This window comes from Scyliorhinus torazame, chromosome 2, assembly GCF_047496885.1.
Source record: "Scyliorhinus torazame isolate Kashiwa2021f chromosome 2, sScyTor2.1, whole genome shotgun sequence".
NCBI lineage: Eukaryota > Metazoa > Chordata > Chondrichthyes > Carcharhiniformes > Scyliorhinidae > Scyliorhinus > Scyliorhinus torazame.
Window position 1 is genome coordinate 264236179 of NC_092708.1, and position 1153433 is coordinate 265389611.

The window sequence follows — 1153433 nt, forward strand, 5'->3', positions numbered from 1 at the left end:
AAAATGAATTGGGTACTCTAAATTTAAAAAAAACTAAATTCAGTTGATTCAAATTGATTTTTTGGTCATGTGGTGAGAGGACCACTTAAATTGATCAAAGAGAAATTGGTCCAGAGACGATGTTCATGGACAAAAGATACTGAAAAAAAGGTGGATATGAAATCAAAAATTTGTTGTTTTGTTAATGGGGAGAAAGTACTGGTGCTGTTATCAATGCTCAGTGAACCATTAAAAGAAGATGTATTCCCTTATCAAATTGAAGGGAAATTAAGTGAACTGAATTATTTGATAAAAACGCCAGACAGAAGGAAAACTCAGAATGTGACATGTGAATGTTATTTTGAGAAGGAAAGAAGGAGGACTATTAGTCGTTGTAGCCCAGGGAGAAGAGATTTATCCAGCCGATTCTGAATTTGACATTCCTCAAATTAAATTGAACAATGAGGAAATTCTAACTATTGAATAAATTATTGAGTTACCTTCCGGAGGAAAACCAAAATGACCCAGAAGTGTTATTACAGTCGCATAGAACTATATGGGGGAATAAATTGGGACGTACGAAAGGAATTATGCATGATGTAGTTAGAGGAAATGTTATTCCCATTAAGCACCGTCCACACAGGCTCAATCTACTGAAATTAGCACAGTTGCAAACGGAGTTGATTTATATAAACGCCAAACAGAACTCTTGGACAGAGTTAATGAAGATTGAGGGTTAGGGAGCAGCTGGCATTGGAGCCTCATCAAGCCGAAGGCATCAGTGATGGTTACACAGAAGAGAAAGCTAGCTTGGGAAGGCAGATTTGAGGGAAAACTGAGATTCACCATCAAATTACACAGGAACGGTAGCATACCAGCAGTCGTCTGCATGAGCAAGGAAAGGATCAACAACAACTTGAACAAGAGAAGGAACTACTCACAAGACAACAATTTGCAATGAAAGAAAATTTAGGAAGGGTTGTGCTCCAATAACAGTCATTTTTTTTATCATGGAAGTGGCACAGGCGGTGATGATACCAGGATCTGGTCAGGAGGGACAGGTAAAGGACTGGAGCTGTCTCATCGTTTCACAGACAGTAATGTCAGTGGTGGAATACTGGATCTGGAGGCTTGCAGAGCTTTACAAATGTGTCCAGAATATCCAGCAAACTTTCATACACACAGTAATTTTCACATTGCACTCTTGACGCCGTACTGCCCACATCCCACTGTTTAGAACTCACTGTCCACACCTCAGTGCCTACTCCTGGCTGTCCAAATTTCACAATCAACATCGTATAGTTTAAAACCCATTGTGCATACATCTCGGTTTGTTCTGCACTGTTCACTACCCACTGACATCCCCTCCCTGTCAACATCCTGCTGTCCATACCTCTCTGCACACTACTTGCTCCAAACCACAATTTCCACTCCACCCATTAACCACCCACAGCGCGCACCTGACTGTTCATACCCTATGAGCACAATCACAGGGTCAGGAACAGCTGTCCTCAACCGGTTAATCGGCTCAAGGTGGAATTTCCGCCGCTTGGAGACCGGAGGTCTCGCCTCAGAGAGCTGTCGGTTCAATCACAGCATTGTGTTATGGGTCCGGGTTTACAGAACCCCAAAGTGTTTCATGGAGTTCAACTGACCCACAATTTTTAATAGATTGTGGTGTGGGAAGCACATGGCGGACTCTCCAGTTGTGATACAGCAATTATGGACAAATGGTTTTTAAAACAAAACAATGTTTATTTTATGAACTCAAGTTAACCTTTTAAAAACAAACATTGAATATCTTAACATCCATTACTTCAAAGAGAACCCCAAAAGACTACAACCCTAAATAATCCTTCCAACTGTTCCTTTAAACATCCAAAAGACTTCAAACGTTCAAAAATAGACATGAGGATACATTCAATATATTTATAGTCTTTGGATTTGCAGACATCAACAGACCAGCTCTGTGTTTTCTTCCTGCAGCACTCAGAAAAACACACAGACACTCCCAGCTGCCTTCTCAAACTGAAACTCAAAAGGAGAAGTGAGCTCAGCTCCCCCCCCCCCCCCCCCCCCCCCCCGCCCTCTGACATAATTTCAGTAATTTCTTAAAGGTACTTTGCTTAAACATCCATTTCTTAAAGGTACTCTCCCATAACACTGGGTATCCCCTTTTCTGGTGGGAAAGAGTTAGGAGCGCAGTTGGACTTTGGATGCATTGCCGGAGACACAAAGGGTGGGGTGGGGGGGAGCGATGTACCCACTTCATTCCTGCCTTTTAACCAGTTGTGTTTGAAAAACGGACTTCCAACTCTCGCCTCTCTCTCCACGCTAACTCGACTCTGTCATGGGCAGCAAGATATTTGGACCAATTGGCTTGTTACCAAGTTCAATTGCCAGGCTGCCAATTTCGATACTGCCCATCTACCATTTTATAGGGACTGGTTCGAGGGTGTGGGGGGGGGGGGGGGGGGGGTGGTGACTGTGGGTTGGCCACCTATCGGGTTTTACATGCCCTCCCACAGAAAACACACCAGGCCCTGGACGGTAAAAACCCAATCTCCTAAACGTTTACTGGTGGTGGCAGGGTCACCGGGGGGTTGGCACCCGGATATGAGAGGTTTATGGGGAGGGAAACCTGGGGGATGGGAGGTTACACATTGGCGAGGCACCGCATTGACCTCGGGAGCAAATTACCGACGGATCCACCTGCCGACCACGAGCAGACGCAGGAAACCTCCCGGGCTGACCGCTTGGTTTTGACCTAACTAACCACCCGTTGAAACCAGGCGGCAGCAGGATGATGGGCAGCCCACCCAGTGCCTAACGGGTCGACCCGTCTGCTGTCCCGCCCGTGGCATGCCGGTATAATTCAATGAAATGAAATGAAATGAAAATCGCTTATTGTCACAAGTAGGCTTCAAACAAAGTTACTGTGAAAAGCCCCTAGTCACCACATTCCGGCGCCAGTTCGGGGAGGCTGTTACAGCAATGTGTTGATTCTGAGAGGGTCCTACATATGGAACAGACGGGTGACCACCAGGGAGATGCCAAGCACCCAATAAAAATGACTTTTCATCATTGCGTAGAAAGAGATCACGGGGAAATCCCAGTCCTTGCCTCAAAGTCGATCAAAACGAGTTCAAGGAGATTACATTTCCCACCATACAAAGAGCCTGCTGGGGGTAACAAATCAGTATCCAGAACAAACACATCCAGATTCCCTTTGAAAGTTTGACGCCAATGGACTTTCGCCGCGTGAACCAGCGACTTAATCTGTGATCCTCTGGGAGAAGAACAATTTTCTGACATTTATTCGAGTTTTATGCGGATATTGTAGCTGCATGGCTCATCTTCCTCGCTAAACTATCTTATGCAAATAATCGACCCAAACGGGCCTTCATCATTTACGTAATGTGATCATATCACCCTGAAAACTGGATCACAACAGAATAGATCAGTCAGGAAGGAGCCTAAAAAGATATTGTACAAATACACCATGCTGGTGTTTGTTTTGTATTGTAAGTGCCCAGTAACTTCCCAAATAAATGGATAACCTTTGGTATTGTCTCTCAACAACGACCCTAAAGCTTCCGGTGCAGCAGAACACTGAGCTCCCATTCCCGTTTAAGAAGCTGTGATTGGGTCTCATGCGTCACCTGTCCCTGTGCACATGCCTGCAGTCTATTGACCTCATTAAATGTCAGCTGGCCAAGGCGAGCCTAACGTCCCACTGTACCGAACGCCGTCTCTCTTTCTCGCCCATAGTTCTGACACTGAAGATGGGCATTCCTGCGGGAGATTGCTTGTTAACTTGTATCCAAGCGGAATGATAGTATGGATTGGCAAATAAGCATGTACACGTTATAAAATATACAAGATACATGGCATCTTATAGAATTACATATAATGCTCAGCTGAAATGTCTAGCTTAAAGCGCGCTAGAAAGACATACAGCTATAAAGGAAAAGCATTTGATGCAGCAGTATGAAGAAGGAATTCCGATTTCAGTGTAAATAAAAGGTAAAGTACATTTCCTTTGCAGTAAATGGGGAGAGATATGATATTAAAGACATACGCTGCAAATCATAGCAGCGAATAAACCAATGGATGTTAGTTGTATCCGAAGGATGCATGGAGGGTGGTAATGTTTACACATAAAGAATATCATGAGTTCAAGGACATTCATATTTATCAAACCAAATATTACTATGCGCATAATTTATTGAAATATCGTTGCAGATTAAAATCGGAGTCTGGTAAATTCCTGCGAATCATTGTCAGAACGTGATTAACGACCGCAGTTTCTGACCAGTTGAGTAGTGTCCGCTCGTTCCCCTATCAGCAGCAACTCTCCGGGTCCTTGCAGTAGGAGCTGATTTGCACATCACAACCTATAATTTGCAGATAACCAGATCATTATCTTGATCGATAAATGAGGGTCCATTGATATTATTAATCTGAATTTCCAGAAGGCATTTGGTATTGGTCCACAAAAAAAGACAGTTAACAAAAATGGAAACCCATGTGTTTAAAGGCAAATGTTTCACTTGGAGGAGGAGTCGGTTCTGAGATAAGGGGACAGGGGGAGGGGTAATGGTAAATCATTGCAACTTTCTAGGGGTAACGCCCATGACTCTTCTTGGACTGTGGCTTTTCATTACAATTATCGATGAATAGGTGAAGGATTAAAAGTTTGTCAGGACATTCAATTGGGCGATATAGCAAGTGGTGCAAATGGAAACAGGGAGTCACAAAGAGACAGTCATAGATTGTGACCGGGTAAATCCGGCAGATTAAGTCAAACTTTGAGGAAGTGTGAGGTCACCGACTTGGAGAAAGAAAAATGGAGCATAACGAGCAGAGGGAGCAGGGGGGAGAGGGAGAAGCTGGTGGGGGAGATGGTGAGGGTAGACAGGAGGTATGCGGAGGAGCCCGAGGAAGGATTGTTGAGGAAGACGCATAGCCTCCAGGCCGAATTCGACCTGGTGACCACCAGGAAGGCGGAGGTGCAGTGGAGGAAGGCCCAGGGGGCGATTTACAAGTATGGGGAAAAGGCAAGCCGGATGCTGGCTCATCAGCTTCGGAAGCAGGACGCAGCTAGGGAGATCGGGGATCGGGGGAGTTAAGGACCGGGGGGGGGAGAGTGCAGTGCGGAGCGGAGTGGAGCTGGCATCAATGGGGTCTTTAGGGACTTCTACGAGGAATTGTACTGATCCGAGCCCCCACGGGAGGAGGGAGGGATGGGCCGCTTCCTGGACCAAGTGAGGTTTCCAAAGGTGGAAGAGGGACAGGTGGCGGGATTGCGGGCCCCGATTGGGCTGGAGGAGCTGATCAAAGGGATAGGAAGCATGCAGGCGGGGAAAACACCGGGGCCGGACGGTTTTCGGTCGAATTCTATAAAAAATATATGGACCTGTTGGGCCCGCTGTTAGTTAGGACCTTCAATGAGGCAAGAGATGGGGGGGGCCTTGCCCCCGACGATGTCCCGGGCACTGATCTCCTTGATCCTGAAGCGGGACAAGTATCCCCTGCAGTGTGGGTCTTACAGACCGATTTCCTTGCTAAATATAGAAGGCAAGGTGCTGGCGAAGGTCTTAGCCACGAGGATTGTGTGCCGCAGATCATCCATGAAGACGAGACGGGGTTTGTGAAGGGGAGGCAGTTGAACGCGAATGTGCGGAGGCTTTTGAACGTTATCATGATGCCGGCGAGGGAGGGGGAGGCGGAGATAGTGGGGGCGATGGACGCTGGGAAAGCCTTCGATAGGGTAGAGTGGGGGTACCTGTGGGAGGTGCTGAAGCGGTTCGGGTTTGGGGAGGGGTTTGTCAGGTGGGTTAGGCTGTTGTATGAGGTCCCGATGGCGAGTGTGGCCACAAACAGGAGGAGGTCCGAGTACTTTTGGTTGCACCGAGGGACGAGACAGGGGTGTCCACTATCCCCCCTGCTCTTTGCACTGGCGATTGAACCCCTGGCTATGGCACTGAGGGAGTCAAGGAACTGGAGGGGGTTGGTGCATGGTGGGGAGGAGCATAGGGTGTCACTTTATGCGGACGACCTGCTGCTGTATGTGGCGGACCCGGTGGCAGGAATGCCGGAGGTAATGAGGATTCTTAGGGAATTCGGGGACTTTTCGGGGTGCAAGCTCAACATGGGGAAGAGCGAGCTGTTCGTAGTTCTTCCAGGGGACCAGGAGAGGGGGATTGGCGAGCTCCCACTAAAAAAGGTGGAGAGGAGCTTCAGGTATCTGGGAGTCCAGGTGGCCAGAAGCTGCATTGGTTTAATTTTACAAGGGTGGTGGAGCAAATGGAGGAGGAGTTCAAGAGGTGGGACGCGTTGCCGCTGTCCTTGGCGGGTAGGGTGCAGTCAATCAAAATGACGGTGCTCCCAAGGTTTTTGTTCCTGTTCCAGTGCCTCCCCGCGTTTATCTCGAAGGCTTTTTTCAGGCGGGTTAACAGGAGTATAATGGGGTTTGTGTGGGCGCGAGGGACTCCGAGGGTGAGAAGGGTGTTCCTGGAGCGGAGTAGAGATAGGGGGGGACTGGCGCTGCCCAACCTCTGTGGATACTACTGGGCCGCCAATGCGACGATGGTGCACAAGTGGGTGATGGAGGGGGAAGGGGCCGCATGGAAGAGGCTGGAGACGGCATCTTGTGTGGGTACGAGTCTGGGGGCGCTGGCAACGGCACCGCTGCGCTCCCTCCAAGGAGGTATACCACGAGCCCGGTGGTGGTGGCTGCCCTCAAAATTGATGGGCAGTGGAGGCGGCACAGGGGGGAAGTGGGGGCCTCAGCGGGGACCCCATTACGGGGGAATCACCGGTTCGCCGCAGAAGAACAGGTGGAGGGTTTGCGGGGTGGCACAGGGCAGGGATACGAAAGTTGGGGGACCTGTTTGTGGATGGGAAGTTCGCGAGTCTGGGTGAGCTGGAGGAGATGGGCTCCCCCCGGGGAACACCTTCAGGTACTTACAGGTAAGGGCGTTTGCCAGATGGCAGGTGGCGGAATTCCCGTGGCTACGGCCACACACAGTACAGGACAGGGTGCTCTCGGGGGGGTGGGGGGGGAGTGGGAAAGATCTCGGAAACTTTTCTTAATAAAATAATTTTTATTAAAGGTTTTCATAAAATATATATATTTTTTAAAATATATTTATTAAAGTTTTTTAACACAATTTTTCTCCCTTACAAACAATAACTCCCCCCCACCCTCGTAGCAAAAAAAACACGAGAAATCGCGCAGAGCAAGATATATACATGGCAAAATGATATCTGTGCACAGCTTTGTACACTGGCCCTCACCCGTACGTGCCAGTTTCCCCAACCCTTCATGTTATCTCTTGCTCATCCACCCTCCCAGGCAGCCCCCCCTTTCCCGGGCATGACCAAAACATATGGACATGGTTCGCCGGGCTCCCTGAGCACCTTCCACATCTGTCCTCTACCCCAAAGAACCTACTCAACCTCGACCCGTCAAGTGCGCTCTGTGGACCACATTAAATTGTATCAGGCTGAGCCTGGCACACGAGGAGGAATTAACCCTACCTAGGGCATCAGCCCACAGACCTTCCTCGATCTCCTCCCCCAGCTCCTCCTCCCATTTACCCTTCAACTCTTCCACCAGCGCTTCCCCCTCTTCTTTCAACTCCTGGTGTATTTCCGACACCTTGCCCACCCCGACCCATACACCCGAGATCACGCTATCTTGAACTTCTTGTGCCGGGAGCAATAGGAATTCCCTCACCTGTCGCCTCACAAAAGCCCTCACCTGCATATATCTAAAGGCATTTCCCGGGGGTAACTCGAACTTCTCCTCCAGTGCCCCTAGGCTCGCAAACGTCCCGTCGATGAACAGGTCCCCCATTCCCCCATTCTTCCAATCCCCGCCCGATGCCAGCTCTGGAACCCCCCGTCCATTTTTCCCGGGACAAACCGGTGGTTACCCCTGATCGGGGACCACACCGATGCTCCCATTGCACCCCGGTGCCGTCTCCACTGGCCCCAGATTCTTAGCGTTGCCGCCACCACCGGGCTCGTGGTATACTTTGTCGGCGAGAGCGGCAGCGGTGCCGTCACCAATGCCCCCAGGCTTGTTCCTTTACAGGACGCCATCTCCATCCTCTTCCATGCTGCCCCCTCTCCCTCCATAACCCACTTACGGATCATCGCCACATTTGCTGCCCAGTAGTAGCTCCCCAGGTTTGGCAGCGCCAACCGTCCTCGGTCCCTACTGCGTTCCAGGAACCCTCTCCTTACTCTCGGGGTCTTATTCGCCCACACAAACCCCATAATACTCCTGCCTACTCTCTTAAAAAAGGCCTTAGTGACCATGATGGGAAGGCACTGAAACACAAACAGAAACCTCGGAAGGACCACCATTTTGACCTACTGCACTCTACCCGCCAGCGAGAGCGGTAACATGTCCCATCTTTTGAAATCCTCCTCAATTTGCTCCACCAACCTCGTCAGATTCAGTTTATGTAGGGTCCCCCAACTCCTGGCTATCTGGATCCCCAGATACCGAAAGCTCCCCTCCGCCCTCCTCAGCGGTAGGTCCCCTATCCCTCTTTCTTGGTCCCCGGCCTGTAATACAAAGAGCTCACTCTTCCCTACATTGAGCTTATAGCCCAAAAACTCCCCAAACTCCCTTAGAGTCTGCATGACCTCCACCATCCCCTCCATTGGATCCGCCACGTACAGCAACAGGTCATCCGCATATAGCGACACCCGATGCTCTTCTCCCCCTCGGACCACCCCCCTCCATTTATTAGACTCCCTCAATGACATGGCCAATGGTTCGATCGCCAATGCGAACAACAGGGGGGACAGGGGGCACCCCTGCCTCGTCCCTCGGTACAGTCAAAAGTACTCCGACCTCCGCTGGTTCGTCACTACACTCGCCATCGGGGCTCTGTAAAGGAGCTTAACCCAATTAATAAACCCTACCCCGAACCCAAACCTACGCAGCACCTCCCAGAGGTACTCCCACTCTACTCGGTCAAAGGCCTTCTCCGCGTCCATAGCTGCCACTATCTCCGCCTCTCCCTCCTCCGATGGCATCATTATCATGTTTAAGAGCCGCCGCACATTGGTGTTTAGTTGCCTGCCCTTTACAAATCCCGTCTGGTCCTCGTGGATTACCCCCGGGACACAGTCCTCGATCCTCGTGGCCAGCACTTTTGCCAGCAACTTTGCATCCACATTGAGGAGCGAGATCGGCCTGTACGATCCACATTGCAGTAGGTCCTTGTCCCGCTTTAGGATCAAAGAAATTGTCGCTTCCGACATTGTCGGGGGCAGGGTCCCCTCCTCTCTTGCCTCATTAAAGGTCCTCACCAGTAGCGGGGCCAAAAAGCCTGCGTACTTCCTGTAGAACTCCACCGGGAATCCGTCCAGTCCCGGGGCCTTCTCCCCCTGCAGGCTCCCCAAACCCTTGCTCAGCTCCTCCAACCCAATTGGTGCCCCCAAACCAGCCACCTCTTGCTCCTCCACCCTCGGGAATCTCAGCTGATCTAGGAATCGTGTCATCCCCTCTTCCCCCGCTGGGGGCTGGGATCTGTACAGCTCTTCATAAAAGGCCTTGAATACCTCGTTTATTTTCATCGCACTCCGAACCGTGGCTCCCCTTCCATCTTTGACTCCCCCTATTTCCCTCACTGCCATCCTCTTACGGAGCTGGTGTGCCAGCATCCGACCAGCCTTTTCCCCATACTCGTAGGTCGCCCCCTGCGCTTTCCTCCACTGTGCCTCCGCCTCCGCCTTCCCTGTGGTCAACAGGTCAAACTCCATCTGGAGCCGTCGTCTTTCCCCAAGTAATCTTTCCTCCGGGGCCTCTGCGTATCTCCTGTCCACTCTCAAAATCTCCCCCACTAACCCCTCCCTTTCCATACCCTCTGTCTTCTCCCTATGAGCCCTAATGGAAATTAGCTCTCCCCTGATCACCGCCTTCAACGCCTCCCATACCACCCCCACCTCGTCCGCCAGCAGTCCCACATCCAGCCGCCACAACGGGCGTTGGTCCCTCTCCTCTCCCAGCTCCAGTTCCACCCAGTGCGGGGCATGGTCCGAAACGGCTATAGCCGAATACTCCGTCCCCTCCACTCTCGGGATGAGCGCCCTACCCAGAACAAAGAAATTTATCTGGGAGTAGGCTTTGTGTACATGGGAGAAGAAAGAAAATTCCCTGGCCTGCGGCCTTGCAAACCGCCATGGGTCCACTCCCCCCATCTGATCCATAAACCCCCTAAGTACCTTGGCTGCCGCCGGCCTCTTTCCAGTCCTTGATTTGGAGCGGTCCAGTGCTGGATCCAACACTGTATTGAAGGCCCCTCTCATTATCAGGCCTCCTATCTCCAGGTCCGGAATGCGCCCCAACATGCGCTTCATGAATCCTGCATCATCCCAGTTCGGGACGTATACGTTTACCAACACCACCGCTCACCATTACATATCGCCCTCCATTGTCCGCTACAATAGTCTTGGCCTCAAATGACACCCGCTTTCCCACCAGTATTGCCACCCCTGTATTCTTCGCGTCCAGTCCCAAGTGGAATACCTGTCCTACCCATCCCTTTCTTAACCTGAACTGGTCCGCCACCTTCAGATGTGTCTCTTGGAGCATGGCCACGTCCGCCTTCAGTCCCTTTAAGTGCGCGAACACTCGAGCCCTCTTCACCGGCCCATTCAGGCCCCTCACATTGCACGTTATCAGCCGGATTGGAGGGGCTCTCACCTCCCCCCACGCCCCGCCGACTAGCCATCTCCTTTTCTGGGCCAGTCCCGTGTCCACGCCTCCCTCACCCTCCAGTCCCCCAGAGGGGGGACCCCCGTCCCGACCACCTCTTCTGTGTCCCATTCCCTTTCGGCCAGTGCAGCAGCAACCCTTTTTTCCCCCCCCTCCCCCCCTCCCCTCCCCCCCGCTAGACCCCTGTCTAGCTTTTTTGCTCCCCCCATGTCACTCCCGTAAGTCAGCTGACGCCTGCTGACCCCGGCTTCCCCCGCCGTCCCATTGACCTCCCCGCGTGGGAGTCTCCCTATCCATATGCATTCCTTCATTTCCCTTCCCGCCTTTCTTCCCACGCGCAGGAAAAAACCACGCGCTTTCCAAAGCCCGCTCCGCCCCCTCTGGCGCAGCTCCTGTCGCGGCCTTGTCTCTCTCCCCCAGCCCATGTAACATTTCCTGCGCGTGATTGACCCCCTATATACAACAACCATCACACATCAAACCCCAAAACATCCCCCCACCCTCACAAACCCTCAGTTAGTGTCCAACTTTTCGGCTTGTACAAATGTCCACGCCTCTTCAGGCGTTTCAAAGTAGTAGTGTTGGCCCTTGTATGTGACCCACAGTCGCGCTGGCTGCAGCATTCCGAATTTCACTTCTTTCCGGTACAACGCCGCTTTGGCCCGGTTGAAACCCGCTCTCCGCTTTGCAACCTCCGTGCTCCAGTCCGGGTATATTCGGATCTCTGCATTGTCCCACTTACTGCTCCGCTCCTTCTTGGCCCATCTCAGGACCCACTCTCTGTCCGTCAACCGGTGGAACCTCACCACCATCGCCCTTGGCGGCTCATTTGCCTGGGGCTTCTTCGCCAGCACCCGATGTGCCCCATCCAACTCCAGCGGCCTCGAAGGGGCCTTCGTGCCCATCATCGTCTCGAGCATCGTGCTCGCGTATGCCCCGGCATCAGCCCCCTCCACTCCCTCAGGGAGACCCAGGATTCGCAGATTCTTTCTCCTCGACCTGTTCTCCAGGTCTTCGAGTCTTCCTGCCCACCTCTTGTGTAGCGCCTCGTTCTGCTCCACTCTCACCGCCAGGCCCACGAGCTCATCCTCGTTCTGACTGACTCTTTTCTGTACCTCCTGGATCTTAGCTTCGCGGGCCTTCTGCGTGATCCCAAGTCCTTCAATTGCCGAAAGCATAGGCGCCAACATCTCTTTGCGCATCTCCTCGCGCTGCTCCTCGAAGCAGCGCTTGATGAACCCCTGCAGCTCCCCTTTGTCCCTGGCCGCCGCCATTTTGTTTTCTTTCCCTCGCTTCTCCCGTTGCTCCAGTGCCGCTCCTTTGGCCGTTACACTTCTGGTCCATTTCATAGAAGTTGGCAGTGTTTGCTTCACCAGTCTGCCCCAAAAAGTCTATGGAAACTCCTGAAAAAGGTCTGAGAGTTGGTTCCAGACGGGAGTTGCCGAATGCGCGACCTACTCCTCCATGGCCGCCACCAGAAGCCTCGTCCCCGCCTCTTCAATGGCCCTGGTAGATTCTTTCACAGTTGTTCCCTCTGCTGCTAGAATTCACCTTTGATAGAGTCAAGTCAGATTGCAGCTTTAAGCTTGCCCTTCCCCCGCCTGCATGCTAGAAGGGGCCTCTGTCTATTGCTGCAGCTCAAGCCAAATCCTTCACTGTTTCTGCCGGGTCTGGCAGCCAAAAGACACAACGTTCCTGGGGGACACCGTCAGGGGAATGCTGCAGTCTTCTTCCCACACCGGGAAATGTCAAACAAATGCCGTGGGGGCCCTGTAAAAGAGCCCAAAAGTCCATTCCAAGCGGGAGCTGCCGAATATGCGACCTAGCTCTGCATAGCCGCACCCGGAAGTCGTTTTCATAAAATATCAATAACAAAATGAGAAAGAAAAAAGAACCCAACAGGGTTAAGTACAAAACACAATCTAAAAAAGCAACCCCCCCAAATCCCTCCCCCCCGTACCTAAATAATAAATTAACATTAACACCCCGACTTAAGACAACAGGTGTATACACCCCTCAGACCCTTCCAGTGTAAATAACATAAACAAAAATAAAGTAAACCCCCCCCCCACCCCCCGAGCTGCTGCTGCCATTGACCAATGTCTAGCGTTATGCCATAAAGTCTAAGAACGGTTGCCACCACCTAAAGAACCCTTGTACCGACCCTCTCAAGGCGAATTTCACCCTCTCCAATTTAATGAACCCTGCCATATCGCTGATCCAGGATTCCACGCTTGGGGGCCTCGTATCTTTCCACTGAAGGAGAATCCTTCGCCGGGCTACCAGGGATGCAAAGGCCAGAATTCCGGCCTCTTTCGCCTCCTGCACTCCCGGCTCCTCTGTCACCCCAAATATTGCGAGCCCCCAGCCCGGTTTGACCCTGGATCCTACCACCCTCGACACCGTCCTCGCTACGCCCTTCCAAAATTCCTCCAGCGCTGGGCATGCCCAGAACATATGGGTGTGATTTGCTGGGCTCCCTGAGCACCTAACACACCTGTCCTCACCCCCAAAGAACCTGCTCATCCTTGTCCCGGTCATGTGTGCCCTGTGCAGCACCTTAAACTGTATGAGGCTGAGCCTCGCGCATGAAGAGGTAGAGTTCACCCTCCCTAGGGCATCTGCCCATGTCCCCTCTTCAAAGATCTCGGAAACTTACCAGGTGATGCAGAAGGAGGAGGCCTCGGTGGTGGAGGTAAAAGGTAAATGGGAGGAGGAGTTGGTAGGTATATTCCCTACCTGCATTAGACCTTCCAAAATGCATCACCTCACATTTGTCCGGATTAAACTCCATCTGCCATCTTTCCGCCCAAGTCTCCAAACAATCTAAATCCTGCTGTATCCTCTGACAGTCCTCATCGCTATCCGCAATTCCACCAACCTTTGTCTCGTCTGCAAACTTACTAATCAGACCAGTTACATTTTCCTACAAATCATTTATATATATTGCGAACAGCAAAGGTCCCAGCACTGATCCCTGCGGAACACCACTAGTCACAGCCCTCCAATTAGAAAAGCACGCTTCCATTGCTACTCTCTGCCTTCTATGACCTAGCCAGTTCTGTATCCATCTTGCCAGCTAACCCCTGATCCCGTGTGCCTTCACCTTTTGTACCAGTCTACCTGAGGGGCCTTGTCAAATGCCTTACTGAAGTCTATATAGACAACATCCACTGCCCTATCTGCATCAATCATCTTTGTGACCTCTTCGAAAAACTCTATCAAGTTGGTGAGACACGACCTCCCCTTCACAAAACCATGCTGCCTCTCACTAATACACCCATTTGCTTCCAAATGGGAGTAGATCCTGTCTCGAAGAATTCTCTCCAGTAAGTTCCCTACCACTGACATAAGGCTCACCGGCCTGTAGTTCCCTGGATTATCCTTGCTGCCCTTCTCAAACAGAGGAACAACATTGGCTATTCTCCAGTCCTCCGGGACATCACCTGAAGACAGTGAGGATCCAAAGATTTCTGTCAAGGCCTCAGCAATTTCCTCTCTAGCCTCCTTCAGTATTCCAGGGTAGATCCCATCAGGCCCTGTGGACTTATCCACCTTAATATTTTTCAAGACGCCCAACACCTCGTCTTTTTGGATCTCAATGTGACCCAGGTTATCGACACACCCTTCTCCAGACTCAACATCCACCAATTCCTTCTCTTTGGTGAATACTGATGCAAAGTATTCATTTAGTACCTCGCCCATTTCCTCTGGCTCCACACATAGATTCCCTTGCCTATCCTTCGGTGGGCCTGGCTACCCTCTTGCTTTTTATGTACGTGTAAAAAGCCTTGGGATTTTCCTTAACCCTATTTGCCAATTACTTTTCGTGACCCCTTCTAGCCCTCCTGACTCCTTGCTTAAGTTCCTTCCTACTTTCCTTATATTCCACACAGGCTTAGTCTGTTCCCAGCCTTCTAGCCCTTTTCTTTTTGACGAGGCCTACAATATCTCTCGTTATCCAAGGTTCCCGAAATTTGCCGTATTTATCCTCCTTCCGCACAGGAACATGCCGGTCCTGAAGTCCTTTCAACTGACATTTGAAAGCCTCCCACGTGTCTGATGTTGATTTACCCTCAAACATCCACCCCAATCTAGGTTCTTCAGTTCCTGCCTAATATTGTTATAATTTGCCTTCCCCCAATTTAGCACATTCACCCTAGGACCACTCTTATCCATTTGTTTATTCGTCTTATTGGTATAATGGTATTGAAGGCGGCTGTGGTCTATGAACAGCAGTCTTACATAGGTATCCTTGTTGTCGAGGTGTTCAAGCGTTGATTGCAGAGCCAGTGAGATAGCGTCTACTGTGGACCGATTGTGGCGATAGGCAAACTGCAGTGGATCTAGACCATCTGGGAAGCTGGCAGTGATCTGTCTCATGACTAGCCCCTCGAAGCATTTCATGATAACAGATGTTAGGGCCACCGGTCTGTAGTCGTTGAGACAGGCTACCTTGTCTTCTTTGATACTCGTATTATGGTGGCCTTCTTGAAGGAGGTGGGGACCTCAAAGCGGAGGAGTGAGGTGGTGAAGATATCTGCGAATACACTCGTCAACTGGTCTGCGCAGGCTCTGAGTGCTCGCCCAGGGACTCCGTTGGACCCCGCCAGTGGAAACAACCTCCCTGCTTCTATCTTACCTATTCGCTTCATAATTTTATATGTTTCTAAACACTAAAAAAATATTATTTGGCAGATTGCAAAAAAGCCAAATGGAACATTGACCTTCATTTGGCTGGACTAGGAGCGGAGGTTAAGTTTCAGTTGCACATACGGCATTTGTTGGATTGCTTCTCATGGACCTGTATTCAGCTCAGAGCAGCAAAGCTGCACTGGCATTGCAGCGGCTGCAGTGCAAATTGACCAGATTTATTCTGTGGCGAAAAGGTTTAAATTTGTATCAAAGGTTAACAAGCTAGAAACACGGGTATTGAGGATGGCGAATGGATTAGATAGGGGAGATCAAGAAAAAGAGGTAATTCAATGAGACCCAATCAGACTGTTAATTTGGAACTTTCAACAGGTTTAGTCCAGTGCAGCACCTTTGAAAATGCTGCCTCTCATGTAGTCTTAGTTTATTGGGCGCAATAATTAGAAAATGAGTCTTCCTTGAATGCACATATGCAACCACCCACATTGCGTTGGAGACCAAATAGTTACATGAATTGTTTTGCTTGCTAGTGTCTTGACCGCCAAAGACCATCACTGTACACTCTGAAATATATAGATAACCAAGCCAGAAAAGAACAATATTTATTTCACTGAAGATGGTTGTCAATGCATCAAATAATCCTTTTGCGCTCGATGCTGGGTTCAAATATTGTTGAGAACCCAAATACTCATGGACCCTTCTCCTGAGTGGTGAACGGTTCCCTTTACCCCGAGAGGGAAGTAGGACATTAAACTCCTTTGCGTCTATTCTGCCACTAATTTTAGATCTTAGCAAGTCTGTACATCAATTCCGTTTATCTGCCTTGGTTCCATATCTCTTAATATTCTTGTCTAACAAAATATGTCAATCTCAGTTTCGAATGTTTCAGTTGAACAACCTTTGAAAACTTTTGGAACAAGAATTCCACATTCCCACCAGCATTTGTGTGACCCAGTGCTGACTGACAACAATCCTGATGGGCACAGTTATATTGTAAGGAATGTCCTCATGGCCTGGACTCTTTCATCTGAAGAAACCATTTCTCATTCAACTTCATCACATCTTCGAATCATCTTAAGCAGATCTATCACCCTTTAATCTTCTACACTTGCGTAAATACAAACCCTCTTAGCCCCGATACAATACCAGCAAAGTTGTCTTGCGCTGACCACAAGGGAAATATTGCCTTTTTCTGTACTTGAAGACCCTAAATCTCTCTACGCCACCAAAGTTCCTATCCTCTCAGCGTGTAGAAAAAAATTGGGTCTATCGTTCTTAATTCGAAAGTGGATGAGCTCACATTTCTCCAGATGGACTTTAATCTGCCATCAGTTTGCCCACTCATTCTGCGTGGTGATATACAGTTTCATATCTCAAGTAGAATTATATATGTATTATCATATGATACGTTATTTCAATCCATGAATCGTTCAGCGCCAAGGACTTGTTAAAATGTTCCACACCATGCGGTGCCAAGCTGTAAACTGATAAATGTAATTTATTATTATGAGTATTGTTATTCATTACTTTCATAGAGTGGTACCATTTGAAACCACATGGTTTTGGAAGAGAAAAAATCAAACAAGTTATTGTTTATTCTGCAAGACCTGTTCCATTCAAGTACTGGAGCAAAGTCAATATTTCTCACCGTTTTATTGTATCCAGTACAAAATAATTAACATTTATAGATGACAGGGATATACACCAGACCAGAGCTATTCTGATATTCCCAATGTTTGATGCACAATAAAGTTCTACTCTATTATATTCCAAGTGCTTGCACTATGAAGGTATTTGTGTTATGACTTAATCCCCGTAATGCAAAAGAAAATGCTCCAGTGATTCCAAAATGTAACGACTGGAGGTAGTGATAGTGAATAAAAAAATAGCATACCGCAGAACTTTAATTTTAGCACCAGATCCAAATCCTTCCTCTCAAAAAAGCAAAGGACTCACCTTTGTAGATTTAGTCCATTACGTTAAGTCGAGTTGGATTGAGGCAGTGTGAGAAAAAGGAACCAGGCTCATGCCTGGGGCAGCACGGTAGCAGAAGTGGATCGCACTGTGGCTTCACCGCGCCAGGGTCCCAGGATCGATTCCCCGCTGGGGGGTCACTGTCTGTGCGGAGTCTGCATGTTCTTCCCGTGCCTGTGTGGGTTTCCTCCGGGTGCTCCGGTTTGCTCCCACAGTCCAAAGACGTGCAGGTTAGGTGGATTGGCCATGCTAAATTGCCCTGAGTGACCAAAAAGGTTAGGAGGGGTTACGGGGGATATGGTGGAAGTGAGGGCTTAAGTAGGTCGGTGCAGACTCGACAGGCCGAATGGCCTCCTTCTGCGCTGTATGTCCTATGCTCACTAAAATTATGCGGATTTCAGTTCATCAGATAAATCGTGACCAGATTAAGCTGGGAAGCTTTATTGTAGGAGTAGGATTGTTTTTTGGCTACACATCCAATCGTAACATTCAAATTCCAATAAATGCAAGCGGGTGAAACAATAGGCTTTAATTTGAAGTTTACCATTCAGCATAATCATCGGTATTCCATATTCTAGCATACAGAGATTGAATTCCAGCCATAAGGGCTACTGGGATAACACCTGGGATAAATGTAGCATCTTGCAATCAGATTTCGCAATGGAGGAAATGAGAGCCTTTAAGGTTAAAAGGAAGAATGACGCTGAAGATGGTGGGGCCATCGAAGGTTAATTACATTCTCAGAGTTAGAATGAAACTGAAGGTAGGCGATTAGAAATTTTGAAACGTACTCCTTCAGTGAGCGGGCCAGAACTGAATAAATAAAAGTTAATGTGCATTTCAAAATATAGTTACCAATTAAATTGCGCCCCGTTTGATTTCTCGTATTTAATTCAAACTGACCGTTGAAAAGTTAATAAACCTCGTTTATTCCTCTGAACTGTGTTAAGTGGAAATGGATCGTTGTCTCTCCCCGTCTTTTTATCATAAATAGTTCTAATTGCCTGGAACCTTTTTGGTTACTTTGAAAATACTGTTGGGCCCGCTTGTATGGATGACCTCGCTATGAAACAGCTCTGGCACGAACTCATCGTGGAATTGGGCGGAGCCTTCTCTATATTTCACATCAGAACACAGGTAAATTGTCGTCTTCTCCCGGCAGAAATGGCGCAGTGTCTTCAAAAGGTTTGGAAATTGCGTTGGGTTGTAAACTACGTCCGATCCCAGAACGACATCAACGTCGGCTGGAAATGTATCCTGATCGATGCCCCAGGCCAGGGCACGGGTTTGTACGCGGTGTCTGGAGCTGGATGGGACGTTAGCAACGACGTTGTATTCAATCTGCTTCACAACGTTTGGTCTGTCCGTCATAATGACATCTCCACCTGGTAAATATAATAAAAGACCACAATTATTCTGCTGTGTCCCCACAGCGCCAGCTGCAACATCCATTCTGGTCACAGGGGCAGAGATAGAGACTAAATATAATTCTGTAAAAGAAGGGTTACCTGGGCTGAGTGTGAGTGAGACAGGCAATAGCAGAACAGCACATCGATTCGGAAGCACGTGTCCTGAACAGGATTGTGTAGATTTAAATCAGACACACGCGCTGCTCTGCATGTGTTGACAGTGTATGCAGATTTCACCGGAACATTAATGAAGATCAGATCATGTGGATGTATTTATGTATGTGGACAGTGGGGAGTGTTATAATATTCGAGATCTAATGAACTGTCATTACAGAGAGACTCAAATCAATTGACCCGAAAGTGTACATTTGAAGACAATGAGTATGGTTCTATTTAACTTCCTTCCACAAACGCGATGAGAGATTTACAGAAAAACATGTTCGATGTTTTTTTTAAAAAAGGATGCCTATTTTAAAATGAAACGCGTAATACCTGAGTCTTCGCGAATCCAATCTTTGTCAAGCAAAGGGAATATAATGGACAGCAAGATATTCAGAACCTCCTCTTGCTTTCCTATTAGTATTTGTTCCTTTCTTCCTTTTATAAGTGCATTAAGTACTGTTGTACTGTTGTGTGTTGGGGCGGGGGGAAGATCATTCTAAGGTAACTGATCAATATTCGGAAAATGAGGGCAAAGGGTTCGGGAGGTTTGGTACAGAAATGTGTATGTCTCTCTTGGGGAGACCATCAATTGGATTCAACTTGAATTTGAATTGTTTTTTGGAGCAAGCAATGACATGGATTATGGGTTTACCCTGTCAACTTGTGCATTGGTTTTGTAACTTTGAGAATATGAGACAATACAACTATTAATGAAGATGTTATTAACATGTGGCGGCGGAACGGCAACTTCTTTCTCACTCCACTTTACTGGCAGAAGGCTGTATCCTTTGCCACCTGGATCTAATATTCAGGTAGATTTAATAATTGGACCATTCTTTCATATAATTTTGGCCTAGCAACACGAGTTTTATTTCTTTCCGACCAATTGCAGTGCAGATCAGTTTAATTCCTGCTGCTGGATGTGGAGGTCCACTCGGTTGCACACAGGTCCCACAAGATGAGAAGTTTTTCTTTTCTATAGATATTTCCTGACCTGGAAACATTTACTTCAGCATCGCTTAGCGTGTGGGTCGAGTAGTTTGTATCACCTGACCTAAGCAGCCAATATTCACCTGGGTATTTGCGGTCTCCCATATGGAGCAGAGGTCACCGGATAATATCAAAGCGATCTCTGTGCCACATTTCTCATTTCAGACTATTAAGCGCAATGGAAGCCATGTGGATAAATAGTTATAATATAAACCAGCCATAGTCTAACTGAACAGAGGTGCAGACTCGAATAGTTGAATTACCTAATTCTTATCTTAGATTCCATTTTTGCCTACAAGGTAAACACCTTGAAGCGCAAATAGAACAAACAAGAGCGGGTTTGACCTTTTGGTCCCTCGAACCTGCTCTTGCATTCGATATTGTGGTTCCTCACCTGATTGTGGCCTCAACTCCACGTACCCTCTGCCTCCACACACCACAACCTCCCCCACCCCGGTAGAACTCCGTCTTGAATACATCCAATGATCCAACTGCACAGTGCTCACTAGAGAACGCATTTGAAAGGCCTAACGAAACAAAACATTCTCCTAATCTCAGTCTTAAATGGGAGACTCCTAGATTAAAACCGTGTCCCCTACCGTTCGAGACTCCCCACAAAAGAAGTATCCTCTCAGCGGCCATCTTATCAAGTGCCCTCTGGATCTTATATATATTAAGAAGATCATATCTCATTCTTCGAAACTCCTCTGGGGAAAAGTCCAACCTTGTTAACCCCCTTAACCCAGGAATCAGTCGAATGAACCTTCTTGAAAGCAATTATATATTTTCTTAATCAATGAGACAAAAACTGCACACAGGCCACCAGTTGTGGTCTCACCAAGGCCATTGACAGCTGTAGCAACAGGCCCCTAGTTTTATGATGGTTTCCCTTTTAAACGCGCGAACATTCCATTTGCCCCCCTAATCACGTGCTGTGCCTGCTTAAAAACTTGATGTGGAGATGCCGGCGTTGGACTGGGGTGAGCACAGTACGAAGTCTTACAACACCAGGTTAAAGTCCAACAGGTTTGTTTCGATGTCACTAGCTTTCGGAGCGCTGCTCCTTCCTCAGGTGAATGAAGAGGGCCTACAAGGCGAGGGGTTACACGCGAGAACACCACCCACCAGGTACGCGGTATGTACTCATGCGACTCGGCCAACGTTGTCTACCTCACACGCTGCAGGAAAGGATGTCCCGAAGCGTGGTACATTGGCGAGACCATGCAGACGCTGCAACAACGAATGAACGGACATCGCGCAACAATCACCAGGCAGGAATGTTCCCTTCCAGTCGGTGAACACTTCAGCAGTCAAGGACATTCAGCCTCTGATCTCCAGGTAAGCGTTCTCCAAGGCGGCCTTCAGGACGCGCAACAACGCAGAATCGCCGAGCAGAAACTTATAGCCAAGTTCCGCACACATGAGTGCGGCCTCAACCGGGACCTGGGATTCATGTCACATTACATTCATCCCCCACCATCTGGCCTGCGAAATCCTACCAACTGTCCTGGCTTGATGCAATTCACACCTCTTTAACCTGGGGTTACCCCATCTCTGGATCTGTAAAGATTTAATCACCTGCTAATGGTCGCATTCCAAGCATTGTTTGGCATCTTTGAATTTGTCTATATATGTGTTTCTGGAACATACCTCTTCATTCACCTGAGGAAGGAGCAGCGCTCCGAAAGCTAGTGACATCGAAACAAACCTGTTGGACTTTAACCTGGTGTTGTAAGACTTCGTACTGTGCTTAAAAACAGGTTGTGACTGATGGAGAAGGTCACTCCTGCACCTCTGTACCGCAGAGTTCGACAATCTCTCTCCATTTCAACAGTATACTGCGTTTATCATCCTCCTCCCAAAATGGACAGGTTCACATTGCCCCACATTATATTCCATCTGCCAAATATTTGCCCACTCAACCTATCTAAATCCCTTTGTACACTCTTTGACTCGATAGACCGATTGGCCTCCTTCTGCACTGTAAATTCTATGATATTCTATGATGCCCTCTTGGAGATCAACTGTTTCCATCGGCGGAAGCATCCAGAACTAAAGATGCCGGTTTTAGATGATTGGTGAAAAACGGATGGCGGGATGGGAAAAACAAAACGGTTCTGTTCAGGCCGTGTTTCGAATCCAATATTTACTGCCTGAACGCTTGGAGGAGGAAGATTCGCTTGTGCTTCTTTTAAGGAAGTTGGATAATTATCTGAAAGGGAAAATAAAAATGCAGAACTATCGGGAAAGGGAGGCGGAGTGAGACTCGTGAAGCTGCCGATGGGGAGAGCTGGCAGGAAGGGCCGAGCTGAAACCATTCTATGATCTCATGATACTAACTATATGGATATCTGTTTTAAGGACGGCACAGCACTGAGGACCCGGGTTCGATCCCGGCCCGGGGTCACTGTTCATGTGGAGTTTGCATGTTCTCCCACAGTGTCTGCGTGGGTCTCACCCCAAAGATGTGCAGAGCAGGTGGATTGGCCACGCTAAATTGCCCCTTATTTGGGGGGGGGGGGGGAGAATTGAGTACTCTAAATTTAAAAACGAATGCATATCCATTTTAATTAGTAAATGGAGGGGTAGAACCGGAAATTACAACTGTAGGATTAACTTACCTAGCAGCGCCACTAAAATGCCCACAATTCCGGTCCCAGACCCGAGCTCAATCACCTTCTTCCCAGTAAAATCAAACTTCTCAGCCTCGAAATACCGACAAAGAACCGTCGCCTGAAAAAAGATACACTCATGTAACGACAATTATTTGCAAAATGCGCAAAGCTCGAGGGTAGAGTTGGAAAATGGAGGGAAGGTGAGAAGTTGTTAAAAGATCACCCAAGCGCCTTGGTGGAGGAAGCTTACAGCAGTATTCAGAATCATCCCAAACTCTTGGCTTTAGGGTGGGAGTAAGGAAAGTCACCCATGTATCTCTCCATGAAAATGAAATAGAATCTATGTTAAGTTTATGGATTATTTATGATTGCACCGCTGGCTAGACCAGCAGTTGTTGCCCATCCCTAGTTGCCCTGAAGGAGGTGGAGTTTATCTGCCTTGTCGAACAGCTGCAGTCTCTAAGGTGTTGTTACAGCCACTGAATGGATAGGGAGGGAGTTCCAGGATTTTGACCCAGCGACTTAGACTCCTCATCATCTTGAATACCTCTATCAAATCTCCGGTCAGCTCTCGTTCTAAGGAGAACAGCCTAGCTTGTCTAACCTATTCATGTCAAAATTAGTCACACTTGCCTCCTCTGCATGTATTGCCAGTGACGCAGATTTCACCGGAAGATTAATGAAGATCAGATCTTCCACGCTGATAAAGGAACATCTGTGATTCTGGGTGACTTTAATCTGCATATAAATTGGCTGACTCAAATTAGTCACAGTACAATGTAGGAGTAATTTCTGGAGTGTATAGGGAATGGTTTTCTGGATCACTATGTTGAGGAACCAACAAGGGAACAGGCTATTTTGGACTGGGTATTGTGCAATGAGAAAGAATTAGTTGACAATCTAATTGTGAGAGAACCCTTGGGGATGAGTGGTCATAATGTGGATGAGTGACCATAATATTGTAGAATTCTTTATCGAGCTGAATAGGAGGCAATGATTCTGAGACTAGGGTTCTCAATAAAGGTAACTATGATGGTATGAGGCATGAGCTGGCTATGACAGACTGGGAAGCATTACTGAATGGAAGGACAGCGGACAGGCAATGGCGAATAGATTAACTCCAAAAGTTGCTTATTCCTATTTGGCACAAGAGAAGAACACCACAGACTTTGCTCCTGTCTTTACAAAGGAAGACATGAATAATGTACCGGACATTCTGAGAAACAAAGTTTTAGTGCGGAGCTGAAGGAAAGTAGTATTAGTAAAGAAATAGTTTGGGGGGAATTAATGGGATTGAAGGTGGACAAATCTCCTGGGCCGGATAATCTTCATCCCAGAGTACTTAAGGAAGTGGTTCTAGAAATAGTAGATGCACTAGTGGTCATTTTCCAAAATTCTTTGGACTCTGGAATGGTTCCTGCAGATTGGAGGGTAGCGAATGTAAGCCTGCTATTCAAAAAGGGAGGTAGAGAAAAAAAAACTATAAACCAGTGAGCGAATCATCGGTAGTAGGGAAGTTGCTGGAGTCTATTATCAAAGGTTTCAAAGCATCACATTTGGAAAGCAGTGGTGTAATCAGCATGGATTTACGAAAGGGAAATCATGCTTGCCAAATCTACTACAATTCTTTGAAGATGTAACTACTAGAGATGACCAGGGAGAACTAGTGGATATGGTTTATTTAGACTTTCAGAAGGCTTTCATATAGCAGGTTAATATGTAAAGTTGTAGTGCATGGGATTACGGGTAGTGTCTTGAGATGGATAGAAATATGGTTAGCAGACAGGAAGCAAAATATTGGAATAAAGGGGTCTTTTTCTGATTGGCAGGCAGTGACTAGCGGGGTACTGCAGGGATCTATGCTAGGACCTCAATTGTTCACATTATATACTAATGATATGGACGAGAGAACTAAATATATTATCTCCAAATTTGCAGATGAAACAAAGCTGGATAGGAGGATGAGCTGTGAGGAGGACGCAGAGATGCTTCAGTGGGATTTGGACAGGCTGAGTGAGTGGGCACATGAATGGCATATTCAGTATCATGTGGATAAATGTGAGTTATCCATTTCGGTAGCAAAAATAGGAAGGCAGATTATTATTTGAATGGGTGTAAATTGAGAGGGGTGGATACTCAACAAGACCTTGGTGTCCTCGTGCATCAGTTGCTGAAAGTAAGCGTGCAGTAAATCAGAAAAATGATACGTTGGCCTTCATAGCGAGAAGATTTGAGTACAGAAATAAACATAGTTTACTGCAATTTACTGATGGTGGGGGAGTCCAGAACTAGTGATCATAGTTTGAGGATAAGGGGTGAACCTTTTAGGACTGAGGTGAGGAGAAACTTCTTCACCCAGAGAGGGGTTAAGTTGTGGAATTGAAATGAAATGAAAATCGCTTATTGTCACAAGTAGGCTTCAATGAAGTTACTGTGAAAAGCCCCTAGTCGCCTCATTCCGGCGCCTGTTCGGGGAGGCTGGTACGGGAATTGAACCATGCTGCTGGCCTGCCTTGGTCTGCTTTAAAAGCCAGCTATATAGCCCAGTGTTCTAAACCAGCCCCTTAATAATAATCTTTTATAGGCTTCCGGGTGCGGCGATGACCAGCTAGGTCACACGTTTCAGCAGCTCCCGGTGGAACGGACTTTTGGGCTCTTGATAGGAGCCCCAACGGCAACTTTAACGGCAAAAAACACTGTGCTGTAATCCAGAAGGGAATCCCCCCTGGACACGGATGGAAAAAAGAGAGGAAAGTGGCTGGATTGCGGTGGATCCTCTAGAGCAACGGCCAGGAAGGCAGGCACAAAGCAAGATGGCGTCGGAAGGAGGCAGTTTAATATGGGGCCCTGACCAACAAGAGTTCCTGCGGTGTTACGTGGAAGAACTCAAAAAGGAGATGAAGAAGGAGCTGTTGGCCCCGATATTACAAGCGATTGAGGGGCTAAAGGAGGAGCAAAAGACCCAGGAACAGGAGCTTCGGGTCGTGAAGGCAAAGGCTGCTGAGAATGAGGACGACATACAGGGCCTGGTGGTGAAGACGGAGATGCACGAGGCACAACACAAAAGGTGTGTGGAAAGGCTGGAGGTGCTGGAGAATAATGCGAGGAGGAAGAATTTAAGGATTCTTGGTCTTCCCGAAGGTGTAGAAGGGGCGGACGTCGGGGCATATGTGAGCACGATGCTGCACTCGTTAATGGGATCGGAGGCCCCGACGGGTCCGCTGGAGGTGGAGGGAGCCTATCGAGTTATGGCGCGAAGACCGAGGGCTGGAGAAATTCCACGAGCCATAGTGGTGAGATTTCTCCGATATAAGGACAGAGAGATGGTCCTCAGATGGGCAAAGAAAACTCGGAGCAGTAGGTGGGAGAACGCGGTGATCCGCGTGTATCAAGATTGGAGTGCGGAGGTGGCGAGAAGGAGGGCAAGCTTTAATCGGGCAAAGGCGGTGCTGCACAAACGGAAGATTAAATTTGGAATGCTGCAATCGGCAAGACTGTAGGTCAAACATCAAGGGAAACACCACTACTTCGAAACGGCAGACGAGGCGTGGACATTTATTGTCGAGGAGAAACTGGAGTGAGCGGGCCATAAAAAGAACGTTTGGGACAAAGTGGTGGGGTGAATATGTGGGATGAAGGGGGGGAAAAGAGGGAAGAGATGACTTCCCAAGTTGTTAATCCTGCGACCCTGTAACTTTTCTCTCTTCCCCATGTCGTGGGGGAGGGGGGGAGGGAGGATGAGGAGCTGAGGGCGTCGGCCATTGGGGGCGGGGCCAAAAGGGAAGCGTGGGCTTTGTTCCCGCGCTATGGTAATCACAGCGGGAACAGGGAAGCAGGCAGGAGGGGGCCTCGCACAGTGTGAGCTGAGGTCACGGGGGGAAGCCGAGGTAGGCCAGAGTTTGCTGACTTCTGGGAGCAACATGGGGGGTGCAATTACGCTAGTTTGGGATCTAGCGGGGGTGGGTTAACTGGGTTGCTGCTGCTGGGGAGAAGGGGGAGCTGGTATGGGGGGGGGTGGTCGGGGCGGGGGGGCGCCGCTTGGGGGAGGTATGGCTACGTGGGAACCGGGTGAGGAGCTGGATTGAAAAAGGAGATGGCTAGTCATCAAGGGGGGGGGGTAAAGAGCCCCCCAACCCGGTTGATCACGTGGAATGTGAGAGGGCTGAATGGGCCGATTAAGAGGGCACGGGTACTCGCACACCTAAAGAAACTTAAGGCAGATGTGGTTATGCTTCTCATTCGGGGCTAGACGCAAAAAACAGGGGGGTGGCCATACTAGTGGGGAAGCGGGTAATGTTTGAGGCAAAGACTATAGTGGCGGATAGTGGGGGCAGATACGTTATGGTGAGTGGCAAATTGCAAGGGGAAGCGGTGGTATTAGTGAACGTGTATGCCCCGAACTGGGATGATGCCAACTTTATGAGGCGTATGTTAGGACGAATCCCGGACCTAGAAGTGGGGAAGTTGGTAATGGGTGGAGATTTTAATACGGTGCTGGACCCAGGGCTGGACAGATCGAGGTCCAGGACCGGAAGGAGGCCGGCTGCAGCTAGGGTGCTTAAGGACTTTATGGAGCAGATGGGAGGAATAGACCCCTGGAGATTTAGTAGACCTAGGAGAAAGGAGTTTTCGTTTTTCTCCTATGTCTACAAAGTTTATTCACAAATAGATTTTTTTGTTTTGGGAAGGGCACTGATCCCAAAGGTGACGGGGATGGAGTACACGGCTATAGCCATTTCGGATCATGCTCCACATTGGGTGGACCTGGAGATAGGGGAAGAAAAACAACAGCGTCCACCCTGGAGAAGGGACATGGGATTATTGGCAGATGAGGGGGTGTGCTTAAGGGTGAGGGGGTGTATTGAAAGGTACTTGGAACTCAATGATAATGGGGAGGTACAGGTGGAAGTGGTCTGGGAGGCGCTGAAGGCAGTGGTTAGAGGGGAGCTGATATCTATTCGGGCACATAAAGGAAAGCAGGAGGGTAGGGAAAGGGAGCGGTTGTTGAAAGAACTTCTGAGGGTGGACAGACAATATGCGGAGGCACCGGAGGAGGGGCTGTACAGGGAAAGGCAAAGGCTACATGTAGAATTTGACTTGTTGACTACGGGTAATGCAGAGGCACAATAGAGGAAGGCACAGGGTGTACAGTACGAATACGGGGAGAAGGCGAGCAGGTTGCTAGCCCACCAACTGAGGAAAAGGGGAGCAGTGAGGGAGCTAGGGGGGGTGAGAGATGAGGAGGGAGAGATGGAGCGGGGAGCGGAGAGAGTGAATGGAGTGTTCAAGGCATTTTATGAAAGATTATATGAAGCTCAGCCCCCGGATGGGAAGGAGAGAATGATGTGCTTTCTGGATTAGCTGGAATTTCCTAAGGTGGAGGAGCAGGACAGGGTGGGACTGGGAGCACAGATTGAGACGGAGGAAGTGGTGAAAGGGTTTGGGAGCATGCAGGCGGGGAAGGCCCCGGGACCAGACGGATTCCCAGTTGAATTCTATAGGAAATATATGGACTTGCTGGCCCCGCTACTGATGAGAACCTTTAATGAGGCGAGGGAAAGGGGGCAGCTGCACCCGACTATGTCAGAGGCAACGATATCGCTCCTCCTAAAGAAGGAAAAAGACCCGCTGCAATGCGGGTCCTACAGGCCCATTTCCCTCCTGAATGTGGACGCTAAGATTCTGGCCAAGGTAATGGCAATGAGGATAGAGGATTGTGTCCCGGGGGTGGTTCATGAGGACCAAACTGGGTTTGTGAAGGGGAGACAGCTGAATACAAATATACGGAGGCTGCTAGGGGTAATGATGATGCCCCCACCAGAGGGGGAAGCGGAGATAGTGGTGGCGATGGATGCCGAGAAAGCATTTGATAGAGTGGAGTGGGATTATTTGTGGGAGGTGCTGAGGAGATTTGGTTTTGGGGATGGGTATATCAGGTGGGTACAGTTGCTGTATAGGGCCCCGATGGCGAGCGTGGTCACGAATGGACGGGGGTCTGACTATTTTCGGCTCCATAGAGGGACGAGGCAGGGTTGTCCTCTGTCCCCGTTATTGTTTGCACTGGCGATTGAACCCCTGGCCATAGCATTGAGGGGTTCCAGGAAGTGGAGGGGAGTACTCGGGGGGGGGGGAGAAGAACACATTTGTTGCTATATGTGGCGGACCCGGCGGAGGGGATGCCAGAGATAATGCAGATACTTTGGGAGTTTGGGGATTTTTCAGGGTATAAACTGAACATGGGGAAAAGTGAGTTGTTTGTGGTGCATCCAGGGGAGCAGAGCAGAGAGATAGAGGATTTACCGTTGAGGAAGGTAACAAGGGACTTCCGGTACTTGGGGATCCAGATTGCCAAGAATTGGGGTACATTACACAGGCTTAATTTAACGCGGTTGGTGGAACAGATGGAGGAGGACTTTAAGAGATGGGACATGGTGTCCCTGTCATTGGCAGGTAGGGTGCAGGCGGTTAAAATGGTGGTCCTCCCAATATTCCTTTTTGTGTTTCAGTGCCTCCCGGTGGTGGTCACGAAGGCATTTTTCAAAAGAATCGAGAAGAGTATTATGAGTTTTGTGTGGGCTGGGAAGACCCCGAGAGTGAGGAGGGGATTCTTGCAGCGTAGTAGGGACAGGGGGGGGCTGGCACTACCGAGCCTCAGTGAGTACTACTGGGCCGCCAATGTTTCAATGGTGTGTAAGTGGATGGGAGAAGGGGAGGGAGCGGCGTGGAAGAGATTGGAGAGGGCGTCCTGCAGGGGGACTAGCCTACAAGCAATGGTGACGGCACCATTGCCGTTCTCACCAAAGAAATACACCACAAGCCCGGTGGTGGTTGCTACATTGAAAATTTGGGGGCAGTGGAGACGGCATAGGGGAAGGACGGGAGCTTCGGTGCAGTACCCGATAAGAAACAATCATAGGTTTGTTCCGGGGAGAATGGATGGGGGATTTGGAGCATGGCAAAGAGCTGGGGTAGTACAACTGAGAGATCTGTTTGTAGATGGGACGTTTGCGAGTCTGGGAGCGCTGACGGAATGCATTTCGGTACATGCAATTTTTGCGAGGCAACAGGTGAGGGAATTCCTGCAGCTCCCGACGCAGGAGGTGCAGGATAGAGTGATCTCAGAGACATGGGTGGGCGATGGTAAGGTGTCGGACATATACAGGGAAATGAGGGACGAGGGGGAGATCATGGTAGATGAGCTGTAAGGGAAATGGGAAGAAGAACTGGGGGAGGAGATTGAGGAGGGGCTGTGGGCTGATGCCCTATGTAGGGTAAACTCATCGTCCTCACGTGCCAGGCTAAGCCTGATACAATTTAAGGTGTTACACAGGGCGCATATGACTGGAGCACGGCTTAGTAAATTTTGGGGGGTAGAGGATAGGTGTGCGAGATGCTCGAGAGGCCCAGCGAATCACATCCACATGTTCTGGTCATGCCCGGCACTACAGGGGTTCTGGGTGGGGGTGGCAAAGGTGCTTTCAAAGGTGGTGGGGGTCCGGGTCGAACCAAGCTGGGGGTTGGCTATATTTGGGGTTGCAGAAGAGCCGGGAGTGCAGGAGGCGAGAGAGGCTGACGTGTTGGCCTTTGCGTCCCTAGTAGCCCGGCGCAGGATATTGTTAATGTGGAAGGAAGCCAAACTCCCGGGTGTGGAGACCTGGATAAACGACATGGCAGGGTTTATAAAGTTAGAACGGATTAAGTTTGTGTTAAGGGGTTCGGCTCGGGTTCACCAGGCGGTGGCAACCGTTCGTCGATTACCTCACAGAAAGATAGAGGGAATGGAAAAGAAGTAGACAACAGCAGCAACCCAGGGGGGGGGGGGGCAAGGGTGGGGGGGAGGAATCAAACGGACTCTCAGAGATGTTATTGTATATGTATAATATGTATAGGTATTTGTTATAGGTAATTGTATGTTGGATTGTATTTTTGGAGAGGATTTATTTTGGACACGGCAGTTGCCATTCAGTTTTGTTTTTGTTTATATATTATTTATTTATTTGTTTAAAACTGGCCACTGTTATTTATATTGCTTTATTGTTGTGTAAAAGAAACACTACGTACTGTTATGTTTGGCCAAAAATCTTGAATAAAATATTTTATTTTTAAAAAAATAATCTTTTATTGTCACAAGTATGAAGTTACTGTGAAAAGCCCCTAGTCGCCACATACCAGCACCTGTTCAGGTAAGCTGGCACAGGAATTGAACCCGCGCTGCTGGCCTTGCTCTGCAACACAAACCAGCTGTCTAGCCTGCTGAGCTAAACCAGCCATGTGGTTCTACTGCAGAAAGAAGTTGAGGCCAAAGCGTTGTATAATTTCAAGAAGGATTTAGAGAAAGCTCTTGCGGGCTAAAGGGATCATGGGATATGGGGGGGGAGGGGGGGGTGAAGCGGGATTAGGGTATTGGACTTGATGATCAACCATCATCCTAATGAATGGTGAAGCAAGCTCGAAAGGCCGAATGGCCTCCTCCTGCTTCTATTTTCTATATTTCTATGTAACTAAAGTCCCTCATTGCTGGAACCATTCTCGGACATCTCTTCTGCACTCTCTCCAATGTTTTGACAGTCTTCTGAAGTCACGTTCGTGCCACACAAGCTTGGAAATGGTTTAGGTCTTGCTGCATTTGGACATGTACAGCTTCAGTATTTGAAGAGTTGCGAACGATGCTGTACATCTGTGAACATCTCCACCTCTGACTTTATGATGGAAGGAAGGTTGTTGATGAAGCAGCTGAAGAGGCTCGTGTTGTAAATAATAATAACTTATTGTCACAAGTTGGCTTCAATGAAGTTACTGTGAAAAGCCCCTAGTCGCCACATTCCAGCACCTGTCCGGGGAGGCTGGTACGGGAATTGAACCCACGCTGCTGGCATTGTTCTGCATTGCAAGGCAGCTATTTAGCCCACTGTGCTAATAATAATGATAATCGCTTATTGTCACAGGCTTCAATGAAGTTACTGTGAAAAGCCCCTAGTCGCCACATTCTGGTGCCTGTTCAGGGAGGCTGGTATGGTTAAACCAGCCCCTTCGATGCACTGGAACAGTTTGGCTAAGGGCAAGTTTAGGACCAAATGTCTTCAGTACAATTGCTGGAATGTTGTCAGGGTCCAGTCTTGAGCTGCTAGATCTATTCAAAGCAAGGCAACAAATCCTCCATCCACACACCGACCAGAGTGAATAACCTCATTGGACACAACTATTCCCTTAACACTGCATACTCTCACTGTCTCCCAGGCTCGAAAAGAAGTAGTCACTCCAGGAAGCGTGGAAAACGTGCAGGCTTACAGGTGAGAGTGAAACACCACGGCCCCAAAGCCCCTCTGCCTAGCTTACTCCTAATGTCCAATCTCTAGAAAACAAGCTAGATCAACTTAAAGCCAGACTCACCTTTCAAAGAGAACTAAGGGATGGCTGTGTACTCTGTTTCACAGAGATGTGGCTCCCTCCTGCTTCACTGGACTGTGCCCTATAACCAGAGGGCTTCTCAATCCACCGAATGGACCATAAGGCAGTCTCAGGCAAGACTACGGGAGGTGGGGTCTGCCTCCTGATCAACACCTCCTGGTGTCTAGATGTAGCAACACTGGTGACTTTGTGCTCCCCGGACCTAGAATACCTGACGCTAAAATGCCCCCCCCCTACTACCTTCCACGGGAATTCAGCTCTGTTATCCTGACGGCAGTTTACATCCCACCCCATGCGAACGTGAAAATCGCACTGGATGCAATATTCACCACCACAAATAGTCATGAATCGAAACATCCAGAGGCCTTGTTCATTGTAGCTGGGGACTTCAATCAGGCCAAGCTCAAGGGTGTACCACCAAGTTACCACCAACATGCTATCTGTTCCACCAGAGGCCCAATCTCCCTGGACCTCTACTACACAAATATAAAACATGCCTACCGCTCTATTTCCCATCCACACTTTGGCAAATCTGACCACAAGGCTGTGCTCCTGCTCCCGGCATATAAGCAAAAACTGAAGTGGGAGAATCCAACAAAGAAAGTCGTGCATTGTTGGTCTGAGAAATTGGATGATCTCCTCCTGCTTAGAGTCAGTGGACTGGTCAGTATTTAAAAACTCTGCGAACAGCCTGAATGCCACTACAGTAACTGACTTCATTAGTAAGAAGTCTTACAACACCAGGGTAAAGTCCAACAGGTTTGTTTCAAATCACTAGCCTTCGGAGCACTGCTCCTTCCTCAGGTGAATGAAGAGGTCCTCTTCATTCCTCTTCATTCACCTGAGGAAGGAGCAGTGCTGCGAAAGCTAGTGATTTGAAACAAACCTGTTGGACTTTAACCTGGTGTTGTAAGACTTCTTACTGTGCTCACCCCGTCCAACGCCAGCGTCTCCACATCATGACTTCATTAGTTAATGTGTACAAGACTGTGTGCCAAAGAAGCAAATCCATGTGTTTCCCAACCGGAAACCCTGGATGAACAGGGATATCCACTGCTTGCTAAAGTCTAGGTCTGAGGTGTTCAAGTCAAGCGACCCTGACCTACACAAGAAAGCCAGATATGATCTAAAGAAATCCATCAAAGATGCCAAAAGACAGTACCAAGCTCAAGTCCCAGGCTAGCCACACGGACCCCGCTGTCTATGGCAAGGTCTGCAAGACATAACGGGCTGCAAGATGAAGACATGTAAAATCGCCGGCTCCAATGCACCCCTCCCTGATGAACTCAATGCATTCTATGCCCGCTTTGAGCAAGAGGTCAGCCAGAGCGAGCCCTACACCCCAGAAGCCGCAGATGAACTTATTTCTGAGATCACCATTGCAGACGTCAGAGCAGCCTTCTCGAAGGTCAACCCACGAAAAGCCACTAGCCCGGATGGGGTACCCGGACGAGCACTCAGGTCTTGCACGGATCAGCTGGCGGGGGTATTCGGAGACATCTTCAATCTCTCTTTACAACAATCTGAGGTCCCTATCTGCTTCAAGAAGACGACCATCATTCCTGTACCAAAAAAAAAGCCAAGCAGCATGCCTTAATGACTATCATCCAGTGGCTCTGACATTCATCATCATGAAGTACTTCAAAAGGTTAGTCATGGCATGAATCAACTCAAGCCTCCCGGATTGTCTTAATCCACTACAGTTCGCCTACCACTGCAACAGGTCCACAGCAGACGCCATCTCCATGGCCCTGCACTCTACCCTGGAACACCTAGATAATAAAGACACCAATGTCAGACTCCTATTTATCGACTACAGCTCAGCCTTCAACACAATTATTTCTACAAAACTCATCTCCAAACTCCGTGGCCTTGGCCTCGGCTCTTCCCTCTGCGACTGGATCTTGAACTTTCTAACCCACAGACCACAATCAGTAAAGATAGGCAACAACGCCTCCTCCACGATCATCCTCAACACCAGTGCCCCACAAAGGTGTGTCCTCAGCCCCCTATTATACTACTGATACACATATGACTATGTGGCCAAATTCCCCTCCAACTCGATTTTCAAATTTGCAGATGACACCACCGTAGTGGGTCGGATTTCAAACAATGACGAGACAGAGTACAGGAATGAGATAGAGAATCTGGTGATCTGGGGCAACAACAATAATCTCTTCCTCAATGTCAACAAAATGAAGGAGATTGTCATCGACTTCAGGAAGCATCGTGGAGAACATGCCCCTGTCTACATCAATGGGAACGAAGTAGAAAGGGTTGAGAGCTTCAAGTTTTTAGGTGTACAGATCACCAACAACCTGTCCTGGTCTCCCTATGCTGACACTATAGTTAAGAAAGCCCACCAACGACTACTTTCTCAGAAGACTAAGGAAATTTGGCATGTCAGCTACGACTTTCACCAACTTCTACAGATGCACCATAGAAAGCATTCTCTCTGGTTGTATCACAGCTTGGTATGGAGCCTGCTCTGCCCAAGACCGCAGGAAATTACAGAAGATCATGAATAAAGCCCAGTCCATCATGCAAACCAGCCTGCCATCCATTGACTCTATCTATAATTCCTGCTGCCTCGGAAAGGCAGCCAGCATAATTAAGGACCCTATGCACCCCAGACATACTCTCTTCCACCTTCTTCCATCAGGAAAAAGATACCAACATTTGAGGTCAGGTAGCAACTGACTCAAGAACAGCTTCTTCCCTGCTGCCATCAGACTTTTGAATGGACCTACCTCATATTAAGTTGATCTTTTCTCTACACCTTGCTGTAACTGTAACATTATATTCTGCAGTCTCTCCTTCCTTCCCTATGTACGGTATGCATTGTTTGTACAGCATGCAAGAAACAATACTTTTCACTGTATACTAGTACATGTGACAATACTAAATCAAATCAAATCAAAATCTATCCCATTTAGCACGATGGTAGTGCCACACAACATGATGGAAAGTATCTTCAGTGTGAAGATGGGACTTTGTCTCCATGAGGACTGTGTGGTGGTCACCTCTACTGATACTGTCATGGGAAGCAAGTTGGTAAGGTATGCTTTTCCCTCTTTTTGGTTCCCTCACTCCCTGCCACAGGTCAGTCTAGCAGTTTAGAACCCGGCCACTCCTGACAATGGACATTGAAGTACCCAGACTATATTCTGTGTACTTGCTTCTTCCAAGAGAAGTTATTCATTGGCTAATACCAACTGTAGATCAATCTGCTGCCACCTCTGCTGGGTCTGTCCTGCTGGTGATAGTGGTGTCTGGGACATTATCTTTAAGGTGTAATTCCGTGAGTATGAGTACATCAGGTTGTTGCTTGGCACTTTCCAGAGCCTTTGTAGCGGCACGTCTCCTTCCCTAAAGTAGTGGACCAGGTGGACTTTTACGACAATGGTTTCATAATAATAATCGCTTATTGTCACAAGTTGGCATCAATGAAGTTACTGTGAAAAGTCGCCACATTCCGGCGACTTTTGGGGGGGGGGGGGGGGGTGGTACGGGAATTGAACCCGCGCTGCTGCCTTGTTCAGCATTACAAGCCGGCTGTTTAGCCCACTGTGCTAACCCAGCCCCTCATCGCCATCATGGTCGTCATTAGGTTTTAGAATTATTATCTGCCGCGGTGGGATTCGAACCCAGGTTCCCATAGCATTACCTGGATCTCTGGGTTACTAGTCAAGTGACAATACCACCGCCTCCCCTTCTTTCTATCTCATAATGACGGTTATTTCTAACACCCAGAGTAGGTTTTTAACTGAACCGCAAGCGCACTCTGTATTTGTGTTGCTGTTATGTTCTATGTTCATAATGTTTTGACGGTGAATCAAATAAAGGAGAGAGGTATAATGGAGAACGGACTGTTCGAATCCCACTGCAAATCAGCAGTTGGGCTCACTGTGGAAACAGTGTGAGCAGCCATGGATGGAGATCAGTCTTTAATTAGTTAGACTCCATTTCCACTGCATTGCAGGTCTGAGATAGTGAGTGTGCGCTTTGAATGTGTACTGAAAGGTACTGTCGAGGTTGAACACTGCCACCTCGAGCACACATTTCAGATCACGATACCTGACAGAACTGGAAGTCATCGGTTAGTCACCAGCTTGTCGGACTATTTCTGCCACTGAACCGCAAAAGGCGAGTTCCTGGAGTGGAGAGTTGTCATTGCAGGATGCCCCTCTAATAGGTCTTGTGTACACGGTTACACAGGGGTTCAGTGAGCAACAGTGCCAACACTACAACGGTGCTTAACTATTAAAAGAGCGTAAGGCGCGATTTTCTTTCAATATTATATTGTTGTGTGTACCCTGAATTTTGCCGGTATGTTTTATTTGAAGTAAGAAGCAATTATGCCGAGAACCCCTGTCAGAAACAGTCTGCCTCAGCGCTGGTTAGAGTTGTGGAAATGCTTCAGAAGTTTTCTGCACAGAAAGATTACAGTTATAAAAGGAGCTCTGGTTTTTAAAGATGTGTACGTGCAGATTTCACAGGTGTTAAATTTGGCTCAAGGGGTTGCTACATATTCTGCGTCAAAATACTGTGGCTTCAAGTTTCACTCCAGGGACGTGAGCATATGACCTCGGCCGACCCTTTCGTCAAGCACAATACAATGTTTTCCACAACACTGCAATGACTGCTGTTCCAATAAATATTTGGTTCTGGTTTTATATTTTAGTTGCCTTGAGTCTAGCATAGCACTTGAAAAGGAACCCAATTTAGAAATCCCAGAAATAACTCATAACATTACACAGTGTCCAAGAAATCCACGTCGCCGATCCAAATGGGAGAACATCAGTCTCCATTAGGGAGCTAATATTAACTGCCTGGGAATCAGACCCGGACCTGACTGTGGAGATAAACCCACCGAAATCAGCTTCTAAATCGAGTGAGTACAGCCCAAATTGCAGAGGTATAGCAATAAGCCGGGAATTCACTTTGAACCCCAAAGAAAATATTTGTAACAGGCCGCTGGACTTACAGGTGCCCAGACATAACAGGAGACGCCTAGAGACGCTCCTTTAAACATCGTAATCTTTATATTGTGTCCACTAAATTCATAGTCCGCTTCCTCCAACTCCGTGAGGAGCCTTCTATCCGCCCAGCTGGTCATCCTCGCTGATTCCAAAAGGAAGCTCGCCGATCACCAAACAGATTCGTTTCAGCCCTAGGAGTGGATTTCTACCAGATTCACCTCCACAGAGCCACTCCCAACTTGTTATCTAGGAATAAGCACAGAATTGTTTTTAAAGTAGGAGACAGCGTTTTAATTGTTCTTTCAATCCTAGAATATCACTGGGAGACCCACACCAGAGCAAAGGGGAACACACCGCACTTCAAAATGGATACACAGGTAAGTAAGAGTATTTACCAAATTCGACTTGAACACAACATTGGTCCTTGACACCTCGGGGAATTGAAATAGAACTATTGAAAGAGACAGCGATAGATTAAACACCAAAGGAGTTCTGGACAGACAATGATAAATGATTCACATTGCCACTGGAAAAGTACCAGAGCATAAACTTCGACTCTGTGCTGTTATGATACGGGACTAATATCAACTTTACATCTCATTGAATGTCAATTCAATTCATTGTGAAACCTGGAAATTAAAAGCTGTTATCGGTAAAATTGATAACGTCGCGATACCAAAGTCTATTAGGGTGGGAGAGGAAACATACTGTCCTATGCTGCACTGGCCTCTATGTCACTGTTGTCCTAAACCGTGATTGTCTCTGAACCGCCCTTTGAAATGGCAAACAAACCGCTCATTGTTGGAGCACCCTGACTTCTCCAACTGCAGCGCCTGTTAAAGCATTGCCGAAGGCAGGCTGGGTGGTTTGAAACTCCACATAGCTTTGATTTTATTTATCCATGGGGTGTGAACGTCACTGGAAAGGACAGCATCTGTCGCCCATCCGAATTCACCCTTAGCAACATGGTGGTGAGCCGCCTTGAACCACCGCAGTAGTGGGAGAAAAGCGAATCTACTGAGCAGGCAGTGACGCTGAAGAGGTAAACAGAGCCCACCCTCTCCAGCACGTCTAATGTGTTTATTGCATTTGTCGGGACTCCTGGGGAGCCAGTCCGGGAGCTCGAGAATTTGTGGTTTGATGTTGATCACATTGGGGGTGGCGGCGGATTGGTGGGGAATTGTGGAGTTACGGACGGAAACCAACAAGTCTGGCTTTCCCAGGTGACTCACACACATTTAATGCAGGCTGTCGTATCATTCTTTGATGTGGAGATGCCGGCGTTGGACTGGGGTGAGCACAGTAAGAAGTCTTACAACACCAGGTTAAAGTCCAACAGGTTTGTTTCAAACACTAGCTTTCGGAGCACTGCTCCTTCCTCAGGTGAATGAAGAGGTATGTTCCAGAAACATATATATAGACAAATTTGTCTATCGGGGGTGGCGATCTTGGTGGGAAAGAGGGTGTCGTTCGAGGTGTCGAGCATTGTGACAGACAATGGCGGTAGGTACGTAATGGTAAGTGGTAAGCTGCAAGGGGAAAGGGTGGTGCTGGTCAACGTGCACGCCCCGAACTGGGACGATGCGGGTTTTATGTGGCGCATGTTGGGTCGGATCCCGGACTTGGAAGTGGCGGGCCTGATAATGGGGAGGGAGGGACTTTAACACGGTGTTGGATCCGGCACTGGATCGCTCCTGGTCTAGGACGGGTAGGAGGCCGGTGGCGGCTAAAGTGCTGAGGGGGTTTATGGACCAGATGGGAGGGGTGGACCCTTGGAGATTTGCAAGGCCGGGGGCGAGGGAATTTTCATTCTTTTCGCACGTTCATAAGGCCTATTCCCGGATTGACTTTTTTGTTATGAGCAGGGCGTTGATAGCGAGAGTAGAGGATACCGAGTACTCGGCGATAGCCATTTCGGATCACGCCCCGCATTGGGTAGACCTAGAGTTGGGGGAGGAGAGGGACCAGCGCCCATTGTGGCGCTTGGAGGTGGGGCTGTTGGCGGACGAGGAGGTGAGCGAGCGGGTCCGAGGATGCATAGAGAGATACCTGGAGGCCAACGATAACGGGGAGGTCCGAGTGGGGATGGTCTGGGAGGCGCTGAAGGCATTGGTTAGGGGAGAGCTGATCTCCATTAGGGCCCACAAGGAGAGGAGAGAGCAGAGGGAGAGGGAGAGACTGGTGGGGGAGATGGTGAGGGTAGACAGGAGGTATGCGGTGGTGCCGGAGGAGGGACTGTTGAGGGAGAGGCGTAGCCTCCAGGCCGAATTCAACCTGTTGACCACCAGGAAGGCGGAGGTGCAGTGGAGGAAGGCCCAGGGGGCGATTTACGAGTATGGGGAAAAGGCTGGCGCATCAGCTTCGGAAGCGGGACGCAGCTAGGCAGATCGGGGGAGTTAAGGATGGAGGAGCAAGTGTGGTGCGGAGTGGGGTTGCCATCAATGGGATCTTCAGGGACTTTTATGAGGAACTGTATCGGTCTGAACCCCTACTGGAGGAGGGAGGGATGGGCCACTTCCTGAACCAACTGAGGTTCCCGAAGGTGGAGGAGGGACTGGTGGCGGGATTAGGGGCCACGATTTTACAAGAGATATGTGGACCTGTTGGGCCCGTTGCTGGTTAGGACCTTCAATGAGGCAAGGGGGGGGGCATTGCCTCCGACGAAGTCCCGGGCATTGACCTCCTTGATCCTGAAGCGGGACAAGGATCCCCTGCAGTGTGGGTCTTACAGGCCGATTTTGTTGCTAAACGTAGATGCCAAGGTGCTGGCGAAGGTCTTAGCCATGAGAAGTGAGGATTGGGTGCCGCAGGTCATCCACGATGACCAGACGGGATTCGTGAAGGGAAGGCAGGTGAACGTGAATGTGCAGAGGCTCCTGAACGTTATTATGATGCCAGCGAGGGAGGGGGAGGTGGAGATGGTGGCGGCGATGGACGCTGAGAAGGCCTTCGATAGGGTAGAGTGGGTGTACTTGTGGGAGGTGCTGAAAAGGTTCAGGTTTGGGGAGGGGTTCGTCAGGTGGGTAAGGCTGTTGTACGAGGTCCTGATGATGAGTGTGAACAAGAGAGTGAACAGGAGGAGGTCTGAGTACTTTCGGTTGCATCGAGGGACGAGGCAGGGGTGTCCCCTGTCCCCCCTGCTCTTCGCACTGGCGATTGAACCCCTGACTATGGCACTGAGGGAGTCGAGGAACTGGAGGGGGCTGGTGCGAGGTGACGAGGAGCATAGGGTGTCGCTCTATGCGGACGACTTGCTGCTATATGTGGCGGGCCCAGTGGGGGGAATGCCGGAGGTAATGAGGATCCTCAGGGAGTTCGGGGATTTCTCAGGGTACAAGCTCAACATGGGGAAGAGCGATTTGTTCGTGGTTCACTCAGGGGACCAGGAGAGGGGGATTGGCGAGCTCCCACTAAAAAGGGCGGAGAGGAGTTTCAGGTATTTGGGGTCCAGGTGGCTAGGAGCTGGGGGGCCCTGCATAGACTTAATTTCACAAGGCTGGTGGAGCAAATGGAGGAGGAGTTTAAGAGGTGGGACGTGTTGCTGCTGTCCCTGGTGGGTAGGGTGCAGTCAGTCAAGATGACGGTTCCTGTTCCAGTGTTTTTTGTTCCTGTTCCAGTGCCTCCCAATTCTTATCCCGAAGGCCTTCTTTAGGCGGGTCAACAGGAGCATAACAGGAGTGTTTGTGTGGGCGCGAGGGACTCCGAGGGTGAGAAGGGTGTTCCTGGAGCGGAGTAGGGATGGGGGGGCTGGCGCTGCCCAACCTCTGCGGGTTCTACTGGGCCACCAATGTGGCGATGGTGCGCAAGTGGGTGATGGAGGGTTAGGGGGTGGCATGGAAGAGGCTGGAGACGGCGTCTTGTGAGGGTACGAGTCTGGAGGCGCTGGCAACCGCGCCGCTGCCGCTCCCTCCAATGAGGTATACCACGAGCCCGGTGGTAGCGGCTACCCTCAAAATCTGGGGGCAGTGGAGGCGGCACAGGGGGGGAAGTGGGGGCCTCGATGTGGACCCCGATATGGGGGAACCACCGGTTTGTCCCAGGGGGATAGATGGAGGGTTTTCAGGGTGGCACAAGGCAGGATAAGAAGGTTGGGGGAACTGTTTGTGGACGGGAAGTTCGTGAGCCTGGGTGAGCTGGAGGAGAAGTACGGGCTCCCCCGGGAAACACCTTTAGGTATCTACAGGTAAGGGCGTTTGCCAGGCGGCAAGTGGTGGAATTCCCGCTGCTGCCACCATGCATGGTACAGGACAGGGTGCTTTCGGGGGTGTGGGTTGGAGAGAGGAAAATTTCGGCAACATACCAGGTGATGCAGGAGGAGGAGGAGGCTTCGGTGGAGGAGCTGAAAGGTAAGAGGAGGAGTTGGGGGAGGAGATCGAGGAGGGAACGTGGGCAGATGCCCTAGAGAGGGTGAACTCTTCCTCTTCATGCATGAGGCTCAGCCTCATGCAGTTTAAGGTGCTGCACAGGGCACACATGACCGGGACAAGGATGAGCCGTTTTTTTGGGGGTGAGGACAGGTGTGTTAGGTGCTCAGGGAGCCCAGCAAACCACACCCATATGTTCTGGGCATGCCCAGCGCTGGAGGAATTTTGGAAGGGCATAGTGAGGACGGTGTCGAGTGTGGTGGGATCCAGGGTCAAACCGGGCTGGGGGCTCGCAATATTTAGGGTTGCAGAGGAGCCGGGAGTGCAGGAGGCGAAAGAGGCCGGTATTGTGGCCTTTGCGTTCCTGGTAGCCCGGCGAAGGATTCTTCTTCAGTGGAAAGATGCGAGGCCCCCAAGCGTAGAATCCTGGATCAACGATATGGCAGGGTTTATTAAATTGGAGAGGGTGAAATTTGCCTTAAGGGGAACGGTGCAAGGGTTTTTCAGGCGGTGGCCACCGTTCTTAGACTTCTTGGCAGAACGGTAGACAATGGTCAGCAGCAGCAGTCCGGGGGGAAGGGGGGGGGGGGTTCTATTTTATTTTTGTTTGTCTATACTGGGGGATCTGAGGGGGTGTTTCTATTTGCTATGTGTTCCAGCGGGTGATAATTTATTATTTATGTATAGGGGGGAGGGGGGCACTGGGTTGTTTTATTTTGTTTGGTATTTAATTCTATTGGGTTCCTTTTACATTTTGTTGTTGATATTTTGTGAAAAGTTTAATAAAAATTTTTTTTTTTTTAAAATAGAATTAAGTTCTGTCATTAGCTTTTATAACTCTTTAGTTCTTTTAAATTTTAATATATGTTAGTTGAATGTACTGTAATGTTTAGCAGACCAATCATTGCAAACATTGAGGTGTGGTTTATATGGACTTTGTGTAACTTCTGTAACTTTGTAAGTTTACAAAACTATTCTGTAAGTTTAATTGTCTTACACCAAGCACTGGCAGATACAAATAAAATACTATTGCAAAGCAGTTATCTCTGCAAAAACACATTAATAAGCGCCCGTTTTAATGAAATCAACAGATCAATTAGATTTGAATGAATCCATGTTTCCAGACATTGCATGCTGTGTTATCTCAAGTAGAAGCAGACATGAAAATTATTCTCACTCATATTCTATACATAATACTGTATTCGTACTTTGTGAAATTCTTTATTAGTTTTAAGCTCATAATCTACTTTACCGCTCTATTCTTTGTTTTAAAAGTGAAGTAACTCATTCCAGCAGAGAAAAGTAACAACAACTTCAAATAACCAGTCCAAAACAGAGTCACTGATCGGGGTCCGATTTAATACTAATTAAATTAGGTTTTGAGAGGATAAGCTCAAGATATGAATCATAGAAGCATGACCTGTCCACCATGCTGAACAAGTGGGCAAGGGAGATATCAAAACATGCTCTTGTCTTTGCAAGAAATAACACAATCAATCTTTAATGAGAGGGATGGTCTCACAGGTAATTGGCACCCGAGAGGACCAGTCAGGGGACAATGGGATATTACATCAGTAAATGAGCATCACCGACATGAAACCAATTGGAAGCTTATCATGCACACATAGACCAATCACTGATTGATCACGAACTCCTTAAATCAATTAAGAATGAACCTCCCCTCATTTAGGGCAATTATAATGCAATAACATAATTGATTACCTTGCGGGTTGTGGCTTGGGGTGAATTAATAAACAGAATATTTCACTGAGCAAGATGCGCTGCATGTTTGCAATTGATGTTCGTTTGCAGTGCTTGCTGTCCAGAGGGAAGCAGAGATTACAGGGAGAGAAGAGGGATAGAGTGTCAACCTGCGCCCAACGCCGGACCGGAAAGCAAGAGCCGTTGTATGCGAGTCAAGTCGTGCCCTGTCTTAGTAGGTACAACGTATTAAAGTGCAATTTATTAAACTCTATAAGAAGGGAACACTCCTGTTCCTCTTGGCCCACAAGCAGTGCTGTAAAGCACAAGCAGTGCTGTAAAGCTATGGACCTGCCCCTTTCCTGGTTAGGATATGAAGTGCATTCCCTGAGAGTGCGGTGGAGGTAACTTTAATCGTGCCTTCCAAAGGAGAATTGGACCAAATTTGAAAGGGAAAGCATGCCAAGCTGAGGGGAAAGGGCCAGATTGGCACGAGGTGAATTGCTCCTGCAGAGAGCTGGCACAGACCGGATGAACTAAATGTTTTTTTTGTGAGTATCCTTCCTATGATTTTGTGATTCTCGTCTTTTATCTGCTCATAGGTTTCCCTCGGCCCAGGAAATCCAGCTAGAATTACTTAAATATGAACATTCCTAAAATGAAATGAAGGCAGCAGTCTCTGTAGCAGCTTTATTTGCGATCCACCCCTTGAGTGTGGATTTGACGGGCGCCTCCATTTAAACCCAATGTGGGCCGCTTTATGCCGCTTCCCCATTTGTTAAATTTTAATTTCTGTCCTGACTCAAACCCACCCATTTGGGAGGGTTCAAGCGATCACTTTAGTTCTTGTTGTTCTCTGTTCTGTAAATAATTCAAATGTTTTTCAAAAGGGAATGGCCAAATCTTTTGGTTTTGCAGACAGTATGTTCATGGGCTGGAATGTCGGACAATGCAAATCCCACCTACTTAATGGCACTTTCCATAAACCAGGATCTTGACTAGTGCAATCACAGATAGTGATCCAACTTCATAATCTGTCCACAAACCTCGTCGATTTCAGTTGGTATTCGAGTACCGGTAATCGAGCTGGATAGAGCTATGGATCCAATTATAATCTATTAATGTGCCTTAATAGGGTGAAGGCTGGTTTGTTGAGATGGGAGAATCTTCCTCTGCCATTGGTGGGCAGGGTACAGGTAGTGCAGATTAATATTTTACCACTATTTGTGTTTCTGTTTCGATACCTGTCGTCTTTTTGCCGAAGGTGTTTTTCAAGCTGGTGGATAGGCTGATCTCTTCCTCTGTCTGCGTGGGCAAGGTGGCCAGGATAAGGAAGGTGGTACCACAGAGGGGTTGGCAATGGGGGGGGGGAGGGGGGGGAGCAGTTAGGTCTCCCAGATTTGATGTAATATTACTGGGTGGCGAATGCAGAAAAGATTCAGGGATGGAATAGGGAGGTAGGGACTTTGTGGGTGAGGGTGGAGGAGGGTTCATATACGGGGTCAGTGTTGCCGACGCTGGGAAGTATTTGGCCACTCCAGTGGTGGTGGCCACACTGAGGATTTGGAGGCAGTTTTGGCAGCATTTTAGGTTGGCAGCTGGATCAGGGGCAGGTGCCGATCAGGGGAAACACAGGTTTGTGCCGGGGAGGATGAATGCGGGGATCCAGGGATGGGAAGAGAGGGGGATCAGGAACGTTAAAGATCTGTTTCTGGGAGGGCGGTTTGTGAGCTTGGAGGAGCTGAATGAGAAATTTGGGTTGGGGAGGGGACGTTTCCGGGACATGCAGGTACGGGGCTATGCAAGGAAGGTCTGGCGACCTTCCCGATAGTGTCTGCCTCATTGCTGGAGGTGGTACTGGGGGGTGGGGGGTATTGGAGAGGGGGTGTCATCTCGGTGATTTACGGTAATTATTATTTGGAGGGGTAAGGTATCTATGGAAGGGGTTAAGGGTGTAGCCATCTGGGATGGCCACGTCTCGATTACAAAATGGACACTTGCAATGACTGCAGGGAAAATTGGACAATGCGAGGAACAAGCAGGTGCAAGCTCTGTCTGTTGATTAGAACCTTAAACAATCAGACAGGACAGAAACTTCCAAACGATTTGCATACTAATGAGCCATCTCCGGGGACAAAAGGGAAACATTTAGATACTCAATGTTAGGACAGACTCCCCAGCACCAGAAGAAGCTAAGACAAAGCTGACTGACAGTCACCAGGACACGCCCAGCGATCAGGGAACCACCCCTCTATTGGAGGAAAATCGATACCGATGATTGGGAAAGACCCAATTAGTTGAGGCCAAGTTCAAGGCCCACCCAAAAGAGCGCGAAGCCCTTTTGAGTATAAAAGGTATTTCCCAAGGGAGAACGCCCCCCTTTGGCTTTGGCTCTCAGTGAACAGAGAGACCAGCCTAGCAGCTGCAGCAGACCAAGTAAGTTCCAAGTCAACGCACGCTACGAGATAGATGCTCCTAGTTGCTACCCTGTAAACAGCTCAACCCAGCAGCCTCAGAACCAAGCAACGACCATTGTTCCTCTGACTGAGTGGGTGCCCGAAGCTAAGTATAGGCCTTAGTAATAGTGGTAGTTTAGTTTGTAGAGTTTATGCATGAGTAGATTTCACTGTGTGTAAATAAATGAGCATTGCTTTAGAACTTACTAACTGGTGTATCGAGTCATTGATCAGTATTCGGTTCTGAACCTTGTGGCGGTGTCGAAAGATACCTGGTGACTCTTGAGCAAAAGTGATTAAATAGAACCAAATTAAGAACCAACCAAAAGTTAGCAACAAGGATAAGTGGGATGAAGAACTGGGGGTAGCGTTTGAGGAGGGACGTGGTGTGAGCTGCTGCAGAGGGTGAACTTTATGCGCAAGGCTGGGGCTGATACAGCTGAAGGTAGCGTACAGGGTGCACTTGACATAGGCAAGGATGAGCCAGCTGTTTGAGGGGGTGGAGGATGTCTGTGAGCGATGTGGGAGGGGCCCAGCAAACCATGTTCATATATTTTGGTCCTGCCCAAAGATGGAACAATTTTGGAGGGCAGTCTTCAGCACCATTTCGGGAGTTCTGCATGTTGATGTGGAGCCCGGACCCCTGGAAGCCATATTCGGTGTGTCAGACGGGCTGGAGTTGCAGACGGGTTTAGTCTTGGCTTTGCTGATTTTACGCCAGTGGGTCTTGTTGGGTGGAGGTCAGCTTCTCCACCCTGACGTGGCGGAGGGACCCGCGGGAGCTTCTAGCCCTGGAGAAGGTGACATTTGCTCTGAGGGGCCGAGTGATGGGTTCTACAATATTTTGGGTTTGTTCATTTTGGAGAGTTGATCACTGTTGACTGCTGAGGGAGCGGTGGGGAATGGAGGGGAAGAGATAGGTGTGTCTGGTGGGTGGGTTTTGTTACTGTTGTAAATTGTGAAAATGTTAAATTTGGAATAAAAATACTTCCAAAAAAAGTTTATGCATCTCAACTTAAGAAGCGAAATTTCCTGTCACAACCCACACTCCAATATGGGGGAAGCCAAGTCTCACAATTTTCCATTTTATTTTGCAATCGGTGGATAAAAAGAAGCGAATTCCATCTTCTCGCATACCCTAAGCTTACAGTTCTTTTTTTAAAAAATAGATTTGATCATTAGTAAACCAGCAATGAACGAAGTGTGCTTATTGTTTGATGATAATAACAACAATTCTAAACAGAACAAAATTGTTTTCCTAATTTTTACACTACTAATAATATACCATCATGGCAGGACCAACAATTTTACACTCATTTCTATCGTAATATTTTATATGCACGGGACAACATTAACAATAAACCGCATTTTACTTCCATTTTCTACGCTGCAAATAAAATAATCAATTCTGTTGCTGTGCTACATATCATTTTTGGGGGACTGTGTTATTCCACCGAGTTTCGGTACTCGCGGGAATCCAGATCCCACTTACACAGTAATCACGGCACAAAAGCGACGCCGAATGAGCATCGGGGACTAGATCAGCGTAAAAGAGAAAAGCGAAACAGCGGATCATTCTAAATTAAACATTCATAAAGAAGACGGAGAACTCACTTCAAGATGTCTCGCTCTTCCCTCAGTGATCTCTAACTCTCTTTGCTTCCACTCGCGTACCTGCCACTGAGCAGAAATGCTCCATAACAGTAAACTTGCGCCCCAGTTTTAACCTGTCAAAATCTCGCCAGAACTATAAGCGACCAGGTTAGTATCGCAAGAGGGCAACTGGTGACCAATGAGAGAAAAAAACGCCGCGAACTGAAATTGCTGAAAAAACAGCAATGATTTAGGGGAGGGGCGTGGTGATGGGGTTAATTTAATTTTCTGAACTTAATCCCTAGAAATGAGACCAGAACAGTCAGTCCAGTCAAGCCTCTCCCAGTGAGAAATTGAGTTACTCTGATCCCTAACTTCATCTCCACCATTTGAGAAAGACCCCAAGGTCCCCTGGTCATTATGGAGGACTCTATCTGATTTTCGCCAGTCTGTAATAACGCCAAACTATTTTAATTGCAATAACTGACCCAGTATGTTTCTCACTCTGGTGGCTTTCATATAAAAATAATTCCTGATGTCATCAGTCCCCTGATTAGGTAATGGAATAATTTACAAGGAAACAGAACTAACTTCTCAGGTTTAAAATTTTGTTTTTATTTATTTTAAAGGCTCATTTTGCACAAATGCCTATTAATGGTGTTTCAGAGAGATGGGTTAGGACGGGTTCTTGTGCATAGCCAAGCTGATGTGAGACACAATTGGAAATGAAGAAATGCTGGGTTAAATGGGAAGTGCACCGAGCTGTGTACCTCTGTACTTCACGTATTTGGCGCAATGAATGTCATTCAGGAATTGCACATTATTGTATGGAATGACCTTCCGTACTCAGTTCTGTCTAAATTTCCGCCAGATCCCACATCGAAAGAGCAGCTGAATAAATCGCCTCGACTTCTCTTGAAGTCCAACCTGAATTCCGCTTAGTTCAGTTCGTGTAATACACAGTTGTTCAAGTCTGGGGTGTTGACGGAGATAATTTTCAGACATAGTCGTTTTCATGGTTCCTGTAAGTGGATAAAGCAGCTTGTGAATTAATAAATAGCCAGTTGGGGTTCCCAACTAAGATCGAACTGTAAATATTGTGTAGCAAACGCCACGTCGCGATCTGACCGCGATTTCTCCCTTCAAAATGATGTTTTATTAATTTGGGCTGGAGGGGAAAGGTGACCTTTATTTAACATCTCATTTTAAATCTATTATTAGGAATGGCAACCTAGATGATGCACTGAAATTCCTTGAACGGGGATTGAACCGACCTCCTGTAACTCTTAAGTGTGAATGTACGACCATTGAGCTATGACTGACAGGTTAAAGTTTACCTCTGATTCTCCAAGATACAGTTTGTACTGTGGGTTTGGGACAAGATAATGTCAGGTCGTGTAGGGGGTCGCCTTTCTGCGCCGGTAGCCGAAAGATCTTGCTTGGAATTATAACTCCGCCCCACACACGCTTAATATGCACCGGGGTCGAGACTAGAATTGGACCCTAAAGTGCCTTGAGCTGGGTGAATTATTCAGAGTACGAAGACACATTGTCGCCCCTATCACGTGGGACACCATGCTCCCCCTGCTTGAGCGACTTCATATAGTCGGTTCATTTGTCAAATGACTGGATTGAGTTGGAAAGTGGCGCTTATGACCAATTCTATATTGACAGCAAGTCTCCTTGTTTGTTGGGTTGTAAAATCATTTTGCGAGCGAGGCAGAGGCAATGGCAATGTTTCTTTTTCACACTGAGGTAACCAATGCTGTTCTCTTTCGGCAGATGTCCTGTACGTCAGTACTTGTTCTCTCTCAAGTTCTATTGCATGTGTCCAATTTGTTCTCGTGCAAGTTTTCGCAATGAATGAAAAACTCTGACTCCCACAGCATCTGTGATCATTCATTTTTTCTTGAACTATGAATTGTGAAAGCGTTGCGTCTTTTAGAGCTTATTACTGGCTCAGAACATCCCAAAGTATTTTACAGCAAGGGGTTACTTTTCAAATTTCGTTATGTTTCAATACTGGAAAAAATACAGCAATGTCCCACAAACATCTGGGAAATAAACCACCTGTTTTTGGTGTTGCTGCAACTGCACATCCCAGTCATTAACAGTGGTTGTTCTGCTTGCGGCCTTATTCTGAAATGTTCTGATATGACAATTTATGTTTTGTTCTGGGTGAACAGAGTGCTCCACTCTCTGTGTGGAGTCTGTTCCTTCTCCCTGTGTCTGTGTGGGTTTCCTCCGGATGCTCTGCTTTCCTCCCACAAGTCCCGAAAGACACGCTATTAGGTAATTTGGACATTCTGAATTCTCCCTCTGTGTATCTGAACAGGCGCTGGAATGTGGCGACGAGGGGATTTCACAGTAACTTCATTGCGGTGTTAATGTAAGCCTACTTGTGACACTAATAAAGATTATTATTATCATGAGCGGAGACAGAATTAATGTTCACCAATGGGATTTCTGGAAGGCCTTTGACCCTGTCCCTCATAATAAGTCAATGGAACTATCAATTCAGTGAGATAGATCATGACGCATTTAAATGGATGGTACCTGTTTGGTTGCTCATCGCATGTCACATGTCTCTGTGTTGGGCTTGCTGCAGTTTACTCCTTTTTAGAAATGATTAAATTAATAATTTTGTCCAATTATTTCCAAATTAACAGATATTACTAAACTTGGAGGAATAGCAAAAGTGGAATTTAAATGCAAACATTACATGATTTTTCACAAACTCGACCAGTGGGTCGAGAAGTGGTAGCTGAAATTGAATAATTATGCATGTGAGATAATAAGATTTGACATACGGAGGGTAAATGTGAATGCATTTCAGATATTGGAGCAAGCGTGCACTATGTTCTGCTTTGGTACTATCCAGTACCATGTAACTTTACTTCCTTTGCTGAGTGGAAACGGAAATGCAATGTATACCCGGTGTAGGAACCCCAAGCTACATACCGTTTACACCTTCTGTCAGCTGCCTTAGAATTCCAATTCGGTCTGTACAGAACAGACAGCACATCGGAGCATTTTCACCTCCACACTCCCGTCACACCCAACACATTGAATTGGTTCTGCTTTCAGCTGCGATCGTCAACAGTGCATTTCCAAAACATCCTCACTGAGGATTTCCCAGGATTGAGAGAAGATCGGGAAAAGATCGGCATAAATCCCGGATGCACATGTAAAGGCTGTTTCCGCCAATCTTCTGCCATAGTTCCAGCAGTCAATTGGGAGAATCACAGAAAGAATATGACATCAGCATTTTTTGTTTTCCATTTGCATTAATTGCAAGATTGTACTTTTAACCAAAACGCACAGCTGTTGTGTTATGCTGCTTCGGATGACACAGGCTGCTACTTGATGCAGTCTTAACCAGAGGATGCTCCAGACTCTGAAATGAGTTCAACGTGTTTATTGAACTATTAACACAGTTCTCAAATGAGTTTGACTCTCTGCTAATCTAACTGTAGTAATTCAGTCTAACTGTACCAGCTTGCTCTAAGCCACTTGCTGGGATGTGATGCTGCTGATCAACCCTGTCTAACTCTCTAGATGTCTGTCTGTGGAAGAGGCAGCGCCTGCGTGCCCTGTCCTTTTATATGGGTCATGTAGTGCCCCTTTGTGGTAATGCCACCTCTGGGTGTCCTGATTACCCATTGGTTGTGTCCTGCTCTAATGACCCATTGGTTGTATGTCTGCATGTCATGACATCTCTGGTATTCCCTCTAGTGGTTGCTTAGTTGTTGTGTATTTACATTAACCCCGTGTGTATATACAGTGATGCATATCACTACATCCCCCCTTTCCTCATGTTACATATTTTCTGTACTTTGTTAAAGAAAATTGTACAAAACAGGTAGATAAATGATGACATGTACAAGTTGTGATGATATTGATGATTATACAATACCAATTAACATTTATGAGTCCAAACTTTAGGAATTGATACGGTCGAGTGGCTTGCTTGTTTTGTTATTGAAGTGGTGATGTTAATGCTGTCATTTTCTTGTGAACGCCGTCAGTGTTCCTGTGATCATGAGGTGTTCGCATGGTTGATTCACTTCATTGTCTGATTTGGACTCTGTGTTTTTTTATGCTTGCAGTAGCGATTCTGTATGTCATCTTTCCTGAAAGCTGGTTTGCTTGTTTGTAGTGGAGCAAATGTGAATCGGTGAGATTCGGAGTCACGCCATGATATGTCTGCACTCTTGCCATTGTCTTGAGCTGTGCTGCCACATTGTCCTTCATGTGCAGAGTTGTACCATGTCGTACAAGTCTTTGTTCTAATGTTGTTGTTTTTGTTGTGTTTGTCATGCTTGTTGTTGCCTTTGTTATGCTTCTTGTCGTTGTTTTTGTTGTTGTTCTTGTAGTATTTATTGTTGGGCTTGTTGCGCTCAATGACCGTTCCGTGTGGATAATTCGAGTCATTCTCAAAGTTACTTGTGTGAGTGTCCTTTGTGGTATCTGATGCTTCATTGAGCGTTTCTTCTTGAGGATTCTGAGAATGACCTGATGTGGCATTGATCTTGGTGACATCACTCCTTTGTGGTTGATGTGATTCCTCTTTGATTCCTTGGTGCTCCTTTTCTGGAGTCATTTCTGGTTCACTTGAATCATTTTTGGTTTCTTGATGCTCCTCGTCTGGAGTCAAAATCTTCAAGATTTCATTTTCTTGTGGAGAGGCTCGAGTGGATGAGGCTTTAATTGATGTGGTCTCACAAGTAGGTTCACTTTGATTGTTGAGTTCCTCTGTATGCACGAGCTCAGATCTGTCAGTCTCGCTGTGATGTTGCACATCTTGTATGGGAATTGTGATGCCTTCGTCACTTGTCTCACATACAGTGGGTAGACCTTCAGTGTCTTCTTATTGATTAAATGAGCAGGATAGACTTTCATAGTCTGGTTCTGGTGGTTGAAATTACCTGGGTAGACTGTCATAGTCTTTTTGTTGCTCACGTGAGCTTGGTTGCATCGTCTGCTGCTGGTTGCTCAGATAAGGTGGATAGACCTTCATGGTCTTGTTCATGCATGGACTGCATTATGGAGTCTTGAGTTGCTTCCATTGTGGAGTCTGTCAATGAGCTCTCTGTGGAGGCGTGTATCGCTCTCTCTGTGGAGTCTTGCATCGTTCCCTGTGTGGAGTACGCGCAGTGGTCTCGCTGTAGAGTCGATCTGTGCGCTCTCTACGGAGTCGTGCAGTAGTCTCACTGTGGAGCCTTTCACCACTCTCTGTGTGGTGTCAGGGACTCTTCGTGGTGCATGGACCACTCTCTGTGTGGAGTCAGGGACTCTTTGTGGTACATGGACCACTCTTCATGGTGCGTGGACCACTGGTTTGGTGTCAGGCCGCTCTCTGTGGGCTTCGTCTTTTTCTTGGGTATTTGACAGATTGCTGTCATCTCATGCATCGACGAGCTGCCATGGCATCATGGTATTGGATTCGTCTACCATGAGTAAAGTCGTATTGAGCTTTACAACTGTGTTGCTGATGCAATGATCCTCAAATCCGAAGAACTCAACCGTATCTGAGTAGTATTCTTCAATGTACAAATCATCTCTTTGTGGTTCGGATTTGTTATTGTGCTCGCTATGTCCAATGATTAAATCATCTTCTGAGTAGCATTCTTCAATGTACAATGTAGTGCCCCCTTGTGGCAATGCCACTTCTGGGTGTCCTGATTACACATTGGTTGTGCCCTGTTCTAATGACCCATTGGTTGTATGTCTGCATGTCATGACATCTCTGGTGTTCCCTCTAGTGGTGACTTAGTTGTAGTGTATTTACATTAACCTCTTGTGTATATACAGTGATGCATATCACTACAGCAGTGAACCTCCATTTGACACCATCCCCCGTTATCCAAACCATTGAAATCACCCATCCTATAAGCTTCTCGCTGGGTGGGTTCGGTTATTATAACCTCATTGAAATTGTAACCTAAAAGCAAAATACTCTAGTTGTAGGGGGTCCGCAATAGAAACAGCAAATCATCATGGAATCCCGACAGCGCAGAAGGAGGCTATTCAGCCCATCAAGTCTGCACCTATCCTCCGAAATGCTGAAAAAACTCAGCAAGTCCAGCACCTGTGGAGGGAGAAACTGAGTTAACATTTCGAGTCCAGTGTGATTCTTCTTCGGAACAATTTGAATCTAATCCATCAGGTGTGTCCCAAGTAGTTTGGGTCCGGTGCCCATTTTACATGCTGACTGATTTTACATGCGATTGAAGCCAATGGGCACGAATTCAATCAAGTGTTTGTATGATTAACATTTTATGTTCAAACACCCTGGGCAGGATTCTCCACTCCCGCGCCGAAGTGACCGCGCTGTCGTGAACGCCGTCGAGGTTCACAACGGCGTGAAACGGCCCCGGTCCCGACCGATTCAGGCCCTGACAATGGGCCAGGATCGGGGCCGCGTCATCTACACGCGCCAGGCCTTTTCGCCCGCATAAAGGCGGCACCGCATAGATGACGCGGCCGGCGCCGCATAACAGGCGTCATCCGCGCATGCGCGGGTTGGCCAGCGCCAACCCGCGCATGCGTGGTTGCTGTCCTCTCTAAGTTCCCCCCGCAAGAAGATGGCGGACGGATCTTGCGGGGCTGTGGAAGGAAGGAGGTCCTCCTTCAGAGAAGACGGCCCGACGATCGGTGGGCACCGATCGCGGGCCACCCCACATTTAAGGTATCCCCCGGTGCAGGATCCCCCCCCCCTCGCCCCCCCCCCCCACCCCCGCAGGCCGCCCCCCGCCCCAGCGTTCATGCACCGCTCACGACGGCAGCGACCAGGTGTGGACGGCGCCGGGAGGGAACCCGCCACTTTGGCCTGGCCGCTCAGCCCATCTGGGCCTGAGAATAGCGGGGGTGCCGGAGAATCGCCATTTTGGGTGTCTCCGGCAATTCTCCGGCCTGCGGCCCTCGAAACTCGACCAGGCCGGGAAATTTTGGCGGCCCAGGCGATTCTCCCAACCGGCGTGGGAGTGGAGAATCGCGCCCCCTATTCCCGATGGGGTTGAAATCCAGGGACCCCCAATGGGAATGGAATTTGACTTCAATGACAAGGAAAAAGAACAGACCGTAAAGAATGAGGGCCCAATCTTCCATTTTGCTTCCCTGTTGTTGTTGGATTAATCCCCCATCTGCTGCCTCACTGGTCAACAAATGCTGGCTCAGGCGAAAGCCGACATCTTTGCAACTGATTTGACATGCTCGCACTTGAAAAGGAGAAGATTGAGGAAGGATAGGATTGCCATTTTATGAGTCTAAATGGTCAAGATCATTCTCACTTTGTGCAGAAGGATAGAATCAGAGGACATGGCCAGCACTTAAAGGGAGCGGGAATTCAAAACTAATGTGTGGAAACAATGACCCAAGTATTAATGCAGCAATGGGAATGGAGTGTGCTAGATCAGTAATGGCTGACATGTGGAAAAATTTAAATAATGCTTCTAAGCTTTGAGTTAGGATGGCACATTGTCCGTTAGGATGGCACATTGTCCGAGTGTGCGATCCACCTGGATGAGGTAATTTACCTAAAATTACTCACAGTTTCAGTCCAGTTTGGCATGAGGGGTTGGGGGCTAGGAATATATCCACATTGAGTTCATAAAAATAGTAGCATTAGTGTAATGTCTCAGGCAAGCGACCACATGGAAGCCATGACTGTAGAAAAGTTCAGTTTTATTCTCCGCACTATACACCCTACTCCCCGAAGGGTCTCCTGCTGTCGGCCCACCCCGCCCAGGTATTGATATTCCAGCATTCCTAGGAAAAGGTGGGGGAGGGTGGTGGTGGTGGGGGGGGGGGGTAGCCCTCCTCTGGGTTAATCATATTCAGGTGAGGGCACAGGTACTCAGATTTTGCAGATCCCTGGGCCTCCTGTAGGGTTATAACAATTAGTCGGCTAAAGAGCCTGCTTTGCCCTTCGATGAGAATGAACGAATATGAAAACATTAAAAATAACGGCAGGAGTGAGCCATTCCTCATCTCCGTCTTAATTGATGAGCTGTAGTTTTGAAACTGCTCTGTTTTAAATTTCTCCACTAAAGGAAATATCCTCTGTACCCTGTGAAGCCCCATCTGAGTTTTATACATTTCAGTAAGGTTCACCTCAGTTGATAACTAGCACACACGTGCTCAGAAAGACATTAAAAATTAACATGTCCAGCCCAATGCTTTGAAACATAAAATAGGCATCTTGATCTAATGAACAGACAAATACAAAATGATGAATCTTCTCATATTCCTGCCCAGCATCTAGCAGTTATGACACCCGAGTTCTACATCCAGTGCCTTTTGCTGCAGGTTCTGAGAGGAGAATGAGAAGAGAGAGCTGCCTCTGAGAAGAGAATGTGACATTATATCCCTCTACCTCAGGGGGGAATTAAAAAAATATCTTTAAAAGCAGTTTCAGATATATTACAGTTTTTGTAAAGAACTGTGAGCTGTTATTAGGTTACAAACCTCATGATATTTGTTTATCTAGTCTCAGTCGATCTAAATTGGCTTGGGTGTTGGAAAGAATAGCAACTTACATTTAAATAGCATCTTTGGTGTAATAAAACATCCCAGATGGAGAAATATACAACAAACTATGACACTGAGGCATACAAGGAGGTAGTAGGTCAAACAATCAATGGCTTGGTCAAAGGAGTGTCTTCGAGAGGAAAATAAGACGAGAGGTGAACGGGTTTTTTAGGGAGACAATTTCAGATTTCATGTCCCAGACAACTGAAAGTGAAACCACTAATTGTGGGGCAATTAAAACTAGGGATGCAGAAGAGGACAGAACTAGATAAAGCGCAGATAACTTGAAGAGTTATGGCACTGAATAAGATTCCAGTAATCATGATGTGGGAAGCCTAAGGAGCCAATCAACTGTCCTGAGGCAACTCACAATTTGGGGACCTGACTAATCTCAGTCAGTTCAAAGTCTATTAAACAAATTTATCTGCAGCCCCTTTCAGGCCACTAGTTCAAGCTTGCACGAGTAATTGTAGCATACAACACATGGTCCAACTGTAGCCGCTTAAAATGGCTAACTCCCGATTAGAATGGCCAAACCCCGATTTAAAATGGCGAACGGAAGAGGCTGATGGGAAAATCAGCCAACAGGACTCAAACAGACAGCTGCAGGTAAAACAGTGTATTCGCCTCTGGGGAAGCCAGACCGAATCGATACCTGCAGCCATCAACATAACAACACCCCAGCCATCTGCATATAAAGTAGCAATCCCGGGAACAATATGCTACAAATTAGTAACACAAAGCCGACCCAGACCTTTCGGCGCCAGCAGGAGCTGACACAAAGAGAGGTAAACGACCACCCCTTGATCAAGGAATCTCTCCAGCATTGGAGAATATCGAACCAAGTGATTGGGACCAAGTCCAATCACTTAGAACCAGGTACAAGGTCCGCCCCAAGAGGCAGGAAGCCCCTGGGGACTATAAGAATAGGGGCCAAGTTGAAATCGGCCCTTCTCCTCCCGGCTGCACCCTTCTTCACTCTCTCCAACAACAGCCGAAAGAAACGTAAGTCTTACTCCAACGATCGCTACCAGATAGACACTCCTGACTATCGACCTGTACCAGCTTTGAATCCCGCAGGCTCAGAACCCATACGAAAGGCCATTCGTTTCCCTGACCTGGTGGGCCATTTCCAAAGTTAAGTACTGGCCTGTTAGTTGTAGGAAGTAGCTTAGAGGTAGAATTAATGTATAAGTATTAATTGCTGTATATAATAAATGAGCGTTGATTTAACTCTTACTAAGCGGTGTGTTGGATTATTAATCATTACTCGGACTTGAACCACGTGGCGGTATCAGAAAGATACCTGGCGACTCCAGAGCAAAGGTGACAGAATAAGAGCAATTAAACTAAGGCTGAAACAAGCAACACAACTACTTTTAACCAATTTTGTGAACAGATTTAGAACTGCGCATGGGAGCAATATTTTAATCTTCGGATGGGGGCCTATGCATATTTCAGGTAGTTGCCATCACATTTTGCAGTGGCTGGAATATATGAAAACTATTAATGGCCTTGCCATTGCTACATTTTTCATTGGCGTGCCCATTTATGTCTGTAATATGGGTGCAACAATGTTGATTTAGAGCCAGGAGATTCAGTGAGTTAAAAACATTTACAACTGTTTATTATTTTTTTTAATGTATTTTATTACAAACATGTATCAAAACAGGTTACAGTGAATAAACATCCCAGGAAACATGCTTCCCAACAATCAACTATACAGTCTGTACAGATTTTCCCCTTTTTCACACACCCTCCCCCCCCCCCTCCCCCGCAACGAACAGCCCCTCAAACATCCCCACCTTTCCTCAAACTCGCCTGAAGAGCCCCTTAACTCATACTTTATCTTCTCTAATGCAGGAAGATGTACAGGTCACCCAACCAAATTGTTATCCCTGGTGGCGATGCCGACCACCACTCCAGCAAAATTTGCCGCCCGTGCAATCAGAGAGACGAGGACCATGACATCGGCCTTCCTCCTCTCCATGAGCTCTGAAACACCAAATATCGCCACCAAAGGGTCCGGGTCCACTTCCTCCTCCTCCACTGTCCTGGCTAAGACCGCGAACACACCCGCCCAGAATTTTCCCCATTTTCCGCAACCCCAAAATATGTGCGCATGAATCGCTGGCCTCTGCCCACACCTCTCACACTCACTCCTACCCCCTGAAAGAACCCATTCATTCTTGCCCGAGTATTGTACACCACCTTAAACTGTATTAGGCTCATCCTTGCACAAGAGGAGGTCCCGTTTTCCCTACGCAGTGCCTCACTCCATACTCCCCAATTGATCTCCCCTCCCAACTCCGCTTCCCATTTCTACAACAGTTTAGTTAATAACCTTTACAAATAGCATGCCAACATTTGATAAAAATCTTGCTATAAACAGAGGATCAGAATAAAAACAGAAACAATGGCCTATTTCCGTATTGACAGTATGTTCCTGGCACTGATAGTCTGGTTACTGTTTAAAGTAAATTTAACTTTGGGTTAAAAGCCGATACAATCTAATGGTGCACAGTTCATCTTGTCACTTCTGCCCTGCAGGGGCAATCGTCTTTTCTGTATGTAAATTGGGTTTCCACTAAACGTCTGTTGAAATTACAATGGGCCCAGAGTTTCAGCCTCATTTATGTCCAGAGTAACCAGTAATCTGGGTGTAGACCAATTACATAGCTGAAACAATTGTGTAGTTTGGGACCTAAGCATGTTATGTGCCTATGTACAACACAGCCAAGTCACCATGATCTTATGGATCGGTCTGTCCAGCCGTTCCATTACAGCCACTGCAAATTCTGTGTCCTCGGCCACTCATCTCCACATGTCCAAAGGGATTGGGTAGATGAGGATCAGGAGACAAATGCTGCTGTTTTGTGTAGGGTCAAAATGCTGATATTATGCAGAACTCAATGCTTGACCTCCTCATAAGGAACTGACTCCAATTGAACCCTCAGCTGTCAAGTATGATTGAGAATTGATCCCCAAGTTCACTGCCTCAGATTTCACTGATTATTTTGACAAGCAAGGAGGCTGCAAAGGAACAGCTGGGTTGTTGGTCAGACAATCCTTGGAAGGCCACGAAGAGCAAATTGCATAGCTGGTCAGGGGGCACACACTTGGAAATTATGACTGCAACTTAATACCATTTTGAAAGAGGAGTGAAAGGTGAGTGCAGACTGAGCAGCTGTTTGCTCTGAAGAAGCACCCATCAGCCAAAGTAGCTGAAAGCAATTGTGACAAAATGTGTGGAAGTGGGAATGTGGAAAAATATTTCTAGCAGAATTGCCCCCAAATTAGGATGTTCAAGTGTCAGGTCATGAGACAATGTTAGAATCTATTATTAAGGATGTGGTAACAAAGCACTAAAGAATCATAATATGATTAGGCTGAGTCACACAGATTTCTTTGACAAATCCGTTAGCGTTTTTAAAAAATGAACAGCCGTGTAGATATGAGGGAACCAATGGGTGCAGTGTATTTGGATTTCCGAAAAGCATTCAAAAAGGTGCCACACAAGAGGCTATAACACAAAATTGGGGTTGGATTGGATTGGATTTGTGTCTGTGTGATCGAAAGCACTATATTTGAATTGATTGAGAACTGCTGAATGGAGAAGAAAGTAGAATTAAATGGATCCATTGGTTGCAAGCTGTAACAAGTGGGGTATAGCAGGATCTCTTATTTTATCTTCTAATAAGAATCGATTGTCCAGTTGATTGAAGACATCGAAAATACAACTTTATAGCTAATTATTCACTTTAATACACTTGCATATGAACTAAATCAAAACTTAGAAATTAAATATCAAACAATACATGAGTTGGTCAAATACATGGCAAAGGAAATCATTAGACATAAAAGCATAAGAAATCACTTTTAAAGTAAATGAATAGGATGGTTCAAGAATTCAGACAGGCAGGAACTCAGGAGCCTGACCTTGGCTACAAGGTCTTATTTTAAGGGAATCCGTATCGATGGTGTAATCCCTCATTTACTCTCATTGGCTTCTAATTCTCAGCTGAGACCTCCGGCTTGTTCAAATAGATGTCTGTTACTTAGAGGATGATTTATTAATCAAAACATTGGCCATTATTAAAGATTGACTGGCATCCAGCAGGAATAATTCAGTGTCTACATGCGCAACCTCATGAGAATAAGTTCCTCACGCCACTGCTGGCCATAGACCTTGCTGTAACTAATTAGTTGATACATTCTTATTACTAAATGCACTGAAATAGTCTATTCATTATATGAAACATTCATTGAAACAATGTCTAAGTTTCTACAGACAAGGCATTAGAGTTCAACAGTTTATTCATTATCTGAAACAATGACTGTCTTTTCACAGTCATGGCACTTTGAATAATTCCACTCCTTCGCTATGCATTCAATTAGCACCTCAAAGCATCAATGTATCAATAATCTATCAGGTATCAAAGTGTTCAGTGATTGGGCATCAACTATTTGATGCCCAATGGCTTTGATGAAGGACCGGAGTGTAATATGTCCAAATTTTACGACCATGCTAAGTTAACTGGAAAAGTAAGGTTTGAAGCAGATACAAGAGCTGGAAAAGAATGGAAACAGGACTTCCGGTGGTTGCCATGGAGTAAGTGGCAACAAGGTTCCTGCCCGTGGACGCATTCTTCGGCCTTCTTTGCCCGATTTCCAGGGATGATGCAAGCAGAAAAAGAGACAAGGTTAAGGAAATAGACTTTCTTCTTCGGCAGGGAATGTCAAAAACAATTAAATGAGTGCATCAAGCAAAGGGCATTCCTCAGACCAGGACAACATGCGTGGTGCTGGAAAGGAAAATATGGCGGAGAGACCTGCGATGTCGCCGCCTACACAGGGTTGACGGAGCAGTAAAATAAATCTATCTCCGCTGAAATCAAGAAACAGAGGACTTTGCGAGAGCTGTAGAGCGAATAAAGACAGGCCTTGAGATAGTAGAGCAGCGTCTGGAGATGCAGAAAGGCTAGATCCAGAAGGTTGAGGAAACAATGGCCAACCACAAGGATCGGATTGCCTCTTTAGGGGCTGGTAATAGTGAGGGGCAGAAAAAAGCTGAGGTAGAGACTGAAAACCAGGAGAACAGTTCACGGAAGCAGAACTTAAGGATCGTGTGGCTACCTGAAAGCACTGAAGGAACGAAGTCCATGGAATATGTGGCCAAAATGTTTGAGAGGCTGGTGGGGAAGGGAGTCTGTAACCACCCTCCCAAAGTGGATCGAGCTCATCGGTAGATGGGGAAAAGCTGAGAGCTGGAGAGAGAACATGTGCAATTATCGTGAGGCTACACCAATACCTAGACAAGGAAAGGATCCCGAGGTGGGCAAAGAAGACCTGGGAAGGCCACACGGTCTGTATTTCCCAAGACTTGGGAGCAGAGCTGGCCAAAAGAAGGACTGGCTTTAATAAGGCCAAGGCTGTTCGTTTCAAGAACAAGATTTGGTTTGGTGGATACACTCGGCTCATTTGTGGGTCACATATGGATGAAATAAACATTTTGACACTCTGGAAGAGATGGAACAGGTAATAAAAGATCAAGGTTTGAGAGAAGTCTGAGGACATTAGTTCTTGTTTGGGTTCATCTGCAAGGCCAAACTGTGGTGGTATCGTACTCAGGGGGGTGAGGGACTGTATGTTTTCCAGTTTGATTGTTATTGCTGTTATTGTTATTCACTTTGCACTGTTAATATGTAGTCATAGAGCTTTGCAACATTTGCCACCCCATGTTTGGGGTACAGATATTTGGGGTTTCGAACATATTTGGAGTTTGGTGGGAGATGGCAGTGAGGGGAGTGAGGGAGGGAAGGAAAGATGTGTGAGTTGAACATTATGGATTTATAGTGATGGGCGGAGGGGGACTCTTAGAGGTTTTAGTTTTAATGAATTTCATTTTTAACCTCAGATATGGGTTACCCTGCTTGCAGAAATGCTGGTTAATGGAAGTGAAATGGGGGAGAGAACCTTGGTTGGCTATTGGGGGGGGGGGGGGGGGGGAGTCTTTCTGTTTTTGATTTGTGTGGGGAAAATCAGCCTGGGGTGGTGAATCTTTCTTTGGGAGGGATGGGGGCGGAGGGATGGGTTGCTGATGTTGAAGGTCTTTCTATGGAGTCATTGGACAGAGGGAAATGGGAAGGAACACCTTGAGGGACCCAGTAGATGGGCGAGACAGGGGCTGGGAGTAGTTCATTGGGTTCTGGATATGGCTGATTGGGGTGGGGGGGATGTGTCGACCCTCAAACCAGATTGATCTTGTGGAATATGAGAGGATTGAATGGGCCGATCAAGAGGTTCTTATGCAAGGAACACACCTTAGGTTCAAAGACCAAATGAGGTTGAGGAAGGGATGGTTGGGACAAGTGTTCCAATCAGTGATGGATTCGAAGATGAAAGTGCTTATTCGCAAAAGTTTGGCGTTTTCGGCAAGCAACATAGAGGGAGACCCAGGGGGTTGGTACGTGATGGTAAGTAGTAGGTTGGAGGAAGTGGCCATGGTTTTGGTGAATGTTTAAGTCCCTAATTGGGATGATGTTGATTTTTGTCTAGAAGCTGTTGGCAACGGTTCCAGACTTGGGTATGCATCGGTGGATCATGGGTGGAGATTTTAACATGGTGCTTGACACTGTGGTGGACTAGTCGTGTCCCAAGTCCATGAAGGTGTCCATGGTAACGAAGGAGCTGTTGGGGTTCATGGAGAAGATGGAGGGTGTGGACCCATGACGGTTTGGGCATCCGAGAGCGAGAGTTCTCCTTTTTTCTCACACAGACATTGGGTGTACTCCTGTATCAATTTTTAAATTATGGATAATGCTTTGCTGGCGGGGGTAGTAAGATCGGATTCAGCAATCATTGTGTCAGATTATACTCTCCACCTTGTGGGTCTGTGTGTGGGGAAGGGGTGACCTGAAGACCGCAGTGGAGGTTGAATGCAGGTTTATTGGTGGATGAGGGGGCATGTGCAAAGGCTAGCACTGGGCGATAAGGTAGGGATGTTCACTGCCCCGTTGTTCTTTCCACTGGTAAACCACTAGCAATGGTGCTAAGGACATCAGTGGAGTGGAGATGAATAGAGAGGGGAGGGTGAGGGGCACCGAGTCTCCCTGTATGAGGATAACATGCTGTTATATATCACAGAGCCAGTTTCCAGTATAGACCGGATTTTGGGGATACTGATGAAATTCGGTTTGTTCTCGTGATATGAGCTTAATGTGGAAAAGAGTACGGTGTTCCCAGTCAACGCACCGACACAGGGGAAGTGTTTAGAGACGTTACCATTCTGGCTGGTTACAAGAAGTTTCAGTATTGTGGAATCGGAGGCACATAATTGGGCACAGTTACATAAATTAAACTTGGCCATCTGGTGCATGGAGTGAAGGAGAACTTTAAGAGATGGGATGTTCTCACGCTATCGTTGGCAGGACAGATTCAGACCATGAAGATGACGGTCCTCCCAAAGTTCTTGTTTGTCTTTCAGAACCTCCCGATCTTGCCTAAATCTTCTTTTTAAGAGGATGAACAGGATGATTTCGGACTTTATATGATGGGGAAGTTACCAAGGTCTTGGTAGCGGGAGCAGAACAGGCGGTCAGGTGGTTTGGCATTACCAAATTTGCTGAATTATTACTGGGCAGTGAAAGTGGCAAAGGTTCAGAAGTGGGTCCTCGAGGTAGAATTGGTGTGGGGATGGATGGAGGAGGCTTTGTGCAGGGGGGCAAGTCTGAGGGCATTGGTGATGGTACCTCTTCTGTTCTCACTGGTAGATGTTCCACTGGTCAAGTGGTAGTTGCCAAGTTGAGGATCTGGAATCAGCTTAGGCAACATGTTAAGAGAGAGGGCATCTCGCTGTGGGCACCAATCTGTAACAATCATAGATTTATCCCAGCAGGGTTGGACTCAATGTACATGCTGTGGGGGGGGGGGGGGGGCGAGAGGGGATAAAGTGGTTGAGAGATCTTTTTGTGGAAGAGAGATTCGCAGAATTGGGCTAGCGGAGAAATTTCATCTTCTGAGGGAGAATGAGTTCCAGTACCTGCAGATCAGGGATTTTCTGAAAAAAGAGTGAGATGACGTTTCTGTGGTTGCAATCCCCTTCCCTGTTCCAAAAGTGTCTGAGGACAGGATTGGGGAGGGCAAGTTCTCTCACATTTGTGGACAGTTAATGGAAAGAGAGAAGGCTTCATTGGAGCAGATAATGAGGAAGTGGGAGGAGGAGCTTGGTGGGACAGTTGAAGGGGGATTTGGAGTGAGGCACTGAGGAGGATAAATTCAACTTCCTCGTGTGTGAGATTAAGTTTAAACCAATTTAAGGTGGTGCACATGACAAAGTCACGCATGAATCTTTTTTTCTGGAGGTTGAGGATAAATGTGGGCGATGCTCCGGGGGGCTGGCAGACCACACCCATATGTATTGGTCCTGCCTGAAATTGATGGTGTTTTGGGAATCCTTTAAGGGGACTATGTCAGAGATTTTAAGGTTGAAAGTAGCACCAAGCCTGTGGGTGGCGATATTCGGAGTCTCGGAGGATCCGAGAGTGCAGGTGGGAAAGGGACTGACATGTCAGCCTTTGCTCCCTGATAGCCCGGAGGAGGGTCTTTTTAGGATAGTGAGCTCCGGAGCCACCTAGGCAGTGGGATGTGTGAGTGATTTGGCAAAATTCCTTCAATTGGTAAAGATAAAGTTTGTCATTAGGGGATCGGAGGAGGGTTTCCACTCGAGGCGGAGGCTGTTAATCTCCTTCTTTAAGGATTGGTAAGCATCAGCAGGGAGGAGGGATGGGGTGTTGGAGGGGATGGGCCTTTGGGGGGGTCTATATTTATATTATTTACAGTATGGTTATAAAGCGTGGCAGGGGGATTTGTAGGGAGATACTTGTATAAAGTTGGTTGTGCTGTGTCTTTTGTACATAAATTGAAAATGCTTTGATTAAAAATAGTTTAAAAAAAGAATAGAAACAGGTTAAGCGAACGGATAAGATTATGGCAAAGCATAAAATATGAGGCAGTGTGAAGTTATCCATCTCGGTAAAAGCAAACCAACAAGGTTCAGTGATTGGGTATTAGCTATTTGATGCCCAATGGCTTTAATAAAGGACCTGAGTGCAATGTGTCTAAATTTGCTAGCCATGCAAAGTTAACTGGAAAAGTAAGGTGTGAGGAGGACACAAAGGCTGTAAAAGAATAGAAGCAGCTTTTGCGAACGGATAAGGTTATGGCAGATGGCATAAAATATGAGCAAATGTGAAGTTCTCCATCTCAGTAGGAAGAAAAGGAATGCAATACATTTTAAACCGTAAGACATGGGAAACTATGGAACTTAGAAGGACCTGATGTTCTTATGTTTAAGTGTGAGGGACAAAGTCTGCTCAATGATATCATCAGGAAATGGATGTGCCATCAAAGCAGTCCATTGTGACATCACAGTGATCTGTTGTGACATTAGTTCCACTTTTTTCTCCTTTAAAGTGTTTGTTCTCTGTTTCCTACAACAGGAACATGAAAAGCAGGAGTAGGCCATTCAGCCCCTCAAGCCTACTAGATCCTAGCTGATCTGCTATATCAATGCCATTTTCCTGCACTATTCCCATATCCTTGATACTTTTAATATCTAGAAAAATATCAATCTCAGGGATGAACCTTCACAGCCCTTTGGGATAAAGAAAGATTCACTGACCTCTAAGTGAAGAAATTCCACCTCATCGCCTCATTAAACCACCCCAGGTTTCTCATCCAAACATTCTCTGCTTTCGCCATTGAGTCTCTCACCCTTGGTCATTTCAATTTCCATCACAATTCCTCTTATACCTTCTCATTTGATTTTGCTGCCCTGCTGTTGCCCCTCGAACACTCTTACCCTTCAAGGTCACCCCTCTACTTTGCATTCTCTCCTACAATCGCTATTTCTCAAGTCTCAAACGGTGAGAATTCCAACTTGGAGAAATTCTGTGCATCACCCGTAGCCCTTCAACACTTTCTAAGTAATTGTCATCTGCATTCACCCCTACAAGAAACTCTCTATTACGGACCGTAATGCCACCACCTGCCAGTGGCCTTCCAAGCTACACCATCCTGACTTGGCATTATATCGCTATTTGTTCACTATTGCTGGGTCAAAATTCTGGAACTCCCTTCCTAACAGCACTGTGGCGGATATGCACACGATATGAATGACCGTGGTTCAAGTTGGCTGCTTGCCTATACCTTCTCAAGGGTACCTGGGGATGGGCAATAGATGCTGTCCTAGCCAGTGATGCCACGTCTCAAGAAAGAATGAAAGCAAAACACTTGGAATAGAAGGAGGCCATTTGACCCCTCGTGTTGCTCCACCATTTGGTTAGATCATGATTGATTTATACCTCAACTGCCTTTAGCCACCTGTTCTCCTTATGCCTTCATACCCTCCATCAGAAACAAACATCTACTTAACTCTGTCTTAAATTCTCCAATTTTCCTAAAATCCTGACATCTTGTGATGGATAGATTCTGATTTCTACAAACATGTATGGGGTAAAAAAATGATTACTGATTTCACTGGTGAATGGCATGGCAGCCATTCAAACACAGGGCTGCAGCTCTTCACAGACTGACCAATCACACATGCCTTATTATGTAGCACCAATTCATATAGAGAACTCAAACTTTTCATTCACTCTGAGTGTAGCATGCACTATTGTGTAGCTCCTATTCACCTCACTCCCTGATCAATAACATGCATTCCGTTATATGACACATACTCAAATACACGACTATTGGTTAGAATTTTGGTTTGCCCAAAATTTCTCCGTGTAATGGTCATGATCATAGATCCCTCCATAGAATCCCTAATGCAGAAGGAGGCCATTTGGCCCATCGTGTCTGCACCAACCCTCTGAAAGAGTACCCCACTTAGGTCCATTCCCCCACCCAATCCCCATAACCCTGGAATGTCACCTAACCTTTGGACACTAAGGTGCAATTTAGCATGGCCAAGCCACATAACCTGCACATCTTTGCACTGTGGGAGGAAACCGGTGCACCCGAAAGAAACCCACACAGACACGGGGAGAACATGCAAATTCCAACCAGTCACCCACTGGAATTGAACCAGGATCCCTGCCATTGTGAGGCAGCAGTGCTAGCCACCGTGCTGTGCCCACGGGAAATTAGGTGGACAGTATCTAACAGTTGTGCCTCCACATCATTTCCCTGAGTGGAGCGTGCCCATGAGCAACTCCCATGTTGCCCTAGTCACCACTGCACCGTCAGTGTTCTCTGCATACCTAGCAGGGGACGCAAGTGGTTCATGCACTCCACACAGCAGGAGTGGCTAACACCCAGAGTGTAGCACCCAGGACATGACAACAGCGCCAACAAAGATCAGTGAGCTTATTCAGCATATACATCCAGCTGCATATCATATCTCAAACCCTGCATTCCACACATCTCTCGCACTGCTCAATGTACCACACCACCATCACTCACCCAGCAACGTGCCAGCACAAAGGACTCATCACTAACATCCTTTACCAATATACATTCCCGCACATGCTCCTGTATCTACTTTTGTAAATTTCCAGCTATTCAGCTATGATAGGCATTTCAACCCAGCACGCTGATAGTCAGTGACATTATGCCCTCTCTCTCTTGCAGGTAGTGGCCACAAAACAAGACAGACCCACAAGTGGACAGGTGATCATTGCACCTGCTTTCCCTCAGTACTGTGGAGAAAACAATGCATAGAGTCACCAGCACCAATGCCACAGAGCCAGTGGAAGCCAACACTCCCAGGGCCATGCAAGGTGATGGTCAATTTGTTGCTTATGCACCTTCTCCACTCATACCTCAGTTTCATCCTGAATGCTGGTGTAACATGCGATTTATGCACATGGACTGCAGAAAGGTTTTAAAACATGGTTTATTTATTCCACTGGCATCAAAGCTGTATTCATTCTCAAGGGAAAGTTTAACATGAAGGATTAAACTATTTACAGAGAATATCCACAGCTAATGCTCCAGGTTTCTGGCTTACTCATGGCCTTGGCTCTTCAATGCAGTGACTCACCAGTCTTGAACCGGCCAGCTCCTCTCTCTCCACGAGGCTCCTCAGTCTCAGGCGTGCTGCCAGTCAGTTTGACTCTGTCTGTAATTCCGTTTCCTGGCTAATCAGCCATTCCAGGGACTTGAAACTGCCCTATTCATGGCCATGGCTTATGCCAACTGCAAATCACAGTGTCCTTGCTGCTTTCTTCCTCGACTTATTATAGCTGGTTCTGTGCCTCGCTTAGCAAAGGCACTGATTCCTTCAGAGTAGGGCTCACAGGGTTGAACTGTTCCTCTGCTCAATGCTCTCTCACACTCCTATAACCTGATGCCGAAGGCCCCTCTCCACACTGTTCTGCTTGAGAATTGCTATTGCAGCAAATAGATATATTGCACAGTGATTGTTTGCTGAGTATTTACATAGTCAGCAGGTTCGATTGAGCTGTGATAGCTAGCACATTCGAGTCAACATTGGTGGCAGTCTTCCCTTCGTGCCTCACCAATCAGGGCATATGGTATGGGTTGAGATGTTGTGCAAGGTATAACTCCAAGAGAGTTTCCCTCTGATTCCTATTGACTCCAGTTTGTTAGGGCTACTTGATGCTACACTGGGTCAAATGCTGCCTTAACGTCAAGGGCAGTTACCCTCACCTCACCTCTGGAGATCAGCTAGAACCACAGAATCAGTACAATGCAGAAGGAAGCATTCAGCTCATTGAGTCTGCACCAACCTTCTGAAAGAGCATCCTACACAGGTGCACTCCCCTACCCTAGCCCATAACCCTGTAACCCCACCTAACCCGTACATCATTGTACACTAAGGGGAAATTTAGCATGGCCAATCCACCTAACCTGCCCATCTTTGGACTATGGGAGGAAACCGGGGCACCCGGAGGAAATCCATGTATACAACTTGCAAATTCCACACAGACAGTTACCTAAGGCTGGAATTGAACTTGGGTCCCTGGCGTTGTGAGGCAGCAGTGCTAACAACTATGCCACCATACTGCTCTTTTGTCCAAGTTTGAACCAAGGGTGTAATGAGGTTTGATTCCTCCCTGCCCAGGGTCTACAGGGGATTTAGTTGCAAATTCTGCTGTTAGTTTGAGATATATGCCTGACACCAGTTGTAATCCACTCTGAACTAGCAAATGTGGGTTACCTTCCATGTTAAGCTTTCAGGCTGAGTGCTTCAGCATTTCCATTTCCTTTGCGGGTGTGTATCTTCTCTGGCGATTGAGAATTTTCTTTTACCCCAGGATTGGATACAGTTAGAGGCAGGGCTGGCTACTGAAGAGGGATGTGGATCGAGACGGATTCAAGGAAGTGATGAATGAAATATGAGAAATAGGGCGGCATGGTGGCGCAGTGGTTAGCACTGCTGTCTCACAGACCGAGGACCCGGGTTCAATCATGGCTCCGGGACACTGTCCATGTGGAGTTTGCACATTCTCCCCGTGTCTCACCCCCACAACCCAAAGATGTCCGGGGTAGGTGGATTGACTACGCTAAATTGCTCCTTAATTGGAACAATTTTTTTTTAAAAATGAGAAACAAAGAGAAAAAATGAGAAGCAACTGGCAGCTAAAATAAAGGGAATCTTGGTCTTCCATATGCATATAAATAGAAAAAGGGTGGTAAAAACAGGACTGGGGATAATTATCACCTGAAAAGGGAATTTATGCATGGTTGATGTATTAAATTAGTACTTTGCATCTGTCTTTGTGAAGGAAGAAATTGCTGTTCAAGTCACAGGGCATGATCTACTTGAATGCGGACAGAGTCCCATAGTGCGAGATTAGCCGGGTGTTTCCCCGCACGAAACAGCCCGCTATCTAACGCCCATCTGGATAGATTGGGGGCCTCAGCGGGGATCTACCCGCGAGGCCGCACTTAGCCCCGTGTTCTGCACTGAGGAGCTCCACTCGCCAGAACTCCTCAGTGCAGAGAGAGATCTGGACGCCATTTTTAAATGGCTTCCTGATCTCTTGAGGCCCTGATGCGACCCCCAAACCTCCAACTCACTATAAGGGAGTCCCCATCCCTCCCAGACCCACCTATGCAGGCCTTCCCCCCCCCCCCCCCCCACCCAGCCCAATCACCACCGTGTAAAAAATGCCAGCTTGGCACCTTGGCACCTTGGCAATGCCAGCCCTGGTGACACCAGCCAGACGAGTGTACCACACTGCCCAGAGGGCACGCATCTGGGGGCCTCCAATACCCTGAGAGACCTCCTCAAGTACCATTCCATCTGGTCCCCATTTGTGGTCCCCAGTACTGAACAGCGTTCGTCTGACTTCTCCAAGATAGGGACTGTTTAGCACAGGGCTAAATCGTTGGCTTTGAAAGCAGACCAAGGCAGGCCAGCAGCATGGTTCAATTCCTGTAACAGCCTTCCCGACCAGGCGCCGGAATGTGGCGACTAGGGACTTTTCACAGTAACTTCATTAAAGCCTACTTGTGACAATAAGCGATTTTCATTTCATTTTTCATTTCCAAGGCGTTAGATCCCGGGCCTTGGATAGATCTCAGGAATGCATATTAGAGTGAGACTAGCTGTCTCACTCTAATATGCAGAGTTGCCAGAAAATGATCCCATCCACAATGAGCAGGATTCACATTGTGATATCTCGTGAGAATATGTTAGATCTCCTGAGGCATGGCGAGCCAGCTACGTCCCAGAAGTGGGATCTACCTGCAACGACCAGTCGCATTGCACCACGCTGCGTTGCTTTCCGAGTGCAACACGACCGAAAGATCACACCCATAGTGGGAGAGGGCTTTTGAGATACTGGATGAGATGGAAATGGATAAAGACGGGGCATTAAATAGACTGACTATACTTAAAGTTGATAAAGTAACCAAGATCAGAGGAGATACATCCAAAAATAATGAGGGGAGTAAAGGTGGAAATTATGGAAGCATTGGCCATAATGTTTCAATCCTCACAGTAGCATCATGATGTAGCTTTGTGTGAGTGTGATGAGGCAGAATGCTTAACTGTGAATATTTGGCAAGAGGGAATTCAGAGCAGTGAGGGAGGAGGTGCTGTCTGGTCTTTTACACAAGTGATCCGAGAAAAGGAGCTGAAGGCAGCAAGTCCTGAGAGCAAGTCCAGAGGTATTAATTAGGTGAGTAGGTAGCTGATTGGTGAGTTTTAATTTTTTTTTCTCCTCTCTCGCTAAACTGCAACAGTAGTTTAAACTGGAGATTTCATTCCTTTATTAAGTTGATATCATAACTAGTAAACTCCATAACATGGACAGCATGGTGGCACAGTGGTTAGCACTGCTGCCTCACAGCACCAGGGACCTGGGTTCAATTCTGGCCTTGAGTGACTGTCTGTGTGGAGTTTGCACTTTCTCCCCGTGTCTGTGTGGGTTTCCTCCGGGTACTCTGGTTTCCTCCCATAGTCCAAAGATGTGCAGGTTAGGTGGGGTTACGGGGATAGGGTGGGGAGTGGGTGGGCCTAGGTAGGGTGCTCTTTCAGAGGGTCAATGCAGACTCGATGGGCCAAATGGCCTCATTCTGCTCTGTAGCAATTCTATGGTTCTAACATAACTACAGAAAGTCAGTGAGTAATCCCTCTAAACCTGAAACAAATTAGTTAAATGAATCGAAATAAAAATTTCAGCTGTACACATGGGTGCAGGTGGACACCCATTTGATCCATGGCAGTCTGCAGTAAGTATCTGCAGGTCATGGAACATTGGCTCAGAATTGATGAGCTAGAGTTGGCGGTTTGGGCACTGCAATGCATCAGGGAGGAGGAGCGTTACATGGACACTTTGCTCCTGAAAGTAGTCACATCCCTTAGGTGAGGTACTTCAGATTTGGTTTGCCGGCAGGGAGGGGAGGGTGTGACTGCAAATGTGGTAGGCATGGGTTCCAGCAGATAGAAATGCAGGAGTATCAGCCCTTGCAATTGTCCGACACATTTGATGCCCTTGCAGGTTGTGTGGATGAGAGCAGGGGCTACAGATACTATGAGCAAGTTGACCACAGCACCATGGTGCAGGGAGCATTTTAATTGGGATGAGTGAAAAGGAATATAGTAGTAGTAGGGTATAATACAGTTCAGGGGAGAGGTTAATGCTTCCTGCAGCTGAGAGGGTGAGTCACAAAGGCTGTGCTGCAGGCCTGGTGCCAGGATTAAGAACATTTCTTCAAGGCTGGAGAGGTGAAGAATCCAGTTGTCAAAATCCAGGTGGGTGGGTAGGATTTTTAAAAATATTCTGCAGAGTGTGAATGAGCAGCCTGAGGGGGTAAATTAAAAAGCAAAAATATGAAGGTATTAACCGCTGAATTATTACCTAAATCACGAGGGTTTGGCATAGTGTACAGAAGATCAGAGAGTTGAATGTGTGGCTCAAAGCTGGGCGTGGTTTAAAATGGGTTTCAATTCATGGACCACTGGCACCAGTACAGGAAAAAGAGGAGCTCTACTGTTGGGACAGCCTTCACCCGAACGGGGCTGGGGCCAGCATCCTGCTGAATTGTATCACAAGAGCTGTAGAGACAGCATTAAACTAAATAGTGTGGGTTGTGGGGAGGCAGACAGCAATTACACAAGGGCAGTTTGTAAAGTTGAAGAGGAAGGACAAGCCAATAGGGCAGGGTAGCAATAGAAGTAATGATAATAATGATAACCAGAATGTGAGAGGAAGGGACAGAGCCAGCAATTACAACACTGCACCTGCAAATAAGGCCAGATTTCAGCAAAATTAAAGAAAGAAAGCATTAAATGCTGTTTATTTGAAAGTGGGCAGCATTAGGAACAAGGTGGAGAACTTGATAGCCCAAATAGGAATAAATGAATATGTTATGACAGCTATTACAGAGACTGGGGGGGATTTTCCAAGCCCCCCACCATGTGCTCTTGGCAGCTGGAAGTGACCGGCCATTGGCCTTCTGGTCTCGCCACTGTCATTGCGATTTCCCATTGATCCTCCCCGCCTCCATGAATCTGACGGGGGTTCGCTGTCGGCGGGAGCAGAAGATCCCGCTGGTGAGAACGGCCGGAAAATCCCCCCCATGGTTACACATTGAATGCAGCTGGGAGATGAGCTTCAAGGGTATTTTAGATTTTGGAGGGACAGGAAGAAATGAATGGCTGGACTTCCAGTGGCGGCCATGGAATGAGCAGTCACACATTTGGTGGCTCCCGCGCAAGACAGATTTTTTTGGTCTTTTCCCTGCCCGAAGGGGGAAGTATTTGAGAGAAGTGCAGGAGTGCCTGGGGAAGGTTTTACCCCCCTGTTTTGGAGGATGGATCCACGGACTAGGAGTGGTGCAAGAAGGAAAGAGCTGCTGGATAAGATGATGGAGCCCAGTGGTCGACGGATCTTTTGATATAGATCTTCAATGAAAAGTTTCATCAGCAGAGGAAAGAGGCCCTGGAAGACCTGGCCAAGATAGTGTGTTGCCAATCGGCACTGGAGTAATGTTGCCAATTAATAATGATGCTCTTTAGAGTCACCAGGTATCAAATGATACCACCACAAGGCTTTACCAAATTTCGACCAAAGGACCATGCAACCAGTTAGTCACTCCAAGTTCAAAGATGGTTTATTAACACACAAGGATTACTTCGACATGCAGCACAAAACACTGCAAGTTAACCTAACAACTACAATAACCTATGCTTAACTTCAGGGCAACCGGCTCTATGCAGATGGACAAGGCCTTTGTCTGGATCTTGCGTGGCTGGGTGGAAGAAGTGGCTCTGTTTCTGCTGGGTTCATCCATCTGGTAGCGATCGTTGGTCTTGAACTTGTCTGTCTGGTCATTATGATGCACTTGGGTTGGCGTAGGCCGGATCCAAGAGAGACCGAGCACATGGCTGTGTCTTTTCTTATCCCTCTGGGATTTCGCGCTCTTTGGGGTGGTTCTTAACTTAGACCCAATAATTCGCCAGGCTTCGATCACTGCCTTCGATTTTGGCCAATAAAGGGGCAGGTGCCTTGATGGCTGGGCGTGTCCTTAGCGGTCATTGACCGTGGCAGTTTAGGCTCCCCGAGTAATGGGAGTGGCGCCAATTAGTCTGTATCTCTTTCGGTTACCTGGGTACAGTTCTTTTGGTCTGGGGAAATGGGCCATTAGAATGCAAACGAACGGGGGTTTCGATCGCGTCTAGCTATCTGGGTTGCAAATAGACACACAAGCTCTGAGTCTATCTGAGTCCTGGGTTGGCCGTAATTCCCATGGTCCTTTGCAGGTGGCCATCTGAGATGGCTACATCCCATCCTCTTGATCCTGAACGCGAAGCGTGGTGGATCACACTGTTGATCCCTTATCAATCCCTGGTGTGCCGGTTACCCTTGGTCAAGGATAGGTTCTACATTACTCTGTCCTATGTTTTTGGAGCATTTACCGAACATTTTTATTAACACATCATCCATTCATAATTTCTAACGGGTCACTATAAAACATTTCACTGTTCCGCACAATTGAATATCTAACTAACACTATCTAAGCTACTCTCATTCTGCTGGCAAATATCAAAAAGAACTGATGTACAATACAAGATTTCAAAACAGCAACATCACATTCCTACTTAATCTATCAAAGTTACAGAGGTATACGGTCTTTATTTTTATCAGCGCAGTGGTTGTTGAGTTGGGTGAATTCCAAAGAAGGGGACTCGGAGTGTATATATCGGGGAGCGAGAGGCTCTTTTTTGCTATTTGCGGAGTCTAAGTGTCTGGATGACACTGCAGGTTATTGCAATTACCAGAAGGGCCTCTACTCTGTATGAAAGGGGGTACCATTTGGCAATGTTTTCGCACCAAGTGGGGGTTTCAGTGTCTATCGCTATGTGTGGTGTAGTGTCCGGGCTAGGGGTGTCATGTTGTGTGGTGTTGTTCAGGGCTGGTGTGGTGTGTGGTACAGAGGCTTGTAACACATGCAGCTGTAGGAGTCCAACGATGCTCACAATGTAGGTCATCAGTCCTCTCTTCAACTTGTCTTCTGCCTTCCGTTTTCCATATATTCCTGGGGGTGCAAGCATAATATCTGTTATTATCTTCGGTTAATATCTTGTTTATTTGTCTTTCTCTCCTTAACTTCAATTACAATCGACACCATGTGTGACTCTCTCATTTTTAAATTTTTTTGAAATAACATTTTGAGAGACAAGACATTGCCAAAAAATTTCTTTGCAAGTGCAGAGATTCTCGCAGCTGGTGGTCGATGCGAGGAGTGGTCGGACAATTTCTCTGTCCAGTCTTTCCTTTTCTGCAACCAGTGATGGCTGAGGCTCATCTTAACTAGCCAAATTTTAGGGCGGCCGGTTTTATAGAGTTTTGTCGTCCCAAGGTCCAGAGGTAGTTCGCGTGTAGCAGCATATGTGGCAACCAAGTGTGTCCAACGTGTAAATAGCAGGTGGGGAACGACCAGAGGGTCGCGGAAGGTAAAGGGATGAGTGTACAGACTGTGGCAAAGGGCATTCTTTAAACCACAATGAAAAGCATAGAAGGGAAAACTAAGACCTGCCAAAGACAATGTAAAGAACGATTCCAGAGTACTCAAAGTGACGGGAACATGAGGTGCGTGTGCGCCTCGGCAGGGCAAGAATGGGTGGAATCCCCGGGTAGGGCAGTGATCAGTGCCGTTGCTTCACTACCCGAGCTTAACTGACCAGATACATTTGGGGTCCGTAGGCAGGGCGGGGATTAGTGCCGTTACTCCACTACCTGGGTGACCGAAACGAGCGGAAAGAATTTGTAACACATGTGAGATCCAACAATTGTTCCTTTAACGGTCATTGGTTAGTAAATGGCGTCGGAAGAGTAACTATGACTGTATCAAGAAATTGGGTGTCAGGCTGACAACAATTAAAACCATGTAACAAGAAGAAAGAAGAAAAATAAAAAGGCGGGCAGGCTCCATCAGGAAGTAGGATGTGGCTCCTTTTTCTCATCATCTGGACACCTTGGGGTTCTGTATTAAAAAGCGATGTAAAAGGATTACCATAACCAGAGTCAGAATCTGAATCATCACCATCTCCTGGTTGCCAGACTCGTGTCTGCCGTTTTTGTGCCGTGGCTGCATGGGCCGTCGTGGAATCCGAATCATCATGTCTAACCAGTCGACAAGAGTTGTTGCGATGCCAAAAAGGGGTTTGTTTGTCATGAGGCTTAGGGGCGATGGCAGTGAAGGGCAATTTACTGTTGTCGGGCAGCGGCGGTGGCTCTGGCTGTGTCTGTGGAAGGGGGTATAGGGGGCCAAATATGTCTTGGTCGTGGTACCGAGGGCTGGAGTGACTGGGGCTGGGGAGGTTGTACCAGTGGTCAGTGATTGTGGTCAATTCGGGAAGGCTGGCGCTGTCGTCGGAATCAAGCTCAAGGTGGAAGGTCGTACCTGCGGGCGGAGACAAGGTCGGGTCTGTGGGCGTGGATGTGCTGTCAGGGCTGGGGGAGGGTTGGACTAGGTTGTCGATGGGCGGGGCGGAATCGTCTGCTATTGCTAGGGAGATGTGGGAGTGGCTACATTGGGTTCCAAAGACATTGAGCTGGTTGATGTGGAACCAACCAGTTTTACGATTGGGGTACGTTATCTTGTACACAGAGGGGCTTACTTTGTCCGAAATGGAGTAGGGTCCTGCAAATTTGGGGGAGAGGATAGAACTGGGATTGTAAAGGGAAACCATTACTTGCTGACCGACAGTATACTCTATGGGGTGGACTGTTTTGTCAAAGCAGGCTTTACTCTGCTTCCTTCTAGCGCCTAGTCGGACAGCTGCAGCGAGCTGTGTTGCTTTAATATTGTCCGTGACTTGTTGGACCGCTTTTTCATGGGTGAGGGCAGTGACTGTGGGGCTTGCCAAATCGAGACCTAATAAATATTGAATTGCTTTCATGGGCCGTCCGCTCATGAATGTGGGGGGTGAAACCTGTGGAACTGGATACTGTGTTCCAAATAATCATAAGGGCGAATGGGAGAACTGTGTCCCATGTGGTGTTATTCTGTTGCACTAGTTGTTTAATGGTCACTTTCAAAGTGCAATTCATTCTCTCAACAATGCCGCTGGATTGGGGGTGATACGCGATGTGAAATTTTTGTTTGATTCCAAAAATCGTCAGGACATTTTGCATGACTCTGCTGGTGAAATGGGAGCCTTGATCTGACTCAGTGCTGTGGGGGAGTCCCCAGCGTGTAAATATCTGTGGGGTCAAAATCTTAGCTGTGGCCTTTGCAGTGTTTGTCCGTGAGCGAAATGCTTCTACCCATTTTGTAAAGGTGTCGATTACCACTAATACGTATTTGAAACAATTTCTGCAAGGGGGGAGGGGGCCAATGTAGTCCAGTTGCAAATTTGTCCAAAGGCCATTAACAGGTCGGGTGTGTCTCAATTGTCCCTTCTTGGAGTACCTTTCAGGATTGTTCTGTGCACAGATTAAACAATTCTCAACATAATGCGTGACATCTATTTTAAATCGGGCCACCAGCACAAAGGTTTTAAATCCCCTGATGCCCGTGTCCGTCATGAAATTGGTAAATTATCTGGTTTCTGTCCTGGGTGGGGACCACATAAATTCAATTTTTCAAAACTACACCGTCCTGTACCATCAGTGAGTCCGTGCATTTGTCATAGGTGGCTGGGAAGTTACCGTCTAAAACTTATTTGAGAGTGTCGTCTGCCTTTTGGGCCTGGGATAGAGCTTCGATATTGGTCTGAGAAACCTGCACTGCGTGCATCGGTTCACTTTCGGGGGGTTGCCAAAAATGACTGTGGCATGATCCTGACTGAGCTAAGGTGCCTGCCTTTACATGACCGGGTGGGGAGGAACGATGATGGCTTCTCACTTTAATAATACCGTACGTGCGGTCTTTAGCTGTCCTAAGAATATGCTTCAACAATGGGGCTGAGGGTAGAGGTTTACCGTCAGCGGATAAGAATCCTCGAGATTCCCACAGGGGCAGGAATTCTAGCAAGCTATTGCACACATATAAACTGTCTGTATGTATGCCTGTGGGGGTCGAGAAAGAATCTGGGTGTTGCACTACATATGCTATAGCTGCTAATTCGGCTGCTTGCGATCTTAGGTGGCCAGGCAATTTTAAAGATATTTCTTCTAATGTACATCCTTGTGCGTCTTCTACATAAATTCCACAACCAGTTATTCTCTTTCCATTTTCTATCGTGGAGGAACCGTCTACATAAATCTTTAAAGCGTTGTCTCTGGTGTGTGGATTCTGCGTTTTACTGTCTGCTCGTGTGTGCAGTGACTTCGGAATAAGGGTCCTGTGTGGTGTTGGGCTGCTATGATCTCGCACTCATGTGGGGTCCCTGCATACTGAAAATTATCTGCTAGAAATGTCCCTTCCTTGTAACAACAGTGTCCAGCGAGCTGCTCTGACCTGGCTGACTGAACCGTCCTTTAACCTACCATCTAACAATAGCTGCGTTGGGTTGTGCTCGGTTAAAATCGTTACTGGGTTAAGGTCTGTGATGTATGCAAAATACTGTACTGCCCAAAAAATTGCAAGCAAGTGCCATTCGCAGGCTATAAATCCTTGCTCTACGGGATCCAAAATTCGTGAGGCATAGGCTACGGGTCCTAAGCGATCATGTCTTTCCTGTAGGAGTACTGCTGATAGGGTTCGATCGGTGGTTGCTACTTCTATGGCATAGGGAAAGTGTGGGTCTGGAATTTGCAAAGCGGGGGCTGTGCCTAGGGTGCGTTTTAATTCATTGATGGCGTCTGTGTGCTGAGGAAGCCATTCCCATGGAGCGTTCTTTTTAAGGAGCTCTGAGAGTGGGGCTGCTTTTGTGGCAAAACTACCTATATGGTTCCTACAATATCCAACTAATCCTAAGAATGACCGGAGTGCAGTGACATTGTGGGGCAGGGGCAATTTAACTATTTACTCAATTCGCTTCTGTTCGATCTCGCTCTTCCCGTGGGTGATAATGGTGCCTAAATAAAGGACCTTTTCTTTTAAGATCTGGGCTTTGTTGGGGTTGACCTTGCATCCAATGGATTGTAGGAGGCCAAGTAATTCCGAAAGAAACTTCACATGCTCTTCCTTTGTGTCCATCTGTCGGAGTAAGTCGTCCACATACTGTATAAGGCATTCGGGGCGGGAAAATTTGGAAAGTCCATTGACCAATTGTCAGTGGAAAATGAAGGGGGAGTTGTAGAATCCTTGCCGGAGCCATGTCCACATATACTAGTGCCCTTGAAATGTGAACGCAAACTTTTATTGACTGGTCTTGTCTAGCGGGATGGACCAAAAGCCATTGCTGACATCCGGCACTGTGAAGTACTTTGCCTGTACTCCCTGCTTGAGCATGGTCTCGGGACTCGTGGCAACGGTGGGGGCTGCTAAAGGGGTGACCTTGTTAAGTTCTCGGTAGTCAATTGTCAGTCGCCAAGAACCGTCGGGTTTTTTCACGGGCCAAATTGGGGCATTATTTGTTGAGGCTACCGGCCGAATTACTCCTTGATCTAATAAGCTATTGATGACCTTTGAAATCTCACCCTCGGCTTGCTGTAGGAAACCGCATTGCTTCTGTGGATTAGGATCGGGACCTGAAATTGTGACCATTCCTGGATCTTCCCACAATCATGTTTGTGTTGGGCGAAGGAAGCTTTATGTTTTCTGAGGCCCTCTCTAATTGTCTGGTCTGTACTAATTATTTGCGGTTCAAACCAATCGTCTCCTACTGAGCACATCCTATGTTCATAGTCCCCTACTGTGAGCATAGCGGGGGCTCTCGCTGTTTTGGCCATTTTCCATACACATCTATTCACGGGATCAAAGGAAAGGTTGTGGGAGCTCATAAAATCGATTCCCAGAATGTGCTCAGCTGTTTGGGACAAGTCAACTAAAACAACGGGGTGCCTGGTGTTTATATTCCCTATCTGAATGGCTGCGGGGGCTGTGATGTATCCCTGCTGTACGTGTCTGGTAAATCCACTGAGGGAGATGGTGTCTGTGGTGGGTCATTTGTCATGCTGGAACATTGTGGAGGGGTTTATTCTAAGAATGTAGCTATATATATCTATAAACACAGCAATAATTGTTATCAATTACAAACATAAAGACACCGCACAGCTACTGTAATGTATGCGTATAACACTCAATGAATTCCCCCTTAACTGTTCCAATTCAATAACAAAATCCAATAAACCAACTAAACAGTTGTGGCCCAGCACACTGTATTCTCACTTGAATGGGATTGGTTCGTTCCCTGAGATTCTGATCCAGCCTCATCCAGCAGATTCAAATTCCCCCCGGAAAGCAAACTATATCTTTAAAGTTACCAAGGCAGTTAGCCACAACCCAAATGTTTTACTGGAACAGCTTTTAAAATTAAAATATAGAAAGACAAGGAAAAAACACTTCTTTCTCCATCGTTGTCTAAAACAGTCAAACTGAAACCTAAAAAAAACCTCTATCACCAGACAGCCACAGCCCAATGTGCTACAAGTTACATGGTAAGAGACTAAACCTTTCTTAAAGGGACACTCACATGACACTGCAAAGATAGTGGATGCATTTCTGGTAATCTTCTAGAATTCCCTAGATTCTGGAAAAGTCCTTGTGGAGTGGGAGACTGAAATAGCATCACCTCTATTCAAGAAATGAGGGTGACAGAAAACAAGAAATCTAGCCTCTCATCTGCCATTGGGAAAACACTAGAATCCATTATCAAGAAAGCATTTGCAAGACACTTAGAAAATCAATCAAGCAGAGTCACCATGGATTGTGAAAGGGAAATTGTGTGACAGATTTGTTAGTTATTTAAGGATGTACCAATTGGCAGGATAAAGGTAAACCAAATGTCGTTTCGATTTTCAGAAGGCATTTGGTAATGTGCTACTAAAAAGTTACTGTATGAGATAAGAGCAGTAGGTTTTGAGGATGATACATTAGCTTGAATAGAGGCCTCGCAAACTAACCAGCAGCAAAGAGTCAGGATAAATGGAGAATTTGCAGCTTGGCAAAATATAACGAGTAGAATGCAATAGGAATCAGTGCTGAGGCTTAAACTGCTACAATCTACATTAATGACGTGGATGGTAGGACCAGCCCTTTGCAGCCAAATTTGCTGATGGTACACAGATAAGTAGGAAGCATGTTGTGAGGAGGGTACAACGAGTCTGTAACTAGATATAGATGGACAAAGTGTGTGAAAATTTGTCAGAGGGAGTATAATGTAATAATATGTGAGTCTGACCACCTGGCAGGAAAATTAGCAAAAGAGAATATTATTAAAATGGAGAGAGGCTGCAGTATAAAGGGATCAGAGTAAACATGTAGATGAATCACAAAAGTTAGCATGCATGTAATTAAGAAGACAAATGGAATGTTGGTATTTATTGCAACGGGAATGGAGTTTAAAAGTAGGGAAGTCTTGCTACATTTCTACAGTGCATTGGTGAGACCACATCTCCAGTATTGTGTACCATTTTGCTCTCCTTACAGAGATGAGGAGGAATTTCTTCAGCCAGAGGGTGATGAATCTATGGAACTCTTTGTCACAGAAGGCTGTGGAGGCCAAATCACTGAATGAATTTAAGACAGAGATAGATAGGTTCTTGATTAATAAGGGGATCAGGGGTTATGGGGAGAAGGCAGAAGAATGGGGATGAGAAAATATGAGCCATGATTGAATGGCGGACTCGATGGGCCGAATGGCTAATTCTGCTCCTATGTCTTATGGTCTTATGGTCTTACTTATGGAACATGCATTGCATTGGAAGCAGTTCAAATGAGATTCACTAAACTGATTCCTGGGACAAAGGGGTTGTCTTTTGAGAAAAGGGTGAGCAGGTTGGACCTAAGCTCATTGGATTTAGAAGAATAAGAGGTGATCTGATTAGAACATATAAGAATCTGAGGGGACATTGACAGGGTAGTTGCTGAGAGAATGTTTCCCCTCATGCGGAATCTAGATCTAGGGAGGCACAGATTAAAAATAAGGTGATGGACGTCATGTGAGCACAGCAGTGGGGACTGTGTTTTCGCGAGCTTCAGCTCTGCTTGCATACATAGATACATAGAAGATAGGAGCAGGAGGAGGCCTTTTGGCCTTTTGAACCTGCTCCGCTATTTATCACGATCATGGCTGATCATCCAACTCAATAGCCTAATTCTGCTTTCTCTCCATAAGCTTTGATCCCATTCTCCCCAAGTGCTATATCCAGCCGCCTCTTGAATATATTCAATGGTTTAGAATCAACTACTTCCTGTGGTAATGAATTCCACAGGCTCACTACTCTTTGGGTGAAGAAATGTCTCCTCATCTCTCTCCGAAATGGTTTACTCTGAATCCTCAGACTGTGACCCCTGGTTCTGGACACACCCACCATCAGGAACATCTTCCCTGGATCTACTCTGTCTAGTCTTGTTAACATTTTAAACGTCTCAATGAGATCTCCCCTCATTCTTCTGAAATCCAGCGAGAACAATCCTAACCGATTCAATCTCTCCTCATATGACAGTCCCGCCATCCCTGGAATCAGTCTGGTAAATCTTCGCTGCACTCCCTCAAGAGCAAGAACATCCTTCCTCAGAAAAGGAGACCAAAACTGCACACAATAATTTAGGTGTGGCCTCACCAAGGCACTGTACAATTGCAACAACACATCCCTGCTGCTATACTCGAAACCTCTCGCAATGAAGGCCAACATACCATTAGCCTTCTTTACCGCCTGATGCACCTGCATGCTTACCTTCAGTGACTGGTGCACAAGGACACCCAGGTCCCGCTGCAAATTCCCCTCTCCCAATTTCAGGTAGTAATCTGCCTTCCTGTTTTTATTTCCAAAGTGAATAACCTCACATATATCTAAATTATACTGCATCTGCCATTGATTTGCCCACTCGCCCAACCAGTCCAGATCACGCTGTAGGGTCTCTGCATCCTCGTCACAGTTAACCCGCCCACCCAACTTGTTATCATCTGCAAACTTAGGATTTACTTTTTATTATTTGTTCATTGAATGGGAGCATTTCTGCAAAGAATCTTGCAGTTTGTACACACTTTTGCCGCTGTGAGCCATTGGTGGAAGGAGGGAAATTTTCAGGTGGATTGACAGTTTTTAAAGTGGGTTACTTTGTCTTGGATGGTGTTGAGCTTCTAGAGTGCTGCACTCATGCAGGCAAGTAAATAGTACTTAATTGCACTCCTGACTTGTGTCTTGTAGATAGAAGATAGGCTTTGGAGTCAGTAGAGTTACTTGCTGTTGAATTTCACAGTAATCATGTGGCTGGTCCAGTTAAGTTCAATAGTGACTTTCTAGGATGGTGATGGTGAGGATTCAGTGATGGTAACCCCATTGAATGTGAAGATGATGTTGTTAGACTCTCTCTTGTTGGAGCTGGTCATTACCTGGTCTATGTGTGGCAGGAATACTTGCCATTTATCGCCCAACCCTGAACGTTATCCAGGTCATGCATGAAGGCGCAGAGTGCTTCAGTATCTGAAAGGCTATAAATCATCTTGAACACTTATGCAGTTTTCAGCAAACACCCCCATATCTGACCTTAGGAACATCATCAGATGAAATTGATGAAGTAGTTTAAAATGTTTCAGCCTAAGATGGTGCACTGAGGAACTCTTGCAGCAATATCCTGGGGTTGAGATGTTTGGCCTCCAACAATCACAATCATCATATTTTGTGCTGGGTATGATTCCAAGCACTGCAGAGTTAACCCTTTCATTCCTGTTGACATCAATTTTGCTAGATTGCTTGATTCCACAGTTGGTCACAGGCCATCTTTATATCAAGGGCAGTCACTCCCAGGACTTCCAGTGGCGGCCATGGTGTGAGTGGTCGCACATAGGGCAACTCCTGCTCAAAGGCATAGGAAAGAGCTCTTTATACCTGCTATTGAGTTTAATTTTTACAAAAAGGTGTAAGTGAAGGTCAGAGAAGTAGTTTTCCCCGGGAGTGATATGTCCACTGGCTACCAAACCCAATAGAAGATGGTGAGGTACCTGGCCAAGGAGTTGGAGGAAACCTGTGGCGCAGCAGCTAGTGGAAGGATGGTGGAGGGGGAAGGGCTTATGCAAGTCGGAAAGTCCCAGATGGAGCAATTGATGGCTTTTATCAAGGAGGAGTTCCACCAGCAGAGGAAGGAGATACAGGAAGATCGCTCGAAGTCCATCAAAGGGGCTGTGGCAGGCCTGAAGAGCTCGGTGGAGCGGGTGGAGAAATGTGTGGAGGTGCAGGGGTCGCAGAGCCATGAGATTGAAGGGGTGATCATGGATCACAGTGATCGAGTGGTGGCATTGAAGGTGGAAGTGGGGCTCTTAGAAGACCTTTGCAAGATGTTAAGAGCAAAGGTGGAGCAGGAGAACACCTCGAGAAGGCAGAACTTGCAGATAGTTGACCTGCCTTTAAAAGGAAGGGAGGATGACGCGACATGGGAAGGGGAGAGAAGAGACATGGTCAGGGGCGCTTAAGGGGGCCATCTGGGATGGGCTAAGTACAGGGTGGAATTACCGGGGCTGGAGTTCAGTGGGGAGGATCACGGACGGTAGAGAGGAATTGAGGCATATGCCTCGGGTAAGGTTGGTAACATGGAACATGCGCAGGCTCAGTGGACCAGTTAAAAGATCATGGGTGCTCCTAAGGAGCTTGAAAGCGGAGGTGGTCTTTCTGTAGGAGACACACCTCCGCATGAAGGACCAGGTTAGGCTTAGAAAGGGGTGGGTCGGGCAGGTTTTCCACTCAAGATTTGATTCGATGTCGTGGGGAGTGGCAATTTTGATGAGCAAGAAAATGGGGTTTGTGAGCATGAAGGAAGATGCACAAGCTGATTATGGGAGGAGATTTTAACTGTCCTAGAGCCGAAGGTGGATTGGCCGAGCCCCAGGTCGATGGGTTGGGTACAGATGGCAAAGGAGCTGGGTGGATATATGGAAAGGATGGGTATGGTGGATCCACGGCGCTTTAAGGACCCGGGGGTCAGGGAGTATTCCTTCTTTTCACATGGTGTATTCCAGGATTGACTATTTTGTGGTGAGTTGGGAGATTTTGGTCAGGGTGGAGGGGCAGAGTACGCAGGGATAGTGATTTTGGACCATGTGCCCCACTGGCTGGAGATTCGGCTTAGATCAGGGCGGGAGCAGAGGCCGGGCTGGAATTTGATTCGGGGTTGTTGGCGGATGAAGTCTTTTGTGACAAATTTGGGTGGCGATTAAGCATTATGTGGAGTTGAATCAGAATGGGGAGGTGTCGGCGGCTGTATTTTGCGAAGCACTAAAAGCGGTGGTTCGGGGGGGGAGATTATCTTGTTCAAGGCTTATGCAGATAGGAAAAGGAGGGAGGAATATGAGCGGTTAATAAATGAGATAGTGGAGGTGGATAGAGTGTTCTTAAGGGTGCCCATCACGGAGGGATTGGCGAGGAGGAAGAAGTTACATGGGTAATTCGATAGGCTGACAACGGGGAGGGTGGTAGGGCAGCTGCATAGGGAAGAGGGGTGCAGTATGAGTATGGGGAGAAGGCGAGTCAAGTGCTAGTGCACGAGCTGCAGAGGCAGGCCGTGTCCAGGGAAATATTGATGATACGGAATGGGGCTGGGGATGTGGTGTCAGGGCCAGGGAAGATAAATGGGGCATTTAGGGAGTATTACAAGAAATTGTACAGGGTAGGCCCAGGGGGAGAAGAGGGGGACATGGGACAGTTTTTAAATGAGCTGGTGTTTCCTCAGCTGGAGGAAGTAAAGAGGCAGACGCTGGAGGAGGCCCTGGGGCTGAGGTAGGTACTGGATAGTATAAGGGGAATAAAGTCAGGAAAGGTGCCGTTGCCGGATGGATATCCAGAGGAATTTTATAAGGAGTTTGCGACGGACCTGGCACCGCATCTCTTGTGGGCATTTAACGAGACGCTGGAGAGGGGGAGTTGCCAGACATGATGACGCAGGCGGTGATTATGTTAATCCTGATAATGGGGGAGCACCCGGTGAAATGTGGGTCATATAAGCCCATATCCCTTTTGAATGCAGGTGTGAAAGTGCTGGCTACATTGTTGGCGGGAAGGATGGAGGGTTGTGTCCCGGGAGTGGTTGAGGAGGACCAAACAGACTTTGTGAAAGGCAGGCAGCTCTCGAGCAATATAAGGAGGTTGTTAAATGTAGTCATGAATCTGTCGGGAGCCCAGGTACTGGAGATAGTGGTGTCTATGGACGCGGAGAAGGCTTCTGACCGGTGGAGTGGCAGTACTCGTTTGAGGTACTGGGAAGGTTTGGGTTTGGGTTCGAGCCGAGGTTTGCGGCATGTGTGCGCTTGCTGGCACCGAGGACAAGTGTGCGGACGAATGACATGAGCTCACGGAACTTCAAATTGCACTGGGGAACAAGGCAGGGATGCCCGCTGTCACCACTGTTGATTGCGCTGGCTATAGAGCCATTGGCAATGACTCTTAGAGGGTCGACAGAGTGGCAGGGGACAATGAGGGGACAGAGGGAACATCGGGTGTTGCTGTACGCTGACGACCTATTGTTGTATGTCTCGGACCCACTGGGGAGCATGGAGAGGATCATGGGCCTGCTGGGGAGGTTTGGGGCATTCTCGGGGCATATGTTGAATGTCGGGAAACGCGAAGTGTTTCCGGTGAATGAGTTGGGACCACGAGCCAATTTAAGGGGGATGCCATTTAAGGTGGCTAGGGATAGGTTCAGATACCTGGAGATCCAGGTAGCGAGGGAATGGTCGTCAAGTGGAACTTCACAAAGCTACTGGAGGAGCCCAGAGAGAATCTTAAGAGGTGGGATACACTGCAATTGTCTTTGGCAAGGAGAGTCCAAGTGGTAAAGATGAATATTCTGCCGAGGTTCCTGTTTATTTTCCAGGCACTCCCGATCTTTATACTAACAATATTAATTTCTTTATCCGCCAGTCTGGCCTCAATAAAACTCTAGGTGGATTTGGAGGTATAGTATTATTTATTTTTAACCAACTTGCAAGTCTGACTCGCTTCATAATGAGCCTCAGAACACACAAGCTGTGTCTTCTGAAACCCGAGGAACCGAGTGAGGTCGGAGACAAAGAGATCTCTGCAAATACATTCAAATGGCATCAAGTTTCACATACAAGATTCCCATAGGTCATCCTATACCCCTCCTGACCTGGCCATACTATCAGTCCAACCCGTAGCTATGGCCCCTCATCTAAGAAGATCTGTCGCTGCATTTCCAATTCCTGTTGCAGCACTCCGTCATCCGCTGCACCCTCGTGGATCCTAACAGTCAAGATTCTAGGGGCATCTATCCGTTCCAGTGCACCCTGCATTTTACCCATGATGCATTTAAGGATGACCAGGCCCACAAAGATGCAGTTGAGTGCCACTCCTAAATACATGGCCATATTTATCAACCAGTCCTTCCAACCTCCGAATCCCCAGTTACCCCAAGTGCCAGGGTCCTGCAAACCGTCCAGATGATCCCGTATGCGATCCATAAATTTAGTGATGTTAGCGGTTAGGTCATGAACTCCCATGATACACTTGCCCTGCACTATGGCGCATACCCCACCCTCACGGGCCAGAAGATAGTCAAGAGCATACCGGTTCTGCATGGCCCGAGGGATCCCGGGTTTCGGCACCAAATGACAATATTAATTTCTTTACCCGTCGGTCTGGCCTCAATAAAACTCAAGGTGAATTTGTAGGTATAGTATTATTTATTTTTAACCAACTTGCAAGTCTGACTCGCTTCATAATGAGCCTCAGAACACACAAGCTGTGTCTTCTGAAACCCTAGGAACCGAGTGAGGGTGGAGACAAAGAGATCGCTGCAAATACATTCAAATGGCATCAAGTTTCACATACAAGATTCCCATAGGTCATCCTATACCCCTCCTGACCTGGTCATACATCCTGATTGGCTCACTTCGCATTCCTTAACCCTGGGTCTCTTGTTACCCAGCATCCTTGCCATGTTTTCTGAATTCCTATTGTGCTTTGTCCTTTGTGAACTCACTAGAATTAAACTGGCCTACATCTACATTACTGTAACTAATATTTGTACTAACTATTTTATATCACATTCGTCAATACCAAAGGCCTTTTTTGAGAAACTGGACATGATGTATGGGCGGGGAAGGTGCCAAGGGTTAGGAGGACCCTGCTACAGAGGCAGAGGCAGCAAGGGGAGGGGGTTGGCTTTGCCGAAACTGCTTCATTATTATTGGGCGATGAATGTGGAAAAGGTGAGACAGTGGTGGGAAGGAGAGGGGGTAGGATGAGTTAGGATGGAGGAGGAACCTTGTAGGGGGTCCAGCTTAAGGGCTATGGTGATAGCATTGTTGCCAATGGCGCCGAGTAGATATTCAGGGAGCCCAGTTGTGCACTCCACGGTGAAGATTTGGAACCAGTTGAGGAGGCATTTTAGGATGGAGGACATGTCAGTGTTAATGCCGCTGTGTGGGAATCATGGGTTTGAACAAGGGCGGGTGGATAGCATGTATAGGAGGTGGAGGGAAGTGGGGCTGGTCAAAGTGAGGGATTTGTATTTGGAGGAAGGGTTTGCCTGTCTGGAAGAGCTGAGGGCAAGGGTAGAGCTCCCAAGAGGGAGTGAGTTCAGATACCTGCAGGTAATGGACCTTGTGTGGAAGGTTTGGAAGGAGTTCCCTCAGTCAAGGTATACCCCGCTGGAGCAACTGCTGCTTCCGTGGAAGGGGAGGGTAGTATTGGAGATATATACAGATGGCTGGGAGAGCATGGAGGTGAGCTGGTGGTGAACATTAGGGTGAAATGGGAAGGGGAGCTGGGAGGGGAGATCAATTGGGGAGGATGGAGTGAGGCACTGCGTCGGGTAAATCCGACTTTCTCGTGTGCAAGGATGAGCCGGATACAGTTTAAGGTGGTACACAGGGTACATATGACTCGGGCGAGAATGAGCGGGTTCTTCCAGGGCCAGCGAATCACACGCACATGTACTGGGGCTGCGAAAGGTTGGAGAGATTCTGGGTGGGAGTGTTTGCAGACTTCGCCAGGATAGTGGGGAAGGAGGTGGAGTCGGATCCTTTGGTGGCGACATTTGGGGTTTCTGTGAAGCCGGAGCTCAGCGAGAGGAGGAAGGCCAATGTCGTGGCCATCGTCTCTCTGAGTGCCTGGCGGCGAATCTTACTGGAGTGGCGGTCAGCGATGCCACCGAGGGTAGCGGCCTGGTTGGGAGACCTGTATGATTTCCTGCGGCTGGAAAAAATAAAGTACGAGCTAAGGGCTCAGCCGAAGGGTTTGAGACAAGGTGGGGGATGTTCGTGACCATGTCTGAGGAGTTGTTCGTCGCAGGGAGGGGGAGGGGGGAGGTAAGGGATAAGGGTGAAAAAGGGAAAATTTTGAACAAACTGCATAGCTGATTGTTGGGAAGCCTGTTTCCCGGTTTGTTTATGTGTTGTAACTTTTTTTAATATACGTTTGGTTGGAATAAAATATGTTTTAAAAAATAAGGGAAGTCACTCTCACCCCATCTCTGAAATTCAGCTCTTTTGCCCATTTTTGAACCAAGGTTATGGCAAGGTCTGGAGACAAAAAGCTTTGGTGAAACTAAAACTGGACATCAATGAGCAGCTTTTTAACATTTTTGTTTATTTTTCCCACACATTTATAATGAATGAAATATGAATTCTTCAAGCAGAACTTTATTATACCAAAAGCATACAGAAGAAAAAAGGAACCTAAATAAATCAGACATAGAGGCTGCAACCTGACTGAATGCTCAGTAGTGAAACACTGTCGTGGCTCATCTTTACATCTCTGCTGCACTTCCTTCAATTTTCTTGGAAACTGGGATGTTAACATCTTCAAGCTGCCCAAGTTCATCGCTGCAGCCACCTACTAACCATGAATTTTATCTGCAGCGATGTCACAGCAATCTGTCCAACTGATGTATAAATAGATCCATGAAACAAAACATTCCTCAAACTTGATCAATGATTTCTTTGAGCTGTCTCAGTGGTCTGGTGATGGATAAACACTCTGCCAGAGCTGCACTCAACTACACCAGGTAAATGTAAGCGATTTAGAACAGAGAGCAGGAAACATTTCTTTGCACAAAGCGTTGTGAAGCTGTTGAATTCACATCCAAGCATCTGAGGCAGCAATTAGGGGCCAGAAATTTCTGGAGTTATAGTGGCACTTTCACAAATTAATAATGGTGTGATTTGCTGAGAAATTGCTGGACGATATGCAGTGCTCTATTATTAGCTATAGTGAAGCCTATCAAATTCCATCTCACCAACATGTTTCCCATTAAGCTTGATGACGATCATGAAGTACAACGTAAATGTTGATTATTTCTGCTGCAGTCATTTATTACTTGAAATCAATGTTGCAAAGGACCTTGATAAAGATGTAATTTATGGTCCTGACATCGCACTGAATCATGGAAATCCTTAAAGGAACTAAAGGAAGTTAAGCAGTCTCATTCCAGCCAATATTGAATTGTTCCTAGAAGTCTTTTTCTAATCTTTTTGTCTGTCTTGTCAATCTATTGTGCTATCCTTGCCACGGGCATCACGGTAGCATTGTGGATAGCACAATTGCTTCACAGCTCCAGGGTCCCAGGTTGAATGAAAATGAAAATCGCTTATTGTCACAAGTAGGCTTCAAATGAAGTTACTGTAAAAAGCCCCCAGTCACCACATTCCGGCGCCTGTTCGGGGAGGCTGATACGAGAATTGAACCGTGCTGCTGGCTTGCCTTGATCTGCTTTCAAAGCCAACGATTTAGCCCTGTGCTAAACAGCCCCATAACTCTGGCTTGGATCACTGTCTGTGCGGAGTCTGCACATCCTCCCTGTGTGTGCGTGGGTTTTCTCCGGGTGCTCCGGTTTCCTCCCACAGTCCAAAGATGTGCAGGTTAGGTGGATTGGCCATGATAAATTGCCCTTAGTGTCCAAAATTGCCCTTAGTGTTGGGTGGGGTTACTGGGTTATGGGGATAGGGTGGAGATGTTGACCTTGGGTAAGGGGCTCTTTCCAAGAGCCGGTGCAGACTCGATGGGCCAAATGGCCTCCTTCTGCACTGTAAATTCTATGTAAATTCAAACTTCTGCAATAGTCAGAAGGATTTAAAGCTCCTAAAACACTGAAATGCAAATTAGATAGGTTCCTTAACATTTTGAAATGCACTTTGAATATGAGGAATTTGCGACTTAGCATGTGGTACGTGTAGCAGGTTTGGGAGGAACAGGCGATTTTGGACCTATGGTTCACAAACCACTGCGGTTTTCCTCATGTCATTTATGGGTCTGTTGCAGACTAATTGATAAAGATTGATATACCCTGATTAGTCAACAATTCTATAATTATGTGACTATTCGGATGGTAGAAGACAAACTCGATGTGATGTGGAGATGCCGGCGTTGGACTGGGGTGAGCACAGTAAGAAGTCTTACAACACCAGGTTAAAGTCCAACAGGTTTGTTTCGATGTCACTAGCTTTCGGAGCGCTGCTCCTTCCTCAGGTGAATGAAGAGGTATGTTCCAGAAACACATATATAGACAAATTCAAAGATGCCAAACAATGCTTGGAATGCGACCATTAGCAGGTGATTAAATCTTTACAGATCCAGAGATGGGGTGACCCCAGGTTAAAGAGGTGTGAATTGCATCAAGCCAGGACAGTTGGTAGGATTTTGCAGGCCAGATGGTGGGGGATGAATGTAATGCGACATGAATCCCAGGTCCCGGTTGAGGCTGCACACATGTGTGCGGAACTTGGCTATAAGTTTCTGCTTGGCGATTCTGCGTTGTCGCGCGTCCCGAAGGTCGCCTTGGAGAACGCTTACCCGGAGATCAGAGGCTGAATGCCCTTGACTGCTGAAGTGTTCCCCGACTGGAAGGGAACATTCCTGCCTGGTGATTGTTGCGCGATGTCCGTTCATTCGTTGTCGCAGCGTCTGCATGGTCTCGCCAATGTACCACGCTTCGGGACATCCTTTCCTGCAGCGTATGAGGTAGACAACATTGGCCGAGTCGCACGAGTATGTACCGCGTACCTGGTGGGTGGTGTTCTCACGTGTAATAGTGGTATCCACGTCGATGATCTGGCACGTCTTGCAGAGATTGCCATGGCAGGGTTGTGTGGTGTCGTGGTCACTGTTCTGAAGACTGGGTAGTTTGCTGCAAACAATGGTTCATTTGAGGTTGCGCGGTTGTTTGAAGGCAAGTAGTGGGGGTGTGGGGATGACCTTGGCAAGATGTTCATCGTCATCAATGACGTGTTGAAGGCTGTGAAGAAGATGACGTAGTTTCTCCGCTCCGGGGAAGTACTGGACGACGAAGGGCATTCTGTCGGTTGTGTCCCATGTTTGTCTTCTGAGGAGGTCAGTGCGGTTTTTCGCTGTGGCGCGTTGGAACTGTTGATCGATGAGTCGAGTGCCATATCCCATTCGTACGAGGGCATCTTTCAACGTCTGTAGATGGCTGTTACGCTCCAGGTACGCGGTACATACTCGTGTGACTCAGCCAACGTTGTCTACCTCATACGCTGCAGGAAAGGATGTCTCGAAGCGTGGTACATTGGCGAGACCATGCAGACGCTGCGACAACGAATGAATGGACATCGCGCAACAATCACCAGGCAGGAATGTTCCCTTCCAGTCGGGGAACACTTCAGCAGTCAAGGGCATTCAGCCTCTGATCTCTTCTGACAACGCAGAATCGCCGAGCAGAAACTTATAGCCAAGTTCCGCACACATGAGTGCGGCCTCAACCGGGACCTGGGATTCATGTCGCATTACATTCATCCCCCACCATCTGGCCTGCAAAATCCTACCAACTGTCCTGGCTTGATGCAATTCACACCTCTTTAACCTGGGGTCACCCCACCTCTGGATCTGTAAAGATTTAATCACCTGCTAATGGTCACATTCCAAGCATTGTTTGGCATCTTTGAATTTGTCTATATATGTGTTTCTGGAACATACCTCTTCATTCACCTGAGGAAGGAGCAGCGCTCCGAAAGCTAGTGACATCGAAACAAACCTGTTGGACTTTAACCTGGTGTTGTAAGACTTCTTACCAAACTAGATGGATCTTGGAATTTCTGGTCACAGGATTTCCTACATTCCTGTGAAAACAGTGCAATGACCCACTGGGTGTTCCACAGTTTTTATCATGAAAGGTGAGTCCGCTAGTTCTATACTTCATGGGTGAAAAGTGTTTGTAGATTTTGCACATCGACCCTGCCACTCACTACAACATTTCAAGGAACCATACAGCAGTTCCCAATCACAAGTGGATTACAATGTCCTGGTCATCTGCTTGCTCTTTAAAATTTCTAACTTACTTTTCCTTTCTTTCTCACTGTTTGTGCTTTAACATTTTGTTCAACAGTAATTCTTCTTAATTGCTTCTCCATCATTCACTCTGTCTCTTTCTCTATCCTTTATTTTCCACTGGTTCAGGGGATAAGACCATTGAGCACAATGTTCATGAGGCCTTATATGTAACATTGACATCACTGCACCATTATCAGATCAACATTCTGCAGTGTACATATTGTACAATCTAACTGGTGAACGGTAAAGCCATGTAATGTTGTACCCCACCAATCCAATCATTGCAGCAATTTCTGGCCCTTCATCATATTCATGTTTAGTATGGAAAGGTGAATGTCGAGAAAGGGATTAGGAACAAGATGGGCAAATGTGATCAGTAGCACACCGGACAAAGGAGGGCAACTGCTGTATGGTCTGCTGCTGTGTTTAACTGCTATATTTTTGTTTAATTTGAAGTTTGAAGTTCCAGGCCAGGCCTGGGTTTGTTGCCCATCCCCAGTAACCCTGAGACAGTGGTGGTGGAGCTTCTTCTTGAACCATTAAGTAGTTGTATAAAGTTGAGATGCTCAGTATATCACTTCAGCTTGGTGTGGAGTTATATTTATACGTAATCCATTGTCAGTACTGACTTCAATTATCTCAGGCTGTGTTAGGAACACCCCTGACTTGGAAAGAGGATCACTTCCCTGCTGGATAATATATGTGTGTGGAAGCTGGCAATTAATTTAATTGATGCTTCCTCAAACAATCTACCAAGTTTGGCCTTATTTTCAAAATGTTTACTGTTGCAGCAGGGTCAACTGAATAGAACTGTGGATGTTAATTCCCCACTGCCCTGAAACCAGCTGTAATGACTAATCCCAAACACTGCACCTGGGATCTTCTACTCAAAGCTATACCAAGCAATGCATCTACCCACCAGGAGACAGAGTTTAGAGTAAGGGCTTTATTGTAAAATCATACAAGAGCGATAAAGAAAACTTGTACTTTTATCCTGGCTTCACATGTTCCCAATTGCAAAGATTCACACAGTTGCAGTAAAACATGCTGATCTGACAGTGTGCAACAGGCGGCTTTACACCTGGATTCCTGAAGTAGCATTGAATGTCATCATAGGTAGAAGAGGTTGATTTTGCATATGCTGCTGTTGAGGTTTGGGCGTTGAGTTTGAGGTAATAGCCAGGCATGTAAACCACCAGGTCCTGAGATTTTTAAGCGTACAAGGTGAGTTGCAACCACTGTGGAAAAAACAACATTAGCATTAACCCCATCAGGAAGGAATGCAGTGTGTTCAATTGGTGATCATATCTGATAAGAACATAGCGGAACAAAGAAACATAATTTGTCCATCCAAGCATTCCCTTCACTCAAAACATTCACTGCAATTTCAATAAATGCATTATGCAAAGCATGCTAAACTGTTCTGAAATGTATAATCCCAAACTTTGGGTGGAATTCTCCCATTCACTAAATTCAGTGTCGGGCAGCTCCGGTGGTGCTGGGCCCGTCAAACAGAATGGCAGGATCCCGTGCCAGATCCTGCATTTGGAACCACATTAATTATGCATAAGTGAGTTCCCCTCTGACTCTCCTGGCAGGATGGCAGCTGATTTGTCTGCCCACCCTCAGCTGACAGGTTAAAAGGTCCCAGCATCATATTTAAATACTAGTCCAGAACACTCATAGCCCACCTGTCTTCACCAGACCGTAGAATGTCAGCAGCTCAGACGGAAAAAATTAGCAACCTCAAGGTGGTGTCTGTTCCTCGATTCAACCACCTTCCCCCCAAAGCCCATGCCCCACTTGGACCTCAATATTAATAATCTTTATTAGTGTCAGAAGTAGGCTTACATTAACACTGCAATTAAGTTACTGTCCAAATCCCTTAGTCACCACACTCCGGTGCCTGTTCAGGTACACTGGGGGGAGAATTCAGAATGTCCAAAATCGGTATCCACACTGTATCTAGAGTCTTCACAGCTCCATGGTGTGGTGGAGTCGGATTCATTAAATGGTTTCAAGAAAGTGATAGATATATTTCTGATTTTAAAAAATGGGTCAAAGGAATATGAGGAACTGGCAGGGAGGTGGTTTTGAGACCAGGAAGAGATCAGCCATGATCTGATTGAAAGGCAGTGCAGGTTCGAAGGGCTGAATTGCCAACTTCTGCTCCTAATTCCTACGTTCCTATGGTCATTTATCCCGTTCCTAATATCCTAATGATGTGGTATCCCTTTTCATGCAGGCTTATCGGGGTCCAGCTTCTCACCAGTTGGTCTTCATTCCACCTTCTATTGTTCATCTTCTTCATACACCTCCTTGCGCCTCTGCCTGCCTTCATAAGCCCTCACCCTCTCCTCCCCCTTCCTTGCACAGCGTCCCTTACATATTGCCCCATTGTCCTCCTTAGGCCACACTCTGGCTTCACCTTGCTCTCCATCCCCGGTCAAACTTCAGACCTTAGTTGTGGTGCCAGCACGAGTCGCATAGCACAGACCTGTCCAAATGAAGACTGCTGCATGGCACAAGGAGCAAGGAGACCCCTGTACTTCCCAGGCCTAGCACTGATCCAACTCGGTGACACAGGAGGGTCCATGGGTCCAGCAGCAAAGTGATGTCCATGAAGACCAGCTCAGCGTGGAGTTAGAGGCAGAAACCGGTCTGCCCCAGCAGAGTGGTGAACAGTGCATCAGCAGCAGCACAGTACGATGCAAAATGTTGTTGCACTCACCCTGAAGTCTCTGGTGAACTGATGACCACCTTATGCACATCACTCATTAATAATTGGCTTCAACGCCGATGTAAATTCCTGCTGGCGTGATGCAAGTTCGAAAGGCCAGACAGGCAGCTATTTTAATGAGGATTAATGAGATGCTAATGGAGTTTGCGCCACCTGCCAGCAGGAAGAGCGATCCACCATTGGGAGAATTGCAACAGGATATTACCCCGGCAGGTTTCCGACTTTTTGGCTTCCGCCGGATTCACGTGCACACCATCAAACCCGATGCAGACTGATTGGGAGAACTCCACACTTATTACCTCACATGCTATCGTAACAAACGTAACTCAAGACATAAATAACCAGTCACATTCTGCAACTCTGGCTTCAACAGCACTGTAAGATATTTGTCACATTTGCTTTTTTAAAAAAATGCCAGTGAATTAGTTATAATTCAGTTGGATTACACGCACTAGGGTGGTTGTAACAGAGAATAGCAACTGCAGGGAAGGTCACTGCTCCCCAGATGAGAAGAATGGGCCACATGCTGGAGACTGACACGTTAGAGAATAATAGAAATGGGGAACTGCTCAACAGAGGTCTGCCAGATTCATATTGTTCCGCCGTCAAAAATTGCATGTGCAATGAATTCTGGGACTGCTACGATCATAAGAAACAGGAGCAGCAGTTTGCCATTCAGCCCAGCGAGTCTGCTTCTCATTTAGTATATCTTGGCCGATCTGAATGTGGCCGTAACTCCATTTTTCTGCCTACCCCCAAAAACCCTTAACTCCCTTGTCGATCAAAAGTCTCCAGCACAACCTTGAATATATTCGATAATTCAGCCTCCACTGTTCTCTGGAAATGAGAATTACAAAGGGGAGGTGGTGGCGTAGAGGTATTGTCACTGGACTAGCAAACCAGAGATTCGGAGTAATGCTCTGGGGACCCAAGTTCAAATGTCGCTACTGCAAATGGTGAACTTAAATTCAATAAAAATCTGGAATTAAAAAGCTATTGGTGACCATGAATCATTGTCAACTAAAAACCCATCTAGTTCACTAATTTCATTTAGGGAAGGAAATCTGCCGTCCTTACCGTGTCTGGCCGACATGTGACTCCAGACCCACAGCAATGTGGTTGACTCTTAACTGCCCTCTCATGGGTAATGCTCCTGTCCCACGAACAAATTTTTAAAAATACTAACAACCACTTCCTGCTCATCTCCATCTTAAAAGGGAGACTCCTTGTTTTTAAATTGTGCCCCTAATTCCCCCATGAGCAAAGCAAAAGTAGAAGCAGAAGGGAACCATCCTCTCAGCACCCTGTCAAGCCTCCTCAGAATCTTAAGTTTCAAAAGATCACCTAAACTCCAATGCAAATAGGTCCAACTTGCTCAATCTTTCTTCAAAGAACAATCCTGTTATCGCAGGAATCAGCCCAGTGAACCCTCTCTGAACTGCTACTAATTCAAGTATATTCCTTCTAAAGTAAGGAGACTAAAACTGTGCACAGTACACTAAGTGAATTCTCACCAATCCCCTGTGTGGTTGTAGCAAGACATCTCCATTTCTAGACTCCGCCTCCTTGCAATAAAGGCCAACATTCCATTTGCCTTCTTAATTATTTGCTGTACCCGTATGTTAACGTTTTGTGATTCGTATACAAGGACACCCAGATCCTTTTGTCCCTCATCATTTGCAGTCTCCCTTCATTTAAATAATAGTCAGTCTTCCTGCCAAAGTGAACAATCTCAATTTATACTGCATCTGCCAAATTTTTGCCCACGCACTTGACCTTTTATTTTCCCTTTATAGACCCTTTGGGCGTGATTTTGGGCGTGATTTAACGAAAAACAAACAGAGTGCCATTTTGGGCGCATTTAGCAGGGTGATTCTCGGCACCTACGGCTCCGAGAACAACCCCGGTCTTAAATAGAACTCTGGTTTTTTTTCAGGTCTTGGCGAGGAACAATCCCCGCCGAGGTTGCATTTCGCTTCATTTCAATTTTTAAATACCATTTCTAAATGGTGCCCCAGTCTCCCCGATCTCTGGAACTCACCACGGCCTCCGGACCCCCCACTCACGATTAGGAGGTCCTCGAGCACCATCTCACCCTAACTCATAAGGGCTGGGCATCCCAGTGTCCACACCCTGGCATAGGAAACCTTGGCACTGCCAGCCTGGCAGTGCCCCTGACAGTGCCACCTGGGCATCCTGGAAGTTCCAGGATGGCAGTGCCAGAGTGCCAAGCAGCAGTTCCAAGGGGCCCAGGTGGCATCAGGGGTGCCAGGGTGCCACCCTGTCCAGGGCCCGACCATCCAAGGGCTTTCGATCGCCTGGGAGACCCCCAAGTGCCGTTATGCCTGGTCCATGTTTGTGGAAACCAATGCTAAACGGCGCCATGGAGAGGTCTCCCAGGCATAGGTATTCGATCCCGCACCTCCAGCGCAGGCATATTCAAGTGAGCCTAACTGCTCACTTGAATATGCAAATCTGATCTCGCCCAGTGAGGGCGAGATCCAGATCGCGATGTCGCGTGAGATCTCATCGTAAATCTCGCAAGAGGCCTCTGACAAGATTTACCAGCCTTGTTGCGGCAGGTCGGTTGCGACGAGGCTGTACGATCGTGCCCTCTGTATTCTCCAACTTGTTTTCCTACCTATCTTTATATCATCTGCAAAGTTGGCAGCAATACAGTCAGTCTCTTCATCCAAGTCATTAATATAGATGTAAATGGTTGAGCCCCATTAATAAACCCTATGGTCCTCCACTTGTTACAGTTCCACTATCTGAAAACGGTTTATTTATCCTGATTCTCTGTTTCCTGTTAGCTAGCCAATTCTCAATTGCTGCTAATATATCACCCCCAAACACCAAGGGACGCAATTTAGCAGAAATTATTTTCGGCGTGTTTGGCAGGGTGTTGTCCGATGGCTGCTTTGATGAGATCGTGACCCGTATTTAACAGCACTTATTGCCAGAAATGAGCCCCCACAAGCTTCTCACTATTATTGGCTGTCTCACCGTCTGATTCGCCAGACTCGCAGCTCAGCAACTCGCTGCTAACAAGAGGGAGATGCTTTTAAGCTCTCCCTCACCATTCACTCCCAGTCAACACACAAGCATGGCAGCACACAGATCTGCTGCTCGCTTTGGGGATGCCAACCTGGCCAGGCTTTACAATGCCATTGATGTGAGATGGGGACATCCTGGGCGGGATTCTGTGATCCTGAGGCTAAGTGTTGACACCGTCGGAAACGCCGTCAACACCGCCTCAGGATCAGCAATTGGGGGCCAGAGTGGCACTGGAGCGATCCAAGCCACTCCAGTTGCTGATCCCGGTGTGAACTGGGCGCCACAGGAACCGCACATGCACAGTGGCACCGGTGCCAACGCGCACATGCACACTAGCACCAGTGCCAACGCGCACATGTGTAGTGGCTTCCTTCAACCCGCCGGCCCCGACACAACATGGCTCAGGACTACAGGGGCCGGCGCGGAAGAAAGGAGGCCGCCAGCGAGAGAGGCCGGCCCGCCGATCGGTGGGCCCTGATCGCAAGCCAGGCCACATCGGAGGCCCCTCCCTGGGGTTGGACACCCCCTCCTGCCCCACAGTCCGCCCTCCGACCCTTCCACGCTGAGTTCCCGCCGGCTGAGAGCAGGTGTGGACGGCGCCGGTGGGATGCGGCGTTTTTACGACAGCCGCTTGACCCACCCCGGGCCGAGAATCGGCAGGCCGGCTGCATAGAGCGGCCCCTGACCGGCGGTGCGCCAACCACGCCAGCGGCAATGGCGCTGATTCTCCGCAAACCGGCGTGGCACGATTCGCACCAGTCGCAGGGATTCTCCGGTCCGGCCCTGGGCCCCCTGTTCCCTCGAGGTGGTCGGAGGACCAGCAGCAGGGTCACCAATACCACCTGGGAGGCAGTAGCAGCATGACCAGGAGGACCGCCATACAGTGTCAGAAGAAGACCAACGACCTCCAACAAGCTGCAAGAGTAAGTTACCACCTCTCTCCTGACGTAAGTTCTGCCAGTCACCACTCAAATTCCCAACACCCCCTTCTCCCCACCCCCACAATTACTGACTGGCACCTCGCTCCCTCCCCACATCCGATCCTTGAGCTTGCTCCTCAGAAGCCACTGATACCCACCAGCACAACCGCTTAATGTCCAGGTGCATTGGCCACACATGCCACCAGCTATAGACCGCCTGACCCATCAAGCATGCACCTCACAATGCCCTCTCTTTGTCCCCACAGGAGAAGATAACCCATAATAAGCAGGAAAGGGCCAAGACGGGGGCGAAGTACCAGCGATTAGAGTCCTCACCTCCTATGATCGTGAGGTTGACTGAGGAGAGAGCAATCATTGAGGTTGGCCTGCTCCGCAGGAGGTGAGGATTCATTGCCTCTTTACCCAGGTGACCTGTCTCATGTGAGTTATTCATGTCTGACAAAATGATCCTTCCCTCTCACTGACTACATATCCATTGTCTCATACAATCTCGATCTGATGGGGCCGGGCCATCTGGAATCGTCCCCCCCTGCCACCCAAGTTCTTTGTTATTGTTCTTTGGGATACGGCACAAGGAAGTGCTGAGGGTTTTGGCCATGACCGGTACAGGCTTGGAGGGCCGAAGGGCCTGTTCCTGTGCTGTATTGTTCCTTGTTATTCTTCTTAGTGAAGTCTGCACCAACACTTTGAAAGACCACTCTTCCCAGTCCCAAACCCCACCCTAAGGGGCAATTTAGCATGGCCAATCCACCAAACCTACACATCTTTATACTGAGAGGACTGTTATCCCTGATAAAGAAATATGATTCAATCATGTGATTGCCAGTTGCACCTACCTCCAGAACACTGAGTTTAATGATTCCATCTCCATCTTTATCAAAGGCATGGAAAGCTCCTGCAGAATAAAAAGGGGTAAATGAAGACAATGCCTCTTCTTAAAAAAAAAACACAAAGGCATAAATGGGTTTAACACTGGTGAATTCCAGTAAATCTGAGAACTCAATAATAGTCTAGACACTAGAAAAGGAATCAAGCCTGTCCAGCTTGCTGCATCATTCAGGTCTTTCTTTGTTGTTTTCCTTCATCTAACTTTGGCTTTTATTTTCAATGTTTTAGAATAAAGCCCATTATAGAGAGATCACGTAAAGCATAGAACAGTGCAAATAAATTTTCTTTTTTGGTGTGTAGCATTGTAACGTTTGAGTATTGTCCAGTTTCTCCACTGATTCACTTTGGAATCTGGGGCGAAATTCTCCGGTATCGGCGTGATGTCCGCCGACTGGCGCCCAAAACGGCGCGAATCAGTCGGGCATCGCGCCGCCCCAAAGGTGCGGAATGCTCCGCATCTTGGGGGGCCGAGCCCCAACCTTAAGGGGCTAGGCCCACGCCGGATGGATTTCTGCCCCGCCAGCTGGCGGAAAAGGCCTTTGGTGCCCCGCCAGCTGGCGCGGAAATGACATCTCCGGGCGGCACATGCGCGGGCGCGTTAGCGGCCGCTGACGGCATTCCCACGCATGCGCGGTGGAGGGAGTCTCTTCCGCCTCCGCCATGGTGGAGACCGTGGCGAAGGTGGAAGGGAAAGAGTGCCCCCACGGCACAGGCCCGCCCACGGATCGGTGGGCCTCGATCGCGGGCCAGGCCACCGTGGGGGCACCCCCCGGGGCCAGATCGCCCCGCCCCCCCCCCCCAGGACTCCGGAGCTCGCCCGCACCGCCTTGTCCCGCCGGTAAGGTAGGTGGTTTAGTCTACGCCAGCGGGACAGGCATTTTAGCAGCGGGACTTCGGCCCATACGGGCTGGAGAATCGCGGGGGGGGGGGGGGGGGGAGGCGCCAACGGGCGCGGCGCGATTCCCGCCCCCGCCAAGTATACGGTGCCGGGATTCACGCCAGCCCCCGGCGATTCTCCGACCCGGCGGGGGGTCGGAGAATCTCGCCCCTGGTTCCAGACGAGCAGATTGCCCACAGGTCTTTCACTCATGTGTAAATCTAGCCAGTGGAGAATTGACAACTGTTCCTATATTGAACACCGCATAAGGTCATCACAGCCAAATTTCAATCTTGCCTTTACTCAGTAGAGGGGATAAAGGAAAATGGGATCACGGTGGGCACACTGCTTGTGTGGAGGATAAACACCAACATAGACCTTTCAGGCCAAATTACCTGCTTCAGTGTTGTAGCTTGTATTTAACTCTATGGTCAGCAAATTCAGTAGAGGTCAACCCTTTGCCTGCCTAATTTTATGGCTCAATATCAACTGAGTGAATAGAATGTCCACATAATACAGGACAGTTGCAAATTGTTGACTATTCCTTACAATATTTAAATCTATCTTTGCCTTGCCACTTTGTACCGATCCTTCTCTGGGTCATTTGATAGTCCCTAACTTAGGAGACCACAAATGCTTTCTTTGAAGCTCTTGCCAGCATTATTCTGAATTATGAGATATGTGTCTGCCCAGGAACTGAACTTCCTATTTGCTATCTATCTATTCGTTGTTACTCTAGATCAGTGGTTCCCAACAAATGTGCAGCTGCACACTGGCGTGCTGTGAAAACAGATTCAAAATTCACGTAATTAAACTAAAACTAACCTTTGTCTTCAGCTCTGTGGTTGGCATCTCCAAGACCCAATGAATCTTGGGTCTCCCACGCATGCACTGGCTGGGAAAGAGCCGCACATGCGTGGTTTAGAGTCTTTACATTGATCAGGCCCATCCGCATGACCAATGGGACTTGGAACTGAAGACAAAAGTCCCATACACCTGCACAAAAAGTGAAAACTCAAAAAGGGCTCCAAAATCCTGGGAGAAGCAAGAGAGACAGGGAGAGGTAAAAAAAAAACAGAAGAGAGGACAGGGAAAAGTCAAAAATGAAGACCTCGGTCAGCAAAGAAGGCAGAGAAAATAGGAGGTGTGCCTCAAAATTCTTTTACAGTATAGAGGTGTGCCATTACGTATAAAAAGTTGGGAACCACTGATCTAGATGATATAACGAATATCAAAAACGATTTGCTATTCCCTGATAGCTTAGGACCCGGAAGAAAAAAACAGCAAAACAAGGAAATAAGAATACTAGTCTGAACTGGTCTCGTATATTTTAAAATGGAACACCAGTAAAACAGGGTAATAAAGAATACTGTTCTGAACTGTTTTCTCCTTCTGGGAAATGCGTGCACAGTTTGTGGCTGAGCCTGAAGCCTGAAATTTAACCTAGATGCACGTTCCATGCGAAGGAAACTGTTTTGAGGCTGACCATCCGAGAAGAATGGGATTCCCGGGTTGCTACGGTTTTTTAACTGCAAAACCCTTATAAATTATTTCCAGTCGGTATCCTACCCAGAAGCGAGAGACAATTGTAAAGGAAAGCCTGAAGAACAAGATCACAACCAAGGAGAGTAGATGGGTCTAGAGGGCCGGGGGGAGGAGATCCCAATTGCAGTGGTGCTGTTGAGGGAATTCTGGTTGCAGTTAGATCCTAATGGTGGTCAGGAAGAGTAGGTGGTTGAGATTGGGGCAGATGGTGGTCAGGGATATCTGATCATGCATGGAGGGAAGCAGACAGAGAAAGAGGGTTTGGCTTACTCAGTAGCATTTTAATCTTGAAGAATGTTGGGGGTTGTGACCAGGAAGGATGGGAGAAACAGACCATATATGCCAGTGAGCCTAAACACCAGGAATGGTCCAGGGAGTCACCAGGAATGGTGGGGGAATTAACTATTTTGTTAATTAAAACTTTTGTAGGAGTCATTAGGAAAGGTGAAGGAATCATCAGGAATGTTGGAGGAATCAATAGGAATATTGTGGTGACAGTCACCAGGAATAAATTAGTGCCACAATGGGACCCTTTTGAACAATGGAACCATACTCATCAAAAGCATTCAGTTCTGCCTTAGTCATTTTTTGGATCATGAGAGAAGGGGCATTCCCACACTCTTGTGTGTTGATGAATCAAAACCCAAATCACAAAAGTTAAAAGGACAAAGTTTGTCCCAGTGCTCCACACAGGCTTCAGACTTCATTGTGACTGAGGAAAAGACACTGAGAATGTTGCTGCACTTACTGAACATCCCCTCTAGTCTCACAATACAACAGATGAAACTGTCAAAGTCCAGGTTCATATTTTCATCAGCATAGCGCATGGAGATGATCTCATAGAGCTGACTGTTCAGATGGAAACCTGAAGAACAAAAAATAAGAATATAAAATACATCTCAGGTAGTCTCACCAACAGTGTCATCAACATTTCCCTCCAATTGCAATAAACTGGACCACCCATGTAAATACTGTGGATACAAGAGGTGAGAGGAATTATGTGGTGAGTAACTCACCTCCTGACTCCCCAGAGCCTGTCCACCATCCATAAGCCACCTGCCAGGAGTATGATGGTATACTTTCCACTTGCCTGGATGAGTGCAGGTACAACAACACTCAAGAAGATCAACACCTTCCAGGATAAAGAAACTGCTTGTTGCGCAAACCATCCACCAGAGGTGGCACGGTGGCACAATCATTAACACTGCTGCTTCACAGTGTCAGGGACCTGGGTTTAATTCCTGCCTGAGTCTGTGTGGGTTTCCTCCGTGTGCTCAGGTTTCCTCCCACAGTCCAAAGATGTGCAGGTTAGGTGGATTGATCATGTTAATTAGCCCCTTAGTCTACAAGATGTGCAGACTAGACGGAGTTATGGGGATAGGACGGGGGAGTGAGCCAAGGTAGGGTGCTTTTTCAGAGGGTCGGTACAGACTCAATGGGCTGAATGGCCTCCTTTTGCACTGTAGGAATTCTATGATTCTGTGATCTAAAACACTCATTCCTTCCACCACTAATGCACAGTGACAGCAGTCTATGCCATATATAAGATGCACCATATATAAGATGCACTGCAGCAACTTGTCAAACCTCGTTGGACAGCACATCCTAAATGCCTGATCTCTGTCACTTGGAAGTTCAAGAGCAGCAGGCGCATGGGAAGACTAACATCTGAAAGTTTCCCTCCTAGTCATATACTATGATTTTGAACTATAACATCATTCCTTCACTGTCACTGGATCAAAAACCTGGAACAACCTCACTAACAACAATGTTAGTGTACCCACATCACATGAATTTCAGCAGTTCAAGAAGTCAGTTCACCACCACCTTCTCAAGGACAATTAAGGACAAAAAATGATGCCCTTGCCAGTGACACCCACATCCAAAGAATAAATTAAAAACAAAGCCGTACACGTCAGGCTCCTCTGGTTATAGAATCATTTAAGGCATAGAAGGAGGCCATTCAGCCCATGGATACATGCCATCTCTCCATGAAGCAATCCATTCAGTTCTGTTCCCCCGCTCAATTTCTTTAAGTTCCCATCCAATTTCTTTTGGAAATTATTGATTGCTTCAACTTTCATCACCCTTGCTGCCAGAGAGTTCCAGGTTTTTGTCACTCACTGCATAAAAGAGTTTTTCCTCATATTCCCTGCATCTCTTTCCCAAAATCTTAAGTCTGTGTCCCCTAGTCCTTTTAATATCAAGCCAATGAGAACAGTTTTACTTTGTAACCTTATCCAGGCCTGTCATAATCTGGTACACTTCTATCAAATCTCCCCTCAATTTCCTTTGCTCCAAGGAGAACACCCCAGCTTTTCTAGACTAACTTTGTAACTAAACTGCCCCATCCCTGGAATCATTCTAGTAAATCTCTTCTGCACCCTCTCAAGGACCCTCACGATCTTCCGAAAGTGGACACAATACTTCGGTTCGGGGCTAACCCAAGCTTTATGAAGGTCAGCATATATTTTGGAATGAATTGTCTAACAAACATAGAAAATCAGACAGCTCTGGAAATGTTATAATCTAATAGAACAAACCATAGGTTTAGGTGATATCATAATCCATGTAGGCTAGAGGAGAAAAAAAGATGTGAAGGAGGTTCCAACCAATTGGCACAGCTGAACTGTATCTTCTGGCAATTGAAACCCTCCCCATAATTAACCACTCTCAGCCAACTGTGGTAACATCGCTAAACACTGTTGTAATACTGCTCATAGTCTATTGCGGTAATACCACACACACAGTCCACTGGGGCAAAATGCTTAACATTTTGAAGTGTGAGGCTGAAAGTGTAGTAGGCATTATCTTCATTTTGCAGTTTTAATCTAGGACTATAGTGCCCTCTATTACCTTCACCCCAATATATGGAGATACCAGAGAGAGAATGTGTTGCAGATCATAAAACCATTAGACATAGGAGCAGAATTAGGCCATTCGGTCCGTCGAGACTGCTCCGCCATTCAATCATGACTGATATGTTTCTCATTCCCATTTTCCTCCTTTCCCTCATAACCCCCTGATCCCCTTATTAATCAAGAACCTATCTATCTAGGTCTTAAAGACATTCAGTGATTTAGCCTACAAAGCCTTCTGCAGCAAAGAGTTCCACAGATTCACCACCCTCTGGCTGAAGAAATTCCTCCTCAGACATGACCAGGATGATCATTGCTGACAGTATCACCAGCCCAATATTGGTGTCAGGAGGTCTGATCCAGTTTTGAGGTGCTCCAGCCTCAAGAATATAAGGGCTAGGGTTTTGGTTGCAGTACATATAAAGAAGGTTAGTGGAAAGTAATTTGATGTAATGTCCAGAGTGCACTGAGGTTTACCTGTAATTTGCTCCGGAATAAGGAACAGGATTTTGGGCAGAGTTTCAGGCGTGTTTAGCAGGGTATTTCTCGATGCCTGCAGTGCCGAGAAAGACCCTGTTTACAACGGCACTTTGCCCTTTTTTTTTGGCCTTGGCGAGGGACTCCCCATTGAAGCCGTACTTTAGTCAGCTCTACTTGCAGATTGTGTTGCCATTTTTAAAGGCAACCCTGTTCTTTTTTACCCCCCCCCCCCCCCCCAGAAACCCAACCGTAGCCTCCGAACCCCTCCATTTCAACCAATGTACATCTTCCGTGGTCCTAGAGCACCCCTCTCATCCCACTTCTTATGGGCAAGGCACACCCGGGCCCGACACCTGGCACAGGAAACCTGGAACCCGGGCACCCTGGCACTGACAGCTTGGCAGTGCCCCAGTCAGCCTGGAAGTGCCACCCAGGAACCCTGGCAGTGCCAGGGTGACACTGCCAGGGTGCCCAGGTAGCAGCACCAAGGTGCCAGTCTGTCAATGCCAAGGTGCCCAGCTGCCAGTGGGAGTGCCAGGTGCAACCTTGCCCAATGCCAAACCACCCGGAATCTTTAATGACCTGGGAGACTCCCCCAGGCGGGAGCACAACTGGGCCACGTTTGGTGAGGTCTCCCAGGCGTGGCCGGTGAACCAGGGTCCCAGGAGAATCCAGCAGATTCATATTTAAATTAGCCTAATGTTTAATTTAAAAATGCATATCTGGTTCTCACCCAACGAGTGCGAGATCCAGATCGCAAAGTCTCGCGAGATTCCATTGAATCAGAGCAACGGGAATCTCATGACATGTGTCTCACAAGATTCAATGGTGTCATCCCGACACCAGGTTGGGCGTGAAGAGGCCATTGAATTGTGCCCTTCAGCTGCAGTTAAAAGAAGGTGGATTTTCCCAAATTGGGCTCTGAAGAAAGCCAAAGATAAGCCATAATTGTCGTGAACGACAGGCTCAACAATCACTGTGGCCTACTCCAGCTCCTATCTCGTTTTCATTGACCTGAACCGTTAACTCTATTTCGCACTCCACAGATGCTGCCTGACCTCCTGAGTATTTGAGGCATTTACCTTTTCATTTCAAGTTTCCAGAATCTGCAGGAACCTGGCTTTGCATTTTCCACATGGTGACCAGGACTGGGATATTAAAATGGTGCACCATTTCTAGTACTTTTTTGCCAGAAAGTGGGTATTGAACATGCCGACGCATATTTGGCAGGCATATTCAAAAATTAAACTCATGACAGGATTCCGTCATCTGACCTGTCGGCACAGTGGTTAGCATTGTTGCTTCACAGTGCCAGGGACCCGTGTTTGATTCCCGCTTGGGTCACTGTCTATGTGGAGTCTGCATGAAAGCCGGTTTAGCACAGTGGGCTAAACAGCTGGCTTGTAATTAAGAACAAAGCTAGCAGCACGGGTTCAACCCGTACCAAATTCCCCGAACAGGCGCTGGAATGTGGCGACTAGGGGCTTTTCACAGTAACTTCATTTGAAGCCTACTTGTGACAATAAGCGATTTTCATTCATTTCACGTTCTCCCCGTGTCTGCGTGGGTTTCTTCCAGACGCTTCAGTTTTCCCCCACTGTTAGATGTTTTAGTTGCTGTGATCAGGGGCGAAATTCTCCGGAAACGGCGCGATGTCCGCCGACTGGTGCCCAAAACGGCGCAAATCAGTCGGGCATCGCGCCGCCCCAAAGGTGTGGAATGCTCCGCATTTTTGGGGGCCGAGCCCCAACCTTAAGGGGCTAGGTCGGCGCCGGATGAATTTCTGCCCCGCCAGCTGGCGGAAAAGGCCTTTGGTGCCCCGCCAGCTGGCGCGGAAATGACATCTCCGGGCGGAACATGCGTGGGAGCGTTAGCGGGCGCTCACGGCATTCCCGTGCATGCGCAGTGGAGGGAGTCTCTTCCGCCTCCGCCATGGTGGAGACCGTGGCGAAGGTGGAAGGAAAAGAGTGCCCCCACGGCACAGGCCCGCCCGCGGATCGGTGGGCCCGCGCCCCCCCCAGGACCCCGGAGCCCGCCCGCGCCGCCTTGTCCCGCCGGTAAGAGAGGTGGTTTAATCTACGCCGGCGGGACAGGCATTTTAGCGGCGGGACTTCGGCCCATCCGGGCCGGAGAATCACGCGGGGGGGCCCGCCAACTGGCGCGGCGCGATTCCCGCCCCCGCCGAATATCCGGTGCCAGAGAATTCGGCAACCGGCGGGGGCGGGATTCACGGCAGCCCCCGGCGATTCTCCGACCCGGCGGGGGGGTCGGAGAATCTCGCCCATGAAGTCTAAAGTTCTGTGCCTTTTTCACAAACACACATTTATTTCATTCCAACAGCCTTTGCACAAAACTCCGACTATACATCACCTGCCAGAGGCCACCTGAAGCCCCGTTACATATCAGTGTCAATTAATGGATACTTAACAGATATGAGACAACTAATTGCAATGTCTTTTAACCCATTACTTAACACCCACCAGTCCCGAAAGATGTGCTTGTCAGGTGAATTGGACATTCTGAATTCTCCCACAGTGTACCCGAACAGGTGTCAGAAAGTGGCGACTATGGGATTTTCACCGTTACTTCATTGCAGTGTTAATGTAAACCTACTTGTGAGGCTAATAAAGATTATTATTATCACCAGGTAAGGAACATGAGGCATCAGGAGCTCCAAATGATAAAAATGAGTGACGCTTTGACTGGTGTAACCATGAGAACAAAATGTTAATGCATGCTCGGCCAATTACAAGATATAAACATTTTTCTTTCACTTCCTTCCCCTCTCCTGCTGGCACTGGTTGAAGTGTTGCACAAATTCCCCTACCATTAATCAGGAAATGAGCATGATCCTAGAAAAGCTGTCCTTACTATCCTAGTGGGCTTGGGACTGACTCTCGAGCTTCTAACTTGGAAATCAATTACACCTTGACCAAAATCGAGCCCACGGATCTTGTGGCTGGAAGGGAAGGTCTGGATAAAAATGTTTAAATGTTGTTCTCAAGAACCAGCAACTGCAGCAAATACAGAGGGGCAAGCTGGGCTCCTGAGATCAGAACCTTTCCTTTATCAACATTTTCATATCTCCTTCTGGAATAGAATTTGTCTGAAAACGTTCCAGTCTACTGACTGCATCACTGGAGCACCTAAACTTCAAGAACTGGAAACAAATTCTTTCAAGTCCAGCTATTCAGGTATTTACAGGTATCCGTTTGCACAATTCCACCACAATCATGCTGACTCACTCCCACTCACCTGCATTGTAGTCTAACTCCCATCTGTAGACATTTCTGGCCCATTCCCACTCACCTGCATCATTCACAGCAGTGCGCATTTCATAGCTGTCAATCAAACCAGAAGTATCTTTGTCATATTCCATAAAGATTGCCTGCAAAACACAGGAAATAACAATTAACATTTCTGGCAGGGACTGATGCCAGAATACAGCTACTGGAGTCCAGACGAGAGTTACAGGATCATGTCTGAGGGACTGAGGTCAGACTAGAGCTACTAGGTCATGTCTGAGGGACTGAATGCAGACTAGAGTTACTGGATCATGTCTGACGGACTGAGGTCAGACTAGAGTTACTGGATCATGTCTGAGGGACTGAGATCAGACTAGAGTTATTGGATCATGTCTGAGGGACTGAGATCAGACTAGAGTTACTGACAGCGCAGAGGTCCCAGGTTCGATCCCGGCTCTGGGTCACTGTCCGTGTGGAGTTTGCACATTCTCCCCGTGTTTGCGTAGCTTTCGCCCCCACAACCCAAAAATATGCAGGCTAGGTGGATTGGCCATGCTAAATTGCCCCTTAATTGGAAAAAATGAATTGGGTGCTCTAAATTTATTTTAAAAAGACTAGAGTTACTGGATCATGTCTGAGGGACTCCGGTCAGGATACATTTATAGGATCATATCTGAGGGACTGTAGCTAGTATACAGTTACAGGATTATATCTGATGGGCTGAGGCTGGAATACAGCTGTAGAATAATGTCTGAGGCACTGAGGCCGTACTGCAGTTACAGGATCATAACGGAGGGACTGAGGACAGAATACAGGATCATGTATGAAGGACTGTAGGCAATAAATGTGATGAGATGGAGGTCAGGAATAATCACCACATTATTAGGACAGTGATAATTCTGAGTCATAGTCATAGAACCTACAATGCACAAGGAGGCCATTCGGCCCATCAGGTCTGCACTGGCCCCTGGAAAGAGCACTCTACTTAAGCCCACGTCTCCACCACCCATCTCCGTAACCCAGTAACCCCACCTGAACTTTTTGATACTAAGGGGCAATTTAGCGTGGCCAAACCTGCATATCTTTGGATTGTGGGAGTGTGGTGGTGTGTATTAAGGGTAATACGGTACACCATGAATGCCGAGGAGCCATTGGAGGACAGATGCTGGATCCCGATTGGATCCGCCGCCTACTGGGCTCCACCCAGATAGGCGGGGTATAAGAACCTGGGTTTAATCCCCGCAGCTGCATTCTGTGACTGAGCTGCTGGGGAACGAGTCTAAACAAGTCTGCTCAATAAAGCCTCGATTGAAGTTCTTTACGTCTCGCCTCGTGTGTGATCGATGGTGCTACAATTTATTGAGCAGACTTAAAAAGGAATATGGAGCTCCGGATCACCCCGGAGTGCCTGCGAATCGGCCCCCACGCAGCTAACGCAACATCAGCGTTTAAACACTGGCTGGCGTGCTTTGAGGGATACCTCCGAACGGCCCCCGGCAGACCAACAGAAGACCAGAAGATGCAGGTCCTGCATTCCAGGGTGAGTCCCGAAATCTACTCACTCATCGAGGACGCGGAAGAATTCCCAGCGGCGCTCAACTTGCTGAAGGAGATCTACATTAAGCCCGTCAACCAGGTCTACGCACACTACCAGCTCGCGACGAGACGACAAATCCCCGGGGAATCGCTAGACGATTTCTTCAATGCTCTAACGATCCTGGGACGAAACTGCAACTGCCCAGCGGTTACGGCGAACGAACATACGGACCTCCTGATCAGAGACGCTTACGTAGCAGGTTTAGCATCGTCGCAAATTCACCAGAGACCTTTAGAGAAAGACTCTCTCGGACTCACAGAGGTACGGGCCCTCGCAGCTTCCCTCGACGTGGCCTCCCAAAACGCCCGCGCCTATGCCCCCGACCGCGCTGCAGCCCCTTGGGCTCCTTGGACCCCCGCCGCAACCGACCCCCCGGCAACCCCAACCCCTCCGCAAGCGTTCGCAGCCAGAATCCCAGACCACCTGGGGGGGCCCCGCTGCTACTTTTGCGGGCAGCCAAAACACCCCCGCTAGCGCTGCCCGGCCCGCTCGGCCACCTGCAAAAGCTGCGGTAAAAAGGGGCTCTACGCAGCGGTGTGCTAGTCCCGTGGGGTCGCCGCTACCTCCGGGGAACAAATGGGACCATGGGCTCAACACCCCCCAGCGACCCACGGGCGGCCAACGGGCACTGCCATTTTGGACCCCGGACACCACGAGGGGGGGACGGGCGCCGCCATCTTCCTACCCACGGGCCGCGTGCGATCTATGGGAGCGGCCATTTTGTCCACCCCCGGCCGCGTGCGACTCATGGGAGCGGCCATTTTGTCCACCCCCGACCGCGTGCGATCCATGGACGCCGCCATCTTGGCTGACAGGCAAGGACCCCAGCGTGGACGGCTCCACTCTGCCTGAAGACAACGATCTGATACACCAACCACGTTTGGCATTGGTGACCCTCGACCAGTCACGGCCCTGGACGCTCCAGACGACAACGACAAAGGTGCTGGTGAACGGGCACGAGACGCCGTGTTTGATCGACTCAGGGAGCACGGAGAGTTTTATTCTCCCGGACACGGTAAGACGCTGTTCCCTTGTAATTCGGCCAAGCACCCAAAAATTTTTCCTGGCGACAGGGTCCCACTCCGTTGAAATCAAAGGGTTCTGCATCGCAAACCTAACAGTGCAGGGGAGAGAGTTCAAAAATTACCGGCTGTACGTGCTTCCCCACCTCTGCGCTCCCACCCTCCTGGGGTTGGACTTCCAATGCAACCTCCAGAGCTTAACATTCAAATTTGGCGGCCCTATACCCCCACTGACTATCTGCGGCCTCGCGACACTCAAGGTCGAACCGCCCTCCCTGTTTGCGAACCTCACCCCGGATTGCAAACCCGTCGCCACCAGGAGCAGACGGTACAGCACCCAGGACCGGACGTTTATTAGGTCCGAAGTCCAGCGGCTGCTGCAGGAAGGCATAATCCAGGCCAGCAATAGTCCCTGGAGAGCCCACGTGGTATTAGTGAAGACAGGGGAGAAGCAAAGGATGGTCATAGACTACAGTCAGACCATCAACAGGTACACGCAGCTAGATGCGTACCCTCTTCCCCGCATATCCAACATGGTCAATCGGATTGCACAGTACAAGGTCTTCTCCACCGTCGATCTTAAGTCCGCCTACCACCAGCTCCCCATTCGCCCCGGTGACCGCAAGTACACTGCCTTCGAAGCAGATAGGCGGCTATACCACTTCTTAAGGGTTCCATTCGGCGTCACGAATGGAGTCTCGGTCTTCCAACGGGAGATGGACCGAATGGTCGACCAGCACGGTTTACGGGCCACGTTCCCGTACCTCGACAACGTCACCATCTGCGGCCACGACCAGCAGGACCACGACGCCAACCTCCGCAAATTCCTCCAGACCGCTAACGCCCTCAACCTCACCTACAACGAGGAAAAATGCGTGTTTAGCACTGACCGTCTAGCCATCCTTGGCTACGTAGTGCGTAATGGAGTGATAGGCCCCGACCTCGAACGCATGCGCCCCCTCATGGAGTTCCCTCTCCCCCACTGTACCAAAGCCCTGAAACGCTGCCTGGGCTTCTTTTCTTATTACACCCAGTGGGTCCCCCAGTACACAGACAAGGCCCGCCCACTAATCCAGTCCACTACTTTTCCCCTGTCGACAGAAGCCTGCCAGGCCTTCAGCCGCATCAAAACGGATATCGCAAAGGCCACGATGCGCGCCATCGACGAGTCCCCCCCCCTTCCAAGTCAAGAGCGACGCGTCCGACGTAGCTCTGGCGGCCACGCTCAACCAAGCAGGCAGACCCGTGGCCTTTTTCTCCCGGACCCTACACGCTTCAGAAATTCGCCACTCCTCAGTAGAAAAGGAGGCCCAAGCCATAGTGGAAGCTGTGCGACACTGGAGGCATTACCTGGCCGGTAGGAGATTCACTCTCCTCACTGACCAACGGTCGGTAGCCTTCATGTTCGATAATGCACAGCGGGGCAAGATAAAGAACGACAAGATCCTGCGGTGGAGGATCGAACTCTCCACCTACAATTATGAGATCTTGTACCGTCCCGGAAAGCTGAACGAGCCGTCCAATGCCCTATCTTGCGGCACTTGTGCCAACGCACAAGTGGACCATCTCCAAGCCCTCCACGAGGACTTCTGCCACCTGGGGGTCACTCGTTTCTACCACTTCATAAAGGCCCGCAACCTCCCGTACTCCGTCGAGGAGGTCCGAACAGTCACCAGGAACTGCCAAATCTGCGCAGAATGCAAACCGCATTTTTTCAGGCCAGATAGAGCGCACCTGATAAAGGCTTCCCGTCCCTTTGAACGCCTCAGTTTGGACTTCAAAGGCCCCCTCCCCTCCACCGATCGCAACACGTACGTTCTTAACGTCGTTGACGAATACTCCCGCTTCCCCTTCGCCATCCCCTGCCCAGACATGACCGCGGCCACTGTCATTAAAGCCCTCGGCACCATCTTTACCCTGTTCGGTTTCCCCGCCTACATCCATAGCGACAGGGGGTCCTCCTTCATGAGTCACGAGCTGCGTCAATTCCTGCTCAGCAAGGGCATAGCCTCGAGGAGGACGACCAGCTACAACCCCCGGGGGAACGGGCAGGTAGAGAGGGAGAACGGAACGGTCTGGAAGACCGTCCTACTGGCCCTACGGTCTAGGAGTCTCCCAACTTCCCGCTAGCAGGAAGTCCTCCCGGATGCCCTTCACTCTATCCGGTCCCTGCTGTGTACCACCACTAACCAAACGCCTCACGAGCGCCTCCTTGTCTTCTCTAGGAGGTCCACTTCTGGAACGTCACTTCCGACCTGGCTGGCAGCCCCGGGACCCATCCTGCTCCGGAAACATGTGCGGGCGCACAAATCAGACCCGCTGGTGGAAAAGGTACATCTACTCCACGCAAACCCGCAGTACGCCTACGTGGCATACCCAGACGGCCGACAGGACACGGTCTCTCTGCAGGACCTGCCGCCCGCCGGAGCTCCCCCCCCCCCCCCCCCCCCAACACAAATCACCTCCCCCTCACTCCCGCCGGTGCACCCCACAGCCACCCCCTTCCCGGGGGATCAGTTCTCCTCCCAGGCCCATTTAAGGGTAAGGAAACAGAGGGGGACAGCGCGATGCTCCCAGAGTCGACCGGACCCGAGCCAGCACCACCACCACCACCCGGGCTGAGACGATTGGAAAGGGCGACCAGAGCACCATCTCGACTCATCGAATCGACTTAAGACGTATATAATTCAGTGGCCCAGTAAAGCGGCATTGTTGTAAATAGTTAACGCTGCAAATCGGGTAAAATGTGAATAATTCGGTGGCCCAGTAAAAGCGGCATAGTTGTATATAGTTCATTGGTTAAGGTGCCGACCCTGTAAACCCCTACCACCATGCCACCCACCACCCCGCTGGGTTCTTTTTTAACAAGGTGAGAATGTGGTGGTGTGTATTAAGGGTAATACGGTACACCATGAATGCCGAGGAGCCATTGGAGGACAGATGCTGGATCCCGATTGGATCCGCCGCCTACTGGGCTCCACCCAGATAGGCGGGGTATAAGAACCTGGGTTTAATCCCCGCAGCTGCATTCTGTGACTGAGCTGCTGGGGAACGAGTCTGAACAAGTCTGCTCAATAAAGCCTCGATTGAAGTTCTTTACGTCTCGCCTCATGTGTGATCGATGGTGCTACAGGGAGGAAACCGGAGCCCCTGGAGGAAACCCACACAGACACGGGAGAAAGTGCAAACTCCACACAGACAGTCACCCGAGGCCGGAATTGAACCCGGGTCCCTGGTGCTGTGAGGCAGCAGTGCTAGCCACCGTGCCGTGCCTAGTCATTAGATGATACTTGTCCATTTTTCATTCTTGAGTGGTTCTAAGTGGTGCTCCCACAAATTAGAAGTTCTAAAGCGATGATAATTTTTATTCATGTTGTAAATTGAAGCACCAACATGCTTTAAAGGAGGTAGACTCAATCTTGGTCATGGTTTTTGGTATAATTGAGTAGATTGTTCCACACGTAGACAAAACCTTAAAGTGTCAATTCTTTCAATCTGTGCATTATAAAGTGGACAGACTATTAGAGAAACTGACATCTTAGACAGTTAACACTCCCAATGACTGAGTGGGAAACTGCACTTTAAAGTGTCCCATTTTCCCATATCGTTTTAGGAGATTGCAGATTCAATCCCTGATCTATGCTGATTTTAGCTGATTGTGAGTGTAGATATTAGCCATGATGTTCATGATTTGTGTAGAAGCTGGTTCTGTTCATTTTCCAGTAAAGGTATGTGTGAATCTACAGATTCAGGCTTGGCTATGTTAGTATCTCTCCCTAATATGCATAGTCAAGAATAAACACGTCCTTGTGAGGGCATTCATGGTCAGCTGCATGGTGCCTGTGGAATAGTACAACAGCATTACAGAGGGATAAACACGCACCAGCAGGAAAACAGGTGACTCCTAAGGACAGTCCTGATTGCGTATTCCAGACTTAAAAACTAATTTAATTGAGAATTTAAAAGTATAAGTTATTTGAAATTGGTTTTGATTTAGTCCTGACCCACCAAGTTATTTGACCTCCGTGACTGTGAAGAAGGGGTGGGGGTGTTAGGAAGTGGATTTAGGGGGTTGGCAACCCCCAAAATCCATGCTCCCTACTCCACTACTGAGTTGACCAGATAAAGAGATACCTAAGTGGAAAATGGACAGCAGTTAATTATGATTTCAAATAGTTCACCATTTTGAATAAAAGTCTGCCAAACTCTAAATTAACCTTTCTACTATTACTGATAATCTGGGAGGAAATTACTTGGCCGCAAATGCCAAACACCAATTATCAAGCGGTTGAACACAATATAACTTAAAGACAGTGACACTCCGTGCCACAAGTGACTGAACACCCTTCAGCATATCCTACCTGCCATTTCTTAATCTTGTTCCAGAGCTGTCTAAACTCTATTAAATTAAGCTTTCCGGACCCATCCGTCTGTTAGCAATGTTAAGGAAGACATTGTTTTGTTACCTGTGTGGTAGGCAACATATGCTACTCAATCCTTGCTTAATGATGAGGTCTTCTGAATCTCGATGAATTCGTCCAGTAGTAACAAAAGGTTTATTGAGTAACTATAACAATAATTGCATGAGTTCTTCACTTTAACTTTGATACTAGTGATAACGTTAACCAGACCTAACTACAGTAACTATACGTAACTCCACTAGCCATCTGAACTAGTCTGCTATTGCCCTGGTCACAGTGCACCCAAGAGAGCCGGAGAGACACAATGTGGTTGCCTTTTATACCCCTGTTGGACCGGCCCTCTAGTGATCATATGGTACTACTGATTACACATTAACCCCTTATGTACATGCATATACAGAGATCACTACAGACATCAAAAAGATATGAGATAATATGATAGTTCAGCAGGCTGGTAATGAGGTTACTAATTCCCTGGCCCGTAAAGGCACAGTACAATTATTACATCCAAATCAATGTACTTTGGTGATCAGAAAATAACCTCTGCAGCCTAGAATTAACAGCAGTTCCTTCATTTTTGTACTTAATTTGTAACTATGAAAGCAAATGAACACAACGGGGTGCAATTATATAAACGGAGTGAAAGGGAGTCAGCAGACAGTTTTTGGTTGTTGCACCAAGTCAAAGTCTAACCCCCATGTTTGTGACCAATTGAAAGTGTTTGCACTGTTCCAAGATAATCTGCTCATCAGGGGCGTCATTCTCCGACCCCCCGCCGGGTCGGAGAATGGCCATTGGCCGCCGTGAATCCCGCCCCCGCCGAAGTCTCCGGTACCAGAGATTGGGCGGGGGCGGGAATCGGGCCGCGCCGGTTGGCGGGACCCCCCGCTCAATTCTCCGGCCCGGATGGGGCGAAGTCCCGCCCAGAAATTGCCTGTCCCGCCGGCGTAAATCAAAGCTGGTATTTACCGGCGGGACCAGGCGGCGTGGGCGGGCTCCGGGGTCCTGGGGGGGGGGCGCGGGGCGATCTGACCCCGGGGGGTGCCTCTGCCGTGGGGGCACTCTTTCCCTTCCGCCTCCGCCTCGGCCTCCACCATGGCGGAGGCGGAAGAGACTCTCCCCACTGCGCATGCGCGGGAAACTGTCGGCGGCCGCTGACGCTCCCGCGCATGCGCCGCATTTCCGCGCCAGCTGGCGGGGCACCAAATGCCATTTCCGCCAGCTGGCGGGGCAACAAACGCCATTTCCGCCAGCTGGCGGGGCGGAAATCCCTCCGGCGTTGGCCTAGCCCCTCAATGTTGGGGCTCGGCCCCCAAAGATGCGGAGCATTCCGCACCTTTGGGCCGGCGCGATGCCCGTCTGATTGGCGCCGTTTTTGGCTCCAGTCGGCGGACATCGCGCCGTTGGGGGAGAATTTCGCCCCTTATCTTTATCTGAATTCCTGGAGGATACCTCATCATTGGGAAGATATTATTGCCCTTGACAGAAGGTTAAGGGGAGCAATGAAGATGTTGAAGAGATCAAGAATACATCATGTCAGGAAATTAAAAATAACCTGGATGTAGTTTCTATGGAAAATGGGAAGACATGGGGACCGGATTAATGTTTGCAGGATTAGCAAGGAACTGACAAAGTTGATTTAGCCAATTTGTTTCATTTATCAGTGGATGCAAGTTAAAATGAAGGAAGTTGGCAGTAAGACGACAAGTCTAGGGATGAATATATTTGCTGCATCCATCTCTGCTGCTGTAACTTGGTCAGAAACATCATTCATGCCCCCTGAATCTCTGCCAAAGTTACAGTAAGACAATCCCCAAGAAAACTTTCAGTGCTTTACACAAAACACAAGAGATGTGGAATATGTTAGCAGTGAAGGTCCTTGAACACAATGGTAAAAGTAAGTTTAAAGGAACAATTGCATTATGTTCTGGAGAGAAAAGGAATTGAGAAAGTGGGCAGATCGAATCATAGAATCCCTACAGTGCAGTAGGAGGCTATTCGGCCCATCGAGTCTGCACTGACCCTTGCTTCAATAGAGCACCCACAGTGCTAACCACTGTGCCACTGTGCTGCCAATACAACTGTTGGCACTCTTCAGTAAAGTTAAATCTCAGCAAAATAAATTTTAGGGGAGAAAACAATTTGCGTGCAAACTCAAAAAACGGAAACAAAGTTAAAGTCAAGGAGCAGGGAACTTAGTTCAAGTATCCACGGCCAACATAGACTGGATCCAGCCCTGCCTTCTGCTTAGCTGGCTAATCACAGCCAGTTGTCGACGGGAGTGAAATTAGCTACAATTAACATCAGTATGTTGGAGTGAGATAAGTGAAAATTAGTCAAATATTTCTCTCTCAATGAACATCCTGCAGTTTCTGCTGGAAGTGGAAGAGTATGGATATTAGGCCAGGACAGTTTTGAGCTCTTCTGAGATATGCCCAACATAGCTCTGCTGAGATATGACAAACAGTTGACCAATTTGTCAGGAATCACAAATAAACGACATGTCACTTGGCAAGGTACTGAAGGCTGACCAATGTCTGAGGCGGCATATCCGAGTGCAAGTTAGCACCATTAGAATGGAAGAGGTATATGCTTAGAAAACAAAATAAACCAAAAAGAAAATGTTTTTCTGACATGCTGGGGATAAATAAACTGGCTCCAAAATTTTGAAAATCACAATTATGTAGTCAGCTTATCTTCGTTCCACCAAAAGAGTGCTGAGGACAATTGTACAACTACTGTCCAGCCTGTAGCAAACAATGTCAATATAGATGAGGAATCTAAAACAGACCTTTGTGGATTATCTGACTCTGTTTCATACCAAAGGAAATGCACTGCTCCCCATTGCCTTTGGCAGAGTCAATGACAGACTACTAACCAATTTGAATCACTGCATCCTGGTACTCAGTTGGGTCTGGATAAAGGCAAAACACTTTAGATAATTGGCTATGAAAGAATAATGAATATTATGGAGAAGAAGAAAGGATACATCCATGAGAGCAACCATACTGCGACAAGATTCGAGGGTGAACCCTTCCGTTTTCATCTTGTCTGTGAGGAAAAGAACAGTTAATATTCAGAATCACTACATCACATAGCAAAGGAATAAACATTTTAAATATTGGGCGTGATCTTCCGGCCGCGCTGCGATGGAAAAGCAGCTCACCGCGGCGCAGTGTGGCCGATGAAAGCCGGGAGACCCCGCTCCCGGGATCTACCCGGCTCGCAACACCTCGCGGCAAAGCAGCCTGCTTGATTAGCACCCCATCCACTACCTTGAACAATTATTCCTTCCACCACCAATCTGTGTTAGCAGCAGTATGTACTATCAAGAAGAAACATTGCAACAACTCGGCAAGGCATTTTCAACAGCACCTTTCAACCCCACAACCACCATCACCTATGAAGAACAAGAGAATCAGATGCATGGGAACACCAGAAACTTCAAGTTTCCCTTTAAGCCACACACCATCCTGACTAGAAGCCTTCTGTTCTTTCACTATTAGGAGTCAGAATCCTGGAACTCTTCCATAATGACACTGTGGGTGCATCTACACCACATGGACTCCAGTGGTTCAAGAAGTCTGCTTGACGCCCCTTTTCAAGGACAGTTTAGGGTGGTCAATAATACTGATCTTGACAGCTATGCTCACATCTCATGGATAATTGTTTTTTAAATGCCCCCAAGGGAAGCGTGCAGATGAGACAAAGGACATCTCCAGAGGTAATGGTACAGGTGCTGGGCATTATCTCGCACAACCTTACTATACAAATGAGGGTTAGTGTTAGGTTTGTTGTTTAATTGGTACTTACGTTTTTTAACAACACGGTTTAAGATATTCCTCATTTCAGATGCACTGATCTGCATATCCTGTGATGAACAAAATAGAACACTTACATTTTGCTACAGGCTTGTCCCAGAATTGGTCTTTCCTCCACTTTAACACAACAGTATGTGTTGTTACTTTGACATATAAATTCTCAAAAAATGGGGCCATGTCCCCACGCCGGCGTAAAAAGGATGGCATTTTACTCCAGACTTTCCTGAATAAAATATAGAGCAATTCGCTTACCTGCAGGGGGCTGGCTGGGACCTGGAGTGAGTCTCGCAGCTTTAGGTGCGGATACGGGCCCGCGCACTTCCGGTTCCGAGCCCGCGCATGCACACGGCAGCGACCTCGCCGAACGCGATGGCGGTCTCGGGCCGCAGACCAGGACCAAGGTACAAGGTCCCACCGATCTGCCCAGCGGCGCTTCATCTGACCCACCCCAATCGCTGCCCCGACCACCCATAAGGCCCCCGCCGGTGATGGATCCCTCCTCACCAGGGTGGCCGCTGACTGAGTCCGCAGCTGCAGTGCGTGAGTCCAGATCGGCCAGACGTGGTAAGAACCACGCCGTCGGGAACTTGGCCGGTTGGGATCGGAGTATCGCTGGGAGGGCCGCTGGCAATGGCCCCCCAGCCGTGAGTCGCGGGAGCGGCGTCGGGCCCGATTCTCGCGTAAAACACGATTTTCCGCCCCCGCCCCTTAGGCTTGTCAAAGTAATCAAAAACATCCATTTGTCATCTTTTGCTACACTTGGTGGTAATATCCTACAATTCCATCCAGGCAAACACCTGAATCACCTGACAACACAATCGGTATCAGCAACTGATGCTAGGATGCTATTCCAGCACCACCGTTAAAATTTCATTTCATTTATATTGCCTTTCACCTTATTTGTATCAATCGCATTGTAACATCCCGCATGGGACCTATGAGATGGGAACGCTTGTCTTCCCCATGTTCCTTGTGGAGTGTGAGCTCCCCCGCTAGGGGTGGGGATCTCAATTACCCAGAGTACATAAGGTCGGCCAGTAAGACGCCAACCAAACAGGAACCCGGTAGGGGTGCACCAGGAAATGTATATATATATTGTTTGTAAATAAAACGTTGTTCTTACTTTTACTCGGTGTGGATTCCCCGAGTCCACATTAAATGCATCATTTAACATTTCTGTGTTAAATTTCACCTGTCTGTATCCTCCAGAACTTTGTCACAATTAGAACAATTCTGAGTTTTGTGTCATTTGCAAAGTTAAATTTTTGCCCTGCAGCTTCCGGTGACTACACGTGAAAGCAGGTCGCCCAAATGGTAGCTCCTGTCAAGGTTGTGGTATTTTGATTCTTTTTGCCCATTTTTCGTGGAGATTTTGGGTTCTAAACAGTAGATTAGTGTGGAGTTCGAGTAGGTTTGTTGAAGAATGCCAAAATCCTCATCGAAGATGGCTCCAGGAAAAAAAACTCCTGGCTGGAAGCCCAAGAAAGAAATCTGGGGGAGAAACAATGGTGGAGGCGGCTGCATCCATCACACTAGAAACGTTGGCTGGGGTGATGGTGCAGAAGATGGTGAAGTTTGGCCAACTCGAGTCTCAAGGGAAGGAGATTAGGCACATTAGAGGGGAAGCAGGTGGTTGTAGTGAATGTGTATGCCCCAAATTGGGGCGATGTAGAGCTTATGAAATGGTTGTTGGCTACAGTGCCAGATTTGGGCACCCACCAATTGATTTTGGGGTGATATGTACTGTGTGTTGGACCCGAAGGTGGATCACTCTAGGCCGAAATTGTTGGGCCTGGTTCGGATGGCAAAGTTATTGTTGGCATTTATGGAGGAGGCGGGAGGGTCCCTGATGGTTTATGCATCCTGGGGGGTGATATGCCATCAATGAACACACGACGAGTGGTGAACGTAACTGAGGCTTTAATACACTAAACAGAAAGCCTCCTGGCCTCTGATACCGAACTGGATCAGAGGCGGAGACAGCCACCTTTATACATGAGCCCGAGGGGAGGAGCCACAGGCAGAGCCAGCAGGGACAAGCCCAGGCATGTAACAATACAACAGTACAATACAATACAGTGGTTTACCACATTCACCCCCTGTTAAGGGCTGAGTTATAGATCGAGTCTGTCGGGAGCTCTGACTTTCCGCTGCGACCGCCTCAGTCCCGGCTGTGGTGTGGACACTGGTGTCGGATGAGGTGTCGAGGCCTGCGTGTCCGGCAGCGTGCCGTCTTCTGCGTCTCGTAGCAGATGAGTAGCAATGGGGGGAGACGGTGTAGGGTTGTGGGTAGTGGTGATGGTCACTGGGGAACCTGGAGGTGCCAAATGCCGACGGGTGACTGTGTCCTCCCGCCCGTCATGGTGTGCCACATAGGCATATTGGGGGTTAGCATGGAGGAGAAGGACCTTTTCAACCAGTAGATCCAACATATGGCCCCTCGCATGCTTCCGGAGGAGGACGGGCCCTGGGACCGTCAGCCAGGATGGGAGTGAGACCCCTGAGGTGGACCTCCTAGGGAAAACAAACATCCTCTCATGAGGGGTCACATTGATGGCGGTACACAGGAGCGACCGGATGGAGTGGAGCGCATCGGGAAGGACCTCCTGTCAGCGGGAGACAGGGAGACGTCTAGACCATAGGGCCAGGAGGACGGCCTTCCAGACCGTCGTGTTCTCCCTCTCCACCTGTCTGTTGCCCAGGGGTTGTAGCTGGTCGTCCTGCTGGAGGCGATGCCCTTGCTGAGCAGGAACTGACGCAACTCGTCGCTCATGAAGGAGGAACCCCGATCGCTATGGATGTAAGTGGGGAACCCGAACAGGGTGAAAAGACTGTGCAGGGCCTTGATGACGGTGGCGAAGGTCATGTCAGAGCATGGGATGGCAAAAGGGAATTTTGAGTATTCGTCAACAATGTTGAGGAAGTACACGTTACGGTCAGTGGAGGGGAGGGGCCCTTTGAAATCGATGCTGAGGCGCTCAAAGGGGCGACAGGCCTTTACCAGATGCCGATAGAAGTGCGGTTTGCACTCCACGCAGACCTGGCAGTCCCGGGTCACGGTCCTGACCTCCTCGATGGGGTAAGGTAGGTTGCGAGTCTTGATAAAGTGAAAAAACGGGTGACCCCCCCGGTGACAGAGGTCATTGTGGAGGACCTGAAGCCGGTCTACATGTGCGTTGGCACATGTACCGCGGGATAGGGTATCTGGGGGCTTATTGAGCTTCCCAGGTCGATACAAGATATTGTAATTATAGGTGGAGAGCTCGATCCTCCACCTCAGAATCTTGTCGTTCTTGATCTTGCCCCAATGTGTATTGTTAAACATGAAGGCAACCGACCGCTGGTCAGTGAGGAGAGTGAATTGCCTGCGACCAGGTAATGCCTCCAATGTCGCACAGCTTTTACAGTGGCTTGAGCTTCCTTTTCGACGGAGGAGTGTAGAATCTCGGAGACATGGAGGGTACGGGAGAAGAAAGTCACGGGCCTGCCCGCCTGGTTGAGGGTAGCGGCCAGAGCAAAGTCCGACACATCGCTCTCCACCTGGAATGGAATGGATTCGTCCACAGTGTGCATTGCGGCTTTGGCAATATCTGCCTTGATGCGGTTGAAGGCCAGGCGGGCCTCAGCCGTCAGGGGAATAATGGTGGATTTAATAAGTGGGACGGGCCTTGTCCGCATAATTGCGGACCCACTGGGCATAGTAAGAGAAGAACCCCAGGCATCTCTTCAGGGCCTTGGGGCAGTGGGGGAGGGGGAGTTCCAGGAGGGGGCACATGCGGTTGGGGTCAGGCCCTAGGACTCCGTTTTCCACAACGTAGCCAAGGATGGCTAGGCGGGTTGTGCGGAAAATCCATTTTTCCTTTTTGTAGGTGAGGTTCAGGAGTTTAGCGGTGTGGAGGAAGTGCCGGAGGTTTTCGTCATGGTCCTGCTGGTCATGGCCGCAGATGGTGACATTATCTAAGTACGGGAACGTGGCCCGCAGCCAATACTGGTCAACAATTCGGTCCATTTCCCGTTCAAAGACCAAGACTGCATTGGTGCCGCCGAAGGGGACCTTGGGGAAGTGGTAAAGGCGGCCATCTGCCTCGAAGGCAGTGTATTGGTGGTCCTCCGGGCGGATTGGGAGCTGGTGGTACGCGGACTTCAAGTCAACTGTGGAGAAGACTCGATACTGCGCAATCTGATTGACCATGTCAGATATGCGGGGGAGGGGGTACGCATCGAGCTGCGTGTACCGGTTGATGGTCTGACTGTAGTAGATGACCATCCGGTGCTTCTCCCCAGTCTTAACGACCACCACTTGGGCTCTCCAGGGGCTGTTACTTGCCTCAATTATCCCCTCTCGTAGGAGTCGCTGGACCTCCGCCCTGATAAAGGTCCTATCCCGGGCACTGTATCATCTGCTTACAGTCCGCGGTGAGGTTAGCGAAGAGCGAGGGTGGGGTGACCTTAAGGGTCGCGAGGCGACAGACGATGAGGGGGGGCAGGGGTCCGCCGAACTTTAAAGTAAGGCTCTGGAGGTGGCACTGGAAGTTGAGTCCCAGTAATAGAGCAGTGCAGAGATGGGGAAGGACGTAGAGTTTGAAGTTCGTGTACTCTACTCCTTGTACAGTAAGGGTCGCGACACAGTACCCCCGGATTTCTAGTGCATGTGATCCGGAAGCCAGGGAGATTTGCTGGGTCGCGGGTAAGATTGGGAGGGAGCAGCGCTTTACCGTATCTGGATGTACGAAGCTGTCTGTGCTCCCGGAGTCGAAAAGGCAGGCCGTCTCGTGTCCGTTGATCCGGACAGTCATCGTAGATTTAGTGAGGTGATGAGGCCGGGACTGGTCGAGCGTGATGAAGGCGAGCTTCAGAAGATGATGAGTAGGCCAGTCGGAGGTAGCAGCGGCCAGCGTACAATTGGGTGAGCAGGGCTCCCGGGAGGCTGCGGAGTGGTCCCAAGATGGCGGCCCCCATGGGACGCGCGTGGCGGGTGGCATTGGAGATGGCGTCAAAGATGGCGGACCCCATGGCTAACGCATGTCGGGTGAAGCACAAAATGGCGTTAAAGATGGCGGCCCCCATGGGTCGCACGTGGCAGCCGAAACCGAAGGTGGCAGCGCCCATGGGTCGCACATGGCGGTTGGCAAGGCAACTGGGGGCGACCCCGACAGGCAGCAAGCAGCGCTGCTGGGCCTAGAAGCTTTAGGGAGAGATCGGGCCTGGCAGGGTTTCGCAAAGTGGCCCTTCCTCCCACACCCATTGCAAGTCGCGTTCCTTGCAGGGCAGCGTTGGCCGGGGTGATTACCCTGGCTGCAAAAGTAGCACTTCGGGCTTCAGGTGTTGGCGGGCTGCTGCGCGGCACAAGCTTGCGCCGCACCCGGGCCGGATGATGGCGGCGCCCACGCGGTCCACGAGGGTGCTGCGCGGTCGGAGGTGTAGGCCTCCATATTCTGGAAGGCCACCTCCAGCGAGTTTGAGAGCTGCACTGTCTCTGGGAGGCTGAGTGTACCCCCTTCTAGCAATAGCTGGCAGATGTAGTTTGATTTCATGCCTGCGACATAAGCACTCCCTGACCAACAGATCCGCATGTTGGGTAGCCGATAGCGCCTGGCAGTCACAGTTCCGGCAGAGTACCCGCAAGGCACGCAGGAATTCTGCTAGTGATTCCCCAGGGCGTTGTCATCTCGTGACAAGAAGGTGCCTAGCATACACCTCGTTCACAGACTTAACATAGTGTCCCTTCAGCAGCATTATCGCCTCCGTATACGAGGGGGCGTCCCTGATGAGAAGAAAAACTTGCGGGCTCCCCCGTGCGTGGAGGATCTGCTTCTTTTGGAGGTTGGTGAAGTGTTCGGTGAAGGATCCGAGGTACACTTCAAAGCAGCTTAGCCAGTGCTCGAATGTTGCAGTGGCGTCGGCTGCCTGTGGGTCCAGCTCCAGGCGATCAGGCTTGAGTGACAAATTCATGTTAGATGTTTAGTGTATTAAATTGATATGCCATCAATGAACACACGACGAGTGGTGAACGTAACTGCGGCTTTAATACACTAAACAGAAATCCTCCTGGCCTCTGATCCCGAACTGGCATGTAACAATACAACAATACAATACAATACAGTGGTTTACCACAGGGGGAAGGAGTTCTTATTTTTCTCTTCAGTACACATGATGTAATCGAGGATCGATTATTTTCTTATGAGCCGAACTATTTTGGCTGGGGTGAGGAAGGCTGAGTGTTCAACGGTAGTTATTTCCAACCATGCCCCACATTGGGTGTTGGAGGTCAGTCGGGTGCACTGTAGGGGGTGGCATTTGGACGTTGAGTTGGGATTTTGTGTGAGGATTTTGAGAGCCATACAGGAGTATTCGGAACATAATGATAACATAGTGGTTTCACACTCGATTTTGTGGGAGGCATTGAAAGTGGTGACCAGGGAAGAGATTATTGCATTCAAGACACATGTGGATGCAGAGGCGAGGGAGGAGTGACAGAGACTGGTGGATGAGATTCTAAGGGTGGACTGGAGGCATGCAAGGGACCCAACTCTGGAGCTTTTGGCGTGCAGGAAAGAACTGCAAATGCAGTTTAACTTGCTGTCCATGGATAGGGCGATGCAGCAATTGAGGTGGGTTAAAGGGGCAGTGTGTGAGTATGAGGAGAAGGCCAATCGTCTTTTTGCTCACCAACTGAGATGGCAAGAGGCAGACAGGAAGATTGTTCTGGTTAGGGATCTGGAGGGTAGGATGGTCTCTGCCCCAAAGAAGGTGAATGGGGTGTTTAAGGCATTCTATGAGAGCTTATATAGATCGGATCCGCCGGAGGATGAACGGGGGAACAGCAGAGTGTTTCGGGGCTCTGGAGTTTCCCAAGATGGGGAAAGAACTGCGGGAGGATCTGGAGGAGCCATTGTCCCTGGAGGATGTTCAGACAACATTGAAGCATATACACTGGTGCCAGATAGGCTCCCGGTGGAATTTCATAAGAGGTTTTCGAATCAGCTGTGTCCATTGTTGTTGGCTATGATCAGGAATCCTTTGTGCGGGCCACCCTCCCACGGATACTGGGGCATGCGTCCATCTCACTGTTCCCGAAGAAGGACAAGGACCCATAGAGTGAGGGTCATATCATCCGAATTCCCTGTTAAACGTGGATGCTATGTTGTTGGCCAAGGTGTTGGTGTTAAGGTTGGATTTCGTAGGGGAGGATCATACGGGATTTGTGCATGGAGGGAGGTTGTCATTGAATGTGTGTCAGTTGCTGAATGTGCTGCTTACCACTGCGGAAAGGCCGTTATCGGAAAAAATTGTTTCGTTGTACACAAAGAAGGCCTTTGACCACGTGGAGTGGGGGTACCTTTTCGCGGTGTTGGAGAAGTTTGAGTTTGGTCCTGGGCTTGTGTCGTGGGTGCGGTTGCTGTATGCGGTTCCATTCGCTAGTGTTTGTACCAATACCATGAGCTCTGGGCCCTTTTGTCTGTATCGGGGTACGAGATAGGGGTATCCGATGTCTCCCTTGCATTTTGCGATGGCAATTGAGCCATTGGCCATTGCATTGAGGGCCTCAAATATGTGGAGTGGGATCGTTAGAGGTGGGATGGAGCACCGGGTGTCATTATACGCTGACGATTTGATACTGTACATTAGGGACCCGGGAATATTATGGGTATTTTGCATCGCTTTCAGGCCTTCTCCAGTTACAAGTTGAACTAAATAAAGGAAGAGTGAATATTTTGTGGTGGGTGTATCAGGGCGGGGAGCCGGATTGGGGGAATTGGCATTTTGGTTGGCGGGGACTAGTTTTCGATCCCTAGGAATCCAGGTGGCAGGGGATTGGGCAGCTTTGGAGATTGAACTGCTTGAGCCAAGTCAGTAGAGGTAAGGCAGACTAGCAGAGGTGGGATAGTCTCCCATTATCATTGGCGGGCTGGGTCCAATTGGTTAAGATGAACACCTTGCCAAGATTTTTATTTTTATTTCAGTGTCTCCCGGTGTTTCTGCCTAAGTACCTTTTCCAAATGGTCGAGTGGCTTATTTCCTGTTTTATTCGGGCGGGTAAGGCCCCGAAGATTCGGAGGGGGGTGCTTCAGCGGGAGAGACAGGCAGGGGGCTTAGCATTGCCAAATGTGCTGTATTATTGGGCAGCTAACACGAAGAAGGTGTTGGGGTGGTACAGGAACCCGGGGGCTCTCTGGGTTCAGATGGAGCCGGAGTCATCTATGGGGACAAGTTTGGGGGCATTGTTAATGGTGCCATTCTGTTGGCACCAGCAAAATACTCATTGAATCCAGTGGTGGTGGCCACGTTAAAAATATGGAGGCATCTCCACCAGTATTTTAAGTTGGGGCAGCTTCAAGGCTGGCTCCCATTTGTGCTAACCGCACATTTGAATCGGCAAGTCTGATTGCCTCATTTTGTGTGTGGAGGGAGAGATTGGTGGAGACAGTGGGGGACTTAATTTTTGGAGGGACGGTTTACCAGTTTGGAGGAGCTGATGGGGCCATTTGGGCTGGTGGACATGGACATGTTTAGGTACCTCCAGGTGTGGAGTTTTGTTAAGACGTTTTTTTCGTTTTTTCCGGTGTGCCGCCATCTTCCTTATTGGGGCAGGTTCTCTCCTGTTCGGGGTCAGAGGAGGGCAGTTTGTCCAGCCAGCATGTATGCATGGATAGCAGGGGAAGAGTGAGTTCAATGGAAGGGGTGAAGACGAAATGCATAGAGGAACCGGGCCACTACTGGAGGAGGGTGTGTGTGGAGTGAGGCGCTACGGCGGGTGACGGAGCCTTATTCAATAAAGGTAGTGTTTCAGGCATACCTCACTAAGACAAGGTCGAGGCGTTTTTCTGAGGGGGTGGAGGATAGGTGTGAGTGCTTTTCAAGGGGGCCCGCACACCACACACACATGTTCTGGTCCTGTTCTGAGCTGGTGGGTTTCTGGAAGTCTTTTTTTTATACCATGTCAGCGATCCTAAATATTGAGCTAGAACCCTGTCCTTGGTGGCTATTTTGGGGGTTTGCTGCGGATGGGTGTAGGGGGCACATGTCCTGGCCTTCACCTCGTTGGTAGTACGGAAGCGTATCCTGCTGGGTTGGAGGTTGGCAACACCATCGAGTGCTTCGACATGGCTAGGGGATTTGATGGAGTTTTTGCACCTCAAGAAGGTCAGTACACCATGCGGGGTTCGATTGAAGGGTTCTCTTGGAGATGGCGACCGTTTATATTGTACTTCACTGGTCACTGGAAGCTATGGGAGGGAGGAGGGGGCGATGGCTGGCGGGCAAATTTCTGGCTTTTTTCTTTTTTGTCTTCTTGGGTTTTCTTAAAGGTATTTGTGTGTTTGATAACTTTGTATAGAATATTCAAAACTTAATAAAATTTTTTTTTTTTTTTAAATGCTACCCTGCAAAACAAAGTTCAGGGCATGTGTATATATCAAAAAGAGTAGTGGTCCTCATATGAATCCCTGAGAAACATCACTGTATATTTCCCTCCAGTTTGAAAAACAAATGTTCACCACTTCTCAACTCTCCACTTTCTGACTCTTAGCTAATTTTTCATTGTTGCTGCCCATGGGCTTCAATTTTTCTAATATGCCGTTTGTGTATTATTTTATCAAACACCTTTTGAAAATATATATTCACTACTCCAACTGCATTACCCCGAACAGGCGCCGGAATATGGCAACTAGGGGCTTTTCACAGTAACTTAATTTGAAGTCTACTTGTGACAATAAGCGATTTTCATTTCATTTCATTTCATTTTCATTTCCATTACTTTCATCAGCCCTCTCTGTTACTGTATCATAGAATTTAATCAAGTTCATCAAATACGATTTCCCTTGAACAATTCTGTGATTATGATGTGAAGATGCCGGCGTTGGACTGGGTTGAGCACAGCAAGAAGTCTTACAACACCAGTTTAAAGTCCAACAGGTTTGTTTCGAATCACGAGCTTTCAGAGCACTGCTCCTTCCTCAGGTGAATGAAGAGGTGGGTTCCAGAAACACAAATATAGACAAAGTCAATGATGCAAGACGATGCTTTGAATGCGAGTCGTTGCTGGTAATTAAGTCTTTACAGGTCCAAACGGAGCAACTGGAGAGAGGGATAATCACAGGTTAAAGAGGAGTGAATTGTCTCAAACCAGGGCAGTTGGTAGGATTTTGCAAGCCCAGGCGAGATGATGTTGATTCATCGACATGGTACCACCATTACACGTGAGAACATCGCCCACCAGGTACATGGTACATACTCATGCGACTCGGCCAATGTTGTCTTCCTCATGCGCTGCATGAAAGGATGTCCCAAAACGTGGTACATTGGTAACACCATGCAGACGCTGCGACAACGGATGAACGGACATCGCGTGCCAATTGACAGGTAGGAATGTTCCCTTCCAGTCGGGCAACACTTCAGCAGTCATGGGCATTCAGCCTTTGAACTTCGGGTAAGCGTTCTCCAAGGCGCCCTTCAGGACGCGGGACAACACAGAATCACCGAGCAGAACCTTATAGCCAAGTTCCGTACTCATGAGTACGGCCTCAACCGGGACCTTGGATTCATATCTCACTACATTCACCCCCCACCATCTCGTCTGGGCTTGCAAAATCCTACCAACTGCCTTGCAATTGAGACAATTCCCACTTCTTTAACCTGTGATTATCCCTCTCTCCAGTTGCTCCATCTGGAACTGTAAAGAATTAATTACCTGCAAAGACTCGCATTCAAAGTATCATTTTGCATCATTGACTTTGTCTATGTTTCTGGAACCCACCTCTTCATTCACCCGAGGAAGGAGCTGTGCTCCAAAAGCTAGTGATTCGAAACAAACCTGTTGGACTTTAACCTGGTGTTGTAAGACTTCTTACAATTCTGTGATAGTTGGTATTTATAAAGTGATATTTTGTTTGGTGATAATTAATTTTGTCTTGGAAATTTTGGCTTCAAATTTCCCTGCCACTGGCATTAGGTTGTTTGGTCTGTCGTTGCCATGTTTATTGTTCTCCAATTTTCTGAATAAGGGGTGAAACATTTGCAACACCTCACCTCATACTCTCGTACGACTCCCACTTTGAGTATCAATGTTTGTTCTGAGATTATTGAAATACGCTATAATATCTCTTACAATATGGTCCAAGTCCTCCAAACAGCATCAGAACTAGCCGAAAACTAACGACATACTTGGATAAATTTGAAAAGGCCAGATATCTGACCCACAGCACAGAAGAACTCCCTCAGAGCAGAAATCCACGCAGTGAACAGTAAAGAGAATCAGAGCAGAAGTTGACTTAAGGTAATTTTAAATATCCAATGTGACTGTTACTGAATGGATATGGATGAATGTTACTAAATAGGTGAGTGGATGAATGAGTAAATGGATAGTATGGTAATGTGGTTAGGTGGGTGAGGCAAAGGGATAGGGTCAATGAGGTAATTGAGTAGGTGGCAAGTGAGTGAGGTGGGTAGGGTCATCGAGTGGCAGGAGGGAAGGGTGGCAGGTGGGTGGAGTGGTGGTGGGTAAATTGGGTGGTTCAGTGGTAGGTGGGTAGGGTGGCAAGTGGAAAGGATTGAAAGGTGGCAGATTAGTAGGGTAGCAAGTGGGTGAGCTGGTAATTGGCCACAGTCGTAGGTAGGAAGGGAAGGGTAACTGGTGGGTGAGGTGATACATGGGTAGGGTAGCATGTGGGTAGGGTAGCAGGGTGGCATTTGGGTAGGGTGGTAGGTAGGTGAAGTTTAAGGTTTGTAGTCTGGTCGTGTTGCAGGGTGTTATGGTGACAGATGAATAGGATAGCAGGTGATTAGGATGGCAGGTGGGTAGGCTGACTTATGGTTAAGGTGGTATATAGGTGGGTAGATGGCAGGTGGGTAATTGGGTAGGTACGTTGGGCTATTCAAGTCGTATCAAGAGAGGTTGTCAGATTTGGGGTTAGTCAGGTCTGGTATGGGGAAATGGGGTGTAGTCAGGTCTAGTCAGGAGGTAGTCCGATCAAGTCGAATAGGAGAGTCAGGTGGTGGGGGCTAGTCAGGTTAGGTTAGGGAGCAGTCGGGGTTGGGGTGGATCCAGTGTGAGTGATTGGTGGATCAGTTGTGTAGCTACCTAGGAGTTAGACTAGGAGTTTTCTGTCTAATATTTCCTGCTAACTACATTGGAAAGTGAGTATGTTGGAGCTGTCTGAAGTCTCTGATTCTATCTCAAGAGTTGGAATCTTTGACTTCCGGGTGCGGCTATGCAGAGCTAGGTCGCATATTCGGCAGCTCCTGCTTGGAACGGACTTTTGGGCTCTTTTACAGGGCCCCCACGGCATTTGTTTGACATTTCCCGGTGTGGGAAGAAGGCGGCAATATTCCCCCGACAGTGTCCCCCAGGAAGGGTATGTCTCTTGGTTGCCAGACACACGCAGAAACAGTGAAAGATTTGGCTGCAACTACAGGATAAACAGGGCCTCTTCCAGCATGCAGGCGGGGGAAGGGCAAGCTTAAAGCTGCAAGCTGACCTGAGGGCCTGTATCAAAGGTGAATTCTAGCAGCAGAGGGAACAACTGTGAAAAGACCTCATCAAGGCCACTGAAGGGACTTCCGGTTGCGGTGATGCCTAGCTAGCCGCACGCTTCGGCGGCTCCAGCTCTGACGGACCTTCGGGCTCTTTTAAGAGCCTCAACGGGGAATTTTTCGACGACGCAACCCGGTGTGGGGCGTGTGAGAAGGGAGTCCCCCCCAAACGAAGGAGGAAAAAACTGGCGGCGGCGGCTGCAGCGCGAGGAATCGTCGACCAAAGGGTCAGAAAGAGAGAAGTACAAGATGGCGGCGGAGAAAGCGCAGGCGACATGGGGGCCTGAGCATGAAATTGTGAGACGGTGCGTGGAGCTGCTGAAGAGGGAGGTGCTGACCCCGTTGCTACAGGCAATTGAGGGGCTCAAGGAGACATTAAAGACCCAGGAGACAGAGCTCCGTGTGGTGGAGCAGAAGGTGACAGATATTGAGGACGAGATCCTGGGCCTGGCGGTTAAGACACAGACGCACGAGGCACTTCATAAAAAGTGTACTGAAAGGATCGAAGCCCTAGAAAATGGAGCGCGAAGGAAGAACCTTCGGATACTGGGTCTCCCTGAGGGTGTGGAAGGAGTGGACTGTGGAGCGTACGCAAGTACGATGCTGAGCTCACTGATGGGTGCTGAGGCCCCTACGGGCCCCTTGGAGGTGGAGTGGGCAAATCGGATTCCGGCGAGAAGACCAAAAGCGGGAGAACCACCCAGGGCGATAATCGTGCGATTTTACCGCCTTAAGGATAGAGAAGAGGTCCTGAGATGGGCTAAAAAGGTGCGGAGTAGCAGATGGGAGAATGCAGTGGTACGGGTATACCAGGATTGGAGTGCGGAGGTGGCGAGAAGGAGGGCGAGCTTCAACCGAGCCAAAGAGGTGTTGCATAAAAGGAAGGTGAAGTTCGGGATGCTGCAGCCGGCAAGACTATGGGTCACGTATCAGGAGAGACACCATTATTTCGAGACGGCGGAGGAAGCATGGACCTTCATCAAAGAAGAGAAATTGGATCGGAACTGAGGGACTGATGCTGCAGGAAATGTTATTGTTAATGTTACGGTGGAAGTTAATTGAGAAGTAAACAGGGAAGGGGGGAGACATTGGGGAAATGTGGGCGCCGGTGAGGGGGGAAAGACGGGACATAGTTGGAGAATGGGGAAGGGGAGGGGGAGGGGAAAGGGAGCTGCGCCATAAGAGGCGGGTCAGGTAAAGGGATGTTCCCGCACCAGAAAGAATAAGGCGGGAAGACAGGCGCAAGGCGGATGGGAGTTCCCCACATGGGGGGGGTCGAGGAGTGAGCAGGAGTAGCCGGGGTCAGTTGAAGTCAGCTGACTTACGGAAGTAATATGGGGGGAGCAATCAAGCTAGAAAGAGATCTAGCGGGGAGGGGAGGAGGGAGGGAGAAGGGGGGGGGGGACAACTGGGTTGCTGCTGCGGAAATCCAAAAGGAAATGGCTAAAGAGTGGGTGGGCGGGGATGGTGTGCGACGCTGGGGGAGCGAGCGGGAGCGTGGAGGCGGGATATGGGACTGGCCTAGAGAAGGTAATGGCTAGTCGACACGGGAGGGGGGCAGGTAGCCCCCTAGTGAGGCTGATCACGTGGAACGTGAGAGGCCTGAACGGACCGATAAAAAGGGCCCGAGTGCTCGCGCATTTGAAAGGACTAAGGGCAGACGTGGTTATGCTCCAAGAGACGCACCTAAAGGTGGCGGACCAAGTTAGGCTAAGGAAAGGATGGGTGGGACAGGTGTTCCACTCAGGACTGGACGCAAAGAATAGAGGGGTGGCCATTTTGGTGGGGAAACAGGTCGCATTTGAAGCAAAGAACATCGTAGCAGATAGCGGAGGTAGATATGTAATGGTGAGTGGCAGGCTGGAGGGAATGGAGGTCGTGTTGGTTAACGTGTATGCCCCAAACTGGGACGATGCGGGATTTATGAGACGGATGCTGGGGCGTATACCGGACCTGGAGGTAGGAAACTTGATTTTAGGAGGGGACTTTAATACGGTGCTGGACCCGGGGCTAGATAGATCCAGCTCAAGGACCGGAAGAAGGCCGGCAGCGGCCAAGGTACTTAAGGGGTTTATGGACCAAATGGGGGGAGTGGATCCATGGCGATTTCTTAGACCTAGGGCTAGGGAGTATTCCTTCTTCTCCCATGTCCATAAAGTGTACTCCCGGATAGATTTTTTTGTTTTGGGAAGGTCGTTGATCTCTAGGGTGGAAGAAGCTGAGTACTCAGCCATAGCGGTTTCGGATCATGCCCCACATTGGGTGGACCTGGAATTAGGAGCGGAAAGGGAGCAGAGAACACTCTGGCGATTAGATGTGGGACTGATGGCGGATGAGGGAGTGTGTGCAAGAGTGCGGGGGTGTATTGAGAGATACCTGGAGGTCAATGACGACGGCGAGGTCCCTGTGGGAGTGGTATGGGAAGCACTAAAAGCGGTGGTCAGAGGAGAGCTGATCTCCATTGGGGCCCACAAAAGGAAAACAGAGGCCAAGGAAAGGGAAAGATTACTGGGGGAGATTTTAAGGGTGGATAGGGAATTTGCAGAGACCCCGGAAGAGGAATTGTACAGGGAGAGGAGACGACTCCAGACGGAATTTGACCTTCTGACCACCAGAAAGGCGGAGGTACTGTGGAGGAAGGCACAGGGGAGGAGGTATGAATATGGGGAAAAGGCGAGTCGCCTGTTGGCTCATCAATTGCGAAAGAGGGCAGCAGCGAGGGAAATAGGAGGAATTAGAGACGAAAGGGGAGACACGGTGCGAAGGGCAGGAAAGATAAATGAGGTGTTCAAGACCTTCTATGAGGAACTGTATAGGTCTCAACCCCCAGAGGGAGAGGAGGGGATGCGGCAGTTCCTGGACCAATTGAGGTTCCCGAAAGTGGAGGAGCGGGGGGTGGTAGGCCTGGGGGCACCGATTGGGGTGGACGAGGTTATTAAGGGACTGGGAAGCATGCAAGCAGGGAAGGCCCCAGGACCAGACGGGTTCCCGGTGGAGTATTACAGAAAATATGTGGACTTGTTGGCCCCGTTGATGGTGAGGACGTTCAATGAGGCCAGGAAAGGGGGGACTCTACCCCCGACGATGTCGGAGGCGACGATATCGTTAATTTTGAAGAGGGATAAAGATCCGTTGCAGTGCGGGTCCTATAGACCCATTTCATTGTTGAACGTGGACGCCAAATTGTTGGCAAAGGTACTGGCATCGAGGATAGAGGACTGTGTCCCGGGGGTGGTGCACGAAGACCAGACAGGGTTCGTAAAAGGGAGACAACTGAATGTTAACGTGCGACGACTATTAGGGGTGATAATGATGCCCCCAGTGGAGGGGGAGGCAGAGATAGTGGCGGCAATGGACGCAGAGAAGGCATTTGATAGGGTGGAGTGGGAGTATTTATGGGAAGTGTTAAGGAGGTTTGGGTTTGGGAACGGGTTTATTAGCTGGGTTAGACTTCTTTATGGGGCTCCAACGGCAAGCGTAGTTACAGGTCGACATAGATCGGAGTATTTCCGACTATATAGGGGAACAAGACAGGGATGCCCGCTGTCTCCATTGTTGTTCGCGTTGGCAATTGAACCTCTGGCCATGGCGTTGAGAGACTCCAGGAAATGGAGAGGGGTGATTAGAGGGGGAGAAGAACACCGAGTCTCGTTATATGCGGATGACCTATTGTTATACGTGTCGGACCCAGCGGGGGGAATGATAGAGGTTATGCGAATTTTGAGGGGGTTCGGGGATTTCTCGGGGTATAGGCTAAACATGGGGAAGAGTGAATTATTTGTGATACATCCAGGGGACCAGAGTAGAGAGATAGAAGGCTTGCCTCTAAGGAAAGTGGAAAGAAACTTCCGATACCTGGGGATTCAGATCGCTAGGAGCTGGGGAACCTTGCACAGACTTAATCTGACACGGTTGGTAGAACAAATGGAGGAGGACTTCAAGAGGTGGGACATGCAGCCTCTATCGCTGGCGGGCAGGGTGCAAGCAATTAAGATGATGGTCCTCCCGAGGTTCTTATTTGTATTTCAATGTCTCCCTATACTAATCACTAAGACCTTTTTTAATAAAATAGACAGGAGCATCACGAGCTTCGTGTGGGCAGGGAAAGTTCCGAGAGTAAGGAGGGGGTTCCTTCAGCGTAGTAGGGACAGAGGAGGATTGGCACTACCGAACTTGGGCGATTACTATTGGGCCGCCAATGTGGCAATGATACGTAAATGGATGATGGAGGGTGAGGGAGCGGCGTGGGAAAGACTGGAGAGAAAGTCCTGTAAAGGGACGAGTTTAGAGGCGCTGGTGACGGCGCCGCTACCGATCTCACCTAAAAAGTTTACCACGAACCCGGTGGTGGCGGCAACATTGAATATCTGGGGACAGTGGAGGCGACAGAGAGGGGTGCGGGGAGCCCTGGTGGGGTCCCCAATCAGGAACAACCATAGGTTCGCCCCAGGAAGAATGGATGGAGGATTTCAGAGCTGGTTCCAGTTGGGAATTAGGAGGGTGGGAGATTTATTTATAGATGGGACTTTTGCGAGCTTGGGAGCATTGGAGGAAAAGTATAAGTTGCCCCGGGGAAATTTCTTGAGATATATGCAGGTGAGGGCATTTACTAGACAACAGGTGAGGGAATTTCCATTGCTCCCGACACAGGGGATACAGGACAGGGTGCTTTCAGGGGTGTGGGTCGGAGAGGGCAAGGTGTCAGAGATTTAACGAGAGATGAGGGAAGAGGGGGAGGAGTCGGTGGGCGAACTAAAAGGAAAGTGGGAAGAAGAACTAGGGGAGGAGATAGAGGAGGGTATGTGGGCTGATGCCCTAAGCAGGGTAAATTCCTCTTCCTCATGCGCCAGGCTTAGCCTGATTCAATTTAAGGTGCTACATAGAGCACACATAACGGGAGCAAGATTGAGCAGGTTCTTTGGAGTGGAGGACAAATGTGGGAGGTGTGGCGGGAGCCCGGCAAACCACGCACATATGTTTTGGGCATGCCCGGCACTGGAAGGGTATTGGAAGGGAGTGACGGGAGTGATTTCGCGGGTGGTGAGGGCCCGGGTCAAACCAGGCTGGGGGTTAGCTCTATTTGGAGTTGCGGAAGAGTCGGGAGTGCAGGAGGCGAAAGAGGCCGACGTTGTGGCCTTTGCGTCCCTAGTAGCCCGGCGCAGGATCCTACTCATGTGGAAGGAGGCGAAACCCCCCGGACTGGAGGCCTGGGTAAATGATATGGCGGGGTTCATTAAACTGGAGCAGATAAAGTTTGCCCTGAGAGGATCGGCTCAAGGGTTCACCAGGCGGTGGCAGCCATTTCTCGACTACCTAGGGGAACGTTAGAGGGAAGACAGATGACCAGCAGCAGCAACCCAGGGGGAGGGGGGGGGGGGAGGGGGGGTTTAGTTTAGGTCAAAGATAAAGGGGTTTTGTTACTTGTGTATTGTTTAAAATTTCTGTATTGTTATTGTTGCGTTTGCTTTGTAAGAGGGGAAAAATTGTTGTTTGGGAAAAAATTTTCAATAAAACATTTATTAAAAAAAAAAAAAGAGTTGGAATCTTTATCGGAGGGTCCCGGAGCAGGGGAATTTCGCATTGGAAGTTCAAACATTCCAAGTAATACTTCCACAGGGTCCAGACATGCATCTTGGCTTATATATCGGTCTCTGGGAAGGTCTGCGTCAGTATTTCCAAACTCCCAACTTCACTGGAAAGAAATTGATAATAAGACACAGTAATACTTACATCTCCTGAAATCTGTTCAAAAATACGACGGAACTGCAGGTCCTCCTCAGTCTCCTCCCTGGCTGTTGTTGATGAAGGCTGATCATGGAAGAAATCAAACCAAAGATTATATGGTTGCTGATGCGTCAAGAATGGTTCTCTTAGCATCTTGGAAAATACATTTGTGCCAAAAGTCAAATGAGATAAGTCTAAAATATCAAAGCCAACATCAAAGCCAACCTTTGACAGCAACTAGTATAAGCAGCGATTCTATTTCTGCGTCAAGCCCGCAGTGCATCCTGTCAACAGGCCTCTGATGGTGCTTCTTCTAAAAGACTTCTGATGTGATCTTTTCCAAAGATGTCAGCTTTGGAAAATGCTGATGGTCAACTTATTGACAGGACTCTCAACCCCACATAAAGCCACTGACAATTTTATCCAATAGTTTTAGTACAGCGTTAGCCATAAGTTGTAGGGAGCAAATTTATAAGCTAGCATAAAGCGTCCCTTGCAGTGTAAGGCTACCTCAGTTAATATTCCAAAACAACCAACTTCATGCTTACTTCAGCTGCTCGTATCGTTCCCTTTTAATTCCACTGTCTATGAAAATCCAGATGATGCTCCGGGACCCTCCGATCAGCCTCAAATCACTATACGTCCTACACATTAACAGTTTTCTTTCCCCAAGATTAAAGTAGAAACAAGCACTGTTGCTTCTTTCCCAACATGAACAAGCAGGACTGCCCTAGCTGCACTATCTGGATATCCTAATTTATTCATTGAAATTAACCTCTCCAGCCAGAGTGGAAGATTAATACAGGTGGTTCCATCCATTTCTGACTCTGGCAAATCCAGAAGCAAGGACTGAAAGACATGGGATCTCTTTTAAATAGCGTACATCTCCATAAAAATCTTCTTTGTCAAGCTGGCCTCATAATCAGGACACTTCATGAGGAGATTCAAGCAATAGCCCTTCAAATGTTTTAATTTTACTGCACTTGTTGATGAATGTGAATATTTCTCTCCAGGAGTCATCGGGTTCTGTTAGTAAGACTGTCCCTCTCACCAGGAGTTGTGTCCTGTTGCTGAGACTGACTCTGTTCAGGAGTCAGGTCCTGTTAGTAAGACTGTCCCTCTCTCCAGGAGTCAGGTCCTTTTGTTGAAACTGTCTCTCTCCCAGTGCCAGGTCCTGTTCGTAAGACTGACCCTCTCTCTGGGAGTCAGGTCTTGTTGGTGAAACTGTCTCTGTCCAAGAGTCAGGTCCTGTTAGTAAGACTGTCCCTCTCTCACTTGGAGTTGGGACATGTTGCTGAGAATGTCCATCTCCAGGAATCAGGCCCTAGTAGTAAGACTGTCCCTCTCACTAGGAGTCGGGACATGTGGGTGAGACTGTGTCTCTCACTAGGCGTCAGGTCCTGTTGGTGAGACTGTCCCTCTCCAGGAATAAGGTCCTGTGAGTAAGACTGACCCTCTTTCTAAAAGTCAGATCCTGTTGGTGAGATTGTCCCTCTCTGTATGAGTCGGGTCCTGTTGATGAGACTGTTCCTTTCTCTAGGAGGTAGGTCCTGTTCATGAGACTGCCTCTCTCAAGGGGTCTGGCCTTGTTGGTAAGACTGTCTCTCTCACTAGGAGACAGGTCCCATTGGTGAGACTGTCTCTCTCTAGGAGTCATGTCCTGTTGGTGAGACAGTCTCTCTCCAGGAGTCTGGACCTATTGTTGAGATAGGAACATAGGAATTAGGAGCAGAAGTAGGCAATTCAGCCCCTCGAACCTGCTTCTCCATTCAATCAGATCATGGCTGATCTCTTCCTGGTCTCAAATCCACCTCCCTACCTGCTCCCCATATCCCTTTAACCCATTTTTATGAGAAATATATCTATCTCTTTCTTGAAACCATGTAATGATTCAGACTCCACCGCACTGTGAGGCAGCGAGTTCCACAAATTCACTAGCCTTGCGAGAAGTAGTTCCTCCTTATTTCAGTTCTAAATCAAGCACCTCTCAACCTATATCTGTGACATCTCATTCTAGGTTGCGCTACAAGGGGGAACATTGGTCTACATTTACTTTATCAATCCCTTTTAGTATCTTCTATACCTCAAAAAGATCCCCTCTCATACTTCTAAACTCCAGCGAGTAAAAGCCCAAACTGTTTAATCTCTCCTCGTACATCAACCCTTTCATCCCCAGAATCAATTTGTGAATCTCTTCTGAACTGCCTCCAATGCCACCACATTTTTTCTCAAATAAGGAGACAAAAACTGGACACAATACTCCAGATGTGGTTTCACCAACACCCTATACAATTGCAACAATACTCCTCTACTTTTACGCTCCAGTCCTTTTGCAATAAACGCTAACATTCCATGTGCCTTTTTAATTACATGCTCTATCTGCACAGATTTTCTGCGATTCATGAACAAAGACACCCAGATCCCTCTGCCCAGATGAATTTTGTATCTGCTTTCCATTTGGATGATAATTTGTCTTTCATTTTTCTTGGCCAAAATGGATAACCTCACACTTATCTACATTAAACGCCATCATCCAAATTTTGGCCCAATCTGCAAGTCTATCTATAGCCATCTGTAAAATCTTTATCTCCCCTTCATTCCCTGCTTTTCCACCGATTTTAGTAACATCCACTAAATTTTGCTATGTTACACTCTTTGAATTTATTTGCAGCCTTTCTTTCTTCACATATCCCAGGCATCTTCTCGTTCTCTGCCAGTGATGCACTCCCAGGTGTAATAGGAAATCACCTATTCAGGCCAGATTTCAATCCTCACAGGAAGCTCAGAAACATGCTGTAACCCTGGCGCTCTTGAACACTGTCATACTTTGACCCTTTTCCATTCAGATGCATCAGGACTTTAAGTGTTAGCATCTGTTTCCTATTTAAGGTTCCTTCTGAATGGGAAAGAGCAGTGCAGAGCATATTTCACTGATTTCAGGCTATCACAGTCCAAGCCATGCTAGTACATGGAAAAACCTTGGTCTTTTTCTTGTCTTCCGTTTTTTTCTCCGTTTCCACCTCCGAGTCTACAGTGTCCTTAGTTCTATCACAAACAAAGATGATTGGCTAGAGGAAAGACGAAGTGGTTAGAAATGATGAACAGGAGAGTGCTGGAGATGCAGTAGGGTTTGACAGGTGCCTTGAAGGTACAATTACACAAGTTCCACTAGGTTGGCTTCACAGAATGGGCCATATGGAGCAGTATAGTTCCATCTTTGATCAACCAGTGTTGAGCTGGCTAGTCTCAGCCAGACGTTGCTACAGTTGACCATCATTGGGTTAGGAGAGGAGAATCGTGTCCCCACACGCACTGTCTAAACTCACTTTGGCAAAGTAATGGAAGGTATCTGATAACAGCAGGACCTGAACCACAGAAGTCAGAGAGAAGTACAGATGGAAAGAAAAGTAGCAGAACAAATTAAGTGAATGGAAGGTGCATTTGTTCATTTAAATTTATAGATTACCACATTTAATTTCAGGAAAATCTTTCTTTGAGGTGGGGGGACAGTTGGACACTTTCAATCTATTTGCAAAGCTTTTCTCTCCTTACACATTCCTATATTCAGCTACGATGTCTCTCCCTCTCAGGAAAGAAGCTATGTTCTAGAACTTCACACATTGCTTAGTATCAAGATCCCTAGGTACATTACAAAGCTGCTTTGGAGGAACTAAGTACTTGGCAAAAAAGTAAGGATTCAGTGTGTTACATGAGGAGGAAGTTATTATGGATGAGGTTTTGAAAGGAGGTGCAGGTAATAATGCAAAAGTATTTACAAACATGCACTGCAAGCAGAGAATCAGCGATTAATTGGCAGAAATGCAAAATTGTAAAACTACTCCTGAATGTTTTTTACACCACTTCCATAGACATGTCCATACTTCCTCAGGTCTTGGTCTCCTCCCACGCACCAGGTACATTGTCTCTTGTTGATTACATCCGGAAGTGGGAGGATCAGATGCCAAGTGTAGGCTAAAAACACCTAGCTCTGACCCTCAACCTCCTACATTGATTCCCATGCTGTCACTTTGCTTTTGAACTTCCAGTCCAGCCTAGTTAGGCTTAAATTTCCTTCAGCCTGGTGTCAGTACAGTTAAAGCCACCTTTAGTTCTCACCAGCTCTTACATGCCTCTGGTTCCAACTGTCTCAACGTCCCTGCTCTACCCTAAATGTAAATCTGCAAGTCCTTAGCCCCAGAAGGAACTACCCTCCCCTTATCAAGAAATGATCCTTCCTCCAATTTCTACTCCATCTCCATCAATAGCAAAATTCTAGTTTGTATTTATATTATCTGGAGGCTCAGTCTCAAAACTACAGCTAAATGTTTCAGACCACATCCTCAATCTCAGATGTTTCCCATCAGCCCTGATCTTGGAAAGATCCATTAGCTCTGGATGCCCCAACTAATTGATTTTGAGACCTGTTAATCTACTCTTTCAAATACGTTCCAAGGGGCTTATGCTTACTCAGTGATGAGTAAATTCCTCCAATGGCAGTTTCCTATCCAGTTCCCTCCATTCAACCTTCAGTGGCCATTCCTTCATCCATGCTGGAATTCCTTCCCCCAATCCCTCTGCCTTTAACCTTCCCTGCTCATTTTCAACACCTCTTGAGGATCCTTAATTTTGTCTTCAATTCCCTGCCCTTTACTTATTAATCATTATTTACATCAGGTGGGTTGAGAATTTTGATATGTTTTGCTGTATGTGATGAACACCATAGGAACAGGAACCTGTGTTATAAGAAAAGGACCCATTATCAAAGTAATGTTATAAATAGGGGCATTATTATATTGCAGTGTTATAAGGAGGGGTAGATTATAATGGAGTATTGTTTAGAGCAGTGTTTTTCAAACTTTTTTTCCGGGGACCCATTTTTACCAACCGGCCAACCTTCGGGACCCACACCGGCCGACCTTCGCAACCCATCATTTTCTCTTACCCTGTTTGCTGTTGACAAAATGGAAGAATCGCCATTGCATCCAAAGCACGTGATGTCGAACTTCGGGGGGGTGTGACCTGCTCTCTGCCTCCCTTCAGATAGGGCGATTACAGAGAAGTTAAAAAAAATCTTCTGCGTCTCCAATTGCGCAAATTTGCGGGCAACAGCCGCAGCAGCCAGCTTTTAACTTTCTTTGGTCGTATTCCCAATTATGGCCTCTTGTGCATTATTTCCTTTGCTCCACAATAGGCGGCTGTACTGTCGGCTGCTATTGCCTTAAACTCTGGAAAATCTTCCTTAAACCACTCTGCCTCTTTAACTCTCTCTCTCAGTTCCTTTAAGCCTCTCCGTCGCGGCGCTCCCGATTGTGCAAATTCACGCACAGCAGCCGGCTTTTAACAATGCCCGCTGCGAGCGGCCTTCAAAAAGGCCGTGACCGGGACTTCCGGGTGCGGCGATGACCAGCTGAGTCGCACGTTTCGGCAGCTCCCGGTGGAACGGACTTTTGGGCTCTTAATAAGAGCCCCAACGGCAATTTTAATGGCTAAAAGCACTGTGCGGTAAACCAGAAGGGAATCCCCCCTGGATACGGATGGAAAAAGGAGAGGAAAGTGGCCGGATTGCGGTGTATCCTTTAGAGCAGCGGCAAGGAAGGCAAGCAAAAACCAAGATGGCGTCGGAAGGTGGCAGTTTAATATGGGGCCCTGAACAACACGAGTTTTTGAAACGCTGCGTGGAAGAGCTTAAAAAGGAGATGAAGAAGGAGCTGTTGGCCCCGATATTACAGGCGATCGAAGGGCTAAAGGATGAGCAAAAGACCCAGGAGCGGGAGCTTCGGGTCGTGAAGGCAAAGGCTGCCGAGAACGAGGACGATATACAGGGCCTGGTGGTGAAGACGGAGATGCACGAGGCACACCATAAACGATGTGTGGAAAGATTGGAGGTGCTGGAGAATAACGCGAGGAGGAATAATTTAAGGATTCTTGGTCTTCCAGAAGGAGCAGACGTCGGGGCATATGTGAGCACGATGCTGCACTCGTTAATGCGGGTCCGCTGGAGGTGGAGGGAGCATACCGAGTGATGGCGCGAGGACCGAGAGCAGGAGAAATTCCCAGAGCCATAGTGGTGAGATTCCTCCGTTTTAAGGACAAAGAGATGGTCCTTAGATGGGCAAAGAAAACTCGGAGCAGTAGGTGGGAGAACGCGGTGATCCGCGTATATCAAGACTGGAGTGCGGAGGTGGCGAGAAGGAGGGCGAGCTTTAATCGGGCCAAGGCGGTGCTTCACAAAAAGAAGATAAAATTTGGAATGCTACAACCGGCAAGACTGTGGGTAACATATCAAGGGAGGCACCACTACTTTGAGACGGCGGATGAGGCGTGGACTTTTATTGTGGAAGAAAAACTGGAATAAGCGGGTTACTAAAAAAGAACGTTTGAAACAAAGTGGTGGGGCGAGTATGGGGGGCGAAGAGGGGGGAAAAAGGGGGGGAAAGATGAGTTTAATGTTATTAATCCTGCGATGCGGTAACTTTTCTCTCTTCCACAGGTGGTGGTGGAGAGAGGAAGGGAGGTGGAGGAGATGGGGCGTTGGCCATGGGGGGCGGGGCCAAAAGGGAAGCGCGGGCTTTGTTCCCGCGCTATGATAATCATGGCGGGAATAGGGAAGCAGGAAGGAGGGGGCGTCGCATGGTGCGAGCCGAGGTCACGGGGGGAAGCCGAGGTCGGCCAGAGTTTGCTGACTTCTGGGAGCAACATGGGGGGTGTAACTACGCTAGTGGGGGATCTAGCGGGCGGGGTGGGAGGGGGGAGTTACTGGGTTGCTGCTGCTGGGGAGAGGGGGGAGCCGGAATGGGGTGGGGTGGGCGGGGGGGCGCCGCCTGGGGGGGACACAGCTGCATGGGAACCGGGTGAGGAGCTGGAAAAAGGGGATGGCTAATCGACAAGGGGGGGGGGGGGTAAAAAGCCCCCCAACCCGGTTGATCACGTGGAATGTGAGAGGGCTGAACGGGCCGATAAAGAGGGCACGAGTACTCGCACACCTGAAGAAACTTAAGGCAGACGTGGTTATGTTACAAGAGACGCACTTGAAACTTATAGACCAGGTTAGACTACGCAAAGGATGGGTGGGGCAGGTGTTTCATTCGGGGCTAGATGCGAAAAACAGGGGGGTGGCTATACTAGTGGGGAAGCTTGGTTATGTTTGAGGCAAAGACCATAGTGGCGGATAGCGGGGGCAGATACGTGATGGTGAGTGGCAAATTACAGGGGGAGGCGGTGGTCTTGGTAAACGTATATGCCCCGAACTGGGATGATGCCAATTTTATGAGGCGCATGCCAGGACGCATCCCGGACCTAGAGGTGGGAAAGTTGGTAATGGGGGGAGATTTTAATACGGTGCTGGATCCAGGTCTGGACAGGTCGAGATCCAGGACTGGAAGGAGGCCGGCTGCAGCCAAGGTGCTTAAAGATTTTATGGAGCAGATGGGAGGAGTAGACCCGTGGAGACTTAGCAGACCTAGGAGTAAGGAGTTTTCGTTTTTCTCCTATGTCCACAAAGTTTATTCGCGAATAAACTTTTTTGTTTTGGGAAGGGCGTTGATCCCGAAGGTGAGGGGGACGGAGAGTACGGCTATAGCCATTTCGGATCACGCTCCACATTGGGTAGACTTGGAGATAGGGGAGGAAACAGAAGGGCATCCACCCTGGAGAATGGACATGGGACTAATGGCAGATGAAAGGGTGTGTCTAAGGGTGAGGGGGTGCATTGAAATATACTTGGAACTCAATGATAACGGGGAGGTCCAGGTGGGAGTGGTCTGGGAGGCGCTGAAGGCAGTGGTTAGAGGGGAGCTGATATCAATAAGGGCACATAAAGGAAAGCAGGAGAGTAGGGAACGGGAGCGGTTGCTGCAAGAACTTCTGAGGGTGGACAGGCAATATGCGGAGGCACCGGAGGAGGGACTGTACAGGGAAAGGCAAAGGTTACACGTAGAATTTGACTTGCTGACAACGGGTACTGCAGAAGCACAGTGGAGGAAGGCACAGGGTGTACAGTATGAGTATGGGGAGAAGGTGAGCAGGTTGCTGGCCCATCAATTGAGGAAAAGGGGAGCAGCGAGGGAAATAGGGGGAGTGAGGGATGAGGAAGGAGAGATAGAGCGGGGAGCGGAGAGAGTGAATGGAGTGTTCAAGGCATTCTATAAAAGATTATACGAAGCTCGGCCCCCGGATGGGAAGGAGAGAATGATGTGCTTCCTGGACCGGCTGGAATTTCCTAAGGTGGAGGAGCAGGAGAGGGTGGGACTGGGAGCACAGATCGAGATAGAGGAAGTAGTGAAAGGAATTAGGAGTATGCAGGCGGGGAAGGCTCCGGGACCGGATGGATTTCCAGTCGAATTTTATAGGAAATATGTGGACTTGCTTGCCCCGATACTGATGATAACCTTTAATGAGGCGAAGGAAAGGGGACAGCTGCCCCCAACTATGTCGGAGGCAACGATATCGCTTCTCCTAAAGAAGGAAAAAGACCGGCTGCAATGCGGGTCCTATAGACCTATTTCCCTCCTAAATGTAGACGGTAAGATTCTGGCCAGGGTAATGGCAATGAGGATAGAGGATTGTGTCCCGGGGGTAGTCCATGAGGACCAAACTGGGTTTGTGAAGGGAAGACAGCTGAATACGAATATACGGAGGCTGCTAGGGGTAATGATGATGCCCCCACCAGAGGGGGAAGCGGAGATAGTGGTGGCGATGGATGCCGAGAAAGCATTTGATAGAGTGGAGTGGGATTATTTGTGGGAGGTGTTGAGGAGATTTGGCTTTGGAGATGAGTATATTAGATGGGTACAGCTGCTGTATAGGGCCCCGATGGCGAGCGTGGTCACGAATGGACGGGGGTCTGCGTATTTTCGGCTCCATCGAGGGACGAGGCAGGGATGTCCTCTGTCCCCATTGTTGTTTGCACTGGCGATTGAGCCCCTGGCAATGGCATTGAGGGGTTCCAGGAAGTGGAGGGGAGTACTCAGGGGAGGAGAGGAACACCGGGTATCTCTTTACGCGGACGATTTATTGGTGTATGTGGTGGACCCGGCGGAGGGGATGCCAGAGATAATGCGGATACTTGGGGAGTTTGGAGAATTTTCAAGATATAAGCTGAACATGGGGAAAAGTGAGCTGTTTCTGGTGCATCCAGGGGAGCAGAGTAGAGAAATAGAGGACTTACCGCTGAGGAAGGTAACAAGGGACTTTCGCTACTTTGGGATCCAGATAGCCAAGAATTGGGGTACATTGCATAGGTTAAACTTAACGCGGTTGGTGGAACAGATGGAGGAGGACTTCAAGAGATGGGACATGGTATCCCTGTCACTGGCAGGGAGGGTACAAGCGGTTAAAATGGTGGTCCTCCCGAGATTCCTCTTTGTGTTTCACTGCCTCCCGGTGGTGACCACGAAGGATTTTTCAAAAGGATTGAGAAGAGTATCATGAGTTTTGTGTGGGCCGGGAAGACCCCGAGAGTGAGGAAGGGATTTTTGCAGCGTAGTAGGGATAGGGGGGGGGGCTGGCGCTACCGAGCCTGAGTGATTACTACTGGGCCGCCAACATCTCAATGGTATGTAAGTGGATGGGAGAAGAGGAGGGAGCGGCGTGGAAGAGATTGGAGAAGGCGTCCTGTAGGGGGACTTGCCTACAAGTCATGGTGACGGCGCCGTTGCCGTTCTCACCGAAGAAATACACCACAAGCCCGGTGGTGGTGGCTACTCTGAAAATTTGGGGGCAATGGAGACGGCATAGGGGAAAGACGGGAGCCTCGGTGTGGTCCCCGATAAGAAATAATCATAGGTTTGCTCCGGGGAGAATGGATGGGGGATTTGGAACATGGCAAAGAGCAGGAGTAACACAATTGAGAGATCTGTTTGTAGATGGGACGTTTGCGAGTCTGGGAGCGCTGGCCGAAAAATATGGGTTGCCCCAAGGGAATGCATTCCGGTATATGCAACTGAGGGCTTTTGCGAGGCAACAGGTGAGGGAATTCCCGCAGCTCCCGACGCAGGAGGTGCAGGACAGAGTGATCTCAAAGACATGGGTGGGGGACGGTAAGGTATCAGACATATATAGGGAAATGAGGGACGAGGGGGAGATTATGGTAGACGAGCTGAAAGGGAAATGGGAAGAAGAGCTGGGGGAGGAGATTGAGGAGGGGCTGTGGGCTGATGCCCTAAGTAGGGTAAACTCATTGTCCTCGTGTGCCAGGCGAAGCCTGATACAATTTAAGGTGTTACACAGGGCGCATATGACTGGAGCACGGCTCAGTAAATTTTTTGGAGTAGAGGATAGGTGTGCGAGATGCTCAAGAAGCCCAGCGAATCACACCCACATGTTCTGGTCATGTCCAGCACTACAGGGGTTTTGGGTGGGGGTGACAAAGGTGCTTTCGAAGGTGGTGGGGGTCCAGGTCGAACCAAGCTGGGGGTTGGCTATATTCGGGGTTGCAGAAGAGCCGGGAGTGCAGGAGGCGAAAGAGGCTGATGTTTTGGCCTTTGCGTCCCTAGTAGCCCGGCGCAGGATACTGTTGATGTGGAAGGAAGCCAAGCCCCGGGTGTGGAGACCTGGATAAACGACATGGCAGGGTTTCTAAAGCTGGAACGGATTAAGTTCGTCCTAAGTGGATCGGCTCAAGGGTTCACCAGGCGGTGGCAACCGTTCGTCGAATACCTCACAGAAAGATAGAGGGAATGGAAAAGAAGAAGACAGCAGCAGCAACGCAACCCAGGGGGAGGGGGGGGGGGGGGGGGGGGGGAACCAGAGGGATTCTCAGGGATGTTAATATATAAGTATAATATGTATAGGTTGTTGTTATACATAATTGTATATTGGACGGTGAAAACATATTTTTGGAGAATATTTATCTGGGACAAGGCAGTTGCCATTTAGTTCTGTTTTTGTTTATATATTATTTATTTATTGTTTATAAAACTGGCCATTGTTATTTATATTGTGATATTACTGTGTAAAGGATACACAATGTACTGTGATGGTTGGCCAAAAATTTTCAATAAAATATTTATTAAAAAAAAAAGGCCGTGACCATATAACAAAAATGAGGCCGCACTGCGCATATGTGCCTGCTCAACGGTGCGCATGCAACTGCATTTTTAAAATATGGTCGCAGCCTTTTTGAAGGCCGCTCGCAGCTGGCATTGTTAAAAGCCGGCTGCTGCGGCTGTTGCACGGGAATTTGCGCAATCAGGTGCGCCGCGACAGATGGCTCCGCGACCCTCCTGACACCCGCCCACGACTGACCCGTGGGTCGCAACCCGGACTTTGAAAATGCCTGGTTTAGAGCGGCCTGTTATGAAAGAGGCATCATTGGGAAGGGGCAGGAAGGGGTCTGTAAGAAAGGGGTAATATAAGAAAAGGGACTGTTATAAAAAGGGTGTTATTTGGAAGGGCTTATTATATTGAAGGGAATTATCAGGTAGGTGTCTGCAATTAAGGGGACATTATCAGGTAGGTGCCTATTATAAACAGACAGTTACGAGGAAGGGATGTGTTAAAAAAGGAACAAAATAGGCATCATAATTGAACATATACACTGGAGAATAAATGATACTTCAAGAAAACATCTGTAAAATCCAGATATTTGACATAAACTTTCAAGAAATAAAAGTACATAATTGTATTCTAAGAGGTGGTCCTGACCACCAACAACCAACTGGAGTATTAAATCAGAATAAACAGTCCATTTTCCCTGCTGTCTCCTGTTTTGATCATGAATTGTAAGTTTGTGATTTGAACTTTATCACCGGGAGGGATAAAGGTTTAAAATTGTCCAATAGTTGTAGGTAAACGCACAGTATGGTACTTATACCATAAAGGCCAGAAAGATCTGATTGGTTGAATTATCTGCAGATAATATCTGTTCAAGGTCTAACAAGAAACACGGCTTGTTAGCAATCATCCATGTGGGAATAGTGCACCACACAGTGGTCGCACTAGAAATGTTTGTTGGGAAAGGACCAGTCCAAAATTAGCAATCCCAGTCAACGTCAAGGGTGAAGTGTTTCTGGGAAGTGACGAGACAGTAAGTTAACATTGAATTTCTACCTGGTGTTTGGAAATAAATAAGATCCATGGTGCACTATTGGGCAAGTCCATGGAATGGTATTTGGGAAGAAAGTCTGTTTGTATTATGACAGGTAGGGGGAAACTATCCCACATTTTGGGTCTTGGATTGAGGGATCTGTATGCTAGTTGAAGACAGGTGTCTTTGGGTTTAGTGTCAGGGAGAGTGGTGCCTAGGGCTGAAAAAGTGGGACAAAGGCTTGGTGGATGATCAATGGTAAAAGAGAATACTTGTACTAGGGAAAAGAGAATACTTGTACGAGGCACAAGAAAGGCTTGTGACCTTGTAGTCAGGTTGAGAGAGCTTGTAGGTTAGGTATGGCGGCACGATGGCAGGGACCCGGGTTCGATACTGACGTCAGGGGTGAGATTCTCCGACCCCCCGCCAGGTCAGAGAATCGCCGGGGGCTGGCGTGAATCCCGCCCCCGCCGGTTGCCTAATTCTCCACCACCGGATATTCGGCGGGGGCAGGAATCGCGCCGCGCCGGTTGGCGGCCCCCCCACGGCGATTCTCCGGCCCGGATGGGCCGAAATCCCGCCGCTAAAATGCCTGTCCCGCCGGCGTAGATTAAACCACCTACCTTACCGGCGGGACAAGGCGGCGCGGGCGGGCTCCGGGGTCCTGGGGATCTGGGCGATCTGGCCCCGGGGGGTGCCCCCACGGTGGCCTGGCCCGCGATCGGGGCCCACCGATCGCAGGCCAGCTGCGAGCGGCCTTCAAAAAGGCTGCGACCATATTTTTAAAATGCAGTTGCATGCGCACCATTGAGCAGGCACATATGCGCAGTGTGGCCTCATTTTTGTTATATGGTCACGGCCTTTTTTTTAAATAAATATTTTATTGAAAATTTTTGGCCAACCATCACAGTACATTGTGTATCCTTTACACAGTAATATCACAATATAAATAACAATGGCCAGTTTTATAAACAAGAAATAAATAATATATAAACAAAAACAAATACAATAACACCGATTTGGGGCGGCGCGATGCCCAACTGATTTGCGCCGTTTTGGGCGCCAGTCGGCGGACATCGCGCCGTTTCCGGAGAATGTATCCCCAGGTAACTGTCTGTGTGGAGTTTGCACTTTCTCCCGCATCTGCATGGGTTTCCCTGGGTGCTCTGGTTTTCTCCCACAATCCAAAGATGTGCAGCTTTGGTGGATTGGCCATGATAAATTGCCCCTTAGGGTGGGGTTGCAGGAATAGGACAAGGGATTGGGCCTCGGTAGTGTGGTCGTCTAAGGGTCGGTGCAGACTTGGTGGGCCAAATGGCCTCCTTCTGCAGTTTAGGGATTCTATGATTCCCTACTAGGGAGCAAGGGACCATAGGAACATAGGAATATGAGTAGGTCATTTAACCTGTGCCGCCATTCGATGAGATCATGATTAAGCTGTAACCTAATTTACATACCTGCCTTTTCCCCATGCTCCTGAATATCTTTGGTTAACAAAAAATCAATCAATCTCAAATTTAAAATTAACAGTTGGCCTAGAATCAACTGCCATTTACAGAAGAGAATTCAAAACTTCTACCACCCTTTGCACATAAAAGATTTTAACTTCAATCCTGGAAGGGTTTATAAACTGAGTGGTACAAGAGTTAATGTTTCAGTGAGTTTGGTGGCTTTTATGAGAGGTCTGTAGATAGTTTAGAAACTGAAAATATGCCTTCCTTCCAAGCACTTACACCATAGTCTAACAAAAGCCTCACAAATTCCAGGATTATTTCATCTGGATCTTTTCATCATGTAGATTGGGTGTGAGATATGTAATTCATGTTAGAAACAGGTATAAGCCACTAACTGTGAGTTAGTCTGTATATTGGATACAGTGTGCTAAACCTTGACTCTGACATTGCAAAATGGGTGATAGCGAATTGGTAGGCAATTTTACATCTCTCCCAAACTTCCATTTCCATCACAATTGCTAATTTTACACTATTACACAAAGTCAAGATTTATTCCAATATGTTGAGAGACAGGTACAATCAAACCAATCTGAGGTACCCTGTTGCTGGACTCTGCCTGACACATAAGCACAGTCCACCAATCTGGATATTGAACACAGACCTTGACTCTGTGACAGTATAAAAGAAGAGACAGTGAGCCAATAGCCCATTTTACATCCATGTCCATTTTTTACCATTAATTTCAAATGTGAGAGTTATTGGCTAATTACCAGCCTCTTAAAACTATTGTAGATTCAAGATCTACCCCACTCGGTTTTTAGGAGTGGAAAATGTCAAATTACTGTAGCTTTATCGCATGTTGATTGACTCCTCCAATCATACATTTGATTCTCAAGGGAGGGGCCAGCTGTGATTAAACACACAAATGAAAGCTAGTTCAGATCACAAAGCTCGGAAATGCTGTCCATGGCTGTAAGATACTTTCACACACAGGAAGGTGGAGGCAGCCTTGCTGCACTCCATACTTCAATCCCGAATTCCTGAATGTAACCTGTTGGTGCTCATGAGTCACAGGTTTTTTCCCATTTCTGAAGTGGCACCCTCATCACCTGATCGCCTGTGCCCTCATCATCACTGACAGCATTGCCCTCAGAATGATCCACAATCGTCCAAGAACTTTCAGATACCATACACTAATAAAGCACAATAAACATTCAATAGCAGAACTCATACCTGCAGCTGTGCCGACAGAAGATGAATGGACAGAGGAAAAAGAAAGATTATTCACTCGGATCACGGAAGAAATAAAAATAATAACAGGAAGAGGATGAGGCAGTTACATTAACATTTTCAGCCATGACAAAAATCCTGATCAGTCTGAATACTTCTTATAAACATTGGGTGTATTTTCAGGTGAAATTAGTTTCAGGCAGAGGGGGGTAGGGCCACGCAAAATTTCAAGTCCGGGATATTTTAAATCTCAGATTTAATCTAGAGGCTGCTGCCAGTCAGCTACCCACTTGAAACTGCTTCTCTTGGCCCAACTAAGGAAAGCATTTTAGTGTTGGAAACATTTCAGTGCCACCAGAGGGGATTAACATACCATTATGGTGTTATTGACATCACAAATTAACCTTTGACCATGAAGCTCCCACTTGAAACCAGTGGGCACTACATCTGCCAAAAAGACAGTGGCATTAGATCAGAAAGTGGTGGAAACGGAGGGGGAAATGAAACTACTCCAATTTAACTGCTCACCAGTTCCAATCTACAAACAGGCAGAATTATTCACTGTGGAAGTTAATTCTGGAGAATGGAACTATTTCTGTTTTTGGCATCCAATGTCAATATCAAGCACCCAGATTAGCTACAACATTGTTTGAATACCTCAACTTTGCCCTAGTAGCATTCTTCAACCCCCAGGTGTACTGTATAACATTTACACTTTATATAGTGATGTCCTTTAGCTTTGCTGAGTGGGGATTGGCAATGCATGTCAAATTATATTGCTGGTGCTTAAACACATGTCAGAAAGGATCCTCACAACCAGAAAACAGAGGGGATTTTGATCCCATCAGTTTGGGCTGCAGATTAAACTAGGTCCCAGACATGGACGGGCAGTTTTAATCTGTTATGCCACTCGATACCCTATTGAGTAAGGTATGGAGGAGGGCATGGAGCAGAGTTGTTTTTCAGGGATGTACCACACGTTGGAAGAGGAAATTCCCTCAAGCTTTTCTTGTTAAACTTCACCACTATCACTTTGGAAAAGGTTTGGCTTAAACCCACATTTCCGCTCGTAAATAGAGGAGCAAGAAAATCCCCAACTCCAAAATTAAAAAGTTGTTGAATTTCTAAAATGTAGGGTGGGATTTACCGGCTGTCCACACTGGCGAGATCTTTTGGTCCCACGTTGGCGCACGGGTTTCCCGGCAACCAGGGGTGCAGTCATTGGGAAATCCCGCTGACAACGGAGGAACCAAGAAATCCCGCTGGCAGCTCGCCGAAAAGCACGTGGCAAGTTGGTCGGTAAATCCCACCCGTGATCTGTCACTTTGTCTGATGGCTGTACTGGAAGGGATCTTGGAAAACCAGAACACAAAATGTTATAATAAATGTGTACAAAACCAAAAGGGTGAACAAAAGTAAAGATTGTACTAACCTCAGGGTTGACAGCTATGATCTGGTTCTCAGTTTCCCTGAAATAAATAAATCACACATATACTTATTGAAGGAAATGTTTGTCTAAATTCCACCAGTTGTATAATGCAGGATGCCGTAACAAGGCCAGGCCATGGAGTAGGATTTTTAAGTTAATGTGGGGCGGGTGAGTGTGTAATTTTGTGCCACCGGCCTCAATGCCTCTTCTTTGGAGGATGCCTACATGTTGAGGCTTTGTTTCTCCATCACGACTCAGAACCACCCACCTTGGCCAATGGGTTTGCCTATTTGTCAGTGCTAGAGGGCGGCCCATTGGTACTCAAGCCTCAGGAGCTCGCCCGCCATCCTTTGTCCTGGCCTTTTAAAATTCCAGAAGAGCATGTCTTGAATATGCTGTGTGGTGTCAGGACCCAAAATTGAACTAGCAACTGGGTTCTGGATTCAGAATTGAAAATCCTGACGTGGCCATGGTTTCTGAAGTTTGTAAATCTGAGAAGGGCTCAGTGAAGATGAGTAAACTGGAATACCTCATAATAATCCCAGTTTAACTGGGAGTGGTTATGGTATTGGGCTAGAATGCCATCGGTCATTGGTTCAAATTCCACAATGACAAGTTGTGGAATTAAGAGTGCGATTCTCGGGAAAAATGTCGAAGTGTGCTCGTGAGCGGGAATTGTCATGAGTTTCCTGGCGCTCGACCCAGCGAGGCCGGCAACGCTATTCAATCTTAATTGGTCCACTAAACGAGGCCTCATGGGCTTCCTGCCCCGAATGCCGGCTCGCCAGCTGATTCACCGGGACTGCGCTCACCAGCTCCCTGCTAACAAGGTCGAGTAGCACTTAAGCTGCACTTACTCAGCCAACCCCAGCCAGCTCGCAACAATGGCACCAAGGAGACCGGACATGTCGCATTACATTCATCCCCCACCATCTGGCCCGGGCTTGCGAAATCCTACCAACTGTCCTGGCTTGAGACAATTCACACCTCTTTAACCTATCTCTGGATCTATAAAGACTTAATTACCTGCAAATGCTCGCATTCAAAGCATTGTCTTGCATCTTTGAATTTGTCTATATATATGTTTCTGGAACATACCTCTTCATTCACCTGAGGAAGGAGCAGTGCTCCGAAAGCTAGTGATTTGAAACAAACCTGTTGGACTTTAACCTGGTGTTGTAAAACTTCTACCTGGAAGTTAAGTTAAGGTCGTTTTAAGTGTATTAGTTTATAGTCCAATGTGCATGACTGTGAGATTGATTGATTAAGTAATTAACCTTGTGTTTTTTTTTTAATTTAGAGTACCCAATTAATTTTTTCCAATTAAGAGGCAATTTAGCGTGGCCAATTCACCTACCGTGCACATCTTTTGGGTTGTGGGGGCGAAACCCACGCAATCACGGGGAAAATGTGCAAACTCCACACGGACAGTGACCCAGAGCCAGGATCGAACCTGGGACCTCGGGGCCGTGAGGCAGCTGTGCTAACTACTGCGCCACCGTGCTGCCCTTACTTTGTGTATGTTAACTAACAATTATTGTACAAAACAACTTGTGTGATCATTTGTCCACCGTATATGGGTTAAACACACAGTGGTTTAGATAAAAAGGTGCAACAGTGACATGCCGGATGCACCTGTGGGCTGTGACCTGTGGCCTGTGAGATACCACACAGGTCCCCCCTCGAGCCCTAGAATGATCCTGTGGCATAAAAGTTCAGGCTGCAGTGACCTTGACGGCCACCGGGAGCGGGTGTCTTCCTGCTTAATTATTCTTGCCACACTCCGGCGAGATCCCAATTTCGCCTACGGGAGTGGGCCGGTTGCATCACAAACCAAGCCATTCATTATTCATAGGAGAAGGCTCTCCACTTTCTGAAATGGATGGGCAATAAACAAGCCCTAGTCAGTCTCACCTACATTCTCACAACTAAAATCACAGAATGGCTACAGTACAGAAGGAGGCCATTTGGTCCATCGATTCCAGATCAACTCTCTTCAAGAACAGTTTAGCTCATCCCACTCCCCCATCCTCTTGTGAACCTGCAATTTTTTCTTCAGGGGTTTATCCTGTTCCTTTTTGAAAGCCACAATTGAATTTCTCTGTGTATTCCAGATCCTAACCACTCACTGTGTAAATAATTTTTCCTCACATCACTTTTGATTCTTTTTCCAATCATCTTAAATCTGTGTCCTCCCATTCTCAACCTTTCCACTAATGGGAACAATTTCTCTATCTACTCTGTTTAGATGCCACACAATTTTGAAAATATCAATTAAATCTTCTACTAAAGAACAAACCCCACTTCTCCAATCCAAACTTGTAGCTAAATGTCCTCATACCTGGAATCATTTGTGCCAATCTTTCCTACACCCTCTCTCATGCCTTCACTTGCTTCCGAAAGTGCATCTCTACTCATACACAATGCATAGCTTACTACCTTTTGGAAAATGCACGGATTTATCTTTTAAGTCCAAAGTGAATGAACTCACATTTCCCCATACTGCATTCCATCTGTCATTGTTTCGCTTGCTCAGTTATTTAGCAATGTGTAAAGATGCACTTCAGAGACTCCATTAATGAACACGAAAGGTCTGTATTTATTAAGAATTTTTCAGCAGCCACATTGCTGCAGCTAGCTCCTCACATGTCTCTTGCCTAAGAGGACTCGCACCCCCCCCCCCCCCCACCTCCAGTTTAATTCCGCACTCTGAGTCCCAATTGATCCCTGAGGCCAGGGTACCCTTAAACTGCTGTGTTGCCCTTAAAGGGACAATCGCCACACAAAATGTCCCTTTGCAACATTCTGCTCCAATTTACATTGCTTATTGGGCCATCCAACTTGATGTTATTGGCAACCTTAGTATGCAGCTCTACACCTCCATCAAAGCCACTTATGAATGTAGTAAAAAGCTGAGGCAACAGTACCCTTGGGACCCCCTCAAGTCAAATCCGAAAAACTTGAGAATGTTCCCTATTTTCTGAGTGAAGCAATTGTTAAATAGCCGTCTTATCCTGAGACTATGGGTGAGATTTTCTACAATATTGGCGAAGGCGAATTTCAGATTGGAAAAGCAGCATTGAGGCAATGACAGCTTTCTCTGCCATATAGCAGAAAAATAAGGCAGGCAGAGGTTCCACAAGATGTTGCTGGTGAGCAGCCTCTAATTGACCCACCTCACCATCAACTCAGCACTTCAGTGATCCAGTCACCATTTTTAAAGGCTGCCCAACGCACAGCAAGCACAGCAGGAAACATTATTCACCCAGGTGCACTCACTGGCACACCCTAGCACCAAGTTGGCATCACCATGGCAACAAACTGGCATCAGCCAGGCATCATCCTCATGCCCCTGAGCACTGCACTCACCTCCAAGATCCCCTCACAGTTTTTCTGAGACCAGTCGAGCACAACGCTGATCTGACATCATGCCGCTGTGGACACATATTTGACGTGGGGGTATGATTCGGACATGATATGCTAATGTATTAGAATCTCTACAGTGCAGCAGGAGGCCAGCCTGCCCATCGAGTCTGCACCAATCCTTGGAAAGAGTACCCTACCTAAGCACATGCCCCAACCCTGTCCCGTAATCCAGTAACCCCACCTAACCTTTTTGGACATTAAGAGGCAATTTAGCATATCCAATCCACTTAACCTGCACTTTGGACTGTGGGAGGAAACCGGAGTATCCGAGGGAAACCCACGCAGACACAGGGAGAAAGTGCAAACTCCACACAGACAGTCACCCGTGGCCACAATTGAACCCGGGTCACTGGCGCTGTGAGGCAGCAATGCTAACTACTGTGCCACACACAATGATGCTCCTGACATTGAATGGCAGGAAATGTGGCCTGCAGTGGGAGGGGCCAATCACTTCTTGCATTTACCCCAATGTGAACACCGACTTTTGGCCCTCTCATGATATTTTCCGTTCTCGCCAAATGAGCCCATTGCGAAGGGGGTGGAAAATCCCAATTTATAGAGGGGTAATTTATTACCACTCTCCCCCACCCCACCCCACAGTCACAGCTGGCGAGCAAAACCCCCATTAGCTCCATTAAATACAGTTCCATGAGTCCTCATTCTAGACTCTCCTCACTGGGGAAACAGCCGTCAGCATCTACCTTATCAAGCCCTCTCAGAATGTTATACACTTCACTCTCATTCATGAGAGATCATCTCTCATTCTTCCAAACTACAGAGAACATGGGCCCATTTAACTCTCCTTAGAGGGCATAGGAATCTCTCCAGTGAACATTCACTCTCTCCAGTGTATCCAAAACTGTACACAGTACTGTACTCCAAGTGTGGTCTCATCAATATACTCTTTGGGCACGATTTAATGACTGCATTCCACTTAAGCGAGAGCGCAACAAGGCAGTTAAATCACGGGAGAAGCCAAATTCGAGAACCGCGGCAGGTGGAGACATGTTTGCAATCTAACCGGCCCACTCTCTTTCGCAAGATCAGGATCCTGCTGTAGTGTGGTGAGAAACCAATAATCACCACTTAACCCTAATCTCCTCACAGTAATGGGAATGACTCCCTATCTAACCGCCCCCGTGATCTAATGGCCTCCCCAGCAAGTGGTCACGGAGGTGCCATTTGGTATTCCTTTTTAAAAACGTGAAGCTGACAGAAAGGCTACTGCGAGGAACTGAGGGGGTGAGTAGCCATCTTCGCTCAGAAGCAAAGAGCCCGGGGGCAGTGGGGTTGCTGCCCCGGTGCTCGGTGGGAAATGGGGGAGCTACCGGGGGGCCAGCCTTGGTTGGGATAGGCCACCATCAGGAGGGGGTAGTTGTGGAGCAGGAGAGGTAGCCACTCATGGCTTGGGCTGGCTGTTGGAGGGGGGTGGGGAGGAGGGGGAGATGGGTGTCTCAGCGCCTGCGAGTCCGCCATGCCAACCCTTGGACCGTGTGATCTCGTTCCAGGGGCAACCCCAGCCCGTCTACCCCACGGACCACCGATAATCCCCACTGACTGCGGACCCCTCTGGCTGCGCAGCGGAAGGCTATTGCCAGTACAGAATTGGTAATCGTGCTTAAGTGAGCACTTCACACATTTCAAGTGGAACCCATGGGTAGGCGTGCCATGTAGCATGTGGGGGTTATTGCCTAGCATCCAAATCAGACCGTGATGCCTGGACACTGTGCCTGAACACTGCGGGAGGCAACACCATGGATAAGCGGCCAGCATTCAAACACCCAGGGGCTAGGCCCCAGCACTGAAGCCAAGGACATTTCCGCGACCAGAGGGTGGGTGTGTTACGTGTCAGTGTCTGGGGTACAGGGTCTGTGGTCCGGTGACCAGGGGGCTCTGCTGCAGCTGGGATGTGTGGGCAGCGTATGTCGGATGGCAGGGGATGTGGAGGGAGCAATAGGGGGCCTGGAGGGCCCCGGGGTGGAAGACACCAGTGGTTGTCAATCTCACACTCTCTCCAATTTCCTACAGATATTAAACGGTATGGACGATATATTGGACCTCGCGGAAGCTGCCCTTGTGGTGCTGCTGGCAAGCCTGGTGGCCAGACAGTGGAGATGGCAGCAGCTGCGTCGACAGAGGCTCGAGGTGGCAGCCCATGTGCAGGGCCCCACCCCACACACTGCGGACCTGACTGCCCAACAGGCCAGGCAGGAGCCCAGAGCAGGAGGCCGGCAATAGCCCAAGGTGTACAGGCGTCGCTGCTCTTTTGAACAAATTACGTTCAGTATGTGCTGCAGGAGGCTCTGACTCAACAGAGGGATGGTGCAGCACCAGTGTCATGCCATTGCAGACTTGGCAGCACGGTGGCCATCAATGTCACTGCAGCCCTGAACTTTTACACCTCAGGATCATTCCAGGGCTCGAGCGGGACTTGTGTAGCATCTCACAAGCTACAGCCCACATGTGCATCCGTGAGGTCATGGGTGCCCTGTTTTCCCAGGCAGTGGATTAAATAAACTTTTGACATGGACCAAGCCTGGGAGCAGGATTCTTCGCCATCTATGGCATCTATTAGTCCCAGGTCCAGGGACTAATAAATTGCACGCATGTCGCCTTGAGCTCACCGGAGCGTCAAGGAGTGTCCTACATCAACAGGAATGGGTTTGACTCCCTGAACATCCAGCTTGTGTGTGACCACAACATGAAGATCATGCAAACATGTGCACGCTTTCCAGGGAGTGTGCACAACAGCTACATCTGGAGCAGTCGCACATCCCTGGCCTCTTCGGGGACCATCCCAGGATGGCTGGTTAGCTCTTTGGAGATATGGGGACCCCGCTGAGGAACTGGCTAGTAACGCCAGTACGGAGGCTGGAGGCCGAAGCGGAGACCTAATACAAGACCGATGCGGTCACTAGGGCTGTCATTAAGCAGTGCACCGGACTCCTTGCTGGGGGTGGGGGTTGAGGGGGGGGGAGGGGGGGAAGAGTCATCCAGAACCTCCAGGAGATAACTTCATTGCAGGGTTAATGTAAGCCTACTTGTGACACTGATAAAGATTATTATGGGGCATGAGATTGGTGCTCAGCCCGCATTGCAAAAGAAAGTGCCAGAGGCGTCATATTGGCCGAGGTGAACGATTTTTAATAATTTAAACGTGTCCCCAACTGCCCCAATCCCCCAATGGTGCCATCCACTCTCCCCACCCCTCCCAGACCCTCCCCTCCACCACTTCACCCCAACACACCCAGCACCCCCTTACCCCATCCCCCTCTGCCCCAGTGCCCTCTCAATGATCCTCGACGTGCTCTACCACTGCATATAGATGTGTCTCCAGGATGCACATCAGATGTGGAGGCAGCCTGCTGCCTACAGCATCTCATGGCCTTCAAACGCCCTAGTGGGCGTCCTCTGGCGAGTCTGGGGCCGGAGGGTCCCGGTGCACTTTCTGGTGGCACATGCCCCGCCGTGCTCCCCTGCTCCCGGTGCTGACTCCGAGACACACCATTGTCAGTGGGGTGACTCTTGGGGGAGCGAGTAGCCCCCACCGCCACTCCCTAGCGTCCTCCTGGTCACGCTCCCCAAGCTGTCAGCTGCTGCCATTTACTCCCAGGTGGCACTGGTTACCCTTGTTGACCCTCAGAGACCCTCAGGGGAACAGGGCATCCCATCTGGCCAGGTCAGCATCCCTGAATCGTGGGGTTGGCCTTCTTGCACGTGGGGCGTCGTTAAGTGGACCAATTCATGTTTTATAGCAGTGACAGCCTCGCTGGCCGAGCATCGGGATGTTCGGAGCAGTTCCAGCTTGCTACCACACTTAGAAACGTTTCCATTAAATCACACTCTTTGCTGTAACATCGTGCCATCTTTCAGGACTTCAACAAGCAGCCATTCTTCATGTGCAGGCATTGATAGTATTTGCAGGATATTCTGTAGTGGTGAACATCATGGTGCAGCCCAATCCTGCAATCAAACAATTTGTATACACTTCTCGGTAAGGTCATTGGATAATGATTAGCATGAGGGACTTGGCCAGGTTTTCCAATTCCAATTTCAGGGGATCACTTATTGTGCATCTGCCGCCACTTCAGCTTAGATCTGGTAACACAGTGGACACTTGGGTTAAAGTACAAACCTTCTGGGCTTGCACAGCTCATGGCCGATAGCAATGAAGCTATGAGGGGTAGCTGAGACTTATTGTTTATTATTAAAAATTAACTGCGAAAGAAAATCAACCATTTGACCATATAACAGCTCAATTTTTATAGGAGATTTAGATGGTAAGACCATCACTTTAAGACTACTCAAGGATAAGGGGCAGCACGGTAGCATTGTGGATAGCACAATTGCTTCACAGCTCCAGGGTCCCAGGTTCGATTCCAGCTTGGGTCACTGTCTGTGCGGAGTCTGCACATCCTCCCCGTGTGTGCGTGGGTTTCCTCCGGGTGCTCCGGTTTCCTCCCACAGTCCAAAGATGTGCAGGTTAGGTGGATTGGCCATGATAAATTGCCCTTAGTGTCCAAAATTGTCCTTAGTGTTGGGTGGGGTTACTGGGCTATGGGGATAGGGTGGAGGTGTTGACCTTGGGTAGGGTGCTCTTTCCAAGAGCTGGTGCAGACTCGATGGGCTGAATGGCCTCCTTCTGCATTGTAAATTCTATGATAATTCTGGAGATGAGTAACTTAGGTTTTCACCAAAGACAGCAGCAAAGAGTGATCTCAATGGGATTAAAACTTGCATTTATGGAATTTTGTTATATTTTATAGAAACTCTTCAGTTCACTTCACAAATGATGGACTACACCGAAATGCACTGACTGCTTTTATGTTGCAGACAACTATTCTGCACACACCAGGCATACATGAGCAACAGGGAGATGACGAACTAGTTAATGTTTTTTAGCTGGTGTTGCGTCAGGACATTGGGAAAACTCCCTGCTCTTCTGTTAAACATTGTAATCATCACTCTTCTATCAGGCCAAGATGTAGCATGTGGAAGAAGGAGGGATTGCTAACAGGCAGCTCTCCCTTGTAAGACACTGTTTACTACCCTGGTCTCCATGCATATATGCCTGGTGAGAGTGGACTTACTCTGACAGGTTCTGTTTTTCTGAGAAGACCCTGAGAACGAATTCGCCTTCTTGGTGTGGATCGTATGTGGAAGGGACAATGACATACTCCCCAGGGGGGAGGCTGAAACGCTGCGATACCTCCCGTAGGTTAATGTATGACTTGGACCTGCACTTCGATGCCTGGTAGAGGAAGAAATCTTTGGGTAGGTGTTGCTTATTGCCTTGCATCTAGAAAAAATAAACAAGTGAATAAACTTATATACGTCTCTGTTCCAGTAGTGAAATCAAACATTTCCAAATTGCAAATGTATATGGATTCTGGGAGGACTGGCATTGTTGGATCGGTAATGAGTATTTTCACTGGCAGGAGAAACAAGACAATGGGAACAGAATCTTTAAACTGAGCCAATTAAAAGCAAATTGAGGGATAAGTTCTTCACACAGCAAACTGTAAGAATGTGAATTATGCAGCTAAAGGCCATAGATGAAGACATGGATTAGTTAGGGAATTTAAAGGAATGATTTAATAATGGAGTGTCAGGAACTAGGAATTCAATTAAAAAGTAGAACTCCACTGGTGATAATCTCGGAATTAGCACCCGACCCACTTGCTGATTGAGATAGGGATAGGCAGAACAAGAAGTCAATGTACAGCTGAAAGACTGATGTAGGAAGGAATTCCATTTCATAGAACACTGGCATCCATACCAGACAGGAAGGAGCTATATTGCTGGGATGGGCCTTTCTTCCTGACCTGGAGTGGCATCAGTGCTTTAGCAGAAAGGATAAACTGTTGTGAATAGCACGTCAGATAAGGGAGATGGGCTGAGGTGGGGGAAGGGAGGGGGCAGTGTTGGCGGGGTGGGGGGGGGGGGGGGGGGGGTGGAGGATGCCAGGGATCTAGAGAAATAACAGTAACATGAAGATAAGGAAATAAGAGATGAGAATAAAGGTTAGACATAAGGGAAACATAAATTATCAGGGACCAAATAAAGCTACAAACATAATTAAACAAACGTTTAAAAATAAAGTGAGGGGGAAAATAAATTAACTGCCTGTTCATATAATGTAAACATTACCAAAAACAAATCATGGGAAGCTGGAAGCAAAAGTTTGTGGAGAGGGATTAATTAAAGTAACTGAAACATGGATACATAATGAACAGGACTAGCAGTTAAATAATGCAGGATTACTTCAGAAAGATAGGGATAAAATGAGGATGTAGGGCAGCTGTAACATTTTGAGCTGGCATAATGGCAGTAGTAAAGAAGGACATGGAATGATTTGACCTTGCATCACAAATCATGGGTGTCATTCTCCGACCCCCCAGCGGGTCGGAGAATGGCCGTTGGCCGCCGTGAATCCCGCCCCTGCCGGTTGCCGAAGTCTCCGAAGGGAGAAAAGTCGGCGGGGCGTTAATGGCACCGCTGACGTCGGAGAATGGCACGGGTGGGCGCAAGGCAGCCGATTTTGGGCCTGCCGATATTCTCCCGTCCGGATGGGCCGAAGTCCCGTCGACGTGATGACGGGTCACGTCGACGTAAATCAAACCTCCTTTTAATCGGCGTCAACCTGTGCTCCAGGTTTACGCCGGCCAGCGTGGAGGTGGGTGACGGCCTGGGGGGTGGTTAGAGTGGGCTGGGCTCCGGGGGAGTGCCGGGAGGGGGGGTCCGTGCCGGGGATGGGGGGGGGGGGTCCGTGCCAGGGAGGAGGATGGGGGGGGTCCGTGCCGGGGAGGAGGATGGGGTCCGTGCCGGGGAGGAGGATGGGGCCCGTGCCGGGGAGGAGGATGGGGTCCGTGCCGGGGAGGGGGATGGGGAGGGGTCCGTGCCGGGGAGGAGGATGGGGGGGGTCCGTGCCGGGGAGGGGGATGGGGAGGGGTCCGTGCCGGGGAGGAGGATGGGGGGGGGTCCGTGCCGGGGAGGGGGATGGCGGGGGTGTCTGTGCCGGGGAGGAGGATGGGGGGGGTCCGTGCCGGGGAGGAGGATGGGGTCCCTGCCGGGGAGGAGGATGGGGGGCCCGTGCCGGAGAGGAGGATGGGGGGCCCGTGCCGGGGAGGAGGATGGGGTCCGTGCCGGGGAGGAGGATTGGGGGCCCGTGCCGGGGAGGAGGATGGGGGGGTCCGTGCAGGGGAGGGGGATGGGGGGGGGGTCCGTGCCGGGGAGGAGGATGGGGGGGTCCGTGCCGGGGAGGAGGATGGGGGGCCCGTGCCGGGGAGGAGGATGGGGTCCGTGCCGGGGAGGAGGATGGGGGTGTCCATGCCGGGCAGGGGGATGGGGGGGGAGGTCCGTGCCGGGGAGGAGGATGGGGGGGTCCGTGCCGGGGAGGAGGATGGGGGGCCCGTGCCGGGGAGGAGGATGGGGTCCGTGCCGGGGAGGAGGATGGGGGTGTCCATGCCGGGCAGGGGGATGGGGGGGAGGTCCGTGCCGGGGAGGAGGATGGGTTCCGTGCCGGGGAGGGGGGGTGCGAGGGCAGGTGAGTTGGTCCACCTGGCCAGGTGCCAGCCTCCAACAGTTGGACCCATGCGGTCCATGCCACCTGGCTGGGAGGAGGAGGGGGTATGGGCAATGATGACATGTTGTCGTCCCCCCCCCCCCCCTCCACCAGGCCATCATGTTTTCCGATCATCCAGTGATGTTGGCCGCCGTGGCAGCAGCCGCTAATGTCCATGTTGCCCTGGATGAGGAGGAGGAGGAGCGTGCCAGAGAGGCAGCGCAGGCTGCAGCAGAGGGGCAGGCAGCAGCCGCCCAGGCTGGAGGGACACCTGACCGACAGGACGAGGAGGGGGAGGAGGACGTTGTGGCCCCACGGCAACGGAGGCACCCGAGGGCGCCCCGTGTGTACCGGCCCCGGCAGTCATACCAGGACCTCACGGACCAGGAATGCAGGAGGAGACTCCGGATGAGGCGGGAAACCGTGGCACACATCTGCCACCTGCTGGCACACCTGTCACCGCGTGGCACTGTCTGGGGACACCCTCTCCCCGTGTCCGTCAAGGTTACGGTGGCCCTGAACTTTTATGCAACGGGGTCATTCCAGGCACCGAGTGGGGACCTGTCCGGCATATCGCAGACATCGGTGCATCGGTGCATCCGGGCAGTGACAGATGCCCTATATGCCATGGCGCACCGCTACATCCGCTTCCCTGTGGACCAGGCTAGCCAAGATGCCCGGGCCGTGGGCTTCTCTGCCGTGGCCGGGTTCCCCATGGTCCAGGGAGTGATTGATGGGATGCACGTCGCCGTGCGGCCACCTGCAGATAACAGGGCCGTGTTCACCAATAGGAAGGGGACCTATTCGATGAACATACAGGTGGTCTGCGACCACCGCATGATGATCCTGCACGTCTGCGCCCGTTACCCGGGCAGTGTACACGACTCATACGTGTTGTCCCGTTCATCCATCACCGGCATGTACAAGGGACGCCATCCCCGGCTGAGGGGCTGGTTGCTGGGCGACAGGGGCTACCCATTGCGATCGTGGCTGATGACGCCTATACGGAGGCCATGCAATGAGGCGGAGAACCGCTACAATGATGCCCATGTAGCGACAAGGGGAGTGATAGAGAGGTGCTTTGGCGTGCTGAAGATGCGTTTCAGGTGCCTGGACCTCTCTGGGGGCGCCCTCCAGTATCGGTCAGATAGGGGCGGCCGCATCATTGTGGTGTGCTGCGTCCTGCACAACATAGCCCAGCAGAGGGGCGATGTGCCGCAGGCAGAGGAGGACGGAGTGGAGGAGCAGCAGGAAGAGGCGCAGTCCTCCCCAGATGAGGGGGATGGGGGCAATGGTCAGGGCAGACGGGCTAGACACAGGCGGGTGGCTGTCCACCGTTACCGGCTGGCCCAGCGGGCATGGGACAGGCTGATAGCCGCCCGCTTCACTGACTAGATGGGCGTGGGAATCGGGTAGTACGGCCACAGACCGCACACCATGGCAACAGCTGACCACCCACCCAGCACCCTCACCCCCCTCCCCAACCCCACCCACCCCACCCGCATGCACACCACCCCCCCCCCCCCACCCACCCCCATTGCCGATCCACCTGCGGTACAACGGCCGGGCTCACACAGTTGCGGGTGGACGCGTGTCTATTGCAGGCCATGGAGGATGATGACAACCCGCCCTGCGATGAGCTCCTGGCTCCACATCGTTGGACTATGTCTGACCCATGGCCACAGTACCACCATCCACCCGGACCATCCCTGCATGCGGCTGTGACACTGCAGCGCACGGTCCCGTCCTCTGCCCGGGGGGATGTTGATGGCGGCCCAGGGGGAAGGGGCAGACTCACCTGGGGCTGAGGTAAGACCACCCCTCACACACACACACTTGCGCTCAACGTACATGACACCCCCGCACGCTTTGGACAGAGCACAAAGGCAGCTTCTGTAGGTGTAACATTGACATTAATAACCAAAGGAGTTCATGCACGTGCCCTAGCCCCTAAAACTCATCTGTGCCCTGCACCCGTGCCAACTTACTCAGTGTCTAATTGTTTGGCCTTACGGGCCCTTTGACTACGTCTATGTGGTTCCCCAGAGGGTACAGCAGAACTGGAGGTGGACTCCTGTGATTCCTGCCCTCTGACACGGGATCCCTTTGGCGGCCGTTTCCTGGAGCGTCCTGGCCTAGATGGGCCAAGCTGCGGCCCGGGCGACTGGGATGGCGGGCTGCCAGCCTGTCCTGCCCGTTGCCCACCTGAAGCACCTGGGACGGAAGGGGGGGAGTCCGAGGTGTCGCGGTGTTCCGGGACCTCCCCTACAGGGGGACCCGGGGCGGACCACACCACCTCCTCCTCCCTCGAGGTGCCCGATGGCCCCCAGGCCTCTACATGGGTGGGGGATGCGAACGGACTGGCCATCCGACGCCCCCCCGACATCTGGCGCTGCCAGTCCTGGAGGCCCGTGCTGGTATCGACAGGGGTCTGCAGGTTTGCAGCCATGGAGCCCAGGGGATTGGCAAACCCTGTCTGTGACTGTGCGACGCCGGCACGCACATGGCCAATGGCGCCGATGCCCTCAGCGATGGCCTGCAGAGACTGGGCCATGGCCTGCAGAGACTGGGCCATGGACTGCTGAGACTGGGCCATGGCCTGCTGAGACTGGGCCATGGCCTGCAGAGACTGGGCAATGGCGTTGAGCGCCTCTGCCATCTGGCACTGGCACTGGCTCATGGCCTCCTGTGAGAGGGCAGCCATGTCCTGGGCCACAGACGCCGCCTGCACGGAAAGCCCCAGGCCTCACAAACCGTTCCCCATGTCTGACACCGTCGCACCCATTGCCTCCACCGCGGACGCCACCCGTGCGGTGTCGGCCTGGGTGGCACGTATGACGGGCACCACTCCCAGCTCCTGGACGCGGGTGGACTCCTCCACCTGCGACTGCAGCCGCCGCAAGCCGGCCGTCACCCTCTTCGCTCGTCTCCGGGTCGGTGGTTGCATCGGATCTATGGGTGGGTGTGGTAACTCCAGGAACCCGGGATCCATCTGGGCGGCAGATGTTCGCTTGGGCTGGGCTGCCCTCCGACCGCCCGGCCCCTCTGCTGCTCCTACCTCCACCTGCTGTACCGGGACGGCTGTGTTGTGCGCACCAGTGAGTGTACCAGACGCCCAACCGAGGTGAGTGTTTCTGCGATGGTGGAGGGTGTTGGTGACAGCAGTGGCGTTGTGTCGTGCTCTTCATCCCACTCTGAGTCCATGGCACTTTGGGGTGGGGGTTCGTCTCCACCCATCCACTCTGTGTCACTGTCCGGTATTTCGTCTTCCTGGGTAGTGCTGTCCCGGGTAGGGGTGTCCCGGGTAGGGGTGTCCTGGGTAGGGGTGTCCTGGGTCGGCTGTGACGGGGGCCTGTGGCTGCCCCTCTCGTCGCTGGGTGGCACACGCCTGGGTCGCCGCACCCGCACGTGACGGGGGCGTCGTCTCTCTGTTGCTCCAGGTCTCTCCATCACCCGTGGTCTCCAAGGGACATCCTGCGGGCGTCGCATGCCGGAGGGTCCGGGTCTCTCCGTCTCCCGTGGTGTGCGAGGGGCATCCTGCGGGCGTCGCATGCCGGAGGGTCCGTGTCTCTCCGTCTCCCGTGGTGTGCGAGGGGCATCCTGCGGGCGTCGCATGCCGGAGGGTCCGGGTCTCTCCGTCTCCCGTGGTGTGCGAGGGGCATCCTGCGGGCGTCGCATGCCGGATGGTCCGTGTCTCTCCGTCTCCCGTGGTGTGCGAGGAGCATCCTGCGGGCGTCGCATGCCGGAGGGTCCGGGTCTCTCCGTCTCCCGTGGCCTCCGAGGGGCATCCTGCGGGCGGTCTGCATCTGCGGGGATGGGTGCCTCGACGTTTGCTCCTGCGATACAGAATGAAGCATGCACGGTTAGACATGCAGGCAGTGATCAGGTGATATGGGGGAGGGGGATATAGGGGAGGGGGGATATGGGGACGAGCTGTCGGTGGCTCACTTGCTAGTACGCCCCCGACCTCTGCATCAGCAACCTCCCGGTCCTCAGGTCCGCCAGCCAGTTCCAGGGCCCTTTCCTCGTGTTCGGTCAGTGGCCTCTCATCAGCGGGGCCTCCTCCAGTCCTCACATGCTCCCTGGTGTTGTGTGCGCGCTTCTCCTGTGGGGGGTGGTGGCAGGGGTAAAAGGCAACAGTGTTAGACAGGTATATGAATGCACGCCATCGGTTGCGCGTGTATTGCAGAGGTTAAGGTTAGGGCTGGATTCACTTGGGGATATGGGGGAGGGGGGATATGGGGGAGGGGGGATATGGGGGTGGGGGGATATGGGGGATACGGGGGAGGGGGGAGGGGGGATATGGGGGAAGGGGATATGGGGGATATTGGGGAGGGGGATATGGGGGAGGGGGGATATGGGGGAGGGGGAGGGGGGATATGGGGGAGGGGGGATATGGATATCGGGCAGGGGGGGGGGGGGAGGCTCACCCTGCCTGCTCTGACGAGGTCGTTCACCTTCTTGTGGCACTGGGTGCCTGTCCGTGGTGTCAGGGCCGCAGCGGTGACGGCCTCTGCCACCTCCCTCTACAGACGCCGGCTGTGGCGTGGGGCAACTCTGCGGCCGTGCCCGGGATACAGGGCCTCCCTCCTCTGCTCCACTGCGTCCAGGAGCGCCTCCACATCGCGTGACTCGAACCTCGGGGCTGAGCGGCGGCCGGCCATCCGGTCGGGTGTTCCGGTCGGGTTGGGGGGAGCAGCGCGTCCTTATGAGCCGTCACGCCGTGCGGCGTGTATGACGCTGCACGGCGTGAACCACGTGAGCAAGCGCGGATCCCGTCACGTCGCTGCTAGCCCATTTCGGGCCGGAGACTTCGCGACGATTTTTGCGGCGTGACGCAAGTCGGATTTGTGCCGTTTTTTGCGCCGATCGGCGGACATTGCGCCGATAACGGAGAATTTCGCCCTTGGGAATGGTCTCATTCCTAATTCTCCCATCCTAAAGTATGTGTTAGATGGTTATGGCTTCGTAACCAGAATTGAACATAGTACTCCAACTCTAATTTGAATAGTCATTGTAGAGCCTGAACATAACCTGTCAATATTTCTCCTACACTGATCTGGTCAAACATACACTGGCAAGCTATTTGTTTTGATGATTGCCTCAACACATTGTCTAGATCTTGGGTGAAATTCTCCCCCAACGGCGCGATGTCCGCCGACTGGCGCCAAAGACGGCGTCAATCAGACGGGCATCGCGCCGGCCCAAAGGTGCGGAATGCTCCGCATCTTTGGCGGCCTAGCCCCAACATGGAGGGTCTAGGCCGACGCCGGAGGGATTTCCGCCCCGCCAGCTGGCGGAAATGGCGTTTGTTTCCCCGCCAGCTGGCGCGGAAATGCGGCGCATGCGCGGGAGCGTCAGCGGCCGCTGAAAGTTTCCCACGCATGCGCAGTGGGGAGAGTCTCTTCCTCCTCCGCCATGGTGGAGGCCGTAGCGGAGGCGGAAGGGAAAGAGTGCCCCCACGGCACAGGCCCGCCCGCGGATCGGTGGGCCCCGATCGCGGGCCAGGCCACCGTGGGGGCACCCCCCGGGGTCAGATCGCCCCGCACCCCCCCCCCCAGGACCCCGGAGCCCGCCCACGCCGCCTGGTCCCGCCGGTAAATACCAGGTTTGATTTACGCCAGCGGGACAGGCAATTTCTGGGCGGGACTTCGGCCCATCCAGGCCGGAGAATTGAACGGGGGGTCCCGCCAACCGGCGCGGCCCGATTCCCGCCCCCGCCCAATCTCCGGTACCGGAGACTTCGGCGGGGGCGGGATTTACGGTGGCCAACGGCCATTCTCCGAACCGGCGGGGGGTCGGAGAATTACGCCCCTTGTCCGGATTAATAAGTCCCGTGGCCTTCAGCACCATGTATACTGGTGGTTCCTACACATCCCCGTCACTCCACCCCATTCCTGTATAATTCATCCCCCCCTAAAAACGTATTGTATACGTCCAACGAAATCCCAAAAAATCAGTTAACTGAACATGCATTTCTGTGCCCAGCATTTATACCTCTTGAAGAGTCCTTTTAACTCTGCTACTACGGTTCCTTAAAACTGACCAAATAAATATTTACAACTTTTGAAATGCAACATCAAATATCAATATTTATATTTTTGTATAGAATTTGCCAATACTGGCCGTTAAATAGTTTCAGTGTTACTCTGTCTCTGGTCTAGACTGTCTGTTGAGTTGACTGTCATTTCCATGACCTTTTCTGAGTTTCCTTCTGCCACTTCTGCCAACTGCCTTTTTATGATACACCTCAGCTCAGTATATGTTATTGTTCATTTACCAGAATTTCATTTCATTTTACTCATGTCTGCACAATTTTATGAGAATTCTAAAACCGTTTGCAAATCTCTGGCATTATCTTCTATTTCTGGAACCATCCATCCATAATTTTATATTTAGCTGCACAAGCAAAGTTCATAAAAATGTTGGTGCATTGAGAGAAATGATTTGCGATGCACCATGTAAAATTGCAGACCAGGATTTCTCCAGTTGCAGCCAAGGATGAATCACAAAACAATAACCAAGGTGGGAAGGAAAGACAGGAATCTCCAACCAGTGCACATTTGTTTAGCTGAAGCCCAATCAGATTGCAATGGTAAAAGACATAACACAGTCCTTTCAGAATAGGAAGGTGCACAGCAAATTAGGCACTGCAGACAAAGCACAGAAAACAGGACACAGAAAATGTGTTAACGCAAATATGTCACAACTAATGTTACAACAAACATGCTATGTAAACTTGTAACAGCAAACATTACATTACAACATGTTACTCCAATCCATGGCCATCCTCTGCTTGCTTATTTACCTCTTTGGGTACCTTTACAAAGAAAACAAAACATGTTAAAAGAGCCAACTCCATACAAATCAACACTTTGACACATTGATAGTAAATTATCAATAAATAAAAATAAAATCTAACTTTGTGGCCACAATCTACTGTCCTGGAGTCTGATGGCTGGAGTGGAAGTGAAAGTGATTTCTGCTGTGGGGGACGGGACGTCCAGCCACATGTGATTTTGAACTGTTCAGTTTATTAAATATGTATCTGTGAGGAGCCTGTGTCTTTGGCTGTTACCTCATAAGGGCACAGAATTGGGCACCATATTTACAGGGCACCTGGACAGCTTGAACTTTCCACCCTGCTGGAGAGCTTGCACTATCTCTACTCAAACAGCCTTTACTATCCCTCCCTGGCAGCTTACCAAAAAACATTTCACCTGGTCATGATTGTGGTATTATCATACATGAAAGCAATGCAAGACTTGATGAAGTGTATACAGAGAGCCACTAGAGGGAGCTAGTCCTATGAGTATATTAGGAATAACGCTGAGCCTTGTGGGGCAGAAGAGACAGAAGGACAGAAGAAGATTAGAGAAGAGGTGAGGCATGAGAGAGAAAGAGCAGTTGTGTATTTGAGAGTTCTGCAGTTAGAGATAGCATAGTTTAATTCAGTAACCTTCTGCTTTAGGAATGTGAATGAATCTTAGTAGTGTAAATAAATTTATAGTTTTGTTTGTTAACAAAGCTTGTTGTTCTTTGTTCAACACTATGCATCCAAGCCATCCAGGTAAAGCAAAACAGAGAACAGCACAGTTATCATATCGCTGTGGGAACTAACCTTGCAAAACTGGCTCAATGTTTCTTTCATTACAATTGTGAATTCACTTCAAAGGCACTTAATTGGCTATATAGCACTTTGGGACACCCTGAGGTCATTAAAGGTGCAAATCTTTCTATCTTCCTGATGAACTCAGCAATGATATAAATGTAAAGGAATTAAAGTGGGTTTGAGAATGGGTGTGTGATCCTTTCCGCCAGATTACCTTAGATTTGTCTGCCTTTGGCGAAGGTTTATCCTAGTCTGATCCAAAATAAATTTGGGCCAGTTGAAGTTTACCACAGCCCTCAGTCTATCCCACAGACCAGTTCTTTGTTCCCTACAGCATGTTTACAATTGACCTTTGAACCGATCAGTTTTTTTTAGGTTTCTTTATAAAGTTTTAACAAACCAACTCCCTTTTTGCAAACTCTAGTCTCTGTCTTCCTGCCTCTGTTTAACAAAGGTCAACACCACCTGACAATTATAGTTTTTTCAACACGCTGGGTGGGATTTTCCCCTCCCACCGCTGTGTGTTCTGCCATGGTGGAGGGTGGCTCACCTGTAGCAGCAGCAGGCTCTACTGGTCCCGCTGTTGTCAATGGGCTTTCCTCTTGAATGCACACCTCGCCTCCACTAAATCCACAACGGGGGTCAGCAGGACTGTAAGATCCCGCCAGCATGAAGGGCCAGAAAATACCACCCAATAAAACTTCCAGAGGCACTTTGCAGCAGTATGAGCACACAAAAATATGATACCAGGCCACATAACAGATATTAGGACTGCTGACCAAACATTTGGTCAAAGAAGTATGTTTTAAGGAGTAATTTAAAGGAGGAGAGAGAGGTAAAGGAGTGGAGGGGTTTGGGGAGGGAATTCCACAGCTTTAAGATGCAGCTGAATGTGCAGCAGCTATGGTGGGGCAATAAAAAATGGCAGTGCGCAAAAAAACCAAATTGAAGACCATATGTAGCATAAAGGTATTCAGGAATGATGGCAGTAAGAAGTCTTACAACACCAGGTTAAAGTCCAACAGGTTTGTTTCGAATCACTAGCTTTCGGAGCACTGCTCCTTCCTCGGGTGAATGAAGAGGTAGGTTCCAAAAACATATATATATAGACAAAGTCAAAGATGCAATACGATACTTTGAATGCGAGTCTTTGCAGGTAATTAAGTCTTTACAGGTCCAAACGGAGCAACTTGAGAGAGGGGTAATCCCAGGTTAAAGAGGTGTGAATTTTCTCAAGCCAGGACATTTGGTGGGATTTTGCAAGCCCAGGCCAGATGGTAGGGATTGACTGTAATGCGACATGAATCCAAGGTCCCGGTTGAGGCTGTACTCATGTGTACTCCGAAAGCTAGTGATTCGAAACAAACCTGTTGGACTTTAACCTGGTGTTGTAAGACTTCTTACTGTGCTCACCCCAGTCCAACGGTGGCATCTCCACGTCAGAAATGATGAAGGTTAGAGAGATAGAGAGGTGCAAGACCATGGAACAATTTCAATATAGGAATGAGAATTTTGAAATCAAGGTATTGGTGAGCTGGAAGCCAGCATAATCTGCAAGTGTAGACGCAATGGACGAGTGGGACTTGGTGGGGCTGAAGACAATGGGCCAGATTTTCTGCTCCCGCCAGCAGTGGAAATCGTGGCAGGGCAAGGACACTTAATTTGGTGGGAGAAATCTGTTACCCAACGATGGGGTAAAGTGTTGGAATTTTGTTCCCCCAACTTTCAGGGTGGGTTAAAGGTGGATTGAGCTCCACGGCCGGCATGATTCCACGCATGCGCGTAGGGCCCCGTCTCCACACCGTCCCCCAGGCAATATGGCGGAGCCCTACAGGGCCCTGGCACGGAGGAACATAGGCCACCACGGAAACAGCCTGCCCGCCGATCGGTAGGCCCCGATTGTGGGCCAGGCCACCGTGGAGGCCCCTCCCGGGTTCGGATCCCCCCACTCCCCCACCAGGACAGCCCCCGCACACAGAACTTCCAGGTCCTGCTGTGTGGGACCATACGTGACCCACACGGCGGGGCTCAGCCGAACTCGGCGGCCACTCGGCCCGTCGAATTGCCGGGGTGGGGGGGGGGGGGGCGCTTTCAACTGCCCCCGACCGGTGCGGCAGCGATTCCGCAGGCGCCCGAGAATCGGCGGCGGAGAATCGGCGAGCCGGCGTTGGGGCGGTGTGGCACGATTCTCGCGCCCCCCCCCCCCCGGGATTCACCGAACCGGCGGGGGGTCGGAGAATCCCGGCCCATGCGTTTAGTCAGTCCGTGAGAACCTTCGAGGTGGGATGGGGTCTTTTCGGGTGGGTGCAGTTCAAGATTAGAACAAGTGGCCAACCAAATGGACAACGTAATAATTATGAGGCAACTGTATATCCAAGATGCTAACTTGAGCTTCCACTCTATGGTGAAACTTGCATTGCAGCAGGTTTGTTGCTGACTTATGGGTCTCATAACACTGAGAGCCCAGCAACATATGGAGCTTTAAAATTTTTTATAACAGTTCGTTCTATGCCATTTGCCATCAGCATCAGCCAGACGCAGGGATGAAGGGAGGGAGGTCAATGTCTCCAAGGGCATGGCTGGTGGGGGGCAGACAGCTCACGACTCCAAACTTCCATCCTCCTGGGTGAATTGTCATGGCTGACAAGCGATCATGCAGTCAGTCCTTCTCTGCTGTCAAGACAATGGTTTCTCCACAACGTTTGGAGGTAGAGGAGACAAACAGAAAAATGTCTATGTGAGGCTTCTTGCACATGGCTCTCATCACTCTTGTCAGAGAGCAATGTCTTAATTTGCATGCATGTATGAACTTCAGGTCCTCCAGGATGGTCTTTACCTGGAAGAGATGGGGTGGGATGCTATGTCTAAATGGAGGCTCGGTAAAGGGCTTTGCTCTTGCCTGCTGACTTTGAAATAGAGGGAAACCTGTAAAGAACATGCTCACTTCAATTCATTCACACATCCACTGAGGAGTCGATCATACAGGCTGCCGGCAACTCTGCCTTGATAATGGCTCTCATCCAGATGAGGAAAAGGAGGGTCCGTCACAGGTTGGCACAGGGTCACCAAGAGCAACAAGAGGCAGCAGGGCAGTAAGGTCAAGTGGCTGGCAAACACGGATGCATCGCTGGTGGTACTCTTACCCAGAGATGAGTGAGAGGCAATGCCAGAGGCACCTTCATATGTCCTGGGATGTGGTTGCTCACATCATGCTTCTTCGGTATGAGCTGCAGCTGCAAGGACTCTGGAGGAGTAATCTCGCGTTCCTGGCTTGCATTGAGTGAATGTCTGTCCCGGTGTTGTTTAAACATGGTGCCAGGACCTTCGACCCCATGAGGTAATGGCAGGGTGGATGACTTCCTGCCCAACCAGCATGAAATTCACCAAGCACCTCATGGATGCATAATTAATAAGCTCAAAGGCAAAAGATCAAACATGTTTACCTACCCTCACCACCCATTGACTGGCCCACAACTGGTCTTAGTCTCCAAAATGGGAACTTCCACCCAATTACTGCAGTCTCCCAAATAATTAATTGGAGAAAGTTTCAGGTCATCAAGTACTGACGTTGCTCAAGAGGTAGCCCACAGATGAGAACTGGAAAGAAATCAAGGGAAGATCCTTAATGGAACTCTACAGTTAACAGTGTGGGAGCAGGAATAGAATTCACTGCAGGTGATTCTCTGGCTGTGACTGGATAGATAAGAATTCCTATGCAAATACAGTATTACCCAATTGGACAATGAGGTGTTGGCAGAGGAGATATAGTCAACTGGGTTAAAGGCTGCAGAAAGTTCGAACTGGATGACCAACATCAAACAGGATGCCATTTGTTACTTTGATAAGGGCTGTTTTAACACTGGTGGGGCAGAAACATGCTTGGAAGCATTCAAACATGGAAATGATGGAACGACGGATATGCATTTAGGTATCTGCAACACATTCAAAAACATTGGAGAGAAAATGGATAGTGAAGATTCTGTGGTATTTTGCAACCATTTAGAAACCACTGAGCAATGACAAGCGCTCTCTCCTGTACACACCAAGAGCTGCAGTGATTCTTTAAATATTGTCAGGTGAAAGACCAGGGGGTTCATTCTCCGACCCCCCGCCGGGTTGGAGAATCGCCGGGGGCTGCCGTGAATCCCGCCCCCGCCGGTTGCCGAAGTCTCCGGTACCGGATATTCGGCGGGGGCGGGAATCGGGCCGCGCTGGTTGGCGGGCCCCCCTGCTGGATTCTCCGGCCCAGATGGGCCAAAGTCCCGCCGATAAATTGCCTGTCCCGCCGGCGTGGATTAAACCACCTTTTGAACGGCGGGACAAGGTGGCGTGGGCGGGCTCCGGGGTCCTGGGGGGGAGCGCGGGGCGATCTGGCCCCGGGGGGTGTCCCCACGGTGGCCTGGCCCACGATCAGGGCCCACCGATCCGCGGGCGGGCCTGTGCCGTGGGGGCACTCTCCCTTCCGCCTCCGCCACGGTCTCCACCATGGCGGAGGCGGAAGAGACTCCCTCCACTGCACATGCGTGGGAAACTGTCAGCGGCCGCTGATGCTCCCGCGCATGTGCCGCCCGGGGATGTCATTTCCGCGCCAGCTGGCGGGGCAACAAAGGCCGTTGCCGCCAGCTGGCGGGGCGGAAATTCCTCCGGCGTCAGCCTAGCCCCTCAATGTTGGGGCTCGGCCCCCAAAGATGCGGAGCATTCCGCACCTTTGGGGCGGCGCGATGCCTGTCTGATTGGCGCCGTTTTGGGCGCCAGTCGGCAGACATCGCGCCGTTTTGGGAGAATTTCGCCCCAGGTGAGGCTCAAGAAGTGCTGGGTGAACCAAGTATTTTACTCAGGGTTTGACTGCAGGGTGCGGGAGGTAGCGGTTTTGGTCAGTAACAGAGTGAAGTTCCAGATGGAGAAGGTGGTGGCGGATCAGTGGGGTAAATATGTGATAGTAACAGAGGCGTTGGAGGGGAGGTTGGTGGCGTTGGCAAGTGTGTATGGCCCTAACTGGGATGATCCAGGATTTGTGAGGAAGGTGCTTGGGGCCCTTCTGGACTTGGATTTGCACGAGGTAATAGTGGGAGGGAACTGGAATCTGGGACAAGAGCCACGGATGGACAGGTCGCAGCCGCGCTCGCTTGCCCGATCGCCGGGGGAGGTGGGGAGGGGGGGGGTTGGCAAGGCACTGACTGGGCTTATGAAGGAAATGGAAGGGGTGGATTGTGGAGATTCTTGCCTCCCGAGGGAGCGGGAGTATTCATTTTTCTCCTCAGTTCACAAGGTTTATTCTAGGATAGATTTTTTCATAGTTGAGAAGGTGCTGCTGACTGGGATTAGGGGATCAGAGCATTCGGCGATAGCGATCTCGGATCATGCGCCGCATTGGGTGGACATGGTTGTGGAGAAGTGGGTAGCGCAGAGGCTGGGGTGGAGAATGGATGCGGGGTTGCTGGGGGACTGAAGTTTCTGTGAGAAGATCGGGAAAGTGATTGAGGAGTACAAGGGTTTTAACTGTACAGGGGAAGTATCGCAGGCATGGTATGGGAGGCCCTGAAGGCAGTAGTGAATGGGGAGGCGATATCATTTAAGGCCAAGGTGGATAAAGAGGAGAGGGAGGAGTGTCAAAGGCTGAAAGAGGAGATGAGGACAGGAGGTACGCAGGGATGCAGATCCGGCCCTTTTGGACAGAAAGGGGAGCTTCAGGCTAGTTTCGACCGGTTATCCACGGGAAAGGCGGTACGCCAACTGAGGCGGGCAAGGGGAGCGATTTACGAATATGGGGAGAAGACTGGTAGGCCAACTTCGGAAGGAGGTGGTGGTGAGGGAAATAGTCCAGGTGCGGGGTAGGAACGGGGTATTGGTGGTGCCTCCGGACTAGATTAATAAGATGTTTGAGGAGTTTTAGGAAAAATTGTCTCGATCAGAGCCACCGGGGGAGGATCACGGGGTGAGGATCACAGATCGGAGTATCCGAGGCTGGAGGAGGAAGATAGGGCTAAACTGGAGAGGTCGGTGGGGGAACGGGAGGTGAAGGAGGTTATTGGGAGGATGCAATCGGGGAAGGTGGCAGGGCCAGATCGGTTTCCAGTTGAGTATTACAAGAAATGTATAGACAAATTTGCGCCGTTGATGTTGGGGATGTTCGAGGAGGCGATAGGGAAGGGGGTGTTATCACAAGCATTGGGGCAGGCCTCGATCTCCCTGCTGTTAAAGAAAGATAAGGACCCAATAGAGCGTGGGTCGTATAGGCCTATATCGCTTCTGAATGCAGATGCCAAGATATTTGCAAAGGTTGAGGGCGCTGGCAATGACGCCATTCCTGATGACCCTGGGCAAGTACTTTGGGAGTCTGGTGGTGGTAGCAAAACTGAAGATTTGGAGGCAGTTGAGGCAGCACTTTAAGCTGGGGGCTGGGCCAAGGGAGATGCCGATCAGGGAGAATCACAGTTTTGAGCCGGGAAGGAGGTTTCGGAGATGGGAGGAAAGGGAGATCAGGGTATTAAAAGATCTGTTCCTGGGAGGGGGTTTTGCGAGGTTTAAAGAGTTAGGGGAGAAATATGGATTGGGGCAAGGGGAAGGGTTTAGGTACCTGCAGCTATAATAATAATAATCCTTATTGTCACAAGTAGGCTTACATTAACACTGCAAAAAACCCTAGTCGCCACATTTCGGCGCCTGTTCAGGTACACTGAAGGAGAATTCAGAATGTCCAAATTACCTAACAGCACGTCTTTCGGGACTTGTGGGAGGAAACCGGAGCACCCGGAGGAAACCCACGCAGTCACGGGGAGAACAAGCAGACTCTGCACAGATAATGACCCAAGCGGGAATCGAACCTGGGACCCTGGCGCTGAGAAGCAACAGTGCTAACCACTGTGCTACCTTGCTCGGAAGGAGGTCCCTAGCTTCCCGATAGGTCTGACACCCTCATTATTGGAAGAGGTATTGGCTGCAGGGGGAGGACAGGGTGTCTGTGGAGGGGATTAAAGCCAAGTAGAGAGAAAAGTTGGGGAAGGTTATGGAAGAAGGTCTGTGGTGTGAGGTGCTCCGAAGGGTGAATGCCTCAACCTCATGAGCGAGGTGGGTGCTGATACAGCTGAAGGTTGTGTATAAGGCGCACCTCACGATGGCAAGGGTGAGCCGACTCTTTGAGGGAGTGGACGACATGTGTGAGCATTGTGGTAGGCCCCCCACACATCATGGACACAGGTTTTGGTCCTGTCTGAAGCTGGAGAGGTATTGGAGGGAGGTTTTCGGTATCATCTCAAGAGTACTGCATGTGAACTTGGAGCCAGGTCACCTAGAAGCCATTTTCGGGGAGTTGGACCAGCCCGAGCTGCAGGTTGGTACGAGGGAAGATGTTTTAGCCTTTGCCTCACTGATTGCCCAGAGGCGGGTCCTGTTGGAGTGGAGGTCAGCTTCTCCACCCTGTACCTCGGCTTGCCGGGGTGCCTACTTGAATTTCTGACTTTGAGAAGGCGAAATTTGAGCTGAGGGGGAGAAAGAGGGGTTCTACAATTCATGGGAACTGTTCATTATGCACTTTCGAGAATTGGTTGCCATTGAACATTGGTGAGGGTTGGGTTTATTGTTGTACTGTTGCACTGTTAATTGTTTGATTGTTAACTTTTACATGGTATGCACAAATGGATGTTTTGGTCTGTATACTGAGGGGCTGTTGTTTCTGGGGGGTTATGGTCGTTGGTTTTGTTTGTGTTTCTTTTGCTGTTTATTTGATGGAAATGTTGAAAATGTGGAGAATAAAAAGATTTTTAAAAAAATATTGTCAGGTGAGTTGCGACCCACCCATTGCTGGAAGTTGCTCCCTGTCATTGACAGAATGGATTTGAGGTTAGGCTCTCCTACTCACTGTGGCCACTCTGGCAGGGCATGTAGCTTTGTGGCTACAGATCCCTGCTTGTTGATCTAAAAACTACCACACACAGTCTTTCTGCTACTGCTATAGAAAAATACATAGAGACTGCTGGTACTACACACATCTGACACTCTTTAACATATGGCATAGACTATATGTAATTAAGACTTTGATCTGCATTGTCCCTTCCTTAAGCCAACCACCTCTTACTGGATGCCAACCTTGGCTTCCTTAGTAGCAATCACCTCTGCATCAGAAGGTTATTGGTTCAGTAACTTGAGCATATGATCTTGGCTGACAACTCAATGCAGTACTAAGAAGCATTGCAGTGTCAGAGGTGCATTTTTCAGATGAAACGTTAAACCAGGGTTCCCTTTACCCTCTCCAGTATCCCAACCATTCCTTGAGATCTCCCTGATCAACATTAATCCCCAAACTAAAAATCACTAAAGCAGTTTATCAGGTTACTTATAAGATCAGAAGAAATAGTAGGAGCAGGAGTACGTCATTCGACCCATCAAGACTGCTCTGCCATTCAACAAGATCATGGCTGATCCGATCATCTAGTTTCCTGCCTACCCTCCATCACCATTGACTCACTTGTCATTCAAACATCTATCTAGCTCTTTCTTGAATATATTCATTGACCCAGCCTCCAGTGATCTCTGTAGATCTGAATTCCAATAACCACCCTCTGAGAGAAGAAATTCCTCAACTCCATCTTAAAGGGGAGAATCTATTTCTAGATTCTCCCATGAAGGGCAGCATCCTCTCAGCATCTCCCCTGCCAAGCCCCTTCAGAATCTTATATGTTTCAATAAGATCACCTCTCATTCTTCTAAACTCCACGAGTATAGGCACAAACTGCTCAACGATTCCCCACATAGCAACCCTCTCATCCCAAGAATCAACTCAATGAACCTTCTCTAAACTGCTTCCACTGCGAATATTTCTCTCTTAAGGAGACCGAAACTGTACACAGTACTCTAGTGTGATCTCATCAATGTGCTGTACAGTTGTAGCAAGACTTAGAATCCCTACAGTGCTGAAGAAGGCCATTTGGCTCATCGAGTAAGCACCGACCCTCTGAAAGAGCACCCCTCCTAGGCCCAATCCCCCACCCTATCCCCGTAACCCCATCTAGGGACAATTTAGCATATGCAATCCAGCTAACCTGCACATCTTTGGACTGTGGGAAAAAACTGGAGCACCTGCAGAAAACCCACACAGATACGGGAAGAATGTGCAAACTCCACACAGACCAAGGTCGGAATCGAGCCCAGGTCCCTAGCGCTGTGAGGCAGCAGTGCTAATCACTGTGCCATCGTGCCACCACTTCCCTACCCATATACTCTATCACCTTTATTTTGTTGTTGTTTGTGGGACTTTGCTGCCTGGCAAAACTCTGTTTTTAATATTAATACAGGATTGCAGCTCAAAAGTATTTTATTGTCTCTGAAGGATTTTTGGGCTTCTTATGGTCGTGAAAGGTGAGATATCAATCAAAGTTATTCCCTACTATACTCATGTGAGCATTTTTAAAAATCAAATTAGGCATTGCCTTGCTCTTTCTGCTTAAACTAATGCCAAGTTATGATCAGGTTGGTGTGCTGGCATAACGCTAATCATGCTTTGTAGATGAATCTTCAAATATTGTGCAAGTTTCCAAAATTTCATCTTCAGAATTTACCTCATAAATAGCAAATCCAATGGTATGGAATGTGATGCCCACCCTGCGCTCCTTCCGACGATTCTTTTGCATCAGAGCGACGACAAATGTGCAGAGCACCTCAGAAACATCAGGATCATCATCCTCCTCACAGAGCTTCAATCGGTACTGAGGGTTTGTCCAGAACGTGTCTTAAATGAAAGAATAAGGGGGAAAGGGATTGGTCTTTGATTAGAGCGAGAGAAAGGCGAGAGTAAGACAGAGCCAAAGAAACGGAATGAAAAAGGGATAAAAAAAATCAAGGGTAGGAAAAGGAACACAAATCCAAAGAACGAAGGAGAAAGAAGACAAATTGAGAAGCAATAAACCTGGTAATTTGTGGGCTAGCACCAGAAAAATAACCATGAAAACTTAAGATTTCATAAAAAAAATAAAAATTTTGCACGAGTGGAGAATACCACAACCATTCAAATGGGGCCTACAAGTGACTCCAGCCTCCCACTGCTTTTAAATGGCCTCTGAGGTAGATGAGGAAACACTCAGTTGTATACAATTGCCATGAAGTTCAGTGATAAGAAGAGTCCCTACTAAACATGATTGCGGCAGCAGCTTCTCATGGCAACCATGCATGGCAAACATGCAGTCTTGACAATATCGCACCTTATCCCAAGAATAAATGAAAATAGAGAGAGAAAGCAGAAAGAGAAAGAAGACAGAGGAAGTGAGAATAAAAAGAACAGAGAAGTGATAGAGAAAGATGGAAGGAAAAAAGCAACTATTAGTAACAGAAAAGATTAGGACATACCTGGATAGTTGCGGCAGCCCCCAGCTGAACAGCCTTTTACCCAGCGTCCTTCATTGATAGACACAGTCCACTTATGGAGCTTATCATCACCCAGTGCATCTGGTGTCAGGTTACAAATCTCCAGCTTTGTGAAATTCCTCTTGAAATCATCAAAAGACATCCTACATACAACAATTTGAAATAAGGATCACATATGGTCCAAAGTCTGAACATCATGGGCTGGATTCTCCGCACCCCGACGCTGCAATCACATTCGGTGATGGGGCGGAGAATCCAGTTTCACGCATGAAATTGGGCCCGGCGCCGGTACCGGGATTCTCCACCCCCCGAAAAGCTCAGGGAGTATGCCACGCCGAGTATCCACCACCTGAGGCCATTGCTTGAGGCTCACCCTACTATTCTCCGCCCCCGACTGGCCAAAGTCCCGACGGCGTATTTCTAATATGGTCCCACCGTCTGTGATGCCCGGGCTGATCAGAGAGCATCATTCGGGAATGTTTTTTTTTTGTGTGGGCGAGCAGCCGATCGGAGGCACTATTTCCACGGTCCAGGTCCGCGATCTGAATCCGCCATGGAGCACGGCGCTGCCACTGGAGGCCGCCGCCATGTGCATGCACGACCTCTGACCTGGAAGTACGGGGCCCATAGCGGCAGCTGGAACTGCGAGCTCCCTGCTAGCCCTCTGCAAGACGGTGAATTTGTCGCCTATTGATGCCAGTTTATCTGGGGTAAAAGGCCACAGTTTTCACAACGGCATGGGGGCAGAGTCCCAAAAACGGAGAATGTCTTCCTTGGGAATCATTTATATCTCATGATTCCTGATTTTTCAAAGCATTTAACGATAACAGTTTGACTGAAGCTTAATATTTTGTATTGATCAGTACTGGGGAATGATTCAGGTCATGAAATTTAACACTAGGGGCTGGATTTTCCTCCACTCTTCTACCCAAAATTAGGTGATACAGCAATAGAAATTAGAGAAAACAAATCAGACAGTGAGGTCCACCGTTGCCTCATCCACTGGCCCTACTCCGCTAACCACCTCTTTTCACCTGTCAAATGCAAATGATAGGATTCTCCTGGATATAAATCCCCACCAGTCTGTCCAGATCAATGTTGCTTCTGTTTCTCAGTGCTATCAACAAAACTGTGGTGGGAGGTTCCTGGAAGCAGAAGTAACAGCCGTGAGATCCCGCAGTCAAGGGAAAGAATCCTGGAGTGACCTTCTTCTGCCACAATGTGAACTGCCATCAATCTACCGAGGCAAGGGAGGCTGCTGATTCCCTGACTTTTTAGGGCTTTCTGCTCTCTTAAATGCCCCCTCTAGCATTGGCAGCACTTTATTGCTTGGCAATAACGTTTTTCACCTTGCCAGTAGGTGTGCTGCCAGCAATTTACCATGCATGAATCATAGAGTCATAGAAATTTACAGCATGGAAACAGGCCCTTTGGCCCAACTTGTCCATGCCACCCAGTTTTCACCACTAAGCTAGTCCCAATTGCCTGCATTTGGCCCACATACCTCTATACCCAGCTTTCCCATGTAACTGTCTAAATGCTTTTTAAAAGACAAAATTGTACCCGCCTCTACTACTGACTCTGGCAGCTCGTTGCAGACACTCACTGTCCTCTGTGTGAAAGAATTGCCCCTCTGGACCCTTTTGTATTTCTCCCCCTCACCTTAAACCTAGGCCCTCTAGTTTTAGACTCCACTGCCTTTGGGAAAATGTTGACTATCTACCTTATCTATGCCCCTCATTATTTTATAGATCTCTATAAGATCACTCCTAAGCCTCCTACGCTCCAGAGAAAAAAGTCCCAGTCTATCCAACTTCTCCTTAGAACTCAAACCATCAAGTCCCGATAGCATCCTAGTAAATCTTTTCAACACTCTTTCCAGTTTAATAATATCCTTTCTATAATAGGGTGACAGTATTCCAAGTGTGGCCTTACTAATGTCTTGCACAACTTCAGCAAGACGTCCCAACTCCTGTATTCAATGTTTGGACCAATGAAACTAAGCATGCTGAATGCCTTCTTCACCATCCTGTCCACCTGTGACTCCACTTTCAAGGAGCTATGAACCTGTAATCTTGGATGTCTTTGTTCTATAACTCTCCCTAACACCCTACCTTTAACTGAGTAGGTCCTGCCCTGATTCAATCTACCAAAATGCATCACCTCACATTTATCTAAATTAAACTCCAGCTGCCATTCATCGGCCCTCTCGCCCAATTGATCAAGATCTTGTTGCAATCCTAGATAATCTTCTTCACTGCCTATTATGCCACCAATCTTGGTGTAATTTGCAAACTGACTGACCATGCCTCCTAAATTCTCATCCAAATCATTAATATAAATAACAAATAACAGTGGACCCAGCACTGATCCCTGAGGCACACCACTGGTCACAGGCCTCTAGTTTGAAAAACAACCCTCTACAACCATCCTTTGTCTTCTGTCGCCAAGCCAATTTTGTATCCAATTGGCTACCTCACCCTGGATCCTGTGAGATTTAACCTTATGCAAAAACCTACCCTGCGGTACCTTGTCAAAGGTCTTACTAAAGTCCATGTAGACAACGTTGACTGCACTGCCCTCATCTACCTTCTTGGTTACCCCTTCAAAAAGGTAATTAAATTCTTGAGAATGATCTTCCACTCACAAAGCCAGGCTGACTGTCCATAAACTATCCTTGCCTCTCTAAATGTCTGTAGATCCTGTCTCTCAGAATACCCTCGAACAACTTACCCACCACAGACGTTAGCCTCACTGGTCTGTAGTTCCCAGGCTTTCCCCGCTACCCTTCTTAAACAAAGGCACAACATTTGCTACCCTCCAATCTTCAGGCATGTCACCTGTGGCTGTCGACGATTCAAATATCTCTGCTGGTGGACCTGTAATTTCCTCCTTAGCCTCCCACAACGTCCTGTGATACATTTCATCAGGTCCCGGGGATTTATCTACGTGGATGAGCTTTAAGACTTCCAGTACCTCCTTCTCTATAATATGTACACTTCTCAAGACATCACTATTTATTTCCCCAAGTTCCCTAACATCCATGCCTTTCCAAACAGAAAATACCGATGACAAATATTCATTTAGGATCTCACTCATCTCTTGTGGATCCGCAGATAGATGACCTTGTAAATCCTTAAGAGGCCCTACTCTCTCCCTCGTTATTCTTTTGCTCTTTATGAGTGAACAATTTAACCCAGTGGGTCACAGTGGTGTCCAAGGGGTGGGTCAAAGTTGTGGTTCACTAGGACACCAACACTGGAGGGGAATTCAGCTGAGAATTCAGGTGTCAGTGCAATAAGCCAACACAATGAGAATCAACATAATCCACAAGAGCTTTAAATGCAGATTTCTAGGTAACCGGACAAGAGTCAGAAGCCAATAATTTTCTCCCCACTTTGCTGCCGTAACATTGCTGAAAACCCTGGTGTCATTAATGGTGCCTGTAAGAGCAGGTAACGCAGTGGGCAGGGGTTTTTAATTACGCAAGACCAGAAATCTTGGTTTTGCAACATCAGGTTGAGTCTGTGAGATAAAGTGGGTGGTATGTCAATGGTGGAAGGGCCAACCTGCTAGCCAGTGGAGAGAGCCGATCAGCCATTAATTTGCATAACATGAACTCAAAGGGAAGCACGCCAAATTAATTACTTCCTTCAGAATTAAGTCAGTGGTGCATGGGAAATTTGTGCCTCCAGTTTCCCAATAGCATAAAGGTGATGTGCGCCAGGTAAGGTTTGGTGAAGTTTTATCTTTGTCTGACCCAGCAGCACAGAGGAAGATGAGTGGTCTGGTCTTGGAGATGAGGGGTGGGGGTCAGCGGGTAGAGTGTGTGGTGCTTGGGAACTCAAATGGCTCAGCGGTTGGGCTGGAAAGAGGATGGCGCTGATGACCCAGTCCTCAAGTGATAGCACAGCGAGGCATGGGCACATTTCAGGCCAGGATTGGAGGCGCCAGGCTCCAGTTTATGGGTGGGGTCCGTTGTTGCAGTGGTCTCATCCTTTGTGACCAAATCAGAAAGCAGCAGCACATATGACTGGTCAAAAGTCAGGGATGGGCCGTTGAGTTTAAAGAAGAGCAGAACCAGCTGTAGGGGAAACGGGTCGATGTTCTCTGAGGGAGGGTTGAGGAAAGAGAAGGCAAATAAAGGGTGATGGATGGAGGCTCCAGGTTGATGCCAGGAAGGTCAAGGGTTATGGTGGAAGGGTCAAGGGTGAGGGCTGGTAGGTTGAGGATCAATGGTTCTGAGTCAAATGTGATGGTTGGATGCCCTAGGACGATTGGGAGAATGAGCAGAATAATGTTTGAAGGGTCAAGAAAGATGGAAGTAAGGTCAATGGTGGCAAAGGGATGGTGCAGGTGGATGGAGGCAAGCTGCAGAGCCACAGTATTAGTGTCCATTGACATGGCTGCTAAGAATTTAGTAGATAACTGGAGATCAGGTTCTGCTGGGAAACTTTTACCTCACCGGAGATTGGGTTGTGGTGGGGGGAATCCACTGTGGGATACAATGAGTTCATGGGAAGGTCATCCATTCCCATTGGTCAACTGCAGCTACTCTAAGAATTAAAGCTATGTCAACAGAGGTGTTCATTGCTTTGCCTGCCTTCATCACACAGTTCTATTTTGTGGATTTGCAATGGGTCTCAATCTTTTTAAAACCTTAGGCGGTGGAGAAGATTCACCAGAGGAGGGACTTGGTCACAGAGTAACATAGGCCATAAGGCCATTAGCTGACACCAGTTGAGGGGAAGGGGGGGTCAGGAGGAACCAAATCAGGATCGTTCTCATCGCCAAAGAGCAGTGGTGCCTCAGCGCAAGCTCAGAATGTATACCAACCACCTACAAATATCTAAGAGGCAATGTTAGAGATCGCGAAAGCATTCTCGGGAGGTGGTTACCAACCTGTGTGTACGACTACAACAAGACCCGCAGCCACGTGGCTTTGGAGGGAACCCCATGTCAATCACCTTTAAGGTAGCTGCGGCCCTAAAGTTCTATGCCAGAGGCTCATTTAAGAGCTCCATAGGGGATATGAGCAGGCTAAAACACCTAGGTGCACACAGGACTTGACCAATTCAGAAGTGCCAATGAATTCATGCGTTGCACGGCAGATGCTGATAGTCAGACTGCAAGAGCAATTGTCTTCAGGGCCATCATGTGGTTCCCACAGGTAAAGGGTGATATTGACTCCACACACACGTGGCCATTCGAGCTCCCTGGGAAGAACATTCAGCAACGACTGCCAAAATGAAACATGACAATGCAACAATGCAATATGCATTCTGAAGAAAGACATCCCAATAAATGCATATAATGCACGCTATAGCCAAGTGAACAAAATAACTATGTAAGTATGCATCCAATACAGTGTCTCAACAATCATGCAATTGCTGCACCCTCAACACTCCTTAATTTTTCTTTCACAACTGCTATGCCTTGCTGTAACATAAGAACATAAGAACAAGGAGCAGGAGTAGGCCATCTGGCCCCTCGAGCCTGCTCCGCCATTCAATGAGATCATGGCTGATCTTTTTTGGACTCAGCTCCACTTTCCGGCCCGAACACCATAACCCTTAATCCCTTTATTCTTCAAAAAACTATCCATCTTTATCTTAAAAACATTCAATGAAGGAGCCTCAACTGCTTCACTGGGCAAGGAATTCCATAGATTCACAACCCTTTGGGTGAAGAAGTTCCTCCTAAGCTCAGTCCTAAATCTACTTCCCCTTATTTTGAGGTTATGCCCCCTTGTTCTGCTTTCACCCGCCAGTGGAAACAACCTGCCCGCATCTATCCTATCTATTCCCTTCATAATTTTATACGTTTCTATAAGATCCACCCGCATCCTTCTAAATTCCAATGAGTACAGTCCCAGTCTACTCAACCTCTCCTCATAATCCAACCCCTTCAGCTCTGGGATTAACCTAGTGAATCTCCTCTGCACACCCTCCAGCACCAGTACGTCCTTTCTCAGGTAAGGAGACCAAAACTGAACACAATACTCCAGGTGTGGCCTCGCTAACACCTTATACAATTGCAGCATAACCTCCCTAGTCTTAAACTCCATCCCTCTAGAAATGAAGGACAAAACTCCATTTGCCTTCTTAATCACCTGTTGCACCTGTAAACCAACTTTATGCGACTCATGCACTGGCACACCCAGGTCTGCACAGCAGCATGTTTTAATATTTTATCATTTAAATAATAATCCCTTTTGCTATTATTCCTACCAAAATGGATAACCTCACATTTGTCAACATTGTATTCCATCTGCTAGACCCTAGCCCATTCACTTAGCCTATCCAAATCCCTCTGCATACTTCTGGTATCCTCTGCACTTTTTGCTTTACCACTCATCTTAGTTTCGTCGCAAACTTGGACACATTGCACTTGGTCCCCAACTCCAAATCATCTATGTAAATTGTGAACAATTATGGGCCCAACACTGAACCCTGAGGGACGCCACTAGCTACTGATTGCCAACCAGAGAAACACCCATTCATCCCCAGTCTTTGCTTTCTATTAATTAACCAATCCTCTATCCATGCTGCTACTTTACACTTAATGCCATGCATCTTTATCTTATGCAGCAATCTTTTGTGTGGCACCTTGTCAAAGGCTTTCTGTAAATCCAGATATACCACATCCATTGGCTCCCCGTTATCTACCGCACTGGTAATGTCCTCAAACAATTCCACTAAATTAGTTAGGCACGACTTGCCCTTTATGAACCCATGCTGCATCTGCCCAATGGGACAATTTCCATCCAGATGCCTCGCTATTTCTTCCTTGATGATAGATTCCAGCATCTTCCATACTACCGAAGTTAAGCTAACTGGCCTATATTTACCCGTTTTCTGCCGACCTCCTTTTTTAAACAGTGGCCTCACATTTGCTAATTTTCAATCCGTTGGGACCGCCCCAGAGTCTAGTGATTTTTGGTAATTTATCACTAGTGCATTTGCAATTTCCCTAGCCATCTCTTTTAGTACCCTGGGATGCATTTCATCAGGACCAGAAGACTTGTCTACTTTTAGCCCCATTAGCTTGCCCATCACTACTTCCTTAGTGATAACAATCATCTCAAGGTCCTCACCTGTCATAGTCTCATTTCCATCAGTCACTGGCATGTTATTTGTGTCTTCCACTGTGAAGACCGACCCAAAAAACATGTTCAATTTCTCAGCCATTTCTTCATCTCCCATTATTAAATCTTCCGTCTCATCCTCTAAAGGACCAATATTTACCTTAGCTACTCTTTTTTGTTTTATATATTTGTAGAAACTTTTACTATCTGTTTTTATATTCTGAGCAAGTTTACTCTCATAATCTATCTTACTCTTGTTTATAGCTATTTTAGTAGTTTTCTGTTCCCCCTAAAGATTTCCCAGTCCTCTAGTCTCCCACTAAGCTTTGCCACTTTGTATGATTTTTCCTTCAATTTGATACTCTCCCCTATTTCCTTAGATATCCACGGTCGATTTCCCTCTTTCTACCGTCCTTCCTTTTTGTTGGTATAAAGCTTTGCTGAGCACTGTGAAAAATCGCTTGGAAGGTTCTCCACTGTTCCTCAACTGTTTCACCATAAAGTCTTTGCTCCCAGTCTACCTCATCTCATCCCATTGTAATCTCTTTTGTTTAAGCACAAAACACTCGTGTTTGATTTTACCTTCTCACCCTCCATCTGTATTTTAAATTCCACCATATTATGATATCTCCTTCCGAGAGGATCCCAAACTATGAGATCATTAATCAATCCTGTCTCATTACACAGGACCAGATCTAGGACCGCTTGTTCCCTCGTAGGTTCCATTACATACTGTTCTAGGAAACTATCATGGATACATTCTATCAACTCCTCCTCAAGGCTGCGTTGACCGACCTGGTTAAACCAATCGACATGTAGATTAAAATCCCCCATGATAACTGCTGTACCATTTCTACATGCATCAGTTATTTCTTTGTTTATTGCCTGCCCCACCATAATGTTACTATTTGGTGGCCTATAGACTACTCCTATCAGTGACTTTTTCACCTTACTATTCCTGATTTCCGCCCAAATGGATTCAACCTTATCCTCCATAGCACCGGTGTCATCCCTTACTATTGCCCGGATGTCATCCTTAAATAACAGAGCTACACCACCTCCTTTACCATCCACTCTGTCCTTCTGAATAGTTTAATACCCTCGGATATTTAACTCCCAGTCGTGACCATCCTTTAACCATGTTTCAGTAATGGCCACTAAATCATAGTCATTCACGATGATTTGCGCCATCAACTCATTTACCTTATTCCGAATACTACGAGCATTCAGGTAAAGTACACTTATGTTGGCTTTTATACCTCTGTTTTGAATCTTAACACCTTGATCAGTAACCTCTCCTAAGTTATTTTTCCTCTTAACGTTTCTGCTAATTATCCTTGTCGTTGAACCCATATCTTCATGTAACAACCTGCCGCGTCGCTTTCCATTTATGTTTTTACTTCCCGTTTTATTCCTTTTAGTATTACTGAGCCTATTCACTGAGCTCCCATCAGTCACTGTACCTTGTACTGTCGCCCTTTTTGATTTTTGACTATGGCTTCTCTGTCTTACATTTTCCCCCTTACTGCCTTTTGTTTCTGCCCTTGTTTTACTACCTTCCCAGTTTCTGCATCGTTTCCCATCCACCTGCCACATTAGTTTAAACACTCCCCAACCGCTCTAGCAAATAGCCCCCCTAGGACATCAGTTCCAGACCTGCCCAGGTGTAACCCGTCCAGTTTGTAAAGATCCCATCTCCCCAGAACCGGTCCCAATGCCCCAGGAATCTGAAACCCTCCCCCTGACACCATCCCTTCAGCCACGTATTCATCCTGTATATCCTGTCATTTCTACTCTGACTAGCACGTGGCACCAGTAGTAATCCTGAGATCACTACCTTCGAGGTCCGATTTCTTAACTTCCTTCCTAGCTCCCTGTATTCTGCTTTTAGGACCTCATCCCTTTTTTTTACCTATGTCGTTTGTACCGATGTGTACCACGACCACTGGCTGTTCACCCTCCCCCTTCAGAATGTCCTGTCCCCACTCCGAGACATCCTTGACCCTAGCACCAGGGAGGCAACATACCATCCTGGAGTCTCGATTGCGGCCACAGAAAGGCCTGTCTATTTCCCTTACAATTGAATCCCCTATAAATATTGCACTGTCACACTTATCATCCCTCCCCTCTGCAGCAGAACCAACTGTGGTGCCACAAGTTTGGCTGTTGATGTTTTCCCCTGAGAGGCAATTCCCCTCAACAGTATCCAAAGTGGTATATCTGTTCTGCAGGGGAATGACCACAGGAGACTCCTGCACTACCTGCCTTGCTCTGTCTGGTGGTCACCCATTCCCTTCCTGCCTGCGGAGTCTGAGCCTGCGGTGTGACCACCTCTCTATACGTGCTATCCATGATACTCTCCGACTCGCTGATGCTCCACAGTGTCTCCAGCTGCCGCTCCAACATCAATAGCTGATGAGGAGGCAGGTTGCTGGGAGCGATTCCCCATCGTATGATTGCGCATGGGACATGTGCCTGCTGCATGCACTTACTTTAAAAAAAAAAATTTTTAGAGTACCCAAATATTTTTTTCCAATGAAGGGGCAATTTAGTGTTGTCATTCCACCTTCTCTGCACATCTTTGGGTTGTCGGGGTTAAACCCACCCAGAAACGGGGAGAATGTGCAAACTCCACATGGACAGTGACCCGGGGCCAGGATTCAAATCCGGGTCCTCAGCGTCGTATTCCCAGTGCTAACCACTGTGCCACATGCCGCCCCTGCATACACTTACAACTTGCATTCTGATTGAGTGCATGGTGACTCCGGACATGTAAGCTGAAGTGGCATCCACTTCTGTCCCATTGTCAGGATCTGAGCTCTTCTAATTACATTCCACCCCCTGTTTACCACCATAAATGAGCTTTCCATTTCACAGTCAGAGTGTTTGAAAATAAGGGAGTAGGATCTTATTCTCACCAGAATTCTCCATCTTCCTTCATTTGATGTTGCAGCCGCTGCTTTTGTATTTTCTCAATTTCAGACCATTCTCGGGCCCTGGATGGAAAGGAAATTCCTTCATCAAACTGGAAAAGTCCCGTAAACCTCCCTGTGTGGAAATGAGAAGCAGGAGCTGCCATTGTAATGTTCCATGTTGACTTCCGGTGGCGACCATTGAGTGAGCGGTCGCACGTTTGGCAGCTCCCGCTCATGGTGGACCTTTTGTGGCCTTTACGCCGGATTGTTGCAGGAACTTTGTAGAGGAAAGATGTAGAAACAAGAACAGAAGAAAGGAACCCCTAGTTTATGGAGCTGCAACCCAGAAGTAATCGGAAAAGAACAAATCAGGCGGTGGTGGCTAGTGAGGAGCAGGCAACCCACATGGAGATGGCGGCCGAACAGGATCGGACCCTGTCTGCTCAGTGGTTGATGGACCAGTTGGTGAGCTTCTTAGACCATAAGACCATATGGTCCTATGGACCCTGTCAGCTCAGTGGTCAATGGACCAGTTGGTGAGCTTCTTGAATGAGAAGTTCACCCAACAATGGAAGGAGAATGCGGACGACCTGGCCCGGGCGGTGGACTCGCTCAAGGCGGTGGTTGACCGCGTGGAGATGAGACTGGCGGCCCAGGGACAGGCGATCCAGAGGTTGGAGGAGCAGGCGGGGGAGCAGGAGGAACAGTCCACCTCGATGGCAGAGATTGGGATGCTGCGTGACCAGCAGAAGAGGCTGCTGGAGAAAATGGTGGACCTGGAAAATCGTTCTCGGAGGCAGAACATTCAGATCATGGGTCTGCCGGAGGGAATTGAAGGATCGGACGCTGGTGCGTATGTGGGGAAGACGTTGGAGCAGCTGCTTGGGTAATGTTCCATGTTGTATCGCAACTCAAGAATGCACCACTCATGTGCTAACAGTTTAAAAACCACCAGGAGCATCACAGATGAGCCTGATCATGGTCTTACCCAAACAGGGGTAAAGGTGCGCTTTCCAGCATGGACACTGGGCACCTGATAGCCAAACCTGGCTTTTCCCTTCCCTAGTCAAAGAATAAAATGGCCAATTGGGACACATTACTACCTATAAACAACATTTATAACACTTAATTACCAATACTATTCGACAGAATTACCTTTTATCAAAAAGTGTCCTTTACCTATTCTGAAATCAAACACTTATACTGTGATATCCATCTTAAATATTAATCACAGTTACCGTCACGCACTCTATTACTCACAGATATGTTTAGTTATTATTAACAGATATGCTCAGTCAGTTCAGGTATTTTATAAAGCTGTTCAATATTAATTTTAAACCTTAATGAAATATTTCATCAAAACTTGTTTAAATGTTACTCAAGCTTGTTGTACTGTTGAATCAGTTCCACTTTAGATCTTCTGTGCACACACCAAACTGAAAGGACTGTAATGTCAGAATGCTAAGTGGGATGTACTGCACAGAAGCATGGACCCTAGATTTATAACTGCATTACCACCTTCCAACATTACCACCTTCCAAAGTCCTGTATTTTCCCACCTGAAAAAGTACATATTTCATTCACCTCTTTGTAGTGTTTCAAAATAGGGCTATATTCATCCACAGGTGTACACTGCATTTCCTGCATGTGTTCTTCGTATTTACCAGAATTTGTCAAAGCAAAGCTAATTTCTGGTGATAGATGCAGAAATAATGGAACAACTAATATCAGATCGGAGGTGGAAGCTCTGACAATTACTTGCATTTCTCCATAGATTGGGATGCTGAGATACCAGCAGAATCCAGTTGAAATTAGCTAAATTTATGTCTGAAACGTTCTTAGATTAGCTTGCTTACTGTACTATAATATTACAGAGCCAGTGGAAGAGCATGCCTGAATTTCCCTGAGGAATTTTCTCCACTTCCTAGAAGGCTTCCTTCTGCTCTCTAAATCTTATTGGTTCGACTCTCCTATTTCCACAGGGGTCACTGGATCATGTTCAGAAGCAGGAACTCAGACTGACATCAGATGGAGACTTCTATTGCTATAGTTGCTGACATCAGTAGACTCAGTACCAGGCCCGGGATCAAATCTGGGACTTTCCTGGTTTGTATCAATGGGATAAAACTTGTATGGTGCATTTACACAAGGAATACCTCCATTCTTTACTTCAGCTATGATTAACATCAACGGACCAAAAAGCACTTATCAGGAATGACATTGTTGCCTTGATTAAGAGCAAACTACAGACCAGTACCACAGAGAGAGAATGACACAGATGGCAAGTCCTGATTTTTTATGAACTGGATACAGTGTGTGGAACTATCAAGTCATTTAAATCATCTGCTCTTTGGGGGGAAAAACAGCCTGCAGTTGAAAAAAAAGTAGATGCTTGCAATTTCATTAGCTGTTTGTTGACATAATCCTGAGTGTTAACAGTATGGATTAGTGCTGTTTGATTGCTTCCACAACCTTCCATTATCACAGTGGACCACAGTTTGTTTGACAGCTCCAAGTGGGTATAAAGAGAATAGCTGTTTCTGATGTGGGGCTATGTGTAAAAATGGTTGGTTTTACAAGGGATTAAGTATTTGAAGGGATTTTAAAATGTGTTGAATGGACTTTTATCGATTCGATAATTTTTTTAAATTAGTGAAGCTTGAGATAGATTTTTAGAATTGTAATTATTTTCATATTAGCATGGTTCTTGTGGATACTGGCTGAGTTGGCAGGGTTGGTATAAGGGCAGAGGGTGATGAGTGGTGGGCATGTGTTAGCATGAGTTGGCACTAAGCTGGCATGGTTGTTATAAAGGGCTATGACAGGAGGGTAGAAGCGTTCAGGTTGCTATGGAGGATAAGAGGGGTATGGAAGATGGGTGGGGCATGAGGGGGCATGGATGGGGCATGCAGTATGTGTGAAGGTGAGGGTGTGTGACTCTTTTTGTTTGACTCTTCTTATCACAACTAGGGCAAAGTCCCACAGCACTGAGGTTGGCCTTATTGCAACCCGCCTCGGCACCCAGCAGCCGGCAGCCCCTGTGACTGCCTCCACACTGTTTCTCGGAGCGGGGGGCCTGATTTCACTTAGCCCTCCCAGAATGAAAATCCAGTAGTTCAGAGCCGTTTTTATCAAGTCGGGTATGTGAAAATTTCCCAACTTTGTGTACCTGACTCGGGAACAAAAATGTCCCCCCTAATCTGAGCTGCAATAAGCAGGAAGAAACTGAACCCAATCTGTAACGTCTCTGAGGAGAGATGGGTAAAGTGCTCAATGGGTGATTCTGGCCGACAACTATTTGTACTTGCACAATACTTGTACAAATCTTGTACAATACCTTTAATCCATGAAACATGTTTGGGTTCTTCACAGAGGAGAAATACGTTTTAATCAGTAATAGAAAAAGAGGAGAGGTGGTGGGTTTTACGGTGCTTTTTCAGTAATGGAGATAAGAGGTGGAGGGGGTTTAAGGTGGGAGGTACAGAAAGAATGTCCAAGGTGACTTAAGGCGCACCCACCAAAAAGAAAACAGGATGCGCCCAGGCTCTGGAGGGACAAATGTATATCTGGATCATGATGAAGATAAAGGCAGCTCAAAGCAAAGGTCCACAATATACATATTTGAAATGTTCAGAAAAAAAAAATACTTGTCACTCCAGGACCCATTCCATTCCACTGCTCCCCATGGGTTCCTCAAACGCAGTAATTTCACCTTCTGACTTTTATAAGTGACCTGTTGGCAAAATTATCATTGTTATTTATGGATGATATTCAGAGATTAATAAACACAAACATACAAAACTGAACTGTACATAGCCAACCACAACCACGAGGAGTTTCATTTGTGGGCATAATAACAACTTATTCTTATGCAGCACCTTTAATGTAATAAAAGGAGCATTTTGCACCCAGAATTTTGACCCAAAATGGGTGCATTTTGTGAATATAAAATTATTCACAAGTATCTGTCGTGTTGGGTGTTCCGATGCACAAATGATCCAACACGGCTGTAGATGGTACAACTCTGTTTTATTGTCTGAACAACAATTACTAACTGCTGGCTTGGGTACGTGCTTCACCAGCTAACCTGTGGACCCAGCCCTATCACTATCTTAATGAGGCACTCAGCACATGGTCTATGTCTGAGTGGCACGCTGTGAGCTTTGTGCTCTGAACTATCTCCTGGTAGAATGAGCGGGAACTGTGGTGTTCCCTGTTTTATAGTGCGTGTGCTCTCACTGGTGATTGTGTTGGTTGGTCCAACTACCTGTCCATCAGTGTGTGCGTGATTGCATCATGATATGCTGATGTGGATATCATGACATCCCCCCCTTTCACAAGGATATGTGCCAACATGCTAATAAATAAAAATGTGTACTGAGTGCATCTGAGTATGTGTGTGCAATATTTACAACATGTACATGAGGCTAAACTATATACAGAGGAAGGTGTCAGGTGCAACAGAGCAACGAGGTTGTACCAATAACAGAACAAATGCAATCAGCAAACGACGAGAGAAAACTTCTGGAACAATGAACGACAAGAAAAGAAACTCGTTAACAGTACTGTAAAACAATTCAGTGAGTCCAATGTGCTAACAGGCTCATAAGTCAAGTCTCTCAGGTGGGCGACGATTTCGGGTTGACCGTTAGGGTGGCACACCACTCATCGCCCGGATCAATGCTGTGCACTGGCAGCGGCTGGTGGTTCCAACTTGGGGACACCCGGTTCTTGTGGATTACTGCAACGCAGAAGGGCTCCCTGTCTTCGGTATCGCTGGTCTGCATACTATCAGGATATGACTCAGTGTAGGGGGGCTGAATTGCCCGCACGTCCCTGCGAGGCTGGCGGAATTGTTGGGAGTTGGCAGGTTGAGCTGCTCGACAGCAGGCAGCGTAGTGGCCCATCCTGCCACAGCGGAGGCATTGTCGCGCTTTGGCCGGACATTGCCGCTTTAAGTGGGCGCAGCCACAGTTGCCGCCCGTCGTGACATCATGGTGTTCGTTGCGCCACCGCACAGGCGCGGTGTGGTCCTGCGTAGAGCGCGCCTGCGCATCACGTCCCTCTGCGCAACGTCCCCTCTTTTGGCGCGTACAAGCGCGGGAGGCCTCGGAAAGCACGTGAAATGGCTGCCCTCGTCCGGGCCGCGGGCCGGGAGGAACCCGATCGACTGGACCCGCTCAGCCTCGTAGGACCCGTGACGTGCTGTTTCGGCCGCCTGGATTTGGGAGTACCGGCTGGTCGCGTTCTCATGGAGGACACAGGTCTCGATGGCAGTCGCTAGGGTGAGGTGCTTTATTTTAAGGAGCTGCTGGTGTAGGGTGTCCGAGATGACCCCAAAAACTATCTGATACCGTATCATGGAGTCGGAGGTGGCCTCATAGCCGCAGGACTGCGCGAGGATACGGAGGTGTGTCAAGTAAGATTGAAAAGGCTCATCCTTACCCTGCAGGCGCTGCTGGAAGAGGTACCTCTCGAAGCTCTCATTGACTTCCACGCTGAAGTGTTCCTCGAACTTCAGAAGCACAGTCTTATATTTTGTTTTGTTCTCGCCTTCCACGAATGCCAGGGAGTTATAGATGTGGATGGCGTGTTGCCCCGCCGTGGAGAAGAGGAGGGCGATCTTCCTGGTGTCCAATGCATTCTCCCTGTCTGTGGCTTCTAGGAAGAGCTGGAAGCGCTTTGCACAACTTCCAGTTTACGCCAAGATTGCCAGCGATTCGGAGTGGCTGCGGCGGGCCGATGTTTTCCATGGAGCAGGATGGCGGATTTCTGAAAGGGTGCCGGCAGGTCTCACAGTCGCTGGTTAGCTTCCACTACTGGTATCATGTCGTGTTGGGTGTTCCGATGCACAAATGATCCAACACGGCTGTAGATGGTACAACTCTGTTTTATTGTCTTAACAACGACAATTACTAACTGCTGGCTTGGGTACGTGCTTCACCAGCTAACCTGTGGACCCAGCCCTATCACTAACTTAGTGAGGCACTCAGCACATGGTCTATGTCTGAGTGGCACGCTGTGAGCTCTGTGCTCTGAGCTATCTCCTGGTAGAATGAGCGGGAACTGTGGTGTTCCCTGTTTTATAGTGCGTGTGCTCTCACTGGTGATTGGCTGCGATGTTATGTGTGTGTTGGTTGGTCCAACTACCTGTCCATCAGTGTGTGTGTGATTGCACCATGATATGCTGATGTGGATATCATGACAGTATCCTCCCAATTTCATTGGAATACATCAACTTAAAATTAATAGGAATCAGTGTAAACAATCAGGGTCCTATGAAACCTCAAATGCAAACCAAATATTTTGCTTTCAAATCTTAAAATCTAAGTCCTGACTGACTTAATAATCATCCATTTCCATCAAGCACAGCACATTTAAGCACATACAATCCTGGATGTTTTTTAATTATTAATATGACTGCCACAGAAAAATAATCAACCAAGCAGAAAACACAGAGCAGGTCCCGTTGAGGATAATTTCATTTTGAAATCAAAAAATTGGAAAAGTCCAAAATGATCAATTCCCGTTTAACCTGTCAATCTGGTCACAATGTTGAAATGAGCAGGCTTGAGGGGCCGAGTGGCCTACTCCTGATCTTAATTCATATGTGCACACCATACATAAAAATAAAAACATGCTGGGGTAGAGATTAATGTGCATCATATCTGTTTATCAGCACCCAAATTTCTACCTAATCTATGTTGACTTTGGTCTCACTATTAAGTTTTCGGAACCTTTTTTGGGATAAACAGAAATACACAATCATTATGTGTGCCCCAATATTCCCCCCACAATTACTTCCTGTATACCCACACAACCACTCCATGTGTTCCAGGTTTCCCTTTAGTCAAACCCTGCGCTCCAGTACGCCACCCACAATCGCTTCCTGTATCCCTGTAACCCTAGTATACCCCACAATCATTTCCTGTACTCCAGCATCCACCTTGCTCAACTTCCCTTATTACTCTTGCGTGAACCTACTCCACAACTTTTCAAGTCAAATTAATCAATGGCCAGATTTTAAACCTTACCTCATCCACACTGGTCACAGAGTACGCGTGACCTTTGACCAGGCCACTGGCAGTCCGTGTCTCGAACTGCAGAGGTACAAAAGACTGTTGAAACAAAAGCATCAGTGAGATTGTGCTGATAGTGTGACACTGCTTCACAGTTAGCTGCGTAGAGCGATAAAGCCTTTCTACAATCTGACTTGGCTTATGCCTGTCTGTTTTTATGACCTAATTTCTGGGTAATGACGGAAAGTCAGTAGGAATTATCCTTTCATTCCAGGGATATATTGAGGTCCCCCCGCCCAGTCCCCCTGCCCACCACTTCCCTAGCCAAACTCCCGATGGAGTTTATCCAACAGATAGTTCAGCTGTGCAAGCCAGGAGAGCTGATTTTGTTCCTTGCCCTGTATGATGTCTGCTGGGGCAGAACCACGCTACCCCCCATTTAGTTTATTTGCACCTATGTTAATGATAGAAAGTGTGAACCAAGCTTCTTGATTTTCAGTGTTATCCAACATGTGGACTTCATGTCAGGACAGGGATGGGCTACTGTGAAATACTCCTTCCTCTCAACAACTAGCCACCTCTCACTAATTATTAATCCCCAAAGATCCATACCCCAACTGCCATTGGCCAACAACCTGTATCCCAGTGTGAATCAGCAGAATCACAGAACCTTTACAGTTCAGAAGGAGGCCATTCAGCCCATCGACGATACACTGGCTCTCTGAAAGGGCATTCTGCATAGTTCCACTTCCATGCGTTATTCCCATAACCTCGAACATTCTTTCTTTTCAGAAAGGAATCCAATTCCTTTTTAAATTCCTTGTTCAAACCTGCCTCCACCAGCCTCTCAGGAAGTTAAGTCCAAACTCCAACCACCGTCTGGGTGAAAATAAATTTCCTCACATCAGTTTTACTCCTTTTGCCAATTATTTTGAATCTGTGCCCTCTAGTTCTTGATGCTCTCTTGAGTGGGAATAGTTGCTCCCCTACCCTGTTCATAATCCTAAGGATCTTTAAAACCACTAGCAAGTCTCCTCTCAGCTTTCTTTTCTCCAAGGAAGATAGTCCCAACTTCTCTAATCTATCCTCATAGCTATAGTTGATTCCCTGGAATCATTCTTGTGAATCTTCTCTGTACATCCTCCAATGCATTCACATCTTTCTCAAGTATGGTGCCAGGAACTGGATGTAGTATTCCATATGAGGCCAACTCATGTCCTATTCAAGTTCAACATGACCCCCTTACTCTTGTACTCAGTGACTATTAATAAAACCTAGGTTACCATGTGCTGTACTAACTATTCTCTGAACATGTCCTGCCACCTTCAATGACTTATGTACATGTACACCGAGGTCTCTCTGACCTGCAGCTCCTTTAGAATTTCTCCCTTAATTTCATCTCCATGTTCTTCTGTTATAACCCCAGTGGAGGTCACAGGATATGAACCATCAGGTTTCCCGTGCCCACCGGGGAATCTGGGGCGACATTCTCCCGAATCCCCGCAATGGCCCGATGCCTGTGCAAAAAGCGGCGTGAACCACTCCACACTTCCGAGGCTAGAGGCGCCGGTGGGGTTGGCGACATGCCAATCGGCGGCGAAGGGCCGGCACGAGTTAGCGCATGCGCAGAACCGCCGGCGTGGTTCCGCGCATGCGCAGACCGGCCAGTGTATTCTAGCGAATGCGCAGGGGGGGGGGGGTCTTCTCTGCGCCGGCCATGGCGGAGCCCTACAGGGGCCGGCACGGAAGGAAGGAGTGTCCCCACGGCACAGGCCCGCCCGCAGATCAGTGGGGCCCGATCGTGGACCAGGCCACCGTGGGGCCCCCCTCGGGTCCGGATCCTCCCCGAGGACCACACCAGCTGGCCTACCAGCCAGGTTCCGCCATGTGGGACAATGTCCAATCCACGCCGGCCAGAAACCAACGGCCGCTCGTCCCATCGGGGCCCGGAGAATTGCCGGGGGGGCCGCTACCAATGGCCCCCGACTGGTGCGGTGTGATCCCCGCCCAAAAAACAGCATAGGAGAATACGGCAGCCGGCATCAGAGCGGCAGGACGGGGTTCACGCCGCCCCCCGGGGATTCTCCGATCCGGCGGGGCCCCGGTAAAGGGGCAGGGCTTTCACCTTCACAGGTGTAGCCCCTCGAGTATAAAAACCCCGACCTGGGTGCAGGTCGGAGAAAGTGACCCTCCGGGAGTGGTGGTGATTTGACAGTAAGTAATAATAAATCTCTCTGTGCTCTAACCTGCGGTCTATGTGTGGCTGATCACCTTGGATCTAACATTTTCTGCCAAAATGAATCACTTCACACTTCTCTGCATTGAATTTCATCTGCCACATGTCTGCCCAATCCACCAATACATCAATGTCCTTTCGAAGTTCATGACTATCCTCATCACAGTTGACAACATTTCCAATCTTCATATAATCTACAAATTTTGAAATCATGCTCTGAAGACCACAGGCTAGGTCATTAATATCTATGAGGAAGAGCAAAGGTCCCAACACTGACCACTGGGGAACTCCACTATAAGCACATCTCCAAACTGAAAAACAACTATTCACCATGGGCGGAGGAAAAGTGGCGGATAAAGTTTTTCTCTAACCTCACTTGGTTTCTGCAACCCCCCTGCCTCTCACTTTCTACCAAACCTATAAACCCCATGCCTCACATTTTCTGGAGATGCAAGGGAATAAACTTGAACCAATGACATATTTGCACTGAACTGCTGTGTGAGCACTCCAACACCGCCTCACAAGAGCACAGTAATTTGTGCCATGTAGCCCTGTGTGTAGGAAAGCAACATGCATCGTGCTGGCATGCAGGTATTCCCATTCTTGTGCAGGACACTTAAGGAAAACAAGCACATCTCCCTGCCATCCACTTCCTTGGGTTATGGCTGGTTTAGCTCAGTGGGCTAGACAGCAGGTTAGTGATGCAGAACCAAGGCCAGCAGCAGCGCGGGTTCAATTCCCATACCAGCTGAGAATTCTGAATTCTGCCTCTGTGCACCTGAACATGAGGCGACTAGGTGATTTTCACAGTAACTTCATTGCAGTGTTAATGTAAGCCTACTTGTGACCAAAAAGATTATTTTCTTTTCTTTTCCTTGTCTTTCCTCCCTGTCTTTCTTTTAGATATGTTCTTTTAGAACATATTTTATTGAGGCATTTATAATTTTATCCCTATCAATTTTTAAGAAAAGCACTTTAATCAATAATTGATGGAGTTAAAGGTTACCTCAAATATTTCAGCACAGCCTTCCAGCCAGGTGTGAGGCATAAAATGGCAATTAGGCACATTCAGGCTTGTAAACATCTCATTAGCACCTTTAGCAGATCCTGGATGAGTGTATGCATTCGAAACAAACCTGTTGGACTTTAACCTGGTGTTGTAAGACTTCTTACTGCACTTCCACTGTTAGCTCAACAAAGCTGAGAACTCAAGCTGCCACCAAACAGAGTTGGTGGCTTTTGCCATCATGCTGTGCAACTGGGCTCGGAGCAACTACAAATGACACACATTTAAAACTGGGGTGCAAGGTAAAAATAGGCTGACATAAGAGTTCTATTATCTTGAAATGTTAGAAAATGCCTTTAATCGGGATTCATTGGACACTCTGGGCAGGATTCTTTGATCCTGAGGCTAAGTGTTGACGCCGTTGTAAACACCGCTGCGTTTCACAATGGCGTCAACATGCCCTCAAGAGCAGCGATTCTGACTCCTACAGGGGGCCAGCATGGCACTGGAGTGACCCACGCCGCTCCAGCTGCCGATGCCGGCGTCAAATGGGCGCCGCGGGTCTGCGCATACGCAGTGCGACCGGCGCCAATGCGCGCATGCGCAGTGGCTCCCTTCTCCCCGTCGGCCCCGACGCAACATGGCGTAGGGCTACATGGGCTGGCGCGGAGCAAAAGAGACCCCCAGCCCGAGGCCAGCCCGCCGATTGGTAGGCCCCAATGCCGGACGGGCCACAGTGGAGGCCCCTCTCCGGGATCGGACCCCCCACCCCCTCCCCCCACCAGACTGCCCCCCGATGCATGCACACCGCGGTCCTGCTGGGTAAGACCATACATGGACGGTGCCGGCGGGACTCGGATTTTATATGTGGCTGCTCAGCACATCCCGGGCGGCGAATCGCCGGGAGGGGCCGCATCGAGCGGCCCCCAACCGCCGCTGCGCCGGCGCCAATTCTCTGCTCACTGGAGAATCGGCGGATCGGCATCGGGGCGGTGTCGCGCGATTCACACCCAGCCTGGCGATTCTCCGGCCCGGCATGGGCTCAGAGAATCCCGCCCACTGAATTGCCACCAACTGTGTGTCAATCAGTGTCAGCACGGCATTTTGCCATTCCAGTACAGAATGCTTCTTATTGTAAAATTAGCAGTGATTTGGAATGCCACTTCATCTAAATAAAATTAAGATCTAGCCATGTGTTTTGGTTTTGCAAATCAAAGATTTTAGTCAGAGCCACACAGTTGAGATGTAAGCAGTGGGCATGATGCTTGGAATAAAATGTCTCCAAGGATTCTTTGTATCTCCAGCTGTAATTTAGCCATTTCAGATGCTTCTCTGAGGTTGTATCAAACCTCCGCCAAATGTCAGATTGGGACAACAGTGGAAGAAATCTATCCCCTCGTTTATTCAGCATTAACTGTACAGAGTTCCAATTAATTCAATAGCGGTAGGATTACCCATTATGTAACTACGCAATTTCTATTCAGTCAACAGGGCAAGGCTTACACACTGTAAGACCGTAAGATAGCGGAGCAGAAGGCGAAATTCTCCCCCAACGGCGGGATGTCCTCCGACTGGCGCCAAAGAAGGCGCCAATCAGACGGGCATCGCGCCGGCCCAAAGGTGCGGAATGCTCCGCATCTTTGGCGGCCTAGCCCCAACATTGAGGGGCTAGGCCGACGCCGGAGGGATTTCCGCCCTGCCAGCTGGCGGAAATGGCGTTAGTTGCCCCGCCAGCTGGCGCGAAAATGCGGCGCATGCGCGGGAGCGTCAGCGGCCGCTGTCAGTTTCCCGGCGCATGCGTGGGAGCGTCAGCGGCCGCTGAAAGTTTCCCACGCATGCGCAGTGGGGAGAGTCTCTTCCGCCTCCGCCATGGTGGAGGCCGTGGTGGAGGCGGAAGGGAAAGAGTGCCCCCACGGCACAGGCCCGCCCGCGGATCGGTGGGCCCCGATCGCGGGCCAGGCCACCGTGGGGGCACCCCCCGGGGTCAGATCGCCCCACGCCCCCCCCCAGGACCCCGGAGCCCGCCCACGCCGCCTGGTCCCGCCGGTAAATACCAGGTTTGATTTACGCCGGCGGGACAGGTAATTTCTGGGCGGGACTTTGGCCCATCCGGGCCGGAGAATCCAGCGGTGGGTCCCGCCAACCGGCGCGGCCCGATTCCCGCCCCCGCCCAATCTCCGGTACCGGAGACTTCGGCGGGGGCGGGGGCAGGATTCACGGCGGCCAACGGCCATTCTCCGACCCGGCGGGGGGTCGGAGAATGACGCCCAGGCTGTGCAGCCCATTGAGTCTGCTCTGCCATTCGATTATGGCTGAAATGTTCCTCATCCCCATTCTCCTGCTTTCTCCCCAGAGCCACTGATCCCTTTGTTAATCAAGAACACCAGATTTGTGCTTGAGGTGCCTTTACCTACAGGGCTCCAGACCAAGAGCTGGAACTGTGCAGAATGCCTGTTCGTTCAGCTGGGTACGGTTTACTCACTGTGTAACTGTGCTGAGTTCCTGATTATCCAGGATAGTTAGCCATACCAGTTAGCCAGCATGCATTGCAGGTGCAATCATTAATTGCCTCAAATCACCACTTCTATTGCAATACAAACCCTGGTAGGAATGTCATCCAAATTCTTGCTCTGATCACCAACTTTGGACTTAGATCTATCCGGAGCAATTACAGCATTAAGCAGAAACCTTTGAATCTGTGCTTGTGGGGTGATACCTGTCCCACGAAACAGACCTTCCTGGAATTTTAGAGAGCATATCAGGGTATCAGACAACAGAAGAGCAGTGGGGAATAGCAGAGAGAGACAAAGAGAGATGGGCAGACAGACACAGAGCGAGTGAGACAGTTTGATATAAAAGAGAGGCAGCACACAAAAGCATGAGAGAGAGAAAAACAGGACAAGAAATTAAAGGAAAGATACCAGACATAAAGGGAAAAATCAACAGAAACAGAAAGATTTCCGGGAGCGGGAGACAGAGAGGGAGCCGGTGTGCAGCTTGGGAATCAGGTAAGTGTTTAAACTTACTCCCAGGTTCCAGCAGCCTTCATTTCCGGGAGCGGGAGAGAGAGAGAGGGAGCCGGAGTGCAGCTTGTGAAGCAGGTAAGTGTTTAAACTTACCCCCAGATTCTAGCGGCCTTCATTTCCGGGAACGGGAGAGAGAGAAGGAGCCGGAGTGCAGCTTGGGAATCAGGTAGGTTCTGTATATAAGTTGGGCGGTTGCCAAACCCGAGACACTACACGTGTAGTGTCCCCCACCCTTCCACCTCGCTAACCTAAGGGGTTTAGTGAATATAAGGTAAGCTCTTCTTTTCTTTTTTTTTTTCTTCTTTCTTCTTGTTTTATCTAGAGGGGGTGGCAGGGAAGGCAGTGCAATGTTCCTCCTGCAGAATGTCTGAGGTGAGGGACACCGTCAGTGTCCCTGCTGATTTCATATGTGGGAGGTGCACCCATCTCCAGCTCCTCAGAAACCGTGTTAGGGAACTGGAGATGGAGTTGGATGAACGTCGGGAGGCAGAGGTAGTCATAGATAGAAGCTTTAGGGATGTAGTTACTCCAAAGAATAAAGACAGATGGGTGACGGTGAGAGGGGCTGGGAGAAAGCAGTCAGTACAGGATCCCCTGTGGCCGTTCTCCTTAGTAACAAGTATACCACTTTGGATACTGTTGGGGGGGACAACTTACCAGGGGTAAGCCATGGGGTACAGGTCTCTGGCATAGAGTCTGTCCCTGTTGCTCAAAAGGGAAGGGGGCAGAGGAGTAGAGCATTAGTCATTGGTGACTCTATAGTTAGGGGGATAGATAGGAGATTCTGTGGGAACGAGAGAGACTCGCGGTTGGTGTGTTGCCTCCCAGGTGCCAGGGTCCGCGATGTCTTGGATTGTGTTTTCGGGATCCTTAAGGGGGAGGGGGAGCAGCCCTAAGTCGTGGTCCACATAGGTACCAACGACATAGGTAGGAAAAGGGATGGGGATGTAAGGCAGGAGTTCAGGGAGCTCAGGTGGAAACTTAGATCGAGAACAAACAGAGTTATTATCTCTGGGTTGTTACCAGTGCCACGTGCTAGCGAGATGAGGAATAGGGAGAGAGAGCAGTTGAACACGTGGCTACAGGGATGGTGCAGTAGGGAGGGTTTCAGATACCTGTTTAATTGGGGCTCATTCTGGGGTAGGTGGGACCTCTACAAATGGGATGGTCTACACCTGGACCAGAGGGTTACTAATACCCTGGGGGGGGAAATTTGCTAATGCTCTTCGGGAGGGTTTAAACTAGTTCAGCAGGGGTCTGGGAACCTGAATTGTAGCTCCAGTATACAGGAGGTTGAGAGTTGTGAGGTCAGGAGTAAGGTTTCAAAGTTGCAGGAGTGTACCGGCAGGCAGGAAAGTGGTTTAAAGTGTGTCTACTTTAATGCCAGGAGCATCCAAAATAAGGTGGGTGAACTTGTGGCATGGGTTGGTACCTGGGACTTCGATGTTGTGGCCATTTCGGAGACATGGATAGAGCAGGGACAGGAATGGTTGTTACATGTGCCGGGGTTTAGATATTTCAGTAAGCTCAGAGAAGGTGGTATAAGAGGGGGAGGGGTGGCATTGTTAGTCAAGGACAGTATTAAGGTGGCAGAAAGGACGTTCGATGAGGACTCATCTACTGAGGTGGTATGGGCTGAGGTCAGAAACAGGAAAGGAGAGGTCACCCTGCTGGGAGTTTTCTATAGGCCTCCGAAAAGCTCCAGAGATGTAGAGGAAAGGATTGCAAAGATGATTCTGGATAGGAGCGAAAGTAACAGGGTAGTTGTTATGGGGGACTTTAACTTTCCAAATATTGACTGGAAACGCTATAGTTTGAGCACGATAGATTGGTCCTTTTTTGTCCAATGTGTGCAGGAGTGTTTCCTGACACAGTATGTAGATAGGCCAACGAGAGGCGAGGCCATATTGGATTTGGTACTGGGAAATGAACCTGAACAGGTGTTCGATTTGGAGGTAAGTGAGCTCTTTGGTGATAGTGACCACAATTCAATTACGTTTACTTTAGCAATGGAAAAGGATAGGTATATACCGCAGGGCAAGAGTGATAGCTGGGGGAAAGGCAATTATGATGCAATAAGGCAAGACTTAGGATGCATAGGATGGGGAGGGAAACTGCAGGGTATGGACACAATTGAAAGGGGCTGTTTAGCACAGGGCTAAATCGCTGGCTTTGAAAGCAGACCAAGGCAGGCCAGCAGCATGGTTCAATTCCCGTAACAGCCTCCCGAACAGGCGCCGGAATGTGGCGACTAGGGGCTTTTCACAGTAACTTCATTTGAAGCCTACTTGTGACAAGCGATTTTCATTTCATTTTCATTTCATTTCAAATGTGGAGCTGGTTCAAGGAACAGCTACTGCGTGTCCTTGATAAGTATGTCCCTGTCAGGCAGGGTGATAGTGGTCGAGCGATGGTTTACTAAAGTAGTTGAATCACTTGTTAAGAGGAAGAAGGAGACTTATGTAAAGATGAGACATGAAGGTTCAGTTACGGCGCTCGAGAGTTACAAGTTAGCGAGGCAGGACCGAAAGAGCGAGCTAAGAAGAGCCAGGAGGGGACATGAGAAGGCAGGTAGGATCAAGGATAACCCTAAAGCTTTCTATAGATATGTCAGGAATAAAAGAATGACTAGGGTAAGAGTGGGGCCAGTCAAGGACAGTAGTGGGAAGTTGTGCGTGGAGTCCGAGGAGATAGGAGAGGTGCTAAATGAATATTTTTCATCAGTATTCACACAGGAAAAAGACAATATTGTCGAGGAGAATACTGAGATACAGGCTACTAGACTAGAAGGGCTTGAGGTTCTTAAGGAGGAGGTGTTAGCAATTCTGGAAAGTGTGAAAATAGATAAGTCCCCTGGGCCGGATGTGATTTATCCTAGGATTCTATGGGAAGCTAGGGAGGAGATTGCTAAGCCTTTGGCTTTGATCTTTATGTCATCAGTGTCTATAGGAATAGTGCCAGAAGACTGGAGGATAGCAAATGTTGTCCCCTTGTTCAAGAAGGGGAGTAGAGACAACCCCGGTAACTATAGACCAGTGAGCCTTACTTCTGTTGTGGGCAAAGTCTTGGAAATGTTGATAAGAGATAGGATGTACAATCATCTGGAAAGGAATAATTTAATGAGAGATAGTCAACACAATTTTGTGAAGGGTAGGTCGTGCCTCACAAACCTTATTGAGTTCTTTGAGAAGGTGACCAAACAGGTGGATGAGGGTAAAGCAGTTGACGTGGTGTATATGGATTTCAGTAAAGCGTTTGATAAGGTTCCCCACGGTAGGCTATTGCAGAAAATACAGAGCATGGGATTCAGGGTGATTTAGCAGTTTGGATCAGAAATTGGCTAGCTGGAAGAAGGCAAAGGGTGGTGGTTGATGGGAAATGTTCAGCCTGGAGTCCAGTTACTAGTGGTGTACCACAAGGATCTGTTTTGGGGCCACTGCTGTTTGTCATTTTTATAAATGGAGGATGGCGTAGAAGGATGGGTGAGTAAATTTGTCGATGACACTAAAGTCGGTGGAGTTGTGGACAGTGTTACAGAGGGACATAGAGAAGCTGCAGAGCTGGGTTGAGAGGTGGCAAATGGAGTTTAATGCAGAAAAATGTGAGGTAATTCATTTTGGAAGGAACAACAGGAAGACAGAGTACTGGGCAAATGGTAAGATTCTTGGTAGTGTGGATGAGCAGAGAGATCTTGGTGTCCATATACATAGATCCCTGAAAGTTGCCACCCAGGTTGAGAGGGTTGTTAAGAAGGCATAGGGTGTGTTAGCTTTTATTGGTAGAGGGATTGAGTTTCGGAGCCATGAGGTCATGTTGCAGCTTTACAAAACTCTGGTACGACCGCATTTGGAGTATTGCTTGCAGTTCTGATCACCGCATTAAGGAAGGATGTGGAAGCATTGGCAAGGGTGCAGAGGAGATTTACCAGGATGTTGGCTGGTATGGAGGGAAGATCTTATGAGGGAAGGCTGAGGGACTTGAAGTTATTTTCTTTAGAAAGAAGAAGGTTAAGAGGTGACTTAATTGAGGCATACAAGATGATCAGAGGATTAGATAGGGTGGACAGTGAGAGCCTTTTTCCTCAGATGGTAATGTCTAGCACGAGGGGACATAGCTTTAAATTGAGGGGTGATAGATATAGGACGATGTCATAGGTAGGTTCTTTACTCAGAGAGTAGTAAGGGCGTGGAATGCCCTGCCTGTAACAGTAGTGGACTCGCCAACATTAAGGGCATTTAAATGGTCATTGGATAAACATATGGATGATAATGGAATAGTGTAGATGGGCTTTAGAGTGGTTTCAAAGGTCGGCGCAACATCGAGGGCCGAAGGGCCTGTACTGCGCTGTAATGTTCTATGTTCTATGTTGTATAAATAGGTAGCTTTGGAAAGCAAGAATGTATTGGGGAGAAAGAGGCAGCATTTTAAAAATTCCTTCATCAGGTGTGGGCATTGCTGAAAGGTCAATGTTTTGTTGTCAATCTGATTTATATGGCTGGTCCAGTTTAGTTTCTGGTCAATGATAACCCCCAGAAGTTGATAGTGGGGGATTCAGCAATGGTAATGCCAATAGTCGTTTGACAGTACAGAACTAGTATTACTGAAAAAAGACATTGGGCGAGATTTACCTGCAATTCCCGCCGGCAGGATCGTCCTGTCCTGCTGGCAACGATCCCCGTCATGGGTTCCCCGATAGCAGAAGGATTGGAAGATCCTGCCACTGATCAATGGTTGATTGACAAGTGGACTGATTGACAGAGCAGTTGCCATGCAGAATTAACCAGTTGATGGCAACTGACAGCAAACTACCAAGCATTGTTTGAAATTTAAACCAGGCAACTTGACTCCAATTGGTCAAGGCATTGCCCTGAGGAATGGACCAGTGAATTACAACCGCTTATTTTGTTCAGCTGAAACAGGCACCACATGTGTACATGTTCTTTCTGTCTGCAAAGCCAAGACCCTTTGTAAATAACATATGTGACGTCCAGTACACGCAAATATGACACACTGTAAGCCCAACTGACAATTTTAAATTTGAATATAGAACATTGAATTCCTACAGTGCAGACAAAGGCTATTCGGCCCATCGAGTCTGCACCAACCCTTCGAAAGACCTCCCGACCTAGGCCCAATCCCCAGCCCTCTTTCTGCAACCCCACCCTAAAGGGTAATTTAGCATGGCCAATCCACTTAACCTGCACATCTTTGATTGTCAGCATAGTGTTTTAGCACCCTCTGTTCATGCAATTGTCCTAATGACTACATCGACAAAGTGTATCTTTTCAGCAATGCTAATGCATTGAATGTCATGGGGAGATGGTTACATTCCCTCTTGTTAGAGATTGCCTAGCACATATGTGGCAAGAATGTTACTTGCCACTTATCAGCCCAAACATGAACATTGCCCAGGTCTTGCTGTATATGAACACAGACTGCTTCAGTATCTGAACATAAAATTGAGAAAGATAGAAATGGCACATGTGAGAGTGAGTAAAATAGCATTGGTGAGGGAGAGAACAGGAGTAAGCAAAAAAGACACCACAAGACAATGAGTTGGGATGACTGGCACAGCAAAAGAGTGTGAGATAGAGAGGTCATGACAGCGTGAAAGAGGCAGCACGGTGGCGCAGTGGGTTAGCCCTGCTGCCTCACGGCGCCGAGGTTCCAGGTTCGATCCCGGCACTGGGTCACTGTCCATGTGGAGTTTGCACATTCTCCCCGTGTTTGCGTGGGTTTCGCCCCCACAACCCAAAGATGTGTAGGCTAGGTAGATTGGCCACGTTAAATTGCCCTTTTAATTGGAAAAAAATGAATTAGGTACTCTAAATTAATTTTTTTTAAATGACAGCGTGAGAGTGACAGGGATTAAGTAAATACAACCTGATACAGTGAAAGAGAATAAGAAAAAGAAAAAGAGAGAAAAAAAAGCATGAGTGATTAGGATAATGAGAAGAGTGGGAGGGAGAGAAAATGACAGAGAGGAGGGAGTGAGAGCAAATGAGACTTGTAGAATGAAGATGGTGGGAACTATATAACATATTGGAGAAAGAGATAAACCAGTTTTTTGTTTAGCTTGGTATGTAGAGTTGTTGATAATAGCCCTCCCACCCTGATCAGCCTTCTCAGGTGCTTTATGAATGCACTAACCTAGGTGAAATCTGCTGATTTCTATAATTTTATGGTGCTCTGGACCATTTGCTGGAGCGCCAAAATCTGGTAAAGAGACAGCAGTGGCCCACTATCCACGAGGTGTTTCTTGGGCAAAGGGAAAGGAGCAGGAAAACCAAGGCTGAGAAATCATGGAGCCAAAGGATCAGGACATCAGCATCTGTTTAATTCCAATTACATAATTTACTGTTTCCAACAGCTGCCTTATTGAAAAAAAAACAGAAGCACAAGAGCTGGCATGTCAATATTTGGCCACTGGGGGGCAGACTTACATCAATAGAACAGCCCATTAGAGAACCTCGGTCTGTTGCCTTCTTTAGGATCTTGTACAGATCCTTCGGAGCCTCCTTCATCTCAAAGAATTCAGTAACACCACCAGTAAAATCTTCCATGGCTTCCGTGGTGTTGCCACCCTTCAACGCTTCATAGGATCCATTCAGCCTGAGTGAAAGGTAAATAGAGTGAAAGGTAAATAGAGGGTAAATAGAGTGGTGCGTGACAGCACAGCCTGATTCTCCACTCACCTTTTGAGAAGCAAATGCTCTTTTCCACAATTATTTCTCCTTTGCTCCAAATAACACTAGCTCCTTGCTGGGAGAAGCCTCCATCCACCAAAACCTTACCTGTTCTTCCAGAGGTTTACTGTAGATAGGTTATTAATTATGGCCTATATCACAGCTGAGTCTAGTCCTTTTCCCCAGCCCCAAGTCACGAGGTATAAATCTCAGTTTTAGCAGAGGTTGTTTGTGAAAGTCAACATTGTGGAGAATCCAGATGAAATCCTGGAAAGCCAGCAATATTCCTGTGAATTTTTTGAACAACTAGGATAACTCTGGGATAGTTCATCAATGGAGTTTTGGGTTTAATTGGACAATTCTGGAAATTTTAACAAGCAACATCAGGTATTGTGACCCTGCCATTCTCAGCAGCATTCAATGATAAGAGGGTAGAGCTCACCCCAGTGACCTGCACTCACTTGGCATAGGCTTTCTCCAGCAGAGCACTCCAGAACTCATTCCTCTCAGCAGACTTAGTGAAAACCAACTGGTTGTTGAAGGTGGGGATTCGGTCGTCAACAGTGACATCCACCCAGTCACCGAAACGCCAGAACTGCAATGAACAGTGAAATTAAAATAATAGAACGAGTTAGTACTGTATCGCATGGGGAAAGAAACTTTACTCCTCACATCATCAATAGTCTGATGTGAGCTATTTCACTCCAACCACCATTCAGACTATGTCACGATATGAATATAAAATAGACACTAATAAATCCAATAGAAAATTCAGGGAAACTTGATAAGCATCTAAAGGAGAAAGGAATAGAAATGTGAGGAGATGGGATGAGAGGAGGGTATTGTGCAACACAAACAATGGCTCAGGAGAGCGGAGCTGTTTCCTCTCCAACCGTTGGATGGGATATCTCAGTATCATGTTACTGAAAACACCCAACGTGAGACCAACGCCGTCGGGAACTCAGCCGGTCGGGGACGGAGCATCACGGGCCGGCCTCAACCAACGTATGGAGGCCGTGGATACAGCGCGCGGAGTACTCATTTTTCAGTGGGTGGAGCATGGTGAAAGCAGCGCCGCCCCTGATTTCGGTGTCATCAGGGATTCTCTGCCCCGTTGCCGAACGCGATTTCGGTGTCGGGAGATTGGAGAATCCAGCCCCCTGTCTGGCTGGGGTGGAAGAAAATAAATGAGTCTGCATGTTCCCTGTCTGGCTGGGGGATTTGTCTGTCATGGGGATTTGTCTGTGTATTCCCTGTCATCTGTGTCAGAATAGGATTGGGTATTCCTTGTCTGTGTTTTTTGTTGAGGGGTGATGTGGCTGCTCTCCATGTCTGGGCTGAACATGCGATTGTCTGCAATATAGTAATGACCCTCACTCGCAAAGTGGGCCATAGTCAAAAATGTCACTGATAGGGTTGGGAAGTGCCGACAGATGTCCCATGACCGTGAGACACCAGGAAATTCCAGCCTCTTTTTGGAGAGAGGGGTTGATTGCTGTCCCAGACCTAGCAGATCGGTGAGAGAGGGTGAACCCACACCCAATGCTGTAACATACTGCTCCACTGACATCTGATAATAGCCTGGTTGCTTATATAATCAATATCCTTTTGGAGAATGACAGTACCTGGAAATGGAAGATCCCAGCATAGTTTTCTGTAAAGTATTGATCTCTAGGGACGACCCGGTAGAGCAGCTTCTCATTAAGAGTTAGACAAGCAATGGCAGCCAGGAACCAGCAGTCACCTGGTTAAAAATAGAATTCATCAAAATCCACTCACTCTAATCCCATCATTCAGGGCTACAGATTCTGAGTAATTTGAGACACAACATGGCAACTGCAGTATGTTTGGGAGGAACGGGTGACTTTACCCCAATGGTTCCCAAAGCTCTCCACCTCTGGGGGGTTTCTCATGTAGGTGGGTGTGTTGAAGTCAGACTGAGAGAGATTAACTATTCAAACTAGTCAACAACCCCATTATCATCGTATAATGTGACTACCAGGGTAGGAGAAAATGAATGAGATTGCCGTTAATCTTTATTCCAATGTTCCAATCCAACTCTGAGTTCACCATAAACGCAGTTTGTAGTATCTTTATGGTGGGCATTTTAGTGGGGACAGAGATAGCCTGATTTTAACATGAAACATTTGAGTCCCTGAGCAATAGTGCACATTCTAACAAAAAGGGATAAATCAAGGCCCCACCAATGTGTATAGATCTGTAAGAAAAATACTTCACGTGGCCAGGCAGTGATGGGTCATGGAAAGAAGAGGTAACATATTTTGGAGCTTGGAGATCTCTTGCGCACTGCTCATAGTTAAGTGGAGAATTTGCTGTGTCAGCCAGATAGAATCATAGAATCTCTACAGTGCGGAAGAATGTCATTTGGGCCATCAAGTCTGCACCAATCCCCCGAAAGAGTACTCTAGTGAAGTCCTCTCCCCTCATCCAACCTGCCCTACCCCCCAACCTAACCTGCACATCCCTGGACACCAAGCGGCGATTTAGCATGGCAAATCCACCTAACCTGCACATCTTTGGACTGTGGGAAGAAACCGGAGCATCCGGAGGAAACCCAAACAGACACGGGGAGAATGTTCAAATTCCACAAAGACAGTCACCCAAGGACAGAATTGAACCCGGGTTCCCGGCGCTGTGAGACAACAGTGCTAAATACTGTGCCACCGTGCCACCCCTAGGCTTCCCATATTTGCAATACCCTTTGTATTATGACTTACTATTTTCATGTCCAATTTTTCCAATATCCTAAGCTCAGTTAGAGATTAATTGGTCTTGGAACATCCTGAATGCTTGGGTCAGTTAGTTTAATTGCCCTTGGGGAATCCTGATTGCTGAAGTCAGTTCTATTAGCAGTAATTACTTGTATGCATGACTCTAAAATTATCCTCCACAGAATGATAGAACATCTCTTGCTCCTCAACTTTTAGCATTTACCTAATTTAATCATTCTGGTTGCAGGAGAAAGTGACATACAGGCCGATGAGAGGCAGGCCACCCCAGGGAGGCATCTCCAACTTCAAGCATTTCATGACCTAAGAGGCATGTCGGGGAGGAACTTTATTATTATGAAGGGGGATAGTGAGGTCGAGGACATATTATCAGCAACAGGTTACTGACAGAACACCTACATTGTCACCCTTGCGTCTTTGTGAAAAACCATCCAGAAGTTATCTTCACCCTCCTCTAAAAGCTTAATCTCATTCCATTCTTAGCTTGTACAATCCATCCCTTCAGATTCACCACAATAACAGAGGCAACAGGAATAGGGACAGGAGGAGCAGGATAATGAAGACCACACAGCATAACAAAACACAAGGGAGATGGAAGTGCGGGAAGCCGGAAAGTATGACTTACTTAGTGGAGGTCAAGAAAAAGCAACACATAGCTTTGAAGTCGTGCAACTCCCAATTTATGGATACTGAAAATAATATTGAAGGAACATTTTGACAGACTCTAAAGTCAGTCTCTAAGGATGTGTGGCAACTTTAAGGTGATGCTTTTAAGTTTTCATTTGCAGTAACATAAAATAAGCTTTTTCTGAATTTTAATAGAGCATGTGGCAACTTTACTGGCAGCAGTAGCACATCACAAAAGGAGTTTTATTCCTTCATGGAATGTGAACATCACGAACAAGGCCAGCATTTATTGTCCATCCCTAATTAGCCTTTGAGGTGCTGAGCCACCTTCTTAAACAACCGCAATCCTTGTGGTGAAGGCACTCCCAAATGGCTGTGAGCAATAACTTGCAGAACTTTGATCCAGCGGCAATGAAGGAGCAGCAGTACATTTCAAAGTTAAGTCAGTGTATGTGCTGGAAAGGATCATTGAAGTGATGGTATTCCCATGCACCTGCCACCCTTGTGGGTTGGGAGGTGCTGTGAATGAAGCCTTTATGAGGTGCTGCATTGCATCTTATATAGGACAGTATATGTATTCTATCATGTGGACGTTGTTGGCAAGGCCAGCATTTGTTGCACATCCCTACTTGCCATTGAACTGAGTGGCTTGCTAGGGCATTTCAGATTGAAGTTAGGTGTCAACTACATTGCCAGGGTCAAATGTCAGCCAGACCAGGTCAGCAGATTTCCTTCCTGAAAGGACATTAGTGGAACCAGATGGGTTGTTACAATAATCTATGATAGTTGTTGACTAGCTATATATTCCAGATTTATTAATTGAATTTAAATTCCAATATCTCTGATTGTGGGGTTTGAATGCAAGTCCTCCGAGCATTGGGGCGCGATTCTCTGGCCTCGTTAGGCTCTCACCCAAGTGAAACAAGGCCGGGGAATAGTGGGGGAGGTAGAAAACGAGAACCGCGCCAGGTGCCAAACAGTTTGCGATGCAACCGGCCCATACCCGTAAGCGAAATCGGGATCTGGCCGTAACGCGGCGAGAAACACAGTTATCACCACTTAGGCCCTATTTCCATACAATTAATGAGAGCCACCCCATATCCAATGGCCTCCCTTCATTCATTGTTTTCACCAGCAAGTGGTCACACTGGCGCCGATTAGTACTCCTTTTTAAAAATGTGAACCCTGGCGGAAGGGCCTCTGTGGGGAGCCAAGGAAGTGAGCAGCCATCTTTGCTCACAGGCAAAGCGCACGGGGGCGCTGGGCTTGCCACCACAGTGCTCCGCTGGGGTTGGGGGATCCTCGGCTGGGGGTAGGGGACCCTCCGCAGGGGTGGGCCGCCATGGAGGGTGGGGGAGGCATTGGGAGGGCAACCGGGGGCAACCGTGTACGGCATCACCATGCCAACCCCTGGATCGTGTGTACCCGTTCCGGGGAGACCCTTGTCCCTGCCCGTCTGCCCCACCGACCACCATAACCCCATGACTGCCGAGGTCTCTGGCTGTGCGGCTGAAGGCTATTGCTAATAGGGAATTGGCAATTGTGGTTAAGTGAGCACTTCACATAACTCACGTGGATTTCCGTGTGTGGGCGAGCCATGTAGCATGTTGGAGTCATTGCCTAGCATCCCCATCACACCTTGCTGCCTGGACACGGTGCCTGAACACTGCTGGAGGCAACACCACATACGCAACACCCAGTGGGTGCGGCACAGCTCCGGGGACATGTCTATGGCCTGAGGGTGGGTGAGTGCCAAGGGAGGGGGCAATGCCTAGAGGGATGGGCCAAGGATTCAGAGATTGGCATACACTGCGGAAAAAAAGTGTCAGAGGCATCATACTAGTTGTGCACAAAATTGCTTATTGTGTTTTACAACTCCCCACCCTCCCACTGGTGCTGCCCCCTCCCCCACAGCCCCGCCCCCTCACCCCTTACCTACCCCCCACACCCTCCCCCGGTGCCCTCAGTGATCCTCGATATGCCTTGCCCTCCTAGCTCTACCACTACGCCTAGGTGCGTCCCCAGGATGCACATCTGAGGTGGAGGCAGCCAGCTCCCTGCCACACATTTAACCCAGACAAATGCGAGGTGATGCATTTTGATAGATCCAATTGAGGTGGGAGCTATAAAATAAATGGTAGAATCATCAGGAGCATAAAGACACAGAGAGATCTGGGCGTGCAGGTCCACGGATCCTTAAACGTGGCAGCACAGGTGGAAATGGTGGTAAAGAAAGCATATGGCATGCGAGCCTTCATAGGACGAGGTATCGAGTATAAAAGGTCGAAAATTATGTTACAGCTATATAGAACATTAGTTAGGCCACATTTGGAGTACTGTGTCCAATTCTGGTCATCACACTACCAGAAGGATGTGGAGGCTTTGGAGAGAGTACAGAAAAGGTTTACCAGGATGTTGCCTGGTATGGAGGGTATGAGCTATGAGGAGAGATTGAATAATCTGATATTGTTCACCCTAGAGAGACGGAGGCTGAGGGGCGACCTGATAGGAGTTTATAAAATTATTAGGGATAGAGATAGGGTGAACATTGGAGGCTTTTTCCCAGGGCGGAAATGACAATTACAAGGGGGCACAAGTTCAAGGTGAGGGGGGAAAGATTCAGTGGAGATATGTGGGGCACGTTTTTTTACACAGAGGATGGTAATGGCCTGGAATGGACTGCCAAGTGAGGTGGTTGAGGCAGATATGTTAGCAACCTTTAAGGCTTATCTGGATAGGCACATGAACAGACAGGGTATAGAAGGATACAGGCGCTTGGTCTAGATAGGACACGTGATTGGCGCAGGCTTGGAGGGCCGAAGGGCCGGTTCCTGTGCTGTATTGTTCTTTGTTCACATCTCGTGGCCTTCGATGGCCCTGGCGCGTGTCCTCTGGGGACTCTGAGGCCGGAGGGCCCCGGCTCACTTGTCGGCAGCACATGCACAGTCATACTGCCCTGTCCGGGTTCTGGCTGTGAGAAGCGGCCTCATCAGAGGGGTGGAACTCGGGGGAGCTGGTGGCCACCGTCACCACTCCTGGGACGGGTCCAGGTTGGCACCTGGTGCCCCCCTTCCCACTCGGTGCCCATAGGGTCCTGGGGTTCACCTTGGGATGGAGGGGCAGCTGCCACTGCATCACCTGGCTCTCCCAGCCCTGATGGTTTCCCATGGTCTGCGGCATCGGCGATGCTCCTCAGTGACTGGATCATGCTCTGCAGAGCCTCGGCAATGCCCACCTGCGACGAGGACAAGCTCCGCAGTGCCTCGGCCATGTCCACCTGAGACCGGGACATGTCCCACAGAACCTCATCAAGGTCAGCCTGGTACTGGGTTACATCCCCCAGCGAGTCAGGCATTCCGCCTCGGCCCTCAGCCGCAGCAGTCACCGACTGTGCGATGCCTTGGACACCTTCACCAAAGGTGCCGACGTCACGCACCAGGCTCTCCACTGCGGTCGCCACCCCAGCAGTGTTGGCCTCAGTGCCACTCATTGTCGGCGACATCTCCTGCGCCCGTGGCATCTGGGACAAGCAGCTATGGATCAGCTGGAGTGATACTGACATTTCGCTCTGAATGTCAGGGCTGCACCCTAACGTCTCCATCAGCTCAGGGATGACCCCTTCCACAGGCTCAGCATCAGGCTGGACCCAGCTAGGCACTGGCATCCAGCAGACCTCCGACTGCTGTCTCGTCTGGGTGTTCCTGCCTCCACCTGATGTACTTCAACAGATTGTGCCCCAGAAGCCTGACCACTAACATTTTCCATCGAGGTGCGTGTATCTGTGCTGGTGGAGGGTGGGGGTGACAGCTGTGACGCGACTATTACGGTGGCATCCTCGGAGCTCTCCTCTGAGGTGGTCTCCTGGGAGGCTGGAGGGGGGGCCACCCGAGATGGCCCGATGCAATCAGCTGGAGGATGTGCGGGAGAATGGGCATGTGGTCAGTGGGAGAGATGAGTCAGTCAGTAAGGCAATAACCTCTCCCGTTTGACAGGTCCTCCAGATGGTGCCCGATGGTTCCTCACCTCTGCGGCATCCGCCAACCTCTGCGTTGATGACTGCCCTGTCCTCCGCCACACCAGTCACCTCCAGGGCATGCTCCTTGAAGTTGGTGAGGATTCCGGCACACCACCGCCAGTCTGGGCCCTCTCAGGCGATTTAAGAGGTTCCAGACCTGCGAAGGCACTCTTATTTGAAGACTGCAAGCAGCAGTTAGATCTGTGAAGGGAACTTCAGAGTGAAAGGCTGCAAGCAGTTTCTCACCAGGTCTGTAATACTTTAATAAAAGCAAATTACTTTGGATGCTGGAATCTGAAACTGAAGAGAAAATGCCGGAAAATCTCAGCAGCATCTGTAGGGAGAGAAAAGCGCTAATGTTTTGAGTCCAGATTGACAAAGGGTCATCTGGACTTGATACGTTACCTCTTTTCTCTTCCTACAGATGCTGCTGAGATTTTCCAGCATTTTTAAAAAATACTTTAATCCTCTGTCTGAATGGCTGTGAAAAGCCCAGACTGAGAACAATCTTCATAATACAGAGGTCAGGCGAATGGAAATGTCTGTAGATTATCAGGTTTAAAGCTCCATTAACTTCACAGGGAAATGGTGGCTCCATCTGGTGGTCGAAGGAGAGAATTGCACTGGTCCAAATCCCCCGTGTGAGGCTCCATCTGGTGGGCAAAGGATAGAATTGCACCAACCGGAATCTCTTGTGTAAAGCTCCATCTGGTGTCGAAGGACAAAATTGCACCAACCTGAATCTCTTGTATAAATCCATTCCCCAGGTTGCACACGGAGAAGACAGCGGTGTGCCTACAGAGGCCACAACCACAGCAGCGAAGATTCATCTCAAACATTTTCCTTCAACTCCCGTTATTTCAATTCTTCCCCTACCCCCTTACTGTGTTTCTGCCTTGTGTGTGTCTGGGTGGAGGGTGGGACAAGGTTGTGGGAATAGGTAGACTCGTAAACCATAGTTTCATTATTTCCATTCTATGTTCATCTTTTACTCTTGTTACAAATAAACAGTTTGTAAATGTTTTACTTATAAATCTGGTGCCTGTAACTCATTGGAGCAGTCAAGGGTTAAAGATCTCAAGAAAATTCACAAATTATTGGTTAATTCACTTATGTTGCGACTCCGGGGTTTGTGGGTCTGGAACTGACTGCACACTCGCCCAGGGTGTTGTACCAACATCAAAAGATTCAGGGGTAGAACAGGGATATTCATGACTATAACTATGGGATCAAAGATTGGAGGGGGAGGAAGGTGAGTGATGGGGGGGGGGGGGAGGAAGGTGAGTGATGGGGGGGGGGGGGGGCGGGGAACCTGAGAATTATGCTCCCCCCCCCCCGCTGATGGGAGGGATTTCCACAGTCACAGCGAGAGGGTCAAAGCTGGTTTGGAAGTAGAACCTCAGCACCACCATTTTCCAAGGGAGGGCTCTCAGGTCTTGTGGGAGGAGTTGACCATCGCACTTGTGGGCCGGTTGAAGGGGCAGCCTCCTAAATTCCAAATTTCCAAATGAAGGCACAAATGAAACATATTAGGAACATTCCACGTCCAATTGAGGGAATCTGGAGCTTTAACTTTCATAGCACACTCATACAAGCATACAAGAGCAATTTGTAATTGGACCATTAAACTATCTCCTTATCAGAACCCTCTGTCTCACTCTTGGAAAATCCCAATTTTAAAAAGGCAACAAATACATAACAGCTCTAAACTTTGCAGCTGGCGGGGATGGGAACCCCCGACCCGCCAAAATACTTTCATTCCCTCACTGAACATTTATTTAGGCTGCAGTGTAAACCTGAGATGCAGTCTCAGAGTGCCCTGCCTGAACTCTTGCCATTCAAGCACATGTCCAAAGTACTGTCATTGCAGTAGCATGTATTTGAGGGAGGGTGGGGGTACACTGAGTTGGTGGAAGTGCTTCAGGTAATCCTGAAGGCTGCATTTGCGCTGCCAAGGGACTACATGGGGATGGAGGGGCTGGAATTCAAGTAACCCATTGGCACCACAGTCACTCCCTCAACAGCAACCGGAAGATATCATAGAATTTACAGTGCAGAAGGAGGCCATTCGGCCCATCGAGCCATCAAAGATGACCTTTGGACGCTTTTGCTCACTCATGTCTCCACCGCAGAGACATTTGCGAGGGACCAATGGATGGACCAGTTAACGTGGTGTGAATTCTGGCAGACAGGCAACAGAAAAGAAGGGTACATCAGTGCCATGCTGGGCAAATGGAAGAGGCTCACCCCGATGAGCAAGAGGCAATAGGGCCCCTTCAGAACCCAGAATCTGAGGCTCACAGAGACTTGAGTGTAGGCTTCTGGACAGACTAAGAGTGTACAGAAGACGTTGACATGAACAAGTGCTAATGCTGTTGACACATCCGCATGTCTGGGATCTGGTGGCTCACATCTGCCATGTTCTCCAGGAGGAGTTGAAGCTGCAGGGACTGGGAGGCCATCCATTTGCCACTTGCTTTCAAAGTTACCGCTGGTCTGAACTTCTTCGTGGGTGGCTCCTTCTGAGGCTCCACTGGAGGCCTGTGTGGGATCTCTCAAGCTTCTACACACAAGCGCATGCAGGAGGTACTGGGCACCCCATTTACCAAGGTACTCAATTCCGTGAAGTTCTCTCAAGATGAAGCCACCCAGCTGTGCGAGCTCTTGTCTTTGTTGCTATTTCCGGATTCCCACAGATTCAGGATGCTATTGGCTGCTCTCATGTGGCTTTAAGAGCTCCCTGAAACAGCCATGGAAAATCAACAGGAAAGGTTGCACTCTGTCACTGTGCAGCTGGTCTGCAACTACCATTATGCAGGTATGTTCTAGATACCCAGGGGTTAGCCACAACTTACACCTTGAGTAAATCGCAGGACTCGGAGATCTTCAAGGGACCTCAGCATATCCAGGGTTGGCTCCTCAGAGAAAAAGGCTCCGCTAAAGCTGCGGCTAATGACCCCCATCCGGCTGCCTAAAAGTTCTTCTGAGTAAAGATATAATGCTGCTCATGCCTCAATATACTCATTAAAGAACAGGCTATTGGCATCTTGAAGATCTGATTCTGATGTCTGGATAGGTCGCCAGTACACTCCCTGGAGGATCTCATGCATCATTGTGGTTTGCTGTTCCCTACAACCTGGCACTGCAAAGTGGGGATGTCTTGCCAGATGCCAAGATGGAAAAGTTGCACGTGCCCTCTGATGATGAGGACGTCGAGAGGGCTGCAGGTGATGAGGGCGAGGAGGCTGAGGGAGCAGGAAAGAGACCAATATAGTGGCCAGAAAAGGCGAGCGTGAATATGTAATGCTAATAGCCACCAGTTTCCGGGAGGATGATGATGATTCACTTTGATGATCTTCTTTGACCAGTGTCCTGCATGCTAGATCCAGCTTACCACTTTTGTTGCTCTTCTCTTCTTTTCAATGATCCATTTCAATCTCCAAATGAGAACTTAACACACTTGCATCACTATTCACTCAACTTGGACAGGTCGGACTTCCGGTGACGGCGGGCGGGAGGCGGCCGCACAATGGAGGGCTCCCGTTCGGCAACGGCATTTTCGGGGCTTTAAACCCGGTCCCAGGGTCCGCGGAGGCGGCAGAAGAAGGGAGAAGGCACGGAGGAGGCACAGTGAAGACTTAGAAGGAAAAAAAGAACAAAGAAAAATGTCGAGGGTGAGCAAGAAAACGGCCGGAAAAAAAACAGCTGGGGGTCCGTCGGGGAGTGGAAAGGTCACCGCGGGGTCACCAGGAAAAATGGAGGCTGAAGCACCAGGGAAGGCCACACTGCTTACGGCTGAAGAAATAACTAAGGTGATGGCTGCGGAATTTGAAAAGCAGTTGGCGCAGATTGCGAAATGCATGGAGATGGTGAGGAAGGAGATGAGGGAGGTTTTGAGTGTGCTGGTGGAGGAGGCGGTTTCCCTGGTGAGGACGGAGGTGGCGAGCGCAGTGGCGGAGGGGCAAGAGCAAGGGGAGGCGCTGAACGAAGTGGAGGAGACGTTATTGCAGCAGGGTGATCAACTTGCCTCGATGGGGAAAGAGATGCGGAAGGTGATGGATACTAACCAGGATCTGCGAGGAAAAATGGAAGACCTGGAAAACAGATCCAGGCGACAGAATTTGAGGATTGTGGGGCTGCCCGAAGGAGTTGAAGGACCGAAGCCGACTGAGTATTTTGCCGCGATGCTGGCAAAACTATTGGGGGAGGGGGAGGATCCCTCCCGATATGAACTGGATCAGGCTCATCGGTCGTGGAGGCCTGTACCAAAGGCGAGTGAGCCGCCAAGGGCAGTGACTCTGTGCTTCCATAGGTACAGGGTGAAGGAGAAGGTCCTGAGCTGGGCCAAGCAGAAGCGGGTGGTGCAGTGGGCTGGAGCTGGTATACGTGTATACCAGGACTTTACGGTGGAGCTGGCAAGGAGGCGGGCTGCCTTCAACTGGGTGAAGAGGGCACTGTACATTAGCAAGGTGCGGTGCGGCATTGTATATCCAGCGAAGCTGAGGGTGACTTACAAGCTCAGGGACTTTTATTTTGGAACGGCGGAAGCAGCGGAGGAGTTTGCGAAAGCAGAAGGACTGTGGCAGAACTGACAAATTGGGGAATGGCCATGTGCCGATGTAACCTCATGATTGTATTTTTTTCTTTTTTGTATCACTGCGCATGGGTGTCGAGATTAAAGGAGCCAATGTGGTATATATTTGGACAAGGGAAGGGACAGGACTTTCACTCGAAATGAGAGTTCTTTGGGGTGTAGGTGGACATGCGGGGTTTGTGTGCTAAAAGGGGATCTCTGGGCTTTCCTAGGGCCGGGCAAGTGGGAAAGGGAACCGGGCGGGGACCTCCACGCTGGCCGGTTTAAGCCGGCCAGTGAACGGGAGATTGGTGGGGGGAGGGGCTGCGGCCATCGGAACCTGGCAGAACAGGGTCTGAGTGGTGTAGCCGGGGTGGAAAGTTGGGGGGAAGGAGTTTTACAAGAGGCAGTGGACGGGAGGAGCTGGAGACCTGCGGTGGGGGGGGGGGGGGGGGGGGGGGGGGGGGGGGGGGGGGGGGGGGGCTTGGGGGGGGGGGCGGGGAGCTGTGTAAGATTAAGGGTGACTACGGGTAATCCCTGATTCCTTTTTGTCATTTGTTTATGTAAACATGCGGGTTGAGGTTTGGGGGTTGGTGGGTAGATGGGATCGTTGTTATTATGGGGACTGACATATCTTGCTGATTATTGTTTATTGTTGATGGATGTAAATGTGGGAGAAAATGTGAAAAAGGAGAATAAAATTTTTTTTTTTTTAAACTTGGACAGGTCGTCCTTCTTGGGAGCATGTGGCCTTTCTGCATTGTGATCATTCTACAACAGCGCATTTCATGAGATTCCTCAGATGGTGCAGCCTCTTCTGGCATTTCATTAACATTCCACTGACTACAGCAGCCTACAGAAGAGGCAGAAGCAATGCTGAAATCCTCAGTGTACCCATGACAATATGCCAGCATTATGACAAAGTGCTTCAAGGGGCTTCATCTCCTCGTAGTGCACATCATCTTGTGTGAGTTCGATCATGTTCGTGCCAGTTTTTGTGCTCAGTCAGCCGTTCAGGCAAGATAAGCGTGTGTGCCTGCTCACTGTACTCAATCCTCATTGTCACACACATTCCCAGAACACAGTCATCCATCGCTCACTGAAAGATGCGGGGCTGCAGTTCAACTCACCTTTTAATTGACCTCAAACACTTGACGAGCACCACATTCTGATACCTGACTGCCACCCAAGAACATGTCTCTGACTCGACTCTGCAATGTTCCCCAATTGACTAGGCCCGGCCTTTGTGATCGCAAAAAAGCAGGCGCATCATGTAACCTTAATGTACAGAATAAAGAGCACACATCAGCTGAGGGCAGCACAGTAGCATAGAGGGTAGCACAATGGTTAGCACAGTTGCTTCACAGCTCCAGGGTCCCAGGTTCAATTCCCGGTTTGGGTCATTGTCTGTGTGGAGTCTGCACGTTCTCCCCGTGTCTGCGTAGGTTTCCGCTGGGTACTCCAGTTTCCTCCCACAGTCCAAAGATGTGCAGGTTAGATGGATTGGCCATGATAAATTGCCCTTCGTATCCAAAAATAAGGTTAGGTGGGGTTACTGGGTTGGGGTGGAGGCTTGGGCTTGGGTGGGGTGCTCTTTCCAAGGGCTGGTGCGGACTTGATGGGCCTAGTGGCCTCCTTCTGCACTGTAAATTCTGTGATTCTGTGATATTCATCCTTAGCCCATTTCAAAGCTGCACACTTTTAACCTTGCCACCTTACATATGTACACAGGAAGCAGCCACAACAATGCCATTGTTAGTTCCATATAACCATTCGGATTGAACATCTGGGAGCTCGCAAAGGATTTATGTCACGAGGCACCAGCCAGTACTTATGACTTGTGTTGTATCCTCCCATGTCCATATTAGCCTTGGGGGCAAAACTCCTAGGTCAAACTTTTAAACATGTAGCAGGAAAAGCCAGGTCAGAAATGTTCAGCAACATTCTCAGCTCAGAACCATGAAGGTGGGAAAGAGGGCATCAATGTTGGGGTGCTTTTGAAATTTTCACACAGACATTAGGGAATGCTGCAGCAGACATGAATGCATAAGAACGCAGAGTTTGGGCTCATAGATAGACCAGACTCAAGGCTGACTGACAATATATGGAGGTCGATGAAAGATGACATGTCTCCATGAACCTCTAGATTTCATCATCCACCCAGAAAACTGACCATCCTACAGTGCTGAAGCATTGGGGACTACATGAGACTCCATCTTACACAAGCATGACTGAAGATTATATTAACCTCTAAAGCAGGTCTCAGTGGTGCCTGGGGCAACCACATATTTCTTTGAGGCTTACATTTCACTGATGTTGACACTGAGCAGAAAACAGATGGACACATTCATGAGATGGTTCTACACAACATTTGAGCTGTAGCACATAATGGGACATCTGCAAGATGGGTGGGTGGCTGGGGCGTGGGGGGGGAGGGTCGATGGTGGAACATTGTGCAATCTGATTGACCACTAAACATTTCGTCAGACAGAAGAGGCAAACACACCAGGAGAAGTGTATTGGGTGGAAATCTATTTACATTTGTGGACATGGTATACAGATTATGAACACCCGTTCAACCTTTGTGCTCCTAGCATTTTTTAATCTTCCTATCCGACTGCTAAATCTTGGTGCATCACTAACATCCACAGCTGAGGTGGAGTCATCCTGTTTACTGCAATGCCCTGATGTCTGAGATAACTTTGGCGGGCATCCTCTGGAGAGCTAAGGCCTGGAGATTTCCTGCAATGGGACAGGTGCACCCTCCTCGGCCTGTCTACTGCAGCTAATGGGCTCATAGGAAGATGGAATGGGGATTGGCTGGACGCTCACACTGTCACCTGGGTGGATGTTCCCGGGGTGTCCAGCTGTTGCTCCTCATCCCTCTGGGTGTCCAAGGGCCCCTAGATGGCTACTTGAGGAGCAAGGACAGTTGGAGTGAGGTTGCAGCGTCCTGTCCCACTCTTGCTTAGCCACTAATGGATGCCACCTATGCTTACAGTGATGGGAGTGCAATTGCTGGAACACTGCAGGCACACGTCCTGGACAAAGTCTCCATGGAGATTGCCATCCTACAGGTATTGACTTTGGTGTGCTAACATGTTGCTGCAAAGGCATCAGAATGAATGTGGATGGACTCTTCCATCATACATTGCAATCATTTGACTGCATCTGACAACTCTGCCTGATATTCCCGTGCCTGTCATTACAGCTCCAACATTTGTGTTCGGGTAGAGTCCAGAGGCTCACCACCTGACTGGGACTCAGCAAAATCTTTGCCTCCAGCAGTCCTCTGAGTGATGAAGATCTTGGATGTCCCTGCTTTTGCTTACAGTGGACCAGAATCCTTGCTGTGTTCACCATATTGTAACCCTGAGCCTGCTCTGGAACTTGATCCCACCAAGGTCTGCACTGATGGAAATTGTGAGTGAATGTTATGACGGATCTTCATCGTGTGCATCTTCAGGATCCTTATCTGAAGTGGTGTGGCAACTGGGGCTGAGGGGCTGTCTGCCACTGTCCCTCTTGCATTTCTCACTGTCAAAGTGAGAACAGGTTATTAGTGATTGATTGCATTGTCAACTCTGCCTCACGCTCTCCAAACTCTGGAGGGGTCCTGAGCTCAGGCATCCCTCTGCCGGTCATGAATCTCTCCTTTTGGTTGTGGGTGAGCTTGTCCTGCATAAAGGCAGTGGTTAGCACTGCTTCCTCACAGCGCCAAGGACCCGGGTTCAATTCCAACCTTGGATGCCTGTCGGTGCGGAGTTTGCACATTCTCCCTGGGTCTGTGTGGGTTGCTTCCGGGTGCTGCGATTTCTTCCCACAGTCCAAAAACATGCAGGTTAGGTGGATTGGCCATGCTAAAGATTGCCCCTTAGTGTCCATGGATGTGCAGATTAGGTGGGGTTACAGGTATAGGGCAGGGGAATAAGCGTAGGTAGGGTGGTCTTTCAGACAGGCAGTGCAGACTCAATGAGCTGAATGGCCTCCTTCTGCACTCTAGCGATTCTGTGGGCGGCATCGTAGCACAGTGGTTAGCACAGTTGCTTCACAGCTCCAGGGTCCCAGGTTCGATTCCCGGCTTGGGTCACTGCCTGTGTGGAGTCTGCACGTTCTCCCCGTGTCTGCCTGGGTTTCCTCTGGATGTTCTGGTTTCCTCCCACAGTCCAAAGATGTGCGGATTAGGTGTATTGGCCATGCTAAATTGCCCTTAGTGTCCAAAAAGGTTCGGTGGGGTTACCGTGTTACGGGGATAGGGTGCAGGTGTGGGCTTTCCAAGGGCCGATGCAGACTCGAAGGGCCAAATAGCCTCCTCTTGCATTGTAAATTTCATGGTTCTATGGACAAACTGCGAGCAGGATGGATGCTCGTGTAAAATAGATGCTTGGGTCATATGCTTAATTTTTAACAGCAAAAGGGATTATTATTTAAATGATAAAATATTAAAACATGCTGCTGTGCAGAGAGACTTGGGTGTGCTAGTGCAAGAGTCGCAAAAAGTTGGTTTACACGTGCAACATGTGCTTAAGAAGGCAAATGGAATTTTGTCCTTCATTGCTAGAGGGATGGAGTTTAAGACTAGGGAGGCTATGCTGCAATTGTCTAAGGTGTTAGTGAGGCCACACCTGGAGTATTGTGTTCAGTTTTGGTCTCCTTACCTGAGAAAGGATGTACTGGCGCTGGAGGGTGTGCAGAGGAGATTCACTAGGTTAATTCCAGAGCTGAAGGGGTTGGATTACGAGGAGAGGTTGAGTAGACTGGGACTGTACGCGTTAGATAGGATAGGTGCGAATGTCTGCCGACCGCACTGCGCATGTGTGACGACGCACGGAGCGTAACGACGTCATGACGTGCCCGAACTGCGGCACCGCCCACTTAAAGAAATACTGCCCTGCAAGAGGCGGGTGCTGTTTAAATTGCGGAAAGCCTGGACACTATGCAGCCTTGTGCAGGTCAAGAGCCAGCGCTCCCAATTCCAACGCAGGCGCGTTCGGAGTGTCCAACAAGGTTTACAGGATTCTGATCCTGGCAGTACAACGGATCCAGAGGTCGATTGCCCCTACCATGTGGGCATCATTACCACACATGAACATGCCTCACTGACATCATCACGGAGCCTACCCATCCTCACTGTGGATTCTGCGGACGAATGGCGTGCGGTAATGGAAGTAAATCAATGCTCTATCCAGTTCAAGCTGGACACAGGTGCTTCTGCCAATCTCCTTTCACAGGCAGATTTCAACCGCATCAGGAAGTCACCCAAGCTCCTTCCAGCAGCCTGCCAGCTCCTGGATATAACGGCAATGCCATCACAGCACTGGGATCTTGCCATCTGCTCGTCTCCAACAGGTGCATTCACGCAAGGCTAAGGTTTGAATCGTCAAGCCAGACAGGGTGTCCCTGCTCGGCGCACATGCATGCAAGCAGCTAAACCTTGTGCTACACAAACGGGTCTACACAATGACCTCCCCCAACGTGGATCTTCAAGCCGGCATTGACGACATCCTCGCTCAGTATCCAGATGTGTTTGACGGGATGGGCACTTTGCCATATCGGTACAAGATCCTGCTGCGGCCTGATGCCACGCCTGTGGTCCACGCACCACGCCGGGTCCTGGCTCCACTGAAGAAGCACCTAAAGGCACAGCTCAAGGATCTTCAGGACCAGGGCATCATCTCCAAAGTTACAGAACCAACTGACTGGGTCAGCTCGATGGCATGTGTAAAAAAGCCTTCGAGGGAGCTGCGTATCTGCATTGATCCCAAGGATCTCAACCAAAATATAATGTGGGAACACTACCCCATCCCGAAGCAGGAGGAACTCACAAGTGAGATGGCACACGCCCGGTTTTTCACAAAGTTAGATGCGTCACATGGATTCTGGCAAATCCAGCTGGATGAGTCCAGCAGAAGGCTCTACACCTTCAACACACTGTTTGGCAGGTACTGCTATGATCGTATGCCGTTTGGCATTGTCTCGGCCTCGGAGATCTTCCATAGAATCATGGTAGCCATGATGTGGAGATGCCGGCGTTGGACTGGGGTGAGCACAGTACGAAGTCTTACAACACGAGGTTAAAGTCCAACAGGTTTGTTTCGATGTCACTAGCTTTCGGAGCGCTGCTCCTTCCTCAGATTCACCTGAGGAAGGAGCAGCGCTCCGAAAGCTAGTGACATCAAAACAAACCTGTTGGACTTTAACCTGGTGTTGTAAGACTTCGTACATAGAATCATGGAGCAGATGATGGAGGGCATTGAAGGTGTTTGTGTGTATGTGGACGACGTTATCATATGGTCCACAACCCCCGAAGAGCACATCTCTCGTCTCCAGCAGGTATTCCGTCGTGTCCATGCCAATGGCCTCAAGCTGAACAGGGCCAAGTGTTGCTTTGGCATGTCGACACTTAAGTTCTTAGGTGACCAGATATCTCAGCAGGGTGTGCGCCCGGACACAGACAAGTTCAAGGCCGTCGAAGCCATGAAGACCCCTGAAGACAAGAAGGCGATGCTGCGCTTCCTAGGCGTGGTAAACTTTTTGGGCAAGTTTATCCCAAACCTGGCCTCACACACCACGGCTCTCAGACACCAGGTGAAAAAGTCCACTGCCTTTGAGTGGCAGGCAGCTCATCAAGCAGAATGGTGGAGCTGAAAGCCAAGCTCACCACTGCACCTATATTGACATTGTTTGACCCTAACAGGGAAACGTAAATCTCGACAGATGCGAGCCAGGACGGCATCGGCACGGTGTTGCTCCAGCGCGATGACACCTCATCCTGGGCACCGGTTGCCTACGCATCACGGGCAATGACACTGAGGCACGATCAATTTGACTGGAGACGAAGTTGAATCCAAACTGAGGCTTTATTTGTATCAGATGTGTGGCCTCCCACAGCAGCTGGCGAAATAGCTGCGCGCTTAAAGCCACGCATATTTATAACCCGCCTCCTGGACGGAGCTAGCATGCAGGGGCCACAGGTGAACCTGTAATGCAGGTTCTACCGTACAACCTCTAAATCAGAACACAGTGGTTTACCACATTCGCCTCCTGTTAAAATTGAGCCTGGCAGGGATGATGGATAACTATATACAATTAGCAATTTTTAATATTTACAGAGCAGTAAAAAAAATGTCTCTGGTCACCTGGCAGGCCGGTCAGAGGTTCAGCCAGTCTGGTGCCTTGATGGTCCTTTGAGAACGACGAAGTGGTGACAGCGATGTTGGCGTTGTCATGGTCGAAGCTGACTCCGGGAGCATGCCGAAATCCTCTTCATCAACGGGGGTGGGCAGGGGGAGGACGGACGGCCCTAGAGGGGGTGATGGAGGCGGCAGGGGAGGGGAGGGTGGCACCGGGGGGGACGGGGGTGGTGTGGGGGTGGAACCTGCTGATGCCAGGTCCTTGAGGGAGACGGTATCCTGGCGGCCGTCGGGGAACGCCACGTAGGCGTACTGTGGGTTTGCATGGAGCAGGTGCACCCTTTCCACCAACGGATCCGCCTTGTGGAGCCGCACATGTTTACGGAGAAGCACGGTTCCCGGAGCTGTGAGCCAGGTTGGGGGCGATACCACGGATGTGGACTTCCTGGGGAAGGCAAAAAGACTTTATGTGGTGTACTGTTAGTAGCAGTGCAGAGTAATGAGCGAATGGAATGTAGTGCATCAGGGAGGACCATTTGCCAGCGGGAGGCCGGGAGATTTCTGGACCGCAAGGCCAGCTGGACGGCCCTCGATACCATCCCATTCTCCCTTTCTACCTGTCTGTTTCCCCGGGGGTTATAGCTCGTCGTTCTGCTGGAGGCGAGACCCCTGCTGAGCAGGAACTGACGTAGCTCCTCACTCATGAATGAGGATCCCTTGTCACTGTGGATGTAGGCAGGGAAGCCGAACAGAGTGAAGATAGGATTAAGGGCTTTAATGACTGTGGCAGACTGTGTCAGGACATGGAATGGCGAAGGGAAACCGGGAGTATTCATCGATCACACTGAGGAACTATGGGCGAAATTCTCCCCCAACGGCGTGATGTCCGCCGACTGGCGCCAAAAACAGCGCCAACCAGATGGGCATCACGCCGGCCCAAAGGTGCGGAATGCGCCGCATCTTTGGGGGCCGAGCCCCAACATTGAGGGGCTAGCACAGCGCCGGAGGGATTTCCGCCCCGCCAGCTGGCGGAAATGGCGTTTGGTGCCCCGCCAGCTGGCACGGAAATGCGGCGCATGCGCGGGAGCGTCAGCGGCTGCTGGCAGTTTCCCGCGCATGCGCAGTGGGGAGAGTCTCTTCCGCCTCCGCCATGGTGGAGGCCGTGGTGGAGGCAGAAGGGAAAGAGTGCCCCCACGGCACAGGCCCGCCCGCGGATCGGTGGGCCCCGATCGCGGGCCAGGCCACCATAGGGGCACTCCCCGGGGTCAGATCGCCCCGCGCCCCCCCCCAGGACCCCGGAGCCCGCCCAAGCCGCCTGGTCCCGCCGGTAAATACCAGCTTTAATTTACGCCGGCGGGACAGGCAATTTTTGGGCGGGACTTCGGCCCATCCGGGCCGGAGAATTGAGCGGGGGGTCCCGCCAACCGGCGCGGCCCGATTCCTGCCCCCGCCCAATCTCCGGTACCGGAGACTTCGGCGGGGGCGGGGGCGGGATTCACGGCGGCCAACGGCCATTCTCCGACCCGGCGGGGGGTCAAAGAACAACAAAGAACAAAGAAATGTACAGCACAGGAACAGGCCCTTCGGCCCTCCAAGCCCGTGCCGACCATGCTGCCCGACTAAACTACAATCTTCTACACTTCCTGGGTCCGTATCCCTCTATTCCCATCCTATTCATGTATTTGTCAAGATGCCCCTTAAATGTCACTATTGTCCCTGCTTCCACCACCTCCTCCAGTAGCGAGTTCAAGGCACCCACTACCCTCTGCATAAAAAACTTGCCTCGTACATCTACTCTAAACCTTGCCCCTCTCACCTTAAACCTATGCCCCCTAGTAATTGACCCCTCTACCCTGGGGAAAAGCCTCTGACTATCCACTCTGTCTATGCCCCTCATAATTTTGTATACCTCTATCAGGTCTCCCCTCAACCTCCTTCGTTCCAGTGAGAACAAACCGAGTTTATTCAACTGCTCCTCATAGCTAATGCCCTCCATACCAGGCAACATTCTGGTAAATCTCTTCTGCACCCTCTCTAAAGCCTCCACAACCTTCTGGTAGTGTGGCGACCAGAATTGAACACTATACTCCAAGTGTGGCCTAACTACGGTTCTATACAGCTGCAACATGACTTGCCAATTCTTATACTCAATGCCCCGGCCAATGAAGGCAAGCATGCCGTATGCCTTCTTGACTACCTTCTCCACCTGTGTTGCCCCTTTCTGCATTAGACCTTCCAAAATGCATTACCTCACATTTGTCCGGATTAAACTCCATCTGCCATCTCTCCGCCCAAGTCTCCAAACAATCTAAATCCTGCTGTATCCTCCGACAGTCCTCATCGCTATCCGCAATTCCACCAACCTTTGTGTCGTCTGCAAACTTACTAATCAGACCAGTTACATTTTCCTCCGAATCATTTATATATACTACAAAGAGCAAAGGTCCCAGCACTGATCCCTGTGGAACACCACTGGTCACAGCCCTCCAATGAGAAAAGCATCCTTCCATTGCTACTCTCTGCCTTCTATGGCCTAGCCAGTTCTGTATCCACCTTGCCAGCTCACCCCTGATCCCGTGTGACTTCACCTTTTGTACTAGTCTACCATGAGGGACCTTGTCAAAGGTCTTACTGAAGTCCATATAGACAACATCCACTGCCCTACCTGCATCAATCACCTTAGTGACCTCCTCGAAAAACTCTATCAAGTTAGTGAGACACGACCTCCCCTTCACAAAACCGTGCTGCCTCTCACTAATACGTCCATTTGCTTCCAAATGGGAGTAGATCCTGTCTCGAAGAATTCTCTCCAGTAATTTCCCTACCACTGAAGTAAGGCTCACCGGCCTGTAGTTCCCGGGATTATCCTTGCTACCCATCTTAAACAGAGGAACAACATTGGCTATTCTCCAGTCCTCTGGGACATCCCCTGAAGACAGCGAGGATCCAAAGATTTCTGTCAAGGCCTCAGCAATTTCCTCTCCAGCCTCCTTCAGTATTCTGGGGTAGATCCCATCAGGCCCTGGGGACTTATCTACCTTAATATTTTTTAAGACACCCAACACCTCGTCTTTTTGGATCTCAATGTGACCCAGGCTATCTACACACCCTTCTCCAGACTCAACATGTACCAATTTCTTCTCTTTGGTGAATACTGATGCAAAGTATTCATTTAGTACCTCGCCCATTTCCTCTGGCTCCACACATAGATTCCCTTGCCTATCCTTCAGTGGGCCAACCCTTTCCCTGGCTACCCTCTTGCTTTTTATGTACGTGTAAAAAGCCTTGGGATTTTCCTTAACCCTATTTGCCAGTGACTTTTCGTGACCCATTCTAGCCCTCCTGACTCCTTGCTTAAGTTCCTTCCTACTTTCCTTATATTCCACGCAGGCTTCGTCTGTTCCCAGCCTTTTAGCCCTGACAAATGCCTCCTTTTTCTTTTTGACGAGGCCTACAATATCTCTCGTCATCCAAGGTTCAGAGAATGACGCCCCTGGTGTGTCAATCGGAGGAGGGGAGGGAGCCTTTGGAATCCACGCTGACGCGTTCAAAGGGGCGGGAGGCCTTTGCGCACGCTGGCCGGCCGGTAGAAGTGCAGCTTGCACTCCGCACAGACCTGGCAGTCCTTGGTGATCGTCCTTACTTCCTTGACGGAGTAGGGCAAATTTTGTGCCTTAATGAAATGGTACAACCGAGTGACCCCTGGGTGACAAAGGCAGGGTCCAGAGTCGGTCTACTTGTGCGCTGGCACATGTACCTCTGGATAGGGCATCTGGAGGCTCGTTGAGTTTGCCAGGGCGATACTTAATCTCGTAATTATAGGTGGAGAGCTCGATTCTCCACCGCAAGATTTTATCATTTTTGATCTTGCCCCGCTGTGTGTTGTTGAACATGAAGGCTACCGACCGTTGGTCAGTGAAGAGAGTGAATCTCCTGCCGGCCAGGTAATGCCTCCAGTGTCGTGCAGCCTCAACGATAGTCTGGGCCTGTTTTTCGACGGATGAGTGCCGAATTTCTGAGGCATGGAGCGTGTGGGAAAAGAATGCCATGGGCCTGCCTGCCTGGTTGAGGTTGGCGGCAAGGGCGACGTCCGATGCGTCGCTTTCTACTTGGAAAGGAAGTGTTTTGTCTACAGCATGCATTCCAGCTTTGGCAATATCAGCTCTGATCCGGGCGAAAGCCTGTTGGGCCTCGGCCGTCAGGGGGAAATGAGTGGACTGTATGAGTGGGCGGCCTTGTCCGCATAGTTTGGGACCCACTGCGCGTAATATGAGAAGAACCCCAGGCAACGTTTGAGGGCCTTGGGGCAGTGGGGGAGGGGGAGCTCCATGAGGGGGCGCATGCGGTCGGGATTGGGCCCCAGAACTCTGTTCTGGACCACATAGCCGAGGATGGCTAAGCGGTTTGTGCTGAACACACACTTCTCCTTGTTGTACGTGAGGTTGAGGAGAGTGGCGGTGCGGAGAAATTTAGCGAGGTTGGCGTCGTGGTCCTGCTGATCATGGCCGCAGATGGTCACATTGTCTAGGTACGGAAACGTGGCCCGCAAACGGTGCCGGTCGACCATTCGGTCCATCTCCCTTTGGAAGACCGAAACCCCGTTGGTGACGCCGAAGGGGACCTTAAGGAAGTGATATAGCCGGCCGTCTGCCTCGAAGGCGGTGTATGGCCGGACTGATTTACGGATGGGGAGCTGGTGGTAAGTGGACTTCAGATCCACCGTTGAGAAGACCCGGTACTGTGCAATCTGGTTAACCATGTCAGATATCAGTGGGAGGGGGTACGCGTCGAGCTGCGTGTACCTGTTGATGGTCTGGCTGTAGTCCACGACCATTCGGTTTTTCTCCCCAGACTTAACCACTACCACTTGAGCTCTCCAGGGGCTGTTGCTGGCCTCGATGATGCCCTCCCGAAGCAAGCACTGGACCTCGGACCTGTTGAAGGCCTTATCTTGGGTGCGGTACCATCTGCTCGTGGTGGCGATGGGTTTGCAATCTGGAATTAGATTTGAAAGAGGGAAGGAGGATCGACCTTTAGGGTCGCGAGGCCGCACACAGTGAGGGGTGGTAAGGGTCCGCCGAATTTAAGGGTCAGGCTCTGGAGGTTGCACTGGAAGTCCATTGGGGCAGCGCAGAGGTTAGGGAGGATGTAGAGGTGAAAGCCGTGGAACTCTCTGCCTTGGACTGTGAGCATGACCGTGCAGTACCCCCGGATCGCTACGCGATGGGATCCGGAGGCCAGGGAGATACTTTGATTGATAGGGTGTACATTAAGGGAGCAGCGCCTTACCGTATTTGGGTGTACAAAGCTCCCGGTGCTCTCGGAGTCCAGTAGGCAGGAGGTCACTTGCCCATTGACTTTCACACTGGTGGATGCGTTGGTCAGATTATGTGGTCGGGACTGGTCGATTGCTGTGGAGGCGAGCCGTGGTTGATCGTCGGGTAGTGAGGTGGCCGTTGAGTTGAGGTCCTGGAATGCCGTTGGTGTCCATGTGCTGCGGGATGGACAAGATGGCGGCGCCCGGAGATCCTGGGGATTACAAAATGGCGGCGTCCATGGAACGCACATTGCGAGGATGGAGCAGGATGGCGGCGCCCATGAAACACACGTGTTGTGTGGAGGAGAAGATAGTGGCGCCCATTGGTCGCACATGGCCTGGGGAGGAGAGGAGGATGGCGCCGCCCATTGTCCGTGACCGGAGGGGGGGGGCGACCGCGGCTGCTGAGCAGGCCTGGCACACCGCAGCGAAGTGGCTCTTCTTCCCGCAGGCCTTACAAAGGGCCTCGCGGGCCGGGCAGCATTGGCGGGGTTTTTTTTTGCTGGTCACAAAAATAGCATCAGGGCCCCCCGGAGATCACTGGCTGGCGCGTAGCGCAGGCGTATTGGTTGGGTAGCGCCCAACTGGGGCGGCTGCGTGTGGGGCCCATGAAGCGTAGGAGGAGTGGGCCGCGCGGTTGGGGGCGTAAGACTGTACATTGCGCAGGGCGACCGTCATGGAGAGTGCGAGTGTTTTAGTCTCTGTGAGGTCACGCGTGGCCCCTTCTAGGAGCCGCTGCCTGATAACATCAGACCCAATCCCAGTTACAAAAGCGTCCTGCATAAGGAGATCTGAGTGCTCCTTAGCTGTAACGTCCTGGCAGTCACAGTCCCGAACTCGTGGGCTCAGGGCCCTTCAGAAGTCCTCGATTGACTCACCAGGTAGTTGAATACGCGTTGCGAGTGCGTGTCTGGCGAAGAGCGTGTTCGTCTTCTGTTCATAATTTTCTTTGAGTCGAGTCACAGCATCAGCGTAATTGGGCGCATCCTGGATCAGCGGGAAGACTTTGGGGCTGAGTCTGGAGTACAATATTTGGATCTTCTGAGGCTCTGGAACAGGAGTCGGCGCCGCGTTGATATACGCTTCAAAACAAGCTAGCCAGTGCTGCAAGTCCTTTCTGGCGTCGCTTGAGTGTGGATCCAGCTGCAGGCGATCTGGTTTAATCCGGAGGTCCATCTTCTGAATCTGATACTAATAAATTGAGGCACGATCAATTTGACTGGAGACAAGTTGAATCCAAACTGAGGCTTTATTAGTATCAGACGTGTGGCCTCCCACAGCAGCTGGCGAAATGGCTGCGAGCTGGAGGACTCGCATATTTATAACCCGCCTCCTGGGCAGAGCTAGCATGCAGGGGCCCAGGTGAACCTGTAATGCAGGTTCTACCGTACAGCCTCTAATATCAGAACACAGTGGTTTACCACAGACACCCACCGAGCAGCAATACGCCCAAATTGAAAAGGAATGCCTGGGCCATCTCACTGGAATTACCAAGTTCCACGATTATGTCTACGGCCTGCCGACGTTCACCGTCGAGACGGACCACAGGCCTCTGGTCCACATTATCCACAAGGACCTGAACGACATGACACCCCGGCTGCAGCGCATCCTCCTCAGACTCAGAAGGTACGACTTTGAACTTGTGTACACGCCTGGCAAGGAGCTCATTATTGCAGATGCCTTGTCCCGCTCCATAACCTTGCCCAGTGAACCGCCGGCATTCATCCAACAGATCGACTCACAGGTGCAGCTGTGGGCCAGCAACCTCCCGTCGTCGGATGAAAAGGTCATCTGCATTCATGACGAGACAGCCAAAGACCCTCTTCTGCACCGTGTCATGCGCCACCTCGCCAATGGCTGGCAAAAAGGTCAGTGCCCTCAATTCTTCAATGTGAAGGACAACCTGATGGTGGTTGATGGTATCCTCCTCAAGCTGGACCGCATTGTCATTCCACTCAGGCTCCAGAGCTTGGTGCTCCGGCAAATCCACGAGGGACATCTGGGTGTCGAGAAGTGCAGGTGCAGAGCCAGGCAAGCTGTCTACTGGCCTGGGAGTAGTCAGGATATCTCAAATATGGTCCTCAACTGTCTGACCTGTCAATGCTTCCAACCAGCACAGAGCAAGGAGACGCTTCAGCAGCACGAAATCGTGACATCCCCGTGGTCCAAGGTGGGCATTGACCTCTTTCACGCCAATGGTCGTGATTATGTATTAATCATTGATTATTTTTCCAACTACCCAGAAGTCGTGAAGCTCTCGGACCTCACATCCAAGACCGTCATCAAGGCCTGTAAGGAGACGTTCTCCAGGCATGGTATTCCACTCACTGTCATGAGTGACAACGGTCCTTGCTTCAGCACCCAAGGGTGGTCGAGATTTGCCCAGTCATATCAGTTTCATCACGTCACTTCCAGCCCACATTACCCGCAGTCCAACGGGAAGGTTGGGAAAGGGGTGCACACAGTGAAGCAGCTCATCTGCAAGGCCACGGATTCTGCTTCTGACGTCAACCTTGCGCTGCTTGCGTACAGGGCAACCCCTCTGTCTACCGGCATGTCACCGGCTCAACTCCTGATGAACAGGGACCTGCGGATGACTCTTCCAGCCATACACTTTCCTGACCTGGATCACCTCACGGTGCTGCAGAAGGTGCAGCAACTCAGGGACCGGCAAAAGCAGGGCTATGACGCTCATGCCACCAATTTGCCTGTGCTATCCCCGGCGGATGCTGTTCGGATCCAGCTACCTGATGGAGGCTGGTCAGCTCCAGCTGTTGTTTGACAGGCTGCTCCTCGATCGTATGTTGTGCGTATGGCTGATGGCTCTGTTGTGCGGCAAAACAGATGGGCACTGCCCACAGTTGCCCGCCCGCAACCACATTTTTCATTGTTTCCATCTGTTATTGTGCCACCTCCTGATACCTCGAACCACGAGGCCACCAGTCAGGCTTCAATCCCGCCTATCAAGGCGCCGTCATCCCCACCACCTCTCCGGCGGTCGACCAGGATCAGACGCGAGCCCCAGAGACTGGACTTATGAACATTTGTTTTGTTTGCCATGTTCTGTTTTTGCACATTAGACACCTGTTTTCACATGTACATATGTTCCCATCTGTCATTGTATGTAAATAAGTTAGTTTTTCGGCATACACATGTAAATACTTTCACATATGCTACAGAAAAACATTTCAAACTGGGAGATGTCATGATATGCAGACATGCACACAATGAGATACAGACAGGCAGCTAATGAACACAGAGAACAGGACATAACCAATCAGCAGGCAGAACACTTGGGGGTGGTTTCCCACTTTAAAAGGCGCGAGGCACTCACACTCCGCCTCTTTCCACTTGGGACATCTACAGAGTGAGTCAGGTGTATATATCACATAACACCTACAGCACATGGCTAAGAGCTAGTCTGGTTCAGTCAGACAGAGTAATCACAATTAGGTTAGCAGAGAATCGAATTCACAGAGAACTGAGCTAACTGTGTGACAGGTTCAATAAATCAAATTGAACTAACTTCAAGGTCTGGAGTACATTTCAGTTATAGCTGCATCCCGTTGCAGCCCGTGTTATCTCAGTGTGCTTAACACGACAGGGAGAACGTGCAGACTCCACATAGACAGTGACCCAACAGGGAATCGAACCTAGGACCCTAGCGCTGTGAAGCCACAGTGCTATCCACTTGTGCTACCGTGCTGCCCCTGTGTGGAAGAAATAGCCTGTTTGCAAATTCAGTGTCATACTTGACCCCAGGACAAGCTTCTGACCATGTCAGGGATTCTCTGAGCACGTGCCGAGTCGGAGAATCAGCGGTCACGCCGTAAATTCCCGCCATGCCAGCGGCCGGAGAATCGGCGGCAGTCACGCGTGCGCGGTCAACACGGTGCTGTTCGGGTGCCATTGGAAACGTCCCCCGGGCAATTCCCCCCGGGCGACCAGCCGTGTTCCCGCCAAGTTCCGTCGGCGTGGTTCCAACCTGATGCCACCCGGCGGGAGCTTGGACCCGCAGCCGTGGTGACCCTCCTGGTGGGGGGGGCGGGGGGGATCAGACTCCGGTGGGGGCCTGCCCGATGGCCAGGCCCGCGATCAGGGGCTACCGATCGGTGGGCGCGCGCAATTTGGAGGGGGCCTACCTCCCTCCGCGCGGGCGCTGTGTGGCTCCGCCGTGTTGCGCGACGCCGTCGTGGAAAGGGCCACCAACCGCATGCGCCTGCGCGGAAACGGCCACCATGTGCATGCGCGGACCAGCACCGGCAGTGCAGGGCCGCGTATCAGAGCCGGAGCAGCGCGCAGCACTCCGGCGCCATGCTGGCCCCCTGCGGCCCACTGAGTCAACACTTGGCAAGGATTTTGGAGAAATTTTGGCGCTGTCCCTAAGACTGTCTATTTCCAGCTCAATAACATCACCCCAAGTTGCCCAGTCTCAGCTCATCTGGTGATAAAAACCTCATCAATACCTTTGTTGCCCTTTGTTAAACCTTGACTTCCAATGTACTCCTGTCTGGACTCCATAAATTTGTGGCTACTCTTGTTGCCCATATCTGTACGCACACCAAGTCCCATCCATCCAATACTCCTGAACCCACTGACCTACATCGTTTCGGTAAAACAATCCGAAAACAGAGCGAACACTAGTGTTCTGGAATTAAATAACGGAAATTACATAGGCTTGAGGACAGTTTGGCCCGAGTAGAGTGGGCAGGAAGGCTAAAAGATAGGACAGCTCATGAGCAGTGTCAGTTGTTTAAGGAGATTCCCAATTCCTTGCAACTAAAATATATCCCAGTGAGGAAGAAAGATGAGAAGAGGAGTAAAAATCATCCATGGCTAAACAAGGTGGTCAAGGACATTATATAGACAAAAACTAAGGTATATCATATAGCCACTGGCCAGACTGGAAGATTGGGAAACCTTCAAACATAAACAAAGAGATACTAAAAAAGTAATTAAAAATCTAAGGTAAGTTACGAAAAGAAAACAGCACAGAATATCAAAAAGGATAGCAAAAGCTTCCAAAGTTACATAAAAGGGAAGAGAGTCACTAAGGCGAATGTTGGCTCCTTGGAAGATGAAACTGGTGAGTTAATAGTGGGGAACACAGAAATGGCAGAGATGCTAAATCAATACTTTGCCTCAGTTTTCACGGTAGAGGACACGAGTACCATTCCTATAGGAACAGGCAATTCAGAGGTAATAGAAAGGGTGGAACTTGGAACAATCAGCATCAATAGGGAAACGGTACTCAACAATCTCTTGGGATTGAGGGCAGACAAGTCCCCAGGTCCTGATGGCCTACATCCTGGGCTGTTAAAGGAAGTGGCAGCAGAGATAGTGGATACTTTGGTTATGATATTCCAAAATTCCCTGGACACAGTAGATTGCAAAAATGCTAATATAAAACCCTTATTCAAAAAGGGAGGGAGGCAGAATATGAGAAATTACAGACCAGTTAGTTTAACATCTGTTGTTGAAAAATTGATAGAATCCAATTATCAAGGAAGTAATATCAGGACATTTGGAAAGCCAAAGCGCTATCCATCAGAGTCAGCATGGGTTTATGAACGGCAAATCATGTTTGACTAAATTGCTTGAGTTCTTCGAAGATGTAACAAGCAAAGTGGACAATGGGGATCCGGTAGATGTAGTATATCTGGACTTCCGAAAGGCATTGGATAAGGTGCCGCACCGAAGGTTGATTCACAAGGTGAGATCACATGGGATTAGGGGTAACTTATTAGCTTGGATAGAAGACTGGCTGACGGACAGAAGACAGAGTCAGGATAAATGGGTCTTTTTCTAGATGGCAACATGTAACTAGTAGAGTGCCACAGAGTTCGGTCCTTGCGCAAAGCTATTTACAATCTATGTTAATGATTTGGATACAGGGATAGAAGGTTCTACAGCCAAATTTGCAGATGACACAAAAATAGGTGAGACAGTGAGTTGCAATGAGGAAATAAGAACCGTACAAATGGATATAGATAAGTTAGGAGAGTGGGCCAAAATGTGGCAGATGGAGTTTAACGTGGATAAGTGTGAGGTCATGCATTTTAGTAACAAAAATGGAAAGGCAACTTATTATCCAAATGGGGAGAGACTTTGGGGTGCTCTGATGCAAAGGGATCTGGGTGTCCTCGTGCATGAGTCACAGAAACGAACATACAGGTGCAGCAGATAATAAGGAAAGCAAATGGAATGTTGGCATTTTTAGCAAATGGAATTGAGTATCAAAGGTAAGGAAGTGCTGTTACAACTATACAATGCATTGGTAAGACCGCACCTGGAGTACTGTGCATAGTTTTGGTCCCCTTATTTGAGGAAAGATGTAGTGGCATTGGAGGAAGTTCAGAGGGGATTCACTTGATTAATTCCAGAGATGAGGGGTTTGTCGTATGAGGCGAGATTGAACAGTTTAGGCCTATACTCTATAGAGTTTAGAAGAATGAGGGGAGATCTAATTGAGGTATACAAGATGCTAAAAGGTATGGATATAGTAGACGCTGAGCTGATGCTTCCTCTTGGTGGGCATTCTAAAACGAGAATTCATAATCTTAGAATAAGAGGTAGCAAATTTAAAACAGATCTGAGAAAAAACTACTTCTCCCAAAGGGTTGTGAAGGAATTCGCTACCCCAGAGTGCGGTGGATGCATGGCGGAGTTAGACAGATTTTTAATTGGTAATGGGTTGAAGGGTTATGGAGAACGACAGGTGGAGTTGAGGCCAGGATGGGATCAGACATGATCATATTGAGGGTGTTAGGCTCTGGAGGCTAAATTGTCTACTCCCGCTCTTAGGTGATGTGTTCTAGGGAGGAGATGCTCTGGCTGATTTCGCCATCCAGCTCTTGGTCTGTAACATTGTAGGTAGCAGATGAGGAACATATCAGCCATGATAGAATGACGGAAGAGACTTGATGGGCTGAATGGCCTAGTTCTGCTCCTATATCTTATAATCCCTTGATTTTAAAATTATCATCCTTATTTTCAAATCCCTTGCTATCCTAATAATCTCCTCCAGCCCCAAAAGATGCTGAAAAATCTGTGTTGATCTAATTCTGGTGTCTTGTGTATCCCCAATTTTTCTTTTTGGAAAATATTTTTATTAAAGTGTTCATTTTATAAAACCCAAGATAGACAAATCCGTATAAACAAAATACCATGTACAAACCCCTACTCTTGAAGAGAAAACTCCACCACCATTACCACTCCCCCCACCACCCTGACTGTGACTAATTCCCAAAGAAAAACAGAACACTTAAAACCTTTAGTCTCAGTCCGACCATTCCCCCACCCATAATCCTGAAAAAAACTTTCCGGAAAAATGACTCCCTCCTCCTTCCGTCCTCCCTCCAAACAAATAAACTAGGCTCACTGAACCTTGCTCAAGCAGGTCCAACAAGCCGCAGCCCCTCCCCCCACCTCACTCCTGTTCACGAGCTGAACCGTTACAGCTTGCGGGGGCATTGGTGGTGCTCTTTCAGGAATCACTGGAGGCAGGAAGGGACTTAAGCATCCTAGTTCAAGATTCTCTTAAGGTAAACGTGCAGGTTCAGTCAGCAATTAGGAAGGCAAATGCAATAGTAGCATTCATGTAAAGAGGGCTAGAACACAAGAGCAGGGATGTATATCTGAGGCTGTATAAGGCCCTGGTAAGACTCCATTTGAAGTATTGTGAGCAGTTTTGGCCTTGTGTTGGCCTTGGAAAAGGTCCAGAGGAAGTCCACAAGAATGATCCCTGAAATGAAGAGCTTGACATATGAGGAGTGGTTGAGGACTCCCGTCCCCACCCTTCCATCTTGAGACAACAAACAACCTGCAACAGGCCTGCCTGCCATTGACTTAATATTCACAGCATTGGGATGACCTTAGGTAGTGTGATAACCCTCACAGGGATCATGAGGAATCACTCAGTGATCTCCCTGTGGAGCTCGTTGCAAACGCGTTCCCATGGTAATGGGTAGAGGCCCATCCAGCTGGAACACGTTATAAAGCCTTTTAAATACTGGCCCGGACCCGGCCTAGGAACTCCTGTTAGTTCCGGGCTGGGACACTAGTGTTGTATGCCACAGGTGCGGCTTTGTAGTCATTAAATGCCCACTTAAGGGCCTCAATTGACAGCTGGGCAGGAAGTCCAACTAGGGGTTTCTCACCACCCTTCCAACTGGAAATGCCTTCACCTCCAAACATGCCATGAGTGAGGGCATAAAACCACCACCTAGGCTTACTTCCGTTCACGAAAAGAAAGGTTTAAGAGTTTTTCAAAATACTAGTGGGTTTTGATCAAATAGATAGGGATAACTTTTCTTTGGCATAAGTGTTGATAACCAGAATTTACAGATTTAAGTGACGCGATCCTCTGGAAAGATTTCAAAGTATGGTAACCTGAGAGCCCCCAGAGGAAGCCTGCCAGGTGCACTAGAGGCCACAGGACATGGTAAACATCCTGGGGATACACCTAGACATTGCAGTAGAGCAAGGAAGGCCAAGCACATCTAGGATCACTGAGGGCACTGGGGAGGGGGGGGGGGGGGCCACGAGGGTAGGTGGTGTGTAAGGAGTGGAGTGTGCATTGGGGGAAGGGGGAGGGTTGTTGTGGGAATTTGGGGAGGAGGGTGGATGGTGGTGTGGCACCATCGGGATATTGAGGCAGTGGTGTACACCTGTACGAAGAACATTAAAGTACCCTCACCACAACCAGCCTCTGACTCTTTGCTCAGTGATGCTGGTTGACCGCCAATCCCATGCCCCATCCCCCTAGACATGCCCGGCTCCACCCGACACACGCAGTCCCGGACATGTGCCCGGAGTTGGGGCCCATCTCCTGGGTGATTGAAGGTTGCCCGCTGTGTCTGTGGTGCTGCCTCCTGCAGTATTCAAGCACAGTGTCCATGCATCAAGGTGTGATTCGGATGCTGGGCCATGAGCCTCACATGCCACATGGTCCTCCCACTCACGGGATTCACTTGGGGTGTGTGCAGTGCTCACTTAACCACGATTGCCAATCCTCTATTAGAAATAGCAACCCCCCCAAGCCCCAGTGAAATCATAGAACAGAATCATAGAATCCCTGCAGTGCAGAAAGGCCATTTGGCCCATCAGGTCTGCACAGACACTTCGAAAGACCACCCTACTGAGGCCCAATCTCCCACAATGTACCCCCACTCTAAGGGGCAATTTTAGCATGGCCAATCCACCTAACCTGCACAACTTTGGACTGTGGAAGGAAACCGGAGCACCTAGCAGAAACCCACGCAGACACGGGAAGAATATGCAAACTTCACACAGATAGTCACCCGAGGTTGGAATTGAACCCAGGTTCCTGGCACTGTGAGGCAGCAGTGCTAACACTGTGCCACTGTGCCGCCCATGATATCCCCAGCCCCCTATGGTGGCCCACCCCCACCAGGGCTGCACTTCCCTGATTGCCCCCACAACCCCTCCACCACCACACTGCAGTCACCCCCCCAGCCCCAATACCCCCAGCCCCCATAGCGGCCCATCCTGAACCGGGGCTGCACACCTTGATTGCCCTCCCACCTCCCCTCCCGCGCATAGCGCAGCATGCCCAGTGCCCCTGGGCTCATTGCCTGTCAGTGAAGATGGCTGCTCACCTCCTCAGCTCCCACAGCAGCCCATGTGCCAGAATTACGTTGATCAAAAAGAGTATTAATCGGCGCCAGTGTGACCAATTGCTGGGGTGGACACTGAATCACGGGGGATGTTGGATATGTGTGGCTCCTATTAATAGATTGGAAATACGGCTTAAGTGGTAATAATTGGTTTCTCGTCACGCTATGGTGAGAACCTTTGGAGCGGGCCAGTTGCATCGGAAACAGTTTGGCCCCTGGCGCGGTTCTCATTTTCCGCCTCTCCTGCTATTCACCGGCTTCGTTTCGCTCGAGCGAAGCACAAAGAGGCTGGAGAATCGTACCCAAGGTATTTGGCAATAAAACCTGGGGAGAGATGAGGATTTTCTTTTACCCTGCAGTTTTTCTTCAGCAAGCTGTAATGATCTGGAATGCACTGCCAGGGAATGCGCTACCTGAAAGGGTTGTGAAAGCAGATTTACTAGTAACTTTCAAAAGGGAAGTGGATATATAATTGAAAAGGAAGTGGGATAATTAGTTCTCTCTTTTTAGCACATGTATAATTTGTTCTGCACCAGTGCCAGGCAATGGCCATCTCGCACAAGAGAAAACCTAACCATCACCCCTTGACATTCAATGACATTACCATTGCTGAATCCCCCACTACCAACTTCCTGGGGGTTACCATTGACCAGAAACTCAACTGGACTAGCCATATAAATAATGGAGCTAGAAGAACAGGTCAAAGGCTGCACGTGAACTGTAGCAATTCAAGAGGCAAATTCCCTTCTCAAAGGCAATTAGGGATAGACAATGAATGCTGGCAAAACCAGGGAAGCCCACATCCCTTGAATGAATATTTTTTTTTAAACCAAAGAATTAAAAGGTCCCATTCTGTGCTGTATGATTCTATCATTCTCGTGTTTCCTGTTGGAGAATCTGTTAGGGTCCCTAAGAAGTGCCTCTCTGTCCTGGCCTCAACTCCAGCCCTGCACATGTTGATATTAGGTGAGGACAGGATGTGGCTCAGGTGTCACAGTCCCCCTTCCCCACCCTTGCATTATAACAATGGCCATAGTATGGACTCACACATTAAGAATGGTCATTTGCACAAGATGCAGAGAGGTAATAATTACTGAGAAACTATACTCCAGCAGATAAAAGGCCGTCAAGAGAAGAAAGAAACTGCAAGAGATCAATTTCCTACATTCTGAGTCAGGTGAAGGTGCTCAACTTTGGAATGGAAGAATGAAAACAAACCCAAGGAGTGCAGAACTGTAATGGGCATGAATTGACATCTTGGATATATGCAACAATTTGTTGGAAATTACTATCTCATATCATGCACCAAGTGAAAGAAAGAGGACACCCTATTGCTGTGACATTTAAAGACAGCACTGATGCACCATCTGTTGAACTTTGTATGGCCTATCATTCCTCTAATATTAGAAGCAACATGTGATAGCCTGTCACAGAAAACTAAAATATAAAATGAATGTGTGAACTGCTTTGAGTTTCACAGAGAGAAGCGTTCATTCCTTCAGCTTCCTCTTCAACTCCTTGTTGAATATTGGCATCACTTGCTTCAATCACTAACTCTGCATTTACAACTTAACAATCTGTGCTTAAAAAAAATCTTTCCAATACCTCTACCTTATATTTAATCTTATATCTCTGATCCCTTGTTCTACACTCTACAATCCTGAATTACAGTCAAAAGTCCTTTTCTGTCTACTCTGTCCCATTTCTTTGTAATTTTAAACAACTATCAAATTGATCAAAACACTTTAATCTGCTCCAGTTCAATGAAAGCTGCAATAAAAACAGGAAATGCTGGAAACACTCTGCAGGTCAGGCAGCATCCGTAGAAAGCAACAGTTAGGCCTTGATTTCCGCCGAGTCGTGAAGACTCCAGGGTCCTTTAAAACTGAGGGCGGAACTCAGATTTAGACATCCCACTGCCATTTCTGGAACATCTCATTTTTGTTGGTAGGGAAAAGGGGGCAGAATGAGACTCCCACAGACTAGAGACCCAAACTCAGCAGAGCCATTTGATTTCAGTGTTGAGTTCAAACAGAATCAATTTTCACTGCAGAAAGTAGATATAAATGCTTGTGATGGATGGATAAGGACTGTAGATCGATCAAGCTGTGAAGTTATTTAAATAGCTTGCCCTTTAAAAGCTGGAAAACTAGTCTGTCTGTCAGTTGAAAACAAATCTGTACTAGCATTTCAATAGCTGCTTCTTGAAATTACACTAAGTGCTTTCTTTGTAGCAATTTTATGCGTGGCTGTTTTCTACAACCTTTCATATCACAGTTCATAACTTGTTTTTTTACGAGGTAATGGGGATGAGTGGAGTGCATGGGTTGGCATGAGTTGTCACAGAGGTAGCATAGGGACAATAAGGGGTGGAGGGCATAGGTTGGCATGGATGGGGAATGAGCAGTGGGTAGAGTGAGAGCTGTGAGGGTTGAGACCTAGAAGGCCTAACACTTAAAAATATTTAACAAAACAACTGATATTGGGGCAGGAAAGTCATCCTCAGGCCTAATTGGAGTGTAGAGAGGAAGGTGGTGGATTCCACACCCCATACCCTTTCACCTGATTAAATGTCCTACCCCCACCTCAATTCCCATCTTGGGGTCAGGAATTAAATGTACGCATTGAAATCAAAACTCATTACAGCACAGAAGGAGGTTCCTTTGATCAATCAAGTACATGTTGGCTCTCTTAGGAGCAATCCAGTCTGTCTCAATCCTCAGTTCTATTTCCATAGCCATGCAGGTTTATTTCCATCAAGTGCCAATCCATCTTTCCTTTTTAAATAATTTGTCATCTCCACCTTCTATCACCTTAATGGTTATTCCAGGTTATTACTATTCGATGTGTGAAAAGTTCTTCCTCACAGCCCCCTTGCGTCTATTATCCAAAACTTTAAATCTGTATTCCCCTGCCCTTTTTGATCGATTAAAGGGAACAGTTTTGATTTGTCTACCTTCTTTATAATAACCTGCTTTGCTCAAGAACAACACAAGCTTCTCCAACCTAACCTTGCAGCTAAAAACACTCTTCCCTGGAACCTTTCTGGGAAATTTCTTTTGCATATTCTACAGACCCTCACATTCTTTCAGAACTGGATGCATAACTAGTTGTGGCCTAATCAGAGCTTTATAAAGGTTCAGCATAATTTCTTAGCTTTTCTCTTTTAAAAAAAATATTTTTATTCTCCTTTTTCACATTTTCTCTCAAGTTTACACCCAACGATAAACAATAATCAGTAACAAATGCAATATCAATCCCCATATCAATAAGACCAATCCCGTCCTACCACCAAACCCCCAAACATTAGCCCGCATGTTAACGTAAACAAATAACAAAAAGGAATCAGGAATCACCCATAGTCACCATTAACACATGCAGTCCCCCTCCGCCCAACCCTCCCCGCTAATGTTCAATGTAATCCAATTCTCAAAAGTGCATGATGAATAACGCCCATGAATTGTAGAACCCATCCATCCTTCCCCTCAGTTCAAATTTGACCTTCTCAAGAGTCAAGAATTCCAGCAGGTCCCCCGTCATGCCAGGACACATGGTGAAGAGGTTGATCTCCACCCCAACAGGATCCGCCTTCGGGCGATCAACGAGACGAAGGCTACAACATCTGCCTCCGCGCCCGTTTCCAACCCCGGCTGGTCCGACACCCCGATTATTGCGTCCCAAGGGTCCAGTTTCACGTGCACCACTTTAGAGATTATCCTAAAAATCTCCTTCCAGTAATCCTCCAACTTTAAACAGGACCAAAACATATGAACGTGGTTTGCAGCCCCCACCCCCCCGTCCCGTCCCGTCCCCCGTAATGTTCACACACATCTTCTATCCCCTGAAAGAGACAGCTCATCCTCATCCTTGTGAGGTGTGCTCTGTATACCACCTTCAGCTGTATCAGCCCCAACCTCGTGCACGAAGTTCACCCTCCGGAGCACCTCACACCAGAACCCCTCCTCCATACCCTCTCCCAACTTTTCCTCCCACTTTGCCTTGATCCCCTTTCGGCGGTGTCTTCTCCTCTTTCAAAATACCCAGTAAACCGCCGACACTACCCCCTTCTCCAGTCCCCCTATTGTCAGCACCTCCTCCAGCAATGAGGAAGCTCTGTCTCTCCTTTCTGGCAAAGTCTCGAACCTGCATGTATCTAAATATTTCCCCCTGCTCTAGCCCATACTTTGCTCCCAGCTCCTTTAATCCTGCAAACCGACCATCAAGAAACAAATCTTTTAGTGTCTTAATTCCTTTCTCCTCCCAGCTCCGAAAATTTCCATCCCACTTCCCTGGTTCAAATCTATGGTTCCCCCGAATCGGCATTTCCCTTGACCCTGCCCACAACCCGAAGTGCTGGCGAAACTGCCTCCAAATTCTCAACAAAGCTATTACTACCGGACTCCCTGAGTATTTCCCCAGGGCCATTGGAAGCGGCACTGTTGTTAGCGCCTTCAATCCCAACCCCCTACACAAACTCTCCTCCATTCTGACCCATTGGGAGTCAACCCCACTGACCCAGCTCCGTACCTTCTCCACATTCGCCGCCCAGTAATAATACATCAGGTTCGGAAGACCCAAACCCCCTGCCCGCCTCCCTCTCTGTAGTAGCACCTTTCTAATTCTGGCCACCTTTCCTCCCCATATGAACGAGGTAATCAGCCCTTCAATCTCTCGAAAAAATGCCTCTAAACCCCAGGCCGAGTCACCACAAAATATTCACTCTTGTCTAGATTTAATTTGTACCCCGAGAAAGACCCAAACACCCGAAGCAGCTACAGTATTCCCCCTATTGACACACTCGGTTCCGACACGTATAATAACAAGTCATTGGCATATAAGGACACCCTATGCTCTATCCGCCCCAGCACTATCCCTTTCCATACCCCTGAACTTCTTAACGCGATGGCCAATGGCTCAATCGCGAGTGCAAACCTGCAGGGGGGGGTCATAGGATATCCCTGCCTAGTCCCACGGTGGAGAGAAAAGTATTCCGAGCTGATGTAATTTGTGTGAACAATCGCCCTCTGCTTTTATACAATAGCTTTACCCAGTCCACAAATCATGGCCCAATCCCAAACTGCTCCACAACTGCCATCAAGTACCCCCATTCTTTTTTTAAAATAAATTTAGAGTACCGAATTCAATCCCAAACTGCTCCACAACTGCCATCAAGTACCCCCATTCTTTTTTTAAAATAAATTTAGAGTACCGAATTCATTTTTTCCAATTAAGGGGCAATTTTAGCGTGACCAATCCACCTACCCTGCACATCTTTGGGTTGTGGGGGCGAAACCCACGCAACACGGGGAGAATGTGCAAACTCCACACGGATAGTGGCCCAGAGCCGGGATCAAACCTGGGACCTCAGCGCCGTGAGACATGCAGTGCTAACCACTGCGCCACCGTGCTGCCTCAAGTACCCCCATTCTACCTGGTCAAATGCTTTCTCAGCGCCCAATGCTACAACCACCTCTGTTTCCTTCCCCTCCACCGGTGCCATAAGCACATTCAATTCCCTCCTAATGTTCGGAACCCGCCATCTACCCTACCTTTTCACAAACCTCGTCTGATCTTCACCTATCACCTTCAGGAGGTACTCCTCTAGCCTACCTGCCAGTACCTTCGCCAAGACCTTTGCGACCACGTTTAAAAATGATATGGGCTTATGTGACCCACACTCTGTCGGAACCGTATCTCTTTTAAGCAACAGGAAAATCGATGCCTGCCCCAAAGTTTGTGGTAACACCTCCTTCCCTATCGCCACCTCAAACATCCCCACCATCAGCGATACCAGCTTATCTTTGAATTTTTTATAATATTCCACCGGAAACCCATCTGGCCCTGCCACCTTCCCCGACTGCATCCTCCCAATCGCATCTTTTATCTCCTGCAACACTATCACCCCTTCTAATGTAGCCCTGTCCCCCTCCCCTAACCTCGGGTACTCCAACCCATCTAGAAATTCCTGCAACACCCAGCCTCTTCCAGGTGGCTCTGACCTATTTCTTAGCGTTCCTATTCAATGGGCGCAATTCTCCCATCGGGAGACTAAGTCCCGACGCCGGAGTGAAAACCGGAGTGTTTCACTCCGGCGTCAGAGGTCGTTCCCAGCCCCCTATTCTCCTGCCCTCGGGGGTTAGGAGCAGCATCACGCCATTTACGCGCGCCGGGCCTTGGCGCCGCATAAAAGCGGCGCCGCGTAAATGACGCAGCCGGCGCTGTGTAAATGACATCACTCCGGGCCGGAGAATCGCCACTCGCCCATTACCAATGGCAAGCGGCGTTTCTCCCAGCGGCCAGCCGTGATTCACGCCGCGCCGGTTTGGGGGGGGGGTGGGAGAATCGCGTGCGGGCGTCGGGACGGCGTGGCGGGACTCGCGCGGCACCTGGGCGACTCTCCCACCCGGCGTGGGGGGGGAGAATTCCGCCCAATGGCTCTATTTACGAAATCCAAGGTCCCATATGATTTTCTATCAACTTTCTCAATATGTCCTGCCACCTTCAAAGGTCTATTCGTTCCTGGGGACATATCCTCAGGTCCATCCATCCCTACATGCTCTTTGCCATTAAGTTTGTATTGTCTCTACCCGATCTCTGCTACCTTACGCATCACCTCACACTTTTCTGAATTAAATTCTATCTGCCACTTGTCCGCCCATTCTGGGAGTTTAGCTATGCCCTGTGCAATTGACTGGTATCATCCTCACTGCCCGAAACACCCTTCAAATTTGGTATCATCAGCAAATTCTGTAATTTCACTCTGTATTCCAATATCCAAGTCATTTATATATCAAACAAATGTGTCCCTAGCATGACAATGAGGAACAATCTTTTCTACCTTTCTCCTTACTGACAAACAACAATTTGCCATGAGTCTGTTTTCTGCCCTTGAGACAGTTTTTTGTCCAAGTTAACACTGAGCCCCCTATTCCATCAACCACAATGTCGTTAACCAACCTTTTACATGTTACTTTGTCAAATGAGCCACTTTTTCAATACAAGGCTTCCAGCCTTTCTTGACAATGTCTCACTTCATTGGTACCAAAAGTCTGTTTATTTTTTGAAGCATTGGTTTACTGCTATTAATTCTTTAAAAAAAATATTTTATTGAGGTATTTGAAAAAATGTATAACAGTAACATAAACAATGACATCAACATGTTAAATAAACATTTCCCCCCCAGTCCAATCTTCACACACCTCAACCGTACAACAACAAGCCCCGCCCCCCTTGGAATACTGCATCTGCTGACATTTTAATTTTCCCCGAGAAAGTCGACGAACAGCTGTCACCTCCGGGTGAACCCTAACATTGACCCTCTCAAGGCGAACTTTATTTTCTCAAGACTGAGAAACCCAGCCATGTCACTAACCCAGGTCTCTACACACGGGGGACTTCGAGTCCCTCCACATTAACAAGATCCGTCTCCGGGCTACCAGGGAGGCAAAGGCCAGGACGTCGGTCTCTTTCGCCCCATGAACTCCCGGATCTTCAGACACTCCAAAGATCGCTACCTCCGGACTCGGCACCACCCGTGTTTTTAGCATCGTGGTTATTGCCTTAGCAAAATCCTGCCAAAACCCTCTCAGCTTCGGGCATGCCCAAAACATGTAGACATGATTTGCTGGGCTTCCCGTGCACCTCGCACACCTATCCTCTACTCCGAAGAACTTACGCATCTTCGCCGCTGTCATGTGCGCCCGGTGGACTACCTTAAATTATATCAGTCTAAGCCTGGCACATGATGAGGAGATATTAACCCTGCTGAGGGCATCCGTCCATAGACCCGTCTCTATCTCTCCTCCTAGCTCGTCCTCCCACTTGCCCTTAAGCTCCTCCTCCGCCTCCGAAAGCTCCTGATAAATATTCGATACTTTCCCCTCTCCCACCCAGGTACTGGATACTACTCTATCCTGTATCCCCTGTGGCGGCAGCAGTGGAAAGGCCGGCACCTGTTTTCTCAGGAAGTCTCGCACCTGCAAATACCTAAAACCATTCCCTGCTGGCAATTTAAATTTATCCTCCAAAGTTTTCAAGCTGGGAAAGCTCCCATCTATAAATAGATCCCCCATCCTTCTAATCCCTGTCCTCTGCCAACTCTGGAACCCGCCATCTACCCTACCCGGTACAAACCTATGGTTATTATAAATCGGGGTCCAAATCAATGCTCCCTCCACTCTCTTATATCTCCTCCATTGCCCCCAGGTTCTCAAAGCCGCCACCATCACCGGACTTGTGGCGTATCGGGCCGGCGAGAACGGAAGAGGTGCCATTATCAGTGCTCCCAAACTGATGTCTTTACACAATGCCGCCTCCATCCGCTCCTATGCCGACCACTCCCCCACGACCCACTTCCTAATAGTGATAGCGGGAGCATGTCCCATCTCTTAAAGTCCCCTTCCATTTGTTCTACCAACCGCGATAGGTTTAACTTGTGCAGTACCTCCCATTCTCGGGCCACCTGGATTCACAGATATCGAAAGCTCTTCCCTACCATTCTATGCAGCAGCTCTCCCAGTCTCTTCTCCTGTCCTTTTGCCTGGATCACAAACATCTCACTTTTCCCAATGTTCAATTTATACCCCGAAAAATTGCCAAATTCCCACAAGATTCGCATTACTTCCCCTATCCCCTCCAGCGGGTCCGAAATGTACAAGAGCAGGTCATCTGCGTAGAGCGAGACCCAGTGCTCCACCCCCCCCACTCCCTCCCCCCCCAGCCCCCCCCCCCCTCCCTCGAACCAGCCCTTTCCAGTTCCTAGAGGCTATTAACGCCATGGCCAATGGCCCTATGGCCAGAGCAAACAGTAGCGGGGAGAGGGAGCACCCTTGCCTCATCCCTCGGTGTAGGTAAAAATACATGACCTCAGACAGTTCGTATGCACATTCGCTACTGGTGCCTGATAGAGCAACCGCACCCAGTCAATGAAGCCCACACCAAATCCAAACCGCACCCAGTGCCTCCCACAGGTAATTCCACTCCACAAGATCAAAAGCCTTCTCCGTATCCATTGCTCCCACCACCTCCGCCTCTTCTCCTTCTGAATAACAATTTGCAATAACATTGAGAAGCCTTTGAACATTGGCCTTGAGTTGCCTGCCCTTATCAAATCCCGTCTGGTCTTCCCTATCACCCCTGTCAGTATCTTAGCCAGCAGTTTGGCATCTACATTCAGTGGAGAAATCGGCCTGTATGACCTGCATTGCTCCGGATCCTTCTCCCGTTTCACGATCAATGAAATCAAGGCCTGCGACATTGTTGGCGGGAGGGCTCCCTTCTCTCTTGCTTCGTTAAAAGTCCTCACCAGCAGTGGGCTCAATATCTCTGAAAACCTCTTATAGAATTCCACTGGGTAGCTGTCAGGCCTCCAGCCCCTTGATTATTTCCTCAATCTCAATTGGGGCTCCCAGCCCTTCCACCAGGTCCTCCTCCACCCTCGGGAAGCTCAACGGATCCAAAAACTGCCTCAGCCCCTCCACCCCAGCCGGGGGTTCCGACTCATATAATTTACTATAGAAGTCCTTAAACATCTTGTTTACCCCAGGACAGTATTACCGTCTCTACTCTTTACTTTACCTATCTCCCTAGCCGCCTCTCTTTTCCTGAGCTGGTGCGCCAACATTCTGCTTGCCTTTCCCCCCCTACTCATAAATCGCCACCCTTGCTTTCCCCAACTGTTCCACTGCTTTCCCTGTGGTCAACAGCCCAAACTCCGTCTGTAGCCTCTGCCGCTCCCTCAGTAGCCCCGCGTCCAGGGCCTCTGATATCTCCTGTCCACCTGGAGTATCTCCTCAACTAACCTGTCTCTCTCAGCCCGTTCCACCTTTTCTCCATGGGTCCGTGTCGAGATTAATTCCCCTCTGACTACTGCCTTCAAAGCTTCCCAGACTGTTGCTGCAGAGACCTCCCTCATATCATTTGTTTCCAGGTAGTTCTGGATGGACTTGTTAACCCGCCCACAAATCGGTTTGTCCGCTAGCAACCACACATCCAGTCTCCACAGCGGGCGTTGCCCTCTCGCCACACTAATCCGTAGATCCACCCAGTGCGGGGCATGATCCGACACTGCGATTGCCGAGTACTCAGTATCCACCACCTTCGGTATTAGCGCCCTGCTCAGAACAAAAAAGTCGATGCGAGAGTATACCTTGTGGATATGTGAAAAAAAGGAAAACTCCTTCGTCCTTGGCTTACTATTGGTCTACTATTATGGGCCAGGATTTAGAGAACCCCAACGTGTATCATGGAGTTCACCTGACCCACAACTTTTAATAGATTGTGGTACGGGGAGCACACGGCCCACTCTACAGCAGAAATGGAAACGTATTTTTTAAAGCAAAACAATGTTTATTCTCTAAACTCAAGTTAAACTTTTTAAAACATACAGTGAACATCTTAGGAACCATTGATTCAAATACAACCCCGAAAGATTATAACACTAAGTAAACCTTTAAGCTTTCCTTTTTACATCCACATGACTTAAAACACCTTTTACCAGAAGCACATCAGGTTAAAGTCACTACTGTTATTAGTTTTAAATCACCTGGATCGATTTATGTTGACAATGACAATGTTGTCGAGGAGAATACTGAGATTCAGGCTACTAGACTAGAAGGGTTTGAGGTTCATAAGGAGGAGGTGTTAACAATTCTGGAAAGTGTGAAAATAGATAAGTCACCTGGGCCGGATGGGATTTACCCTAGGATTCTCTGGGAAACTAGGGAGGAGATAGCTGAGCGTTTGGCCTTGATCTTTAAGTCATCTTTGTCTACAGGAATAGTGCCAGAAGACTGGAGGATAGCAAATGTCGTCCCCTTTTTTAAGAAGGGGAGTAGAGATAACCCCGGTAACTATAGACCAGTGAGCCTGACTTCTGTTGTGGGAAAAATCTTGGAAAGGTTTATAAGAGATAGGATGTATAATCATCTGGAAAGGAATAATTTGAATAGAGATAGTCAACACGGTTTTGTGAAGGGTAGGTCATGCCTCACAAACCTTATTGAGTTCTTTGAGAAGGTGACCAAACAGGTGGATGAGGGTAAAGCAGTTGATGTGGTGTATATGGATTTCAGTAAAGCATTTGATAAGGTTCCCCATGGTAGGTGACTGCAGAAAATACGGAGGCATGGGATTCAGGGTGATTTAGCAGTTTGGATCAGTAATTGGCTAGCTGGAAGAAGACAAAGGATGGGAAATGTTAGACTGGAATCCAGTTACTAGTGGTGTACCACAAGGATCTGTTTTGGGGCCACTGCTGTTTGTCATTTTTATAAATGACCTGGAGGAGGGCGTAGCAGGATGGGTGAGTAAATTTGCAGATGACACTAAAGTCGGTGGAGTTGTGGACAGTGCGGAAGGATGTTACAAGTTACAGAAGGACATAGATAAGCTGCAGCGCTGGGCTGAGAGGTGGCAAATAGAGTTTAATGCAGAAAAGTGTGAGGTGATTCATTTTGGAAGGAATAACAGGAAGACTGAGTACTGGGCTAATGGTAAGATTCTTGGCAGTGTGGATGAGCAGAGAGCTCTCAGTGTCCATGTATATAGATCCCTGAAAGTTGCCACCCAGGTTGAGAGGGTTGTTACGAAGGCGTACGGTGTGTTAACTTTTATTGGTGGAGGGATTGAGTTTAGGAGCCATGAGGTCATGTTGCAGCTATACAAAACTCTGGTGCGGCCGCATTTGGAGTATTGCGTGCAATTCTGGTCGCCGCATTATAGGAAGGATGTGGAAGCATTGGAAAGGGTGCAGAGGAGATTTACCAGAATGTTGCCTGGTATGGAGGGAAGATCTTAAGGCTGGGGGACTTGAGTCTGTTTTCGTTAGAGAGAAGAAGGTTAAGAGATGACTTAATTGAGGCATACAAGATGATCAGAGGATTGGATAGGGTGGACAGTGAGAGCCTTTTTCCTCGGATGGTGATGTCTAGCACGAGGGGACATACCTTTAAATTGAGGGGAGATAGATATAAGACAGATGTCAGAGGTAGGTTCTTAACTCAGAGAGTAGTAAGGGCGTGGAATGCCCTGCCTGCAACAGTAGTGGTCTCGCCAACACTAAGGACATTCAAATGGTCATTGGATAGACATATGGACAATAAGGGAATAGTGTAGATGGGCTTTAGAGTGGTTTCACAGGTCGGCGCAACATCGAGGGCCGAAGGGCCTGTACTGCGCTGTAATGTTCTATGTTCTATGTTCTATTTACAGTCTTTAGATTAGAGACAGAGATTCATACACCTTCTGGCTGTGACTGCAGCTATCCAGCTCTGAAAACGAAACTAAAACACACCCTGCAGCAAACAGCCTAAAACGAAAGTAAAAAGCTGACAGACAGCCCAGTTTCACCAACTCTCTGACATCACTGCAATAATAAACACCCATTTCTTAAAGGTACTCGCACTGCAGATATTTATGTAGACACCCATTTATAAACACCCACTACTCCCCCCATCTGTTCCATAAAACCCTTCAAGTTTTTTGCTGCAGCCGGCCTCCTCCCTGTCCTGGATTTTGACCGGTCCAATTCCGGATCAATGACTGTATTGAAGTCCCCTCCCATGATCAGGTTATGTGACTCTAAGTCTGGGACTTACCTAACACTCGCCTCATAAATTCCACGTCGTCCCAATTCGGAGCATATATGTTCACAAGTACCACTCGCACCCCCTCCAGCTTCCCACTCACCATTATGTACCTACCCCCCTTGTCTGACATGATTCTCCCTGCCTCGAATGCCACTCGTTTGCTGATCAAGATCGCTACCCCCCTGGTCTTTGAGTCCAGTCCTGAGTGGAACACTTGACTGACCCACCCCTTCCTCAATCTTGTCTGGTCTGTAACCTTTAGGTGAGTCTCTTGTAGCATTGCCACGTCCGCCTTCAGCCCCCTCAAATGCGCGAACACGCGAGCCCTCTTGACCGGCCCATTCAGTCCTCTCACGTTCCATGTGATCAGCCTGGACGGGGGACTTCCAACCCCCCCCGCCCTGCCGACTAGCCACCACCCTTTTTAGGCCAACCTCGAGCTCGCGCCCTCTGCTTCCTCGAGTCCCCACTCGGGCAGTCGCCATTCCCAACCTCCCATTTGTCCCCTAGTAACAGTTCCTCCCATGTCAGCAAAGCATCTTCCCTCCCCCACCCTCTCCCCCCTAGCAACAACACTAGAAACCCAATCCCCCAAGTCGAGCTCCAGCTTGCCACCTGCTCACCCCCCACTGGCTTCCGAGAGTCAGCTGACCCATGCTGACTTGGTAGCTCCCGCCCCTGGCACCAAGCAGTCTGTCTCCCTATTGTTCTCTTCCCTCTCCTCCCACATGAATAAACATTTTAAAAGCATCACATTCCCCAGTAAACAAACATCAGAAAAAACAGTGAAGAAACAGTCACTTTAGAAAAATAGTCACCCAAAAAGCAGAACCAAATTCAAAGCCCATCCCCCCCTCTACCCAGCTCCCTGCAAGACAAAGCAACCTTTAACCATTCACACAGCCCATTATTTCACCTAGCGCTACTTAAATTTATACAATCCAGCACAACAAATCGCCACACAGTACTTCTCCACGGCTTCAGTGTATTTTCATTCGCCTCCAGCTTCCTTTCTTTAATAAAGGTCCATACTTCGTCTGGCATTTCAAAGTAGAAGTCCCGTTCCTCATGTGTGATCCACAGACGGGCTGGGTACAGCATCCCGAACTTCACCCCTTTCTTAAAGAGGGTCGTTTTTGTCCGATTGAACCTGATTCTTGGCCAAATCCGCTCCCAGGTCTTGATAGATGCGCAACTCACAGTTCTCCCACTTGCTGCTCTGCTCTTTCATGGCCCACCACAAAATGTGTTCCTTGTCCATGAAACGGTGAAAACGTACCTCCATGGCCCTCGGCGGTTGGTTCGTTTGGGGCTTCCTCGCGAGGGCTCTGTGCGCTCTATCCAATTCCAGGGGCTGAGGGAACGCCCCAGCCCCCATCAATTTCTCCAACATGTCCGTCACATAAGCCCTCGCATCCAATCCCTCACTGCCTTCAGGGAGGCCAACAATTCTGAGATTCTGCCTCCTGGACCTATTCTCCATGTCCTCCAGCTTCTCCTGCATTCTTTTCTGGCAGTCATTCATCATCCCCATCTTGTTTTCCAGCACGGTTATATACTCCTCATGCTCAGACAACTTTTGTTCCACCTCCTGGATTGCTCTCCTGTGGGTTTCCTGATTCTGAACCACCTGATCAATCGAAGCCTTAATCGGGCCCAGCGTGTCCTTCTTCAGCTTGGCGAAGCAATCCTCGAATACTTCACCAGCTGCTCCTTCGACCACTGTGTCGTCTCCCCACGGCCCTGCTGTCCCGCCATGCTGTCCCATGTTATCAGCTCTACTTGCGTCTCCCTTATGGGACTTTGTCGTCTCACAAGGCCACTTCTGGTCCAATTCTCCATACACCGGAGGGGGATTTCTCCTTACCGTCTCGCTCTTCACCGATTTACAGAAGAACATAAGAACATAAGAACTAGAAGCAGGAGTAGGCCATCTGGCCCCTCGAGCCTGCTCCGCCATTCAATGAGATCATGGTTGATCTTTTGTGGACTCAGCTCCACTTTCCGGCCTGAACACCATAACCCTTAATCCTTTTATTCTTCAAAAAACTATCTATCTTTATCTTAAAAACATTTAATGAAGGAGCCTCTACTGCTTCACTGGGCAAGGAATTCCATAGATTCACAACCCTGACCCTCAACCCTGACCCACAACCACAACCCTCATACAATGAGATTTATCTCATAAAATCCAGAAAAAACGGGGGAAAAAGGTCCAAAAGTCCGTTACAGGCGGGAGCTATCAAATGTGTGACTTACTCCTCCATGGCCGCCACCAGAAGTCTACTGCTATTAATTCTTGATACCTTGAGTCCAGTTTGATCCTGATAATTTATGCTTAAATGTCACATGCAATAATCTGATGGGATTATTGCCTGGAGTGCCAGTCCTCTTGACAGGCTTGATTTACTGACTGTGATGTTCCTGGATTATTCTTGTTGAGTTGAAGGAATTGTGTCAGGTTATGGGCTGATGACAAAATCAACCTCCCTATACTTATGGAACACTAACAACTAGTTATTAGTCTACTAACGTGTTTTAAAGGATAGAGACAAACGACTGGACTTCCGCCTGGTGAATTACATGCACATCGAATAAGTCATGGGAAATTCAACCCTTTCCCATTTTCATTATCCAATTATCCAACCTCAGTAACAAACACTCCTTTGGACAGGTACATTCCTCTCTGCTGGATGCAGAGCAGTGCTCCCACAGGACATGGGTAACATTACTTCTGGTTAAGGGGGAGTGCCATGTCAAGTTTTATTGTTTAATATGCTTTTAAAAACTGTTACAATTGGAACACATTATTCAGGAGCCCAGGGTATTGTGGCAACAGAGGAGGTGCAGTGCAGATTCATTAGACAGCTGTTTGGCAAGAGGAAATGTTAGTTTATATTGATGAAGGGTTACTGATCATAAATATTAGGCTTGGATTTTCATTCCAGAGACAGGGGCACAGAGTCGAGGGTGGGGGGAGACAGGATGGAATCTGACCACCACCCCCATTATGCAGATCAGGTGCAAGACTTTCTAAAAGGAAGCGATGAGGGCTTTCTCTGCCTCACCAGCCAGTGTGCAAGATCCTCGTTACGTGGATTCAATTCCACCCTATGACTTATTGGGCGCGTGATCTAACAGCTGCGTCACACCGGGCGCAAATCCGCTCAAGCCAGTTAGATTGCGGGAGCGTCCAAAATCGGGAACTGCGCCGTGCGCCAATCAGTTTCTGATCTAACTGGCCCACTGCCATTGGCGAGATTCGGATCCTGCCGCGATGTGGTGAGAAATCAATAATCACCAATTAACGGCAATCTCCATCTCATTAACCCCTTATTAAATGGCTTTATGTGATCTAACTGCCTCCTCAGCGAGTGGTCAGGTGGGTGCTCTTTAGCGTACCTATTAAAAAACATGAAGCTAGCGATTTGGCTGATGTGGCGATCAGAGGAGGTGAGTAGCCAGTGCTCGGGTCGGATGGGGGGTGCGGCGTGGAGGACACTGGCCTGGTCGGGGGATTCGGCTGCCATCGATAGGGGGTAGTCCCTGGGCTGCGGGGTGAGGGGCGCAGCACCCACGGGTCCAACATGCCACCACGCAGATTGTGCATACCCATACCAGGGGCAACCCCAGCTGTTGAACACCCCCAGGACAGAGCCCTGTCTGTCATGATATGGTGAAGGTCACTTTCACTCTGGCTGCACAACTGAAGGCTATTACCAATAGGGAATTAGCAATGTTAGTTATGTGAGCACTCCACAGCTCCCAAGTAGATTCCCGTGGAGATGTGTCATATGGTAGGCAAGAGTTATTGCAGCGCATCCCAATCAGCCCGTGAGGCCTGGACACTTTGCCTGATCGCTGGAGGCAACAACAACACAAAGGCCAACAATCAAACACCCAAGAGCTGTGCCTCAGCACTGGGCACATCCCCACGACCAGAGGGTGGGTGTGTGGATTAGGGAGGGAACCTGCACCCGGTCCAAGTAATGTTCCCGGCTGTGGTCAGGGGTCTGGGGTGGGTGCCCTGGAGCCCCTGCTGTGGCCAGTGGTGCGTTTTCAGGGCGGGTACCCCCAGCACAAATGGCTCATTACATGATACCCTGAGAGATGGCAGGGAATGTAAGGGTGGAGGAGGCATGAAGAACTCGAGGGTACCAGGGTGGAAGCCAAAACTGATTGTCGGTCTCACACACTCTCCAATTCCTTACAGATATCACATGATGGCTGATATTATGGATCCCGCTACAGCTGGCCTCGCGGTGGCAGTCCAGGCGGCCAGATGCAGGAGAAGGCAGCGGCAGCAACTTCGACAGAGGCTCATGGCATCACCACATGTTATGGGGCCTGCCCCACATCCTGAGGACCAAGCCGCCCATCAGGCCAGGGAAGGACCCAGAAGGGGAGGCCGGTGACGGCCCAAGGCGTACAGGGGTTGCTGGTCTTTCACGGAGATGTCGGGCAGAAAGAGAAAATACTGGAAAATCTCAGTAGGTCTGGCAGCATCTGTAGGGAGAGAAAAGAGCTAACGTTTCGAATCCGTTTCGAGTTTCGAAACGTTAGCTCTTTTCTCTCCCTACAGATGCTGCCAGACCTGCTGAGATTCTCCAGCATTTTCTCTTTGGTTTCAGATTCTAGCATCCATAGTAATTTGCTTTTATCCAGTGTGCTGCAAGAGGGTCCGTCTCAACAAAGGGCCAGTGCAACGCCTGTGCCAGGTCCTTGCGGACCACATGGAGAATGATTCCTGCTTCTGTTGGCCATCGAGGTCACCGCAGCCCTGAACCTTAACGCCTCATGTTCATTCCATGCTCACGCGGGGACTTGTGTGACATATCCCAACCAAAGCCCACAAGTGCATCCGAGAGGTCACAGATGCCCTGTTTAACTGGGCAGCTAACTATATAAAATCTGACCTGGACCAAGCCCATCAAGATGCCTGGGCAGCAGGATTCTCCGCCATCGCCGGGATGCCCTAGATCCAAAGGGTAATAGATGGCACGGATGTCACCTTGCGCCCTCCGGGCGGTCTGGGAGCACCCTTCATTAACAGCAAGGGGTTCCACTCCTTGAACGTTCAGCTTGTGTTCTGTGACCTCAAGATCATGCACGTGTGTGCACAACAGCTACATACTGGGGCAGTCAGATCCCCGATGTCTTCGAGGGACACCCCAGGATGACTGGTTGGCTCTTGGGGGAAAAATCTACTGAGGTCCTGGCTAATGACGCCAGTACAGAGTCCGGAGACCAATGCAGAGACCCGATATAACGAGGCCTGGGCTGTCATTCAGTGCATCGGGCTGCTGATAGTGGGGTTCCAATGCCTCGACCGCTCTGGTGCACTGCAGTACACCCTTCATAGGGCCGTCCACTTTGTGGTGGTCTGCTGTGCCCTCCACAACCTGGCACAGCTGCAAAGCGACGTGCTGGAGGTGAGGAGGAAGAACATGCAGTCTTGTCTGATGAGGAGGACGAGGAGGAGCCGGAGCAGGAGGGACAGGAGGATGAGCCAGGATCGACTGGACATGTTTCTCAGTGACTGAGACATGCACAGGAACGCCTCGGCAATGCCCATCTGAGACTGGGACAAGCTCCGCAGCCTCGGCAAGGTCCACCTGTGTAAGGGACACGTCCCCAGCGACCGGGACCTGCTGTCGAGGCCCTCAGCCATGGCATTCACTGACTGAGCAATGCCTTGGAAACCATCACTCTGCTGATGTCATGCTCCAAGCTTTTTACTGCAGTCGCCACCTTAGCAGTGTTGGCCTCGGTGCCACGCATGGACAATGCCATCTCCTGCACCAGTAGCCTTTGGGACTCCTCCAATTAGCTATGGACCAACCAGAGTGTACCTGACAGACCCCTCTGAATCTCATGAATGCACCCTAGCGTCTGCACCAGCTCTGGGATAACCTGGTCTGGAGGCTTGACATGGGACTGGGACCCAGCTGGGCCCTGGGATAAACATAGAACATACAGTGCAGAAGGAGGCCATTCAGCCCATCGAGTCTGTACCGACCCACTTAAGCCCTCACTTCCACCCTAACCCCTCCTAACTTTTTTGTCACTAAGGGCAATTTAGCATGGCCAATCCGCCTAACCTGCATGTCTTTGGACTGAGGAAACCGGAGCACCCGGAGGAAACCCAAGCAGACACAGGGAGAACATGCAGACTCCCCACAGACAGTGACCCAGCGGGGAATCGAATGCTGTGAAGCCACAGTGCTAGCCACTTGCGCTATCATGCTGCCCACACGGCTGACCTCCAACTGCTGTCTCCCTGGATGTCCCTGCCTCCAGCTGAGGGGCATCAGCAACTATGTGATGCTCAGTAGATTGTGCCCAGAAGCCTCTCCACTAATGTCGCCAACCGAGGTGTGTATGCACATGCAACAAGAGATGTCAACATTCAGGCTTGGGCTGATAAGTGACAAGCAACATGCCACACAATTGCCAGGAAATTACTAACTCCAACAAGAGTGAATCTAACCATCTCCCCATGACATTCAAAAACATTATAAATGCTGAATACCCCACCATCAGCATCCTGGATTACCACTAACCAAAAACTTGACAGGACCAGTCACCTAAACACTATAAAAGAAAAACTGCTACAAAAGCAGCTCAGAGGCTAGGAATTCTGTGGTGATTAACTAATTTGCTGACTCCGCAAAGCCTGTCCACCAACTACAAGGCACAAGTCATGAATCTGATTAAATACTTCCCATTTGCCTGGATGCGTGACATCATCCTGGACAAGGCAGTCTACTTGATCGGCAGCCCATCCACCTGCTTAAAAACTCACTCTCTTCGCCACCTATGCAGAGTGGCAGCAGCATGTACCACCTACAAGTTGCACTGCAGCAAATCACCAAGGCTCCTTCAATTGCAACTTCCAAACTTGCGACCTCTGCTACTTAGAAGAACAACTGCAGCAGATCTGTGGAAATACCAATCCAAGACAGACACCATCCTGATGTAGAGTATGTCACTTTCTTCATTGTCATGGTTCAAACTCCATCCCTAATTAACATTGTGGAAGTATTTATAGCAGGTGGACTGCAGCAGTTCATGAACATGACTCACCACCACCTACTCAAGGACAATTAGAGATGGGCTACAAATGTTGGCCGAGCCAATGATACCACTATCGCCAGTACAAATGCAAGAAAGAAACATTTTGCTAATGATGGTACAGAGCATGCTCAGTCTGAACACAGAGAATCCAACTGGTAGCACATCTGATTGTTAGGACATGGTTTGCTGAAACAATAGCCTGTACAAAGGTCGGCAGCTTGCTGGGGTGTTGCTCCTAATGGGCATTGTTCCAAAGCACTGACCCGAGGCTCAGCACCTATCTCACACAATGTTATTTTATGCTCATCAGCATACAGTAGCTCCACCAATTGTTCTATGGAGAATGGAAGAAACTCTGCTCTTATATCACGTATTAACCCTCCAAAGGCTGTGCTATTTTTCCTTAATTTTGTCATCCTTAATGACTTGTACTGGGGGGCGGCTACATAGATACCAGTGACTAGCGTTCAGGTGTGAGTCTTAAAATTTGCTTGATTCTTGTTCGCCTCTCTTAACACAACAGAATAAGTAGTGGCCTCAGAATGTTGCATAATATAAGGCATTGGAAGCACACACTGCAATATTTTGTTGCCCTGAACGCAGTTGTCACCAGGAAAAAAAGAAAGATTTGTATTTACATAGTGCTTATTACAACAACCAAACATCCCAAAATGCTTTATAGCCAATGGTGTATTTCTGAAGTATCATCACTATGGTGATGTAGGACATGCGGAAACTAATTTGTGCACAAATTCCCACAAACAGTAATGTGTGATAATGACCAGATAATGTTTTTTTGATCTTACCCAAATCTCCTTGACAGATATCAGTTCTTGAGGCTCCGCCAATGATGAACTTCGGATTGTCACAGATTTCCTGACAAGGAAACAAATCCCAATTAGCTGGGCCTGTCAGCAACTGAAAATGTTTTCTTAACTCAAACATTTCCCTCTTCACCTTGGGAAAATATTTTTTTTCTTTACTCTTTAATGGAATGTGGGCATCACGGCAAGGCCAACATTCATTGCCAATCCCTAATTGTCCTTGAACTGAGTGGTTTGTTCGGCTTTTCAGAGGGCAGTTAAGAGTCAACCACATTGCTGTTGGTCTGGAGTCACATGCCGACCAGACCAGGTACAGAAGGCAGACTTCCTTCCATAAAGGACATAAGTGAATCAGATGGGGTTTTACAACAATCGATGATAGTTGTCATGGCATACCGTGCCTAGCTTTTATATTCCAGATTTATTAATTGTCATGTTGACATTGAGATGAGGGCAGCACGATAGCACAGTGGTTAGCACTGTGGCTTCACAGCGCCAGGGTCCCAGGTTCGATTCCCTGCGGGGTCACTGTCTGTGAGGAGTCTGCATGTTCTCCCCGTGTCTGTGTGGGTTTCCAATAGGTGCTTCGGTTTCCTCCCACAGTCCAAAGACGTGCAGGTTAGGTGGATTGGACATGCTAAATTGCCCTTAGTGTCCAAAAAGGTTAGGAGAGGTTATTGGGTTGCGGGGATAGGGTGGAAGTGAGGGCTTAAGTGGGTCGGTGCAGACTCGATGAGCCGAATGGCCTCCTTCTGCACTGTACTTTCTATGTAATTTCTATGTAATTATCATTTAAAACGTCGAGTACTGTGTCTAAAGACCACAGGTGGCATTGTTTACCGAGACCCTTAAAATCTCTGGGCAGAGCACAATGATTGGTGTTATTGATGAATGCCCATAATGTAATGGAATAAACTCAACAGATAGGTTCCATTGTTCTCATCAACAAATTCACAGTCGTCAAAGAGTGCTCATTAAAGGATGCACTATAATTAGCCAGTATTCAGTAATTTAGCAATGACAGTAAACCATAAGCGACAAACCTAAATCAGATCCAAAGGTTAATGTATAGTTAGTATGAGCTTGAGAAGGCCACCTGAAGTTTTAGCTGCATTCATACCCAGGTCTATAATGGACAGGACAGAGTACCACAATCGACTTCAGTCCAAATTAAAAAACAATTTACCCAACATGAACAAGTTCACAGTATTTCTATCTTGAATATAGGCCCAAGCAGTCATTATCCACCACCACTCTGCTTCCCATGGCTGAACTTGTTCTCACAATCGATAGCTTATTCAATCATTTCCTCCAAATATAAGGGGCGAAATTCTCCGACCCCCCGCCGGTCGGAGAATCGCCGGGGGCTGGCGTGAATCCCGCCCCCTCCGGTTGCCGAAGTCTCCGGCACCGGATATTCGGCAGGGGCGGGAATCGCGCCGTGCCGGTTGGCGGGCGCCCCCGCACGATTCTCCGGCCCGGATGGGCCGAAGTCCCGCCGCTAAAATGCCTGTCCCGCCGGCGTAAATTAAACCACCTACCTTACCGGCGGGACAAGGCGGCGCGGGCGGGCTCCGGGGTCCTGGGGGGAGGCGCGGGGCGATCTGGCCCCGGGGGTGCCCCCACGGTGGCTAGGCCCGCGATCGGGGCCCACCGATCCGCGGGCGGGCCTGTGCCGTGGGGGCACTCTTTCCCTTCCGCCTCCGCCACGGTCTCCACCATGGCGGAGGCAGAAGAGACTCCCTCCACTGCGCATGCGTGGGAAACTGTCAGCGGCTGCTGACGCTCCCGCGCATGCGCCGCCCGGGGATGTCATTTCCGCGCCAGCTGGCGGGGCAACAAAGGCCGTTTCCGCCAGCTGTCGGGGCGGAAATTCCTCCGGCGGCGGCCTCGCCCCTCAATGTTGGGGCTCGGCCCCCAAAGATGCGGAGCATTCCGCACCTTTGGGGCGGCGCGATGCCCGTCTGATTGGTGCCGTTTTGGACGCCAGTCGGCGGACATCGCGCCGTTTCGGGAGAATTTCGCCCAAGGTGTTGCCATGGATACCCGCACGGGTCCTAGCTATGTCTGCCTTTTTGTGAGTTTTGTTAAGCATTCCTGATTACATTTTTACTTGGGTCCCACCCTCTCACCCCTCTTCCCAGTACAGTTCTCAGCTCTTTCCCTCAACTGGAAAAATTAATCACCCTTCACATGGTCCATCTGATTCTTCCCTTCCCTTCTTTGACTTTTCTCTCTCTCTATTTATGGGGATGTGCTATCATTCACTATCAAAGCAATGACTCCTAAAGTTATCTTGACTACATTTCATCACATTTCACTTCCATCAAGGACATAATTCAATTCTCCCAGTTTCTCCATCCCCATTGAATATGTTCTGATTATACAACCTTCTGTACCAGCATTTCTGATGTATGAAGAACCTAGGAAAACCCACAACCATGGTTGAAAGAGCCCTCAACCACGTCATGAATTTCCCACATAACTTTTCTCAGGCTTTCCCTTCCCTCCCAGCACTATGATACAGTCCCTTTTTCTTCATCCTCTACCCTTACAGCTTTCGTATTCAACAGATATTCCTCCACCATTTCCACCACCTCCAGTGTGATGTCACCAAGCACATTTCCCCCTCTCCTCCCCTTCCCCTCCCTTTGAACATTCCAAAGGGACTATTCCTTCCATGACTTCTTAGTCCACTTCTCAATCACCCCAACACCCCTCCCGTCATCCAAAGGCACTAATCCATGCAAGTGCAGGAGATGCAACATCTGTCCTTTTACCTCCTCTCTTATCGTCTAAGGTCCCAAACAAATCTTTGAGATGAAACAGCCATTTAGGTGTACTTCTTTAACTATATTCACTGCTCAAAATTAGATTTGTTTTAGATGGGGGGACAAAATGCAGAATGGGTGACCATTTTGCGGAACATCTCCATTCAGTCTGCAAGCGTGACCCTGAGCTTCTTGTGGCCATCGGAAGCTCAGGGTCACACCTGCAGACTGAATGGAGATGTTCCACAAAATGGTCACCCATTCTGCATTTGGTCATTTTAATTCTCCCCTTGCTCTAACACTGACCACTCTGTCCTCGATCTACCTCAGTATTTCAATTCAGTTCAACAGAAGATACCAACAATAGCAACCCGTGTTTTTAGTGTAATGAAATGTCCCAAGGTACTTCACAAAAGCATTATAAACCAAAGTATGACACTGAGCCACAGGAAGCGATATTAGGTGGGATGATCAAAAGCTTGGCCAAGAGATGGATTTCAAGGATTGTGGAAAAGGAGGAGCAATGTAGAGGGGAAGAGAGGTGAAGAAGTTAATTTCAGAGCTGGGGTCTAAACAACTGAAGGCACGGATCCCATTGGTGGAACAAATATAATTAGGAATGCACAAGAGGCCAGAATTAGAGAATGCAGATATTTACGAGTGTTGTGGGACTGGACGAGATTACAAAGGTAGGAAGAGCAAGGCCATAGAGTGTTTGAAAACAAGGATGAAAATTTTAAAATCGAAATGTTTCTTGACCAGGAGCCAGTGTAGGTCAGTAAGCCAGGAATGTGGCTTATTCTGAGTTAAGACATGGGTAGCAGAGTTTGGGGGTGACCTCACGTTTACGGAAAATAGAATTTATGAGACAACAAGGCATCATTTGACTTAATGTAGCATCAGGAAGCCCTACTAAAGGTGAAGTCAATGGATATCAGTGGGAAAACTCTCCACTGTCAGAAACCATGTTAGCACAAAGAAAGATAGTTGTGCTTATTGGAAGTCAATCACCACAGCACCAGTCTCTACATCAGAAGGTCAAAAGTATGGATGTTTGCTGCTGATTGCAGGGCATTCAGTTCTGCGGCCACATGCAGCAAGACATTTAACTTTGGGCTCATAAAAAGCAAAGAGGTCTGTGCCACACAAGTGGCAGGCAATGGCCATCTCTAACAAGACAGAATCACACCATCTCCCCTTGGCATTCAACAACATTGCCATCACTCAATCTGCAGCATCAACACCTTAAGGGTTGCCATCGACCAGAAACTTAACTGGACCAACCAGGTAAATGATGTGGCAATGAGAGCAGTCCGAAAGTTGGGGATTCTGCAACGAGTAATTCACTCCCCAAAGCTTGACCACTATCTATAAGGTACAGGTCAGGAAATAATGGAATACTCTTCGCTTCCCTAGAAGAGTGCAGCTCCAACAACAGCCAAGAAGCTGTACTTCATCCAGGACAAAGCAGCCAATTGATCCACCAGCTCAAACATTCACTGTCTTCATCAATGTGCACAGTCGCTAAAGCTGTGCCATCTACATAGAACATAGAACATAGAACAATACAGCGCAGTACAGGCCCTTCGGCCCACGATGTTGCACCGAAACAAAAGCCATCTAACCTACACTATGCCATTATCATCCATATGTTTATCCAATAAACTTTTAAATGCCCTCAATGTTGGCGAGTTCACTACTGTAGCAGGTAGGGCATTCCACGGCCTCACTACTCTTTGCGTAAAGAACCTACCTCTGACCTCTGTCCTATATCTATTACCCCTCAGTTTAAAGTTATGTCCCCTCGTGCCAGCCATATCCATCCGCGGGAGAAGGCTCTCACTGTCCACCCTATCCAACCCCCTGATCATTTTGTATGCCTCTATTAAGTCTCCTCTTAACCTTCTTCTCTCCAACGAAAACAACCTCAAGTCCATCAGCCTTTCCTCATAAGATTTTCCCTCCATACCAGGCAACATCCTGGTAAATCTCCTCTGCACCCGCTCCAAAGCCTCCACGTCCTTCCTATAATGCGGTGACCAGAACTGTACGCAATACTCCAAATGCGGCCGTACCAGAGTTCTGTACAGCTGCAACATGACCTCCCGACTCCGGAACTCAATCCCTCTACCAATAAAGGCCAACACTCCATAGGCCTTCTTCACAACCCTATCAACCTGGGTGGCAACTTTCAGGGATCTATGTACATGGACACTTAGATCCCTCTGCTCATCCACACTTTCAAGAACTTTACCATTAGCCAAATATTCCGCATTCCTGTTATTCCTTCCAAAGTGAATCACCTCACACTTCTCTACATTAAACTCCATTTGCCACCTCTCAGCCCAGCTCTGCAGCTTATCTATATCCCTCTGTAACCTGCTACATCCTTCCACACTATCGACAACACCACCGACTTTAGTATCGTCTGCAAATTTACTCACCCACCCTTCTGCGCCTTCCTCTAGGTCATTGATAAAAATGACAAACAACAACGGCCCCAGAACAGATCCTTGTGGTACTCCACTTGTGACTGTACTCCATTCTGAACATTTCCCATCAACCACCACCCTCTGTCTTCTTTCAGCTAGCCAATTTCTGATCCACATCTCTAAATCACCCTCAATCCCCAGCCTCCGTATTTTTTGCAATAGCCTACCGTGGGGAACCTTATCAAACGCTTTGCTGAAATCCATATACACCACATCAACTGCTCTACCCTCGTCTACCTGTTCAGTCACATTCTCAAAGAACTCAATAAGGTTTGTGAGGCATGACCTACCCTTCACAAAGCCATGCTGACTATCCCTGATCATATTATTCCAATCTAGATGATTATAAATCTTGTCTCTTATAATCCCCTCCAAGACTTTACCCACTGCAGACGTGAGGCTCACCGGTCTATAGTTGCCGGGGTTGTCTCTGCTCCCCTTTTTGAACAAAGGGACCACATTTGCTGTCCTCCAGTCCTCTGGCACTATTCCTGTAGCCAATGATGACATAAAAATCAAAGCCAAAGGTCCAGCAATCTCTTCCCTGGCCTCCCAGAGAATCCTAGGATAAATCCCATCAGGTCCCGGGGACTTATCTATTTTCAGCCTGTCCAGAATTGCCAACACCTCTTCCCTACGTACCTCAATGCCATCTATTCTATTAGCCTGGGGCTCAGCATTCTCCTCCACAACATTATCTTTTTCCTGAGTGAATACTGACGAAAAATATTCATTTAGTATCTCGCCTATCTCTTCAGACTCCACACACAATTTCCCATCCCTGTCCTTGACTGGTCCTACTCTTTCCCTAGTCATTCGCTTATTCCTGACATACCTATAGAAAGCTTTTGGGTTTTCCTTGATCCTTCCTGCCAAATACTTCTCATGTCCCCTCCTTGCTCGTCTTAGCTCTCTCTTTAGATCCTTCCTCGCTACCTTGTAACTATCCATCGCCCCAACCGAAACTTCACACTTCAACTTCACATAGGCCTCCTTCTTCCTCTTAACAAGAGATTCCACTTCCTTGGTAAACCACGGTTCCCTCGTTCGACGCCTTCCTCCCTGTCTGACCGGTACATACTTATCAAGAACACGCAGTAGCTGATCCTTGAATAAGCCCCACTTATCCAGTGTGCCCAACACTTGCAGCCTACTTCTCCACCTTATCCCCCCCAAGTCACGTCTAATGGCATCATAATTGCCCTTCCCCCAGCTATAACTCTTGCCCTGCGGTGTATACTTATCCCTTTCCATCATTAACGTAAACGTCACCGAATTGTGGTCACTGTCCCCAAAGTGCTCTCCTACCTCCAAATCCAACACCTGGCCTGGTTCATTACCCAAAACCAAATCCAACGTGGCCTTGCCTCTTGTTGGCCTGTCAACATATTGTTTCAGGAAACCCTCCTGCACACACTGTACAAAAAACGACCCATCTATTGTACTCGAACTATATCTTTTCCAGTCAATATTTGGAAAGTTAAAGTCTCCCATAATAACTACCCTGTTACTTTCGCTCATATCCAGAATCATCTTCGCCATCCTTTCCTCTACATCCCTAGAACTATTAGGAGGCCTATAAAAAACTCCCAACAGGGTGACCTCTCCTTTCCTGTTTCTAACTTCAGCCCATACTACCTCGGAAGAAGAGTCCCCATCTAGCATCCTCTCCGCCACCGTAATACTGCTCTTGACTAGCAGCGCCACACCTCCCCCTCTTTTGCCTCCTTCTCTGAGCTTACTAAAACACCTAAACCCTGGAACCTGCAACATCCATTCCTGTCCCTGCTCTATCCATGTCTCCGAAATGGCCACAACATCGAAGTCCCAGGTACCAACCCATGCTGCCAGTTCCCCTACCTTGTTTCGTATACTCCTGGCATTGAAGTAGACACACTTCAAACCACCTACCTGAACACTGGCCCCCTCCTGCGACGTCAAATCTGTGCTCCTGACCTCTATACTCTCATTCTCCCTTACCCTAAAACTACAATCCAGGTTCCCATGCCCCTGCTGCATTAGTTTAAACCCCCCCAAAGAGCACTAACAAATCTCCCCCCCAGGATATTTGTGCCCCTCAGGTTCAGATGTAGACCATCCTGTCTGTAGAGGTCCCACCTTCCCCAGAAAGAGCCCCAGTTATCCAGAAATCTGAATCCCTCCCGCCTGCACCATCCCTGTAGCCACGTGTTTAAATGCTCTCTCTCCCTATTCCTCATCTCACTATCACGTGGCACGGGCAACAACCCAGAGATAACAACTCTGTTTGTTCTAGTTCTGAGCTTCCATCCTAGCTCCCTGAAAGCCTACCTGACATCCTTGTCCCCTTTCCTACCTATGTCGTTAGTGCCAATGTGGACCACGACTTGGGGCTGCTCCCCCTCCTCCCTAAGGACCCGGAAAACACGATCCGAGACATCACGTACCCTTGCACCTGGGAGGCAACATACCAAACGTGAGTCTCTCACGCTCCCATAAAATCTCCTATCTGTGCCCCTGACTATAGAGTCCCCAATTACTAATGCTCTGCTCCTCTCCCCCCTTCCCTTCTGAGCAACAGGGACAGACTCAGTGCCAGAGGCCCGTACCCCATGGCTTACCCCTGGTAAGTCGTCCCCCCACAAGTATCCAAAGCGGTATACTTGTTTCTCAGGGGAACGACCGCAGGGGATCCCTGCACTGACTGCTTTTTCCCAGTCCCTCTTACAGTTACCCACCTATCTCCAATCTTTGGTGTAACTAATTCCCTGAAGCTGCTATCTATGACCCCTTCTGCCTCCCGAATGATCCGAAGTTCTTCCAACTCCAGCTCCAGTTCCCTAACTCGGTCTTGGAGGAGCTGGAGATGGCAGCACTTCCTGCAGGTAAAATCAGCAGGGACACTAACTGCATCCCTCACCTCAAACATCCTGCAGGAGGAACATTGCACTCCCTTCCCTGCCATTCCTCTTACTTTCTACCAAGATCTGGCTAACAACTAAATTAAATTTTTATAAAAAATAATAATAATATAATAAAATATGGTACTTACCTCAGACCAATGGGTTTTATTATTAGGTTAGAGGAGGAGGGCGGGTGGGAGACACTACATGTGTAGTGTCTCGGGTTTCCTCTCCACCAGAATTTATTGGTGAGGGTCTTCCCAGATGTCCGCGGGTCGACTTCCTGTTCCCGCCTAAAAAACTAATTTAAAAAAAAAAGAAAAATTCTCAGCTCCTGCTGAAATTGACTAACCAGCCAGCTCCACTCCCGCCGAAATCGACTGGCCTGCCCCTGCAAAGACAAGTGCTTTTAAAGGTTGACTTACCTCCCAGCAGCCACTTCCGCAATGCTCCCGCTGAAACTGACTCACCAGCTGTTCTCACGCCGAAATCGACTGGCCTGCCCCTGCAAAGACAAGTGCTTTTAAAGGTTGACTTACCTCCCAGCAGCCACTTCCATATTGCTCCCGCTGAAACTGACTCACCAGCTGATTCTCCCGCCAAAATCGACTGGCCTGCCCCTGCAAAGACAAGTGCTTTTAAAGGTTGACTTACCTCCCAGCAGCCACTTCCGCAATGCTCCCGCTGAAACTGTCTCACCAGCTGTTCTCACGCCGAAATCGACTGGCCTGCCCCTGCAAAGACAAGTGCTTTTAAAGGTTGACTTACCTCCCAGCAGCCACTTCCGTAATGCTCCCGCTGAAACTGACTCACCAGCTGATTCTCCCGCCGAAATCGACTGGCCTGCCCCTGCAAAGACAAGTGCTTTTAAAGGTTGACTTACCTCCCAGCAGCCACTTCCGCAATGCTCCCGCTGAAACTGACTCACCAGCTGTTCTCACGCCGAAATCGACTGGCCTGCCCCTGCAAAGACAAGTGCTTTTAAAGGTTGACTTACCTCCCAGCAGCCACTTCCGTAATGCTCCCGCTGAAAGTGACTCACCAGCTGATTCTCCCGCCGAAATCGACTGGCCTGCCCCTGCAAAGACAAGTGCTTTTAAAGGTTGACTTACCTCCCAGCAGCCACTTCCGCAATGCTCCCGCTGAAACTGACTCACCAGCTGTTCTCACGCCGAAATCGACTGCAATGATGCACTGCAGCAACTTGCCATTGTCCTTCCAACAGCACCTTCTTATCTCACAATCTCTACCACTTAGATCATGAAGGGCTGCAGGTGCATGACAACACAACCACTGGCAAGTTCCTTTCCAAGTCACACACCAGCCTAACCTGGAACTATATCACCGCTCCTTCATAGCCATTGCATCAAAATCCGAGATCTCCCTCCCTAATAGCACTTTTGGAGTATCTACACCACATGAATGCAGTGACGCAACAAAGAAGCTCATGATCACCTCAAGGACAATTAATGATGGGCAATAAATGTTGGCATTGCCAGTGACTCTCACATTCCATGAATGAATTTTTAAAAACTGCAATACCATCATCAAATCCCTTACCATCAACAATCTGGGGGTCACCATTGACCAGAAACAACTGGATCAGCCACATAAATATTGTGGCTACAATAGCAGGCCAGAGGCTGAGTATTCTGCAGTGAATGACTCAGCCACTTTACTCCCTAAAATATGGCCGCTCTCTAAAAGACGCAAGTCGAAGTGCAATGTAATATTATCCACTTACTCCACCTCCAACAACACTCAAAATGTTCAGGAACATCCAGGACAAAGCAGCCCACTATTAGTATCCAATCCACCACCCTAAATATTCACTTTCTCCACCACTATGGCCCTGCTCAGCACCGTGAGGCTGCAATGTGTACCGTCTGCAAAATGCACTGCAGCAACTTGCCAAGTCTTCTTCAGATGCAACTTCCAACCTCATGACATTTACCATCCTTGAAAAGGCTAGTCCAACCTTTTCACATCGGGGGAGTGGTCACATTTGACAACTTTTCTCACTCACTGAGCAAAGGACAGAAAAATAAAGGGTGGGATTTTAATTTTTTGGGGGGGGGGTGTGCAAAATGTGAACTCAGGCAGAAAAAGCGGGGTGTAGTCCTCCGGCTGCACTGCCAACTTTTCCAGCATATTTTTAAACACAGTGCCGAAAAAGACCAGCAGGAGGGTTCCATGACGTTGGCAGGGTGGACTCAGCAACAACTGCTCTCTAAAGTTCTGAGCGCCATGTTTAAAGGACACACCAGTCAAAGAAAAATATGTATTTTTTCAAAACCCCCAAGGACACAGTGCCACTCCCCCATCGCTCAGGAACCCCCCATGAAGCACCCCATTGGACGTCCCGCCCCCACCGGCAGTGCCCCCTGGAAGTGCAGTGCCCCCTGGCAGGGCTCGGGGACTGCCCCCAGTACTACCCCTGCAGTACCAGTGTCAGTGCCTGTTGGCAGTGCCCAGGCACAACCCTCTCCCCCCTTGGGGCTGAGGACTGTTCACCAGGTTCCCATTTTGCAAAACCTTTTGTAAAGCCCAGCGATGTCATGATAGCAAAGGAAAAATCCTACGTGGGGGGACTATACAGCGAGGAGGTCTGGTGAATGTTAATATATGCTGAAAAGGTTCTGGGACTTTCATGGCAGAAACCCCGTTACTAGGTGGGGGGGGGGGGGGCAAGGACAAGCAAGCAGGGAAATCCCGCTGGCATGAAAGCCATTCCGACCTGCTGAAAACAGGGATGGAAAGCTTGGCACAACATTAAACATAGTTTTTTGGAAAGAGGTGCAAAAATTAACAACTTGCTGTGCAAAAAAAAAAAGAAGATTAATAAGTAAAGATGAGTATTAGCGCATAATAGGGTGGGAGTGTGTGTTTCCGGCTGTCACCCTCACCCGATGTGATGTGATGAGAGTGCATGATGGTATGTGTGGGTGAGGTGAATGAGAAGTGAGCCAGACGTATAGACATATTTTGCCGCTGCATGCCCATTACCACCTCACATACTCTCTTACCCCCCGCACTCTCACCCTGAGTATACTCTCTCGCCCCCTCTCACATTCATAATCCAGCCCCTTAGCTCCCTGGCTCCACGCTGTTATTGAAGGAGTAGCTCCATGCAGTTTCTTCGATTCAAAATTACCTGTTTGGTTGGCATTTCGAAAACTGGTTCTGGGGGCCACATATAGGTGCCTCAAATGCCACATTCAGCCCTTGGGCCACATGTTAGACACGTCTGATCTAGAAGAACAAGGGCAGTAGGTGCATGGGAATGCCACCAGTCCCAAGCTGCCCAAATGTTACACATGCACTTGACCTGAAAATATATTGCCATTCCTTCCTCATCATGGGGTCAAAATCCCAGAACTACCTCCGGAATAGCACCTTGACTGCAACGGTCTATGAACATACTTTACTGTCCCTTCCCAAGGGCAATTAGGGATGGTAATAAATGTTGGCCTTAAAAACAGTGATCATATCGGATGAATTAATTTTTTTAAAGGCTTATAGTAACCGTGCATAATACCACCTGAATCCAGTGTTCCCCTCCAAGTCACTCACCACCCTGACTTGGAAATATATCGTCGTTCTGTCACTGTCGCAGGGGCAACATTCTGGAACACCCTAACAGCACAGTGGGTGTACCTACACCTCAAGGCAAGAAGCAACTCACCACCACCTTCTGAGGGGCAATTAGGGATAGGCAATAAATGCTGACCTAACCACGGATGCCCACATACCGTAAATGAATTTAAAAAAAACTTATAGTACTCCTAACCTCACTCTCCTATTATAGAGAGTGTTTTACTCGCAGTAATTGTGAGTACTCCCACCTGTATCCAGTCTCAGATTACACATACTGCTCTTCAATTACCATTACTGCCAATTCTCCCACTCTCACTCAGCCATCATAATGCAGACTGCCCATCAATTACAGTAGCTGCGACAACTCCCACCCTCACCAACACGTCATAGTGAATAGACTTCTCTTTACTGACAGCAACTGCAATTACTCCCATCCTCAACCACAGACTTCCCTCAGAGTAACTTTAGGGACTCCAACTTCACATATCCTACGAGGCAGGACACCTTCTGAAAAATAGATTCTGCTTAGATCCCTACCTTTGGTCTTTTCCACAATATGTTCTTCACTTTTGTGGACTTTTGTCCCAGTTCTTTATACCCGAGGGACTCCACAGTGGCTGGAAACATATCATCTTCAAACAGAATCTTTTTCTGCAGGCATTCCTGCTTCAGCGTCACAAAGTTCTGTTCATAAAATCTGACGGGCTTGTGAATTGACCCTTCCCCCTCCCTCCTCTGCCTCTCACGCACCAGACGGTCACAGAAATGCCCGGATGCTGTGTATGGCATGGTTTCCAGCAAAAGATGTTCACTTCGATCTCAATCAGCAGAGGGGCTAATGAGGCAGCAACTACCTCACCCAGGAGCAGATGATGTCAGCCGGCCCGTTACAATACCTTCAGAGGACACAAACTCCTGGCATAAATCCAGGCTCCCCATTCCTGATTGGACGGGTTTCAAGCAACGTCACACCTGTGGAATAGAGTACAAAAGCTGATCTCCCTCAGGCCATTGGCCGAAATACAATAGCGAAAGAACAAAACCTTTACGCTGAGGGACTGCTGAGTGACAACAGTCAGAAAGGTTGTGTTGATAGCATTGACGAAGAATAGCAAGAGAAATAGAGATAAATATCTTTTTTTTGTATCGAAAGAACTGAGAGAGGCCCAGTCTGCCTCAGCAAATGGCATTGACGTTTAAAGCTGCATTCAATGGGCTGTGTGTGTGACACACTATAGACTTTAATCCAATAGAGACACAAACCCATTGATTGTTGGTCTTGTAGCCCTGGCTGGGCTGTTTTTGAGCTAGCGACATCAGGTGCTAATGCATTTCTCTTCTATATTTCTGACCCACTCACTTTTCAATCGCTGTATAGAGTTAAATGTCTGTGTTTTCTTTAGTTTTTGTCTCTGTTCTCACTGATTTAACTTGTTAGATTTCAGGCTTCTTCCAACACTCAACATTTGTGCTTCCAGGATCAAGCCAAATTTTATAGGAGGGCAACATATCCTATGAACTGGAGGTTGTTACACATCATGCATGGAACAAAGGGATCTGCACACAGCAGCATTACCAATTCTCTTTATCTCAAACACTCTACTACGCAGAGGTATGAGGGGCTCACCCTAACCCTCCCACACCACTGCTTGCTAAAGTAAACATTTCAAGTTAAACTACAACATTTCTTTATTATAATTTCTAAATTAATATACAAGCAAAATTAATTTATGCCTGCATGCCCATAACTTGAGCACTTAACACCATGAGTTGTGCCTCACACTATAATGTATAACTAAATGGTTGAAGCAAGTGAGCTAAACATATAACAAAATACTGCAGAAAAGCTGCCTGATCTGGGCAGTTTTTAACACATTGCGGTCAAATGCAGGCCTGCCAAGAAGGCAAGTGACCTCAAGAAAGACCCAATTCATTGATTATTGTCCTTGGTAGACAGCAAAATCCAAAACCATCTAACAGACACACTTACGAGAACTGTTTTCATCCCAATTTAGACTGGTGTTAGTGGTGCCAGCTTCTTTCATAATTTAGATAGTATTTACAGCACAGAAACAGGTCACTCAGCCCAACACATCAATGCTTGAGTTTATGCTCCATATGAACCTCCTCCTATCCTTTTATTTATTTATTTATCCTTCATTTGTTTATCTAGCTTCACCTTAAATGGATAGTGTTGTTCTGGCACAGGAGACAATTCAGTCCATGCTGGCTCTCTGTAAGCAATATAGAGCAATCTTTAACAACAGTCCTGAAAAGACTACAGATCACAAACCCACTCAAGTCAACCTACAAGACAAACTACGCTGAGAGACTCTGCTGTCGCACCTCTCTCACACTGCTCAACCATCTCGTACACCAGCTCTACAGCAGACACCGCAATCTGGAAACCAAGATAGAGTCCATGTGCGGAATTCTCTGAAAATGGGGCTATGGAGAAAGTCCAGAGTGTTTCTTCATTTTGAAGGAGGCTTGCAGGGCCCCGGAGTAGTCCACGTAGCTCCGACTGCCGATACGGGGCTCTGCACTTCCAGCTGCGGGTCTGGGCATGCGCACTGCCCGCGCAACGTGGCGGACCCACACAGCAAGCCAGCTCCCTCAATATAGGCCCCCCCAGATCATGTGCGCCCGCCGATCGGTGGCCCCCGATCGGAACCCTGGCTTTCCTGGAGGCCCCCCCCCCCCGCCCCCCGCCGGTGATGGATCCCCCCACCCAGCACCAGGACAGCCGCCACTCCGAGCTCCCGCCGGGTGGAACCGTGAGGGAATCACGCCGGCGGGAACTCGGCCAGCTGCCGGCGGAGAATCACTGTGGGGGTCTCTTTCAATGGCCCCCGACCGGTGCTGTGTCGACCGCGTGCGCTCGATTGGCGGCAATTCTCCGGTCGGCGGAGAATTGCGGGAAGACGTCGGACCCGATCGCGGGTCTGACCTGCTATTTTCCGCCCCCGCACCGAGCGTGATTTCGGCGGGCAGGCTCAGAGAATCAAGCAGAACACACACCCATGAACCCTGTAACCACACACCGCAGGGCCGCAGCAGAAGGAAACGCAGATTTCCTATATACAATCCCGTTAACCGTGACCCAATTACGGGATGCATGTGGAAAAATTTCACTGTTCCTTCCCACATCAGACCCCCACCAGCTTTTCGCCAGAGTTAAACAGCAGGCTACCATGTACGGCCTGGACAAAAAGGAGCAAGTGAAGCTCACAGTTTTAAGCCTCGACCCTTCAGTCGTGGCAGCCCTTCCCGACCCACAGAATGTAGGAGGAGGCACACTCCAAGAGATGCACACAGCGATCCTGGATGCGATCGGCTATAACAGAGGAGACCCCGTAGAAGGCCTAAACAAGTTTAGGCAAAAGAAAACAGAGCACCTCACAGCGTTTGCTGGACGCTTGTGGATACATTTCACAGCAGTATTTGGAGAGTTAGCCCGCGCCCATTTGTCCGCGGATAATATGGCCAAATGGACTCGAATCCTAGTCTCTCATGCGACAGAGGCAGGACAGAGAGCTTGCGCAAATTACCACCCCTCAGACGAGGCTCACAACGAGAAATGGGTTTTGAAAAGATTGTCCCGCACTTGGGAACAATCCGTCCAAGGCAAAACCGCATTTGCAAAACCAGAGGAAGAGCAGGCAGACATGAATCCAGTTAGGACGCACCAGAACCCCGCATGGGTAAATGAGGGCAGGAACAGCCCGCCGCAACCTAAATCCCAGGAATGCTACAATTGTGGACAATTATGACACTATGCACGAGAGTGCAACGTGCCCCAAAAGCAGCAGAAAACCCAACAGACAGGCACCCTAAATAAGAATAGGGCAAAGCCAATCCATAGCGTCAGCGCCCATTCAGAGAACGCAGACATGAACGGCACCGACTGACGGTGTTCGGGCTCCCCAACTTGGGTCTGCGACACCCTTTGGGACAAGTCCGGTAGACCGGTAGTATCAGGCAAAGTCCGGAGACTCCCCGTAGAATTTCTTTGGGACACAGGAGGGTCCCGCACCTCGCTCAATTCCTCCACGATGTTTCAACGAGACACGTGGCCCACAACAGACACCATCACACTCAGCGGCTTCACAGGTCATTTACAACAAGGATACATCACAGCCCCTGTAGCGATACAAATAGGGAACATTACGACTAAACACCCTGTAGTTTTGGTCAATCTACCCCAAACAGCTGAACACATCCTAGGAATCGACTTTATGAGCTCCCACAACCTCTCTTTTGATCCGGTAAATAAATGTGTATGGAGAATGGCAAAGGCAGCACGAGGCCCCGCCACGGTCACAGTTGGAGAGTATGCAAACAGAATCAGCGCAGTAGGAGACTTCTGGTTCGACCCTCGAGCCATTAGTCAGGACAAACAGGTTAGGGAAGTCCTACAGCAACACAAAGCAGCATTTGCACAGCACAAGTACGACGGTGGCAAGATAGCTGGCTTAGTGAATATCACAGGTCCCGACCCCAGACCCCAAAAGCAGTACGTTTTTCCCCAAGAAGCAGAGGGAGAGATCTCCAAAGTAATACAGAGTCTGCTTGACCAAGGCATACTCCGATCAGTAGCCTCCACGAATAACGCACCAATTTGGCCCGTCAGGAAACCCGATGGATCATGGCGACTGACCATTAATTACCGGGAACTGAACAAAGTAACCCCAGTAGCAGCCCCCACCATAGCCACGAATCCCGAGACCATGACCAACAGGGACTCCAGGCAAAAAAAAATTCGGTTTTGGATATTAGCAACGGCTTTTGGTCCATTCCATTGGATAAAGCGTGCCAATACAAATTCCCCTTTACATTCCAGGGACAACAATACACATGGACGTGCCTTCCACAAGGCTTCCACAACCCCCCCCCTCCATTTTCCACCGACAGCTGGCAAATGGATTAGCAAAATTTTCCTGACCCGATTGTCTGGTCCAGTATGTAGATGACTTGCTCCTACAGACAGACACAAAGGGACAGCACATTTTGCTTCTCGCAGAACTCCTAGGACTCCTAAAACAGATTGGATGTAAAGTCAACCCCAAGAAGGTCCAGATTTTGCAGGAAAAAGTGATTTACTTGGGTACAGTAATCACTCATGGTAAACGCGAGATCGAGCAAAAGAGAATTGACTCGATCGTCAAATTGCCCCTTCACCATAATGTCTCAGCCCGCCGGTCATTTCTAGGACTGGTTGGCTACTGCAGAAACCATATCGATGGTTTCGCCACAAAAGCAGCGCCTCTATCCGACCTTCTCAAGAAACAGGCACCTTGGGAGTGGCTTCCACAGCACACGGATGCCGTGGATGCTTTAAAGAGAGCCCTCAGCACAGCCCCCGCATTACAGGTCCCAGATCCACTTTCCCCATACGCAATCGAAGTAGCAAGAAACAACCAAACCCTGTCGGCAGTGCTCCTCCAGGAACACCATGACCGATTAGGCCCCGTGGCATACGCCTCATGCGTGTTAGATCGTATCGAGCAAGGATTTTCTGCCTGCAAAAGGCACCTGCTCGTAGTTTTTTGGGCAGTACAGTACTTCGCCTACATTACAGGACTCAACCCCATCACCATTCTCACTGAACGCACCCCAACACAGCTATTATTAGACGGTCGAGTTAAAGATGGCAGAGTCAGCCAAATCCGCGCAGCCCTTGGACCATTCTTTAAAGGGACGGGACATTACAGTTAAAAGAACCAAGACCCACACTTTTCTAGCCGACAATTTGCAATATGCAGGTACCCCACATGAGTGTGATATCATCACCACAAACCATAATTCAGGCCCATTTATACCTAAGTCAGCTCCCAGGAAAGCAGGTAATACACCCCAGAGACCCCAGCCCACAGACACGTGCGCACCCCTGAAAATTTATGTGGATGGCTCCTCCACAGTTTTGAATGGAAAGAGAATAACCGGTTGCGGCATTTATGTAGAGGACGCGCAGGGATGCGCCCTTGAAGAGATTTCATTAAAGTTACCAGGACATCTAGGCTCACATGCAGCAGAACTGGCAGTCATAGCTTACATTGTTGATCACCCTGGCTCGTTTCCGACCCCAGCAGACATATATTCGGACAGTTTATATGTCTGTAATAGTTTAACAGAATTCCTACCTCTGTGGGAAACTAGAGGATTTGTTTCCACAGACGGAAAGCCCCTACCCTCAACCCTATTACTCTGGCATATCCTAGAGACAGCTAAAGATAGGAAATATGGTATCATTAAGGTTCGCAGTCATCACCGTTCTTCACCCCCTGGTAATGTTAAAGCAGACGCCCTAGCGAAGGCAGGCTCCAGGCATGCTTACTTTTGGAACCCCCCCAAGAGTACCCCAGTACACGCAGTTCAGGTCTCACAGACCAACATTCAGGATCTAGCGAAAGGCCAAAAGAAGATGAAAAGTTCAGGGAAGTTTAAAAGGAACCTTCCCAGCCCTGTACGATAAGTTTAAGAACGCAATAACCACACATGACGGTGTAATTTTGAAAGACGGAATTTATGTAGTTCCCAGCCAGGACAGGAACCAGATTATTTGTCAGTTCCATGACAATCATGTACACCAAAGCATTGAACCCACCCTTACCCACCTGAGACCTCTCTGCTGGTGGCCTGATTTAAAAGCCGATGTAACCCATTACATTGAAAATTGCTTGATCTGTGCCCAGAACAATCCGGACAGATATGCAAGACAGGCTCAGCTTAGTCACACCCGCCCCGTTAATGGCTCCTGGACGAATTTGCAGATAGATTACATAGAACCCCTACCCCCCTGCAGAAATGGTTTTAAGTATGTGTTGGTGATCATCGACACCTTCACAAAATGGGTGGAAGCTTTTCCATCCAGAACGAATACGGCCTAAAACAACAGCTAAAATCCTAACACAGCATATCTTTACAAGATGGGGCCTCCCACGCAGCATAGAATCCGATCAAGGCTCCCATTTTACAGGACGAGTAATGAAGAACGTCCTCACAATTTTTGGAATTAGGCAGAAGTTTCACAAAGCATACCACCCCCAGTCAGCGGCATTGTAGAGAGGATGAACAGAACTCTAAAAGCCACTCTCAGGAAAATGGTGCAACAGAACAGCACCTGGGATTCAGTTCTCTCATTTGCTTTGATGTTCCTACGAAACACAGTATCCACGTCCACAGGATACACCCCCCACACCCTCATGACTGGATGCGCCATGAGAGGGACAGAGTTTTTATTAAGACTGGATTTGGCCAGCCCCACAGTCACCACCCTCACACATGAAAATGCTGTACAGCAGCTTATTGAGAATATAAAGGCAGCCCAGCTCGCAGCAGCTGTGAGACTTGGGACCAGGAGGAAACAAAGCAAAGCTTGTTTCGCTAAATCAGTACATGCCACCGAGTTTGCAGTAGGGCAGCAAGTGATGCTTTCCCTATACAACCTCAGTTCATTCCTTTCCCCCAAATTTTCCGGACCATACTCCATCTCTGACAAAGTCAGCCCCTCGGTATACAAGATCACATATCCCAACGGCAAGTCTGCGTGGTTTCACATAAACCAGCTAAAGGCTTATGGCTCGCAGAACAACAATGCACACCATATCTCGCTCGCAGCAGCAGACGAGCATGCCCCGCCCACAGATGATGCATTCCTACCCTCCCCCAGCCAGTCCAGCCTGTCCTCAGACACATCTTTAACTCCACCCCCGAGGCACGACTCCGCCTCTCCCTTCCTTCAACCAGCAGTGACAGCGACAGCAACAGCGATAGCAATGACGACAGCCACAGCACACCACGTTATGTTTACACCCCTGCACCAGACCCCACTCCCAGCGAATCCGAGCATGATTCCAGTGACCCCTTCAAAATCACGTACATCAAAGCCCCTGACCCAGACCCACCGCCCGACGATTACGGATTAAAACCTAGTAGCTCCAACCTCGACACACGATCCTGGCACCGTGCCAATTCGTTCAGGCTCATCCGAAATTACAAGATGGACCCCAATTCGCCCCAAACAGCTTTAGCCAAACTACTCCAGTCAAGAGTATCGTAGCCGGGAGAAGATGATGTCGAGTCTGACTTCCACCAAACAAATCCCTTTGCGACCCTGTTCGTTACTGAGCAATGAGGTGTCCAGATGATGGTAAACCAGAACCGATGGAGAGATATGGTGTCCTTTCTGACGGAACCTGCACCATGTTTGTTGTATGTTTGTTCGTTTAATGTAAACGTTAAATGTTGTTTGTTAATTTCAAGTTTTCATGGCCCCACGCCACGTCTTGACGCAGGCAGAACCACTCTTTTGATGCCCAATGGCTGTTAGAGGAACTAGTTTGTTGGCAGACACCAATCATAGCTACTCTCCTGATTTGAAGGTAATCACGAGGGGCAGCCCCCACAACGACCACAGTCTTACCCGTTCTTGCCGGTCGCTCAGGCAGTGGAGAACCGGCACTGGTCCCCGCCCTGCCTGAGGACCCCCCTCTGGTCAGCTACGCTCGGGTAGAGCACAAACGGCACTGGTCACCGTCCAACCCGGGGATTCCACCCATTTCTTACCCACTGCGGCCCATACGCACCCCATTTTGGCACTTTTAGTTCGAAACTTTTTCTTTGTTTCTGGCGAACCTTAGGTTGCTTCCGTATGCTATTTACATCCTCAAACACTAGGATGGTAGATCGCACAGGCTGCGAGACGGCTTGCACTGTGTCAGTATTTTTCTCGGATGTCTTGACAAATATTCGTTTTTTTTTTAAATGAGGGAGTCACAGATGGTGACCAATCATAATGGGTAATTGGCAACAAAGGACAGACAGACATACAAGATCTTAAGCAAGATAATAACAGATATTATGCTTGTGTCCATAGAATCATGGAACCTCAGGAATCCCAGAGGAAGAGAAAGAAGAAGACCGACAAAAGGAAAGATGAAGGCAACCTTCATGGTTTTCACCTGGATCTTAGCGGGATCGCATCAGTTATCACCTGGTATTCACTATCTTACATCGTAGAAGCACTCTTAGTACTGGCGATACTCTGCAATGTCGTACAGCCACTTAGACTCAGAAAATGGCGAAGGAGAGCCTCCCGCTCTCGCACCCCGGTATACACATTTAGGTCTCCTATTTTCGGACTCCAACAAACCCCCCCCAACCCCTTTAAGTGAATTAAAGTGCATCCGTTTTTCTTTGTGTGTGTTTGTTCGTTCAATAAAGACATGTAAACCTCTGTGCTTGACTGCCAAGCCAGAGAAACTTGTGTTGCTGCTATTTGTAAAGTTTAAAATGTTGCAGATTATTTTTGATTGTTTAAGTGAGGATAGTTTATTGAGGATAGTTAGAGGTTCCAGTTTTTAAAATTTTTGGAATGCATGCCTGAATGTCATAGCGCCCCGTAGAGTTTTATAATGATGTATGTATGTAAAATGATTTTAGGTAAATGCGATTCATAGGATAGGGCAGTGTAGAGCCCGTGAAGTGCTTATGGGTACCCCGCTTGATCAGAGAATGAAGACGACGCGTTAATGTGATCCTTCACGCTTCGCGTTGAGGATCACAAGGAGGGCGTGTAGCCACCTGGGATAGCCAGTTCCCGATTACAAAATGGACACTTTGCAAAGATTGCAGGGAAAATGGACAATACTGAGAAAACAAGCAGGTTCAGGGTTTGTCTGTATATTGGAGCCGTAGCTCCCAGACAAGACCAAAACTGTAGGGCCATTACCATACTAATGACCCATCTCCGGGAACAAAAGAGTAACATTTGAAAGACCGATACTAAGGCAGACACCCCGGCGCCAGAGGAGACTGAAACAAAGAAGGCCAACGGCCACCTAAGACACGCCCAGCCATCAGGGCACCCACCCCTTTTATCGGATGAGAATCAATATGAATGATCAAGAAATGGCCCAATTGATTGGGGCCAAGTTCAAGGCCCGCCCAAAAGAGCGCAAAGCCTCTTTGGGTATAAGAAGGAGCCCCCAAGAGAGAATTGTTCTCTTGGACCCGGCTCTCATCGAGGAGAGACCTGTCCACCAGCTGCACCAGAAGCAAGTAAGTCCAAGGTCAACGCTCGCTACCAGACAGATGACCTTTACCAGTTCGACCCCAGCAGCCTCAGAACTGGACAACGGCCATTGTTCCTCTGACTGAGTGGGCGCCCAAAGCTAAGTATAGGCTTTAGCAGTAGTGATAGTTTAGTCTGTAGAGTTTCGTGCATGAGTATATTTAACTGTGTGTGTAAATAAATAAGCATTGACTTTGAACTAACTAGTGTGTCGAGTCTTTGATCAGTATTCGGGTTTGAACCTTGTGGCGGTATCGAAAGATACCTGGCGACTCTAGAGCAAAGGTAATTAGAATTAAGGAAGACGACCATATTGACCGCCATATTCAGAGCCAACCAAAGAGAGCAACAGTTCCCAGATAGGGTGCAGAGGGAACCTGCCTGGGGTTCATTATGTACTGGTATGAAAGCTGGCACAAAGTAGGGCCTAGACAGACCAGTCCTCCCAGCAAGGATTGTACTGGGAATGAGGTGCTGCTTCACACAGAACTTTGTATATAGTTAAAATAAATTAATGTTCCATTTTCACCTGCTTCCTCAAGTTACTAAAGGCTCCCATTCTGTTGCCCTCCCACCGGGGCATCTTTGAAGATTTGCCAGTGATTGGACCAGTTCCAGTCCTTCCAGTTCTGGCAGCTGCTATTCTTTTTTTTAAAATTTAGAGTACCCAATTAATTTTTTTTCCCAATTAAGGGGCAATTTAGCATGGCCAATCCACCTATCCTGCACATCTTTGAGTTGTGGGGGCGAAACCCATGCAAACATGGGGAGAATGTGCAAACTCCACACGTACAGTGACCCAGAGCCGGGATTGAACCCGGGTCCTCGGCGCCGTGAAGCAGCAATGCTAACCATGGCAATGCTAATCATGGGCAGCACGGTAGCATTGTGGATAGCACAATTGCTTCACAGCTCCAGGGTCCCAGGTTCAATTCCGGCTTGGGTCACTGTCTGTGCGGAGTCTGCACATCCTCCCCGTGTGTGCGTGAGTTTCCTCCGGGTGCTCCGGTTTCCTCCCACAGTTCAAAGATGTGCAGGTTAGGTGGATTGGCCATGATAAATTGCCCTTAGTGTCCAAAATTGCCCTTAGTGTTGGGTGGAGTTACTGGGTTATGGGGATAGGGTGTAGGTGTTGACCTTGGGTCGGATGCTCTTTCCAAGAGCCGGTGCAGACTCGATGGGCCAAATGGCTTCCTTCTGCACTGTAAATTCTATGATAACCACTGCGCCACCGTGCTGCCCTTGCAGTTGCTATTCTCTTCATTTGTCAATGACACATAGATATTGCCTGTGTAGCTGTCACATTATTTATCAAATTCAACACTTCTGCAATGTTTAATTTAGAATTTTCTCTTATCAAGAAGCCAGCAGACTGCAACCAGGGCCCTTGATGTAGAGTATTTAAGCTATTCAAAGTGGGGAATCATTGTGTACAATCTCAAATATTTCAGGCCATTGTAGGTGAAACACTTTAAAAATGCGTGAGTAGCAAAACAAAATTCCTTTCCATTTGAATAGCTGGGTACAAATGAGAGAAATAGCTGATCACATGCTAGATGTGATTAACAGCTTGGTTGGATAAGTTCCTCCCTTTCTCATAGACTTAAAGAAGCTCTCTCTGTTTCTGTCTTTCTGATTCTCAGATAGTAAATGAGCCATGCCCTAGCAGGCAACAATATGAAGTGGCACGGTGGTGCAATGGTTAGCACTGCTGCTCACGGCACCGAGGACCAGGGTTCGATCGTGGCCCCGGGTCATTGTCCGCCAGATTCTGCACGTGGGCTTCATTAATCAGACACAGGCGGGGTCCCCTCCTACTCTCCTGGCAGCTGATTGGTCCGCCTGTCCGCCAGCTGGTGGGTTGGACGGTCCTGCTGCCATATTGAAATACCAGTCGTGCATACTCATATCATTCTCTCCAGCCCACCTGTCTTCACCAGATAGTGCACGATGTCAGCGACCCAGAGGAAAAAGGCCAGCAACCTCAAGAAGAAGTCTGTTCATCAATTCAACCACCACCGCACCCCACCTCGTGCTATATCCATCACCTGCGAGATGTCCATGCTCCTTCTGGACCTCTAGCACAGTATCTGGAGTTTTCATCCACCCCCTTCCAGTAAACGATATGGCACGTCTTTGACCCTATTTTCTGTGAACTTTTCATGCAGCCTTGTCAGGGTCCAGCATCCCTCCCCTCGGTTTTCCCTCTGCCTTCCATTGTTTGGCTTCTTCATCCACCTCCTTGCCCCTCTGCCTGCTATCATGTGCCCTCACCCTGCTCCCCCCCCCTCACTCCTTGCACCACCCTCCTTCCACATTGCCCCACCTCTTGTCTTTGTCAGGCTGTCCATGAAGACCAGCTTGGCATGGAGATGGAGGGTAAGAACTGGTCTGCCCCGGCAAAGTGGGGAACATCACATCAGGAAGCACGGTACTACAGCGGATAGGTTGTTGCACTGGCCTCAAAGTCTGTTATAATCTGAGGATCACCTTGTGCATTCCATTCTTCATCAATCCGGTTTTAGGGCAGCGCGGTGGTGCAGTGGTTAGCACTGCTACCTCATGGCACCGAAGACCTGGGTTCGAACCCTGCCCCGGGTCACTGTCTGTGTGGAGTTCACACATTCTCCCCATGTGTGCATGGGTCTCACCCCCCACAACCCAAAGATGTGCAGAGTAGGTGAATTGACCACACTAAATTGGTCTTTAATTGGAAAGAAAGAATTGTGTACTCTAAATTTTTTTTTTAATCAATCGGGTTTTAGACTGACGTAATTTCACACTGGCAATCGCAAGATTGGCAGGCCTGACGGGATGCCTCCTTGCGATATTCATGAACTTGCAGGGAAGCCCATAACCTGAAATGGACCATTTACAATACAATTGTTTACAACACAGTACCAGCTATTTTAATGAACATTCATTAGATGCAAATGATTACAAATGGCATTCACGCCACCAGCCAGAAGGAAGACTGGCCTGCCAGTATCAGAAAGGCAATGTGATTTTACACATGAGTGTTTCCAACATTTTGGCTCTCGTTAGATTCTCCTCTGATCAACAAAACCACCAGGGGCAGGATGGTAGAGTTCTGCCTGATAACTTTTGAAAAGACACTTGAACTTCCAGTTATTAGCTAAATGAATGACATTGCAAGCTTTCATGACTAAAAGTTTTTACTGTAACAAATCATGAAAGACACTATTGAGAAACCATGAGCCTAGCTTGAGCTAGTCGAAAGGAAACTGAAGTGTAACACTCGCAGGGAAAGACAGTTCTGCACTTGGAAGTTAACTAACTGGAAACGTAAAAAGGAAGCAACCCATTGGAAGCTCCATTTTCCAATAATAATAATAATTCCTTTATACTTATCCTCAGCACACTCTCCATGGAATTGCATCTTTATAGAAAATAGTCCACAGTTGCTCCTAGCTTCAACGGGTTGCTTATTTCTTACTTTCTCAGCTGGATAACTTCCAATCCCAGAACTGATTTTCACTGTGAGCGTTCCACTGTAGATATCTTCCTACTAACCCAAGCTAGGTGGACGTTCCAGATTACATTCAATTCTCAGAAACTAGGGGGCAGCAACGTGGTGCAGTGGTTAGCACTGCTGCTTCACGGCGCTGAGGTCCCAGGTTCAATCCTGGCTCTGGGTCACTGTCCATGTGAAGTTTGCACATTCTCCCCGTGTTTGCGTGGGTTTCGCCCCCACAACACAAAAAAGATGTGCAGGTTAGGTGGATTGGCCAAGCTAAATTGCCCCTTAATTGGAAAAAATTAATTGGGTACTCTAGATTTATAAAAAATACATTCTCAGAAACTCAGTCACTTCAATCTGAGTAAGAGTTCCCACCCATGTTCTGTGCGGTCACCAACAGAGTCAGCAGTTGGAGGTTTCCAGCCCTTTTGTTACTGGGATCATCTGGTCCTGTCAAAGTTGGCCCCACCACAAGTCCCTGACAGCAGCATGGGTGAGAAATGTAAATCGACTTCACCGGGACCAGAGGGTCCCGCCTACAGCTGATGGCGAGCCGTCTGTGCCATGGGGAACCCCACCATAGGGAACCTGGGGAATTCCACCCGGCATTTTCTCTACTTCAGGTGCAAGTTTGGCTGCCTTTATCTCTTGCAGTCTGGCTCTGAAATGGCTGTAGTCCATCCAAACAAACCGCTGTCTACTTGTGATATTCATGAACTTGTAGGGAAGCCCGTAACCTGAAATGGACCATTTACAATACAATTGTTTCCGGCACAATACTAACAATAACTGTGTTATTTTGGGAGACTCAAAGTCTACTTGTGTTATAATCAGAGATTGCTGCCATTGCCTCGAAGCATAAATATTTTGTACCTTCACAGTAAAACATTCCAAGCCTTCCTTTGATCCCTAACAATCAAATTAGCCAAGCATGCAATCAGGCAGATTGCAGATCAAGTCACATGATTCCCTTCATTTATCCTTAATTTAAAGACAATCTCAAAATATAGGGAGGTGTGATCTTCCCAAAAGTGAACAAAGTCTCCTCGTGAGCGCGTTTAGCAGCGTGTTTCACTCGCAGTGACCATTCAATACGACTCGCGTTGAATAAAGGGCCTGAATGGGGAATGTACAACCGAAGCCGCACATCGCCCCGTTTTTTACAATGGGGAGCTCCGAACTCCCCATTGTAGCAAGAGATTGGCACTTCATTTTAAATGGCGTCCCAATCTCCGAGACCCCCAAAACAATCCCTGACCTCTCCTCCAGCCCGAATGTAATATGGGAGGGTCCCTGGCACCGAACACAATATGGCCCCTGTCCAAACACCCCTGCCAGGCAACCACGGCCTGATCACATGCGCATAAAAATGCCAGGTTGGCACTGCCAACCTGGCAATGCCCGTGCCAGCTGGAAGTGCAGTACCAGCCTGGCACCGATGCACTGCCAATATGGCACCTTGGCAGTGTCACCTGGGTGCCAGATTTGCATTGTCAAGGTGCTCAGGTGGCACCAGAAGTGCCAGGGCACCACCCTGCCCAAATGGCATGCAGCTGGGGGCCTCCATGAGTGCCGTTCCGTCTGATCCCTGTGGGACCAGTACCAAACGGCACTCATCAGAGGTCTCTGAGGAAAAGGGGTTGAATCCCAAAGCCTCAGGTACCTCGGGAATCTGCACATTAGAGTACGGCTCTGAGAGGATAAATCTGAGACATTTGAGTCCCTAACAAGTGTGTCATCAAAATTCAATAATATACTTCCAATTACAAGGGTCGAAATGCCCTCCATGCCCTTTCGCACTGCCCAAAGGGGTTTCCTGTATGGGCTGCTACTACACCTTTCACCTCCTTGCCCTCATCCATCGCCCGGACACACCTTGGCACCTTGTTGCCGTCCGGCAGCGGATGTCCCTACTAGAGGTCCCTTTACGAAGGCGTCCTGCTCCTAAATCTTGGAGACCTGGGTGGAGGGTTATGCACGCAGCAGTGCCATGCAACCATCGATTGCACCAGTTCATGGACTTCCAAGATGCCTGCCTCTTTTGCAGCTTTGTGGAGTCTGTGGACCATATCTATGTTAAGTGCTTTATGCAGCACCCCCTTTTTACTTATTTATCCAAATTTGTATTGAGGTACTGTTTTCACTTCAGTCCCACGCTCGTGAATGTGCTACTGGGCCCAGCAAAATTTGCTAATAACAGGTCCACGCAGCGAGCAATCGAGGGGGTCATCACCCCGACAGTCGGCCCCTCTTCCACGGCCCGGTGTCCCTGGAGAGGGAGAATGCAGTGTCCACAGGTACCATCGAGGTCTTCCGTATCCGGTGGGCATTGCCGGGTCTGGGGTCTTTCTCACGTCCTGGCGGCCATCAACGTCACGGAAACATTGAATTTATTTGTTTCTGGATCATACCAGGGCTCCACTAGGGACCTGGGTGGCATCTTACAGGCATCCTGCCATCAGTGAATCCATGAGGTAGTGGATGTGCTGTATGCAAGGGCCAGTGACTAGATTAATTTCAAACAGGGCCAGGCAGACATGATGAGAGATTTACGGGTTTTGGACAGATTGCGGGTTTATCACAGGTGCAGGGGCAATTAACAGCACCCAAGTAGCCCTTCCCACCCCATGGTACCAGGGAGTCCCCTACTTCAACAGGAAGGTGGTCCACTCCCTAAATTTGCAGCTGGTCTGTGACCACGAGGTACGAATAATGGATGTGTGTGCCCATTTTCCGGGGAGTGTGCATGACAGTTTCATCCTTGACCAGTCCCAGATGACTGGACTTTTTGAGGGACATCCCAAGCTACAGGGATGGTTCCTTGGGGACAGGAATATCCCCTCAGGTCGCAGCTGATGATGCCAGTGCGGAGGCCGCAGAACACTGTGGAGAACCGATACAATGAGGCATACAATGCCACTCACTCAGTGATCGAGTATTGCATTGGACTTCTGAACATGCGTTTCTGCTGCATAGACATGCCCCGTGGAGCCTTATAGTATACCCCGCAGAGAGTCTCCTGCTTTGTTGTTGTTTGCTGCACTTCCCACAACCTTGCACTGCAATGGGGTGAGGAGCTGCGAGAGCGCGACCTGAAGGTGCAGCGTGTGTTTCCGCACAAGGAGGAAGAGCAGGAGTGCGCCAAGGAGGAGGCTGCTGAGAAGGACAAAGTTGGAGGCCAGGCAGGGGGGGAGGGGACGAGAGATATCCTTGGTGCTTCATGATTGTGTCCACCAGGACATGAGAAAGTTAACGCTCCGGCGGCAGATGCTATTGGAAAGCTCCATGAAAGTGATCCGCGTGCAGTATACGCTGGGGCATCTTTATTACCTACGAGCTCCCGCCATGGCTGTTGTGGCCTCTGGCCACTAATCCTGGTCTTCATCTGAAGCAGGACTAGTTGGGTGGACAACGGAATGCCCCCTCAGGATTTTGTCACCACTCTGCGAGGGGCATGACCACTGACTATTCGGGGAGATGGTTATGGGTAGTTCACGAGTGCCTGCTGACCAGTCAATGGAGGAAGTGATGATAAATCACAGTGAAGATAGGGCTATGAATTTCCTCAGAGGTTCTTTTAATGTCTGACTCCTATCTGTCTAATGCCAGCATGCTGACTCCCCGGCTCATGTCAGAGCCAGGATGAGCTTCTGTTCTGTTCTGATGCTTGGGAGGGCGATTTGTAGTGAGGGTCTAGGAATCCTTACATCATGTGGGTCCAACTATTGTGAATGAAACAGAAGCTTGTAGGGTATGTAGGCCCTACGGGGCCAGATGTGTCCCAATGGTAAGAGACGCCATTGCATTAAGAAGGTACATAAGCTTGTGAAGCCTTAAAGTCGTGAGCATCAATAATATTTAATGCAGCGACAGATCAAAATTAGACAGGATTTATAGTACCTAACTTCACCCTTGCCCACGCCATGCACCTACACTTTCTTAACCTTACATACCGTCCCACTACATCTAGGTGTGGCCCCACGCTGCACATATGAGGCAAGGTGGCATGCTATCTACCATGTCCGGATGCCTGCGATACCTTTGGCAGGAGTCCTCTGGAAGGCCGGGGCAGAGAGGACTCTGACCTGCTTTTGGGTGGCACTGGCGTTGTATGTGTCAAATTGTTCTGTCTGCTGAACCTGAGGGGATCGCTGGAAGGGGGGAGTCAGATGGGCAGGGTATTCCCAGAGATCGAAAAGTTTTGCCATCATCTGGCGTGGCATTCATAGACACATACCTGTGCCTGTACCATGCAGCTGATGCACTCAGTCATGGACCTCATGGACTGACCCATGCTTCGGACATCTCCCACCATGGATCTGACGTCAAGCCCCAGGTTCTGCACTGTGGCTGGCACACTGGCGGTGTTGGCCTTGGGACCTCACATTGCCAGCATCATGTCCTACGAGAGAAGGCTGTGGGACTCCTCCATTCAGCCTTGTAGTCGCAGGAGTGTCACTGACACCGCCTCCTGGAATTCTCAAGCATCTCAAGCAGCTAAGGGATGAATGACACCAGAGGCATGGCACCTTGCTGGGGCACAGCTGTGTCTTAGGATCCTGTTGAGTTCTGACTGTTTTATCCCTGGGACCTTTCTGCCTCCACCTGATGTGCATCAGCAGCAGTATGGTGCTCACCAGAAAGTGACCCAGAAGCCTGCGCGATAAATTCGTCCACCATTGTGTGGTTTTATACTAGTGGAGGGAGTGGGTGACAGCTGTGACGCATCTTCTGTGTCCTCCTCCAACATCTCCTTTCAACTGGTGTGAAGGGTTGGCACTCGAACTCTGGTGATGTTCCTGCAAGGAAAGTGACATGTTATTTAAACATGGCTAGGGCAAAGGTCTGTGACAAACAGAACTCAAGTGAGTTTGGGCCGCCGGATGAGAATGTAGAGACTCCTCGCCTTCCTCTCTCAGGCCCACATCGTTCTCAGCACAGAGAACTCCTGCTTCTTCCCTGTGAGCTCCAGTGCTCTCTCCTCAAAGAGACTGCTTGCTCATGGCAGTTGTGAGCACACTTATCCTGCAGGGAGACAAATGGGGCTGATGTGAGCAGGCTGTCTGCCGGGTGAGAACCCCCGTCCTCTAGTAGAGGGTGCTGGCACTCACCGGCACGGCCGCCATCTCCCAGTCTGGTTTGTGATCTTGTTGGAGGGTCTCCTGCCAGTCTGCAGGTAGATGGTCCACCTTCTCTCCTCCATGGCATCAAACATACAGATGAAGGCCCCCTCCGTAAAGTGGGGATCTGGCTTCTTTGCTGCCATTCTCCTGGCTCGAATGCAAGCAAGTGCTGTGGAACTGTTTAAATGCAGCGTCCCTTGATGGAATTGCTCAGATGACCAGCTCGCGCTAGAGGCAGGTGTTTTTCAAGAGGAAAATTTTGTTTCAAAGTGCCTAAATTTGCAGACCCGATCATGCCAATTGGTCCAGTGGGAATCGCACCAGTTTTCGTGCCGAAAATGACACTTTGCCTAATTTTGGGAAAATTATTGCATTGTATCTCTTTCATTTGATGCAGCACAGAAATGATACAAATGTTGCCTGGCATTTTCTACTCTACAATATGCCGTAGAACAGAAAAAGATGCCCCCTTTAATTAAGCCGATCCGATGGAAATTCCAGTGGGATTGGTGTGCATGTGTAGAGACAACAGACAGAATTAGACTCAGCTGCTATGCCCTCCACATATAAGGAACTTCTAGCACATATTGCCTGAACGCAGCTATGAAGAATTCAGACTGCCAGGAAGAGTCAGCACCTTTGGGAGAGAAGGACAAACTTATAAATGCCTTTCTGGGGCTGAAGTAAAAATGAAGCAACCAATTTTTAAAATGGCGGATGAAGACATTTCATAGCCACCTCAAAACAAATGTTGTATTTTTGCGCTGTAAACACGAGTAAACACTAGTGAGAAACACATCAGTGCAATTAATAAACTTTTTTTACTCCCTCTCTTGTGGATCTTTAAAATTCAGACTGTTTCAGTTACACTTACTGCTCCGGAGGGGGGAGGAGGGGGGACGTGTATTTTTTTGGGGAAATCAGCAGTTTATCCTAACAATGTTGTCGTGTAATCAGCTTCAGAATTCAACCTGGACCATAAAAGCTTTAACACAATGTAAGCACGATGATCAGAAAAAGAAAGATAAGAGGCTGACTCAACTTGTTTGACCACAACAAATTCTATGTTCCATTACGCATCACTGGTCAAGGGTCAGATTTTCACCTTCAGTGAAAGACAATTAACGCTTTAACTTTATGTTCCTCAATACTCTAAGGCCTATGTGTCAAAACATTAACAGGATATCTGGCGTAGGCAGAATGTAGAGTTGAGGCCACAATCAGATCAGTCATAAGACCATAAAACACAGGAGCAGAATTAGGCCAATTGGCCCACGTGTCTGGTCCGCCATTCAATCATGGCTGATATTTTCCCATCCCCCATTCTCCTGCCTTCTCCCCATAACCCCTGATCCCCTTATTAATCAAGAACCTATCTATCTCTGTCTTAAAGACGCTCAGTGAATTGGCCTCCATCGCCTTCTGCGGCAAAGAGTTCCACAGATTCACCACCCTCTGGCTGAAGAAATTCCTCCTCATCTCTGTTTTAAAGGATCGTCCCTTTAATCTGAGATGGTGTCCTCTGGTTCTAGTTTTTCCTACAAGTGGAAACATCCTCTCCACGTCCACTCTATCCAGGCCTTGCAGTATCTTGTACGTTTCAATAAGATCTCCTCTTATCCTTCTAAACTCCAACGAGTACAGACCCAAAGTCCTCAAACGTTCCTCATACAACAACTTCTTCATTCCAGGGATCATTCTTGTGAACCGCCTCTGGACCCTTTCCAAGGCCAGCACATCCTTCCTTAGATATGGGGCCCAAAACTGCTCACAATACTCCAAATGGGGTCTGACCAGACCTTATACAGCCTCAGAAGTACATCCCTGGTCTTGTATTCTAGCCCTCTTTTTAAAAAAATATATTTTTAAATTAAATTTTAGCAAATTTTTAACAAACAGAAAAAAGAAAAACATAAAAACACAGATCAACATCATACACTTATATCGCGAATTCCCCCAATGTACAAATCCCCCCATGAATCAATAATAAACACATACCCGAAACACCCTCCTCCCCCCCTCTCCCCTCCCCCCCTGGGTTGCTGCTGCTGCTGACCACCTCCTAACATTCCGCTAGAAAGTCTAGGAACGGTTGCCACCGCCTGAAGGACCCTTGCACAGACCCTCACAAGGCAAACTTTACCCTCTCCAATTTTATTTTATTTAACAAACAATTTTATTGAGGTATTTTTGGCATTGTAAACAGTTACAGATAACAGAAATGTGAAAACATCAAAAAAGAACCAATACTTCAAATCAGACTGCACATACGCGCTCCTCTCCCATAGACACTACCTGCCTAGTTATCCCTCCTCCTCTACTCTAATCTCCCCCCTCCCCCCTCTTCCTCCCCCCCGCCACCCCCTGCTGACGTTCACTCTCCTGCGAAGAAGTCGATGAATGGTTGCCACCTTCGGGCGAACCCCAGTACAGATCCCCTCAAGGCGAACTTAATTTTTTCCATACCCAGAAAACTTGACATGTCCGAAATCCATAGTTCGGTCTTCGGGGGTTTGGAGTCCCTCCATGCCAGCAGTATCCGCCGCCGGGCTATTAGGGAAGCAAAGGCCAGAACATCTGCCTCTTTCTCCCCCTGGACTCCCAGGTCTTCCGAAACCCCGAAAATTGCCACCCTTGGACTCATCACCACCCTTGTTTTCAGCACCCGGGACATGACCCCCGCAAATCCCTCCCAGTACTCCCTAAGCTTAGGACATGCCCAAAACATGTGAACATGGTTCGCTGGTCCTCCCGCGCATCTAGCGCACTTGTCCTCTACCCCAAAGACTTTGCTCATCCGAGCTACCGTCATGTGGGTCCGGTGAACGACCTTAAATTTAATCAGGCCGAGCCTGGCACATGTTGTGGTTGAGTTTACCCTACTCAGGGCTTCCGCCCACCACCCACAGCCCATCTTCCATCTCCCCGCCAAGCTCCTCCTCCCATTTGAGTTTCAGTTCCTCCGCCTGGGACTCTTCCCCCTTCACGAGCACCTTGTAGATATCCGAGACTCTACCCTCTCCTCCTTCTCCTCTAGAGACTATTCTGTCCTGGATCCCTATTGGCGGGAGGCGTGGGAAGGATGGGACCTGTCTGTGTACAAAGTCCCGCATCTGTAAGTACCAAAAGTTATTTCCCCTTTCCAGCCCAAATTCCTCCTCCAAGCCCCTCAAACTCGCAAAGCTCCCCTCCAGGAACATATCGCCCACCCTCCCCACCCCCGCCCACCGCCATGTTCGCAAGCCTCCATCCATGTTCCCAGGGGCGAATCGATGGTTATCACATATTGGAGCCCAGACAGACGCACCCACCTCCCCTACATGCCTCCTCCACTGGCCCCATATCCACAGAGCCGCCCCCACTACCGGGCTGGTAGAGTACCTGGCCGGTGACAGCGGTAGGGGAGCCGTGACCAGGGCTGCCAAACTGATGCCCCTGCACGAAGCCGCCTCCTCTCGCTCCCAGATAGACCCTGTACCCACCATCCACTTCCTTATCATGGCTATGTTAGCCGCCCAGTAGTAGTTGATCAGACTCGGCAATGCCAGTCCCCCTCGCTGCAGCTCCTTTCAAGCATCGCCTTCTTCACCCGCGGGGATTTTCCCGCCATGACAAAGCTCATGATGATTTTGCCAGTCCTTTTGAAGAAGGACCGTGGGATAAAGATCGGGAGGCACTGGAAGATGAACAGAAATCTACGGAGGATTGTCATCTTTACAGTCTGCACCCTCCCCGCCAGTGACAGCGGGTGTGCATCCCATCTTTGACACTCCCTCTTCATTTGTTCCACCACTCTACTCAAATTTAACTTATGCAACCTGCCCCAGTCTCGTGCCACCTGTATCCCCAAGTACCGGATACTTTCCTCCACCAGCCTAAATGGCAGCTCCTTCAGTCTATTCTCCTGGCCCCTTGCCTGCACCACAAACATCTCACTCTTGGCCATATTTAATTTGTACCCTGAAAACCGGCCGAACTTCCTCAATGTTTCCAGTATATTTTCCATCTCGGCCAGTGGGTCTGACACGTACAGGAGCAGGTCGTCCGCATAGAGAGAGACCCTATGTTCCATCCCCCCCTAGTCATTCCCTTCCACCCCTTCGCAGCTCGCAATCACCAACGGCTCTATGGCCAGCGAGAACAGCAACGGGGAGAGTGGGCACCCCTGTCTGGTCCCGCGATGTAGTCTGAAATTATCTGACATTATCCTGTTTTGGGGCTTGGTACAATAGTCTGACCCAATTAACCACTCCCTCCCCGAACCCAAACTATCCAAGCACCTCCCACAAATAGCCCCACTCCACCCGGCCGAAGGCCTTCTCAGCGTCCATTGCCACCACTACCTCCTTGCCCGTCGGAGGCATCATGATCACATTAAGCAATCTTCTCAAGTTAGCTGTCAGCTGCCTGCCTTTCACAAACCCTGTCTGATTGTCCCCAATCACCTCCGGTACGCAGTCCTCCATTCTAATCGCCAGGATCTTGGCCAGGAGCATGGCATCCATATTGATCAGGGAGATTGGCCTGTATGACCCGCAGGATTCCGGGTCATTGTCCCGCTTCAATATCAGCGAGATGGTGGTATTCTATCCCTCTTGACATGAATGTTAACATTGCATTTGCCTTCTTAACTGCCGACTGAACCTGCACATTAACCTTAAGAGAATCGTGAACAAGGACACCCAAATCCTTTGTGTTTCTGCTTTCTGAAGCATTTCCCATTTAGAAAATAGTCTATGCCTAGATTCCTCCTTCCAAAGTACATAACCTCACAGTTTTCCACATTGTGTTTCATTTGCCACTTCATTGCCCACTCTCCTAGCTTGTCAAAGTCCTTCTGCAGCCCCCTTGCTTCCTCAATACTACCTGTCCCTTTACAGATCTTTGTATCATCTGCAAACTTAGCAACAGTGCCTTCAGTACCTTCCAGATCATTAATGTATATTGTAAAAAGTTGTGGTCCCAGCACAGAACCCTGAGGCACACCACTAGTCACCGGTTGTCATCCTGAAAAAGACCCCTTTATCCCCACTCTTTGCCTTCTGTCAGTCAGCAAATCCTCTATCCAGTAGTGGGAAGTTGTGCGTGGAGTCCGAGGAGATAGCAGAGGTGCTAAATGAATATTTTTCGTCAGTATTCACTCAGGAAAAAGACAATGTTGTCAAGGAAAATACTGAGATTCAGGCTACTAGACTAGAAGGGCTTGAGGTTCATAAACAAACCTGTTGGACTTTAACCTGGTGTTGTAAGTCTTCGTACTTTGATCTTTAAGTCATCTTTGTCTACAGGAATAGTGCCAGAAGGCTGGAGAATAGCAAATGTTGTCCCCTTGTTCAAGAAGGGGAGTAGAGACAACCCCGGTAACTATAGACCAGTGAGCCTTACTTCTGTCGTGGGCAAAGTATTGGAAAGGTTTATAAGAGATAGGATGTATAATCATCTGGAAAGGAATAATTTTTACATTGCCAACCTAGCCAGCATCCTCGAAACATAATTCGTGGCGCTCGTTCCCTCCACTCCTTCCGGCAGATGCACAATCCGCAAATTCTGTCGTCTGGACCTGTAATCCAGCTCCTCCACCAACAACGACTTGCATAGATTCATAGGTGTACAAGGTGATGAGAGGCATGGATAGAGTGGATAGCCAGAGACTTTTCCCCAGGGTGGAAATGGCTGTCATGAGGGGACAGAATTTTAAGGTGATTGGAGGAAGGTATAGGGGAGATGTCAGAGGTAGGTTCTTTACACAGAGTGGTGGGTGTGTGGAATGCACTGCCAGCAGAGGTGGTGGAGTCATAGTCATTAGGGACATTTAAGTGACTCTGAGACAGGCACATGGACAGCAGTAAATTGAAGGGGTGTAGGTTAGGTTGATCTTAGATAGGATAAATGGTCGGCACAACATCGTGGGCTGAAGGGCCTGTACTGTGCTGTACTGTTCTATGTTCTAGATCTCCCAGGATCTCCACATCCACCTCCAAAGACACAATCCGGTCATTTTGGTCAGACACCACCTGCTGGATTTTCAGCTGTCGGGATTCTCTGTTGCGCCGGCAACCTGGGGATTTCCCGACAGTGTGGGGCTGCCCACAATGGGAAACCCCATTGGCCGGCTAGCGAGTGGGAGAATCCCGCCCATATTTTTCAGCTCCCAGATCGTCGCCCCCTGCGCTTTGAGGCACTTTTCCACCACATCCAGAGACCCGTGAAGAGGTGCCACTGCCCCCTCAATCACCTTCGACCAGTCAGTCTGCATTTCCTTCCTCTGTTATCGGAATTCCTCCTTGATGAAGCTCATCAATTGCTCCATCTTGGGCTTTCCCACTGACGACAACCCTTCCCCCTCCACCATTTTCACAATTGGTGCAGCACCACGAGCCTCCTCCCACACCTTAGCTAGGTCCCAGACTGTCTTCTGCTGGTTCTGATAGCCAGTAAATGTGCCAGTCCAGGGAAGAACTTCTTCCCCTACACTTTCCACTCCACCCTTCTGCCAAATCTGCCTGAAACATGGATGAAAATGGCCAAAACCAACACCTGCGAGCCAGAGCCGCCCTGTGTGCGACCTTTCACTCCATGGCAGCCACCGAAAGTCCCGCTTATCGGCTCCACTGCTGATTTTTCCCACTGTATTTAATGAAATTGAGTTTTTTTAAAATGCCCCGCCAGCAACCTCGAGCTTCAAAAGATCGAGGCGCCGTTTTTAAATGGCACCCAATCTAACAAAAATAAAAATAAAAACAAGGATCCTCCCATGGTGCCAAGGAACCTACTCCCCCCGTCCCCCCAAGACATAGAGAACACCACGTTCCCATGGACACAGGTAACCCCCCCACCCCTCCTGACAACCACCCCCCACCCACCCACTGACCTACCCAAAAAAAGCCCGTCCTGCACTCCCCCTGGCATTACTGCACCTGGGCACTGCCATAGTACTGCCTGGCATGTGATCTTCTCTACACTGGGGGCTGTACTTAACTGTCCAATGGTGGTGACTGTTTGCCATGTTCCCATTTTACAAAACCTGTTGTAAACCCTGCCAACTAACATCACGTGGATGGGGGGGAGAAACCTTACCTGGGGGGATGATACTGCTGGAAGCCCACTAAGTATATGGTCATACATGGCAGTGGGGTTCCCAACCTTTCATGACGCAAATCCCATTACATCATTGGTGGGAGAGTGGCGACAATCGAGAGGGGAAATCCCACAGGCATGAGAGTCTAATTTTGGAACTCCCCCTCGATTCTCCACCCGCACCGTCATTCCCACCTGCCAAAAACAGGGGTGAAAAATTCCCTCTTCTATCTCTGCAGCTATCTCTTTTAGAGCCCTAGCTTTTAGTCCCTTGAATTTCTCCAATACCTTTTCTCTGCTGATATTATCTTATTTTTCTCTCTTTTTTGGACAGATTCAAAGTATTTGTTCAATTCCTCTGCTATTTCATCATTCTTCATGATAATTTCTCCTGTCTCTGCTTCTAAGGGATGAACATTTATTTTAGCTACTTACTTACTTATTGTAGCCATCTAACAGCTCTTACAATCTGTTTTCAAATTTCTGTTTTTTCCCTTTTCATCAAATTTTTGGTGGTCCAATGCTGGTTTCTAAAACATTCGCAATCCTCAGGCTTGCTACTGTTCTTTGCAACATGATGAGCACCTTCCTTTACTCTCATACTGTCCCTACCCTCTTGAGTGAGATACAGTTTGCTCTTCCTTGCTGACTTTTTGTTTTTCAATGGAATGAATTTTTCTTGAACATTTTGAATTGTTTCTTTAAATATTTCCCACTGTTCATTTACACTATTTACCCAATGAGCCCCCAATAGCTCTCCCCTGATCCCTATGTAATTGGCTTTGATTAAGTTTAAGATTCTTGTTTGTCATTTTCAAATTTAAAATGGAATTCAATGGTATTGTGATCACTATTTCCCAGTGGGCCTTTTAATATGGCATTACTAATTAACCCAGCCTCATTACACAATACTAGATCTAAGGTAGCATTATCCCTTGTCAATACCAGTGCATTGCTTCAGGAAATTGTCACACAAGAGATTCTACAATGCAGTTTCCTGTTCCTGCCTTTTGCAATAATGTAAACCTCTCCTTTTAATCAAATACTATCACTAACTTCCTGAGTGACACATGGATGGATCTTCTGTTTTTGTTTTTCTATTGATTGTATTTTTGTTGGACATTTTGAATAGTTTCCTTAAATGTTTCCCGCTTAATTTGCAGCCATATCTTTTAGTCTATTTTCCCAATTTGTCTCAGTCAGTTCTCCCCTCATACCGATGAGATTGGCTTTGTTTAAGTTTATAATTCTTGTTTGTTATTCGAGTATGTCACTTTCAAATTTAACCTAGAATTCAGTGAAATTAGGATCACCATTTCCCAGTGGATCCTTTGCTACGACATTACTAATTAGCCCTGATTCATTATACAAAACCAGATCTAAGATAGTTTTAGTTTTATTCTTAGTTGATTCCAATCTTTATTGGACCAAGAAACTGTCACAAAATCATTCGACAAATTCATCTTAGACCACTCTTGCCAATTTCATTATCCCAGTCTATGTGAAGATTAAGTTCCCCTTCATTATTACATTGCGCTTGTTACAAGCTCTAGTATTTTCTCATTCAATGCTCTCTCCTCTCCAACAGTATAACTGTTGTTAGGGGGCCTTTAAACTACACCAACCAGCATTTTCTGACTCTTGCTATTCCTTATGTCCACCCATACTGATTCTAATTCATAATCTTCTGAGACCAGCAGCGGAATTCTCCGTCAGCGGGATCCTGCGGCCCGCGGGTTTTCGGACAGCTTGAGGTGGCCACGGAGAATCCTTCTGCCGGCGGCGGCACACCGTGCAGGACAACGCGTCTGGCGGACCAGAAAATCCTGCCCAAGATCTTGGACTGGATTCTCCAGTGGTGGGATTCTCCGTTGCACTGGCAGCGCACTCATGCCCAGGGATTTCCTGACAACCTGGGGCTGCCCACAATGGGAAACCCCTTTTGCCGGCTGGTGGGACGGAGAATCATGCTGCCGGTGGGGGCGCGCTGCACCAGTTTTCTGGTGCGGCGGGATGGAGAATCCTGCCCCCCTTCTTTCTAATGCCCTCATGGTGCATTGGAATGAATGTTTAAGGGAGGTTTATTTGTAGACGGCAACAAGCTAATGTTGATTAAGAGAGTCAGAGCTGGATTAAGAATTCTGTGGGCATCAAGAACATTCAAGGGCCCTTCACATAAGACCCTCAGCCTCACCACCCAACGATCCATGAGAATACATATGTGTAATAAAATATATGAAGATTATCATAGAATCATAGAATTTACAGTGCAGAAGGAGGCCATTCGACCCATCGAGTCTGCACCGGCTCTTGGAAAGAGCACCCTACCCAAGGTCCACACCTCCACCCGATCCCCATAACCCAGTAACCCCACCCTACACTAAGGGCACTTTTGGACACTATGGGCAATTTAGCATGGCCAATCCACCTAACCTGCACATCTTTGGACTGTGGGAGGAAACCGGAGCACCCGGAGGAAACCCACGCAGACACGGGGAGGATGTGCAGACTCCGCACAGACAGTGACCCAAGCCGGAATCGAACCTGGGACCCTGGATCTGTGAAGCATTTGTGCTATCCACAATGCTACTGTGCTGCTTGTAAAATATTTTCAGACTGAATTACTGATAAAGCACAGCTTATCATATTTATTACATTGAAATGACAACTGCCATCTCAAATTAACTGAATCTACTTGCCATCATATATTTATTTTCACTCCTTTATTTAAAATAAAACATTTTTTTGGAGGCTGGAATGGCAACAAACTATTGGAGAGAGTTTACTCCCAGTTTGGTGGTCCATAATTCATTTTAAAAAGAACAATTTTAACCCGTAATAGGTGGGAGAGTGTTTGGAGGGGAGAGTAAAATATCACAAGCGGGCCACCCAATCCTGATCCACCCCATTTTGGCCCCTTTCAATCTTTAAGTTCAGAAACCAAGCCACAGAGAAGGCTCCCACAAAAGGCAAGTAGGGACCTAATGAACATGCATAAATGACACTATAAGGAGCTGCTGGCTCCCCAAAGCAAGTGGCTCTTTCAACATACCTCTGGGTCAGGTGGAGAAGGAATTGTCCCACTAGGCCTCTCAAGGAAACCTTCCCTCCCCCCCCTCCCCCCCAAGCCTTCCCTACTCCTCATTGCTGCCTGGAGCTGGTACTCCCTTCGCCATGGGAAGAGTTTGCGCCTCCCGGTACCAGTACTCCTACCCACCAGTCAGGCTGTTAATGTGGCCAGCTGCCAGGCACCTAGAGACAGTCCTAAAATATGCTAATGAGGGTCATCCATTAAGACCAGCAGGGTCTCCACATCCTCACTGCATCCCTGTAAACATCGAGGGAAATAGTCTGACAATAAAAACAGGATCGGTAGTGAAATCTGCAGATGCAAGTCAGCACCCAATTTCACTGCAAACATGCTGCAAACCATTCAAATACATTGAGAGAAACAGAACAAGAGAGTGAAAAATAAAGTCGACCTTTCATCAGAGAAATATTGCAATCCAATATGAGGCACATACCTTATCCTAGACTCACTATAGTGTGCAACATGGGAAAGCCTCTAAAAGGCTTTTCTAAAAGTACAAAGCTACTCACAGACTACACAACTGGATGATGTGTAAGAAACAGCATGTCACTCACTGGGGGTCTTTTCCACTCCAGCTTAAAGGGCATATCCTTGGTGCAAAAAAGTGAGGAGTCGTTGGCAGGGAATTCCTCATCTTCAAACAAGACACCTTTTCTTAGACACTCTTCCTTCAGCTGGTGGAAGACTTCACTCTTGACAGAGATAACATCCTTGTTGCGACTGATGATAGGATACAGGGCAGCTTTGCCAGCCAGTTCAGATCGGCTCTGGACAGGGGTTAATTCCTGCACTGAGTTGATGACATGAGGCATGGTGACAATCACACGGTTTCACAACAATGGAGGAAAAGAATCTATAAATAGGAGAAAAAAATACAGACCACTGAAGCAGGAAGGAAATTGCATTCGGTTTCATAAAAGAGGAAAATAGATTGGCTATTTGCTTTTGCAGCTTTTAAATGCAATCAAAACATTTTAATCAGTCTCTTTCAGGACAGATACCCACCAAGAATGCATAAACTATTTGATAGACTGATCCACTAAATACCACGTTTGAATGGCACCAGGGACTTTTAACAAGCGATGGATTCAGGTTCCTCACAAGACTCAAGGTTGTTTTGTATGATCACAGTAAAACTTCCTCACAGTTTTCTGTTCAATAATTAAAATAAAAATCCCCAAAAACTTCCGATGGTTGAGCAATAAATTAGTTGAATCTTCCTGACTTGATCCTTGTCTTTCTCTCTCTCGCTCTCTTTCTCTCGCTCTCTCTTGGGCTTCCCAGCTGTTCTGGTTTCCTTGCAGAAGTGAAGCCAGCAAGATTAAACTCTAAAAATAAACTTAGGGAGGCTGGGCCTTGTGGCCACTCAATTTGTTTCTGTAAGCTCCTTACCCAGGATCATGTAAACTGAGACAGATCTGCGTTCATTGAGAAAGATTTTTCTGTTTTTCTCAAATTTTCTTCCTCCTTCTCAAGGTGCTGTGGTTACAATATACCAGCAACTAGCAGCCACTCAGCACATGCAAGGCTTGGTTAGGAAACCTTACATTTAATCAATAATTGTGCTAAATGGTGAGGTGGATGAGAGAGTGGGTGGAATTTACTGGTACCGCCAGTGGTGGGCATCGCGGTTGGTGGGACTGGAAAATTTGGAGTATAGCCAAAAGTCAGCATCCTGCCATGGCATGGCAATTTTCCAGTCTCGAATTTCTTGGCAGGTTGGGTTGCCCGCCATGCCATGTTGAGAACTGATTTGCATATCTTTGCATCTCATTAGTGCGCATCAAAAACCCAGTTCTTCAACATCATGCCCCCACTCCATCGTGAAACACAACCAGATATAACAGATGTGCACCTGGTGAACTGCACTTCACTCGCGACTTTGAGGTTTGCGCGAGCAGCGGTTGCCTTCCAGTCACTGCACTGTGCTCACGACTACTCCACTCCATGCCAGGGCTGCTCAGGAGTTAAAGGAGCACCGGAGAGAAGGGTGTACAGAGACACATGACTAAGGAATGTGTTACAACAGCACAGGATGGATGGGGTTACATCTAAGGCTTCCTTGGGCAATGCACAGCGTGTAGTCGGAGCCAGAAAGCAGACACAATCCAGGGGCATTGCACACAATGCTACAAGGCTGTGCCTGCCTTGCACATCCTGGTCCTAGTCCAGGGAGGGGAAGGGCCTGTGTGGATTGTGTCAGATGCACAACATGGTGTTCAGGGCATGGTCAGTTTCTCACACATTTTCACATTTTGGTCTTAGGGCTGCTGGCTTGGTCCTGGACTACAGATGGAAGAGTCAAAGTCAGGGGAGGCATCTTCCGCCCGTAAATAAGGAACTGGGAACTAAGAGGGGTCACTCGATGAGTCTCATGTGTGGGGGTCTCGGTAGGTCACTGTGCATAGGGACTGAAGATGAGAAAGAGCAGATTGACATGAAACATTGGGACCTCAACAGAAAATGGTTCAGTGGGAGGACAGTGTTATAACCTGCCTGATTACTACTGGCTGGGGGCTATTGCCTATCCCACAATCCTTAGCGAGTATGAGCTCCCCCAATGAGGGGGGCGTAGAAATCATTAGCAGAGTCACCTGCGTAAATAGAGTTTGCCAGTGTGGAACCAGCTAGAGAGGAGAGAGCAGTGGCAGAGTACTGTTGCTGTTGTATATATGTAATTGTAAATAAACTTGTTTCTTTTGGTGATACAAACTAGTGCTGGATTCTTCGTGGCCCTCACAAAACTGGCGACGAGGGTTACAGTGGATAGCTGTCTATGCTGCTGAAACCATCTCTCTGGACTTTTGTTGGATACAGGTTGGAAGTTTTTTTTCTGTTACACCATGCCTCTTTATGGACGTTTGGATGTCTTTGATGCCGCATTGGAAAGTTGGAACCAGTACGTGCAATGGATGCATTACTATTTCTGGGTGAATAACATCACCGAAAACAAGCGCCAGGTGGTCATTTTGCTCCACCCGCCTGTGGCACGAATACGTTTGAGGTGATTAGGATCCTTACATACACAGTTGCGCCGGACAGCAAGATGTTTGATGAACTTGTGACCTTGGTGGGGCAACATTTTAACCCAACCCCGCCCACGATAGTCCAGCTCCCAGGCGAGTTGCGGGCATTTTCATCCAAGCTGTCAGAATTTAGCGTGTAAGACAGTATTCTCTTGTGGGGGACGCATGTGGTTGTCCCGGAAAAAGGACAGGAGCTGATACTAAAGGACTTGCACAATGGGCATCTGGGTGTGACCAAAATGAAAATGTTGGCCCAGAGTTATGACTGGTGGCCAGGCCTCGACACCGACATTGAGAAGGTGGCCCAAAACTGCTCCATTTGCCAGGAGCATCAGAAGCTTCCGCCGGCCACGCCCCTACATCACTGGGAATGGCAAGGGTGACCTGGGGCGCGCTTGCATGCGGATTTCGCCGCTCCTTTGCAAGGATCCATGTTCCTTTTATTAATCGATGCCCAATTTAAATGGCTAGAGGTGCATAAGATGGTAGGCACAATGTCCTGCGCAACGATCGAGAAGATGCGTTTGTCTTTCAGTACACATGGCCTCCCCGAGGTGTTCGTCACGGACAACGGCACTCCTTTCAAGATGGAGGAGTTTGCAAGGTTCATGAAGATGAACGGCATACACCATATCCACACTGCTCCATACCACCCGGCTTCCAATGGGTTGGCGGAGCGCGCAGTGCAGACGTTCAAACGGGGCCTAAAGAAATAGTCTTCCGGGTCTATGGACACTAGACTAGCTCATTTTTTGTTTTCGTATAGGACCACTCCACATGCGGTGACTGGGGTAGCTCTCGCGGAACTCCTAATCGGCTGGAGACTTCACACTCGCCTTAGCATGGTTTTCCCGGACATTGGCGCAAATGTACGCCGCACTCAAGAATGGCAGGGACATGCCCTTTCTCAGCATCGGCCGATTCGGCAGTTTGCGCCTAGTGACCCGGTGTTCAATCAAAATTTTGCTGGTGGTGCCCAGTGGGTTCCTGGCGTTATCTTCCGATGAACAGGTCCGATCTCTTACCAGGTGTAAGCCCAGGGTCATCACCAACGCAAGCATTTACACCACGTTCGGTCCAGAAGGCCGCCTCTTCCAAAGATTCCCCGCTCCCAGAGGGCATTTCTACAACCGCAGAGACCAGATACAGTGGAGGATCATCCTCACGATCTTCCTCTGTTGTTGCACTCAAAACCTGTGCAGGTCGTTGCAGAACCAGGGGCTGGTTTAGTACAGGGCTAAAGAGCTGGCTTTTAAAGCAGACCAAGGCAGGCCAGCAGCACGGTTCAATTCCCGGCACCAGCCTCCCCGAACAGGCGCCGGAATGTGGCGACTAGGGGCTTTTCACAGTAACTTCATTTGAAGCCTACTTGTGACAAAAAGCGATTTTCATTTCATTTCATTTTCAACCGCGTGGAGTTAGGGACGCCGAGATGACTGAGGCTTTGGACTCCGACTCCAAGATGGAGATACAGAACGGCTCCAAAGAGAAGTCCTCGGTCCCACGGTCCGTGGATGTACAACCGTTACGCCGTTCATCGCGGAAGTGCCGTTACCCTTCTCGTTACACGTCGTCTGATCCAGCACCTCGTGCAAATGGTGTTCAGCCTGCGACAAACGGGTCCGACGCCCTCCTTCGCCAGGGTCTTCGGTGGATTCCTCGGACTTTGGGGGGGAGGGATGTTATAACCTGCCTGATTACTACTGGCTGGGGACTATTGCCTACCCCACAATCCTTAGTGAGTATGAGCTCCCCCAATGAGGAGGGCAGAGAAATCATTAGCAGAGTCACCTGCATAAATAGAGCTGGTCAGTGTGGAACCAGCTGGAGAGGAAAGAGCAGGGGTGAAGTACTGCTACTGTTGTATATATGTAATTATAAATAAAGTTATTTATTTCGATTCTACAAACTCGTGCTGGATTTTTCGTGGCCCTCACAAAAATCAGTTACATCTACCACAATTCCAATGGTTCCCTGATTAAAGAGGGAGTCAGGAGAGTGATTGGAGGGAGAGAAACTTACACATGATGCTCTTCCAGAACAATAGGAGGAACCTGATGGTCACCAAAACAGGTTCGAAGTTTGTCTCATAATAGAAGTGGAGCAGCACCATTTCAACAGCCGATGGAATGACATAGTTGAAAAACAACTTTGGAGGGGCAGCACAGCGGCACAGTGGTTAGCACTGCTGCCTCACAGAGCTGAGGACCTGGGTTCGATCCCGGCCCTGGGTCACTGTCCATGTGGAGTTTGTATTCTCCCCATGTCTGCATGGGTCTCACCCTCACAACCCAAAATATGTGCAGGGTAGATGAATTTGCCATGCTAAATTGGCCCTTAATTGGAAAAAAAGAATTGGCTATTCTAAATTTACTAAAAAAAAAGAAGATAACAACCTTGGAAACAACTCGTCAGAGGAGGGGGTCTGAAAGCTTGTGGGAGGAGTTGACAACCGGACTTTTGGGCCGATTGAAGGGCCACCCTACTAATTTCCACGTTAAGACATGGAGAGCAAGGCTCAGCTGAAACACGTTAGGAATACTCAAATGCAAACGGAACGATTTGGACGCTCAGGGTGCACATTCTTTATTTTTTGAAAATATTTTATTTTATTTTTAACATTTTAAATATACAATACAATAGGGCAGCACGGTGGTGCAGTGGTTAGCACTGCTGCCTCACGGCACTGAGGTCCCAGGGGCGATCCCGGCCCTGGGTCACTGTCTGTGTGGAGTTTGCACATTCTCCCCGTGTTTGCGTGGGTTTCACCCCCACAACCCAAAGATGTTCAGGGTGAGTCGATTGGCCACGCTAAATTGCCCCTTTGTTGAAAAAATGAATTGGGTACTCTAAATTTATTTTTTAAAAATATACAACACAACACAGTAAAACAACAACAAAAAAACCCACAAACACCCCACCCCCCTATACTTCAATACCCCAGTAACTCAGAGCAACCCCCACCCCTCTCAGCAGCTGACAGTAACCAGCTCCTTAAAGAGCAAGATAAACAGGCCCCATCTCTTGTGGAACCCTTCACTCGCCCCCCTCAAAATGAACTTAACCTTCTCCAAGTACAGGAACTCCATCAAGTCCCCCGCCATACTGAGGCACATTTCCTGAGCAGGCCCAATATACCCCCCACCATAGAACTGGGTTGGAGATGTACAACAACAAATCATCAGCATACAAAGGCACCCTATGCTCCACACACACTCTCACTATCCCCCTCCACTTATTTGAGCACTTCAGTGCAATGGCAAAGGGCTCCATCGCCAGTGCAAACAGGAGGGGGGATATTGGGCACCCCTGCCTCGTTCCCTTATGTAATCGAAAGTATCCCAAATTCACCTCATTTGTGCGCACACTTGCCTTCGGTTCCCTATATAACAGTTTGACCCACACCATGAATGTAGGCCAAATCCCATACCTCTCCAACACCGCAAAGATGTAATTCCACTCTACACAATCAAATGCCTTCTCCGCATCCAGCATCACCATCACCTCCTGTTCCCTCTCTTTTGCTGGAGTGAGTGATAGATCTACCATTCGGTTTCAGCAGCACTTTGCGATTACTGGAACTCAGTAGAAACTTAAGTTAAAACTTCTCAGGTGCAAATAAGAATTGTTTTAATTGTCTTCTATTGATTACAATTTGAAAGTCATTTAAAAGGCAATTCGTGGACAATTGGAAGCTTTCAAAGAATCACAGAAATGATCTTCTTGCTCAGACAAACAGCTCACAATAACTTTAAGTCAAAGTCTGAAAATGAAATATGAATACAGGGAGACAGTGAATAGTTCAGATCAAAGTATAGATGATTCATGAAAAAGAGAGAGAAAAAGAAATCCAGCTAATGATCCAGCCCAGCTCCAGCTCCAGCTTCAGCTAAAAATGGCCGAACGAAACTTTTCAGCTATATTGTTTCATATCTGTCTTAAGCCATCTAATTACACCCCAATATAATCCTAATTGGTTTAGGTTAGACTCAAACACATCTGATTTGACGGTACGCCGACCATCTTTAATATGCAACATTAGTCCTAATTGTTTCGTATCTGCACACTTGTGTATGTTAAAGAATGCAATATTGTGCTGTTATCAAGGCCAGTTTGAACTGGTCTTTTGTTGACTTAGCTGTTATAACAATAGAGCATTCATGTTACCTTGTCATGCCATGCTGTTGTTATGGATCCTGCCCTGTCCTTGTGCACTGTCTTGAAAAACGTATTCATTAATTCAGTTAAAGTGTTTGTTTTAATCTAGTAAAGTGAATTATGCTGTGTTATGCTGTTTTGTAAGCTGTTATGTTTTGAGATGACCTGAGGTTATGAGAGTGTTGAAATCCTTAATTTAAAATGGGTAAAACTGGGGCTTAATATTTATCCTAAATAAGTATCCTCTACCTATTAGGTGTGTCAGGAAACAGTTGACCTCCACAGTCCCTGCTTTTGATAAATCGAAAGATTAAGTGAGATATATCAGAATAAGATAAAATACATCATTAATGCGATAGGATAGGTAAAAGTGCAAAGAGTAAATCATTCATATTGTCATTGCAATTTTAAACAATAGAGTGGATAAGCATTGCAACAAGCATTTCAGCAATAATTATTATAATTCTTAAAGAATAACAATTGATAAATTAATCAAATTTGATACTTCTGATTCAGTATTAATAAATTATACAATATGTTAATGATACAGTCAAATAATTGATTGATCAGTAACATTTCAACAATAGTATTTCATCTCAAATTCATCCAATGGGGGTGCAGTTGGGTAAGTTTGAATCATTCTGACAGTTGGTCCCCTGCGTTTAGCGAATAGTTCTTTGATGCACTTAGCACATTGGTATGTTTACATTCACAGGAGCTGGTTTAGCACACTGGGCTAAATCGCAGGCTTTGAAAGCACACCAAGGCAGGCCAGCAGCACGGTTCAATTCCCGTACCAGCCTCCCCGAACAGGCGCCGGAATGTGGTGACTAGGGGCTTTTAACAGTAACTTCATTGAAGCCTGCTTGTGGCAATAAGCCATTTTCATTTTCATTATGTAAATGATGAATACAGCTACACAGGAGAATAGGATTATTCTTATTGTGCACATTCCAGTGTGTCCAGGCCACCCGCAAATTTTATCCCAGAGAGAGATATCTTGGGGTGGATCAAGTCTTTTGATTTATTTTTGGATATGTAATGCCAAATCTTTAACTTCTTTTGAGTTATCTGGAATGAAAGTGCAACACTCTGCACCAATCAGGGCACAGGTGCCACCTTTTTCGGCTATCACATAGTCAAGTGCCATTCGATTTTGTAATGCCACGGTTCGAATTGCTCGCATTTCGTTAGAAATTTTATCTAGACGGACTTTGTCGGGACCTGACAACCTGAATCGGTGGAGAAGATGATAGGGAAGAGGCTTCCCCCAGCGGGTATGAACAGCTGCACCAGAAGTGGTCGAGTGGAGCGGCAAGGATCGAAGTGGGAGCAGCGGGGACCCCAGACCTGGCGGCGAAGCATGGCGGACGGCAGGGACCAGGGAGCGGAGGCTCATTGGCCAAGGGAGCAACAGATGGAGTTCTTCAGGAATTGCTTCGCCGAACTGAAGAGGGACACGCTGGACTCGATGAGAGCGGTAATGGACTGAATGGTCAAGACACAGGCGGTCCAAGAGAAGTCGCTCAGGGAAGTCGAGGTAAAGCTCTCCAACCAGGCGGACACGGTAACGGAGCTGGAGCACGAGGTGGAGGAGCTGAACGCCCGCCAGAGGAGGATGCAGGAGCAGCTTGAAGAGCTGGGGAACAGAGCCAGGAGGCAGAATTTGAGGATCGTTGGCTCCCCGAGGGCTGCGAGGGATCGGATGTAAGTGCATACGTGACGGATATGCTCGAGGCGCTGATGGGATCGGAGGCCTTCCCTCGACTCCTGGAGTTGGATGGGGCGCATAGAGCCCCCGCAAGGAAGCGCAGGACGGGTGACCGACCGAGGGCCTTGGTGGTCCGCTTTCACCAACTTGCTGACAGGGAACGTGTGCTGCGATGGGCCAAGGCGGAGAGGAGCAGCAGATGGGAGAACTGCGAGGTGCGCATTTACCAGGACTTGGAAACGGAGCTGGCCAAGAGGCGTGCAGGATTCATCAAGGTAAAGGCAGCCCTCTACAAAAAGGAGGTGAGGTTTGGAATGCTGTATCCTGCGAAGCTTTGGGTTACGTTTGAAGAACTCCACTACTACTTTGAGACACCAGAACAGGTTTGGGCTTTCATTAAAGATAAGAAGCTGGGACTTCCGGGTACGGCGATGACCAGCTAAGTCGCACGTTTCGGCACCTCCCGTTTTAACAGACTTTTGGGCTCTTATCGGGAGCCCCAACGGCAATTTTCGAAGGCTAAACCCACTGTGAGGCGACATAGAAAGGAGTCCCCCCGGATGTGAATGGACAGAAGAGATAATAGTGGCCAGATTGCGGAGGATCCTCTGGAGCAGCGGCAAAGAAGGGATGTGAGAAGCAAGATGGCGGCGGAGGGAGGCCAGTTGGTATGGGGCCTGGAACAGCAGGAGTTCCTCCGGCGATGTGTGGAGGAGCTCAAGAAGGAGGTGCTGGCGCCGATGCTGCAGGCAATTGAGGGGTTAAAGGAGGCGCAGAAGACCCAAGAGATGGAGCTCCGTGGAGTGAAGGCAAAAGCGGCCGAAATGAGGACGAGATACAGGGCTTGGTGGTGAAGATGGAGACGCACGAGACACTGCATAAGAGGTGTATGGAGAGACTGGCAGCCCTGGAAAATAGCTCGAGGAGGAAGAACTTAAGAATCTTGGGTCTTCCCGAAGGGGCAGAGGGAGCCGACGTTGGGGCGTATGTGAGCACGATGCTTCATACCTTAATGGGAGCTGAGGCCCCGACCGGCCCCCTGGAAGTGGAGGGAGCGTATCGAGTCCTCGTGAGAAGACCAAAGGCAGGAGAAATACCTAGAGCAATAGTGGTGAGGTTCCACTGCTACAAGGACAGGGAGCTGGTCCTGAGATGGGCGAAAAAGACACGGAGCAGCAGGTGGGAGAACGCGGTGATCCGCGTGTATCAGGATTGGAGTGCGGAGGTGGCGAGAAGGAGGGCGAGTTTCAATCGGGCCAAGGCGGTGCTCCACAAGAGGAAAGTGAAGTTCGGAATGTTGCAGCCGGCAAGACTGTGGGTTACATACCAGGGTAAACACCACTTCTTCGAGACGGCAGAAGAGGCGTGGACATTTATTGAAGACTGAAGTTGGACTAGATTGGAGAAAGAGTGTTTGAAATGAAGTAGTGAGGTGGTGGTAAGGGACTGTGAATCAGATGGGGGAAAATTTTCTTTCCCCTCGAAGGGGGGGGACACGAAGAAATGTGGGAGCCGGTGGGGAAGGGGAGGGGGAAGGAGAGAGGGAGCTGCGCCATCAGGGGCGGGGCCGAGAGGGAAGCGCGGGCTTTGTTCCCGCGCTATGGAAATTGTGGCGGGAAAAGGGGGCGCAGGAAGGAGGGGGCCTCACATAATGGGAGGCTAAGGATAAACGGGGGAAGCCGAGGTCAGCCAGAGTTTGCTGGCTTCCGGAAGCAATATGGGGGGAGAAACTAAGCTAGAGAAACTAAGCGGGGGGGTGGGGTAGATACGTGATGGTGAGTGGCAGGTTGCAAGGTGAGGCGGTGGTGCTGGTGAATGTATATGCCCCGAACTGGGATGACGTGAACTTTATGAAGCGTATGTTGGGGCGCATCCCGGACCTGGAGATGGGAAAGTGGGTAATGGGGGGGGGACTTCAACACGGTGCTGGACCCAGGGCTGGACCGGTCCAGATCTAGGACCGGGAGGAGGCCGGCAGCGGCCAAGGTGCTTAAGCCATTTATGGAGCAGATGGGAGGAGTGGATCCCTGGAGATTTACTAGGCCAAGGAGTAAAGAGTTTTCCTTCTTCTCCCATGTCCACAAAGTGTACTCCCGGATAGACTTCTTTGTCCTGGGAAGGGCGCTGATCCCGAAGGTGGCAGGAACGGCGTATTCGGCTATAGCCATTTCAGATCATGCCCCACATTGGGTAGATCTGGAAGTAGGAGAGGAAAAGGAACAGCGCCCACCCTGGAGATTAGATATGGGACTGTTGGCAGACGAGGGGGTATGTGTAAGGGTGAGGGGATGTATTGAAAGGTACCTAGAGATTAATGATGACGGAGAGGTCCAGGTGGGAGTGGTCTGGGAGGCGCTGAAGGCGGTGGTTAGAGGGGAGCTGATCGCCATAAGGGCCCATAAGGGGAAACAAGAGGGTAAAGAAAGGGAGAGATTGTTGAGGGAGATTTTGAGGATGCATAGGCAATATGCGGAGGCTCCAGATGAAGGGCTATACAGGGAAAGACGGAGATTGCACACGGACTTTGACTTGTTGACCACGGGTAAGGCGGAGGCACAATGGAGGAAGGCACAGGGAGTGCAGTATGAATATGGAGAGAAGGCGAGCCGGCTGCTGGCCCAACAACTTAGGAAGAGGGGGGCGGCGAGAGAGATCGGAGGGGTTCGAGACGAGGAGGGAAAGATGGAACGGGGAGCGGAGAGGGTGAACGGGGTGTTTAAGGTATTTTACGAGAGGCTATATAAGGCTCAACCCCCGGAAGGGAAAGAGGGAATGATGCGTTTACTAGACCAGCTGGCGTTCCCGAAGGTTGAGGAACAGGAGATGGCAGGACTGGGAGCGCAGATTGAGGTGGAGGAGGTGGTAAAAGGAATTGGGAACATGCAGGCAGGGAAGGCCCCGGGACCGGATGGGTTCCCGGTGGAGTTCTATAGGAAATACGTGGACCTGCTGGCCCCACTTCTGACGAGAACCTTTAATGAGGCTAGGGAAAGGGGGACACTACCCCCGACGATGTCGGAGGCGACGATATCGCTGATCCTGAAAAGAGACAAAGACCCGCTGCAGTGCGGGTCATACAGGCCTATTTCCCTCTTGAACGTAGATGCCAAGCTGTTGGCCAAGGTGATGGCGACGAGGATAGAGGACTGTGTCCCTGGGGTGGTGCATGATGATCAAACGGGGTTTGTTAAAGGGAGGCAATTGAATGCTAATAAACGGAGGCTGCTGGGGGTGATGATGATGCCCCCACCGGAGGGGGAGGCGGAGATAGTGGCGATGGATGCAGAGAAAGCATTTGATAGAGTGGAGTGGGACTACCTGTGGGAAGTACTGAGGAGATTTGGATTTGGAGAGGGCTTCGTTCGATGGTTTCAGCTCCTGTACAGGGCCCCGGTGGCAAGTGTGATTACAAATAGGCAACGATCTGACCACCTCCGACTATATAGGGGTACAAGACAGGGATGTCCCCTGTCCCTGTTACTGTTTGCGGTGGCAATTGAGCCACTGGCCATAGTGCTGAGGGGCTCTAGGAAGTGGAGGGGGGTACTTAGAGGAGGAGACGAGCATCGGGTGTCATTATACGCGGATGATTTGTTGTTGTATGTCGCGGACCCAGTGGAGGGGATGCCTGAGATAATGCAGACACTCAGGGAGTTTGGAGAATTTTCAGGATATAAATTGAATATGGGGAAGAGTGAACTGTTTGTGATGCACCCCGGGGAACAGGGCAGGGGAATAGACGATTTACCGTTGAGGAGGGTAACAAGGGATTTCCGGTATTTAGGGATCCAGGTGGCCAGGAACTGGGGAACCTTGCATAAGCTTAACTTGGCACGACTGGTAGAGCAGATGGAAGAGGACTTTAGGAGGTGGGACATGGCGCCCCTGTCATTGGCGGGCAGGGTGCAGGCGGTTAAAATGGTGGTCCTTCCGAGGTTTCTTTTTGTGTTCCAGTGCCTCCCTGTACTGATTACAAAGGCCTTTTTTAAGAAGGTGGACAAGAGTATTATGAGCTTTGTGTGGGCTGGAAAGACCCCAAGAGTAAAGAGGGGGTTCCTGCAGCGCAGTAGGGACAGAGGGGGACTGGCACTGCCGAGTTTAAGTGATTATTATTGGGCCACCAACGTGTCAATGATATGTAAGTGGATGAGGGAAGGAGAAGGAGTGGCGTGGAAAAGACTGGAGATGGCGTCCTGTAGGGGAACTAGTCTAAAAGCACTGGCGACGGCGCCGTTACCGTTCTCCCCGAAAAAATACACCACAAACCCAGTGGTGGTGGCAACTCTGAAAATTTGGGGGCAGTGGAGACGACATAAGGGAGTGACGGGTGCCTCAGTGTGGTCCCCGATAAGGAACAACCATAGGTTCGTCCCGGGAAGGATAGATGGGGGATTTAAATCTTGGCAGCGAGCAGGAATTGCGAAATTGAAGGACTTGTTCTTAGACGGGACGTTCGCGAGTCTGGGAGCACTGACAGAAAAATATGGGTTGCCACCTGGGAATGCATTTTGCTATATGCAAGTGAGGGCATTTGTGAGGCAACAGGTGAGGGAATTTCCGCAGCTCCCGGCGCAAGAGATCCAGGACAGAGTGATTTTGGGGGCATGGGTGGGTGATGGTAGGGTGTCAGATATATATAGGGAAATGTGAGACGAGGGGGAGACGATGGTAGAGGAGCTGAAGGGAAAATGGGAGGAGGAGCTGGGGGAAGAGATTGAGGAGGGGCTGTGGGCTGATGCCCTAAGTAGGGTAAACTCTTCGTCCTCGTGTGCCAGGCTCAGCCTGATACAATTCAAGGTTCTACACAGGGCGCATATGACTGGAGCAAGGTTGAGTAGATTTTTTGGAGTGGAGGATAGGTGCGGGAGATGCGCGGGAAGCCCGGCGAACCACACCCACATGTTTTGGTCCTGTCTGGTATTGCATGGGTTCTGGGTGGGTGTGGCAAAAGTGATTTCAAAGGTGGTGGGGGTCCGGGTCGAACCAGGCTGGGGGTTGGCTATATTTGGGGTTGCAGATGAGCCGGGAGTGCAGGAGGCGAGAGAGGCCGGTGTTTTGGCCTTTGCGTCCCTAGTAGCCCGGCGAAGGGTTCTACTTATGTGGAAAGAAGCTAAGCCCCCGGGTGTGGAGGCCTGGATCAATGACATGGCAGGGTTCATAAAATTGGAGCGGATAAAGTACACACTAAGAGGTTCGGCTCAAGGGTTCACCAGGCGGTGGCAACCGTTCCTCGACTATCTTGCAGAGCGATAAGGGAAAATAGGAAAGGTAGCAGCAGCAACCCAGGGGGGAGGGGGGGGGGGGAGGGCTCATTTGGGTCCTCAGGGGTTTTATGTGTGTGTTTATATATTAGTTATTTATATTAGATGTTACGAAGTTACTATTTTAGTTACTATTTCTGTTGTTTCTTATTTTGTTGTTGGCAGTTGCCGTTAGTTAGCATATTATTTATTTAAAAAACGATCAATGTATATATTATTACAAAGTTGTAAAATGGGAAATTTTTGTTTGATCGATAAACTTTAATAAAATATATTTATATTAAAAAAAAGATAAGAAGCTGGACTTGAACTAACTTTTTAAGTGCTGTAGAGTTGCGGCGGTCTGTTAACCTAACTTTCTCTGACTAGGAGTAGACATTTATTAAAAGAAGAAGCTGGATGTGATGAATGATATCTGTATACACATGTACCTTTAATGCGTAGGCCCCTTTAAGACCGGGTTTATAACCCTGGGGGACTCTGCCTCTGGCTCCGCCCCCCAGGGAACTGTATTTAAAGTTACGTTCAGTGGGCAGCGTGCATTGAGCACACTTCTCGGCAGCTGTCTGGTTCTCTGGTAATTAAACCCTTTGAATTATCAATATTCTCTCCTGAGTCATAATTGAGTGTATCTCACTGGACTTGAACTAAAGGACTCTGGGCTCTCAGAGCTTTGTGTGGCGGCGGTTTGTTAAATGATCCTGTACTGTAATCTTTTATCCAAGATCGTTTTCAGCTTGGACAGAGAGCACTGCTTAGGGTGTTTTTGGGCGATTGCAACGAGGTGGTGGGTGGGGGGGGGGGAGAGAGAGAGAGAGAGAGAGAGAGGGGCCCTGCACTTGGTACCTTTTGGCGGGAGGTCAGGGCCTCTGATAGGGGGATGGGCTAGGGGCTGGTTAAGGGACTTGAAACGGCATGTGGAGATATAATCAGGTTAATGGGTCCTTGGTGTGTGGGGGGAGGGCCCGAGCGCTCGGGCGAGAGACAGACAGGCACCAAGGGCAGGGTTCAGCGTAGCTAGCGTAGGTCAGGGGGCACCAGGAAGAGTAGGAGGAGGGCCCGCGCGGGCTAGGGCCAAGCGCAGGGCTGACCTAGCAGGTCAGACCTGGGGGGGGGCAGGGGAGGTCGAGGGGGGGGGGCAGCTGAGAAGTAGAGCAGAGGAGACTTAAGTGGGCGAATGGGGGTGACCAGGGATCCCTCGGGGGAGAAAGTCGCTTGCAGACTCTCAGGGAACAGTGCAGGAAACCGACAGCAGCAGCACCCGAGGTGAGGGGGGGGGTTTAGAGCCACGTTAGTTTAGTTGAACACGTGTGGCACGGGCAAACAGAGCTGACAGGTGAAGTGCCTTATTAGCATGTTTATTCTTTCCCACTGTTCGTTTTCACTATGTTAAGGCTCTTTGCATAGGGCCTTTTTTCTCTCTGTAAATGTTACAAATTTGATTTAAATAAAACATTTCAAAAATAAAATTTAAAAAGGCATTTTCTCTAGGGCAGTGGTGGTGCAATCGGCTACGTTTTGTATGATGGTTGTTATTTTATTCAATTCATTCTCCATCCTTATTGCCCAATAGAAAGGAATGATTCTAGCATAAATTGCATCTCTTAAGGAAATGGAAGATTTATTTCTTTGAGCAGCCGCTTCTGAAACTTGAGGGAGATTAGGCACATGTCGAATGGCAGGTGCAATGTATCCTAAATAGCAAGATCCTGACCAGGATCTTGGGAGCTTTATCATCACAAATAAAATAAGTTCCATTATAAGCAGAATATAAGTAAATATATTCTAAGAACCATTGGTCTGAGAATGTTTCTATTATTTTTGAGGTTAGGTATGCCTGTTATCCTTGAGGACCGCATAACACTTTGTAAGCGATCGTTTGTACATTTATATAAGCTGTGTTCACATTTACATAATTAGTACAAACACTATTACCCATTTGTATCCCTTTTGGGTTCTTACTGATTAGGCAAATTGATCCTTTTTGTTTAAAGGGAGATTAAGATGTTGACGTTTTTGGTCAGGGTTATATTTAAGTTGGTGCCATCCTGAAAAGGTGTTCAGTGGATATCCTGCAGATTTCCATAAGTTAATAGATTTTTGGATGTGAATCTGGTACCTTCCTTTTCCACATGAAAATGATCCAGAACGGGGGCGTCATTCTCCGACCCCCCAGCGGGTCGGAGAATGGCCGTTGGCCGCCGTGAATTCTGCCCCATCCGCCCGCCGAAGTCTCCGAAGGGAGAAAAGTCGGCGGGGCGTCAATGGCGCCGCAGACCTCGGAGAATGGCACGGGTGGGCGCAAGGCAATCAATTTTGGGCCTGTCGATATTCTCCCGTCCGGATGGGCCGAAATCCCGTCGACGTGATGACGGGTCACGTCGGCGTAAATCAAACCTCCTTTCAATCGGCGTCAACCTGTGCTCAAGGTTTACGCCGACCAGCGTGGAGGTGGGTGATGGCCTGGGGGGTTGGCCGCTGGACAGACAATGGCGTGGCCGCAGTCTGAATGTGTGGGGGGGAGGTGTGTGTCGAGTTTTGTGTGTGTGTGTGCGGCGGGGGGGGGGGTGGTTAGAGTGGGCTGGGCTCCGGGTGAGTGCCGGGGGATGCGGGGGGGGGGGGGGATGGGGGGGTCCGTGCTGGGGAGGAGGATGGGGGGGGTCCGTGCCGGGGAGGAGGATGGGGTCCGTGCCGGGGAGGGGGGATGGGGGGGTCCGTGCCGGGGAGGGGGGATGGGTTCCGTGCTGGGGAGGAGGATGGGGGGGTCCGTGCCGGGGAAGGGGGATGGGGTCCGTGCCGGGGAGGAGGATGGGGGGGTCCGTGCCGGGGAGGAGGATGGGGGGGTCCGTGCCGGGGAGGGGGGATGGGGTCCGTGCCGGGGAGGAGGATGGGGGGGTCCGTGCCGGGGAGGGGGGATGGGGTCCGTCAAGGGGAGGAGGATGGGGGGGTCCGTGCTGGGGAGGAGGATGGGGGGGTCCGTGCTGGGGAGGGGGGATGGGGGAGTCCGTGCTGGGGTGGAGGATGGGGTTCGTGCCGGGGAGGGGGCGTGCGAGGGCAAGTGAGTTGGTCCACCTGGCCAGGTGCCAGCCTCCAACAGTTGGACCCATGCGGTCCATGCCACCTGGCTGGGGGGAGAAGGGGGTATGGGCAATGATGACATGTCGTCGTTCCCCCCGCCACCCAACCAGGCCGTCATGTTTTCCGATCAGCCAGCGATGTTGGCCGCCGTGGCGGCAGCCGCTAATGTCTATGTTGCCCTGGATGAGGAGGAGGAGGAGCGTGCCAGAGAGGCGGCGCAGGCTGCCGCAGAGGGGCAGGCGGCAGCCGCCCAGGCTGGAGGGACACCTGACCGACAGGACGAGGAGGGGGAGGAGGACGTCGCGGCCCCACGGCAACAGAGGCACCCGAGGGCGCCCCATGTGTACCGGCCCCGGCAGTCATACCAGGACCTCACGGACCGGGAATGCAGGAGGAGACTCCGGATATGGCGGGAAACCGTGGCACACATCTGTCACCTGCTGGCACACCTGTCACCGCGTGGCACTGGCGGGGACACCCTCTCCCCATGTCCATCAAGGTTACGGTGGCCCTGAACCTTTATGCAACGGGGTCATTCCAGGCACCGAGTGGGGACCTGTCCGGCATATTGCAGACATCGGTGCACCGGTGCATCCGGGCAGTGACAGACGCCCTATATGCCATGGCGCACCGCTACATCCGCTTCCCTGTGGACCGGGCCAGCCAAGATGCCCGGGCCGTGGGCTTCTCTGACATGGCCGGGTTCCCCATGGTCCAGGGCGCGATTGATGGGATGCACGTCGCCGTGCGGCCACCTGCAGATAACAGGGCCGTGTTCACCAATAGGAAGGGGACCTATTCGATGAACATACAGGTGGTCTGCGACCACCGCATGATGATCCTGCACGTCTGCGCCCGTTACCCGGGCAGTGTACACGACTCATACGTGTTGTCGCGGTCATACATCACCGGCATGTACGAGGGACGCCACCCCCGGCTGAGGGGCTGGTTGCTGGGCGACAGGGGCTACCCATTGCGATCGTGGCTGATGACGCCTGTACGGAGGCCACGCAATGAGGCGGAGAACCGCTACAATGATGCCCATGTAGCGACAAGGGGAGTGATAGAGAGGTGCTTTGGCGTGCTGAAGATGCGTTTCAGGTGCCTGGACCTCTCTGGGGGCGCCCTCCAGTATCGGTCAGATAGGGTCGGCCACATCATTGTGGTGTGCTGCGTCCTGCACAATATAGCCCAGCAGAGGGGCGATGTGCCGCAGGCAGAGGAGGGCGGAGTGGAGGAGCAGCAGGAAGAGGCGCAGTCCTCCCCAGATGAGGGGGATGGGGGCAATGGTCAGGGCAGACGGGCTAGACACGGGCGGGTGGCTGTCCACCGTTACCGGCTGGGCCAGCGGGCACGGGACAGGCTGATAGCCGCCCACTTCACTGACTAGATGGGCGTGGGAATCGGGTAGTATGGCCACAGACCGCACACCATGGCAACAGCCGACCACCCACAACCCCCACCCATCCACCCACCCAGCACCCTCACCCCCCTCCCCAACCCCACCCACCCCACCCGCATGCACACCACCCCCCAATTGCCGATCCACCTGCGGCACAACGGCCGGGCTCACACAGTTGCCGGTGGACGCGTGTCTATTGCAGGCCATGGAGGATGATGACAACCCGCCCAGCGATGAGCTCCTGGCTCCACATGGCCACAGGACCACCATCCACCCGGACCATCCCTGCATGCGGCTGTGACACTGCAGCGCACGGTCCCATCCTCTGCCCGGGGGGATGTTGATTGCGGCCCAGGGGGAAGGGGGCAGACTCACCTGGGGCTGAGGTAAGACCACCCCTCACACACACACACTTGCACTCAACGTACATGACACCCCGCACGCTTTGGACAGAGCACAAAGACAGCTTCTGTAGGTGAACATTGACTTTAATAACCAAAGGAGTTCATGCACGTGCCCTAGCCCCTAAAACTCATCTGTGCCCTGCACCCATGCCAACTTACTCAGTGTCTAATTGTTTGGCCTTACGGGCCCTTTGACTACGTCTACGCGGTTCCCCAGACGGCACAGCAGAACTGGAGGTGGACTCCTGTGATTCCTGCCCTCTGACACGGGATCCCTTTGGCGGCTTTTCCTGGGGCGTCCTGGCCTAGATGGGCCAGGCTGCGGCCCGGGCGACTGGGATGGCGAGCTGCCAGCCTGTCCTGCCCGTTGCCCACCCGATGCACCTAGGACGGAAGGGGGGGAGTCCGAGGTGTCGCGGTGTTCCGGGACCTCCCCTACTGGAGGACCTGGGACGGACCACAGCACCTCCTCCTCCCTCGGGGTGCCCGATGGCCCCCAGGCCTCTACATGGGTGGGGGATGCGAACGGACTGGCCATCCGATGCCCCCCCGACATCTGGCGCTGCCAGTCCTGGAGGCCCGTGCTGGTATCGACAGGGGTCTGCAGGTTTGCAGCCATGGAGCTCAGGGGATTGGCAAACCCTGTCTGTGACTGTGCTACGCCGGCTCGCACATGGCCAATGGCGCCGATGCCCTCAGCGATGGCCTGCTGAGACTGGGCCATGGCCTGCTGAGACTGGGCCATGGCCTGCTGAGCCTGGGCCATGGCCTGCAGAGACTGGGCCATGGCGTTGAGCGCCTCTGCCATCTGGCACTGGTTCTGGCTCATCGCCTCCTGTGAGAGGGCAGCCATGTCCTGGGCCACAGATGCCGCCTGCACGGAAAGCCCCAGGCCTCGCAAACCGTTCCCCATGTCTGACACCGTCGCACCCATTGCCTCCACCGCGGACGCCACCTGTGCGGTGTCGGCCTGGATGGCACGCATGACCGGCACCACTCCCAGCTCCTGGACGCGGGTGGACTCCTCCACCTGCGACTGCAGCCGCCGCAAGCCGCCCGTCACCCTCTTCGCTCGTCTCCGGGTCGGTGGTTGCATCGGATCTATGGGTGGGTGTGGTAACTCCAGGAACCCGGGATCCAGCTGGGCGGCAGATGTTCGCTTGGGCTGGGCTGCCCTCCGACCGCCCGGCCCCTCTGCTGCTCCTACCTCCTCCTGCTGTACCGGGACGGCAGTGTTGTGCGCACCAGTGAGTGTACCAGACGCCTCATCACTAAAGTGCCCAACCGAGGTGAGTGTTTCTGCGATGGTGGAGGGTGTTGGTGACAGCAGTGGCGTTGTGTCGTGCTCTTCGTCCCACTCTGAGTCCATGGCACTTTGGGGTGGGGGTTCGTCTCCACCCATCCACTCTGTGTCACTGTCCGGTATTTCGTTTTCCTGGGTAGTGCTGTCCCGGGTAGGGGTGTCCCGGGTAGGGGTGTCCTGGGTAGTGGTGTCCTGGGTAGTGGTGTCCTGGGGAGTGGTGTCCTGGCTCGGCTGTGAGGGGGGCCTGTGGCTGCCCCTCTCGTCGCTGGGTGGCACACGCCTGCGTCGTCGCACCCGCACGAGACGGGGGCGTCATCTCCCTGTTGCGCCAGGTCTCTCCGTCTCCAGTGGTCTCCAAGGGACATCCTGCGGGCGTCGCATGCCGGAGGGTCCGGGTCTCTCCGTCTCCCATGGTGTGCGAGGGGCATCCTGCGGGCGTCGCATGCCGGAGGGTCCGGGTCTCTCCGTCTCCCGTGGCCTCCGAGGGGCATCATGCGGGCGTCGCATGCCGGAGGGTCCGGGTCTCTCCGTCTCCCGTGGCCTCCGAGGGGCATCATGCGGGCGTCGCATGCCGGAGGGTCCGCGTCTCTCCGTCTCCCGTGGCCTCCGAGGGGCACCATGCGGGCGTCGCATGCCGGAGGGTCCGGGTCTCTCCGTTTCCCGTGGCCTCCGAGGGGCATCATGCGGGCGGTCTGCATCTGCGGGGATGGGTGCCTCGACGTTTGCTCCTGCGGTACACAATGAAGCATGCATGGTTAGACACGCAGGCAGTGATCAGGTGATATGGGGGAGGGGGATATACGGGAGGGGGGATATGGGGACGGGCTGTCGGTGGCTCACTTGCTAGTACGCCCCCGACCTCTGCATCAGCAACCTCCCGGTCCTCAGGTCCGCCAGCCAGTTCCAAGGCCCTTTCCTCGTGTTCGGTCAGTGGCCTCTCATCAGCGGGGCCTCCTCCAGTCCTCACATGCTCACTGATGTTATGTGCGCGCTTCTCCTGTGGGGGGTGGTGGCAGGGGTAAAAGGCAACAGTGTTAGACAGGTATATGAATGCACGCCATCGGTTGCGCGTGTATTGCAAAGGTTAAGGTTAGGGCTGGATTCACTTGGGGAAATGGGGGAAGGCGGATATCGGGGAGGGGGGATATAGGGGAGGGGGATATGGGGGATCTGGGGGAGGGAGGATATGGGGGATATGGGGAGGGGGGATATGGGGGAGGGGGGATATGGGGGAGGGGGGATATGGGGGAGGGGGATATGGGGGATATGGGGGAGGGGGATATGGGGGAGGGGGATATGGGGGATATGGGGAGGTGGGATATGGGGAGGGGGATATGGGGAGGGGGGATATGGGGGAGGGGGGAGGGGGGGATATGGGGAGGGGGGATATGGGGAGGGGGGATATGGGGGAGGGGGGATATGGGGAGGGGGATATGGGGAGGGAGGCTATGGGGGATATGGGGGAGGGGCGATATGGGGGAGGGGGGATATGGGGGATATGGATATCGGGTAGGGGGGGTAGGCTCACCCTGGCTGCTCTGACGAGGTTGTTCACCTTCTTGTGGCACTGGGTGCCTGTCCGTGGTGTCAGGGCCACAGCGGTGACGGCCTCTGCCACCTCCCTCCACAGACGCCGGCTGTGGCGTGGGGCAACTCTGCGGCCGTGTCCGGGATACAGGGCCTCCCTACTCTGCTCCACTGTGTCCAGGAGTGCCTCAATGTCGCGGGACTGAAACCTCGGGGCTGAGCGGCGGGGGGCCATCCGGTCGGGTGTTCCGGTCGGGTGGGGGGGAGCAGCGCGTCCTGATGAGCCGTCACGCCGTGCGGCGTGAAGCACGGGAGCAAGCGTGGATCCCGTCACGTCGCTGCTAGCCCATTCCGGGCCGGAGACTTTGCGATGTTTGGGGCGGCGTGATGAAGGTCGGATTTGCGCCGTTCTTGGCGCCGATCGGAGGACTTTGCGCCGATAACGGAGAATTTCGCCCCGGATCACCACAAAGTGAGGGACGCTTTGACAGATGAACCATTCTGCTGTTTCTGAAGCATTAAAGGGAATAGTTAGAAAGGGAATACCCTCTCCTGAGTTAGTAGGGGTTTCAATGCATACCCAACAATCGGAAATATTAAAGTTTTTAGCATATACCTTAGATGTGTAAAGAAATGTGTTCTTATTCAGTTCTGGTACAACGTTCACAAAGCCGATTGAATAACTGAAAATTAAAATTGCGGCAAACATTTTACTTGCACGTGCGCTTCACGTGCGATGTGTGAATCCAACTTTTCTTTCCTTTTAACTTCACAGAGGATTGGGTGGTGAGAAGGATTACGAAAGGACCTTCGATCCTAAGTGTTCCTTTTGCAGCTTTTTGACATACACTTCTTCACCGGGCACCAGGTCGTGCCCACCTTCTGGAGGATCTCCCAACGCAGCTAACACCTGTTGAGAAGCAGAAGAACAGCATTTATTAGATTTTAACAATAAGTCAGCAAAGCATCACTCATTAAATGACAGCCTGCTTCCGCAAATCAATAGTTCCTGGCAGAGACATTGGTCTGCCTGTGATGATTTCAAAAGGACTCAGGCCTGTTGTTCTGTTTGGTGTAGCTCTAATACTGCAACACGGTTGGCAAAGCTTGGACCCAATTCATGCCTTCCTGGCTGTATTTAGACAGTCTTTCTTTCAAAGTTCGATTCATACGTTCCACTTGTCCTGATGATTGTGGATGTTAAGGACAGTGTAAATTCCAGTTAATGTTTAGTAGTTTACAGACTTCCTTACAAACAGCACCTGTAAATTGTGATCCATTGTCGGAGTCAATGCTAGCTGGTACTCCCCATCTGGGGATAAAGTCTTTGCATAGCACTTTGGCTGTATGGGCAGCTGTCCCTCTTCTAGCTGGAGCAGCCTCTACCCATCTGGAGAATTTATCCACTATTACAAGGATGTCATTGTATTGTTGACATTTAGGAAGAGTGATTAATCTACCTGTACATCCTGGAATGGACCTGTGGGTGCAGGGGCTCTTAATTGAGGCATTGATGTTATAGGACCCAAGATATTCTTTTGACAGATTACACAACGGTTTGCTACCAATTGTGCATGTTTTTTGAATCCTTTACCACACCAACTTCTATGGAATCGATCCATCATTTATTGAGGTGATATGTATCCCCATGAATGAATTTGTTGAGCTAAAAAAGGCATTAGTGATTGTGGTGCGACTGGCTTACAAGTTTGAACTTCTCTCCAAATTTCATCATCATATGGTTGAATACCTGATTCTAACCATGTCCATGTTTCTTCCTTTGTACAATCATTCTGCATTTCACGTAAATCATGTAATAAGGTAGTTACTCCCAATTTGTAAATGTGACTGGATTCCTGATGCCACTGAGAGGCACAAAAGGAGGCAGCTTCCCTTGCTGCTTGGTCCGCAAGAGCATTTCCTCTCGCTTCCATAGTGTCCTCATGAGTATGGGCTTTACATTTTAGAGCTGATACTTCTTTTGGCATGGTCATAGCGTCTAGAAGGTCTCGTACTTCCTTTCCATTTCGGATAGGTGTACCTGCTGTTGTGGAAAATCCTTTTTTCTCCACAGATGGCCAAAATAATGTGCTACTCCAAAACCATATCTGGAGTCAATATAGATGTTAACAGTTTTATCTCTCGCCACATGACATGCTTCTGTTAGTGCCTTTAATTCGGCCTGCTGAGCTGATGTACCTGGGGTCAAACTTCCTTCAGCTAATACTTAGTATGGACTTGTGACTGCCCACCCAGCTTTTCTGATACCCTTGTCAATAAAAGAGGAACCATCAGTGAATAAGATTAAATCTGTGTTCTGTAGTGGCTCTTCTTCTACTAAGCGTACTTCTTCCATTTCCTCTATTATTTTCACACTGTCATGCCCTTCTCCCTCCCCTCCCCTTTGCTCCTCGGGAAGCGGGAGCAAAGATGATGGGTTTACAGGACTGGCTTTGTGAAAATATAGGTTGGGAGCTTCCAAAACTGCTGTCCATCTAGCTGATGTAACTTGTGACACTCTATTCATGGATAGTAGAGAGTGATTTGAGTGTGGACATTTAATTGTTAACTTTTGGTCCAGAACAAGGCTCGACATGTGGCTTCCATGGCTCGTAAACAACTGCCAAATGCTAGTGCCACATTGTCAAGTTTAAGAGAATAGTACCCAACTGGTCTTAACTGATCACCATGTTCTTGGGCTAGTAATGCAGTCATGTAACCATCTCTTTCATGAACAAACATGGTAAAAGGTTTTCCGTTGTTTGGAATACCTAAGGCTGGTGCTGAACACAGGACCTTTTTCAAATTCAGAAATGATTGTTTTTGTTCAGAATTGAGTTTAACTTGATCTCTTGATTTTCTGTTTCCTTTTAAAAGATCATTTAATGGCTGGCATAACTGAGTATAAGAATCAATCCAATTTCTGTTAAAATTACAGAGTCCCAAGGAAGATCTGACTTCCTGTACAGTTGAGGGTTCTTTAGCAGCTTTGATGGCAGCTGTTCTGTTCTGAGTAAGTTCCCTTTTCCCTTTGGAAATTTTCTGACCCAAGTAAACAACTTCTTCCTGGGCAATTTGTGCTTTGGCAAAGCTAGCTTTGTGACCATTAGTACTGAGGTGGTTCAAGACCACCCGTAAATCCTTTTCATGATCATCTTTATTGATGGAGGTCATCAGAACATCATCTACATACTGGATAACGGTGGAAGGCAGATCAGGCAGTTTCCTGAGATGATTCTGCAGAGCTATGTGGTAAACAGTTGGGCTATTGTGAAAACCTTGCGGTAGTCTAGTCCATGTGTACTGTTGCTGATTGACATGGTTGTACTTGTTTAGCTAGTGGTACTGACCAGAAGCCATTTGCCATATCCATGACTGAAAACCATTGAAGGTCAGGAGTTAAAGAGTTAAAGATTGTAGATGGATCTGCCACTAAAGGAGCTTTTCTGACAATGAATTGATTTGCCTTTCTATAGTCAATAGTGAGGCGCCATGTGCCATTAGCCTTTTTTACAGGCTATACAGGGCTGTTTGATGAACTGTGAATGTGCACTAAAATACCCCTTTCTTCAAGATGTTCTATTATAGGTAGAATGCCTCGAATTGAAGTTTTATTAATAGGGTATTGTTTGGTACAAGGTGGAGCGGATCCCATAAAAGTGACTGGTTCCATTTTCAAAAGACCACAATCAATTTTGTCAATTGCCCAAATTGGATGATTTTGTATTTCATCTTTTTTGATGTGTCTAATGGACCAGGTGATTTTTCCATTATTGAAATTGAGTGAAGAATTTAGTTGTGATAAGATGTCCATACCTAGAAGTGCTTGTGTTACCGGACCTACCCATATTGATGCCATCAGTTGATGTGGTCCAAATTCTAAAAGCAGTGGTCCGAAGAGTGAGAGTCTCCACCTGCAGCAAAAGCTTTAATTTTTTTCTGCAGTTAGGGGAAAGAAAGCAGCATTCTGTTCAGTTATGCAGGTAAGTTCAGCTCCAGTGTCAAATAAGAAATCGATATGAATACCTCCCACTCTTAGTGAAATATATAATCCATCATTTTTCTGTTCCAAAAGTGCATGTAGAGAAAAATTGGAGAGAATCATCAAGAGTGGGGTCCAGTAGTTTTTTGAATTATTATACAGAGAATGTCTTTGAGCTGGAGGACAGCTGTTTAACATTTCATTCATAGCATTGTCATCATCGTGTAGGTCCCTACGTGGGTACAGTTTGTCCCTGCGTGGAAACGGCTGGGAGGGTCCAGAATCCCTGTATGCAAGCCTGGGAGTGTCTTGTTGGAACATAACCCTAGGTGCGTCTTGTTTGTACGTGTTACATGATTGACCACGAGGTGGAAACGTATTGTAGTGAACATTGTCTACTTCATTATCATCTCTCGAATCCATCCGTTGTTTATGATAGCATTTTGCCATCCAGTGTCCTACTCTACCGCAGAAAAGACATTGTGGTATTTCCTTATGTGATTTTAATGGAGCAAGGGTACATGTCTGCCCTGACACTTGTGGTGAAATTGTAGTTACTGCTGGTATTCCTGCAGGCGCTGCAACGGCCGCCGCTGGAGCAGCAGGTAGAGCAACACCTGCTGCTGGAGCAGCAGGTAACATAGGCTGATATTGAGCAACAGGCTGCATTTGAGCAGGTGCCATAGGCTGCATTTGAGTAGCTGCAGTGTTAAAGATTGCCTGATTGTGCAAACCACGATCTATCTGAATGCATCGGTCAACTATGTCTCGGTATGTGCCAGTTGTAGCCCAAGCTGGTAAAACCAAATTCAAGGCAGCAGAAACTTCAGGTTTAACACCGGCTATAAAAGCCGTTTCTAATGGACTTAAAGTGTTTGTGTCCCATGTGTCAGTTTCCTGTCCGAGTGTCATTCCTGAATATTCCATCCAAGTCTGTAAAAATCTTTCCTCGAAATCCTGAAATATCTTCATTATATTTTTGAATGCAAGATGTGATCTTAGACCAATCGGTCCTTGGGGGGCAAATTTTAATAGCCAATTCTTGACTGCTAGCCAACCAGCTTCTAAATTTTGCAAATAATTTCCAAGAGCAACTTCCACCTCAATTTTAAGGATTAAAATTACATGAGTACCTAACATGATAGTCAGAATTTGTACTCCATCAAATGGGTGGAGACTGTAAATGGATTGTAATCTGTGAATTCTATCCCATGTGGTCATACCACCCTTTTTAGGGAGAGGAAGATTTTTGGACCATTCGTCAATTTTTTCAGGATCTGCTGGTTCATGAATCCAATAATGACCATATATGGTTTTAGTGGTAGTTTCACCTTTTTCTTCTATTTTTTTGCTTCCAACTTTAACCCGTTTGCGTTTTAAAGGGGCTAGTCGAATTAATTTAGTATTTTGTATTGTAGGAATATCTGTTAAGTCACTATCTTCATCTGATTCCACGGGCAAATGCATTTTAGATTTTATTGTAGTCCTGGCACTTGATCTCGGCTGTGCTGACACCACATTTAGCAGAGATATTGCACGATACGACTCACAATCTACCAGGTCCTTATCCTTTTTTAATAACAGCGAAATGGATGCCTGTCCCATTAACTTTGGGATGCTTAGCTACAGCACCTTTAAACATCACCACCAACAACGGCGTCAGCCTATCCAAACACTTTTTAATAAACTCCACCGGGAACCCATCTGGCCCCGGTGCCTTGCCCATTTGCATTTTCCCTATCGCTGTCTGAACCTCCTCAGATCCCACTGGCTCTTCCAACCTCGCCCTCTCCTTCTCTCCTATCCTAGGACACTCCTACACTCCCAGGCCCATCAAAACTTTTCCACACAGGTTCCGCCAGCCGCGGCCACTCACCCTACCTCGCTCCCATTCATTAGCCAACTTGTGTTCGCTAGCGAGTTGGACCCTGCCAGAGCCCCCTCCCCCCACATGCCCAATACCGAAAAATCAACATTACGTCCCCACCACACCCGGTCCTTAGAAACAACCCAACATAATAGACCCCCAAACAAAGGAAAGCAAATCCCAACATATTACCCCAATGTTCCAAAAGCATCCCCTCCCAACCACAACCCAAGAAAAGCAAAGTGCAAACTCAGTTCAGTCCCAGTCCTTCAGCCTTCATGAACACCTCCATCGTCTTGAAGTAATAGTCCCTGAGTTGTGTGTAACTCTTAACTTCACCAGGTAGACCACCCTAAACTGCATGTTGCTCTTGTACAAGTAGGTACAGCCCTACCAAAGGCTGCCCATTTCTTGCCAGCTCCACCATGAGATCTTGGTATATATGAATACCATTGCCTTCCCTGTGCTCACTGGTGACCCTGAGCTTGCTGTAAAAGGTGGTCCCACTAAGGTGTGTATCTCTGTGCTGGTGAAGGGTGCAAGTGAACACAGTGGCGGTTTGACATCTATTGGGTCCTCAGAGTCCTTATCCAAGGTGGGCTTGCGGCTGAGGCTGATAGGTTGCCTAGTGGTGTGACTCCTCCTATTTTTGCCAATGGCTGTAAGAGAGAGGAGATAATTAGTCATTAGCAACATTAAAGACGACTTACAGTTTTGTCGGGTGAGTGAAGACGAGAGAGTGGAGCCACACTGGCTTGTTGGGAGATTCTGATCTCACTTTCAGTGCAGGAATAGTCTTGGTCCTCTCCAGCCAACTCTGCCACCTGCTCCTCAAAGTGGGTGAGTGGTCTGAGCTCCGGCCTCCCACCCATTCTGGGATCTCTCTCTTCTGGTGTTAGCAATCTTTTCCTGTATGAAGTGTAGCCACCTGTGTTGGCCACTTCCCGACTTAAAATGGAGATCCGCAAAGAATGCAGGGAAATTCAGTCAAGCATGGAAAAACAAGCAGGTGCAAAGTTTCCTGTATATTAGAACTTGCAGAAACCCAGACAGCACTGAAACTAAAACAACCATCTGCATATTAATGAGCGATCCCCGGGAACAATTGGAAACATTTAAGGTAAACAAGGCCAAGCCAGACTCCTCGGCGCCAGCAGGAGCAAAGACAAAGGAAGACCAACGGACACTTAGGAACCGCCCAGCGATCAGGGAACAGCTCCAGTATTGGAGAAATGGATCCAAGTGATCAGAACGTAAACCAACACTTGGAACCAGGTACGGGGTCCGCCCAAAATGGCGCGAAGACCCTGGGGACTATAAAATAGAGTCTCCAAGTTCAATTCGTCCTTCTTGGCAGGGTCACTCAGCAGCTCGAAACAACCCTTGACAGTGACCTGCCTAGCAGCTACATCAACCAAGTAAGTCTCCAGTCAATGCACGCTACGAGATATGCGCTCCTAGCTACCAGTCTATACCAGCTTTGAATCCTGCAGACTCAGAATCGAACAAAAGGCCATTTGTTCCCCTGACCTGGTGGGCCAGTTACAAAGCTAAGTATAGGCCTTATCGTGTTAGAGATAGTCTAGTAAGTAGAGTTTTATGCATGAGCAGTGATTGACTGTGTATAATAAATGTGTTTTGATTTGAAACTTACTAACTGGTGATCAGCACTTGAACTTGAACCTCGTGGTGGTATCATAAAGATACCTGGCGACTCTAGAGCAAAGGTTATAGAAACAGAGCAAATTAAGTAAAGACACAACGAGCAACATTTAAGAGCCAACCAAAAGGAGGAGCTGGTAGAAGAACTGAAAGGAAAATGGGAAGAAGAGCTCGGGGAGGAGATTGAGGAGGGTTTGTGGGCTGATGCCCGAAGTAGGGTAAATTCCTCTTCCTCGTGTGCCAGGCTTAGCCTGGTCCAATTTAAGGTGCTACATAGAGCACACATAACGGGAGCGAGGTTGAGCAGGTTCTTCGGAGTGGAGGACAAGTGCGGGATGTGCGGGGGAAGCCCAGCGAACCACACACATTTGTTTTGGTCGTGTCTGGCACTGGAGGGGTATTGGAGGGGAGTGGCGGGAGTGATCTCGAAGGTGGTGAAGGTCCGGGTCAAGCCAAGCTGGGGGTTAGCTATATTTGGGGTAGCGGATGAGCCGGGAGTGCAGGAGGCGAAAGAGGCCGATATTGTGGCATTTGCGCTCGGCGAAGGATTTTACTCATGTGGAAGGAAGCGAAACCCCCCGGCGTGGAGGCCTGGATAAACGACATGGCAGGGTTCATAAAACTGGAGCGGATGAAGTTTGCGCTGAGAGGATCGGCTCAGGGGTTCTCCAGGGGGTGGCAACCGTTCCTCGACTATCTAGCGGAACGTTGGGGGGAAAATAGATAGCCAGCAGCAGCCCAGGGGGGGAGGGGGGGGGGAGGGAGGGAGGGGAGGGGGGGGGGTAAATTGCTTTTGTTCTAGAGGGGGTGAAGGGGCGGGAGGGGGGGTGGGGAGCACTATTTCGTGTTATTTTGTTAGTTCACTATTTTATTTAAACAATGTTATCTATCAGTTATCATGTTACCGTTTTTGTTGATTTGTAAGGGGGAAAAATTGTGTTTGAAAACTTTAATAAAATATATATATTTTTTAAAAAGAGCCAACCAAAAGTTAGCAACAGAAGACAGATGCGAAGATTGTTGTTTATACCTCCTGGTTGGAACAAGGTCACTTTAAGAATCAGATCACGTGATGTATTGACAGCATCATCAGCTGTTTGCAAGGGTAAACGGGTAGTCTATCCTGACAACCTGTAAGAGTAAACATCTTTCCAGTAAAGCTCTTGTTTGTTTGTACCTTTGTGGTCTGCAAGCCTATCCTTTAAAAATACCACAGAGAAAACTGGCAAAGAGGAGGTCGGAAACACACTGGCAGATTCCCAAAGAAGTAAAAAAAATTGTTGATCCGTGCATGCGTACATCCGAAAAGGATTAAGAAGCTAAAAGTTTTGCTGCATCAAAGCTGGTGATAAAGGGGTGCCAAATATCAGTAGCAGCCATTGAAGGAACTGAAATTTAAATGTAGCTATTGGAAGAAACAACACTGAAAAGAAGCTTGCCACATGCTCTGCCCGGAAAGATCTGGAACAGTATAGGGAAAGCTGTGAGTAGCAAGTACCCTGCAACAATAGTTTAGAGCTGGGGGTGTTCCAAAACTTGGAATTAAACAGACTGAGCTCAGGGGTACCTTGTTTGAAAAAAGAAGCGAGCTAGTGCTAAAAGCTTAGTGACATATCATGTTTATGGAAGTCCTTTCCAAAGTAAAAATGGTGGAATGTTTGGCACTGTGGGATAGCACGATGAGAACACTGAGCAGTGGAGCTTGTATACTGAGAGATTTGATTATTTTGTCCATGTGAACAAAATTGCGGCAGATACTGTACTTCCAACTGTCCTGATTACAATGCAGGGGGGGAACATTCAACTGCCTGCAAAGTCTGATGCAGCCAGTAAAAGCCAGGTTCGAAAATCTATAATGAGTTTGTGGCAATATTGCATGGCCACCTTCACCTATACCTTTGGTCATCGCTGAGGCATTCAGGGTCCATAAATGTAACCAACAAGAAGGTGAATCAATCACACAGTTCGTAGCTACGGGGATAGGGTGGAAGTGAGGGCTTAAGTGGGTCGGTGCAGACTCGATGGGCCGAATGGCCTCCTTCTGCACTATATGTTCTATGGACTTTGAAGAAAGTTGCTGAATACTATGAACATGGAGATGTCTTGAATGACACCATTAGAGACAGACTAGTGTGGGGGTTAAGAAGCAAAGCTATCCAAAAAAAGCTGTTAACAGAAGCAACTTGAACCTAAAGAAAGCTTTAGAAGTCACAATCTCTATGGAATTAGCAGCTAAGAAAGCCCAACAATTGAATTTGAGCACTAAAATCCATAAAACGTTGGCTGAAACTCAAACACAGACATTGGTTTGAAATTGCCATCGATGTGCAAAAACTGGGTATGCAACAGCAGTCGCAAAGATGCAAAATGCCGCAATTGTGATAAAATGGGGGACACTGAAAGTGCCTGTTGAGGAAAGAAACAACAAGTTCCAAATATGAATTAGTAAAAGCAAGAACCAAGTGAATCAATTAGAAAACAAAATAGAGGAAAAGGATCCACGTGATACAAAAAGGGCATTAAAAAGGACTAGAATCTGTCAAATGATTGAACATACAGGCCATTGCGAGCGCAACAAACTGTTACTGGGTCACTCCTTTATATGATGGACAACCGGTGAAAATGGAGGTGGACACTGGAGCAGTCATTTCATTGGAACCAGACAATGTTTACCAAGAGAAACTATGACGTATTGCCTTAAAACCCTAAAAGATAATACTAAAAACCTATACTGGGGAAGTAAATGTGCAGCTAAACGAACAGACCACAAACTTTCACGTCATTAAAGGTGAGAGACCGGCTGGAGAGAATAAGCTAAACTGGGCCAAGGTGAATCCCATGTTTGGAGACCGAAGGAGGTCCACTGAAGATTTTAAAGAAACATACCATTGTCTTTTTTTAATAAACAATTTTAATGAGGTATTTTTGGCATTAAAAACAGCAACAGTATAAAAACAATGTACAAAGAACAAAAAACATAGTGCAATCACCGACTCCCATCCCACCAAGGCCCGCCTAATTGACCCCCTATTCTACACTACCCTAACCCCCCTCCCACCCCCCTCCCCCCCACACCCCACCTCCGGGCGAACCCTAACAGTGACCCTCTCAAGGCGAACTTAATCTTCTCTAGGCCGAGAAAGCTCGCCATGTCAGTCAGCCAGACCTCCGACTTTGGGGGCTTTGAGTCCCTCCAAGCCAGCAGTATCCATCTCCGGGTCACCAGGGAGGCAAAGGCCAAAACGTCGGCCTTTCTTCCCCCCCCCCGCCTCCCGGATCTTCCGGCACTCCAAAAAGTGCCACCTCTGGACCTGGAGTCACCCTTCCTTCCAGAACCTCTGACATGACATCTGAGAATCCCTGCCAAAATCTCCTCAGCTTCGAACATATCCAAAACATATGTACATGATTCGCCGGACTTCCCTGCACCTCCCACACCTGTCCTCCACCTCCTCAAAAAACCTACTCATCCGGGCCACAGTCATATGAGCCCTGTGGACCACCTTGAACTGGATCAGGCTAAGCCTGGCACACAACGAGGATGCACAGAATATTTTCAGGGCCTTCTCCCATAGCCCAACTTCCAACTCCCCCCACTCCTCCCCCCCCTCCCCCCCCCCCCCCCCCCCCCCCCCCCCCCCCCCACTCCTCTTTCTAATTACTCTTCACATCCCCGATTGGGACCCCTTCCCACTCCATCAATTCCTTATATATTTCCGAGACCCTCCCCTCCCCAACCCCTGTTTTTGACATCACCTTATCCTGTTGTCCACTTAGAGGAAGGAGAGGGAAGCTTAGAACCTGCCTCCGGACAAAGTCCCATACCTGCAGGTACCGAAATCCGTTCCCACCCGGCAACTGTAAATTCAATGATTCTATGAACTCAAACTCCTCCTCTAGCTCCTCCAGGCTCGGGGAACCATCCTCAATGAAGAGATCCACAAATCTCTCAATCCCTGCCTGCTGCCACCTCCGAAAGCCCCCATCCAGCCCCCTCCCCCGGAGCGAACTGGTGATTGTCACAGATCGGTAACCACTCCAGTCTCATCTGTTGCCTCCATTGCCCCCACACTCTCAGGGCTCCCACTACCACTGGGCTTGTGGAGTACCGAGCTGGCGAGAACGGCAGAGGTGCCGTTAACAGAGCCTCCAGATTCGTGCCGTTACAAGATGCCGCCTCTATCCGCTCCCATACCAACCCCTCCCCCACTACCCACTTCCTAACCATCAAAATATTAGCCGCCCAGTAGTAATTAATAATGTTCGGAAGGGCCAAGCCTCCCTTCCCGCGTCCCCGCTCAAGAAGAACCTTCTTCATTCTCGGGGCTTTCCCAGCCCATATAAAACCCGAGATCAGTAAAGTCTTACAACAAATAAATAACCAACACCCCCGTGCCCCACACTATCTGCTGTTGCCCTCCACCCACTCAGCCTCCTTTTCTTTTAACCCCAAAGTCCCTGCTATCCTGGACAAAATTAATAAACAGATTCCATCTCTGGGCAAATTCCTCCACATACCGTCTCAAGGCGAACTTGATTTTTTCCAACCTGAGGAATTTTGTGAGGTCGCTCACCCCCCCCCCGGGCTCGGTGGCCCCGAGTCCCTCCATCCCTACAAGATCCGTCTCCGGGCTACCAAAGAGGCAAAGGCCAAAATGCCGGCCTCTCTCCCCCCCTGGGCTCCCGGGTCTTCCGACACTTCAAAATCTGGACTCGGAACCACCTTCACCATCAGCACCTCAGACATCACATCAGTGAACCCCTGCCAGAATCCCTCCAGCTTCGGACAGGGCCAAAACATGTGGACATGATTCACAGGCCCCCCTGCGCACCACCCACACCTATCCTCCACCCCATCAAAAAACCTGCTCATTCTGGCCACTGTCATATGCGCCATGTGAACAACTTTAAATTGAATGAGGCTAAGCCTAGCACACGAAGAGGATGCATTTACCCTTCTCAGAGAATCATCCCAAAACTCAGCCTCCAACACCCTCCCCAGCTCTTCCTCCCACTTCCGCTTAACCTTTCCTTTTGGGGCACCCTCCCAGTCCATTAACTCTTTGTAAAGCTCCGACACACTGCCCTCACCAACCCCTGTTTTCGACACCACTTTGTTCTGCAATCCCAGGGGTGGCAGGTCAGGAAAGGTCGGCACCTGTTTCCTCACATAGTCCTGAACCTGTAAGTACCGGAATCCATTTCCACTGGGTAGTTCGTACTTTTCTACAAACCCCTCCAAGCTCGAAAAGCTGCCCCCCACAAACAGGTCCCCCACCCACTCAATCCCTTCCCGGCGCCACTCCCGGAACCCCGCGCCCAGCACCCGCAAAGCAAACCTGTGATTTCCACACATCTGAGCCCAAACCGAGGCCCCCTCCAGCCTCAGGTGCTGCCACCACTGTTCCCACACCCTCAGGCCCACCACCACTACCAGACTTGTGGAGTACCTGGCCGGCGAGAATGGCAGAGGCGTCGTCAACAATGCCCCCAAGCTAGTGCCCTTACACGAGGCTGCCTCCATCCATTCCCACACTGACCCCTCCCTCACTACCCACTTCCTCACCATGGCTATATTTGCATTAAGTTAAGCAAGGCCATACAGAGCTTCCCAGTAGAGCCGGCTTCCACATTGCTGGAGGAGGTGCTGACGACAGGGGAACTGGAGAAGGGGGTAGTATTGGTGGTTTACGGGGCTATTTTGGAAGAGGAGAAGGCGGCGCTGGAAGGGATCAAGGCAAAGTGGGAGGAAGAGTTGGGAGAGGGTATGGAGGAGGGGTTCTGGTGTGACATGCTCCGGAGGGTGAACACCTCCACCTCGTGTGTGAGGTTAGGGTTGCTCCAGCTGAAAGATGGTGCAGATCACACCTTACAAGGGCGAGGATGAGCCGGCTCTTTGAGGGAGTAGAAGATGTGTGTGAACATTGAGGGGGGGGGGGCGCAAACAATGTTCATATGTTTTGCTCCTGTCCAAAGCTGGAGGATTACTGGAAGGAGGTTTTCTCTAAAGTGGTGCTCGTGCAACTGGACCCGGGCCCTCAGGAGGTCATATTCATGGTGTTGGACCAGCCGGGTTTGGAAACGGGTGCGGAGGCAGATGTTGTAGCATTCGTCTCGTTGATCGCCCAAAGACAGATCCTGTTAGGGTGGGGATCATCCTCCTCAGAGGCTGGTTTAGCACAGGGCTAAATCGCTGGCTTTGAAAGCAGACCAAGGCAGGCCAGCAGCACGGTTCAATTTCCGTACGAGCCTCCCTGAACAGGCGCCGGAATGTGGCGACTAGGAGCTTTTCACAGTAACTTCATTTGAAGCCTACTTGTGACAATAAGCAATTTTCATTTTTTTTCCACCCTGTGCCCTGTGGCAGGGGGACCTGCTGGAATTATTGATGCTTGAAAAGGTCAAATTTGAACTGAGGAGAAGTATGGACGGGTTCTACAATTCATGGGCGTTATTCATCATGCACTTTCGAGAATTGGATTACATCGAGCATTAGGGGGGGGGGTGGCTAGGAGGGTTGGGGGGAGGGGGACTCTATGTGTTAATGGTGACTATGGGTGATTCCTGATTCCTTCTTGTCATTTGTTTATGCTCGGCTAATGTTTTCTGGTTTGGTGGGAGGATGGGATTGTTGTTATTGATATGGGGATTGACATTGCAATCGTTACTGATTATTGTTTATTGTCGGGTGTAAATTTGGGAGAAAATGTGAAAAAGGAGAATAAAAATATATATTTTTTAAAGTTAAGCAAGGCCAGCATTCCTCCCCCCCCCCTCCCCCATCACTGTTCCTTCAGCAGCGCGGGTTCAATGCCCATACCAGCTGAAAATTCTGAATTCTCCCTCCGTGTACCCAAACAGGCGCTGGAATATGGCAACTAGGGGCTTTTCACAGTAACTTCATTCCAGGGTTAATGTAAGCCGACTTGTGATAATAAAAAGGATTATTTTTATTATTATTGTTATTCACCCGAGGAGCTTTCTCCGCCCACACAAACCCCAAGATCAATGTATTGACCTTCCTACAAAAGGCCTTTGAAATAAAAATCGGAAGGTTCTGAAAAACAAATAGAAACCTCGGGAGTACTGTCATCTTCACGGACTGCAACCGCCCCACCAATGACAACGGGAGCATGTCCCTCCTCTTGAAATCCCCCTTCATTTGGTCCACAAACCGGGCCAAAATCAGTTTATGTAATTGCTCCCATTCCCGCGCCACCTGGATGCCCAGGTACCTGAAACTCGCCTCCACTACCTTAAATGGCAGTTTGCCCAACCGCCTCTCCTGCCGCTCACCTGGATTGGAAAGACCTCACTCTTCCCCATGTTTAGCTTATACCCAGAGAACCGGCTAAATTCCACCAAAATGTCCATGATACCTCCAATATTTCCAATAGGTCCGATATGTAGCGTAACAGATCGTCTGCATACAACGAGACCCTGTGCTCCAGCCCCCCCCCCCCCCCCCCCCCCCCCACCGCACTATCCCCCGCCAACCCCTTTGCACTCTAAGCGCCATTGCCAGTGGCTCTATCGCCAAGGCAAAGAGCAATGGGCAGAGCGGGCATCCCTGCCTCGTCCCACGATACAGCCTAAAATACCCCAAACTCATCCGGTTTGTCCTTATACACGCTACCGCCGCCCAATACTACAACCGGACCCTGTTCACAAACCTCTGCCCAAATCCAAATCGCCCCAGTATCTCCCACAAATATTCCCATTCTACTTGATCAAAAGCTTTCTCCGCAGCCATAGCGACCGCCATCTCCACATTTCGTCCCTCCGAGGACATCATTATAACATTCAACAGACGTCAACGTTAGCCGACAGAGGCCTTCCCTTTATAAACCCCATCTGGTCTTCTCTTAACAGCCCTAGCACACAGTCCTCAATCCGCAAGGCCAAGATCTTTGCCAACAACGTGCCGTCCACATTCTGCAGTGATATCGGGTGGTAGCACCCACACTGTTCCAAATCCTTATCCCTCTTCAAAATTAAAGATATTGAGTGAGACCTGAGATAATGTGGGGGACAGCTCCCCCTTCTCATTGAATGCCCTTACCAGCAGGGGCTCCAGGTCACGCAAAAACCAATTATAAAAGTCTACCGGAAAACCATCGAAGCACAGGACCTTTCTTGCCTGTATCGTTCCCAGACCCTCCATCCCCTCTCCCAGTCCGATGGGCGCTCCCAACCCCTCTACCAGGCCCTCCTCCATCTTGGGGATCTCCAACCTGTCCAGGAATCGCCACGTACCCTCCCCCCACCCGGGCCGGGGGCTCCAATTTATAAAGCCTCCTATAAAACTCCTCAAATATCCCGTTTACTCCCTCCGGGTCCAATATCCCTCCACCCCTATTAGCACGGTAGCACTGTGGCTTCATAGCACCAGAGTCCCAGGTTCGATTCCCTGCTGGGTTACTGTCTGTGCGGAGTCGGCACGTTCTCCCTGTGTCTGCATGGGTTTCCTCCGGGTGTTCCGGTTTCCTTCCACAGTCCAAAAACATGCAGGTTAGATGGATTGACCATGCTAAATTGCCCTTAGTATCCAAAAAGGTCAGGAGGGGTTATTGGGTTAGGGGGATAGGGTGGAAGTGAGGGCTTAAGTGGGTCAGTGCCGACTCGATTGGCCGAATGGCCTCCTTCTGCACTGTGTGTTCTATGTACCATCCTTCATGCTTCTAATCCCCCTTGCTGCCTCCTGCTTCTTGAATTGATGTGCCAGCATTCTACTAGCTTTCTCCCCGTACTCATACACTGCCCCTCTGGCCCTCCGCAACTGCCCTACTGCCTTCCCCGTGGACAGCAGCCCGAAGTTCATCTGCAGATTCTGTCTCTGTGCCAACAATCCTGCCTCCTGACCATCTGCAGAATCTCATCTCCCAGCTTTGCCATCTCTGCACGATCCTCCTTCTCTCTAAGCGCCCGGATCTATATAAACTCCCTCTAATCACTGCCTTGATTGCCTCCCACAGCGTGGCGGCCACGACCTCTTCTGTATCTGTGGGGCAGCACGGTAGCCTTGTGGATAGCACAATTGCTTCACAGCTCCAGGGTCTCAGGTTCGATTCCGGCTTGGGTCACTGTCTGTGCGGAGTCTGCACATCCTCCCCGTGTCTGCGTGGGTTTCCTCCAGGTGCTCCAGTTTCCTCCCACAGTCCAAAGATGTGCAGGTTAGGTGGATTGGCCATGATAAATTGCCCTTAGTGTCCAAAATTGCCCTTAGTGTTGGGTGGGGTTACTGGGTTATGGGGATAGGGTGGCTGTGTTGACCTTGGGTAGGGTGCTCTTTCCAAGAGCCGGTGCAGACTCGATGGGCCGAATGGCCTCCTTCTGCACTGTGAATTCTATGATAATCTATGATAATCAGAGTTCCACATGCACCTGAATGGCGACCCTCACCTGCTCACATACCTTCTTATCCGCTAACAATCCTATGTCCAACCTCCATTGCGGGTGTTGGGCCCCCCGATCCACTTGCAAGTCCACCCAATGCGGCGCGTGGTCTGAAACCACGATCACCGAGTACCCCGAGTTGACCACCCCCGTCAATAGCCACAAAAAAAATCAATCCGAGTGTACACCCTGTGCACATGGGAGAAATACGAAACCACCCCTCCATGTGCTCCACGAATCCCTTCAGCTCCTTCGCCACCGCCGACACATTTCCTAGCCTTGGGTTCGACCGGTCCAACATTGGATCAATGACCATGTTAAAGTCACCCCCCCCCATCAATAATCAGTCGGTGCGAGTCCAGGTCCGGGAACTTCCCCAGCATTCACCTCAAAAACTCCACATCATCCCAATTTGGGGCATAAACATTTACCAGGGCATTCCCTCCAGCTTCCCACTCACCATCACTAACATTCCCCCCGGATCAGCTACTATATTTCTCACCTCAAACGCCACCCGCTTATTTACCAGCACCGTCACCCCCTGCGTCTTTATGTCTAATCCTGAATGGAAGATTTGGCCTACCCACTCTTTCCTTAGCCTTGTCTGATCCCCGATCTTCAAGTGTGTTTCTTGCAAAAAAGGCCATGTCTACCTTCAAATTCCTCAGGTGCGCAAAAACACACGACTGTTTAACCAGCCCATTCAGCCCCCTCACATTCTATGTGACCAGCCTGGTCGGAGGGCACCTCGTCCCTCCCCTGCCGAAGAACCATGCCCCCTTCTTAGGCCAGATACCGGCCCGTGCCACGCGACCCTCCAGGCCCACCCACAGGTATCCACTGTTACCGCTCCCTCACATGCTACGCCACAGCAGCAACACCTTTGTCAGCAACCCCCCCTCCATCCCTCCCCTTAAACACAACTACCCTATCCCCTTCTGTTACACTAGCCATCTGATCACTCCCCACTGCACTCACGTTAACTAGTCCACCCAGTCAGCCTGGCAGCCCACGCCCAAGGTGCATAAGCCTCCTACCCCCTGCTGATTCCTCTCCTCCCCGCTCGCACACCTCACACGCAACAATGAAACAAGAAAAAAAAGGTGCACTCACCCTCAATCACAACAAAACAACTCAAAGGAGAAAGGTTTTCCAACAACTAACAAAAACAAAGATACAAGAGAAAATGGACCGAAAAAGCATCCATATCCTCCCACCTCCTTCACAGTTCATTGTCCTCTTTCGCCTGTCAGTCCATTGTCTCTTAAAAATTCCATCACCTCCTCTGGTGTTCCAAAATAGTGCTCTTTATTATTAAAGGTCACCCAGAGGCAAGCCAGGTACAACATTCCAAACTCACCCTCTCTTTAAAGAGGGCAGCCTTCACCCGATTAAACCGGGCTGTCCTCTTCGCCAAATCCGCACCCAGGTCCTGGTACACCCGAAGCTCGCTCCCCTCCCAGGTGCACCTCCTCACTTGCCTCGCCCATCTCATTACCTCCTCGTTGTTCAGGAACTGGTGAAGACGCACCACAAGGGGACTTCTGATGGCGGCCATGAGGTGAACGGTCGCACATAAGGAGGCTTCTGCTTGGCGATTAGATTTTTGGCCCTTTTTCCTTGTTCAACGCGTGCTGTTTAGGAAGAAAAGTGGTGTTGTTTGAGAGTTTTGGTTCCTCCTCTGGCGTGTGATGTCTGGAGCTTATAATACGAGGGACAAGTGGAATAAAGGTTCCTGGTCTGATTTGGAAAGCCATCTTGGCGAAGGAGGAGAAAAAATTGTGTTATCATTGCCCTCTCAGTGGACAACTGAGAGGATAGTGGAATTCCTAACGGGGGAGTTTAAGAAACCAAGACACGCGGTTTCCGATGACCTGGTGAAGGCTATTGAGGTAACAGCGGCACCCATTCGCGTAACCTTGGACAGGGTGGAACGGCTGGAGGTGCAGGGCTCGATGATTCAGAAGGTGGAGGAGATTGTCACGGGCCATAGTGATCGGATCGCCTCCTTGGAGGCAGAGGTTTTGATGTTGCCAGAGGGGCAGAAGATACTGAAGTTCAAGGTCGACAACCTGGATAATCACTCCAGATACCAAAATCTGAGAATCATTGGGCTGCCGGTGGGCATAAATGACGCAAGTGCCACGGATTATGTGGCAAAGATGTTTGGGAAGCTGGTGGGGGAGGGGTCTTGGCAAATCCTCCCGAAGTAGACCAAGCCCACCAGTCGTTACGACAGAAGCCCAGATCTGGGAGCCGCCAGGGGCGATCATAGTCCTTCTCCAGAGGTACTTGGATGATGAAAAGATCCTGAGGTGGGCAAAGGACACTTAAGAATGAAGATGGGTGGGCCATTCCATTGGAATCTATCAGGATACTGGAACAGAGCTGGCAAAAAGGCGTGTTGGGTTTAATAAGACCAAGGCAGCTTGGAGAGCAAAGTGTGGTTTGGCGTAGTGTACCCGGCTTGCCCTCAGGTTAGGTTCAAAGACAGGAATCACTAATTTGATATACCAGGGGGGAATGACTTTATAAAGAAGCATGAACTGGGGAGGACTGAATGAAGTTGTTGGCTACACCTACGTGTTGGCTTTTTTAAATGTTTCTGTTATTTTGTTGTCTTTTTTCTGAATAATTGGTGTTATGTTTATTATTGTATTGTTGGAAATTGTTGGTAGTTTTGGGGGGGGGGGGGAGAGGGTGTAGCTGTGGGTATTGTTTCTTCCTAGATTGTTTGTTATTAAACAGAAACTACTTAACTCCCTTCTCTCTCCATAGATGCTTTCTGACTTCCTGAGATTGTCCAGTACTTTCCGTTTTGGTTTCAGATTTCAGCATTCTCAGTAATTTGCTTTTATCTGTCTGTTATTAAAGTTGGGGAGCTGTTTGTTGATTCATTGGGTGTGTCACGGGAGTGTCCCTTTCAGAAATATTTAGTCTTATCACATGGCTTCAGTGATGTCATTGTGTGGGTAGAGCTGGGCTGTGGCTCTGAGTTTTGAGTACTGTAGCTGTGTGGAGTATTTATGTTGGTAGTTGATATAAACACTTACTGTGTGTGTTTATAAAAATGTTAACTAAATTCATAGAATAAACTTTATTTTTGATTAAAAGTGCTTCAGGCTCTGCTGAATAACACCTGAAAGGTCAGGTGAACTCCATGATATACTCTGGAGTTTTCTAAACCCTGTCCCATAACAAATTGGGGGCTAATGAGGTAAAAGTCGACCTTTCGTGATTGGATTGGCTGAGTGAACTTAAATACAGTGAGCGGTGAGCATATTTGTGTTTGCTTTTCAGGTGGTATATTTTAGTTTAAGTTGGGAGTGTATTGTGGACAATGGCTCTTTCAGAGGCTCAGAGGTTTTTGGGGGTGGAAGACGACGAAGGAATAGAGCGGCCTATTGGATATTTTTCAAAGAAATTGAATCCTCTTCTGAGGAAGTACTCAATGGTTGAGAAGGAGACTTTGAGCTTGGTGCTGGCTTTGCAACATTTTGACATTTACGTTACCAGCAATTAGTCTGAAACAATTATATATACTGATCATAATCCACTGACGTTTTTGGAGCGATTCAGGAATAAAAATGGCAGACTGTTTCGATGGAGTTTATTGTTACAGCCGTTTCATTTAAAAATGATACCTGTGGACTTCCGGTTGCGGCTATGCGGAGCTAAGCCGCACGATTCGGCAGCTCCCGCTATCACGGACTTTTGGGCTCATTAGAGGAGCCCCAACGGAATTTTTTTCAAAGACAACTCGTGGGGAAGGGAAGAGAGAGGCCCCCCTCCAACTTTTATGGACCGGACCAGAAGTGAAACGGCCAAAAAAGCGGCATTGGAGCAGCGGGAGAAGCGAGGGAAAAAAAAACAAAATGGCGGCCACCGGGGACAAAGCGGAGTGCGGACCGGAGCTGCAGGAGTTCATCAAGCGCTGCTTCGAGGAGCTGCAGAAGGAGATGCTGGCGCCTATGCTGTCGGCAATTGAAGGACTAGGGGTGACCCAGAAGGCCCACTAGGTAAAGATCCAGGAGGTACAGAAAAGAGTCAGTGAGAATGAGGACGAGATCTTGGGCCTGGTGGTGAGAGTGGAGCAGCACGAGGCGCTACACAAGAGGTGGGCGGTAAGACTCGAAGACCTGGAGAACAGGTCGAGGAGAAAGAATCTGCGGATCCGGGGTCTCCCTGAAGGAGTGGAGGTGGCCGATGCCGGGGCATACGCGAGCACGATGCTTGGGGCGATGATGGGCGCGGAGGCCCCTTCGAGGTCGCTGGAGCTGGACGGGGCTCACCGGGTGCTGGCGAGGAGGCCCAAGGCAAATGAGCCGCCAAGGGCGATGGTGGTGAGATTTCACCGGTTCACGGACAGAGAGAGGATCCTGAAATGGGCCAAGAAGGAGCGGAGCAGTAAGTGGGACAACGCAGAGATCCGAATATACCCGGACTGGAGTACGGAGGTTGCAAAGCGGAGAGCGGGTTTCAACCGGGCCAAAGCGGTGTTGCACCGGAAAGGAGTGAGATTTGGAATGCTGCAGCCAGCGCGACTGTGGGTCACATACGAGGACCAACACTATTATTTTGAAACGCCTGAAGAGGCGCGGACCTTCATGCAAACCGAAAAGTTGGACTCTAACTGAGGGTTTGTGAGGGTGGGGGGAATGTTTGAGGTTTGATGTGTGATGGTTGTTGTATATAGGGGGTCAATCACGCGCAGGAATTGTTACATGGGCTGGGGGGGAGAGAGACAAGGAGAGACAGGAGCTGCGCCAGAGGGGGCGGGGCAGGCTTTGGAAAGCGCGGGGTTTTTCCCACGCGAGGGAAGAAAGGCGGGAAGGGTAACGAAGGAACGCATACTGATTGGGACACTCCCACACGGGGAGGTCAATGGGATGGCGGGGGAAGCTGGGGTCAGCAGGTGTCAGCTGACTTACGGGAGTGATATGGGGGGAGCAAAAAAGCTAGACGGGTCTAGCGGGGGGGAAAAAAGGGTTGCTGCTGTACTGGCCGAAAGGGAATGGGACACAGAAGAGGTGGTCGGGGCGGGGGTCCCCCGGCTGGGGGACTGGAGGGTAAGGGAGGCGCGGACACGGGACTGGCCTAGAAAAGGGGATGGCTAGTCGGTTGGGGGGGGCAGGGGTGAGAGCCCCTCCAATCCGGCTGATAACGTGGAACGTAAGGGGCCTGAACAGGCCGGTGAAGAGGGCCCGAGTGTTCGCGCACTTAAAGGGACTGAAGGCAGACGTGGTCATGCTCCAAGAGACACATCTGAAGGTGGCGGACCAGGTCAGGTTAAGAAAGGGATGGGTAGGACAGGTATTCCACTCGGGACTGGACGCGAAGAATAGAGGGGTGGCAATATTGGTGGGGAAGCATGTGTCATTTGAGGCCAAGACTATCGTAGTGGATAATGGAGGGCGATATGTGATGGTGAGCGGTAGGTTGCAAGGGATGTGGGTGGTGTTGGTAAATGTATACACCCCGAACTGGGATGTTGCTGGATTCATGAAGAGCATGTTGGGGCGCATTCCGGACCTGGAGGTAGGAGGCCTGATAATGGGAGGGGACTTCAATACAGTGTTGGACCCAGCACTGGACCGCTCCAGATCAAGGACTGGAAAGAGGCCAGCGGCGGCCAAGGTGCTTCGAGGGTTTATGGATCAGATGGGGGGAGTGGACCCATGGAGTTTTGCAAGGCCACAGGCCAGGGAATTTTCTTTTTTCTCCCATGTGCGCAAAGCCTCCTCCCGGATAGATTTTTTTGTTCTGGGCAGGGCGCTCATCCCGAGGGTGGAGGGGACGGAGGATTCGGCCATAGCCGTTTCGGATCACGCCCCGCACTGGGTGGAACTGGAGCTGGGAGAGGAGAGGGACCAATGCCCACTGTGGCGGCTGGATGTGGGACTGCTGGCAGATGAGGTGGTGTGTGGGAAGGTGAGGGGGTGCATCGAAAGGTACTTGGAGGCCAACGACAACGGGGAGGTGCGGGTGGGGGTGGTATGGGAGGCGTTGAAGGCGGTGATCGGGGAGAGCTAATCTCCATCAAGGCTCATAGGGAGAAGACAGAGGGCATGGAAAGGGAGAGGTTAGTGGGGGAGATTTTGAGAGTGGACAGGAGATACGCAGAGGCCCCGGAGGAGAGATTACTTGGGGAAAGACGACAGCTCCAGACGGAGTTTGACCTGTTGACCACAGGGAAGGCGGAGGCACAGTGGAGGAAGGCGCAGGGGGCGACCTACGAGTATGGGGAAAAGGCTAGTCTGATGCTGGCACACCAGCTCCGTAAGAGGACGGCAGCGAGGGAAATAGGGGGAGTCAAAGATGGAAGGGGAGCCACGGTTCGGAGTGCGACAAAAATAAACGAGGTATTCAAGGCCTTCTATGAAGAGCTGTACAGATCCCAGCCCCCAGCGGGGGAAGAGGGGATGGGACGATGCATAGACCAACTGCGATTCCCGAGGGTGGAGGAGCAAGAGGTGACTGGTTTGGGGGCATCAATTGGGTTGGAGGAGCTGAGCAAGGGTTTGGGGAGTATGCAGGCGGGGAAGGCCCCGGGACCGGATGGGTTCCCGGTGGAGTTCTACAGGAAGTACGTAGACCTGTTGGCCCGGCTACTAGTGAGGAACCTTAATGAGGCAAGAGAGGAGGGGACCCTGCCCCCGACAATGTCGGAAGCGACAATTTCTTTGATCCTAAAGCGGGACAAGGACCCACTGCAATGTGGATCGTACAGGCCGATCTCGCTCCTCAATGTGGATGCTAAGTTGCTGGCAAAAGTGCTGGCCACGAGGATCGAGGACTGTGTCCCGGGGGTGATCCACGAGGACCAGCCGGGATTCGTAAAGGGCAGGCAATTAAACACTAATGTGCGGCGGCTCTTAAACGTGATAATGATGCCATCGGAGGAGGGAGAGGCGGAGATAGTGGCAGCTATGGATGCAGAGAAGGCCTTTGACCGAGTAGAGTGGGAGTACCTCTGGGAGGTGCTGCGTAGGTTTGGGTTCGGGGGAGGGTTTATCAGTTGGGTTAAGCTCCTTTACAGAGCCCCGGTGGCGAGTGTAGTGACGAACCGGCGGAGGTCGGAGTACTTTCGGCTGTACCGAGGGACGAGGCAGGGGTGCCCCGTCCCCCCTGTTGGTTGCATTGGCGATCGAACCCTTGGCCATGTCATTGAGGGAGTTTAGTAAATGGAGGGGGGTGGTCCGAGGGGGAGAAGAGCATCGGGTGTCGCTTTATGCGGCTGACCTGTTGCTGTACGTGGCGGATCCAATGGAGGGGATGGTGGAGGTCATGCAGACTCTAAGGGAGTTTGGGGAGTTTTCGGGCTATAAGCTCAATGTAGGGAAGAGTGAGCTCTTTGTATTACAGGCAGGGGACCAAGAAAGAGGGATAGGGGACCTACCGCTGAGGAGGGCGGAGGGGAACTTTCGGTATCTGGGGATCCAGATAGCCAGGAGTTGGGGGGCCCGACATAAACTGAATCTGACGAGGTTGGTGGAGCAAATGGAGGAGGACTTCAAAAGATGGGACATGTTACCGCTCTCACCAGCGGGTTGAGTGCAGTCGGTCAAATTGGTGGTCCTTCCGAGGTTTCTGTTTGTGTTTCAGTGCCTTCCCATCGTGATCACCAAGGCCTTTTTTAAGAGATTAGGTAGGAGTATAATGGGGTTTGTGTGGGCGAATAGGACCCCGAGGGTAAGGAGAGGGTTCCTGGAACGCAGTAGGGACCAAGGAGGGTTGGCGCTGCCAAACCTAGGGAGATACTACTGGGCAGCAAATGTGGCATGATCCGCAAGTGGGTGATGGAGGGAGAGGGGCGGCATGGAAGAGGATGGAGATGGCGTCCTGTAAAGGAACGAGCCTGGGGGCGTTGGTGACGGCACCGCTGCCGCTCTCGCCGACAAGGTACACCACGAGCCCGGTGGTGGCGGCAACGCTAAGGATCTGGGGCCAGTGGAGACGGCACGGGGGTGCAATGGGAGCCTCGGTGTGGTCCCCGATCAGGGGTAACCACCGGTTTGTCCCGGGGAAGATGGACGGGGGGTTTCAGATCTGGCATCGGGCGGGAATTAGAAGAATGGGGGACCTGTTTATTGACGGGACGTTTGCGAGCCTAGGTGCACTGGAGGAGAAGTTCGAGATACCCCCGGGAAATGCCTTTAGATATATGCAGGTGAGGGCGTTTGTGAGGCGACAGGTGAGGGAATTCCCGTTGCTCCCGGCACAAGAAATTCAAGACAGGGTGATCTCGGGTGTATGGGTCGGGGAGGGCAAGGTGTCGGCAATACACCAGGAGATGAAAGAAGAGGGGGAAGCGCTGGTAGAGGAGCTGAAGGGTAAATGGGAGGAGGAGCTGGGGGAGTAGATTGAGGAAGGTCTATGGGCTGATGTCCTAGTTAGGGTTAATTCCTCCTCCTCATGTGCCAGGCTCAGCCTGATACAATTTCAGGTGGTTCACAGAGCACACTTGACGGGGGCGAGGTTGAGTAGGTTCTTTGGGGTGGAGGACAGATGTGGAAGGTGCTCAGGGAGCCCGGCGAACCATGTCCATATGTTTTGGTCATGCCCGGGGTTCTGGAGAGGAGTGGCGGGAGCAATATCTCAGATGGTGAAAGTTCGGGTCAAGCCAAGCTGGGGGCTAGCAATATTTGGAGCAGTGGACGAGCCGGGAGTGCAGGAGGCAAAAGAGGCCGGCATTCTGGCCTTTGCGTCCCTAGTAGCCCGGCGAAGGATCTTGCTAATGTGAAAGGAAGCGAAGCCCCCCAGCGTGGAGGCCTGGATAAACGACATGGCTGGGTTCATAAAGCTGGAGAGGATTAAGTTTGCCTTGAGTGGGTCTGCGCAGGGGTTCTACAGGCGGTGGCAGCCATTCCTAGACTATCTCGCGGAGCGTTAGAGGAAGGTCGGTCAGCAGCAGCAGCAACCTGGGGGGGGGGGGGGGAGACACGTCCTGGGAGGGGGGGAGGGGGGGGAATGGGGGATTGCCTGGGAGGGTGGATGAGCAAGAGATAACATGAAGGGTTGGGGAAACTGGCACGTGCGGGAGAGAGCCAGTGTACAAAGCTATGTAAACATATAATTTTACCATGTATATATCTTGTTCTGTGCGATTTCTTGTTATTTTGTTATGGGGGGGGCGGTTATTGTTTGTTAGGGTGAAAAATTGTGTTAAAAAACTTTAATAAATATATATATTTTTTTTAAATGATACCTGTGGCAGGACAAGAATATGTGATATCCAATGCTTTGTCACGAATGTGATGAAGAGGCGCAGGTTCGATGGTTGAATAAGAAGAAGTAAAATGGACTATTATTATCGATGATGTGGAGATGCCGGCGTTGGACTGGGGTGAGCACAGTACGAAGTCTTACAACACCAGGTTAAAGTCCAACAGGTTTGTTTCGATGTCACTAGCTTTCGGAGCGCTGCTCCTTCCTCAGGTGAATGAAGAGGTCTGTTCCAGAAACACATATATAGACAAATTCAAAGATGCCAAACAATGCTAGGAATGCGAGCATTAGCAGGTGATAAAATCTTTACAGATCCAGAGATGGGGTAACCCCAGGTTAAAGAGGTGTGAATTGTATCAAGCCAGGACAGTTGGTAGGATTTCGCAGGCCAGATGGTGGGGGATGAATGTAATGCGACATGAATCCCAGGTCCCGGTTGAGGCCGCACTCATGTGTGCGGAACTTGGCTATAAGTTTCTGCTCGGCGATTCTGCGTTGTCGCGGGTCCTGAAGGCCGCCTTGGAGAACGCTTACCCGGAGATCAGAGGCTGAATGCCCTTGACTGCTGAAGTGTTCCCCGACTGGAAGGGAACATTCCTGCCTGGTGATTGTTGCGCGATGTCCGTTCATTCGTTGTCGCAGCGTCTGCATGGTCTCGCCAATGTACCACGCTTCGGGACATCCTTTCGTGCAGCGTATGAGGTAGACAACGTTGGCCGAGTCGCACGAGTATGTACCGCGTACCTGGTGGGTGGTGTTCTCACGTGTAATAGTGGTATCCATGTCGATGATCTGGCACGTCTTGCAGAGATTGCCATGACAGGGTTGTGTGATGTCGCGGTCACTGTTCTGAAGACTGGGTAGTTTGCTGCAAACAATGGTTCGTTTGAGGTTGCGCGGTCGTTTGAAGGCAAGTAGTGGGGGTGTGGGGGTGACCTTGGCAAGATGTTCATCGTCATCAATGACGTGTTGAAGGCTGTGAAGAAGATGACGTAGTTTCTCCGCTCCGGGGAAGTACTAGACGACGAAGGGTATTCTGTCGGTTGTGTCCCATGTTTGTCTTCTGAGGAGGTCGGTGCGGTTTTTCGCTGTGGCACGTTGGAACTGTCGATCGATGAGTCGAGTGCCATATCCCGTTCGTACGAGGGCATCTTTCAACGTCTGTAGATGTCTGTTACGCTCCTCCTCGTCTGAGAAGATCCTGTGTATACGGAGCGCTTGTCCATAGGGGATGGCTTCTTTAATGTGTTTAGGGTGGAAGCTGGAGAAGTGGAGCATCATGAGGTTATCCGTGGGTTGCGGTAAAGCGAAGTGCTGAGGTGACCGTCCTTGATGGAGACGAGTGTGTCCAAGAATGCAACTGATTTTGGAGAGTAGTACATGGTGAGTCTGATGGTTGGATGGAACTTATTAATGTCATTGTGTAGTCGTTTCAGTGATTCTTCGCCGTGGGTCCAAAGGAACAAAATGTCATCAATGTATCTGGTGTATAACGTCGGTTGAAGGTCCTGTGCGGTGAGTAGGTCCTGTTCAAACTTGTGCATGAAGATGTTGGCGTATTGGGGTGCGAATTTGGTCTCCATGGCTGTCCCGTGCGTCTGGATGAAGAACTTGTTGTCGAAGGTGAAGACGTTGTGATCCAGAATGAAGCGGATGAGTTGCAGAATTGCGTCTGGAGATTGGCAGTTGTCGGTGTTGAGTACTGAGGCTGTTGCAGCAATGCCGTCGTCATGGGGGATGCTGGTGTAGAGTGCCGAGACGTCCATTGTGACGAGGAATGTTCCTGGTTCAACTGGTCCATGGGTGCTGAGTTTCTGTAGGAAGTCCGTCATGTCGCGACAGAAGCTGGGTGTACCTTGTACGATGGGTTTCAAGATGCCCTCGATGTAGCCAGAGAGGTTCTCACACAGGGTCCCATTGCCTGAAACGATAGGGCGGCCTGGTGTGTTGGCCTTATGTATTTTCGGGAGGCAGTAGAGATCTCCAATGCTGGGAGTACGTGGGATGAGAGCACGTAGGGTGCTCTGAAGATCTGGATCTAAGGTCTTGATCAGTCTGTTAAGTTGGCGGATGTGTTCCTTGGTCGGATCTGCGGGTAGCTGTCTGTAGTGTTCTTGGTTGTTCAGTTGTCGGTATACTTCTTTGCAGTAGTCCGTTCTGTTCAGTACGACAGTGGCCCCCCCTTTGTCTGCCGGTTTGATGACGATGCTGCGGTTGGTCTTGAGAGCACGGATGGCATTGCGTTGTGCTTGGGTGACGTTCGGGGCTGTCTTGTGAATGCGACTGATGAATCTGGCATTGACGCGACTCCTGACGGCTTGAGCATACATGTCGAGTCTAAGGCAGCGGCCTTCCGGAGGGGTCCAATTCGACTCTTTCCTCTTCGGTTGCCGCACCGCAGATCTCTCGGTCTGCTGTTCCGGTTCATTGGTAGTCTGCTTGGGTTCGCTGTTGGCCTCTTGGGGTCTGTGGAAGAATTCCCGGAGCCTCATTCGCCTGATGAATTCCTCCGTGTCTGCCGCGAGACTGATGGGGTCCATTTTGGTGGTGGTGCAGAAATTGAGCCCTCTGCTGAGGACTTCGATTTCGTCTGGTTGAAGGGTGTAGTCTGACAAGTTGACAATAGATTTCCCTGTATTGTTTTCTACTGTGACACTGGGGGTGGCTTGGTTGCTGCCGGTGGTGATGCCAAGTTTCTCAAGCTTTCTGTTCTTGGTATGCATATAGGTGGCATAGTATTGTTGTCTCATCTGTTTGGCGGTGTTCCGCAGCTGGTCTGCTGCGTCCTGAGCACAAGTTGAGAATATGGCCTCTATCTTGGTTTCCAGGTTGCGTCGTCTGCTGTAGAGCTGGCGGACGAGGTGGTTGAGGAGTGTGAGAGAGGTGCGACGGCAGAGTCTCTCAGCGAAGTCTGTGTTGTAGGTCGACTTGAGTGGGTTTGTGATCTGTAGCCCTTTCGGGATCTTGTCTGCTTTCTTGCATCTTTGTAGAAACCTCTTTAACCTGGGGTTACCCCATCTCTGGATCTGTAAAGATTTAATCACCTGCTAATGGTCGCATTCCTAGCATTGTTTGGCATCTTTGAATTTGTCTTTATATGTGTTTCTGGAACAGACCTCTTCATTCACCTGAGGAAGGAGCAGCGCTCCGAAAGCTAGTGACATCGAAACAAACCTGTTGGACTTTAACCTGGTGTTGTAAGACTTCGTACTATCATTATCGATGTTTACCTGTTTTGTTTTTGTTTAAAAAAAAATATGTACCTTTATTGTCAATTGTTCTTATTAGAAAAGTGAAAAGGTGAGAAATGAAACACAATTCATTTTTTCCAATTAAGGGGCAATTTAGTGTGGCCAATCCACCTAGTTTGTACATTTTTGGGTTGTGGGGGCGAAACCCACGCAAACACGGAGAAAATGTGCAAACTCCACACGGACCGTGACCCAGAGCCAGGATCGAACCTGGGACTTCGGCGCCGTGAGGCCGCAGTGCTCACCCACTGCGCCACCGTGCTGCCCTATGAAACCATCTTTGAAGTTGATGGTTCTTTTTTTTTCTTGAGAGGCGTGTCCATGGGAGTGTCCCTTTAAGAAAGCCTTATCACATGGCTTCAGTGATGTAATAGTGTGGGTGGAGCTGGGCTGCATCTCTGAGTTTTACTTTCGTTTTGGTTTGGGCTTGTTTGTGGCTCTGAGTTTTTTGCTTTCATTTTCACATTTGGCTGCTGTATTCAAACAGACAGGTATCTTGGAGTATCTCTCACTACCTTCAGTTTAAAAGCTGTGTCCATATTACTGGCTAACTTAAAACTGCTAACTTTTTTCTGGAAGGAATTCAAACCTGCCGTTTTGGACAGGAAACAAGAAGTACCTTTTCCAGGTCTTGAGTGCTGTGTGCTGGGTCACACCTTTGAAAAACGCTTTCTGGTTTATGGGATCTTGTTATCAAATTGGAACAGCTTAAAGAGGGAAATTTATTAAGGGTTATACATACAGTACTGTAGCTGTGTGGGGTATTTATGTTGTTAGTTGATAAAAATGCTGACTGTGTGTGTTTATAAAAATGTTAACCAAATTTGTAGCATAAACTTTGTTTTTGATTAAAAGTGCTTAAGGCCTCTGTTGAATAACACCTGAAAGGCAGGCCCTTGTGCTCATCGTAACCAAAATCGATAAACAGTTGTAGGTCAGGTGAACTCCATGATCTACTTTGGAGTTTTCTAAACCCTGGCCCATAACAGGTGTATAACTTTGATTTTCCCCCAGATGGGTAGTTAACAGGGGTGAAGTGAGGGAGAGCGCTGCTGGTTATCTGGAGGGGCAGGGATGGGTTTCTTGGTTTTTTCTGTGGGTGGGATATGGCTGATTATGGTAGATGGGGACCTAAACAGGTCAGTTACATGGAACGTGAGGGGTTTAAATGGGCCAGTTGAAAGGTCCCAGGTGTTTTCCCATCTAAAGAGTTTGAAGGCGGATGTGGGCGGGATTCTCCGTTGGCCGACGCTGAATTCGGGAAACGCGATTGGGCGGAGTATAGGTTCCGACACCAAAATCATGGCAGGCACCGATTTGACACCAAATCGTAATTGTCTGTCACCTCGACAGCGGGGACAATGTGGTCGGGAACGCACGTACAATAGTCACTGTTTGCATATCATTAGCGGGCCTGACCCGGTATTCTCTAGTGCCTCCTCAATTCTCTAGCTCCGACTGGCCGAGTTCCTGACGGCGCGGTTCACTTGTCCTTTTAAAAATTGTGAAATCAGCATCGTTGCTGATGAGGGAGAGAGAGGTAGGACACAGAGAGGCGTGACCATGGGCTGTTGGGCTGGACACTGGCCGGGCTGGCTGGGGTGGCGAGTGCCATGCCAGGGCTGGGGGGAGGGGGCGTGATGGGGGAACAGGCCGAGTGGCCGGGGAGGCCCCCCACTGGACTGGGGTGTGTCCAGTCCCGGACCACCATTGCAGCGGCCTGCAAGGCAGCGATCTTGCTGTGCACCCCACTAGCCACCTACCTTGGCCCTGGTTCTGCAGAGTGACACCGGCCACTTGGGTGCCCCCCACCCTCGACCCCTGCACCCCAACCACCCGCCAGAGGGGCATCAGGGGTGCAAGGCAGGGGCCGCAGAGCATTCCACTGGCAAGGGCAGTGCCAGCCAACGGTACTCCTGGCATCAGGGGCAGGAACCAGGCCAGAGGTCCCAAGGTGCTAGGCACCAATGGGGCAAGGCTGCAGGGATGGGGGGGCGGGAGGACATGTGGGGGCAGAGCCCGCAGTGCCAACTTGGGCCACCATGTAGGCAGTTGGACCTGGTTGAGCATGGGGGTACACATGCTAACATGTCAGCCTTTCACTCCCTGCAGGCAATGGATATTGGTATTCAATCAGCAATGGCGGCACTCCTGCTAGTCACTGCAGCCCTGGGGGATGCCCTGCGTCTGTACAAGCAGGAGCTGCTTGAGGAGGAAGCTGCGGTAGTGGAGCAGAGAGACAGGGGGCAGCCACCTAGGATAGAGAGCCAGCTGCCTAATAGGCCAAGGAGGAGGTGCCAAGGAGGCACCGCATGTGGCCTCATGTGTACCGGCAGCACCTGTCATTCGAGGACCTGCCGGTACACATGCTGTTGAAGACTCTGGCTCAGCAGGGAGACAGTGCGACATATCTGCCAGACCATTGCACAACTGGCACCGCGGGGTATGGAGGAGGACACCCGCTCCTGGTGATCGTCAAGATGACGGTCACCTGATCTTTTACGCCACAGGTTCCTTCCAGGCACCGAGTGGGGTCCGGGAACTAACAGACCTTGGTGCACGTGTGCGTTCATGCCATCACAGAGGCCCTACTTGTCCAGGCGGGTCAATACATCCACTTCAATGTGGACCGAGCCCACCAGGATGCCCGAGCAGTGGGGTTCGCCGCCATCGCAGACATGCCCTGGTCCAGGGGGTGATCGATAGGATGCATGTCCCCCTATGAGCCCTCCAATTGACAGGCTGCTCTGCACCAACCGAAAGGAGTTCCACTTGATGAACGTGCAGCTGATGTGTGACCATCAGCTCTGCATCATGCATGTCTGTGCCCGATACCTGGGCAGTGGGCACGACGCCTTCATCCTGGCACACTCGACAGTTCCTGACATGTTCGAAATGACCCCCCCAGATGGGGGGGTTGGCTCCTGGGTGACAGGGCTTATCCACTGTGGTCGTGGCTGATGACGCCTATCCGGAGGCCACAGACCAACGCCGAGATCCGCTACAATGACCATGCAGCGACCAGGAGCGTGATCAAGTGGTGCTTCGGCCTCCTGAAGATGCGGTTTAGGTGCCTGGGCCGCTCTGGAGGGGCCCTCCACTATGATGCTGAGAGGGTCGCCCGCATTGTGCCAACCTGCTGCATCCTGCACATCACGCAGCAGAGGGGCGATATGCTGGAGGTCTCCTCCAATGAGGAATTTGCGGGGGAGGGCGAGGATGGGCGGGTCATGGGGCGTATACTGGCACGGGAGGTTGCACGATGTATGCGCCAGGGCCAACGCGCACGGGCCTCTCTGATCACCGCTGGGTTCACGCACTGTGGGGCGGGGACTGGCCAGGGGCAGTCATGCCTTGAATTTTCATCATCTTAAGATTAGTCCGGTTGCGTATCCCTTCTGTAATAACCTGCACGGAGCACATGGTGTTGGCTTGATTATTTTCCACATGCTAACTACAGGGCTATTACCATGTGTACATGAGATCGGTCAGATCAGAACTGACCGACAGAGAGAGTGGACCCGGTAAAGTCTGACCCTTTCGTATATAATATGTGTTATAAATAAACATCTTCTTAATGTTACTCTTCTGGCCTCTTTTCGCCTTTATTAAACTGTCGATGAAGATAAAATGCAACTGTCAACGTGCTACTCTGCCAACTACGCCATCTCTCTGTGAGATTGCATCGCCTGGGACTAAGGTACAGCGCTGAGTCTTCACTATGCCTTTGTTTGATCGACTGGATGCTTTTGACCCCGCAGTTGAGTCATGGAACCAATACGCAGAATGTTTGAGATACTTTTTGTGTGCCAACAACATAACCAAAAATGAGCTCCAGACTGTGATATTGTTAATGGCCTGTGGTGGGCGCACATTTGGCATAATTAAGGGCCTCACGTTTCCGGCAACACCAGATACGGTAGCATTTCGCTAGTTGATCACACTGATGGGGAATTATTTCAATTTAACGCTGTCCATCATTGTGCAATGGTAGATTTAATATGCCTGAAAGGTTGGAAGGGAAGTCAGTTGCCGAGTATGTTTCCTGGCTGCAGAAAATGGCAGAGTATTGTAAATATGGGTGTGTGTTGGTGGATATGATTTGTGACCGCTTAGTTTGCGGTATTAATAATTTCTACGTACAAAAACTTCTAGAAGCTTCCCTAACTTTCCAAAAGGCTTTGCGGGGATTGTGCTTTCACAGGAGAGTGCCGCCCGGGATGTACAGGAGCTCCAGGGCACGGAAGTTGACCACAACCACCCCCCCTTTCTCCAGCTAAGCTGGATCGTCGCAATGCCCGAAGTCTCGAGGACCGGATTTGGGAAGGGCCGACTCCACCCTATGAGAATCATGGGCGTTGGGATTGCCAAAGCTGCTGGATAGCGTCCAGACTGCTTGAGACAAGGTAGACATCAGCCCGTGCACAGGCCTTTCATTTGGACGATCCTGAAGAAGCGGCAGACGAGCCTGCAATGCAGCTGAACTGCGTGCCTGCACCGCGCGTGGCTCCTATCTGCATCCCTGTGCAAGTTAATGGCCACTTAATTCAAATGGAATTAGATACAGGTGCTGCCATCTCCGTGGTACCCTGCCACGTGTTCGACCAAATCTTATACGGAGTGAGTAAATTATCATTAGCTGATTCGGCTGCCTGTCTCGCTGCATAAAGGGGAACGTAATGTTTGAGTCTTCCCCTTATTGTGGTGCAGGGCGATGGTCCTAATGCTCTGGGTCGGGATTGGCTGCACCATTTGCAGCTCAACTGACAAATAATCCTCGATCAAAACAGGCAGTTTATATGCGGTGTTGCAGAAATTCTCTGACGTTTTCGGGCCCGGCCTTGGGAAAATAATAGGGGCTGTAGCAAAAATTCACGTGGATCCGCAGGTCCAGCCTTATTTTTTTCATGCTTGACCTGTCCCCTATGCAATTGTGGGCAATGTCGAAGCTAAGCTCCAGCGGTTAGAAAGCTTTGGGATCATTCGGCCGGTCCGTTTTGCCGACTGGGCGGCGCCAGTGGGCCCGGTCATGAAACTGGGTCGGACTGTCCACCTCTGTGGTGAATACAAATTACCCATAAATACAACTTCTCTAGGTCCACAAAATGGCGTTCATCACCTCTAGCGCAACTATTAAGCGGCTATGCACACCCTTTTCCGCCCATGGATTACTGGAGGTACTTGTTATGGACAACGGGCCTCATTTAATAGTAAGGAGTTCGCTGCCAACAAAAAGTCAAATGGCAGTCACCGTGTTCGTATTGCGCCTTATCATCCAACGCCAAATCGTATGGAATGTGCCCTACACGCAGTGAAGAGGGACCTGAAGAAACAAACCACAGGTTCGATGGATACAGGCTGACAAGCTTCCTCTTCTCGTTTAGGATGATTCCTCATGCTGGTACACGGGTGGCCCCGGCCGAACGGTTGATGATTCGCTGACTTTGCACTCATTTCGATTGGCTGCTACCCGACATAGGTGCCGCACACAGGATCCTCAAGGGCGTTGCCCAAATAGGCATAGTCTTCAATGCTGTTTTGCACCTGACTAGGTGGTCAGTGTTCATAACTTTGGTAAAGGTCCACATTGGTTTCCTGGGGTCATCATTCACCAAACCGGCCATCCACAAACTCCGGTAGCTGTGAGCTTAAGCAGATATTGTTTATTCTAAATCACTGGTGGCAATCTTGTCTTTGCAGCAGTGACCTCCAGCACTGCAAGAAGGCCACTGACATGCCCATTTCAACAGCCACTATAGTGTGGTATGCTTCCATCAACACACCCCCATCACATGTTAGAACATGCTTTGTCTGAGGGAGGTCATGCCTAACAAATTTGATTGAATTTTTAGACCATGTAACCAAGTGTATAGAGTGGGGTAGTGTAGTTGATGTAGTTTACATGGATTTTGGCAAAGCCTTTGACAAAGTCCCACATGGGAGACTTATTAAGGAGCAAATGCAAATGGAATACAGAGTGATTTGATAAAGTGGATTCAGAATTGGCTTAGCGGTAGAAGACAGAGGGCGATAATAGACGGCTGCTTTAGTGTCTGGAAGCCAGTGACCAGTGGCTTACCACAGGGATCCATGCTGGGCCCCCTATTTTATGGCATTTATATAAATGACATAGATGACTATGTGGGGGGAGTAGGATCAGTAAGTTTGTGGATGACACAAAGATTGGCTGGGTGGTCAACAGTGAGGTTGAATGCCTTGGGTTACAGGAAGATATAGACGGAATGGTCAAATATACGGATAAGTGGCAGATGGAACTTAATTCTGAAAAGTGTGAGGTGATACACTTTAGAAGGAGTAATTTAACAAGGAAGTACACTATGAAGGTCTGACACTGGGAAGTTCCAAAGAACAAAGGGACCTTGGCGTGTTTGTCCATAGATCTCTGAGGGCAGAAGGACAGGTTAATAGGGTGATGAAAAAGGCATATGTGACACTCGCTTTTATCAATCGGGGCATAGATTACAAAAGCAGGGAGGTCATGATGGAGCTGTACAGAACTTTGGTGAGGCCACAGCTGGATATTGCGTGCAATTCTGGTTGGCACATTCTAGGAAGGATGTAATTGCACTGGAGGGGGTGCAGAGGCGATTCACCAGAATGTTGCCTGCGATGGAACATTTAAGTTGTGAAGAAGTTGGATAGGCTTGGGTTGTTTTCTCTGGAACAGAGAAGACTGAGGGGTGACCTGGTCGAGATGTACAGGATTATGAGGGGCTTGGACAGGGTGGATTGGGAGCAGCTGTTCCCCTTAGTTGAAGGGTCAGTTACAAGGGGACACAAGTTCAAAGTGAGGGATGGAAGGTTTAGGGAGGATTTGAGAAAAATGTTTTTTACCCAGAGAGTCGTGACAGTCTGAAATGCACTGCCTGGGAGGATGGTCGGGGAGAGATGCCTCACATCCTTTAAAAAGTACCTGGATGAGTACTTGGCATGCCATAACATTTAAGGCTATGGGCCAAGTTCTGGCAAATGGGATTTGGTGGGCAGGTCAGGGTGTTGGTGCAGACTCTATGGGCCGAATGGCCTCTTCTGCACTGTAGTATTCTGCGATTCTGTGGTCACAAGGTCAAAACCTTGGAGCTGTTATGCGTGTTGATATTTAAACTACTGATTTCAATTATTTTGTTCTCAGGATGTGAGATGTGTCATCAGGGCTGCACATAATAATAATAATAATAATAATTGCTTATTGTCACAAGTAGGCTTCAATGAAGTTACTGTGAAAAGCCCCTAGTCGCCACATCCCGGCACCTGTTCGGGAAGGCCGGTATGGGAATTGAACCCGAGCTGCTGGTCTTGTTCTGCATTACAAGCTAGCTGTTTAGCCCACTGTGCTAAACCAGCCCCTTAAATCAGAAGTTAAAGTTGGGCTTTCTTGAAATTATGTAGTATTTATGGTGATACTACCCCTGCATTGGTTTTAGGTAAGGTACCCTAAGATTTGGGTCCAGTAACAATAATCGAATGTCAATGTCCAAGACAGCATGGCATCTGACCTGGAGAATTGGGAATTGTTGGTGATCCCACGCATTTCTGTTAAAAGCATGTGAAAAATCCAGTTACATAAGGGTCATGGTCCTTATTCTCACCTGTATATGATAAACATTGATGTTTCTAATTGTTTTTAAATGCCAGCCAAATGCTACTTATTACTGCTGGCTACAAAAAAAAGATAATCACTTCCCCCAAAGGAAGTCTGAGAAGACTGTCAAATGAGCCTGGTTATCAACTTATCGTAAATGTTAGCATAATAATTGAAGATTAAAGTGACAATGCGGTATTGAGCGATGATTTTGACATTTATCTTGGGTATAATACTCTCACAAGTTAACTTACACAAAATTAAATGAGTCCAAAAATTGTTGCTGGCCCATCATGGGAGAGTCAGTTCGCACCAGGAAGATTAAATCCCTCAGTAAAACCTGGCATATTTTTATAGACCCCAGCTTAAGTTTTGTCAGCAGCAAATGCTAGAAATACTCAAGGCAAGAAGTGTCTATGGGCTGAGAAACAGAGTTAATGTTTGGCGACTGTGAGCCTTCATCAGAACGGCTTAAATCAGCTGCATTTGTCCAATTCTGCACTGAGATGTCATGCCCAGTAGAGAAATGTGATTTCCTAAATTTTAAGATGCAAACTCTGTATTTTTAAAAAAGAGAAGGGGAAACTTGGAACAATGGACACTACACCAGCCCAAAATAGCTGAAAGAAAGTATCATGACAACTTTGGTGGTTTCTGGATAGACAAGAATTAACTCGTATCTGAACATGCTTCTGGAAAGTCATTAAAATGTAAATGTCCATGTGTCGAGGACTCTCCCTCGAAAAGATATTTATAATGCGAGACCACATGTAGAATTTACAACCTCAAGTGTCTGGATATATACAGGAATTCAAATACAATAGCACACCTTCCCCCACCCTGCCCCCAAACTCAGTTCTGCAAACTCAGAACTTAACAAAGAGAGATATGAAGGAACCAGTTTACCACAAACAGGTGTGAACGGCTACCATTCATCCTTTATTATGTAGTAATGGTATCTAACCTTGAATAATAAAAGTATTGATAATGTGGACACATGATCAAAACTGACTTCAGATAATACATCTTGCTATTTCAAGAACCAGCCAAGGGCAAGTCAGTCTGGAGACCAACAGGACACAAGAGGGAACATTCTCCAACAAGAAAGGAGCTTTGCTTAATATAACCAGTCAACCCAGGCAACGAGAGAGGAGCTAACTTGTCTTCTCTTGCACAATTTTGTCTCGGCGGCAACTTTAGGTTCAACTCAGAAACTTTCAACCTCTACTTTTATTTTCAAAGAACCACAGGAGAAAAAACATCAGGCCTGCAATGCTTGCACCTTCAAGGACTGGACGACATGGTGCTTAGCACTGCAGCCTCACAGTGCCAAGAACCCAGGTTTGATTCTTACCTTGGCCGACTGTTTGTGTGCAGTTTTCACATACTCCCCGTGTCTGCATGAGTTTCCTCCGGGTGCTCCGGTTTCCTCGCATAGTCCAAAGATGTACAAGTTAGGTGGATTGGCCATGTTACATTGCCCCTTACTGTCTAAAGGTTATGTGGGGATACGGGGATAGGGTGGAGAATGGGCCTCGGTAGGTGCTCTTTCAGAGGGTTGATGCAGATTCGATGGGCTGAATGGCCCCCTTCTGCACTGTAGGGATTTTTTGGATTCTGTGAACAAATTTAACATGCGATTGCTTCTTGTAATTCCTTCAAGTGCATACTTTGTCTCTAGAATTCATTTGTATATGTATGTTGACAAATTTAAGAGAGTGAGTGCTTTTGTTGGCTTTACATTCTGAGGTGTTATGTAACAAAGCATTCATCTTTTCTCCTGATTTAAATTTACCAGAAAGCCTGTTTCATGTCTATTATTAAAACTCACAACATCTAAAAGGGGTTTAAAACAATCCCTCTAAAAATATACATCTAGTTGTGAATTACGAAGTGATGAGGGAAAAGAGGAAATGTTATTTCACCACTATCTCTCTTTCCATTCATAACAACTGTCAGACAGCTACTGTACTTCATACCTATTCTGGCCAGTGTCACACATTTTACAGCAAAACTCTAACAGAGATTTCTGCCCCATGCCAGCGAAAGTGAGTACATTTCTAGTCTTCCCCTAAGGCCCCAAACACTCCTTTCAAGGTGTTGCAGCAATTTACTTGTACTTCTTTCAAATTAGTCCAATGTTTCACCGCTCACAATGAGGTCTCCTCTACATTAGGAAGGCCAAATACAGACTGACCACAAGCATGAGCCCGACCTTGAGGTTGCTTGTCATTTTAATTCACCACCTTGCCCTCATGCTTACATTTTTGTCTTTGGACCATTACAATGTTCCAGTGAAGCCCAGAACAAGCTGAAGGAATAGCACCTCATTTTCCAAATGGGCACTTAATAATAATTGCTATTACTGGCACAAGTAGGCTTACATTAACACTGCAATGAAGTGACTGTGCAAATCCTCTAGTCGCCACATTCCAGCGCCTGTTCGGGTATACGGAGAGAGAACTCAGAAAGTCCAATTCACTTAACAGCACGTCTTTCGCGACTTTGTGGGAGGAAACTGGAGCACCTGGAGGAAACCCACGCAGACACTGGGAGAACGTAAAGACTCCGCACAGACAGTGTCCATAGACGGGAATCGAACTTGGGACCCCGGCGCTGTGAAGCAACCGTACTAACCACTGTGCTACTGTGCCGTCCATTTACATCCCTCCGGACTCAACATTGAATTCAGCAATCTCAGATCATGAATCCTGACCTCCATTTTGAAATATTCCCCCAAGTATCAATCTACATCTTTTTTTCATGTTTTTGCTTTCAGACAGACAGCTCTGACCTTTATTGTGCAATTAACATCTACTCTGGACCAATGTTCTGTGTCTTTAATAAAAATCATTACCACTGCCTTTGCCTTGTTCCATGACATTTGAAAACTTTTATAACAGTCACAAAAGCAATGACATCAACATGGTAAAATAAACATTTCCCCCACCCGCCTAATCTTCACACACCTCAACCGGACAACAACAATCCGCCCTCCCCCTCCCCCACCCTGGAATACTGCATCTGCTGACATTTTTAATTTTCCCCGAGAAAGTCGACGAACGGCTGCCACCTCTGGGAGAACCCTAACATTGACCCTCTTAAGGCAAAACTTTATTTTCTCAAGACTGAGAAACCCAGCCATGTCACTAACCCAGGTCTCTACACTCGGGGGCTTCGAGTCCCTCCACATTAATAAGATCCGTCTCCGGGCTACCAGGGAGGCAAAGGCCAGGACGTCGGCCTCTTTCGCCCCCTGAACTCCCGGATTTTCCGACACTCCAAAGATCGCTACCTCCGGACTCGGCACCACCCGTTTTTTTAGTACCGTGGACATTGCCTTAGCAAAACCCTACCAAACCCCTCTAAGCTTCGGGCATGCCCAAAACATGTGGGCATGATTTGCTGGGCTTCCGGTGCACCTCTCCTCTACCCCGAAAAACTTGCTCATCCTAGCCACTGTCATGTGTGCCCGGTGGACTATCTTAAATTGTATCAGGCTAAGCCTGGCGCACGATGAGGAGGTATTAACCCTGCTTAGGGCATCCGCCCATAGACCATTCCCTGCTGGCAATTTAAATTTATCCTCTAAAGCTTTCAAGCTGGGAAAGCTCCCATCTATAAATAGATCCCCCATCCTTCTAATTCCTGCCCTCTGTCAACTCCGGAACCAGCCATCTAGCCTACCTGGTACAAACCTATGGTTGTTAAAAATCGGGGTCCAAATCAGTGCTCCCTCCACTCTCTTGTATCTCCTCCACTGGCCCCAGATCCTCAGATCCGCCACTACCACCGGACATGTGGTGTATCGGGCCGGCGAGAACGGCAGAGGTGCCGTTACCAATGCTCCCAGACTGGTGTCTTTACATGATGCCGCCTCCATCTGCTCCCATGCCGATCCCTCCCCCACTACCCACTTACTAATTATGGCTATATTAGCCGCCCAGTAGTAATTGCAGAAGTTCGGCAGCGCCAACCCACCCTCCCCCCGGCTGCGCTCCAGCAACACTTTCTTCACTCGCCCACACAAAGCCCGAAATAATCTTATTCACCTGCTTGAAAAAGGCCTTCGGGATGAAGATGGGGAGGCACTGAAAGACAAACAGAAATCTGGGGAGGACCGTCATTTTCACGGTCTCTACCCTCCCCGCCAGTGATAGAGGGAGCATGTCCCATCTCTTAAGGTCCCCTTCCATTTGTTCTACCAACCGGGATAGTTTTAACTTGTGTAGTACCTCCCATTTACGGGCCACCTGGATTCATGACACCATTGTTATTTAACCTCCTCTAATCAATCCCTGAACTTCTCTTTCGTTCTTTCCATCCTGTTTCCCCTTTTCAAGGATAAAGCCAATCACATTCCTACCTCTCTTCAGTTCTGAAGAAGTCATATTGGACTCAAAACATTAACTCTGGACGCGATCCAATGACCACGCTGCGCCAGAAAGACAGCTCTCCACAGCGCAGCATTGCTGATGAAAGCCGGGAGACCCCACTACTGGGATCTACCCGGCTCTCCATGTGTCTCGCGTTGGATCTCGCGATAGTTATGATGCGTATCCCGCCCATTGTGGGCTGGATCACTTTTTGGCAAATCTGCATATTAGAGCAAAACTCTAATGTGCAGATTCCAGAGGTACCTGAGGCTTTGGGATTCATCCCCTTTGCTTCAGAGATTTCGGCGAGTGTAGTTCAGCACTGCTCCCCACAAACGGGGACCAGATGGAACGGCACCCGTGGCGTCTTCCATGGGTTTGGAGGCCCCCAACTGCATGCCCTTTAGGCACGTGGTGCCCTGGCACTACAGGTGTCACCTGGGCACCTTGACAGTGCCAGCCTGTCACCTGGGTGGGAGGGGGGAGGGAGGTCGGGGATCATTTTGAGGGCCTCAGAGATTGGTACGGAATTTAAAAATGGCTTCTTGATCTCTCGCTACACTGGGGAGTTCCGGTGAGCAGAGCTCCCACTGTACAAAATGGGGCTATGTGCAGCCTCAGCCTCAGTTCAAGCCCCTTATACAATGCTGAGCACCGGGAAACCTGTGGTTAAATGCGCTCGCTAGGGATCTTTGTTCCCATTTGGGAAAATCGCACCCTCTGTTTCTCTTTCCACAGATTATCCCAGACTTGCTGAAGTTTTGTAGCACTTTCTGTTTTTCTTGCTGAATGGTCCAATTGGTGAGCATAGAGTCAACTTTATCTCCTCTCCTGAAAGACCGGACTCATCTCTGGCTACAATTCCAAGTGTATAGGTTAATCTCTAACTCAACTGACCACTTTCATATCTCAGCCTAGACATGGTGCATCAATAGGTTTCTGACCAAAGAAAGTAGCAGAGCTTAGACTAATCTTTTTCTCAACTGAATCTATGGGTCATGCTTGTGGTCAGTCTGTAGAAGTCATTGCATGGTGGTTAGTACTAGCACTACTGCCTTTGTCGAGATCACGGACTGAGGGCGTGATTCTCCTGCCTTGTTGCGCTCTCGCTCGATAAACGAGGCCGGTGAATAGCGGAAGAGGCAGAAAACGAGAATCTTGCCAGGCTTTGAGATGCAACTGGTCCACTCCTGGAGGCAAAATCAGGATCTCACCATAGCGTGGCGAGAAACCAATTATCACCACTTAGGCTCTATTTCCATACAATTAACGAGAGCGACCCTATATCCAATGGCCTCCCATCATTCAGCTTCCACTCCAGCAAGTGGTCATGCTGGCGCCGATTAGTACTCCTTTTGACAAATGTGAACCTGGTGGAAGGGCTTCTACGGGGAGACGAAGAGGTGAGTAGCCATCTTTACTCAAAGGAAAAGAGCCCGTGGGGCTGGGTTGCCACCCCAGTGCTCGGTGTGGGTGGGGGTCCTTCGGCTGGGGGTGGGGCACCCTTCGCAGGGGTGGATTGCCATGGGATGGTGAGTGGAGGAGCAGGGGGGACAGCCGGATGCAACCACGCGTGACACCACCATGCCAACCCTGGATCGTGTGTACCTGTTCCAGGGCAACCCTTGTCCCTGCCCATCTGCTTCATCGACCACACATAACCCCCGCCAACTGCCGAAGCCTCTGTCCGTGCGGCTGAAGGCTACTGATCATAGGGAATTGACAATCGTGGTTAAGTGAGCACTTCACACAACCCAAGTAGATTCCCGTGGGTGGGCAGACCATGTAGCATGTGTGAGTCATTACCTAGCATCCCAATTACACCTTGATGCCGAGATACTGTGCTTGAACATTACGGGAGGCAATACCACACGTGCAGCAGTCAACATCCGAACACCCAGGGGATGGGACACAGCTCTGGGAACATGTCCACGGCCAGAAGGTGGTTGAGTGCCAAGGGGAGGGAGAGGTGCCTGGAGAGATGCCCCAAGGGTTCGGCAATCGGCCTGCATTGCAGAAGAAAGTGACAGAGGCAACATACTAGTTGTGCACAAGGGTGTTTATTGTGTGTAACAATTCCCAAAGTCCCCCTTCCCCCGGTGCCCTCATTGATCCTCAATGTGCTTTGCCCCCCTGGTTCTACCACTATGTCTAGATGTGTCCATAGGATGCACGTCAGAGATGGAGGCAGCCAGCTGCTTACCTCGTCCCATGGTCTTCGATGCGCCTGGCAGGCGTCCTCTGGGGGCTCTAAGGCGAGGGGCCTGGCTCTCTTGTCGGCAGCACATGCACAGCCATGCTGCTCTATCCTGTGTGCTGGCTGTGAGACGTGACCTCATCAGAGTGGTGGAACTCAGGGGAGCTGGTGGCCACCGTCGCCATTCCATGGGACGCGTTGGCACTCAGTGCCCCCTCCTCCTGGTCGGTGCCCATAGGGCCCTGGGGTTCACCTCTGGGTGGAGGGGCAGCTGGTTCGAGCCCCAGCTGTCCTACAACATTTGGCTCTGCCAGCCCTGGCAGTTCCCCAATGTCTGCACCATGGTGTCAACACCCTCGCCGATGCTCCTCAGTAATTGGGCTGTGCTTGCAGAGCCTCAGCAATGCCTACCTGTAACTGGCATAAGCTCCACAGCACCTTGGCCATTCCCATCTGAGAGCGGGACATGTCCCGCAGAACCTCATCAAGGTCAGCCTGGTATTGGGTGACATCACCCAGTGAGGCGGACATTCTGTCGAGACCCTCAGCCATGGCCGTCACCGACTGCACAATGCCTTAGACACCTCCATTAATGGTGGTGACGTGGTGAACCAGGTTCTTCACTGAGGTCGCCACCCTAGCTGTGTTGGCCTCGGTGCCACGCATTGCCAGTGACAGCTCCTGTGCCCGTACCCTCTGCTGGAGTGACATTGACATCTCCCTCTGAATGTCTCAGCCACTTCCTAACATCTCCATCAGCTCCAGGATGACCTCTTTCACAGGCTCAGCATCAGGCTGGGATCCAGCTGGGTCCTGGGATTCAGCAGACCTCCGACTGTTGTCTCACCTGGGAGTTCTTGCCTCCACCTGATGTACATCAGTAGCAGTGTGGTGCTCACCAGATTTTGCCTCAAACGCCTGTCCACTAACATTTCCTACTGAGGTGCATGTATCTGTGCTGGTGGAGGGTAGGGATGACCGCTGTGATGTCTCGATCGTGTCTTCCTCGGAGTTCTCCTCCGAGGTGTTCTCCTGGAAGGCTGGAGAGTGTCAGTGGAGGGGTGGGTCAGTCAGTAAGGCATTAAGAACTCACATTTGACAGGTCCTTTGGCTGGGGCTCAGTGGTTCCTAACATCTGCGGCGTCTGCCAGCCTCCGCGTTGGTGACCGCCCTGTCCTCGGCCACCCCAGCCACCTCCAGGCCACGCTCCTCGAAGGTGGTGACGATTCTGATATCCTACACACTACCGCGAGTCTGGCCTCCTCCCGGCGATTGTGGGGGAGCATCTCCTGCAGATACACAAGAGAAGGCATCGTTGGCCACATGCGTGGTTCACAGTGGTGGTGGGGGGAGGAGGTTGTGAAGGAAGAGTGGGGTTGAAGGGAGAGGGCGCGGTTTGCAGGAAAGGTTAGGGGGTCAAAGGGAGAGGGGGGGGGAGGATGGGGAGTTGCATGGAGAGTTGGGGGGTGGATGCTCGCGTGTGGGCGGAAAGTTTTTTGGGGGGAGGGTTGGGGGGCCATTGGTGTCTACATACATGTGCTGGCCGGTGGAGGCCGTTGAGCGTTTTCCGACACTGGAAGTCAGTCCAGCTCACAGCTGCCGCCACCTCGTCCCAGGCAACACTGGCTGCCCTCTGGCTGACACTCGAGGGAACTGACATCGCTCCTATAAAAAAGCAAATTACTGCAGATGCTGGAATCTGAAACCAAACGAGAAAATGCTGGAAAACCTCAGCAGGTCTGACAGCATCTATAAGGAGAGATCTCCTAACAGTTGTTGCCAGACCTGCTGAGATTTTCCAGCACTTTTTCCCGTTTCAGGACATCCCTCCAGGTCTCCACTGCGACTAGGAGCCTCCCCAGATCTGTATACCTGAATCTGGGGTCCGGTCTTCGGGGGCCATTATTGCCAGCTGGTTGGGGTTGGCTGAGCAAGTGCTGCTTAAGTGCTGCTCGACCTTGTTGGCAGGGGGAAGGCGAGTGCGGTGCCGGCGAATGAGCTTTCATTTGCAGCGAGAAGCCCGTGGGGCCTCATTAAGTAGACCAATTAACATTGAACAGTGTTGCTGGCCTCGCTGGGCTGAACGCCAGGGAGCTCGTGGCAAATTCCCGCTTGCTACAACACTTAGAAATCTTTCTAGAGAATCATGCCGAGAATCAAATCTGTAATGATCCTGATCCATTATGCTCTGTGTTTTAATACTTGTCCTCGGAGTTCAAACATCTGAGAGTTCAATGCACCCAAATACATACAACTATTTTTACTTCAATTAAATTGTATAAACTGAATTGAAATAGGAAAGAAATAATGTAATCATATTCAGATATTCTTAATTAAAAAATAGATGACACAGCACTGATTGATTTTCGGGGTTAATTTCAATTTACTTAAGGGGCATTCTTAATTCTTTCATAGGAATGTGGGCATTTGTTTTGTTTTATTCATTTACGGGATGTGAATGTCGCTGGTTAGGTCAGCTTTTTTGCCCATCCCTAATTGCCCTTCAGAAAGTTGTGGTGCATTGCCTTTTGAACCGCTGCAGTCCTTGAGGTGTAGGTACATCCAATGTGCTGTTAGGGAGGGAGTTCCAGGATTTTGACCCATCCATAATTTCCCTTGAGCTGAGTGGTTTTGTCAGGTCATTTCAGAATTCAGAGGGCAGTTAACAGAGAGCAGTGGATCTGGAGTCACATGTGGGCAAGAAGAGGGAAGATAGGCAGATTTTCTTTCCAAATAGACATCAGTAAACAATATGGGTTTTTACAACAATCAATGATTCTTGACATGGTCGCCTTTACTGAGACTAGTTTTACATTCCAGATCAATTAATTGAATTATTTGAGTCCTGTTCCCAGAGCATTGTCCTGGCAACTCGATTAGAAGTTAACATCATCTCCCTGTAGCATTGGTACCAATAAAGTAGCTGACCAGACATTCAAGTGAAAAATATCTCCTCCATGGTACATTCAGGTAGCTCAATGTCCATCCTTCAGAAATTAAGCTTCAACATCCAGTCACACCCTAAGTTAAATCGTAGGCCTTCGATGTTTAAAAAGGACTTCTTCACATCATAGGTGAAATGCATTGGATTCTCCTGTCCATCTATAAATGGAAATTAACAAAATTATCAGTAGCATTGTTAACAACAGAGTGGCAGGCATCATATAATGCAACAACAATTGTATTTATATAGTGCATTTAATGAAATAAAACATTCCAAGGTGTTGCATTGGAGCATTATCAAACTTAAATTGCCTTAAAAGAGGGAGAGGTGGGGAAGAAGGAATTCAAAATCTTAGGACCTCGACATTTAATAAATTCAGGGATAGGCAAGAGGGTGGAGTTGGGTGAACAGAGTTACTGGAGGGTTGTAGGAGTGGAGAAGGTTATAGAGATGAAAGTTCATTGGGGAGAAGATGAAGGTAGCCTGAGTACATGTAGAGATATAAACACAGGGGTGAGAATTTGAAGCGTGGCTGGACAAAGAGTCAAGGTAGATCAGCAAGCACACGAGGTGCATGCAACTTCATACAAATTAAGATAAGGGCAGCAGAGCTTTGGATAAACTGAAGTTTATGGAGGATGGACGGACGAACAAGAGGGCATTGGAATAATGGAGTATGGAGGTAACAAAAACATGGCTGAGGGTTTCAGCATAGATGGGTTGAGTCGGGGATGGCGTGTACAGATGTTAGGGAGGTGGGAATAGGTATTGGTGATATAGAGCATACAAGATCAGAAACTTTGCTTCTCACAAGGCTGTGTGAAAGGCATACACATTCCAGCCAGATTATTACTGACAGTTCGTTTTGACCTTTTGGATTTTCTTACAGCATTCAAGCAAGATTTACGTGCATCGGCCAGAGGCAAATACCTTGAATAATTCTACTCCTTGTTTTTGACATTGGGCATCTAATTTATATTGCTCAGCCAGGAGTAGAAGAGGCCGGTTATTTTTATAAGTTGCACACCCATTTTCTCCTTCCCTTTCCTGGGTTTCTGTGTCACGGATAAAAACTGAACAAGTGTCTCTTTTCCAGTGGTTTTCACTTACGGAGTGTCCCTCCAACTTGCTGTGACTCCCCAGTAATTTAGATATTACTGGCTCTGTTGTGTATTCGCAGCATTTCTTTTTGTTTATTTCAGATTTAAGTATTTCCATTTACTGCCAAGAAATTGAACATCTTGTGAATACAAAATCCTCTGTTAATGGTTCACTGAGAACAGTCTGGTCAATTTGTTTACCTGGGCATTGTGCTGTCACACAAGTAGGTCTCGCAGCTCCCATAACAAGGACCCTCTCCACCACACAATCAGTGCAATACTGTCCTCTCTCATCACCACACCTGAACAGAGGGGGAAAACACATTATAAAGTTTAGCCTTTACACAGGTAGTGAGCAGTCAATGATGAAGAACAACAACCAATATTTATATATAGCCTTCATGGTAATGTCCCAAGGCTCTTCACGGAAGCATTTTAAGGAAGTATAACACTGAGCCAGGTATAGGGATATTAGGTCAGATGACCAAAACCTTGGTCAACAAGGTAGATTTATTGGCTGTCTTCAAGGAAGAAAGAGAGGTAGAGAAGCGGAGGGGTGTAGGGGGAATTTCAATGCCTAGAACCGAGGCAAATGAAGGCATAGCCACCAATGTGAGAGCAATTATAGTTGAGTATACACACGTGACCAGAATTAGAGGAGCACAGATATCTCAAAGGGTTGTGGGGCAGGAGGAGAATAAACAAAGAGGTGTTATTAAATTACCTGTCTTTGATGTGTGGTTATGAATACAAATGTTGGGCAGCACAGTGGCACAGTGGTTAGCCCTGCTGCCTCACAGCGCCGAGGTCCCAGGTTCAATCCTGGCTCTGGGTCACTGTCTGTGTGGAGTTTGCACATTCTCCCCGTGTTTGCGTGGGTTTCGCCCCCACAACCTAAAAATGTGCAAGCTAGGTGGATTGACCACGCTAAATTGCCCCTTAATTGGAAAAAATGAATTGGGTACTCCAAATTTTTTTTTTTCAAAAATGAATACAAATGTTTGTTTTATAAGAGATTAAGTACTTGAACAATGAACAAAGATCAATACAACACCGGAACAGGCCCTTTGGCCCTCCAAGCCTGTACCGGTCATGATACCACCCTTGGCCAAAACCCTCAGCACTTCCTTGAGCCGTATCCCTCTAAGCCCATCCTATCCATGTATTTGTCAAGATGCCTTTTGAATGCCTTTAATGTATCTGCTTCCACAATCTCCCCTGACAGCGCATTCCAGGCACTCACCACCCTCTGTGTAAAAACACCTGCCTTGCACATCTCCTCTAAACTTTGCCCCACGGACTTTCAACCAATGCCCCCCAATGACTGACCCCTCCACCCTGGGAAAGAGTGCCTGCCCATCCACTCTATCCATGCCCATCATAACCTTGTAGACCTCTAACAGGTCGTCCTTCAACCACCATTGTTCTAATGAAAACAGTCTGAGTCTATTCAGCTTCTCCGCATAGTTTACATGCTTCAGATCAGGCACCATCCTGGTAAACGTCCTCTGCACCCTCGCCAAAGCCTCCACATCCTTCTGGTAGTGTGGCGACCAGAATTGTGAGCAATATTCCAAGTGTGGACTTACCAAGGTTCTATACAACTGTAGCATGACATGTCAGTTTTTATACTCTATGCCCTGTCCAATGAAGGCAAGCATTCCATATACTTTCTAGACTACGTTCTCCACTTTTGTTGCCACTTTCTTTTTAAAAAAAAATAATTTAGAGTACCTAATTCATTTTTTCCAATTAAGGGGAAATTTAGCGTGGCCAATCCACCTATCCTGCACATCTTTGGGGAGAATGTGCGAACTCCACATGGACAGTGACCCACAGCCGAGATCGAACCTGGGACTTTGGCGCTGTGAGGCAGCAGTGCTAACCACTGTGCCGCCGTGCTGCCCGTGTTGCCACTTTCAAAGATCTGTGGACCTGTACGTCCAGGTCTGTCTTTCTATATTCCTAAAAGTTTTGCCATTTACAGTATATTTCCCCTCCATGTTAGACCTAACAAAATGCATTACCTCTCATTTACATAAGAACATAAGAACTAGGAACAGGAGTAGGCCATCTGGCCCCTCGAGCCTGCTCTGCCATTTAATGAGATCATGGCTGATCTTTGTGGACTAAGCTCCACTCTCCGGCCCGTACACCATATCCCCGAATCCCTTTATTCTTTAGAAAGGTATCTATCTTTTTCTTAAAAACGTTTAAAGAAGGAGCCTCAACTGCTTCACTGGGCAAGGAATTCCAGAGATTCACAACCCTTTGGGTGAAGAAGTTCCTCCTGCACTCCATCCTAAATTTACTTCCCCTTATTTTGAGGCTATGCCCCCTAGTTCTGCTTTCCCCAACCAGTGGAAACAACCTGCCCGCATCTATCCTATCTATTCCCTTCATAATTTTATATGTTTCAATAGGATCCCCCCGCATCCTTCTAAACTCCAATGAGTACAGTCCCAGTCTACTCAACCTCTCGTCATAATCTAATCCCCTCAACTCTGGGATCAACCTAGTGAATCTCCTCTGCACTCCCTCCAGTGCCAATATGTCCTTTCTCAGGTAAGGAGACCAAAACTGAACACAATACTCCAGATGCGGCCTCACCAACACCCTATACAATTGCAGCATAACCTCCCTAGTCTTGAGCTCCATCCCTCTAGCAACGAAAGACAAAACTCGATTAGCCTTTTTAAAAAAAAAAATAATTTTTATTAAAGGTTTTCATAAAATATCAATAACAAAATGAGAAAGAAAAAGAACCCAACAGGGTTAAGTACAAAACACAATCTAAAAAAGCAACCCCCCAAACCCCTCCACCCCCGTACCTAAATGATAAATTAATATTAACACCCCGACTTAAGACAACAGGTGTATACACCCCCTCAGACCCTTCCAGTGTAAATAACATAAACAAAAATAAAGTAACCCATCCCCCGAGCTGCTGCTGCCATTGACCAATGTCTATCGTTCTGCCAGAAAGTCTAAGAACGGTTGCCACCGCCTAAAAAACCCTTGTACCGACCCTCTCAAGGCGAATTTCACCCTCTCCAATTTAATGAACCCTGCCATATCACTGATCCAGGATTCCACGCTTGGGGGCCTCGTATCTTTCCACTGAAGGAAAATCCTTCGCCGGGCTACCAGGGAAGCAAAGGGGAGAATTCCGGCCTCTTTCGCCTCCTGCACTCCCGGCTCCTCTGCCACCCCAAATATTGCGAGCCCCCAGCCCGGTTTGACCCTGGATCCTACCACCCTCGACACCGTCCTCGCTACGCCCTTCCAAAATTCCTCCAGCGCTGGGCATGCCCAGAACATATGGGTGTGATTTGCTGGGCTCCCTGAGCACCTAACACACCTGTCCTCGCCCCCAAAGAACCTGCTCATCCTTGTCCCGGTCATGTGTGCCCTATGCAGCACCTTAAACTGTATGAGGCTGAGCCTCGCGCACGAAGAGGAAGAGTTCAGCCCCCCCTAGGGCATCTGGCCACGTCCCCTCTTCGATCCCTATGCTCCTCCCCACCCCGCACCAACCCCCTCCAGTTTCTCGACTCTCTCAGTGCCATAGCCAGGCGTTCAATCGCCAGTGCGAAGAGCAGGGGGGACAGGGGACACCCCTGTCTCGTCCCTCGGTGCAACCGAAAGTACTCGGACCTCCTCCTATTCGTGGCCACACTCTCCATCGGGACCTCATACAACAGCCTAACCCACCTGCTAAACCCCTCCCCAAACCCGAACCTCTTCAGCACCTCCCACAGGTACCCCCACTCTACCCTATCGAAAGCTTTCTCAGCATCCATCGCCACCACTATCTCCGCCTCCCCCTCCCTCGCCGGCATCATGATAACGTTCAAAACCCTCCGCACATTCGCGTTCAGCTGTCTCCCCTTCACAAACCCCGTCTGGTCTTCATCGATGATCTGCGGCACACAATCCTCAATCCTCGTGGCTAAGACCTTCGCCAGCACCTTGGCATCGATTAGCCTTCTTAATCACCTGTTGCACCTGCACACCAACTTTTTGCGACTCGTGCACCAGCACACCCAGGTCCCTCTGCATAGCAGCATGTTTTAACATCTTACCATTTAAATAATAATCCATTCTGCTGCTATTCCTCCCAAAATGGATAGCCTCACACTTGGCAACATTGAATTCCATCTGCCAGACCCTAGCCCATTCACCTAACCTATCCAAATCCTTCTGCAGACTTCCGGTATCCTCTGCACTTTTTGCTTTACCACTCCTCTTCGTGTCGTCTGCAAACTTTGACACATTGCACTTCGTCCCCAACTCCAAATCGTCTGTGTAAATTGTGAACAACTGCGGGTCCAATACTGATCCTTGAGGAACCCCACTAGTTACAGGTTGCCAACCAGAGCAACACCCATTTATCCCCACTCTCTGCTTTCTGTTAGTGAACCAATCCTCAACCATGCCACCACTTTACCCTCAATGCCATGCATCTTTAGTTTATGCAGCAACCTTTTGTGTGGCACCTTGTCAAAAGCTTTCTGGAAATCCAGATATATCACATCCATTGGCTCCCCGTTATCTACTGCACTGGTAACGTCCTCAAAAATTCTACCAAATTAGTCAGACACGACCTACCCTTTGTGAACCCATGCTGCGTCTGCCCAATGGGACAATTTCCCTCCAGGTGCCCCGCTATTTCCTCCTTAATGATAGATTCCAGCATTTTCCCTACAACCGAAGTTAAGCTTACCCGCTTTCTGCCGACCTCCTTTTTAAACAGTGGTGCCACGTTTGCTACTTTCCAATCCTCTGGGACCACCCCAGAGTTTAGTGAATTTTAATAAATTATCACTAGTGCGTTTACAATTTCCCTAGCCATCTCTTTTAGCACTCTGGGATAAATTCCATCAGGTCCAGGAGACTTGTCTACCTTTAGCCCCATTAGCTTGCCCATCACTACCTCCTTGGTGATAACAATCCTCTCAAGGTCCTCACCTGTCATAGCCTCATTTCCATCAGTCACTGGCATGTTATTTGTGTCTTCCACTGTGAAAACCGACCCAAAAACCTGTTCAGTTCCTCAGCCATTTCCTCATGTCCCATTATTAAATCTCCCTTCTCATCCTCTAAAGGACCAATATTTACCTTAACCACTCTTTTTTGTTTTATGTATTTGTAGAAACTTTTACTATCTGTTTTTATATTCTGAGCAAGTTTACTCTCATAATCTATCTTACTCTTCTTTGGATTAAACTCCATTTGCCATTTCTCTGCCCAAGTCTCCAACCTATCTATGTCCTGCGGTACGCTCTGACAATCCTCAACACTATCTGACACTGCACCAACCTTGGTGTCATCCGCGAACTTATTAATCAGACCAGCTACATTTACATCCAAACTGTTTATGTATACTACAAACAACAAGGGTGGCATGTTGGGCAGTGGTTAGCACTGCTCCCTATGGTGCTGAGGACCCGGGTTCAATCCTGGCCCCGGGTTCAATCCTGGCCCCGGGTCACTGTCCGTGTGGAGTTTGCACATTGTCCTTGTTTTTGCATGGGTTTCACCCCCACAACCCAAAGATGTGCAGGTTAGGTGGATTGGCCACGCTAAATTGGGTGTGGATTGGGCAGCACGGTAGCATTGTGGATAGCACAATTGCTTCACAGCTCCAGGGTCAATTCCCAGCTTGGGTCACTGTCTGTGCAGAGACTGCACATTCTCCCCGTGTGTGCGTGGGTTTCCTCCAGGTGCTCCGGTTTCCTCCCACAGTCCAAAGATGTGCGGGTTAGGTGGATTGGCCATGCTAAATTGCCCATAGTGTCCAAAATTGCCCTTAGTGTTGGGTGGGGTTACTGGGTTATGGGGATAGGGTGGAGGTGTGGACCTTGGGTAGGGTGCTCTTTCCAAGAGCCGGTGCGGACTCGATGGGCCGAATGGCCTCCTTCTGCACTGTAAATTCTATGATTCTAAATTGCCCTTAATTGGAAAATAATAATTGGGTATTCTAAATTTATGAATAAAAATACTACAAACAAACTACCTTAATATCTTTTAAAACACCCAATACCTCCTCCTTTTTGATGTCAATATGGACCAGACTGTCCACACACCCTACCCAAGAATCATCTTCCATAAAGTCCTTTGCTTTGGTGAACACTGATGAAAGTCCTCATTTCCTCTCGCTCAACACATAGATTCCCCCCACTGTCCTTAAGTGGTCCAATCCTTTCCCTGGCCACCCGCTTGCATTTTATATTGAATAAAAAGCTTTGGGATTCACCTTAATCCTACTTGCAAAGGACTTTTCATGACCCCTCCTAGCCCTCCTAATTTCCCGCTTAAGTATCTTCCTATTTTCTTTGTACTCCTCAAGGGTTCAGACTGTCCCCATCCTTCTAGGCCATACAAAAGTATCTTTTCTCTTTTTGACGAGGTTCACAATATCCCTCGTTATCCAAGGGTCCCTAAACTTCCCATACTTATTCTTCGTTCTCTCAGGAACGTGACTTTCTTGAATTACAATCAACTGTCGCTTGAAAGACTCCCACATGTTCGATGTTAATTTATCCTCCAAAGACTGCACCCAATCCGAATTCTTCAATTCCTGTCTAATGTTATCGTAATTTGCCTTTCCCCAGTTTAGCAACCTCATCTCTATCCAAAAGTACCCTAAAACATACGGAATTGTGGCACTACTCCCCAAATTTTCCCCAACTGAAACTTCAGCCACCTGTCTAGGCTCATTCCCCAATGCCAGGTCCAGTACAGCCCCTTCCCTAGTTGGAAAATCTACATATTGCATCAAGAAATCTTCCTGGATACACCTTACAACTCTGCCACATCTAAGCCCCTAGCACTAAGTAGTCCCAATCAATATGGGGGAAGTTAAAATACTGTACCACAACAACCTTGTTACTTTTGCACCTATCCAAAATCTCTCGACCTATCTGCTCCTCTATCTTTTTGTGGCAGTTGGGGGGCCTGTAATAAACCCCCAACATAGTGAATGCCCCCATCCTGTTCCTGAGCTCGACCCAGATTACCTCATTGTATGAACCCTCCGAGGTGCCCTCTTAAAGTACAGCTATAATATTTTCCTTAACCAGTAATGCTATTCCCCCACGCCTTTTACATCCCCTTCTATCTCTCCTGAAGCATCTATATCCTCCAACGTTCAGCTGCCAATCCTGCCTTCCTTTAACCACATTTCCGTGATAGCCACAACATCATAGTTTCAAGTACTAATCGGTGCTCTAAGTTCATCTGCCTTACATGCTATACTTCTAACGTTGAAACAAATACACCTCACACCACTGCATTTGAGCAGATAGGGTGATGTTGTTGTTCCCTTATTTTTGTTCTCTATTTCCCCTTCAGTTATTACACCTTCTGACGTAACACTCTGGTTCCCACCCCCTGCCATACTCGTTTAAATCCTTCTGAGTAACTCTAGAAAACCTCCCAGCCAGGATTTTGTTGCGCCTCCAGTTTACATGCAACCTGTCCTTCTTGTACAGGTCCCACCTGCCTCGGAAGAGATCCCAATGGTCCAGAAATCTGAAACCCTCTTTCCTATACCACCAGTTTAGCCACATATTTGGCTACACTATCCTCCTATTTCTAGCCTCACTAATCCTGAGATTACAACCCTAGAGATCCTGCTTTTTAGCTTACTGCCTAACTCGCTGAACTCCTTCTGAAATGAAATGAAATGAAATGAAATCACTTATTGTCACAAGTAGGCTTCAAATGAAGTTACAGTGAAAAGCCCCTAGTCGCCACATTCCGGCGCCTGTTCAGGGAGGCTGCTACGGGTATTGAACCGTGCTGCTGGCCTGCCTTGGTCTGCGTTCAAAGCCAGCGATTTAACCCTGTGCAGGACCTCATTGCTCTTCCTGCCTGTGTCATTAGTGCCTATGTGTAGTACAACCTCTGGCTGTTCACGCTCCCCCTTCAGAATGTCCTGTGTTCGTTAAGAGACATCCTTGACCCTGGCACCAGGGAGGCAATATACCATCCTGGAGTCTCTTTCATGTCCGCAGAAGCGCTTACCTGTGCCACTTACTATAACGTCCTCTGTACATATCGCTCTCCTGCACTTTGTCCTCCCCTGCTGAGCAACAGAGCCACTGTTCTGGCTCCTATTGTTTTTCCCTGATAGGCTATCACCCCCCTCCCCCCTCAACAGTATCCAAAACTGTATACCTGTTAGAGAGAGGGACAGCCACAGGGGATTTCTGCCTGCCCTTTCTAGCGGTCACCCAACTCTCTGCCTGCACCACGTCTCTATAACTCTTATCCATGATGCTTTCCGCTACCTGCATGCTACTAAGTGCATCCAACTGCTGTTCCAACCCAACAATGCGGTTTATGAGGAGCTGCCACTGATTACACTTCCTGCAGATATAGATGCTGGAAGCGTCACGGATCTCCCACATCTCACAGTTAGAGCACTGCACTCCATTGAGTGACATTTAAGCCCTAATTAATTAATTTAAAATAAATACTAATTAAATTGTTATTTCATTAAGTTACAATTAACTAGATGGTTCCTGGCCTACGGTGCTGAGGACCCGGGTGTGGTAGTCACCACCAGTAGTATATTACATGTATTACGGCACTGCCCGTATATTAGAGGTACAAGGGTAAATCCCTGCCTGCTGGCTCCGCCCAGTAGGCAGCGTATAAATATGTGTGCTCTCCTGTGCTGCAGCCATTCTGGTTCCAGATACAGGAGGCGCAACATCTTTGCTCAATAAAGCCTCGATTATTCCACTACTCCCTCTCGTCTTTGTGGTAATTGATAGTGCATCAATTTATTGAGCAAAGTTTTAAAAATAAAAAGCTGGATCTCCACATCAAGCCTGATCGCCTGCAGCTGAGCCCTCAAGCAGTCAACGCTACGTCTGCCTTTGGCCACTGGCTAGCCTGCTTCGAAAGCTACCTCAGAACAGCCGCTGAGGAACCCTCGGACTCGCAGAAGCTCCAAGTTCTCTATTCACGGATGAGCCCTCACATTTTTCCTCTCATCCGATATGCGCCCACATACGCCGAACGATGGAGCTCCTGAAAGGACATTACATTCGACCAGTCAATCAAGTATATGCGAGATACCACCTGGCCACGAGACAGCAACTCCCTGGGGAGTCTCTGGACGATTTCTGGCGTGCCCTGCACATCCTAGGTAGGAACTGTGACTGCCAGGCAGTTGCGGCAGTCCAGCACACCGAACTTTTAATTCGAGATGCCTACGTTACGGGCATGAAGCCTGCGTACGTCCGCCAGTGGCTACTGGAAGGGAGCACGCTTGATCTTGCGGGAACTAGGCAGCTCGCTAATTCGTTAGAAGTGGCCTCCCGTAACGTTCAATCCTACGCCCCCGACCGCGTGGCACCCTCGTGGGCCCCACCAGCTGCTGACTCCAGCTCACCGCAAGCCTGCGCCGCGCGGCAGCCAGCCAACTCTGGGGGGCCAAGTGCTATTTTTGCGGGCAAAACAAACACCCCAGGCAGCGCTGCCCGGCACGGAGCGCGACCTGCAACGGGTGTGGGAAGAAGGGACACGGTTTGCCAGGACCGGTCGGTCGCCGCTGTTTTCAGGCCCGGCATTCCTACACCCCCCATGTGCGATCCAGGGGCACCGCCATTTTCCCCTTCGCAAGCCACGTGCGGCCCGTGGATGCCGCCATCTTCCTCACCGCAAGTCACCTGCGGCCCGTGGGCGCCGCCAGCTTTGATGCCGCCCGCCATGTGCGCCCCATGGCCGCCGCCATCTTCGCCGCTATTTTGGACAGAGCTTCAAGACCCCTGTTCGGCTGGACGTTCATCGCCTGCCGCTACCTCCACCACCGCTGACCAGCCCGGGACCTCCCAGCATCCGCCGCAGCTCGCCTCTATCACCCTGGATCAGTCCCGGCCCCACAACCTCGCGACCGCGACGATGACGGTGAAGATCGATGGGCACGAGACGACCTGCCTTTTTGACTCGGGGAGCACAGAGAGCTTCATCCACCCCACTACGGTAAGGCGCTGCTCCCTCCCGGTCACTCAGAAAATCTCCCTGGCCTCCGGATCCCATTCCGTGGAAATCCGGGGGTACTGCATCGCGACCCTCACCGTCCAAGGCATAGAGTTCAGCAACTTCCGGCTCTACGTCCTCCCCCACCTCTGCGCTGCCCTGTTACTTGGCCTGGACTTTCAGTGCCATCTCCAAAGCCTAACATTAAGATTCGGCGGACCCCTACCCCCCCTCACCGTCTGCGGCCTCACGACCCTTAAGGTCGATCCACCTTCCCAGTTTGCGAACCTCACCCTGGATTGCAAACCCATCGCCACTAGGAGCAGATGGTACAGTGCCCAGAACTGGACCTTCATCAGGTCGGAGGTCCAACGGCTTCTGCGGGAGGGGGTCATCGAGGCCAGCAACAGCCCCTGGAGAGCTCAAGTGGTAGTAGTGAAGAGTGGGGAGAAGCACAGGGTGGTCATCGACTACAGTCAGACCATCAAATGGTATACGCAGCTCGACGCGTACCCCGTCCACGCATATCTGACATGGTCAATCAGATTGCGCAGTATCGTGTCTTTTCCACAGTGGACCTGAAGTCCGCCTACCACCAGCTCCCCATCTGCCTGGAGGACCTCCAATACACTGCTTTCGAAGCAGATGGCCGCCTCTATCACTTCCTTAGGGTTCCCTTCGGTGTCACTAATGGGGTGTTGGTCTTCCAGCGAGAGATGGACCGAATGGTTGACTGGTACGGACTGCGGGCCACCTTCCCGTACCTATTTTTTTTGTTTTTTAAATAGATTTAGAGTATCCAATTCATTTTTTCCAATTAAGGGGCAATTTAGCATGGCCAATCCACCTAGCCTGCACATCTTTGGGTTGTGGGGGCAAAACCCATGCAAACACGGGGAGAATGTGCAAACTCCACACGGCCAGTGACCCAGAGCCGGGATCGAACCTGGGACCTCAGCGCCGTGAGGTAACAGGGCTAACCCACTGCGTCACTGTGCTGCCCCCATACCTAGATAGCGTCACCATCTGCGGCTACGATCAGCAGGACCACGACGCAAACCTCCAAAAATTCCTCCAGACCGTCAAACTCCTTAACCTCACATACAATAAGGAGAAATGCGTGTTCAGCACCAACCGCTTAGCCATCCTTGGCGATGTCGTGGAAAATGGAGTCCTAGGGCCCGACCCCGACCGCATGCCCCCTCATGGAACTCCCACTGCCCCAAGGCCCTGAAACGATGCCTGGGGTTTTTCTCCTATTACGCTCAGTGGGTCCCTAATTATGCAGACAAGGCCCTCCCACTCATTCAGTTCACACTTTTCCCCCTGGCGGCTGAGGCCCGCCAGGCCTTCAACCGCATCAAGGCAGACATCGCCAAGGCCACGATGCACGCAGTCAACGAGTCCCTCCCCTTCCAGGTGGAGAGCGATGCATCGGACGTTGCTCTCACCACCACCATCAACCCGGCGGGCAGGCCCATGGCTTTCTTTTCCTGCACCCTCCATGCCTCTGAGATTCGGCACTCTTCTGTCGAAAAGGAGGCCCAAGCCATTGTGGAATCTGTACGACATTGGAGGCATTACCTGGCCGGCAGGAGGTTCACTCACCTCACTGACCAACAGTCGGTTGCCTTCATGTTTAATAATACACAGCTGGGCAAGATCAAAAATGACAAGATCTTGAGGTGGAGGATCGAGCTCTCCACTTATAATTATGAGATCTTGTATCGCCCGGGTAAGCTCAACGAGACTCCTGATGCCCTATCCCGCGGTACATGTGCCAGCGCACAAGTGGACCGACTCCGGGCTCTCCACTATGACCTCTGCCAACCAGGGATCACCCGGTTCTTCCATTTCATCAAGGCCCGCAACCTGCCCTACCCCATCGAGGAGGTCAGGACTGTCACCAGAGACTGCCAGGTCTGCGCAGAGTGCAAGCCACACTTCTACCTGCCAGATCAAGCGCACCTGGTGAAGGCCTCTCCCCCTTTTGAACGCCTCAGCGTGGACTTCAAAGGGCCCCTCCCCTCCAACGACCGCAACACGTACTTTCTGAATGTGATTGATGAGTACTCCCGATTCCCTTTTGCCATTCCATGTCCCGATATGACTTCTGCCACGGTAATTAAACCCTCACACAGCATCTTCACTCTGTTCGATTTCCCCACCTACATCCACAGCGATCGGGGATCCTCTTTTATGAGCGATGAGCTGCGTCGGTTCCTGCTCAGCAAGGGCATCGCCTCGAGCAGGACGACCAGCTACAACCCCCGGGGAAATGTGCAGTTGGAGAGGGAGAAAGGGACGGTCTAGAAGGCCGTCCTGCTGGCCCTGCGGTCGAAAAATCTCCTGGTCTCCCGCTGGCAGGAGGTCCTCCCCGACGCGCTCCACTCCATCCGATCGCTCCTCTGCACCGCAACTAACGAGACCCCTCACGAACGTGTGTTTGCCTTAGAACATAGAACATAGAAAAATACAGCACAGAACAGGCCCTTCAGCCCACAATGTTGTGCCGAACCTTTGTCCTAGATTAATCATAGATTATCATAGAATTTACAGTGCAGAAGGAGGCCACCCAGCCCATCGAGTCTGCACCGGCTCTTGGAAAGAGCACCTTACCCAAGGTCAACACCTCCACCCTATCCCCACAACCCAGCAACCCCACCCAACACCAAGGGCAATTTTGGACACTAAGGGCAATTTATCACGGCCAATCCACCTAACCTGCACATCTTTGGACTGTGGGAGGAAACCGGAGCACCCGGAGGAAACCCACGCACACACGGGGAGGACGTGCAGACTCCGCACAGACAGTGACCCAAGCCGGAATCGAACCAGGGACCCTGGAGCTGTGAAGCAATTGTGCTATCCACAATGCTACCGTGCTGCCCTTAAGAACAAATTAATTTACACTATCATTCTACCGTAATCCATGTACCTATCCAATAGCTGCTTGAAGGTCCCTAATGTTTCAGACTCAACTACTTCCACAGGCAGTGCATTCCATGCCCCCACTACTCTCTGGGTAAAGAACCTACCTCTGACATCCCCCCTATATCTTCCACCATTCACCTTAAATTTATGTCCCCTTGTAATGGTTTGTTCCACCCGGGGAAAAAGTCTCTGACTGTCTACTCTATCTATTCCCCTGATCATCTTATAAACCTCTATCAAGTCATACCTCATCCTTCTCCGTTCTAATGAGAAAAGGCCTAGCACCCTCAACTTTTCCTCGTAAGACCTACTCTCCATTCCAGGCAACATCCTGGTAAATCTCCTTTGCACCTTTTCCAAAGCATCCACATCCTTCCTAAAATGAGGCGACCAGAACTGTACACCGTACTCCAAATGTGGCCTTACCAAAGTTTTGTACAGCTGCATCATCACCTCACGGCTCTTAAATTCAATCCCTCTGTTAATGAACGCTAGCACACCATAGGCCTTCTTCGCAGCTCTATCCACTTGAGTGGCAACTTTCAAAGATGTATGAACATAGACCCCCAAGATCTCTCTCATCCACATGCTTGGTCACCTCCTCAAAGAATTCAATAAGACTTGTAAGGCAAGATCTACCCCTCACAAATCCGTGCTGACTATTCCTAATCAAGCAGTGTCTTTCCAGATGCTATCCATCAGTACCCTTTCCATTACTTTGCCTACCACCGAAGACTAACTGGCCTGTAATTCCCAGGGTTATCCCTAGTCCCTTTTTTGAACAGGCGCACGTCATTCGCCACTCTCCAATACCCTGATACCACCCCTGTTGACAGTGAGGACGAAAAGGCCCCCAAATAGTGGTAGAGATGTGGAGGAACAGATTGGGAAACAGATTTTGGAAAGGTGCAGAAGTCACAGGGTAGTAGTCATGGGTGACTTTAACTTCCCAAATATTGAGTGGAAACTCTTTATATCAAATAGTTTGGATGGGGTGGTGTTTGTGCAGTGTGTCCAGGAAGCTTTTCTAACACAGTATGTAGATTGTCCGACCAGAGGAGGGGCAATATTGGATTTAGTACTTGGTAATGAACCAGGGCAAGTGATAGATTTGTTAGTGGGGGAGCATTTTGGAGATATTGACCACAATTCTGTGACTTTCACTTTAGTAATGGAGAGGGATAGGTGCGTGCAACAGGGCAAGGTTTACAATTGGGGGAAGGGTAAATACGATGTTGTCAGACAAGAATTGAAGTGCATAAGTTGGGAACATAGGCTGTCAGGGAAGGACACAAGTGAAATGTGGAACTTGTTCAAGGAACAGGTACTACGTGTCCTTGATATGTATGTCCCTGTCAGGCAGGGAAGAGATGGTCGAGTGAGGGAACCATGGTTGACAAGAGAGGTTGAATGTCTTGTTAAGAGGAAAAAGGAGACTTATGTAAGGCTGAGGAAACAAGGTTCAGACAGGGCATTGGAGGGATACAAGATAGCCAGGAGGGAACTGAAGAAAGGGATTAGGAGAGCTAAGAGAGGGCAAGAACAATCTTTGGCGGGTACGATCAAGGAAAACCCCAAGGCCTTTTACACATATGTGAGAAATATGAGAATGACTAGAGCGAGGGTAGGTCCGATCAAGGACAGTAGCGGGAGATTGTGTATTGAGTCTGAAGAGATAGGAGAGGTCTTGAACGAGTACTTTTCTTCAGTATTTACAAATGAGAGGGGCCATATTGTTGGAGAGGACAGTGTGAAACAGACTGGTAAGCTCGAGGAAATACTTGTTAGGAAGGAAGATGTGTTGGGCATTTTGAAAAACTTGAGGATAGACAAGTCCCCCAGGCCTGACGGGATATATCCAAGGATTCTATGGGAAGCAAGAGATGAAATTGCAGAGCCGTTGGCTCTCAAAGTTTCACTCAATGTTTGGGAAGTTGAAGTCACCCATGACTACTACCCTGTGACTTCTGCACCTTTCCAAAATCTGTTTCCCAATCTGTTCCTCCACATCTCTGCTACTATTTGGGGGCCTATAGAAAACTCCTAACAAGGTGACTGCTCCTTTCCTATTTTTGACTTCAACCCATACTACCTCAGTCGGCAGATACTCCTCGAACTGCCTTTCTGCAGCTGTTATACTATCTCTAATTAACAATGCCACCCCCCCCCCCCCACCTCGTTTACCATCCTCCCTAATCTTATTGAAACATCTATAACCAGGGACCTCCAACAACCATTTCTGCCCCTCTTCTATCCAAGTTTCCGTGATGGCCACCACATCGTAGTCCCAAGTACCGATCCATGCCTTAAGTTCACCCACCTTATTCCTGATGCTTCTTGCGTTGAAGTATACACACTTCAACCCATCTCCGTGCCTGCAAGTACTCTCCTTTGTCAGTGTTCCCTTCCCCACTGCCTCACTACACGCTTTGGCGTCCTGAATATCGGCTACCTTAGTTGCTGGACTACAAATCCGATGCCCATTCCCCTACCAAATTAGTTTAAATCCACCCGAAGAGTACTAGAAAACCTCCCTCCCAGGATATTGGTGCCCCTCTGGTTCAGATGCAACCCGTCCTGCTTGTACAGGTCCCACCTTCCCCAGAATGCGCTCCAATTGTCCCAGGAAGTCCACCTCCAGGGTCTCTCTCCCAACATGGCTGACAGTTCCTGGACCCGTCCTCCTTCGGACGCATGTGCGGACCCATAAGTTGGACCCCTTGGTCGAAAAAGTCCACCTCTTACATGTTAACCCGCAGTACGCCTACATGGCACACCCCAACGGGCGCCAGGACACAGTCTCCCTCAGGGACCTGGCACCCGCTGGATCCCCACCCAAAACCCCCGACCTGACACCGCCCCCCCCTCCCCAGGTTGCCTCTTTAACCCCTGCGCCACTCATCCTCCCTCCAACGAACCTACCGCAGCCCCCATCCCAGCAGATCCGTGCTCCCACTGGTTCCACTCAGGGGTGACGAAGACGAGGACAACACGCTCCGAGAGTCGCAGGTGACCAAGTCGGCGCCCACATCACCACCAGGACTGAGGCAATCGCAGAGGAGGGCCAAGGCCCCCAACAGACTTAACTTGTAATATTTTCCACCACTCCCACCGGACTATTTTTTTAACTGGGGGTGAAGGTGGTAGTCACCACCAGTAGCATATTACATTTTTTACGGCACTGCCCGTATATTAGAGGTACAAGGGTAAATCCTTGCCTGCTAGCTCCGCCCAGTAGGCGGCATATAAATATGTGTGCTCTCCTGTGCTGCAGCCATTCTGGTTCCAGCTACAGAAGGCACAACATCTTTGCTCAATAAAGCATTGATTATTCCACTACTCTCGTCTTTGTGGTAATTGATAGTGCATCACCAGGTTTGATCCCGGTCACTGTCTGTGTGGAGTTGGCACATTCTCCCCATGTCTGCGTGGGTTTCACACCCACAAACCAAAGATGTGCAGGTTAGGTGGATTGGCCACACTAAATTGCCCCTGAATTGGAAAAAAATAATTGGGTACTCTAAATTTATTTTAAAACTATATGGTCCCTGGCGTTAAATTTCTACTGTAAAATTAAATGCTCATCTCTTCCCTCAGGTTTGGTTACTCCTCCACCTGGTTAATGAATTAGTTTTAATTAGCTTTTTCAATGTTTTTTTTCAAATTTAACACCGATTCCCTACCAGCCAATCAGGTCACAGCTTTACTGTGACGTCACTTCTAAGTCTTCCCCCCCCCCCACACACAATTTGAAAACGCAGAGACACAGACAGAAATAACACTCACCTTCCCAGGCTGCACTCTAGGAGCGAAATTCTCCATCCCGCCCCGCCACATTTCTGCCCCGATCCGCCGGCGGGATGCTCCGTTACACCGGCCGGTTAATGGGGTTTCCCATTGTGGGGCAGCCCCACGCCGTCGGGAAACCCCCGGGCGCCGGCAAAACGGAGACTCCCGCCGGCGGAGAATGATGCCCCAGGTTTCTCCCGCTCAGCTCCGCTCCCGATGTGAAGGCCGCTGATCCCTGAGGTATGTTTTTATACCACTCACCTTCCCAGACTGCACTCCAGATTTCTCCCGCTCAGCTCCGCTCCCGATGTGAAGGCCGCAGATCCCTGAGGTAAGTTTTTATATCACTCACCTCCCCAGACTGTACTCCAGGCATGAGTGGAAACATCATCACAACATTTACTCTGTCTAACCTCTTAAGAATTGTATATGTTTAAATCATATCAACTCTCATTCTTCTGAACTCCAAGGAGTACAGACCCAACCTGTCCAATCTTTCTTCATATGGCAATCCCGCCATACCCAGGTTCATCCTAGTAAACCTCCTCTGTACTGCCTCCAATGATAACATACCTTTCCTTAAAAATAAGGTGACAAAAACTGTACACAGTATTCTAAATGTGGCCTCACTAGTACCTTTACAGTTGCAGCAACACTTCTTTACTTTTCTACTCCAGCTCCCTTGAAATTGAATTCCATTTACCTTCCCTATTACCTTCTGTACCTGAATACTAGGTTTCTGGGTTCCATGATCAAAGCACCCAAAGTCCCTTTGTACTACAGCTTTCTGCAGTCTCTCTCCATTTCTCATTCTTTCTTCCAAAATGAACAATGTCAAATTTTCCCACATTGAATTCCATTTACCAATTTTCTGCCCACCCATTTAACCTGCCAATATCTCGGGCTTCTGGTGGTGACATAGGTGGATGTCACACGTTGCATGGCTCCTGCTAAAGCCTTCCTATTTTGGCCCTTTGCTCCCAGATTTTGGGGAGAATCTTGTATGATTGATTGTTAGAAAAGTTGCAGCAACCAAACATGTTGAATCCCAGAAAAAGAATACGGGGAGAAAGGGTGCGAGCCATAGTCCACCGGTGAACTCGGTGGGGAGTTCAGTGGGAGGAAAGATGGCAGGAGCAAGCTTGCCGGGTGAGGCGGCGGCAATAACAATGGCTAAGCTGGCCGGACTGATGGCAGGGGAGTTTGAGCAGCTGTTTTCCAAGTACTTCGACAGTGATGCACGATCAATTACTATTAAAACGAAGTAGTAACATAACTGAAGGCTTTAATAGTTAGAACTGTTCCCCAGCAGCTTCGGTACAGAATGAGGGCTGCTGGGACGGCTGGCACGTGTTTTCGGAGCAGGATGAGTCCGGGTGTTGCTAGCCAAGTCGGGAGCGAGGTCCCGGAGGAGGACTTCCTGGGGAAAGCAAGGAGACGTTCGTGAGGTGTCTGGTTGGTAGTTGTACAGAGCAGTGACCGGATGGCGTGGAGGGCCTCCGGGAGGACTTCATGCCAGCAGGAGACTGGCAGGGCCCTGGACCGTAGGGCCAGTAGGACGGTCTTCCAGACCGTTCCGTTCTCCCTCTCTACCTGCCCATTTCCCCGGGGGTTGTAACTGGTCGTCCTGCTTGAGGCGATGCCCCTGTTGAGCAGGAATTGACGCAGTTCGTTGCTCATAAAGGAGGACCCCCTATCACTGTGTATGTACGTGGGGAAATCGAACAGTGTAAAGATACCCTGGAGGGCCTTGATGATGGTGGTTGTGGTCATGTCTGGGCAGGGGATGGCGAATGGGAACCGGGAGTACTTGTCAATCACGTTCAGGAAATACGTGTTGCGGTCGGTGGAAGGGAGGGGGCCTTTGAAGTCCATGCTAAGGCATTCAAAGGGACGGGAAGCCGTTATCAGGTGCGCCCTCTCTGGCCGGTAGAAGTGCGGTTTGCACTCCGCACAGATTTGGCAGTCCCTGGTGGCTGTCCTGACCTCCTCCAATGGAGTAATGAAGTGGAGAAAGCGAGTGACAGAGGTCCTCGTGGATAGCTCGGAGGCGGTCCACTTGTGCGGTGGCACATGTGCCGCGGGACAGGGCATCAGGAGGCTCGTTTAGCTTCCCGGGACGATACAAGATCTCGTAGGTGGAGAGTTCTATCCTCCACCACAAGATCTTGTCGTTTTTTTATCTTGCCCCACTGCGCATTATCGAACATGAACGCCACCGACCGTTGATCAGTAAGGAGAGTGAATCTCCTGCCGGCCCAGTAATGCCTCCAATGTCGCACAGCTTCTACTATGGCTTGTGCCTCTTTTTCGACCGAGGAATGGCGAATTTCAGAAGCATGGAGGGTACGGGAGAAGAAGGCCACGGGTCTGCCCGCTTGTTTGAGGGTGATGGCCAGAGCTACGTCGGACGCGTCGCTCTTGACCTGGAAGGGGAGGGACTCGTCGATGGTGCACATCGTGGCCTTTGCAATGTCTGCTTTGATGCGGCTGAAGGCCTGGCGGGCCTCCATCGACAGGGGAAAGGTTGTGGACTGGATTAGGGGACGGGCTTTGTCTGCGTAGTTGGGGACCCACTGGGCGTAATAACTGAAAAAGCCGAGGCAGCACTTCAGGGCCTTTGGGCAGTGGGGGAGGGGGGAACTCCATGAGGGGCGCATGCGTTCAGGGTCGGGGCCTATAACTCCATTTTGCACTACGTAGCCAAGAATGGCTAGACGGTCGGTGCTAAATACGCATTTATCCTTATTATACGTTAAGTTAAGGATTTTAGCGGTCTGTGGAAATTTTCGCAGGTTAGTGTCGTAGACCTGCTGATCATGGCCGCAGATGGTGACGTTATCAAAATACGGTAACGTTGCGCGCAAGCCGTACCGGTCAACCATTCAGTCCATCTCGCGTTGGAAGACCGAGACCCCGTTAGTGACACCAAAGGAAACCCTTAAAAAATGATAGAGCCGCCCATCTGCTTCGAAGGCAGTGTATTTGCGGTCACTAGTACAGAGGGGTAGTTGATGGTAGGCGGACTTGAGATCCACCGTGGAGAAGACCTTATATTGCTCAATCCTGTTTACCAGGTCGGATATGCGGGGAGAGGGTACGCGCCCAGCTGCGTAAACCTTTTGATGGTCTGACTGTAGTCAATGACCATCCTATGTTTCTCCCCGGTCTTTACCACCACTACTTGGGCTCTGCAGGGACTGTTCCTTGCTTCAATTACCCCTTCCCTCAGTCGCCTTTGGACCTCTGACCTAATGAAGGTCCGGTCCTGGGCACTGTACCGTCTGCTCCTGGTGGCGACGGGTTTACAATCCGGGGTGAGGTTCACAAACAGGGAAGGCGGGTCGAACTTAAGGGTTGCGAGGCCGCAGACAGTAAGGGGGGGGGTATTGGGCCGCCGAATTTGAAGGTCAGGCTTTGCAAGTTACATTGGAAGTCCAACCCCAGGAGTGTAGCCGCGCAGAGGTGCGGCAGGACATAAAGGCGGAAATTGTTGAATTTCCTGCCTTGGACCGTGAGGTTTGCCAGGCAGAACCCCTTTATCTCCACTGAGTGTGACCCGGAGGCCAGGGAGATTCTTTGGTTTACAGGGTGGGTAACAAGTGAACAGTGCCTTACCGTGTTGGGGTGTATAAAGCTCTCCGTGCTCCCAGCGTCGATCAGGCAGGACGTCTCGTGGCCATTGATGAAAACCGTCATCGTTGTCGTTGAGAGTGTCCGAGGTCGATTTTGGTCCAGAGTCACCGAGGCCAGATGAAGTAGTTGCGGGTTTTGTTCGGGCAGCGTGTAGTCGGCCGAGCTGGAGTCCTGGGGTCCCATCTAAGATGGCATCTCCCATGGATCGCACATGGTGGTCGGGGATGGACAAAATGGCGGCACCCATCCGTCCAGCGTGGTGTCCGAGGAACAAGATGGCTGCGTCTGTGGGCCACACATGGCCCTAGGTAAGGGGGGTGGCGGTGAATGCTGGCCGCCTGGGGCCCGAAGAGAAGATTGCTGCGGCAGTCCGGAGTTGCCGCTGCAGGATGCCACGCTGCCAAGGGCCCGTGCCTCTCTAAGTCCCAGGGTGTCTTTTTCTAAGAGCCGCTGGCGGATCTCTGAGGAGCTCATACCTGCTACAAAGACATCCCGGATTAGGAGTTCCATATGCTCGCTCCCCGAAACTTGCGGGCAGCCACAGTTTCTGCCCAGCACGAGTAGCTCGCGGTAGAACTCCTCCAACGATTCCCCGGGGCTTTGCCGTCTTGTTGCAAGCAGGTGACGTGCGTAGACCTGATTTACAGGGCGGATATAATGTCCTTTTAACAGTTCGATCGCTGCATCGAAGTCCTCCGCCTCCTCAATGAGGGTGTAGATCCCAGGGCTTACCCTTGAGTGCAGGAGGTGCAGTTTCTGCTCCCCCGAGAGTGTGCCTCTGGCAGTCTCGATGTAGCCTTTGAAGCACGGCAGCCAGTGCTTGAAAATCGCCGCCGAGTTCTCCACGTGGGGGCTGAGTTGCAGACACTCTGGCTTGATTCGGAGATCCATCCTTTCAGCTTAAGTAGTAGTCTATTAAATTGATGCATGATCAATTACTATTAAAACGAGGTAGTAACATAACTGAAGGCTTTAATAGACTAGAACTGTTCCCCAGCAGCTTCGGTACAGAATGAGGGTTGCTGGGATAGCACTGGTTCTTATACCCCACCTCTTATACCCCGCCTGTCAGGGCGGAGCTACATACAAAACAGCCAATGGTAAACTCCTAGGTTTAACCAATGGTCTTCAGCCTCTCGGGTACTGCAATACCTGATAATACCACAGACAGGCATCGAAAGGAGATGATGGCCTCACTCAAGGAGTGGGTGGATGAGACTCTTGCCCTAGAAAAGGAGTCTTTGTCAAAGATGTCGACGGCAGTATGGGAGCATGGAGAGGTGTTGAAGGGGGTGAAGGATGCATTGTTGCAGCACAGCGACCAGTTCACCTCGATGGATGAGGAGTTGTGGAGGGTAACAAAGGGCTGAGAGCCAGAGTGGAGGATCTGGAGAACAGGTCTCGAAAGCAGAATCTGAGGATCGTGGGAGTGCCTGAGGGATGGAACCCGATGGGAGTATTTTGGCGAGATGTTCGCCAAGTTGTTGGGGAGGAGGTGGACCCCTCACTCTACGAGCTGGATAGGGCTCATCGGTCACTCTGGCCGAAACCAAAGGCGAATTAACCACCATGAGCAGTGATAGTCTGCTTTCACATTAACCGGGTTAAGGAAATGGCGTTGAAATTGGTCGAAGCTGAATCGAGAGGTGAGGTGGGAAGGCGCTGGTATTCGTATGTACTAGGATCTCACGCCAGAGCTGGCAAGAAGGGCGGCCTTTGGTAGGGCGAACGCGACGTTGTATAAAAATAACGTGAGGTTTGGATTGTCTCGCCGGCGAAGCTGAAGGTTACACATAACTCAAGGGACTACTACTTTGAGACGGTGGAGGAGGCGGAGGTGTTCGTGAAGGCTGAAGGACTAGGACTGATATGACTTTGGATTTTGACTATTGTTATTTTTTAATCTTTGTTCCTACTTTCAGGTTGTGTTTGGGAGGGGAAGGTTTTGGGATTGTCAGGGTAATTTGTTGGGATTGTTTTTTGCTTCGTTTGAGGGATTATTGTGTTGGGAATTTGGAAGGTCTGGGTGTAGGGGGCCTTTGTGTTGGTTTTCATTTTGATATTAGGTGGGGGTTCTGGCAGGGGCCACCTTGCTAGCAAACGTAAGTTGGCTAATGAACGGGAGCAAGGTGGGGGGGAGGGTCCGTGGTTGTCGGAACCTGTATGGACATGTTCCAATGTGCCTGGGAGAAGGTGGTGGCTGGCCAGGCAGGTATGTTATTTTTTTAAAAAATATATATTTATTAAGAATTTTAACACAGTTTTTCATCCTTACAAACAAACCCCTCCCCCCCCCCTGCCCCCGTAACAAAAAAGAAAGAAAGCGCACATAGCAAGACATGAACATGGTAAATCAATATGATACAGAGCTTTGTACAATGGATTCCTCCCGTACATGTCAGTTTTCCAGATCCTTCATGTATTTTCTTGCTCGAATATCCCCCAAACAAGCCCCCTTCCCCCTCCCTCCCTCCTCCCCGCCCCCCCCCCCTCTCTCTTTCCCCCCCCCCCCCCCCACACAAGACATCCCCCCCTCCCTCCCCTGGGGTTGCTGCTGCTGCTGACCGACCTTCATCTAACTCTCCGCGAGATAGTCTAGGAACGGTTGCCACCGCCTGTAGAACCCCTGCGCAGACCTTCTCAAGGCAAACTTTATCTGCTCCAATTTGATAAACCCTGCCATATCATTTATCCAGGCCTCCACGCTGGGGGGCTTCGCCTCTTTCCACATTAACAAGATCCTTCGCCGGGCTATTAGGGACGCAAAGGCCAGTATGCCGGCCTCTTTCGCCTCCTGCACTCCCGGCCCGTCCACTACTCCAAATAGTGCTAGCCCCCAGCTTGGCTTGACCCGGACTTTCACCACCTTAGATACTGTTCCCGCCACTCCCCTCCAGAACCTCTCCAGTGCCGGGCATGACCAAATCGTATGGACATGGTTTGCCGGACTTCCTGAGCACCTCCCACATCTGTCCTCTACCCCAAAAAACCTACTCAGCCTCGCCCCCATCATGTGCGCTCTATGAACCACCTTAAATTGTATCAGGCTAAGCCTGGCACACGAAGAAGAGGAATTAACCCTACTTAGGGCATCAGCCCATAGCCCCTCCTCAATCTCCTCCCGCAGCTCCTCCTCCCATTTGCCCTTCAGCTCCTCTACCAACGCCTTCCCCTCTTCATTCATCTCCTGGTATATCGCCGACACCTTGCCCTCCCGGACCCATACCCCCGAGATCACCCTATCTTGAATCTCCTGTGCCGGGAGCAACGGGAATTCCCTCACCTGTCGCCTCACAAACGCCCTCACCTGCATGTATCTGAAAGCATTTCCCGGGGATAGTCCAAACATCTCCAGTGCCCCTAGGCTCGCAAACGTCCCATCAATGAACAGGTCCCCCATTCTTCTAATCCCTGCTCGATGCCAGCTCTGAAAACCTCCGTCCATCCTCCCTGGGACAAACCGATGGTTACCCCTGATCGGGGACCACACCAAGGCTCCCATTGCACCCCTATGCCGTCTCCACTGGACCCAGATCTTTAGCGTTGCCGCCACCACCGGACTCGCGGTGTACCTTGTCGGCGAGAGCGGCAGCGGTGCCGTCACCAGTGCCCCCAGGCTCGTTTCCTTGCAGGACGCCATCTCCAACCTCTTCCATGCCGCCCCTTCTCCCTCCATCACCCACTTACGGATCATCGCCACATTTGCTGCCCAGTAGTAGCCACCCAGATTCGGCAACGCCAACCCTCCTCTGTCCCTACTGCGCTCCAGAAACCCCCTCCTTACCCTCGGGGTCTTATTCGCCCACACAAAACCCATAATACTCCTGCCTACCCTCTTAAAAAAGGCCTTGGTGATTACAATTGGAAGGCACTGGAACACAAAAAGAAACCTCGGGAGGACCACCATTTTGACCGACTGCACTCTACCCGCTAGCGAGAGCGGCAACATGTCCCATCGTTTGAAGTCCTCCTCCATCTGCTCCACCAGCCTTGTCAGATTAAGTTTATGTAGGGCCCCCCAACTCCTAGCTATTTGGATCCCCAAGTACCAAAAGCTCCTTTCCGCCCTCCTCAGCAGTAGATCGTCTATCCCCCTTTCCTGGTCTCCTGACTGTACTACAAATAGCTCACTCTTCCCTACATTAAGCTTATAGCCCGAAAAATCTCCGAACTCCCTTAGAGTCTGCATGACCTCCACCATCCCCTCCACTGGATCCGCCACATACAGCAACAGGTCGTCTGCATAAAGCGACACTCTATGCTCCTCTCCCCCTCGGACCACTCCCCTCCATTTCCTAGACTCCCGTAATGACATGGCCAAGGGTTCAATTGCTAATGCAAACAACAGGGGGGACAGGGGGCACCCCTGCCTCGTCCCACGATACAGCCGAAAATACCCCGACCTCCGTCGATTCATGACCACACTCGCCACCGGGGCTCTGTATAGGAGCTCAACCCAACTAATAAACCCTCCCCCGAACCCAAATCTCCGCAGCACTTCCCAGAGGTACTCCCACTCTACCCGGTCAAAGGCCTTCTCCGTGTCCATAGCCGCCACTATCTCCGCCTCTCCCTCCACCGATGGCATCATTATCACGTTTAGCTGCCTGCCCTTTACAAATCCTGTCTGGTCCTCGTGAATCACCCCCGGGACACTGTCCTCGATCCTCGTAGCCAGCACTTTTGCCAGCAACTTAGCATCCACATTGAGGAGCGAGATCGGCCTGTACGATCCACATTGCAGTGGGTCCTTGTCCCGCTTCAGGATCAAAGAGATCATCGCCTCAGACATTGTCGGGGGCAGGGTCCCTTCCTCCCTTGCCTCATTATAAGTCCTCACTAGCAACGAGGCTAACAGGTCTACGTACTTCCTATAAAACTCGACCGGGAACCCGTCCGGTCCCGGGGCCTTCCCTGCCTGCATACTCCCCAGACCTTTGGTCAGCTCCTCCAACCCAATCGGTGCCCCCAAACCAGCCACCTCCTGCTCCTCCACCCTCGGGAACCTCAGTTGGTCCAAGAATCGTCGCATCCCCTCTTCCCCCGCTGGGGGCTGGGATCTGTACAGCTCCTCATAGAAGGCCTTAAATCCTCATTTACTTTCGTCGCACTCCGCACCATAGCTCCCCTTCCATCCTTGACTCCACCTATCTCCCTCGCTGCCATCCTCTTACGGAGCTGGTGTGCCAGCATCCGGCTCGCCTTCTCCCCATACTCGTACATCGCCCCCTGCGCTTTCCTCCACTGTGCCTCTGCCTTCCCTGTGGTCAACAGGTCGAACTCCGTCTGGAGATGTCGCCTTTCCCTAAGTAGTCCCTCTTCAGGGGCCTCTGCGTATCTCCTGTCCACTCTTAAAATCTCCCCCACTAACCTCTCCTTTTCCATGCCCTCTATCTTCTCCCTATGAGCCCTGATGGAGATTAGCTCTCCCCTGATCACCGTCTTCAGCGCCTCCCATACCACCCCCACCTGCACCTCCCCGTTGTCGTTGGCCTCCAAATATCTTTCAATGCACCCCCGCACACTTCCTCGTCTGCCAGCAGTCCCACATCCAACCGCCACAACGGGCGTTGGTCCCTCTCCTCTCCCAACTCCAGTTCCACCCAGTGCGGGGCGTGATCTGAAATGGCTATGGCCGAATACTCCGTTCCCTCCACTTTCGGGATCAGCGCCCTGCCCAGAACAAAAAAGTCTATCCGGGAGTAGGCTTTGTGCAGGTGGGAGAAAAACGAAAATTCCCTGGCCTGCTGCCTGGCAACTCTCCACGGATCCACTCCCCCCATTTGGTCCATAAACCCCCTAAACACCTTGGCCGCAGCCGGCCTCTTTCCGGTCCTAGATCTGGAGCGATCCAGTGCTGGGTCCAACACCGTATTAAAATCCCCACCCATTATCAAGCTTCCTACCTCCAGGTCCGGAATGCGCCTTGACTTCATGAATCCAGCATCATCCCAGTTCGGGGCGTATACATTTACCAATACCACCCACGTCCCCTGCAACTTACTGCTCACCATCACGTATCGACCTCCATTGTCCACTACGATATTCTTGGCCTCAAACGACACCCGCTTCCCCACCAATATTGCCACCCCTCTGTTTTTCGCATCCAGCCCTGAATGGAATACCTGTCCTACCCATCCTTTTCTTAACCTGACCTGATCCGCCACCTTCAAATGTGTCTCCTGGAGCATGACCACGTCTGCCTTCAGTCCCTTTAAGTGCGCGAACACTCGGGCCGTCTTTACCGGCCCATTCAGACCCCTCACATTCCACATTATCAGCGGGATTGGGGGGCCTCCCACCCATTCCCCCTGCCGACTAGCCATCCCCTTTTCTAGGCCAGTCCCGTGCCCGCGCCGCATTCACCCTCCAGTCCCCCAGACGGGAGAACCCGCCCCGACCACCTCTTCTGTGTCCAATTCCCCCTCGGCCAGTGCAACAGCAACCCTATACCCCCCCCCCCCCCCCCCCCCCCGCCCGCTAGACCCATGTCGAGCTCTTTTGCTCCCCCCATAGCACTCCCGTAAGTCAGCTGACCCTTGCTGACCCCGGCTTCCCCGCCGTCCCATTGACCCCCCCCCCGTGTGGGAATCACCCCATCAGTGTGCGCTCCTCCATTCCCCCCCCTCTGTCCTTCCCTAGCGCGGGAAAAAGCCCGCGCTTTCCTAAGCCTGCCCCACCCCCTCTGGCGCAGCTCCTGTGGCGGCCTTGTCGCATTTCCCCCATCCCCGAGCCTCCCCTCCCTCCAGCACCGGCGCCCACCGTCTCGTACAGTCTTCTCACCCGGTCACTTTCCCCATCCATCACCCAACCCGTGGAACATTTCCTGCGCGTGATTAACACCCGATGTACAACAAACATCGAACATCCTCCCCACCCTCACAAACCCTCAGTTTGAGTCCAACTTTTCAGTTTGAATAAAGGTCCAAGCCTCCTCAGGCGTTTCAAAATTGTGATGTTGATCATGTGATGCTTGCCTTCATTGGCCGGGGCATTGAGTATAAGAATTGGCAAGTCATGTTGCAGCTGTATATAACCTTAGTTAGGCCACACTTGGAGTATAGTGTTCAATTCTGGTCGCCACACTACCAGAAGGATGTGGAGGCTTTAGAAAGGGTGCAGAAGAGATTTACCAGAATGTTGCCTGGTATGGAGGGCATTAGCTATGAGGAGCGGTTGAATAAACTCGGTTTGTTCTCACTGGAACGAAGGAGGTTGAGGGGAGACCTGATAGAGGTCTACAAAATTATGAGGGGCATAGACAGAGTGGATAGTCAGAGGTTTTTCCCCAGGGTAGAGGGGTCAATTACTAGGGGGCATAGGTTTAAGGTGAGAGGGGCAAGGTTTAGAGTAGATGTATGAGGCAAGTTTTTTTTACACAGAGGGTAGTGGGTGCCTGGAACTCGCTACCGGAGGAGGTGGTGGAAGCAGGGACGATAGTGACATTTAAGGGGCATCTTGACAAATACATGAATAGGATGGGAATAGAGGGATACGGACCCAGGAAGTGTAGACGATTGTAGCTTAGTCGGGCAGCATGGTCGGCACGGGCTTGGAGGGCCGAAGGGCCTGTTCCTGTGCTGTACATTTCTTTGCTCTTTGTTGTTTGATCCTTGAATGTGACCCACAATCGCGCTGGCTGCAGCATTCCGAATCTCACTCCTTTCCGATGCAGCACCGCCTTGACCCGGTTGAAACCCGCTCTCCTCTTTGCTACCTCCGTGCTCCAGTCCGGGTAGATTCGGATCTCCGCATTCTCCCATCTGCTACTCTGCTCTTTCTTGGCCCATTTCAAGACCCTCGCTCTGTCCGTGAACCGGTGAAACCTCACCAAAATCGCCCTTGGGGGCTCATTAGCCTTGGGCCTCCTCGCCAGCACCCGATGTGCCCCATCCAGCTCCAGAGGCCTCGGAGGGGCCTCCGCACCCATCAGTGACTCGAGCATCGTGCTCGCATATGCCCCTGCATCGGCCCCCTCCACTCCTTCAGGGAGACCCAGGATCCGAAGATTCTTCCTCCTCGACCTGTTCTCCAGGTCTTCGAATCTTTCCGCCCACCTTTTGTGCAGCGCCTCGTGCCACCTTCACCGCCAGGCCCAAGATCTCATCCTTGTTCTCATTAACTTTTTTCTGCACCTTCTGGATCTTTACCTCGTGGGCCTTCTGGGTCATCCCTAATCCTTCAATCGCCGACAGCATAGGCGCCAGCATCTCTTTCCACAGCTCCTCAAAACAGCGCTTAATGAACTCTTGCAGCTCCGGCCCGCCTTCCACTTTATCTCCGGCTGCCGCCATCTTGTTTTTCTTCCCTCGCTTCCCTCTCTGCTCCAACACTGCTTTTTTTGCCGTTGCGCTTCTTGTCCGTTCCATATATAGTGAAGGGGGACCTCACTCTCACCTTCCCACACGGAACGTCTTCAAAAAATTCCCATTGGGGCTCATCTGGAGAGCCCCAAAGTCCGTGATCGCAGGAGCTGCCGAATCGTGTGGCTTAGCTCCGCATCGCCGCAACCGGAAGTCCCCAGGCAGGTATGTTATAATAACAGATATTTTAGAGGGAAGGTTGGTGGTGCTAGTTAGCGTGGATTACCGGAAATGGAACGACGGAGGATTTCTGAAGACAATGTTAGCTGCCATACCAAATTTAGATACACACTAGTTAATACAGGGGGGTACTTGAATACAGTGCTGCGTCCGAAGATGGATATGTCCAAGCCGTGTTCACTGATCCCCTCGGTGGGTGGAGGGCAAAAGTGTTGGCTGCATTTCTGGGGGAGCAGACCTGTGGATATTTTTGCATCCGCAGGACAGAGTGTATTCATTATTTTTGCCAGCACACAATGTGTATTCAAGGATTTACTTTTTTATTGTGGGGAAGTCGCTGTTGGCCAGGGTGAGGAAAGCAGAATATTCTGCAATTGTTATCTCGGACTGTGCTCCACATTGGGTGGAAGTGATCCTGGAGAGGGAATCGATGCAGAGAGCGTCGTGGAGGTTGAATTTGAGGCTGTTGGCGGACCCAAACTTTTGTCCAAAGATGGGAAACGTGATTGAGCATTGTGTAGGGTTTGATAGGAATGGGGAGGTTTCGCCATCAGTGATGTGGGAAACGTTGAAGGCAGTAGGAAGGGGTGAGATCAATTCGTTTAAGGCTCAGGTGGACAGATAGGCAGGACAGGAGCACCAGCGGTTGGTTGAGGAAATTTTGGAGGTGGATGGAAAGTATGCAGAGGATCCAACTCTTAATCTTTTAGTGAAGAGGAAGGAATTACAGGCAAGATTTGACCTTTTCTCCACAGAAAAGGCATTTCGGCAGTTGAGGTGTGCAAAGGGGGCTGTGTACAAGTATGGTAGCTCCATCAACAGGCTGCATGAGAGATTGTCCGGGTCTGGAATGGGGCAAGGGAGTTAGTGGTGGCACCGGAGCAGGTGAACAAGGCATACAAGGTGTTATGTAGAAAGTTGTAGAGATCGGAGCCTCTGGAGGGTGAATCGGACATGGAGTTTTTGGGGCGGTTGGAGTGTCCTAAAATAGGAGAAGAGGGCAGGGTTGGAAGAGCCACTGGGGATGGAAGAGGTGCGGGTGGCGATAGGGAGGATGCAGATGGGTAAGGCACCGGGGCCAGATGGTTTCCCAGTGGAGTTTTATAAATGTTTTTGGATATGTTGGTGTTGCTGTTGGTGGAGATGTTTCAGGATGCAGTGACTGAGGGGGCGCTGCCAGAGATGATGGGACAGGCATCTATTTCATTGCTGCTAAAAAAGAAGGACCCGGTGGAGTGTAGGTTGTATAGGTCAATACCTCTGCTGAATGTGGATGCCAAGATTTTGGTTAAGGTGCTGGCACTTAGGTTGGAGGAGTCCCTCCCAAAGATGATTGGGGAGGATCAGACAGGGTTCGTAAAGGGCAGGTGGTTGTGCGCCATCTGTTGAATGTGGCGCTTTCTTCTGCAGAAGGGAGGGAGCCAGAGGTGGTGGCTGCGCAGGTTGCGGAGAAGGCGTTTGATCGTATAGAGTGGAGCCATTTATTTGCTGTGTTGGAGAGATTTGGTATTGGGCCCAAGTTTGTGGTGTGGGTTAAATTTCGGTATAAGGGACCAAAGGTGAATGTGCGCATGAATGAGGTGAATTCAGGGTACTTTTGCATTACATAGGGGAACGAGGCAGAGCTGCCCCATGGTTCCCCTCCTGTTTGCACTGGCGATAGAGCCCTTGACCACAGCGCTGAAGTGCTTGGATAATGGGAAGGGGATAGTGAGGGGAGGGGGGCTGGAACATGGGGGGCGGGATTCTCCATTAGCTGATGCCAAAATAGGGAAAGGCGATTGGATAGAGAATCGGTTCTGCCGCCAAAACCGCGGTAGGCTCAAATTTGACACCAAATCGCAATGCTCCAGCACCTTGACAGTGGCGTCAATAAGTTCCGGAACGAACATACAGTAAACACTGTTTGAATATCATTAGCGGGCCCATCCTGGTATTCTCCGGGGCCTCTGCGATTCTCCGCCTCCAATGGGCCGAGAACCCGACGGCGCGATTCCTTGTGCTTTTAGAAATCGTGAAACCAGCGTGGCAGCTGCTGAGGGAGAAAGAGGGGTATGGAAAATGTCCAATATTGCCATAGTGTGCTGACAGTTGTGCCACTAGCTGGGAGCTTCTGCCAGGGCCGGAAGGGAGTTGTGGGGTGTGGCCAGGAGGTGGGCTGTGGGGTTGCGGTGGATGGGCACGGAACACCATTGCTGCAGCCGGCAAAGCAGTCATGCAGCTGCGCACACCGCTAACAGCCCACTTTGAACTTAGTGTCACGGTTGTATAGGCCCCCCCCCAGGGCACCCCCCATGGTGTCCTCTGGCCCCAGATGACCCATCAGCTGTATGGGCGCGCTCCAGCACAATCAGTGCGATCCTGCTGGTTGGGATAAGTGGGTGTGTGGGGAGTGTAATGTGTATACGCGGTGTAGCCATCTGGGATGGCCACTTCCCGATTACAAAATGGACACTTTGCAAAGATTGCAGGGAAAATGGACAATACTGAGAAAGCAGGTTCAGGGTTTGTCTGCATATTGGAGCCGCAGCTCCCAGACAAGACCAAAACTGCAAACCATTAGCATACTAATGACCCATCTCCGAGAACAAAAGAGTACCATTTGAGTAACCGATACTAAGGCAGACACCCCGGCGGCAGAAGAGACCAGAACAAAGCAGGCCAGCGGCCACCTAGGACACGGATCAGGGCACCCACCCCTTTATTGGAGGAAATCGATAGGAACGATCGAGAAATGGCCCAATTAATTGGGGCCAAGTTCAAGGCCTGCCCAAAAGCGCGTGAAACCCCTTTGGGTGTCAGAAGGATCCCCCAAGAGAGAATCGTTCTCTTGGCTCCGGCTCTCACCGAGGAGAGACCTACCCAACAGCTGCACCAGAACAAGTAAGTCCAAGGTCAGTGCACGGTACCAGACAAACAACCTTAGCAGCTCCCCTTCCCCACTTCGACCCCAGCAGCATCAGAACCGAACAACGGCCATTGATCCTCTGACTGAGTGGGCGCCCAAAGCTAAGTAGTGATAGTTTAGTCTGTAGAGTTTTGTGGATGAGTATATTTACCTGTGTGTGTAAATAAATAAGCATTTGACTTTGAACTAACTAACTGGTGTATCGAGTCTTTGATCAGTATTCGGTTTGAACCTTGTGGCGGTATCGAAAGATACCTGGCGACTCTAGAGCAAAACGTAATTAGAATTAGGGAAGGCAACCATATTGACCGCCATATTCAGAGCCAAATGAAGAGAACACAAATTAGCAACAGCGGCTGCAGTTTGTCAGCCATGGACCCGTCGAATCCCGCACGGTTTTCAATTGGAATTCGATTGTGTTCCACCTGACACTGGTGCTAGCCCCTTAAGAGTAGCGGAATTAGTCCAGGTGTGGCGCCAGTTTTCTGTCATGAAAGTCCACGAATTCTGCGTTGGCTTCAACATTTAGTGTCAGAAACGGAGAATCCCACTTTTGTGAGGGCCACGAAGAATCCAGCATGCGTTTTAAGGATACAAAGAAATAACATTTATTTACAATAATATATATATATATATATATATATATATACACACACACAACAGCAGCAGCAACTTCGCTTGCTGCTCACTCCTTCCTGCTGGTTCCAAACTGGCCAGCTTTATTTATACAGGGAGTCTGCTAATGATTTCTCCGCCCCCCTCATTGGGGAAACTCATACTCCCACAGGATTGTGGGATTGTCATTTGTCCCCAGCCAATGGTATGCAGGCAGGTTATAACATCCCTCCTCCCAAAGTCCAAGGAATCCACCGAAGACCCTGGCGAAGGAGGGCGTCAGACTCGTTTTGCCGCAGGCCAGACACCATTTGCACGAGGTGCTGGATCGGGCGGCCTGTAATGAGACGGAGACAGGCTCTTCCGTGATGAATGGCGTAATGGTTGTACATCGTGGGCCCGAGGATTCTGCCTCTGATGCGTCCTGTGTCTCCATCTCAGAGTCAGAGTCTGCTGCCTCCGTCATCTCCGCGTTTCTATCTCCACGCGGTTCTGTAACGACCTGCACAGGCTTTGAATGAGGCACAAGAGGAAGATTGTGAGCACTACTTTCCATTGTCTCTGGTCTCTATGGCTGTAGAAATGAGCTCCGGGGGCAGGGAATCTTTGGAAGGGATAGTCTTCTGGACCGAACATGGTCTACATGTTTGCGCTGGAGACGACCCTGGGCTTGCATCTGGTAAGATATAGGACCCGTTTGGCAAAAGATTGCGCCAGGGACCCATTGGGCACCACCAGTAAAATTCCGAATGAGCACTGGGCGCAAACTGCCGAATCGGCCAATGGCGAGAAAAACCATGTCCCTGCCGTTCTGGTGTGCGGCGTACTTTCGCGCCAATGTCCAGGAAAACCATGCTAAGGCGGGTGCGAACTCTCCGGCCCATTAGGAGTTCTGCGGGAGCTACCCCAGTCACCGCATGGGGGGTGGTCCTATACGTAAACAAAAAGCGAGCCAGTCTCGTGTCCATTGATCCGGAAGACTGCTTCTTTAGGCCTCTTTTGAATGTCTGCACTGCGTGCTCTGCCAACCCATTTGAAGCTGGGTGGTAAGGGGCAGTGCGAATATGCCGTTCATCTTCATGAAACTCCTCACTTGTGAATGGAGTGCCGTAATCCGTGACCAGCACCTCGGGGAGGCCATGCGTACTAAAAGACAAACGCATCTTCTCAATTGTTGCGCAGGACATTGTGCCTAGCATCTTATGCACCTCTAGCCATTTAGACTGGGTGTCGATTAATAGAAGGAACATGGATCCTTGAAAAGGGCCGGCGAAATCTGCATGCAAGCACGCCCACGGCCGCCCTGGCCATTCCCAGTGATGTAGGGGCGCGGCTGGCGGAAGCTTCTGATGCTCCTGGCAAATGGAGCAGTTTTGGGCCACCTTCTCAATGTCGGTGTCGAGGCCTGGCCACCAGACATAACTCCGGGCCAACATTTTCATTTTGGTCACACCTGGATGCCCATTGCGCAAGTCTCTTAGTATCAGCTCCTGTCCTTTTTCCGGGACAATCACACGCGTCCCCCACAAGAGGATGCCGTCTTCCAGGCTGAATTCTGACAGCTTGGAGGAAAATGCCCGCAACTCGCCTGGGAGCTGTCAATGCTGCCCACCATACAGGACTATGTGCCGAACCTTTGACAGGACTGGCTCCGTCTGGGTCCACTCACGGATCTGTGATGACGTGACAGGCAAGGTGTCCATAAAAGTTAGGGTTACAACCACCTCACCGGTCGTGGGGGTCGACATGGGGCCGGTCGATAAAGGCAATCGGCTCAGTGCGTCGGCATTCGCTATCTGCGTTCCTGGTTTGTGCTCCAGAGAATACTCGTATGCAGCGAGCAACAAGGCCCAGCGCTGGATCCGTGCAGAAGCAATGGGCGGTATTGGCTTATCCTCTCTGAAAAGTCCCAGCAGAGGCTTATGATCAGTCACGATAGTGAAGTGGCGGCTGTACACGTACTGGTGGAAACGTTTCACCGCAAAGACCACGGCCAGGCCCTCCTTCTCGATCTGCGCGTACTTTTTTTCCGCTGCAGTCAATGTGCGGGAAGCGAAAGCTATCAGCCGCTCGGCCCCGTTCTCCATCTTGTGGGACAGGACGGCCCCAATGCCATACGGGGATGCATCACATGTGACGAGCAAAGGCTTTCCAGGATCATAGTGGGTTAGTAACCCAGACAACGACAATTGTTGTTTTACCCGCCGGAAAGCGGTTTCTTGCGGCTGACCCCAAACCCAGGTGTGATTTTTCTTTAGCAGAAGGTGCAACGGGGCCAGCGTAGTTGTCAGATTGGGTAGGAACTTCCCGTAATAGTTTACGAGGCCGAGAAAAGAACGAAGATGCAAAGTGTCAGTCGGGGCGGGGGCCTGTTGAATTGCGCGCACCTTCTCTGCGACGGGGTGCAAACCTTCGCGGTCCACCCGATAACCCAGGTAGACAACTTCCTTCGCCTGAAAGACGCACTTTGTGCGACGTAAACGGACTCCATCCTCCGAAAAGCGTCTAACGACAGCCTCCAGATTTTCCAAATGTTCCTGTTCTGGCGTCCCTGTGATCAAAACGTCATCTAAGTAGACAGCGACATGCGGTAAACCTCTCAAGATGCCCTCCATAACGCATTGAAAAATAGCGCAGGCAGAGGATACTCCAAAGGGTAAACGTGGATATGCATACAGGCCCCGGTGTGTATTAATCATTACATATGGTCGGGAGGCAGGGTCCAGCTCAAACTGTAGGTAGGCGTGACTCATATCTAATTTTGTGAACGAGAGTCCGCCTGCAAGCTTCGCATAGAGATCCTCTATGCGAGGCATTGGATATCGATCGAGTCGGGAAGCCATATTCACTAAGTTTATAGTCGCGCACAAGCGAACTGTGGCATCTGGCTTCATTACAGGTACAATTGGTGCTGCCCAGTCAGCGAAACGGACAGGCCTGATAATACCCAAAGTCTCCAAACGAGTGAGCTCCCCTTCTACCTTCTCGAGCAAGGCGTAAGGCACTGGGCGCGCCCGGAAATAGCGCGGCGTGGCTCCTGGTTCGACTTGGATATGGGCTACCTTTTATTTTCCCCAAACCGGGCTGGAATACATCTGGGTATCGTCCTAGCACCTCAGTCAACCCACCAGAAACTGTTTGGAGGATGTGCTGCCACTGCAACCGCAAATGGCGCAACCAGCCCATGGCTGCGCACAACGATAAGTGGAAAACACCCCTCCTGGCGTCCATAAACAACCGGGGTCATCGTAGTTCCTGCAATGTCCAATGGTTCCCCATGTAGGTGGCCAACCTGGCCTGTGTCGGTTAATGTAAAGGTCTGTATACCCTGCTTGATGCGGTCGAATGTCCTCTGGGCGATCACGGAGACCGCTGCACCAGTGTCCAACTCCATCTCAAGCGGGTGACCATTGACCCGTACTGTCACTTTAATGGGGGCCATACGGGGAGCTGCCACACAATGCAGCTGCAGGCAGTGGTCCTCTGTCTCCACGTCCTCAGGAGTAGTCGCCGCAGGTTCATCCACATGGAAGGTACGGCCCCTGGGCTGGTCCCAGTTTCGGTCGGAATGACGCCGCCTCAGGCGCCCCCAGGAACGGCGTCCGCGACGGGGTTGACGCCTACACGTCTGACACGGACATGGCTCCTCAGCCATTGGTTCTGGAGAAGGCTCCCTTCAGGGAGGAATGTCTGACGGCCACTAGCGTCGATCCGGACGTTGCCTTGCCCAAGGTACCGCAGGAGTGCGGGGGGACGTTTTCGGACGGAAGGGTGCTGCCCAAGGCATGCACCTCCATTCCTTGTAGCTCCTGCACTCCTCGTTCTGCGCTCTCTCGGGACAATACTATTTGAATGGCCTGTTGAAAAGTCAATGTTAGCTCAGCTAACAACTTTCTCTGGGTGGCCGCATTGTTAATACTGCAAACCAAACAGTCGCGTAACATTTCTGACAAGGTCTCATCATAGTCACAGTACTCCGCAATCCTGCGTAGCCTGGATAGAAAGTGGGCAAGGGATTCTCCTGGGGTCCTCTCAGCAGTATTAAACCGGTAACATTGGACTAGCGTGGACGGGGTTGGGTTAAAATGCTGCCCCACTAAATTCACAAGTTCATCAAACGTTTTGGTGTCTGGCGCAGCTGGGTATGTAAGGCTCCTAATCACCCCAAACATATGCGGGCCGCAGGCGGTGAGCAATATGACCACCTGGCGCTCGTTTTCGGTGATATTGTTTGCCCGGAAATAGTAACGCATCCGTTGTGCGTACTGGTTCCAGCTTTCCAGCGCAGCATCAAAAACATCCAAACGTCCGTACAGAGGCATGGTGTAATAGAAAACAACTTCCAACCTGTATCCAACAAAAATCCAGGGAGGTGGCTTCAGCAGTGTAGACAGCTATTCACTTTAACCCTCGCCGCCGGTTTTGTGAGGGCCATGAAGAATCCAGCACGAGTTTTAAGGATACAAAGAAATAACATTTATTACAATAACATATATATACAGCAGCAGCAACTTTGTTTGCTGCTCACTTCTTCCTGCTGGTTCCAAACTGGCCAGCTTTATTTATACAGGGAGTCTGCTAATGATTTCTCCGCCCCCCTCATTGGGGAAGCTCATACTCCCACAGGATTATGGGATTGTCATTTGTCCCCAGCCAATGGTAAGCAGGCAGGTTATAACACCCACCCAGGGTGTCTCTGTATGCTGATGATCTGTTGTTGTAAATCTCCAACCCGGGCTCCGCAATGGGGGATATAATGGGACTGCTTAGGAGATTTGGGGCTTTTTCAGGTTATAAATTAAATTTGGAAAGGAGTGAGTGTTTTGTGGTGTCTTCTCCAGGGGCAGGTCTAGGTTTGGGGGGTTGTCCGATTAAATTGGATATCCTAAATTGAACAATTGGGCATTTTAAAATTATACTGCAGTCTAACCTCAGGCAGGCTGTTGGAATTCAGACCTGACCAAAGTCAAATGCACAATCAACAGACAAGCTGCCAGAACATGTCTGGGCCTGTCCCATCATCACCCATCAAAGATCATCGCACTCTACTGAGACCCAGCAGATCATCGCACCCCATTGAAATGCATTGGCCTATTGTTAGAAGCCCAGATCGGGCCAGACTTTCTGTCACCTAGAGTTCCTGCCATTATCTTATATGGCAACAGGTTACACGTAAACAACACCATGGACATGGACACCTGGGGGCGGGCCCCAGTGTCCTGTCAGGCAAACATCAAGAAACCCACTTGGTATTGGGACTCCCTCCTGGGAGCTCATTGGCCGGAAGCCAGAGAAGTTTCTGGAAAGGCGAGGATAAAGGTCTGCATCTCAGTTACACCAGCAGCAAAGACTCGGTGTGCGAGTGAGGTGGCCTTGACCAGATCGGAGAGGTGAAGATCAGATCAGACCAGCCCAAAGCTTGACCAGAGCAGAAGGAAGAAAGGAAGCAAGAAATCGCCAGCAAGAACCGCCTTTGTGAAGACGGGCCAGAGGAATTCCAGCGATCAGATCTATAGCCTACTGAAGCCATGTAAAATGGCTGACTCACGATTAGAATGGCCAAACCCCGATTTAAAATGGCGAACGGAAGAGGCTGATGGGAAAATCAGCCAGCAGGACTCAAACAGGCAGCTGCAGGTAAAATGGTGTATTCGCCTCTGGAGAAGCCAGACCAAACCGATACCTGCAGCCATCAACATCACAACGCCCCAGCCATCTGCATATTAATCAGCCATCCCCGGGAACAATTGCAACAAATTAGCAACACAAAGCCGACCCAGACCTTTCGGCGCCAGCAGGAGCTGACACAAAGAAAGGTAAACGACCACCCCTCAATCAAGGAATCGCTCCAGTATTGGAGAATATCGAACCAAGTGATTGGGACCAAGTCCAATCGCTTGGAACAAGGTACAAGGTCCGCCCCTGGGGACTATAAGAATAGGAGCCAAGTTCAACTCAACCCTTCTTCTCCGCTCCGCACCCTTGGAGACCCTTGCTGAAAGAAACCGTAAGTTTTACTCCAACGATCGCTACCAGATAGGCACTCCTGACTATCGACCTGTACCAGCTTTTGAATCCCGCAGGCTCCGAACCCATTCGAAAGGCCATTCGTTTCCCTGACCTGGTGGGCCATTTCCAAAGTTAAGTATTGGCCTGTTAGTGGTAGGTAGTAGTTTAGAAGTAGAATTATTGTATAAGTATTAGTTGCTGTATATAATAAATGAGCGTTGATTTAACTCTTACTGAGTGGTGTGTTGGATTATTAATCATTACTCGGACTTGAAGCACGTGGCGGTATCAGAAAGATACCTGGCGACTCATGAGAAAAGGTGACAGAATAAGAATAAGTAAACTAAGGCTAAAACGAGCAACATTTTGGCGACTCCGCCAGGACCCGATCTAGAAGTGGAAAACCACTCCGGGAGAACCCAAGAAATTTGAATTAGAAACCCAATTGGAAACAGAAAACCACAAGTGTTCAAGCGGTTCTGATTAATAGTCATAATTCGGAAGTGTGTGTATGCATGCGTAACTAACATGGCTATAAGGTAAAGCTGATATTTTGTTGCGTCAAAACTGTCGGAAGTCTGTATTTTCGGAAATTAGTGCAAGCCGTACCCGCATCAACGACACCACCTTAGCCCCCTGTTCCAAATTTAAACAAAGCAAGCGGATAGGAAAGATGGCCATGCAGGCAATGCAGTGCCTCATGAACCCTGAGGAATTTGTGGTCGCAGCGACCAGCAGCAGTAGAGTGGGACAGTGTCCCATTTGGAAAGAGGAAGTCCGGAAATATCTCAAGGGCAAAGGATGGCCCCTGTGGAATTTCTGCGATAATAACGAATCAGGTCCCGGAAGTATAGGGCATACTTGGGAGAACATGAGTGAGATACATAAAAAGAGCTTAGCGAAAGCTCGCAAGCCGATGGCAATCGTGTCCTGTTTGGCACAATTGCGAGGCACAGAGGTCGTCAAGATGCTCCGCAAAGAAGTTGAGGGCATACATCGGATGAGTAAAGTCGATGTAAGTGAGGTTGAGAAAGAGAATTTAGAGTTAAGGAGGAAATTGGTAGCAAAGGATGAAGAGGTGGCTGACGCCAAACGGGGTCACCAGTCTTGTCTGGCAATTTTAGGCAGTTTCCAATCACAGTATGAAAAGGCCTATCAGGACACGCAACGTGCAGTCCTGGTAAGGAAAGAGACAGAAAAGCAGGTGGAGACGCTACAGAAACAATGCAGTGATCTTAAGGCAGCCTTGAGGGCACTCCACGCTTCCACCACAGAATGAAGACAGAGCACCATAGATCATGCAAAGTGCCGGAAGCAGATTGCAGAGCTGCAGTCACTGCTTTCTGTTCAGAAAGGATTTCAGGAAACTTTTGGGGAAAAGTTAGACCAGGAAGACGGCCCTGATTGGGAAGAGTTACAAGAAACAGCGCAGAGATATGTTCAAGGAGCATGTGCGCAGGGAAAGCACCCCAACCCCCCACACAGCAGGTAGTTCAGGCTCCAATGAACCCTGTAACCACCCACCGCACAGCCATAGTAGACGACACGGAATACCTATATTCCACCCCCTTAACAGTGACCCAATTACGGGACGCGTGCGAGAAGATCACACCGTTCTTCCCCGCCGCAGACCCCCACCATTTCTTTGCCACAGTTAAACATCAGGCGAACATGTACGGCCTGGATGAGAGAGAGCATGTAAAGCTCATGGTTCTAAGTTTAGATCCATCGGTAGCAGCAGCCCTTCCCGACCCACAGAACGTAGGAGGAGGCACCCTTGCAGAAATGCATACCGCGATCCTGGATGCGATCGGGTATAACCGGGGTGACCCTGTAGATGGCCTCAATAAATGTAGGCAGAAGAAATCTGAGCACCCCACAGCATCTGCAGGATGCCTGTGGATTCACTTCGCAGCAGTCTTTGGAGACGTAGACCTTGCCCATTTGTCCCCAGACAATATCGCCAAATGGACCCGCACCCTTGTCTCCCATGCCACAGATGCAGGACAGAATGCCTGTACAAGTTATGATCCCTCGGAAGAGGCCCATAACGCGAAGTGGGTAGTTAAAAGATTGTCTTGTGTTTGGGAGCAATCTGTTCAGAGCAAACCCACCGTTAAAAACACCGAAGAAAAGCAAGCCGCCGCAGACATGCAGGCAGTAAAAGCAACACATCACAACCCCGCCTGGGTAAATGAGGGAAAGAACAGCCCCCCACCCAAGTCACAAGAATGTTACAACTACGGACAGTTAGGACATTTCGAGAAAGAGTGCAATGGCCCCAAAAAGCCACAGAGAGCCCAACAGACAGGCACTCTGATTCAGAAAAAGACAGAGCCCATCCATAGCGTTAGCGCCCGTTCGGATCAGACGGACTTGACCGGAACGGACTGACGGTGTACGGGCTCCCCCAGTTGGGTCTGACCTATCCCTTTGGGATAGGTCAGGACGACCCGTAGTCGCAGCGAAAATTCGGGGAAAGCCTATCGAATTTCTTTGGGACACAGGAGGGTCCCGCACCACCATAAATTCCTCCACCCTATTTCAAAAGGACACGTGGCCCACTACAGCCACTATCACCCTCAGCGGCTTGACAGGCCACTCACAGCAGGGACACATCACAGCCCCTGTACCCATTCAAATCGGAACCATCACCACTAAACACCCCGTAGTTTTAGTAGACCTGCCCCACACAGCAGAACACATTCTGGGAATTGACTTCATGAATTCCCACAATCTTTCATTCGATCCAATCAACCAGTGTGTCTGGAAGATGGCAAAATCCGCTAGAGCCCCCGCAACGCTCAAAATAGGGGAATACATGAACAAAATTAGCGCCGTAGGCGAATTTTGGTTCAACCCAACCACGCTTAGCACGGACAAGCAGGTTAGGGCAGTCCTGCAAAAGAACAGGGCAGCATTCGCGACCCACAAGCACGACTGTGGACGGATGACTGGCTCCGTACAAGTAACAGGACCTGACCCCAGACCCCAGAAACAGTACGGATTTCCCCTAGAGACAGAGGGAGAAATCCTAAAAGTTATCGAGAGCTTATTAGAGCAGGGCGTACTTAGATCAGTAGCCTCCACTAATAATGCCCCGATTTGGCCAGTGAGAAAGCCCGATGGATCATGGCGACTGACCATTGATTATTGGGAGCTCAACAAAGTCAACCCCGCAGCAGCCCCCACCGTAGCAACAAGTCCCGAGACCTTCTCAAGCAGGGACTCAATTCCCGTTACTTCACGGTTTTGGACATCAGTAATGGATTCTGGTCCATTCCATTGGCAAAGGCGTGCCAGTACAAATTTGCCTTCACCTTTAAAGCACAGCAGTACACGTGGACATGCCTGCCACAAGGATTCCACAACTCCCCCTCCATTTTCCACCGACAGCTGGCAAATGGACTAGCAAAATTTTCTCGCCCCGAATGTCTGGTACTGTATGTAGATGACCTACTACTGCAGACAGGCACCAAGGAAGAGCACACTGAGCTTCTGTCCGAACTCCTGGAATTATAACATTCAATTGGTTGTAAAGTCAACCCCAAAAAGGCCCAGATTTTGGAAGAAAAAGTGGTATATTTGGGAACAATTATCACACATGGTAAACGCGAGATCGAGCATAAAAGAATTGATTCAATCGCTAAATTGCCCCTTCCCCAGAACGTTTCAGCCCTCCGGTCGTTTTTAGGACTGGTTGGCTACTGCCGAAACCACATTGACGGTTTCGCCAGCAAGGCAGCGCCCCTCTCAGACCTCCTAAAGAAAGGAGCCCCCTGGGAATGGCTTCCGCAGCATACGGATGCAGTGGACTCTTTAAAACAGGCACTCATAGCCACCCCCGCACTACAAGTTCCAGACTCGCTTTCCCCTTACGCAATAGAGGTAGCGACCACAGACCGCACCCTTTCAGCCGTGCTCCTGCAGGAACGGCATGACCAGTTAAGACCCGTAGCATATGCCTCCCGACACTTCGATGCTGTGGAGCAGGGATTTTCAGCCTGTGAGAGGCACCTGCTCGCAGTTTTCTGGGCAGCCCAGTACTTTTTGTATATTACCGGACTGAACCCCATCACCATTCTGACCGAACACACCCCCACCCAACTTTTACTGGATGGACGACGCAAGGATGGTACCGTTAGCCAAATAAGAGCAGCCAGATGGGCCCTTCTCTTGCAGGGACGGGACATCACAGTAAAACGGACAAAGACACACACCTACTTAGCCGACAATTTACAGTACCCCGGAACCCCCCATGAATGTGAGATCATCTCTCCACACCACAATACAGGCCTCTTTATCGCTAAAACACCCGCCAGAAAGATAGGAGATTCAACTCATAGCCCCCCGCACACGGACACGTGTGAACCCATTAAGATTTATGTGGATGGATCTTCCACAGTCTTAGATGGGCAGCGCATAACAGGTTGTGGGATCTATGTCGAGGACGCGCAGGGACGCGCCCTTGAGGAAATAGCGTTAAAACTACCCGGACATTTAGGCGCGCAGGCAGCAGAGCTTGCGGCCATTGCATACATAGTTGAGCACCCAGATTCCTTCCCCAGCCCAGTAGACATATACTCGGACAGCCTCTATGTCTGTAACAGCCTTACGGAATTTCTGCCCCTGTGGGAAGCAAGAGGATTTGTTTCCGCAGATGGAAAACCCCTCCCCTCAGCCCCATTACTCCGCCATATTTTGGAAAAAGCCCAGTACAGGACCTTTGGGATCATAAAAGTCCGCAGCCACCATCGTTCCTCCCCCCCTGGAAATGTAAAAGCTGACGCACTGGCTAAGGCAGGTTCCAGACATGGGTATTTTTGGAAACCCCCTGAAAGCGTGCCAGTAAGTGCAGTTCAGGTCACACAGACTAGAATAGAGGATCTAGTAGAGGCCCAGAAGCAGGACAGCAATTTCGCGGAGATTGTTAAAGGAAAGTTTCCAGCCTCCTACGAGAGGTTCAGAAATACACTGACCACACATGACGGTGTGGTGTTAAAGGACACCCTTTATGTAGTTCCTGAACAGGACAGGAACCAACTGATCTGTTTGTTCCATGATGGTCATGGACATCAGGGAATCGATCCTACTACAGCCCAAACAGCTTTGTTGGTGGCCAAATCTCAAGGAAGATGTAAGCCATTACATTGAAAATTGCCTTATCTGTGCGCAGAATACCCCAACAGATATGCCAAAAAGGTCCAACTCAGCCACACCCGACCCGTTAATGGCCCCTGGACTAACCTCCAGATTGATTTTATAGGTCCATTGCCCCCTTGCAGGAATGGCTATAAATATGTACTTGTGGTCATAGACACTTTTACAAAATGGTTGGAAGCATTTCCAGCCCGCACAAACACTGCAAAAACCACAGCTAAGATTTTAACCCACCACATCTTTACAAGATGGGGACTCCCCCGCAGCATTGAATCTGACCAAGGCTCTCATTTTACGGGACATGTCATGCAGAACGTCCTCACGATATTTGGCATCACCCAAAAATTCCACATTGCATACCACCCACAGTCGAGTGGTATCGTGGCGCGCATGAATCGGACCCTAAAAACCACCCTCAGAAAAATGGTCCAGCAGAACAACACCACTTGGGACTCAGTCCTCCCTTTTGCGATGATGTTTTTGCGTAACACTATTTCTACATCCACTGGTTACACCCCACACACTCTCATGACCGGACGCCCCATGAAAGGGACAGAATACTTGTTAGGTTTAGACCTGACCAGTCCTGAAGTAACGGCCCTCACACACGAGAAAGCCGTGGAGCAATTAGTTGCAAATGTAAAAACGGCTCAGTTAGCAGCCGCAGTAAAATTGGGCACCAAAAAGAAACAAAGAAAGGCTTGTTTCGATAAGGCAGTGCATGCAACGGAGTACGATATCGGACAGCAAGTGATGCTGTCTGTATATAACCCCAGCACACTCCTGTCACCAAAATACTTGGGTCCGTATTCTATTGCGGACAAAGTAAGCCCATCCGTTTACAAAATAAAGTACCCCAATGGTAAGACTGCGTGTTTTCATATAAACCAGTTAAAGGCTTATGGAACACAGTCGAACCAAGCACACCACGTCATGCTTGACGCAGCAGACCACACCCCGCCCACAACCAACGTAACCCGACCAATCCCCACCACGTCCAGCCCAGCCACGGACTTGACCTTGACTCCACCCCCGAAATACACACTCCGCCCCGGAACGCCCACAGACTGCAGCAGCAGAGACAGCGACTGTGACTCGGACGATAGCCACAGCACGCCTCCCTACTATCCCCATGCAACCGGACCCACACCCAGCGACTCCGACTTTGATCCAAGTGATCCCTTCCTGATCACTTTTCTAACTAAATCCCACCACCGACCACTGAACCACACGGACAACCCCGACTTTGTCCCCACACAACTCGACACAAATCATTGGCACCGCGACAACTCCTACAGACTCGTCCGCAACGACGAGAGCAACCCCAACTCACACCAAGCAGCCCTTTCAGCCCTAATCCACTCCAGAGTTTGGCACCCGGGAGAAGGTGACGACCTCGGGTCTGACTCCCAAGCCGCCAACCCCTTTGCGACCCTGTTCGCAACCGAGAACACAGGTGTCCACATGATGTTTTAAAGGAAACGCTTGGGAAAAGTGTTGTCCTTCCTGATGGAACCTGCAGAATGTTTTATGTTGTTAGTAAGTTTGTTTAATGTTGTTTGTCCGACAGGAAAACATTTTCTCACTGCCACACGCCCATTCGCCTGAAACTTCTGAGCACTTGCCCTCAGAGACCCACCGTTGCCAGACGTTGTTCAGCGGAACTAACTTATCTGCAGATACCTGGTCAACACACCATGCTTGTTCAGTGGAACTAGCTTTTCAGCTGATACTTGTTCGGGGATCAGACGCCCGATCGTAACTGCCCTTCTGGTTCGAGGGATAGAACCACTACGGCAGCCTCACCACGATGGCTACATTTTTGACCGTTCTTGTCGGTTGCTCAGGCAGTGGAGAAACGGCGTGAGACCCGCCCTGCCTGAGGACCCCCCCGCTGGTCAATCACGCTCGGGTAGGGGAGATACGGAATTGGTAGCCGTCCTACCCGTGGACTCCATCCACCTCTTACCCGTACGCACCTCATTTGACATTTTTCATTTCAAAAAGTTTTTATTTATTTAGGCGACCTTTAGGTTGCTGCCATCTGCTATTTACATCCTGGAACATTTGGATGGTAAATCAGCACTGGTCCGTCAGTGGGAAGTGTACCGTGTCCTAACATTTGTTTTTTTGAAAAAAAAATGAGGGAGTCACACATAGTGACCAATTATAAGGGAATAATTGGCACCAAAGGACAGACACACTAGCATACCGGATATTAAACAAAGATAGTTACAGATACTATGCTTGTTTCTACAGAACTCCAGAAGCTCCAGGACCGGAGAAAATAAAGAGAACACAAAGAAAGAAAAGGAAAGAGGACAGCAATGAGGACTTCCTTCATCGTGATCAACATTTTATTTTTGGACACTTGGTTGCGCGTGACCACGAACCCAATGACTTCAAACACCCCAGCCGTTAATGTTTCACTGCCCCGCAGTACCCAGAGCCCAGTCACCAGCGACACTGCATCTTCCTGGTGTACCAGGTTCATAACCTGGTACTCCCTGTCCTACGTGATCGAAGCACTGTTAGCGTTGGCGATACTCTGCTGTGTAGTGCAGACTATGCGCCTACGCAAATGGAGAAGAAGAGCGTACCGCGCTCGAACCCCGGTATATAGGATCAGATCCCCTATATTCGGTTACGACCAGACCCCCGAGATCTATAATAAAATAATAAAGTGCATTCACTTGCGTTTATTGTTGTAAATAAAGAGATGTACAAAACATTTCATGAACAAAAAATATATGATCCTGAGCCTGACTGCCAAGCCAGGAAAGATTATATGAAATGTTGTGATTTTTGTTGTATGATTAGGGAAGATAGAATAATGGAATGTTTAGCGAGGGTAGGCTATTGAGGATAAATTAGAGGTTCCAAGTTTGTTATTTTGTAATGCATGTCCCTGTCCGACATAGCGCCCTTAGAATTGTTAGTTAAAATTTTTTGTGCATAGCTATGGTCAGTGCAGAGGCCATGTAGGAGGTGTGTCCCCCCCAGTCAGGGAATGGAAAATAACAATTATGATGCGATCCTTCACGCTTCGCGTTAGGATCACAAGGAGGGAATGTAGCCATGTAAAATGGCTGACTCCCGATTAGAATGGCCAAACCCCGATTTAAAATGGCGAACGGAAGAGGCTGATGGGAAAATCAGCCAACAGGACTCAAACAGACAGCTGCAGGTAAAATGGTGTATTCGCCTCTGGAGAAGCCAGACCAAACCGATACCTGCAGCCATCAACATCACAACACCCCAGCCATCTGCATATTAATCAGCTATCCCCGGGAACAATTGCAACAAATTAGCAACACAAAGCCGACCCAGACCTTTCGGCGCCAGCAGGAGCTGACACAAAGAAAGGTAAACGACCACCCCTCAATCAAGGAATCGCTCCAGTATTGGAGAATATCGAACCAAGCGATTGGGACCAAGTCCAATCACTTGGAACCAGGTACAAGGTCCGCCCTGAGAAGCGGGAAGCCCCTGGGGACTATAAGAATAGGGGCCAAGTTCAACTCGACCCTTCTTCTCCGCTCCGCACCCTTCGAGACCCTTGCTGAAAGAAACCGTAAGTTTTACTCCAATGATCGCTACCAGATAGGCACTCCTGACTATCGACCTGTACCAGCTTTGGAATCCCGCAGGCTCAGAACCAATTCGAATGGCCATTCGTTTCCCTGACCTGGTGGGCCATTTCCAAAGTTAAGTATTGGCCTGTTAGTGGTAGGTAGGAGTTTAGAAGTAGAATTATTGTATAAGTATTAATTGCTGTATATAATAAATGAGCGTTGATTTAACTCTTACTAAGCGGTGTGTTGGATTATTAATCATTACTCGGACTTGAACCACGTGGCGGTATCAGAAAGATACCTGGCGACTCATGAGCAAAGGTGACAGAATAAGAATAAGTAAACTAAGGCTAAAACAAACAACACTACCAAGCCATTTTTATGGGTAGTATGGATTGATCTTGGGTACCTCTAGTATTTTGTGGGTAATATAAGGGTTAACTGTGTTAATAAATATTGTTGAATCTTGAACTTGTGTTTGTGGTTTGTTTCCTCATAAATAAAGAAACTCGAAGTAAAACCTTTGCATAAGTAAACTGGTCGAAAGTACCTGAGGTTTTACAGGTACAACAGCTCTTTTAACCCTTCCATAAAAGTTCAGTGCCTGCATCATTCCTTCTCGATGAAGTATCTTTTTAAAAATAAATTTAGTGTACCCAATTCATTTTATCCCAATTATGGGGCAATTTAGCGTGTTCAATTAACCTACCCTGCACATCTTTGGGTTGTGGGGGTGAAACCCATGCAAGCACAGGAAGAATGTGCAAATTCCACACGGACAGTGACCCAGAGCCAGGATCGAACCTGGGACCTCAGTGCCGTGAGGCAACAGGGCTAACCCACTGTGCAACCGTGCTGCCCCTCGATGAAGTATCTTGAGATACTCTTTAGGACAAATTGTTGCTGTAGAACTCCCTTTGTGTTTTGATTCCATCTCAGTAAGACTCCCAGAAAAGGCCTTTATTAGACATCACGTTAGAAAGATTTTGCAATAATAATTTTCAATAATTGCCCTGATAATGTTCAGAAATGGCCATCATGGTAAACTCTCCTATTGAAAAGAGTTATGATGGTTATGTCTTTTATAAAAATAAACCTTGTGATGTTATTGCTGTAAATGTGGTTCCTTATTACAACCAAAGACTATCACTCAAGCAACTTCCAAATATAAAAGCCATTTCCAAATAGTTGAGACCTTGGCCCAGAACTGTTTGAATGAGTGAGTGAAAGCTGAGTTGCTGATAATACTCACACTGCTGAAAATGTATTATCCTTGAAGGTGAATCTCCTGAGTAAGAATTGGTTCTTATTCTGATAGTTGAATGAATGCCCATCATCAAGAAACAACTTTCCTCTGGCTGAATTCTACAACAGAAATATGAAACATATCACATTTAAAGGTGAAGAACTGATAATCAATGACTTGAACAGGCGGTGCTTGAAACGGCTGCACTGTTTATCTCGCAAGGGTTTTTCAACTGTAAACTCCCAAACTCAGTTCAATTGCATGGATGGGGTGGGGTTACAGCTAGTTCACTTTCTGCCTTGTGAAATTGGCAACCTGCACCAGAGTGCTCATTTGGATCCTCCTCAGCTTGTTAACAGAATGTTAATTTGGATTGAGGCCTCCTAATTGTCATGTTGTGTGCAGTGCTGATATTCCAGCCATTCAGCACCCAAACCAAAAGTTTCCTCTGCCAGCTACTCACCTTGCTATGGTGAAGAGCCATCTTAACTGGAGAAGAAATGGATTAATATAATTGTAGCTCAGAGCACAAGGTTTTTCAATCTCAGATGTTCTTTTAGAGAGCATTATCATAGAATCATAGAATTTACAGTGCAGAAGGAGGCCATTCGGCCCATCGAGTCTGCACCAGCTCTTGGAAAGAGCACCCTACCCAAGGCCAACACCGCCACCCTATCCCCATAACCCAGTAACCCCAACCAACACGAAGGGCAATTTTGGACACTAAGGGCAATTTATCATGGCCAATCCACCTAACCTGCACATCTTTGGACTGTGGGAGGAAACCAGAGCACCCGGAGGAAACCCACGCACACACGGGGAGGATGTGCAGACTCCACACAGACAGTGACCCAAGCCAGAATCGAACCTGGGACCCTGGAGCTGTGAAGCAATTGTGCTATCCACAAGGCTACCATGCTATAGAGTAGAATTACTTCTGCAGTTACCGTTTCTGGGCTTTCCAGGAATAGGTCCATTTCAAATGAATCTATCAGGCAATACATAAATGATGCATGATAACTGGAGATTGCAGCACATCACCCTAATTTCTTCAAATCAAACAGGTGACCAACTTATTTACGTAGTATATCCAGGGATTTTTATCAAAGTTGCAGCAGTTAATCAGGAAAACTATCTGTGGAAATTTCCAAAACAAATGTCAACATCATCTTTTCACTTGCCAGCGAATTTTCTGTCATCAAAAAGAGCACTAAGGATTGCCATTTTTATAGCTTTGCAGCTATTGTTATAATCAAGCATTCCGAAATCAGATCAGAGTGGGTTGTCTCTGCCTCAAATGAATGCCCTTTTTCAGTATTTCCACTTCCATTGCCATCCTTCCATCCTCCTTAAGTGCACATACCAAGGAGCAGAACTGTGGCTACCCAAATTTATTTCAGTCACCAAGCTTAACATGTTCACAGCAACATTGTAAAAGTACACTTTACAGAGCAGAAATATTTATTACCTCCAAATTCAGTGCAACATATAGGGTGTAGGAAACTGTCTTCATTGCCTTTGTGGACCTCAACACCTGTGTTTTCCTGGGTATGATGGTGCCACCACGTTGATAAATAGGTACCTGCAAATTGGTTATATCAGAAATATTGAAAAACAACAAAATCTTGCAGTTACAGGCTCTGACACAGACAGTGACACAGAAAATCTTCCTCTTCCTCCGTCATGAATCTTCATAATATGAACGGCAAATGAAAGAATTCAAACAAGGTTACAATTATTTGATTAAAGTTAAGGGAACAGCAAAGAAGCTGGTACAATGTAAGGGTTTTATTATAGACCCTCAAATACTGAGAAAAAGACAGAGGAGCACATCTGCAGGCACATTAGAGGGAAATATAAAAATAATAGAACAGTAATAATAGGGAACGTCCATTAACCTGATAAAGACTGGAGAAAAACTTCCTAAAAGCAAGTTTTCTTAATGAGTATGTTTGTAGTTTAACAAGGAATGAAGCACTGCAGGATCTAGTTGAGAGAATGAAGTAGGGCAAATGGAGTGCGTTGCAGCAGGAATCTGTACGTTCTCCCGGTGTCTGCGTGGGTTTCCTCTTAGTGCTCCGGTTTCCTCCCACAAGTCCTGAAAGACGTACTTGTTATGTGAATTGGACATTCTGGGCAGGATTCTCCAGCCGCATCCGCCCGGTGACCGGAGAATCCAGCCCGAGGTCAATGGATTTCTCCATTGTCGGCATCTCGCCCGTGCCGTTCTTGTGGCACAGGGGTCCAGGAGGTTCTTTAAACACATGCTCAAAAGGCCGTGTGAGCAGAAAATGAGGAAGGTCAATGGCAGGATTCAAGCTCCGAGGACCTGAATGCAGTGCCATGAGTTCAAAAACGTGACAATAGTCAAGGTCAGTGAATGTACCTTCTGAGGCCATATCTTCAAGCTGCACAACTAGCCTCAATTCAAACATTAATTTCTCATCTACCAATAATCTCTACCAATCAGGACGTATACCTAACAGTCATAACTTTTCCCCACTTATTTAGTACTGCCTCAAGCTTCACACCCACATTTCACAGCTTGAACACACTGCCTACTATTCAACCATGGCAGTAACACCATCCAGAATACACGACACTCAGTGACACACTTCCCTCTCTCTTAAAAGACAAAATGGTATATTACTGGAGACAGCAGCATTTAACTGCAGAGGAACAAGCATACTGCTTGTCCTAACATCCATGGAGGAGATGGTGCTGATTATTATTGGAATGGCCATTGCTTTTTAAAAAAATAAATTTAGTGTACCCAATTCATTTTGTCCAATTAAGGGGCAATTTAGCGTGGCCAATCCACTTACCTGCACATTTTTGGGTTGTGGTGACTAAACCCAGGTAAACACGGGGAGAATGTGCAAACTCCACACGGACAGTGACCCAGAGCCGGGATCAAACCTGGGACCTCGGCGCAATGAGGCAGCAATGCTAATCACTGCACCACCATGCTGCCCCAGAATGGCCATTGCTAAGGCCTTAGACAGTGGTAGTGTTTTAACCATAAATGGCGGTGATAACCTCATTCCTAATCCTCCTTCTCACCTCCCACTTACCCCATATTCCCAAATTTCTTCTGATTTACAAGCTACAGATGGTATAAGCATGCATCTCTTCCATTTTCGTCATCCCCTTCCTCATCACAATTATGCATGTGTGCCTTTTTCCTTTATGATACTGAAGAAGTGCAACTGGAAACACAGCAGAGATACCAACTTGACGGTTACCAGCTCAGATATTGCCACGATGCATACATTAAATCAGAGCGAGGTGGGATTTGCATATAAGGCACTGGCATGAGTGTGCTGTAGCCAAAAAGAGTGCAAGTGCTAGCTCACCTAACGGCAAAGTCTCACATGGGTTCCACTACAGGGGACTAAGATGGGGACTTCAAGAGGGCAGCCTACGAAAGATGGGTATGAAAAACAAAATGGTATGTTGGGAAGCGTGCCAGATAGCATGTGTTTAATATCAAACGGAACGGTAGCACAGTGGTTAGCAATGTTGCTTCACAGCACCAAGGACCCGGGTTCAATTCCCGGATTGGGTCACTGTATGTGCAGAGTCTGTACGTTCTCCCCGTGTCTGCGTGGGTTTCCTCTGAGTGCTCTGGTTTCCTCCCACAAGACCCGAAAGACGTACTTGTTAGGTGAATTGGACATTCTGGGCAGGATTCTCCAGCCGTGTCCGCCCGTTGACCAGAGAATCCCGCCCGAGATCAATGCATTTCTCCATTATCGGCATCTCGCCCGTGCCGTTCTTGCGGCGGGCGGGGCAAAAGAATCCAGCCCTCTGAATTCTCTCAGAGTACCCGAACAGGCGCTCTAGTGTAGCGACTAGGGGATTTTCACAGTAACTTCATTGCAGTGTTAATGTAAGCCTATTTGTGACACTAATGAAGATTATTATTATTAATAGGAATCCTGCACCAACATAGCACAGGGCTTTGCACAACGCTCAGGGCCATCCTTTCAGCAGAGAAATAGTGGCCAATTTTGTTCATGCACTTGTGCACCCAACCACGGTGTAGCATCTGATGGTCAATGTCCCAACTTCCAATGCAGCATAAGCAGTGGACATCATTGTTCAAGTGCTGCAAAGGAAGCTCAGACGGTTGTCCTGCAAGGTCAGCTTGCTGCCATACAGGTGCAGACTGCTGCCATTATGGCTGTGGATTACTGTATGCAAGGGGACTTGCAAGGTGTCACAGCTGTTCAATATCCTGTCCTTTAATAGGTTACTAGGATCGTTGTCTCAGAGGAGTTGCAGTCATTCCAAGGAGCACAGGTCTGCTATCCATTCGCAATAACAGCATTCGTCCTCACACCACTGCCACCTCTTGTTGTTGAATGTTGAGGGAGTGGTATCATTTTTGATTCCAGTATGTGGCAGGTTTTAAATGTATCACACACAATGCAAAGTGCAGTCCATGGCACTGTACCACGAGGGTTGTGCAATCCAAGAAAAGCCACATACATGATCACTCCCCTGCTCATCCCGGATGGGATTTATTCTAGGTTTCTCTGGGAAGCTAGGGAGGAGATTGCAGAGCTTTGATCTTTAAGTCATCTTTGTCTACAGGAATAGTGCCAGAAGACTGGAGGATAGCAAATGTTGTCCCCTTGTTCAAGAAGGGGAGTAGAGACAACCCCAGTAACTATAGACCAGTGAGCCTTACTTCTGTTGTGGGCAGTCTTGGAAAGGTTTATAAGAGATAGGATGTATAATCATCTGGAAAGGAATAATTTGATTAGAGATAGTCAACACGGTTTTGTGAAGGGTAGGTCGTGCCTCACAAACCTTATTGAGTTCTTTGAGAAGGTGACCAAACAGGTAGATGAGGATAAAGCAGTTGATGTGGTGTATATGGATTTCAGTAAAGCGTTTGATAACGTTCCCCACGGTAGGCTACTGCAGAAAATACGGAGGCATGTGATTCAGGGTGATTTAGCAGTTTCGATCAGAAATTGGCTAGCTGGAAGAAGACAAAGGGTGGTGGTTGATGGGAAATGTTCAGACTGGAATCCAGTTACTAGTGGTGTACCACAAGGATCTGTTTTGGGGCCACTTCTGTTTGTCATTTTTATAAATGACCTAGAGGAGGGCGTAGAAGGATGGGTGAGTAAATTTGCAGATGACACTAAAGTTGGTGGAGTTGTGGACAGTGCGGAAGGATGTTACAAGTTACAGACGGACATAGATAAGCTGCTGCGCTGGGCTGAGAGGTGGCAAATGGAGTTTAATGCAGAAAAGTGTGAGGTGATTCATTTTGGAAGGAATAACAGGCAGACAGAGTACTGGGCAAATGGTAAGATTCTTGTTAGTGTGGATGAGCAGAGAGATCTTGGTGTCCGTATACATAGATCCCTGATGGGCCTTCTCCACTGCTTTGTGTGTGGCTGCATCTCTGCCAGCAGTGGGGCTAGGTCAAAGGGCATTGAGTTGTCGATCGCCTTTTCCATGACGAGTGTCGGAGTGTCAGTGCTGGAGGCTCGGCCACGGTTGCGGAGTTGTCCATAAGTGCTGACGCTTCCACGTCCATGTCCGAGATCGAGTCGTCGTCGTCCTGTTTGTCCGGATGCTAGCCCATGGTGTTTGTGTCTCTTGACTGTATGGCTTTACGAGGGGCGGTGGAGGCACTGATGTGCCTGGTGTGCTTTCCTTGAGGCAGATTCCCTGCCCTTAAGCTGGTCCACATGTTTCCATATGATCCTCTCATGGGTTCTGATCTTGCTCTCTTCAACACGATCCCAGAAGCCAAGTGGGCGCCATCCCTGAAATTAGGGACATGCACGGGGTCTCCTGGTTTAAGGCTTTTTTCAGGCATCCAGTGGTCATGGTACTTCTTTTGAAGGTCCTGCTTTGTCTCTATGTTCCCGCCTAGACGTGGAAATGTCAGGCTCAGGCATGTTCAATGGGGTTGGCCCATTTATAGCACCACTGGTGCTACACCTATTGTGACGTGAGGCACGATCTGATAATGGAATAGGAACCTCACCAGTTTTCTATCAAGAGATCCTGTATTCTGCTTCCTCATGCCTTGTTTGAATGTTTGCACCATCCACTACGCCAAACCATTCGAGGACGGGTGGCAGTCCGGAAGTACCTTACTCCGTTAGCATGTATAAATGATTGAAACTCCTCACTAGTGAATGGGTCCCGTTGTCTGTGACCAGTACCTCTGGTCTCCCGCGGGTGCTAAATGATTGACATAATTTCTCCTCGAGGTGTTGAAGGGCATCGGTGCACATCCACTCCTTGGAGTGGGTGTCTAAGAGGACCAGAAACATCGATCCCATGAATGGCTTTGAGAGGTCGGCATGCAAACGCACCCTGGAAGCCCTAGCCATTCCCAGGGATGGAGCAATGCGGACAAAGGGAGCTTCTGGTGTCCCTGACATGCATGGCATCATTTTACCATGCCCTCAATTTCACGATCAATTCCAAGCCACCACACATAGCTCTTTGCTAACATTTTCATCTTCTTGGTCCCAGTGTGTCCACTATGCAGGTCCTGTAGGATCATCTCTCATTCCCCATAGGAAGATATCATCCTCCACACTGAACTCTTGCTGCTTCATTATATAGTGTTGTAGCTCTGCCATGGGGCTTTCTGGCAACCCACCATGCAGGACGATGTGGTGTAATTTTGTCAACGTGGGATCCCTCTGGATCCACATATGAATCTGCACGGCTGTCACGGGCAGCGTGTCCATAAAGTTCAACATTACTTGTCCTCGTCCATTTCTGGTCTAGTGGGGGGCTCACAAGCAGCAGGAGTCAACTGAGAGCTTCAGCGTTTCCTATCTGTATACCCAGGCGATGCTCAAACATGTATTTGTAGGCCGCTAATAACAAGGTTCAGCGTTGGATCTGTGCTGAGGCTATCGGAGGAATCCCTTTGTCCTCCTTGAAGAGGCCCAGCAAAGACTTATGGTCAGTGATTATTAGGAAGTGGCACCAATAGACATACTGATACAATTTCTTCACCGTGTATACCATGGCCAACTCTACTTTCTCCATCTGGGCGTAGTGGCATTCCAATTCAGCAAGGGTCCTCGATGCACATGCTATTGGGCGTTCTGTGCCATCATCCCACCGATGGGACAATGTTGCTCCAATGTATACAGGTAGGCATCGCATATGAGGAGGGTCATAATGTGTTAACAGCTGGCAAGATAGCAGCTGCCTCTTCACTCCTGCAAACACTTCCTTCTGTGGCACTCCCCATGCCCATTTTCAGTTCTTCTTCAGTAGCTCGTGCAGAGGCTAAGTTGAGTAGCTAAGTGGCTAAGTTTGGGATAGATTTTCCATGATAGTTCACAAGCTCAGAAAGCGACCTCAGTTTGGTCAGATTTCTGGTGCTCCCTTTATGGTCTGGACATTTCTCCTACAGGGTGCAAGCCATCCTTATCCATGCTATATCCCAGGTTCCCCGACTGCTTTCGCCTGAAACACACACTTGCCTCTCTTCAGGTGGATGCCCGCTTGAGAGAATCACCTGAGGGTCTTTCAGAAGTTGTCCAAGCATGGGTTGCACGGTGGCACAGTGGTTAGCACTGCTGCCTCACGGCGCCGAGGTCCCAGGTTTGATCGCGGCTCTGGGTCACTGTCCATGTGGAGTTTGCACATTCTCCCCGTGTTTGCGTGGGTTTCACTCCCACAACCCAAAGATGTGCAGAGTAGGTGGATTGGCCACGCTAAATTGCTCCTTAATTGGAAAAAAAATTAATTGGGTACTCTAAATTTATTTTTAAAAAGAGTTGTCCAAGCACTCATTCTCTGTTGCCCCCGAAATGAGCATAACTCCAGGTTTACCGCTACTTCGGGCAGTCCCTGGAGGATATATTCCATTATTCTTTGGAATATCGCACATATGGATGAGACCCCGAAGGGGAGCCAGGTATACCCATACAGATTCCTGTTCATATTGATGGCAACGTACTTCTGTGATGCTGCGGCTAGTTCTAGTTGATGATATGCGTAGTTCATGTCTAGCTTCGTGAACGAGAACTCCTCCCAGCTTTGTGCACAGTTCGTCTACATGTGGCATGGGATACCAGTCCAGTCACGGGACCCTGTTCACTGTCAATTTATAATTATTGCAGAGACGAACTGTCTTATCCAGTTCCAACACCGGGATCACTGGTGCAGCCCACTCTGCAAATCGGACCGGGCATTTGTTACACAAATTTTCCAAGCGTCATAATTCGGTTTCTACCTTCTTGAGCAAGGCATAGGAAAACGGTGTGTTCTGAAGTAATTGGGATGAGCCTCCAGGTCAACGTAAATTCATGCCCTTGCCTTTAACATTTTTCCAAGGCACTCCAGGAAAACCTCTGTATATTTCCCGAGGACAGGCTGCTGGTGCCCACCGGATGATTTACTGCCAATCCAGGAGAAATGTTCATAGCCAATCGTAGCACCACAGGTTGGAACCCGACCCTTGTGAAAGCCAGACTGCCTGCTGCCCATGGGTGCCTGGGGTTGCGGTGGTACCTACGATGCTCAATATATGTCTAGTATACGTCACCCGCCGGGCCTTAGTATCACGCAAGCTCGAGAACAGAATGCCCATGCGAAGCCGGTGGAAGGTTTGTTGACCGATGATGGAGATGGCAGCCCTTGTGTTGATTTCCATTACCAGAGGTGAGCGTTGACATGAAGTCTAATCCAAATTGGTGCCACTTTAGGGGCTGTGATGCAATTTGCTGCAGCAGATCGTCCTCAGGCTGGGCCACAACCAAGGTCCTGCCTTGGGTGACCTTGTTGTCTGTCCAGGGCGGCATGTTCTTTGTAGATTCTGGTGGCTTTGGTTGTTGCACGCTCTGCGACCACAAGTATGGCAATGCAGCTGGTACTCCCTATCGTCTTTTAGGGAGGTGTCATGCTGGTTTGTGGTGGTTCCTGACCATCGAGTCCGGATGCAATGTTGTGTACTCGGTTTCTGCTTTGGAGGTGATTGAGTCATTCAAACACTGTTCTGAGAGGGCACTCACTTCTGTACAGGGGTCGTCCAACGTTATGGGAGCTGTCGTCAACGAAACCCTGGAGCTCCTGAACCCTCTTCTCAACACTCACAGGGCTAGCTCGATATCTCTTTTCAGATCTAGTGTTGGTTCTGTCAACAACTTACTCTGAGTTGCCACATTGTTGATCCCACACTCCAAACGATCCCTTAACATCTCAGAGAGGGATGGACCAAACTCACAATATTCTGCCAGCCTTCAGAGCCGGAATGTCTATAACCAACTCCCCAGAGACCGCACAGCCGCGTCAAACCGATACCGTTGCATTATCACAGTCAGTTTTGGGTCGTAATGATTCGCCACGAACTGCACTGGTTCATCAAACCACTTTGAGACCTGGGCTGCTGGGTAAGTGAGGCTCTTGATTATGCTGAAGGTTAGGACCCTGCAGGCTGTCAGGAGGACTACCTTCCTCACCATGATGCAATTTGCCTGGCAGAAATACCACATTGGCTTGGCATATTGGGCCAAATCCTCCAGGCCTGCATCAAAGCCCTCTAATTTCCTGAAGAGTGGCATTTTCAAAACTTTCTGATCTCATTCCTTCGCGGCAATATTCCAATGTGGCTGGGTTATCCAGAATCGCAATTGATGTTTTTACCTCATTGCCAGTATGAAGACCCAGGAGGCACTTGTAGGTGCAAATGCGAGTTTATTTTAGTTATAGAAAGTGACCGCTATGGCGGAGTACACCGTCCCAGTCTACCAGAATGCTGGTCCCTGTCCAGGGCTGGCTTTTACATAGTGTAGTAACGAGCCCCAGCTGGGCGTCCACCAACGGGAAAGCTCATGTTCCATGAGTCCCACGGAGAGATGGATTAGGATATCCCAGTGGACCTTGTGAGCATTATTACAGTAAGTATTTGAGTTTCATCACTATAGTAAATAGTGATCCTGATAGTTTCATGACTTCTGGGCATCATAGAGGGACTGGTGAAATGGGCAGACACATAGCAGAAGCAATTTCATGAAGGTAAGTATAAAGAGATGGTCTTTAGAAGGAGTAACATAAAGAGGCAGTATTATTTAAACAATATTACAGGTACAAAAATCTAAATCCAGTTATCCAAAAACCTGAGTTGTCTGAAAACCAGTCATTTTTATAAGCTGCCATACATTGATTTTAATTGCTATTAAATGGGTAAAATAACTTACTAGGACAATTCAGTTAAGTGCTGCATTGGTGCGATGGCATGCTGGACTAGTTATTGGCTTCTCATGCAGCCTTTTTCCTATGCTCTGAGCGACCCTTGACCCCATCCGCTCCAGATGGGCCAAATTTCATATATCTCCTATTAATTGAATTGAAGTTTTGATTTTTTTTCTCTGAAAACCGGCAAGATGTGAAATCTGGCTATCTGGATACTCTACTTGTAGTGTCAGGGAATTACAACAACAGAGGAACTGGGAGGTGCATATGCACCAATGTTCCAAAATGGTAGGACAAGTTGAGAAAGCAATTATAAAATCTTGGCTTCTAAAAAAGTCATCCCAAAGTTTATAAATCACTGGTTCGGCCTCAGCTGCGGTACTGTGTACAATTCTAAGCATCATACTTTTGGAAGAATGTCAAGGCTTTGGGAAAGGCTTTGAGAAGGTTTACCAGGATGGTGACAGGGGTGAGCGTCTTCAGTTATATGGAGAGATTGGAGAATATGGATTGTTATCCTTCAACCAGAGAAGGGAGGCCTAATAGAGGTATTCAAAGTTATGACAGGTTTTGATGGAGCTAGAACTGTTTCTTCTGGCAAGGCAAGTTCATAACCAGAGAACGATAGAGTTAAAATATTTGGCAGAATAACATATTGCGCACAAATGTCTTTAAAGACTGTTAAAATCTGGTTAACAGTGGTGGATTCAGATTCATTGAAACTTTCCAAAAACAATTGGACATATACTTGAAGAGAACTAAAATGACACAGTTATGGGGAAAAATCTGGGGCAGAGCTTTTCAAAAGAGTCAGAATGGGTAAGGCAGATGGAATGGTCTCCTTTGTACTGTAAGATTCTATGATGCGCTGTGCCAGCTGCTCTCAGTGCGCACTGTATGTATTTAACCAACTTCAGCCGCTTCATCAATGACCTGCCCTCCATCATAAGGTCAGAAGTGAGGATGCTTGCTGATGATTGCACAATGTTCAGTACCATTCATGACTCCTCAGACAGAGAAGTCGTCCATGTCCATATGCAACAAGATTTCAGATTTTGATTGGTAAATGGCAAGTAACATTCATGCCACACAAGTGCCAGATAAGGACCACCAGGGTGAGAGACTAACCATCTCCTCTTGACAATCAATGTCATTACCGTAGCTAAATTCCCCACTATAAACATCCTATTGACCAGAAACTGAGCCGAACCAGTCATTTAAATACTGTGACTACAAGAGCAGGTCAGAGGCTGGAAATTATGTACAAATAATTCACTTTCTGTCTCCCCAAAGTCTACCATCTAATGATAATAATAATCACGTATTGTCACAAGTAGGCTTCAATGAAGTTACTGTGAAAAGCCCCTAGTCGCCACATTCTGGCGCCTGTTCGGGGAGGCTGGTACGGGAATTGAACCCGTGCTGCTGGCATTGTTCTGCATTTGAAGCCAGCTATTTAGCCCACTGTGCTAAACCAGCCCCTCTACAAGACAGAATCAGGAGTGTGATGGAATACTCTTCACTTGGATGAATGCATCTCGAGCATCACTCACAAAGCTTTACACCATCCTGGACAAAGCAACCTGCTTGATTGGCACCCCATCCACCACTTTCAACTTTCACTTCCTCTATCACTAACAAACAATGGCAACAGTATGTCAAATATACAAGATGTAATGCAGCAACTCACCAAAGCTCCTTTGACAGAGCCTTCCAAACCCAGGGCGTCTACAACCTAGAAGGCCAAGGGAAGTACATGTATGGGAACAACAACACTTGCAAGTTCCCCTTCAAGCCAAACACAATCCTGACTTGGGAATACATGTCTTTCCATCACTGTCAGTGAATTAAAATCTTGGAACACCATTCCTAGCATCACTTTGAGTGTACCTACACCACATGGACTGCAGTGGTTCAAGAAGGCAACTCAACACGACCTTCTCACGGGCCATTCAGGAAAGCAATAAATGCTGGCCTAGCCAGCGACATCCACATTCTGGAAAGAACAAAAACAATATCGTTGAATTGTAAATAGTACATAAAAATTGTGTTAATGATATAAGACTAAAATTGCAAAATGATGCACTAATACTCATCAGTGAGACTATGTAGTCAACATGCAGCAACAAACTCGCCAGAATAATTTATTGGCTACTTTATGATAACAAACAATCAATGCAGCTGCTGGATCATTTATTTACTCGCATTGCAATTCCCAAACTGAGATTGCAGAATGAGCTACGGGGTTGCTCGGAATGTCTGCCAATGTATGCTGAAGTGAGGTTATTTCTCACAAAACACACAGATACTGACATAGTGGCCAGCTTGACAAATTGACTGTTGATCAGTTTAACTTAATGGGCTGGATTCTCCAGTCGCCGACGCCAAAATCGCGTTCGGCGAACATCCAGAAAATCCAAGTTTCCGACCAAATCGGGGGCAGTGCCGCTTTTGCAATGCGCCACCCCCTCCAAAACGGCGTACTCGCAGAGTATGCCGCACCACGTATCGACGGCCTCAGGACATTGCCTGAGGCCCGCCCTTGATGCTCTGCCCTGGACTGGCTGAGTTCCCAACGGCGTGGGTCTTTCATGGTCTCATCCGTCGGGAACTCAGCGTGGCGGCTGCGGACTCTGTCCAGCGCCACCACAGTCGGGGGGAGGGTCGATCTGCGGGCATGGGGGACGTTAGTCGGGGCTGGGGGCACTGTGGGGCGCGGGTGGTCCGGGGTGCGGGAGCCAGCCAAACGCGGGCACTATTTTGCGGGCCGGGTCCGAAGGCTCCATCCGCCATGTAGCACGGCGTGGTCGCTGCAGGCCGCCACTGTGCGCATGCGTGGCCACGGACTCGGCAATTCTCCGGGGCATATCGGCAACTAGAGCCGGGTGCTCTACGCTGCCGTCCTGCTAGTCACCGGCAAAACGGGGAATCGGTGGCCGTTTTGCGCCAGCTTTTCTGCCATAAAACTCCACACCATTCCCACACTAGTGTGGGGACATAGCCCCAGAATCGGAGAATCCAGCCCAATGTCTCCTGTTTGGGAATACAAAAAGGCAGGAGATGCCCTGGGCACCCCAGATATATAACTCACTGACTGCAAGGATACTCCATTGTTCCAGCGAACCTCCTAATCTAAGATCTATACTTATCCGATCATCACATCGAGACGTGATCAACCTTGATGATATTGGACGTGAGGGTTTGAGGGAGTAGTTTCCATCACTTGCCATTTGTAACTCCAGCAAGAGACCAGTGGCATCACCAAAGAAACTATTGAAAGTGGCTATCTTCAGTAACTGGAAAAAGGAGTCAGTCGAGTAACTATGACTCTGGTGTTTGACAGTTTTTACCAGTGTCTGATCGGAACCTCCACGTGGTACTCCTGGAAACTTCCTCTCAGCATTTGGATGTCTTAAACAGTGGACAATTCGGTTGTTGCTGTTGCTTGATTTCCTGCATATAGCGAGGATGGCTAATCCGACTGTTGCAAATCCATAGGTGATTTACGTAGATCATTAGGTGTATAAAAATGGATAGCCCTTATGGATTCGGTGCTGCGGGTTGGGAAGAGACCTGGTTAAAAAACGTCCCCGCAAGTGTGTCTAGTGTGGTGGGCTGTTGCGAAAAATGTGAAGGCTACAATTATTTCAGGCCTAAGAGATCAGGATTAGGTGTGAAGATCGCCTCGACTCAAACTGATGAGGTAGAATTAAGGCCTACTATGTATCCTATTGGAAACCATCAGTGAAGGAAGCCAGACCAAAGAGACTGATAGAAGAGCAAGACAGGACAGATGTGGAGGTCGTGGAGTTAGCCCCGTTGGAAGAAGAGGTTAGCCCATTGAATATAACAACTCACAGCTTTTACAATCAGATGTTCCGTGGTGTTAAAGCAGGAATGAATATCGATAGCTTCACGCAGAAAAGTGCTGGCGAAGAGACAGAAAGTACGGTCACGTACATAGCGCCTGTGCTGTTAGAGCCCAGCGAAAATATAACCGCAAGGGAAATGATAGTGATTCAGTACCCCCTAGACTGTTTGCTTTGGTGTAAGTGTGATACCCTCCTCCCTAGCATGGGGGAATTCACATGAAAAGGAAACATCAGGTGAAGCAGATTAAAATCAAATGCTTCAGTTGTGCCTAAACTGGAGAATACAATGCGATAGCTTATCGCTATGGGGAAATGCAAGGGGTTGGAACCACCTCCTAGTGAAGTAGAGTTATTGGAGTGTGAATTGTGTGGCTTGTATTTCACATCCAAAAGGGGCCTTAGTCAACATGAGCGAATCATCCACCCTGAACTGTGGAATCAAAAACAAATACTTGAAATAGCAAAATCTAAGATGACAGTTAGGAAGGATAAAATTTGGACACAGGAAGAAACAGAGTTGTTAAAAACTCTGGTTATGAAATATCAGGGAATGAAAGACATAAATAAGAAGATAACGGAGCATATCCCGTCTAAGACAAATAAACAAGTGAGCGATAAGAGGAGGGTTTTGCTGAAGACAGAAGAAAAATTAGCGAGTAGAGAAGCTAATGAAGATAATCGGGAAAAGATGCACAGGCTAGTGTGGAAGATCTAGTTGAGGATGGAGGAAACCCCAGAAGACACATTCAGAGACATCCCCCAGTCAAGTTTCCCAAACACCGAAACTTAGATGAACAACTTGGGATAGCGGAGAAATTACTGGGTGGTAGAAGTAGCCAGGAGGAAAAGACCAAGTGTGTTAGTCGAGTAGAAAGCATCACTTTGGAGATTATAAGAGAGAGCCAGCCAGCGAAGACGAAGCACAAAGCCAAGAGGCAGAAAGCACAGTTTTAAGGAGGGAGTAAAAATACCCAATGTAAGAAGCGCCTAAACAAACGCCAGAATAAACTACAGTGAAGTGAAGGGCTTACAATAGGACCTGGAGACAGCAGAAAAGGGGAGGTGGGGAAGCGGGGGAGGTGCCGAAAAGGAACAATGTGTAGCTTGTAAATTATAAACGTTTCATCCACTTCTTGTACAGTATAAAAACGCAAACTGAAATAAAAATATATATATTTTTAAAATATAAGAAGCGCCTATCCTCTAAAAAGACCTGGGGCTGGATTCTCTGCAGCACTTCGCCGAAATCGCGTTTGCCGCAGGGGCGGAGAATCGTGGCCGGCGCCACTCCCGCGATTCTCCGGTCCCCAGAGAATAGCTCGCGCGCGGATTACGTGACGCAGGTGGGGGACAATTGACAGAGGCCTCCCCCAGCGATTCTCCGGCAAAACTGGCCGAGTTCCCGACGGCGTGGTTCTAACCACGTTTTGCCTGTCGGGAACATCGGGTGGCGGCTGCGGACTCCGTTCGCGGCCGCCCTGGTGGGGGGCAGGGGGATCAAGCACCGGGGGGGGGGACCTCAAGGGCGGCCGGGGCGGCGATCGGGCGCCTTGGATCCGCGGGTGCGCACCATCTCGGGAGGGGCCTACCTTTTGAGGTTGCTCTGCGGTCCGAGTCCGCCATGTCGCACGGGGCAGCCGCCGCAGGCCGCCACCGTGCGCATGTGCGGACTCCTGACCGGATGTTCGGGGGTCGTTTCTGGAGCCAGAGCTTCGAGCTGCTCCCCGGGGGCCTGTTGGGGCCCTGCTAGCCCCCTGCAGGTAGGAGAATGACTCTTGACTTTTTCAAGGGAAGTCAAGAATGTAAACGCTGGCGTGGAGATATAGCCCCATTTTTGGAAAATCTAGCCCAAGGTTTAGAGAGATCCAGACACTTTTCACTAAAGACAGAAAAAAGTTAGCCAGGCAAATCATGGGTGCCCCATCCACCTTGAAGTGCCCTCTCGGTAAGACTGAGCTTGAGAAGAGTTTCAGAGGGAAACCTTCGCTGCCGAATAATGTGACGAACCTCATCCGATTTGCCAGATACAAGGGGAGCAGGCAGTACGCCCTATTAAGTGAGCCAATCACAGGGAAAGAGATAGAAGGAGCCCATAGGTCTATGGATAAGAACATAGCAGCAGGGCCGGATGGAATGAAGGTGGAAGATATCTTGGATATCCAGGCAGAGCATGAGGATAGATTACCCTGGTTACTAGCCTTGTGGTTGAAACCTTTGGCTTGATACCTTTGGTTCTGAAGAAGAGCCGTACTATTTTGCTCCCTAAGACTGAGGATGCCGAAATGTTAAAGAACATTGATAACTGTCGACCCATAACAATTGGTGCCGTTTTATTGAGGCTCTATACAAAGATCGTGGCGAAGAGGTTGAATGAGGCTATGGGAATTAACCCCAGACCGAAGGGGTTCCTCAGAGCTACCCCTGGTTGTAATGAAAATATCGTGATCTTGAAGAATATTATGAAATGGGCCAAAAGAAATAAAGAAGAGCTTTGTGGATTTGGCTAAGGCATTCGATTCCGAAGGGCATGTAATGCATCATCAAGGCTCTACAGCGCGTAGGATTGCCGAAGTCTTTCATTTCATTAATTGAAGACTTTTATACTGATACATCTACAGCCATAGAGTGTAAAACTGGTCAAACAGGACAAATCCACATTCGGAGAGGTGTTAAGCAGGGGAACCCATTAACACTAATCCTATTCAATATCACATTGGATCCATTGATATGCTCTCTACAGGATGCAGGTTTGGGGGTTCGACTGCCGGTGAATGGACAAGACATCAACTGTGCAGCACCAGCATTCTCAGATGACATCGCACTCCTGGTGAACTCTTATGAGAAGATGGAACAAAGGACAAAGAAAAGTACAGCACTGGGTCAGGCCGTTTGGCCCTCCAAGCCTGCACTGAACATGCTGCCCATCTAAACCAAAATCTTCTACACTTCTGGGGTCCGTATGCCTCTATTCCCATCCTATTCATGTATTTGTCAAGACGTCCCTTTTACGTCACTATCGTTCCTGCTTCCACCACCTCTTCTGGCAGTGAGTTCCAGGCACCCACTACCCTCTGTATAAAAAACTTACCTCGTACATCTCCTTTAAACTTTGCCCCTCGCACCTTAAACGTATGTCCCCTAGTAATTGACCCTTCCACCCTGGGAAAAGGCTTCTGACTATCCACTCTGACCATGCCCCTCATAATTTTGTAAACTTCTATCAGGTCTCCCCTCAACCTCTGTCGTTCCAGTGAGAATAAACCGAGTTTATTCAACCTCTTCTCATAGCTAATGCCCTCCATACCAGGCAACATCCTGGTGAACTTCCTCTGCACCTTCTGCAAAGCCTCCACATCCTTCTGGTAGTATGGCAACCAGAATTTAACACTATATTCCAAGTGTGGCCTAACTAAGGTTCTATACAGCTGCAGCATGACTTGCCAATTTTTATATCCAATGCCCCAGCCAATAAAGGCAAGCATGCATATGTCTTCTTGACTACCTTCTCCACCTGCATTGCCATTTTCAGTGACCTGTGGACCTGTACACCCAGATCCCTCTGCCTGTCAATAGTCTTAAGAGTTCTACCATTCACTGTATATTTCCCACCTGCGTTAGACCTTCCAAAATGCATTACCTCACATTTGTCCAAGATGTTATCCCATATTTCTGGGGCATGTTCATTCGTAAAGAATGCCTGTATAAAGAGACATAACAAAATTCGAGACCAACTTCAAAATTTCAGCGCCAAATTTAGATGGAAGTCTTATCTTGAGCCAAGACTCATAGATCAGAAGGGAGGTTTATGGAAACCAGACCTGATCCTCGTTAAAGGGAAGGCAGTAGCTGTAGTTGATGTAGCAATCCGCTGGGAGGATATGAATCACGCCTTAGAAAAAGCATGGGTGGGTGTGGCATGGTGGCGCAGTGGTTAGCACTGCTGCTTCATGGCACCGAGGTCACGGATTCGATCCCGGCACCAGGTCATTGTTTGTGTGGAGTTTGCACATTCTCCCGGTGTCTGTGTGGGTTTTACCCCCAAAACCCAAAGATGTGCAGGTAGGTGGACTGGCCATGCTAAATTGCCCCTTAATGGGAAAAAAAGGAATTGGGCACTTTGAATTTACAAAAAAAAGAAAAAGCATGGGTGGAAAAGCAACGCCTTTGTGAAGAGATCGTCCACTTGATGGGAGGCTCCAAAGTCAAATTCTTCGGTTTTGTCGTAAGAGCTCGAGGGATGTGGCTGAAGGTGAACAACAACCTGATGCAATTCCTGGGAGTGCACTGGTATAAGAAATTCGTCCAGCTTGGCTCGAGACTCATCCTGTCTCTAACTGTTAGACTTTACAAATCCTTGGAGACCAGTAAGAGGCAGGAACTGTGTGCGTCGATAGACCATCAACGATGTGGTAATGACTATTTAAAGTCAACAGATCCCCAGCCAGTTGGTATGGTGCATCACTTTTTTTTTGGATGCAATGGGTTGTAGTTCAAATTGTTAAAATGTCTATCTTAATTGTTTGGAATTAAGTACAATGTTAATTAGTTATTGGTTACTGCTAAATACAGTTAAATTAATTATCAGTTATTGTTAAATGTAATTATAATTTGTAATAAAATCAGCAACACAGTCAAACGATGTGCTATTTGGGTAGGTCATTAAGACCACTAACCATATGATTGGTTGCCCGAATTCTAGTACCTCCTGAAAGTGAGAATCCGCGCTCGTTAGCTTAGTAGGGTAGGTTTTCCATCATTTTCACTGCGTAGCACATCTCAGGAGAATGACTGACGTGGACGAGCCACGTTAAGATTCGAACAGGGCAACCTCGGTCATTTTATAATAACTCCAGCAAGAGATCAGTGGCACCCACAAATAAACTACTGAAGGTGGCTATATTTAGTAACTGAAAAAAGGAGTCAGTCGAGTAACAAGCAGAATTTATTCATTAACACAGTAGTGTGGACACAAGTCGCCGGTCCTTTCTCTCTGTCGGTCATTACAATCTGGCCGACTTTATATACAATGTATCGCCACCCCGTAGTTAGCGGAGGAGTTCATACTCCTAGAGCCACATGGGGAAAATTTGTAAGCTTGCCACGTGTGTCTCATGTGGGTTACTACACACCCTACTCCCCCACCATCAAGTCCGAAGACCCCCTCAGGGACAGGTGAGGATAACGAAGAATACGCAGGTGCTTCGGCCAGGGCACATCACCTCTCAGCAGAGAAACTGGAGTAGCCAGTTTGTGGACTTCCATGCTGCGCCGATCCACCGACGTTTGTGGTTGGATCGCCACATTGGGGAACCACTTGGTGGTGGATGGACAACGACGTTGGAGGAGATCTCAGAAGTCGGGGTTTCCCTATCGGAATCTGACGACCACATAGCGGGCATCTCGTTATCCCTTGGAGATGAAGATGGGCCGGATGCATAGGCCTGAACTGCGGCGGAACACTGGGTTAAGGTCCCCCGAGGCAATGCGGCCGGTCGGAGGATAGACGATGAACGACGAGGAGCGGAAGGAGAAGCAGATGCCCGGGCAGAAGGCGACTGAGATGACGCTTCATGAGTCGGTCTCGCACACAGACTTGGTACGAAACGGGACCAGTCTGATGAATGATGACCCCTGGAAGCCAACGAGGAACCTCACCGAAGTTGCGGGCACAGATCTCTTGGTCAGCTGCAAAACCGCGTATGGGACGGCGGCCATCGGGGCAACACCCTTGTTTATCTTGTGAGCAGTGCACTTTGGCGCCGATGCCAGGGAGCATCAAACCCAACCGAGTCCAAAGATGGCAATCCATCAACAGTTCGGCTGGAGCAACCCTCATAACAGCATGAGGATTGTTGTGATACGAGAAGAGAAAACAAGCCAGCCTGGTGTCCATTGAACCAGTAGTCTGCTTTTTTTAAGCCCGCTTCACCATCCGCTCAGCGCAATCGCCAGGCCATTCGAAGCTGGATGATAGGGTGTTGTGCGGACATGGAGGATGCCATTCATCTGGACGAAGGCAACAAACTCCTCATGGATAAATGAGGCCACATTTTCTGTTACCAAGACCTCCGACAATCCATACATGGCGAAAGATGCATGTAACTGGTCGATGGAGGCGTGGGAAGCGATAGACACTATCTCGTGAACCTCCAGCCACTTTGAATTGCATCCAGTAAGATGAGAAACATCGAGCCCGGCAAAATCCGCATGAATGCGGGCTCAAGAACGCCCTGGCCAATCCCATGGGTGAAGAGGCGCAGCTACGGGAAACATTTGGTTGGCCTGACACACACAGCAGCGCTGGGCGATGTTGGTACCAATGCCGGGACACCAGATGTAGCATCTTCAACGTGGAAATCCCTGGATGCGCAGCATCCAAGTCCTTCAAAACGAGCGATTGGTCCATTTTGGGAATGTTGACTCTAGTGCCCCACAGGTCAACACCGTCCTCAACAGTCAGCCCCAATATCTTCGTCAAAAATGCTTTGAGTTCAATGGAAAGCTGTTGCCATGGGCCACCGGCCAAAACTAGATGGTGTACCTTTGCAAGGATCAGATCCTACTGCTTCCAGTCCCGGATACAGGCAGCCGTCAGAGGCAGAGTGTCCATAACGTTGAAGACAGTCACGCATTCGTCTGCCATGGGTGAGTCGACGGACACAGCGAGTAAAGGAGACGACTTAATGCATCCGCATCTGCTATAGATGAGTAGGGTCTGCATTTGAATGAATACTGATAAGCTGTCAAAAGGAGAGCCTATCATTGAATGCAGGCCAAAGCATCCGGCGGAACTGCATCTTCCCAGAATAAGGCAAGCAACGGTTTGCGATGAGTAATGACATGAAAATGGTGGCCATACACGTACTGATGGAACCACTTGACGCTGAAGGTGACCACCAGTCCTTTTTCAATTCACGTATAGTTGCGCCCCGCAGAATTCAACGCCCTGGAGGCATAAGCAGCAGGACAATCCAGGCCGTCGCCCATGCGGTGGGAAAGTATAGCACCGATGCCATATGATCACGCATCGCAGGCTAGGATAGTTGCTTGTCAGCAGTGCACTTTGGCGCCGATACCGGGGAGCATCACACCTAACCGAGTCCGAAGATGGTGGCGTCAAAATGTGTGAGGACCTTAGAAGGAGCCAGTGGTCGCTTCATGTGCCGAAAATCAGCATCCTGGTCTTTGCCCATGTTCAAGACCTGTCTTTCTGCAACAACCAATGAAGGGGCCCAGGATGGTAGCCAAGTTCAGCATAAAGCAGCCAGAAATGAGAAAAGTTCTGTCACATTCTCCAGTGCCGAGGCTAACTGGATAGCTTGCACCTCGTCAGCCACAGGATGGAGGCCATTGGTGAAATGAACTGGCCGGATGATCCCGAGGTCCTCTAACTGCTGCAATTCAGCCTCCACTTTCCCAACAATGGCGTAGGGGATCAGTCTGGCATGGAAAAAATTAGGCTCAGCCTGCTGATCGACCTGGATCTTTGTCACAGCCCCCTTTATCTTTTCCAAACCCGGTCCAAAAACATTAGGGAATTTGTTCAATATCGCATGCAACCCTCCAGTCTCGACTCAGAGAATTTGTAGGCAGTCGAGGTGTAACCGGTGCAACCAGTCACGGCCTAGCAGACTGGGCCCATCCCTTCTCACTACAATAAGGTCACAGGGGCGAGAGTGGAGCTCATTAAAGGCAGGCATTCTCTGTTTTAGGTAGCAAGGCAGGCCTGTGAATTGGTTAAGGTCAATTCACTCACCCCAAGGCAGATACAGTCAAAAGTGCTGCGGAGAACCACAGAGACAGCCGCACCGGTATCCGATTCCACTAAGATGCCTGGGCTGCAGATGTCGCCAGACCTCAGGTCCAGGGGTTGATCTCTGGGTTGCCCCAGGTCAAGGGGTTGATCTCGCATCTCGCCCTGCGAGAACCGGGACATCAGGGAGTGCCCATATTAACAGGAGAGGGTTCCATTCCCTCAATGTTCAGATTGTGTGCGACCACCACCTTAGAATCATACATGTTTGTGCCTGCTACCCTGGGAGCGTGCATGACAGCTACATCCTGGCCCATTCAGAGATCCCCAGTGTATTTGAGGACCAATCCAGGATGATGGGTTGATTCATGGGGGACAAGGGATACCTGCCAAGGATCTAGACTGAAACCTGGTACAATGAGGCCCACATTGCCACCCATGATGTCATTGAGCAGTGCATTGGGTTGCTCAAAATGCGGTTCCGATGCCTGGACTGGTCTGTTGATGCCCTGCGGTACACACCCCCAGAGGGTCTCCCGCATTGTGGTGGTCTGCACTCATAATCTGGCACAGCAGCGGGGCAAAATGCTGGAGGAGTAGGTGGACCAGGAGCGGCTGGAGGACAACCGGGAGGAGGAGCTGGAGGATTGAGGACAGGTTGTGGATAAGATACAACATGCCAGGAGGAATAAGAAGGCCCTCATGGTCTTCATATTCTTGTAGGACGAGGCTAAGTCTGTCAGCTCTGCACCCCCCTCTTTCTCCCCACCACATACTCCCCCACCCAATTCCCCCCCCCAAGCTCCCCAATCCCCTCCCTCGCATCACACCGCCCCATCCCCAACCACCCTGTTCCCCTCCCTAAAGGTTTGTGGAACATCACTCTAAGGTGATGGGCCTGTGTTGGCACAGGTCACTATACAAGGTCGGAGAGTAATGGTCACTCGCTGTGAGGAAAGCTCAGGTGCTCCTCAGAATATGTCTTACACCTGTCTTTCTGCTGACAATATGCTCACACCATCCTCATGACTGAGTCTGCATTGGGCTCTTGATCTTGGACCACTGTGTTGAGGGGGATGGGGGGAATTAGGGGATGGAAGTGGTAGCAGGCCCACTGTAAAGATTAACATGGCAGAGGCTTTACGAGTATCAGATATGACAAGATTTAACAGTGAACATTTTAATGTAACAGATTTCCATTTCCCCTAGCTACAGATAGTGACCTCACCAGTGCCCATTCAGTTCTTCGCGCTCATCTTGATCCTCTGTGGTCTAGTGCTGTACTTGGTGTGCCCCAAAGTACATCAGATGTGGAGGCAACCTGCTGCTTTCCGTATCCTGTAGCCTTTGATGCCCTTGATGGGCATCCTCTGGAGGACCTGGAGCCAGAGGGCCCAGGCTGACTTACCGGTGTCACAGGTGTCGCCATGCCACCCTGTTCTGCCCGCTGTCCTTCAGATGCACCTATGTCAGGAGGGAGTGATTCAGAAGAACTGGAGATCGGCATAGTCTCCTTGGTGGCAGTCCCCGGGTTGGGCTCTAGCGCTTCTTCATCCCTGTGAGTGCCTGTAGCGTCAAGGGTAACCCCAAGGGATGGAGGAGCAGCTGGAGTGAGCTCTAGAAGCATCTGAGTTATGTGGCTCTGCCAGTCCTGGAGGCTCCCCATTGTCTGAACCATGGTGCTGATGGCCCTCAGCGATGCTCCTCAGTGACGGGGCCATGCTCTCAAGTGTCTCGGCAATGCCCACCTGTGCCTAGGACATGTCCCTCAGCCATGGTCATCACAGACTGAACCTAGCCTTGGACACCACCACTCAAGACACGGACGTCGTGCTCCAAGTTTTCTACTGCGGTCGTCACCCCAGCTATGGTGGCCTGGGTGCCATGCGTTGCCCACACCATCTCCTGCGCCAGAAGGCTTTGGGACTCCTGCAATCAGCCTTGCAGTCACTGGAATCTCACTGATGCTCTCTCCTGAATCTCACGGCTCTGGCCTTTCATCTGCATCAGCTCTGGGAGAACCATGTCCAGAGGCTTGACATCTGGCTGGGACCCAGATGTGTCCGACTGCTATCTCACTTGGATGTTCCTGCCTCCACCTGATGTGCATCAACAGCTGTGTGGTGCTGACCAGATAGTGCGCCCGAAGCTTGTCCACTAATGTCGCCACTGAGGTGTGTGTCTGCGCTGGTGGAAGGTGCGGGGACAGCTGTGACACATCGCGCTGATCTCCTCTGACGTATTCTCTTGGGTGGTGGGGGGTTAGGACACTGGATGGCCTGGCCTCATCAAATGGTGACCCTGCAAGACAATGGATGTGTGGCCTTGAGAGGGAAGGATAGGTGTCTGGGACATAAACAACTCACTTGAGGCAGGTCATCTGTATGAAGGGACAGTGGATCCTCACCTCTCTGGCACTGTCCTCGCTGTTGGTAATTGCTCTCTCATCAGGCATTCCCCGTGAACTTTAGGGCCCATTACTCATTGGGGGAGGACTCAAATCTCTGGGACTCATGCCCCTTTCTTTGCCCTGTCCCTCTTATTATGAGCGATTTTCTCCTGCAGGGACAAAGAGAGGACATTGTGAGCCACACACTTGATAGATCAGGTGGGTCTATAGCAGGTGGCATGTGAGGGCTCCGCACCGAGACAAGAAAGGCTGACAGTGGTGCATTCTAGGGGGTTCTGAGGAACAAGCTTGAAGGTCAAATGTTGGGTGGGTCTGAGGTGTCAGCCAGTCGATTGGGGGGAGGTGCATTTAGGCAATGGATGTGTGGTAGGCTCAACTGATGCCAGTGGAGAGGTGGTAACTTACCCATGCAGCTCATTGGAGATTGTTTGACTTCTTCCGACATTGGATGGCGGTTCTCCTGGACATGCTGCCCACACTCACTGCAGCTGCCATTGCCTCCCAGGCAGCATTGCTGACCCAGCTGAGGGTCATGCAAAAAACCCTGCCAAACTCAGCCAAAATGACACTTTCAAATTTTCCTGCTGAATTGCGCCCATGGTTGCTATGGTGGTAAATGAAGGCCAATTTATTGTTTCCACACTCATTAGAAGTTGGATTAGTGTTGCACAATTGTCCAAACTCATTCTGAGTTTGTTATTTGCAACCAGCCAGCAGAGGAGATGCTTTTCCCAATATTTTGGGTTGGATGTGAACTCAGATCACATTGGTGAAAGGACAGCATCCAAACCAGTGCTGCATCCCTCTCAATGGCAATAACTGCCATTATTGGCGGCGGAAACTCTGTCAGGGCTATCTTCCCTCTGATCTTGAAAATGCTGCACCAGATTCCAGCTGAAACATATTGGATACTTACACTATCAAGGGTTACAGAAACACGCAGAGTTTGTTCGCCATCAAACCGCTGTAATGTTCTGAGATGGTACCACAGCTTTAGGAAAAATAAAATGAAACAGAGGCTGTCACAAAAATAATGTTGTTGTAATTAACAAGAACAGTTTCAACACAAGAAAATGTGCCTAGATGTAGTAGACGGAAGAGGAAAATTGTAGAATGAACATCTGTCAGAGGAGCCTGGAAAGATGCCTGAAGATGAGGTGGATGGCCTAGAGGTAGTGACTGAGGGTGTAATGGAACAACTATCAAAGGAGTTTGAAGGTAAAGGGCTTTGTGATACTTACAGTGATGAAGGTCACGAGGTAGGTGTTGAGAAGGTAAACTAGCATAAGTAGGAAGAGGTAGGTGATTAAAGGTGAGGGTGAAGAGTTAGGAAGGTACCAGAAGATGAGGTGGATTTTGAGGAAGTGCGTAAATTGAGGTGAAAGCGCCAGGGTTTTAAAAGATGGATGAAGATAATATTGAAGATGTAGATTTTGAGGAGAAGAGTCAGATGAGTTTGAAGAGTTAGAGGAGATGGGTAAGGAGAGGGTATGAGTGAAGATGAAGTTGAAGGATTAGGCTTTTAGGAGATGAGTGAAGGTGAGGGGAATGAGGTAGGAGATGATATTGAAGGTGTAAGAGATGAGACACAGTGAATGCTGGCCTCAGAACCCTGGATAAGGTTTTGGAGTATGCTGCTCTGAAAGCTAGGAAGAGGAAATTAATAAAATGAAAAGGAGAAATAACAATGCTGGGAATCCAATCTCTGCAGAGAAAATATACAGGTATAATGTTTCATATATCAGACTATCACATCCAAGACATCCCAACTTAACATTTCTCTTTACAAATTCTGCCTAAGCAGAAGATGGAGTTTTGGGAATTGATTTACACAATATTGGTAAAAGTGTTAATAGATACATAGAAGATAGGAGCAGGAGGAGGGCTTTTGGCCCTTCGAGCCTTTTCCACCATTCATCACGATCATGGCTAATCATCCAATTCAATAGTCTAATCCTGCTTTCTCCCCCTAGCCTTTGATCCCATTCTCCCAAAGTGCTATATCCAGCTGCCTCTTGAATATATTCAAAGTTTTAGCATCAACTACTTCCTGTGGTAATGAATTCCACAGGCTCACCACTCTTTGGGAGAAGAAGTGTCTCCCTATCTCTGTCCGAAATGGTTTACCCTGAATCCTCAGGCTCAGGTTCTGGACACACCTATCATTGGTAACATCTTCCCTGCATCGACCCTGTCTAGTCCTGTTAGAATTTTATAAGTCTCTATGAGATCCCCCCTCACTCTTCTGAACTCCAGCGAGAACAATCCCAACCTAGAATCATAGAATCATAGAATCATAGAAGTTTACAGCATGGAAACAGGCCCTTCGGCCCAACCAGTCCATGCCACCCAGTTTTTTACCATTAAGCTAGTCCCAGTTGCCCGCACTTGGCCCATAACCCTCTATACCCATCTTACCCATGTAACCATCTAAATGCTTTTTGAAAGACACAATTGTACCCGCTTCTACTACTACCTCTGGCAGCCCATTCCAGACACTCACTACCCTCTGAGTGAAGAAATTGCCCCTCTGGGCCCTTCTGAATCTCTCCCCTCTCACCTTAAACCTATGCCCTCTAGTTTTAGACTCCCCTACCTTTGGGAAAAGATGTTGACTATCTACCTTATCTATGCCCCTCATTATTTTATAGACCTCTATAAGATCACCCCTAAGCCTCCTACGCTCCAGGGAAAAAAGTCCCAGTCTATCCAGCCTCTCCTTATAACTCAAACCATCAAGTCCCGGCAACATCCTAGTAAATCTTTTCTGCACTCTTTCTAGTTTAATAATATCCTTTCTATAATAGGGTGACCAGAACTGCACACAGTATTCCAAGTGTGGCCGTACCAATGTCTTGTACAACTTCAACAAGACGTCCCAACTCCTATATTCAATGTTCTGACCAATGAAACCAAGCATGCCGAATGCCTTCTTCACCACCCTGTCCACCTGCGACTCCACCTTCAAGGAGCTATGAACCTGTACTCCTAGATCTCTTTGTTCTATAACTCTCCCCAACGCCATACCATTAACTGAGTAGGTCCTGGCCTGATTCGATCTGCCAAAATGCATCACCTCACATTTATCTAAATTAAACTCCATCTGCCATTCGTCGGCCCACTGGCCTAATTGATCAAGATCCCGTTGCAATCCTAGATAACCTTCTTCATTAACCTAGTCAATCTCTCCTCATGACAGTGCCGCCATCCCTGGAATCAGTCTGGTAAACCTTCGCAGCACTCCCTCGAGAGCAAGAACATCCTTCCTCAGAGAAGGAGACAAAAACTGCACACAGTACTCCAGGTGTGGCCTCATCACGGCACTGTATAATTGCAGCAACACATCTCTGCTTCTATACTCGAAACCTCTTGCAATGAAGGCCAACATACAATTAGCCTTCTTTACCACCTGCTGCACCTGCATACATACCTTCAGCGACTGGTGCACAAGGACACCCAGGTCCTGCTGCACGATCCCCTCTCCCAATTTACAACCATTCAGGGAGTAATCTGCCTTCCTGTTTTTGCTTCCAAAATGAATAACCTCACACGTATCCAAATTATACTGCATCTGCCATTGGTTTGCCCACTCGCCCAACCTGTCCAGATCTTGCTGCAGGATCCCTGCATCCTTGTCATAATTCACCCTCCCACCTAATTTGGTATCACTGCAAACTTTGAGATGTTACATTTTGTTCCCTCATCCAAATCATTAATATATATTGTGAATAGCATGGATCCCAGCATCGATCCTGTGGTACCCCACTGGTTACAGCCTGCCAATTTGAAACGGACCCATTAATCCCAACTCTTTGTTTCCTCTCTGCCAACCAGTTTTCTTACCTCAATACATTTCCCCCAATCGACCACCAATGCATCCACTATTTCCAGAGCCACCTCCTTAAGCACTCTGGGATGCAGATTCTCAGGCCCTGGGGATTTATCCGCCTTCAATCCCATCAGTTTTCCCAGCACCATTTCTCTACGAATGTTGATCTCCCTCAGTTCTTCCCTCTCACTAAACCTTTCATTCTCCAACATTTCTGGGATCTGATTTGTGTCCTCATTTATGAAGACAGAACCAAAGTATGTATTTAATTGCTGAGCCATTTCCTTGTCCCTTATTATGCATTCCCCTGTTTCTGTCTGCAGTGGGCCTACATTTCTCTTTACCAATCACTTTCTCTTCACATATCTGTAGAAACTCTTAGTGTCAGTCTTTATGTTCCTTGCAAGCTTCCTTTCGTATTGTACTTTCCCCATCTTAATCAATCCCTTTGTCCTTCTTTGCTGAATTCTAAACTGTTCCCAATCCTCAGACCTATTATTTTTCTTGGCCAATCTGTATGCTTCTTCCTTGGATCGGATACTATTCCTAATTTCCTTTGTAAGCCATGTATTGGCCCTCTTACCCACTTTGCTTTTGTGCCAGACAGGAATGAACAGTTGCTGTAGTTCCTCCATGCGTTCCTTGAATGTTTGCCATTGTCTATCCACTGTCATCCCTTTAAGTAACTCTCCCCAATCTATCAAGGCCAACTCATGCCTCATATCCTCATAGTTCCCTTTATTAAGATTCAGCACCCTAGTCTCCGAATCAACTACTTCACTCTCCATCTTGATAAAAAATTCTATCATGTTATGGTCGCTCATCCCCAAGGGGTCTCGTACAGCCAGATTGGCAATAATTCCCTTCTCATTGCACAGTACCCAGTCTAAGATGGCCTGCTCTCTAGTTGGTTCCTCCACATATTGGTCAAGAAAACCATCCCGTATACACGCCAGGAATTCCTCCTCTACGGCATTGTGGCTAATTTGATTTGCCCAATCTATGTGAAGATTATGCCCTTGTTACATGCATCACTAATTTCTTGTTTAATGCCATTCCCAACTTCACCAGTGCAGTTTGGGAGTCTATATATGACACCCACTCATGTTTTTTGTCCCTTGGTATTTTTCAACTCTACCCATACAGATTCCACATTGTCAGAGCTAATATCCGTTCTCACTATTGTGTTAATTTCCTCTTTAACCAGCAGTGCCACGCCACCACCTTTTCTTTTATGCCTGTCCTTCCTAAGTACTGAGAACCCTGGGACATTCAGTTCCCATCCCTGTTCACCCTGCAGCCATGTCTCCGTAATCCCAATTATATCATACCCATTTATATCTATCTGCGCAGTTAGTTCATCCACTTTATTGCAAATGCTCCGTGCATTAAGGCACAGAGCCTTTAAGTTTGTCTTTTTCACAATGCTTGTCTTGCTCCCAATATTTTTCTCTCCTGCCCTGTTTGAGATTTGCCCTTGTTTCTCCATCTATCATTTTTCTTATTCACTTTTCTACCTTTTGCATTTGTCCTTGCTCCTTCTTTCTCTGACTCCTTGCATAGGTTCCCATTCCCCAGGCATTTTAGTTTAAACCCTCTCCAACCGCTCTAGCAAATAGCCCCCCTAGGACACCAGTTCCAGTCCTGCCTAGGTGTAACCTGTCCAGTTTGTACAGGTCCCACCTCCTCCAGAACCGGTCCTATTGCCCCAGGAATCTGAAACCCTCTCCCTGACACCATCTCTTCAGCCAAGTATTCATCCTATATATGCTGTCATTTCTACTCTGACTAGCACGTGGCACTGGTAGTAATCCTGAGATCACTACTATTGAGGTCCGATTTCTTAACTTCCTTCCTAGCTCCCTGTATTCTGCCTTTAGGACCTCATCGCTTTTTTTTACCTATGTTGTTTGTACCGATGTGTACCACGACCATTAGCTGTTCACCCTCCCCCTCCAGAATGTCCTGTACCCGTTCCGAGACATCCTTGACCCGAGCACCAGGGAGGCAACATACCATCATACCATTCTGGAGTCTCGTTTGCGGCCACAGAAACGCCATGTCTATTCCCCTTACAATTGAATCCCCTACAACTATTGCACTGTTACACTGTGTTGATTTATAGAATCTAGATTTACAGCTTTAGGGATAGTCTAGATTTACATGGTCTTGATGATAACCTGGATTAATGTTGTCTTGGTCGCATATGAATTTACATTACCTTGTGATGTCTGGATTTATGTGGTCGATTGACAGTCTGGATTTATGTACTTTGGTTGATTAAGTTGATTTATAATGTCTTGGTTTATGGATCTGATTCTAGAATCTGAAGATAAGCCCTGGTCAGAACTGAGCAGATACAGAGGCTGCACACTGCTGCTGAACATCTAGATTATTAGCTCTGACTTTAGATTATTACTCATCCCGTTGATGTTAAACTCCCTCCCAAAATTAGTATTCCTTCAAAGTCCTGCTGTAAAAAGGTTTTATAGCCTAGAAATTCAGGAATGCGTGGGTTTTCTCCGGGTGCTCCGGTTTCCTCACAAAGTCCAAAGATTGTGCTGGTTGGGTGGATCAGCTACGCCAAATTGCCCCTAGGTGGGTTTACGGGGATAGGGTGGGGGAATGAGCCTCGGTAGAGTGCCCTTTCAGAGGATTGGTGCAGACTTGATGGGCTGAATGCCCTCCTTCTGCACTTTAGGGATTCTATGATTCTATTCTATGACCCTTGAGTCTGAGTAGATAGTCCTGAATTGCACCAGATATTTGTTCTTGAACCTCAGTTAATTGAACCTGGAAAGTTGCAGAAATCTGCTGGGCATTCCCAGACAGCTCAAGGATGAAGTAGATTGAAATTTGGGGTTATTGTGTCATCAGAAGAGAGTGATGTGGGAGGTGTTGGGCAGGAAGAATTAGAAACGAAGGAGGGAGCCATGAAAGGGAGGGTAAACTGGGAGTGGAGATGCAGAGACAATTAAAAGATGAGGCAAGTGATGGGCAGCAGTGACCAGTGGTTTTAATATGGAGCTAGGACAATTGCTCCTGCATCTTCGACCTCCACTGAAAAGGTTTGGTTTTACAAATTCACCTTTTTGCAGGTGGCCTGTAGCTTTCCCTTTCAGGACCATAGGTGAGCCAGCATGTGGATGTTGTTTTCCTGGAAATCTATATTTTTGCTGATATTACTGTGAGGGCAGTTCACTTCCAGCTGCTCATGAGCACCGACTTTCTGTCCACTATACTGGAATTTTAGGCACTCATTTAGCCAAATTTTTAGGCCTTTCAGGTCAAAAAACCAGGTCTTTTGTCGCCAAGCTTCCCCAAAGATATCCTCTTTATTATCCATCTTTCCCTCATAGTATTGTGAATCATTCTTTTGCATGGAAATGTGGGGCGGGAATCTCCGCCGGCGGGATTCTCCGTTTTGCCGGCGCCCGGGGGCTTCCCAACGGCGTGGGGCTGCCCCACAATGGGAAACCCCATTGACCGGCCGGCGTAATGGAGAATCCCGCTGGCGGGTCGAGGCAGAAATGTGGCGGGGCGGGATGGAAAATCCAGCCCATGATGTCTGGAAATGGGGGGATGATAGTGAAGTGAATGAAAATAGAAAAAAAACATTTAAACTTGTGGGAAAAAAGTTGTACTCCCCAATCACAAAAATAATTGAAGTTTAGTCATTTCTACTTTACTCAGATAGTAGTTAAATTGTGAAAGTCACCACCACGTGGACTGATTAAGGCAAATAGCATAGTTATATATATATATATTTTTAAAAAATATATTTTATTAAAGTTTTCAAACACAATTTTTTCCCTTACAAATCAAAGAAATAAAAATACAAGTAACATGATAACTGCAATATAACATTGTGTAACTAACATGGTAAACTAACCAAATAACACGAAGTAATACTCCCCCCCGCCCCCTCTCCCCCTCCAAAAACCCAAACAATTTACCCTCCCCCCCCTCCCCCCGGGTTGCTGCTGCTGGTCATCTATCTTCCCTCTAACGTTCCGCTAGGTAGTCGAGGAACGGTTGCCACCGCCTGGTGAACCCTTGAGCCGATCCTCTCAGCGCAAACTTCATCTGCTCCAGTAATATGAACCCCGCCATATCGTTTATCCAGGCCTCCAGTCCGGGGGGTTTCGCTTCCTTCCACATGAGTAAAATCCTACGCCGGGCTACTAGGGACGCAAAGGCCACGACATCGGCCTCTTTCGCCTCCTGCACTCCCGGCTCATCCGCAACTCCAAATAAAGCTAACCCCCAGCCTGGTTTGACCCGGACCTTCACCACCTTCGAGATCACTCCAGTCACTCCCCTCCAATACCCCTCCAGTGCCGGACACAACCAAAACATATGTGTGTGGTTCGCCGGGCTTCCCCCGCACCTCCCACACTTGTCCTCCACTCCGAAGAACCTGCTCAACCTTGCTCCCGTTATGTGTGCTCTATGCAGCACCTTAAATTGGATCAGGCTAAGCCTGGCACACGAGGAAGAGGAATTTACCCTGCTTAGGGCATCAGCCCACAAACCCTCCTCAATCTCCTCCCCGAGCTCTACTTCCCATTTTCCCTTCAGTTCGCCCACCAACTCCTCTCCCTCTTCTCTCATCTCCCGGTATATCTCTGACACTTTGCCCTCCCCGACCCACACCCCCGAAAGCACCCTGTCCTGGATCCCTTGCGTCGGGAGCAGCGGAAATTCCCTCACCAGTTGTTTCGTGAACGCTCTCACCTGCATATATCTAAAGAAATTTCCCCGGGGCAGCTTATACTTTTCCTCAAGCGCTCCCAAGCTCGCGAACGTCCCGTCTATAAATAAATCTCCCACTCTCCTGATTCCTACCCGGTGCCAGCTCTGGAATCCTCCATCCAGCCTCCCTGGGGCAAACCTATGGTTGTTCCTGATCGGGGACCACACCGAGGCTCCCAGCACACCCCTCTGTCGCCTCCATTGCCCCCAGATACTTAATGTTGCCGCCACCACTGGGATCGTGGTAAATTTTTTTGGTGAGAGCGGTAGTGGCGCCGTCACCAGCGCTTTTAAACTCGTCCCTTTACAGGACTTCATCTCCAATCTTTTCCACGTCGCTCCCTCTCCCTCTAGCATAGTTATATTTAACGGGAAGCTAGATAACTCCAAGAGGACAAAGGAAATCGGAAGGTGTTAGATGAAGGGAATGGGAGGCAGCTTGTGGCTGTTATAAATACCAGCATTATTATTGTGTCAAATGAACTTTTCTTTGCTGTAAATTCCATTTAATTCATTGGCACAATTATACAGCAGGTTAAAAGCTATGCCTACTTTTAGACACATCACAAAGTCTTTAACTCACCTCTCCCATCCCAGGAAGTAACACATTCACTTCTGTTACCCCAGCTTCAACTACTGGATGTATCAGCAAGGCTTCTCCTAAGGATTGCAAGCACAATGCAGCAATCTGCATTTAAGTTAGTGAATTTACCGTAGATCTCTGCTTCTTATTTTGAAGAGACTCCCTCATCCCAATTAAAGGGAAAAAACCTTTCTCTGGACTTAAGTTGGCAAATGTTTCAAGGAGAAATGTTAACATTCACAGACAAAACCTCCTCTCCATCAGCAAGAAAACATAATTACTTATTTCTTCAGTAGCATTGAACTAAAGTTTCAAGTTGGAGGAGACAACTACTGTATTTTGTAATTAACTTTTCCACTGGAAATGTCTGATGACTACAAAATTATTCTACTTTTGGTGTGCAATGATAGGACAGCTAAATTAGCTAAAGCATTGGAGAGGTGCAGAGTGAAGATTCCCTACTCTGTCCCACCAATGTGTTCTAACTCTAGTTCCTGAACCTGTGGCATTTCATTGCCACATTCAACAATAGAACCACAGAATCATAAAAAGATTATGGCACAGAAAGGCCATTCAGCCAATTGGGTTTGCGCCAGTCACAAAAGACAGTTCCAGGTACCTTTTAAATGAGTGGAGTGTTTCTGCCTTGACCAGAAAATTTGGGCAGCGAATTCTAGATGGTGAAAATGTTTTTCATCATGTTCCATCCAAGATTTTCACCAATCACCTTAAATCTATCCTCCCTGACAATTGACCACTCCACCCGATCTAGGCCCCACATAATCTTTTAATAATGGAGAATTTTGGTAATATGGTACAATTTAAGTTTGTTATGGACAAATAAATAGACGAGTTGAAAAAAAATGAGGAAGTAGATATGGAACTCAGGGAGAGACTAAAAATAAAATGAAATGAAAATCGCTTGTCACAAGTAGGTTTCAAATGAAGTTAGTGTGAAAAACCCCTAGTCGCCACATTCAGGCACCTGTTTGGGGAGGCTGGTACGGGAATTGAACCGTGCTGCTGGCCTGCCTTAGTCTGCTTTAAAAGCCAGCTCTTTAGCCCTGTGCTAAACCAGCCCCTATGAGGTTCAGGGACTGTGAGGTTCTTGAGCAAATTGTCATAGGGGGTGACAAGGTATTGGAGGTGTTGGCAGGCTTAAAAGTGGACAAATCTCCAGGTCTGGATATATTGTGTCCCAGGTGGCTGTGTGTGTGTGTGTGTGTGTGTGTGTGTGGGGGGGGGGGGGTAAGAAAGGTTGTAGAGATATGCCAGGGAACTACAGACCAGTGAGTCTCACTTCAGTGGCAGAGCCCTCCTCACCCCACCTCATAAGGGCGTGGCGCCTCCGGGCCCGATCCACGGCTTGGAAAGAAATTCCACCGTGTCATGGTGATAGGGTGCCAGGATGGCAGTGCCAAGGTGCCTGGGTGGCATCAGCAGTGCCAGGTTTTCACCCTGCCTAGAGGCCGACCACTTGGGCGCCTTTAATCATCTGTGAGACCCCCAACCTCCCAAAATCCATTTCACCAGGTCCCCATTTGTGAAGACCAATGCTAAACAGCACCCAGCTTGGGTCTCCTCGGCAAAGGGATTCGATCGCGGGCAGTGGCTAGTTCAGGTAGAGACATATCCAAGTATGCCTAAAAGCACACTTAGATATGCAAATTTAGATCCCACCCATTGAGGAAGGGATCCAGATCGCCTTGACTCGCAAGATCCCATTCGATCTCGCGAGGTGTGGCATGTGGTTAAAATCGCGCCCATGAAATGAGACTTTTATTCATCCAAAGTCCCAGAGATAAAAGAATGTGTTAACGACATCTTCCAACCATCTCCAATGTTATCCAGAAAATTTGGAAAATATGTGGAGAACACGGGAATAGCCAGATTAGGCTATTCAGCCCATTGAGCCTGCTCTGCCATTCATTATGATCATGGCTGATCATCCAACTCAATAGCCTGTTCCCGCCTGCCCCCCTCCATATCCTTTGAGCCCTTTCACTCCTAGAACTATATGTAACTCCTTCTTGAAGACAGACTGGGCAGGATTCTCCAGTCCTGCAGCCACATGTTTCTTGGCAGCATGCTGTTCGCTGGTGGTGGGATTCTCTCTTCCTGCCGTTTGTCAATGGGATTTCCCATTGAAGCCACCTCACATTGTCAGGAAACCAACGGGCAGTGGTTTGCTGCCAGTGAGAAAAGTGAATGCCAATGGCCGGAGAATTCCGGCCAGCTATGTTTTGGCCTCAACTACTACTTGTCGTAGCCATTCCACAGGCTGATCACTCTCTGGGTGAAGATATTTCTCCCCATCCAAGTCCTAAATGGTCTACCCCATATCCTCAAACTATGACCCCTGGTTCTGGACTCCCCCACCATCGGAAACATCCTTGCTGCATTTATCCTGTCTAGCCCTGTTAGAATTTAATAGGTTTCTATGTGATTCCCGGTCATCATGATTCACCATGATTTAGTTCACTGACCTTTTGTTAAAACAGGGAAAAGATAGTGATGTAACAGGTTTTAAGCATGTAGAGAGATAAAGAAATTTGAGAGTGGGGAAAAGCAAAGGAAAGTGCCATGATAAGGTGAAAGCAGGAGAAATTGAATCTTAAAAGAGATGATGGTGCATGACAAAAGGAGTTAGTAATATGACAAGACACAAAAGATGAGTTGAAATGGGAATAGCATAATCATAACAAACAGCTGACATCTGAAAAGGTAGGGCAGAGGTTATGATCTGAATTGAACTCAATATAACTGTCGTCCACACTGCACCCCTGTACCCATCAGTGAGTGGCACCCAGCCTGTGACTTGGAGAGCCTCAATCCTTGCCACCTGTCCCTGGTAACAGGAGTACCAGTGATTTCAGCGATAGACTCTGTGATTCCTGTCCTTTTTCCCCCAGTAGGGTCTACTGTGTGTGAAACTGGGTGGCCATGTGTTTTCACGCCTACAGGATGGCAACTGGTTGTGTGGTGGAGATGGTCAATGTGCCAATCGCCTTCATGCTAAGAGGCTGGTGTGTGGGCAGGTGCAACAGATGAGGGTGAGCGAGGGATGTGTGCATTTGCTGGGAGATTAGCTGTAGTGTGAAGTGAAGCCTGGGTGTTACACACAGGTTGTGACAGAGAGGTGGTCTGGGGTCCTGTACGGGGCAGAATGGATGGGAACAGGGGCGCGGTGGACATGCAGCACTTGGAGACATCCCGGGATCCTGAGAGGTGGGCTAGCTCTGTGATTCCCCTGCTTCCTTTGCTGTGGGGCATCACTTCAGAGGTGAACACTGAGGAGTGCCAACGACTGAGCATGGCCACGCCAATCCACTTGATGATACTCTGGGGTCTGAGGGTTTCTAGATGGGTGGGGTGGGTGAGTTTGCACATGACCAGAGTCTCTCTGAGCGTACACAGCATATAGTGAGCCGTCAGCAGTGTGAACAGCCAGGAGCCTGTAAGTTGCAGCAAAGGGGTGGGTTTCAATGTGGGTCTGAGACAGGCCAGCCCGATCCCGAGGGGGACACTCTTGAGTGCACGCTCTTCCACCAAGTCATTCCCCGCTACTCCCCAAGGTCCAGGCAGGCATCCCCAGCAAGCCCAAAAAACGTTGAGTTTTTTTACCTTCTTGCTCCCCTTGAATAGCCATGGCAGGTGCTGCTCGTAAATACTTGTACCACTTCACACTCATGTAACTCCCACCTGACAGAGGTGGAGCATTGCGGAGGGGTGCAGCAGCCAGTGTCCAACTTGATAATCGCAGTCAAATCTATGCAAGTTATGGATTTGCATGGGGCCACCAGCATAGGGCACCAACCTCGCTGCTGCCGCCCGCAGGGAACCGGAGCATCACATCTGAACCGGAATGGGCACAAATCCCGATTTTTGCCCCATTCGACATTCTCCTCCTGAACGCGATTCCCGCTGCCGGTGTCACGCAGCAGAGAATCCAGCTCAATATATTTCCCTTTGCATTATGTCTCCCTCTATAAAGCCATGGATCATGTTTGCATTTTAACAGCTGTACTAACTTGTCCTACCATCTTCAAAGATTTGAGTATGTGAACCCCAGGTTTCTTTATTCCTGCAGGTCCAATGAAATCATAGCATTTAATTTATATTACTGCTTCTCATTCTTTTTCCAGAATGCATCACTTCACACTGTTTTACTGCTTCTCATTCTTTTTCCAGAATGCATCACTTCACACTGTTCTGCAATCATTTTTATCTATGTTGTGCTTGCCTGGATCACTGGATGTCCATGTCTAAAGTCTACTATTGTCCTCCTCATTGTTTGTGACTTAGCCTAGTCACAGAATATGTTTGCAATTAACAAATGGGCAAGTCATTGCTGTCCTTATATGTAAAAGGTGATTATATACTGTACCTATCATGTACTCATCATCAACTGCAAATGTGTTGACCTCCTCAGGAAACTCCACCCATAAAGGCCTATGAAGGAAAATGCCAAATGTCACTTACTAGAATCAGAAAAATTGGACTTACAGGAGTATTTGTATTTGACTTGTAAACATTTGATGCTAGTGCAGAGTAAAAAAAATGGGGAACACAATCCACATATATAAGCCAGCAAAGAATCCCCACATAGAACACAAATATCATATCCCACAAACAATGTGATTGAGTCATGCACTATCAAGTTTCAGCACCACTGGTGTGGTTTATTCTTTTGTAATTCACAGCCAAAGTAACTCACAGGAGCACCAGGTAAAGCATAAAATTAGAGGATTGAGTGACATGTATTTAGTGAAAGCTTCCTCAATAGCTGAGTTTATTGGGTAGTGGGTAAAGTCTATACAACATCAAAAAATAATGACTATTTGGTTGAGGTACCAAACGGCTGCTGGCACCCAAGTAACTGGCCCACAACCATGTTAACATCTTCAGATGAAAGGGCAGCACTGTGGCGCAGTAGTTAGCACTGCTGCCTCACGGCGCCGAGGACCCAGGTTCGATCCCGGCCCCTCGTCACTGTCCGTGTGGAGTTTGTACATTTTCCCTGTGTCTGCGTGGGTCTCACCCCCACAACCCAAAAAGATATGCATGGTAGGTGGATTGGCCTTTCTAAATTGCCCCTTAATTAGAAATAAAAAGAATTGGGTATTCCAAATTTTTTTTTTTTAATTCTTCAGGTGAAAGGGAGATTTGAGCATCAGCAGATCCTCAAATAATCATTATTCTGGGGCGTAAGCTGCTAACATAAAACACTTGAACTGATCTGACCCTTATGCCTTGTAACTCATAATTAAGCATTCCATAAATCACCATGCACCAATGAACACCCTAAATTTATTGGACATGTGGCGATCCTGTTTACCTGATTATTGGCTCTGCCTTGGTATGGGCCATGTAGAAGAGTGTGTACCAGAATGGCAGCAGTGCATATCGTTCTCGAATTGTTTCCCGGATAATCCTGGTGTTATTCTCTCCAAACAACCATGGCTCTCGCCGCTCTGTCTCCGTGTGGGAATGGTTCCTGAAGAAAGGTTGATATGCAGCAGCTTGGTACCAGCGAACAAGGAGCTCTGGTTCAGGATTCTGCATAAACCCACCTACGTCAGCTGAAGAAAGTAAGAGAATTTTGTAAAGGGCAGAAGACAGAATAGAGGGCAGTGGTGTACAATCCTATTTCTTAGAACATTCTCACATATTCAGAGGAATTTTGAACAGACAGTTCCTTGAAAAGCCAGGAGGCAGGTTTTGAAATTCCTGCCACAGCACTGCCAGGGGCAGAACGGTAGCACAGTGGTTAGTACAGTTGCTTCACCGCTCCAAGGTCCCAGGTTCGATTACTAGCTTGGGTCACTGTCTGTGTGAAGTCTGCACATTCTCCCTGTGTCTGCGTGGGTTCCCCCCGGGTGCTCCGGTTTCCTCCCACAGTCCAAAGATGTACAGGTTAGGTGGATTGACCATGCTAAATTGCCCATAGTGTCCAAAAGGTTTGGTGGGGTTGCTGGGATAGGATGGAGATGTGGCTTGGGTAGGGTGCTCTTTCCAGGTGCTGGTGCAGACCAAATGGCCTCCTTCTGCACTGTAAATTCTATGTTGGGTCTTGTGGAGAGGACTCATGAGTGGACATTACACAGAAGCAGGTGTAACCAACTATGTGATGATCCTCCTCCACTCACAAAAGGTCATAGAACAAAAGTTATCATCCAAAACATTGTTGTTTAAATTTCAGGAGACAGTGTAGCCCTTGTAAAGATCAATTATTAAGCTGCAATACATTAAACACTTCCACCTCTTATTGTGGTAGCAGCAGATGTTGTCCCAAAAATAAATGCATAATACCCAAAAGATTTGCCTCCTTTTTATTTAATTTTTCGTGCATTAAAATAATGACCACTCTTTGAAAAATACTTCATTGACTTCAAAGTACCACTTTAGGATATCCTGAGAGTGTGGAAGATACTTTAATTCAGGTTTTTTTCTTTATTTTTCTCTTTCCAGGTCCCTCTCCCCAGCATGCTGATCTATTTGGGGAACAAGTAGATGGCTGAATGCCATGCTCCCAAACCTCAGTTGACGTAACCCGCCATCCTGGAAACGCATTTCCGTTCCCTTCTTTTATTAGATTCCTGCCCTGAACTTCTGATTCAGATAAGCATTTTCTATTTGAAGAAGTGAGGGAGGAACACCCCATGTAATCTGTACCAACTTAGCATGAAGATGGTACAAGCTGTCACTAAGCATTCTGTTACGGATGACAACATGGTGTACATGTGCACTTTTGTTCATTTAAGGTTTTCTTCATATATTTAATTCTGAGATGTTTCTCCAACATTCACTGAAACTTCAAGCAACAACCTGCCTGGCTGGATCAGCTCTAGCCATTGAGGGCAAGGAAAGACACAAAAGTAAACAAAAATATTGTTATTACTTTAAAGAAAACCTGCCTTCTGTTTAACTTATGTGTTCCAGACTTGAAAAACTAGTGTGCCAACACAGTGATATATAGATTCCCATGAATGTAATGTTTAAAAGCTTGACTAAGTGGTTGTACTGAGTCCGCAGTTGTGATTTCAAGCCCCACATGAGACTTGACAACATAATCTAGGTTGCCACTTCAGTGTGTTATGGTCCATGTTATGGGCCAGAGCTTAGAGAACCCCAAAGTGTATCATTGGGTTCAAGTGACCCACAACTTTTAATAGATTGTGGTATGGGGAGCACACGGCCAACTCTACAGGTGTGGTACAGCAGAAATGGAAAAGTAATTTTTAAAGCAAAACAATGTTTATTCATTACTCAAGTTAACCTTTTTAAAACATACAGTGAACATCTTAGCAACCATTAATTCAAATACAACCCCCAAAGAATATAACACTAAGTTGTATTTTTCATGGCAGAGGGTTCAACAGTACAGCTGCTCTGTCTGGCTTCAGCTTCAACACTGAAAATGAAACTAAAACACACCCTGCAGCAAACAGCCTAAAATGTAAGTATAAAGGTGACAGGCAGCCCAGCTCCACCCACTCTCTGACATCACTGCAGTAATAAACACCCATTTCTTAAAGGTACTCTCACTACAGATATTTATACACATACCCATTTATAAACACCCATTTCTTACAGGTACTCTCACATGACACCTCCCCCCAAGAAAAGCAAACAAACCATCAACTTCAAGATGGTTTCATTTTTCACCTTTTCATCATTCTTTAAGAAATGCACACAGTAAATATACTTTTTCATTTAAAAAACACACGCAAACAGCTATAATAATAAAGTCCATTTTGTTTTCATTTTTCTTCCTCCAACTGAAATCCTTCTCGATTAACAGTCATTTTGAACAAGAAGGTCTCTGCACGAGCCGTCCATTTCTCTACGCCTCGGCATTTCTCTTTAAAGTCAGATATTTTAGTTCAATCTGATCGCAGAGTCCCTTGTAATTCTCCAACACAGGAGCATTGGTTATCACAGCTTTCAGGCAGTCAAATGCCTGTTGAAACTCTGCTGTCCACTGAAATTTTTGACGTTTCTTCAGCAAGTCCATCAGTGGAGCAATCACGCTACAAAACTTTTGCACAAATGTTCAATCAAATCCACTCATGCCAAGAAATCGCATTATTTCCCTTCGTCTTGAGGGTATCGGAAACTCCTCAATAACTGTTGGTTTCACATCCCGTGTGACCATTCAATCCTGTCCGATTGTATGGCCAAGGAAAGTGACTTGGGCTTTTCCAAATTCACTTTTGGCTGGGTCTATCACCGGACCCGCCTCCTAAAGTCGATCGAATAACGCCATCAGATGTTTTAAATGTTCTGTCCATGACTGGCTGAAAATTACCAGATCGTCGATTAATCATTAAAAATTACTCCACAATTGGGTAATCCTGAAACGATTTTGTTAGTTAACCGTTGAAATGTGGCTGGTGCGTTTTTCATGCCAAATGGCATAACTTTGAATTGGTATTTACCATCTGGAGTCACAAAAGCTGAAATCTCCTTCGCCTTTTCGGATAAAGGTATCTGCCAGTAACCTTTAAGTAAATCCAGTTTGGAAATAAAAGCTGATTGTCCCACTTTCTCAATGCAATCCTCCAAACTTGGGATAGGATAAGCGTCTGTTCTTGTAACTGCATCAACCTTTCTATAGTCCACACACAACCGTTGGTTACCGTCTGGTTTAGGTACTATGGGCGAGCTCCACTGGCTGCAACCCACTTCAATTATGCCATTTTTAAGCATACTCTCAATCTCTTTGTTAACCTGTGCCAATTTTAAAGGGTTAAGTCTGTATGGATGTTGTTTGATCGGAACAGCCTTTCCCACATCTACATCATGTGTAGCCATTTTAGTACTTCCCAATTGATCTCACAAACTTGCCCATGTGATATCAATAACTCCTTCAGGTCAGTTCATTTTTCCTCTGGAAGGTAACTCAACACTTTATCCCAATTTTTAAGAACATCCTCATTTTCCAATTTAATTTGAGGTATGTCAAATTCCAAGTCATCTGGATTTGTTTTGTCACTTTGAGTTAAAATCATTAAAACCTCCTCCTTTTTCTCTCCTTCCCTTTCAAAATACCTTTTCAGCATATTCACATGACACACTCAGTAAGTCTTCCTTCTATCTGGTGTTTTACCACATAATTCACTTCACATAATTTCCTTTCAATCTGATAAAGTCCACAAAACCTTGCTTTTAAAGTTTCACCTACCACTGGTAACAATACTAAAACTTTATTTCCACTGGCAAACCTACGAACTTTGGATTTCATGTCCGCTACCTATTCCATCATATTTTGTGCAACTTTTAAATGTTGTCTAGTCAATTCACCTGCTCTATTTAATCGTTCCCTAAAATTTGACATGTAATCCAATAATGTAATTTCCGATTTCTCACTCACCAATTTTTGCTGAATCAATTTAAGTGGTCCTCTTACCTCATGACCAAATATTAGTTCAAAAGGACTAAATTTGATTGACTCATTAGGTGCATCCCTAATAGCAAACAGTACGAATGGAATTCCTTTATCCCAATCCTCTGGATAATAGTGACAATAGGCCCTCAACATTGTCTTTAATGTCTGCTGTCACCTTTCTAACGCTCCCTGCGATTCTGGATTGTACGCAGTTTATTTAAATTGTTTTATTCCTAAACTATCTACAACCACAACTTCTTTGAATAACCTTGAGGTAAAATTTGATCCTTGATCGATTGTATTTCTCTAGGTAGTCCATATCTAGTAAAGAATTTAAGTAACTCCTCCACAATCTTTTTAGCTGTAATATTACATACTGGAATGGCCTCTGGAAACCTAGTAGACACATCCATTATAGTCAAAAGATATTGATTCCCACTTTTTGTTTTAGGAAGCGGTCCTACGCAATCAATTAGGACCCTTGTAAAAGGTTCCTCAAATGCTGGAATGGGTATTAAGGGCGCTGGTTGTATCACTGCTTGAGGTTTCCCTATCACTTGACATGTGTGACATGATTGACAAAATATAACTACATCTTTATGTAGTCCAGGCCAATAAAATTTGTTCTGGATTTTAGCTTGAGTTTTCCTTATTCCCAAATGACCTCCCACTGGTACCTCATGTGCAACTCGCAACACCTCCTTTCTATACCCTACTGGCAATACTACTTGATGAGCTTCTGCCCACTTTTCGTCCGCGTATGTAAAGGTCTCCATTTTCTCATCAAGACATCACTTTTACGGTATTAACACTCTGGTATCCACTCGGATTCCTCTTCCGTGTATGCTTTCTGCTACATCCGTTTTATTTCTACATCTTTTTGTTATAACTCCGCCAATTTTCGTGAACTAAAAATATCTGCCTCATCCTCCACCTGTTCTTGTTCTTTTTCAACCATCTAATCAAAAATCATTTCTGATAATTGCACTTCAACTTCACCTTCACTCTTTGATTTCTCTTCTTGTCTTAACCTGTGGCTTTGCGACCTTGTTACCACACAATCCGGAAAAATCCCAGGATATTCATCCTTCAACACTTCAGTTGTCTGATTTTCCAGTGGCTTATCAACCACCGTAGGCATCACTCCCACCTGCGATCCAGCTATATCATTACCCAAGATAAACTGTATTCCTGGACAAGATAGTTTCTCTATTACTCCTACTACCACTTCACCACTCGTCACTGGACTTTCAAACCTTACCGTATATAATTGAACACTACTCCTCTCATCCTGAATTCCACATATTACCACCTTTTCTGGCAACATTCTTCCCAAACTACATAACTCCTCATCTCTTACCATTAAAGATTGACTCACTCCCGTATCTCTTAAAATTGTGACTTTTCTACCTGCTCCCCCTGATACCACTGAGTAAACTTTACCCACACATGTAAATTCTTGAAAGAGATCTGGCACCTTCTTATCAATCACCTCTTGATCAGGCTGTACAATCTATTGCACCTCCTTCGCTTCACTTGGGCTTTCCTTTACCACTTTAACAAACCTCACTGTCTTATCCTGTTTTACCACATCAGCCTTCCCAGTGCTTTTCTTCAACCACCAACACTGTGACTTTACATGGCCTAGTTTATAACAGTGAAAACATTTGAAACTTTTCATGTCTCTTCCACCCTTCTGGATTTCTTTTTAAATCTGAGGTACACTCTCCTTATTATCTCCCATCAGATCACCTTTACTTTTACCACTTGAGTATTTCTCATGTCCCCAGTTTCTATCCCTCACAGGCTGAAACTGATGTTGGAAACCAAGCTTTGATTTATGAACTAATTCATAATCATCTGCCATTTCTGCTGCTAATCTCGCAATTTTAACCCTCTGCTCTTCCACATGAGTTCTCACTACATCATGAATTGAATTTTTAAACTCCTCCAAAAGCATAATTTCTCTGAGAGTTTCATATGTTTGTTCTATTTTCAAAGCCCTTATCCATCTATCAAAATTACTCTGTTTGATCCAATAGATAGACTTTTATCCCCCTCGAGCCCCCAATTTGTTATGGGCCAGGATTTGGAGAACCCCAAAGTGTATCATGGACTTTACCTGACCCACAACTTTTAATACACTGTGGTATGGGGAGCACACGGCCCACTCTACAGGTATGGTACAGCAGAAATGGAAAAGTAATTTTTAAAGCAAAACAATGTTTATTCTATGAACTCAAGTTAACCTTTTTAAAACATACAGTGAACATCTTAGCAACCATTAATTCAAATACAATCCCCAAAGAACACAACACTAAGTAATGCTTACGTTGTCCTTTGAACATCCAGAAGACTTACAAAAGAAACACCTTTTAACAGAAGCACATCAGGTTAAAGTCACTACTGAAAACATTTATAATTCTGAATTCACCAAATGATCAAGAGATAGTATTTTCATGGCCGAGAGATCAACAGTACAGCTGCTCTGTCTGGCTTCAGCTCCAACACTGAAAACAAAACTAAAACACACCCTGCAGCAAACAGCCCAAAACGAAAGTAAAAAGTCGACAGACAGCCCAGCTCCATCCACTCTCTGACATCACTGCAGTAATAAACATCCATTTCTTAAAGGTACTCTCACTACAGATATTTATATATGCACCCATTTATAAAAACCCATTTCTTAAAGGTACTCTCACATGACACCCAGCAGTTGGTAAGTGTCGCTGCTCAAATCCCAAAGGGAAACTAGAATCAGCTGCCAGAACGATTTTGCAATTTGTGAATTATGAGGAGTTTTTGGAAGTCGTGATAAGTAACTCTCAGGCCAATTATGATGGTTTTTCATCAAAGTTGAACATTTATCAGAAAAAAGAAAATAACCCTTAAAAAGTGCAAAAGCTCCTTTGCACAGTTAACATGACTTTACCAAATATTTTCAAAAAGATTTTGGCTTAAATAAACTCAGGAATTGAGGAACTGTTAGAGAATCTGAAGAAATATTTTGGACGGGATTCTCCAGTCTCCGAATTCGGGGGCAGTGCCACTTTTGCGATGCTCCGCCCCCTCCAAAACGGCGAACTCTAGGCGTACGCTGCACTTTGTATGGACGGCCTCAGGAAGTTACCCGAGGCCCTCCCCGCGATGCTCCACCGACAAGGGGCCGAGTTTCCGACAGCGTGAGTCTCTCATGCTATTTTTTGTCGGGAACACGGCGTGGCAGCTGCAGACTGAGTCCAGCGCCGCCACAGTCGGAGGAGAACCCATCCACGGGCAGGTGTGGCTTTGGCAGGGGGCACTGCTGGGGAGGTGGCGAGTCTGGCCAAAGGGGGACACTATTTGACAGGCCGGGTCCGCGGGCGGCTGGTGCCATGTCGCACTGCGTGGCCGCTGCAGGCTATTCTCCTGCAGGACCCGCCAATTCTCCGACCGTATCAGCAGCTAAAGCCGGTTGCTCGAGCTGCATGCCTGCTAGCCCCCCACCAGTCGGGGGATTGGTGGCTGTTTTGGGCCATTTTTCCGGTCGTAAAAGGCCACCGTTCCCCAGCCGGCGTCAGCACTTAGTCTCAGAATCAGAGAATCATAGAATTTACAGTGCAGAAGGAGGCCACTTGGCCCATTGAGTCTGCACCGGCTCTTGGAAAGAGCACCCTACCTAAGCCCACGTCTCCACCCAATCCCCACCTAACCTTTTTTTGGACACTAAGGTCAATTTAGCATGGCCAATCCACCTAACCTGCACATCTTTGAACTGTGGGAGGAAACTGGAGCACCCAGAGGAAACCCGCGCAGACACGGGAAGGACGTGCAGACTCCACACAGGCAGTGATCCAAGCCGGGAATCGAACCTGGGACCCTGGAGCTGTGAAGCAATTGTGTTAACTACTGTGCTACCCAAATCCAGCCCTTTGTGTCTGTCTTCACAGTAGAAGACACAAGTTACATACCAGAAATAGAGGATAACCTGTGTGCTGAAAAGAGTGAGACAATTAAGGAGATTAGATCAGCTAAATCAGCAGAGATAAAGAAACGCAAAGGACTAAAATCTGAGAAATCCCAAGAGTCTAATTGCCCACATCCTCAGGTTCTAATCTGCAGAGATAGTGGATCATCTGGCTTTTACCAAAACATCCTAGGTTCTGATATAGTACCAGCAGACTGCTCTTCAAGAAAAGAGGGAGAGAGAAAATAGGAAACTACAGACCAGTACTAATGACTGATGTCAGGCAAGACGTGTTGGCAGCTTTTATGTAGGTCTCAGCAATGCACTTAGAAAATCATAGTATGGACAGACAAAGTCAACATGGTTTTACAAAAGGGAAACGATGTTTGACAAAATTATGAGTATTGTTTGGAGGATGTAACCAGTCAGGTGATAAAGGGGAACCAGTAGATGGAGTATACCTGAATTTCCAAAACAACATTCCATATGGTGCAACACAAAATGTTTATAGGCAAGTTAAGGATTCATGGAGTCTGGGGTAATACATTAATATGATAGAGGATTCGTTAATGGATGGGAAACAAAGAGTTAGCTGAGGCATTTTCAAATTGGGAAGCTGTGGCTAATGGAGTGTTGCGAGGATCAGTGCTGGGGTGTCAGCTACTTACAAGCTATGTTAATGGCTTAGATAAAGAGTAATGTATCTAAGTTTGCTGACGATACAAAGGTAGATGGAAATGTAAGCATTCAGGAGGAGACAGATGTTGCAAAGAAATATAGGCAGGTTAGACAAGTGAACAACAGGATGGCAGATGGAATATAATGCGGGGAAATGTGAGGTTATTCATATTGGTTAGAAGAATAGAAATGAAGAATTTTTAAAAATAACTGTGAAACTTATAAATGTCGATGTTTAGAGAGACTTGGGTGTGTTTGTCCAAGGAGCACAAAAGGTAACATGCACAAACATCAAGTAATTAGGAAGGTAAATCTCATTGGCTTCTATTGCAAGGGGTTTGAAGTACGGAAAAAAAATCTTGCTACAATTGTGACCAGACCAAGGGTACTGTGTTCAGTTTTTGTCTCCATATTTAAGGAAGGGTATGCTTGCAATAGAGGCAATGTTCACTAGATTGGTCCCTGGAATGCGCAATTCTTCTTTGATGCAAGGCTGAGTAAATTGGGCCTGTATAGAAACATAGAAAATAGGTGCAGGAGTAGGCTATTCGGCCTTTCGAGCCTGCACCATCATTCAATATGATCATGGCTGATCATGCAAATTCAGTATCCCACTCGCGCTTTCTCTCCATGCCCTCGAACCCTTTAGCCGCAACAGCCAGTCCAGCTCCCTCTTGAATATATCCAATGAACTGGCCCCAACAGCTCTCTGCGGTAGGGAACTTCCACAAATTCACAACTCTCTGGGAGGAGATGTTCTTCCTCATCTCAGTCCTGGGTGGCTTACCCCTTATTCTTAGGCTGTGACCCCTAGTTCTGGACGTCCCCAACATCGGGAACATTCTTCCCACATCTAGCCTGTCCAGTCCCATCAGGATTTTATGTGTTTCTATAAGATCTTCTCTCATTCTTCTAACTCCAGTGAGTACAAGCCCAGTCGATCCAGTCTTTCCTCACATGTCAGTCCTGCCATCCCGGAAATTAGTCTGGTGAACCTTTGCTGGACACCCTCAATAGCAAGAATGTCCTTCCTCAAACTAGGAGACCAAAATTGCACACAATACTCAAGGTGTGGCCTCACCAAGGCACTGTATAACTACAGCAAGACATCCCTACGCCTATACTCAAATCCGCTCGCTATGAATGCCAGAATGCCATTAGCTTTCCTCACTGCCTGCTGTACCTGCATGCCAGCCTTCAATATTCTCTAGTTATCAGAAAAAGTGGTGGTCTCAGCTTTCCCAGCTTGAAAGCTTTGGAGGATAAATTTAAATTGCCAGCAGGGAATGGTTTTAGGTATTTGCAGGTGCGCAACTTCCTGAGAAACCAGGTGCCGGCCTTTCCGCTGTGGCCGCCACAGGGATACAGGATAGAGTAGTTTCCAGTACCTGGGTGGGAGAGGGGAAGGTATCGGATATTTACCAGGAGCTTTTGGAGGTGGAGGAAACTCCAGTGGAGGAGCTTAAGGGCAAATGGGAGGACAAGCTAGGAGGAGAGATAGAGGCGGGTCTATGGGCAGATGCCCGAAGCAGGGTTAATACCTCCTCATCGTGCGCCAGGCTTAGCCTGATACAATTTAAGGTAGTCCACCGGGCACACATGACAGTGGCTAGGATGAGCAGGTTTTTCGGGGTAGAGGATAAGTGTGCGAGGTGCACCGGAAGCCCAGCAAATCATGTCCACATGTTTTGGGCATGCCTGAAGCTTAGAGGGTTTTGGCAGTATTTTGCTAAGGCAATGTCCACGGTGCTAAAAACACAGGTGGTGCCAACTCCGGAGGTAGCAATCTTTGGAGTGTCGGAAGATCCAGGAGTTCAGGGGGCGAAAGAGGCCGACGTCCTGGCCTTTGCCTCCCTGGTAGGCCGGAGACGGATCTTATTAATGTGGAGGGACCCGAAGCCCCCGAGTGTAGAGACCTGGGTTAGTGACATGGCTGGGTTTCTGTCTTGAGAAAATAAAGTTTGCCTTAAGAGGGTCAATGTTACGGTTCTCCCGGAGGTGGCAGCGTTCGTCGACTTTCTCGGGGAAAATTAAAAATGTCAGCAGATGCAGTATTCCAAGGGGGGGGGGGGGATTGTTGTGTATGGTTGAGGTGTGTGAAGATTGGGCTGGGGGGGGGGGGGGAATATTTATTTTACCATGTTGATGTCATTGTTTTTGTTACTGTTATAAAAAATTTCAAATACCTTAATATTTAAAAAAAAGAATAAGTGGTGGTCTCATTGAAATATACAATATTCTGAAGGGGCTAACAGAGTAGACATTTAAAGGTTGTTTCTGCTAGTTGAGGAATCTAGAACACAATAAGGGATAACGATAAGGGACTGATCATTTAGGACTGAGACAAAGAGAAATTCTTCATTCAAAAGGTTGTGCATCTTTGGAATTGTCTATCTCAGAGGGTGTCAGATGCTCCATTGCTAACTATATTTAGAGACAGAGACTGGTCTGAAAGATGACATGGGGAGCAGGTGGATAAGTAGAGTTGAAGTATAAGAGCAGCCATTATCATACTGAATGGAGCTCAACTCCTGCTCCTATCTGGTGTTCTTGTGTTGAGTCTTACCTCCACAGAAAGAGATGCCAGTTATACTGAGATTAAGTAGCATTGGGATTGAGATTTTAAGGTAACTCCATTCAGCTACATTGTCTCCTGTCCATACTGCTCCTAATAAACAGAGCAAACATGGAATGAGGAACCAGCGAGAGCAGTAAATAAGTCATCCAACATTGTTTTTTTACTGGTGCAGTTCTTTTCTTAAACACATTAATTTTTTGCTCCAAGGGAGATCTGACTTTTGCTAGTGTTCAGTGCCACAAGCCTGTCATCCTCTGATAGCTCACCAAAATTCTTTATATGTGAATCTTGATCATGAGTACTGGGAAGTTATTTCACCATGGTGAACATCACAACTCAGCCTGATCCATTCCACATCCAACATCCACACAGGTGCATTTGTCAGGTGTTGGCAGACAGCAGTCAGTAGCAGAAAGCTTGGTGATTTTTGCCCTCTGCCACACCAAGTCACAAAAGCCAACTCTAGCACCCCAACTTCTGACTTGGATAGAAATGAGAGGGGTATTATCAGATATTTCACTGAAGCATAAACTAGCAGGCGAATCAGTTAATAGTGTTGTCACCATAGATGTATGTTATAGCCTGTTATTATTATGCATCTTCTTATCTAAATCCATTGCTGATGTCACCAAGAATGCGGTGACATGATTAGTTATTGTTGTTGTTACCTGTGTATATTCATATTTAACTGCTGTTAGTTCTGATTCTTTTCTGATACTGTTATTTTGACGGTCAGCTAGCTGCTTCCGTTTTTGAGTCCATTTTAAACTTTGTTTTGGTTGTATACAGGTTTATCCGAAATTCCTAGAAATTTCAAAATTGGCACTTTATTTTGAGTGCCGACATCACAAATGGGAAATCCCGCAAGCTTCCTGCGTGATGCGCAATTCCCAGCACACACCGCACAGGCGCAGTTCCCATTGCGCACTGCACAGGAGCATTTCCCAAAGTTCCACACTTGCCTAGTTCCCAACAAGCACCGCACATGCGCAGTTCCCACCGTAACAGTGCAGAATATTCCATAATCTGAAAAATTCCAGTCGGGCCCAAGCATTCCGGATAAGGGATTTTCTTTTCTTTTTTTAATAATTTTTATTAAATTTTTCATAAAATATCAATAACAAAATGAGAAAAAAAAACAGGGTTAAGTACAAAACACAATCTAGAAAATACCCCTCCCCTGTACATAAATAATAAATTAACATTAACACCCCGACTTAACACAACAGGTATAAACACCCCCTCAGACCCTTCAGCGTAAATAACAAAAACAATAATAAAGTAAACCCCCTCCTCCCCTCCCCGGGCTGCTGCTGCCATTGACCAATGTCTATCGTTCTGCCAGAAAGTCTAAGAACGGTTGCCACCGCCTAAAGAACCCTTGTACTGACACTCTAAAGGCGAATTTCACCCTCTCCAATTTAATGAACCCTGCCATATCGCTGATCCAGGATTCCACGCTTGGGGGGCCTCGCATCTTTCCACTGAAGGAGAATCCTTCGCTGTGCTACCAGGGACGCAAAGGCCAGAATACCGGCCTCTTTCGCCTCCTGCACTCCCGGCTCCTCTGCCCCAAATATTGCGAGCCCTCAGCCCGGTTTGACCCTGGATCCTACCACCCTCGACACCGTCCTCGCTACGCCCTTCCAAAATTCCTCCAGCGCTGGGCATGCCCAGAACACATGGGTGTGATTTGCTAGGCTCCCTGAGCACCTAACACACCTGTCCTCACCCCCAAAAAACCGGCTCATCCTTGTCCCGGTCATGTGTGCCCTGTGCAGCACCTTAAACTGTATGAGGCTGAGCCTCGTGCACGATGAGGAAGAGTTCACCCTCCCCAGGACATCTGCCCACGTCCTTGCCTCAATTTCCTCTCCCAACTCCTCCTCCCACTTACCTTTTACCTCCACCACTGAGGCCTCTTCCTCCTCCTGAGGCCTCCTCCTCCTCCTGCATCACCTTGTAAGTTTCCGAGATCTTCCCCACTCCCCCCCGAGAGCACCCTGTCCTGTACTGTGTGTGGCAGTAGCCGCGGGAATTCCACCACCTGCCGTCTGGCAAACGCCCTTACCTGTAAGTACCTGAAGGTGTTCCCGGGGGGAGCCCGTACTTCTCCTCCAGCTCACCCAGGCTCGCGAACTTCCGTTCCACAAACAGGTCCCCCAACCTTCGTATCCCTGCCCTGTGCCACCCCGAAAACCCTCCACCTGTTCTTTATGGGGCGAACCGGTGGTTCCCCCGTATTGGGGTCCACGCCGAGGCCCCAACTTCCCCCTATGCCGCCTCCACTGCCCCCAAATTTTGAGGGCAGCCACCACTACCGGGCTCGTGGTATACCTCCTTGGAGGGAGTTGCCAGCGCCCCCAGACTCGTACCCACACAAGACGCTGTCTCCAGCCTCTTCCATGCAGCCCCCTCCCCCTCCATCACCCACTTGCGCACCCTCATCGCATTGGCGGCCCAGTAGTATCCACAGAGGTTGGGCAGCGGCAGTCCTCCCCTATCTCTACTCCGCTCCAGGAACACCGTTCTCACCCTCGGAGTCCCTCGCGCCCACACAAACCCCATTATACTCCTGTTAACCCGCCTGAAAAAAGCCTTCGGGATAAACACGGGGAGGCACTGGAACAGGAACAAAAACCTTGGGAGCACCGTCATTTCGATTGACTGCACCCTACCCGCCAAGGACAGCGGCAACGCGTCCCAACTCTTGAACTCCTCCTCCATTTGCTCCACCAGCCTTGTAAAGCTAAGCCTATGCAGCTCCTGGCGACCTGGACCCCCAAATACCTGAAGCTCCTCTCCGCCCTTTTTAGTGGGAGCTCGCCAATCCCCCTCTCCTGGTCCCCTGGATGAACTACGAACAGCTCGCTCTTCCCCATATTGAGCTTGTACCCCAAAAAGTCCCCGAATTCCCTAAGAATCCTCATTACCTCCGGCATTCCTCCCACCGGGTCCGCCACACACAGCAGCAGGTCGTCCGCATAAAGCAACACCCTATGCTCCTCCCCACCCCACATCAACCCCCTCCAGTTCCTTGACTCCCTCAATGCCATAGCCAGGGGTTCAATCGCCAGTGCGAAGAGCAGGGGGGACAGGGGACACCCCTGTCTCGTGCCTCGGTGCAACCGAAAGTACTCGTCCCTCGGTGCAACCGAAAGTACTCGGACCTCCTCCTGTTTGTGGCCACACTCGCCATCGGGACCTCATACAACAGTCTACCCCACCTGACAAACCGCTCCCTAAACCCGAACCTCTTCAGCACCCCTGACAGGTACTCCCACTCTACCCTATCGAAGACTTTCTCAGCATCCATCGCCACCACTATCTCCGCCTCCCCCTCCATCGCCGGCATCATGATAACGTTCAAAAGCCTCTGCACATTCGCGTTCAACTGTCTCACCTTCACAAACCCCGTCTGGTCTTCATGGATGATCTGCGGCACACAATCCTCAATCCTCGTGGCCAAGACCTTCGCCAGCAACTTGGCATCTACATTTAGCAAGGAAATCGGTCTGTAAGACCCACATTGCAGGGGATCCTTGTCCCGCTTCAGGATCAAGGAGATCCGTGCCCGGGACATCGTCGGGGGCAAAGCCCCCCCCTCCCTTGCCTCATTAAAGGTCCTGACTAACAGCGGGCCCAACAGGTCCATATATTTTTTTATAGCATTCGACCGGGAAACCATCCGGTCCCGATGCCTTCCCCGCCTGCATGCTTCCTATCCCTTTGATCAGCTCCTCCAGCCCAATCGGGGCCCCCAGTCCCGCCACCAGTCCCTCTTCCACCTTTGGAAACCTCAATTGGTCCAGGAAGCGGCCCATCCCTCCCTCCTCCCGTGGGGGCTCAGATCGATACAATTCCTCGTAAAAGTCCCTGAAGACCCCATTGATGCCAACCCCACTCCGCACCGCACCCCCTTCCCTGTCCTTAACTCCCCCGATCTCCCTAGCTGCGTCCCGCTTCCGAAGCTGATGCTCCAGCATCCGGCTAGCCTTTTCCCCATACTCGTAGATCGCCCCCTGGGCCTTCCTCCACTGCACCTCCACCTTCCTGGTGGTCACCAGGTCGAATTCGGCCTGGAGGCTGCGCCTCTTCCACAACAATCCTTCCTCAGGCTCCTCCGCATACCTCCTGTCTACCCTCACCATCTCCCCCACCAGCCTCTCCCTCTCCCCCTGGATAAGGGATTTTCAACCTGTATCAAAGATTACCTTTTTTGCATTTTGACTACCTTTTTGTGATCAAGTTACCACAGTTTACAAAGTGACTGTCAGTAGTTAGGATCAGATCATTTAACCTAGGCTCAGGACTAGGAGCTGTATTTTTTGGCTTGTGTTTGCCTTACTCATTTTGTTCCCCATTTCAACCTCCCAATTCACTTTTCACAAACACAGCTTCAACTATTAGATTACTGCAATGGCTTCTATTTCAGTTACAGGTGAAAGCATGGATCAAGAAAGGCCAACACATTCCACTAAGACAAGCCCATTGATCAACCAAGTGCCATCAAGCATCCTGAGGACTTTGAGAAAATTTGTCCTTCACTCACCTGAATTATCCTGGAGAAAGAGATCCCCAAAATAAGCTTAACACTGAGAAAGAGGGAGAATTTGGATATTGAAAGCCAGAAGGATAACAGAGTATTCATGCCAACCTGACCACAATGCTCAAGTTGGACCTCCAAGGAGGTTCTCTTGCCACAACAAAAGTTTTTGATGGCATAAGTGATCTGCAGTAGAGCAAAATGAAGGCGAATAGGCAGTTAAAACTGCTTACCTGCCCCCAGCTGCAAGAATTCTACTATCCTTTCCAATGCAAAATGGGTATTTCTAATCTCAGATTAAGTTAAGGTTCAGACCTTTGTGTCTTGATGGAGACATTTTCAGTTTAATACGGTTCTTCCTCCATGTTGGAAAAGGCCAGGCAAGATCATCTTAAAACTCAATATATAAAATCTCAACTAAAGTGAAGTTGGTACATGAGAATACATTTGGACACAGGGGAGATGAACTTCCATGAGGATTTGCTGGATTGTTGTAATAATCCACAGGAGGCAGGGGTTCCGTCACCACACCAGTATTTATTTGCAATAACTTCCATACAAGAGCAGCTCCAAACAGTGCTGCTAGCATTCCAGTCAACAACAAGACTGCCTCACAAAGCCTACACAGGTGCTTATATGGGCACCCTCAATGAGCTATCATTGCGGGAGCTCATACTCCAATTGGCCAACCAATAATGCCAATTGGAGGTCATTACAATTGTCAACCAGGACATTGGGAGAAATCCTGCAAAGATTCACTGTCAGTCTACACTGGATGACCCTAGTCCATGGCATTTTGAAGAGTTTTCTCTTTGCATCATTATACTTCTGTAGGTTACAGCACAGACTCGGGATATTGGAGAAGCCAGAGCTGATGGAGGGGAGGAAGGCCAACATTGTGGCCTTTACCTCTCTGATTGCCCGGCAGAGAATTCTGTTGGAGTGGCGGTGAAAATTTTGTACAAACTGTATAGTTGTGTGTTGGGGAGTTTGCTCCCCGAATTGTTTATGTCATGTCACCTTCTATATAAGTTTGGAATAAAATACATTAAAAAAAGTTACAGCACAGACACAGGTGGAATCTACCGGCGTCTTGTCCAACTCGGGACGCGACGAGACCGGTAGATCTCACGAGAAGCCTGTCGCAAGATCTATTGGTCTAGTCACGCCTCACGAGATCTAACGCGATCTCACGGGCGTCACGATATGGATCCCACCCGTTTAGGTTGGGATCCAGATTTGCATATTCAAGTGTGCAGTGAGGCTCACTTGAATATATCTGCTTTCATCGGAGCAACCCAAGGTCTAGCCCCTGCTCGGAGACCACGAGCGAGCGCCATTTGGCACAAGTCTCCACCATCGTGGACCAGACGTACCAGCGCATCGGGAGGTTTCCCAGGCGATCGAGGACCCTGGGTAGCCGGGCTCTGGGCGGGGTGGTACCCTGGCATCCCTGAAGCCACCTGGACACCGTGGCACTGCCAGCCTGGTACCCTGGTAGTGCCACCTGGGCACCCTGTGTGTCCAGGTAGATAGCAGAAATCTTGCAGTTGACAGTGCCAAGGTGCCCGGGTGGCTCCAGGGATCAGGCCCAGGGGTGCCCTACCCTTATGAAGTGGAATGCTAGGGGTTCGGGAACCCCCTCATTGGTAAGTTGGGGCATTGGAGGGGCCCGGAGGCCACGGTGGGGGGGGGGTTCAGAAATCGGGGAGCCATTTAAAAATGGTGCACCCATCTCTTCCTGTGGCGAGCGGAGCTCGTTAGTGCAGGAAATGGTACTAAGTGCGGCCTTGGCGGCCATTTCTTGCCGTGGCCCACTAATGAAGCAGAGTCCCATTTAATAGCGGGTTCGTTCTCAGCACTGCAAGCGGTGGGAAACACCCAGCTAAACACGTCCGACACTGTTTCATTTCTGTTAAATTGCAGCGAGTGGAGGCGGCATCTTGAAAGGGCACGGCTTTGAAGGCTTTGTTAACGGCACCTCTGCCGTTCTCGCCGGCTCGGTACTCCACAAGCCCAATGGTAGTGGCAGCCCTGAGAGTGTAGGGGTAATGGAGGCAGCACATGAGACTGGAGGGGACGTCGGTGTGATCACCGAGCTGTGACAATTACCGGTTCGCTCCGGGGTGGCTGGATGGGGGCTTCAGGAGGTGGCAATGAGCAGGGATAGAGAGATTTGGAGATCTCTTCATTGAGGAGGGTTTCCCGAGCCTAGAGGAGCTAGAGCAGGAGTTTGAGTTGCCAGGGGGAAATGTGTTTCAGTACCTGCAGGTACGGGATTTTGTTCGGAGGCAGGTCCCGAGCTTCCCTCGCCTCTCACGAAGGGGACTACAGGATAAGATGTTGTCTAAAACAGAGGTTGGGGAGGGGAGGGTCTCAGAAATATACTAGGAACTGATGGAGTGGGAAAGGGTCCCAACTGGGATGGGGAGGAGAGTTGGAAGTTGGGTTATGGGAGAAGGCCCTGAGGCTAGTCAATGCATGCTCTTTGTGTGCCTGGCTTAGACTGATCCAGTTCAAGGTGGTCCACAGGGCTCATATGACCGTGGCCCGGATGAGTAGGTTTATTTAAGAGGTGGAAGACAGGTGTGTCAACGCTGTGGGGGCAGTCCTGCAAATTATGTACACATGTTTTGGGCGTGTCCGAGGCTCAGGGGATTTTCGCAGGGATTTTCAGATGTCATGTCAGAGGTTCTGGAAGGGAGGGTGACTATGAGTCCAGAGGTGGCAATATTTGGAATGTCGGAAGATCCGGGAGCCGAGTGGGGGGAGAGAGGCCGACGTTTTGGCCTTTGCCTCACTGGTGGCCCAGAGACGGATTTTGCTGGGATGGAGGGACTCGGAGTCTCCAAAGTCGAGGGTTTGGGTCAGTGACATGGCAGGGTTTCTTAGGCTAGAGAAAATTAAGTTTGCCTTAAGGGGTTCATTACAGGGGTTTGCACAGAGGTGGCAGCCGTTCATCGACTTCTTCAAGGAGAATTGACCGTCAGCAGGAGGGGGGAGAGTGTGGGGCGGGGGGAGGCATGGAAGTGACGAAGAAGGGCAGGGAATCTAATGTATGGCTAGTTAGGGTTTAAGGCTGGGGGGAGTTGGGTATGTTATTGTGGGGGTTTCGCGTGTGTTGGATTTCTCTGTTGTTTAAGATGTTAAAATGTTAAAAATTATAAATGCCTCAATAAACTATTTTCTAAAAAAAAAAATTCTGTGAAATTGCACCCACAAACTCAGACCTGTCAACATCTGATCACTAACCATATCTCTGTGAGCCAGCAAAGAAAGAACGAGTCAAGACAAATGGCCTCTCTTTTCCTCCAGATCGACAGATCAGACCTTCAGCTGTTGCCCATTGCTGGTGCAAAACACACAAAAATACAATGTCAGTTCGAGTTTGTTTTTACTTTTTATAAAACAGAAGTTTAAAAATTTCTCTAAACTCAGGGAATCCAATTGTGACAACGGAGAATTATTCATGTGGGTTCAATCTGTCATTGAGAAGAATTTTCCAGTTTACGAGAGTGAGAGTTCCAGGGCTCATATGCTCTCGAATTCTAAAATATGAACAATAATGATCCATCCAGCTTGTCCCACACAACTGCGATACCTTCTGCATCACAATAGAAACACTTTCCACCTCAAACCATGCCATCGCCAGCGAGCAGTGAATAACCAGGTTGATTTGGGGGAAAAATATGAGGAATTCTTCTCCGACCTCCTTATGTGACTGAGATCATCCGAGAGAACCCTTTTGCCCTTATTAATGCAGTATCTGGCTTCGCCCCCAAGCCAGAAACAGATCCAGCTCTCACTTAAAGGAATTCAGCATATCGGCATTCACTGCACTGCATAAGTGGTGACTATTCATGCACAGGGAAAGCATTGTATGCTAATTGGCATTCTGCAAGTTCCGTGTATTTCGCAGATGGAGCTCTTTTGACATTATAGTTCAACATTGTGGAATACTGTAGTTAAAATTATAATTCTTCATGCAGCTCACAGCAAACAATTGCTCTGTATTTATCATTAATTGGTAACGTTAATCAATGAAAATGCCTGGTGTGGTCATGGTGGTGGATTAGTTGCTGCTCTCTGATGTTGGCTGGGGCATGTTGTTAGCACAGACTAAAGGAAGCTTTACTCTGCAGCTTCCTGCGCTGTACCCCAGTTAAAACTACTCTGTTCTTCAGTATTTTGTTTAAAAATGTTCTTATTCGGTTTTGTACATGATATAATTACAAATATACAAACAGAAAAACAAAAAACAAAGGGAGTAAAAAGAGGAAAGTGGGGGTGCTTTCTTCAGTATTAACATCCTCACTTCAATGAGCACAAATTCACAAAAATGAATTTTCAGTCAGAAAAAGATTCAACGCATAATTAACCTATCTTGCATGTCCGTGTACTGTTTCTGCACCGTCAGATCCATGTCACCAGCAGAATCTAACAATCTTCAGGAAGAAACTTGTACACCACTGTGCGAGATAGAATTTACCTGATAAAAACCATACAGGTTGTGTAACTCCCGGTGCTCCCATCCGCCAGCGTGCAGTGCATGCTTGGGCATGGTGAGCTCAGGTCCATCAAAAACAGCTGGCTCATTCATGTCATTCCACATAAAGAGAATATCTGTGGAACCCTGCAACGCAGAAATATGTTTCATCGTGTAACATGCTGCTCTCTCTTATTTTTTCTCCTCTTTGCTCTGAAATACATTTAATGGACATTGGCTGCCTCCAATATTTCGCCCAAGTGACCAATAGCTCATCCAAGTGGTGACTTTACATGTATAATCTAGATGTAATGGGGTGAAAATTGGCCTTTGGCAAAATGGGCGTTTACAAATCAGCAGCCAGTTTTATACCCTACCCAACTGAAGTCAATGGTAAAGAAAATCAGAGTGTAAAATGTGCTGATGGTTCATTGCATTATTTTCATTATCATCAACAAAAACAATTTCCCTCCGCTATTTTACTATGGGGAGGCAACGTACAAGAGTTCAATTTAGCCCTATCTAATGTCCACACACTTGTATGTTCAAACACAGATCACTGGATAGTGCTCAAGAGCAATACTCTGACTACCTTTTCATTTTCTCTGGTTCGAGTGTGCTGGATTCTACTGGAATAGCCCACATGCTGCCCTTGGCGAGGCCAGCAAATTTAGCACTGATTGAAAACAGTTATTTTCTGATAGTGTAAAAGAACTGTGGACAGAATTTAATGTAGGCGGTCAGGGTATCACCAGCTAGAGATCACTTTTCAGGAATATCCGCCATATTACTGGGTAGTGGCTGTCCTTTACTGGGATCAAGGACTCCACCAAAGGCTGCCGGCCAACAGAGGCTGCAGTTCTTCAAAGCTCAGCAGTATTACTGGGAGGTGGTGGCTACTGCCAGTAATGCACCCATCCAAGGTATAGAATCAGCAAAGGACCCAGGTCATAGGTGAGCGGTGGCAGGAGGGGAATCGCAGGAGGGGGAATTACAGAAGGGGGAATCACATGGCGGGGAATTGTGGGGTCATGGAGGAGAGGTAGTGGGGAGGAAGTAGCTCTCAGCGAGTACCCTCCTCCCAAAACTGGGTCCTGCAATCAGACACTGCATTAATTACCCACTTAAGAGTCTGAACTGGCAGTGAAGTGGCAAGGGTATTCACGAGTCTTCCGCCACAGTTTTAATCAAGGTAAGGATGGAAGGCAGTCTGGCCCCTACCTATCACCCTCCCACCTGATTAAATGCAACCCTGCCATCAAATGCGCCAGAGAGGAAGCATTAAGCTCTGCCCATTGTCTCTAGGTTAATTCATGTAACCTGTGACAAAGCATCTACTTTTCCTATCAGGATGAACTGCTAGTGGAACTACATAAATCTTGTAGATTACAATGCATGAAACTTAATTTCAAATACTCAAAAGAATATAATTTGCCATGGCACACTTGTGCCAACTTTCTGAAAGAACTAACCATGTAGTTCAATTTCCCTGCCACTTATTATATCTACTCCAGCTTTCTGAAAGAGTTACCTTGATTGTCCCCTTTTCATGTCCTTTCCCCATCTTACAGCACAAAATAACCCCTATTTTAACATTAAGTGCCAATTTTGGCGAGGGAAACCACTGGATGTAAAATAAGAATATCACAGAGGCGATAATGGATGCTCTTCTGAGACATGCTGAGATACATTGTTAGCACAATATAGACATCGTTACTCTGTAACTGATTGGTATAATCAAACTGAGAGCACTTAGTCCTGAAAAAGGATGCAGAAAAAGCACAACAGGGAGGCTGTGCCTCTTGTTTCCCATACATGTCTTGGTGCGCTGGGCCTCCCAGACCCCACTCTCTTGCTCTCTTCCTCTGTAGACTTAACTCTCTTGACCTCTGCTCTAAGACTCTCCATTCCTCACTCTCTTGCTCTCTGTTTCTCCCAAGTCTCCAAGTCTCTTGCTTTCTACCTCTTCAGTCCCAGCAAGGGGAAAGGCAACAGATACCTGGGAAAACCACGACCTGGAGGTTCCCCTCCAAGTCACTCCCCATCCTGACTTGGAAGGGTAACTATAATATAATAATCTCTATTGTCACAAGTAGGCTTACATTAACACTGCAATGAAGTTACTTTGAAAAGCCCCTAGTCGCCACATTCCAGCGCCTGTTCGAGTACATGGAGGGAGAATTCAGAATATCCAAATTACCTAACAGCACGTCTTTCGGGACTTGTGGGAGGAAACCAGAGCACCCGGAGGAAACCCACGCAGAAACAGGGAGAACATGCAGACTCCACACAGACAGTGACCCAAGCTGGGAATCGATTTTGGGACCCTGGAGCTGTGAAGCAACAGTGCTAACCACTGTGCTACCATGCTGCCCTTTGGGATGGGCAATAAATGCTGGCCTAGCCAGTGACGCCCACATCCCTTAAATCAATTTTTTAAAACTCTCTTGCTTACTGCCATATACCTCTCTGGTCTTCAGTCCCTTGCTTTCTGCTCTTTGCCTCTCTGATCCGTGCTCTCTTTTTATCTACTTTGCGGGCGTAATTCTCCGGATAATTTCTAAGTGTGGTAACGAGCGGGAACTGGCATGAGCTTCCCGGTGCTTGGCCCAGCGAGGTCGGCAACGTTATTCAACGTTAACTGGTTCAATTAGTGAGGCCCCAGGAGCTTCTTGCCGCAAATAAAGGCTCGCCAGCCGATTCGCTGGGACCCTGCTCTTCAGCCTCCCACTAACAAGGTCGAGCAGCACTTGCACAGACATCCCCACTCAGCTTGCAGTCATGGCTCTGAGAGGACCGGCCCAAGACGGGCAGGGACAAGAGTTGTCCCCGGAACAGGTACACACTATCCAGGGGTTGGCATGGTGGTGCTGCATGCGGATGCCCCCCTGGGAGGCCGCCCCCCTCACCTTCCCAAGGCGACCCACCCCTGCCAGAGGTCCACCCCATCGAGCACTGGAGCTCTTTGTTTCTGAGCAAAGACGGCTATTCACCTCCTCGGCTTGGTCAAAGCTTTCAACTCTCACCTCACATTTCTCTCGTTCCTCTTTTTTGAATCTATACTTCTATATATACTGTTGCCCTAAATCCCTTCTTCTCCCTTAAGCTCCCAAAACAATGTCCTGCATTCTTTTCCCCCCTTCAATCACAGTGTGCTGAAATCAAGACTAAATTCACTGTCTGCAACCCTAATGTAGTCTGTCCCAGGGCCTCAAAACTGTGAAAAAACTTAACTCCATCCTCCAAGGGCGGCACGGTGACATAATGGTTAGCACTGTTGCTTCCCAGCTCCAGGGACCAAGGTTCAATTCCGGCATCGGGTGACTGGCTGTGTGGAGTTTGCATTTTCTCCCCGTGTCTCCGTGTGTTTCCTCCAGGTCTCCAGTTTCCTCCCACAGTCCAAAGAAGTGCAGGTTAGGTGGATTGGCCATGCTAAATTGCCCCTTACTGTCCAAAACGTATAATGGGGTTACAGGGTTATGGGGATAGGGTGGAGATGTGGGATTAAGTAGGGTGCTCTTTCCAAGGTTGGTGCAGACTCGATGGGCCAAATGGCCTCCTTCTGCACTGTAAATTCGATGATCTATAGCATTATTTTTTAGTCTAAAACCTAAGCTTGGCATTCTATAATCACATCCTAACATCTGTCTCTTACACTTTTCACCCATGGTGGTGTTCAAGCCTTTAAGTGAAAATGAGAGTGAATCTTTAAGATAACTTACCCTATACTGATCCAATCCGTGCTTGTTGGCATACCAATTGCGGACTATGGAATTTGTGAAATCTAAATAGGCTGACGCACCTAATAATACACAAAAACATAGAAAAAGTTCTTCTTTATTAACACCGTGAAAGAACCTAGCATTGGCGACAGATAACAGGATACTTGACTCGAGGTGCTGGGAGCAGAGCTCGACTTGGAGAATTCATACTGTGGGACCAGCAGTAAGTCACATATTTAAGAAATAAAGAAGTTGCATTTATATAGTACTTCCCATGGCATCATCCCATGCTAAAACTGTTCACAGCTAATTTTCTTTTTACGGATGTAGCATCTTTGTAAAAGATGGAAAAGCTATAGCCAATTTTGACACAGCAAGGTCTCACAAACAACAATGAGATAAATAACCAGGCAATTTGTTTTAGTGATATCAGTTGAAGGATGAATGTTGCTGGGAGAACTTCCATCCACAGAGTCTAGGTTATATGCTCAAGCATGGGTCTTGAACCCACAACCTTCTGACTCAGAGACAAGAGTGCCACCACTGAGCTGAGATTGACACCAAATGCATGCTTTAGCAACCCTGGCTCAGTAAGTGTGAGACTATGTCTGAACCTCACACTGTTCGGCCAGAGATGTCGGAGACAGCACTATCCAGGAAGATCTAATCAGAAAATCCAAACTGCAAATACGTTAAAATATCTTATTGATGAGAACATAGCAACAGGAGTGGGCCATACAAACCCTCAAACCTGTTTCACATTCAATAAGATCATGCTTATCTAAGGTGGGGCCAGCAGGCCGGATGTGGCCTGCGAGGCATTCTTAAGTGACCCGCCATGTCCCCTGAGTGTAGGTAAGAGTTCAACTTTTTAAATCCTGGAATTTCAAAAAGTGCTCAGTGCCTGCTCAGATAATCACAGGCTGGTTTTTCCATGCACTGACTGTTGATAGACAGCCATTGGTGAGCCTTTTAACAGCCAATGTAGGGTGAAACCAGCTTGTGATTGGGTGAGTGGACATCATCAGTTGCTGGGAAGATTTTGAATATCTGTTTCTGATTGCGGAGCAGATAAGGTAAATTCAATGGGAACGGATGGGTTACAGCTGGTGGGAATCGGGGTGGTTGAGCTGGAGGGCATGTAGGTGATGTCCTCCTCGGCCTCTGACTGCGACCCTGTCTCCAACCTTGGACTGAACCTCCGACAACCTCCTATTTACTTTCACTGGTGGATAGGGCTGGGGAGGGATCATCTTTTGGATGCGGCGAAAGGGGATGCTATTTGTTGTTCAGAACTGAGGGCTGCCCAAATTTCTGGCAGTCTCAATTTTCTTTCTCAAGGGGGAAGGAGAAGTCGTGTTTGGCCCTGGGAGAGCACCTGACCAGGAGAGGTCTGTGTGGGAGTGAGTGCATGAAGGTGAGTGCAAATGAGTAAGTGATTGAGTGATTATGTGGAGATGAGTGCGATACACTGAGTGAGTTTATGGAGATGAGTGTGAGTCTGCCTTACTCCCAGCTTCAGTTGTTTTCTCACTCACTATCACCACAAGCATACATATGCATCCATTCCCACTCACCCACCACATACACTGACCCTCTCGCATCCTGCAGATTTCTATGACTTACTCTTTTTTAACTATACAATATATTGCTACGACATTGCTGTACTCTCGCTCAGCAATTGCTTAGTTCCTTGAAACCTTTTTCAAAATTCGATTTATTGTTGTGTCAAATCTTATCATTCCAAAATTTCCTCATCGAACCCTTGAGTGAGGAAAATATGCAAATGTGGCCCCCTGACCAAGAAGGTTGGACAAGCCTGAATTAGATCATGGTTGTTCTTCATTCCATTTATCTGCTTTGGTTCCGTGACCCTTAATGCCTAACAAAAATCTGAAAAGTCTCAGTGCAAAGACACATTGCCCATTGTTTTTCTAAATGATACAGGCCAGGTAGATCCCAGGTACAGTCCTTCACCTATGTAAATTTCAACAGCAAAACCAGTAAATTTCAACAGGGACACCACTAACATTGGAATCACTATTTTTGGACAAGGGTGAGGAAAAAGAAATGAGCTTCAATAAGATGTCATCCAGCTGTTTCTGTGGTCCATCGCTATCTAGTGACTTCACTGAACAATGTACACTTAGATGGTGATTGAGGATAGGCGCAGAGTTGGCTGTGATTGACTCTAATGTTGAATAGAAGCCAGGTATTTCAAATACAACTAGTATAGGTAAAAGATAGCTGTTTAAGCATAAAAATTAAGCCTCAGTTTTAAATACTCATTTAAAACTGAGAATTTCAGCACCCATAAATTCAGGTCTTCAATAGATACATGAAACAGCATAAAATTCCATCATAGATTAAAACAGCACAGTTGCAAGACAATTTGACACTGCTTGTGCTAATTGTCAAGGACAAGGACTGAATACCATAGCAACATAAAGGCACCATTGTTCACAATGCAGATAACAGCTAAGTCAATAGAAGACCAGTTTTTGTTGGTAAAGATTTAGCAGAATATCACATTCCATAACATGCAGACATGAAACAATTAAAAGCTAATGTTGCACATTGAAGATGGACGCCTTGCCATCAAATCAAATGTGTTTGAGTCTAACCCAAACCAATTAGGATTATATTGGGGTGTGATTAGATGACTTAAGACAGACATGAAAGTGTATAACTGAAAAGTTTCCGCCTGCCATTTTAGTGTGTTGTCTTTTTCGGGGTGTTAGTCTGTGTCAGTGATGTAGTCTGTCAGAGAGTTAGTCTGTCTGTCTGTCTGTTAGTCAGTCTGTCCTTAATTGTTTGTCTTTAGTTTTCTTTAATTTTGGGGTTCTGTCTTTGATTCAGTCAGTCTGTCAGTGTATTTTTGACTTTGAGTTTGAGTTTAGCTGAAGATTAGCTCTCTCTCTTTTCATGTTTCATTTCCAGACTTTGACCTTTTAAAAGTTACTTTCGAGCTGTCTGCCTAAGCAAAAAGATAATGGGCGAGATTCTCCGACCCCCCGCCGGGTCGGAGAATCGCCGGGGGCTGGCGTGAATCCCGCCCCCGCCGGTTGCCAAATTCTCCACCACCGGATATTCAGCGGGGGCGGGAATCGCGCCTCGCCGGTTGGCGGGCCCCCCCCCGCGATTCTCAGGCCCGGATGGGCCGAAGTCCCGCCGCTAAAATGCCTGTCCCGCCGGCGTAGATTAAACCGCCTACCTTACCGGCGAGACAAGGCGGCACGGGCGGGCTCCGGGGTCCTGGGGGGGGGGGGGGCGCGGGGCGATCTGGCCCCGGGGGGTGCCCCCACGGTGTCCTGGCCCGCGATTGGGGCCCATCGATCCACGGGCGGGCCTGTGCCGTGGGGGCACTCTTTCCCTTCTGCCTTCGCCACGGTCTCCACCATGGCAGAGGCGGAAGAGATTCCCTCCACTGCGCATGCGCGGGAATGCCGTCAGCAGCTGCTGATGCTCCCGCGCATGCGCCGCCCGGAGATGTCATTTCCGCGCCAGCTGGCGGGGCACCAAAGGCCAATTCCGCCAGCTGGCGGGGCGGAAATTCATCCGGCGCGGGCCTAGCCCCTTAAGGTTGGGGCTTGGCCCCCAAAGATGCGGAGCATTCCGCACCTTTGGGGCGGCGCGATGCCCGACTGATTTGCGCCATTTTGGGCGCCAGTCGGCGGACTTTGCGCCGATACCGGAGAATTTTGCCCAATGTCTGTAATTCTCAGAAAGCTTCGAATTGTCTACGAATTGCCTTTTAAATGACTTTCAAATTATAATCAATAGAAGACAAATAAAACAATTCTTTTTGGCACCTGAGAAGTTTTAACTGCAAATTTCTGCTGAGTCCCAGTAATCGCAAAGTGCTACTGGCAACCGAATAGTAGAAATAATTTAAATTCCTTCAACTTTACACAGTCGAATAATACTAGGAATCCAACACTTGGCGTAGTCCAGAAATATATTAGATCTAACAACTTGTCGTAGTGCGCCAGGACTTTGATTCATCAACGAAGCTTCCCCCAACTTGGCGTAGTTCGGCACGTTAAGATCCCTTCAAATTAAAGATTCCAACAGCTTGTCAGTGAAAAAGGACCATGACTGGAGAACGTGGAGGCAGGGGGAGGAAAGGAAGACAGAGAGAGGGAGGGGAGAGAGGGAAGAGAGTAGGGAGAGAGAGTGAGGGAAGAGAATTGAGAGAGGGAGAACACCAGTACAAGCCAGCGGTAAGCTAAAATAAAGCAATGTGAAAGGCTGAGAATATTTCCAGTGTATAGGGGTTGGTCAGGTTTAATGCCTGAATATTAAAACAAAATACTGCACATCACAAAGTAAAAATCCAAAGTAAGTTCATCAAACAAGAGATTTTTCTCCCTTACCTGGCCAGCAGTAACCTTGATACACCTCACCATTTTTATCCATTACAAAGTACTTTTTGGATTTAGCCTCACAGTAGAATGGGTACTTCTTATCCACTTTGATATGAGGGTCACTGATAACCACCAGCTGGAGACATAAGAGAAGATAATTGTAAAGCCAACTATCAGCATGTCTAAAGAAATGGAATGGTGTGTTCCCCTAATTGCTCTCTCATTCCCTGAAGGTGCTGACTCAAGCTCGATGGTTGTCATGACCTTTCTGGAAATGGAACATGGTTACCATTTCACATCTGGACACCAAGGTCGAGGCTATCATTATAAATCAAGAAAAGCAGTGTTCCCTCTATGTGATGAATGTGATATAAAATAGTTACTTTAGAGATATTAGTTACTGTAATGTAGAGATAGGCCAGTCTCATTCTGGTGAGTTCACAGACAAAGGATTTCAGACCGCATGGCAAAGCAAGGAGGAGATGTGTCCACCAAAGGAGGAGAAAAGGATGCTGGGTAATAGGGGCCAGAGGAAGGGATTGGAAGTGAGCCAATTAGAGTGTATGGATAGGTCAGGAGGGGTATAGGATGACCTATGGGAATCATGTATGTGAAACTTGATGCCAGTTGTGTGAGTAGTAGAGATCCCTTTGTCCTACAGACTCACTTGATTCCAGAGGTGTACGAAGCAAGGTGTGCTTTGTACTTGCTGTGAATTGAGAAAGGCTTGCAAGCCAAATAAAATAACTAATGCTGTACCTGCAAATCCATCTCGACTTTTATTGAGGCCAGACTGACGGGTAAAGAAATTTGTATTTTGTCATATGTACCATCCCCCAGTCGGAAGTAAGCTTGAATTAAATAACTAAATTGTCGCATAATGAAATTCTTACTATGCTAAAAGACTAATGATTTAAAATATCACAAGGTCTGAAATAAAATGCCAATCGCACTAGTATTTTTCGTTTACAAAGCATAATTTTATTGACCTAAGTGATTAATCCACAAGAAAATAAAATGATAGATTTAGAAATGATATTTCCAACACATTTTCTTAGAGCTCCTGCATCCCAAAATTTGCCACACCACTGGTAATAATTACCAGATAATCTTTTTTACTGATGTTAATTGAGATAAATATTGCCCAGGATATAAGAACAACTCCCAAGTTCTTAGAATTAGGATTCTTACAATGCAGAAGGAGGCCAGTCGGCACATTGAGACTGCACCGACACTCTGAAAGAGCACCCTACCTAAGCCCACTCCCCCACACTAGCCCCATAACCCCACCTAACCTGTGCATTTTTGGACACTAAGGGAAAGGTTAGCATGGTCACCTAACCTGCATTTTTTTGGACTGTGGGAGCAAACCAGAGCACCAGAGGAAACCCACGCAGACATGGGAAGAAAGTGCAAACTCCACACAGACACCCAACGACAGATTTGAATTCGTATCCCTGGTGCTGTGAGGCAGCAGTCCTAATCACTGTGCCACCATGCCGCTCATTCTTTGAAACAGTGCACTGGAATCTTTTATGTTCACTTGAGAGGGCCTCAGTTTAACATCTCATTTGAAAGGCTTGCTCAGTACTGTAATGTCTGTCTTGGCTTTTGTGCTCAAGTCCTGGAGTGGGACTTGAACTCACAATCCTCTGACTCAATGGCTCACAGATAAGTACTCCAGGTTATAATGACTTTAGAAAAGAAAGGGAAATGGAAAAGGAGAAACAGTAATATTGATGAAGTATAATTGTACAGCATGAGAAAAGGGTAATATCATCAAAGGTGAGAAGGCAATGGAAGCTCTCTAAGTTAAGCAATATTTTTTTTTAATGTCGTAGGAGTTATCTACAGACCCCCTGGCAGCAGTGATAAAATAACAGGATGTATAGAAACTGGATCTCACGCACAGGACATCACTGCAGGGTTCCTTAGGCTCGTGTCGGAGGCTCAACCATCTTCAGCTGCTTCATCAATGACGTTCCCTCCAGCATAAGGTCAGAAGTGAGGATGTTCAACTGCACAGTGTTCAGTACCATTCACACCTTCTCAGATACTGAGGCAGTGTGTGTTCACATGATTGGTTCCTGTTCTACCTGAACAAAGAGCACTACCATGGGTCTTAGCACTTCTCTGACTGATGGCAAAACTCACCTAATGTTCTCTGTAGGGATCTCTGTATATCGATATACATGATTAATGTATGTAAAACTAGTACAGTCAATTCAACACTAGATGTCTCATTATCAGATGGTATAAGAAAGACTGTCCCGCTCTTTCTGAGAGTGCTTCAGGAGAGTGAACAGAGAAGACATAGAATAGCTAGAGAGAGAGAAGTTATAAGTTATTTCATTATTACATTGTATAGTTAGTTAGTTATCTTTACTGTATTTTTTTTCTTTTACTCGTTGAGTATTAAGTACAAAGGACTCACAAATATTATTTATATTACTCAATAAATGAGTTCATCTTTACAAGAAGACTATTGTTCATTTCATCAACTCGGCTGGTTCAAAGAGTAATATACTATATTACATAAGGTAATATAACATTCTCCACTTTTGACAAATATTCAGCAGTCTATGCTAGCAGGATTGTGTGCGCAGTTGTTAGGCAAGGGCAGAACGGTGCTTAACCTGACATCCTCCTTGGTCATTCTTTGAGTGTACTCAAATTGGCCACTGGAAAAGGTAACAGAGCATGGCCAGCCTACTGAAAATAGATTCCAGCATGAGCAGCCACCTTTAGAAGAGGCAGGCAGAAATTAGTAAACAGTTCAGCATCCCTGTAGAACTCATAATGTCTTGATTACGTACAGTGAAATCTCGATGAATTAAACTCAGATGATACGAAATTCCACTTGAGTTGAAGTTACCAACCATTCCCACAGGCAGAATAGCAAAAACCCATAGAACAATGCCAGTGATTAGCAAAAGTTTCTGCAGGAATCAATCCTGGTTAGCCAATGGCTAGTTCAATGCCGGCAAGAAAAATAATGCCGAAATACTTTGGAAAAGAAATGTTTCTGCAACACAAGGAATTTGGCCAGGGTGTCATGTGACCACGCTGGCGAATCAGAGTGAATTAGTTAGACCGAGGTACACTAAAAGTTCCCTGTGAAACGATGTGCAAAGTGCGTAAGTATGGCAAAACCTGTGAGAAGGTTAAAAGTGTTGTCGATTGGAGGGAAGGCGACGTTGACAGAACAAGTGGAAAACTATGGCATGAAGCAGAAAATGGCCACCGTGAAAAAGTGGGAAATTCTGGCATAAAGTTTGTGCGCCATTCTGAAAGCCAAGTAGAACATCTTAGAATAGTTCAACAAACAAGTATTCTTTCCAGCAAGAAAGCGGACGAGAATGGCTGCCTATCCCAATGTCAAAAAAGCTCTGCTGGTGTGGCTAGCAGAGGCAGCCTGAGCAGAGATCATGCCTGTAACCAGCCCAATCCTGCAGAAAAAGATTGTTGCCATTGTGAAGAAGCTGGGACACAGGGAGTTCATCTGAAGGGGGGATAGCTGAACCGATTCAAGACAAGGCACAACATCGTCTTCCACATGCTAAGTGGTGAGGGTGCTGCTGTTGCAACAGGAATGGCAGGTGTTCGCTTCAAAATTATCTTGTTCACATCTTGAATGAGTACGCTGAGACATTTTTAACATGGATGAAACCAGACTGGTTTGTCCTCTTTTGACAGACCGCTCTTTGATGTTTAATGGGGATCCATGGAATCCATGGAAAGCAGAGCAAGGAATGCGTCACTATGGTCTGCACCAAAATGAACTGCTTATGAAAGGGAGATCCAAGAAGCCACAATGTTGTGTTTGTCCAATTCAGATACTTCAACTAGTTCACTTACTCAAAGGGTTTACCTCGGTGTCTTTACTAGCGCAAACAAAGGACAATACAAGTATAAATTCAACAAACTTTAGTCAACACACAATTATTAACCCATGAATTAACCCAAAAATATAATATAAGAAACACCCAAGATTCGGCTGTACAACCCGCAAAGATGGCTTGGTTGAACTGTGGGTCCGATTCTTGAGACCCTCTGATTCATTGTTCGAAGGTTGGTCTCGCCGGCAGCTTCTTCCTTCTTTCCTTTCTCCCAGGTCAGTCTGGATAGTCAAGGTCACCTTCCACGTCTCTCGAGTGCTGATGTCTCTCGGAAGCCTATTATATCCCCCATCCCTTCACCCCCTTTTCCCAATTTTTCTGGCTTTCTGCCAATGAGGCCTTGGGCGGGGGTCTCAGCACCTAATGGTCTGGTTGACGATCGTTTGACAGGACACCTGAGCCCACCCCCTTCCCAAATAAGATGACGGCGGGATCTCTGGGCGCCCGAGAGTCTGGCTTGATCTGGGTTACTGACAACAGACCGATGCATATCAATAGGATCAATTAATTCTTGATGGACGATTGACAGGACAGGTCAAGACATGTCCTGGCACCTTGTCTGAGTTTCAGTGTATTCACATTTGGCCAAGTCCAAATTCCCATCAGGCCGTTCGCTGGAGCTGACTGCAGTTTAATTTAAAGTGTCCCATTCTTGACTTCCAGTGACAGGGATTTGCTGAGCCAATTCATGAATGGTGGCTTTCCTCCTGGAAACTTGAATTTAGACATTTTTAACCTAAAACAGCCCACTAAATCCGGGAATAAAACCCCTCACCATCCTCCAACATCACCACAACGAAGGAAACATGCCAGGCAACAACTATAGGAACCGAAGAGACGGCAGAGGCAGTAAGAGCCTGGAGAGAAAGACCGAGGCGATGGCAAACATGCAAAGCGACGAGGTCCTGGCCACACTCGAACAGGATGGACGCTGGAATATATGCCGGGCTACCTCCTGATGAATGAATGGAGGGTATTCCTAACGCAGGAACTCCAAGAGCTCAAGGATGCCATTAAACTGTAAATGATGGCAACAGTGAAAGTGGTGGTAGCGAAGGCGCTGGACACCCTGCAAACGGTGTTGGCAAAGATGGAATGGCGGCTAGAGACACAAGAGGGTACGATCAGAGAACTGGAGAAGACTGCGACCGACCAGAGTGATCAGATCGTCTCACTGCAGATGGCAAGGTTGGTGACAACGCAAGGGACATTAAGAGGGAAGGTCGACGACCAAGAAAATTGATTGTGCCGCCAGAACCTCTGCATTGTGAACCTACCAGAGAGGACCAAAGGCAGAAACCCTAGGGAATACGTGGCCCAGATGCCAGGCAAACTGGCTGGAGGGGATAGCTTCCCCAAACCCCCAGAAGTGGACAAAGCTCACAGGTCACTCCAGCCAAAGCCTAAGGACAGGGAACAGCCGGGGGCCATCATTATGCAACTGCACTGGTACCAAGACCGGGAAAGAAACCTAAACTGGGCAAGACATGCAAGATCCTGTTAATGGGAGGGACGCTCGATCCAGGTGTACCAGGACATTAAGGTAGCCAGCCACCCCCCCCCCTCCCCCGCCCCCCCCCCCCCCCCCCCCCCCCCCCCCCCGATCTACATCCCCAAGGGCTTCTTCAACACAGTAGACAAGCTAATCATGGCGTTTGTTTGTGTGTGTGAGTGGGGGGAGGGGGTAGAAACACAAGGATCCTAAAAAAGGTCTTACAAAGGAAAAGAAACATGGGCGTCCTGGTGTCCCAAACCTGCAGTTCTACCACTGGGCGGACACAGCAGAAAGAGTAAGGGGGTGGGGCAAGGAACTAGGAGCAGAATGGGTGAAGATGGAGGAGAGTTCCTGTACAGGGATGTCCCTCCGAGCCCTAGTCACAACCCCCCCACCAAGTACTTAAGAAGCACAGTGGTAGTAGCCACGCTCCGGATATGGTACCAGATGAGCCAACACTTTGGCCTAACCAGAATGTCCACCATGGCCCCCATCTGCAACAACCACAGGTTTACTCCCACACTAATGGATGCCACCTTCAAAAGATGGAGACAGGACGAGAGGACACTGACGGTTTGGGACATGTACACGGATCCTGTAGCGCCCCCAAGGAACTCACAGAGAGGTTCCAATTGCCAAAAAGAAATGAACTAAGACACATACAGGTCAAAACCTTCCTCCGTAAGAAAACAATGACGTATCCCCAAATACCAGGACACTCGCTAACCTAAGAATTGCTGGATGCGGGCGACCTAGGGAAAGAAACTGTGGGGACCTGTATGGACGACTGCTGGAGGAGGTACACTGCCCCCTGGACAAGACAACTGAAAAATGGGAGGAGGAACTCGACATAGAAATAGGGGGAGGACTCTAGATCAAAGCATTCCGTAACGCAGTTAAAGGTGGTGCACAGAGCGCACTTAACCAGAACACAAATGAGTAGGTTCTTTCCTGAGGTGGAATACAAATGTGAATGGTGCCAGGGAGGCCTGGCCAACCACACCCACATGTTCTGGCCCTTCCCCAGACTTGCCAGGTACTGGATGGCCTTTTTTGAGGCCATGTCCAGGGTTGTGGGAGTGAGGGTGGAGCAATGCCCAAAAGTGGCGGTCTTCAAGGTTTCAGATCAGCCAGAACACTTTATAGGGAATTGCCTGTAAATATATGTGCTGATTTCTGTTTGTCTTTTTTATTTTCCTTTTTTGTGTGGCTTTTTAATATGTAACTTATGAATTGTGAAATATAAGATGTGAAAACCCAATAAAAACACGAAAAAAAAAGTGACCAATTTGTTAGTTTAGGATATCTAATTTTAATTGGGCTCAAAACTAGGCCACACTCACCTTTCGACCTTTAGCTCGCAAGTGCTCCTGCATTTCCTGAGGGCAAGGAAATTTTGTCTTGTCCCAGGTGAAATAGCGTTTTCCTTCGGTGTGGTCAATGTCAAGCCAGATGGCATCATAAGGAATGTCATTCACATCAAAGCCAGCATCTACTTGTTTAACGTCATTTTCATCCCTGTAGCTATAGCGGCACTGGTGGTGACCCAATGCAAACAGAGGAGGAAGTGCCTGAGGACCTGGAGGCCAAGGAGAACATTATTCAACAATCCAACATGGAAAACACCTTTTGCAGTCTTTGTAAGAAATGATCAACTCCCCAAGTACTGAATCAATAAAGACAACATTACTTCTGCTGCTGATCCGTAAAAAACAGAGTGACAAGTCTAATTCTGTGTTGTTAGTTTGCTGTAGTAGCTGGGGCTTTCCTGTCGATCTCAATCTCCCTGGGCTAGGAAGAGGATAATCAGCCAAGGACTCAACTGCTCACCTATCCTACAACTCCGATTAGAGTGTGAATGTTGGGGGAGGACAGAATTGAATTCAACGGCTAGAAATATTCAGTAGCTCAGGCAGCATTTGTTGAGAGTTATAGTTTTAGGTCAATAATCATTCATCAGGGTGGACAGTGGTTAGCACTGCTGTCTCACAGTGCCCAAAGACCTGGGTTCAATTCTGGCCTTGGGTGACTGTGTGGAGTTTGCACGTTCTCCCAGTCTCTGCGTGAGTTTCCTCCGGGTGCTCCAGTTTCCTCCCACAGTCCAAAGGTGTGCAACTTAGGTGAATTGACCATGCCAAATTGTCCTTTTGTGTCCAAAAATGTGTAGGTTCGGTGGGGCTACAGGGATGGGGGAATGGGCCTAAGTAGGGTGCAGACGTGATGGGCTGAATGGCTTCCTTCTGCACTGTAGGTATTCCAAGGTAGAAGTGGAAGAAGTTAGGGCTGTCTTTACTTCATATTTCCAGCATCTGCAGTGTTTGCTTTTGTTTTGGGTCAAGTTTATTGTCCCACATAGTCAATTTACCTTCCTATTCACTATATAAAGAACAAAGAACAATACAGCACAGGAACAGGCCCTTCGGCCTTCCAAGTCTGTACCGGTCATGATACTATCCTTGGCTAAAACCCTCAGCACTTCATAGTGCCGTATCCCTCTATACCCATCCTATCCATGTATTTCTCGAGATGTTTTTTGAACGCCGTTAATGTTTCTGCTTCCACAACCTCCCCTGGCAACGGTTCCAGGCACTCACCACCCTCTGTGAAAAAAACCTGCCTCACACGTCTCCTCTAAACGTTGCCCCATGGACCTTAAACCTCTGCCCCCTAGTGACTGACCCCTCCACCCTGGGAAAGAGTACCTGCCCATCCACTCTATCCATGCGCCTCATAATCTTGTAGACCTCTATCAGGTTGCCCCTCAACCTCCGTCATTCTAATGAAAACAGTCTGAGTCTATTCAGCCTCTCCGCATAGCTAACACCCTCCAGACCAGGCAACATCTTGGTAAACTTCCTCTGCACCCTCTCCAAAGCCTCCACTTCCTCTGGTAGGGTGGCAACCAGAATTGCGCTCAATATTCCAAGTGCGGCCTTACCAAGGTTCTCTACAACTGTAGCATGACTTGCCAGTTTTTATACTCAATGCCCTTTCCAATGAAGGCAAGCATTCCATATGCTTTCTTGACTACCTTGTCCACTTGTGTTGCCATTTTCAATGATCTGTGGAACTGCACGCCCAGATCTCTTTGACTTTCTATATTCCTAAGAGTTTTGCCATTGACGGTATATTTCCCCTCTATGTTAGACCTACCAAAATGCATTACCTCACATTTGTCCAAATTAAACTCTATTTGCCATTTCTCTGCCCAATTCTCCAACCTATCTATGTCCTACTGTATCCTCTGACAATCCTCAACACTATCTGCCACTCCAGCAACCTTGGTGCCAACCGTGAACTTACTAATCAGACCAGCTACATTTTCCTCCAAATTGTTTATGTGCACTACAAACAACAGAGGCCCAGCACAGATCCCTGTTGAACACTAGTCACAGCCTTCCATTCAGAAAAACACCCTTCTAATGCTACCCTTTGCCTTCTGTGACCGAGCCAGTTCTGTATCGATCTTGCCACTTCACCTCTGATCCCATGTGACTTTAACTTTTGTACCAGCCTGCCATGTAGCACCTTGTCAAAGGCTTTACTGAAGTCCATGTAAACAACATCCACTGCCCTCCCCATATCAATCATCTTTGTCACCTCCTCAAAAAACTCAATGAAGTTAGAGAGGCACAACCTGCCTTCACAAAGCCATGCTGTCTATCACTAATGTGTCCATTTGTTTCCAAATGGGTATAAATCCTATCCCTGAGAATTCTCTCCAATAGTTTACCTACTACCGACGTGTGGCTCACCGGCCTATAGTTTCCTGGATTATCCCTACCATCTTTCTGAAGCAGCAGTGCCACATTAGCTATTCTCCAGTCCTCTGGATCTCACCTGTAGCCAATGAAGATACAAAGATGTCAGTCGAGGCTCCAGCTATTTCCTCCCTTGCTTCCTTTGGTATTCTGGAGAAAATCCCATCTGGCCCAGGAGACATATCTATCTAAATGTCTTTTAAAACACCCAATACCTCCTACTTTTTGATGTCAACATGACCCAGACTGCCCACACACCCTACCCAAGAATCATCTTATAGATTCAAACATGTCAAACAGCTATTTGGGCAAGGTGTCTGCGTGGGTTTCCTCCGGGTGCTCCGGTTTCCTCCCACAAGTCCTGAAAACGTGCTGTTAGGTAACTTGGGCATTCTGAATTCTCCCTCTGTGTACCCGAACAGGCGCCGGGATGTAGGGGTTTCACAGTAACTTCATTGCAGTGTTAATGTAAGCCTACTTGTGACAATAAAGATTATCATTATGACATGAAGTCTTTTGCACCTACAAATCTGTACCCCAGTGTGAAACAGCAGCTTTAGGAAAAGAGGAAAGACAAGGAAAAGAGGAATGACTAGGGAAACAAAAAATGTTACTCGTTGATTATTAGAAACCAATGAGTGTGAATTTACTGAAAATAGTAAATTTCCAGGAACATATAACTGAAAAATTGTCACACCTCATCATGTTTCCAAATATATTCCATCAAACTAATAAAATGCACTGTTTTAAAACTATACTGTATAAATAAGTATTTTCATAGAATCATAGAATTCCTACAGTGCAGAAGGAGGTCATTCAGTTCATCGAGTCTGCACCGACTCCCTGAAACAGCATCCTACCTGGGCCCACTACCTCACCCTATCCCCGTAATCCCACCTAACCTGTACATCTTTGGACACTAAGGGGCAATTTTAACATGGCCAATCCACCTAACCTGCCCATCTTTGGACTGTGGGAGGAAACCGGAGCACCCAGAGGAAACCTGCGCAGACATGGGGAGAAAGTGCAAATTCCACATGGACAGTCACCCAAATACGGAATTGAACGCGGGTCCCTGGCTCTGTGAGGCAGCAGTGTTGACCATTGTGCCACTGTGACGCCCTTAGATACACTCAGAAACAAAGCTGAGAATGTCTTGCCCTACTAATTGCAGTACTTTGCAAGCTGTTTTCTCTTTGATTAGAGACATACCATACTTACTTACAGTCAGTGATTCACCTTCATACCTGTCAGTTTTGCATATTGGTTGAAAACATCAAAAGGACTGGGACCCATCAGAATAAACGTGTCAATTATTCCACACTCAGACATCCAGCGAACATCTGTTCTAGGCAACACGTCAACATCTGTCTTTAATTTCTTTGTCTTGCACAATGCACTCTATAAAAATTGTATTTAGTTAATAGTTCATTGATGTCTAAACCTTGTGAATGCAGTCAGAGATCCTTAAGTATATTTTTATTCCACTGCCTTCATCCAAATGCTGGCCAATATTGATCCTTTGTCCAGCACAACTAACACAGATTGCCTGGCCATTTATCTCATTGCTGTTTGTGGTGCCTTGCAGTGTATAAACTTTCCTTACATTACACCAGTGACGACACGTCAAAAATATCCCCGTAATCCCACCTAACCTGTACAGCGCTTGTGCCATCCTGAGATCATGAAATTCAAAATATTTTTTTTCTTTATGATATTTTCCTCAAATTGGGACATTATACCCGGCATGAAACAGTAACCATTATAACATACATCAATTATTATTTAACACACATTCACAGTATATATACCCACCTTACTCTCTGTGTTCATGCTGATATCCACCAATGTCTCAGAAGCATTCAGCCAGAAAATCCCCATTGTTTGCTTTGATTTGTGTGCAAGGAGAAGAGGTACAGAACCATATACACTCATTCGGCTGAACAGTTTACATGCACATACATCCAGGTTATAAAGCCTGTAGGGTTCTTCCTGACTGCAAAGATTGAGATCAATAAACCAATAACAGGTAAAATAAGCAAAATACTGCAGATGCTGGAATATACCCCCTGTCCCTCATCTTCACCAAGGACGTATCGGAGGGTACTATCCCCTCCCTCCTCTGCTGTCATCGGGGCTCGCCCCTCCCTCAATCCCTCCACCACACAAAAGGGGAACCTGCTGTACCCCCCTCCCCCCACAAGGGAGGAGAGTTGCCCCATCCCTGCCAGAGCCACTTCAGTGCTCTCTGACAGTGCCCCCTGAGTGATCATCACAACTGGTTCTCATTTTTGACATCATGCCAACTGGGTGAGAAGATAAAGCATGGGCGAGTGTTATGATGTCAAGCCCGGTAAGTATATGTTAATATATTATAATGTATGGAAATCCTTTCTGGACGGGAACCTGACCACGTCACCGTGGTCTCTTGAGATTTAGCGCCCATAACGGGATTGGCGCCTATGGCAAACAGGCCCACAAAATCCCACCTAACGTTTTGAGGTCGTTTGGCTCTTCATAAGAACTAAAGAGAGGGAGAATGTGTTGGATATTAAATTGTAGCTGAGAGATTGCACCAAGATGTAGCAACTTTAAGAACAAAGTACAAATAGCCTAGTGTGAGAGCGGGGGGTGTTTGCACTGAGACAATACATGTGTTGGATAGGTTTTAAAAAGGGGTTTAAGATAGAAGAGAAAGGTCACAGTCTAAAGTTGTTGAGCTCAGTGTTAAGTCCTGAGGGCTGTAATGTGCGTATTCGGAAGATGATTGGTGTATTTTTCATAATTGATTTGACCCCAATTGATCACATCCCATATTGTATGTCTAGTACCCATGACTCACTGCAGCTGTGCATTGGTCACTTCCCAAAGAGTCAGTTTGGAAAGAAGCATGTAATTGTCTCATACAAATCAGGTCTCAACCCCATGTCCAGATTGGCCCAGATCTCACCTGGGATATAGTTGTAATTTTACAACTGGCCTGAGCTCCATATAGTGAGTGGGAATGATGGGGGAAGCTTTTTTCCTCCGGCATGACTGAAGTGATAGATACGTAATGTAAAGACAAGTGAAGTTTGGGCAGCACGGTAGCATAGTGGTTAGCACAATTGCTTCACAGCTCCAGGGTCCCAGGTTCAACTCCCGGCTTGGGTCACTGTCTGTGCGGAGTCTGCACGTTCTCCCCGTGTGTGCGTGGGTTTCCTCCGGGTGCTCCGGTTTCCTCCCAGAGTCCAAAGATGCACAGGTTAGGTGGATTGGCCATGCTAAATTGCCCTTAGTGTCCAAAATTGCCCTTAGTATTGGGTGGGGTTACTGGGTTATGGGGATAGGTTGGAGGTGTGGGCTTGGGTAGAATGCTCTTTCCAAGAGCCGGTGCAGACTCGATGGGCCGAATGGCCTCCTTCTGCACTGTAAATTCTATGAAAAAGTGAGGTGCATGCTGAGTGCACACAACATTGACTGTGAGAGCCATGCACTCCCTCTGTGCCCAAAGTGTAAATATTTATTTTGTTTTTACCATTTGAAGTTCTGATAGTTCAATTAATATACATTCTGAAATATTCGATGTGCATTGAATATATTTAATCTTATTCATGGGATCATAGTTAGTGACAAGACTGGTTTCAATCTTGCGGCCCACTGAGGTGAAGGAGGGCCATTCATGCAGCCCACTCACTCCCCAAGGTTGTCCATCACTGGGTTAAAGGAAATCGGGAAGCAACTCAACCTGCAATCTGGCAATTGACATCTACGGCCCTGTCCCTGCCCAGAGGTAAATCAATCAATATCCTAAACTCTTGATTTTTGTGAGTTATATAGAATGCTAAATTTCAATGACTCTCAATTGCAGAAACATTCTATTTGACAAATTTGATCTCTGTGTGCAGAAGACAAACTGTCAAGTTAGCCCTGACTGATTTTGATTAATTCATCCCAAATTGAACTGGAGCAGATGATGTAGATTGTTCTGGTTCTGGGAGAATCTGCTGCACAGGCAATTGTTACTGTTCCGAGACTCGTGGGTTACTCCCCTCAACTGGGGCAATTCTCACCTCGTAGCCTTCAGTCGCAAATTCTCTGTGTGCTCCGGAATTCCATAAACATGCTCAAACCCATGTAGTGAGAAATCCAATCCAATGGATGTAGGGCCTATTAATGGAAGAAACATATTGTAAGGGAATTCAGACTTCTTAAAACGCCTCCGTATCATTTGTTCTTTTAAAATTCACTTACTTTTTAAAGAAAAAACTCTCTTTCTTTCCAGAAGACAGAGCCCCAACTGCCTCCGCCCAGAAAGGTAGCCATATTTTCTTCTTCCTATTCCAACAGGCCTCATTAGACTTGACTCCTCAGTATAGTAATCTCTGCTCCCTCAACCACCTCTTACCCAGCTCCTAACTTCTCCTGAGCCCAATACTAGTTTTGTCACCAGCTGCACTTGCTGTTCTCCCCTCCCATAATCAAAATAACTGTTTTGAACTTTCTCCTTAAAACCTTCATGGTTGACCTCAAAGTAATTTCCAGCGACCATCCACCTCTGCTGCTCTTTTCCTTCCAGGTGGTAGAGGCCACGGATTTGTAAAGTGCTGTCAAAGCAGCCATGCTGCAATGCATCTTGTAGATGGTAAACGCTGCCCACTGTGTTCCGATAGTGGAAGAAGTGAATGATGTTTTCTCAACATCTACTCTGGATCCCATGAAATCTGATGGCATCAGGTTAAACATGAACAAGGAAACCTCCTGCTGATTACTTGATGCATGCATGGACTGCTAGAGTATCTGAGGAGTTATGAAAGATACTGAACATAAGCGAACATCCTCACTTCTGGGGCGTCATTCTCCGACCCCCCGCCGGGTCGGAGAATGGCCGTTGGCCGCCGTGAATCCCGCCCCCGCCAAAGTCTCCGGTACCGGAGATTGGGCGGGGGTGGGAATCGGGCCACGCCGGTTGGCGGGACCCCCCGCTCAATTCTCCGGCCCGGATGGGCCGAAGTCCCGCCCAGAAATTGCCTGTCCCGCCGGCGTAAATCAAACCTGGTATTTACCGGCGGGACCAGGCGGCGTGGGCGGGCTCCGGGGTCCTGGGGGGGGGGGGGGGGGGGGCGCGGGGCGATCTGACCCCGTGGGGTGACCCCACGGTGGCCTGGCCCGCGATCGGGGCCCACCGATCCGCGGGCGGGCCTGTGCCGTGGGGGCACTCTTTCCCTTCCGCCTCCGCCACGGCCTCCACCATGGCGGAGGCGGAAGAGACTCTCCCCACTGCGCATGCGCGGGAAACTTTCAGCGGCCGCTGACGCTCCCGCACATGCGCCGCATTTCCGCACCAGCTAGCGGTGCAACAAACGCCATTTCCGCCAGCTGGCGGGGCGGAAGTCCCTCCGGCGTCGGCCTAGCCCCTCAATGTTGGGGCTAGGCCGCCAAAGATGCGGAGCATTCCGCACCTTTGGGCCGGCGTGATGCCCGTCTGATTGGCGCCGTCTTTGGCGCCGGTCGGCGGACATCGCGCTGTTGGGGGAGAATTTCGCCCATGATCTTATGTCCATTGATCACAGAATCTTTACTTAATAATAATAATCTTTACTGTCACAAGTAGGCTCACCATCCTGACTTGGAAGAATAACTATAATATAATAATCTCTATTATCACAAGTAGGCTTACATTAACACTGCAATGAAGTTACTGTGCAAGGCCCCGAATTGCCACATTCCGGCGCCTTTTTGGGTACACGGAGGGAGAACTCAGAATGTCCAAATGACTTAACAGCACGTCTTTCGGGACTTGTGAGAGGAAACGGGAGCACCTGGAGGAAACCCACGCAGACACAGGGAAAACGTGCAGACTCCACACAGACAGTGACCCAAGCCGGGAATCGAACCTGGGACCCTGGTGCTGTGAAGCAACAGTGCTAACCACTGTGCTACCGTGCCACCCATGTGTAGTAGGAGGCCATTCGGTCCATCGATTCTGATTGACTCTCTGCAAGAGCATTCTGTCTTGTCTCGATAACCTTGCATATTCTTTCTTTTCAGACAGCAATTTTTTTTGAATACCTCGATCAAACTTGCCACCACCACCACCCTCTAAGGGCGTGTGCTCCAAACTCCAACCATCCTCTGGGTGAAAAAACTTTTCCTCACATTACTTCTTTTCCTTCTGAAGGAGGAATGGTCACTGATGAAGTCGCTGAAGATGGTTGGACGTAGGACACAACCCTGAGGAATTTCTGCAGCAATGTCCCAATGTACATATTTCCTGCAGTCGCAGCTCCTATTATTTACACAAAACATAAAAAACAGGACAGGAGTAGACCTTACGCTCCTGGAGCCTGCTCCACCATTCAATACAATTAGGGCTGATCGTTGGCCTCAACTCCACTTTCCTGCCTGCTCTCCATATCACTGGTTCCCAGAGACATCAAGCATCCATCTATCCCATCCTTAGATAGATTCAATGATGGAGCAGCCGCAACCATCTCGGATAGAGAATTCCAAGGATTTATAACCCTCTGAGTGACATTTCGCCTCATTTCAGTCCTAAATGATTGGCCCCTTATCCTGAGATAAGTGTCCTCGTGTTCCAGATTCACCAGCCAAGGGAAACAGCTTCTCACTGTCTGCTCTAACAAGCCACTACAGAATCTTACATGAAAGTTAGATGCGACTTATTAGCCTAAACCCAAATGTTGTCCAGATGCTGCTGCATATCTGGGGAGTTGCAAGTGGAACCGGACACCTTGCAATCATCACCTCTCATTTTTCTAAATTCCAGCGAGTATAGCCACAATTTACTCAGCCTATCATAATTGGACAGCCCTCTTATCTCAGGAATCAATCTAATGAACTTTTGCAGCACTGCCTCCAGTGCAAGCATATCCTTCCTTAATTATGGAGACCCAAACTGTACACAGTACTCCAGGTGTCATCTCATCAAAGCTCTATACAACTCGAACTAAACTTCCTTATTCTTGTACTCCAATTCTCTTGCAATAAAGGCCAACATGCCATTTACCTTCCTAAATGCTTGCTGCATTTGCATGCCAACTGTGCGTTCCTCGTACGACCAAGTCCCCCTCAATATAGACATTTACAACTTTTGCGTCTTTGAAAGAATATTCTGTTTTTCTATTCTTATTATCAAACTGAATTATTTCACACTTCCCCACATCAAGTCTATCTGCCAACTTGCTTCTCACTCACTTAACTTAACTTTATCTTTTTGCAACCTCTTTGTTCCCTCCTCATAGCGTACATCTCATAGAATCATAGAATTTACAGTGCAGAAGGAGGCCATTCGGCCCATCGAGTCTGCACCGGCTCTTGGAAAGAGCACCCTACCCAAAGTCAACACCTCCACTCCGTCCCCATAACCCAGCAACCCCACCCAACACTAAGGGCAATTTTGGACACTAAGGGCAATTTATCATGGCCAAACCACCGAACCTGCACATCCCTGGACCGTGGAGGAAACCGGAGCACCCGGAGGAAACCCACACACACACACAGGGAGGATGTGCAGACTCCACACAGACAGTGACCCAAGCCGGAATCGAACCTGGGGCCCTGGAGCTGTGAAGCAATTGTGCTATCCACAATGCTACCGTGCTGCCCGAGCAAACTTGCCTCCGTGATACTCTCAGCCATTACAATGCAGATCTTAACGCTGTGTACGAAGCCTTTCCTCAAGCCTCCATTATTCGCCTTAAATCAGTGACATCTGGGGCGAGATTCTCCGACCCCCCGCCGGGGCCCACCGATCCGCGGGCGGGCCTGTGCCATGGGGGCACCCTTTCCCTTCCGCCTCCGCCACGGTCTCCACCATGGCGGAGGCAGAAGAGACTCCCTCCACTGCGCATGCGCGGGAATGCCGTCAGCCTATCTGAGTGCATCACACAGCTCCATCTCTATCCTATAATTCTTAATATTCTTGAACTCAGGGCAGCACGGTGGCGCAGTGAGTTAGCCCTGTTGCCTCACAGCGCCGAGGTCCCGATCCTGGCTCTGGGTCAATGTCCGTGTGGAGTTTGCACATTCTCCCCGTGTTTGTGGAGTTTCGCCCTCACAACCCAAAGATGTGCAGGGTAGGTGGATTGGCCACGTTAAATTGCCTCTTAATTGGAAAAAATGAATTGGGTACTCTAAATTTATAAAAATAAAAAAATTAAAATATTCTTGAACTCATCAACAAATCACTCCACGGCCTTATTCTACCTCTTACAAATCGTCTACCCAAAATCAAAGTTTGCATGCTTTGCTCCTCTGATTCTGAGTTAACATGTTTTCCTCGACCTACCCAGTCGGAGGATAACCATCAAAGCTCAGAAGCAATATGGCTCCAAGTCAGGGTGGTTAGTGGTTTTGGAGGGGAACTTGTAAATAATGGTGTTCCCATGTGTTTGCTGCCCTTGTACTAGGTGTAGAGGTCATGGATTTGGAAGATGCTGTCGAAGGTGCCTTGGTGAGCTGTTGCAATGCATCTTGTATATGGTCACTGAATGTCAGCAGTGAAAGAAGTGAAAGTTTAAGGTCGTAGATGGGTTGCTAATCAAGCGGGCTGCTTTGTCCTTCTTCAAGCCGTATTCATCCAGGCAAGTGGTGAGTATTCTATCACACATCTGACTTGTAGATGGGGAACAGACATTGAAAAGTCAGGGGATAGAGTTACTCGCCACAGAATTCCCAGCCACTGATCTGCTCTTGTAGCCAGAGCATTTCTATGGCAAGTCCATTTACGTTTCTGGACAACAATAATAATAATAATAATAATCACTGATTGTCACAAGCAGGCTTCAATGAAGTTACTGTGAAAAGCCCCGAGTCGACACATTCTGGCGCCTGTTCGAGGTGGCCAGTACGGGAATTGAACCCGTGCTGCTGGCATTGTTCTGCATTGCAAGCCAGCTATTTAGCCCACTGTGCTAAATGAGTCCCTAAACCAGTAATACTGTTGAATGTCAAAGGGAGAGGATTAGATTATCTCTTTTGGAGACGGTCATGAAAGTTAGATGCCACTTATTAGCCTAAACCCAAATGCTGTCCAGATGTTGCTGCATATGGACATGAGACTGCTTCAGTATCTGAAGAGTTGCGAGTGGAACCGGACACTTTGCAATCATCAGCTAACATCCCCATTTGGGTGGGCCTGAGGAACATCTGTAGCAATGTTCTGGGGCAGAGATGTTTGGCTTCCAACAACAACAACCATCTTCCTTTGTGTCACGTATGATTCCAACCACTGGAGAGTTTTCCCGATCCCCATGAACTTAAATTTTGCTAGGGCTCCTTGATAGCAAACTCTGTACACGATTCTCCCAAAGGGGAACAAAATCCCCTAGCGAGCAAGTTTAGCCGCGTGTTTCCTGGAGCTCGCAGTGTCAAGAAATGTATGGCTATCCAACGCCATTGCATTGTATAAAGGGCCTGAACAGGGAACATGCGGCCGAGGCCGCACATTGCCCTTTACAGCATAGGTGTCCTGATCTCTGAGGCCCCTGAAATGATCCTCAACCTTCCCCCCACAGTTCGAACGCACTATGGGACGGTCTCCGGCTCCCAACCCCCAAACCGGGCACCCCAGCCCAATCGCGCACGTGCAAAATTCCACCTTGGTAGTGCAACCTGGCACCCTGGCACTGCCCATGCCAGCTGGCAGAGCCACCTGGGCACCTTGGTAGTGCGAGGTGGGCACCCAGGTAGCACTACCATAGTCCCAGGCTAGCACTGCCAGGGAATTCAGATGGCACTATCAGCATGCCCAGGTGGCACCAGTAGTCCCAAGGCACCATCTGGCCCAAAGGGCATGCAGCTGGGGGCCTCCGTTCCCCTGGGTGACCCCCATGAGTGCTGTTCTGTCTGATCCCCGTTTGTGGGGACAAGTGCTCAACGGTGCTTTCCCGAGGTCTCTGAGGCGAAAGGGATGAATCTCAAAGCCTCGCTCTAGTATGCAGATTTGCAAAAAGTGATCCTGCCCACAATGGAATGGAGTTACATCGCAACGTCTCACGAGATTGTGTTGGATTTAGCGAGGCATAGCTAGTCGGGTAGACCTCGAGAGCGGAGGCTCCCAGCTTTCATTGGCACACTGCGCCGTGGCAAGCTGCTTCCGGCGCATCGTGGCCATTAGATCGCGCCCTCTGTCACATGCAGCCAGGCAGTCACTTTCACCTCAACTCAAAATGACCAAGGTTGCAATAAGGCCAGGAGCTGAGTGGCCCTGACATAACCCAAAACCCAAGTTGAGCGTCAGTCAGCAGGTTATTGCTCTTTACGGGTTGTGAATGAGATAGGATGGTGACTGCAGGATTGAGAGTGGCCAAACACAAAGATCTGAAAATTTTTGGTGACAAGGAATCATGTAATAGTAACACTTTTTATGATTATATTATTACTATGCCTGATAGTAATGTTGCAATGCTTTGTGCAAGACACGCTACTCACTTGCCTCTTCCAGGATGATCTTTTACTTGATGCTGATTAATACTCGTAGTCTTCCAGTTAGAGCAAATACTTTATTGAGCAACGTTGATAAATTAATGTAAGTTTGATCTCTCTCCAGAGCTTAAACTAGACTTTACATGAGTTAGATTAAATAAGAAGTGCTAGAGTTAAGCTACCTGCGCTAAGCTGTCCTTGTATGCTTGTGGTCACAAGTCCCTGTTCTTGTGAAGAGACAGATTTTCCCTTGTGTCTGACTATTTATCCCTGTCTCTAGTGCTGCCTTCTAGTGATTAGGTGGCTGCTACATCTATACAGTAACAATGATCTTGATTGAATGCAAATGCTTCTAAGCCACTTCAAATGGGGGGAATTATTCAACTTCAAGTGGGTGGAAACATTGTGTGGGTTTACCAGCCAACCTGCCGTGGTTTTCGGCGGGAAATGGCCCGGCAATGGGATTTTCTGGTCCCGCCGTTGTCCATCGGATTTCGTGTCGACTGCACCCCTCGTCGCCAGGAAACCCGTGCGCCGTAGGTGGGTCTGGAATGTCCCGCCGGCCTGAACAGTCGGTAAATTCCACCCCATTAGGTTTCCTTGTGTTTTCAATTTATTACTGTCAACACTGTGGGCCAATGAATGTATATCAAATCAACAGAGTCTCCTCAGCATTCAATGCAGTTAGTGCAGGTAATGCAGGATGAAGTCCATACTAATAACAGAACATGGCCTTGCTGGATTATGCAAAGCTAAGGACAACGGCAGGGCTTGGCAAACTATTTTTCAATGTGACCCCCAGGTCCTGTCTTGTCAGTGATGCTCACATCCTATGGATGAATATATATATATAAAAAGAAGTTGAAAATTAACTTGACTCAAGATGCCAGAAAAAACAAACCAGCAATAAAACAGCATAGTATCATTCAGTATATAACTGCTGAAAAAGAAAGAAATATTGGTGAAGCTTTTTGTCTGCACTCATCAGGTCAAATACAAGGATACCAAATTTAAAATGAGCACAACAAACGCAGAATCACATCTAATAGGAGACGGTTTATTTGAGTTTTGCAAGCATTAGTTGGTTGAGTATGGTCTGTGCTCGGCACATGTGATTCCAGAATTGAGGTGCACTTGTTGAACAATCCTGAGTGTGCTAATACCTACGCTAACGACCAATTTAAGATCATCAGGCAAGCTTGTAACGTGGCTCATTTACACTTATTAGAAGCAACAGACATTTATACAGAGGGACCAATTCTCTGCAAACAAAAGGGTTATGTTCAAGCCTTGTGCTTCTTCTGAATTACTCAGGAGTTTGGGTACCTTAGTGCCAGGAACCCGGGTTCGATTCAGCCTTGGGTGACTTTTTGTGTGGAGTTTGCACATTCTCCCCATGTCTGCGTGGATTTCCTCTGGGTGCTCCGGTTTCCTCCCTGTGATGAACGGTTACTGCCTTGTCATCATGTAAGGTAATGTCCCCTTTAAGACCGGGCTTGGAACCCTGGGGACTCCGCCTCTGGCTCCGCCCATCTGTGAGCCATATATAAGGGGCTGCCTTGTGGGCTGTGCAGCAGTTAGCACACGTCTCGGCTCTAGCATAGTTCTTAGTCTATTAAAGCCTTCTTTACCGTTTACACTCTAAGCGTTGTTATTGAGGGTATCACAATTTAATAGACTAAACTAGATCAGGATGGACGCAGGCCTAAAACCAGAGAAGCTCAATCTGGAAGCACGGACACGGGAGGCAAAGGAAATTTTTTAATACTGGCTGCGGTGCTTCGAGGCCTACCTGGACTCCTCAAAGACCCCCATCCTGGGGCCACGCAAGCTGAGCCGACTCCACGCCCGGGTGAGTCACAGAATCTCAGCAACGCTCGAAAAGGTGACGACTTATGAAGAGGCGGTCGAGTTACTCTGCAAGCGGTTTGTCAAACCCATCAATGAGGTACACGCCAGGCATCTGCTCTCTACCTGCCGGCAGCGCTCGGGGCAATCGCTAGACGAATTCGTCGAGAAACTCACCGCGCTTGCTAGGGACTGTGACCATCAGGATGTGACAGGGGAAGTCCATATGAACCTGCACATCAGAGACGCTTTCGTGTCCGGCATCCGCTCGACCTACATCCGGCTGCTCGAAAACGGGGCAAAAGACCTCCAGGACACGCTAACGCTCGCCTCCTCACTGGAGGTGGCCCGACATAACTTGGGTACATACCCCGCGGACTCTACAAACCCCCCCCCCGGACTTCCTCTGACTCAGCCGTATTACAGGCCTGCGCCACGCGGCGACCCACTCACCATGGGGGCACACCGTGCTACTTCTGCGGACAGGGCCAGCATCCACGCTCACGCTGCCCAGCCCGCTCCACGATCTGCAACGACTGCGGGAAGAAGGGGCATTTTGTGAGGGTCTGCCTGGCCAGACCCAGGGGCCAGAAAAACAAAGAACAGCAGGCCCGAAAATCAGGCTCTCAGGCCCGCAGGCCTCGCAATGCGGCTGCGCCCCGACCCGACATGCCCCCTTCTGACGCGTCATCCGCCTCGTGCGAATCATGGGAGCGGCCATCTTGTCGGCTGCCTTCTTCTCGACCCGACACGTCCGACCGATGGCGGCGGCCATTTTACGAGTCCGCCTCGGCTGAGGACTCACACTACCCGCGAGTGGGAGTGATCACCCTCGACCAAACCCGACCATGCTCCCGGATGTACCCTCAACCGGGACGTCCGTGCCCACCGCACCACCTCCCGAACTGAGGAGGTCGATGAGGACGATCCGGCCATCGAGACGGATGGACCTATGATGGCACTTCACCCCCGCCGGACTCTTTTTTAAACAGGGGGTGAATGTGATGAACGGTTACTGCCTTGTCATCATGTAAGGTGATGTCCCCTTTAAGACCGGGCTTGGAACCCTGGGGACTCCGCCTCTGGCTCCGCCCATCTGTGAGCCATATATAAGGGTTGTGGGCTGCCTTGTGGGCTGTGCCGCAGTTAGCACACGTCTCGGCTCTCGCATAGTTCTTAGTCTATTAACGCCTTCTTTACCGTTTACACTCTAAGCGTCGTTATTGAGGGTACCACACTCCCACAGTCTAAAGATTTGCAGGTTAGGTGTATTGGTGATGCTAAAACTGCTTCCTTAGTGTCCAAAGATGTGCAGGTTAGGTGAGGTCACGTGGATAGGGCAGAGAGGAGTGGGCCAGGATGGGGTGGTCTTTCAGAGGGTCAGTGTAGACTCGATGGGCTGAATGCATCCTTCTGCACTGTGGCGATTCTACAGTTCCCCATTGCTTTCTCCATGGAAATGCCTCTGGCAACATGCCAACCAATCAGCACCCTTTACTCCTTTAGCATAAACTGTTTTGATCGTTTGAAATTTGACATTCTTACATTCGTGATGAGTGCAAGATAAATATCTTCATCAACATGACTCTCGTTTCAACAATATTAAAGTTTTATATGACCAAGTGACTGTCGGTATATAACTATTAAAGCTCATTTACACACACACATACACACACCTCCCAATACCACCACCCCACTCACTCACTCAGCAGTTCCTCTTCCCAATCCCCCTCTCCCACCTCACTGACTCGGCAACCTACCTTTCCAATAGCATTACAGCAACAGGGACAGTCATCATGTGGTCCAGTTCATGGCCAGGCCAATGTAACTGAAAACTGGTGCCGATCCACTATAATTTGCTGAGACTCAGACGCAGTTGCTCTCTCCTCGGCAGCTAGTTGTACTGTGTCAAACCATATTTCTTAACATATCAGTTTTATCCTATTTTGCAAGACCTGAGATATGGACATCAATGGCTGGGCCAGCACTTACTGTCCATCCCTAATTGCCCTCGAATTGAGTGACTTACTAGGCCATTTCAGAGGGCAAAAAAGAGTCAACCACATTGCTGTGGATGTAGAGTTACATATACGCCACCAAGTGACGGCTCCCTGCGAAACTGCTGCAAATTAATTCCATTATCCAAATGTCAGAATTATGCAAAAGAGCAGAGATTTTTCATTTCTGCAATTGGCTGTACTAGATTGTCCTACTTTTTGTGAACAGGACATACATGGGTAATTCTCTACTTTGGCAGGTAGATATACTGTTGTAGCTTGCTAGAAAAGCTTGCCTAGGGTCTGACTAATTCTGGAACACAGGTTTTCAGTACTGATGCCAGGATGTTTGCTGTATCCAGTGCCTTCAGCTGTTTCTTGATATCATGTGGAGTGTATTGAATTTGGCTGAACACTGGCATCTGTTAGCAAGTATTTTATATTGAACAAACGTTTTCATGGTAAAAGACACAAGAAAAATCCCAAGAATAGTAGAAACTATAGGGACAAAGGGAGGGAGGAACTTATAACAATCACTATCACCAGAGTATAAGTACCGGGAAAATTAATAGGACTAACATGTCCCCTGGATCTTGCTTCCTAGGGTCTTAAAAATTGTGGTTGCAGAAAAAGTGGATGCATTGGTGGCAATCCCCCATAATTCCCTGGATTATGGAAAAGTCGCAGCAAATTTGAAAATAGCAAACATAAAACCTCAATTCAAGAAAGAAGTGAGACAGAAAGCAGGGAACTATAGGCCAATTAGTCTAACATCTGTCCTTGGGAAAATGTGTGAACCCATTATTAAGGAAGAAGCAGAACACTTAGGAAATAATAATACAACTACACAGATCCCTTGTCAAATTTATTAGAGTTCTTTGAGGATGTAACAAGCAGGACAGATAATGAAGAACCAGTAGATGTTGTAATAAATTGTAAATATGTTGCTTAATTCATTTTTGAAGAAACTCTGTTTAATATGTTGTTTGCATTATTTAAGGAGATATTCTGAATTGCAAGAGTATTCATTTGTACTGTTTGTAGCTACGTGGAAGCCAAAAGGCCTTTAAAAAAGCATGCTTGTCACAGAAAGCCGCTGCTTGCTAGTTTGTTGTCAACACAGACCCCAGTGTCACAAGGACAGCAAACAGCACAGAAATTTTGCCACTGAGCCCAAGATTAGATGGGTAGGCAAGGGGTAAAGTACACTTGCATGTAGGCAGTCATGGGAAGTATATTGCAGCGACAGAGTGCATTAAAGTAGGGACCTCGAGGAAGAGCCAGAGAAGATAAGACATCTGAGAGAACAGAAGACAACATCACCTGTGGCAAGGCAGCTGCAAGGACAAAGATCAAAAGAAAGCGTGTCCACTGTCGTCTATTGTTAAGAATTTTTGTTCTGTAATTTACTTAAATTCTGTTAACTTTTTGCACCAAAATCACTGTTACGTTTTTGTCTTGTTCCTAGAAGTCAATTAAGGTCAAGGGCAGTGTCATTAGATTTCCAAATAGGATCTGATAAGGTACCAAATAAAAGATTACGCATTGCTCCTGATGTTTGGTGTTCATTATTAGAATGATTGGAGGATTTGTTAACAATCAGGAAAAGAGAATGTGAGATAGGTGAAGACGGCAAATGGTATGTTGGCCTTCATAGCAAGAGGATGCAAGTGCAGGAATAGGGATGTCTTATTGCAGTTATGGCACTGGTGGGACCACACCCGGAATATTATGAGCAGTTTTGGTCTCCTTATCTGAAAAAAGATGTTCTTGCTATGAAGTGCAGAAAAGATCTATCAGACTGTAATGACTTAGACCAGGCCTTTGAGACTGGCCAATTGGAATACGAGTTCCCTGATTAGTGGGCCAATCAGGGAACCTCTTCTTTGTATGCAACAGGGAGTGTCAGATCCTCTGCACTCCCAGTGTAGACAGCAAGCTGAATGGACATGGTTGTACTGTTGTTGGTTTTGTTAATAAAAGGGATTCTGATGAAGGGACTTCTGCCTCCGTGGACTTATTTCACAGACTGATTACTGGGAAGGCGGGGCTTATGTATGAGGAGAGATTGAGTTGGTTAGGATTATATTCGCTGGAGTTTAGAAGAATGAGGGGGGATCTCATGGAAACCTATAAACTTCTAACAGGACTAGACAGGGTAGAAGCAGGATGTTCCCAACGGCGGGTGATTCCAGAACCAGGGGTCACAGTCCAAGGATACAGCCCCCATTTGGGACTGAGATGAGGAGAAATTTCTTCACCCACAGAGTAGTGAGCCTATGGAATTCTCTACCGCAGAAAACAGTTGAGGACAAAACATTGTGTGTTTCCAAGAAGGAGTATGATACAGCTCTTAATAGATCAAAGTATATGGGGGGAAAGCAGGAACAGGTTACTGAGTTGGCTGATCAGCCATGATCATAATGAATGGCAGAGCAGGCTCAAAGGGCCGAATGGCCTCCTCCTGCTCCAATTTTCTATGTTTCTATGGCATTTTCAGCTTGACAAACTATCTAGTGGAGAGCCATAGACACCTGTGCCAGGGCCTCAACTATTCACAATCTAAAATAATGATTTGGATAAAGGACAGAGTGTACTGTACCCACATTTGCTGACAACACCAAGATAGTTGGAAAGCAAACAGTGTGAGGTTTGTGTAAAGCCTGCAAGGAGATATAAATATAAAGTGAATGGATAAAAGTTAGGCAGATGGGAGCATAATGTGGGAAAATGTGAGTTTGTCTACTTTGGCAAGAAGAATACAAAAATATAATATTTAAATAATGGATAAATGAGACTGCAGAATGCTGCAATAGTAGAATGTGGGTGCCCTTGTACATGAATCATAAAACGTCAACATGCAATGCAGCAAGTAATTAGTAAAGCAAATGGAAGGGGGATAGAGTATAAAAATAGGGAGATCTTGCTACAAATGTACAAAGCATAGAAAAGTTCACACCTAGAGTACTGCGTACAGTTTTGTCTTCTTATTTGATGAGGGATGTATTTACATGGGGGGAAGTTCAGAGACCAAGTTGGTTTATTGCTGTAGGGTTATGATGTAGGTTAATGTTATGAGGAAACATTGATTAGGTTGGGCCGATACACATTGGAGGTTAGAAGAATTAAGTGGATCTTATTAAAACATATAAGTTGAGCGAGTTTGACAAGGTAGATGTTGAGCAGATGTTTCTTCTCCTGTGGCAATCTAGAACTATTTAAGACAAAGATTAAGTGGAATTTCTTCTTTCAGGGGGTCATTAATCTTTGGGATTCTCTAACTCAGAGAGAAATAAAAGTCCAATCACTTGGGACCAGGTACAGGGTCCGCCCCGAAATGCGGGAAGCCCCTGGGGACTTCCCCAAGTTCAAATCGCTCTCTTCACCTCTTCGTCCTGCCCGGGTCACCCAGCAACACAAACCAACATTGACCGTGACCAGTGCAGTGACCACCGAACAAAGTAAGTCTTAATTCAACGCTCGCTACGAGATAGGCGCTCTTAGCTACCAATCCGTACCAACTTCGAATCCCGTAGACTCAGAACCCGAAAGAAAGGCCATTTGTTCCCCTGACCTGGTGGGCCAGTCCGAAGTTAAGTATAGGCCTGTTAGTTATAGAAGTAGCTTAGACGTAGAATTTGTGCATGAGTAGCGATTACTGTGTATAATAAATGTGCTTTGATTTGAATCTTACTAATCGGTGTATTGGGTTATTGATCATTACTCGGACTTGAACCTCGTGGCGGTATCATAAAGATACCTGGCGACTCGAGAGCAAAGGTAATAAAACAGAGCAATTGAACCAATCGGAAAGTTAGCAACATTATTTGGCGCCATCTGACGGGACCCGATCTAGAAATGGCATAACCTCTCCGGGAGAACCCAGAATTTGAATTAGAGATCCAATTGGGAACAGAAAACCACAAGCGTTCAAGCAGTTCTGATCAATACTCATAATTCGGAAGTGTGTGTATGCATGCATAACTAACAGGGCGATAAGTTAAAACTGATAGGTTTTTGTTGCGACAAAACTGTCGGGAGTTTGTACTTCGGAAAGTAGCGAAAGCCGTACCCGTATTTACAGCACCGCCTTAATACCCCTATCCCAAATTTGAAGAGCAGCATTTGGATAGGAAAGATGGCAATGCAGCGCCTCATGAACCCAGAAGAATTTGCGGTCGCAGCGACCAGCAGCAGTAGAGTGGGACAATGTCCCATTTGGGAGGAAGAGATCAGAAAATATCTCAAAGGGAAAGGGTGGCCCCTTTGGACTGAATTCTGTGACAACGAGGAATCAGGCCCCGGGAGTATAGGACATACTTGGTGGGAGAACCTGAGAGAGATCCACAAAAAGAGCTTAGGGAAAGCTCGCAAGCCGATGGCAATCGTGTCCTGCTTGGCACAGTTGCGAGGCACAGAGGAGGTTGTTAGGACGCTCTGGAAAGAAGTAGAAGGCATACATCGAATGAGTAACGTCGATGTAAGCGAGGTAGAAACTGAGAACTTAGAATTGAGAAGGAAATTGGCAGAAAAAATGGAGAGGTGGAGGATGCCAAAAGGGCACACCAGTCTTGTCTGGCGCACTGAAGCAGCTTCCAGTCTCAATATGAAAAGGCCTATCAGGACACGCAACGTGCAGTCCTGGTACGTGAAGAAACAGAAAAGCAGGTAGAAGCATTGCAGAGACAGTGCAGCGACCTAAAGGCAGCGTTAAAACCACTCCATGCTGCCACCACAGAGCAAAGACAAAGCACGCTAGATCACACAAAGTGCCGGAAGTAAATTGCAGAGCTGCAATCACTGCTTTCAGTTCAGAAAGGATTCCAGGAAACCTTTGGAGCAAAGTTAGATGAGGAAGACGACCCTGATTGGGAAGAGTTGAATGAGACAGCGCAGAGATAAGTTCAGGGAACATGTGCGCAGGGAAAGCCACAAAAGAGGAAAGCGCCCCAACCCCCCACAGAGCAGATAGTCAACCTCCAATGAACCCAGTCACCACCCACCGCACAGCCACATCGGACGATGCGGAATTTCTATACTCCACCTCCTTAACAATGACCCAATTACGGGACGCGTGCGATAAGATCACACCGTTCCTCCCCACCTCAGACCACCACCATTTATTTGCCAGAGTAAAGCAGCAGGCGACCATGTACGGCCTGGATGAGCGAGAGCATGTAAAGCTCACAGTTTTAAGTTTAGATCCTTCAGTCGCAGCAGCCCTTCCCGACCCACAGAATGTAGGAGGAGGCACCCTTGCAGAAATGCATACCGCGATCCTGGATGCGATCGGGTATAACCGGGGTGACCCCATAGATGGCCTCAACAAATGCAGGCAAAAGAAAGCCGAGCACCCCACAGCGTTTGCTGGACGCCTGTGGATCCACTTAGCAGCAGTCTTTGGAGACTTAGACCGCACCCATTTCTCCCCAGACAACATGGCCAAATGGACCCGCACCCTTATCTCCCATGCCACAGAAACAGGACAGAAAGCTTGCGCAAGTTATGATCCCTCAGAGGAGGCCCATAACAAGAAGTGGGTAGTGAAAAGATTGTCCCGCGCTTGGGAGCAATCTATACAAAGCAAACCCGCAGTCAAGAATCCCGAGGAAAAGCAAGCCGACGCAGATATACAGGCAGTTACAACACACCAGAACCCCGCAGGGGTGAATGAAGGAAAGAACAGCCCCCCACCCAAGTCACAGGAGTGTTACAACTGTGGACAGTTGGGACACTTCGCAAGAGAGTGCAATGCCCCTGGAAAGCCACAGAGAGCCCAGCAGACGGGCACTCTGAGTAAGAAAAAGACAGAGCCCATTCATAACGTTAGCGCCCGTTCAGATCAGACGGGCCTGACCGGAACGGACTGACGGTGTACGGGCACCCCCAGTTGGGTCTGCGACACCCTTTGGGATAGGTCCAGACGACCAGTTGTTGCAGCGAAAATTCGGGGACAGCCCATCGAATTTCTATGGGACACAGGAGGGTCCCGCACCACAATAAATTCCTCCACCATGTTCCAAAAGGACACGTGGCCCACTACAGCCACCATCACCCTCAGCAGCTTTACAGGCCACTCACAGGAGGGACACATCACAGCCCCTGTACCCATTCAAATCGGTAACATCACCACCAAGCACCCCGTAGTTTTAGTCGATCTGCCCCACACAACAGAACAAATTCTGGGAATCGACTTCATGAATTCTCACAATCTTTCATTTGATCCAGTCAACCAGTGTGTCTGGAAAATGGCAAAATCCACAAGAGCCCCCGCAACGCTCAACATAGGAGAATACGCGAACAAAATTAGCGCAGTAGGCGAATTTTGGTTCAACCCGACCACGCTTAGCACGGACAAGCAGGTTAGGGCAGTTCTGCAAAAGAACAGGGCAGCATTCGCGACCCAAAAAGCACGACTGTGGATGGATGACTGGCTCCGTACAAATAACAGGACCTGACCCTAGACCCCAAAAACAATATGGATTTCCCCAAGAGGCAGAGGGAGAAATCTCAAAGGTAATAGAAAGCTTATTAGAGCAGGGCGTACTTAGATCAGTAGCCTCCACTAATAATGCCCCGATTTGGCCAGTGAGAAAGCCCGATGGATCATGGCGACTGACCATCGATTACCGGGAACTCAACAAAATCACCCCCGCAGCAGCCCCCACAGTAGCCACAAGTACCGAGACCATGCTCAAGCAGGGACTCAATTCCCGATTCTTTACGGTTTTGGATGTCAGTAATGGATTCTGGTCCATTCCATTGGCAAAGGCGTGCCGGTACAAATTTGCCTTCACTTTTAAAAATCAGCAGTACACGTGGACATGCCTGCCACAAGGATTCCACAACACCCCCTCCATTTTCCACCGACAGCTGGCAAATGGTTTAGCCAAATTCTCTCGCCCCGAATGTCTGGTCCAGTACGTAGATGACCTACTACTGCAGACAGACACCAAGGAAGAGCACATTGAGCTTCTGTCCGAACTCCTGGAACTCTTACATTCATTTGGTTGTAAAGTTAACCCCAAAAAGACCCAGATTTTGGAAGATAAGGTGATATATTTGGGAACAATTATCACACATGGTAAACGCGAGATCGAGCATAAAAGGATTGACTCGATGCTAAATTGCCCCTTCCCCAGAACGTTTCAGCCCTTCGGTCATTTTTAGGACTGGTTGGCTCCTGCCAAAATCACATTGACGGTTTCGCCAGCAAGGCAGCACCCCTCTCAGACCTCCTAAAGAAAGGAGCCCCCTGGGAATGGCTTCCGCAGCATACGGATGCTGTGGACTCTTTAAAACAGGCACTCATAGCACTACAAGTTCCAGACCCGCTTTCCCCTTACGCTGTAGAGGTAGCAACCACAGACCACACCCTTTCGGCCGTGCTCCTCCAGGAACGGCACGAACAGTTAAGGCCCGTAGCTTACGCCTCCAGAATTTTAGATGCTGTGGAGCTGGGGATTTTCAGCCTGTGAGAGGCACCTGCTCGCAGTATTTTGGGCAGTTCAGTATTTTTCGTATATTACCGGACTGAGCCCCATCACAATTCTCACCGAACACACCCCCACCCAGTAAGGTACAGTAAGCCAGATTAGAGCAGCTAGATGGACCCTTCTCTTGCAGGGACGGGACATCACTGTTAAACGGACAAAGACGCACACCTGTTTAGACGACAACTTACAGTACCCCGGAGCCCCCCATGAATGTGAAATTATCTCTCCACACCACAACACAGGCCCCTTTATTGCTAAAACCCCCCCCAGAAAGATAGGTAGTTCAACCCAGAGCCCCCAGCACACAGACACGTGTGAGCCCATAAGGATATATGTGGATGGATCTTCCACAGTATTGGATGGGAAGCGCATAACAGGTTGCGGTATTTATGTAGAGGACGCGCAGGGACACGCCCTAGAGGAAATATCATTAAAACTGCCAGGCCACTTAGGCGCGCAGGCAGCAGAGCTTGCGGCATCGCATATATAGTGGAACACCCAGATTCCTTCCCCAGCCCAGCAGACATATACTCGGACAGCCTCTATGTCTGCAACAGCCTTACGGAATTCCTGCCACGGAGGAAAGCAAGAGGATTTGTTTCCGCAGACGGAAAAACCCTCCTCTCAGCCCCATTGCTCCGTCACATTTTAGAGAGAGCTCAGAACAGGACTTTTGGGATAGTCAAAGTTCGTAGTCACCATCGGTCCTCCCCCCCTGGAAATGTAAAAGCCGACGCACTGGCTAAAGCAGGTTACAGGCACGGATATTTTTGGACATCCCCCGAAAGCGCACCAGTGAATGCAGTTCAGGTCTCACAGACTAATATCGAGGATTTAGTGCAGGCCCAGAAGCAGGACAGCAATCTCGGGGAGGTTTTAAAAGGAAAATATCCAGCACCCTACGAGAGATTTAAAAATGCTCTGACCACACATGACGGTGTGGGTGTTAAAAGACACCCTTTATGTGGTTCCTGAACAGGACAGGAATCAACTGATTTGTTTATTCCATGACGGTCATGGACATCAGGGAATTGATCCCACTACAGCCCACCTCAAGCAGCTTTGTTGGTGGCCGAATTTAAAGGACGATGTAAATCACTACATCGAGAATTGTCTTATCTGCGCCCAGAATAATCCGGACAGATATGCCAAAAAGGCTGAGCTTAGTCACACCCGACCCGTTAATGGCCCCTGGACTAACCTCCAGATCGATTTTATAGGACCATTGCCCCCTTGCAGGAATGGTTACAAATATGTACTCGTGATGATAGACACGTTTACAAAATGGGTGGAAGCATTCCCATCCAGGGTAAACACGGCAAAGACTACAGCCAAGATTTTGACCCACCACATCTTTACAAGATGGGGACTCCCCCGCAGCATTGAATCCGACCAAGATTCCCATTTTACGGGACGTGTCATGCAGAAAGTCCTCACGATATTTGGCATTACCCAAAAATTCCACATAGCATACCACCCACAGTCGAGTGGTATCGTGGAGCGCATGAATCGGACCCTAAAATCCACCCTCAGAAAAATGGTCCAGCAAAACAACACCACTTGGGACTCAGTCCTCCCTTTTGGGCTGATGTTTTTGCGTAATACAATTTCAACTTCCACAGGTTACACCCCACACACCCTCATGACCGGACGCCCCATGAAAGGCACAGAATTTTTATTCGGTTTAGACTTGACCAGCCCAGAGGTGACGGCCCTCACACCCGAGAAAGCAGTAGAGCAATTAGTGGAAAACATTAAAACGGCTCAGCTAGCAGCCGCAGTGAAATTGGGCACAAGAAAGAAACAGAGCAAGGCTTGTTTTGACTAGACAGCGCATGCGACTGAGTTCAGTGTAGGACAGCAAGTCATGCTCTCCGTATACAACCCCAGCACATTCCTGTCACCAAAGTACTCGGGTCCGTCCTCCATTGCAGACAAAGTAAGCTCTTCCGTATACAAGATAAAGTATCCCAACGGAAAGACTGCGTGATTCCATATCAACCAGCTGAAGGCATATGGAACACAGTCTAACCACTCACACCACGTCATGCTCGACGCAGCATACTACACCCCGCCCACAGCCAACGTAACCCTACCATCCCCCACCACGTCCAGCCCAGCCACGGACTCGACCTCGACTCCACCCCCGAAATATACACACCGCCCCGGAACGCCCACCGACTGCAGCAGCAGAGACAGCGACTGTGACTCGGATGATAGCCACAGCACGCCTTCCTACTATCCCCATGCAACAGGACCCACACCCAGCGAATCTGACCACGATTCGAGTGATCCCTTCATGATCACTTTCCTAAACAAACCCCACCACCGACCACCGACCTACCATGACGACCCCGATTCCGTCCCCACACAACTAGACACCACCTATTGGCACAGAGACAACTCATACAGACTCGTCCGAAACGACGAGAGCGACCCCACATCACACCATGCAGCCCTATCAACCTTAATACATTCAAGAGTTTGGCAGCCGGGAGAAGATGACGACCTTGAGTCTGACTCCCAAAACAAGAACCCGTTTGTGACCCTGTTCGCAACCGATAACTGAGGTGTCCAGATGATGTTTTAAAAGGAACCGCTTGTGAAAAACAGTGTCCTTTCTGATGGAATCTGCAGCATGTTTTATGTTGTTTGTAGTGTTTTGTTAAATGTTGTATGTAAGACCGGAAATTTTTTTTCCCACCGCCCCACGCCCTTTCGGCCGAAACCTCTGAGAACTTGTCCGCATGCTCATCAGCAGAAACCTCTGAGGACTTGCCCACAGAGACTTGTTAAGGTCCCAGACGCCAGTTCAGCGGAACTCGTCTGTCGACAGATACCACACGCCCGTTCATAACTGCCCTTCTGGTTCGAGGAAGGAACCAATACGGCAGCCCCCCACGATGACTACATTTCTTGCCCGTTCTTGTTGGTTGCTCAGGCAGTGGAGAAACGGCTTGGGACCCACCCTGCCTGGGAACCCCCCCCCCCCCCCCCTCTGGTCAGCTATGCTCAGGTAGGGCACACACGACATTGGTCGCCGTCCTACCCGGGGACTCCATCCAACTCTTACCCGTCGCGGCCCATACGCACCTCATTTTGAAATTTTAGTTCAAAAAGTTTTGTTTTGTTTCAGGTAACCCTTAGGTTGCCGACCACATGCCATTTACATCCTGAAACATTTGGATGGTAGATCGCACAGCTCGCACTGGATCGAGACGGCTAGCACTGGTTCATTATTTAAAAGTGTGTCTTGTCCTAAAATTTGGTTTTTAAAATAACTTTAAAAATGAGGGAGTCACACATAGTGACCAATTATAAAGGGAGTAATTGGCACTAAAGGACAGACAGGCTATCATACAAGATGTTAAACCAAGATAGTTACAGACACTATGCTTGTTTCCATAGAACTCCAGAAGCTCCAGGACCGGAGACGAGAAGGGAAGAGAAGAGAAGAGACGTGAAAGAAGACGCACCATGAGGACATCCTCCGGATTGTGCATCGTGATAATGGACATTTGGTTGCGCATGAACGCGAACCCCATGACCTCAAGCCCCCCAGCCGTTAATGATTCACTTCCTCACAGTACCCAGAGCCCAGTCACCAGCGACACCGCACCATCTTGGTGTGACAGGATTATAACCTGGTACTCCCTGTCCTACGTAATAGAATCCTTATTGGTATTGGCGATACTCTGCTGCATCGTGCAGACTATGCATCTAAGAAAATGGAAAAGGAGAGCCTACCGCGCTCGCACCCCGGTATATAGGATCAGATCCCCTATTTTCGGATACGACCAGACCCCCGACCCCCGCGATCTATAATAAAGAGCATTCATTTGCGTTTTTGTTGTAAATAAAGAAATGTTCAGAATGTTCATGAGTAATTGTACGAACCTGAGCTTGACTGCCAAGCCAGGAAAATTGTGTATAAACTGCTATGATTTTGTTTGTATGGTTGAGGAAGTTAGAGTGATGAAATGTTTAAGTGAGTGTAGTGTATTAAGGATAGTTAGAGGTTCCCATTTTTTTTGTTTTGTAATGCATGTCCCTGTTTGACATAGCGCCCCTTAGAATTGTCAGTTAAAATCTTTTTGCATAGTTATGGTCAGTGTAGAGGCCATGAAAGAAGTGCTCACCGGGTCAGGGAATGGAAAGCAACGTAGTTATGTGATCCTTCACGCTTCGCGTTAGGATCACAAAGAGAGAGTGTAGCCACCTAAATTGGCCAGCACCCGATTTAAAATGGCGAACGGCAAAGGGTGATGGGAAAGTCGGCCAACATAGACAGAAACCAGCAGCTGCAGGTTTGCTGTGTATTTACCTCTGCAAAGGCCAGACAACATCGATACCAGTGACCATCAGCATAACAATGTAGCAGCCATCTGCATACTGATGTGCAATCCCGGGGAACAATAAGTAACATTTTGGACACACAAAGCAAAGCCAGACTCCTCGGTGCCAGCAGGAGCCAACACAAAGGAGGTGACCGAGCACCTCAAGACCGCCCATCGATCAGGGAACCGCTCCAGTATTGGAGAAATCGAACCAAGCGATTGGGACAAAGTCCAATCACTTGGGACCAGGGACAGGATCCGCCCCAAAATGCGGGAAGCCCCTGGGGACTATAAAAGTTAAGCCCCAAGTTCAAATCGCTCTCTTCACCTCTTCGTTCTGCCCGGGTCACCCAGCAACACAAACCAACATTGACCGTGACCGGTGCAGTGACCACCGAACGAAGTAAGTCTTAATTCAACGCTCGCTACGAGATAGGCGCTCCTAGCTACCAATCCGTACCAACTTCAAATCCCGCAGACTCAGAACCTGAAAGAAAGGCCATTTGTTCCCTTCACCTGGTGGGCAGTCCGAAGTTAAGTATAGGCCTGTTAGTTATAGAAGTAGCTTAGACGTAGAATTTGTGCATGAGTAGCGATTACTGTGTATAATAAATGTGCTTTGATTTGAATCTTACTAATCGGTGTATTGGGTTATTGATCATTACGCGGACTTGAACCTCGTGGCGGTATCATAAAGATACCTGGTGACTCGAGAGCAAAGGTAATAAAACAGAGCAATTGAACCAACCGGAAAGTTAGCAACATGGCTCCAGCTCTGGTCGGACATTTGGACCTTTCCCCCCCGATTTTCTACCGGACTTGAATTGTAAAACTGATGACAGAGGCAATTGTGTACTGAATTCCCACATCGGTGCATGGAGAGGAGGACTAGAAGTGCTCGTAAAGGCAGAAACAGAAAGACAGAGAAGGCTTGGGCTGAAGCTGCAGCAGGAGACAGCATGGCGGAGGAACGGATCTCTGGTTTGTCGACCCAGCGGTCAACGGAGCAGCCGATGCAAGTTATTCAGGAAGGCTTTGCTAAGTAGAAACTGGACTGCTTGCACCCGATAAAAGAGTCAATTGAGCGGCTGGAGCTTAGATTGGACGCCCAAGATCAGGCGATCCAGAAGGTTGGGAAGGTGCTGGCTGAGCAGGAGGAACATCAAACTGCGGTGGAGTTGGAGGTGGGGATGCTGAAAGACCAGCAGAAGAAGCTCCAGGAGAAGGTGGAGGATCTAGAGAATAGGTCCCGCCGGCAGAACTTGAGAATCGTTGGGCTCACGGAGGGGTCCGAAGGAACGGACTCTGGGGCATACATCGCAGACATGTTTGAGAAGCTGCTGGGGGATGGGGCATTCTCCCGGCCCTTGGAGGTGGACAGGGCTCACAGAGCACTCGTGAGGAAGCCGCGAATGGGAGATCCCCCGAGGGCAATGATGATGAGATTCCACAGGTACTTGGATAAGGAGCGCATTCTACAGCGGGACAAGCAGACACGGAGCTGCAAGTGGGACAACCGTATCCTGCGGGTTTACCAAGACCTGAGTGTGGAGGTGGCCAGGAGAAGAGCAGGCTTCAACCAGATTAGGTCGATCCTTTTTAAGAAAAGGTGAAGTTCGGACTGTTATATCCGGCCCGCCTCTGGGTCACGCACGAGGAACAGCACTTTTATTTTGAGTCGCCTGAGGACGTGCTGGACTTCGCAAAAAGGACTGGTGGTGGACTGAGAACTTTTGAACTTTGCTGCAACGTTCTTGTTTTTTTTTGTTTTTCTGTTCTCTTTAAAAAAAAGTTTCTCATTTTTTGTTTTGTGGAAGCTGTTTGTAATGCCTTTTGCATTGATTTGGGGCCAGCGGTAGAGCTGAGTGAGTTAAGGTTTTCATTTGCACCGTTGGGGGATGGAGGTGTGCTTGTTTAGATCTTGGTGTTCTTCTGTCGGGCAATTGGTGGGGATTGTTTGATGTTGGAGTATGTTTGTATAAGGGGGGGGGGGGAACTAAAAGTGGGAGACTATCCGGCGGCAGGGATGGGGGCCACCAAGCTAGCTGGGTGGGCCAGCTCACGGAAGCACAGTGGGGGGGTGCATATGTTCGGTTTATTAAAGGGGTTAGGTTACAGAGAGTTGTAACTCGGGGGGGGGGGGGGGGGTAAATGTTCTGCTGTCGAGGGAGGGACTTGGACTAAGGGACAGACAGGAGGTTGGGGGCAGAGGCTGCCTGGGGGCAGACCACTGGAGGCGCCGAGCATGGGCTGGAGGCGGGCCCAAAAAAGGGGATTGCTCATCGGCGAGGGGGGGGGGGGGCAATGAGCCCCCCAACTAGGCTGATCACCTGGAATGTTCGAGGGTTAAATGGGCCGGTCAAGAGGGCACGTGTGTTCGCGCATCTTAGTGGACTGAAGGCGGACACAGTAATGTTGCAGGAGACGCACCTTAGAGTAACTGACCAGATTAGATTAAGGAAAGGCTGGGTCAGTCAGGTCTTTCACTCGGGACTAGACTCAAAAACTTGAGGGGTCAGGATCCTGATCAATAAGCGGGTGGTGTTTGAGGCGGGTTCAATAATCTCAGATGTGGGAGGTCGGTACATTATGGTCAGTGGGAAACTGGAGGGGGTGCAGGTGGTATTAGTAAATGTGTATGTGCCAAATTGGGATGATGTTTATAAGGAGGATGCTGGGGAAGATACCGGACCTGGACTCGCACAGGTTGGTCATGGGAGGGGACTTCAACACAGTTATTGACCGTGGCTTGGACCTGTCAAGCTCGGAAACGGGCAGGGTGCCAGCAATGGCAAGGGAGCTAAAAGGGTTCATGGAGCATCATGGAGCAGATGGGGGGGGGGGGGGGGGGAGAGATTCATGGAGATTTGGCCAGTCAAGGGTGAAGGAGTTCTCCTTCTATTCACATGTGCATAAAGTGTACACCCGGATTGATTTCTTTATTTTGAGCTGGGCCGTATTGGCTCCGGTGGTGGGCACGGGGTACTCGGCGATCACAATCTCAGACCATGCTCCGCACTGGGTTGACCTGCAGGTTCGTAAAGACAGTAACCAGCGCCCGCAATGGAGGTTAGATGTGGGACTTTTGGCTGACGAAGGGGTGTGCGAGCAGCTGAGGAAATGTATTCAGAGCTACCTGCAGGTCAACGACACGGGGGAAATTTCAGCAGCAGTGGTCTGGGATGCACTGAAGGCGGTGGTCAGAGGGGAGCTGATCTCGATACGGGCCCATAGGGAGAAGGTTGACAGGGCAGATGGACCGACTGGCAAAGGAGATACTACAGATCGATAGAGGTATGCAGAGACCCCTGAGGCAGGGCTTTTAAGGGAACGGCGGAGGCTACACGCGGCGTCGGCTTGTTAACCGCAGGGAGGGCGGTGGAGCAGCTGAGAAAGGCGAGGGGGGCGATCTATGAGCATGGAGAGAAGGCCAGCAGAATGCTTGCACAGCAGCTTAGAAAGAGGGACACAGCCAGGGAGACAGGGAAAGTAAATGACGGAGATGGGAACCTGGTAAGAGATTCAGCAGGGGTGAATAAGGCGTTTAGGGATTTCTACAGTGGGCTGTACAGGTCGGAACCCCTACGGGGCCGGAGGGGATGAGGCACTTCCTGGAGGGGCTGAATTTCCCAAAGGTTGACAGGGAGCTGGTAGAAGCGCTGGGGGCCCCGATCGTGTTGGAAGAGATAGTGGAGGGTCTGAATGCCATGCAGTCGGGTAAAGCCCCGGGACCGGACGGGTACCCAGTGGAGTTCTATAAAAAGATTTCTGGGATATTTGGGCCGGTGGCGATGAGGATGTTCAGTGAGGCAAAGGAAAGAGGGGTGCTGCCCCCGACGATGTCACAGGCCACTATTTCGCTGATTCTGAAGCGGGACAAGAACCCGGAGCTGTGTGGGTCCTACAGGCCGGTATCCCTGTTGAATGTGGATGCTAAATTGCTGGCCAAAATGTTGTCCCCCAGGATTGAGGATTGTGTTCTGGATGTTATTGGGGAGGACCAGACGGGATTTGTCAAGGGTAGGCAGTTGGTGGCCAATGTAAGAAGGTTGTTAAACGTGATCATGATGCCCCCAGAAGGTAGGGAGGTGGGGGTAGTGGTCGCAATGGATGCAGAAAAGGCTTTTGATCGGGTAGAATGGGATTATCTGTGGGAGGTACTGGGTCGGTTTAGATTTGGGCGGGGCTTTATTGACTGGGTCAGGTTGTTGTATCAGGCTGCTGTGGCAAGCGTACGGATGATTAGGACAGCATCGGAATATTTTAGACTGCACCGGGGGACGAGACAGGGATGCCCCCTCTCCCCACTGTTGTTCATGCTAGCTATAGAGCCGTTGGCAATTGCTCTGAGAGCCTCAAGGGGCTGGTCCGGGAGGTGGGGGGGAGGAGGAGGATCACAGAGTCTCGCTCCATGCAGACGACCTGCTTCTGTATGTATCGGACCCAATAGAAGGGATGGATAAAATCGTGAGGATTCTCGGGGAATTGGGCCGGTTTTCGGGGTATAAGCTAAATATGGGGAAAAGTGAGATGTTTGCGGTCCAGGCGAGGGGACAGGAGAGGCGATTGGGGGAGCTGCCGTTTAGATTAGTAGGGGGAAGCTTTAGGTACCTAGGCATTCAAGTGGCGCGGGAATGGGACCAGCTGCATAAATTAAATCTGGCCAGACTAGTAGACCAAATGAAGGACGATTTTCGCAGATGGGATGCGCTTCCGTTGTCACTGGCTGGGAGGGTGCAGACGGTGAGGCTGACGGTCTTCCCGAGATTCCTGTTTGTATTTAAGTGTCTCCCCATCTTTATTCCACGATCCTTTCTTAAACGGGTCAACAAAGTGATCACTGGCTTCATTTGGGCAGGGAAGACCCCGCGAGTAACGAAGGTAATTCTTGAGCGGAGTCGGGGAGAGGATGGGCTGGCGCTGCCAAATTTTAGTAACTATTACTGGGCAGCGAATATAGCCATGATCAGGAAGTGGGTGGTGGGGGAGGGGTCGGCATGGGAGCGTATGGAGGCGGCTTCATGCAAGGGCAGTCTGGGGGCGTTGGTAACTGCGCCTCTGCCGTTCCCGCCGGCACGGTACTCCACCAGCCCCGTGGTGGTGGTGGCCCTGAGTGTCTGGGGGCAATGGAGGAGACATGTGGGAGCAGAGGGAGCATCGGTCTGGTCCCCAATCTGTAATAAACACCGGTTTGCCCCAGGAAGTATGGATGGGGGGTTCCGAATATGGTGGCGAGCAGGGATTGAGAGAATGGGGGATATGTTTATAGAGGGGAGCTTTCCGAGTATGAGGGTGCTGGAGGAGAAGTTTGGGTTGGCGAGGGGAAACAAATTCAGGTATCTGCAGGTGTGGGACTTCCTACGTAAACAGGTGTCAACCTTCCCGCTCCTACTGCAAAGGGGGATTCAGGACAGGGTAGTTTCCAGAGGGTGGGTAGGAGAAGGGAGCATCTCTGACATTTACAAGGAACTTATGGGGTCAGAGGAGATGCAGACTGAGTGGCTGAAGCGCAAGTGGGAGGAGGAGCTGGGAGGAGAGATAGAGGATGGTCTATGGGCGGACGCGTTGAGTAGAGTCAACGCGTCCGCAACGTGTGCCAAGCTCAGCCTGATACAACTCAAGGTCGTTTATCGGGCTCACATGACAGTGGCCCGGATGAGCAGATTCTTTGGGGTGGAAGACAGGTATGCAAAATGTGCAGGAGGACCAGCGAAGCATGTCCACATGTTCTGGACATGTCCGAATCTTAGGGGATTTTGACAGGGGTTTGCAAATGTCATGTCCATGGTGTTAAAAACAAGGGTGGCACTGAGTCCAGAGGTGGCGATTTTCGGGGTGTCGGAAGACCCGGGAATCCAGGAGGAGAAAGAGGCAGACGTTCTACCCTTTGCTTCCCTGGTAGCCCGGAGACTGATACTATTAGCTTGGAGGGACTCAAAGGCCCCGAAGTCGGAGACCTGGCTATCGGACATGGCTAGCTTTCTCTGTTTGGAGAAAATCAAGTTTGCCTTGTGAGGGTCAATGTTAGGGTTCGCCCGGAGGTGGCAACCGTTTGTCGACTTCTTCGTGGAAAATTAATCGTCAGCAGAAGGGCGGGGGGGGGTTAGTTTAGCTTAGAGTAGGGGGTTAATAAAGGTGGGACCTGTAAGGGAGGGAGACGGCTTTTGCACGATGTTTATAGCTTTATGTACATTGTTTATTTTGTTGTTGTTACAATAACAAAAATACACCAATAAAATGTTAATTTAAAAAAAAAACTGTGGTTGACTCTGAACTGCCCCCACAAGGACAATTAGGTATGGGAAATAAATGCTGCACAGCATGGGACGCCCACGTCCCATGACGAATAAAAAATATATATATTGAATGGCGGAGCAAGCTTGAGGGGCCATCTCTAGTCCTTTTTCTTAAGTTATTGTTGTTGCCAGGGACCTCAGGAGGCCAAGATGGATCATCCAATTGGCAATTCTGGTTGAAGATTGTTGCAAATCCTTCAGCCTTGTCTTTTTCAATTATGTGGATGGGATAGTTGTGCACCCTTCTCCTCCATTAGGTGTTTATCTAAAAGAGCACAAGACGAGCCAGGAGTCCAAAAGAGCGCAAGGAGCTGGGAGTTTAAAAGAGCGAGAGAGGAGAAGGATAAATACAAACGTTGGTTCAGAAAGTGACGTAGGGCCAACCAAAGCAGATGATTGGTGAGTAAGTCCTGGTGAGCATTTTCAATCTTTTAAACTAACTTATTGCTGAATACTAATGTAGGAACTAAAAAAAAGGAGTACATATTAGTACTGTACAATTATAATAGAAAGAAGAAACAAGGGGCGAGATTCTCCGACCCCCCGCCGGGTCGGAGAATCGCCGGGGGCTGGCGTGAATCCCGCCCCCGCCGGTTGCCGAAGTCTCCGGCACCGGATATTCGGCGGGAGCGGGAATCGCGCCGGTTGGCGGGCCCCCCCGCTCGATTCTCCGGCCCGGATGGGCCGAAGTCCCGCCGCTAAAATGCCTGTCCCGCCGGCGTAGATTAAACCACCTACCTTACAAGGCGGCGCGGGCAGGCTCCGGGGTCCTGGGGGGGGGCGCGGGGCGATCTGGCCCCGGGGGGTGCCCCCACGGTGGCCTGGCCCGCGGTCAGGGCCCACCGATCCGCGGGTGAGCCTGTGCCGTGGGGGCACTCTTTCCCTTCCGCCTCCGCCACGGTCTCCACCATGGCGGAGGCGGAAGAGACTCCCTCCACTGCACATGCGCGGGAATGCCGTCAGCGGCCGCTGACGCTCCCGCGCATGTGCTGTCCGGAGATGTAATTTCCGTGCCAGCTGGCGGGGCATCAAAGGCCTTTTCCGCCAGCTGGCGGGGCGGAAATTCGTCCGGCGCCGACCTAGCCCATCAAGGTTGGGGCTTGGCCCCCAAAGATGCGGAGCATTCCGCACCTTTGGGGCGGCGCGATGCCCGTCTGATTTGCGCCGTTTTGTGCGCCAGTCGGCGGACATCGCGCCATTTCCGGAGAATTTCGCCCAAGGTTCCTCCCTAACGTAAATAAGGCCCCTAACTAACATAATTTTTTTTCAGAGAGTGACTCACTTAATCGAGAGGAACGCCATGGCAGGAGACCTCAGATCCGTGATATGCTTCTCCTGCACAATGTAGGAAATGAAGGACATTTCCAACGTCCCTGGTGACCATGTGTGCAGAAGGTGTGTCCAAATGCAGCTTCTAGCTAAACGGATTTCGGAGCTGGAGCTGCGTGTGATCTCACTGTGGAGCATCCACGCTGCTGAGGAAGTCGTGGATAGTACATTTAGCGAGGTGGTCACACCGCAGGTGAGGATTGCACAGGCAAAAAGGGAATGGGTGACCATCAGGAACAGTAAAAGACTCAGGAAGGTAGTGCAGGAGTTCCCTGTGGTCATCCCCCTCAAAGAGAGATTTGAATACTGTTGGGGGGATAGCCTCTCAGGGGAAAGCAGCAGCAGCCAAGTTCTCGGCACCGTGGGTAGCTCTGTGGCTCAAACAGGTGAGAGAAAAACAAGTAGCAGGACTATAATAGGGGATTCAATAGTTAGGGACGCGGACAGAGGCTTATCTAGCAGCAAACGTGAATCAGGGATGGCATGTTGCCTCCCTGGTGCCAGGGTCCAGGATATTACAGAGCAGCTGCAGGGCATTCTGAGGAGGGAAGGTGAATAGCCAATGGCTGTGGTACACATTGATACCAACGACATAGGGAAGCTAAGGGATGAGGACCTGCAAGCCAAGTACAGGAAGTTAGGAGATAAACTAAAACGCAGGCCGTCAAATGTTGTAATCTCAGGAATTCTCACAGTTTCACTCGCTGGAGACAGCAGGAATAAGGGGGTAGATCAGATGAATGTGTGCCTGGAGAGTTGGTGTAGCTGGGAGGGATTCAGATTCTTAAGGCACTGGGTCCAGTTCTGGGGAAGGTGGGATCTATACAAACTGGATGGATTGCACCCAGGCAGAGCTGGGACCAATATCCTTGGGGCTTTCGCAGGCTCTGTTGGGGAGTGTGGAAATGGGATGGGATCCCAGGAGTAGTATCAGATAGATCAAATTCAGATCAGGAATATGGAGGTAGAACATTAGCTCGTAATGTAGAAGATGTAGTGATAGACTTGGAAGTACAGGAGAAGCAAAGTTTAAAAAGTGTCCAGCAAGGGAAAATGATGGGGTCAATCCAAGGAGTATTACAAACAAGGTTAAGAGCACAGGTAGACACATGGCAGCAGGACTTCATTGCTATAACGGAAACCTGGCTAAAGGAGGGGCAAAATTGGCAACTCAATATCCCTGGGGAAAGAGTCTTCAGATATGATAGAGTGGGAGATTAAAAAAAGGAGGGGGAGTCGCACTTATGGTTAAAGAATCAATTCCAGATGTGAGAAGGGATGCTATACAAAATGGGTCAACAAACGAGGCTTTATAGGTTGAGCTTAGAAATAAAAAAGGGGCAGTTGCAGCAATGGAAATATGCTACAGACCCCCAAATATTGAAAGGGAGATAAAAGATCAAATATGGAGGCAACTTTCTGCCTGTAAGAACAAGAGGGCAATAATAGTAGGAGACTTTAACTATCCCAATATCAACTGGGATTCAAACAATATAAGGGGAACTGAGGGAGAAAAATTAATGCAGTGTGTCCAGGAAAATCCTCTCAACCAATTAGTGACAAACTGAACAAAAGGAGGTGCAATTTTAGACCTAGTCTTGGGAACAAAGAAGGGCAAGTGGGTGAAGTGACAGTTAGCGACCATATCGGAGATAGTGATCATAATTCAGTTAGATTCAATATTACCCTGGAAAAGGACTGAGATAAAGCAGGAGTAAAAATTTTGAACTGGGGATGGCATATTTTGTCGAAATGGGAAGGGACTTAGCTGAGGTGGACTGACTGGTACTGCTGGCGGATAAATCAGAGGAAAAACCATTGGGAAGCACGAAAACATACAGAGTAGATGTGTCCCCTCAAGAATAAGAATGGTACTGTCAAATGTAGACCTCCCTGGTTGTCTCGAGGAAGACAGGGGAAGATCAAACAGGAAAAAGAACGGCGGGATGAGTATTGGAAGTGCAGGGACAAAGTAAAAAAGGAAATAAGTAAACCAAAGAGAGGCCATGATAAAAGATTAGCAAGAAATTATTAAAGAAGACCCAAAGATGTTTTACCAATATATTAATGATAAAAAGTCAGATGAAGAAGAGAACTTGTGTGTAGATGCAGAGGCTGTGGGAAGAGTATTAAATGAATATTCTGGACTTCCGGCGGCGGCTATGATGCTAGTGGTCGTACATTTGGTGGCTCCTGCTCAAGGTGGATCTTTTTGGTGCTTCCCCACCCAAATGGTGTGGTATTTGAGGGCAAAAGGTGTATGAGTGCCAAGGGAAGGTAATACTCCTCTGGGGAGGCTGGTGTATGGATCAGCGGATGAGAAGTGCCATGAGAAAGAGAGAGCAGTGGGAGCGGGAACATTTTTGCCTGCGCCACAGATGAAGATGGCGGAGGGCAAGGGGTCAGCGCTGCACGCCCAGCGGTCAACAGAGCAGCTGGTGGAGTTTTGAATAACAAATACCGGCAGCAGAGGAAAGAAGCTTTGGAAGATTTGGCCAAAGTGGAGGAGCCACTCAGGGTGGTGATTGAATGAGTGGAGTAGAGGCAGAAGGCTCAGGGTCTGGCGATCCAAAAGGTGGAGGAGTCGGCAGAGTTTGAGGATTGTCAGGATGCCTGAGGGCATTGAGGGAGTGAAGGCTGCCAAGTATGTGGCGAGCATGTTGGAGAGTTTGATTGGGGAGGGGGCCTTCGATCGGCCCCTCGAGGTGGATCAAACGCATAGGGCGCTGAGGAGGAGGCAGCGGGTGAGGGAACCGCTGAGGGCAATGGTGGCGAGGCTGCACGATTTTGGGAAAAGGAAAAAATTCTGAAGCGGGTAAGGCCAACCAAGAAATACACCTGGGAAGGGAGTGAGCTGCGGATTTGTCAGGACCTGAGTGCAAAGCTGGTGAAATGGAGGGCCAGGTACAACCAGATAAAGGCAGTCCTTAAGAAGTGGGTGAAGTTCGGGGTTTTGTACCATTCCGGCTTGTGGGCGACACACCAAAAGCAGGAATTTTATTTTGACTCCCAGAGAAGGCGATGGACTTTATGGGGGACATTGAACTTTGGAGAGGAGTTTTATGTTCATTGTAAGGCACATGGGGTGGGCAATTTGGGGTGGGTTTCGACGAGAGAGAGGTGATGGTGAGTGTTGTTGTTGGTGGTTGGGAGGATTGGGGGGAAGTAGTGGACTGGGGGAGTATGGGGAAATCAGAGGCTTTGGTTTGAGCTGAGCAGGCTAGAGAATGGGAGTGAAGTGGGGGGTTGCCAGGAGGAAGGCGTGGGGAGATGGGGTTGTTTTTTTGTTTGGTGGTGGGGAGAGGGGGGAGAAGAGGGTCGCTGACATGGAAGAGACGGGGGCGGACATTCGAGGGCGGGTTGGAGGGGCGTGTGATGCGGCCCGTGGCTGGCTCAAAAATGGATATGGCTGATCTGCAGGGAAGGAGAGCGGGGAGAACCCTGGCCAGGCTGGTCATGTGAAATGTGAGCGGGCTGAATGCGCGCGTGCGTTCATGCTTTTGAGGAGATTTGGGAAGCCAAGGGCAAAGGAATTTTCAGACTTCGCCCATGTGGACAAGGTGTACTCCCAGATTGAATTTTTTGTGATCGACAAGGTACTGCTGGCGGGGGTGGCCGACTGTGAGTATTCGACGATTGTGATTTCTGACCACATGCTGCATTGAGTGGATTTTGCAGGTGGTTCAGGAGGAGGTCCAACAGCCACAGTGGAGGTTAGATGTGGGACTGTTGGCGGATGAGGGGGTGTGCAAGCAGGTGAGGGATGCCATTCGGGGCTATGTAGAATTGAATGACTTGGGGGGGGTCACCGCCGCCACGCTGTGGGAGACACTCAAGGTAGTAGTCGGGGGAATTTATTTTGATTTGGGCGCACAGGGGAAGGTGGAGCAGAGGGCAATGCTCGTGGATAAGATTCTGAGGGTGAATAGGAGGTACTCGGTGGCGCCGGAGAGACAGAGGCTCCAGATGGAGTTTGGATTAGTGTCCACGGAGAAGGCGGTGGGGCAGTAGCGGAGGGTCAGTGTATGAGTATGGAGAGAAAGCGAGTAGGACGCTGGCCCACCAGTTGAAGAAGCAGGCAGTGGCTTAAGAGATCGGTAGGGTGACGAACGAGGAGGGTAAAGTGGTGACGGGCCCGGAGGGGTTGAATGGTGCATTCCAGGCCTTCTAGAGGAGGCTGCATGAGTCGTAGCCCTCAACGGGGAGGAGGGGATGCGGTGGTTCCTGGGTGGGTTGGAGTTCCCCAACGTGGAGGGGGAGAGGGTTCAGGTGTTGAGGGCCCTGATTAGGCTGAGGGAGGTGATGGATGACATGGATGCGAAAGGGATTGGGTGCCAAGCAAACAATTTCACTATACGCGGATGATTTGCTATTATATATGTCGGACCCGGTGGCAGCATTGGAGGGATTAGGGATATTTTGGCTGGTTTTCGGGGTGTAAATTGAACATGGGAAAGAGTGAGGTGTTCCCGATTAATGCCAGAGGGCGAGAGAGGAGATTAGAGGAGTTGCCCTTCAGGGTGGTGGGGTTGAGCTTTAGGTATTTAGGAATCCAGGTGACACGGAGCTGGGCCCAGCAACACAGATTGAACTTCGCTCTATTGGTGGAGGGAATGAAGGCGGATTTAAAGAGGTGGGATGTGTTACCGCTGTCTGGCTGTGTGCAGTCGGTGAAAATGATGGTGCTGCCTACGTTTCTGTTCGTGTTCCAGAGCCTTCCTATCTTTGCCCCCCCCCAGTACTATTTTAGGAAGGTTAATGGGATAATTTCAGGATTTGTGTAGGCGGGTGAGTCGGGTGGTATTGGAGCAGGATGAGGGGGGCGGCTGGTGTTGCTGAATTTGATCAATTTCTATTGGGCGGCAAATATTGCGATGGTGAGGAAATGGGCTGTGGAGGAGAGTTCGGTCTGGGGGCGGGTGGAGGTGGTGTCATGTAGGGGAACAAGTTTGATGACTCTGTTGTTGGCACCTCTTCTGTTCTTGCCGGCTAGGTACTCCGTGAGCCCAGTGGTGGTGTCAGTGTTAAGGGTGTGGGGTCAATGCAGGCAACATTTTGGGCTGGAGGACATATTGTCGTGGGCGCCGATATTCAACAACCATAGGTTTGTGCCGGCGGGACTGGGTGCGAGGTTTTGAAAGTGGCAGCAGGTGAGGATCGGATTATTTTAGGGACTTGTTTGTAGGGGGCAAATTCATGGGGCTAGAGGAGTTGGAGGAATTGTATGAGTTGCCCAAAGGAAATGGTTTTAGGTATCTGCAAGTGAGGGATTTCATGAGGTTAGAGGTGCCGTCCTTCCCAGGGCTGCCGCCTCTGGTGTTGCAGGATAAGCTGTTGTCAGAAGATGAAATAGGGAAGGGGAGGATGACGGATATATACAAGGAACTGATGGAGAGGGAAGGGACTCCGTTGGAGGAGCTCAAACCCAAGTGCGAGGAGAAGCTGGGATGGGAGGTGCGGCCTGTGGCACGTTTTTCCTCACGGGGAGGGTGCAGGCGATCAGGTTTCTCTTCCTGTTCAGATCAATACCGATTTACATCCCCAAGGCCTTTTTCAAGGCAATGGAAAAAACAATTATGCCGTTTGTGTGTGTGTGTGGGGGAGAGGGGGTTAGAATCCAAGGATCCTCAAAACAATTCTACAAAGGAGAAGCATGGAAAACCTTGCCCTCCTGAACCTGCAATACTAACACTGGGCAGCCATAGCTAAAAGAGTGAGAAGATGGGTGAAGGACCCAAACAAAGAATGGGTGAGGATGGAGGAGTCCTCCTGTACAGGAGCAACCCTCCGGCCCTCACCATGGCAGCGCTCCTATCTCTGCCAACAAAACACTCAACAAGCCCAGTGGTAGTAGCAACCCTGAGAAACTGGAACCAGATGAACCAGACTGGAATCAGTCTGACTGAGGTACCCACCATGGTCTCCATCTGCGGTAACCACAGGTTTCCACCAGCCATACTCGATGCCACCTTTAAGAGTGAAGACAGACAGACCTTAGAGGCACTGATGGAGAGACTGGAACTACCAAACGGGAGCGAACTCCAACATCTGCAGGTCAAAAACTTTCTATGCAAGGAGACGACATCGTACCCAAGGAGCCTGAGACACAAAATGTTAGAGGAGCTACTGGACGCAGACAGACCGGGGACGGGGAACTGCGGGGACCTGTATGGATGACATTTAGAAAGAACACGCTCCTCACTAGACGAAACAACAGACAAATGGGAGGAAGAGCCAGGAACGGAAATAGGGTGGTGACTCTGAAGCGAAGCACAGAACAGGGCCAACTCCACCTCCTCATGCTAAGCTTAAAGTGGTCCACAGAGCACACATGGCAATAACCTGAATGAACAGGTTCTTCCCAGAGGTGAAAGACAAATAGGAACGATGCCAGGGAGGTCCGGCCAACCACGGCCACATGTTCTGGACATGCCCCAGACTTGTCGGGTTCTGGACAGCCTTCGAGGCAATGTCCAAGGTTGTGGGGGTGAGGGTGGAGCTATGCCCAAGAGTGACAGTCTTTGAGGTATCGGACTAGCTAGAACTACTTATGGGAAGAGGGCTGACGCCCTTGCTTTTGCTTCCCCAATCGGCCGCTGGAAAATCCTGCTCGGCTGGCGATCAGCTGCACCACCCACAGCTGCAGACTGGCTGGCAGACGTATCGGAATTTCTCCACCTGGAGAAGATTAAGTTCACCATCCGAGTGTCAGAGGGCTTCCACAAAACATGGAGGCCATTCACTAACTTGTTCCAAGACCTATTCAAAGCCAACAACCAATAGAGTGAGGGAGGGGGACAGGGAGGGATTGCACGGGAGCCAACAGGACCACAGGGAGCAGACAGAAATGGGAGAGGCAGGGGGGGAAGAGGCCAGAGGAAACAATAAGGGGGAGGCCAGAAAGCGGCCGACACAGAGGCCAGAGGGCCTAACACAAGGCCACAAGAAAGAGAAAGAGAACCCTGCCAAAGGCAGGCCGGCAACAGGATAGGGAGAAGGGAGAAGAAGGGGGGAGGCCAAGCGACAAAAAGGGAGGTGGGGGGAAGGAGAAAGAGGGCACTGCCCACATATATACACCAGACAACTACCCACTGTAAAGGGCCAAGGAAGGGACCCTTAAATAGCGAAAGAGGGGGGGCTGAAGGGTGGGAAGAGAGAGGGGAGCGACACAGAAAAAGAACTTGTAAATTGTAACTGTCGCATCTACCTTTAACGAGTGTCCAGCGCATAAAATGTAAAAACTTTAATAAAAATATTTTTTTTAAAGATTGCCCGTGTGGTGGACAGTGTAGAGGTAGCTATAATCTCCAAAATGATGTAGATAGGTTCGTGGAGTGGGCAATAATGTGGCAGATGGAATTTAACACAGAGAAGTGTGAGGTCATGCATTAAGGGAGACCAAATAGTTATAGGATGTACACAATAAATGGGAGTATACTAAGAGGGGTAGATGAAGTACAAGTACACAGGTCTCTAAAGGCAGCAGTTCAAGTAGACAAGGTTGTAAAGAAAGCATATGGAATGCTCACCTTCATTGGCAGAGGTATAGAATGTAAAAATAAGGATATAATGTTCATAGAATCATAGATTCTGTACAGGGCAGAAAGAGGTCATTCGGCCCATCGAGTCTGCATCAACCCTTCAAAACGCCACTCTACCTAGACCCAGTCCCACTCTCTGTAACCCCAGCCTAAAAGGCAATTTAGCATGGCCATTCCACCTCAGCTGCACATCTTTGGACTGTGGGAGGAAACCGGAGCACCCGGAGGAAACCCACGCAGACACTGGGAGAATATGCAAACTCTACACAGGTTGTCACCCAAGGTCGGAATCGAACCCGGGTCCATGGCGCTGCGAGGCACCGGTGCCAACCATTGTGCCACCGTGCCGCCCTAATGATGGAATTATATAAAACACTGGTGAAGCAACAACTGGAGTATTGTGTGCAGTTCTGGTCACCACATTACAGGAAGGACCTAATTGTTCTGAGAGAGTGCAAAAGAGGTTCACAAGAATGTTGCAGGGCTAGAAAAGTATAGCTACGAGGAGAGATTGGATAGATTGGGGTTATTTTCCATGGAACAAAGAAGGTTGAGGGGTGACTTAATTGAGGTGTTCAAAATTATGAGGGGAAGTGATAGTGTGGACAGGATAAAATGATATCCCTCGGTGGAGAACCAGGAAGCATGGATTCAAGATAAGTGGCACACGGTGTAGAGGGGACATGAGGAAAAACCTTTTACACAGAGGGTAGTGAGAGTCTGGAATTCGATGCCCGAGTTGGTGGTGGAGGCAGAGACTCTAAACGCTTTTAAAAAGTACCTCGATCTGTATCTTAACTGCTATAAACTACAGGGCTATGGACTGGGTGCAGGAAGGTGGGATTAGCAAGGGCACCAGGTTGGCATGGACAAGATGGGCTGAATGGCCTCCTTCTGTCCTGTACCTGTTCTAACCATCCACTACCAGTCATGATCGAATGTCGATTTCTGGCATGCATGTAGTCTTGTGTTGTAAAAGTAAAGTAAAGTCGCCACAGTCCCTTGCTCTGCATCACAAACCCGCTGTCAGGCCATCTTGAGTATATTTTAGCAATTATTGCCCTGGGTCACTGTCTGTGCGTTCACCCCTTGTCTGCGTGGGTTTCCTCCGGGTGCTCCGGTTTCCTCCCAGTCGAAAGACGTGCAGGTTAGATGGAATTGGTCATGATAAATTGCCCTTAGTGACCAAAAAAGGTTAGGAAGGGTTATTGGGTTACGGGGATAGGTGGGAAGTGAGGGCTTAAGTGGGTCGGTGCAGACTCGATGGGCCGAATGGCCTCCTTCTGCACTGTATGTTCTATGTTCTATGTAAACCGACCTCCGGCCCAGTGTTTTAGCTTCAATGTATTGGCACTTCATTTTTTGGTCTTCCTCCCCTCCTCTCTCAGCTGTCCCCCCAATATTCTCTTCCCTCTGTTTCTACCCCTAGTATTCCCCCTGTTGCTGATGCTTATCCACCCCCCCTTTGCCAGGTGCTCTCTCTTTTGCAGGAGATGCACCGCGGCCCCTCTTTCCCTCAAGCTTCCCGGTGTTAGCTCCCCCATTAGTGTGGTGGACCCCTCCCTGGGTTGGTTATATACCCACCTGTCGGCCGCTCTGTGTACTCCCTACCTGCTGTTCTCCTCACCCTTTCCTGTGCTCTGCTGCCCTCGCTCTTTCCTTCCTCTGTTTCATCTCCCGCCCTCAGAATGAGGCAGTGCAGTCCATGCAAAGTGTTCATCAAGTTAGTTAATTGATTTAGTAAAAAATAAAGTCTCTTTGGATGGTCTTTTCATCATTGTCCCTGCTGCCGTTTCTCCAGCTTGTTCTCCAGGACAAATTTGTTCACTTCCGCAGGGGCCGTGAAGAAGTGCCCCTTGCCCTGGAATGGGATCCAGAGTTTGGCCGGGTACAGGATCCCAAATATACGCCGCTCTTGTGCAGGGTTGCTATCGCCCTGTTGAACTCTGCCCGGCGCTTGGCCAGGTCAGGCCCAATGTCCTGGTAGATCCTGACCCGGTGACCTTCCCAGTTACAGTTTTTTGTTTGCCTTGCCAAGCGCTGGTTCTTTCCTGATCTTGGTACCTGTATATTTTAGCAATTATTGCCCTCGGTTGTACTCCAGCTTTGGGTTTTGGACAAAGCAACTGGTGGGCTCTGTCTGTTTATGGTGGATTGGGGAAGCTATCCCTTGCCACTAGATCATCCAGCATTTGGGCCACATAATCTGTGGGTTCCTGCCTTCGATCCCCTCCAGTGAGCCCACAATCTGTAGGTTTTGACGCCTTGAATCGGTTTTCCTGATTCTCAATCTTTCCTCTCAGACTCCCCTGCATCGTGACCAACTTTGATATTTCCTTTTCCAGGGCAACAATTCGATCACTCTGGTCAATTGAGGCCTTCTCTACCTCCTTTATATTTTTAATTTATTTTTAACAAATTTAGAGTACCCAATTTTTTTTCCAATTAAAGGGCAATTTAACATGGCCAATCTGCCTATCCTGCACATCTTTGGGTTGTGGGGGTGAAACCCACGCAGGCACGGGGGGAATGTGCAAACTCCATACAGACAGTGACCCGGGGCCGGGATCGAACCCGGGTCCTCAGCGCCATAGGCAGCAGTGCTAACCACTGCGCCACCGTGCTGCCCCTCTATCTCCTTGATGATGTTTTCCTGCGTTTCCAATCGCCTATCGCCGTTTAATTTTGTAAACTCTGGTTTGCCACCTGATGTGTGACTACTCAGCACATCCCCGTCTCCAAAAGTCGAGCATTCCAGATCTTAACCCGCTGAAGATGTTTCTCCTCATTTCTTTTCTAGTTCTTTTCTCAATTATTTTAATTTTGTAAGCTCTGGTTTGCCAGGGCAAACCATGCAGTTCTCCCGACTTGTTCTACCAAAATTTGGAGTACCTCCCTTTGTTCTTGCACTCCCTCAAAATAGTATTACGATCCAGTTAGGGCCTGTTAAAAAAATTTTTTTAATCCTAACACCCAGCAATATAATCAATAGACGTATGCCACAGATTCCATGTTTTTTAACAAAACACAAACTTCATTGCATTGAAAAGAATTAAACAAAACAAGCAGTCTTAACGTAAAACTATAAGGTCAAACTACGTATGTTATGCAATCATTTTTACTCCTTACATCCTCCAACATTTTCATCATCAGATATATCAATTTTAAAGTTTTTATTTCTGTAGGGACCACCCATAAGTATGCCGCAGTCCTCTGGAAACTACTTTAATTCTTCTCAGTTCCAGCTATTCTCAGTGGCAAAACTTGCATTTACCATCCCTTGACCATGAACACCTCAGTTCCTTGTTCTGTATACTTCGAAGCTAATCTGTTGATTGCTTTCTTTTGCCACAAGACTCTGAGGACCACCAAAGCTTTCTCCACTAGCTGCAAGTCAGAACAAATTTTACAATTTATGTTCGCTCACAAAATTCAAACCAAGATTAAGCCCTACCCACGTTTCATGTGGTGAATGATGAAGTTAGCTTTTTTTCTGTTTACAGTGCAGGCTTAACTAACTGACATTTGTTTTGGCTATCTTCTCTCAGTAAAAACCTGCAGACATGAAATCCTAGCTGAAATTAAAGCAGCAAACACCTAGATAAACTGAAACCAGAGAATCTCACTAAGCTCCACACTGGAGCCATGTGCTGGGATATCTTCAGACGGACCTGTAGATTAAGTATCATTCATTTAAAATTCCTTCCTTGATCTGAAGAAAGAAATGGATTTCACAATTCTTCAAGATTTACCAAATACCTTTCAACTAATTGATCTCTAACTCCCAAAACAAAAATATCTCTCTGGACAGCCCTTATTGTAAGGATTATAGACATCACAGGCGGGATTCTGTGAAAATGTCCCCACAAGTCAGGAAAACCGGCGCCAACGATTCCGGTGTCAACTGTCAAATGTCCCCCAAGGTGAGGAATTCTCACCTTTCTAGGGGGCTAGGTGGACGGCGGAGGGGTTGGTGCCGCTCCAGCCGGCGCCGAAGGGCCGGCGTGAGTTCGTGCATGCGCAGCACAGCGGGCGTGATCTTGCGCATGCGCGGACCGGCCGCCGTATTTCCACGCATGCGCGGGGGTTCTCTTCCTTGCCGGCCCCCGGGCAATATGGCGGAGCCCTACAGGGGCCCAGCGCAGAGGAAAGAAGGCCCCCCACAGAACCAGCCGCCCACAGATCGGAAGGCCCCGATCACGGGCCAGGCCACCGTGGGCCCCCCCGGGTAGGATCCCCCTGCGCCCCCCCCCCCCATTGGACTGCCCCCACATACTCACCTGCCAGGTCCCGCCGGCGGGACTGGCCAAAAATGGACGGCCGCTCGGCCCATCGGGGCCCGGAGAATCGGCGGGGGGGGCCGCGACCCACAGCTCCAGTTCTTTAGCTAAGTAATCCCACTGTGTGTTTATGATCATATCTTTCTAGTTTTGACCTCTGTGAACCTCTTAAGTTGACATGGTCCAGCAGAATTGTTAATAACTCAAGCTTGTTTGAATTGCATTTACCCCAGGGTTGCTCATCATTATTAGCCAACCAGGTACCCTGATCTCCAAAGGCATAACTTTAATTCCCAAAACTGAAAGTAGTATTCTGAAATAGATGAACCATGTACTAGACATTCACAACAATAGGAGCATTTAAATTAGATGGCCTCTCCATGTTACTTCTCCCAAAGTGCATCCCATCTACAAGATGGACTGCAGGAACCAACTAAAGTTCCTTTCGCAATACCTTCTGAACACACGGCCACTACCATCTAGAAGGACAAGGGCAGAAGACACACGAGAACAACACGACCTGAAAGTTCCCCTCCAAGCCACTCATTATCCTGACTTGGAAATATATCGCTGTTCCCTCCCTAGCAGAACTGTGGGTGTGCCTACTCCACAGGGTTTGCAGAGGTTCAAGAAATCAGCTCACCACCATCTTAAAAGCAATCTTAAACCAGCGATAGCCACATCCCATAAATTAATCTTTAAAAATGAATTGAAGTAAAGTTATTCTGTTTAAAGGTGTGGTCATGCACCCTGCCAATTTAGACCAGTCACATGCTAAACGGTTTCTGTCTGATGTGGTGATAGTATTGTGATAGCCAAAAAAGCAAGAGATAAGAAATCAAACGAAAGATTGCATGCTTAACACAGAAAACCACAAAAATGTACTACTTACCATTGGTTTTGGTGTCTATAAATTCATGAAACTGCTCCTTCCACAATCCTAGATCTTCTTCACTCTCCTGCAAATTAAATCCATAATCAAAAATTAGAACACACATCACATCTAGCTTAGCCATTGATTAGAAGTGGTTGACAACTATTCCATGAATTTTTTTTTTTTGAAAATATTTTTATTCAGTTTTAAACAGTTTATACATAAAACAGAACAATGCAAAACAACGGAACCACCACCCACCCCACTCCACCAACCAATACCCCAATAACACAACAAACTCCCTCCCATCCCCCAATCCCCCCATCCCCTTAGCAGCTGACGGTAACCAACTCTTTGGTTAGTGCAGAACAAAGTGTAGAATAAACAGACCACATCTCTTATTGAACCTCTCAAAAAAAACTTAACTTTCTCCAAATACAGGAACTCTATCAAGTCCCCAAGCCACATTGAGGCACAGGGCAGAGTAGCTGACTTCCACCCCAACATGACCCGCCTGCGAGCAATCAGTGAGGCGAAGGCTAAAACATCTGCGCCCGCTCTTGTCTGAAGCTCCAGCAACACCCCAAATAGGGCCCCCAGGGACAGGCTCAAAATCCATGTGCAGGATCACTGACATGATGCTGAAATACGACTCCAACATTTCTCCAACTTCGGGCAGGACCAGAACACTTGTACATGATTAGGCGGACCTCTCACACACTGCTCACAATTGTCGTCCACCCTTCAAACAGCCGGTCATTCTCGACCTTGCCAGGTGTTCCCCATACACCACCTTTAACTGAATCAACCCCAGTCTCGCACAAGAGGTTGAGGCATTCACCATCTGCAACATCTCACACCATAACCCCTCTTCCAGCATCACCCCCAGCTCCCCATCCCACTTGGCCATAACCCTCTCCAGCGACGTCATATCTTCCTCTTAAAATCCTCCCATAAATCGCCGAGATGACCCCCCCCAAACCCCTCACCGACAATACCCCCTCCAACAACAAGGAGGGCGGTATCACCAGAAACGCGGGAAACCTTTTTGGCAAAATCCGGAACCTGTATATATCTAAAGGCCTCCCCCTGTGGAATCCCAAACCTCTCAATCAACTCCTCCAAACTTGCAAACCACCCTTTCAAAAATAAGTCCTCCGTTTCTATCAACCCCCGCAACACCCACCCTCGAAACATAACATTCAGCTTATTTCATTGAACATTAACAACGATCAAGGCTATTAATGTTGATGGGAAGTGCAGCCTAGAGTCAGAGTTTTGCATATTAGGCTAAATTGACCCGGACTGACTACTCAACATTCAAAATTCACATTTTCTTCAAATAAAATTTTATCCTCTATATTCCCTCTGCTGTCCTGAATACATTGACACTTGTTGGACAGAGTTTCTGGCTTTTAATGCCTTGTCCATGAAGTTATTCTTCATGCTTTAGCTTTTAAAATGAGTATAAGTAAGCTGTTCAACTGTGATGGGCATCACTGCCAAATCAAATTTTGTCTTCATCCACTGTCATTTTATTCAGTCTTTTTAGAAAAGCCTACTGAGATCTAGCAGCTTGCCTGATCTGTAAAGTTCAGCACTACACTATGGGTGCATAACAACCAGTGGAGAAGCTCTCATTAGATAGTGAACAAAATTTGGAAAGACAGTTGACAGTTAGCTGGGAGTTCTGCACTTGGCACTGTCCAGCAAATGGTATAGTACTGAGCTATACAGACCAGGCAGGCTGTTGTGCCGAGTCTTTGTGAAACAACAGCAGGAGGAGTACGATACCTGGCCTCAGTATTTTGAGCTGGGAAGAGGAGGAACTCAACCATGACTCTTCATTTTTAGCATTAATTAATGAATTCAGTGGCAAATGTTGCATCAGGGCAGGATTGGATCTACTCAAACAACCTTTGGGAAACTCATTGGTTTGGTTCCCACATGGCCGCTTGGTTGAACTGTACTTCATCATCTTTGGATGCGTGAGGAAAAGAAAGTGAAAAAGAGAAAAATGTAACACTTTCAAGAAATGTAACATTTCTCAAGGTCCCTCCTGTTTATTCCCTTATTTCCACGATTACTGTTTTGATCCATGGACGAGTAGTGGACCTGTGACATTAATGCAACCTGTATCTGTAACTCAAGCAGAAGCAATGGCCTGTGCCTATAAATTCAAGCAGAGGATTGCAGCAGCGAAAGAGATCAGTGATGACTCCATTTGATTGATTTGGCTGATGGCCAATGAATTGGCCAAAAGGGATGGTGCTCTGCCCGGTGGCAGGTGGTGATTGGATCTGATCACACTGCTATGCTTTTCTGTGTAACAAGGCTTGTGTTCATTTCACTTTCGATTCTGCAAGCTGGGTGGAGGGATTGAACCAACTCACTCCAGGAATAACCAGTTAATTCTCACCAAAAGGCTGTTGAGAACCACCTCTCTCTCCAGAACAGGCTGATGCGAAGCCAGAGGCCACTCCTGAAAAAGCTGTGAGCAAGTTATGCTGCTGAACTACAAAGGAGATAGTAGGCCAGAGGTTTGAACTATAAAGCTGTAGGCCAGAGGTTTTGGTAGCATGAGGGAGTGTCTAGTAACTGAAGGGAAAACGGGTCAGTTGCATCTCCCAAGACCCTATGGTCAATTTCTTCATTGCCCTTTTGAAAATTTGGACCGCCTACTCGGCCAAACCGTTCGAGGGTTGGGTGATACAGGGCGGTCCGTACATGTTGAATTCCGTTCGAGGCCATGAACAACTCAAACTCTTTGCCAATGTGTTATAGGCCAGGGTTTAGAAAACTCCAAAGTATATCATGGAATTCACCTGAACTACAACTGTTTATTGATTTTGGTTACGATGAGCACAAGGGCCTGCCTTTCAGGTGTTATTCAACAGAGGCCTTAAGCACTTTTAATCAAAAACGAGCTTTAGTCTACAAATTTAGTTAACATTTTTATAAACACACACAGTAAGCATTTTTATCAACTACCAACATAAATACCCCAGACAGCTACAGTGCTCTATGTATAACCCTTAATAAATTTTCTTCTTAAGCTGTTCCAATTTAATAACAAGATCCCATAAACCAGAAATCACTTTTTAAAGGTGTGGCCCAGCACACAGCACTCAAGACCTGGTTTGGATGCTCTTGTGTCCTTTCCAAAACAGCAGGTTTGAATTTCTTCCGGAAAACAATTATTTATTTTCAAGTTATCAAGCAGTCTGGAAACAGCTTTTAAAATGCAGATAGAGAAAAAAAAACATTTTCAACCTGTGCTGCACAAAGCCAGTTCAAAACCCAAAAACGAAAGTAAAACCCAGAGCCACAGCCCAGCTCCACCCACAAATTGACATCACTGAAGCCATGTGATAAGACAAAAACATTTCTTAAAAGGACACTCCCATGACAGGTGAATGTGGCGCGTTATCCAACAGAAAAACTTTGGGTATTCTGGTGCTCAATGTGTGCTGCAGCTTATCAACGGTTATCTTTCTAGTCACAGTTTGTACCTTGTGGACCTCGAGCCACTTCAAGTGGGTGTTTATCATAAAGTGGAATGTTGCTCCCTGAAATTTGCCAGAAAAGTTTATGTGGATGCGGGGCCAAGGTTTTCCCGGTCATTCCCAAGGGTGCATTAGCGCAGTCAGTGGGGCCTTCAGGTTCTCCTGGCATAGGACGCAGTGCTGTGCCACCTTCTCGATGTCCGATTCCATTCCGGGCCACCAGACATAGGTGCAGGCAAGAATCTTCATCTTGGATACCCCCGGGTGTTCACTGTGGAGGCCCTGTAACAAAAGCGCACAACCCCATTCTGGGGCGACCACAATAAAATGCCGCCCTCTATGCTCAGTTCCGGGAGCTTTGTCTTATTCGCCCATAGATCGTCGGGCAAAGCTCTGTGTTGGCCCCCGTACTGGACCATGTGTCGGACCCAAGGTAGCTGTGGATCCATCTTTTATGCGAGCCGCCGTGACAGGCAAGGAATCCATGAAGTGGAGGGCCGCAAGTACTTCTGCGGCCAAGGCAGAAGCCAGCGGTCTTATGGAGAGGGGCAGGGGACTCAAAGCGTCTGCATGTGGGATCTACGTGCCCAGACGGTGTTCCAGCGTGTATTCATATGCTGCTAGGAGTAATGCCCATTACTGGACCTTGGCAGACGTGATCAGGTGAATCATTCGATCCTCTTTGAATAACCCAAGTAAAGGTTTGTGGTCAGTATAGACAGTAAATCCAGGGCGGCACAGAGGCTAGTGGTTAGCACTGCTGCCTCATGGTACCGAGAATCCACGTTCAATCCTGGCTCTGGGTCCCTGTCCGTGTGGTGTTTGCACATTCTCCCCGTGTCTGCGTGGGTCTCACCCCCACTTTAAATTTATTTTTAAAAAGCATAGACTGTAAATACTTGGCCATAGACATACTGGTCGAACTTCCTCACATCGAATACAACAGCCGATTGGGCATAGTTCCGATCAGGATTGGCTAGTGTGCGCGACGTTAAAGCTATTGACCGCTCAGACCCGTCAGCACCTATGCCATAAGGGGAAGCGTCGACCTCCAGTGGCGGCCATGGTGTGAGTGGCGCACATTTGGTAGCTCCCGCTCGTGGTGGACGTTTTGGACATTTTCCCTGGCCAACGGCGAAGCTGAGAGGTTGCAAGAGGTACAGGAGGGGTGGAAGAAGAGAATATCCCACCAGTGTATGGATTCGTGGACCAGAAGTGGTTGAAAAAGGAAGGAACAAGTGTTGAAAGCTGGTGTGAAACCTGTGACACAGGGAAAGATGGCAGAGCGTCATGGTCCTAGCCTGCCTGCCCAGTTGACGACGGATCAGCTAGTGAGCTTCCTCTACGAGAAATTTGCCCAGCAGAGCAAGGAGAACATTGGAGGACCTGGCCACGGTGGTGGTTCCGAAAAAGACGGGGATCAAACACATGGAGATGAGGTTAGAGGCGCAGGGCCAGGCGATCCAGAAGGTGGAGGAGGTGGTGGGGGAGCACGAGGAGCAGGCGTACGGTGGGCGGACATGGAAATAACGGGATTGCGCGTCCTCGTCCATGCTGTATTTGGCCACTAAAGCAAAACCCCTGGAAACTTCGCCACCACTCCTTCCGGCTGTGGGGTACATGCGGCAGTCACGTTGCCAGTACAACTTTAAGTGGTGCAACCAATCGTGGCACAGTAAGCTCGGTCATCCTCCACGGACGACCACCAAGAGCAAACCTGCCAACTGGCCCAGGTAAACCATGGTCACATGGCCAAAGGCTCTCCAGACTACGTCGCCAATCAGGCATCTGTGTCCCGAAGGTCAAAGGTCTGGAGACCGGACTTGATCACAGTGAATGTCCGGCGACTGATTACCGAGACTGCCGCTCCGGTATTTAGCTCCATTTCAATGGGGTGGTCATTCCCCTTTAATGCAATCCGGATGGGTGCGACCCTGGGGGTTGTAACAAAGTGAAACTGCTGGTACTCTTCCTCTTGGTCTTCAACATAGTATGCTTGGCCTCAAGGGGGGGGGGGGGGCAGTAAAGCCTGGGAGTTCAACGGGGCATGGTATCTTCACGGGCATGTCTGATGTTCCGGCCCTATTCACACATCCAGCCTGCGACCTGAGGCCACCATCTTGGTGTTCTGGTTTAGGGTAATCAACCCAGTTGAGCCCAGGTGCACCATAATGACGGCCCTGGGTCCCACGGTCGATCCCGCTTCATGGAAAATCGTGCTATTCTGGCCTGGGAACGGTCGGTCAGTAGTGACTTTGGTGACCGAGGTTCAGGACCGACAAACCCTGCAACTCCTGGACTCCGTGCTCCATGCTCTCCTGGGAAATACTGATGTCCATCGCCTGCTGGAGGGTTAAATGGGCCTCTGTAAAGAGTTTCCTTTGGGTATTAGCTTCGTGAATGGTGAGATAGGAGGCCATACTGTCAAATTCTTATGGGATACTGGAGGTTCCCGCACCACCTTAAACACATCCCCCACAAACCTACCCTGGCGCACTGGGAAAAACATAATTTTGAGTGGATTCACTGGTCACTCATAGGAAGGAGAGACCAGCCCACCAGAATTCAGATTTGGAGATTTAGATTTCTTTCACCCGGTCATTCTAGTAAACCTATATAGTAAGAGCACAACATACTCTTGGTTCCGACCGAATGAGAAAATGTAATTTATCCTTTGACCCAGCAAATTGATGCATCTGGCAAATGGGGAATGTGTCAGAAGCTCAAGAGCAGGTTCCCCAGGAGCCTACCCGACCAAATTTGTACTGTATTAGAACTGTGGGTCAGTCTCACCGATCTGATGGATGACCCACAAGCACAAGAATTTTTTTATTTTTTTTTGTAAAACATTTTAAAACAAGAGGTGTGAATTGTCTCAAGCCAGGACAGTTGGTAGGATTTCGCAAGCCCAGGCCAGATGGTGGGGGATGAATGTAATGCGACATGAATCCCAGGTCCCGCGTGAGGCCGCACTCATGTGTGCGGAACTTGGCTATAAGTTTCTGCTCAGCGATTCTGCGTTGTCGTGCGTCCTGAAGGCCGCCTTGGAGAACGCTTACCCAGAGATCAGAGGCTGAATGCCCTTGACTGCTGAAGTGTTCCCCGACTGGAAGCGAACATTCCTGCCTGGTGATTGTCGGGCGATGTCCGTTCATTCGTTGTCTCGCCAATTTACCATGCATTCTTTCCTGCAGCGTATGAGGTAGACAACGTTGGCCGAGTCGCACGAGTATGTACCGCGTACCTGGTGGGTGGTGTTCTCAGGTGTAATGGTGGTATCCATGTCGATGATCAGGCACGTCTTGCAGAGATTGCCATGGCAGGGTTGTGTGGTGTTGTGGTCGCTGTTCTGAAGGCTGGGTAGTTTGCTGCAAACAATGGTTTGTTTGAGGTTGCGCGGTTGTTTGAAGGCAGGTATTGGGGGTGTGGGGATGACCTTGACAAGATGTTCATCTTCATCGATGACAAGTTGAAGGCTGCGAAGAAGATGTCGTAGTTTCTCCGCTCCGGGAAAGTACTGGACGACGAAGGGTACTCTGGCGGATGTCCCGTGTTTGTCCTCTGAGGAGGTCGGTGCGGTTTTTTGCTATGGGCGCACTGGAACTGTCGATCGATGAGTCAAGCGCCATATCCCGTTCGTACGAGGGCATCTTTCAGCGTCTGTAGATGTCTGTTACGCTCCTCCTCATCTGAGCAGATCCTGTGTATACGGAGGGCTTGTCCATAGGGGATGGATTCTTTAATGTGTTTTGGGTGGAAGCTGGAGAAGTGGAGCATCGTGAGGTTATCCGTGGGCTTGCGGTAAAGCGAAGTGCTGAGGTGACCGTCCTTGATGGAGATGAGTGCGTCCAAGAATTCAACTGATTTTGAAGAGTAGTCCATGGTGAGTCTGATGGTGGGATGGAACTTATTGATGTCATCGTGTAGTCGTTTCAGTGATTCTTCGCCGTGGGTCCAAAGGAAAAAAATGTCATCGATGTATTTGGTGTATAACGTTGGTTGAAGGTCCTGTGCGGTGAGGCGGTCTTGTTCAAACTTGTGCATGAAGATGTTGGCATATTGAGGGGCAAATTTGGTCCCCATGGCTGTTCCGTGCGTCTGGATGAAGAACTTGTTGTCGAAGGTGAAGACGTTGTGATCCAGAATGAAGCGGATGAGTTGCAGAATTGCATCTGGAGATTGGCAGCTGCCGGTGTTGAGTACTGAGGCTGTTGCAGCAATGCCGTCGTCATGGGGGATGCTGGTGTAGAGTACCGAGACGTCCATTGTGACGAGGAATGTTCCTGGTTCAACTGGTCCATGGCTGCTGAGTTTCTATAGGAAGTCCATCGTGTCGCGACAGAAGCTGGGCGTACCTTGTACGATGGGTTTCAAGATGCCCTCAATGTAGCCAGAGAGGTTCTCACACAGGGTCCCATTGCCTGAAACGATAGGACGGCCTTGTGTGTTGGCCTTGTGTATTTTCGGGAGGCAGTAGTGATCTCCAATGCGGGGAGTACGTGGGATGAGAGCACGGTGGCAGCACGGTGGAGCAGTGGATTAGCCCTGCTGCCTCACGGCGCCGAGGTCCCAGGTTCAATTCCGGCTCTGGGTCACTGTCTGTGTGGAGTATGCACATTCTCCCCGTGTCTGCATGGGTTTCACCCCCACAACCCAAATATGTGCAGGCTAGGTGGATTGGCCATGCTAAATTGCCCCTTAATTGGAAAAAATTAATTGGGTACTCTAAATTAAAAAAATAAATAAATCGTGAAACCGGCATGGCGGCTGCTGAGGGTGAGAGAGAGGGGGCACGGAAGGTGTCCAACATCGTCATAGTATGCTGACAGTTGTGCCATTAGCCAGGCTTTTGCCAGGGCTGGAGTAGTGGGTTGGGTGACCTGGAGGTGAGCTGTGGGGTCGGAGTGGACGGGCACGGAGCACCATTGCCGCAGCCGGCAAGGCAGCCATGCAGCTGCGCATACCGTTAACAGCCCGCTTTGAACCTGGTGCCACGGGTCACATAGGTGTCCACCAGGCTCCTCCCCTGGTTGCCCTCTGGCGCAGATGACCCATCAGCTGTATGGACGCACTCCAGCACAACCAGTTCAATCTTTTTGGCTGGGATAAGTGTGTGTCGGGAGTGTAATGTGTATGTGCGGCTGCAGCTTGTCAGCCTCCCGAGTGTCGATCATGCACCCCGCGAATCCTGCACCGTTTTTCATTAGAAATGATTGTGTTCCACGCGGCACCAGAGCTAGCCCCTCAACGGTAGCAGAAATGGTCCAAGTGCAGGAACGGTTTTTCTGTCGTAAAAGTCCACAGATTCTCCGTTGGCACCAACGCTTAAGTCTCAGAAACAGAGAATCCCACCCCCTGAGTTTGAAGCTCATAGAAGAATAACAACCTCTACAGCATGGGCCTGGCCATTTCTCTCTATCGGTTAGTATTTTGAATTAAAGTTGTGAGTCTTGAAACTTATGTAACTGTTCACATAAGTGCATAACTAAAGTCTTATTGAGTTAGATATAGTTGCATTAAATAAAATTTGCATTGAGTATAATCCAAATTATGACTGATTTTCTGTTTCGTCAGTTGAAGCCAGTATATAAGTGTTTTCTCCTTTCAATAAGGTTATCTTTCTTTTTACTTATTTTTCTCTTTTTTATATTATCAATTATAACTGTTGTATTATTGTTATAATGATTATGTAATATTTAATTAAATAGTTGTTTTGGCACATCACTTGCTTTTCACAGTAACTTAATTGCAGTGTTAAGCCTACTTGTGACAATAAAGCTTCTTCTTATTATTATTATCATAGTCACTCATTTCTGTTACATCCAGACTATTGCTCCGAACCTAAGTGAGACTCGGAAAGGGATTCTCATGCCCTCGTACAGTGCTCTTCTTCAACTGGTGCCATGGATTCTTGCGTGTCCATCTGTGAGGGTCTATGGGTCCTGGTATAGTAGCCCAGGATTTTTTGGGGTACAGAGCCTTTCCTTAAAAATAACATGGAGATTGAGGATGAGCTGTTATTTTTGTGACGCTAACAATCCAAATCATACAGCAATTTGTGATGTTTCGCAAATAACAGCATCACAAATGGCTGGATGATTTGCACACTAATGATGGTGAGCACCATTATACTTGCAGTTAACTGGCCAGCATCCCATACCAAAGGGGGAAGCTCCAAAAGTGGCACTTCCTCAGCACTGCACTGAAACTTATATTTCTCTAGAAAGATTTCAATGTGTTTCGTTCTGACTCAGACGCTAGAGTGTTACTACTGATCCAAGGTCAGCACTGAGGAATGGTACTGACTTTAAGAAGCTGTTAACAGGGGATTCCTATAGTCCCAGCAAGTGCCACATTGCAATACTACATAGACCACTTGATAATCTACACTATATTCATCCTTGCAACATTCAGTCCCATTCGCAGGCAGATATTCAACTGTGCCTTTATTAAATAAGTAAATTTAGAAAATTCTGGAAGTACACAGCAAGTCAGTCTGCATCTGAAATAGAATAGCAGGTTAATAGTGGATCCTCTTCATTCCAACCAAATCTTCTGAAGGCGTCATCCATAATATCGAATCATCTTTGCTGTTTTGGACAAAAACTTGGCTATGTACTTTCAGCATTTTCTCTTTTAATTTCTCTTTTTGAAGGAGTTAATTGATACATTTTTTAATGGTCTGCCTGCTAATTTGCTGCATCTTTTTCCACTACTTTATGGTACCCGAGCAAATTTCATCTTATGCTATTTCAATCTAGTTACTACCCTTTAAATTTAACACAAACACCTTAATTACTGCAACACCACAACACCAAATGTCAGTCAATGAGCCCAAATTCTAGGGTGCTGGAAGATCTTCTAAACTTTAGGCTGAATTGAGGCTTTTTAACTTTCCTCCAGTTGGGCTTCTGCCTTGCCTCAGTACATAAAAAGCTCTTATCAAAGTCACAAATGGCATCCTATTTGACTGTGACACACTTAAAGTTTTCCCTCTCAGCTCTAATAAAGTAGCATACAGAAAGAAAACTTTAATTTTGTTTCTCTTTCCATAGGTGCTGCCAGACCTGCTGAGGTTTTCCAGCATTTTCTGTTTTTCGTTCAGATTTCCAGCATCCGCAGTATTGTGCTTTTACTTTCCCTCCTAGTCCTTCTCGACTTGCCTGAAGCCTTTTACATATTTGCCTATTCCATCCTCCTCCAACTCATTTCCCTGTCGCTCAGCTGCGTGGGACTGCTCTCACCTGTTTCCATCCTTGTTTACCTAATCGTAGCCTGTGAATCACTTGCAATGGTTTCTCTTCCTGAATTTATCTCTGGTGTTCCTCAAAGATCTACCCTTGGACCTCACCAATTTATCAGCTACCTCTCAATGACATCATCCAAAGGCATAGCATTAGTTTTCACAGAAATACTGACAACAGCTAGCTAGCTCTATCTCACCACCTCTCTTGATTCCAACATTTTTGCTAAATTATCAGACTGCTTGTCTGATATCCAGTACTTGATGAGCATAATTTCCTTCAAATAAATTTTAGGAAGATTGAAGTCATCGTTTTCGGTCTCTGCCACATATTCCTTATTGCCATATTGCCAACTTCGCTGCTCATCCCTCTTCCGAGCGATTAAACCAGTCTGTTTACGACCTTGGTGTTACATTTGATCCCCAGTTGAATTTCTGAATTCATATTTGTGTCATCATTAAGACTGCCTATTTCCATCTGTTTAACATCAGGCCACTTCACCTATCACAACACATCTGTTGCTGAAACCCTCATTCATGCCTTTGTTACCTTTAGACTCAACTATTCCGACACACTAATGGCTGGTTTTCCACATTCTACCCTAAATAATCTGAGGTCATTTGAAACTCTACTGCCTGCATCTTAACAAGTCCTGCTCTTCTATCATCCCTGGGCTCACGGACCTACATTAGGTCCCAGTCAAGCAACATCTTGATTTTAAAATTCTCATCCTTGCTTTCTAATTCCTCTTGCATATCTTTGTAATTTCTTCCAGTCCCACAACCCTCCAAGATTTATACGCATCTTTAATTCTGATTCTTGGGCATTCCCAGTTTTAACTGTTACACCATTAGTGAATGTGTCTTCTGATGCCTCGGCCCCAAGCTCTGAAATACCTTCTCTCCACCTCTTTCCCTCTTGACCTCACATTCCTCCATTAAGACACTCCTTAAAACCTATTTTTCACCACACTAATCATCTGATGTAATATCTCCTTATTTGGCTCAGTGTCATACTTTGTTTTATCATGTTTTATCAAGCACCTTGGGGAATTTCATTATCTTCTCAGCACTATATAAGTAGCTGTTGTTGAAATGGTTGTTGTTTGCCTTCTATAATTCTGGGTTCACAACTCTCTAGGTTCATTATTCTAAAGAGGATGAAGAGGATGTCAACTCTTCATGCCAGAGACCAAAGCAGACAACCCTATTAGTAAATAAAACATCCAAATTCAGTCAGTTTGCCTCAACCTAAATACTATGTAATTCTGTTTCAAAGTCATAAACTTCTCACAACAACGATAACCAAATGGTGCTGTGGGGGAACAGTAGTAAATTTGGTTGCTAATAATGAAAATGAATTGAAAATGTTAACTATTGATGTCTCCACATTATGAGACACAGAAGTAAGGGGATAAAAACATTTTGTCTGGTTTACATTTAAGAGATTTAAATCATTCTAATATTTCATTGTCCAATCCAAAATTCGCTGTAAGCCATTTACTCGCAAAGCAACGACAATCTCAGAAGTCCACTGGTATCATTATCAATTTTTACAGAAATGAAACATGGCTGGTATTAACAGCTTCTTGCTTCCTCTCTTCCATAGTCTGGTGTGCAACTCCTGAAAAGGTTTACCCCAACTTTCCTTGATTTCTACAATGGGACAGGCTGATGCAGCAGGTGGTCGAAGACAGAGTTCTGCAGAACACCAATCTATGAGGTAGAGACTTTTACCAGCATTCACTGTTTTCTAATAAGGAGGCAGTTTTCCAAAAGCCAACGAATTGACCATTACCTTCTGGGTCTCTGTCTCACGTTTTCTTTTGCTTTCCAGCATACTTCCTCTTGTGTTTCTAATGCAAAGATAAAACAGAAAAAAATACAGTCGACTTTCTTTACCAAATGTACTCAGGCATTTAGCTATTTCTGGTACTGAAGTGGTTAATATATGTGCGTAAAATTCCTTTCACTAACTCTTCAAATTAACACCAACACATTCATTTAATTTCTTGTGCAGTTTTTTTCACATTAAATCTCCAGTTTTCAACAGGTTTGCTTTTCACCTCCAGTGCTGGAATGAAAATAAGGCAGCTAGTTGCACACAGCAAGATTCAACAATGAGATAAGTGACCAAATAATCTGTTTGAGTGGTGTTGGTTGAGGACTAAATGTTATCCAAGGCATTAGGAGATTTCTCTTCCTCTCCTTTAAATAATGTCATATGCCAATGTATCACCAAGTGCATGCTATGACAATTATATTGTTGGTGTAGAATACACTAAAGTAGCACGCAGGACCAAGCAGGTAGAATATACCAATGTATATAACTGTATGTAATTGTACCAATGTATAAAGCTGAACATCAATACATGTAGTGACAGTTATGACCTCCTGCGTAGGTGGAGCCAGGCACACACATGGAGCCAGATATGCATTAAGTGACTGACGACACGCGGCAGTTAGTAGCAGGACGGACTACAGGACAGTCGCATCTCACCGCAGCTCTCCAGTAACTTAGATAGAATTGTCTGTACGTGAGTTTATTGTTTACCTGTCCATGTGATCAATAATAAATACTTGTTATCGCTAAACACACATGTTCTATGCATGTCTTCATAATCAGGGGAAACCATAGAACACAACAACTGGAGAAGCTTGTGTTCAGTGGAGGTCACAGGGAATCTGATAGTCCTGATGCATTGACCTCCGTGAGGGTTATAACAGTTAGCTAACTACCTTATTAACAACAAATAATGGTTATTGGCTCAACCTCCAAAAGAGAATAAGAGGACACAGCTGGAATAGTTGCTGTGGGGTAATTATATGGAGTTTGTATCTCTGCTGAGTTGATGCAGGATAAACTTGCATGGAGGCTCAGTGGTTAGCATTGCTGCCTCACAGTACCAAGGACTCTGGTTCAATTCTGACTTGGGTGACTGTATATACGGAGTTACCCATTATTCCCATGTCTGCATGGGTTCTTCTAAGTGCTCCGGTTTCCTCCCACAGTCCAAAGGTGTGCACATTAGGATGATTGGCCATTCTAAATCGCTCCATAGTATCCAAAGGTTAGATGGGGCTCTCGGAATAGGGCAGATGGTGGGCCTAGGTAGGGTGCTCTCTCGGACGTGGTGCAGACTTGATGGGCTGAGTGGCCTCCTTCTGCAGTGTAAGGATTCTATGATTCTAAGATAAAAGACAAATGACTGTATTATTCTGCCATCATATCCTAACAGTTAGTATGAAGAAAAAGATATATACTGCTGATGACAAATTTAAGTTACAGGAGGGCAGAAGGATGATACAAAATATGCAGCCTTGACTATCCGCCCTTCCCCATCCCCGACAGCCATATTTTTCTTTGAGGCAAAACCATTTTAGCAATAGAAAACTGGAACGGACATGAGGACACTGGTTACTTCATTACCCTGAAAGAAGCATGGCAAAGTTTTGGCTTTGTGATTTCCTGAAAACAGTAAGATTAGGAATAGAGTCATTTCAGAGTGGAATGTGAATGATTTGGATGGTGAATAGGGTCTGGACCTTCTGTTTCAGTCTAGAAGCTCGGTCAGTTTTTGATAAATTTAAAAAAACAGATGATCAGACCATGGAGGATTTTATCAAAGACTTTGACAAATAGTATGAGATTTGAGCTTGACATCATATGGTCTGTATTGGCATTAAAGTTACTTTTTGAAGTATTTTTATTCCACAAAATGTTCAAATTTTTTACAATTCACAACAACCCAAAAACTCACAACCCCCCCCGCCCCCCCCCCCCCCCCCCCCCCAACCACCAGAGCAAATCTCACTTTTTCCGCGGTCAATAACTCCAGGATGTCCCCCGGCCACACCGAGGCACAGGGTGGAGAAGCTGATCTCCACTCTAACAAGACCCGCCTGTGAGTAATCAGCGAGGCAAAGGCTAAAACATCTGCCCCCGCACCCGTCTGCAACCCCGGCCGGTCTGACACCCCAAATATGGCTTCTAGGGGACCTGGCTCCTAGCCCACATGTAAAACCTCTGAAACGGTGCTGAACACTGTGCTCCAAAACCTTTCTAGCTTCGGGCAAGTCCAAAGCATACGCACATGCTTCGCAGAGCCCCTCCCACATCGCTCACAGATATCCTCCACCCCTTCAAACAGTGCATTAAAGTTATTTGATTGTGGGACTTCCGGTTGCGGTGAGGATGAGCTAACCGCACGTTTCGGCGGCTCCAGCTCCGACGGACCTTCGGGCTCTTTTAAGAGCCCCAATGGGGATATTTTCGGCCGAGCAACCCGGTGTGGGGTGTGTGGGAAAGGAGTCCCCCCCCGAACGACGGAGGAAAAAACCGGCGGCGGCGGCTGCAGCCTGAAGAATCTTCGACCATAAGGTCAGAGGGAGTGGAAGACAAAATGGTGGCGGAGAAATCGCAGGCGACATGGGGGCCTGAGCAGGACGAGGTCGTGAGACGGTGCGTGGACCTGCTGAAGAAGGAGGTACTGACCCCGATGCTACAGGCAATTGAGGGGCTTAAGGAGACTTTAAAGACCCAGGAGACTGAGCTTCGCGTGGTGGAGCAGAAGGTGTCAGGTATTGAGGACGAGGTCCTGGGCCTGGCGGTTCAGACTCAGACGCACGAGGCACTTCATAAAAAGTGTGCTGAAAGGATCGAGGCCCTTGAAAACGGAGCGCGAAGGAAGAACCTTAGGATACTAGGTCTCCCGGAGGGTGTGGAAGGAGTGGACTGTGGAGCGTACGCAAGTAAGATGCTGAGCACACTGATGGATGCTGAGGCCCCTGCGGGCCCAATGGAGGTGGAGTGGGCAGGTCGGATCCCGGCGAGAAGACCAAAAGCGGGAGAACCACCGAGGGCGATAATCGTGCGATTCTACCGCCTTAAGGTCAGAGAAGAGGTCCTGAGATGGGCTAAAAAGGTGCGGAGTAGCAGATGGGAGAATGCGGTGGTACGGATATACCAGGATTGGAGTGCGGAGGTGGCGAGAAGGAGGGCGAGCTTCAACCGAGCCAAAGAGGTTTTGCACAAAAAGGTGAAGTTTGGGATGCTGCAGCCGGCAAGACTATGGGTCACGTATCAGGAGAGACACTATTACTTCGAGACGGCGGAGGAAGCATGGACCTTTATTAAAGAAGAGAAACTGGACCGGAACTGAGGGACTGATGCTGCAGGGAATTGTTATTGTTATTGTTTTGTTAATGTTATGGTGAAAGTTAATCGAGAAGTAAACAGGGAAGGGGGGAGACACTGGGGAAATGTGGGCGCCGGTGAGGGGGGAAAGACGGGACATAGTCGGAGAATGGGGAAGGGGAGGGGGAGGTGAAAGGGAGCTGCGCCATAAGAGGCGGGTCAGGTAAAGGGATGTTCCCGCGCCAGAAAGAATAAGGCGGGAAAACAGGCGCAAGGCGGATGGGAGTTCCCTCACACCAGGGGGGTCGAGGAGTGAGCAGGAGTAGCCGGGGTCAGTTGAAGTCAGCTGACTTACGGAAGTGATATGGGGGGGGCAATCAAGCTAGATAGGGATCTAGCGGGGGGGGGGGGGGGGACAACTGGGTTGCTGCTGCAGAAATCCAAAAGGAAATGGCTAAAGAGTGGGTGGGCGGGGATGGTGTGCGACGCTGGGGGAGCGAGCGGGAGCGCGGAGGTGAGATATGGGACTGGCCTAGAGAAGGTAATGGCTAGTCGACACGGGAGGGGGGCAGGTAGCCCCCTGGTGAGGCTGATCACGTGGAACGTGAGAGGCCTGAATGGACCGATAAAAAGGGCCCGAGTGCTCGCGCATTTGAAAGGACTAAGGGCAGACGTGGCTATGCTCCAAGAGACGCACCTAAAGGTGGCGGACCAAGTTAGGCTAAGGAAAGAATGGGTGGGACAGGTGTTCCACTCAGGACAGGACTGGACGCAAAGAACAGAGGGGTGGCCATTTTGGTGGGGAAACCGGTAGCATTTGAAGCAAAGAACATCGTAGCAGATAGCGGAGGTAGATATGTAATGGTGAGGGGTAGGCTGGAGGGAATGGAGGTCGTGTTGATTAATGTGTATGCCCCAAATTGGGACGATGCGGGATTCATGAGACGGATGCTAGGGCGTATACCGGACCTGGAGGCAGGAAATTTGATTTTAGGAGGGGACTTCAATACGGTGGTGGACCCGGGGCTAGATAGATCCAGCTCGAAGGCCGGCAGCGGCCAAGGTACTTAAGGGGTTCATGGACCAAATGGGGGGAGTGGATCCATGGCGATTTCTAAGACCTAGGGCTAGGGAGTATTCCTTCTTCTCCCATGTCCATAAAGTGTACTCCCGGATAGATTTTTTTGTTTTAGGAAGGTCGTTGATCTCTAGGGTGGAAGAAGCTGAATACTCAGCCATAGCGGTTTCGGATCATGCCCCACATTGGGTGGACCTGGAAGTAGGAGAGGACAGGGAGCAGAGAACACTCTGGCGATTAGATGTGGGACTGATGGCGGATGGGGGAGTGTGTGCAAGAGTGAGGGGGTGTATTGAGAGATACCTGGAGGTCAATGACGACGGCGAGGTCCCTGTGGGAGTGGTCTGGGAAGCACTAAAAGCGGTGGTCAGAGGAGAGCTGATCTCTATTGGGGCCCACAAAAGGAAAACAGAGGCCAAGGAAAGGGATAGATTACTGGGGGAATTTTAAGGGTGGACAGGGAATTTGCAGAGACCCCGGAGGAGGAGCTGTACAGGGAGAGGAGACGACTCCAGACCGAGTTTGACCTTCTGACCACCAGAAAGGCGGAGGTACTGTGGAGGAAGGCACAGGGGAGGAGGTACGAATATGGGGAAAAGGCTAGTCGTCTGTTGGCGCACCAACTGCGAAAGAGGGCAGCAGCGAGGGAGATAGGAGGAATTAGGGATGAAAGGGGAGACACTGTGCGAAGGCAAGGAAAGATAAATGAGGTGTTTCAGACCTTTTATGAGGAACTGTATAGGTCTCAACCCCCAGGGGGAGAGGAGGGGATGCGGCGGTTCCTGGACCAATTGAGGTTCCCGAAAGTGGAGGAGCGGGAGGTGGCAGGCCTGGGGGCGCCGATTGAGATGGATGAGGTTATTAAGGGACTGGGAAGCATGCAGGCAGGGAAGGCTCCGGGGCCGGACGGGTTCCCGGTGGAATACTACACAAAATAATTGGACTTGTTGGCCCCGTTGATGGCGAGGACGTTCAATGAGGCCAGGGAAGGGGGGACTCTACCCCCGACGATGTCGGAGACGACGATATCGCTAATTTTGAAGAGAGACAAAGATACGTTGCAGTGCGGGTCCAATAGACCTATTTCACTATTGAACGTGGACGCCAAGTTGCTGGCAAAGGTACTGGCATCGAGGATAGCGGACTGTGTCCCGGGGGTGGTGCACGAAGACCAGACAGGGTTCATAAAAGGGAGACAACTGAATGTTAACATGCGACGACTATTAGGGGTGATAATGATGCCCCCAGTGGAGGGGGAGGCAGAGATAGTGGCGGCAATGGACGCGGAGAAGGCATTTGATAGGGTGGAGTGGGAGTATTTATGGGAAGTGTTAAGGAGGTTTGGGTTTGGGAACGGGTTTATTCGCTGGGTTAGACTTCTTTATGGGGCACCAACAGCCAGCGTAGTTACAGGTCGACATAGATCGGAGTATTTCTGATTATATAGGGGAACAAGACAGGGATGCCCGCTGTCTCCATTGTTGTTTGCGTTGGCAATTGAACCTCTGGCCATGGCGTTGAGAGACTCCAGGAAATGGAGAGGGGTGATTAGAGGGGGAGAAGAACACCGAGTCTCGTTATACGCGGATGACCTATTGTTATACGTGTCGGACCCAGCAGGGGGGATGATAGAGGTTATGCGAATTTTGAGGAGGTTCGGGGAATTCTCGGGGTATAGGCTAAACATGGGGAAGAGTGAATTATTTGTGATACATCTAGGGGACCAGAGTAGAGAGATAGAAGGCTTACCGCTAAGGAAAGTGGAAAGAAACTTCCGATACCTGGGGATTCAGATCGCTAGGAGCTGGGGAACCTTGCACAGACTTAATTTGACACGGCTGGTAGAACAAACGGAGGAGGACTTCAAGAGGTGGGACATGCAGCCTTTATCGCTGGCGGGCAGGGTGCAAGCAATTAAGATGATGGTCCTCCCGAGGTTCTTATTTGTATTTCAATGTCTCCCTATACTAAGCACCAGGACCTTTTTTAATAAAATAGATAGGAGCATCACGAGCTTTGTGTGGGCAGGGAAAGTTCCGAGAGTAAGGAGGGGGTTCCTTCAGCGTAGTAGGGATAGAGGAGGACTGGCACTACCGAACTTGGGAGATTATTATTGGGCCGCCAATGTGGCAATGATACGTAGATGGATGATGGAGGGGGAGGGAGCGGCGTGGAAAAGACTGGAGAGAAAGTCCTGTAAAGGGACGAGTTTAGAGGCGCTGGTGACGGTACCGCTACCGCTCTCCCCTAAAAAGTATACCACGAACCCGGTGGTGGCGGCAACACTGAACATATGGGGACAGTGGAGGCGACAGAGAGGGGTGCGGGGAGCCCTGGTGGGGTCCCCTATCAGGAACAACCATAGGTTCGCCTCAGGAAGAATGGATGGAGGATTTCAGAGCTGGTACCAGTTGGGAATTAGGAAGGTGGGAGATTTATTCATAGATGAGACTTTTGCGAGCTTGGGAGCATTGGAGGAAAAGTATAAGTTACCCCGGGGAAATTTCTTGAGATATATGCAGGTGAGGGCGTTTACTAGACAACAGGTGAGGGAATTTCCGTTGCTCCCGACACAGGGGATACAGGACAGGGTGCTTTCAGGGGTGTGGGTCGGAGAGGGCAAGGTGTCAGAGATTTACAGAGAGATGAGGGAAGAGGGGGAGGAGTCGGTGGGAGAACTAAAGGGAAAGTGGGAAGAAGAATTAGGGGAGGAGATAGAAGAGGGTATGTGGGCTGATGCCCTAAGCAGGGTAAACTCCTCTTCCTCATGCGCCAGGCTTAGCCTGATTCAATTTAAGGTGCTACATAGAGCACACATAAAGGGGGCAAGATTGAGCAGGTTCTTTGGAGTGGAGAACAGATGTGGGAGGTGTGGCGGGAGCCCGGCAAACCATGCACATATGTTTTGGGCGTGCCCGGCACTGGAAGGATATTGGAAGGGAGTGACGGGAGTGATCTCGCAGGTGGTGAATGCCCGGGTCAAACCAAGCTGGGGGTTAGCTCTATTTGGAGTTGCGGAAGAGCCGGGAGTGCAGGAGGCGAAAGAGGCCGATATCGTGGCCTTTGCGTCCCTAGTAGCCCGGCGCAGGATCCTACTTATGTGGAAGGAGGCGAAACCCCCCGGACTGGAGGCCTGGGTAAACGATATGGCGGGGTTTATTAAACTGGAGCAGATAAAGTTTGCCCTGAGAGGATCGGCTCAAGGGTTCACCAGGCGGTGGCAGCCATTTCTCGACTACCTAAGGGAACGTTAGAGGGAAGACAGATGACCAGCAGCAGTAACCCAGGGGGAGGGGGGGGGGGGGGGGGGAGGAGGGGGAGGGGGGGGTTTAGTTTAGTATAGGTCAATAGATAATGGGGTTTTGTTACTTGTGTATTGTTTAAAATTTCTATTTTGTTATCGTTCCGTTTGTTTTGTAAGAGGGAAAAATGTTGTTTAGAAAAAATTTTCAATCAAATATATATTTTTTTAAAATAAAGTTATTTGATTGTGCACACATTTCTCATGTCAATAGATTTTTATTATTTAAAAAAATATTTCTATTCATAAAAGATTTTCATTATAACAAAGTAACAAAAGTAACAACATACAGCAAACCCCAATATAAACTACATTCCCTTGAACCCCAGTCCACCACTCCCCACAGCCGTCCATAAAGAAAGCCAAACCTTAACAAAAATACACCCCCCCTCCAACAGCTGATGGTAACCAGTTACCTGAAAAAGGAGATAAAAGGCTACCACCTCAAGTACAACCCTTCCACCAACATCCTCATGGTATACCTGGGCCGGGTTCTCCAATCCCGCGGCCAAGTTCTGATGCCGGCGTCAAAAGCAGCGCGAGCCATTCCGGCGTCAACGGTCCTCCAGGCCCAGGTATTCACCCCTTCCCAGGGAGCTAGTACGGCGCCGGAGTGGTGTCCGCTGCTCCAGCCAGCGCGCCATGGCCAGCACGAATTCGCGCATGCGCTTAGTTCCCGTCTCCATGCCGGTCCCCGAGCAATATGGCGGAGCCCTGCAGGAGACTGGCATGGAGGAACCTGGGTCGCAGAATCCCAGCCCTAATCTTCTCCAGATACAAAATTCCATCACGTGGATCAGGTTGGAAGAGGAGTCCTGTAAGGGCTCAAGTTTGAGGGCCCTGGTGACGACCCCGTTGCTGTTGGCTCCAAGGAAGTATACGGGGAGTCCGGTGATGGAGTTGACTATTGAGATATGGAGTCAGCTGAGGGGACACTTTAACTTGGATCAAATATTGGTGTTGATGCCACTGTGTGTGAACCACAGGTTAATGCCGGGGGGGGGGGGGGGGGGGGGGGGGGGGATGGGAAGTACAGGCGATGGAGCAGGGAGGGGCTGGAGCGGGTCAGGGATATGTTATCAGAGGGAAATTCGCTACGTTAGATGAACTGCGGGAGAGGTTCAAGTTGCAGCGGGGAAGTCAGTTTAGGTACTGTCAGATGCAGGGCTTTGCGCGAAAGGAACTACCTTTGTTCCCTCAACAACCAGAGTACACGCTACTGCAGAAATTGCTGCTCCGAGACGAGTTGGGGAGAGCAGGATCAGGGACATATACGAGTAGTTGGGAGAGCAGGGCAATGTGTTAGTGGAGAGGATTAAGCAGAAGTGGGAGGAGCAGTTGGGGAGGGAGATGGGATGGGGACTGTGAGGTGCGGCGATGCGGTAGTGAACTCAACCTCTTCCTGTGCCAGAATGAGCTTGATTCAGTTTAAAGTGATCACAAGGTCCACATGACTTGGGTTCAGATGAGTAGGTTCTTTTTTAGGAGTAACAGATGGATGCGAGAAGTGTGGACGGGGGCCAGCAAATCGTGTTCACATGTTTTGGGGGTGCAAGAGGTTGGAGGCGGTGTTCGGGACCCTATCGACGATAGTGGGGGCCGATGCCTCATGGCGGCAATCTTTGGAGTTTAGGAGGTGCCGGAGCTGCAGGAGGGGAATGGGGCTGATGTTGTGGCCTCTGATTGCCCAGATTCTTTTGAATTGGAGCTCAGATACGCCACCGGGGGTTAGGGCTTGGCTGGGAGACCTGTACGAGTTTTTCCAGTTAGAGAAGATTAAATTTGCCTTAAAGGGATCAGAAGAGGGCTTCGAGGTAGGGTGGAGGTAGTTCATGACGTTATTTGAGGACCTGTTTGTCCAGGCGGGATTAGAAGGAGAAAAATGTACAGCTGTTAACTTTGCTTTGTTGGGATGTTGTTTTGTTGTTATTGTCACGCGAGAGTACCCTTTAAGAAATGAGTGTTTAAGAAATGTATCTTTAAGAAATGGAGCTGCTCATGTTACTGGAGTGATGTCAGAGTGTGGGTGGAGCTGAGCGCCACTTCTGCTTTTTAGTTTCAGTTTGAGAAAGCTTGGGTGTGTGTGTTTTTCAGTGAGCTGAATCTGAAGTTAAAAGTGAGCTGCACTGCTGTTGATCTCTGCCATCCAAAGACTATCTATGGATCATTTGGTGAATGCAGAAGAATTATAAATGTTTTCAGTCTTGAATGTAAATCCTAATGTGCTCCTGTATGAAGGTTTGTTAAGCCTTTTGGATGTTAAAAGGACTGCATACAGATTACAGTGTTGTATTCTTTGGGGGGTGTATTTGCTGACTGGTAAAGGACAGCTAGGAGACTGGAGATGGAGATCAGATGACGGTTGCTGCCGAAGGGCGGACCAAGTGAGGTGCGGGACATGAGCTAAGAGCTGGCCTAGGGAAGGTCATGGCTGATCAACAGGGGAGGGGGGACTTCCGGTGACGGTGGACGGGAGGCAGCCGCACACTGGAGGGCTCCCGCTCGGGAACAGAAATTTCAGAGTTTTAACGCCCGATCCCGGCGGCAACAGAGGCTGAAAAAGCTGTAAGAAGGCACAGGGAGGAGAAGTGTCCAAGTTTTGGAAAAGCGGCCGTGATAAAGGAGGTTAATGAAAGTCTGCAGGTGAGTGGAAAAGTCAGTGCAGAAACTGTAAGGAAAGCGGAGGCTGGAGCACCAGGGGAGGCCGCATTGCTCACAGCAGAAGAAATGACCAAGGTGATGGCTGTGGAACTTGAAAGACTGTTCACAAAGCACATGGAAGCGATGAAGAAAGTGCTGGTGGAGGAGGCGATTGCCCCGGTGAGGGCGGTGGTATCAAGCGCAGTGGCGGAGGTGCGGGAACAAGGAAAGAAGTGGAAGAGGCATTATCACAGAACAGTGATCAACTCACCTCGATGGGTAAGGAGTTGCGGAAGGTATAGAGACCAACAAGGGTCTGCGAGCCAAAATGGAAGACCTGGAAAACAGATCCACGCGGCAGAATCTGAGGATCGTGCCCAAAGGGGTGGAAGGCCCGAGGCCAACGGAGTATTTTGCCACGATGTTGGCGAAGCTATTGGGGGAGGGGGGCGATCCTTCCCGATATGAACTGGATCGGGCTCATCGGTCGTGGAGGCCGATACCAAAGGCGAGTGAGCCGCCAAGAGTAGTAACTCTGTGTTTTTGTAGGTATAGCGTGAAGGTGAAAGTCCTGTGCTGGGCAAAGCAGAAGCTGGTGGTGCAGTGGGCTGGAGCTGGTATACGCATATACCAGGACTTTACGGTGGAGCTGGCGAGGAGGCGGGTTACCTTCAGCCGGGTGAAGAAGGCACTGTACAACAGCAAGGTGCAGTGCGGCATAGTATATCCAGCTAAGTTAAGGGTGACCTACAAATCCAAGGACTTTTATTTTTGGACGGCGGAAGCGGCGGAGGAGTTTGCAAAGGCAGAAGGACTGTGGCAGAATTGAGAAATGGGACTGAGAGCGGGTCGTGTACCGATGTAGCCTCATGTAACTTTATTTTTCCACTGCGTGTTGGTGTATGTACTAAATGAGTTGGCGCTGTATATATTTGGACAAGGGAAGAGTTGTGACTTTCATTTACATTAATGGTTCTTTGGGGCTTGGGTGTGTATGCGGGGGTTGTGAGCTAAAGGGGATTTCTTGTTTTTCCTGGGACCGGGCAAGGGGGAAGGTGACCCGGGCGGGGGCCTCCATGCTGGCCGGTTTAAGCCAGCCAGTGATCGGGAGTGAGGTGGGGGGAGGGGCTGTGGCCATCGGACCTGGTAGAACAGGTTTTTGTGTGTCTAGCCGTGGTGAAAAGTTGGGAGAAGTAACCGAATTTGGGGGGAGGCATTTACAAGAGGAAGTGGAGGGGAGGAATCCGGGAGAGGGGGTGGGGGTGGGGGTGTGTCTACAATTCATGGGTGTCATTTACGGCACTCTTTCGGGGATTGGATGCCGTTGAATATTAGGGGCAGGGGTTGGGAGGGTGGACTATATATGTCAATGGTGACCATAGGCGATTCCTGATTCGTTTTTCTTTTTTCCTTTTTTTCCATCTTGGGAGGTTTTGTTTTATTTGAAGCTTATATTGTCAGGCGGGCCGTTGTTTGCGGGGTGGTGGGAGGACGGGATCGTTGTTGTTAATATGGGGATTGACACTGTATTCATTACAGTTTACTGTTTGTTGGTGGGGTGTAAATTCTGAAGAAAATGTGAAAATCGAGAATAAAAATATTTTAAAAGAAAAACAGGGGAGGGGGGGCAAGAGCCCTCCCCGACCAGATTGGTTACGTGGAATGTTCGTGGACTGAACGGGCCGGTCAAGAGAGCCATGTGTTCGCACACCTGAGGCAGTTAAAAGTGGAAGTGGCCATGTTACAGGAGACACACTTGAAGGTGGGAGACCAAATTAGATTAAAGAAGGGGTGGGTCGGGCAAGTGTTTCATTCGGGACTGGACTTTAAAACAAGGGGGGTGGCTATCCTGATTAACAAAAGGGTGACATTCGAGGTGGGGAGGATAGAGGCAGACTCGGTAGGCAGATTTATTATGGTTAGCGGGAAGCTAGAGGGAATGGCAGTGGTACTGATGAATATATATGCCCCAAATTGGGATGATGTCACGTTTGTCAGGAAGGTGCTGGGAAAGATCCCAGACCTTGACTCGCACCGGCTGGTTATGGGGGGTGACTTTAATATGGTCCTGGATCCGAGATTGGACCGGTCGAGTTCCAGGTCGGGGAAACTATCAGCAATGGCGAAGGAATTGCTGGGGTTCATGGAGCGCATGGGAGGGGTGGATCCGTGGAGATTTGAGAGGCCAAGGAGCAGGGAATGTTTATTCTACTCCCATGTGCACAAGGCATACTCCAGGATAGATTTCTTCATACTAGATAAAACACTGTTAGCAGGGTTTGAGGACACTGAGTACTCAGAAATTGTGGTTTCAGATCACGCACCACATTGGATAGACCTACGGGCAGGCACAAGAAAGTCCCAACGCCAACAGTGGAGACTAGATACGGGGCTGTTAACGGATGAGAAGATCTGTGAGCGAGGCCATTCGGGGGTACATAAAGATCAACGACACGGGAGAGACAGTGGCTGGGGTTGTCTGGGAGGCATTGAAAGCGGTAATTAGAGGGGAATGTATTTCGATTCGAGCCCACAGGAATAAAACTGTGCGGTCGGAGCTGGACAGGTTGGTAGGAGAAATCTTACAGGTGGACAGGAGATATTCGGAGTCTCCAAATGAGGACCTCCTGAAGGAGCGTCAGAGACTTCAAATGGAGTTTGGGCTCCTTTCCACAGGTAAGGCGGAGGGTCAGCTGAGGAGGGTAAAAGGGGCAATATATGAACATGGGGAGAAAGCTAGCAGGACGCTGGCGCATCAGCTGAGGAAACAGGAGGCGGCGAGAGAAATAGGGAAAATAAAGGATATGAGGGGGAAGATAGTGATGGACCGGGGAGGTGAATGACGTGTTCCGTGAATTTTATAGTCTATATTTTATAGGCTATATGAGTCGGACCCCCGGCTGTGGAGGAGGGCATGAATCAATTACTGGGGAGGCTAGAGTTTCCGAAGGTAGATGAGGAGCTGGTGGAAGTCCTAGGGGGCCCGATTGGGCTTGGGGAGGTGATAGATGGATTGGGGGCAATGCAATCGGGTAAAGCCCCGGTACCTGACGGATTCCCACTGGAATTGTATTAGAAGTTTTCTGGGTTACTGGGGCTGCTTTTGGTTAAGGCTTTTAACGAGTCCAAGGAGCTAGGAGTACTCCCCCCAACGTTATCCCAGGCATCAATCTCTCTCATCCTAAAGCGAGACAAGGATCCGGAGAGCTGTGGGTCGTACAGGCCAATTTCCCTTTTGAATTTAGATGTTAAATTATTGGTAAATATCCTGGAACTCAAATAGAGAATTGCGTCCCGGAGGTAATTGGGGAGGTTCAGACAGGATTTGTAAAGGGCAGGCTCCTGACATCCAATATTAGACGGCTTCTCAATGTTATAATGATGCCAGCGGAGGGGCGTAAGGTTGAGGTGGTAGTTGCCATGGACGCGGAGAAGGCTTTCGACCGGGTGGAGTGGAAGTACCGCGGCAACTGCTCGGCCCAGGACCGCAAGAAACTTCAGAGAGTCGTGAACACCGCCCAGTCCATCACACGAACCTGCCTCCCATCCATTGACTCCATCTACACCTGCCGCTGCCTGGAGAAAGTGGGCAATATAATCAAAGATCCCTCCCACCCGGCTTACTCACTCTTCCAACTTCTTCCATCGGGCAGGAGATACAGAAGTCTGAGAACATGCACGAACAGACTCAAAAACAGCTTCTTCCCCACTGTCACCAGACTCCTAAATGACCCTCTTATGGACTGACCTCATTAACACTACACCCTGTATGCTTCATCCGATGCCAGTGCTTATGTAGTTACATTGTATATGTTGTGTTGCCCTATTATGTATTTTCTTTTATTCCCTTTTCTTCTCATGTACTTAATGATCTGTTGAGCTGCTCGCAGAAAAATACTTTTCACTGTACCTCGGTACACGTGACAATAAACAAATCCAATCCAATCCAATGGAACATCTTGGGCAGGTTTGGGTAGGGATTTGTGGCTGTTGTATAAGGCTCCGGTGGCAAACATAAGAACTAACCGAATTCGGTCAGAATACTTTACTCTATATCAAGGGACAAGGCAGGCATGCCCACTCTCCCCATTACTGTTTGTCCTGGCCATAGAGCCTTAGCAATGGCCCTGAGCGCAGCAAATGGTTGGCGGGGTATAGTGAGAGGGTTGGGGGGGGGGGGGGGGGGGGGGGGGGTGGAACACAGGGTCTCTCTCTATGCGGACGATTTGCTGCTTTATGTCATAGACCCGGTGGGGGGGGGGGGGGGGGGGGGGGGCTGACCGAAATCATGGCGGTATTAGGAGAATTTGGTTGATTTTCAGGTTATAAAGCTAAATATTGGAAAGAGCGAGATGTTCGTGATGCAGGCACGGGAGCAGGAAAGGAGACTAAAGAAGCTACCTTTTAAAGTGGTTGGGAGGAGTTTCAGATATCTGGGGATGCATATGGCTAAGGATTGGGGGCAGCTTCATAACTTAAATTTGGGTAAAGCAGTGGATCCAATGAGAAGGGATTTCCGCAGATGGGGCATGCTCCCACTGATGCTGGCGGGGAGGGTTCAGACGATGAAGATGACGGTCCTTCCGAGACTGCTTTTCTTTTTTCAGTGTCTCCCGATTTTTGTCCCAAAGGCTTTATTTAGAAGTATGAACGCGGCGATATTGAGGTTTGTCTGGGCGGGTTAAACCCCGAGAGTAAAGAGTGCACTCCTGGAACGGACCCACGGAGAGGGGGGCTTGGCCTTCCCGAGCTTTATTAACTATTACTGGGCGGCCAACATATTGATGGTCAGGAATTGGGTAGTGGGGGAGGGGTCGATTTGGGAGCGAATGGAGGCAGCATCCTGCAAAGGTACGAGTTTGGAGGCTTTACTGACGGCGCCCCTGCTGTTCTCGCCGGCTCGGTACTCCACAAGTCCTGTGGTGGTGGCACAGGGTGTGGGGTCAATGGAGGCAGCACATGAGACTGGAAGGGTTGTCAGTGTGGTCAGCGATCTGTGACAATCACCGGTTTGCCCCGGGGGGGCTGGATGGGAGCTTTAAGATATGGCAGCGGGCAAGGATTGAGAGGTTTGGAGATCTATTCATCCAGGAGGGCTTTCCGACCTTGGAGACATTAGAAGAGGAGTTTGATTTGCCGGGTGGGAATGGGTTTTGGTACCTTCAAGTGCGGGGCTTTGTACAGAGGCAGGTTCCAAGCTTTCATCGCCTCCCCCTGAGAGGACTACAGGATAAAGTGCTGTAAAAACAGGGGTTGGAGAAGGGAGGGTTTTGGAGATATAGAGAGAATTGATGGGAGTGGGACAGGGCTCCTATCAGGGAGGTGAAGAGGTAGTGGGAAGAGGAGCTAGGAGGGGTGCTAGAAATTGAACTGTGGGAAAAAGCCTTGAAAAGAGTAAATGCATCCTCATCCTGTGCTAGACTTAGCTTGATCCAGTTCAAGGTAGTCCACAGGGCCCACATGACGGTAGCCCGGATGAGCAGGTTTCTTCGAGGAGGTGAAGGACAGATGTGGGTGGTGTGGGGGTAGCCCGGCCAACCATGTACACATGTTTTGGGCATGTCTGAAACTGAGGGAATTCTGCCAGGGATTTGTGGATGTTATGTCAGAAGTCCTGGAAGGTAGGGTAACTCCGAGTCCAGAACTGGCAATGTTTGGAGTGTCGGGGGATCCGGGGACAAAGGGGGGTAGGGAGGCCGATATCCTGGCCTTCTCCTCCCTGGTGGCCCGGAGACGGATCTTGCTGGGATGGAGGGACTCGGAACCCCAGAAGTCAGGAGTGTGGGTCAGTGACCTGGACGGGTTTCTCAGCCTGGAGAAAATCAAGTTCGCTCTGAAAGGATCAATGCAGGGATTGGCCCGGAGTTGGCAGACGTTCATCGATTTCTTCAAGGAAAATTGAACGTCAGCAGAAAGGGGGGAAAGGAAAAAGATGAGGCGAGGAAAACAGGAGGCATAGTGATGTTAGATAAGGACACAGAACTTAGTATACGGGTAATTGGGGACAGGGCGGGAGAAGTGGGGGGACATGGTTTACTGTTTGTTGTTCTTCTAGGGCATTTTGTGTGTGTCGGCCCGCATGGTTGCTTCAGAAATGTCAATGTGTTAAACTGTGAAAATTACAAATGCTTCAATAAAATATTTTCTAAAAAAAAATAAAATTGTCCAAAATGTTGCCGTTGGAATTTATAGAGGAAATGTGTGTTCCTTTGAGAAAAGTAAGGACAAAAGCATAATTATCAGGAGTGGTGTTTGTAAAAATGCCTGGAGACCCATTGCTTTGGTGCCTGTTGGGAACGATTTGATATAAAAATGGATAACACCTTCTGGTATATGAGTCATATAGAATAGGAGGGTGTGATTTAGCTAAATCCCACAGTGAGCACATTTAGCTGCAATTTAAATTACCCCTGGTTAGATGGGGGCCTCAGTCGACGCTGTACATAGCCCAGTTTTCTGCACTGAGGAGCTCCGCTCGCCATAGCTCCTCAGTGTAGTGAGAGGTTGTGATGCTATCTCTGGAGCCCCCGACGCAACCCCCGACCACCCCAAGCCCCACCTCACTATGAGGATGTCCCTGGGCCCCCCAAACCTCCCAACACCCGCACAGGGCAACACTGGCCCGATCGCCGCAGCGTGGAAAATACCAGCTTGGGGCTGGTTTGGCACAGTGGGCTAAACAGCTGGCTTGTAAAGCAGAACAAGGCCAGCAGCGCGGGATCAATTCCCATATCACCCTCCCCGAACAGGCGCCGGAATGTGGCGACTAGGGGCTTTCCACAGTAACTTCATTTGAAGCCTACTTGTGACAATAAGCAATTTTCATTTTCAGCTTGGCACCTTGACAGTGCCAGTGTGGCACCCTGGCAGTGTCACCTGGGCGCCTTAACTGTGCCAGGCTGACACATAGATAGCACTGCCAGGGTGTCAGGCTGGCAGTGCCAGAATACTACACCTGGGACCTGCGATCCCCTGGGAGACCCCCATAAGTGCAGTTCCGTCTGGTCGCTGTTTGTGGAGAGGCGAAGGGTGCCTCGGGAACCCTCTGAGGCGAAGGGTGCCTCGGGAAACTGCATATTAAAGTGAGACTAGCTGTTTGTCACATAGTGATCCCGCCCACAATGGGCGGGGTTCACATCTCAACGTCTCACGAGATCGTGTTAGATCTCGCAAAGCGTTGCGAGCCGGGTAGATCCTGGGAGCAGGGTCTCCCAGCTTCTGTCAGCCAAGTTGTGCTGCTGCGTGCTATCCTTCAGGTGTAACATGGCTGTTCGATCGCACTGAGAGTTTTTCCTTTGTGCCTGCTAGGAGTAGCAATTTTTTACGGGCTTTACTTTTCTGTTCCCCCATTAGAGTTTTTACCTACCAGGTACAAGAGGCATCCTTACCAATATAAGGTACCTTTAAAGCGCAGACTGCTGGAGGTTATTGGCTACACTAGCCCATTAAATGCAGCCAAGAGTGTCAATTAATAGTGAGAAGTCTGATTATTGGGCGGCGAATATAGCCATGATTAGGAAGTGGATGGTGGGACGTTGGTGTGGGAGCGAGCGGAGGCAGCATCTGGTAAGGGCACTAGTTTGGGGGCATTGGTAACGGCACCTCTGCCGTTCCCACCGGCATGCTACTCCACCAGCCCCGTGGTGGTCGCGGCCGGAGAGTCTGGGGGCAATGGAGGAGACATGTGAGAGCAGAGGGAGCATTTGTCTGGTCCCCGATTTGCAATAATCACCGGTTTGCCCCGGGGAGGTTAGATGGAGAGTTCCAGTGGTGGCAGAGAGCAGGGATCGAGAGGATGGCCGATATGTTTTTTGAAGGGAGCTTTTCCAGCTTGAGGGAACTGGAGGTGAAATTTGAACTGACGGGAGGGAATGAATTTAGGTACCTGCAGGCGTGGGACTTCCTACGCAGGCAGGTCTCAACCTTCCCAGTCCTACCGCCAAGGGGGATACAGGGTAGGGTAGTTCCCAGAGTTTGGGTGGGAGAAGGGAGGGTTTCGGACATTTATAAGGAGCTTACAGGGTCAGAGGATTCACGGAACAAGAAGCTGAAACAGAAATGGGAAGAGGAGCTAGGTGGAGAGTTAGAGGATGGTCTCTGGGCGGATGCGTTGAGTAGGTCAACGCATCCATAGCATGTACCAGACTCGGCCTGATACAGTTTAAGGTTGTTCACCGGGCTCACATGACAGTGGCCCGGATGAGCAGGTTCTTTGGGGTGGAAGACAGGTGTGCAAGGTGTGCGGACCATGTTCATATGTTCTGGGCATGTCCGAAGCTTAGGAATTCTGGCAGGGGTTTGAGGACGTCATGTCCACAGTATTGAAAACAAGGGTGGCGCTGAGTCCAGAGGTGGCGATTTTCGGGTGTCGAAAGATCCGGGAATCCAGGAGGAGAAAGAGGCAGACATTCTGGCCTTTGCCTCTCTGGTAGCCCGGAGACGGATATTGTTAGCTTGGAGGGACTCAAAGCCCCCGAAGTCGGAGACCTGGCTAACTGACATGGCTAGCTTTCTCTGTCTGGAGAAAATCAAGTTTGCCTTGAGAGGGTCAATGTTCGGGTTCGTTCGGAGGTAGCAGCCATTCGTCAACTTCTTTAGGGAAAATTAACCGTCAGCAGGAGGGGGGGCGGGGGGGGCTGTGCGGGTAGTTTAGTGTAGAGTAGGAGTCCAGATAAAGTGGGACCTGTGAGAGAGGAAGACGGCTTTTGCAGTATGTTTAGAATTGTTTGCGCACTGTTTCTTCTGTTACTGTTATAAAACCACAAATACCTCCATAAAATGTTGATATAAAAAAAATAGTGAGAAGTCTGAGATTAAGACAAAATCAATTGCATTTAGATAGGGCCTTTTGTGATCACTGGAGGTCCCAAAGTGCTTTACAGCCAATGAAGTACTCTTGAAGTGCATTAATATTTTAATGTCGGAAACATCTCTTTGCGAACAGCAAACAGTCACAAATAATAACATGAAAATGACCCGTTAATTGTTTTTCTGATGTTGACTGAGGGTTAAATATTGGTCAGGACACTACTTTTCTTCAAACAGTGCCATGGGATCTCTTACAGCCAATGAAAGGACAGATGGGAACTTCAAAATCTCATCTGAAAGACTGAACATCTGACAGTGAAGCATTGGAATGTTAGCCTTGATTTTTGTGCTCGTGTACTGGAGCACAACCTTCTCCAACCTTCTGACAGAGGATGAATCTTGCAACTAAGAAAGGCCTCCTGTTCATCAAGATCTTGGGCGTCATTCTCCGACCCCCCAGAGGGTCGGAGAGTGGCCGTTGGCCGCCGTGAATCCCGCCCCCGCCGGTTGCCGAAGTCTCCGAAGGGAGAAAAGTCGGCGGGGCGTTAATGTCGTCGCTGCCGCGGAGAATGTCACGGGTCTGCGCAAGGCAGCCGATTTTCGGCCTGCCGATATTCTCCCTTCCGGATGGGCCGAAGTCCCGTCAACGTGATGACCGTTCACGTCAACGCAAATTAAACCTCCTTTTCATCGGCGTGACCCGGTGCTCCAGGTTCACGCCGACCAGCGTGGAGGTGAGTGACGGCCTGGGGGGTTGGCTCTGGGCAGGCGATGGCGTGGCCGCAGTCTGAATGCGTGAGGAGAGGTGTGTCTCGGGTTGTGTGTGTGAGTGTGCGGCGGTCGTGGTTAGAGTAGGCTGGGCTCCGGGGGAGTGCTGGGAGGGGGTCCGTGCCGGGGAGGGGGATGGGGGGTCCGTGCCGGGGTGGAGGTTGGGGGGGGTCCGTGCCGGGGTGGAGGTTGGGGGGGGGGTCCGTGCCGGGGTGGAGGTTGGGGGGGGGGGGTCCGTGCCAGGGTGGAGGTTGGGGGAGGGGTCCGTGCCGGGGAGGGGGATGGGGGGGGGGTCAGTGCTGGGGAGGGGGATGGGGGGGTCCGTGCTGGGGTGGAGGTTGGGGGGGGGTCGTGTCGGGGAGGGGGATGGGGGGGTCCGTGCTGGGGAGGGGGATGGAGGGGTCCGTGCCGGGGTGGAGGTTGGGGGGGGTCCATGCCGGGGAGGGGGATGGGGGGGTCCGTGCCGGGGTGGAGGTTGGGGGGGGCGGGTCCGTGCCGGGGTGGAGGTTGGGGGGGGTGGTCCGTGCCGGGGAGGGAGATGGGGGGGGGTCCGTGCTGGGGAGGGGGATGGGGGGGTCCGTGCCGGGGTGGAGGTTGGGGGGGGGTCCGTGCCAGGGTGGAGGTTGGGGGGGGGGTCCGTGCCGGGGAGGGGGATGGGGGGGTCCGTGCCGGGGTGGAGGTTGGGGGGGGTCCGTGCCAGGGTGGAGGTTGGGGGGGGGGTCCGTGCCGGGGAGGGGGATGGGGGGGGGGTCCGTGCTGGGGAGGGGGATGGGGGGGTCCGTGCCGGGGTGGAGGTTGGGGGGGGTCCGTGCTGGGGAGGGGGATGGTGGGGTCCGTGCCGGGGTGGAGGTTGGGGGGGGGGTCCGTGCCGGGGTGGAGGGGGGGTCCGTGCCGGGGTGGAGGTTGGGGTCCTTGCCGGGGACGGGGATGGGGGGGGGTCCGTGCTGGGGAGGGGGATGGGAGGGGTCCGTGCTGGGGAGGGGGATGGGGGGGTCCGTGCCGGGGTGGAGGTTGGGGGGGGGGGTCCGTGCCGGGGTGGAGGTTGGGGGGGGTCCGTGCCGGGGTGGAGGTTGGGGGGGGTCCGTGCCGGGGAGGGGAATGGGGGGGGGGGTCCGTGCAGGGGAGGGGGATGGGGGGGTCCGTGCCGGGGTGGAGGTTGGGGGGGGGTCCGTGCTGGGGAGGGGGATGGGGGGGTCCGTGCCGGGGTGGAGGTTGGGGGGGGGGGGGTCCGTGCCGGGGTGGAGGTTGGGGGGGGGTCCGTGCCGGGGAGGGGGATGGGGGGGGTCCATGCTGGGGAGGGGGAGTCCGAGCCGGGGTGGAGGTTGCGGGGGGGGTCCGTGCCGGGGTGGAGGTTGGGGGGGGGGGTCCGTGCCGGTGAGGGGGATTGGGGGGGGGGTCCCGTGCCGGGGAGGGGGATGGGAGGGCAAGTGAGTTGGTCCACCTGGCCAGGTGCCAGCCTCCAACAGTTGGACCCATGCGGTCCATGCCACCTGGCTGGGGGGAGGAGGGGATATGGGCAATGATGACATGTCGTCGTTCCCCTCCCCCCACCAGACCGTCATGTTTTCAGATCATCCAGCGATGTTGGCCGCTGTGGCGGCAGCCGCTCATGTCTATGTTGCCCTGGATGAGGAGGAGGTGGAGGAGGAGGAGGAGGAGCTTGCCAGTGAGGCGGCGCAGGCTGCTGCAGAGGGGCAGGCGGCAGCCGCCCAGGCTGGAGGGACACCTGACCGACAGGACGAGGAGGGGGAGCAGGACGTCGCGGCCCCACGGCAACGGAGGCACCCGAGGGCGCCCCGTGTGTACCGGCCCAGGCAGTCATACCAGGACCTCACGGACCGGGAATGCAGGAGGAGACTCCGGATGAGCCGGGAAACCGTGGCACACATCTGCCACCTGCTGGCACACCTGTCACCGCGTGGCACTGGCGGGGGACACCCTCTCCCCGTGTCCGTCAAGGTTACGGTGGCCCTAAACTTTTATGCAACGGGGTCATTCCAGGCACCGAGTGGGGACCTGTCCGGCATATCGCAGACATCGGTGCACCGGTGCATCCGGGCAGTGACAGATGCCCTATGTGCCATGGCGCACCGCTACATCCGCTTCCCCGTGGACCGGGCCAGCCAAGATGCCCGAGCCGTGGGCTTCTCTGCCGTGGCCGGGTTCCCCATGGTCCAGGGCGCGATCGATGGGATGCACGTCGCTGTGCGGCCACCTGCAGATAACAGGGCCGTGTTCACTAATAGGAAGGGGACCTATTCGATGAACGTACAGGTGGTCTGCGACCACCGCATGATGATCCTGCACGTCTGCGCCCGTCACCCAGGCAGTGTACACGACTCATTCGTGTTGTCGCGGTCATCCATCCCCGGCATGTACGAGGGACGCCATTCCCGGCTGAGGGGCTGGTTGCTGGGCGACAGGGGCTACCCATTGCGATCCTGGCTGATGACGCCTATACGGAGGCCACGCAATGAGGCGGCGAACCGCTACAATGATGCCCATGTAGCGACAAGGGGAGTGATAGAGAGGTGCTTTGGCGTGCTGAAGATGCGTTTCAGGTGCCTGGACCTCTCTGGGGGCGCCCTCCAGTATCGGTCAGATAGGGTCGGCCGCATCATTGTGGTGCGCTGCGTCCTGCACAACATAGCCCAGCAGAGGGGCGATGTGCCGCAGGCAGAGGAGGGCGGAGTGGAGGAGCAGCAGGAAGAGGCGCAGTCCTCCCCAGATGAGGGGGATGGGGGTAATGGTCAGGGCAGACGGGGTAGACACAGGCGGGTGGCTGTCCACCGTTACCGGCTGGCCCAGCGGGCAAGGGACAGACTGATAGACGCCCGCTTCACTGACTAGGTGGGCGTGGGAATCGGGTAGTATGGCCACAGACCGCACACCATGGCAACAGCCGACCACCCACACCCCCCACCCATCCACCCACCCAGCACCCTCACCCCCCTCCCCAACCCCACCCACCCCACCCGCATACACACCACCCCCCCCCCCCCCATTGCCGATCCACCTGCGGCACAACGGGCCGGGCTCACACAGTTGCGGGTGGACGCGTGTCTATCGCAGGCCATGGAGGATGATGACAACCCGCCCTGCGGTGAGCTCCTGGCTCTACATCGTTGGACTATGTCTGACCCATGGCCACATTAACACCATCCACCCGGACCATCCCTGCATGCGGCTGTGACACAGCAGCGCACGGTCCCGTCCTCTGCCCGGGGGATGTTGATGGCGGCCCAGGGGGAAGGGGGCAGACTCACCTGGGGCTGAGGTAAGACCACCCCTCACACACACACTTGCGCTCAACGTACATGACACCCCCGCACACTTTGGACAGAGCACGAAGGCAGCTTCTGTAGGTGTAACATTGACTTTAATAACCAAAGGAGTTCATGCACGTGCCCTAGCCCCTAAAACTCATCTGTGCCCTGCAATCGTGCCAACTGACTCAGTGTCTAATTGTTTGGCCTTACGGGCCCTTTGACTACGTCTACGTGGTTCCCCAGACGGTACAGCAGAACTGGAGGTGGACTCCTGTGATTCCTGCCCTCTGACACTGGATCCCTTTGGCGGCCGTTTCCTGGGGCGTCCTGGCCTAGATGGGCCAGGCTGCGGCCCGGGCGACTGGGATGGCGAGCTGCCAGCCTGTCCTGCCCGTTGCCCACCCGATGCACCTGGGACGGAAGGGGGGGAGTCCGAAGTGTCGCGGTGTACCGGGACCTCCCCTACAGAGGGAGCCGGGACGGACCACACCACCTCCTCCTCCCTCGGGGTGCCCGATGGCCCCCAGGCCTCTATATGGGTGGGGGATGCGAACGGACTGGCCATCCGACGCCCCCCCGACATCTGGCGCTGCCAGTCCTGGAGGCCCGTGCTGGTATCGACAGGGGTCTGCAGGTTTGCAGCCATGGAGCCCAGGGGGTTGGCAAACCCTGTCTGTGACAGTGCGACGCCGGCTCGCACATGGCCACTGGCGCCGATGCCCTCAGCGATGGCCTGCAGAGACTGGGCCATGGCCTGCTGAGACTGGGCCATGGCCTGCAGAGACTGGGCCATGGCCTGCTGAGACTGGGCCATTGCCTGCTGAGACTGGGCTATGGCGTTGAGCGCCTCTGCCACCTGGCGCTGGCTCATGGCCTCCTGTGAGAGGGCAGCCATTTCCTGGGCCACAGACGCCGCCTGCACGGAAAGCCCCAGGCCTCGCAAACCGTTCCCCATGTCTGACACCGTCGCACCCATTGCCTCCACCGCGGACGCCACCCATGCGGTGTCGGCCTGGGTGGCACGCATGACTGGCACCACTCCCAGCTCCTGGACGCGGGTGGACTCCTCCACCTGCGACCGCAGCCGCCGCAAGCCGCCCGTCACCCTCTTCGCTTGTCTCCGGGTCGGTGGTTGCATCGGATCTATATGTGGGTGTGGTAACTGCAGGAACCCGGGATCCATCTGGGCGGCAGATGTTCGCTTGGCCTGGGCTGCCCTCCGGCCGCCCGGCCCCTCTGCTGCTCCTACCTCCACCTGCTGTACCGGGACGGCTGTGTTGTGCGCACCAGTGAGTGTACCAGACGCCTCATCACTAAAGTGCCCCACCGTGGTGAGTGTTTCTGCGATGGTGGAGGGTGTTGGTGACAGCAGTGGCGTTGTGTCGTGCTCTTTGTCCCACTCTGAGTCCTTGGCACTTTGGGGTGGGGGTTCGTCTCCACCCATCCACTCTGAGTCACTGTCCGGTATTTTGTCTTCCTGGGTAGTGCTGTCCCGGGTAGTGGTGTCCCGGGTAGTGGTGTCCCGGGTAGTGGTGTCCTGGGTAGCGGTGTCCTGGGTAGTGGTGTCCTGGGTAGTGGTGTCCTGGGGAGTGGTGTCCTGGGTAGTGGTGTCCTGGCTCAGATGTGACGGGGGCCTGTGGCTGCCCCCCTCGTCGCTGGGTGGTCGCTCCCGCACGTGACGGGGGCGTCGTCTCCCTGTTGCTCCAGGGCTCTCCGTCTCCCGTGGTGTGCGAGGGGCATCCTGCGGGCGTCGCATGCTGGAGGGTGCGGGTCTCTCCATCTCCCGTGGTCTCCGAGGGGCATCCTGCTGGCGTCGCATGCTGGAGGGTGCGGGTCTTCCGTCTCCCGTGGTCTCCGAGGGGCATCCTGCGGGCGTCGCATGCTGGAGGGTGCGGGTCTCTCCGTCTCCCGTGGTCTCCGAGGGGCATCCTGCGGGCGTCGCATGCTGGAGGGTGCTGGTCTCTCCGTCTCCCGTGGTCTCCGAGGTGCATCCTGCGGGCGTCGCATGCTGGAGGGTGCGGGTCTCTCCGTCTCCCGTGGTCTCCGAGGGGCATCCTGCGGGCGTCGCATGCTGGAGGGTGCGGGTCTCTCCGCCTCCCGTGGTCTCCGAAGGGCATCCTGCGGGCGTCGCATGCTGGAGGGTGTGGGTCTCTCCGTCTCCCGTGGTCTCCGAGGGGCATCCTGCGGGCGTCGCATGCTGGAGGGTGCGGGTCTCTCCGTCTCCCGTGGTCTCCGAGGGGCATCCTGCGGGCGGTCTGCATCTGCGGGGATGGGTGCCTGGACGTTTGGTCCTGCGATACACAATGAAGCATGCATGGTTCGACATCAGGCAGTGATCAGGTGATACAGGGGAGGGGGATATAGGGGAGGGGGGATATGGGGACGGGCTGTCGGTGGCTCACTTGCTAGTACGTCCCCGACCTCTGCATCAGCAACCTTCCGGTCCTCAGGTCTGCCAGCCAGTTCCAGGGCCCTTTCCTGGTGTTCGGTCAGTGGCCTCTCATCAGCGGGGCCTCCTCCAGTCCTCACATGCTCCCTATTGTTGTGTGCGCGCTTCTCCTGTGGGGGGGGGGGGGTGGCAGGGGTAAAAGGCAACACTGTTAGGCAGGTATATAAATGCACGCCATCGGTTGCGCGTGCATTGCAGAGGTTAAGGTTAGGGCTGGATTTACTTGGGGATATGGGGGATATGGGGGAGGGGGGATATGGGGGAGGGGGGATATGGGGGAGGGGGGATATGGGGGAGGGGGATATGGGGGAGGGGGGATATGGGGGGGATATGGGGGAGGGGGGATATGGGGGAGGGGGGATATGGGAGAGGGGGGATATGGGGGAGGGGGGATATGGGGGAGGGGGTATATGGGGAGGGGGGATATGGGGGAGGGGGGATATGGGGGATATGGGGGAGGGGGGATATGGGGGAGGCTCACCCTGCCTGCTCTGACGAGGTCGTTCACCTTCTTACGGCACTGGGTGCCTGTCCGTGGTGTCAGGGCCACAGCGGTGACAGCCTCTGCCACTTCCCTCCACAGACGCGGCTGTGGCGTGGGGCAACTCTGCGGCCGCGCCCGGGATACAGGGCGTCCCTCCTCTGCTCCACCGATAACGGAGAATTTCGCCCCTTATCAGCTCTGAAGAAGGTACTTTCAATACGGAAGGAAGCTGAGACTTATCAATGAGATTAATCTAAAACAGGGAAACTGAAATATCATAGAATGGTTATAACAGGACATTTGGCTCGTGTCATTGCTGGCTCGCTGCAGGAGCAACTCACCTAATTCCATTCACCCACTTCTTCCCCATGGCCATTTCATTTTTTCTCCCAAATAATTAACCAACTCTTTTGCAGGCTTTGATTAAAACTGCCTCCAGCACACACTAGGCAGGGCATTCCAGATCCTAAGTAGAGTAAAAGAGGCAGAAAAGACTCAACTGCATCAGCAGTATATGAATCTCATCTTCTTTCTGGGATTCTTTCCCCCAGAAAGTTAGTGAGGCCAGGGATCAATTGAAAATCTCAAAAATGGGACTTCCGGTGGCGGCTATGAGGGAGTAGGTGGCTCCCATTTCGGTCGCACTTTTGGACCTTTTCCCCTGACTTTTTTGAGCGCTGAACTGGAAAGCAATAGTGCTCAGGCACTGGACCCATACAGAATTGTATGGACCTAAGAAGCCAGAGGGACCATAAACAGCAGAAGAAATGGTCGAGTAAGGGCACAGTGGAGGCTGTGAGAGAGACCAGCATGGCTGGTGTTCAGAGCAAGGAGCCAACAGCCCAGCCCACAATGGAGCAGCTGCTGCAGACTATGCAGGAGGGCTTTTTGGCTTTGAAGCGTGACAACTTGGAGCCGCTTCAGAAGTCGATTGATGGGATGGGAAAAAGGCTGGATGATCAGGCTGAGAAGCTCCAGCAGTTGGAGAAGTCAGTGGAGGAGCAGGCTGACTTTCAAACGGTGGCGGATGTGGAAATTCAGAGGCTGAGGGACCAGCAAAAAGTGCTTCTGGAAAGGCTGGAGGACCAGGACAACAGATCTCGCCAGTAAAACGTGAGAATCGTGGACCTCCCGGAGGGGGCAGAGGGGCTAGACGCTGCCGCATATGTAGAGGGTATGTTTCAGAAGTTGCTGGGGAACGAGGAGTTCCCGCGTCCACCGGTGGTGGACGGGACACATAGAGTGCAGGTGAGGCAGCCGCGACAAGGGGGTCCCCCACGAGCGATGGTGGTACGCTTTCACAGGTACCTGGACAAGGAACGGGTGCTGCAATGGGCAAAGAGCACACAAAGTTGTATTTGGGACAACACCACCCTCCGTGTGTACCAGGATTTGAGCGCTGAGATGGCCAGGAGGACGGGAGGCTACAGGCAGGTGAAGGAGATACTGTACAAAAACAAGGTGAAATTCGGGCTGCTTTTTCCGACACGACTGTGGATTATGTATAAGGGTCAGCACCACTATTTTGAGGAACCCGAAGAGGCGATGGACTTCGTTAAGAAGCAAGGGCTGGCCCTGAGCTGAGGACGTTTGGACTCATGTTAGAGCTTTTAAGTATATGTGGTGTCTCTCCCGTTTTGGGATGTATCTTTTTTGTTGTTGTGGTTGTTTTTAGCGTGCTCTTTGCGTGGTTTGCCTGAATGTTTCCTGTTTGGGCTCTTTGCTTAGCTGGAGTTTGGCTGGGGGGGAATTAATAAAGAAAACAATTAAAAGGGTTGGGTTAAAATGGATGCTTCAGGGGAACTTTGTGCAATTTGTTTTCTGTGTCTGTATGGGAAGGACTGAAGAGTGCCTGTCATTTTTTATCTATTTTTTTCTTGTTTAACTTGAATTGTGCTATTGTGGGGGTTGTTTATGACGTGTATAGAGTGTTTGCTTAGGTAGGGCTGATCTGGGGAAGTAGTGTGGAGGGGTCGGGGGAGGGGTGACTGGGAACAATCGGTGGGAGACGGGCTGGAGCCGAAGCTGGGAGCCCCAGGCTAGCTGAGTGCAGCTAGTCAACGGGAGCCGAGGTGGGGGGTGTCCATATAGTTAGATTAAGGCAGGGGTTAGGTGATAGGATGGTGTTGCTGGGGGGAGGGGGGGTGGGGGGAGAGAGTTGTTCTGCTGACGGGGAAGGGAACTGGGCATGATAACAGTGAGGGGGTCATGGGTGGAGCCGGCCAGGAGGCAGGCCAGAGGAAGCGCGACACATGGCTGGGGGGCTGGCCAAGGAAAGGGAATGGCTGATCGGCAAAGGGGGGGCGAAGTGCCCCCAACCAGGCTGATCACCTGAAGCGTTAGAGGGTTAAACAGGCCAGTGAAGAGGGCGTGCGTATTTGCGCATCTGCGGGTTCTGAAGGTGGACATAGTTTTGTTGCAGGAGACGCACCTGAAAGTGGCAGACCAGGTTAGGTTAAGGAAGGGCTGGGTCAGTCAGGTCTTTTATTCGGGGCTTGATTCTACGACGAGGAGGGTTGCGATCCTGATTAATAAAAGGGTACAATTTGAGGCGGAGGGCACAGTCGTGGATGGGGGTGGCAGGTTTGTTATGGTGAGGGGTAAGCTCGAAGGGGTGAGTAGTAGTCCTGGTCAGTGTGTATGCCCCTAATTGGGACAATGTGGATTTTATTAGGAGGATGCTAGGGAAGATCCCCGACTTGGACTCGTGTAAGTTGATCATGGGCGGGGACTTTAATGCGGTCCTGGACCCGAACCTGGACCGGTCATGTTCAAGAACGGGCAGGTTGCCAGCGATGGCAAAGGAACTGAGAGGGTTCATGGAGCAAATGGGGGGAGCAGATCCGTGGAGATTTAGCCGACCCACAGCGAGGGAGTTCTCGTACTACTCCCACTCCACAAGGTGTATTCCCGAATTGACTACTTTGTTGTGAGTAGCGACCTGCTGGCCGGAATGGTGGGGGCAGAATATTCGGCAATTGCCATGCTCCACACTGGATAGACCTGCAGTTTTGTAAGGACAGCTTTCAGCACCCACCATGTAGGCTGGAAGTTGGACTACTCGCGGACGAGGCGGTGTGCGAGAGGCTGAGAAAGTGTATGCAGAATTATCTGCAGGTGAACGATACTGGAGAAGTCTCGGCAGCGGTGCTCAGGGGGGGCACTGAAGGCAGTGGTGAGAGGGGAGCTAATTTCAATCCGGGCGTACAGGGACAGGAAAGATAGGGCAGAGACGGACCGACTGATTAAGGAAATTCTACGGACGGACAGGAGTTACGCGGAATCCCCGAGGCCAGAATTGCTCAGGAAACGACAGAGGCTGCAGGCCGAATTTGGGGTGCTGACTACAGGCCAGGCTGTGGAGCAGCTTAGAAAGGTAAAAGGTGCAATTTATGAGCATGGGGAGAAGGCCAGTAGAATGCCTGCGCAGCAACTGAGGAAGAGGGAAGCGGCTAGGGAAATAGGGAGGGTAGTGGATGGGGAAGGTAATCTAGTGGGTGATCCAGCAGGGCTGAACAAGGCCTTTAGGGACTTTTATAGGAAACTGTACACTTCGGAACCACCCGGGGGACCGGGGGGGATGAGGCGATTCTTGGACGGACTGACCTTCCCAAGAGTGGGGAGGGGGTTGGTGGACAGACTGGGGTCCTGGTCAGGATCGAAGAGGTTTGGGGGGCCTGAAGGTCATGCAGTCGGGTAAAGTCCCGGGGCCGGACGGGTATCCGGTGGAGTTTTACAAAAAATTTGCCGGGATAGTGGGGCCGGTGCTGGTCAGGGTGTTTAATGAGGCAAGAGACAGAGGGAGTTTACCCCGGACGATGTCGCAGGCCACCATCTCGCTCATTCTGAAACGGGATAAGGACCCGGAGGCCTGTGGGTCATACAGGCCGATTTCTTTGATTAACGCAGACGCCAAGCTACTGGCCAAGATTTTGGCGACCAGTATTGAGGACTGTGTACCGGATGTAATTGTGGAGGACCAAACCGGGTTTGTAAAGAGGAGGCAGTTGGTGGCCAACATAAGAAGGCTGCTCAACGTGATTATGATGCCCCCTGGAGAGTAGAGAGGTAGAGATAGTGGTAGCCATGGATGCTGAAAAGGCTTTTGACCGGGTCGAGTGGGATTATCTGTGGAAGGTACTAGGACGGTTCGGGTTTTGGGCGGGGGGGGGGGGGGGGTTCATCGACTGGGTTAGGCTATTGTATCAGGTCCCGGAGGCAAGTGTAAGGACGAACGGGATGATATCGGACTACTTTAGACTGCACCGTGGGACAAGACAGGGCTGCCCTCTCTCCCCACTGCTGTTTGCGCTGGCCATAGAGCTGCTGGCAATTGCACTGAGAGCTTCTTGGGGCTGGAAAGGGCTGGTCCGGGGAGGAGTGGAACATAGAGTCTTGTTATACGCGGATGATCTGCTGTTATATGTATCGGACCCAATGGTGGGGATGGACGGTATTCTGGCAACCTTGAAGGAATTTGGCCGGTTCTCCGGATACAAACTGAACATGGCGAAGAGCGAGTTGTTTGTAATTCAGACGAGGGTGCAGGAGAGTAGGCTGAAGGGGTTGCCGTTCAGGCTAGTGGGGGAGATATTTGGGGATTCAGGTGGCACGGGACTGGGGCAGGTTGCACAAGCTCAACCTGTCCCGAATGGTGGAACCAGTGAGGGAGGAGGTCCGGAAGTGGGATGCGCTCCCGCTGTCATTGGCGGGGAGGGTGCAGATTGTTAAGATGACGATTCTCCCGCGGTTCTGGTTTGTTTTTCACTGTCTCCCCATCTTTATCCCGCGGTCCTTCTTTAAGAGGCTGAATAAAATTATTCTGGGATTTGTATGGGCAGGGAAGTCCCCGCGGGTGAAGAGGGTGATGCTTGAAAGGAAGAGAGGAGAAGGGGGGCTGGCATTGCCGAACTTCAGCAACTATTACTGGGCGGCCAACATAGCGATGATAAGGAAATGGATGGTGGGTGCGGGGTCGGTTTGCACTAGCTTAGCAGCCCTGGTCACGGCACCTCTGCCGCTTTCGCCGGCACGGTACTCCACCAGCCCGATAGTGGTGGCGGCTCTTCGGATCAGGGGCCAGTGGAGGAGGCATGTAGGGGAGGTAAGAGCATCGGTGTGGACCCCAATCTGCGGCAACCACCAATTTGCCCCAGGGAACAGGGACGGGGGGTATCGACTGTGGAGGAGGGCGGGGATTGGGAGGGTGGGGAATCTGTTCCTGGAAGGGAGCTTTCCAAGCATGAGAGCGCTGGAGGAGAAGTTTGGGCTGACAAGAAGGAACGGCTTTAGATACTTGCAGGTGAGGGATTTTGTACGCAGACTGATGCCGTCCTTCCCACGTCTCCCGCCGAAGGGGAGGCAGGACAGGGTAGTTTCTAGGGGAGAGGTGGGAGAGGGTAGAGTTTCAGACGTCTACAAGGAGCTAATGAGAGCTGAGGATACGCAGGCCGAGGACCTGAAGCTTAAGTGGGAGGAGGAGCTCGGGGAGGAGCTAGAGGACGGTATTTGGGCAGAAGCCCTGAGCAGAGTAAACACGACCGCAACATGCGCCAGGCCCAGTTTAAGGTCGTGCACCAGGCCCACATGACTATGGCCCAGATGAGTAAATTCTTCGGGTTGGAGGACAAGTGTGCTAGATGCGCCTGAGGGCCGGCTAACCATGTACACATGTTCTGGTCGTGCCCTAAACTCGGGGGGTATTGGCAGGGATTCGCAGATGTCATGTCCCGGGTATTGAAAGCTGGGGTGGTAATGAGCCCGGAGGTGGCAAGCCTTGGGGTTTTGGAGGACCCGGGAGTCCAGGAAGAGTGGGAGGCCAATGTTCTGGCCTTTGCTTCCCCGCGACGAATACTGTTAGCATGGAGGGACTCAAAGCCCCCGAGGGATGAGGTACGGCTATCAGACATGGCGAGCTTTCTTGGCCTAGAGAAAGTCAAGTTTGCCTTGAGAGGTTCGCTACTCAGGTTCACCCGAAGGTGGCAGCCATTTATTGACTCCTTCGCAGAGGAGTAAGCGTCAGCGGGGGGCGGCGGGGGGGCTAGGGTAGGGTAGAGTAGAGCAGGGGGATATTGAGGCAGGTCCGTGCGTGAACAGAGCGGATGTTTGCATTATGTTTAATGTGGAATTTGTGTCTTGACTTCCTTTTTTGTTTGTACTGTACAATGTCATTTTTTCTATATGCCTAAAATACCTCAATAAAATTGTTTGTTTAAAAAAAAAGAAAATCTCAAAAATGAGACTGTATGAATTTTGCTTGGCAAAGGTATTATGGATTTGTAACCAATGCTGATTTATGGACTTGAGGTGGAGATCAGTATGGATCTGATTCATTCCAAATTAAGTCATTTTACCTGAACGCATGGCTCATCGATACAGATGAACTTGTGGCACAAATGGAATTAAATGTGTTACGTCTACTCGCCATTACTGACAGATGTCTCCAAGGTGACCAAATATGGGAAATAAATATTACAGAGTACACAACATTTAGTAAAGACTGGCAGAATAAAAAGGAGGAGTAAATCTGATAATAAAGAATGACATTAGTGAGACTTCCGGTTGCGGCTATGCGGAGCTAAGTCGCACATTCGTCGGCTCCCGCAAAAACGGACTTTTGGGCTCTTTTCAGGGCCCCCAACGGCACTTTTTCGACGTTTCCCGCTGTGGGAAGGAGATTACAACAATTCCCCGATAGTATATGGCTTTTACCAGGAGCGGGGCGACTAAAAAGGTGGTGGTGGACCCGAAGAAGGTGCGAGGGAAGAAGAACAAAATGACGGCGGGCGGAGACCAGGCAGCGTGGATGCAGTGGGCGCAGGAGCAACAGGAAGGTATCCAGCGCTGCTTCAGAGAGATTAAAGCGGACCTGCTTGAGCCGATGAAGGCTTCTATTGATAAGCTGCTGGAGACACAGACGGCCCAGGGGATGGTGATCCGCGAGGCCCGACAAAAGATCTCCGACAACGAGGACGAGATCTTAGGCCTGGTGGTAAAGGTGGAGGCGCACGAGGCGCTCCACAAGCAATGGCAGGAGCGGTTCGAGGAGATGGAGAATCGGTCGAGGCGGAAGAATCTGCGGATTCTGGGCCTCCCGGAGGGGCCGGATGTGGGGGCCTATGTGGTCACCATGTTGAACTCACTGATGGGAGCGGGGTCCTTCCAGGGGCCCCTGGAGCTGGAGGGGCCCATAGAGTGCTGGTGAGGAGGCCCAAGGATAACTAGCAACCGCGGGCGGTGCTGGTGCGGTTTCATCGGTTCGCTGATCAGGAGGTGTGCTCAGGTGGGCCAAGGAGGTGAGGAGCAGCAGGTGGGAAAACGCGGAGGTTCGAATATACGAGGACTGGAGTGCGGAGGTGGCGAAGAGGAGGGCCGGGTACAATCAAGCGAAGGTGGTGCTGCACAGGAAGGGGGTGAAGTTTGGCATGTTGCAGCCGGCGCGACTGTGGGTCACCTACAAGGACCGGCACCATTTCTTAGAGTCTCTGGAGGAGGAGTGGGCCTTTGTTCAGGCCGAGAAGTTGGACACAGATTGAGGGTCGGGATGGGCGTTTGGGGACTGCGGTTGATATGTTACTTTTTGGGGGGGGGTCCTTTGCTCTTGGTTTCTTTTTCTTTGTGTTTTTCTCTTTCTGGTCGGTGAGGGTGGTTAGGGCGGGTTGGGCACTGTTTTGGTTGGGTTGGTTGGGGGACTCTTGGAGGGGGGTAAGCAAATGGAACAGGTGTGGATGGCCGGCAGTGTGATGGGGCCCCGCGGGGGAGGGGGAGGCCCGAGTCGGGGGTGAGGGAACTGGGCCTGGAAAAGGAGCTGCGTCAGAGGTGGTGGGGCCGGGTAGGTGGAAAGCGCGGGCTTTTTCCCGTGCTGAAGACTGGATGGGGCGGGGCCGGGGCGGGAAAGCGAGGGTTGTTTCCCACGCTTAGGATGGGAGGGGGAGAGCCTGTGGATGGGGAACGGAAGAGGAGGGTGTGTCACACAGTGGGAGGAGTCGAAGGAGAGGCTGCAGTGGCCGGGGTCAGCAGGAGTCAGCTGACTTGCGGGAGTGGAATGGGGGGAGTAAAACAGCTAGGATGGGTCCTAGCCGGGGGGGAGTGGGGGAATCAAGTTGTTGCTGCTATGGTCAAGGGGGAGCTGGAGCGAGTGGGGGGGGGGGGTCGAGACGGGGGTCTGCCGCCGTGGGGAACGGGCCGGGCGTGGGACGCGGGCGCGTGGCTGGCCGAGGAGGGGTTATGGCTAGTCGGTGGGGGAGGGGGGCGGGTAGCCCCCTGATCCGGCTGATAACCTGGAACGTAAGGGGACTGAATGGGCCGGTCAAGCGGGCCCACGTGTTCGCGCACGTGAAGGGGCTCAAGGCGGATGTGGTTATGCTCCAGGAGACACACCTGAAGGTGGCAGACCAGGTAAGATTGAGGAAAGGGTGGGTAGGTCAGGTGTTTCATACGGGGCTGGATGCCAAAAATCGAGGGGTGGCGATCTTGGTGGGAAGGAAGGTGTCATTCGAGGTGTCGAGCATTGTGGCAGACAATGGCGGTAGGTATGTAATGGTTGTGGTAAGTTGCAGGGAGAGAGGGTGGTGCTGGTCAATGTGTATGCCCCGAATTGGGACAATGTGGGTTTTATGCGGCGCATGTTGGGTCAGATCCCAGACTTGGAAGTGGGGGGCCTGATAATAGGGGGAGACTTTAACACGGTGCTGGATCCGGCACTGGATCGCTCCAGGTATAGGACGGGTAGGAAGCCGGCGGCGGCTAGAGTACTGAGGGAGTTTATGGACCAGATGGGAGGGGTGGACCTTTGGAGGTTTGCAAGTCCGGGGGCTAGGGAATTTTCATTCTTCCCATATGTCCATAAGGCTTATTCCCGAATCAACTTTTTTATTTTGAGCAGGGCGCTGAAACGGAGAGTAGAGGATACCGAGTATTCGGCGATAGCCATTTCGGACCACGCCCCGCATTGGGTGGACTTAGAGCTGGGGGAGGAGAAGGACCAGCGCCCGTTGTGGCGCTTGGAGGTGGGGCTGTTGGTGGACGAGGAGGTGAGCGAGCGGGTTCGAGGAAGTATAGAGAGGTACCTGGAGGCCAACGATAACGGGGAGGTCCGAGTGGGGACGGTATGGGAGGCGCTGAAGGCAGTGGTTAGGGGAGAGCTGATCTCCATTAGGGCCCACAAGGAGAGGAGGGAGCGGGGGGAGAGGGAGAGGCTGGTGGGAGAGATGGTTAGGGTAGACAGGAGGTATGCGGAGGTGCCCGAGGAAGGATTGTTGAGGAATAGGCGCAGCCTCCAGGCCGAATTCGACCTGGTGACCACCAGGAAGGCAGAGGTGCAGTGGAGGAAGGCCCAGGGGGCGATTTACGAGTATGGGGAAAAGGCAAGCCGGATGCTGGCGCATCAGCTTCGGAAGCGGGACGCAGCTAGGGAGATCGGGGGAGTTAAGGACAGGGGAGGGAATGTGGTGCGGAGTGGGGTTGGCATCAATGGGGTCTTCAGGGACTTTTATGAGGAATTGTAACGGTCCGAGCTCCCACGGGAGGAGGGAGGGATGTGCCGCTTCCAGGACCAATTGAGGTTTCCGAAGGTGGAGGAGGGACTGGTGGCGGGATTGGGGGCTCCGATTGGGCTGGAGGAGCTGGCCAAAGGGATAGGAAGCATGCAAGCGGGGAAGGCACCGGGGCCGGACGGTTTCCCGGTCGAATTCTATAAAAAATATATGGACCTGTTGGGCCCGTTGCTAGTTAGGACCTTCAATGAGGCAAGGGAGGGGGGGGCTCTACCCCCGACGATGTCCCGGGCACTGATCTCCTTGATCCTGAAGCGGGACAAGGATCCCCTGCAGTATGGGTCTTACAGACCGATTTCCTTACTAAATGTAGATGCCAAGGTGCTGGCGAAGGTCTTAGCCATGAGGATTGAGGATTGTGTGCCGCAGATCATCCATGAAGACCAGACGGGGTTCATGAAGGGGAGGCAGTTGAACGCGAATGTGGGGAGGCTTTTGAACGTTATCATGATGCCGGCGAGGGAGGGGGAGGCGGAGATAGTGGTGGCGATGAACGCTGAGAAAGCCTTCGATAGGGTAGAGTGGGGGTACCTGTGGGAGGTGCTGAAGAGGTTTGGGTTTGGGGAGGGGTTTGTCAGGTGGGTTAGGCTGTTGTATGAGGTCCCGATGGCAAGTGTGGCCATGAACAGGAGGAGGTCGGAGTACTTTTGTTTGCACTGAAGGACGAGGCAGGGGTGTCCCCTGTCCCCCCCTGCTCTTCGCACTGGCGATTGAACCCATGGCTATGGCACTGAGGGAGTCGAGGAACTGGAGGGGGTTGGTGCGGGGTGGGGAGGAGCATATGGTGTCGCTCTATGCGGACGGCTTGCTGCTGTATGTGGCGGACCCGATGGGGGGAATGCCGGAAGTAATGAGGATCCTTCGGGAATTCGGGGATTTCTCGGGCTACAAGCTCAACATGGGGAAGAGCGAGCTGTTCGTGGTTCACCCAGGGGACCAGGAGAGGGGGATTGGCGAGCTCCCACTAAAAAAGGCGGAGAGGAGCTTCAGGTCTTTGGGGGTCCAGGTGGCCAGGAGCTGGGGGGCCCTGCATAGGCTTAATTTCACAAGGCTGGTGGAGCGAATGGAGGAGGAGTTCAAGAGGTGGGACGCGTTGCCGCTGTCCTTGGCGGGTAGGGTGCAGTCAGTCAAAATGACGGTGCTCCCAAGGTTTTTGTTCCTGTTACAGTGCCTCCCCATGTTTATCCCGAAGGCCTTCTTTAGGCGGGTCAACAGGAGTATAATGGGGTTTGTGTGGGCGCGAGGGACTCCGAGGGTGAGAAGGGTGTTCCTGGAGCGGAGTAGAGATAGGGGCGGGCTGGCGCTACCCAACCTCTGTGGGTACTACTGGGCCGCCAATGCGACAATGGTGCGCAAGTGGGTGATGGAGGGGGAGGGGGCTGCATGGAAGAGGCTGGAGACGGCGTTTTGTGTGGTTACGAGTCTGGGGGCGCTGGAGGAGATATACGGGCTCCCCCCGGGGAACACCTTCAGGTACTTACACGTAAGGGCGTTTGCCAGGCGGCAGGTGGTGGAATTCCCGCGGCTGCTGCCACACACAGTACAGGACAGGGTGCTCTCGGGGGGGGGGTGGGTGGGAGTGGGGAAGATCTCGGAAACTTACCAGGTGCAGGAGGAGGAGGAGGCCTCGTTGGTGGAGGTGAAAGGTAAGTGCGAGGAGGAGTTGGGAGAGGAGATTGAGGAGGGGACGTGGGCAGATGGCCTAGGGAGGGTGAACTCTTCCTCATCGTGCGCGAGGCTCAGCCTCATACAGTTTAAGGTGCTGCACAGGACACACATGACCGGGACAAGGATGAGCCGGTTTTTTGGGGGTGAGGACAGGTGTGTTAGGTGCTCAGGGAGCCCAGCAAATCACACCCATATGTTCTGGGCGTGCCCAGCGCTGGAGGAATTTTGGAAGGCCGTAGCGAGGACGGTGTCGAGGGTGGTTGGATCCAGGGTCAAACCGGGCTGGGGGCTCGCAATATTTGGGGTGGCAGAGGAGCCAGGAGTGCAGGAGGCGAAAGAGGCCGGTATTCTGGCCTTTGCGTCCCTGGTAGCCCGGCGAAGGATTCTTCTTCAGTGGAAGGATGCGTGGCCCCCAAGCGATGATACCTGGATCAACAATATGGCGGGGTTTATTAAGTTGGAGAGGGGGAAATTCGCCTTGATAGGGTCTGTACAAGGGTTCTTTAGGTGGTGGCAACCGTTCTTAGACCACCTGGCAGAACGGTAGACATTGGTCAATGGCAGCAGCAACTCGAGGGGGGGGGTTTACTTTATTTTTGTTTTTGTTATTTACACTGGAGGGTCTGAGGGGGTGTATATACCAGTTGTGTTAATGTTAATTTATTATTTATGTACAGGGGGGAGGAGGGTATGGAGGGTTGCTTTTCTAGACTGTGTTTTGTACTTAACCCTGTTGGGTTCCTTTTACATTTTGTTATTGATATTTTATGAAAAACTTAATAAAAATTATTTTTTAAAAAGAAAAAAAGAATGACATTAGTGAAAAAGGATCTTGACTCATAAAAATCGCAAAGTATATATTAGGACTAGCAAGGGTCAGAAAATACTGTGGGAGCATCTTACAGCCCTCCTAACAGTTGTTATATTGTTGGACAGAGCATTAAACAATAAATAAGCTTTATGCTTAAATAAGCTTTAAATAAATGAGCTTTTAACAAAGGCAATGTACATTAAGTCCTCACTTTAAGCTGCCCCACTTAACATCATGGGCGGGATTCTCTCAGCCCGGGCCGGGCCCGGGGGTTGGTGGGGGGGGGGTCGGGGTGCGGGAAACGCGACAACGTTTACGACACCCTGGACACTCTGCCGCGGGATGGAAGAATCCCGCCCCATTTCATGTTAAAGAAGTTATTTCTTCAGGGCCTGTTTCTCCAAAATACGTCGTGATTTTGATTTTTACAATGCACATCATTGCATCAGCATCCTGATTGCACATGTCATTTAATGTTGATAAGGCATCGAGTCCTGTAACCCAAACGATCCATTGTGAAGAAAGATGTTTGCACTCAAGGGAACTTCAATTCATTAAAAAAAATACAAAAGCAAAGTTCTAAAGAAAAGGGGCTGGATTCTCCACTATTGAGGCTATGTCCCCACGCCGGCGTCAAAACGGTGGAGTTTTACTCCTGAAAATCCTTGCAAAAAGTGAAACAAATTCAAATCCCTGCAGGGGGCTAGCAGGGACCCAGGGTACATCTCGCAGCTTTTGGTGCAGATACGGGCCCCTGCACTTCCAAGTCATGGCGGACTCAGACCGTGGAGGTAGAACCACAAAGGAGACCCCCCCCCCCCCCCCCACCGATTGGCCGCGCGGCCGAACCTCAATCCCCGCACATTAATTCCCCGGCCGCCTATAAGGCCCCAGCTGGCCTCCGATCCGCTTCCCTCCGACCAGGGGGCCGTGGACTGAGTCTGCAGCCGCCACGCAAGCATCCCTACCGGTAATAGCAGGTTAGTTCCACGCCGTCGGAAAGTTGGCTGGTCGGGGGTGGAGGATGTTGGAGCGGGTATCTGGCAATAGCCCCCGGGGGCGCAGCGTACTCCCCAGTGACGCCGATTTTTGGTGCGTGCCCGGAGAATCGCCGAACAGGTGTTGGTCCCAATTGTGGCATCAAACTGGATTCTCCTCCCTGGCGCCGGCCGCGATTTCGGTGTCGGGGTGCGGAAAATCCAACCCCCAGATATCCAAAGCAAGAATTTTTTTGCAAGCAAAAATGTTGAAGTCTGAGCTGCTCTTCTCTTTGAAAAAAGGCCCTTTTCCTGACTCTGCAAGCTGATTTCGATTTTGGATCCTCAGGTGTGCCTGCTGCGGGTGAGGCACAGTACAATCATAGAATCATGGAATTTACAGCTGAGGAGGCCATTCAGCCATTGAGTCTGCACACGCTCTTGGAAAGAGTACCCTACATAGGCCCACATCTCCACCCTATCCCCCGTAACCCCACCTAACCTTTTTGGTCATTGAGGGCAATTTATCATGGCCAATCCACCTAGTCTGCACATTTCTGGACTGTGGGAGGAAACCAGAGCACCCGGAGGAAACCCACGCAGAAACGGGGAGAACGTGCAGACTCCACACAGACGGTGACCCAAGCCGGGAATCAAACCTGGGACCCTGGAGGTGTGAAGCAACAGTGCTAATCACTGTGCTACTGTGCTGCCTGAAATCTGTGAGAGAGAGGGTATTTGATGCTGTGCACAGGTACAGTGCAGTAAAACTGCTCTCGTTGTCTCAGGGGTCAGCAAAAGGTTGATAAGGGAGAAAAGTAGAATGTAAGAGTAGGCTAGCTAGGAATATAAAAACTTATTTTAAGAGCTTTCGTAACTATGTAAAATGTAAGAGACTAGCTAAAGTAAACATTGGTCCTTTAAAAGCAGAAAGAGAAAAAATTATCATGAGCAATGAGGAAATGGCAGAGGCACTGAGCAAATATTTTGAGTCTGTCTTCATAGTAGAAGATACAAGTCACAGACAAGAAATAGAAGGTAATTGTTGTGTTATGCTTCTTCATGTAGCATAAGCTGCTTCCTTGATGTATACTCTGACAAAGGAAGGTTCAGACTTGGAGATCGGTTTAACACATTTATTGAACAGTTAACAATTCTCCTACTTGAGTTCTACTCTCCTACTAATCTTGCTATAGTAACTCAGTCTAACTAACCAGTCTGCTCTAAGCCATGCGGTGGGTGTGATGCTTCCGATCTGCCCCTGTCCTTCTCTCTAAGTGTCGCCTGTGGAAAAGAGAAAGAGCATGTGTGCCCTGTCCTTTTATATGGGTAGCCCCCTTGTGGTAGTGTCACCTCTGGGTGTCTTGACTGCCCATTGGTCGTGTCCTATCTTACTGACCTATTGGTTGAATGTCTGTGTGTCATGATGTCTCTGGTGCTCCCTCTCGTGTTTACTTAGTCCCAGTGTATTTACATTAACCCCTTGTGTATTTACAGTGATGCATATCACCACAGTAATCTAGGGACTAACAAGAATGATAAAATTAGGGTAATCAATATAGTGTTCTTAAAGTGATAGTGGATGCGCTGGCTATGGTTTATCAAAATTCCCTAGAATCTGGGACTATCATAGCAGGTTGGAAGTTAGAAAACGTGACACCACATTTCAAGGAAGGGAGACAACGGGAAACTACAGGCCAGTTAGCCTGGCATCAATCATCATTTAAGTGCCGGAATCTATTATTAATGAATTCTTAACAATGCACTTATTATGGTTAGACAAAATCAATATGGTGTTATGAAACGGAAATCCTATATGACCAACTTATTAAATATTTTTGAGGATGTAACTGCTAGGGCAGATAAAGTGGAACCAGTAGATGTTATATACTTGGATTTCCAAAAGGTATTTGATAAGGTGCCAGACAAGAGGTTAATCTACAAGATAAGGGCTCATGAAGTTGCGGATGATACATTAGCATGGATATAGGATTGTCTCAGGGACAGGAAGCAGTGACGAGCAATAAATGGTGCATTTTCAAGTTGGCAGGATGTGACTAGTTGAGTGCCATGGGGATCAGTGTGGGGCCTCAGCTATTTACAATGCATGTTAATTAAAAAAAAAAATTTTTTAGAATACCCAATTCATTTTTTCCATTAAGGGGCAATTTAGCGTGGCCAATCCACCTACCCTGCACATCCTTTTGGGTTGTGGGGACGAAACCCACGCAAACACGGGGAGTAGGTGCAAACTTCACACGGACAGTGACCCAGAGACCGGAGCGAACCTGGGCCCTCGGTGGCGTAAGGCAACAGTGGTAACCACTGCACCACCGTGCTGCCCTCAATGCATATTTGTGATATGGATGAAGAGACACAGAGTAATTTATCTATGTTTGCTGAGGGTACAAAGCTAGGTGGAAATGCAAGTGTGAAGAGGGCACAAAGAGGCTGCAAAGAGATATAGACAAGTTCTGAAAGTGGGAACAGGTGGCAGATAGAATAAAAATTGGGGAAGTGTGAGGTTATTCAATTTGGTCGTAAGAATAGAAAAGCAAAATATTTGTAGGTGTGAAACTTATAAATGTTTATGTTCAGAGAGACTTGGGTGTACTTGTACAAAGTGCACAAAAAGCTTGCATGCAGGCACAGCTATCAAAGAGGAAGGTAAATGGCATAATGGCCTTTATTGCAAGAAATTTGGAGTACAAGAACAAAAAAGTACAGGGCTTTTGGTGACACCACACCTGGAATCCTGTGTGCAATCTTTGTCTCCATATTTATTGAAGAATGTACTTGCATCGACAGAGAAGGTTCATTAGAATGCTCCCCAGGATGATAGGGTGATCTATGATGAGAGACTGATTGGGTTTATAATTTCTGTAGTTTGGAAGAATTAGGTCACATCGAAACATTCAAGATTATGATGGGGCTTGACAGGGTAGAAGCTGAGACATTGTTTCCCCTAGTTGTGAAGTGTACAACAAGGCAGCACAGTTTCAGGATAAGGGGATGACCATTTAGGACTGAGATGCAGAGACATTTCTTTACTGAAAGGGATATGAATGTTTGGAATTACCTATCCCAAAGAATTGTGGATGCACCATTCCAGAACATATTTAAGGCTGAGACAGCCAGATTTTTGGTCTCTCAGAGAATCAAGAGATATAGAATCATAGAATCCCTACAGTGCCATTCAACCCATTAAGTCTGAAAGAGCGCCCTACCTCGGCCCACTCTCCTGCCCTATCCCTGTAACCACTCCTAACCTACACATCTTTGGACACTAAGGGGCCAATCCAGCTAATCTGCACATCTTTGGAATGTGGGAGGAAACCGGAGCACCCGGAGGAAACCCACGCAGATACGGGGAGAAAGTGCAAACTTCACACAGTTACCCAAGGACAGAATTGAACCTGAATCCCTGGCGTTGTGACACAGCAATGCTAACCACTGTGCCAATGTGCCGCCCGATATGGGGAGCAGTCGGGAAAGTGGAACAGAAACCCGTGATTAGTCATGATCATATTCAATGCTGGAGCAGGCTCGGCAGTATGGTTTACTCCTGCTCCTGTTTCTCGTGCTCATAATCTTCAAAACTGTTGAAAATAGATTTTTGTTGAGCAAGTGCATGAGGATTTAACAATTCGGGTAAATGGAGTTAAGACATAGATCAATATGATTTAACTAAATGGTAGAACAGGTCAAACGGGCTGAAAGGCCAACTCCTGTGCCTATCAGTGTGAAAATTCCCAGGGCACAATTGATATTGGAATAAATGTCACATAATATGGATTGGAGTTGTTGAAACTTACATTTCAGTTTGTGACTTCTTGCGGAGATGTTCGAAGTATAAAAAGCCGAGAGAATTCACACTTATGGCCATTACTCCCTGACTCTGAATATCCATTCGAAATGGCTTTGCTATAATTAGTACCTGCGTGCATCCATCAACAGTGGCCAGTGTTACAGAAAGCCCATCCTTAGACACCACAGTTAAGCTAGAAAACATACGAAGAAATGCAGTAAGCAATGTGCCTCACATTCACATGGAGTTTTCTATCTTAGAAATGCTCAGGAGAAAGATAAACACTTTTACATCCTACAGCACTAACTGATGGTAAACACGTTGAGGCAGCAGCAAAGATTTGTATCCCCTTTAAAGAGGAAAACTGTCCAATACATTGAAAAACAACATACTCTGTGTCTGCCAGCAATAGAAATCCAGATATTACAATCACATTATAATTGAACGTGCATAGCTTTTACAAATTTTCTATTATTAGTTATCTGTGTTAAATGAATAGCTGCAAAATGGCTAAAATATCCCAGTATCCAAACACCTCTCATCAATACCACAAGTGGCATCCAATGTGACTGTGAAAGGTAAGCTATCACTCCTCTCCCTCTCGATCTGTCTACAGTTGACTGCACTATCCTCTTCCAACATCTTTCACTGTCATTGAGCTGGGTGGTACTGGACTCACCTGGTTCAATTCTTATCTATCTAATCATAGCCAGAGTATCACTTCCAAGTGCTTCCTTTTCTGCTTTCTCTCTGTTCTCCCCAAGGATCTATCCTTGCCCCCCTTCTATTTCTCACCTACATTCTATCCCTCAGAAACATCATCCAAAAGCATAATATTAGTTTTCACAAGTACAATGATGATTCCTAGCTCTATCTCAGCACCACCTCTCCGACCACTCTAAATTCCCTGCTACAAACTTGCTCCATTACCACATGGAATCTACCCATCTTCGTGGTAACTATCTTAGACTAAACCAGCAAACTTACAACATTGATGTCATATTTGATCCAGAGATGAGATTTCAGCCACACATTCCCACCATAACTAAAACACGTCTACCTCTACCTCTGTAACATCATCCAACTCCATCCCTGCCTCAGCTTAACTGCAGCTGAAACCCTCATCAAATCTTTGTTACCTCCAGGTTTAATAGTTTCAATGCATGTCCGATCAGCCCCCCACGTTCTACCCTTCGTAAACTTGAGATCATCTAAAACATTGCTGCCCATGTCCAAACTTGCGCCAAATACTATCCGTACATCACCCCTATCCTCACTGGCCTGCCTTGGCTCCCATTTAAGGAACATTTCAATTTTAAAATTGAAATGTCTATCTTCACATTCGTTTGGATTCACATTTTACATTTGAGTTTTAGTGTTTTGTATTTTCCATACACTGAGGAAAAAGTTAAGTCTGAATATCATCTCTTTATCTTTACGAATGTTTAACTATCTGGTAACTGTTTGGGGCCAGGATTCTCTGTAAATGGGGCTACGTCCCCACGCCCGCCAGAAAACGGGTGCGAATCGCTCCAGACTTTTTTCAAAACGTCCGGGGTGATTCTCTAGTTTTAAGAGGGATAGCAGGGCCCTGGCATGCGCTGTGCAACTCCTGCTGCCGATACGGGGCACTGAATGAGCACGCGGCCATTTTCGCGGCAGCCCCCACGCAGCATGACAGAGCCACACAGCGGGCCAGCGTGGAAGAAGATAGGCCCCCCACCGGATCGCACGCGCCCGCCGATCGGTAGCCCCTGATCGCGGGCCTGTCTGTCGTAGAGGCCCCCCCCGGATTCTGATGCCCCTGCCCCCCCCCGGGTGGCCAACGCGGCCACGTGTCTGAGCTCCCACCAGGTGGAACCACGTTAGCGGAACTCAACAGGAACTCGGCTGGTCAATCACGGAGAATCGGCACGGGTGCCTATTTCAATGGCTCCTGACTGGTGCCGCGTCGTCCGCGCACGTGCGGCTAGCAGTGACTCTCCTGTCCGCGGAGAATTGCGTCCCGGCGCCGCGGGTCTGAGACCCCTTTCTCCACCCCAGCGCCGAGCGCAATTTCGGCGCGGAGGCTCGGAGAATCCCAGCCAGGTAGTTTATAACCTTAGCCATTGTGTGACAGAAGGTTTATTCTATTACCAAAGGGAAAATGCTGGAAAATCTCAGCTGGTCTGGCAGCATCTGTAGGGAGAGAAAGGAGCTAATGTTTCGAGCCCATATGACCCTTTGTCAAAAAAAAGCCATTTATTCTATTACAAAGAAGTCCAAAAATTAATAGCGATGACAGCAAAACATTAAGCTTGTAATATCATGTGCATATCAATGGACTTATCAAATTTAAATTTTAATGTTGTTGAGCAGTAACAGCACTTAGAAATATCTCTAAGATAAACATGGGCAGAGAGTTAGAATTAACTGAATTGGACTTCCGGTTGCGGCGATGACCAGCTAAGTCGCACGTTTCGGCACCTCCCGTTTTAACGGACTTTTGGGCTATTATCGGGAGCCCCAACGGACATTTTTCACGGCTAAACCCAGTGTGAGGCGACAAAGGAAGGAGTCCCCCTGGGTGTGGATGGAAAGAAGCGATAGTAGTGGCCAGATTGCAGAGGATCCTCTGGAGCAGCGGCAGAGAAGAGAAGGGAGAAGCAAGATGGCGGCTGAGGGAGCCCAGATGGTATGGGGCCCGGGACAGCAGGAGTTCCTCCGGCGATGTGTGGAGGAGCTCAAGAAGGAGGTGCTGGCGCCGATGTTGCTGGCGATTGAGGGATTGAAGGAGACACAAAAGACTCAGGCGATGGAGCTCCGTGGAGTGAAGGCAAAGGCTGCCGAGAATGAAGACGAGATACAGGGCTTGGTGGTGAAGACGGAGACGCACGAGGCACTACATAAGAGGTGCATAGAAAGGCTGGAAGCCCTGGAAAATAGCTCGAGGAGGAAGAATTTAAGGATTTTGGGTCTTCCCGAAGGAACAGAGGGAGCGGATATTGGGGCGTATGTGAGTACGATGCTCTATACTTTAATGGGAGCTGAGGCCCCGACGGGCCCCCTGGAAGTGGAGGGAGCATACCGGTTCCTCGTGAGAAGACCAAAGGCAGGGGAAATACCGCGAGCAATAGTGGTGAGATTCCACCGCTACAAGGACAGGGAGATGGTCCTGAGATGGGCTAAGAAGACACGGAGTAGCAGATGGGAGAAAGCGGTGATCCGCGTGTACCAAGATTGGAGTGCGGAGGTGGCGAGAAGGAGGGTGAGTTTCAATCGGGCCAAGGCGGTGCTCCACAGGAAGAAAGTGAAATTTGGAATGTTGCAGCCGGCGAGACTGTGGGTTACACACCAGGGCAAACACCACTACTTCGAGACGGCAGAGGAGGCGTGGACATTTATTCAAGAAGAGAAGTTGGACTAGATTTGAGGAATGGATGTTTGGAAAGAAGTAGCAAGGTGGTGGCAAGGAATTGTAAAGGGGGGAGAGGGGGAGGGCTTGTCTGTAAACATTTTAGACGGGAGAATTTACCCCCCCCCCCCAGAGGGGGGGGACACGAAGAAATGTGGGTGCCGGTGGGGAAGGGGACAGGGAAGGGGAGAGGGAGCTGCGCCATTAGGGGCGGGGCCGAGAGGGAAGCGCGGGCTTTGTTCCCGCGCTATGGAAACTGTGGCAGGAAAAGTGGGCGCAGGAAGGAAGGGGACCTCACACGCAGGGAGGCCAAGGGTAAACGGGGGAAGCCGAGGTCAGCCAGAGTTTGCTGACTCCCGGAAGCAATATGGGGGGAGCAATCAAGCTAGAAGGGAATCTAGCGGGGGGGGGGGGGGGTTGCTGCTGCTATGGGGAAGGGGGAGCTGATACGGGATGGGATGGTCGGGACGGGAGGGCGCCGTCTGGGTGACAAACGGGAGCGTGGGACCCGGGTGAGGAGCTGGTTTAAAAAAGGGGATGGCTAGTCGACGATGGGGGGGGTAAAGAGCCCCCCAACCCGGTTGATCACGTGGAACGTGAGAGGGTTGAATGGGCCGATTAAGAGGGCAAGGGTATTTGCGCACCTAAAGAGACTGAAGGCGGATGTGGTTATGCTTCAGGAGACGCACCTGAAATTGGCGGATCAGGTCAGATTAAGGAAAGGATGGGTGGGACAGGTATTCCACTTCGGCTTAGATGCGAAAAATAGAGGGGTGGCAATACTGGTGGGGAAACGGGTATCGTTTGAGGCTAAGACCACAGTGGTGGACAGTGGGGGCAGGTACGTGATGGTGAGTGGCAGATTGCAAGGTGAGGCGGTGGTGCTGGTGAACGTATATGCCCCGAACTGGGATGACGCAGGTTTTATGAAGCGTATGTTGGGGCGCATCCCGGACCTAGAGATGGGAAATTTGGTAATGGGGGGGGACTTCAACACGGTGCTGGACCCAGGGCTGGACCGGTCCAGATCTAGGACCGGGAGGAGGCCGGCAGCGGCCAAGGTGCTTAAGGGGTTTATGGAGCAGATGGGAGGAGTAGATCCCTGGAGATTTGCTAGATCGAGGAGTAAAGAGTTTTCCTTCTTCACCCACATCCATAAAGTGTACTCCCGGATAGACTTTTTTGTCCTGGGAAGGGCGCTGATCCCGAAAGTGGCAGGAACGGAATATTCGGCTATAGCCGTTTCAGATCACGCCCCACATTGTGTAGATCTAGATCTAGGAGAGGAGAAGGAGCAGCGCCCACTTTGGAGATTAGACATGGGACTGTTGGCGGATGAGGGGGTATGTGGAAGGGTGAGGGGATGTATTGAAAGATACCTAGAGGTCAATGATGATGGAGAGGTCCAGGTGGGAGTAGTATGGGAGGCGCTGAAGGCGGTGGTTAGGGGGGAGCTGATTTCCATAAGGGCCCACAAGGGGAAACAAGAGGGTAAAGAAAGGGAGAGACTGATTGGGGAGATTCTGAGGGTGGATAGGCAATATGCGGAGGCCCCGGATGAAGGGCTATACAGGGAAAGACGGAGACTACACACGGACTTTGACCTGATGACCACGGGTAAGGCGGAGACGCAGTGGAGGAAGGCACAGGGAATACAATACGAATATGGGGAAAAGGCGAGCCGACTGCTGGCCCAACAACTTAGGAAGAGGGGGGCGGCGAGAGAGATCGGAGGAGTCAGGGACAGGGAGGGAAGGATGGAACAGAGGGCGGAGAGGGTGAACGGGGTGTTTAAGTCATTTTATGAGAGGCTGTATAAGTCCCAACCCCCGGAGGGGAAAGAGGGAATGATACATTTCCTGGACCAGTTGGAGTTCCCGAGACAGGAGGTGACAGGACTGGGAGCGCAGATTGAGGTGGAGGAGGTGGTCAAAGGAATCGGGAACATGCAGGCAGGAAAGGCCCCGGGACCAGATGGGTTCCCGGTGGAATTTTACAGGAAATATGTGGACCTACTGGCCCCACTTCTGACGAGAACCTTCAATGAGGCTAAGGAAAGGGGGACACTACCCCCGACGATGTCGGAGGCGATGATATCATTGATCCTGAAACGAGACAAAGACCCGCTGTAGTGTGGGTCATACAGGCCCATCTCCCTCCTAAATGTAGATGCCAAGTTACTGGCCAAAGTGATGGCGACAAGGATAGAGGACTGTGTCCCAGAGGTGGTACATGGCGACCAGACAGGGTTTGTTAAAGGGAGGCAATTGAATGCCAATATACGAAGATTGCTGGGGGTGATGATGATGCCCCCACCGGAGGGGGAGGCGGAGATAGTGGTGGCGATGGATGCAGAGAAGGCATTTGATAGAGTGGAGTGGGACTACCTGTGGGAGGTACTGAAGAGATTTGGATTTGGAGAGGGGTTCATCAGATGGGTTCAGCTCCTGTACGGGGTCCCGGTGGCAAGCGTGGTTACAAACAGGCAACGATCCGACTATTTCCGATTACATAGGAGCACAAGACAGGGGTGCCCCCTGTCCCCGTTACTGTTCGCGTTGGCAATTGAGCCATTGGCCATAGCGCTGAGGGGCTCTAAGAAGTGGAGAGGGGTGCTTAGAGGAGGAGCGGAACATCGGGTGTCATTATATGCGGATGATTTGCTGCTATATGTGGCGGTCCCAGTGGAGGGGATGCCCGAGATAATGCAGACACTCAGGGAGTTTGGAGAGTTCTCGGGATACAAATTGAATATGGGAAAGAGTGAACTATTTGTGATGCACCCCGGGGAACAGGGCAGGGGAATAGACGATCTGCCGCTGAGGAGAGTAGCAAGGGACTTCCGATATCTAGGGATCCAGGTGGCCAGGAACTGGGGAACCTTGCATAAACTTAACTTGACACGACTGGTAGAGCAGATGGAGGAGGACTTTAAGAGGTGGGACATGGTGCCCCTGTCATTGGCGGGTGGGGTGCAGGCGGTTAAAATGGTGGTCCTCCCGAGGTTTCTTTTTGTGTTTCAGTGCCTGGCCATACTGATTACAAAGGCCTTTTTCAAGAAGGTGGATAGGAGTATTATGAGCTTTGTGTGGGCTGGAAAGACCCCAAGGGTAAAGAGGGGGTTCCTGCAGCGCAGTAGGGATAGAGGGGGGCTGGCACTGCCGAGTCTGAGTGATTATTATTGGGCCGCCAACGTGTCTATGATATGTAAGTGGATGAGGGAAGAAGAAGGAGCAGCGTGGAAAAGGCTGGAGATGGCGTCCTGTAGGGGAACTAGTTTAAAAGCACTGGCGACGGCGCCGTTACCGTTCTCCCCGAAAAAATACACCACAAACCCAGTGGTGGTGGCGACTTTGAAGATTTGGGGGCAGTGGAGACGACATAGGGGAGTGACGGGTGCCTCGGTGTGGTCCCCGATAAGGAACAATCACAGGTTCGTCCCGGGAAGGATAGATGGGGGATTTCAATCTTGGCAGCGAGCAGGAATTGTGAAGCTGAAGGACTTGTTCTTGGACGGGACGTTCGTGAGTCTGGGAGCACTGGTAGGAAAATACGAGTTGCCACCTGGGAATGCATTCCGATATATGCAAGTGAGGGCATTTGCGAGGCAACAGGTGAGGGAATTTCCGCAGCTCCCGGCGCAAGGGATCCAGGACAGAGTGATTTCGGGGCATGGGTTGGTGATGGTAAAGTGTCCGATATATACAGGGAAATGAGAGACGAGGGGGAGACGATGGTCGAGGAGTTGATGGGTAAATGGGAGGAGGAGCTGGGGGAAGAGATTGAGGAGGGGCTGTGGGCAGATGCCCGAAGTAGGGTAAATTCCTCGTCCTCGTGTGCCAGGCTCAGCCTGATCCAATTCACGGTTCTACACAGGACGCATATGACGGGAGCAAGGCTGAGTAGATTTTTTGGAGGGGAAGCCCGGCGAACCACACCCACATGTTCTGGTCATGTCCGGTATTGCATGGGTTCTGGGTGGGTGTGGCAAGAGTGATTTCAAAGGTGGTGGGGGTCCGGGTCGAACCAAGCTGGGGGTTGGCTATATTTGGGGTTGCAGAAGAGCCGGGAGTGCAGGAGGCGAGAGAGGCTGATGTTTTGGCCTTTGCGTCCCTAGTAGCCCGGCGAAGGATTCTACTTATGTGGAAAGAAGCTAAACCTCCAGGCGTGGTGGCCTGGATAAACGACATGGCAGGGTTTATAAAATTGGAGCGAATAAAGTACGCACTAAGAGGTTCGGCTCAGGGGTTCACCAGGCGGTGGCAACCGTTCCTCGACTATCTCGCAGAGCGATAAGGGAAAACAGGAAAGACAGCAGCAGTAACCCAGGGGGGAGGGGGGAGGGGGGGTGCATTTGGGTTTTTGGGGGGTTTTGTTTTGTTACATGCTAGTTGGTTATATTTATTTTTTCAGTGTCACTATTTCTTTTTTTTTCTTGTTTCTTTGTTTTCGGCACTTGCTGTTAGTTAATATATTATTTAAATAACGGTCAATGTACATTTTGTTACAAACTTGTAAAAATGGAAAATTATTTTTGATCGAAAAACTTTAATAAAATATATATATTTTTTAAAAGAATTAACTGAATTGGTCGCACAGGGATGGACCAGTAAGCACACCAGTGAAAAATTATGAAACTGGAAGCATAGAAACAGGAGTGCTGCTGTGCACTTGAACTGGTCCAGAAAGAATTTCTGAACACATATTTGGCAGGCGAGGGTATAGCTTATCTAGCACATAACCCACCTAAGGATTGATTTTATCAAATTTAATACTAAATTTTGTATAATTACTGCAACTGATAAAAACAATAAGAATTTTCATTCTTGCGCAGTTCATAGCATGAAAAAGTGACCCGGATTTACTCAATCTCCAAATAATTAGTCAGTTGAGTTCCTCGTCTGATTTTACAGCTCAGATTGGGAATCATATGGGGAAATTTTTTTTAAAAAATAATTTTTATGAAAGGTTTTCATAAAATATCAATAACAAAATGAGAATGAAAAAAGAACCCAACAGGGTTAAGTACAAAACACAATCTAAAAAAGCAACCCCCCAAACCCCTCCCCCCCCGTACATAAATAATAAATTAACATTAACACCCCGACTTAACACAACAGGTGTATACTCCCCTCAGACCCTCCAGTGTAAATAACATAAACAAAAATAAAGTAAACCCCCCCCACCCCCGAGCTGCTGCTGCCATTGACCAATGTCTATCGTTCTGCCAGAAAGTCTAAGAACGGTTGCCACCGCCTAAAGAACCCTTGTACCGACCCTCTCAAGGCGAATTTCACCCTCTCCAATTTAATGAACCCTGCCATATCGCTGATCCAGGATTCCACACTTGGGGGCCTCGCATCTTTCCACTGAAGGAGAATCCTTCGCCGGGCTACAAGGGACGCAAAGGCCAGAATTCCGACCTCTTTCGCCTCCTGCACTCCCGGCTCCTCTGCCACCCCAAATATTGCGAGCCCCCAGCCGGGTCTGACCCTGGATCCTACCACCCTCGACACCGTCCTCGCTACGCCCTTCCAAAATTCCTCCAGCGCTGGGCACGCCCAGAACATATGGGTGTGATTTGCTGGGCTCCCTGAGCACCTAACACACCTGTCCTCACCCCCAAAGAACCGGCTCATCCTTGTCCCGGTCATGTGTGCCCTGTGCAGCACCTTAAACTGTATGAGGCTGAGCCTCATGCACGAAGAGGAAGAATTCACCCTCCCTAGGGCATCTGCCCATGTCCCCTCTTCGATCTCCTCTCCCAACTCCTCCTCCCACTTACCTTTCAACTCCACCACCGAGGCCTCCTCCTCCTCCTGCATCACCTGGTAAGTTTCCGAGATCTTCCCCACTCCCACCCACCCCCCCGAGAGCACCCTGTCCTGTACTGTGTGTGGCAGTAGCCGTGGGAATTCCATCACCTGCCGTCTGGCAAACGCCCTTACCTGTAAGTACCTGAAGGTGTTCGCCGGGGGGAGCCCGTACTTCTCCTCTAGCTCACCCAAGCTCGCGAACTTCCGTTCCACAAACAGGTCCCCCAACTTTCGTATCCCTGTCCTGTGCCACCCCAAAAACCCTCCACCTGTGCTTCCTGGGGCGAACCGGTGGTTCCCCCGTAATGGGGTCCACGCCGAGGCCCCAACATCCCCCCTATGCCGCCTCCACTGCCCCCAAATTCTGAGGGCTGCCACCACCACCGGGCTCGTGGTATACCTCCTCCTTGGAGGGTGCGGCAGCGCCGCCGTTGCCAGCGCCCCCAGATTCGTACCCACACAGGACGCCGTCTCCAGCCTCTTCCATGCAGCCCCCTCCCCCTCCATCACCCACTTGCGCACCATCATCGCATTGGCGACCCAGTAGCACACACAGAGGTTGGGCAGCGCCAGCACCCCCCATCTCTACTCCGCTCCAGAAACACCCTTCTCACCCTCGGAGTCCCTCGCACCCACACAAACCCCATTATATTCCTGTTAACCCGCTTGAACAAAGCCTTCGGGATAAACACGGGGAGGCACTGTAACAGGAACAAAAACCTTGGGAGCACCGTCATTTTGACTGACTGCACCCTACCCGCCAAGGACAGCGGCAACGCGTCCCACCTCTTGAACTCCTCCATTTGCTCCACCAGCCTTGTAAAGTTAAGCCTATGCAGGGCCCCCCAGCTCCTGGCCACCTGGACCCCCAAATATCTGAGCTCCTCTCCGCCCTTTTTAGTGACAGCTCGCCAATCCCCCTCTCCTGGCCCCCTAGCTGAACTACGAACAGCTCACTCTTCCCCATATTCAGCTTGTACCCCGAAAAGTCCCCAAATTCCCTCAGGATCCTCACTACCTCTGGCATTCCGCCCACCGGGTCCGCCACATACAGCAGCAGGTCATCCGCATAAAGCGACGCCCTATGCTCCTCCCCACCCCGCACCAACCCCCTCTAGTTCCTCGACTCACTCAGTGCCATAGCCAGAGGTTCAATCGCCAGTGCGAAGAGCAGGGGGGACAGGGGACACACGTCTCGTCCCTCGGTGCAACCGAAAGGACTCGGACCTCCTCCTATTTGTGGCCACACTCGCTATCGGGACCTCATACAACAGCCTAACCCACCTGACAAACCCCTCTCCAAACCCGAACCTCTTCAGCACCTCCCACAGGTACCCCCACTCTACCCTATCGAAGGCTTTCTCAGCGTCCATCGCCACCACGATCTCCGCCCCCCCCCACCTCGCCGGCATCATGATAACGTTCAAAAGCCTCCACACATTCGCGTTCAACTGTTTCCCCTTCACAAACCCTGCTGCACTCAATCCTCGTGGCTAAGACCTTCGCCAGCACCTTGGCATCTACATTTAGCAAGGAAATCAGTCTGTAAGACCCACATTGCAGGGGATCCTTGTCCCGCTTCAGAATCAAAGAGATCAGTGCCCGGGACATCATCGGGGGTAAAGCCCCCCCCCTCCCTTGCCCCATTAAAGGTTCTAACTAACAGCGGGTCCAACAGGTCCATATATTTTTTATAGAACTCGACCGGGAAACCGTCCGGCCCCGGTGCCTTCCCCGCCTGCATGCTTCCTATCCCTTTGATCAGCTCCTCCAGCCCAATCGGGGCCCCCAGTCCCGCCACCAGTCCCTCTTCCACCTTTGGAAACCTCATTTAGTCAAGGAAACGGCCCATCCCTCCCTCCTCCCGTGGGGGCTCGTATCGGTACAATTCCTCGTAGAAGTCCCTGACGACCCCATTGATGCTAACCCCACTCCGCACCATGCTCCCTCCCCTGTCCTTAACTCCCCCGATCTCCCTAGCTGCGTCCCGTTTCCGAAGCAGATGCGCCAGCATCCGGCTTGCCTTTTCCCCATACTCGTAGACCGCCCTCTGGGCCTTCCCCCACTGCACCTCCGCCTTCCTGGTGGTCACCAGGTTGAGTTTGGCCTGGAGGCTGCGCCTCTTCCTCAACAATCCTTCCTCAGGCTCTTCCGCAAAGCTCCTGTCTACCCTCACCATCTCCCCCACCAGCCTCTCCCTCTCCCCCCGCTCCCTCCGTTCCTTGTAGGCCCTACAAGATCAGCTCTCCCCTCACCACCGCCTTCAGTGCCTCCCATACCATCCCCAGTCGGATCTCCCCGTTGTCGTTGGTCTCCAAGTCCCTCTCTATACTTCCTCGGACCCGCTCGCTCACCTCCTCGTCCGCCAACAGCCCCACCTCCAAGCGCCACAGCAGGCGCTGGCCCCTCTCCTCCCCCATCTCCAAGTCCACCCAATGCGGGGGCGTGGTCCGAAATGGCTATTGCCGAATACTCGGTATCCTCTACTCTCGCTATCAGCGCCCTACTCAAAATGAAAAAGTCGATTCGAGAATAAGCCTTATGGACATGTGAGAAGAATGAAAATTCCCTAGCCCCCGGCCTTGCAAATCTCCAAGGGTCCACCCCTCCCATTTGGTACATAAATCCCCTCAACACTCTAGCCGCCGCCAGCTTCCTACCCGTCCTAGACCTGGGGCGATCCAGTGCTGGATCCAACACCGTGTTAAAGTCTCCCCCCATTATCAGGCCCCCGACTTCCAAGCCTGGGATCCGACCCAACATACGCCGCATAAAACCCGCATCGTCCCAGTTCGGAGCATACACATTGACCAGTAGCACACTCTCTCCCTGCGACTTATCACTTACCATTATGTACCTACCGCCATTATCTGCCACAATGCTCGACGCCTCGAATGACACCTTCTTTCCCACCAAGATCGCCACCCCTCGATTTTTGGCATCTAGCCCCGAGTGAAACACCTGACCTACTCACCATTTCCTCAGTCTTACCTGGTCTGCCACCTTCAGGTGTGTCTCCTGGAGCATAACCACATCCGCCTTGAGCCCCTTCAGGTGTGCGAACACGCAGGCCCGCTTAACCGGCCCATTCAGTCCCCTTATATTCAAGGTTATCAGCCGGATCAGGGGGCTACCCACCCCCCTCCCCTGCCGACTAACCATGACCCCTCCTCGGCCAGCCACGCGCCCGCACCCCACACCCGGCCCATTCCCCACAGCGGCATACCCCCGTCTCGACCCCCCCCCCACTCGCTCCAGCTCCTCCTTGACCTTAGCAGCAGCAACTCCCCCCCCCCCCCCCCCCCCCCACCGGCTAGGACCCATCCTAGCTGGTTTACTCCCCCCATTGCACTTCCACAAGTCAGCTGACTCCTGCTGACCCCGGCCACTCCCGCCTCTCCTTCGACTCCTCCCATTGTGTGGCACTCCTCTCCCGCTCCCCATCCACAGGCTCTCCCCCTCCCCCCTCCGTTCTAAGCGCAGGAAACAATCCTTGCTTCACCGCCCTGCCCATCCCCCCCCCCCAGTCTTCGGCGCGGGAAAAAAGCCCGCGCTCTCCACCTACCAGGCCCCGCCACCAACCAAAACAGTGCCCAGCCCGCCCCATCCATCCTCCCCAACCCGAAAGAGAAAAACACAGAGAAAAATAAATCCAAAACAATGCAAAGGTGCAAAGGCCTCCCCCCCCGAACCAAAAATAGGCATAATATATCCACATCAGTCCCAATCGCCCACCCGACCCTCAGTCTGTGTCCAGCTTATCGGCCTGAACAAAGGCCCATGCCTCCTCCAGAGACTAAAAATAATGGTGCCAGTCCTTGTAGGTAACCCACAGTTGCGCCGGCTGCAACATGCCAAACTTCACCCCCTTCCTGTGCAGCACAGCCTTCGCTCGATTGTACCCGGCCCTCCTCTTCGCCACCTCCGCAATCCAGTCCTGATACATCCGAACCTCCGCATTCTCCCACCTGCTGCTCCTCTCCTTCTTGGCCCACCTGAGCACACACTCCCGATCGACGAACCGATGGAACCGCACCAGCATCGCCCGCGGAGGCTCGGTAGCCTTGGGCCTCCTCGCCAACACTCTATGGGCCCCTTCCAGCTCCAGGGGCCCCTGAAAGGACCCCGCTCCCATCAGCGAGTTCAACATAGTGACCACATAGGCCCCCATGTCCGGCCCCTCCAGCCCCTCCGGGAGGCCCAGAATCCGCAAATTCTTCCGCCTCGACCGATTCTCCATCTCCTCGAACCGCTCCTGCCATTTCTTGTGGAGCGCCTCGTGCGCCTCCACCTTTACCGCCAGGCCTAAGATCTCGTCCTCATTGTGAGAGATCTTTTGTCGAGCCTCTCGGATCGCCACCCCCTGGGCCGTCTGTGTCTCCAGCAGCTGATCAATAGAAGCCTTCATCGGCTCTAGCAGGTCCGTTTTAATCTCTCTGAGGCAGCGCTGGATACCCTCCTGTTGCTCCTCCGCCCACTGCCTCCACGCTGCCTGGTCTCCGCCCGCCGCCATTTTGTCCTTCTTCCCTCCCTTCTTCTGGTCCACCACCACCTTTTTTGTCGCCCCGCTCCTAGTTAAAGCCATATACTGACGGGGAGCAATTATTAACTCCTTCCCACACCGGGAAACGTCGAAAAAGTGCCCTTGGGGGCCCTGAAAAGAGCCCAAAAGTCCGTTTTTGCGGGAGCTGCCGAATGTGCGACTTAGCTCCGCATAGTCGCAACCGGAAGTCTCGAGAGGGAATCCTTTTGGCAGTGTTCGCTTCACCAATCTGCCCTAAAAAGTCTCTGGAAACTGCTGAAAAAGGTCTGAGAGTCCGTTCCAGACTGGAGCTGCCGAATGCGCGACCTACTACTCCATGGCCGCCACCGGAAGCCTCGTCCCCGCTTCTTCAATGGCCTTGGTAGATCTTTTCACAGTTGTTCTCTCTGCTGCTAGAATTCACCTTTAATAGAGGCCCTCAAGTCAGCTTGCAGCTTTAAGCTTGCCCTTCCCCCGCCTGCATGCTGGAAGAGGCCCCTCTCTCCCCTGCAGTTACAGCCAAATCTTTTACTGTTTCTGCCGGGTCTGGTAACCAAAAGACATTCCTGGGGGACACTGTCAGGGGAATGTTGCAGTCTTCTTCCCACACCGGGAAATGTCAAACAAATGCCGTGGGGGCCCTGTAAAAGAGCCCAAAAGTCCGTTCCAAGCGGGAGCTACCGAATATGCGACCTAGCTCTGCATAACCACACCCGGAAGTCCATATGGGGAAATTGAGTGCAAACCCACTCACAACAATAAAGGTCAAGAGCTAGTGAGTACATCATATTAGCTGCATTAAATAGAAACTACAACAGGGGACTGATATTAGGGAATGGCCCTATACAGAGCATGGTTGACATGACACTAGAGAACAGTGTCACAGAAGTATTAGATTGGTAACAGCTACCCACTAGCACGTCCAGTTTAGCCTGTACACAAGTACATTGTAAATGCAACTTTGACAAATGTAATCCTTCCCACTGAGCTTTGCTTGTTGCACCAGATGTCTCACCTTTGTGTGACAGGCTCATTAAGGATAACATCAGGCACTTCATATCTTGGCTTCATTGGCTTCAATTCATTCACTTTTATCCTGATCAAATGATCTTCAAGAGCAAAGACCTCCAATAAGAGTGGAACCTGCAAACAAAAATCAAATAATGCCTTTATAATTTTTCTCAACCACTAAGCTCTGCCATTTCAATTCAAAATTAATTCTTAATTGAAGACAATGAAGATTACACTATACAGGGTGCAATGTACAGAGATTAAATTAGTCTTGGGCTCCAGTTTCTGATTCTTATATCTTTACATTCTCTGATTTTGATTTTTGATTTTGAAGAGATCATTTCAATCTGTGTGGCAATGTGGCAGACTGGATTTCCCACTCATTATACAACTGATTACGGTGAGATAAAAATTAGGTGAGCAATCTGCTCCACTATATTACCACCCATGCAGAGAGGTTGAAAATTACCATGAGTACTTAATGTTGCTGTCTGACCGGTCTGACCTGACGAGCCACATGGCATAAGGGATCAATCAAATCCCAATCTTAGTCTGACTGATAACATTTGACACCAATCGGGTCCAGAACAAAAAATCATTTTTAGCCAATAGGATTCTTCCCCCTTATTCAAAAAATCAGCGCTCTGTGCATTTGACCCATTCCACCGGCCTCTGTCATCCTCCAGGGCATTACCCAGCTGTAATACATTGCTCCATTCTCCTCCTTCAAGGTTCACTTCAAGTCCTCCAGTTATGGTTCTATTTGCTCTCACTTACCAAAATCAGTGGATGGAAAATTGTGGGCAACTACTCAAGATTTTCTCACATGCAATGATGTCAGCTGTGGATCCCTCTGACTATCATGTATTTGGAAAATTATCTCTGTAGAATCCATATAAAAAGACAAATGTAATGAACATTTGGAAAGCCTTGGACTAATCAGATACAATCGCCATGGATTTGGAAAGGAAAGTTTGAGCTTGATTAATTCATTTTTTTAAGAACTGCAATGTATGAGGAGAATGCAATGGATGTGATTTATATGGATTTTAAGATTCTTTTGATAAGTTGCCATGTTAGGCAGAGAGGAAAGACAGAGAGGGTAAACGGATGCTTTACAGGGTGTTGGTAGAGGTATGCCCAAGGAACTTGAGCTCATTTCAATAAGTTATTAGGTGTAAGGCTCCTTCCAGTTGATCCCTCATTTCCCCTTTCTTTATTTTTGACGTTATAATTTTTGATCCATGGATGCTTTTTTGTTTGGAAAAATATTTTACTGAGTCATTTGAATTTTAAATTTTAACACAATGAACAGCAACACAACCCCAAACCAGCCAACATGGCTATACATTACCAGCACAACAAAAAACAATTCCCCACCAACCTGCCCCCATCTTACCAACTTCCCCTGCCTCCCCCAGCTTAATTTTTCCCCCCAAAAGTCGATAAACGGCTGCTACCTGCGGGCAAACAGTTCCACTGAGCCCCTCAAGGCGAACTTTATTTTCTCTAGCCTGAGAAACCTGCCAAGTCCCTCCACTCGAACAAGATCTGTCCCCGGGCTACCAGGGAGGCAAAGCCCAAGATATCGGCCTCTCTCGCCCCCTGGACTCCCAGGTCTTTTGACACACCAAAAATCGCCACCTCTGGGCTCGGGACCACTCTCACTTTCAGAACCTCCGACATAACATCGGCAAACCCTTGCCAAAATCCACCAAACTGTGGGGATGCCCAGAACATGTGGACATGGTTTGCGGGCCCACCCCGCGCATTGCCCACATCTATCCTCCACCCCCTCAAAAAATCTGCTCATCCGGACACAGTAATATGTGCCCTGTGGACCACCTTAAACTGAAATAGGGTAAGCCTAGAGCACGACAAGGATGCATTAACCCTCCTCAGGGCATCCTCCCACTGCCCAGCCTCCAACTCCCTACCCAACTCTTCCTCGCATTTACACTTCACCTCCCGTATCGGGCTCCCTCCCAGTCCATCAGCTCCTTATAAATTTCCGGCACCTTCCCTTCCCTACCCGCGTTTTGACGCCGCCTTGTCTTGTAGCCCCTGGGGCGGCAGGTGTAGAAAGGTCGATACTTGCCTCCGCACAAAGTCCCTCACTTGCAAATACCGGAACCCATTCCCACCAGTCAGCTCAAATTCCTCCTTCAACTCTTCCAAGCACGGAAAGCCACCACCAATGAACAAATCCCCAAACCGTTAGATCCCCGTCCGCTGCCACCCCCGAAACTCCACATCCAGCCCCCTTGGAACAAACCGGTGATTGTCACATATTGGTGTCCAAACCAAGGCCCCCTCCAGTCCCAGTGCCGCCGCCATTGTTTCCACCCCCCAAGGGCCTCCACCACTACCGGGCGTGTTGAGTACCTGGCCGGCGAGAACAGCAGAGGTGCTGTTAACAGTGCCCCAAAACGATCCAGATGTGTGCCCGTTACTTTTATTAAATGCAGTTCTGCAAAAGTAGGCGGAAAATGAAATCTCTGATTTATCATTGACACACAAACCCCCCCCCCAAACACACTTTAATATTAACACGATTTCTCTATCTGCACCCAGCTTTTCCAATCTGGTGTAACCCGGTGTGATTCACTGGTTCAGCCCCCGGGTTACACTGACCTGATTTTTTTTAAGAATGTGTTACTGAAACCGCAGACTTTATCACTGGACAGAAACCGGGTTTGATTTGTTTAGGGGGGGGGGGAACAAAAAAATGTACCATACAATTTTTTTAAAACGAGGTAAAAAAAAAACAGTGCCCTCAAACCCGTGTCCCTAAATCTCTGGATCTGTAAAGACTTAATTACCTGCAAATGCTCGCATTTAAAGCATTGTCTTGCATCTTTGACTTTGTCTATATATATGTTTCTGGAACATACCTCTTCATTCACCTGAGGAAGGAGCAGTGCCCCGAAAGCTAGTGATTTGAAACAAACCTGTTGGACTTTAACCTGGTGTTGTAAGACTTCTTACTTTCTCGCTGCAGTCAGTTTAACCTGCAGGTGGATCCAGTCCAGGGCTGCTGCAGGCAAAGGGGGCTGTCTGAAAACCCATTTAAAATTGTCATGTTGAGAGCCCTAGATTTAAATCAGTGAGGCTGATAGGCTATCGGGTGGATGCCAGTTAGAATTGAACAGCCCTGAGGGGGATCTTCTGTGTGAAAGCCCAGGTCGGTAGAGGTGAAGGTGACATCCAAGAGGAGGTTTTACAGCCTGAGGGCTCTAATTAAAGATTCCAGACGGAAGTTCTGATTCAACCAGTTGATTTCAACACTTCACGGCCTGAGAAGATCGGCAACTATAAAGACCATAAACTCAACAGCAAATATAGTCATCTAATTCCCAGTTTAATCCACGTTATTTTGATCCTTCCCTACTGTTATAACCTGCCTACTTACGATTGGCTGGGGACTAATGACTATCCCACAATCCTATGGGAGTATGAACTTCCCCAATGAGGGGGCGGAGAAACTCCTAGTATAAATAAGCTGGCCAGTTCAGGAACCAGCAGGAAGGAGAAGGTAGCAAGGGAAGTTACTGCTACTGTTATGTATATATTGTTATAGTAAATAAACGTTATTATTTTGTATCCTTAAAACTCGTGCTGGATTCTTCATGGCCCTTACAAAACTGGCGACGAAGGTAAAAGTGAATAGCTGTCTACACTGCTGAAGCCACCTCCCTGGATTTTTGTTGGATACAGGTTGGAAGTTGTTTTCTATTATACCATGCCTCTGTACGGACGTTCGGATGTTTTTGATGCTGCGCTGGAAAGCTGGAACCAGTACACACAACGGATGCGTTACTATTTCCGGGCAAACCATATCACTGAAACGAGCGCCAGGTGGTCATATTGCTCACCGCCTGCGGGCCGCATACATTTGGGGTGATTAGGAGCCTTATGTACCCAGCTGCGCCGGACACCAAAACGTTTGACGAACTTGTGAATAAAGTGGGGCAACACTTTAACCCAACCCCTTCCACGATAGTCCAGCGTTACTGGTTTAATACCGCTGAGAGGACCCCTGGAGAATCCCTTGCCGATTTTTTTTATCCAGGCTACGCGGGATTGCAGAATACTGTGACTATGGTGAGACCTTGTCAGAAATGTTACGCGACCGTTTGGTTTGCGGTATTAACAATGCAGCAACCCAGAGAAAGTTGTTAGCGGAGCCAACATTGACTTTTCAACAGGCAATACAAATAGTCTTGTCCCGAGAGAGTGCAGAGCGAGGAGTACAGGAGCTACAGGGAATGGAAATGCATGCCTTGGGGCGCAACCCTTTCCGCCCAAAAACGTCCCCCCGCACTCCTGCGGTACCTTGGGCGAGGCAACGACTGGACCGACGCCAGTGGCCATCGGACATTCCTCCCCGAAGGGAGCCTTCTCCAGAGCCAATGGATGAGGAGCCATGTCCGTGTCAGACTTGTAGGCGCCGACCCCGTCGCGGACGGCGGTCCTGGGGACGCCAGAGGCGCCGTCGTTCCGACCGAAACTGGGACCAGCCCAGGGGCCGTAACTGGGACCAGCCCAGAGGCCGTACCTTCCATGTGGATGAACCTGCGGCGACCATTCCTGAGGACGTGGAGACGGAGGACGACTGCCTGCAGCTGCATTGTGTGGCAGCTCCCCGTGTGGCCCCCATTAAGGTGACAGTACGGGTCAATGGCCACCCGCTGGAGATGGAGTTGGATACTGGCGCAGCGGTCTCCGTGATCGCCCAGAGGACATTCGACCGCATCAAGCAGGGTATACAGACCCTTACATTAACTGACTCACAGGCCAGGTTGGCCACCTACACAGGGGAACCACTGGACATTGCAGGAACTACAATGACCCCTGTTGTCTATGCACGCCAGGAGGGGCGTTTCCCACTTATCGTAGTGCGTGGCCATGGGCCCAGCCTGTTGGGTCGGGACTGGTTGCGCCATTTGCGGTTGCAATGGCAGCACATCCTCCAAACAGTTTCTGGAGGGTTGACTGAGGTGCTAGGACGATACCCAGAGGTATTCCAGCCTGGTTTGGGGAAAATAAAAGGGGCCGTAGCCCGTATCCAAGTTGAACCAGGAGCCACGCCGCGCTATTCCGGGCGCGCCCAGTGCCTTTCGCTTTGCTCGAGAAGGTAGAAGGGGAGCTCACTCGTTTGGAGAGTTTGGGTATTATCAGGCCCGTCCGTTTTGCTGACTGGGCAGCACCAATTGTACCAGTAATGAAGCCAGATGCCACAGTTCGCTTGTGTGGCGACTATAAACTTACAGTGAATACAGTTTCCCGACTCGACCGATACCCAATGCCTCGCATAGAGGATCTCTACGCGAAACTTGCAGGTGGACTCATTCACAAAATTAGATATGAGTCACGCCTACCTGCAGTTGGAGCTGGACCCTGCCTCCCGACCATATGTAACAATTAACACACACCGGGGCCTGTATTAATATACACGGTTGCCCTTTGGAGTATCCTCTGCCTGCGCAATTTTTCAACGTGTTATGGAGGGCATTTTGAGAGGTTTACCACGTGTGGCTGTCTACCTAGATGACGTGTTGATTACAGGGACGTCGGAGCAAGAGCATTTGGAAAATCTGGAGGCTGTCCTTAGACGCCTTTCGGAGGCTGGAGTCCGTTTACGTCACACAAAGTGCGTATTTCAGGCAAAAGAAGTAGTCTACCTAGGTTATCGGGTGGACCGCGAGGGTCTGCACCCCGTCGTAGAGACGGTGCGTGCAATTCAACATGCCCCCACCCGACTGACACTTCGCATCTTCGTTCTTTTCTCGGTCTCGTAAACTATTACGGGAAGTTCCTCCCCAATCTGGCAACTACGCTGGCCTCCTTGCACTTGCTGCTAAAGAAAAATCACACCTGGGTTTGGGGTCAGCCGCAAGAAACCGCTTTCTGGCGGGTAAAGCAACAATTGTCGTCGTCTGGGTTACTAACCAACTATGATCCGGGAAAGCCTTTGCTCGGCACATGTGATGCATCCCCGTGTGGTATTGGGGCTGTCCTGTCCCACAAGATGGAGAACGGGGCCGAGCGACCGATAGCTTTCGCCTCCCGCACATTGACTGCAGTGGAGAAAAAGTACGCGCAGATCGAGAAGGAGGGCCTGGCAGTGGTTTTCGCGGTGAAACGCTTCCACCAGTACGTGTATGGCCGCCATTTCACTATCGTGACTGATCATAAGCCCCTGCTGGGACTCTTCAGAGAGGATAAGCCAATACCGCCCATTGCTTCTGCACGGATCCAGCGCTGGGCTTTGTTGCTTGCTGCATATGAGTATTCTCTGGAGCACAAACCAGGTACGCAGATAGCGAATGCAGACGCACTGAGCCGATTGCCTTTATCGACCGGCCCCATGTCGACCCCCACGACCAGTGAGGTGGTTGCAACCCTAAATTTTATGGACACCTTGCCTGTCATGGCATCACAGATCCGTGAGTGGACCCAGACGGAGCCAGTCTTGTCAAAGGTTCGGCACATAGTCCTGTATGGTGGGCAGCATAGACAGCTCCCAGGCGAGTTGCGGGCATTTTCCTCCAAGCTGTCAGAGTTCAGCGTGGAAGACGGCATCCTCTTGTGGGGGACGCGTGTGATTGTCCCGGAAAAAGGCCAGGAGCTGATATTATCAGACTTGCACAATAGGCATCCGGGCGTGGCCAAGATGAAAATGTTGGCCCGGAGTTATGTCTGGTGGCCAGGCCTCGACACCGACATTGAGAAGGTGGCCCAAAACTGCTCCATTTGCCAGGAGCATCAGAAGCTTCCGCCGGCCGCGCCCCTACATCACTGGGAATGGCCAGGGCGGCCTTGGGCACGCTTACATGCAGATTTCGCAGGCCCTTTTCAGGGATCCATGTTCCTTCTACTAATTGACGCCCAGTCCAAATGGCTGGAGGTGCATAAGATGCAGGGGGCAACGTCCTGTGCAACAATTGAAAAGATGCGTTTATCATTTAGTACGCATGGCCTCCCCGAGGTGCTGGTCACGGATAATGGCACTCCATTCACGAGTGAGGAGTTTGCTAGGTTTACAAAGATGAACGGCATCCGCCATATCCGTACTGCCCCTTACCACCCGGCTTCAAATGGGTTGGCAGAGCGTGCAGTGCAAACACTCAAAAGAGGCCTAAAGAAGCAGTCTTCCGGATCAATGGACGCGAGACTGGCTCGCTTTTTGTTTACGTACAGGACCACCCCCCATGCAGTGACTGGGGTAGCTCCCGCAGAACTTCTAATGGGCCGAAGACTTCGCACCCGCCTTAGTATGGTGCTCAAAAGGTGACATTGGCGCAAAAGTACGCCGCACACAAGAACGGCAGGGACAGGGATTGTCTCGGCATCGTCTGATTCGGCAGTTTGCGCCCGGTGACCCAGTATTCGTGCGGAATTTTGCTGGTGGTGCCCAATGGGTTCCTGGTGTAATCTTTCGCCAAACGGGCCCTATATCTTACCAAGTGCAAGCCCAGGGTCGTCTCCAGCGAAAACATGTAGACCACGTCCGGTCCAGAAGATCATCCCCTCAAAAGATTCCCCGCCCCCGGAGCTCATTTCAACAGCCGCAAAGACCAGAGACAAGGGAAGGTAGTCCTCAAAATCTTCCACTGGTGCCTCACTCGAAGCCTGCGCAGGTCGTTACGGGACCGAATGGAGATAGAGACGCTGACATGACGGAGGCAGCAGACTCTGACTCCGAGATGGAGACACAGGATGAATCAGAGGGGGAATCCTCGGGTCCACAGGCCGTGGATGTACAACCGCGCCGTTCCTCACGGAAGCGCCGGTCTCCGTCTCGTTACACGCCGCCTGATCCAGCGCCGCGTGCAAATGGTGTCCGGCCTGCGGCCAAACGAGTTTGACGCCTTCCTTCGCCAGGGTCTTCGGTGGATTCCTTGGACTTTGGGGGGGAGGGATGTTATAACCTGCCTACTTACGATTGGCTGGGGACTAATGACTATCCCACAATCCTATGGGAGTATGAACTTCCCCAATGAGGGGGCGGAGAAACTCCTAGTATAAATAAGCTGGCCAGTTCAGGAACCAGCAGGAAGGAGAAGGTAGCAAGGGAAGTTACTGCTACTGTTATGTATATATTGTTATAGTAAATAAACGTTATTATTTTGTATCCTTAAAACTCGTGCTGGATTCTTCGTGGCCCTTACAAAACCTACCCCCACTGTGTGTCTGTCTTGTGCGTGTGTGTGGATGGAGGGTGGGATGATGTTAGGGGAATAATTAGATTAGCAGACCATTGTTTTATTATCACCATTACATGTTTATCTCTTTTCCTGTTGTAAATAAACAATTACAGGTTGAACAATTCAAAATTCTGAAATTCGAAAAGCTGTGAAATCCGCACTTTCTTTCCAAGTACGGACATGACGCCACGAGTGAAAAATTCCACAAGGCTCTGGGAAGTTTCCCGGGTGATGCGCAGATCCCAATGCGCCACAGACGGTTACAAGTGCTAGCTGGAGGAAGTGGACATCGAAGAAGTTCTTAACATTGAAAATGAGGTCCCAGTTGTTCATTCAATGACTGATGGTGAAATAGGTTGTCTGTATCCATAAGGTGTAAATGAAATATAAAGCAATTTTGTGCAAAGACCTGGGTCCCATCCACGCTAGCTAGGCTACCTCATTATATATTACAGGTATTCCAAAATTTGAAAAATTCTGGAAACGAGACACTTTCTGCTCCAAGTATTTTAAATAAGGGATACTCAACCTGTCTTAAGTTTTACTTACAGATCAGGGGCGGGATTCTCCGCCCCCCCGTCTGGTCGGAGAATCGCCGGGGGGCGGCGTGAATCCGGCCCCCGCCGGCCACCGAATTCTCCGGCACCGGAGATTCGGGGGGGGGCGGGAATCGCGCCGCGCCGGTCGGCGGGCCCACCCCGGCGATTCTCCGGCCCGCGATGGGCCGAAGTCCCGCTGCTGTAATGCCGGTCCCGCCGGCGTGAATTACACCACCTCCCTTACCGGCAGGACCAGGCGGCACGACCGGGCTCCGGGGTCCTGGGGGGGGCGCAGGGCGATCTGGCCCCGGGGGGTGCCCCACGATCGGGGCCCACCAATCCGCAGGCGGGCTTGCGCGTGGGGGAACTCCTTTACTATGCGTCGGCCATGTAGGCCTCCGCGATGGCCGACGCGTAGGTGACCCCCCCCCCCCCCGCGCATGCGCGGGGATGACGTCAGCAGTCGCTGACGCTCCCGCGCCAGCCGGCGGGACGGCAACCACTCCAGCACGGGCCTAACCCCTAAAGGTGAGGGCTTGGACCTTAAAGGTGCGGAGAATCCGCACCTTTAGGGCGGCCCGATGCCGGAGTGGTTCACGCCACTTCATCCTGCCGGGACCCCCGCCCTGCCGGGTAGAGGAGAATCCCGCCCCTGGTGCCTGAAAGTAATTGGAGCAGTCAGGGATCACTTGTGTGAATTGACTGCCTACTAGCCCAGGGTGTCGCAACAACTTTAACCGCCAAAAAATTAAACAAAAGCCCCCTAACAGCTGACGATGACTAGCTCCTTAAAAATGGAAATGAATGGCTGCCATCTTAGGTCGTAGAACCCTTCTACCGATCCTCTAATGGTGTACTTAACTTCAGAATCATAGAATGCTTACAGGGCAGAAGGAGGCCATTTGGCCCACTGAGCCGGCACGGACCCTCTGAAAGAGCACCCTACCCATCTGCCCCCTTTCTTCATAACCCCACCTAACCTTTTGAACACAAGGGGCAATTTAGCGTGGCCAAGCTACCAACCTGCACATGTTTGGACAGTGAGAGGAAATTGGAGCACCCGGAGGAAACCTACACAGACACGGGGAGAACGTTCAAATTCCAAATGTAGAAGAAAAATGAGGTCACCAAAGCACACCCGGGCACTAGGCGGAGGAGGAGACCTTCACTCAAGCAGAATTCGTCTTCGGGCTATCAACAAGGCAAAGGCGAGGACATCCACCTTCACCCCCGACTGAAGCACTGCCACAAATACTGATACCACAATACTGCCACAAAGCACTGATACCACAAATATGGCCACCAACGGACATGGATCCAAATCAACATTGAGTATCCATGACATGGCGTTAACGAAAGAGGCCTAGAAGGTGATCAACTTGGGACAAGACCAGAACATATGAGTGTGGTTAGCGGCCCCCGAGAGTAACGTGCACATCTGTCGTCGATCCCAGACAAGAATCCAGGCATTCTCGCTTTGGTCAGAGGTACACCGCCTTGAATTGTATCAAACTTAGCCGTGCACACAAAGACGTGTAATTGACCCTGTGAAGGGCCTCACTCCATACCTCATCATCCAGAATGGGACCCAACTCACCTTCCCATTTCCTCCTCACTTCACTCAACGGAGTTGACTCCTTTGAGAGGATATGGCCATATATGCCCAAAATAGTCCCCCAACAGACCTTGCCAAAGACAAAATCCTCTTCAACAGGTAAGAGAGTGGTGCCAAGGGAAAGGAGGGGGGGCGCAAAAAATTGAGACTGAAAATACCGGAAAAGACTGGGACTAGGCAACTGAAATCTACTAACTCCTTAAAACTAGCACACCTCCCCTCCAAGAACAGGGCCCCAAAATGCTCCAGACCCTTCACTTCCCAAGATTTAAATGTTGAGTCCAAATCAGAAGGCAAAAAAAAGGAGATTGTTGCAAGTGCAGGCAAGTGAAGACAAGAAAAGGAGCTTAAATTCTATTTAAACTGTTCCAAATTCAAAGCCATGATGTGGAGATGACGGCGTTGGACTAAAAGTCTTACAACACCAGGTTAAAGTCCAACAGGTTTGTTTCACATCACTAGTTTTTGGAGCGCAGCTCCTTCCTCAGGTGAATCTGAGGATTTAATTCACCGAAGGAAGGAGCTGCGCTCCGAAAGCTAGTGATTCGAAACAGACCTGTTGGACTTTAACCTGTTGTTGTGAGACTTCTTACTGTGTCCAAATTCAAAGAGAGGAGACCACCACTGGGTTTGAGGAAAATCTAGCAGGGTAAAAGGGCAATGGTGCAGTGACTATGGCAAGAAGAGAAGAAGTAATGCAGGAAGGTTCCCAAGCAGAATTGGGGTCAATGATCCACAACAAATTTTTTTGGATGTTAGCAGCCCAGGAATAAAACAATAAATTGGGGACAGTCTATCCCTTTGGAGCAGAATATGTCGGATTCTGGGAATTTTATCCACCCATATAAACGAGGATATTAATTTGTTAACCTTGATTTTAAAAAAGGTTTTGGGGAGAAAAATGGGAAGACATTGAAAGAAAAAGAAAAACCCTGAGAGCACGTTCATTTTAATAGTTTGGACCCTACTCGCCAAGGATAGAGGAAGGTTGTTCCACCTCTGCAATTCTATTTTGACACCATTAATCAGACTTGTGTAATCCAATTTATGAAGTAAGGTCCAATTGTGCGCCACCTAGAGCCCCAAACAGCAAATGTTTCTATCAGAAAAGTGAAAAGGTAACGCTCCCAATTGGGCTAGCCACCCAGGGGGTATAACTGGGGAATATTCACTCGTGCCTAAATTCAGTTTATAACCAGAGAAGGAGCAGAAGATGTTCAGCACCTTCATTATGCCGACAATGGAGGAGGCTCGGTCTGAAATATAAAGAAGTAGGTCATCCGCATAGAGTAGATTCCCTTATTTCTCATTTCTTTTACTTGTGGTTATCAGTTTGATCCATGGATATTTAATGGGCATATACCTTTAAATTGAGCAGAGGAAGTAAAGAACTCAAAAGTTGCAAAATAGTAAACTGTGCTATGGAGGATTAGTTTCTGGCCAGAAAAACTCAAGACTTTTTGGCACCCAAGAGATCAGAGGGATTCAGTTCGATTGGCTGACTGGTGGCCAATGAATTGGCCAAAGACCGTATTCTGCCCAGCGACAGTCGGTAATTGGGTCCTATACGAGTGGGATGGTTTTCAGAGAAACAAGGAAGGGACAGTCCGATCCTGGACACAGAGACGAGAAGCTGTGAGATCCTGCCTCTCTCTCTCGCTCTTTCTTTTTCTCCAGAAATGCTGCATATCTGCTGTTTTGCTGATCCAGGTGTTTTGAGACCTGAATGACTCCACAGTGAAAACCATTGCAGACTAAAATCAAAAATCTCCAACTGAAGGCTGACATTGAAGAAAGGTGTACTCGAAGATGTCCATCTGAAACAAAGACTCTTTTCCTTTTACTTTCATCCTGATTTTATACCCCTCTTTCCCCTGTGTTTGGCTGTCTTGTGTACATGTGGGCGAATTCAAGAAGGGGTTAGGAATTACATAATAGTTAACCAGTTGTGTTTGCTGCATATTTAATTATAATTATTGTTATTAATAAAAATTAATTGTGTTTATATTTACAAACCCAGTCACAGTTATTGGGCAGCCATAGACCAAGGACATCGGGTACTTACTTGTTAAGACTTATTTGTTCATTTTAATTGTGTTGAGACTCTGAGGCTGGAATTTACCAAGCAGTAGCAACTCAAATTTGGGTAAGAAATTCAGAAGTACTTCCAAACTATCAAATAAAAAAGTTTTTGATTTCCTCGAATTACTGAGACATATTCTTTTTTTTTTTAAAATATATTTTATTGAAAATTTTTTCCAAACAACAATTTTTCCCTCTTACAAAGCAAACGAAACGATAACAAAACAGAAATTTTTAACAATACTCAAGTAACAAAACCCCATTATCTATTGACCTAAACTAAACTAAACCCCCCCCCCCCCCTCCCCCTAGGTTGCTGCTGCTGGTCATCTGTCTTCCCTCTAACGTTCCCCTAGGTAGTCGAGAAATGGCTGCCACCGCCTGGTGAACCCTTGAGCCGATCCTCTCAGGGCAAACTTTATCTGTTCCAGTTTAATGAACCCCGCCATATCATTTACCCAGGCCTCCAGTCCGGGGGGTTTTGCCTCCTTCCACATGAGTAGGATCCTGCGCCGGGCTACTAGGGACGCAAAGGCCACGATATCGGCCTCTTTCACCTCCTACACTCCCGGCTCTTCCGCAACTCCAAATAGAGCTAACCCCCAGCCTGGTTTGACCCGGGCCTTCACCACCTGCGAAATCACTCCCGTCACTCCCTTCCAATACCCTTCCAGTGCCGGGCATGCCCAAATTATATGTGCGTGGTTTGCCGGGCTCCCGCCACACCTCCCACATTTGTCCTCCACTCCAAAGAACCTGCTCAATCTTGCCCCCGTTATGTGTGCTCTATGTAGCACCTTAAATTGAATCAGGCTAAGCCTGGCGCATGAGGAAGAGGAATTTACCCTGCTTAGGGCATCAGCCCACATACCCTCCTCTATCTCCTCCCCTAATTCTTCTTCCCACTTTCCTTTTAGTTCGCCCACCGACTCCTCCCCCTCTTCCCTCATCTCTCTATAAATCTCTGACACCTTGCCCTCTCCGACCCACACCCCTGAAAGCACCCTGTCCTGTATCCCCTGTGTCGGGAGCAACGGAAATTCCCTCACCTGTTGTCTAGTAAACGCCCTCACCTGCATATATCACAAGAAATTTCCCCGGGGCAACTTATACTTTTCCTCCAATGCTCCCAAGCTCGCAAAAGTCCCATCTATAAATAAATCTCCCACCTTCCTAATTCCCAACTGGTGCCAGCTCTGAAATCCTCCATCCATTCTTCCTGGGGCGAACCTATGGTTGTTCCTGATAGGGGACCCCACTAGGGCTCCCCGCACCCCTCTCTGTCGCCTCCACTGTCCCCAGATATTCAGTGTTGCCGCCACCACCGGGTTTGTGGTAAACCTTTTAGGTGAGAACGGTAGCGGCGCCGTCACCAGCGCCTCTAAACTCGTCCCTTTACAGGACTTTCTCTCCAGTCTTTTCCACGCCGCTCCCTCACCCTCCCTCATCCATCTACGTATCATTGCCACATTGGCGGCCCAATAGTAATCACCCAAGTTCGGTAGTGCCAGTCCTCCTCTGTCCCTACTACACCGAAGGAACCCCCTCCTTACTCTCGGAACTTTCCCTGCCCACACGAAGCTCGTGATGCTCCTATCTATTTTATTAAAAAAGGTCTTGGTGATTAGTATAGGGAGACATTGAAATACAAATAAGAACCTCGGGAGGATCATCATCTTAATTGCTTGCACCCTGCCCGCCAGCGATAGAGGCTGCATGTCCCACCTCTTGAAGTCCTCCTCCATTTGTTCTACCAGCCGTGTCAGATTAAGTCTGTGCAAGGTTCCCCAGCTCCTAGCGATCTGAATCCCCAGGTATCGGAAGTTTCTTTCCACTTTCCTTAGCGGTAAGCCTTCTATCTCTCTACTCTGGTCCCCTGGATGTATCACAAATAATTCACTCTTCCCCATGTTTAGCCTATACCCCGAGAATTCCCCGAACCCCCTCAAAATTCGCATAACCTCTATCATCCCCCTCGCTGGGTCCGACACGTATAACAATAAGTCATCTGCGTATAACGAGACTCGGTGTTCTTCTCCCCCTCTAATCACCCCTCTCCATTTCCTGGAGTCTCTCAACGCCATGGCCAGAGGTTCAATTGCCAACGCGAACAACAATGGAGACAGCGGGCATCCCTGTCTTGTTCCCCTATATAATCGGAAATACTCCGATCTATGTCGACCTGTAACTACGCTTGCCGTTGGAGCCCCATAAAGAAGTCTAACCCAGCTAATAAACCCGTTCCCAAACCCAAACCTCCTTAACACTTCCCATAAATACTCCCACTCCACCCTATCAAATGCCTTCTCTGCGTCCATTGCCGCCACTATCTCTGCCTCCCCCTCCACTGGGGGCATCATTATCACCCCTAATAGTCGTTGCACGTTAACATTCAGTTGTCTCCCTTTTACGAACCCTGTCTGGTCTTCGTGCACCACCCCCGGGACACAGTCCTCTATCCTCGATGCCAGTACCTTTGCCAGCAATTTGGCGTCCACGTTCAATAGTGAAATAGGTCTATAGGACCCGCACTGCAACGGATCTTTGTCCCTCTTCAAAATTAGCGATATCGTCGCCTCCGACATCGTCGGGGGTAGAGTCCCCCTTCCCTGGCCTCATTGAACGTCCTCGCCATCAACGGGGCCAACAAGTCCACATACTTTCTGTAATATTCCACCGGGAACCCGTCTGGCCCCGGGGCCTTCCCTGCTTGCATGCTTCCCAGTCCCTTAATAACCTCGTCCACCTCAATCGGCGCCCCCAGGCCTGCCACCTCCTGCTCCTCCACTTTCGGGAGCCTCAATTGGTCCAGGAACTGCCGCATCCCCTCCTCTCCCTCTGGGGGTTGGGACCTATACAGTTCCTCATAGAAGGTCTTGAACACATCATTTATCTTTCCTGCCCTTCGCACCGTGTCTCCCCTTTCGTCTCTAATTCCTCCTATCTCCCTCGCTGCTGCCCTCTTTCGCAATTGATGCGCCAACAGGCGACTAGCCTTTTCCCCATATTCATACCTCCTCCCCTGTGCCTTCCTCCACAGTGCCTCCGCCTTTCTGGTGGTCAGAAGGTCAAACTCCGTCTGGAGTCGTCTCCTCTCCCTGTACAATTCCTCCTCCGGGGTCTCTGCAAATTCCCTGTCCACCCTTAAAATCTCCCCCAGTAATCTTTCCCTTTCCTTGGCCTCTGTTTTCCTTTTGTGGGCCCCAATTGAGATCAGCTCTCCTCTGACCACCGCTTTTAATGCTTCCCAGACCACTCCCACAGGGACCTCGCCGTCGTCATTGACCTCCAGGTATCTCTCAATACACCCCCACACTCTTGCACACACTCCCTCATCCGCCATCAGTCCCACATCTAATCGCCAGAGTGTTCTCTGCTCCCTGTCCTCTCCTACTTCCAGGTCCACCCAATGTGGGGCATGATCCGAAACCGCTATGGCTGAGTACTCAGCTTCTTCCACCCTAGAGATCAACGACCTTCCCAAAACAAAAAAATCTATCCGGGAGTACACTTTATGGACATGGGAGAAGAAGGAAAACTCCCTAGCCCTAGGTCTAAAAAATCGCCATGGATCCACTCTCCCCATTTGGTCCATAAACCCCTTAAGTACCTTGGCCACTGCCGGCCTTCTTCCGGTCCTTGAGCTGGATCTATCTAGCCCCGGGTCCAGCACCGTATTAAAGTCCCCTCCTAAAATCAAGTTTCCTGCCTCCAGGTCCGGTATACGCCCCAGCATCCGTCTCATGAATCCCGCATCGTCCCAATTTGGGGCATACACATTAACCAACACGATCTCCATTCCCTCCAGCCTACCACTCACCATTACATATCTACCTCCGCTATCTGCTACGATGTTCTTTGCTTCAAATGCTACCCGTTTCCCCACCAAAATGGCCACCCCTCTGTTCTTTGCGTCCAGTCCTGAATGGAACACCTGTCCCACCCATTCTTTCCTTAGCCTAACTTGGTCCGCCACCTTTAGGTGCGTCTCTTGGAGCATAGCCACGTCTGCCCTTAGTCCTTTCAAATGCGCGAGCACTCGGGCCCTTTTTATCGGTCCATTCAGGCCTCTCACGTTCCACGTGATCAGCCTCACTAGGGGGCTACCTGCCCCCCTCCCGTGTCGACTAGCCATTTCCTTCTCTAGGCCAGTCCCATATCCCGCCTCCGCGCTCCCGCTCGCTCCCCCAGCGTCGCACACCATCCCCGCCCACCCACTCTTTAGCCATTTCCTTTTGGATTTCCGCAGCAGCAACCCAGTTGTCCCCCCCGCCCCCCCCCCCCCCCCGCTAGATCCCTATCTAGCATGATTGCTCCCCCCATATCACTTCCGTAAGTCAGCTGACTTCAACTGACCCCGGCTACTCCTGCTCACTCCTCGACCCCCCCCGTGTGGGGGAACTCCCATCCGCCTTGCGCCTGTCTTCCCGTCTTATTCTTTCTGGCGCGGGAACATCCCTTTACCTGACCCGCCTCTTATGGCGCAGCTCCCTTTCCCCTCCCCCTCTCCTTCCCCATTCTCCGACTATGTCCCGTCTTTCCCCCCTCACCGGCGCCCACATTTCCCCAATGTCTCCCCCCTTCCCTGTTTACTTCTCAATTAACTTCCACCGTAACATTAACAAAAACAATAACAATAACATTTCCTGCAGCATCAGTCCCTCAGTTCCGGTCCAATTTCTCTTCTTTGATGAAGGACCATGCTTCCTCCGCCGTCTCGAAATAATAGTGTCTCTCCTGATACGTGACCCATAGTCTTGCCGGCTGCAGCATCCCAAACTTCACCTTCCTTTTATGCAACACCTCTTTGGCTCGGTTGAAGCTCGCCCTCCTTCTCGCCACCTCCGCACTCCAATCCTGGTATATCCGTACCACAGCATTCTCCCATCTGCTACTCCTCACCTTTTTAGCCCATCTCAGGACATCTTCTCTGACCTTAAGGCGGTAAAATCGCACGATTAGCGCCCTCGGTGGTTCTCCCGCTTTTGGTCTTCTCGCCGGAATCCGATTTGCCCACTCCACCTCCATGGGGCCCGCAGGGGCCTCAGCACCCATCAGTGAGCTCAGCATCTTACTTGCATACTCTCCACAGTCCACTCCTTCCACACCCTCAGGGAGACCTAGTATCCAAAGGTTCTTCCTTCGCATTCCGTTTTCTAGGGCCTCGATCCTTTCAGTACACTTTTTATGAAGTGCCTCGTGCGTCTGAGTCTTAACCGCCAGGCCCAGGATCTCGTCCTCAATATCTGTCACCTTCAGCTCCACCACGCGGAGCTAAGTCTCCTGGGTCTTTAATGTCTCCTTGAGCCCCTCAATTGCCTGTAGCATCGGGGTCAGCACCTCCCTCTTCAGCAGCTCCACGCGCCGTCTCACGATTTCATCCTGCTCAGGCCCCCATGTCGCCTGCGCTTTCTCCGCCGCCATCTTGTATTTCTCTCCCTCTGACCTTTTGGTCGATGATTCCTCGGGCTGCAGCCGCCGCCGCCGGTTTTTTCCTCCTTTGTTCGGGGGGGACTCCCTTCCCACACACCCCACACCGGGTCGCGTCGTCGAAAAATTCCCAGTTGGGGCTCTTAAAAGAGCCCGAAGGTCCGTCGGAGCTGGAGCCGCCGAAACGTGCGGCTAGCTCGGCATCACCGCAACCGGAAGTCATTACTGAGACATTTTCATCATACATTGTATTTATTTACACTAGAGTGTCATTAGGGTTCATTAATGGGATAAGAATCCTATATGATTTAAATGCCCAGAAAAGTCAGGGGAAAGAAGATGGATAGCAAAAGTTTGACGACAAGAGTTGGCAGCCTCTCAAGAGTTCATCGGCATATAAAATGACAGAGGCTGCCTCTGGGGCTCCAGCCATTCCACTGACAGCTGAGGTGCTTTTGGGTACCTCGGCGAAGGAATTTGATAAACACGAGTGGATTGTTTCGGATGACCTCCGGAAATCAAGGGAGGAGGTCTTGCCCCCATCCGAGCGGCTCTGGAGAAGACCAATGAAACCGTGAAAGCCCATGGAGCCACAATAAATAACATGGAAGTGGCCCCTTCGAGACACAGTGATCAGATTGCCTCACTGAAAGTGGAGATGTCTTTGGTGGTGGAAGCAATAAGTCGTTGAAGGCCAAGGTGAATGATCTAGAGAATCAGTCCAGGAGGCAAATTATTCGAATTGTGGGGCTGCCAGAGGGGATGGAACATCCAACGCCCACGGAGTACTTCGCAGAGATGTTCAGTAAGATGGTGGGGAAATGGATTCATGTCACCTCTTGTATTGGACCGAGCCCACCTTACAATCTGACAGAGACCTTGTCCTGAGGATCCACCGCATGTGGCAATAGTGAAGTTCCATAGCTTCAAAGAGAAAGAGCAGGTTTTGAGATGGGCGAAGGGGCATCGAGACTTCAATTGGGAGGGCCTCGCCATCAGGTTCGACCAAGACATGGGAGTGGAGCTGGTAAAGAAGAGGGCTGCGTTCAATAAAGCCAAGGCCGCCCTGTATAAAAGTGATGTCCAGCTCGGTGTGGTGGTGTACTCGGCTCGTATTGGAGTGACTTTCGATTCAAAGGACAATTTATTTGATGCGGCAGGAGAAGCAGACTACTTTGTTAAGAAACACGGGTTGGGCGCTGTGTGATTGAGTTTTTGGGTGTTGGGAGTGGGCATGTTGAATTGCTGCATTGTTGGGGTTCCATGTTTATTCTTGTAGTTTCCTGTTCTTGTCGGAATTAAATTTTTACAGTTTGGGGTGAGGTTTGTGTTTTGGTTCTATGTGGGGTTCTGTTCTGTTTGTTATGAAAATATATAGCTCTCTTTTGAAGCGCAATAGTTAATAGAGTTTTAGTATTTTGTTGTTCGTAACCACTTTTCAAAACTCAAGTTGAGAGCCTCCCTGCTAACCTAAGAGTTAGTTAACAAGAGCAGTTTTGAAGAGTTGGCTGCAGATAATTATGGTAGTTTTTTAGAATGAGCTTAGAACTAATGATTTGATTAGGTTTGTTAGAAGTAGATTTTAGTTGTTTGTGATTGCTTTGCCTTTATTTGTATGTGTATTTGAGTGTGGTAGTATTCAAGAGTAATGGAGTGGGGGTAGGGAGTGGGGATTGTTTGCTGATAATGCCTGTGGATTTCTCTTTTTCAGTCTTGTGATTTAGATTGGCAGTTGCTGTATCTTTTACGTATCTTTTGGGTAACCGGGTGCTCCAGTTTCCTCCCACAAGTCCCGAAAGACGTGCTTGTTAGGTGGATTGGACATTCTGAATTCTCCCTCAGTATACCCGAATAGGCATCGTAGTGTGGTGACTCAAGGGTTTTCACGGTAACTTTGTTGCAGTGTTAATGTAAGCCTATTTGTGAAATTAATAAAGATGATTAATAAAGATTATTATTAATCTCTCTTGGTGGAAATGGCTGACTCCAGATTGGATGGTTGTGGCAGATCCCCAATTTGTTTGGTCACCAGCGGGTTGAATGGGCCAGTGAAAAGGTCGAGAGTATTAGCTCACCTTAAGTGTTTAAACTCGGCTGTGGTGTTTTTGCAAGAGACTCATTTGGAGGTCAGGGGTTAGACAAGGCTGCGGAAGGGGTGGGAAGGACAAGTCTTTCATTCGGGTTTCAATAGTAGGGCCAGGGGTGCGGCATTATTGATTAATGAAAGGGTTCCATTTTTTTCCTCTTAAGATTTTGGCACTCCGGTGTTTTTGGTTAATATCTACAACCCAAACTGGGATGATACAAATTTTATTAATAATCTGCTGGCGTCCCTCCCTGATTTAGATTCGCATCAGCTCATTTTGGGTGAGGACCTGAGTCTGGATTGGTCCAAACCAAAATCTCTGACCCCATCAGGAGTGGCCAGGGCTTTGTTGTCTTTCATGGAGCAGTTCGGGGCACTGGGGAGGGTTTGTTGTCTTTCATGGAGCAGTTCGGGGCGGCGGGTTGGGGGGGGGGTTGTTTGGTGTGTTTCATGGAGCAGTTCGGGGCGGCGGGTGGGGGGGGGGGTCCTTGGCACTTTTTGCTCTAGTTGACAAAGACTTTAGCTTTTCTTGCATGTTCATCAGGTACACTCGCGATCAATTTTGTTTGTGGCAGTTATGTCTCTCCTCCCTTCTGTGGTGGCGGCTGAATACTCAGCATTTGTGATTTCGGACCATGCCCCGAACTTTGTTGAGATGACACTAGAGTCAGGTCCCTCCCAATGTCCACCACGGACATTGGACACAACGTCATTAGCGGACAAGAAATTTGTGAACGCATGTCCGCTGCCATTGGGGTCTAGACAGAATTTAATAAAAGTGAGATAATCTCACCTTTCAGGTTGTGGGAAACCCTTAAGGTGGTCCTCAGTGGGGAGATTATCTCCTGTAAAGCACACATGGTGAGGACAACAAGGGCGCAGCAGCAGAGACTGGTGGACTCCATTCTTGACGTGAACCACCAGTACCCACTTGCCCCTACCCAGAGTTGTTGGCAAGTAGGAAAAAGCTGCAAACACAATTTGAACTATTATCGATAGATTGAGCGGTGGGCCAGCTGCGACACTCGAGGTGTATGTTTTATGAATACAGAGAGAAGGCCAGTCGCATTTTGGCTCGCCAGCGATTAAGTGGCAGGCGGCTTCCTGGGAAATTGTACAGGTACACAACTTGAGCCTGGTTTCTACTCCTCCTCAGGTTAATGCAGCTTTTGAATCATTCTATCGGGGTCTCTATAGATCAGAGCTTCAGGCTGAGAGATCGGTTATGACTGACTATTTGGGCATCCCAGCAGTGGAGGTGGAGAGGAGTGATGAGTTGGAATCCCTGTTGGACCCAGAGGAAATTATAAAATGGGGTTATTGCAGACTGGCAAGGACCCCAACCTGGATGGCTTCCACGTTGAATTTTATAAGAGGTTCGTGGAGTAGTTGGTGCCCATAATTCTTGACATGTTTAATGATTCCTTTCCCAGAGTTCGTTGCCCTCTGTCCTCAATACAGGTCTCTATCTCCTTGATTCTCAAGAAAAACAAAGACCCAACAGAGTCTGAGACATATCTACCAATCTCACTCTTGAATGTGGGTGTTAAATTACTTGTCAAGGTGCTGGCGGTGCAGCTGGAGCCCTGCCACCCAGAGGTAATATTGGAAGATCCAACAGGCTTTGCTAAATTGTCGGCCAATATACGTCATCTGCTAAATGTTGTCCTTTCCTCCTCCTCAGTGCCTGAACCGGACGTGAACGTTTCCTTGGATGATGAAAAGACATTTGATAAGAGTGTAGTGGGAGTATCTGTTTAAGATTCGTAGGAGGTTCCGATTTGACCACAAGTTTATTTCCTTGATTCAACGACAGGATAGGGCCCCTGCTGCTAGTGTTCATACGAATGCCCTGAACTCTGGTTTCTTACCATTGAATGAGACAGGGCTGTTAACTGTCTCTGCTCCTGTTTGCTTTGGCAATAAATCGCTCATTCTAGCATTGAGGTCCTCTGCTAAGTGGAATGGAATAGGTCAGGGACGGGTGGTCCCTTTGTGCGGATGACCTATCCATATTATGGACCCAGTACCCTCCATGGACAAGATAATGAAGCTGCTTAGTATTTTTGGCTCCTTCTCTGGTTACAAGTTGAACTTGGACAAGAGTGAATATTTCCTGGTCAACCCCCGGGGAGGAGAGCCAGCTGGGGACCTTACCTTTTCACCTTGCCTTGACTAGCTTTCGTTATCTAGGTCCGGGTGGCTCATAATTGGGTCTCGATTCATACATTAAATTATACTAATCCGGTTGACAGTGTCATGTCAGACCTGGGATAACCTCACCCTATCCTTGGCAGGTAAGATTCAGACTATTAAAATGCATGTGCTCCCAAGATTTTATTCCTTTTTCAATGTGTCCCCCCACCCCCATTTTCTCAAATACTTTTTTGTCAAAATCAACAAATTAATGTCCTCTTATTTAGGTGGGTAGGATTGCGAGGGTTGGGGGGCTTTGCTCCAAAGAAATAGACAGTCGGGGGCTTGCCTCTACCCAATTTATTGTTTGACTATTGGGCAGCCAATATTCAGAAGATATTGTTTTGGTCCGTGATCCTAGTTCCACATGGGGACAAATGGAAGCGAGTTCCTGTTCTGTTTCTAACCTTGTGCAATAGTTACTACATCGTCGCCTTTCTCTCCGGTCAGTTTTCCTGAATCCAGTGGTGGTCTCCATCCTGAGAATTTGGAAGCAGTTCAGGCTACATTTCAAACTCTGTTCCCTGTCTTCACTGGCCCCCATCTTTTTTTTAATATAAACATTTTATTGAGGTATTTATGGTTTTATAACAGTAACAGAAGAAACAGTGTACATACAATTATAACCCCCCCCCCCCACTTCTGCTGACGAACTAAAGTCGACGAACGGGTGCCACCTCCGGACGAACCCTAACATTGACCATCTCAGGGCGAACTTGATTTTCTCCAAACAGAGAAAGCTAGCCATGTCCAATATCCAGGTCTCCGACTTGGGTGGCTTTGAGTCCCTCCAAGCTAATAATATCCGTCTCCGGGCTACCAGGGAAGCAAAGGCCAGAACGTCTGCTTCTTTCTCTTCCTGGATTCCCGGGTCTTCCGACACGACAAAAATCACCACCTCTGGACTCGGCACCACCCTTGTTTTCAATACTTTGGACATGACGTCCGCAAACCCCTGCCAGAGTCCCCTAAGCTGCGGGCATGCCCAGAACATATGGACATGGTTCGCTGGTCCTCCCGCACACCTTGCGCACCTGTCTTCCACCCCAAAGAACCTGCTCATCCGGGCTACTGTCATGTGAGCCCGGTGAACGACCTTAAACTGTCTCAGGCTGAGTCAGGCACATGTTGTGGATGTGTTGAATCTACTCAACACGTCTGCCCAGAGACCATCCTCTAACTCTCCACCTAACTCCTCTTCCCATTTGCGTTTCAGCTCCTCGGTCTGTGTTTCCTCTGATCCCAAAGGCTCCTTATAAGTATCCGAAACCCTCCCTTCTCCGACCCACACTCTGGAAACTACCCTATCCTGTATCCCCCTTGGTGGTAGAGGCGGGAAGGATGAGACCTGCCTGCGTAGGAAGTCTTGCGCCTGCAGATACCTAAATTCTTCCCTCCCGTCAGTTCAAATTTCACCTCCAGTTCCCACAAGCTGGGAAAGCGCCCCTCTGTAAACATATCGCCCATCCTCTCGATCCCTGCTCTCTGCCACCCCCGGAACCCTCCATCTAACCTCCCCGGGGCAAACCAGTGATTATCGCAAATTGGGGACCAAACTGATGCTCCCTCTGCTCCCACATGTCTCCTCCATTGCCCCCAGACTCTCAGGGCCATGACCACCACAGGGCTGGTGGAGTAGCGTGCCGGCGGGAACAGCAGAGGCGCCGTTACAAATGCCCCCAAACTAGTACCCTTACAAGATGCCGCCTCTGTCAGGGCCGCGACCACCACGGGGCTGGTGGAGTAGCGTCCCGGCGGGAACGGCAGAGGCACCGTTACCAATGCCGCCAAACTAGTGCCTTTACAAGATGCCGCCTCTTGCTGGCCCCCAACTTAAACAACCACCTTGTTCTGCAAGCGGGTTTGGGCCCGCATTTAAGTCTTGGAGGGAAAGGGTTTGAGGACCTGTTCCTGGAGGGGAGGTTTGCTAGTTTTAAGGAGTTAAAGAGATAAATTAGCTGACATTTCCAGCTTTTAAAGTATTTTCAAGTTTGCAACTTCTTTGCGAAGGCTTTTCCTTCCTTTGTTTTGGCACCACCTTATTCCTTGGTGAAGAGAATTCTGCCCCTGGCTCGGCATGGCAAGGGATCTATCTCGGACCAAAATGGCCAAATTCTCTCAATGGATTCTGCTCCATTAAGTGGTGTGGGAGCGAAATGGGAAAGTGAATTGGTCCCGATTACTTCTGATGAGGTTTGGAGTGAAGCCCTTCACAGGTTCAACTCCATGTCCTCATGTGCTCGGTTGAGCCTAATTCAGTTCAAGGTCGGGGAGAGAACACTAGAGGTGATCAGTTCCCTGGATGCAGAAACGGCCTTCGACAGAGTCGAATGGAAGTACCTGGAGTGGTTTGGGCTAGGAGCGGGGTTCACCTCGTGAGGGGGGTAACAATCCAAGGATCTCTTAGTCAACACTGCAAAAGAGGCGGTTTGGCCTGACCGAACCTACAATACTACTACTGGGCAGCCACAGCCAAGAGGGTGAGGGGTTGGATACAAAAACGCAACACAGAATGGCTGAGGCTGGAGGAGTCCTCCTGCAAGGAAACAACATGTCTGGCCCTCGCCACGGCAGCGTCCCATCCCCAGGCGAAATACACATCCAGTGGTGATAGCCACATTGAAGACATGGAACCAAATGAGGCAACACTTCGGCTTAACCAAGGTGCCCTCCATGGCGCCCATCGGTGGCAACCACAAATTCCCACCAGCCATGTTGAGGATGTAGACTCCGAGTGTACATCCTCAATGCATTTTACGATGGAGAGATCTGGACAACATGTGCTAAGAAGGAAAAAAGATTGAACACTTTACATCTTCGCTGTCTCAGACATATCCTCACCATCTCTTGGCAGCGCAAGGTTGTCAACTCAACTTGGAGTATGCTAATTTCATCAATGTATACTCATTGCTGAGCCAACAATGTCTGAACTGGCATGGCCACGTTCACCAGATGGATCACTGAATCACAGAATAATACAGTGCAGAAGAGGCCTTTTGGCCCATCTAGTCTGCACCGACATATGAAAAACACCTGAGTTAACTACCTGTTGGATTCAACAATTATAGAGGGGAGTCCTTTAATATATTAGCTAAAATGATTCTTGCAAATTACTGAATTTGTAGAAATATGAATACGTTATAATTGTTTGAATACTGTTCATGGCTGTCTCAAATGTTACGAATAATGTCCTACAAATTCTGATATGGAAGATACATTCAACAAGATTGAAACAATATTGTAGCTGACACCAGACATAACGTCGGGAGTTTGAACGTGGGACAAAAGTCATGGGACAGTTAATTAATTTGGAGTCATTGATTAATGTCTAATTAACCAATCGCCTGTTAAGTGACTGACACTTTCCTGAATTAATCAAGGGGGTCTCAGCTGAGAATTAGAACCAATGAAATTAAGTAAGGGGCTAAACCCAGATAAGGATTCCCTTAAGAATGTGATCCGTCTAGCTGACAAAAGGCCTTTGTTGAAATGACTTTTAATTTTGTAAATCTGAAGTCACTTTTATCTTGAAGTTTTTGTTTCTGCTTCCTGGTGCTCCAAGGACATTTCGAGAGATACGGAAAAAGCATTTTCCAGATAATATTGTGTGAATGTACCAAAATGTGTTTTTATGAAATAAACTTTGCTTGCATTCATTCAACCAGACTGACTTATCCATGAGTGAGAGATAAGACGAATCTGCACCGACACATGAAAAACACCTGAGTTAACTACCTAATACCATTTGCCAGCACTTGGCCCATAGCCTTGAATGTTGTGACGTGCCATGTGCTCATCCAGATACTTTTTAAAGGATGTAAGGCAATCCGCCTCCAGCACACTCCTAGGCAGTGCATTCCAGACCAACACCACCCTCAAAAACATTTTTCCTCAAATCCTCCTTGAACTTGTGTCCACTCGTAACTAACCATTCAACTAAGGGAAACAGCTGCTCCCTATCCACCCTGTCCATGTCCCTCATAATCTTGTACGCCTCAATCAGGTTGCCCTCAGTCTTCTCTGCTCCAGCGAAAACAACCAAAGTCTATCCCAACCTCTCTTCACAACTTATATGTTCCAGGCACCATCTGGTGAATCACCTCTGCACCCCTTTCAGTGCAATCACATCCTTCCTATAATGTGGTGACAAGAATTGCACACAGTACTCCAGCTGTGGCCTCACCAAAGTTCTATACAACTCCAACATGACCTCCCTGCTTTTATAACCTATGCTTCGATTGATAAAGTTAAGTGTCCCATATGCCTTTTTCACCACCCTATTAACCTGCCCTTCTGCCTTCAGAGATCTATGGACAAACACTCTAATGTCCCTTTGTTCCTTGGAACTTTCCAGTGACAGGCCAGTGTCAAATGATGGCTAGTGTCAGATGATGGTTGTGCCTTCTATAGAGTGAATTGGCTATTGGTTCGCAGCCTCCTGGGCGTCAATACTTCCACTACAAGGATAGCCGTAAATGAGATATGAAGCTTGAAGTCATTGGCAATGACTATTGGGAGACAGTCGCCACTGATGGCCATGACCTCTAGAGGCTGACTGTTTGGAAGGACATTGGAAGAAGAAAGCATAAATGAAAAACTGAACTGGCTGAGAAGAGAGCACAAAGTAAACAAAGGCCAACATTTCATGCACCTTCTCAGCCCACTAGTTTTCTCTGCAGAAAATGCAGCAGAGACTGCCATGCCAAAGTGGAGCTCCTGAGCCACACCAGATGACGAGTTAACCACCACGATACAAACCATTTTCTTACGAGATGGAAAGTTCTCTGTGATATCTTGTAAAATATTGCAAGCTCAATAATGTCCTGTATATAACACACCCTAGCCATTGTGTTATTTTGAAACAAACTTAAATAAGTTTGTTATTCTGTATTTAAAATATCTGCAACACCGGGACTATTAAACACCTCATCATGGGACTACTGTGACCATTTAGAAATTAAAACAGAATCCTTGTCTCTTTGATGCTAACCTTATTCTCTTCATTAAGGAGCTGCAAATTGGCTCCACCATCTGACAGTTTCAGGGTGCCCAGTAAGGCAAGATATGGAGAATTGTTTGGCAGCAACTTCTTCTGACGCCTGGAGGAATGGGAAAACAAGAGTTTCAGACATGATCGAAGAAATATGAATTTAACCAGAAATGTCAACCTTCCATCATGATAATTACATATTCAACTCCTGCCAAAAGCATAGCCAAGATTTGAGTTGGGAGAGGTTGCCTCAACTCTTTATGGTGATGTTAGAACAAGCAGGGTACAGTCCACTGAGGGCAACAACAGCAGGACCACCTACATTTATTCAAGATCCAACACAGGTCAAACAAGCTTTATTTCCAACTTTTTGTTCCTTTCTTTCCTGAAGGCACTGGCTGTCGCAGGGGTTCTGCATCTTGCTCTGGTTACCATTCTTCAAAGGCAAGCCTAAACAAGGTAGCCAGGATGCTGTGTAAATTTGGAAATTACAACAGATCAGCAAAATGCTATCATTACATGTCCAACTTAGAGCTCATTAATGAGGCAGTGGGAGAAGACATTCACACTGCACAAAATCTAACTTATCTTAACTGCCAGAGTTGAATACTTCTGTACATGCAGAGGTTCAATATCGTGCAGCATATCAGGTACGTGACTTGGCGTGCTTGATGTGGGCACGAGGACCTCACTACAAAAGAAAACCCTCTCAGCATTGTTAATCCTCACCTGAGGGAGCAACCCACCAAGAAACAAATTGCATTGATCCAACAGGAATCAAATTTCCTGCAGCGGCGGACATGGAGTGAGTGGTAACACATTTGGTAGTTCCCGTTCAAGGGGATTTTGTTGGTCCTTCCCCATCCGTATAGGGCATTTTCTGAGTGCAAAAGGTGTGTGAGTGCCCAAGGAACGTAATACTCCTCTGTAACATCAGTGTAAGGATCAGAGGACGCGAACTGTCATGAGAAAGAGAGAGCAGCTGCAGGAGGAAGGTTTTCATGGTGCATCACAGGTGAAGATGGCAGAGGTCAAAGGGGCAGAGCTGCCCGCCCAGTGGTCGACAGAGCAGCTTGTGGAGAATTTGAACGGAAAATTCCAACAGCAGAGCGAAGAGGCTTTGGAAGACCTGGCTAAGGTGGTGGAGCCGCTCAGAGCTGCAATTGAGAGAGTGGAAGAGAGGCTGGAGGCTCAGGGCCTGGCAATTCAGAAGGTGGAGGAGGCAGTGGGGGAGCATGAGGAGCAGATGGCCTCTTGGAGACGGAGCTGGCGATGGTCTTGGACAGCCAGAAGAGGTTGAGAGAGAAATCAGAAGACCTGGAGAACCGCTCCAGGAAACAGAACCTGAGGATCATTGGGATGCCTGAGGGCATCGAGGGAGCAGAGGCTGCCAAGTGTGTAGCGAGCATGCTGGGGACGTTGATGGAGGAGAGGGCTTTCGTCCAGCCTCCCCCCCCCCCCGAGGTGGATCGGGTGCACAGGGAACTGAGGAGTCCGCAGGTGGGGGAGCTGCCGGGTGTGGCAAATAAAGAGAGACAAATAAAAGATCTTGAAATGGGCGAGGCAGACAAGGAAATGCACCTGGGGAGTGAGCTTCGAGTCGTACAGGATCTGGGTGAGGAGTTGGCGAAGATGAGGACCGGGTTCAACCAGATAAAGCCTGCTCTCTTTAAGAAAGGGGTTTTGGACCCTGCCCGCATGTGGGTGGCACATCAGAATTAGGAGTTTTATTTTGACTTGCGTTGGACTTTATAAGGGACTATGGACTGGGTGGAGTGTGCGGACCCTGAACTTTGGAGAGTAGCTTTGTGTTCATTGTAAAGTGCACGGGGTGGGTAGATTGGGGTGGGTTTCGACGGGAGAGTGGCGATGGTGAGTGTACCTTTTGTTTTTCTTTGTTTCGTGGCAGTTGGGAGGATTGGGGGGGGGGGTGGACTTGAAGGGTGAAAGGAAGTCAGAGGCCTTGAGCGAGGCCAATCATGCTGGCTGGATGGGCTAGTTGACAGGAGTGAAATGGGGGTTTGTCAGGCGGAAGGCATGGAGGGGGGGATGGGGCTGTATTTTTGAGTGAGGGTAGGGAGGGGAGAGGGGAAGGTTGCTGACATGAATGTGTCTGATGTGGTGCAGTTGGGAAGGGAGAGATGGCGGCAGACATCTGAGGGCAGGCCTGGAGGGGTGCTTAACATGTACCGGGGACTTCCTCAAAAAGGGGTATTGCTGATTGGCAGGGAAAAGGGGTATTTTGTACTTCAGGGGCTTGTTTATAGGGGGTAAATTTGCAGGGCTGGGAGAATTGTATGAATTGCCCAAGGGGAATGGTTTTAGGTACCTGCAGGTTCAGGATTTTGTGAGTTGAGAGGTGCCATCCTTTCCAGGGCTGCCGCCTCCGTTGTTGTAAGACAAGCTGTTATCGGAGGAAGAAATAGGGCAGGGAAGGTGTTGGATATATAATTTTTAAAATAATCTTTATTGTCACAAGTAGGCTTACATTAACACTGCAATGAGGTTACTGCGAAAAGCCCCTAGTTGCCACATTTCGGCACCTGTTCGGGTACACAGAGGGAGAATTCAGAATGCCCAAATTACATAACAGCCCGTCTTTCGGGACTTGTGGGAGGAAACCAAAGCACCCGGAGAAAACCAACGCAGACACGGAGAGAACGTGCAGACTCCACACAGACAGTGACTCAAGCCGGAATCAAACCTGGGACTCTGGAGCTGTGAAGCGCAGTGCTAACCACTGTGCTACCGTGCTGCCCAGTACCTGCAGGTTGTGCGGCTTTTCACAGTAACTTCATTTGAAGCCTACTTGTGACGATAAGTAATTTTCATTTTCATTTCATTATAAGGAATTGATGGAGAGGGAGGGTGCTCCAGCGGAGGATATTAATCGCAAACGGGAGGGGGAGCTGGGAGGGGAGGTTGGGGCCGGGATGTGGGCAGGGGCCTAGGTGTGGGCAGAGGCCTTGCGGGGGGTGCACGCGACCTCGTCATGTGCGAGGTTAAGCCTCATCCAGTTTAAAGTGGTGCATTGGGCCCACAGGACGGTGGCGAGGATGAGCAGGTCCTTTGCGGGGGTGGGGGATAGGTGTGGGTGGTGCGTGGTGGAGCCCGCCTATCACGTCCACAGTTCTGGGCGCGTCGAACACTGAAGGGGTCTGGCAGGGGTTCATGGACATGATGTCCGAGGTGCTGGCTGTGAGGATGGTTCAGAGTCCGGAGAAGGTGAAATTTGGTGTGCCGGAAAACCCGGGAGTCCAGGGACAGAGAGGCCGGTGTATTGGCCTTTGCCTCCCTGATAGCCCACAGACAGATTTTCTTGGGGTGGCGGTTCTTGGAGCCACCAAGTGCGGGAGTGTGGGTGAGCGACCTGGTAGAATTCCTGAGGTTAGAGAAGGTTAAGTTAGCTCTGCAGGGGTCAGTAGAGGGGTTAGCCCAGAGTGGAAACATTTTATCGATTCCTTCAAGGAGAATTGAGGGGTCAGCAACGGGAAGGGTTTTGTTTTCAAGGCGGGGGGGGGGGGGGGGGTAAGTGGGTTAAAATAGGGAAGGTGGGATGTGTTGGGGTGTTGGTGTCAGGGTGGTTGGAGGGTTGTGGTTGTTTATTGGGTTGATGTGGTCTTCTGATATTCTGTTATATTTGTTAAATGTCTTGAATAAAAATAGATATTTTTTTTAATGGGCTAAAATTGTACTATGACAGGATTTTCTGTTCCTGCTAGCGTCAGGCGGGTTTAGTGGCGCAAGCAGAAATTATCACGAAAAGGCCTTATGTGTTTCCCAATGGTGTAAATGCAGGACGCGATTGTTCCCTCCCCCATAAGTGGCAGGCTGCCCCATTGTTCAACATTGGGAACATCATTGTGATACATAATGGTTGCAAGGTAGCACAGTAGTTAACACTGTTGCTTCACAGCTCCAGGGCCCCAGGTTCAATTCCGACCTTGGGTCACTGTCTGTGCGGAGTCTTCACATTCTCCCCGTGTCTGCATGGGTTTCCTCTGAGTGTCCGGTTGTCCAAAGATGTGCAGGTTACGTGGATTGGCCATGCTGAATTGTCTTTAGTGTCCAAAAAGGTTAGGTGCAGTTACTGGGTTAGGGGTTTAGGGTGGACGTGTGGGCTTAAGTAGAGTGCTCTTTCCAAGGGCCGGTGCAGACCCAATGGATCGAATGGCCTCCTTCTGCACTGTAACATTCTATGATTAGCATATTATTATTGGGTCCATACGCCAGAATTATACCGCAGAATCAAATAAATCCCCCACTGCGGTGTGATGTCAGAAAGGCGCATAGTATGGCTGGTTTCAAAACGCACGCACCTGGTGGCGAGCAGAACTCTGAGGGGAGCTTGGTGGTAGGTGCACTGAAGCCGTCGGAGGGCTAAGCACCACTTTCCCAGATTGAAATCAGACTTTGCCAATTTCTGAGACAATTCTGCCCTATGAGTATGGGTTAACAGCAGAACTCTCAGTTGAGTCAGAACGTTGAGTTCCAGGCCTGCTCCAGAGTCTCCAAGGATATCATCTATAAAAATGATGGTAAAATGGTGTCTTGATTATATTTCCATACGTGTGTCATATAGGCAAAAGGCTGATCTCATTGTCAAAGCTGTATATTGTTCATTTATATATTGTAGGTAAAATAAGCCATTTTGTGTTGAATGATTTCTCATCTCAATAGTGTTTTTCAGTTCAAATACAGTGATACATACAGCATTTAGTGTTGGCAAAGAGAGTAATACTTTTTGGTTATGATCCCCAAATCCTGTGATTTTTAACTCAGACATTGGGCAGTAAACGGTCAGGTGAGGACATAAGGTCCACTTGCAAGAAAAGCTGATCATGTTTATCAAATGAGTTTCAAATGTAAAAGTTTGACAGGAACTAGAAAGTTCCTTTGCTTTCATGAAAAATGTTCAGCTTTATAAGCATAAACGTTTGATTGGGGTGCACAGGGTAAGTAAAGAATGCAAAGTGGGATTACTGAGCTGATGGCCTCCAAGGAAAGAGATATACCTGTAGAACGCAATGTCCTCAGCTGTCTTGAACTTGTTGCTCTCAACTACCTCTGCAAGTGCACTGTTGGGGTGGAAAAAAAAGAGAATTTATTCTTGTTACGACTTCTACATTCAAAATATTTTTAAACATGGGGTCTCTACAATGGGGCAACAAAACGCAGATTGGGTGACCGTTTTATGAAACATCTCTGTTCAGTCTGCAAGCATGACCCTGAGTTTCTGGTTGTTTGCCATTTTAATTCACCACCTTGCTCTCATGCTCACATTTCTGTCCTCGGTCTGCTGCAGTGTTCCGATGAAGTCCAACAAAAACTTGAGGAACAGCACCTCATCTTCCAATCAGGCACTTTACAGCCTCTGGAATCAACACTGAGTTCAGCCATTATGATTCTTTTTTTTTTTGCCATGTTCTAGTTTTAATTTTGTTTTTCACATTTTTGTTTTCAGACAGAGCTCCCCATCATTCTGGCATTTATACTCACCCTCCGGCCCTCCAAGCCTGCCCTGATCATGCTGCCCATCTAACCTAAAACCTTCTACACTTCTGGGTCCGTATCCCTCTATTCCCATCCTATTTATGTATTTGTCAAGACGCCCCTTAAGCATCACAATCGTACCTGCTTCCACCACCTCCTCCGGCAGCGATTTCCAGGCATCCACTACCCCCTGTGTAAAAAAACTTACCTCGCACATCTCCTCTAAACTTTGCCCCGTGCACCTGAAATCTATGTCTTCTAGTAATTGACTCTTCCATCCTGGGAAAAAGTTTCTGACAATCCACTCTGTCCATGCCCCTCATAATTTTGTAGACTTCTATCAGGTCGCCCCTCAACCTCCATTGTTCCAGTGAGAACAAACTGAATTTATCCAGCCTCTTCTCATAGCTAATGCCCTCTGTACCCTCTCCAAAGCCTCCTGACGATTTAAGTTCTCGCTGCATCCTTTGACAGATAATCAGGTGGTTTGTCCTTGAACTCGCCATGCTTAGTCTTCAGATGCCTTTGAAGATTTAATAATAATAATCACTTATTGTTCCAAGTAGGCTTCAATGAAGTTACTGTGAAAAGGGTTTTAAACTTTCATTTGCCAGTACTTCCCTAAATATAACACGCATGGGCTTTGCATCCTGATTTTCATTGGCAAAATTAACAATGCCATACCTTAAGAAATCATCTTTGTACTGCTTTGTTCCTGATTTCAGATTCTTCTTAATTGTTTGTTCACCAGAGGCTCTGAAGCTCTGGATACAGCTCAAACCATTCCTGGGACAATCTTACACATCTCCTAACAACTCAATTAATTTGATGGGGTTTGGCCTGAAACCTGGGGCGGGATTCCCCGATCCCCCGCCGGGTGGGAGAATCACCGGGGGTCGGCGTGAATCCCGCCCCCACTGTCCTCCCAATTCTCCCGCCCCCCAAAAATCGACCCGGCATGAGTCGCGCCACACGCCTCGGAGAATGGCGGGGTCCGGTGCGACTCAATGGGTGCCGGGGCTGCCCAGATTCTCCGGCCCGCGATGGGCCGAAGTCCCGCCTGCCTGTAGCCTGTCCCGCTGGCGTAAATCAGAGTAGGTCCCTTACCGGCGGGACCTGGCGGCACGGGCGGGCTCCGGGGTTCCTGGGGGGGTCGCGGGGGGATCTTGCCCCGGGAGGTGCCCCCACGGTGGCCTGGCCCACGGTCGGGGCCCACCGATCTGCGGGCGGGCCTGTGCCGTGGGGGCACTCTATTCCTTCCGCATCGGCCGTTGTGGTCCTCCGCGATGGCCGATGCGGAACTGAATCCCTGTGCGCATGCGCGGGGATGACGCCAGCACGCGCTGACGCTCCTGCGCATGCGCTGACTCGCGCCAGTTGGCGTGGTGCCAGACCCCTATCCCGCCAGCCGGCGGGGCGCCAACCACTCCGGGGCGGGCCTAGCCCCTGAAGGTGCGGAGGATTCCGCACCTTTGGGGCGGCCCGACGCCGGAGTGGTTCACGCCACTCCATCCCGCTGGGACCCCCCGCCCCGCCGGGTACGGGAGAATCCTGCCCCTGATCTGGGCCTTCCCTAGTCCAGGTATGCTACATACTCCAAACTATAACTTAATTACTCAAAGTTGATATTAACTTTGAAATGTTTCTGATGAAATGTAGGAGGTATCACAGCGCAACTTGTTTGTATATTAAGCCATTTGATCATTCTTATCTATACAATCATAGGCCAAGAATCTCCTCCAATGGCTCACTTCCCACACCACTACCTCTGGAGTCTCCCAAATGATTATCCTTGTCTCAGCCCAAGATAAATCTAGCATCTATTGGCCAGTTTCCAGATGCGATGGTGGAGAAACTTTGAGCGGTAATAATCTCGGACAAAATTAACTGGTACTTGGACATTGGTTAACAACTGCAAACCAGTAAAGATTTGTTAAAGCAAATCGCATTTGACTAATTCAATCATATTCATTGATGACATAAGGAAAGAGTTGATTCGGGTAATGGGGTTGATATTGCATTTATGGCCATCAATAGGAGCTTCATAAAGTATCTAAAGTACCACATGATGAATGAAATGAATGAAAATCGCTTATTGTCACAAGTAGGCTTCAATGAAGTTACTGTGTAAGCCCTTAGTTGCCACATTCCGGCACCTGCTCGGGGAGGTTGTTACGGGAATTGAACCGTGCTGCTGGCCTGCCTGGGTCTGCTTTCAAAGCCAGCGATTTAGCTTTAGACTTTAGATTTAGACTTGTTATCAAAATTGAAGTCCATGGGATTCATGGGCAGTGGCTGTGCTGTTACAAAATTGGTTAAGGGACAGAAAGTAGTGTAGTGGTTCATTAGACTAGAGAAAAGTACAGAGATGTCACCCCAGGGATCAATATTAGGACCAATGCTCATTTTGACTCATATTAATGACATCGATAATGACATCGATTCGGGTATTCGCTGCATAATTTGAAAGTTTGCAGATAACACAAAACTCAAATATAAGAAACAATGAGGAGGATAGTAACAGGGTTGAGAAGGACACAGGATAATGAAATGGGCAGATGAAATAAATGAAGTGTGAAGTAATTCATTTAGGTAGGAAGAATTGAAGGCAATGTAACTAGATTGTACAATTTTAAAGGGGGTGCATGGGGGCACTTACATGAATATTTCAAAATAGCAGGACAAGTTGAGAAGAGTTTCAAAAAACAGTACATGGGATCTTTAGCTTTATAGATAGAGGCATTAGGAATTTTTTTATAAAACACGAGTTAAACCCCAGCTGGAGTGTGTGGCCAGTTCTGGGAAACATTTTAGGGAGGCAAGCAAGGCATTGTATAATGGGTGCAGAGGGGATTTAAAAGAATAGAGAATTACTAGATGGAGAATAGAGAATTACTAGACACAGCAAAGTCAATGCACCCTGATAACATCCCAGCATTAGTACTGAAGACTTGTGCTCCTGAATGAGCTGCACCTCTAGCCAAGCTGTTACAGTACAGTTACAACACTGACATCTATCCCACAATATGGAAAATTGCCCAGGTATGTTCTGTCTACGAAAAGCAGGACAAATACAATCCAGCCAATTACAATCTCAGTCAACGTTTTTTTTTTAAATTTAAAGGTATAAAGTTTATTGAAGTGAATTCATTTTCAAAGACGCTTTCCATCACATCAATAAAAAGTATAAGCAGATCAGTGAAAAAATGAGGGAAGAATCATTCTATGAATTGATGACACTATTGTCACTTTTCAACACTCCACAGGGACATCATTGCGTACAACACCAACGTTACTCTTTACAAAAGTCACTCTTAAGAAGTGGGCAGTAAGAAAAGAAATTACAGTATTTTACAGAAAAAAAATTCAATAGTTACAAGTCACTTCAAAGCAAAATCAAGACCAATGTTATTTGGAGACAACCTAAGCACTGGAATTGGAGAGTTCTCCACCGTTCAACAGGTCCCCTTCGCAGTTTGGGAGTCGCAAAGGATTTTTAATAATGGGATGCTTTTATTGTTTGGAGGAAATAGTATTTAAAATTCCAAGACTATTTTGAAATTATAAATGAAAAGGATGAAGCTCTTCTACAGAATGAACTTTGGCACACTGTGGCATGTAAACATTTTATTTGAAAATTACCATCAAGCCCCTTGTTCAGCAACTGTAAAATTTATCTTTCCAAGAACGAACTTGGAAATTTCACTGTGTACAGTTTCTGCTTTTAAAGCTGGTAATAAAAATCATTGCCCCTTCACATAAACAAAGACATTGAAGAGTGAAAAAAACAGAGATTGAGGTGAGATAGAGCGAGGAAGTGACAGAGATATAGCTGGAGAGGAGCAAGGGAGAGATTTTTAAAATGTGGACGGTCAGAGAGGCAGCTATTCGTTCTTATTTTAATCTGTTATGGGCCAGGGTTTAGAGAACACCAAAGTATATCATGGAGTTCATCTGACCCACAACTTTTAATAGATTTTGGTTATGAGGAGCACAAGGGCTCACTTTGCAGGCGTTATGCAACAGAGATCTTAAGTGTTTTTAAACAAAACAATGTTTATTCTATGAATCCAGTTAACATTTTATAAACACACAGTAAACATCTTATCAACTACCAACACAAATGCCCCCCAAAGATACAGTACTCTATAGGTAACTCTTAATAACTTTCCTAACAACATCCATAAGCCAAACACCCTTTTTTCCTACAAAAACAGTAGGTTTGCATTCCTTACAGAAACAGGTATTACTTTGAAATTATCAAGTGTTCTGGACACATTCTTTAGCATGCAGAGAGAGAGACCAAAATACACCATCTTGGTTTGAATGCAGCTCCCCAACTGAAAACCGAAAATAAAACTCAGAGCCATAAATCTTCCAGCTCAAAACAAAAGTAAAAAGCAGGGCCAGTGCCCAGCTCCACCCACACAATGACATCACTGCAGCCACTTGAGAAGACAAACATTTCTTAAAGTGACATTCCAATGACATCTCCCCCCAAGAAAAAAAAATAACCCCATCAACTTTAAGATGGTTTCATTTTTCACCTTTTCACTTTCTTTTAAGCAAAATTGACAATAAATATACCTTTTTGTAAACAAAACAAAACATGCAAACATTTAGAATAACATAGTCCATTTTAGTTCTTCTTCCTGCAACTGGAATCCCTCTTGATTGACAGTCTCTTTGGACAAGACGGTCTCTGCACAATCCATCCATTTCTCTACGCCTCGGCATTTCTCTTTGTCAGATACTTTAGTTCAATCCGATCACAGAACCCCCTGTAATTCTCCAACACAGGAGCATTGGTTAACACAGCCTTTAGGCCGTCAAATGCCTGTTGACACTCCGCTGTCCACTGAAATTTGCTACGCTTCTTTAGCAAGTCCGTCAGCATCCATCAGCGAAGACCCATCAGTCTACTCTTGATCGTTAGCAAAGTGATGGAAGATGTTGTTAATTCATTCTGAAGCCAGATTCCAGCATTTTACTTCATACTAGATCTATTTACAGAGTGCAACACTACTGGCGCGATTTAACGGGAAAGGTTTTAAGTGCTGTATCGAACGTGACTTTCCAGGTGCTTCCCGATGGCGAGCCGTAAAGACTGCGGCCCGTATTTAATGGCACTTAGTGCCGGAAATTATCCCTCAAAAACTTCATGGCGGAAATGGCCGTCCTGCCAGCTGATTCCCCTGGATCGCTAACAAGGGGGAGCTGCTCATAAACGCTCCCTCCAAAAACACTCCAGTCAGTACATAGCCATGTCATCACATAACCTGCTCCACGCTCGGGGAGGCTGACCTGGCCAGGCTGCTGGACGCCGTGGAGGCGAGACAGGACATCTTGTTCCCCCGAGGGAGATGGAGGACCAGCCACAGAGCCACCAATGCCCCCTGGGAGGCAGTGGCAGCGCCCGTCTGTTCGGGCAGCATGACCAGGACTGCAATCCAGTGCAGGAATACGACCAACTACATTCACCAGGCCACAAGGTTAAGTTCAAACCGCCCCCCCCGGCATCGGCCCTGCCTAACACCACCCTGACCTCCGCCTCCCCCACAACAAATCGTCAGCTGGCACCTCGCACACCTCCTCCCCCCAGCATATGACCGCGCCTCCCTCACCCTTTTATATCCCGCCTTTTCTCAGAGTGCCATGTACCAAGCTAGTTGTGCTGGGGGACCTCACCCTACACACTCGCCCCCCCCGGCCACATCAGGAGCCCCTAGACCCCAAACTCCTGCCGGGAACATCCCGAGGACCGTGCTCAGGTCCCCCTCTCCCCCCCACCCCAACCACACACTCACCCTCTGGTTGCGGGAATACCCCCAGAGCTGAAGCCCAGCTCTTGGGTGTTTGATTGTTGGCTGCTGACTCTGCGATGTTGCCGCCCCCAGGGTTCAGGCAAAGTGTCTAGGCCTCACAGTGTGATTGGAATGCTGGGCAATAAAACTCGTCTGAGAGATGGCACGTATGACCACGAGGACACGCTTGAGAATGTTTTGTTTATTAAACGGTCAACAACACCTTTATACAAAAAAGATAAAAACAAACTACTTAACAGTCCATATATCAGATTAACCATTAAACGACAAGGAAAGGTTAGCAGAAAAACACACGGCCTTCAGGCATTAAACAGTCGACAGTACAACCATGCAAGACACACACAAGCACCTTTTCACTCCAGAATATTAGCACAAACACCAAGCTACAACAGTGCATTTATACAAAGAAAACCAAATACACTTGAAACATTAAACAGTCAATAATACAATAAAACCACCAGCAATCTGCAAAAGCATTTGCATTTATTTATTGTCATGTGTATCGAGGGACAGTGAAAAGTATTTTTCTGCGTGCAGCTCAAACAGATCGCTTAGTACAAGAAAAGAAAACACATAAAAGGGTAACACAGATACACAATGTAAATACATACGGGCATCAGGTGAAGCATACAGGAGTATAGTATTAATCAGGTCAGTCCATAAGAGGGTCGTTTGGGAGTCTGGTAACAGCGGAGAAGAAGCTGCTTTTGAGTCTGTTTGTGCGTGTACTTAGACTTTTGTATCTCCTGCCTGATGGAAGAAGTTGGAAGAGTGAGTAAGCCGGGTTGGAGGGGTCTTTGATTATGCTGCCCGCTTTCCCAAAGCAGCAGGAGGTGTAGATAGAGTCTGGGTGGGAGGTGGGTTTGTGTGATAGACTAGGCGATGTTCACAACTCTCTGAAGTTTATTGCGGTCTTGGGTCGAGCAGTTGCCACACCAGGCTGATTTCATCAACACTTCCAGCTAGTTGATTGGTCGAATCAATCCGTCTCTCCCTTCCCCTTCCACAACTCCCAGCAGTAGACTCACGTCAGTAGAAAGTGTAGCCACGTAAAATGGCTGCGTCCCGATTAATTTGGCCAAAACCCGATTTAAAATGGCTAACTGGAAAGGCTGCTGGGAAAAGCAGGTAACAAGACAGAAACGGACAGCTGCAGACAGAATAGCATATTCGGCTCTGGGGAAGTTGGCCCAGATCGATACTCAGGGCTATTAACACCCTGGCCATCCACCCAGACATCTGCAGTGTAATCAGCTATCCCCGGGAACAATTGCAACATATTAGCAATTGAATACCGGGCCAGACCTGTCGGCGCCTGCAGTGGCCGAAACAAAGGCAGGTGAACGACCACCCCCCGATCGGGGAATCGCCTCGCAATTGGACGTATCGAACCCAGTGATTGGGGACAAGTCCAATCACTTGGGACTCAGGGTCAAGGGCTGCCCCAAGAGGCGGGAAGCCCCTGGGTCCTATAAAGTGAGGGGCCAAGTTCAGATCTCTCTCTCTCTCCCTTCTTCGCCTGCTCGAGACCTTTGCAAGAACAGCAACCGGCAACTGTAAGTTTGAATCCAGCGATCGCTATCCGGTAAAGACTCCTAGCCATCGACCTGTAGCAGCCTTTTGAATCCCGTGGGCCAGATCCGATTGGATAAGCCATTTGTTTCCCTGAACTGGTGGGCTCTTCCTAAAGTTAAGTATTGGCCAGTAGTGATAGGGTTATTATATAGATAGTAGGATTATTGTGTAAACATTGCTTGTTGTATATAATAAATGACCATTGATTTCAATCTTACTAAGCGGTGTGCTGACTTATTAATCATAACTTGAGCTTGAACCACGTGGCGGTATCAGAAAGATACCTGGCGACTCGTGAGCAAAGGTGACGTAATCAGAGATAATAAACTAAGGCTAAAAAGAGCAACAAAAGTCACTCAGTGCGAGTGTAACAATACACTGAATAGTCGCACCGACACAGAGCACGTCTGAAGAATGAAAGAGCGCCCCTTTCCCGTCTCCAGGATTTGTAGTAGGTCATCTTACATTCTCCCTTTCCTGGCATCAGGCAACAGAAGCAAGAAGCGTTAGCAAAAACGCACACGGTCCCCAGGCATTAAACAGTCCACAGTACAACAATTCTCTCCCCCTCCCGTAGCTTCCAACAGTAGACGCACATTAGTAGAAAGTCGCTTGTGGGTTGCGTAACAATACACCAAAAAGTCACACCGACGCAAATCATGTCAGAAGAGCGAAAGAGCACCCCTTTCCCATCTCCAGCACTGGTAGTAGGTTATCTTCTGTCCTCCCTTTCCTTGCTCTAGGCCACAGAAGTAAAAGAGGTGGCAGCAAACAGTCATACATCTTACAGAAATTAAACATTGAACAGTCAACAGTACAAGAAAGTCACCAGCAATCTGCAAAAGCATTTCTTCAATACCTTCATCAAGTTGCTCCAGGCTGTTCCGGGTGCGGCGATGACCAGCTAAGTCTCATGTTTCGGCAGCTCCCGTTGGAACGTACTTTTGGGCTCTTAATAGGAGCCCCAACGGCAATTTAAACGGCCAAAAACACTGTGCGGTAAACCAGAAGGGAATCCCCCGGACACGCATGGATAAGGGAGAGGATAGCGGCCGGATTGCGGAGGATCCTCTGGAGCAGCGGCAAGGAAGGGAAGCTCAAAGCAAGATGGCGTCGGAAGGTGGCCGTTTGTTATGGGGCCCGGAACAACAAGAGTTCCTGCGGCGCTGTGTGGAAGAGCTGAAGAAGGAGTTGAAGAAGGAGCTGTTGGCCCCGATATTACAGGCGATTGAAGGGCTAAAGGAGGAGCAGAGGACCCAAGAGCTGGAGCTTCGGGTCGTGAAGGCAAAGGCTGCTGAAAATGAAGATGAAATACAGGGCCTGGTGGTGAAGACAGAGACGCACGAGGCACAGCACCAAAGGTGTGTGGAAAGGTTGGAAGTACTGAAGAATAATTTGAGGAGGAAGAATTTAAGAGTCCTGGGTCTTCCCGAAGGCACAGAAGGGGCGGACGTCGGGACATATGTGAGCACGATGCTTCACTCGCTAATGGGATCGGAGGCCCCGACGGGACCTTTGGAGAGGGAGGGAGCTTATCGAGTTCTGGCGCGAAGACCGAAGGCTGGAGAAATACCTCGAGCTATAGTGGTGAGGTTTCTCCGCTACAATGACAGAGAGACGGTCCTCAGATGGCCGAAGAAAACTCGGAGCTGTAGGTGGGAGAACGCGGTGATCCGCGTATACCAGGATTGGAGTGCAGAGGTGGCGAGAAGGAGGGCAAGCTTTAATCGGGCTAAGGCGGTGCTTCACAAAAAGATCTAGTTTGGGATGTTGCAACCGGCGAGATTGTGGGTCACACACCAAGGGAAGCACCACTACTTTGAGACGGCAGAAGAGGCGTGGACATTCATTGTGGACGAGAAGCTGGAATAGTCTGGCGAGAGAAAGAGCTTTTGGGACAAAGTGGTGGGGTGGTTATGTGGGGCGAGAAAAGGGGGGGGGGGGGGGGGGATGATTTTTCAATTTGTTAATTTTGTGATCCTGTAACTTTTCTCTCTTCCCCATGTTGGGGGGGGGGGGGGGAATATGAGGAACCGTGCGTGCCGGCCATTAGGGGCGGGGCCGAGTGGGAAACGCGGGCTTTGTTCCCGCGCTATGGTAATTATGGTGGGAACAGGGACGCAGGAAGGAGGGGGCCTCGCACAGTGGGGGCCGAGGACAAGGGGGGAAGCCGAGGTCAGCCAGAGTTCGCTGACTTCTGGGAGCAACATGGGGGGTGCAACTATGCGAGAGGGGGATCTAGCAGAGGGGGGGAGGGGGGGTTAACTGGGTTGCTGCTGCTAAGGAGAAGGGGGAGCTGTTATGGGATGGGGTGGTCGAGGCGGGAGGGCGCCGTCGGGGGGATATACGGGTACGTGGGAACCGGGTGAGGAGCTGGGTTAAAAAAGTGGATGGCTAGTCGACAGGGGGGGGGGGGTAAAGAGCCCCCCAACCCGGCTGATCACGTGGAACGTGAGAGGGCTGAACGGGCCGATTAAAAGGGCACGGGTACTCGCACACCTAAAGAAATTAAAGGCAGATGTGGTTATGTTGCAGGAGACGCATCTGAAACTGATAGACCAGGTCAGACTACGTAAAGGATGGGTGGGGCAGGTGTTTCATTCGGGTTTAGATGCGAAGAACAGGGGGGTGGCTATCTTAGTGGGGAAACGGGCACTGTTTGAGGCAAAGACCATAGTGGCGGATAGTGGGGGTAGAAATGTGAGTGGCAGATTGCAAGGGGAGGCGGTGGTTCTGGTGAACGTATACGCCCCGAACTGGGATGATGCAAATTTTATGAGGCGTATGTTGGGACTTATCCCGGACCTGGAGGCGGGAAAGTTGGTAATGGGGGGAGAATTCAATACGGTGCTTGATCCAGGGCTGGACAGGTCGAGGTCCAGGACCGGGAGGAGGCCGGCAGCGGCCAGGGTGCTCAAGGACTTCATGGATGGGAGGGGTAGACCCCTGGAGATTTAGTAGGCCGAGGAGTAAGGAGTTCTCATTTTTCTCCCATGTTCACAAAGTATACTCACAGATAGACTTTTTTGTCTTGGGAAGGGCACTGATTCCGAAGGTGACAGGGACGGAATATACGGCCATAGCCATTTCGGACCACGCTCCACATTGGGTAGACCTGGAGGTAGGAGAGGAAAAAGAACAGCACCCACTCTGGAGAATGGATATGGACTTATTGGCGGATGAGGGGGTATGTTTAAGGGTGAGGGGGTGCATCGAAAGGTACTTGGAGCTTAATGACAATGGTGAGGTTCAGGTGGGAGTGGTCTGGGAGGCGTTGAAGGCAGTGGTTAGAGGGGAACTGATATCCATAAGGGCACATAAAGGGAAGCAAGAGGGTAAAGAAAGGGAGCGATTGTTGAAAGAACTTTTGAGGGTGGACAGGCAATATGCGGAGGCACCGGAGGAGGGACTGTACAGGGAAAGACAAAGGCTACATGTGGAATTTGACCTGCTGACCACGGGTAAGGCAGAGGCACAGTGGAGGAGGGCACAGGGTGTACAGTATGAGTATGTAGAGAAGGCGAGTCGGCTACTGGCCCACCAATTGAGGAAGAGGGGAGCAGCGAGGGAGATAGGTGGGGTGAGAGATGAGGAGGGAGAGATGGAACGGGGAGCGGAGAGAGTGAACGGGGTGTTCAAGGCATTTTATGAGAGGTTATATAAGGCTCAGCCCCCGGAAGGGAAGGAGGGAATGATGTGTTTCTTGGATCAGCTGGAATTCCCTAAGGTGGAGGAGCAGGAGAGGGCGTGACTGGGAGCACAGATTGAGATGGAGGAGGTGGTAAAAGGGATTGGGAGCATGCAGGCGGGGAAGGCCCCGGGACCAGACGGATTCCCGGTGGAATTTTGTGGGAAATATATGGACCTACTGGCCCCGCTTTTGACGAGAACTTTTAATGAGGCCAGGGAAAGGGGGCAGCTGCCCCCGACTATGTCGGAGGCAACGATATCGCTCCTTTTGAAGAAGGAAAAAGACCCGCTGCAGTGTGGGTCCTACTGGCCCATTTCCCTTTTAAATGTAGATGCTAAGCTCCTGGCCAAGGTGATGGCGACGAGGATAGAGGACTGTGTCCCGGGGGTGGTCCACGAGGATCAAACTGGGTTCATTAAGGGGAGACAGCTGAACACGAACATGCGGAGGTTGCTAGGGGTAATGATGATGCCCCCACCAGAGAGGGAGGCGGAGATAGTGGTGGCGATGGACGCCGAGAAAGCATTCGACAGAGTGGAGTGGGATTATCTGTGGGAGGTGCTGAGGAGATTTGGTTTTGGAGAAGGGGTTATTGGATGGGTACAGCTGCTGTATAGGGCCCCGGTGGCGAGCGTGGTCACGAACAGACAGAGGTCTGACTACTTCCGTCTTCATAGAGGGACGAGGCAGGGGTGTCCCCTGTCTCCGTTACTGTTTGCAATGGTGATTGAGCCCCTGGCCATAGCACTGAGGGGCTCCAGGAAGTGGAGGGGAGTACTCAGGGGAGGAGAAGAACACCGGGTATCTTTGTATGCAGATGATTTATTGCTGTATGTTGCGGACACAGTGGAGGGGATGCCTGAGATAATGCAGACACTCAGGGAGTTTGGGGAATTTTCGGGGTACAAATTAAATATGGGGAAGAGTGAGTTGTTTGTGGTGCATCCGGGGGAGCAGAGCAGGGGAATAGATGACTTACCGCTGAGGAAGGTAACGAGATTTCCGGTACTTAGGGATTCAGATAGCCAGGAGTTGGGGAACCTTACATAGGCTTAATTTAACAAGATTGGTGGAACAGATGGAGGAGGATTTTAAGAGATGGGACATGGTGCCCCTGTCATTGGTGGGTAGGGTGCAGGCGGTCAAAATGGTAGTCCTCCAGGTGATGGTCACGAAGGCTTTTTTCAAGAAAATTGAGAAAAGTGTCATGAGTTTTGTGTGGGCCGGGAAGACCCCGAGAGTGAGGAGGGGGTTCTTGCAGCGTAGCAGGGATAGGGGGGGCTGGCACTACCGAGCCTAAGTGAATACTACTGGGCCGCCAATATCTCAATGGTGTGTAAGTGGATGGGAGAAGGGGAGGGAGCGGCGTGGAAGAGATTGGAGATGGCGTCCTGCAAAGGAACCAGCCTACAAGCACTGGTGACGGCGCCGTTGCCGTTCTCCCCGAAGAAATACACCACAAGTCCAGTGGTGGTGGCAACGCTAAAAATGTGGGGGCAGTGGAGACGACATAGGGGAAGGACGGGAGCCTCGGTGCGGTCCCCGATAAGAAATAATCATAGGTTTGTCCCGGGGAGAATAGATGGGAGATTTGGAGCATGGCAGAGAGGTTGGGGTTGTGCAACTGAGAGATCTGTTCGTAGACGGGACGTTTGCGAGTCTGGGAGCGCTGACGGAAAAATATGGGTTGCCCCAAGGGAATGCATTTCGGTACATGCAACTGAGGGCTTTTGCGAGGCAACAGGTGAGGGAATTCCCGCAGCTCCCGACGCAGGAGATTCAAGATAGAGTGATCTCAGGGACATGGGTGGGGGATGGTAGGGTGTCGGATATATACAGGGAAATGAGGGACGTGGGGAGATCATGGTGGATGAGCTGAAGGGGAAATGGGAAGAAGAGCTGGGGGAAGAGATTGAGGAGGGGCTGTGGGCTGATGCCCTACGTAGGGTAAACTCGTCGTCCTCGTGCGCCAGGCTAAGCCTGATACAATTCAAGGTTTTGCACAGGGCTCATATGACCGGAGCAAGGCTCAGTAAATTTTTCGGGGTAGAGGTGTGGGAGATGCTTGAGAAGCCCAGCAAACCACACCCACATGTTTTGGTCATGCCCGGCACTGCAGGGGTTCTGGGTGGGGGTGGCAAAGGTGCTTTCGAAGGTGGTGGGGGTCCGGGTCGAGCCAGGCTGGGGGTTGGCTATATTCGGGGTTGCAGAAGAGCCGGGAGTGCAGGAGGCGAAAGAGGCTGATGTCTTGGCCTTTGCGTCCCTAGTAGCCTGGCGAAGGATATTGCTTATGTGGAAGGAAGCCAAACCCCCGGGCGTGGAGACCTGGATAAATGACATGGCAGGGTTTATAAAACTAGAACGGATAAAGTTCGCACTAAGGGGTTCGGCTCAAGGGTTCACCAGGCGGTGGCAACCGTTCATTGACTACCTCGCAGAACGATAAAGGAAATGGGAAGGTAACAGCAGCAACCCAGGGGGGAGGGGGGGGGGGGGGGGGGGCTCGGGTGGGTCCTCAGGGGTGTTTTTGTATAGATATTTGTACTAGGTTATGTATATTGGATTGTTTGATTTTATTTTTGGAGAGTTATTATTTTTGTTATGGCAGTTGCCATTTAGTTTATATATTATTTATTTATTTGTTAAAACGGTCACTGTTATTTATATTGTTTTATTGTTGTAAAAAGGAAAACCTTTGTATTGTTTTGTTTGGCCGAAAAATTTGAATAAAATATATATATTTTTTTTAAAGTTGCTCCAGGCCATAGAAGCAAAAGGAGGTGACAGCGAGCAATCACACGGCTTCCAGACATTCAACAGTACAATAAAGTCAGCAACAATCCGCAAAATCATTACTTCAATATTGTCATCAAGTTACTCAGTCAAATGTGTTTGCCACCTTTCCCCCTCCTTTAGCACTGGCAGTATGTTCCTTGCTCCAAGTCACAGAAGCAAAAGAGGCAGCAGCAAACAAACACACAGCCTCAAGGCAACTGCAGTTGCATTTTGATCAATCCGCCTCTATCTCCCCCTCCTGCAGCTCCCAGCAGTAGACTCCTAACAGTGGAAAATCACACCGGAAAGTCACACCGACATAGAGCACACCAGAAGAAGAAAGAGCACCCCTTTCCCTTCTCCAGCACTAGTAGCAGGTCATCTTACATCCTCCCATTCTTTACTCTAGGTGACAGAAGCAGAAGAGGAGGCAGCAAACAAACACACGGCCTTCGGGCATTTGCAGTTACTAACTTGGCAGGGATGCTGAGAGAAGGTTCAGCAGGGGTAGATGCACAGCCAAAATTAGAAGAGACATCAAGTGAGTCAGGAAAGAATAGAATGTCTAGACCAGCTACGTCACAAGGGAGTTTGGGAAGATCGGATGGTATTTATTTTAATGCAAGGAGTCTGGCAAACAAGACAGATGAATTGGGAGCACAAATTAAACATGGGGTCTGATATAATTGCTGTCACTGAGACATGGTTAAGAGACGGGCAGAATTGGTAGCTCAATATTCTCGGAAACAGAATCTTCAGGCGAGGTAGGGAAGCAGGTAAAAGAGGGGGTGTCCCAATTATGATCAGGGAATCAATTACAGCAATAAGGAGAGACAGCATCTTAGAAGGCTCTTCAACTGAACTTAATAATCAAAAAGGTGCAATCACATTGCCGGGAGTGCTCTATCGGGCCCCCTAACAGTCTGAGAGAAATAGGTGAGCAGATATTTAGGCAAGTTTCAGAGAAGTGTAGCAGTGGGAGATTTTAACTTCCCCAACATTAACTGGATAGCCATTGTGTAAAAGGTTTAGAGGGAGCGGAATTCTTAAAATGCATCCAGGAGAACTTTTTAATACAATACGTAGAAGTTCCTACAAGGCAGGGACAGATTTAAGGTAAGGGGTAGGAGGTTTACAGGGGGCTATGCCACCACCTACCCCAGTGAGCAAGAATGAGAGTGTGTATATGTGTGTGTGTGTGAGCAAGAGAATATGTATGAGCGAGGGACTAGCTCACTCCTTATCCCAGGGTTCGCACTCACCTTCACTGCCACGCACCCACAGGCTCACACCAAATCACACAGTGGATGCGGGTGAATGAATAAGTACCGAGACTGAAAGTCAGACAGAAAAACACAATTTGACTCTCTTACACTCTAATGGTTATCTTTATTATTTACTCATTATTTTAAATTATCAATTTTTTGCTTTAACATTGCTTTATTTTTGTTCAGCAAGTTATTTCTTTCCTTCACACGTCAACATTTCATTGAAATCCATGTTTTTTTCTGAATTTGCTCATTGGCCCTTGAGAGAAAAAAATTGAAATGTGGAACCCTCACACGAAAAGGTTAAACAAGGCTGCTCCACGTCAAATCCCTGATGGTAAAGAGGAAGACTCCCACATAGAGAGCCCTCCATTGGAGGCATTTTCCACTGCCAGATAGCAGGACACAGCGCCACGCCGTGGTCCGGATAGTTGACTAGGGCAAAGAAACAAAGAGTGTGCAACAGCAGCCTGTACAGGGAATGCCTCGATGCAGAACAAAAAGGTACAGAGGGAATCTCCGCAAGATGACTCAAAATGTGTGGCCACGGTTCCCCAGGGAGGTTCCGGGACCTGTGGCCAATGTGAAATTCCACCCAAATGGGGGTTAGCCCCGACTGGAATCCACTGCATGTTTGTGCCACCCTAACACCCCGAGTGCAGTTGGGGCTGAGCATCAAAGTTTTCGGGCAGTGGCTAGCTTTTTGGCCGTAAGCTGGATATCAATAGATGGGTGACATGCAACTTGCTGCAATGTCTTCCATCCAGCTCCCCTGCAATCCAGCACGTCCCCAACTCTGGTCACTCCAGCAACTCAAGCCTTTTCTACCACCTGCCACATGAACTCGTACTCGTGGATTCCTGAACAGCAGCTCTCGAGTGATAGCCACTCCCGACAGGAAAGAACTCCAACGTGAAGCAACCGTGTTCCAGGTGTTCATCAGTTCCTGGTAAAAGGCAGGTCACTCCTGCAAGGAGGCACGGTGACTTCCCAGGTCTATAAATGTTTTCAAGAGATTTTTCTTTATATGTTGTCATGTGAAGTACCTTTAAGAAATGGTTGTTTATTACTGAGTGATGTCAGAGAGTGGGTGGAGCTGGGCTGTCTGTCAGCTTTTTACTTTCGCTTTAGGCTTTTTGCTGCAGGGTGGGTTTGGTTTCATTTTAGTTTTGGAGAAGCTGCAATCACAGCAGGATGTGTGTGAATCTCTGCAAGCTTATGAATGTCCATTTGCTGATTTCAGCGTGGTAACTGTTCTCAGTAGTGAAGTTAAACCTGAGGTGTTTCTGTTAAAGGTTTTGTTTGAAGTCATATGGATGTCAAAAGGAAAGCTCAAGGATTACTTAGTGTTGTAGTCTTTGGGGGTTGTACTAGAATTGATGGTTGCTAAGATGTTCACTGTATGTTTTAAAAAGGTTAACATGAGTTCATAGAATAAACATTGTTTTGCTTTAAAAAATACTTTTTCATTTCTGCTGTACCACACCTGTAGAGTGGGCCGTATGCTCCCCATACCACAATCTATTAAAAGTTGTGGGTCAGGTGAACTCCATGATACACTTTGGGGTTCTCTAAACCATGGCCCATAACAATGTGCCCAGGATACTGAATCAATGTCCTTCACCTATGTATCCTTAATCTTAATGGGGGCAGCACAGTAGTACAGTGGTTAGCACTGTGCTTCACAGCTCCAGGATCCTAGGTTCCATTCCCAGCTTGGGTCACTGTCTGTGTGCAATCTGCACGTTCCCCCCGTGTCTGCGTGGGTTTCCTCTGGGTGTTCCGGTTTCCTCCCACAGTCCAAAGATGTGCCGGTTAGGAGAAATGGCCATTCAAAATTGCCCTTAGTGTCCAAAAAAAAAGGTTAGGTGAGGTTACTTGGTTACGGGGATAGTGTGGAAGTGTGGTCTTAAGTAGTGTTCTCTTTCCAAGGGCAGGTGCAGACTTGATGGGCCGAATGGCCTCCTTCAGGACTGTAAATTCTATGATTGTATAATTAACATATCATTAACAAATTCCCCTATTTTGTTCAAAATCAAATCTTTATAACACAGAAACAGTATTTCTAATTAAGTTGAAGAGAAAAAGAAAGAAAATGATTTTTCATATTCTGTACATTCAATCATCATACATGATGTCGCTCTTCCAGGACCTCAAATAACTTTTTCGTGCAAGCATTCTTTGCGGCAGCCCATTCTATCCTGGAGATTTATTCTCATTCTAGTATCTCTTTCACACTAGGAAGCTCCAGACCTCTGTTCACAGGTCTTGCTGTCATTCACTCACTCCCTCTCATAGACTGCTCCTTGTTGCCCAAGAGACCAGAACAGAATCTCCTCCCTCACTGTGCCGAATTCCATCATTCACCAAATTCCCAGGTTAAGTACTCCTTTGTGCTGATTTCCATGCTTCTCACTCCATGCACTAACAAAAACCTCCTGCATTTATACTAGCATGCCAACCCTGTTGATAAGGTAGCCAACTCTAATGGCTCATGTAAGTCACTGTACAGATACCTCTGGAACACAGCTTGTTTACAACTGATGAACACTGTGAAAGAAACTACAAGTTAAGATTAAAGTTAAATATTAATTTAAAACTTGACTAGATTTTGGAAAGAGTTCAACCTTAAAATACTTAGAATTCCCTCACACACTAAATTCCTGAGTTAAGTGCTCTGTTGAATCTATACTTCGTTAAGCTGGGCTCAGTGACTCCTCTTCTTCTGTAGACAGCCCATTTGAAGTCTTAATCCGAGACCTCTGCAGCAGAACCTGTTATGCTCCCTAGCCCTTAGTGAGGTTCAACTTAGATTCTGCCTTAATGCCATCTGTTAAATTATGTGCAGCGTCAGAATCAGAAGAGGTGGCACGAGCGTAAAATTGAGTGATGGTATGTCTCCATCATTACTCTCTTCCTCCCACTCTTCCCACTGCCTTGTCCAGGTTACACTTTCTGGGTATCTGAATGGAGAATGCTACAAGGGTACAGTTTCAGTAAGGAGAAAGGTCAGATAAAGAAGTGGAATATGAGAAGGAGAAAGGAGGATAAGGTATGGGGATGATTTCAGTTCTACGACAGAACTGTCTCAGCAATGGATATTCCAATAATGGCCAGCACCATCTTTACCATACCAAAGAGGACACGCAAGCATCTCTATTCCCTGCTGCCTCCAATTGTGTACCACCTTCCTCTGTGAGAGAGGGAGCCAGGTCAGTGAATGTTATGCTGGGTTATGTGGCTGTCAAGGTTGAATAGCTGTCAATGCATTCAAGCTGTGACATATGGGTGTGAGATTTGCAGCAGTTCTAAGTACGTCAGCAGGAAGTGAAGCCTATGGATGTTAGATATGAATACTAAATGATAGAGTTTATTAGAAGGCGAGGTGGAGTATTGATAAATTGAGCAGTGGCTGAGGTTAGCGGTGCAGTCAGTAGAATATGGCATTGTGACATGCATTACCTGACTTTGACTGCTCACATGAGGTGACTTAACTTCTTGCAGCTATGCATCCAGGTCCTGGACTTGACTCCCATCAATGACCTCCAGGACTAGCTGTTCCCACTATCATTTGAGCATGCGTCTGGAGGATTACCTGGCCCCCTTGTAGGCTAGACCCTAGCCACAGGCATTCCAGCCATGGGAAATGTCTCCGCATCTACCCTTTCAGAATCTTACGTGTTTTGATTAGATCACCTCTCATTCTTTGAAACTCTCTCTATTCCATCTCTCATCATAGGACAATCCTCTCATCCATGGATAAATTTAGTCAACCCTTGTTGATTCTTCGCTAAGGCAAATACATTGGCCGGGATTCTCCCCTACCCGGCGGGGCAGGGGGTCCCGGCGGGATGGAGTGGCGTGAACCACTCCGGCGTCGGGCCACCCCAAAGGTGCGGAATCCGCACCTTTAGGGGCCAAGCCCTCACCTTGAGGGGCTAGGCCCGCGCCGGAGTGGTTGGCGTGCCGCCGACTGGCGGGAAAAACCTTTGGCGCCACGCCAGCCGGGGCCGAAAGGACTCGGCCGGTCGGCTGAAGTCCGTGCATGCGCGGGAGCGTCAGCGGCTGCTGACGTCATCCCCGCGCATGCGCAGGGGGGGGGTGTCTCTTCCGCGTTGGCCATGGTGAAGACTGCGGCCGGGGCGGAGGGAAAAGAGTGCCCCCACGGCACAGGCCCGCCTGCGGATCGTTGGGCCCCGATCGTGGGCCAGACCACCGTGGGGGCACCCCCCGGGGCCAGATCGCCCCGCGCCCCCACCCAGGACCCCGGAGCCCGCCCGCGCCCCCTAGCCCCGCCGGGAAGAGAAGTGGTTTGATTCTTGCCGGCGGGACAGGCATTCCAGCAGCGGGACTTCGTCCCATCGCAGACCGGAGAATCGCCGGGGGGGACCGTCGACGGCGCGGCGCAATTCCCGCCCCCAGCGAATATCCAGTGCCAGAGAATTCAGCAACCGGTGGGGGCAGGATTCACGCCGCCCCCCCCCCCAGCGATTCTCCGATCCGGCGGGGGGTCGGAGAATCCCGCCCATTGTTCCTAAAGTACAGAAAACAAAATTGTACAATATTCCAGGTATGATCTTAGCAAAGCTCCTGAATAATTAGAACATAGACATTCAGTGCAGAAGGAGGCCATTCGGCCCATCGAGTCTGCACCCACCCACTTAAGCCCTCACTTCCACCCTAACCCCGTAACCCAATAACCCCTCCTAACCTTTTTGGTCACTAAGAGCAATTTATCATGGCCAATCCACCTAACCTGCACGTCTTTGGACTGTGGGAGGAAACCGGAGCACCCGGCGGAAACCCACGCAGACACGGGAAGAACGTGCAGACTCCGCACAGACAGTGACCCAACCCGGGAATGGAACCTGGCACCCTGGCGCTGTGAAGCCACAGTGCTACCACTTGTGCTACCGTGCTGCCCTAATTGCAGAAGGGATTTCCTTACTTTTATACTCCAACACTTTCAATTTACCTTCCTAATTGCTTGCTGTATCTGCATGTTAACTTGGTATTTCATGTTCAAGGACACCAGACCCCCTGATCAGGAGGGGGGGGGGGGCGGGGTCATTATTACGTTAAGCAGCCGCCTGATGCTCGCTGTGAGCTGCCTACCCTTGACAAAGCCTGTTTGGTCCTCTGCAACTACCTCCGTTATGCAGCCTTCCAGCCTTTTGGCCAGGACCTTTGCGAGTATTTTCACGTCAACATTCAGCAGTGAAATGGGTCTGTATGATCCACATTCCGTCGGGTCTTTATCTTTTTTGGGTCTCAGTGAGATTGTGGAGTGCGCTAGTGTAGGGGGCAAAGTGCCCCTCACCAGCGAGTCCACGAACATGTCCCTTAGGTGTGGTGCTAGGACTGGCGCAAATGTTTGATAGAAGTCCCGGTGCCTTCCCTGCCTGCATGGAGCTGATGCTCTCCATGATTTCTCGCAGATCTATTGGTGCTTCCAGCCCGTCCCGTCTGTCTTCTCCCACAAATGTAGTTCCAGTCCGTCGAGGAACTGTTTCATCCCCATGTCCCCGTCAGGGGGCTCGGAGATGTACAGTCCTCGGTAGAAGGTCTCAAACGCCTGATTGACCTCCTTTGTTTCTATTACCAGTCTGCCTCTGCAATTCTTTACTTGGGCTAATTCCCTATGGCTGCCTGCTTTCTCAACTGGTGAGCCAATAGGCGGCCAGCCTTGTCTCCGTGTTCATAGAAGGTCCCCCGTGTCTGGCGGAGTTGGTACACTGCTTTCCTTGTGGATAGCAGGATAAAATCCATTTGCAGCTTTTTCCTCTTCGCCAGCAGCTCTATGGTCGGGGTCTCGGAGTACTTTCTGTCAACTTCCAGAATGGAGTCCACTAGCTGCTGACTGGCCGCCCTCTCTGCCGTATCTCTGCTTGCCTTGTAGGCTATGATCTCTCCTCTAATCATGGCCTTCAGTACCTCCCAAAACATGGAGGGTGAGACCTCCCTGTTTTGGTTGTTACTCACATAGTCGCCGATGGCCCGCGATGTTTTTTGGCAGAAGGCCTTGTCAGCCAGGAGGTCCGTGTCCAGTCTCCATGTGGGATGTTGGGTACGGCCCGTCTCCAACCTCATGTCCATATAATGTGGAGCGTGGTTGGAGATAATGATCGCGGAGTATTCCGCTCCCGTGATCCCTGGAAGCACCGATTTCCCCACTGCTAAGTAGTCGAAACGGGTGTACAACTTGTGCACTTGTGAAAAGTATGAGAATTCTTTTTCTCCTGGGTGCAGGAACCTCCATGGGTCCACCGCCCCCATCTGCTCCATAAATGCTCCTAGTTCCCTAGCCATGCCAGTCTTTCTCCCTGTTCTGGGGTTTGATCTGTCAGTCAGTTGGTCCTGCACGTAATTGAAGGATATTCGTATAATCCTGGTTCTTCGATCCGCATAATCACTCGGTGTGTGTCAGTGTTGGGGATTTCTGCCATGGTCTTCTTTCTGAATTCTGTGTCGTCCCAATTGGGAGTGTACACAGTTACCAGTACCACAGGTGCCCCCTTCCAGGACACCGCTGACCATGATGTACCGTCCCCCTGGGTCCGTAACCGTCTTGGTTTCTGTAAACCTCGTCCTCTTGTTAATTAGTATTGCTACTCCCCTAGCCCTCGTCCTGTAACATGAATGATACGTGTGTCTCACGCAGCCCTTCCTTACCAGCAGTCGGTCGTTCGCCCTCACGTGCGTCTCTTGTCGGTAAATTATGTCGGCTTTTAAGTTTCTGAAGTGGGTGAAGACTCTGGATCTTTTGACCGGGCCGTTAAGTCCCCTTACGTTCCAGGTAACAATCCTGGTGGGGTGGTTTCTGACCCTCCCGGTCCTGCGGGTTCACCCATACTTACCTGTTGGACGAGCCCCTACACTCTGGGGTTTCCCTTTGTTAGGAGGCCGTCCAAAATGGCCGCGGTCGCCGCTCTCACCATGAAGTCGGGCCCATGCACTCCGGGGTCTCCCTTTGTCCACAGGGCACCCAACATGGCCGGTGACTATGTGTACGCCATGTGGATTTGCACCTGCACTCCGGGGTCTCCCTTTGCCCAGAGGCCCTCCCGAGTGGCTGCTTGCAGCGCCATTCTGGTTCCTCGCCCTGCGTCATTCTTGTCGAGGCCTGCGCCTGTTCCGTTTCACGTCCTCAACCTTCCCTTTGCTTCTTTTCTGTACTGCACTCCCTCCCATCCCCTATTCCCCCCCCTTAGCCCCTGTCCCCCCTCTATGTTCTTCCCCCCTTCTGCCCACCTCTCTTTTTGCCAGCCGCTCCTTCGCCCGAGGTGCGCCGCGGCCCCCCTTGCTTTCTGCCCTCCCGGGGTAGCCCTACTCGCTAATACAGTGGCTCCCCTCTCAGTGTTTGTCTAGCTCTGACCCAGTTTTACCCAACCCCTTCCACCCCTTTGCCTGTCTTCCTTATCCTCGTTCCCATTGCCCTGCTCCTCGTCATCACATTGAGGGAAAAGACGAGTCCGAAAACGAGGCAGCACAGTTCCGCGTAAAAAACATATGCACATAGTTTGTGATATTATTGTCTCTGTTTGTGGTCTGTCCTCCGCTCTCTGCTTCTTTCTTTTTTCCGCCCCTGCAGCTTTCATCATTGCCGCAATTGCTTTTCCTCCAATTTTTTTGTTTTAACAAACTCCTCAGCCTCCGCCAGATGTTGAAGTACAGTTCTTTGCCCTTGAATGTCACCCAGAGTCTGGCTGAGAATAGCATCCCAAATCATACCCCACTTTTATAGAACGCTGATTTCGCTCTATTAAACTTGGCCCTCTTTTTTGCCAGGTCCGCCCCAATGTCCTGGTACACCCTTATTCTATGCCTTACCACGAGCATGATTTCGTCTGGAGGGCCCACCTTACCACCTTAGGATTTTTTCCCGGTCCTCTGGTCCTGGAACCGGTGTAGCTTTGCGATGATCGCCCTCGACTGCTCTCCGGTTTTGGGCCTGGGCCGAAGTGACCTGTGTGCCCTGTTCATTTCTGGGGGTTTGAAAAGTCCTCCCTTCACACTATCTTGCCCAGCATTTGGGCGATGAAGCCCGTTGGGTCTCTACCCTCTTTTCCCTCTGGCAGACCCCTATTCTGACATTCTGCCATCTGGACCTGTTTTCCTGGTCCTCCACTTTCCCTTTTAGGCTCCCCTGGGCCATCACCAACATTCTCACTTCGGTTCCCAGAGCTACAATCTTGTCGCTCTGGTTTGAAGCAGCTTTCTCCAAATCCAGGATTGTTCTTTCCTGTGCCTCTACCTTTAATTTTACATATAATCTCTTACGCAGGACTTTGTCAAAGCCTTCTGAATGTCCAAATATACCACATTCACTGGCTCTCCCTCGACAACTCTACCAGTTACATCCGCTAAGAAATCCAATAAATTTGTCAAGCATGATTTCACCTTGATAAATCCATGCTGACTCTGTCCGATCCTGCTCTATTTTCTAAGTGCTCTACTATTTACAGAATTTACAGAGCAGAAGGAGGCCATTCGGCCCATCGAGTCTGCACAGGCTCTTGGAAAGAGCACCCTACCCAAGGTCAACACCTCCACCCTATCCCCATAACCCAGTAACCCCACCCAACACTAAGGGCAATTTTGGACACTAAGGGCAATTTATCATGGCCAATCCACCTAACATGCACATCTTTGGACTGTGGGAGGAAACCGGAGCACCCAGAGGAAACCCACGCACACACGGGGAGGATGTGCAGACTCCGCACAGACAGTGACCCAAGCCGGAATCGAACCTGGGACCCTGGAGCTGTGAAGCAATTGTGCTATCTACAATGTTACCGTGCTGCCCTGAAACCGTTTGAAACCGTTGATAATGGATTCTAGAATTTTCCCCACAGCTGGCGTCAGGTTTACTGGTCTATAATTCCCCGTTTTCCCTCTACCTCCCTTTTTAAATAGTGCAGTTACATTAGCTACCCTCTAATAGCAAAACTCCAAAACCTAGGACTTGGCTCCTCCCTCTGCAACTGGATCCTCGATTTCCTGACCCATCGACCACAATCAGTAAGGATAAACAACAACACCTCCTCCACATTAGTCCTCTATACTACCGCCCCGCAAGGCTGCGTGCTTAGCCCCTACTATACTCAAATATACACACACACAATGGTGTTGCAAAATTTGCCTTAAACTCCATCTACAAGTTTGCTGATAACACAACCGTAGTGGATCGGATCTCGAACAACGATGAGTCAGAGTACAGGAGGGAGACAGAGAACCTAGTGGCCTGGTGTAACAACAACAATCTCTCCCTTAATGTCAGTAAAACTAAGGAGCTGGTCATTGACTTCAGGAAGCAAAGTATCGTACACATCCCTGACTGCATCGATGGTGGTGAGGTGGAGATGGTTGACAGCTTCAAATTTCTAGGTGCGCACATCACCAACAATCTGTCCTGGTCCACCCACGTCGACGCTACGAGCACAACAGCGCTTATATTTCCTCAGGAAACTAAGGAAATCCGCAAAGTCCACATTGACTCTTTTTTTTTTAAATATGTTTTATTGAAATTTTTTTCCCAAACAACAATTTTTCCCCTCTTACAAAGCAAACGCAACAATAACAATACAGAAATTTTTAACAATACACAAGTAACAAAACCCCTTTATCTTTGACCTAAACTAAACTAACCCCGCCCCCCCCCCCCCCCCCACCTTCCCCCTGGGTTGCTGCTGCTGGTCATCTGTCTTCCCTCTAACGTTCCCCTAGGTAGTCGAGAAATGGCTGCCACCTCCTGGTGAACCCTTGAGCCGATCCTCTCAGGGCAAACTTTATCTGCTCCAGTTTAATGAACCCCGCCATATCATTTACCCAGGCCTCCAGTCCGGGGGGTTTCGCCTCCTTCCACATGAGTAGGATCCTGCGCCGGGCTACTAGGGACGCAAAGGCCACAACGTCGGCCTCTTTCGCCTCCTGCACTCCCGGCTCTTCCGCAACTCCAAATAGAGCTAACCCCCAGCCTGGTTTGACCCGGGCCTTCACCACCCGCGAAATCACTCCCGTCACTCCCTTCCAATACCCTTCCAGTGCCGGGCACGCCCAAAACATATGTGCGTGGTTTGCCGGGCTCCCGCCACACCTCCCACATTTGTCCTCCACTCCAAAGAACCTGCTCAATCTTGCTCCCGTTATGTGTGCTCTATGTAGCACCTTAAATTGATTCAGGCTAAGCCTGGCACATGAGGAAGAAGAATTTACCCTGCTTAGGGCATCAGCCCACATACCCTCCTCTATCTCCTCCCCTAGTTCTTCTTCCCACTTTCCTTTTAGTTCGCCCACCGACTCCTCCCCCTCTTCCCTCATCTCTCGGTAAATCTCTGACACCTTGCCCTCTCCGACCCACACCCCTGAAAGCACCCTGTCCTGTATCCCCTGTGTCGGGAGCAACGGAAATTCCCTCACCTGTTGTCTAGTAAACGCCCTCACCTGCATATATCTCAAGAAATTTCCCCGTGGCAACTTATACTTTTCCTCCAATGCTCCCAAGCTCGCAAAAGTCCCATCTATAAATAAATCTCTCACCCTCCTAATTCCCAACTGGTACCAGCTCTGAAATCCTCCATCCATTCTTCCTGGGGCGAACCTATGGTTGTTCCTGATTGGGGACCCCACCAGGGCTCCCCGCACCCCTCTCTGTCGCCTCCACTGTCCCCAGATATTCAATGTTGCCGCCACCACCGGGTTCGTGGTAAACTTTTTAGGTGAGATCGGTAGCGGCGCCATCACCAGCGCCTCTAAACTCGTCCCTTTACAGGACTTTCTCTCCAGTCTTTTCCACGCCACTCCCTCACCCTCCATCATCCATTTACGTATCATTGCCACATTGGCGGCCCAATAGTAATCGCCCAAGTTCGGTAGTGCCAATCCTCCTCTGTCCCTACTACGCTGAAGGAACCCCCTCCTTACTCTCGGAACTTTCCCTGCCCACACGAAGCTCGTGATGCTCCTGTCTATTTTATTAAAAAAGGTCTTGGTGATTAGTATAGGGAGACATTGAAATACAAATAAGAACCTCGGGAGGACCATCATCTTAATTGCTTGCACCCTGCCCGCCAGCGATAGAGGCTGCATGTCCCACCTCTTGAAGTCTAGTCCACATTGACTCTTACCAATTTTTACAGATGCACCACAGAAAGCACCTATCTGGCTGCATCACAGCCTGGTATGGCAACTGCTCGGCCCAGGACCAAAAGAAACTACAGAGAGTCATGAACACAGGCCAGTCCATCACGCAAAACCGCCTCCCATCCATTGACTCTGTCTATACCTCCTGCTGCCTTGGGAAAATGGGCAGCATAATCAAAGACCACTTCTACCCAGGTTATTCTCTCTTCCAACCTCTTCCATCAGGCAGGAGACACAAAAGTCAGAGAATACACACTAACAGATTCAAAAACAGCTTCTTCCCCGTTGCTACCAGACTCCTGAATGACCATCTTATGGACTGAACTGATCTCTTCACACATCTTCTCTACTGAGTAGTACTACACTGTGTATGCTTCACCTGATGCCTGTGTCTATTGTCATGTGAGAGTACCTTTAAGAAATGGATGTTTAAGCAATGTACTTTTAAGAAAACAGTGATGTCAGAGAGTGGGTGGAGCTGAGCTCAGTTCAGCCATTTTAAAGTTTCAGTTTGAAAAAGAGCTTGGGTGTGTGTCTGTGTTTTGCAGTGAGCTGGATCTGCTGTCATCTCTGCCATGAAAGACTATCCCCGGATCATTTGGGTGATTTAAACTCATAATAGTAAAGCCTTTAACCTGATGTGTTTCTGTTGAAAGGTGTTAAGTCTCATGGATGTTGAAAAGGATAACTGAAGGATTATTTAGTGTTGTAATATTTTCGGGGTTATCTTTGAAGTAAGGGGTGTTAAGAGATCCAATGTTTATTTAAGAGGTTAAGTTGAGTTCATGGAATAAACATTGCTTTGTGTTTAAAAACCCACGTGTCCATAATTGTAATATCACACCTGGAGAACAAGCCGCGTGCTTCAAAAGCAACAATCCATTAAAGGGAGATATTGGTTGAACTCCATGATACATTTTGGAGTTTTGAAAACGCCTCGCCCATAACACTATGTAGTTACATTGTGTATTTATGTATGTCCTAAGTTTTTTCATGTATGGAACGATCTGTCTGGACTTTACGCAGAACAATACTTTTCACTGTACCTCATACACGTGACAATAAATCAAATCAAATCCAATCTGCAGGAACTGTTCGAGTGCCACTTCCTTAAGTACTCTGGGCTGTAGATTATCAGGCCCTGGGGATTCATCAGCCTTCGATCCCATCAGTTTTCCCAACACCATTTCTCTACTAATGTTGATCTCCTTCACTTCCTCCCCCTCACTGAACCCTGCGTTCCCTGACATTTCTAGTATGTGATTTGTGTCCTCATTTGTGAAGACAGAATTAAAGTATGTGTTTAGTTGTTCAGCCATTTCTTTATCCCCTGCTATACATTCCCATTTCTAACTGGAAGGGACCTACAGTTGTCTTCACCAATTTACTCTCTTCACGTACTTTAAAAAAAATTTTTTTTTTTAATTTTTTAAAAATTCTCCTCCTTTTTCACATTTTCTCCCACATTTACACCCATCAACAATAAACAATAGTCAGCAAGATATGTCAATCCCCATAATAACGACCCCATCCGCCCACCAACCCCCAAACCTCAGCCCACATGTTCACATAAACAAATGACAAAAAGGAATCAGGGATTACCCATAGTCACCCTTAATCTACACAACACCCCCCCCCCCCACCCACCCCCCCCAACTAATGTTCGATGTTATCCAGTTCTTGAACGTGCATAATAAATAGTGCCCATGACTTGTAGAACCCCTCCGAGCTTCCCCTCAGTTTGAACTTAACCTTCTCAAGGGTCAAGTATTCCAACAGGTCCCCCCGCCACGCCAGGGCACTGGGTGGAGAGGCTGCTCTCCATCCCAGCAGGATCCGCCTTCGGGCGATCAACGAAGCGAAGGCTATGATATCTGCCTCCGCTCCCGTTTCCAACCCTGGCTGGTCCGACAGCCCGAATATGGCCTCCTGGGGACCCGGGTCCAGTTTCACACACACCACCTTGGAAATTACCCTAAACACCTCCTTCCAGTACTCCCATAGCTTTGGACAGGACCAAAACATATGAACGTGATTCGCGGGCGCCCCCCCCCCCCCCTCCCCGCAACGCTCACACACATCCTCTACTCCTTCAAAATATCGGCTCATCCTCGCCCTCGTGAGGTGCGCTCTATATACCACCTTCAGCTGTATCAACCCAACCTCGCACATGAGGTGGACGCATTCACTCTCCGGAGCACCTCACACCAGACCCCCTCCTCTATAACCTCTCCCAACTCTTCCTCCCACTTTGCTTTGATCCCTTCCAGTGGTGCCTTATCCTCTTCCAGAATAGCTCCGTACACCGCTGACACTGCCCCCATTCTCCAGTCCCCTTGTCGTCAACACCTCCTCCAGCAATGTGGAGGCCGGTTCCTCTGGGAAGCTCTGTATCTCCTTCCTGGCAAAATCCCGAACCTGCATGTACCTAAACCCTTTCTCCCTGCTCCAGCCCATACTTCGCTTCCAGCTCCCTCAACCCTGCAAACCGACCCCGAAGAAACAAATCTTTTAGCGTCTTAATCCTCTTCTCTTCCCATTTCCGAAAACTTCCATCCCACCTCCCTGACTCAAATCTGTGGTTCCCCCGAATCGGCATTTCCCTTGACCCTAAACCCAACCCGAAGTGTTGGCGAAACTGCCTCCAGATTTTCAATGAAGCTATTATTACCGGACTCCCTGAATATTTCCCCGGAGCTAACGCGAGCTGCGCTGTTGCAAGTGCCTTCAGCCCCGACCCTCTGCACAAACTCTCCTCCATTCTGACCCACTGAGAATCCACCCCTCTGACCCAGCTCCGCACTTTCTCCACATTCGCCGCCCAGTAGTAGTACAACAAGTTCGGGAGACCCAAATCCCCTGCCTGCCTTCCCCTCTGTAGCAGCACCTTTCTCACTATGGCCACCTTCCCTCCCCATATGAACGAGGTAATCCTTCCCTCAATCTCCCTGAAAAAAGACTTTGGCAGGAAAATCGGTAGGCATTGAAAAATAAACAGGAATCGCGGCAACACATTCATTTTAACCGCCTGTACCCGACCTGCCAGTGACAGAGGAAGGCCGTCCCACCTTGCCAGATCGGCTTTCACTCTCCCCACCGAACTAGTGATGTTGTACCTGCGAAGCCTCCCCCACTCCCGGGCAACCTGCACCCCCAGATACCTAAAATGAGTCCCTGCTCTACGGAATGGCAGCCCCCCCACCCCCGGCCGAGGCAACACAAGTACTCACTCTTGTCCAGGTTCAACTTGTACTCCGAGAAAGACTCAAATACCCGCAGTAGCTCCAATATTCCTCCTATCGACGCACTCGGCTCCGACACATACAGCAGCAAGTCGTCGGCATATAAGGACACCCTATGCTCTATCCCCCCCCCCCCCCCCCCCCCCGCACTATTCCTTTCCATGCTCCCGAACTTCCCAATGCGATGGCCAACGGCTCAATCGCAAGTGCAAACAGCAGGGGGGACACAGGACACCCCTGTCTCATCCCACGGTGGAGTGAGAAATATCTCGAACTGATATTATTTGTGCGGACACTCGCCTTCGGTTCCTTATATAATAGCTTTACCCAGTTCACAAACCTTGGTCCAATCCCAAACCGCTCCAGCACTGCCATCAGGTACCCCCATTCTACCCGATCAAACGCCTTCTCGGCGTCCAATGCCACAACTACCTCTGTTTCCTTTCTTTCCGCCGGTGCCATAACAACGTTCAAAACCCTCCTAATGTTCGAAAACAGCTGCCTCCCTTTCACGAACCCCGTCTGATCGTCCCCTATTACCTTCGGAAGGCACTCCTCCAGCCTATCCGCCAGTACCTTCGCCAACACTTTTACGTCCACATTCAGAAGTGATATGGGCCGATACGACCCACACTCCGTCGGATCCTTATCTTTTTTTAGTAACAGGGAAATCGATGCCTGCCCCAAGGTTTGCGGCAACACCCCCTTCCCTATCGCCTCCTCAAACATCCCCAACATCAGGGGTACCAACCTATCCTTAAATTTTTTATAATATTCCACCGGAAACCCATCCGGCCCTGCCACCTTCCCCGACTGCATCCTCCCAATCGCATCCTTTATCTCCTGCTCCCCTATTGCTCCTTCTAATGTAGCCCTGTCCCCCTCCCCTAGCCTCGGGTACTCTAACCCATTGAGAAATTCCTGCATCTCACGGTCTCCTCCGAGTGGCTCTGACTTGTACAACCTCTCATAAAACTCCTCAAAAACCTTGTTAATCAGCACTGGGGCCACCACCAACTTCCCTGCCCTATCCTTCACCTGAAGAATTTCCCTTGCCGCTGCCTTCCTCCGGACCTGACCTGCTAACATACCTGACCTGCCTTATCTCCATGTTCATAAACTGCACCCCTTGCTCGTCTCAGTTGGCGCACCGCCTTCCTGGTGGACAGTCGGTCGAAGCTTGCCTGTAGTTGTTTCCTCTTTTCCAGCTTCGCCGGGTCCCCATCCTCTGCATACCTCCTATCTACCTCCAACATCTCATCTATTACCCTCTGCCGCTCCAACCTCTCCTCCTTATCCACCCTGGCCTTAAACAAAATTACCTCACCTCTCACCACGCCTTTAGAGCCTCCCAGACGACTGCCTTCGACACCTCACCCGTACAATTGAAACCTACATATTCCTTAATTACCTTTTCAATTTTCTCACAGAATACTTGGTTCCCCAAAAGCCCCACATCCAGTTTCCACTCCGGTCTCTGCGCTGCCCCCTTCTCTAGCACCATATCCACCCAATGTGGAGCGTGATCCGACACTGCAATTTTGCTGACCAGCACCGCTACCCCTCGAGCCCTTCCCTCAAATCCGGAGTGAAACACTTGGCTAACCCAGCCCTTTTTAAGTCTCACCTGGTCCTTCACCCTCAAGTGAGTCTCCTGCAGCATTGCTACATCGGCTTTCAAACTTTTAAGATGTGCAAGCACCCTTGACCTCTTGACCGGACCTCCTAGCCCTCTCATGTTCCACGTGATTATCCTTACTGGGGGTCTCTCACCACCCCCCCCCCACCTTTCTTATCCACCATCACCATACCACCGGGCCCTGGCCCATAAGCCTGACCCGCCCCTGTCCATTGTTAACATCGAACCCCTTCCCCCCCTCCAAAGAACCCCCCCTACAAAAACATCCCCCAATATCCCTCCCTCCACCCCCTCTTGCTCGCCTCGTAGGCCCATTGAAGCCTGCTATCTAGGCTCCAACGTCCGCAGTCCTCCTCTCACCTCACCCCCGTTCACTAACTGACTCTAGTTAGCTAGCGCGGGTGGCTCCCCCCCCCCCGCCAATACCTCTCGCCCCCTTCCGCCCAGTCCCAGAGAAAGAAACACCAAAACAAACCCAACAATCTAACCCCTACAATTCACTAACATAACATTTAACCGTCGCAACACAGAACGCCATTAACTTGAACTTTGTAACAATGCAAAGAGAAGTAAATTTCAATACAAATCAGTAAAAAGAAAGTTGTAACATTTGTACATTTTCCAGCTGCTCAAACACAGTCCATAGTCTCTCTTCCAGTTCCGCTCTTCACGTCTGTCCCAAGCCTTCTGCCCTCACGAACGCCTCAGCCGCCTCCGCTGTTTCAACATAAAAGTCTTTGGCTTTATATGTTACTCTCAACTTTGCCGGGTACACCACACCAAATCGCACCCCCTTCTTGTACAAAGCCGCCTTCACTCGCCCAAACGCCTCTCGTATTTTTGACAACTCCACCGTCCAGTCCTGGTAGACCTGAACCGCAGTACCATCCCACAGCACCTCACGCTTCTGCTTCGCCCAGCTTAATACTTTCTCCTTCATGCAAAACTTATGGAAGCAGATAATTACTGCCCTTGGCGGCTCGTTCACTTTGGGCTTCGGCCTTAATGGCCGATGAGCTCGGTCTAGCTCGTACAGGGTGGGGTTCTCACCCTCCCCCATCAGCTCCGCCAACTTCTCAGCGAAGTATTGCGTTGGCCTTGGGCCCTCTGTCCCTTCGGGCAAGCCCACAATTCTCAAATTGTGCCGCCTTGAGCGGTTTTCCAAGACTTCCAGCTTTGCTCGGAGCCCTCTGTTAACCTCCACTACCCTCCGCAGCTCGTCCCCCATCGAGGTGACCTGGTCGCTGTGTCGTGTCACGGCCTCCTCCACCTCCTTCATCTTCTCGCCCTGCTCTCTCACCTCGGCCAATGCCTTTTCCACCTCCACCCTGATCGGGCCGATTGCCTCCTCCAACAATGACCTCACCACGACCACCATCCCTTTCCTCAGGATCTCCATGTGCCTCACCAAACGTTTTTCCAGCTCCACCACCATCACCTCGGTCATCTTCTCCACCGTAAGTAGTGCGGCCCCGCCTTGCAGTTCGACTTCCGCCATCCTGTCAACACTTTTGCTTTTGCTTGTCTTCTCCTTCGGCGGCGAACCCGCGTTTCCTCCTTTCTTTGACGCTGCTTTTTGCATCTTTTAGCAGCTTATTGTTTTTTATCTTCTTTCCTTTCTCCTCTCTCCCCCTTCACCCTCCTATCTTCATCAATCTGACATTCTTCTTTTTTGAAAAAAAAAACTTTCACCAAACTTCCATAAATCTTCTTTCTTTCTCCTCTACATTCACCTGGGACCAGGTTTCAACCTTCTTCTTCCTAGGTGGGAGCCATCCGACGTGGAGCACCCTCCCTACATGGCGTTCGGGCCTGCCGCCTCAACCTCTTCGAAGCTCCGCTCCCGCTGCTCTGACCTGCCGGGCCCGGCACCTCAGCCCCCGCCGCGCAACACCTGCGCGGGGTTCTTCGCCGGCTTTTAAAACGGCCCGCTGGCTGCTCGTGGCGGCCCCAAAGGCCGACGATAGTCGGGGGGTGGGTGAAGGCTCGGGGATTTTGCCGCGAATCGCGGCAGCCGGCGGGAGCTCTTTTATTTGTAGCCGCCCTGCTCACCCACCCCACCGGAAGTCTCTCTTCAGGTACTTATAGAAACCTTTACAGACAGTTTTTATGTTCCCTGCAACCTTACTCTCGTACTCTATTTTCTCCACCTTAATCAATCCCTTGGTCTTTCTTTGCTGAATTCTAAATTGCTCGCAATCCTCAAACCTGTTTTTCTTGGCCAATTTGTATGCTTCCACCTTGGATCTGATACTATCTCTAATTTTCCTTGTAAGCCATGGATTGACCACCTTTCCCATTTCAGTTATATGCCAGACAGGAATAAACAATTGTTGCAGTTCTCTCTGCGCTCCTTGAATGTTTGCCAATGCCTATCCACTGTCATCCCTTTAAGTAATGTTTCCCAATCTATCACAGCTAACTTGCGCTACATGCCATTGTAGTTTCCTTTATTAAGATTCAGGACCCTAGTCTCAGAATCAACTACTTCATATTAGTTAATTCCATCTTATTATGGTCGCACATCCCCAAGGGTTGATTCCTCAACGTATTGGTCCAGAAAACCATCCCCTATACACTCCAAGAATTCCTCCTTTACGATATTGTGGCTAATTTGATTTGTTCAATCTATGTACTGATTAAAATCGCCCATATTTACAGATGTTACTTTATTGCATGCGCCTCTAATTTTCTGTTCAATGCCATTCCCAACATCACCTCTGCGGTCTGGGGGTCTCCTGATGACACCACTAATGGTTTTTGCCCCTTGGTGTTTCTCAGCTCGACCCATAAAGATTCCATATTGTCGGAGCTAATATCCATCCTCATTCTGACATTACTTCCCTCTTTAACTAGCACTGCAACTCCACAGCCTTTTCTTTTGTGTCTGTCCTTCCTAAATACTGAATACCCCTGGCATTCAGTTCCTATCCTGGTCACCCTGCAGCCATGTCTCCGTATTCGCGATTATTTCATACCCATTTTCATCCATTTGCGCGATGAGTTCATCCGCTTTATTGCGAATGCTCTGCACATTGAGGCAAAAAGCCTTTAAACTTGTCTTTTAACTGTACTTGTCTCACTCCCAAAATTTTCCATTGTGGCCCTGTTTGAAGCTGGCCCTTGGTTTATCTGTCTATCACTTTTCTTATTCCCCTTTCTGTCTTTCGTTTTGTCCTTGTTTCCTCCTCCTCTGACTTCCTGCCTAGGATCCCATCCCCCTGCCATTCTAGTTTAAACCCTCCCTAACCACTCTAACAATACTCTCCCTCGGATATCAGTCCAGTCCTGCCAGGTGTAACCCATCCAGTTTGTACTGGTCCCACCTTCTCCAGAACCGGTCCCAATGCCCCAGGAATCTGAAACCCTCTCCCTCACACCATCTCTTCAGCCACGTATTCATCCGATATATCCTGCTACTTCTACTCTGACTGGCAATTGGCACTGCTGGCAATCCTGAGATCACTACGTTTGAGGTCCAACTTCCCAACTTTCTTCCTGACTCCCTATATTCTGTGTTTATTTACTTTTTTAAAAATATTTTATTCTCCTCCTTTTTCACATTTTCATCAAATTGACACCCACCAACAAACAATCAACAATAACAAATACAATGTCAATCCCCTGGCCAACAATCCCTTCCTCCCACCCACCCCCAAACAGCCCCCAACATTTTAAATACAAAACACCAAAGAAAAAGAAACAGGAATCCACCATCAACCCACACAGAATTACCAATAACTCATACATTCCAAACCCCCCACACAATGTTCGAATTCATCCAATTCTTGAAAATGCACGATAAACAAAGCCCATGAGTTGTAGAACCCTTCCATCCTTCCCCTCAACTCAAATTTCACTTTCCCGAGCGTTAAGAACTCCAACAGATCCCCCCGCCATACGAGGCACAGGGCGGAGAAGCTGACCTCCATCTTAACAGGACTTGCCTTCGGACTATCAGCGAGGCGAAGATTAAGACATCTGCCTCCCCACCCACCTGCAACCCCGTCAGATCCGACACCCCGAATATGAATTATAGGGACCTGGTTCGAGTCTCACGTGCACCACCTTCATGATTACCCTCAAGAACTCTCTCCAATACCCCTCCAGTTTTGGACAAGACCATAACATATAAGACCATAAGACATAGGAGCGGAAGTAAGGCCATTCGGCCCATCGAGTCCACTCCACCATTCAATCATGGCTGATTTCAACTCCATTTACCCGCTCTCTCTCCATAGCCCTTAATTCCTCGAGAAGTCAAGAATTTATCAACTTCTGTCTTAAAGACACTCAACGTCCCGGCCTCCACCGCCCTCTGTGGCAATGAATTCCACAGACCCACCACTCTCTGGCTGAAGACATTTCTCCTCATCTCTGTTCTAAAGTGACTCCCTTTTATTCTAAGGCTGTGCCCCCGGGTCCTAGTCTCCCCTCCTAATGGAAACAACTTCCCTACGTCCACCCTATCTAAGCCATGCATTATCCTGTAAGTTTCTATTAGATCTCCCCTCAACCTCCTAAACTCCAATGAATATAATCCCAGGATCCTCAGACGTTCATCGTATGTTAGGCCTACCATTCCTGGGATCATCTGTGTGAATCTCCGCTGGACCCGCTCCAGTGCCAGTATGTCCTTCCTGAGGTGTGGGGCCCAAAATTGCTCACAGTATTCTAAATGGGGCCTAACTAATGCTTTATAAAGCTTCAGAAGTACATCCCTGCTTTTATATTCCAAGCCTCTTGAGATAAATGACAACATTGCATTTACTTTCTTAATTACGGACTCAACCTGCAAGTTTACCTTTAGAGAATCCTGGACTAGGACTCCCAATACCTTTGCACTTCAGCATTATGAATTTTGTCACCGTTTAGAAAATAGTCCATGCCTCTATTCTTTTTTCCAAAGTGCAAGACCTCGCACTTGCCCACGTTGAATTTCATCAGCCATTTTTTGGACCACTCTCCTAAACTGTCTAAATCTTTCTGCAGCCTCCCCACCTCCTCCATACTACCTGCCCCTCCACCTATCTTTGTATCATCGGCAAACTTAGCCAGAATGCCCCCAGTCCCGTCATCTAGATCGTTAATATATAAAGAGAACAGCTGTGGCCCCAACACTGAACCCTGCGGGACACCACTCGTCACCGGTTGCCATTCCGAAAAAGAACCTTTTATCCCAACTCTCTGCCTTCTGCCTGACAGCCAATTGTCAATCCATGTTAGTACCTTGCCTCGAATACCATGAGCCCTTATTTTACTCAGCAGTCTCCCATGAGGCACCTTATTAAAGGCCTTTTGGAAGTCAAGATAGATAACATCCATTGGCTCTCCTTGGTCTAACCTATTTGTTATCTCTTCAAAGGACTCTAACAGGTTTGTCAGGCACGACCTCCTCTTACTAAATCCATGCTGACTTGTCCTAATCCGACCCTGCACTTCCAAGAATTTAGAAATCTCATCCTTAACAATGGATTCTAGAATCTTGCCAACAACCGAGGTTAGGCGAATTAGCCTATAATTTTCCATCATTTTCCTTGTTCCCTTCATGAACAGGGGGGTTACAACAGCGATTTTCCAATCCTCTGGGACTTTCCCTGACCCCAGTGACTTTTGAAAGATCATAACTAACGCCTCCACTATTTCTTCAGCTATCTCCTTTAGAACTCTAGGATGTAGCCCATCTGGGCCCGGAGATTTATCAATTTTTAGACCTCTTAGTTTCTCTAGCACTTTCTCCTTTGTGATGGCTACCATATTCAACTCTGCCCCCTGACTCTCCTGAATTGTTGGGATATTACTCATGTCTTCTACTGTGAAGACTGACGCAAAGTACTTTTTTAGTTCCTCGGCTATTTCCTTGTCTCCCATCACTAGATTACCAGCGTCATTTTGGAGCGGCCCAATGTCTACTTTTGCCTCCCGTTTGTTTTTAATGTATTTAAAGAAACTTTTACTATCATTCCTAATGTTACTGACTAGCCTACCTTCATATTTGATCCTCTCTTTCCTTATTTCTCTCTTTGTTATCCTGTTTGTTTTTGTAGCCTTCCCAATCTTCTGACTTCCCACTACTCTTTGCCACATTATAGGCTTTCTCTTTTGCTTTGATGCATTCCCTAACTTCCTTTGTCAGCCATGGCTGCCTAAACCCCCTCTGATAACCTTTCTTTTCTTTGGGATGAACCTCTGTACTGTGTCCTCAATTACTCCCAGAAACTCCTGCCATTGCTGTTCTACTGTCTTTCCCACTAAGCTCTGCTCCCAGTCGATTTTCGTCAGTTCCTCCCTCATGGCCCTGTAGTTACCTTTATTTAACTGTAACACCTTTACATCTGATTCTACCTTCTTTCTTTCAAATTGCAGATTGAACGTGATTTGTGGGGGGCACAGCGGTCACAAACATCCTCCACCCCCTCAAAGAGTTGGCTCATCCTCGTCCATGTTAGGTATGCCCTATACACCACCTTCAACTGTATCAGCCGCAACCTCGCACACAAAGTTGAGGTATTCACCCTCCGGAGCACCTCACACCATGGCCCCTCCTCCATACCCTCCCCCAACTCTTCCTTCCATTTCACCTTAATCCCCTCCAGCGATACCTTATCTTCCCTCCAGCGATACCTTATCTTCCTATATTCTGTTTTTAGGACCTTATCCCTTTTTCTTAACTATGTCGTCGTTTCAACGTGTACCACGAGCACTGGCTGTTCACCATCCCCCTCCAGTGCTGCAACCGCTCTGAGACATCCTTGACTCTAGCTCCAGCAAGGTATGATACAATCCTGGGGTCTCATTTGTGGCCACAGAAACACCTATATATGTCCCTTACAATTGAATCCTCTATAACTATTGCATTCCCACACTTTTTACTCCTCCCCTCTGCAGCAGAACCAAATGTGGTGCAACGAATTTAGCTGTTGCTGCTTTCCCCTGAGACGTCATTCCCCTCAACAGTATCCAAAGCAGTATCTGTTTTGCAGGGGAATGGCCACAGGAGAGTCTTGCACAGTCTGCCTGGTGGTCACCCATTCTTTTCTTGCATGCAAAGTCTGGACTTACAGTGTGTCCACCTCTCTATATGTGCTATCTATGACCTCTCTGCCTCGCAGATGCTCCAGTGTCCCCAGCCGCCGCTCGAACACCGAAACACGGCTTCCAGCTGTAGCTGGAGACACTTTCTGCACACATACTGGTCCCAGGCACTGGAAATGTTCTCAGTCTCCCACATGGGGTAAGAGGAGCAAACCAAGGCTTTGAGCTCTCCTGCCATGACTTAACCCTTTAAATGAAACCTGTCGGAAGGTCCTTGATATTAGATTAAATCCAATTCTCTATGGCCCTTCTTTCCTTACAGTTTATCAACCACAAAAGTATTTTAACTATAAGTGAAAAGCGTTGTAAAGACTTACCGACCTTGCCCACTACTTACCAATCAGCTCTCTCCCTTATAGCCTCAGCTGCAGCAGGGCAAGAACACTTCCTGAAGATTTAAAAGTTACAAAGCAAGGAGATAAAGTAAAGTGCACCTCTTCCCGCTCTGCACCAAATTCCCACTCTGCTTCAAATTCCCAAGTTTAAAACTCACTCTGGCTGTGCATCACTCTGGATGTGGCCTCTCCTACTGCTCGTGCGCAAAGCTCACATCACCCCATTTGCCTGCGGCTTTCTCATGTTGAAAATTTCCCAACCAGGGGAAACAACTTCTCACTGTCTAACCTGTCAAGCAATTCAGAATATTATGTGTTTCAATGAGAACACCTGTCATTCTTCTACATTCCAGAGAGTATAGGCCCAATTTATTCAGCCTCTCATCATAGGACAACCCTGTCATCCCAGGAACTAATTTAGTGAATCTTTGCTGTCATCAAATGCAAGTACATCCTTCCTAAAATGATGGGAACAAAAGCTGAGCATAGCACTCCAGGTGTGGTCTCACCAAAGCCCTATACATTTGTAGCAAGATTTCCTTAATCTTATACTTCGGTGTATTTGGAGATCCAACTATGTTACTGTTATAACCTGCCTGCATACCATTGGCTGGGGACTAATGACAATCCCACAATCCTGTGGGAGTATGAGCTTCCCCAATGAGGGGGGCGGAGAAATCATTAGCAGACTCCCTGTATAAATAAAGCTGGCCAGTTTGGAACCAGCAGGAAGGAGTAAGCAGCAAGCGAAGTTGCTGCTGCTGTTGTATATATATGTTATTGTAAATGAATGTTATTTCTTTGTATCCTTGAAACTCGTGCTCGATTCTTCGTGGCCCTCACAAAACTGGCGACGAGGGTTAAAGTGAATAGCTGTCTACACCGCTGAAGCCACCTCCCTGGATTTTTGTTGGATACAGGTTGGAAGTTGTTTTCTATTGCACCATGCCTCTGTATGGACGTTTGGATGTTTTTGATGCTGCGCTGGAAATCTGGAACCAGTACGCACAACGGATGCGTTACTATTTCTGGGCAAACAATCACACCAAAAATTAGCGCCAGGTGGTCATATTGCTCACCGCCTGCGGCTCGCATTCGTTTGGGGTGATTAGGAGCCTTACATACCCAACTGCGCCGGACACCAAAACGTTTGATGAACTTGTGAATTTAGTGAGGCAGCATTTTAACCCAACACCCTCCCACGATAGTCCAATTTTACCGGTTTAATACCGTTGAGAGAACCCCAAGAGAATCCCTTGCCGACTTTCTATCCAAGCCATGCAGGATTGCGGAGTACTGTGACTATGGTGAGACCTTGGCAGAAATGTTACGCGACAGTTTGGTTTGCGGTATTAACAATGCGGCCACCCAGGGAAATTTGTTAGCTGAGCCAACATTGACTTTTCAACAGGCCATTCAAATAGTATTGTCCCGAGAGAGCACAGAACGAGGAGTGCAGGAGCTACAGGGAATGGAAGTGCTTACCTGGGATGCAACCCCTTCTGTCCGAAAACGTCCCCCCACACTCCTGCGGTACCTTGGGCGAGGCGATGTCCGGATCGACACCAGTGGCCGTCGGACATTCCTCCCCGAAGGGAGCCTTCTCCAAAACCAATGGATGAGGAGCCATGTCCGTGTCAGACTTGGCGCCAGCCCCGTCGCGGACGCCGGTCCTGGGGGAGCCAGAGGCGCCGTCGGTCCAACCGAAACTGGGACCAGCCCAGGGGCCGTACCTTCCATGTGGATGAACCTGCGGCGACTACTCCTGAGGACGTGGAGACGGAGGACGACTGCCTGCAGCTGCATTGTGTGGACGCTCCCCGTGTGGCCCCCATTAAGGTGACAGTACAGGTCAATGGTCACCTGCTTGAGATGGAGTTGGACACTGGCGCAGCGGTCTCCGTGATCGCCCAGAGGACATTCGACCGCATCAAGCAGGGTATACAGACCCTTACATTAACCGACACACAGGCCAAGTTGGCCACCTACACGGGGGAATCATTGGACATTGCAGGTACTACGATGACCCCTGTTGATTATGGACGCCAGGAGGGGCGTTTCCCACTTATCGTGGTGCGCGGCCATGGGCCCAGCCTGTTGGGTCGGGACTGATTGCGCCATTTGCGCTTGCATTGGCAGCACATCCTCCAAACAGTTTCTGGAGGGCTGACTGAGGTGCTAGGATGATACCCAGATGTATTCCAGCCCGGTTTGGGGAAAATAAAAGGGGCCGTAGCCCGTATCCAAGTCGAACCAGGAGCCATGCCGCGCTATTTCCGGGCGCGCCCGGTGCCTTACGCCTTGCTCGAGAAGGTAGAAAGGGAGCTCACTCGTTTGGAAACTTTGGGTATTATCAGGCCCGTCCGTTTCGCTGACTGGGCAGCACCAATTGTACCTGTAATGAAGCCAGATGCCACAGTTCGCTTGTGTGACGACTATAAACTTACAGTAAATACGGCTTCCCGACTCGACCGATATCCAATGCCTCACATAGAGGATCTCTACGCGAAGCTTGCAGGTGGACTCTCGTTCACAAAATTAGATATGAGTCACAGTTGGAGCTGGACCCTGCCTCCAGCCCACATGTAATGATTAATACACACCGGGGCCTGCATGAATATACACGTTTGCCCTTTGGAGTATCCTCTGCCTGCGCTATTTTTCAACGCGTCATGGAGGGCATATTGAGAGGTTTACCGCGTGTCGCTGTCTACTTAGATGACGTTTTGATCACGGACGTCGGAGCAGGAACATTTGGAAAATCTGGAGGCTGTCCTTATACGCTTTTCGGAAGCTGGAGTCCGTTGACGTCGCACAAAGTGCGTCTTTCAGGCGAAGGAAGTAGTCTACCTGGGTTTTCGGGTGGACTGCGAAGGTTTGCACCCCGTCGCAGAGAAGGTGCGCGTGATTCAACAGGCCCCCGCCCCGACTGACACTTCGCATCTTCGTTCTTTTCTCGGCCTCGTAAACTATTACAGGAAGTTCCTACCCAATCTGGCAACTACGCTGCATCTTCTGCTAAAGAAAAATCACACCTGGGTTTGGGGTCAGCCGTAAGAAACCGCTTTCCGGCGGGTAAAACTACAATTGTCGCCGTCTGGGTTACTAACACACTATGATCCTGGAAAGCCTTTACTCGTCACATGTGATGCATCCCCGTATGGTATTGGAGCCGTCCTGTCCCACAAGATGTAGAACGTGGTCGAGCGGCTGAAAGCTTTCGCCTCCCGCACATTGACTGCAGCGGAAAAAAAGTACGCGCAGATCGAGAAGGAGGGCCTGGTAGTGGTCTTTGCGGTGAAACGTTTCCACCAGTACGTGTATGGCCGCCACTTCACTATCGTGACTGATCATAAGCCTCTGCTGGGACTTTTCAGAGAGGATAAGCCAATACCACCCAATGCTTCCGCACGGATCCAGCGCTGGGCTTTGTTGCTCGCTGCATACGAGTTATATCTGGAGCACAAACCAGGAACGCAGATAGCGAATGCAGACGCACTGAGCCGATTGCCTTTATCGACCGGCCCCATGTCGACCCCCACAACTGGTGAGGTGGTTGCAACTTTAAATTTTATGGACACCTTGCCTGTCACGGCATCACAGATCGGTGAGTGGACCCAGACGGAGCCAGTCCTGTCAAAGGTTCGACACATAGTCCTGTATGGTGGGCAGCATAGACAGCTCCCAGGCAAGTTGCGGGCATTTTCCGCCAAGCTGTCTGAATTCAGCGTGGAAGACGGCATCCTCTTGTGGGGAACGCGTGTGATTGTCCCAGAAAAAGGACAGGAGCTGATACTAAGAGACTTGCACAATGGGCATCCAGGTGTGGCCAAAATGAAAATGTTGGCCCGGAGTTATGTTTGGTGGCCAGGCCTCGACGCCGACATTGAGAAGATGGCCCAAAACTGCTCCATTTGTCAGGAGCATCAGAAGCGTCCGCCGGCCGCGCCCCTACATCACTGGGAATGGCCAGGGCGGCCTTGGGCGCGCTTGCATGCAGATTTTGCCGGCCCTTTTCAAGGATCCATGTTCCTTTTATTAATCAACGCCCAGTCTAAATGGCTAGATGTGCATAAGATGCTAGGCACAACGTCCTACGCAACAATTGAGAAGATGCATTTGTCTTTTAGTACGCATGGCCTCCCCGAGGTGCTGGTCACGGATAACGGCATTCCATTCACCAGTGAGGAGTTTGCGAGGTTCATGAAGATGAACGGCATACGCCATATCCGCACTGCCCCTTACCACCCGGCTTCAAATGGGTTGGCGGAGCGCGCAGTGCAGACATTCAAACGAGGCCTAAAGAAGCAGTCTTCCGGGTCAATGGACACGAGACTGGCTCGCTTTTTGTTTTCGTATAGGACCACTCCCCATGCGGTGACTGGGGTAGCTCCCACAGAACTCCTAATGGGCCGGAGACTTCGTACCCGCCTTAGTATGGTTTTCCCAGACATTGGCGCAAAAGTACGCCGCACTCAAGAGCGGCAGGGACAGGGTTTTTCTCGGCATCGGCCAATTCGGCAGTTTGCGCCCGGTGACCCAGTGTTCGTTCGGATTTTTGCTGGTGGTGCCCAGTGGGTCCCTGGTGTAATCTTTCACCAAACGGGCCCTATATCTTACCAGGTGCAAGCCCAGGGTCGTTTCCAGTGCAAACATGTAGACCACGTTCGGTCCAGAAGACTATCCCTTCCAAAGATTCCCCGCCCCCAGAGCTAATTTCTGCAGCCAAAGAGACCAGAGACAATGGAAAGTAGTCCTCACAATCTTCCTCTGGTGCCTCACTCAAAGCCTGCGCAGGTCGTTACAGAACCGCGTGGAGATAGAGACGCCGAGATGACAGAGGCAGCAGACTCTGACTCCGAGATGGAGACACAGGATGCATCAGAGGGGGAATCCTCGGGCACACGGGCCGTGGATGTACAACCGTTACGCCGTTCATCACGGAAGCGCCGGTCTCCTTCTCGTTACACGCCGCCCGATCCAGCGCCTCGTGCAAATGGTGTCCGGCCTGCAGCAAAACGAGTCCGACGCCCTCCTTCGCCAGGGTCTTCGGTGGATTCCTTGGACTTTGGGGGGGGAGGGATGTTATAACCTGCCTGCTTACCATTGGCTGGGGACTAATGACAATCCCACAATCCTGTGGGAGTATGAGCTTCCCCAATGAGGGGGGCGGAGAAATCATTAGCAGACTCCCTGTATAAATAAAGCTGGCCAGTTTGGAACCAGCAGGAAGGAGTAAGCAGCAAGCGAAGTTGCTGCTGCTGGTGTTGTGTGTATATATATATTATTGTAAATAAATGTTATTTCTTTGTATCCTTGAAACTCGTGCTCGATTCTTCGTGGCCCTCACAAAAGTTACATTTACTGGCACCCCTTTACCTATTCTACTCCTTACTTCCTCAAAACTCAAATACGTTTGTCAAACACGATTTATCTTTCGTACTAATACGTTGAATTTCTCTGATGTCATGTGAGAGTACCTTTAAGAAATGGGTGTTTATAAATGGGTGTGTATATAAATATCTGTAGTGAGAGTACCTTTACAAAATGGGTGTTTATTACTGCAGTGATGTCAGTGAGTGGGATTGCAAGGTGTGTTTTAGTTTTGTTTTCAGAGCTGGATAGCTGCAGTCACAGCCAGGTGTATGAATCTCTCTCTGTAATTGAAAGACTGTAAATCAATCCTGGTGATTTAAAACTAATAACAGTAGTGACTTTAACCTGATGTGCTTCTGGTAAAAGGTGTTTTAAGTCGTATGGATGTTAAAAAGGAAAGCTTAAAGGTTTACTTCGTGTTGTATTCTTTGGGGGTTGTATTTGAATTGATGGTTGCTAAGATGTTCACTATTTGTTTTAAAAAGTTAACTTGAGTTCATAGAATAAACACTTTTTGCTTTAAAAAATACTTTTCTATTTCTGCTGTACCACACCTGTAGAGTGGGCTGTGTGCTCCCCATACCACAGTCTATTAAAAGTTGTGGGTCATGTGAACTCCATGATGCACTTTGGGGTTCTCTAACCCTGCCCCATAACACTGATCATACTATGATTTTCTAAGTATAACCGACTTCTGGTGGCAGCCAAGGGGTGAGTGGTCGCACACAGGGCACCTCCGGCTCAAAGGTATTGATTTGTGCTCTTTTTATCAAAAAAAAGGGGGAATTTCGACAGGAAAGTGTAGCTGAAGGTGTGGCATATCTGCTGGTTATCAGACCTGGCAGAAGAAGGTTAAAGGCCTTGCCAAGGAACTGGAGGAGACCTGTGGCGCAGCAGTAATTGGGAAGATGGTGGAGGAGGAAGGGTTGGAAAACCCCAGATGGAGCAGTTGATGGCGTTTATTAGAGAACAACGAAAGGAGATGCAGGAAGGTCAGTTGAAGGCCATTGAAGGAGCGGTAGCACCCTTGAAAGGATCAATGGAGAGAGTCCAGAAGCGCCTGGATGCACAGGGGTTGCAGATCCAAGAAATAGAGGTGATGTCCGACCATAGTGATCGGGTGGTAGCATTGGAGGTGGTGTTGCTTACTTTTGGTTGGTTCAATTGGCTCGGTTTTATAACCTTTGCTCTCGAGTCGCCAGGTATCTTTATGATACCGCCACCAGGTTCAAGTCCAAGTAATGATCAATAACTCAATACACCGATTAGTAAGATTCAAATCAAAGCACATTTATTATACACAGTAATCGCTACTCATGCACAAATTCTACATCTAAGCTACTTCTAGTTCTAACAGGCCTATACTTAGCTTCGGACTGGCCCACCAGGTCAGGGGAACAAATGGCCTTTCGTTCGGGTTCTGAGCCTGCGGGATTTGAAGTTGGTACGGATTGGTAGCTAGGAGCGCCTATCGCGTAGCGAGCGTTGACTTAAGACTTACTGGATCTCGGCGGCAGTTGAACCGGTCACGGTCAAGGTTGGTTCGCATTGCTGAGTGACCCGGTCAAGAAGAACGATTTGAACTTGGAGGCTTAACTTTCTAGTCCCCAGGGGCTTCCCGCCTTTCGGGGCGGACCCTGTACCTGGTTCCAAGTGATTGGACTTCGTTCCAATCGCTTGGTTCGATTTCTCCAATACTGGAGCGGTTCCCTGATCGATGGGTAGTCTTGAGGTGTCCGTTAACCTCTTTTGTGTTGGCTCCTGCTGGCGCCAGGGAGTCTGGCTTAGCTTTGTTTGTCCCAAATGTTGCGATTGTTCCCGGGGATCGCTCATTAGTATGTAGATGGCTGCTACATTATTATGCAATGGCTGCTTGTATCGATGCTGTCTGGGCTTTTGCAGAGTTTAATACACGGTAACTTTCACCTGCTGGTTTCTGCCTGTGTTGGCTGAATTTCCCTGCAGCCTTTGCTGTTCTCCATTTTACATCGGGAGTTGGCCAACCCAGGTGGCTACAGTGGACGTGGGGCTACTGGGGGACCTTTGCAAGTCGCTAAATGTAAAGGTAGAGGAGCAGGAGAATAGATCCAGAAGGAAGAAACTGTGGATCATTGGCTTGCCTGAGGCTGTGGAAGGCACGAGTGCCACGAGATATATCTCAAGGATGCTGGTGGGGCTGGTGGCGGAGCAGGTGCTGAACAAGGCTCCAGTGGTGGATAGGGCGCAGAGGTCCCGAAGGCAGAAGCCGAGAGCGGGGAAGCCGCCACGGGGGGTGATTATGGGGGGGGGGGATGCAATGTGGCAGTGCTGGAATAGGAGCGGGGTCACAGACGGAGAAGGGGGCCTGGTTTAGGGCGAAATTAAAGCGGGCAGAATTGGAAGGGGAGGATGGCGAACAGTAGAGGGGAATGGAGAAGCAAGTCTCCGGTAAGGTTCATTACATGGAATATACGGGGACTGAACAGGCCGGTGAAGAGGTCTCAGGTCTTCGCGCACGAGGAGCTTGAAGGCAGGGGTGGTCTTTCTGCAGGAGACACATCTCCGGGTGAAGGATCAGGTTAGGTTGAGAAAGGGATGGGTGGGTCAGATATTTCACTCGGGGTTTGATTCAAAGTCGCAGGGGGTGAAGAGATATTGGGGGTGTTTGGGACATTATCGAAGATTGGGGGGATAGAGGCTGGGCTGGACCCTACGGTGATGATTTTTATGGTGTTGGTGATGACGGAGCTGATGGAGGGGAGGAAGGCTGACATTGTCGCCTTTGCCTCTCTAGTTGCCCAGCAAAAGATTCTGCTGGAATTGTGGTCAACAATGCCATCGAGGGTGGCGGCCTGGCTGGGGGACTTGTACGACTTTCTCTGGCTAGAAAAGATTAAGTTCGAATTGAGGGGATCAGCGGAGGACTTTTGAGACACGGTGGGGACTGCTCATGACCATGTTTGAGGAATTGTTCCGTCACAGGTGTGGGGGGGGAGGGAGGGGAGGTGAAAAAGGAGAAAAACTTGCACTAACTGTGAACTGTGAGGTGTGGAGAATGTTCTTTGATTTATTTATGTTTTTGTACCTTTGAATATGTTTGGAATCAAATACATTGTAAACAAAGAATGATTTTCTCAGTATGTTATTGAGACTTCAATAGTAATAGATTCCAGCATTTTCCTGATGACTTATGTCAAGCTAACTAATTTATAATTCCCAGTTTTCATTTTCTTTCCTTTCTTGAGTAGATAGTAGAATTCAATTTGCAAACTTCCGCTATGCTGGGACAATTGAAAAATATAGGGAGCTTTTTGAGAAACTAGTGCATCTAGTCCCTTGCTTACCTTCTGTTTCTGGAATGTAATTTATGTCTTATATGGTGAAAACAGACACAAAATATTTGTTCAATGTCTTACCAATTTTCTCATTCTCCACGATAATTTTTCCTTGCTCTACCTCCTCCTACTTTTCCATTCCGCCTGCCTTTTCAAAGTGTTGTGTATCATAGAATTTACAGTGCAGAAAGAGACCATTCAGCCCATCAAGACTGCACTGGCCCTTGAAAAGAGCACCATACCCAAGCCCACACCTCTGCCCTATCCCTGTAACCCAGCAACCTGGAATATTTATTTCCCAACCTTGGTAAAATTGTAACCATGTCTCTGTAATCACAATTAGGTCTAAAGTATGAATCTCTATTGGTGCAGCAAATTCATTTGTCTTATTGCGTATTCAGGTAAAAAACTTTAAATTTAAATTTTTACGACTAACCTTTTCACAACAAATGAAAGGTCACATAGCTAAACCATGGCTCCCCTCTCAGTGTTTGTCTAGCTCTGACCCAGTTTTACCCACCCCCTTCCACCCCTTTGCCTGTCTTCCTTATCCTCGTTCCCATTGCCCTGCTCCTCGTCATCACATTGAGGGAAAAGACGAGTCCGAAAACGAGGCAGCACAGTTCCGCGTAAAAAACATATGCACATAGTTTGTGATATTATTGTCTCTGTTTGTGGTCTGTCCTCCGCTCTCTGCTTCTTTCTTTTTTCCGCCCCTGCAGCTTTCATCATTGCCGCAATTGCTTTTCCTCCAATTTTTTTGTTTTAACAAACTCCTCAGCCTCCGCCAGATGTTGAAGTACAGTTCTTTGCCCTTGAATGTCACCCAGAGTCTGGCTGAGAATAGCATCCCAAATCATACCGCACTTTTATAGAGCGCTGATTTCGCTCTATTAAACTTGGCCCTCTTTTTTGCCAGGTCCGCCCCAATGTCCTGGTACACCCTTATTCTATGCCTTACCACGAGCATGATTTCGTCTGGAGGGCCCACCTTACCACCTTAGGATTTTTTCCCGGTCCTCTGGTCCTGGAACCGGTGTAGCTTTGCGATGATCGCCCTCGACTGCTCTCCGGTTTTGGGCCTGGGCCGAAGTGACCTGTGTGCCCTGTTCATTTCTGGGGGTTTGAAAAGTCCTCCCTTCACACTATCTTGCCCAGCATTTGGGCGATGAAGCCCGTTGGGTCTCTACCCTCTTTTCCCTCTGGCAGACCCCTATTCTGACATTCTGCCATCTGGACCTGTTTTCCTGGTCCTCCACTTTCCCTTTTAGGCTCCCCTGGGCCATCACCAACATTCTCACTTCGGTTCCCAGAGCTACAATCTTGTCGCTCTGGTTTGAAGCAGCTTTCTCCAAATCCAGGATTGTTCTTTCCTGTGCCTCTACCTTTAATTTTACATATAATCTCTTATGCAGGACTTTGTCAAAGCCTTCTGAATGTCCAAATATACCACATTCACTGGCTCTCCCTCGACAACTCTACCAGTTACATCCGCTAAGAAATCCAATAAATTTGTCAAGCATGATTTCACCTTGATAAATCCATGCTGACTCTGTCCGATCCTGCTCTATTTTCTAAGTGCTCTACTATTTACAGAATTTACAGAGCAGAAGGAGGCCATTCGGCCCATCGAGTCTGCACAGGCTCTTGGAAAGAGCACCCTACCCAAGGTCAACACCTCCACCCTATCCCCATAACCCAGTAACCCCACCCAACACTAAGGGCAATTTTGGACACTAAGGGCAATTTATCATGGCCAATCCACCTAACATGCACATCTTTGGACTGTGGGAGGAAACCGGAGCACCCAGAGGAAACCCACGCACACACGGGGAGGATGTGCAGACTCCGCACAGACAGTGACCCAAGCCGGAATCGAACCTGGGACCCTGGAGCTGTGAAGCAATTGTGCTATCTACAATGTTACCGTGCTGCCCTGAAACCGTTTGAAACCGTTGATAATGGATTCTAGAATTTTCCCCACAGCTGGCGTCAGGTTTACTGGTCTATAATTCCCCGTTTTCCCTCTACCTCCCTTTTTAAATAGTGCAGTTACATTAGCTACCCTCTAATAGCAAAACTCCAAAACCTAGGACTTGGCTCCTCCCTCTGCAACTGGATCCTCGATTTCCTGACCCATCGACCACAATCAGTAAGGATAAACAACAACACCTCCTCCACATTAGTCCTCTATACTACCGCCCCGCAAGGCTGCGTGCTTAGCCCCTACTATACTCAAATATACACACACACAATGGTGTTGCAAAATTTGCCTTAAACTCCATCTACAAGTTTGCTGATAACACAACCGTAGTGGATCGGATCTCGAACAACGATGAGTCAGAGTACAGGAGGGAGACAGAGAACCTAGTGGCCTGGTGTAACAACAACAATCTCTCCCTTAATGTCAGTAAAACTAAGGAGCTGGTCATTGACTTCAGGAAGCAAAGTATCGTACACATCCCTGACTGCATCGATGGTGGTGAGGTGGAGATGGTTGACAGCTTCAAATTTCTAGGTGCGCACATCACCAACAATCTGTCCTGGTCCACCCACGTCGACGCTACGAGCACAACAGCGCTTATATTTCCTCAGGAAACTAAGGAAATCCGCAAAGTCCACATTGACTCTTTTTTTTTAAAATATGTTTTATTGAAATTTTTTTCCCAAACAACAATTTTTCCCCTCTTACAAAGCAAACGCAACAATAACAATACAGAAATTTTTAACAATACACAAGTAACAAAACCCCTTTATCTTTGACCTAAACTAAACTAACCCCGCCCCCCCCCCCCCCCCCACCTTCCCCCTGGGTTGCTGCTGCTGGTCATCTGTCTTCCCTCTAACGTTCCCCTAGGTAGTCGAGAAATGGCTGCCACCTCCTGGTGAACCCTTGAGCCGATCCTCTCAGGGCAAACTTTATCTGCTCCAGTTTAATGAACCCCGCCATATCATTTACCCAGGCCTCCAGTCCGGGGGGTTTCGCCTCCTTCCACATGAGTAGGATCCTGCGCCGGGCTACTAGGGACGCAAAGGCCACAACGTCGGCCTCTTTCGCCTCCTGCACTCCCGGCTCTTCCGCAACTCCAAATAGAGCTAACCCCCAGCCTGGTTTGACCCGGGCCTTCACCACCCGCGAAATCACTCCCGTCACTCCCTTCCAATACCCTTCCAGTGCCGGGCACGCCCAAAACATATGTGCGTGGTTTGCCGGGCTCCCGCCACACCTCCCACATTTGTCCTCCACTCCAAAGAACCTGCTCAATCTTGCTCCCGTTATGTGTGCTCTATGTAGCACCTTAAATTGATTCAGGCTAAGCCTGGCACATGAGGAAGAAGAATTTACCCTGCTTAGGGCATCAGCCCACATACCCTCCTCTATCTCCTCCCCTAGTTCTTCTTCCCACTTTCCTTTTAGTTCGCCCACCGACTCCTCCCCCTCTTCCCTCATCTCTCGGTAAATCTCTGACACCTTGCCCTCTCCGACCCACACCCCTGAAAGCACCCTGTCCTGTATCCCCTGTGTCGGGAGCAACGGAAATTCCCTCACCTGTTGTCTAGTAAACGCCCTCACCTGCATATATCTCAAGAAATTTCCCCGTGGCAACTTATACTTTTCCTCCAATGCTCCCAAGCTCGCAAAAGTCCCATCTATAAATAAATCTCTCACCCTCCTAATTCCCAACTGGTACCAGCTCTGAAATCCTCCATCCATTCTTCCTGGGGCGAACCTATGGTTGTTCCTGATTGGGGACCCCACCAGGGCTCCCCGCACCCCTCTCTGTCGCCTCCACTGTCCCCAGATATTCAATGTTGCCGCCACCACCGGGTTCGTGGTAAACTTTTTAGGTGAGATCGGTAGCGGCGCCATCACCAGCGCCTCTAAACTCGTCCCTTTACAGGACTTTCTCTCCAGTCTTTTCCACGCCACTCCCTCACCCTCCATCATCCATTTACGTATCATTGCCACATTGGCGGCCCAATAGTAATCGCCCAAGTTCGGTAGTGCCAATCCTCCTCTGTCCCTACTACGCTGAAGGAACCCCCTCCTTACTCTCGGAACTTTCCCTGCCCACACGAAGCTCGTGATGCTCCTGTCTATTTTATTAAAAAAGGTCTTGGTGATTAGTATAGGGAGACATTGAAATACAAATAAGAACCTCGGGAGGACCATCATCTTAATTGCTTGCACCCTGCCCGCCAGCGATAGAGGCTGCATGTCCCACCTCTTGAAGTCTAGTCCACATTGACTCTTACCAATTTTTACAGATGCACCACAGAAAGCACCTATCTGGCTGCATCACAGCCTGGTATGGCAACTGCTCGGCCCAGGACCAAAAGAAACTACAGAGAGTCATGAACACAGGCCAGTCCATCACGCAAAACCGCCTCCCATCCATTGACTCTGTCTATACCTCCTGCTGCCTTGGGAAAATGGGCAGCATAATCAAAGACCACTTCTACCCAGGTTATTCTCTCTTCCAACCTCTTCCATCAGGCAGGAGACACAAAAGTCAGAGAATACACACTAACAGATTCAAAAACAGCTTCTTCCCCGTTGCTACCAGACTCCTGAATGACCATCTTATGGACTGAACTGATCTCTTCACACATCTTCTCTACTGAGTAGTACTACACTGTGTATGCTTCACCTGATGCCTGTGTCTATTGTCATGTGAGAGTACCTTTAAGAAATGGATGTTTAAGCAATGTACTTTTAAGAAAACAGTGATGTCAGAGAGTGGGTGGAGCTGAGCTCAGTTCAGCCATTTTAAAGTTTCAGTTTGAAAAAGAGCTTGGGTGTGTGTCTGTGTTTTGCAGTGAGCTGGATCTGCTGTCATCTCTGCCATGAAAGACTATCCCCGGATCATTTGGGTGATTTAAACTCATAATAGTAAAGCCTTTAACCTGATGTGTTTCTGTTGAAAGGTGTTAAGTCTCATGGATGTTGAAAAGGATAACTGAAGGATTATTTAGTGTTGTAATATTTTCGGGGTTATCTTTGAAGTAAGGGGTGTTAAGAGATCCAATGTTTATTTAAGAGGTTAAGTTGAGTTCATGGAATAAACATTGCTTTGTGTTTAAAAACCCACGTGTCCATAATTGTAATATCACACCTGGAGAACAAGCCGCGTGCTTCAAAAGCAACAATCCATTAAAGGGAGATATTGGTTGAACTCCATGATACATTTTGGAGTTTTGAAAACGCCTCGCCCATAACACTATGTAGTTACATTGTGTATTTATGTATGTCCTAAGTTTTTTCATGTATGGAACGATCTGTCTGGACTTTACGCAGAACAATACTTTTCACTGTACCTCATACACGTGACAATAAATCAAATCAAATCCAATCTGCAGGAACTGTTCGAGTGCCACTTCCTTAAGTACTCTGGGCTGTAGATTATCAGGCCCTGGGGATTCATCAGCCTTCGATCCCATCAGTTTTCCCAACACCATTTCTCTACTAATGTTGATCTCCTTCACTTCCTCCCCCTCACTGAACCCTGCGTTCCCTGACATTTCTAGTATGTGATTTGTGTCCTCATTTGTGAAGACAGAATTAAAGTATGTGTTTAGTTGTTCAGCCATTTCTTTATCCCCTGCTATACATTCCCATTTCTAACTGGAAGGGACCTACAGTTGTCTTCACCAATTTACTCTCTTCACGTACTTTAAAAAAAATTTTTTTTTTTAATTTTTTAAAAATTCTCCTCCTTTTTCACATTTTCTCCCACATTTACACCCATCAACAATAAACAATAGTCAGCAAGATATGTCAATCCCCATAATAACGACCCCATCCGCCCACCAACCCCCAAACCTCAGCCCACATGTTCACATAAACAAATGACAAAAAGGAATCAGGGATTACCCATAGTCACCCTTAATCTACACAACACCCCCCCCCCCCACCCACCCCCCCCAACTAATGTTCGATGTTATCCAGTTCTTGAACGTGCATAATAAATAGTGCCCATGACTTGTAGAACCCCTCCGAGCTTCCCCTCAGTTTGAACTTAACCTTCTCAAGGGTCAAGTATTCCAACAGGTCCCCCCGCCACGCCAGGGCACTGGGTGGAGAGGCTGCTCTCCATCCCAGCAGGATCCGCCTTCGGGCGATCAACGAAGCGAAGGCTATGATATCTGCCTCCGCTCCCGTTTCCAACCCTGGCTGGTCCGACAGCCCGAATATGGCCTCCTGGGGACCCGGGTCCAGTTTCACACACACCACCTTGGAAATTACCCTAAACACCTCCTTCCAGTACTCCCCTAGCTTTGGACAGGACCAAAACATATGAACGTGATTCGCGGGCGCCCCCCCCCCCTCCCCGCAACGCTCACACACATCCTCTACTCCTTCAAAATATCGGCTCATCCTCGCCCTCGTGAGGTGCGCTCTATATACCACCTTCAGCTGTATCAACCCAACCTCGCACATGAGGTGGACGCATTCACTCTCCGGAGCACCTCACACCAGACCCCCTCCTCTATAACCTCTCCCAACTCTTCCTCCCACTTTGCTTTGATCCCTTCCAGTGGTGCCTTATCCTCTTCCAGAATAGCTCCGTACACCGCTGACACTGCCCCCATTCTCCAGTCCCCTTGTCGTCAACACCTCCTCCAGCAATGTGGAGGCCGGTTCCTCTGGGAAGCTCTGTATCTCCTTCCTGGCAAAATCCCGAACCTGCATGTACCTAAACCCTTTCTCCCTGCTCCAGCCCATACTTCGCTTCCAGCTCCCTCAACCCTGCAAACCGACCCCGAAGAAACAAATCTTTTAGCGTCTTAATCCTCTTCTCTTCCCATTTCCGAAAACTTCCATCCCACCTCCCTGACTCAAATCTGTGTTTCCCCTGAATCGGCATTTCCCTTGACCCTAAACCCAACCCGAAGTGTTGGCGAAACTGCCTCCAGATTTTCAATGAAGCTATTATTACCGGACTCCCTGAATATTTCCCCGGAGCTAACGCGAGCTGCGCTGTTGCAAGTGCCTTCAGCCCCGACCCTCTGCACAAACTCTCCTCCATTCTGACCCACTGAGAATCCACCCCTCTGACCCAGCTCCGCACTTTCTCCACATTCGCCGCCCAGTAGTAGTACAACAAGTTCGGGAGACCCAAATCCCCTGCCTGCCTTCCCCTCTGTAGCAGCACCTTTCTCACTATGGCCACCTTCCCTCCCCATATGAACGAGGTAATCCTTCCCTCAATCTCCCTGAAAAAAGACTTTGGCAGGAAAATCGGTAGGCATTGAAAAATAAACAGGAATCGCGGCAACACATTCATTTTAACCGCCTGTACCCGACCTGCCAGTGACAGAGGAAGGCCGTCCCACCTTGCCAGATCGGCTTTCACTCTCCCCACCGAACTAGTGATGTTGTACCTGCGAAGCCTCCCCCACTCCCGGGCAACCTGCACCCCCAGATACCTAAAATGAGTCCCTGCTCTACGGAATGGCAGCCCCCCCACCCCCGGCCGAGGCAACACAAGTACTCACTCTTGTCCAGGTTCAACTTGTACTCCGAGAAAGACTCAAATACCCGCAGTAGCTCCAATATTCCTCCTATCGACGCACTCGGCTCCGACACATACAGCAGCAAGTCGTCGGCATATAAGGACACCCTATGCTCTATCCCCCCCCCCCCCCCCCCCCCCGCACTATTCCTTTCCATGCTCCCGAACTTCCCAATGCGATGGCCAACGGCTCAATCGCAAGTGCAAACAGCAGGGGGGACACAGGACACCCCTGTCTCATCCCACGGTGGAGTGAGAAATATCTCGAACTGATATTATTTGTGCGGACACTCGCCTTCGGTTCCTTATATAATAGCTTTACCCAGTTCACAAACCTTGGTCCAATCCCAAACCGCTCCAGCACTGCCATCAGGTACCCCCATTCTACCCGATCAAACGCCTTCTCGGCGTCCAATGCCACAACTACCTCTGTTTCCTTTCTTTCCGCCGGTGCCATAACAACGTTCAAAACCCTCCTAATGTTCGAAAACAGCTGCCTCCCTTTCACGAACCCCGTCTGATCGTCCCCTATTACCTTCGGAAGGCACTCCTCCAGCCTATCCGCCAGTACCTTCGCCAACACTTTTACGTCCACATTCAGAAGTGATATGGGCCGATACGACCCACACTCCGTCGGATCCTTATCTTTTTTTAGTAACAGGGAAATCGATGCCTGCCCCAAGGTTTGCGGCAACACCCCCTTCCCTATCGCCTCCTCAAACATCCCCAACATCAGGGGTACCAACCTATCCTTAAATTTTTTATAATATTCCACCGGAAACCCATCCGGCCCTGCCACCTTCCCCGACTGCATCCTCCCAATCGCATCCTTTATCTCCTGCTCCCCTATTGCTCCTTCTAATGTAGCCCTGTCCCCCTCCCCTAGCCTCGGGTACTCTAACCCATTGAGAAATTCCTGCATCTCACGGTCTCCTCCGAGTGGCTCTGACTTGTACAACCTCTCATAAAACTCCTCAAAAACCTTGTTAATCAGCACTGGGGCCACCACCAACTTCCCTGCCCTATCCTTCACCTGAAGAATTTCCCTTGCCGCTGCCTTCCTCCGGACCTGACCTGCTAACATACCTGACCTGCCTTATCTCCATGTTCATAAACTGCACCCCTTGCTCGTCTCAGTTGGCGCACCGCCTTCCTGGTGGACAGTCGGTCGAAGCTTGCCTGTAGTTGTTTCCTCTTTTCCAGCTTCGCCGGGTCCCCATCCTCTGCATACCTCCTATCTACCTCCAACATCTCATCTATTACCCTCTGCCGCTCCAACCTCTCCTCCTTATCCACCCTGGCCTTAAACAAAATTACCTCACCTCTCACCACGCCTTTAGAGCCTCCCAGACGACTGCCTTCGACACCTCACCCGTACAATTGAAACCTACATATTCCTTAATTACCTTTTCAATTTTCTCACAGAATACTTGGTTCCCCAAAAGCCCCACATCCAGTTTCCACTCCGGTCTCTGCGCTGCCCCCTTCTCTAGCACCATATCCACCCAATGTGGAGCGTGATCCGACACTGCAATTTTGCTGACCAGCACCGCTACCCCTCGAGCCCTTCCCTCAAATCCGGAGTGAAACACTTGGCTAACCCAGCCCTTTTTAAGTCTCACCTGGTCCTTCACCCTCAAGTGAGTCTCCTGCAGCATTGCTACATCGGCTTTCAAACTTTTAAGATGTGCAAGCACCCTTGACCTCTTGACCGGACCTCCTAGCCCTCTCATGTTCCACGTGATTATCCTTACTGGGGGTCTCTCACCACCCCCCCCCACCTTTCTTATCCACCATCACCATACCACCGGGCCCTGGCCCATAAGCCTGACCCGCCCCTGTCCATTGTTAACATCGAACCCCTTCCCCCCCTCCAAAGAACCCCCCCTACAAAAACATCCCCCAATATCCCTCCCTCCACCCCCTCTTGCTCGCCTCGTAGGCCCATTGAAGCCTGCTATCTAGGCTCCAACGTCCGCAGTCCTCCTCTCACCTCACCCCCGTTCACTAACTGACTCTAGTTAGCTAGCGCGGGTGGCTCCCCCCCCCCCGCCAATACCTCTCGCCCCCTTCCGCCCAGTCCCAGAGAAAGAAACACCAAAACAAACCCAACAATCTAACCCCTACAATTCACTAACATAACATTTAACCGTCGCAACACAGAACGCCATTAACTTGAACTTTGTAACAATGCAAAGAGAAGTAAATTTCAATACAAATCAGTAAAAAGAAAGTTGTAACATTTGTACATTTTCCAGCTGCTCAAACACAGTCCATAGTCTCTCTTCCAGTTCCGCTCTTCACGTCTGTCCCAAGCCTTCTGCCCTCACGAACGCCTCAGCCGCCTCCGCTGTTTCAACATAAAAGTCTTTGGCTTTATATGTTACTCTCAACTTTGCCGGGTACACCACACCAAATCGCACCCCCTTCTTGTACAAAGCCGCCTTCACTCGCCCAAACGCCTCTCGTATTTTTGACAACTCCACCGTCCAGTCCTGGTAGACCTGAACCGCAGTACCATCCCACAGCACCTCACGCTTCTGCTTCGCCCAGCTTAATACTTTCTCCTTCATGCAAAACTTATGGAAGCAGATAATTACTGCCCTTGGCGGCTCGTTCACTTTGGGCTTCGGCCTTAATGGCCGATGAGCTCGGTCTAGCTCGTACAGGGTGGGGTTCTCACCCTCCCCCATCAGCTCCGCCAACTTCTTAGCGAAGTATTGCGTTGGCCTTGGGCCCTCTGTCCCTTCGGGCAAGCCCACAATTCTCAAATTGTGCCGCCTTGAGCGGTTTTCCAAGACTTCCAGCTTTGCTCGGAGCCCTCTGTTAACCTCCACTACCCTCCGCAGCTCGTCCCCCATCGAGGTGACCTGGTCGCTGTGTCGTGTCACGGCCTCCTCCACCTCCTTCATCTTCTCGCCCTGCTCTCTCACCTCGGCCAATGCCTTTTCCACCTCCACCCTGATCGGGCCGATTGCCTCCTCCAACAATGACCTCACCACGACCACCATCCCTTTCCTCAGGATCTCCATGTGCCTCACCAAACGTTTTTCCAGCTCCACCACCATCACCTCGGTCATCTTCTCCACCGTAAGTAGTGCGGCCCCGCCTTGCAGTTCGACTTCCGCCATCCTGTCAACACTTTTGCTTTTGCTTGTCTTCTCCTTCGGCGGCGAACCCGCGTTTCCTCCTTTCTTTGACGCTGCTTTTTGCATCTTTTAGCAGCTTATTGTTTTTTATCTTCTTTCCTTTCTCCTCTCTCCCCCTTCACCCTCCTATCTTCATCAATCTGACATTCTTCTTTTTTGAAAAAAAAAACTTTCACCAAACTTCCATAAATCTTCTTTCTTTCTCCTCTACATTCACCTGGGACCAGGTTTCAACCTTCTTCTTCCTAGGTGGGAGCCATCCGACGTGGAGCACCCTCCCTACATGGCGTTCGGGCCTGCCGCCTCAACCTCTTCGAAGCTCCGCTCCCGCTGCTCTGACCTGCCGGGCCCGGCACCTCAGCCCCCGCCGCGCAACACCTGCGCGGGGTTCTTCGCCGGCTTTTAAAACGGCCCGCTGGCTGCTCGTGGCGGCCCCAAAGGCCGACGATAGTCGGGGGGTGGGTGAAGGCTCGGGGATTTTGCCGCGAATCGCGGCAGCCGGCGGGAGCTCTTTTATTTGTAGCCGCCCTGCTCACCCACCCCACCGGAAGTCTCTCTTCAGGTACTTATAGAAACCTTTACAGACAGTTTTTATGTTCCCTGCAACCTTACTCTCGTACTCTATTTTCTCCACCTTAATCAATCCCTTGGTCTTTCTTTGCTGAATTCTAAATTGCTCGCAATCCTCAAACCTGTTTTTCTTGGCCAATTTGTATGCTTCCACCTTGGATCTGATACTATCTCTAATTTTCCTTGTAAGCCATGGATTGACCACCTTTCCCATTTCAGTTATATGCCAGACAGGAATAAACAATTGTTGCAGTTCTCTCTGCGCTCCTTGAATGTTTGCCAATGCCTATCCACTGTCATCCCTTTAAGTAATGTTTCCCAATCTATCACAGCTAACTTGCGCTACATGCCATTGTAGTTTCCTTTATTAAGATTCAGGACCCTAGTCTCAGAATCAACTACTTCATATTAGTTAATTCCATCTTATTATGGTCGCACATCCCCAAGGGTTGATTCCTCAACGTATTGGTCCAGAAAACCATCCCCTATACACTCCAAGAATTCCTCCTTTACGATATTGTGGCTAATTTGATTTGTTCAATCTATGTACTGATTAAAATCGCCCATATTTACAGATGTTACTTTATTGCATGCGCCTCTAATTTTCTGTTCAATGCCATTCCCAACATCACCTCTGCGGTCTGGGGGTCTCCTGATGACACCACTAATGGTTTTTGCCCCTTGGTGTTTCTCAGCTCGACCCATAAAGATTCCATATTGTCGGAGCTAATATCCATCCTCATTCTGACATTACTTCCCTCTTTAACTAGCACTGCAACTCCACAGCCTTTTCTTTTGTGTCTGTCCTTCCTAAATACTGAATACCCCTGGCATTCAGTTCCTATCCTGGTCACCCTGCAGCCATGTCTCCGTATTCGCGATTATTTCATACCCATTTTCATCCATTTGCGCGATGAGTTCATCCGCTTTATTGCGAATGCTCTGCACATTGAGGCAAAAAGCCTTTAAACTTGTCTTTTAACTGTACTTGTCTCACTCCCAAAATTTTCCATTGTGGCCCTGTTTGAAGCTGGCCCTTGGTTTATCTGTCTATCACTTTTCTTATTCCCCTTTCTGTCTTTCGTTTTGTCCTTGTTTCCTCCTCCTCTGACTTCCTGCCTAGGATCCCATCCCCCTGCCATTCTAGTTTAAACCCTCCCTAACCACTCTAACAATACTCTCCCTCGGATATCAGTCCAGTCCTGCCAGGTGTAACCCATCCAGTTTGTACTGGTCCCACCTTCTCCAGAACCGGTCCCAATGCCCCAGGAATCTGAAACCCTCTCCCTCACACCATCTCTTCAGCCACGTATTCATCCGATATATCCTGCTACTTCTACTCTGACTGGCAATTGGCACTGCTGGCAATCCTGAGATCACTACGTTTGAGGTCCAACTTCCCAACTTTCTTCCTGACTCCCTATATTCTGTGTTTATTTACTTTTTTAAAAATATTTTATTCTCCTCCTTTTTCACATTTTCATCAAATTGACACCCACCAACAAACAATCAACAATAACAAATACAATGTCAATCCCCTGGCCAACAATCCCTTCCTCCCACCCACCCCCAAACAGCCCCCAACATTTTAAATACAAAACACCAAAGAAAAAGAAACAGGAATCCACCATCAACCCACACAGAATTACCAATAACTCATACATTCCAAACCCCCCACACAATGTTCGAATTCATCCAATTCTTGAAAATGCACGATAAACAAAGCCCATGAGTTGTAGAACCCTTCCATCCTTCCCCTCAACTCAAATTTCACTTTCCCGAGCGTTAAGAACTCCAACAGATCCCCCCGCCATACGAGGCACAGGGCGGAGAAGCTGACCTCCATCTTAACAGGACTTGCCTTCGGACTATCAGCGAGGCGAAGATTAAGACATCTGCCTCCCCACCCACCTGCAACCCCGTCAGATCCGACACCCCGAATATGAATTATAGGGACCTGGTTCGAGTCTCACGTGCACCACCTTCATGATTACCCTCAAGAACTCTCTCCAATACCCCTCCAGTTTTGGACAAGACCATAACATATAAGACCATAAGACATAGGAGCGGAAGTAAGGCCATTCGGCCCATCGAGTCCACTCCACCATTCAATCATGGCTGATTTCAACTCCATTTACCCGCTCTCTCTCCATAGCCCTTAATTCCTCGAGAAGTCAAGAATTTATCAACTTCTGTCTTAAAGACACTCAACGTCCCGGCCTCCACCGCCCTCTGTGGCAATGAATTCCACAGACCCACCACTCTCTGGCTGAAGACATTTCTCCTCATCTCTGTTCTAAAGTGACTCCCTTTTATTCTAAGGCTGTGCCCCCGGGTCCTAGTCTCCCCTCCTAATGGAAACAACTTCCCTACGTCCACCCTATCTAAGCCATGCATTATCCTGTAAGTTTCTATTAGATCTCCCCTCAACCTCCTAAACTCCAATGAATATAATCCCAGGATCCTCAGACGTTCATCGTATGTTAGGCCTACCATTCCTGGGATCATCTGTGTGAATCTCCGCTGGACCCGCTCCAGTGCCAGTATGTCCTTCCTGAGGTGTGGGGCCCAAAATTGCTCACAGTATTCTAAATGGGGCCTAACTAATGCTTTATAAAGCTTCAGAAGTACATCCCTGCTTTTATATTCCAAGCCTCTTGAGATAAATGACAACATTGCATTTACTTTCTTAATTACGGACTCAACCTGCAAGTTTACCTTTAGAGAATCCTGGACTAGGACTCCCAATACCTTTGCACTTCAGCATTATGAATTTTGTCACCGTTTAGAAAATAGTCCATGCCTCTATTCTTTTTTCCAAAGTGCAAGACCTCGCACTTGCCCACGTTGAATTTCATCAGCCATTTTTTGGACCACTCTCCTAAACTGTCTAAATCTTTCTGCAGCCTCCCCACCTCCTCCATACTACCTGCCCCTCCACCTATCTTTGTATCATCGGCAAACTTAGCCAGAATGCCCCCAGTCCCGTCATCTAGATCGTTAATATATAAAGAGAACAGCTGTGGCCCCAACACTGAACCCTGCGGGACACCACTCGTCACCGGTTGCCATTCCGAAAAAGAACCTTTTATCCCAACTCTCTGCCTTCTGCCTGACAGCCAATTGTCAATCCATGTTAGTACCTTGCCTCGAATACCATGAGCCCTTATTTTACTCAGCAGTCTCCCATGAGGCACCTTATTAAAGGCTTTTTGGAAGTCAAGATAGATAACATCCATTGGCTCTCCTTGGTCTAACCTATTTGTTATCTCTTCAAAGGACTCTAACAGGTTTGTCAGGCACGACCTCCTCTTACTAAATCCATGCTGACTTGTCCTAATCCGACCCTGCACTTCCAAGAATTTAGAAATCTCATCCTTAACAATGGATTCTAGAATCTTGCCAACAACCGAGGTTAGGCGAATTAGCCTATAATTTTCCATCATTTTCCTTGTTCCCTTCATGAACAGGGGGGTTACAACAGCGATTTTCCAATCCTCTGGGACTTTCCCTGACCCCAGTGACTTTTGAAAGATCATAACTAACGCCTCCACTATTTCTTCAGCTATCTCCTTTAGAACTCTAGGATGTAGCCCATCTGGGCCCGGAGATTTATCAATTTTTAGACCTCTTAGTTTCTCTAGCACTTTCTCCTTTGTGATGGCTACCATATTCAACTCTGCCCCCTGACTCTCCTGAATTGTTGGGATATTACTCATGTCTTCTACTGTGAAGACTGACGCAAAGTACTTTTTTAGTTCCTCGGCTATTTCCTTGTCTCCCATCACTAGATTACCAGCGTCATTTTGGAGCGGCCCAATGTCTACTTTTGCCTCCCGTTTGTTTTTAATGTATTTAAAGAAACTTTTACTATCATTCCTAATGTTACTGACTAGCCTACCTTCATATTTGATCCTCTCTTTCCTTATTTCTCTCTTTGTTATCCTGTTTGTTTTTGTAGCCTTCCCAATCTTCTGACTTCCCACTACTCTTTGCCACATTATAGGCTTTCTCTTTTGCTTTGATGCATTCCCTAACTTCCTTTGTCAGCCATGGCTGCCTAAACCCCCTCTGATAACCTTTCTTTTCTTTGGGATGAACCTCTGTACTGTGTCCTCAATTACTCCCAGAAACTCCTGCCATTGCTGTTCTACTGTCTTTCCCACTAAGCTCTGCTCCCAGTCGATTTTCGTCAGTTCCTCCCTCATGGCCCTGTAGTTACCTTTATTTAACTGTAACACCTTTACATCTGATTCTACCTTCTTTCTTTCAAATTGCAGATTGAACGTGATTTGTGGGGGGCACAGCGGTCACAAACATCCTCCACCCCCTCAAAGAGTTGGCTCATCCTCGTCCATGTTAGGTATGCCCTATACACCACCTTCAACTGTATCAGCCGCAACCTCGCACACAAAGTTGAGGTATTCACCCTCCGGAGCACCTCACACCATGGCCCCTCCTCCATACCCTCCCCCAACTCTTCCTTCCATTTCACCTTAATCCCCTCCAGCGATACCTTATCTTCCCTCCAGCGATACCTTATCTTCCTATATTCTGCTTTTAGGACCTTATCCCTTTTTCTTAACTATGTCGTCGTTTCAACGTGTACCACGAGCACTGGCTGTTCACCATCCCCCTCCAGTGCTGCAACCGCTCTGAGACATCCTTGACTCTAGCTCCAGCAAGGTATGATACAATCCTGGGGTCTCATTTGTGGCCACAGAAACACCTATATATGTCCCTTACAATTGAATCCTCTATAACTATTGCATTCCCACACTTTTTACTCCTCCCCTCTGCAGCAGAACCAAATGTGGTGCAACGAATTTAGCTGTTGCTGCTTTCCCCTGAGACGTCATTCCCCTCAACAGTATCCAAAGCAGTATCTGTTTTGCAGGGGAATGGCCACAGGAGAGTCTTGCACAGTCTGCCTGGTGGTCACCCATTCTTTTCTTGCATGCAAAGTCTGGACTTACAGTGTGTCCACCTCTCTATATGTGCTATCTATGACCTCTCTGCCTCGCAGATGCTCCAGTGTCCCCAGCCGCCGCTCGAACACCGAAACACGGCTTCCAGCTGTAGCTGGAGACACTTTCTGCACACATACTGGTCCCAGGCACTGGAAATGTTCTCAGTCTCCCACATGGGGTAAGAGGAGCAAACCAAGGCTTTGAGCTCTCCTGCCATGACTTAACCCTTTAAATGAAACCTGTCGGAAGGTCCTTGATATTAGATTAAATCCAATTCTCTATGGCCCTTCTTTCCTTACAGTTTATCAACCACAAAAGTATTTTAACTATAAGTGAAAAGCGTTGTAAAGACTTACCGACCTTGCCCACTACTTACCAATCAGCTCTCTCCCTTATAGCCTCAGCTGCAGCAGGGCAAGAACACTTCCTGAAGATTTAAAAGTTACAAAGCAAGGAGATAAAGTAAAGTGCACCTCTTCCCGCTCTGCACCAAATTCCCACTCTGCTTCAAATTCCCAAGTTTAAAACTCACTCTGGCTGTGCATCACTCTGGATGTGGCCTCTCCTACTGCTCGTGCGCAAAGCTCACATCACCCCATTTGCCTGCGGCTTTCTCATGTTGAAAATTTCCCAACCAGGGGAAACAACTTCTCACTGTCTAACCTGTCAAGCAATTCAGAATATTATGTGTTTCAATGAGAACACCTGTCATTCTTCTACATTCCAGAGAGTATAGGCCCAATTTATTCAGCCTCTCATCATAGGACAACCCTGTCATCCCAGGAACTAATTTAGTGAATCTTTGCTGTCATCAAATGCAAGTACATCCTTCCTAAAATGATGGGAACAAAAGCTGAGCATAGCACTCCAGGTGTGGTCTCACCAAAGCCCTATACATTTGTAGCAAGATTTCCTTAATCTTATACTTCGGTGTATTTGGAGATCCAACTATGTTACTGTTATAACCTGCCTGCATACCATTGGCTGGGGACTAATGACAATCCCACAATCCTGTGGGAGTATGAGCTTCCCCAATGAGGGGGGCGGAGAAATCATTAGCAGACTCCCTGTATAAATAAAGCTGGCCAGTTTGGAACCAGCAGGAAGGAGTAAGCAGCAAGCGAAGTTGCTGCTGCTGTTGTATATATATGTTATTGTAAATGAATGTTATTTCTTTGTATCCTTGAAACTCGTGCTCGATTCTTCGTGGCCCTCACAAAACTGGCGACGAGGGTTAAAGTGAATAGCTGTCTACACCGCTGAAGCCACCTCCCTGGATTTTTGTTGGATACAGGTTGGAAGTTGTTTTCTATTGCACCATGCCTCTGTATGGACGTTTGGATGTTTTTGATGCTGCGCTGGAAATCTGGAACCAGTACGCACAACGGATGCGTTACTATTTCTGGGCAAACAATCACACCAAAAATTAGCGCCAGGTGGTCATATTGCTCACCGCCTGCGGCTCGCATTCGTTTGGGGTGATTAGGAGCCTTACATACCCAACTGCGCCGGACACCAAAACGTTTGATGAACTTGTGAATTTAGTGAGGCAGCATTTTAACCCAACACCCTCCCACGATAGTCCAATTTTACCGGTTTAATACCGTTGAGAGAACCCCAAGAGAATCCCTTGCCGACTTTCTATCCAAGCCATGCAGGATTGCGGAGTACTGTGACTATGGTGAGACCTTGGCAGAAATGTTACGCGACAGTTTGGTTTGCGGTATTAACAATGCGGCCACCCAGGGAAATTTGTTAGCTGAGCCAACATTGACTTTTCAACAGGCCATTCAAATAGTATTGTCCCGAGAGAGCACAGAACGAGGAGTGCAGGAGCTACAGGGAATGGAAGTGCTTACCTGGGATGCAACCCCTTCTGTCCGAAAACGTCCCCCCACACTCCTGCGGTACCTTGGGCGAGGCGATGTCCGGATCGACACCAGTGGCCGTCGGACATTCCTCCCCGAAGGGAGCCTTCTCCAAAACCAATGGATGAGGAGCCATGTCCGTGTCAGACTTGGCGCCAGCCCCGTCGCGGACGCCGGTCCTGGGGGAGCCAGAGGCGCCGTCGGTCCAACCGAAACTGGGACCAGCCCAGGGGCCGTACCTTCCATGTGGATGAACCTGCGGCGACTACTCCTGAGGACGTGGAGACGGAGGACGACTGCCTGCAGCTGCATTGTGTGGACGCTCCCCGTGTGGCCCCCATTAAGGTGACAGTACAGGTCAATGGTCACCTGCTTGAGATGGAGTTGGACACTGGCGCAGCGGTCTCCGTGATCGCCCAGAGGACATTCGACCGCATCAAGCAGGGTATACAGACCCTTACATTAACCGACACACAGGCCAATTTGGCCACCTACACGGGGGAATCATTGGACATTGCAGGTACTACGATGACCCCTGTTGATTATGGACGCCAGGAGGGGCGTTTCCCACTTATCGTGGTGCGCGGCCATGGGCCCAGCCTGTTGGGTCGGGACTGATTGCGCCATTTGCGCTTGCATTGGCAGCACATCCTCCAAACAGTTTCTGGAGGGCTGACTGAGGTGCTAGGATGATACCCAGATGTATTCCAGCCCGGTTTGGGGAAAATAAAAGGGGCCGTAGCCCGTATCCAAGTCGAACCAGGAGCCATGCCGCGCTATTTCCGGGCGCGCCCGGTGCCTTACGCCTTGCTCGAGAAGGTAGAAAGGGAGCTCACTCGTTTGGAAACTTTGGGTATTATCAGGCCCGTCCGTTTCGCTGACTGGGCAGCACCAATTGTACCTGTAATGAAGCCAGATGCCACAGTTCGCTTGTGTGACGACTATAAACTTACAGTAAATACGGCTTCCCGACTCGACCGATATCCAATGCCTCACATAGAGGATCTCTACGCGAAGCTTGCAGGTGGACTCTCGTTCACAAAATTAGATATGAGTCACAGTTGGAGCTGGACCCTGCCTCCAGCCCACATGTAATGATTAATACACACCGGGGCCTGCATGAATATACACGTTTGCCCTTTGGAGTATCCTCTGCCTGCGCTATTTTTCAACGCGTCATGGAGGGCATATTGAGAGGTTTACCGCGTGTCGCTGTCTACTTAGATGACGTTTTGATCACGGACGTCGGAGCAGGAACATTTGGAAAATCTGGAGGCTGTCCTTATACGCTTTTCGGAAGCTGGAGTCCGTTGACGTCGCACAAAGTGCGTCTTTCAGGCGAAGGAAGTAGTCTACCTGGGTTTTCGGGTGGACTGCGAAGGTTTGCACCCCGTCGCAGAGAAGGTGCGCGTGATTCAACAGGCCCCCGCCCCGACTGACACTTCGCATCTTCGTTCTTTTCTCGGCCTCGTAAACTATTACAGGAAGTTCCTACCCAATCTGGCAACTACGCTGCATCTTCTGCTAAAGAAAAATCACACCTGGGTTTGGGGTCAGCCGTAAGAAACCGCTTTCCGGCGGGTAAAACTACAATTGTCGCCGTCTGGGTTACTAACACACTATGATCCTGGAAAGCCTTTACTCGTCACATGTGATGCATCCCCGTATGGTATTGGAGCCGTCCTGTCCCACAAGATGTAGAACGTGGTCGAGCGGCTGAAAGCTTTCGCCTCCCGCACATTGACTGCAGCGGAAAAAAAGTACGCGCAGATCGAGAAGGAGGGCCTGGTAGTGGTCTTTGCGGTGAAACGTTTCCACCAGTACGTGTATGGCCGCCACTTCACTATCGTGACTGATCATAAGCCTCTGCTGGGACTTTTCAGAGAGGATAAGCCAATACCACCCAATGCTTCCGCACGGATCCAGCGCTGGGCTTTGTTGCTCGCTGCATACGAGTTATATCTGGAGCACAAACCAGGAACGCAGATAGCGAATGCAGACGCACTGAGCCGATTGCCTTTATCGACCGGCCCCATGTCGACCCCCACAACTGGTGAGGTGGTTGCAACTTTAAATTTTATGGACACCTTGCCTGTCACGGCATCACAGATCGGTGAGTGGACCCAGACGGAGCCAGTCCTGTCAAAGGTTCGACACATAGTCCTGTATGGTGGGCAGCATAGACAGCTCCCTGGCAAGTTGCGGGCATTTTCCGCCAAGCTGTCTGAATTCAGCGTGGAAGACGGCATCCTCTTGTGGGGAACGCGTGTGATTGTCCCAGAAAAAGGACAGGAGCTGATACTAAGAGACTTGCACAATGGGCATCCAGGTGTGGCCAAAATGAAAATGTTGGCCCGGAGTTATGTTTGGTGGCCAGGCCTCGACGCCGACATTGAGAAGATGGCCCAAAACTGCTCCATTTGTCAGGAGCATCAGAAGCGTCCGCCGGCCGCGCCCCTACATCACTGGGAATGGCCAGGGCGGCCTTGGGCGCGCTTGCATGCAGATTTTGCCGGCCCTTTTCAAGGATCCATGTTCCTTTTATTAATCAACGCCCAGTCTAAATGGCTAGATGTGCATAAGATGCTAGGCACAACGTCCTACGCAACAATTGAGAAGATGCATTTGTCTTTTAGTACGCATGGCCTCCCCGAGGTGCTGGTCACGGATAACGGCATTCCATTCACCAGTGAGGAGTTTGCGAGGTTCATGAAGATGAACGGCATACGCCATATCCGCACTGCCCCTTACCACCCGGCTTCAAATGGGTTGGCGGAGCGCGCAGTGCAGACATTCAAACGAGGCCTAAAGAAGCAGTCTTCCGGGTCAATGGACACGAGACTGGCTCGCTTTTTGTTTTCGTATAGGACCACTCCCCATGCGGTGACTGGGGTAGCTCCCACAGAACTCCTAATGGGCCGGAGACTTCGTACCCGCCTTAGTATGGTTTTCCCAGACATTGGCGCAAAAGTACGCCGCACTCAAGAGCGGCAGGGACAGGGTTTTTCTCGGCATCGGCCAATTCGGCAGTTTGCGCCCGGTGACCCAGTGTTCGTTCGGATTTTTGCTGGTGGTGCCCAGTGGGTCCCTGGTGTAATCTTTCACCAAACGGGCCCTATATCTTACCAGGTGCAAGCCCAGGGTCGTTTCCAGTGCAAACATGTAGACCACGTTCGGTCCAGAAGACTATCCCTTCCAAAGATTCCCCGCCCCCAGAGCTAATTTCTGCAGCCAAAGAGACCAGAGACAATGGAAAGTAGTCCTCACAATCTTCCTCTGGTGCCTCACTCAAAGCCTGCGCAGGTCGTTACAGAACCGCGTGGAGATAGAGACGCCGAGATGACAGAGGCAGCAGACTCTGACTCCGAGATGGAGACACAGGATGCATCAGAGGGGGAATCCTCGGGCACACGGGCCGTGGATGTACAACCGTTACGCCGTTCATCACGGAAGCGCCGGTCTCCTTCTCGTTACACGCCGCCCGATCCAGCGCCTCGTGCAAATGGTGTCCGGCCTGCAGCAAAACGAGTCCGACGCCCTCCTTCGCCAGGGTCTTCGGTGGATTCCTTGGACTTTGGGGGGGGAGGGATGTTATAACCTGCCTGCTTACCATTGGCTGGGGACTAATGACAATCCCACAATCCTGTGGGAGTATGAGCTTCCCCAATGAGGGGGGCGGAGAAATCATTAGCAGACTCCCTGTATAAATAAAGCTGGCCAGTTTGGAACCAGCAGGAAGGAGTAAGCAGCAAGCGAAGTTGCTGCTGCTGGTGTTGTGTGTATATATATATTATTGTAAATAAATGTTATTTCTTTGTATCCTTGAAACTCGTGCTCGATTCTTCGTGGCCCTCACAAAAGTTACATTTACTGGCACCCCTTTACCTATTCTACTCCTTACTTCCTCAAAACTCAAATACGTTTGTCAAACACGATTTATCTTTCGTACTAATACGTTGAATTTCTCTGATGTCATGTGAGAGTACCTTTAAGAAATGGGTGTTTATAAATGGGTGTGTATATAAATATCTGTAGTGAGAGTACCTTTACAAAATGGGTGTTTATTACTGCAGTGATGTCAGTGAGTGGGATTGCAAGGTGTGTTTTAGTTTTGTTTTCAGAGCTGGATAGCTGCAGTCACAGCCAGGTGTATGAATCTCTCTCTGTAATTGAAAGACTGTAAATCAATCCTGGTGATTTAAAACTAATAACAGTAGTGACTTTAACCTGATGTGCTTCTGGTAAAAGGTGTTTTAAGTCGTATGGATGTTAAAAAGGAAAGCTTAAAGGTTTACTTCGTGTTGTATTCTTTGGGGGTTGTATTTGAATTGATGGTTGCTAAGATGTTCACTATTTGTTTTAAAAAGTTAACTTGAGTTCATAGAATAAACACTTTTTGCTTTAAAAAATACTTTTCTATTTCTGCTGTACCACACCTGTAGAGTGGGCTGTGTGCTCCCCATACCACAGTCTATTAAAAGTTGTGGGTCATGTGAACTCCATGATGCACTTTGGGGTTCTCTAACCCTGCCCCATAACACTGATCATACTATGATTTTCTAAGTATAACCGACTTCTGGTGGCAGCCAAGGGGTGAGTGGTCGCACACAGGGCACCTCCGGCTCAAAGGTATTGATTTGTGCTCTTTTTATCAAAAAAAGGGGGAATTTCGACAGGAAAGTGTAGCTGAAGGTGTGGCATATCTGCTGGTTATCAGACCTGGCAGAAGAAGGTTAAAGGCCTTGCCAAGGAACTGGAGGAGACCTGTGGCGCAGCAGTAATTGGGAAGATGGTGGAGGAGGAAGGGTTGGAAAACCCCAGATGGAGCAGTTGATGGCGTTTATTAGAGAACAACGAAAGGAGATGCAGGAAGGTCAGTTGAAGGCCATTGAAGGAGCGGTAGCACCCTTGAAAGGATCAATGGAGAGAGTCCAGAAGCGCCTGGATGCACAGGGGTTGCAGATCCAAGAAATAGAGGTGATGTCCGACCATAGTGATCGGGTGGTAGCATTGGAGGTGGTGTTGCTTACTTTTGGTTGGTTCAATTGGCTCGGTTTTATAACCTTTGCTCTCGAGTCGCCAGGTATCTTTATGATACCGCCACCAGGTTCAAGTCCAAGTAATGATCAATAACTCAATACACCGATTAGTAAGATTCAAATCAAAGCACATTTATTATACACAGTAATCGCTACTCATGCACAAATTCTACATCTAAGCTACTTCTAGTTCTAACAGGCCTATACTTAGCTTCGGACTGGCCCACCAGGTCAGGGGAACAAATGGCCTTTCGTTCGGGTTCTGAGCCTGCGGGATTTGAAGTTGGTACGGATTGGTAGCTAGGAGCGCCTATCGCGTAGCGAGCGTTGACTTAAGACTTACTGGATCTCGGCGGCAGTTGAACCGGTCACGGTCAAGGTTGGTTCGCATTGCTGAGTGACCCGGTCAAGAAGAACGATTTGAACTTGGAGGCTTAACTTTCTAGTCCCCAGGGGCTTCCCGCCTTTCGGGGCGGACCCTGTACCTGGTTCCAAGTGATTGGACTTCGTTCCAATCGCTTGGTTCGATTTCTCCAATACTGGAGCGGTTCCCTGATCGATGGGTAGTCTTGAGGTGTCCGTTAACCTCTTTTGTGTTGGCTCCTGCTGGCGCCAGGGAGTCTGGCTTAGCTTTGTTTGTCCCAAATGTTGCGATTGTTCCCGGGGATCGCTCATTAGTATGTAGATGGCTGCTACATTATTATGCAATGGCTGCTTGTATCGATGCTGTCTGGGCTTTTGCAGAGTTTAATACACGGTAACTTTCACCTGCTGGTTTCTGCCTGTGTTGGCTGAATTTCCCTGCAGCCTTTGCTGTTCTCCATTTTACATCGGGAGTTGGCCAACCCAGGTGGCTACAGTGGACGTGGGGCTACTGGGGGACCTTTGCAAGTCGCTAAATGTAAAGGTAGAGGAGCAGGAGAATAGATCCAGAAGGAAGAAACTGTGGATCATTGGCTTGCCTGAGGCTGTGGAAGGCACGAGTGCCACGAGATATATCTCAAGGATGCTGGTGGGGCTGGTGGCGGAGCAGGTGCTGAACAAGGCTCCAGTGGTGGATAGGGCGCAGAGGTCCCGAAGGCAGAAGCCGAGAGCGGGGAAGCCGCCACGGGGGGTGATTATGGGGGGGGGGGATGCAATGTGGCAGTGCTGGAATAGGAGCGGGGTCACAGACGGAGAAGGGGGCCTGGTTTAGGGCGAAATTAAAGCGGGCAGAATTGGAAGGGGAGGATGGCGAACAGTAGAGGGGAATGGAGAAGCAAGTCTCCGGTAAGGTTCATTACATGGAATATACGGGGACTGAACGGGCCGGTGAAGAGGTCTCAGGTCTTCGCGCACGAGGAGCTTGAAGGCAGGGGTGGTCTTTCTGCAGGAGACACATCTCCGGGTGAAGGATCAGGTTAGGTTGAGAAAGGGATGGGTGGGTCAGATATTTCACTCGGGGTTTGATTCAAAGTCGCAGGGGGTGAAGAGATATTGGGGGTGTTTGGGACATTATCGAAGATTGGGGGGATAGAGGCTGGGCTGGACCCTACGGTGATGATTTTTATGGTGTTGGTGATGACGGAGCTGATGGAGGGGAGGAAGGCTGACATTGTCGCCTTTGCCTCTCTAGTTGCCCAGCAAAAGATTCTGCTGGAATTGTGGTCAACAATGCCATCGAGGGTGGCGGCCTGGCTGGGGGACTTGTACGACTTTCTCTGGCTAGAAAAGATTAAGTTCGAATTGAGGGGATCAGCGGAGGACTTTTGAGACACGGTGGGGACTGCTCATGACCATGTTTGAGGAATTGTTCCGTCACAGGTGTGGGGGGGGAGGGAGGGGAGGTGAAAAAGGAGAAAAACTTGCACTAACTGTGAACTGTGAGGTGTGGAGAATGTTCTTTGATTTATTTATGTTTTTGTACCTTTGAATATGTTTGGAATCAAATACATTGTAAACAAAGAATGATTTTCTCAGTATGTTATTGAGACTTCAATAGTAATAGATTCCAGCATTTTCCTGATGACTTATGTCAAGCTAACTAATTTATAATTCCCAGTTTTCATTTTCTTTCCTTTCTTGAGTAGATAGTAGAATTCAATTTGCAAACTTCCGCTATGCTGGGACAATTGAAAAATATAGGGAGCTTTTTGAGAAACTAGTGCATCTAGTCCCTTGCTTACCTTCTGTTTCTGGAATGTAATTTATGTCTTATATGGTGAAAACAGACACAAAATATTTGTTCAATGTCTTACCAATTTTCTCATTCTCCACGATAATTTTTCCTTGCTCTACCTCCTCCTACTTTTCCATTCCGCCTGCCTTTTCAAAGTGTTGTGTATCATAGAATTTACAGTGCAGAAAGAGACCATTCAGCCCATCAAGACTGCACTGGCCCTTGAAAAGAGCACCATACCCAAGCCCACACCTCTGCCCTATCCCTGTAACCCAGCAACCTGGAATATTTATTTCCCAACCTTGGTAAAATTGTAACCATGTCTCTGTAATCACAATTAGGTCTAAAGTATGAATCTCTATTGGTGCAGCAAATTCATTTGTCTTATTGCGTATTCAGGTAAAAAACTTTAAATTTAAATTTTTACTACTAACCTTTTCACAACAAATGAAAGGTCACATAGCTAAACCATTACCTCTTTCTCTCTCTGAGGTACTGCCAGGCTTGCTGAGTGTTTCCAGCATTTTCTGTTTTTATTGCAGATTTTGTTTTTCTGTTACCATAATTTCTTGGCTGTAAGCTTGGGCTATGATGGTCAGCCTGGCTTTCTACTGCCAATTTGGCTTTATCAGTTCAAGTTACATTATCACAGCCTTTCCAAGACAAAAATCTGTTTCTATACTCCAAATTTATCTTGATAAATGGAACAATTCTAAAGTAATTTCCAGGAATTTTTTCCTTTGGGCAAAATATCCAAGGACCCTCATGGGTGGAATTTTACAGTACCCCATTGGTAGGTTTGAAGGGAGTGGGCTTGTAAAGTGCAGTGGGTGACCTGCCTGCTGTCTACCCGCCACCCCCAACCTGTCTCCCATTTTACAGAAGGCAGTGGAGATATTGGAAACTCTGTTCTCCGTTGGATTTATTGATGCCCTAAAGTGACCAGAGATCGGCCACTTAAATGCCTCACCCGCCCCAGCTGCTATTTTACCCATGGCAGAAGAGACAATGCAGTTAGCTCAGCAGCTTTAGGTGATGTCAGGCAAGGGTTGGGAGGGGTGTGGCTTAGTGCACATCGGAGACACCAATCCCCACAAAATCATAGCTTCTTTCAACACTCTTCCGAGCCTCTCAAACCAGGTCCCGAAACCCCTAATTTGCCTCACTGATACCCGGATATACTTTCAGTCTGGCCTCCATTAGGTGCTAGTCTTCAAGGACTGACTGTAAACTCAGCAATGGCCACCATTTGAAGCTGGCACTGCTGGGACTACAAAGCTGCCATCCATCCATCTGCCAGCAGCTCACAAAGGCAGGACTTCCTCATGGGACAAAAGCCTTGCCCTGAGCCAATTAACAACACATCAAACATTAAATGGCTGCGGGATGTGCTTTCCCCTGACTCTTTGAGTGGCGATGACGGAAACACTAGCATCTGAAAAATTCTGCTTGTGATTTTTTTCAAGTTAAAAACATTCTCACAGCTGCCTCTACGCTCCTCTGACCCAATTTCTTTCTCTTCACTTACAGCTCCCTCATTTGCTATTGTTCCAATGTGTATTCAGCCATTCTATAATCTGTAAATTCTCTTCTCAATGTATCTAATCCATGAAGACCATCATCCACTGTGTAGTTTTATGATATGGGACCTCTTTCGCCTGAGGATCATTTTGCTTGAAGTTAACAATCTTTCATATCATCACATAATCCCAGTGCAGAAGGAGGCCATTCAGCCCATCGGGTCTGCAACAACCCTCTTAAAGAGCACCCTACTGAGACCCAATCCTCCCACCCTATCACTGTAACCCCACCTATGGGCAATTTAGCATAGCCAATCCACCAAACCTGCACATCTTTGGACTGTGGGAGAAAACCGGAGCACCCGGAGGAAACCCCCGCAGATACGGGAAGAATGTGCAAACGCCACACAATCACCCGAGGTCGGAATTGAAAATGAAAATCGCTTATTGTCAGAAGTAGGCTTCAAATGAAGTTACTGTGAAAAGCCCCTAGTCGCCACATTCCGGCGCCTGTTCGGGGAGGCTGGTACGGGAATCGAACCGTGCTGCTGGCCTGCCTGGGTCTGCTTTAAAAGCCAGCGATTTAGCCCAGTATGCTAAACCAGCCCCTATTGAACCCAGGTCTCTACCGCTGTGAGGCAGCAGTGCTAACCACTGTGCCATCGTGCCACCTGGGAACATTTTCAAGTCTTCACACCTGATTATCTGATAATAAATTGTTTCCATCATTTAAGTAACAAAGTTAATAGGTTTGCCAAAGACATACAAACTGGTGCCTATTTTGATCCTTAAGTAGGGTGGATAACTTCCATTTTAACTGTTCTTTAATAAAAGATATTTGAAACCAAGACAGAATTCCTGTTTCAATGACCATGTGCCCCTACACATTGTGTAACTACTTACTTCCCTGTCATGTATGGTATTAGAATCCTCTGACTTGTCAGTTTTCTATGGACTGCTTTTCTGACCAGTTTTTGTTAGTCTCCTAGATTGACATTTTTATGTATAGAGCTGTAGCTATAAAGATAGATATGAGGGATGTTAAAAATAGATCTTACTTATAAAGCAAAGTGAATAAGTAGTAGCCAGTCAAAATAAATGGCCCATGATCAGTCTGTTTACATGTAGTTTGCATACTCTTTTAACTGTACCTGGCCTCCTCGGTATTTTCCATACTGGATTTAATTTTACTTTGGTTCTGTGCTTCAGTCTTCCTTGTGTGCTGCTGGACTGTCAACATGGAGTATTTGAACAGGTGTTCTCTTTGCTAGGTGGCTTAGCTTTCTGGCACTCTGCCAAGTCCTCATTGACCTTTCGTCGCTTCCCTTTGACTTCCTTGACCCATCACAGAAGGGGTTTCTGGGAATTGTAGGCTGAATAAGTTGGCTGCAATTTCAGAAACATACAATATTCAGGCCATCGGGAAACCCAAAGTAATTTACACTGTAGTGTAGACAAGTGATTAGAAATTATGAGTTGAAGTTGAGATAGGATGGGTGGTATGGAACTTGAATCCCTTTACATTTCTATGTATCAGTTATGCCCACATTCTCCACTTTCATTGGGGCGGCACGGTGGCACAGTGGTTAGCACTGCTGCCGCACAGCTCCAGAGTCTCGGGTTCAATTCCGACCTCCGGTTCCCTCCCACAGTCCAAAGATGTGGTTAGGTGGATTGGCTATGCTAAATTGCCCTCAGTGTCCAAAAAAGGTTAGGTTGGGTTACAGGAATAGTGTGGAGGCGAGGGCGTAAGTAGGGTGTTCTTTCCAAGAGCCGGTGCAGACTCGATTAGCCTCCTTCTGCACTGTAAATTCTATGATTCTATGTGATTAAAAGAGGGAATGTCAATATTACAGGATATTTTCCATTTCTGACATCAAGCATTCTCAGATCAGATACAGCACAGACAATGGCACAATACAGCTCCCTCAACTCTACCCAGCGATGCATTTTGGTCATGATTTCAAATTTACATTCTGAATTGGTACAATGTGACTAGAGTTAATTTCTCACATCAGCTGCTCTCATTCCTTGGTGTCAAAATATAGGCACTTTTGGTCAGACAACAAAAGGCAGTTCCCTACTAGGAATTGGGCTGAAACATAAGCTAAATACTGTTGATGCTGGAAATCTGAAATAAACCAGAAAATGCTGGATAAACTCAACAGATCTGGCAGCATTTGTGGAGAGAGAGACAGTTAACGTTCCGAGTCCACATGGCCCTTCTACAGAACAGGATTTGGGCTGAGATTTTCCGGGCTAACCTCATTTGAGAATCTTGCAAATGACAGGAAGCAAACTTATATTACCATTGACTGATCTGCCGAAGATGTGAATCAGCAAGTTATATTTATATAGCATCAACATGATAAAAAGGAGCTTGTCAGGAACATTGTAAAACATAAAACAAAGTATGTCACCGTGCCACAGGTCATGTAATAATAATCTTTATAATGGTCACAAGTAGGCTTACATTAACACTGCCCTGAAGTTACTGTGAAAAGCCCCTATATCAAGAAGGATGTAGAGGTGGAGTAGTCCAGGGAGGGTATCCATAACTTAAGACTTGACCACCGCACAAGAGGCCAGAATTAGAGGAGTACAGATATCTCAGAAGGGAAAACAGAGATAGGGGTGAGGCCATGGAGGAATTTGTAAACAAGTTTGAGAACTTTAAAATTGCACCCGGTCCAGGCCATGAGCCAAAATCAAACGCAAACCCACTGAGAAATAAACTTACAAATAACCAATTTTATTTTCTCTGAAGTTACTAACATGTGACTGAATTATGTACCACCGCACAACATCAATTCTGCACATGCACACTTAGGGGAGTGTCTGGCAAACATCGCACAAACCAGATGAGCGGGGTGGGGAGGACATGAAAGTCGGGTTAAAGGCAGTGAGTGGGAATGATTAGAGTTGGAGAGTGATATGATGGGGGTATAAGGGCGAAGGGTAAAGTGAGTGGAGGAGGAGAAGAAGATGAAGGGGTCTTTAGCTTGAGAAGGGCTGTACTGGTGAACCTCATAAGAACCCAAAACGACATTACCTAACCTAACCAGCGCTTCGCAATTTAAAAATAAATTCAGAACCAAAGGCAGCAAATCCCGGGGTCGGACGGTGCTACTGGAGGTTGGAGGTCCCGGCGCCGTGCGAGCGCCACCTGGAGCTGGGAGGTCCATAGCTATGCGAGCGCCACCCGGTGGTGGGTGGTCCCGGTGCCGAGCGAGCGCCACCTGATGCTGGGAGGTCTCGGGGCTGGGCCGGAACCACCTGGCAATGGGAGGTCCCGGTCGCCATCTGGTGGCAGGAAATCTGAACTGTAGCAAGCCGGAGGCGGAAGTGACGGGCCGTGTAGTGGCACCCGGAGATGGCGGCCACTGAGTTTGGGATGAGTGTGATGCTGGGCCTCGGAGAAGGAAGCAGACCTTGGTTCTATCTAGTCTTACTCTGTGTTATCCGGGCCAGTCTCGCTGCCGAGGTGTCCAGATGGAGCATTCCCGTTATGGAGGTAACAGCGCAGACAAGAGATAAATTATGTAGCATATGGAAGGTTGTGTGGGAGAGAGAGGGATAGGAGTAAGAGTAGGTGGGACGGAATGGGAGAGAAGGGATAGGAGTGGTGAAGAAGAGGGAGGTTTGAAATGAGGGAGATTAGTGGTACCAGTCAGTGTGGAGTTTGATCACTTACTGTGACTTGCATCTTCTGATTTTTTTTTCAGATTTCACAATTCTCATTAATGTCTTCTGTTAACCTCGTACTCCATGAACCAAACATGCATCTTTTAGCAGGATGTTTAACCTCTGACAGGTATAATTGAAGACAATTTGCTTTATGTCTTCGTTCTGAATCTTATTCTGTGGTACCATTAATACTTCTCCAACACAATCTTACAATTCTTCAATGTTCAAGCCAAGAAGATTGCAGTTCCACTGAGGTTCCAGAAATAATTGCTTTATTATGCTTCATGTCAAGTTTAATTTTGTACTTTATATATGGGAGCTTATTCAAGAGCATAGGTATCTCACGAGGGACTATTCACTTATAAAATGGCTTATTCCAACGGTACAGTATGGTAGCACAGTGGTTAGCACAGTTGCTTCACAGCTCCAGGATCCCAGGTTCAATTCCTCGCTTGGGTGACTGGCTGTGTGGCATCTGCATGTTCTCCCTGTGTCTGCGTGGGTTTCCTCCAGGTGCTCCGGTTTCCTCCCACAGTCCAAAGATGTGCAGGTTAGGTGGACTGACCATACTAAATTGCCCGTAGTGTTCAAAAAGATTAGGTGGGGTTACTGGGTTGTGGAGATAGGGTGGAGGTGTGGGCTTAGGTGTTGGTCTTTCCAGTGTGGACATGATGGGCCAAATGGCCTCCTTCTGCACTGTAAATTCTATGTCTATATTACATGGATTACATCTCTCTTTTGTGAGTTCAGTTGTTGTCATCAAACCTAAAGCAAGTATTACTGTTATGTTCCTTAACTTACTGAAACAAGATAAAATTTTACCAGTCTGTTCCTCACTGTTAAAACATAGGAAATAGGAGCAGGAGTAGGCCATTCAGCCCTTTGAATCTGCTCCGCCATTCATTATGGTTATAGCTGACCATCCAACTCAGTAACCTGTTCAGCATCTTGGGAGCTCAGGATTTGGTTGCCATCCCTTTCACCCTTGTCGACTGTATCCAAATAACTTCCTGTTCAAAGGTTGACCATTGCTACATTGCATTTCTTATTGCCAGTCTTTGACTCCAGTTTGCCTGGTCTAGAAGTTTCTTCAACTCGCCAAAGTTAACCCCCTTCTAGTTAATGATCTTTATTCTAAATTGCTTCTTTTCTTTCTATATAACTAATCTAAGCAATACAGTTTTATGATCACTATTCTTGAGGTGCTCTCCACCTCCGAGATTCTCCACTTGACCCACTTCATTTCCCAGGATTAGATCCAACAATGCTGCCTTCTTCATTGGGCAAGAAACATATTGAAAAATAAAACTCTCTTGAACACGCTTCAGAAATCCCTTCTCTTCTCTGTTAACACAATCAGTGTTCCATTCAATATCGGAGTAGTTAAAGTCTCCCATTATCAATACCCTATAGTTCTCAGTAATGCTTTTTGCAAAAATGTTCTTCGATCTGTTTCCCATTATTTGACCTATAAAATACAGCCAGTAGCATAATAGTTGCTTTATTGTTTCTTAACTGTAACTAAATACATTTTGTCTTTGATCCCCCTCAAGGACACCCTTCTCTTCTAGCACTATAACATGTTAATCAAAACTGCTATCCCTTTTTTTCCCCACCATATCTTTCCGAAGAACTTGTAACCAAGAATATTAAATATTTTCAGCCAGGTTTCCGTTATTACCATTTAGTTATTTATACTGACACCTTTGCAGCCACTATTTGTGCATTTATGCACATGAATTCCAAACCTAACTTAGGCCACTTTTTGTATTTTCTGATATCCTGCTTAATCCTGTGTTTGTAACTGTCTCTACCAGTTCGCTGTACCTTGTTTCTATTTTGTAACATCACATCTTGATGTCCAAATCTCTATGGAATCATTTGAAATTCTGTCCCAGGCTGTCTCTCGTTGGGCTGCACTGATTTAAGTGGAGATAGATTCATTTTCTGTAACGTCTACCATTTTCCATCAATGATCAGCTGATGTTCCGCACTGCATTTAGTACCAGTGATCAGTAGGATACCTCACTCAACCATTCCTTCCTAAAGTTCTCATTATATAATCTTTTCTGTTTATACATCCCAGTATAATTCCAATGTGATATTGAAGCCTAGCAACTTTCTAAAAATTCCTTCATTGGATGTGGGTGTTGCTGACCAGGCCAGCATTTGTTGTCCATCCCAATTAAGTGTCAACAACATTGTTGTGGGGCTGGCGTCACATGTCAGCCAGAACAAGTAAGGACAGCAGACGTTAATGAACCAGATGGGTTTTTGCAACAATCAATTGTTTCATGGTCACCATTACTGTGACAAGCTTTATATTTCAGGATTATTAATTGAATTTAAATTTCATCAGCTGCTGTTGTGGGATTTTAACCCCTGTCACCAAAGAATTAGACTGGGCCTCTGGATTGTTACTACTACCTTGCCGTTTCCCCTGAGCAACTGCTGCATATAGAATGTGATCTGTATGTGTACTGTGAAACCACAGACTGTGTTTGGCAGATTCATGAGCCTTATTGAAAGTTTTGTTCAGTATTTCTTCAAATGAGTACTCCAAGAAATAATAACTTCCGAGTAAATCTTCATGGCATTGCTCACGATTAGTTGTAGATATGCTGTTTATAATGGGAGTATTATGCTCTTGAAATAAGTCTTGCCTCTATGTGCACTTCCTATGTCATGACTTTTGCCTGGACAAAAACTAAGACTTTTTCTATGGTACCTAGTTACCTATGATACCAGACAAAGCAAGACAACACTTGTGTCTCCCAATCTTTTCACTACAGTAGTCTTTCTTTAAACCTGTTTTCCACAGCTAATTTTTGAGTTTACCCATTCCTTTCTGCTTGATGTTTGAGGCTACCCACCTCTGATTTTGGCTGTGACCCAGTTTTCTATCGTTCACAGTGGTGGGCGAACCTCAAGTCTGCCAGCTCAAAATTCTATTTCCAGTCTCCACCATGTTCTCCTCCACATGACTTATCATCTGACATTTGGATCAGTTACAATCCATCCCTTACTTACATTACTTCTGTAGATGCTAGATATAACACCACAATAATGCGTTCTTCATTGTAATATGTCACAGAATAACATATAAAAAATAACTGCAGCAGTCACTAAATCATGGCCCTAACAATATATCACATATTACATTGTGCAACATCTTGTTTTCATAAAATAATATTATCTAATTTGCCAGGATCCGTATGAATAATTTTACAGATGGTCTGGGAGGGGGAGGGGGAGAGATGAAGAAAGTGTGGAGCTGAGGCAGCTGAATACACAGTGCAGTACACAGGGTAAAGTGACAGAGGGGAATCAAGATGAGACCAAGATTTAGAGGAATGGCAAGCTCCGGAGCTGGTGGTGTATCGTCAAGCTGGAGGGGCCGATGAAGGCAAAATCAAAGCTGAAACTAAGCTTTTGCTCCTGAGTGCCAAGATTTGCAAAACGTGGCTATGTGCTTTCCCTGATTATGTTGTTGTTGGATATTCCAAAATTAATTTTTATACTGGTTGAAAACATCTTGCAATTCTCAGATTTCACTGTTCACATAAAATTAACCTTTATCTTTTTGATTTTCTTCAGTTAAATTCTAATTATACATTCAGGAAGACTCTTTTCAATGGCAGCACTATTTCTTTAAAATGTGAGTATAAGCTTTTACATGGGTTGTATGCCAAATGAAAATGAGTAGGAAGATGAAATGATTGAATGTTAAATTCCCCAAGAGGGCTGATCCATAATTATCCACTAAATTGTGCTCAAATGACTTGCGTGATGCTTTGTCTCTGATAGGGGAGCAGAATGTCAGCATCTCCCTCGGTGACCAGAGGTCGAGGTGTCGGCATTGAGCCATAATGAGACAGAAGGAAGCTATTCAGCCCATCAAGTCCATGCCAGCTCTGAAAAGTAATCCCATTCCCTTCATAACTATTCTCTCTGGAGCCCACAAGTTTATTTCTCTCAAATGCCCATTCAATTTTCTTTTAAATCATTAATTCTGGGGCTGTTTAGCACAGGGCTAAATCGCTGGCTTTGGAAGCAGACCAAGGCAGCCAGCAGCACGGTTCAATTCCCGTACCTACCTCCCCGAACAGGCACCGGAATGTGGCGACTAGGGGCTTTTCACAGTAACTTCATTTGAAACCTACTTGTGACAATAAGCGATTTTCATTCATTTTTCATTAATTGGCTCTGCTTCTGTTACCCTCGTAGGCAATGATCTTCAGGTCATTAGCATTCGTTGTGTAAAAAAGGTTTTTTGTTATATCCTCCACATATTTTGCCAGAACCTTAAATCCCAGTCCCATGGTCGTCGTGCTTCCAACAGCTAATGGGAACAGCTGTTTTTAAAAGTATTTGTATTCAACAAATTTTGAACTTTTTCAAAATACAACATCCAAACAGCCCCAAGCAAACAAACAAACAAGACCACCGCCCCCCAATCCCTCCCCATAACAGTCAACGGTAACCAATTCCCGAAAATGCATACCAAAGAAACCTCAACAATTGTCGAACCCCTCCTTCATCCCCCTCAGCTCGAACTTTACCTTCTCTAGGGTCAAAAACTCCAGTAAATCCCTCCACCACACCAAGAGGGAGGGTGGAGAGGCTGACCTCCACCCCGACAAAACCCACCTTCGAGCGATCAACGCGGCAAAGGCTAAGACATCTACCCCTGTGCAGCTTGAGCTGATCCGACACGCCGAACATAGCTTCTAGGGAGGGCGGGCTTCACATCCACATGTAAGACCCCTGAAGTTGTCCTGGATACAGAATTCCAAAACTTTTCTAGTTTCGGACAGGACCAAAACATGTGAACATGATTCACAGGGCCCCTCCCACATTTCTCCCAGGTACATCCATCCCCTCGAACAGCCGGCTCATCCTTGATTTAGTGAGGTGTGCCCTATACACTACCTTCAGCTGTGTCAGCCTCAACCTCGCACAAGAAGTTGAGGCATTCACTCTCCTCCGCAGCACCTCACACTACATTCCCTCTTCTAGCGTCAACCCCAGCTCCTCTTCCCAATTCATCTTAATCCACTCCACGGGCACCCCATCCTCCTGGGTCTTTCCGTAAATTGCTGAGATGATTCTCTTCGCCATTCCTCCCACTGACAACACCTCCTCCAACAACGAAGGGTTCAGCGATACCGGGAAGGCTGGGAAAGCTTCCTTGCGAAGTCCCGCACCTGCATGTATCTAAACCCCCCTCTCTGTGTCAACCCATATTTCTCTCCCAGCTCTTCTAGACTCGCAAGTCGTCCCCCAAGGACCAAATCCTTAATTTCACTGACACCCTTCTCCTTCCAACAGCCAAACCTCGCATCCATCCTTCCTGGCTCAAACTTGTGATTCTCCCTAATCGGCGGCTTCCCCTGACCCAGCCCTCAATTTAAAGTGCAATTTAAACTGCCTCCAAATCATCAATGTGGCCACCAGCACCTGACTCCCCGAATACTTTCCTGGGGCCATCGGGAGCGATGCCGTTGCCAGCGCCCGCAACGCCAACCCCCTGCAAGAACCCGCCTCCGTCCTTACCCACAGAGCCCTTCCTCTGTCCTTACCCACAGAGCCCTCCCTCCGTCCTTACCCACAGAGCCCTCCCTCGTTGCACCTTCTCAGCATTTGCTGCCTAATAATAGTAAAGCAAGTTTGGGAGCCCCCCTCTCTCCCCCCCCCCTGTCCCTCTGCAATATTACCTTCCTAATCCTGAGGACCTTCCCCACCCCCCCTCCCCCAAATGGACAAGGAGATCAACTTATCCACCCCCCTAGGGCAGCACAGTGGCGCAGTGGTTAACACTGCTGCCTCATGGTGCCGAGGTCCCAGGTTCGATCCCGGCTCTGGGTCACTGTCTGTGTGGAGTTTGCACATTCTCCCCGTGTTTGCGTGGGTTTCGCCCCCACAACCCAAAGATGGGCAGGGTAGGTGGATTGGCCACACTAAATTGCCCCTTAATTGGAAAATATGAATTGGGTATTCTAAATTTATTTAAAAAAACACTTATCCATCCCCCTTAAGGAACAAATTAAGTAGAAAGACCAGCAGACACTGGAACAAAAACAGGAACCGCGGCAACACATGAATTTTGACAACCTGCACCTGGCTTGCCAGTGACAAAGGGAGATTGTCCCACCTCGATAAATTGGCCTTCACCCTCCCCAACAAACTGGTAAAATTAAACTTCCGGAGCCCTGCCCAATCCCGAGCCATCTGCACTCCCAAATACTTAAAGTCAGACGTTGCCAAGCGGAATGGCAACCCTCCCATTCGCTTTCCCACTTCCAGTGGGGAGACCATGAAAACCTCACTTTTCCCGAGGTTTAACCTGCACCCCGAGAACTTCCCAAACCTCTGGAGCAACTCCATTATACCCCCCATCGATAGCGTCGGCTCAGAGTTGTACAGGAGCATATCATCTGCATATAATAATCTTTATTGGTGTCACAAGTAGGCTTACAGTAACACTGCAATGAAATTACTGTGAGGATTCAGAATGTCCAATTCACCTAACAAGCACATCTTTCGGGACTTGTGGGAGGAAACCAGAGGAAACCCACGCAGACATGGGGGGAACATAGAGACAGTGACCCAAGCTGGGAATCGAACCTGGGACCCTGATGCTGTAAAGCAACAGTGCTCACCACTGTGCAACCGTGCTGCCCTATGTTCTACCTCACCCCTGATCATCCCCGTCCACAACCCTGAGCTCCTTCGAGCAATGGCCAAGGGCACTATAGCCATTGCAAACAGGAGCGGAGGGACATAGGGCACTCCTGCCTCGTGCCCCGATGTAATTCGAAATACCCCGAGTTTGAATTATTCGTATATACACTTTTTTTTTAATAAACATTTTATTCAGGTATTTTTGGTATTATAGCAGCAATAAAATAAACAATGTACATGAAACTATAAACATAGTGCAAAAGCGGTCTCCCTCCCTTACAGGTCCCACCTTTATTAACCCCCTACTCTAAGCTAAACTAACCAACTAACCCCCCACCCCCCCCCCCCCCCCCCCCCCCTTCTGCTGACGATTAATTTTCCGCGAAGAAGTCGACGAACGGCTGCCACCTCCGGGCGAACCCTAACAGTGACCCTCTCAAGGTGAACTTGATTTTCTCCAAACAGAGAAAGCTAGCCATGTCCGATAGCCAGGTCTCCGACTTCGGGGCCTTTGAGTCCCTCCAAGCTAATAGTATCTGTCTCCAGGCTACCAGGGAAGCAAAGGCCAGAACGTCTGCCTCTTTCTCCTCCTGGATTCCCGGGTCTTCCGACACCCCGAAAATCACCACCTCTGGACTCAGTGGACAACACCGTGGGTATGACATCTGAAAACCCGTGCCAAAATCCCCTAAGTTTCGGACATGTCCAGAACATGTGGACATGGTTCACTGGTCCTCCCGCACATTTTGCACACCTGTCTTCCACCTCAAAGAATCTGCTCATCCGGGCAACTGTCATGTGAGCCCGATGTACAACCTTGAATTGTATCAGGCTGAGCCTGGCACATGTTGCAGACGCGTTGACTCTACTCAACACGTCCGCCCATAGACCATCCTCTATCTCTCATCCCAGCCCCTCCTCCCACTTGCGCTTCAGCACCTCGGTTTGCGTCTCCTCTGACCTCATAAGTTCCTTGTAAATGTCAGAGATGCTCCCTTCTCCTACCCACCCTCTGGAAACTACCCTGTCCTGAATCCCCCTTGGCGATAGGAGCGGGAAGGTTGACACCTGTTTATGTAGGAAGTCCTGCACCTGCAGATACCTGAATTTGTTTCCCCTCCCCAACCCAAACTTCTCCTCCAGCACCCTCATACTCGGAAAGCTCCCCTCTATAAACATAGCCCTCATCCTCTCAATCCCTGCTCTCCGCCATATCCGGGAACCCCCCCCCCCACCCCATCCATACTTCCCGGGGCAAGCCGATGATTATTACAGATTGGGGACCAGAATGATGCTCCCTCTGCTCCCACATGTCTCCTCCACTGGCCCCAAACTCTCAGGGCCGCCACCACCATGGGGCTGGTGGAGTACCGTGCCGGCGGGAACGGCAGAGGCGCAGTTACCAATGCCCCCAGACTGATGCCCTTGCATGAAGCTGCCTCCACACCCTCCCATGCCGACCCCTCCCCCACCACCAACTTCCTGATCATGGCTATATTCACCACCCAGTAATAGTTATTAAAATTTGGTAGCGCCAACCCGCACTCACCCCGACTCCGCTCAAGCATTACCTTACTCACGGGGTCTTGCCCGCCCAAACGAAGCCAGAGATCACTTTGTTGACCTGTTTAAAAAAGGACTGCGGAATAAAGATGGGGAGACAATAAAACACGAACAGGTGGACCGTCATCTTCACCGTCTACACCCTCCCAGCCAGTGACAATGGAAGCGTGTCCCACCTCCAAAAATCGTCCTTCATTTGGTCCACCGTCGGGCCAGATTTAATTTATGCAGCCGGTCCCATTCCCGCGCCACTTGAATGCCTACGTACCTAAAGCTTCCCCCTACTAATCTAAACGGCAGTTCCCCCAATCGCCTCACCTGTCCCCTCGCCTAGACCACAAACACCTCACTTTTCCCCATATTTAGCTTATACCCCGAAAACCGGCCAAATTCCCAGAGAAGCCTCATGATTTCTTCTATCACCTCTATTGGGTCCAATACATACAGAAGCAGGTCGTCTGCATAGAGCGAGACTCTGTGCTCCCCCCTCCCCCCGCCCAGCCCCTTGAGGCCCTCCAAGCAGTTGCCAACGGCTCTATAGCTAGCGCGAACAACAGTGGGGAGAGGGGGCATCCCTGTCTCGCCCCCTGGTGCAGTCTAAAATAGTCCGATGTTGTCCTATTCGTCCGTACACTTGCTACAGGAGCCTGATACAGCAACCTGACCCAGTCAATAAAGCCCCACCCAAATCCGAACCGTCCCAGCATGTCCCACAGATAATCCCATTCTACCCGATCAATAGCCTTTTATGCATCCATTGCGATCACTACCTCCACCTCCCTACCTTCCAGGGGCATCATGATCACGTTTAACAACCGTCTTACATTAGAGCCACCAACTGCCTACCCTTAACAAACCCCGTCTGGTCCTCCCCAATAACGTCCGGAACTCAATCCTGGAGGACAAAATTTTGGCCAGCAATTTGGCATCCACATTCAACAGGGATATTGGCCTGTAGGACACATACAGCTCCGGGTTTTTGTCCCGCTTCAGAATCAGCGAAATCGTGGCCTGTGACATCGTCGGGGACAGCATCCCTTTCCCTTGCCCCATTGAACATCCTCACCAACACCGGTCCTAATATCCCAGAGAACTTTTAATAAAACTCCACTGGGTACCCGCCGGCCCCGGGGCTTTTCCCGACTGCATGGCCTTCAAGCCCTCCACTGTCTCTTCCAGCCCGAATGGGGCCCCCAGCCCTTCTACCAGCTCCCCGTCTACCTTTAGGAAATTCAGCCCCTCCAAGAAATGCCTCATCCCCTCCAGCCCCATAGGGGGTTCTGACCTATACAGCCTGCTGTAGAAATCCCTAAACGCCTTATTCACCCCTGCTGAATCTCCAACCAGGTTCCCATCTCTGTCATTTACTCTCCATATCTCCCTGTCTGCCTCCCTCTTTCTAAGCTACTGTGCAATCATTCTGCTGGCCTTCTCTCCATGCTCATAGATCGCCCCCCTCGCCTTTCTTGGCTGCTCCACCGCCCTCCCTGTGGTTAACAAGCCGACGCCGCGTGTAGCCTCCGCCGTTCCCTTAAAAGCCCTGCCTCAGGGGTCTCCGCATACCTCTTATCAAGCTTCGGACCCATCCGGGAGCCCATCATTGCTGGTCGAGCTTGACCGATCCAAGCCAGGGTCAATAACTGTGTTGAAGTCCCCTCCCATGACCAACCTGTGCGAATCCAGGTCCGGTACCTTCCCCAGCATCCTCTTTCTAAATTCCACATCATCCCAATTTGGCGCATACACATGTACTAAAACCACCTGCACCCCCTCCAGTTTCCCACTGGCCATAATGTACCGACCTCCCACATCCGAGACTATCCTACCCGCCTCAAACACCACCCGCTTGTTGATCAGGATCGCGACCCCTCTCGTCTTTGAATCCAGTCCCGAGTGAAAGACCTGACTGACCCAGCCTTTCCTCAGTCTAACCTGGTCCGTTACTCTAAGGTGCGTCGCCTGCAACATTACCACGTCCGCCTTAGTTCCCTAAGATGCGCGAACACACGTGCCCTCTTGACCGGCCCATTTAACCCTCGAACATTCCAGGTGATCAGCCTAGTTGGGGGGCTCATTGCCCCCCCCCCCCTTCGCCGATGAGCAATCCCCTTTTTTGGGCCCGCCTCCAGCCCATGCTCGACGCCTCCAGTGGTCTGCCCCCAGGCAGCCTCTGCCCCCAACCTCCTGTCTGTCCCTTAGTCCAAGTCCCTCCCTCGACAGCAGAACATTTAACCGCCCCCCCCCCACCCCCGAGTTACAACTCTCCGTAACCTAACCCCTTTAATAAACCGAACATATGCACCCCCCCACTGTGCTTCCGTGAGCTGGCCCACCCAGCTAGCTTGGTGGCCCCCATCCCTGCCGCCGGATAGTCTCCCACTTTTAGTTCCCCCCCCCTCTTATACAAACATACTCCAACATCAAACAATCCCCACCAATTGCCCGACAGAAGAACACCAAGATCTAAACAAGCACACCTCCATCCCCCAACGGTGCAAATGAAAACCTTAACTCACTCAGCTCTACCGCTGGCCCCAAATCAATGCAAAAGGCATTACAAACAGCTTCCACAAAACGAAAAACGAGAAACTTTTTTTAAAAGAACAGAAAAAGAAAAAAAAAGCATGAACGTTGCAGCAAAGTTCAAAAGTTCTCAGTCCGCCACCAGTCCGTTCCTTTTCGCGAAGTCCAGCGCGTCCTCGGGCGACTCAAAATAAAAGTGCTGTTCCTCGTGCGTGACCCAGAGATGGGCCAGATACAACAGTCCGAACTTTACCTTTTTCTTAAAAAGGATCGACCTAATCTGGTTGAAGCCTGCACTTCTCCTGGCCACCTCCACACTCAGGACTTGGTAAACCCGCAGGATACTGTTGTCCCACTTACAGCTCCATGTCTGCTTGGCCCACTGTAGAATGCGCTCCTTAACCAAGTACCTGTGGAATCTCGCCACCATTGCCCTCGGTGGGGGGTGGGGTCTCCCATTCGCGGCTTCCTCGTGAGTGCTCTGTGAGCCCTGTCCACCACCAAGGGCCGGGAGAATGCCCCATCCCCCTGCAGCTTCTCAAACATGTCTGCGATGTATGCCCCAGCGTCCGTTCCTTCGGACCCATCCGGGAGCCCAACGATTTTCAGGTTCTGACGGCGGGACCTATTGTCTAGGTCCTCCACCTTCTCCAGGAGTTTCTTCTGTTGGAGCATCTCCACCTCCAACTCCACCGCAGTTTGATGTTCCTCCTGCTCAGCCAGCGCCTTCTCTACCTTCTGGATCGCCTGATCTTGGGCGATCAATCTAAGCTCCAGCCGCTCAATTGACTCTTTTATCGGGTCCAAGCAGTCCCATTTCTGCTTAGCAAAGCCTTCCTGAATAACTTGCATCAGCTGCTCCGTTGATGCTGGGTCGACAAACCAGAGATCCGGTCCTCCACCATGCTGTCTCCTGCTGCAGCTTCATCCCAAGCCTCCTCTGTCTTTCTGTTTCTGCCTTTACGAGCACCGATGTGTGAATTCAGTGCACAATTGCCTCTGTCATCAGTTTTACAATTCAAGTCCGGTAAAAATCGGGGGGAAAGGTCCAAAAGATGACCCGAGCGGGAGCCACCAAAAGTGCGACTTACTCCTTCATAGCCGCCACCAGAAGTCTTATTCGTATGTACACTTGCCCGTCGTTCCTTATACAGCAGCCGCACCCATGCCCTAAACTTTGGCCGATCCCAAACCTCTCCAGTACTGCCATGAGATAACCCCATTCTACCCGATAGAATGCCTTCTCCGCATCCAGAGCCACCACCACTTGCGCCTCCCTTCCCTCTGCTGGAGAGCGGACCATATTCAGCAGCCTCCTCACATTCAAAAACAACTGCCTTCCCTTAACTAACCTGGTCTGATCCTCACTGATCACCTTCGGGAGACACCCCTCCAGCATTAACGGCAACACCGTTGCCAAATTTTGGGCATCTACATTCAACAGAGAAATGGATCTATACGACCCACACTCACCGGGTCGTTATCTTTCTTTAGCAGTGCTCCATCGTTTGTGGCAAGACATCCTTGTCCGTCGCATCTTCGAACATGCCCACCATCAGAGGAGCCAGCTTGTCCTGAAATTTCTTATAAAATCCGTCCGTCCCTGCCGCCTTCCCTGCCTGCATCCTCCCAATTGCCTCCTTCACCTCTTGAAGAATAAAATTCGTCCAATACTTCATGAATATCCTCCGAGCCACCACCGACCACCTTATTCCGTGTCCGAACTATCCCCCTCTCCGCTGTCTCCCTCCAAAGTTGGCTGGCCAGCATACGTCCTGCCTTTTCCCCATACTTCTATACCGCCCCCATCGCCTTTCTCAGCTGGTGTACCGCTTTCCCCGTGAACAGTTGATCGCATCTCGCTTGCAGATCCTTCCTCTTAACCAGGAGACTCGGGTCCGTACCCTCTGCATACTTCCCATCTGCCTCCAAAATCTCCTCTATCAGTCTTTGCCGTTCTTCCCTCTCCACCCTGTCTACCTTAGTCTTCAACGAAATCGCCTCCCCTCTTACTACAGCTTCAACACCTCCCAGACCACCGAATCCGAGACCTCCCCCGTACAATTTAAGCATCACCTACTCCTCAATCACCTTCCCAATCTTCTCACAGAAGCACCGGTCTGAAATATCCCCACATCCATTCTCCACCCCATCCTCTGAGCTACCCACTTTTCCAATACCGCATCCATAAAGTCTGAAGCATGATCGTAAAGCATGATTGCTGAATGCTCAGATCTATGAATCCCAGCCAATAGCGCCTTTCCCACCATGAAGAAGTCAATTCTTGAATACACCTTGAGTACTGGGGAGAAAAAAAATGAATACTCCCATATCTCTGGGTTTAGGAACCTCCATGGATGATCTACTCCTAGCTCCCCCCATAAGCCCAGGGGCGCTATGCGCTCACTAATGCCACCAACCTACCCTCCAGCGCACCCACCACCTCTATGTCCCTGCCCCCATAGTCCGCCATCACCTTCTCCATCTGAGACGTACCTCCTTGCCTACCAGTACCACCACATCCTGAGCCCTAGTGTTAAACCCCAAGTGGAATACCTGACTTACCCAACCCTTCCTTTTTTTAAACAAATATTTTATTGAAAATTTTTGGCCAACCATCACAGTACATTGTGTATCCTTTACACAGTAATATAACAATATAAATAACAATGGCCAGTTTTATAAACAAGAAATAAATAATATATAAACAAAAACAAAACTAAATGGCAACTGCCTTGTCCCAGATAAATATTCTCCAAAAATATGTTTTAACAGTCCAATATACAATTATCTATAACAACAACCTATACATATTATACTTGTATATTAACATCCCTGAGAATCCCTCTGGTTCCTCCTCCTCCCCCCCCCCCCCCCCCCCCCCCCGGGCTGCTGCTGCTGTCTTCTTCTTTTCCATTCCCTCTATCTTTCTGTGAGGTATTCGACGAACGGTTGCCACCGCCTGGTGATCCCTTGAGCCGATCCCCTTAGGACGAACTTAATCCGTTCCAGCTTTATAAACCCTGTCATGTCATTTATCCAGGTCTCCACCCCCGGGGGCTTGGCTTCCTTCCACATCAACAGTATCCTGCGCCGGGCTACTAGGGACGCAAAGGCCAAAACATCAGCCTCTCTCGCCTCCTGCACTCCCGGCTCTTCTGCGATCCCAAATATAGCCAACCCCCAGCTTGGTTCGACCTGGACCCCCACTACCTTCGAAAGCACCTTTGTCACCCCCACCCAAAACCCCTGTAGTGCCGGACATGACCAGAACATGTGGATATGATTCGCTGGGCTTTTCGAGCATCTCGCACACCTATCCTCTACTCCAAAAAATTTGCTAAGCCGTGTTCCAGTCATATGCGCCCTGTGTAACACCTTAAATTGTATCAGGCTTAGCCTGGCACACGAGGACGATGAGTTTACCCTACTTAGGGCATCAGCCCACAGCCCCTCCTCAATCTCCTCCCCCAGCTCTTCTTCCCATTTCCCTTTCAGCTCGTCTATCATAATCTCCCCCTTGTCTCTCATCTCCCTATATATGTCTGACACCTTACCGTCCCCCACCCATGTCTTTGAGATCACTCTGTCCTGCACCTCCTGCGTCGGGAGCTGCGGGAATTCCCTCAACTGTTGCCTCGTAAAAGCCCTCAGTTGCATATACCGGAATGCATTCCCTTGGGGCAACCCATATTTTTCGGTCAGCGCTCCCAGACTTGCAAACGTCCCATCTACAAACAGATCTCTCAATTGTGTTACTCCTGCTCTTTGCCATGTTCCAAATCCCCCATCCATTCTCCCCGGAGCAAACCTATGATTATTTCTTATCGGGGACCACACCGAGGCTCCTGTCTTTCCCCTATGCCGTCTCCATTGCCCCCAAATTTTCAGAGTAGCCACCACCACCGGGCTTGTGGTGTATTTCTTCGGTGAGAACGGCAACGGCGCCATCACCATGGCTTGTAGGCAAGTCCCCCTACAGGACGCCTTCTCCAATCTCTTCCATCCTCCCTCCTCTTCTCCCATCCACTTACATACCATTGAGATGTTGGCGGCCCAGTAGTACTCACTCAGGCTCGGTAGCGCCAGCCCCCCCCTATCCCTACTACGCTGCAAAAATCCCTTCCTCACTCTCGGGGTCTTCCTGGCCCACACAAAACTCATGATACTCTTCTCAATCCTTTTGAAAAAAGCCTTTGTGATCACCACCGGGAGGCACTGAAACACAAAGAGGAATCTCGGGAGGACCACCATTTTAACCGCTTGTCCCCTCCCTGCCAGTGACAGGGATACCATGTCCCATCTCTTGAAGTCCTCCTCCATCTGTTCCACCAACCGCGTTAAGTTTAACCTATGCAATGTACCCCAATTCTTGGCTATCTGGATCCCCAAGTAACGAAAGTCCCCTGTTACCTTCCTCAGCGGTAAGTCCTCTATTTCTCTGCTCTGCTCCCCTGGATGCACCACAAACAGCTCACTTTTCCCCATGTTCAGCTTATATCCTGAAAATTCTCCAAACTCCCCAAGTATCCGCATTATCTCTGGCATCCCCTCCGCCGGGTCCGCCACATACACCAATAAATCGTCCGCGTAAAGAGATACCCGGTGTTCCTCTCCTCCCCTGAGTACTCCCCTCCACTTCCTGGAACCCCTCAATGCTATTGCCAGGGGCTCAATCGCCAGTGCAAACAATAATGGGGACAGAGGACATCCCTGCCTCGTCCCTCTATGGAGCCGAAAATACGCAGACCCCCGTCCATTCGTGACCACGCTCGCCATCGGGGCCCTATACAGCAGCTGTAGCCATCTAATATATTCATCTCCAAAGCCAAATCTCCTCAACACCTCCCACAAATAATCCCACTCCACTCTATCAAATGCTTTCTCGGCATCCATCGCCACCACTATCTCCGCTTCCCCCTCTGGTGGGGGCATCATCATTACCCCTAGCAGCCTCCTTATATTCGTATTCAGCTGTCTCCCCTTCACAAACCCAGTTTGGTCCTCATGGACTACCCCCGGGACACAATCCTCTATCCTCATTGCCATTACCTTGGCCAGAATCTTAGCGTCTACATTTAGGAGGGAAATAGGTCTATAGGACCCGCATTGCAGCAGGTCTTTTTCCTTCTTTAGGAGAAGCGATATCGTTGCCTCCGACATAGTCGGGGGCAGCTGTCCCCTTTCCTTCGCCTCATTAAAGGTTCTCATCAGTATCGGGGCAAGCAAGTCCACATATTTCCTATAAAATTCGACTGGAAATCCATCCGGTCCCGGAGCCTTCCCTGCCTGCATACTCCTAATTCCTTTCACTACTTCCTCTATCTCGATCTGTGCTCCCAGTCCCACCCTCTCCTGCTCCTCCACCTTAGGAAATTCCAGCCGGTCCAGGAAGCACATCATTCTCTCCTTCCCATCCGGGGGCCGAGCTTCGTATAATCTTTTATAGAATGCCTTGAACATTCCATTCACTCTCTCCGCTCCCCGCTCTATCTCTCCTTCCTCATCCCTCACTCCCCCTATTTCCCTCGCTGCTCCCCTTTTCCTCAATTGATGGGCCAGCAACCTGCTCGCCTTCTCCCCATACTCATACTGTCCACCCTGTGCCTTCCTCCACTGTGCTTCTGCAGTACCCGTTGTTAGCAAGTCAAATTCTACGTGTAACCTTTGCCTTTCCCTGTACAGTCCCTCCTCCGGTGCCTCCGCATATTGCCTGTCCACCCTCAGAAGTTCTTGCAGCAACCGCTCCCGTTCCCTACTCTCCTGCTTTCCTTTATGTGCCCTTATTGATATCAGCTCCCCTCTAACCACTGCCTTCAGCGCCTCCCAGACCACTCCCACCTGGACCTCCCCGTTATCATTGAGTTCCAAGTATTTTTCAATGCACCCCCTCACCCTTAGACACACCCCTTCATCTGCCATTAGTCCCATGTCCATTCTCCAGGGTGGACGCCCTTCTGTTTCCTCACCTATCTCCAAGTCTACCCAATGTGGAGCGTGATCCGAAATGGCTATAGCCGTATACTCCGTCTCCCTCACCTTCGGGATCAACGCCCTTCCCAAAACAAAGAAGTCTATTCGCGAATAAACTTTGTGGACATAGGAGAAAAACGAAAACTCCTTACTCCTAGGGCTGCTAAATCTCCACGGGTCTACTCCTCCCATCTGCTCCATAAAATCTTTAAGCACCTTGGCTGCAGCCGGCCTCCTTCCAGTCCTGGATCTCGACCTGTCCAGCCCTGGCTCCAGCACTGTATTAAAATCTCCCCCCATTACCAACTTTCCCACCTCGAGGTCCGGGATGCGTCCTAGCATGCGCCTCATAAAATTGGCATCATCCCAGTTCGGGGCATATACGTTTACCAAGACCACCGCCTCCCCCTGTAATTTGCCACTCACCATCACGTATCTGCCCCCGCTATCCGCCACTATGGTCTTTGCCTCAAACATAACCCGCTTCCCCACTAGTATAGCCACCCCCCTGTTTTTCGCATCTAGCCCCGAATGAAACACCTGCCCCACCCATCCTTTGCGTAGTCTAACCTGGTCTATAAGTTTCAAGTGCGTCTCTTGTAACATAACCACGTCTGCCTTAAGTTTCTTAAGGTGTGCGAGTACTCGTGCCCTCTTTATCGGCCCGTTCAGCCCTCTCACATTCCAGGTGATCAACCGGGTTGGGGGGCTTTTTACCGCCCCCCCTCCCCTTGTCGATTAGCCATCCCCTTTTTCCAGCTCCTCACACGGTTCCCACGCAGCTGTGTCCCCCCCAGGCGGTGCCCCCCCCCGCCCACCCCACCCCATTCCGGCTCCCCCCTCTCCCCAGCAGCAGCAACCCAGTAACTCCTCCCCCCCCCCCCCCCCCCCCCCCCACCACTAGCGTAGTTACACCCCCCATGTTGCTCCCAGAAGTCAGCAAACTCTAGCCGACCTCGGCTTCCCCCCGTGACCTCGGCGCGCACCGTGCGACGCCCCCTCCTTCCTGCTTCCCTATTCCCGCCATGATTATCATAGCGCGGGAACAAAGCCCGCGCTTCCCTTTTGGCCCCGCCCCCCATAGCCAATGCCCCATCTCCTCCACCTCCCTTCCTCCCTCCACCACCACCTGTGGAAGAGAGAAAAGTTACCGCATCGCAGGATCAATAACATAAAACTCATCTTTCCCCCCCTTTTTCCCCCCTCTACGCCCCCCCATACTCGCCCCACCACTTTGTTTCAAATGTTCTTTTTTAATAACCCGCTTATTCCAGTTTTTCTTCCACAATAAAAGTCCACGCCTCATCCGCCGTCTCAAAGTAGTGGTGCCTCCCTTGATATGTGACCCACAGTCTTGCCGGTTGCAGCATTCCAAATTTTATCTTCTTTTTGTGAAGCACCGCCTTGGCCCGATTAAAGCTCGCCCTCCTTCTCGCCACCTCCACACTCCAGTCTTGATATACGCGGATCACCGCGTTCTCCCACCTGCTGCTCCGGGTTTTCTTTGCCCATCTAAGGACCATCTCTTTGTCCTTAAAACGGAGGAATCTCACCACTATGGCTCTAGGAATTTCTCCTGCTCTCGGTCCTCGCGCCATCACTCGGTATGCTCCCTCCACCTCCAGCGGACCCGCCGGGGCCTCCGCTCCCATTAACGAGTGCAGCATCGTGCTCACATATGCCCCGACGTCTGCTCCTTCTGCACCTTCAGGAAGACCAAGAATCCTTAGATTATTCCTCCTCGCGTTATTCTCCAGCACCTCCAGTCTTTCCACACATCGTTTATGGTGTGCCTCGTGCATCACCGTCTTCACCACCAGGCCCTGTGTATCGTCCTCGTCCTCGGCAGCCTTTGCCTTCACGACCCGAAGCTCCCGCTCCTGGGTCTTTTGCTCATCCTTTCGCCCTTCGATTGCCTGTAATATCGGGGCCAGCAGCTCCTTCTTCATTTCCTTTTTAAGTTCTTCCACGCAACATTTCAAAAACTCTTGTTGTTCAGGGCCCCATGTTAAACTGCCACCTTCCGTCGCCATCTTGGTTCTTGCTTGCCTTCCTTGCCGCTGCTCCAAAGGATCCACTGCAATCTGGCCACTTCCCTCTCCTTTTTCCATCCGTTTCCAGGGGGTTTACCGCACAGTGCTTCTAGCCGTTAAAATTGCCGTTGGGGCTCTTATTAAGAGCCCAAAAGTCCGTTCCACCGGGAGCTGCCGAAACGTGCGACTTAGCTGGTCATCGCCGCACCCGGAAGTCCTACCCAACCCTTCCTAAGCCTCACCTGATCTTTCACCCTCATTAGTGTCTCCCGCAGCAGCTCTTTCAGCTCTTCAAATATGTGAAAACCTTTGATCTCTTCACCGGCCCCCCAACCCTCTCACATTCTAGGTTACTATTCTGACTGTGGGTCATTCACACCCTCCGCCCTTCCTATCTGCCTCATCATAAGCCCGGATCCTGCCTCTGATGCCTAACCCACCCCATCCTTTGGGTTACAGTCGTACATCCCCCCACCCCCCCTCCGAAAACCCAATTACTTCTCCTTACCAACCCCTCATCCAGTATCACGTATCTCCCTCACCCTTCCATGCCTCCCAGATCCATCGAAGCCTGCTCAACCAGGCACCGACAGCCACGACCCCTCGCCCCATCACACTCCTACTCACTAGCCAAACTCTGCTTGCTAGTGCGGGGGCCACTACCTGAACCCCCTGCTCTCAGTGCCCCCTCTTCCATTGTCCAATCCCGGAACAAAAAAGGAAGAAAACCCAACCACCCCCACCAAAGCTAGTGCACATATCCCCCAAGCCCAAAGTACTTACAACAAACTCTAGATACAGCTAGGCTACCCTCCCACATTCAATCAACCCCAAGACCCCTACATTCCCACCACCAAATACAGAAATGGACAACATCATAAAAGGAAAACAAAGACAAAGCCCAGTCCCCTTCCCCCTCAATCCAGATCTCATTTCTAGTCTCATCCCTCATTTCAGTTCCAATCCTTCAGCCTTCACGCACGCCTCCACTGCCTCTACCGTTCCGAAGTAGAGATCCTTCGAGTTGTATGTCATCTTCAACTTTGCGGGATTGACCACCCCAGACCGCACACCTTTCGTATCAAGTGCCGCCTTCACCCGTCCAAGGCCACCTGCATTCTCGCCAAATCCATTGTCAAATCCTGGTAAATCTGTACACCAGCATCTTCCCATTTCACCTCTCGCCTTTGCTTCGCACAATTTAGGATCTTTTCCTTGGTAGGGTACTTGTGGAAGCAAAGTATATATGCTTTTGGTGGCTCATTCGCTTTTGGCTACGGCCTTAGCGACCGACGTGCCCTGTCCAGCTCGTATTGGGAGGGCTCTTCTCCCTCCCAAATCAACTCCGCCAGCATCTTTGCGAAGTATTCGGTCGGCCTCGAGCCCTCCACCCCCTCTGGCAGACCCACATTTCGAAGATTTTGCTTCCTTGACCTGTTCTCCAGGTCTCTACCTTAGCTTTGAGCTCTTTATTCGCCTCCGCCACTCTATGCAACCCCTCACCCATCGAGGTGATCTGGTCGCTGTGCTACAACATCGCCTCCTCCATCCCTTTCAACTTCTCTCCTTGCTCTCTTATCTAGGCCACATTCTTCGACACAGCCGCCTTTACCGGGAAATTGCCTCCTCCACCCATGTTTTCACCACAGCAATCATTTCCCTTTGCATCACCTCCATATGCTTGGCAAAACAGCCTTTCAAATTCTCCGGACATCACTTTGATCAGAGATTCCACTGTGAGGAGGGCGGCCCCGCATTGTGCTCCTTCCCCTGCCATCTTTTTTCCCGCCTGAGACATCGACTCACTCAACGACGGATTTCCGTTCGCTCCCTTCTTTCCACCCTTCTTCTTCTGGGCCTTTGACATCATACCCCTATCTAATATCTTCCTACACCGACTTATTCAAAAATTGCCCCCTCGGATCGGGCATTAAAGTTAAAACAACCAAAACCTCAAGCAGGAACTTCCCAACGTGCAACCTCCGTCTACATGCCGTCACTGGAAGCACAGCTGTTCTTTTTATACCTTATCTAATAATTTTGTACACCACTATCAAATCTTCCCTCAGTTTCCTTTTCTTCAAGGAGAACAACCACAGCTTCGCCAACCTAACATTGTAACTACTATCTCTCAACCGGTTCTCGAAAATCTGCTCTTCACCTGGTGACGGACCTTCACGTTCTTGCTAAAGTCCGGTGATCATAACTGGATGCAAAGCTCGCGTTGTGGCCTAATTAGACATGTGTCTCGAGGTTTATCGCAAAGCTGCTAACTTGACAATGTAGAAGTGGCCACTCACTAGCCGACATATCCCAACCTTTTCCTAGCTCGGAATCCGCTTCATTCTACTGGATGAGAAACCAGCCCAGTTTCCATATGAATGCATTGGTGGCGTTTGTCTTTTTGCAATACTTGTCTTGTAGTTAAAATTGTATATGATGAGCCGGTTTATGACTTTGCCACAGCTAACAAACTGAGAAAATGATTTTTGACTTCCCTGTTGACTTCCGTGAGTTACAGCAGAAGGTGGTCCCACAGGAAAGGAGGGAAATTTAAATAAAGGGAGGATATGTTTCTGATACTAACAATAAAGAGTAGTTAATGTCAAGCTATGACAGTATTTTCTTTTGTTCATGTCTGAAGAATCATTGGTACTGCCACTGTATTTACTTGGGCCAGTAGAGATGATTGGTATCTTAGAGTATCATTTTTTTTCACAATGCTCATGATCCCATGCACAATTATACTTGTCATTGGTGATCTATTCAATCTTAATATATATTTTTTAAAATATATTTTATTCAAAATTTTTGGCCAACCATGACAGTACATTGTGTATCCTTTACACAGTAATGTAACAATATAAATAACAATGGCCAGTTTTAAGCAAGAAATAAATAATATATAAACAACATCAAAATTAAAAAACAAAACTAAATGGCAACTGCCTTGTCCCAAATAAATACTCTCCAAAAATACAATTCAGCAGTCCAATATACAATTACCTATAACAACAACCTATACATATTATACATATACACTAACATCCCTGAGAGTCCTTCAGATTCCTCCCCCCCCCCCCCGGTTGCTGCTGCTGTCTTCTTCTTTTCCATTCCCTCTATCTTTCTGTGAGGTATTCGACGAACGGTTGCCACCGCCTGGTGAACCCTTGAGCCGATCCCCTTAGGACGAACTTAATCCGTTCCAACTTTATAAACCCTGCCATGTCATTTATCCAGGTCTCCACACCCGGGAGGAAGGCTCCCGGAGGTGGAATCTCACCCTCAGAAGTTCTTGCAGCAACCACTCCCGTTCCCTACTCTCCTGCTTTCTTTTATGTGCCCTGATTGATATCAGCTCCCCTCTAACCACTGCCTTCAGCGCCTCCCAGACCACTCCCACCTGGACCTCCCCATTATCATTGAGTTCCAGGTACTTTTCAATACACCTCCTCACCCTTAGACACACCCCCTCATCCGACATTAGTCCCATGTCCATTCTCCAGGGTGGACGCCGTTCTTTTTCCTCCCCTATCTCCAAGTCCACCCAATGTGGAGCGTGATCCGAAATAGCTATAGCCGTATACTCCGTCCCCCTCACCTTCAGGATCAACGCCCTTCCCAAAACAAAAAAGTCTATTCGCGAATAAACTTTGTGGACATAGGAGAAAAACGAAAACTCCTTACTCCTAGGTCTACTAAATCTCCATGGGTCTACTCCTCCCATCTGCTCCATAAAGTCTTTAAGCACCTTGGCTGCTGCCGGCCTCCTTCCAGTCCTGGACCTCGATCTGTCCAGCCCTGGTTCCAGCACTGTGTTAAAATCTCCACCCATTACCAACTTCCCCACCTCTAGGTCCGGGATACGTCCTAACATGTGCCTCATAAAGTTGGCATCATCCCAGTTCGGGGCATATACGTTCACTAAGACCACCGCCTCCCCCTGTAATTTGCCACTCACCATCACGTATCTGCCACTATGGTCTTTGCCTCAAACATTACCCGCTTCTGCACTAATATCGCCACCCCCCTGTTTTTCGCATCTAGCCCCGAATGAAACACCTGCCCCACCCATTCTTTGCGTAGTCTAACCTGGTCTATCAGTTTCAAATGCGTCTCCTGTAACATAACCACATCTGCCTTAAGTTTCTTTAGGTGTGCGAGTACCCGTGCCCTCTTTATCGGCCCGTTCAGCCCTCTCACATTCCAGGTGATCAGCTGGGTTGGGGGGCTCTTTACCCCCCCCCTTGTCGATTAGCCATCCCCTTTTACCCAGCTCCTCACCCGGTTCCCACGCAGCTGTATCCCCCCCAGGCGGTGCCCCGCCCACCCCACACCAGCTCCCCCTTCTCCCCAGCAGCAGCAACCCAGTAAATCCCCCCCCCCCCGCTAGATCCCCCACTAGCGTAGTTACACCCCCCATGTTACTCCCAGAAGTCAGCAAACTCTGGCCGACCTCTGCTTCCCCCCGTGACCTCGGCTCGCACCATGCGACGCCCCCTCCTTCCTGCTTCCCTATTCCTGCCATAATTATCATAGCGCGGGAACAAAGCCCGCGCTTCCCTTTTGTCCCCGCCCCCAATGGCCAATGCCCCCAACTCCTCCACCTCCCTTCCTCCCTCCCCCACAACCTGTGGAAGTGAGAAAAGTTACCGGGTCGCAGGATTAACAACATAAAAATCATCTCTTCCTGCCTTTTCCCCCCTCTTCGCCCCCCATATTCGCCCCACCACTTTGTCTCAAACGTTCTTTTTTAATAGCCCACTCATTCCAATTTCTCCTCAACAATAAATGTCCACGCCTCATCTGCCGTTTCAAAGTAGTGGTGCTTCCCTTGATATGTGACCCACAGTCTTGCCGGCTGCAGCATTCCAAATTTGATCTTTTTATGAAGCACCGCCTTGGCCCGATTAAAGCTCGCCCTTCTTCTCGCCACCTCCGCACTCCAGTCTTGATATACGCGGATCACCGCGTTCTCCCATCTACTGCTCCTTCGAGTTTTCTTTGCCCATCTGAGGACCGTCTCTCTGTCCTTAAAACGGAGGAATCTCACCACTATGGCTCGAGGAATTTCTCCAGCCCTCGGTCTTCGCGCCATAACTCGATAGGCTCCCTCCACCTCCAGCGGACCCGTCGGGGCCTCCGATCCCATCAACGAGTGCAGCATCGTGCTCACATATGCCCCGACGTCCACCCCTTCTGCACCTTCAGGAAGACCAAGAATCCTTAAATTCTTCCTCCTCGCATTATTCTCCAGCACCTCCAGCCTTTCCATACATCGTTTATGGTGTGCCTCATGCATCTCCGTCTTCACCACCAGGCCCTGTATATCGTCCTCGTTCTCGGCAGCCTTTGCCTTCACGACCCGAAGCTCCCGCTCCTGGGTCTTTTGCTCATCTTTTAGCCCTTCAATCGCCTGTAATATCGGGGCCAACAGCTCCTTCTTCATCTCCTTTTTAAGCTCTTCAAAAACTCGTGTTGTTCAGGGCGCCATATTAAACTGCCACCTTCCGACGCCATCTTGGTTTTTGCTTGCCTTCCTTGCCGCTGCTCTAAAGGATCCACTGCAATCCGGCCACCTTCCTCTCCTTTTTCCATCCGTATCCAGGGGGAATTCCCTTCTGGTTTACCGCACAGTGCTTTTAGCCGTTAAAATTGCCGTTGGGGCTCTTATTAGGAGCCCAAAAGTCCGTTCCACCGCGAGCTGCCGAAACGTGCGACTTAGCTGGTCATCGCCGCACCCGGAAGTCTTCAATCTTAATATTGAAGTGCAGTTGAATTCAGAGCAATACGGTCACAGCCCTTGCTCATTGTGTACATATTGCAAATCCCTCCCATTCCCAAGGATTTCCTCCGGATGCTCCGGTTTCCTCCCACAGTCCAAAGGCGTGCAGGTTAGGTGGATTGGCCGTGCTAGAATTGTCCTTGGTGTCCAAAAGAGGTTAGGAGGGGTTATTGGGTTACGGGGATAGGATGGAAGTGAGGGCTTAAGTGGGTCGGTCAGACACGATGGGCCGAATGGCCTCCTACTGCACTGTATATTCTATGTTATTCGTCTGCCAACTCCTTAAACTTGTGAATTTTAGGGTATCCAATTCATTTTTTCCAATTAAGGGGCAATTTAACGTGGCCAATCCACCTACCCTGCAAATGTTTTGGGTTGTGGGGGTGAGACCTGTTGTGTTATGTAATTTGGAATAACACAAGCTGCCTCCTGATGCAGTTGTGAGTAAAAGATGCTCCAAACTTTGAAGTGAGTTCACTGTGTTTTATTGAACTATTAGCACAGTTCTCAATGAGTTCGACTCTGCTAACCTAAATGTAGTAACTCAGTCTAACTGAACTAGCCTTGCTCTAAGCCATTTGCTGGGGTGTGATGCTGAGGATACACCCTGTCTCACTCTGTAGATGTTGGTCTGTGGAAAGAGGTGGGGTGTGAGTGCCTCATCCCTTTTATAGTGAGATACCACCCTGAGTGTCCTGACTGCTCATTGGTCATGTCCTATTCTATGTGTTCATTAGCTGCATGTTTGCATATCATGACAAGACCCACACAAACACGGGGAGAATGTGCAAACTCCACACGGACAGTGACCCAGAGCTGGGATCGAACCTGGGACCTCGGGTGCCATGAGACATCAGTGCTAACCATTGTGCCACCGTGCTATCCTGTGTGTTTAGTTGATAGTATTTCTCCCAGCACCAGCCCACAGTATAACTCCAATACCTGTTGAGTTTAAGTGATTAATGTTTCCCACTAGGTTTGAATAGAAGACCCACTGAATTTTTATGCTGATGGTGTATAAACCAGGTGAGCATTGCCTGCTATGTTTTATTGGTTCTGGAGTGTATAGGTGAAATAAGCTGAGTACAGTAGTGTTTTGGCACAGTAGCACACTGGTTAGCATTGTTGCTTCACAGCACAAGGGACCCGGGTTTGATTCCCGGCTTGGGTCACTATCTGTGTGGAGCCTGCATGTTCTCCCCGTGTCTGTGTGGGTTTCCTCCGGGTGCTCTGGTTTCCTCCCACAAGTCCCGAAAGACGTGCTTGTTAGGTGAATTGGACGTTCTGAATTCTCCCTCGGTGTACCCGAACAAGCGCCGGAGTGTGGTGACTAGGGGATTGTCACAGTAACTTCATTGCAGTGTTAATTATTTTATTTTTTTAATATATTTTATTCAAATTTCTGGCCTAACATAACAATACAAAGTTTTTCCTTTTTAACAACAATAAAGCAATATAAATAACAGTGGCCAGTTTTTAACGAATAAATAAATAATATATAAACAAAAAACTAAATGGCAACTGCCTTATCAAAAATAATTACTCTCCAAAAATACAATCCAACAGTCCAATATACATTACCTAATACAAATATCTATACATATACAGAGACATCGCTGAGAACCCGCCCGGGTCCTCCTCTCCCCCCCCCCCCCCCCCCCCTCCCCCCTGGGTTGCTGCTGTTGCCTTCCCATTCCCTCTATCGTTCTGTGAGGTAGTCAATGAACGGTCGCCACCGCCTGGTGAACCCTTGAGCCGAACCCCTTAATGCGAACTTTATCCGTTCTAGCTTTATAAACCCTACCATGTCATTTATCCAGGTCTCCACGCCCGGGGGTTTGGCTTCCTTCCACATAAGCAATATCCTTCGCCGGGCTACTAGGGACGCAAAGGCCAAAACATCAGCCTCTTTTGCCTCCTGCACTCCCGGCTCTTCTGCAACCCCGAATATAGCTAACCCCCAGCCTGGCTCGACCCGGACCCCCACCACCTTCGAAAGCACCTTCGCCACCCCCACACAGAATCCCTGTAGAGCCGGACATGACCAGAACATGTGGGTGTGGTTCGCTGAGCTTCCCGAGCATCTCCCACACCTATCCTCTACCCCGAAAAATTTACTGAGCCGTGCTCCAGTCATATGCGCCCTGTGTAACACCTTAAATTGTATCAGGCTTAGCCTGGCACATGAGGACGATGAGTTTACCCTACTTAGGGCATCAGCCCACAGCCCCATCTCAATCTCCTCCCCCAGCTCCTCTTCCCATTTCCCTTTCAGCTCGTCTACCATAATCTCCCCCTCGTCCCTCATTTCCCTGTATATATCCGACACCCTACCATCCCCCACCCATGTCTCTGAGATCACTCTATCCTGCACCTCCTGCGTCGGGAGCTGCGGGAATTCCCTCACCTGTTGCCTCGCAAAAGCCCTCAGTTGCATATACCGGAATGCATTCCCTTGGGGCAACCCATATTTTTCGGTCAGCGCTCCCAGACTTGCAAACGTCCCATCTACAAACAGATCTCTCAATTGTGTTACTCCTGCTCTTTGCCATGTTCCAAATCCCCCATCCATTCTCCCCGGAGCAAACCTATGGTTATTTCTTATCGGGGACCACACCGAGGCTCCCGTCTTACCCCTATGCCGTCTCCACTGCCCCCAGATTTTCAGAGTAGCCACCACCACCGGGCTTGTGGTGTATTTCTTCGGTGAGAACGGCAACGGCGCCGTCACCATAGCTTGTAGGCTAGTCCCCCTGCAGGACACCATCTCCAATCTCTTCCACGCCGCTCCCTCCCCTTCTCCCATCCACTTACACACCATTGAGATATTGGCGGCCCAGTAATAATCACTTAGGCTCGGTAGTGCCAGCCCCCCCCTATCCCTACTACGCTGCAAGAACCCTCTCCTCACTCTCGGGGTCTTCCCGGCCCACACAAAACTCATAACACCTTTCTCAATTCTCTTGAAAAAAGCCTTCGTGACCATCACCGGGAGGCACTGAAACACAAAGAGGAATCTCGGGAGGACCACCATTTTAACCGCCTGCACCCTTCCTGCCAGTGACAGGGACACCATGTCCCATCTCTTGAAATCCTTCTCCATCTGTTCCACCAATCGTGTTAAATTAAGCCGGTGTGAGGTTCCCCAATTCCTGGCTATCTGAATCCCTAAGTACCGGAAATCTCTTGTTACCTTCCTCAGCGGTAAATCATCTATTCCCCTGCTCTGCTCCCCCGGATGAACCACAAACAACTCACTTTTCCCCATGTTCAATTTGTACCCCAAAAAATCCCCAAACTCCCTCAGTATCCGCATTATCTCTGGCATCCCCTCCACCGGGTCCGCAACATACAGCAATAAATCATCTGCATACAAAGATACCCGGTGTTCTTCTCCTCCCCTAAGCACTCCCCTCCACTTCCTGGAACCCCTCAGTGCTATGGCCAGGGGCTCAATCGCCAATGCAAACAGTAACGGAGACAGGGGACACCCCTGCCTCGTCCCTCTATGAAGACGGAAGTAATCAGACCTCTGTCTATTCGTGACCACACTCACCACCGGGGCCCTATACAGCAGCTGTACCCATCCGATATACCCTTCTCCAAAACCAAATCTCCTCAGCACCTCCCACAGATAATCCCACTCCACTGTCGAATGCTTTCTCGGCATCTATCGCCACCACTATCTCCGCCTGCCCCTCTGGCGGGGGCATCATCATTACCCCTAGCAACCTCCGTATGTTCGTGTTCAGCTGTCTCCCCTTCACGAACCCGGTTTGGTCCTCATAGACCACGCCCGGGACACAGTCCTCTATCCTCGTCGCCATCACCTTGGCCAGAATCTTAGCATCTACATTTAAAAGGGAAATGGGCCTGTAGGACCCGCATTGCAGCGGGTCTTTTTCCTTCTTTAAAAGGAGCGATATTGTTGCCTCCGACATAGTCGGGGGCAGCTTCCCCCTTTCTCTAGCCTCATTAAAGGTTCTCGTCAAAAGCGGGGCCAGCAAGTCCATATACTTCCTATAAAATTCCACCGGGAATCCGTCTGGTCCGGGGGCCTTCCCCGCCTGCATGCTCCCAATCCCTTTCACTACCTCCTCCATCTCAATCTGTGCTCCCAGTCCCGCCCTCTCCTGCTCCTCCACCTTAGGGAATTCCAGCTAATCCAAGAAACACATCATTCTCTCCTTCCCTTCCGGGGGCTGAGCTTTATATAACCTTTCATAAAATGCCTTGAACACCCCATTCACTCTCTCTGCTCACCGTTCCATCTCTCCCTCCTCATCTTTCACCCCCCCCATCTCCCTCGCTGCTCCCCTCTTCCTCGGTTGGTGGGCCAGTAACCGACTCGCCTTCTTTCCATATTCATACTGTACACCCTGTGCCCTCCTCCATTGTGCCTCTGCATTACCCGTGGTCAACAGGGCAAATTCTAGTTGTAGCCTTTGTCTTTCCCTGTACAGTCCCTCCTCCGGTGCCTCCGCATATTGCCTGTCCACCCTCAAAAGTTCTTTCAGCATCCCCTCCCTTTCCTTACCCTCCTGCTTTCCTTTATGTGCCCTGATGGATATCAGTTCCCCTCTAACCACAGCCTTCAACGCCTCCCAGACCACTCCCACCTGAACCTCCCCATTGTCATTAAGCTCCAAGTACCTTTCAATACACCCCCTCACCCTTAAACATACCCCCTCATCCGCCAATAATCCCATATCCATTCTCCAGAGTTGGTGCTGTTCTTTTTCCTCTTCTACCTCCAGGTCCACCCAATGTGGAGCGTGGTCCGAGATAGCTATGGCCGTATATTCCGTCCCTGTCACCTTCGGAATCAGTGCCCTTCCCAAAACAAAAAAGTCTATCCGTGAGTATACTTTGTGGACATAGGAGAAAAACGAGAACTCCTTACTCCTAGGCCTGCTAAATCTCCAGGGGTCTACTCCTCCCATCTGCTCCATGAAGTCCTTGAGCACCCTAGCCGCTGCCGGCCTCCTCCCGGTCCTGGACCTCGATCTGTCCAGCCCTGGGCCCAGCACCGTATTAAAGTCTCCCCCCATTACCAACTTTCCCGCCTCCAGGTCCAGGATACGTCCCAACATACGCCCCATAAAATTTGCATCATCCCAGTTCGGGGCATATACGTTCACTAGAACCACCGCCTCCCCTTGCAATCTGCCACTCACCATCATGTATCTACCCCCACTATCCGCCACTATGGTCTTTGCCTCAAACAGTACCCGTTTCCCCACTAAAATAGCCACCCCCTGTTCTTCGCATCTAAACCCGATTGAAACACCTGCCCCACCCATCCTTTACGTAGTCTGACCTGGTCTGTCAGTTTCAGATGCGTCTCCTGCAACATAACCACATCTGCCTTTAATTTCTTTAGGTGTGCGAGTACCCGTGCCCTTTTAATCGGCCAGTTCATCCCTCTCACGTTCCACGTGATCAGCCGGGTTGGGGGGCTCTTTACACCCCTCCCCCCCCCCCCTTGTCGACTAGCCATCCCCTTTTTTAACCCAGCTCCTCACCGGTTCCCACGTACCCGTATGTCCCCCCGACGGCGCCCTCCCGCCTCGACCACCTCACCCCATACCAGCTCCCCCTTCTCCCCAGCAGCAGCAACCCAGTTAACCCCCCCCCCCCCCTCCGCTAGATCCCTTTCTAGCGTAGTTGCACCCCCCATGTTGCTCCCAGAAGTCAGCAAACTCTGGCTGACCTCGGCTTCCCCCCTTGTCCTCGGCCCCCACTGTGCGAGGTCCCCTCCTTCCTGCGTCCCTGTTCCCGCCATAATTACCATAGCGCGGGAACAAAGCCCGCGTTTCCCACTTGGCCCCGCTCCTAATGACCGGCGCCCACAGTTCCTCATCCTCCTCCCCCCCCCCCCCCCCCCCCCCCCTCCCCCACAACATGGGGAAGAGAGAAAAGTTACAGGGTTGCAAGATTAACAACTTGAAAAATCATCCCCTCCCCCCACATAATCACCCCACCACTTTGTCCCAAACGTTCTTTTTCTCGCCCGCCTATTCCAGCTTCCCGTCCACAATAAATGTCCACGCCTCTTCTGCCGTCTCAAAGTAGTGGTGCTTCCCTTGGTGTGTGACCCACAGTCTTGCCGGCTGCAACATTCCGAATTTGACCATTTTGTGAAGCACCGCCTTAGCCCGATTAAAACTTGCCCTCCTTCTCGCCACCTCCGCACTCCAATCCTGGTATACGCGGATCACCGCGTTCTCCCACCTACAGCTCCGAGTTTTCTTCGCCCATCTGAGGACCATCCCTCTGTCATTATAGCAGAGAAACCTCACCACTATAGCTCGAGGTATTTCTCCAGCCCTCGGTCTTCGCGCCATAACTCGATAAGCTCCCTCCACCTCCAAAGGGCCCGCCGGGGCCTCCGATCCCATTAGCGAGTGAAGCATCGTGCTCACATATGCCCCGACGTCCGCCCCTTCTGCGCCTTTGGGAAGACCTAGAACCCTTAAATTCTTTCTCCTCGAATTATTCTCCAGCACCTCCAGCCTTTCCACACACCTTTTTGTGCTGTGTCTCGTGCATCTCTGTCTTCACCACCAGGCCCTGTATTTCGTCTTCATTTTCAGCAGCCTTTGCCTTCATGACCCGAAGCTCCTGCTCCTGGGTCTTTTGCTCCTCCTTTAGCCCTTCAATTGCATGTAATATCGGGGCCAGCAGCTCCTTCTTCATCTCCTTTTTCAGTTCTTCCACACAGCGCCGCAGGAACTCTTGTTGGTCCGGGCCCCAAACCAAACGGCTACCTTCCGACGCCATCTTGCTTTGAGCTTGCCTTCCTTGCCGCTGCTCTAGAGGATCCTCCGCAATCCGGCCGCTTTCCTCTCCTTTTTCCATACGTGTCCGGGGGGGGGGGGGATTCCTTTCTGGTTTACCGCACAGTGTTTTTAGCCGTTAAAATTGCCGTTGGGGCTCCTTTCAAGAGCCCAAAAGTCCGTTCCACCGGGAGCTGCCGAAACGTGCGACTTAGCTGGTCATCGCCGCACCCGGAAGTCCCCATTGCAGTGTTAATGTAAGCCTACTTGTGACATGAATAAGGATAAATTATTATGTTTCTATTGTCTTTCTGAAAGGACCAGTGACCTAAAATGTAGCAACAAAGGAGAACAGTACTGACAGGTTGTGGATCTCTTACACTTTTCCTTCAGAGCCTAAGACCTTTATTAAAATGTCTAGGATTTCAGTATGTTGCTGACCAGTATTGCTCATTCTTTCTTTTGTTCTTGCATCTAGTTCTTGATAGGAACACATGTGATTCCTCACAGACTTTTAACATTTCCTGGTACCTCAGGTATTCACACTGCTACAATGAAGTCTTCAACATGCCGGTAAGTCAATTTGCAGTAGTTTAGACTTGCAAGTTTACTGTAGTGCCGTTTGCAAATCTTTTGACATGGACTACAATTCCAAATTGCTGGATGGTCTCAAGACAAATGGAATGTTGGCCCTCCCTTTACAGCTAAGCGCATTTTGTTTATGTTACTATGAAAAGTGCTGAGCGAAGGGTGAGATCTTCGACAGGAGAAGAAAGGTGAAATATTTGGGGCATTAGTTGTATTTTAATTGGGCTCTTTTACTTATTGGGTGGAACACTGCCTCCTGGTAGCAGCACCTTGTATTTTTTGAAAGGCAAATTGAGAGGGAACTGCATTGAATCCTAGCTTAGTCAATGTTCCCCTTCCATTTAGTCCGCAGACATTAGAGATCATTAAATCTGGAAGGGTAAGAGGTGTGCCCATAGGACATGTGAGGACACTGGTTACAGATGGTTCTGGGGCTATATTTATCAGTACCACTGAATAACGTGGAATGTGTTATTTTGCTAAATTCGCCATTTGCCTGAATTTTCAGATTGTTGTTGCCAGAGTTACAGGGCACATGATAATATAACCTTCTTTACCACCCTTGTGCTCAGTTGTGGGGAAGTTATTGAAGCTGTCATTCGGGACTGATTGAGCAATTGAAATAAATAAGAGGCTTTGTTAATAGTAACTGACTAACCTAATTAAATCTTTTTGAAAAGGTAAAGAATATTTGTGGATGGCTGGAACATAGAAATATGAGTTGGTCTTTCATTTTTTCAAACCTGCTCCACCATTCAGTTAGCTGATATGAATCTTGACTCCATTTTCCCACCCTTTTTCCATGTCTACAGCCAGATGTGAGATCATGGTAAGTGGGAGCACAGAAAAAGAGATCCACATTTCCATTGTCCTTTGTGTGAAAAATGCTTGCCGAGTTTGATCCTGAATGGCTGAGCTCTTGTAAAATTATATCCCTTGTTTTTGATTTCCCTGCCAGAAGAAATAGTTTTCTGTATCCACCTTTTCAAATTCTTGAACGTTTTAAACACCTTGATCAAATTAACGGTATATGCAAGGGCGTACAAGTAAAATTCATGTCTCGATATACTAGGCAGCAGTCCTGTGCCTTACACAACTACTGACCATGCTCATGGTCCTAAATGTCTGTAAATTATCAGACACTTTGACCAGTTTATCAAAACGATTTGCCCAGATGCCCTTGATTTATGAAATCAACAAAGAGAAAAAAAGGTTCACGATTCAACACAAATTAATTAACAAATACAATAAATGTTTACAAGAAGCAGTTATCCCAAATAACCTAAATATTATTTGCCCAAGATTCTAATGCTACCCGTGCCGATGAACTCGATTGAGCTGTGGGTCCAGTTCTCTGAGTCTCTGCTGTCTCCGGGTCCTTATCTGGGAAGGTGCTGTTCCGTCTGTCTCTGGACCACTGCCGAGTCTTGTCCGTTGTCTCCGTGTCTTATCTTCGCTGGGATGGTCTCTCGGTGTCTCTTCTTAACCACGTTTTTGTGCTCTTCGAGAAGATTCTCTGACAGTCAACCAATGAGGTCACTGGGCAGGGGTCGCAGCACCTAAGGTCGATTATCTCCGATCTTCGTTTGCAAGGCAAGTCCAGATGTGCCTGGCTTGCCATCTCCCACCAGTGTATTCGAACTTGACCTGTTCAAATTCCCATCAGGCCTGGCTACGGGCTGTTGACTGTTTAATTTACAGTGTCTGATTCTGTGTCAGGCCTACAGTTCAGGTTGTTGGCCATCTGACCACACAAATATCATCAAAGACATGTGAAGTTACAAATCAAAAACAGGCTACATTTATATTGAACCTTTTCATACCTCTTAACAGTGTTAGGCAAGTGGGAGCACTCTCACTTGTGAGTTGAGGTTTGCGGGGTCATGTCCCCCTCTAGAGCCTTGAGCATAAAGCCAGTGCTGCACTGACAGTGATGCCACCTTTTAGACAAAGACATTAAACCAAGGCCCAATCTTCCCTAAGTTGTGGATGTTAAAGAACCTGTGACACTTGTAAAGAAGAATGGGGACATTCTCCCTAGTGTCCCAATAAATACTTGACCTTCAACAAACATTCCCAAAATTAGATTGTCACACCATTAGCACATTGTTGTTCATGTTCAACAGAGACAACAGTTGAAAAGTGTTTTATTACCTATTACCTATAAAGCACTTCAGAATATCCAAAAGCCATCAACTATCCGACATAAATGCCGGTCTTTATCTCAAAAGCCCAGTGAATTAGTTTGAACTGTGTTCATAGATCATAGAATTTACAGTGCAGAAGGAGGCCATTCGACCCATCGAGTCTGCACCGGCTCTTGGAAAGAGCACCCTACCCAAGGTCAACATCTCCACCCTAACCCCACTAAGGGCAATTTTGGACACTAAGGGGCAGTTTAGCATGGCCAATCCACCTAACCTGCACATCTTAGGACTGTGGGAGGAAACCGGAGTAGCCGGAGGAAACCCACGCACACACGGGGAGGATGTGCAGACTCCGCACAGACAGTGACCCAAGCCGGGAATCGAACCTGGGACCCTGGAGCTGTGAAGCAATTGTGCTACCACTATGCTACCGTGCTGCCCACTAGGGTGTTCTGTAGGTCATATTCTGGGGAGTACGTCGGCAGCAGATGTAGTGTCTGGCTGCATACCTTAAAAGGAAGGCACTTATTTTCTTCCCAATTTTATCCATGTTCCTGCCACACCTCCTTTCTGCCCCTCTTTCTTTCCCACTTTCTGACCATTCCCCATTCTACAATGAAACATTGAAGCCTTCAGTGTATATAATTCTGTATTTCATTCATCGCAGGACGAGCAGAATATTGTGTACTTTGAAAATAACAGAGAGGTACATGATGGATGGTCGGGAAGCTATGCACAAAATTTCATCATTCTTAACTGCACAGAGCTCCTTAAAACACAGGTAACTCAGAGCAGTGTTAATCACAGAGTGCAAGGTGTAAGCACAGTGGTGTGTCTGTGGGGTGGGCTGTGTTGTGTGAGGGGAGGAGGGGGGCGATTCTGTAGTGTGTGTATGGGGAGGGTGCAACTTTGCAGTTTGTGAGAGCAAGGTGGTTAATAGTGCAGTGTGTGTGCCCAGAGAGAGCAATTCAGTAGTTCGTGTGTCTGGAAGGGGCAATTCTGTAGTATGCGTGTGCGGAGGGCATAGCTTTGTGGTTTGCGTGCGTGGAGGGCACGGCTTTGCGGTTTGCGTGCGCGGAGAGCACGGCTTTGCGGTTTGCGTGTTTGGAGAGCACGGCTTTGCGGTTTGCGTGCGTGGAGGGCACGGCTTTGCGGTTTGCGTGCTTGGAGGGCACGGTTTTGGGGTTTGTGTTCGCGGAGATCACGGGTCTGCTTTCGCGGAGATCACGGCTTTGCGGTTTGCGTTCGCGGAGGGCACGGCTTTGCGGTTTGCGTTCGCGGAGGGCACGGCTTTATGAGTTGAGGGCACGGCTTTGCGGTTTGCGTGCGCGGAGGGCACGGCTTTGCGGTTTGCGTGCGCGGAGGGCACGGCTTTGCGGTTTGCGTGCGCAGAGGGCACGGCTTTGCGGTTTGCGTGCGCGGAGGGCACGGCTTTGCGGTTTGCGTGCGCGGAGGGCACGGCTTTGCGGTTGTGGGGGTGTGACTTTGCGGGAGTGGGGGGGCGCGGCTTTCCGTGCCCGGAGGGGCAATTCTGTAAGTTGCCTGCGTGGTGTGCAGGGTGCCTATGTAGCTGCGGTGTATGGGTTGTGCCACTGTAGTTTACACACGCGAAGGAAAGCCGACTATGTAGCTTGCGCACATGTGGGTGGCGGCTCTTTTATGTATGTGTTGCCAGGGTGTGATTGTGTAGTGTGCAGTATTTGGGAAAGAGGAAGCAATTTGCCTTGTGTCCTGACAATTTTGTTAACTATTGGCAGTCAAGAGGGCTTCAAAATTAAAGTTGGGAGAATGGGTTTACATAAGAGGCGATTTAGAAAGTTAGCATGCAGCATTAATAATAACAAGTTGGATGAATTGATAGCATAAAAAATGTTTGTTATGATAGATATTACAGAGACATAGTTGCAAGATGATCAAGGATGTGTACCGATTATTCAAGGGTATTTGCTATTCTGGAAATAAAGGAATAAAGGAAAAGAAGGTGGGGGGGCTGTATGAAAGGATGAGAGTGCAGTAGTGAGAAATGTTCTTGGCTCAGAAGATCAAATATAAAATCCATTTAGGTGGAATTGAGAAATCTGAAAAGGGAGCAGGTAACTGGTGGGAGGAGTTTAAAAGCCCCATCACAGTTGTAAACAGTCGAATCGAGTATAAATTAAGAAATAATGGCGGCTTGTAAGAACCGTACTGAGGCACGGTAGCACAGTGTGTAGCACTGTTGCTTCACAGCGCCAGTGGCCCAGGCTCGATTTCAGGCTTGGGTCACTGTCTGTGCGGAGTCTGCACGTTCTCCCCGAGTCTGTGTGGGTTTCCTCCGGGTGCTCCGATTTCCTTCCATAAATCTCGAAAGATGTGCTTGTTAGGTGAATTGGACATTCTGAATTCTCCCTCAGTGTACCCAAACAGGTGGCGTAATGTGACGACTAAGTGATTTTCACAGTAGCTTCATTGCAGTGTTAATGTAAGCCTACTTGTGACACTAATAAAGATTATTATTAATCGTGAGTGATTTTAATCAACGTATAAATTGGAAGGTATCCTTCACGATGAGCACATAAAATGTATTCAGGACAGTTTCTTAGAACAGTGTTTGGGAATCAACCAGGGATCAGGCTATTTCAGACTCTATAACGTGTGATGAGGCAGGTTTAATCAATCATCTCAGTAAAGGACAAATGATCATAATATAATGAGGGTGAGAAATCTGGGCATGAACCTGATGTCTTAAACTTAAATAAATAAAATTACAAAAGTATGAAGGCAGAGTAGTACACATTGGGCAGGGAAATAGGTAAAAAGACAAGATGATAGGGAAGCAGTGGTAAATATTTAGTATGCGATTTCATAACTCTCAACAGATGTATATTCCATTGAGGAAAAAAAATGCTTCTACAGGAAAATAACTTTTCGTGACTAACTGAAAAAAGTTAAGCATCATATCAAATTGAAAGAAAATGCCTGCAATGCTGTGGAAGTTAGAGATAGGCCGGAAGATTGGGCAAGTTTTAGAAGCCAAAAAAGGATGACTAAAAACATAATAACGATGGAGAAATGGAATACAGAATAAGCTAGCGAGGAATATGAAAACAGATGGTAAGAGCAACTACAAGTGTAAATAAGAATGAGAGTAGCTAAGGTAAACATTAGGCCTTGAGGATGAGACTGGGAAATAAGGAAATGGCAGAAAATTTTAACAAGTATTTTGTATCTGTTTTCAGAGTAGAAACAATCCCAATAGTAAAAGAAAATCAAGGGGCAAAAGTGAACGAGATAATTAAAACAAATTGCTACCACGAGAGAAAAATCACTAGGAAAACTAATGGGACTAAAGGCTAGAAGAAAATTCCCTGAGTCTGATGACCTGTATCGTAAAAATGTATCTGCAGGGATGCTCAATGTATTGGTTGTAATATTCCAAAATTCCATAGTTTCTGGAAAGATCCCAGCAGATTGGGAAACCACAAATTAAATACTGCTGTTCAAGAGAGGGAATCAGAAAGCAAGAGCCTATACACCAGTTCGCTTAACGTGGGTCATTGGAAACATGTTGGAATCCATTATCGTGGATGTGGAAGTGAGATATTTAGAAAATCATAATACAGTCAGGCAGAACCAACATGGTTTTACAAAAGGAAAATTGTGTTTGGCAAATTTATTACAGAACTCTTTTAGTATGTAACAAGCAGGGTGGATAAAGTGGAACCAGTAGATATAGTGTATTTCGATTTCTAAAAGGGATTCAGGAAAGGGCCAGAAAAGAGTTAACAATACCGGATAAGTGCTCATGGTTTTATGGGGAATATGTTAGCATGGATAGCGGATTGGCTAACAAGAAACAGTCAAGATAATTGGGTCATTGTCAGGTGGCATGCTGTCACTAGTGGGGTACCACAAGGATTAGTGCTCGGGCCTTAATTATTCTGTCAAATCTACACTGCATATATCCTTCCGAAGATGCGATACCCAGATCTGCTCACAGTACTTCTTGTTGTCTTACCAAAGCTTTGTATAACAGCCTAACGTCTACCCACTTGCAGCTTTTTTTTTTCAAGGTGATAATGTAATTTTTCTTTTTCAGTACTATCATACATCTTTAATCCATGTGAAGAAATTGGAGCCCCTGAAAGAGGTGAGTGCATCTTGGGGTTAGTTATTTTTGTATTTTTTCATTGGATGTGAGCTTTACCAGCTGGGCCAGATCTATTGCCCATCCCTAATTGCCCTTGAGCAAATGGTAGTATGCCATCTCCTTGAACCGTTGGAATTCATTTGATATGGGAAAGGAGGATTTTCACCAGTAAGGAAAAAGCGGGGCGGCATAGTGACGTGGTGGTTAGCACTGCTGCCTCACAGCACTGAGGACCTGGATTCGATCCCTGCCCTGGGTCACTGTCCGTGTGGAGTTTGCACATTCTTCCCGTGTCTGAGTGGGTCTTACCCCCACACCCAAAGATGTGCAGAGTAGGTGAATTGGCCATGCTAAATTGCCCCTTAATTGTGGAAAAAAAAAAAAAAATTGGGCATTTTAAATTTATAAAAATGTTTTAAAACAGTAAGGGAAAGAGTTATAGTTCCAAGAGGGGGCTGGTTTTACTCAGTTGGTTGGACAGCTGGCACGTGATGCAGGCCAATAGCGCAGGTTCAATTCCCGTGCTGGCTGAGGTTATTCTTGAAGGTCCACCTTCTCAACCTTACTTCTCGCCTGAGGTGCGGTGATCCTCAGGTTAAATCACCACTCAAAGAGTCAGCGCTCCCTCTCAAAGAGTCATCTGGCACTATGGCAATTTTACTATGGTTCCAAGTAGGATGGTTTTGAGGGGTACTTGCAGATAGATGGTGGTGTTGCCAAACATCTGCTGCCCTTGTCCTAGGTGGATGAGGTTGTAGGTTTGGAAGCTGCTGCCACAGGAGCCTTGGTGAGTTGCTGCAGTGCATCTTGTAGATGGTACACACTGCTGCCGCCCTGCGCCGGTGTTGGAGGGAATGTGCGGTGCCAATCTAGTGGACCTAAAGGACCGCTGTAGGTACTTTTTGACTTCCTCCACCTGGCTGGTGAGGTTCCATTTGTGGATCTGTAACCAGTATCTGGCTGTTTGGATCCCCAGGTATCGGAATCTGTTTTGGGCTATTTTGAATGGGAGTCCCTCCAGCCCTGTCTCTCCCCCTTTTGGGTTCACTGGGAATGCCTCGCTTTTGCCCAGGTTGAGTTTATAACCTGAGAAGGTTCTGAACTCTTTTAGGATCCGCATGATTGCTTTCAGTCCTTCCTGGGGCTTTGAGACGTACAGGAGCAGGTCATCTGCATAGAGCGAAAGTTTTGTGCTCTGTCTCTGTCTCCTCTTTGTATGCCCTTCCAGTTTTTCGCACTCTGTAGGGCTATCGCCAGGGGTTCGATTGCTAATGCAAGCAGGAGCGGGAACAGTGGGCATCCTTGTCTTGTGCCTCTTTGCAGCTAGAAGTATTCAGAGCTGGTGGTGTTAGTTCGAACACTCGCCTTGGGAGCGTTGTGCTGGAGCCTCACCCAGGCGGTGAATCCTGCTCCTAGCCTAAACTGTTCAGTACCTCGAGGAGTTACTTCCATTCGACTCTGTCGCAGGACTTTTCTGTGTCCAGGGAGATGATCACCTCTGGTGTTCTCTCCCCGGGGTGGGGGTGTCATTATTACGTTCATCAGCCGCCTGATGTTTGCAGTGAGTTGCCTACCCTTGACAAAGCCCGTCTGGTCATCAGCGACAACCTCAGGTACGGCGTTCTCCAGCCTTTTGGCCAGCTCCTTTTCGCGTCCACATTCAGTAGCGAAATGGGTCTGTATGATCCACATTCCGTGTCTTTGTCTTTTTGGGGTATCAGTGAGATTGTGGCCTGCGCTAGCATAGGGGGCAAAGTGCCCCTTGCCAGCGAGTCTGCGAACATGTCCCTTAGATGTGGGGACAGAGCCGGTGTGAATTTTTTGTAGAAGTCCGTTGGGAACTCATCAGGTCCTGGCGCCTTCCCCACCTGCATGGAGCTGATGCTCTCCATGATTTCTCTCCGATCTATTGGTGCTTCCAGCTCCCCCGTCTGTCCTCCCCCACAACCGGCATTTCCAGTCCGTCGAGGAACTGTTTCATCCCCGCATCCCCATCCAGGGGTTCGGAAGAAGATCTCAAATGTTTGATTGACCTCTTTTGGTAGCGCTACCAGTCCGCCTCTACCATTCTTTAACTGCGCTATTTTCCCCGTGGCTGTCTGCTGTCTCATTTGGTGAGCTAGTAGGCGGCCAGCCTTTTCTCCGTGTTCATAGAAGGTCCCCCGTGTCTGGTGGAGTTGGTACACTGCTTTCCTAGTGGATAGCAGGTTAAAGTCCATTTGTAGCTTTTTCCTCTCTGCCAGCAGCTCTATGGTTGGGCCTCGGAGCATTTTCTGTCTACCTCCAAGATGGAGTCGATTAGCTGTTGCCTAGCCTCCCTCTCTTCCTATCTCTGTGTGCCGTGTAGTGTTGCTCTTTCTAGCTTTATTCTATTTGCTCTGTTTCGGTCACCTTTGCTCATGAGTCGCCAGGTATCTTTATGATACCACCACGTGGTTCAAGTTTAGGTTATGATTAATAACACAGCACACCGCTTAGTAAGGATTAAAACAACGGTCATTTATTATATACAACAAGCAATATTAATACCCTAATACTACTTTCTATACAATAAACCTATCACTACTGGCCAATACTTAACTTAGGAAGAGCCCACCAGGTCAGGGAAACGAATGGCTTGTCCAATCAAATCTGGCCCGCGGGATTCAAAAGGGCTGCTACAGGTCGGTGGCTAGGTGTCTCTACCGGATAGCGATCGTTAGATTCAAACTTACTGCTACCGGTGGCTGGTCTTCCGAAGGTCTCGAGCAGGCGAAGATGAGAGAGAGAGAGATCTGAACTTGGACCTTAACTTTTATAGGGCCCAGGAGTTTCCCGCCTCCCGGGGCGGCCCTTTACCCTGAGTCCCAAGTGATTGGATTCTGTCCCCAGTCTCTGGGGTCGATGTGTCCAATGGTGAGGCGATTCCTCGATCAGGGGGTGGTCGCTCACCTGTCTTTGTTTCGACCACTGCAGGCGCCGACAGGTCTGGCCCGGTATTCAATTGCTAATCTGTTTCAATTGTTCCCGGGGATAGCCGATTTAACTGTGGATGTCTGAGTTGATTAGGTGTAAACAGTCCTGAATGAAACTGCGGATACCTGGGTTGAAGGGCTGTGATAGCCCTGAGTATCGATCTGGGCTACGTTCCCAGAGCTGAATATGCAAACCTGTCTGCAGCTGCCTGCCTGTGTCTTCTTGGCTGCTTTTCCCAGCAGTCTTTCGGGTTAGCCATTTTAAACTGGGTTTTGGCCAGATTAATCGGAACGCAGCCATTTTACATGGCTACAGTAGGCTATTAATTCCTCTCGGATCACAGCCTTCAGTGCCTCCCAGAACGTGGAAGGTTGAGACTTACCCGTTCCGGTTGTTAGTCACGTAGTCGCCTATGGCCTGAGATGTTTTTTGGCAGGAGGCCTTGTTGGCCAGGAGGTCCGTGCCCAGCCTCCATGTGGGGCGCTGGGCATGGCCCGTCTCCAACCTCACATCCACGTTGTGCGGAGCGTGGTCGGAGATGACTATCGCAAAGTACTCCACTCCTGTAATTTCTGGAAGCACCGATTTCCCCACTGCAAAGAAGTCGATACGGATATATACCTTGTGCACTTGTGAAAAAAAACAAAGATTCTTTTTCGCCCGGGTGCTGGAACTTCCACAGGTCCACCGCCCCCATCTGCTCCATAAATGCTCCCAGTTCCTTAGCCATTTTCCCTGTTCTGGGGTTTGATCGGTCAGTCAGTGGGTTCTGTACGCAGTTGAAGTCGCCATCCCATAATCAGTCGGGGATTTCCGCCGTGGTCTTTTTTATAAAGTCTGTGTCGTCCCAGTTGGGTGCGTACACATTTACCAGTACTACCAGTGCCCCTTCCAGGACACCACTGACCATGACGTACCGTCCCTCTGGGTCTGTAACCGTCCTAGTCTCAGTAAATCCTGTCCTCTTGCTAATCAGTATAGCCACTCTCCTAGCCCTCCTCCCGTAGCATGAATGGCACGTCTGTCCAACCCAGCCCTTCCTTACCAGTAATCTGTCCTTCTCCCTCAGATGTGTCTCCTGCAGGTAGACTACGTTAGCCTTCAGGTTTCTCAGGTGGGCGAAGAATCTGGATCTTTTTACTGGGCCGTTAAGTCCCCTTATGTTCCAGGTGACTATCCTGGTGGGGGGTTTCTGACCCCCCCCCGGTCCTGCAGGATCAACCATACTTACCTGGTGGATGCGCCCCTGCACTCTGGGGGGTTCCCTTTGTTAGGGGGCCATCCAAAATGGCCTCGGTCGCAGCTCTCCCCATGAGCTCGGCCCCCTGCGCTCCGGGGTTTTCCTTAGTCCAGGAGCCACCCAACATGGCCATCAACTGTGTGCACTCCTGCACTCCGGGGTCGCCATTTGTTTAGGGACGTCCAAAGTGGCTGCTTGTGGTGCCATATTGATTCCTCAGCCTGCTCCATGCCAGCCGAGGCCTGTGTCTGTTTCGCTGCCAATCCTTTCCTATCCTTCTGCCTTTTCTCTGTTCCGTTCCCCCCTTTCCTCCCCCCACCCCATGTATTTGCCCTCCTTTCTGCCCTGCCCCTTTGCCAGATGTTCCCTCTCCCCTGAGAGGTATGCCCCAGCCCCCTTTACTGCTTGTCTTCCCGTGCTTGGCCTCCCTGCTAGTACGGTGGCTCCCCTCCCAGGGCTGTTCTCGCCCTGTCTCTGCTCTGACTACCTTTCTCCATTCCCTTCCTCGCTCCCCTCACCTGTTTCCTCTCTCCTTGCTTCCCTCTGTCTGTCCTCTTACTTTAGTCCGAGAAGGAGGCAACATAGTCCCGCGCAAACAGAGTCCATGCAACAGATCTTGGTCCCGTTTCATCCTCCACTGTCCGTCTTTTTCCCCGCTGCCCTTACCGTTGTTGCGTATGTTCCTTTTCTAGATTGTTGGTCTTCACCAACTCTTCGGCCTCCTCTGGGGTGCCAAAGTAATGTTCCTTTCCTTTATAGGTCACCCAGAGTCTGGCCAGGAACAACATGCCGAACCTCACCCCGCTCTTGTAGAGCGCCGATTTCGCCTTATTGAATTTGGCCCTTTTTCTCGCGATGTCAGCCCCAATGTCCTGATAGACCCTTATTCGGTGTCCTTCCCACGTGCACGACTTTGTCTGTCGGGCCCACCTCAGGATCTTTTCCCGGTCCTGGTACCGGTGCAGCTTCGCAATGATCGCGCTCGGCTGCTCCCCAGTCTAGGATTTTGGCCGGAACGACCTGGGGGTTTGGGAAGCTGTTCCTCGCGACCACATTGCCCATCCTGTGGGCGATGTAGGCCGTTGCATCCCTTCCTCCACCCCTTCTGGCAGACCCACAATACAGACATTCTGTCGCCTGGACCTGTTTTCCTGGTCCTCTACCTTTCGCCTCGGTTTCCCTTGGGCCGCCGTCAACCTCTTCACCTGGTCTCCAGGGACACGATCCTATCACTCTGGTAGGTTGCCACCTTTCCTGGGCTTCCACCTTCTTTACCAGGCCATCTATCGTGCACTGGAGGGCGGCCAGTGCTTCCATCACCACCACCTTCACCACCACCTGGAGTTCCATTTTGATTGCCTCCCTCATGGCACCCTGGTCTTTTTTAAGGAATGTCTGCCATCCCTCAGTGGGGGACGTCACTGCCTGTTCATACTTCTCTGTTTGGGTTGCCGGTCACCCCCGCTCTTGTTTCGCCGGGGCCACCGCATCGCCTCGTGCGTCCGTTGGTCCGTCTGCTCGCTGCTCCTGCCTCTTGCTGCCGCTTCTGCCTTCTCGCAGACCCTTTGAAATACCGTTTGCCGGCATCAGCTTCTGGGCTTTTAGGAGTTTTGGGTGTCTTTTTGAACCAGGAATCCTGGAAAATTTGCTATTTTGGTCCGATTGGGAGCAGAGCCCACCTGATGTGTGTCCGCTCAGCACATCGCCAGCACCGGAGGTTCCTGGGAGTTACTATTCACCAGAAACTTAACTGGACCAACCGCATAAATGCTGTGGCCACAAGAGTAGGTCAGAGGATGGGTAATCTGTGGTAAGCAAATCACCTCCTCAAAGCCTGTCTGTCCACTGTTTGCAAGGCACAAGTTAAGAGTGTGATGGAATACCATCCACTATCTGGCTAACTGCAGGTCCAACAATATTTAAATTCGACACCATCCAAAACAAAACAGCCCGCTTCATTGGCGCTACGTACATCATTTAAACATTTACTCATTGTGGTAGCAGCATGTTCCATCTACCAAAAGCACTGTAGCAATTTGCCAAAGTGCTTTTTGTAGTATCTTCTAAACCCACAACCCAACCACCTAGGAGAACAAGGGCAGCAGGTGCATTGGAACGCCAACAGCCGCAGGTTGCCCTCCAGATCAGGGTTTTTCAAACTCTGGGTCGCGCGTGGGTGTCAGGAGGGTCGTGGGATCGCAGGGAGCAGTTCCCAACTGCCGCCACCGGCTTTTAAGAATGCCGGCCGCGGGCAGTACCCGATTAGTTGTGGGGTTTGAGGGGGCGGGCGGTGCGAGGCTGGGATATGTGCTGGTCACTGCACACAGAGTGGTGGTGGGGTCGGGGGTTGATGGGCTGACGGGCGTCCACGTGGACACGATGCTAACAGTGGTGGCCCCAGCTTGGAGCTCCGCTCTATTGCTCGTCCTTTGCGTGCTGTTCGGCTCGCCCCTATCACCGATCGGCATAATCAACATGCGGCTACTTGTTCAATGCGTTCAACGTCCAGAACAATATCCGTTTGCACTCACACAACGGTAAGTAGTGGTCAGGAAGTGGTCTGTGACTGGGGTGGGTACAATGAGATGAAGCCAGGCCAGCTTTGTCGGAATACTGATTAAACGAGGCCAGTCAATAGGGTTGTCATATGTGAACACTGGAAGAAACCCACAGAGTCATCACTTTGTGTCGACACTCTCGGGAAAGCAGGAAGTAAGTGCTTTTGGTGAGAATGGAGCAGAAGGTTACTTGGATGTTTGGATAGTGCAATGCAGTGGAGCCAGTAAGAAATAGTGTAATATTGTGTTTGACAAGTTACTTCATCTCCCCTAAAGTCATTGTTTGTAAAGTAAAAATAAGATTGTACTTTATTTCTATAATTGGTTAAATTTCTAAAGAAATGGGAATATATTTAAAACAAAGTTTTTGTGTGTAAATGTAAGAATGCACATGTTCAATGTTAATTTTTAGCAGTAAAAAGTCATAAATTTCGAAAAATTCGGTCTTAGAAATAAAGTTTCAAAGTAAATAAAAGAACGCTGGCCGCAACCGGCCTTTAAATATGAACGATGAGTCTTTCTGCCAGAGGCAGCGGCAGAGAGACGATCATGTGTCAATGCTTTGGGTGCAAAATCATAGAGGTGAGATTCCTCATTTTGGAGCTTTCATTTTGTGAAGAACTGAAGATAGGTCATTTTGTAATAAGGTAGAGGGCCAGCGATACAAACAGGCAAGGATCTCACAACAAAAATCTGCTGGAAAGAGCTTCTCAGGAGAGTCCACTGCAGGACAAAGCAGTGCTGGTGTGAGCTGTATCCCGAGCTCCAGGGCCTCTGGTAAACCAAACAATTAAGAAGAAACTGAAATAGGGAAAAAAGCAGTATAAAGATGATTTCTTGAAGTATGGCTTTAATTGTGCCAATGCAAATCAGGATGCATAGCCCATGTGTGTTATATGCAGGGAAGTACTGACAAATGAAGTTTAAAACCCTCAAATCTTCAAAGGCATTTGAAGACTAAGCATGGAGAGTTCAAGGACAAACGTCTTGATTTATTTCAAAGCATGCAGCAAGAACTTAAATCATCAGCTGAAGTCCTTATCAGAAATGCAACATTGAATGACAAAGCAAGAGAGATCGTGAGGACCAAACAGGCTCATCTGCCGTATTAAAAGTAAGCAAGAATGGTGTATCGCCGGTGTGGGTCGTGAACGTCAGCTGGAATGTCTCACAAACGTCGGCCAGCATGGGTTCCGCTTAGTAAAAGTGGGTCCCGGGGAAAAAAGTTTGAAAAACACTGCTCCAGATTAACCTGCCTTGGAATTATATTGCCATTCCTTAACTGTTGCTGGGTCAAAACCGTGGAACTCTCTCCTTAGAAACACTGCTGTTTAATAAGGCCACCACCTCATGCCAAATTAGGCAATGTTAATAAATGCTAGTCTTGTTAGCAACACCCTCACCCCATGGATGAATATAAAACACATGACACTCCCAATAGCAGCACAGCAAAATTTGGTTCTTGCTGTGGATTCCTCTGTTCCTTCCCCAATCAGTGTAGCATCATCTGCCCTATTTAAATAGAACACAAATGAGTCCTCAAAGTTTACAGTTGTTTGAAATAGCCATGCAAATATGAAAATATGGTGACATTTCTATATTCAATGGTGTGTTCAGTTTGATTTGCATTGATTGGTGTATGGTTTCCCCTTTTTTGAATTTGTTTTTGCGATGTGGGTCACACAGACAAGGCAGCATTTATTGTCTATCCCTAATTGCCCTAACTGGCAAGAGGATTTCAGAGGGCAGTTAAAAGTGAACCAAATTGTTGTGAGTCTGGTGTCACATATGGGCCTGAATGGCTAGGAACAGCAGATTTACTTCCTTTAAGGACCGAAATAAGGCAGGTGTGTTTTTATGACAACTAAGCAGTTACATGATCACCGTTACAGACACAAGCTGCTTATTCCAAATCTATTAATTGTGTCAACTGCTAGGATACAAATTGAATATGGGAAAAAGTGAGCAGTTCCCGATAAATGCCAGGGGGCAGGAGAGGAGGGGGTGGGAGTTGCCGTTCGGGGTGAGTTTCCGCTATCCTGGGAGACAGGTGGCATAGAGTTGGGCCCAGCTGCATATGTTGAACTTGGCGCGATTGGTGGAGGGTATGAAGGCGGACTTCAAGAGGTGAGATGTGTTGCCCTTGTTTTTGGCAGGGCGTGCACAGACAGTGAAAATGACAGTGCTACCCAAGTTTCTGATCCTATATCCTATTTCAGTCCTTTTTCCTAAGTCCTTTTTTTTTTTAAAGGTGAATGGGATGATTTTGAGTTTCATGTGGGCGGAGAAGGCTCCGTGGGTGAGGAGGGTGTTTCTGGAGGAAAGGGGTGGGGGCGTTGCTGGCTTTGCCGAGCCTGAATTTCTACTGGACAGCAAACATAACAAAGGTTCGGAAAAGGGCGGTGGAGGAGGAGTCTGTCTGGGCGGGTGGAAGCGGCATTGCGTAGGAGGACCTGTTTGAGGGCACTGTTGTTGGTGCCCCTACTCTTCTCGCCGGTCCGGTACTCCATGAGCCCGGTGGTGGTATCAGCGTTGAGGGTTTGGAACACTTTGGAAGGCATGTCTCTGTGGGCACCGATATGTGACAACCAATGTGATAGATTTGTGCTGGTGAGGCGGGACACGAGGTTCTGGAGGTGGCAGCAGTTGGGGATAGAGTACTTCAGGGACTTGTTTGCGGGAGGAAGGTTTGCAGGCTGGAGGAACCTGGAGGAGATTGCTGGAAACATAGAACATGCAGTGCAGGAGCCCGACTCACTTAAGCCCTCACCTCCACCCTATCCCCTTAACCCAATAACCCCTCCTAACCTTTTTGGACACTAAGGGCAATTTAGCATGGCCAATCCACGTAACCTGCACATCTTTGGACTGTGGGAGGAAACCGGAGCACCCAGAGGAAACCCACACAGACATGGGGAGAACGTGCAGACTCCGCACAGACAGTGGTCCAGCAGGGAATCGAACCTGGGACCCTGGTGCTGTGAAGCCACAGTGCTACCGTGACGCTGAGATGTATCAGTTGCCTAAGAGAAACTGGTTCAAGTACCTGTGGTTAAGGTACTTTGTTAGGAAAAAGGTGCTGTCCTTTTCGGAGCAGCCATCTTGGGTGCTGCAAGACAGGTTGTTGTCTAAGGATGACATTGGGAAATGGACAGTGGTGGATATATATGGAGAGCTGGTGGATAGAGAGGGCGCTCCTATGAGGAGGTCAGCTGCAAGTGGGAAGAAGAGCTGGCGGCGGAGTTGGGGCCGGAATGTGGAGGGAAGCCCTGCAGAGGGTGAATGCTTCCTCGTCGCGTGTGAGGTTAAGCCTTATCCAATTTAAGGTGGTGCACAGAGCCCACATGACAGCCTCAAGGATTAGCTGTTTCTTTTCATGGGTGGGGGATAGGTGTGGGCAGCGTGCAGGGGGGCTGGCGAACCATGTGAATATGTTTTGGGCGTGTCCAAGGTTGAGGGGATTTTGGAAGGGATTTTCAGATGTAATGTCTGAAATTCTGGGCGTAGGGATGGCTCCGAGTCTGGAGGTGGCAATATTCACAGTGTCGGAAGATCCGGGAGTTTAGGTGGGGAGAATTTCTGCACCTGGAGAAAGTTAAGTTCGCCATACATTGAGTGGAAGAGGGGTTCACCCTGAGGTAGAAGCCGTTTATCGACTTATTTAAAGTGAATTGAGGGACTTCCAGTGACGCTCGCGAGTGGAGTGGCTGCGTCGGGAAGGGGTTCCCGCTGGTCTGCGATTTTTCAGACTTTTTCGGGGGTTTCCCCGTGGTTCTCTCTTCCCGGGTTTCTTCGGCCATTGGGGCCTGAGGGACGGGCGTCGGCTCGGTCTGGTTTGGAGCCGGTGAGGAGCCCCCGGGAATGTCTGTCATAATATCCACTCATGTATATAATGAGATGCAGACAGGCAGTGATTGGCACACAGGATGACCAGTAAGCACACAACACAGTGCAGCCAATCACCAGACAGGACACTACCACTAATAAGCCAGATGGCACTATGTTTCCCGCTCTCTCGGGACCCAGCACTGAGACAGTCAGAGTTCACGTGTTAGCAAGTGCAAACACCATGCGATAGCTAGTAAGTCTGGTCAGGCTACTACAAGGTCTCCAGTCAGTTCAGTATAATGTCGACCCACTGCTGAATATGTATATCAGTTCTATCATTGAATAAAACAGTGTTGGATCTTCTCCAGTGTTAGACGTCTGTTTCTAACTTCCCTGCATTGAGTGCAGTCCACATCGAACCTACCTGCCTAACACATCAGTGTCCAGCGGCCGGAGCGGGAGGCATCAACCCAGAGGTCGGGTGCGTGGGCGGAGCTTGACACGAGGCGAGGCAATCGAGGTGGCAGGCCTGAGTCCAGAACGCGATGTAGAGGGGGACTAGAGTACACTGGGTGGCTCCCACTGAAAATTGATCTTTGAAGAGTTTGAAGTCTGGTCCCTGGGGGAAGAGGTTTCTTGACTTTGGAATTTTGGGGGCAAAATTTGTGAAAATAATTATTGTTATTTTCGGATTGAAGAAGGAGAGAAGAAATAATAAGTCGTTAGAGGATGCGAAAAGCAGCTAGGAAGAAAACCCGGGTTCGCCGTTGAATGAGAAGGCCAGCAAAAGTGCTGACAAGATGGCGGATGCTGGACCGCATGGTGGGGCCGCACTACTTACGGTGGAAAAGATGACCGAGGTGATGGCGGTGGAGCTGGAAAAGCAGTTTGCGAGGCATATGGAGGCTTGGAGGAAGGCGACGGCGGGCGCATTGAGATCATTGGTGGAGGAGGCAATCGCCCCGGTGAGGGTAGAGGTGAGAGAGCAGGGCGAGAAGATGAAGGAAGTGGAGGAACCGTGTCGCAGCACAGCGACCAGCTCACCTCGATGGGGGACGAGCTGCGGAGAGTGGTGGAAGTCAACAGAGGACTCCGAGCAAAGCTCGAGGACTTGGAGAACCGCTCGAGACGGAACAATCTTGAGAATTGTGGGCTTGCCCGAAGGGACAGAGGGCCCAAGGCCAGCAGAAGTTGGCGGAGCTCATGGGGAAGGGTGGGAACTCCTCCCAGTACGAGCTGGACCAAGCTCATTGGTCATTAAGGCCGAAGCCCAAGGTGAATGAGCCGCAGAGAGCAGTAATTATCTGCTTCCATAAGTACTGCATGAAGGAGAAGGTGTTAAGCAGGGCGAAGCAGAAGCACGAGGTGCAGTGGGACGGTGCTGGAGTTCGGACCTATCAGGACTTGACGGTGGAGTTGGCAAAAAGACGAGCTGCGTTCGGGCAGGTGAAGGCGGCACTGTACAAAAAGGGGGTGCGATTTGGTTTGGTGTAGCCGGCGAAACGGAGGGTAACGTATAACGCCAAAGACTTTTATTTTGAGACAGCGGAGGCGGCTGAGACGTTCGAGAGAGCGGAAAGACTGGGACAGACGTGAGGGGCGGAGCTGGAAGAGAGACTGGACTGTGATTGGGCAGCTGGAAAATGTATAAATGCTACAACTTTGTTTTTACTGATGTGTATGGTAATTTACTTCTCTTTGCATTGTAACAGAGTTCAAGTTAATAGTTGGGTTGATTGCCATTCTGTGTTGTGACGGTTAAATCTTATTTAGTGAATTGTATGGGTTGGATTGTTAGTTTTGTTTTTTCTTTCTCTGGGACTGGGTGGAAGGGGACGATATATCTTGGTGGGGGGAGCCACCGTCAGCTAGTGAACGGAGGTGAGGTGAGAGGAGGGCTGCGGACTTTGGAGCCTGGATAGCAGGCTTCAATGGGCCTATGAGGCGAGCGAGAGGGGGGGATGGGATTGATGCTGGGAGATGTTTTTTCAAGGGGAAATGTAGGAGGGGTTCTTGGGAGCGGGGGAGGGGGTTCGATGTTAACAATGGACAGGGGCAGGTCAGGCTTATGGGGCAGGGCCCCGGTGGTATGATGATGGTGGATACGAAGGGTGTGGGGGGGTGAGGTGAGAGACCCCCAGTTAGGATAGTCACGTGGAAAGTGAGAGAGCTAGGAGGTCCGGTCAAGAGGTCAAGGGTGCTTGAGCATCTTAAAAGTTTGAAAGCCGATGTGGCAATGCTGCAGGAGACTCACTTGAGGGTGAAGGATCAGGTGAGACTTAAAAAGGGCTGGGTTAGTCAAGTGTTTCACTCTGGATTTGACAGAAGGGCTCGAGGGGTATTGGTGCTGGTCAGCAAAAGGGTACGTTTCCAGATGGAGAAGGTGGTGGCAGATCAGGAGGGTAGATATGTGATTGTGACAGGGGCACTGGAGGGGAGGTTAGTGGTGCTGTTAAGTGTATACGGTCCCAATTAGGATGATGTGGGATTCGCGAAGAAGGTGTTTATGGCCATTCCCGACTTGGACACATACGAACTGATTGTGTGGGGGGGGGGGGGGCTGGAACTTGGTGCAGGAGCCAAGGTTGGACAGATCACGGCCACGCTCGCTGGTACCATCAGGGGTGCGAAGGTGCTGGCTGGGCTAATGGTGGAAATGGGAGGGGTGGACCCTTGGAGGTTCCTGCACCCAAGGGAACGGGAGTACTCGTTTTTCTCAGCAGTCCATAAGGTATACTCACGGATCGCCTTCTTTGTGGTGGGGAAGGCTTTGTTGGCTGGGGTGAAGGGATTGGAATACTCGGCAATTGCAGTGTCAGATCATGCTCCGCTTTGGGTGGATATGGTACTGGAGAAGGGGGTAGCGCAGAGGCCGGGGTGGAAACTGGATGTGGGGCTTTTGGGAAACCAAGTGTTCTGTGAGAAAATTGAAAAGGTAATTAAGGAATATGTAGGTTTACAACTGTACGGGTGAGGTGTCGAAGGCAGTTGTCTGCGAGGCTCTAAAGGCGGTGTGAGGGGTGAGGTAATTTTGTTTAAGGCCAGGGTGGACAAAGAGGAGAGGTTGGAGTGGCAGAGGGTAACAGAGGAGATGTTGGAGGTAGATAGGAGTTATGCAGAAGATGGGGACCCAACGAAGCTGGAAAATAGGAAGGAACTACAGGCGAGCTTCGAACGACTGTCTACCAGGAAGGCGGTGCGCCAACTGAGACGAGCAAGGGGTGCAGTTTGAGCATGGAGATGAGGCAGATGTTAGCAGGTCAGCTCCGGAGGGAAGCAGCGGCAAGGGAAATTCTTCAGGTGAGGGATAGGGCGGGGAAGTTGATGGTGGCTCCAGAGCTGATTAACAAGGTTTTTGAGGAGTTTTATGAGAGGTTGTACAGGTCAGAGCCACCCGGGGGAGACCGTGAGATGCAGGAATTTCTAGATGGGTTGGAGTAAGCGAGGCTAGGGGGGAGGGACAGGGCTACATTAGAAGGAGCAAAGGTGGAGCAGGAGATAAAGGATGCGATTGGGGGGATGCAGTCAGGGAAGGTGGCAGGGCCGGATGGGTTTCCAGTGGAATATTATAAAAAATTCAAGGATAAGCTGGCACCCCTGATGATGAGGATGTTTGAAGAGGCGATAGGGAAGGGGGTGTTGCCACAAACCTTGGGGCAGGCATCGATTTCACTGTTACTAAAAAAAGATAAGGATCCGACGGAGTGTGGGTCGTATAGGCCCATATCATTTCTGATATGTGGACGCAAAAGTATTGGCGAAGGTACTGGCGGGTAGGCTGGAGGAGTGCCTCCCGAAGGTGATAGGTGAGGATTAGACGGGGTTCGTGAGAGGGAGGCAGCTTTTTTCAAACCTTAGGAGGGTTTTGAACGTCGTTAGGGCACCGGCGGAAGGGAAGGAAACAGACGTGGTTGTGGCATTGGACGGCGATAAGGCGTTTGACCGGGTAGAATGGGGGTACTTGATGGCAGTTCTAGAGCGGTTTGGGATTGGACCAAGATTTGTGAACTGGTTAAAGCTACTATATAAGGAGCTGAAGGCGCGTGTCCGCACAAACAACATCAGCTCGAGATACTTTTCTCTCCACCGTGGGGCAAGGCAGGGATGTCCTATGTCTCCCCCCCCCCTGCTGTTTGCACTTGCGATTGAGCCGTTGGCTATCGCATTAAGAAGTTCGGGAGCATGGAAAGGAATAGTGCGGGGTTGGGGGGGAATAGAGGATAGGGTGTCCTTAACCGAATGTGTCGATAGGGGGAATATTGGAGCTACTGCGGGTATTTGGGTCTTTCTCTGGGTACAAGCTGAACCTAGACAAGAGTGAGTATTTTGTGATGTCTCGGCCGGGGGTGGGGGCAGGGGTGGGGGGGCTGCCATTCCGTAGGGCAGGGACTCACTTTAGGTATCTGGGGGTGCAGGTTGCCCGGGAGTGGGGGAGTGAAAGCTGATCTGGCAAGGTGGGATGGTCTCCCTCTGTCACTGGCGGGTCGGGTACAGGCGGTTGAAATGAATGTGTTGCCGTGATTCCGGTTTATTTTTCAGTGCCTACCGATTTTCCAGCTAAAGGCTTTTTTCAGGGAGATTGAGGGAAGGATTACGTCGTTCATATGGGGAGGGAAGGTGGCCAGAGTGAGAAAGTTGCTGCTACAGAGGGGAAGGCAGGCAGGAGGTTTGGGTCTTCCGAATCTGATGTACTACTACTGGGCGGCGAATGTGGAGATGGAGCAGAGCTGGGTCAGAGGGGTTGATTCCTAGTGGGTCAGAATGGAGGAGAGTCTGTGCAGGGGGTCGGGACTGAAAGCACTAGCAACAGCGCCGCTCCCGATAGCTCCGGGGAAATACTCAGGGAGTCCGGTAATAATACCTTCATTGAAAATCTGGAGGCAGTTTCGCCAACACTTCGGGTTGGGGGCAGGGTCAAGGGAAATGCCGATTCGGGGGAACCACAGATTTGAGCCAGGGAGGTGGGATGGAAATTTCCGGAAATGAGAAGAGAAGGGGATTAAGACGCTAAAAGATTTGTTTTTTAGGGGTCAGTTTGCAGGATTGAAGGAGCTGGAAGCGAAGTATGGGCTGGAGTAGGGAGAAATGTTTAGATACATGCAGGTTCGAGATTTGTCCAGAAAGGAGATACAGAGCTTCCCGGAGGAACCGGCCTCCACATTGCTGGAGGACGTGCTGACGACAATGGGACTGGAGAAGGGGGTAGCGTCAGCGGTGTACGGAGCTATTTTGCAAGAGGATAAGGCACCACTGGAAGGGATCAAAGCAAAGTGGGAGGAAGAGTTGGGAGAGGTCATAGAGGAGGGGGTCTGGTGTGAGGTGCTCTGGAGTGTGAATGCCTCCACCTCATGCGCGAGGTTGGGGCTGATACAGCTGCAGGTGGGATACAGAGCACACCTCACGAGGGCGAGGATGAGCCGATTCTTTGAAGGAGTAGATGTGTGTGAATGTTGCGGGGGGGATGCCCCTGCTAACCACGTTCATATGTTTTGGTCCTGTCCAAAGCTAGAGGATTACTGGAAGGAGGTTTTTAGGGTAATTTCCAAGGTGGTGCATGTGAAACTGGATCCTGGTCCCTGGGAGGCCTTATTCGGGGTGTCGGACCAGCCAGGTCTAGAAACGGGTGCGGATCCTATTGTTGCCTTTGCCTCGTTGATCGCCCGGAGGCGGATCCTGTTGGGATGGAGAGTAGCCTCTCCACCCTGTACCCTGGTGTGACAGGGTTACCTGTTGGAATTCTTGACTCTTGAGAAGGTTAAGTTTGAACTGGGGGGAAGGATGGAGGGGTTCTACAATTCATGGGCATTATTCATGCACTTTAAAGAACTGGATAACATCGAACATTAGTTGGGTGGAGGGGGGCTGTGTGTATTCAGGGTGACTATGGGTAATCCCTGATTCCTTTGGTCATTTGTTTATGCAAACATGTGAGGCCAATGTTTGGGGGTTGGTGGGAGGATGGGATCGTTGTTATTGTTATGGGGATTGACATATTTGTTGCTGATTATTGTTTATTGTTGGCGGGTGTAAATTTGGGAGAAAATGTGAAAAAGGAGAATAAAAATATTTTTTTTAAATAAATAAAGTGAATTGAGGCGTAAGCAGGGGGGAAAGAAGAGTTCGGGGTATTTTGTTCGGGAGGGAAAGGAGGCGGGCTTGGGGTGACGGGGTTGTAGCTTTGTTACCTGTTGTTGGTTTGGCTTTTATATTTTTGTATAGATGAAAAATGCCTTCATTAAAAATATTTCTTCAAAAAAATAATTGTGTCATCTGCTGTGGTGGGATTTGAACTGATATCTCTTCATCATTAGTGTTGGCCTCTTGTGCACTATGCTGCCCTGTTATGTAAGCCACCTGTTGCCTGAATCTGGGAAACTCTGCTGGCTTCAACTTCCTTTACCAATGCTGTCAGCTGCCAAGGGAATTGAAAGGGGCTTTGCAGATGCCAAGCACCTGGGGAAATGACCATTACCATGAGCAAAGTTTTTGGTACGGCATTAAAGGACAGCCAGTTCATTAACGTGTCTCGGTTGGGATAGGGAGGAGTAAGAATATAATATTTTTTAAGGCTTGGCTACTGGTGGGGCTAGGATGTCAGAATGCGAGAAATAAAGGGTTTCGACCAGAAATAGGTTGAATCAAGGCAATGTGGAGTCTTTCAAATTAGGATAAGGATTTTCAAGACCAGAGGAGGAAATTGAGACGGTAGTAATGAAAAATAAACAAAGAGCTGTTTTTCTTTTTGTTTTCAGAATCCAAGAAGCACTCAAGATGACAGTAAAGATAATACAACAGTCGAAGCAATTCCCCCTTCACATTCTACACTTGAGGTGAGTGAAACAGAATTGTGGAATTTCAGTTGGTTGCTGTTTCATTGAGAAGCTCATATTTTGACGACAATTATTTAGGGCCTTGATGAGGTCACATCTAGAGTACCTATTTAGAGCCTTGATGAGGTCACATCTAGAGTACCAAGTGTAGTTTTGGTAGGAAACCTAAGAGAGGATATATTTGCCTTGGAGGAAGTACAATGAAGGTTCACTAGCTTGATTCCTAGGAAGAGAGGATTGCTCTATGAGGAGAGGTTAGTAGACTAGGCCTATATTCCCTAGAATTTAGAAGAATAAATGATCTATTTGAAATATATAAAATTCTTACAGGGCTTGAATAAATTCTGGTTGAATATTCTCCTTGCTGAAGAGTCTAGAACATGGGATCACAGTCTCAGAATAAGGTTTGGCTATGTAGGGCTCATGAGGGAAGATTTCTTCATTTAAGCATTGTGAATCTTTGGAATTCTGTACCCCTGCAATCTGTGATGTACATTCAAATCAGAGATTTATGGGTACTGCAGGATATGAGGTTAGACCAGGATGATAACGAGGGCAGCACGGTGGCTCAGTGGTTAGCATTGCTGCCTCACGGCGCTGAGGTCCCAAGTTTGATCCCGGCTCTGGTCACTGTCCGTGTGGAGTTTGCACATTCTCCCCGTGTTTGCATGCGTTTTGCCCCACAACCCAAAAGATTTGCAGGTTAGGTGGATTGGCCACACTAAATTGCCCCTTAATTGGGAAAAAGAATGAATTGGGTACACTAAATTTATTTTTAAAAAGAACAGGAAGATAACAGTGAGCAAATCATTGAATGGTAGGTCAGATTTAAAGCACCAAATGGCCAATTCCTGCAACTATCTCTTGCATTTTCAAATAATTTAAATGCAAATTTTAGTTGGCTGTTTTCCTAAATTGAGAGTATCCACATTTTTTTATTTTTGTGATTAAGGGGCAATTTAGTGGGACTAATCCACCTACCCTGCACATCTTTTTGGATTGTGGTTGTGAGACCCACGCAGACACTGGGAGAATGTGCAAACTCCGCACGGACAGTGACCCGGGGCTAGGATCGAACCCGGGTCCTCAGCGCCATGAGGCAGCAGTGCAAACCACTGTGCCACCAAGCTGTCCCAAGCCAGCAAACTACTTCAATACATAATTGACGAGACTTAATTCAATGCCGTTCTTCGGACTTGTCCGTTTGTGGAGTCGCAGGAATTCTTTGAAATTTTGTCTTTCTCCTCAGGGATTTCCGCTCCTCTCCTTCAAAGAGCTAGTCTGATCCCCAGCGGACAGCAGCTATACTTTACCCAAGTTCCACAGATACAATCTTAATGGAAAATACACACTATTCCAAATTTCTCTCAAATCTAGTTACAGGTCCAGCCTTCTCAGCTGAACTAATCTACTGAGACCGGGTTCCCCTGCAACCCCAGCCAATGTTGGCCAGGTGACAGTTCAGTGTCTACACTCGAGCAATGTCCCAGTTTCTTAGCCACACTGCTGCTAACAATTGCTTCTGGGTTCCCTGAGCTCCAAGTCTCAACTGCGCCAAGCAAATGCTGCTGCTCTGTCCCCCTGAGCTTCACCTCTTTGCAGTACAGAGTTACCAACAGCTCCTGGGGCTATTCTGTGTCCTAGCCCCCCACCCCCCTCCCATCAGAACAAAACTAATAGCAATGCTTCAGCTGCATGGGACTGACTCTCCTCTTCGTCTGTTCCCCACAGGCTGTTGATCACTCTTTGTCCCTTGAACTGATCTGTGACCTTTTCAAATTTTCCAACAGCATTCCACCCCTGTTCTTAAGCAGGGTCTAATGTATGCAAGCTATTCTGTTCCTTTAGTGTTACAATCTCTGGTCATTGACTTCAGGAAGCAAAGTACTGTAAACATCCCTGTCAGCATCAACCGGGCCGAGGTGGAGATGGCTAGCAGTTTCAAATTCCATGGGGTGCACATCTCCAAAAATCTGTCCTGGTCCACCCATGTCGACGCTACCACCAAGAAAGCACAACAGCGCCTATACTTCCTCAGGAAACTAAGGAAATGCGGCATGTCCACATTAACCTTTACCAACTTCTACAGATGCACCATAGAAAGCAACCTATCTGGCTGCATCACAGCCTGTTATGGCAACAGCTTGGCCCAGGACCGCAAGAAACTTCAGAGACTCGTGAACACCGCCCAGTCCATCACACGGACCTGCCTCCCATCCATTGACTCCATCTACACCTCCCGCTGCCTGGGGAAAGCGGGCAGCATAATCAAAGACCCCTCCCACCCGGCTTACTCACTTTTCCAACTTCTTCCATCGGGCAGAAGATACAGAAGTCTGAGAACACGCACGAAATGACTCAAAAACAGCTTCTTCCCCACTGTTACCAGACTCTTAAATGACCCTCTTATGGACTGACCTCATTAACACTCCACCCTGTATGCTTCATCCGATGCCGGTGCTTATGTAGTTACATTGTATACCTTGTGTTGCCCTATTAAGTATTTTCTTTTATTCACTTTTCTTCACATGTACTTAATGATCTGTTGAGCTGCTCGCAGAAAAATACTTTTCACTGTACCTCAGTACACGTGACAATAAACCAATCCAATCCAGTCAACCAGAGGTCATCCATCTCGCCTGCTCTCTTTCCCCCCCCCCCCCCCCCCCCCCCCCCCCAACCAGGTACTAACTCTCAAAATCACAAGCAAAAATGATTGATTTCCTCACAGGACCTCAAGCCTGTGGAACTTCTTGCACCCTGCTGAGTTTGAAAACGCGATTCAATTAAGTACCATTTCCTAATTTATCTCCTCTTTTCCAGTTTTGATAAAGCCTCACTTGAGCTCACTTGACTCTTCCTGGGATTCTCTAAAAATCCTTAAAGTATGGAGTTCAAAGGCAAAACAAATGAGGTGTTTTAAACCACATTCAATCTACTGTAATATTCTTCTGCTGAGATTGGGATCAAGGAGTATGCATCTGGCAGGCCTGGCGCTTGGGCATTGGAAAAACTCGTGCAACTCCAGGAATGAATCTTGATCATGTCCAGGCTAGTGGTGGCTGATGTGGGGCACTTCCAATTTGTGTTCTTTGTCTTGTAAGAATACTGTAAAATTGAATGTGAGTGCTGAAAGTCAAAGGACAAAACAGTTTTGAGCTACTGCTGAATCTGTGAATGTAATGCGGAATCACTTTCATATTTTTTGCAGTCTTTTTCTCAATCACCATCTGTCTCCAAGCTTTCAGTCTCACAGATTTTGTTCATTCCTCTTCGTGGTTCGCTGATTATTTGACTTGGTAGTTTTATCACAGGACCTACAGTCACAAAATGTTGGCTAAATGGTCCCATGTTGTGTTTTGCTAGTCACATTTGTGTTGGATAAATTTCCCACGTTGTGTTTTAGTTGTCCTGCTTTTAACAGGCTTTACAAATGGTATTGATTTCCATGTTTGTTGGGACATAGCTGCCGTCTTCTGTTGAACTAAAGTTAAACCGAAAGCCAAAAAGATCAAATATATGGGGCTGAATTCTCTGCCGATTCTCTGTTTTGCCGGCAGCCTGGGGGTTTCCGACAGCATGGTGCTGCCCCACAACGGGAAACCCTATTGACCAGCCGGCGAAACGGAGAATCTGGAGCCGTGCCGCACCAGAAATCTGGTGAGGCAGGACGGAGAAACCCGCCGTAATTCCTCAGCAGCATAAAGGGCTAATTGCTAATTAAGCTGGATGCACATCAATTTTTCACAGTTAATGACCTTTTGGATCCACTTGTAATAGTACCATTTTTACCCTCCAAAGTAGCTAAACAAGCGTGTAACAAGAACGCCCAAGTGTTTCATCCTTCTGTGGAGTGCACAACATTTTCATCAACGTAGTCTTATTTAATGGTATAATAATCCTGGTAAAGATAAAATTAAATAGTGACAGCAAAACTGATGGCATAAGGGAGAGAGGAAGGGGAATCTGCTGGCAGCTGCAGCCTGACCCTTCATCCTTGGACAACTCTCCTATGAATAAAATGGTACAAGTATTACCGAGGAGTAAAGTATGCAGTCATATCTTGATTGTCCATTACTAGAGGCAGAAAAGATTTTTGTCATTCAACTTTTTTTGGACAGAAATTGCAATTGTCACATAGACTAGTTGGATGCAGCCCACAACCTGATATAGTATTGCCGCTTAAAGGGGAATGCAACTCTTTCTTTTTTCTGGTTATTTTCCATCTTAAAGCAGAGCATGACAATTTGGTTCCTTTCTCATTGTTGTGTATGTCCTTTATTTCCGTAAACAGAGGCCTGGCTTGTTCACAAGTTGGGAAGATGGACCCTATTTATTTATAATTAAAATCCAAGTGACACAGAAAGAGTCAAACAAAGAAGAAAACAACCAAGGTACCAAACCCATGGCAAAAATAAATGACCAAGTAACAAACAAAAGTAAAAGGGAGGCAAACTCAAAGAAGAAGGCTGTGCCAGCAGAGCAAGATCACCTGTCACTTACAAGTAAGTACTGTTCATTTATTTGAAAATCGTCACATGAATCAAGCTGAATGGTAACTAAGAAAATGAGCATCTGAGAGAGAAAGATAGGTGGCTGGGTAAAAGCCACCCTTGGAATGATCCACACCTGTGTTAATATGGTGCATCCTATCTGTGTACAAGGGTTTGTCATTCTTCAAAATGATGTTGGGAGTCAAAATAAGTGATTGGAAAGGTTATTGCAAAATAGCAAAAGAATGAGCAGGGGAGGAGAGTCTCTCTTGGGGACTGGTCTGCGTTATCCATGCTTAATGCCATTTATGTCTTTCAGTGATTTTGGAAATGAAAGGACAATATGATTACATCTCACCTGCAGACTGGCCACTAATGATGGTAAGTTATATCATTAAATATTTGTGAGTTGTTTCTTTCCACAGTCAATCCAGTGAAAGTTTAATTTCCATGGAAGTACATGGTATGCACATGTGTGTTTTTCCTCCATATTATTCCCAGTTGGGAGCCTGTCATGACGTGCACAACTTCAAACAGCCAAAATATCCCTTAAAGGATCGTGGAGTATGTTTCCTATTAGTGACTCGTTCCTGCCTGTGTTAACCTTTTATGTAATTAGTACCAATAGCAACATAAATAAATTTAAACTAAAGGCACAACACTTAACAACAACCACTTGTATTTGTTTATGACCATTAAACAAATTCCAAGATACTAAAGGAGGCACGTGAAGTCAGGCGGTTTTATGGATGTGAAAATATTTAGTCTTAGTGATGATCCCAACCTCATCTCGGGTAATACAGTAACAAGGTTGCAAACCGTCCGATTGAGCCTCAGACAGTTGCAGGGAGACAATGGCTTCTGTCTTCCCAATATTTAGTTGGGAAGTATTTAGTCTGCTCATCCAATACTAGATGTTGAACAAGAAGTCAGGCAATTTAGATGCAATGGGGTCAAACTATGACACCATAATTTTGAATCATGTTCCCAATTCACAACATGTAACCATGGAAAAAAGAGGGAACTGAGAATAGATGAACTGTCCTGTGTATTCAAAACCGTCTCAGAAGGACAAAAGGTGTTGATTATGCATTACTTGAGATCCTCAGAAGACATTCCTGAACTGAATGAGTTTTGAAACAAAGAATGTGATTATCTCAACCCCCTGAGAATGAATTTCCCAAACAGGGTTCTGCTGAACACTGGCAGAGCAAGGTAGGCCACATCCAGGGGGTGGGAGAGACAGGGGCTGTGGGGGCCTGAGAGAGTTGTCTGTATCAGGTGAGCGTGTGAGAGAGATGTGTGTGCGTGAGAGACGGGAGGGTGTGTGAGCAAGTGCTTGAATAAACTATCATCTTTCTTTGTTCATACCCACGAAAAGCTTGTTGCTGGTTATTTAAACTGTCCACACAGTCGGGTTAAAATACACACACACGCACACATCTTCCTCTCAACAGCTTACTCATTATGGAAAGGGAACAAAGATGTCAGCTTGTAACACGCGATTGTGGGTTCATGTCCCACTGCTAGACTTGAGCAAAAAAAAATCAAGACTGACACTCGAAATGTGAGATTTTTAGATTAACTTTAAATCAAGGCCCTTTCTGCCCTCTCGGGTGAATGCAAAATGTCCCATAGTATGAAATGAAAATCACTTACTGTCATAAGTAGGCTTCAAATGAAGTTACTGTGAAAAGCCCCGAGTCGCCACATTCCGGCGCCTGTTCGGGGAGGCTGGTACGGAAATTGAACCCGCGCTGCTGGCCTTGGTCTGCTTTACAAGCCAGCTATTTAGCTCACTGTGCTAAACCAGTCCTAAAGTACTATTTCAAGGGAGAGTAGGGGTGTGATCCCAGTATTTGTCTCAACCAACATCAGAAAAAACAATTATCTAATCATTATGAAATGACTGCTTGTTGGAGCTTGCTAACGCTAATTAGCCGACATGTTTTCTACATTATAACTGTGACTACATTTTAATGACTTCTTAATTGCTGTTAGATACTTTGAGACTTCCAGTGGCTGTAAATGTTGCGATATAGATGAAAATCTTCATTTTTTGTTTCATCTTGATATTATTATGGGACAGAAACCTGATTGGAAATTTTGAAACAAAGTTCTGAGAAAGATGAGCTCAAATTTGGGAGGTGATAGCACACTCAAGGAGTGTGGAGAGGAAAGTGAGGTTCATGATGTGGAGTAGTTTGTAAGGTTGGAATTTATTTAAGAGAAGGGAGATCTTTGTAACTGGTGCAAAGTCTGAGAGGAACTGAATGATAATGTTAGTGGGAGAACCAAACCAGCTGTGAAGTCTTCTACAACTACTGCATTTCAAGGCCACGTTAGTTAAAACTTGGTGTTAATATTTTTGTCCAAATTTATCACTAGATTGAACTTACAGCTGTGTAATATGTTATTGATGGACGGTACAGGCTCACAGTAAATTAATGTTGCTTTCTCTCCCCCTGCCAGTTTTTCATGGTGATGTGCATTGCATATGTGCTATTTGGAGCTCTATGGCTGGTCTGGTCTGCCTGCTACTGGAGGGACCTCCTGCGCATCCAGTTCTGGATCGGAGCAGTCATCTTTCTGGGAATGTTGGAGAAAGCTGTCTTTTATGCAGAGTACCAGAGCATTCGATACAAGGGTGAATCAGGTAGGAAACATTGCTAACCCGTTCATAAAACAAAATTTTCAGCCCAGTTGGTGAATCTTCTATGGAAGTTGATCATGGGTCGGAGACATCTAGTTCGGTTTGCTCTAATAACATGCAAGAGGTTAATTCTTATAACAGAAGAGAAAGTACTTTATTCTGTATCCTGACTTGCACAGGCCTGAGCTGCACATGATTTTTGGAGTGTCCCCATCCACTTCAGTTGACTACTGACTGCCGGTTGCCTGAACTAAACACAGCCTTGCGTCAGCATTACGACAGGAAACTATGGCAGAAGTTTTTTTCACTTGTTTGCATGCAGTCAACCCTACACTTGTCTAATATATGCAGATAGATGCTGACCTGATGGGGCTGGTTCTGGAATAGGCTGAGGAGACATTGAAGGAGACTGCAATGGAGTGAGTACCGTAGCAATGTTTGCTCCACCTGCTCCAGATCCACTGGAAAAAATTTGCAAAGGAAATTGAAAAGCCTCAGTCACAAAGTTCCCTTTTTGCTGCACCAGCAAACACTTCCAGGTCAGGTACAGTATGAGAAGAGAGTGCATTTCCGAATACTCTGACCGCTCACTATGTTTTGAGCTAAAAGCTCATGTGCACTTGATACTGCGTGCTGTCATATTCCATTCCTCACAACAGTTATGCTGGCTAGTATGGAGTCATGAGTAGTTTTGTACAATGGACAGAGTGGAAAGGCTCAAACTCACTCTTCTATGATCAGAGCTACATCCTCCATCATTTTGTGCTAGGTTTAAACTCAGGTCCCACAGTTGAAAGGACTGTTAGCATAGTTTTGAAGTGTTCTGCATGTAAACCTCTGAAAATGTGTTCTTGTACTGACATCATTCAAGTCATAACCAAGAAATTCAGTTCATGTGAAAGCTTCTTCTGTACAACACATGATCTCTCACTCTACGAAAAAAAAGGTTATTTAAAATGTGTCAACAGTACTTTCGTAGAAGAATCATTCAAAAATATATTTTTTAAGGGATGTGGGCTTTGCTGGTAGACTAGCATTTGTTCCCTGTCCCTAATTGCCCTTGAGAAGGTGATGGTAAGCTGCCTTCTTGAACCTCTGCAGAGAATGTGGTGTAGGTAAACCCACTGTGCTATTAGGGAGGGAGTTGCAGGATTTTGACCAAGCGGCAGTGAAGGAGCAGCGATTATATTTCCAAATCAGGATATTTAGTGACTTGGAGGGGAACTTACAGGTGATGATGTTCCCATGTATCTGCTGCCCTTGTCCTTCAGCTTGTAGTGGTCATGTGTTTAGAAGGTGCTGCCTACGAAGCCTTGGTGGGTTCCTGCATTGCATCTTGTAAATGGTACACACTGCTGCTACCGTGTGTCGGTGGTGGAGGGATTGAATGTTTGTGGAGGGGGTACCAATCAAGCGGGCTGCTTTGTCCTGGATGGCGTTGAGCCTCTTAAGTGTTGTTTGAACTGCTTTCATCCAGGCAAGTGGGGAGTATTCCATCTCACTTCTGACTTGTGTCTTTGGCAGGTTTTGAGGGGTTAGGAGGTGAGTTACTCGCCGCAGGATTCTTAGCCTCTGAACTGCTCTTGTAGCCACAGTATTTGTATGGCTAGTCCAGTTCAGTTTCTGGCCAACGGTTAACCCCTCATGGTGTTGATGGTGGGGAATTCAGTGATGGTAGTAACTTTTAAAAAAAATATTTTTTATTCTCCCTCTTTTTCACATTTTCTCCCAAATTTACACCTAACAATAAACAATAATCAGTAACGAATGTAATGTCAATAAAACAATCCCATCCTCCCACCAAACCCCAGACATTAGCCCGCTTGTTAACATAAATGAATGACAAAAAGGAAGCAGGAATCACCCATAGTCACCATTAACACATACAGTCCCTCTCTCCCCAGCCCCCAAACCCCCTAATGTTCGGTATGATCCAATTCTCGAAAGTGCATAATGAATAACGCCCATGAATTGTAGAACCCTTCCATCCTTCCCCTCAGTTCAAATTTGACCTTTCAAGCGTCAAGAATTCCAGCAGGTCCCCTTGCCATGCCAGGGCACAGGGTGGAGAGGTTGATCGCCACCCTAACAGGATCCGCCTTCGGGCGATCAACGAGGCAAAGACTACAGCATCTGCCTCCCCGCCCGTTTTCAACCCCGGCTGGTCTGACATCCCGAATATGGCCTCCCGAGGGCCCGGGTCCGGTTTCACGTGCACCACTTTAGGGATTACCCTAAACACCTCCTCCAGCTTTGGACAGGACCAAAACATATGAATGTGGTTTGTGCCCCCCCTCCCCCCGCAACGTTCACACGCATCTTTTACCCCCTCAAAGAGCCGGCTGATCCTCGCCCTCGTAAGGTGCGCTCTGTACACCACCTTCAGCTGTATCAGCCCCAACCTCACACCAGAACCCCTCCTTAAACCCTCTCCCAATTTTTCCTCCCACTTTGCCTTGATCCCTTCTAGCGGCACATTCTCCTCCTCCAAAATAGCCCCGTAAACCGCCGATACTACTCCCTTCTCCAGTCCCCCTGTCGTCAGCACCTCCTCCAGCAATGTGGAAACCGGCTCTACTGGGAAGCTCTGTATCTCCTTTCTGGCAAAGTCTCAAACCTGCATGTATCTAAATATTTTCCCCTGCTCCAGCCCACACTTCACTCCCAGCTCCTTCAATCCCGCAAAACGACCCCCAAGAAATAAATCTTAGTGATGGTAGTAACTTGCCTGGTCTTGTTGAAAAACAGAACACCCAGCTGGAATTAAATTTACCCCACGCTGTGTATTGTACCCACTATAGAGGGTAAGCAGCTGAAATGCTCGGAGTACCCTATAATTAGCTGTAGTGTGGGTGACTGACTGCGCACCCCGCACCCCTGATCCTTTATTTGCATTCTCTGTTTATCAAGGAAATGCCTGACCTTGGCATCAATGAGACTGGTAAGTTAAGAATATTGGATATAGGTCCTTTGTTGTGGAACACTGCTGCCCTTGGCTCTGGGTTTTTATAAATATTGCAGTGTTTGTAAAATTGCAAATCAAAACCTGCCTTTGTTCAAAGGCCCTTCTTTTGGATTGTGTAGCAAGTTGAGGCTGCATTAAGATATCTTGCTGCCGTCACTGAGATATTTCAACCTGTATAACTATCACTGTTGTTTAATTTGTCTTTTACCCAGTGCAAGGAGCAGTGATTTTTGCTGAATTACTTTCTGCACTGAAGCGTTCCCTGGCTCGTGTTCTGGTCATCATAGTTAGTCTTGGATATGGAATTGTGAAGTAAGTATAAACAAAATGTCAAAGCTCTCAATACATGTTACTGAACTTTGATCTATATGCATTTGAATTGTGGAGTGAGTAGAAGAATCGAAGTGAAGAGTTGCACTAAGTACACTTAATATGCTTCTTTGAAAAGTCCCATGTACTGTGAAGAACAAGGAGTGTGGTTAGAAGTTACTTTTAAACAACTGCCAGCTGAGGATATTGCCCTCCTGGGCATTGTCAACTAACCATCAGTGGAGTGAAGATCACTGACTCATCAATTTCACTATTCAATATTGCATTAATTCAGCTCCCCACACCTGTAATTCAGGCACTTCTATGGCCTCATCGTTGGAAGGTTTAAAATTAAACAGGAGTAATTAGAAATCAAGAAAGTACGATATTATCTCCTCAAAATACTGTCTGAGTGGGGGACAGTAATGCAGAAGCCATGTCATCCAATATGTGGCATTTAGGAACGCACGCTATTCTTCCCTCTGCTCACTCGCTTGTCCCCTTTCACAGGAGCGATATCAAGCAAAAGAGTGACACAGAACTACAAAGATGGTTAACTTAGTTAAAGAAGTAGCTTTTAAGTAAAGTCTCAAAGGAAATGAAAGAGGTGGAAAATGTCCACAGACATAATTCTTGAGCTTAGCACCTATAAAAGCACGTCCGGCACTGGTGGGGTGAAGGAAGTGTGACGAATGTGCTTGGTACCAGAGCTGAAGGGATGCACATTCCCTGGAGGGTTGTAGATCTCCGGGAGTTTCCAAAACTAGAGACTATTAAATTGCAACAAGTGATTTGAACACGAGTGTAAGAATTTTAAAATCAAGGCATTGGTGGACTGGGGCACCTTGAATGCTTGACTGGTGTGAAGAAAAAAAAGTTTGGCTTTGTGTTATATTAGAACACTAATGCCAATGTTTAGTCAGCTTCACATTGGTGAGTGATGTCTTGTTTGGTCTGGGCAACAAATCCTATGGGACTGATGTTTGCTTTGTCACAGACCTCGTCTGGGAGCCATGTTGCACAGAGTTGTTGGTGTCGGCGTCCTCTATTTAATTTTCTCTGCAATAGAAGGCATCCTTCGAGTGACTGGAGTAAGTAGCATTTTTTAAAATATATACATGTGTTTTAGGACAGGTACTGAAGGACAATTGCACACTGGGACTCATCACACCATTTTCTTTATAAAGAAAACCTTCAAATTATAGGAACCTTATCAGGGTTGCCTTAGTCAATTAACATTGAATTGCTTGAGTTGGTTCTGCTTTCTGAGCTGATTTGTGGATTTTCATTTCAGTCCTGCAGCCTCAGGAATTCAAGCCCCAAATCTATATCCTACAACTTCACTGCGTGCTTTCTTGGGAGAGTGATTTTTTTTTTTTTTAATAAACAATTTCACTGAGGTATTTTTGGCATATAAAACAATGACATTGTATAGTATTGTACAAAAAAGAAAAGCAAATAACGCATAGTACAAACCACAACTCCATTCTCGCAAGGACCTGGCTAAACCACCCCCTACTCTACTCTACCCTAGTCTCTCCCCGCCCCCCCCCCCCCCCCCCGGCTGACGATTAATTATCTGCGAGGAAGTCAATGAATGGCTGCCACCTCTGGGCAAACCCCGATAGTGAACCTCTCACGGCGAACTTACTTTTCTCTAGACCGAGAAAGCTTGCCATGTCCAATAGCCATACTTCGGTCTTCGGGGGCCTTGAGTCCCTCCATGCCAACAGTATTCGTTGCCGGGCTACCAGGGAAGCAAAGGCCCAAGACGTCGGCCTCCTTCCCCCTCCTGGACTCTCGGGTCTTCCGACACCCCAAAGATTGCCACCTCAAGACTCGTTATCACCCCAGTTTTCAAAACCCGGGACATGATGTCCGCGAATCCCTGCCAGTACCCCCTGAGTTTAGGGCACGACCAGAACATGTGCACGTGATTAGCCGGCCCACTGGCGCATCTGGACACTTGTCCTCCAGCCCGAAGAATTTACTCATCCGAGCCACCGTCATGTGGGCCTGGTGCACGACCTTAAACTAGATCAGACTGAGCTTGGCGCATGTTGCGGTCGTGTTTACTCTGCTCAGAGCTTCTGCCCAAATACCGTCCTCCATCTCCGCCCCCCCCCCCCCCCCCCCCCCAAGCTCCTCTTCCCACTTAAGCTTCAGGTCCTCAGTCTGTGCATCCTCTGCTCCCACTAGTTCTTTGTAAATATCTGAGACCTCTACCCTCACCTACCTCTCCCCTCGATGCTACCCTATTCTGCATTCCCTTTGGCAGGAGGCGTGGGAAGGACGGCACCAGCCTGCGCACGAAATCCCGCACGTGCAAGTATCTAAAGTCATTCCCTCCCGCCAGCCCAAACTTCTCCTTCAACGCCCTCATGCTCGGGAAGCTCCCAAGAACAGATCACCCACCCTCTCAATCCCCGCTCTCCGCCACAGTCGATACCCACCGTCCATGTTCCCTGGGGCAAATCGGTGATTGCCGCAGATTAGGGTCCACACCAATGCTCTCACTGCCCCTATATACCTCCTCCACTGGCCCCAGATCCGAAGAGCCGCTACCACTATTGGGCTGGTGGAGTACCGTGCCGGCGGGAGCGGCAGAGGCACTGTAACCAGGGCTGCCAAACTGGTGCCCCTGCACGAAGCAGCCGCCATCTGCTCCCAAACCGACCCCGTACCCACCATCCATTTCCTTATCATCGCTATGTTGGCCGCCCAGTAGTAGTTGCTGAAGTTCGGCAATGCCAGCCCCCCCTTCCTCTCTGTTCCTTTCGAGCATCACCTTCCTCACCCGCGGGGACTTCCCCGCCCAGACAAATCACAGGATAATTTTATTCAGCCTCTTAAAGAAGGACCTCGGGATGAAAACGGGGAGACACTGAAATATGAACAAGAATCTCGGGAGAATCGTCATCTTAACAGTCTGTACCCTCCCCGCTAGTGACAGCGGGAGCGCATCCCAACTCCGAACCTCCTCCCTCACTCGTTCCACCAGTCGGGACAGGTTGAGTTTATGCAACTTGCCCCAGTCCCGTGCCACCTGTATCCCCAAGTATCTGGAGCTTTCTCCTACCAGCCTGAACGGCAGCCCCTTCAGCCTACTCTCCTGCCCCCTCACCTGAATTACGAACAACTCGCTCTTAGCCACGTTCAGTTTATATCCTGAAAACCGGCCAAATTCCCTCAGGCTTTCCATGATACCGTCCATCCCTGCCATTGGGTCCGATATGTATAACAGCAGATCATCCACGTATAACGAGACTTTATGTTCCACTCCCCCCCGGGCCAGCCCTTTCCAGTCCCTTTAAGCTCTCAGAGCAATTTCCAGCGGTTCTATGGCCAGTGCGAACAGCAGTGAGGAGAGAGGGCAACCCTGTCTTGTCCCGCGATGCAGTCTGAAATAATCTGATGTCGTCCTGTTCATCCTTACACTCGCCTCTGGGGCCTGATATAACAGCCTAACCCAGTCAATGAACCCCTCCCCAAACCCAAACCGTCCCAGCATCTCCCACAGATAGTCCCACTCGACCTGGACAAAAGCCTTTTCCGCATCCTTAGCTACCACTATCTCTGCCTCCCTGCTCTCCGGTGGCATCATAATCACATTAAGCAGCCGTCTTAGATTGGCCACCAGTTGTCTACCCTTTATGAACCCGATTTGGTCCTCCGCAATTACGTCCGGTACACAGTCCTCAATTCTAGTCGCCAAGATCTTGGCCAGTAATTTAGCGTCTACATTGATCAAAGAGATCGGCCTGTAAGACCCACAAGCCTCCGGGTCTTTATCCCATTTCAGAATAAGCGAAATAGTGGCCTGCGACATCGTTGGGGGTAGAACCCCTCTGTCTCATTCCTCGTTAAAAACCCTGACCAGCACCGGCCCCACTATCTCGGCAAACATTTTATAAAACTCCACCGGATACCCATCCGGCCCCGGGGCTTTACTCGACTGCTTGACCTTCATACCCCCAATACCTCTTCGATCCTGACCAGGGCCCCTGTCTGTCTACCACCCCCCTACCCACTCTTGGGAAGGTCAGTCCGTCCAGGAATCGCCTCATCCCCTCTAGTCCCCTGGGGGGTTCCGAAGAGTACAGCTTACTATAAAAGTCCCTAAACACCTTGTTCAGCCCTACCGGGTCCCCCACCAGATTTCCCTCCATCCGCTATCCTTCCTATCTCCCTAGCCACTTCTCTCTTCCTTAGGTGCGCGAGCAATCTGCTGGCCTTCTCTCCATGCTCATAAATCGCGCCTTTTGCCTTTCTAAGCTGTTCTATGGCCTTGCCTGTAGTCAGCACCCCGAACTCTGCCTGCAGCTTCTGTCGTTTCCTGAGTAACTCTGGCCTTGGGGACCCCGCGTAGCTCCTGTCCATCCGTAAAATTTCCTGAACTAGTCGGTCTGTTTCTGCCCTATCTGTCCTGTCCCTATGAGCCCGGATTGAGATTAGCTCCCCTCTCACCACTGCCTTCAGCGTCTCCCAGAGCACCGCTGCTGAGACTTCTCCGGTATCATTTACCTGCAGGTAATTCTGCATGCATCTCCTGGGTCTCTCACACACCGCCTCGTCCGCTAGCAATCCAACTTCCAGCCTCCATTGTGGGCGCTGAAAGCTATCGTTACAAATCTGTAGATCTACCCAATGCGGAGCATGGTCCAATATGGCAATTGCAGAATATTCTGCCCCCACCATACCGGCCAGCAAGTCCCTACTCGTGACAAAGAAATCAATTCGGGAATACACCTTGTGTACGTGGGAGTAGTACGAAAACTCCCTCACCAACGGCCAGCTAAATCTCCACGGATCAGCTTCCCCCCATTTGCTCCATGAACCCTCTCAGTTCCTTTGCTATCGCTGGCAACCTGCCCGTTTTTGAACACGACCGATCCAGGCTCGGGTCCAGGACTGTGTTAATGTCCCCACCCAAGATCAGTTTGTGCGAGTCCAAGTTAGGGATCTCCCCTAGCAACCTGATAAAATCCACATCGTCCAAATTAGGGGCATACACACTAGCCAAGACTATTCTCATTCTTCGAACTTACCCCTAACCATAACAAATCTGCCGCCCCCATCCGCAACTGTACCCTCCGCCTCAAATTGAACCCTTTTATTAATCAGGATCGCAACCCCCCTAGTCTTCGTGTCGAGCCCTGAATGAAAGACCTGACTAAACCAACCCTTCCTTAGCCTAACCTGGTCTGCCACTTTCAGGTGCGTCTCCTGCAGCATGACTACGTCCGCCTTCAGAATCCGCAAATGCGCCAACACATTAACATTCCAGGTGATGAGCCTGGTTGGGGGGCACTTCGCTCCCCCCCCCCCCCCCCCCCCTTTGCTGATCAGCCATCCCCTTTCTTTGGCCAGCCCCCCAGCCATGTGTCGTGCATCCTCTGGCCCACCTGGCCGGCTCCACCCATGACCTCCCCACTGTTGCCATGTCCAATTTCCATCCTCGTCAGCAGATCAACTCCTCCCCCCCCCCCCCCCGCCCCCAGCAACACCATCCTACCACCTAACCCCTGTTCTAATCCAACTATATGAACACCCCCCATCTGGCTTCCGTTGACTAGCCCACCCAGCTAGCCTGGTGGCACCGAGCTTCAGCGCCAGTGCGTCTCTCACCCATTGTTCCCTGGCTCCCCTCCCCCTGGCCCATCCATACCACTTCACCAAAACAGTCCTGCTTAAACAAATACTCTATACAAGTCAGAAACATCTCCAACAATAGTGCAATTTAAGTCAAACAAATAGAGATAAGAAGTACTAGGCACTCTCAGCCCTTCCCCTCCAAACACAGAAAAAGTTTGCAATAACCGTACCTTTTTAACTATTTTCTTTTATATTTTCCCCCTACCAAACTCCAACCAAACAAGTAACCCAAAAAGGAAACATTCAGGGAAACCACGAAAAAGAACAAGAAAAACACATCGCAACCAAAATACATCCACCTAAAAAGGTCGAAAAAACGAAAAGAACGGACCCAAGCATGCAGGCATCGCTCACAGCGAGAGAGAAACAAAATAGACTTAAAAGTTCTACCATGAATCCAAGAGTCCTCAGCTCAGGGCCAGCCCTTGCCTCTTAACAAAGTCCATTGCCTCCTCGGGTTCCTCGAAATAGTGGTGCTGACTCTCATACGTAACCCACAGTCGCGCCGGAAAAAGCAGCCCGAATTTCACCTTGTTCTTATACAAAATCTCGTTCACCTCCCTGTAGCCTCCCCTCCTCCTGGCCACCTCAGTACTCAGGTCTTGGTAAACACGCAGGGTGCTATTGTCCAAAGTACAGCTTTGTGTGCTCTTGGCCCATTACAGAACCCGCTCCTTGTCCAGGTACCTGTGGAACCGGACCACCATCGCTCGTGAGGGACCCCCTCGCCGCGGCTGCGTCACCTGCACTCTGTGTGCCCTGTCCACAACTGGCGGGCGAGGGAACACCCCATTCCCCAGCAGCTTCTGAAACATACCCTCCACATACACGGCAGCATCCAGCCCCTCAGCCCCCTCCGGGAGGCCAACAATTCTTACATTCTGCCGGCGAGATCTGTTGTCCAGGTTCTCCAGCCTTTCCAGGAGCATTTTTTGCTGATCCCTCAACCTCCGAATCTCCACGTCAGCCACTGTTTGAAAGTCAGCCTGCTCCTCCACCGTCTTCTCCAGCTTCTGGAGCTTCTCAGCCTGATCATCCAGCCTTTTTTCCAATCGGTCCATCAACTTCTGGAGCGGCTCCAAGTTATCGCGCTTCAGAGCTAAATAGCCTTCCTGCATGGCCTGTAGCAGCTGCTCCATTGTAGGCTGGGCCTTGTCGGCGCCTTGCTCTGGACATCTGCCATATTGGTCTCTCTCACAGCCTCCACCGTGCCCTTGTTTGACCACGTCTTCTACTGTTTACGGTCCCTCCGGCTTCTTAAGTCCATACAACTCTGTATGGGTTCAGTGCCTGAGTACTCTTGCTTTCCAGTTCCGCGCTCAAAAGCGCAAAAAAGTCGGGGGAACAGGTCCAAGAGTCCGACCGAAACGGGAGCCACCAAATGTGCGACCGATTCCCTCATAGCCGGAACCGGGAGAGTGATTATTGCTACACCACAGTTACCATGTGTTTGAATTTTAGTAATAAAACATTCTGATTGATTTCATCTCCTGAACTTTTTGGGCCTCTAGTCTTTTTAATAACCACCCAATAATCGTACCATGTCAGATGAAAAAACACTGCCTATTCAAGGTCCCGTTTCCATGGAGGTTTTTATGCTGAATGTTAGAAAGAAAATAGGTCCAATGTAATAGGTCCAACTGGTTGAAAGGTACACATCACCCTGAATTGTTCATTTTGTATTTGAAATTTCCCGGTTTTGTTCCTGATTTAGACCCCACTTGTTACCCTGGCTCTCGTAGGGAACATAACTCTCTCAGTGATCGACTCCTGTGTTCTCTGGTGGATATCCTTTACTTTATATTGAAATGTAATATCTTCTGCCTATTAAATGGAAAGCGGAATCAAAGGCTGCAAGGGTGGTGTCTGGTTTTTGAGTGAAGTGAGATTCAGGTTTTCTGTCAAGCAGTGAGCATGGAGTTTGTGCTGTCGAGGGGAGTGAAATTGCTTTTGCTCTCAAGCGTACACCAAAGATGACATCAGAGGTCACATGGCTAGTAAGCTTATAACCACATTGCGCAAAGGCACTTCTCTAAGCGTCCCCTTTCATAAAAAAACTTGCATACAATATCATTTACAGTTGCAAGTCAGACACATAGATGGTCCACATTGAAAATCAGCACCCATACACAGAAGACTGGTCATTTTAGTCTGACCCCATTTCATCTGTCCCTACTATTACGAACCCAGATCAGACCCTACAGTGGCTAGGATACTGGACAGAAACCCTAATATTTTAATTTTATAAGACTGTGAGGTCCGTGACACCTTACTACAGGAATGATCTTGTGATGAAATAGGTATATTAAAACAAACATTATTACGAACACAGTATTAAAATATCTTCAACATCACACCTGAAAATAACTTACAACTACTCCTTAAACAGTGCTAATCAATGCAGTGACACAATAACCCGTAACTGCTATCTTTGTTCCCACTCAAACAACAAGAAAAAAAAACAACTCAGCTCGCAATCCACTAAATGCCATAAGCACTCAGGAATACCTATTTTACAGAGATGTTCTTTGTGGAAGAGCTATCTTTTGAAACTGTTTAAAATAAAAATGTCAGAAACGTGTAGAAAAAACTTGTCTGTATGTCTTCAGAAGCTGCTTCAGCTCGCCTTCTAATCCAATCATTCTGAACTACTTAAAAAGACTGCTACTCTATGTGCAGAAATATCTTTAACTGAACTGCAGTGAGAGCACACTACCTGGCTTCTCTTCACTGCTTCATCTAAAACGCCACTGATCTGCTTTCTACAAATGCCTGATAACTTAGCTCCACCCTGTAACAACATCACCTTGCCAAGCTGAAATCTAATTAACTCCACAGGGACTCTTTCTCCACCCCCCCCCCCAACCTTAATCCAAACATAAATGCATAGAGACCAAGCTTTTTCCAATAGCTTAAATGCAGCCCTGGTTCCCAAAATCTTAGTTGTCTTTCAAATTAGGACTTCTTTTAAAACATGATTGCAGCAGTCACACACACATTACGCAGGCATTTAACCCTTACTGCACCAAATACCTATAACGTAATAGATCTGAAATTCTTACATTCTTCATATTACATAGGTATTGCGCACACAATCCTTAAAGCGTTCAGATCTTCTAATGGTACACTTGCGGGTTGTTATTCGCTGTTTGCCTGATGTCTGAGTGTTCCTGGGGTGATGGAATTCCTGGGAATTAGGCTGCTATGGCAGGCGTTGCTTCTATGGTTATTGTTGCTGCTAATCCGTTGCCTTTGTTGGGGAATAGTTGACCTCTGGGGTTGATGTTTGTTCATTCCCATGTGTGCTTACTGAATTAACATGTTGCTCATCTGTCTGCTGTGAAGGAGCAGCTTCTCCAGTTTTATGTATATTTTTGCGGTTACAACAATATGGGCACGATTTACCAGTCACATCAAGCCGGCTGCAAAAACGAGTGGGCCGGTTAGATAGCAGGAGAGGCCAAAATCTGGAACCACAGAGGGTGCCGATTGGTTTCCGATCTAACAGGCCAGATCCTGTTGGCGAGATTCATGGCGTGGCGAGAAACCAATAATCACCAATTGCGTCCAATCCATACCATTAACGGGAACGACCCCCTATCAAATGGCCACCTGTGATTCAATCGCCTCCCCAGTAAGAGGTTACGCGGGTGCCATTTAGTACACCTATTTAATAGTGTGGAGCCAGCGGAATGGTGATACGGGTATCCGGGGAGGTCAGTAGCCTCTTAGAAATCAGGTAATCAGCCTGGGGCACTGGGGCCACTGCCTCAGTGTGCGGGGGGGGGTTACTGCCATCGGTGGGGGTCGTCCCTGGGCTGGGGTGTGGTGGAGGTGCAGGTGGTCCACCATGGACTGCAGGTCCGCCATGCCAACCCCCAGATTGTATGTACTCTCAATAGGGACAGCTCTGGCTGCTGCCTGTCCATCCCGCCTAACTGACCGTGAGGTTACTGCCAAAGGGGAATTGGAAATTCTAGTAATGCGAGCACTTCACAGCTCCGAAGTGGATTCCCATGGGTAGGTATGCCATGAAACAGGCGGTTGCTACTGCTCAGCATCCCAATCAGACTGAGGGGCCTGGACACTCTGCCTTAACTCCAGAGGCAGCAACGCCACAGACGCAGCAGCTAACGTTCTAACACCTAAGAGTTGGGCCATAGCACTGGGGACATCCCCGCAACCAGAGGATAGGTGTTTGGACCTGGTAGGGAACCAGCGCCTGGTCCAGGTAACATTTCCTGGGGTACAGGGTCTGGGATCCAGTGCCAAGGGGCCCTTGCTGCGGCCGAGGGTGCGTGTGCAGGGCATGTTGGCTAGCACCATGAGGGATGGCAGGGGATGTGAGGAGGGGGAGGCTTTGGGGACCCACGAGTCTGGGGTGAAGCCATAGCTGATTGTCTTTCCCTCACCCTCTCCAATTCCTTACAGATGTCACAATATGAATGATATGGAACGCTGCCCTCGGGGTGCTGCTGGCAGGCTGGGCCATCGCTGGTCAGCCCCAGGTCCGGGGGTAATGGATGGCACGCATGTTGCTTGCGCGCACCGGGCGGTCGGAACCACATTTTCAGCAGTCCTATGCACTGCTCAATGACAGCCCGGGTGGTCACATGGGCCGCCTTATATCAGGTCACCGCATCGGTCACTGGCTTCCGCATTGGCATCATCATCCAGGATTTAACCCCTTATCCCCCAAGAACCAACCGGTCACTCTGGGGTGTCCCTCGCAGGTGCCGGGATCTCTGACTGCCCCAGGATATAGCTGTCATGCACACACACTCCATGGGAAGTGTGCACACGTGCATGATCTTCAGGTTGTGGTCGCACACAAGCTGGACGTTCAGGGAGTTGATCAAGGGTGCTCCTAGACTCCTTGGAGCGCACAAGCAAAATGCGTGCCATCTATTACCCCTGGACCTGGGGCAGACAACTGCCGGGCATGGTTTGGGTGTGCTGGTGGGTGCCAGGATGTGCTGGGGCTTGGCATTATGCTGGGGGGTTGTTGCCAGGCGCAGGGTCGCCGGGGTGTGGGGCATGTGGCAGGGATGGCAGGTGGCATCAGTGGCAGGGGCTGATGCCAACTCACCCGTGCAGCCTGGTGGAGGTCGTTGAGCTTTTTCTGGCACTGGATGGTGGTCCTCCTGGTCACACTCCTCGAGCTGACGGCTGCCCTGTGGCTGACCCTGCTACCGCCTCGGGGGAACAGGATATCCCTCCTGGACTCGACCACGTCCATGAGCTTGCATCTTGTGTAATTTGCTTGATCTAAACAAGACAGTTGCCTGTCAGATTCAATGTCTCTGCTGGGTTGATGACTTCCAGTGTATGTCATTCTTTTGGCTTCTTATTGAATCCTGAAGATTTCATCCTCTACTAGCAAGGATGTGCAGCTCTTAACAGCATGTTGATGATGTACTTCTGTTTCCCCTGCTTGTACTTCACTTCCAAATAATATCTCTGCAAACGGAATAACATCCTTTGCAGACACTTTGGAGTGGAATTAAGTGATTTGAGAAAAATACTTTGAAGTGGCTTGTGGTCAGACTCTAGCATCAATTTCTCTCCCAGACAGATAGTGATTAAAGTGTTCACAAGCAAAGAAATAAGCAGGCATTCAATCTTAATCTGTAAGTAGCATCACTGAATTTGCAGTAATGTTCTAGATGCAAAAATAACTGGTTGTCCTTGCTTCATGAGGCTTGCTCCAAGCACTGTCTCGCTGGCATCACACCTCAGGAAGAGCGTATCATTATCATCAGAGTTCCTCAGCACTGGCATTGTCCTCGCAAGTTGTTTGATACGAGTGAAAGCTGCTTCTGTACCCCAATATCATTGAACATCTGTCAGTGTAGAGTTTGCACATTCTCCCCATGTCTGCGTGGGTTTCACCCCACAACCCAAAGATGTGCAGGTTAGATGGATTGGCCACACTAAATTGTCCCTTAATTGGGTACTCTAAATTTATTTTAAAAAAATACTATTGAACATGCCTTGCAATGAGCTTGCACAGAGATTCACACTTCCAATGACAAATTGGGGAAAACCTTGCTAGGTAGTTCACAAAATCAACAAATCATTGCACTGCCTACACATTTGTTGGTTGCTGCATCTCTGCGACAGCTCTTCCCTTATTAGAATCCGGGTGAGCTCCTTTCGCTGTCAGTACATGACCTATGTACTTGACTTAAATCATCTTAAATTGCATTTTTTTCTTATTCAGTTTCAGGTTCATAGATACATAGAAGATAGGAGCAGGAAGAGGCCTTTTGGCCCTTCGAGCCTGCTCCGCCATTCATCACGATCAAGGCTGATCATCGAACTCAATAGCCTAATCCTGCTTTCTCCCCATAGCCTTTGATCCCATTCTGGGGCAGCACGGTAGCATGGTGGTTAGCACAATTGCTTCACAGCTCCAGGGTCCCAGGTTCGATTCCCGGTTCACTGTCTGTGCGGAGTCTGCACGTTCTCCCCGTCTGTGCGTGGGTTTTTTCCGGGTGCTCCGGTTTCCTCCCACAGTCCAAAGATGTGCAGGTTAGGTGGATTGGTCATGCTAAATTGCCCTTAGTGTCCAAAATTGCCCTTAGTGTTGGGTGGGGTTACTGGGTTATGGGGATAGGGTGGCGGTGTGGGCTTGGGTAGGGTGCTCTTTCAAAGAGCCGGTGCAGACTCGATGGGCCTAATGGCCTCCTTCTCCACTGTAAATTCTATGATTCTCCCCAAGTGCTATATCCAGCCGCCTCTTGAATATATTCAAGGTTTTAGCATCAACTACTTCCTGTGGTAATGAATTCCATAAGCTCACCACTGTTTGGGTGAAGAAATGTCTCCTTATCTCTGTCCAAAATGGTTTACCCTGAATCCTCAGGCTGTGACCCCTGGTTCTGGACACACCTATCATTGGTAACATCTTCCCTGCATCTAGTCCTGTTAGAATTTTATAAGTCTCTATGAGATCCCCCCTCATTCTTCTGAACTCCAGCTAGAACAATCCCAACCTAGTCAATCTCTCATATGACCGTCCCGCCATCCTTGGAATCAGTCTGGTAAACCTTTGCTGCACTCACTCGAGAGCAAGAACATCCTTCCTCAGAGAAGGAGTCCAAAACTGCGCACACTACTCCAAGTGTGGCCTCACCAAGGCACTGTACAATTGCAGCAACACATCCCTGCTTCTATACTCGAAACCTCTTGCAATGAAGGCCAACATACCATTAGCCTTCTTTACCGCCTGCTGCACCTGCATGCTTACCTTCAGCGAATGGTGCACAAGGAAACCCAGGTCCCACTGCACACTCCCCTCTCCCAATTTACAACCATTCAGGTAGTAATCTGCCTTCCTGTTTTTGCTTCCAAAATGAATAACCTCACACTTATCCAAATTATACTGCATCTGCCATTGCTTTGCCCACTCACCCAACCTGTCCAGATCTTGCTGTAGGATCCCTGCACCCTCGCCACAATTCACCCTCCCACCTAATTTGGTATCATCTGCAAACTTTGAGATGTTACATTTTGTTCCCCATCCAAATCATTAATATATATTGTGAATAGCTGGGGTCCCAGCACAGATCCCTGTGGTACCACACTGGTTACTGCCTGCCAATTTGAAAAGGTCCCATTAATCCCTACTCTTTGTTTCCTCTCTGCCAACCAATTTTCTATCTACCTCAGTAAATTTCCCCCAATCCCATGCACTTTAATTTTGCATAATAATCTCTTATGCGGGACTTTGTCAAACACCTTCTGAAAGTCCAAATATACCACATCGACTGGCTCCCCCTTGTCGACTGTACTGGTTATCTCTTCAAAGAATTCCAACAGATTTGTCAAGCATGATTTTCCCTTCATAAATTCATGCTGACTCTGACTGATCCTGCCACTGCTTTCTAAATGTTCCGCTATAAAGTCCTTGATAATGGATTCAAGCATTTTCCCCACTACCGATGTTAGGCTTACGAGTCTATAATTCCCTGTTTTCTCTCTACCTTCCTTTTTGAATATCAGAGTGACGTGAGTTACCCTCCAATCTGCAGGGACAGCTCCAGAGTCTATAGAATCCCTGAAGATGACCACCAATGCATCCACTATTTCCAGAGCCACCTCCTTAAGCACTCTGGGATGCAAATTGTTGGGCTTTGGGGATTTATCCACCTTCAATCCCATCAGTTTTCCCAGAACCATTTCTCTACTAATGTTGATCTCCCTCAGTTCTTCCCTCTCACTAAACCTTTCATTCTCCAACATTTCTGGGATCTGATTTGTGTCCTCAATTGTGAAGACAGAACCAAAGTATGTATTTAATTGCTCAGCGATTTCTTTGTCCCTTATTATGCATTCCCCTGTTTCTGTCTGCAGTGGGCCTACATTTCTCTTTACCAATCTCTTTCTCTTCACATATCTATAGAAACTCTTAGTGTCAGTCTTTCGTACTGTACTTTCCCCTTCTTAATCAATCCCTTTGTCCTTCTTTGCTGAATTCTAAACTGCCCCCAATCCTCAGACCTATTATTTTTCTTGGCCAATCTGTATGCTTCTTCCTTGGATCGGATACTATTTCTAATTTCCTTTTATAAGCCATGGATTGGCCCTCTTAGCCCCTTTGCTTTTGTGCCAGACAGGAATGAACAGTTGCTGTAGTTCCTCCATGCGTTCCTTGAATGTTTGCCATTGTCTATACACTGCCATTCCGTTAAGTAACTCTCCACAATCTATCAAGGCCAACTCACGCCTCATAGTTCCCTTTATTAAGATTCAGCACCCTAGTCTCCGAATCAACTACTTTACTCTCCATCTTGATAAAAAATTCTATCATGTTATGGTCGCTCATCCCCAAGGGGGTCTTGTACAGCCAGATTGGCAATAATTCCCTTCTTATTACACAGTACCCAGTCTAAGATGGCCTGCACTCTAGTTAGTTCCTCCAAATATTGGTCAAGAAAACCATCCTGTATACACTGCAGGAATTCCTCCTATACGGCATTGTGGCTAATTTGATTTGCCCAATCTATGTGAAGATTAAAATCACCCATGATCATCGATATTCCCTTATTACATGCATCACTAATTTCTAGTTTAATGCCATTCCCAACCTCACCAGTACAGTTTGGGGGTCTATGTATGACACCCACGAATGTTTTTTGTCCCTTGGTATTTCTCAACTCTACCCATACAGATTCCACATTGTCAGAGCTAATATCCGTTCTCACTATTGTGTTAATTTCCTCTTTAACCAGCAGTGCCAAGCCACCACCTTTTCTTTTATGCCTGTCCTTCCTAAATATTGAGAACCCTGGGACATTCAGTTCCCATCCCTGTTCACCCTGCAGCCATGTCTCCGTAATCCCAATTATATCATACCCATTTATATCTATCTGCACAATTAGTTCATCCACTTTATTGCAAATGCTCTGTGCATTAAGGCACAGAGCCTTTAAGTTTGTCTTTATCACAATGCTTGTCTTGCTCCCAATATTTTTCTCTACTGTCCTACTTGAATTTTGTCCTTGGTTTCTCCACCTACCACTTTTCTACCTTTTGCTTTCGTCCTTGCTCCCTCTTTCTCTGACTCCTTGCAGGGTTCTTGCAATTGGAAGGCAGGGAAGCTCCACTGTCTGCCTTGATCCGTCTGAGCACTGGTGTGAAACAACGGCAGGCATTTGATGCTCCTTTCACCTGTACAAGATTTGAGGAACAAACATAATAAATTAGTAAACTTCCTGCTGACTGGTAAACTGATGTCCGTGATAAAATGGTATGTAGAACATGACCCATTGCTTACTGTTGTCAAATCTGGCATGTTTCTCACCTCAGCTGAATTGTCACAAGTGTCAAGGTGAAGAGACTGGCCACACAGACTGGTTGTTGCAGTAGATTGGACTTGGCATGTGAGATCATATTCAGACCAAACTATTGGAATGCAAGTTCCCGTTTACTAGCTGTAGGGGTCCTGGTTAAAATCAGTTTATACAGTTATAATCTAGTTGCTAGTGGGCATGGGTACATAGCACCCCGTGGAGTGAAAGCACAAATGAATATACCTGTCTTGAATTTATTTGTCGACTCTATTTGATGCAATGTCTTGTGTCTCAGATCAGTGAACCCATTGCCTACGGTTTATGTTATGCGATACTGTGATTTCCTAATTAATAAGGTCACGGGAATCGTTCCTTCCTTTCTCTTGTCCCCTCTTTCCCTTGCTTTCATCTGATGTGTCCTTTCCTTCCATTTTTTTAGGAGAATTTCGACTTGGCCCTCCTGGCCTTTATCCCTCTGGCTGTTCTCGACACTGCTCTTTGCTGGTGGATATCCTTTCGGGCAATGGGATTTTCCAGGGAAAAGGATTTCTGATCTGTTCTCTATTTTCAGTCAAGGAAAGATCATTCTGCTTATCAAGCCTACCCTTTCTCAGTGTATAGTTTGTAACCCAGTCCCTAACCTCCTATGGGAGGTAGTTGCCCACTAATTAAGGATGTGATTTATATGGATTTTCAAAAGGCATTTGGTAAGCGTGTGGCAAAGATGATCAGAACACAGAACATACAGTGCAGAAGGAGGCCATTCGGCCCATCGAGTCTGCACCGACCTACTTAAACCCTCACTTCCACCCCATCCCCGTGACCCAATAACCCCTCCTAACCTTTTTTCGTCACTAAGGGCAATTTATCATGGCCAATCCACCTAACCTGCACGTATTTGGACTGTGGGAGGAAACCGGAGCACCCGGAGGAAACTCACGCAGACATGGGGAGAACGTGCAGACTCCGCACATACAGTGACCCCGAGGCAGGAATTGAATCTGGGACCCTGGCGCTGTGAAGCCACAGTGCTAATCACTTGTGCTACCGTGCTACTTAATGATGGCATTAAGAATTATGGGCAACATGGCAACTGGGATAGGGAGATATTAGAGGCTATACAGTAAATGGTAGATGTTGTAGAAAGTTTCCTGGAATATAAAGATATGGTGAAATGGTTTACCACACGTGTAAGTGTTCAGGCTACTCTTACTAACTTTACAAGTAAATGATTTGGATATAAGAAGTGAGGAACTATCATCTGCTGTCATTAAACTGATGGACATAGGCAGCAGAGGCAGACAAATGGGTAAAAAGATGTGAAGTAAGGCATGAAGAATAGGGAATGTAAGTATACTTCAAATAGCAATATTTTAAATGAACTGGAGGGATACTGGTGTGGATAAACATTGGTTGAAGCGTCACAATAAGGTAAATAATAATGTCTTGATCCCAGTGGTCAACAAGATAACAAGAGGGCACAAAAGTCAGTTGCAGAGTTGGCTGGAAAATAAATCTCCACTTAGAGGCTGGGATGTGGGATTTTCTGCGAAAAATGGTTAGGAGTTTTTATATATTAATTTGGTAAGGAATCGGACAGCTGTACAGAAAATAACAAATACTAAAAGGTGAGAATGAGGAGAAATGTGGGATTAGATTAGATGACTGATATGACCCTCTTTGAATTTCATTTGTTTGGCATATGACATTTTAACCCTAGAATAAGAATGTTTCCTCACTATCAGCTTTCTTTAACCTCGTGTAGGAAGGGGGAAGTGGGGATACCTGTACATCAGGTTGGTACTTATAACAGTTCTTATAAAATTTGAAGCTTACATTTTTTCTCATGAAGAACTTGCTGTCCTTTAACTTGACTATAAAGTGCACTATCTTTGGCAGTGGTATCTGTGGAATCTGTAATTGCCTGTGTACTGCATCATGGAGTTGAAGGTAACTAGTTTGTCACTGATGTTTTTACATGGAGCTGTCAGTTATGCTACTGAAAAGGAGCACTGGCAACAGTGCGGCAGAGAATGCTGGTGGGACAATCTGCCCTACATTTTAAGGCTCCCAGCTACCTGTCTTCCAATCCTAAACTTAGAGCTAGGCCATTAAAGAAAGAAATCAAGAAGCATGTTTTCCTGTGTGGGGTCATTGAAATATTGAACCTGCTCCCCCAAGAAACTGAGAATATTAGATCAATTGAACTTCTCAAAACTGAGAAAGATAACGGTGTCAAGATTCAAAATAAAAGCAGGTAAATATAATTGAGGTACAGACCTTCCTCCTATAATATCAGCATTCAACAATCAGACAGTGTGAAAGTTCCCGCTGGCATACTGTAAAATCGTAAGTAAGTTCTTCTGGAGCTACGTTTGTTATTTGATTTTCACATCTCCAATGAATGAATTTCAGACTTTTACATAGGACAAGATTGATATTATCCCTCCAATTTTTCTCTTTTGAAGCTCGGATACTATGACTATAGTGGTTTTGCACCACGCAGAATCCTGTTAGTCTGCTTTAGTAGATATGATGCCATGCTAGAGTTAGAGGGGCTCTGGGAAAGGTGCATATCTTGCATTTGGAAGTAAGAAGAATTTTGGAAAATCATTAAGTTCGCAGAGGTCAAGTTGAAGCTTTACACAGCCTGTTTGTTGTCTGCTTCAATAACCCTGGTTCACCAATTGAAGGCAACTTTTGCATAAAGGAACAGAATTTGAACTGGAAATGGTCTGATTAGGGAGTGGGGTTGGTGAATGTCCGAGATATAGAAGAGGTCGGGTATGGGGCTTTAACTACCCTGCCATTTTAGTTTTGAAATGATGTAGTTCTAACACCTGTTATGGAGACCTGCATTCAATGGTGCTAGCTGTTATGGTGTTCTACGTTTTGGGTGTATTAGCAGTTTTGCTACATCCTTCATGGTTGGAGACGATAGAATTTGGTGGGGATCAATTCTACTGATCTGTTAGGAACATGCATTTGCATATATGAATTAGGAACAGAAGTAGACCATTCGGCCTGATGAGCCTGATCTGCCATCTGATAAGATCATGGTTTATCTAAATATGGCCTCAACTCCACGTTCCTGTCCACCCCCGATAGCCTTTGACTCCTTTGTCAATCAAAGACACACCTCTGACAGTGCAGCACTACTGCTACACTGCAGTACCAGCATTGCTTTTTGTAAGCCCTGAATGGAACTTGGACTCAGAACCTTGTGACTCAGGTGAGAGTGCTACAAACAGCCATTTCTAAATTGAGTAAGAACTATATTTTATGTATTCTGTCAAATGGAACTGCAATATTCAATCACCAAAATATATTTAAACTGGAGCTCACTCCAAGGTACATAGGCTTGTATAAATAGTAGATACCTCAAAATGATTACATGGCATCTTTGTAAATAAGGAATTTAGAAAAAGCACCTTATAACATGTAAATCCAAGGATAGACTACAACCAAAAGAGAAAATACTGGAAAATTTCAGCAGGTCTGACAGCATCTGTAGGGAGAGAAAAGAGCTAACGTTTCGAGTCCAGATGATTCTTTGTCAAAGCTTTGACAAAGGGTCATCTGGATTCGAAACGTTAGCTCTTTTCTCTCCCTACTGATGCTGCCAGACCTGCTGAGAGTTTCCAGCATTTTCTCTTTTGGTTTCAGATTCCAGCATCCGCAGTAATTTGCTTTTATCCAGATAGACTACAACTTTCACTTGGCCTTGGTTCTTTCATTTGAATTGGTACTGGTTATTTACTGCTCCATGATTAGAGTTAACTGATGAGTCCATCTATATTTCCGGCTTGCATGATTAGCAGGTGTATACGTTTAAAAAATTCAGTGTTTCATGAGGGATTCTGCCTTCAGCCATGTGGGAGTCCAAATTATTCATGTAAACCTTTGATCATCCTTTAATACTAAATACGGAAGGAATGGTCTACCCTAGATAATTGTTGGGTACAACAGTTGTAGTACATGTTCTTTATCCTGTTATTTTGCTTTGTGGTCATCCATGCTGTAAGGTTAAAGAATTTAATAATTCTGAACCTTGTAAAAATCTGGAAGGTTTGGTGCAATGCAGATTCTTGGTGTACTAAACAACCCAGTTTATATAAAATAACAGATTGTGGCTTGGCTGTGATGCCACCTCCTGAAGCATACAACATTTTAATTGCCACGCAGGTTGATTTTCATACATGAGCAATAGCACTAGGACCGGAAGTGGGATGTTGTTCTGGGGAACTGTACCCCTCCAAGAGTTAGGAGGGCAGTCCATATTGTCACATGCAGTGCAGTGTGTGACTCCATTCTAGGATTAGAGGGTTGGATTGTATGGATTAATTTGGTGTATTTAGTTTCTTGAACTAGATTCTGCCAAAAAGAATGGAACCTGGAGCAACCAGTACACGATTACTGTTGATCCCAGCTGTTAACCTGCATGTGTTTGTTTCAGCTGAATGATGGTTGTTTTTTTTTTTCAATATACGGTGCATCTGGGTTTTTAATTTTGTATTTCATCGTTTTCCTTAACTGATGTCACATCTTCATCAGCTTGACCCAAACCATGAAGATGCTGAAGCTGAGAAGGAATGTTGTGAAACTCTCTTTATACAGACATTTCACAAACACACTTATCTTTGCTGTCATAGGTAAGTTAGCAGGACGTTATGCAGAGTTATCTGTGATGTGGTCTGATTGTGTACTGATGAAGCATTGGATTCCTAATAACAAGGGTTTCTAAAATTCACTCTTGCTTTGATTTAGTAGCCTTTGATAAAGACTGACCAGTTAAATAGAGATGTGCACAACAGTGGAATATGGCCAACTTTACATAAGAGGGTAGAAAAATTGGCAAGAGCGATACTGGGCTGTTGGAGCTTCATATCTCAATTAGTTCAAATAGCTGTACCAAATTGTATGGCCAAAGCTATGCCACCCTTTTGACTAAAAGAGGATGAGCATTGTGTACTACAAAGATGGAAGAAAATATTTTATATTGTCTATCATTGGCCTTGGCCTAAACAAAGCATTTGTATAATTTCCAGTGTTTTGGATGAACTATATGGATAATTACGTATTAAATATAAAAACTAGATCTGAATTGAGGTGGAGAGGAGGCAGGTCGGGGGTGCAACTCTCCATGCAGCTGTTTGTTGGACATCCTACAGTGCTTAATATTCATGCAGATGTAAATGGAGTAAAGTCATTAAACAATCAGTCAATTAAGCTAGCTTAGTTATGTCGAATTCTGTAGAATGTCTCCACTTCTACTCTGGATTAAAAGTTGGATTTGACCTGTACAAATAGTTCAGGATCAGGAATACTTGTTCAATGCATGCATTGCTCAATGTATGGGTAATTCTGCCAACACCAGCTATCCACTCTCAAAGACTTCTCCTGAGACGTACTTGTTACTGTTTAAACCTTTGCATCGTTGGAGAATCCCCTTACTGTAAAGTGGCTAAAAGTGTGCAACACAAGCAAGGAAAGGTGCAGGTTTGTCCCTGGTCTATGCAGTAAGCTGGCCTTGGCTGGTTGCAAGGATAGAGGTGATTTCATGCTCCTTGATGAGCAAGGAGGGAACTCAGCCTATGTTCTGAATCCTAATCGCTGTTCTGTGATGCCTAGTGTTTGTATGTATGTACATAGAGTAGGGCAGAGATGCGATGCATTTTGTGTGCCATTCGATTACTATTGTATTTCCCATTCCTTGTGAGCTATTCCTCTTTGATTCTGAGGAAATAATTAGCGTTCTTTTTCTGGGTAGATAATCTTGACAGTTGGGGGGAGAGATTAGATTCCTCCAAAAAATTTATATTTTACTTCTAAACTTTTTATTTCTTCCTATATAGCATCAATATTTTTCATCGTTTGGACAACAAAGAAGTTTCGGCTGGCAGACTGTCAGTCAGTAAGTAAGCTCCTCTGGGGCCAAGATTATAGTTTGATATTTTAATCTCGAAGTATGAACTGCAGATTTTACATAGAGCGGGATTGGCATTATTGCACATTGTTGCCAAGCACAATCTTTTCTCTCAGCAAATGTCCATGTTGAATGTTGCATTTGGAGGCGGCATGGTGGCGCAATGGTTAGCCCTGCGGCGCTGAGGACACGGGTTCGATCAGAGCCATGGATCACTGCCTGTGTGGAGTTTGCACATTCTCCCCGTGTCTGCGTGGGTTTCACCCACAACCGAAAGATGTGTAGGGTAGGTGAATTGGACACGCTAAATTGCCCCTTAATTGGAAAAAAATAAATAATTAGGTACTCTAAATTTATTTTTAAAAACAGAATGTTGCCTTTGAATCATAAGCAGGGATCCTCCATGTTTTATCTCCCAGACATTCACCTCATTTGTTGTGATCTTATAGTAGCCCCAGGAGAAATCAACTAACTCAAAACAAGCCAAGGTCTGGGGTTCATGGAATTTACAGAGCAGAAGGAGGCCATTCGGCCCACCGAGTCTGCACCGGCCCTTGGAAGGGGCACCCTTCCTCAGCCCACTCCTTCACCCTATCCCAGTAACCCCATCTAACCTTTTTGGACACTAAGGGCAATTTAGCATGGCCTATCCACCTAACCTGCACGTCTTTGGACTGTGGGAGGAAACCGGAGTACCCGGAGGAAGCCCACGCACTAACGGGGAGAACATGCCGACTCCGCACAGACAGTGACCCAAGCCAGGAATCAAACCTGGGACCCTGGCGCTGTGAAGCAATTGCGCTAACCACTATGCTACCGTTCCACCCATATGGGTCTGTATGTTTTATTACCCTCCTCACACTGCAGCTACCCACTAACTCTATTGGGATAAAACCAGTTGGATTGTCCTGATGTTGGAGGACACCTTCAGTCAGGCAACTACCTGTTGACATGAAATCTATGTTGCCCAATATGACATCACATCTCTCATGGTTCTCTGCACTTCACAGAGATGCGGTAGTCATAGAGGATTCAACAATTAGGGACATAGCTATTTCTGTAACTGCAAATGTGGTTCTGGAATGGTATGTTGACTCCATTGATGCCAGGATAAAGGATATTGCGAGATATTCGCTAGCTATCACCCAGGACATTCTGTGAAAGAAGAACAGCTAGAAGTCCCGACCTATTTTTAGGGGACTATTAAGGTCCTTTGGCAGAGTTTCAGGAGCTAGGAAAATTATTAAAAATACAACCTTAGAGGTATATTATGATACCAGACCAGACCCCACTGGTGGCTAGGATACTGGACAGAAACCCCAATATTTTATTTTAATTTTGTAAGACTGTGAGGAAAGGCTACCTCGCTCCGGGAGTGATTTCACAAAGGAAAAGGGAAATGGTATATTAAAACAAACTTTATTACTCACACATTATTAGAACCATAGAAATTATACAGCACAGAAGGGGGCCATTCGGTCCATCTTGTCCATGCCGACCCAAAGACACCCAGGCGCCCTTTCTAATCCCATATCCCTGCACACAATCCTTAGCCCTGCAGCTTACAGCACTTAAGGTGCAGATCCAGATACTTTTTAAAAGAGTTTAGGGTCTCTACCACCAACTCAGGCAGTGACTTCCAGACACCACCCCCTCTATGTAAAAATGTTTTTTTCTCATGTCCCCTCAAATCCTTCTGCCACTTAGCTTAAATCTATGACCCCTGGTTTTTGAACTCTCTGCCAAGGGATACAGGTTCTTCCTGTGTACTCTATCTCTCCATCTCACAATTTTACCTCAATCATGTCACCCCTCAGCCTTCTCTGTTCCAAAGAAAACAACCCCAACCTCTTCAATCTCTCCTCATAGCTACAATACCCCAGCCCTGGCCACATTCTAGTGAATCTTTTCTGCACTCTCGCCAGAGAAATTACATCCTCCCTGTAATGTGACCAGAAGTGCACACAATACTCCAGTTGGGGTTGTGGCCTCACCAGTGGTCTTTGAGAAAGAGAGATCTTTTGACATTGCTTTGAAGAAGAGATCTGAATCCTGTCAGAACCATGCAGAAACTCTGGCTGCATTTCTTTGGAAGCTGCTTCAGATGGTTTTGGCTCACCTTCTAACCACACTCTTCTGAAATGCTGTAAAAGAATCTGCTAATATATCTACAGACATATATTTTAACTGAACTGAGAGGTTTGACTTCTGTTTACATCTCCAACTAAAACACAAAATAACACTGCTTTTCTGCAAAATGCTTGATACTTTGGCTCGTCCCAGTAACTACATAACTTTACCAAACTGAAATCTAATTACTGCCACAGGGAATCCTCTTAATACAAACAACATTCCTTTAGGCCAACATGGCTTTCAAAAGGGTATTGTAATTATCTGAAGAGAAAGAGTTTACAAGGCTGCAGGGGGAAAAAGGGTGAGTGGGACTAGTTGTCCTTGCAGAGTGTTGGCATGGACACAAAATGCTTTCATTTCACCTCTGATTCCAAAACCTTGTTGTCTTTCAGGCTGGGTTTTCTTTTTTAAAAACATGACTGCAGCAGTCACATACTAACTCACGCTTTTAAACCTTAATGCACCAAATACCTATAATACAATATATCTGAAACTCCTAGATTCATCACGGATAGTAATCTGAGGCTTGCTCCCAGTGTCACGTGCTGATAAGTACAGAAGCAAGAAAATAGTACAGATAAATGCATGGTCCGAGAAGTGATACATGAGGGAAAGTTTCAGATTCTTGGGTATTGGAACTAATTCTGTTTGAATTCCTCTATACAAGAGGAAAAGGTTGCAATTGAATAAAGCTGGGACTAATGTTCTCACTAAGAGGTTAACTAGTACTGTTGGAAAAGATTTAAATCAATTTGACAGAGTGGGGGGGGGGGGGGGGGGGAACCATGGATAGAGTTACAAAAACAGCAGTAAAGTTGGAAATATCCCAAAATTTACAAAGACCATATCGAGGAAAAAAGCAACAATGTTCTTAGTGTAACGAAGAAAGTTAGTGAGCTGCAGGTACATGGAATTATGAAGTGATTCCATAAGGAGCATGGCTGAAACAAGGCTAAGAATAATAATCTTTGTTACCAAGTGTTCAGAAATGAGAGACAGTAAAGAGAAATGGGTGTGGATAACCACAGGTTTGTCCCAGGAAGGATGGACGGAGGGTTCCAGAGCTGGCATCGGGCAGGAATTAGGAGATTGAGAGACTTGTTTATTGATGGGGAGTTTGCGAGCCTGGGAGCACTGGAGGAAAAGTATGAGTTGCCCCCGGGGAATATCTTCAGATATATGCAAGTGAGGGCGTTTACGAGGCAACAGGTGAGGGAATTTCTGCTGCTCCCGACACAGGGGATCCAGGATAGAGTGATTTCGGGGGTATGGGTCGGGGAGGGCAAAGTGTCCGAAATATATCAGGAGATGAGAGACTAGGGGGAGGCGCTGGTAGAGGAGCTGAAAGGAAAATGGGAAGAAGAGCTGGGGGAGGAGATTGAGGAGGGGCTGTGGGCTGATGCCCTAAGTAGGGTAAATTCCTCTTCCTCGTGTGCCAGGCTTAGCCTGATACAATTCAAGGTTCTACACAGAGCACACATGACGGAGCAAGACTGAGCAGGTTCTTCGGAGTGGAGGACAGGTGCGGGAGGTGCTTGGGAAGCCCGGTGAACCACACACATATGTTCTGGGCGTGTCCGGCACTGGATGAGTACTGGAGGGGAGTGGCAAAGGTGGTGAAGGTCCGGGTCAAGCCAGGCTGGTGGTTAGCTATATTTGGGGTAGCAGGAGTGCAGGAGGCGAAAGAGGCCGTTATTCTGGCCTTTGCGTCCCTGGTAGCCTGGCGAAGGATCTTACTTATGCGGAAGGAAGCAAAACCCCCCAGCGTGGAGGCCTGGATAAACGATATGGCAGGGTTCATAAAACTAGAACGAATGAAGTTTGCGTTGAGAGGATCGGCTCAGGGGTTCTCCAGGCGGTGGCAACCGTTCCTTGACTATCTCGTGGAACGTTAAGGGAAAATAGATCGTCAGCAGCAGCAGCCCAGGGGGGGGGGGGGGGGGAGCACTATTTTTTGTTACTTTGTTAGTTCACCATTTTATTTAAATAATGTTACTTATTAGCTATTGTGTTATTTTCTATGTTGATTTGTAAAGTGGAAAAATTGTGTTTGAAAACTTTAATAAAATATATATTTTTAAAAAGAAATGGTTGTGGCAGTATAGATTAAGAATGATACCATTCGAAATAGAAATTATATCTGAGATACTTCCAGAACTAAATTTATTTGTCTTGAGTGAGGAACAGAGAGATAGCTGTTACTTGAATCATGGAATGGTTACATCACTGAAGAAGGCCAATAGGCATTTTGTGTCCATGCCAACACTCTGCAAGGACAACTAGTCCCACTCACCCTTTTTCCCCCTGCAGCCTTGTAAACTCTTTCTCTTCAGATAATTATAATACCCTTTTGAAAGCCATGATTGAGTCTACCTCCACCATACTCTCAGGCACTCCAGATTATAACCTCTTGCTGAGTAAAAGTTTTTTCTCATGTCACTTGTGGTTCTTTTTTAAGGGAGTTGGTTAGCTCAGTTGGCGGACAGCCGGTTCGTGACTCGGAGTGAGGGTTCAAACCCCGTACCAGCTGAAGTTATTCATGAAGGCTCCACCTTTTCAACCTTGCCCCTCACCTGAGATGTGACCCTCGGGTTAAATCACCATCAGTCAGCTCTCAAAGGGGGAGCAACCTATGGTCCTCTGGTACTGTGGCGTCATTTACATTTGTGATTCACTTGAAATCAATGTCCTCTTCCGCCAATGGAAACATGGAAACAGTTTCTCTCTCTCCCTCTGTCCAGCCCCTCCACCCCCACCCCGCCATGATTTTGAAACCTATGAAATCGCCTTTCAACTTTCCCTCTGAAGAGAGCAACTCCAGCTTCACCAATCTATATATAACTGAAGTGTCACATCCCTGGAAGCATTCTCGTAATTTTTTTCTGCTTTCACACACTTCCTAAAGTGTGGTGCCTAGAATTGAGCACTACAATTGAGGACAAACCAGTGTTTTATAAAAATCATAACTTTTTTGCTTTTGAATATTGTTGAAAAGAGAGATGTTGCAGAAGCTTTTCATCTTGCATTCATCGGTACCAATGCAAGAATGCCAAATTTGAAATGATCACAACAATTTATACTACAGGAGAAAAGGGTCACTGATTTGTTAGTAGGTTCACTGATTGGCTGAGGTGTTGCAAGGGATAAAACAGTGGGAAACTATATGCGTCCCATGCTACTGAGTAATTCAAAAATGGTGCAAGGCTTAACATATAACTACACTAACAACCAATTTAAAATAATCAGGTGAGCTCATTCACATTTGCTGGAAGCTACATACATTTATAGGTAGAGACCTGTTCTCTGTAAACAAAAGGAATTCAGTCAATATGCTTATCCCTGCGCTCTTTTGAACCAGGGTGTATCGCACTATCCTCCTCAGCAACATGGCCCCTCTCCTTTGTGAACACTGAAAAAAAATATTCATTTAGGGCCTCTCCTATATCTTCAGACTCCATGCACATGTTCCCACTACTGTTCTTGACCAGCCCTAACTTCACCTTGGCCATTCTTTTATTCCTCACATAAGTGTAAAAAGCCTTGGGGTTTTCCTTGATCCTACCCACCAAGGACTTCTCATGCCCCATCCTAGCTCTCCAAGCCCTTTCTTGAGCTCCTTCCTAGCTATCTTGTATCCCTCACTGAACCTTGTTTTCTCATCCTTACATAAGCCCCCTTCTTCCTCTTAACAAGACATTCAACCTCTTTTGTAAACCATGGTTCCCTCACTCGACCATTTCCTCCCTGCCTGACAGGGTCATACATATCAAGGACACGTAGTATTTGCTCCTTGAACAAGCGCCACATCTCAGTGTGCCTATCCCTGACAGTTCCTGTTTCCATCTTAGTCTCCCCAATTCTTGCCTAATTGGGCAGCACGGTGGCGCAGTGGGTTAGCCCTGCTGCCTCACAGCGCCAAGGTCCCAGGTTCGATCCCGGCTCTGGGTCACTGTCCGTGTGGACTTTGCACATTCTCCCCGTGTTTGCGTGGGTTTCGCCCCCACAACCCAAAGATGTGCAGGGTAGGTGGATTGGCCACGCTAAATTGCCCCTTAATTGGAAAAATGAATTGGGTACTCTAAATTTATTAATTTTTTTAATTCTTGCCTAATCGCATCATAATTACCCTTCCCCCAGTTATAAACCTTGCCCTGCCATATGTTCCTATCCCTCTCCATTGCTTTAGTGAAAGTCACCGAATTGTGGTCACTATCTCCAAAGTGCTCTCCCACAACCAAATCGAACACTTGGCCCGGTTCATTACCCAATACCAAATCCAATGTGGCCCCGCCTCTTGTCGGTCTTCCACATATTGTGTCAGGAAACCCTGCTGCACACACTGGATAAAAACAGCCCCATCCAAACTATTCGAATTATAGTGGTTCCAATCAATATTTGGAAAGTTGAAGTTACCCATGGCAACTACCCAGTGACTACCGCACCTATCCAAAAATCTGCATTGCAATCTTTTCCTCCACATCTCTGTTACTGTTTGGGGGCCTATAGAAATCTCCAAACAAAGTGACCGCTCCTGTCGTATTTCTAACTTCAGCCCACTCTACCTCGGTAGACAGATCCTCCTCAAACTGCCTTTCTGCAGATATTATACTATCCTTGATTAACAATGCTATTCCTCCACCTCTTTTACCACCTTCCCTAACCTTACTGAGACATCTAAACCCCGGAACCTCCAACAACCGTTCCTGCCCCTGTTCTATCCATGTTTCCGTAATGGCCACAACATTGTAGTCCCAGGTACCAATCCATGCTTCAAGCTCACCAACCTTATTCCTGATGCTCCTCACATTGAAGTAGACACACTTCAAACCACCTTCATGCCTGCAGGTCCACTCTTGTGACCTTGGTACCTTCCTCAGTACTGCACTACCCTCAACTTCGTGAACTCCAGCAAAGCTATCTCCTGGACTACAAATCAGTTTCCCATGCCAAATTAGTTTAACCCCCCCCCCCCCCCGCCCCGCAGAGCTGTAGCAAATTTCCATCCCAGGATATTGGTGCCCCTCTGGTTCAGCTGTAACCCATCCTGTTTGTACAGGTCCCACCTTCCCCAAAATGTGCTCCAATTATCCAAGTAACTGAAATCCTCCCTCCTACACCATCCCTGTGGCCACATGTTAAACTGCACTCTCTCCCTGTTCCTCACCTCGCTCGCACGTGGCACTGGCAGCAAACCAGAGATGCCAACACGGTCTGTCCTGGCTCTCAGCTTCCACCCTAGCTCCCTGAATTCCTGTTTTACATCCCCGTCCCTTTTCCCACCTATGTTGTTGGTACCGATGTGTACCACAACTTGTGGCTGCTGCCCCTCCCCCTTAAGGATCCTGAAAACACGATCAGAGACGTCACGGACCTTGGCCCGTGAGCCTCTATCGTTGCCACAGAACCACCTATCTGTACCTCTAACTATAGAGTCTCTAATAACTAATGCTCTCCTGCTCTTCCACCCTTCCCTTTTGAGCCACAGGGACAGACTCAGTGCCAGAGACCTGGTCACTGTGACTTACATCTGGTAGGTCGTCATCCCCAACAGTATCCAAAATGGTATACCTGTTATTGAGGGGAACAACCGCAGAGGATCCCTACACTGACCGCTTCTTCCCCCTCTTTTTAAAAGTCACCCAGCTACCTTCATTCTTAGGAGTAACTACATCCATGTAGCTTCTGTCTATAACCGACTCTGCCTCCCGAATGATCCTCAGTTCATCCAGCTCCAGCTCTAGTTTCCTAACATGGTCTTTGAGGAGCTGGAGATGGATGCACTTCCCACAGGTGAACTCAGCAAGGCCACTGACGGTGTCCCTCACCTCGAACATCCTGCAGGAGGAACATTGCACTGCCCTCTCTGCCATCCCTTTCATTTATCCACTTGACAATTACAGGAAAAAAAAAGCTTACCTGATTTTCACACTCCCCGACAGCAGCTTTCAACTTGTCCCCGCAGTCTATCCTCACTGAGAGCTCCTTCTAGTCGCAGTGACTGCACCTGCGGCAAATCACTCCCCGCAACAGCCAATCAGCGTTGCCACTCTGCCGCCCTCTGCAGAATACTTGCCTCAACTTGTCCCCGCAGTATATCCTCACTGAGAGCTCCTTCTAGTCGCAGTGACTTCACCTGAGGCAAATCACTCCCCGCAACAGCCAATCAGCATCGCCGGTCTGCTGCCCTCTGGAGGATTTATTTATTTATTTTAATAAATTTAGAGTACCCAATTCAATTTTTCCAATTAAGGGGCAATTTAGCGTGGCCAATCCACCTATCCTGCACATCTTTGGGTTGTGGGAGCGAAACCCACGCAAACATGGGAAGAATGTGCAAACTCCACACGGACAGTGACCGAGAGCCGGGATTGAACCTGGGACCTCGGTGCCGTGAGGCAGCTGTGCTAACCACTGCACCACAATGCTGCCCAGGTGGATTTATTTATGATATGTTTCACTGACCCTCATTATCTGAAGAGGTTTTCTGAAAGTGAGTGTTCATTTAAGATTAAAGAAGAATGACTAAATAAAAGAAGTTGAAGTTTATTTTTGTTTTGCATTAAACCCATACTATCTGCTTTTACAGAAGTAAAAATGGAGGCAAAGTAGTTCCCCTCTGTGGCAAATGCACTTTCCACTATGATTCAATCTCATTTTGACTAACAAAAGTCCCATGGTCTATCTCTGATCTAGGCCAAGTCAGCTGATTTCAACTATTTGTGCCACGACTGGTTTTGTACCTGAGCCGGGAAGTGTGGGAATACCTGTCAGGGATCTCATATCTTTTTTTAAAATTTAGAGTAGCCAATCTTTTTTTCAAATAAGCGGCAATTTTGTGTGGCCAATCCACCTAACCTGCACATCTTTGGGTTCTGGGGGTGAGACCCACGCAAACACGGGGACAATGTGTAAACTCCACACGGACAGTGACCCAGGGCCGGGATCAAACCCGGGTCCTCAGTGCCATAGGCAGCAGTGCTAACCACTGTGCTGCCCGGCGGGGTTCTCATTTCTAGTGGCTACGAAAGTATGAAACAGGAAAGGAAAGATCCATTTGATATGATGCAGCCCAGATACACCAGCAACCAAACCACTGCAATCATGCAATTTGCAGAGAGAGGTTTAAAATAAAAACCAATGCCAATTTTGGACAATTTGTGGGGATTTTCACTTTGATCCCTAAAGAAGGGAAAGTAAGATTGAGGAGATTGGAATAACTCAGCAATAAATCCAGCTATCTCAAACTATGCCTGAGCAGTATGTCACTGGGTGGTTGTACCTATGGTATTGTATCCGAGCAGGGTGTTACGGGGGAGGGGTGCTGCTGCTATACCTGTGGAACTATGCCTGAACAGGATGCTAAAAGGGACTGAAGTACTGTACTTCAATGAGCATCTTCAGGAGGCGAGAAGGAACACTGAATGAAAATGTGTATTAGGCAACTTTGATTCCTTCCATGTTTTATGCAGGACTGGAGAGAGCGGTGGATAGATGATGCATTCTGGCGATTGCTGTTTTCCTTCATTCTACTGGTCATCATGATCTTGTGGAGACCATCAGCAAACAATCAAAGGTTTTAGTGTATTTTTTGACACATTTCCAAATCTTTTTTCCCTCTTGTCTCAGGTAAAGATAAATAGGGTTGATGAGAGAACACAAACAATACATTTCACAGAGTGGGTAGCTCACAATTGCTTTCAGCTGAACTGTAATTTGGCAACACACAAGCAAAGTTGTGAAGGAGGTAAACTTAACGATAGTATTATCCCCTTCACTCAAATGTCTAGCAGCTGGTTATAAAATGGTACGAAAAGGGACTGAGAAATAAATATACACAGCAGATGATCTTGTTTTTTCAAATGGAAGATCTCATTGTCCCAGAAAATATTTTTAATCTCTGACAGCTGTAACTTGCTGCCAGCACACAAATCTAATGGGAGTAATTTTTTGACTGCACAGTAAATTTTTTTTTAGGTTAGAGCACACTGCAGATGTGGTAGATGCTGAGGACACGGTGACTAGATTGCCCATTAATAAATTTGAATGCGTAATAATGTAGCGTGCAAAGATAAAAGGATACAGAAACCTGACCCCATCTGTCTAAACTATAGGGACCTGAACTCTGCCTGTCCAGATACATGGGGAGCTGTGCACTCCTGTCCAGAGGTGCAGGGGCCAGTCTCATCATCTCCCCCTCCCCCTCCCAACCCCCATCTCAGGCCGCCCACCACCTATCTAGAGGTACAGAGGCCAGACACCCGCCTAGAGGTAGTTTTTCATGTTTTATAATATGGCATGAATAATAACTACCATTTACTGTCCCTTGGCCTGTGCTACAAACATGCGTTGTACGTGTTGTTTTCTCCTTGTATACTCCTTTTGTTGAAGTCACGGTACTTTCAGTTGATGTGTGTCCTGCTGTAAAACTGTAGAATCCCTTGCATCATTGATTCTTTTTCAGTTGTGGTGAAGAAACGGTGACCTTTAGGTTTATGCCTTCTTTAGAACATTGAACTTATCCTATGACTGTGTCGTTAAAACAGTTAATGTTTTTGTTGGATGTCTTGTGTGCCTGAGAAGCCTAGCTCTTGAGTTCATAGACTTAGCAGAGCTATCATCTGTTAACTGATTGGACCTCTCTCTCGGGGAAACAGACTTTATCTCCCAGCGTAGACTGTTATCTAGGTCTCCGCTGCAAGGCTGGTCATGCATCGTACAAGCCATGACTTGCTTGTCCCACTCCCATCCAGCAGTGGAGAAGCACTGGAAGAATGGACAGTCAGGAAAACATTTTTCGTAGCAATAAAACTGAATTTCTTTTTAGTTTGAAACATCAAAACCTGGTAAAACAGGAACTTTTCAACTTTTTGTGCTGTAGAAAAGTGAATCACTTACTATTTTCAAATATTTACTGAATGGGTACCGCATGTTACATGTGTGAAAAATTAAATTTTACAATTAAAAATGAAAACACTGACATTAATTTGTTATTACAAATTATCACAAAAGCTTAATTTATTCTTGTGTCTCAAAACAATAACCGTGATTAAGGGTTTTTTTGGGGGGGGCGCGGTTTCTGAATATCTTTGTTTAAAGGTTTGTTTCAGCAATATCACTGTTGCAGAGGTAATTGATAAAGAAGGGATGGTGCAAATTTGTTTACTCTTTAATTTTATGTATTAATTTTATACATTGTTTGGTCCTTGCTATAAGCAGTTGGACTGTGAAGGTAGGACTGCTTTTCCATGCTAAATATCAACATTTATTGATGTCACAATAGTATGAGAGAGGAACAAATCTATTTGCTCAGCAGCACCAGCAGATAAGAAAAACATTGATTTTTCAGGAACTAAGCAAAAAAGTACTCCATTTTCTCAGAGGAAATCTCTTAACCTTTCAGTAAATATATGCACCCATGCAACCCCTTTGTTTGCAACAATGTAATCTCCAATTCAATGAGCAATGCCACTGAATTTGTGCTTAAACTAAGAAAAGCTATTTGTTTTGTAGGTTTGCTTTTTCCCCACTTACAGATGAAGATTATGACGATGAACTGAAGGAACCAATGCTTAATGAAGCTTTTGGTGAGCAAAGCTGATCAACTGAGTAACTGCACAGGGCGGCACGCGGCACAGTGGTTAGCACTGGGACTACAGCGCTGTGGACCCAGGTTCAAATCCTGGCCCTGGGTCACTGTCCGTGTGGAGTTTGCACACTCTTCCTGTGTCTGCGTGGGTTTCACCCCCACAACCCAAAAGATGTGCATGTTAGGTGGATTGGTCACACTAAATTGCCCCTTAATTGGAAAAAAAAAATTGGATACTCTAAATTTATACCAAAAAATCTGAGGAGCTGCACTCGAGTAAAGCACATAATTAGATACAAAAAAAAATTTGTAAAACATTTTATTAATGTATTTATAATTTTATAATAATGACAATAAACAGTACAAATACAAATGTAAACATAGTGTATAAAAATATCCCCATCCCTCGCTAATCCCACCTACCCTAAACAGAAAATAGCCTAAATCTCCCCCCCCCCCACCCCCTTTTAATGCTTCTGCTGACAGTTTAGTTTTCCCCAAAAAAGTCGACAAACGGCTGCCACCTCCAGACGAACCCTACCGTTGACCCTCTTAAGGCAAACTTAATTTTCTCAAGTCTGAGAAACCCAGCCATGTCACTAACCCAGGTCTCTGATTTCTGGGGCTTCGAGTCCCTCCATTTCCAGCAATACCAAGGAGGCAAAGGCCAAGACGACAGCCTCTCTCGCCCCACCGACTCCCGGATCTTTCGACACTCCAAAAATCGCCACCTCTGGACTCGGCACCACCCTTGATTTTAACACCGTGGACACGACATTTGCAAATCCCTGCCAGAATCCCCTAAGTTTCAGACATGCCCAAAACATATGGACATGGTTTGCTGACCCTCGCACACCTGTCCTCTATCCCAAAGAACTTGCTCATCCGGCCCACCGTCATGTGTGCCCGTGAACCACCTTGAACTGTATCAGGCTAAACCTAGCACCTAATGAGGACATGTTGACCCTGCTCAGATTGTCCGCCCACAGACCCGCTTCTATCTCTTCCCCCCCCCCCCCCCCCCTCCGCCCCCCGCCCCCCAAACCAGCTCATCTTCCCATTTGCGCATTAGCTCATCTATCTGAGTTACCTCCCACCCATAAGCTCTTTGTAGATATCCAAAACATTCCCGTCCCCCACCCCCGTTCCAGAAACTACCCTGTTCTGCATCCCCCGTGGCGGTAGGAGCGGAAAAGTCGAAACCTGCCTTCGCACAAAATCCCGTATCTGCAGATACCAAAATCCATTCCCTCCCAGCAATTCAAATTTCTCCTCCAAACAGGAAAAGCTCCCATCTATAATCTCCCATCCTCGCGATCCCTGCTCTCCTCCACCTCCGAAACCACTCATCCAACCTCCCCGGGGCAAACTGGTGATTATTACAAATTGGAGCCCACATAGATGCTCCCTCCACTCTCGTATGCTTCCTCCACTGCCCCTAGAATCTTAGGGCCGCCACTACCACCGTGCTTGTGGATGCCCTTGCAAGATGCCGCCTCTACCTCGTTCCCCCCCCCCCCAACTTCCTAATCATGGCTATGTTTTCCGCCCAGTAATGGTTGCTGAAGTTCGGCAGCGCCAGCCCACCCTCCCCTCGACTACGCTCCAGCAGCACTTTCTTTACTCGCGGGGTTTTACTAGCCCACACAAAACCAGAGATCACCCTATTTACCCGTTTAAAAAAGCCTTTGGGATAAAGATAGAGAGGCACTCGAAAACAAACAAAAATCTCGGGAGGACAGTCATTTTCACGGTCTGTACCCTTCCCGCCAGTGACAGCGGGAGCATGTCCCATCTCCAAAAGTCCTCCTTCATTTGTTCCACTAGCCGGGTCAAATTTAGTTTATATAGCAGCTCCCATTCCCGTGCCACCTTGATGCCAAAATAGCGTAAACTCCCTCCCACCACTCTGCACGGCAGCTCCCCCAGTCTCCTCTCCTGCCCCATTACCTGGATAGCAAACATCACACTTTTACCCATATTCAATTTGTAGCCCGAAAACCGGCCAAATTCCCCTAAGATCCGCATAATCTCCCCATCCCCCCAACTGGTCGGAAATATACAGGAGCAGGTCGTCTGCATATAGCGAGACCCTGTGTTCCACCCCCCGGACGATCCCCTTCCAGTCCTTTGATGCTTTTAGCGCCATCGCCAGTGACTCTATGGCCAAAGCAAACAGCAATGGGAAGTGGGGCTTTCCTTGCCTTGTCCCTCGGTGCAGTTTAAAGTAGCCCGATGTCAGCCGATTTGTTTATCCACTCGCCACCTGTGCCTGGTACAACAACCAAACCCAGTCAATGAAGCCCTGGTCAAACCCGAACCAACACCTCCCACAAATAATACCACTCCACCCGGTTGAAGGCCCTTTCCGTGTCCATAGTGACCACTACCTCCATCTACCTCCCCTCGGAGGGCATCATGATCACATTTAAGAGCCTTCTAACGTTTGCCGTTAGCTGCCTGCTCATAACAAGCCCTGTCTGGTCTTCTCCTATCACCTCCAGGACACAGTCTTCTATCCTTGAGGCCAAGATTTTAGCCAACAGTTTGGCATCGACGTTTAATAGGGAGATTGGCCTGTATGACCCGCATAGCTCTGGGTCCTTCTCCCACTTCAGGATCAATGAGATCGAGGCCTTTGACATTGTTGGGGGAAGAACACCCCACTCCCTTGCCTCATTAAATGCCCTCACCAGCAGCGGGCCCACCATCCCAGAAAACGTCTTGTAAAATTCTGCTGGGTAGCCGTCCGGTCCCGGAGCCTTACCCGACTGCATGGCCTCCAGTCCCTCTAATATTTCTTCAATCCCAATCGGGGCTCCCAACCCCTCCACCAACCCTTCCTCCGCCTTCGGAACCCTTCCATAAACTGCTTCATCCCCTCCACCCCAGCTGGGGGTTCTGACTCATACTACCAACTGTAAAACTCCTTAAACACCCCATTCACCCCTGCTGGGTCCAAGACTGTATTCCCTACTCTGGCCTTCACCCTTCCTATCTCCCTGGCTGCCTCCCTTTTCCTTAGCTGGTGTGCAAGCATCCTGCTGGCCTTCTCTCCATACTCATGTATCGCCCCCCTCGCCTTCCTCAATTGCTCCACCGCCTTCCCTGTAGATAACAGACCAAACTTCATCTGTAACTTCTGCCGCTCCTTCAATAATCCTGCCACCGGGGCCTCCGAATATCTCCTGTTCACCTGGAGTATTTCCCCAACCAACCTATCTATCTCTGCTCACTCCATTTTCTCCTTATGGGCCCGTATCGAGATTAGTTCGCCCGTGTCATTTATTTCCAAATAGTTCTGGATGGCCTCCCTCACGCCCGCTGCCCCCCTCGTCTGCTAACAATCCTACGTCCAATCTCCATTGCGGGCGCTGACCACCCTCCTTGCTTACCTATAGATCCACCCAGTGTGGGGCATGGTCCGACACAGTAATCGCCGAATAGAACATAGAACATACAGTGCAGAAGGAGGCCAGTCGGCCCATCGAGTCTGCACCGACCCACTTAAGCCCATGCTTCCACCCTATCCCCATAACCCAATAACACCTCTCAACCTTTTTGGTCACTAAGGGCAATTTATCATGGCCAATCCACCTAACCAGCATGTCTTTGGACGATGGGAGGAAACCGGAGCACCCTGAGGAAACCCACACAGACACGGGGAGAACATGCAGTCTCTGCACAAACAGTGACCCAGCGGGGAATCGAACCTGGGACCGTGGCGCTGTGAAGCCACAATGCTATCGACTTGTGCTACCGTGCAGGCGGCGGTGGTGGCTACTCGGTGTCCACCACCCCCGCCAGCAAAGCCCCATTCAAATGAAAAAATCGATATGGGAGTATACTTTGTGGACATGGGGGGGTAAAAAGAAAAGTCCATGTGATCAGCCTGGTCGGGGGTCACCCCCCCCATTAACAGAACAACAATCCCAACCCCCCTCAACAAACTTAGCACCTGCTCGCCCCCCCGCTGCGCTTCTGTGAGCTAGCCCGCCCAGCTAGCCTGGTAGCCCCCAAACATCCCCCCCCCGCCCATTCGACATACATATTCAAAACATCACAATCCCTAACAGACACACACAAGAAAAAATCGATCCCCCATCCCCCCACAAGAACAAAGTTTTTTTTTTTAATAAATATTTTATTGAAATTTTTGGTCAACCAACACAGTACATTGTGCATCCTTTACACAATATTATAACAACACAAATAACAATGACCTATTTTATGAACAAAAAATGAATAAATAATAAATAGCAAAAATGAAAACTAACCCTAATTGGCAACTGCCTTATCACAAGTAACACTCTCCAAAAATATAATTTAACAGTCCAATATATAATTATCTGTCGCAACGACCTATACATATTATACAGTATATATTAACAACCCTGAGAGTCTTTCTGGTTCCTTCCCCCCCCCCCCCCCCCCCCCCGATCCTGGGCTGCTGCCGCCTTTTTTCCATTCCATCTATCTTTCTGCGAGGTATTCGACGAACGGTTGCCACCGCCTGGTGAACCCTTGAGCCGACCCCCTTAGAACGAACTTAATCCGCTCTAGCTTTATAAACCCTGCCATGTCATTTATCCAGGTCTCCACCCCCGGGGGCTTGGCTTCTTTCCACATTAACAATATCCTGCGCGGGCTACTAGGGACGCAAAGGCCAAAACATCGGCCTCTCTCGCCTCATGCACTCCCGGCTCTTGTGCAACCCCAAATATAGCCAACCCCCAGATTGGTTCGACCCGGACCCCCACTACCTTTGAAAGCACCTTTGTCACCCCCATCCAAAACCCCTGTAGTGCCGGGCATGACCAAAACATATGGGTATGATTCGCTGGGCTTCTCGAGCACCTCGCACACCTATCCTCCACCCCAAAAAATTTACTGAGCCGTGCTCCAGTCATATGCGCCCTGTGTAATACCTTAAACTGAATCAGGCTTAGCCTGGCACACGAGGACGACGAGTTTACCCTGCTTAGGGCATCTGCCCACAGCCCCTCCTCGATCTCCTCCCCCAGCTCTTCTTCCCATTTCCCTTTTAGTTCATCTACCATAGTCTCCCCTTCGTCCCTCATTTCCCTATATATATCTGACACCTTACCATCCCCCACCCATGTCTTTGAGATCACTCTATCCTGCACCTCTTGTGTCGGGAGCTGCGGGAATTCCCTCACCTGTTGCCTCGCAAAAGCCCTCAGTTGCCCTTGGGGCAACCCATATTTCTCGGTCAGCGCTCCCAGACTCGCAAACTTCCCATCCACAAACAGACCTTTCAGTTGCGTTATTCCTGCTCTTTGCCACATTCCATATCCCCCATCCATTCCCCCCGGGGCAAACCTATGGTTGTTTCTTATCGGGGACCCCCCAAGGCTCCAGTCTTTCCCCTATGCCGTCTCCACTGTCCCCAAATCTTCAGTGTAGCCACCACCACCGGGCTTGTGGTGTAGTTCCTCGGTGAGAACGGCAATGGGGCTGTCCCCATAGCCTGTAGGCTAGTCCCCCTACAGGACGCCCTCTCTAATCTCTTCCACGCCGCTCCCTCCTCCTCTCCCATCCACTTACTCACCATTGAAATATTAGCGGCCCAATAATACTCACTTAGGCTCGGTAGTGCCAGCCCCCCCTATCCCTGCTACGCTGTAAGAATCCCTTCCTCATTCTCGGGGTCTTCCCGGCCCACACAAAACCCATGATGCTCTTTTCAATCCTTTTAAAAAAAGCCTTCGTGATCACCACCGGGAGGCACTGAAACACAAAGAGGAATCTCGGGAGGACCACCATCAAATTGTCTGTCCACCCTCAAAGGTTCTTGCAGCAACCGCTCCCGTTCCTTACTCTCCTGCTTCCCTTTATGTGCCCTTATTGATATCAGCTCCCCTCTAACCACCGCCTTCAGCGCCTCCCAGACCACTCCCACCTGGACCTCCCCATTATCATTGAGCTCCAAGTACTTTTCAATGCACCCCCTCACCCTTACACAAGAACAAAGTTAACTCACATACAAAACTGAGCAACGGCCCAAAAATTGATACAAAAAGCACTCCAGGTACAGTCCAAAACGAAAATAACTTTGACCACACAAGCACAGCATTACCCGCCCCCAATGTTCAGTATCTTCAGTCACCTGCCAGTCTTTTGACCTTAACAAAGTCCATCACCTCGTCCGACAATCCAAAGTAATGTTCTTGACCCATGTAGGTGACCCACAAACGAGCTGGGTGTAACATTCTGAACATCAACCCCTTCTTGAAGAGGACCAATTTTACCCTATTAAATCCCACTCTTCTTTTGGCCAGTTCTGCACCCAGGTCTTGATAGATGCGCAGCTCGCTGTTCTCCAACTTTCCGCTCCGTGTCTGCTTGGCCCACCGCAAAATCTGTTCCTTCTCCAGGACCACCATCCTGCAGCTCATTCAACCGTGTCTTTCTCGCAAGCGTTCGATCCACTTCCATCACCCAGCAGCTTTTCAAACATACTTGCCACGTATGCCCTTGCGTCCGATCCCTCACTGCCCTCCAGGAGGCCGACGATCCTCAGGTTCTGTCTACGGGACCTGTTCTCCAAATCCTCCACCTTCTGCAGTCTTTTCTAATAGTCCCTCATCAGCCCCACCTCTGCCTCCATCGCGGTTAGCTGGTCCTCGTGATCAGCCACCTTCTCTTCCACTCTCTGGATCGCCAGTCCGTGGGCTTCTAGTCCATGTTCCACTTGATCGATCGATGCCTTAATCAGGTCTAAACCTTTCCGCTTTTGCTTGGCGAAACTCTCCTGAATGAATTTCACCAGCTGTACCGTTGACCACTGGGCCACCAGTCCAGGATCCTGCACCTCCGCTATGTTCTCCTGTGCTGTAGGTTCTGCACGCATCTTCTTTGCCCGGCTATTTCTTCTTCTAAGACCACTTCTGGTCCACGTCTCCATAAACTGGTGGGGGATTCCTCCTCTCTGTCTCACCCGCCTCCGATTTTTCCGATCAAATTTCCACAGGATAAAAGATCCAAAAAGTCCACCACAAGCGGGAGCTACCAAATACACAACCTCCTACTCCATGGCTGCCACCGGAAGTCCATAATTAGATAAATTAAGAATGAGAATTACATTTAGTAAATTAGACCTATGAATTATGGCAGGGGTTGGTAAAAATAAAAATGTTGACCAATTCCATCGTAGTTTGTTTGATTAGTCAAAGTGGGGTTGCAAGGTACTTACCCAGATATTAAATGAAGATCTTTTCAGTGAGAAGTGAAAGAGTTAGAAGAGATTATATTCAGTTACAACAATTTATATAAATTGTATCTCCATATATTTTCTGCAGAGGGAATGAAGATGAGAGGTACGAAAGCAGAGTCCAATGGCACTGCAAAGCTTAATAAAGTGGTGAGTAACGTAGCAGACAATGCTGATTTAAAGGTGCATCTGGAGGCTATATGGACTTAGAATAAAGTTTAGATACTTTTTAAGCTCATGCATAATTGTCTGAACACCTGAATCCATGAGTTGTAGATGGGGTGAGTTTTATCAGTGCATTTCTTATCCAGCGCATGCAACTTCTTTAAGCGAAAAGACCAGCATTGCCATAATTTGTTTCATAGAAGCTGAAGTGGATAACGACTAAAATCTTTGAACACAGTGTGTAGAGGACGGCATTGGAGAAGTATGTTCTAGCAAAGATTCCTCCTAATTGCCTTCTGGTGACTCCTACTAGAAAACTGGAGTGCATGCAAACAGGTGAGGCAAAGGGAAGAGGCTTCACTCAGTGATATTCCCATGGTTGATATCATGTCAACATTATGAAAATTACTGCCTGCCCCCATAGTTGCAGTTTTCTGATGGGTATGATGTAAGCAAATTCAATGCAATGGTGCCTCTCCCAGCCACTCATAGTATTCAGATATAATCAAAAAGGTTGTTAGTCAGACCACGGTTCTGAAGATCAGGGGCGTCATTCTCCGACCCCCCGCCGGGTCGGAGAATGGCCGTTGGCCGCCGTGAATCCCGCCCCCGCCGAAGTCTCCGGTACCAGAGATTGGGCGGGGGCGGGAATCGGGCCGCGCCGGTTGGCGGGACCCCCCCGCTCAATTCTCCGGCCCGGATGGGCAGAAGTCCTGCCCAGAAATTGCCTGTCCCGCCAGCGTAAATTAAACCTAGTATTTACCGGCGGGACCAGGCGGCGTGGGCGGGCTCCGGGGTCCTGGGGGGGGGGGGGGGGGGGCGCGGGGCGATCTGACCCCGGGGGGTGCCCCCACGGTGGCCTGGCCCGCGATCGGGGCCCACCGATCCGCAGGTGGGCCTGTGCCGTGGGGGCACTCTTTCCCTTCCGCCTCCGCCACGGCCTGCACCATGGCGGAGGCGGAAGTGACTCTCCCCACTGCGCATGCGCGGGAAACTGTCAGCGGCTGCTGACGCTCCCGCGCATGCGCCGCATTTCCGCGCCAGCTGGTGGGGCAACAAACGCCATTTCCGCCAGCTGGCGGGGCGGAAATCCCTCCGCCGTCGGCCTAGCCCCTCAATGTTGGGGCTCGGCCCCCAAAGATGCAGAGCATTCCGCACATTTGGGGCGGCGCGATGCCCGTCTGATTGGCGCCGATTTGGGCGCCAGTCGGCGGACATCGCGCCGTTGGGGGAGAATTTCGCCCCTGATCACAAATGAATTGTTTAATGACAAACTATCAATTAGTAGAGCAGTATCTAAACAATGTGGGCTTTTTGCATGAAGGACTTGGATTGAAGGAAATAAAATACCTTTATCTGCGAGAAATAGCTCTGATGTCTTGAATTGAGAACTGAATTTCCTTGACACCTACATTGTGCAATAAAAATACTACTACCAAAAATTAGCAGTTGATGTACCATTCTGAGACGACCAGGATTAGGCAAGCAAAACTCCAATGCAGTAAACTAAGTAAGTGCAAGCTGCTTGAAGTACTCCCAATGGGACTTGTTAGCACTTTGTATTACCATTGGTCCCTCTCTGCAGTCCTGACTCATTTCTTTTTCAGTCACATGACCCCACCATCATGTAAATTACATCCCATAATCTTATATACTCAGTCTAATTATGCTTTCTCCTTTTATATTCTTTCTAAACACTCTTTTTGAGATGTCAAAACACGGGTACTGATGACTTCCAAGAAACCAGATTTGTGTGAGAGTTTCAACTGTGAATGCCAGCAAGTTATTAATTTGCCAGAGGCATCAAAGTTGATTATGGTGAATATCACAATTTATGGATATGCTGAGTAGAGATTACTGCATGTACACTGATAAGAGAAACCCCAAGTAATTTCTCAATCCTCCCAAAGTATGTGGCTGCTAATACCAATTAAAAGCCCCTTAGTTCAGCATGGTTGAGAACAGCAAACCCAAGACAGACTAGAGATTGAAACTGAGACTTTTCAGGTCTGCATGGTAGAGAAATGGAGACCTCAGAATGATCAGATCAGCCTGGGAATAGATAGTTACATAAACCCGTCTACAATAATGTGACCTCTTTCACATGCACAGTTCATTTTAGGACTGTTCTAATTGACCCTTGTTTCTCCTTTTGGCATGTTTAGACATACCTGCATTTGCCACTCTAATAAATCCAGGAGGTGCAGAGTGAAAGGACAAGCACGTTTATTTTAAACTGAAAACAAAACAAACATCCCAGCCCAGGACTTTAGGGAACTGTCGTTCTGGGTCTTGGAGCCACATTTAAAGATCCTGATAACGAGCCCCAGCTGGGCGGGCCTCCATCCATCACCATGGGAACTCTTATTATGCAACTCCTTCAAGGAGATCAATCGACACTCCCCTGAGGTCCTTGTGAGGGCTTTTACATCCCTCCCCCACACCCCCCTCAAATCCGAATCATCCCCCTCATCCCGTGGCGATAAGGCTTTTGTCTCTTGGCACAGGGTCTCGGGTCTGCGGTAGGCAGAGCCTGATCGGGGACGTGAAGCGGACAGGGGAGCATCGCCATCCCAGCCTCTAGGGAGCCGATCAGATCACGATAGTCTGAAAGCACCACCTCCACCTTCTGTATCATCGCACCTTGTACCTCTATCCACCAGTCCATCTCCTCCAAGGTCACCCTAATAGGGGCCAAAGCCCCTCCAATGCCTTCTCCAGGTCCTTGGCAACCACCTGCCACTGCTTCTTAAATTTGTTCATCAAGAAGCTTGCCAATGTCTAGGTCAACCACAGAGAGGCCAACTATACAGCAGAAACCTCCGCCATGTTCTTGTTCTCTTCTCTCTCTCTCTCTCTCTTTTCTCCCCCCCCCCCCCCCCCCCCCCCCGGTGCACCACTGAGGCTTGAGGAACTTCAGAGTCAGACAACGATTCCTTGCCGGACCTCTGCTTTGTATTGTAATTACTGGACATGAATTTTATGAGGGGATCCTATCCCACCAAACTAAACTAATTCCCCCCCCCCCACCCCCCCAAAAAAAAAATCACCCATTAGGTTGTTTACCTGGAGGGCAAGGTAGCCAGAATTCGGAATACGGTGCTTCAGAGGGGTCGGCAGTCGGGTGATTTGGCTCTGCCGAATTTGATTTATTGCTACTGAGCGGCTAACGCTGAAAAGGTACTGGGCTAGTTCATGTAAAGGGTCGGGGTTGTGAGTGCTGGTGACGGCGCCACTCCTGTTATCCCCACAGAAATACTCAGGCAATCCGGTGATGGTAGCGCCTTTGAAGATTTGGAGGCAATTTCAGCAGCATTTTAAGTTAGGGGTGGTGTCGAAGATGGTGCCGATCTGTGCAAATGACTTTGTTGAACCGGCTAGATTAGATGCAAGGTACCGGGGCTGGGGGGACAAGGTGTGGGAGGAATGAGGGATTTGTTTCTGGAGAGGCAGTTTGCGGTTTTGGAGGAGTTGAGGGAGAAGTATGGTATCCCACGGAGCGAGACACTCCGGTGTATGCAGGTGCAGGATTTTTGAGGAAGATCTGTCCGACGTTCCTGGTGATGCTGCCCTCCTCGCTGTTCGAGTGCTGTTGGTGGCGGGCCTGGAGGGGGTACCTTGGGATTTTGAGGATTCTGGAGGAAATATGGCTCAGCTGGAGAGGGCCACGGCAAAATAGGAGGTGGTGTTGGGGATGGCACTGGAGGAGGGATTGTGGTGTGAAGTGTTCCGCAAGGTGAATGCCACGACTTTGTGTGCGCAATTAGGGCTGATTCAATTGTAGATGGTGCACAGGGCACATTTAACTAGGCGGATGAGCCGGTTGTTTGAAGGAATGGAGAACAAGTGTGAGCGGTATGGGAAGGGCCCAGCCAATCATGTTCACATGTTCTGGCCTTTCCCTGAGCTGTGGATGTTTTGGAGATCCTTCTTCTGCCCCTTCACCATGTCAATAATCTTTTAAATGGATTTGGAGCCACAGATGGGGATGGAAGGTTTAGCCTTCACCTCGCTGATTGCTCTCAGTCCTGTTGGGGTGGAGGTCAGCTTTTCCGCCCTGTGCCTCAGTATGGCTGAGGGACTTAATGGAATTCCTACACCTTGAAAAAGTTCACCTTGAGAGGGGCGACTGAGGGGTTCTATAAAAGATGGCACTCGGTCATTCTGTATTTCAAGGAGTTGGTCACTGTCAACTGATGGGGGTGGGGGGAGTTAGGGTTTTGAGGAGTGGGGTTGTTGTGGGTATTTCTTTTTGTACTAGTTATGTTTGGAGTGGGGTCACTTCCGGGTGCGGCGATGACCAGCTGAGTCGCACGTTTCGGCAGCTCCCTGTGAAACGGACTTTTGGGCTCTTGATAGGAGCCCCAACGGCAATTTTGACGGCTAAAAACACCGTGCGGTAAACCAGAAGGGAATCCCCCCTGGATACGGATGGAAAAAGGAGGAGAGAGTGGCCAGATTGCAGTGGATCCTTTAGAACAGCGGCAAGGAAGGCAAGCAAAAACCAAGATGGCGTCGGAAGGTGGCAGTTTAACATGGGGCCCTGAACAACAAGAGTTCTTGAAATGCTGTGTGGAAGAGATCAAAAAGGAAATGAAGAAAGAGCTGTTGGCCCCGATACGACAGGCGATCGAAGGGCTAAAGGAGGAACAAAAGACCCAGGAGCGGGAGCTTCGGGTCGTGAAGGCAAAGGCAGCCGAGAATGAGGACGATATACAGGGCCTGGTGGTGAAGACGGAGACGCAGGAGGCACATCAGAAACGATGTGTGGAAAGGTTGGAGGCACTGGAAAACAACGCAAGGAGGAACAACCTGAGGATTCTTGGTCTTCCTGAAGGTGTGGAGGGAGCGGACGTCGGGGCATATGTGAGCACGATGCTGCACTCGTTAATGGGAGCGGAGGTCCCGGCGGGTCCGTTGGAGGTGAGGGAGCATACCGAGTGATGGCGCGAGGACCGAGAGCAGGAGAAATTCCCAGAGCCATAGTGGTGAGATTCCTCCGTTTTAAGGATAGAGAAATGGTCCTTAGATGGGCGAAGAAAACTCGGAGCAGTAAATGGGAGAACGCGGTGATCCGCGTTTATCAAGACTGGAGTGCGGAGGTGGCGAGAAGGAGGGCGAGCTTTAATCGGGCCAAGGCGGTGCTTCATAAAAAGAAGATAAAATTTGGAATGCTGCAACCGGCTAGACTGTGGGTCACATATCGAGGGAGGCACCACTACTTTGAGACGGCGGATGAAGCGTGGACTTTTATTGTGGAAGAAAAACTGGAATGAGCGGGTTATTAAAAAGAACGTTCGAACAAAGTGGTGGGGCGAATGTGGGGGGCAAAGAGGGGTTTTATGTACTAATCCTGCGATGTGGTAACTTTTCTCTCTCCCACAGGTGGTGATGGGGGTAGGAGGGGAGGTGGAGGAGATGGGGCGTTGGCCATTGGGGGCGGGGCCAAGGGAGAAGCGCGGGCTTGGTTCCCGCGCTATGATAATCATGGCGGGAATAGAGAAGCAGGAAGGAGGGGGCGTCGCACGGTGCGAGCCGAGGTCACTGGGGGAAGCCGAGGTCAGCCAGAGTTTGCTGACTTCTGGGAGCAACATGGGGGGAGTAATTACGCTAGCGGGGGATCTAGCGGGGGGGGGGTGGGAGGGGGGAATTACTGGGTTGCTGCTGCTGGGGAGAGGGGGGAGCTGGTATGGGAGAGGATGGGCGGGGGGGCACCGCCTGGGGGAGATACAGCTGCGTGGGAACCGGGTGAGGAGCTGGAAAAAGGTGATGGCTAATCGACAAGGGGGGGGGGGGGGGGGGTAGGAAGCCCCCCAACTCGGCTGATCACGTGGAACGTGAGAGGGCTGAACGGGCCGATAAAGAAGGCACGGGTACTCGCACACCTTAAGAAACTTAAGGCAGATGTGGTTATGTTACAGGAAACGCACCTGAAACTGATAGACCAGGTTAGGCTACGCAAAGGATGGGTGGGGCAGGTGTTCCATTCAGGGCTAGATGCGAAAAACAGGGGGGTGGCTATATTAGTGGGGAAGCGGGTAATGTTCGAGGCAAAGACTATAGTGGCGGATAACGGGGGCAGATACGTGATGGTGAGTGGCAAACTACAGGGGGAGACGGTGGTTTTGGTAAACGTATATGCCCCGAACTGGGATGATGCCAATTTTATGAGGCGGATGCTAGGACGCATTCCGGACCTAGAGATGGGAAAGCTGATAATGGGGGGAGATTTTAATACGGTGTTGGAACCAGGGCTGGATAGGTCGAAGTCCAGGACTGGAAGGAGGCCGGCAGCAGCCAAGGTACTTAAAGATTTTATGGAGCAGATGGGAGGTGTAGACCCGTGGAGATTTAGCAGACCTAGGAGTAAGGAGTTCTCGTTTTTCTCCTATGTCCATAAAGTCTACTCGCGAATAGACTTTTTTGTGCTGGGTAGGGCATTGATCCCGAAGGTGAGGGGAACGGAGTATACGGCTATAGCCATTTCGGATCACGCTCCACACTGGGTGGACTTGGAGATAGGGGAGGAAACAGGAGGGCGCCCACCCTGGAGAATGGACATGGGACTAATGGCAGATGAGGGGGTGTGTCTAAGGGTGAGGGGGTGCATTGAAAAGTACTTGGAACTCAATGATAATGGGGAGGTCCAGGTGGGAGTGGTCTGGGAGGCGTTGAAGGCGGTGGTTAGAGGGGAGCTGATATCAATAAGGGCACATAAAGGGAAGCAGGAGAGTAAGGAACGGGAGCGGTTGCTGCAAGAACTTTTGAGGGTGGACAGACAATATGCGGAAGCACCGGAGGAGGGACTGTACAGGGAAAGGCAAAGGCTACATGTAGAATTTGACTTGCTGACTACAGGCACTGCAGAGGCACAATGGAGGAAGGCACAGGGTGTACAGTACGAATATGGGGAGAAGGCGAGCAGGTTGCTGGCACACCAATTGAGGAAAAGGGGAGCAGCGAGGGAAATAGGGGGAGTGAGGGATGAGGAAGGAGAGATGGAGCGGGGAGCGGAGAGAGTGAATGGAGTGTTCAAGACATTTTATAAAAAATTATATGAAGCTCAACCCCCGGATGGGAGGGAGAGAATGATGGGCTTCTTGGATCGGCTGGAATTTCCCAAGGTGGAAGAGCAGGAAAGGGTGGGACTGGGAGCACAGATCGAGGTAGAAGAAGTGGTGAAAGGAATTAGGAGCATGCAGGCGGGAAAGGCCCCGGGACCGGATGGATTCCCAGTCGAATTCTATAGAAAATATGTGGACTTGCTCGCCCCGGTACTGACAAGGACCTTTAATGAGGCAAAGGAAAGGGGACAACTGCCCCCGACTATGTCTGAAGCAACGATATCGCTTCTCTTAAAGAAGGAAAAGGACCCGCTACAATGCGGGTCCTATAGACCTATTTCCCTCCTAAATGTAGATGCCAAGGTCCTGGCCAAGGTAATGGCAATGAGAATAGAGGAATGTGTCCCGGGGGTGGTCCACGAGGACCAAACTGGGTTTGTGAAGGGGAGACAGCTGAACACGAATATACGGAGGTTGTTAGGGGTAATGATGATGGCCCCACCAGAGGGAGAAACGGAGATAGTAGTGGCGATGGATGCCGAGAAAGCATTTGATAGAGTGGAGTGGGATTATTTGTGGGAGGTGTTGAGATTTGGTTTTCGAGAGGGGTATGTTAGATGGGTGCAGCTGTTGTATAGGGCCCCAGTGGCGAGCGTGGTCACGAATGGACGGGGATCTGCATATTTTCGGCTCCATAGAGGGACAAGGCAGGGATGCCCTCTGTCCCCATTATTGTTTGCACTGGCGATTGAGCCCCTGGCGATAGCGTTGAGGGGTTCCAAGAAGTGGAGGGGAGTACTTAGGGGAGGAGAAGAGCACCGGGTATCTTTGTATGCGGACGATTTGCTACTATACGTGGCGGACCCGGCGGAGGGGATGCCAGAAATAATGTGGATACTTGGGGAGTTTGGGGATTTTTCAGGGTATAAATTGAACATGGGGAAAAGTGAGTTGTTTGTGGTGCATCCAGGGGAGCAGAGTAGAGAAATAGAGGACCTACCGTTGAGGAAGGTAACAAGGGACTTTCGTTACCTGGGGATCCAGATAGCTAAGAATTGGGGCACATTGCATAGGTTAAATTTAACGCGGTTGGTGGAACAGATGGAGGAGGATTTCAAGAGATGGGATATGGTATCCCTGTCAATGGCAGGGAGGGTGCAGGCGGTTAAGATGGTGGTCCTCCCGAGATTCCTCTTTGTGTTTCAGTGCCTCCCGGTGGTGATCACGAAGGCTTTTTTTAAAAGGATTGAAAAGAGCATCATGGGTTTTGTGTGGGCCGGGAAGACCCCGAGAGTGAGGAAGGGATTCTTACAGCGTAGTAGGGATAGGGGGGGGCTGGCACTACCGAGCCTAAGTGAGTATTATTGGGCCGCTAATATTTCAATGGTGAGTAAGTGGATGGGAGAGGAGGAGGGAGCGGCGTGGAAGAGATTAGAGAGGGCGTCCTGTAGGGGGACTAGCCTACAGGCTATGGTGACAGCCCCATTGCCGTTCTCACCGAGGAACTACACCACAAGCCCGGTGGTGGTGGCTACACTGAAGATTTGGGGACAGTGGAGACGGCATAGGGGAAAGACTGGAGCCTTGGGGGGGGTCCCCGATAAGAAACAACCATAGGTTTGCCCCGGGGGGAATGGATGGGGGATATGGAATGTGGCAAAGAGCAGGAATAACGCAACTGAAAGATCTGTTTGTGGATGGGAAGTTCGCGAGTCTGGGAACGCTGACCGAGAAATATGGGTTGCCCAAAGGGAATGCATTCAGGTATATGCAACTGAGGGCTTTTGCGAGGCAACAGGTGAGGGAATTCCCGCAGCTCCCGACACGAGAGGTGCAGGACACAGTGATCTCAAAGACATGGGTGGGGGATGGTAAGGTGTCAGATATATATAGGGAAATGAGGGACGAAGGGGAGACTATGGTAGATGAACTAAAAGGGAAATGGGAAGAAGAGCTGGGGGAGGAGATCGAGGAGGGGCTGTGGGCAGATGCCCTAAGCAGGGTAAACTCGTCGTCCTCGTGTGCCAGGCTAAGCCTGATTCAGTTTAAGGTATTACACAGGGCACATATGACTGGAGCACGGCTCAGTAAATTTTTTGGGGTGGAGGATAGGTGTGCGAGGTGCTCGAGAAGCCCAGCGAATCATACCCATATGTTTTGGTCATGCCAGGCACTACAGGGGTTTTGGATGGGGGTGACAAAGGTGCTTTCAAAAGTAGTAGGAGTCCGGGTCGAACCAAGCTGGGGGTTGGCTATATTTGGGGTTGCACAAGAGCCGGGAGTGCAGGAGGCGAGAGAGGCCGATGTTTTGGCCTTTGCGTCCCTAGTAGCCCGGCACAGGATATTGCTAATGTGGAAAGAAGCCAAGCCCCCGGGGGTGGAGACCTGGATAAATGACATGGCGGGGTTTATAAAGCTAGAGCGGATTAAGTTCGTCCTAAGGGGGTCGGCTCAAGGGTTCACCAGGCGGTGGCAACCGTTCGTCGAATACCTCGCAGAAAGATAGACGGAATGGGAAAAAGAAGGCAGCAGCAGCAGCCCAGGATCGGGGGGGGGGGGGGGGGAGGAACCAGAAGGACTCTCAGGGTTGTTAATATATACTGTATAGTATGTATAGGTCGTTGCTACAGATAATTATATATTGGACTGTTAAATTATATTTTTGGAGAGTGTTACTTGTGACAAGGCAGTTGCCAATTAGGGCTAGTTTTCATTTTTGTTATTTATTATTTATTCATTTTTTGTTTATAAAATAGGTCATTGTTATTTGTGTTGTTATAATATTGTGTAAAGGATGCACAATGTACTGTGTTGGTTGACCAAAAATTTTCAATAAAATATTTAATTTAAAAAAAAAATGTTTGGAGTGGGGTGTGTTTTCTTTTCACATGTATAAAATATTAAAAACTTATTAAAAATATTGCAAAAGAAAATCAGCCATAATCCGGCAAAAAGCACCAAAATCAAAGTATTCTGGCGGGAGCCACCGCATGTGCAACTCACCACATAATCGCCACCGGGAGTCCACAATGTACTTCTAATCATTTTGAATGGACGTTGACCATAATGAGGAACACCACTCCCAAGAACAGGCCAGAGAAGTCCACGTGCACCTGTACCCATGGTTTTCCTGACCATTCCAATGGGTGCAAACAGGCCAATGGTGGGAGCTACTGGTTCTCCTGCACAAGGAGCACTGCTTCATCAGATTCTCTGTCTGCATCGAGTCTGGGCACCAGATGTAGCTCCTTGTGACAATTTTTATCTTGGATACCCTGGCGTGTCTGTTGTGTAATTCCGTCAGTATTGAGTGCTGACCTGGGCAGTGGACAACTACTTGGGCTCGCCACAGGATGATGTCATCTTCTACACTCAGCTCTTGTCGTTTAGTGAGGAGGAGCTTCGTGTCACACGTAAGGTGTCCTCAAATTCCGCCACTGAGGATCATATGGTGCAATTTTGCCTGAGTGGAGTCCTTCTGGGTCCATACTTGAATCTGCTTCGCAGATACTGGCAAGGTATCCAGGAAGTTCAAGGTCATGACTTCTTCCGATGCAAGCTTGTGGGCAGCGGGAGGCGACTCTGCATCCACGTTGGCAATGCGTGTTCCTGGGCGGTGCTCGAGAGTATCTGTAAACCACTAACAATAATGCCCAATGTTGGATCTGAGCGGAGGCGATGGACAGAATCACTTTATCTTCTTTGAAAAGGCCCAGCAGGGTTTATAGTCTGTTACGATTGCGAAATGTCAGCGGTAGATATATAGGTGGAATTTCTTCGCTCCAGAAATAACAGTCAATCCTTCCTTTTTGATCTGAGAATAGCGTCTTTCCGTGTCCACCAAGGTTCTCGATGCATATTAGGTCTCTCTGCCATCGTCCCATCAAAGCACTGTCCTACTCCATGTGAAGAGGCATCACATGTTTATACCAGTTCTCTCTTGGGGTCGTAACGAACCAGGATGTTTCACCGTTGCGAAGGCTTTATCCTGTGGAGCCTGCCAAGACCACTGCTGGTGTTTTTTTAACAGAGTGCGGAGATGACAAAGTGGCCAAGTTTGGGTTGAATTTCCCATAATAATTTGAGGCCTAGGAAAGATTTTAATTCTGTCGTATTTTGCTGGGTCAGTGCCTCTTTGATGGCCTTAACTGGGGGTGTCAGCCTTTTTTATCAACTCTATACCCGAGGTAGATCACTTTGCCTGCCTGGAACACGTGCATCAAAAAATCATCCCAAAATCTCCAGGTTTGCTAGTTGCTCTTTTCCCATGGCTCCTATTATTAGTATGTCGTCTAAGTATACTGCCACCTTGGTAGCCTTTGGAGAATGTTCTCCACCATATGTTGAAAAATGCCAAAGGCCAACGATACTTTGAAGGGCAGGGGTGTACATTCGTATAAACCTTTCTGGGTGTTATTTGTCACATACTTCCTGGATGACTCGTCTAGTTCTAGCTGGATGTAGACATGGCTCATATCTGGTTTGGAGAAGGTTTGACCCCCCTGCCAGTTTGGCACATAGATCTTCTATGCCTGGCATGGGGTACCAATCGAAACGTGAGACTTTATTAACTGTTAGTTTATAATCTCTGCAAAGGGGGACCGACTTTGTCATGTTTGAGGACAGGGACTACTTATGCAGCCCACTCTGCGAACTGTACTGGTCGTATAATCCCGAGGCTCGCTGACTATTTTTTATTCGTTCATGTGTCAGCATTTATTGCTCATTCCTAATTGCCTTTGAAGGGGCAGTTAAGAGTCAACCACATTGCTGTGGATCTGGAGTCACGTGAAGGCCAGACCGGGCAAGGACAGCAGATTCCCTTCCCTAAAGGACATCAGTGACCCAAAGGGTTTTTACGCCAATCAACAATGGTTTCATGGTCATCATTCGACTTTTCATTTCAGATTTTTATTGAATTCAAATTTCACCAGCTGCAGTGGTGGGATTTGAACCTAGGTCTCCAGAGCATTATTCTGGGTCACTAGTCCAGTGACAATACCACTACGCCACCATTTATGCTCCAGTTTGGTCTCTACTTTGGTAAGTAAAGTGTATGGGACTGGCTGTGCCCTGAAATAATTGGGTAGGGCGTCGGGGTCCACATAAATCTTTGTTGTTGCTCCTTTTATTCTACCAAGGCTTTCTTGGAATACTGCAGGGTATTTGAGTTTCTCCAGGTTGGTCTCCTGCCACTCCTCCAGTGTGTGGCATTGGCAGAGTCTTGAGAATAGTTCAAAGGCTTATCTGCAGTTGGTGCTTGAGCACTGCTGAAGGAAGAGAGAATTTTGTCTTCAAATTTAAAATAAGGCACAGATTGGTGATGTCTGTAATCAGCATTGGCAGGTTTTAGGAAATTGTCAAAGATTTTTTCTTTTGTGTCATCACACTTTATTTTACCATTAGAGAATAGTGGACAAGTGTTGAAAAGATTAGTGGGCTGATTTTCAACCTGTAGAACCATGTCATGAACACTACTTCCATGGTCAACAAGTCCTGGGGTGAGACATAAACCCAGAGTTTCTGGCCGAGAGGTATATTACCAAAGATGAAATAAGTGATCTGAAAATTAGGGAATTTAACGCAGAAAATTCAGTAAATAAACAATAGAAGAACCCCAGGATTAAAAGAGGTGATTAAAGCTGTTAACAGATTAATTAGTTAATTATTTGCGATCTGCATTCACTGTTTGTTTTAATCATTGCTCACTTCTCTTTCCTTCACCTGTCCCCATATACCTCTGTGTTCTTTTTCATGTTTAAGCACATTTGTTCGAGGGAGAATCTTGTAATAGTTTTGCCTTTCATTGCTAATTAGTTAGTCTCACAACTCATCAAAATCCTTGCCATTCTTGACAGGATGAAGATCTGAAATGGGTTGAAGAGAATGTTCCATCTTCCATGGCAGATGTGTAAGTGACTTTTACTGCTACTAGCTACAAGATTTATCATTGCACTGCAGGCAATCCTCGATTTGCAACACAATTGATTCCTGGAAACTGTCGTAAGTCTGAACCAATTTCCCCCATAGGAACAATGTTAAAAATGGGGGATTGGTCCCATCACCGGGGCAAGGCATCATTATTACCAGCAAATTGCGACCTCATTTCCCATGGGTTTAGACATTTTGTCCCGATGCATTCAAACCTCTGCTGGAAGCCTCCCTGATATGTAGCCAACTTGGTTTCTGAGGCATGCACAAACTATTCACCAAAACCGTTCTCCACTTTCTGGACTGTAGCTCAGCCAGACAGAGCCACAGCAACCATTGTCCTTAGATGGCAAGCCCCATAACCAGCTGATGACTACATGTCGATCTGACCTTCCGGAGTATTGTGTGGTATGTAAAGTGTAAAGAGGGCCCAGTGGTTCGGTGGGAGGTTTCGCAACTTTCCCAGGCATGATCGGAGTCAGCGACCCAATACTGTACTACTGTATGATGGATTATTTAACACTGTTTCAGACATAGAACATAGAAAATACAGCACAGAACAGGCCCTTCGGCCCACGATGTTGTGCCGAACCTTTGTCCTAGATTAATCATAGATTATCATTGAATTTACAGTGCAGAAGGAGGCCATTCGGCCCTTTGAGTCTGCACCGGCTCTTGGAAAGAGCACCATACCCAAACTCAACACCTCCACCCAACACCAAGGGCAATTTGGACATTAAGGGCAATTTATCATTGGCCAATTCACCTAACCCGCACATCTTTGGACTGTGGGAGGAAACCGGAGCACCCGGAGGAAACCCACGCAGACACGGGGAAGACGTGCAGACTCCGCACAGACAATGACCCAAGCCGGAATCGAACCTGGGACCATGGAGCTGTGAAGCAATTGCGCTATCCACAATGCTACCGTGCTGCCCTTAAGAACAAATAAATCTACACTATATCATTTTACCGTCATCCATGTACCTATCCAATAGCTGCTTGAAGGTCCCTAATGTTTCCGACTCAACTACTTCCACAGGCAGTGCATTCCATGCCCCCACTACTCTCTGGGTAAAGAACCTACCTCTGATATCCCTCCTATATCTTCCACCTTACACCTTAAATTTATGTCCCCTTGTAATGGTGTGTTCCACCCGGGGAAAAAGTCTCTGACTGTCTACTCTATCTATTCCCCTGATCATCTTATAAACCTCTATCAAGTCGCCCCTCATCCTTCTCCGCTCTAATGAGAAAAGGCCTAGCACCCTCAACCTTTCCTCGTAAGACCTACTCTCCATTCCTGGCAACATCCTGGTAAATCTTCTTTGCACCTTTTCCAGAGCTTCCACATCCTTCCTAAAATGAAGCGACCAGAACTGTACACAGTACTCCAAATGTGGCCTTACCAAAGTTTTGTACAGCTGCATCATCACCTCACGGCTCTTAAATTCAATCCCTCTGTTAATGAACGCGAGCACACCATAGGCCTTCTTCACAGCTCTATCCACTTGAGTGGCAACTTTCAAAGATGTATGAACATAGACCCCAAGATCTCTCTGCTCCTCCACATTGCCAAGAACTCTACCGTTAACCCTATATTCCGCATTCATATTTGTCCTTCCAAAATGGACAACCTCACACTTTTCAGGGTTAAACTCCATCTGCCACTTCTCAGCCCAGCTCTGCATCCTATCTATGTCTCTTTGCAGCCGACAACAGCCCTCCTTACTATCCACAACTCCACCAATCTTCGTATCGTCTGCAAATTTACTGACCCACCCTTCAACTCCCTCATCCAAGTCATTAATGAAAATCACAAACAGCAGAGGACCCAGAACTGATCCCTGCGGTACGCCACTAGTAACTGGGATCCAGGCTGAATATTTGCCATCCACCACCACTCTCTGACTTCTATCGGTTAGCCAGTTCATTATCCAACTGGCCAAATTTCCCACTATCCCATGCCTCCTTACTTTCTGCATAAGCCTACCATGGGGAACTTTATCAAATGCCTTACTAAAATCCATGTACACTACATCCACTGCTTTACCTTCATCCACATGCTTGGTCACCTCCTCAAAGAATTCAATAAGATTTGTAAGGCAAGACCTACCCCTCACAAATCCGTGCTGACTATCCCTAATCAAGCAGTGTCTTTCCAGATGCTCAGAAATCCTATCCTTCAGTACCCTTTCCATTACTTTGCCTACCACCGAAGTAAGACTAACTGGCCTGTAATTCCCAGGGTTATCCCTAGTTCCTTTTTTGAACAGGGGCACGACATTCGCCACTCTCCAATCCCCTGGTACCACCCCTGTTGACAGTGAGGACGAAAAGATCATTGCCAACGGCTCTGCAATTTCATCTCTTGCTTCCCATAGAATCCTTGGATATATCCCGTCAGGCCCGGGGGACTTGTCTATCCTCAAGTTTTTCAAAATGCCCAACACATCTTCCTTCCTGACAAGTATTTCCTCGAGCTTACCAATCTGTTTCACGCTGTCCTCTCCAACAATATCGCCCCTCTCATTTGTAAATACAGAAGAAAAATACTCATTCAAGACCTCTCCTATCTCTTCAGACTCAATACACAATCTCCCGCTACTGTCCTTGATCGGACCTACCCTCGCTCTAGTCATTCTCATATTTCTCACATATGTGTAAAAGGCCTTGGGGTTTTCCTTGATCCTACCCGCCAAAGATTGTTCATGCCCTCTCTTAGCTCTCCTAATCCCTTTCTTCAGTTCCCTCCTGGCTATCTTGTATCCCTCCAATGCCCTGTCTGAACCTTGTTTCCTCAGCCTTACATAAGTCACCTTTTTCCTCTTAACAAGACATTCAACCTCTCTTGTCAACCATGGTTCCCTCACTCGACCATCTCTTCCCTGCCTGACAGGGACATACATATCAAGGACACGTAGCACCTGTTCCTTGAACAAGTTCCACATTTCACTTGTGTCCTTCCCTGCCAGCCTATGTTCCCAACTTATGCACTTCAATTCTTGTCTGACAACATCGTATTTACCCTTCCCCCAATTGTAAACCTTGCCCTGTTGCACGTACCTATCCCTCTCCATTACTAAAGTGAAAGTCACAGAATTGTGGTCACTATCTCCAAAATGCTCCCCCACTAACAAATCTATCACTTGCCCTGGTTCATTACCAAGTACTAAATCCAATATTGCCCCTCCTCTGGTCGGACAATCTACATACTGTGTTAGAAAAGCTTCCTGGACACACTGCACAAACGCCACCCCATCCAAACTATTTGATCTAAAGAGTTTCCACTCAATATTTGGGAAGTTAAAGTCGCCCATGACTACTACCCTATGACTTCTGCACCTTTCCAAAATCTGTTTCCCAATCTGTTCCTCCACATCTCTGTTACTATTACCAGACAAGGCTGTATGGAGTCGTAAAGGCGTAGTCGGTGTCATAAATTCAAAAGAGGGTATCAATTTATGAGCTTCGTAATTGCCGTTCATCGTAACTCTAATATCATAAAGTCGAGTGCTGCCTATATGAGCTTTCAAATGTATTCACCATTGTTGTTTCCATGTACCCAGTTGTTTTCACTGGCATTCGTATATTTCACGTGGTGGAATGTCAGAAAGTCTCCTTGGGGGAAGGAGTACCACTGAGGTTTTGTTGAGCATTTAGAAAGTAAAACACAATTTCTTCAGACTCTTATGGTGGCATGGTAGCACAGTGGGTAACACTGTTGCTTCACAACTCCGGGGTCCCAGGTTCGATTCCAGGCTTGGGTCACTGTCTGTGTGGAGTCTGCTCCTTCTCCCTGTGTTTGCATGAGTTTCCTCCGGGTGCTCCAGTTTCCTCCCACAAGTCCCGAAAGACGTGCTATTAGTTGAATTGGATATTCTGAATTTTCCCTCTGTATGCCTGAACAGGTGCCGGAATGTGGCGACTAGGGGCTTTTCACAGTAACTTAATTGCAGTGTTAATGTAAGCCTACTTGTGACAATGAAGATTATTATCATTATTAAGCTAAAACTGGTGATCCCCGGGGAGAACGTGCAGACTCCACACAGACAGTGACCCAAGCCGGAAATTGAACCTTTGACCCTGCCGCTGTCAAGCAACAGTGGTAACCACTGCACTACCGTGCCGCCCTTATATTCTGTCCTAGCATGCAGAGGAGCCTGCCCTAAGAAAGGAGCATAGGTTGAGTTGATGCAAAAATAAGTACTTTGTGTGATCAAGGTTCTTGTAGTAAGAGTTTCATTTTGAACTCTAAAGAAATAGATCAAGACTGCCAAAGGAGGAAACAGAGTGAAATCATGAAAATGGAGGTGTGAAGAAACTAATTTGTAAACTAATAAAGCAAGCAATATTTCATTGCTTCATGGAAAGAACATCAAAGGTGTGCACACAAGCTAAAATAAGTTGAACAGACGAGGAGAATGATCAGCAGAAGAGTAGACCGGGTTGGATGATAGATATGCCAAGAGGTTTGTTGGAGAAAAATTCTTGAGGTGATGGACAAAATGTCAGAATGAAGTGTTAATTGCACTACAATGCAAGATTACTGTTGTTCAGAATATAAGAGTAAAAATAAAGACACTAATTATTTTCTAACTAAGGAATTTACTTTGACATACAATGTGGCAGTTGTCCTAGAAAGAAAATAGCATCTTTTCGTACAACCTTTTCCTTTCTTGCAAGTACGACTTGGGACAAAGAAATGATTAGACCCCTTGACTTGGAAGAAACAAATAATGGTTTTATCCCTATAAAGTCTTGCTCTGTTGTCATCTATGGCTCTCCTCAAAATCTTTGTAGATTGAGTTCTTTTATATGGTTTCATTTCCAAAATCTGTCATTAAAATATCAAACCTCAAAGAACTCAACAGTTTGCCCTGCTTCCCTTCTTTCTGAAATTGCCTGCATTGTTTCTTCTTGTTACCTACCCACTTACGGTATGATATTATGGAGGCTCCTTTTCATTTTGCAAGCATGTAATACTTCTCTCTCAACATCCTGGACAATATGCATCCGAACAGCTGTGTTCTTTTCTTACAATTAGAAAGTTTCATTCAAAGTCAGTTTTTTGTTTTTAAAACAAGTATCAAAAATCAAAATCTTATCAACAGAATGAGTTGAGAGAAACTTGGATTCCAGAAGAATAATTGATGGATGATCCTGGTGACTTAATTAGACTAGTCCCTTAGGAATGCACATGCTAGGTGGGAAGTGTGACAAGTTTATTTTTAAAATACGTCAAGCGTTAGCATTTCTTGGCTTCAGATTCTGTAATAACAAAGCAGCTACACGGTGAAGTGACGAGCAATGTATTGTCACATCCCCTGTTCCAATCTGTGGATACAAATGGTGAAGGAGATCCATGTTGGGGTGGCACAGTGGTTAGCACTGCTGCCAACAGCGCTGAGGACCCGGGTTCGATCCCGGCCTGGGTCACTGTCTGCGTGGGTTCACCCCCACAACCCAAAGATGTATAGGTTAGGGGGATTGCCCTCACTAAATTGCCCCTTAAAAAACAAATCCATATTGTTCAGAGTGCTTCTAACTGGACATCTGGTTTCCTATTTCAAAGAGCTCCCCTGGTAGACTAAGATTCAGGAGATGTGAAAACAAATAAAAAGCAGGCTTTTTCTGGCAGTTTTACCACTGCTGTTATGCAAAAAATGATGCTTGGCCATCTGTTGGCAATGGCTTAGTTAACACTGACACTAGCAATACTAATGTGATTATACTGTACGTTTCTTAACTAATCTTTATTTATTTTCTTTCAGTGCACTTCCAGCCCTTCTAGACTCAGATGAGGTAATAAGCAGATTCATTCAATTTGTTTGTGAGGGTATTTACTCATATACGTAAGGGTGTTCAACGGTGTTGGGAGGAGGGGTGTGGACAGGGTATGCGCTCATGCATGTGAGGTTGTTGTGTTTGTGTACATGAGCTTCTGCATAGATTAAATTGGGGCAAGGCCAATTTCAATGGTATAAGGCGGGAACTTTCAAAAGTTAATGGGGGAGCCAGTTAACAGGCAAGGGGACAGCTGGTAAGTGGGAGTCTTTCAAAAGGGCGTTAATGAGGGTTCCTCTTAGAATGAAGGGTAAGGCTGGTAGAAGTAGGGAACCCTAGATGACTCGGGATATTGAGGTCATGGTCAAAAGGAAGAAGGGGCATATGATATGCAGAGGCAGCTGGGATCAAGTAGATCCCTTGAAGAGTATAGGGCTTGTCGGAGTAGAACATGGAAGATAGAACAGTAGAGTTAAGAGAGAAATTAGGACAAAAAGGGGAAATGAGATTGTCTTGGCAGATATGGCAAAGTAAAATTCAAAGAGCTTTTACAGATACATAAAGGGCAAAAGAGTGACGAGGGAGAGGGTAGGGCCTTTAAGGATAAACAAGGTCATCTATGTGCGGATCCACAAGGGCTGGGTGAGGTCCTAAATGAATATTTCTCAGTATTTACTGTTCAGAAAGGCACGAATGTTAGGGAACTAAAAAGTGATGTCTTGAGGTGTGTACATATTACAGAGAAGGTGCTGGAGGTATTAAAATGGGTCACGGTAGATAAATCCCTGGGACCTGATGAAATGTATCCCAGGACGTTGTGGAAGGCTAGGAAGGAAATTGTCGGCCCCCTAGCTGAGATATTTGAATCATTGACAGCCACAGGAGAGGTGCCTGAAGATTGGAGGGTAGCAAATGTTGTGCCCTTGTTTAAGAAGGGCTGTAGGGATAAGCCTGGGAACTACAGACCTTACTTCTGTAGTGGTTAAGTTGTTAGAAGGTATTCTGAGGGACAGGATCTACAGGTATTTAGACAGGCATGGGCTAATTAGGGAAAGTCAGTATGGCTTTGTAAGGGGAAAGTCACGTCTCACGAATTTGATTGAGTTTTTGGAAAGGGTAACCAAGAAGGTAGATGAGGGCAGTGCGGTCGACGTTGTCTACATTGACTTTAGCAAGGCCTTTGACAAGGTACCACATGGTAGGTTGTTGCAAAAGCTTAAATCTCACGGAATCCAGGGCGAGATAGCCAATTGGATACAAAATTGATTTGGCAACCGAAGCCAAAGGGTGGTACTGGAGGGTTTTTCAAACTGGAGGCCTGTGACTAGCGGTGTGCCTCAGTGATTTGGATGAGAATGTAGGTGGCATGGTTGACAAGTTTGCAGATGACACCAAGATTGGTCGCATAGTGGTTAGTGAAGAAGGTTATATAAGATTGCAACAGAATCTTGACCAATTGGGCCAGTTGGCCGTTGAATGGCAGACAGAGTTTCATTTGGATGAGGTGATGCATTTTGGTCGATCAAATCAGGGCAGGACCTACTCAGTTAATGGTAGGGAGTTGGGGAGAGTTACAGAACAAAGAGATCTAGGGGTACAGGTTTGTAGCTCCTTGAAGGTGGAGTTACAGGTGGACAGGGTGGTGAAGAAGGCATTCAGCATGATAGATTTTATTGGTCAGAATATTGAATACAGGAGTTAGGACATCTTGTTGAAGTTGTACAAGACATTGGTAAGACCACACATGGAATACAGTGTTCAGTTCTCGTCACCCTATTATAGGAAGGAAATTGTTAAACTAGAAAGAGTGCAGAAGAGATTTATGAGGATGCTACCAGGACTTGATGATCTGAGTTATAAGGAGAGGCTGGATAGGCTGGGACTTTTTTTCCCTGGAGCGTAGGAGGCTTAGGGTGATCTTGTAGAGGTCTATAAAATAATGAGGAGCATAGATAAGGTACATAGTCGACATATTTTCCCAAAGGTAGAGGACTCTAGAACTAGAGGGCATAGGATTAAGGTGAGAGATACAAAAGAGATCAGAGGGGACATTTCTTCACACAGAGGGTGGTGAGCATCTGGAACGGGCTGCCAGAGGCAGTGGTAGAGGAGGGTACGATTTTGTCTTTTAAAGGGCAGTTAAGACCGTTACATGGGCAGGGTGGGGATAGAGGGATATGGGCCAAATGCGGGCAAGTGGGACTAGCTTAGTGATAGAAACTAGGTGGCACGAACAAGCTGGGCCGAAGGGCCTATTTCCAGCTGTAAACATCGATGACTCCATGACTTAATTCTCCTTCAAGAAATTTGCAAAAGCCGCAGAAATGTGAAGACTGGGAAAGGACTTGATCCTGGTCTTTGGTGATTCTTAAGTGTGCTTGTATTTTATATTCCCATGGCCAGCAACATGTTTCATCGCTAACTGGAGGATTTGTAGAATTGAATTATTTAGTTGCCAGCACACTCATCTTTAAGTCAGGGGCTGCGGGTTCAAGTTTTATTTAATCATTTAATCTGACTGATAGTGTAGTGTTAGAAATTATCAATAAATGAAACTTTAAACCTATTCAGGCTATTGCAAAAGATCGCACAGCACTGCTCAAAGAACAAAGCGGCACACAGTTTCCTGGGCTTATATTCTTCTCTCAATCAAAACAACTACCAACAGATTGGCTAACTTTAATTGCTGGTTGAAATACCATCCTTTGAACCTCCTTTGCCTGCAAAATAACAGTACTCGCACTTAAAGCACTTTGCGATTCATGACGATGTGTTGTGGTTTGATTATAAATGCAAGCTTGTTCTAATAGTTGATATAAATTGAGCAGTCAGAACTACGTGAGATACAATCAAAAGCATAGGTGCAGAGGGGGAAGAGCTGCTCAGCCAATGTTTGGAGAGCTAATATCAGTGGAAATGCAGGTCCAGAAGGGGAAGAGCTACTCGGCCAATGTTAGGAGGGCTAATATCAGTGGGAATGCAGTCATGTAGCGTTATAACCTGTAATGACCCCCTAGCATTTTTAATGTTGGGCGTGAAGCTCAGCAATTTCCCCCTCTGAACATTTATTTTTTAAATATTTTTTTATTCTCCTTTTTCACATTTTCTCCCAAATTTACACCCAACAATAAACAATAATCAGTAATGTAATGTCAATCCCCATATCAATAACAACAATCACACCCTCCCACCAAACCCCCAAACATTAGCCCGCATGTTCACATAAACGAATGACAAAGAGGAATAAGGAATCACCCATAGTCACCATTAACACATACAGTCCTTCTCCCCCCCAATCCTCCCAGCCCGCAACCCGACTAATGTTCGATGTGATACAATTCTCGAAAGTGCATAATGAATAACGCCCATGAATTGTAGAACCCCTCCATCCTTCCCCTCAATTCAAATTTGACCTTTTCAAGCATCACGAATTCCAGCAGGTCCCCCCCGCCACACCAGGGCACAGGGTGGAGAGGTTGATCACCACCCTAACAGGATCCGCCTTTGGGCGATCAACGAGGCGAAGGCTACAAAATCTGCCTCTGTGCCTGTTTCCAGCCCCGGCTCGTCTGACACCCCGAATATGGCCTCCCGATTGCCCGGGTCCAGTTTCACGTGCACCACTTTAGAAATTACCCTAAACATCTCCATCCAATAATCCTCCAGCTTTGGACAGGATCAAAACATATGAACGTGGTTTGCAGGCCCCCCCGCAACGTTCACATACATCTTCTACCCCCTCAAAGAGCCGGCTCATCCTCGCCCTTGTAAGCTGCACTCTATACACCACCTTCAGCTGTAACAGCCCCAACCTCGCACACGAGGTGGAGGCGTTCACCCTCCGGAGCACCTCACACCAGAACACCTCCTCTCCACCATATCCTCTCCCAACTCTTCCTCCCACTTTGCCTTGATCCCTTCTCGAGGTGCCTTCTCCTCCTCCAGGCTCTACTGGGAAGCTCTGTATCTCCTTTCTGGCAAAGTCTCGAACCTGCATGTATCTAAATAATTCCCCCTGCTCCAGCCCATACTTCGCTCCCAGCTCCTTCAAACCCGCAAAACGACCCCCAAGAAACAAATCTTTTAGTGTCCTAATTCTTTTCTCCTCCCATCTCCGAAAATTTTCATCCCACTTCCCTGGCTCAAATCTATGGTTTTCCCCGAATCGGCATTTCCCTTGACCCTGCCCCCAACCCGAAGTGCTGTCGAAACTGCCTCCAAATTCTCAACAAAGCTATTACTACCGGACTCCCTGAGTATCTCCCTGGGGCCGTTGGGAGCGGCGCTGACCCCCTGTGAACATTAAGGTGAGTTCAGTTCGAGAATATTATAGGAACTGGAGTCCTGATTTACATGGTTGTGGCTGGCCCCACTTTTGGAATCAGACTTGAAAATGTACTCAAAGTCAATCATCATCTGAAACAACAGGATTAGATAACATTTCAGTTGAAGTGGGCAGTCCTGATGCAGGTTTACACCCTCAATCCATTCAGGTACCAATTGATCAGTTGTACATTTTCAATATTTCAAGCTGCTCCTCTGGGAACTCTGGGAGCAGGATGATGTTAAACTCTCAGAAAGACTAACGATTCAACTGCACTGAACTTAATCTGAATGATATGACTGTTGACCCCTGCAAACCAGTAAAGTCCCAAATTCCATTCTGGTTTGTGTTGAGTCAGCTGATCTCAGCCAGAGGTTAATGTTGGTCTTGGGGTCCCCTGCACCCTTCAGGCCTAAGACAAAAAAAGCAATCCAGGTTTACACTCTTGACCACTATTCAATGATCCCTGCTGGAAACTACATACTATCTGCGGACGTCGTGGAAGGACGGACTACAGCTCACAAATAAAGATCGAACACTTGTCACGCTACCAGACGCAAATGAGATTTGTGTACATAGAATCACAGAAAATATATTGAGTCTGCATCGACAAATGAAAAACACCTGACCTACCTTCCTAATCCCATTTGCCAGCACTTGGCCATAGCCTTGAATGTTATGATGTGCCAAGTGCTCATCCAGGTACTTTTTAAAGGATGTGTACACCCAGCAGGAGTTGACACTTTAGGAAGGAAAATGGAGGGGACTTCCGGGTGCGGTGATGACCAGCTGAGTCGCACGTTTCGGCACCTCCCGTTGGAACGGACTTTTGGGCTCTTATTAGGAGCCCCAACGGCAATTATTGATGGCTAAAACCATTGTGCGGTGAAATAGAAGGGAATCCCCCTGGATATATATGGAGAAAGAAGAGAGTAGTGGCTGGATTGCAGAGGATCCTCAGGAGCAGCGGCAAGGAAGGGAAGCACGAAGCAAGTTGGCGGCGGAAGGATGCCGTTCGGTGTGGGGCCCGGAACAGCAAGAGTTCCTGCGGCGCTGTGTGGAGGAGCTGAAGAAGGAAGTGTTGGCCCCGATGCTACAGGTGATTGAAGGGCTAAAGGAGGCACAGAAGACCCAGGAGTTGGAGCTTCGTGATGTGAAGGCAAAGGCTGCTGAAAATGAGGATGAAATACAGGGCCTGGTGGTGAAGACAGAGACGCACGAGGCACTGCATAAAAGGTGTGTAGAGAGGCTGGAAGCCCTGGAGAATAACTCGAGGAGGAAGAACTTAAGAGTCTTGGGTCTTCCCGAAGGTGCAGAGGGGGCGGACGTCGGGGCATATGTGAGCACATTGCTTCACTCGTTAATGGAACCGGAGGCCCCGACGGGCCCCTTGGAAGTGGAGGGAGCATATCGAGTCCTTGCGCGAAGACCAAAGGCAGGAGAAATACCTCGAGCCATAGTGGTGAGGTTTCACCACTGTAAGGACAGGGAGATGGTCCTGAGATGGGTGAAAAAGACACGGAGCTGCAGGTGGGAGAATGCGGTGATCCACGTGTACCAGGATTGGAGTGCGGAGGTGGCGAGAAGGAGGGCGAGTTTCAATCGGGCCAAGGCGGTACTACATAGAAAGAAAGTTAAATTTGGAATGCTGCAGCCAGCGAGACTGTGGGTTACACACCAAGGAAAACATCACTACTTCGAGACGGCAGAAGAGGCGTGGACATTTATTGTAGAGGAGAAGTTGGACTAGACTGGAGAGAGAAAGAGTTTTCTGTAATAAAGTAGTGGGGGGATTGTATGGGATGGGGAAGGGGGGGGGGAGGAATTTTCTCTATTCCCCTCGTTGGAGGGGTGGGTTTTGGTGAACTGTGGGCGTCGGTGGGGAAGGAGAGAGGGAGCTGCGCCCTTAGAGACGGGGCCGAGTGGGAAACACGGGCTTTGTTCCCGCGCTATGGTAATTGCGGCGGGAAAGGGCGCGCAGGAAGGAGGGGGCCTTGCACAATGGGGGGCCAAGGATAAACTGGGGAAGCTGAGGTCAGCCAGAGTTTGCTGACTTCTGGGAGTAACATGGGGGGAGCAATTGCGCTAGAAAGGGATCTAGTGGAGGGGGGGGGGGTTAACTGGGTTGCAGCTGCTAAGGGAAAGGGCGAGCTGTTATGGGGCGGGACGGGACCGTCGGGGGGACAAACGGGAGCGTGGGAACCGGGTGAGGAGCTAGTCTAAAAAAGGGGATGGCTAGTCGACATGGGGGGGGGGGTAGGGGTAAAGAGCCCCCCGACCCGGTTGATCACGTGGAATGTGAGAGGGCTGAATGGGCCGATTAAAAGGGCAAGGGTACTCGCGCACCTAAAGAAATTAAAGGCAGATGTGGTCATGCTACAGGAGACGCATCTGAAACTGGCGGATCAGGTCAGATTACGTAAAGGATGGGTGGGACAGGTATTTCATTCGGGTTTGGATGCGAAAAATAGAGGGGTGGCTATATTAGTGGGGAAACGGGTAGTGTTTGAGGCGAGGACCATAGTAGCGGACAGTGGGGGTAGATACGTGATGGTGAGTGGCAGATTACAAGGGGAAGCGGTGGTTCTGGTGAACGTATATGCCCCGAACTTCATGAAGCGTATGCTGGGGTGTATCCCGGACCTGGAGGCGGGAAAGTTGGTAATGGGGGGAGATTTCAACACGGTGCAGGATCCAGGGCTGGACCGATCCAGGTCTAGGACCGGGAGGAGGCCGGCAGCGGCCAAGGTGCTTAAGGACTTCATGGAGCAGATGGGAGGAGTAGACCCCTGGAGATTCACTAGGCTCAGGAGTAGGGAGTTTTCCTTCTTCTCCCATGTCCACAAGGTGTATTCTCGGATAGACTTCTTTGTCCTAGGAAGGGCACTGATCCCGAAGGTGACAGGGACGGAGTATTCGGCCATAGCCATCTCGGACCATGCCCCACATTGGGTAGATCTGGTAGTAGGAGAGGAAAAGGAACGGCACCCACTCTGGAGATTAGATATGGGACTGTTGGCGGATGAGGGGGTGTATCGAAAGGTACCTGGAGATTAACGATGATGGAGAGGTTCAGGTGGGAGTGGTCTGGGAGGCACTGAAGGCGGTGGTCAGAGGGGAACTGATTTCCATAAAGGCCCACAAGGGGAAACAAGAGAGTAAAGAGAGGGAGCGATTGTTGAGAGAAATTTTGAGGGTGGATAGGCAGTATGCAGAGGCTCCGGATGAGGGACTGTACAGGGAAAGACAAAGGTTGCATACGGAATTTGACTTGCTGACCATGGGCAGGGCAGAGGCACAATGGAGGACGGCACTGGGAGTACAGTATGAGTACGGAGAGAAGGCGAGCCGGTTACTGGCCCAACAATTGAGGGCGATAGGTGGGGTGAGGGACGAGGAGGGTGAGATGGAACGGGGAGCAGAGAGGGTGAACGGGGTGTTTAAGGCATTTTATGAGAGGCTGTATAAGGCTCAACCCCCGGAAGGGAAGGAGGGAATGATGCACTTCCTGGATCAGCTGGAATTCCCGAAGGTGGAGGAGCAGGAGAGGACAGGATTGGGAGAACGGATTGAGGTGGAGGAGGTGGTAAAAGGGATTGGGAGCATGCAGGCAGGGAAGGCCCCGGGACCGGATGGATTCCCGGTGGAATTTTATAGGAAATACATGGACCTACTAGCCCCACTTCTGACGAGAACCTTTAACGAGGCCAGGGAAGGGGGGACGTTGCCCCTGACGATGTCGGAGGCGACGATATCGTTGCTCCTGAAGAGGGACAAAGACCCGCTGCAGTGTGGGTCTTACAGGCCTATTTCCCTTCTGAATGTAGATGCCAAGCTCTTGGCCAAGGTGATGGCGACGAGGATCGAGGATTATGTTCCAGGGGTGGTTCACGAGGATCAAACTGGGTTTGTTAAGGGGAGACAGTTGAACACTAATATACGGAGGCTGCTAGGTGTGATGATGATGTCCCCGCTGGAGGGAGAGGTGGAGATAGTGGTGGCGATAGACGCTGAGAAAGCATTTGACAGAGTGGAGTGGGATTACCTGTGGGAAGTGTTGAGGAGATTTGGATTTGGAGAGGGGTTTATTGGGTGGGTTCAGCTTTTATATAGGGTCCCGGTGGCATGTGTGATCACAAACAGGCAGAGATCTGACTACTTCCGTCTATATAGAGGTACAAGACAGGGGTGTCCCATCCCCGATACTGTTTGCGTTGGCAATTGAGCCACTGGCCATAGCGCTGAGGGGCTCTAGGAAGTGGAGGGGAGTACTTAGGGGAGGAGAAGAGCACCGGGTGTCATTATACGCGGATGATTTGTTGTTGTATGTCGTGGACCCAGTAGAGGGGATGCCCGAGATAATGCAGACACTCAGGGAGTTTGGGGAATTTTCGGGATATAAACTGAATATGGGGAAGAGTGAGCTGTTTGTGATGCACCCTGGGGAACAGAGCAGGGGAATAGATGATTTGCCGCTGAGGAGAGTAACAAGGGGTTTTCGGTACCTAGGGATCCAGAGAGCCAGGAACTGGGAAACCTTGCATAAGCTTAATTTAGGAAGATTGGTGGAGCAGATGGAAGAGGATTTTAGGAGATGGGACATGGTGCCCCTGTCACTGGCGGGCAGGGTGCAGGCGGTCAAAATGGTGGTCCTTCCATGATTTCTTTTTGTGTTCCAGTGCCTCCCTGTGATGATTACCAAGGCTTTTTTTAAAAAAGTGTATAAGAGCGTTATGAGCTTTGTGTGGGTTGGGAAGACCCCAAGAGTGAAGAGGGGGTTTCTGCAGCGTATCAGGGATAGGAGGGGACTGGTACTGCCGAGCTTAAGTGACTATTATTGGGCCGCCAATATATCAATGGTATGCAAGTGGATGGGGGAAGGGGAAGGAGCGGCGTGGAAAAGACTAGAGATGGCGTCCTGTAGGGGAACCTGCCTGCAAGCATTAGCGACAGCGCCTTTACCGTTCTCCCCGAAAAAGTACACCAGTCCAGTGGTGGTGGCAACACTGAAAATTTGGGGGCAGTGGAGACGACATAAGGGAGTGACGGGTGCCTCAGTGTGGTCCCCGATAAGGAACAATCATAGGTTCGTCCCGGGAAGGGTAGATGGGGGATTTAAATCTTGGCAGCGAGCAGGAATTGCGAAATTGAAGGACTTGTTCTTAGACGGGACGTTCGCGGGTCTGGGAGCACTGACAGAAAAATATGGGCTGCCACCTGGGAATGCATTTCGCTATATGCAAGTGAGGGCATTTGTGAGGCAACAGGTGAGGGAATTTCCGCAGCTCCCGGCGCAAGAGATCCAGGACAGAGTGATTTCGGGGGCAATTAGTGGGTGATGGCAGGGTGTCAGATATATATAGGGAAATGAGAGACGAGGGGGGAGACTATGGTGATTTCAAAGGTAGAGGGGGGGAGAGGGAGAGGGGGGGGAGAGGGAGAGGGAGAGGGGGGGGGGGAGAGAGAGGGGGGGGGGAGAGGGGAGGGGGGGGAGAGGGGAGGGGGGGGAGAGGGAGAGGGGGGAGAGGGAGAGGGGGGAGAGGGGGGGGAGGGAGAGGAGGGAGAGGGAGAGGGAGAGGGGAGGGAGAGGGAGGGAGAGGGGAGGGAGAGGGAGAGGGGAGAGAGGGGGAGGGGGGAGAGAGGGGAGGGGGGGGGGAGAGGGGAGGGGGGAGGGGGGGGGGAGAGGGGGGGGAGAGGGGGGGGAGAGGGAGAGGGGGGGGGAGAGGGAGAGGGGGGGGGAGAGGGAGAGGGGGGGGAGAGGGAGAGGGGGGGGAGAGGGAGAGGGGGGGGGAGAGGGAGAGGGGGGGGGAGAGGGAGAGGGGGGGAGAGGGAGAGGGGGGGGGAGAGGGAGAGGGGGGAGAGGGAGAGGAGGGAGGGGGGAGAGGGAGAGGAGGGAGGGGGGGGAGAGGGAGAGGGAGAGGGAGAGGGGGGGAGAGGGAGAGGGGGAGAGGGGGGGAGAGGGAGAGGGGGGAGAGGGGGAGGGAGAGGGAGAGGGGGGGAGAGGGAGAGGGAGAGGGAGAGGGGGGAGAGGGAGAGGGAGGGGGGGAGAGGGAGAGGGGGGAGAGGGGGAGGGAGGGGGGGAGAGGGAGAGGGAGGGGGGGAGAGGGAGAGGGAGGGGGGGAGAGGGAGGGGGAGGGGGAGGGAGAGGGGGGGAAAGAAAGAGGGAGGGAGAAAGGGGGGGAGGAGAGGAGAGGGGGGGGAGAGGGAGAGGGGGGGGAGAGGGAGAGGGGGGGGGAGAGGGAGAGGGGGGGGGAGAGGGAGAGGGGGGGGGAGAGGGAGAGGGGGGGGGAGAGGGAGAGGGGGGGGAGAGGGAGAGGGAGAGGGGGGGGGAGAGGGAGAGGGAGAGGGGGGGAGAGGGAGGGAGAGGGAGAGGGGGGGGAGAGGGAGAGGGGGGGGGAGAGGGAGAGGGGGGGGGAGAGGGAGAGGGAGAGGGGGGGGGAGAGGGAGAGGGAGAGGGGGGGGGGGAGAGGGAGAGGGAGAGGGGGGGGAGAGGGAGAGGGAGAGGGGGGGGAGAGGGAGAGGGGGGGGAGAGGGAGAGGGAGAGGGGGGGGAGAGGGAGAGGGAGAGGGAGAGGGGGGGAGAGGGAGAGGGGGGGAGAGGGAGAGGGAGAGGAGAGGGAGAGGGGAGGGGGGGGAGAGGGAGAGGGGGGGGAGAGGAGAGGGAGAGGGGGGGAGAGGGAGAGGGGGGGGAGAGGGAGAGGGAGAGGGGGAGGGAGAGGGGGGGAGAGGGAGAGGGAGGGGGAGAGGGAGAGGGAGAGGGAGAGGGGAGGGAGAGGAGAGGGAGAGGGGGGGAGAGGGAGAGGGAGAGGGGGGGAGAGGGAGAGGGAGAGGGGGGTAGAGGGAGAGGGAGAGGGGGGGAGAGGGAGAGGGGGGGGAGAGGGAGAGGGGTGAGGGAGAGGGGGGGGAGGGAGGGGGGGAGAGGGGGGAGGGAGAGGGGGAGGGAGGGGGTGAGGGTGAGGGGGAGAGGAGGGGGGGAGGGGAGAGGGGAGAGGGGGGGGGAGAGGGAGAGGGGGAGAGGGGGGGAAGGGAGTGGGTGAGGGGGGGAGAGGGGAGGGAGAGGGGGGAGAGGGTGAGGGGGGGTGAGGGAGAGGGGGGGGAGAGGGAGGGGGGGGAGAGGGAGAGGGGAGGGAGAGGGGAGAGGGGGGAGAGGGAGAGGGGAGGGAGGGGGGGGGGGAGAGGGGAGGGAGGGGGGGAGAGGGGAGAGGGAGGGGGGGAGAGGGAGGGAGGGAGAGGGAGAGGGGAGAGGGGAGGGAGAGGGGGGGGGTGAGGGAGAGGGGGGGGGGGAGAGGGAGGGGGGGGGAGAGGGAGAGGGAGAGGGGGGGAGAGGGAGAGGGGGGGAGAGGGAGAGGGAGAGGGGGGAGAGGGAGAGGGGGTGGGAGGTGGGGGAGAGGGAGGGGGAGGGAGGGAGAGGGGGGGGAGGGAGAGGGGGGGAGTGGGGAGAGGGGTGGGGAGGAGAGGGGGGGGAGAGGGGAGGGGGGGGGGAGGGAGAGGGGGGGGAGAGGGGGAGGGGTGGGAGAGGGGAGTGGGAGAGGGGGGGGAGAGGGAGAGGGGGGGAGAGGGAGAGGGGGAGGGAGAGGGAGGGGGAGAGGGGGGAGAGGGAGAGGGGGAGGGAGGAGGGGGGGAGAGGGAGAGGAGAGGGGGGGGAGAGGGAGAGGGGGGGGGGAGAGGGAGAGGGGGGGAGAGGGGAGTGGGGGGGGGAGAGGGAGTGGGGGTGGAGAGGGGGAGGGAGAGGGGGAGAGGGAGAGGGGGGGGGAGAGGGGGGAGAGGGGGAGAGGGGGGGAGGGGAGAGGGAGAGGGGGGGAGAGGGAGAGGGGGGGGGGGAGAGGGAGAGGGGGGGAGGAGGGGGGGGAGAGGAGGGGGCGCGGGGGCGGAGGGCGAGGGGGGGCGCGAGGAGTGAGGGGGGAGGGAGCGCGAGGGGGGAGAGGGGAGAGGGAGAGGGGGGGCGGAGAGGGGAGAGGAGAGGGGGGGCTAGGGGGAGGGAGAGGGGGGCGAGAGGGAGAGGCGAGAGGGGGGAGCGGGAGAGGGCAGCGGGGAGGGTGCGAGGGGGGCTGGGAGAGGGGGGGTGAGGAGAGGGGGCGGGGAGGGCGAGAGGGGAGGGGCGGGGTGGGCGCGGGAGCGGCGGGGAGAGGCGCGGAGGGGAGCGTGGGGTGGGAGCAGGGCGAGGGTGGGAGCGGAGAGGGGGGGGAGAGGGCGAGGGAGGGCGCGGAGGGAGAGGGGGGGGAGCGGGAGAGCGGGGGGGGCGAGGGAGCGGGGGGGGGAGAGGGAGAGGCGCTGGGGGAGAGGGAGAGGGGGGGCGCGAGGGAGAGGGGGGGCGAGGGGAGCATGGAGCGAGGGGGAGCAGGGCGCCTGGGGGGAGAGCGGAGAGGGGGCGCGGAGGAGCGGAGAGGGGGCGCGTGGAGAGGGGGAGAGCGGCGGGGAGGGGAGCTGGGCGCGGGCGCGAGGGGGGAGCGGGGCGAGAGGGCGAGAGGGGGCGCGAGGGGCGCGGGAGGGAGTGGGGGCGAGCGGCTAGAGGGGGGCGAGGGAGCGGAGGGGCGGAGAGGGCGGGCTGGGAGAGGCGAGCGGGGGAGAGGGAGGGGGAGGGGGAGGGAGAGGGAGGGGGGGAGGGAGAGGGGGGAAAGAAAGAGGGAGGGAGCAAGAAGGGGGGGAGGCGCGGCCGAGGGGAGGGCCCACGCGGGGCCCTCAGGGGTTTCATATACGTGTTTATACTCAACGTTATCTTACTACCTGGCGAGTGTGGCACCTTTACTTGTATTGGAGAGTTATTATTTTGTTGTTGGCGGTTGCCGTTTAGTTAATATATTATTTATTTGTTTTTAAAAAAACTGTCATTATTATTTATATTGTTTTAAAGTTGTAAAAAGGGGAAAATCCTGTATTCTTGTTTGACCGCAAAAAATTTGAATAAAATACATTTTTAATTTTTAAAAAAAGGAAGGAAAATGGAGACAAAAATAGCAAGACTTTAAAAGCACTATATCTCTTCAGCAATATTCAAGTTCTGTACTATCGAGCATCTGTGTGATAATAATTTCCTTGTTTTTCAGGAAATCATGACAACGAAATTTGAGATTTCAAAAATGGAATGAAAATGAAATGATTGGAAAGCATCGCTCTTATTTTTGAAGTAACAATTGTCCAGGGAAAAGTGACTTCTGCACAGAGCACCAAAACTGTATAGTCTCACATGGCTTCACTGGGATTGGGTGGGCAAAGGAGTGATTTATACTTTGCTAAAGTACAATTCTGTTTTTTTTTAATGAATAAGTTATTTTGCTGATGTTTGTTATAGATGTCTTGTTTGGGTGAAATTATGCTCTTTGTTCCTGTAAAATAAATGACTGGTCTGCTGCTATTCCTAAGCAAAGTGTTACACAAAGGACAGGCCGCAAATTAACACTGGTGTTCTTTCTTCCTTCCTTTCCAATTTCACCTTGCCAAATGAAGTGAAAAGCAAGGTTACCTTTGTATTCCAACACCCAGTTTTTCACTGCCTGAAACAAGGGTGCAGTATACTGGAGACGTTGTTTTACCACTGGCTAACTACAGCCCCAGAGAATCATTTCCTCTACCCCCAATATACTCTGGTCAGTTAGTTCCTCCCAAGTTTGTGTGCAATTGCAGGGAAGGGTTCTTTTGCAGATTCAAGCCTGTACAACTGGGCTGGAGTTACTAACTGCCAGCAGTGCTGGCACCTGAAGTGGCCATTTGGCTAGAAAATGGAGCCATGTAAACCTGGTGTTGGAGTTTAATAAAACTATCAGGGCAGCCTTATTGTGATTATCTTTTTTTCAAAAAAATAAAATTATATGGATGAAATTATACATCTGTTGTGTCTGTTATATAATTTTAGCATTTTTACTTTCGGCCATTAGTCCATTCTGCTGAATTAAGAGAACAGTGATCTATTGGATTAATTTTATAATTGTCAAAGTTTTTTTAAATGTACGTTTTTTCAACTGTTCATTGTCAGAAGAAGTGTATGATATAGTGGAAGACAGCTCATCAACAAAATAATCAACATATGAAAGGAAGGGTGGAAGTAGTAGTACATTTAGTTGTCAGGAGGTTTTCCTTCATGTAAAGGCACCTCTCTATGAACGAAGGGAACATTTTGTTTTGGTACATCTGATCTCAACTCTCAGCATTCAGTCCATAGGACATTTGTATCAATTATCCCTCCCATAAACTCATCATTCAGAAGCTTAGTTCTCAATATTTGTGATTATTAACGCACCAAGCTATCATGTTTGATTGTTTAAGGTTATTTCCTATTCAGCACAGTCTTTATTTTCTCTTTTTTTCCAACCTCTTGTGCTACCCTGGGCTAGTGCACAGTCAATTCCAGCCCCACTTGACCCAGAGTCGTTACACAGGTGAAAATAGATTTTGTATTAATGCCCATAGCTTTGGTTGAGTTAAATTGACCACAGTCACCAGGTTTGTAAATTTTTAACACCAGTAACCTTTTATTAACAGTAAATAACTAAATAGGAAAAAAATATAATTGCATATCCACTATCAACAAACAACAGAGGGAGAAAATATAGTGAAATTAAAGGACAATAAATCTTCGATTCAGATGGATGTCTTCCAGTTAGTTTCTATCTCTAGGTTAGGCCTTCAGTTGGGTACTTTCTTTCCTTTCAGCTTGTAATGATCTTCACTGCAGATTCACAGAGACAGCAGTCAACCGGCAGCAGAGAGAGGGAGGAAATAGCTCCCCTTCCTTTAAGGGTCTAGTGGCTTCTGGCAGGTTCTCTCTGGAAAAAGTCACCTGGCATAAACCAATCCCTAACTATTGTCAGGCAGAACACTGTCCCCGGCCAATCCACTGGTTGCCAGTTAGCCAACCAAATCAACTTCCCCCAATACCAGTTCCAAAGATTCACTTAGCTCTGACGAGTTTTGTTTCTCCTCTCCAGAATACAAAACCTAGGAACACACCCCTGGCAAGCACGCTTCTGCTTAAAGGTACATTCCAATTATGGGTCCACAAACCAAAAATAGTAAAATAAAAAGAAATGTGAACAAAGGAAATAAAAAGGAAGAACTCTTCCATACCATCTCCCTTTAGCGGGATGAAATATCATTGCAAGGATGTTTCATCATAAAGTATGTGACACAAAACACACTTCCATCCCATCATCCTTCCTTTCCATTACCTAAGTTCCCCCAATTCTTCTCTCTGCCACATATCAACATTAAAATTGGTGACAATGCATGCGCAATAATATTGTCCCATCCGGGAATATGTACAATTTTTATATTGAACGGTTGCAACAATAAACTCTTAACCGAACAATCTTGCGTTCCGAGTTTTAAATGTTTCTACAAACGCAAGTGGATTATGTGCAGAATAGATTTTGCTTATCATGCCAGAAATAATAGCAATGGTAAGGCTGCCTTCCCAATGGGTAGTTTCTTTGGCACACACTTAGTTTTCCGTAAAGTATCCCACCGGCTTCTAATCTTTTAAGAGTACCCAATTTGTTTTTTCCAATTAAGGGGATATTATTAGCGTGGCCAATCCACCTATTCTGCACATTTAGGGTTTGTGGGGGTGACACTGGGAGAATGTGCAAACGCCACACGGACAGTGACCCGGGGCTGGAATCGAACCCGGGTCCTCAGCCACGTGAAGCAGCAGTGCTAACCACTGTGCTGCCCTTGGCTGCTCTATTCCTGACTCCTCATCCTGCCCCCCCGGGGTTGCTGGCATCCATAGCTATTTTAAAGGGTTTGGAAATACCAGGAGCGGCCAACACTGGTTCACTTACCAGTATGGCCCTCAATTTTTGAAAAGCAGTTTAGCATTCTGCAGACCAAACCCTTTTTTCTTGTTTCTGTGGGTTCAATCAATATGGATGCTGTTTTATCAGGTTGGAGTCACCTACATCTACATCTACATGTTCAGTTAATGTAGAGCACCCCTGTGTGTTCCCTACAAATCTTCTTATGCCTTTGCAGCAGCCTTATGAGATGTTTCCATTGCTCTTCTTTGACTGCAAAGTGATTATCTAACTGTTCTAGTATTTTGGTCATACCATTTTTGTTAGTCATGGCACAAGGGTCGCTCTGAACTGTTGACCTCTTCCCCTAATCACTTACTATCTCTGTCCTCTTCTACTACTTTTACCACCTGACACACTACCTTTTTAACTTCTTACCTACAATATTGTAAAAGATATTTACATGGCATAATCGGTCCTTCTTCCTACAGTCTGGCGTATCTAATAGGTAAGTCACCTTCCTCGCCCTCATGACAACTTTATAGGGGCCACTGAATTTTGCTTTCAGAGGTTCACCCTGTGAAGGCAATATACAGTTTCTCATCTCCAACTTGGAATGTTCTGGATCTTGCATGTTTGTCTGCCCACATTTTCATTCTTTCTCCTGAAATATTTACATGCGTTTGAGCTACCTGACGAGCTCCTAGAGAGTCTTTCCAGAAACGTGGATACATAATCCAACACCGTGAATTCATCTTTCATCAACTTTAATGGACTCCGTACTTCATGGCCATGGACCAATTCAAATGGGCTAAATCCAGTAGATTCATTCAGAGAATCCCTGCAGCAAAAAAAAAAATCCAGATATTCATGGAAATAGGCCCCAATCGTGGTTTTAAGGATCTGGTGATATCTCGATAGCTCCCAGAGTTTTTGGGTGTGAGGCAGTCTACTTTATTTGCTTGATAACTAAACTATGAATTATGTCCTGGAAAATTTTGGACATAAGGTTAGGACCCTGGTCTTTTTTACTACTTTTTCAAAAAATATATTTTTATTAAGGCATTTGTATATACATTATACTTCTAATTGTAGGCAATCGCATGGGAAGAACTGAGTCAACATCTCCACTACTAGGTTAGGTATAATTCTTCGTACTACCTTAGCTATAATTCTTCGTAAAGGTATAGCTTCCGGGAATCGGATGGTCATACCATGAACATGAATGTACTGATACCCTGCCCTCATTTTAGGCAATGGTCCTATGCTATTACCAATACCCAACTAAATGGTTCTTCAAACACTGGTATGAGTATTAAGGCACAGGTTTAATTCCATGTTGCAGTTTAGCTACTCCCTGATAGGTTCTACATCCTTATGCAGTCCTGGCCAGGGAAAATGCCTGATGACTGATGCCTGGGTTTTTTGAATTCCCACATGTCCTGACATTGGTAAGACATGTGCCACCTGCAATATTCCCCCAATATTAGGGCGATACTACTATCTGATGAACATCCATCCATCCATTCCTTGTCTGCAGTTTTATGAGGATGTCTCCACTTCCTCATCAGTACTCCGTTCTTAACGTGGATACATAATCTATTCTATTTTGGATAGTCAGAGGCTTTTCCCCAGGGTAGAGGGGTCAATTACTAGGGGGCATAGGTTTAAGGTGAGAGGGGCAAGGTTTAGAGTAGATGTACGAGGCAAGTTTTTTACGCAGAGGGTAGTGGGTGCCTGGAACTCGCTACCGGAGGAGGTAGTGGAAGCAGGGACGATAGGGACATTTAAGGGGCATCTTGACAAATATATGAATAGGATGGGAATAGAAGGATACGGACCCAGGAAGTGTAGAAGATTGTAGTTTAGTCGGGCAGTATGGTCGGCGCGGGCTTGGAGGGCCGAAGGGCCTGTTCCTGTGCTGTACATTTCTTTGTTCTATTCTGGGACCCCCTCAGCTTCAACTTCTGTGAGAGCAGACTGTGCTAATCTATGTAACTTTGAGTCTGCCTCCTCGGCCTCAATGAAGTCCTAACAAATACTTCCTCTGAATTATCTTAATCCTCAAGGATAATTTTGGCTATTCTACCATCCGATGGTGGTATGACTTCAATCCCTGTTGGTGGATTTTGTTAAGTCGTTGCCTTGGTCACCGCACAATGGGAAAATATCTGGAAACTGTTCTTGTAACTGTTGCTTCCTTATCTTCCCTCAGACTCTCTGTAATCGTGGGTGAAGCAATAACCTTCACTCCTTTTAAATCATTCCCCAAAAGTAAGTCTACTTCATCAACTGGTAACTTCTTGACCACACCAGCAACTACTGGACCTGACAAAAATCACATTCCAATTATACTTTATACAATAATCCACTTATCCCATTCACTAACACCGTAGCTTTGACCTCTCCGGAGGGAAAACCAAATCCCTCTCCAGTAAGAGAATTTGCTTAGCACTAAAATAGTTATGGGTTTGGCTACTTCATTGGATCAAAATGGGGTGATCTTCACCTCAGACAGAAACTCTGCATAACTCCCATCTCCTCATTCACCATATCTGCTCCCCCAGCAGTGTTTACCTTGGGTTTCCTAGTTCTAGCTAGAGCTACATTCTGCTCTGTGGTCCTCTCCACTTTTGCTCTCTTCAGAATCCTCCATATGAATTCCTAATAAGTCCCATGGGCTTTCTGCACAACTTCCAACATGCTGAACGAACATGTCCCACTTTATTGCAATGGTAACACTTAGGCCTTCAAATCTCACTTCCACCCTCAGCACTTTCCTTCTAGGTCTGAGGAGGAGATCTTGGAGCATTCTCAGCTAACCATTCCTTACCTTGGCAACTTGCCTTCCTTTCACTCTCCCACCTTCGATCCTTTTCAGAATTATAGGGGTGACGAAACAACGGTTTAAATTTATGCATAATCATCACCCATTATTACTGCTTGTCCAGCAGTCATAACCCTTTGGTCTTCAACAGAGGTTCTTATCACAGAAGGCAGTGAATTATTAAAGGCATCCTCTCTAGTCCATGGACCTCAGCTAATCACCATCTTAAGCATTTGGTATAATGGAGAGTTTTTCTGCTCGTGTCCTGTGGTACATTAGTCCTCTTTATCCATAGCATCATGTAATCTATAAACATGTGTAAAACTCAAATAAATCTTTTACATATTGGTGCAGAGCCAACATGCAATCCTGCTCTTTTTTGCACTTGTATTCTACTTCACTTTTATGCCTGATGAAAAAGGTGTCATTGGCAAGTCTAATTTGATTATTTGGAACATCCTCACTGAGCTGCACCTCTTTCAACTGCAAGCCACACACTATTCCTTGGCTACCAAATCCTCTTGTCAATCTCATCTGTTCCAAAATTTCAAGTCTCCTCTATTAAGCTCCAAAGATTGCAACTTCCATCTTTCCTTTCCCTATAACCAACTACAGGTTAAACTATCATCTTCCAGTCATGGCATCACAAACATATCTCAGTGACCCAGCATGTACTCATTTAGACTATTTTTATGATTCTGATGTGAATCTGTGTGCTGGTCAAGGATTCCTACTATCAGAATCAAGCTATCACAAAAGCAGGTGCAGAGGAAAGCTCCTAGCCTGCCCCACTAATTTACCTAATTCGCAACCGCAGATAAACACGACCATTTTATCAGGGTGGCATTTTCTCTGTTCCCCATGTCAATCAATCTGTGGCTCAATGGGAGATTCAAATCAGTGACAAATTTGAGGTGTTTGTTTGCTGTGGATCCATACCCTGCTGAGAACTGGTTTGCGATTCCCCAGACTTCTTTTAGGATTAGTACTCAATACATTCCCTAGTACAGTGTTTTTCAAACCTTTTTTCCCAGGACCCACTTTTGTCAACCATCCAAACTTCGCGACCCATGCCACATTTGCTTAATTTCAATGCGAAAGTCCTTGAAAGGGTTAAAAATCATATAAGTTTAAAAGAAACCTAAAAGGCTAACAAGGGTTGTTGCTTGCTATAGCTGGTCGATTTCCACAGACAGAAACTGGTAGCAATAGCAACAGAAACATTCAAGGACCCCTTGTTATATTAATTATAGCAAGGATATAGTCGCACAGCTTGTACACAAATTCAATTGATCATTATGCAGCTTCTGTGTCTTACAAAATACTGGACAATGGGATGGGAGTATAGGTACCACAGCTTGGGCATACACTTTATCTCATTTACGTCTAGCAGTTAGTAGATAAGTAGAGCCAAATATATGCTTGGTGATATTATAAATAATACATTATAATATACAATATAAATAATAATAGGGACAGCACAGTAGCATAATGGTTAGCACCATGGCTTCACAGCACCAGGGTCCCAGGTTCGATTCCCAGCTTGGGTCACTGTCTGTGCGGAGTCTGCGGGCTCTCCCCGTGTCTGTGGGTTTCCTCCGGACGCTCCGGTTTCCCCCCACAAGCCCCAAAAGGCGTGCTATTAGGTCATTTGGACATTCTGAATTCTCCCTCTGTGTACCCGAACAGGCGCTGGAATGTGGTGACTAGGGGCTTTTCACGGTAACTTCATTGCAGTGTTAATGTATGCCTACTTGTGACAAAGATTATTATTTTTAAAATTACATACCTGCCTTGATTACGATTGGTAATTATACTCGTATGTAATGCATTAGGTCTCCCTTTTTTAATATACATTTTAAGCGCCAATTCTTTTTTTCCAATTAAGGAACAATTTATCATGGCCAATCCTCCTACCCTGCACATCTTTGGGTTGTGGGGGTAAGACCCATGCAGTCACGGGGAGAATGTGCAAACTCCACACGGACAGTTACCTGGAGCCGGGATTCAACCTAAGCCTAGGTGCCGTGAGGCAGCAGTGCTAACCACTGCACCACCATGCCACCCCTGCATTATGTAATCTTAAATATTAGTTATAAGTGAACATGGATAACCTTGAAACAAATGTGCTGGTGTATGTTAATCACTTGAGATTATCTTGGGATCAACTTGGGAGTTCCGGATGATACAAACTGAGCTTTGTTGTATGTGGTTTATAAAATCAGCTGAACCCTTCAGTTAGATTGTCATTAAATATATACAAGAAACAGTATTTGTGAGATATTAAATAAAATTAATCCAAAAATCAGTTGGAACAGATAAGAATGGCCAAAGCATTTGGCAGCCAAAAAGCTTATGGCTTGCAGTTGGAGGAGACTTCCAAGAAGTCCAAAAACAATGCTGTTTGAATTAGACTGAATCCAGATCTGGAGAATCTAAGGACAGAAAAAGTCACCCCCAGACTTTATATGCATGCCCTTTCACACAGGCAAATATTATACCAAAGACCAGTGTCTGGACTCACGTTTTTGCACTGTTTCTGCTGAGTTCAAAATTACAGAGACTTATTTCTCGAAAGCAGACAGTTTTGTTCCCTTGTATTCTGTCAATCACTTCAATCACCCTGCCCGAGCATCCTTTCCTGCCCTGGTCTTCCAGACAGTGAAAGTCGGTTGTGCGAGGTACAGCAGTAACATGTTAAAATCCCGTAAACTTTTTATTCCCCTTATATCGCTTAAAGACATTTTTCTCTTAACATGCTTTATAAATAGAGAAGGTGGCACAATGGTATTTTCACTATAATGCAGAGACCTTGAGTAATGTTCTAGGATCCGGGTTTGAATCACATCACGGCAGATGGTGAAATTTGAATTCAATAAATATCTGGAACTAAAATTCTCATGATGAAACCATTGTTGTTAAAAATCATCTGGTTCACTAATGTCCTTTAAGGAAGGAAATTTGTCTTCCTTACTTGGTCTCGCCTACACATGACTCCAGATCCACAGCCATATGGTTGACTCTTGAAGCCCTCTGAAATGGCTTTACAAGCTACTCAGTTCAAGGGCAAATATGGATGGGCAATAAATGCTGGCCCAGCCTGTGAAGCCCGCAAACCATGAATAATTTATTTTTAAATGAAAGAGATGAAGTAGATGCAAACATGTATTATAACCCACCATGGATTTATCAACAATCTGCTCAGACATTTGTCACATTGAGAGTCAACCGATATCATTCAAACATCATCTTTCTAATGAGGGTTTCTAATCTGCACATTTGAGGCTCTTGACTGGGAATTTTCTGTAAATGTCGCTCCCACTCTGACGTTTTCAACAATGACCCACCTTGCAGGGTTTCAATCTCACCTTTCAAGATTCTTTTCACCTGGATCTCTGAGTACACTCAAGCTTGACCTTCCATGCATAATCTCAGATTTAGGCCTGATGCACGATCAATTGTACAAAGACTCCGGTTGGATACAACTGTGGCTTTATTGCAGTAAGATGTGTGACCTCCCACAGCAGTTGGTGAAATGGCTGCTTAATAGAGGGCATGCATATTTATACTACTACTACTGGGCAGAGCCAGCAGGCAGGGGCTACCGGCCTTCCTGTAGTACAGGTCCTACCTTACATCACCTAATACAGGTGTAATAGTGGTTTACCACAAGGCCATGTCAAGCCAAACACCATTGCCACAACAGCCTGCACCAGGGAATCCCCAACCCTCGGCTGCCTTCTCAGATCTTTAGGGCTCCCCTCAAGTCCACTTGATTCGAAGTCTGCTCCCTACAGCTCTTGAATTCGGAGCCTATTACTCTGCCTTTCTTTGACTACATAAGAAACCTATTCTGGACCCCCATCTTTATTCCCTACCCGGGACTTCTTTTTGGGACTCTCCCTCCACCCCACACGTGCACACACACACAACCAGTTTGGTATCCTGCTATGTCCACCTCCTGTGTCCCGCTCCTTAGGACACCTACAAGATACTGGGGTTCAATATCAGGTCATCTAACCTGCTTTTCAAGCCATTCCTCGCTCTCTTCTCTGCACAGGGCCAGTTCTCAGCCTAAGGAACACGAAACAACTGAACTGCACATTTATGACCATCTCCCAGCTGGCGCATGCACAAGAGGTCCAAGGTTCATTGGGAAACCCAACCTAAAAACTAAAGAAAGTAAGTATTTGCGATTCATCACTACATCAGGGGTCGAATTTCCATGCCTCCATCCAATTTTGGGATTTTGGTTCTGGTATTCCTGCCTCCACTCCCATCATTTGGGATGTTTGGGCCCACACGGAGCAAACCCACTCTTGCCTACTCCATGGCAGGAGTGGCATTTTAGTCCCCCCTCCCCACTATTTCCATAAAGCCAAACACATTTTAGTAGGAGATGTGCTTTACTGCACCTCAGAAAAATTGCGAAGTATAGTCCGGTGTCATGAACCTTTTGACAGATGAGTTTGAATGGTGTTGACAACTTCATGTGTCTGGTAATGGTGTACGATAAGTTAATGTGTATTTAATAGTAATTAATAATAGGGTTTTGTTTAGATAAGGTGTGACCATTAAATTGACCAGCGTTGTGAATGTGTTCAGATACATTATAATACGTTATCCAGTTATGCATTCAATAATATTGACCTTCATATTTTAATGTTAATTTATCATGAACTAATATTTTCTTTGACAATGCAGCCATCTTGTATTCAGCTTTGCTGACACAGCTATGCAATGGAATCTAATTATGAATACTTGGCGGGGCGGAACGCTGGTGCAGTGGTTAGCAATGCTGCCTACAGCGCTGAGGCCACGGGTTCGATCCCAGCCCCGAGTCACTGTCCGTGTGAAGTTTGCACATTCTCCCCATGTCTGTGTGGGTTTCACCCCCACAAACCAAAGATGTGCAGGGTAGGTGGACTGCCCCTAAATTGGAAAAATATAATTGGGTACTCTAAATCTATAAGAAATAAACCAAAAAACAAGACATGAATACTTGGCTGAGCTCAAAAGGCCAGTAATGGATTTGGTCCAGGATGGGTTATTGATGTAGCTGCCAAGGGGATGCTGTTCATTTTGGCAATCTTGTGTGCATCATTACAGGGGTTAAGTTCTATTCATCATGGATTCTGAGGGAGAGGGTGTGGTATGGAGGGGTTATGGGGAGATATTAGGGAACATAAGCATGCTGGCTGGGATACCTAACACTAATTTACAGAACTAGGCCAGTGGCCCACTGAACAAAGACAAACTTTCTAACCGGCCTGCCTCAGAGAGAATTATCATGAGTGCTACAATGTGCGGTCATATTACTGATTATTAGAAAACTGTTTTAAACCTGAACTTAAAGACTGTTTTCAAAATGGAATTGTAAGAGTCATCTTAGTTCACCTGACAGTCTCCTTGTGGATTCAGTCTTGAACCGCTTAGCCAGACAAAGAGGAGACATTTACCAAAATTCACTAGACTCTGGGGTGGTCCCGGCGGATTGGAAAATAGCAAACGTGGCACCACTGTTTCAAAAAAGGAGGTAGGCCGAAAGCAGGTAATTATAGGCCAGTTAGCTTAACTTTGGTAGTAGGGAAGATGCTGGAATCTATCATCACGGAAGAAGTAGCGAGGCACTGAATGGAAATTGTTCCATTGGACAGGCGCAGCATGGGTTCATAAAGGGCAGGTCATGCTTAACTAATTTAGTGAAATTTTTTGAGGCCATTACCAGTGCGGTAGATAATGAATGTGGTATATCTGGATTTCCAGAAAGCTTCTGACAAGGACCCACACAAAAGGTTGCTGCATGGTGTTAAGGATAAAGTAGTAGCATGGATAGAGGATTGGTTAAGTAAAAGAAAGCAAAGAGTGGGGATTAATGGGTGTTTCTCTGGTTGACAATCAGTGGCTAGTGGTGTCCCTCAGGGATCAGTGTTGGGCCCACAATTGTTCACAATTTATATAGATGATTTGGAGTTGGGGACCAAGGGCAATGTGTCCAAGTTTGCAGACGGCAGTAAGATGAGTGGTAAAGCAAAAAGTTCAGAGGATACTGAAAGTCTGCAGAGGGATTTGGATAGTTTAAGTGAATGAACAAGGGTCTGGCAGATGGAATACAATGTTGACAAATGTGAGGTTATCCATTTTGGTAGGAATAACAACAAAAGGGATTATTATCTAAATGATAAAATATTAAAACATGGGTGTCCTAGTGCATGAGTCACAAAAAGTTGATTTACAGGTGCAACAGGTGATTAAGAAGGCGAATGGAGTTTTATCCTTCATTTCTAGAGGGATGGAGTTTAAGACTAGGGAGGTTATGCTGCAACTGTATAAGGTGTTAGTAAGGCCACACTTGGAGTATTGTGTTCAGTTTTGGTCTCCTTACCTGAGAAAGGATGTACTGGCGCTGGAGGGTGTGCAGAGGAGATTCACTAGGTTAATCCCAGAGTTGAGGGGGTTGGATTACGAGGAGAGGCTGAGTAGACTGGGACTGTACTCGGTGGAACTTAGAAGGATGCGAGGGTATCTTATAGAAACATATAAAATTATGAAGGGAATAGATAGGATAGATGCGGGCAGGTTGTTTCCACTGGCGGGTGAAAGCAGAACTCGGGGGCATAGCCTCAAAATAAGGGGAAGTAGATTTCGGACTGAGCTCAGGAAGAACTTCTTCACCCAAAGGGTTGTGAATCTATGGAATTCCCTGCCCAGTGAAGCAGTTGAGGCTCCTTCATTGAATGTTTTCAAAATAAAGATAGATAGTTTTTTGAAGAATAAAGGAATGAAGGGTTATGGTGTTTGGGTGGGAAAGTGGAACTGAGTCCACAAAAGATCAGCCATGATCTCATTGAATGGCGGAGCAGGCTCGAACGGCCAGATGGCCTACTCCTAGTTCTTATGTTCTTATTCTCAGACATATGTAAAAAAGGACATTTGAAATTTATTGAGTGTTCCAACAGAGTAAATAAAAATTCACTAACTCGATGGTTTTACTTCAAACACAAATGCATGAACTAATAAGGGTTTTAAGGTGTGAGAAAACCTTTGATCAATACAGGTGGTAAGGAAACTTTGAATTGCAGAATGGGATTACCGTTTACCTTATTTAGAGCATGATTTGGCATTTTGATACAGCAGCCATCTTGACTTGTTTGTAAAAACATTAAAAAGGCAAGACAAGTTGCCAAATAAAGAAAATCATCTTGGAGATCCATTTTGAAACAGCTTCACTAGGAGTGAGGAACCACCAAGCACAGCCAAACTGCTGTAATCAACCAAGTTAAAAACACCACAACACTGTTTCTTGAAAGAGAACTAAAGAAACGTTTCTCGTTCCCCCCATCCCCGTACATGCATGGTTTTTAGTATTCTCTATTAACAGGATGCAGTCAACAAGACAAAAAGATGTTCTGCCTACCACACAAATGAGTAATGTGGTGTATGAATTTCAGTGCTGGTGTAATGGGAGATATATAGCCCATAGGTTCCAACAACTGGCAGATCATATCGACTATTCACAACAGGCAAATTACCGACCATACCCAACCAGCTCATGCTTACAAAACTCAAAACACAGTGTCGAACATTAGATGTGATTCCACAAATGGACATTTGCTAAACAATCCTGAGTTTGCGAAGAATTACATTGAAAACCAGTTTATGATCGTCAGACACATTCAGTATGGCTCACTTACACATGCTAGAGGCCACACATATTCACATGCAGGGTTCTGTCCTTTGCAGACAGATTATGCCTTTTTCAAATGAACAAAACCTTGGGGAACAGTCATCCCCTGGTTCAATCCCCAGGGTAATGCCTTGACCAGGTCGGTCGGCATGCCCAGCTTGAATTTGAATAAAGTTTGACAGTTAACTGTTGCATTCTCCATGGCAACATCTCCACCAATCAGAGTCCACTTGTCAACTAATCAGCACTCTCTTCTCATGCAATATAAATTGTTATTCCATTTTACCGGTGGTAATTTGTTGCGATTGGTCTTGATGAGTGCAAGACGGAAAGCTTTGATAGAATGTCTGTTTTTCAGCAAACCTCAATATTGTGCTCACGGTGTCCCCCTTGGATGCACTGGATGTATCCTTCAACATGGGCCATGGGCAGCACGGTAGTACAGGTGGATAGCACCATGGCTTCACAGCACCAAAATCCCAGGTTTGATTCACTGCTGGGTCACTGTCTGCGGAGTCTGCACGTTACGTAGAACATAGAAAATACAGCACAGAACAGGCCCTTCGGCCCATGATGTTATGCCAAACTTTTGTTCTAGATTAAGAACAAATTAATCTACATCCCATCATTCTACCGTAATCCATGTACCTATCCAATAGCCGCTTGAAGGTCCCTAATGTTTCCGACTCAACTACTTCCACAGGCAGTGCATTCCATGCCCCCACTACTCTCTGGTTAAAGAACCTACCTCTGACATCCCCCCTGTATCTTCCACCATTCACCTTAAATTTATGTTCCCTTGTAATGGTTTGTTCTACCCGGGGAAAAAGTCTCTGACTGTCTATCTATTCCCCTGATCATTTATAAACCTCTATCAAGTCTCCCCTCATCCTTCTCTGTTCTAATGAGAAAAGGCCTAGCACCCTCAACCTTTCCTCGTAGGACCTACTCTCCATTCCAGGCAACATCATGGTAAATCTCCTTTGCACCTTTTCCAAAGCTTCCACATCCTTCCTAAAATGAGGCGACCAGAACTGCACACAGTACTCCAATGTGGCCTTACCAAGGTTTTGTACAGCTGCATCATCACCTCACGGCTCTTAAATTCAATCCCTCTGCTAATGAACGCTAGCACAGGGCTTCCGATTGCGGCTATGCTGAGCTAAGTCGCACGTTCGGCAGCTCCCGCCAGAAACAGACTTTTGGGCTCTTTTGAGGGGCCCCAGCAGTATTTGTTCGACGGTTCCCAGTGTGGGAAGGTGACAGTACGATTTCCCCAGCACTGTATGGATTGGACTAGGAGTGGAGGGGTGAAAAAAGTAATTCTGGTGCAGCGAAAAGTGCGAGGGAGGAAAGCCAAGATGGCAGCGGGTGGAGACCAGGCAGCGTGGGCGCAAGAGCAGCAGGAGTTTCTCAAGCGCTGCTTCACGGAATTGAAAGCAGAGCTGCTGGAGCCGATGAAGGCTTCGATCGACAAGCTGGTCGAGACCCAGAAGGCCCAAGGGGCGGCGATCTGGGAGGTGCGGCAGAAGGCCTCGGAGAATGAGGACGAGATATTGGGCCTGGTGGTGGAGGTGCACGAGGCGCTGCATAAGAAATGGCAGGAGAAGTTGGAGGACGTGGAGAATCGGTCGAGGAGGAAGAATCTGCGGATTCTGGGTCTCCCGGAGGGAGTGGAGGGGTCGGATGCTGGAGCATATGTGGTCACGATGCTGAACACGTTGATGGGCGCGGGTGCCTTCCCGAGGCCCCTGGAGCTGGATGGGGCCCACCGTGTCCTGGCGAGGAGACCCAAGTCTAACGAGCCGCCGCGGGCGGTATTGGTGCGGTTCCACCGCTTGGTGGACAGGGAGTGTGTCCTAAGATGGGCAAAAAAGGAGCGGAGCAGCAGGTGGGAGAATGCAGAGGTCCGTATATACCAGGACTGGAGCGCGAAGATGGCTAAGAAGAGGGCCGGGTACAATCGGGCTAAGGCGGTTTTGCATCGGAAGGGGGTGAAATTCGGGATGCTGCAGCCGGCGCGACTGTGGGTCACGTTTAAGGACGGGCACCATTACTTTGAGACGCCGGAGGAGGCGTGGACCTTTATTCAGGCCGAAAAGTTGGACACGGACTGCGGGTCGGTTGTGAGGGGAGGTCGCGGGGGGGGGGCTACTGTGGTTACTGCGCTTTGGGGGATGTTCTGTTCTGTTCTGTATTGTTTCCTTGGGAGCTGGGTGGGGTAGGGTGAATTGGTTCGAAGAGGGGTTTTTGTGAGAGTGTGGGCGTCGGTGGTTGGAAGGACGGGGCCCCGTTGGGGGAGGGGAGATGGGAGGCCCGAGGTGGGGGAGCTGGGATTAGGCCGCAAAAGGGAGATGCGCCAGAGAGGGCGGGGCCAGTCTGATAGAAAGCATGGGCTTTTTCCCACGCTAGGGAAGGAAGGGGGCAGGGCCGGGGGGGAAGGGCGGTGTTGGAGAGGAGCGCCCACTGGTGGACAGGAGGAGGGGGGGGGAGACTACCACACTGGGGGGTCGATGGAGTGGCGGGAGTGGCCGGGGTCAGCTGACTTACGGGAGTGCTATGGGGGGGAGCAACACAGCTAGGGGGGGAACTAGCTGGAGGGGGAGGAGGGGGAACTGGGATGCTGCTGCATTGGCCAAAGGTTAGCTGGAGCTCGAAGAGAGAGTCGGAGCGGGGGTCTGCCGCTGGGGGGAATGGAGAGTGTGGGAGGCGCGGGCACGTGGCTGGCCTAGAAAAGGGGATGGCTAATCGGCAGGGGTGGGGGCGGCGGGAAGCCCCCTGATCCGGCTGATAACTTGGAATGTGAGAGGCCTGAACGGGCCGGTCAAGAGGGCCCGTGTGTTCACGCACTTGAAGGGACTGAAGGCAGATGTGGTTATGCTCCCGGTGACGCATTTGAGGGTGGCAGATCAGGTTAGGCTGAGAAAGGGGTGGTTAGGGCAGGTTTTCTACTCGGGGTTGGACACAAAGATTCAAGGGGTGGTGATTTTGGTGGGGAAGCGGGTGTCGTTTGAGACGCTGAACATCATGGCAGACAATGGAGGTAGGTATGTGATGGTGAGTGGTAAGCTGCAGGGGGTGCGGGTGGTATTAGTGAATGTATATGCCCCGAATTGGGACGATGCCGGATTTATGCGGCGCATGTTGGGCAGGATTCCGGACCTGGAGGTAGGGAGCTTGATAATGGGGGGGGGACTTCAACACGGTACTGGATCCAGCATTGGACCGCTCCAGGTCCAGGATGGGTAAGAGGCGGCGGCGGCCAAGGTGGTTTATGGACCAGATGGGAGGAGTGGACCCATGGAGGTTTGTCAGGCCGGGGGCCAGGGAATTTTCTTTTTTTCCCCACGTCCATATAGCCTACTCCCGGATAGACTTCTTCGTTATGAGCAGGGCACTAATTCCGAGGGTGGAGGGCACGAAGTATTCGGTCATAGCCATCTCAGACCATGCCCCGCATTGGGTGGAGCTGGAGCTAGGGGAGGAGAGGGACCAGCGCCCGCTGTGGCGCCTGGATGTGGGCTTGCTGGCGGATGAGGAGGTGAGCGGGCGGATCCGGGGGTGCATTGAAAGCTATCTAGTGGCTAATAATAATGGGAAGATGCAGGTGGGGGTGGTCTGGGAGGCACTGAAGGCGGTGATTAGGGGAGAGCTAATCTCCACTAGGGCCCACAAGACAAGGAGAGGAAAGAGAGGGAGAGATTGGTGGGGGGGTGGACAGGAGGTATGCAGAGGTCCCCGAGGAGGGACTACTCAAAGAGCGACGAAGCCTCCAGGCCGAGTTAGACCTGTTGACCACCAAGAAGGCAGAGGTGCAGTGGAGGAAAGCGCAAGGGGCGGTGTATGAGTACGGGGAGAAGGCTAGCCGGATGTTGGCACACCAGCTTCGGAAGCGGGAGGCAGCGAGGGGGATTGGGGGTGTTAGGAATAAAGGGGGAACACGGTGCGGAGTGTGGTGGGAATAAATGGGGTATTTAGAGACTTTTATGAGGGGCTGTATAGGTCTGAGCCCCCAACGAAGGAGGGGGGGTGCGTCGATTTTTGGATCGACTGAGGTTCCGAGAGTGGAGGAGGAGCAGGTGGCTGGGCTTGGGGCACCGGTAGGGCTGGAGGAGCTGACTAAGGGGCTGGGGAGTATGCAGGCGGGGAAGGCACCGGGGCCAGATGAGTTCCCGGTGTAATTTTACCGGAAGTACATGGACCTGCTGGGCCCTCCATTTCAATGAGGCGAGGGAGGTGGGGCCCTACCCCCGACGATGTCCAGGGCGCTGATCTCGCTGATCTTGAAGCGGGACAAGGACCCATTACAGTGTGGGTCGGATAGGCCAATCTCTCTCCTCAACGTGGACGCGAAGCTGTTAGCGAAGGTGTTGGCTACCAGAATTGAGGACTGTGTCCCAGGGGTGATTCACGAGGACCAGACGGGTTTTGTTAAGGGAAGGCAGCTGAATACCAATGTGCGGAGGCTCCTTAACGTAATCATAATGCCTACAGTGGAGGGAGAGGCGGAGATAGTGGCGGCGATGGATGCGGAGAAGGCCTTCGATAGGGTGGAATGGGGGTACCTCTGGTTGAGGAGGTTTGGGTTCGGGGAGGGGTTCATTAGTTGGGTTAGGCTACTTTACGAATCCCCGGTGGAGAGTGTGGCCACGAATCGGAGGATGTCGGAATACTTTCGGCTGTACTGGGGGATGAGGCAGGGGTGCCCCCTATCCCACTTGCTATTTGCATTAGCAATTGAGCCTTTGGCTATGGCTCTAAGGGAGTCCAGGAACTGGAGGGGGCTGGTCCGGGGGGGGGGGGGGGGACACACCGGGTTTCGTTGTATGCCGATGACCTGTTACTGTATGTGGCGGACCCAGTGGGGGGGATGCCAGAGGTGATGCGGATCCTCAGGGAGTTTGGGGACTTTTCTGGGTATAAGCTCAACGTGGGGAAGAGTGAGCTCTTCGTGGTACACCCAGGGGACCAGGGAAGGGGGATAGACGAGCTTCCACTGAAGAGGGCAGAAAGGAGTTTTCGGTACCTGGGGATCCAGGTGGCCAGGAGCTGGGGGGGCCCTACACAAGCTCAACTTGACGAGGCTGGTGGATCAGATGGAGGAAGAGTTTAAAAGGTGGGATATGCTGCCACTCTCCTTGGCGGGTCGGGTACAGTCGGTGAAGATGACAGTGCTCCCGAGGTTCCTTTTTATATTCCAGTGCCTCCCCATCCTGATCCCTAAGGCCTTTTTTAAGCATCATGGGATTTGCGTGGGCGAAAAAGACCCCGAGGGTGAAAAGGGTGTATCTGGAGCGGAGTAGGGACAGAGGAGGGTCAGCATTACCTAATCTGTGTGGGTATGTCTGGGCTGCCAATGTGGCGATGATACGCAAGTGGGTAATGGAGGGGGAGGGGGTGGCGTGGAAGAGGCTGGAACATGAGAACATAAGAACTAGGAGCAGGAGATGGCGCCCTGTGTGGGCACGAGTCTGGGAGCACTGGTGACAGCACCGCTGCCGCTCCCGCCGACTAGGTACATCACGAGTCCGGTGGTGGTAGCGACTTTGAAAATATGGGGCCAGTGGAGGCGCCACAGGGGTGAGGCAGAGGCTTTGGTTTGGTCCCCGATCTGGGAGAACCATCGGTTCGTCCCGGGGAGAATGGATGGAGGGTTCCTGAGCTGGCACAGGGCAGGAATTAGAAGGATGGGGGACCTGTTTTTAGATGGGACGTTTGCGAGCCTTGGGGCGCTGGAGGAAAACTTTGGGCTTCCCCCCGGAAATGCCTTCAGGTACATGCAGGTAAGGGCGTTTGTAAGACGGCACGTGAGGGAGTTCCCGCTGCTTCCAGCATTCAAGATCCAGGATAGGGTGCTCTCGGGGATGTGGGTTGGAGCGGGCAGGGTCTCGGCGATCTACCAGAAGATGCAGGAGGAGGAGGAGACCTCGGTGGGGGAGCTAAAGGGTAAATGGGAGGAGGAGCTTGGGGAGGAGATAGACGAGGGTACGTGGGCGGACGCCCTGGGTAGGGTTAATTCTTCCTCCTTTTGCGCCAGGCTTAGCTTGATACAATTTAAGGTTCTTCACAGAGCGCATATGACAGGGGCGAGGCTGAGCAGGTTCTTTGGGGTGGAAGACAGGTGTGGGAGGTGCTCGGGGAGCCCAGCAAACCATACCCATATGTTCTGGGCGTGCCCGGCGCTGGATGGGTTGTGGAGGGGTATTGCGAGGACGATGTCTAAGGTGGTGAACACCCAGGTTAAGCCAAGCTGGGGGTTAGCACTATTTGGGGTATCGGACGAGGTGGGAATGCAGGAGGTGAAAGAGGCCGATATTCTGGCCTTTGCGTCCCTGGTAGCCCAGCGGAGGATTCTGCTACAGTGGACGGATGAGAGGCCCCCGAGCGTGGAAGCCTGGATCAGCGACATGGCAGGGTTCATTAAATTGGAGAGGGTAAAATTTGCCTTGAGAGGGTCTGTGCAAGGGTTCTTCAGGCGGTGTCAACCGTTCCTAGGCTTTCTAGCAGGGCGTTAGGAGGTGGTCAGCAGCAGCAGCAACCCGGGGGGTGGGTGTACTTTGTGTTTTATACTGTGTTTATTATTGCTTAATGGGGGGTTTGTATATTGGGGGAATTCGTGATGTACTTGTAAAATGTTTATTTATGTGTTCTTTGTTTTTCATTTTTCTGTAAGGGGGGGGATTTGTTGAAAATATGTAAAAATTTGAATAAAAATATTTCGTTTTTTTTTTAAATGAACGCTAGCACACCATAGGCCTTCTTCACAGCTCTATCCACTTGAGTGGCAATTTTCAAAGATCTATGAACATAGCCCCCAAGATCTCTCTGCTCCTCCAAATTGCCAAGAACTCTACTGTTAACCCTGTAATCCTCATTCATATTTGTCCTTCAAAAATGGACAACCTCACACTTTTCAGGGTTAAACTTCATCTGCCACTTCTCAGCCCAGCTCTGCATCCTATCTATGTCTCTTTGCAACCAACAACAGCCCTCCTCCACAACTCCACCAATCTTCGTACCGTCTGCAAATTTACTGACCCACCCTTCAACTCCCTCATCCAAGTCATTAATGAAAATCACAAACAGCAGAGGACCCAGAACTGATCCCTGCGGTACGCCACTAGTAACTGGGCTCCAGCCTGAATATTTGCCATCCACCACCACTCTCTGACTTCTATCGGTTAGCCAGTTCGTTATCCAACTGGCCAAATTTCCCACTATCCCATGCCTCCTTACTTTCTGCATAAGCCTGCCATGAGGAACCTTATCAAATGCCCTACTAAAATCCATGTACACTACATCCACTGCTTTACCTTCATCCGCATGTTTGGTCACCTCCTCAAAGAATTCAATAAGACTTGTGAGGCAAGACCTCCCCTCACAAATCCGTGCTGACTATTCTCCCCGTGTCTGCGTGGGTTTCCTCTGGTTTCCTTCCATAGTCCAAAGACGTGCAGGTTAGGTGGATTGGCCATGATAAATTGTCCTTAGTGACCAAAAGGGTTAAGAGGGGTTATTGGGTTACGGAGATAGGGTCGTAGTGAGGGCTTACGTGGGTCGGTGCAGACTCGATGGGCCGAATGGCCTCCTTCTGCACTCTATGTTCTATATTCTAACGATCTAAAGATTGGAAACTTGGAAAAATAATCTGTGACTAGGAAAAAGTTGTTGCCAAGGATAATGAATAATATGTTGCAATTTAGACCACGGGCATGATGGAATGAGGGTGTTGAAGTTCTTTGTATTGCCGTGGTCGGTGACTCTTGAACATTCCCACTACCTTTTCCACACAATTGTTGATCCCTGGCCAATACAGTTTCCCTTGCCAGGTGCATTGTTCACTCTACCCTCATATGCCCCTGGTGTAACTGTGACTATGTCCTAGTCAAGAGCTTCAAGTACAAGCCTCTTGCTTTGACAAGCTTTGACAAAGAGTCATCAGACTCGAAACGTTAGCTCTTTTCTCTCCCTACAGATGCTGCCAGCCCTGCTGAAATTTTCCAGCATTTTCTCTTTTGTTTCAGATTCCAGCATCCACAGTAATTTGCTTTTATTAAGTATAAGCCTCTGTTTTCCTTTGAAAATCACGCCTTTTGAAATACTTAGTTCATCTCTGTCAGGCCAAAAACATCTGATGGTGTTTGGCACTTCTGTAACGAATCAGGTCAACCTTCTACAATATCTCTCCACAATACCTAGAGTCATGGATCATTGGGCATTTCTTCCTAAAGTTGTCTGCACTTGTGTTGGTCAAAGCTCACCAGATTGACATCTTCTACTTTGATATCTACGCCGTCTACTTGTAAGTCTAGCAGAACACCCACTTTTTGGATTTGTAAACCTGCTCAGTGTATCTGAAGTAACCATTTTCCTACTCAGTTTGTAACAGATGTCAAGGTTGCATTCCTGGTTTTTTTAATCAAAGTATGGGTGGTGCACTCATCAGTGGCTTGTGTCAAATAGTTTCCACAATGATTCATTTACCGAATAACTATGTATGGAATCTTGTGATACCAAATACCAGCACGAGAGTCTCATGCTCTTTATTTGAGTAATTGGATTATGCTTGCGACAGATCTTTGAAGCCAAATGCAACTGGTTTGCCATCTTGCACGATGCGTGCTCCTAACCCTTTTAAAGATGTGTTGGCCTCCAAGACCCGTCTCTTTTCTTGGGTCGCAGTATTGAAGAACGCAAGTCTCTTCTGACATTGCCTGTTTAAGAGACTAAAGTACGTGTTGATGGCCCTCCTGCGATACACATGAAACATTCTTCCTTAAGAGCCCACTAAGTGATGATGCTTCATTGGTAAAGTAGGTATGTATTGCGCTAAGATGTTACAAAATCCGAGGCATCGCTGTAAATCCTCTTTGTCCTAGGGAATTTGACTAGGTCAGGATGAATCCCAGAACTGGAATAGAGCTGACATATTTAATAGAACCTAAATTCACCTGCCATTTCTTGCTGTTGAAGATGATTCCCTCACATTGAGCTGCTGCCATTGGTTATGCTCTTCTTTGGTTTCGCCCATTACCACAATATCACCAGCAATGCATACGCATCCAGGGATATTTTCTGTAATTCTGTCCATATTCTGTGGGAACAGATCCTGACTGATGGATAAACCAAAAGGCAATCTCTGGAAGCAGGATCATCTGAATGGTGTCTTGAATGTAGTGATTTTTAGAGATCCCTCTGCCAAATGAATATCTGTATTTGGCACCCAGAAGAAAAACTTTGCTCCTGTGAACTTGAGATTTAATTCCTCTGATGTTGGAATCATTTGTGGACATCTCTTTAAAGTAAGATTTAAATCTCTTGGGTCCAAGTGTACCTGGATTGTGCCATCTTTTTGAAGCACATATGCGATATAACTGCATTAGTCAGTGTGCTAATGCACATGATGGATAATGCCGTTATGCTCCATGTTGTTCAACACGCTTTTAAACTTCTTCCTTATGTGCATATTGTACTTTCTACGAGTCAATTGACGGAATTGCATCTTCTCTGAGGTGCAATACAGCATCACCTCTGAAATGTCCCCTTACAGATATATCCAGACAGATATGACGCACGTGATGGAGCGACTCAATACAATTATTCTTGGCTTTTTCTGCCATGATTGGTGATCTCATGTATTGTCACAATGTTGAATTCTATAGCCAGTAACACTGTTATTGCTGGTCCACTCGTGTCCACTAGGTAAAATACGTGTGGTTTCCTTGCAAACTTTCCATAGCTGCATTTAAATGTCAATGCACCTCAATGAATGGGTGACCCAATATATGCAGTTAGTTTGGCTGTTGTAGGTTGTATCATTGACTTCCAATGATCCAGATATGTATCCTCCAGGATTCTTACAGGTAAGTTGTTCATGCTCGCTCCTGTGCGACTTTGTCGGTTCTGTGACAGATAAATCTAAAAAGCATAATTCTATCCTTTATCTGAAAAATCTAAATTCTGATAGGACATCTGTGGTCCTTCCAATTCATGCTGGAGAATTTAGTCATCTTCCTGATGTTACTAGTCTTTTACAGACACTTACAATGTTTAGAGGATTTATAACATCTCTACTCAGTGTAGGGATTCACCAATGCAGTTGCTGTGTTTTTATTTACTTTCTCTTCTGTTTTTGCGGCTGCAGTTCAGGCTTTATCCTGTTTTGTGCACTTTTGTCTTTTGCACAGGAATGGCACCCAAGGACGCTCACAACGGCCCTGCAGCTTTACCTGCCTGATTCAAAACTGACTTGCTGCTTCCATTAGCCACCGATCCAGCCAATCCACAAATCAGGTACTCACTGTTTTGTAAAGCATCATCTGTAGAGACACTCTGCCTCTCATGGTTTTGATATAAAAACAGTCTCTGTATTGTACCAAATCTTGTCTGTGGCTCCTCCAATGGTCCTCAAATTCACATTGCTGCCCACATATTGTGGTACTGTCTACTTTACACAAACTCACCAATCTCACACTCAGGACTGCTAAATTATATGTAGGGTCAGTTTATTTGAAGATAGATTACAGAAATGTTCAGCAGACAGATCAACTTTGGGGAGTCAGCAACCATTTATCACTGCAATTTCTACACATACTGCCCACTACTGCATGCTGCTTAGATCCTGGTTACTTACATATTGCCTTAAAATGATTTCTCATCATATTATATTATATGGATTTTCCAACAGCATTGGTGACTTTCTCTGTTTGAATATATCATGGCCGGGATTCTCCAACCCCGCCCGGGTCGGAGAAATGCCGGGGAGAATCGCGCCATGCCGCCGGCCCGCCGATTCTCGGACGCCCGCGGGATCGCCACCGCGCCGATCGGGGGACGTTGAAAGCACCCCCCCCCCCGCCCCCGGCGATTCTCAGGGCCTCAACGGGCCAAGTGCCCGCCGAGTTCGGCCGAGTCCCGCTGGCGTGGGTTATGTATGGTTCCACTCGGCGGGACTCCGGAGTTCTGTGGGGGCTGTCCTGGTGGGGGGGCAGGGGAATCCGATCCCGGGGGAAGGCCTCCACGGTGGCCTGGCCCGCATTCGGGGAGGGCGGGCTAGTTCCGTGGGGGGCCTATGTTCTTCCGCACCGGACCCCTGTAGGGCTCCACCATATTGCCCGGGGGCCGGCGCGGAGACGGTGTCATGTGAGAGTAACTTTCAGAAATGGGTGTTTATCAAATAGCTGTAGTGGATGTACCTTTAAGAAATGGGGTTTATCAAATAGCTGCAATGATGTTAGAGTGTAGGTAGAGCTGGACTGTCTGTCTGCTTTACTTTCGCTTTGGGCTGGCAGCTACAGGGTGTGTTTTGGTTTCGTTTTGCAGATCGGGAGCTGCATCCAGAGAAACAAGGTGTAATTCTGGTCTCTCTCTGTATGAAAGGAATGTCTTAAAATCACTTGCTAATTTAAAAGTGATAACTGCTCTCAGTAGAGAATTTAAACCTGATCTCCGTGTTAAAGAGGGGTATTTGTCTTATGGATGTTGCAAGGAAAGATTAAGGGTTACTTATAGAGTACTGTATTCTTTGGGGGGAGTATGTGAGTTGATAATTGCTGAGATGTTTCCTGTGTGTGTTTAAAAATGTTAACTGGATTCATGGAATAAACATTGTGTTTTGTTTAAAAATACTTTTAATTCTCTATTGCACCACACCTGTAAAGTGGGCCCTTGTGCTCCCCATAACCAAAATCTATTTAAAGTTATGGGTCAGGTGAACTCCATGATATACTTTGGGGACCTCTAAACCCTGGCCCGTAATAATGGGAACCCACGCGCTTGTGCAGACTCACGCCGGCTGTGGTGCGCAGGCGCGGACTCGCGCCGGCCGTGGCGCCCCGGCTTTCGGGCGCCAGAGCTGCGGACTCCACTCAGGCACCGTACTAGCCCCCTAGTAAGGGATGAATACCTGCCACTTGAGGCCCGTTGACGCCGGAGTGGCTTGCGCCGCTTTTCACGCCGGCGTCAGAACTTGGCCGTGGGATTGGAGAATCCCGGCCCATGTGTTTTTCAATTATTATCCATTTTTAATCATATGATGTATTTAATTACTGAATTAGGGTACTGAAATTAATGCTATTGATAGTTTGTCACAGATTGGACATAAAAATTGTGTGATTAATTATATATATACATAAAATTCATTCCCACAGAGTTTGTTCACGATACATTCTTCAGCCCATTGAGAAAGTGAAAGTGAATTCAAGCTTTAGACACCCGTAACACTTAGTTTCTGAAATGGATAATCCCACCCTAAGTGTTCACGCCGGGACTAAGTCGGTGGACTTTCATGGCAATTAAATTGGTGCAGGTCCTGGAGCAATCCAGGATCCGTTGATGGGCTAGCATCGGCGCCACATGGCACTCGATCGATTCCATTGAAAAAGTGTCTGACTCACCGGGCTGACATATTAGCACTCCAATCCCTGCACATACTTATCCCAGCCAACAAGATGGTAGCATGAAGAGCGGACCCTCGGTTCCCGGATGCAGAGCTGGAGACTCTGCCGGACCCGTGGAGGAGAGGCAGGCCACCCTGTTCTCCGGAGTGGGGTGGAGGCTGCCAGCTTTCCCCCGTATGCCGGGCTAGGGTGCAGGTGGCAGAGGCCGGAATAGCCGTGGGCCCCACCGCCAGGACCAGGCAGCAGTGCAAGAAGAAGCTGCACAACCTCTTCAGGGCAGTCAGGGTGAGTTGGCAGTATCGTGCCCCTGGCACCAACCCCCATCCCATACAACCATAATTCCCCCCCAGACGGAGGGTAACTGAACTCCACCCACCGGGTGCGTGCGTGCTCCCCACCCTGTTTCACATGCCAGCACCCAAACTGCCCGCCATGGCCGCATGCCCTGTTCACAAAGGCCACCAGCAGCCCACCCCCTGTGATGCCTGTATGCTTTGTCTTTCTCCCCCTGCCCAGGAAAAGGCAGCGCACAACCGTAGAGAGAGGGGGAAGACTGCAAGAGGACAGCTGGACCCGTGGCCCCTCACCATCGCAGAGCAGCCGGCACTGGACCTGGTTGGTGACAGCAGAGAGGGCAGTCGCCGAAGCAGAGGTCGGCTTGGGCAACCACTGAGTTGCGGTGTCTCTTTGGCACCGTGGTACGAATCCCAAACGCCCCCCCCATCGCGGTGTCTCTTTGGCATGCATGGCACGAACCCCAATCCACCTCACCCACACCACCCCCCACCACCCTTACACCCACCCCCTCACCACCCCACTTCCCCCCAACCTGCAATCCAATCGTGACTCATGTCTTTGTCTTGCAGGATCACCTGGCGACAAGGTGAGCCCTTCAGCTGTCCCCCAACCCCGACCCAAACGCCAAGCAGATTTCAGCGGTGAGGAGGTAATGTACAGTGACGCGAGACCCCAAACACCAGCCTGAGACATCCCGGAGCCATCGCAGCTGTCCATCGCAGCTGTCTCCAACACCCTCCACTAACGCAGACACACACCTCAGTGGGCACTTGAGTGAAAAGGTCCACACATGCTGCAGTACATCAGGTGAAGGTAAGAGCCCCCAAGGAGTGGATGGTGGCCCGACTCCACGGACTAGCTTCCGTCCAGGCAGGTCTCGGGCTTCTGGAAAGGGCGGTCCCATTGATAATGGAGATGCAGACACAGAGTCATAGACTACATAAGGGGCTGCCAGCAACCATCCAATGCCTGCAGGTGCGGTTGGAGGAGACCAAACGCGTGCAGGGGCAGGAGGCAGTGCTGACAATGCATGCCACCCAGGCCAACACTGCATGGATGGCGTCCATGGTGGAGGCCTTGAGGGCAAGGGTATCGATCATGGGTCAGGATGTCCAAGGCCTGTGCGGGCAGTGGCCGAGGCATAGACAGGTCTGCCCTGTCACAGGCAGCTATGTGCTAGGGCCACCTTGACATTGCAGTGGCGCTCCAAAGCTTGGCCCAGTCACAACGGGTTATGGCTGAGGGAGACATCGGCATTGCCCGGGCACTGGCTGACCTGCACCAGTTCCGGAGGGAGATGGCAGAGTCACTGAGTGATGAGGCAAACTCCCAGAGGGAAGTGGTCCAGTTCCTGTGCTCCATGGCCATGTGCATGGAGGCCTTGTTTGAGACGAGAGCGGGCCTTCAGGACTGACGACGGAAAATGGCACGGGAGCCCCCAAAGTTCGCTTCGGTCGCACGCCTATGCTTGGTGTAGCCCGGGGGCCATCAGGCACCCCGAGGGAGGAGGAGGTGATGGGGCCCGTGCCGGTGACTCCTGCAGGGAAGGTGCTGGAACACCACAGTGCCTCCGACTCTCCCCAACTATCCCCCCCCCTCCCCCGACGCATCTGTTGGGCAGCAGGCAGAACAGGGTGGCACCATGCCACTTGGGACACCCGAGTAACTACCGAGAGGACTGCCGCCAAAGAGGACCCATGTCACAGGGCGGGATTTGCAGCAGGCTGCCTACATCCCTGATGTACCGCCAGCGGATCCACCTACACATAGTGTTAGGGCCCGTAAGGTCAAAAAGATGGACACCAGTAAGTTGGCACGGGTGCAGCACATAGGATAGCATTAGGGGCTAGGGCACAAACCTTTATAGTATGTTCACGTTATTTTCAAAATATACATCTGTGCACAAAAGTTCCAACTTGCCCCAGTGCTCTGTCAGAAGGGTGTGAAGGATGGGCTGGGCTGAATTGGGTTGCAGAGGGGGCGCAGGGGAAGATGGGGGTGGAGGGGAGAGAGAAGATAGGCAGATGTGTGGAAATGGTCCAGGGTTGGGGCCACCAGGTCAAACCGCACACATCACCCTGGTACCCCGCTCGTCCCTCTCGGCCAAAGCACCCCGTCCCCACCCCTGCCATCACTTGCTTGGAGTAGCCCGGGGGCCACAGGTGGGACTGTGATGGAATGGCCAGCTTGCATGCGGGGATCATGTAGGATGGCACGGTCGCACACTGGTTAGCACTGTTGCTTCACAGCGCCAGGGGCCCGGGTTCGATTCCAGGCTTGGATCACTGTCAGTGCGGATTCTGCACGTGCTCCCCATGTCTGCGTGGGTTTCCTCTGGGTGCTCCGGTTTCCTCCCACAAGTCCCGAAAGACGTGATTGTTAGGTGAATTGGACATTCTAAATTCTCCTTCAATTTACCTGAACAGGCGCCATAGTGTGGCGACTAGGGGATTTTACACAGTAACTTCATTGCAGTGTTAATGCAAGCCTACTTGTGACAGCATTAAAGATTATTATATTACTATTATAAGTGCTACCATGTAGGGCGGCACGGTGGCACAGTGGTTAGCACAGCTATCTCATGGCACCGAGGACCTGGGTTCGATCCTGGCCCCGGGTCGCTGTCCGTGTGGAGTTTGCACATTCTCCCCGTGTCTGCATGGGTCTCACCCCCACGGCAGCGTAGGTGGATTGGCCACGCTAAATTGCCCCTTAATTGGAAAAAAAATTGGGTACTTGCAATAGGACCCGCAGCTCAACGCAGTTCACCGGCTTGGGTAGTATTAAGAATCATGTAATTATTATTATTGTTTGGGGTAATTTAAAGGGGGAAACTGTTTTACTGTGTTTTTTTTAATGTTTTTAATTGGGTTTCTGAACATAGTATATTTAGTTATGTACACAGAATGAAATATAAAAAAAACTGGTACACCAGCTCAAAAACAGCAACTCTGTACAGTTAGCAATATTGCGTTTAACAAATAAGTAGACACATGTTTGTAGCGGGGGGGGGGGGGGGGGGGGGGGGGGGGAGAGAGAGAGAGAGAGAGAGGAAGGGAAGAGAGAGAGAGAGAGGGAATTGGGAGGTATATATACATTTGGGTGCCGGAGAAACAATTACAGTAGTTATGTCCAATACAGAGAGGGCAATACAAGAATGGATCTGGTGTTGGTGCTGTTACTTGCTTCTCCCGGACGATTTTCGCTGCCGTTGTTGTTGCGCGTTCACCTCCACTTCGGCCGTTCGTCCTGTCTTTCTCCCATATTTTCTTGCTCTCTGTTACTGTGTTTGCAGAGTTTGTTGTCATTTCCCATGCTCTCCTTCCACTTTCATTCCCTCGCCTCCCCCCCTCTGGTTCCCCTCTATTGTTCCTTTACTCCTCCTTCTTCCATCTTCCCATCCCCCCCCCCTCTCCTGTGGTTCACCTTCCTTTTCTCTTAGGTTTAGCTGTCCCCCCCTTTTCCCCTGTGGTTCACCTTCCTTTTCTCTTAGGTGTAGCTGTCCCCCCCCCCCCCCCTGCCCCCGCCCCCGCCCCTGTGGTTCACCTTCCTTTTCTCTTAGGTTTAACCGTCCCCCGTCCCCCCCCCCCTTCCCCTGTGGTTCACCTTCCTTTTCTCTTAGGTGTAGCTGTCCCCCCCCACCCCACCCCTTCCCTTGTGGTTCACCTTCCTTTTCTCTTAGGTTTAGCTGTCGTCCCCCCTTCCCCTGTGGTTCACCTTCCTTTTCTCTTAGGTTTAGCTGTGTGTGTGTCCCGTCCCCCCCGGGGTCTTTGCCTCCATCTCACTCCTTCGCTATTTACCCTGATTCTTGGCTACTTGACTATTCTTCTGCTTGTTCATTGACCACAAACAGGTCCCAGAACAGTCGGGTGAATGGCTCCCACGTTCTGTGGAAGCCGTCGTCCGACCCTCGGATGGCGTTTTCTCCATTTGGAGAGATTCTGAGAGGTCGGACAGCCATTCTGCAGCTTGGGATGGTGCTGCTGACCGCCAGCCAAACAGGATTCTAAAGCAGGCAATCAGGGAGGCAAAGGCAAGGGTGTCCGCCAGCCTCCCTATAAATAGATGTTTTACTGTGTTTAATGATAAATGTGGTTGAATCACAAACTTGTATTTTACTGTGTTTAATAATAAATGTGGTTGAATCACAAACTTGTATTTGTCCTTTATTCATCTCGCAACTAAGGGCACAGCATTTGAGTAATAAACTGGTTGAAGTGTCAGAATTTTACGTACAACAATGCAATCTCTTTATTAGGAGAGATTCATTTCTGACCCTATGACTCCAACATTAAGCATCCACTGGCAGAAGAATGGAATTGCAGCATAACAAGTTTACAAAAGCAGTTTCCAATATAAATGTAGACATAAGAATTTATAATAGAGGTTACCAGGAAGTTCATGGAGACATTTTTTACATATACATATATATATGGTATATTTACGAGACATGTTGACCATTCACACCTCATCTAGCCACATGGCTATTGTCATTTAATCTCTCCTGCCCTCAACCCTATCACAGACCTTACCTTTTGTTCTTCGACCCCCTCACCTGCTTCTCCCCTCAATGATTCTGAGCTGATGAGTATATCCAACATTTTCTGGTTTTATTTCAGATATCTCAGGATTTTGCATTTGCTCAAAGCCTCCATGATAGTCCACTCTTTTCACATCAACGCAGGTGCCCAACTGCAGCCAAAATGGTGATCCAGCAAACATTGTGTCAAGACCTTACAATCAATATAAGCAGACACGGAAAGTGAACCACGAGCGAAGCAGAAAGAGGGGGCAAATTAGTTGCTGGAGGAGCCAACAACCAACTAAGGGCTGATGTCCTAAATGTGGGAAAAGCTTGCTCGGATGAGCTGTGGAAACCACTGACATCTCACTTCCGCCCAACAATCCGCCAGGAAGAGTCGTCCTCCACAGGAGGAATTTACGGTTAGAAGAAATATTAAAGTGTAGCACACTCACTTACAGTTTTCACAGTCTAACAGTAAAGTGGTTATTACTGGAGTGCTCGATCAGGTGTGCCATAAATGTACCGCGCGCACGGCGAAAAGGGGGGTGTCACGGGATTAAACGCGCGCGCGACCGTTGGTCGGCGCGAGCTCGCGCGCCAGAGCTGCTGTGAGGAGTTTTGTTCTGTCGGTTCCTGTGTCGGGCCGTCTCCCTGCCGGGATGCACGACGCCTACGAGCCGGTGCCGATCCTGGAGAAACTGCCGTTGCAAATAGATTGTATGGCGGCTTGGGGTAAGGGGTAATTAAAATATATATATATATATATATATGTGTATGTAACGCTCCGGGCAGAGACTAAGACTGACGGAGGAAAGTCGACTGGACCCCTGGTTAACGGGGCCGGAGCCTTTTCGGGTTGCCGGAATTGAAGGACGTCAGAAGAGATTCGGCGGGGCTACCATTTAAAAACCGTTAAACTAGATTTAAATCCCGGAGGGAGGGGCGCGCGGGGCCCGGGGGGGGGGGGGGGGGGGTGGGAGAGAGAGAGAGAGAGAGAACTTCCCGTCGCTTACTGATGACATCACAGCAACCAGACTAAACCTGGAGTGGAACTTCAAAACATTGGTTGGGATGTTAACTCGTCCTTCCTCTTGGGTATGGCCTGACTTCAGGAGTAAATAGATCATGTAATCTGGAATAAAAAGTGTTCTGGCCTGCTTCGCCCTTTTTGTTTTCATTTCATACCTTGCATATCTGAACGCTGGTTATTTCCTTTCATTTATAAATTACACTATTTAACTATTCGTGACACCTCGTCACGACAATGCCTGCCAATTGTGAGGAAAGACTGAAAGCATTAACTTTATACCACTAGCTGACCTGCAGTTATCTTGTACTCCAACAAAAGGACTTTTATTGACTTGGTGTCTTGGAAACATCCCAAAAAGTTTTGCTTGCACTGAATTGTATTGAGAAGTAACATGCATCTGGATAAATTAAGCAACATCCCACAAAAGTGAGACCAATAACCAATTGGTTGATATTTTTGGGCTTGGGCACCAGAAAATTCCCGACCACACTTTGGAAAGTGTAATAGGATTTTTCATGTTTAATGGAGCAGGCTGACGGACTCTGCTTTAATAGCTTTAAGTTTGTTCTTGGGATGTGAATGCTGTTGTTAAACCCAGCATTTGTTGCCCATCCTGAAAGAAGGTGGTGGACTGCTGCCTTTTTGAACTGTTGCAGTCCATGTCGTGTTGGTCCACCCACAGTGCTTTTAAGGAGGAAGCTCCAGGATCTTGACCCAAACAAGATCTGATATAGTTCCACCTCAAGAGAGTCTTAGAAGGAAAATGCAGGTGGTGGTGCTCCCATATATCTGCAGCCCTGTGCTTCTAGGTGGCAGAGGTTTCAGGTTTACAAGATACAGTTGAAAGGGTCTTGAAGAGTTGCTGCAATGCACCTTGTATGCACATGGTGTGCACTGCTGCTGCTGCGTTCCAATAGTGGAGGGAGTGAATGTTTAAGGTGGTGGATGGGGTGCCTCAAGTGAGCTGCTTTGTATTGGATGCTGTATAGATCACAGAATCACAGAATAATACAGAAGAGACTCTTCAGCCAATTGAGTCTGCCTGACACATGAAAGACACCTGCCTACCTAATCCCATTTGCCAGCACTTGGCCCAAAGCCTTTAATGTTATGACCTGCCAAGTGCTCATCCAGGTACTTTTGAAAGGATGTGAGGCAACCTGCCTCTTACCACCCTCCCAGGCGTTGCTTTTAAGACTGTCACCACCCTCTGGATAAAAATATTTATCCTCAAATTCCCCTCCTGAAACTCATACCCCTCGCCTTTAACTTGTGTCACCTTGTAACTGACCCTTCAACTAAGGGGCACAGCTGCTCCTATCCACCCTGTCCATGCCCCTCATAATATTGTTCCCCTCGGTCAGGTCGCCCCTCCGTCTGCTCTGACGAAAACAACCCGAGCCTATGCAACCTCTCTTGGGCGGCACGGTAGCATACTGGTTCGCACTGTGGCTTCACGCACCAGGGTCCCAGATTCGATTTGTGGCTTGGGTCACTGTCTGTGTGGAGTCTGCATGTTCTTCCCTTGTCTGTGTGGGTTTCCTCCAGGTGCTCCGGTTTCCTCCCACAAGTCCAGAAAGACGTGCCGTTAAGTGAATTAGACAAATTCTCCCTCTGTGTACCCGAAAAGGTACCGGAGTGTGGCGACTAGTGGCTTTTCACAGTAACTTCATTGCAGTGTTACTTGTGACAGTAAAGATTATTATTATTATAAAATCAATTTGCCTTATGTGGAATCCTGTCTATTAACCTGTCATTATTAGGCATTGTATGTGGGATCATGTAGGCCTGTACTTCAGAAGAACTTTTTGTTCATACAAAACTCTGTTAACAAAGAACAAAGAAATGTACAGCACAGGAACAGGCCCTTCGGCCCTCCAAGCCCGTGCCAACCATGCTGCCCGACTAAACTACAATCTTCTACACTTCCTGGGTCCGTATCCTTCTATTCCCATCCTATTCATATATTTGTCAAGATGCCCCTTAAATGTCCCTATCGTCCCTGCTTCCACTACCTCCTCCGGTAGCGAGTTCCAGGCACCCACTACCCTCTGCGTAAAAAAACTTGCCTCGTACATCTACTCTAAACCTTGCCCCTCTCACCTTAAACCTATGCCCCCTAGTAATTGACCCCTCTACCCTGGGGAAAAGCCTCTGACTATCCACTCTGTCTATGCCCCTCATAATTTTGTAGACCTCTATCAGGTCTCCCCTCAACCTCCTTCGTTCCAGTGAGAACAAACCAAGTTTATTCAATCGCTCCTCATAGCTAATGCCCTCCATACCAGGCAACATTCTGGTAAATCTCTTCTGCACCCTCTCTAAAGCCTCCACATCCTTCTGGTAGTGTGGCGACCAGAATTGAACACTATACTCCCAAGTGTGGCCTAACTAAGGTTCTATACAGCTGCAATATGACTTGCCAATTCTTATACTCAATGCCCCGGCCAATGAAGGCAAGCATGCCATATGCCTTCTTGACTACCTTCTCCACCTCTGTTGCCCCTTTCAATGACCTGTGGACCTGTACTCCTAGATCTCTTTGACTTTCAATACTCTTGAGGGTTCTACCATTCACTGTATATTCCTACCTGCATTAGACCTTCCAAAATGCATTACCTCACATTTGTCCGGATTAAACTCCATCTGCCATCTCTCCGCCCAAGCCTCCAGACAATCTAAATCCTGCTGTATCCTCCAACAGTCCTCATCGCTAGCCGCAATTCCACCAACCTTTGTGTCGTCTGCAAACTTACTAATCAGACCAGTTACATTTTCCTTGGTGCTACTGCACCAAATTCCATTCATTCATCACCCCCTCTGCTTGCCAAATAAGCATCATGTTGGCTGATGCTTATTATCATCCTTGTTTTCACATCCCTCCATGACCACTCCCTTCCCTAACTGTCATTTTCTCCAACAACCCAACTTTCCTGGATATTCACTGTCTCTAAATCTGGCCTTTTTGAACATGTCTGATTTTAATTCTTCCACCATTTGGCGGTTGTGCTATAGATATCAAGGCTCTAAGCTCTGCCATTCCCTGTTTTGCCTCTCTTGCACTCTTAAGTTTATTTTACAATGTTTCTACAAAGTCTCTTGGAATGTCTTTATCACTTTAAAGATGTTATATAAATAAAATTCTTGCAGCAGAGTGCTGTGGGATCAAACCACATGACTGTCTCCTAGATACAATAACTTGTAGGCTAGATGTAATAAGTGGTTTATATTTTTCATATGCCTTTTGTTCCCTAATATTGACTTCTATGTTTGAAACATGACTAACTTTGGAGATAAAGAGTACTTTGCCATTTCACAAAAAGCACTTTTGTATTTAAAATAAAATCCAACTGTTCCAATAATTGATGTTCATCTCCGATTCACTTGCAAGTGTACTTCCAAATTCCCAAATGTCTAACGTTTGGATGTGGTGAACTTTGTGACTCTGGAAATGGTAAACATTCCTCCTCATCCTTCTTAACCTACTTGCAGCTTTTGACATGCTTGCTCGCACCATCCTCCTCCAACATCTCTCCACCATCATTCAGCTGGATAGGATTGCTCACATCTGGCTTCATCCCTATCCATCTAATCTTAGCCTGAAATGGCTTTTCTCCCTGCTCGTTTAGCTGGACCTCATTGGGTCCTGGCCTGGCCTGCTAAAACTGTTCACGATTCCATTGTGTTAAACACTGCTCCTCTGTCTTATCCACCTTCATATCCAGCAAAGTGTGAGAAGCTCATTATATCTCTGTCACTACCATAAAGATCATCTGATCAACTGTCGATCCCTTCCTTCCACTAGACCACGGGGCCAAACGTCCTCTAAAGTTGCCCCTCCCCGAACTTGTATCCACCCCTCCTCTCTCTTTTTCTCCTATCTCCCTTTGTACCCCCTCCGAGCTCATGTTGTCCATGAGCTCCTGCTTCCTTGACTCTATTCCTACTATACCGTTGGTGACATCCCTCTCACCCCACCCAGGCACGATGTTAATCAGTATTGTTAATAGTTCTCCCCCTTCAGGGGTTGTCCCTCCCCTTTAAATCCACTATAATCACTGCAAAAAACAACCTTTGACATCCTTGATCACACCATCTCTCCACCATCATTCAGCTGAATAGAATTGCGCTCATCTGGTTCCATTCTCATCTATCTAATCATATCCAGAGTATCACCTGCAATGGATTCTCTCCCACACAACTACTTCAGTTGTTCCCCAAGGATCTATCCTTGGCTCCCATCTATTTCGCAACACAACTGCCCTTTAGCAATAGCATCCAAAAACAAAGTGTTAGTTTTCACATATGCATTGACGACACTTGACTCTACTTCATCACCCACCTTCGACTGCTCCACTTTTGCTAAATTATCAGACTGCTTATCTGATAGTGGTACTGGGTGAGCAGAGATTTCCCCCAGTTAAATAATGGGAAGACTGAAGATGTTGTTTTCAGACCCTGTCTCGAGCCTTAGCCCCCAACATTCAATGGCATTGCAATCACTGAATCTCCCACCATCTACATAATAAGAATCTTAGTGTTACAATTAGACTTACATTAACACTGCAGTGAAGTTACTGCGAAAATCCCCTAGTCGCCACACTACGGTGCATGTACAGGTACACTGAGGAAGAATTCAGCATGTCCAATTGACCTAACAGCGTGTCTTTCAGGACTATACTCTTGGGGGATCCTGGGGGCTCCAATTGATTAGAAACTTAATTAAAGCAGCCACATAAATACTGTGGCTACAAGAGGAGGTCAGAGGCTAAATATTCTGTGAGTACTCCTGACTTCCCAAAGCCATTCCACCATCTAGAACAGTGTTTTTCAAACTTTTTTTCCCGGGACCCACTTTTACCAACCGGCCGAACTTCGTGACCCACGCAGGCTGACCTTCACGACAAATGTCACGTTTGCTTATCTTTAATGCAAAAGGGGAGCCTGTTTGGTCCTCACGACCTCACTTGAATCAGGTGCAAAGGAGGAGAGGAAAATGCACCTATCAGGTGCAGACTTCAGCCAATTCCTTTGTGCCATCTTCATCTTTATCCAACTTTGCACATGAGGACCGACAAGACCATACCTCAAGAAATCATCTTTATACAGCTTTGTTCCCGAGTTAAGTTTCTTCTTTGTTGGCTGTTAACCAAGGGCCCTGGAGCTCTGCACAGAGCTAACACTAGCACAGCTCTGTCCTGCCTTGGGCCTCTCCTGAGCAGCTCTGTCGAATAGATTCTGTTGTGAAATCCTGTGCAATAGGTAAACTGCCTATTGAGTGTCTGGCCATCTCTTACATTTAAGATTACCATTCATCTTCACAGTTCACTTGCATTGCTTGCCAGCAGCTGGAAAATGGAAGCAACACTGCTCCGTGATTAGGTGCTAAAAGCACAGACCTGGAGGGCGCTTAACATCAAGTGTGCGTGCAGGGTGCCCACCTGCTCTCTGCTGCCGCTTCTTTCTGGAAACCTTCACACAGCCAAATTTATTTTCATTTAAAAGGCGGTAGCGGCCTCCATTCTCCTTTATTTTGTTTGCACTAAGTATTTTATTGTAGACCGGTAGGCACCAGAGATCACAACATAACCAATAGTAAAGAGCATCATTTCAGCTGATATCACAAACTAACTTCAAAAATCCATCATTTTTCCAGAATGAAATTTCATTATAATTCAAGTCCAGATGCAAAAATTTCTTCAAGATCGCAATTTCGAGTCATTTCACATAAGTTTCATTCTCGACAACACTGAAGCCTGCATTTTCCAAACATTATGCTCACCTGTGCCAATACCAGAATAAACAATATGATTATCAGGGTTCGGGTAATTTTACACCCAAGTTCGGTTTATATCACACGGAGTCCTTCTCAGTGGAGATGGGGAATTATTTTCAGAAATGCAACCTCAGATACTAAAATACAATGTTAAAAGTCATGAACACACTGCCTGAGAATAACCACGTTGACTGTAATTTCTGAGCCTGGCACTTAGTGCGGCTCAGGGCTTTTACTAAATACGGTTCCCCCATCCGGCCACCCAAAATATCAAACCCAGCTCTAACTCCTGTAATCAAATCACAAACAAGGAGCTGGGGGGCTCAGTCACCAGGGCCTGTCTCAGCAGATCTACTATTGGGCCCACACAAGCCTAGTTTCCCCGGATAAATCACCAAGAGGAGCTGTGCCGGGGAGATGGTGGGGGAGCAGCACACCGATACTCGGGTGCAGGTGCACCGGGAATCAGCTCAAAATACTCAAAAGGGGGTGATCTAGCTTCTGCCCATGGGGATGGAGCGGCCTCATCACCCCCTCAAGCACCGAGTCTCACTTACCCCAAGCACCGGGCACAAAAGCTCCCCGACATCAGCTGACACTCGGGCATCTCCACATAAACTGGGGGTGAGCCCCGAGCCGCGGACATTTATGTTTCTCCATGCCGCTGACCACCAACCATTACTGACTCTCCGTCGGATTTTCTAACTTGGCCATCATTCTCAAAAGTGAAAGACAGGCTCTCGTCTCGCAATGGGGACCACGGCAGGAACAGCGCACCTGATCGTTCCACGAGCCTGCTGTTACCTGCCCGTGACCCTGACTTTGAAAAACCCTGATCTAGAAGACACCATTCTGAAGTGTGATTATGTGCTCCAGTCTCATGTGGAACTTGAACCCATTAAATTCTGACCGTGACAAGAATTAGAAAACTGAGCAAAGAATGACACCAGTGAAAGGTCCAACTTTCAAAGTGAACTGAGTGGCCACATTTTTTATTATTCATTATCAGGATATGGAAGTTTCTGGTAAGATCTGCATTTATTGTCCATCTCTAGTTGCCTTGTAAGTTTCAGCTAGATTTGTAGTCAATTGGTGACTTTGTGAAATTTTCTCACAATGTTCATTTGTACCAGTAAGTAAAGTCACCATATTCCAGCCATGACTTAAAAGTATGACACGGTGGCACAGTGGTTAGCATTGCTGCCTCACGCGCTGAGGTCCCAGGTTCAATCCCGGCTCTGGGTCACTGTCCGTGTGCAGTTTGCACATTCTCCCCGTGTTTGCGTGGGTTTCGCCCCCCAAACCCAAAGATGTGCAGGCTAGGTGGATTGGCCCCTTAATTGGAAAAAATGAATTGGGTACTCTAAATTTATTTTTAAAATCACACAGGAGGCCTATCTCACAACATTGGAAGAGGTGCTCATACATGGAAGAAGTGCTCATACCTTTTTCTGTAGGTACTCGTATCTTCTAGTTGTTTTTGTAATTTGCGGCCAATTTACCTGCCCGTCTGCAAGTGCATGATTACTTGAGGGCTAATTTTTGCACTACCTGCAGGGAAACTTTTGGGTTGTTGCACAACTGCAGCTTGGAGGGAATATTGTTTATTCACTAAATATGCATAATTATAACACTGAGCCTGAGCAACAGCACACCTGGAGTTCTCTGTGGACTGTTACGATGTTGTTTTCCAAATATTTTCTAACTTTGAAACTTAACAGATAACTTAACCCTATTATCTCCATTTTGTTTCCTCACAGATGATTGGCTTCTTGTTGGCACCAAGCCAGGACACCTACTCCTCTACAGGATCAAGAAGGAATTAGGCAAGTCGACCATTTCAGTCCCATATTTGTGTCATTTGAATAATATTTTCGATTAGCTCTTTGTGTAGGATTTTCTGCTGATTGTTGGTAAATTAAGAACTGTGAATTGCCAGGTGTGGGGAAAACCTGTTGCCTCATCTCAAACTCTTACACCCAGATCATTCAGTTGCACAATGTTTTTGTGTACACTTGATTTGAAATATACAAATACAAAGAAGGCATCAATTAAAATGAACTGTCATTGGAGAATGTAAGAGTGCTGCAAATAATTTGTGATTATTTCTTGTTTCCAAAGTATTGTTATGATCATTGACAATCCTAAGGATTTGGTAAGGGATAAATAATGTTTTGTTTAAAGTAGGCAAAGTTTGAGATTTAAGAGACTTGCTCAGTGAATATAGAGCCACAAGAATCCACTGGTTTTGAACAAACAAAAATAAACTTTACTATACAATGTCAGAAAGATAAAACAATTTACAACATCTATCTTTGTACCTCATGAACCCTGACTGTTCAGAGTGTAAGTGAATCAACAGGCAAACTGTGCTCGAAGACACCACACTGCTGCGCAATAAAGAATAGACCAAGGCAAAGTCTATGGAAGAATTCTCAACAACTGATCTAGACGTTCGTAAACACTGAATCAATGTAGAAGCCAAGTATTTCAAATACAACTAGTATAGGTAAAAGATAGCTGTTTAAGCATAAATGTTGAGCCCCAGTTTTAAATACCCATTTATACAGCATAATTCACTTTTACTGAAGTCCGTTGTTCTGGCAAATGCATATTTTCAAGATAATGACACTGTCTTGTGCTAATTGTCAAGGTCAAGGGATTGAATACACAGCACCATTGTTCACAATGCAGATAACAGCTAGGTCAGAAAAGCTGATGTTGCACATTGAAGATGGACGGCTTGCCATCAAATCAAATGTGTTTGAGTCTAACCCAAACCAATTAGGATTATATTGGGGTGTAATTAGACGATTTAAGACAGATATATGAAAGTGTATAACTGAAAAGTTTCTCCCGGCCATTTTAGGTTAGGTTGGGGTTTTGTTGTCTTTGTGAGTATAGTCTTTGTAAGTTTTGTTTTAGTGTTTAGTTTTTCGTGTGTTGTCTGTGTTTTTATTGTCTTTTGGGGGTTGTCAGTTTAACAGTCTGTGCCAGTGATGTTAGTCCACTTTTGACTTTGAGTTTGAGTTTAGCTGAAGATTAGCTTTCTCTCTCTCTTCATGTTTCATTGCCAGACTTTGACCTTTTAAAAGTTACTTTCGAGCTGTCTGCCTAAGCAAAGAAAGATAATGTCTGTAATTCTCTGAAAGCTTCGAATTGTCTACGAATTGCCTTTTAAATGACTTTCAAATTGTAATCAAGCGACTACAAATAAAACAATTATTTTTGGCACCTGAGGAGTTTATACTGCAAATTTCTGCTGAGTTCCAGTATTCGCAAAGTGCTACTGATAACCGAATAGCAGAGATGATATAAATTCCTTCAACTTTACACAGTCGAATAATACAAGGAATCGAACAACTTAACACAGTCTACAAATAGTACAAATCTTACAACTTGTCGTATTGCGCCAGGACTTGATTCATCAACTAAGCTTCCCCCAAACTTGGAGTAGTTCGACAGGTTAAGATCCCATAAATTAAAGTTTCCTATAATCAACCAGTCTCATTGAATTTTCATCTCTTCACACCAGGATTTCCAGTCTTCACCTTTTAAAGATCTAACCTAGAAATTCTCTCAAAGTCACTCCAACTCTGTTGGCATGAACAATAGTCCACCTTGCAGTGTTTCAATCTTGTCTTGCGTCTGCTCCTGGCAGCTTTCTTCCTGTTACTCTGCTTCTCTCCTTTTTAAACTGAAGTTTTCCTGTCCCCTCTTTGCGGCTCTTCTTTTGGGACCTCTCCCTGTCTCCTGCCTGGGGCAAAAGTCTTCCATGGCGCTCCGTTCCCAGTCGCCTGACCCGGTTTTTGCACCCTTTTCCTTTGGTGAGCTGGGCCTATCCTGGATCTGAAGAGCTTTGCAGAACTGCATATGCACTAAAGCTCCGAGGAGTTGAAGTTACTCACCTTCCACTCTCTAATGAGGGAAGTATAATTTTCATAACAGTATTAATACCAACTAAGCAGGATATTGGAGTGTTACAATGGAAGAGTGGATTGAATCTGACGGCCACTGAGTAAAGCTGATCAAGTCATGCACAATCCCAGAAAAAACATGTTGCCCAGAGTAGTTTTGTGATCGGCTCCTGTTCTGTTCCAATGTTGGAATCTACCAATTGAAATGAATGGAGATTCTCCAGGGCACAAGAGGGCTCCTGATCCATGACATCACTGGAGTAACCTGGAGGAGTAGAGATCCAAAATGGGATGCCATCAGTGTAATTTTTATTTTAAATAGTAAGAATTTTTATAATTTTATCTATATTTTCCACATTTATTCACAAGTTTGCGAAGATAAATCTATAATTACCCTGCATTTTAAATAACATAATAAAAGTATTCCATATCCTAACTGTTCTGCTTAACCAAAACTCTAGTGACAGTGCTAATTCCCAATTTAAAAGAAAAACACCATGTCGAGCAGATTTTCTCATTTGGGCATAATTTGTGCACTTATGAAGTGAACTTGCACTGTACACGATTTGCATTGGGAATTCTGCATTCTTTTGCCCGTTTTTTGAAACTGGGACAAAAAAATGGAAACTTGCTCATCAACCAGAATCTAATCATGGAGATGTAATTGCAGATAGGCCTCAAAAACCTTAGGAAGTTGAGAAATAATGGTTAGTATTAAAGTATTTACATGTTTTAAATCTGACTTGTGTAAGTCATTGTTTTTCTTTCTTTAACAGGTAACAACAGGTTTGAAGTCTCACTAGAAAAGTCCAACAAAAACTTTTCAAAGAAAATTCAACAGGTATGTGGAATATCCCTCGTTCAAGCATTTTTCAAGATCATGTGGTGATGGTGTCTGTGAAAGTTGTAAGATGTTGCATTGATTGAATGTTCTCTAATGCATCAGTTTGGCTTGCTCTTCAGTGTGGGGCCCCAGGAGCCAATATATCAAGAGGCTCCAGTACTTTCTTTTGCCGCCAATGAGATCTCTGGGGAAGAGAAGCATGGGTAATTTTGTTAACGGATTGTGGGCCCCAGACCTACAACCTCATTCAGAATTTAACGTCCTCGGAGCCCCATGTTTTGTTATGTTTCCTTTGTAACATAAGCGGCTTCCTTGTGTTGCATTTGTCAAGGAAGGTTGAGACATGTAAATAACTTCAACTCATTTATTTACACTATGTACACTTTTATATAACTTGAGTTCGACACTACTGCTAATCCTATTGTAGCTACCTAAACTGACTAACCAGCTGCTGTCTTCCACGTGGTGGGTGTGATAATGAATCAACCCTGTGCCTGTCCTCACTGACTGTCTCCACTGGCCAAAGGGTGATCATGTGTGTGGTGTCCTTTATGTATGGGTTGGTGTAATGCCCCCCTGTGGTCGTGTCACCTCCTTGTGTATCGTGAATGTCCATTGGTCGCCTCCTATCTAACTTATCTATTGGTTGAGTGTGTGTGTGTGATGTTTCTGGTGCTCCCTCTAGAGTCTGTCTAGCTTACATGTATTTACAGTGATGCACATCACCACACCCCAGACACTAAATCGTTTGAGCATCTGGTGACACTTGTAAAAGAGCACTTCAAGCTAAGACCTTCCATTATTCTGCAGCAATATAAATTTAATTTGGCCATCAGGGACCCGGGGGAGACTATTTCAGCTTTTGTTGCCATACCTCGCCAAATGGTTGGACACTGCGAATTTGGCTCGTCGTTAATTGACACACTACGTGACTGTCTAGTATGTGGCATCTTTTTAAAAATAAATTTAGAGTACCCAATTATTTTTTTTCAATTAAGGGGAAATTTAACATGGTCAATCCAGCTACTCCGCACATTTTTGGGTTGTGGGGGTGATACCCACGCAGACACGGAGAATGTGCAAACTCCACATGGACAGTGAACCAGGGCTGGGACGAACCCGGGTCCTCAGCGCCGTGAGTCAGCAGTGCTAATCAATGCACCACCGTGGTGCCTGGCATCAACAATATCAATGTACCTTGAAAATTGTTAGCTGAAACAAAAATATCCCTGGATAAAGCGATACAGACAATGTGCTGAGAAGGGTGTAGCTGAGCTGTAGAAAGGTGGGGTAAATCAACTTTGGAGTGGAATAGCAGCAAGGTGAGCATCTCGAGTGGCAGGCACAGATAGTCCAGGAGCCCAGTCTTGGACAGAAGCAAGGAAGAAAAACTGATCTGTCAGCCCAATAATTTTGGTGATTGTTACAGATGCAGGGGAGATCCCTCCCATGAGATATGCAATTGTAAAGAGTTTGTCTGCTTTGGGTGCAACAGGAAGGGCCAAATTCAAGTACGTTGCCATGCCAGACAGGGTGCACCCAGTTTTTTTTTTTTTCAAAAGACACCCCATGACACCTGTGCATATAGTAGAGAAGAATGCCAAAGTGGAATCTGAGATTTACAAGTTAAACATGGTTAAAGTAAGCAACCAAAGAGAAAATGCTGGAAAATCTCAGCAGGTCTGGCAGCATCTGCAGGGAGAGGAAAGAGCTAACGTTTCGAGTCCAGGTGACCCTTTGTCAAAGCAAATCAGCAAGACGGCTTCTGATAGAAATGGTCGTTATGGTCAATGGCAACCATTAAACATGGGAGTTAGTTAACACTGGGGTCGGCCATGGTGGTGGTTAAACAAACCTACAAGTACCTTTTTTGAGGAGAAATCCACCCCAAACTTAAGCAGCTCTACTGCTAAGTTGGCAACGTACACAGGAGAAACCTTAAAGATTTTGGGTACAAAGACGCAGGTGTATCAACAACAGTCTGCCTAGTTATTGCTAATTGTGTGGAAAGATTGGGTGAGATTGGCTAGGTCAGATAAAGTTAAACTGGCTTGAAATTTTCAAGATATCAGATCGGTTTTTTTCCCCCCCAAGAGGTCTTGTGCAAATGCAAAGATATGTTTCAAAATGAACTTGGCCGAATACGAGGAGTAAAGGCCAACATTTACGTGAACACTGAATATAAAATTCTTCAGGGCCAGGCACATCCAGAAAGTTGAGGCAGAGTTTTCTTTTAAATTTAGAGTGCCCAATTATTTCCAATAAGGGCAACTTTTTAAAAAAATATATATTTTATTGAAATTTTTCATTCACAATTTTTTCCTCTTACACATCAAACATAAAGAAAATTTAACAGTACAAGTAACAAGATAACTACAATCTAATAAAGAGTATCTAACTAACATGGTAAACTAACCAATTAACATAAAATGAAACTTTCTCCCCCCCCCCCCCCCCGGGGTTGCTGCTGGTCATCTATCTTCCCTCTAACGTTCCCTAGGTAGTCGAGGAATGGTTGCCACCGTCTGGTGAACCCTTGAGCCGATCCTCTCAGTGCAAAACTTAATCTGCTCCAGTTTTATGAACCCCGCCATATCGTTTATCCAGGCCTCCAGTCCGGGGGGTTTTGCTTCCTTCCACATGAGTAAAATCCTACGCCGGGCTAGTAGGGATGCAAAGGCCACGACATCGGCCTCTTTCTCCTCCTGCACTCCCGGCTCATCTGCAACTCCAAATAAAGCTAACCCCCAGCCTGGTTTGACCCGGACCTTCACCACCTTCGAAATCACTCCCGCCACTGCCCTCCAGTGCCGGGCACAACCAAAACATATGTGTGTGGTTTGCCGGGCTTCCGCCGCACCTCCCACACTTGTCCTCCACTCCGGAGAACCTGCTCAACCTTGCTCCCGTTATGTGTGCTCTATGTAGCACCTTAAATTGAATCAGGCTAAGCCTGGCACACGAGGAAGAGGAATTTACCCTGCTTAGGGCATCAGCCCACAGACCCTCCTCTATCTCCTCCCCGAGCTCCTCTTCCCACTTTCCTTTCAGTTCGCCCACCAGCTCCTCCCCCTCTTCTCTCATCTCTCGGTATATCTCTGACACCTTGCCCTCCCCGACCCACACCCCCGAGAGCATTCTATCCTGGATCCCCTGTGTCGGGAGCAATGGAAATTCCCTCACCTGTTGTCTTGTGAACGCCCTCACCTGCATATACCTAAAGAAATTTCCCCGGGGCGGCTTCTACTTTTCCTCCAACGCTCCCAAGCTCGCAAACGTCCCGTCTATAAATAAATCTCCCACCCTCCTAATTCCCAACTGGTGCCAGCTCTGGAATCCTCCATCCATCCTCCCTGGGGTAAACCTATGGTTGTTCCTAATTGGGGACCCCACCAGGGCTCCCAGCACACCTCTGTCGCCTCCATTGCCCCCAGATATTTAATGTTGCCGCCACCACTGGGTTTGTGGTAAATCTTTTTGGTGAGAACGGTAGTGGCGCCGTCACCAGCGCCTCTAGACTCGTCCCTTTACAGGACTTTCTCTCCAGTCTTTTCCACGCCGCTCCCTCTCCCTCTATCATCCATTTACGGATCATCGCCACATTGGTGGCCCAGTAGTAGTCACCCAAATTCGGCAGCGCCAGTCCCCCTCTGTCTCTGCTATGTTGTAAGAACCCCGTCCTTACCCTCGGAACTTTCCCTGCCCACACGAAGCTCGTGATGCTCCTGTCTATTTTTTTAAAGAAGGCCTTAGTGATCAGTATAGGGAGACATTGGAATACAAATAGGAACCTCGGGAGGACCATCATCTTAATTGCTTGCACTCTGCCCACCAGTGACAGTGGCTGCATGTCCCACCTCTTGAAGTCCTCTTCCATTTGTTCCACCAGTCGTGTCAGATTAAGTCTGTGCAAGGTTCCCCAGCTCCTGGCTATCTGAATCCCCAGGTATCGGAAGTTTCTTTCCACTCTCCTTAAAGGCAGGCCATCTATCCCTCTACTCTGGTCCCCAGTGTGTATCACGAAAAGTTCACTCTTCCCCATGTTGAGCCTATATCCCGAGAAATCTCCGAACTCCCTCAATATCTGCATGACCTCTGTCATCCCCCCCACTTGGTCCGTCACATACAACAGTAGGTCATCCGCGTAGAGTGACACTCGGTGTTCTTCTCCCCCTCTAATCACCCCTCTCCATTTTCTGGAGTCTCTCAGCGCCATGGCCAGTGGTTCAATTGCCAACGCGAACAGTAATGGAGATAGCGGGCATCCCTGTCTTGTTCCCCTGTATAGTCGGAAATACTCCGATCTTTGCCGACCCGTGACCACACTTGCTGTTGGGGCCCCATAGAGGAGTTTGACCCAGCTAACAAACCCGTCCCTGAACCCGAACCTCCTCAGCACCTCCCATAGATACTCCCACTCCACCCTATCAAATGCCTTCTCTGCATCCATTGCCGCCACTATCTCTGCCTCCCCCTCTGCTGGGGGCATCATTATCACCCCTAATAGCCGTCGCACGTTGACATTTAGTTGTCTCCCCTTTACGAATCCTGTCTGGTCTTCGTGCACCACCCCCGGGACACAGTCCTCTATCCTCGATGCCAGCACCTTTGCTAGCAATTTGGCGTCCACATTTAGTACTGAAATAGGCCTATAGGACCCGCACTGCAGCGGATCTTTATCCCGCTTCAAAATTAGCGATATCGTCGCCTCCGACATTGTCGGGGGTAGAGTCCCCCCTTCCCTGGCCTCGTTAAAAGTCCTCACCAACAGCGGGGCCTGCAAGTCCACATATTTTCTATAAAATTCCACCGGGAACCCATCTGGTCCCGGGGCCTTCCCTGCCTGCATGTTCCCCAGCCCCTTGGTGATCTCGTCCACCCCAATTGGTGCCCCCAGGCCTTCCACCTCCTGCTCCTCCACCCTCGGGAACCTTAATTGGTCCAAAAACTGCCGCATCTCCTCTTTTCCCTCCGGGGGTTGGGACCTATAAAGTCTTTCGTAAAAGGTCTTAAACACCTCGTTTATCTTCCCTGCTCTCCGCACCGTAGCTCCCTTTTCGTCTCTAATTCCCCCTATCTCCCTCGCCGCTGTCCTCTTTCGCAGCTGATGGGCCAACAGGTGACTAGCCTTTTCCCCATATTCATATCTCATCCCCTGTGCCTTCCTCCACAGCACCTCCGCCCTCCTGGTGGTCAGAAGGTCGAACTCCGTCTGGAGTCGTCGTCTCTCCCTGTACAGTTCCTCCTCCGGGGTCTCCGCATATTCGTTGTCCACCCTTAAGATCTCCCCCAGTAATCTTTCCCTTTCCTTGGCCTCTGTTTTCCCTTTGTGGGCCCTGATGGAGATCAGCTCTCCTCTGACCACCGCCTTTAGTACTTCCCATACCACTCCCACTCGGACCTCCCCGTCGTCATTGGCCTCCAGGTATCTCTCGATACATCCCCGCTCCGTTCCACAGACTCCCTCATCCGCCAACAATCCCACATCTAATCGCCTATCCTAGTTCCAGGTCCACCCAATGTGGGGCATGATCTGAGATAGCTATGGCTGAATACTCAGTTTCTTCCACCCTCGAGATCAACGACCTTCCCAAAACAAAAAAATCTATCCGGGAGTACACCTTATGGACATGGGAGAAGAAGGAGAACTCCCTGGCCTTCGGTCTAACAAATCGCCATGGATCCACTCCCCCCATTTGGTCCATAAACCCCTTAAGCACCTTGGCTGCTGCCGGCCTTCTTCCGGTCTTAGATCTGGATCTATCTAACCCTGGGTCCAGCACGGTGTTGAGGTCTCCCCCCATTATCAAGTTTCCTACCTCCAGGTCCGGTATACGTCCCAGCATCCGCTTCATGAATCCCGCATCATCCCAATTCGGGGCATATACGTTAACCAACACGACCTCCATTCCCTCCAGCCTGCCACTCACCATCACATATCTGCCTCCACTATCTGCTACAATGCTCCTTGCTTCGAATGATACCCGTTTCCCCACCAGTATGGCCACCTCTCTATTCTTTGCATCCAGCCCTGAATGGAACACCTGTCCCACCCATCCTTTCCTTAACCTAACTTGGTCCACCACCTTCAGGTGCGTCTCCTGGAGCATAGCCACGTCTGCCCTCAGTCCTTTCAAGTGCGCGAACACTCGGGGCCCTTTTAATCGGTCCATTTAGGCCTCTCACGTTCCACGTGATCAGCCGCACTGGGGGGCTACCTGCCCCCTTCCCGTGTCAACTAGCCATCACCCTCTCGAGGCCAGTCCCACTTCCCGATTCCACGCTCCCACTCGTTCCCCAGGTGTCGCATTCCAGCACCCTTTCTTTCGACCGTTCCTCTTTGATTTCTGCAGCAGCAACCCAGTTATTTCTTCTCTCCACCCCCCCCCTCCCCGCTAGATCCCCATCTAGCATGATTGCTCCCCCCCATATTACTTCCGCAAGTCAGCTGACTTCAACTGACCCCGGCTTCTCCCGCTCACTCCTTGACCCCCCCCCCCCCCCCCCCCCCCGGTGTGGGGAACTCCCATCTACCTTGCGCCTATCTTCCCGCCATCACCTTTCTGGCGCGGGAACAAGGACAGTAGGCTCCATATTCTCTGTAGCTGTCCCGCCCCTTGTGGCGCAGCTCCCTCTCCCGCCCCACTCCCAATCCTCATCCTCCGCCTCTGTCTCTTCTTTCCCCCCACCGGCACCCACATTTGTTAGTGTCCCCCCCCCCCTTCCCAATTTACATCTCTATATACATCGACAGTGACATTTCCCTCTAATATCAGTCCCTCAGTTCCGATCCAGTTTCTCGTCTTTAATAAAGGTCCATGCTTCTTCCGCCGTTTCGAAGTAGTGATGTCTCTCCTGGTACGTGACCCAGAGTTGCGCCGGCTGCAGCATCCCAAACTTCACCTTGTGTAACACCTCCTTGGCTCAATTAAAACTCGCCCTCCTTCTCGCCACCTCCGCACTCCAATCCTGGTACACCCATCCCACCGCATTCTCCCATCTACTACTCCGTACCTTTTTGGCCCATCTCAGAACCACTTCTCTATCATTGAAGCGATGAAATCGCACGATTGTCGCCCTAGGTGGTTCTCCCGCCTTTGGTCTCCTCGCAGGGACCCGATGAGCCCCCTGTACTTCTAAGGGGCCCGAAGGGGCCTCAGCTCCCATCAGCGAGCTTAGCATCGTGCTCACGTAAGCCCCGCAGTCCGCTCCTTCCACTCCCTCAGGGAGACCCAGGATCCAAAGGTTCTTCCTTCTTGCTCTGTTTTCTAGGGCCTCAATCCTTTCAATGAATAAGGGGCAACTTAACGTGGCCAATCCACCTACCCTGCACATCTTTGGATTGTGGGGGCGAAACCTACGCTAAAACTGGGAGAATGTGCAAACTCCACACGGACAGTGACCCAGAGCCAGGATTGAATCTGGGACCTGGGTGCCGTGAGGCAGCAGTACTACGCGCCACCATGCTGCCCTGGAAAGTTGAGGCAGAGTTGACACACTTGGAAGAATTGGGGATCATAAAACCGGTGCAGTTCTGAGTGGGCGATTCCTATCTTAAAACATTTTGGCTAGCCCCAGTCCCAGCCCTTGCCTTGTGTTCACCATACTCTCCGACCTTCCCTTCTCTGAGGCTGAGTGTGCTGTTCTCTGCAAAGGACTCAGCCTTGTACCCTTACGTCCGCACCTCCATGAATTCCGGGCTCGACAAGATGTTGAACTCTTCCTTCGTCTCCGAGCCCACTTCTGTGGCAACAATCCTCCCCCCATTCCACAGATCTTTTCATGTGCCTCCAACATTCTACCTCCAATTGGACACCTCCGGCGGGACAGTTAGCTGACCTCTATCTTTTCATTGAGAACTGTCAACCGGACATTGGCTTCTTACTTTTTCTGCCCCACTCACCCATTCCAACCTCTCTCCTTCCGAACCTTCTGCTCTTCCCTCCGTCAGGTCCAACCCCGACTTTGTCATCGAACCTGCCGACAAAGGGAATGCTGTTGTCGTCTGGCATACTGACATCTACCTCGCAGAGGCTGAGTGCCAACTCTCCGATACTTCTCCTACCTCCCCTGGACCATGACCAGACCACTGAACATCAAGCCATTATCTCCAACACCGTTAGCGACCTTATTTTCTTCAGATGCCTTCCCCCTACGGCTTCCAAACTCCTAGTCTCCCAACTCCAGACAGCCTGCTTTTACCGACTTCCCAAAATCCACAAAAATGGACTGTCTCGGCAGGCCCATTGTGTCAGCATGCTCCTGCCCCACCAAACGTATTTCTTCTTATCTTGACTCCATCCTCACTCCTCTGGTCCATTCCCTCCCCACCTACATCTGGGATTCCTCTGATGCCCTGCATCATATTGACAGCTTCCAGTTCGCGGGCCCTAACCGCCTCCTATTCACCATGGGTGTGCAATCTCTACATTTCCATCCCACACCAGGATGGTCTGAGAGTTCTTCGCTGCTTTCTCGAAAAGAGGCCTGGACAATTCCCATCCACCATCACTCTCCTACGCCTGGCTGAAATAGTTTCATCTCTCAACAACTTCTCCTTTAACTCATCCCTTTTTTCTCCAAATCAAAGGTGAAGCAATGGGTACCCGCATGGCTCCTAGTTAAGCTTTTATGAGGTCTTTTTATGAGGTATGTGGAACATTCCTTGTTCCAGGCCTCCCCGGGTCCCCTCCCACAACTCCTTTACCGGTACATTCATAGCCTTCCAGAAGTATTGTTTTTTGATATTGCCACTGCTTTCTAGGGGGAGGAATTTTGTGCAGACTAATGGCATTCACTGCATTCGAACAGGCCCTTATCACCCAACCTCTAATGCGGGACAAACATCTAAATCTGCAAGAAAAAACAAGCAAATAGGCTGTTACACCTCAAGCTGGCTAATTTCCTCCTCCTCTTAGAATGCCACCCCTTACATTACTACTGGAGTCACAGCATTAGGATCGTTGCCTTCGTACTCTGTTCGAACTGGTGTGTTATGCTGCTTTGGATAACACAGGCTGCTACTTGATGCAGTCTTAACTAAAGGATGCTCCACACTCTGAAATGAGTTCAACGTGTTTATTGAACTATTAACACAGTTCTCAAATGAGTTTGACTCTCTGCTAATCTAACTGTAGTAACTCAGTCCAACTGTACCAGCTTGCTCTAAGCCACGTGCTGGGGTGTGATGCTGCTGATCAACCCTGTCTAACTCTCTAGATGTCTGTCTGTGGAAAGAGGCAGCGTGTGAGTGCCTCATCCCTTTTATGGTGTTTATGTCACCCCCTTGTGGTGATGCCAGCTCTGAGTGTCCTGACTGCCCATTGGTTGTGTCCTATTCGGAGTGTTCATTAGTTGCATGTTTGCATATCATGACATCTCCCCTTTTTTTTTTTTGTAGATGTATATACATGTGAATGTGTCTGTCTAATGTGACTGACTGAGGAATACAGAACAGAACAAACAAAACAAATGCTCATAAGTCCAGTCTCTGAGGTTTGCGTCTGATCCTCGTCGACCATCGGAGAGGTGGTGAAAGGGATGTTTGTGTCTTGACAGGCGAGTGGGAGGCACGACCGGTGGCCTCGTGGTTCGAGGTGTCTGGAGGTGGCAATTCGACATGTGGAAATGGTGGGGAAAGTGGTTGCGGGCAAAGCAACTTTTCGCAGTGCCCTTCGAATCCTTCGCACAAAGGAGCCATCAGCCATATGTATGACATAGGATCTGGGCGCGGCCTGTCGAACAACGACAGCCGGAGTAGACCACCCACCATCCGATATCTTGATACTGACTGTGTCTGCTGGGGATAGCACATCCAGATCGGTGGCATGTGCGTCGAAGCCCTGTTCCTGACTGTCGCGAAGCTGCTGCATCTTCTGCAGCACCGGGAGGTGATCAAGGTTGGGCAGGTGTATCGCTGGAAGCGTCGTCCGCAGGTCCCTGTTCATCAGCAGTTGAGCTGGCGACATGCAAGTGGACAAGGGAGTCGCTCAGTACGCAAGTAGTGCAAGGTGTTTGTCGGACGAGGAGTCCGAGGCCTTGCGGATGAGCTGCTTAACGATGTGCGCCCCTTTTTCGACTTTGCCATTGGACTGCGGATAGTGTGGACTGGAGGTGACATGACTGAAATTGTAGCTCTTGGCAAACGTGGACCATTCTCGACTGTGGAAGCACGGGCCATTGTCGCTCATGACGGTGTTCGGGATGCCATGCTGTGAGAATGCCTCTTTACACGCTTTGATGACGGTCCGTGAGGTGAGGTCTGGCAGCTTCAGCACCTCGGGATAGTTCGAAAAGTAATCGATGATTAAGATATAGTCGCGACCATTTGTGTGGAATAGGTCAATGCCAACCTTGGACCACGGAGAGGTCTCTAGGTCATGTGGTTGGAGCGTCTCCTTGCTCTATGCTGGTTGGAACCTCTGACAAGTTTTGCAGTTCAGGACCATGTCCGTGATGTCCTGTTTGATGCCGGGCCCTGCGTCTGCATTTTTCTACTCCCAGGTGTCCCTCATGAATCTGGCGCAGCACCATGCTCTGGAGACTTAGCAGGATGACTATCCTGTCCAGCTTGAGCAGGATGCCGTCGATCAGCGTCAGGTCATCCTTGACGTTGTAGAATTGAGGGCATAGCCCTTTCTGCCAGTCATTGCTGAGGTTGTGGATGACTCGCTGCAACAGGGGGTCTTTGGCCGTCTCTTCGCAGATGAGAACGATCTTCTCATCTGTTGCCGGGAGAGTGCTTGCACACAGTTGTGCCTGCAATTCAATGTGCTGGATGATCTCCAGTGCTTCACTGGGTGAGTTGACGGAGCAGGACAATGCATCGGCGATGATGAGCTCCTTGCCAGGTGTGTACACCAAATTGAAATCATAACTCAGGAGTTTGAGCCGAATTCTCTGCAAATGAGGCGTCATGTCATTCAGGTCCTTTTGGATGATGTGGACCAGAGGCCTATGATCCGTCTCAACAGTAAATGTTGGTAAGCCGGAGACCTAATCATGAAATTTGAGGATGCCGATGAGAAGACCTAAACACTCCTTCTCAATCTGCGCATATCTGGTCTCAGTGGGTGTCATTGCCCGTGACACGTATGCTACTGGCACCCAGGATAACGTGTCGTCTCTTTTGAAGCAACACCGCCCCAATGCCATCCTGACTCGTATCTGTGGATATCTTGGTCTGGGTCAAAGAATGCAAGGACGGGTGCAGTGGTGACCTTGGCTTTCAGCTCCAGCCACTCTGTTCGGTGCTCCGCCTTTCACTCAAAGGCGGTTGATTTTTTTCACCAGGTTGCGTAGGGCCATGATGTGTGTGGCCAAATTCGGGATGAACTTGCCAAGGAAATTGACCATTCGCAGGAAGCGCAGTACTGCCGCCTCGGTCTCGGGGACTTTCATTGCCTCGATGGCTTTAATTTTGTCTGTGTCCGGGTGCACAAGTGTTGCGAAATCTGATCGCCCAGGAACTTCAGCGTGGATGTCCCAAAACAACATTGCCCTGTTTAGCTTGAGGCCATGTTCATGTATGTGTCGGAATTCTTTCGAGTCGCGACACATGTTCCTCTGGAGTTGTGGACCAGATTATGATATCATCAACGTTGACACAAACCCCTTCTATTCCTTCCTTCCATCTGTTCCAAGATGTGATGGAAAATCTCTGATGCTGAGATAATGCCAAATTGCATTCGGTTGTAGCAGAATCTGCCAAAAGGCGTGTTGAAGGTGCAGAGCCTTCTGCTAGATGCTTCGAGTTGGATTTGCCAAAATCCTTGGGATGCGTCCAATTTTGTGAAGAAGCGCGTGTGTGCCATCTCACTCGTGATTTCTTCCCTCTTCGGGATGGGGTAATGTTCCCGCATAATATTTTTGTTTAGATCCTTGGTGTCAATGCAGATGCGTAGACCACACCATCGAGCTGACCCAGTCGGTTGGTTCAGTGACCTTGGAAATTACGCCTTTTTGTTGTAGACTCGTGAGCTCTGCCTTCAGGCGCTCTCTCAGTGGAGCAGGGATCCGTCGTGGTGCGTGGACCACTGGCTTGGCATCAGGCCGCAGTAGAATCTTATACTCGTACGGCAGCATGCCCACCCCGCTAAATACATCTGGGTACTGGGTTAGGATGTCGTCGATGCTGGCCTGAAGATCCGAATGGGACGGCGTTGTGGTGTAGACCCTTTGAATGAGGTTCAGTTGCTTGCAGACATGTGCACCTAGCAGGGACGCCCTGTCTGGTTTAACAATCTCTAAGCGTAAGCTGGCTTGTGTGTGTCGGCTGGACACCTGCAGATGGCAGGACCCCAGTGCCTTGATTGTGTTTCCATTGTAGTCCAGGAGTTTGCAGGCAGCTGGAAGGATTGTGGTGGGCTTCTTGATTCTCTTGAAGTCCACCTGCAAAATCAGGTTGGCGGAGGCACCTGGACTGGGGCGGTGGTTGACCTTCATCACTGCATGCCATTCGTCCTCGGAATCCACGGCCAGGATTGATTGGATTCGCGATGTGTCCGGTGTGGTGTATTCTCACTTTGTAATAATGCTCACCCGAAGAGGGATGTCCAGGTATTCATCATCTAGATCAGAGTCATGCATTTGGTGTTGCACACTTCTGATGCGCCGCTGTCGGAATTGGGAGCGCTGGCTCCTGGCTGGTGGTGCAGATTTGCACAAGGCTGCACAGTGGTTTGGTTTCCCACAGTTTAAATAGCATTTGCTTCTTGCAGGGCAGTTTTATAAAAAATGGGCTGTACCACAGTTCGCACACGTCATGATGTCGGTGTCATGACGCTCAGTGAGTCGTTGCGCATGCGCGGTGCGGTTCTCGAACATCTGCACCTGCGCAGTGCGGTTTTCGGCCGTTTCGTGTTCCCGATTGCATCGCGCATGCATCGGGCCCCGGGAAGAGTGCGCGAAATGGCCGCTTTTGTCAATGTGGATGCGCTGCATCCGGGAGATGGCCTGAACACACCACCTCGTGGGAGGCTTGTTTTTCACTTCTGCCGTTTTGTACTGTGAATAGCGATTTCTAGAGTGCTCATGCACAGTACACGTTTCAATCGAAACTGGCAGGGTCATGTGCTTGATTTTCAACAATTGCTCTCGCAGTGGATCAGAGTGGACACTAAAAACGATTTGGTCTCTGATCATGGAGTCAGTGATATCACCGACGTTGCAGGATTGCGCTAGCCGTCTAAGATTAGTTAGATAGGAGTTGAAGGATTTGTCTTTACCTTGCATCCTTTGCTTGAAGATGTAGCGCTCGAAGATTTTGTTGGTGTACACCTCGCAGTGGCTGTCAAATTTGTCCAGGGTGGTTTGATACTTTGTTTTGTCCTGCCCTTCGGAAAAGTGAAAGGAATTGAAGATCTCTATCGCAGTGGTGAGTAGCAGAGCTATCTTCCGAGCATTGGTCGCGCCATTCAGGTCGGATGCTTCCACTTATAGTTGAAATTTCTGCTTGAATGATCGCCAGTTGGCACTAAGATTGCCGGTGGTCCTGAGCTAATGAGGTGCCTGAATCTTGTCCATTGTGCCTGTATTCAGTAGCTGGTTGTCAGATCTTGCTGAGTTGAACTAAGTAGATTGAACAGTCACTCCTGGTATCATGTTGTGTTATGCTGCTTCGGATAACACCGGTTGATACTTGATGCAGTCTTAACTAAAGGATGCCCCAGACTCTGAAATGAGTTTGACGTGTTTATTGAACTATTAACACCGTTCTCAAATGAGTTCAACTCTCTGCTAATCTAACTGTAGTAACTCAGTCTAACTGTACCAGCTTGCTCTAAGCCATGTGCTGGGGTGTGATGCTGCTGATAAACCCTGTCTAACTCTCTAGATATCAGTCTGTGGAAAGAGGCAGGGTGTGAGTGCCTCATCCCTTTTATAGTGTTTATGTCACCCCCTTGTGGTGATGCCAGCTCTGAGTGTCCTGACTGCCCATTGGTTGTGTCCTATTCGGAGTGTTCATTGGTTGCATGTTTGCATATCATGACAACTGGTGTTCCCCAATTTGGTGCGAAGGGTGGAGGTGAGGCAAGCCTCCCAAAAGAAGCATCACGACTCGACAAAAGGCAACAGATCGTTTTATTTTTTTAATTGTTATTGTCACAAGTAGGCTTACATTAACACTGCAATGAGTTACTGTGAAAAGCCCCTAGTCGTCACATTCCGGCGTCTGTTTGGGTACACGGGGAGAATTCAAAATGTCCAATTCACCTAACAGCACGTCTTTCGGGACTTGTGGGAGGAAGCCAGAGACTGGAGCCCCCAGAGGAAACCCACGCAGACACTGGGAGAACCCGTGCTGACTCCGCACAGACAGTGACACAAGCCGGGAATCGAACCTTGGACCCTGGCTCTGTGAAGCAACAGTGCTACCCACTGTGCTACCATGCCGCCCCAATGGTTTTAAAACCACTGTTGTAGTTTTAAAACCACTGTCGTAGTTTTTATGAGGGACTTTGCATCTGGTCCAGCATGGGTAGCTGGGAAAATTGTGGCAAAATCTGGCCTATTTCATACCTGCTGGACTTAAAAGGGAGATAAGTGCGAAAGCACAAACTTTATAAGGAGCCCCAACTACAGAAGGTGACTCGTAGGCACTACCAATGCCCCTTCGGCAGAGCCTGAAACTTGAGAACTGGGCGTTCAGAAGAGGCCTCTCCTAATACTCCTGAGGGAACTGGAGAGGGGGGTCCCTAATGCACCTGCTGAGACCTTGAAGCAACCTCTTGCAGTTGACGGAGACACTACCTCACTAGTGGAGGAACAAGTCCTGGAACTGAGGCGTACTACCAGGCTTAAGAAGTCCCCTGAAAGACTAACCTTATGAAGGACTACTGCACTACTCCCTTTTGTAGTTCTACATCATTGTACATAGTTCACTGTTAATAACCTGCAATATATATTGTTGAGAGACTTGAGTGAGGGATGTGACAGCATGACCCCTTTAAGGGGCGATCTTGCACAGGCCACATGACATGCTCTGGGCTTATCGCATGGGAACATGTGAACCTCAACCAATGGGGAACAAAGTGCGGGACCCTGACAGCAGGTGCCCAGGCAGTGTGGGCCCATGAGTCAAGACCTTTATGATATACCTCTGCCTGTATATAGTTATGATGTGGAGATGCCGGCGTTGGACTGGGGTGAGCACAGTACGAAGTCTTACAACACCAGGTTAAAGTCCAACAGGTTTGTTTCGATGTCACTAGCTTTCGGAGCGCTGCTCCTTCCTCAGGTGAATGAAGAGGTCTGTTCCAGAAACACATATATAGACAAATTCAAAGATGCCAAACAATGCTTGGAATGCGAGCATTAGCAGGTGATTAAATCTTTACAGATCCAGAGATGGGGTAACCCCAGGTTAAAGAGGTGTGAATTGTCTCAAGCCACGACAGTTGGTAGGATTTTGCAGGCCAGATGGTGGGGGATGAATGTAATGTGACATGAATCCCAGGTCCCGGTTGAGGCCGCACTCATGTGTGCGGAACTTGGCTATAAGTTTCTGCTCGGCGATTCTGCGTTGTCGCGGGTCCTGAAGGCCGCCTTGGAGAACGCTTACCCGGAGATCAGAGGCTGAATGCCCTTGACTGCTGAAGTGTTCCCCGACTGGAAGGGAACATTCCTGCCTGGTGATTGTTGCGCGATGTCCGTTCATTCGTTGTCGCAGCGTCTGCATGGTCTCGCCAATGTACCACGCTTCGGGACATCCTTTCCTGCAGCGTATGAGGTAGACAACGTTGGCCGAGTCGCACGAGTATGTACCGCGTACCTGGTGGGTGGTGTTCTCACGTGTAATAGTGGTATCCATGTCGATGATCTGGCACGTCTTGCAGAGATTGCCATGACAGGGTTGTGTGGTGTCGTGGTCACTGTTCTGAAGACTGGGTAGTTTGCTGCAAACAATGGTTCGTTTGAGGTTGCACGGTTGTTTGAAGGCAAGTAGTGGGGATGTGGGGATGACCTTGGCAAGATGTTCATCGTCATCAATGACGTGTTGAAGGCTGTGAAGAAGATGACGTAGTTTCTCCGCTCCGGGGAAGTACTGGACGACGAAGGGTATTCTGTCGGTTGTGTCCCATGTTTGTCTTCTGAGGAGGTCGGTCCGGTTTTTCGCTGTGGCGCGTTGGAACTGTCGATCGATGAGTCGAGTGCCATATCCCGTTCGTACGAGGGCATCTTTCAACGTCTGTAGATGTCTGTTACGCTCCTCCTCGTCTGAGCAGATCCTGTGTATACGGAGCGCTTGTCCATAGGGGATGGCTTCTTTAATGTGTTTAGGGTGGAAGTTGGAGAAGTGGAGCATCATGAGGTTATCCGTGGGTTTGCGGTAAAGCGAAGTGCTGAGGTGACCGTCCTTGATGGAGACGAGTGTGTCCAAGAATGCAACTGATTTTGGAGAGTAGTCCATGGTGAGTCTGATGGTTGGATGGAACTTATTAATGTCATCGTGTCAACTACATTGGCGAGACCATGCAGACGCTGCGACAACGAATGAACGGACATCGCGCAACAATCACCAGGCAGGAATGTTCCCTTCCAGTCGGGGAACACTTCAGCAGTCAAGGGCATTCAGCCTCTGATCTCCGGGTAAGCGTTCTCCAAGGCGGCCTTCAGGACCCGCGACAACGCAGAATCGCCGAGCAGAAACTTATAGCCAAGTTCCGCACACATGAGTGCGGCCTCAACCGGGACCTGGGATTCATGTCACATTACATTCATCCCCCACCATCTGGCCTGCGAAATCCTACCAACTGTCGTGGCTTGAGACAATTCACACCTCTTTAACCTGGGGTTACCCCATCTCTGGATCTGTAAAGATTTAATCACCTGCTAATGCTCGCATTCCAAGCATTGTTTGGCATCTTTGAATTTGTCTATATATGTGTTTCTGGAACAGACCTCTTCATTCACCTGAGGAAGGAGCAGCGCTCTGAAAGCTAGTGACATCGAAACAAACCTGTTGGACTTTAACCTGGTGTTGTAAGACTTCGTACTGTATATAGTTAAACTTTGTAGAAACATAGAAAATAGAAGCAGGAGGAGCGCATTCGGCCCTTCGAACCTGCTCCGCCATTCGTTATGATCATGGCTGATCATCCAGCTCAGTAACCTAACCCTGTTCCTTCCCCCACCACCATATCCTTTGATCCCCTTCGCCCCAAGTACGATATCTGACTGCTTCTTGAAAACACGCAATGTTTTGGCCTCAACTACTTCCTGTGGTAACAAATTCCACAAGCCAACCACGCAAAAGAAATGTATCCTCCTCTCTGTCCTAAATGGTCTACCCCGTATCCCCAGCCTGTGACCCCTGGCTCACGACACACCCACCATCGGGAACATCCTTCCTGCATCTACTCTGTCTAGTCTTGTTAGAATTTTATATGTTTCTGATGTCCCCCCCCTCATTCTTCTGAACTCCAGCAAATTCAATCTCTCCTCGTACGTCAGTCCCGCCATCCCAGGAATTAGTATGGTAAACCTCTAGAGCAAGAACATACTACCTCAGATAAGGAGACCAAAACTACACATCATATTCCAGGTATGACCTCACCAAGGCCCTGTATAATTCCAGCAAGAAATCCCTGCCCTTGCACTCATCCTCTTGCCATGAAGGCCAACATGCCATTTACCTTCTTTACTGCCTGCTGTACATGCATGCATACTTCAGTGACTGGTGTACGAGGACACCCAGGTCACGTTGCACATTTCCCCTTTCATAATTTATGGCCATTCAGATGATAGTCTGCCTTCTGCTTTTGCTACCAAAGTAGATAACATTACATTTCTCCAATTTAGACTGCACCTGCCATTCATTTGCCCACTCGCGTAACTTGCCCAAATCACACTAAAGGATCTCTGCATCCTCCTCACAGCTCACCCTTCATGCAACATGGTGTCATCTTTTTGGAGATATTACATTTTGTTACCTCATCTAAATCATTAATATATATTGTGAATAATTGGCACCAATCCCTGTGGTACCCCACAAGTCACTGCTTGCCAATTTGAAAAAGGCCCATTAATTCTTGTCCAGTTCTGGACAGCCTTCTTTGAAGCAATGTCCAAGGTTGTGGGAGTGAGCGTGGAGCTGTGCCCGAAGGTGGCAGCCTTCGGGGTATCAGACCAGCCAGAATAATTTATGACGAAGGGGGCCACGCCCTGGCTTCCCTAATTGCCCGCTGAAGCATCCTGCTTGGCTGGCGCTCAGCACCACCCAAAGCTGTAGGCGACATATTCCAATAAAAATATTTCAAAACAAAAAAAGGGAATGGGGGTCAGGGGGTAGTTCTAATGTTTGGCTTTTGTAGATGGTTTTCAGTCTGCACGGTGATGCAGTGGTTAGCACTGCTGCCTCATTTTGAGGACCTGGGTTCGATCCCGGCCCTGGTTCACTATCCTTATGGAGTTTGCACATTCTCCTTGTGTCTGCAAGAGCTTCCCCCCTAACCCAAAGATGTGCAGGGTAGGTGAATTGGCCATGCTAAATTGCCCATTAATTGGATTTTAAAAAAAAAACTTCAATTCTTATCCCTTGGGTTCATTGCCATCCTTTTTTTTTAATCTAGAGTACCCAATTCATTTTTTCCAATTAAGGTGCAAATTAGCATGGCCAATCCACCTAACCTGCACATCTTTGGGTTGTGGGGGCGAAACCCACGCAAACACGGGGAGAATGTGCAAACTCCACACAGACAGTGACCCAGAGCCGGGATGGAACCTGGGACCTCGGCGTTGTGAGGCAGGAGTGCTAGCCACTGTGCCGCCGTGCTGCCCTATTTCAAGTAACCTCCTACAGCCCTTCAAGAGATTTGTGTTGTTCTTATTTCTAACCTCGTGTGCATCCCCCACTTCCTTTGCCCCATCATTGGTGGTCATTCCTACAGTCATCGAGACATGAAGCTCTGGAATTCTCTCCCCCTTTCTCCTTTAAGGTGCTTCTTGACCAAAGATGTAGTCACCTGTCCTACTATCTCCTTTGATTTGGTGTCAGTTATTGCCTTGGGATGTTTTGCTACGATAAAGGCATTAAATAAATGCAAGCTGTTGCTGTTGTCGTCCACGGTTGCAACAAATATAATTTGTCTACGCATCTTTTAATACTGTAACTCCCACTGGAAGGAGGGAGTTGTCGTCTTTTTTCCCCTCTGGTGTGATGTTGGAGCTGAAGGCGATGTAGATCCTTCATCATTATTATGCAAAATGGACTCTGTATTAAAATACTGTGGAAGAATTAAGTTTTGTGTCCCAGTAAGTTCGATGATCAAACACTACAGAGATGAGGAATTTCTTCAGCCAGAGGGTGGTGAATCTGTGGAACTCTTTGCCGCAGAAGGCTGTGGAGGCCAAATCACTGAGTGTCTTTAAGACAGAGATCGATAGACTTCCAGTGGTGGCCATTGGGTGAGTGGTCGCTTATTTGGTATCTCCAGCTCGTGGTGGACCTTGGGGACCTTTTTCTCCGATTTATGGTGGATTTGATTGACAAAACAGGAGACTGCTGAAATAGAGGAAAAGGATTCCCCACCAGTGTATGGATTTGTGGACCAGAGGTGGTCTGAAAAGGAGAGAACAACATTGGTCGAAGACTGGAATGGAGCCTGCGGCACAGGAGAATATGGCGGAGGGTCAGGAATCAAAGCTGTCGGCCCAGTGGTCGACGGAGCAACTGGTGGACTTTCTACAGGAGAAATTTGCTCAGCAAAGAAAGGAATACCTGGATCCGATTAAGATGGCGATTGACTGTATGGAGCAGAGACTGGAAACCAAGGGCCAGGCGATCCAGAAGATGGAAGAGGCGGTGGCTGAGCACGAGGAGCAGCTAGCCGCGATGGCGGTGGAGATGGGTCTGATGAAGGACCACCAGAAGAGGCTGCAAGAGAAAGTAGAGGATTTGGAGGACCGATTACGCAGGCAGAACCTGAGGATTGTTGGTCTGCCGGGGGGCAGCGAGGGATCGGACGCAGATGCATATGTGGCGTATATGTTCGAGAAGCTGCTGGGAGAAGGTGTGTTTGCTCGACCCTTTTGAGGTGGACAAGGTGCACAGAGCGCTGATGAGGAAGCCGCTGAGGAATGAGCCGCCGAGGGCGATGGTGGTACGAATACACCGGTTCCTGGACAAGAAACAGATCTTGAGGTGGGGCAGACAGACGAGGAGCTGCATATGGGAAGGCAACGAGCTGCGTATTTACCTGACTTGGGTGCGGAACTGGCCAAAAGAAGGGCGAGATTCAATTAGGTGAAATCGGCCCTCTTTTAGAAGGGGCTGAAGTTTGGTATGCTGTACCCAGCGCGTTTTGTAGGTCACTGATGAGGGCCAGGGACTTTGTTTCGAATCGCCAGGTGAGCTGATAAACTTTGTTAAGGACGGGATTGGCAAGTGATGGAGGACATTGAACTTGGGGGAGAGTAGTTCTGTTCTTGATCTGCTGCTAAATTTATTTTCTCGTTGGCAAAAGCCAAAGTTTGGGGCCAATGCTCTGTTTTGTTTGCGGGTTAACTTTGTTCTTAATGGGGGATGGTGGGTGGAATTTTCTTCTTTGTGTTTGTTGGGGATTGTGATGTTTTGCATGTGTATGTTCGAGCGGGGGGGTGAGGGAGATCAGTGGGGGTAGGATGCTTGGCACCATGGGCAGGGGCTACTAGGCTAGGTGGGTGGCCTAGCTCATGGAAGCGCAGTGGGGAGGGAGCAGGTGATCAGTTTGTTGAGGGGTTGGGATTGTTATTTTGTTTTGGGGGGAGGGGGGGGGCATTGATCTGCTGACAGGGGAGGATCTGGCACTTGGAGATAAATTGGGGGCAATGACGGCAGGCCAATAATGACGGAAGCCACTGAGGAATGAGCTGCCGGGGGCGATGGTGGTACGAATGCACCGGTTCCTGGACAAGGAACGGATATTGAGGTGGTCCAGGCAGACAAGATGCTGCATATGGGAAGGCAACGAGTTGCGTATTTACCAGGACTTGGGTACGGAACTGGCCAAAAGAAGTGCGAGTTTCAGCAAGGCGGGGGGGGGGTGCGTTTAGATCTGTGGAGCTTTGGACGGCCAAGATCAAAGGAGTTTTCTTTTTTCTCCCCCCATGTTCACAAAGTGTACTCCCAGATCTATTTTTTTCCGTTTTGGATAGGGCTTTCCTGGTGGGGGTGGTAGATGCTGAGTATTCAGCGATTGTTGTGTCAGACCATGCCCCACACTGGGTGGATTTCTGGGGGAGCACGGAGCGGGGCCAGGGCCCGCACTGGAGATTGTATGTAGGACTGTTAGCGGATGAGGACGTATGTGGGCGGGCGAGGGAGGCTATCCCGAATTATGTGGAGATAAATGACACGGGAGGTTTCGGCAGCAACGGTATGGGAGGCACTGAAGGCAGTAGTTAGGGAGAGCTGATTTCGGTGTGGGCTCAAAGGGAGAAGGTGGAGCGGGCAGAGATGGATAGGCTGGTTAGGGAGTGTCTCCAGGTGGACAGAACGTACTCTGAAGCCCCGGAGGCGGGCCTGTTGATGGAACGGCAGAAGCTGCAGATGGAGTTTGGTCTGATATCCACAGTGAAGGCGGTGGGACAGTTGAGGAAGGCGAGAGGGGTGGTGTATGAATATGGGGAGAAGGCCAGTAGGATGTTGGCACACCAGCTCAGGAAACGGGAGGCAGCCAGGGAGATAGGAAAAATGAAGGATAGAGGGGGGATCACGGTCTTTGACCCAGCGGGGGTGAATGGGGTGTTCAAGGAATTTTACAGTTGGCTGTATGAGTCGGAGCCCCCAGCTGGGTGGAGGAAATCAGGCAATTCTTGGAGGGTTTGGAGTTTCTGAAGGTGGTGGAGAGGCTGATAGCCCCGATTGAGATTGTGGAAGTAGTGGAGGGATTGGAGGCCGTTTAGTTGGACAAGGCACCGGACGGATACCCAGTGACATTTTCTAAGACTTTTTCTGGGGTGCTGGGTTCGCTGCTGGTGAGGGCATTTAATGAGGCTAGGGAGCAGGATGTTCTTTCCCCACAGGCTTCGATCTCATTGAACCTGAAGCGGGAGAAGGACCCAGAACAATGCAGGTCATATGGACCAATCTCCCTACTAAATGTAGACGCCAAACAGCTGGCCAAGATTTTGGCCTCGAGAATAGAGGATTATGTTCCGAGGGTGATAGGGGAGGACCAGACGGGATTTGTCAAGGGAAGGCAGTTAACGGCCAGCGATAGAAGGCTCTTGAATGTCATCATGATGCCCTCTTGAGAGGAAGGAGGTGGAGGTGGTGGTCGCTATGGATGCGGAAGGCCTTTGGCTGGGTGGAGTGGAAGTATTTGTGGGAGGTCCAGGGGGGATGAGACCGGGATGTCCATTTTCCCCATTGTTGTTTGCCTTGCCTATAGAGCCATTGGCAATGGCGCTGAGAGCATCAAATGACTGGAAGGGGCTAGTCGGGGTGGGGAGGGGATTGGAGCACATTGTCTCGTTTTATGCAGACGGCCTACTCCTGTATATTTCTGACCCATTAGGGGGATGGGAGAGATTATGTGGATCTTTGCGGAATTTGGCCGGTTCTCGGGGTATAAATTGAACATTGGTAAGAGTGAGGTTTTTGTGATCCAGGCCGGGTGGGGGATGGGACATGCTCCCATTGTCACTGGTGGGGAGTGTACAGACCATAAAGATGATGTTTCTCCCGAGATTCCAGTGTCTCCCTATTTCTATCCTAAAGGCCTTCTTTAAGCAGGTTAATGCAGTGATTTCTGGGTTTGTATGGGTGGGGAAAACCCCACGAGTGAGGAAAATGCTGTTGGAGCGGAGCTGAGGGATGGAGGATTGGCCCTACCGAACTTTAGGAATTACTACTGGCCGGCAAATATAGTGATGATCAGGTAGTGGGGGAGGGGTCATCGGGTGTGGAGTGCGTAGAGACAGCGTCTTGTAGGGGCACAAGCTTAGGAGCACTGGTAATGGCACCTGTCGTTCTCGCCGGCCCGGTACTCCACAAGCCCAGTGGTGGTGACGGCTCTGAGGGTATGGGTGCAGTGGTGGAAGCATATGGGAGTGGCGGGAGCGTCGGTGTGGGTTCCAATTTGTGGCAATCACCGGTTTGTACCGGGGAGGTTGGATGAGGGGTTTCGGAGATGGCAGCGAGCTAGGATTGAGAGGCTGGGTTATTTGTTTATCGATGGGAGCTTTCCTTGTTTGGAGGATTTGGAGGAGGAGTTTGAATTGCAGGGTGGGAATGTGTTTTGCTATCTGTAGGTGAGAGACTTTGTAAGAAGGCAGGTTTCGACCTTTCCGCTTCTACCGCCACGGGATACAGGACAAGGTAGTGTTAAAAACAGGAGTGGGGGAAGGGAAGGTCTCGGAAATTCATAAAGAGCTCATGGAGTAGGAGGGAACCCAGATAGGGGAGGTAAAGTGCAAGTGGGAAGATGAGCTGGGTAAGGAGCTAGAGGCAGGTCGGTGGGAGGAATACATCCTCATCATGTGCCAGGCTCAGCCTGATACAATTTAAGGTGGTTCACTGGGCACACATGACGGTGGCCCGGATGAGCTTTTTTGGGGGGATGGAGGGGACAGGTGTGTGGGGGAAGGCCCGCAAACCATGTCCACATGTTTTGGTCATGTCTGAAGCTTTGGGGACTCTGGCAAGGATTTGCTGATGTCATGTCAGTGGTATTAAGGACAAGGGTGGCGCCAAGTCCAGAGGTGGCGATCTTTGGAGTGTCGGAAGACCTGGGAGTCCAGGGGCCAAGAGAGGCTGACGTTTTGGCCTTTGCCTCCTTGGTAGACCGGAGACAGATCCTATTATCCTGGCGGGATTCGGAGCCCCCGAAAGTAGGGGTATCGGTTAGCGACATGGCTGGGTTTCTCAGGCTTGAGAAAATTAAGTTCGCCCTGAGACGATCAATGTTACGGTTCATTCGGAGGCGACAGCCGTTTATCGACTTCTTTGGGGAAAACTAAAACTGTTAGCAGATACGATAGGAAGGGAGGTTTAGTGGGGGGGGGGGTTTAGGGAACGGCGGGGGAGCTAGTTTAGTTTAGCTCAGGCGGGACCAGCGAGAAGAGATGGAGGGACTGGGGAAATGTGTGTATAAGCCATGTTGGCTGGGTGTGGTTGTGTTACGTACTGAATTATGTTTACATTTGTTTTTGTACTTTCTGTTATTATAAAATCATAAATGCCTTAAATGCTTTATATAAAAAAAAAAAGACAGAGATATAGATAGGTTCTTGATTTATAAGGGGATCAGGGGTTATGGGGAGAAGGCAGGGGAATGGGGATGAGAAAAATATCAGCCATGATTTAATGACGGAGCAGACTCGATGGGCCGAGTGGCCTAATTCTGCTCCTGCTCCTATGTCTTATGAACAGAGTACCAGTCTGCTCAGCCAGTTTCACAAGAAGCTTCTCAATATTTCTGAAATTAGTTCCCTTCAGTATGGTTTATGCATATTCTCTCCGTGTTTGCGTGGGTTTCGCCCCCCACAACGCAAAGATGTGCAAGGTATGTGAATTGGACACGCTAAATTGCCCCTTAATTGGAAAAAATGAATTGGATACTCTAAATTTATATATTAAATTTTTTTTTAAAATCAGTATGGTTTAGGCAAGAGCTTCCCAGTTCCGGTTTCCGACACATTCCGCGGCAGACCAGGATAATTGATATAATTTGTGCTTCATGCTATTTCGGAGGCTAGGTCCTGGAGACTCCATCTTCTGATTGCAAGAGATGGAAACAGCACAAAACCTAAAATGTATCAATCAGGGGAAGTGGGGCCTTCAACGAACCAGGGGCAAGGCTAATGTGGTGTATGTCCAATGTGTGAATCCAACACTCCAGCAGCCCTCTGGGAATCCCTGGTTAAGAACAAAAAATAATTACTTTTTTTTGGTTTGCCTCACAAAAGTGATGCTGCTGTTCTTTTGAAACATTTTTACTGCCCTCCATCGCTTACACTATAATACCAAGATTAATTATCTCACTAATAATGTAATTACACAAACAATATATTTCCCTGTCTCATTGTACAGAAGTGCATTGTTATTGCATTAGTTGTATGAGGACCCGCTGTTGTCTGCAAGCCCATTCCTTCTTTCGACATTTAATGAAGGGATTGTTGTTGAGGATAGTGGCTCCTTAATTTACAAGCAGTTTTGCTCCACTTTGCTTGTTAACTGCATCAAAACATAAGTGTGTCCTTTCAATCCACTTGCTTCAGCACTTCTCTCGATTGTTTCCTTTTTTCATGTCACAGTGCACATGTCTATTTGCTCCAATTAAACTAAGAATGTTTAATGTCGGTAGCTAAGCATATTCTTTTATTTAAGCATGAGTGAGTTCATTATTCCATTCTGAAATGTGTTCTTGTTTTTTTTTTTGTCTTCCAGCTGTATGTTGTATCCCAGTTCAAAATATTGATCTCTCTCTTAGGTAAGTGAATTGTCAATGTTTAACTTGTATGAACACAGTACAGTAATTTTAGGAAGATTTGTTTATTTATATTGCAATTTAATTATAATACCAAAAAATAGTTGAGCAGATGGTTGCTATTAATTTGTGTTTAATTATGTGCAGGTGATGGGCATTAAGTTGGGATGTACCTGAGCCCCTATAAAAATAGAATTGTAAAGTTAAGAGATGTATGCTTGTAATGTGTAACTCTAAATAAATGTGTATAAAGGTGGGCTATAGGTTGATCCTTAATCAACTGGCTTCCTGGAATAAAATAGTTCCCTCCTATATAACAAGGGCAATACAGTAGTACAGTGGTTAGCACAGTTGCTTCACAGCTCCAAGGTCCCAGGTTCGATTCCCGGCTTGGGTCATTGTCTATGCGGAGTCTGCACGTCCTCCCCGTGTGTGCGTGGGTTTCCTCCCACAGTCCAAAGATGTGCAGGTTAGGTTGATTGGCCATGATAAATTGCTCCTAGTGTCCAAAAAGGTTAGGTGGGGTTACTGGGATAGGGTGGAGGCATGGGCATAAGTTGGGTGCTCTTTCCAAGGGCCGATGCAGACTCAATGGGCCAAATGGCTTCCTTCTGCACTGTAGATTCTATGATAACAGTCTATTGCTTCTTTATCTGATGGACTTAATTAGATCTTCTGTTAGCTATGGCAACAAAATGGTCAAATTTATTTTGATGTCCTTGATGATTTGTTTCAAAATGTCAGAATGGAAAGATCCAAAAATGCAAATCTTTGTAGTGCTTGTTTCTTCAGACTTAATTTCTCTCCCTGCCACCTCCTGGGCGGGATTCTCCAATAATGGGGCTATGTCCCCACTCCAGTGTCAAAATGCGGGCGAATCACTCTGGACTTTCCTGAAGAAAGTCCAGAGTGTTTCTCCAACCCGAAGGGGGCTAGCAGTGCCCCGGAGTAGTCCTCGCAGCTCTGGCTGCCGATAAGGGGCCCTGCACTTCCGCGCGACACCAAAAAGATAGGCCCCCCCCCCGAGATCGCGCGCACCCGCAGATCGGTGGCCCCTGATCAATAGCCTCGTTGTTTGTGAAACCCCCCCCCCCCCCACCAGTGCGGCCGTGGACTGAGTCCGCAGCCGCCACGCCGAGTTTCCGACAGGTGAGACCATGAGAGACCCACGCCGCCGGGAACTCGGCCAGTCACACTTCGGAGAATCGCTGCGGGGGCCTCTTTCAATGGTCCCCTACCCGCGCCGCGTCGATTGTGCCAGAGAATCGCCCGAGCCACGTCGCGCCAGATTTCAGCGTCAACGCCCATTCTCCGCCCCTGTGCCAATCGCGATTTCGGTTCGGAGAATCCTGCCCCCTATCTTCCAAGGATTATCCTCCCCAGTTGATGAGGGACTAAGAAATGAGGTGGGCAGAATTTGAAAATAGAACTGCTACGAGGATTAAGTCCAAGGTTAAAAACTTGTGTCTTTTACTGAGATGAAAAGCATTTTTTAAAAACTGGAGTATAGTTGTTTAGGACAAGCAAGATGACATGGAGAGATGTGAAAGTGTAATATATTCATTATTGTTTTGATCTGAGGATAAATTGTGTTGAACAAAGTGAATTTGATCATTATTAAGACTCAATGTTGACTTTAAGCAGCTTAACAATTTAAACATATTAAATGATCTCTTATGTCAACCTGGTTTACCGTTTACCATATTATTTAAGTGTGAAATAAAATCCATAAAAATATGCCACTCAGACCACTGGTAGGAACAACTGACACCACCCAAGAATGTATCCATCGGAGGCCTTTATGAAGGTTTCTTTCCTTTTATTATCTTGTCCTGCCACCTTCAAAGCTTTGTGTTCATAAATCCCCAGATCTGTCTCCTAAATCCATTTAGTTTATATTGCATCTTCTCATTCTTGCCAAAATAAGTCACTTTACAATTCTCTGCAATAAATTGCACCTGCCATGTACCTTTACATTTTCTGGTCTGTCCATTTCTTTGCGAAGTCAAATACTATCCTTCTCACTCTTTAGTGCATTTCTGAATTCCGCACAACATGGCGGACCCACACCTCGGACTGTGAAATTATGCCCTGCACAGATACAAAGTTTTAACGTGCAGTTTTTCGCTTTAGCAGGGTTTGTAAATTAGGGACAATCCCCAAATCATGCTGCCTCCATTTTCATTTTATAATGGTTATTGAGCATGTTCAAAGTGTTGCTTTATTGCTTGCTCTGTTTGTCTACTAAACCACCTGCTCACACCTCCACTGCTGGCCGACCCTACCACTTCACACCCCACTCCCTCCTACTCTCAGCTCCTCTCACTCCCTTCCCTCCCCTCTTGTTGCACCTCTCCCTAGCTCTTGCTCACAGTGTAGGTTCGCGAGAGGGAAACCGGAAACTGAAGGTTGGGAGTGGGAAGCAACGAGTGAAAGAGGCAGCAAGCGGGGGAAGGTTGGGGAGGGAAGCGGCAAACAGGAGGGTCGATGAGTGGGAGAGTTTTTCTTAAAATTCCAATTAAGTGGCAATTTAGATTGAACATCTTTTTTGGGTTGTGGGGGTGAGACCCACCAATACAGACAATGGGAGAATGTGCAAATCCACACACACTGACCTGGGTCCGGGATCGAACCTGGGTCCTCAGCGCGATGAGGCTAGTATTCACCACTGCACCACAGTGCCACCTGATGAATGTGAGAGTTGGAGTAGGGAGGCTGCAAATGGGTGACCTGCAGGAAGAGTTGGGGAGGAAAACAGCAAGTGGAGGGTTAGTGAGTAGAAGTGTCAGGAAGAGTGGTTATTAATAATAATAATAATAATAATAATAATCACATTGTCACAAGCAGGCTTCAATAAAGTTGCTGTGAAAAGCCCCTAGTCGCCACATTCCAGCGCCTGTTCGGGGAGGCCGGTATGGGAATTGAACCCGCGTTGCTGGTCTTGTTCTGCATTACAAGACAGCTGTTTAGCCCACTGTGCTAAACCTGCCCCTATATTAGCCCTGGGACTGCAGCGCTGAGGACCCGGGTTTGAATCCCGGCCCTGGGTCACTGTCGTTTTGAATTTTGCACATTCTCCCCATGTCTGCATGGGTTTCACCCCTACAACCCAAAGATGTGCTGTTTAGATGGATTAGCTATGCTAAATTACCCCTTAATTGGAAAAGAAAAACAATTGGCTACTCTAAATTTATTTCTAAAATAAAGTGTCAGGAAGGGACGCTGGAGAGGATGCAGTTGGGAGGGTCAGGAGGTAGACCCGGAGTGGAAAATGGCGAGCTGTAGGTTGGAACCATCAAGTAGCAGGTTAGAAGAAAGAGTTAGTAAGTTAAGAAGATTTCCTGAGTTATTAGTAAGTTAGAGTTAGTAATCCCCCACCTTGTGTTTTCTTACGAGAAAGTGATTTTTGTTTGCACATCATTTTTTAAGAACACATTAGGGATAGCTGTATTCACAAGTCTGGGTAATTAATATATACCAATTTCAATCACCAAATATTTTGAATTAAGATCGAAAATTTCAGTTTTTTAAAAATTGACATACCAAGTTTAGTGTGAAATGAAATGAAAATCGCTTGTCACAAGTAGGCTTCAAATGCAGTTGCTGTGAAAGCTCCTAGTCGCCACATTCCGGCGCCTGTTCAGGGAGGCTGGTATGGGAATTGAACCGCGCTGCTGCCCTGCCTTGGTCTGCTTTAAAAGCCAGCTCTTTAGCCCTGTGCTAAACCAGCCCCAGTACTACAATGTCTGAAGTTATTCTCTGTAATATATAATGAAGTAAATAAGCATCACTTGCAATTCTCTGTGTAATAATCCACAGGAGGCAGGGGTTCCGTCACCACACCAGTATTTATTTGCGATGATTTATATACAAGAGCAGCTCCAAACAGTGCTGCTAGCATTCCAGTCAACTTAAGACTGCCTCACAAAGCCTACACAGGTGCTTATATGGGCCCCCTCAATGAGCTATCACGGTGATGTTTGGCTGTAGGATTCACTCCCAGGGTTAGTGGTTGAGATGGAACCTAAGGCAACATTTTCAATTTAGATAGAGCAATGAAGGAAAGGGTATGGGAATAGGATGGGAAATGTGATTAGAGCTGTTTACTCTTGAGAAGGGTAAACAACAGTTGGGACTGTTTGGGACGAATGACCTGTTTCTGAGTTGTAGCTCATGTATTCTGTGTATATGGCTTTAATCTATTCAGCATTGTTTATACTTCAATAAGGTCCTCTGGTTGGCTTTCAAAGTCCTGTCCTATGCACCCTCTTACTTCATCCCTTAAATATTATGAAGCAGCCTGTTACTTTACTCTTTAACACAATCTGTGTGTTAAATTAAATCTTTAGTATTGGAATATAAAAGTGATTAAATCCTTGAACTTGCATGTTATTGAAAATAAGAAGTCCTGGACTCTGATAAAAAGGAAATCTTGTATTAGTTTTTTTTTTTCTCTTCCTTTCCTGGAAATTTTGACTGATAATGGAGTATGAGAGAGTTTCATACGCACTGGCCAGTTTTTTAAAAACTAGGTTCATAGGAAAGCTATATGATGAGTGAGATTTATTGCGCATACTGACCCCAGGCCTGTCCTCGCCAGCTGTCCACACAAGTGCATTTCCAACTAAGGTCATTAGATTGTGATTAGGAGCAAGAACTCTTGACTTATTTGCCCTTTCCAGACGAGGTGAAGTTAACTGTAGCTCTCTAATTGCCATTTCAGTTAGCACAAACTAACAATCAAGCTTGAGGCCCTCTGTTTCAGACTGCTTTTACCAGTTAATTCATGTGATGTCTTCTTTATCCCCTTAAGTCTGACTATATTGTTACATATTTCAGACATTTATTTTATATAACAAAAATAATCACTCTTCTGCATAAAGTCCAACGTTTTTTTTCTTCCACAAATATGTAACGGGCTTTATTTCATTATCTGACTTCCTATGATCATGTGACAATGGTTTGAGGAATTGCTATAAACGGATCACATTGTGAGTAATTCAAATCTGCTGACTGAAAACGTGCCTGTCTGTGCTCTGATACAGTGAGTGTCATATTAAAACAAATTAGCACCTATCTTTGTACATTTTCCCCTTTCCTTGCCACAAAATCTAGGATAAATTAAGTTTCTTAAGTTTTTAAAACCGTCCTCATTGTAAATGTGCACACGCCTATATACTAAAGCACAGCTATAGATTCATGCACATGGTTTTATTCTATTGAACGTTTCATGGATTAACGGTTCTGAACTATTTGCAAACTAATGTGTTGCACGGGATGGATATAGTATAATTTTCTTGTTAATAAGAATTTAATTTAATTTCTCTGGGAGACCATTACAGTAACTTCCAACATGTGTGAAATGAAACACATTGTACAACAATTTTAGCAGTGAGAAGCCAATATCCTAGTGGAGAGCATCAGGATAATACAAAAAATTGTTTTAATTGTTCTCTTGTCAGAGGAGGGAAGACTGAGGCGGTGAGGATTTTTTAGGTTCTGAAAACTCTAGTAGAAAATGCTGAAGTAATTTTGATATCACCTTGTAGAACTTTGGTCGATATAATTGTGTTAGTTTTATTCTGCATTTGTTAAGCTGTGACAAACATCCAGTAGCACAGTTATAGTTTTTTTTAATAAATGCTTTTTTAAAAAATATATATTTTATTCAAATTTTTTTTCGGCCAAACAAAACAGTACAAAAATTTTCCCTTTTACAACAATAAAACAGTATAAATAATAGTGACCATTTTTAACAAATAAATAAATAATATATAAACTAAATGGCAACTGCCATAACAAAATATGAACTCTCCCAAATAATAAAGTCAAACAAGCCAATATACATGTCCAAGTAAAAATATCCATACAAAAACACCCCTGAGGACCCCCCCCCCCCCCCCCCCCCCGGGTTGCTGCTGCTACTTTCCCAGTTCCTTTATCGTTCTGCGAGATAGTCAATGAACGGTTGCCACCGCCTGGTGAACCCTTGAGCCGAACCCCTTAGTGCGAACTTTATCCGTTCCAGTTTTATAAACCCTGCCATGTCCCGGCCTCCACGCCCGGGGGTTTAGCTTCCTTCCACATTAACAATATCCTTCGCCGGGCTACTAGGGACGCAAAGGCCAAAACATCAGCCTCTCTCTCCTCCTGCACTCCCGGCTCTTCTGCAACCCCGAATATAGCCAACCCCCAGCTTGGCTCGACCAGGACCCCCACCACCTTCGAAAGCACATTTGCCACCCCCCCCCCCCCCCCCCCCCCCCCCAGAACCCATGCAGTGCCGAGCATGACCAAAACATGTCGGTGTGGTTCGCTGGGCTTCTCGCGCATCTCCCGCACCTATCCTCTACCCCGAAAACTTTACTGAGCCTTGCTCCGGTCATATGCGCCCTGTGCAAGACCTGGAATTGTATCAGGCTAAGCCTGGCACACGAGGACGAAGAGTTTACCCTGCGTAGGGCATCTGCCCACAGCCCCTCTTCGATCTCTTCCCCCAGCTCTTATTCCCATTTTCCCGTCAGCTCATCCACCATGATCTCCCCCTCGTCTCTCATTTCCCTGTATATATCTGACACCCTACCATCCCCCACCCATGTCCCCAAAATCACTCTATCCTGAATCTCCTGCGTCGGGAGCTGCGGAAATTCCCTCACCTGTTGCCTCACAAAAGCCCTCAATTGCATATACCGAAATGCATTCCCCTGGGGCAGCCCGTATTTTTCCGTCAGCGCTCCCAGACTCTCAAACGTCCCGTCTCGGAACAGATCCCTCAGTTGCACAATCCCTGCTCTCTGCCATGTTCTAAATCCCCCATCTATTCTCCCCGGGAAGTAGTCGGACCTCTGCCTGTTCGTGATCACACTTGCCACCGGGGCCCTATATAGCAGCTGTACCCATCCAATAAACCCTTCTCCAAAACCAAATCTCTTCAACACTTCCCATAGGTAGTCCCACTCCACTCTGTCAAATGCTTTCTCAGCGTCCATCGCCACCACTATCTCCGCCTCCCCCTCCGGCGGGGGCATCATCATCACCCCTAGCAGCCTCCGTATATTCGTGTTCAACTGTCTCCCCTTAACGAACCCAGTTTGATCCTCGTGGACCACCCCCGGGACACACTCCTCTATCCTTGTCGCCATCACCTTGGCCAGGAGCTTAGCATCCACGATCAGGAGGGAAATAGGCCTGTAAGACCCGCACTGCAGCGGGTCTTTTTCCTTCTTTAAGAGTAACGATATCGTCGCCTCCGACATAGTCGGGGGCAACTTCCCCCTTTCCCTGGCCTCATTAAAGGTTCTCATCAAAAGCGGGGCCAGTAGGTCCATGTATTTCCTATAAAATTCCACCGGGAACCCATCCGGTCCCGGGGCCTTCCCCGCCTGCATGCTCCCAATCCCCTTTACCACCACCTCCACCTCAATCCGTGCTCCCTCTCCTGCTCCTCCACCTTCGGGAATTCCAGCCGATCTAGGAAATGCATCGTTCCCTCCTTCCCTTCTGGGGACTGAGCCTTATACAGCCTCTCGTAGAATGCCTTAAACACCCCGTTCACCCTCTCCGCTCCCCGTTCCATCTCACCTTCCTCATCCCTCACCCCACCTATCTCCCTCGCCGCTCCCCTCTTCCTCAGTTGTTGGGCCAGTAACCGGCTCGCCTTCTCTCCATACTCATATTGTACTCCCTGTGCCCTCCTCCACTGTGCTTCTGCCTTGCCTGTGGTCAGCAGGTCAAATTCCATATGTAGCCTTTGTCTTTCCCTGTACAGTCCCTCCTCCGGAGCCTCTGCATATTGCCTGTCTACCCTCAGAAGTTCTCTCAACAGTCGCTCCCTTTCTTTGCTCTGTTGCTTCCCTTTATGGGCCCTTATGGATATCAGTTCCCCTCTGACCACCGCCTTCAGCGCCTCCCAGACCACTCCCACCTGGACCTCTCCGTTATCATTAAGCTCCAGGTACCTTTTTGATACACCCCCTCACCCTTCGATTTACCCCCTCATCCGCCAACAACCCCATATCCAATCTCCAGAGTGGGTGCTGCTCCTTTTCCTCTCCTACCTCCAGATCTACCCAATGTGGAGCGTGGTCATGTACTCCATCCCTGTCACCTTCGGAATCGGTGCCCTTCCCAGGACAAAAAAGTCTATCTGTGAATACACCTTGTGAACATGGGAGAAAAATGAAAACTCCTTACTCCTAGGCCTAATAAATCTCCAGGGGTCTACTCCTCCCATCTGCTCCATGAAGTCCTTAAGCACCTTGGCCGCTGCCGGCCTCCTCCCGGTCTTAGACCTAGACCGGTCCAGCCCTGGATCAAGCACCGTATTGAAGTCTCCCCCCATTACCAGCTTTCCCGCCTCCAGGTCCGGGATACGCCCCAGCATACGCTTCATGAAGTTTACACCCCCCCCCCCCCCCCCCCAAATGTCAACTAGCCATCCCCTTTTCTAACCCAGCTCCTCACCCGGTTCCCACGTACCCGTATATCCCACCGACGGTGCTCTCCCGTCCTGAACACCCCGCCCCATAACAGCTCCCCCTTCCCCTTAGCAGCAGCAACCCAGTTAACTCTTTTCCCCCCCCCCCCGCTAGATCCCTTTCTAGCATAGTTGCACCCCCCATATTGCTCCCAGAAGTCAGCAAACTCTGGCTGACCTCCGCTTCCCCCGTTTGTCCTCGGCCCCTCATTGTGCGAGGCCCCCTCCTTCCTGCGTCCCCGTTCCCGCCACAATTACCATAGCGCGGGAGCAAAGCCCGCGTTTCCCACTCTGCCCCGCCCCTGATGGCGCAGTTCCCTCCTCCTTCCCCTTTCCTTCCCACCAGCGCCCAGTTCCCCATACTCCCCCCGACCCCCCCCCCCCCCACACGAGGGGAAAAGAGAAAAGTTACAAAATTTTAAAAATTCCCCCCCTTCCCCTTCCTCGTCCCACATAATCACCCCACCACTTTATTACAGAAGCTTTTTCTCCCGCCAGACTATTCCAGCTTCTCGTCCACAATGAATGTCCACGCCTCTTCTGCCGTCTCAAAGTAGTGGTGCTTCCCTTGGTGTGTGACCCACAGTCTTGCCGGCTGCAACATCCCAAATTTAACCTTTTTGTGGAGCACCGCCTTGGCCCGGTTGAAACTTGCCCTCCTTCTCGCCACCTCCGCACTCCAATCCTGGTACACGCGGATCACCGTGTTCTCCCACCTACAGCTCCGAGTTTTCTTCGCCCATCTTAGAACCATCTCTGTGTCATTGTAGCGGTGAAACCTCATCACTATGGCTCGATGTATTTCTCCTGCCTTCGGTCTTCGCGCCAGAACTGGATAAGCTCCCTCCACCTCCAAAGGGCCCGTCGGGGCCTCCGATCCCATTAGCGAGTGAAGCATCGTGCTCACATATGCCCTGACGTCCGCCCCCTCTGTGCCTTCGGGAAGACCCAAGACTCTTAAATTCTTCCTCCTCTAGTTATTCTCCAGGGCTTCCAACCTCTCCACACACCTTTTGTGCTGTGCCTCGTGCGTCTCTGTCCTTACCACCAGGCCCTGTATTTCATCCTCATTCTCCGCAGCCTTTGCCTTCACGACCCGAAGCTCCAACTCCTGGGTCCTCTGCGCCTCCTTTTGCAAGACAGTTAATATTATCGCACAAAATTAATTAATACACACTGGATGAAGTAAGATTTTCCTACAAAATATAGGCAGCCGGCTCGTAACATTGCTGACATTGGTTTGAGTGGAGAAAGGGTGTTTTTAATTACCTTCAAATATTTTCTCTTCCTACAGAAAGTAATATTTATGTCCATGACTTACTCACATTCCAACAAATTACAATGGTTACAAAGGCCAAGGGTGCCAGTCTATTCTCATGTGACTTGAAGGTAAGTGGCAAGGTGTACGAAAACTGCAGTATTGCTTATGCTTTGCAGGAGTACAGGAGGTCCCCCCCCCCCAAAAAAAAATCTATAATGTTGATGCTGGCACATCTTGCATTCTTTTCTCCCTCACTCCTCTCTCTCCTCTCTCTCTCTCTTTCTCTCGTGCACTGAGAGTAATTGTAATTCTCAGCTAAGGGAAGCTGTCTCAGTTGAGACCATGAATCTAAACATGGGACCCGCAAATCAACATGGATTAGTGCTACACCAGGAAGTGCCTTTACCTGCTATTGTATTCTGAAATACTGGCACAGAATGCATGGATGTGAGCACAATCCAGCAATTAGGAAATGATTCCAGTCATAGTTTAAAAAGTCAAGGCCTGTAGCATGTCTTTACTTTGAAATACATTTGTATGCTAGGCATCAAACTTTTGTTGCCTCATTAAACCCTTTATTTTGTATTTCTACCATGCTGTCCCTCGTCCCATTTTAAATTTTGGTTCCTTGTCTTTCTGCCTTCCCTGGGCATTTATGTTTTGCTTTCGTGAGGAAGAAAGGAGAAATTGCTCCAATGTTGAGGTGGGTGAGATTGTGAATCTGGTTTGTAGATAGTCCTGTAAGCTGTCCTGCTGCTTATGCTTTCTTAACCAGTCCCATTCATCTCTTACTTTGATAACCTTTCCCGTACCAGCTTCCCCAAACAGGTGCCGGAATGTGGCAACTAGGGGCTTTTCACAGTAACTTCATTTGAAGCTTATTTGTGACGAGCAATTTTCATTTCATTTTAAAAGCTAAGAGTTACATCCTCAAGCTACAAAACTGACTGGCAGATTCTGTTTTTTTCATTCATTCATGGGATATGAACATTTTTGACAAGGCCAGCATTTTTTTGCTCATTCCTAGTTGCACTAAAGCTGTTCCTGATATGCTTTTTTGCACTCCATTGCTTTTATATATCAGTATATCAAATGCACATGGAATCTCATAATTGACAATATTCTACGAATGAAGGAAAGGATTTTAATTTTTGTGGTTAGAGTTTAACTGACTGGCCCCATCTCTTATAGACGTATTGTCTCCGAGGTGGGTTAAGTTTTTGTGGTTAGCAGTAAGCTCTGGTAATTAAACTAATAAACCATTTTTGCATGAGCTTGGAAACTGGCAATCGAATCACCCACAGCAGGCAACTTCCATGAGCCTGCTCATGTTTTTACCTGACACATTGAACAAATGTACACATGCGCATGTGTACGAATCAAAAGTAGGGGTAATTTCCCATTTTCTTCTTCTCTAACTCGGGTACCATGGCTAATCAAATCACCCCTGCTGCCATCATGCCTGAGATCAGCACAAACTTGCCTCTTCTGACTTGGTTGTGAGGCTCAACCACTTGTTCCCTAAACAGCCATTGAACTAAAGTTTGATCTTTGGATTTGAAAATTAGTTTGCTATCTTGCTTCTGATTGTAGGCAAGGAAGATGTGGTCACTGTTACAAGAATGGAAAGTAAATTTTGTGTAGATTCAGTGTAAATAATGTCAGTTTATGAACTGGAATTTTAACTCATGGATTTATGTTACATGGTACACCAATTACATAAGAACAAGTGTATAAAATATATATTCTGCATACATTTTCATCGAGTAGGAAATCGGAGTAGCTGTGTGCTTCTTTGGATCAATTGATAACATGCATTCTCTTTTCAGCGATCTAACGGTGATGAGCTGATTCTCAATATGTGTGTAGCTGTGAAGAAGAAACTTCAGCTCTACTACTGGCGAGACCGGGAGTTTCATGAAACACAGGTGAGGCATCCTCAGTTGAGGGTGGTTCTAAGAAAATAGACTTAAAAAGTAGATGAGGCATATCTGGAAACTGTGGGCTTCTGAACGATAAATAGAAGTGCAGTAATGTTTTAACTACAAAATTAGTCATTTGTTCCATCTTCCAACTCCTAAAATGGCCAGTCTCTTGAGTAATTTGCAATTTCATTAATGTTACTGAATTGGATCAAACAGGTTCCCCTTTGATGTTGAATGAGCAAAAAATATGGGGCGTGATCCCTTGGCCACACTGCACCCAAAAAGCAGCACGCCATGGCGCATCGTGGCCGGTAAATGACAAGAGATCCCGCTCCCGGGATCTACCCAACTCGCCTCGTCTTGCGAGATCTAACGTGATCTTGTGAGATGTCATGTTGTGAAGCCCGCCCATTGTGGGCAGGCTTTTGGCAAATTTGCATATTAATGAGACAGCTACTCATTTAAAATACAGTCCCCTGAGGTAACCAAAGTGTTGGGATCTATCCCCTTCGCCTTGGAGACTTCAGGCAAGCACCGTTCCAGTGCTGGTCTCCCAAACGGACTAGACAGAAGGGTATCCGTGGGGATATTCCAGGGGATTGGAGGCCCCCAGGTGCATGCCCTCTGGACAGCGTGGCACCCTGGCAATGCCACCCTGGTGGTACCAGCTTGGGAGTGCCACCTGGGTGCCAGCCTGACAATGCCATCTTTTGTGCGACGGTGATCAGGTGGGGGTGTCCTGCGTGAGTGAGCAGTGGGGTGCCCGGGGACCTCCCTTAGTGAGCTGGGGCTGGGGAGGGGGTCATGTCGGGGGCTCGAGAGATCGGGACACCATTTTAAAATTGGGTCCTGATCTTTCCCTGCACTGACTAATTTTGGCAAGCAGAGCTCCTCCATACAGGAAACGGACACGGGACTAAGTGTGGCCTCTGCCACATGTTCCCCGCTGGGGTCCCGTATATAACTGGAGTCATGCTTGATAGCATTGTGTTTCTCGGCACTGCGAGTGTCGGGAAACACACAGCTAAACATGCTCACTATGGGACATAGTTCTCCTTTGGTTAAACCGTGCCCATTGGCCGTGATGCCATGGATAATGCTGTTCCTCTTCAAAACCGTGCCCAGGGATCTTTTGCATCCTGTTACAATTCTGGGCCAGAACCCGAATTGTGGAGGAAGATCTGGTTCAGGACAAATAATGTTTAGATTAAAGTAGACAGAGTTTGAGATTAACACTCTTACCAGATGAATAATGCCACAATTCTGTGTTTGGAACAAACAAAAATAAACTTTACCATACAAGTTCAGAAACAACTTACAATATCTACCTTTATATTTTAAGATCCAAGGGTAAGTATGAGGTACATTGAATGACCAGGCAAACTGTTCAAACACTCCCACACTACACAATAAGTGACGGATGTGCCCAAAAATCAATTCCAAGGATTCTTCAACAACCCACCGAGGTGTCAAGTCATATTAAGCCTACCAGTCCAGTGAAAATTCATCTTTCTCGTGAGGGTTTCCAGTCACCACTTTCAAAGAGCTCATCTTGGAATTCTCTCCAACAGTTGGTTCACTGACAGCCCACCTCGCAGGTTTTCATTCTGCCCTTGCGAGACTTAGTTCCCCTGGATTTCCAAGTACACTTGAGCATCAACTTACAAGTACAATTTCAGATTTTGGCTGTGCCAAACAGAACACCATAGCTCCAAAGGTTGTCTCAACAGCCTACTGCACAGAGTCGCCAACCTTCAGCTGCCTTCATGGATTTTAAGGACTTTTTCTGAGCCCTCTTTGATTTTCGGTGTTTTCCTTGAGCTCATTTCACTGAGCCTCCTCCCCTCGGCCCTTTCTTTAACTTTGAGCTTGTTTCTCTGCTTTTTTCTTTTAACTTAACTGTCCATGTTTCTGTCCCTTTCAATCTTTGTCCCTCACATAGGACACTTGCTGGCTGACTGATTCAAACTAACTGTTCACGGTACCTTGAACTGACCTGGTGACCTATCAAAACAATCCAAATCCGATCCTTGTTACTCGAGAGGAACAAACGTATCAAGCGTGAAACAGCCTGTAACTTTTATCTACACAGCCAGCAAACTTGCATAACACACTGGAACATCCTGTACTTTAACTCTCTCCACAGGGAGATACTTACATAGCACACAATGAATGGATTCCATAACCACCCATCTGAGCAGGCAGGTCGGTCCCGCGGTTTAAGGTCTCATAGGAATGACCACACCTACACAGAAGTAGTCTCTTGGCACCGTACTGAATGTCAGCCTTAATTTTTGTTCTCAAGCTCTGAAGTGGGACTTGGATCTGAAATGTTGTGATTCTGAGGCAAAAGTGCTATCCGCAGAGCCACAGCTCCCACTAAACATGCCTCTGTAACATAGTTTACATTTTGACCTGGGAACATAATGCTATGTTGGGAATTTGGTGTAAGTGGGAATTTGGTGCAGAGGGCCAAGGAGGAGGTGCTGCTTTTTATTGTTTTCCCTCTAGTAGCTGATGAGCTCTTTTGTCCCCAACCTCCGACAGTAACATGCCTCATTAGTTCAGCTATTTAAATTTGGAACTAATTGATTAAATAAGGTCAGACAGATGTGGCAGGGCTGATGGTGCGCCATGGGGCAACTTTTGGGAACCAAATAGTTGTCCCGGACAACTATATCTGCGGTAAACAATTTCACCTCAGTTTCAATTTGAGCAATTTCACCTCGCGAACATCTGGCTTTTCCCCATGTTCAATATATACCCCGAAAAATTGCCAAATTCCCCCAGGATTCGCATTACTTCCCCCATCCCCTCCAACGGGTCTGAAATACACAAGAGCAAATACCCCGACCTCATCCGGTTTGTACGCACACTAGCTACTGGTGCCTGATAGAGCAACCGCTCCCAGTCAATAAAGCCCTCAGCAAACCCAAACCTTCCCAGCGCCTCCCACAGGTAATTGCACTCCACCCGATCAAAAGCCTTCTCCGCATTCATCGCTACCACCAACTCCTCTCCTTCTGAGGGCATCATAATAACATTTAAAAGCCTTCGAACATTGGCCTTGAGTTGCCGGCCCTTTACAAATCCCGTCTGGTCTTCCCCTTTCACCCAAGGGACACAGTCCTCTATCCTTGTGTGAGTTCTCCCAGTGAGACAGAGAAGTCAGCCAGAGTGAGACAGCAAAGAGTGAGTTTGGGAATTTGAATCGAGGTGGGAATTGAATTGAATTAAATTGAATCAGTAAGGCAGCTCCTTTTAAATTTCAGGAGTTTAAATTAATTTATATTAAGCTAGTATTGGGCATTGGACAGTGTAGGTTAACAAGGGCCGTCCCACCCACTCACATAACTGGTTGGCAGTTAAGTGTCAGTCACTTTAATCTACTTTGATCTGAAAGCAGGTGGGGGAGGGGGGTCAATTCAGGACAGTTTAAAAAGAGCAACTTGTAACTCACTCCCAGTGAGACAGAGAAGACAGCCAGAGTGAGACAGCAAAGAGTGAGTTTGGGAATTTGAATCGAGGTGGGAATTGGGGAAATTGAAATTGTTCAAGTTAACCGAAAGTTTAAGACATGGCAGGAGAGCTCAGACCCGTGTCATGCTCCTCGTGTGCGATGTGGGAGCTCAGGGACACGTCCACTGTCCCTGGTTCCTTCACGTGCAAGAAGTGTGTCCAGTTGCAGCTCCTGTTAGACTGCTTGACGGCTCTGGAGCTGCGGATGGACTCACTTTGGAGCATCTGCGATGCTGAGGACGTCGTGGATAGCACGTTTAGCGAGTTGGTCACACCGCAGGTGAAAGGTACTGAGGGAGATAGTAAATGGGTGACCAAAAGACAGAGCAAGAGTAGGAAGGCAGTGCAGGTGTCCTCTGCGGTCATCTCCCTGCAAAACAGATATACCGCTTTGGATACTGTTGAGGGAGATGTCTCACCAGGGGAAGGCGGCAGCAGCCAGGTTCATGGCACCGTGGCTGGCTCTGCTGCGCAGCTGGGCAGGAAGAAGAATGGCAGGGCTATAGTTATAGGGGACTCAATTGTAACGGGAATAGACAGGCGGTTCTGTGGACAAAATCGAGACTCCAGGATGGTATGTTGCCTCCCTGGTGCAAGGGTCAAGGATGTCTCGGAGCGGCTGCAGGACATTCTGGGGGGGGGGGGGGGGAGGGTGAACAGCCAGCTGTCGTGGTGCACGTAGGCACCAACTATATAGGTAAAAAACGGGACAAGGTCCTACAAGCTGAATTTAGGAAGCTAGGAGTTAAACTAAAAAGTAGGACCTCAAAGGTAGTAATCTCAGGATTGCTACCAGTGCCACGAGCTAGTCAGAGTAGGAATGTCAGGATAGAGAGGATGAATACGTGGCTCGAGAGATGGTGCAAGAGGGAGGGATTCAAATTCCTGGGACATTGGAACCGATTCTGGGGGAGGTGGGACCAGTACAAACTGGACGGTCTGCACCTGGGCAGGACTGGAACCGATGTCCTGGGGGGGCGGGGGGGGGGGGGGGGGGGGGGTGTTTGCTAGAGCTGTTGGGGAGAGTTTAAACTAATCTGGCAGGGGGATGGGAACCGATGCAGGAAGTTGGAAGGTAGTAAAACAGGGACAGAAATAAAAGGCAGTAAGGGGGAAAGTGTAAGGCAGAGAAGCCATAGTCAAAAATCAAAAAGGGCGACAGTACAAGGTACAGTGACTGAGGGGAGCTCAGTGAATAGGACCAGGAATACTAAAAGAAATAAAACGGGAAGTGAAAACATTAATGGTAAGCGATGCGGCAGGTTGTTACAGGAAGATGTGGGTTCGACGACAAGGAAAATTAGGAGAAAGGTTAAGAGGAAATATAACTTGGGAGAGGTTACTGATCGAGGTGTTAAGATTAAGAACAGAGGTAAAAAAGCCAACATAAGTGTACTTTACCTGAATGCTCGTAGTATTCGGAATAAGGTAAATGAGTTGATGGCACAAATCATCGTGAATGACTGATTTAGTGGCCATTACTGAAACATGGTTAAAGGATGGTCACGACTGGGAGTTAAATATCCGAGGGTATCAAACTTTTCGGAAGGACAGAGTGGATGGTAAGGGAGGTGTAGCTCTGTTATTTAAGGATGACATCCGGGCAACAGTAAGGGATGACATCGGTGCTATGGAGGATAAGGTTGAATCCATTTGGGTGGAAATCAGGAATAGTAAGGCGAAAAAGTCACTGATAGGAGTAATCTATAGGCCACCAAATAGTAACATTATGGTGGGGCAGGCTATAAACAAAGAAATAACAGATGCATGTAGAAATGGTACAGCAGTTATCATGGGGGATTTTAATCTACATGTCGATTGGTTTAACCAGGTTGGTCAAGGCAGCCTTGAGGAGGAGTTTATAGAATGTATCCGCGATAGTTTCCTCGAACAGTATGTAATGGAACCTACGAGGGAACAAGCGGTCCTAGATCTGGTCCTGTGTAATGAGACAGGATTGATTCAGGATCTCATAGTTAGGGATCCTCTCGGAAGGAGCGATCACAATATGGTGGAATTTAAAATACAGATGGAGGGTGAGAAGGTAAAATCAAGCACTAGTGTTTTATGCTTCAACAAAGGAGATTACAATGGGATAAGAGAAGAACTAGCTAAGGTAGACTGGGAGCAAAGACTTTATGGTGAAACAGTTGAGGAACAGTGGAGAACCTTCCAAGTGATTTTTCACAGTGCCCAGCAAAGGTTTATACCAACAAAAAGGAAGGACAGTAAAAAGAGGGACAATCGACCGTGGATATCTAAGGAAATAAGGGAGAGTATCAAATTGAAGGAAAAAACATACAAAGTAGCAAAGATCAGTGGGAGACTAGAGGACTGGGAAATCTTTAGGGGGCAACAGAAAGCTACTAAAAAAGCTATAAAGAAGAGTAAGATAGATTATGAGAGTAAACTTGCTCAGAATATAAAAACAGATAGTAAAAGTTTCTACAAATACATAAAACAAAAAAGAGTGGCTAAGGTAAATATTGGTCCTTTAGAGGATGAGAAGGGAGATTTAATAAAGGGAGATGAGGAAATGGCTGAGGAACTGAACAGGTTTTTTGGGTCGGTCTTCACAGTGGAAGACACAAATAACATGCCAGTGACTGATGGAAATGAGGCTATGACAGGTGAGGACCTTGAGAGGATTGATATCACCAAGGAGGTAGTGATGGGCAAGCTAATGGGGCTAAAGGTAGACCAGTCTCCTGGCCCTGATGGAATGCATCCCAGAGTGCTAAAAGAGATGGCTAGGGAAATTGCAAATGCACTAGTGATAATTTACCAAAATTCACTAGACTCTGGGGTGGTCCCGGCGGATTGGAAATTAGCAAACGTGACACCACTGTTTAAAAAAAGGAGGTAGGCAGAAAGTGGGTAATTATAGGCCAGTGAGCTTAACTTCGGTAGTAGGGAAGATGCTGGAATCTATCATCAAGGAAGAAATAGCGAGGCATCTGGATGGAAATTGTCCCATTGGACAGACGCAGCATGGGTTCATAAAGGGCAGGTCGTGCCTAACTAATTTAGTGGAATTTTTTGAGGACATTAACAGTGCGGTTGGTAACGGGGAGCCAATGGATGTGGTATATCTGGATTTCCAGAAAGCCTTTGACAAGGTGCCACACAAGGTTGTTGCATAAGATAAAGATGGATGGCATTAAGGGGAAAGTAGTAGCATGGATAGAGGATTGGTTAATTAATAGAAAGCAAAGAGTGGGGATTAATGGGTGTTTCTCTGGTTGGCAATCAGTAGCTAGTGGTGTCCCTCAGGGATCAGTGTTGGGCCCACAACTGTTCACAATTTACATGGATGATTTGGAGTTGGGGACCAAGGGCAATGTGTCCAAGTTTGCAGACGACACCAAGATAAGTGGTAAAGCAAAAAGTGCAGAGGATACTGGAAGTCTGCAGAGGGATTTGGACAGGCTAAGTGAGTGGGCTAGGGTCTGGCAGATGGAATACAATGTTGACAAATGTGAGGTTATCCATTTTGGTAAGAATAACGGCAAAAGGGATTATTATTTAAATGATAAAATATTAAAACATGCTGCTGTGCAGAGAGACCTGGGTGTGCTCGTGCATGAGTCGCAGAAAGTTGGTTTTCAGGTGCAACAGGTGATTAAGAAGGCAAATGGAATTTTGTCCTTCATTGCTAGAGGGATGGAGTTTAAGACTAGGGAGGTTATGCTGCAATTGTATAAGGTGTTAGTGAGGCCACACCTGGAGTATTGTGTTCAGTTTTGGTCTCCTTACTTGAGAAAGGACGTACTGGCACTGGAGGGTGTGCAGAGGAGATTCACTAGGTTAATCCCAGAGCTGAAGGGGTTGGATTACGAGGAGAGGTTGAGTAGACTGGGACTGTACTCGTTGGAATTTAGAAGGATGAGGGGGGATCTTATAGAAACATATAAGATTATGAAGGGAATCGATAGGATAGATGCGGGCAGGTTGTTTCCACTGGCGGGTGAAAGCAGAACTAGGGGGCATAGCCTCAAAATAAGGGGAAGTAGATTTAGGACTGAGTTTAGGAGGAACTTCTTCACCCAAAGGGTTGTGAATCTATGGAATTCCTTGCCCAGTGAAGCAGTAGAGGCTCCTTCATTAAATGTTTTTAAGATAAAGATAGATAGTTTTTTGAAGAATAAAGGGATTAAGGGTTATGGTGTTCGGGCCGGAAAGTGGAGCTGAGTCCACAAAAGATCAGCCATGATCTCATTGAATGGTGGAGCAGGCTCGAGGGGCCAGATGGCCTACTCCTGCTCCTAGTTCTTATGTTCTTATTATGTATCTTCGCCAGCAGTTTGGCGTCCACATTCAGTAGAGAAATTGTCCTGTATGACCCGCATTGCTCCGGATTCTTCTCCTGTTTCAGGATCAATGAAATCGAGGCCTGCGACATTGTTGAGGGGAGGACTCCCTTCTCTCTTGCTTCATTAAATGTCCTCACCAGCAGTGGGCTCAATATCTCTGAAAACTTCGTAGAGCTCCACCGGATAGCCGTCAGGCCCCGGGGCCTTGCCCGACTGCATGCCTTCCAGCCCCTAGATTATTTCCTCAATCTCAATTGGGGCTCCTAGCCCTTCCACCACATCCTCATCTACCCTCGGAAACCTCAACTGATCCAAAAACTGCCTCATCCCCTCAACCCCAGCCGGGGTTCCGACTCATAATTTACTATGAAAGTCCTTAAACACCTCATTCACCCCCACTGGGTCCAGGACAGTACTCCCGCCTCTACTCTTTACTTTCCCTATCTCCCTGGCCGCCTCAATTTTCCTGAGCTGGTGCACTAACATTCTGCTTGCCTTTTCCTCGTACTCTTAAATCGCCCCCCCCATGCCTTCCTCAACTGCTCCACTGCTTTCCCTGTGGTCAACAGCACAAACACCGCCTGAAGCCTCCGTCGCTCCCTCAGTAGCCCCGCGTCCGAGGCCTCCGAGTATCTCCTGTCCACCTGGAGTATCCTATGCGCTCTATTCACTTCCAGGGGCTGAGGGAACGCCTCAGCCCCCATCAACGTCTCCAGCATGTCCTCTTATCCGATCCCTCACTGCCTTCAGGGAGGCCAACAATTCTGAGATTCTGCCTATGGACCTGTTCTCCAGCTTCTCCTGCATTCTTTTCTGGCAGTCGTTCATCATCTCCATCTTGGTCTCCAGCATGGTTGTATATTCCTTGTGCTCGGACACCTTTTTCTCCACCTCCTGGATCGCTCTTCCGTGGGTCTCTTGATTCTGCACAACTTGATCAATCGAAGCCTTAATCGGGTCCAGCGTATCCTTCTTCAGCTTGGCGAAGCAATGTTCGAAAAATTTCACCCACTGCTCCGTCGACCGATGTGCCGTCTCCCCGCGGCCCTTGCTCTCCGCCATGCTTTCCCGCGTTGCCAGCTCTGCTCGCGTATTCCTTATAGGACTTTGTCTTCTCACACGGCCAATTCTGGTCCAATTCTCCATACTCTGGAGCAGGGAAGGTTTTGTCTCCACCGGAAGACAAATGCAAGGCCTCCTCTGTGATGTCTGGCCAGCATGATTCCCGCCACAATGGGCTGCATTAAATCCAGCCCTATATAACTAAAATGCTGGAGTAAAACTGTCCTTTTTATATAGAGTGGTCTATTTTCTTGTATGTGCTGTTGGCATAGGTATACAAACCAGACTATTCAACAAGGCAGATAGCACAGACAAATTTGAGAAAAGAAATGATTCAAATGTATATGTGAGAAGAGTGTATGATGGTAGTCTTTTTTAATTAAATTTCAGAGCAACTTGCTGAATAACAATTGGCTGCTGGTCCTGTATATTTCTTTTATTTTGGCTCAAGTATGTTCAAAGATCAAGGAAGCAATCTAAACCAATTATAATATGTCTTTTTTACAGGCGGATTTCAGTGTTCCTGATGTTCCCAAATCTATGGCTTGGTGTGAGGACTCCATTTGTGTGGGCTTTAAGAGGGATTACTATCTTATTCGGGTATGTAGGTTGAAGCTTCAGCAGAACTGCCTTTTTTCAAAACATTAGTTTTGTTGAACCACTAGCATTCCTATAAATTTAATGTGAATCTTGGTTATACAGTACAAAGCCCAGAAACATGTTGCAATGAGGTCTTCAAGCATTCTGCTGTAAATTTCCATATTTGTGGCCTATCAAATTTAGGATGTTCGCTGACAGTTAAATATAAATGAATGAATACAATAGAACTGGTAAATATAGATGAATGAATACAACAGAATTGGTAATTAATTGTACAACAATACAGAAAATGGAAAACTTGCCACCATTTCCTTGCCTATTAGTTAGTCTTGTGTTAATTAAAAACATACTAGCATGTAAAGTTCAGCCTAAAGCTTAAGCAATGTTACAAATGTGAAGCAAAGACCTAGAACTTCGAGAATATCATTTTTGCCTTCCATGCAATTTTTGCCTGAACATTCCTGACATTCAGTCATCTCCCAGTCATTAAAGTAATTTGCCTCACTGGACAATGTAGCATAGATGCATGCAACAAATATTGGGTAACATAACCACTTTGCTTCAACTTGATTCCCATTCCATAATTTGTATTAATATCTACAATATGATTCAACAATTCCCAAAAGGCACCACCACCATCCCATAGTTGTTGGATCTCTATTTCTAGAATAGTTTAAAATGGTGACATGCAATTCTCGAGCCATTCATGCTACTGAATCTTTCATGGTCTCTGGAGAGGCAGTTTACCATGGCAGATTGAATAAAATATCCTTGGTTCAGTCTGATGTTTGTTGTGCTGTGATGGAGGTGTGAGCAATTCTTAAAACCCTGTTTAGAGCTGCACTAAATTAAGATTATTTTCAGTTTATCAAATTCTCCTGAGCAGAAGAGTGCACATTGAAGAGATCTTTTTAACCATGAATATCCTCCTTAGTATGAATGGTCTGCGATAGTTCTTTCTGTTCTAGAGTGAAATAGCGAGTTCTCTGAGCTCTCATTTACTATATGTTTGTCTGAATACACAGCCCACTACTGGTTAAAATGTTGCATATAAGGGCAGCACGGTGGTGCAGTGGTTAACACTGGTACTGTGGTGCTGAGGACCCGGATTCGAATCCCGGCCCTGGGTCACTGTCCGTGTGGAGTTTGCACATTCTACCCGTGTCTGCATGGGTTTCACCCCCACAACCCAAAAAGATGTGCAGGTTAGGTGGATTGGCTATGCTAAATTGCCCCTTAATTGGAAAAAAAAATAATTGGGTACTCTAAATTTATATATTTTTTTTAAATGTTAAATATGGCATGAAAGTTTAAGATTCCTGGAAGGGTGGGAAGAAGGAAGAGTATCATTTGATTGTCTATTGGTACAGCAACTTGAGCATAGCACGCACACTCCTCTCAAGACAAAACTTGAATTCTCCATGCAATTTATTGGGTTATCCAATAAAAGATTTTCTCAGAAGTATAGTCATCAGGCGATGGCACTGGACGGTATGGCAGCACAGTGGTTAGCACTGCTGCCTCACAGCGCCAGGGACCCAGGATCAAGTCAGACCTCTGGTGACTGTGAAATTTGCACATTCTCCCCTTGTCTGCATGAGTTTCCTCTTGGTGCTCTGGTTTCCGCCCATAATCCAGATTAGATGGATTAGCCATGCTAACTCCCTGACGGAATCCCAGGTCGTGCACTCAGAGCCTGCGCGGACAAGCTGGCAGAGGTGTTCGCGGACATCTTTAACCTGTCCCTACTCCACTCCGAGGTCCCCACCTGCTTCAAGAAGACCACTATCAAAGAAGAACCAGGTAACTTGCCTCAATGACTACCGTCCGGTGGCCCTGACTTCAGTCGTAATGAAGTGCTTCGAGAGGTTGGTCATGAAGCGCATCACCTCCATACAGCAGAACGCCTTGATCCCCTGCAATTCGCATACCGCTGCAACCGGTCCACAGCAGACACCATTTCCCTGGCCCTACACTCATCCCAAGAGCATCTTGACAGCAAGGACTCCTACATCAGACTCCTATTTATTGACTACAGCTCCGCCTTCAACACCATAATCCCAGCCAAACTCGTATCAAAGCTCCAAAACTAGGACTTGGCTCCCCACTCTGCAACTGGATCCTCGACTTTCTGACCAACAGACCACAATCAGTAAGAATGAACAACAACACCTCCTCCACAATAGTCCTCAATACCAGGGCCCCGCAAGGCTGCGTACTTAGCCCCCTACTCTACTCCCTGTACACGCACGACTGCGTGACAAAATTTGGTTCCAACTCCATCTACAAGTTTGCTGACGATACGACATAGTGGCCGGATCTCGAATAATGACGAGCCACAATACAGGAGGGAGATGGAGAACCTAGTGGAGTGGTGCAGCGTCAACAATCTCTTCCTCAATGCCAGCAAATCTAAAGAGCTGGTCATTGACTTCAGGAAGCAAAGTACTGTACACACCCCTGTCAGCATCAACGGGGCCGAGGTGGAGATGGTTAGCAGTTTCAAATTCCTAGGGGTGCACCTCCCAAAATCTGTCCTGGTCCACCCACGTCGACGCTACCACCAAGAAAGCACAACAGCGCTTGTACTTCCTCAGGAAACTAAGGAAATTCGGCATGTCCACATTGACTCTTACCAACTTTTACAGATGCACCATAGAAAGCATCCTATCTGGCTGCATCACAGCCTGGTATGGCAACTGCTCGGCTCAGGACCGCAAGATACTTCAGAGAGTCGTGAACACAGTCCAGTCCAACACACAAAACTCAAAAACCGCTTCTTCCCCGCTGTTACCAGACTCCTAAAATACCCTCTTATGGACTGACCTCATTAACACTACACGCCTGTATGCTTTGTTAGCCGTTTTAGTTGTTGTGATATGAAGAGTCCAAAGTTCTTGTTCCTTTTTACCAAACACCATTTATTTCACTTCCACAGCCTCTGCACAAAACTCTTTAACAACACACCACCTGACAGAGGCCACCTGAAGCCCCTTTGCATATCAGTGTCAATTAATGGATACTTAACATAAATTAGACTACTAATTGCAATGTCTCTTAACCCATTACTTAACATGCTTCATCCGGTGCTGGTGCTTATGTCGTTACATTGTATACCTTGTGTTGCCCTATTATGTATTTTCTTTTATTCCCTTTTCTTCTATTCCCTTTTCTTCCCGTGTACTTAATGATCTGTAGAGCTGCTCGCAGAAAAATACTTTTCACTGTACCTCGGTACACGTGACAATAAACAAATTCCAATCCAAATTGCCCCATGTGTCCAAAGGTTAGGTGGAGTTACGGGCTCGGGTGCCCTTTCAGAGGGTTGGTGCATATTCTTTTTTTTTAAATAATATTTTATTGAGAATTTTTGGTCAACCAACACAGTACATTGTGCATCCTTTACACAACATTGTAACAATACAGATAATAATGACCTTTTTTAATTTAAACAAAAACAACAACAAATAAATAAATATTAAATAACAAAAAATAAAAACTAGCCCTAATTGGCAACTGCCTTGTCTCAGGCCACCCCCCCCCCCCCCCCCCCCCCCAAGTCCTGGGCCGCTGCTGCTGCCTTCTTTGTTCTCCCCTATCTATCTTTCCGCAAGATATTCGACGAACGGTTGCCACCACCTAGTAAACCCTTGAGCCGACCCCCTTAGGACGAACTTAATCCGCTCTAACTTTATGAACCCCGCCATATCATTTATCCAGGTCTCCACCCCCGGGGGCTTGGCTTCTTTCCACATTAGCAATATTCTGCGCCGGGCTACTAGGGACGCAAAGGCCAAAACATCGGCCTCTTTCGCCTCCTGCACTCCCGGCTCTTGTGCAACCCCAAATATAGCCAACCCCCAGCTTGGTTCGACCCGGACTCCTACTACTTTCGAAAGCACCTTTGTCACCCCCATCCAAAACCCCTGTAGTGCCGGGTATGACCAAAACATATGGGTATGATTCGCTGGGCTTCTCGAGCACCTCGCACACCTATCCTCCACCCCAAAAAATTTACTGAGCCGTGTTCCAGTCATATGTGCCCTGTGTAATACCTTAAACTGAATCAGGCTTAGCCTGGCGCACGAGGACGACGAGTTTACCCTGTTTAGGGCATCTGCCCACATCCCCTCCTCAATCTCCTCCCCTAGCTCTTCTTCCCATTTCCCTTTTAGTTCGTCCATCATAGTCTCCCCTTCGTCTCTCATTTCCCTATATATATCCGACACCTTACCGTCTACCACCCATTTCTTTGAGATGACTCTGTCCTGCACCTCTTGTGTCGGGAGCTGCGGGAATTCCCTCACCTGTTGCCTCGCAAAAGCCCTCAATTGCATGTACCTGAATGCATTCCCTTGGGGCAACCCATATTTCTCGGTCAGCGCTCCCAGACTCGCAAACTTCCCATCCACAAATATATCTTTCAATTGCGTTATACCTGCTCTTTGCCACATTCCATATCCCCCATCCATTCCCCCCGGGGCAAACCTATGGTTGTTTCTTATCGGGGACCCCCCCAGTGCTCCGGTCTTTCCCCTATGTCGTCTCCACTGTCCCCAAATCTTCAGTGTAGCTACCACCACCGGACTCGTGGTATAGTTCCTTGGTGAGAACGGCAATGGGGCTGTCACCATAGCCTGCAGGCTGGTCCCCCTACAGGACGCCCTCTCTAATCTCTTCCACGCCGCTCCTTCCTCCTCTCCCATCCACTTACTCACCATTGAAATATTAGCGGCCCAATAATACTCACTTAGGCTCGGTAGTGCCAGCCCCCCCCTATCCCTACTACGCTGTAAGAATCCCTTCCTCACTCTCGGAGTCTTCCCGGCCCAAACAAAACCCATGATACTCTTTTCTATCCTTTTGAAAAAAGCCTTCGTGATCACCACCGGGAGACACTGAAACACAAAGAGGAATCTCGGGAGGACCACCATCTTAACCGCCTGCACCCTCCCTGCCATTGACAATGCTACCATATCCCATCTCTTGAAATCTTCCTCCATCTGTTCCACCAACCGCGTCAAATTTAGCCTGTGCAATGTGCCCCAATTCTTAGCTATCTGGATCCCCAGGTAACGAAAGTCTCTTGTTACCTTCCTCAACGGTAGGTCTTCTATTTCTCTACTCTGCTCCCCTGGATGCACCACAAACAGCTCACTCTTCCCCATGTTCAATTTATACCCTGAAAAATCCCCAAACTCCCCAAGTATCCGCATTATTTCTGGCATCCCCTCCGCTGGATCCGCCACATATAGTAGCAGATCATCCGCATATAAAGATACCCGGTGTTCTTCTCCTCCCCTAAGTATTCCCCTCCATCCCTTGGAACCTCTCAGCGCTATCGCCAGGGGCTCAATCGCCAGTGCAAACAGTAATGGGGACAGAGGACATCCCTGCCTTGTCCCTCTATGGAGCCGAAAATATGCCGATCCCCGTCCATTCGTGACCACACTCGCCACTGGGGCCCTATACAACAGCTGCACCCATCTAACATACCCCTCTCCGAACCCAAATCTCCTCAACACCTCCCACAGATAATCCCACTCCACTCTATCAAATGCTTTCTCGGCATCCATCGCCACTACTATCTCCGTTTCACCCTCTGGTGGGGCCATCATCATTACCCCTAACAACCTCCGTATGTTCGTGTTCAGCTGTCTCCCCTTCACAAACCCAGTTTGGTCCTCATGAACCACCCCCGGGACACATTCCTCTATTCTCATTGCCATTACCTTGGCCAAGACCTTGGCATCTACATTGAGGAGGGAGATTGGTCTGTAGGACCCGCATTGTAGCGGATCCTTTTCCTTCTTTAAAAGAAGCGATATCGTTGCTTCTGACATAGTCGGGGGCAGTTGTCCCCTTTCCTTTGCCTCGTTAAAGGTCCTCGTCAGTAGCGGGGCGAGCAAGTCCAAATATTTTCTGTAAAATTCAACTGGGAATCCGTCCGGTCCCGGGGCCTTTCCCGTCTGCATGTTCCTAATTCCTTTCACCACTTCTTCTACCGTGATCTGTGCTCCCAATCCCATCCTTTCCTGCTCTTCCACCTTGGGAATTTCCAGCCGATCCAAAAACTCCATCATTCTCTCCCTCCCATCCGGGGGTTGAGCTTCATACAATTTTTTATAAAATGTCTTAAACACTTCATTCACTCTCTCCGCTCCCCGCTCCGTCTCTCCATCTTCGTCTCTCACCCCCCCTATTTCCCTCGCTGCTCCCCTTTTCCTCAATTGGTGTGCCAGCAATCTGCTCGCCTTCTCTCCATATTCATACTGTACACCCTGCGCCTTCCTCCATTGTGCCTCTGCAGTGCCTGTGGTCAGCAAGTCAAATTCCACATGCAGCCTTTGCCTTTCCCTATACAGTCCCTCCTCCGGTGCTTCCGCATACTGTCTGTCCACCCACAAAAGTTCTTGCAACAACCGCTCCCGTTCCTTACTCTCCTGCTTCCCTTTATGTGTCCTTATTGATATCAGCTCCCCCCTAACCACCGCCTTCAACGCCTCCCAGACCACTCCCACCTGAACCTCCCCATTGTCATTGAGTTCCAAGTACTTTTCAATGCATCCCCTCACCCTTAAGCACACCCCCTCATCCGCCATTAGTCCCATATCCATTCTCCAGGGTGGACGCCCTCTTGTTTCCTCCCCTATCTCCAAGTCTACCCAGTGTGGGGCATGATCCGAAATGGCTATAGCCGTATATTCCGTTCCCCTCACCCTCGGGATCAATGCCCTACCCAACACAAACAAGTCTATGCGTGAATAGACTTTATGGACATAGGAGAAAAACGAGAACTCCTTACTCCTAGGTCTACTGAATCTCCACGGGTCCACCCCTCCCATCTGCTCCATAAAATCCTTAAGCACCTTGGCTGCTGCCGGCCTCCTACCAGTCCTGGACTTCGACCTAGGTTGGTGCATATTTGATGGGCCGACTGGCCTCCTTCTGCCCAGTAGGGATGATATGATTTAAGGCCTTTAGCCTGCTGTAAATTATAGAGTAATGAAGCTTCACACACACACACACACACACACACACATTTCTCCCAGAGCTGGAATAGAAGGACAGCAGGATAGTGTGGCAACACAGAAATAAATCCTGCCTGAGTATAAAACAGCAAAAGTTTAATGGCGTTGTGGCAAGTCATTCCAAACCTGCTGACCGAGCTGGTGAGAGGCAGCAACTTGAGTGTGATCTGTTGGAGTTGGGGGAATAAGAGAAAGTGAAAGGTGTAACTATAGTTCAAATATTTTATGAACCAGTTAACATTGGATTAATTTGATACATGATTTATCTGGCATACTGTTTCGCTAATTGCCTGCAAAGTTGTCTTTGGCAAGTAACTCACCTGATTTGTCCACCACTTATTTAAAAAAATAATAATAATTTAGAGTACCCAATTTATTTTCTCCAATTAAGGGGCAATTTAGCGTGGCCAATCCACCTATCCTGCACATCTTTGGATTGTGGGGGCGAAACCCACACAAACACTGGGAGAATGTGCAAACTCCACACGGACAGTGACCCAGAGCTAGGATTAAACCTGGGACTTTGGCACCGTGAGGCAAAGCACTGACCACTGCGCCACCGTGCTGCTCTCTGTCCACCACTCATGCACAGTGTCAACAATCTAGGAGATTCACTGCAGCAACTCACCAAGGCTCCTTGGACACCATCTTCCAAAGCCACAATCTATGTTACTGAGAATACCACTTGCAAGTTCCCCTCCAAGTCACACCATCTTGACTTTGAACTACATCGTCATTCTTCACTGGCTCTAGGTCAAAATCCTGGAACTCCCTTCCTAACTGCACTGTGGAAGTATGTACAGCACATGGCTGCAACAGTTCAAGAAGGTGGCTTGCCACCACCTTCTCGAGACCAATTAGGAATGGGCAATAAATGCACAGACAGCTATTGGGAACATGAACACCATGGAAGAATGTTATTGTAAAAATGTATCTTGGCGTTCTCTCCAGTGGATTTCTGTGAATTGTTTTACAGGCTGAGATTATATGGTTTCATTGTGTGTTAAATGATTTTAAATCACCCAAATAACTTTTTTTTTCTCCTTGCTAAACAGTTGGATGGGAAAGGTTCAATAAAAGAGCTTTTCCCAACTGGTAAGCAACTGGAGCCCCTTGTGACTCCCCTGGAAGACCAGAAGGTGGCAGTTGGGCAAGACGACTTAACAGTGGTTCTGAATAAGGATGGAGTCTGCACTCAGAAATGTGCCCTGAACTGGACAGATATCCCTCTTGCCATGGGTATGGAAACTTCAAGTCAAAGTTCTTGTTTCTTTCTAATAGATTTTTATTTTGTAGAATTCCTGTGAATGATTTGCAGCGTACTTTGTCTGTTATTATTTCACACCCTCGAGGGCTACAATTGATGCTGACTGATGGTAGAGCCCAGTCAGTGCAAACTGTTAAACTATTTATATGAACAAACATATAAAATTAGAGCAGAAGTAGGACACTTGGCCCCTCGAGCCTGATCCAGCATTCAATAAGATCATGGCTGTTTGGTTGCATTTCGAGTTCCACATTTCCATCTACCCCTGGTAACCATCGATTCTTGTTAGGCAAGGGAATCGATCTACCTCCATCTTAAAAATATTCAGTGACTCCACTTCCAGCACGTTGTGAGGCAAAGACTTCCAAAGTGGCACAACCCTCTGAGAAAAAAATTCTCCTCACCTGTCTTTTAAGGGCAATCGTCTAATTTTAAAACAGTGGTGTTGTGTTTTTGAGGTGTGATACTAGGGAGCACAGAGATTTAAAACAACAGAGCTTTATTTACAGTGTGTGGTCTCTTACATGGCTGTTTCCCGTGCTAGGACCTATGATGTCACATTCAATGAATACATTAATACAAGAAAGCGTCACTTGAGCCAATATGAATTGATGCAAATACATAACGTTTCCTCCCCCTTTTAAGTTGGATGTCCCCAACAAGTTCAAAACATGAGCAATAGTCAAATCAGACGGCCTGGAAGTCACTCTTGGAATGGTTTACAGCGAACCTCTGCCGTATTCTTCACACTGGTGGTAACCTCTAGGGTTTCTGTCTTTGCACTAATGTAATCGATATTTAATTTAGCCGGCATTGACAGGGATTAGAGGTTGTCTCTGTGTTTGATCAGATGATGAGATGTTGCTTTCCTCAACAGTGTCTGTTAGCAGGGCATCACGGTGGCACAGTGGTTAGTACTGATGCCTCATGGTGTCGAGGTCCCAGGTTCGTTCCTGGCTCTGGTTCACTCTCTGTGTGGAGTTTGCACATCTCCCCGTGTTTGCGTGGGTTTCACCCCCACAACCCTAAGATGTACAGCGTAGGTGGATTGGCCATGCTAAATTGCCCCTTAATTGGAAAAAATAATTGGGTACTCTAAATTTTTTTTTAAAAGTGTCTGTTAGTGTTGGGGCTGTAGGAAGGGTCAAGCCATGACTTTATAGGGTTGAATCTATTGGTCTGGTTTAGCTCAGTGAGCTAGACAGCTGGTTTGTGATGCAGAACAAGGCCAGTAGCATGGGTTCAATTCCCCTACCAGCTTACCTGAACAAGTGCCGGAATAGGGGCTTTTCACAGTAACTTCATACTTGTGACAATAAAAGGTTGTTATTCTGTTCTTTCAGCTAGCAACTAGTCTGCCGGTCTCTTCCAAATGACGTCATCTCGGGTCTGGGCAGCATAAGAGACAGTTTCAGTCTATACAAGGATTGTGGCAGAAATCCATTTCTCTGTGGAGTAATTCTTAGCCAAAACCCCCTTGTCCATGGTGGAAAACGCTGCTTTGTCTTGCTTTCCCACCATTCTATTTGTACTTGCTATTGCTGTTGAACAATCTCTTTAGTTTGCAGAGGTTTTAACAGATCGAATGTGGAAAGTAATTGTCTTTTCATCATTAGTAATGTAGGAATGACCTTGGTCGTGGAATGTGCGATACACAGTAGGAACCTGTTACGACATTTGGTCAGTGAACTTTGTTCCCTGGTTGCTCTGAAGGTATGTTTCATAGTTTGGATGAAACATTCTGTTAGTTCATTAGTAGCGGGGTTGTACAGTGAGGACTTAATGTGTTGAATACCATTCTCTTGCAAGAAACTTTCAAATTCTTGAGAACAAATTTAGGTCCATTGCTGCATACAGTTGTTCAAGGAATCCAAAATGACTAAACACTTCCAGCTTTTCCAATAAGGTAGATTTCATCACAGCAACCTTTGGTTTCTTGGTATGAGCATTGACTGACTGTTACCAAAAACCTATGTCTTTCAAAATGTCATACAAAATCCACTTGAACGCGTTACCAAGCCTCATCAGGCCATTTCTATGGATGCTGTGGTGCTGAAGGTGACGGGTTTCTTCGCACAGGAGAACATGTTCTAGGTTCCTCTTCCAATTGCCATGTCCAGCTCCAGGCCACCAGAAATAACTTCTTGCTTTTTTCTTCACGCATACAACTCCACAACGGCCCTCATTTGGCTTCCCTAACACCCGCTTCCTCAATGGTGGCAGAATAACCACTCTTGAGTCCTCATAGAAGACCTACTCACTGTACTGACAACTCCAATCTCCAGGAATAGTAGGGTTTTGGGTTAGGTGCTAGTTCCAAATTCTTCCCTCGTAATACCATATCCATCATTTCTGAGAGTATTGGATCAAAACTAGTGGGCGACATAACACTGTTGCTTCATAGTGCCAGGGACCCAGGTTTGGTTCCTGGCTTGGGTCACTGTGCGGAGTCTGCACGTTCTCCCTGTGTCTGCGTGGGTTTCATCCGAGTGTTCCAGTTTCCTCCCCCAAGTCCCGAAACGTGCTGTTGGGTGAATTGGACATTCTGAATTCTCCCTCGGTGTACCTGGACAGGTGCCGGAATGTGGCGACTAGGGGCTTTTCACAGTAACTTCATTGCAGTGTTAATGTAAGCCTACTTATCATAGAATTTACAGAGCAAAAGGAGGCCATTTGGTCCATCCAGTCTGCACCGGCTTAAGCCCACGCCTCCACCCCATCCCAGTAACCCACCTAACCTTTGGACACTACGTTGCAGTTCAGCATGGTCAATCCACCTAACCTGCACATCTTTGGACTGTGGGAGAAAACTGGAGCACCCGGAGGAAACCCACGCAGACACGGGGAGAAAGTGCAAACTCCACATAGATAGTCACCCGAGGCGGGAATTGAACCTGGGACCTGGAGCTGTGAGGCAGCAGTGCTAACCACTGTGCCACAATGCTGCCCATTAATAAAGATTATTATAGTGTGTTTCCTCATTTATTTAGAAGTGACTGCTGTGTTGTCTACTTGTTCAAAGTAGAAGATATTCCCATTTGAGCAGTCTGATGAACTACCTGGCAATGGTAACCTTGAAAGTTTATCTGCGTTACCATGCAGACTTGACTGTTGGTACTTATAGATAAGTACGTGCAGACAAACACACTGCCCATCTTTGCATTCTACTTGAGGCAAGTGGTAGAATTCCCATGTGTGGTCCAAAAATGGTAACTAATGGAAGATGGTCTGTCAGCAATGTGAACGTTCTTCCATACAGGAAATTATGGAATTTCTTACTCTAACAATGATCCTGAATGCTTCCCTTTCAATCCGGGCATAATTACTTTTAGCTTTGCTCAAGGTTCGAGAAGCAAAAACAATGGGTTTTACCTGATTGCATGGTGTCAGAGATCATTTATCCTACACCAAAAGATGATGCATCACAAGCTAGCTGTAAAGATAACATGGGATCAAAGTGCGTGAGAACTTCAGATTTAATTAACACATCTTTGGCTCGCATGAAAGTGTTGATCTGACCACTGCCACTTCCCACTTCCCATTTCCACTTCTTGTTCTGGCACAAGAGCTTATGTAATGGTTTTAGAATTGTTGCCACGTTTGGTACAAATCTTCCATAGGAGTTTAAGTTCATAGTATGATGTCTAGGTACCTCTGCCACGGCCTTAACCTTTTGAAGGAGATTTGTGATTGAAGGAGATTTGTGAAGGCCAGTGGCATCAATCACATGTCCCAAATACTCAACGGAGGATTGGAAGAACTTCTATTTCTCCTTGCGGATTCCCAGGCCATAGTCTCCCAATCTCTGGAGAGTGGCATCCAGATTTCGGAGGTATTCCTCTCCGTCTTTTCCAGTGATTAGGATGTCATCCAGACCAGTTGCTGACCAGTTCCAAGACTCTGGACTTGACAAGTTGCTTTAAATCAGCCTCCATCTTCGTCCTCCTGGCATACAGATTGTGCCTTCAAGCATTTTGCTTGGTTTCCTTTAATTTTCAATTTAACTGTAATATCGTTCATGCTCTCTATTTGGCCCAGTTCAATTGAACCTTCTCCAGCCATGTTCAACCTATCGACTCTGGATAGTTTCCCTTTACTGCATGTAGAGACAAATCTTCTGGTTGCCCATTAAAGTTGCACAGCTACTTCAATGCGGCCCTTCAGTGGACCCACTTCTCCTGTACGATCCTTGATGGCCTGAAGGAAATATGTTTTAAGTTTCTCTTTTTTAAAAAACTTAAATAAATTTAAAATACCTAATTCTTTTTTCTTCCTATTAACGGGCAAATCAGCGTGGCCAATTCATCTACCCTTCACATCCATTTGGGGTTGCAGGGGTGAGACACTGGGAGAATGCACAAACTCCACATGGACAATGACCCTGGGCCGAGATCGAACCCGGGTCCTCTGCGCTGTGAGGCAGCAGTGCTAACCACTGCCCCACCGTGCTGCCCTAATTTTCTCCTTGTAGACAGGCTCTGGCACCAACCAGAGCCCAGTATCAGCATTCTTGATTACTGGTTGTCCATCCAACAGTGCAGTGATCTAATATTGATGTGTAGTGCCAGCAAGACTAGCACATGCAGTTATAATTACTCCTCTGACTGTGAATAACTGTTTTCCTCTATCCTTTTTCTTTACATCATGGACATTCCACCTTTTAAATGCTGTCTTGGTTTGTTCTTGCTTTTTACTTGGAGCTTACACTTTCTTCCTGCAGGAACACTCTCCTTTTTTCCCCCCGTTTCAACATACTGTACTGGCCTTATTTTGCCCGAATTGGTGGTGCAACCAGGCCATTGAATCTCGCAAGAGGCCTTTCAAAAGATTTGAGACCCACGAGATGTTGTTCCCCCTACCCCCCTCCGGCACCCCAGGACTGCATGCACAGAAAATGTCAGTTTGGCAATGCAAGGCTGGCAGCCAGGTGGCACTGCCACAGTGCCAGGGCACCACCCTGCCCTAGGGCATGCAGCTGAGGGTCTCCGATCCCCTTGGAGACCCTCACGAGTGCTGTTCTGTCTGGTCCCCATTTGTGGGGATCAGTGCTGAACAGTGCTCGCTCGAGCTCTCTTGAGGCGAAGGGGATGAATTCCAAAGCCTCGGGTACCTCGGGAATCTGCGCTTTCGAGTGATGCTAGCTATCTCTCTCTAATTTGCAGATTTGCCAAAAGGTGATCCCATCGACAGTGGGCGCGATTTACATCATAACGGCTCCTGAGAGCACGTTGGATCTCGCAAGGCTTTGCGAGTTGGGTAGATGCCAGGAGCGGCGAGCTGCCTTTCCAGCACAGAATTGTGCCCAATGTCGAAGTGTGGTTGAATAGCGGTGTGGATCTCACCCAAAAAGCAAGCGGGAAACACCCGCCAAATGCACCCAAAATGGCACTTAATTTTTTGTTTGAATTGCATCCCATATTGTACACCAATGCCCTAGCTTTGCAGATCAGTAACATGTATGAATCTTGAGACTCTTAGTTATCGATTCAGCAGCCATTTTGTATATTTGAATATATAAACTCAATTGCTGGGTTTCCTTTGCAGCCAGCTCCATAGAACCAGCGAATTCCACAGCCTTCTGAGAGTAAGATTACTAAGTTGGCAAACATTTCAGTATCGTTTCACTGCGTAGACCACAAAACCAACCTGTCCCAAATAGTGTAATTCAGCATGTCTCCGAACTCACAATATTTTGCAAGCCTTTTGGCCACGAATTGTGCAATTGACTCCCCCTCTTCCTGGTTTCTTTTCTGGAATCTAAAGCGCTCTGCAATCACCAAGGGTTTTGGTGCAAATTATCTACAATCTGCTCGTACGTTTTAATGCCTGGCTTCTCGGGTTGTCCTAAACTACAGCGGAGGTTGAACTTTTTTCCTCCCATCATATGCAGGAAAGTGGGCATTGTAATATCTTCAGCTATTTTGTTTGCCTGCGCAAAATAGTCTAAACACTCCATATAGGAGCTGAATCGCTCCACATTTTCATTAAAGGATCCCACGACGCCGAAAACTCTCTCCATTTTTCTACTAATGGAGTTTCCTGTATATAAACTTTGCAACTGCGTTTTCAGCAGCTACCTTGATTCCATCACACAAGGCAACAAACCAAGCTTCAGCCTCTTATTTGTCACGGATAACTGTATAATCTGTTCTGCAGGCAGATTGTTGTTACTCGCGTCCACCTCGTTAGTTCTCTGTAGTACTCTTCTCGCCCTGTGAAAAATTTTCCTTTTTAACTTTTCTTTTTTCGGTAAATTACTTTTTCCCAGGTGACTAGCCAGTGCAATTTCGTAGTCATCATTGCCAGTTTTTATGTTGTATTCTGGAGGTGTGATACTAGGGAGCATGGAGGTTTGAAACAATGGAGCTTTATTTGGAGCGTGTGATCTCTTACATGGCTGCTCTCTCTCTCTCTCTCTCTCTCTCTCTCTCTCTCTCTCGGCTGCTCGCTCTCTCTCTCTCTCTCTCTCGGCTGCTCGCGCTCTCTCTCTCTCTCTCTCTCTCTCTCTCTCTCTCGCTCTCTCTCTCTCTCTCTCTCTCTCTCTCTCTCTCTCTCTCTCTTTCCCTCCCGTGCTAAGGATTTATGATATAACTTCTAGTGAATACATTAATACAAAAGAGCTTCACTGGAACTAATGTAAGTACATAACAAGTGTTCACCTACCAAGAGAAAACATTCTTTCTGCATCCACCATGCCATGTCACGACCTTTCAAGACCTTGTATACTTAAATCATGTCACCCCTCACTCTTCTAAACTCAATGAAAAAGAGCCCAGCCTGTCCAATCGATCCTCCTAAGACAACCCACTCATTCCAGGTATCAATCTAGTAAATCTTCTCTGAACCTCCTCCTATGCATGTACATCCTTCCTTGAATAAGGAGACCAAAACAGTAAGTGTCACCAATGCCATGTATAACTGAAGCATAGCATGTATAAGGGAGGCATGGCAGCACAGTTGTTAGCACTGCTGCCCCACAATGCCAGGAACCCGGGTTCGATTCTGACGTTCGGTGATTGTCTGTGTGGAGTTTGCACGTTCTTCCTGTATCACAAGAACAAAGAAGAACAAATTCCAAGCCTGCGCCGATTCAGATCCTCTATCTAAAACTGTTGCCTATTTTCTAAGGATCTGTATCCCTCTGCTCCCTGCCCATTCATGTATCTGTCTAGATACATCTTAAATGAAGCTATCGTGCCCGCCTCTACCACTTCTGCTGGCAATGCATTCCATACACCCACCACCCTCTGCGTAAAGAACTTTCCACGCATATCTCCCTTAAACTTTCCCCCTCTCACCTTGAACTCGTGACCCCTAGTAATTGAGTCCCAACTCTGGGGGAAAAAGCTTCTTGCTATCCACCCTGTCTATACCTCTCATGATTTTGTAGACCTCAATGACATCCCCCCTCAACCTCCGTCTTTCTAATGAAAATAATTCTAATCTACTCAACCTCTCTTCATAGCTAGCGCCCTCCATACCAGACAACATCCTGGTGAACCTCCTCTGCACCTTCTCCAAAGCATCCACATCCTTTTGGTCATGTGGCGACCAGAACTGTACGCAGTATTCCAAATGTGGCCAAACCAAAGTCTTATACAACTGTAACATGACCTGCCAACTCTTGTACTCCATACCCCTTCCGATGAAGGAAAGCATGGCATATGCCTTCTTGATCACTCTATCGACCTGCGCAGCCACCTACAGGGTACAATGGACCTGAACACACACATCTCTCTGTACATCAATTTTCCCCGGGGCTTTTTCATTTACCGTAGTTCGCTCTTGAATTGGATCTTCCAAAATGCATCACCTCGCATTTGCCTGGATTGAACTCCATCTGCCATTTTTCCGCCCAACTCTCCAATCTATCTATATTCTGCTGTATTCTCTGACAGTCCCCTTCACTGTCTGCTACTCCACCAATCTTCGTGTCATCTGCAAACTTGCTAATCAGACCACCTATACCTTCCTCCAGATCGTTTATGTATATCACAAACAACAGTGATCCCAGCACGGATCCCTGTGGAACACCACTGGTCACAGTTCTCCATTTTGAGAAACTCCCTTCCACTACTACTCTGTCTCCTGTTGCCCAGCCAGTTCTTTATCCATCCAGCTGGACCCCATGAGACTTCACTTTCTCCATCAGCCTACCATGGGGAACCTTATCAAATGCCTTACTGAAGTCCATGTATATAGCATCTACAGCCCTTTCTCATTAATCAACTTTGTCACTCCCTCAAAGAATTCTATTAAGTTGGTAAGACATGACCTTCCCTGCACAAAACCACGTTGCCTATCACTGATAAGCCCATTTTCTTCCAAATGGGAATAGATCCTATCCCTCAGTATCTTCTCCAGCAGCTTCCCTACCACTGACGTCAGGCTCACCGGTCTATAATTACCTGGATTATCCCTGCTACCCTTCTTAAACAAGGGGACAACATTAGCAATTTTCCAGTCCTCTGGTACCTCACCCGTGTTCAAGGATGCTGCAAAGATATCTGTTAAGGCCCCAGCTATTTCCTCTCTCACTTCCCTCAGAAACCTGGGATAGATCCCATCCGGACCTGGGGGACTTGTCCACCTTAATGCCTTTTAGAATACCCAACACATCCTCCCTCCTTATGCCGACTTGACCTAGAGTAATCAAACATCTATCCCTAACCTCAACATCCGTCATGTCCCTATCCTCGGTGAATACCAATGCAAAGTACTCGTTAAGAATCTCACCCATTTTCTCTGACTCCACGCATAACTTTCCTCCTGTGTCCTTGAGTGGGCCAACCCTTTCTCTAGTTAACCTCTTGCTCCTTGTATATGAATAAAAGGCTTTGGGATTTTCATTAACCCTGTTTGCTAAAGATATTTCATCTGTTTACATATTTGTACCTCTATCTCACGCTCACTGTTGGGAGGACTGTAGTTCCGCCCCAACATTGTTACCGCACCCTTCCTATTTCTGAACTCTGCCCATATCGTCTCACTGCTCGAGTCCTCCATAGTGCCCTCCTTCAGCACAGCTGTGATATCCTCTCTGACCAGCAACTCCTCCACCCCTTTAACCTCCCTCTCTATCCCGCCTGAAGCATCGATATCCTGGGATATTTAGTTGCCAATCATGCCCTTCCCTCAGCCAAGTCTCCGTAATAGCAATAACATCATACTCCCAGGTACTAATCCAAGCCCTAAGTTCATCTGCCTTACCTACTACACTTCTTGCATTAAAACAAATGCACCTCAGACCACCAGTCCCTTTGCGTTCATCATCTGCTCCCTGCCTACTCTTCCCCTTAGTCACGCTGACTTCATGATCTAGTTCCTTACAGGCTTTAGTTACTACCTCCTTACTGTCCACTAACCTCCTCATTTGATTCCCATCCCCCTGCCACATTAGTTTAAACCCTCCCCAACAGCGTTAGCAAAAGCACCCCCAAGGACATTGGTTCCAGTCCGGCCCAGGTGTAGCCCGTCCAATTTGTAGTAGTCCCACCTCCCCCAGAACCAGTCCTAATGTCCCAAAATCTGAACCCCTCCCTCCTACACCATCTCTCAAGCCGCCACGCATTCATCCTGCCTATTCTTTCACTTCTACTCTGACTACCACGTGGCACTGGTAGCAATCCTGAGATTACTCCCTCTGAGGTCTGACTTTTTAACTTGGCTCCTAATTCCCTAAATTCTGCTTGTAGGACCTCATCCTGTTTTTTACCTATATCATTGGTGCCTATATGCACCACGACAACTGGCTGTTCACCCTCCCCCTTCAGAATGTTCTGCAGCCGATCTGAGACATCCCTGACCCGTGCACCTGGGAGACAACATACCATTCGGGAGTCTCGTTTTCGACTACAGAACCGCCTATCTACTCCCATTACAATTGAATCCCCTATGACTATAGCCCTTCCATCTTTTCCCGCCCTTCTGTACAGCAGAGCCAGCCACGGTACCATGAACCTGGCTACTGCTGCCTTCCCGTGGTGAGCCATCTCCCCCAACAGTATCCAAAACGGTATCTACGTGGGTTTCCTCTGGTTGTCCGGTTTCCTCCCACAGTCCAAAGCTGTGCCGGTCAGGTGGATTGGCCATGCTAAATTGCCCCTTAGTGTCCATAGATGTGCAGGTTAGGTGGGGTTGCGGGGACAAGACTGGGAAATGGGTCTCGGTAGAGTGCTCTTTCAGAAGGTCGCTGGGCTGAATGGCCTCCTGCTTCTAGGAATTCTATGTTCAATTACTCCTAATAAAGGATAGCATTCCATTAGCTTTCTTGATTATGTGCTGTACCTCCACACTAGCTTTGTGAAACTCGTGTACGGGAATACCTAAATCCCTCTGCACTCAATTCTGCAATTGGAGCTATGAACCTGTACTCCTAGATCTCTTTGTTCTGTAACTCTCCCCAACTCCCTATCATTTACTGAGTAGGTCCTACCTTGATTTGATCTACCAAAATGCATCACCTCGCATTTATCCTAATTAATCTCCAACTGCCATTCATCGGCCCACTGGCCCATATTTGGCGGGGTCGGTGCCTCTTTGATGGCCTTAACTTTATCCTTCCCGGGTGTAGGCCTTTATTATCGACTTGGTACCCTAGGTAGATCACTTTGCCAGCCTGGAGCACATATTTTCTCGTTTGAGACGGATACCTGCATGAGGAAATCGTCCCAAAATTTCCTCCATGTTTGCTAGGCGCTCTTTTTCTGTGGCTCCTATGATTAGTACATCGTCTTAAGTATACTGCTAGTTTCGCCCTTGGAGAATGTTCCTTATGAAATGTTGAAAAATGGCACATGCAGATGAGACTACGAAGGGCAGACGTGTCTATTCATACCAACCCTTATGGTGTTGATCGCCATGTAATAGCTGGAGCTCATATCTAGTTTGGTGAAGTTTTGACACCCTGCCAGTCTGTGTGGCATAGGGTATCAATCTAAACATGACGCTTTATTAACCCTCACTTTATAATCCCTGCATAGACGTGTCAGCCTTGAAGATGGAGACGACTGGTGCAGCCCACTCTGAACTGCACTGGTCATATTATCCCAAGGCACTCTTTAACGGCTTGAGTTCGGTCTCTACTTTGGTAAGTAAAGCGTATGGGACTGGCCATTCCCTGATATATAGGGCATTGGGGTCCACATAAATCTTTGCCCTTGCTCTCTCTTTATTCTACCACTGCTTTCTTGGGTGTTTGCCAATGACTTTGTACCGGTTCCTAGTTTAAAAGTTTGTGGTCATACTCTGCCCAGGAGACTGGGTCCTGGTCCTCCTCCTTCAATGAGTGGACGCCGGGCTATCTGCTGCCCATAGGTGACCAGTGTCATAGTGGTCCCCGTAATCTTCAAGGATTCCCTTGTGTATATATGGCCAAACTGGCCGTAGTGTCTTGGAGGCCTAGGGGAAAGATGCCCATCCAGAGACACCGGATGGTCTGTACCCTGTATGAGATTGCAACTGTCGTGTCCACCTCTCTAGGGAATGGTCATTGAACAAGAGTGTTATTTTTATCAGGGAAACCTTAGGGGTGATGAAGTTTCATCCTTTATGGGCTAGCAAAACTTGTAAAGCCCGGGCCTGACATGGCTTTGGCTTCCAGCCTGGGCGGCATGAATACTGCTGATTCTGGCAGCCTTGCCTGGGTCATATCCTTTGGCCACACATAAAGCAGCCTTCCGGTTGATACTTGTAATCCTCCAGAGAGGATTGGTACTTCAAGGTTATCTGGCCGTCTTTTGAGATGCCAGAACATCCTGGCTGAATGTTGAGTTGGTGGTGGGTGAGGCAAGTGCTTTCCTCCTATGTCCATCATCTCTTGGATTTATTAGGCCTCTTTCTCTACATTCTCCAAGGATTGTGCTAATTCTACTGCCCTTTTCAGGTCTAGGGTGGGTTCTGTGAACATTTTTTTTTTTTTTGCATCGCAACATTATTGATCCCCCACACTAGCTGGTTATGTAGCACCTATGTCAGGCATGGACCAAACTAACTGTATTTGGCGAGCTTCCTTAATCTAGGCAGAAATTCTGACATGGGTTCCCCAGGGGTCCTCCCAGTTGTGTTGAATCGGTAACGCTGGAGAATTACAGATGTCTTTGGGCGTAATGGTTCTTTTAGTAGATCCACAAGCTTGTTGAATGGTTTATGTCCGAGGCTGCAAGTTAAGCTCTTGATGCTAAACGTTGGGGCCCCACATGCTGTCAATAGGATTTCATTTATGTCTGTTATCGGTACGTAAGAATACATTCGGCATACTGGGCCAGTGCACCACATCCGCATCATAATGCTGAAGCTTCCCAAACAAGGGCATTTCCGGGTTTTTCTTTTCACTTTGTTTCCTACCAGAATTGTCGTCGGGAAAAGGCTGCTCCGAAATTGAATGGCCAAATTGGCTTCTGTTAAACTGAAAATAAAGCCGCTACTGTGGCACATACAACAAACGCCCCACCCTAGGACTGTAAAGAACTTCCAGTCCAGGTCTGGGAGCTACATTTAAAGGTCCTGCTAAAGAGCCCCAGCTGGGTGAATCTCTGCCCGCTCACCACGGGAACTCTTCTACGAAGCCCATGGGGAGATCGGTCAACTATTTTCACCCGTGGTCCTTGTGAAGGTTATCACACCCATCTCTATCTGCAAACTCCTTATGTCTTCACAACATACTTTCCTATCTATCCGTGTATCATCTGCAAGTTTAGCTACCATTTTCACCCGTGGTCGTTGTGAAGGTTATCACACCTATCTTTATCTGCAAACTCCTTGGCCAGGATTCTCCGAAATCCCGGTCAAGTGTTGACGCCGGCATCAACGGGCCTCCTGGCCCAGCGATTAAGGGGGCCAGCACGGCGCCGGAGTGCTGCGCGCTGCTCCGGTGTCGATACGCGGCCCTGCACTGCCGGCGCAGGTCTGCGCATGCGTGTGGTGGCTGTGTCCATGCCGGCGCATACGCGTGATGGCCGTTTCAACGGCGGCGTGTGCGTGTGGTGGCAGTTTCCGCGCCGGCGCCACACAACATGGAGCCCTACCGCGGGTCTGCGCGGAAGGAGGTAGGCCCCCTCCAGATCGCGGGCGCCCGCCGATCGGTAGCACCCGATCGCGGGCCTGGACGCCGTGGAGGCCCCCCCCCCCCCAACCAGGACGGCCATCACAGCAGCGGGTCCAAGCTCCCGTCGGATGGTACCATGTTGGAACCACGCCGGTGGGAATTCGGCTGGTAGTCCACGGAGAATTGCCGTGGGGGCCTCTTTTAGCGGCTCCCGACCAGCACCGTGTCGACCGCGCAGGCGCGTTTGCCGCCGATTCTCTGGTCGCCGTAGAATCGCGTGGCAGGAATTTCCCACGTCACCGCCGATTCTCCGACCCGACTTGGGCTCGTAGTAACCCGGCCCTTATGTCTTCACAACATACTTTCCTACCTATCCAACTATCATCTGCAAGTTTAGGTACCATGCCTTCGCTGCCCTCATCTAAGTCTTTGATATAAATTGTAAAAAGTTGAAGCCCCAGCACAGACTCCTGCAGCACTCCATTCATCACATCCTGCCAATCAGACAACGGCCAAATTATGTATATTGTGTTTTCTGCCAGCCAGCCAATCTTCTGTCCATGCTTATATGTTGCCCCCTACACCATGAACTTTTATTTTCCTCAATAACCCTTGATGTGGCACCTTATCAAATGCCTTCTTGAAATCCAAATACAGTGCCGACAGGCTCTCCTATTTCCTCAGCACATGTTACTCCTTCAAAGACCTCTAATAAATTGACTAAACATGATGCCCTTTCACAAAACCATGTGGGCTCTTACCTTGAGTTATTCCCCAGTTTTAATCACTTTAATGATCGATTTCTCCACAAGAGATGTCAAACTAACTGACCTATAAAATCATAGAATATACAGTGCAGAAGGAGGGCATTCAGCCCATCGAGTTTGCCCTGGTCTTGGAAAAGCACCCTACTTAAGCCCACACCTGCACCCTGTCCCTGTAACCCTACCTAACCTGCACTTCTTTGGACTGTGGGAGGAAACCGGAGCACCTGGAGGAAAACTACGCAGACATGGAGAAAATGCAAACTCCTCACAGTCACCTGAGGCCGGAATTGAATCCGGGTCCCTGGAGCTGTGAGCCAACAATGCTAACCACTGAGCCACCCCACCTCCCTTCTTGAATAGATGGAACCTTTCTGGACTCGAGGTAATTTTGGAAAATTAACACCAACGCATCTGCTACCTTAGCCACTTCTTTCAAGGCCCTAGGATGACATACATCTGGACCTAGATACTTGTCAGACTGCAACTCCCTGAGTTTGCTCTCCCTCCACCATTTACTGCTATTACTGTAATGTATTTTGTACCCTCTATAATGAAGACTGAAGAAAATATTTGTTCATTTCATCCATCAGTGTTCTGAGCGATTATTAACTCCCCATTCTCGCTTATCAGAGGACTACGCTCGCTTTAATTTCTCTTCCATTTTTGGAAACCTGTAGAAACCTTCTATCTGCTTTTACATTTCCAGCTAGCTTCTCCTCATACTCTAATTTCTTTTTCCAGATTAGCCTTTTAATCATTCTCTGGCATTTTTTATATTCTGATCAATCACCTGACTCATTTTTGTGCAGTTGTATGCTTTTCCTTAAGTTTGATGCTTTCCTTAATGTCTTTGGTTAACCACAGATGGTGGTCCTCCCTTTTAATATTTTTTTTAATAGTCGGAATATACTTACTGAGTATTTTGAAATATCCCCATACTTGCCTGCCACTGTTTCTCTATTGATCTATACCCTGGCCGAGTACTCGGATAACTCTGCTTTTGTTCCCACATAGTTGCCTTTACTTAAGTAAAAAATATTCCCTTAGACTCTTCTCCCTTTCAAACTGGATGTAAAATTCAATCATATTACGGTGGCCTCTACCTAGGGGTACCCACTTAGGTCATAAACTAATCCGGTCACATTGCACAATACAGTTTTTTGGTTTGTACCAGAACATACTACTCTTAAGAAACTATTTCAAAGATATTGTGAACTTCTCATACAGGCTACGATTGGCAATCTGAATTTTTTTCAGTTTATTTATAGGTAAAGTAACCCATGATTATTGTCAACCCATTATCAAAGCACCCAATGTTTCTTATTGCATCCTTGAGTAGACTGGGACTGTACTTGTTGGAATTTAGAAGGATGAGGGGGGATCTTATAGAAACATATAAGATTATGAAGGGAATAGATAGGATAGATGCGGGCAGGTTGTTTCCACTGGCGGGTGAAAGCAGAACTAGGGGGCATAGCCTCAAAATAAGGGGAAGTAGATTTAGGACTGAGTTTAGGAGGAACTTCTTCACTCAAAGGGTTGTGAATCTATGGAATTCCTTGCCCAGTGAAGCAGTAGAGGCTCCTTCATTAAATGTTTTTAAGATAAAGATAGATAGCTTTTTGAAGAATAAAGGGATTGAGGGTTATGGTGTTCGGGCCGGAAAGTGGAGCTGAGTCCACAAAAGATCAGCCATGATCTCATTGAATGGTGGAGCAGGCTCGAGGGGCCAGATGGCCTACTCCTGCTCCTAGTTCTTATGTTCTTATGTTCTTTATCCTACATTGTGGAATTGTCCGGGGGCCTGTAGATGACTCTCACTAGTAACTTCTTTCCCCTACTCTTCCTCATCTCCACCCAAACCAATTCTACGAACGCAGTCTAGCAGCCCCATTGTGCTTGAGCGAGAGCTCCCATGGGCTTCCCGGCAGCCTTTATACCTCGCAGGATATACCTAAGTCCCGCGAGGTGTCAAAATCAGAATCCTTCCCAAAAGGGGTGTGACCAAACAGCATGTGTCTGTGGGCAGGTTTACCTGCGGCCTCTCGGGACCCACCAGCCTCTCCAGGGAAGCTGCAGCTGGCTGCCTTTCAGTACTGGTTCACACAAGCTCCAGGCCATCAGAGGCCCCTGGGTGGCCAGGGATAGTGCAGTGTGGCTCCTAGCCCCCTCCTTGCAATGCAGGCACCTTGGCACTGCCCAGCTGGCACCTTGACACTGCCACACTGGCACTGCCAAGCTGGCAGGAGTGTTATGACCTGGAACTCTCTGCCTGAAAGAGTGATGGGAAAAGTGAATTGGATAATTGCTTTATAGGGGAAAATTACAGGACTATGGAAGAAAAGCAGGTTGGACTAATTGATAGCTCTTTTTAAAGAATGCGAACAGGTCACCCTCTGTGTATCATTTTTGCTCCTGAACTGCCTCACTGTAATGTTAAGATTCTGCCCCTTATTCTGGATTCCCCAACAAGAAGAAATAGATTTTCTCTCTCCACCCTGTCTATTCCTTTTTAGCATCTTTAATTCGATCAGACCTTAATCTTCTTTACTGAGGGTAATGCATGCCTACTTTTTTCTTGCAATTGTGTCCCCATAATGTAATCCTTTTAGTCGGGTATATTTCTGGTGAATCTGTGCTTCATTCCCTCTGAGACCAATATTTTTTTCTCACGCTTTAGTGCTCAGAATGGAATGCATTGGGGCCTATTGCGAGAACTTTGGAGCGGGAAACTCACCTGTAGTTATTCAACTCTAGTGTTCTTCACTCCCCAGCTGACACTTAGAGTTCTAGTTTAAGTTCAAATCTTATTCAAGCTATATAGCAGGGAAGCTAAGCTACCACTAGATGGATTGCCGGCTCCTCAAGCACAGAAAATACAGGTCAATTATACTTTTCTCTGTTATTTTAAGTAATCCAAGTCCATTCACAACTAGCAATGAGGATTACGACTTCCGGTTGCCGCTATGCGGATCTAAGCCGCACGATTCGGCAGCTCCCGCGATTACGGACTTTCGAGCTCGCTAGAGGAGCCCCAATGGAATTTTTTTTTACAGACAACCCGTGGGGAAGAGGAGAGAGAGGTCCCCAACCGACTTTTATGGACCGGACCCAAAGTGCAACAGCCAGAAAAGCGGCATTGGAGCAGCGGGAGAAGCGAGGGAAAAAAAACAAAATGGCGGCGTCTGGGGACAAAGAGGAGATGCAGGAATTCATCAAGCGCTGCTTCGAGGAGCTGCGTAAGGAGATGCTGGCGCCTATGCTGGCGGTAATCGAAGGACTAGGGATAACCCAGAAGGCCCACGAGGTGAAGATCCAGGAGGTCCAGAAAAGAGTGAGGGAGAATGAGGACAAGCTCTTGGGCCTGGCGGTGAGAGTGGAACGGCACAAGGCGCTACACAAGAAGTGGGCGGGAAGACTCGAAGACCTGGGGAACAGGTCGAGGAGAAATAATCTGAGGATCCTGGGTCTCCCAGAAGGAGTGGAGGGGGCCGATGCCGCGGCATACGCGGGCACGATGATCGGGGCGATGATGGGTGCGGAGGCCCCTTCGAGGGTGCTGGAGCTGGACCGGGTGCTGGCGAGGAAGCCCAAGGCCGTCCGAGCCAGGCGCTCGGAGCGAAGATGTCTGGAAGGCGATATGAGGCCGGGCCGATCGAGGTAGGCCCGGCCTGCAGCCTCCGCCGGGAGAGAACAGGGAGTGTGGCCGCTGCACGATTCAGTGTGTTTGGGTTTGTCTCAAATAAACCCGGATGCCCCCCACGTGGAGCGGAGAGGCCAGAGAGAGAGAGAGGCTGCATCAACCTCGGTCAGGCATGACCTGCCTGTCATGGATCTATGTTGTCCCTCCCTGGTGAACTGGACATTTCCCAGGTGCTCACTTTCCCATCCCAGAATCCGACAATTGTGACAGGATCTATTTTCCAATCCAGAGGGAACCACTCCTGAATCTAGGGTGCTCCAAATTGGGCGGCATGGTATCACAATGGTTAGCACTGTTGCTTCGCAGCGCCAGGGTCCCGGGTTCGATTCCCGGCTTGGACCACTGTCTGTGCGGAGTCTGCACGTTCTCCCCGTGTCTGCGTGGGTTTCCTCCGGGTGCTCCGGTTTCCTCCCACAAGTCCGGAAAGACGTGGTGGTAGGTGAATTGGACATTCTGAATTCTCCCTCTGTGTACCCGAACAGGTGCTGGAATGTGGCGACTAGGATCTTTTCACAGTAACTTCATTGCAGTGTTAATGTAAGCTTACTTGTGACAATAATAAAGATTATTTAAAAAATATTTAGTTAGTGCATCTACAATGTGCTCCCTACTTCCTTTAACACCCTCGGAGAAAATCATCAGGTCCTGGGGATTTATGACTCTACTTCCATTGATTTCCCTTATTATTGATGTTTTCCGTGTGTTAATATTATTTAGTCCTTATCCCCAATCCGCTATCAATGTCCTCCCGACGGTATCCTTTTCCAATGTAAATACCAAGGCAAAGTAATTATTCAGCATGCCCCCATAGTCACTCGCTGACAATATCTCCACTTTCAGTCTTTAGAGGGCCAACATTGTTCCTGGCCACCTGCTTTTCCTTTTTATAACCATAAAACTTTTTATTGATTTTGATGGCCCTTGTAAGTTTCCTTTCATAACCCCTTTTAATAGCTCCTATAAACTACTTTGTGGCTCTTTGCTGGTCTTGTGTCTTTCCCATTTGGTAGGATCTGTGCTATTTTTTTGCATTTTGGTAAGCCCTTTTAGTTTTATACTGTCCCTTATCTCTTTATCTATCCCTTAGGGACTTTCTGTATTGCGTTAAATGTTTTCTGAAACATGTTGCTCTTTTCCTCAGTTGTTTCACCCATTAGTAGATTTTCCTAGTTTACTATGGACAGTCTCGGTCTCATCTCATTAAAGTCGGCTCCCGTAAATCTAAAGTTCCAGCAGCTAAGTTGTGCTTCTCACTTTCAAACATTACCTTGAACTCGATCATGTTATGATCACTATTTAATAAATGTTCACATGCAATTAGGTTAATAAATAAATATTGCTCATGAATAAATCCAATATTGCTTGTCCCCTTTTTGTACTCAGAACATATTGCTGGAGGAAATCATCCCTGACACACTTCATAAATTCACTACCTTTCTGACAGGTGTTTAATTGCCCCTCCCAATCTATGTTAAAGTTAAAATCCTCCATTAAAGTCGCTTTGCCTTTGCAAAACAAAAAGGAAGCCCAAGGCAACTGAGCCGCCAAGGGCCATGGTGGTGAGATTTCACAGCTTTACGGACAGAGAGAGGGTCCTGAAATGGGCCAAGGAGGAGCGGAGCAACAAGTGGGACAATGCAGAGATCCGAATATACCCGGACTGGAGCACGGAGGTTGCCAAGCGGAGAGGGTTGCTGCTGCACTGGCCGAAAGGGAATGGGGGACACGGTGGACGGGACGGAGGTCCCCAGGCTGGAGGGCGAGGGAGATGCGGACACGGGACTGGCCCAGAAAAGGAGATGGCTAGTCGGTGGGGGGGGGTGGGGCGGGGTGTGTGTGAGAGAGAGCCCCTCCAATCTGGCTGATAATGTGGAACGTGAGGGGCCTGAATGGGCCAGTGAAGAGGGCTCGAGTGTTTGCGCACTTGAAGGGACTGAAGGCAGACGTGGCTCTGCTCCAAGAGACACACCTGAAGGTGGCGGACCAGGTCAGGTTAAGAAGGGGATGGGTAGGACAGGACTGGACGCGAAAAATAGGGGGGTGGCAATTTTGGTGGGAAAGCATGTGTCATTTGAGACCAAGACTATCGTAGTGGATAATGGAGGGAGATATGTGATGGTGAGTGGTAGGCTGCAAGGGACGTGGGTGGTGTTGGTAAATGTATACGCCCCGAACTGGGATGATGCTGGATTCATGAAGCGCATGTTGGGGCGCATTCCGGACCTGGAGGTAGAAGGCCTGATAGTGGGAGGGGACTTCAATACAGTGCTGGACCCAGCACTGGACCGCTCCAGATCAAGGACGGGAAAGAGGCCGGCGGCGGCCAAGGTGCTTGGGGGGGTTTATGGATCAGATGGGGGGAGTGGACCCATGGAGGTTTGCAAGACCGCAGGCCAGGGAATTTTCTTTCTTCTCCCACGTGCACAAAGCCTACTCCCGGATAGATTTCTTTGTTCTGTGCAGGGCGCTCATCCCGAGGGAGGGAACGGAGTATTCGGCCATAGCCGTTTCGGACCACGCCCCGCACTGGGTGGAAATGGGGCTGGGAGAGGAGAGGGACCAACGCCCGCTGTGGCGGCTGGATGTGGGACTGCTGGCAGATGAGGTGGTGTGTGGGAAGGTGAGGGGGTGTATCGAAAGGTACTTGGAGGCCAACGACAACGGGGAGGTGCGAGTGGGGGTGGTATGGGAAATGTTGAAGGCGGTGATCAGGGGAGAGCTAATCTCCATCAGGGCTCATAGGGAGAGGACAGAGAGCATGGAAAGGGAGAGGTTAGTGGGGAAGATTTTGAGAGTGGACAGGAGATACGCAGAGGCCCCGGAGGAAAGATTACTTGGGGAAAGACGACGGCTCCAGACCTGTTGACCACGGGGAAGGCGGAGGCACAGTGGAGGAAGGCGCAGGGGGCGACCTACGAGTACGGGGAAAAGGCTAGTCGGATGCTGGCACACCAGCTCCGTAAGAGGACGGCAGCGAGGGAAATAGGGGGAATCAAAGAGAGTGTAACAAAAATAAACAAGGTATTCAAGGCCTTCTATGAAGAGCTGTACAGATCCCAGCCCCCGGGGGGGGGGGGGGGATGAGACGATTCCTAGACCAACTGAGGTTCCCGAGGGTGGAGGAGCAAGAGGTGGCTGGTTTGGGGGCACCAATCGGGTTGGAGGAGCTGAGCAAGGGTTTGGGGAGTATGCAGGCGGGGAAGGCCCCGGGGCCGGACGGGTTCCCGGTGGAGTTCTACAGAAAGTACGTAGATCTGTTGGCCCCGCTACTAGTGAGGACCTTTAACGAGGCAAGAGAGGAGGGGACCCTGCCCCCGACAATGTCGGAGGCGACAATTTCCTTGATCTTAAAGCGAGACAAGGACCCACTGCAATGTGGATCGTACAGGCCGCTCTCGCTCCTCAATGTGGACGCTAAGTTATTGGCAAAAGTGATGGCCACGAGGATTGTGTCCCGGGGGTGATTCATGAGGACCAGACGGGATTCGTAAAGGGCAGGCAATTAACCACTAATGTGCGGCGGCTCTTAAACGTGATAATGATGCCATCGGAGGAGGGAGAGGCGGAGATAGTGGCAGCTATGGACGCGGAGAAGGCCTTTGACCGAGTAGAGTGGGAGTACCCCTGGGAGGTGTTGCGTAGGTTTGGGTTCGGGGGAGGGTTTATCAGCTGGGTTAAGCTCTTTGACAGAGCCCCAGTGGCGAGTGTAGTGACGAACCGGCGGAGGTCGGAGTACTTTTGGCTGTACCGAGGAACGAGGCAGGGGTGCCCCCTGTCCCCCCTGTTTTTTGCATTGGCGATCGAACCCTTGGCCACATCACTGAGGGAGTCGAATAAATGGAGGGGGGTGGTCCGAGGGGGAGAAGAGCATCGGGTGTCGCTATACGCGGATGACCTGTTGCTGTACGTGGCGGATCCAATGGAGGGGATGGTGGAGGTCATGCAGACTCTTAGGGAGTTTGGGGAGTTCTCGGGCTATAAGCTCAATGGAGGGAAGAGTGAGCTCTTTGTACTACAGGCAGGGGACCAAGAAAGGGGGATAGGGGATCTACCGCTGAGGAGGGCGGAGGGGAGCTTTCAGTACCTGGGGATCCAGATAGCCAGGAGCTGGGAGGCCCTACATAAACTGAATCTGACGATTCAAAAGATGGGACATGTTACCGCTCTCGCTAGCGAGTAGAGTGCAGTCGGTCAAAATGGTGGTCCTTCCGAGGTTTTTGTTTGTGTTTCAGTGCCTTCCCATCGTGATCACCAAGGGCTTTTTCAAGAGAGTATGTAGGAGTATTATCGGGTTTGTGTGGGCTAATGAGACCCGGAGGGTAAGGAGAGGGTTCCTGGAATGCAGCAGGGACCGAGGAGGGTTGGCGCTGCCCAGGGCATCAGCCCACAAACCTTCCTCGATCTCCTCCCCCAGCTCCTCCTCCCATTTACCCTTCAACTTCAACACTACCAAAATTGTGTTGGTAAAAAACTTTAATAAAAATATTTTTTTTAAAAAAGCAATGAGGATTACATAATGCAAGGGTGGCACGGTGGTGCAGTGCTTAGCACTGCTGTCTTACAGCGCCAAGGACCCAGGTTCAATCCCGGCCACGAGTCACTGTCTGTGTGGAGTTAGCACGTTTTCCCCATGTCTGCATGGGTGTCGTCCCCACAACCCAAAAAGATGTGCAGGGTAGGTGAATTGATCACGCTAAATTGTCCCATAATTGGTAAAAAAAAGAATTGGATACTCTAAATTATTGTTAAAAATGATTGCATAATGAATTATATATGAGTGTAATTACCAATCAAAATCAAAGCACATACACAGTATTACAAGATCAGCAAGCACGCAGGTGTCTGTACTTGTCTATTAACTGCTCGACAAACATTAAATTAGAAATCTGCATTATCGTGATGTCCCTTACTCCCACCCATCCATTGTCCTGTGTTTGTAAGGTTCACAGCTGCATGATCAATTGAATTTTTGATGTGCAAGCTGTGTGATTATTTTCTTGCTGTAATTTTAAGAGGTCCTTGAGTCTTGTCTGTTGTTGCTAGCTTATTCTGCGTGTGGGAATTCAAACTTCACAATTATGGTAAGCGGCAGCCCATGTGAGCGCTTAAGCTATATTTTAAGGCCTGTATAGGTATTATACATAAACTGGTGTGATGTGTATGATTTGATTTATTAGCTTTTTCAGGGCTGAACAAGAGCCATCTTAACATAACTCCCACCCCTTTGTATTTTAAGCTCTTGAGATAAAGGTCAACATTCCATTTCTTTGTTTTTAATTGCCTGTCCACTAACTTATTTAAATGGGGAGATTGCAGAGAAGGTCTCGAGATCTGGGTGTCCTGGTACATGAAACACAAAAAGCTTGTATCCAGGTACAGCAAGTCATTAGGAAGGCAAATGGAATGTTGTCATTTATTGTAAAGGGAATGGAATATCAAAGTAGGGATGTTTTGCTACAGTTGTGTAAGATGTTTGTGAGACCACATCCGGAGTACAGTGCACTATTTTGGTCTCCTTATTTAGAAAAGGGATATAAATGCGTTAGTAGCAAATCAGAGGATGTTCACTCGACTGTAGGGATCAAGGGGGTTATCTTATGAGGAAAGGTTGGACAGGCTGGGCCTCTACCCACTGGAGTTTAGAAGAATAAGAGGTCATCTTATTGAGACATATAAGATCCTGAGTTGACTTGATGGGATGGATGCTGAAAGGATGTTTCCCCTTGTGGAAAAAAACTAGAACTAGAGACACAGCGGTCTCATTTAAGACAGATGAGAATTTTTTTTCTATGGGGCGGTGAGTCTTTGGAACTCTCTTCCCCAGAGAATGTTGAAGGCAGAGTCATTGAATAGTTTATTAATGCAGAATTAGATTTTTGGAGTGGCATAGAGGCATAGTGGTTAGCACTGTTGCCTCACGGTGCTGAGGACCCGGGTTCGATCCCGGCCCTGAGTCATTAACCGTGTGGAGTTAGCACATTCTTCCTGTGTCTGTGTGGGTCTCACCCCCACAACACACACATGTGCAGGGTAGGTGAATTGGCCATGCTAAATTGCCCTTAATTGGGAAAAAAAATTATTTAAAAAAAAAAAAAAGTAGATAGGTTCTTGACTAACGAGGCAATCAAAGGTTATTGGCGGTTGGCAGAAATGTGGACTTTAGGCCACAATCAGATGAGTCCTGATTCAGTTGAATGACGGAACAGGCTCAAGGGGGCAATTGGCCTACTCTTCGTAATTTGTATGTTTCGAGACTTGTGTATTTGGCCGCTAAATTTAATTGTGTTGTTGAGTCCAAAGTCTTGATCATTAAATGTAAATTGTGAACAACTTGTGGGACACCGCTTGCTGCCTTCTATTCTGACTAGCTATGCTTTATTCTCTACTTTCTGCCTTGTTATGAGCTATCTATTCGTTTTGTCACCTGTTCCTCAAAAGGTCTACTAATTATTAGTCTATTATATGGTGCTTTATTAAAGGCTTTCTGGACATTGTGTCTATTACATTATCCTTTTTTATTCTCTCCATTACCTCTTTAACAAAAATCAGTGAAGTTTGTTAGGTGGATGTACCTTTAAGAAATGGGTGTTTATCAAATAGCTGCAGTGATGTGAGTGTGTGGGTGGAGCTGGGCTGTCTGTCTGGCTTTTACTTTCGTTTTGAGCTGGCAGCTGCAGTGTGTTGAGTTTTGTTTTCAGAGTTGGAGATCTGCAGTCACAGCAAGAAGTTGTTATGATCTCTCTCTGCAATCTAAAGAATGTCTCCAAATTACTTGATGATTTCAAATTAATACCTGTTTCTGTAGAGAATTTAAACCTGCTGTCTTTATTTAAAAAGGGTTTAACTTATGGATGTTGTTTTGAAAGATATTAAGGGTTATGTATAGAGTACTGTATCTGTTGGGGGGGTTATCAGGGTTGGTAGTTGATAAACACTGTTTATAAAATGTTAACTGGATTCATAGAATAAACATTGTTTTTGTTTAAAAATACTTTTTAGTTGACTTCTGATGATGGCTATGAGGGAGTAAGTCGCACGTTTGGTGGCTGGACTTTTGGACTTTTTTTCCCAACGTTTTCGTGGTTTTGAGTGCTGGCTTTGAAGGCGCAGACAATCAGGCTCTGGTCCCACACAGTGGTGCATGGAACGGAGAACCCCAAGGGACTGAAAAGGAAGAAATAAAAAGATAAGCAAGGGCTGGGTGGAGGTGGCCGCTAAAGACAACATGGCTGATGTTCGGACCCCTGCTGCGACGGCCCAGCCATCGGCGGAGGAGCTGATGCAGGTCATCCAGGAGAGCTTTGCCAGACAGAAATGGGACTGTCTTGACCCGATTTAAGGAGTCGATCGATCGGCTGGAGCGCAGGCTGGATGCCCAGGATCGAACGATTCCGAAGCTGGATAAAGCGCTGGCGGACCAGGAGGAGCACCAAACGGTCGAACTAGAGGTGGGGATGCCGAAGGATCATCAAAACAGGCTGCTGGAGAAGGTAGAAGATCTGGAGAACGGAGCTCGCCGGCAGAACTTAAGAATTTTCATTTCATTTTTCATTTCAATTGTCGGTCTCCCTGAGGGGGCTGATGCTGGCGCGTTCGTGGTGAATATGTTCCAGAAGCTTCTGGGGGTGGGGGCTTTTCCTTGACCGTTTGAGGTGGACAGGGCGTACAGGGCGATAGTGAGGAAGCCACCGCCGGGAGACCCCCAAGGGCGATGGTGGTCCGGTTCCACAGATTTTTGGATAAGGAATGTATTCTCCAGTGGGCCAAGCGTACTAGGAGTTGCAAGTGGGACAATAGTATATTGCGTGTCTATCAGGACCCGAGTGTGGAGGTGGCCAGAAGGAGGGCAGGCTTAAGGCAAGTGAAGGAGATCCTGTTTAAGAAGAAGGTGAAATTTGGGCTCCTCTATCCGGCGCGTCTTTGGGTTACGCACGAGGACTAGCACCATTATTTCGAGTCGCCCAAAGATGCGATGGACTTTGCCAAGAAGAAGGGACTGGCGTAGAACTGAGAACTTTTTGGTGTTAAGTTGTAGCTTTTCTGAGCAATGTATATATGTTTTGATTGTTGTTTTTCTTCTTTTTAAGTTTGGGTGAAGATGGGGAAGTAAAGGTTCTTTGATTTCTATGGGTTTTTGGTGTTTTGATGGAGGTGGCTGGTGGGGGCTTTTTATTTTTTATTACTCTGATTTGCACTATTGGGGGGGTTCTTGGTGGGGGGTTTTGTCTGTTTTGGGTTGTCTCCTATGGTAATTGGGAGATTGTTCGGTCTCGGTTTGATGAGGGAAGTGGTTTCGATGGGCGGGGGAGGGGAGTAGGGAACAATAGGTGGGAGACTTCTTGGCGCCGGAGGCGAGGGTCACCAGGCTAGCTGGGTGAGCTAGTCTATGGAAGCATGGGGGGGTAATAGTGTTCAATACAGGGCAGGGGTTAGGTTACAAGGTGGTGTTGCGAGGGGGGGGGGGCGAAGGAGGGAGTTATTCTGCTGACGAGGGAGGGACTTAGGTTTTGGGACAGAGAAGCGGTCGGGAGTGGGGACTGTCAGGAGGCGGGAGGATGGAGGCGCGGCGCATGGGCTGGGGGTGGGCCCAGGAAAGGGGATGGCTGATCGGTGGAGGAGGGGGGGGGTGTGTGGTGCCCTCCAACAAGGCTGATCACCTGGAATGTTAGAGGGTTGAATGGGCCTGTCAAGAGGGCTCTGAAGGCGGACGTGGTAATGTTGCAGGAGACACACCTGAAAGTAGTGGATCAAGTTAGGCTAAGGAAGGGTTAGGTCAGTCAGGTCTTTCATTCGGGGCTGGACACCAAGACTAGAGGGGTGGCGATTTTAATCAATAAGCAGGTGCCATTCCTGGTGGGCAGTATAGTCTCGGATGGGGGGGCGCCATTATGTCATGGTGAGCGGTAAGCTGGAGGGGAGGAAGGTAGTCTTGGCCAATGTGTACGCGCCGAACTGGGATGATGTAGAATTCATAAAGAGGTTACTGGGGAAGATACCGGATCTGGACTCTCTCAAGTTGGTTATGGGGGGGGATTTTAACACTGTCATCGACCCCGGCCTGGACCGGTCGTGTTCGAAAACGGGGAGGGTGCCAGCAATGGCAAAAGAACTGATAGGGTTCATGGAGCAGATTGGGGGGGTCGATCCATGGAGGTTTGGGCAGCTGACTGGGAGGGTGTTTTCTTTTTATTCGCATGTGCATAAGGTTTACTCCCGGATTGATTTTTTCATTTTGAGCAGGGATCTGCTGGCGGGGGTGGTGGACACTGGGTATTCGGCCATCACTATTTCGGATCATGCCCCACATTGGGTGGAACTGCAGTTTAGTGAGGAGAGCTTCCAGCGCCCGCAATGGCGATTGTACGTGGGCTTGTTGGCGGACGAGGTGGTGTGCGAGAGGGTGAGGAATTGCATGCAGAACTACCTGCAGGTTAATGACACTGGGGAAGTCTCAGCAGCGGTGATCTGGGAGGATGCTGAAAGCAGTGGTGAGAGGGGAGCTGATTTTGATCCGAGCTCATAGGGACAGGACGGATAGGGCAGAGATGGACCGATTGGTTAAGGAGATTCTACAGATAGATCGGAGGTATGCGGCGAAACCGGGGGTGGAACTGTTTAGGGAATGTCGGAGGCTGCAGGCTGAGTTCGGGGTGTTGTCCACAGGCAAGGCAGTGGGGCAGCTTAGAAAGGCGAGGGGGATGCCTTATGAACATGGGGAGAAGGCCAGCAGAATGCTGGCACAGCAGCTTAGGAAGAGGGGAGCGGCCAGGGGAATAGAAATGGTGGTTGATGGGGATGGGAATCTGGTAGGGGCTCGGCTGGGCTAAACGGGGCGTTCAGGGACTTCTACAGCAGACTATCGCTCGGAACCCCCCACGGGGCCCTGAGGGGATGAGACGCTTTTTGCTCGGACTGACCTTCCCAAGGGTGGGCAGGGAGCTGGTGGACGGGCTGGGAGCTCCGATCAGGACCGAAGAAATAGCTGAGTGCTTGAAGGCAATGCAGTTGGGTAAAGTCCCAGGGCCGGATGGGTACCCGGTGGAATTCTACATTAAATTCTCGGGGATACTAGGGCTGTTGCTGGTCAAGGTTTTGAATGAGGCGAGGGACAGAGGGGTGCTGCCCCTGACGATGTCACAGGCCACTATTTTGTTAATATTGAAGCGGGACAAGAACTCTGAGCTATGTGGGACTTGTAGGCCGATCTCACTGCTTAATGTGGACGCTAAGCTGCTGGCCAAAGTTTTGGCCTCCAGGATTGAAGATTGTGTGCCGGATGTGATTATGGAGGATCAAACCGGATTTGTCAAGGGTAGGCAGTTGGTGGCCAATATAAGAAGGCTGCTCAACGTGATTATGATGCCCCCAGAGAGTAGAGGTTGAGGTAGTTGTAGCCATGGATGCAGAGAAGGCGTTCGACCGGGTGGAATGGGACTATCTATGGGAGGTGCTGGGCTGATTTGGGTTCGGTAGGGGCTTTATCGACTCGGTTAGGCTGCTGTACCAGGCCCAGGAGACTAGTGTAAGGACGACCTCAGACTATTTTCGGCTGCACCGGGAGACGAGACAGGAATGCCCCCTCTCCCCACTGCTGTTTGCGTTAGCTATAGAGCTGCTGGCAATTACTCTTGAGATCTTCAAGGGGTTGGAAGGGGCTGGTTGCGGGGGGTGGTGGAACATAGGGTCTCGCTGTACGCGGGCGACCTGCTCTTGTATGTAGCGGATCCAGGGGCCGTGATGGGCGAGATCATGGCGATTTTGGGGGAATTTGACCGGTTTTCGGGATACAAACTGAATATGACAAAGAGCGAGATGTTTGTAGTTCAGGCAAGCGGCCAGGAGGGTCGGCTGGGGAAGCTACCGTTTAGGTTAGTGTAGGACAGTTTTAGGTACCTAGGGATACAAGTGGCGCGCGACTGGGTCCAGTTGCACAAGTTGAACTTGTCCCGGTTGGTCGAGCAGATGAGGGGTGAGTTCTGGAGATGGGATGCGCTACCGCTGTTGCTGGCTGGGAGTGTGCAGACGGTTAAGATGATGGTCCTACCGAGATTTTTATTTGTACTCCAATGCCTCCCAATTTTCATCCCGCAGTCCTTTATTAAGAGGATTAACAAAATCATTTTGGGCTTTGTCTGGGTGGGTAAGCCCCCGCGGGTGAAGAAGGCGATGCTCGAGAGGAATCAGGGGGAGAGGGGGGATTGCCCTGCCAAATTTCAGTAATTACTACTGGGCGACCAATATTGCTATGATAAGGAAGTGGGTGGTGGGGATGGGGTCGGTTGGGGAGCGGATGGAGGCAGCTTCATGTAGGGGCACCAGCTTGGGGGCATTGATACCGGCATCTCTGCCGTTCCTGCCGGCGAGATATTCCACCAGCCCTGTGGTGGTGGTGGCCCTGAGGATCTGGGGTCAGTGGAGGAGGTACGTTGGAACAGTGGGTGCATCGGTTTGGTGCCCAATATGTGACAACCACTGGTTTGCTCCGGGGAGCTTGGATGGGGGTTTAGAGTATGGCGAAGGGTGGGAATTGAGAGGATGGGGGGACCTGTTCCTGGAAGGGAGCTTCCCTAGCTTGAGAGTGCTGGAGGAGAAGTTTGGGTTGGCAAGAGGGAACAACTTCAGATAGTTACAGGTGCGGGACTTTCTGCGCAGGCAGGTATCATCCTTCCCATTCCTGCCACTAAGGGGGATCCAGGATAGGGTAGTGTCTAGGGGATGGGTGGGGGAGGGGAGTGTCTCGGTCATCTACAAAGAACTAATGGGGGCGGAGGAGACGCAGACCGAGGAGCTGAAGGGTAAGTGGGAGGAGGAGCTGGGGGGAGAGATGGAGGACGGCTTATGGGCGGACGTGTTGAGCAGAGTCAACGCGACCGCTACATGCGCAAGGCTCAGCTTGATCCAATTCAAGGTGGTTCACCGGGCCCACATGACAGTGGCCCAGATGAGCAGATTCTTTGGGGTGGAAGACAGGTATGTAAAATGTGCGGGTGGACCAGCGAACCATGTCTACATGTTCTGGGCGTGTCCAAAACGTAGGGGTATTGGCAGGGGTTTGCGGATGTCATGTCCAGGGTATTGAGAACAAGTGTGGCAATGAGTCCAGAGGTGGCGATTTTTGGGATGTCAGAAGATCCGGGAGTCCAGGGGGAGAAAGAGGCAGATGTTCTGGCCTTTGCCTCCCTGGTAGCCCGGAGACGGATATTATTAGCTTGGAGGGACTCAAAGCCTCCGAAGTCGGAGGCGTGGTTAACCGACATGGCGAGCTTTCTCGGCCTGGAGAAGATTACGTTCGCCTTGAGAGGGTCAGTGTTAGGGTTCGCCCGGAGGTGGCAACCATTCGTCGACTTCTTTGCGGAGAATTAAACGTTGGGGGAGGGGGGGGGCTAGGGTAGCGTAGAAATAGACAGTTAAATAGGCGGGTCTTGGAGGGACGGGTGTCGGTGTTTGCACTATGTTTATTGTTCTTTGTACACTGTCTTTATACTGTTGATTTTGTTGTTAATGCCAAAAATACCTCATTAAAATTGTTTAAAAAACAATACTTTTAGTTCTCTGTTGCATCACACCTGTAAAGTGGGCCCTTGTGCTCCCCATAACCAAAATCTATTCAAAGTTGTGGCAGGTGAACTCCATGGTATATTTTGGTGTTCTCTAAACCCTGATCCAAAATAAGTTTGTTAAACATCTATTCCAGTGTGGGGAAATTCACTTCTCTCACCAATCCTACTTTATTCACTTTTCCTGCCTCCTTTGCTTAGATACTTTCCACAGGCATTGCTTACCATGCTCACTGTTCCACCATGATGATAGCCAAGCCTGATCCTGTCCTAACTAGGCTTCCTAGTGTGCAACACCGCTCACTGGGTGGTTTTATCCCCTCCCAAATTCTCAAACCAAGGCAACTTCTGGCATTAATTGTAGCACCAGAAATGCTTTTTCTAAGATTAGGAAAATCAGTGTAGCCTGGGAATTGCTTTTGAACCTGCTGTCAGGAGAGTGAGAGTGCTTTGAGTACTTGCAGAGGGAAAACTAGAAGAAAAGAAACACCGAGCAGTCCTTCCCATAGGAACTGGGGAGGATTTGAGCATAATTGCTCAGACAAAGTTATAGCTTCTCAACAGCTGTATCCATTTTATTTGATTGTCTCCAATAGAACATCAGTCGCCTTATATCATCGCAGTGCTGCCAAGATATGTGGAGATACGTACCTTTGAGCCACGCCTGCTGGTACAGAGTGTGGAGCTGCAAAGGCCACGGTTTATCACATCAGGAGGGTAAGTGAACATGCCTTTTTTTTTTAACCATTCCATTGCCTTGCAAAAACACCAAAAAGACCATCGAGTGAATCTTTCCACAACGCTGCTTTGTTCACCTGGGAACTAAAGCATTTTGCAGCTGGAAGATCGAAGTGCCATGTGGCACTGCGATTTGAGTGCCTAGTGACAAAGTACTAAAGCAAGTATTGTACCTATCATTCACTAAGGTGAATCTATGCGGCCAATTTATTCAATGTGTGGTACCTTTACAGCTGCAGTAATTAATATGGCAGAAGAATTGCGTGTGCCTTCCAGGCTCCCCCGCACCCGTGCATGTACCGTTAGTGGAAATATTGATTGTACTCTTGTTACCATTGCATGCAGGCTTGCATGTTTTTGCAGCTGAAATAGTTAAATATTTACAGCAGATGGCACTTTTTAAAAAAATATACGACCTTGATATCTTTCCTAGTGTGGAGCCCAAAATTGTGCACAGCACTCAAACTGAAAACGTATTCAGGTTTTAGATCCTTTGTGATTAGAATCTAGAATTTCATTAACTTTTTACACTTTGATCAACCTAGAATCTGCTTTAACTGTCCTGTGAACTTGTACCAAATCTTTGTGCACTTATAAGCTTATTTCCATTATTGTTTTTTTACCAAAGTATATCACGTGACATTTGTACAGTTCTGTAAATGAGCACGTGTATACACCATCACGTTCTCCCTGGTTTTCTGCTTATAACGCCATTCTGTTTCACCACACAAGATCGTCTCCAAGTGCCCTTTCACTTCAGCACCTTCACTCTGTGGTTATTTTCTGTCATACTTTCCCCTTCGTCATAAGATCTGTGTTGCCTTAACAATAAGCGAAACACTGGTGTGAAAGTCTATGACTTCACTGTGATGAAGAAAGTAGTGTGATGGTAATGAGCAGATATGCATTAGAAGCATGCAAGTAGCAAGCTGCTTCCACTTGATTTGATCTTCTATCTTTCTAAGAAGACTGCTGATTTTCTTACAGAAATATTTTAATTAAAAAAAATATATATATATTTAAAATTTTCAACAACCCCCCCCAACAAAAAGAAAGAAACAAGAACACCCCAATCAGAAATTATACATTAGATTTACCCCATATACAATAACCCAGATATATTTTAATTTAATAACCAAACAAAGTTGCACCTGCTGTCATTTGTGATTAACTCACCTAGCTGGGCAGTTATAAAGAACAATAAGATATAAGTTGATCTTTTTCCTTCTCTTTCTCTCTCACTGGGCACCAACTTCACTTCCCAGGCCTAATATTGTTTACGTAGCCAGCAATCACTTTGTATGGCGACTGGTACCTGTTTCAATTGCAACTCAGATCCGACAGCTTCTTCAAGACAAGCAGTTTGAATTGGCATTACAACTTGCTGTAAGTACTTGTAAGATATATCTTTCGTTATTTCACATGTTTTTATGTTAACTCTAAAAGTTCTAGCTATATGCAAGGTCCATACTCCACTTGCCTCTCTGAGCTGGGAAAGTGAGATGACCTTGACTATGTGATCATTGTATCATTGGGTTAAAAAGTAATTTGTTCCTTATGTTGAAAGATGCAAAATATATGCTAAACTATTCTACACAATTTTAAATTGTGTTTGATTGTCTTTGGCTGTAAATATTTTTATTTTATTTTAAGAAGTGAAATAATGCACATTCCAGGAGGACATAGCCTAGCAGCACATTTTTGAGAAGTTTTTTTTTTTTTAAGTGTTTTTATTCTCCATTTTCACATTTTCCTTCAAAATTTACACCCCACCCACAGATAGTAAACGGTAACAAATACAAAATCAATCCCCTTAACAATAACAACAATCCCATCCTCCCACCACCCCAAACAACAGCCCACCTGTCAATATATGCATCCAATAAAACAAACCCTCCCACAGTGGAAACAAAAAACAAAGGAACCCTTAACAATAAAAACAAAAGAGAAAAAGGAGTCCGGGACCGCCCTTGGTCACCATTAACCGATAGAGTCCACCCCCCACATCCCCTACACTCAACGCCATCCAACCTCTGAAAGAGTACCGTACATGATACCCAAGAGTTGTAAACCCCCCCCCCCCCCCAACTCCTCCCATCCATTGCCTCTTGTAAAACTCCCCCCCCCCCCCCCCCCCCCCCCCCCCCCCCCCCCCCCCAACCTCGGTTCCTTCCCCCCCAACATTCCATCCCGGCTAGACCACTCGGACCCCGTTCTGCCAGGATCCGATGGCAGCAGCCCCCCCCCCCCCCCCCCCCCCCCACCACCTCACTCCCGTTCACTGGCCGGCTTAAACTGGCCAGCGTGGAGGCCCCCGCCCGGGTCCCTTTCACCCTCGCCCGGCCCCAGGAAAGCCCAGAAATCCCCTTTTAGCACGCAAACCCCGCATATCCACCTACACCCCAGAGAGCCCTCATTTCAAGTGAAACTCCCATCACTTCCCTTGTCCAAATGTATACAACATTGGCTCCTTTAGCCCACACCCACACGCAGTGAAACAAAAAAGATGAAAATATAGTCATGAGGTTACATCGGCACATGGCCATTTCCCAATTTCTCAGTTCTGCCACAGTCCTTCTGCCTTCCCAAACTCTTCCGCCGTTCCAAAATAAAAGTCCATGAGCTTGTAAGTCACCCTCAGCTTCGCTGGATATACAATGCCGCACTGTACCTTGCTAATGCACAATGCCCTCTTCACCCGGTTGAAGGCAGCCCGCCTCCTCGCCAGCTCCAACGTAAAGTCCTGGTATACACGTATACCAGCTCCAGCCCACTGCACCACCCGCTTCTGCTTGGCCCAGCATAGGACCTTCTCCTTCACTCTGTACCTACGGAAGCACAGAATCACTCCCCAGAAACCACTCGCCTTTGGTACAGGCCTCCACGACTGATGAGCCCGATCCAATTCATATTGGGAGGGATCCTCCCCCCTCCCCCAATAGTTCCGCCAGCATCGTGGCAAAATACTGAGATGGCCTCGGTCCTTCAAATCCTTCGGGCAGCCCCACAATCCTCAAATTCTGTCGCCTGGATCTGTTTTCCAGGTCTTCCATTTATCCTTGCAGATCCTTGTTAATCTCCATCACCTTCCGCATCTTCTTCCCCATCGAGGTAAGTTGATCACCGTGCTGCAATAATGTCTCCTCCACTTCCTTCAGCGCCTCCACTTGCTCCCGCACCTCTGCCACTGCGCTCGCCACCGCCGTCGTCACTGGGGAAATCGCCTCCTCCACCAGCACACTCAAAACCTCCCTCATCTCCTTCCTCATTGTCTCCATGTATTTTGTAAACTGTCTGTCGAATTCTGCAGCCATCACCTTAGTTATTTCTTCAGCCGTAAGCAATGTGGCCTCCCCTGGTGCTCCAGCCTCCATTTTCCTTGGTGACTCCGCGGTGACCTTTCCACTCCCCGATGGACCTTCAGCTGTTTTTTTTAATGGCCTTTGTTTTGCTCACCCTCAACATTTTCCTTTACTGTGCCTTCGCTGTGCCTTCTCCCTGCTTTTGCCACCTCCGTGGACCATGGGACCGGGCTTACAGCCCCGAAAATGCAGTTCCTGAACGGGAGCCCTCCATTGTGCGGCTGCCTCCCGCCCACCATCACCAGAAGTCCCCCGAGCACGTTTTGTTTTAATTGAGTGAAAGAACTGAAGTCTCAGGATGCAAATAAGATTTTTAGAAAGTGCAATTGGGAAAAACCATCAATCGGCAAATGTGTTGTTGGTTTCATAAACGGGTGTTTAATATTGTTACAATCCCTGTAGAGCCATGTAAAACCCTGTATACATGCAAACTTCCAGTTAATAGAAAGGATACACAATGGCCTGTAACTTCCTTGGAGTGGCAATCGTTTGGGTCTGGTATGAGAAGAGTTGAGGGGCAGGGGGGATCCTGTTTGGGTCCTGTGCAGAGGGATGGGTATTGTTTGGGTCAGGCTTGCCATTCAGGTTTGTGGGGAGGCATGCTTGGGATGATGCGCTAAAATACATTCCCAAGTTTGAAACACAGAAAATCTTAATTGATATATTCATTACTAGAACTAAAAAACTAAAACTAAAGCTAGGTGAAAGTGAGCAAGATGAACTCACGAGACAAGGTCCATGGTGGTTGGATTGGAGACTTTTAACAATCGGACAGTACAATTTTTTGGGGCCATTCTCACCCGATAAGGATTTATTTCCAACATGTTAAGTTGAGGGGTTGCGAGAGGGGGATCCCATGCAGGTGGGTGTTGGAGAATACCAGGTGGGATGTTTAGTTGAGGTGGTTCTGGGGTGTTGGGGAATGTTCCGTGTGAGGCTCCATTTCGGTGCTTAAAATAGTTACTCCAAGTTACTTTTGTTCCTATAAAAACTAAGGGTTAAACTGATAGAACCATCCAAAGTTAGCAATTTAAATCTCTTTGTTTAGATTTAGATTTATTGTCATGTATACCAAGGTGTAGTGAAAAGTATTGATCTGTGTACAGTACGGGCAGATCATTACATACATGCCAAACATAGTAAGAAGTCTTCCAACACCAGGTTAAAGTCCAACAGGTTTGTTTTGAATCACTAGCTTTTGGAGCTGCGCCCCTTCCTCAGGTGATTCATCTGAGAAAGGAGCTGCGCTCCAAAAGCTCGTGATTCGAAACAAGCCTGTTGGACTTTAACCTGGTGTTTGATGACTTCTTACTGTGCCCACCCCAGTCCAACGCTGGCTTCTCCACATCATGTAAAACATAGGACATACAATAAATATACAATGTAAATACATAGACATTGGGTGAAGCATATGGATGCTACAACAGTAGAGAAGATGCGTTGTGAGATCAGTTCAGTCCATACAGGAGTTTCCATTCAGCGGAGAAGAAGCTGTTTTGAATCTGTTAGTGCATGTTCTCAGACTTTTGTATCTTCTGCCCGAGGTAAGAGGTTGGTAGAGAGAATAACCTGGGTGGGAGGGATCTTTGAATATGCTGCCCACTTTCCCAAGGCAGTGGGAGGTGTAGACTGAGTTTGAGGGTGAGAGGCAGATTCGCATGATGGACTGGGCTGTGTTCACGACTCTCTAATTTTTCATGGTCTTGGGCCAAGCAGTTGGCATATGAAGCTGTGATGCAGCCAGATAGGATGCTTTCCATGGTGCATCTGTAAAAATTGGTCGGAGTCAATGTGGACATGCCAAATTTCCTGAGGAAGTATAGGCGCTGTTGTGCTTTCGTGGTTGTAGCGTTGACACGGGTGGGTCAGGACAGATTGTTGGTGATATGTACACCCAGGAATTTGGAACTGTCAACCATCTCCAGCTCGGCACTTTGCTTTCTGAGGTCGGTGACCAGCTCCTTAGTTTTGCTGACATTGAGGGAGATATTGTTGTCATTGCCACAAGGTTCTCTATCTCCTTCCTGTAATCTGACTCATAGTTGGTTGAGATCTGACCCACTACGGTCGTGTCATCAGCAAGCTTGTCGATGGAGTTTGTCATCAGCAAGTTTGTAGTGGGAGTTTGAGGTGTGTGTGCGCGCGCGGGGGGTGGGGGGGGTGGGTGCGTGTGTGCGGGGGGGTGGGTGCGTGTGTGTGTGTGGGGGGGGGTGGGATATAGTAGTACGCAGCATTGCAGGATATTGAGGGCTATCGTGGAGGAGGTGTCGACCCAAGTGACCTCTCCCACACCCAGGAAAATCTTTGCAAATGACAGTGCCATTTCCTAAGTCACTCCCTATTTAACTTGTAACACCTGAACGAAAAGAAAGAACCAGCTCCACACACATTCACTCCTTTAAGTTCAATAACCCACACCAAGCAAGGAATTATTCTTTTACATCCTGGTAAAGAGCCACCCAATTTTATTATAATCCCGGACCAGACCCCAACAGTTTCCAGGATACCCCAATATTTAATTTAATTTCTAAGACTGTGAGGAAAGGATACTTTGCTCCAGGAGTGATTTCAAGCACAAATTGGGATGTGGTATATTAAAACAAATTTTATTACTAACACAGTATTACTAACTTTTAACATCAGGAAGACAGTAGCTTTCAATTTACAAGTTAAACAATGCTTAATAATACAAGGAAAGAATTCTAGCTGCTGTCTTTATCTCCACTCAAAAAAAACCATCACTGGTCCAAATCCAGTTTTAAATGTTGTTTGCAGACTCTGGAATACTTGCTATGAAGAGATGTCTTGGATAAGAGAGAGATCGTCCAGGAATCCGCTTGCAGATTCTTGCCAATCTCAAACTACTGTTTAAACTGCCAGCGTTTTCAGAAACCTCTGTTCTGTTCGCAGGCAACACAATTTTGAACTAACTACTAAGAGAGCAGCTGCTACACAAACAGATCAAAACTGAACTCAAACCCCAGAAATTGCTTCAGTCCCTGACTCCTCCTATTAACTACATCTCACTAAAACTAAACAAATGGGCGTGGCGATAAAGCTACTGCGTTGTACTTGGCATAGAACCAGGCATAGCGGGTGATTCCCGAGAGAGCCCCAAATCTGGCTCCCCGTCAGGCACTGGGCCGAATGAGAGTCACCTAACTAGTTCGCCCAGCGTAATCTGGATCACGTCCTCGCTGGCTGTGATCCAGATCAGCATATTTAAATGAGTTATTAGGCTCATTTAAATACCCAAAGGTGCATTCACCTGGCACCCGGGTGACAACGGCCGTGCCTGCGAGGCTTCAACCAAGTGCCATTTAGCACTGGTTTTCACAAATATGGACCAGGCATGATGGCACCTCTGGGGGAGACTCACAGGGCAGGGTAGTCACCTGGCACTGCCAGCCTTCCTGGTTGGCACTGCCAGCCTTCCTGGTTGGCACTGCCAGCCTGCCTGGTTGGCACTGTCGGGGTGTCCGGTTTGCACTGCCATGGGTTGGGGCCTGGGGAGGGGGCCTTGTCCATGAGAGGGGGTTTCCAGGGGAACAGGTGAAGTGGGATGCAGAGATCGAGGCAGCATATCAAAATGGCGCCCCGATCTGCGAGGAGCCAATTTTGCCAGTACAGGAAATCTGCTAAAGTGTGGCACCGGCAAACTGCCGGTGAATAGCATGGTGAATCTCAGTGCTGCAGCCGTCAAGAATAACCTTGTCAAACGTGCCCGAAAGCGGACTTTAGGGATGATTCAGTGGACATAAATCAATGTCTCTAATTATCTACTCTCTGGCGAACCCTCTTTAATATAAACAAATTTGGTTCACCCAACTTCAGCGAACAATATCCCTGGTTGGAATGAATTATGATCCTTTACAATGCTTTAATTGCACATCTGTCTCCAAAACGTGTCTGCTGCTTTTCAAACCAGGATTTTAAAAAATGGCTGCAGCAGTCACATACAATCCCAGACTATTAACCTGAAATTCCTACATTAATCGCAATTTTCAAAAGAAATGATTGCTGCCAATATCACAGTAAAGGAGGAGGATTAAAAAATATTTGATTGGATAAAAACCGAGGAAACAGTGGGACGTAAGATGCTGGCAACAGTCTGGACTGATTGCATTCTAGAATGTCGAGCAAGTGGCATGGAAATAGCCAAGGCTTTTGCTTTTCAATCCTCCTTGGATATGAAGGTATGCTGTGGTGACAGATGGGTTGCAAATGTTACATCCATGTTCATAAAAGGCATGAAGTTTAAACCTGGTAGCTAAGGCCTCTCGGCCTAATGTCAATGGTAAGAAATCTAGAGATAATAATCTGAAGCACAATTATTTGCCATTTGAAAAAGTATGGGCCAATAAGTAATAAATAGTAAGGATTTGTTCAAGGCCTAATGTCAATGGTGAGAAACCTAGAGACCATAATCTGGAGACTATTTGGCATTTGAAAAATTATGGGCCAATAAGTGATTTGTTCAAGGCAAATCCTGTCTAGCAAATGTGATCGGGTTCTTCAATGAAATAACAGTGGATTGATAAAAGTAGTGCAGTTGATGTGTATATTGACTTCCAAATGATGTTTCAAAAGTGCCATGTAACATACATAACACAATTGAGATCCATTAGTTTAAAGGGGCACTGCATAATCAGTATAAAATTGTCCAAGGAGCAGAAAGAAAATAGTGGTGAATTGAATGGTTGATATTCAAACTCCCTTCATCCCTGGGAATGGCCAGGACATCCATGGGTCAGACTGCACACAGACTTCGCAGGGCCTTTCATGGGGTCCATGTTCCTCATTATCGTGGACACCAACTCAAAATGGCTTGACATTTACAAAATGGCCGTGACAATGTCATGGACCACTGTCGAGAGCTAGGTGCTCTTTCAGTACCCGTGGGATCTCTGAAGTCTTGGTGACGGACAACGGGATGCCGTTCACGAGCAAGATGTTTGCCACATTCGCTAAATGGAATGGCATCTGGCACATCAGAAGCGTCCCATACCATCCTTCATCTAGCGGCCTGGCAGAAACGGTGGTCCAGATGTTCAAAAGCGCATAAGGAAGCAGACCACATACTGGAACGGTGAGCACTGGCTGAATTGCAGTCCCTGGTCCAAGCCCACAGACAACGTTGCCCCCCGCGTGGCCAGACTAGCCTATCCTTCATACCACACCCCTCTGATAGAGCACCAAGGCAGGTCAGAACATTGTGCTCAATGTGAACAAATATTAGCGGTTTGTGCCCTAGCCCCTAACATTATACTGTGCCTTGCACCCGTGCCAACATAATTGGTGTCTACTTTTCAGGCCTTGCGGGCCCTAACGCTACGCTTAGGTGGATCCCTAAGCAGTACATCAGGAGTGGAGGTGGCCTGCTGCAATTCCCGCTGTAAGATCTTATTTTTCATACAAAAATAAGGGGCTGGATTCTCCGCCTCGCCGCGCCACATTTCTGCCCCGACCTGCCGGCGGGATTCTCCATTACGCCGGCCGGTCAATGGTGTTTCCCATTGTGGGGCAGCCCCATGCAGTATGGGAAACCCCCGGGCACCGGCAAAAAGGAGAATCACGCTGGCGGAGAATCCCGCCCCTGGTACTCAGTCCGGTTGAAGAGATATCCAAAACACCCTTTATTTTTCAAAGATTTACTTAATACACTTGCATAAAAACTGAATCTAAACTTAGATCAAAATAATACATTAACTTGTCACACTACAGCAAAAAGTCTTTGAAATTTTAACATAAGGAAAAGGTAAAAGAAAATACTTAAGAAATAATTTCTACGGATGCTTCAAGAATTTTGGAAGGCTCACTTCCGGTGACGGCGGGCGGCAGGCGGCCGCACAATGGAGGGCTCCCGTTCAGGAACGGCATTTTCGGGGCTTTAAGCCCGGTCCCAGGGTCCACGGAGGCGGCAGAAGCAGGAGAAGGCACGGAGGAGGCACAGTGAAGACACAGGAGGAAAAAAAAAACACAAAGAAAAATGTCGAGGGCGAGCAAAAAAACGGCCGAAAAAATAACAGCTGAAGGTCCGTCAGGGAGTGGAAAGGTCACCAAGGAAAATGGAGGCTGGAGCACCAGGGAAGGCCGCACTGCTTACGGCTGAAGAAATAACTACGGTGATGGTAGCAGAATTTGAAAAGCAGTTGGCGCAGATTGCAAAATGCATGGAGACGGTGAGGAAGGAGATGAGGGAGGTTGAGTGTGCTGGTGGAGGAGGCTTCTTCGAATTCTTCGAGACAGGATCTACTCCCATTTGGAAGCAAATGGACGTATTAGTGAGAGGCAGCATGGTTTTGTGAAGGGGAGGTCGTGTCTCACTAACTTGATAGAGTTTTTCGAGGAGGTCACTAAGATGATTGATGCAGGTAGGGCAGTGGATGTTGTCTATATGGACTTCAGTAAGGCCTTTGACAAGGTCCCTCATGGTAGAATAGTACAAAAGGTGAAGTCACACGGGATCAGGGGTGAGCTGGCAAGGTGGATACAGAACTGGCTAGGTCATAGAAGGCAGAGAGTAGCAATGGGAAGGATGCTTTTCTAATTGGAGGGCTGTGACCAGTGGTGTTCCGCAGGGATCTGTGCTGGGACCGTTGCTCTTTGTAGTATATATAAATGATTTGGAGGAAAATGTAACTGGTCTGATTAGTAAGTTTGCAGATGACACAAAGGTTGGTGGAATTGTGGATAGCGATGAGGACTGTCAGAGGATACAGCAGGATTTAGATTGTTTGGAGACTTGGGCGGAGAGATGGCAGATGGAGTTTAATCTGGACAAATGTGAGGTAATGCATTTTGGAAGGTCTAATGCAGGTAGGGAATATACAGTGAATGGTAGAACCCTCAAGAGTATTGAAAGTCAAAGAGATCTAGGAGTACAGGTCCACAGGTCATTGAAAGGGGCAACACAGGTGGAGAAGGTAGTCAAGAAGGCATACGGCATGCTTGCCTTCATTGGCCGGGGCATTGAGTATAAGAATTGGCAAGTCATGTTGCAGCTGTATAGAACCTTAGGCCACACTTGGAGTATAGTGTTCAATTCTGGTCGCCACACTACCAGAAGGATGTGGAGGCTTTAGAGAGGGTGCAGAAGAGATTTACCAGAATGTTGCCTGGTATGGAGGGCATTAGCTATGAGGAGCGGTTGAATAAACTCGGTTTGTTCTCACTGGAACGAAGGAGATTGAGGGGAGACCTGATAGAGGTCTACAAAATTATGAGGGGCATAGACAGAGTGGATAGTCAGAGGCTTTTCCCCAGGGTAGAGGGGTCAATTACTAGGGGGCATAGGTTTAAGGTGAGAGGGGCAAGGTTTAGAGTAGATGTATGAGGCAAGTTTTTTTTACACAGAGGGTAGTGGGTGCCTGGAACTCGCTACCGGAGGAGGTGGTGGAAGCAGGGACGATATTGACATTTAAGGGGCATCTTGACAAATACATGAATAGGATGGGAATAGAGGGATACGGACCCAGGAAGTGTAGAAGATTGTAGTTTAGTCGGGCAGCATGGTCGGCACGGGCTTGGAGGGCCGAAGGGCCTGTTCCTGTGCTGTACATTTCTTTGTTCTTTGAGGCTGTTTCCCCGGTGAGGATGGAGGTGGCGAGCGCAGTGGCAGAGGTGCGAGAGCAAGGGGAGGCGCTGAAGGAAGTGGAGGAGACGTTATTGCAGCACGGTGATCAACTTGCCTCGATGGGGAAAGAGATGCGGAAGGTGATGGATACTAACAAGGATCTGCGAGGAAAAATGGAAGACCTGGAAAACAGATCCAGGCGACAGAATTTGAGGATTGTGGGGCTGCCCGAAGGATTTGAAGGACCGAGGCCATCTGAGTATTTTGCCACGATGCTGGCGGAACTATTGGGGGAGGGGGGAGGATCCCTCCCAATATGAACTGGATCGGGCTCATCAGTCGTGGAGGCCTGTACCAAAGGCGAGTGAGCCGCCAAGGGTAGTGATTCTGTGCTTCCGTAGGTACAGAGTGAAGGAGAAGGTCCTATGCTGGGCCAAGCAGAAGCGGGTGGTGCAGTGGGCTGGAGCTGGTATACGTGTATACCAGGACTTTACGTTGGAGCTGGCGAGGAGGCGGGCTGCCTTCAACCGGGTGAAGAGGGCACTGTGCATTAGCAAGGTACAGTGCGGCATTGTATATCCAGCGAAGCTGAGGGTGACTTACAAGCTCGGACTTTTATTTTGGAACGGCGGAAGCAGCGGAGGAGTTTGGGAAGGCAGAAGGACTGTGGCAGAACTGACAAATTGAGGAATGGCCACGTGCCGATGTAACCTCATGACTGTATTTTCTTCTTTTTTGTATCACTGCGCGCGGGTGTAGAGACTAAAGGAGCCAATGTGGTATATATTTGGACAAGGGAAGGGACGGGACTTTCACTCAAAATGAGGGTTCTTTGGGGTGTAGGTGGATTGGCGGGGTTTGTGTGCTAAAAGGGGATCTTTGGGCTTTCCTAGAGCCGGGCAAGTGGGAAAGGGACCTGGGCGGGGGACTCCACGCTGGCCGGTTTAAGCCGGCCAATGAATGGGAGTGAGGTGGGGAGAGGTGCTGCGGCCATCGGAGACTGGCAGAACAGGGTCCGAGTGGTGTAGCCGGGGTGGAAAGTTGGGGGGAAGGAGGAGTTTTACAAGAGGCAGTAGACTGGAGGTGCTGGAGACTTGGGGTGGGGTGGGGGTGCGGGGGAGCAGTGTAAGATTAAGGGTGACTACCGGTAATCCCTGATTCCTTTTTGCCATTTGTTTATGTAAACATGCGGGTTGAGGTTTGGGGGTTGGTGGTTAGATGGGATCGTTGTTATTATGGGGATTGACATATCTTGCTGATTATTGTTTATTGTTGATGGATGTAAATGTGGGAGAAAACGTGAAAAAGGAGGAGAATAAAACATTAAAAAAAAAAAAAGAATTTTGGAAGGCTTGAATTATCCTAATAATCATACGATCATATTCTTAAGGAAGTCCTTATCTACGGTTTAGCCCCTTATTTACTCTTATGGGGCATCCACCCCCGCGCCCCCCCCCCCCCCCCCCCCCCCCCCCGATTTGTTCCAAAACGCATGAATCAGTTAACAGGTGATGGTTAATTAGACATAATCACTTACTCCAAATTCATTTTTATTTCCATGACCCAGCACAGTATTTTATCCCATGGTCAAAGTCTTGCGTCATGTCTGGCCTGTCGTACTATTGTTACTAGTTTTGTTGCAAATCTGCTGAATGTGCCTTTGTACCTCTTCTTTAAGTATGCTTATACAGTACATCTTTTGAAACAGTATCTATAGACAGTCAGTCGATCAATGGTCAGGTTTTAATAGTTCACTCATTTTTATAAGTTGATCATACTTCTGCAGACTCAGTAACCCCCCCCCCCCCGTTCTACCGTTCTGCCAGGAAGTTTAAGAACGGTTGCCACCGTTTGAAGAACCCTTGTACCAACCCTCTCGAGGCGAATTTCACCCTCTCCAACTTAATAAACCCCGCCATATCGTTGATCCAGGATTCCACGCTTGGGGGCCTCGCGTCTTTCCACTGAAGAAGAATCCTCCGCTGGGCTACCAGGGACGCAAAGGCCAGAATCTTTCACCTCCTGCACTTCCGGCTCCTAACACACCTGTCCTCATCCCCAAAAAACCAGCTCATCCTTGTCCCGGTCATGTATGCCCTGTGTAGCACCTTAAACTGTATGAGGCTGAGCCTCGTGCACGAAGATGAAGAGTTCACCCTCCCTAGGGCATCTGCCCACGTCCCTTCCTCGATCTCCTCTCCCAACTCCTCCTCCCACTTGCCTTTCACCTCCACCACCGAGGCCGCCTCCTCCTCCTGCATCAACTGGTAAGTTTCCGAGATCTTCCCCACTCCCAACCACCTCCCCGAGAGCACCCTGTCCTGTACTGTGCATGGCAGCAGCCGTGGGAATTCCACCACCTGCCGCCTGGCAAACGCCCTTGCCTGTAAGGGGGAGCCCATGCTTCTCCTCCAGCTCACCCAGGCTCGCGAACTTCCAATCCACAAACAGGTCTCCCAACCTTCGTATCACTGCCCTGTGGCACCCCGAAAATCGTCCATCTGTTCTCCCTAGGACGAACCGGTGGTTCCCCCCCGTATTCGGGTCCACACCGAGGCCCCAACTTCCCCCCTGTGCCACCTCCACTGCCCCCAGATTTTGAGTGCAGCCGCCACTACCGGTCTCGTGGTGTACCTCCTTGGAGGGAGCGGCAGCGGCGCCATTGCCAGCGCCCCCAGACTCATACCCACACAGGACGCCGTCTCCAGCCTCTTCCATGCAGCCCCCTCCCCCTCCATCACCCACTTGTGCACCATCGTCGCATTGGCGGCCCAGTAGTACCCACAGAGGTTGGGCAGTGCCAGCCCCCCCCATCCCTACACCGCTCCAGGAACACCCTTCTCACCCTCTGAGTCCCTTGCTCCCACACAACTCCCCATTATGCTCCTGTTGACCCGCCTAAAAAACGCCTTCGGGATAAACGAGGGGAGGCACTGGAACAGGAACAAAAACCTTGGGAGCACCGTCATTTTGACTGACTGCACCCTATCCGCCAAGGACAGCGGCAACGCATCCCACCTCTTGAACTCCTCCTCCATTTGCTCCACCAGCCTTGTGAAATTAAGCCTATGCAGGGCCCCCCAGCTCCTGGCCACCTGGATCCCCAAATACCTGAAGCTCCTCTCCACGCTTGTTAGTGGGAGCTCACCAATCCCCCTCTCCTGGTCCCCTGGGTGAACCACTAACAGCTCGCTCTTCCCCATGTTGAGCTTGTACCCTGAGAAATCCCCGAATTCCCTGAGGATCCTCACTACCTCCGGCATTCCCCCCCACTGGATCCGCCACATAGTCGTCCGCATAGAGCGACACCCTATGCTCCTCCCCACCCCGCACCAACCCCCTCCAGTTCCTCGACTCCCTCAGTGCCATAGCCAGAGGTTCAATCGCCAGTGCGAAGAGCACGGGGGGACAGGGGACACCCCTACCTCGTCCCTCGGTGCAACCAAAAGTACTCCAACCTCCTCGGGTTCGTGGCCACACTCGTCATCGGGACCTCTTACAACAGCCTGACCCACCTGACAAACCCCTCCCCAAACCCAAACCTCTTCACCTCCCACAGGTACCCCCACTCTACCCTATCGAAGGCTTTCTCAGCGTCCATCGCCACCACTATCTCCACCTCCCCCTCCCTCGCCGGCATCATGATAACGTTCAGAAGCCTCCGCACACTCGCGTTCAACTGCCTCCCCTTCACGAGCCCCGTCTGGTCTTCGTGGATGACCTGCGGCACACGATCCTCAATCCTCGTGGCTAAGACCTTCGCCAGCACCTTGGCATCTACGTTCAGCAGCGAAATCGGCCTGTAAGACCCACACTGCAGGGGATCCTTGTCCCACTTCAGGATCAAGGAGATCAGTGCCCGGAACATCGTCAGGGGCAAAGCCCCCCACCTCCCTTGCCTCATTAAAGGTCCTAACTAGCAACAGGCCCAACCAGTCCATATATTTTTAATAAAATTCGACCGGGAAATCGTCCGGCCCCGGTGCCTTCTCCGCCTGCATGCTCCCTATCCCTTTGATCATGTTGTCATTCATCTCAAGAGGCTTGGAATATAAAAGCAGGGATGTACTTCTGAAGCTTTATAAAGCATTAGTTAGGCCCCATTTGGAATACTGTGAGCAATTTTGGGCCCCACACCTCAGGAAGGACATACTGGCACTGGAGCGGGTCCAGCGGAGATTCACACGGATGATCCCAGGAATGGTAGGCCTAACATACGATGAACGTCTGAGGATCCTGGGATTATATTCACTGGAGTTTAGGAGGTTGAGGGGAGATCTAATAGAAACTTACAAGATAATGAATGGCTTAGATAGGGTGGATGTAGGGAAGTTGTTTCCATTAGCAGGGGAGACTAGGACCCGGGGGCACAGCCTTAGAATAAAAGGGAGTCACTTTAGAACAGAGATGAGGAGAAACTTCTTCAGCCAGAGAGTGGTGGGTCTGTGGAATTCATTGCCACAGAGGGCGGTGGAGGCCGGAACGTTGAGTGTCTTTAAGACAGAAGTTGATAAATTCTTGATTTCTCGAGGAATTAAGGGCTATGGAGAGAGAGCGGGTAAATGGAGTTGAAATCAGCCATGATTGAATGGTGGAGTGGACTCGATGGGCCGAATGGCCTTCCTTCCACTCCTATGTCTTATGGTCTTATGATCAACTCCTCCAGCCCAATTGGGGCCCCCAATCCCGCCACCAGTCCCTCCTCCACCTTCGGAAACCTCAATTGGTCCAGAAAGCGGCCCATCCCTCCCTCCCTCCCGTGGGGGCTCGGACCAATACAGTTCCTCGTAAAAGTCCCTGAAGACCCCATTGATGCCAACCCCACTCCGCACCACACTCCCTCCCCTGTCCTTAACTCTTCCGATCTCCCTAGCTGCGTCCCGCTTCCGGAGCTGATGCGCCAGCATCCGGCTAGCCTTTTCCCCATACTCATAAATCTCCCCTGGGCCTTTCTCCACTGCACCTCCGCCTTCCTGGTGGTCACCAGATCGAATTCGGCCTGGAGGCTGTGCCTCTTCCTCAACAGTCCTTCCTCAGGCACCTCCGCCCTCACCATCTGCCCCACCAGCCTCTCCCTCTGCTCCCTCCTCTCCTTGTGGACCCTAATGGAGATCAGCTCTCCCCTAACCACCGCCTTCAGCGCCTCCCATACCATCCCCACTCGGACCACCTCGTTATCGTTGGCCTCCAGGTACCTCTCTATGCTTCCTCGGGCGCGCTCACTCACCACCTCGTCCGCCAGCAGCCCCACCTCCAAACGCCGCAACGGGCGCTGGTCCCTCTTCTCCCCGTCCTAGACCTAAAGCGATCTAGTGCCGGATGCAACACCATGTTAAAGTCTCCCCCCATTATCCCCCACTTCCATATCTGGGATCCGACCCAACATGCGCCGCATAAAACCCACATCGTCCCAGTTTAGGGCATACACATTGACCAGTACCACCCTCTCTCCCTGCAGCTTACCACTAACCATTACGTACCTACCGCCGTTGTCTGCCACAATGCTCGACGCCTCGAACGACACCATCTTTCCCACCAAGATCGCCACGCCTCCGTTTTTGGCATCCAGCCCCGAATGAAACACCTGACCTACCCACCCTTTCCTCAATCTTACCTGGTCTACCACCTTCAGGTATGTCTCCTGGAGCATGACCACATCCGCCTTCAGCCCCTTCAGGTACGCGGGCCCGCTTGACCGGCCCGTTCAGTCCCCTTACGTTCCAGGTTATCAGCCGGATCAGGGGGCTACTCGCCCCCCTCCCCCACCGACTAGCCATAACCCCTCCTCAACCAGCCAAGCGCCCACACCTCACGCCCGGCCCGTTCCCCACTGCGGCAGACCCCCGTCTCGAACCCCCCCCCCCACTCGCTCCAGCTCCCCCTTGACCACAGCAGCAGCAACTCTATTTCTCCCCCCCCCCCCAGGCTAGGACCCCTCCTAGCTGCGTTACTCTTCTCCCCCCCCCCCCTCCCCCAATTGCACTTCCGCAAGTCAGCTGACTCCTGCTGACCCCGGCCACTCCCGCCTCCTTCGACTCCTCCCATTGTGTGACACACCCTCCTCTTCCATTCCCCATCTGCAGGCTCTCCACCTCCCCCTTCCATCCCAATCGCGGGAAACAACCCTCGCTTCCCCGCCCCCTACAGTCTTCATTGCGGAGAAAATACCCGCGCTTACCACCTACCGGGCCCCGCCACCTCTGATGCAGCTCCTTTTACAGGCCCAGTTCCCTCACCCCCGACTCAGGCCTCCCCCTCCCCCGCAGGGCCCCATCACACTGCCGGCCATCCACCCCTGTTCCATTTGCTTACCCCCCCTCCAAGAGCCCCCCCCCCGACCAACCCGCCCTAACCACCCTCACCAACCAAAAAGAAAAAAAAAAAACGAGCAAAGGACCCCCCCTCAAAAGGTAACATATCAACCGCAAACGCCCATCCCGACCCTCAATCTGTGTCCAACTTCTCGGCCTGAACAAAGGTCCACGCCTCCTCCGGAGACTCAAAATATTGGTGCCGGTCCTTGTAGGTGACCCACAGTCGCGCCGGCTGCAACATGCCAAACTTCACCCCCTTCCTATGCAGCACCGCCTTCGCTCGGTTGTACCCGGCCCCCCTCTTCGCCACCTCCGCACTCCAGTCCTGGTATATTCGAACCTCCGCGTTCTTCCACCTGCTGCTCCTCTCCTTCTTGGCCCACCTGAGCACACACTCCCGATCAGCGAATCGATGAAACCGCACCATCACCGCCCGCAGAGGCTCGTTAGCCTTGGGCCTCCTCGCCAGCACTCTATGGGCCCCTTCCAGCTCCAGGGGTCCTTGGAAGGACCCCGCTCCCATTAGTGAGTTCAACATGGTGACCACATAGGCCCCCACGTCCGGCCCCTCCGGGAGGCCCAGAATCCGCAAGTTCTTCCGCCTCGACCAATTCTCCATCTCCTCGAACCGCTCCTGCCATTTCTTGTGGAGCGCCTCGTGCCTTGTGGAGCACTTTTACAGCCAAGCCTAGGATCTCGTCCTCATTGTCGGAGATCTTTTGTCGGGCCTCGCGGATCGCCACTCCCTGGGTCGGCTGGGTCTCCAGCAGCTTATCGATAAAAGCCTTCATCGGCTCAAGGAGGTCTGCTTTAATCTCCCTAAAGCAGCGCTGGATAACCTCCTGTTGCTCCTGCGCCCACTGCATCCACGCTGCCTGGTCCCCGCCCGCCGCCATTTTGTTCTTCTTCCCTCGCACCTTCTTCGGGTCGACCACCACTTTTTTTAGTCGCCCCGCTCCTGGTAAACGCCATATACTGTCGGGGAGCTATTGTACTCTCCTTCCCACAGCGGGAAATGGCGGAAAAATGCCGTTGGGGGGCCCTGAAAAGAGCCCAAAAGTCAATTTTTTGCGGGAGCTGCCGAACATGCGACTTAGCTCCGCATAGCCACAACCTGAAGTGTTTGGTTGATTTCTTAAAGGACCCCCAAATAATTAGTAAATCCAATAACCGCACTGTGACCTGGGTCTCCTATGGCAGCCGTCTTCTGTGGCGACTGGGCCTGGATGGGCCCGGCGGCTGCTCGAGTGTCCTATGTGGCTTGGCCCCACCCTGCTCTGCCCGCTGTTCACCAATGCACCAGGGTCAGGAGGGGGGAGTCCGAGGCGCTGTGCTGTTCCAGCACCTCCCCTGTGGGAGTCACCAGAATGGGCCTCATCACCACCTCCACCCTCAGGGTGCCTGATGGTCCCCCATGCTACTCCATGGGAGGGGATTGCGAGCGGAGCTAACCCTTGAGGCTCCCCTGCCACATGGTGTTGCCAGTCCTGGAGACCCACACCCACCCCGACCAGGGTCTCGATGCTCGTGGCCATGGAGCACGGAGTGTTCCACCTCGCTCAGTGACTACGTCACCTCCCGCTGGGTCTGTGCCACTTCGCCAGTGTCAGGGCAATGCTGCCGACGCCCTCTTCCATGGCCCACTGTTACTGGGCCATGCTCAGGACCGCCAGTTGGCCCTGGCATATGGCTGCCTGTGAGAGGGCAGCCCTGTCCTGGGCTTCATTCATTGTCTGCACAGAGTGCTCCAGGCCATGGACATCTGGATCCATGGATGAAACCTTCGCCCTCAAGGCCTCCACTGCGGATGCCACCAGGGTGTGGTGTTGACCCGGATGGCACGCATGGTCGACACTATCTGCTCGTGCAGATGGTTCGACTCCTCCAACTGCACCTACAGGTGCTGGATGGTTGCCGACACCCCCACATGTAGTCCCTGCCTCTGAGACTGCATTGCCACAATAGATGGGACCGCCTTTTCCAGAGCTCGAAACCCATCCGGACAGTCCCTGGGGTCAGGCTGCCATCTGACCGTCTTCCCCCTCGGGGGTTCCTACCTCTATCTGCTGTATCGTGATGTGTGTGGTGCACACCAGCTGGTGTCCCTGGAGTCTCTTCACTAAATTGCCCAACCGAAGTGAGTGTCTCTGGGATGGTGGAGCATGTTGGAGACAGTTGTGACGGAATGTTTATGTTGTTCCCGGAGTGGTGCTCCGGGGTATGTCCGGCTGCCAGTCAAGGGATCCTGTCTGAGGAGTCCTCCTCCTCGCCGCTCTTCTCCTGTGGTTGGAATTGTGGTTGGGCTCGGGGCCGGGGGCACCAGAAGGGCCCACATCATTGCTAGGTGATCCTGCGAGACTCGAGACGAGATGCATGATTGGACTACGGGTTGGAGTGGTGGGGGGTGGGGCCGGGGCGTTCTGGATGGGGTAGTGTGAGGCTGGAGAAGTCAGTGGGGAGGGGGCTGGAGGGGGCAGTGGGGGCGGATCTGGGGGCTCTGGAGGGGACAGTGTGGGGGATGGGCTTGTGACACATGCCACAGGGAACTCCAAGTCAGCGGGGTCTCACCCGATGCTGACCTCTGCCTCGGCGACTGCCTGCTCCCTGGGCTATGCTACTCAAATCCAGGGCCTGCTGCGGTGAGGCGTGCGTGTCTGTCCGTCTTGGGCATGAGTGCAGGAAGCGGGATTCAGTCGCCATGTGGTTGGGGGGGGGGGGGGGGGCGTGGAGAGAGTGTGTACAGGTGTGTGAGGTGCGGGTTAATGCCAGGGGCACAGTGGTGCTTACTCACCCTGGCTGCCCTGAGGAGGTTGTGCAGTTTCGTCCTGCACTGCTGGCCGGACCTAGCGGTTTTGCCCTCGGCACTCACAACCTCTGCCACTTAAGGCCGGGCCCGGTGCACGACGGCGGGGGCCTCCCCACCCCTGGGTACATGGTGACCCATCTCTCCTCCACTGCATCTAGTAGGGTCTCCAGTTCGGCTTCGCTCAACCGCAGTGCTGCTTTCCTTGTTGTCATCTTATTGGCTGGGGTGGTGTGTGGGGAGTGGAGTGTTTGTATGCGGCTGCAGCTTGTAAGCCTCTCGAATGCCAATCCTGCAAATCAGACAGTATTTTTCATTGGAACCGGTCGTATTCCACGTGGCGCCGGTGCTGGTCCCTGAACGGTCGGTGGATTTATATAGCAACTGTGCAAAATTTGCTGTTGTGGAACACCACCGATTCAGTCCTGGCATCGGCACTTTGTTTCCAGCGCAGAGAATTCCGCTGCCCATCTTTAATTATCATAGAATTTACAGTGCAGAAGGAGGCCATTCGGCCCATCGAGTCTGCACCGGCTCTTGGAAAGAGCACCCTACCCAAGGTCAACACCTCCACCCTATCCCCATAACCCAGTAACTCCACCCAACACTAAGGGCAATTTTGGACACTAAGGGCAATTTATCATGGCCAATCCACCTAACCTACACATCTTTGGACTGTGGGAGGAAACCAGAGCACCCGGAGGAAACCCACGCACACACGGGGAGGATGTGCAGACTCCGCACAGACAGTGACCCAAGCCAGAATCGAACCGGGGACACTGGAGCTGTGAAGCAATTGTGCTATCCACAATACTACCGTGCTGCCCACGGTATAGACTGCCCCATTATAGACTCTAGCAATTTTGCAACATGCCTGTTAGGTTAATTGGGCCATAATTTCTTATTTTCCCTCTGTCACTTTTCTTTCTTCTCTTTTAATTTAAAGTACCCAATTCCTTTTTCCAATTAAGGGGCAATTTCCTCCCACTGGCCCGGGACCCTGGGAGGAGCCTGAGGAGATCCCGCCTGTCGACGATCCCGGTGGCGGAATCGAGGCAGCCCCTGGGTTGGTTGGTGGGCCCGTGTCGCACTCAGTGTGAGGGAGGATTCGTGCCTGGAGGGCGACTGTCCGAAAGCTGTCAACCGCCCAGTGTCGGGAGCGCAGGGTGCACATGAGGCGCTCTGTAGCGGGGTGCAGGGCTCACTCGTGCCTGACAGTGTCGCCTCTCACTCCCTCTGGGGAACTCCCGTAATCTGGCACATCATAATTGAAGGTTCTTTTGTTTTTCCGCCTCCGTAGATAGTTCAGGCAGTGTCCAATTGGGCCCCCCACTCCCTCTGGGGAACTCCCGTAATCTGGCACATCATAATTGAAGGTTCTTTTGTTTTTCCGCCTCCGTAGATAGTTCAGGCAGTGTCCAATTGGGCCCCCCTCCACCAACACCCCGACTCCTTCCCTTCCCTTCTGTTGGTACAGAGGCGAGGGTATCTGGTCTCTCCAGCGCCAAGTTTAGTGCTTGTACCATTTGTTTTTTTTGTAGAAATGTGTTATGAACTGTTTTAATAATCAGAGTATTCACCCACCCCCTCCCCGTACATTGGTACTGAGGGGAGGGTACCCTGTATCTCCAACACAAAATTAGTGTTTGTACCGTTTGGCCTTGTATATATTTTTTACTGTTTTAATGAAAAGATATGGCCAATTCACATACCCTGCACATCTTTGGGTTGTGGGGGTGAAACGCACGCAGACACTGGGAGAATGTGCAAACTCTAAACAGACAGTGATCCGGGATCAAACCCGGGTCCTCTGCGCCGTGTGGCAGCAGTGCTAACCACTGCAACACCGTGCCGCCCCCTCTGGTCACTTTTCTTAAAAGCAGAGAGACATGCACAATTTTTCAATCTAGTGGAGCAGTTTCTGAATTGAGAAACTTCTGAAGATTATAATTAGAAGAACTGCAACATTCTCACCCCTTTCATTTCTAGCCTGGGATTGAAACCATCTGGTCCTGGGAGTTTGTTATTCTAGTGCTATCATTTTCTTCATAATTGTTATTTTTCTTGCGCTAATTTCGCTGAGTTCATTTCTCAGAGCCTGTATTAGCTCTATTGTGACCCGATGTCCATGGAGATATGCTCTTCAGAATGTACCAGTACTCTGTCTCCCGCTGTGTAATGTTTGGTAGAAAATAATTGTTCGATTTTCTCTGGTAGACTTGTCATGCAGGGGTAGGGCTTAATGTGGGGCAGGATGTAGACAGCACCTGAGGCAAGTTAAGAGTTTGTGAGATGTCAACAAAGGATGGCCAAGCCCTGCATTTACTCTTTCCAATCCAAAGTACTCTTAATTAGGTTGATTTTTTTTTCCCTTTTGAGCTGGGTGTCTTGTAATAATTGGCTAATTTTTTTTTTAAAGTGGTGACAACCTGCCCATCTGAGTATTTATCTAAAGAGTTGCTGTTTGTCTTTCAGAAAATGAAGGATGACTCGGACAGTGATAAGTGGCAGCAGATTCACCATATCCAAAACCTGTTTGCTTTCAATCTGTTCTGCCAAAAGCGCTTTGATGACTCCATGCAGGTTTTCGCTAAACTCGGCACAGGTGAGAACATGGCTATGTTTTTAAATGGTTGCTGATCTCCAAGGTCCACACTGCACTGTCCACATCAAGATCCAAAAGAAAAGATAATGAGTTAATGCTGTTGTAAAATTAATATTTATAATTCTTTCTTCCCTTTCTATAATCATGCATTATTGATTGGTGATGCTAAACTTGACTTTTGCTGAAGGAAAAAGAGAAAAAGTAAGACAGTGTTGTAGTTTGGAGCTCCTAAGAAGAAATTAGGAGTTGGAAACTGTGTGGTTTTGGTTTCAATTCTAAATACTTTGGTATCTGAAAGAAATGAACAGTCTTTCTTCTGCAACTGAAATCAATTTGGAGTGCATGCTTTTTATTAGCTTTTACTGCATTTGATTTTTCAGATCCCACTCATGTGATTGGACTGTACCCAGACCTGTTGCCAGTTGACTACAGGAAACAACTTCAGTACCCAAATCCTCTTCCTGCACTATCCACTGCAGAACTGGAGAAAGCACATTTAGCACTCATAGACTACTTGACACAGGTAAACGCACGTGATGGGGGATCATGACCAAACTTGATTTAAATGCACCTAAGAAGGAACTTCAGGGCTTGTATATATCGTCAATGAGCGTGCCTGGGTACTCATGACTTGCTCGATTTGAATACTCCTGAAGAGGAGCTGGAGGATTGTTCAATACTTATCATAAATAAATTAACTTGGGGCATTAAGCTACCTGGTATGAGTGAATGTGTTTGGGGTGGGGATGTACAGATGGATGTTTATACAACTAAGAGTAAATGCACCAGGATCTGGAGATAGGTGGAAGGATTGGTATGCTACCCGATGTTGGTAAATATAATTGAAGTATTTGGTGCAGGACAGATTTGAAGATCTGGATTAGTATGTGACTGCTGCAGTAAAAAAAAATTAAACCCTGGCCAGGCTTTGTGGCTACAAAAGGGATCATTAAAGCATCGTAAAATTTGGGCTAATGGAATTTTGTTCATATAAAGAAGGTTCGCTGGGGAGTAGATAATTAGAGACACTGGTAAGATGATGTAGTTAATGGGAGGAGCCAGGGGCTGAAGCAATCAGGTGTTGAGTTTCAATTCTGTTTAGATTGGGCATGTGACACAGGAAAGAATCTGCAAGCTGGTACCTGAAGGATCTCTGTCTCATAGAACATAGAACAGTACAACACAGTACAGGCCCTTCGGCCCACAATGTTGTGCCAACCATTTATCCTAATCTAAGATCAACCTAATCTACACCCCTTCAATTTACTACTGCCCATGTGCCTGTCCAAGGGTCGCTTAAATGTCCCTAATGATTCAGACTCCACCACCTCTGCTGGCAGTGCATTCCACACACCCACCACTCTGTGTAAAGAACCTACCTCTGACATCTCCCCTATACCTTCCTCCAATCATCTTAAAATTATGCCCCCTCGTGACATCCATTTCCGCCCTGAGGAAAAGTCTCTGGCTTTCTAGGACTTTATCCAGGCCTCTCATCATCTTGTTCACCTCTATCAAGTTACCTTTTTTCTTAAAGACATGCTCTCCAGTCAAGGCAGCATCCTGGTAAATAATCTCTACCCTCTCCAAAGCATCCACATTCTTCCTATAATAAGGCGACCAGAACTGGACACAATATTCCAAGTGTGGTCTAACTAGGGTTTTATAAAGCTGCAGCAAAACCTTGCGGCTCTTAAACTCAATCCCCCTGTTAATGAAAGCCAATACACCGTAGACCTTCTTAACAACCCTATCAACCTGGGTGGCAACTTTGAAGGATCTATATCCGTGGACCCCAAGATCCCTCTGTTCGTCTACACTTCCAAGAATCCTGCCTTTAACCCTGTATTCAGAATTCAAAATCGACCTTCCAAAATGAATCACTTCATGTTTATCTAGGTTGAACTCCATCTGCCACTTCTCAGCCCAGCTCTGCATCCTGTCAATGTCCTGTTGTAACCTGCAACAGCCCTCAACTATCTACAACTCCCCCAACCTTCATGTCATCGGCAAACTTACTAACCCACCCTTCCACTTCCTCATCCAAGTCATTTATAAAAACCACAAAGAGCAGATGTCCCAGAACAGATCCCTGCGGGACACCACTGGTCACCGACCTCCAGGCGGAATACTTCCCATCCACTACCACTCACTGTCTTCTTTTGGCCAGCCAATTCTGTGTCCAGACAGCCAAATTTCCCTGTATCCCATGCCCCCTAACTTTCTGAATGAGCCTACCATGGGGAACCTTATCAAATGCCTTACTGAAATCCATATATATCACATCCACTGCCCGACCTTCAATGTTTCGCCACATCCTCAAAGAATTCAATGCGGCTTGTGAGGCATGACCTGCCCCCCTCAAAGCCATGCTGACTATTTTAATCAAACAATGTTTTTCTAAATAATCATAAATCCTATCTCTCAGAATTCTTTCCAATATTTTGCTTACCACAGACTCAATACTGATGGGTCTGTAATTCCCAGCGATTTCCCTATTCCCTTTCTTGAACAGCAGAACAACATTAATCTCCCTCCAATCATCCGGTACTACTCCAGTGGAGAGTGAGGACGCAAAGATCATCGCCAACGGCACAGCAGTCTCCTCCCTCGCTCCCGTAGTAACCTTGGCATTTTCCCATCAGGCCCAGGGGACTTATCTATCCTGATGCTTTTAAAAATTTCCAGCACATCCTCCTTCTTAATATCAACCTGTTCGAGTCTATTAAGCTGGTTCACACTGTTCTCATGAGCAACAAGGTCCCCCTCTCCAGTGAATACTGAAGCAAAATATTCATTTAGGGCCTTCCCGCATCTCCTCAGACTCTAGGCACAAGTTCCCTCCACTATCCCTGATCGGCCCTACTCTTACTCTAATCATCCTCTTATTTCTCACATAAGTGTAAAATGCCTTGGGGTTTTCCCTAATCCTTCCCACCAGGGCTTTTTCATGCCCCCTTCTAGCTCTCCTAAGTCCATTTTTGAGTTCCTTCCTGGCTACCTTGTAACCCTCTAGAGCCGTGCCAGATCCTTGCTTCTTCAACCTTATGTAAGCTTCCTTCTTCCTCTTGACTAGAAGCTCCACTTCTCTTGTCATCCAAGGCTCCTTTACCTTACCATTCCTTCCTCGTCTCAGTGGGACAAAACTATCCAGCACTCGCAGCAAGTGCTCCTTAAACAACCCCCACATTACTGCTGTGAATTTCCCTGAGAACGATTGTTCCCACTTTATGCTCCTCAGCTCCTGTCTAATAGCAGTATAATTTCCCTTTCCCAAATTAAATACCTTCCCATACTGTCTGTTCCTATCCCCCTCCATGACTTTGGTAAAGGTCAAGGAGTTGTGGTCACTCACCGAAATGCTCTCCTGCTGAGACATCTGACACCTGGCCTGGTTTGTTGCTGAGCACCAAGTCCAATATGGCCTCCCTCCTAGTCAGCCTATCTACATATTGAGTCAGGAAACCTTCCTGTACACACCTGACAAAATCTGCTCTATCCAATATTAGGGAAGTTGAAGTCACCCATGACAACGACTCTGTTACTTCTGCACCTTTCCAAGATTTGCTGCCCAATTTGTCCCTCTATCTCTCTGCTGCTATTGGGGGGTCTATAGAAAACTCCCAATAAAGTGACTGCTCCTTACTTGTTTCTGACTTCCACCCATACTGACTCAGTAGACAAACCCTCCTCAACTACTTCTTTTTCTGCAGCTGTAATGCACTCCCTAATTAATATTGCTACTCCCTCTCCTCTTTTACCTCCCTCCCTATTCTTCTGAAAACATCTAAACCCCGGGACATCTAACAACCATTCCTACCCCTGTGAAATCCATGTCCCTGTGATGGCCACAACATAGTAGTTCTAAGTACTGCTGCTATTCTCCCAAGTGAACCCTCTAAATATGGTCATTCTGCTAAATGATACAAAGATAACTTGCTGCCCCCAAAAACAAAACAAACAAACACAAAAATTTTAAAAATTAAAAAAACAAACAACTTTTATCTTCCAGAATGTAACTGCCCTGCGAACCAACTGGAACTCTGCACTCCGACTCTGCTCGCAGTCAGCTGCACTCTCTGTAAACTCCCGGCTCCCTTCACGCTCTTTGAGGAAATGTAGGAAATGAAATGAAAGGAGCACCTTGCTCCCTCCTCACCTAACTCCCTCAGTCACCAAACTCTCACTTTAACACTCTAATACACACAATTTCAGCACTCTCTAGTGCAAACAAAGTCAGCACTGTAAACTGGCTCACCTTTATACTGTGTGTCTCAAAGCGGTTTACCCGAGACATCTCTTTACAGCAAGTATTCCTGGTTGGCTAACTGTGTATTTAAATGTAAATTTTGACTTGAGATGTGTTTTGCTTGAGTGAAGATAAAAGATAGCAGTTCAAAGTTATTGTTAAGCATTGTTTAATGGGTAATTGTAAACTATATTCTTGTGTGATAGTTACTTAATCATGTGTTAATGATAAAATTTGTCTTAATATACCATAACCCTGTTTAGGTGTGGAAACACTCCTGGAGCAAAATATCCTTTCCTCATAGTCTTATAAATTAAATAATGTATTAGGGTTTCATCTGGTAACCGAGCAACTGTTGGGATCTGGTCCAGAATCATAATAACTTGTAGACCATAATGTGGGTGACCCAGGTAAACACACATGGGGGATCATGACTTAACTTGATTAAAACCTGTAGATTGAAGCATGTAGTGATATGATAGTAGGGTTCACAGTGGGTTTAAAGCCAAAGTGCTGGTGATGGAGCACACCTCCATTCACATGTTATTTCTAATTCTTGCCATTCCTTCAAGAAACGAACCCATTTGGTAAAACAACTGCATGATTCAGAACCATCTACAACATCACCCCTTGTGGAAGGAACTCCAATCATCAAATCGAAGAAAAAATTGCTCCAGATCATCGACACAACATTACTGAAATGTTACCTTCATGTGAGTAGGACAATGTTGTGGATCAGTGGGACAGACAGTACAAACAACTTTAAATACAATAAAAAATGTTACATTTTCTTCATTCGTCTTGAGTTCCAAACTTGGATTAAGTGTGGTTTGTGTGAGTCTGCCTTCCTTCTGACACTTGCTTTGATAACCACTCTGCATGGACAATCAGTATTAGCAAGACTGAGATCAACTAATTGATTAAAAACTGGGATTTGAACCTGCAGCCTTTTGTCCCTTGATACCATATCAGATGGTGTGTAGTCAAGGAGTGATAATTTACGGTGCATTTAGCCATAAAAATGTTACTGAATATTCAAGTCTTTAATATATATCAAAAAGAGCACAGGTCCTAATACTGTACCTTTATTTGGCCGGTAAAATAACCATTCACTACTGCTTTCTCCTTTCTGTATCTTAAAAAAATGTTGTGCCCAAGCTGCCACCACCCCTTAATCCCATGAATTGTAATTTTGTTATTCACCCTATTATGTGGTACTCTGTCAAACACCTTTTGAAGGTCCATGTACACATCAAGCACAATATCCTCATTAATCCACTCCATTATTTCATCATAGACTAACTCTATCAAGTTAGTCAGACACGATTAACCATTAATTAGTCTGTACTGACTCATTAATTTATACTTCCCAGATGTCAATTAATTTTGCCCTGGATTGTTATCTCCAAAAGTTCCCCCGCCTCTGATATTAAGTTGGCAGCTGCTGGATTTAACCCTCTCTCCTTTTATTGAAAAGAGTTGAAACATTTGTAGTCTCTAGTCCTGTGGTACGATCCCATATCCAAGGAGAAAGATTGTGGCCAGAGCCTCCACACTTTCCACCCTTTTCTCAATAATCTATGGTGCATTCCATCCTGACCAGGTGACCTTTCTTTCAAGGACCTCTTTTAGCAATTTTTATCCTATCCATGTAAGTAGCTCCTCTTTCGCAATTTTTAATCCTATCCATTATTGTGGCTCGACATTACTGCTAGATTTACAACACCTTCTTCTGAAGTCAGATACTAGGTCCTCATTTAGTACCTCACTCATGCCCTCTAACTGTGCTTCTTTCTGCCTCCCTCTTGCACTTATTCCCCATGTTAACCTGTCTTAACCTACTATACTAACCAGTGTGACACTGGGAGTAAAAAAGTATATGTATATAGTGCCTTTAATGACCACAGAGTGTCCCAATGTACTTAACAGGCAATGGAGTACTTCTGAATTGTAATCATTGTTGTACTGTACTGCAGGAAACACAGCAGTAAACTCCCACAAACAACAATGTAATAATGACCAGGTAATCTGTTTTTGTGATGTTGATTGAAAGATAAATATCAGCCAGGCTACTGCGGATAACTTCTCTGTTCTTCAAATTTTTTTAAAAAATTTATTCATGGGATGTGGGCATTGTTGGCTGGCCAGCATTTATTGCCCATCCCTGAGGACATTTAAGAGTTGACCACATTGCTCTGGATTTGGAGTCACATGTAGGCCAGACCAGGTAAGAACGTCAGATTTCCTTCCCTAAAGGACATTGGTGAACCAGATGGATCTTTTAAAATTTAGAGTACTCAATTCATTTTTTCCAATTAAGGGACACTTTAGCGTGGTCAATCCACCTACCCTGCACACTTCTAGATGTTCCCTTCCATACCCCCTGCTTCCTGAAAATAGTCTGCAAGCTGTCGGTGATATTCTTTAACCTGGCACCAGGACTCACGTTAGTGGTTGTTAAAAACATCTATTTATCTGTCAGACACTCTTTGACCACTGCATTTCTACTACTGCATTTCTACACTTTGCTGTGCCCTCCCAGTGTTGACATTTGTCCACAGTGCTGTGGATATATGCTCACCACTGCACACCCTTGAGCTGTTACCACACTGAGTGAAAACAATTTTTGAGAGCACCACACTCCAGAGGATTCCTGCACTATTTAATTCTTCCCATCCTGCCAGATGGCCACCCACTTACTGTTCTTCTGAACTCTCTAACTGCAGGGTGGCGGCCTTCTGAATTCAGAGGCATTTCCTGCATGCCAGATTGTTCAGGAGCTGTTAGTTTTTGACACAATGTAATCCATACACTCTTCTGGAATGCACAAACATTAGAATGTCATGTTGTTTGGTTGCTAATAAAACCTGTTACTAGGCCTGCTTTATATCCAGCCTCTTGTATGTGGTGTGCCTTATTTAATAAGTGACATCAAATTTGCTTTCATGGCTGAGTTGGTGGAGGCAGCATGCGAGTTGTCATACAAATCAGAATGATCTTGATTTAATTCTTGGCTTGTACTAAAACTGAACTCTGGTGGGATGGCAGTTGTAGTTCTGTGAAATTGCTTCAGCACCTCTGAACGACGGATGGTAATTGCTCCAACCACTATCCAGTGACCACTAGCATATATGATCACAAGTGTCAGGTGATGACAGGATTGGGCTACTTGCACTGTGCACATTCATTCTTGGAAAAAATGAACTTTTAGCAGAATGTTGAAAGATAATAGTCACAATAAACCAACACCTTCAACAAGTGAGAGTAGAAAATCAGGGGGGTGGGAGGAGGAGAGAGCAGAAAAAATGCTGAATGGTTCCTCAAGCCACTTTAAACTAGTGCTTCGTTTTGTGAAATTAAAATTTTAGCTGGTTTCTTTTTTTGAATGTTTGATTCAATTTGAAACGTATCACTGTACCTGAATCTCCAAACCAAGCTACCTGAAATCCACAAGTAGTTTCAAGTTTCCCAATTCATAGGCTATCCCCAAACGGACATACTCCATGTTCTCTAGAGCGCTTTGGCACAGGTTGGTAGGGACCAACACAGTATTGATACTGGTTTCCAGCCAAGTACAAGGCTTCCAGGCCCTCATTCATGGATCTACTTCTTGCAATTACTCTTTAGGAAGCTAGCTTATCAATCATGGGCAGTGCCCTGGGGTAGTACTGATCTGCTTGGCTCATATATCGGAATCTGGAGAGTTTTTGATTTGATCACTGTACATGCCATCTTCAAACTGAGGCACCCCTCTTTCCATCCACCGGCAAGAGTCATCAAAGAACCAGCTCCATGTTGTGCTTCAGGCATTTCAATGTGATGTTTATTCTGGTAGGGAGAGTAGAGAAATGAAATAGGCATACTGTCTGTGCAATTGCTTGGATGGTATAAGTCATGCAATCTACTTGTGCTGGATGTTCCTGGAGCGAGCTGTTCTCCCCACTAAACATTAAGGTATTTCATGCAAATATCCTATTTTAGAGACTGGAACTCAATGCACTTCCTTCCCTCCCACCAATGAATGCTGGTGTTAGTTCCGTTTTTGCTGCCAGCTTGTGTGCATCATCAAAGACACATGCATTTATAAAGCACCCAGGGGCCAAAATATTTTTTCCTGAAGGCCTTCAGGTTTCTTGAAGACTCCTTTTTCATTCTAACTTGTTCCTTTATTAGATGATGCAGTCACATTGTAACATTACCTTCCTGTATTTACATTGGCATTTGGGGTATTTGGACTTGCACAGAAGCATAATTCATCTATATCTGCAATAATCAGTAACTCTCCATTAAGCCACAACATAGAAGGAAAGCATTAATTTCCTAGATACTGCAGCATTTAAATTGGCACAAGAAAACAAAAAAATGTTTTTTTAAATCGCTTATTGTCACAAGTAGGCTTCAATGAAGTTACTGTGAAAAGCCCCTAGTCGCCACATTCCGGCGCCTGTTCGGGGAGGCTGGTACGGGACAACAAAAGGTGTTAGCTAGCAACAATTAAGTGTTTTTTTTTTTTTCAAGTATCTGCTTCTACATACAAAAAGCCATTGCCCTAAACACATCCTCCACTGACAGGCTCACGAGCTGCCACGGCCTTTCTTGTTGCTCCTTGAATCACGACTCTTTCTCCCCAGAGCATGCTGCTGATAGCAGTTCTATCAGCAGCACATACACATCCTCCACTGACAGGCTCATGAGCTGCCACTGCCTTTCTTGTTGCTCCATGAATCACAACTCTTTCTCCCCAGAGCATGCTGCTGATAGCGGTTCTATCAGCAGCACATGTGGGAGAGAAACAGCATGTGATTGGAGGAGCAGCTGCCCCAGATTGGCCGGCCTGTGATTTTACTTTCTTGGGTTTTAGGGGGCATTCAGTGCAAATACACCCGCTGCCTCAGTGTATTTTGAACCTAGATAGCGCCATTAATGTAGTAAAACATCTCCAGGTAGTTGCTGTAATCAAACAGAAGTTGACACAGCCATTTCAGGAAATATTAGGGCAGGTTGGTCACAGAGATAGGTTTTCTGAAGGAGAGCAAGTGAAAGGTGATTAGGAAATGTAATACCTGCGAGGAACTGATGACCAACAAGGCAGGTAAAAAGCAGGACGTTTATTTGGAAACAAACCATTATATACATTTGGGCAGCAATAAAAAAAGCTAGTTATCACAACAGCTCCCGGATTTCAACTTTCAACTCCAACTGTCAAATAATCTCTCCGTGATTGGTCCGATCATATGATATCAGATGGATTCACCAACCCCACAAAGGGGCACGCCACCACATCCCTCCCCCTTCAAGTTCTTAATTAATGTTTTGCAATAACAAAATTATTTACAATATTACAGAGCAAAAAGGGGGAAACTTGCGCAGTCTCTGAATAAGTAAGTCTATCTGGAGATCTTCTGATTTGTTTCGAATATTGCAATTTTTTAACAGGTGCTTCATCAGTTGACATAGTTCCTTCTGAAATGGCAGCAGGAAAACTTCCAGTTTAATTTCTGGTGGCAGCAATGGTGTGAGTGGTCGCACACACCAGCTCCTGCTCGAAGGCATAAAAAAGAGCTCTTTTTACCCGAAAACAGGAGAAACTTTGACGGAAAAGGGTAGCTGAAGGTTGGAGGAGAAGTGTCCCCCCCCCCCCCCCCCCCCCCCCCCCCCCTGCCCACCCGGGTGTGGTACGTCTGCTGGTTACTAAACCTGGCAGAAGAAAGTTAAAGACCTGGCCAAGGAGTTGGAAGAGACCTGTGGCGCAGCAGTTATTGGAAGGATGGCTGAGGGGATCGGCCAGTGCAGGGTGGAAAGCCCCAGATGGAACAATTGATGGCTTTCATCGTGTAAGAGTTTCGTCGACAAAGAAAAGAGATGAAGGAGGATCGATTGAAGTGAAGGGCTTGGTGGAAAGGTTAGAAAAGTGTCTGGAGTCACAGGGGTCGCAGATCCGAGAGATGAAGAGAGTGATGTCGGACCACAGCAATCGGGTGGTGCAATTGGAGGCGGAGGTGGGGTTCTTAGGAGACCTTTGCAAGACACCGAAAAAAAAGGTGGAAGAACAAGAGAATGGGCCAAGAAGGCAGAACCTGCGCATAGTCGGCCTGCCTGAAAAAGTGGAAGGCACAACTGCCATGAGGCACATCTCAAGGATGTTGGCAGTGCTGGTGGCAGAGGGGGTGTTGGAAAAGGCCTCAGAAGTGGATAGAGTGCATAGGTTTCTGAGGCAGAGGCCTAGAGCTGGGGAGCCACCACGGATAGTGATTGTAAGACTCCAAGTTCGTGGAAAAAGAGAAGATCCTGCAGCGAGCCAGGGAGAAACTGAACTGTGAATGGGAGGGGAACAGGGTCCGAATATACCAGGACATTGGAGCTGAATTGGCAAAATGGCGTGCCGGATTGAACAGGGCCAAGGCAGTGCTTCATCAACGGCAGATCAGGTTCGGGGTGCTCTACCCGGCAAAATTGTGGGTTACTTTTTTAAAAAAATATGTTTATTAAGAATTTTTGAAAATTTTCAGCCATACAACCCCCTCCCCCGTAACAAAGAAAAGAAAAGTCGCATAGCAAGACCTAAACATATCAAATTAACATAATACAGAACTTTGTACATTGGATTCCTCCCGCACATATCGACTTTCCCAAACGTTTATGTATTTTCTTGCTCAAGTGCCCCTAGGATCCCCCCCCCCCCGGGGCCGCTGCTGCTGACCGAACTTCATCTAACGCTCCACGAGATAGTCTAGGAACGGTTGCCACCGCCTGGAGAACCCCTGCACAGACCCTCTCAAGGCAAACTTTATTCTCTCCAACTTGATAAACCCTGCCATGTCATTTATCCAGGCTTCCACACTAGGGGGCTTCACATCTTTCCACACTAACAAGATCCTCCGCCGGGCTACCAGGGACGCAAAGGCCAGAATGCCGGCCTCTTTCGCCTCCTGCACTCCCGGCTCGTCTGCCACTCCAAATAGTGCTAGCCTCCAGCTTGGCTTGACCTGGACTTTCACCACCTTGGATATAGTTCTCGCAACACCTCCAGAACCCATCCAGTGCCGGGCACGACCAGAACATATGGGTGTGGTTCGGCGGGCTTCCTGAGCACCTCCCACATCTGTCCTCCACCCCAAAGAACCAACTCAGCCTCGCCCCGTCATATGCGCTCTGTGAATAACCTTAAACTGTATCAGGCTAAGCCTGGCACATGAGGAAGAAGAGTTAACCCTACTCAGGGCATCAGCCCACAGATCCCCTTCAATCTCCTCCCCCCAACTCCTCCTCCCATTTACCCGTCAGCTCCTCTACCAAAGCCTCCCCCTCTTCTTTCATCTCCTGGTATATCACCGACACCTTGCCCTCTCTGACCCATACACCCGAAATCACCCTATCTTGAATCCCCTGTGCCGGGAGCAACAGAAATTCCCTCGCCTGTCGCCTCACAAACGCCCTCACTTGCATGTACCTGAACGCGTTTCCCGGGGGTAGCCCACACTTCTCCTTCCAGCGCCCCTAGGCTCGCAAACGTCCCATCGATGAACAGGTCCCCCATTCTTCTAATCCCTGCCCGATGCCAGCTCTGAAACCCCCCGTCCATCCTTCCTGGGACAAACCGATGGTTACCCCTGATCGGGGACCACACCGAGGCTCCCATCGCACCCCTGTGTCGTCTCCACTGGCCTCCGATCTTTAGCGTTGCCGCCACCACCGGACTCGTGGTGTACCTTGTCGGCGAGAGCGTCAGCGGTGCCATCACCAGCGCCCCCAGGCTCGTTCCTTTGCAGGACGCCATCTCCAGCCTCTTCCACGCCGCCCCCTCTCCCTCCATCATCCACCTACGGATCATCGCCACATTGGCTGCCCAGTAGTAGCCACCCAGATTCGGCAACGCCAGCCCTCCTCTATCTCTACTACGCTCCAGAAACCCCCTCCTTACCCTCGGGGTCTTATTCGCCCACACAAAACCCATAATGCTCCTGCCTACCCTCTTAAAAAAGGCCTTGGTGATCACAATTGGAAGGCACTGGAACACAAAAAGAAACCTCGGGAGGACCACCATTTTAATCGACTGTACTCTGCCCGCTAGCGAGAGTGGCAACATGTCCCATCATTTGAAGTCCTCCTCCATCTGCTCCACCAGCCGCGTTAAATTAAGTTTATGCAGGGCCCCCCAACTCCTAGCTATTTGGATCCCCAAGTACCGAAAGCTCCTTTCTGACCTCTTCAACGGTAGATCGTCTATCCCTCTTCCCTGGTCCCCTAGATGCACCACGAAGAGCTCACTTTTCCCTATATTGAGCTTATAGCCCGAAAAGTCCCCAAACTCCCTTCGAATCTGCATGACCTCCACCATCCCCTCCACTGGATCCGCCACATACAGCAACAGGTCATCTGCATACAGCGACACTGTGCTCCTCTCCCCCTCGGACCAGCCCCCACCATTTCCTGGACTCCCTTAATACCATGGCCAAAGGTTCAATTGCTAATGCAAACAACAGGGGGGGACGGGGCACCCCTGCCTCGTCCCGCGATACAGCCGAAAATACTCCGACCTCCGCCAATTCATAACCACACTCGCCACCGGGGCTCTATATAGGAGCATAACCCAGCTAATAAACCCTCCCCCGAACCCAAACCTCCGCAACACTTCCCAGAGATACTCCCACTCTACTCGGTCAAAGGCCTTCTCCGCGTCCATAGCTGCCACTATCTCCGCCTCTCCCTCCACCGATGGCATCATTATCACGTTTAGGAGCCTCCGCACATTGGTGTTTAGCTGCCTGCCCTTTACAAATCCCGTCTGGTCCTCGTGAATCACCCCCGGGACACAGCCCTCGATCCTCGTAGCCAGCACTTTTGCCAGCAACTTGGCATCCACGTTGAGGAGCGAGATCGGCCTGTACGATCCATATTGCAGTGGGTCCTTATCCCGCTTCAGGATCAAAGAGATCATCGCCTCCAATATTGTCGGGGGCAGGGTCCCCCCCTCCCTTGCCTCATTGAAAGTCCTCACCAGCAACGGTGCTCACAGGTCTACGTACTTCCTATAGAACTCAACCGGGAACCCATCCGGTCCCAGGGCCTTCCCTGCCTGCATGCTCCCCAGTACTTTAATCAGCTCCTCCAACCCAATTGGCTCACCCAAACCAGCCACCTCCTGCTCCTCCACCCTCGGGAACCTCAGTTGGTTCAAGAATCGTCGCATCCCCTCTTCCCCTGCCGGGGGCTGGGATCTGTACAGCTCCTCATAGAAGGCCTTGAATGCCCCATTTATTTTCACCGCACTCCACACCGTAGTTCCCCTTCCATCCTTGACTCCACCTATCTCCCTCGCTGCCATCCTCTTACGGAGCTGATGTGCCAGCATCCGACTCGCCTTCTCCCCGTATTCATACGTCGCCCCCTGTGCTTTCCTCCACTGTGCCTCTGCCTTCCCTGTGGTCAACAGGTCGAACTCCGTCTGGAGACTTCACCTCTCCCTGAGTAGTCCCTCTTCAGGGGCCTCTGCATATCTCCTGTCCACTCTTAAAATCTCCCCCACTAACCTCTCCCTTTCCCTGCCCTCTCTCCTCCCTATGAGCCCTGATGGAGATTAACTCTCCCCTAACCTCCGCCTTCAGCGCCTCCCATACTACGCCCACCTGCACCTCCCCGTTGTCGTTGGCCTCCAAATATCTTTCAATGCACCCCCGCACCCTCCCGCACACCACCTCATCTGCCAGCAGTCCCACATCCAACCGCCACAACGGGCGTTGGTCCCTCTCCTCTCCCAGCTCCAGTTCCACCCAGTGCGGGGCGTGGTCTGAAATGGCTATGGCCGAATACTCCGTTCCCTCCACTTTCGGGATCAGCGCCCTACCCAGAACAAAAAAATCTATCCGGGAGTAGGCTTTGTGGACGTGGGAGTAAAAAGAAAATTCTCTGGCCATAGGCCTGGCAAATCTCCACAGATCCACTCCCCCCATCTGGTCCATAAACCCCCTAAGCACCTTCGCCGCAGCCGGCCTCTTTCTGGTCCTAGATCTGGAGCAATCCAGTGCTGGGTCCAACACCGTGTTAAAATCTCCACCCATTATCAAGCTTCCTACCCCCAGGTCCGGAATGCCCCCAATATACGCTTCATGAATCCAGCATCGTCCCAGTTCGGGGCATATACATTTACCAATACCACCCACGTCCCCTGCAACCTACCGCTCACCATCACGTATCGACCTCCATTGTCCGCTATTATGTTCTTGGCCTCAAACGACACCTGCTTCCCCACCAGTATTGCCACCCCTCTATTCTTCACATCCAGCCCCGAATGGAATACCTGTCCTACCCATCCCTTTCTTAACCTGACCTGTTCTGCCACCTTCAGATGTGTCTCCTGAAGCATGACCACATCTGCCTTCAGTCCCTTTAGATGCGCAAACACTCGGACCCTCTTAACCGGCCCATTTAGGCCCCTCACATTCCACGTTATCAGCCGGATTGGGGGGCTTCCCCCTTCTCCCCCCCCCCCCCCCCCCCCCCCCTGCTGACTAGCCATCTCCTATTTCAGGCCAGTCCCATGCCCGTGCCTCCCGCACCCTCCAGTCCCCCAGACGGGGAGCCTCCGCCCCGACCACCTCTTCCGTTTTCAGTTCCCTCTCGGCCAATGCAGCAGCAACCCTATTTCTCTCTTTCCCCCCCCCCCCCCCCCCCCCCCCCCCCCAACCACCACCACTAGATCCGGATCTAGCTCTTTTGCTCCCCCCATAATACTTCCGTAAGTCAGCTGATTCCTGACCCCGGCTTCTCCCGCCTTCTCGTTGACCCCCTCGGTGGAAATCCCTCCTCCACCTTGCGCTCCTCCATTTCCCCCCCCCTTTCCCTAACGTGGGAAAAAGACCCGCCCCCTGTGGCGCAGCTCCTGTTGCGGCCTTATCCCAATTCCCCCATCCCCCGGGTCTCGCCTCCCTCCAGCACCGATGCCCACATTCCCCACAGTCTCCCCATCAAATCTCTTCTCCCATCCCCATCCATCGTCCCACCCGTGTAACATTCTTTACACACATTTACAACCCTGTATACAATCAACATCTCCCCCACAACCACAGACCCTCAGTTTGAGTCCAATTTTTCCGTTTGGATAAAGGTCCAAGCCTCTTCTGGCGTTTCAAAATAGTGGTGTCGATCCTGAAATGTGACCCACAGTCGCGCTGGCTGCAGCATTCCGAATCTCACCTTCTTTCTATGCAGCACTGCCTTGGCCCGATTGAAACCAGCTCTCCTCCTTGCCACCTCCGCGCTCGAGTCCTGGTGGACTCGGATCACCGCATTCTCCCATCTACTGCTCCCCTCTTTCTTGGCCCATCTCCGGACACTCTCTGTCCACGAAACGATGGAACCTCATCACTGTCGCCCTTGACGGCTCGCCGGCCTTGGGTCTCCTCGCCAGGACCCGGTGAGCCCCTTCTAGCTCCAGGGGGCTCGGAGAGGCCTCCACACCCATCAGCAACTGGAGCATCATGCTCACATACGCCCCGGCATCGGCCCCCTCCACCCCTTCAGGGAGACCCGGAATCCGGAGATTCTTCCTCCTCGACCTGTTCTCTAGGTCCTCGAATCTTTCGGCCCACCTCTTGTGCAGCGCCTCGTGCGCCTCCATCTTCACCGCCAGGCCCAAGATCTCGTCCTCGTTCTCGTTGGTTTTGTCCCTCACCTCCCGGAGCGTGCTATCCTGGGCCTTTTGGGTCTCCTTCAGCCCCTCGATCGTCGTCAGCAGTGGCGCCAGCACCTCCTTTTTAAGCTCCTCCACGCAGTGCCTGAGGAACTCCTGCTGATCCGGCCCCCATGCTGCTCGATCTCCGCCCTCCGCCATCTTGTTTTTTTCCCCCTCGTTTCTGCCGCTGCTCTAAAGCCACTTTTTCCCCCGCTCCAGTTCTGGTCCCCTCCATACACGACGGAAGGGGGACCTTGCTCTCACCTTCCCACACGAGAATCGGTCAAAACATTTCTGTTGGGGCTCCTCTGGAGAGCCCAAAAGTCCGTTCTAGCGGGAGCCGTCGAAATGTGCGGCTTAGCTCCGCATCGCCGCAACCGGAAGTCTAAAAAAACTGTGGGTTACTTATGAAGGTCGGGAATATTACTTTTGAGATCCCAGAAGCGGCCAATGACTTTTAAGAGGCCAAACGGGGGGAGAACAACTTTATTGGGTGGCGATGGAGCTGGCACTTTGGAGCACAGAAGAAACTGGTAGAGTGGGGGATGAAAGGTGGGTTTTCTTTTCCTCCCAGGTTGAGGGTATTTTATTAATTTGGGGCTTTCTCAGGATAAAAGCTGCACTTAGAGAAAAGTAAGGTGCACCAGTGAACGAATTGAGTTGGAGGGTCAGCTTACGGGGGCTGCTATTCAAGGTAGCCAGAGACGGGTTCAGATATTTGGGGAGCCAGGTAATGGGAGAGTGGGCGACGTTGCATAAATGGAATTTAACAAAGCTGGTGGGGGAGATTGGGGAGGATTTTAAGAGGTGGGATACGCTGCATCTGACTGGTAGGGAGGGTCCATGTGGTGAAGATGAATGTCCTGCCAAGGTTCTTATTCATATTCCAGACGTTTCGGATTTTAGTACCAAAGGCCTTTTTCCGGAAGGTGGATATGATTATTTCAGAGTTCATGTGAGCAGGGAAGGTGCCAAGAGTAAAGAGGGCCCTGTTACAGAGGCAGAAGGGAGGGGGGAAATGGAGGAAGAACTTTGTACGGGGTCCAGTCTGAGGGCTATGGTGACGACGGCGTTGCCACTGGCACCAAGGAGAGTCCAGTTTTGCAGTCCACGGTGAAGGTGTAGAACCAGCTGAGGAGGCATTTTAGGATCGGAATATCTGTGTTAACAAGGTTGTGTGAAAACCACAGATTTGAGCCGGGGGGACAAACGGTATGCACAGGAAGTGGAGAGAAGTGGGACAGGTGAGAGCAAGCGATTTGTCCTGGAAGAGAGGTTTGTTAGTATAGAGAAACTGAAGGAGAGGGTAGAGCTCCCGTGAGGAAGTGAGTTTAGATTCTTGCAGGTAAGGACTTTGCACTGAAGGTCTGGAAAGAGTTCCCCAAGCTGCCGATGTATGCCCTACTGGAGCGGTTGCTGCTCCCGGGTGTGGAAGGGGAGGGCTGGATCAGAGATATATGTGAATGGCTGGGAGAACAGAGGCGTGAGCAGGTGGTGAAGAATAAGGAGAAGTGGGAAAGGGAGTTAGGAGGGGACAAAAATTGTGGAATGAGGCGCTACGCAGGGTAAACGCAACTTCCTCGAGTGCGGGAAGAAGCCTGATACAATTCAAGGTGATACATTGGGTGCATATGACTTGAGCGAGAATGAGTGGGTTCTTCCAGGGAGTGGCAGACGTGTGGGCGGGGACCAGCAAATCACGCACATTTTTCTGGGGCTGTGAGAAGTTTGAGATACTGGGCAGGAATGTTCATGGCACCAACAAAGATTGTGGGGGCGGAGGCCAGGCAGGACCCTATGGTGGCGGGATATCCGAGAAGCCGGAGCCGATGGAAGAAGGAAGGCGATGTCCTGGTCTTCACCTCTTTAGTTGCCCGGCGATGGATCTTATTGGAATGGCGGTCGTCAACGCCGCCGGTGGTGGTGGCCTGGCTTGGCTGACATTTTCCATTTCGAAAATATCCAATATGAACCATACAAAACATAGTTGTCTTTCAAACTTGGATTTCTTTTAAAAACATGACTGCAGCAGTCACATATCAACTTGGGCTTTTAACCCTTAATGCACCAAATACCTATAATACAATATATCTGAAATTCCTACATTCATCACGTTAATACATCTTCAAAATAGACAACTACCTTGGGCGAGCCCTGTAACAAGCTTTCCATAGTACTTTGGAATATGGTGCATGCCAAAGATACTCCAAACGGCAGTCGGGAATATTGATATAAGCCTTTGTGGGTGTTGATTGTTACGAATTCCCTAGATGCCTTCTGTTGATAAGCATGACTCCTGTCACGTTTCATGTAAGTTAACCCTCCAGCTAACTGGCATACAGATCTTTGGTATAGGGTACCGATTCAGTTTTACTGCTTGGTTGATGATTAGCTTATCTTTTTTTAAATAAATTTAGAATACCCAATTATTTTTTCCAATTAAAGGGCAATTTAACATGGCCAATCCACTTAACCTGCACATCTTTGTGTTGTGGGGGTGAAACTCACGCAGTCATGGGGAGAATGTGCAAACTCCACTCAGACAATAGGCCAGGATTGAACCCGGGTCCTCCACGCCATAGGCAGCAGTGGTAACCACTGCGCCCCGTGCCTCCCATTGATGGTTAGCTTATACTCTCCACATTTCCTGACCGTCCAATCCAGTTTATCAACCGGAACAATGGGGGCAGCCCACTCAGAACTGCATAGGCTTAATTATTATGAAGTTCTCTGGCCGCTTAGATTTAGATTATTGTCACGTGTACCAAGGTACAGTGAAAAGTATTGTTCTGCGTACAGTCCAGGCAGATCGCTCCATACTTGATAACATAGTACATACGATAAATACACAATGTAAATACATAAACATAAGCATCAGGTGATGCATACAGAATATAATGCTACAACTGTAGAGAAGGTGTGTAGAAAGATCAGCTCCATCCATAAGAGGGCCATTCCGGAGTCTAGTAACATCAGGGAAGAAGCTGTTTTTGAATCTATTTTTGCATGTTCTCAAACTTTTGCATCTTCTGCCCAATGGAAGAGGTTAGAAGAAAGAATAACCCGGCTGGGAGGGGTCTTTGATTATACTGCCCACTTTCCCCAGGCAGTGGGAGGTGTAGACCGAGTCAATGGATGAGAGGCAGGTTCGTGTGATGGACTGAGCTGAGTTCACGACTCTAATTTCTTACGCTCTTAGGCCGAGCAGTTGCCATACCAAGCTGTGATGCAGCCAAATAGAATGTTTTCTATGATACATCTTTAAAAATTGATCAGAGTCATTGTGGACATGCCGAATTTCCTGAGGAAGTATAGACGCTGTTGTGCTTTCTTGGCAGTAGCGTTGCCCTGGGTGGACCAGGGCAGATTGTTGGTGGTGATTACACCTAGGAATTTGAAGCTGTTAACTATCTCCACCTAGGCACCATTGATGCAGACTGGGGTGTGTACGACACCTCGCTTCCTGATGTCGATGACCAGCTCCTTAGTTTTGCTGACATTGAGGGAGAGATTGTTGTCATTGCACCATGCCACTGACCTATCTCCTTCCTGTACTCTGACCAGTCGTTGTTTGAGATCCGACCCACTACTTGGGCTTGAGCTCAGCTTCTACATTTTCGTGTTAAGCATAAGACACTGGATGAGCTCTGGAGAACAGTTGCCTCAAAATTTTTGTATGGTGAGTTTATTTGCACCACAAATCAACCTATCTCTTAACATCTCATTGAGTGTTGATCTGAATTTGCATAGTTCAGCTAACTTCCCCAATGGTGCCATGAACATTGCAGCGTCTCCCCGGGTTTCTCATTGCAGAATAAAATTTATTTTGATGCATTATCACCGATGGTTTTGGATGATGGCACTCTTCGACCAGTTCAACTGGCTGCTCAAATGTGTTTGTATCTGGGGCCTCTAGAGAAGTCAAACTTTGAATTAGATGATAAGCGTGAAGAAGGATTACCTTCTGCTTTTCCTTGTCTTCACTCCGCGCAGGCTTTCATTGGTCGTAAAAAGCAATGCGAGACGCTCCACATATTGGATCCACTATTCTGTTTTAGGGTTAAATGTTTCCAACTTCCTGAATAAAGGCAATTTGGCACTCGCAGGTTGTTGCAGTAGTATTCCTTAAAAGGGTTGTGATTCAAGGACTGTTCTCCTGACTTCAGTAGATGACAGAAAAATTCCACTTTATCTTGTCGCCTCATATAGTAACTACGAAGAACTAATGACCAACAAGGTAGGTAAGCGAACAGGAGGCTTATTTGAAAACAAAGGCATGGATGACGGTTTCAAAAGCAGATGAACTGAGGCAGGGTCAGAGACGAATGATGATATGGAATGGGATAGTATTAATAATGAAACCGATATGGGGTCGTCAGCTCATCTCCAGTGTCAAATAGGACACCGAGGTGTGAGCGTGGTTTAGTTCAGCCTAAGACATTTGTCAGGGAGAAGGATGGAGTTGCTGGCTTGGGAGCCACGTTTGAGGTGGGACCAAAGGCAGTAGTTTCAGTTTTCTCAATATTTAGTTGAAGAAAATGTACACCGAACCAGTACTGAATATTATATAAATAGCATGCCAAATCAGACACTGGAGGAATCGTGGTGTGAGATGTCATTGAAAATGTGGAACCTGACCTTAGTTTTCAGATAATGTTGATGACGAACAGCATACAGATGAGAAATAGTAAGGGGGGCAAATCTCCACTCTGAATTCTCCTGATAATTCATGGTCTTTGCTGATTCCTGTGTGTGTTTCAGACGAATGTAGCACTCGTGGCTCCCTTGTTACGACTGGAGAACAATCACTGTCACATTGAAGAGAGCGAACACGTACTGAAGAAAGCACACAAGTACAGCGAGCTGATCATTCTGTATGAAAAGAAGGGCCTGCATGAAAAAGGTGATGGGATTTGTTCACTGTAATTTTAATTCCCTTACTAGGAACATAGAAGCAAGAGGAGGCCATTCGGCCCCTTAAGTTGGATCGTGATTGATCAGTGTCTTGACTCTTGATTCACTATGGGTCCTTAATCCTTTAATATTCTCTCTGTATACAAATAAATCTTAGCTTTTCAATTGATCCCCAGAGGGGGGGAGGGGGGGGGGGGGGGGGGGGAGTAGTGTTTGTAGGGGAAAACATTCCAGATTTACACTACAATTTGTGTGAAGTAATGATTGTCATCCCTGTACCATTTGTTTTCTATTGTAGCCCTGCAGGTTCTACTAGATCAGGCAAAAAAAGCCAATTCACCACTGAAAGGCCATGAGCGAACTGTGCAGTACCTCCAAAGACTGGGTTAGTAATAGTTACTATTCTGGTATAATATGCACAGTGACTATAATGTAAAGCCCTGACAACCGATTTGAAACTACAGTGGGCAAACAAGCCTGATCACTGCACAATGATGAATTACCCAATCTGACCCAAAGCAAAATGTTATTGTTGCAATTGGCCACTTACTGGCTATGAAGAAATAAATTGTGATCTACCATGATCCTGCCAGGGCGGCACAATGGCCCACTGGCTAGCACTGCTGTCTACGGCACTGAGGACCGGTTCGATCCCTGCCCAGAGTCACTGTCTGTGTGGAGTTTGCACATACCCCCAAAGATGTGCGGGTTAGGTGGATTGGCCACGCTAAATTGCCCCTTAATTAGAAAAAAATAATTGGGTATTCTACATTTAAAAAAAAAAAATCACGATCCTGTGACCTCTGCATTGTGTATTTATTGGGATCAGTTTGATTTTGATGCATTGCCTCAAGCATTTACATTTCAGATTTTGATATTAAGCTGTGTTTGTGAGGGGAGTACATTCAGTCAGCACATGCTCATGATTAAAACTGAAATGTAATAAATGGGAAAACTGATATGGAAAGCCTTTCAAAGCATCAGAAATTAGGTTGTCATTCAAGATCCATCAGAAAATCTGAAGTTTTACTATTTGGGGTTTGATCGGTTAACACTGGATTTAAGTCTTTTGTTTATCTCTACTCCCTGACATGTTTCTGTTTCTTATCAGGGAAAGAGAACTTGAATATTATTTTTGAATTTTCTCTTTGGGTCCTGAAAACGTGTCCAGAAGATGGGTTAAAGGTAGGGTTTCAGAACATTCTTTAAAATTTTAGTTTTAACTAAGGATTATAATTACATTGCGATAATGGATTTATCAGATGGAATTCTGCACGCACCTTTCTATATAATTGTACTTCACCTTGTACTTTGTCAAAGTGATGTTTATTGCTGGCTTGAACAGTATTTTTGGGAGAGAGGGAACTGTTTAGCTACAGCAGAGCGATGAAGGGAGTGTTGTAGATGGAGCAGTGTGTGGCATGAAAAGAAGAGCTCTCGAGCTGATTCAATTGAACTTTGAGTGCTCTGAATAGTGCTTTGAATAGTGTAACCTGTTGGTTTGAATTTGTGATTTTTGTTTTCCTTCTGTGTTTAGATATTTACAGAGGATCTGCTTGAGGTGGAAAACCTACCAAGAAACAAAGTGTTGGACTTCCTAAAGGAGAGCTGTAAGGAGCTTTCTATTCCATATCTGGTAAGAACCATGATTGTTTGTAAGCTGTACGAATATCACATGCCAGTGATGTTACCCCTTTATTACCACTCTTCTGAAAACATTTCCACCACTGGAAGTTTACTTCAGGAGGTGGGTGAAGAATGATCGGGTGGTTTGGATTTCAAAGTTTTTGAACTGCAGTGTTAACTTTTGATCAGTCTGAACAAGTAACATGTCACAATAGAAAATATGCATTCTGTATTGCCGCCAGCAATGATCATTCCTCCCAATCCTTTTTGCTGCTCCATCCAAATCTCCTTTTAATTAACTGCACATTCCTGTAGTACTTTGTCCAAATATCACAAAACCTCTGATTCAAACTCTTGACCACCTCCTATTGTTTCCATTCCCTATTTTTTATCAGGGCTTATCTATCTTAATCTTGCTATGTAACCATAGCTATGTAACTTGAATTTCCTCGTGTCCATTCATGGACATATTTTGGATACTGCTCTGAACCAAAACCTGTCATTTCTGTTTCTCCTTTTTAACCTTTTTCTCTATCTCTACCTGCCGTCCTGTCATCAGACCTCATTTCATTTTGCTCCCCTCAAGAAACTGCCCTCGCATATCCTTACCCCAACCGTCCACACTTCTCAACCATCCTGCTCTCCTACTGATTTCCTATGATGTGGAGATGCCGGCGTTGGACTGGGGTGAGCACAGTACGAAGTCTTACAACACCAGGTTAAAGTCCAACAGGTTTGTTTCAATGTCACTAGCTTTCGGAGCGCTGCTCCTTCCTCAGGTGAATGTGAGGAAGGAGCTGCTCACCTGAGGAAGGAGCAGCGCTCTGAAAGCTAGTGACATTGAAACAAACCTGTTGGACTTTAACCTGGTGTTGTAAGACTTCGTACTGATTTCCTAGACTTCACTCTCACTTAGATAAGCTTACAGCTTCCTTCTGTGCCTTTGTAGCATCCTCTAAAGGGCCCACTGGGGCACTTTTCACTGCCTCCTTACGTACAGCAACCCCAACTGCACCATCCTACTCTCGTTTTGATATTTTGACAGCGTGCCTGTTGGGGGAGCTTAGCTTTCCAATCTACCTCTCATCTCATTCATTCTTCCTACTGTGCACCCTGTGAACTCTGCCCTTAGATTGACTATCACTGTCCTTCTTCATGTCTCCCTACAGAATGATGATTCATTTATGAATCAGGATTTTGCAATCATGAGCTTATTGCAGATGATTGCAGAATCCTTCCCCTTTAATAACGTTGTCCCTCCTGGCTACTTTTACCACTTGCCCTGCCATACCACCGAGGTGGAAGTATGATTTTAAAAAAAAATTTAATTTGGAGTATCCAATTCATTTTTCCAATTAAGGGGCAATTTAGCGTGGTCAATCCACCTACCCTGCACATCTTTGGGTTGTGGGGGCGAAACCCATGCAAACACGTGGAGAATGTGCAAACTCCACACGGACAGTGACCCAGAGCCGGGATCGAACCTGGGACCTCGGCGCCATGAGGCAACAGGGCTAACCCACTGCACCACCGTGCTGCCCAGAAGTATGACTTTAACTATCAAGTCATTCCTTGTGCTATCCTTTTACTTCTGTGGCACTTCCTCCTTTGAGCATCTCATCTTGTTTCAACCCTATCATCTCTTGTTTAAAAACCTAATTCTTTATCACTTTCTCATTTAAATAAAACTAAATTAAACCCAAGAAACAAATCTGATGGTGCTGCTGCAGCTCAAGAAGGAGCTCCTCTATTTGTTCTCCTCAACTCTTCTGAGGATGGACTGGGGATTGGTTCCACTGATATCACAGCACTCCATTCTTCATGCAAAGTGGCAGCATGGTAGCACAGTGGTTAGCACTGTTGCTTCACAGTGCCAGGGTCCTAGGTTTGATTCCTGCTTGGGTCACTGTCTGTGCGGAGTCTGCAAGTTCTCCCCGTGTCTGCGTGGATTTCCTCCGGGTGCTCCAATTTCCCCCCACAAGTCCTGAAAGACGTGTTAGGTAATTTGGACATTCTGAATTCTCCCTCCGTGTACCCGAACAGGTGACCAGGTGTGGCGACTAGGGGATTTTCACAGTAACTTCATTGCAGTGTTAATGTAAGTCTACTTGTGACAATAAAGATTATTATTATTATTAAGTGTTGACCGGGCATTTTATCATAGATATACCTCAACTTTACCCAGTTAGCTGTCACAAGAGGTCTTTATTAATCGCATGATTGTACCTATTGTTTGTCCTCTTTCCTCCTAGGAACACATCATCTATATTTGGGACGAAACAGGGCCAGTCTTCCACAACTGCCTGATCCAACTCTACCGTGAGAAGGTGCAAGCCCTTATGAAGGAATACCTCAACTCTCTGCCTGAGGGTAAGGCACGTGCCTATAGAGAATCTGTACTGCACATTTCTTCTGAGTTGTGAAATACACGTTTTGATTCACCTGGCCAGTCTTTTCTGCTATTTCTTTCTCCCCATCTCCCTTGAAACATCTGCTTGGAGTATTTTATTGACGTTATTTGATGGGGCCATTGCACTGGCCTCCCTTACTCCCATTCTCAGTCTTTATCACAGAAGGCAGCAGTATATAACCTACCCTGCTATTTTGCATTGAACCAATAGCATGGAACAATCAGGCTGTAAGGAACAAAACTAAGCACTCCAGCACTGCTTCGCTGCACAGCGTGAGTTATCATTGCCTTTTCTGCTTCCTTCTCCTGGAAATCACACCAGGTTATTTTAATAAGCACATGTTGTCTAATGAAACATTGTTACTATGTGACAACATTGATTCTTGTACCATTTGGACAAAGTTTAGTAATGATTTGATTTCTCATGATGGCTTCTCTTTCTCCCCTCTTATCATCTCTTTTCCCCCATTATCCTCTGCCTTCACACTCTCTATGATCAATTTTGGTCCTATTTGTCTGAACAGATAATACGATTGAATAGAACCAGATACAGTCTATGCAACTTAAAATCTCATGGAATAATAGGCTTAGTGTCCGCTTGGATAAAAATAAATGGTTCAGGAGAGAAAACAGTGAGTAAATGGTTGCTTTTCAGACAGGTGGATAGTATTGAGTGGTATTCCCCAAGTGAACACTACTTCTTTGGTGTATATATAAATGTCTTGAAGATTGGATAACCCAGGTAAAATTTCAAAATTTGCCAGTGATGCCAAACTTGGAGGTGTGGCCATCAGGATGATACCAATCAAATGAAACCGGACTGATACACTAGCAGAATAGGCAGACCAGTGGCAGATGGCGTTTAGTACCGAGAGATATGAGGTCATTCATTTTGGCAGAAGGGACAGCTAGGGAGAGGCAATATAGACTGCAGTTCTAAAGAGTGTACAGGGACTGAGAGGCCTGGGGTTTAATTTTTGAAGCTGGCATGTCATTTTGAGAGAGTAGTTCGCAAAGCAAATGGCATCTTGGGCTTCATGAATTGGGGTATTAACTACAAATGCATGGAAGTTATGCTGAACGCATATAAATAGCCTCTTTGATGGACCGAGTACCCTCTTTCTCTGCCACTATAACTAGCAGCATTCCCCCCTATTCCATTCTATTGGGAAAATGATATAAGGAATTTTTCTCTCCCCAAGATATTCATGCCATTGGCGCTGCTTAAACTGTATTAAGCATGCCTACTATTTTAGGCAGTCGAGGTAGCTGTTTGTACCATTCTTTGGGCTCATTCACTGTGTCCTGAAATAATCATCATAGGTGGGCTTACATTAACCCTGCAATGATGTTACTGTGAAAATTCCCGAGTCAACACACTCCGGCGCCTATTCGGGTACACTGAGGGAGAATTCAGCATGTCCAATTCACCTAACAATCACGTCTTTCGGGACTTGAGAGGAAACCGGAGGATCTGGAGAAAACCCATGCAAACACTGGGAGAACATGCAGACTCCGCACTGTCAGTGACCCAAGCTGGGAATCGAACCCGGGACCCTGGAGCTGTGAAGCAACAGTGGCCAATTGCAACGGGACACATTCCAGCTCCGTTTTAAAATTAACACAAGTTTTTATTTTGTCATCAACAGTGCTATGAAGTGGCACTTACTCAGGAATAACCTGCTCAGACACTCAGTTTAGGTTACGCCAGGGTCACTCAGCTCCTGACCTCATTACAGCCTTGGTTCAAATATGGACAAAAGAGCTGAATGACAGGTGAGAGTGACCGCCCTTGGTATCAAGGCAGCATTAGACCGAGTATGGCATCAAGGAGCCCTAGCTAAACTGGAGTCAATGGGAATTGGAGGGGGAGTGGGGGGGGGGGGGGAGAAACTGGTTGGAGTCATACCTGGCACAATGGAAGATGGTTGTGGTGGTTGGAAGTCAATCATCTGTGCCCCAGGATATCACTGCGGAGTTCCTTAGGGTAGTGTCCTAGAACCAACCATCTTCAGCTGCTTCATCAATGACCTCCCTCCCAACATAAGGTCAGAAGTGGGGATGTTGCGGATGACTGCACAATGTTTGTTTGAGCTGCACGCAGAACAATACTTTTCACAGTACTGCGGTACACGTGACCATAAACCGTGGTACACGTGACAATAAACCAAACCAAAACAATGTTCAGCACCATTCGCGACTCCTCAGATAATGAAGCAGTCTGTGTCCAAAAGCAGCAAGTCCTGGACAACATCCAGGTTTGGGCTGACAAGTGGTAAGTTACATTCGCGCACGCAAGTGCCAGGCAAAGATCATCTCCTACAAGAGAGGATCTATCCTCCACCCTTTTTTTAATAAAAAAAAAAATTTAGAGTACCCAATTATTTTTTCCAATTAAGGGGCAATTTAACGTGGCCAATCCACCCATCCTGCACATCTTTGGGTTGTGGGGGTGAAACCCACGCAGATGGGGGAGAATATGTAAACTCCTCACGGGCAGTGTCCCAGGGCCGGGATTCGAACCCGGGTCCTCAGCGCCGTAAGCAGCAATGGTAACCACTGTGCCACCGTGCTGCCCTTAACCTCCACCCCTTGACATTCAATGGCATTACCATCGTGAATCCCCCACAATCAATATCCTGGGGCTTACTGTTGATCAGAAACTGAAGTGGACATATTAATACAGGGCAGGTCAAAGGCTAGGAATCCTACAGGAATTCACCTCCTGACCCCCTAAAGCCTGTCCACCATCTACAAGGCACAAGTCAGGAGTGTAATGTAATACTCTCTACTTGCCTGGATGAGTGCAGCTTCAACAACACTAAAGAAGCTCAACACCATCCAGGACAAAGCAGCCCGCTTGATTGCTTGCCCTTCCACTAATATTCAAACCCTCCACCACTGAGGAACAGTGGCATCCATGTGTACCATCTACAACATGCACTGAACCATGGTTCCTTAGACAGCACCTTCGAAATCCACGATCATTACCATCTAGAAGGACAAGAGCAGCAGATACCTGGGAACCCCTCCACCTGGAGGTTCCCCTCCAAGTCACTCACCGCCCTCACTTGGAAATATAATGCCGTTCCTTCAAGTCGCTGGGGCAACATCCTGGAACTACTCTTTCCACCCCCCAACACACACACACACACACACACACACACACACACACACACACACAATGGGTGTACCTATACCTCGAGGACTGTAGCAGTTCAAGAAGGCAACTCACCACCACCTTCTGAAGAGCAACTAGGGAAATAAATGCTGGATAACCAGCGATGCTCAGATCCTGTAAATGAATAAAATAAGTTTTTATTTTACTGATGACAAAGGTGAGAGTGTGGACTTGTCTGCCGTTTCATGAACTGTCTGCCTCATCTAAGCCCAAGGGCTTGTACAAATGCTTAGCCTGGCTACATAAGGTACTTGGTACTTGGGACTGGAACATTTGGACAGTAAATATGGAGATGTATGTTGATTTCCTCCTCATCACCATTAAATCTCTCAGTGCACCAATTTCTGGTGTAACAGGATCTCAAGTTAAACCTGATGTTGCATTTGCGGCAACTTTTGTTGACATCATCACTAAATGGACTGTACCTTCTTTGCATGAATCAGGAATTTTGCAAAGCTGTTACACCATCAAAACTGGACTTCCTTTATCCCATAACTCCGTTTAAATCCTGAATATTGCTTACCTTCAGACAAAAGATCTGTATAGCTGTATTTTTTTTTTAATGTATTTTTATTCAAATTTTTAGCATTTTAATATTTTACAAAACGGAACAAAAACATTACTACAATAAACCCTGCACCAACACCCCTCTCCCCTCATCCACTTCTAAAGGTTATTGGTAACTAGTTCTCCGCAATGCAAAATAAACAAACCCCATCTCTTGTAGGGAATTCTCCCCTTAGGGAAAATTTCACCTCCTCAAGATGCAAGACCTCCTTTAGTTCCCCCAGCAATGCCGAGGCTTAGGGTGGAAGAGCTGACCTCCACCCCAACAGAATCCGCATGCGAGCGATCGACGACGTGAAAGTTAAAACATGTGCCTCCGCTCCTATCTGCAACTCTGGCAGGTACGACTCCCAGAATATGGCCCCCAGGAGACCCGGCTCCAGATCCACGTAAAGGAGCGCCGAGATAGCGCTGAAAAACATCCCCCAAAATTTCTCCAACTTCAGGCAGGGCCAGAACATGTGCCCTTATGATCAGCCGGGCCCCTCCCACACCGTTCACAAGTATCCTCTGCCCCCTAAACAGCTGGCTCGTCCTTGACTTTGTCAAATGCGCCCTGTACACCACCGTCAACTGTATCAACTCCAGCCTCACGCATGAGGTTGAGGCGTTCACCCTCTGCAGCATTTCACACCATAGTCCCTCCTCCAGTGCCATCCCCAACTCCTCCCACTTGGCCTTAACCTTCTTCATAGACACCATATCCTCTTCCAAAATCCCCGCATAAATCAGCAAGACAACCCCACCCTCCAAGCCCATTACCGACAGCACCGCCCCCAACAACAAGGAGGCAAGTGCTATTGGAAAGGTTGGGAAAACCTTTCTAGAAAAGTCCCGCACCTGCATATAACGAAAGCCCTCTTCCCGTGGAAACCCAAACTATTTCCTCTGCCCCCATCCCAACTCCTCCAAGCTTGCACACTGCCCCTCCAAACCCTCCAAAAACAAATCCTTCATCTCCTTTATCTCTCTCCTCCCACCCCCGAAACCTTGCATTCATCCTCCCCGGCTCAAATTCATGATTCTCCGGATCGGCATCAGCCTCGACCCCGTTCCCAACCTAAAGTGCCTCCAAATCTTCATTATGGCAACCACCACAGGACTTCTCGAATATTTCCCTGGGGCAAACTGAAGCGGTGCTGTCGCCAATGCCCGCAACCCCAACCCCCTATAAGAACCCACCTCCATCCTCACCCATAAAGTCTCCCGTCTCCCTACTCCAGCCCCACACTTTCTCTGCTCTAGCCACCCAGTAATAATAGAAGTTTGGAAGGCCCTCCCCTTCCAACTGTCGGCCCCTTTGAATTGCCTCCTTCCTTATCCTGGCCACCTTCCCTGCCCAAACAAATGACAAAATCAACCTGTCCACCACTTTAAATAATGACCAGCAGGCACGGAAATAAAAATAAAAACCGCGGCAAAATGTTCATCTTAACTGCCTGGACCCGACCTGCCAGCGAGAGGGTAGACTGTCCCACCTCAATAAATCTGCTTCCACCCTCCTAACCAGGCTCGTTAAATTCAACTTGCGAAGCGGCACCCAATCCCAGGCCATCTGCACCCCCAAATACCTGAAATGGGTTGCTGCCAACCAACTGCCCCCCCCTCCCTCCCCACTGAAGAAGACACCACAAAATACTCACTTTTCCCCAAATTTAACTTGTATCCCAAAATCAGCCCAAATCTCCTAAGCAAACCCATTAAGTCCTCCACTGAAGAGCTCGGGTCCGACATATATAACAGCAGATCATCTGTATATAAAATTCACGGGGAAACCATCTGGCCCCAGTGCCTTAACTGTCTGCATCTTCCCTATCGCTACCTGCACTTCCACTCCCACTTGCTCTCCAATCCCGCCCTCTCCTCCTCTCCTACTTGTGGGTTTCCTCTTGGGTGCTCCTCCCACAATCCAAAGATGTGCAGGTTAGGTGGACTGGCCATGAATAATGCATGAGGTTGCAGGGATAGGACAAGGGAGTGGGCAGAGGGAGAGTATTCTTTCGGAGGGTCAATGCAGGCTCAATGGGCCGAAAGACTTCCTTCTGCACTGTAGGGATTCTATGGATTATGTAAATATTAACACGCTGCCTGGGTAGGACCCTCTGCAAATATTGACACACTGACACCATCCCAGGACCCGGCTGAAAATGTTAACATATTTTCAGGGGATTCTGTAAATATGGACCCTTTGCAAATAGTCCTGGTGACTCACTGTCTGAAACTCTGAAAACTGTCGCTACGCAAAGTGAAATCATTGGTTCATGATTGCAATGCAGCAAAGAAAATAAATGTAGATCTTTTAAAAAAAAAAAAATTCTGTTATGGAATTTATTTTTTCTGTTTACACAATAAACATTTATGCTTTCTTACTGGCTTCCTTCTTTAGCTTTGACAACTCGTGCTTGATGATTTTGTTTCTCATTTTCTTGGTCCTCATGACCTTGTAGCGATCAAAGTCTGTCATTTTGGCTCTCTTTGCATGGCTTCAATTTTCTTTGCCCAGTGAGTGGCTTCCCATTTCTCGTTGATTTTCTCCTTTTCCCAAGCAGCTTTCACAGACTTGTGGCGGACACTGTGGGGTATTTGCATCTTGAAATCAGTGAGCTGCATACATTTAAATGGCATTGCTTGGCTTTTCACAGTAACTTCATACTTGTGACAAAAGAAGGTTATTATTGTCTCCGCACTCCACTGCAAGGGCCATCCACCAATGCCCGGTTCTGGTCAATCACATCCACGATCGCCACCAGCTTGCCCGCATGGTGGCCAAAGGCGATGTAGGCCACATGGCCGATCTCCACCTATCATTTGTAGACTATGCGGCCGGGAGAGAAAGTGTGCGAGAGAGAGAGAGAGGAGGGGGGCAGCTTCCAGTTCCAGTCTTACACGGGCGGTGGATAAATGTAGTTCTTACGTGCACATTATAGAAAAATTCAGAAATCTAATAATTGATGAGTAGAAATGTATTGATTCCTGGACTTGCCCTAGAACATGGGAACATCTGTTTGAAAATCTGTGCAGTCGAGCATGACCAGAAGACACGTTTGAATGAATGAAAATCGCTTATTGTCGAGCACCATCAAGTTGGCGAGTGAGGGGCCGGCACAGTAGCACAGTGGTTAGCACTGCTGCCTCATGGTGCCAAGGACCCGGGTTCAATCCCGGCCCCGGGTTACTGTCCTTGTGGAGTTTGCACATTCTCCCCGCATCTGCGTGGGTCTCACCCCCACAACCCAAAGATGTGCAGGGTAGGTTGATTGGCCACGCAAAATTGCCCCTTGATTAGAAAAAGTAATTGGGTACTCTAAAATAATAATAATAAAAAGTTGGGGAGTGCAACAAACTGAATTAGAGCAGAAACAATAATCCATAGTTGGTATTTTATCTGTGGTGCATTGTTCCTGATGACGGAACTGGAAGTATGCAGCTCTTCTGTTTCGGGAGCCGGCTCCCATGCAATTCTGATTAAAATTTAAAGTGCTGCCGGCGAACACTGGAGGCACATGTGATCATGAAGAAGAGGAAGCTTTCATTGATGAAACCCGCCGTCCACTGACAATGAAGCAGGTATGGGCGGGCTAACGGTAGAGGCTCTTGAACAAACCGGGTGGCTCTGCATCACAGCTGCAACTTTCCTGCCCATGTACTTTGCCAAAAACATAGTATCATAGAATCCGCACAGTGCAGAAGGAGGCTATTTGGCCCAGCAAGTCTGCCGTCGTAACCCCATCTAATCTTTTGGACACTAAGGGGCAATTTAGCATGGCCAATCCACCGAACCTGCACATATTTGGACTACGGGAGGAAACTGGAGCACCCAGGGGAAACCCACGCAGATACAGGAGAATGTGCAAACTCCATACAGACAGTCACCCAAGGTCAAAATCAAACCCGGGTTCCTAGCGCTGTGAGGCAGCAGTGCTAACCACTGTGCCACCGTGCAAAAAGGTGTGTTTTGAATTTAAATGTCATGGTAAATATTGCGCATTACACTGGTTTCACTTTAGTCATGTGTGCATCTTCATTGTCATTTATTGGGACAAGCTTGGTTATAGAGCTAAATGTGCTGGCACATCTCATGGTTGGCATGCATTGCTGCTTTCAGGGCCATTGTTTTTTTTTTCTCTATTGTGCAAGAAATAATGTGTTTGTGTTCACTCTTTATTGAATCTTCTGTTAGTGTCCAGTTTTGTACTCGCCAGTCTGTGGAATATGTTGAACTTGCAGGCTCAATTGAACCTCCCTTCTATGCATTGCAAAATGATTTGTTGGCTGAGATTGCTCCAAAAGTCAATAATTGAAATATTGTAGGTGAATTCAAAAGATCTGTAATGATGGTGCAGGATCTGATTTCTCAGTCATGGTGGGCTGATTGATGTATATCCAAGTGCGACACAGATGTTGTCGAGTTGAGTATTCTCTAGCGAATATCTATGAGAAAGCTCTGTTCCCCTAGTTCTGCTAGGTGGCAGTGGACATGGGTTCAGAGTTAGCTTTGCTAGGGAGGTTGGCATGGGTTGGTCTACATTCCAAGCAGGCAATGGGAACATGGTCATGTAGGTGTATAATTCTTGGGTGTATTTGCTGTTAAATGTGTTGTCCCTGGTATCCTCTGCATTTCCCTCCATAGCCCTGGCATCCAATAAAGGCTTCTACACATTCATGGCCTCCTCCTCGGGCACATCCAATTTGTCCTCACCTGAGGAGGAGTGCTGTTCCTCCTTCTCTTCCTCTGCATTGCATGGCAATGTAGTGCAGTGCACGGCAGACCATGGCTATTCATTATGCCCCTTATGGTGCATATTGCAGAGCCCCTCCTGACTGGTCAAGGCAGTGGAAGTACATTTTCAACAAGCCAATGGTTTGCTCCGTGATGGCTCTGGAGGAGACATGAGCTGCATTGTAGCGCTCGTTCTCTGCACTCTACAGATGATTCACCTATGTTGTCAACCAGGTCTGGAGGGATAACCCTCATCACCCAGGATTCAGCCATTAACTGGTATAGGGCCTCAAAAAGCTCTGGGAACTGCAAATTGTGAAAAACTTGATGAGTCATGAGATCTTTCTGGAAAATGATTCTTTGCTTGAGGTCATAGACAAGTTGCACGTTCAAAAAGCAGCGGGCTCTCTTTTCCACATTTGGTCATTTATCTGTGCTTTTTCATGCCCTTCCTGACTGCTGGTCTCCAAACACTATGGTCAACAGCAAGGACTTTTCATGCATCGACACCTATCCCAGGCAATTTGAAATCTCGCTTGCAGACATCCTTGTTCTCAGACATGGGGAACCTGTTGATCTCATGTCAGTAGCAAGTCCATCATGGAGCAGCATGTCTTTGGAGATGAGGCTGTCATTCATTTGGCTTGTGTGACCCAGTCAACAAAGTCGCCACTGACTTAAGAGGGTGGCTGTGCTGGGGATCCACGCTGGTTTACTACCATATTCGGCACTTTATCCTACCAAGAGATGCCCAGTATTTGTTTGATGCAGTGGAGGAGGAAGCTGTTCGCCTGCTTTTTTGGGCTTGCATAAGTTGTTCATGCTTCACTACTATAAAAGAGGATGCTGAGAACACTTGGTACATGCTGTACTTTGTACTTTTGGTTAGTTTGCTGATGGTACACATTCGACTTCAAAATATTGACGCAACTGCTGCAGACTCCGCAGTCCTGGTGCTGATTTCAACATCAAGGGATAATTTGCTGATGATTGTTGTGGGCAACACGGTAGCACAGTGGTTAGCACAGTTGCTTCACAGCTCCAGGATCCCAGGTTTGATTCCTGGCGAAGTCTGCATGTCTTTCCCGTGTCTGTGTGGGTTTCCTCCAGGTGCTCCGGTTTCCTCCCACAGTCCAAAGATGTGCTGGTTAGGTGGATTGGCCATGATAAATTGCCCTTGGTGTCCAAAAAAAAGGTTAGGTGGAATTACTGGGTTACGGGTGAGGGCTTAAGTGGGGTATTATTTCCAAGGTCTGGTGCAGACTTGATGGGCCGAATGGCCTCCTTCTGCCCTGTAAATTCTATGAAGGTTTGTGATGACCGGGTTGTCAATGATGTTTGAAGGTCGAGTTTCTACATCCTGGCCCTTAACTTTGTTTTCCTGACGCTGACATATCCAGGATAAGTCTAAACTTCTTGCAGACCTGGGAAAACCGATCTACAAGTGAACTTCTGTCTAAGATGCCAGGGCGGGATCATCAGCAATCAGCAACCCACAGACGAGGACATCACACGCTAAGGTCTTACCAAGTTGAACAACTTGCCATCAGCTCTGGAATGTAGAGCTGACACCCTCATTTGAGACACTGAAAGCATACAATTGTAGCATGAAGAAAGATATGCCAAAGACAGTTGGTGTCAGGACACATGCTGCTTTAACCTGCTGCTAATCTTGAAAGTGTCTGATATTGCTGATTTGTAATTGATGGAACTGGGCATGTTCTCATGCAAAGAAGAAATGAAGTCCAGGAGGTTAGCTTATTTATCACAGCAGTTTAAAGAGTCCATCTCTACTGGTAAGATCAAAAGGCTTGGAGAGATCTATGACTACAACATAGAGTGGAATGTACAGTCTGAGGATTCATTTGAGATGAGGAGAAATGTCTTCACCCAGAGAGTGGTGAGCCTCTGGAATTCATTACCACAGGAAGTAGTTGACCGAAAACATTGTATGTTTTCAAGAAGCAGTTAGATATTGCACTTGGGGCGAAGGGGATCAAATGATATGGAGGGAAAGTGGAATTAGGCTATTGAGTTTGATGATCAGCCAACATTATAATGAATGGCGGAGCAGTCTCGAAGGGCTGAATGGCCTCCTCCTATGTTTCTATGTTTGCGGCCCTTCTCCTGGGACTGCCAAAGTGAGAAAATAATGTTGATTTGCCAATGCTGAAGCCACACTGAGACTCAGCAGATGAGTGATGCCAGTGTCTGCAAACTGGTCAGAGCAATGCAAGCAAAGACCTTGCCCACAATACTTAGCAAGGAGATTGTGTTCTTTATTGTTGCCGTCACTGCAATCCCCCTTTTTTTGCATTGCAAATCTTTCCTTCCAACAAAAACGCAAACGTTCATGGCGATGCTGCAGCAGTATTGATTTACACTTTTGATGATTTTAGGTGGAATGCCATAGTTTCTTGGAACTTTACCACTGGCAAGACAGTCAGTGGTCTCGTTGAGCGCTACTGTAATGTCCAGCTGATCCATGACCAGCTACTTCTCTGTCTGTGTTCTCTGTTACGTAGAGTTTGAGGTACTGTTCCACCAACCTTTTCCACTGCTTGATAGATTCAGTGATGATCATCCCTGTCTTTGTCTTCAAGTGAGCTGATTTAGTTGCTCCTGGATCCATTTCTTTCCTTCTTTCTTTTGTGCACTGGATACTCTTGGGAGATGCTACAGCAGAATGCTGACAGCTTCATGAGTTTTTGGCGTGTTTTTAATGAGGTATTACAGGTAAGCTGCAATAGCAGCTTTTAATTTTGAGTCAGTTGTAAGTTAATACCTGACTCTGGGGTCTCAACCTCAAAAAGGAATTTTTCACACACCACTCCACTTCTCTTTCAAATTCTAAAATTTCTCTCATTTGCCACTACACACATGGGCTTTGCCTCCTTATTGGCATTGTCACAATTTGACAAAACCATATCTCAAGAAATCATTTTTATACTTTGTTCCGAGTTAAGTTTCTTTTTCAGAGCCGTTAACCAGAGGCCCTGGCGCTCTTAAAGCTGCCACTCTGCTGTCCTGCCCTGGACTCTCCTGTGCAGCACTCTCCAAGTCTCACGCTGTCTTTTACTTTTTATTTTAAAAAACAGTGATCTTCATAGTTCACTTGCCAGCAGCTGCAAAATCAAAGCAACTCTGCTTCCTGCTTTGGTGCCAAAAGCACGTCCTTGGACAGCACTTCACGTCAATTCTATGTGTAGCGTATGTGATCTATTCTCTGCTGCCGCTTCTGGCCAGAAGACTTCACGCAGCCTAATTTGTATCTCCATTTAAAACGTGGCAGTGGCCGCAATTCTCCCATGCAAAAGCCGATAGCGGTTTGGCGCTTCTCCCATGATCGGGACCACTGGGAATGGCGGAACCCATCGCTCCACCACCCTCCCGAACACCTGCCCACAGGCTGCGACCCTGAGATTGAGAAACCCTGCAATAAACCACAAACTAGTCGGCATTCTTCTGATCTGTTTTCCCATACACTGAGTGCAGTCATTCATGACCTGAAGATCCATGGCATGCAAATACATTACAAATCTGAACCTGCCATTGGACGGCCTGAGGCCCTACTTGCCGCTGAGTTAATCTCTGCATTTCAGTCTGAAATTACGGCACCCGCCTAATTAAGTCACACTGCCCACCACATTTCCTGCTCTTACAAGCCTCATAAAATACCGTCAACAGACAATGGAATCACTTTTGAATTATCGATTTATTTTGTTGGCAAACACCATATAAATTGCAAACAGCATGGTCTGACAAACAAATGAGATGCATAGAAAATACAACATGGAGTCTGGCCCAACCAATCTATGTCAAAGTTTACTCTCCACATGTGAGTCAATACGTCTCACCACATTTACCCACCTTGATGCCATACCTATTTAATCCCTTTCTCTTTGTCCATCCATCCAGTTTAATCTTGACTTTGTCAGTTTCTACCTCAACCACTAACTGTGGAAGTGAATTCCACAGCTCACAACCTTCCTCGAGGTTTCTCCCACTCTCGGTTCTAAATCTTGCATTTAGACATTTACGGCCCCTCATTTTTGACCCTTTAAATACTGGAAAAGGTCTGTTTCTATCTTCCATATTTCATAATTTTAAACACTTCAATCATAAAGAAAACCCCATGATCTGTCCTTCTAATAGAAAAAGACCCAATTTTTGAAGTCTGGCTTGGTATTTATTTCTTCATACCAGGCAGCACCTGATGAATCTGTATTGTATCATTTCTAACACCTCAATACCCCTCCAAAAATATGGAATCCAATTCTACACAATATTCAGACTCATTCTCACTCCTTGGTTTTTATGTTCTAAACTTGTGATCCTTAGATGCTGTCTTATTCACATTCTGCTGTTTAAGGAATACCCTATTCCTTACAAAGAATACGAAGATTGCTAGTAACCGGAAATTGGGTGTCACATTTTATCAAAGCTAAACACCTTGTAACATATTGATTCCGTCTTGTGATATAATCATAAGTTTTCAGATTTCTATCAATTTGTCATCAGATTTCTATGTTTGTTGACTTCTGGCAAGTTATTTCTGTTGTATGCAAATTAAAAGCATTTTGTGCAAATGTAGCGATTATTTTTGGACAATTACGACTGAATCATTGGCAATAGGTTCAAAGCCCTGCTATGAAACTTTAGTTGGTAGCATTTGATGATTGATCTCAATCACTGCAGGTTTGTGCTTTTGAATGAAATGCATATTGAAATTCAAGCTTGTTTCACCCCCACAACCCAAAGATGTGCAGAGTAGGTGGATTGGCTATGCTAAATTGCCCCTTAATTGGAAAAAAATAATTGGGTACTCTAAATTTATATTAAACAAAGAAGTTTAAGCTTGAAGCAATCCTTTTATGGCTCAACTTCCAAGTACTGGTGTATCACATTACTGTAGACCAATGACTGAGCCCTTCAAGTTAATCCTGATGGTGGACAAACTGTGGAGCAAACATAGCTTGGGACCCAACATATGGATCTGAAGATATTGGCTTATAGGACTGTTCAGCATAACGATTTATGTCTTGGATAGATGGTTCATCATTAATGGATTATCATCCAAGAAGGGCTGCTGTCAAGCTACATTGGACCTTGAAGTAAACCTAAATTGCATAACTCGGTGATTTGGTGCTGAATCCCAGGCCATGAACTGCTGTCACTCTATTGTCAAAAGACACGACAACCTGTGATGTCATAAGAAATTTGAGATTCTCGCTAATGCTGTCTTCAAGGAGATAAATAGCCCAGTTCCAATCAGTTCTCTATCAATTACTGTCGTTGTTTTAAATTAGGAAATCCTACAGTATAGATTGGATTTTACTGAGTTTACAATCAAGTCCAGGTATTATCAACTCTGCAAGGAGAGTGGGAGCAAGAGGGAGCAGGATTTGGTGATGATAATGAAAACTGGTTGAGGTATTAAGCCATGACTGGTAAATCTTTTCTTCTTAATATAATTTAATTATTTTTTTCCCAAATAAGAGAACATGGCCAATCCACCTTCCCTACACATCTTTTTGGGTTGTGGGGGTGATACCCAGGCAGACACGGGGAGAATGTGCAAACTCCACACGGACAGTGACCCGGGTCCTCGCCGTCTTGAGGCAGCAGTGGTTGCCACTGTGCCACCCGAAGACTGGTAAATCTGTTTTCTAGGTACTGGTGAGGATCCATGGCAAAACTCACTTTATGGAAAAGTGCTACGTGATCTTTTCCATCTGCTTAAATAAGCACTTCTCATCAACGATGCAGAGCTCCTGTAGTATTGCCCTGGAATATCAGGCTAAACTATGTGCCATAGCCTTGTTGGTGTGTTGCTTAAACAAAATGAGTGCTACTAAACAAAGCTGACACTTTGGATCCAGTTTACAAAATAATGACAGGCATTCTTGGGTTTAAAAACTTTCATCCCTTCTTTGCAACATCCAACTGATTCCAGGATTTTTGCTTTCATTGCTCCATTTGGAGCTCATTCCATGTATTGCCCACCTTTTTTGTGCAGAAATGTCTCCTGAATTTAGTTTGAAATTTGTAATCTACTGGTTCAAACCTGTGATCACTTTTTTCATGCTATCTACCCCATCTCTATTAAAACTACAAGTTCACTTTTGATTTCTTTAGCTTTTTCAACACCATTCATTCGGTCTATGTTTCCTTTTTATGTACAATGATTTGTTGGTTTGGCTGGGCTTTGTCATCGTCCAGAAAATAAAATTTAATGCAGGCAAGTGTAAAGTACCGCACATAACAAGGAAAACTGAGGATGACCTATTACTCCATGAATGCTCAGGATGAAATTGAAAGAGACCGATGAATCTCATATACTTGATGCTGAATATGTCCAACCAGTAAGAGCAGCAGCCAACAAGTGCAAGGGAGTTCTGAACTGCATGATCAATACAATAAAATGCTAATTATTATATGTGGAAACTATGTATAATTATTGGATTAGATCACAGCGCTTAACCTAAGGGCTGTTTTAGCTCAGTGGGCTAGGTAGCTGGTTTGTAATGCAGAACAAGGCCAGTAGTGCGGGTTCAATTCCCGTACCAGCTTACCCGAACAGGCGCCGGAATATGGCGACTAGGGGCTTTTCACAGTAACTTCATACTTGTGACAATAAAAGATTATTATTAATCAGTCTTGAGTTGCTTTTTTTGCATGTGGTTTGTAAAGATTAGATTATAATCCCTGTAAGATCTCTTATTTTATCTTCTAATAAGAGTCGATAGACCGGTTGATTGGAGGTGTCGTAAATACAACTTTATTTCTAATTATTCACTTGAATACGCTTGCATACAAACTAAATCAAAACTTAGAAATGAAATATCAAACAATACATGAGTTGATCAAATACATGGCAAAGGAAATCATTAATCATAAAAGCATAAAGAAATCACTTTTAAAATAAACAGACTGATTCATGAATTTCAGAAAGGCAGGAACTCAGGAGGCCAACCTCAGCCACGAGGTCTTACTTTAAGGGAACCCTTAGCGATGGTCTAATTCCTCATTTACTCTCATTGGTTTCTAATTCTCAGCTGAGACCTCTTGATTTGTTCAAATATATGTCTGTTACTTCGAGGACGATTTATTAATCAAACATTGGCCATTACTTAAGATTGATTGGTATCCATCTGGAATAATTCAGTGTCTACATGTCCCGCCTCATGAGAATAGGTTTCTCACACCACTGCTGGCCATAGACCTTGCTGTAACTAATACAATGGTTTATTCATTGTTCCAACAAATGTTTCATACAATGTCTAAATTTCTATATCAAGTCCCTAAAGTTCAATAGTTGATTCATTGTCTGAAACAATAACTATCTTTTCACAGTCATGGCATTTTGAATAATTCCATTCTTTAGCAATGCACTCAATCAGTACCTAAAAACAAGAATTAATCAGTGAATCAATAATCTATCAATCCCCCTTGGTTACTTTTCCAGATGAGATTCCTGTTCCTGCTGGAATGGAGGAAGGGGAGTTGGGAGAGCACAGGAACAAGTTGTTGTGTTTCTTGGAAATTTCAACGCATTATCAACCCAGCAAACTCATCAGTGACTTTCCATTTGATGGTGAGTGGCGAATTCTCTGGACAAAATGTTTATTTTTTGTTTGGATATTTAATTGCTTTTGTGAGGCATTCATAGTGAATATCTGAGGTAGCTGTCTGTGGCTACTGTGAAGTTTTGTTGACTTTATGAATGTAATTTGCAAATATAATGAAGTGCTAATCATTAGGCGAGCACGTATTGCTATATAATTTTAAAAATAGAGTTTGGAGTAAACTGATCTGTTTCATAGCAAGTACTGATGATCTTTTCCTCATTCCAACCTGTGTTTCTTTCTGGTACCGTTGCTATTTATTTAAAAATAATACTGACACATACATCTACAACAGATTTGTCATTTCCAACCTTTCAAGTCATTCAGCCTTCCCAATCTTTCTTGATCTCTTTTACATCTTTGAACCTTCCAAGGGCTTATACTGTGAAGCTTCATGAGGTCTAATGTTGAGGAGTCCCAGGGTAAATCCCTCCTCACTGTATACCACTCAGCCGCCGCCTCTTATGGGTCTGTCCTGCCGGTGTTGCAACCAATTCTACTTCTTATAAAATGCATGTTAAAGTAGAAACTCAATTATGTGTACATCTGTGGTAAATCTGTGACAGAACAATGGGACACATTCAAGAAAGAAATCGAGAGTACAGGGCCAACATGTTCCAATCAAGGAAAAAGGTGGGACCAACAAATCCAGTGTACCCTGGGTGCCGAGGGATGTATTGGATAAAAAGTGAAAGGGTGGGGGAGGAGGCTTCCTGTGGCAACATTTAGATGGAGGTAGCACATTGGGTGGTTCCTGCCAGAAACACCATTTTTTGGCCCTTTTCACCCAGATTTTGGGGGAAAATGTTATATGATTGATAGTTAGAAAAGTTGCAGCAACCAATGGATGTCAAAATCACAGAAAAAGAATCCGGGAAGAAAGGGTGCGAGCGATAGTCCGCCAGTAAGCTCGGCAGGAGTTCAAGAGGGAGGAAAGATGGTGGGAGCAAGCTTGCCGGTGGGGCTGCGCCCATAACAATGGATAAGCTGGCCAAAGTGATGGCGGCAGATTTGAGCCACTGTTTTCCAAGCACTTCAGCAGGCATCAAAAGGAGATGATGGCCTCGTTCAAGGATTGGGTAGATGAGACTCTTTCCCTGACAGTTGACAGAGGCGCTGGAGCAAGGAGTGGTGTTAAAGGGGGTGGAGGAGGCATTGTCACAGCACAGCGACCAGTTCACCTCAATGAGTGAGGAGCTGCGGAGGTGGTGGAGAGTAACAAAGGGCTGAGAGCCAAAGTAGAGGACCTGGAGAACAGGTCTCGAAGGCAGAATCTGAGGATTGTGGGACTGCCTGAGGGGATGGAGGGCAAGAGAGAGGCCAACAGAGTAGTTTGTGGAAATGTTCGCCAAGGTGTTGCGGGAGGAGGAAGAGGACCCCTCCCTCTGCGAGCTGGACAGGACCCACTGGTTGCTCCAGCCAGAAGCAAAAGTGGATGAACCACCAAGAGCTGTGATTCTACTTTCACAACTACCAGGTGAAGGAAAACGTGTTGAGATGGGCGAAGCTGAAATGAGATGGGAGGTGGGAAGGTGGTGGTATTCGGATATACCAGGGTCACACAGCGGAGTTGACAAGAAGATGGGCAGCCTTTAGTCGGACGAAGGCGGCGTTGTATAAAACGGGGCTTTTGGTGGTCTACCTGCCAAGGCGGAGGGGCACACAACTCCAGGGATTACTACTTTGAGATGTCAGAGGAGGCGGAGGCGTTTGTGAAGGCTGAAGGACTGGGACTGAATTGAGTTTGCACTTTGTTGTTATCTTGCTATCTTTTTTTCTTTCTTTCAGGTTGTGTGAACTTTGGACTGATTTGTTTCTTCTTGGTTTGAGGGATTATTTTATTGGGGTTTGGAAGGTCTAGGTATGGGGGTATGCCTTTGTGTTGGTTTTCTTTTTGATATAGGCCCACCCCGCTAGCAAACTTAAATTAGCTAATGAATGGAAACGAGGTGGAGGGAGGGGCCGTGGTCGCTGAAACTTTGTGGACACGTTTTGATGGGCCTGGGAGGTGTGAATGGTGGGGGAATGGGGACGATACTGGGAGAAGTGGTTTCAAGAGGAAGTGGCTGGGGGGCTTCTGGGAAGGGGAGGTGGGGTGGGGTTGATGGCTGACAGTGACCTGGGGGTAAGGCTGAGTCCTACCCCCAGTTGCAGTCATGACTGAAAGGAGGGGTTGGGGGGGGGGGAAGAGAGACCACCGGTCCGTTTGGTTACATGGAACGTGCGAGGGCTGGGGGGAGCGGTGAAGGGGACAAGAGTTTTCCCGCATTTCAATAGCTTGGTGCTGTTACAAGATAACCATCTGAGGGTGAAGGCCCAGGTGAGGCTTCAGAAGGGCTGGGAGAATTAGGTGTTCCACTCAGGTTTGATAGCAGGGCCTGGGTGGGTAGCGATATTGGTAGGTAAGAGAAAGGGCTATCAGATGGATAACGGTGGTGGCTGACCAGGGGAGCAGGTATGCCTATAATAACGGGTGTTATAGAGGGATTTATGAAGAAGATATTGGCTGCCATACCGGATTTGGATACGTCCAGTTAATATTGTGGGGGGTGGGGGAAAAGGTGTTGGCTGCATTTATGGGGGAGATGGGAGGTGGGGTGGACAAGTGAAGGTTTTTGCATCTGTTGGATATAGAGTATTCAGGTTTTTTTTTTGCCAGTACACGATGTGTATTCAAGGATTGACTTTTTTATTATGGGGAAGGCGCTGTTTGCCGGGGTGAAGAAAGCAGAATATTCAGTGATACTTCCGGTGGCGGCCATGGTGCGAGTGGTCGCGCACACGGTAGCTCCTGCTCGATGGCATAGGAAATAGCTCTTTTTCCCCGATATTGGATGTAATTTCGACCAAAAGATGTAGTTTAAGGTCGGAGGAGTAGTTTCCCCCAGGACTGGCATGTCCGCTGATTACCAAACCCGGCAGAAGATGGTGAGAGATCTGGCCAAAGAGTTGGAGGAAACCTGTGGCACAGCAGCTGGTGGAAGGATGGTGGAGGGGGAAGGGCTGGTGCAAGCAGCAAAGCCCTTGATGGAGCAATTTTTTTTTTTTTAAATTAAATATTTTATTGAAAATTTTTGGTCAACCAACACAGTACATTGTGCATCCTTTACACAATATTATAACAACACAAATAACAATGACCTATTTTATAAACAAAAAATGAATAAATAATAAATAACAAAAATGAAAACTAGCCCTAATTGGCAACTGCCTTGTCACAAGTAACACTCTCCAAAAATATAATTTAACAGTCCAATATATAATTATCTGTAGCAACGACCTATACATACTATACAGTATATATTAACAACCCTGAGAGTCCTTCTGGTTCCTCTTCCCCCCCCCCCCCCCCGATCCTGGGCTGCTGCTGCTGCCTTCTTTTTCCCATTCCGTCTATCTTTCTGCGAGGTATTCGACGAACGGTTGCCACCGCCTCGTGAACCCTTGAGCCGACCCCCTTAGGACGAACTTAATCCGCTCTAGCTTTATAAACCCCGCCATGTCATTTATCCAGGTCTCCACCCCCGGGGGCTTGGCTTCTTTCCACATTAGCAATATCCTGCGCCGGGCTACTAGGGACGCAAAGGCCAAAACATCGGCCTCTCTCGCCTCCTGCACTCCCGGCTCTTGTGCAACCCCAAATATAGCCAACCCCCAGCTTGGTTCGACCCGGACTCCTACTACTTTTGAAAGCACCTTTGTCACCCCCATCCAAAACCCCTGTAGTGCCGGGCATGACCAAAACATATGGGTATGATTCGCTGGGCTTCTCGAGCACCTCGCACACCTATCCTCCACCCCAAAAAATTTACTGAGCCGTGCTCCAGTCATATGTGCCCTGTGTAATACCTTAAACTGAATCAGGCTTAGCCTGGCACACGAGGACGACGAGTTTACCCTGCTTAGGGCATCTGCCCACAGCCCCTCCTCGATCTCCTCCCCCAGCTCTTCTTCCCATTTCCCTTTTAGTTCATCTACCATAGTCTCCCCTTCGTCCCTCATTTCCCTATATATATCTGACACCTTACCATCCCCCACCCATGTCTTTGAGATCACTCTGTCCTGAACCTCTTGTGTCGGGAGCTGCGGGAATTCCCTCACCTGTTGCCTCGCAAAAGCCCTCAGTTGCATATACCTGAATGCATTCCCTTGGGGCAACCCATATTTCTCGGTCAGCGCTCCCAGACTCGCGAACTTCCCATCCACAAACAGATCTTTCAGTTGCGTTATTCCTGCTCTTTGCCACATTCCATATCCCCCATCCATTCCCCCCGGGGCAAACCTATGGTTGTTTCTTATCGGGGACCCCCCCAAGGCTCCAGTCTTTCCCCTATGCCGTCTCCACTGTCCCCAAATCTTCAGTGTAGCCACCACCACCGGGCTTGTGGTGTAGTTCCTCGGTGAGAACGGCAATGGGGCTGTCACCATAGCCTGTAGGCTAGTCCCCCTACAGGACGCCCTCTCTAATCTCTTCCACGCCGCTCCCTCCTCCTCTCCCATCCACTTACTCACCATTGAAATATTAGCGGCCCAATAATACTCACTTGGGCTCGGTAGTGCCAGCCCCCCCCCTATCCCTGCTACGCTGTAAGAATCCCTTCCTCACTCTCGGGGTCTTCCCGGCCCACACAAAACCCATGATGCTCTTTTCAATCCTTTTAAAAAAAGCCTTCGTAATCACCACCGGGAGGCACTGAAACACAAAGAGGAATCTCGGGAGAACCACCATCTTAACCGCCTGCACCCTCCCTGCCATTGACAGGGATACCATATCCCATCTCTTGAAATCCTCCTCCATCTGTTCCACCAACCGCGTTAAATTTAACCTATGCAATGTGCCCCAATTCTTAGCTATCTGGATCCCCAGGTAACGAAAGTCCCTTGTTACCTTCCTCAACGGTAGGTCCTCTATTTCTCTACTCTGCTCCCCTGGATGCACCACAAACAACTCACTTTTCCCCATGTTCAATTTATACCCTGAAAAATCCCCAAACTCCCCAAGTATCCGCATTATTTCTGGCATCCCCTCCGCCGGGTCCGCCACGTATAGTAGCAAATCGTCCGCATACAAAGATACCCGGTGTTCTTCTCCTCCCCTAAGTACTCCCCTCCACTTCTTGGAACCCCTCAACGCTATCGCCAGGGGCTCAATCGCCAGTGCAAACAATAATGGGGACAGAGGGCATCCCTGCCTTGTCCCTCTATGGAGCCGAAAATATGCAGATCCCCGTCCATTCGTGACCACACTCGCCACTGGGGCCCTATACAACTGCTGCACCCATCTAACATACCCCTCTCCAAAACCAAATCTCCTCAACACCTCCCACAAATAATCCCACTCCACTCTATCAAATGCTTTCTCGGCATCCATCGCCACTACTATCTCCGTTTCGCCCTCTGGTGGGGCCATCATCATTACCCCTAACAACCTCCGTATATTCGTGTTCAGCTGTCTCCCCTTCACAAACCCAGTTTGGTCCTCGTGGACCACCCCCGGGACACATTCCTCTATTCTCATTGCCATTACCTTGGCCAGGACCTTGGCATCTACATTTAGGAGGGAAATAGGTCTATAGGACCCGCATTGTAGCGGGTCCTTTTCCTTCTTTAAGAGAAGCGATATCGTTGCTTCAGACATAGTCGGGGGCAGTTGTCCCCTTTCCTTTGCCCCATTAAAGGTCCTCGTCAGTACCGGGGCGAGCAAGTCCACATATTTTCTGTAGAATTCGACTGGGAATCCATCCGGTCCCGGGGCCTTTCCCGCCTGCATGCTCCTAATTCCTTTCACCACTTCTTCTACCTCGATCTGTGCTCCCAGTCCCACCCTTTCCTGCTCTTCCACCTTGGGAAATTCCAGCCGATCCAAGAAGCCCATCATTCTCTCCCTCCCATCCGGGGGTTGAGCTTCATATAATTTTTTATAAAATGTCTTGAACACTCCATTCACTCTCTCCGCTCCCCGCTCCATCTCTCCTTCCTCATCCCTCACTCCCCCTATTTCCCTCGCTGCTCCCCTTTTCCTCAATTGGTGTGCCAGCAACCTGCTCGCCTTCTCCCCATATTCGTACTGTACACCCTGTGCCTTCCTCCATTGTGCCTCTGCAGTGCCTGTAGTCAGCAAGTCAAATTCTACATGTAGCCTTTGCCTTTCCCTGTACAGTCCCTCCTCCGGTGCTTCCGCATATTGTCTGTCCACCCTCAAAAGTTCTTGCAGCAACCGCTCCCGTTCCTTACTCTCCTGCTTCCCTTTATGTGCCCTTATTGATATCAGCTCCCCTCTAACCACCGCCTTCAACGCCTCCCAGACCACTCCCACCTGGACCTCCCCATTATCATTGAGTTCCAAGTACTTTTCAATGCACCCCCTCACCCTTAGACACACACCCTCATCTGCCATTAGTCCCATGTCCATTCTCCAGGGTGGGCGCCCTCCTGTTTCCTCCCCTATCTCCAAGTCCACCCAGTGTGGAGCGTGATCCGAAATGGCTATAGCCGTATACTCCGTTCCCCTCACCTTCGGGATCAATGCCCTACCCAGCACAAAAAAGTCTATTCGCGAGTAGACTTTATGGACATAGGAGAAAAACGAGAACTCCTTACTCCTAGCTCTGCTAAATCTCCACGGGTCTACACCTCCCATCTGCTCCATAAAATCTTTAAGTACCTTGGCTGCTGCCGGCCTCCTTCCAGTCCTGGACTTCGACCTATCCAGCCCTGGTTCCAACACCGTATTAAAATCTCCCCCCATTATCAGCTTTCCCATCTCTAGGTCCGGAATGCGTCCTAGCATCCGCCTCATAAAATTGGCATCATCCCAGTTCGGGGCATATACGTTTACCAAAACCACCGTCTCCCCCTGTAGTTTGCCACTCACCATCACGTATCTGCCCCCGTTATCCGCCACTATAGTCTTTGCCTCGAACATTACCCGCTTCCCCACTAATATAGCCACCCCCCTGTTTTTCGCATCTAGCCCCGAATGGAACACCTGCCCCACCCATCCTTTGCGTAGCCTAACCTGGTCTATCAGTTTCAGGTGCGTTTCCTGTAACATAACCACATCTGCCTTAAGTTTCTTAAGGTGTGCGAGTACCCGTGCCCTCTTTATCGGCCCGTTCAGCCCTCTCACGTTCCACGTGATCAGCCGAGTTGGGGGGCTTCCTACCCCCCTCCCCTTGTCGATTAGCCATCACCTTTTTCCAGCTCCTCACCCGGTTCCCACGCAGCTGTATCTCCCCCAGGCGGTGCCCCCCCACCCATCCTCTCCCATACCAGCTCCCCCCTCTCCCCAGCAGCAGCAACCCAGTAATTCCCCCCTCCCACCCCCCCGCTAGATCCCCCGCTAGCGTAATTACTCCCCCCATGTTGCTCCCAGAAGTCAGCAAACTCTGGCTGACCTCGGCTTCCCCCCGTGACCTCGGCTCGCACCGTGCGACGCCCCCTCCTTCCTGCTTCTCTATTCCCGCCATGATTATCATAGCGCGGGAACCAAGCCCGCGCTTCTCCCTTGGCCCCGCCCCCAATGGCCAACGCCCCATCTCCTCCACCTCCCCATCTCCCCCCATCACCACCTGTGGGAGAGAGAAAAGTTACCACATCGCAGGATTAGTACATAAAACCCCTCTTTGCCCCCCACATTCGCCCCACCACTTTGTTCGAACGTTCTTTTTAATAACCCGCTCATTCCAGTTTTTCTTCCACAATAAAAGTCCACGCTTCATCCGCCGTCTCAAAGTAGTGGTGCCTCTCTCGATATGTGACCCACAGTCTTGCCGGTTGCAGCATTCCAAATTTTATCTTCTTTTTATGAAGCACCGCCTTGGCCCGATTAAAGCTCGCCCTCCTTCTCGCCACCTCCGCACTCCAGTCTTGATAAACGCGGATCACCGCGTTCTCCCATTTACTGCTCCGAGTTTTCTTCGCCCATCTAAGGACCATTTCTCTATCCTTAAAACGGAGGAATCTCACCACTATGGCTCTGGGAATTTCTCCTGCTCTCGGTCCTTGCGCCATCACTCGGTATGCTCCCTCCACCTCCAACGGACCCGCCGGGGCCTCCGCTCCCATTAACAAGTGCAGCATCGTGCTCACATATGCCCCGACGTCCGCTCCCTCCACACCTTCAGGAAGACCAAGAATCCTCAGGTTGTTCCTCCTTGCGTTGTTTTCCAGTGCCTCCAACCTTTCCACACATCGTTTCTGATGTGCCTCCTGCGTCTCCGTCTTCACCACCAGGCCCTGTATATCGTCCTCATTCTCGGCTGCCTTTGCCTTCACGACCCGAAGCTCCCGCTCCTGGGTCTTTTGTTCCTCCTTTAGCCCTTCGATCGCCTGTAGTATCGGGGCCAACAGTTCTTTCTTCATTTCCTTTTTGATCTCTTCCACACAGCATTTCAAGAACTCTTGTTGTTCAGGGCCCCATGTTAAACTGCCACCTTCCGACGCCATCTTGGTTTTTGCTTGCCTTCCTTGCCGCTGTTCTAAAGGATCCTCTGCAATCTGGCCACTTCCCTCTCCTTTTTCCATCCGTATCCAGGGGGGATTCCCTTCTGGTTTACCGCACAGTGTTTTTAGCCGTCAAAATTGCCGTTGGGGCTCCTATCAAGAGCCCAAAAGTCCGTTTCACAGGGAGCTGCCGAAACGTGCGACTCAGCTGGTCATCGCCGCACCCGGAAGTCCTTGATGGAGCAATTGATGGCTTTTATCAAGGATGAGCTCCGCAGCCGAGGAAGGAGATGTAGGAGGATCGCTTGAAGGCCATCGACAGAGCTCGATGGAGTGGGTGGTGAAGTGTTTGGAGGTGCACGGGTCGCAGATCTGAGAGATTGAAGGGGTGATCTCAGACCACAGCGATCAAGTGGTGGCACTGGGGGCAGAGGTGGGGCTCTTTGGAGACCTTTGCAAAATGTTGAGGGCAAAGGTGGAGGACCAGGAGAACCCCTCAAGAAGGCAGCACATGCGGATAGTGAGCCTGCCTGAAGGAATTGAAGGTGTGAGTGCCACGAGGTACATCTCGAAGATGCTGGTGGGGCTGGTAGGGGAATAGGTGGTAGATGGCCCCTGAAGTGGACAAAGCGCACAGGTCTCTGACGCATAAACCTAGAGCTGGGGAGTTGCTGTGGGCAGTGATCGTGAGACTCCATAAATTTGTGGAGAAGAGAAGATCTTGCATTGAACCAGGGAGAAGAGCATCTGGAAATGACGGAAACAAGGTCCGAATATATCAGGACATTGGAGCCCGAGTTGGCGAAATGGCAGGCAGGGTTCATCAAGGCCAAGGCAGTACTGTACCGACGGCAGATCAGGTTTGGGGTGCTCTACCCGACGAAGTTATGGATAACGTTTAAAGGCCGAGAATACTATCCCGAGACCCCAGAAGTGGCCGAGGTCTTCATCAAGGATCATAACTGGGGGAGAACTGAGTTGAACAATGCTGGCATTTAGTAATGGTTGGGAATACGGTTGAAGTGGGGGGAGGGATTGGTTTTTTTCATTCCCTCCGATTTGGAGGGGGTCCTTTTTTGGGTTTGTTGTTTACTGTTGGGTTGGTAAGGGGTGGTGGGGGTGAAAGGTTTATGTGGGGATGGATGTTCCCATCCTCCACTCTTGTTTATGCAGCTGTGTTTTATCTCATTTGTTTGTTCTCGGGGGAGGTGACCTGGAATTCTGGATGAGTCTTTGTTTGGGTGGGGTAAGGTCAGCAGGGAGCCTTCTTCCCTGAGCGGAGAGGGAGGGGAGGTCATTGGGAGGTGCCTTTGGGCAGGGGCTGCCATGCTAGCAAGTAATGTTGGTGAACGGAAGTGAGGTGGGGGAGAATGCCGAGTGAGGTGGCTGGGGACGGGGGTGTTGATGCAACATGGCAGGGGTGAGAGATGACATAGTCAGGGGCGGAGAAGGGAGCCTTCTGGGATAGGCTAGGTACCGGGTGGAATTAATGGGGCTGGAATTAAGTGGGGAGGAGGACAGACGGTAGAGGGGAATGGAGGTGTCAGCCTCCGGTAAGGTTGGTGACATGGAACGTCCGTGAACTTAATGGACCAGTTAAAAGGTCTCTGATGTTTGCGCACCCCAGGAGCTTGAAAGCAGAGGTAGTCTTTCTGTAGGAGACAAATTGTGCGATGGACCAGATTTGGTTAAGGAAGGGGTGGGTCGGGCAGGTTTTTCACTCTGGATTTGATTCAAAATCGGGGGGGGGGGTGCCAATTTTAATGAGCAAGAAAATGGGGTTTGTGAGTGCATAGGAAGTGAGGGTGGGAGATATGTGATCGTGAATGGGGTATTGGAGGGACGGCGGTGAACATGTATGCAGCAAATTGGGAAGATGTGGGTTTTATGAGGAGGTTGCTGGCAGCAATCCCGGACTTGGCCACGCACCAGTTGATCATGGAAGGAAATTTTAATTTTCTCCTGGAACAGTTGGTGGATAGGTTGAGCCCCAGGTCGATGGGCAGGGTGCAAATGGCAAAGGAGCTGGGTGGGTTTATGGAAAGGATGGGTATGGTGGATCCGTGGAGCTTTAAGAACCTAGGGGGAAGGGAGTATTCCTTTCTTTCACATGTTTATAAGGTGGATTCGAGGATTGATCATTTTGTGGTGAGATTTTGGGCAGGGATGGGGCAGAGCCACTGGCTGGAGCTGCAGCTTCGATCGGGATGGGAACAGAGGCCAGGGTGGAGATTTGATTTGGGGTTGTTTGCGGATGGGGGCTTTTGTGACGAGGTGTGGGCGGTGATTAAGTTGAATCAAAATGGGGAGATGTCGACAGCTATTTTTTGGGAAGCGCTAAAGGAGGTGGTCAAGGGGGAGATTATCTTGTTCAACGCTCACGCGGATAGGGAAAGGAGAGAGGAATCTGACCGTCCAATGAGCGAGATAGTGGAGGTGGGTGGGGAGTATTTGAAGTTGCTCACCACGGAGGGATTGGTAAGGAGGACAAAGTTACAGGGGCAATTTGATAGGCTGACAAGAGGAGAGGGTGGTAGGACAGCTACCCAAGACAAGAGGGGTGCAGTATGAATAGGGGGAGAAAGGGAATCGCATGCTAGCACACCAGCTACAGAGGCAGGCCCCGTCGAAGGAAATATTGAGAATACAGGCTGGGGATGTGGTGTCGGAGCCGGGAAGATAAATAAGGCGTTTAGGGAGTATTACCAGGGATTGTACAAGGCGGACCCTGGGGGAGAGGAGGGAGACATGGGATGGTTTTTGGACGAGCTGCGAGCTGGAGTTTCCTCAGTTGGAGGAAGTAAAGAGGCAGGCGCTGGAGGAGCCCCTGGGGCTGAGGGAGGTGCTGGATAGTATTAGGGGTGTGAAGGCGCCAGGGCCGGATGGATATCCAGCGGAATTTATAAAGAGTTTGCGACTGACCTGGCGCCACATCTTTTGGGGGCATTTAATGAGGCGTTGGAGAAGGGGGAGCTGCCGGAGGCAATGGTGCAGGCAATGATTACGTTAATCCTTAAAAAGAGGAAGTACCCGGTGAAATGTTGGTCGTATAGGCCCATATCACTGTTGAATACTGATGTGAAAGTACTGGCTAAGTTGTTGGCGGGAAGGATGGAGGATTGTGTCCAGGGGGTGGTTACAGAGGACCAAACAGGCTTCATAAAAGGCAAGCAGCGTTCGAACAATATAAAAAGGTTTTTGAATGTAGTCATGAATCCGTTGGGAGGGCTGGTACTCGAGGTATAATAATGATCTTTATTGTCACAAGTAAGCTTACATTAACACTGCAATGAAGTTACTGTGAAAATCCCCTAGTCGCCACATTCCGGCACCTGTTCGGGTACACCGGGGGAGAATTCAGAATGTCCAAAATATCTAACAGCATGCCTTTTGGGACTTGTGGGAGGAAACCGGAGCACCCGGAGGAAACACGCAGACACTGGGAGAACGTGCAGACTCTGCACAGACAGTGACCCAAGCCAGGAATTGAACCTGGGACCCTGGCGCTGTGAAGCAACAGTGCTACCCTATGTGCTACTATGCTCCCCTACCCTTCCCTTCCATATCCGGATGCAGCAGTCGCTCCAGCAGGGTGTATCTCGGCAACCTAGGGAACTCCTTCCAAACCATTCGCGCAGGGTCCTTTACATTTGGGCCAGCATGGTAGCACAAGTGGATAGCACTGTGGCTTCACAGTGGCAGGGTCCCAGGTTCGATTCCCCACTGGGTCACTGTCTGTGCGGAGTCTGCACGTTCTCCCCGTGACTGCGTGGGTTTCCTCTCACAGTCCAAAGACGTGCAGATTAAGTGGATTGGCCATGCTAAATTGCCCTTAGTGTCTAAAAAAGGTTAGGAGGGGTTATTGGGTTACGGGGATAGGGTGGAAGTGAAGGCTTAAGTGGGTCGGTGCAGACCCGATGGGCCGAATGGCCTCCTTCTGCACTGTATGTTCTATGAAATTGCAAATGCACTAGTGATAATTTACCAAAATTCATTAGACTCTGGGGTGGTCCCGGCAGATTGGAAATTAGCAAACGTGACACCACTGTTTAAAAAAGGAGGTAGGCAGAAAGCGGGTAATTATAGGCCAGTGAGCTTAACTTCGGTAGTAGGGAAGATGCTGGAATTTATCATCAAGGAAGAAATAGCGAGGCATCTGGATGGAAATTGTCCCATTGGACAGACGCAGCATGGGTTCATAAAGGGCAGGTCGTGCCTAACTAATTTAGTGGAATTTTTTGAGGACATTAACAGTGCGGTAGGTAACGGGGAGCCAATGGATGTGGTATATCTGGATTTCCAGAAAGCCTTTGACAAGGTGCCACACAAAAGGTTGTTGCATAAGATAAAGATGGATGGCATTAAGGGGAAAGTAGTAGCATGGATAGAGGATTGGTTAATTAATAGAAAGCAAAGAGTGGGGATTAATGGGTGTTTCTCTGGTTGGCAATCAGTAGCTAGTGGTGTCCCTCAGGGATCAGTGTTGGGCCCACAACTGTTCACAATTTACATAGATGATTTGGAGTTGGGGACCAAGGGCAATGTGTCCAAGTTTGCAGACGACACTAAGATAAGTGGTAAAGCAAAAAGTGCAGAGGATACCGGAAGTCTGCAGAGGGATTTGGATAGGCTAAGTGAATGGGCTAAGGTCTGGCAGATGGAATACAATGTTGACAAATGTGAGGTTATCCATTTTGGTAGGAATAACAGCAAAAGGGATTATTATTTAAATGATAAAATATTAAAACATGCTGCTGTGCAGAGAGACCTGGGTGTGCTAGCGCATGAGTCGCAAAAGTTGGTTTTCAGGTGCAACAGGTGATTAAGAAGGCAAATGGAATTTTGTCCTTCATTGCGAGAGGGATGGAGTTTAAGACTAGGGAGGTTCTGCTGCAATTGTATAAGGTCTTAGTGAGGCCACACCTGGAGTATTGTGTTCAGTATTGGTCTCCTTACTTGAGAAAGGACGTACTGGCACTGGAGGGTGTGCAGAGGAGATTCACTAGGTTAATCCCAGAGTTGAAGGGGTTGGATTACGAGGAGAGGTTGAGTAGACTGGGACTGTACTTGTTGGAATTTAGAAGGATGAGGGGGGATCTTATAGAAACATATAAGATTATGAAGGGAATAGATAGGATAGATGCGGGCAGGTTGTTTCCACTGGCGGGTGAAAGCAGAACTAGGGGGCATAGCCTCAAAATAAGGGGAAGTAGATTTAGGATTGAGTTTAGGAGGAACTTCTTCACCCAAAGGCTTGTGAATCTATGGAATTCCTTGCCCAGTGAAGCAGTAGAGGCTCCTTCATTAAATGTTTTTAAGATAAAGATAGATAGCTTTTTGAAGAATAAAGGGATTAAGGGTTATGGTGTTCGGGCCGGAAAGTGGAGCTGAGTCCACAAAAGATCAGCCATGATCTCATTGAACGGTGGAGCAGGCTCGAGGGGCCAGATGGCCTACTCCTACTCCCTACTCCTAGTTCTTATGTTCGATAGATGCATAGAAGATAGGAGCAGGAGGAGGCCTTTTGGTCCTTCCGAATCTGCTCTGCCATTTATCACGATCATGGCTGATCATCCAACCTGCAGGAACAATGAGAAGGGGAGCTGGGAGGGGAGATACATAGAAGATAGGAGCAGGAGGAGGCCATTTGGCACTTTGAGCCTGCTCCGCCATTCATCACAATCATGGCTGATCATGCAACTCAATAGCCTAATCCTGCTTTCTGCCCATAGCCTTTGACCCCATTCTCCCCAAGTGCTATATCCAGCCGCCTCTTGAATATATTCAATGGTTTAGCATCAACTACTTCCTGTGGTAATGAATCACCACTCTTTGTGTGAAAGAAATGTCTTCAATTCCCGCCCTGCTGAATTTTCGGTGCCGGAGAATTCGGCGGCCGGTGGGGGCAGGATTCACGCCCCCACCCCGGCTTTTCTCCGACCCGCCGGGGTGTCGGAGAATCTCGCCCCTGTTCTAGACCCACCCATCATTGGTAACAACTTATCTGCATCAACCCTGTCTAGTCCCATTAAAATTGTAAAAGTCTCTGAGATCTCCCCTCATTCTTCTGAACTCCAGCGAGAGCAATCCCAACCTAGTCAATCTCTCTTCATATGACAGTCCCGCAATTCCTGTAATCAATCTGGTAAATCTTCGCTGCACTCCCTCGAGAGCAAAAACATTCTTCCTCCGAGAAGGAGACCAAAACTGCACACAATACTCCAAGTGTGGCCTCACCAAGGCCCTTTATAATTGCAGCAACACATCCCTGCTTCTATACTCGAAACCTCTCGCAATGAAGGCCAACATACCAATAGCTTTCTTTACCGCCTGCTGCAGCTGCATGCTTACCTTCACGACGGCTGCACAAGGACACCCAGGTCCCGCTGCACACTCCCCTCTCCTAATTTACAACCGTTCAGGTAGTAATCTGCTTTCCTGTTTTTGCTTCCAAAGTGAATAACCTCACGCTTATCCAAATTGTACTGAATTTGCCATTGATTTGCCCACTCGCCCAACCTGTTCAGTTCATGCTGTAGGATCCCAGCAACCTCGTCACATTTCCCACTCCCACCTAACTTGGTATCATCTGCAAACTTTAAGATGTTACATTTTGTTCCTCCATCCAAATCATTAATATACATTGTGAATAGCTGGGGTTCCAGCACCGATCCCTGTGGTACCCCACTAGTTACTGCCTGCCAATTCGAAAAGGACCCCATTAATCTCTCTTTGTTTTCCTCTCTGCCAACCAGTTTTGTATCACCTCAATACATATCCCTCAATCCCAGGTGCTTTTATTTTGCACAATAATCTCTTCTGTGGGACTTTGTCAAACGCTTTCTGAAAGTCCAAATGTACACCGACTGGCTCCCCCTTGTCAACCGGACTGGTTACATCTTCAAAGAATTCCAACAGATTTGTCAAGCATAATTTTCGCTTCATAAATCCATGCTGACTTGACAGATCCTGCCACTGCTTTCTAAATGTTCTGCTATAAAGTCCTCGATAATGGATTCAAGCATTTTTCCCACTTCCGATATTAGGCTTACTGGTCTATAAGTCCCTGCTTTCTCTGTACCTCCCTTTTTGAATATCAGTGACGTGAGCTACCCTCCAATCTGCAGGGACAGTTCCACAGTCTATAGAATCCCGGAAGATGACCACCAATGCATCCACTATTTCCAGAACCACATTCTTAAGCAGTCTGGGATGCAGATTCTCAGGCCCTGGGGATTTATCCGCCTTCAATCCCATCAATTTTCCCAGCACCATTACTCTGCTTATCATTAGGGGAGTGTGGAGCGAGGCACTGCGTAGGGTAAACGTGACCTGCTTGTGCACAAGGATAATACTGTTTAAAGTTGTACACAGGGTACATATGACTCGGGCAAGAATGAGTGGGTTCTTCCCGGGGGTGGAAGAGGAATGTGAGGGGTGTGGGTGGGGGCCAGTGCCCAGCGAATCACGTGCACATGTTCTGGGGTTGTGAAAAGTTGGAGAGATTCTGGGCAGGAGTGTTCGCAAGGATAGTGGAGGAGGAGGTGGATCCGGATCCTTTGGTGGCAATATTTGGGGTTTCCGAAAAGCCGGAACTCATGGAAAGGAGGAAGGTCGATGTCGAGGCCTTCGCCTCTCTGATTGCCCAGCGATGAATCTTACTGGAGTGGCGGTCGGCATCGCCACTGGGTTAGCGGCCTGGTTGGCGACTTTCTGCGGCTGGAAAAGATAAAGTATGAGCTAAGGGGCTCAGCAGAGGGGTTTGAGACAAGGTGAGGGATGTTCGTGACCGTGTTTGAGGAGTTGTTCATCAAGGGGGTGGGGGTGGGGGTGGGTGGAGGGTGAAAAGGGGGGGGAAAATTGTACAAACTTTATAGTTGACTGTTGGGATGGCGTGGTGGGACGGCATGGTAGCAGAGTGGTCAGCACTGTTGCTTCACAGCGCCACAGTCCCAGGTTCAATTCCCGCTTGGGACACTGTCTGTGCGAGGTCTGCACGTTCTCCCCGTGCCTACATGGGTTTCCTCTGGGTGCTCCGGTTTCCTCCCACAAGTCCTGAAAGACTTGCTGTTAGGTGAATTGGACATTCAGATTTCTCCCTCCGTGTACTCGAACAGGTGCCGGAATGTGGCGACTAGGGGCTTTTCACAGTAACTTAATTGCAGTGTTAATGTAAGCCTACTTGTGACAATAATAAAGATCATTACGTTGGGAAGCATGTTTCCCAGGGTGTTTGTGCTGTAACTTTCTTGATACACGTTTGTAATAAAATACATTTATAAAAAAAAAAAGAATGTTCGGGTGATTGTTACCGCTGACCATGCTCCGCTGACCATGCTCCACATTGGGTGGATGTAGACCTGGAGAGGGGACTGGCACAGAGACTGGTGTGGAGATTGGATGTGGGGCTGTTGGTAGTCCCAAACAAAAATGGAAAAGGTGATTGAGGATTATGTGGGGAGGTTTTGCCGTAAATCGTGTGGGAAGCATTAAGATGCGGGGGGGGGGGGGGGTTGAGATCATTTTGTTTCAGGCTCAGGTGGACAGCAAGGCAAGAGAGGAGCGGCAGTTGAGGAGATTCTGGAGGTGAATGGAAAGTGAAAGTATGTGGAGGATCCTAGTCTGGGTCTTCTAGTGAGGAGAAAGGAATAACCGGCAAGGATGAGTTGGACACGAGGGCGGTTTTGGGGCAGTTGGAGTATCCTAAAGTAGGAGAGGCAGGGTTGGAAGAGCCAGTGGGGATGGAAGAGATGCAGCTGGCTATAGGGAGCATGCAGACTGGTAAGGCACCGGAGCCGATGGTTTCCCAATGGAGTTTAGAAAAACGTTTTTGGAGAAGCTGGTGCCGCTGTTGGTGGAAATGTGGTGGCTAAGGGGGTGCTGTCAGAGACGATGCTGCTAAAAAAGGATAAGGACCCGGTGGAGTGTTGAGCGTATAGGCCAATATCTCACTGAATGTGGATGCCAAGATTTTGGACAAGATGCTGGCGCTTAAGCTGGAGGGGTGTCTCCCAAAGGTGATTGGAGAGGATCAGACGGGGTTTGTAAAGGGCAGGCAGTTGTCATCGTGTGTGCAGCGTCTGCTGATTGTGGTGCTTTCTCCAGCAGAAGGGAGGGATCTTGAAGTGGTAATGGCACTGAATACAGAGAAGGCGTTTGATTAGTGGAGTGGAGCCAAATACTTGCTGTGTTGGAGAGATTTGGAATTAGGCCTACGTTTGTGCATTGGGTTAAATTGCTGTACAGGAACTGAAGGCGAGTGTATTCACAAATGAGGTGAATTTGGGCTGCTTTCCATTACATAGGGGATCGAGGCACGGGTGCCCAATGTCACCCCTCCTGTTTGTGCTTGCGATAGAGTCCTTAGCCATAGTGCTGAGGTGCTTGGATAAATGGAAGGGGCAGTGATTTTGGGGTGGGGGGAGGGAGTGGTACAGGTGGAGCATAGGGTGTTCTGTATGCTGATGATCTGCTGTTGTACATCTCTAACCCAGGCTCTTCGGTGGAGAATGTAATGGGACTGCTTACAAGATTTGGGGCTTTTTTCAGGCTATAAATTAATTCTGGAAAAGAGTGAGTGTTTTGTGGCGCCTGCTCTGGGGGCGGGGTAGGCGGTTGCCATTTTGGTTTGCAACCACTTTAGGTAGTTGGAAGTGCAGGTGGCTCGGGATTGGGCCCGGCTCCATAAGTTGAATTTTACGAGCCTGGTGGCTAGGGTCAAGGCGGATTTATTGAGATGGGACAGCCTTCCGCTATCATTGGAAGCCTGGGTGCAGGCAGTTTGGATGAATATTTTGCTGTGGTTTTAATTTTTATTTCCATGCCTACCGGTCTTTTTGCCCAAAACATTTTTTATTGGGGTGGAATGGTTGATTTTGTCATTTGTGTGGCCAGATAAGGTGGCAAGGATTAGGAGGATGGTGCTTCAGAGAGGGCGACAGTCGGGGGGGGCTGGCCCGGCCCTTCCAAACCTGATGTATTATTATTGGGCAGCGAATGCAGATAATGTGCAGGGTTTGAGTAGGGAGACGGAGGCTTTGGAGGTGAGGATGGAGGCAGGCTCTTGTAAGAAGTCGGGGTCGTGGACGCTGGCAACGGCGGCACTCCCATTTGCCCCAGGGAAATATTTGGGGAGTCAGGTGGTAGTGACTACGTTGAAAATATGGAGGCAATTTCGGCAGCACTTTAGGTTAGGGGCGAGGTCAAAGTTGCTGCCGATCCGAGGAAACCATGGGTTTGAGTCAGCGAAGACGAGGAGGATATGGCGTCATTGAGGGGATTAAAGCTAAGTGGGAGGAGAAGCTGGGGATAACGCTAGAGGAGGGGTTGTGGTGTGAGGTGTTGCGGAGGGGGAATACCTCATGTGCGAGGCTGAGGTTGATATAGCTAAAGGTGGTACAAAGAGCACACCTGACAAACTCGAGGATAAGCCCATTGTTTGAAGGCGTGGAGTTACTTGTGACCGGTGTGGGAGGGGCCCAGCAATCACGCACATATGTTCTGGTCCTGCCCCAAGGTGAAGAGATTTTGGAGGTCGTTCTTCAGCATGTCAGCGGTCTTGCACGTGGATTTGGATCCAGTCACCTAAAGGCCATATTTGGGGGGTCGGACCTGCCGGAGCTGCAGGCGCAAGTGAGGGCAGATGTTTTAGCCTTCGCCTCACTGATCGCTCGGAAGTGGGTACTGTCGGGTGGAGGTCAGTTGCTCCACCTATGACTTGGTATTGCTGGGGGAATCTAATGGATTTTTTGTATCTGGACAAGATGAAATTTGCCTTGAGGGGGCCGTTGAGTTCCACAAGAGATGGGTTTGTTTGTGCTACATTTCAAGGAGGTGGTTACCATCAGCTATTAAGGGGAAGGAGGCAGGGTGACGGGCAAAGCGGGTGGTTTGGCTGAGATTCCTGGAGGGGGGGGGTTGTTTTTGTCTTTACTATGTTGTGCGTTTTAAACTGTTAAAATATTAAAACTTGAGTACAAATATTTTCAAAAGAAAAATGGAGGCTTATGGCAGATATCGTGGGTTCAAAACAGCAGATGCCCTAGAGGCGAATAGAATGTGCAAGAGGGAACTTAAAAAGTAAATTAGGAGAGCAAAAAGGGGACATGAAAGGATACTGGCAGGTAAAATAAAGGAGCCAGAGGATGTCGATAGGTTCTAAATGAATACTTGGTGTCAGTGTTCAGTCGTGAGAGGGACATTGTGGGTATAGAAATCAGGGAAAAGGGCTGTAATAAAACTGAAGAGATTACTTTAGACAGAGAGGGAGGTTCTAAGTGGTCGGGCAGGCTTAAAAGTAGACAAATCTCCAGGGCCTGATGAAATGTATCCCACGATGTTGAGTGAGGCAAAGGAAGAAATCGCAGGGGTGCTGGCAATAATTTTCAAGTCTGGCGACAGGAGAGTTGCTGGAGGATTGTGGGATAGCCAATATGGTACCATTATTCAAGAAGGGCGGAAGGGATAAACAAGGAAACTACAAGCCAGTCAGTTTAACCTCAGTGTGTGGAAAGTAATGGAAGAAATTCTGAGAGACCGAATTAATCTGCATTTGGAGAAGCAGGGATTACTCAAGAACAGTCAGCATGGTTTTGTTAAAGGCAGGCTATGTCTGACCAACTTGATTGAATTTTGCAAAGAAGTGACCAGGTGTGTAGATGAGGGAAATTCATTTGACATAGTCTACTTGGACTTTAGTAAGGCTTTTGATAAGATCGCACCTTGGACCCAAGGAAATTGGCAAATTGGATCCAGAATTGGCCGAGCGGCAGGAAGAGAGGGTGTATTTCTGACTGGAAGCCTGTGTCCTGTGGGGTCCTGCAGGGATCAATGTTGGGTCCCTTATTGTTTGAGGTTTATATAAATGATTTAGGTATGAATGTAGGAGGGTTGATCAGTAATTCTGCGGATGATATGAAAATTGGTGGGGTAGTAAATAGTGAGGAGGGTAGCCTTTGATTACAGGAGGCTATAGATGGGCTGCTCAGTGGCAAATAGAATTCAATCCGGATAAGTGTGAGGTGATGCACTTGGGCAGGACCAGCAAGGCAAGTTCATACATGATAAACAGCACGACCCTGGGAAGCACCGAGGATCAGAGGGATGTTGGTGTGCATGTACAACTTTCCCTTGAGCTAGCAGAGCAGGTGGATACAGTGGTTCAGAAGGCATATGGTATACTTGCCTTTATAGGCCGAGGCATAGAGTTTGTGAGCAGGGAAGTTCTGCTGGAACTGTATAAAACGTTGGTTAGGCCACAGCTAGAGTATTGTGCGCAGTTCTGGAATCTACGTTATGGGAGGGAAGTGATAGCACTTGGAAGTGCACAGAGGAGAAGTACCAGGATGTTGCCTGGGATGGAGAGTTTGAGTTATGAAGAGAGATTGGATAGACATAGAACATTACAGCGCAGTACAGGCCCTTCGGCCCTCGATGTTGCGCCGACCTGTGAAACCTCTCAAGCCCATCTACACTATTCCCTTATTGTCCATATGTCTATCCAATGACCATTTGAATGTCCTTAGTGTTGGCGAGTCCACTACTGTTGCAGGCAGGGCATTCCACGCCCTTACTGAGTAAAGAACCTACCTCTGACATCTGTCTTATATCTATCTCCCTTCAATTTAAAGGTATGTCCCCTTGTGCTAGACATCACCATCCGAGGAAAAAGGGTCCCACTGTCCACCCTATCCAATCCTCTGATCATCTTGTATGCCTCAATTAAGTCACCTCTTAACCTTCTTCTCTCTAATGAAAACAGCCTCAAGTCCCTCAGCCTTTCCTCATAAGATCTTCCCTCCATACCAGGCAACATTCTGGTAAATCTCCTCTGCACCCTTTCCAATGCTTCCACATCCTTCTTATAATGCGGCGACCAGAATTGCACACAATACTCCAAATGCAGCCGCACCAGAGTGTTGTATAGCTGCAACATGACCTCATGGCTCCTAAACTCAATCCCTCTACCAATAAAAGCTAACACACCGTACACCTTCTTAACAACCCTCTCAACCTGTGTGGCAACTTTCAGGGATCTATGTACATGGACACCGAGATCTCTCTGCTGATCCACACTGCCAAGAATTTTACCATTAGCCCAGACTTGGATTGTTTTCCTTGGACCAGAGGAGATCGAGGGGAGCATGATTGAGATGTATAAAATTGAGGGGCATAGGAAGAATAGACAGGAAGAAACTTTTTACGATGGAGGGATCAAATACCAGGGGGCATAGATTTAAGGTAAGGGGCAGGGGTTTAGGAGGGAATGTGAGGAAATACTTTTTCGCCCAGAGAGTGGTGGGAGTTTGGAGCTCGCTGCCTGAAACGGTGGTGGAGGCAGAGACCTGCCTATCGTTGAAGAAGTATTTAGATATGCACTTGGGATCCCAAGGCATACAAGGCTCTGGGGGCCTAGTGCTGGGAAATGAGATTAGAATAGTTAGCCGATTGTTTTTGACTGGCTCAAACTCGGTGGGCTGAAGGGCCTTTTTTGTGCTGTATGACTGTATGAATTTATGAAAATCCCTTGGTCATTATACCCTGCTTTCTGATCCACTTCACCTGAAAACTAGTCTTTATCAACTAATTGGGAAAGCGGTATAAATAATGCTCCCATATCTTTTAGCATGGATTCAGCACACCTGTATGCACATTAGCAATTCCTGTCTAACCTCTAAATTTTTCTGCCCTAATTTATTATATTAGCAATGCCATGTTTATTGCTCTTATGAACAATCATAGTCAATTCCTTCTGAGCATTGTCCTATGATATCTTACTCCTTCCTACTGTGTTACAAAACCCTCTCTCCGTTCCCTTTTCTAGTTCCCTCTTTTAGAACATAGAACATAGAACGATACAGCACAGTACAGGCCCTTCGGCCCACGATGTTGCACCGAAACAAAAGCCATCTAACCTACACTATGCCATTATCATCCATATGCTTATCCAATAAACTTTTAAATGCCCTCAATGTTGGTGAGTTCACTACTGTTGCAGGTAGGGCATTCCACGGCCTCACCACTCTTTGCGTAAAGAACCTACCTCTGACCTATATCTATTACCCCTCAGTTTAAAGCTATGTCCCCTCGTGCCAGCCATTTCCATCCGCGAGAGAAGGCTCTCACTGTCCATCCTATCTAACCCCCTGATCATTTTGTATGCCTCTATTAAGTCTCCTCTTAACCTTCTTCTCTCCAACGAAAACAACCTCAAGTCCATCAGACTTTCCTCATAAGATTTTCCCTCCATACCAGGCAACATCCTGGTAAATCTCCTCTGCACCCGCTCCAAAGCCTCCACGTCCTTCCTATAATGCGGTGACCAGAACTGTACGCAATACTCCAAATGCGGCCGTACCAGAGTTTTGTACAGCTGCAACATGACCTCATGACTCCGGAACTCAATCCCTCTACCAATAAAGGCCAACACTCCATAGGCCTTCTTCACAATCCTATCAACCTGGGTGGCAACTTTCAGGGATCTATGTACATGGACACCTAGATCCCTCTGCTCATCCACACTTCCAAGAACTTTACCATTAGCCAAATATTCCGCATTCCTGTTATTCCTTCCAAAGTGAATCACCTCACACTTCTCTACATTAAACTCCATTTGCCACCTCTCAGCCCAGCTCTGCAGCTTATCTATGTCCCTCTGTAACCTGCTACATCCTTCCACACTGTCGACAACACCACCGACTTTAGTGTCGTCTGCAAATTTACTCACCCACCCTTCTGCGCCCTCCTCTAGGTCATTGATAAAAATGACAAACAGCAACGGCCCCAGAACAGATCCTTGTGATACGCCACTTGTAACTGAACTCCATTCTGAACATTTCCCATCAACCACCACCCTCTGTCTTCTTTCAGCTAGTCAATTTCTGATCCACATCTCTAAATCACCCTCAATCCCCAGCCTCCGTATTTTCTGCAATAGCCTACCGTGGGGAACCTTATCAAATGCTTTACTGAAATCCATATATACCACATCAACTGCTCTACCCTCATCTACCTGTTCAGTCACCTTCTCAAAGAACTCGATAAGGTTTGTGAGGCATGACCTACCCTTCACAAAGCCATGCTGACTATCCCTGATCATATTATTCCTATCTAGATGATTATAAATCTTGTCTCTTATAATCCCCTCCAAGACTTTACCCACAACAGACGTGAGGCTCACCGCTCTATAGTTGCCGGGGTTGTCTCTACTCCCCTTTTTGAACAAAGGGACCACATTTGCTATCCTCCAGTCCTCTGGCACTATTCCTGTAGCCAATGATGACATAAAAATCAAAGCCAAAGGCCCAGCAATCTCTTCCCTGGCCTCCCAGAGAATCCTAGGATAAATCCCATCAGGCCCCGGGGACTTATCTATTTTCAGGCTGTCCAGAATTGCCAACACCTCTTCCCTACGTACCTCAATGCCATCTATTCTAATAGCCTGGGTCTCAGCATTCTCCTCCACAACATTATCTTTTTCCTGAGTGAATACTGACGAAAAATATTCATTTAGTATCTCGCCCATCTCTTCAGACTCCACACACAACTTCCCATCCCAGTCCTTGACTGGCCCTACTCTTACCCTAGTCATTCGCTTATTCCTGACATACCTATAGAAAGCTTTTGGGTTTTCCTTGACCCTACCTGCCAAATACTTCTCATGTCCCCTCCTTGCTCGTCTTAGCTCTCTCTTTAGATCCTTCCTCGCTACCTTGTAACTATCCATCGCCCCAACTGAAACATCACACCTCATCTTCACATAGGCCTCCTTCTTCCTCTTAACAAGAGATTCCACTTCTTTGGTAAACCACGGTTCCCTCGCTCTACGCCTTCCTCCCTGCCTGACCGGTACGTACTTATCAAGAACACGCAGTAGCTGTTCCTTGTACAAGCTCCACTTATCCAGTGTGCCCAACACTTGCAGCCTACTTCTCCAACCTATCCCCCCCAAGTCACGTCTAATGGCATCATAATTGCCCTCCCCCCAGCTATAACTCTTGCCCTGCGGTGTATACTTATCCCTTTCCATCACTAACGTAAACGTCACCGAATTGTGGTCGCTGTCCCCAAAGTGCTCTCCTACCTCCAAATCCAACACCTGGCTTGGTTCATTACCCAAAACCAAATCCAACGTGGCCTCGCCTCTTGTTGGCCTGTCAACATATTGTGTCAGGAAACCCTCCTGCACACATTGTACAAAAAGCGACCCATCTAATGTACTCGAACTAAATCTTTTCCAGTCAATATTTGGAAAGTTAAAGTCTCCCATAATAACTACCCTGTTACTTTCGCTCTTATCCAGGATCATCCTCGCCATCCTTTCCTCTACATCCCTAGAACTATTTGGAGGCCTATAGAAAACTGCCAACAGGGTGACCTATCCTTTCCTGTTTCTAACCTCCGCCCATACTACCTCGGAAGATGAGTCCCCAGCTAGCATCCTCTCCGCCACCGTAATACTGCTCTTGACTAGCAGCGCCACACCTCCCCCTCTTTTGCCTCCTTCTCTGAGCTTACTAAAACACATAAACCCCGGAACCTGCAACATCCATTCCTGTCCCTGCTCTATCCATGTCTCCGAAATGGCCACAACATCGAAGTCCCAGGTACCAACCCATGCTGCCAGTTCCCCTACCTTATTTCGTATACTCCTGGCATTGAAGTAGACACACTTCAAACCACCTACCTGAACACTGGCCCCCTCCTGCAACGTCAAATCTGTGCTCCTGACCTCTCTACTCTCATTCTCCTGTACCCTAAAACTACAATCCAGGTTCCCATGCCCCTGCTGCATTATTTTCATGTGTCTTCCATTCCTGACATCGAAACGTGACATTGACTTGTTGCTTTCTAATTTCTCCCATCTTTTCTCTTCAACCCTGGTAACTTCATACTGTTACCACCCCCTGAGCTAGTGTGCAGTCAATTCCAGCTCCACTTGACCTGGAGTCACACCACAATTGAAATTGATGAATATTTCTTAGAAAACACCCAAAGTCTTTGGGTCTTAGCTGTCCAATAACTATAGTCACCAGGTTTGTGAAGTTACTATAATTAAATATGCAGCAAATACAACAGGTTAACTATTATCTCATTCCTAACTGCCCCCCCACTTAAACTGTATATGCACAAACACACAAGACAGACAAACGCAAAAGGGAAGAAGAGATGTGTAAAAATAATAATGAAAGTAAAAAGATAACAGTCTTTGCTTCCAGCAGTTATTTTTAGCATGCCTTCCCTCAATTTAGACTTTCAGTCCGAGATTTCTGTAATGGTTGTCACTGTAGATTCATTCAGGTCTCTGCAGTTCCAGAAATACAGCAGCTTTTCTAGAGAAAACACGAGGGTGAGAGAGCAGTTTCTTTCCTCTGAGCTTCCAGGACTCAACTGCTTTCCCCCTGGCCCTCTGAAAGTCATCCCATTCAGGCAGTACCCAATCACTGCCTGTCACCGGGCAGAATGTGGACTTTTGGTCAATTCATTGGCCACCAGCTAACCAAATGAGTCCCACTGATCTCTTGGGTGCCAAAAGGTCTGAGTTCTGCTGTTCAAAAGTTAGCACAGTGTTCTCTTTTGTAACTTTTGAATTCCTCCCTTTCCTGCTCAACTTAAGATATATGCCCAGTAAGCATCCATGAATCAAAATGATAACAGCAAAAATAAAGGGGAAAGAAGGGAATCAACAGGAAGGGGCCCTCTCAATACGCTCTACACCTTGGTCTTCATTTGGAACTGCTCAGTGTGGAAAAGGAAGGGTGAAAATGAATGTCGTGAATGATCTTTCTGGTGATGTTTTAGGGTTGCTGGAGGAACGAGCGTTGCTGATGGGTCAAATGGGTCTACATGAACAAGCCCTTTTTATTTATGTTCACATACTGAAGAATATTAAAATGGCCGAAGAGTAAGTATTCCACATTTCATTTCAGTACTTCTGGTATCTACAGTTAAAATTACCATGTTTAATGCATTTTTGTATTCAAGGTTTCTGGACCTTTTTAAATATCTAAGTGTTGGGCCTGCAATGCTGGGGTCCTTGGGTTCAAATTCAGCATTGACCAATTAATGAGCCTGACTGCTCCTTGCATATAGACAGTTCTTCACTAAGTGAGAGCAGAATGAATTTAATGCATTTTTAAAAAAAAAATGTAGAGTACCCAATAAGTTTTTTGCAATTAAGGGGCAATTTAGCGTGGCCAATCCACCTGTGCTGCACATCTTTGGGTTGTGGGGGTGAGACCCACACAGATACTGGGAGAATGTGCAAGCTCCACACGGACAGTGACCGATCCCAGGTCCTCAGCTGTGGGAGGCAGCAGTGCTAACCACTGTGCCACCATGCCGTCCCCTCTAGCATATTTGTTCATGGGTGGTTATCTGTTTGTACCTGCGTCTGGAGGTCAAGTCATTTCCTGAGACATGGTGAGGGCCAGGCAGTTTTCACTTATTCGCCACTCATCTAGCACAACCTGGTGGAACCAGACAAATTATTGCAAAAGATTGGGGAATTTTAAGCACCGTTGTGTTACACCAAAAAACAGCGTTTTCGGCAGTCCTTTGACAGTGGATTTATATTCATTTCACTTGAATCATGTCCCACCCTCAAAACTGGTAACTCGGGGTGAAATTATGAGATTACACAAATTCTGGAATACTTTTCGAATTGTGTTCATTTTCCTAGGTGTGAGGCAATAGTCAGCACATTTGAAAAGTACTTTCAAATCCGACATATTTAAAATACTAAGCAATTAATCAATATTAAGAAAATGACAAGTGGTGATATAGAAACAAAATCTTTATAAATGTATTTTATTCCAAACTTATATGAAAAGTTACAACACATAGACAGCTCGGGAAACAAACTTCCCAACACACCTACCCTGCACATCTTTGGGTTGCAGGGGCGAAACCCACGCAAACACTGGGAGAATGTTCAAATTCCCTCTCCTCCCCTGCGACAATCAACTCCTCAAACACGGTCACGGACATCCCCCACCTTGCTGAACACCTTGACTCATATTGAATCTTTTCCAGCCAAAGAAAGTCATATCATCCAGCCAGGCCCCTACCACCAAAGAACAAAGAAATGTACAGCACAGGAACAGGCCCTTTGGCCCTCCAAGCCCGTGCCGACCATGCTGCCCGACTAAACTACAATCTTCTACACTTCCTGGGTCCGTATCCCTCTATTCCCATCCTATTCATGTATTTGTCAAGATGCCCCTTAAATGTCACTATCGTCCCTGCTTCCACCACCTCCTCCGGTAGCGAGTTCCAGGCACCCACTACCCTCTGTGTAAAAAAAACTTGCCTCATACATCTACTCTAAACCTTGCCCCTCTCACCTTAAACCTATGCCCCCTAGTAATTGACCCCTCTACCCTGGGGAAAAACCTCTGACTATCCACTCTGTCTATGCCCCTCATAATTTTGTAGACCTCTATCAGGTCGCCCCTCAACCTCCTTCGTTCCAGTGGGAACAAACCGAGTTTATTCAACCGCTCCTCATAGCTAATGCCCTCCTTACCAGGCAACATTCTGGTAAATCTCTTCTGCACCCTCTCTAAAGCCTCCACATCCTTCTGGTAGTGTGGCGACCAGAATTGAACACTATACTCCCAAGTGTGGCCTAACTAAGGTTCTATACAGCTGCAACATGACTTGCCAATTCTTATACTCAATGCCCCGGCCAATGAAGGCAAGCCTGCCGTAGCCTTCTTGACTACCTTCTCCACCTGTGTTGCCCCTTTCAGTGACCTGTGGACCTGTACTCCTAGATCTCTCTGACTTTCAATACTCTTGAGGGTTCTACCATTCACTGTATATTCCCTACCTGCATTAGACCTTCCAAAATGCATTACCTCACATTTGTCCGGATTAAACTCCATCTGCCATCTCTCCGCCCAAGTCGCCAAACAATCTAAATCCTGCTGTATCCTCTGACAGTCCTCATCGCTATCCGCAATTCCACCAACTTTTGTGTCGTCTGCAAACTTACTAATCAGACCAGTTACATTTTCCTCCAAATCATTTATACTACAAACAGCAAAGGTCCCAGCGCTGATCCCTGTGGAACACCACTGGTCACAGCCCTCCAATTAGAAAAGCATCCTTCCATTGCTACTCTCTGCCTTCTATGACCTAGCCAGTTCTGTATCCACCTTGCCAGCTCACCCCTGATCCCGTGTGACTTCACCTTTTGTACCAGTCTACCATGAGGGACCTTGTCAAAGGCCTTACTGAAGTCCATATGGACAACATCCACTGCCTTACCTGCATCTTTTTTTTTCATTATAAAATTTTTTTCCTTTTCTGAGTTACCAAGCCAGGGCTCAGAGTGTGGGTCAGGGGCGAACCCCTAATCCAGCTCCTCACCTGCTCCAAAAAACTAATTCAAATTGAATCGAATTCATGGTCCCCACAAGAGAGACATACCAGATCTGAACCAAAGGCTCAATCTACAGACACTTGATCTTAGCCAAAAGGCCGAGAAGCGATTGCATCAATCATCTTTGTGACCTCCTCGAAAATCAAGTTAGTGAGACACGACTGCCCCTTCACAAAACCATGCTGCCTCTCACTAATACGTCCATTTGCTTCCAAATGGGAGTAAATCCTGCCTCGAAGAATTCTCTCCAGTAATTTCCCTACCACTGAAGTAAGGCTTACCGGCCTGTAGTTCCCTGGATTATCCTTGCTACCCTTCTTAAACAGAGGAACAACATTGGCTATTCTCCAGTCCTCCGGGACATCACTTGAAGACAGTGAAGATCCAAAGATTTCTGTCAAGGCCTCAGCAATTTCCTCTCCAGCCTCCTTCAGTATTCTGGGGTAGATCCCATCAGGCCCTGGGGACTTAGCTACCTTAATATTTTTTAAGACACCCAACACCTCGTCCTTTTTGGATCTCAATGTGACCCAGGCTATCTACACACCCTTTTCCAGACTCATCATCTACCAATTCCTTCTCTTTGGTGAATACTGATGCAAAGTATTCATTTAGTACCTCGCCCATTTCCTCTGGCTCCACACATAGATTCCCTTGCCTATCATTCAGTGGGCCAACCCTTTCCCTGGCTACCCTCTTGCTTTTATGTATGTGTAAAAAGCCGTGGGATTTTCCTTAACCCTATTTGCCAATTACTTTTCGTGACCCCTTCTAGCCCTCCTGACTCCTTGCTTAAGTTCCTTCCTACTTTCCTTATATTCCACACAGGCTTCGTCTGTTCCCAGCCTTTTAGCCCTGACAAATGCCTCCTTTTTCTTTTTGACGAGGCCTACAATATCTCTCGTTATCCAAGGTTCCCTAAAATTGCCGTATTTAACCTTCTTCCTCACAGGAACATGCCGGTCCTGAATTCCTTTCAACTGACACTGGAAAGCCTCCCACATGTCAGATGTTGATTTGCCCTCAAACATCCGCCCCCAATCTATGTTCTTCAGTTCCCGCCTAATATTGTTATAATTAGCCTTCCCCCAATTTAGCACATTCATCCTAGGACCACTCTTATCCTTGTCCACCAGCACTTTAAAACTTACTGAATTGTGGTCACTGTTCCCGAAATGCTCCCCTACTGAAACTTCTACCACCTGGCCGGGCTCATTCCCCAATACCAGGTCCAGTACCGCCCCTTCCCTAGTTAGACTGTCTACATATTGTTTTAAGAAGCCCTCCTGGATTCTCCTTACAAACTCTGCCCCGTCTAAGCCCCTGGCATTAAGTGAGTCCCAGTCAATATTGGGGAAGTTGAAGTCTCCCATCACCACAACCCTGTTGTTTTTACTCTTTTCCAAAATCTGTCTACCTATCTGCTCCTCTATCTCCCGCAGGCTGTTGGGAGGCCTGTAGTAAACCCCCAACATTGTGACTGCACCCTTCTTATTCCTGATCTCTACCCATATAGCCTCACTGCCCTCTGAGGTGTCCTCCCGCAGTACAGCTGTGATATTCTCCCTAACCAGTAGCGCAACTCCGCCACCCCTTTTACATCCCCCTCTATCCCGCCTGAAACATCTAAATCCTGGAACGTTTAGCTGCCAATCCTGCCCTTCCCTCAACCAGGCCTCTGTAATGGCAACAACATCATAGTTCCAAGTACTAGTCCAAGCTCTAAGTTCATCTGCCTTACCCGTAATACTTCTTGCATTAAAACATATGCACTTCAGGCCACCAGACCCGCTGTGTTCAGCAACTTCTCCCTGTCTGCTTTGCCTCAGAGCCCCACTGTCCCTATTCCCTAGTTCTCCCTCAATGCTCTCACCTTCTGACCTATTGCTCCCGTGCCCACCCCCTGCCATACTAGTTTAAACCCTCCCGTGTGACACTAGCAAACCTCGCGGCCAGGATATTTATGCCTCTCCAGTTTAGATGCAACCCGTCCTTCTTATATAGGTCACACCTGCCCCGGAAGAGCTCCCAGTGGTCCAGATAACGGAAACCCTCCCTCCTACACCAGCTGTTTAGCCACGTGTTTAGCTGCTCTATCTTCCTATTTCTAGCCTCACTGGCATGTGGCACAGGGAGTAATCCCGAGATTACAACCCTAGAGGTCCTGTCTTTTAACCTTCTGCCTAGCTCCCTGAACTCCTGCTGCAGGACCTCATGCCCCTTCCTGCCTATGTCGTTAGTACCAATATGTACAACGACCTCTGCCTGTTTGCCCTCCCCCTTCAGGATGCCCTCTACCCGTTCGGAGACATCCTGGACCCTGGCACCAGGGAGGCAACATACCATCCTGGAGTCTCCTTCACGTCCACTGAAGCGCCTATCTGTGCCCCTGACTATAGAGTCCCCTATTACTATTACTATTGCTCTTCGCTTTGACCCTCCTTTCTGAACATCAGAACCAGCCGTGGTGCCACTGCTCTGGCTGCTGCTGTTTTCCCCTGATAGGCTATCCCCCCCGACAGTATCCAAATGGGTATACCTGTTCGAGAGGGGGACAACCACAGGGGATTCCTGCACTGACTGCCTGCCCTTTCTGGTGGTCACCCATTTCTCTGCCTGCACCTTGGGTGTGACCACATTTATATAACTGCGATCTATGACGCTTTCCGCCACCTGCATGCTCCTAAGTGCATCCAATTGCTGCTCCAACCAAACCATGCGGTCTGTGAGGAGCTCCAGTTGGGTGCACGTTCTGCAGATGAAGCCATCCGGGCAGCTGGAAGCCTCCCGGACCTGCCACATCTCACAGTCAGAGCACTGCACCCCTCTAACTGACATTGCATCAATTAATTAGTAAATTAAAATTAAAAGTTTAAAAAAAAAAAAATTTTTTTTTAAGTTACCGTTAACTATCTGTTTCATAGTTTTCATAGAATTTACAGTGCCGAAGGAGGCCATTCGGCCCATAGAGTCTGCACCGGCTCTTGGAAGGACCACTGTGTCCACCCAAGGTCGACACCTCCACCCTATCCCCATAACCTAGTAACCCCACCCAACACTAAGGGCAATTTTGGACACTAAGGACAATTTATCACAGCCAATCCACCTAACCTGCACATTTTTGGACTGTGGGAGGAAACCCACGCACACACAGGGAGGATTCCTAGCACTGGATTTCTAATATAAATGTGAAAGCTAAATATAGTACTCTCCGATCTCTGGCTTAGATACCCCTCTAAATTATAATTAAGTAATTATGTTTAATTAGTTACCAATGCTTCATTTTTTTAATTTAGTGTAGATTCCCAACCAGTCACTCGGGTCACAGCTTTTCTGTGATGTCACTTCAGTTTCAGTGCTGACCGCCACTCCAATAAAATTAGTCACTGGGTAATCAGAGAAGCGAAGGCCATAACATCGACCTTCCTCCCCTCCATCAGTACCGCCACCAAACTTCTCACACTTGTCTGCCACCACCTGAAAGATCTCTCTCATTCTTGCCCGTGTCATATGTACCCAGTGTACCGCCTTGAACTGTATCGGGCTCACCCTTGCGCACGAGGTCGCTTTTCCCCTTCGGAGTGCCTCACTCCATACTCTCCAGTTTATCTCCCCTCCCAGCTCCCCTTCCCACTTCTCCTTAATCTTCACCACCCGCTCACCTCCCTGTTCTCCCAGCCACCTGTATATTTCTCGAATCCTGCTCTCCCCTTCCACATCCGGAAGCAACAGTTGCTCCAACAGGGTGTACCTAAGCAAACTGGGAAACTCTTTCCAAACCTTCCATGCAAAGTCCCTTACCTGCAGGCACCTAGACTCACTTCCTCTCGAGAGCTCTACCCTCTCCTTCAATTCATCTATGCTGGCAAACCCTTCTTCCAGATAAAAATGCCTCGCCTTAACCAGCCCCACTTTTCTCCACTTCCTATACATGCTATCTATCCCCTGGCACAAAACCGTGGTTTTCACACAACGGCATTAACACCAACATCCCCTCCTATATCTTTTTTTAAAAATTATGTTTATTAAGAATTTTTCAACAATTTTCAACCATACAAACAAACCCCCCCTCCCCCCGGAACAAAAAAAAAGAAAGAAAGCTTGCATAGCAAGGCATGAACATAGCAAGTCAATATGATACAGAACTTTGTACATTGGATTCCTCCCGTACATGTCAGTTTTCCAGATTATTCATATGTTTTCTTGCTCAAATGCCCCCCAGAAAAAAAAACCTCCCCCCCCCCCCCCCCCCCCACACGAAAGATGTCCCCCCCCCCGGGTTGCTGTTGCTGCTGTCCGACCTTCATCTAACGGGATAGTCTAGGAACGGTTGCCACCACCTGTAGAACCCCTGCGCAGCCCCTCTCAAGGCAAACTTTATCCTCCAACTTGATAAACCCTGCCATATCACTTATCCAGGCTTCCACACTGGGGGGCTTCGCCTCTTTCCACATTAACAAGATCCTTCGCCGGGCTACTCGGGACGGAAAGGCCAGAATGCCGGCCTCTTTCGCCTCCTGCATTCCCGGCTTGTCCACTACTACAAATAGTGCTAGCCCCCAGCTTGGCTTGACCCGGACTTTCACCACCTTAGATACTGTTCCCGCAACTCCCCTCCAGTGCCGGGCATGACCAAAACATATGGACATGGTTCGCCGGACTTCCTGAGCACCTCCCACATCTGTCCTCCACCCCAAAGAACCTACTCAGCCTCGCCCCCGTCATATGCGCTCTATGAACCACCTTAAATTGTATCAGGCTAAGCCTGGCACGCGAGGAAGAGGAATTAACCCTACTTAGGGCATCAGCCCATAGCCCCTCCTCAATCTCCTCCCCCAACTCCTCTTCCCATTTACCCTTCAGCTCCTCTACCAAAGCCTCCCCCTCTTCTTTCATCTCCTGGTATATCGCCGACACCTTGCCCTCTCCGACCCATACGCCCGAAATCACCCTGTCTTGAATCCCCTGTGCCGGGAGCAGCGGGAATTCCCTCACCTGCCGCCTCACAAACGCCCTCACTTGCATGTACCTGAATGCATTTCCCGGGGGTAGTCCAAATTTCTCATCCAGCGCCCCTAAGCTCGCAAACGTCCCATCGATGAACAGGTCCCCCATTCTTCTAATCCCTGCCCGATGCCAGCTCTGAAACCCCCCATCCATCCTTCCTGGGACAAACCGATGGTTATCTCTGATCGGGGACCATAACGAGGCTCCCATCGCACCCCTGTGCCGTCTCCACTGCCCCCACCGGGCTCGTGGTGTACCTTGTCGGCGAAAGCGGCAGCGGTGCCGTCACCAGCACCCCCAGGCTCGTTCCTTTGCAGGACGCCATCTCCAACCTCTTCCACGCCGCCCCCTCTCCCTCCATCACCCACTTACGGATCATCGCCACGTTGGCTGCCCAGTAGTAGCCACCCAAATTCGGCAACGCCAATCCTCCTCTATCTCTACTACGCTCCAGGAACCTCCTCCTTACCCTCTGGGTCTTGCTCGCCCACACAAATCCCATAATGCTCCTGCTTACCCTCTTAAAGAAGGCCTTGGCAATCACAATTGGGAGGCATTAGAATACAAAAAGAAACCTCGGGAGGACCACCATTTTAATCGACTGTACCCTGCCCGCCAGCGAGAGTGGCAACATGTCCCACCTTTTAAAATCGTCCTCCATCTGTTCCACGAGCCGCGTCAAATTAAATTTGTGCAGTGCCCCCCAGCTCCTAGCTACCTGAATCCCCAAGTATCGAAAGCTCCTTTCCGCCCTCCTCAACAGTAGGTCGTCTATCCCTCTTTCCTGATCCCCGGATGCACCACAAAGAGCTCACTCTTTCTCACATTGAGCTTATAGCCCGAAAAGTCTCCAAACTCCCTTAGGATCTGCATGACCTCAACCATCCCCTCCACTGGATCCGCCACATACAGCAACAGGTCGTCTGCGGACAGCGACACTCGATGTTCCTCTCCCCCTCGAACCACCCCCTTCCATTTCCCCGACTCCCTTAACGCCATGGCCAAATGTTCAATTGCTAATGCAAACAGCAGAGGAGACAGGGGGCACCCCTGCCTCGTCCCTCGATACAGCCGGAAATACTCCGACCTCCGCCGGTTCGTGACCACACTCGCCACTGGGGCTCTATACAGGAGCTTAACCCAACTAATAAACCCTCCGCCAAACCCAAACCTCCTCAACGCTTCCCAGAGATACTCCCACTCTACCCGATCAAAGGCCTTCTCCGCGTCCATGGCTGTCACTATCTCCGCTTCTCCCTCCACCGGTGGCATCATTATCACATTTAGGAGCCTTCGCACATTAGTATTTAACTGCCTACCCTTTACGAATCCCGTCTGGTCCTCGTGAATCACCCCCGGGACACAGTCCTCAATCCTCGTGGCCAACATTTTTGCCAGCAACTTAGCATCTACATTGAGGAGCGAGATCGGTCTATACGACCCACATTGCAGTGGGTCCTTATCCCGCTTCAAGATCAAAGAGATCGTCGCCTCCGACATTGTCGGGGGCAGGGTCCCCCCCCTTCCTTGCTTCATTGAAGGTCCTTACCAGCAACGGGGCTAACAGGTCTACATACTTCCTATAAAACTCGACCAGGAACTCATCCAGCCCCGGGGCCTTCCCTGCCTGCATGCTCCCCAGTCCTTTAACCAGCTCCTCCACCCCAATTGGCGTCCCAAACCAGCCACCTACTGCTCCTCCACCCTCGGGAACCTCAGTTGGTCCAAGAATCGTTGCATCCCCTCTTTTCCCCCTGGGGGCTGGGACCTATACAGCTCCTTGTAAAAGGCCTTGAATGCCTCATTCACTTTCCCCGCACTCCGCACCACACCATCCTTGACTCCATCTATTTCCCTCGCTGCCATCCTCTTACGGAGCTGATGTGCCAGCATCCGACTCGCCTTCTCCCCATATTCATATATCGCCCCCTGTGCCTTCCTCCACTGTGCCTCTGCCTTCCCTGTGGTCAGCAGGTCGAACTCCGTCTGGAGACTTTGTCTCTCCCTGAGTAGTCCCTCATCAGGAGCCTCGGCATATCTCCTGTCCACTCTTAAAATCTCCCCACTAACCTCTCCCATTCCCTGCCCTCTCTCTTCACCCTATGAGCCCTGATGGAGATTAACTCTCCCCTGACCACCACCTTCAGCGCCTCCCATATTACTCCCACCTGCACCTCCCCGTTGTCGTTGGCCTCCAGATACCTTTCGATGCACCCCCGCACCCTCCCACACACTTCCTCGTCTGCCAGCAGTCCCACATCCAACCGCCACAACGGGCGTTGGTCCCTCTCCTCCCCCAGCTCTCGCTCCACCCAATGCGGGGCATGGTCTGAAATGGCTATGGCCGAATACTCCGTTCCCTCCACTTTCGGGATCAATGCCCTGCCCAGAACAAAAAAATCTATCCAGGAGTAGGCCTTATGTACGTGGGAGAAAAAAGAAAATTCTCTGGCCAAAGGCCTGGCAAATCTCCATGGATCTACTCTTTTTTCCCCCCCCCCCCCCAAATCTGATCCATAAACCCCCTGAGCACCTTGGCCGCAGCCGGCCTCTTCCCCATCCTAGATCTGGAACAATCTAATGCTGGGTCCAGCACCGTGTTAAAATCCCCACCTATTGTCAAGCTCCCTACCTCCAAGTCTCGAATACGCCCCAACATCCGTTTCATGAATCCTGCATCGTCCCAGTTCGGGGCATATACATTCACCAGTACCACCTCCGTGCCCTGCAACCTCCCGCTCACCATCACGTATTGGCCTCCATTGTCCGCTACTATGTTCTTGGCCTCAAACGACACCCGCTTCCCCACCAGTATTGCCACCCCTCTATTCTTCGCATCCAGCTCCGAATGGAACGCCTGTCCTACCCATCCTTTCCTTAACCTGACCTGATCTGCCACCTTCAGATGTGTCTCCTGAAGCATGACCACGTCTGCCGTCAGTCCCTTTAGATGCGCGAACACTCGGGCCGTCTTAACCGGCCCATTTAGGCCTCTCACATTCCACGTGATCAGCCGGATTGGGGGGCCACCCCACCCCCGCCGCCTATCCATCTCCTATCCTAGGCCAGTGTCGTGCCCGTGCCTCCCGCACCCTCCAGTCCCCCAGGCGGGGAACCCCGCCCCGACCTCCCCTTCCATTTTCAGTTCCCCCTCGGACAGTGCAGCAGCAACCCTACTGTCGTCCGTCTCTTTTCCCCCCCCCCCCCCCCCCCACTAGATCCGCATCTAGCACTTTTGCTCCCCCATATTACTTCCGTGAGTCAGCTGACTTCTGCTTCCCCCGCCTTCCCGTTGATCTCCCCGTGTGGGAGTCTCCCCTTCTCCTTACCTTCCTCCATCTCCCCCCCCCCCCCTTTAGCACGGGAACAAGCCCGCGCTTTCCTGAGCCCGCCCCGCCCCCTGTGGCGCAGCTCCTGGTGCGGCCATTATCCCGGTCTCCAGCACCGACGCCCACATTCACCATCATCTCGTCTACAGAAAAGAAAAATGGAATTTTAACCAGAATTCTACCCACATCCCCATCCATCATCCCACCCATGAAGTATTCTTTACCCATATTTACAATCCCGTATACAACCAACATCTCCCCCCACAACCACAGCCCCTCAATTCGAGTTCAATTTTTCCGTTTGAATAAAGGTCCAAGCCTCTTCTGGCATTTCAAAATAATGGTGTCGGTCCTGATAAGTGACCCACAGTCGCGCAGGCTGCAGCATGCCGAACCTGACTCTTTTTTTGTGCAGCACCTCCTTGGCCCGGTTGAAGCCAGCTCTCCTCCTTGCCACCTCCGCGCTCCAATCCTGGTAAACTCGGATCACCGCATTCTCCCATCTACTGCTCCGCACCTTCTTGGCCCATCTCAGAACATTTTCTTTGTCCGCGAAGCGATGGAACCTTGCCACTAGGCCCTTGGCGGCTCATCCGCCTTGGGTCTCCTCGCCAGGACCCGGTGAGCCCCTTCCAGCTCCAGGGGGCTCGGAGAGGCCTCCGCACCCATCAGCGAATGGAGCATTGTACTCGCATACGCCCCGGCATCAGCTCCCTCCACTCCTTCGGGGGACCCAGAATCCGGAGATTCTTCCTCCTCTACCTGTTCTCCAGCACCTCGAGTCTCTCAGCCCACCTCCTGTGCACCGCCTCGTGCGCCTCCATTTTTACCGCCAGGCCCAGGATCTCATCCTCGTTCTCAATCGTTTTATCTCTCACCTCGCGAAGCTCCACCGCTTGGGCCTTCTGGGTCTCCTTCAGCCCCTCGATCGCCAACAGCATTGGCGCCAGCACCTCCTTTTTAAGCTCCTCCACACAGCGCTTAAGGAACTCCTGCTGGTCCGGCCCCCATGCTGCTCGATCTCCGCCCTCCGCCACCTTGTTTTTTCCCCCTCGTTTTTGCCGCTGCTCCAGAGCCTCTTTCTCTGACGCTCCACCGCTAATCTCGGCCATCAACATAAGGGGGGACCTTACTTCACCTTCCCACACGGGCTTAAATAAAAAAAGTTCCGTTGGGGCTCCTCTGGAGAGCCCAAATGTCGTTATCGCAGGAGCTGCCGAAATGTGCGGCTTAGCTCCGCATCGCCGCAACCGGAGGTATCCCCTCTATATCTTAAAGTACCTCCTCAGCTGGTTCCAGATCTTCACCGTGGACTGCACCACTGGGCTCCCCTGAGTATCTGCTCGGCGCCATTGGTAACACTGCCATCACCATAGCCCTTAAGCTGGACCCTCTCGCTGGATTCCTCCTCCATCCTAATTCATTCTACCCCCTCTACTTCCCACCATCGCCTCACCTTCTCCACGTTAGCTGCCCAATAGTAATGTAGAAGGTTCGGCAACACCAACCCTCCCTGCTGCCTCTGAAACAGCGTCCTCTTAACCCTTGGCACATTCCCTGCCAATACAAAGTCCGAAATAATTGTGTCCAGTTTCCAAAAGAAGGCCTTCGGTATAAAGATCGGGAGTGTCTGGAATATGAACAGGAACCTCGGCAGAATATTTATTTTCACCACTTGGGCCCTGAAAACTGATTGCTTGAGACTACCACCTGTTGAATCTGAAACCAAAAGAGAAAATGCTGGAAAATTTCAGCAGGTCTGGCAGCATCTGTAAGGAGAGAAAGGAGCTAACGTTTCGAGTCCAGATGATCCTTTGTCAAAGATGTAGATGTATTTCCTCAGGTGTTTGTTTTTATTTGGATCTCCATGCGATAAGAGTAAGGTACCAGCTATGAATATATTAGAACACTGCCTGTTGGATCAATTTCTAACCAATCTCACCAAGTTTTATAGCTTTGTTCACTTTAGAAAATTGCTTTTTGAACTGAGTTCACTTACCTGCATCCTTATCAAAGTAGATCGGGGCAGCACGGTGGCGCAGTGGTTAGCACTGCTGTCTCACGGCGCCAAGGTCCCAGGTTCGATCCTGGCTCTGGGTCACTGGCCATGTGGAGTTTGAACATTCTCCCCGTGTTTGCGTGGGTTTCGCCCCCACAACCCAAAGATGTGCAGGGTAGGTGGATTGGCCACGCTAAATTGCCCCTTAATTGGAAAAAAAATGAATTGGGTACTCTAAATTTATTTTTAAAAATCAATCAAAGTAGATCAAACTAGACTTTGTTTATGTCTGTTGATTTTAATAAGTGCTTGTTCTGTCCGATTTCAGATACTGTCACAAACATTATGATTGGAACAGGGATGGCAACAAAGACGTGAGTACACACAGTACTAATCCTCCCTGCACAGTTCCTTGGTTTTCCCTCATGTGGAGCATAAGTAGCAGAGATTATTGTATTTGCTCAACAATACTTGCTACATAGAATCATAGCCCCATCCCTCAGATGAGTGTTAAGTGAGAACCATAGATAGAAACAAACAGATTAGCTATTTCTGAGGTCAGTGGAAGAGAGGGGGGGGGGGCTCCTTTGTGATTGGCACACGTCATTAAACAGTGGTCAGGGTGGTTGTATTCCGCAGTTGATGACCATGCTACTAGTACATTTGTTGACAAGAGAGCAGCAGGGTTTTGTGTATTTGTTTGTAACATATAGTTGGTTAAATCAGTCCAAGATGTATTAAAATCTATTAGTTAAATAAATGTTTCAAAGTCTGTTGTTTAATCTGACTGTCATTCACAGAAGGTTGAAACCATGTAATTGTTTCACTTAGGTGTACCTGTCTTTACTACGTATGTACCTGTCACCACCTGACATTCACTGTGTGGGGCCAATCAGGATGGAGATACCAGAGCCACAAGCAAACTTGCAGGCTGCCCTGCAAATACTGGAGCTGCACCACAGTAAACTGGACACCACAAAGGTACTGCCAAAGTTATAACTGTACAGGCAGAACTGTAAATGTCAAAAATTCCAAATCTGGAACTAGCATCAAAAATTTGTCGTTATCAGCAAGACCAAGCTGCATAATAGCATTATTGCACTCAACTGCTAGGGATCCTTGGATGACATTGAATATGATTGAGGCAAGCGACCTGTCATAGAAACTGAATTTACAGTGCCATTCGGTCCATTGAGACTGCATCAGCCCTTGGAAAGAGCACCCTACTTAAGCCCATGCCTCCACCCTATCCCTGTAATCCAGCAACCCTACCTAACCTATTGGACACTAAGGGGCAATTTAACATGGCCAATCCGCTTAACCTGCACATTTTTGGACTGTGGGAGGAAACCGGTGAACCCGGAGGAAACCCACACAGACACTGGGAGAAAGTGCAAACTCCACACAGTCACCCAAGGCCAGAATTGAATTTTGGAGTGCTCTACTCTACAATAAGTACCAAAATTTCTATCAGATTAGCTCAATTTAGTAAGTGTAAAAATATACCTGAGTGTATGTATGTGAGCTCAGTTGGCTAAATGGGTAACGTGTAGCTCAGAAAACGGCAACCAGTTTGGCAGGGAGATGGGATCCCAGGAGTAGGATGAGATAGGTCAAAATCAGATCAGGAAAATGGAGGTAGAACTTTAGCTCGTGATGTACAATATGTAATGATAGATTTGGAATTACAGGACAAGCAAAGTTTTAAAAGTGTCCAGCAAGGGAAAATTATGGGGTTAAACTGTTTGTACTTAAATGCAAGGAGTATTACAAGCAAGGTTAAGAGTTAAGAGCACGGGTAAACACATGCAGCAGGATGTCATTGCTATAACTGAAACCTGGCTAAAGGAGGGGCAAAATTGGCAGCTCAAGATCCCTAGATAGAGTTTTCAGGCAGGACAGAGGAGGAGGTAAAGAAAAAAAGGGGGGTGGGGGGAGTAGCACTAATGGTTAAGGAATCCATTCCAGTTGTGAGAAGGAATGATATCCTCAACAGACCTAGTCTTGGGGAACGAAGAAGGGCAAATGGGTGAAGTGATGTCTGATGACCATATCGGGGATAGTGATCACAATCCAGTTAGATTCAGTATTACCATGGAAAAGGACGGAGATAAAGCAGGAGTAAAACTTTGAATTGGGGTTGGGAAACTTTGTAGAAATGAGAAGGGACTTGGTTGAGATGGACAGGCCAGCATTGCTAGAAGATAAATTTGTGGAAAACCAGTGGGAAGCACTAAAAGGAGAGATCCTAAAGGTGCAAAGTAGACATGTCCCCTCCAAACTAAGGTGGTACTGCCAAATCCTGACCCCTCCCGGTTCTCTAGAGGAATACAGGGGAAGATCAAACAGGAAAAAAAAGCGTACAATAGGCATAAACAACAAAGCACTGAAGATATCCTAGTCGAATATAGAAAGTGCAGGAACAAAGTCAAAAAGGAAATCAAAGAGAGGGTATAATAACAGTAGCAAGTAAAGTTAAATAAAATCAAAAAATATTTTACTAATCTATTAATGGTACAAGGTTAGTTGGAGATGAAGAGGGGAACATGTGTGTCGCTGCAGAGGCTGTGGGAAGGGTTTTATATTAATATTTTGTCTCCGTGTTTACCAAGGAAATGGATAATGCAGATATAGTAGTCCAGGAGGAACATTGTGAGATACTGGATGGGAGAATCGTAAAGAGAAAGGAAGTATTCGAAGGATTGAAATCCTTAAGTTGCCAGGGCCAGATGGATTGTTTCTGAGGCTACTAAAGAAAGTCAAGGAGGAGATAGCAGATGACCTGAAGATAATTTTCCAATCCTCACTGGACACAGGGAGGTACTGGAGGACTTTGTGGAAGATGATTCTTGGGTAGGGCGTGTGGATAGTCTGGGTCACGTTGACATCAAAAAAGAAGAGGTATTGGGTGTTTTAAAAGACATTTAAGGTAGATAAGTCTCCTGGGCCTGGATTTACCCCCGAATACTGAGGGAAGCAAGGGAGGAAATTGCTGGGGCCTTGACTGACATCTTTGTCTCCTCATTGGCTACAGGTGAGGTCCCAGAGGACTGGAGAATAGCTAACGTGGGACCGCTGTTTAAGAAAGGTAGCAGGGATAATCCAGGAAACTATAGGCCAGTGAGCCTCATGTCGGTAGTAGGTAAATTATTGGAGAGAATTCTCATGGGACAGGATTTATACCCATTTGGAAACAAATGGACTCATTAACGATAGACGACATGGTTTTGTGAAGGGGAGGTCATGACTCACTAACTTGATTGAGTTTTTTGAGGTGACAAAGATGATTGATGAGAGGAGAGTAATGGATGTTGTTTACATGGACTTCAGTAAAGCCTTTGACAAGGTGCTTCATGGCAGACTGGTACAAAAGTTGAAGTCACACAGGATCCGAGGTGAGGTGGCAAGATGGATACAGAGCTGGCTCGGTCACAGAAGGCAGAGGGTAGCAGTAGAAGGGTGTTTTTCTAAATGGAAGGTTGTGACTAATGGTGTTCCACAGGGATCGGTGCTGGGGCCTCTGTTGTTTGTAGTATACATAATTGATTTCGAGGAAAATGTAGCTGGGCTGATCAGTAAGTTCACGGATGACACCGAGGTTGGTGGAGTGTCAGATAGTGTTGAGGATTGTCGGAGGATACAGCAGGACATAGATAGGTTGGAGACTTGGGCTGAGAAATGGAAATTGGAGTTTAACCTCGACAAATGGGAAGTAATGCATTTTGGTAGGAATAACATAGAGGGGAAGTATACAGTAAATGACCAAACTCTTAGGAATATAGAAAGTCAGAGAGATCTGGGCATACAGGTCCACAGATCTTTGAAAGTGGCAACACACGTGGACAAGGTAGTCAAGAAAGCATATGGAATGCTTGCCTTCATTGGACGGGGCATCGAATGTAAAAACTGGCGAGTCATGCTACAGTTGTATAGAACCTTGGTAAGGCCGCACTTGGAATATTGCGCACAATTCTGGTTGCGATACTACCAGAAGGATGTGGAGGCTTTGGAGAGGGTGCAGAGGAGGTTTACGAGGATGTTGTCTATGAGGGTGTTAGCTATGCGGAGAGGCTGAATAGACTCAAACGGTTTTCATTAGAACAATGGAGGTTGAGGGGAGACCTGAGAGAAGTCGACAAGATTGAGGGGCATGGATAGAGTGGATGGGCAGACACTCTTTCCCAGCGTGGAGGGGTCAGTCACTAGGGGGCAGAAGTTTAAAGTCTGTGGGGCAAATTTTAGAGGAGATGTGTGAGGCAGGTTTTTTACACAGGGTGGTGAGTGCCTGGAACGCGCTGCCAGGGGAAGTTGTGGAAGCAGATACATTAACGGAGTTCAAAAGGCATCTCGACAAATAATATAATAATCTTTATTGTCACAAGTAGGCTTACATTAACACTGCAATGAAATTACCTTAAAAATCCCCTAGTCACCACATGTACACTGAGGGAGAATTCAGAATGTCCAATTCACCTAACAAGCACGTCTTTTGGGACTTTCATAGAATTTACAGTACAGAAGGAGGCCATTCGGCCCATCGAGTCTGCACCGGCTCTTGGAAAGAGCACCCTACCCAAGGTCAACACCTCCACCCTATCCCCATAACCCAGTAACCCCACCCAACACTAAGGGCAATTTTGGACACTAAGGGCAATTTATCATGGCCAATCCACCTAACCTGCACATCTTTGGACTGTGGGAGGAAACCGGAGCACCCGGAGGAAACCCACGCACACACTGGGAGGATGTGCAGACTCCGCACAGACAGTGACCCAAGCCGGAATCGAACCTGGGACCCTGGAGCTGTGAAGCAAATGTGCTATCCACAATGCTACCGTGCTGCCCCACTTGTGGGACTTGTGGGAGGAAACCCACGCAGACACAGGATGAATGTGCAGACTCCGCACAGACAGTGACCCAAACCGGGAATTGAACATGGGACCCTGGTCCTATGAAGCAACGGAGCGAACTGTGCTACCATGCCGCCCATGGATTGGGTGGGTGTAAAGGGATATGGCACTAGTAAGTGCGGAGGGTTTTTGCCGAGGATGGTATCATGACCGGTACAGGCTTGGAGGGCCGAAGGGCCTGTTCCTGTGCTGTATTGTGCTTTGTTCTTTGACTGGAGAAATGCAACATGGTTCTGCTGTTTAAAAAGGTCCGAAGGAGGAGGCCTCGGTGGTGGAGGTGAAAGGCAAGTGGGAGGAGGAGTTGGGAGAGGAGATTGAGGAAGGGACGTGGGCAGATGCCCTAGGGAGGGTGAACTCTTCCTCATCGTGCGCGAGGCTCAGCCTCATACAGTTTAAGGTGCTGCACAGGGCACACATGACCGGGACAAGGATGAGCCGTTTTTTTGGGGGTGAGGACAGGTGTGTTAGGTGCTCGGGGAGCCCAGCAAATCACGCCCATACGTTCTGGGCGTGCCCAGCGCTGGAGGAATTTTGGAAGGGCGTAGCGAGGACTGTGTCGAGGGTGGTAGGATCCAGGGTCAAACCAGGCTGGGGGCTCGCAATATTTGGGGTGGCAGAGGAGCCGGGAGTGCAGGAGGCGAAAGAGACCGGAATTCTGGCCTTTGCGTCCCCCAGGCCCCCAAGCGTGGAATCCTGGATCAGCGATATGGCAGGGTTCATTAAATTGGAGAGGGTGAAATTCGCCTTGAGAGGGTCGGTACAAGGGTTCTTTAGGCGGTGGCAACCGTTCTTAGACTTTCTGGCAGAACGATAGACATTGGTCAATGGCAGCAGCGGTGGGGGGGGGGGGGGGGTTTACTTTATTTTTGTTTATGTTATTTACACTGGAGGGTCTGAGGGGGTGTATACACCTGTTGTGTTAAGTCTGGGTGTGAATGTTAATTTATTATTTAGGTACGGGGGGAGAGGGGTTTGGGAGGTTGCTTTTTTAGATTGTATTTTGTACTTAACCCTGTTGGGTTCTTTTTTCTTTCTCATTTTGTTATTGATATTTTATGAAAACCTTTAATAAAAATTTTTTTTTTTAAAAAAAGGTCCAAAGGCAATACCGAACAATTATAGGCCAGTTATGTCAGTGGGGGACGAATTAGTAGAATCAATCCTGAGCGGATTAACTGTCACATAGAAAGGCATGGACTAATCGGGGATAGTCAGCTTGGATTTATTAAAGGAAGGTCTTTTTTTTGTAAATTCACAGTACCAGTTATTTTTTTTCCAATTTAAGGGGCAGTTTAGCATGGTCAATCCACCTGCCATGTACATCTTTGGGTTGTGCAAACTCCACACGGACAGTGACCTCGGGCCGGACTTAGACCCGGGTCCTCAGTGCCACAGGCAGCAGTGCCAGCCACCGTGCCACCCTTGTTAAAGGAAGGTCTTGCCTCACAAATTGAATTGATTTCTTTGAGGAAGCGAAAAAGTGTTGATGAAAGTAGTGCAGTGGATGTGGTATACATGGATTTTAGCAAGGCGTTTGACAAAGTCCCACATGGCAGATTGGTCAAGAAAGTGAAAGCCTATGGGAAACTGGACAAAAAAATTGGCTTAGTATAAGGAAAAATGGGCAATGGTCGATGGCTGCCCCTGCATTGGAAGGTTGCTCCAAGAGGTGTTCGACAGGGCTCGGTGTTGGGATCCTTATTGTTTCGGTTATATATTAACGATTTGAGGCAGCACGGTGGAGCAGTGGTTAGCACTGGGACTAGGGTGCTGAGGACCCGGGTTTGAATCCCTGCCGTGAGTCACTTTCTGTGTGGAGTTTACACATTCTCCCCGTGTTTGCGTGGGTTTCACCCCCACAGCCCAAAGTGGTTAGGTGGATTGGCCATGATAAATTGCCCCCTAATTGGAGAAAAAATAATAATAATAATTGGGTGCCCTTAATAAAAAAAAAAATTTAAAAAATTTTTAATTAACGATTTGGATGTGAATTCAGGGAGCATGATTGGGAAATTTATAGATGCCAAAAAGATTGGCTGAGTGGTGGACAGTGCAGAGGTAGCTATAACCTTCAAAACTATATAGATGGATTGGTGGAGTGGGCGATAAAGTAGCAGATGGAATTTAACACCGAAGTGTGAGGTCAAGCATTTAGGGACGTCGAACAGTTGTAAGGAGTACACAATAAATGGGAATATACTAAGAGGGATAGAAGAAGTGAGAGATCTTGGTGTACAGGTACACGGTCCCTAAAGGCAGCAGTTCAAGTAGGTAAGGTTGTTAAGAAAGCATGTGGAATGCTCTCTTCATTGACAGAGGTTAGAATATAATGTTCAAGCTTCAAGAGTAATGAGTTCTGCTTCTCCACAAAATACCTTTTATTTCTTTGATCCCACTTCACACACAAATCTCCACCTGTAACCTCTTTATATATCAGTGACTTCTATTGGATATTTAACATCAGATCAGTATTTAATTGGGAGGTCTGTTAACCCATTCCTAACATATAAAAGTAAGGATATAGTGTTAGAATTGTATAAAACACTGGCGAGACCACAACTGGAATGTTGTGTGCAGTTCTGGTCGCCACATTACAGGAAGGATGCTGTTGCTCTGGAAAGAGTGCAGAGGAGGTTTACAAGAATGTTGTCAGGGCTAGAAAAGTGTGGCTACGAGGAGAGATTGGATAGTTTGGGGTTACTTTCCTTGGAGCAAAGAAGGCTGAGGGGTGACTTCATTGAGGTGTACAAAATTATGAGGGGAAGAGATGGGGTGGACAGGATAAAATTGTTTCCCCTGGTGGAGAAGTCTAGAACCAGGGAACATAGATACAAGATAAATGGCAGATGATGTAGAGGGGACATGAGGAAAAACCTTTTTACGCAGAGGATAGTGGGAGTTGGAATTCACTGCCTAAGGTGGTGGTGGAGGCAGAGACCCTAAACTCTTTAAAAAGGTATCTGGATCTGAACCTTGAGTGCTCCAAGCAACAGGGCTATGGACCGGGTGCAGGAAGATGGGATTAGAAAGGGAACCTGGGTGTCCTAGGGCTGGCATGGGCAAGATGGGTCGAATGGCCTTCTTCTGCACTGTATCTTTTCTATGATTCTAACTGCTGTGCAAGTTTGATTTCTACTCTGGCTGAGGTAGACTTGGAATCTGCTTCTTCGCCCTGCCCTGAGAGTGGAATGCAGTGTCAAACCACTACTGACCAAAACTGCCAAATAAATGACTCCGGTTGAAGTATCACCAAACAATTAGCCAAGGACCTGCCTTCGGGCAGAGCGCACAGATGTATATAAAGCACAAACACGTGCACACTTTCATACAATCTAAAAAGGGGTGTATATTTAATTCTGAATGGATCAACTTAACTGCAGCCATGTCACTTTTTGGTTGGACTTTTCATTGTTTTTTATGATGCTTATTAAGTCGGATATTGTAACTCCAATGTTTTTGGAGCTGAGCAGCAAATGGTTAAATGGTATAGCCAATATTCAGTTCTGGAACTTTGTAGTTCTTTGCATCCTCACAGACGATTTTCTGCCCAATACAAGTTTATAATTAATTCTCCTTCGGGCATTGGTGTACCAAATAGAACGTCATCATGCATAGTCAAACAAAAACTGATGTAAAAATATTGATGGATTCTCCTGTCACTTCAAAGAATGAGTGTTTGGCAAGTGGGAAAAAAAGACCAGTTTACAGTTTAGGTTGGTGTTGTCTCGTGTGACATTAGGCCAAGTCTCAATTTAACTAACCAATCGCAAATACTGCACATGAAACCAGTGTTCGTGGGAAGGATGGAGGCTTTTATTTTGATCTGAAGGCACTTTACTCTGTTCTCAAATGTCAAAATTGCTTGATGACGGACTTCTCCATTTGCATCTGTCCAAGATTGCTTTCCCCCTGCACTGGATCCAGCTTGCAATCCTGGAGGTTGACTTTCATATTGTCTTTACATCTAAGTTTGGGACACCCTGTGATGTGGGTTCCCATGCTCTCCTTGCTGTTACTGCATTTAGTATACCGGATTCCTGCATATGGTCACACCACAGTTAAAGATTACTGGGGGAGATAGGAAATGAGTGACCACCAGACAGGGGAAGAGTAGGAAGGCAGTGCAGGGGTCCCCTGGGGTCATATCTCTCCAAAACAGATATACTGTTTTGGATACTGTTGGGGGAGATGGCTCACCAGGGAAAGGTGGCAGCAGCCAGGTACATGTCACCATTGCTGGCTCTGCTGCACAGGAGGGCGGGAAGAGTGGCAGAGCTATAGTGATAGGGGACACAATGGTAAGGGGAATAGACGGGCGTTTCTGCGGACGAAAATGAGACTCCAGGATGTTGCCTCCCTGATGCAAGTGTCAAGGATGTCTCTGAACGGCGACAGGAAATTCTGGAGGGGGAGGGTGAAAAGCCAGCAGTCGTGGTGCATGTAGGCACTAACATGTAGGTACAAAACGTGAAGAGGTCCTACAAGCTGAATTTAGGAAGTGAGGAGTTAAACTAAAAAGTAGGACCTCCAAGGTAGTGCTACCAGTGCCACGTGCTCGTCAAGAGTAGGAATGTCGGGATAGATGAGATGAATTAGTGGCTTGAGAGATTGTGTAAGAGGGGAGGATTCAAATTCCTGGGACATTGGAACCGTTTCTGGAGGAGGTGGGACCAGTACAAACCGGAAGGTCTGCCCATGGGCAGGACTGGAACCGATGTCCTAGGGGGAGTGTTTGCTAGTGCTGTTGGGGAGGTTAAAACTAATGTGGCAAGGGGATGGGAACCACTGCAGGAAGTCAGTGGGAGGTGGGAAGTAAAGTGTGGACAGAAACAAAAGGCAGTAAGGGAAAAAGTGAAAGGCAGAGAAACTAAAGTCAAAAATCAAAAAGGGCCACAGTACAGAGACTGTAGTGAACTCGGTGAATGGGTCCAGTGAGGCTTAGAGAAATATCGGGAGGGTGTACAAAACATGACTGGACAGATGGTCTGAGAAAGCAGGGCAGAGAGCAAGGGCATTCTAAATCAAACTGCATTTATTTCAATGCAAGGGGCCTGAATGGGCAAGGCAGATGAACTCAGGGCATGGATGGGTACATGGGACTGGGATATTATAGCTATTACTGAAACATGGCTAAGGGAGGGGCTGGACTGGCAGCTCAATGTTCCAGGAAAGATAGAACAGGAGATAAGAGAGGGGGGGGAGTTGCATTTTTGATTAGGGAGAATATCATGGCAGTACGGAGGGGGGATATATCTGAGGGTTTGCCCACTGAGTCTGTGGGTAGAACTGACAAATAAGAAGGGAGAGATCACTTTGATAGGATTGTACTACAGGCCCCCAAATAGTCAGCAGGAAATTGAGGAGCAAATATGTATGGATATTACAGATAGCTGCAAGAAAAATAGGGTGGTAATAGTTGGAGACTTTAACTTTCCCAACATTGACTGGGACACCCATAGCATTAGGGGCTTCGATGGAGAAATATTTTGAGTGTATTCAGGAGGAATTTCTCATTCAGTATGTGGATGGCCCGACTGGAGAGGGGGAAAAACCTGACCTCCTCTTGGGAAATAAGGAAGGGCAGGTGACGGATCACCTTGGGACCAGTTATCATAATTCCATTAGTTTTAAGTTAGCTATGGAGAATGTTCGGTCTGGCCCAAAAGTTAAAATTCTAAATTGGAGCACAGCCAATTTTGATGGTATTAGACTTTCAAAACTTGATTGGGGAAGTCTGTTGGCAGGCAAAGGGACAGATGGTAAGTGGGAAGCTTTCAAAAGTGTATTAACCAGAGTTCAGGGTAAGCACATTCCTCTTAGTGAAGGGCAAGACTGGTAGAAGTAGGGAACCATGGATGACTCGGGATATTGAGGCCCTGGTCAAAAAGAAGAACGAGGCATATGACATGCTACGGCAGCTGGGATCAAGTGGATCCCTTGAAGAGTATAGAGGTTGTCGGAGTAGAGTTAAGAGAGAAATCAGGAGTGCAAAAAGGGGACATGGGATTGCTTTGGCATGTGAGGCAAAAGAGAATCCAAAGAGCTTCTACAAATACATAAAGGGCAAAAGAGTAACTAGGGAGAAAGTAGGACCTCTTCAGGGTTGACAAGGTCATATATGTGCAAATGCACAAGAGATGGGTGAGATCATGAATGAATATTTTTCATCGGTATTTACTGTTGAGAAAGGCATGGATGTTAGGGAACTTGGGGAAATAAATAGTGATGTCTTGAGTATACATATTACAGAGAAGGAAGTACTGGAAGTCTTAAAGCGCATCAAAGTAGATATATCCCCGGGACCTGATGAAATGTATCTCAGGACGTTGTGGCAGGCTAGGGAGGAAATTGTGAGTTCCCTAGCGCAGATATTTGAATCGTCGACAGCCACAGGTGAGATGCCTGAAGATTGGAGGGTAGCAAATGTTGTGCCTTTGTTTAAGAAGGGCCGCAGGGAAGAGCCTGGGAACTACAGACAGGTGAGCCTTAACGTCTGTGGTGAGTAAGTTGTCAGAAGGTATTCTGAGAGACCGGATCTATAGGCATTTAGAGAGGCAGGGACTGATTAGGGACAGGCAACATGGCTTTGTGAATGGAAAATCATGTCTCACGAATTTGATTGAGTTTTTTTGAAGGGGTAACCAAGAAGGTAGATGAGAGCAGTGCAGTCCATGTTGTCTACATGGACATTAGGAAGGCCTTTGACAAGGTACTGCATGGGAGGTTGTTGCATACGGTTAAATCTCAGGGAATCCAGGGTGAGGTAGCCAATTGGATATAAAATTGGCTTGACGACAGAATACAAAGGGTGGTTGTAAAGATTTGTTTTTCAAACTGGAGGCCTGTAACCAGCAGTATGCTTCCGGGATCAGTCCTCGGTCCACTGTTATTTATATTAATGATTTGGATTAGAATTTAGCAAACCCATGCAAACACCGGGAGAATGTGCAAACTCCACACACAAGTGACCCAAGGCTGGGATCGAACCTGGGCCCTCGGTGTCGTGTCGCAGCAGTGCTAACCACTGCGCCACCATGTTGACCCATTTTTCTGGAGTTTACCTTCTCTATAAAATGTAGTATTTTACAGGTTCCTTTCTTACTGATCTTCTGACTTCGATTCACTTCAGGACCATCCCCTTTATACTGGGATTAGCCTGGTTTCTTCACTTTACACTGCACACCCACCCACCCAATATATGTGGGATAGTGCATGTGCATAGTTCTGCTGAGATACACTAGCGTCCCATGAGTTGCTTGATTGCATTATCTAGATGTTGAAATTGAACAAACTACTGCAGTTTTTTTGTTGTTCCTTGTGTCTATTTATGTTCACAATAATTATTTTTCTAAATATAAATTTAGAGCACCCAATCATTTTTTTTCCAATTAAGGGGCAATTTAGTAGGCCAACCCACGCTAAATATGCGCATTGAAGATCTTTCATGTAAGTATCACTCAGTGGTCCTGATGACCATATAGTTAACTTATTTTTAAAATTATTTTTTTCCAATGAAGGGGCAATTTAACGTGGTCAATTCACCTACACTGCACATCTTTGGGTTGTGGGGGTGAGACCCATGCAGACACGGACAGTGACCCAGGGCCGGCATTGAACCCGGGGTCCTTGGCACAGTGAGGCAGCAGTGCTAACCATTGCGCTACCGTGCTGCCCTCATAGTTGACTATTACACACTGGGAAAATTTTTACACTATTGTAAAATATTGTTAGGTTATATTTACAGAGCTGTATTTCCCTGTTTATATGGAGGGTGTTTTTCCTCTATCTGTAATTTTTTAAAAAATGTTTTTGTAGACCTTGAATTTGCTTCCTGCCAACACGCAAATCCGGGAGATTCAAGTATTTCTGGAGAATGTTCTTGAAGGAAATGCACAGAGACGCCGTTGCAATCAAGTTATGAAAAGTCTCCTTCATGCAGAGTTCCTTCGTGTAAGTACTAAGACCTAAAGGTTTAATGTATTGAATTTAATAAATATTCCTAATCCAAGCATAGCATCCCAACAAACATAAGTACTTCCCATTCCCTCTCCAGTGACAAGAAAACGAGTTCCATTACTGCTGTTGTTTGCATTTCCAGTGGGCTAAACTATGGCCGCGATTCTCTGGCCTCGAATCGCACTCGCTCTCGCGAAATGCGGCCGGTGAATAACAGGAGAGACCGAATATGAGAACCGCGCAGGCGTCAAACCATTGCGATGCAACCACCCCACTCCTGTAGGTGAAATCGTGATCCCACCGTAACATGCAGAGAAACCAATTATCACCACTTAAGCCATATTTCCATATAATTGACGGGAGGCACCCCACATCCAACGGCCTCTTGTGATTCAGCGGCCTCCCTAGTAAGTGGTCAAGCAGGCGCTGATTAGTACTCCTTTTGAAAAAAGCGAACCTGGCGAATGGGGTTCTACGGGGAGACGAGGAGGTGAGCAGCTATCTCCGCTCACAGGCAATGAGCCCGAGGCTTGTTGCCCCCGTGTTCATGGGAAGGGCACGGGAATTGGGAGGTGCAGCCCCGGTTGTGGTTGGGCCGCCCTGGGGGGCTGGGGTTTTCGGGGCAGGGGGTTGATCACCCAGGGGATGGGCCCCAGCCACGGGCAATGTCCTGGCCGGGTACACATGGGCAGGGCATGTCAAGTGGTGGCATGGGGGCGGGGGTTCATGGGATTGGTGGTTGGTTCGCATCATAGAACCAAGAGCCAGAGGCATCATACTGGTTGTGGTGAGTGTATTTTAATGTTCCCCATACAAGTGTACACCACTGTCCCACTATCCCTACCCTCCCTCCCTCACACTCCCCCCCTCACATTCCGTTCCTTACCCCCTCCCCTCACCTACCCTTGCGCCCCCCCCCCCCCCCCCCCCGCACTCAGTAAACCTCTGTGTTTGGGCTTCCATGCTGTACCTCTAGGTCTATGTGTAACCCCAGGATGCACACGGTAGAGGTGGAGGCAGCCAGCTCCTTGCCACATCCTGTGGCCTTTGATGCCCTTGGTGGGGGGGGGGGGGGGGGGGAGAATGGGCACTGGTGCACATGCACAGCCCTGCCGCCCAGTTCCTGGCACGGTTTGAAATGAAAATCGCTTATTGTCACAAGTAGGCTTCAAATGAAGTTACTGTGAAAAGCCCCTAGTCGCCACATTCCGCCGCCTGTTCGGGGAGGCTGGTACGGGAATTTAACCATGCTGCTGGCCTGCCTTGGTCTGCTTTAAAAGCCAGTTCTTTAGCCCTGTGCTAAACCAGACCAGAGGGGTGGAAATCGGGGGAGCTGGTGGCAGTCGCCAGTCCACAAGATGGGTCCGGGTTGTCACCTAGCACCCCTCCTCCCGTTTGGTGCCCATAGGTGCCTGGGGTTCACCTCTGGATGGAGGGGCAGCTGGATTGAGCCCCAGCTGCCCTCGTGTCATCTGGATCTGGCAGCTCCCCAATATCTGCAACATGTTTTTGACGCCCTCTGATTGGGCCATGCTTTGCAGTGACTCGGCAATGCCCACGTGCGACTGGGACAAGCTCCTCAGCGCCTCCGTCATTCCCACCTGAGAGCAGAACATGTCCCGCAGCACCTCATCAAGGTCAACCTGGTACTGGGTTATGTACACCATCGAGTCGTACAGTCGACAATGCCCTTGGCCATCACCGACTGCGAAATACCTTGGACACCTTCACTCATGCGGCCGACGTCGTGCACCAGGCTCTCCACTGCGTTCGCCACCCTAGAAGTGCTGGCCTCGGTGGCACGCATTACCGGTGATATCTCCTGCGCCCGTAGCCTCTTGGACTCCTCCAATCGGTTATGGACGTGTTGGGAGTGTCGCTGACCTCTCCTTCTGGATGTCCCGGCTGCTCCCTAACATCTCCATCAGCTCCCGGTAAACCAGTTCAGGAGGCTCAGCATCTAACTGCAACCCCACTGGGTCCTGGGATCCAACAGCCCTCTGACTGCTGTCAAACCTGGGTGTTACTACCTCCACCTGATGTGCATCAGCGACTGTATGATGCTCACCAGATTGTGCCCCAGAAATTTGTCCACTAACATTGCCCACCGAGGTGCATGTCTCTGCGCTGATGGAGGGTGGGGATGACAGCTGTGACGCATCGTCTGTAGCATCCTCTGAGCTCTCTTCTGAGGTGGTCTCTTGGAAGGCAGGGGATGGGGCCACCTGGATGGGTTGGTGCCCTCGGCTGGAGGACCTGTGGGGGAATGAACACGTGGTCAGTGGGAGAGATAGGTCAGTCTGTATGGCATTAACAACTCACATGTGACAGTCCACCTGGTTGGGAATGGTAGATCATCACCTCTGCGGCATGCGCAGACCGCTCTGTCCTTTGTCATCCCAGTAATCTCTAGGGCCCGTTCCTCGAAGGCAGTGAGGATTCTAATGTCCGGCACCCCTCTGCTGGTCTCGGCCGTCTCGCATAAGATTGCGGTCTCAGCAAATTGGCTGGTGAGCCTTCATTTGCGACGTGAAGTCCGTGTGGACTCATTAAGTGGACCAATAAACATTGAATAGCGTTGTTGGACCGAGCGCCGAGAAGTTTGCGGCAGCTCCCGCTCGCTACCATACTTCAAAATCTTTCTGGAGAATCGCGCCCTACATCTTGAACTTGTGCATTTAAAAGATCCTTAGTGGGTAAAATCACTTCCCATTCAGTCTTACTCTTGTGAATTGTTGCCCTCTTGTCCCATTATAAAATCTCTTGTGGGAACTGATTGGTACGACTAATCACTGGCCGTTCACCTCTGAGACTCTAATTCAAAATCATAACAGGCTGATGAGAACAGTCTCCTCTGGCTGCAAGAATTTTATGAGAAATGCTTTGGGCATGGGTCCATATTGATCAAGTGCCCTAATTTGGCAATCTGATCAGACAAGCTAAAGAATGGTTCGTGTGGGGAAAATTTCAAATTTTAAGTGGTGAAATTCTTTTATCTTGAAACCATGGGGTCAAGTAGGGAAACTACTCTACATTCATCCTTCCTATCCCTGACTTTGAATTGCTTAGTGCTGATCTGGTTGACCAAAATTAAATTATTTTCATGTTCACATTGATAATGGAAAACTTTCAACAGAAATAATTCAACGGGATTAGGAAGCGGGACTATGTGTCGGTTCTTGGCCCTGGTAAGGTGAAAGGCAAAAAACTAAAATTAATTCTATTATGAAAAATTTTAAAATGCTGTGTTATCTTATAACCATTTTTTGTAAGACTTAGCTCAGTACTAGCAATCTCAGCTGCAGTTAAGAAGCTCATAGAGAAAGAGGGCATAATTAATCAGATACTTCGGTGCAATACGAGAACAACATCGCCCTCAGGCAGAGCAAAAAAGGTGACAAGTATGAGAAGGGAAGTGGTCAATGCAGGACTGAGGGTGTTGTACATTAATGCGTGCAGTATATGGAACAAGGTAAATGAGCTTGTTGAGCACATTGAAATTGGCCGGTACGATGTTGTGGGCATCAGAGATGTGGCTGCAAGGGGATCAGGGCTAGGATCTAAATATACAAGGATATGTGTCCTATCGAAAGGACAGGCAGATGGGCAAAGGTGGCGGGGTTGCATTGTTAATAAGGAATCATGTTAAATCAATAGGAAGGAGCGATATAGAATCAGAAGGCATAGAATCTCTGTGGGTAGAGTTGAGAAATCGCAAGAACTCCCTGATGGGAGTTATGTACAGGCCCCCGAGCAGTAGTCAGGATGTGGGGCAGAAAATAAATCAGGAGATAGAGAAAGCATGTAAAAAAGACAATATCACAATAATCATGGTGGACTTCAATATGCAGGTGGACTGGGAAAATCAGGTTGGCAATGGATTCCAAGAAAAGGAATTTCTGGATCAGAGCAGGTATTTTTGGGAGTTATTCGGGAGGTAAATCAGAAATTCATCCCAAGGAGGAGGAAACATGCTAAGGGTGGACAAGGCATCCATGGTTGATGAGGGAAGTCAAGTCAAGGACAGCATTAAAGCAAAAGAAAAAGCATATGAAGTGGCGAGGATTAGTGGGAAGCCAGTGGATTGGGAAAACTATAAAAGTGAGCAGAGGACAACTAAAAAAGCAATAAGGGGAGAGAAGATTAAATGAGTACAAGATAGGAAGAGTTTTTTCAACATAGAAAAGGTAAGAGAGAGGCAAAAATAAACATTGGACCACTGGAAAATGTGGCTGGAGAAGTAATAATAGGAAACCAAGAAATGGCAGAGGAACTGAATAGTTACTTTGCATCAGTCTTCACGGTGGAAGATACCAGTGGGATGCCAGAGCTCCAGGAGAATCACGGGGCAGAGATGAGTGCAGTGACCATCAATAAGAAGAAGGTTCTGGGGAAACCGAAAGGTCTGAAGGTGGATAAATTACCTGGACCGGATGGACTACACCCCAGAGTTCTAAAAGAGTGAGCCGAAGAGATTGTGGAGACATTGGTGGTGATCTTTCGGGAATCACTGGGGGCAGCAAGAGTCCCAGAGGACTGGAAAGTGGCTAATCTAACACCGCTGTTTAAGAAGGGAGGGAGGCAGAAGATGGGAAATTATAGGCCGGTTAGCCTGACTTCGGTCATTGGTAAGATTTTAGAGTCCATTATTAAAGATGACATCGCAGAGTACTTGGAAGAGCATGATAAAATAGAACTGAGTCATCATGGCTTTGTCAAAGGGAGGTCATGGCTGATAAATCTATTAGAATTCTTTGAGGAGGTAACAAGGAAGTTAGACAAAGGAGAATCACTGGACATGATTTATTTAGATTTCCAGAAGACCTTTGACAAGGTGCCGCATAGGAGACTGTTAAATAAGTTAATAGCCCATGGTGTTAAGGGTAAGATCTTGGCATGGATAGAGGATTGGCTGACTGGCAGAAAGCAGAGCGTGGGGTAAAGGGGTCTTTTTCAGGTTGGCAGCTGGTGACTAGTGGTGTGCCTCAGTGATCTGTGCTGGGACCACAACTTTTCTCAATATACATTAATGACCTGGAATAAGGAACTGAAGGCACTATTGCTAAGTTTGCAGATGATACAAAGTTCTGTAGAGGGACAGGTCGTATTGAGGAAGCAGAGGGGGCTGCAGAAGGGTTTGGACAGGCTAGGAGAGTGGGCAATGAAGTGGCAGATGAAATACAATGTGGAAAAGTGAGATTATGCACTTTGGAAGGAGGAATTTAGGCACAGACTATTTTCTAAGTGGGGAACTGCTTAGGAAATCTGAAGCACAAAGGGACTTGGGAGTCCTTGTTCATGATTCTCTTAAGGTTGATGTGCAGGTTCAGTCGGCAGTCAGGAAGGCAAATGCAAAGTTAGCATTCATGTTGAGATGGCTAGAATACAAGACCAGGGATGTACTTCTGAGGCTATAGAAGGCTCTGGTCAGACACCATTTAGAGTATTGTGAGCAGTTTTGGGCCCCGTATCCAAGGAAGAATGTGCTGGCCTTGGAAAGGGTCCAGAGGAGGTTCTCCAGAATTATCCCTGGAATGAAGAGCTGGTTGTATGAGGAACGGTTGAGGACTCTGGATCTGTACTCGTCGGACCTTGTTGAAGGATGAGGGCGGATCTTATTGAAACTTACAGGATACTGCGAGGTCTGGATAGAGTGGATGTGGAGAGGATGTTTCCACTGGTCGGAAAAACTAGAACCAGAGGACACAATCTCAGACTGAAGGGATGATCCTTTATATCAGAGATGAGGTGGGCAGCACGGTGGCACATTGGGTTAGCCCTGTTGCCTCACGGCGCCGAGGTCCCACGTTCGATCCCGGCTCTGGGTCACTGTTCGTGTGGAGTTTGCACATTCTCCCCGTGTTTGCATGGGTTTCGCCCCCACAACACAAAGATGTGCAGGTTAGGCGGATTGGCCACGCTAAATTGCCCCTTAATTGGAAAAAATGAATTGGGCACTCTAAAATTGTAAAAAAAATATATCGGAGATGAGGAGAAATTTCTTCAGCCAGAGGGTGGTAAATCTGTGGAGCTCTTTGCTGCAGAAGGCTGTGGAGGCTAAATCACCGAGTGTCTTTAAGACAGAGATAGATAGGTTCTTGATTAATAGGGGGGAGAAGGCAGAATGGGGATGAGAAAAATATCAACTATGATTTAATGGCGGAGCAGATTCGATGGGCTGAGTAGCCTAATTCTGCTCCTATGTCAAAGAACAAAGAAAAGTACAGCACAGAAACAGGCCCTTCGGCGCTCCAAGCCTTTAGTTTTTAAACTAAAATCTTCTACACTTCTGGGGTCCGTATCCCTCTATTCCCATCCTATTCATGTATTTGTCAAGGTGCCCCTTAAACGTCACTATCATCCCTGCTTCCACCATCCCTTCCGGCAGCGAGTTCCAGGCATCCACTACCCTCTGTGTGAAAAAAATTACCTCGTACATCTCCTCTAAACCTTGTCTCTTGCTCCTTAAACCTATGCCCCCTAATAATTGATCCCTCTACCCTGGGAAAAAGTCTCTGACTATCCACTCTGTCTATGCCCCTCATAATTTTGTAGACCTCTATCGGGTCGCCCCTCAACCTCCTTCGTTCCAGTGAGAACAAACCAAGTTTATTCAACCTCTCCTCATAGCTTATGCCCTCCATACCAGGCAACATCCTGGTAAATCTCTTCTGCACCCTCTCTAAAGCCTCCACATCCTTCTGGTAGTGTGGCGACCAGAATTGAACACTATACTCCCAAGTGTGGCCTAACTAAGGTTCTTTACAGCTGCAACATGACTTGCGAATTTTTATACTCAATGCCCCGGCCAATGAAGGCAAGCATGCCGTACGCCTTCTTGACTACCTTCTCCACCTGTGTTGCCCCTTTCAGTGACCTGTGGACCTGTACACCAAGATCTCTCTGACTGGCAATACTCTTGAGGGTTCTACCATTCAGTGTGCATTCCCTACCTGTATTAGACCTTCCAAAATGCATCACCTCACATTTATCCGGATTAAACCCCATCTGTCATCTCGCCGTCCAAGTCGCCAAACAATCTAAATCCTGCTGTATCCTCTGACAGTCCTCATCGCTATCCGCAATTCCACCAACCTTTGTGTCATCCGCAAACTTACTAATCAGACCAGTTACATTTTCTTCCTCAATCATTTATATATACTACAAACAGCAAAGGTCCCAGCACTGATCCCTGTGGAACACCACTAGTCACAGCCCTCCAATTAGAAAAGCACCCTTCCATTGCTACTCTCTGCCTTCTATGACCTAGCCAGTTTTGTATCCATCTTGCCAGCTCACCTCTGATCCTGTGTGACTTCACCTTTTGGACCAGTCTGCCATGAGGGACCTTGTCAAAAGCCTACTGAAGTCCATATAGACAACATCCACTGCCCTACCTGCATCAATCATCTTTGTGATCTCGAAAAAATCTATCAAGTTAGTGAGACACGACCTCCCCTTCACAAAACCGTGCTGCCTCTCGCTAATACGACCACTTGCTTCCAAATGGGAATAGATCCTGTCTCGAAGAATTCTCTCCAGTAATTTCCCTACCACTGACATAAGGCTCACTGGCCTGTAGTTCCCTAGATTATCCTTGCTACCCTTCTTTTTTTTAAAAAAAATATTTTATTGAACATTTTTGGCCAACCATCACAGTACATTGTGTATCCTTTACACAGTAATATAACAATATAAATAACAATGGCCAGTTTTATAAACAAGAAATAAATAATATATAAACAAAAACAAAACTAAATGGCAACTGCCTTGTCCCAGATAAATATTCTCCAAAAATATGTTTTAACAGTCCAATATACAATTATCTATAACAACAACCTATACATATTATACTTGTATATTAACATCCCTGAGAATCTCTCTGGTTCCTCCCCCCCCCCCCCCCCGGGCTGCTGCTGCTGTCTTCTTCTTTTCCATTCCCTCTATCTTTCTGTGAGGTATTCGACGAACGGTTGCCACCGCCTGGTGAACCCTTGAGCAGATCCCCTTAGGACGAACTTAATCTGTTCCAGCTTTATAAACCCTGCCATGTCATTTATCCAGGTCTCCACACCCGGGGGCTTGGCTTCCTTCCACATCAACCGTATCCTGCGCCGGGCTACTAGGGACGCAAAGGCCAAAACATCAGCCTCTCTCGCCTCCTGCACTCCCGGCTCTTCTGCAACCCCAAATATAGCCAACCTCCAGCTTGGTTCGACCTGGACCCCCACTACCTTCGAAAGCACCTTTGTCACCCCCACCCAAAACCCCTGTAGTGCCGGACATGACCAGAACATGTGGGTGTGATTCGCTGGGCTTTTCGAGCATCTCGCACACCTATCCTCTACTCCAAGAAATTTGCTAAGCCGTGTTCCAGTCATATGCGCCCTGTGTAACACCTTAAATTGTATCAGGCTTAGCCTGGCACACGAGGACGATGAGTTTACCCTACTTAGGGCATCAGCCCACAGCCCCTCCTCAATCTCCTCCCCCAGCTCTTCTTCCCATTTCCGTTTCAGCTCGTCTACCATAATCTCCCCTTCGTCTCTCATCTCCCTATATATGTCTGACACCTTACCATCCCCCACCCATGCCTTTGAGATCACTCTGTCCTGCACCTCCTGCGTCGGGAGCTGCGGGAATTCCCTCACCTGTTGCCTCGTAAAAGCCCTCAATTGCATATACCGGAATGCATTCCCTTGGGGCAACCCATATTTTTCGGTCAGCGCTCCAAGACTTGCAAACGTCCCATCTACAAACGCATCTCTCAATTGTGTTACTCCTGCTCTTTGCCATGTTCCAAATCCCCCATCCATTCTCCCCGGAGCAAACCCATGATTATTTCTTATCGGGGACCACACCGAGGCTCCCGTCTTTCCCCTATGCCATCTCCATTGCCCCCAAATTTTCAGAGTAGCCACCACCACCGGGCTTGTTGTGTATTTCTTCGGTGAGAACAGCAACGGCGCCTTCACCATGGCTTGTAGGCAAGTCCCCCTACAGGACGCCTTCTCCAATCTCTTCCACGCCACTCCCTCCTCTTCTCCCATCCACTTACATACCATTGAGATGTTGGCGGCCCAGTAGTACTCACTCAGGCTCGGTAGCGCCAGCCCCCCCCTATCCCTACTACGCTGCAAAAATCCCTTCCTCACTCTCGGGGTCTTCCCGGCCCACACACAACTCATGATACTCTTCTCAATCCTTTTGAAAAAAGCCTTCGTGATCACCACCAGGAGGCACTGAAACACAAAGAGGAATCTCGGGAGGACCACCATTTTAACCGCTTGTACCCTCCCTGCCAGTGACAGGGATACCATGTCCCATCTCTTGAAGTCCTCCTCCATCTGTTCCACCAACCGCGTTAAGTTTAACCTATGCAATGTACCCCAATTCTTGGCTATCTGGATCCCCAAGTAGCGAAAGTCCCTTGTTACCTTCCTCAGCGGTAAGTCCTCTATTTCTCTGCTCTGCTCCCCTGGATGCACCACAAACAGCTCACTTTTCCCCATGTTCAGCTTATATCCTGAAAATTCTCCAAACTCCCCAAGTATCCGCATTATCTCTGGCATCCCCTCCGCCGGGTCCGCCACATACACCAATAAATCGTCCGCGTAAAGAGATACCCGGTGTTCCTCTCCTCCCCTGAGTACTCCCCTCCACTTCCTGGAACCCCTCAATGCTATTGCCAGGGGCTCAATCGCCAGTGCAAACAATAATGGGGACAGAGGACATCCCTGCCTCGTCCCTCTATGGAGCCGAAAATACGCAGACCCCCGTCCATTCGTGACCACGCTCGCCATCGGGGCCCTATACAGCAGCTGTACCCATCTAATATACTCATCTCCAAAGCCAAATCTCCTCAACACCTCCCACAAATAATCCCACTCCACTCTATCAAATGCTTTCTCGGCATCCATCGCCACCACTATCTCCGCTTCCCCCTCTGGTGGGGGCATCATCATTACCCCGTGCAGCCTCCGTATATTCGTATTCAGCTGTCTCCCCTTCACAAACCCAGTTTGGTCCTCATGGACTACCCCCGGGTCACAATCCTCTATCCTCATTGCCATTACCTTGGCCAGAATCTTAGCGTCTACATTTAGGAGGGAAATAGGTCTATCGGACCCGCATTGCAGTGGGTCTTTTTCCTTCTTTAGGAGAAGCGATATCGTTGCCTCCGACATAGTCGGGGGCAGCTGTCCCCTTTCCTTCGCCTCATTAAAGGTTCTCATCAGTATCGGGGCAAGCAAGTCCACATATTTCCTATAAAATTCGACTGGAACTCCATCCGGTCCTGGAGCCTTCCCCGGCCTGCATACTCCTAATTCCTTTCACTACTTCCTCTACCTTGATCTGTGCTCCCAGTCCCACCCTCTCATGCTCCTCCACCTTAGGAAATTCCAGCCGGTCCAGGAAGCACATCATTCTCTCCTTCCCATCCGGGGGCCGAGCTTCGTATAATCTTTTATAGAATGCCTTGAACACTCCATTCACTCTCTCCGCTCCCCGCTCTATCTCTCCTTCCTCATCCCTCACTCCCCCTATTTCCCTCGCTGCTCCCCTTTTCCTCAATTGATGGGCCAGCAACCTGCTCGCCTTCTCCCCATACTCATACTGTACACCCTGTGCCTTCCTCCACTGTGCTTCTGCAGTACCCGTTGTCAGCAAGTCAAATTCTACGTGTAACCTTTGCCTTTCCCTGTACAGTCCCTCCTCCGGTGCCTCCGCATATTGCCTGTCCACCCTCAGAAGTTCTTGCAGCAACCGCTCCCGTTCCCTACTCTCCTGCTTTCCTTTATGTGCCCTTATTGATATCAGCTCCCCTCTAACCACTGCCTTCAGCGCCTCCCAGACCACTCCCACCTGGACCTCCCCGTGATCAGGAGTTCCAAGTATTTTTCAATGCACCCCCTCACCCTTAGACACACCCCTTCATCTGCCATTAGTCCCATGTCCATTCTCCAGGGTGGACGCCCTTCTGTTTCCTCCCCTATCTCCAAGTCTACCCAATGTGGAGCGTGATCCGAAATGGCTATAGCCGTATACTCCGTCCCCCTCACCTTCGGGATCAACGCCCTTCCCAAAACAAAAAAGTCTATTCGCGAATAAACTTTGTGGACATAGGAGAAAAACGAAAACTCCTTACTCCTAGGTCTGCTAAATCTCCACGGGTCTACTCCTCCCATCTGCTCCATAAAATCTTTAAGCACCTTGGCTGCAGCCGGCCTCCTTCCAGTCCTGGATCTCGACCTGTCCAGCCCTGGCTCCAGCACCGTATTAAAATCTCCCCCCATTACTAACTTTCCCACCTCTAGGTCCGGGATGCGTCCTAGCATGCGCCTCATAAAATTGGCATCATCCCAGTTCGGGGCATATACGTTTACCAAGACCACCGCCTCCCCCTGTAATTTGCCACTCACCATCACGTATCTGCCCCCGCTATCCGCCACTATGGTCTTTGCCTCAAACATAACCCGCTTCCCCACTAGTATAGCCACCCCCCTGTTTTTCGCATCTAGCCCCGAATGAAACACCTGCCCCACCCATCCTTTGCGTAGTCTAACCTGGTCTATAAGTTTCAAGTGCGTCTCTTGTAACATAACCACGTCTGCCTTAAGTTTCTTAAGGTGTGCGAGTACTCGTGCCCTCTTTATCGGCCCGTTCAGCCCTCTCACATTCCACGTGATCAACCGGGTTGGGGGGCTTTTTACCCCCCCCCCCCCCCTTGTCGATTAGCCATCCCCTTTTACCAGCTCCTCACCCGGTTCCCACGCAGCTGTGTTCCCCCCCAGGCGGTGCCCACCCCACCCCATTCCGGCTCCCCCCTCTCCCCAGCAGCAGCAACCCAGTAACTCCCCCCCCCCCCCCCCCCCCCCTGCTAGATCCCCCACTAGCGTAGTTACACCCCCCATGTTGCTCCCAGAAGTCAGCAAACTCTGGCCGACCTCGGCTTCCCCCCGTGACCTCGGCTCGCACCGTGCAACGCCCCCTCCTTCCTGCTTCCCTATTCCCGCCATGATTATCATAGCGCGGGAACAAAGCCCGCGCTTCCCTTTTGGCCCCGCCCCCCCATGGCCAACGCCCCAGCTCCTCCACCTCCCTTCCTCCCTCCACCACCACCTGTGGAAGAGAGAAAAGTTACCGCATCGCAGGATTGATAACATAAAACTCATCTTTTCTCCCCCCCCCCCCTTTTCCCCCCTCTTCGCCCCCCCATACTCGCCCCACCACTTTGTTTCAAACGTTCTTTTTTAATAACCCGCTTATTCCAGTTTTTCTTCCACAATAAAAGTCCACGCCTCATCCGCCGTCTCAAAGTAGTGGTGCCTCCCTTGATATGTGACCCACAGTCTTGCCGGTTGCAGCATTCCAAATTTTATCTTCTTTTTGTGAAGCACCGCCTTGGCCCGATTAAAGCTCGCCCTCCTTCTCGCCACCTCCGCACTCCAGTCTTGATATACGCGGATCACCGCGTTCTCCCACCTACTGCTCTGAGTTTTCTTTGCCCATCTAAGGACCATCTCTCTGTCCTTAAAACGGAGGAATCTCACCACTACGGCTCTAGGAATTTCTCCTGCTCTCGGTCCTCGCGCCATCACTCGGTATGCTCCCTCCACCTCCAGCGGACCCGCCGGGGCCTCCGCTCCCATTAACGAGTGCAGCATCGTGCTCACATATGCCCCGACGTCTGCTCCTTCTGCACCTTCAGGAAGACCAAGAATCCTTAAATTATTCCTCCTCGCGTTATTCTCCAGCACCTCCAGTCTTTCCACACATCGTTTATGGTGTGCCTCGTGCATCTCCGTCTTCACCACCAGGCCCTGTATATCGTCTTCGTTCTCGGCAGCCTTTGCCTTCACGACCCGAAGCTCCCGCTCCTGGGTCTTTTGCTCATCCTTTAGCCCTTTGATCGCCTGTAATATCGGGGCCAACAGCTCCTTCTTCATTTCCTTTTTAAGTTCTTCCACGCAACATTTCAAAAACTCTTGTTGTTCAGGGCCCCATGTTAAACTGCCACCTTCCGTCGCCATCTTGGTTCTTGCTTGCCTTCCTTGCCGCTGCTCCAAAGGATCCACTGCAATCTGGCCACTTCCCTCTCCTTTTTCCATCCATTTCCAGGGGGGATTCCCTTCTGGTTTACCGCACAGTGCTTCTAGCCGTTAAAATTGCCGTTGGGGCTCTTATTAAGAGCCCAAAAGTCCGTTCCACCGGGAGCTGCCGAAACGTGTGACTTAGCTGGTCATCGCCGCACCCGGAAACCTTGCTACCCTTCTTAAACAAAGAACATAAGAACTAGGAGCAGGAGTAGGCCATCTGGCCCCTCGAGCCTGCTCCACCATTCAATGAGATCATGGCTGATCTTTTGTGGACTCAGCTCCACATTGGCTATTCTCCAGACCTCCGGGATATCACCTGAAGACAGTGAGGATCCAAAGATTTCTGTCAAGGCCTCAGCAATTTCCTCTCCAGCCTCCTTCAGTATTCAGGGGTAGATCCCATCACACCTGGGAACTTATCCACCGTAATATTTTTCAAGGCGCCCAACACCTCGTCTTTTTGGATATCAATGTGACCCAGGCTATCTACACACCCTTCTCCAGACTCAACATCCACCAATTCCTTCTCTTTGGTGAATACTGATGCAAAGTATTCATTTAGTACATCGCCCATTTCCGCTGGCTCCACACATAGATTTCCTCCCCTGTCCTTCAGTGGGTCAACCCTTTCCCTGGCTACCCTCTTGCTTTTTATGTACGTGTAGAAAACCATGGGATTTTCCTTAACCCTATTCGCCAATGACTTTTTGTGACCCCTTTTAGCCTCCTGACTCGTTGCTTAAGTTCCTTCCTACTTTCCTTATATACTGAATGAGTGCTGATGTCATCTTTCAGGTGAGACGTTGAACCAGATAGTTCCCTCCGGTGTATATAGAAGATCCCATGACACAGCAGGGGGGGTTTCTTAATGTCTTGTCCAATTCTGTGCCGAAAACAGCAGTTGCATTTGACTGCGTTGCACCAGTGACTACACTTCAAAGGTTCTTTATTGACTGTAAATCACTTTGAACCATCCTGAAGTTATGATTGATGAAAATGCAAGTTCTGTTCTTTCTTATCTGATAGATTCAGGAGCAGAGAATTTATCATCAGGAGGTGAAATGCATCATAACCGAGGAGAAAATCTGCCGAGTCTGCAAGAAGAAAATTGGAAACAGGTTCAGTCTCCATTTTTCTCCCAGTTGCAAATAGTTACCTATTGAAATGTAACCTTATTTAACTCCTAGACAACGATTGGTATTTGGAGTCACCGCGTCTTCACCAAAAATAATACATTTTTTATGGTTTCCATTTGTCCTGCGAATATACCTAGCATTAGTAGTATATGTTTACACTTTCCAAATGTGACTTGTGCCCGTGGAGGGCATCATTGGGATAAATAATCAGGAATGATGAATTAGGAGCGATACACAATAAACTTATTCAAAAAAGATTACAAGGTCCACATGCACTGTTTCACATGCTCCTTTCGATGTTCACACTTTGTTTGAAATCTGGATGCATTATTAAGTCACCTAATCTTCTCATTCTTTCAAGGACCTACACACTGGGGGAACTTTCCACTCTCACAGTCATCAGGTTTTAAAAATACCTGTATTGGCATAAAAACTTTAAATTGCCTGATAACCTTTCCACTTACTCTTTGCATCATCGGATGCTGCCCTGCACTATGGATCTCGGTTCTTCACTTTGAGTTTATCAATATATAAATAGCATGCTGCTTTAGGTATGTGTTCTGCTAGTGCATTGGTCTCGATGGTGATAACACTACAGGTTAGATTGCATCCCACAGAGGGACTGTTGCTAACTACCTCCCAAGCAACGTAGGCCAAGTTCTCGGGGCATTGTTGCATGACACCCCATTAATTTTAAGATGTGTTGTGGTGGGAGTTTTGTTTTGCATTGAGAAAGGTGACCATTTAGGATTACCTTTCAAAATGTAGGTCTGTTGCACATGACATATGTTAAAACAGCTGAGCCTTTAGCTGACTGTAACCTTGTTTTTTATTATTGCTGTGAGAGATTTCAAATAAAACCGAACCAATATGGTGTGTAGTATTTTTATAGAGAGCTTTAAAGAATGAAAAGCAGTCGCAGAGTTAACAAACTGATTTATTAACAACGCCTTATGCTCAAAAATATCTAGTTCAAGCTGGAGATTGATACAACAGACCCATTAGGCAGAATCTTGTGCCCTCACCTGTTGCAAGTTTGGTGGTTGGGCATTTAATCAGGCAAGAGGGTAGTAGGTAGGGACTTTGCCACCCCCCATCCCCCCCAAAACAAGCACCTTGAAAAGTCCATGGCAGGAAGGCCCATTGACAGCTTTCCTGCCCACTGTTAATTGAGGGCCTTAAGGGCAACTGATGCTCAACCTGATCCCACCATTGCAATATTAACTCGGGGCAGGCAGGGAGCTGCCCCCCCTCTCTGTGGCCCTCCAACTGCCATTCAATAGAGCCCCCCAGTAGCACTGCCATTCAATAGAGCTGCTGGTGTCTTGAGTGAGCTGCATTCTGACATTCTTGTTGTGCAAATTAATGTTAGATTTATTGTTACATGTACCGAGGTACAGTGAAAAATATTGTTGTGCGTACAGTCCAGGCACATTGCTCCATACATGAAAACCTGCCAACATACAAAAAGTACACGATTACATAAATACAGACAGTGGGTGCAGCATATGGAGTATAGTGCTACAACTGTAGAGAAGATGCGTAGAAAGATCAGTTCCGTGCATAAGAGGGCCATTCACGGGTCTGGTAACAGTGGGGATGAAGCCGTTTTTGAATCTATTAGTGCATGTTCTCAAACTTTTGTATCTTATGCCCAATAGAAGAGGTTGGAAGAGAGAAAAACATGGGTGGGAGGGGTCTTTGATTTTGCTGCTGCTTTCCCAAGGCAGCAGGAGGTGTAGACAGAGTCAATGGATGGGAGGTGGGCTCACAACTCTCCGTATTTTCTTACGGTCTCAGGCCGAGCAGTTGTCATAGCAAACTGTGATGGAGCCATGTAGGATGGTTTCTATGGTACATCTATAAAAATTGGTAAAAGTCATTGTGGACATGCCAAATTTCCCGAGGAAGTAAAGGAACTGTTGTACTTTCTTTGTCATAGCATCGACGTGGTTGGACCAGGACAGATGGTTGATCTTTACCCCTAGGAATTTGAAGCTGTCTACCATCTCCATCTCGGCACCATTGATAGAGACCGGGGCGTGCACTTCCTGAGGTTGATGACCAACCCCTTAGATTTGCTGACATTGAGGGAGAGATTGTTGTCGTTGCACCATGCCACTAAGTTCTCTATCTCCCTCCTGTACTGTGACTGGTCGCTGTTTGAGATCTGACACACTACGGTCGTGTGATCAGAAAACTGGCAGATGGAGTTGGAGCCAAATTTTGCCACACAGTTGTGTGTGTTTATAAGGAGTATTGTAGGGGGCTAAATACACAGCCTTGTGGGGCCCGGACTATTGTGGAGGCGTCGCCATTGTTTATCCTTAATGAACCATACATTCCACAGAAACGTTGCTCTTTTACCTACTTGTGATATTTTAAAACTGTTTATTCACCTGGTTATTTATGTTGTTTCTTCTCCTGCAGTGCTTTTGCGCGTTACCCCAATGGAGTTGTGGTCCATTATTTCTGCTGCAAAGACCGCAGTGTTTGTCCCACAGAGACGTGAGTGTGTCAGTTCAATCAGGTTGCAAGATCTTTTTCTTCTCAAGATGGACAGTTGAACAAGATGGAATTTCAGATCATGGCCTGATTCGCTGTTGGAGGATGAGTGGCCATATGATGTGCACTGCGCGATATATTATTAACTTAATTAATAATTGTGTACAGATACTCTTACTGGCATGTCCGCTTTCTGCTTGCATTGGGGAGTTGCTGAAAAACTGGAAGCTATTTCTTGTGAATAATTGTATATTTGAACTTTTGCCATTTCATGAAAGACAATAGCACTACATCAGAGCACATCCCCAGAGTCTGAAAGCACACTTGTTGGTTTTTAGATTTCACCAGAAATTAAATTCCTTATGAAGAGGTGTGACATTTTGAGGGTTTTTTACCTAAGCCCTCTGTTCATAACATTCTTTTTCGTTTGTACCACTTGACCTTTGCATCCACATCTCGTTTGCTTGTGTGCCTTGTTCTAACATACAAAAAAAACTGTAATATATTATATTGAAGTGGCATGTTTACTTACTGGTGTGGGACACCTTTACCATTACACCCTCTGGCTTATGACGGGATAAAAATTATGAAGCTTATTTGATCTACTTCGGATCATGAATCCATAAATGTTCACAATGTTGGTTGTATCTGTCACGTTTTGCCTTTGAATTTGCTTAGAAGCCCAGTTTAAATTGAAATTTTTTTATTGTACGTCATGCTATCTTATATTTCTTTCACTTTTAAATCCCCAAAAAGCAATGCAACTTTTAATACAAGTACAGAACCATTCCCCATCTGTTCTTGGGCTAGGCAACAATTGTGTGGCTGCAGTTTTAAGAAGATAACAATTAGCCACAATTTTTGCTTCTGATTGCTATCCAGTATTCGACATGGAAGTTGCACTGTGCAAAAGCTGGATAAGCATCAGACCAAGCTCAGCTGTGTTGCCTCTGCCCATGCAACTGTTGGGTAAAATTCTCTGTCTCGGCCATGTGAGTCAGATACTGGAGGGATAGGGTACCAATGGAGTCTCATCCCAGTCACTTTTTTCAGGAGTGAAGAGAGAAAAAAAAAACAATGGTGCAGAAATGTTCTTTGGCTACAGAGATAACCAAAAAAGTGAACTTTAAATAGTGCTCCAAATGAATGGGGATGTATTTTGTGTATGTCACTGAATGCAATGGAAAAGGTCTAGTTATAGGATTGAATTTGTTCCAATGTAATTTTTAATAGGTATCTAGATTTTGGCAGTGAGTTCATATTTTATTTGCTCAATGTTTCTTTCTTTTTCTGGAGTGGGAGGCTTTAGAATAGCCATTCTGCACCCTCTCACCTGGATCCTCTACAGGATATATATTCCAATGAAAGGAATGCAATAACATGAAGTGTGAAGGGTTGATTCGGAGGTGTGCATGCAACCAGCTGGGAAACTGAAGCTTACATGCATACGATTGATTATTTGCGTTTCAACAGCAATTCAAAGAGCACAACGGGAAAACAGTTGGAGACCAAAAAATGGAGGTTGAGAAACTTTCACAATTTGCTATTGATTTTTGTAAGGATCAGACTAGCAGAACTGAGGGTACAGAACATCCCCAAGACTTTGTATGTCAATCTCTCTCAATGCTCAAATATGCATAGTTATATTGATGCTGAGCTTAGAATTAAGACATGATGTCCTTAAGACCCAAGCTTCCCTGCAGGAGAAAGGGAAAACAAGCAAGTTTTGAAGGGAGGTAAATATATAATTCTGCCTTCTGTTGAGTCAACCAGACGCCAAGACTGTCCATGAATCTGAGTTTGTAAACCATAAATCATTCTCTACTTGAAATGGGAAAACTGGAAAGAATGGGATAATAACTGGAAAGTAAGGAACACTTTTGAGGACGCAAATTAAAGAAGCAACCATGAATACATTCTTTTTCAAAAACAGCTTGAATGAATGGTACAACAGAAGACAATACCACACTAACAATATTATATTAAGTACCAAGCAGAGAAGAAGGTTGATTCAACTATGACAATTCGGCACCAAGCAACTTTAAAATTTACAGTGACGTGGAGAATGTGACAGCTCAGTGTTGCTTTCTGTATGGGTTTAATTTCAATCTCCCAGTGATCATGTTTAAATGTGATAAATGTTTCCTTATTGCACATTTTGTACTTCAGACTGTCCCAAGGAAGCTTATGAATGAAAGTTTTTATTAACCATCTAGAAGGAAGAGTCAATGGCCCTGTAAATTTCAATGCTGACTGACTGATTGGATATAAACTTCAATTTCCTGCTGTCTAGGATGGTTACATTGAGTTTGAGATGATCGCAATGTGTTCTATACATCTGCAGATCTGCAATAGAAAACTGTCCCTAATTTAGTGCATTGTTTATTTGAAGACATCCAACAGAACATTTATGCCAAATAAAGTGGGGTTCATGTATAGCGGGAGTGCATTTGTTTTCCAAGAGCGTTACTGTGACTTAGTATCCTTAAATCTGTTACGTGTGTTTTTTACAGCGTTAGTTGAAATTGGTTGGCATGAATGCCCGATCTGATAATTCTGTCTTTCTAAAATTTGATTCTCCTTCCTATCCCAAATCTGTCCGAACACTGAGGTAACGTTGAAAGACTTCCATCTTCCTGAGGAATGTTATGAAATCAAAAGTTGGTCACTTAACCCCACAGATTTCTTTAGGTTCAAGTCAGGAGCTTGTCATCTTTCTTTTGCCTCCCCTCTCCAATAAAAACGAGAATGTTAAATTCCCAGGAACCCTACTGGTAGAAATTGCTTAATGTGCTCCAACAACAAAGTTTTATTCTTGTACTTACCAAACTTTGAGATTCCACAATGTATTTGTGGGTAAATGTGCCACTTGACAGATGAGGAAAGCCTGTGCTCGGTGAACTTGCAGCCAAAGCAACTTTGGGACAGGGTAAAATTAGACCATAGCCTAGGTACAGGAAAATTGGTTATTCCTTGACAAATAATCATTAATCGTAGTTTAAGTTCACAAATTAATACTGCTTCCATTGTTTAAGTACTGTAGAACAGCTAGCACCTGTGGAACTGTACTCATGCATTAGTGTCTTCAAGAGAATATGACAGAAAACTAGAAGGTGATAAAGTACTTGCAAGTTACACTTTATTATTTGTATGGCAAAAGTTGCAAACGTTGCCAGAATTGGGCTTCTCTCACAGTTCCTCAACTGAGAAGCTGTTGTTGCATAATCAAGTTCTTCAAACAGCAACTGAATGAATGTAGCATTGAAGCTGAAGTGCAAAGAGTCAGGCTCGTAGATCACTGCTTTGTGGCAGTTTACTTTGCTTCCCAACTTCCAAATAAATCAATGCAGCTCTGCCTGTCAACTTGCACAAGTGATGTTGAGCGACTTGAACCTAGAATCTTCTGATTTAAATGGGAGTTCACAAAACTTACTGATTACAATGTACGGTAACATAATTCACACAGCGTTAGTTTTTAAGTGGATTGAAGTGCCTAAATGGGACGAGGGAAAATCTGCACCAACTGTCATCATGTTTCTAGTTAGTCCCATCTACTACATGTCCTTCTGATCCTCTATCTTATTGCAGGGGATTGGTATGGAGACAGTGATCAGGACAGGAAGGGAAAATACTGTGAATACCAACATCAAATGCAATTCTTTTTTTGAAAAATATGCCGTAATACCTTTAGCACTTCTCTCCTCACACATGAAATTTAAGTTCTACGTTTTGATAGTACTGTGCCACACCAAACTCCTGTAGATTGAAATAATTGTGCACTTTCTACTCCTTTTAGAAATTAAACTTAAGAAAATGTGCTTAATGAGGATTCTGATGACTGCTATATTGAATGCTTCTGTATAATTTAAGCTATATTTGTATGTTTGTATAAATGTAAATAATGTTTTCTGTTCTACTTTATTGACTCGTGCTGCTTTTTTGAAAATTAGCTGGTGAAGAATGGTTTACTTATAAAAGTGTTTTTTTGAGCGTTGTGAAGTGTGCACTTTAGGGAATTTGGAGATAAAAGTATTTGGGCTCCTGCTGTAGGCTGTTAGGTCCTTTCATTCAAAGCAGGAATTAGGATACAATGTCCCTAAAGCCTCATTTCATCACTGTCTAAACATGCCGGCATTAATCCAGAATGCAGTCTCTGGCTTGGGAGCAGAAAGTCAGCCTGATCACTACTAGTTGAAGACGGACTGAAAGTGGCGATATGTATCTATGTCAGCTGGCAATGTGTTGAAGCTCAGCTGCAAAACCTTCTGACGTCAAATAGCTTATAAATATGAGGAGAGCAGTTCTTGTGGACCTGTTTGTCCAGAGAGTCTACACCAGGAGAGGAGGCCCAAAAGAAATTGGGCATCGGGAATTCATGCAACGTGTGGTGAAAATCATTGTTTTCATTCTTTATATTCTGTTTATTGAGAGAAGTATTTATATGGAACATTCTCAGCTTTGTAAGAAATGGACCCGGATTAACTTTTACAATAATTTCAACTGCGATTAATAGAATTCATTTTTGGTGCATTACACAGCTTTGTATTGCATAATTCCCATATTTTCAACTAGCTTACCTGTTGAGAGGTTGCTTGCCAGCCATGTTACTGTTCTTTAATAAAAGGTAAAATGGTTGTTTTACAGCCTGTTGCATTGGTGCAAAGCCCATTTTTCAATTTGCAACATGGTTTTGAAGCGGGTGACAACACTGCTGATCAAATGCATTTGCCTAATACAATGGCAGGGATGTGGGCTCTTAGATTCTCCAGATAGTGTGTTTCTGATCTCTTATGGGGGGAGGGAGCAAAAGTGTCTCACAAGCAAAGAACCTCTGATAGGAGGACAAAGTTAAAGATGTCCAATTCTTTTCTCCTTACTTGCACTCTCTCATGGCCACTCAGCACAGCTTAAAAGTAAGTAAAGAAAAAATTTGCTCATATGCTGCATTGGTCAGCAACAAGGGCCATGAACTTTAGAATGAGATAAAACTAGCTAGCACAGGAGACGGAGACTGGAGATGCAAGCCAGCTATTAAATGATTTAAAGTAGAGTTTGAGAGGATCTTGGAAAAGTTATTTAAAGGAGGGGTCACAGTAGGTGCAGTTCAAGTTTGACAGTTCATATCATGGAATTGTTTCTCTATGTTAAATCCATTCTTAATTCTCCCACGTGCATCAGGTATACTCCAAATAGACTTTTTCGTAGTAGGGAAATCAATACTCCTGGGGATTGCGGGAGCGGAATATTCAGCAATTTGATATCGGACCATGTGCCACACTATGTGGACATGAGGCTGGAAACAGGTTGAGCTCAGCAGCCCCCATGGAGGCTAGATCCAGGGCTCCTGACGGATAAGATGTTTTGTGAGAAAATAGCCTCAGCCAAGAGAATTATGTCAAAATGTTTAATCAGAATGAGGAGGTATCGCCCTCCATGTTATGGGAAGCACTGAAGGTGGTGGTTGGAGGGGAGGTAATTTCAAAAGGCGATTGTGAGGGTGGAAAGGCAAAGGTTGGTTGATGTGATCTTGGAAGTGGATCAGCGGTTTTCAGCAGCCCCGACAAAAGAGCTATTAGCGGAGAGAAAGAGGTTGCAGGTGGAGTTCGATCTGGTATCAGTTGCGGAGGTGGTGAGTCAACTGCACTGATTGCAGGGAGTTTCTATGAATATGGGGAGAAGACCAGCTGTCTGTTAGCTTATCAGTTGAGAAAACAGCTGGCTACATGAGAAATAGCTCAGGTGAGCGATGATGGGGGAGTGTTGGCAATGGTCCGGATAAATTAATGGAGCATTTTATCGGGGGTTGTATAGGTCCAAGCCCCGAGCAGAGGATTCGGGGATGGAATGATTTTTGGATGAGTTAGACTTCCTGGTGGTGGAGGGGAAACGGACAGGATTTGGAGGCACAATTAGGACTGCAGGAGACAATGGAGTGCATAGTCTATGGAATCGGGGATGGCGCTGGAGTCCGACGGTGGAATGTTTTAAACAATTTGCAGCTTCTCTGGCACATCTACTGGGGATGTATAACGATGCGTTGGGGTGGCGGGAACTGCTGACCATGCTGACAATTGCCCTGATCCCAAAGAAGGATAAGGACCGGTGGAATGTGGATCTTATAAGCTCATCTCTCTGTTGAACATGGATGTGACGGTATTAGCAAAGGTTTTGGTGCAGCAAATCAAGGGGTGCCAGAGATGGTTTCTGAGGATCAGACTGGCTTTGTGAAGGGGCGACAGCTGTCGAGTAATATTAGGCAGCTTTTGAATATGGTCATGACCACATCTATGGGGTGGTGCCAGAAGCAATTATCTCTGTGGACGCACAGAAGGCTTTCGATTGGGTGGAATGGAGTGTCTTTTTGAGGTCCTGGGACGGTTTTGAGTTGGGGCCAACATTTATCTCCTGGGTGAGGTTGGTGTACACCGCTCCCATGGAAAGTGTAAGGACGAATGCGGTGAGCTCAGAATATTTCCGGTGGCATAAGTGGGCCATGATGCACAAATTAAACTTGGCCAACTTGGTGGAGGGGTGAGAGGGGACCTGAAGAGGTGGTGTGATACACTCCAGTGTTGTTTGGCAGGTAGAGTACAGACGATTAAAAATAAACATTCTTCCAAGATCCTGTTTGTATTTCTGTCTCCCGATTTTCCTTGCCAAAGTGTTTTTTGTGAGAGTGGATAAGATTATGGATTTGTGTGGGTAGGTAAGACACCTAGGATCCGGAGAGCCTTTCTACAGAGGGCACGGTGCTCGGGAGGGCTGGCTTTACCAAATTTGTTATTACTGGGTGGCGAACGTAGAAACGGTACGGCAGTAGTGGGGGGAAGAGGTAATCTGGGTGGGGGCAAATGGAGGCTTCTTGTGTCAGGGCGTGCTTGAAGGCAGTGGTTACAGCCCCTCTCCCATTCTCCCCAGCAAGGTATACTGCAAGCCCAGTGGTGGTGGCATGGAATCAGCACAGGCGGCACTTTGGATTGGGCGGGGGGGGGCGCGGGGAGAAATGTCGGTACTGTCATCAATTTGTGAAAATCATAGGTTTGCGCCGTCGAGGATGGACACAACCTATAGGAGCTGGAGGAGGAAGGGCGGGGTGGGGGGGCTCGAGAGGATCAGGGGCCCATTTGTGGAGGGTAGGTTCACGGGAATGGAGGAGTTGAAGGAGAAATACCAGGGCATACCTTAATTGATGGACTTATCATATGATGAGCTGGGGGAACGGAAGATCTCAGACATATATGGGTGGTTGCTGGAGACTGGGAAGGCTCCGTTAGAAGAGATCAAGGGAGAAGTGGGAGGAGTTGGAGTGGCACTTTGGGAGGGTGTGTGGGGCCTGGAGTGAAAACTGTAGTGAGTAAACTCGACCTCCACCTGTGCCAGGATGAACCTGACTCAATTTAAAGTCATTCACAGGTCTCTTATGACTGGAGACTATATGAGTGGATTCTTCCCAGAGGTGGAGGAGAGGTTTGCAGGGGGGCTGGTGAATCACAATTTTGGTCCTGCCCAAAGTTCTGGGCATCGAGACTTGTGGGGTGAGACTGAAGCTGTGTCCTATTTGTGGCAATTTTTGGCATATTAGAGTTGCCGGAGCTGCTGGAAGGGAGCCGATGTGGCCTTCGCCTCTGATTGCCGAATACTTGGATGGAGGTCACTGCTGCCATCTGGGGCTTTGGTGTGATTGGATGTGGCAGAGTTTATGCAAATGTTAAGTATTCCCTTATCCCAAGGGGGTCAGAGGAGGGATCCTACTCGAGGTGGAGGCTGATTATCTCAGTTTTTAATGATTGTCCCCAGCAGCTAATAGGGCAGAGGGGAAGTTTAGGAGTATAATTAGTTAATTTGTAAAGATAGAAAATGACAAACTGCAATATGGTTGCACATGTTAATTTTTGTACTGTTTGGATTAAAAATATTTTTTAAAAAAATGTAAATCCTTACTTGGGCTCAGTGGTTACGGCAGTGTGCAGGTGAGCCATTTAGCAAGTGGATTAAACATTATCCTCAGACAGCATTAATCATGGATATTACATTTATTTTAAAAGCCTCTAGGTCATGGAAACAGAACATAGATCAGGATTTTCAATTGTGATCACGGTCTCTGCTAGCAAACAATTAGAGACGCGATTCAGCGACCTAATTGTGTCCGGCGCAGATCCGGGTGAATTGTGCGAGCCCTATTCTGGCTCGGCACCGGGTGTCAGGCCACTTGCAAGTCACCCAACCCACTCCGCCTGGTGCGATCTGGATCCTGCCCTCACTGGGCGCGAACAAGATCTGAATATTTAAATGAACCTTGCGGCTCATTTAAATACCCGGACGCCGGATTCACCCAGCGTACCCGTACTCAACGGCTGCACATGGGAGACCTCGCCAGGGTGCTGTTTGGTACTGGTCCATACAAATGTGGACCAGGCATTTCGGCACCTGGGGGATTCTCCCAGGCAATTGGAGACCCTTTCGGGTGGTTGGGCACAGGGCAGGACGCACCCTGGCGCCTTAACTGCCAGTCTGGAACCCTGGCAGTGCCTCCCTAGTATGCAGTGTCCAGGGAGCCTAGCTAAGTAGAGGGAAAGGTGAGGGGAGATTCTGGGGGTCTCCCCAAGATTGCGGGCATAAGGGGGCGGGATCATAAAAGCGAGAGGGGGGCTGAAAAGGGGGTGGGGGAAGATCGGGGCTGCTGGACAATTGGCACCCTGATCTGCGATGAGCCTTTCACGCCAGCAGGAAATCCTTCTAAGTGCAGCCTCAGCAGGGAGAATCTCCCTGGGGCCAAAACAAATGCCAAAGTGCCGTTGGATAGCGGGATGTTTCTCGCCGCTGCAGCTTGTGGAGAAACACCCTGCTGAACGCATTGTTCAGTGGACTTTAATTTGTATCTGCTGAATCGCACCCTAGGTCTCGACACCACATCAGTTCTTTTGAGCGGGTCTTCAGTTAAATAAGCTGGTGACACTCGTATGCTCACATATTAAGGAATGTGCACTTGCTGTATCCCAGTGAAAGACAACAGCAGGAATTCTCCAACCTCACCTGTGGCTGGGATTCTCCGGTCCCGCCGCAGTGAGTGGAGTTTTGGCTGAGCGCCGATTTCTACGTTCTGGCTGGCAGCGGTGGCGGGGTGAACAAGATTGCAGAATCCCGACCAACATCATATAGTATAGAATCCACCTGGTGAAATACTGAGGAAATGCAAACAGGACAAATTTACGCTATTGATAAAAATGCTTTCCGATCTGGTATAAATATGTAGGGTACTTCAATACAATGAAGTAGCACACCACCAATTAATATATTACAGACATGGTCAGACTGATTAATTTAGTTACAATTGATGCAACTACAGTCAACTGAAGTAAAGGGACATCTGTAATGGCCATGATTGCAGCACGTTCTAACCGTGTGAACAAGTATTAATTTTGATGCATTGAGGGCAGCACTGTGGCGCAGTGGGTTAGCCCTGCTGCCTCACGGCGCTGAGGTCCCAGGTTCGATTCTGGGTCACTGTCCGTGTGGAGTTTGCACATTCTCCCCGTGTTTGTGTGGGTTTCGCCCCCACAACCCAAAGATGTGCAGGCTAGGTGGATTGGCCACACTAAAATTGCCCCTTAATTGGAAAAAATGAATTGGGTACTCTAAATTTATAAAAATAAATTTTGATGCATTCATTTGAGAAAACAATTTTGTCTTTGTCTCCTAATTACCCATCAAACAGCATCCCTTCAATGAGGATTATATAACTCATTTGCATTCTTTGAAACTTCCATGGTCTCTTGGCTTTCATCTGGCTTTGAAAGCAGACCAAGGCAGGCCAGCAGCACGGTTCAATTCCCGTACCAGCCTCCCCGAACAGGCGCCGGAATGTGGCGACTGGGGGCTTTTCACAGTAACTTCATTTGAAGCCTACTTGTGACAATACGCGATTTTCATTTCATTTTTTTGTTTACTTGCATTCCCGTTTTGTCATTTGTTTTTATTGATGTTCATCTAGAATATTGTAGTAATGACATGATGTGTTATGGTAAATACCAGTTTGTATCAATTCCTATTTTGTAACCCATATGGGCATTCAACTGTTGTTTCAAGGTTGATCAGTGCACCTGGGGGAGTTTGCTTTAGTAATGGAATTAGAATGTCATACTGTTATAGAATCATAGAACCCGGTGTTGCAGAAGGAGGCCATTTGGCCCATCAAGTCTGCATCGACCTTCCGAAAGAGCACCCTACCCATGTCCACTCCGTCCTGGCTCCGTAACCCTGTAACCTAACCACATCCCTGGAAACTAAGGGGCAATTTAGCAATACTAATCCAGGCAAATAGGCCATCTGCTAACCCTAATCATCAATAAAAAGCATGTTTTTGATAACCTGTAGAAAAGTAACTTGCGCATTGGGCTCGATTGTGTGGGCGGCATGGTGGTTAGCACTGCTGCCTCACGAGCGCTAGGGACCCGGCTTCAATTCTGGCCTCTGGTGACTGTGCGGAGTTTGTACGTTCTCCGTGTTGTGTGGGTTTCTGCCGGGTGCTCGAGCCCACACAACACTGAAAACGTACAAGCTCTGCACAGTCACCAGAATTGAAGCAGGGTTCCTAGCGCTTGTGAGGCAGCAGTGCTAACCACCATGCCGCCCACACAATCGAGCCCCATGCGCAAATTTATTTTATACCGGGGCAGCACGGTGGTGCAGTGGTTAGCATTGCTGCCTCACGGCACCGAGGTCCCAGGTTCGTTCCCGGCTCTGGGTCACTGTCCATGTGGAGTTTGCACATTCTCCCAGTGTTTGCGTGGGTTCTGCCCCCACTACCCAAAAGATGTGCAGGCTAGGTGGATTGGCCATGCTAAATTGCCCCTTAATTGAAAAAAAATGAATTGGGTACACTAAATTTAAAAAAAAAAAAAAGTTTATTTTCTACATGTTATCAAAAACATGCTTTTTATTGATGATTAGGGTAACAGATGGCCTATTTGCCTGGATTACTATTGCCGCCACAGATTACAGAAATGTTGGCCACAATTTCACAATCCAATCCATTTAAAATGTATTGTCACAACTGATCTGGCTTCAGTCTTATGAAAATTGCACTCCTATATTTCTCCAACCTAAATTCATAATGTTCACCTATCTTTATCAAGTCTAGTCTCTGCTGGCCAGGACTGTCTGTCACTTTAAGCTCTCCAGTCCAGCTATCTTGTCTTCATGAGGTCAATCTCCCACTGTCATACAGCACTTCAATTCTTACTCCAGTTCCTATCTACCACTCTTGTCCTTTTGGATTATGACAACCCTCAGCTTAATTTTTAATTTTGTCTTGAACTGCCATGGGTCCCAGCTCTGCGCTTCTTTCTTTTATTTGTTGCATTTGTAAAATCTCAGATACTTCAACCAATGTAAATCAAAGTTTTACCCAGGTGTCTTTATTAATGAGGCAAACAAAGGGCAATGCAAGTGTATAAATCAAATAACTTTATTTAATGAACAGTAAATAAATCAGTTTCCTTTAAAGTATCCCAAAATATTACTAAGTTCCCAAATTCATAATATTACCCGTGCTGATGAATCAGTCACGCTGTGGGTCCGATTCTCTGAGTCTCAATTTCCCCAGGGTCTTGCTTTGTTGTGAAACAGGCTTCGCCTGCTGCTTCCCTTCGTCTGTGCTGCATGGAATCTTTGCTGCTGGGAGGTCCAGGGGTTTGATTCTTATACCCCTCCCTGTGCCTTTCCAAAATGTTCTCTGGTCCCAGTCCATCAGGTCACAGGGTGGGAATGGCACTATCCAATGAAGTTACTAACAGCTACCCAGCAGGACATTGAGGGTCCATTTCCTGATGCATTGTTTTTATGTAACCTTGTTTACTCAAAACAATCAAGCCATGAATAGAGCTGATTATTTCTTGATGGGTGATTCATTTACTCAACCATATGAATAGAGCCAATTGTCACTTAATGGGTGATTGATAGGGCAGGTCCAGACATGTCTTAGCAGCTTTATGAGTTTGTGAATTCGAACATGGCCAAGTTTGAATTCCCATCAAGCTGGTTGCTGGAGCTGATTGTGGCTTGATTTAAAAGGGTTGGATTTTTCAGCTGCGCCCACTGCAAGATCACCACGGATGGGATGGGGACCATGTAAAGGTTTGTTGACGTCGGGCGGGAATTTCCAGTTGTCAGGCGGGCGCAGCTGAAAAATCCTCAAAAAAAATGTCCCACTATTTTAATTTAAAGTGTCGGATTTTTTCGGGCCTAAAATCCAGGCCAATCCAGAATACCACAGTTCCTCCTCTTGATCCAGTGAGCGTGAGAAAAACGGATCTCACAACCCCAACCAAGTCACCAGATGGGCAAGTATCAGAATCAACAATCAAGCAACAATCCTATCCCAATACGCAAGTGTTGACTTGAGTGCTCTTGCAGTCAGTATCAATTCACCCAGGGCCTCATGTGGCAGTTTCTGTTCCTGGCCTATGTGCCTTGTCAACCTGTTTTCAATACCACATATTGCTAATGTGGAAGTCGGCTTGTTGCCATTACAGTAATTCTAGCATCACCTTTTGCACTTATTTGGTATTTCTTTTCCTGTTCTCACTCTGATCTCGGGAGATTTCCTCTATGGAGAATTTCTTTACTGCTTCCTATTATCACTGTCTCTTGTATTTGTGTGGTCCAAATCTGACTTGTCTCTTTTCTTTCTGGATGTGTTTCCCTCCATCTCTGCCATTCGTTTTACACAGGCAATTACTACATTGCATCATTTAGCATTTCTAGGCATCGGACCCAAGAATAACATCGGCACGAAGTAGCACTTGTTGGGAACTTCTTGGACTCTGAGCCACCTCAGGGTGCATGTGAGGACCAGATAAAGGGTTGTACAATAGCTCTCCTCCCCCAGTGATTCAAATACAACACCAGACCCGATCAGTATTTGGGACATTTAACGATCTCATCGCGCCTGACTTGGTGTCGGGACAAGGTGTGAGATTTGTGACGCTCTAAACACCTTGCGAGATTTAATTGAGTCTCACAAGACGTCGCGATCTGGATCTTGCCCTCATCGGGCGTGATCCATCTCAGCATATTTTAAATGAGGCATTAGGCTCATTTAAATATGCAATGTGCGATTCTGCTGGCACCTGGAACATAACGGCCGCCTGGGAGACCTCACCAGGGCGCCATTTAGTACTGGTTTCCATAAGCATTGACTAGTCATAATGGCACCTGAGGCGGTTTGGGAGACCCTTGGGTGGTCGGACACAGGGCAGGGTGGCACCCTGGTACTCCCTCTGGCACCTAGTACCTTGGCAGTGCCACCTGGACAGTACCACCATGGCACTGCCAGGTGGCGCAGGCAAGGAATGGATCCAGGGGAGCCTTATGAGGTGGAGAGGGGAGTCGTAAAAAGTGGGGGGTGGGTGGGGCGATTTCATCAGCCAGACAAAATGATGCCCTGATCTGTGGGTAGCTTTCCCTGTTGGGCTTGCAAGTAGGAAACGGCTCAAACGGCAAAGCACAATAAATAGTGGAGTGTTTCTTGGTGTTGCAGCCGCTGGGAAACACCCCGCTAAAGGCGCCCAAAATCGGATATAGATTTTCTCCGGTTAAATCGCGCCCTTTGTTTAATTGCCTGATTGTGGAAATATAAAGCCTGTCAGATAGGTGAGCACTTTTGATGATGAAAACAAAATCTGATTGGGACATACACCAACTAAAAATTGCTTATGTAATTTTTTAACAGTAGTTTCTCTCAGTTCTGTTTGAGATAGAGCCTTCTGGGTTTCACTCAAGGTGTGGAGAGACGAATAGATTGCACACACGTGACCATCAAAACTCTTATCGCAGCCTTCATTCACAGGAAGGGCTTATATTCAATGCATATTCAGCTGGTATATGACCACAGGAAGCGCTTTCTGGGGAGCCTTCATGACGCATATGTGCTCTGGCATTCACAGCTGTCATAGTTTTTTTAACCCCTTGCAAACCCCCATAGATGGATCCTCAGTGGCTGGGATATCCTCTCAAGATATGGCTACTAACGGCATTGACGAAGCCTTGCACTGAAGCTGAGGAGTAGCACTGAAGCTGAGGAGTGGTAAAATGCTTAAATGGGTTGATCAAGCTACGACTGAACAGTCAATAAGCCTGCTTAGGATGAGATTCCATTGCTTGGACTGTCACCAAATAATCAACTGGCTCCCTTCTTGCCTGGCAGCCCTCAGATGAATGATGGGTACTCCCAGATGTCCACTTTCCTCGGACTTGGGAGGACACTGACACTTAGAAGCAAATGCTTGTCGCCCACATGCAGCCATTCCTCCTGAGGAAGCGGCTGCAGGGGTGTATTGTTCTTTCGCAATGATGTTGAATTGCTCCTCAAGGCGAGATCCTCGCATATTGCCCTTCTGGCAACCTCAGTGCACTCAACATTCACTCAGACTCACCTTGGAGGTGAGCCTGTCCACCATCCACAAAGCACAGTCAGGACTGTGATGGAATACTCCACATTAGCCTGGTTGAATGCAGGTCCAACAGCACTCTAGAAGCTCTACACTATTCAGGACAAAACAACCCACTTGATTGGTACCCCATCCACCACCTTCAACATTCACTCACTCCAGAACCGAGCACAATGGCACAAGTACATCTAGAAGATGCACTGCAGGAACTTACCAAGGCTGCTTTGTAATCACCGTCCAAACCCACAACTTCTTTCACCTCGAAGGACAAAGGCAACAAATACATAGGAGCACCACCAACTCCAGGTTCCTCTCCAAGCCACACACCATCCGGACTTGGAACTGTATCGCTGTTCCGTTACTGTCGCGGTGTCAAACTCCTGGAACTCTTTCCCTAACAGTACTGTGGGTGTACCTACATAGTGTGGACTGCAGCAGCTCAAGGTGGTGACACCACCTTCACATGATGGTATTAAATGGCAGAGCAGGCATGATGAGCTGAATGATCTACTCCCTGCTCCTATGTTCCCAAGGGAAATCAGGGTATAGTAATAAATGCTGGCCTAGCCACCAACGCCCAGGTCCCGTTAACGAATCAAAGAAAAAGAGCATTGAACCATTTCCAGCATTGGATCCAGATGTGCTGCTGACCCAGAGCTGCTAATCATTATTAAATCTGTCCAGGCTTCTTTTGTCAGGAAGGAGGTTCTCCTCTTTCCAGCTGGTGAGATTAAGACCTTCCATTCCTGGGTTGCAAGGAGGAGAGCCTACAAAAGGACATTGTTGAACAAGAGGGCCATCCTCTGGCCTGTGCTATTCCGCTGTTTTCTGCCTCTGGTCTTGCCTTCTTCACTGAAGGCAGCAGATAATGGAGGATTCTGTCGTGGCTAATGATGGATCAAGAGCTTTCTGTTCACTTCTTTCTGTCTAGGAGCTAAGGCTGGCTTCTTTGAGCTGTAGGCAACTTTCAGCTGTAGGCAAAAACAGTCAGAAACCTTGGAAATACTGCTGTTTAAAAATGCACCACCAAATGCTGATGCTGGGATTTCCACCTTCCTGCCAAAGCCCATTGTGTGATTGGATAGGCCCTCTGCCTCATTAATTGGCCAGCCACCGCATGATCGCACTCTCTGCCCCAAGGGTCAATGCTGTCCACTTTGGGTCTGCCACTGTGGCCTACATCGCGGACATTGAATTATGTCCAATATCTCCACACTCCACAGTAAAGAATAACACTGTATAACGGCAAAATAAGTAATTGCGGAAAACATACCAAGGGGGTAAATATATTTTTTAAAAGGCATGCAGACAAGTGAGGTGAAAGTCTCTGAGCAATTCATGATGCGTCTTTTAGTTCAGCTGTGCAATTTTTAAGCTACATTTTTATTTTAGTGTATTGTTTGCAGTTGGTCATTAAAGCGATGTCCACCAAGTCCACTGGCTGATTTTTTTTACTCGTTAGTGAGTGGGTAAGTAAGATTTAAAAAAATTTTTTTTAGAGTACCCAATTATTCTTTTCCAATTAAGGGGCAATTTAGCATGGCCAATCCACCTAACCTGAGCATCTTTGGTTGTGGGGGTGAAACCAACGCAGACATGGGGAGAATGTGCAAATTCCACACGGTGACCCAGGGCCGGGATTCGAATCTGGGTCCTCAGGGCCGTAGGCAGCAGTGCTAACCACTGTGCCACATGCCGCCCTGATATCCAAGAATCATGGCAGCCAAGGAGGCAGCCATTTGGCCCATCAAGTCCATGTTGGGTTTTCTGTAGAGTAATCCACTTAGTCCCATTCCCTGCTCTATCTCTGTAGCGCTGTAAGTTTAGTCCCTTCAAAAGCCTATCAATATCCTTTTGAAATCATCCACCAATCATCACTGCTCTCATCACCCTTGGAGGAAGCAAGTCCCAGGTAATTACCACTCTTGTGTAAAAAGTTCCTAACATCCCCTGGCATCACTTGCCCAAAATCTTAAATCTATGCCCCCTGGTCATTGCACTCATGGGAACAGCTTTTCTTTGTCTAGCTCATCAAAACTGTTTTCTCTAGGACACCTCTATCAAATCTACCCTCAATCTCCTTGGTTTGTAGTAATAAGCAACAGTTTAAAATTGATGCATAAGCTAAGTTAACAGGACAAACAGATGCTCCTTTGACAGGTGAGAATGGTTAACCATTCCCAGATGATAAATGGTGTATGAATGGAGAACGGGTGTTGAAGTGTAAGGAAGTTCTTTACTGGTCTTCGTCTACCTGAAGGTTAGAGCCAACATGGATCACTTTAATAAACTCTTTCCTTTCTGCCAGTGGGTGGGCTTGCTTTTAGCTTTTTCTCAGATGGTGGTTTACAAAGAGATTGGATCTAATGACCTACCAGGAATGTCTGTCCTAGAGACATGTCCTTGGCATAGTTAACGAGCCTGTCTTGTGCTATGGAAGCTTTCTTCATAGAATTTCCATAATATTCAATAAATTTCTCAAGGTTATTATTTTTTAAATTTAGAGTACACAATTCTTTTTCCAATCAAGGGGCAATTTAGTGTGTCCAATTAACCTACTCTGCAGAACTTTGGGTTGTGAGGGTGAGACCCATGCAGACACAGGGATGTGAGAAATGTACATTCTGTGTTGTTTTAGTGTTGTTTTTACATGTATATACTCTGGTTCACAGTTAAGATGTCAACAATGAAGCATGATGGGAAAATTAACATGTCAAGTTCTGAGTAAGCTATAGTGAGCGAATTATTATAACGATGTACCAGAATGACCTTCGGGAAAGAACGGAATGAACAATAACAGAGATTGCTAAGCAAGGGGGAGATAGCAGGTGCAAGCAAAGGGCCTCATTCTTATCTTTAACTGCCGGTCCAAGGATGTACCAGGAGCGGATAGAACTCACTATGCAAGGGAGAGACCAAATAAGGGATCACTGATAAGGGGACTGCCCTTTCTATAGTTTGTGGGATGTGTTTCTCAGGGATGGGTTCCCACGGATTGTATTTGCATGGATTGTATATAACAAAGTGATGCTGTGTGAATTCTTTGTGTCTCTGCTGTTGCTTACTGGAGGCACCCGCTCTTGCAAGAACGATTTGAAAATAAATGCTTCTTCAGAATTTGACTAAGTGTAAATCTTTTATTAAGTGAGCAGTGTTTCTCACAATTGGGGGCTCGTGGCCGGGATAGTTTTTCATTGATCAGGGGGGGGCGGCTCAAGAGGAATCGAGAAGACGCGTCCCGTTATTTAAACGGTCTCGTACTTCATCTTGAGTGGTTACCCATGGTCAACTGAACACGTTCCTAGGGTAGTCATTCTGAAGAAGCCAGTAACGGATTATAGTGGCAGGCACGCCGTGAGTGAAGCCGGGCAACTCTGTGCACGGAGCAAGGTAAGAAAAACGGCTTTTAAGTACTACCTTGTTGACTTGGGTTCGTATCTAAACATCCGCAGGGGCGGGTTGATGATATAAGGACTCTGGAGTTTATATCTAGACATCCGTAGAAGTGTATGGGCGGATTGATGATATAAGTGCTTTCAGGATTGTGATTGTTGTGACAGGGTCATAACTAGACACTTTACTTAGAAATAAGTGAAAGTTGAGTACATTACAATGGGAAGTAAAAACTCGAAACAAGGTTGTGAGAAACAAGGAGACGGCGTTGATAAGAGAATCCCTAAGAATATCCCACCAGAAAGCCCAGTGAGTCGGATGTTAGTGAATTGGGATTTTGAGAGCCACGTACAAGAATATATATGTCAATGATAAAAGACCCTGTTCAGATAAAGAAGTAAGCTACGCGAGTTGTTGGCTTCCTGGCGGGAACGCCACCCGAATATATCCATTAATCCCACAGGGCGAAGACGTTCGCACAGCCCCTCTTAAATGGGACGTCCTAGATAATTTGCCACCCCCTTATAAGAATAAGTCAAACGACAAGACTCGCCAAATGACCAACAAATGAATAAAGGCAAATCAGAGAAAGTCCCTGAAGAAGAAGGAGGGAGTAAAATGATATTAAGATCCACAAAAGGACAGATAAAGGAACCAGAAATAACAAAACTGAACCCCCTTCGGGAAGTCCCGATTGGAGATGGAGACATAGGATTTATAAATTCTCCTTTAAATTCAGGGCATTAAGAGCATTCAAAAAAAAAAGAACAGAAAACGAAAATGATGGTTGCAACTGTAAATGAGGTAGTGAGCAGTGAGCAAACACAGACAGCGACAGAGAGAGATACAGAGAGACAGAGAGATACAGACAGACAGAGACAGAGAGAGATACAGAGACAGATACAGAGAGACAGACAGAGAGAGTTACAGAGAACAGAGAGAGAGATACAGACAGAGAGAGACAGAGACAGAGAGAGATACAGAGACAGAGAGAGATACAGAGAGACAGACAGAGAGAGAGAGATACAGAGAACAGAGAGAGAGAGAGACAGACCGAGAGAGAGAGACAGACAGAGAGAGAGACAGAGAGATACAGAGAGACAGACAGAGAGAGAGAGAGAGAGAGATACAGAGAACAGAGAGAGAGAGAGAGATACAGAGAGAGAGAGAGATACGGAGAACACAGAGAGAGAGATACAGAGAGAGAGAGAGAGACAGAGAAGGCTGCAACATGCCTGGAGTCACTGTTTCAATACAGAGAGAGAGAGAGAGAGACAGTTTGTTACAGAGAAGGCTGCAAATACTGAACTATCACCTGTGGGAAGGCTGAAATAATCATTCGGGAGCAAATAGTTCCCCGATACGGGTTGGTAGAAAATATAGACTCGGACAGGGGAAGTCACTTTACCTCTAAGGTCAGTGTCAGTTCCCTGTCCGGCAAGTTCCCAATATAGCATACAACCCTGCCAACCGCAGGGGCCTAACAACCAGGTATTTCAAAATAATTATTATAATTAATAAATTAATCAAATTTGATACTACTGATTCAGTATTAATAAATTATACAATATAATACAGTCAAACAGTTGATTGATCAGTAACATTTCAATAATAGTATTTCAGCTCAAATTCATCGATTGTAAGGGTTGGATTGCTGCCAAATTCCTGTTATCAGATGTCCCTGAACGATCTGTTTTTTTTTAATCAAAGTTGTTTTGGGTTTTTTTTTAAGACCAGCTTCCACATGGTTTGAAGTTTTGATTTCCAGGCTAATTCTAAACATTTATTTTGGAATATCAAACACAATAACTTATTAAACATATAGGTTTTCTGTAGATGAATTCGTCGATTCTATTAAAGAAGTCACTGTCATGATATTCAAACACACACATCATGATAGACACACCAACAGACAAATCAGAACACACAACACCACAACCAATGACAGAAAGATATAAAAGCACAGACACGACCCCTGGTGGTCAGTAAGAGCTGCAGAGGAGAACCAGGACACATCTATTGCCAAACACACTCAGGGAGACAGCACGTGCAGAGTATCCAGAACGAACTATTATAAGAGTTATAATAAAATAGAGTTGTACCACATACAACTGTGTTGGCTCATCTGTGCACCAGAGCACCCAACACCACATGGTACAGGAGTGGATCGATACCTGCCGGCATAGCTCAGTGTACAGAGACAACCAGCAGTGCCCAGGCATGATGTACAAGCTCCCGGTTCCGCAGGCGCTCCAGTGCGACGGCGACCTCCACGAAAACTGGCGGCGATTCCGGCAAATGTTCGAGTTGTTCCTGGCGGCAGCTGAACTCAAGGACCTGGATGATAAGGAAAAAATTGAATTTCTCCTCATCGTCGCCGGTGCAAGGGCAAGAGCAATGTTCAGAAGGTTCAGGTTCTTCAGGAGGCAGCAAAGGCACGATTACCAGGCAGTCATGGGCAAATTCGCCAAGTACTGTGAAGAATACGCAATCCAATGGGGACTTAAAGGTAAGAAAAGCTGCAGTACTCACCTCGTGGCTGGGATCCCGGAGCCCGAAATCCCGGGCCTGAGAAAAGGCTGGGTCGAGGTCGACGGCCATCTTGCTAAAGGTATAACGCTAGCACAGTTGCGCGAGAAGTGCGCAGAACCGGAAGTTTCGTTTGCGCATGCGCGAGATGCTGCGCATGCGCAGTCAAGAAAACGGCCATCGGTAAAGGAACAGCGATCTGAGCATGCGCAGTCGCTTCCTACGTGCTACATACCGAGCGTCAGGATGTCAGAGGCCACAGACTGCACCAATTTAAAAGGGAAATGTCCCAAATCCAATTTAAAAGGGAAACGTCCCAAATCAAAAAAACAAAAATCTGTTAAAGCTGTAAAACAACCTTCCTTCACCTGGAATGACAGCACAGTGCCGCAAATTGACCCAGGAGATGAATTTAACCTCCGAAGAACCCTCCGACAAGCAGTTACCTACGCACAAGCCGATGATTCCGACCTTGAATACTTCGATGACGATTTTTACAGTGTTTCCGGACCTCGCGAGCCCAATGATAGCTCCGTGGTCCTATATGACTATGACTCGGACGAACCTTTCGTGTTGCACATTGGCGGCCCCCACATTGAATCCGACGCAGATGCGGATTCATTTTTCGGATTTGAGGATCTTCAATCCAGCAGATATGACGTTCCAACTTATCAGTACCGGATGATGCTGCAGCCTGACATTAACAGACAAGGAGCGGTGCAAGCACACGGAGAGTGCCCTGCTGCCACACAGAGCGTGGTCCAAGTCCCGCTCAACGTTCCCGACTCTATGAAAGAAGACATGCAAGACTCCAGAGTGCAGTCCTCGCATGAACCAGAAGTGACTCCAGTGTCACAAGCTTCCACAGCAAGCTCGTGGACAGACTCCACAATTGCAGAAATGCAAGACTCCAGAGCGCAGTCCTTGCACGAACAAGAAGTGACTCCAGTGTCACAAGCCTCCACAGAGAGCTCGTGGACAGCCTCCACGATAGAAGCAACGCAAGACTCCAGAGCGCAGTCCTTGCACGAACAGGAAGTGACTCCAGTGTCACAAGCCTCCACAGAGAGCTCGTGGACGGACTCCACGATGGAAGGAACGCAAGACTCCAGAGCGCAGTCCTTGCTGGAACAAGACCATGAGGGTCTAGCAACCTCTCCTGACCAACCAGCGGCAGACGATGCAAGTCTGCCATGCTCCCGTGAACAGCAAGAAGGCTATAACAGCCTACCATGCTCCACTACACAGCAGCATGACCATGACGGTCTCTCATGCTACAATAAAGGGCACAGCGCTGAAGACTGTTCAAGCCCAACTGAAGACAAGCCAAAGGAATCGCCTCGTCCAAGCCCGAAGAAAAAAGGTTTATGCGCTGACCTTCAGGATCATTGTAGCCGAACAGAGATTAATAATGCTGCACGGCCACAGAAGGATGCTGAGGATTTGCTAACGAAATTAATTGAATGTTTAACTTGCAAGGAGCAGACTGAGAATTGCCAGTGTTTTAGTACGGATCGAAAAAATGGACAAGACATTGATCCTCAGGTAATGGAAATAACACAACCTGAATCATATCTACAGCAGGGACAAATGTCTCCCTTCAACACAATGCCGCAAAATCCCAACTTCGGAGACCAGCAGTTAGTCAGTAATGACTCTTCAAACCTGGAGGGGAACATTAATTGCATTGAACCTATACACACTCCACTGATTATTGAGCAGAACATTGGAGCAAGAATCCTGAGGACACCGACATCGAGTAGCCAGATAACGAATTTAAAACCCACAGCAGTTTCAAGTGAACCAAGTGTGCTTTCCACTAATGGTGAAGATGCAGATAAGGTCGACCCGATTGTCCATTGTACCACACTAACCCCAGTGATTAAGCAGTTATGTATGGGGAGTATAATGTGGGAAATTGAGAACAGTAAAAGAGAGACTGTGACCATGCCAGTCCCAGCAAAATCAGACCCAGAGACCATGAAGGCATGTACATTAAACAAAGTTACATATGAGGTACCTGAGAAGAAAAGTGAAACGGAATGCTCTTTGGAAAATGGTACAATGTCGATAGAAACAGTGGATCCTATGTTCGAGACCATACATATGGGAGAATTTGGGGGTAATAAACAAGGTTCTGCAATGTCTGGGGGAAGATTTAAAGTTCCAAAGAAGAAAAGCCCAAATGAAGGACAATGGCAAGACAATGACAGTCCACCGACATGGTGTGCACCACCAGATGAAAACTCTGACAATTTACCCAACCCTAGTGAACAGCAAGCTGCTAATGACGATCTATCCACGGGATGTGAGACGAGTGACGACAGCATCCCACTTCCCATGCAAAAGGTGCAAGGTGACAGACCTCGCCTAGTGCGTACCGAGGCACTCAACGATCACGGTGGGACCACTGACGACTGCGGTGGCGGCGCACCGCTTCCACCCTCGATGGCTCGAGCCTCTCCACTGGTTGGTGCATTCCTGCATGTTCCGACTCCAGAAGTGCAGCTTCAGGGAATCTCGGCTGCCTCCAGTGAACCTGTTGGGACTCCGGACGGGGGGCATCGGCGGAAGGCAGACCGGACTCCAGATGGGGAGCAGCCAAGCGCCGACTCTGATTTGCACACGCCAGACCTTGCTCCGGACGGGCGGTGTCGCGGCCTCGGTGATGGCACGCTCAGGGTGACGGCAGATGCCACGGCGACAGGGAATGGATCGCGTGGCAGTCCCACTGGGTCGGCAGTGGCAACCAGCACCGGCGGTCCAAGATGGACACACCAATTCGCGCCATCGCCAGACGTTGATGCGAGCAACAATTCTCTCTCCAAGGCGACATGCTTCGACGTTTCTCTGCGGAGTCGCCCTTCCGGCACAGCAGAAGGCCGGAACCAGCGTACACGGTCTTGGCCAACTTCCACATCTGGCACAGTCATCGCCTTGCATGATATTAGTGATGGTGCTACTTCGATGGCAACGACCCATCGGCTACAAGATGCCGTCCACCACAAACATAAAAAGAAAACAGACTCCACCTTGTTCCTGGCATGCAGGGCGGATGGATTGGTGCGTAGGCGCAATCAGCGGGCTTTGTGCCGCCTTCCACGCTCGCAACTGCACCGTACGCACACGCTGGATCCTCCACTGGTTCCCAAGGATGACTTCGTGGAGATGCCACGGATCATGCCCCTTCCATCGCCACCAGAACCAAACCACAGCCAGGGCACCACTAACAAAGATGTTGAATGTTATATTTGCAAGAATGAAAAAAAACCAAGCACTGCTTGAAGTACAACAAATGGTAAAGTAGAGACTTCGGCAACAGCATCACCTCCAACAGTCCAAGGTGAACCAGTGTGACCCCAAATCTCCACAGCTGAACCGGCTTGAGGACCAGCCCATTCTTGAGGCGGTCACCCATTAGACTGGACTTATAACGCTGTTAATACGTTCAAAAAGTCAAACACTTCTGTATTATAACCTGTTGTTGTTTATTGTTCCAGATATCGTCTGACCGGACCAATGTTCAAGTTTTTTTTTTTCTCTCGCATCCAAGTTTTGTTATGGTACAACCTTGTTAGTGTGACGCACCCGACATCGCCCCATGTAAATAGTTACGTCATAAACACACGCTGTACACAACACAAACGCACACTCTTAGATGCACTCACGACACAATTATATTTATAACCACGTAGGCACTTGTCTTTGTAAAAAGGGGGGATGTCATGATATTCAAACACACACATCATGATAGACACACCAACAGACAAATCAGAACACACAACACCACAACCAATGACAGAAAGATATAAAAGCACAGACACGACCCCTGGTGGTCAGTAAGAGCTGCAGAGGAGAACCAGGACACATCTATTGCCAAACACACTCAGGGAGACAGCACGTGCAGAGTATCCAGAACGAACTGTATTATAAGAGTTATAATAAAATAGAGTTGTACCACATACAACTGTGTTGGCTCATCTGTGCACCAGAGCACCCAACACCACAGTCACTACTAGAAGTTTGGAGATAAATTGGGACTTCCACACTCCTTGGCACCCCCCCCCCCCCCCCCTTCATCGGGACGGGTGGAAAGGATGAATCAAACTCTTAAAAATCGTTTGTCAGAAATAATACTAGAAACTAGGCTCCCCTGGACAAAATGCTTACCGATAGCCCTTCTAAGAAAAGATTTGGGGCTGTCCCCATACAAAATGTTGTTCGGATTGCCATACCTTGGAACAATGGGAGAATGACCCTTTGCAGAATGTAAAGATATTTATGTAAAGAAATATATACTGGCACTGTTCCT

General features: G+C 48.6%; 6 protein-coding genes and 1 non-coding gene across 18 annotated transcripts in view; 3 read left to right on the forward strand and 4 right to left on the reverse strand.

Annotated features, from left to right (window-relative positions):
• Positions 1 to 17864: 17864 nt before the first annotated feature.
• LOC140407875 (EEF1A lysine methyltransferase 3-like) lies at positions 17865 to 47133 on the reverse strand. Its single transcript, XM_072495096.1, has 4 exons — positions 47052 to 47133; positions 36922 to 37162; positions 22533 to 22644; positions 17865 to 18735 (listed from the first exon to the last, which is right to left on the reverse strand). The coding sequence occupies exons 2-4, from the start codon at positions 37051 to 37053 to the stop codon at positions 18347 to 18349; spliced, it is 633 nt and encodes a 210-aa protein (XP_072351197.1). The 5' UTR covers positions 37054 to 37162; positions 47052 to 47133; the 3' UTR covers positions 17865 to 18346.
• Positions 47134 to 93770: 46637 nt separating this feature from the next.
• On the reverse strand, positions 93771 to 310052 carry LOC140398211 (calpain-3-like). Of its 7 annotated transcripts, XM_072486655.1 has the most exons (24): positions 309793 to 310052; positions 309342 to 309640; positions 268181 to 268250; positions 215283 to 215401; positions 214119 to 214252; positions 213415 to 213583; positions 206546 to 206683; positions 200719 to 200802; positions 197332 to 197417; positions 193688 to 193765; positions 183665 to 183825; positions 182881 to 183050; positions 172523 to 172534; positions 163241 to 163449; positions 154728 to 154764; positions 141565 to 141654; positions 138593 to 138670; positions 120324 to 120381; positions 119500 to 119561; positions 116451 to 116519; positions 109535 to 109613; positions 103636 to 103752; positions 100414 to 100472; positions 93771 to 94077 (listed from the first exon to the last, which is right to left on the reverse strand). In XM_072486655.1, the coding sequence occupies exons 2-24, from the start codon at positions 309597 to 309599 to the stop codon at positions 94051 to 94053; spliced, it is 2364 nt and encodes a 787-aa protein (XP_072342756.1). In that variant the 5' UTR covers positions 309600 to 309640; positions 309793 to 310052; the 3' UTR covers positions 93771 to 94050. The 7 variants fall into 7 exon arrangements, with proteins under 7 accessions (XP_072342756.1, XP_072342702.1, XP_072342719.1 ...); XM_072486601.1 differs by lacking the exon at positions 141565 to 141654 and having other exon boundaries at positions 309793 to 310051; XM_072486618.1 differs by lacking the exons at positions 141565 to 141654; positions 206546 to 206683 and having other exon boundaries at positions 309793 to 310049.
• A 66940-nt stretch (positions 310053 to 376992) lies between these two features.
• On the reverse strand, positions 376993 to 729469 carry LOC140398239 (neutral alpha-glucosidase C-like). 3 transcript variants are annotated; one of them, XM_072486666.1, is made up of 25 exons: positions 729374 to 729469; positions 727473 to 727707; positions 651776 to 651838; positions 646761 to 646869; positions 619617 to 619744; positions 604877 to 605062; positions 561916 to 561973; positions 549387 to 549453; positions 506995 to 507091; positions 504758 to 504938; positions 504190 to 504343; positions 500525 to 500760; positions 493797 to 493923; positions 489421 to 489500; positions 485702 to 485845; positions 484465 to 484561; positions 476655 to 476756; positions 465412 to 465655; positions 464461 to 464525; positions 460074 to 460150; positions 451823 to 451897; positions 428143 to 428256; positions 426681 to 426793; positions 378465 to 378565; positions 376993 to 377321 (listed from the first exon to the last, which is right to left on the reverse strand). In XM_072486666.1, exons 2-25 carry the CDS (start codon positions 727559 to 727561, stop codon positions 377209 to 377211), a joined length of 2820 nt encoding a protein of 939 aa, XP_072342767.1. In that variant the 5' UTR covers positions 727562 to 727707; positions 729374 to 729469; the 3' UTR covers positions 376993 to 377208. The 3 variants fall into 3 exon arrangements, with proteins under 3 accessions (XP_072342767.1, XP_072342784.1, XP_072342777.1); XM_072486683.1 differs by lacking the exon at positions 476655 to 476756; XM_072486676.1 differs by lacking the exon at positions 451823 to 451897.
• Positions 729470 to 729657: 188 nt separating this feature from the next.
• LOC140398252 (transmembrane protein 87A-like) lies at positions 729658 to 869465 on the forward strand. Of its 3 annotated transcripts, XM_072486710.1 has the most exons (21): positions 729680 to 729835; positions 730047 to 730135; positions 733606 to 733666; positions 761827 to 761921; positions 764751 to 764864; positions 768162 to 768212; positions 785546 to 785623; positions 789918 to 790128; positions 790436 to 790497; positions 792589 to 792772; positions 795947 to 796046; positions 797041 to 797134; positions 803413 to 803484; positions 816039 to 816147; positions 817351 to 817409; positions 827024 to 827127; positions 829065 to 829138; positions 836463 to 836524; positions 849462 to 849514; positions 855309 to 855339; positions 868689 to 869465. In XM_072486710.1, the coding sequence occupies exons 4-21, from the start codon at positions 761916 to 761918 to the stop codon at positions 868728 to 868730; spliced, it is 1506 nt and encodes a 501-aa protein (XP_072342811.1). In that variant the 5' UTR covers positions 729680 to 729835; positions 730047 to 730135; positions 733606 to 733666; positions 761827 to 761915; the 3' UTR covers positions 868731 to 869465. The 3 variants fall into 3 exon arrangements, with proteins under 3 accessions (XP_072342797.1, XP_072342802.1, XP_072342811.1); XM_072486696.1 differs by lacking the exon at positions 730047 to 730135 and having other exon boundaries at positions 729658 to 729835; XM_072486701.1 differs by lacking the exons at positions 730047 to 730135; positions 803413 to 803484 and adding an exon at positions 811935 to 812003 and having other exon boundaries at positions 729658 to 729835.
• A 30231-nt stretch (positions 869466 to 899696) lies between these two features.
• vps39 (VPS39 subunit of HOPS complex) lies at positions 899697 to 1133400 on the forward strand. Of its 2 annotated transcripts, none has more exons than XM_072486723.1 (25): positions 899697 to 899839; positions 907674 to 907739; positions 910607 to 910671; positions 936047 to 936089; positions 945857 to 945951; positions 947653 to 947751; positions 957150 to 957242; positions 965329 to 965512; positions 996209 to 996329; positions 997616 to 997736; positions 1018881 to 1019010; positions 1019391 to 1019533; positions 1023832 to 1023972; positions 1039692 to 1039833; positions 1040143 to 1040229; positions 1040956 to 1041029; positions 1041382 to 1041480; positions 1043723 to 1043840; positions 1059817 to 1059945; positions 1086221 to 1086323; positions 1099471 to 1099516; positions 1099974 to 1100123; positions 1111868 to 1112002; positions 1126135 to 1126226; positions 1128675 to 1133400. In XM_072486723.1, the coding sequence occupies exons 1-25, from the start codon at positions 899767 to 899769 to the stop codon at positions 1128754 to 1128756; spliced, it is 2631 nt and encodes an 876-aa protein (XP_072342824.1). In that variant the 5' UTR covers positions 899697 to 899766; the 3' UTR covers positions 1128757 to 1133400. The 2 variants fall into 2 exon arrangements, with proteins under 2 accessions (XP_072342824.1, XP_072342834.1); XM_072486733.1 differs by having other exon boundaries at positions 899720 to 899846.
• LOC140408090 (U2 spliceosomal RNA) lies at positions 1088724 to 1088917 on the reverse strand. Its single transcript, XR_011940017.1, has one exon. It is a non-coding gene; the product is annotated as a U2 spliceosomal RNA (small nuclear RNA).
• Positions 1133401 to 1145784: 12384 nt separating the features above from the next.
• The window catches only part of LOC140407206 (cytosolic phospholipase A2 zeta-like), a 345625-nt gene continuing 337976 nt past the window's right edge, over positions 1145785 to 1153433 (forward strand). The window contains exon 1 of the mRNA XM_072494873.1: positions 1145785 to 1146589. The gene's annotated coding sequence lies outside the window, so the exon portion shown is untranslated. The remainder of the gene's footprint in view (positions 1146590 to 1153433) is intronic.

Excerpts from the sequence above, each read along its gene's own strand:
- LOC140407875 (XM_072495096.1), bottom strand. The coding sequence starts at position 37,053 with ATGACCAGCTGGGCGGATAGAAGGCTCCTCACGGAGTTGGAGGAAGCG. Across the intron at positions 22,645-36,921 it reads CCTGTTATGTCTGGGCACCT|GCGACGGTTCTTTGTCGGTA; the intron begins GTAAGTCCAGCG and ends ATCTTTTTTCAG. Across the intron at positions 18,736-22,532 it reads CATTTTAGTGGCGCTGCTAG|GTGGAGATGTCATTATGACG; the intron begins GTAAGTTAATCC and ends TATATTTACCAG.
- LOC140398211 (XM_072486655.1), bottom strand. The coding sequence starts at position 309,599 with ATGCCTCATGTCATCAACTCAGTGCAGGAATTAACCCCTGTCCAGAGC. Across the intron at positions 214,253-215,282 it reads CTGGGATCTTCCATTTCCAG|TTCTGGCGTTTCGGTGACTG; the intron begins GTACTGTCATTC and ends TGTTCATTGCAG. Across the intron at positions 197,418-200,718 it reads CTGTGACCAGTGTGGATGAG|GTCACTTATAAAAGTCAGAA; the intron begins GTAAGGTTTAAA and ends TTTTGCCAACAG.
- LOC140398239 (XM_072486666.1), bottom strand. The coding sequence starts at position 727,561 with ATGTTGACAGTCCAGCAGCACACAAGGAAGACTGAAGCACAGAACCAA. Across the intron at positions 485,846-489,420 it reads ACGGATTGGATCAGTATAGG|GGTTCCACAGATATTCTCTT; the intron begins GTAAGTTATCTT and ends TCTGCGTTGCAG. Across the intron at positions 465,656-476,654 it reads TGGCATCTCTTTCTGTGGAG|CTGACGTAGGTGGGTTTATG; the intron begins GTAAGACTCAAC and ends TACTTTCTTCAG.
- LOC140398252 (XM_072486696.1), top strand. The coding sequence starts at position 729,695 with ATGGCGGCCACTGAGTTTGGGATGAGTGTGATGCTGGGCCTCGGAGAA. Across the intron at positions 790,129-790,435 it reads AGATCACCTGTCACTTACAA|TGATTTTGGAAATGAAAGGA; the intron begins GTAAGTACTGTT and ends TATGTCTTTCAG. Across the intron at positions 849,515-855,308 it reads CCATCTTCCATGGCAGATGT|TGCACTTCCAGCCCTTCTAG; the intron begins GTAAGTGACTTT and ends ATTTTCTTTCAG.
- vps39 (XM_072486723.1), top strand. The coding sequence starts at position 899,767 with ATGCACGACGCCTACGAGCCGGTGCCGATCCTGGAGAAACTGCCGTTG. Across the intron at positions 957,243-965,328 it reads GGGATTACTATCTTATTCGG|TTGGATGGGAAAGGTTCAAT; the intron begins GTATGTAGGTTG and ends CTTGCTAAACAG. Across the intron at positions 1,039,834-1,040,142 it reads GAAGGGCCTGCATGAAAAAG|CCCTGCAGGTTCTACTAGAT; the intron begins GTGATGGGATTT and ends TTTCTATTGTAG.